The following is a 1,153,433-nucleotide window of genomic DNA, read 5'->3' as shown; positions in this document are numbered from 1 at the left end:
TCTAAGCCTTAGCATTCTATTCACTGTCATTGATTTATTCGACAAATATTTATCAAAATGAGGAGAGTACAGTGATAAGCAAAACGACTTGGTCCCTGTCCATGTTGGAGCTTACATTGTAGTTGTGCTGTTCTAAATGGGATATTGTATGTAAAAGGGCTTTGCAATAGATGATATGTTTAGTAACTCCAAGATACCACTGATATTTTTATTGCAATTGCTAGATGATTTCTGTCTTAGGGCTATGGTAAAGCCATCATTGCAATGTTTATTCAGAAGTCTAAGCTACAGATTTGAAAGACTGACAAGTTCACGTTTTAAAAATAGACATTTTCCCAGCTAGGAGAGAAGTTTTTACTTGCAGAGATCAGATAAGAGGACAGTCACTTGGGTCAAGGTCACCTTGCTGAGGGCCCCAGGAGGCAGCCTTTTTCGGCAGCTTGACCGAGAATCCATATGTCTTGCCAAGAGTCAGGATGCTACTCTTTCCCTAAATTCTTTCCAATCTTCTTGCCATTTCTCTATTTCCACATTAGCCAGGTCAAATCAGACCAGATCTTGGCTTGAAGTTAATCCATCCATCCAGGTGACATATCCCCAGTTCCCATTTTGGGCCAGGCTGTGTGCCATAAGTCAGAGGAGGCAGAGGGCTTCTCTGCCCTCCTGGGGCTCCCTGGTTTAGCTGAAAGTCCTCAGGGAAGTCCTAATTTCCTCCTTTTGTGCCAATTGTGAGGGAGAAGCACAGAAATGAGCCCCTGGCTGCCTGGAGGGAGGTGGGGTGTGGACTTGCATAGTAATCTTCCCTTACCCACCTATTTCAGCGCTCTGCACACTTAGAGAAAAGAATGGCCTAAGAAAGCTGCCCTCAGCACTACACAATTTATAGCAGAGAGTGGTTTAAAGCAACCAATTTTTAAAGCTTCATGTTAAATTTATGTGGGTTTTTCCAAGGAGTTTACCAGTTTACCAGTATAATATAATATTAAACACATATAGTGTGTGTGTGTGTGTGACATGTCCATGGTTTAGCTATTCAGTTATCCCCTTCCTCCTAGTGGGGAAGGGACTTCATAAAGGGAGACTCCTTTTCTCTGACACACTGAAATGATTCACTGAAAATAAGAAGCACAAATTCTTCCTAAAAAGGCATCAGACACACTCCCGGGAGTTCTAATTGGCACCCCCAGCATTTATTCAAGTCTTCAGGACATCTTAGCCCCTTCAGTAAATGGATGGTGCCTGCAGCAAACACAGTAACAAGGGCTTTCCCACCAGTTCCTGTGGGATAGTTGTGTGTGGCCATAGTTAATGACAAGCAGCTTTTGATTCTTCTGTGTTTATTTTCTTGGGCACACTCAATCCTAACAACATAATTCCTCCATAGCATCACTTAGTTGAAACTGATTATTTCATGGAAGATGAAACTGAGGTCCAGAGACTGAAATAATGCCCACGATGATGAAGGAATTCAAAGGCCAATGATAGGCATTAATTCTGTGTCCATTGGAACCTCACTAGTTCTTCAAGACCCAATTCAAGCCCCCCCCCTTCCAAGATACATTCTCTGAACCCTATTACCCTATTTTTTTCCCCTTCATGGGGCTGCTCTTCCTCCTATCCTGTGCCTGGCTGGCTGCTTCCCATCATTCAGCTGTCATTCTCAATGACACTTTATCAGAGAACTTCTCTCTGATCACTCCATCTAAATTACATCTGCCCCTAAATTTTCTCTGAGGGTACACAAATGTTTTCTCCCATAATACTCTTTTTATTTTTTTTGCCTGTGTTTTGTTTATGTCTGACTCTCACAGTAGATTGAAAACACCCTGAAGGTAGGAACTAATGTCTACTTGGTTCACCAAATTAAACCTGACACTTTGTCTGGTGCCTATCGCAGAGTGGGTGCTTCTGTTGAATGAATTAATACAAGCATCTCCCACCCATCATGTTGTTTCTCCCCATAGACCCTGAGAGCAGCACATTTTCTGCATCACATGATGCTTGGTGCATCACATATGGATTTATTGTTATATTTTAACACATTCATTTGTTTCCTTTTCTGATAATAGTATTTACTAATGATTAATAGCTGTATATTTGGTGTTTGCTATTTTTCAAGAACTGTGGTATCTTACACATATTAAAAGAATTTACCCTCAGAAAAACTATTTTAGAGATGAGGAAACAGATTCAGAGGGATTAAAAACATATCATGCTGAGCTTGCTAACATTTTTATGGCAGAAAAGTTGTTTTACACTTAGGGTAATCAATCGTCCCAATGTGTCCAGGACTGTACTGGTGTTTACAATGAAGATCCCATCTCGTGTCCCATGAAATCCCTCCATCTTGAGAAAACTGAGATAGTTGCTTATACTAGCTATACTCCTTTGTAGAACAAGTTTCACTGTGCTATGCACTGGGGAAGAAGCTTACATTTTTGGAGTATCAGCCATCTGCATGAAAATACACTTCGTTTCTCCGTAACAGTGTTTGGTGTTACAGAGAAAATATTAGATGGTGTCTAGGTATTTAGGATTATAAAGATAGAGCTCACATTTTACAGTTTTTCTTGTGTCATTTGCCTTACACTAACATGAAAATCAGCTCTTGTGGGGCATGCTCAGGCCCATGTCATTTTGCACACAGTGGCTGTCTCCCTCTCCCACATGCTGGGGTAGAGATTCCTTTACTGGAATCTCTGGACAATGAGTAATCTGGAGGCATTGAATACTGCCCTAGGGTCCTGATTCAGTCAGTGTTTGATCAGAGAAGCAGAACCACTAGGAGACTTAATAGACATAAAAATAAATATATACTGGCACTGAGGCCTGAAGTCCATAGCAGACAGCAAGGCAAGAAAGATGGATCCAAAGTCGGGGAAACAGAGACAAGCCAGGATTTCCAAGGCTGGGCTGGAACTCAGGAGAGCCAGCTGCAACCCATGTTGGTTTCTCACCTCCTACAGCCTTCCAACTTTGAGGAGAAGCTAGTCCCATTTGTCCTGTTGGCTCCCGGGCCAGGCATTGGAAAAGCTGAAACAGAAGATTCAGCAGGAGCTGGGGGAGCCCTGAGCCTGCCTGCTGTCCTGTGCCAAGAAGAAGAGCCAGAAGATAACCATAATTATGCAGAAGCTGCTTCCACTCACCTACTGAGAGTAAAGCAATTGGGCCACACCTCTATTTCCGCCTTCTAGATCTCACATAAATGTCTCTTGGGTCTTACATCAAGTTGAAAGTATTCAGAGAAGGGTATTGTGGGAAATGCAGTTCCATTTAAACTAAGTGGCTACAATGCAAATCCACCACAGTCCACCTCTTGTTTACTCAGCATCCGTAAGCATCCCTTACAATCATAAATAAAAATAGTAAAATTATGTGAAGAATTCTGATGCACTAACACTGCCCTGGTGATCTCGCAATCTCAAAGGCCAAGAGCGTTCTCAAAGCAAGCTGCATCCAATAACCTCACTGATCCAAAGCCACATTTTGCCCTTGTTCTCATCACTACACTTTGCAGCTGGATGGCAGATTTCTTTTATATTCTGTGTTTTTATAATTTTTTCTAAATTGATTCCTACCAAATATTGTGTGGGAGGCAGGATGAGGTTACTAAATTCATGTTACAGATTTGGATTTTGAGAGTTTGTGTCTTGCTCAAAGCTCAAGTAGGGGACTTGAATTCTAGCCTCCTGACTTTTATCCCAATTGGGTAACAGGCACAAGTGAGCCTTTCTTTTCTAAGGTGCCTTTATCATTTGAAAAAAAAGATTTTGCTGACCTACATTGGAAAACACAAAACAGTGCAAAAAGGAAAAAGAAATCTATGGTAGAGAATAAACTAGGTGCTATTTTTAAAGGAGAGTTGTTTCCTTTTGTTATGCTTTCCATCTTTTTTTTTTTTTTTTTTGAGATGGAGTCTTGCTCTGTCCCCCAGGCTGGAGTGCAGTGGTGCGATCTTCGCTCACTGCAACCTCCACCTCTGGGTTCAAGTGATCTTTGTGCCTCAGCCTGCAGAGTAGCTGGGACTACAGGCGCGTGCCACCACACCCGGCTGATTTTTTGTATTTTTAGTAAAGACAGGTTTCACTGTGTTAGCCAGGATGGTCTTGATCTCCTCACCTCATGATCTGCCTGCCTCAGCCTCCCAAAGTGCTGGTATTACAGGCGTGAGCCACGCGCCTGGCCACTTTTCATCATTCTTGTACACATCTGTTTATGTGCATGCCTTGTCTTCCAAACTAGCCTGCAAGCTCCTCCAGCAAGAGAACTGCATCATTTCTTCTTGTGTGCCTCTTTCTAATGTCCCACGTACAGGGATGCCCGATTTACAAAGCCATGCTTGATGGCATGTCATGCCCACAAAATGATCAACTAAAGTTTCATGCAATGAAAGCCTTAAACACAGGAATCATTTGTATACTTCAATCACCAGGGGGCTCTTTGATAAAGCTGCATGGTAGACAGAGGAGCTCCCCACTTGGCCTCCCCAAAATGGGCCCCTGCATCGAGCATCCCCCAAACGCCCCCAAGAGCAGCAGCTGTGCAAAGCACAGAAGGCATTTCCCCAGCCTCCTTATCATCACCTGAGTCAGGTCCGTGGACAGTTAAGAAGAGCTTGGCTAATTCCATCAGCTTGGCTCTCTCTGCTCTGTTCTGACTGACAGGCCGGGCCCCTGCTCATCCCTGAAAACTAGCATCGGGGAATGACATGCAGTTTGATAACATAAGATGCTTAGGTTTTTTGGCTCAAGTGAGATGTTCAGAGCTAATAGCCCTGTGAGCTGAGTTTTAGCTGTGATCTGCACCTTGAGATATCCGTTATGTCTGGCTCAGGAAAAAGGGAAAAGAATGAGAGCTTATTTCTAGAAAGGTTTCCGATGAGCAGCATTTGTCATTGAAGGGGAAGATGGGTATAATTAGCTTGTCAGTCTAGTTTGGGCTGAGCAGGCTGTCTCTGCTAAGAAAGATGGACTAACTGCCAGGGCCACTGACAGGCAGTCGATAGCGCAGCAATTAATGTCATAAATAATTCCAGAACCAATTACATCAAAATGGACTCAGAGCTTTAAAAAGGTACAGAATTCTCTTATTCTTCCTGCTAACAGCAAGAAACAGCTTTCATTTTTCTCTGTAATTACTTTTCATTGTATATAGCAATACAGCTGAGCTTTTCTGTCCATATTTAAGCCTTGTCTTTCTCCAAGCCTCTTCCCCCACCACCAGCCTCCCTCCTTCACCCCACAGGACATGGCTGTTAAAGTTGATCGTCCCTGCCAGAGCAGTGGAGTGAATGTATAATCTTTTAACTTGGCTGTTGCAGGAGAACTCCAGCTACACCTAAATGATTAAGAGCCAAGTTTTTGAAAATGTCATGAACAATGACAGCACAGTGCCCCAAACAATGGCATTTGGAAATGAAGACATTTGTGAAATAAATGGATTTGTCTTATTATTTTAAAGGTTGCTGTGACTTTGCTTACACTGAATTTATTGATTTTTTCCCCCTTCTCCTTCTTCTTCCTCTTCTTGTTCCCCTCCTCCTTCTGTACAGTTGCAGGCATAGAAGCCGGGCCAACTATTCCCTCTACACTGCAACCACAATTCAATACTGCTCATGTGTGCTAATGGGCATTTTTTTTTCCAAAGGAGGATCAGTCTCTTAAACATAGCGTTTTACTAAAAAGCTATTCTTTTCAGCTGTCTCAACTCTTCAGCTAGTTCTCTGTGCATTACAGTACATATGTAGATAACTCAAAGGCTATTATACCCGTAATAGCAATGACATACCAGATACCACTGGTGCTAATAGTCTCTCTCTCTTTTCTTTTCTTTTTCTTTTTTTTTTTTTGTTGCTCTAACCCATCAGTTGCCTCTGTAGCTGGTTTAGAGAAAGGAGGGGATTGTGGGAAAGCAAATTACTATAGTATTCATTCACAGCTTTGTTCCAGGCCTGACAAACATTTCCAACTTTTCAACCATGGTGGCATTTACTCCAGAGGGACCAGGGAAAATGGCTCATGAAGCTCCCACCATTTCAAAACCAGAAACAGCTGCCGGTGTTGCTTGCAGTTTGCTGAGTGTGCTCTGGCTCTGAGCTCCTGCCGCTGACGGCTCTCCCTTTAGCAGTAGGTGTCACTGCGGTGAGTGGTAATTACAGCGGAAGATTTTAGAGGACACGGGATAATTAGGCCAGCCCCGTGCAGGCATAAACACTGACATTTACCATATTAAAAACCGGAGATGTCGGCATTTTCCTCCCCCCACCCCTACCCAGACCACAACAATAGCAACCTCACCAACAAAGGCAAGTTTTCAAGAGAACAAAGCGTCTTTGCATTTGAGGGAGTTTGACTGGGCTCCTGGTGGGGTGCTATTTGTTGGTCCCATTTGGGTTCCGCTCATCACTTGGGAAAGCGTCCAGCTGAGTCTCTCTACAGCTTATACTCCTTCCTCTTGGATCCTGCAGAATGCCATAGCCTAGGCATGATGGCAGAGGAGGTGGTGGGGCATGATAAATTCTACCATCCAGAGAGCACCTCTTCCTTTCCACTGTGGGCTGGGCACAAGGTGGCATCTCTCAACACTACCCTCTCCTGGACCTGGGTGATGCCATGGCAGTAACAGCAGGTATATTTCCTGGTTCTCCAGCAAATGACAGTCAGGCAGTAGGAAGGCAGATTAATACAAACACTAGTCCTACAAACCCAAACTACCCCTCTAAGGGCTGAAGCTATGGCAATATCCTCTCACCCTCTGTCCGAAATAGAAATGGAACAAGTGTTTGCAGAAAGTTCAATAATGCCTAGGCTGCAGCTGCAACCTACTCCAGGGAGCCCTTCTGAAAGGTACCTGGGTGCTCAAATGCAATGCTATAGATCCAGAAGAACCCGTGTTTGAATTCCAGACGGGCCACTTTCCTATTAAGGGATGCTGGGTAACTTCGATCCTCAGTTTTCCCTTTTATAAAATGAGAAAATGAAAGTGCTTACTTCACAGAGTTGTTATGAAGATAAAATAAAAAAGCATTGAGCACACAGAAGAATTGCATAAAATGGTAAAATTCTTTCCCATTGCAAAAGTTCATTTGCCCCAAGTCGGGGACTGTGTTTGAGGTAGATTTTCCCCAGAGAAATAAGGCTCAAGTCTCAGATCTCTATGCATAGGGGGAATGACAGTGATTAAGTGAGAAACCCTGGCTACTCTCTGAAGGCAAGACCTCCAGACATGTTTGCCCTAACGTGGGGTGGATCCACTCTCACCTTTGCTGGCTCACAGATGCTGCAGATACAGCAGAGGGCTTTCATAAGTGAAACCACACTCTCATCTTTTGAATGGGAACTCCTCAATACAGTCTGGATTTAAAAACATCCTCCCAAACACGAACACCTTCGTGGTCTACCCAAGCATTTGACTTCTCTGCAGGGAGGGCTCAGGGCCCACATCCCTTGATGTGGGTTGTTTAGCATGGGGTCATGGAGCTTCATGGTCCAGGAGAGAAAGGCAGTGTGGACCCATGGAAAGAGCCTGAAGCCTTTGATCCAGATGGCTATGTGGAAACTGGATGACCCTGGGAAAATTACTTCAACTCTCTGAACCTGAATTTCCTCACTTAGAAATGAGAAAAAATAACCCACCTCCATCCACCAGTGCCAGCCCAGGTAAAGCACCTGCCCATGAGATATAGAACCCCTTCCCCTCCCTTTGGGTATTTTCTTTCTCATCAGTAAGGGAATAAGTCTCCTCACAAGGAGTTTATGAGGCTCTGGTGTCAAATGGTATACAAATAGGAAGGATCTCCTTGTTGTTATTATTCATGGTCCCCAAGGGGCTTTCTGGGTGTGGCTACTCCCAGCCTCAGGATGCTGGGCTCTGAGTTCCCTCTCCTGCTGAGGGCAACAATGCAGCTCAGCTAGAGAAGGGTCCAACTCTAGCAGCTGTATTTTCCAAATTAAAAATAAGCACAATTTTTTTCAACTATTTCTAGCTGTGAGAGTCAGCCTAACACTGTTCTGGACACAGAAACATCAGAATTTCTGAAACGTTTCAGTGACATAAAAGACTAGGACTGCATATTTTAAACAGTAACCATCTTGGGCCATGCGGCTGCACTGGAGATGTAGGTCCCCATGGCAGCCCTGAGAAGATGCTCCAGCCATGATCTGTACAAGCCAATCTTTGCTTGAGGAGGAAGGGCCAAGGCAAGATTGGTGGTTAAGCAAACAGTAGGAGTGTGTGGCATAGGAGCAGCCTTTAGGGCTGGGTTGGTCTCTTTGGATAGTGTCTGAGGTAGTTTCCAGAGTCACGCTCCCTGTCCTCATTGCTGTGCTGAGAGTTTTTTCTGCTGTGTAAGGTCTTGGGAAGCCATCCTCCTGCCTCTCTTTTCCTTAGATCTAAAGGAACTGGATTCTTGTCCATCCCTATAGGTACTATGAATTACTGGATCAGCATATAGGTTTTGGACAAACAAACTTAGATTCAAATTCTAGTTCCACTACTTACTTGCTACAACCTTAAACAAACTAATGAGTCTTAGACTTACTTTTGCTCTGTGTTTATTTATTTTCTTTTCTTGACATAGTGGATATATATATCTACTTCATAAGGTTTTAGGGACAATTATGTAGCATTCAATGAGACAGTCATCACAGTAGTAAAAGGAACAGTTGGAGGGTAGTAGCAATAATAATACTAGTAGAAGATACTGTGTTTGAAACTCTTACTGAAGTCACAACTAAAAATGATCATAGCTGGAATTCCAACTCATTTTCTGACTTCAAAGCCCATGTTGAAAATACTGTGTAAAATGCACGAAGCACCTGGCAGGCAGTCATCTGTGATTACTAGTTTCTTTATTGCTTGAGTTGGATGACAGTCCTAGGTCGTCTGATTGGATTTTGGATTCATTTGAGACATCTGGAACCTCTCTTGGGATCTTCTTCCTCCTTGGGCCTTTGCAGCAGGACAGATGGACTCTCAACACCGCTGCCGATTTCAGGCTCTCTCTCATTGGAACATTAAAAAGTAGGTTTGGTTGGTGATACTGGCTGTAGAATTTCTGCATAGAGGTTGGTAGAAAACCCCAAGCAAGGGAGTCTAAGATGCTGTAGAGTATTGGACATTTAGTATTGCTAAACTGTTTGAAGTGTGTGCCTGTGTGTGTGTGGGTGTGTGTGCGTGTGTGTGTGTTTCTCCTGTGTAATTCAGGAAGTCCCCAAAGCTCACTCCTACCCCAACAGCAGCCAGAATCTCTCTCATTATCTTCACTTTCCAGGTCTGTTCTTCTGAACTCTCTTGCTAGTAGAGGTGAGCATGCCAAGGTACATCTTGTTATGTTCCAAGGTCACTTCAGTTCACTTGATTGTAAGCTGCAAAAGAGTAGAAATTTCTACCATTTTTGTTGGCCAATGTATCATATCTCCTAGATCAATGAATGGAACATGGGAACCACTCAGAAAACATTTGTTGAATAAATTAATTTTATTTAAATTGAGCTCTTTGAAATTTCAGATGCTCAAAGAGCCTCTTATCTCCGAATGAAGAAAACCAGGACAAAGAAAAACACAGGACAAAGAAAAACACACACACAGAAAACCAACTCTAAAATTTCAGGCTAAATTTAATTCTTTTAAATTGCCAAGCTGTATTCTTATCAAAGGAAATTCAAATATTTCTACCTGTTAGGGCTGCTGCAAGCTCAGACTTCTGGTGGCTAACTTAAATCTACTTTCTTGGAAGGATAGAAAGGTAGGCATATCTTGTTTCCTTTTTGCTGTTTTGAAACCCCTTTCTGCACATTGTTTGTCATCTGAATTTTGAGTGTTGAGGACTAAAGGAAAGAATGTAGATCCTTCATCAAAGCTTTGTGTCATCCATCAATTTGATAAGTATGCCTTCATGCCTTCGATGTCATCATTCAAGTCTTTGTACAAAAGATAAATAATATCAATACAAACATTTTGAAAAGTTATCTTTTTCTATCTTCTAATATATAATACTTACACATATACTTACATTAAATAAAAATATTGTTTACTACTTACACATAGTTTCTGTACTTCTTGACTAGCCAAAAATCCAGTTCTGTGGAGTTAGTAATTTTTTTAAGTTGGTACCCTTCTCACCATAACCTTCCACAAATAATTTCATGATGGTCAACAGAAATACATTTCTTTCTTCCCAGGTAGAGTCAGGTCTCTGAATGGAAACCCTAGAGTAACTCCTGTGTTTGTTAACAAATGAAAATATTATCAGGAGCAGCACCCAAGAATGAGAACTAGGAGATCATTGAGCAATGCATCTCATGAAAGTGTACAAGGTAAAGAAAAAAAAAAACCTCCTTTTTGGCCCATCATTGTTAAACAGAATGCAGAGTTGACTTCTGGATTTTCAATTAATTTTTCTGTCAAATTCTTACTTGACTTGACTATGCCACTGCTCTTTGGTTTCAGCCTGAGTTGAACACATATTTTCAAGACTTAAGAATGTATCCCAAAAACAAAATTCAGAAATTATTTATTTCTTATACTGAACAATCTGTGTCCATGTGTGAAGAGTAAAGAAGGAGGATTTAGTTGGAAAATATCTATAAAATGAAGTACAGATGTAGGCATAGAATGGAATGATCATTCCTCTGGTCTTGTAGTGAGCAGATGTTTTAGATTCCTATGATGTCATATCAGCACTTAACCCAGAAGTGTCTGAACACTGTGAGCCAATAAATTAACTTGGATTGGGTTTCTGTCTCTTTTACCTGAGAAAGACCTAACTCAGTATCAAATGGTTCCCTTTTTCATTAGTTACTTATTCCATAAGCTACTTAGCCTTCCTACTTCTTTTCTCTTATCTTGACCAACTCAAGAGAATATCTCACTCTTTTCTATCCTTAGAAAACTTGCAATCTTACTTATTATTAGAATAACTCATTTCATACTTTACGATATTGATTTTTTAATGTACACGTGTGGTTTTTATCAACAAATAGAAAGTTTGTGGAATGTATGATAATATGCATCTTTGAATTTCTTAACACCTAGCACAATTTCCTTATACACGGTAGGTGCTCACTTAGCATTTAGAAATGAAGATTAATGGCAGATTCATGAAAAGGTCCACCTGCCAAAGTGTTAATGAAGTCTTCATTCATTAATTCATTCAAATATGTATTAGATATTTACTATATTTTTCGTAGTATGATAATGAAATTAGTCTGAAGATACATGTGTTCTCCTTCAGAATTGTAATAAATTCCTAGCATGGTTGCGTGGATGAATTAGGGGAAGGAGACTTTGGAAGTACCAGTTCCTGGGATCATTTCACGTTCAAATGCAGCAGATAGCTCAGCCTGTTGGAGGAAATACAGATGAGAATTCTCAGTGTTTAATATCTGTCATTAAAATGACAGCAATAAAGCCTAAAACCCAAAGAGGGAAAATCAGCTGGGTCCTTATAGATTGTCACAGCCAAGAGCAATAAAAACTAAATCAATCACAGATCGTGGCAATAGATAATTTAGCTAGTACTGGAAATTAAATGAAAGGACATTTCCAGCACTCAGCCCCCATTGTGGGACAATGAACATGCCCTCGGAATTCAGATGGGCTTGTTGAACAGTCTAGGGTGAAGACGGGAGGAAGAAGGGAAAATTATTTAAATGAAATTTAAATTGCTTTGTTTCTTTATTCCTCTGAAGGTTGCCTTTGTTATTACATTGCAGTATTTTATCATCAACGTTTCTGACACACCCTGGGTTTCTTGGCATTTCCACCCTTGTTCAAGAGGAGGAAAAGTGGTTCTTTTGAGAGTGGTGCCCTGTAGTCTGGGCAGCTGGAACCCAATAATCAGCTGATTGTTAGGGCCAGTTTTGGAGAAGGGTTTTCTGGAACAGAAGAAATATGGAGAGGGGCAAACAGCACCTCTAGGACCCAGGACATCTGTGTTTCAGGCCTGTCTTTGACACTATCAATCACAAATCAACAAATCTGGGCTTCAGAATTCTCACTGGCAAAGGGAGAGGAGTAGACTCAATGATCATTCAGAACCTGTCTAGTGCTAAAGCTCTGCTATTCTATTACAAATGACCAGTGTGAAGAACAGAGTTCCAGTATCATGGGTTTTGCTGCTAGAAGAGTTTGGCTAAACTACAAAGTTTGGCTATTACCTATGAAGTTTGGCTAAACTATGAAGTTTGGCTAAACTACGAAGTTTGGCTACATTCAAGAGTGCCTTGAATGTAGGAGTACATTCCCCCACCCTAGAAAATTTAACATCTAGAATTAATGAGCAAATGGATGACCACTGGGCAGTCTTCCATTCTTTACTGATTTGATCTAGTTCAACTGCAGCATTCCCAGCGAGGAAAAATTTTTCTTATTTCAAATAAAATATTGTGTCCAGGTAGAGTGGCTTGCACCTGTAATCCCAGCACTTTGGGAGGCCAATGCAGAAGCCTCTCTTGAGTCCAGGAGTTTGAGACCAGCCTTCACAACATAGTGATGTCCCATCTCTACAAAAAAGATGAAAGCTAGCCAGGCCTGGTGGCAAGTACCTGTAGTCCCAGCTACTTCAGAGGCTGAGGTGGGAGGACTGCTTGAGCCCAGGAGTTCCAGACAAGGCTGAGCAACATAATGAGACATCATCTCTACAAGAAAATAAAAAATCAGGTGGGCTTAGTGGCATGCAGATGTAGTTCCAGCTACTTGGGAGGCTAAGGCAGGAGGATCACTTGAGCCAGGGAGGTCAAGTTTATAAGTGAGCTATGATCATGCCACTGCACTCCAACCTGGGTGACAGAGAGAGATCCTGTCTCTTATTTTAAAAAGTATGTATATATATACATATATATATAAACATATAAATATCTGTTATAATTATATATTTTTATTTATATATTTCATAATATATAAATATATATTACAATTATATATAACATATTATAAAATATAATTTTAGCCTTCTCCTCTACGCTGATGCAAATCTCTGGATTCATTTCCAGTATTTGCTTTCTCTGAAGAAAACTGCCTTATGTTTAGTTTCTGGTTAAGATATTTCCACTGCTTGTTAAGCCACCTTCCCTGACACTTGCCTAATATGGACTATTCTCTTAATGTACAACATGTGGGAAAGAGGGGTCACGCTGCTTCTAGGAGACGTGCATGTGGTTCTGGAGCATTAAACTCTCTGCTCAGCAGATATCAAAGGCAGTAATTTAAGGAACAAAACACCTACTTTCTTCTGCAGTCATGAATAGTTGAAGTAGGCCCAGTCACTTAAATCCAAGTTAATGAACTTAGACATCGCATGTGTTACCTGTAAGGCAGGAAGTCCAGCTGATAATGGCCTGTGTCAACAACAAGGAAGGGAGGGGATGGATCAGGGGAGTGATTGGAAGACTCCTTGGAAAATATCAGTTGATCATGGAGTTCTAAAACTATGACTGACGCAATTCTAAACGCCTAAAGAAATTTCTCTGGGTTTGAAAGTAAGTGATAGCTGGTGATAGGGGACATTAGTGACCTTTGGAGAACTTTAGGGAAAGAGCATAGTTTAGGAATAGAAAACAGAAAGTCCAACTCTTAAACATTCTGACCTTTGTTTCTCACCCCAGAATTGCAACATGTTTCTGGCACCCAGCAGGCTTTCTGTTCTTGCAGAGCCCATTTTTCTCCACCAACAAACATCATTTCTTTTGTCGCTGGCAGATCAAGTCCCTTCTCAAATATGAAGATTGGCCAGCTGCTCTCAGCAATCTCTTTGCCATTTATTCACAGAACTTACAAAACTGGTGCACATTTGGTGAAGACACCAGTCCCTGTGCTAGGCACATTACATTTGTCATCTCAATGGACCCTCTCAGCAGCCTCAAGAGGTTGGTACCTTATTGTTGTTTTAATAAGAAAACTGGGGCTTAAGTAGGTTAAGTCAACTTGTACAGTGGATCTGGGATTCAAACTCATGCACACTAAATCTTGGCCTGTGACTTAAACACATTTCACTGTGATACTGCATTACCTCTACACTAATAATTAGAACTGGCCCTTTAGAAATTAATTACCCACTCATTGCTTTTAACATAGTTTTTATTTTCTACATCACTGTAATGCTAGTTAAATCTCTTCTGCTAACCTGGCTCCAAGCTTCTAATGACAAGGCTCATGTCTCTCCCTTTTTTACCATCTCCCTTCCCTGGCATCCCCGGCCTGCAACGACATTACAATGACGCTAGCATAGTGGGTTCTTCCAAGTCCATTCTTCCCTTGGAGCCCTGTCTAATTGCTCATCTAAAACAAATTTCCTTCAGAATTGCACTTTTGTCTGCATCCTTCTCTCCACCGAGCCGCAAGGAGCCCAGGAGGCAATGTGAAGCGATTATTCCCTGTGTATATACAGACACTCAGTGCAGCTGGGCTGCAAATCCATTTATTATCTTAAGAAGAGGATCTGGTTTAGCCTAAGTTTACATCTCATCTGCCCCCCATTCATTAGATGGGCTCCAGGGCTCAGCTTACATTGCATAAACTCAGCTGGTATGTATACAATGCCAGCAATATGGAGGAGGCTAACATGTGTTGAATACATCTACTGCATCTTAGGTCTCTGAAGGTCACTCACTAAAGTAATATATGGTGCTAGTGTTAGTGGCTGAAGGTCAAGTCATCTTGCTTTTCATAATGCATAAACCTGAAACTCACTCAGACACCAATCATATGACCTAAACCTTGGAACAAATATTTTACTAAGTAAATCAGTGAGCATGCTGGCATTTCTATTAACCTTCAATGCACTGCTGACAGAAAATGAATAATGATAAATAATAATTCAAGCCTGTAAATCATGCTTAGCATCAGAAGCAAAAAAAAAAAAAAATGCTTGTGTGTGCTACCATCTGTTAGGGGGAGAACAGCAGGGACTTGAGGGGAGAGGTGAGAGAAGGGAGAGTGACTGCTGTTGGCTGGGGTAAGCACTTTTGGATTCAATAAACTGACCAAGAAAGGGTAAGTCACTTCTGGACAGGATTGATGGTGTGAGGAAAATCCCTTTTCCTCCTGTCTTCTGTTTGATGGGCATTGGCTTCTGACTTTCATCTTTCTGTCTTGCATGTTTCCTCTTTTTCCTCATCTTCTGCCCCATGAAATCTGTTTCCACTCTATCCACTGGGTTTCTGGGTCATTTGGAAAGGGGTCCTCTAACTAAGCCAAACCCTCTTGGGGGCATTCTTCTCCTCTCCCCACCTCCTACTTGAAGTGTTTGGTTCTTATTCCCCCAGTGATGGAGGTAGGAGCTGGATCACTGCCCTGGAGTTGCCACCCTTCCTCAAAAACACGTCCGCAAGGACCCAGGCAGAAGGACCTCCAGCACATTCTAGAATAATGCATTTGGATTCCAAACAGGATAACAAAACAGAAATGACTTCCGGGTGTATAAGGTGTGAGGGATAGTGAAGTCTTGAAGGGAAGTTTCCCTTTAGAAGGAAACTCTCAGTGCCCTTGGGTGAGGGAAGTTCTAGAAGTTGATGCTTGACATTTAGGAGCATCTCCTTCTGGGGTGGGCACCTGCATTTCCTTTTTTATTCATCTCATTCCTCATTCCTTCATTGGGGCCAAGTTGGCATTGCCTTCAGATGCATTCTAATCAAGAAACAGACAAATATATGTTTTATGGTCAAATTTCTTGGAATAAAAATTCATCTATACGATTTTTTTGTTGTTGATTCTATGAGCCTGCCAAGTGTCAGGGCAGCCCTGGTCTAGATTCATTGGAAAGTCTGACTGGAGGTCACACTGACCCTTTCTCTTTTCTGGACGACCCAGACAGCAGGCTGCTCAAGGGGAAGCCAGGACTGTCAACCAGGCTTTCCATCTCAGAACCTTGTATCTGTTTATCCACAAGAAGTGGGGACCAGCCATCCCCGTAAAGGTGCCAGCTCACTGACTGAAGGGAATATTATTGATTATAATGTGGAGCCCTAGGGGCTCTGTCCATGCAGGCTACTTTGTGAGTTAAATTATTCTTCTGCTTGGGAATGATGCAACGAAAGAGAGAATGTGTTTCTTTTGTGGTCTGTGACATGAACCTTCTTTGAATGCCAGTACTTCAAAGTCATTCTGCACTCTTCGAGATCAGAGTTGTGCTAAGTGATGATAAACCAGATAGTGGAAATGGAAAAAAAGTAGTTGGAGAAGCTCAAAGAAAATTTGGCTTTTGCCTTTTCTTTATTTGCTGTTGGATCCATTTCCCCATTTGGATTTGGGGCCTCAGAAAAGAATTGGTAAGAAAATGAAGCTGAAGAGCCCTGAGTTTACAGTGGGAAGCTTATTGCAAGGCCACTCCTAAGCTGAGTAACACTGGGCAAATTGAATCTCCCTCTTGACCTCAGTTTCCCCTTTCATAAAGTTGTCTGACATTGTGACTATATGTGGTGGGCTTCCTCCCCATTGGCTTTCCCCCATCCCTTTCTCCCTATTTCTTTACCTTCCCCGCTTTTTTAATTAGAGGGGAAAATAGATGAAAAATAAAATGAAAGGAAAAGCAGAAAATTAGCATTTTCTCAGCTGCACATTTCAGTCATTAATATTGCAATTTGAGGTAATGAGATTCACAAAATGCAAAAGGTTTAAGGTTTGCCTGGTGGGGTGAACTCAGCCACATGGTATATGGCTTGAATTTCAAGGTGAGGTTCATTATGCAGAATGCACAATGTGGGCAAGCTAACAACGTCATAAACCCTTAACTTTTGCATTTCTTGACTTTAATGTTGCATTACTGTAGGTTTTAGGTTTTAATATGCTGTATAAATACAGAATACATATTGGTAAGTATAGGCACTGTGAAAGGGAGGATTTTTCTGTTTTAAATCTTGGGCTTTGAAAGCCCAGCTCTGTTTGGTTTCAGTTGACTTTGTTAGAAAGCAGATGGGAGAAAGTAGGGCAGGGTGAGTTACCTAGGAACAATCCTCATTTATGCCCAGATCTATTATGAAAGGCAGAGGCTTGCTTTTTGCCCTCACAGCAGTTTACAGAGGATTTAGTAATGGAGACCAAAGGCTCCTGGGAGGGGAAGCATCAGGATAAAGGAAAGATTTAGCTTGGCTCATCCGTGGCACCTGCCCAGGTTGGCCCTGCCCCGGCGCCTCAGCACAGCCCTTCCTCTGCCTCTGGTGATCAGTGCCAGTCCTCTTGCTTGTTTTCTTTCAGATTCATGATGCTGCACACATTGAGCAGTGGTGAAAATCTCTGGGCAACAGAAAAGATGTGAGTGGCTGTACAGTGTGTCTGTAGCAGAGAACATAGCAAGTTTCCTTCTTCTAATAGGGATGGTCAGTGAACTATTAGATGCTCTCTTGGGGGAAAATGTTGAGTCCTCATTGCCAAGAACTTTTCAGGCCCCCAGCCTGCCTGGCCTGTTTCCCTCTATCATCAGAGGCAGAAAAGGGCTTGCTTTTTCCTCCCTTTGGAGTCATCATTGTCAGCCTCTGTACTCACAGTTGTTGGATGGGAGGCCCTTTGTCCATTTGCTAGGTTCCTGATGGTCTTTCCATTGGGCATAGATTGAGGACTGGGTGGAAAGGGCTTGATATTGTAGGGAGACTAACATTATTGAAGAGGCAGGCTTGGGCAGAAAGGTAAAACCTGCCTTCTAGAATTCAAAGAGAAGATGCTGTACACCCCAGGATTTCATCCCTGAGCTTTCATGCAGGGCTTACAACCTGCACTCAGCACTGCTCTAACCCGCACCATGCCCCAATTGAGTGCATCTCTGCTTCTCAGAATAATGAATGCTCAGAGTCCAGAGGGGCCCTCAAGGTAACCCAACTCTTCTCAGTTTATTCCCCAATTAAACCGCCATAAAGACACATACCTCTCTTAAGGGACTTGGCACTGTCTATCTTGCCTTGGAAGTAGTCATATAATCTCCTATCTCCTCTACTTTCCTTGCAGGGAAGATTCTATCAAGTTATAGTTCATCCACTCAGCATTTATCAAGGACCTACTATGTGCTGGACTCTACACATCTATAATATCCATTTAATAATGCACATGACAATGGTCCCTGACCTCCAGGAGCTCAGTCATTGGGATGAGTGCCATGATAAACAACCATATGCACAGGGAAGGGGGATTTCTTTCTGCCTCAGGGAGCAGAAACATTCATGCATGAAACATCCAGGGAATGTCAAATAGTTTGGTATAACTGTCACATAGGACAAAAAAGTGATTGCAGTTGAGGCCAGGAGGACAAGCAAATCTTTATTTACGTCCTTAACCAGGATTGCAGATTGGCATCTGGTGATCTCAGGACTGGATCTAAAGGCCCAAGAAGATTCACGTCTGAGGAAAGTCTTCCTGAGACCAAACTCGGACCTCCTAGTGTCTTGTGCCATCCCCAGGACATGCAGACTAGAGTTAGAATCACTTTGGTCTCTTGTGGTTTACATGCTGGGTTTTGAAAAGCACACATATTCTCCCCTTTCCTGGTATCATTCTGAGTTTATCTTAAAACTCAACATCTCCCCCTTTAGTGTCATTCACATGGATTCAGCCATGGTGTCCTAAAGGCATGTTAAGTTCCCAATATTTTACTTGGTAAAGGCAGTGTGGTCTGATGTTAATTGCCATGAAAACTTAAGACCACTTCAGGGTGACTGCCACCACTACAAACCTACCAGATGACACATAAGCATGTATCTTGGGTCATCCGGGGAAACTAGAAGATACTAAGTTCCTGAAAGGATGAAAGAAGCTCTCTTGAAGGGGGCATAAATGTGGTTCTAGAAGCAAAGACTGCCATCTTTTCTGGCCTAATACTTCCTAGGTTTCCTCAGAACACTTCTTCCCCAAGACTGTACTCGGGACCATCATTAAACCACCCTGGGGAGAGTGTTTGTGTGAGTATGTACGCTAATAGGAAGGAAATTACACTCTCAGTGCTGGCATACAGAGGAGTTAGCTGACACATTAGCATCCTGATCTGACATGGCTGTCAGAAAAATTATCCGTGACCCAGAAGGGGCCACACTAGAGGTGATTTATCCTCTTACTTGGCTTAGCCTGAGCTCTCCCCAGAGAAGGCCATGCCAATTAAGCAAAAAATAAGGCAAATTGCTTGTGTTGTGGTGCCTGGTGTTGGCTGTTCCCCCAGAGAGACCTACAAATTAATTTTCTCATCGTAGCCTAGCTCTACAACCAGTTCCAAAATGGAAACCTCAGCAGCTTATCTCCTTAATCTCTTATTCTTTTTTCATTCACTTCTTTCCCCAAACAAAATTAAATCATTTAACAGTGATTTTATTAAGCACTAAACAGTGTAATGAACCAGATAATGAAGAAGAACTCATATATTTTTATCTACTTAGTACTTAATTTATTTTGTATTTTTCCTTTGCATGCCCTCCCTGAGAGTTTTTCCAGAGTTAGGATTTTAGATAAATATTTCACTTAGTTTCATTGAAACCTAGTAAACATCCTAATTTGAAAGCTGGGTGATATCCCATCCAGACCACCAGTGACACAGTTTCAAAACTCATGACCAGGACGCAATGCCCCCTTCTAGGACTGGCTGTCACTCAGGTTCCAATGAATTCCCTTAAGCCTCAAGCCAGTGGGGTCTTCCTCAAGCCAATGGGGCTAAGGAAGCCATGCTGGTTTCCACTTGGAGTCTGGACTATGCTGGAGTGGAAAGTGTGGCCCATGTTGGACTGGAATCCTCCTGCCTGTGGTTATAATACTGGGTGATAGGGCTCAGACTAGGTTGTGGCAGAAGCAATGGGATCTCAAGTACAAACTTCAGACACTCATGGCTCCAAAGAGTTCTTCCATGTGTCGTCAAATTATTTGCCATTCTCATAAGATGCTCGTGACTGTTCCATGACCTGTGACACATGTATATTGGGTAAAATAATTTAGCCAGATATTTCTTCTTAAATTCCTTCAGTGACTCCCATAGCAGTGATCCAGATGATAGAACAAGCACAGCAGACAGATAAGTGGGAGAATTCCATGCTAATAAACACCTTGCCCACATTCCTCATAGCCCATGGAGTGAGGTAGACTAGTCAGCCTGGGAAATTTAGACAGGATGAGCACTAAAGAATATATACAAAGCCATCTTATTTTTTTCAAGTATGTAGTATCTCTGTTTCACTAAAAAGAAAATACAAGTCTAAATTTTAAACCAATCCCCAGGTTTAAAAAACAGAAGTGAAGGAAAGAAGGAAAGAAGAATAGAAGGGAGAGAGGGAAGATAATTAACTTATTTAGTTATATACCTGGACTTTTTTTTTTTCAAGGAAAAATGAGTCTATCACATAGCAGCATTCCTATTTGGAATGTCCTTGAGATGAGAATCCAGACCGAGTCTCCTGAAAACTGTGCAATGCACAATATGAGCAACAGCAATTTGTCCCTCAGAAAGACAATGTAGGGATGTGTGTGAGAGGAGAAACGCAGAATCTATGCAAGAGGAGGACCCCTGAGCTCCCAGACCCTAAGGAGAAGTGTGGACTGGCTTGCAGAGAAATAAAGCTCACCTCTCTCCAAGGTCCTTCATGGAAGCCTTGGGTGGAACAGAATGAGTCTGTAGGATCTGGCTGGGAATCCTGGCTTGTACATTTCTGGCTAGGAATCCTGGCTCTGCCCTTACTGGCGTGGTCATTTCGCAGAGCCTGTCTCCTCATCTGTGCAATAAGCATGATAAAAATTAGTACCTACCACACAGGATTGTTAGAGGATTACTTGACATTGAACCTGTAGCCCAAGCTCATAAATGCTGGGAGTCCTCAAAACCAATGTGGATGTTTGGTGCTTTCTGGGACTCTGAGCCTGTCCTTCTAACCTAACCCCCTTGCTTTTATAAAGCTCACCTCTTCCACTGCAAATTCCTGATATCCTCAGGTCTGTGCTAACGAAGGGTTTTCTTGAGCAGGGATTGATTAAAATGTAGTAGCATACCCTCATTTTGCATCACTGCGTGTGTGACTAATAACCATGGAATTCATGCCACAGATAAATAATTGGCCCTTCAGCCATCTTCCATGTCTTCAGAGATGTACAACCATGATCTATCATAGCTGTAGACATCTCAATGAGCATCATCTCTAGATCATAATAGATCATGTTACATTTGTATATGTTCAGGAACATAATTTACTATTAAATGGGGCCAAGATCAGCACCAAAGAAATTATCCTTCCACGGAAGAGGACTGTTTGGCTGCATTATATGCACACTGTAGTTTTAAAAATATTAATTATATTGTAAACTAAAGGTTTACTTTATGTATCATAAATCTGGATGTCTCTTCTTGCTGTGTGCCCAATAAATATACTTCTCATCAACTTTTAATTATGCTGTTTGCATTATTCTGTCCTGAGGATGAGAGTACATGCTAAATCATGGCCTTCTAATGTGGACTACAGCATAAGTTTAGTTAATTAAACCATATATTTTATTAGTTCTTGCACCTCCATCTTGTAAAACTATGCGTTATTATTATGTTGAAGTGGGCGGGGGCACAAAATAACATAGCAGGGGTGTTTTTATTGTTATTATTATCATTATTTATTCTGGAGATTCAGGTAATTTAGGAAAAGTTGTTGCTTTATCTCTGCATGTTTCTGCTGCCCTTTAGACTCTGGGCACATTCTCTGTCTGAAGGTAGAGAAGGTGTGGACATATTGTCAAAAAACCAGGTCACAGGTTTGAGACCAGCTCCAGAGCTGATAAGAGAAAATCAAGCATAAGAGAAACTCAAGCAGCTCCCCGACATACCCATCCACTTAGCTGTTTTCTTCCTTGACTTTGTGCCTTCGGCAAGTGGCCTCTGGCATTTAAGACTATTCCTCTGCTCTTTAATTCATGCACAAAATAATAGGAAGTTTGAAATAGAATAATGGTTGTTTCAAGTTTTAAAGAAGTTGGACATGGTTTCTAGAATGGAAGTCTGAGCCATCCCCTAAGGCAGGCAGCTTGAGAAGGGGCTGAGGCAATGGAGAGGTTCAAGGCCTGGTTGGGCAGCACTGCAGGTGTGACCCGCACTGCAGGCCACACAATGCTGGCAATTGAAATCTTGGGAGTCAAAGGAAATTGGATTGAAATCTTCCTCTGGCACTTACTAGCCATAACTGCAGAACAGATATGCAGTGATACTAGCCTTGGTTTTCTCATCTAAAAGTGGTGATATGGTTTGGGTCTGTGTCCCAGCCCAAACCTTATGTCAAATTGTAATCCCCAATGTTGGTGGTGGGGCCTGGTGGGAGGTGACTGGATCATGGGGGTGGATTTCCCCCTCTGTGCTGCTCTCATGATTGTGAGTGAGTGCTTGTGAGATCTGGTTGTTTACAATTATGTAGTGCCTCCCCTGTCTCTCTTCTTTTTGCTCTGGCCATGTGAAGATGTCTGCTTGCCCTTCACCTTTGCCATAACTGTAGGTTTCCTGAGGCCTCCCCAGTCATGCTTCCTGTATAGCCTGTGGAACCGTGAGCCAACTAAAGCTCTTTTCTTTATTAATTACCTAGTCTCAGGTATTTCTAAAGCAGTGTGAGAACAGACTAATGCAAATGGGGTGCATAAAACTACCCCTTCAAGGTATTATAAAAGTTGAATGAGATATAATGTAAGCCAAGTAGTTAACACAGTGCTGATATACAATGTGTAATAATTGTGGGACCTGTTGCTTCTGCTTCTGCCATGCCTCTTACTGTTGACATTCACAGTATCTAGCAGGTTTGGTGAGCAGACACAGCTCTGATGGGGGCTGCAGGCCCAGTGGGCCAAATCTGCAGGGTCACTCAATGGTTGTACTGCCACATAGCTTGGCCCAAACCACTCTTGAATGAAGCTAACTGGCCTAGTAGCTCAAACTATAGTTCTGGTAAATTTCTTATGTTCTTTCTTGTGCTAATGTTGATCATCGAGTTGTGTTGTCATGTAGATCTCAACAGTTCCCTCAGCCCATCCCTTGGTATTGGTAATAGCTATTCCCCTGGCTTTCCCATTAGGCCAGGCATCATGGGTGCCCAATGCCTGTGCCTCATGACTCTTCACTGCGCAGACAGAGGGAGTCCTTGCAGACGGATGCAGGTGACTGCCACCCCTTTCCACAGAGAGAATGTCCCTAAGGCATTATGGGACCCCTTTCGGTGCCAACTCCTTTGTAAACAACTCCCAAGAAATGTACTGGCTTTATCAGCAACTTCATTCTCCTCCCCTTCCCCCCACCAAAGAATAAATAAAGAGCAGAGGCAAGATCTGTTTTGTTTCAACTTTTAAAGGCCTTTGAAGGCACAGCTATTTGAGAACAATAAAAAAAGAAAGCATTTTGTTCTCTTAACTGCTGTTCAGGTGGTGGAGGCCCCCCCACCGCCCCCATCCTTTCCACAGGGAGGGGAGCGGGGACGTTGTGTTTTATGGTGGCCAAAACCCTTCTCCTGCACCCCCAAGGAGAGCTCTCCAATTGTGCTGCCCTTCAGGAGAGAGTCCACTGTGGAGCTTGTAATAAACAAAGGCAATGAGTCACAGCAACATGACCAGGGTTGGCTGGAAGCCTTTGCTTGCTGCTGGAGTGTGGGTGGGGACTAGAGGAAGGAACCCCTGGAGGAAGAGTTCTTGCCTATAATGGATCCCATATGCCAAGGGCTGAGTTCTGATATTCTGCAGTCCCAAAGCACCTAGGCTTTGATTTTTATTTTATTCTGGATGGGTGGAGGGATAGAACTGGTATGTTATGGCCTCAGATCTCAAGTTGACAGTTCAGCATTAAATAAAGCATTAAACACAAACGTTAATTTTTTCCCCCATGTGCCTGTGTGTGGTCTTACCTCCCCCTTCTGCCCGTGGCTCTCACTCCCTTTCCTTAAGACTTTCTTTATCACTTTTAAAAGTTACAAAGAGTTTTATGCTCTTAATTATGAAAATGCCACACACACCCCCAAACTGAGGTGATTGGAGGGAGGCTGACAATTTTCATAACGTATCTCCCTGTGGATAGAGTCAAGTGGAAAGGTAGGGGACAGGATGTTGTAAGTTTCAGCAGACTCCAGACCCAAGTGGCAATATTTCTAGGCCAATCAGGCAAACTGGCCCCATGAACATCTAGTTGGGGTTGTTTTCTGTGCCTTAAGTTTAATGTTATAGAATCTTCTCTCCTTTTTGTGGCTAATTTGAAGAGAGAAAAGAAAAGACAGTTTTGTCCAGATCTATCCCACTGACACATAGAAATCCTCAACTGTTTATAACTCCTACAGCCCAGCAAGGCCTTCCCTGGCTTTATAGCTTTATAGCTTTATATTTTCATCCTAATGTCAAACTCACACTCTTGCATGAGTCTATGGAACTTCAGTAATAAATGACTGAAAGCTGAACACTTCAGAGAGAAGGTAAGCTTAAACCATCATAGACTAAAAAGCCTTCCACAATCCCTGCAATGGATGGCAACCCAAGAAGACCCGGGTGGAGCACAGACCTGGAGCATTTTCCTTTTGATCTGATGGACTCTGTATCTCTGTCAAAACAACGGGCTTTGCAGGAAGGCAGAAGCCAAACTACATTCCAGATGGAAAGGAAATCCAAGTGTCACCCGGGATGCTGGTGATCTGGTTTACTCATAAGAATGCCGCAGCTAACAGAAATCTTCAATCTGAGCCATTAAGAATGTACTAGTTTTGCCTCTCAATCCCTACTGCGGGAGACCGCTGAACCTTTATTTTCCTTCCAAGGCTGTCCTGGGTTTTCTTCTTTAACATTGTCCCTGATTTATGGTATGTCCACATTTCCCTGGATAGTACCATCTTTTGAGTTATACATCATCAGAGTGACTCATTCTGATGATGTATGGCCCCAATACATCATCAAAGCTCCTTGCTCTGCTGTTGCACTAATGATATGTTAGTGTAATACATCACCAGGCTGAGCTGCAGCTGTGATGGATGGAGCTGAGGGTGATGGGAGTCCATGGAGAGGAGGCTGAGGAGCGGGTTCCGGGTAGGCACAGGAGGAAAATTCTTCAATCCCAAGTCCACCTCCCTTCCTGGCGCCAATGCCCATACTGAATTAACACCGTGGCATGCGTCCTTACAGAAACATGGAAACATACATTATCCTCCAAAGCAGTGTGAACTCAAGGCTCATGTATAGATCATAGACACACTAGAGGTTTTATATATATATTATAGTGATATATATATCACTATAATTAAGGGGTAGGAGGAGTCAGTTGGATTGAGCTGGGGCAATGAGAAACAAAAAAGAAGCAGAGCTTTGGAACGAAAACTTCATCAACAGGAGGGAAGTGAGTGCTCACAAGAGAATGCAGGAATCAGAAATCTACTACCTGCACTCATAATTCTCCAAAAGAATTGTAATAGAAATGCTCTGGAGGTTTCTTAGCTGCTTTTCTCTCAGACCACCTTTTTATCAGTGCTTGTGCCTGCCCAGAGCTTCTGACTAGCTGGGAACATTCACCCTAAGGGAACTTTGACTTATGAATATTTGTTGGCGGACAGATCCACGTGCTAGACCAAACCCATATCTACATAGATTAATAGCTGGGACTTAGTTTCCTTATCTGAAAATTGAGATAATAATATAAATTATAATATATAAATAATAGTAATATAAATATATATCACCTCGTAGCATTAGTATGAGTATTATGAGAGTTAATAGCTATAAAGTACCTAGAATGAAAGATGAAATAAACACTCAATGTTAGCCATTACAACAACAATTTCAGCTATCTCTATTACTGCTACTGCTACTACTGCTACCACCCTCACTACTGCTGGTGCTGATACTGCTACTACTACTGCTGCTGCCACAACTACCAGTACCCATGAGGCTCTCTTTAAAATTATATACCTGATACCTTCTCTCCTGCCAAAATTCTGCATGTTCTATCTCTTATTTGGAAGTTGTCAAGGCACATTAGTACATTAAAGCATACTGAGAGATTCCATGGTTTAAAAAAAAAACAAATTACCACTTCCAATTCTAGTGTACTATTGACTGGGTACTCTGACAAGCTTACTTGCTAAAATACACCTAGAATTGGAGAAATGTACACATATACTTTTTTATTGAGGTGAGGTTTATGTCACATAAAATTAACCAGGCTATAGTATACAATTCAGTGACATTTTGTATATTCCCAATGTCCTGCAACCACATCCATCTAGTTCCAAATTTTTATCAAACTGAAAGAAAATCCTGTGCTCATTAAGCAGTCACTCCTCATTCTCCACTCCCCTCCAGCCCTGGCAACCACCAATCTGCTTTATGTTTTTATGGATTTAACTAACCTGGATATTTCACATATATGGACTCATACAGTATGTGATATTTAGTGTCTGGCTGCTTTCACTTAGCATATGTTTTTGAGATGCATCTACACTGTTGCATGTATCAGTACTTCATTTCTTTTATAGCTAATTAATATTCCAGTTGTGTGTATTTACAGACCACATTTTGCTTATCCATTTGTCTGTTGATGGACATTTGGTTACTACATTTTATCTACTATGAATAGTGCTGCTATGAATATTTGTGTACAAGCAGGTGTTTGAGTACCTGTTTTCAGTTCTTCGGAGGATATACCTAGGAATAGAATTGCTGGGTCACATAATAATTCTAGGCTTACCTTTTTAGGAACTACCAAAATATTTTCCACATTAATTTGAAACATTTTACATTCCCAATAGAAATGTATATGGTTCCAATTTCTCCACATCATCACTGACATTTGTTGTTTTCGTTTTTATTTTTATTATAGCCATCCTAATGTATGTGAAGTAGTATCTCATAGTGATTTTGTTTTGCATTTGTTAATGACAGCTGATCACCTTTTTATGTGATTTTTGGCCATTTGTATTCCTTCTTTGGAGATACATCTATTCAAGTTCTTCTACAAAACACTAAATCACAGTTTAGCACAGTCATTTGCTACTTTATAATAAGGACTGGCTTCCTACAGTTTCCAATGGCATGTTTCTCATTTCTGTATGAGAGGTCAGAAGAATCGCCCTTAAAATCTATATTTCTACCATCATTTTGTTCCTGATTATTATTCTTTAAGAACATAGGAATGTTTTCTTCAGCTCTCCTATTTTCTTTCTCAGTTCTGAGCTCTAAACAGAATTGTCCTTAAAGTTTGTATTTGCAGCATGCACCTCAAAACCCTAACTATTATACAGTGACAAAGTCAATACTACACTTTTAGGTTTTTATTAGAGCAGCACCCCCAAAATCTGTTTTAGAAGGTGCTTGCTTCTCCCTTACCTTTCTGCCATAATTCTATGTTTCCTGAGGCCTTCCCAACCATGCTTCCTGTACAGCTTGTGGAACTGTGAGTCAAGTAAACCTCTTTTCTTCATAAATGACCCAGTCTCAGGTAGTGCTATAAAATGGAGAGATTAAGGACCTATTTTCAGCATCCTTAAAGAAAAAAATTCCAACCAAGAATTTCATATCTTGCCAAACTAAGCTTCATAAACAAAAAAGAAAGAAAATCCTCTTCAGACAAGAAAATACTAAGGGAATTCATTACAACTAGACCTCCCCGACAAGGGGTCCTTAAGAGAGTGCTAAACATGGAAATAAAAGAACACTACCTGTCAGCAGAAAAACATACTTAAGTACAAAACTCATTGACACTATGAGACAACTATACAATCAAGTCTATAAAATGACTAGCTAACAATGCAAAAACAGGATCAAATTTTTAACATATCAATATTGTCCTTGGATGTAAATGGGCTTATTACCCCACTTAAAAGGCACAGAATGGCAAATTAGATATAGAAGGAAGACCCAGCTGTCTGTCTGTTATCTTCAAGAGAGCCATCTCACATGTAACAACACCCATAGGCTCAAAGTAAGAAGATGGAGAAAGATCTGTCAGGCAAACAGAACACAAAAAAGAGCAGGGGTTGCTATTACATCAGGTAAAACAGAATTTAAGCCAACAATGATTAAAAATGACAAAGAAAGACACTACATAATGATAAAGGTTTTAACTTAATAAGAAGACTTAACTATCCTAAATATATATGCACCCAACTTTGGAGTACCGAGGTTCATAAAACAAGTATGAAAAGACTCACCCACAGAATAATAGTGGGAGACTTCAACACTCCACTGACAGAGTTTGGCAGATCATTGAGGCAGAAAACTAACAAAGAAATTCTGGAAATAAACTTGACACTCAACCAATTGGACCTAATAGACATCCACAAAATACGCCACCCAACAACAGAATATATTTTCTTCTCATGTGCATATAGCACATATTCTGAGATCGACCACATGCTTGGCCGTAAAGTAAGTCTCAACAAATTAACAAAAAATCAAAATCCTGCCAACTATACTCTCAGACTTCAGCACAATAAAAATCTAAATCAATAACAAGAGGACCTCTCAAAACCGTACACTTACATGAGAGTTAAACTACCTGCTTCTGAATGATTTTCGAATGAAGGACAAAATCAAGGCAGAAATAAAAATAAATTGAAACTAATGAAAATAGAGATACAATATATCAGAGTCTTTGAAACACAGCTAAAATGGTGTTAAGAGGAAAGTTTATAGCACTAAATGCCTACATTAAAAAGTTGGAAACATCTCAAATTAACAACCTAACATTACACCTGGAGGAACTAGAAGAACAATGGCAAACTAACCCTGAAGCTAGCAGAATAAAACCAATAACCAAAATCAGAGCTGAATTGCATGCAATTGAGAGGTGAAAATCCATACAAAAGCTTAACAAAACTAAAAGTTAGTTATTTGAAACAACAAGTTTGGTAAACTGCTAGCTATATTATTAATAAAGAAAAAAGAAGATCCAAATAAGCACCATCATAAATGGCAAAGGTGATACTACAACTGCCCTCATGTAAATACAAAAAAAATCTTCAGAGACTATTATCAACACCTGTATGCACACAAACTAGAAAACCTAGAATAAATGGATAAATTCCAGGAAACAAAAAACCTCCCAACATTGAACCAGAAAGAAAAACTGAAATTCTAAATAGACCAAAAATGAGTTTCAAACTTAAATCAATAACAAATACCTACCATCAAAAAAAGAAAAAGTACTGGACGAGTTGGAATCACAGCCAAATTCTACCAGACATATAGATAAGAACTAGTACCAAATCCTACTGAAATCGGTCCAAGATATTGAGGAGCAGGGACTGCTCCCTATCTCATGCTACAATATCAGCATCATTTTGATAACAAAGTCTGGCAAAAATTTGATGAAGAAAGACAACATCAGGCCAATATCCTTGATAAACATAGATTCAAAAATCGTCAACAAAATACTAGCAAACAAAAATCCAGAAGCACATCAAAAAGTTAATTCACCATGATCAAGTAGACTTTATTCCTGGGATGCAAAGTTGGTTCAACATACCAAAATCAGTAAGTGTGATTCACCACATAAACAGAATCAAAAATAAAAACCACATGATCATCCCAATAGACACAGAAAAGACTTTTGATAAAATCCAACACTACTTCATATTACAAACACTCAAAAAATTAGGCATCACATAAAAGGGACATATGTCAAAATAATAAATGTCATCTATGGCAAACTCAGACTCAACAGCATAGTGAATAGGCAAAAGCAGGAAACACACTCCTTGCAAACTGGAACAAGATAAGGATGTCTACTTTCACCTCTCCTATTCAACATAGTACTGGAAGTCCTAGCTAGAGCAACCAGGCAAGAGAAAGAATCAAAAGGAATCCAAATAGGAATAAAGGAAGTCAAACTATCTCTCCTAGCAGATGATATGATTCTATACCTACCAAACCCTATAGCCATCATCAAAAGGCTCCGAGAACTGATAAATGACTTCAGTAAAGGTTCAAGATACAAAATCAATGTACAAAAAGAGGTAGCATTTGTATACAACAATAATGTACAAGCTGAGAGCCAAATCAAAAACACAATCCCATTTACAATAGCCACAAAAAGAATAAAATACCTAGGAATACAGCTAACTAAGGAGGTGAAAGATCCCTACAACAAGAGTTTCAAAACACTGACAGAAATTAGAGACTATACAAACAAATGGAAAAACATTCCATGCTCATGGATAGCAAGAAGAAATATTGTTAAAATGGCTATACTGCCCAAAGAAATTTACAGATTCAACACTATTCCTATCAAACTACCAGTCTCATTTTTCACAGAATTAGGAAAAAAAACTATTCTAAAATGCATGTGGAACAACAGAAAAAGAGCCCAAATAGCCAAAGCAATTATAAGCAAAAATAATAAAGCCAGAAGCATCACACTATCTGAATTTGAACTATACTACAAGGCTACAGTAACCAAAGGAGCATGGTAATTGTACAAAAACAGACACTTAGACCAATAGAATAGGTTAGAGAACTCATAAATAGAGCCACATATCTACAACCATCTGATATTTGACAAAGTTGACAAAAGCAAGCAATGGTAAAGGACTCCGTATTCAATAAATGGTGCTGGAATAACTGGCTAGCCATATACAGAAGATTGAAATTGGGCCCCTTCATTTCACCATATACAAAAATTAACTCAAGATGGATTAAAGACTTAAATGTAAGACCTAAAACTATAAAATCCCTAGAAGAAAATCTAGGAAATAGTATTCTGGACATTGGCCTCTGTAAAAAATTTATGACTAAGTCTTCAAAAGCATGTGTAACAAAAACAAAAATTGACAAGTGGGACTATATTAAACTAAAGAGCTTCTATACAGAAAAAGAAACTATCAACAGAGCAAACAGACAACCTACAGAATGGGAGAAAATATTTTCAAACTATGCATCCGACAAAGGCCTAACATCCAGAATCTGTAAGGAAGGTAAACAATTCAACAAGCAAAAAACAAACAACCCCATTTAAAAATAGGCAAGGGATGTGAACAGACACTTCTCAAAAGAAGACACATATGTGCTCAACAAATACATGAAAAAATGCTCAGCATCAGTAATCATTAGAGAAATGCAAATCAAAACCACAATGAGATACCATCTCACACCGGTTAGAATGGCTATTACTCAAAAGTAAAAAAATAGCTGATGTTGGCAATTTGCTGAGAAAAAGAAACGCTTAGACACTGCTAGTGTGAATATAAATTATTTGAGCCATCATGAAAAGCAGCATAAATATTTCTCAAAGAACTTAAAACAGGACTACCATTTGACCCAGCAGTCCCATTACTGGGTATATACCCAAAGGAAAATAAGTTGTTCTGCAAAAAAAAACATGCATATGCATGTTTATTGCAACACTATTCACTATAGTAAAGACATGGCATCAACCTAGATACCTACCAACAGTGGACTGTATAAAGAAAACATGGTACGTACATATAATGGAATACCATGCAGCCATAAAAAAGAATAAACTAGTGTTCTTTGCAGTAGCACAGATGCATTTGGAGGCCATTAGCCTAAACAAATTAATGAAGGAAGAGAAGACCAAACACCACATGGAAGCTAAACACTGAGTGAACATGAACGTAAAGTAGCCACAATAAACACTGGGCACTCCTAGATGGGGGAGGGTAGAAGGAAGGTGTGGGTTGAAAAACTATCAGGTACTATGATTACTATCTGGATGACTGGATTATTCATACAGCAAACTTCAGCCACGTGCAATTTACCCATGTAACAAATATGCATGTGAACTCCCTGAACCTAAAATAAAAGACTTCCTACAAAAAGAAGAATAAGATAACAAGACCTAGAATCAAACTAGTCCCAGAAGTAGAGATTAGGATGAACAAAGAAAAAAAATTCAAGATATATTGGCTAACAATTTTTAAAGCTTATCAAAATAATAAATTCACATGTATAGGAACATATATATATATATTCTACTAAATGGCAAGATGTTCACACAACAACAGCAATAATATGTAATATAATAATAATACTGTATCACCTCAAAACAAAATATCTTAAAAACAGCAAGAAAGAAAAACAGATACTTAAAAATTATAATAAGACAAAGGCAATAGCAGCAATTGAAGCCAAAAGATGATTACTAATATATCTATAATACTAATATATGCTAATGCATAAATATATGCATATATATAATGCTAATATATACATATATATAAAAAATACTGAGTTGTATATCCAGCAAAACCGTCTTACCAAAATAAGAATAAAGGAGAGAGATTCTCAAACTATTTTCATCAACGAATATTCACTGGAAGAATTTCTAAAATATGAAATATGAAGAATTTCTAAAATATGTAGATACATATGTATATAAATTAGTAAATATATACATACTTCTAAACAAACAGCATTCTTATAAAATACTCATGATAGTAATAATATTACTCATGATAGTAATAATATTAATAGCAAATTTATGGATTTCTAAAAAGTAAAACAAACAAAATGGTGGAAAATTAGCATGTAAATTATAAGAGGAATGGTAAGGATAAAAGTATTTTCAACTACATATGTTATTTGGAAAACGGGTTAAGATATGTATTAATTTTAAAGTTAAGTCTAATTTAAAGGATTACCATGATAATTAAAATAGTGTTTAAAATGTAATTAACTAATTAATTTCTTGTACAGACAGGGTCTCACTGTGTTGCCGGGGCAGGTCTTGAACTCCTGGGCTCAAACATTCCTCCTGCCTTGGCCTCCCATAGTGTTGAGATTACAGGCATGAGCCACCACACCTGGTTTAAAATAATCATTTTAAAAGCAGGAAGGAAGACTAGGTAAACATAAAGACAGCATGGGAAATAGAAAACACAAGTAAAGAGATTAAAGTAGTTCCAGATATATCAATAATTCTAATAAATATGAACAGGTGAAACTCAGTACTAAATAAAAAAGATCACACTGACATTTAAAAATAGGCAAGTCTAGCCACAGGCCATTACAAAGAAATAAACATGAAATACACGTGAAACACTAAGACTCAGAAAAATTAAAGACAAAAAGTTGGAAAATATATTTCAAAATTTGAAAAATATTGATAATTTGATAATTTTTGAAGCTGGGTAATTGGTTTATAGCAACTGATTACAATATTTTGTTTACTGTTGTGTATATTAACACTTTCTTTTTTTTTGCATCAAAATATATCAGAATTTATTAAGCACTCCTCTATTGATGACATTTAGGTTATTACTCAGTTTTTTACTTTTATAAACAATTCTGCAAAGAATCGACATCTTTGTGAACATACATCCACATTTCTCAAGATAGATGTTAAGAAAAATTTTTTGGGATGTGAAAAGGTATTACATATCTTAAATTTTGATAGAAACTACCAAACTTACCCCCAACACCCAATACCAGTTTGGACTCCCATGTTAAATTTACCTGTCCTTGGCAATCACAGATGTTGTCAACTTTTTAAAGATGTTTTGTCAATTTGATGGCAGAAATTGGTATTTTCACTTACTCTGCCTTGATTGCTAAGGTAGTTGAGAGTGTTTTTTGCATGCTGCTTGTGATGTTCTACACCTTATTAGGTTTTTTTTTAAATATTTATTTATTTATTTATTTTATTATTATTATTATTATACTTTAGGTATATCTCCCAATGCTATCCCTCCCCCCTCCCCCCACCCCACAACAGTCCCCAGAGTGTGATGTTCCCCTTCCTGTGTCCATGTGTTCTCATTGTTCAATTCCCACCTATGAGTGAGAATATGCGGTGTTTGTTTTTTTGTTCTTGTGATAGTTTACTGAGAATGATGATTTCCAATTTCATCCATGTCCCTACAAAGGACATGAACTCATCATTTTTTATGGCTGCATAGTATTCCATGGTGTATATGTGCCACATTTTCTTAATCCAGTCTATCATTGTTGGACATTTGGGTTGGTTCCAAGTCTTTGCTATTGTGAATAATGCGGCAATAAACATACGTGTGCATGTGTCTTTATAGCAGCATGATTTATAGTCCTTTGGGTATATATCCAGTAATGGGATGGCTGGGTCAAATGGAATTTCTAGTTCTAGATCCCTGAGGAATCGCCACACTGACTTCCACAAGGGTTGAACTAGTTTACAGTCCCACCAACAGTGTAAAAGTGTTCCTATTTCTCCACATCCTCTCCAGCACCTGTTGTTTCCTGACTTTTTAATGATTGCCATTCTAACTGGTGTGAGATGGTATCTCATTGTGGTTTTGATTTGCATTTCTCTGATGGCCAGTGATGGTGAGCATTTTTTCATGTGTTTTTTGGCTGCATAAATGTCTTGTTTTGAGAAGTGTCTGTTCATGTCCTTCACCCACTTTTTGATGGGGTTGTTTGTTTTTTTTCTTGTAAATTTGTTGGAGTTCATTGTAGATTCTGGATATTAGCCCTTTGTCAGATGAGTAGGTTGCGAAAATTTTCTCCCATTTTGTAGGTTGCCTGTTCACTCTGATGGTAGTTTCTTTTGCTGTGCAGAAGCTCTTTAGTTTAATTAGATCCCATTTGTCAATTTTGGCTTTTGTTGCCATTGCTTTTGGTGTTTTAGACATGAAGTCCTTGCCCATGCCTATGTCCTGAATGGTAATGCCTAGGTTTTCTTCTAGGGTTTTTATGGGTTTAGGTCTAACATTTAAGTCTTTAATCCATCTTGAATTGATTTTTGTATAAGGTGTAAGGAAGGGATCCAGTTTCAGCTTTCTACATATGGCTAGCCAGTTTTCCCAGCACCATTTATTAAATAGGGAATCCTTTCCCCATTTCTTGTTTTTTTCAGGTTTGTCAAAGATCAGATAGTTGTAGATATGTGGCATTATTTCTGACGGCTCTGTTCTGTTCCATTGATCTATATCTCTGTTTTGGTACCAGTATCATGCTGTTTTGGTTACTGTAGCCTTGTAGTATAGTTTGAAGTCAGGTAGTGTGATGCCTCCAGCTTTGTTCTTTTGGCTTAGGATTGACTTGGCGATGCGGGCTCTTTTTTGGTTCCATATGAACTTTAAAGTAGTTTTTTCCAATTCTGTGAAGAAAGTCATTGGTAGCTTGATGGGGATGGCATTGAATCTGTAAATTACCTTGGGAAGGATGGCCATTTTCATGATATTGATTCTTCCTACCCATGAGCATGGAATGTTCTTCCATTTGTTTGTATCCTCTTTTATTTCATTGAGCAGTGGTTTGTAGTTCTCCTTGAAGAGGTCCTTCACATCCCTTGTAAGTTGGATTCCCAGGTATTTTATTCTCTTTGAAGCAATTGTGAATGGGAGTTCACTCATGATTTGGCTCTCTGTTTGTCTGTTATTGATGTATAAGAATGCTTGTGATTTTTGCACATTGATTTTGTAACCGGAGACTTTGCTGAAGTTGCTTATTAGCTTAAGGAGATTTTGGGCTGAGACAATGGGGTTTTCTAGATATACAATCATGTCATCTGCAAACAGGGACAATTTGACTTCCTCTTTTCCTAATTGAATACCCTTTATTTCCTTCTCCTGCCTGATTGCCCTGGCCAGAACTTCCAACACTATGTTAAATAGAAGTGGTGAGAGAGGGCATCCCTGTCTTGTGCCAGTTTTCAAAGGGAATGCTTCCAGTTTTTGCCCATTCAGTATGATATTGGCTGTGGGTTTGTCATAGATAGCTCTTATTATTTTGAGATATGTCCCATCAATACCTAATTTATTGAGAGTTTTTAGCATGAAGGGTTGTTGAATTTTGTCAAAGGCCTTTTCTGCATCTATTGAGATAATCATGTGGTAATCATGTGGTTTTTTTCTTTGGTTCTGTTTATATGCTGGATTACATTTATTGATTTGCATATATTGAACCAGCCTTGCAACCCAGGGATGAAGCCCACTTGATCATGGTGGATAAGCTTTTTGATGTGCTGCTGGATTCTGTTTGCCAGTATTTTATTGAGGATTTTTGCATCAATGTTCATCAAGGATATTGGTTTAAAATTCTCTTTTTTTGTTGTGTCTCTGCCAGGCTTTGGTATCAGGATGATGCTGGCCTCAAAAAATGAGTTAGGGAGGATTCCCTCTTTTTCTATTGATTGAAATAGTTTCAGAAGGAATGGTACCAGTTCCTCCTTGTACCTCTGGTAGAATTCCACTGTGAACCCATCTGGTCCTGGACTTTTTTTGGTTGGTAAGCTATTGATTATTGCCACAATTTCAGCTCCTGTTATTGGTCTATTCAGAGATTCAACTTCTTCCTGGTTTAGTCTTGGGAGGGTGTATATATTGAGGAATTTATCCATTTCTTCTAGATTTTCTAGTTCATTTGCGTAGAGGTGTTTATAGTATTCTCTGATGGTAGTTTGTATTTCTGTGGGATCGGTGGTGATATCCCCTTTATCATTTTGTATTGCATCTATTTGATTCTTCTCTCTTTTTTTCTTTATTAATCTTGCTAGTGGTCTATCAATTTTGTTGATCCTTTCAAAAAACCAGCTCCTGGATTCATTAATTTTTTGAAGGGTTTTTTGTGTCTCTATTTCCTTCAGTTCTGCTCTGATTTTAGTTATTTCTTGCCTTCTGCTAGCTTTTGAATGTGTTTGCTCTTGCTTTTCCAGTTCTTTTAATTGTGATGTTAGGGTGTCAATTTTGGATCTTTCCTGCTTTCTCTTGTGGGCATTTAGTGCTACAAATTTCCCTCTACACACTGCTTTGAATGCATCCCAGAGATTCTGGTATGTTGTGTCTTGGTTCTCGTTGGTTTCAAAGAACATCTTTATTTCTGCCTTCATTTAGTTATGTACCCAGTAGTCATTCAGGAGCAGGTTGTTCAGTTTCCATGTAGTTGAGCGGTTTTGAGTGAGATTCTTAATCCTGAGTTCTAGCTTGATTGCACTGTGATCTGAGAGATAGTTTGTTATAATTTCTGTTCTTTTACATTTATTGAGGAGAGCTTTACTTCCAAGTATGTGGTCAATTTTGGAATAGGTGTGGTGTGGTGCTGAAAAAAATGTACATTCTGTTGATTTGGGGTGGAGAGTTCTGTAGATGTCTATTAGGTCCGCTTGGTGCAGAGCTGAGTTCAATTCCTGGGTATCCTTGTTGACTTTCTGTCTCGTTGATCTGTCTAATGTTGACAGTGGGGTGTTAAAGTCTCCCATTATTAATGTGTGGGAGTCTAAGTCTCTTTGTAGGTCACTCAGGACTTGCTTTATGAATCTGGGTGCTCCTGTATTGGGTGCATATATATTTAGGATAGTTAGCTCTTCTTGTTGAATTCATCCCTTTACCATTATGTAATGGCCTTGTTTGTCTCTTTTGATCTTTGTTGGTTTAAAGTCTGTTTTATCAGAGACTAGGATTGCAACCCCTGCCTTTTTTTGTTTTCCATTTGCTTGGTATATCTTCCTCCATCCTTTTATTTTGAGCCTATGTGTGTCTCTGCACATGAGATGGGGTTCCTGAATACAGCACACTGATGGGTCTTGAGTCTTTATCCAATTTGCCAGTCTGTGTCTTTTAATTGGAGCATTTAGTCCATTTACATTTGAAGTTAATATTGTTGTGTGTGAATTTGATCCTGTCATTATGATGTTAGCTGGTTATTTTGCTCATTAGTTGATGCAGTCTCTTCCTAGTCTCGATGGTCTTTACATTTTGGCATGATTTTGCAGTGGCTGGTACCGGTTTTGCCTTTCCATGTTTAGCGCTTCCTTCAGGAGCTCTTTTAGGGCAGGCCTGGTGGTGACAAAATCTCTCAGTATTTGCTTGTCTGCAAAGTATTTTATTTCTCCTTCACTTATGAAGCTTAGTTTGGCTGGATATGAAATTCTGGGTTGAAAATTTTTTTCTTTAAGAATGTTGAATATTGGCCCCCACTCTCTTCTGGCTTGTAGGGTTTCTGTCAAGAGATCCGCTGTTAGTCTGATGGGCTTCCCTTTGATGGCAACCCGACCTTTCTCTCTGGCTGCCCTTAACATTTTTTCCTTCATTTCAACTTTGGTGAATCTGACAATTATGTGTCTTGGAGCTGCTCTTCTCGAGGAGTATCTTTGTGGCGCTCTCTGTATTTCCTGAATCTGAATGTTGGCCTGCCTTGCTAGATTGGGGAAGTTCTCCTGGATAATATCCTGCAGAGTGTTTTCCAACTTGGTTCCATTCTCCCCGTCACTTTCAGGTACACCAATCAGACGTAGATTTGGTCTTTTCACATAGTCCCACATTTCTTGGAGGCTTTGCTCCTTTCTTTTTATTCTTTTTTCTCTAAACTTCCCTTCTCACTTCATTTCATTCATTTCATCTTCCAGGGCTGATACCCTTTCTTCCATTTGATCACATCGGCTCCTGAGGCTTCTGCATTCTTCACGTAGTTCTCGAGCCTTGGTTTTCAGCTCCATCAGCTCCTTTAAGCACTTCTCTGTATTGGTTATTCTAGTTATACATTCTTCTAAATTTTTTTCAAAGTTTTCAACTTCTTTGCCTTTGGTTTGAATATCCTCCCGTAGCTCGGAGTAATTTGATCGTCTGAAGCCTTCTTCTCTCAGCTCGTCAAAGTCATTCTCCATCCAGCTTTGTTCCGTTGCTGGTGAGGAACTGCTTTCCTTTAAAGGAGGAGAGGTACTCTGCTTTTTAGAGTTTCCAGTTTTTCTGCTCTGTATTTTTCCCCATCTTTGTGGTTTTATCTACTTTTGGTCTTTGATGATGGTGATGTACAGATGGGTTTTTGGTGTGGATGTCCTTTCTGCTAGTTTTCCTTCTAACAGACAGGACCTTCAGCTGCAGGTCTGTTGGAGTACCTGGCCGGCCGTGTGAGGTGTCAGTCTGCCCCTGCTAGGGGGTGCCTCCCAGTTAGGCTGCTTGGGGGTCAGGGGTCAGGGACCCACTTGAGGAGGCAGTCTGCCCGTTCTCAGATCTCCAGCTGCGTGCTGGGAGAACCACTGCTCTCCTCAATGCTCAGATGGAAATGCAGAAATCACCCATCTTCTGCGTCGCTCACGCTGGGAGCTGTAGACTGAAGCTGTTCCTATTTGGCCATCTTGGCTCCTCCCCCAACATTTTCTATAATAAAAAAGGTTTTGGCCAGGCACGGTGATTCACTCCTGTACTCCCAGCACTTTTGGAGGCCAAGGCTGGAGGATCACTTGATCTCAGAATTTCGAGACCAGTCTTGGCAACATAGCAAGACCCCGTCTTTACAAAAAAGTGTTGAAAGTTAGCCAGGCATGGTGGCATGTGCCTGTAGTCCCAGCTACTTCAGAGGTTGAGGTCAGAGGATCACAAAAGCCCAGGAGCTCAGGATTACAATAAGCTGTGATTTGTGCCACTGCACTTCAACATGGGCAAGAGAGCAAGACCCAGTCTCTAAAAAATTAAAAAAAATAAAAAATAAAGTTTTTAAAAATTTGCTTAGAATACTATGAAACATTATTCAAAGAAAACTGAGATAGTTATTTTATTGTTATACAAAATTGATTGTAGTACAAAATATTGTATTAAAGGTAAAAAGGGCTTCTATATAATTTTTTAAAATATCATTTACCAGGAAGATTTTACAACTCTAAAATATGAAGCCTCAAATATATATAAAGAAAATATTAATAGGGTGAAATACACAAATCTACTATCACATTAGAAAGTTCATATACATGCCTCTCAATTACTGCTAGAAACAGCAAAAACAAAAACTTGGTAAAAACAAAGAAGAATTGAAAAGCATTATCAACAAGCTATTTTAATGGACATAGGTACAACCCTACATTCAGCAATTAGAAAATACCCATTCATCTTAAGTTCACAGAGGACAATTAAAGAAACTAATCACATAGGCAACAAATCAGATACCCACAAATTTTCAGGAATGATAATATGCATTTAATGTTTTCTGAGTATAATAAAATTATGGTAGAAATTAATACCAAAAATTATTAAAGATTCATATTCCTGGAAATTAAAAATACATATGTCTAATTATTGGATGGGGCAAAGAGGAAATTATAATAGAAATTTAAATATACTTAAAACTGAGGATTATCTCAAAACTCGTGGGATATAGCAGAAATAGAACTTTAAGGGAAATGTATAGCCATAAATGCTTAAAGGAAGAAATGTGTATAATTGGTGTTATAAGCATTCGGTTAAGATTTAGAAAACTACAATTGTAATCATTCAACTCAAGAATTAAGAAAAAATAAGCTCAAAGATAGTAGATGTAGGGCAATAAAGATAAGAGTAAAAATCTATGAAGTTGAAAAAAGACATGATACAAGATGAATAAAGCCAAAAGTTGCTGCTTTGAAAAGAGTAATAAAATAATCAAACTTTTGACGATTAGAACAAAAAGGAGACCTAATTATTGATTCAACATGTGATAAAAACCTGACTACTGTGAACAAGCGTATGTCAATTTGAAAACTTAGATGAAGCAGATAAATTGTTTGAAAATATAACACACCAAATTGACTTAAAAACAAAGACAATACTCTTATAGCCATTAAGATAATCACCAAAAGAAGGTAAGACCCAAATGAGTATTACTAAATTTTCAAAAAATAGTTTTTTTGCAACATACAACACCTTCTTGAGAATAGAAAAAGATGTCAATATAAACTTGGAGTAAACCCAGATAAGGAAAATGTAAGAAAGATAATATATAGGCAATTTTTAAAAATTCTAAACAAAACTCTAATTTGAAGCCAGCAGTTTATAAAAAAAGATATACATCATGATAAATTTTGGCTTATGGAAAGATGAAATAGAAGGATTGTTTAAAACCTAAGTACCTATAAATGTAATGCCAAACATTAAGAAGATTAAATATACAATTATAAAAAGTTATTCCAATAGTTAACAGAAAAATAATTTGATAAAATTCAACAATTATTAACATAAAGGAAATAAAAACATGACAAAATGAACAAACAAAAAAATCTTACAAATAGCAGTGTCCCTCCTTAGCTTTACAAAAAGTATTCAACAAAAAGCTATAGCAAATATAGCACTTAATAGTAAAGTTAGTATTATTCCCTTATAAGTCAAGGGGGAATAAGGAGTCCCACTATCATCATTTTATTAAACATTGTAGTGGAGATTCTAGCTGGTGCAACAGGAAAAGGGTAAGAAGTAAAAGGTATAAGGATGGCATGAAAGAAAACATAAACACAGATGATATAATTACCTACATTGAAAACTCAAGAGGATCTAAATATAAATTATAAAAATTAATGTGAGCTTTCCAAGGTGGCTGGATATAATATCAATAAACAAAAGCCAATTGCATCTCATGATATCAATAATAAATATTTAGAAGACGTAATTTAAATTAAAAGATACCCTTTATAATAACAGAAAATACTTAGGAATAAATTTAACAAATATGCAATTCCTTCATGGAGACTATCAATACATGCATTGAAGTTGTTAAAGACATTTAAATAAATTAAGAGCATTCCTCAATAACAAGTTGAAAGACTTAAAATCTTAAAGACACCAGTTCTCCTAAAATTGAATTGTAAATTCAGTGCAATTCCAACTGAGTTTTTTATGAAATTTGATAAACTGATTTTAAAACGTATATATGAAAGAGCAAATGTCCCTAGTTAGCCAAGACATTCTTACAGAAGATGAATAGGATGAGGAAACATTCCCTACTAGATATCAAGACTTAATTTAAAACCAAATAGTTAAGATAATATTCCTATTTTGCAGAAAAAGTTAATATGGAGCCAAATAAAAGTTCCAGACAGAATCTCATACATCTATAAACACCTTTATATGTGCCAGAGAAGGGTATGTCACATCATTGGAGTAAGTAAATGATGGGGCAGGTGGCTCTGCTTATTAAATAACTAAGTAAATAAATAAATTAAATTAAATACCTACCACATACCACACACTTAATCAATTCCAGATGCAGTAAGTAGTTAAATGTAAACATTAAACAATTGAAATGAGGAAGTATATATAAGAGAATACCTTGATTAAATTGAGCTAGAAAATTATAGCTTAAAACTCAAAAATTGCCAATTAAAAGAGCTAAATTCAAGTACATTAAAATAAGTATTTGTATTCCTCCAAGGACACCATAAAGAAAATGAAAGGCAAGCCATATTGTGTGAAAAGTATTTGTGTTGCATGCCACCAATAAAAATTAGCAACTGAAAAATGTAATGAACTTCTCCAAAATAAGAAATGTATATAATTTTTTAAAAGATATAAAAGAAACCCTAAATATTAGCCTTTACATAAACACAGAGAAACTTGTTAGAACTAATAGACAAATTCAGCAAAGTTGCAGAATATAAAATCAACATGCAACAATCACTTGCATTTTTATTGACTAACAATTCAAAAAGAAAATGATTCCATTTACAATAACATCAAAAAGAATGAATGCTTCAGAATAAACTTAACTAAGGAAGCAAAAGACTTGTACACTGAAAACTTCAACACCTTGATGAAAGAAATTAAAGAAGACGCAAACAAATGGAAAGGTATCCTGTGTTCATGGATTAAACGGCTGAGTATTTTAAGATGTAAATACTATCCATGATACATATTACCCATTAAATCCATATTTTAATGGTAAGTATTCCCATTAAATCTACAGATTTAATGCAATCCCTATCAAAACTCCAGTGGCAGTTTTTGGAGAAACAAAAACATTCATCTTAAAATTCATACAAAATCTCAAGGGATCCCAAATAGCGAAAGCGATCCTGAAAAAGAAGGACAAAGTTGGAGTTCTCACATTTCCTAATTTCAAAACTTGTTACAAAGCTACAGTAATCAAAACAGCATAATACTGGCATAGTGACAAATGTGTAGACCAATTAAATAGAATAGACAAGTCAGGAATAAATCTTCACTTAAAAGGTCAAATGGTTTTCCACAAGGATCCCAATGCCAGTAAATGGAGAAAGAATAATCTCTTCAACAAATGTTGTGACAACTGGATATCCACATGTAAAAGAATGAATTTGTATCATTACCTTATACCATAAACAAAATTAATTCAAAACAGATCAAAGAAAGGCCAAAACATAAGACCTAAACTTATGCAACTCCGAGAAGAAAACATGGAAGAAAACTTCATGACATTGAATGATTTCCTGACAATGACACCAAAAGAATAGGCAACAAAAGTAAAAATAGATAAATTTGACTGCATCAAAATTAAAACTTTCTGCATGTCAAAAGACACAATTAAGTAAAAAGGCAACTCACGGAATGGAATATTTCAAATCATGCATCTAATAAGGGGTTAATATTCAGCATATATAAACAACAACAAATAACCTGATTAAAAAATGGACAAATAAGTTGAATAGACATTTCTCTAAAGAATATATGCAGGTGGCTAATAGACATATGAGAAGATACTCAACATCACTAATAATTAGGTAAATCAAAGCCACAATGAGATATGAACTCACACCCACTAGGATGGATACTATCAAAAAACAAAAATAACAAGTATTAGTGAGTATGCGGCACAGTTGGAATCCTTGCGCCCTGTGGGAGGGAATACAAAATGGTGTAGCTACTACAGAAAACAGTATGGTGATTCCACAAAAAATTACAAGTGAATTATCATATGATCCAGCACTTCCACTTTTGGCTGTATATGCAAAGAATTAAAAGTAGAGTCTTGAAGAGATATTTGCTATTTGCACACCCATGTTTTAACAATAGTCAAAACGAGGAGGCAACCCCATTGTCCGTCAATGAATTAACGGACAAACAATATATATAAAATGGCTTATTCAACATTAAAAAGGAAGGAAATTCTGACACATGCTATAACATGGATGAACCATGAGAACATTATGTTAAATGAAGCCAGTCATTAAGACAAATACTGTAAAATTCCACTTATATGATGTACCTAGAGCAGCCAATTTCATAGAAACCATAGAATGATGTCTCTCAGAGGCTGGGAGGGAAGAACGATGGAGAGTCATTATTTAATGGGTATGGAGTTTCAGTTTTGCAAGAAGAAAATGTTCTGGAGATTCGTTGCACAACAATGTGAATATACTTAATACTACTGTACTACATGGTTAAGATGGTAAATTTTATGCTATGTATATTTTACCACAATTTTAAACAATGGTGCAAGGACTTGAAAAGGCATTTCACAGAAATGTTATCATAATGGCAAATAAAAATATGAAAAAATTATCAAAACAAGGTTATGCAAATTACTGCCACAATAAGAAGTTATTTTATACCCACTAGGTTGCAAAAATTAAGTTTGACAGTACTATACGGTGACAGCACTGTGGAATACTGGAAACTCTGACACATGACCACTGATAGAATGTGCAGGCCTCTCAGCAAATGCATTTTTCAGGGACTCTGTCCATATAAACAATTAGAGTCATCCCACAAAGCTTGTCAGCACTATTCTGGCAGCCCTATAACATGAAATCCTGCAAAAGCGATATTACAACAGCCAGCAAGAGCAACATGTTAGCCCAATCTCTGGAACAGGTACCCCATGCTGGGGCTCCAGGACAACTCCATAAGTGAGAGTGTGGGAGCTCCTCAGGACATTTGCTAAACTTGTGTGTGTGGTGAGGGGTAAGGGAGTTGGGAAGGGATTAGAGGATCAGAGAGCAACCCAAAGAGGAGAAATAAGGTCTAGAATGCCCTGTCCAGACAGTACTCCTAGTTCCAGCCCATCTTAGGCTTAAGCAGAGGCCTGGGCAGAGACCTCTTTCCTGGGTGTAATGACAATACTGTTCTTATGTAATGCTGACAGAGAATGCATCAACATAACCACCTCATAAAACAACTTGCCTTTATTAATCACTTTGTAAAACAATTTGCCTTTGTCTTATAAATTTAAACATGCACATTACTGCTTATGACCCAGCATTTCTACTCCTAGATGTAAATGTTAGAGAATCTCTTGCCTATTTGTCTTAGGAGTCATTTATAAGACTATTCATTCTAGCATTACTCACAATAGATAAAAATGCGAAACAGCTAAATGTCCGTCAACAAATAGTACAGATAAATAAATGTTAGGATATTACACCATGGAACAGTAACAGTTCCATGATTTACAGTTATGCACAAAACATGGATAAATTCTGGACATATAATAATAATTGGAAAAAACAAGTTATAGAAGACTACTTAGAGTATGATTCAATTACTATCAAATTACAAAAAGCAAAATTAAATAATATATTTAATATACACGTATACACATACATACATATAGTATGTGTGCAAATATATATGTATATATGTGGCAGTTGAGAGAAACAAGGAGAGGTTTACAAGTAGATTCAGAGATTATTGGTAATGTTCTCCTTTTTAAGTTAATTGGGGTTTGCGGATATTTATCTTACTATTAAACTTCATAACTTATATGCCATATATTCTTTTTCTGTATCAAATTACATTTTTTTACATAAGTTTTAAAAACAATCAAATAACCTTTAAAAATTTTTCTTTAATGGAGAATTTCCCAAGTATGTTTGAGCACAGAACATTCTTTTTTCTTTTTCTTTTTTTTTTTTTGAGATGGAGTCTTGCTTTGTCACCCAGGCTGGAGTACAGTGGCACAATCTTGGCTCACTGCAACCTGGGCTTACCGGGTTCAAGTGATTCTCCTGTCTCAGCCTCCCGAGTAGCTGGGACTACAGGCACCTGCCACCAAGCCCGGCTAATTATTGTATTTTTAGTAGAGACAGGGTTTCACCATATTGGCCAGGCTGGTCTTGAAGACCTGACCTTGTGATCTGCCCACCTCAGCTTCCCATAGTGCTTGGATTACAGGCGTGAGCCACAGCGCCTGGCCAGGACATTCTTTCTATTGCACATTTATTAACATGCAGAAATAGTGCCCTTGGAATGCTTTAAGTGCCTGATTTGGGAGTAAGCTGAGCTTTATTAATGTGGATTCCCAAGAGTATGGGCCAGGGTGATATGTAGCTCTCTGTCTTTTCATTTCAAAAGTAGTGCCACCCAGGAGGGGACCATATTCAATCTCTCACCTCTTCTAAAATGGGAGAGAACAATATTTGAGACTCTGACAAGTAATAATCCAACTCTGATTGTTCTTAATAGTTAATTCCTTCGCTTTACTTTCCTGGTGAGTGTATATTATTTTTTATTCAGAGAAACATTAGTTCCCTCTGAAACAATAAGCACTGTTAGTGGCTGTCTGCCTGAATATAATCCATTATGTTCTCGCTCACAGTCTATCTCTGCTCTCAGAGCCTAAACTGTGAGTGAGAAATTATGTGTAAATTGCCCTCTATGCCTTCATGGTGAGCAGTGCGGGAGTTTGAAGATCCAGTGATGTCAACCTAGTGCTAGATAAGGAGCTGTTTAGGCCCTTTGATCATAAATGAAACTTAAGAATCTAGTTATGTACAATCATACTTTCCCCCACATGCAGGAAGATGGCCTCCAGAGAATGTGGATCTTGGCTGAACAGACTTTGAAATCTGGTTCTTGGCTGTGTAGCCAATGCTTACTCATTCCCAATTCAAGTCAATAAATATTTACTGAGATTTATTGAGTGTTGGTTACAATTCTTGGACTGTATGGATGAAGACAAAAAAAAAAAGATAAATTTGAAAGTATCCCCTAGCTTCAAGGAGGTCGAAAGAGAGACAGTGTTGACAAGTAAAGAGGCCCAAGTTCCCATGTCAGCTCTGTTGTTGACTTGCTGGGTGGGCCTAGGCAAATCACTTTATCTGTCTGGGGCTCTGTTTTCTGTTTCACAAATTAAAGTGTTGGGGATGAATTGTTTTCAAAATTCCTTCCAAAGTGAAAAAAAAATAAGTTATGTTTATATAAATCTGGATAAGCAGATAAGACTCATCAGGGAATTTTATAATGATAAGCCATAAACGCCATCTAGTGATCCAGTTCCTTAGATTTGCAAACAAGAAAACCAAGGGCCAGAAAGATTATGAGTCTTACTCAAGGTCATACAGTTCCAAATCAAGAGAGTGCTGAGAGTTGAGGGTGGAAGAGGGGAGGAGGTGTAACTGGGTGTTTTAGATATGTTAGCCTGGAATGTAGACAATGGGCTATATCGAAAGGCCTGTGGGCAATGGAAAATTGACCTGATGCTTCTCCCTCGAGTATTTCTGCCATAGAAGCAGAAGGAAAATTGACCCCATAGATGAAGGAGTTATATGATGAATTGTGTTCAAAGAACCATGTTGACAGAGAGAGTTATCTTTTAATACACAGAAAAATCCTAAGGAGAATTAATACATGGAATAGGTAGATAGCAAAGCATTTACTCTCTCCTTAACCATAGGCAATGTTTCTGCCCCTCTTTTCGGCCTTAGTTACTCAATAGTACTTATATTCTATTATCTTCTCACTTAACACCCTGCAAATGTCCTCTCCTGACATGAACCTGAGTTAATAGAAGGCTTTATGTCTCATGAATCCTGTCCACAGTCAAGTGGGAACAGTAGTCACTGGACATGGGGCAATGTGAGTCAGAAGAGCTCACTACAGGACACTGACAGAACAATTCTGGAGGAAGAATTTATGCAAGATTTATGCACAGGGCACAGACACAGAAAAAAGTTGTCAAAGATTGGACTTGAGGACATGTCTGCAAGCAAATTTCCAGAGATTTTAGAGCAGCTCAAGAATCTCTCATCAAGAATTAGGATTTGGATCAGTTAGCTATTGCTGTGTAACAAGTTATCTCAAATTCAGTGGCTTAAAACAACAGTCATTTATTATTATAGTGTGCATATCTGTGGATCAGCTTGGTGTTCCCAATAAAGATTGGTTTGGTTCATCTCCACTGGGCTTACTCTTGTGTCTAAGGGTTGTGTGGGAGCTCCACTCTGAGTTGGATTTAGTTGAGGTATCTTGGTTGTAACAGCTCAGGATTCTCCCATCCTCTTGTTGACGTCAGCATCTAAGCCCAGGTACATCTTTCCTGTAGTGATGGCAGGAGCTAAAGAGACCAAGTAGAAACACATGATGTCTCTCGAGGCCCAAGCTTGGAGCTGACATACTAAATCTCTTCCTCATTAGGTTGGTCAGAGTCACAGGGTTGAGCCCAAATTCAAGGAGTATGAACATAGACTCTGCTTCTTTAGCAGCACAAACCTCAAAGTCACATGATGGAAGTGTGAATAGAAGGAAAGATGAGGAATTTGAACCATTCATGTGATCTACTGTAGGAGCTTAGAAAGATGAGTGGTTTTTAAACATTTAAAAATCAATAGACATTTTGCAAGTAAAGTAAAAAAGAATGCAAACTCTCCTGACACAAATCCATTGTGTGAAAAACACTGTGTATACCTCTCTGGGGTTTATTAATCCTTTGAGGTTTATCCATGGACCTCAAATTTAAAAATCTTTGCTGAGAGGGTCAAGTTGGTTGACTAAGGAGTGACATTATATTTCCATATAGAGAGAGGGACACCTGCCTGCCAGAGACCCCCGGAGGTCTTTTTTGGTATGAGATGTGCTAGTCTATTGAGAACAGAAATTTTTCTTTCATGGGGTTAAAAGTATTGTGACCCAACAGTGTAAGATCTGGTGCCAAAGTGTGTACTGAAGGAAGAGCTCTGTGTGGGTGGGTGTTCTAGAATGAACCACTTAAATCCTTTCTTGGCAGTATTTTCATTAAATACAATACTTTATAAATTCTAACTTTATTGCTTCATTAGCATAGTGACAGGAAGTTATATTTCAGTTTTCCAAATAAGATTATTTGTCTCTCTTTAATAGCCTACTGCTTCTGAAGAGGACTTAAGCAGTGAGAGGCAGCTCAGCCTGCAGAACAGGTGGCAGAAGCTAGTTCTTAAAGAAATGGACTCCCCTAGGCAGAGGGTCACCCATTCCCTTTTCTCCTCAAGTCCTACCCCACCACCTCACCCTGGCCAGCCAAGGAAACAATGAGTGGGTCCAGAGATCTGCCAGTGAGGGGCTACTGTTTACTTGATAAAGAAAATTTGAACAAGTCCAGTGAATCTGTAAGGATACCTGGTGGATGAATAGCTCTCCATAAATACATTAGTTTGTCTATTTTCAGTGAATTGACCCCAAATAATATCCATTTGCTTTATTCACCTTCTTTCAGCTAAGTTAAAACAGATGGATTGTTCATGAAGATGTCAGTTTAAAAGGCAGAGAACCTCAAAAAACTGACTTAGAGAAACAAAGTAGGGGTGGTTCAGTGACAATACTCAGTCGTTTACCATCTGATATGGGAATTGCCTTATCTATAGAACTATAACTCAAGGTAGAAGCATTTGCTTCTTCCGGTGCTCATTCTGTTTGCAGTTCTTTCATGTCCATGTTCTTCCCTAGATCATCTGTACCACAGAGGGTTGAAACTGAAGCAGCTTTTATTTCCTGTAGTATTTCTAGCACCTAGCATAGTGTGCAGCTCACAGTGGGTACTCAATAAGTTTGTCAGATGAACAAAAAAAAAATTCTTCAAAAGCACTTGGGACAGTCCCTTCCCTGTACTAAGAACCTTATTGCATATTAGCCATTTAAAACACTAATGAACTGGTATTTATAACTAAGATCACTTTCCATGGCTTTTGCTGTATTTTCAGGATTCCTTGGGGAGGAATATAAACTTAAAAATGGTGATATTATAATAGCATAATTCCGAGTCAAAAATTTTATAATGAAACTGAATCTAACCAAGGATTTAAAATGTGAATTTGAAAGCTGTTTTCCCACAGAAGCTTTACATGGTGAAAATATTTTTAAGGAATTTTTTTTTTCTTTTGACTCAGTGTTTAACCAGGAAATTCTAACATGTTCTACTTTACATAAAAAGTTGAGCTTATTATTAACAATAGAATATTAAATGCTAGTCACTGTGAACTATAATGCTGTCTAGCCTTTGAGATGTACAATTAATTATTATCACTTTTTTGTTTTTATTTTAGTTAAGCACTTATGCAGCACTTTACATATTTGATGTATTTTATAACCATTAACCACAGAGTTAATGCACAAACATAAATTATACATGTTCAGGAAAAAAAAAAGAACCATCTTAAATTATGAATAAGGAAGCTGTTAAGTTTGTGTAGTTTTTCTCTTTGGGGAGAAAATTTTGCCCCTATATAATAGGAGCCTCAAAACATATTTTCCTATTGAGAATGGCAGAGCTAGTAAATGTTAACTAATAGTTTTACAAGAAGAACTTGTGACAGATATTAAAAAATGGATATAACTTTTTTAAAAAATCTGCTATTTTAAGGGACACAGGTTTTCAAAGGCTAAATGGTTCATAAATAGCTCAGCTCTCCTTGTGCAGCAGAGGAACAACTGGAAGTAGGATGCAGAGATGGGCTTTATAAGGGTTTTGAGCGTGAAGCCCAGAGAGGTAGAGCTCAGGGTTACTGAGCTGGCGAGTGTGCCTTGAGCCCAGGCAGCCTGCTTTGTGGACTCTGGAAGGAAAAGCAAAAGTTGTCCAAAGCAACTGTACGGTTGAAGTGGCTTTGTTGTCTGGGGTAAATACCCAGGGTTCATCGTCTCATGCCAAGAAGATTTAGGACAGGGACACACACGAGGAGTGAGTTTAGGAGCAGAGGTTTAATAGGCAAAAGAAAGAGAAAGGAGAACAGCTCTCTCTCTTTTGTGAGAGAGAGGGGCATCTGAAAGGGAAAAGCCAGCCTGTGGAGGACCCCAGCAGATTGTATAAGCAGTCTTGAGGAGGTGGTGTCTGATTTACGGAGAGCCCACAGATTTGTTCCACCAGGTGTGATGTTTACATAGTAGGAAGGCTGGTGTCCCCACCCTAATCTTATTATGTAAATGGGCTTTTCACTTGGCCAGTGACATCTTGTGTGCTCCTTACTGTACTTGTGGCTGTCAAAGAGAAGGGAAGTTGGAGCTGCCATTTTGATCATGCCTAGTCCCAGGTAGCCTTTTCCTATAGGCACAACAGCCAGCATTCACCCATGTAAGCTTCCACCTTACTTGTCTGTGTCTGCAGCTCGATTTTACAGGCTACTCTTTGTTAGAAAATAAAATGATTTGGGGGCTCCTTTTCATTAAAAGGAAAACCTTACCAAGGACTTCCTTATGCTCACTATCTGCCTAAATAATTTCTTTTTAATTCCTGTAGCACTGTGAGGAGACTGGCATTGACTGGCTGACAACAGTTCTTGGCGCTACCTTCCTAAGCTAATAGAAACCATTGTGAGAGGTAAAATGTGGCCTCTGGAACCCAGAGGCCTGGGTTCCCAGGCCTAGAACCTGGAACCCAGAGGCCTGGGTTCCCAGGCCTAGAACCTGGAACCCAGAGGCCTGGGTTCTCAGGCCTAGAACCTGGAACCCAGGACTGCCTGGGTTCAGTTATCTGGATTGGTGAAACAAGTTTCTTAACTTCTCAGAACCTCAGTTTCCTCACCTGTAAATTGGGAGCAATAATTGTACATACTTCATAGGGTTGGTGTGAACATGAAATGAATTGAATTGAAATGAACATGAAATGAAATAAATTAATTCATGTGAAGCACTTTAAACAGTGGCCGATATACAGTAAATTGTCGGTCAATGGTAGTCTTATTTGTTAGTATTTCTGGTAAAACTAGGACATCATTTGGAGAGGATTGTATCAGAGGTCCCTGCCATTAGGGTGCCTCCTTGAGGAGGAAGATGGCCTGCTCTAGCAGGGATCAGAGGCAGGTACCAAGTTAGTGTGCTGATCATTACCATGGCTGCTGCAAACATGAAGTGTATGCAGAAGAGGAGACTCACAAGTAAAGCAATGGAAATATCCTAAATGAAGAGCTTTGAAGGGACTGGGGACATTGTGATTAGAGAAGAACAAACTTCACACGTTCATCTAGCCTGCCTCCAGAGATGTGAAGGAACTAGAGTTGTCACATGACCCCAGAAAGCCAATGAGACCTCTGCATATGGAATCATACAGTCTGGTACTTGGGGCAGAGCACCCAATACATTTTTCTTGAATGGAGGAATTAATATATGAGTAAATAAATTTGGATGAGAAAGAAATTTCTCACAGTCAGCACCATGGAAAAAGTATGAACCCTGTTACTCATTTTTTGTCATGGACATTTGTCATGTCATTTTTTTTTTTTGTCATGGGCAAAAAATAGTATAGGAGAGAACAGTGAGTAAGATTTGGACACTTCAGAGTCAGGCAGACCTGGGCTAAAATTTGGCCACATACACTTAAAAGCTACTTGACCTTGGGAATTGCACCTAATCCTTCTCATGTAGAGCTTTCTAGTCTAAAATGTTTATGTTATCTGTGCCAATCTCATAGGGTGGCTGTGAAGATTGTATGAGATAATGCACGCACCATACAAGTCAGTACATGATAATTGTGAGAGCAGTGAGAGTAGTGAGAGAAAATGCAGGTCAAAGATAGTATAGATGCAGCATGGGAATCACACAAGAGATGGCACTGAACAGCTTTTTGGTTTCCTTTCAAATTGTAGGTTCTGTGCTTCCATTCACTGTTAATTCTATATTCTTTCTAAGAAACCTTTGAGAGTAGTGCGTGTCTGTGTATTAAAGGGAGAGGGGGATATCCTTCTGTTAATAAGGAACGCAGCCCCTGGTCAGAAAAAAGAATGAGAATAATAAGTGCGTCTAAGGAGGGATTGCATCTGAAACCTTGGTTTCATTGGCACTGTACTCTAACCACCAAGCTAACCAGCCACAGACTCAACCAGTAGACACCAGAGGTTAAAAAGAAGAGAGTGAAGAGTGGTTTCCTAGCATCCATGTGCTTACCTGACAAGCTCTGGGGCACTCTGAACATGGTTGTTCTCCATGATTTCCCTGTTTCTAGCCCAGGTTCAATTAGAAACTCCTGGCTGAGCGCATTGGCTCATACCTGTAATCCCAGCAATTTGAGAGGCCGAGGTGGGTGGATCACTTGCGGTCAGGAGTTTGAGACCAGCCTGGGCAACGTGGTGAAACCCCATCTCTACTAAAAACACAAAAACAAAAAATATTAGCCAGGCATGATGGTGCATGCCTGTAATTCCAGCTACTCAGGAGGCTGAGGCATGAGAATCGCTTGAGCCTGGGAGGCAGAGGTTGCAGGGAGCCAAGGTTGTACCACTGCACTCCAGCCTGGGTGACAGAGTGAGACTCTGTCTCAAAAAAAAACAAAAAAAGAAAAAGAAAAAGAAAAGAAAAGAAAAGAAAAAGAGAAACTCTATTCTCTTATTGCTTTGCTGCCTCAGTTCCCCATGGTGCTAGGCTCCAAGCTGAAGTTTCTGATACTGCTCTCAATATCCCTCACAACCTGTTCTAAGTGGTCCTAGAGTGAGGCATGCAGGTCCACCATGGCAGGGTACCAAGAGGTGGTAGAAGGAGAAACTTTCTCAAAGCCATGTCTGGGCCTCCATGTTGCATAATTCCAGAAAGTGCCACTGTCATTGTGATTATTGCTGCAGCAGCCCTTGCCAGCAAGGACGCCTCCAAAGTTATTACATACCTTGCCGCCAGAGATGGCCCATTGGAGATTGGGAGACCTCCAGGGTAATGTGACCTTGTTAATCATCATGATCAATTATGACGATTACAGGGATTGTTGGCTGTCCTCAACCCAAAACTTTTTTGGATGCTAAAACATTTTAAGACATAGCTCTTTCCTTCCTTCTAGGAACTTACATTCTCTCTAGGGAGAGGACTCAGTTAAGATTTTATAACTAAATGCCATCACAGTTGTACAGGGAGTGCATTAAGTATTATCTTAGGAAGTAAAATGTTACTTTCTTAATCTATGCAAGACTAGAATAAAGAGTATACCTATGATACTCAGCACGTTTGGAGAGAAATGCTCATTAACTAAATCTTATCCACAAAGAGCGTCTTTTAACCCATAGTTGATAAGTCTTGAGCAAGTGCAACCTGGTACACACAGCTTCTTTGCAGAATCTAAGGTGGTGAGTAAAACATGAGAGGAGAGTCAAGATGGATTTGTTGACTTTTGCATGTTTTAGCCTACTGAGGAAGATTTGGGAGCAGACTCCCAATATTCAAGTGGGGAATTACTTCTAACACAGTGAAGTTAGTTTGGGGGACACTTTGAGGATCTCAGTAAACTACAGATTCTTCTCCCCAGAAAAAAGTTACATGTGCATATGTTTGCACATAAGTAAATATTTCACATGTACCTGTACACACAGATACTTCTCCCCAGAAAAAGTTATATGTGCATATGTTTGTACATAATTAAATACATCACATGTGCCTGTATGCACATGCAAGCGTTATTGCACACAAAATCCTGTTCATAGACCCTGGGATTCCAGGGATTTCATATACAGAACCCATGTGTAATACGTCCTTCATTTCTTGGAAATTAGTCTCCTGCTGTTTTTTGGGTGAAGATTTTGCATCTGCAACTTGTTTGGAAGCTTCCCAAGAATAGGAACCTCATTTTTCTTTCTAGCACATTGGTACCTGGTGCAGTGCCGAATGCAGGGGTGTTTAACAACTTTAAGCCAAATGAGCAAGTATCAAAAGGCTGATTCCCAAGTCAGACCCAAAACTAGCATTTAAGAAAAAATATGTTTTGATATGCTTTTCTCTTCTCATAGAAGGTACTCACTGGATGAGCAAGACCTTTCAGTAACTCTGCTTAAGGGAGGACAAAAATTTCTTCACTCTAAAAAAATCTAAAACCTGGCTCAAAAAGGAATTTTCAAACCAGAGAGAAATAGTCCCAAACATGCAAACAAACATCATGAGACATCCAAATAGAATGACTTTAAAGGACACAAGTGCCAAGAATGCTAAGGAGTTGGAGAAAGCCACTTTGGGAAGGCCTTTGGGGGGCTCTCCCACAGAGTTCCCTGCAGTGCCCTGGTCACATGGGCTTGACTTGGGCAATGTGTCTGCCTCCTTGTTCTTGGCCAACTATCCCCTCAGCCAAAACTAACTGGGACACAAGGAATGTGTTCTGAGGGAGAGTGAATGTTATAACTGGCCCCTTTATGAGACTTCCTGGAAGCCTGGTAGTGCTCCAGTCCCAGGGCTGGGATACACAGGCTAGACAAGCCTTTGTCATGAACCTGTAGGCCCTTCCAGTTCATGGCTCAGTCCAGGAAAGTGGAAAATGCCTTTGAGACCATTAGGCACAGCTCAGAGAAGACAGGGTGGGAATGCCGCAGAGGCCAGATTCTTCTGATGAAGGGCAGGCTTAGGGTCACTGATCTGGCATGAAATAAAAGATGCCTACTGACTAGTTCAACCAAACAAAACGGGCCTGTTGTGGTGGAGAGAAATGAGGAGAATTCAGCTTTCCAGCTGCCCAGATCTGCCCTTTTGGGTCCGGGCCAGGGAGGATTTAGCCGCCAGGGGCAGAGATGCTGACGTATTCATCTGCATTTCTGCCAACCCTGGGCTCTCAGTCAACCCCTTTTAAGGCATATTTGTGATGATTTGACTTCTCAGAGTCTGGAAGACCAGGGTCTTGTGGCTCATATTAAGTGTGAAGCCTTAGGCAAAGAATCTACTTCAGCAATATGGTTTATTCCCCATTTGTGAATTCAATCATCATTTATTGAACATTGGCTTTGAACAAAAATGAATAAAATTCAATTCTTTCCCTTTTGGCATGTACAGTCTGGAGGGAGCATATGATTATATGCCCAAGCAACTGCAATTGCAGAACATGACGATGTTTCCAGAAATGACAATGGAGGACACAGAGGAAAGGGTGCACATTTTAATTATAAAAATCAGAAAGGCTTCATAGAGGAGGAGGTATTTGAACTAAAATTCAAATAGAAAAGTTACAGAAGAAAATTAATAGCACATGCTCTACTTAACTTTCAGCAGCTCTAAGAATGAATATACATATTATATAGTTACAGTCCTAAGATCTACTTGGAAAAAAAAATGCATTTGAGACCTCAGTCTTTGATATTGATTTGGTGTAATGGCAACATACTGATCAGCGTGCTTGTCTGATGCATCCTAATAGTCTTGGGTTAGCCATTCATAAGGAGCCAACAAAGGCCTACAAACACGGTATTGTCCCCTAGAAGGGCAGATATGCAGGTGAGAGTTAAGGGTGGTGACACTGTTTTGCAGACAGAAATCTCCCACAGCTTTGCATCAAATTAATGTCTTCAATGCCCTCAAGGCATAGAATTTTGCAGTGGCTGACCTGAGTTTGAATTCTAGTTTTGCCTATGCTACATATGTGACCTGGGGCAGGCTATTCAGATTCTCTGAATCAGAATTTGCTTAAGTGGGAGATGATAGCAGTGTTACAACACAGAGTGGTTGTGAGGAGTAAAAGCAGTGATGCTTCTAAAACCTCAGGCACTATCAAGCCCTCAGTACAGGTTAGCACCCCTCCTAATGTGTTATAGAATTATGACTATTGATATAACTAATTCAAGATACTCTTCGGCATCCCCAAACTATAATGATATTCTCTTACTTCCTACTCTGACTTCCGTTTGTATAAACTATAAACCAAACTTCATGAACTTGTATAAGTTTCATGTAAGTCTTAGCTTTATACCTAATTGAGTTACAAATGATCATGTAAAGGCTGGAGTGCCTGGGACCCTTAGCCTTTTCCTCATTCTCTCCCCTGCCAATTTCCCACTGGGGTCTCTCCCAACTATTCTATCCTGAAAGGGCTCTCATTTAGTCAAAATAATACATTTTTATCACCACTAGTCATCAGAATTTGGAAGTAAAGAGACCCAATGGTGGCCAAGGTTTTGATTTTTATAAGCCTAGATCAAGCTGTGGGACTGACCAGAATTTGTACAGTATTGGGAGAGTCTAGTCCTTGAGAGTTGATCCCACTTGTAGAGTGGCTGCATTTACTGGCATCATCCTGTTAATAAACTGGCTAGTGCAGACTCTGCTCTCAGGGATGGGAACCTGCTGCTGGAGATGCCCTGATAAGGGGCATCCTTGAACTCTGAGCATCTTTTTATCAAGCATGAAGAATCCCTTGTGCTACTTGATAAAAAAGCAGATTCATGAGCCTCAGTGCAGATGGAATGGACAGGGTGGGGAATTGGCATGCATAATTCTTCTCCAGGTGATTCCGATTCCCACTTACTCTGGGATTTACCCTTCAGATGGGCAAATAGGAGCCATCCACCAGCATCAGGTGGTGGCCATCAACAGAATGGTCTCTGTGGAGTGAAGCTGTGGCTAGGAGGGCAGAGACTAGGCTGGAGAGCAGCTGAAGCCATGGGTAAGGAGAAGCCAGACTTCTCGAAAGGTGAGCAGTCTGGAGTGGGTTGTGTTTGATGCCTAGGGGATGGCAGATACCTAAGATCAAAATGAGACAAGAGGTCATAGTCATGCTGAGTAGACACAGTAAGGAAACAAAGAGCCAGAGCAAGTAGTGGTAAGAAGACAGGTGGCCAGACAAAAGCAAGGTACACACGTGGTCATTTCCAGAGATTTCACAGCCCTAGGGCCATTCCCAAAGCTGCTTACCCCAGCTGCTGGAGGAAAGGAAAGCAAGCTAGCAGTTGCCTAGTCAGTGAGGAGTAAGACCAGCCTTGGCACTTGTTTACAAAATTATCCAAGCCATCCTGAATCCCGTGGTCTAGCCCCTGACTGTCACTCCTGTCTGACCGTGGGACATTAAACAACCCCCACCTGTCACAACGGTGCTGCGAGGAGAAGAGCCATACCAACAGACAGAGTGTCCTGAACATTTTGGATATTAATCCTGACAGAAAAATCTTTAGCATTGTATGGATTAGTCAATGTAAATTCATTAACTACTTGTCATGACTGTAATATAATCTGCCCTGACTGTAAAGACTCGACAGCACAGTGTTAACCAAATCGACTCAGAAAACAACACTTTTCTGTTTAGACTCAATGACTGCTTTACTTGCCAGATCAGAGGCTACAGCTTTAAGGGGAAAAAACAAAGTGCTCTTTTGAGCATCCTTGGGAGGGAGCCTCCTGTCTTCAGAAGAGCATCCCAAGTCTCCAACAGTGACAATTTGGAGATACCTTCCCTTTTCTGCAAACCACACACCCTCCACATAATGGAATCCCATCAATCTCTAGTCCCTGTCCATGAGAAGTTCACAGATAATAAAGCAGAATGTATTCTGCAGGATTGAACATTTCCTCCCAGGATGAGTAATTACCAGGTTTTAATCATGCTCATTAGCCAGCTATTAGAATGCTGTCCAGCTTTTCACCGCCAGAGACAAGCCTGGAGAATGATTGTGGTCGGGGGCTGCACCCGACCTGGTGAAATACTCAACCATCTGTTCCAAGTTGTAACCCCCTCTATGAAGCACCTTGGTTTATGGCCACAGCAGCCTAAGATCTCCAGCACTGAATCTACTTGTGTATCTAGGTTGAGCCAGGCCTGAACCCATGAGAACTTGGAACAGTAAAAAGTTAGCATTCACTAAAATCAGAGGTAATCCAGCACCAACTTAGCAATCATGAGTTCTCCACTTTAGCAGAAATATGCATTTTTTTTCCTTCATAGCTTGGTGCATTAGAAGCCAGTAAAAACCTGACTTTGAAACAGATGAGTACAATGCAAATGACTAAGAGCTTGTTTCTTTTCTGTTCTCAAAGCAACTGCCATTGGCTAAAACATCACTGTTCTTAGGAATGCAAAAAGAGCGAATGTTTAAGTTCAACATCGTAGCATTTGCTTGCCGTTTTCTATCTCTTCAGAATTGTACTTTGATTGTCTGTGGCTGGGCTGTCCTATAACTTTTGTTTTCACACAAATCTAAGTTTTCTTTGAGAAAAATAACTGACAGAGAGCTTCACACACAGTAGGTGCTTTATAATGTTTTGTTGAATAATGGAATGCCTCACATGTATTTTCTTAGCTAAGAATGATAAACACAAGGTGATTTCATGTATTCCCAACATGTGAGTTTTTCTCTGTGTGCCTACGTCCAGTGCCTCCAAATATTCTGCCCATTGTGACCAATTACCTTACCTTAGCCTTTTTATTTATAACCTGCTCATTTAGAATTTTGCCTGTACTGCAGAAGAGCCAAAACAACAATAATAATACTATTAATAATAAAGCTTTCACTTTTCTTCCTTGCTGCAGTAGCTATTAAATCTCTCTTCTCACTTTTATCTCTTATGTAGGACCCAGATTCTTGCTCATTCTAATTTCAATGATGAGTTTTCCTACTGTTCCTTCTTGCTCCTCCCTGAAGGAATCTTCTGCGGTGCTCAACAGAGGGTACCACATGCCCTCTGGGGCAGCTGCATAAGCTGTTTTGGGGCAGCTGCATAAGCCATTGACCTCTAACTTGATACCTTCCCTTCAAGTGTGCAAAGTCCAGGTGCTAATTGCAAGTAAAGGAAGGGTCAATCAATGAACCAGGTAAGTAGACAACCTGACTGGAGAGTAGCCACAGGAATCTGTATCCTACATACAAGGCTGGGTGAACCCCAGCAAAACTAGGATATAACCACTGCTGTGGAATAAATTGTGTCTTCCAACGTTCATATGTTGAAGACTAACTTCCACTGTGACTGTGTTTGGAGATGGAGTGTTTAAGTAATCAGGGTTACGTGAAGTTATAAGGGTGGGGCCCTAATCTGATACAATTGATGGCCCTCTGAAAAGAAAAAAAGATCTCTGTCTGCAAGCATGCATTGAGGAAAGACCATGTGAGGACACTGCAAGATGGTGTCAAGAAGAGAGTCCTCACCAGACACCAGCCATGCTGGCACATTGATTGTGGAGTTCCAACCTCCAGAATTGTGAGAAAATAAATTTCTGTTGTTTAAGCTAACTCGATAGTATTTTGTCATGGCAGCCTGAGCCAACTAATACAGCTTTGCCAAAGTTCCAAAAGAGCATGGTATTAAAGCAAGATCCAGTCACTGGAACTGGGTATGTGGCTCAGGAGAGAGGTAACTGGAACCAAGTCATACTCAGAGCCAGCATGTTCTCTGGGCACCAAATCTGAGCTACTTATGACCTCCTGATCTAGGACAGGAGAGGGCTGAGAGTCCAAGTAGGTGGTGGGCAAATGGCCCCAACAGTGGGAAGAACCTAGCTGTGAGATCAAGCAGCAGGCCAGGCAGGGCAGGATGGCCCTGGCTGCTCATAACCCATCAATTGACTTACAACAAATTGAGCTGAGAAGGGCCAAGAGATTTACCAATTGTGCTCTGTGAATGTGGGCTGCTTGGCCTTGGCCCAACAATTCCCTCAGAGAATCATGTTAGTGTTGAGATTCAAAATTGGATTACAAACAGTAGTGGATTATGAGAGAGGAGCAATAATGAGTTATAAATCAACATTTAACTTGTCTGTCAAGGAAGTGCCAATTATGAAGGACATTAAATGTGATATACTCAAAAATGAATGTTCTGTGTCTCATTTGATTTAAATACTTCTCACCAAGGCGTTTGCTGCTAATAGAACGATGACAGGACCTTCTACTAGAGCCACCCTGTTCTACCCATATATCAATCAGGATTATTCTGCCCATTTCTACCCATTCTAACCCCCCAACCCACTCCCACTTCTGATTGATAGATACTGTCAAGAAGACCAAAGGAGGTGGCTTCTTTTATATGAGGCTGGGAAGGTCCCACAAACTCATACCTCCCCCAAGTTACCACCAAGGCACAAAGGTGGGCCGGTTCCTTTGCGTTTCCCACAGCCCCCTCAGGCCTGCTGGCTGGGGATTCCTTTATGTCTCCATATCTGATGGTAACATTCATTACAGGGTCAAGAGATCACAGGAAATGAACCAATAAAGAGCTTCCACTCTGTGCCAGCTAGTGTGTTAGATATTTTATGCCATGCTGCCACGTTTAATTTTCCCATAAATTTCATGATGTGTTATTAGGCTCATTTTACAGACGAGGAAACTGAGGCTCAGAGAGGTTATATAAGTTGCTTATGTCACATAGTTGATAAGTGGTCACCCTGAAATTTGAACCTAGCACTCTGGGGCTCCAAAACTAATAATATTTCTCTTTGGACAAGCTGCATTCCAGAAACAATATGCCAGGATATAAATATCACAGAAGGGGCCATACCAGTATCCCGCCAGTATGGCCATGACTGCTGTGAGTTCAGTGGGTTTACTTATTATTGGCACATAAATGTCCTCTTTCCTACTTTTGGCCAAGATTTGCCCTTCTCATAATTAAAACCTATTTTTATCAGGAACAAAGTTCTTCCATACCTGCTTTTTCCCAATGCATAAGAACTGGTAGACTGCTATGAGTGGCACAAAGTTTTGTTTTGCTTTAAAGATGGTACTATAGTTAATTTCCTGGGTAACTGTGGGTACTCCATTAGGAGGAAAGACAGACAAGTAATTTCTTAAACAAGAGAAGCAATAGTCAAACCCCTCATCCCTATAACTTTTCCTGTCCTCCTGACCCAGCATCCCAGTAACACTAAGAGAGAGAAGCCACAGGAGAGGGTTGTTCAAGCCACTGGAGTACGGTGGATGTGATGGTTAATTCTAGATGTCACCTTGACAGGATTAAGTAATACCTAGAGAAGTGGTAAGGCATTATTTCTAGATGTGTCTGTGAGGGTTTTTCCACAGACACAGACACCACTGAGTGGGGAAGGTCTGCCTTCTATGTGGACAGGTACCATCCAATTGGGTGGGGCCTGGTTAGAAGAAACAAGCTCCTTTGGACTCCAGGACTTACACTGGCAGCCCACCAGGTCCTCAGGCCTTTAGTCTCAGACTGAGAGTTACACCATCGGCTTCCTGGGTTCTGAGGTCTTTGGACTTGGACTGAGTCACATTATTGGTATCCTAGGGTCTCCAGCTTGCAGACAACCCTACCGGCTGACTTCTCAGGCTCCATAATCACATGAGACAGTTCCCTTAATAAATCTCCTCACATCTGTCTGTCTATCATCTATCTGTCTATCTATCTATCTATCTATCTATCTATCTATCTATCTGTCTGTCTGTCTATCTATCATCTATCTATCATCTCTATCTATCTATCTGTCTATCTATCTATCTATCATCTATCATCTATCTATCTATCTGTCTGTCTATCTATCTATCTATCATCTCTATCTATCTATCTATCTATCTATCTATCTATCTATCATCTATCATCTATCTTTCTATCTGTCTGTCTGTCTAATCTATCAGGTTGGTGCAAAGTAATTGCAGTTTTTCCATTACTTTAATGCAGAAGTAATTGTGGTTTTGCCATTAAAGTAATGGTTGGCACAACTACTTTTGCACCAACCTAATAGCTACCTGTCTGTCTGTCTATCTCCTATTTGTTCTGTCTCTATGGAGAGCACTGACTAATACAGTGGACAAGAGAGAGGATGTTCTGGCAATTCCAGATGGCACCTCTACAGAGTACAGTTTGGGGAGCTTTTGAGTCAGACCACAGTGGGTTGAAATCCTGTGTCTTCATTCACCAACTGGGTGACTTTGTTAAGTTCCTCCACAGTTTTAGGTCTCAGTTTTCCTATCTATAAAATGGGGGATAATAACAACAGTGTGGTTATGAGGATTAATGAAGTGATGAATGTAATGCATTCAGTCTAAAACCAGAACATAATTAGCCCTCAATCATTCTTGGCTCTCATTAAGATTATTATTGCTATGATTCCTGTATTAAAATCATTTAATTTATTACTCCTTTGTTTAATGGGAGATGGGGAAATGATATGATGGAAAGGGAGGAGCTCTTTTGGTATCAGCAGGACTGTCAGCAGAGTCTTAGATTATTTTGGAAGCTATTGGGAGACATGGGGAAAAGCTATGTGGGATCATCCAATTTATATACTGAATTCCTTAAATGATATATGTATGTATTTACTGATGTTTCATTCAAGTTAGTGATGGAATTGCAGTGTTATTGAATGTTGAGCCCTTCCTTTTACTCGTAAGGAAACCAAGGCACAAAAGGAAGGGCCCTCTTGGAATCATACAGCAAGTGAGAGATGGGACTAGCACTGGAACTTGGGTCTTCTGGCTCCTGCTCTGAGCCTTTTCCCCAACTGTTTTTGTAAGGTTTGCAGGCCTCAAGGGCAGGCCCCAGGAGGCACCTTCTCTGAAGGGCCCAGCTCAGCTCTGTGTCCTTAAAGATGCTAGGTAAGAACCTTTTGATGAATTGGATGTTTGACTGGGGCCTCTACAATTATGCTTTCCCATTTATCCCTCCTTCTTGTCCTAGCCCAGGCAGCTCAAGAGGCCTCCTCACCTCAGCTCTGTAGCTTCCATTTCTGCAAAATCCCTGCTGCCATTGCAGACCTGTTCTCCCTTTGGGTGACTGTTTCTCATAAGCTTGTAATCCTCCCTTTGCTAGCTTCTGGGGTGTGGATAGTGTCAGGTGGTGGCTAAGAGCTGGGACTTCAGATCAAGCCCATCTGGATTCAAATTCCATGCTCTAAGTCTGGGACCCCAGGCAAGTTATTAAACTGCTCCCGGTCTTGGTTTCCTCATCTGTAAAATAGGGATAATTATAATAAGGTGTTCATGGGGCAGTGGTGAGAATTGAGTTAGATGAAGTATTAAATTAAATTATGAGAATCACCTAAATCATAATAAGTGCTCAAAATCTGAAAGCTCTTAATTATAAACTGCATCTGTATTAGAGGTGGAGATGGTAGGTGGCAGGATTCAGTTCCAGAAAGCTATATTTTAAGATGTACCATTCTTTTTCTAATCATATTTTCTGAAATCTAGTACTCCACAATTTCTATCATATTTTCTCAAATTATTTTGAGCTCAGAGATGGAAACTCAGCACTATCCTTCACTGAATCCACATTTGTTGAGCACCTGCCATATATATCAAACTGACAGGCCGGACACCTACCACCTGCCCTGCATCCATTTCAAAGCTGGGGTTGCTGGATTGAGAGTAGCTGACTGATTCTATGACCTGTGGGTTTTAGGAGTGAGATATGACATTTGTCAGTTATTCGGGAGGTACAACCTCCGAGGAGAGTCTCTGAAGACCTGCCCCCATGACCCCCTTAGGCTCCCTTTGTCTCTCTCTGGGGGGACCTTCAGTCCAAACAGCAATGTTTTCACATCTTAGTTATAGGGACCCTATGCTCATAGCAAGAGTGGGGGGAGGGACTTTTGTGACAAAAAGACAAAGTCCTCTAATTGCTGACTCTGCGTTGCCAGCTCTGCATTCCCATGGCAATATTACCGTCCTTCCATGGGTCATCTATGGCTTAGCCACTTCCATGCTCTATCTAATCAGGCTGTGGAGCTGGGGTCTCCGTTTGCTGAGGAGCCTCAGTTGTCATGACAGCGCTAATCAGAATAGTTGAGAAACACCACTTGGAAGAAAACATCACCAAACCCAGGAAATAAACTCACTGCAAACAATAGAAACTTTTGCACGTTGTATAATTTTGCATTTTCACTAAAAAAATTTGCACTCCAGGAGAACAGGGATCATCCTTGCCTTATATTGCATTCACAGCTCCATTGCTTCACAGAGTGTCAGGTAAAGTAGGTACTCAATAAATATTCTTTGATTGAATTATTCTCATTGCCTAGAGGTAATCTAAAGGCATGCTAATTCTAGGTACTGCTCTAAACACCTTGCAAAAGTTAATCACTCTGTGCCGCAGCTTCCTTGTCTGTAAAGTGGACTTAATATTAGGAATAATAGTCACTGCCAGGTTATGAGTTAAGTAATTTGTCCAAACAGATGAGGAAGCCAAGGTTTGATCCCAGGCAATGTGGATCTTGAGTCTAGTGGCTCATCTAGCAAGGTTGTAGAGGCATCTAAGTGAAGAAGTGGGGTCTGAGCCAACTGCTCTCTTGGTGTGCATGTCTTCCAACTGCCACACAATGTGTTCAGATAAAATGACATTAAAGTAACTATTTTTGGTGGCTTGATGAACAAAAAATGCACACCAAATTGCAGACTTGAAGAAGGAAGTTTGTGCTAGCCTCTGCCATGTGGCAGTCCTACGGAAAACTCTGGATTTGAAGTATTCCAGGGCTCTTTCTTTTTCTCCCAAGCACACCCTTATTAGCCCTATCACAGATAAAGGTCATGAGCTAGCTATGAGTTTTATGAAGACAAGGAAATGTTTGTGTCATTCATACTGTAGCTTTGTTGCCTAGCACAGGTGTGTGACAATAATAGGTGCTAAAAACAAATTTGTTGAATGGAAGAATGAAGAAGAGAGCACTGTGTGATGGGTGGAGATACTTTTAAAAGAAGAGCATTGAGGGTAACTGTCCAGGGTTCAGGAAGAAAAAGCCAATAGACATAGTTTTCTTTTTTTGAGGACTCAAGTTTTGAATTAAATCCCAGAACACAGATTCCAGAACAGACGACAAGAATAATTATTTTTAAAATTCATGCCGTGTGGTGTGACTTTTCTTTGGAAAATTTCAATACATAATTTTGAGGATGCCAGTTGGAAGGGAGAATTTTTTTTCCTAATAAAATAGTACAGACCACTTCAATTATTCCTGGGAAAAGGGACATTTTCTCTTTTCTCCTCCAGGCTTTCCCTGAACTCTGACTGCTGCCTGAGGAACTATGGGAAAGAACAGGATGTGTCTGCTTCTTTGTCTCTAATAAAATTTGTCATTTACTGAAAACTCAAATGCCACCCTCTTCCCCACATTATGAGTGCCCAGCGAGGCTTTACAAGCTCTGAAACACTGAGCCACAGTGAGGTATGGAATTCATTCCCTTTCCTCCCCTAAGAGCATGCCACACACAGTACATGTCTAACCAGGCACACACAATGTACACATGTGCAAGTGCACGCATACACACAAGACCACACACACATGCCCACACCCATCTGCACCATGCTTGTGTCAGCCTTGGTTAACATGCTTAGGAGCATCTTTGCTCCTTTGTCTCTTACAGGACCTGGAGGTGGTTTTCTTTCTCTCTGCACATAGCAACAGCTGCAATCAAAGTTAGCCTTTCTCTTCTGTGGGGAATCTGGTGATATGCAGAAGATGTCAGAGCTAGCTGTCTTGGCTGAACAAGGCATCGACCTGCCTGAAGGGACATGAGATGGCTGCTCTGTCTTCTTGCTGAAGCATGGTCAGCAACCCTAGCAGGCTGCGAGCACATTGACTCCACAAGGGCAGGGATCCTTGACTGTTTTATTCAGTGATGTACCCTAAGTTTCCACAGGTGTGCCTGGCACATAGTATGTGCTCAATAAATACATTTTTGAAAGAATAAGTAACTCTGGATAGTTTTTAGAAAAATACATGGTCTTTCCTTGCATATACTGCCTGGAACCCCTGTCCCTCTCTTACCCCTTCCCAAGGCAAAAGTCCCATTTGTATTTTATGGACCAGCATATTGTCACCTCCTTTTGGGTGCTTTAAAAAGTTTATATATCACTGTTGTACATATTGAGGGGGTAGATGTGATATTATGATACATGTATACATGTGTAATCAAATCAGGGTAATTGGGATATCCATTACCCCAAACATTTATATTTTCTTGGTGTTGGGAACATTACAATTCTTCTAGCTACTTTGAAATATTCACTAAATTATTGCTAACTATAATTTCCCTACCATGCAGTCTCCAACCCAGGTATAGGTAATTTCTTCCTGTCTTGAGCTCTAATAGCATGTTATGTGCTCTGTTTTTCTTGCAGAAATGGATATGTTGACTTGCAATTACTTGGTTACATATTAACCAAGTAATATGTAACCAATATGTGATACATAAAATATATTACATTCTCTTTCAATAGCAAACTGATTTTTTGTTGTTGTTGTTTGTTTGTTTGTTTGTTTGTTATTTGAGATGGAGTCTCTCTCTGTCACCCAGGCTGGAGTGCAGTGGTGCAATCTCAGCTCACTGCAAGCTCCACCTCCCAGGTTCACACCATTCTCCTGCCTCAGCCTCCCGAGTAGCTGGGACCACAGGTGCCTGCCACCACGCCCCGCTAATTTTATTTTATTTTTTGTATTTTTTGTAGAGATGGGGTTTCAATGTGTTAGCCAGGATGGTCTCGATCTCCTGACCTCGTGATCCACCCACCTCGGCCTCCCAAAGTGCTGGGATTACAGGCGTGAGCCACCGCACCCAGCCGCAAAATGGTTTCTCTAAGGCAGATACCTATTTATTTGTTTATGTGTTCCTCATATCTACTAAAGTGGATAGAAGAACAACACTACACTCACTAGAGCACAGTGGTTAAAAGGTTGCCTCTGGAGTTGGACTGCTATGGTGTGAAACCTTGCTCTGCCTTTTGCAAGCCATGCAGACATTTGGTCAACTTATGTAATTTCTGCATCTTCATTTCCTTTTCTGTAAAATGGCAGTAGTAACAAGATCTACCTCAGAGTAATAAGGGGTTCAGTGAATTAATACTTGTAAAGCACTTACAACTCTGCTTTGTGCAAATTAAGTACTCAATAAATATTTTTATTTTTTCATAATGTATGCTTATAGTTGACATTTGTTTTTAATTTCTTTTTAAAAATTTTACTTGGGGCCAGGTGCAATGCCTGTAATCCCAACACTGAGAGGCTGAGGTGGGAGGATCACTTAAGCCCAAGAAGTTTTAAATTTAACTGTGTATTGTTCAAGCAATATTTTCCCTATGATAACCCCTGAATTTTGTTTGGGGACCCACTTGGTTAAATTTCAGTCTCTGTAGTTTTTCCAGAGCTACACACTCTCTACTCCCAGATAGAGTGAATCGCGTCTGGCCAAGCAACATTATGAACTTCCCTGGTTCCGTGATTGGGCCAGAGATAGATTCAGGATCTCACTATAACCAGGAAAGTAGTACAAAGCTTGTGTTGGGGTTCCTGGGAAAGAGGAGGATGGTCTCCTCTCACTGGACTGAATCTGTGTTACCTCCAGGAAGGTAGAGCTCATCTGGGAAGAGAGTCAGCTAGGCGAAGAGCCAAACCATGAGATGGAGGGAAAAACTTGATCCCTGATATACCTATATTGTAATGTGTGAGCCCCTGATCTGTCTATACCAGGAGCCAGAAGCACCTCCAAACTCTGTCTGTTCCAATGACAATGGCTGCATAACAATTACTACTAAACTTAGTAACTTAGAGCAATGGCAGAATGTATTTGGCTTGTGTGTCTTCAATTTGGGAAGGGTTCAACAGGGAGAGATTGCATCTCCTCCACTAGGTATCTGTGATGTTGTCCTGAGGGCTGGGGGCTAGAATCATCTGAAGGCTTGGCAATTGATGCTGGTGGTCACCCTGGGGGGCTCCAGCTTCTGTCTACAGGGACCTCCTCATGTATTCTTTTCTTATGGGCTAGTGTGGGCTTCCTTACATCAGAGTGACAAGTTTTACTCTGAGGGAGTGCCCCATTCCACCCCCTGACAACACAGAAACTGCACCCTTTTTATGACCCAACAAGGAAATTCCCGTGGCATCAGTTCTGCCATCCTCCATTGGTTGAAGCACTCAATGGAGGTCAGGTCCAAGAGGAGAAGAAGAAGAGCAATGTTTAAGAAAAGCATTAGGGACTGGAAATATGATTGTGGTCATTTTTGAAAAAATGTAATATAAAATTACTTTTTGATAAAGTCAGTCAGAATTAGATTTTCTACGCTTGATCACAGAAAGAATCCTAAAAAGACTGATAAACCTTTGTTGAATAGAAAAATTAATTGTTGACAATGCCTCATGTAATTTTATGGAGTTCATTATTTTTTCCTTTAATCAAATCATAACTTTTATCATCTTTTATTTGCTCTATATTTTGTTCAGGAAAAAAAAAATCCCTCATTGTAGGGGAGCCTAAAAAATGGTGGCATATTTTGGAGAGAGTCATTCACCTCGTTAATTTTACCAATAGGGTAGGCTCACTTTTGTGGGCATTCAGCAACATGGTACCTGAGATGTATTTGTACAGATGTAGAATGTACAGAATGTACTTTCTAAGCTTCTCAAAACACTTTCCTACCGGGAACATTTTAGCTTGTCCAATCAGTAGGGGCAGTTGTTTTAAACTTTGAGTTGCCTAATATCTAGAGAGGAAATGATTAACATTACTACTTAACTGTAATGAGTTTACCTGATGTTTCAAATAAAATGGCTATAGGCTTATATACATTAGAGGGAAGTTGAACTAAACCAGAATGAAACAAACATTTGTTTTGTTTTTTATTCTAGGACTTTCAAATTCCTTAACATGTCATTTTCCAATAGGGACTGTAGAGCACAGATTACTATGAACTGATTCTGAGCTAACATTTTTTTCTCAGATCCTTGTTAAATTCTGGCATTCTAAGGAACACAGTTTAAGAAATAATGGCATTCCTAAAACAGATCTTGGAGACAACTATAAACCTTTATTACATTTTTTCATACTTGCCTTTTTGAAAAGTTTTTTTGTTTATTATTTTCTTCAGCCTATTAAGTTAAATTTCATAGTTTTCATATAAACACTCCACAAATGGTATCCATATGAGTCTGACCTCCTCAGATTCATTTGGGGGGAATAACTAGTATCTTCCTGGGTGGGATAATGTCTTTCATCTGCAAAATGTGAGACTCTATGATGTGTGGTCATACTGACAGGCATTGAGCAAGATAAGTTCCTGCCACCAGGAGAAGTGCCTTTTCCCAATTCAGAGGGGCTCCAATTCTTTTTGACAGTCTTACAAGCATGCTGTGTCTGGTATATATTTCCTAGCTCTGGAAACTAGATCCAATCCTTCAGACTAGGTCGTCCTTTTAAAGGCAACCTCATGAGCCAAAAACCAAATGGTGGATATTTCCTTTGCTTTGGTAACAATGTTGTTTTGCAAATACCATTTGTTTTGCATCCTTGTTATAGTTTGCTTGGATCTTGGACATTTTGTAATTGGTTATTCTTTTTTTAAAAAATTATACTTTAAGTTCTAGGGTACATGTGCACAATGTGCAGGTTTATTACATATGTATACATGTGCCATGTTGGTGTAACTCGTCATTTACGTTAGGTATTTCTCCTAATGCTATCCCTCCCCCTCCCCTACCCCATGACAGGCCCTGGTGTGTGATGTTTCCCGCCCTGTGATGTTCCCCGCCCTGTGTCCAAGTGTTCTCATTGTTCAATTCCCACCTATGAGTGAGAGCATGTGGTGTTTGGTTTTGTGTCCTTCTGATAGTTTGCTCAGAATGATGGTTTCCAGCTTCATGCACATCCCTACAAAGGACATTATCAGGGGAGCCCACCCCCAATATTTCAACATAGGTTCTTTCTATTTTCCATAAGTGTCAGCCAGCTGAGAAATAAAGAGAAAGAGTACAAAGAGAGGAATTTTACAGCTGGGCCACTGGGGGTGACATCACATATCAGTAGGACCATGAGGCCCACCTGAGCCTCAAACCAGCAAGTTTTTTATTAAGGGTTTCAAAAGGGGAGGGGGTGTAAAACAGGGAGTAGGTACAAAGATCACATGCTTCAAAGAGTCTAACAAAGATCACATGCTTCTGAGGGAACAGGACAAAGGGGAAAAACAACCACTGATAAGGGTCCAACAAAGATCACAAGGCAAAGGGCAAAAGCAGAACTACTGATAAGGGTCTATGTTCAGCGGTGCACGTATTGTCTTGATAAACATCTTAAACAACAGAAAACAGGGTTCAAGAGCAGAGGACCGGCCTGACCACAAACTTACCAGGGTGGAGTTTTTCCCCACCCTAGTAAGCCTGAGGGTACTGCAGGAGACCAGGGCATAACTCAGTCCTTATCTCAACTGCATAAGACAGACATTCCCAGAGCAGCCGTTTATAGACCACCCCCCAGGAATGCATTCCTTTCCCAGGGTATTGATATTAATATTCCTTGCTAGGAAAAGAATTTAGCGATATCTCTCCTACTTGCACATCCATTTATAGGTTCTCTGCAAGAAGAAAAATAGGGCTCCTTTTGCCCAACCCTTCAGGCAGTCAGACCTTATGGTTGTCTTCCCTTGTTCCCTAAAAATCACTGTTATTCTGTTCTTTTTCAAAGTGCATTGATTTCATATTGTTCAAACACACATGTTTTACAATCCATTTGTACAGTTAACACAATTATCACAGTGGTCTTGAGGTGATCTACATCCTCAGCTTACAAAGATAACAGGATTAAGAGATTAAAGTAAAGACAGGCATAAGAAATTATAAAAGTATTATTTGGGAACTGATAAATGTCCATATTAAAATGAAATCTTCACAATTTATGTTCCTCTGCCATGGCTCCAGCTGGTCCCTCCATTCGGAGTCCCTGACTTCCAGCAACAGGATGTGAACTCATCCTTTTTAATGGCTGCACAGTATTCTGTGGTGTATAGGTGCCACAGAATGGGAGAAAACTTTTGCAATCTACCCATCTGACGAAGGGTTAATATCCAGAATCTACAAAGAACTTAAACAAATTTACAAGAAAAAAATCAAACAACCCCATCAAAAAGTAGGCAAAGGATATGAACAGACAGTTTTCAAAAGAAGACATGTATGCAGCCAACAGACACATGAGAAAATGCTCATCATCACTGGTCATCAGAGAAATGCAAATCAAAACCACAATGAGATATCATCTCACACCAGTTAGAATGGCTATCATTAAAAAGTCAGGAAACAACAGGTGCTGGAGAGGATGTGGAGAAATAGGGACACTTTTACACTGTTGGTGGGACTGTAAACTAGTTCAACCATTGTGGAAGACAGTGTGGTGATTCCTCAAGGATCTAGAACTAGAAATGCCATTTGACCCAGTGATCCCATTACTGGGTATATACCCAAAGGATTATAAATCAGGTAATTGGTTATTCTAAGAAGAAAGGGGAGCAAGGCAGCTCTAGAAATCCTGGCTTTCTCTCAGCTCTCTTGATTTCCCAATTAAGTGTCCTGGGACTTGCTGCCCCTTAAGCATTCTTCTCAAGAGACTTCTCTATGATGTTGCATAATATTAGAGTGCCTGTTGTAGAATATTTCCTGTCTTCCAGAACTCAATACATTACAAATAACAGACCCACACTGGACTGAGCATCTGCCCTCCACTTTACAATTCTTTTGGTTGTGGGTTTTTGACGCAGGGAATATCACAAACAGCAAGAAGAAATATTATCCATCAGAGAGGTGACACAGAATGGCCACTCTCTTCCAAATATCTCAAGAGAAATTCATCCCAATAATACAGAGACAATTTGGAAAAGAGAGATTTAAAATCTTAGATTGTGTGTGCAATCTAAAGTAAAAGGACAAGGGGGTAAATAATGGGAGTGGAGAGGATTGATCGGTTTGGGGTCCAGCATTACTTAAACTATTTTCCATTTAATATACATTCTGCAAAATATTAATAGTTATTAGTTGACAAAAAGAGAGACAGAGATTGTGTCAGCAGATGAATTTAGAAAACCTGTGGTTAAGAACTTTTTTATTACAGGACTTAACAGAGCCCTTAATACATAAATGTGTTTTGTGTATCTCCAAAAGGGGATGAAATTTGCTAATGTTTTGACCAAGAAATTCTCTTTTCAAGAAGCAGATCTTAGGACTGGTGATTCCAATATTAAATATTAAATTATAGAATAACATTTCCCAAAAGTGTTTTCTGTGATTCTGGCTTCAAGATAAAGATTATTATACAAAAAGAAGGATAAGAAGTTAGCTTGGCAAAGCAGTCAGGTCATAGATTGGTGGTGAGAGTTGCTAATGACATTTGGGCAAGAGGAAGAGCTCGATGGTACGTGCCAGATAATGTCAGAGACATCTTACATGAATTACCTGATTGTAATCCCCACAACTCCATGAAATAATCACAGTTGTTACCCACATTTTACAAATGAGAAAGTCAAGGCACAAAGATGAGATGTTTCTTGTCCAGGGTCACTCAGCAAATAAGTGATGGAATCAGAAATAAACTCAGGCCACCTGAGTGCAGAGCTTTTGCTCTTACTATACTACAGTGACTTGAAAAAATATCAAGGAAAATGTGAATAGACCATGGAAGTCATTTCAGGGAAGTGGAATGGCAGTGCCCACAAAGTGGTTTTGCAACATGTTTACCATAGAGATTCTCCAATGTTAAGACTTTTATGCCACTTTTTGTGACAATCTTGTTCCTGACTCTTTCTAATGACACCAGCTTCTCTCATCTGCATTACACACTGAAACATGCCATAAATCACACACTGGAGGGCTCTTTGAATCATGGGGCCATATCAGATGGCTATTCCATGACCTTGGAAATGTATATATTAGGAAAGAAGAAAGATCAAACCAATAGCCAAAGCTTCCACCTTAGCAAGCTATAAAAACTAAAGTAAATTAAATCCAAAAAAGCAGAGTAAATGAAATAATAAAAATTAGAGCAGAAATCAGTGAAATTAAAAACAGAAAATCAGTAGGGAAAATCAACAAAATCAAATGCTGGTTCTTTGAAAAATAACCACATTTTACAAATGGGAAAATCAAGGCACAAATATATATTTAATAAAATATAATTAATAATCCTCTATCTAGGTCTACTAAGAAAAAAACAATAAAAAGAGAAGACCCAAATTACTAATATTTCATTTCAAAAATAAAAGAGGGGCTAGCAGTACTGAGCCCATGAACATTAAAAGAATAACAAAAGAATATTATTAACAACCCAATGCCCATGCATTTTATAACTTAGATGAATGGACCAATTCCTTGAATAACACAAATCTATCAACACTCACACAAGGAGAAATAGATAACCCAAATAGGCCTATACCTATTTAAAAATTGAATAAATAATGAATGCTCTTCTAAAACAGAAAGCACCTGGCCAATATGGTTTTACTTATGAATTATATCAAACATTTAAAAAAGAAATTATGCCAATTATTTACAATCTTGTTCAGAAATTAAAAGTAGAGGGAACACTTCCTATCACACTGTATGCAGCTAGCATTACTCTAATACCAAAACCAGACACAGACATTATAAGAAAAGAAAACTACAACCCAATATCCCTCATTAATATGGCTGTAAAAATATTCAATAGGATATTGCATACTGAATCCAACAATGTATAAAAAGAATGATACACCATGCAAGTGAAATTTATCTGAAACATTCAAGGATGTTTCAACATTTAGAAACCAAGTAATGAAATATGCTATATCAGCAAGCCAAAGAAGAAAACTTATTATATGTGAGCATATCAATGGATCCAGAAAATGCATTTGACAAAATCTAATTCATGATAGTTCAAAATGTTTTAAAATCTATCTTGAGATATCTTCTCTGACTCATGTTATTTAGAAATGTGTCATTTAATCTCCAAGTATTTGGGGATTTTCCAGCTATCTTTTTGTTGTTGATGTCTGGTTAAATTCCACTGTGGTCTGGAAAGAGATATTGTATAATTTATATTCTTTTCAATTTGTTAAGGAATGTTTTATGTCCCAAAGTATTGTTTATCTTGGTGAATATTCCATGTGAGCTTCAGAAGAATATGTATCCTTCTGTTCTTAGATGGGGTATTATGTAAATATCAACTATATTCAGTTGATTGATGATGCTTTTCTGTTCAACTATATATCCTTATATAGTTGACTGTTGGATCTGTCGATTGCTATTAGTGTCAAAATCTTAACTATAATAGCTTATTTGTAGATTTCTCCTTGTCTTTCAATTTTGCCTCCTCTCTTTTGATGTCCTGTTGTTAGGCACATGCACATTAAGGATTGTTACATCTTCTTGGAGAATTGACCCTTTTATCATTATGTAGTGCCTTTCTTGATCCCTGATAATTTTCCTTATTCTGAAGTCTGTTTTATCTGAAATTAGTGTAGCTACTCCAGGTTTTTTTTTATTAGTGTTAGCATGGTATACCTTTCTTCATTCTTTCAATTTGAATCTACCCACCTCTTTAAATTTAAAGTAGATTTCTTGTAGACAACATGTAGTTAGGTCTTGCTTTTGTTTTTGTTTTTCAGTACACTTTGGCCATCTCTGTCTTTTGATTGGTGTATTTAGATAATTCATATTTAAAGTGATTTTTGATGTAACTGGCTTAATATCTATCTTATTTTTAACTGTTTTCTAATTATTGCTCTCGTTCTGTGTTTGTTTTTCTGTGTTCCACTCTTTTTCTGCCTTCTCTGCTTTTAACTGAACGTTTTATATAATTCCATTTTCTTTCATCTCTTACCATATCAATTATACTTCTTTTAAAAATATTATCGGGGGTTTACTGGAGTTTGCAATATACATTTAAAACTAATGTAACCCACTTTCAAACAACATGTACTGCTTCCCAGATAGTAAAAGTAACTTATGAAAACAGTTTTCCTAATTCCTCCTTCTTATCCCTTATAACATGGTTGTCATTCATTTCACATATCCATAAGCAATAATCACTGAATACATTGTTTCTATTGTTTTTAACTCAATATATGTTAGATCAACTATAATTAGGAAAAATATAATATTTATTTAATTTTGTCCTTATTTATTCCTTTCTTTATGTAGGTTTGAGTTTCTCACCTGTATTTTTTCTCTAACTAATTTTTTAAACATTTCTTTCAAGGCAGACCTACTGAGAGAGTTTCCTCAATTTTTGTTTATTGTAGAAAAGTAAAGACTGAGAAAGTCTTTATTTTTCCTTCACTTTTGAAGGATAAGTATGCGGGATACAGAATTTTAGGTTAGTGGGATTTTTTTTTCAACACTTTAAATATTTTACTCCACCCTTTTTCTTTTCTTTCCTTTTTTTTTTTTCTTTTTGCTTGTGTGGTTTCTAAAGAAAGGTGCCATATAATTCTTGACTTTGTTCTTTGATGTGTAACGTGCTTTTCCCAACCCTCTTTCAAGATTTTCTCCTTATAATTTATTGTCTGTAGTTTGAATATGATATGTCTAGGTATAGGCTTGATATTTACCCTGTCTGGTTTTCTTTGAATTTTCTGGAACTGAGGATTATTGTTTGTCATTAATTTTGGAAATTTCTCAGTCATTATTACTTCAAATATTTCTTCTGCTCCTTTTTCACTTACTTTTCTCCTAGTATTCCCTTTGTGTGCTTGTTTACACCTCTTGTAATTGTCCCATAGTTCTTGGATATTCTGCCAAGAATATTTTTATTTTATTTTAATTCCCTTTTCTCCTTGCTTTTCAGTTTTAGAAATTTCTATAGAGTTATCTTCAGGATTCGTTCCTCAACTGTGTTCAATCTATTAACTTCTGAGTCCCAGGATGGAGTCAGCTGCACTCAAACCACTTGAGTGGTTTGGGGAAGAGACATTGCTCCAAAGAAAACTGGGGAGCTATTACCTAAAGGGGAAACAGGTGCAAAACAGATAGTAGTGAGAGAAATAAACTGCAAATGCCTCAGAAAACCAGGAAAGGACAGTTTATGAGGTAGACATCAGAAAATGATAGCTAGACTTCAGTGGAAGACATTTAAAACAACATGGAGGAGTGCAAGATGGACAGGAATATGCAGGAAAGTCTGAAGCGTGGAGTCACGCAGCCCTTTAACAATGCGGCTCAACACCAATACTCTGAGAGCATGGTAACATTCAATGACTTGGCATTTATTGTAGTTTCTTATCTGTGCTTTCCATCATGGTAGTCACAGCCACATTCGGCTATTTAAATTTAAATTAGTTTTAATTAAATAAAGTTAAAAATTTAGTTCCTCAGTTGCACTAGCCACATTTCAAGTATTCAGTAACCTTAACATGTGGCTAGTAGCTACTGTATTGCTTAGCACAGAATAGAACATTTTCTTCACTGCAGAAAGTTCTAGTAGGTAGCACTGGATTAAACTATCATTTGCATCATTTCAGTTGTTTTTCCCAAGAAACATATATGTTGAGACATACTTTTCTTTTGTTGGCCAATTTGAAATAATGAGGAAACGAGAATAGAATAATTTTGCTAATGATAGATCTAATAAAGAATCTCCATTGAGAGGCTTAATTAAGCTCAAACATGAAATTCAATTAAAAATCTTGATTATCTATCCATGACTACACCAATCCCCCCGTGTGCTCTCTTTTTCTCTTTCTCTAATTATGTCCTATCAAAGCAGAAAATAAGTTTTGATTATTGGAAGCTGGTCAGGTTGAGTAACAGAGACCAATTAAGTATCTACTGAAAGAAGAGAACATGATACTGGTTAATCCTTGCTTTTGGACTCTGTGGCCCCCCATTGGTGTTATATAAACCTCCCACAGGGATGTAGGAAACTGTTCTTCAATTGCCCTGTCAGCCACCCACTGTGCACCCTGGATGGTTCTGACAGCATCAAGTGGAGCCTGGAGTTCCAGGACTGCATCTTCTTGTAATTGATGAAAAATATTTACAATTGCCACATCCCCAAATTGTATCAGATATTTCCTATGTTAAGGGAAATATCATGCTACACAGATGCTGTCCTTTGGGTTTTACACATGTAGTAGATATTAATTTGGAGTGTGTTTGAGCTCAGTTGCCAGAAAAAATGAGCAGAATGGATGGCAACCAACGTTTACTTAGCCATTGCTATGGCCAGACTCTGCCAGACATGACAACAAGGCATTTCATGTATATTTCACAAGAAACCTATGTGATGTAGGGATCATGCCTACTTATTAGTCAGAAAACTGAGGCTTAGTAAGGTCAAGCAAGTTTCCAAACATTTCAAATGTTGTCACTAAGTTAAGTGGCAGAACTGGGATATTAATCCAGTATTGTCTGACACCACTTTTGAGTTCTTTACCACCTGGTATTTCTGCAGTATTTGATGAACAGATAGGGGAGTTTGGCCTTTGGTTGGGATCACCTCCTCTGCTTCATCAGAAGTTTGTACTGGCTTCAGTTACAAAGTCCTAAGACTTTGGGCAGTGTTGAATTTGGAGTTTTTGTTTGTTTGTTTGTTTGTTTTTTACTTTTGTCAGGGGTATATGTGCAGGAATCTCAGCCACTTCTTGTATGCATATATTTATTGAATCTTCTTTCAGCAGTTATTGAGAATCTATTGTGCAGCAAATGTTGGGGATATAGTGATAAATAAATAAAGCTTGGTCTCTGCCTTCAGAGAGCTCACAATATCATAGAAGAGATAGATATATCAGTAAGCTATTACAAAGCAGGGTGATAGTGATAATCAGAGAAGAAAACATAGGGTACTATGTAGTTTCATCGCAGAGGTGGGCTGGCAGGAGGAACAGCCAGGTGCAGGCAATGAGGGGGAACACTGTGGAGAAACTAAAAGCGGTAATGGAATCAACTAAATCAACTAAATGTTACATATTTTTTATTATCACCAGGTACTGGCAATTCTAAATAATATCAATTGTATTTAAAAACACCACTTGTTGGTTTAAGTTCTAAATAATTGTAGAACTTACTGTTGAGTTTGAATAATATATACATAAGCAGGAAATTAGTGCATTTTTGTTACATGTTCTTTAAGAAACATTTTATTCTACACAGAAGTTAATCCAGATAACTCCTAGTTATACTGTCAGTCCTCCTCCTCTGATGCCTCCCACCACAAGAAAGATGACAGGGCTATTAAGTTACTTCATGCTATTGTGACCACTATTTGTGTTCAAAATAAAAAAAACAGGGAAATAGTACCAACTACAAGTTGTAATTATTTTGTAACAGATAAGGACAGATTTAATTCAAATGTGACATATTTTGCAGATTTTAATAATACCCTCTAAATTGACATTACTCTTCTTTTAAAATTGTGAATTGTCTGTTTTCAAACTAGTAAACAAGTTAGGAAACTAATAAGATTTATTAATTATTATGTGAATTCAACTGAAAATCCTTTCATCTTATAGAGGAGAGTTAAAACAATCTTCTCTGGATGTCCAATGCACTAGGCCCAACACTAGTGCTACAGGCTCAAAGTAAGGGGCCCCTGACAACCCATGAGCTTGGGAGAGCCTGATGCATTAAAAAAACTCAGGATGGTGTAACCCAGGGTATGGGTTGGGGAGTGGTAAGAGCTGAGTCTCGTGAGATAGTAGGAATCAGGTAAGGAGGGCAAGGGATTTAGAAGATTTTGAAAAGGAGAGAGTCATGGTTAGGTTTGTGCATTAGAAAGTACATAGACAAGAAATATGACCATGGCAGCAGATTGTTGTCTTATGTCACTACTTTTTATGAACTTTAAAATTTGTAATAACTTGTTTCAGTTATGCTCCATGTAACAACATTTTGCTCCACATAACAATATTTTGCTCATCATTAAGTGATGCATGACTATATTTTAAAATAATTTCAGGTTTCAAAGACAGATGCAAAAATAGTACAAAAACTGTTCTATATCTTTCACCCACAGTTGCCAACAGTTAAATCTTAATATGATTGAAACAATATTATTGATAGGCTACTATTATCTAATCTACAGACTTTATTCAAAGTTCTCCAATTGTCTCACTAATGCTCTTTTTGGTCCAGGATTCAATACAGGTTATGATGCTACATTTGGTTATTATTTATTTAGTTAATATCTCTTCCAATCTGGAAAGTTCCTCAGTTTGTCTTTGTTTTTCATGACCTCAGGACTTTTAAAGAATACCAGACATTTATTTTATAGACTGGCCCTCAATTTGAGTTTGTCTAATGTTTCCCTACGATTTAATTCTGATGTAAATTTTTGGCAAAGATACTGGAAAATTGATCTTGTGTTCCTCTCAAAGTACATATCAAGAGGTACTTGCTAATTTGTGCTATTACTAGTGACATTTATACCACTTGGTTAAGGGGATATATGCTATGTATCTTAATTATGGTTATTTTTCTATTTGTAATTAAGAAATAGTTTATGTAGCATTATTTTGAAATCACATAAATATCCTGTTTCTCATACTTTCACCCACTAATTTTAGCATCCACTGATGATTCTTGTCAGAAACAAATAGTACTGTGATGTTTCTCAAATAGTGATTTTCTATTTCCACTGTTCCTTCTGCATGTATTAGTTGAAGGAAAAATTGTCTCATTTACTCACTTATTATTTCATTATTTCATTCATCGGTTATATCAGTATAGATCCATCATTTTTATTTTAATCTCTGGATTGTAATTTTTCCTATTATTTATTTTATTTCTCAAAAATTCCCAGACTTGGCCAATGAGTGTTTCTCATGTTAGTTTCTGTGCCTTTTTAACATGTCCTCAATTTTTCTTGCTCAGAAAAAACTAGTGTCATGTATATTTTGCTTTTCAAAAACAGAATTTTAAAATATTGTTTCCTTATTCTTGACATCATTAGATCATTTGATACTGTTTCACAGCTCTAGGATGCTCTGTTTCGTGCCACCCCTTAACCAGCTCCCACTCATTTTTCTCCTTGTGCTTCAGTTGGGTAATTGCTATTGACCTATCTTCAAGTTCACTGATTTTTTTTTCCTCAGCTATATTGACTCTACTGATAAGCTCATCAAGAGCACTCTTCATATTTGTTACTATGTATTTTTATTTTTAGTATTTCTGTATGTATTTTTTTCTTAGAGCATCTTTCTTTAGAAACTTCTCATCTGTATATTGTTTATGAATGTTGTCCACTGTTTCCACTGGAAACATTAGCATATTAGTCATAGTTACATTTAATTTCCTATCTGATGATTCCAACATTCAGATCACTTCTTTGTCTGATTCTGCTTATTGCTTTGCCTCTTGACAGTGGATGGCATTTTCTTGCTTTTTAGTATCTTGTCATTTTTTATTGAGTGCCAGACATTCTATCTAAACCAGTAGTGGCTGAGATCAATAGTAATTGTGCCTAAAAACAGGCACATTTTTTCTGTTGGGTCATTATTCAATCAAATTAGATATTGAGCTGGGTTTGGGTTTTACTGTTTCTATTACCTGTAGCTCACTCTAATTTTAAATTTCTTAGCATTATCTTGTTTTTAGATTTGGGGCTCTGGCATAGGAGAAGGCTTCTCAATGATCCTGCTCCACTCTCAACTATAAACTTTCCTGTACCTGTGTCACAACAGTGCTGTCTCTCTATTCTCTTACCTATTCTGTATATGAGTAATGTTTTTTCAATTATTGTTTTCTTCTTTGAGCATTTTCAAAGTTTACTTTCTTATATCTTTCTAAGATTTTTGTTGAGCTGTATATTTAATTTTGTTACTTTTATTCTTTTGTCTTATATTTGCAAGAGTATTTATGGCTATTCTGTTTTCTTCAAACATTGTTTTAATGTATCCATATATTCTGATAAGTAGTGTTGTTATTATTTTTTTTTACAAATTCTATATTTTAAATTTGCTTTTTGCCTTTACATGAGATTGTCTATAAATTCTAGCAAAAAGACATTTTGTGGTTTTCAAATTTTTTTTCTTGGTAATATCTGAGTGTTTTTGCATAGTGATGAGATTGTTGTTCATAATATTTCTACTTTACAAAAGTTAATGCTGATTTCTTTGTTACCTAACTGATCCTAACATAGAATCAATGTTGTGGAGGTCTCATGATTGATTTCAAGATGATATTCTCTGTTATCAGTGTATATTCTGTACTATGTGTATATGTGTGCATGAATCTTGCTTTGTAAATTAAATTGAAAGTCTTTTTCAAATTTGGAGATATGTGTGGTCTCATTAGCATAATAATATCCATAATTATGTGTTTTATATTACCTATGTTAATGCATTTACCTGATGCATATTCTTTGATCTTTTATTTTTAAAAAATGTTTTGGGGTGTGGAGGAGGAGCAAGATGGACAAATAGAAGCCTTCACTGATCGTTATCCCTGCAGGAACACCAAATTGAACAACTATCCATAGAAAAAGTACTTTCAGAAGAATAAAAAATCAGGTGAGTGATCACAGCACTTCGTTTTAACTTCATATCACTGAAGAGGGTAGGAAAGACAGTCTTGAGTTGCCAATGCCACCTCTCCCCAATCTTCCAGCAGCAGCCACATGGCACAGAGTGAGAATCTGTGTGTTTGGGGGAAGGAGAGTGCAGTGATCATGGAATTTTGCATTGGAACTCAGTACTTCCCTGTCACAGCAGAAAGTAACACTGGGCAGAACTCAGCCAGTGCCTGTGGATGGTGCATTTAGTTCAGCCCTGGCCAGAGGAAAATCACCTATCCCAGTGTTCATAAGTTGAGTTTTTGCAAGCCTTCCCACCATGGGCTAAAGGAGTCTGGGGTTCTAAATAAATTTGAAAGGCAGTCTAGACCACAATGACTGAAATTTCTGGGCAAGTCCTAGTACTGTGCTGGGCTCAGCGCAAGTGAACTTTAGGGGCAAACAACCTAGTGAGACACCAGCTTGGATGACCAAGGGAGTGCTTGCACCACCCCACCCCAAACCCCAGGCAGTGCATCTAGCAGCTCCAGGAGAGACTCCTTCCCTTCACATGATGAGAGAAGAGGGAAGAGTAAAGAGGACTTTGTCTTGCAACTTGGATATCAGTTCAGCCACATCACTCATATAGAGTATCAGGCAGAGTTGTGAGGTCCCCATTCCAGGCTCTACCTCCTGGACAACATTTCTAGACACACACTGGGCCAGAAGAAAATCCATTGCCTTGAAGGAAAGGACCCAGTCCTGAAAGAATTCATCATCTGCTGATTAAAGAGCCCCTGGGCCCTGAATAATCAGTAGCAACACCCAGGCAGTATTTGCTGTGAGCCTTGGGTGAGACCTAGAGTTGTGCTGGCATCAGGCATCAACCGGCACATTCTCAGCTGTGGTGACTACAGGGAGAGACTCCTGCTTGGGAAAAGAAGAAGGAAGAGTAAAGGGAATTTTGTTTGACAGCTTAGGTACCAGCTCTGCCACAGTGGGGTAGAGTACCAAGCAGGCTTTTGAGATTCTCGATTCCAAAGCACTTCTGGACCTGCCCTGGGAGGGCCAGAGGGAAGCCTAATGCCCTGAAAGGAGAGTTCCAGGCCTGGCAGTATTTGCCACAAGCTGACTCAAGAGCCCTTGGTCCTCGAGTGAACATGAGCAGTAGCTAAACAGTACTTGCCTGGGCAGTGGTGGCCATGGAGAGAGATTCCTTTGCTTGCAGAAAGGGGAGGGAAGAGTGGGAATGACTTTGTCTTGTAGCTTAGGTGCCAGCTCAGCTGCAGTAGAATAGAATACCAGGTAGATTCCTAAGGTTCCCAACTCCAGGTCCTGGCTCCTGGAAAGCATCTCTAGACCTGCCTGGGACTTGGGAGGGCAGGGGTGGGTCTTGCTGTCCTGAAGGGAATGGCACAATCCTGGCAGGCTATGCCAAGTGCTGATTGTCGAGTTCTAGGGACTTGACTGAACATAGGTGGTATCAAAGCAATTGTTACCACAGGCCTTGAGTGAGAATCAGTGCTGTGTTGGCTTCAGGTCTAGCCCAGTGCAGTCATCATGGTAGTGGTCACAGGGGTGCTTATATGACCCCTCCACAATCTTTGGGAAACTCAGCAAAGAGAAAGACTCTGTTTGTTTTAAAGAAAGTAAGAAAATAGGACAAGTGTCTCTGCCTGGTAATCCTAAGAATTCTTCTGGATCTTATCGAAGACCTTCAAGGCAGTACCTATATGAGTCTGCAAGAGCCACAGGATCACTGGGCATGGGGTATCCCCAAATGCAGATACAACTACAGTGACTAAAAACTTAAATCACAACACCCAAGTCCCTACAAATACCTGGAAAGCCTTTCTGAAAAGAATGTGTACAACAGGCCCAGACTTAAAAAACTACACCCACAAGTATCAAAATCATCCAGGAACACATGACCTCGCTAAATGGTCTGAATAAGGGACCCGAGACCAATCCTGGAGAGATAGAAACATGTGACTTTTTAGACAGAGGTTTCAAAATCACTGCTTTGAGGAAACTCAACAAAATTCAAGAAAACACACGAAAGAATTTACAATTCTGTGAGATAAATTTAACAAAGTGATTGAAATAATTTAAAAGAATTAAGCAGAAATTTTGGAGATGAAGAATGTAATTGACATACTGAAGAATGCATCAGAGTTTCTTACCAGCAGAATTGATCAAGCAGAAGAAATAGAGAGTTTAAAGACAGGCTATTTGAAAATATACAGTCAGAGGAGAGAAGAAAAAAAGAATAAAGCATATTCACAAGATCTAAAAAATAGCCTCAAAAGGCCAAATCTAAGAGTTATTGGCCTTAAAGAGGAGATAGAGAGAGAGAGATAGGAGTAGAAAGTTTATTCAAAGGGATAATAGCAGAGAACTTCCCAAATCCAGAGAAATATATTAATATCTAAGTACAAGATGGTTATAGAACCACAAGAAAAATTAACCCAAGTAAGGTTACCTTGACTACCTCAAGACATTTAATAATGAAACTTCCAAAAGTCAAAAATAAAGAAAGGATCCTAAAAGCAGCAAGAGAATATATATATATGTATACACATACAATGGAGCTCCAATACATTTGGCATTAGACTTTTAAGTGGAAACCTTACAGGCCAGGAGAAAGTGACATACATATTTAAAGTGCTGAAGAAAAAATAAATCACCCTAGAATAGCGTATCTGGTGAAAATATTCTTTAAACATGATGAAGCAGAAATAGACTTTCTGAGACAAACAGAAGCTGAGGGATTTCATTAACACTAGACCTGTTCTACAAGAAATTCTAAAGGGAGTTTTCTTCATTTTGAAAGAAAATGATGTTAATAAGCAATAAGAAATTTTATAAAGGTGTAAAACTCACTGGTAATAGTAAGTAAACAGAAAAACACAGAATATTATAAAACTATAATTGTGGTATGTAAACTACTTATATCTTGACTAGAAAAACTGAAAGATGAACTAATCAAAAATAACAACTATAACAACATTTCAACACATAGACAATACAAAAAGATATAAATAGAAAAACAACAAAAAGTTAAAAAGTGGGAGGACAAAGTTAAAGTGTAGAGTTTTTATTCATTTTCTCTTTTCTTGTTTTTAGTCTACATAATCATGTTAAGTTTTTATCAGTTTAAAACAATGGCTTATAAAATATTATTTGCAAGCCTAATGGTAACATCAAATAAGAGAAAACATAGATCAGATTCACAAAATTAAAAGCAAGAAATTAGAACATAACCACCAGAGAAAATCACCTTTACTAAAAGAAAGACAAGAAGGAAGAAAAAAAGGAAGACCACAAAACAACCAGAAAACAGATAACAAAATGGCAGGAATAAGTTCTTACTTATTAATAATAATATTGAATGCAAATGGACTAAACTTTCCAATCAAAAGACATAGTGGCTGAATGGATTAAAAATAATGAGACCCAATGATCTGTTGCCTAACAAAAACACACTTCACCTATAAAGACATATATAGACTGAAAATAAAGGGATAAAAGAAGATATTTCATGCCAGTTTAAACAGAAAAAGAGCAGGAATAGCTATGCTTATATCCAACACAATAGATTTCAAAACAGAAACTACAAAAAGAGACAATAAAGTCATTTTATAATGATAAAGGGTCAATTCAACAAGAGGCTATAATAATTTTAATTAAGTATGTACCCAATGCTGGAGCACACAGATCTATAAAGCAAATATTATTAGGGCTAAAGAGAGAGCTAGATCCCAATGCAAGAATAGCTGGAGATGTCAACTTCTTATTTTAAGCATTAGAGAGATAATTTAGGGAGAAAATCAACAAAGAAACATCATACTTAATCTGTAACTGTCCAAGGTACTTAACAGATATTTACAGAACATTTCATCTAATGAATACACAGTACACATTCTTTTCCTCAGCATATGGATTATTCTCAAGAATAGATCACTTGTTAGGCCACAAAACAAGCCATAAAAAAATTAAAAAAAATAAATTATATCAAGTATTTTCTCTGGCCACAATTAAATAAGACCAGAAACAATAACATGAGGAATTTTGGAACTATACAAACACATGAAAATTAAACACTATGTTCTTGAATGACCAGTGGGACAATGAAGACATTAAGAAAAAAATTATAAAATTTCTTGAAACAAATGACAATGACAACATAACATACCAAAATCTATGGTATATAGTGAAAGCAGTACTAAGAGGAAAGTTTAAAGCTATAAGCTACATCAAAAGAGTAGAAAACTTCAAATATACAACCTAATGATACATCTTAAAGAACTAGAAAATCAAGACCAAACCAAACCCAAAATTAATGGAAGAAAAGAAAGTATAAAGATCAGAGCAGAGATAAATGAAATTGAAACTAAGAAAACAATACAAAAGATCAATAAAATGAAAAGTTAATTTTTAAAAAGATATGCAAAATAGACAAACTTTTAGCCAGACTAAGAGAAAAAGAGAGAAGACATAAATAATTAAAATCATAGATGGAGAAGGCAACATTACAACCAACACCACGGAAATTCAAAGGATCATTAGAGGCTACTATGAGCAACTATATGCAATAATATTGGCAAACCTAGAAGAAATGATAAATTCCTAGATACATACAACCTACCAAGAGTGAATCATCCAGAAATCTAAAACCTGAACAGACCAATAACAAGAAACAAGATCAAAGCTATAATAAAATGTCTCCCAGCAAAGAAAAGCCTGGGATTCAGTATCTTTATTGTTAAATTCTACCAAACATTTAAAAAACTAATACCAACCCTGCTAAAACTTCCAAAAAATAGGAGAAGAAGGAAATACTTTCAAATTCATGCTATGAGGACAGTATTACACTGATACCAAAACCAGATGAAGACACATGCAAATAGAAAGAAAAGAAAACTACAAGCCAATAACCCTGATGAACATTGATGCAAAAATCCTCAACAAAATATTAGCAAACCAAATTCAGCAACACATTAAAAAGATCATCCATTATGACAAAGTGGGATTTATCCCAGGGATGCAAGTATGGTTCAACATATGCAAATTAATCAGTGTGATACATCATATCAACAGAATGGAGGACAAAAACCATATGATCATTTCAACTGATGCTTAAAAAGCATTTGATATAATTCAATCTCCCTTCATCATAAAAGCCCTAAAAACCCTTAAAAAATGGGTATAGAAAGAACATATCTCAACACAATAACAGCCATATACAACAGACCCACAGCTATATCACACTGAGTGGGAAAAACTGAATGCTTTTTCTCTAAGATCTGAAACATGATGAGGATGTCCACTTTCACCACTGTTATTCAACATAGTACTGGAAGTCTTAGCTAGAGCAATCAGAAAATAGAAAGAAATAAAACGTATCCAGATAGGAAGGGACAAAGTCAAAGTATCCTTCTTTGCAGGTGATATGATCTTATATATTTGCAAAAACCTAAAGACTTCACAAAAAACTATCAGGACCGATAAACAAATTCAATACAGTTGCAGGATACAATGTCAACATACAAAAATCAGTAGCATATCTATATGCTAACAGCAAACAATCTAAAAAAGAAATCGAGAAAGTAATCCCATTTACAATAGCTACAAATAAAATACCTAGGATTTAATTTAACCAAATAAGTGAAAGATCTCTACACAGAAAACTACAAAACATTATTGAAAGAAATAGAAGAGAACACACACACACACACACACAAATGGAAAGATATTCCATGTTCACAAATTGGAAGCATCAATATTATTAAAATTTCCATATTACCTAAAGCAATCGACAGATTCAGTGCACTTTCTATCAAAATACCAATGACAATCTTCACAGAAAACAGAAAAAAAATTCAGAAAATTATATGGAACCACAAAAGACACAGAATCCTGAGCAAAGAGAAAAAAAAAAACTGGAGGAATAACATTATTTGGCTTCAGATTATACTGCAGAGCTCTAGTAACCAAAACAGCATGGTTCTGGCATAAAAAGAGATACATAGACCACTGTAAGACAAGAGACAACCCAGAAACAAATTCATACATCTACAGTAAACTCATTTTTGGCAAAGTTGCTAATAGTATACTTTGGGGAAAGGACAATCTCTTCAATAAATGGTGTTTAGAAAACTAGATATCTATATGCAGAAGAAATTAAATCAAAATGAACTAAAGACTTAAATCTAAGACCTCAGACCTCAAACTATGAAACTAAAAGAAAACATTGGAGAATCTCTCCAGGACATTGGAATTGGCAGATTTCTTGAGTAATACCTCACAAGCACAGGTAACCAAAGCAGAAATGAACAAATGGGATCACATCAAGTTAAAACACTGATGCACAGCAGAGCACCCACTCGGACAGACAAAGCAGTTTGTGGAGACTCACATCATGTACTTTTGCTCCAGAACTACTGCAGGAATAAACCAGGAAAGTGGAGAGAACTCACAGACCCTTTGAAGGAAGCAGATTGTGCCTGCAGGACCTGGGAGACAGCCCAAATACCATGAGTGCCCAAGCTGTGAAAGTGGGAAAGGGGGACTGTCCACTGCCAAACACATACCCACACTGGGGAACCTGAAGGTCTAGATCATGGGAAAAGGATCTGACCTTACCTAGAGCTGAGTCAATTTAGAGAGTCGAGTGAAATACAGGGGTAGAGGAAGCAGCGGAAAAAGATCTATGGGCGCTCTGGGTCCCCTGGGAAGCTATTTCAGACTTGTCTCACAGAAGTCCTTTGGGGAGAGCTGCCAGAGGTACTGGGAAAAGACCACAGGGAGAAGGAAAACTCCAGCTGAACTTTGTAACAATTCCAACGAAATGCAAAGTCTCCTGGCCAGAACTTGGGAAAGGGCATAAATCCAGTTTGCAGACTCCACAGGCGAGGAGATACAAAAGCCCTGCTTGCTTTCGCAGCTGAGAGGCAGGTAGCCTGGGACAAGTTCTTAGCCCTGCTTTCCCACCGCCTGGAAACAGAATCGGTGCTGTTAAGGGGGACACAGTGGGAGTGAGACTGGCCTTTTGGATAGTCTCATAGGAGACTTCTTTTCCATAGGAGCTGGGTGAGGCCTGTGACTGCTGGTTTTCTCCCACTTTCCTGACAACCTGCCTGACACAGCAGAAGGAGTCATAATCCTCCTGGGAACATAACTCCATTGACTTGGGAAAAACACCCCCATCCCCCATGGCAGTCACAGCAAGCCCTGCCCAAGGAGAGTCTGAGATCAGATATGCCTAGCCCTGCCCCCACCTGATGCTCCTTCTCTACTAACCACGGTAACAGAAGACAAAGGGCATATACTCTTGGGAGTTCTAGGGTCCCACCCACCACCTGATCCTCCCTATACTACCACAGCTGATGCTCTCTTGAAAGTGCCACCTCCTGGAAGGAGGCTAACCAGGACAAAAATAGTGCATTACACAACCAAAACTAAGGACCTTCACAGAATCCATTTCACCCCCACCACCTCCACCAGAGCAAGTGCTGGTATCCATGGCTGAGAGACCTGCAGACGGCTCCCATCACAGGACTCTGTGCAGACAACCCTAGCACCAGCCCAGAGCCTGGTAGAGCTGCTGGGTGGCTAGATCCAGAAGAGAGATAACAATCACTACAGTTAGTCTCTCAGGAAGCGACATCCCTAGGAAAAGGGGCGAGTACTACATCAAGGGAACACCCCATGGGAAAAGAGAATCTGAATATCCTTGAGCCCTAGATCTTTCCACTGATATAGCCTACCCGAATGAGAAGAAACTAGAAAAACAATTCTGGTAATATGACAAAACAAGGTTATTTAGCACTCCCCAAAAATCACACTAGCTTACGCGCAACAGATCCAAACCAAGAAGCAATCCCTGATTTACCTGAAAAAGAATTCAGAAGGTCAGTTATTAAGCTAATCAAGCAGGCACCAGAGAAAGGTGAAGTCCAATTTAAGGAAATAAAAAAAAACATACAAGAAATGAGAAGAGAAATCTTCAGTGAAATAGATAGCATAAATTTAAAAAATCACAACTTCAGGATATAGAGAATGCACTTAGAGAAATGCAAGATGTTCTGGAAAGCCTCAGCAATAGTATTGAACAAGCAGGAGTAGAACTTCAGAGCTCAAAGATAAGATTTTCGAATTAATGCAATCCAACAAATACAAAGAAAAAAAATAAGAGAAAATGAACAAAGCCTCTGAGAAGTTTGGGATTATGTTAAGCGACCAAACCTAAGAATAATTCATGTTCCTGAGGAAGAGAAATCTAAGAGTTTGGAAAACATATATATTTGGGAGAATAATCAAGGAAAACTTCCCTGGCCTTGCTAGAGACCTAGACAACCAAACACAAGAAGCTCAAAGAACAACTGGGAAATTCATTGCAAAAAGATCGTCACCTAGGCACATTGTCATCAAGTTATCAAAAGTCAAGACAAAGGAAAAAAATCTTAAGAGCTGTGAGGCAAAAGCACCAGGTAACCTGTAAAGGAAAACCTATCAGATTAACAGTAGATTTCTCAGCAGAAACCCTACAAGCTAGAAAGGATTGGGCTGTATCTTCAGCCTCCTTAAACCAAACAATTATCAGTCAAGAATCTTGTATCAAGCACAATTAAGCTTCATAAACAAAGGAAAGATACTGTCTTTTTCAGACAAACAAATGCTGAGAGAATTTGCCACTACCAAGCCAGCACTATAAGAACTGCTAAAAGGAACTCTAAATCTTGAGACAAATCTTGAAAACACATAAAAACAGAACCTCTTTAAAGCATAAATCTCACAGGACCTATAACATAAGAATACAATAAAAGAAAAAAAAGGTATACAAGCAACAAATAGCACAATGAATGGAATAGTACCTCACATCTCAATACTAACACTGAATGTAAATGGCCTACATGCTCCACTTAAAAGATATAGAACTGCAGAATGGATATGGATAAGAATTCACCGACAAACTATTTGCTGCCTTTAAGAGACTTACCTAACACATAAGGACTCACATAAACTTAAAGTTAAGGGATGGAAAAAGACATTCCATGCAAATGGACACAAAAAGCAAGCAGGAGTTGCTGTTCTTATATCAGAAAAAACAAACCTTGAAGCAACAGCAGTTAACAAAAACAAAGAGGGACATTATTTAATAATAAAAGGCCTTGTCCAACAGAAAAATAGCACAATTCTAAATATATATGCAGCTAACACTGGAGCTCCCAAATTTATAAAACAATACTACTAGACCTAAAAAATGAGATAGACATCAAGACTATAATAGTGGGGGATTTCAATGCTTCACTGACAGCACTAGACAGGTCATCAGACAGAAGTCAACAAAAAAACAATGAATTTAAACTATATCTTTGAAAAAATTGACTTAACATATATCTACGGAACATTCTACCTAATAACTGCAGAGTATACATTCTATTCATCAGCACATGGAACTTTCTTCAAAATAGACCACATGAGAGGCCACAAAACAAGTCTCAGTAAATTTAAGAAAATTGAAATTATATCAAGTACTCTCTCAGACCACAGTGGAATAAAACTGGAAATCAACTCCATAAGAAACCTTCAAAACCATGCAAATACATGAAAATTATGTAACTTTCTCCTGAATGATCATTGGGCCAACAATGAAATCAAGATGGAAATTTAAAAATTCTTTGAACTGAGCAATAATAGTAACAAAACCTATCAAAACCTCTGGGATACAACAAAGGTGGTGCTAAGAGGAAAGTTCACAGCCCTAAATGCCTACATCAAAAAGTTTGAAAGGGAGCAAATAGACAATCTAAGTTTGCACCTCAAAGAACTAGAGAAACGAGAACAAACCACACCCAAACACAGTAGAAGAAAGGAAATAACCAAGATCAGAGCAGAACTAAATTAAATGGAAACAAAAAATGATACAAAAGATAAATGAAACAAAAATCTGGTTCTTTGAAAAGACAAATAAAATTGAAAGACCATTAGCAAAATTAACCAAAAAAAGAAGAGTGAAAATCCAAATAAGTTAATTAGAAATGAAACAGGAGATATTACAACCTACACCATCATTTAAAGCTACTGTGAACACCCTTACATGCATAAACAAGAAAACCTAGAGGAGATGAATAAGATACCACCCTCCTAGCTTAAATCGGGAAGAATTAGATACCCTGAACAGACCAATAACAAGCAGTGAGATTGGAATGGTAATAAAAAAATTACCAACAAAAAAAGTCCAGGACCAGTCAGATTCACAGCTGAATTCTACCAGACATTCAAAGAGAATTGCTACCAATCCTATTGACACTATTCCACAAGACAGAGAAAGAGCGAATCCCCCTTAAATTATTCTATGAAGCCAGCATCACCAGACATAACAAAAAAAAGAAATCTATAGGCTAATATCCTTGATGAACATAGATGCAAGAATTCTTAATAAAATATTAGCTAACCGAATCCAACAACATATCAAAAAGATAATCCACCATGATCAAGTGGGTTTCACAGCAGGGATGCAGGGATGGTTTAACATATGCAAGTGTATAAATGTGATGCATCACATAAACAGAATTAAAAACAAAAATAGCATGATTATCTCAATAGACACAGAACAAGCATTTGACAAAATCCAGCATCTCTTTATGATTAAAACCCTCAGCAAAACTGGCATACAAGGAACATACCTCAATGTAATAAGAGCCATCTATGACAAATCCACAGTCAAGATAATACTGACTGGGGAATAGTTCAAAGCATTCCCTCTGGGAATTGGAACAAGACAAGAATGCCCACTCTCAACACTTCTATTTAACATAGTGCTGGAAGTCCTAGTCAGAACAATCAGACAAGAGAAAGAAATGAGGGCATCCAAATTGGCAAAGAGGAAGTCAAACTGTCACTGTTTGCTGATAATATGTTGTATACCTAGAAAACCCTAAAGACTCCTCTATAAAGCTCCTAGAACTGATAAATGAATTCAGCAGTTTCCAGATGCAAAATTAATGTACACAAATCAGTAGCTTTGCTATACACCAACAGCAATCAAGCTGAGAATCAAATCAAGAACTCAACCCCTTTTACAATTGCTGCAAAAAAAATAAATTCTTAGGAATATACCTAACCAAGGAGATGAAAATTCGCTACAAGAAAAACTACAAAACACTGCTGAAAGAAATCATAGACCATATAAACAAATGGAAACACATTGCATGCTCATGGATGGGTAGCATCAATATTGTGAAAATAACCATACTGCCAAAAGCAATCTACAAGTTCACTACCATTCCCATCAAAATATCACCATCATTCTTCACAGAACTAGAAAAAACAATCCTGAAATTCATATGAAACCAAAAAAGAGCCAGCATAGATAAAGCAAGACTAAGCAAAAAGAACAAATCTGGAGGCATCACATTATCTGATTTCAAACTATACTATAAAGCCATAGTAAAAAAAACATCATAGTACTGGTATAAAAATAGGCACATAGACCAATAGAACAGAATAGATAACCCAGAAATAAACCCAAATACCAACAGCCAACTGACCTTCAACAAAGCAAACAAAAACATAATGTGGGGAAAGGATGCCCTATTCAACAAATGGTTCTGAGATAAGTGGCTAGCCACATGTAGGAGAATAAAACTGAATCCTCATCTTTCACCTTATACAAAAATCAACTCAAGATGGATCAAGGACCTAAATCTAAGATCTGAAACTGTAAACATTTTAGAAGATAACGTTGGATAAACCCTTCTAGACATTGGGTTATTCAAGGATTTCATGACCGAGAACTCAAAAGCAAATGGAATAAAAGCACATAAATAGTGTGACTTAATTAAACTAAAGAGCTTTTGCACAGCAAAATGAACAGTCAGCAAAGTAAACAGACAATCCACAGAGTAGAAGAAAATTTTCCCAATTTATACATCTGACAAAGGACTAATATCCAGAATCTACAACAAACTCAAGCAAATTTTCAAGAAAGAATCAAACAATCCGATCAAAACTGGGCTAAGGACATGAATAGACAATTCTCAAAAGAAGCTATAGAAATGGTGAACAAACATATGAAAAAATGCTCAACATCACTAATTATCAGGGAAATGCAAATCAAAACCACAATGCAATACCACCTTACTCCTACAAGAATGGCCATAATCTAAAAAATAAAAAACTAATAGATGTTGGCATGGATGTTGTGAAAAGGGAACACTTCTACACTGCTGGAGGGGAGATTGCCATTTCAAATATCTACCTTTGGAACATTTCTTGTCATTGGTGATTAGATCTATCAATAGAAATTTCTAGCAGTTTCACACTTACGGTAGACTCTCTCTTTCTGGCCATGGTTTCAGACAAATTTATGTCCACCTTTTGTTCCCATCTTCTCTTTTTCTTCTAGTTTTTCTCAAGCTGCCCTTGCTCATCTTGAAAAGCTTGTGTTGGGATCATGAATGACAGCTCAGTGGGATTTGGCAATTTTTCTTTCTACTGTTGTTTTGAGGTTTGGTAATTCTGTCCTCTAGTTATGTTGAGAGTGTGGAGTTTGTGCAGTTTTTTTGTGTTGTTGTTGTTGTTGCTCTTGTTGTACTCTATTGTTTTAAAAGAATATTTAGGAAGATATACACTTAGATTTCTGCTATTTCTGCTATTATTTTTAGCTACCCAGAAATCCCCACATATCATTGTGGAAAAATGCTCTCTCATTTTATAGCATGAACAAGAGCTAGTATTAAAGATAAAATGCTATATGACTCACGTACAAGTCAGACACCTAATCAGTGGTAGATGCTAAGAATAACATACTATAGTGACTAAGACTTCACTATATGGTAATAGGATAAATAAATCTCGTTTCGAATATTGGTTTTCTAGCCGTTATCATGGATTACTTACTTAACAACTTTAGCCCCTCATGATCTTCATTTAACAAATAGGGATTATACTCACCTCATGGTTCTTTTGTGAAAAGTAAATGAAATAAACTACAAAAAGTCTGTAATATATCCTCTAACATCATATATCTCAATAAATATAAATAGGAACCCCTCTTCTCCAAAAATGTATCCTTAAAGCTTTTTTACAGAGTTCTTTCCACAATACCCTGCTGCCTATGTAGTTAGAGCTTTGACCAACCCAGTCTTGGCTTACTACAAGGAAGAATAAAGGTTATCTTAGCATGTAAGTATTACACATGGCTCTAGTTTTTTTTAAGACATCAAAAGAAAGCCGGGCATGGTGGCTCACACCTGTAATCCCAGCACTTTGGGAGGCCGAGGTGGGTGGATCACGAGATCAAGAGATGGAGAACATCCTGGCCAACATGGTGAAACCCCATTGCTACTAAAAATACAAAAATTAGCTGGGCGTGGTGGTGCACACTTGTAGTCCCAGCTACTCGGGACGCTGAGGCAGGAGAATCGCTTGAACCCAGGAGGCGGAGGTTGTGGTAAGCTGAGATTGTGCCACTGCACTCCAGCTTGGCAACAGAGTGAGACTCTGTAAAAAAAAAAAAAAAAAAAAAAGTCAAAAGAAATATCTCAGCATCCAAAGAAAACTTGAGAATCTAATATCCTTTTGGAATGTTAAACCCCTCCACAATTTTCCCAGAAATTGGTAATTCATCTAATTTAGTGGGTCTGTAATCCCAAGCAAACAAAGAAAAAATCTTTATTTCCTAAGAAGACTATGTTTTTTTCTCTGGTATCTTTGGCTGTACAAATTTCCCTTCTTATGTAGATCTGACATCTCCCACCCATCAACTTCCATCCACTATTTCAACTTCCATCCATTGTTTCCAGTCCTGCCAACTAAAAGCCACTACAATAACTCTGTGTCCCAGTGCTCTGATGGTCTCATGAGAGTTATTTAAAACCAGTGTTCCATTAAACCTTTCTTCCCAAACTGTGAAGCCTTCATTGTTTTGGAGATTTTTTCTGCTCTGCAGAAATAACTAGGCTTTCTGCCTGATTGTCCCTAAGATAGAGGTTAGAATGTTTTTCCCTGACTGCAAAGTCTACCAGATCCCTCTCAGCAATGCCCCATTTTGCATCTTCTCAAGAGTTCAGACTTTCATACAGCAGAGCATCTGTGGTAATAATATCTTCTTCCATATACTAAAGTGCATTGTCTAGTTATAGGAAATAGACATGTGCCCAGCAGGGCTCGGAACCTTTAGTGAAAATTTTTATTTCTGATTTTATTTCATGTTTCCTCTTATTTTGGAATGGATTCTCTCACTCTTCCTCTCCCCTCCCCCATTCCTGCCAGCATTTTGTCATATTTGATTGAGTAGATCAGTAATATAAACTGATGAGCTGCATAGAAACATGATGTAGATATAAAGGCATTCATCAAACAAGTTTAGAGTGGCCGCAAGTTTAGAAAATAATTATAAGTAGACTTGTCATGAAACTCCATTTTAGCAGAGAGCATGACAACAAAATAGTCAGAATATTGTCTAATAGACTTAGGTTGCTGGCATAGCTACCATACCCGTCATGTCTGCTATCATGTCTCTGATTTCAAATATAATATATTTTCCACTCCTGGCCACATATCAGATATTCTTTATTTATTCAACACAGACATCAAATTCTTAAAGCAAAGAGTATTCCTATTTCCCAACCGAGTGATTGTCACTAGCAAAATTGTGGTATTGTGAATAGTAGTGGTAGTAATAACAGATAGCTTTTATTGGGTACAAATGTGTCTACCCAGTTGAATGCTTTATGTACCATCACAATAGTCCTATAATCATCACTATAGTCCTATAAGTCTTCAATGCCTGTGCCTTTGCCTAAATATATCAAAAATAGCTCTTTCTTTTCATGAAATTCTACTTCATGTCCTTCCTTTGTAGCCCCTTGTAATCTGGCTCCTGCCTCATCACTCTGTTGATACTAATCACCAATACCCATCTTATTAACCAATTCAAAAGCTTCTCTTGTTTTCTCATCCTGTTGGGTCTTTCCTCCAGCATTTTATTTTACATTGCTGCCTATTATCTCATTCATTAACTTTTCTAATAATTATTAAAACCATTATTTTATAGATGAAAGAGTTGAGTCTTCCATGGGTTAAATAACTTGCCCAGGGTTACACAGCTAGTAAGTGAAAGAGCCAGGGTTGACAACTCTAGCGTTCAAGCTTTTTACCCTACTAAGCAATCCCAAATCCCAAAACTCAAACTTCACAGTTCTTTAACCAACTCTACTCCAAAGATATTTGCCTCCACTTCACGTGGGCAAGTCATCCCCATGGCCATACTTTGTGGACTTGAAATTCCAAGATCATAAACTGAAATTGTGATTTACTAATCACAACAGTTCCCCTGTAATTATGCCTCCTTTTTATCATTTGTTTATTTTTATTGTATATATTTAAGGTGTATAACATGATGTTTTGATATACATATGCATAGTGAAATAATTGCTACACTCAAGCAAATTAACTTACCCATTACTCACAGTTATCTTTTTTAAATGCTAAAAGCATCTACAATCTACTCTCAGCAAATTTTCAGTATATAATACAACATAATTAACAGTAGTCTGCACGCTGTACATTAGATCTCTAGACTTATTCATCTTACTTAACTATAAATTTGTATCCTTTGGCCTACATCTCCTTATTCTGTCCCATTCCTCCTACCCACGGTAATTACCATTTTACTGTCTGTTTCTACGTATTAGCCTCTGTTCAGATTTAACATATAAGTGGGATCATACAGTATTTTTCTTTCTGTTTCTGACTTATTACATTTAGAATAAGAGATCTTAGAATAAGGATCTCCAAGTTCATCCATATATCATAAACGGCAGATTTTTCTTCTTATTTTTAAGGCCAAGTAGTATTTCATTGTGTATATATACCATTCATCCACTGATGAACACTTAGTTTGTATCCTTATCTTGATCATTATGACTAATGCTGCAATGAACGTGGGAGTGCAGTCATCTCTATGAGGTGCTAATTTCATTTCTTTGACTATTTCCCCAGATGAGGAGTTGCTAGATCATATGGTAGTTCCATTTTTAATTTTTTGAGCAACCTCCATACTGTTTTAATTAACAGCTATACCAATTTACATTCCCACCATGCCATCTTCTTAAATAATTTTAGTACAACTCTATTCCATTTCTTCAAGTCTCCTCTCGCTGGTCAGACTGCTGCCTTTGCCCTGTTAATCCGGTACTACATTCATCTACCTACTCTGTTTCTGAATAGATAGATGCTTTGCTGGAGAAAGGGTATTGTGTCACGACATCCTTAGTGCTATTAAAGCCCATACTCCTGTCCACTCCCTTTGCTCCTTCCCCTAAACCCACCACTCCACTGATGTCACTTTACTCCCAACAGGTGACAGAGTCTTTTCTCCGCATAATAAAGGCCATGGAAGCATGAAACCACCATATTTTCCTCTCTTCTTCCTCCAAGCTTATTTTCACTCATCTCCATCTTCCCACATCTACATTTCAAACTTGGCTGTACATTAGAATCCCCTGCAGAAATGGTATGATTCCCAACACTCAGGCAGAGCTCCAGTCCAATTAAATCAACATCTATTGGGCATGGGGTATGAGCACATATATATATATATACACACATATATATATGTGTGTATATATGTATATTTATGTGTGTATATATATCTATAATGTGTGTGTGTGTATATATATATTTTGTTTGTTTGTTTGTTTGTTTTTGAGATGGAGTCTCACTATGTTGCCAGGCTGAAGTGGAGTGGTGCAATATAAGCTCACTGCAACCTCTGCCTCCTAGGTTCAAGTGATCCTCCTGCCTCACCCTCTCGAGTAGCTGGGACTACAGGTGCGTGCCACCATGCCCAGCTAATTTTTGTACTTTTAATAGAGATGGGGTTTCACCATGTTGGCCAGGATGTTCTCCATCTCTTGACCTTGTGATCCACCTGCCTCGGCCTCCCAAAGTGCTGGGATTACAGGTGTGAGCCACCACACCCGGCCCAGCACTGATATTATTTTTAAAGCTTCTCAGTTGATTTCAATGTGCCGTCAAGTTTGTGGACCACTGTTCTAATACCAAACATTCAGAGAGCAATCTTTTAAACCAGCTTGATTATAAGAATCACCTGGTATGCTTATTAAACGTTCAGATCCCCAGTCTGCTCTGGTGGAAACATGAATTTGGAAGATCTGGATTGGGGTCCAAGAATGCAGCTAACAATTACCTGCAGGTAATTGTTATTTTCAGGCTAATTTGGAAAACACTATACTAGACTTTCCTGTATGTCTTCTCTAATATTTTCACACTGTACTGGCACTTCTTCTGATCTCAAATATCTCTAAATATTTCTCATTCTTGAGTCATCTTCCTTCTGCTATACATTTTCCTAAAGTTAACACAATCTCTCTCTTCTTTTTTTATTATCAAAACTCTTGACAATGCTTTCCATTCAGTCCTTAACCCAGCTTATTCTAGGTTTTATCCACACTACTCTTTTAACCCAAGATTTCCAACAAATAGCCAAAAGCCTTTTCTGTTCTATCTTTTTTTCTGAATTCACTTCCTTGTAGCATTTGACCTTAACCATCTGCCCACTTTGAAAACATTATTCTTCCTTAACTTTCTTCCTACTCTGCAACCAACCTTTCTCTCTCTTTTAGTGAGTCAGCTCTCTCTACCTTCTCCTTAAGTGTTTTTCACAAGAATCTATCTTTCTCACTGTTCTCCACAGACACATTCTTTATAGGTATTCTCATCCAGTATTGTGGCTTTAACTAAAGCTACATACTGTCTAGTCTCAACATTTTATTTCCAAATTTAAGCTCTACAGTTTTACATGCAATAAGTCCTCTTAGCATGTAGGTGCTTCTCATTGATCATGCCCAAAAGTAAACTCATTATTGCTCTGCCTACATCATCTTCTGTCTCAGCTACTTCTGTTAAAATCACCCTGCTTTGAATTGCTCAGGTAGAATCCTGATATAATTCCTAGTGCTACTGCTTGTATCTGAGGTTATATGAGCACATATATCATCAGATCTTTCCATCCTAGCACCACTTCTGAGTGAGGGATCATCTCCTGCTCATCTCAGTCCTGAATAATTTGCCCCAGCCAGCAGTGCGTTCTTACCTCCACCAAATCTCCTGAGTGTCTCACCTCAGTGACCTGGGACCTCCCTTTTACCTTTGGATCATCTTCTACGTTTGGCTCTTGGAGACTGTTTCCATGGTGATATTCTTGGCTATCCTCTTAGACTACATTTCTCCCTTGGCTGTGTTGCCTTAGTTAGCCCTGCGCAAATTCTTCTCAGGGTCCCACACTCCCCCAAGACCAGCTTTCTTGGAAAAGATGCTGTGGCAATCCTCCAGCTATATTTGCCCTATCCCTGTGGGCAAGCACTTGACAGATTCTATTTATAAAACATTTCTTGCATCTTTGTCCTTCTCTCTATTCCCTGACCATCTCTAATCCAGGATTTTATTCTGTTGGCCTGGAACTATTGTAGTAGTCTCTGCCTCGTCTCTTTCCTTGTCTCCACACAGCCATCTAATTGCATAATTCTCCTGCCTAAAGTCATTAATTGCTCTTTATTGCCAATAGACTAACAAATAGGAATTTTTGACTTGCCATACAAATGGCTGGCCACCCTTCAGTGGGCCCTAATGTGCTTTCTGGTCTTTCCTCCAACCACTTTGTCCCCCAAAGTCTTCTGCCCTACTGCTTGTCTCATTTTACCCATCTTGTTTCTCTCTCTCTCTCAAACCATTGGGTGGTTTGTATAAAACTGCTGTGGAACTGTGGGCTTAGAATATTTAAAATAAGGCAAAATATTTCTCCAGGGAAATATATTGAAACTCTATGTATTTATGCCTTTCCCCAGCCCAGATTCATAAGTCTAAAGTGATCAGCCAGTGCCACCAGGAAGAGTAGACTTCCTAAGTGATGCAGGAAGAGGCATATTCAGTGAATGCCTTCCATTCTCACACGTTGGTTCAGCAGGGTGTTAATGGGATTACCCATGCTTCATTTGGAGAAGGCTTGCCTCAGAATATATATCTGGATCGTACCTGAATACCCAAGGAGCACTTCCTACATCATAAACATCTCTGAGCCCTTGCATAGATGTTAAAACCTTGGGTGCCTTTGTTGTGGTCCTTAATTCTGTTAATCGCCCTAGGTAAAGATTAGCTGCTCTTGTCAATTTAATTCAGCTTCAAACAAAGCAACAAGGTCACTATTTTTTTCCGTTCTCTCTCTCCCTCTCCCTCTCTCTCTTTGCCAGCAAGCAGGATTGAGTTGTCATGTAGCTCTAATAGGCAGCGCGGGGAATCGTTAGTCCACCTCAACGCCCTGACTGATGGGCACTTCACTTCAATCATCTGCCTGAGCAGTGGTGGCCCAGTACTATTGACACTGTGTCAGCTGCGAGAGAAGATGCCTTAATCAGCCCAGACACCCTCTGCATTGATTTGACAAGTTGCTGTAATGACCTTCTTGTTTTTCTGAAGGATTACTGTTTACTTGAAAGGTGCTGCTGACTAAATATACTGCATTGTCATGGAAACGCTGCCTCCCCACCAGGCAGGGGTGGAGGGTGACATTGGGAGACTCTGAATATTTCAATAAACTGGTCTGTCCCAAGAGTACTAATTCCAGCCCATTAATCAGACCTACTCTGAAGAGCCAACCAGAATTATAAACCAGCCTTGTCAGGTCCCCTGTAAAAGACAGTTTGCTTCAAAACTCATTACATTTCCAAAATCCATGTTTGGGTTTCCTTGTAGTAAGAAAGTGCCGTTCCTGTGGCCACCTTCTGTGTGCACCTGGAATTTATAGCCATTTATCTATTATTGAAAGAGACTGGCTCCTCCTGTGCAGACACGCCCTAGCATTAGAAGGAGGAGTACGAATGAAAGATAGAACATAACACTTTGAGTACCTGCCATGTAACTGGTAGTGAGTTAGGCACCGTTACATATGTGAGTAAGAATTGCTCTATAAATATTAGCTATGATTATTGTCCTATTTCATTGATTTTAAGATAAATGATTGTCCCATCCTAACATTTCAGAAATCGGGTACATCTTATAAATCAATCCCAGTTTGCATTTGTTGTCAGCCAGGTGGCAATTGTGGCATACCTGGGAGAAAAGCTTCCGTTGTCACCTCCTAGTAAGAGCACAAAAAAAAAAAAAAAGAAAGAAAGAAAGAAACAATCAAAGATCAAAGTGTTTTAGATTCAGTATTGCACATTTTGCAATAAATGCTTTATATGGATTACTTTTTTGAATCCTTAAAAAATCTTAAACAATTACATACTGTATTTTTTTTTCTCACATAGCAAGAAGTCCAGAAGGAAAAGTTTGCTGGCATTGTTTCAAATGCTTAACGATGTCACAGCTAAAGTCTCAGCAATTTTCTTTGTCTATTCCTCTGGTGCCAAAGATAGCTGCTGAGGCTGAAGACATCACATCCTAATTACAAACAGAAAGATGAATAAAGGTCAAAAACTATGGCTCTCAGCTATACCAGATCCCTTTAAAGGATTCCTGTACTACACTCTTAACAATTTCCACCTGTATCTCATCAATACCACCCCTATCTTCAAGTAAAGCTGGGCTTTAAAAAAAAATCCTGGCATATTGTTTCCCCTACTAAAACTAGGACTATATTATTGAGAGGAGCATAATGAATGTTAAGTAGGCAACTTCAGTCTCTGTCTTACCGTAGGAGGAAAGCATTACTGTATACCCATTGTACAGATCATGAAATTGAAGCTTAAAGAGGCTGAGGATTGACCCTTGCAACTGTCCCACAAAATAAATATTTTTATCCCTACACTACAGATAAAGGATAAAGCAAGCTTACAGATATTAGGTCACTGGCCCTCATTGTCACAAGTCTATCTTACCCTAGCATTCAAGCACCATGTACTGTACCACAAGTCATTTTAGGAAGGGCTTATTTTCAATGTTTATAGATGAAATAATTTGGAGATGAAAGCAGGAACTGGGCTAGGAAACACCACTGAAGTTATGTTTCTCTTCTTCTTCCAGGGATCCAGCCAGTGGTCATGAGCAGAACCCATCTTCGTGGGTGTCTGTTATTTGTTTGATATTTTTTAAGCATGTACAGAATGTCTGACTGCTTTTTCAAAACTCTTAAATGGAGACCATGTGCTCATCTTTTACTGCCTATTTTTTTTTTTTTTTTTTTTTGAGAAGGAATCTCGCTCTGTCGCCCAGGCTGGAGTTTAATGGTGTGATCTTGGCTTACTGCAAGCCCCGTCCCCCAGGTTCATGCCATCCTCCCGCCTCAGCCTCCTGAGTAGCTGGGACTACAGGTGCCCACCACCATGCCCGGCTAATTTTTTGTATTTTCAGTAGAGACAGGGTTTCACTGTGTTAGCCAGGATGGTCTTGATCTCCTGACCTCATGATCTGCCCACCTCGGCCTCCAAAAGTGCTGGGATTACAGGCATGAGCCACCGTGCCCAGCCTTTTACTGCCTGTTCTAAGTCTTACTGGCCACGCAAGAGTTTTATTTCTTGGTCTCTTCTTGACTCATGATCTCCCTAGGAAAGTCCTAAGCAACTTCAGCTGTAATTTAGAGGATGCTTAGAAAAAAAAAAAGTTGAGATTTGAGTGGCCCAGTAAAGGACCAGAGGACCCCAAGTGTGATAAAATAGGGACAGATGATTATCTGCATTATGGCACCTGGACAGGTAAGGTAGAGAAGTGGTTTCTACTTTAAAATAGGAATAATTGATTATCTGCATTATGGCAACTGGATAGGTAAAGTGGAGAAGCGGTTTCTACTTCTAGCCCCCTTTTCTATGGGCACTTCTTTTCCCACCACACCTCCACAACACACATACCATTCCCTGTAGTTCTGATGGGGCTTTTATTCATGGACGCCCATTTAATCATCTGACTCTAAGCTGGCTCAAGTCTTTATGGTAGACCCAAGGTGTAAAGAGGTCCAATGATGATTCGGGGGTGGTGGGATGTGACCCAAGTGGGCCAGTTAGAAACCTGCCTTGAGATTCTACATATGGGCACTGAAAAGAAGAATGTTTCTCTCCCTTTTAGATCATGAACCACTAAGAGGAAGGCCTGGGGATGCTAGTAGCCATGTTTCCCATGCCCTGGAGAGAGCTTCTCTGAGAATGATGCAATTATACAGAGGAAGGAAGAATCCCCAGATGACAAGATAGCCAGAGTACTGACAACACTATTTGAGCACCTGGATCCAGCATGCCTAAAGCTGTATATCTCTTCATCCATTCAAATTAGGTTGAAATAAACCAACAGCAAGAAAACAACAGAAACAAAGAAATTCATTGTCTGATGTAACCATTCTCTATCACTTTCAATAAAAATTATTCTAATACTCTAGGAAAAAGGCACTATTGCTAAATAAAGCCAAGACACAGCCAACCGAAAAGTGTAAAGGAATGTAAACAAAGCTGTTATCTAAGACTGTGATAGGATTTGGATCTGTGTTCCCACCAAAATCTCATGTTCAGTTGTAATCCCCAATGTTGGTGGTGGGACCTGGTGGGAGGTGATTGGATCAAGGGGAAGTTTTCTAATGGTTTAGCACCATCTGCCTAGTGCTGTTCTCATGATAGAGTTCTCAGGAGATCTTGTTTCAAAGTGTGTAGCAACTTCTCCCTCTCTCTCTTCCTCCTGCTCCAGCCACATAATAAGAGCCTGCTTTCTATCCCTCCTGCCATGATGATAAGTTTTCTGAGGCTTCCCCAGAAGCTGAACAGATGGCCAGCATCATGCTTTCTGTACAGCCTGCTGAACCATGAGCCAGTTAAACCTCTTCTTTCTTTTTTTTTTTTTTTTTGAGATGGAGTCTTGCTCACCCAGGCTGGAGTGCAGTGGCACTATCTCGGCTCACTACAACCTCCGCCTCCAGGGTTAAAGCGATTCTCCTGCCTCAGCCTCCCAAGTAGCTGGGACTGCAGGCACCCACCACCATGCCTGGCTCATTTTTTGTATTTTTAGTACAGACTGGGTTTCCTCGTGTTAGCTAGGATGGTTTCGATCTCCTGAAACTGATGATCTGCTAGTCTTGGCCTCCCAAAGTGCTAGGACTACAGGTGTGAGCCACCACACCCAGCCTAAATCTCCTCTTTTTATAAATTACCCGATCTCAGGTATTTCTTTATAGTGATGCTAGAATGGACTAATACAAACTGTTTGAAGAACAAGTATAAAATGAATTGAGAAGAATTAAAGACAAGAATTCAAAACCAAGATTGAGAACATGGAGAATGAGATGTAGGTTTGCTTCCTATAATGGTGTGTGTGTGTGTGCGTGTGTGTGTGTGTGTGTGTGTATCAACAGTATGTATACATGATCCTGGATATATATGTATAATGTATATACTTTATTTTATGATTTCATGTATGTATGTGTGCATGTGTCTGCATATATAGTTATTTTTCAAATCTATGTAAGTGCTGTTGTGATCAATTTAGTAGTGCTTTTGGACAAATTTGAGTTTTCTCAAAGGTTCTTTTTGTCATTTTCTCAAGCACCAAATTAAAAAATGTATATACTACCACAATCACTTAAAGGTCAATGAAGTTTGTGGGTTTTTTTGTTTGTTTGTTTGTTTTCCCTCTACCCTCCCCTACCATGGTCTAGTAGCCAACTGAAAATTCTCCCTGTCTTTTTCTCCCAGAAAGAGCTTCAGAGACACAAAAGCTAATGTCATAATGTCTTTTTTTTGGTAATGTCTTTAATTCTTAAAGCCACTTACTCAGACTGTTTCCTTTAATGAGTTTAAAAATGCAGTAACTATGGAGGCCGGGTGCAGTGTCTCACACCTGTAATCCCAGCACTTTGAGAGGCCAAGGTGGGAGAATCAAGAGGTCAGGAGAAAGAAACGATCCTGGCTAACACGGTGAAACCCCATCTCTACTAAAAATACAAAAAATTAGCTGGGCATGGTGACGGGCACCTGTAGTCCCAGGTACTTGGGAGGCTGAGGCAGGAGAATGGTATGAACCCGGGAGGCAGAGGTTGCAGTGAGCCGAGATTGTGCCACTGCACTCCAGCCTGGGCAACAGAGTGAGACTCTGTCTAAAAAAAAAAAAATGCAGTAACTATGGATATTAGAACAGAATCAATTGTGTTATCCTTGTTCAATATTTTGACTATTAACATCATATATTTATAAATATTTTCATGCAGTGGATGCATTCATGTTTCATATGCTGTGCTAGATGTGTACACAGGATGTCAGGAAGCAAAATAGAGGCATGCATGTGATGCTCAACTAGACCACAAGAGACTCAGTTGAGTAAATACTAAGATGACAGACTCTAACAGTGATTCACGGTAAAATTGCTAATAGACTGTACATTGCCTGTTATTCCCATATTCCGTTGCCACTGAGTCAAATTAAAGGATGAGAAAAGTTAGATTTGTGTGTCACTTTAAATTGAAGCATGCTTCAATGTGCTACATGAGCATAATAGAAGAATACCTATATATGCTCATATGTTGGCGTGGTGATGGATTAAGCCAAGATAAATGGGGCAGTCCGCTGAAGCAGGGACTAATGATGGCCAAATCAGCAGTTAACAAGCTGGGGGCCTGACATATATCAGGTTTTGAGCGAGAGAGAAAACATTAACTGTCCTCCTATCAACATCTGATGAGGGTAAAATGAAGTTCATTGGGTCTTGCTAGCCCAAACCTTAAAAGACAAGTCTCTTTTTGTATTAGCAATTGTTGCAATTGTCAGGATCATTGGAACTCTTTCTCCTCATCTTTCCTCATGCCCCTCCCACTATGTAATTCCATATTAATTGCCAGATACCTTACGGTACTCAATGAAGCATCCTTTTGGAAGAAGAAAAGGAAAAAAATCAAACTCTAAGTCATAATTCAGTGCTTAAAAATGATTTTTTCCTTAATATCATTTAGTTTCTATCTTGATGAAAAATTTGTGCTATGACACCATTCCAACTGGTAGCTCATTTAGAGGGTAAGTTAGATCATGCCTCTGCTGGGCCCATGACCAAGCGTGCAGATCCATATAGATCCAGCCCACCCCTTCCCCACATAATCTTGGAACAACCATGAGACTGGCGGGAAGGAGTTTTGTGTTTAGTACTCCAGTATTATTCTGCATTTATTATTTTCTCTATCCCTCTTTATCTCATTTCACTTGAAGTATACTGCACCCCTTTCTTTTTCCTCATTCTGTATATTTACTTATTCCTACTGACCATCCCTTTGGATATCCATTTTCACATTCTACCCCGAAGATACGTTTCCTAAAAATTTGTTGTTCATTACTGATTGGGACCATAAAACAATTCCAGAGGGAATGCACATGTCCGTCTATCTAAACTCCCAGGCAACTATCACATGAGCTGGAATGAACTGGACAATGGATATAAAATTGGGTGTGTGTGCAGATGGTCCTGGAAACAGCTGTGTATGCACATCTGTCACTATTTAGTGGTCTGAAGGCCAGTAGCCTCTATTTGAGTGGAGCCATCCATCAGGAAATGCCGAGACAGGTTCTCTACTCCCCCAGCCATAGCCCAGGCTGTGGATAACAACTAGACAATCTGATAAAATCATAAAACTGTATTCATGAGGATTACAGTAGTAATAAATTACCTATCCCATTATACATTTGCATATTAATAGGAGCCCTGTAGTGATTCACTAGCTTAATGTAAATGAATGCCTTCAATAGTGAAAACTGTGATCTCTTGGACAGACAGTGGAATGTTCCAGTTCTCAAAATCCTCTGCAGAGACAGTCATGTACGTGATCTCCATAAAGAGCTGACTTACAGACAAAGCCATGTCATCTACTTGTGTTTAATAGCCTCATGAAGCAACAGAAACATGAGATTAGTCTAGCTTGGAGCAGATTTTCCAAGAGGAGTTGGAAGAAGGACAGACAAGTGATTAGAAATCTGACTTGGCTTTCATATAGAAAGATGACTCCACAATTTGGGAACAGCAAACCCTACTGTATAGTACCTCAGCAAGGTTTCTAGAGAGGGGTGACCCTCTCCTGGATGAGATGAGAGCTCTGTTCATTTTATTAACCCCCAAGTGGCCCTCTTCAGCACCATATCCTTTCACTCATTAGCTTTAAACTTTGTGTTCCAGCCTCTCAACATTACCTCCATTTCCCAAAGTGCCATCTCTCTGTCTCCTCCAGGCCTGGAGACATCCTTTTCTTCTGCCTCTTCACTTGGAAACTTCTCAATCGTAGTTTGTCTCACTTTCTGTTCTTTTTGCTTAGAGCAGTATCTCTAACACAGCAGTCCTCAAAACAATCCATCCCCAGACCAGCAACATTGAGCTTGTTAGAAATGCAGATCCTTATACCCTTGGCTTGCTTACCCCTTTCAGAACATGGAGACAAGTAACCAAGGAATTACCATCCATTGGAATGTCTCACCCATCATAACAGTTGTCCGGAGTAGACAGTGTGCTCGTTCCTGCTTGCTTGCATCCTTTGTGCCCAGATGGTGTTACTATCGGAAGCTTCAAGCCTGACTGACACATAGTGGGACCTCAATAAATATCAATTAACTGAATGAATGATTCCAAAGGGAATGAGAGGCAGAATTGTGTGGTGGTTTAAACACCCAGGCTCTGGAGCCAGACTGCCTGGGATCAAATCCTAGCTCCTTGGTGTGGTTTGGCTGTGCCTCTACTCAAATCTCGTCTTGAATTGTAGTTCCCATAATCCCCATGTGTGGTGAGAGGGACCCAGTGGGAGGTAATTGAATCATGTGGGCAATTACCCCCATGCTGTTCCCATGATAGTAAGTTCTCATGAGATCTTATGGTTTTATAAGGGGCTTCCCCCTTTGCTCAGCTCTCATTATTCTCTCTCCTGCTGCCATGTGAAGAAGGACATGTTCACTTCCCTTTTGCCATGACTGTAAGATTCCTGAGGCCTCCCCAGCCATGCAGAACTGTGGTCAATTAAACTTCTTTCCTTTATAAATTACCTGCTCTTGGGTATGTCCTTATAGCAGCATGAGAATGGACTACTAGACTCCTATGCCCCCGATCATGTGGCCATGGACAGTCATTGAGCCTCTATGCTTGCTGGTAAAACAGATGGTAATGGCCTCAATTTTGTAGGCTTGTCATGTGGATTTGATACCTTCGTACTGGTAAAGTACTTTGAACAATGCACAGACTCTAGTAAGCATCCAATATTAATAGTATAGAAGAAAGCTTTAATTCTGACATAAACATCCCTTTATTTCAGAGAGATTTCACTGGATATCCCCAAATGATACTTGGAATCTGAATCTGGAATAAATATACATATATGTTCATATTCTATTTCTTGGCACTTTTCAACAGCTCTAAAGAAGAGCTTCTTTTGGTGATGTTTTCCACACAATTAACAGTGTTTATAAATTGGAAGCTGAGTTGATGAGAGCAGGGATTTTTCTAAACAGTCTCTCACTCCTCCCCTTCTCACCTTTCTTTTCTCCCAGCCCCCTTCTTTTTCCTCTCTCTCTCCATTTCCCATTTTCCTCTTTCTCTTCTTTCCTTTTGTCTTTCTATCCATCTCTTCTCAGTGCCCACCATTATTCTCCACTTCTGTCCTAACGACTTCCTACCTCTTCTTCTTCTTTCTCCCCCAGATACCTCTGAAGCTATAAAAGTTGGTTTCTGCCAAAACTTTTAAATGCCACAAAGAGTCTGAGATATCCAAGAGTTATAAATCACTCTCAACCACCCACAGTTTTTAGCCCAAATGAACAGGCTAGGAAAATGTCAAGGAAAAGAACATTAATGCAAATGAAGCCCTCAAAGTTATTTTGTTCACCAAACCTAAAACTGAGTTTCCTTGATGGTCTTTTGGCTGACGCATCTTTTTACACAGCTGCCCATAAAGTGAAGGCAGGATGGGGGGCCATTTGTGGTCAGAGTGGGTGGAATGCCCATCTCACAGGGCATGCAAAGTGGACAGACTGTGCTTAACTGGGCTCCTGACTCACGTCACTTGCATCATCCACCCAGGTGGCATGGAGGGATCTCTGCTGGAAAGAGCTGCCTTCGGAGACAGGGATTGTATTGAAGAATATGGCTGTGCCTAGATGCAGGGACAACCTCCTCATGTGTGCTAAAGAGATGATCTGATGTTTGGTGGGAGGTTGGACAAGACGACTTCAGAGATTCCTTCAAAGTGGACATTCTGTGATTATGTTACTTGACTCCAAACTCTTGTTAGAGGGACTGGAATTCTGCTGTGCACTAGGTGCCCTCCTTACCCCCACCCAGCCCCTATGACCATGGGGGTCTTGCTTAATGGTCATCACTCTCTCAGCCATCTGGCAAACCAAAAAAATGCCTCCTTTGTGTTTCACCTTAGCCCTGGACTATTTCTAAAGTATAAAAAATAAACAAATACTTCCCTCAGAGGTGGCCAAGAATATGGGGCCATGACCCACCTGAGCCAGGTGATGGCAGCTTACAGGCTCAGATGGGGGTGTTGTGCTACAGAGGAGGGAAGAAGGAAGTTATGGTGGCAATGAATTGTGCCCTTCTTTGCCTTTCCTCCCAACAGAGGACCCCTCTACCACTCTCAGGAATGTATCTTCCTTCTTTCTTTTTTATCTCTCATTTTTTTTTTTTTTTGGAGACAGAGTCTCTGTCTGTCACCCAGGCTGGAGTGCAGTGGTACGATCTCAGCTCACTGCAACCTCTGCTTCTGGGTTCAAGCGATTCTCCTGCCTCGGCCTCCTGAGTAGCTGGGACTGCAGGCACCCACCACCATGCCCGGCTAATTTATTGTATTTTCGTAGAGATGGGGTTTCACCGTGTTGTCCAGGATGGTCGCGAACTCCTGAGCTGAGGCAATCCGCCTGTCTCGGCCTCCCAAAGTGCTGGGATTACAGGCGTGAGCCACCGCACCCGCTTCTTCCTTCTTTCTTAAAAGCCAAATCAAATTGCTGCCCCCATCCCGTGCCAGCCAAATAGATGACTTCTACCAGGGCAAGCAGAGAAAAAAGAGCATTATCTGCTTCTACCTCTGGTTCCCCTTCATTTCATTGAGCTCACGCTTTCCCTCTTCATGTCACTGAAAATGTTATTTATTGATCCTGCTGACAGCAGCAGTAAATAGAGCGGGGCTGTTTTACATCGCTGATGAGAAGGCAGGCTCCATAACTCATCAGGCCCAATCTGACTCCATGTCAGTCCTCTTCCTCTTTTTCTTTTCTGTATCTCATTACAGAAAGAGGAATTAATACACATAGACAGAAGAGAAATGAGTTCAGCTGCTTGCTGCTCTGAGGGCTTTAGTAGGAAGGCAAGCATCCTCAGCAGTTCCTTAAGAAAATTTGGTGGATGGGTAAGCCAGGTTGCCATCTGTTGGCATGCCCTGGTGGAGGCCCATTAACTGTGCCCTAATGGTCATAGACTGGGGGTTATCACACACTTGGGCTTGAGCTGAGGTTTGGGGAGTACCATAGAGAAAGAGAGTCCCTCTAACCATTTTTCCTTGTCTGACTGCATAGCTATGGGCCATGGATATCCTGAACTATAGAATAAACATAGTAGTTTCTTGGCATACCTATTTTACTTCCAGATTTAAGGAGTAAATATGCATTAAAATAAACACGCATATACCTTGGCATTGAGTGTAAATGAACATGAATTTTAATGGGAAACTACAAAGAAATTTCACTCTCGTGATGAGCCTCTTGGAGTTATTATGCTTCACCCCTTCAGTGTCAGGCAATTACTTCATTCCTGCTCTGAGACCTTTTCAAATGAAATACTCACCAACTAACCAACCTATTTATCCCATTTTTTGAAAGCCCCATCCTTAAATAGTGACCTGCTTTGTGGAGTTTGACCTAAAACAATAGACAATGAGTCTACATTGAGCAAAAGAATGTTGAACGGAATACATGCTAGATGTAAGATGGATGCCCTGAGATTATTTTCCAGCTTCAATTCATTGCCAATGACTTCAAGGCCATCACTTCACTTCCTCAGATACTCACTCTCCTCCTCTATTAACTGGAGATGGTGGTATGTGTCTTCCTGGGTCCGGCGAGTATAGGTGAGCATCAACTGAAATAAAGTGGGGACCTTTGCTTGTCAACATTCTTACAAACGGGATTTCCCTGTGATATTAAATCACAAGTCCTCACCGGTTTCCCAAGGCAGGTACATCATCATCAGTAAGGGCATGTGAAAAGACTGCACATCATAAATGGCCCCACCATGTAAAACACAATTTGAATCCTTACTGAGCACCTACTAGTTGAATTAGGGCCAGGTGCCGGAGAACACAAAGTAGGACTAAAAGATGACCCTGATCTGAGGAAGTCAATGTCTAATGGAGAATTAGCCAAACGTCCCCAGTGTGCCACACCTAGAAAGCAATAGCAAGAATACCCAGGTGGGTTGTGTGTTCAGATGGTATAATTAACAAGACAACCATAGCACTCTTTTATGGATGTCTAGAATATGCCAGGCACTATTCTGAGATAACGTATACTTATCTCCTCTAAACCTTGTAACAAATGTATACAATGTGTCTTCATTTTATAAATGAAGAAATTAAAAAATAAATTATCTTTATATTATAATTGAAGAATTGAGGCTTAATGAGATAAAGAAGCTTGCTGTCCACCCCATCCTATAGTGTTTGGACCCATATTTCTTTGACTTCAAAGCCTGTGGCTACGGGGTTTTCCCAGGGAGTGGTGACCGTGTGTGGGAAAGGGTGTTTATGACAGACATCCATTTTCCTTCACCTCTAATCCATTGACACACTAACCATGTCAGATCCCTCATTGTGCCACAGTTTCTTCATTTGCAAAATAAAGAAATTTATTTAGATGATCTTAATTTTAGGATTCTGGATATACTTGTGAAAAAGGAAGCTAGAAAGAGTCAACCTTAAGTCTGCAAAAGCTTCCAGTAGGTTTTAAAATCTGTTCTAAATGAAATGAAGAAGGGTACCATACAACCCTAAATTAGGCATAATTTATCTCTTAGGGGATGATGTCTTTTATTTTGGAAAAATGAAGGTAAGAAGAAAAACTTCACAACTCATCCAGTTCTTTGAAATAAATTGTGAGGCCATATGTATCTCCATATATAAAATATATATTCATGTGTAATATACATATTCATATACAGTAGTATACACAAACATAAGCATATGTATAGTCATACAAACATTTCTCATTATTATCATTGTTGTTATTATTATTAACCTGTTTGAATTTGAGGCTGACTCTTCATCTCCTATACTCAGAGCTTAAACATTCCCAGTTCTTACTACTTTCTTTTCCATCTTTAGAAGTTGCTGCTACTTGTTTCCCAGCTACTTCTTGGTTCCTAACTTTGTTTAAAAGCATTTCTAATTCCTCACATTGAAAAGTGGGTTGCAAATGAGGTTTAATACGAAAATGTTTTGTACCAAGAAAACTAATGCCCGTTTTTCCCCCCTAATGAATGCCAAAGTCATCACAGACTCAAGGCTCATGAATAATGTATATCTTCCAATTAAGCGCAAATGCTGTTCAGTTCTTGCAACTGATATGTAATGCCTGCTCCGGCCTTAGAATGGGCAGAGGCTGGGGGTAGAAGGAGGGGTTGGGGAGGGTTGTGTGTGTGTGCATATGTATGTGTGTGTGTATCTGACAGTTAAGCTCCCACAACCTGTAGCATGCTCATTACCTCCTGGGAGTTAAACTTCCCATGCTTGAGTCTACAGAGACTTGTGAGTCTTTGCAACCATAAATAAAATTTATTTTAAATTTCTAAATCTCCAAACCTGTTCCTTAATAGCCTGGAACTCTTGCTGATCACTCTACCGTCTGTTGCCAAACCATCAAGTCTAATTGGCTAGCAGGTACCCACCTCCCCCACTTTCCAGAATGCTGGATTGTTTCAGAAGGGAAGCCTCTGGAGCCTTCCTCTCCAAGAAAGCTACAGTGGTGACTCTGTGGGTAGCTCATTTGCTTCTTTGGGCTTCTGAATGAGATGCTCTTCTTTACCAAGAAAGCCACACAGACCTTTTGAGGCTGCTAAATTGGGTGTGTTCATCTTCCACTACCAAAACCACAGAGCCAGGAAGACCTGATTTCAAGTCATGACACACCCAGGAAGGGCGGTCATTTCATGTCTCTAAGCCTCAGTTTTCTCATCAGAAATAGAAGATAGTAAACAACAATTGTGGTACCCGGAGTGGGTGCATAGACTAAAAGCAATATTTTCTATACATTATGAAGCCCCACGCAAACGTTAGGAATTACCCTCTTTGCTCTCAGTTTATAGACATCCTCACTTACAGCTTCAACACTGGACATGACAAAGCCCCAGGGCTTGGGCTGCTCTGAGCCTGATTAACGTTGTTCTTAAAAATATTCATCCATCAGGGTTTCCATTTGTAGCATTCAGTTGTGCCAAATAACAGAGCCAGCAGTGGTTTCTTAGAATTATACCATCTAATAATGAATGCTGGAGACAGATTTTTTTTTCAGCCTGAAATCTCTTCTTATAACTCAGGGCTGATGAGTGCTGCCCTACATTTCTCAACGGACCCAATTTAACACCAGACGAAGCAGTGACTCAGACTAACTTAAATATCTCAAGACGAGTTTCACCTTTTCCTCTGAGGCCGTATCAGTTCAATTGCATAAGTGCAAATTTATTGAAAGTGGTTTGGTGCTTAGCTTTTCTCTATTGGCAGTAATGGAGTTTAAATTTATAGCAGGCTGATGAATTTCAGAAAAGAGAACCATTACCTTACAACAACATTAAGGAAAAATATATAACTCCGATTGCTGAACCTCGAATGTGTATTGTTTGAATGAGGGGAGATGGATGAGGTAAGCTGACATTTGCAAATGCAATTCCTTTCCATCCTCATGGTACTAGCCCAGGAGCCTGAAAGTATGGCATATTCCAGAAAGGGCTTGGGATAGCTGTGCATTACAAGTGTATTACAACCAAATAGCAGGAGTAGGCTATAATCTAAAGGAGAGAATTTTTCTTTCTCTTTAGTAATATAATTGGAGGTGTCTTTTGGCAATGTACCAAGGCTGTTAGAGGGCTTAGGTTGTTCCTTTGGTACTTGTCATGTTCCTCTCCCATAGGTTATTTTCCTTTTACTACAAGGCTTTGTCTTCCTGCAGGGTGGAACTCTGGCATTGTAGAGATTAAAATGAAGGATGTACGGTACAAATGTGCAAAGCTTCAGAGGATGGACGGGGCCTGGGCTTCTCCATTATCTTGAGGCTCCTGGTACACAGAAAAAAAGGAGAAGAAATATTAAAATAGTGTTATAAAAATTGTGTTATTTTTAAAACAGTTATACTGAAAAAATTAACTCTTTTAAAAAATGTGGTATCAATGTGCTGTGCATAAGATAATCACAGAATTGCTAAAATAGGGGTTGTGGACAGTATTTTTCCATAGTGAAACATGTAATGGAATTTTCGGGCTGTGTGATTAACTTTACCTTTCCCCCATGTCTGTCAGGCATCTCAGCAATCTTGTGAGTAACCTCCTTCAAAGATAAAGTTGAAGTCTTAATGCCAGGTCCTTTGTGGGTTTGTGTGTCGAATACCCTTTCTGTTTTCCCATTTTCACCCATTCCCCTACAGGCCATAGCCATCTACATAAGATTTGTTTTTAAGTTAAAAAAATGATAAGTATGTGAGGTGATGAATATGTTAATTATCTTAATTTAATCATTCCACAATGTATACATATATCAAAACATCCCACCATACCCCGTAAATGTATACAACTATTACTTGTCAATTAGTAAAATAAAAAAATAAGAATTCAAAAAATGTTTTGTTCTTGGGCTTTTTTTTTCTGGGTCTTATTCTCCTCATTCACAAAGAGCATATGTGTGTGAGGCAAGGTTGGAGCTGGGGGTTCTCGGAGCTGCAGGGGTCCAAGGTGAGATCACCATCCCAAAGGCCAGAGTCCATTCTCTCAGCATTCGAGGAATCATTCTTGCTGCTATAGTGTATCTAGTATACACAAAGTGGAAAGCAGCTCCACTTGGGCCTCCAGAGCCCCACGCTTGGAGTGTTTTCCCTGTGGTCCTCTCTCTGTCCCAGGCCCCTTCTCTGTAGTTTGTGCTGTGGCGGGTGAACCAAACACAACTCAACCTGAAGATGAGAAGAAATGGGAGGACAGCACAGTTCATTTCTCTTCATTCTCCTGAGCTTCCTGAGAAAGGATAGCTAAAGGGATGAAACCCTGAAACTGCCTCTGTCATTTTAGATGCCAGGACCCTTGATGTTTCTCCAGGCACTGAGGGCAGGGGTGGGAAGGACAGGATTTACCAAGGCCTCATGGATGCCCACTCTAACTGCACATGTGGGGTTGTTTCTGTATGACTTACTCTCCTTTCTAGAGCACCAGAGGAAGCCAGGCACCGAAAATGCAGTTAACTTTACAAGAGAAAGCTCTGTTTTCTATTAATAACAACAGAAGGATTTGTGCCAAATGAGACATTCATTTTGTGGGTATACACAAAGCAAATTTGAAAGAAAAGAGGCTACATTTGGTTGGCTAGTTATTTATTTTGAAAAGAACTGGCTATTAACTAAACTCAGCAAAGTGTGAGTGAAATTAAATAGGCAAACAACTTGATGTTTTGCCACAATTTTCTTAGCCAACAAATGGCTTTTGGTGTGGCCCAATCTTAGAACGGTTGATCCTGTCATTCTGGGCTGAAGCAATCGACCATGGTTTCTTGCTATAATAGCACAATAGAAGAGACCCAAACTGATGTGGCCTTTACCAGAAAGAAGTATTTCAAACACAAATTACAGAACAGTGGTTAATACTGGTCTAAAGATGTCAATTGCAATTTTAATATGGAGTCTGTGAGGCTCTATCAATAACCAGGAGTTTGGTTGCTTTAATGTAAAGACAATTGGGCACACATCAAACTAATAAAACTAACAATAACATATTACTGTTTTTCATGGACTAACAATTTTTAAGGTGAGAAAAAAACTAGATTATTTAGTTCAATTATAGTTCAATTTTCTTATTTTATAGATGAAGAAATGGAAGCCTGCAGAAATAACTCTAGTGTCTTTCCTGGTATATAGATTTGAGCTCCATCTCCTCTTTTTAGCGTCCTGAGTTACAGAAATTGATATTGTGGAGCTTCTGAATTAGGAAGCACAGATTACTTTCTCTGGTCCCATTTTAATTTTTCTCAAAACTCATAAAATATGATTAGAGTGCTTTTTAATTTTTTCTGAAAAGCAGGAAATCATAAGATTGATAAATAGTTTAATGCGAACCTGATGGCTTGATTAATTAATCACCAAGCTGAGGAACCACTACAATTCATATGTCAATTCAGACTATTTTCGGGAAATGATTTGAATCAATTGCTAATGAAATTGAGAAATTTAGGAGCCGCTTTCTGACTTCCAAATGACAGGGCTCATATTTAACTCAAGAGATGTGACAGCTAATGACAACATAAAAATGCCATGAATTATTTTCCAGATCATGGGAAAAATTACAGCACCTCTTCATTGAAACAGCTCTTAGCTCATCAGCATGAAAATAAACAGCCTTAATCACATGCTAAGAAATCTATGATGCTGTTTAAAAGCTAGGTTCTTTTTGAAATAAACAAAGGCCATAATCCTCAGGAATAAGTATAATATTTCATAACCTCTTCCTTAACACAGAGTGATAGATGAACCTAGTGTGGCTGATATCACAACTGACATCCTATGGGGAAAAAAAATGAATCGTTGTTCTTCTATCTAATTACTTTAAACCCTTAAAATAAGGAGAGTTTAATTTTTATTTTCTGCTTCAATTCATAAGTGTGAGTTTTCTAGTCCTTTTTATGTTTAAAAGGGCTAGCTTTGTATATCTTTCCATAACTTCTCATTTCCAGCAGGACTTTTTAATTAATGTAAAGTTACATGTAGATATAACAAGACAGTTATTGTGTGTTAATGAAATACCGATGGAAAGTGTACTGATCAATATTTAGTCTAATTAAGGTGAATACAAGGCAATATTACTATGTAATTAACTCAAAACAGCATAAGTAATCCATGCATGTTTAAATTTTTATTAATATATTTGTTAAAAATTTTTAGATCATGCTGTTTTATGGGCTTACTTGAGAGATATAAAATTAAAACGTTTGTCAAGATGCTACTGGAGCAACTATTAAATGTGGCTCTTAATCTTCTTAACAGTCCTTAAGGTTCCCATGTAGTTCTAATTGTCTCACTGAGGATGAAAGATGATTTTGCCACAAACAAGAATCCATATGTAAAACCTTCCTGGAATGGTTTTTGATTATTATATTTTTAGTTCCCCTGTGGCTTTGTCCAGATATGACAGGGCTGATGCGTGCAAGACAATTTGAAATACGTTAATATTTTAGGAACGTCCTTTAAAGAGCTACCTATTCCTGGAGGAAAAAAATATTTTTTGGAGTAAATATCATTGGATTACTCTAACATGTGTCTAATGGGATTTTAACATCACAGCTTCACAAATTCCCTTGAAATTATAACTTGGGGGACAAACTTTGGAGGGATAGCTCTTATCTTAAATATGTACCAGAATCTGTTGTCATGATCTTCAGAGACTCAGATATACAGCATTACAATATAAGAAAACATTTGAATGAGGGTCCTATACTCAAATCCAGAAACAGGCTCTTGTACATGGGCAATAACTCGAGTGGTGCCACAGAATTTGTGCTAAGTTAATATGAAGAATGTGAACTCACAGTTACAAAGCCAAAGCTCTTTTATAAATCTGTTGCTCAGAAAGTTTGCAATGTCTCACACTTCCCTAAATTTCTCAAGCAAATTCAGCCCTTGAACCAGGGAACCATTGCTTGAATCGGCCCATTCCACGTGCAGGTATATGTGTTTAGAGACGCTCTCTCTGCTCTCTAAGGTTCTTGGAACACCCAACACACTGGGAAACCTTTTTATACAAATAAATATAAAGATTGACGTTGGTAGAATGGTGATTTTATTCCAAAGGCTTGTGTTGCTTTCCTCAAGTCTACCATTTTATTGTAGAAGGAATATAGGAGTTACTGGGGCAATTTATTGTTCTTCACCATTCTTGGTATGTATATCTTACTTAAATGTCGGGATGGCATTTCTATATTTTTATCTCTGTGAATGAGGAGGTGAGGGATAATTCATGCCTTGTGATTCCCCATCTCACCCATGAGTGATGATAACAACAGGGTTCAGTCGTCATATGTGATATACGCAGCATATTTCTTCCTCTCTCTCGAAATGGCCTGCAAATACTGAAAATGACAGTTATAGAGGGTAAAAATAAATAAAAATAAAATAAATAAAAGATATGGGATAAAGATGTTCCAATAGAAGTAAACGTTTAAATACTTCTGTGTGCTTGTGTTGCTAATGAAGCCATTGAGACACGCATGATGAGCTAACATGAATGGCTGAAAATGATTACCTTCACCTCTGCTTCTCCATCCTGGCACTATGATAGTTAGAAATATCTTAAGTCCACAATTCCTGTTGTGTTACAAATCTTTTATAGCTAGACAGATTTCAGGTCTAAGCAAGCTGTGAAGGCAAGTCAGGGAAAGATTCACAAAGCCCTTCATTCTGTGGGTTCACGTCTAAACTCAATCAGGTGGATGGATCTACAGTCAGTCCTGGAGCCCTCAGGTAGCAGGCAGCTGTGTGGTGGGGGGCAAGGGGAAGGACTTTACCGCCTCAACCACAAACTGCCCCCGCATACTGTCTCCTCATAGTAATGGAAAAATGAGAATACTAGGATTTGTTCATATCAAAACTGAAATTTTAAAGGTCCTTTGCCAATAAAGAAAAATTCTTTTTTTTTTTTTAGAGACAGGGTCTTGCTATATTGCCCAGGCTGGAATGCAGTGATACAGTCCTAACTCACTGCAGCCTCAAACTCCTGGGCTCAAGCAATCCTTCCACTTCAGCCTCCTCAGTAGCTGGGACTATAGGCATGCACCACCAAGCCCAGCTATTTTTTTTACTTTTTTTAGAGATGAAGTCTCGATATGCTTCCCAGGCCCATCTAGAACTCCTGGCTTCAAGTGATCCTTCTGCCTTGGCCTCCCAAAACGCTGGGATTACAGGGATGAACCACTGCACCTGGCCAAAAAAATTAGTTTTTAATCTCAAGTAAAAGGCAACAAAAGAAACCAGAAAATAAATGAGTACTTTGGTCTGGAGCAAAGAACACAGCTAGACTATTCAGAAGAGTGTCCTAGTAGAGTGACTTTTGATTTTAATGTAACAAAATTATTCGAACTGATTTATTATATTATTTTCAACTTTTTCCTCCAAAAAAATGGTCCTTTATTCCTTTGCAGTCAACTCCACCCTCCCCATCCCATTCCAGCCATGAGCAACCACTGAGTTGCTTGCTGCCAATACAGTTTCGCCTTTTCTGAAATCTTATTTCAATGGAATCATACAGTATGTAATCTTTTGTATTAAGCTTCTTTTACTTAGCACAATGCTTTCAAAATTCATTGTGTCATCGATTACTTCAAAAGTTTGGACTTTCATATTGCTGAGTAGTATCGCTTGAATTGATATGCACGATATGTTTATAAATTAACCAATTGATATATCTCTGTTTTTTCCAGTTTTTAGCTATTATAATACATGGGATGTGAACATTTGGGCACAAATCTTTTGACAGATATGTTTTCATTTCCCTTGAATACTCAGAAGCGGGAAAGCTGGGTGGATGGTAAAAGTATGCTTCACTTTATTAGAAACTGTCATGCATTTCTTAAAGTGGTTGCATAACTTGTTGTTCATACCAGCAATTGTGTGAGAGGTCTGGCAACTTCACATCCTTGTCAACACTTAGATTCTTGGCCTTCTTCTTTTAGCTGTTCTACCGTATATGCAACAGTATTTTACTCTGGTTTTAATTTGCATTTCTATTTTGTAGAAATGTTTGGCATATTTTCACGTTCTTCTCTAGCCATAAACACTCTTTGGTGAAGTATCTGTTCAAATCATTTGCCCTTTTTAAAAAAGCATTTTTACTTAAAATTTTATTTTAAGAGTCCTGTATTCTGAATACAAGTCCTTTATGTGCTATGTTTCACAAATTCTTTCCCAGGATATGATTTGCTTTTCATTTTCAAAACACTCTATTTCTTAAGTTTTATGAAATCTACTTCATCATTTTTTTCTTTGTATGATTCATGCTGTTTTATGTGCTATAAAGAAAGCTTGGGCCAGGCGCGGTGGCTCACGCCTGTAATCCCAGAACTTTGGGAGGCTGAGGCGGGTGGATCACGAGGTCAGCAGATCAAGACCATCCTGGCTAACATGGTGAAACCCCGTCTCTTCTAAAAAAAATACAAAAAAAAAAAAAATTAGCCAGGCGTGGTGCAGGCTCCTGTAGTCCCAGCTGCTCGGGAGGCTGCCACTGCACTCCAGCCTGGGTGACAGAGCGAGACTCCGTCTCAAAAAAAAAAAAAAAGAAAGCTTGGGCAGGGTGCAGTGGCTCACGCCTGTAATCCCAGCACTTTGGGAGGCCAAGGTGGGAGGATCACGAGGTCAGGAGATTGAGACCATCCTGGCTAACATGGTGAAACCCCGTCTCTACTAAAAATACAAAAAAAGTAGCCGGGCGTCGTGGTGGCCGCCTGTAGTCCCAGCTACTCTGGGGGCTGAGGCAGGAGAATGGGGTGAACCCGGGAAGCAGAGCTTGCAGTGAGCCGAGATCGCGCCACTGCACTCCAGCTTTGGCAACAGAGCGAGACTCCAGAGACTCTGTCTCAAAAAAAAAAAAAAGAAAGAAAGAAAGAAACTTTGGTAACACACAAAAATATCAAGGTCACAAAAATTATCTCCATTAAATTTTTCTAGAAGTTTTACTGTTTCAGCTTGTAATTTTGTTTCTATTATCTGTGATGATTTGTTTATCATATATAGTGTGAGATAAGGATTGAGGTTCATTTTTTTCCATATAGATGTACAGTTGTTTTAGCACCGTTTGTTGAAAAGAATTTTCTTTTCCTTACTGACTTACCTTGTCACACTTGGAAAATCAGTTAGCCATGTGGATGTGAGACTATATATGGACTTTCTATTCTACCACATTAAACTATATGTCTATCACACTGTTTTAATTACTGTAGCTTAAAAGTAAGTCTTGCCAACAGGTTATGTATTCCAATAACCGTCATTTCCAAAATAGTCTTGACCATTCTGGCCTTCACTTTTCTATAAAATTTAGAATCAATTAGTCAATATGTTTTAAAAAATCATGCTGGTATTTTGATTGAGATTGAGATTTCATTGCATCTATAAATTAATTTTGGAAAATTTGGCATTACAATGCCATTCAGTCTCCAGATGTAATTCTCTTATAATATTTTGTAGGTTTCAATGTACAGCTCTTGTACAAATGGTCTTATACTTATTGACAAATAATTCATATTTATGATATTGCAACTGGTATATTTATTTATTTATTTATTTATTTTTGAGACAGAGTCTCACTCTTGCCCAGACTGGAGTGCAGTGGCATGATCTCGGCTCACTGCAACCTCCGCCTCCTGGGTTCAAGAGATTCTAGTGCCTCAGCCTCCTGAGTAGCTGGGATTACAGGCATGCACCACCACACATGGCTAATTTTTGTAATATTTGTAGAGACAGGGTTTCACCGTGTTGGCCAGGCTGGTCTCCAACTCCTGGCCTCAAGCAATCTGCCTGCTTCAGCCTCCCAAAGTGCTGGGAAGTGTGAGCCACCACACCTGGCCAGTGCAATTGATTTTGTATATTGAGATCATATTCTCCCATCTTACTGAAATCAATTATTAGTTCATGTTAGCTTTTTGCAGATTTCTTGGATTTTCTACTTAGATGATTATGTTGTCTGCAAGTAAATCCAGCTTATTACTTTTCAATCTGCTCACTGCTACTTCTTCTTCTCACTTTATCACATTAGTTAAGATGTCTCATACAATGTTAAAAATGGCAAAAGCAAACATCCATGCATTCAGTCTTTCACCATTATGGATGAAGTTAGCTATAGGTTTTTCATCATGTTGAGGAATTTTCCTTCCTAAATTTGAGAGACACTTAAAGACAGAAATAAATGGAAAGGTATACTGTACTTATGGATCTGAAGATTCATTATCATTTGGATGTCAGTGCTCCCCAAATTTAACTATAGATTCAATGTAATTCCAATCAAATTTCCAGATGTCTTTTTAGTAGAAATGGAAAGGATGTTTCTCAAATTCTTATAGAAATGCAAAGTACCTAGAATTGCTAAAACAACTTTGAAAAATAACAAAGTTGAAAAAATTATACTACTTGACTTCAAGATTTATTATAAAACTACAGAAATCAAAAAAGTTTGACATTAGAGTTAAGATTGATGATTAATGAAACAGAATAAAGAAACAAGGAATGGACTCCTACATACATAATTAGCTGACTTTCAAAAGAGAAGAAAAATCTACTTTGTGGGGCATAAACAGTCACTTCAACAAATGGTGCTAAAAAACAACTTCAACAAATGGTGCTAGAAAAAAGTTAATAACAATATATTATAAATGAGTTTTGATTCATAGCTTTCAAAAATTAACTCAAAGTGAATTATAGTCCTAAATATAACACCAAAACTACAAAATTTCTCAATAAAATTGTAGGAGAAAGGCTTTCTTTGATACAACACTAAGGGGAGAAACCATTTAGAAATTGCTAAATTGGACTCCATCACAATTAAGAACTCCTGCTGTCTGAATAATTTTCTTAAAGTTAAAAAAAAACTAAAAATAAATAACGCTGTTAAGACAATGAAGAAACAAGCCACACATTGGGAGAATATATTTGCAAATAACATATCTAATAAATGACTTGTATCTGGAATATATCAAGATAACAAATATTTCATAAGAAAAAAACCCAATTTTAAATATGCACAAACTATTATGAGGACAGAACAGAAGTCCCAACATGTAGGTAACAAAAGTTTTGAAAGAGAAAATAGAGAGGATGAAGAAAAAGTGATATTCCAAAAAAAAGAAAGACTGATAATTCTAAGTACTAAAGAAAGCCACGCATCCTTAAATGGCAAGAAATGACAGAGTAGGACTAAAATACACACAACATTAACACCATCAATGCTATAGTGACATATTATAGATACACATCAGGATATCAACCATAAAGAGAAAATTGTAACACATACCAAGAGGGAAAAAGGCAATCTACTCTAGCAATTACCATCAATTCTCTGCCATACTTGGTAGCCTTAAATGCAATAATTAGAAAACAAGAATTGATGCCTCCCTAGAAGAAATCCTAAACCAATGGGTGAAAAAGAGTTGGAGTGTAAACACTTCAGCTTCCTTATGTTTGGAGTGGGATAATTCTGAGGCAAAGATTCTACACTGTTTTCTAGACTTGTTCAGGAGAATAAGTCCCATTTTCCCCATTGGTAACCAGCTCGATCATTCACACCTTCTTGGGCCTCCTCCCCTTCCTTTCCTGTCTTGATTTCTTATTAGGGTTTCCTGGGATCACCTCCCAAATAAACTATTTTCTTTGCCTCAGAAACTGCTTCAAGAACTCAGATAGCACTAGATTCGTCATCATCAATATTGGATACAAGAAGGTAATAGACTCCAAAAATGGAGAGTGTGGGAGTGAGCTGAGGGTTGAAAAATAACCTACTGGGTACAATGCTTACCATTTGGGTAATGGGTACACTATAAGCCCAGTCCCTACCAGTACACAATATACTCATGTAACAAACATGCATATATATCCCCTGAATCTAAAATAAAATGAAATAATATCTTGAAAGTGATGAAGACAATACTTTGATTCTAGAATTCTATCCCCACAAATATTGTCCTTTAAAGGTGATTTTGGACTCAGAATTTCTATAAATTATAGACCGTGTCTGAAAATAACTACTAATCGGAGGATGAACTACATTTGGGAAAGAAAATGAGTCCAGAAAGAAGCAGGAGTATGTGCGAAGAAATAGCAAAGAATTGAGAACTACTTGTTGTTAGACCTAAATAAGTATTTATTATGAAAAGAAAAAAAACAACAATAATATGAACTAAATTTTCAGGCAGTTGCTCCAGGGGCATTAGCGGAGGCTAAGGGCAAAGCTGAGAAAAAGGAAAATGTGCTGTGATTTTACATTGCTCTGGAGGAAATATAGTTTCTAATTAACAGATTCTAGACTTTAAAAGAAATAAAAACTAGAACTAATTACATAATTACCTCACATAGTCATTGCTTAGTTAATGATGTTTTGCCATAAGAGCTCTTGAAAAAACATACCATTTTCTGGACACAACTACTTTTCATTTTTGGCATAATGACTTTTTCACCTAAAAGCACACTAAGTTAATGTACTCTAAGATGTGGTATTTCAACATTACAGTTTCAAGCAAGAGTACACTCGCCAATTTTCTAGACACACTTTCTAGTCAGTGAATACCATATGGAACAATTTTAAATGCAGGTTATAGTTCCATGAACGAAAATATTTTATTTGTGAAAATGTGCCAAGTGAGAAGGATTAAGAGGAGCTGCTTCTTCAACTCTTCAGCCTGTAGTGTCTACTCTTTTACTATGTGTTTTCTTTTTTTTATTTTATTTTATTATTATTATACTTTAGGTTTTATGGTACATGTGTTTTCAAAGTGCTTTTGGAATTAGCACTAATTCCCTTAAATATATATTTTTCTGTTCTTTGATTTTATTTGTAAGAGTTTAACCAACAAACACATGAGAAAATGCTCAACATCACTAATAATCAGAGAAATCCAAATTAAAACCACAATGAAATATCATCTTACACCAGTCAGAATGGCTATTATTAGAAAGTCAAAAAACAACAGATGTTTGGTGAGCATGTGGAGAAAGGGAAGCGCTTAGACACTGTTGGTGTGAAGGTCAATTAGTTCAACCTCTATGGAAAACATTATGAAAATTTCTCAAAGAACTAAAAATAGAACTACCATTCAACCCAGCAATCTCACTACTGAGTATCCACCCAAATAAATATATATCATTATATTAAAAAGACACCTGCACCCATATGTTCATTGCAGCACTACTCAGAATAGCAAAGTCATGAGACCAGCCTAAGTATCCATCAACAATTGACTAGATAAAGAAAGTGTGTTACATATACACCATGGAATACTATGTACTTATAAAAAAGAGTGAAATCATGTCCTTTGAAGCAACATGGATGGAGCTGGAGGCCATTATCCTAAGTGAACTCACTCAGAAACAAAAACCCAAGTACCACATGTTCTCACTTATAAGTGAGAGCTAAACAATGGGTACACATGGACATAAAGATGGAAATAATGGACACTAGAGACTCCAAAAATTGAGAGGGTGGAAGCGAGCTGAGGGTTGAAAAATAACCTATTGGGTACAATGCTTACCATTTGGGTAATGGGTACACTACAAGCCCAGTCCCCACCAGTACACAATATACTCATGTAACAAACATGCATATATATCCCCTGAATCTAAGATAAAATAAATAAAATAAAATAAAGTAAAAAGAGCTTGAGTGCAAGCTACATAGTGTTAAATAAGAAAGAGGGGCAAAATAATGAATGCACTTTCTCAAGAGTCTCCCCCTTGCATCTCTCCTCCACCAACTCCACTTTTCAAGTTTCTCTTCATCTTTTGGTGAATACAGAAAACCTGTATTACGTATTTTTTTGTTTTCAAATTGCTGCTTATATCTTACACAATTTAATTGTTCAATTTATATTTCTATTTGTGCAAAGTGTGCACGTCTCTAAGTTTGAAGTGAGCACATCTAACTTTTTCCATATAGACACTGCTTTTCCCATTTTAGCTGTGATAAGGAAGAAGCTTGGAAGTCATCACTCCTGTCATTACAATAAAAAGCTGGGCAAACTGAAAATAAACAACTGTTCTTGAACCCTTCAGATACCTGAGGTCACAGGGTATACTGCTACTCCAAAATCTGATACAAGTGACCCAGAGAGATGCAGCACTAGAGATTTACTTACCTGAAGTAGAAGCCAGTGGAAGCCAAAGGTTGTAGAACCACTACTTTTTCTAGTAATTTCAACAAATTGCTGTAGGCTGAGTGCTAACTAGCTTGATTGTGAGAGATTCCTGGGGGCTGCAATCAAAGGAGAACCCCCACACTTTCTCCAGTTTTCCATCTAGGAATCCTAACAGATTTTCACAGTGAGGATCCAAAAAAAAAAACAAACAAACAAAAAAAAACTCCTGTGTCTCTGACAAGGGGAAGGGAAAAGCAGAAGGTGTAACCCTCCCATTTCCTTCCCTGTAACAAAGGCTTATTCTCCAAGGAGAAATATTTTGCCACAGAATAGCAGTTAAAACTTACTGAAACTAGGGCAATGGATTTCCTTCCCACTGAAGTCTTTTCTAGTCTTATGTTTTACCTAAGGTAACACACAAAAAGGAGAACAACAACAAAAAGAAAAAAAGTTATCAGAGGACAGAGCTTCACATATTTATTTATTTTTTTTCAATATATTATTGGGAACTTGGTAGCCAGGGAAGGTGGGAGAGCTATATTCCTGGGGGAAAGGAGGAAAACATTTGTGAAGGCTGCACTCTGAGACAGAACTCCACTGAAAGACGGAGACTTCCCTTCCTCCCCTACCAACTCACCACACCAACAAACCAAAATATAACAGGATTATAGCTGAAAATCTCCTGAAAATCCCCTCAGGAGAAGTGTTAACAGAAGCCTCAAAGCCAAGAGAGGAAACAAAAAAGAAATGGCACTACAAAAAAGAAATGGTCCCTAAAGCTACAACAAACATGAAACACAGCCCAGCTTAGAACCAGATTAATATAAATCCCCCCCAAAAAAACCTACTTACCTGAGTAGCCATTACTGATACAACATGTTGACTTTTAACCAAAAATTATAAGTCATAGCCTAAGTCAAGAAAAGCCAGTCTGGTTTTTCAAGATAAGCCAGAAGCAATCATCAGAGTCACATTCAGATATGACACAGAAGTAGAAATTCACAGATAAGAAATTTGATGTGGCTATATGTTAAGGGTTCTAGTGAAAAAATCAACAACATGTAAGATCAAATGGGTAATTTCAGAAGACAGGTTAAACTATAAAAGAGAAAAAAAATAAAAATCAAAAGCACAGTGTTAGAAATAGAATTCCTTCAATGGACTCCATAAGAACACTAAACACAGCCAAAGAAGAAATTAGTGAAATTGAAGATTGGTCAATAACAACTTCTCAAACTAAAATACAAACAGAAAAAAATAAACAGAACATAATATTCAAGAACTGTGGGGAGATATGCATAACTGAAACAGCAGAAAGAGAAGACAGAGTGGGGCAGAAGAAGAAATGTTTTAATTAATAATGGCTGAGATGTTACTGAAATTGATTACAGATACTCAACCACAGTGTCCAGAGGCTCAGAGGATACCAAGCAAGAAAACACAACCATAGAAAACCAAAGATAATGAGAAAATCTGGACACAAATCAGAGGTGGGAGAAAAGCCTTCCCTATATAGGAACAAGGATAAGAACAAAGCAGACTTCTCATCAGAATCCATGGAAGCAAGAAGAGAGTGCAGTGGAATATTTAAAGTGTTAAAAGAAAAAAACAGTCAACATAGACTTCTACATTCAGCAAAATTATTCTTCAAAAGTAAAGGAGATAAAGACTTTCTCAGACAAACAAAAACAGGAAATTTATTGCCAGAAGAATAGCACTACAAAAAGATATTGAAACAAGTTCTTCGGACAGATGGAAAATTACACAGGCCAGAAATTTGCAACTACATAAAGAAAGAATGTCAGAAAAGAAATAAATGAAAGTAAAAATAGAATATTGTATTTTATTACTCCTAATTCATCTAAAAGAAAACTGTGTTATCACAGCTATAATAGTAAAAATACATTAGGTTGTTATAGCATATGAATAAGTGAAATATATTAGTAAAATTTTATAAAAGATGTTGGAGAAATTGGGAATACTCTGTTATATGGTCTCTATACTATATTTGAAGTAGTATAGTGTTATTTGAAAGTGAGCTTAGATTATTTTGTGTATATGAATATACATTTCTATATATATAATAGTATACTTATATATAATAGTGTATTTTATTTTAATATATATTTATATGTAAAAATAATATATATAATTATACACACATATAAAATAAGCCCTAAAGCAGTGGCTAAGAGTATTTTTAAAGTAAGTATAAATGATGCAGTAAGAGAGGAGATAAAAGAGAATTATAAAATGCTCACTTAAAGCCAGAGAAGATAGAGAAACAGGGGATAAAAAGAAACAAAGGACAAACATAATACTTAGGAAACAGTTACAAAGATGGTAAATTTTAATACAACTGTATAAATAATCACTTTAAATGTAAATGGTCTAAATACCACAGTTAAAGATCAGAGATGTCTTACTGGAGAAAGAAGCATAATTATACACTGTCTAGAAGAAACCTGCTTTAAATACAAAGATTTTAGCTACAAGTGAAGAGATGGCAAACGATCAAAAGAAAGCTAGAGTATCTATATTAATTGCAGACAAATCATACTTCAAAACAGGAAAATATTTCAAAAAGAAACAGGGACATTACATAGATAGTTAGGTCAGTTCTCCAAGAAATCCTAACACTTATAATCCTATGTGTACCTGACAACAGAGCTTCAAAATACATGGGACAACAACCAATGGAAAGAATGGAGAAATGGACAAATCTCCTATTATATTTGGAGATGTCAATACATCTCTATCAGTAATTGACAGATCAAGCAGGCTGAAATCAGTAAAGATATGTGACATGAACAGCATTATCAGTTTGATCAAGTTGGCATTGTATAGAATACCCCATCAAAGGACAGCGGAATGCATATTCTTCTCAAGGACACATGGAATATCCATGAAGATAGATAATATACTGGGCCATAAAGTATGCCATATGTTTTAAAAAATAATGTAAATCATATAAAATATGCTTTCAGACTGCAGCAAAATTAAACTAGAAATCAATAACAAAAAGATAGCTGGTAAATGCCCAAATATTTTGTGGTTAAGCAACATTCTTCTAAATAATGTATCAAAAAGAAATATCAAAGAAATTTTAAAATACTTTAAGTAAAAATACAACTTATCAAAATGTATGGGAAGTAGCAAAAGCAGTGGTTAGAGGGAAAGTTATAGCTTTAAATACACTTATTAAAAAAGAGAAAGATTTAGAGTCACTCAACTAAGAAAACTATAGGAAGAAGAACAAATTAAACAAGCAGAAGAAAGGAAATTATTTTTAAAAATGGGAGCAGAAATCAACAAAAGTTAAACCAGAAAAACAACAGAGAAAATAAAACCAAAAAGTGCTTATTTGAAAAGATCAATAAAAATTGGTAAGTCTCTAGACAGGCTAAACCTGAAAAACAGAAAGAATATTCAAATTACCAATGTCAGGAGTGAGAAAGGGGTCATTACTGCTGCTCCCAATGACATTAAAAGGTTAACAAGGAAATACTGTGAACAACCCTATGCCCACTAATTTTATATAGATGAAATGGACCAGTGTCTCAAATGACATAAACTATCATGAAACAGATCATCTGACTAGTACCATAACTAGTAACAAAATTAAGTTCATAGTTTACAACCTTCCAAAAATAAATCACTAGGTCCAGGTAGTTTTACTGGTGAATTCTACCAAATATTTGAGAAATAAATTATACAATTTCTCCACAACCTCTTTAAGAAAATAAAAGAAGAAAGAACACTTCCCAACTCATTTTATCAAGCCAGTACAACCCTAATATAAAAATCAGATAAAGACATAATAAGAAGGAAAACTATAAGTGAAAGTATCTCATAAATGAGACAAAAAGATTTTTTACCTAAATGCTCGTCAATTAACTTGAGACATACATAAAAAGAATAATACACCACTACCAAGTGGAATTCAGTTCAGGAAGTCAAGGCTGGTTCAACATCACCAATCAATGTAATTCACTATGCTAACAGACTGAATAAGAAAAATAACATTTTCATATCAATAGATGGAGAAATACATGAAATTTAACAAATTTAACATTAATTTATTATTTACCAAAAAAAACTAGAATAAAGAGAACTTCCTTAACCTAGTGTAAGATATATATGTATATAAACCTTGTAGCTAAAGAAACTGAATGCTTTCTCCATAGTTTTGGAAACATAGGAAGGATATCCTTTCTCTCTACATTTTTTCCAACATTACAATGGAAATCCTAGAGAGTAAAATAAGGCAAGAGTAGAAAAGTCATACATATTAGAAATGAAGAAATTCACAGATGACATGATGTCTATGTAGAAAACCCTAAAGATTCTACAGAAAAAAAAAATGCAAACAACAATGAAAAAACCTCTTGGAACCAATTAATGAGTAAAGCAAGGTCACAGGATACAAGTTCAACATAGAAAAACAAGGTGCTTTCCTTTGTATCCATAAATGAACAATTGAAATTTAAAATTTTACAAATAACATTTACAATATCACAAAAAATGAAATACTTAGCTATTAATCAACAAAATATGTTCAGGATCCATATGCAGAACACTACAAGCACTGATAAAAGACATTTTTAAGAGATCTAAATAAATGGAAAGATATTCTATGTTCATGCATTGGAAGAATCATAATTGTTAAAATGTCTGTTCTTCCCAGCTTGATCTATAGAATCAACTCAACCCCAATCAAAATCCCAGCTAGCTTTTTTTGTTAACTGATTCTAAAATTCATACAAAAAGCAAAAACCTAACCAGCCACACAATATGGAAAATGCAGCAGAAAAAAGTTGGAGGGTTCACATTACTCAATTTCAAAACATACTATGCCTTGCACTTCCATTAGAGACAACATGGTGTTGGTAAAATAGACACTCAGACCAACGGAAAAGGATTAATAAATAAATAAATAAAGATACCACGTAAATATAGTCAACTTATTTTCGACAAAGGTGCAAAAACAATTTGATGGAGAAAGGATAGTCTTTTCAACAAATGGTGCTGGAACAATTGGGCATCCATATGCTATAAGTGTGTGTGTGTGTGTATATGTGTGTGTGTATACACAGACCTCACAACTTACACAAAAATTAACTCCAAATGAATACAGAACTAAACATAAAATGCAAAACTTAAACTTCTAGAAGAAAATATAATGCTGGTTTAGTGATGACTTGCTAGATACAAAACTGAAAGCATGATCCATGAAAGAAAAAATAGATAAGTTGTGTGTTACTGAAATGAAAAATTCTACTCTGAAATACACTGTTACTAGGATTAAAAGAAAAGCCACAAACTGAAAGGAAATATTTGCAAATCAAGTATCTGACAAAGGATTTTTATCCAGAATATACAAAGAAACCTTAAAACTCAGCAAGAAGAAAACAGCCTAACTGAAAAATGAGCAAAATATCTATCAAACACATCACAAGCTGGGATGTACACGTGGAAAATAAGCACATGAAATAATTCTCAACATCATAGGTTATTAGAAAAATGCAGATTAAAACCACAATGCAATATTGCTACACACCTACTGGGATAGCTAAAACAACAACAAACTCACAATATCAAATGTGGTGAGGATGTAGAGCAACAGGAACCCTCATTCATGGCTGGTAGGAACACAAAATAGTACACCTACTCTGGAGGACAACTTGGTAGTTTTTCGGTTTTTATTGTTTAGACGAGGTATTTTTCAATTGTGGTAAAATCTACATAACATAAAACTTATCGTTTTTACTGTGTTTAAGTGTGCGCTTTAGTGGCATTAAGAGCATCCACATTATTGTGCAACCGTCACCACCATCCATCTCCAGAACTTTTTCATCTTTTCAAAATAGTATTCTGTACCCATTAAGCAGTAACAGGCCATTCCTTTCTTCCTCCAGCCACTGGCAACTACCATTCTATTTTCTGTTTCTATTAATTGCACTCCTCTAGGTACCTCATCTAAGTGGAATCATTGGAATCATACAGTATTTGTTCTTTTGTGACTGGTTCATTTTACTTAGCATAATATCTTCAGATTTCATCCATGTTGTAGAATGTGTAAGAATGTCCTTCCTTTTTAAGACTAGATAATATTCCATTGAATGGATATATTAATACCACATTTTTTTCTTCATCTGCTGATGGACACTGGGGTTGTTTCCACTTTGGGGCTACTGCTATTAATGCTGGTGTATGAATTTTTGTTCAAGTTATTGCTTTTAATTCTTCCAGCATGGCTCTTTTTTTTACAAAGCTTAACACAGTCTTGCTATATAATCCATCAATTGTTTTTGTATGTATTTATCCAGCTTATCTGAAAATTTATGTTCACACAAAACCCAGCCCACAGATGTTTATAGGAACTTTATTCAGAATTACTAAAACTGGAAGCAACCAAGATGTCCCTCAAAAAGTGAATGGTTAGTGTAATATATGTAATATAAAACATAATATATCTTTATAATGGAACATCACTCAGTGGTATATAAAGGAATGAATTGTCAATCCGAGCAAATACATGGATGAATCTTAAATGTGTATGGCTGAGTAAACGAACCAGACTAAAAATAACACATACTATCTGATTCCACTTACATAGTATTCTGGAAAAAGCAAAAATAGAGAGACAGAAAACAGATCAGTGGTTGCTAGAGACCTGCAGGGTAGGTGGGTAGAACAGAATATGTGAAGCACGTAAGATTCTTAGGATGATGAAACTATTCTCCATGATACTGTTGTGATGGATACATGGCACTATGAATTTGTAAAAACTCATGAAACATTACAGTACCAAAAGTGAAACTTAATGTATGTTTTATAAACGCAAATTTTAAGAAATCAATTAGGAGGTTTGGAGATCCCAAGATTGAGCCCAGACTGTGTCAAATGAGTCTAAATGTATTACAAATATATGACATACCTTACCAAGTAAGAGGAAAAGAAGTACTGACCTAAGTAGTTTTGAAAATGAATGGAAATTATAAGACTAAAGTCAAGAGAAACTGTCTATAAGCACTGTACTCCAGTTGGTAAAGTTATTTCTCATTAGAGTACAGACTTACAATTCAACACACTATGCATGCATGATGAGATTAAATAAATAAGTAAATGGATGACAGCTCCTGGGAGCCAGGTTTCTCACTGTTGGATTTGGAGGTTACAGACAAGGAAAGGGAGAAGGCTAGAATGAATCATAGAATACTGAACTGGAGTTGAAAATATCAGTGTAAACTAATCTTTAGATTAACTTAGATACAGGTCGATTAATGTAAAAATAATTATAGGTATGTCTGTCTACACAGTTAGTATATACATATATTTCCAACCTCTTCCCACTGAAAGGGCCTAGAATCAATGACACTCCTTAGCAAAGAGCATGCCTAGCACCCAAACTTTGGTTTCAAATACCATTCTCTGATGAAAGAAACCAGGGCTCCTGGAGGAAATGGCAGATTATAAGGCTAGAGCAAAGAAGATACAAGATGATCCTAGAGCATCTTATAATGTCAGAAAGTAAGGAAGGACTAAAAGTAAAATAAAACAATGGGTTTATGTCAGAGCACATGGAAGCCAACAGACAGAGCTCCCAATGGCCAAGGCTGGAACGTTATGAACAACAAAATAAATAAAATGTATTGGAATATAACCCAAAGCACTATATATATATATATATATTCTTATTAATATAAATGATTTATTAAATAAATTTATAAATAAATGAGAATAGACAATTCTGCCATATGGAATTTCAAACAATGTATGTAGTTACTTTCTCCTCAAGAAGGTGAAGCACAACTCCTCAAATCCTTAAATGTGGGTTGCTCATGGCTTTCTTCCAAATAGTATAGTATAGAACACCGTCAGGGAGGGGAGAGGAGAAGGGCGACTGTATGGTGGAGAGACCTGACAAACACTACCTCAGCCATGTGATCAAGTGATCAATATCATCAGTGGTATGTCATATTGACAGTATGTACACTGATATAATGTGATAAAAATGACACGTTACAAACTCTATGGTCTTCAGAGATCCCATAATTACAGTCTAAACATGAGAAAAAATATCAGACAAACTCAAATTAAGAAACATCCTACCCAATAACTGACTAATATTCTTCTAAAGTGTCAAGGTCATAAAAAATAAGGAATATCAGCATTGTTACAGTCAAGAGGTCTCTAAAGAGTCATGATGACCAAATGTAAGTTTCTTTTCATGTGGAATCTTGGAACAGAAAAAGAACATTAAGTAAAAACTGATTAAATCCAAATAAAGTGTAGACTTTAGTTAACAATAACGAATCAGTATTAATTAACCAGTTTTGTCAAGTATATCATACTAATTTAAGATGACTCTGTTTATCTCTGCTCTAGAACATGCATTAATTATTAAGGTCCATAAAATCAATTAACATGAAGTCCCCATTTTTAACCCCTCTGATATTTAATATATATAGTAAACTATCAAAAAATACGACCACTTCCTTATTTCAGAGTCCTATCTCTCATTTCCTTGTGGTCTAATACTCACAGGTGGAACATTCAAGAACTTCCCAAACCAATAGTTATTTCTATTGTGACCTATTTTACCTAGACAAATTCCTTCTGCAGGCCTTTGTGAAGGCTTGAGCAACAGGCTTTGCAGTATGGCTTTAATCCTTCACTATCTGTGTACCTTGTTCAATGAAGGAGATCTAGTCCTGGAGCCGATTCTTGAATCCATTTCAAATATAAGGAAGAAAATTTCTCAAACAGAGAGAAAATTACCTAAGCAAAATGTCCCTGAGATTTCTTCAGGGATAGCTCCTTAAAGAGGGGAAGAAAAGCTCATTCTCAAGAAGATATTTTTATCAAAGAAAGGAATCAGAGATAACTGGAGTTGGAAAAAGCCATGGACAAGATGTTTGGACAAGGTGTGGAGATGAAGCCTCAGAGAGATTAAATGAGTCACCCCTAGACATAGGTTGTTAGTATCAGAGAGGAAATAATACATGCTTCTAAAGTAGCATGCTTCTCACATTTTAGTATTTTACCTCTTTAGCAAATTTAACCTTTTCCATACAGCTGTTGAGATAACCTACTGATCATACAAGCTAAATCAACATAAGGGACATATCTCAGAAAATGTTCCCAAACTGCCTCCCTTTTCATTATTGAAAACCATGAGATGAAAGTCTTTAATAACTCACCACACAAGAGGACCATTACTGTCAGCATATACCACTCAGACATATATTATAGCTTTTAACTTCTCCACACAAAATTGCTTGGAAATTTACATTTGCTATAAAGGATTCAAGTCCATCACTATTAATTTTCTTCTACAAATTATGTTTAATTATCACCTCTCTCCACCTAGGAAGAACCCCCTCTTGTATTCCTGTCTCTGTACAGCTCTCAAGAAGAGTTTTCCCAGCATGAATCTGTGATGGTGATTTTATATCCCCAACTTGCCCTTCCTCCTCAATCTCACCCAGCCTGCTTGGAAATACGGAAGTGAATGGTTAGCTTGGCTCCACATTTCCTGCATACATATGAAATCTGGTCTCCCTGAGCAAGGGGAAAAAAAGACAACATTTTCCAGCCTTAGCCTATGGACAATTGGGCTAGAAATATTCCACTTTAGCAGGTTTGAAATCCACCCATGATTGATTGCTTAACAGCTCACACACTACATTACATCTACTAAAGAAACTTCTTGGAGATTCAACTATCTCTCTGATGCCTCAAGAATCATCTTTATTCTCTCTCAGTTTTGGAACTCTAGAAGAAACTAAAAGAAATAGAGAAATCAAAAAAGTATATTTTATTATTTTTAAATCTAGTTTCTATGTTTTCTTACTGAATGGTGTAATATAAATTGCATGGTCTTTGAAGTCAGATACATCAGCGGTCAAATCATAACTCTACTGAAAAAGTATGCAACTTCAGGCAAGTCTCTTATCTCTGAGCCCCGGATCTCTCAACCTTAAACATAAAGTTATTTTAACTTTAATTGAGACTGGCATGTATTACGGTTGGCAACTTCAAGGAATTCAAATGTTAATTGTCTTTCCCTTCCAAATTCAATGAGGCAATATTTTCATCTATAATTTTTGTTTGCAACTGATCAAATCTCAACTCAAACTAGCTTAAGCAAAAAGGTAGTTTACTGACTCACATAACTAGCAAGTGCAACATGTCTCTGGCTTTAGACATAGCCAGATTAAAGTTTTCAAGCAATGTTGTCATGGCTTTTGATTCTGTTTATCTCTGCTTGGTGCTGTTCTGAACATAAGTACTGACCAGATGCCTGGCAAAATAGCCCACGTAAGTTACATATCTTTAGCCTCAGTACATATTTTTAATACATATTTAACAGCACCACCATCCACTAACTTCCCTCAACCTCCAAAATTAGAAGTCATCCTTGTTTCCTCCATTTTCTTTCTTTCTTTCTTTCTTTTTGAGACAGAATCTCACTCCGTTGCCCAGGCTGGAGTGCAGTGGTGCGATCTTGGCTTACTGCAACCTCTGCCTCCTGAGTTCAAGCATTTCTCCTGCCTCAGCCTCCCAAGTAGCTGGGATTACAGGTGCGCACCACCATGCCCAGATAATTTTTTGTTGTTGTTGTATTTTTAGTAGAGATGGGGTTTCACCATGTTGGCCAGGCTGGATTTCCTCCACTTTCATGATACTTCACTTAATCTGTAGCTTATCGAGTTTTCTTAGCTCTGCCTTCAAAATATGCCCTGAAAGAACTCTCTTTGTCTTTTAGCTTCCTCCCTAGTGCAAGTCAACCTCATTCTTGCCTGGATTAATGCAGTAGTTTTCTAACTTACATCCCTGCTTCTATGCTTACTCATATACACTCCATGATATCTTCAACACCCAGTAGGTACCCTTTTAAAAACAAATGAGGAAATATTGCTCCTTCACCTAAAACCTACCAACGGCTTGTCATTTTGCTTAGACTGAAGTACGTCTTGCCCTTGGGCTGCAGTCACCAGGTGAGCTGGCCCCTTTCCACTTCTCGATCTCAATCAGATTCATTCTAACCCTTTCATAACACTCCAGCTATGAGTCTTCTTTGATTCGTAGAACACACGATGCTCATTCTCACTCCTGGGCTTTTCCTCTCCCTTTCTGTGCCTGGAACTTTCTGCCCTCATCACCACATGGCTGGCTGATTTTGCCAGATGATTCAGGAATCAAATGGTAGGGCACCTCTTCATTGACTCCAAATAAAGTATCCCCTCACCACCACCATGCAATCTCTCACGCATCACTCTGCTTTATTTCATTTATTCAATCTATTGTTCCCCATTTATTTCCTTTTATTCATGTATCTTGTTCTCTACTATATCCCTGGTACCTAGATGAATGTTGGGACCACACGAGAGAATATATAAATACCTGCTGAATAAATAATTATAAAATACATTTTCCCATAGCTCTTGTAGAATATATGATATTGTGGTATTGCACAAGACATTCTACTTTTTATCTGGCTACCACATGCATTATGAGATTTGTACATCTGTAAGTACTAAGTAATTGACATCTATAACCTTATTATTTATGAATTATCATCTGCTCATTAATAGCCAGACTCCCTAACATGGTCCAGGTGGTGACTGGAATGATATGATCACAATTATATGTGCTAGGTGAATGACTCTTTTAATGAGATGCAGCAATATAATATTGATATCTTTCCTATGTTTATATACTTTGACTAATTCTTTTAGAATTAGCTTCAGTTTATCTGCTTTCTTCAATTACTGAAGTATTGTTTAATATTGAGCCTTGTTTTTCCTTTGGTTGAAGTTAACAATCATTGGCTAAAGTATATTTGAAACTGATACATAATATGAGAATAAGAACCTATATGCTCTGTTTAAATGACTCAACAAAACTGTACATTTTGACCCAGAAGCTGTTTACTCAGGTAACCCAAATGAAAGTATCATCAGCATTATTAACAGCATCATCATTAAAATGTCAAATCTATCATCATTAAAACAGCAAGTCTCATGAGTTTTGAAAAGATTGTGAGACAGGAGACATTTAGAGATTTTCTATTGCAGGACATAAAATATTTTAATTGACCCCAAATATAACCTTGGTTTATTGAGATGTTAGCACTACTTAATATAAGATTATATTTCATTATGAATAGCCCTTGCTGGTTCAGAGTTATTCTGAAATGCATAAGTACAAATCTTCTTGCAGATTGAAACTAATACATTAATCCGTACCTTTGAATACAATCCTTCATCTAGGTACTTGTCACCTTACTGAGGGAGTGTCCCTACTCGATACTTGTCCACAAAGGGATTTTGAAAACTTGGTCAAATGCCATGGGAAAATCCAGATACAATATCTACAAATTCTTAATCTACAAAACAAACAATACCAAGAACAGTAAATAGGGTTTGTCGGTCATTATTTTTTTTTCCTAATGACCCTATCTTGGGTCCTGGCGGGACTTGCTTTTCCACCTCAGTACTCACAAACCAGCTTGTATTATTTCACACTGTAACACTGATCAAAAAAAAAAATCTCAGATGTACAGTTTGTCATATTTTCCCTTTTCGAAAAACAAACGTTGCCCTCTTCTATTATCATCTGGCAATTCGCCTAATCTTAGGAATTTTATTTGGAAAATACCTTGGGATATAAGCCCAGCCATTAAGGAGCTATTCACTGTTAGAACCGCAACTCACTCTCTTATAATCTTGCCAACCTTCTAAGGTCTCAGTTCCCACATACGCAGTGCCACAGACTTCAGTCCAAAAAAAAAAAAAAAAAATACTTTTTACAAGAAAGAACCAAAGGAAGTGAGTGTATTTTGCACTTTATATGCATTGTTATGATAAAGAAGAGTCAGAGAAAGAGCTCTAGGTATTCAGAAAAAAACCTTAGCCTTGGCACCACACGGAATTTGCAGCATTTTCCCCACCCTGGAGTCTCACCAGGAGATTGTTACTCTGACATGAGGTGAGATCAACATGTCTACCATTCATTTACTGACTGTAGTCACAGCTTTAATTGTATGCTTTTCTGGAGCTTCAGTTATATATGTGTGTTTCTTAGAAACATGTGACCAGGTTTGAGCAGAGAAGAGGAGAAACCCTCCATAGATATTGAACATGGTTTCCACAAGTGGATCAAAAGCAAAATTGAGAATTTATTGACAACTTTTTCATCTCACCTCCACTTCTCCCTCCTTAAGCTCTCCCAAGGAGAGAAAATCCCTTATTTTCTCTCAAGTACTGAGTCATCTTACTTCTCAATGGTTGCCTTAATTTCCCACAAAGATACTTCCAAACATTGCACATAAAACTTTGTATATCTGATTTTTATGATAGACTCTTAGGCAGCAACTACTAGGAAATATTGTAAAAACATTTTTAAGGACTTCACTGTATACTACCAGAATGGCATTCTATTTATTCATCTGAAAACTGAGACCTCCTGCTGCCACAAAGCTGAATTCTCAGGACTGAGAACTGAAGCCAGCTATATCAATATGATTTCACTCCTTCTTCCAGGAAATTGTTGCCCATTAAGATAAGGCTGTAAACCAATACATAATTTCACCTGTAGTTTCAGAAAATTTCTAAGAACTAAGTTATATAAATAATTAATTTGTACATATGGACAAACTGATCCCTTGTCAAAACAATAGATTGCCTGTGTGTGCAAATAGCTCATGAATCAAACTACTTTTACTTGCCAAGGCTTGCTTAAAGATCCTTGTCCTACTGTTTTATTTATTATCACCTATTTTAAACTATTACATCATAAGATTTAGTCACTCCCGGTGAAATCCTCATACTGAAATACCTCCCTTAAATCACTGGAGCCCAGATCTCTAAACCCTAAAGATTTCTACCCATGACCACTCTCTCTGAGACATGACTAAGACTCTGTTAAGTTGGCATTCTCCATTACTGCAGTAGGTTTAGTAAGCTAGCTTTATTCCAGTGGCTTTCTGGAAAGTCAGTTGTCAAGACATCAAACATATATCAATTTACTTCCTGGCGCCTTGCTAGACACTGGGGATTCAGTGATGGCTAAAAATGACATAGTTCATGTAATCCTATGAGGGAGAAAATGCTAATCAAATAATTGTAAATATATAAGTTCCAATTGTGATTCCTGTTCCAAGGAAAAGTTACAAGGTGTTACGAGAGCAAATAACCAGATAATGTGACCCTTTTAGAGTAAGGAGACTATATTGATTAGGTGATGTTTGATTTGCGATTTCAAGGATGAGTAAGGCTTAACTAAGTGGTGTGCAGGAGATGACATAGAGGAAAAAGGAGAGGAGGAGGAAGAACGGAAGGGGAGAAGAGGTATAAACATGGAGGAAGGGGAGAAGAGGTATAAACATGGAAGAAGGGAAGAAGCAAGGAAAATAGAGAAGGAGGAGGAGGAGAGAGGGGAAAGGGAGGAGAAGAGGGGGAAAGGGAGAGAAAAGGAGGAGGATAAAGTCAGAGGCAGAGCAGATGGGGAAGTCTGAGAGCTTTCGAGGAATATGGAAAATCTATATGACACCAACTTAAAAAATATTTCCTTACCCTGTAACAGAGAGCAAAGGAGAAAGCAATTTGAGATAAGACCAGAGAAAACCGTAGGAGCAACATGACTTACAGGCCAGAAAAGTTGTACAATTTAACCTTCATCCATAAGTGTATGGGAGTGTCTGTTTTATCATATAATTGCTAACATTAAGTATTATCGTATGTTCATCTCCACTAATTTGGTAGATAAAAAATGGCATCGCATTATCTCAATTTTTAGTCCTTTGTTTACTGGTGAACTTAAAAAGAAAAGGTAATTTAACATTTTTATTTCTTCCATTATAACTTATCTCTCCCTACCCTTGGCTTCAATTTATCCATTGAGCCTCCTGTTCTTCTTATCTATTTTAACAAGATTTTATATATTAAGTTAGATTAACCCTTAAGCATCTTTGTTGCAAATATTCCTTCTAGTCTGTGGTTGGCTTTTAATCTTTGTATTGTTTTGTACATATACAGATCTTTTTTTAACATAAATTCATGAATATTCATTTTCCTTTGCTTTTCTTCGCTTTTCTTCTTAGAATCTTTGCTAATTCCAAGACTTAAGTAATCACCTAAATGTTTTGAAAACTTTTTTTTTTTGAGACAGAGTTTTGCTCTTGTTGCCCAGGCTAGAGTGCAGTGGTGCAATCTCAGCTCACTGCAACCTCCACCTCTGGGATTCAAGCAATTCTCATGCCTCAGCCTCCTGCATAGCTGGGATTACAGACGTGCACCACCACACCCAGCTAATTTTTGTATTTTTAGTAGCGACGGGGTTTCTCCATGTTGGTCAGGCTGGTCTCAAACTCCTGACCTCCTGTGATCCATCCACCTCAGCCTCCCAAAGTGCTGGGATTACAGGCATGAGCCTCCATGCCCGTCCTTGAAAACTTTCATAATTTGGATTGCTACACTTAAACCTTGAAATATTTGGTATTTATCTTGGAATGTGGCATCTGTTAAGGATCTAAATATACTTTTTTCTGCCTTAAGAATTATCCAGTTGCCCCAGAGCCTTTTGTTGATTAATCTTTTCCATCCTCTCTCCGCAGGTTTTTCATGCCTCCTTTATCATATTTTGTTTTCTCTAATCCTACAGTTTGTTACAAAGCCACCACCTATTCTACTTCATTTGTCTGCTTGTTTATCCCTGGGGCCACACTGATTTAATTATTGGAGCTTTACACTAAGTTTTAATATCTGGATGCAGCCTGTCCCAGCTCTTACCTGGCTCCTCTTCTGGAAGCACCTAAGAATAATGGTAAAAGTTCTAAAGAAACAACTCATTCTGAAGTGGAAATTTGGAGTGTAACAGATTCACCTTCTAACACTGAAATGCCATTCCGGGCAATTCATAAAGCACATATACAATAACTGGCCTGCTAATTCAATCTTCCAGAGCAGTAATTGGAAATACTAACATCCAAAGACCTGCACTGGAGGTCAGGTTTCATGGCTTTTAGAATCCATGTGAGGGTGTTCTGTAATTTGTACTTTTTCATATATAAAAGGGCAGTCCCTGTGCCTCTCACTGAGCTATGGTGAGGATAAGATAATGTTTTACAAACCTCTGTGAGTTAGGACATATCAACCGGATGCAGGAGGCCAGAATTTGTTCAGAGTCTACAGCCAGACCAGGTCTTCCTACTGGTGGCCACGACTGGGCCTAGGTCACACCAGCTCCTCTGAGTTTACCTTCCTTGCTCTCCATATCGAATCTGACCTCTTCAGTCTACAACCTCATAATTTTCAGGATCAAGTTTTGCAATTACTATTATAAAAGCAAAGATTTGAATGCTGAAACGGTACCACAATTTAATCCTGTTATAAAAGGAAGAGCCTTACAAGCAAAACAAAATGAAACACAATAATAGCCCTCCTCCAGTGGGAAGAGCTTGCATTTGGTGATTTTTTTTTTTTTTTTTTTTTGAGACAGGGTTTCCCTCTGTCCCCCAGGCTGGAGTGCAGTGGCACGATCTTGGCTCATTGCAAACTCCGCCTCCCAGGAGTTCAAGCAATTCTCCTGCCTCAGCCTCCCAAGTAGCTGGGATTACAGGTGTCCGCCACCATGCCTGGCTAATTTTTGTATTTTTAGTAGAGAGAGGGGTTTCACCATGTTGGCCAGGCTAGTCTCGAACTCCTGACCTCAAGTGATCCACCCGCCTCGGCCTCCCAAAGTGCTGGGATTGCAGGTTTCAGCCACTGCGCCTGGCCGGATTTGGTGATATTGAATTCTCTTCAAGAGCAGAGGGAAGAAAGAAGAGGTTGGTTCCCTCCTTATTCATCCTATGTGAAGAAAGGAAGGGAGGAAGGGAAAGGTCTGCTGCGGGATCAAGCAAAAGGCTAAGAGAAAAAGGAAAAGAGGAACAGAGGGGTGGACCCTTTGAAATTCAGCTGCCCACCTCACTTGGTGCAGGGTGGATTTCAATGAGGGAAAATCCCAGTATCTTCCATGAGATCTCTTGCTCCAGCCAGAGAGCTGTTTGCCCAGGTCTAGCCTGATAGGAAAGGCAGATCCGAGAGAGGCCTCATGAAGCCACAGCCGCCCTCCCCTCCTCTGAGGCTGGCCCCAAGTTGTCACACACCCCAGCAAACCCGAACAAGTTAATTTGTAATCTTAGGGGGAAAATGATGGTCGCGCTGTTCTGTCTGTCACTGAGCACTCTCCCTGCCAGTTTAAACAGCTGATTAGTTAGCGCCACTGGAATCGATCCGCATCAGTTCCACCTGCATGCACCCACCAGGAACCACTTTATTGTAAATCAATCATTCTGAAAACAACTCACAAAGGGGCCAGGTTTACTAACAAGCCGTCAATTCCTGCTGCCTGTTGGCAGAGCCCGGCAAATGAGGAGTGCAACCAACATTTATTCAAAAATTATCTCTTCAGATTCTTTGGAGCCTGGGCAGGTGGTGGAGATGCGGGGATGAATTGGAGCTTCCTAACACCTGCACATGCACGTACGCTTCTGAATCTGTTTCCCCGGAAAGAGAGCCAAGGTTTGACCCAGCCCTCACGTTAAAAAAAGGTGGGATGAGGGAGGGGGCAAAATATTTGAACAGCAACTTTACGAAAGAAGACATATGGATGGCCATCAGCACATGAAAAAGTGCTCAACATCATTAGTAATCTTGGAAATGCAAATTAACACCTCCATGAGGTTCCCACACCACCACCAGAATTATTAAAAAGACTGAACATCCAAGGGCCATGAGGATGTGGAGAAAACTGAACTTTCAAACATTGTGTAAAATGATATAACTACTTTGACAAAAAGGTCTCGAAATTTCTTATAAACTAAACATGAACCTACCCTATCATTAGTAATTCTACTCTTAAGCATGTATTTGCCCAAGGGAAATTACTTGTACATGAATATTCATAATAGCTTTATTCACAATATCCAAAATCTGGAAGCAGCCCAGGCGTTCATCAACAGGTAATGGATAGAAAAATTGTGGTATATCCACACAAGAAGATACTACCCAGCAATAAAAAGGGATCAATGACCGATACACACAATGGCATGGATAAATCTCAAAATCATTGCACTGAGAGAAGAGACTACACAGACAAGAGTACCAACTCTATGATTCCACTTGTGTGACACTCTAGAGCAAACAAAACTAATCTATGGGACAGGAGGTGGGGATGGAATAGTAGTTGACTACTAGAGAGATGAGATTGAAGACAGATTGGGAATTTACTAGACTGATGGTTGTGTTCTGTGTCTTGAGAGGGGTTTGGATTACAAAGACGTATGCATGTGTTCAAACTCAGTGAAGAGTCCCCCTAACATTTCTACCTTACACTGTATGCAATTTTTGTCTCCAGACTAAAAGGTGAGAAAGAAGTACTTTTAAATTCAAATAAATATTGAATTTAATTAATAGTCTGTGCTTGTGGAAAAGTATCAAAGTCTGCAATTTATTTTAATTAATTTATTTATTTTTATTTTGAGACAGTGTCTTGCTCTGTTACCCAGACTGTAGCAAGATCTCAGCTCACTGCAACCTCTGCCTCCCAGGCCCATGTGAGCCTCCTGCCTCTGCTTCCCAAGTAACTGGGACTAGAGGCAAGCCCCACCACATCTGGCTAATTTTGGACTTTTTGTAGAAACGGGGGTCTCACTATGTTGCTCAGGCTGGTCTCGAATTCCTGGACACAAACGATCCTCCCACCTCTGCCTCCCAAAGTGCTGGGATTATAGGCATGAGCCACCATGCCCAGCTGGAATTCATTTTAAAATGAGATGGGACAGTGGGGTGGACAGATGTGGATATGACATAAGGTCATATCATAGGGTGGGGTTGAATATGGATGTTGGATGTTCTCTGTAAAATACTTTCAACTATGTGTATATTGGTAATTTTTCATAATACAATGTGGGGGAGGAATTTTTCATAATGCAATGAGATGAATGGTCTTTCCTTACCTACCCAGCATCAATAAGACACGGGCTTTGTGCCCTAAAGGTCCTATGGGTCTCTAAATCAATCTTTTCCCTTATTCATTGACCAGATGAAATGACTACATTTTGGCTTTGCAGAAGATAAACTTGCCAGATAACACTAGGAATACACTCCTCAGTGAAAAGATGTGCAGAGAATATTTTAATTGGTTTCCAAGAGACTTTGACAAGGCATGCTCAACTCTCTTTAGTTAAAGAAATGGGACAAAGGCATTTTGTCTTGAGATGTTTTTTCCCTCCATTTGTGGCTTATCTCTGAATCTCAGTATGTGAACAGGAAAGGCTGAGAAAGCTCTGCTCCCATTCTGGGTAATGGAGAGCTCTATTGTCCTCCTTTGGCTAGAAGGCATGATGGCACCAACCTGATTTTGCGTGGTATAGTCCAGACAGTCCCATGCAGGAGCCACTTATGTCGTTTCCTGACAGATGATTGCATTGTCAGCATGGCCTGTTGGAAGGTAATTGTGTGATTATGATACGCTTGTAAACCTTGCATCAGAAAGCAAAATTCTGGGAGTTGTTTGAGCAGTGGGGAGGAGTAAAATTGGACTGCAAGGGGGAGCAGCTGAATGCCTATGGCCCATCAACTACAGTGTGGGTTTGTGGAGGCACAGATGGGAGAACCAGCTTAAAGCCACTTGGGAAACAGTTATGGTAATGAAACATCACAAGGTAATGATGGTTACGACATAACATGGTTAGAAGAAATCTTGGATTTATTGGGACTTGGCAACTGAGGAGGAACATGACTTAAAGAGGCATTAGATGTGCTGAAATTACTAGTACTGGTGCAGGAGTTAAGCACTCGGATTGCTAAATCTAGTTTGCCTGGGTTCAAATCCCAGCCAGCCACTTACTACCTGTGACCATGGGCAAATTACTCTGACTCTCTAGGCCTCTGTTTTGCCTTATCTGTAAAATGATTTAAATAATTATAACCCTCATATGGATGCTGTGAGCATGGGCTGAGTGAAGTAAAAAGCTGAAAATAATGCTGGGCATATGATCAGCATTATGGAAATGTTCATTATGACTTTAGGCAAACTGCCCTTCCTCTGGGCCTTGGATGGTCTTGAGTTACAGTAACACAGTGTTAGGCTCCAAATATTCCTCTCTGTTGCTTGGCTACTCTCTGCCCTTTATTCAGTTTGAATTTTCTTGTTCTTGGCATAGGCCATAACTCATCACAGCAGGATAAATGCAAGGTATGAGCAAGTCTGTTTTAAGCTGAGCAGATTATTTCCAGGCTTCTTTCAGAGAATTAAAGCACCACTCCCTACACTTCTGAGTGGTTATGTAATATCTCTAGGCCTTGATTTCTTCTTCTTAAAATGGGGATACTAATGACAGTTTTGCAGATCACTATGAAGATGAGAATAATATTGTAAAGCACTGGTCACCACAAATGGCACATAATAGTTGCTCAATAAATGACACATGTCATCATATGTGTATATACATATACACATAAATATACAACACACATATACACACACATTTAGTTGTAGTAATAATGATCATATATATGATTATAGTAATAACAATTATCAAAAATTACAACTAGATGAATGAGGTTTGCAATTGAATATTTATTTAGATACATGGGTACTATTTTTTCTCAGGCATAGGCTACTTGGAAAGCAAGAATTCAGCAAATGATCCATTCAACTGTGTTTTATACCTGATTCTATAGTCATGCACTGCGTAATGACATTTCAGTCAATGTCGGACCACATGTGTAATGGTGGTTCCATAATATTATAATGGAGCTGAAAAATTCCTGTTGCCTAATGATGGAACGGTGGTAACATAAAACAATGCATTACTCATGTAATTGTGGTGGCTCTGGTATAAACAAACCTACTGCACTGCAAGTTGTATAAATGTATAGCACATACAATTATGTATAGGACATAAATATTTTTTTTTTTTTTTGAGACAAGATCTCACTCTGTCACCCAGGCTGGAGTGCAGTGGCGCGATCTTGGCTCACTGCAACCTCTGCCTCTGGGGTCCAGTGATCTCCGCCCTCAGCCCCCACAAGTAGCTGGGACCACAGGCTTGCACTACCATTCCTGGATAATTTTTTGTATTTTTAGTAGACACTGAGCTCAAGAGATCCACCCACTTTGGCCTCCCAGAGTGCTGGGATTATAGGCTTGAGCCACCACACCTGCCTCATAATACTTGATGATGATAATAAACCACCATGTTACTGATTTATGTATTTACTATACTATACTTTTTATTGTTATATTAGAGTATCTCCTTATATTACTTTTTAAAAAAAAATTAACTTCATAACAGCGTTAGACAGGCCCTTCAGGAGGTATCCCAAGAAGGCATTGCTATCATAGGAGATGACAGCTCCATGTGTGTTATTGACTCCAAAGACCTTTCAATGTGACAAGATGTGGAGGTGGAAGACAGTGATATTGATGACCCTAACTCTGTGGAAGCCTAGTCTAATGTGTGTGTTTGCATCTTAGTTTTTAACCAAAATATTTAAGAAGTTTTAAAAAAGTTAATAGAAAAAAGCTTATCAAATAAGGATATGAAGAAAGAAAATATCTTTGCACAACTGTGAGATGTGTTTCTGTTTTAAGCTGTTACCACACAAGGGTCACAAGGTTTAAAAAAAAATAAAAGTTTATAAAGTAAAAAAGTTACAGTAAGTTAACGTTAATTTATTATGGAAAAAGAAAAATATTTTTGTAAATTTAGTATAACCCCAGTATACTTGTTTATAAAGTCTACAGTAGTGTACAGTAATGTCCTAGGCCTTCACATTCACTCATAGCCTCACCCAGAGCAATTTCCAGCCCTGCAAGCTCCATTCATGGTAAGTATCCTGTACAGGTGTACCACTTTCTATCTTTTATGCTGTATTTTTACTCTTCCTTTTCTGCCTTTAGATACACAAATAACATTGTGTTATCATTGCCTACAGTATTCAATACAGTGATATACTGTAGAGGTCTGCAGCGTAGGCGCAATAGGCCATACCGTATAGTCTAGGTGTGTAGTAGGTGATACCATCCTGGTTTGTGTAAGTGCACTCTATGATGTTTGCACCACCATGAGATGGCCTAACATCACATTTCTTAGAACATATGCCAGTCTAAAACTACATATATATATATGTATGCATGTGTGTATATATATATATACACATATATATATATACACACACACACATAAGAAAACTTAGTAGCTATATGTAATACTTATAGAGGAAGGGTTAAAAGAAATAATTCTCCATGAATCACTTATTAGTAGTAATAGAATGATAGTGGTAGTAGTGATATTGATGGCAACACAAACTATACCAAGTGTTTTCCAGTTTATCGATTTATGTTCATTCAAATACTCCTCCTTTCCAACACTTTAAAACCACCAAGCAAAATAACATTTAATCTTAGGTCTAAGATGAGCAAATTGAGAATTTGAAAAAATACATAACTTGACTCTTTTTTTTGTTAAATATGTTTCCTAACTTGTCATGTACTCAGTGTAGTGCTATATGTTTTGGGCACAAAGAAGACTAACACATGATAACTGGGTACAGGGCATTCAAACTGAGATAAAGCAGTATTTTCAAGGGGCCACCTGCTATGCCCTAACAATAGAAGTTTCTGGGTCAAAAATGTGTGAATTTCTACCTACCACCTATTACCCTGATGGAGATCCACAATGCACAAAGGCATATTCAATGCACTAAGAAGTCCTAGAGAGACCTCATTGACTCTGCATTTCAACAATGAGTTGACCACAGACTCTCTTTGTTGGAAAGACATTTATTTAAATCATTTGGGAAATCTTCAGTAGAAGGAAATGGATATATAAACACATGCACTGACCTGTGATAAAGGCTGAGGCAGCTTGGTGGCCTGAACAGCCTGGGAGCAGAGAGGATAGAAGAGTCTGATCTGCCTCTGCATTAACCAAGGGGTCAAGAAAGGCCCCCACCTTTGAGCCAAGGTCATGGAGCAAAAGGGAGGACATCCTGGGATCATCCCAGAGTGTCTTGAACTAAACTGCAGTGCTCCTAGCAAAAAGAGACAGACTTTCCAAGTTTACCCTTTCCAGTCAACAGAGATGCTCCAAGAAGGGTGATGTCCTCAGGTTCTTGTTCTCTTTGGGAAGCTCAGCATTGGTTTTTCAACATGTAAAACAAGGAGGTTGAATTTGGTCATTTCTCAAAATATGCTGGTGTTCCATGATTTGTGCTTTAAGTATAGAGTCTGCACAACTCAATTAAGGGTTGATGGCCCACAGGTCAACACAGCAGGCATTTCTGTTGTGGGGATAAAGATGACCCTAAATCCAGAGCCCATAAGTGAAGCACTTTATTAAGATGCTTATCTCACTAATAGTGAAATACACTGATTTGGACCATTGAGGAGCCAGGCCATATCATAACAGATACCTTGAGAAAGAAGCTTCCAGGTTAGACTTGACTGGAACATCAAGTTTGGAACTCAAAGAGCCATAGGATAAATGGGGTGAAATCTCCACTTTTGAGGAACTTTATCCTACCAACAGGTAATTCTAGGTTCTGTCCAACAGAAATACAAAAAGAGGTGCATGTATGAATGAGTACCTGAAAATAAGGTAGGAAGTGTGGCAGCCCCACATTTCTGTAAGTAGACCTCCCATGCAACACCCCTCTTATTTCATCTTCTCAATGATTATAAGCGTGTATGATACACCATGTTACTTAAACTAGGGACTCTAACCCCATGAGTCTGAATATATATGTTCTCAGGAGTTCATACATTTGTGAGGGGAATATTTTTATTGAGATAAAATATACATAATATAAAATTTACTATTTTAACAATTTTTAAGTGCACAGGTCAGTGGCATTGAGTACATTCTCGTTGTTGTGTCACCATTACCACCATTTATCTTCAGAACTTTTCCATATCGCCCAACTGAAACTCCATACCCACTAAACAATAACTCCTCAATAACTCCTCATTCCCCCTTCTCCCCAGCTCATGGAGACCACCATTCTAACTTTATGTTTCTATGATTTTCACTACTTTAGTTAGCTCAAATGAGTGGAATCATACAGTATTTGTTTTGCAACTGGCTTATTTCACTTGGCATAATGTTCTTAAGGTTTATTCCTGTTGTAGATGAAGGAGAATTTTTGAACATTGTGGTTTGATTATACACCCATATATTTGTATACAGATATCCCATGCCATCTGGATGACCACATGGTAAGGATATCCACTTGCTTTTAGGGTCCATTTTATGCTGTGTGTTTATGACAATTTCAGGATAATGAAAACATTATAGAATACCTGAGGACTGAAGGTTTTATAGTCACTTAAGTAGAAAATAATGCTGAGAGAGTTGAGTTATGCCCAGAATTTGGGAATGTTACTTAAGTGACCAAGGGACTTTATAGATAAGATTGAAGTCACAGACCTTGAGACAGAGATATTATCCTGGATTTATTCTAGTGGGCCTGATTTAATCATGTAATCTCCTTAAAAGTGGAGAATTGGGCAACAAGAGTGAAACTTGGTCTCCAAAAAAAAAAAAAATAGTGAAGAATCCTTCTTGGCTGAAGTCAGAAAGAGATACCTGACCAAATAAGGGTGAAAGACAGGCAATGTAAGAGGGATTCAACTCACCATTGCTGGCTTGCAAGGTGGAGGGGTGGGGCCATTAGCCAAGGAATGTGGGCAGCCTCTAGACACTAAAAAGTCAAGGAAATTGATTTTCCCTAGAGCCTCCAGAGAAGATTGCAGGCCTACTGACATCTTGATTTTACCTCAATGAGATCCATGTCAGATTTATGAATGACAGAACTGTAGAAGAATAAAGTTGAGTTGTTGTAACCTGCTAAATTTGTGGTGATTTGATACAGCAACCATATAAAACTAATAAAATGTGTCAAAAACAAAAAACTGGCACCATGGCCCAAGATTCTGTATTCACATTTCAAAAAGGTGTATTACCAAAACCCTATCTATATGGACCACTTGAAGAAGTATATTTTGGAGTTAATGTAGTCGTAAATATGCAATGAACTCTTCTGATCTGAATTCCACCAATAATGGATTTAGAGTAAACATTTCTTCATCAAATATTTTAAAGTGCCTACTATGTGCCAGATATTGTGCCATGTATTGGGTACTCATAGGTACATGAATCTGCCTTGATGCCTAGGCTTAGGTTGCTGACATTTTCACAAAGGGAATGGAAAGTAAATAAGCAAATAAATAAGCCTATCAAAGCAGGATATTTTCCTGACCCCTTCAAGGGCAGGAACTGGAGTGCACAGGTGCTGGTGGGGCAAGCTCCACTTATTCAGTGCTCCACCCCTTGTGAGAGGTGGAGCACAGATAAGCGAGTGCAGGAGCTGGTGTGAGTGCTTTTGGGCACTGGCAAGGGTGAACTCTGTACCAGCCCCTCAGCAGCATCTAGGGGAGGGTGCCCGCAACACCCAAAGCCCAGAGGAAGTGTTACAGTGCCCTTTTAGCTTTGCTGTCTGCAGATGGCTTAAGTGTTAACAGCTCAGTGGAGGGTCAGTGTGACAGCTTTTTGCTCCGACACTTGTGGCACCCAAGTTCTTGGCCAGTCTCCAACTGGAATGAAGTAACATGAACAAATTGAAGGTAGTGAATGAAGGTGATTTTATTGCTGATGAAAGTGGCTCTTGGTGGGAAGGGGAAATGAAAAGAGGACAGAGTGGGAAGGTAATCTTCCCCTGGAGTTTGGCCATTCCTGGCCAGACTCCTCTCAGAAGTTATGCCATCAAGCTGTCCCTCTGAATTCAAGCCACTTCTCTCTGACATCCAACCATAGTTTCCAATGTCCAGATGCTTCTCCTCTCTCTGCTGGCTGAGCCTGGGGTTTTTATGGGCACAGGATGGGGGGTGGGGCAGGATGGGGTCATGGGTGGTTTTGGAAAAGGCAACATTTGAGTGTAAAAACAAGGATGCAAGTTCTCACTTTGGATGGTGGTATTAGGCCTTTTGGCTTGAGGGCGGGACCCTGGCCAGAGACCCTCCTTCATCTGCCCAGAATTTCCCTGTCTCCTGTCCCTATCACTATGGTTATAATTTGTGACACACGCTATAAAGGAAATGAATATCATGTGATAGAGAATAATGAACTGGGATCAGGAATAATGTCATTAGAAAGGCTTGTGAAGGCCTCCCTGAGGAGATAGCTTTTACACAGACATCTGAAGGAAGAGAAAAACCCAGCCATGTGGAAGGAACATTCTACAGAGAGTAGAAGGATCATGGATCATGGGCAAAGGCTGCAAGGCCTGCAAAGTCTTGACTACATGGGAAGGAAATTAATGCAAGCCAGCATGGCTGGGGTAGTGTATGAGGGGGGATGGCTTCAGACAAGTTGGAGAGATGGTACATTGCCTTCAATGCTAGGCTCTGGAGCTGATCAGAGTTTAGTTTGGTCAGCAGAGTGACAGGATAATATTTATATTTTTAAAGTTTCTGTAAACGTCTTTAAGGAGAAAAATTGGGAGCATGAGAGTGGAGGGGGAGAGTAGTTAGGAGGCTTGGCAGAAACCCAGAGAAATGGTTGCCACCTTTGGTGTCAAGGTAGGTAAGAAAAAGACAGAGTCAAAAAATACTTGTTAAGATTTGCTCAATTCAAGGATTAGAATAAAGAGGTTGAAATCATGAATGGCCTCCAAATTTCTTTTTTTTTTTCTTTTTATTATTATTATTATTATACTTTAGGCTGGCCTCCAAATTTCTGACTTGAGCAACTTTGTGATTTAGAGAACAATTTCATGCAGGGGCTAATAATGTAATGATGACATTTAATTAAAATTGGCATTCCAGGACTGCTCACTAATTGAGTGCTGATAAAGAATGAGGTCTGATTATTCTGAATTAGCAAACAAAGTCTTAAAGGTATTCATAGCATTCTGAAAAGCTTACTATGCATGCACACAGACTTCCTCTGCATTATTATTACTAGAGTCAAAATACAGAAGCAAATTCACTGTAGAACTAGATCTGAGACTAAATCTTTATGTAATTAATGACAACTTCTGTGAGTTTGTTTAAACAAAAAAATGATTCGTCACCTTGAATTAACACTGTAAATTTGAATTTTACTTGCTTCCTAGTTTTATTTTGTCTTAATTTTCAAATTATTTTGCCTTATAGCTGAGTAGTTTTCCAATTGTTTTTACACCCAAAAGCTATATGCATAAAGATTTCATTCCTAGTTTTACCTTATACATTTATAGAAAATTGTATTTAACACATATATAACACCTATAACATACCAGGAACCTTTTTTTAGTGCCTTGCAAATATTAACACATTTAATTTTCATAACAATATTATGAATATAAGTATTGTTGTTATCCCCATTTTACAGATGAGGAGACAGAGGCAAAGAGAGGATTAATGATTTAACCAGTGTCTTAGAACTAGTAAATGGCAGATATGACATTCAAACCCAGGCATTGTGGCTCCTGAGTCTATGCTCTTAAGTAATGTCAAAAATTTAAGCCAACATGGGGAAGATCTGTGAATTTTTTTTTTTTTTGAGGCTATTACTCAAGTTCGAGAAACCCTGTCATAGCCCATTTGATCCTTTAGCAGAGCCTAGAGAAGATTCAGTCTAAAATTCCTCTTTTTATCCAGGAGATAACATATACCTTAAGGGGAGGAAGTGAGTAGTTTTGGGAATTATCCATTTGTTGATTTGTGATGTTATTCCAGTTATCTCAACTGTTTGATCTTCCTACCTAGATTGTGAAGACACAGGGTTCATGCCTCTTCTACCCTACAGGGACCCTCGGACAGCACTGCACACAGAGTAAAGACCTACAAAATTCACCATGGCTCAAATAGGCTCAAGTGAGATTTAGACCAGTTAGGGGTCTAATTGGCTGAGGATGTCTGGGACACATTTCTCTCCTCCCAAGTATCACAATAGGTTCTTACTGTGAGATAGCACTGGCCTACACAGGCCACTGGGTTGACCTTAAATATCTACCCTTATAAAATGCCCTGCCACTTCCTCATGTGTTCCCTTCCATTTTCTCAGTCTTCTCCTGGAAAATTCCTACTATGACTGCAAGACCCAGGGCAAATACTGTCTCCCTTTCGATATTCTCATTGACCCTGTCAAGCTGACTTGCTGATTTTGCTTCTGTACCCTCACTCTACCCAGTCAGTGTCTGCCTCTATTGCTGCACTTCTTACATTGCAGCATAATTAACTTTATTTCTGTCTCAAGGACTGCCTTTTGCCCCATTTAGTTTGTAGCCCTAGCACCTAATGTTGTCGGCTGAACTGTGTCTGTCTGAAATTCGTATGTTAAAGTCCTAACCCCAGTACTTCAGAATAGAACTATATTTGAAGATAAGGTCTTCAAAGAGGTAATCAAGTTAAACTGAAGCCAAGAAGAAGAGATATCCAAGATATGTGCGTACAGAGAAAAGACGGCCATCATCATGTTACAGTGTGAAGGTGGCCATCAACAAGCCAAGGAGAGGAGCCTCAGAAGAAATCAAACCCAAAGATAACTTGATCGTGGACTTTCAGCCTCCAGAACTGGAAAAAAATACATGTCTGTTTTTTAAGCCACCCAGTCTGTAATATTTTGTTATGGTAGCCTTAGCAAACTAATACTTCTGGTTTTCACATATAGTTGGTGTTAAAGTTATAGATAGAAATCTATTTATAATTTTATTTATGTGTATGTTTGTATTTTAAAATAAAAGTGACTAGTCCAAGGTCTCAGAGCAAATCGGTGAAAGGTTGTGATTAGAATAACAACCCCCTACTTATTGAGACCTCAATCCTGCTCTCTACCCTAAATTTCTGTGATTCAGCCTTCTTTATATTAAAACCATCCAAGAAATACAATGTGTTGCCTTTGGCATTATAAACCTCACTGCATAACCAAATTCTTACACTTTGGGAAGAGATATTGATTGCTTTAATTATATTAGGATCAACCGAAGTAAAGAATAATACAACTAAAGTAATGCGTGTGTATGTGCGCACATGTGTGAACATGTACGTGTGTGTGTTTATGCATACACAATGACATGGTTCTTTTTGGAACCATAATCTCATTTATATTTTTAGTATATCTCCCAAATAAATACCTATGCAACTGTAGATAGAAGGTGGGGAACTATACAGTGATTCTTTAGTAACAGAATTAGAGATGGAAAAATAACAAAAACAGACACCTGGGTTCCCAGCTGGAGGCTACAGCTAGGACAATCATATATCTGAGACTGGACTCATGAGGCAGACATGCAGAGAAGTGTGTCAAGTATTATTGTGGAGCCCTCAATGTGCTGGTAGGAATCTCTAAGTGCCCATACATAGGTTCTTTGCTGCCCTTTCTCAGACTTCAAATGCATTCTGAGTCCCACTCTGCAAACAGTGGAGGCTCCGTGTTTGTTGAATGGAAGAATGAATCAAAGAGGCTGATTTAACTGGGAACACACTTCAATGTTGATCATAGAAAAGAGAGGTGGGTTCCCATACTAGCTCACAGTGGATAAAGCAATTCAATTACCAACACTAACAGACAATAAACTCAGGCTAAAACATGGCAATTTTATGAGACACTTGGCTGCAGCAACTTTGCCTTTCTTTTCTTGGTTTCTCCTTTCCCTTTCCACCCCCTATTGACTAATTGTAAGCACCACAGCGTGGCATCCGGGCTTTTTATTTTTTCTCGTATATCCTCATCACTGTGTGGGCAATGGGAGGCCTAAGTTGGCTGTTTAGTCATTTGTGTTTCTTTTCTTCTTCTCATACAGTTGAATAACTCATGGTCTAAAGGCTGAAGAATTTGGCATATGCAAACACCACACGCACAATGAATGGGAACCTTATTTGTTTCGAACTGGGAAATAGAGTTAAGAGAGGTTTACAGCACTGAAAGAAAGGGCCAGAATTTTGTCCTGACTCCCTGGTGGTGGAGTAGGTCAGGGAATAAACGTAACCTTGAGATTTCTGGGTCCCTGCAAACAGGGAAAGGTATTCAGACCAGGGGATTAGCGAGTCTGTTAGTTAACACATGAAAATGCCCTCACATTTTTCCCTGTAGGAGGTTGTAGAATGAGTAAGGAAGAGGGATTATAAGGAGGAAAAAGAACCATGAGGAAGAAAGGATGATGATTTCTGAAAGCAAAAACAGAGGAGAAAGTCAGACGCACGCTGGAACCTGTTTCTTGGATGACTGCATATAGGATGGGGCTTTGATCTATATTTAGTCCCCAAAGCTCAGAGCTGCACAACAACCTTTGTGGATGCCAGAGAGACTCATGTTGGACATCAGAACAAGGGCAAGAGAGGACGGTGGGAGAGAAGAATTACAGAAGAGGAATGAGGGCGCACGAGGAGGGGTGCAGTGGGGGAAGGGGTGCGCTCTCTTCCCCTCCTTTGTGAATACACAGACAAGTCCATCAAAGCTGTGGCAGGCTGCAGTGATGAGAAAGATACATAATATGATAAAGCTTGGTAGCAGGCATGTGTGATTGAACAGACCAATGAAGAGATAACATTTGAAAGCTTTACTGCTTGGAAAGCTGTTAGCAAGCTGGTGTCCCCTTCATCATGTTTAATTTTACTTTTACTACCCTTCATTTGCTTTGACGGGTTGATGTTGCCATGGTGCGGTTGGAATTCTCATAAAAGTGCTGTTACCCTTTCAAGATGACCATTTTTTTCTAGGGTTTATACCACATTTTATAGTTATGTCAGAAGGTTTACTTGGTTTATGAATTCTCCAAGCTCTAAGATTGCTCTCAAAAAACTCCATGTTGCCTTCGGTTCTTGCCATTTAATTTGTGATCTTTTAACAGCAGTTGCATTATTGGGTGATGTCCCCACATAATTAGAAATGCATCTTTGGGTTCACAGAAGTAAACAAAGGGCACACAGAGAAACCGAGCTTCCTTTTCCTAGGTTATAAGCCCCTGAATACATGTGACTGTCTATATGCATTTGAATATTGTATTTTATGCAGATAATGGTAATAAATAAAATAACTATGACCAACTATGAAATTAATGATTAATATGTAAGGTGATGACTCTTTATTTTCTCTCTAACAATTCAAGTCTGGTAAATTGTAAAACACTCTTTATTAAATCCCTACTGAAAATGTCCAGGATATAGGTTATGAATAGCGTTTAAATAAGCCTTCAATTTCATCAATTATTACAATCTGTTCACTGAATGAGACATTTAATTAATCGCCATATCTATGTCTAAGAATTGTTAAGAAACCAGAGGATCTCAAGATACCATGTACCGCCACATTTGGGAGGTAGTCTCTGCAACCAATGTGGAATGTAATTACAAGATAACGTGGTGAGATCTGTTATAGCACATAATTTCCATGGATTGAAATGTGCTTTTGCATTCAGATTTGAGTGAGACATCAGAGGAGTATTATGAATTCTATTTTTCATTCCAAAGTGTATCTTTCAGGTTTATCCTAGTCAATAAATATTTAGTTCAATCTTCTACATTGCCTTGCAAGATCTGGAATGTGGAAGCCATTTGGGGAAGTGAAGAGCTACCTGGGCATTAGTTTCCTATGGGTGCTCTAAAAAATTGCCACAAACTTAGTGGATTAATGTAAATGTATTATTTTACACGCCTGGAGGTCAGAAGTTCAAAATGGGCCTGACTGGGCGAAAATCAGAAGGGTTACATTCCTTTGGAGGCTCTACAGGATATTGTTCCCTCACCTTTTCCAGCTTCCATAAGTAGCCTGCAATCACCTGTTTTTCCATAGTCACAATTTCCTCTGGCCTCCAGCTTCTTCTTTTCACTTTTAAGGGCCCCTATGGTTACATTGGGTCCATGAAGATAACCCAAGAAAATCTCTCTTTTAAGGTCAGTTGATTAGCAACCTTAATCTCATCTGCAGAGTTAATTCATCTTTGCCATGTAAAATAACATATTTACTGCTCCCCAGGATTAGGACGAAGATATCTTTGGGGTCCCTTATTCTGTCTATCACCCCATCCACTGGAAGTAGCAGGCATAGTGGAAGATGACTTAGGGCAATATGGAGAAGGCTTTCACATTAAATTAGAGTTGGACTAAATGACCAGCTTAGAGGTTATGACACTTTAACATTGCACAAGGAACTGAATTTCTCTGATTTTAGCTTCCTCACTGGTAAAATGGGCATGGTAACATTTTATTACCAATAATCAAGAGTTTAAAAGCTGCAGACAATTTAATTATATATATACCTAAAGTGCTTATTTAACCTTTTTGCAACTATTTTACATTTTAATTGCTTTGAATTTTGCTATTAAAAATAACACTGGAGTATACATCCCTGTATATCTCTGGTTGTTTTCCTATGATAATTTCCAACTTGTAGCTGTACTAGGTCCAACAGTGTGAATGTCTTTAGGGACTTTGTACTTTTCAAAAAGGCAGCATAGGCGTGAGTGTATGTCCTGGAAGAAGCACAAAATAAGGCAGATGAGTCTGTTTCTGTTCAGTTCCCCTCAGTTCCTGAGACCTGTCATAAAATGTTTAAAGACACACATTTTTATACATCATGGCCACTAAATGCAAAAGAAATACATTTTATGGTGTTCAACCAAAGAAAGTTCAAAAAGAACCCTGTTGGAGTTATATTTTTAAAATGCTCTAAAATATCAGGATTCAGTATGACATACAAAGTTCCCCATGATATTTATTGTGTGGTAATTTTTGACACACAGCTCCCTGTTACAAATTGACTCCATTGTTTCTGCCCCAAAGCTTCTTAAGCTGATAAGCAAGGACAGCAAAGTCTCAGGATAAAAAACCAATGTGCAAAAATCGCTAGCATTCGTATGCACCAACAACACTCAAGCAGAGAGCCAAATCATGAACAAACTCCCATTCACAATGGCCACAGAGATAATAAAATGCCTAGGAATACAGCTAACTAGGGAGGTAAAGATCTCTACAAGGAGAACTACAAAGCATTCCTCAAAGAAATCAGAGATGACACAAGCAAATGGAAAAACATTCCATGCTCATGGATAGGAAGAATCAGTATCATTAAAATGGCCATACTGCCCAAAGCAATTTATAGATTCAGTGCTATACCTGTTAAACTACCACTGACATTCTTCACAGAACTAGAAAAAAACTATTTTAAAATTCATGTGGAACCAAAAAAGAGTCTGAATAGCCAAGGCAATCCTAAGCAAAAAGAACAAAGCTGGAGGCATCATGCTACCCAAGTTAAAACTATACTACAGGGCTACAGTAACCAAAACAGCACGGTACTGGTACAAAAACAGACATGTAGACCAATGGAACAGAACAGAAAACCCAGAAATAAGACTGCATACCTACAACTATCTGATTGTCAACAAACCTGAAAAAAACAAACAATGGGGAAAGGATTCCCTATTCAATAAATGGTGCTGAGATAACTTGCTAGCCATATGCAGAAGATTGAAAGTAGATCCCTTCCTTACACCATATACAAAAATTAACTCAAGATGGATTAAAGACTTTAATTAAAACCCAAAACTATAAAAACCCTGGAAGACAACCTAGGGAATACCATTCAGAAAAGGAAATTTACAGGCAAAACAGAAAAGTAACTTGCCCAAGTTGCCACAAGGATTTATTGGTAAATTTAAAACAGTTGTGTATGTGTAGGTCACATCCACAGCAACTAAACTATAAGAGTTACCCTTGTAAATTATGTGAGAAATAATGCAGCATTCTAGGCTTAAATACTATAAAAGAAAAGATTCTATTTCCAAGTAGTATCTGTGATGATCACACATGTGTAGGTCATATTGGAAGTGGGAGGAGGGCACCTGCAACTGAAGAGGGTATTTTTCCTAGAATGTTAATATTGCTGTAAAAATTGGGCAGGAGGCTAATCTAATTGATTAGATCTTAGCCTCTATCATTTGGGGATGGTCACATCTTGGAACCCTATTTGTTCTTGTGGTAGATGCCTTCTAAGACAATTTTCAATAATCCCTACCTCCTGGTGTTCACATCTTTGTGTAATCTGCTCCCCTTGAGTACCATTGGCTGACTGAACTAGTAACTTACTTCAAATCAAAAGAATATATAAGGTGACGTGATGTCAATTCTATGATTAGGTTATGAAAGATTGCAAGCAAGACTCTCTGTCTTGTTGGTCTTGATGAAAGAAGCTGCTGTGTTAAAGAGGCCACATGGCAAGGAAATGAGGGTGGCCTCCAGCCAGCAGCCAGCAAGAATCTGAGGCCCTTAGTGCAACTGGACCCCAGGCACTAAAGTTTGAGAACAACAGCTGCATGAGCTGGGAAGCAAATCCTACTTCAGTTGAACCTTAATGGCAGCCTTGTGAGAGACCCTCAAGTCAATGGTCCAGCTAAGCCATGACCAGATTCCTGACCCAAAATGAGATAATAATTATAGATAATTTTCTTTAAGTCACTAAGTTTTATAGCATTTTTTAATGCAATGATATATTGCTATTACAGTCCTTGATGGAGTATGATTTTTTGCTTTCTTGGAAGACTAAGGCTTTCTTATCATGCTTACATAAGAAGGTAACATGGGCTATGGGTTTTGAACACTTTCAGGCTAATGGGCTCTGTGCAAAGCAGCAGGAAGTGCATGAAATCCCTCAGGGCCAACCACCTCTAGAGTAGCTGAGGGTTATGAAATGAGAAATTGGGAAATACAACCTTCCCATTGCCCACATGCAGGGTTTACTACAGCTTAGCAGAAACTCCCGCAAGAAAGAAAAGTAAGAATCAAGTGGCACTAGCAGGAAAGAGAGTTTTTTGAGATATAGCTGGTCTCACTGGTGTCCCTTAATTGCACATTTTTATTTAGTTTTAGCCAGCTGGCAGTTATACACCACTTTAATTATGTTAGAACTGGAAAAAGAAGAGTATTTAGTTTGGGTTTCTTGTTCCAAGTTCCTTTCTTAATTGCCTTTTCATTCAAGCTGAAGACTTATGGTGGCAGCCACAGCGCTGTTGAAAAACAATTCATTGTATCAGTGACTGGGCCTCATAACAGAGCACCTTAATAAGACCAAGTTCTGTACTTCTTGACTCCCCAAGATGGATGATGTTCATAGTCCATTATTTGAACAAGGGTATCTGACTTATGGCAAATCTATCTGAAACAGCATTGTAGAATTGTATTTTATCTTTAAGAAACGTATTTTTTATAAAAGTAAGATATTTACTTCTGTTGTAGGAAGGAACTTAAGCAGAAAAATTTCTCTCTAATGTTTGTTGAATCATAGGAGAATGATGAGGGAGAACAGGGTGATCCATCCACCAACTAAATTGAAAACCTCGGTTGTATTTTTATTTCAGGAAGAAAGGCTGAGCTAAAGGTCCTCTATGGTATTACATGAAATACTTTTCTTCTTTTTCCAAGTCATGCATATCACCCAGGAATTCACAAGGGTAGCATCTCTGTTCTCTATTACTTAAATTTGCACAAGCATGTGATCAATTTTTGTTTCCTCTCTTTCCTCTTTAGGGCTTGTGAAAAGGGTTGAAATTTACAGTCTTCAAGGATGGTTATCCTTGTTTGGAATCATAGTATGTAAGAACCAGAAAGCACCTCTGAGATTACCTGGTCCGACCCTCTCATTTTACAAGTGAGGGAACCAAGGCCCTTTAGGGAAATATCTCTTTTGTGATGGATGCTTTTAATGACACCTGGAGTCCTGAAACAGAAAAGGCCAGGCTCAGGATTCACAAGAGCAAGGAAATCAGGCACATGGGTAAGGCGTTTTCACTTGATTGTAGTTTATTGTTTTCTTCTTATTTGAAGGAAGTTACAAAAATGGTAGAAGGCCAAAAGTACACAGACTGTGCTGGCAGAACCCAGGATTCAGCCTAGCTCTCTGACTCTCTGACTCTGTGACCTTGGAAAGTAATTTAATCTCTTAATTTCCACCTTGTAAGTGGAAATTTTAAGAGTTACTCTTATATAATAATAGGACCAACCTCTCTGGTTAAAGTGAGGATGACATGAAAGACTGAATGTAATGCTCTCTGCACAGGTCCTGACTCTTAGCAAGCGTTCATGAAATATTGTGAACATTATTATTAGCTCCTGCTAATATTACACCTTCCCAACTCTCCTGATCTCTGCTAATAGCAAATCATTTCACCTTTTGGGCCTCAGATTGGCCTATGCAAAGTTAAGGCATCTTGCCTTTAGGACTACCTTGCTCTTAGGTCCCACACTCCTGCAATCTCAGTTTGGAAGGTGTCTTCTTGAATGGCCTCCTCCCTCAGCTCCCCTCCGGCTGTCTCTGTGCTGCTGGACTGAAAGTGTCTTGGGAGGGAAGCTCACAGTTGACCCTTCCTGCTATTCCCTGGAACCTATTAGACTTTGACTAATAGGTCTCCATATTAAATTAGCATTTTTCTATTGAATTTCCATTGCTCCTTGAGACAAGGCAAGCTTGATGGGTTCATGCAGAAGTAGAAGATCCTAGCCAAACAACAGCTGAGGATAATGTAACATAAAGCTCTCCAGAGAGCTTGGGATTGGTGCTGGCAGCTCAGGATATAGTGGTTATCAGTGCACATGAAGCTCTAGGAAAGCTGACAGGAGGAATACAAAACAAGCATTGGAGAAAGACATCAAGGGAAGAGTGGGGGTTGAATTGGGAAATCAATTTTAATGAAAGGGGAGTCTAACTTGGGAGGTTAGGGTAGGTCTAGTGGTAAAGAGAGATTCACAAATACTTATGAGTTATTTTTAGTCATTTATCCCTGAGGCAAAAGGAAGAAATGGAGCCTTCGTTGATCTTTAAAACAAACTGGAATTGCAGTTTTAAGCACGAAACTCTTTAGTTACCAAGCATAGCATGCTCTGGGGAGTGGTGCTTGTGATATTTTTCACCCTTCCCTTCTTTTTCACCTTCCACAGAGCTTCCATGACAAGCAAAGGCTTTGGAGAAAACAAAGTGCAGGGCTTTGCTCACTCAAATGCACTGTCCCCCCATTGTCAAGGTTCACACTTTAAATCATTCTGGCCACTCACTGTGGAACCCAGCAAAGAATTTTTGTCATGGAAAGGTCATGTGCAGTTATCAACACAGAGTGACAACTGTACTTCAGAAAACAATTGCCCTTTCCCATCATCCCTGCCACCTCCACAGAAGTCCTTGCTGACAATCTCTTCAGTTCTATTCATTGTCAACGAAATATTTTAACAATGCCTCATAATCCATCTTGGCTCTCCCAGAAGTGTGGCTAGGGGAATGCAGTACAGCTTGGGGACAAACAATGAAAGAAAGAACATTTCATCTCTGGCTGGGTCAATTCAATGCCACTTCAGTGAATATTTTGCTTTTTTTGTGGCTGGCAAGACTGAGACGACTCTGAGCCAACAACCATGGAATTTTAGAGCTAGAAAGAGTTCACCCACCCCTCAAGAGCCCTAGAGGACCCTAGGATTCTTTGACCCTGTGGCCGGCATTGTGGTCCATCCATCATCATTTGCTCTGCCTGAGGCCTCTGTCACTATAGGCAGCTCTTGGTTTCTGGTGACCTTGGGCCAAGTCAACCCACGTGCTGCCGTGATTTCTTGACACTTTGCATGCCATCACTGCTTGGTGTTCTCCACCTTCACGAGGGTCAGTTGCACCAATTCTGAATGGATAAATGAATGCATTTCTCTGGACTTGCAGAAATGGGCACATGAGCAAAGCTGAGAGATTTTGTTTTACAGATGATATGGGAGTGACAGAATTAACCTCACCTGAACAATCTAAGAGAAAGGCAATAATGCAAAATTGTGCAGCCTTCTGTGATCATAAGGGTTATGTATCTGGATCTAGCTAAGCAGGAATTTCAAAAGCAGACTGACAAACTGCATTGACACTCTTCCTTCTAAACATGTGTCAGTGTGTGTGTGTTTGTGTTGGTGTTGGTATATGCACACATCTGTGGGAGCACACTCATTCTTCCAAAGCCTGTCATAGCTATGTACGTGGATGGATGAAGAAGACAACAAACGGTATGAGAAGGAATGACACATGGGCTGTTGGCAGCCCACATTGTTTTGCCTGAGTACTCAAGGCAGGTAGTCACCATGAATTACCAATTGTTGGTCTACATGCTGGTGTGTCTCTCTCTGTTTTCTTAGTCTGCCGCTACTGTGGACTGTTGTACCAGGACAGTCTTCTCCTAGGTAGATTTTGCTACAGAGCTCCTTCCCCAGAATGGTGATGCCTGTGGATGGAAGGGAAGCTGCTCTGGAGAGCATGTTGACTGAGAGAAGCTGTGACATGTGATGAAAAGATGAGCTATCTGGGGAAATCTCCACAGCTTGGCACTGGCTCTGTGATTAGTCTTGTCCTCATTGGGGGATGCACAGTGCTTTTTTCCAGCCTTTTGAAAGAAATAATATATGATCTGGATATTACTTTGCTATTGACATGCTGGCATTTCTGCTTTAACAATTTTAAAGAAACAAGTAGGAGTTTACTGTGCTGAGTACTTAATAATCCTGGAAGACAGCTGAGGGTGGCTTGCATGAATGCATATTACATTTTGTTCTGGGCTTCCTTAGGTCACTAGACATAACCCAAATACCAAGTAGGGAAATGTGCACCCAATCTATGCTTAGAAAATAATTGCTGATGATGTGGATTTTCAATAGATGGGGTTACAAATTTTAAAATTCCTAAAATCCTTCCTCTCCAATTTCCTCCTAAAGATTAGGACTTTTTTATTTCTTTAGTTTGTACTCAGTGGTTCAGTGTCAAGGATCATAATTTAAGCTGAGTTTTCTCTAGATCTGTACAATCATAATTCTTGCAAAAAGTGGGTTCACCTCTAATATATCCATTTGAGTTTAGACACGGACAACACAGAGAAAGTAAATAGTTTTTAAGCCACATTTTGGAGATGGCTTCAGTTTTCACCTGTAATAATGTGCTCTTTCTTTAAATGAGTCTGTACTCCTTCAGGTCACATGACATCAATTAGTTTTTTAAAAATTACCTATAAGGGGGAGAGGAGATGATCAATGGAAAAGAAAAACACTAAATCAAAGTAGAATAGAAAATTTACAGTTAGGTGCAGAGGAAGATTTTCTTTTTTACAGCATTTTAGGTACGATGAGATCTTTTTTATATACTTTAAATTCTGAGGTACATGTGCAGCATGTGGAGGTTTGTTACATAGATACACATGTGCCATGATGGTTTGCTGCACCCATCAACCCGTCATCTACATTAGGTATTCCTCCCCTAGCCCCCCACCCCACGACAGGCCCTGGTCTGTGATGTTCCCTTCCCTGTGTCCATGTGTTCTCATTGTTCAACTCCCACCTATGAGTGAGAATATGTGGTGTTTGGTTTTCTTTTCTTGTGTTAGTTTGCTGAGAATGAGATCATTTTTAATTTGATTCTTTTAAAAACACTTGTCCATATGGATTCTTGCTTCCTGCACACTAATGATTATTTGTTTGCTTTTTAAAGACAGAAATGCTGTGACAAAGAAAACCTAACAAGAAGAACAACATAAGATAGAAAACATGGAGTAAGCCAACAGTATAATCCATGGTACCTGTGGCATAGTTGTTTTTGTGGGGCTCAGTTTGAAATGATATAAAATTGATGTTTCAAGGGAAAAGCATTCTCAAATTCCTAGCGGGAACCCTCTCATAGGACAGGGGTGTTTGGGGTAGCACAGTGGAGAAAGGAATCAGATGCTCACAGGGGATGCCCATGTGTATGTGATTTAACTTTCCAGGAGAAAGATGCAGGACAAGCTTGAGCTGATAAATTTGCGTCATGGCTGAAACCCTGTACAGGAAAGGAGAAGATGAGAAGATGAAAAAAATACTCTGTGCACACACACACACACACATTTTTCGTTTTTTTCTTCAACTTTTATTTTAAGTTCTGGGGTACATGTGCAGGATGTGCAGGTTTGTTACACAGGTAAACGTGTGCCTTGGTGGTTTCCTGCACAGATCAATCCATCACCTAGATATTAAGCTATTAATACCAAGGTATTAAGGTATTAAGCCCAACCTATATTAGCTATTCTCCTTGATGCTTTCCTTCCCCCCAACCCCCAAAAGGCCCCAATGTGTGTTGTTTCTCCCAATGTGTCTATGTGTTCTCATTGTTCAGCTCGCACTTATAAGTGAGAACATGTGGTGTTTGTTTTCTGTTCCTGTGTTAGTTTGCTGAGGATAACAGCTTCCAGCTCCATCCATGTCCCTGCAAAAGACATGATCTCATTCGTTTTTAAGGCTGCCTAGTATTCCATGGTGTATATGTACCAGATTTTCCTTATCCACTCTATCATTGATGGGCATTTGGGTTGATTCCATGTCTTTGCTATTTTGAATAGTGCTGCAATGAACATACGTGTGTGTATCTTTATAACAGAATGATTTATACTCCTTTGGCTATATACCCAGTAATGGGATTGCTGGGTCAAATGGTATTTCTGGTTCTAGAGCCTTGAGGAATCACCACACCATCTTCCACAGTGGTTGAACTAACTTACACGCCCACCAACAGTGTAAAAGTATTCCTTTTTCTCCACAACCTCACCAGCATCTGTTGTTTCTTGACTTTTTAATAGTCATTCTGACTGGCATGAGATGATATCTCATTGTGGTTTTGATTTGCATTTCTTTAATGATCAGTGATATTAAGCTTTTTTTCATATGTTTGTTGGCTGCATAAATGTCCTTTTGAGAAGTGTCTGTTCATGTCCTTTGCCCACTTTTTAATGGGTTTTTTTTCTTGTAAATTAATTTAAGTTCCTTTTAGACTCTGGATATTAGACCTTTGTCAGATGGACAGATTGCTAAAATTTTCTCCCATTCTGTAGGCTGTCTGTTCACTCTGATGTTAATTTCTTTTGCTGTGCAGAAGCTCTTTAGTTTAACTAGATGTCATTTGTCAATTTTTGCTTTTGCTGCAATCGCTTTTGGTGTTTTTGTCATGAAATCTTTGCCTGTGTCTATGTCCTAAATAGTATTGCCTAGATCTTTTTCTAAGGTTTTTATAGTTTGGGGTTTTACATTTAAGTCTTTAATCCATCTTGAGTCAATTTTTGTGTAAGGTATAAAGAAAGGGTCCAGTTTCAATTTTCTGCATATGGCTAGCCAGTTATCCCAGCACCATTTATTAAATTGGGAATCTTTCTCCATTGCTTGTTTTTGTCAGGTTTGTTGAAGATCAGGTGGTTGTAGGTGTGCAGTCTTATTTCTAAATTATCTATTCTGTTCCCTTGGTCTATGTGTCTGTTTTCATACCAGTACCATTCTGTTTTGGTTACTATAGCCTTGTAGTGTACTTTGAAGTTGGGTAGCGTGATGCCTCCAGCTTTGTTCTTTTTTGCTTAGGATTGTCTTGGCTATTTGGGCTCTTTTTTGGTTCCATATGAATTTTAAATAGTTTTTTCTAGTTCTGTGAAGAATGTCAATGGTAGTTTAATAGGAATAGCATTAAATCTATAAATTGCTTTGGGCAGTATGGCTATTTTCACTGTATTGATTACGAGCATGAAATGTTTTTTCATTTGTTTATGTCTTCTCTGATTTCCTTGAGTGATTTGTAGTTCTTCCTGTAGAGGTCCTTTGCTTCCCTTCTTAGCTATATTCCTAGGTACTTTATTCTCTTTGCAGAGTGCAGACATACTCACATGCACACTGTGATGGGCTGGAATTTTGGTCCCCAGTACCTCAGAAAGTGACAATATTTGGAGATAGGGCATTTGAGAGGTAATTAAGGTTAAATGAAGTCACTAGGGTGAGGCCTAATTCAGTATGGCTAGTTTCTTTATAAGAAGAGATTAAGACACAGATGCAAACAGAGGAAAGACCCTATGATGACATAGTGAGCAGATGGCCATCTACAAGCCAAGGAGAAGCTTTAGAAGAAACAACCCTGCTGATCTTGATCTCAGACTTCTAGCTTCCAAAAATATGAAAAAAATTCTTCGTTTAAGCTACCCAGCCTGTGGTATTTGTTATGGCAATCCTAGCAAAGTAACACACACACACACACACACAATTTTTTTTAAACAAAATTGACTCAGAGTATGAAGTTTTGCAATTAACTTTTGCTTTTCATATTTTTATTACTATGAAAATTTCACACATTTAGAAAAGCAGAAAATAATATAATGAACATGGATGTACCTACTATCTGTATGTTAAGGTACAGCAAATCTGAACATTTTGCTATTTTTGCTTTAAGCTTTAAAAAAAAAAAAAAGGAATAAAATACTACAGGTACATCTGAAACCCCTTCAGTAGCTGACCTGAATCCTAGTCTCCCTTATTCCCTCCCTGGAGATTACACTATCGGTATGATTTGTCTGACATCTGTACGAATCTCAGCCCCCACCCCATGAAACCAAAAGACTGAGGCATGGCCAGAATGTGAATGCTGGAATACTTCTGAAAGAGAGGGGTCCATTGTCTAGGAATGTCTGGTAATAAGACCCCTTTTCATGCCTTACCACAAATTGTCTTCTTTGAGGTCCTTCCAATCAAAGCCTGTCCTATCACTGCTTCCACATACCAACCTGCCCTCCCTAACCCATAAAATTTGCTCAAACCCCAAATCAGGAAGACAGATTTGAACACTGCCTCCTGTCTCCTTAACAGTGGACCTCACAATAAAGCCTTCATTTTCTATAAAACAAACAATCAAAATAAAACAGTGCTATAGTTTTGGCTTCTATGCACATTGGGAAGCAAGCCCATTGCTTGGTGGTAACATTATCACGTCATGAAAATTCGATGCTTCCTTCCAGAAAAGTATTTTAGACACTGGTCTATTTTGGCATTTGAACTACATTTACAGCAAGCATTCTTGATGATTTTATTTGTTGTCTGTTTTCTAAAATTAATGGGAGTTCTTTTCCCTCACACATGTTGAAGGAAACTGCATTTAATGGATACATAAATTTAGAGAAAAAGAAAAATTTAGGGATATTGAAACTTTTCACCAATATGCATGTTACATCTCTCTACTTATTTAGATGTTTTTTAAGTTTACCACTAAAACTTATTTATTTTATCTATGATGTTCTAAGACTTTTATTGTGGTGGGAAATTATATTTTTTGAATTACATTTTAATTGGTTATTGCTAGCACATAGAAATATTACAAATTTTGTATGTTGGTCTACTATCTAGTAATCTTATTCTTTCTAATACTTCGCAGATTCTCTTGGATTTCTTAATATACAAAATAACATTCCTGCAGAAGAGTTTGTTTCCTTTCTTTCCAACATTTGTAATTTTTCTTCTTCTTCTTTTATTCCATTGGTAAGGAGCTCTAATAAAATGTTAAATAAAAGCAGTAATAGCCGGAATATTCATCGTCCATCAAACTTTAAAGGTTTTAAAGGTTTTTAAAGTTTCACCACTAAGTATGTTGTTTTCAGTCAGTTTTTGAGAAATAATATTTTATCAAGTTAAGGAAGGGTTCCTTCATTTTGTTTTTCATTTTATTTTATTTTTTTTTATTTTAGAGACAGTGTCTTTGCCCAGGCTGGAGTGCAGTGATATGATTATGGCTCACTACAACCTTGAACTCCTAGGCTCAAGGGATTCTCCCACCTCAGCCTGGAGAGGAGCTGAGACTACAGGTACAAGACAGCATGCCCAGCTATTTTTTTTTTATTTTTTGTACAGATAAGGTCACACTGTGTTGCTTAGGCTAGTTTACAACTCTTGTCCTCAAGCGATCCTCCCATCTCAGCTTCCCAAAGTGTGGGAGTACAGGCCTGAGCCACTGAGCCAAACTCCTTCATTTTGCAAAGATCTCTGATAAGATCTTTACCTTTTGTAAATTCCACAATGAGAGTTACATTGCATTAAATTCCTTTTCTGTTTATTAAAATGATCATATTTCCTTCTCTTTACTCTTTTAGTCTCGTGGCTTATATAAGTGGATTTTCTGATATTAAATCATCCTTGCTTGGTTTAATACACATATAGAATAAATATATATTAATAAACATTTTAATATTTAACACCTTTATAGACATTATTTAATAAATATATTAAAATATATATTAAATATGTAATCCATAAATATAATATTTATTTAATGTATTTCATAGTAATACAATGTTACCATTTTACCATACATGAAATGCATAGTTTTGTTTCATAATAAACTATACTTGCATCGTTTTCGTAAGTAAATAAGTATATAAACCACATACAGCTACATATATATTTTCTTTATAAATATACATTCATACTATTTCATTTGCTATTTTATATTGTATGTACTTAATACAGTGCTGACATATAATTAATCATATTATATATAGGATTCTTGAATCTATGTTTACAGGTGAAAGTGATCTCTAATTTTATTTACTTGTCAGAGTATATTGTCAAAGTTGCACTAATTTAAGAGAGTGAGCTGGACAGTGTTCCATCTTCTATTGTGTGAAACAATTTATATCATATATATTTCTTGAAGCATAACAAACTTTCCTATAAAATTATTTTGTTGTTGTTTGGAAAAGAGAGACTTTTAAAATTGATTTTTAATGGTTATTGTTTATCCAAATTTTCAAGTTGTTTTCTAAGCAATCAGTAATGTTCTCAAACATTGTCCACTTAATCTAATTTTCCAAATTTATCATCATAATTATTCATAGCATTTTAAACCATTTTTTATTTGTGGTGTCTATACATTAGCCTTCTTTTCCATTACCAGTACTGTTTATTTTATTTCTGTCTTCCTGATCTATGTAATATAGGATAAAAATCTATTTTATTGATCTTTTTTCCCTTAAAAAGCTTTTCGGTTTGTTATGTGCATTGTCATTCTTTTATTTTTTCACTTGTTTTTTGTTTGTTTGTTTGTTTGTTTTCATTTGCTGCTTCTGGCTTTATTTTGCCCTTCATTTAACTTACTTCAACGTACACCTTTATTTTGTTTTGTCTTTCCTTACATCATTATAGGAATAACTCTTTTATTTTCAGTTATCTTTTTATTATAAATATCTTTATAAAAGATAAATTGGACATAAGTTTACCTTGAGTAATACATTAGCTGCATCTTAGAAGCTTTTACAATATTGCCATTGTAATTCTGTTCTACTTGTGGATATATTTTATTGTAGCTTTTCCTCTAATCCAAGTGTTAAAGGCCTGATTGCTTATTTCCAAATTTATATTTGTTCTTTACTGTCTTTTATATTTATTTCTAATTTTATTTTACTGTTGTTAGAAAAGTTAGTCTGCTTAATATATTAGTAAATAATATTTAAGTCTTTTGGGTTTTCTTTTGTGTGTTTAAAGTTCTGTTAGATCAAACTGAGAGCTTGAAAGGAGGTGGTTAGGTAAATAAATGTGTTCATGGGTAGTTAAAGCATGATAATTAATTTCTATGTTCAGGAAATAATATAAAAATAACTTTAGAATTGTATTTCCATTCCTAAAATGTTAACAAATACACTTAATTATAATTTTTCAATAGCACATTATTTTCAGTAATGAAAGAGGGACTGACAGAGGCAGGGAACAAGGTAAACAAGACAAAAGAAAGAAACATAGGAAAAAGAAAGGCAAAATAAGATGGCAGAAAAGTCCTAACACCTCAGGAGTCAAAATAAGTAGGGACAGATTAAATGTGCTTATTAAAAACAGGTACTATCTGACTGAATGGAGTGGGGACCTAATCCAGTTATAAGCTAATGACACAAAAAGATGCAGAAAAGTTAAATATAACAATTTTGGGGAAAAAATGCAAATATTACCAGAAGGAAACTAGTGTGACATTGTCAATATCAATGACATAAAACTTGACACAAAAACTACAGATAGAAATATAAAGGACTGCAGATAAAAGCAGAATTTTATCAAGAATGTATAAAAATCATGAACTTATATGTATCCAACTACAACAACACACACACAATCATAGGGATAGATTTTACACGCTTTTCTCAGAAATAATCAAATTATTGCTTTTTAAGCCAAAGTTCTTCCAGGCTCCTGTGTGCACCTGTTCCCAAACCTACCTCTACTTTACCCCTTTTCATTAAAGACCAGTGTCTGGGGCTTCACTGAGGACAAAGAGATGCAGGAGGGAAGACAGGTCTCTGTGGGACAGGCAGAATAATGCCCTCTCCCACCATGTTTCTAATCCCAGGACTCTGTAAATATGTTACATTATACAGCAAAAGGGAATCAAGGCAGCAGATGGGATAAGGGATGGTAATAAACTCACATTATGATAGAATTTATCCTTGAAGTAGGGTTAATGTAGAAAGAGGGAAATCAAAGGTTGGGAAGGGAACGTTAAAGCAATAAGATGCAATAAGAACTTGACCCACAATTGCTGGCTTTGAAAATGGAGGAAGGAGCCACAAGCCAAGAACACGGGCGGCCTCTAGAAGCTGGGAAAGGCAAGGAAGTCGATTTTCCCTAGAGCCTTCAGAAACAAACACAGCCCTGCTGATGCCTTGATTTTGACCCACTGAGACCCATTTCGGACTTCTGACCTCCAGAACAGCAAGATAACAAATTTATGTTGTTTTAAGCTATTAAATTTGTGGTAATTTGTTACAGCAGGAATGGGAAAGTAATACACTATGTATGTAAATGTTACATAATCGCCGAGATGCTCCTGCACACCAAATCAGGCTGTAGGCAAGCCTCTATGCCAGGACTAGATCCCCGCAGGGAACATGGACAGGTGTTCTGCCTCTTCTCTGATACATCAGGAAGTAAGTTGTCTATCTCTGAGACTCTATTTATAAAAATGACCCTTTCAGATCCAGAAAGTGAGCTCAAGGGCTAACCACCCTAATGTGTCTTCAGCAACAGGGGCTGGGGGAAGAGGCCCAGACTCAGGACATTAGAGGTTGTCTCCATGAGCTATTGTCACATCAGGTCTCCATCTGTCACTGACTTAACTTTTTTAAGGGCTTGTAGTTGAGACATAGGCAGGCTTGCGTGTAATTGACAACACTCAGGGCCCATGTGCATACGACGTTCCAAATAAATTAAAACTTAATTATGTATGTTAAAAAAAGGAAAAAAAAAGAAAATATTGCTTTTTAAAGGAAACAAAAAATGTGAGGTACCATGGACATCTTCTTATGTCATTTAGATCTTCAATTTTATTTTTAATGTCTTTGTAGATTTTATCTTGAATAGAAGTATATAAAACTAAATGACAAAACAGGTGGGCATTTAGCATGTTTTCAATGTTTTGCTTTTGCAAAGAGCACCACAATATACATATGTGCTATTTTTAAAATTTAAAACAAGAATTTTAAATAAAAATTAGTTATTTCCTATAGAACCCTGTAAGTATGAGATTCTATCTGGTAACACTTTTTTTAGTCTGAAGAATATCCCTTATCATTTCTTAGAGTGAAGATCTGCTATTGACAAATTCTTTCAGATTTTGTTTAACCAACAATTTAATCCTCAATTTAAAGTGTATTTTCATTAGATATATACTTCATTCTATTGTCTTCTGGTCTTCAGTGAAGTTAATAATATTTTTCTCCTGTATATAAAGTATGTTTTTCTTTGGATGCTTTCAATGCTTTCTCTTGAAAATCTTTGGTTTTCAGCTATCTTACTGCATTGTGCCTAGGGATTTGTGTGTGTTTATCCTGCTTTGGGTTTCCCAGGTTTCTTGAATCTGTAAATATGTGGGTTTTTTAAAAAATCAAATTTGGGACATTTGGGCTATTAACCCTTCAAAACCTTTTCCTGTCTCATCAGCATTCTTTCCTATTCCTGAGATTTGTATTATACCTATTTGGGGTTATTTAATATTGTCCCACAGGTACCTGATGCACTGCTTACAGTTCCCCCATTTTTTCTCTGTTTTTAAGTTTGGACAATTTCTATTTATCTATATGCATTGTCACTTTCTTCTGTTATCTCCCTTTTGCTTCCAAACACATCTATTTTTCTTTCCATTTTGCTATTCTTTTTCAGATCTAAAATTTTTATTTGTTTTTTTCTCTATGGCTTCCATTTCTCTGAAGAGTTTTCTTATCTGTTCATTTATTAAGAGTACATTTTTATATTTTATTTCCTTGAACATATATTATTTTAGATCTTTGAATTTATTGTAATAACTGCTTTATAGTTTCTGTGTATTAAGTCAAATATCTGGGGCAATGTGGGTCTGTTTCCATTGACTATTTCTTTTTCCTTGATTATGGGTCAGTTTTTTTACTTTTTTCCATTTCTAGTGGGTTTTTATTCTCTACTAAATAGTTGATGATACATTGTAGAGACTGTAGATTTTATTATATTCTTCTGAGGATAGTTTATTTTTGTTTAGGTAAATGGTTCAATTACGGATTGAACAACTTAATTTTGTATAGGCTTAGTTTTCCGCTTGTTGTACCACACCTGTGAAAATTCTGAACTTTTTCCTAAACTTTTTTTTTTAACTTGGAAATACTTCTCTTCTAAACTGTCCTTTCTAGGAATTTTGCCAGATTTTGGTTTTAGACTGTATTAGGGAGTTTCTAGAATAGACTTTCTAGAGTAGGTCCTTATTCTTAAGATGTAGCCTTTCTAGTATCTTGCCTGGATGCTTAGGATGGCAATAAGAAGTTATTGGGACGTCTTCACTACAACCTCCTTCACTACAGCTGGGCTAGACTTCCACTGTTCTCTATCACTGCTTGACCTCTAGTTTCTCCGTTCTGCTCTCATATCTATAGAACCTGCTCTTTGGAAATCTCAGATAATCTTGTCCTGTGCAAGTAACACCCAGCCTGTCGTCACAGACTTCCAGAGAATTGTGACCTCATGTACTTTCACATGTGCTTCTGAATCTCTTCTTTGTACAACTTCTTCCTTTCTCATGTCCCATCCTTAGATTCCAGACTCTTAGCTGCCCGACACTCCAATCTCTGCCTTCTCAGTTCAGCAAGAGTGCTGAACTCGGCTTGCACTTCAGCCTCCTGCACCATGATCTGAAAATTATCTCTCAGCAGAGATCTAGGACAATCATTATTGAATGGGGTCCACTCCTTCAGTTTCTCTTCTTCAGGGACCACAGACTTGTGCTCCCTGCTGTCTAATGCTTGATAAACTTTTGTGTTTTTATATTTATTAATAATGGGAGGTCTAGTTCAGTACATTTCTTCATCATAGCTAAAAGTTGAATACAGATATTGCATTATTTAATCCTAGAAATTATATTTGATTTTCAAAACATATTGTCTAGTGAAATTCTCTCTTAATTTACTTTGTCCATCTTTATGCCTATTGTCCTGACCAAATTAATCACATTTATCTTAAAGCCTTTGTCAACCAAATCACAATTTATCTATTTTCTGTATTGTTTTAGTCTTAGTTTTTGACTGCATAGTCCTGTCTTCTTGTGTGACTAGTATTTTTAAAATCAAGCTATAACACATACAATGAAATGCAAACATCTTAAGTTTACAATCTGATGAATTATAACATATGTGCGACGACTGTGTGACAACCTCCTAGATCAAAGATACAGAATATTTCAGAATTCCAGCAATCTTGCTTCCAGTCCTACCCAGTCACTAGACCCCTAGAGATAACCTATTTGGATTATCTATCTCTACAGATGTTTTTAAACTTCATATAAATGAAATAATATTTTATATACTTGTGTGTCTATCTTCATTCATTTTACAATGTCTTTAAAAACATCCATGTTGTCCTGTGTATCAGTAATCTGTGAGAATGTTTTTTCCATTGTGTGTATTATTCCATTGTCTGAATTTACTGCATTTTACTTACTATTCTCTTTTCATGGACACAGAAGTTGCTTCCAGTTTGAAGGTATTATCAATATAGCTGTTATAATCATTTTTGTATGTGAATTTTCATAGATATAAGCTTTCAGTTCTATGGGTATATATCAAAGAGTGGAATTTTTGGCTTATAGTGTATATGTATATTTAGTTATAGTAAATATTTCTAAATATTTTTTCAAAAGTTCTGTTCTCCTCTCCATAGAACCTACCTTTTGGAAATCCTCAAATAATCTTGTCTTGTGCAAGCATAGCGCAACCCTTAGTCAAAGACTTTCATGGAATCCCCAGATTTAAGCTATTTCAGTCGTTTTACATCCTCTCCAACACCTGATAATGTCAGCTTTAAAAAAAAATTTTAGTCATTCCCAATATCTCATGATGGTTTTATTTTGGATCTCTCCGATGATGAAGAACATCGAGTACCTATTTATACATTCCTTGTTTTTAACAATATATTTATTTTGTAATCATATAATTTATAACAATATATTTATTTTATAAATATATTTTATAAATATATTAAGTATATAATATATATTAAATATATAAAATATATTTTATAAATAGATAATAAAAACATAGACATGCAAGTTTATAACTTCTTCTGCAGAAGGATTCCTCTCCCTTTGCAGGGAAAATGGAGTAAAGGCTGACACCCTTGATCCAATCCATCCTGAGTACAAGATGGGTCAAAGTCCTGGTAAGACACAGACTGTACTTGGTTTGTTCCTGAGGTTTCATGGTTTTCAACCAAGAGCCTAGGTTCTTCCCACTAGTATATCCTGAACTCTGATCATTGTCTCAAAATAGTGCTAAGAATTCTCTTCTCCCTCTCAAAGAGTTGTCACTTAGGATTTTAGCCTCTATCCTGCACAGCTGCAAGATTCAGCAAATGTCCTGAAGGGAAACCAATTGAGATATTGAAACTCCCTGCCCTCGCCTCGACCTAACCTATTTTCCTGTCCAAAGCCCTTCTGTTTTCTCCGTCCCTCCAGTGTTCCTCTGCTCAGCTTTGCCCTACCTAGTATTTGCACTGTTTTCTCAGGTTCCTGCCCTGAGTTGCATTGCTAAATGCCTTCCCTCCTCCTCCTCAACCACTCCCAATGTAAAATCAGCTGCCATTTTCTTTAATTTATTAAATGAGGCAAAATTTTCCCTGCCACTAGATAAAACTACAACAGGCTTCTCTGCTGACTTTTAGGTCATCGAAGAATGTATGGTCACTGTAGATTTCAAATACAGTCTCAATTAGATGATTAAACCTCCTCAGCCTCCCTGGGCAGCCAGAGGGCAGAAAACTCACTGGGAAGGCAGTTGTGGTTGACATGTTCACTCTTTTCTGCTTACTTCCTTTCCTACTCACTAGTTCCATCCCAGGTTGAAGCAGGAAGGGGGAAACAGAGCTGTTGTTTGAAGGGCACTATTATAATATGTGTCGTATCCATCCCACTAGTGTTTAAAGTGGTGATTAAAATGTTTGAGGTATTTTTTGGGCTCTTCCAACTGTAATCCTGTGATGTGAGAAGTGCAACTCTTCCTTCAGGCCTCTCTTGGGCCCTAATTTGTTGGAGGACTGCCCCTCACAGGTGTCTCTCTGTTGCAGTCCTATTGCCCCTCCAGGTAGTACTCAATGGTAGACTTCTTAAATGGCCCAAGGGTCACTTTCTTTTTCCTGTATGGTCTAGCTTAGGGTCATAGAAAATAGCTAATGTTCTTTTCAAGTGCACACTTCCTCCTTTGGCCCTGATGCTAATGCCAGCAGCCACAGCCCTTTGCTCTGAGAGTCCTCAGATATGGTCCCCATTGTGGCCAAACTCCAGGGGACATATATCAGCTCCCTGAGTGGTTCCCCGAAAGACATAAAGTGAGGTGATTTTTACTTCCTCTCCTTTCCCTTGGGGAAGAGCTCATAGCCCAGTTTTCACCGAAGAAGTCTTCCTCTCAAAATCTACTCTTGACCATTTTATGCCCTCACTGTGGGTGAGGGATTCCAAGAGTCATGGAATTGGGCTTGACTATTTACTTTGAAAATTTCCATTTTGGTGTGTCAACTCACTTGGAAATTTTATACCTGTGGTATTGGAGCTGGCTGAATATTGTGCTGCAAATATGTCCACATCTTAATTCCAGGAATTTTTACATATGTGACCTCATATGATAAAAGGGCCTCTGCCAATGTGATTAACGATCTTGAGATGGGGAGATGATCCTGGATTATCTGGGTGCGGCAAATGTAACCACCAGATCCTTACAAGAAGGAGGCAGAATGATCAGAGACAGGAGTAGGAGATGTGATGATAGAAGCAAGAAACGAGTGATGCGAGGAAGGGGCCATGAGCCAAGGGATGTAGGTGGCCTCTGGAAACTGAAAAAGGCAAGGAAACAGATTGTCCCCTGGGGACACCTGTTGGCAGGGTTGTCAGCCCTGCCAGCACCTTCACTGCAGCCCAGTGAGGTGGACTGTGAATCTCTCATCTCCAAAACTGTACCATAATAAATTTGTGATGTTGTAGGCCACACATTTTGTGGCAATTTGTTATCATAGTAACGGGAAACTACTGTAGGCATCATGGTGCCTCAAGCAAAATTTTAAATTTTGTTTGTAGTAACCTTGCCACAAAATGCTCTTAGATAATGGAGTTATTTTAACAGCTGGGGTAATAGCACATAATGCCCCTAACTACAAGACAGACTTGAAATACTAGGGAGGGCTCCTAAGGTCTGTTCCCCATGGGTGGTGCTGATACATTGCATAATGATTCAATATCACTTTCATGCCATTCACAGTTGCAAATACTGGTTCTCCCATTTGTATTATTACAGCTAAGTGACTTTGGGGAAGTTACCCTACCTATTTTTACTTGTTTATCTATAAAATGGGATAACATTATCTACCTTTGAGATTTGTCTGAGGGTTAAACGAAATTGTTTAAAATTGGCAAACCCTTTATTCAGTACCTACCATGTAACAAGTGATTGAAACAGTATAGCCATCAAAAAATGAATGGTGTTGATTCATAGTGAAACCAATTTGTAAATGTTTAGGTGTTGTGTTGGATTAAAAACATTTGCCCTTGCGGAGGGTGTAGAGGTGCTGCCTTGCAGTTTCCATGGTAAGCACAGGGTTGGTCAGTTCCAGCTCAGTCAGGTGAGATGCCTCCCTGATTTCAGGAGGCAGAGTGTCTTGATGGAAGGTAGTTGGCTTTGAAATGGCAGTTTCCCTGCCTGGTGGAAATAAGTGTTTGCAGCATATAAAACATATTTAGTAGTGCTATTGATGGATAAATCATGAAAGATGCACACTTGAAAGGTTAATATTGACATCCTGTAAGACATAACTTTATATGCAGCACAACTATTGATCAAACCGTGGTGATGGGCTAGAAAGTGCTAGTGTGGATCATTTACAGGAGGAGCAATGTGAGTACTCAGAAGGGCTCAGGCATTGTACAAAAATGAGACTTTCTTTAAACCCATTTTGCAATTTCCAATCCAGCCCATCAGCTGCTATCGGTTTATCCCTTGCAACAGAAACAATAACACCCTGCATCCAAGAAGAAACATTTGCTGACCATATACATTTGGTTAATTATGACTTTTCCATTTGCCCAGATAAAGGGGTCAATAGGAATTTCCCAGGTACGTGAATACCACTTTTGAGGCGAGCTATGTGTTTGCCTTGGTCAATTCACACACACACGCACACACACACACACCCCCCAAAGAAAATCTGTTGGTGATATCTTGAGCCCTTACTAATTTTTCCTAACTAATGAACTACAATAAGTTTACTATTTTTAAAACAAGATTCTCCAGTTAAGAAAAGTGTTTACTTCATTATTAAATTCGGAATGGGGGAAAAACCCTGGGATTTCAGTAACATTCTTAATAACCATTAATGTGAAAAAATTCCTCAGTCTTTGTCTGTCATGACTCGACAAATTTAAAGAGTACTGGCCAGCTATTTGATAGAATATCCCTCAATTTGAGTTTGCCTGATATTTCTTTATGACTAAACTTGTGTTTTACATTTTTTTATTAAGAATATAACAAAAGTGATACTGTGTCTTTCTCAGTGCGTAATTCGGAAGTTTTACCTCTTCCTTGCCCATTCTTATTGGCCAATTTGTCCCATGATTGGCAATATTAACTTCAATAATTTTGTTAAGGTAATGTTGCCAATTATCTGGATTTGTTCTTTCCCTTTGCACCTTATGAAAAGTTGGTTTGAGACTACCTGAGAATCCTGTTTCTCATCACACTTTTGTTCTCCTTCCAGTTTTAGAATTCATTGATGATAAATACCTGAAGTAAGAATTACTGTGGTGGTTTTCTACTTCTATCATTCTTTCTATATTTATTTCCTGACATTCAACTGTAAGACAGCATTTCCTTCTCTTTTATTTTTTAACTTATTCAATTATTTATAATAGCATGAATTTGTGAATTCCTGTTTTATTCTTTAAGTTATAAACCAGTTTCTGGTTTCCTTCCAGAGCTTCCTGTGCCTAACATGTACATTTTATTATTTTCTCTATTTCTTATGCAAAAAGTAGAATATAGAAACTCTTTAGATCCAAATCTTTGACACATATAAACTCTTTAGAGTTTATTCTTGTGTGTGGTGTGAGGTGGGGCTCTGAGGTGATCTTTTTGAATTGCTGCTCAGTTGCGCTAGCACCATTTATTAAAAAGTCCATCTTTATTGATAAGTCCCTTGATTTGAAATATCTTTATCATATAGACTAAATGTATGTATGTTCTTGGGTCTATTTTTGGATTTTCTATTCTAGTACACTGGTCTGTTTGCCTATTCATGAGCCTACCTGACATTCTTAATTATAAAGATGTTATGGAATGTTTTAATGGCTGGTAGAATAGTTACCACTTATATTCCACATACATATGTGTATGTGTGTGTGTGTGTATACTGGTTTTCCAGACTCTTATCATGGCTGACTTTTCAAATAAACATTAGGATGAACTAGTCTAGCTTCATGTAAAACATGTGCTGTTAACTGGGATTGAGGTAAATGTACATGTTAGTTTAGGGTACTGACATCTGTATGAAGTTGGGTCTTTCTATCCAAGAAGAACGCGTCTTTCCATTTGTTCAAGCTTACTTTGTGTCTTCAGAAGTTTTTTACAAAGTCTTTCTCATAGAGATGTTGCACATTTCTTGTTAAGCTTATTCTTAACTATTTAATTTTCTTTGTTGCTATTATAAATGGAGTTTCTCTACCATTATGTCTTTGTTGTTCATGCATATAAAGGCTATTAATTTCTAGATATTAATTTTATATCCTCTTACCTTGCTGAATTATTTTGTTTCTTATGTTAGTTTTATCATTGATTGCCTGGAGCTTTACCCCTTCTTTACCATCATTATATTGATCGATTTCTCTTGTCTTATGGCACTAGAAAATACCTTTAATACAATATTGAAGTAGTAGAGATAGATTCTTTCCCTTGTTCCTGATGTTATCATATTATCTGCAGATAGAGAAACTTTACCCCTTCTTTACCATTATTATTCCTCCAGTTGATTGATGTTATTGTAAATACCTCTTATATTTCCCAATAAGAAACATGCTAGCTTTACGATGAAGGTTTACATGTTTGTTCATGATAAGAAAGTATCAATCAGTTTATATGTTCTTAACTTATTTATTAAAGAATAAGTGATGAATTTTCCCAAGATTTTTCAGCATTTATGGAGGTTTGGTCTATTTCTGAGACTTATTAATATAGTTCCTTACATAAAAAGAATTCCTAATAGTAAGTCAACTTTGCACACCTGGAATAAATGATACTTGGTTATGGTGCTTATTTTCTTACTGCAATGAAGTGTTGGAGTATATTTGCTAATATTTAGTTTAGTTACTTTGCATCAACATTTAAAAGTGGTATTAGTCTATAGTTTTCTTGTACTCTCTTTATTATGTTTACATATCAATGTTATACTTGCATCATAAAAGTAATTAACAAGTTTTTCTTCATTTTTCATGCTCTGGAACAATATATGGAGCATTGGAACTACCCAGTCTTTGAAGGTTTTATGAAGTTTGCCTGTGACAGCATCTGTCACACTATTAATATCTATGATACCATCTGGGTCAGATTCTGTCTTGTGGAATAGTTTGTTGATGAATTTGTCTCTATTTCTCTTATGAAAATTGGTTTAAGTGTTCTATCCCTAATGGTGTCAATTTTATTAACTTTATTTCCCTAGGAAATTTTCCATTTCACCTATGTTTTCAAAATTATTTGTTTAGAGATCTTTCTTCCTTTTCTTTTCTTGATTGTTAGCTAGTGGTTTGTCTATTTTGTTAATTTTTCAACAAAACAGGATTTTATCTGTTAATTAGATTTACATTTTTCTATTCTTAATGTTATTTTTTTAGTTCTTACCTTGAAATTATTTTTTCATACTTTGGTTTTCTTTTCTTTTTTTTGAGCTTAGAATTTAATTCATTTGTGTTCATTTTTTCCCCATAATTCCTCTTTCAACCAAGAGTTTTTACAATGGAGGATTTACTTTTTTCTACTTTCCAGGTACTTTATTAACCCTTTTTCCTTTTGTTTGCATTTTATTAACATGGTTTTTTCTGCTTTCTTTTTTTGTTACTATATTGACACTTCTCATTTAACTGTATTTTGATCAGAGACTGTTGCATGTGCATGTAATACTGCTAACGTATGGGATTCACTGATGTTTCCTTTTGATGTGTGTGTGTGTGTGTGTGTGTGTGTGTGTGTGTGTGTGTGTAAGGTTATATGAGCCTTTGAAAAACTGTGTTCTCTATGAGTAGAGTGTGTATTCATTTTCTAGTGCTGCCATAACAAAGAACCACAAACTGTGTGGCTTAAAACACTATAAATGTATCGTTTCACAGTCCCAGAGAGGAGAAGTCAGAGATCAAGCCATGGTCATGCTCTCTCTGAGGCCTGTAGGGGGACTCCTTCCTTGTGTCTTCTAGCTCTGGTGTTTGGTGTTTGCTGACAATCTTTGGCAGTCCTGGGCTGGTAGGTACATCATCCCAGTCTCTGCCTTCATCATCACATGACTGTCTCATCCTGTGTGTCTCTGTCTCTTCTCTTTTTCTTATAAAGGCACCAGTCACAATTGATTAAGGTCTCACTCTACTCCAGTGTAACTTCATCTGAACTAATTATGTCTGCAACAATCCTATTTACAAATAAAGTTGCATTCTAAGGTGCAAGGGGTTAGGACTTCAGTTTATCATTTGGGAGACATAATTCAACTTATAATAATATATAAAAATCTTTCGTTCTGTTTATATGCTGGATTACATTTATTGATTTGCGTATATTGAACCAGCCTTGCATCCCAGGGATGAAGCCCACTTGATCATGGTGGATAAGCTTTTTGATGTAATCCAGCATATAAACAGAACGAAAGACAAAAACCACATGATTATCTCAATAGATGCAGAAAAGGCCTTTGACAAAATTCAACAACCCTTCATGCTAAAAACTCTCAATAAATTAGGAATTGATGGGACGTATCTCAAAATAATAAGAGCTATTTATGACAAACCCACAGCCAATATCATACTGAATGGGCAAAAACTGGAAGCATTCCCTTTGAAAACTGGCACAAGACAGGGATGCCCTCTCTCACCACTTCTATTCAACATAGTGTTGGAAGTTCTGGCCAGGGCAATTAGGCAGGAGAAGGAAATCAAGGGTATTCAATTAGGAAAGAGGAAGTCAAATTGTCCCTGTTTGCAGATGACATGATAGTATATCTAGAAAACCCCATTGTCTCAGCCCAAAATCTCCTTAAGCTGATAAGCAACTTCAGCAAAGTCTCTGGATATAAAATCAATGTGCAAAAATCACAAGCATTCTTATACATCAATAACAGACAAACAGAGAGCCAAATCATGAGTGAACTCCCATTCACAATTGCTTCAAAGAGAATCAAATACCTAGGAATCCAACTTACAAGGGATGTGAAAGACCTCTTCAAGGAGAACTACAAACCACTGCTCAAGGAAATAAAAGAGGATACAAACAAATGGAAGAACATTCCATGCTCATGGGTAGGAAGAATCAATATCATGAAAATGGCCATCCTTCCCAAGGTAATTTACAGATTCAATGCCATCCCCATCAAGCTACCAATGACTTTCTTCACAGAATTGGAAAAAACTACTTTAAAGTTCATATGGAACCAAAAAAGAGCCCGCATCGCCAAGTCAATCCTAAGCCAAAAGAACAAAGCTGGAGGCATCATACTACCTGACTTCAAACTATACTACAAGGCTACAGTAACCAAAACAGCATGGTACTGGTACCAAAACAGAGATATAGATCAATGGAACAGAACAGAGCCATCAGAAATAATGCCACATATCTACAAGTATCTGATCTTTGACAAACCTGACAAAAACAAGAAATGGGGAAAGGATTCCCTATTTAATAAATGGTGCTGGGAAAACTGGCTAGCCATATGTAGAAAGCTGAAACTGGATCCCTTCCTTACACCTTATACAAAAATCAATTCAAGATGGATTAAAGACTTAAATGTTAGACCTAAAACCATAAAAACCCTAGAAGAAAACCTAGGCATTACCATTCAGGACATAGGCATGGGCAAGGACTTCATGTCTAAAACACCAAAAGCAATGGCAACAAAAGCCAAAATTGACAAATGGGATCTAATTAAACTAAAGAGCTTCTGCACAGCAAAAGAAACTACCATCAGAGTGAACAGGCAACCTACAAAATGGGAGAAAATTTTCGCAACCTACTCATCTGACAAAGGGCTAATATCCAGAATCTACAATGAACTCCAACAAATTTACAAGAAAAAAACAAACAACCCCATCAAAAAGTGGGCGAAGGACATGAACAGACACTTCTCAAAAGAAGACATTTATGCAGCCAAAAAACACATGAAAAAATGCTCACCATCACTGGCCATCAGAGAAATGCAAATCAAAACCACAATGAGATACCATCTCACACCAGTTAGAATGGCAATCATTAAAAAGTCAGGAAACAACAGGTGCTGGAGGGGATGTGGAGAAATAGGAACACTTTTACACTGTTGGTGGGACTGTAAACTAGTTCAACCCTTGTGGAAGTCAGTGTGGCGATTCCTCAGGGATCTAGAACTAGAAATTCCATTCGACCCAGCCATCCCATTACTGGGTATATACCCAAAGGACTATAAATCATGCTGCTATAAAGACACATGCACACGTATGTTTATTGCGGCATTATTCACAATAGCAAAGACTTGGAACCAACCCAAATGTCCAACAATGATAGACTGGATTAAGAAAATGTGGCACATATACACTATGGAATACTATGCAGCCATAAAAAATGATGAGTTCACGTCCTTTGTAGGGACATGGATGAAATTGGAAATCATCATTCTCAGTAAACTATCGCAAGAACAAAAAACCAAACACCGCATATTCTCACTCATAGGTGGGAATTAAACAATGAGAACACATGGACACAGGAAGGGGAACATCACACTCTGGGGACTGTTGTGGGGTGGGGGGAGGGGGGAGGGATAGCACTGGGAGATATACCTAATGCTAGATGACGAGTTGGTGGGTGCAGCGCACCAGCATGGCACATGTATACATATGTAACTTACCTGCACATTGTGCACATGTACCATAAAACCTAAAGTATAATAATAATAATAATAAAAGAAAAAAAAAAAGATTAAAAAAAAAAAAAAAAAAAAAAATCTATCAAGTTGATGTTTAATAAAGATTAAAAAAAAAAAAAAAAAAAAAAAAAATATATATATAAAAATCAATATATATTCATAAGATCTACATTTTTCTTATGTATTTTTAGGTCTTTTATATTCTTATGCATTTTTGTCCACTTGATAGTTCTTGTACTGAGACTGTTGAGTTAAAATTCTCTATTGTTAAAGTGTATCCTTGAATCTCCTATGGGTTTTGCTTATTAAAGGTGATGGCTACATTATTTGATGCATAGATCTCTATAATATATCTTTATTGTGAATCGTGGCTTTTAGCCTTTAAAAATTTTCTGCATTTAATGTAATTTTTTTGGTTTGAATTCTCCTTTGTCTACTATAAGAATATGTTCCTTTTACTTACTTTATTTTTAATTCCAATTACCTTAGTTACTTACTATACCCTTATCCACCCATACCTTTTTTCCAAACATTTCAAATCATTTGAATTTAAGTATATCTATTATATACAACATATCTTTTAGTCTTATTTTGTGTATATTTCAAATGTTTTTCTTTTATTAAGTGGATAACATCGATTCTAATTTATCAGTGTGACTATATGTTTAGTTCCAACTCTGGCAAAATAATTTTTAATTGCATTCTATTTGCTATTTTTCATTTGATGTGTATGTTTAATTTTTTTCTTCTTTTTCTCCTTGTATTTCTTCCATTTTGGAAGGTTTATATTGTTGTTTTGTTGGTTACCTTTGCACTTATACTTTATTGAATACTCCTAGTCCAGTGTTTCCTTATGTAGCCTTTTGCCATCTGACTTGTCAGTTTTTCATAGTACCCATTAACTTCTAACCACTGCCTATACAATGAGCTGATTCTTCTCTTGAGGCTTTTTGAACTGCCCCAGCTGACCTCATATGTGGGAGTGTGAAAGTTTGCTCACTGGAATTTGATATTCTATCTTTTTAAAATTAGTTACTTTGAAATTTGGGTATTTTGTGTGTTCTATTTATTCTGAGGATGTGGCTTTTGAATATGTATAAATATAGACAGATATAGAGAAAAAAGAGAAGTTGTTTTGTCAGGAAAAGGATTCCCTGCATTCTAGCCCAGGCTTGCCCTTGAGTGATTTGCATTTAGGCTTTCCTAATGACTGCATCACACAGCTAGAAAAACTTTTTTGAAGTTTTCCTGGCCTCATCAAAACTTCAGTCCAATTAGTTAATCCAACCACTCTCTTATAAGCCTTTACTTCTCCCTGTCTTTCCATTTCCTCCTCATGCAGGTAAGAGTCCATCATCTATTACCACAATTCAATGCTTGCAATCTCACAAGCTTACGGGGCCAGGCAGGCAACATAAATGAGTAAAACTGGCAAGAGAAAACACAGCAAGAACTTGTCCAGACGGGATGAACCAAATTGATTGTGCTCCATCTAAAAGCATTCAAATGCATAGTTTTAATACAATGAATGAGCCAAACAAAATCTGTCTCCAGGCTAAATTTTTCATGTCACCTCTCACCTTATTTCCATTCATTATTATCTCCTAAAATCTCAACTTTCATCAAACTCCCTGTTTTCTCCATGACTGCATCCACATTGCTTCACATTGAAGAGAAGAAAAATAATGCAATCAGGCTGACCAGCTTCATGTACAACTCAGTATCACATGGCACATGGCACTCACCCTAAGCAGCCATCCTCCTACACCTTCTAGGAAGCTTTCTATTTCTCTCTCAGAGATGACGATTTATTTCTCCTTCCCACGTACTTTCTCATTAGAATGCTTTTAGTGGCAGTTATAGAGTTTGCAACTAAAATGGCTTCTATTTATAAGAAGTCACCTCTATAACCTCAGTTATCCTGTTTATTTCATTCACAGCAATCATTACACTCTACAATCATTCTGGGTTTTGCTTATTGCCTTATATATTTTTTATTTTCCTCAACCAGAAACATACACTCTGTGAAGACAAAGATTTTGTCTCTTATTTGCCAGGTAGTTTTGGGTCTAGAACTATGGTTGCCACATATTAGGAACACAATAAGCACACGTTAAATGAAGGAATTAATCAGAACAAAGATATAACGTGTTTGAATTCCAAGAAACACAGGATAAAGGGTTGTCACAGGTAAGGCCTAGAAAAGGGATTGGCACACCTTTTCTGCAGAGAGCCAGATAATAAATATTTTCAGCTTTGCAGGCCATATGGTCTCTGTCATGAGTGTTTAACTCTGCTATTGCAGCATGAAAGCAGTCATGGATAATATATAACGAATGGGAGTGGCCACATTTGGACCACAGTCATAGTTTGTGGACCTCTGGTCTAGATGAACAGTCTTTGCAAAAAACGAAACCCTGAGCTCATGCTGCCACTTGTGCATGCTCAAGAAACCATATATGCAAGTATACACTTACATCTACACTGTGTACTACAAAGCAGAGTATGGACTCTAGCACCATATTGCTCAGTTCAAGTCCTGGTCTGTCACTTAGGTGCTTTGTGACCATGGATAATTAACTATCCTCTCTGCATTTCAGTTTCTTCATCCCCAAAATGGGGATAATAGCAGTTTCTTTGTCATAAGGATAAATGAGGATTAAATGAGACAATTTTTGTGAAATGCTTAGAGCAGTTTAGCACATAGTGTTAGATGTATGTGTTAAATAAATATCGAAAGGGTCCTTGCTAGGCACTTTGCACCTCATTTCCTTCTTACAGAAGCTCAATGCTTCTGTGAGATATTAGTATTATGCCCATTTTGAAGACATGTAAATTTTGACTCAGGGAAACTAGGCATGATTCCTATGGTTATATGCCTAGTAAGTGATAGTATTAGGGCCAGATAAATGCATTTACAGATACTCTCTGGAAAGATAGTAGAATACATTTTTCATATCGAATGTCCATTCAAGATAAAGGTAATCAACATAGATTGGCCCCTGTCTGGTTTTAAAACATGGCTGCAAATTGTTTGGTACTCCTACTAGTGAGAGGAATCCACTCCTCTTGAATCTGGGTGGATCTGAGACTGCTTCAACCAACAGAGTATGGTAAAAGAGGCACTCAGTGCCAAGACTAGACCATAAAGGGTCATTCAGTTTTGCTTTCTTTGCTGGAATACATTCTCTTAGAATTGTGGGCAGCCATGTAAAAGTCCAATTAGCCTGAGGTCGCCATGTTGTGAGAAAGCCCAAGCCATGTGGAAAGGCCATGCATGGGTGCTTAAGTCAAGGGTCCCATCAGAGCCCAGACTTGGAGTCATCCAAGCCCAAGAGTCAGAAATGTGAGTGAAAGTCTTCAGATGATTCCAGCCCCCAGCCAGTAGCCCACAGCCATTTAACTCTTCCCAACAGAAGCCCCAGACACCACGGAGCAGACAAACCATCCTCCCCACTGTGATGTGTATGAGTTTCTGAACCACAGAACCCATAAGCATAATAAAACAGTTGATGTTTTATACAATTAAGTTTTAGGGTGCATTGTTAGCACATTACAGAACAGCTTCTTTCCAGATTTTCCTAAACTATAGTTATAGTTAAGCTTATCAATGCTGAATTTCTTTTCCCAGTTACCTTGCTTTGCTGCTACTCCCACAGTCTTTTGAGCTATCCAGCATTCGAAGCATCTGAGATTTGAACTCAAGAAGTGTTTCTGACCCCCTCACTCTACTAGGTGATCTTAAGCAAATCGTTTCATATCTTTGGATCAGTTTTCTCTTCTAAAAGGATGAGCAAAGCCTGCTTTGCAAGATTCCTGTGAGAATCAAATTATATTATGAATGCAAACTGCTTTAATGGAATTTAGACTCCAGATTTTTGGCAAGATCTGGGGCAGAGGGCAGTTTTAATCTTGCTTTAGTTTCAGTCTTGCAAAAAGCATATTTGCCCAAACAAACCAATAATGTTGATGCTGCAGCCATTGGAAGAGCAAGCACATTTCTTACCATGCACTAGGGGCTTCTAAAGTGTGTGTGTGTGTGTGTGTGTGTGTGTGTAATTTAATAGTGGGCCAGCCTGGTGATTTTGAAACAACTCAAGTGTCTGACATGAAAGCAAGAGACAGTATTTGGAACAAGGGCCATGAAATGCAAGTACATTGCAAATCACTCAGTTGTGCTGTCGAGGGAGTCACAGTCACTATATATATTCTCTTAAATGTAATTTCCCAGCAAACCTTTCATAAAATTCATAACTATGGCTGACCTCTGCTACATGCTTGCCACCACGACTTTCTCTTCCACCCTCAAATATAACCCAGGCTTGTAAGGCACTTGTGGCAAACACTGTTAGCATTCCCAACCCCTTCTCCCTTTCTGTCTCCTTCTATAGAATTCAGAAAACCAGTACTTGCTATCTCAGCTTCCTATGCATCTAAGGGTGACCAGAGTCCATGAGGAAGAAGCAAAAGCCTTCAGGAAGAGGATTTTTGCAAAATGTTTCTCTTTCCTGATATAAGGGCACATAATGCTGACACAGCCTTTCCCACTTACTTTTTCTACAGCCTTGAAAGCATGACGGATGGAGCTGCAGCAGCCATCTTGTGAGAATGAGGAAAACTCCAAGAGTAGTATCTGTTCTGATATCTTTGACCCAACTGCCTTTCACTCTGTATGAAAAAGTCTCTATTTTTGTAGCCACTGTTAGTTGCATTTTCTAGTGCATATGCAGAAAATTCTAACTGATATGAAATTGCAGAAAATTAGGTGTGTGATTGACAATTGGACCCTTCTTCTATAAGTGAAAAGGTAAATTTTACTTCTCTGACCTTTATGAGGATGGCAGAAACAAAAACCCTTGAGTATAAAATCATTTAGAGCCCATTATGTCACTCTCCCACTAGGTTAAAAAAAAAAAAGTGACTTCATAGACACTCCCTTTATTTCTCCCTGTAGCTTTGCCACTCTGCTGGCTCAGTGCATGATAGTCTCCTGCCCCAACTACTGCCACAGCCTCCCTAGTTACCTTCCTCTCCACTGTGGTACCCTCCCAGTCATTCTCCACCCTGCAGCCCTTGAGGTTTTCCTAGAACCAAATGTGATCCATATTCTCCAGCATTCCAATGCTCCTTCATGAAAGCCTTCTCTCTGCTGGGAAGGCTTTCCAAGATTTGGCCTCTACACTTCTCTCTACCTTCTCCCCCAGCCAATTCTTTTGTAGAGGCACCTCACTACAATGTTCTCAAGCTCCTTAAACTCTCAGCTTCAGCCACCCTGAATTTTAAAATCCCCTCTCTCACCATTCTAACCCTTCTGCTTGGCTATTTCCCTCTCACATACCTCAATTTTTTCTCATGTATGTATACACACAAAAACACACACACACACACACACATACTGCTCTAGATTTGTTGCTCCTCTTATGTGCCCCCAGTACTTGAAGAAGAAAATACACAATATAAGCAGATATCTTTCTGACTAGGTGGTAAGCTACCTGAGGGCAGGGCTTGAGTGTGTCTTGTTCACTGTTGTAATGCCAGTGCCCAGAGAAGTGCCTGGCATGTAGTATTAGAAAGAAGGAAGGAAGAAAGCAAGCAAGAAAGGAGTCAAGGAAATAATGAAGAAAAGAAGGGAGGGAGAGGGAGATGGGAGAGTAGTCTGATCACTTTCTGTTCACCTCCTTGTTGTGGGAGGGACCACCTGCCCTAAATAATATGAGATGGCTGAACACACGTCTGACACCATACAGCTGAGACAAAGAGCAGCTTCTTAGTCATATATACTCACAGCCCAGAGTGGGAGAACACCACAGGCCCTGCAGAACCATACGAGAATTGCTTGGGAGCAGAGAGAACTGGAAGGAGTTGTAGCAGGCAGGCTTTGTAGTGACACAGGTGTGGGGTGACCCTTCGTTCACTTAGGAAGGTGTGATTGGCTTGTTTGAGTAATTTTGTGGTCTGGCAGGGGAGTGACTAAATTAAGCTCAGGGTGACTTTTCAGTTACCACCAGGGATATTCAGTGTTGACTGGCTGATCCAGTCCCTGTTCCCAACCTCCTTATCCCTATCTACTTTCCATCCAGGCCTGATCATGTGTTATAGTGTTGGTCAATGGGACATAAACATAATTGTCTGTGGAATTTCTGGAGAAATTCCAGAGAAAGTTTTGCTTTCCTCATTAAGGTAATATTCTTTTCTCCTTATTTTTCCCTCTTTGTTCCTGCTGGAATGCGCACCTGATGGCTAGAACTGCAGCAGCCATCTTGTAATCACTGGAGATAGCCAAGACAATCATAAAGGTTTGCAACATCTGCAAAATTTTGCCTCTTATTCATTACTTCTCAGGAAGCTATTGTATAATTGAGTTTACTTTTTTACATAAGATTTAATCATACATATTTTCATACATCATTAAATATTCTTTTTAAGTATCAATTTAGATTGTCCACATATGATTACATTGAATGGATATACTATAGTATATCTTTCTTACTATTTTCCCATTGTTGTGAATATGCTGTTTTATTCATCTTCTGTATCATTCAAATTTGAGGGATTGAGAGTTACAGCTAGCTGTGCACTGTGATGGGCTGCCATTGGGGTTAGTGTTTGGCTGGACACTGATTTGAATGCCCTCTGGGTTTCAGAAGACATGATGAATGAGTTTGGAGCTTGAAACGCTTGGAAGGCATCTATGCAGTGGTCTATATTCTGAAGCATAGTGGATGCTCACATCTTCCCTATAAGATCCAGGCCCCAAGTGAGCTCAGTGGACATTCCACCTATATGCTGGAGAGATCGGGGGCTGGACTGAATTGGAAAAGTGTTGCCTAAGGGGCACCAAAGCTAGTGTGGAGAAACAGGATCACCTTTTAAAAAAGCCAAGGTAGTGGCTAGTACTGGTTGTTCCTTTCCATGTTTAGTGCTTCCTTCAGGAGCTCTTTTACAGCAGGCCTGGTGGTGACAAAATCTCTCAGCATTTGCTTGTCTGTAAAGGATTTTATTTCTCCTTCACTTATGAAGCTTAGTTTGGCTAGATATGAAAGTCTGGGTTGAAAATTATTTTCTTTAAGAATGTTGAATATTGGCCCCCACTGTCTTCTGGCTTGTAGAGTTTCTGCCGAGAGATCAGCTCTTAGTCTGATGGGCTTCCCTTTGTGGGTAACCCGACCTTTCTCTCTGGCTGCCCTTAACAGTTTTTCCTTCGTTTCAGCTTTGGTGAATCTGACAATTATGTGTCTTGGAGTTGCTCTTCTCAAGGAGTATCTTTGTGGCATTCTCTGTATTTCCTGAATCTGAATGTTGGCCTGCCTTGCTAGATTGGGGAAGTTCTCCTGGATAATATCCTGCAGAGTGTTTTCCAACTTGGTTCCATTCTCCCCGTCACTTTCAGGTACACCAATCAGACATAGATTTGGTCTTTTCACATAGTCCCATATTTCTTGGAGGCTTTTTTCATTTCTTTTTATTCTTTTTTCTCTAAACTTCTCTTCACGCTTCATTTCATCCATTTCATCTTCCATCGCTGATACTCTTTCTTCCAGTTGATCGCATCAGTTACTGAGGCTTGTGCATTTGTCACGTAGTTCTCGTGCCATGGTTTTCAGCTCCATCAGGTCCTTTAAGGACTTCTCTGCATTGGTTATTCTAGTTATCCATTCGTCTAATTTTTTTTCAAAGTTTTTAACTTCTTTGCCATTGGTTCAAACTTCCTCCTTTAGCTTGGAATAGTGTGATCTTCTGAAGCCTTCTTCTCTCAGCTCATCAAAGTCATTCTCCGTCCAGTTTTGTTCTGTTGCTGATGAGGAGCTGCCTTCCTTTGGAGGAAGAGAGGCACTCTGATTTTTAGAGTTTCCAGTTTTTCTGCTCTGTTTTTTCCCAATCTTTGTGGTTTTATCTACCTTTGGTCTTTGATGATGGTGACGTACAGATGGGTTTTTGGTGTGGATGTCCTTTCTGTTTGTTAGTTTTCCTTCTAACAGTCAGGACCCTCAGCTGCAGGTCTGTTGGAGTTTGCTGGAGGTCCACTTCAGACCCTGTTTGCCTGGGTATCAGCAGCAGTGGCTGCAGAACAGCGGATATTGGTGAACCGCAAATGCTGCTTCCTGATCGTTCCTCTGGAAGTTTTGTCTCAGAGGAGTACCCGGCCATGTGAGGTGTCAGTCCGCCCCTACTGGGGGATGCCTCCCAGTTAGGCTACTTGGGGGTCAAGGACCCACTTGAGGAGGCAGTCTGCCCATTCTCAGATCTCAAGCTGCGTGCTGGGAGAACCACTACTCTCTTTAAAGCTGTCAGACAGGGACATTTAAGTCTGCAGAGGTTACTGCTGTCTTTTGTTTGTCTGTGCCCTGCCTCCAGAGGTGGAGCCTACAGAGGCAGGCAGGCCTCCTTGATCTGTGGTGGGCTCCAACCAGTTCGAGCTTCCTGGCCACTTTGTTTACCTACTCAAGCCTGGGCAATGGCGGGTGCCCCTCCCCCAGCCTCGCTGCCACCTTGCAGCTTGATCTCAGACTGCTGTGCTAGCAATGAGTGAGACTCTGTGGGCGTGGGACCCTCTGAGCCAGGTGCGGGATATAATCTCCTGGTGTGCCGTTTGTTAAGCCCATTGGAAAAGCACAGTATTAGGGTGAGAGTGACCCGATTTTCCAGGTGCTGTCTGTCACCCCTTTCTTTGACTAGGAAAGAGAATTCCCTGACCCCTTGCGCTTCCTGGGTTAGGCAATGCCTTGCCCTGCTTTGGCTCATGCACGGTGTGCTGCACCCACTGTCCTGCACCAACTGTCCCGCACTCCCCAGTGAGATGAACCCCGTACCTCAGTTGGAAATGCAGAAATCACCCATCTTCTGCGTCGCTCACGCTGGGAGCTGTAGACTGGAGCTGTTCCTATTTGGCCATCTTGGAACTTCAAATTATACTACAAGGCTGCAGTAACCAAAACAGCATGGTACTGGTACCAAAACAGAGATATAGATCAATGGAACACAACAGAGCCCTCAGAAATAATACCACACATCTACAAACATCTGATCTTTGACAAACCTGACAAAAATAAGAAATGGGGAAAGGATTCCCTATTTAATAAATGGTGCTGGGAAAACTGGCTAGCCATATGTAGAAAGCTGAAACTGGATCCCTTCCTTACACCTTACACAAAAATTAATTCAAGATGGATTAAAGACTTAAATGTTGGACCTAAAACCATAAAAACCCTAGAAGAAAACCTAGGCAATACCATTCAGGACATAGGCATGGGCAAAGACTTCATGTCTAAAACACCAAAAGCAATGGCAACAAAAGCCAAAATTGACAAATGGGATCTAATTAAACTAAAGAGACACATGAAACAGACACATGAAAAAATGCTCATCATCACTGGCCATCAGAGAAATGCAAATCAAAACCAAATGAGATACCATTTCACACCAGTTAGAATGGTGATCATTAAAAAGTCAAGAAACAACAGGTGCTGGAGAGGATGTGGAGAAATAGGAAGACTTTTACACTGTTGGTGGGACTGTAAACTAGTTCAACTGTTGTGGAAGATGGTGTGGCGATTCCTCAGGGATCTAGAACTAGAATATCATTTGACCCAGCCATCCCATTATTGGGTATATACCCAAAGGATTATAAATCATGTTGCTATAAAGACTCATGCACACGTATGTTTATTGCAGCATTATTCACAATAGCAAAGACTTGGAACCAACCCAAATGTCCAACAATGATAGACTGGATTAAGAAAATTTGTCACATATACACCCTGGAATGCTATGCAGCCATATAAATTGATGAGTTCATGTCCTTTGTAGGGACATGGATGAAGCTGGAAACCATCAGTCTAGGCAAACTATCACAAGGACAAAAAACCAAACACTGCATATTCTCACTCATAGGTGGGAATTGAACAATGAGAATACATGGACACAGGAAGGGGAACATCACACACCAGGGATGGTTGTGGGGTGGCGGGAGGGGGGAAGGATAGCATCCGGAGATATACCTAATGCTAAATGACGAGTTAATGGGTGCAGCACACCAACATGGCACATGTATACATATGTAACAAACCTGCACGTTGTGCACATGTACCCTAAAACTTAAAGTATAATAATAATAAAATAAAATAAAATAAAGAAAATTATATAATTAGAAAAAAAAAGAGCCAGGGTAGTTTTCAGAAATTTATAAAATTATATGGGTATAGCAAGAATGAAAATAAGAAAATGAGAAATGGATTCATAGTTGGAAAATCCAGAAAATATGAAGTATGTCATGTGGTTGCAGTCAGGGGCTGAGGCCACTGACACCAAGTAGACACTGAGTGGCCTGCTACAAGATGCCTGGCTGCTAGGGTGGAGGTGGATACAAGAGCTAAAAGGAGCCATATCAGCTAGGTAACTCTCCTCTTTATTTTTTCGTGATTATTTTCTAACTGTTTAAAAGAGTAAAAACTCCTTTGAATATAAAAATAGGGTTCCTATTTCTGTAATCCTCTCCAGCATCTGTTGTTTCCAGGCTTTTTAATGATCACCATTCTAACTGGCATGAGATAGTATCTCATTGTGGTTTTTCAATATGCAATTCTCTAATGACCAGTGATGATGAGTTTTTTTCATGTTTGTTGGCCACATAAATGTCTTCTTTTGAGAAGTGTCTGTTTATATCCTTTGCCCACTTTTTAATGGGGTTGTTTTTTCTTGGATCTAGAACCAGAAATACCATTTGACCCAGTGATTCCATTACTGGGTATATACCCAAAGGATTATAAATCATGCTGCTATAAAGACAAATGCACATGTATATTTACTGTGACACTTCACAATAGCAAAGACTTGGGACCAACCCAAATGCCCATCAATGTTAGACTGGACAAAGAAAACGTGGCACATATACACTATGGAATACTATGCAGCCATAAAAAAGGATGAGTTCATCTCCTTTACAGGGACACGGATGAAGCTAGAAACCATCATTCTCTGCAAACTAACACAGGAACAGAAAACCAAACACCGCGTGTTCTCACTCATAAATGGGAACTGAACAGTGAGAACACATGGACACAGGGAGGGGAACATCACACAGCAGGGCCTGTCAGGGGCTAGGGGACTAGGGGAGGGAGAGCATTAGGATAAATATCTAATTAGATAAATACCTAAAACCTAGATGATGGGTGATGGGTGCAGCAAACCACCATGGCACATGTATAGCTATGTAACAAACCTGCAAGTTCTGCACATGTATTCCAGTACTTAAAGTATAATAAATAATAGTAATAATAACAGAAACAAACTAAATAAATAAATAAAGAATTACGGTTACTAAAGTGAGATGGAGGTCCTGATCCTATATTCTCTGGCCTCCTATTCTACTACCCACTGTGGAAGCCCCTGAGTCTATTCAGTGGTTATCAAGGGACCATAGACCATCCCATGAGAGTCCTCTGAGCAAAGCAGGACAGGGACAATTTTCAGCTCTCTTTCAGAATATGATGAAATCTACTAATTGCCTTAGGAAAAAATTTCACGTGCACACATGCATAAAACTTTACCTACAATTTCAGAGTGTTAAGAACTCCACTTTATGAACAAGAACATTGAAATCGAGGGGCCATAACTGGCTCTTTCTCACTTCTCTGCTACTTACCATTTCATTTTTCAGAATTATCTTCTTGAATCCCAGCCTGTGACTGGACATCCAGATGTCCCAAGGGGCTCAGGAGGCACAGAGGTAAAGTCACTATGGGAAACTCTCTTCTATGAAACTAAAGTTGCTTATAGCCAAGAAGAATTAAAGAGTAGAGATGAAGAATTAGGGTAAACACAGCTGTTGATGGTCCCTGAGTGATGTCGAGTGCTCCAAAATCCACATGGGAAATCTTCCGTTCCTTCATCCAGGTACTGTGAACCACTATCCTCAACAACTTCCCCCTATGCTCTAGGGACTTCTCACATGATAGAATATGCCCCACTCTCTTTGGGATGACCACTAGGTACTTACTCATTGTTTCCCTTTCTTAGCCCTATCCAATTTTTCCCTACAGGGACTCTATCCATCCTCCCTTAAGCCTCACTCTACTTTTGAGAAGGTGAACGTTTTCCTGCCTTGATCTTCATCTTGACTCAGTACCCTGTTCCTAATTTGCTCCTAACCTGGGCTTCTTAGCGATTGTGTTTTCCCGTGGGAAAAACCAAAGCTTTGTCTAAAGGTTTATTCATGGAATAATAGGCCAGGAAATAAAGCCTACCAAATAAAGCAAAAAGTCAGGAACTAAACCTAAAGAACAAATAACAAATACTCATTGGGCTCAGGGGAAGACAATTCACAAAGGCTGTGGAAGCCAAGGTAGGCTTCACAGTGATCCCTGGATTTAGGCAGGGTCTTGAAGCCACTACATTTATGAAGCTCACCACATGCAGAGTTCTGTGCTAAGTATCCACTATGCAAGCTCTCTTAGTCTTCACATTAACTCAGGGTAGGCATTATGATTATGTTCATTTTGCAGAGCAGAAAGTGCAGCTCAAAGACATTAAGGAACTTAATAACATCAATATTACAGAGCCAGAATTTGGACTCAGACCCATTTGATACCAAGGCTTTTACTGGACTCCAAGCCACTGATTGATATAGTGCCTAGCACACAGCAACTGCTCGATCAATATTTGCTAAATGAATGAATGAATGAATGCAGCAGTAATTTGAGAATGAGAGGGCTTATATATCTTGTGGATTATACATCCATGGTGGAGGGAGGAAGCTTAAATGGAGGAAGTGATTATGTAGCTACAGAATTATTGATGTTTATCTCTGCTAGGCTATGTGCTCAGTGCTTTAACACTTCAGGACAATCTTCTTGAAGTCATCAGAAATATACTGAGTACTGGACCCTCTGGCTGGCCCTGTATTAGGCCCTCAGGATGGCAAATTACACTCAAGCATTCATAGCAGAAATACAGAAGAAAGACCTGTAATGTACTTCACACATGGACATGGCAATCTGGGGGTTTAATTTACCTACTCTCCACTCACCCTCTTCAACCATGAGCAATCCATCACGACTTAGATTTCTTTGGCCCTGGGTGTTTTGGAGTGATCGATGGGCTCTGGCTACAGTAAGAATCTACCACCCCTCTTCCCAGTTCTCACGAACTCCCCGTAATAGACTCCCATATAGTGTGAGCAATTTACAGTATAATGAATTTGTTTTATTCTGGTTCAGTCTGGTCATTGTGGCTCCTGCCTGCCTTCCTGTTGTTTTATTTACTCCTCAGCCGTTCTCATTTTTGTAGCTATTCCCTTTAGCTTTCCTTTTCTGTAAGGTCATTCTAAGGACAGGATGTTGCAATGGCCGAGATGAATTGTGAACAAGTGCAAGCCACGTGTGTGTTGGTGATTCTCTCTCTCTCGCTCTTCTTTTGGACTCTTTGAAATCTGGCCCATAAAGAAAAATATCCCATGCTCAAGATTTAGAGCCCAAATTCCAATTTTGAGGTCGGTGTCATTCAGATGAATGCCCCTGAGCCAGGCACAACAGAGCAGTTACTGGGAGAGATAAGGTGATTCAGTGTCATACCTCCGAGAGCTGTAACTCACCAGGGGTGGGGAGAGACATTTTTGTAACCACTAAAATGTGTAAGGCCAGTCTCAGCCCTATATATTGCTGTTTTCCACAATGGCTGTTTCCTGGAAAATCCATCTCTTTCACCACGGGGTGCCAAGGGCATTGAAAATTAGTCAGTTTGCTATACTGGTCTTGTTAATACTTGTGGCAGGACATTAATACAGGATAATAGTAATCACATTGGCACTAAATATTTACAGTGTTAGGGCAATAGCTTTGAATCTCAACCTACTACATTTGATTAATAGTGATGTTAATGGTGGCACCAAGGAAGATGGACTTCCCAGGCTTCTTCTCTAGACAGTATAAATGCTCCAGTGCTAAATGCTTCATTTATATGTGAATACAATTAAGAGTAACTTCTAATTATTTCTGGCACATGCTCTTTAATGCCAGAGCCTTCAAGCCACAGTGGTCAAAGGGTAATGCATCATAACAGGTTACAACATCCCCATGGATTTCTTGATTGACATAAAAATGGTTTTCTCCCACAATTGATTGACACTATGGCAGGTGGAAAGTAATGGCCAAGCTTCTAGCTGTCCATTAGAAGATCTTCAATCAAGAAGGATATGGCTTTAATAATTAGTTTCCATATATGGGGGCTGAGACCAGCTGGACTGTGGATGGCGCCCTTTTGGGGACTGAGGCACCTTGGGGATAGTACAACTTTTCAGATTAGTCCCTCAGAACAAATAACCCAAGAAAGTGATTTCTAAAATTTCCAGAGTGTCGTTTTTTTCCCCTGGAGGGACATAATTGAAACCAGAGGTTTACAGTGAAGCAACGAGTGACCTCTAGCTAGAGGTAGGAAATTTTCCAAAGAGAAGTGTTTGGTTTTGCCTTTGCAGAATACAGGTGGGGATATGTATTTACCTTCAAAAACTGGATCATACGTTTCAACTTTCATTGGGAGAAAGAGCAGGCATCGTGTTTCAGGAACTGCAGTATATTGTAACCAAATGGGTACACTTGAAAAGAGCTGCAGAATGGGCATCCACTGTGTTCTGAATGAAATTATGTGTGCCAGGAGGACAAGGTTTCCTTGGCCTTCCATGCCTAATCTCCCATACTTCTGTTACTTGCTCTACATCATGGCTCTGGTTTGGACAGAGAGTCTTCTATGCATGCTTGTTCACTGGACTGTGGGAAGTTTGGGAGGGAAGAAATCCATGGATTTATGGTCTTCCATCCCCTGAGAAACCCCTGGACAACAAGGACCTGGGTTTTCCCTGAGATTAGGACAAATGAACAAACAGAAGAAATAAAGTATTTATTAGGTAAAGACGATTCTACCATCCTGGAAAGGCCAATCATGTTTCTGCTTAAAAATAAGACCCAGGTGTATTTGTTTCAATGTATATGGCTGGGCTAACACTTCTTAGCTTTCTTGCCTTCAACTTGTTACCCAACTTAACCAAACAAAAATTCAGAGATTGCCACTCTGAGTGCTGACACTGGAAACAAAAGAACAAGATAGGCTCTTCAAGGAGCTCACTTTGTATCAGAATGATAAGATGTAATACAGACACCAAATAACGATGTAGCACTGAAGCACTTGGAAACTATATTCCCCAAGTGGTGTGGAAGTACAAAGAAGAAAATGATTAATATCTCTGGGAAAGTAGAAATGATCCACAGTGTCCATGAAAGCTTAACATAGGAGCTGATATTTAAGCTGAGCTTGAAAAGTGAGTGTAGTTGGGCAAGGTGGAAAACATAGAGGCTTGTGTGTCAAAAAGGTCTTCCCAGCAGTGTTGTGCCCAACAGCGTGGCATCATGTATTCATCACCCAACAGGAGTGTCCCAGGAAGGTGGAGAGGATACAGCAGTAAAACCTCCAAGGGTGCCTTCATTTACTCAGAGATTGTTTTTAGGAATCTTCTATGTCCAAAGCACTGGACTACACAATAAATCTTACGACGATGTGGTTAGGGTATTGAAACTTCACTTTTCTTTATTTCCTCTCTCCTTTTCTTGTGTTTTCTTTCCCCTATGAAAGTGACATTATTAAAGGAGCTCACTTTATAAGCATACACATATCCAAACCTCTAACTTTGTAGTAGTAACAAAGTTCTTGTATCCTATCACAGTTGGCCATGCCCTCAAGTTTATTTTTATAACACCACTGCTGTGAACTGCCTTGGGATGTGGGTGAAGGACAGAGGAGAAGGAGAAAAAGAAAGAAATAGAGATGGATGGGAAGATTTGCACTAGAAAGCCCAGGTCTTTGAATACCATCACCTGTAGGGAATGAAGAAACATGGTAAATACTTAATTTGGGAGGGCAACATAACAATGTCTAAGTTTTAGAAAAAGAATACTGTTAGTAGATGACTAGGGAATGGCCAGAAATAGAAAGAAAAGGGATTAGTTAGGAGGATAAGGTACGAAGTATGATGTGCTGAGAAACAGCTACACCAGTGGTTATGAAAATAAACAAGAGGGGTCAGATTGGAGAAATATTCATTGAGGACTCATTCACTGTGGGAGGTGATGATGTGGAAGTAAGATATCAAGACCGATGTTGATGCTTCTCTCTTAAGCAAAGTTGTGAATGTTGTGTTATTTCTGACATAGAAAATCCCGAAAGAGGGATAGATTTGGGGAATCACATGGATGCAGTTCCTTTTTTTTTTTTTTTTTTTTTTTTTTGAGACTGAGTCTCGCTCTGTTGCCCAGACTGGAGTGCAGTGGCACGATCTCGGCTCACTGCAAGCTTTGCCTCGTGGGTTCCCGTCATTCTTCTGCCTCAGCCTCCCCAGTTGCTGGGACTACAGGCGCACACTGCCATGCCTGGCTAATTTCTTGTATTTTTAGTAGAGACGGGGTTTCACCATATTAGCCAGGATGGTCTCGATCTCCTGACCTCGTGATCCACCCACCTTAGCCTCCCAAAGTGTTGGGATTACAGGCATGAGCCATCACACCGGGCTGGATGCAGTTCTTGACGTGATGAATGTGAGGTGTCTGTGAAGTGTTCAGGAGGATTGTAAAAATGTTTTCAGAGACAAATGCTTAACACTTAAGGAACCATTAGATTTAAAGAGAAGGGAGGGAAAAGGTAAGGGAAGAAAAGTCATTGAGTAAAAGCCAAAATGGTCAGAAAGGCAGGAGAAACTAAAGGAAGGGAAAGTATATTTACCTAGTATTTATTTTAAATCGAATGCTACAAAGAACTTAACCTGGGTTATGCCATTTAATCCCCACAGTAAGCTTAAAAATGATTTTATTCCACTTTATACATGTGATCGGAAGGCTTCAAAATATTAACTGACATTTCCCTGCAATTTCTTTGTACCCATAGGCCTTTTCCCATGTGGCATCCATTGGCTCATAGAACAGATGTTACAAGAGAAAGTAGGAGAAACGGACTTTTGATTTAAAGAGCCTAGACTTTTAATGTTCAAAAATAAATAGCTCTAGGAAATTTGAAAGGAGGGAGATTTGTGTCTCTGGTTCTCAGTGCTCTGGGAAACAGAAAGGCCTGGGACCATGGTGTGTCCCAGGCTGATGGGTCACGGGCAGCCTCACAGACTTCCTCATGTCCCAGCAAGGTAAAAGAGGAGAAGGATTCAAGGCAAGAGTGGCATGGGAGTGAGGAAGATCTTTAAAAACCCGCTGAGCTTCTTACTGCCCTATAAAGCTGTGTAGCAGTGGACTGCCTCTTATACACTCAAGAAAGGCATGAGCTAGCTCAGATAGGGGTAAGCCTGAGGAGGCCTTGGGTTCAAGAATGAGAGATGGCTCTGAAGCAACCTTCATGGACTCACAACAAAAGACCAGATGGGAATAGGCATCTCGGCAGATGTCAGTGTGAGAGGATCCTGACTAACCCAAGATAAGAAATCCTCAACCCAAACCTGAACTGTCTGAGTCCCTGAGAACAAAGGAAGAGCCTTGGTGGGGTGATGGGGAAACCCTGAAAAGATTAAGATTGTCTATTTGCCTGCCAATAGAATGGGAGCTTAAAATATTGAAAGAAAAGGAAATTCTATTTTTTGCACTGCTAAATTTACAGTCAAAGATTTGTGCTTGCAATCATCAGTAAAACTGCATCTAAGGGAGGCAGTTTAGTGGATTTCCAAAGGCCATGCAGTTGAGCAATGATGGAGCTTGTATATAAGCTTAAGTCTTTCTGGGTCAAGAATCTTTGCTCATGTTGCTATTCTATTTGGATTGCACATTCTTGTTTTCTAGAGTCAAGGGGAAAGTGGCCAGCTGTGTCAGGCTTTTGGGTCACCTGTCCAGATGGCCAGGAGGGTGTTCCTAATCTTTCCTGCTTCTGTTTCTCTGCAGTGCTAAGGGCAGATGACAGAGCAAATCATGTGAAGATCTGACCCAAGCCTTCCTCTAGAAACTCCACATTGCTCCCATCTGGCTGTGGTTTGGATATGTGTTGCCTCCAAATCTCATGTTGAAATGTGATCTTCAATGTTGGAGATGGGGTCTAGTGGGAGGTATTGGATGATAGGCATGGATCCCTCATGAATGGTTTAGTGCCATCCCCTTGTTGATGAGTGAGTTCTTGCTCAGCTTGTTCATGTGAGATCTGTTTGTTTGAAAGAGTCTGGGACCTCTCCTTTCTCTGTCTTGCTTCCTGTCTTGCTGTGGGATATATCGAGCCTCCCTTCACCTTTTGCCATGACTGTAAGTTTCCTAAGGCCTCACCAGAAGCTGAGCAGATGCCAGTGCCATGCCTGTACATCTTGCAGAACCATCAGCCAAATAAACCCCGATTTTAAATAAATTACCCAGCCTCAAGTGTTTCTTATAGCAAAGCGGAACAAAATAACACACATCTATTCTTTTAAGAAGTAGCAATCCAGTCACTACTTCTTCTGGCATATGAAGAGAAAATTTAGGGATGGATAAAAACATAAGTTGAAGAAGGAAAGAAAGTACATTTTAAAAGTTTATATTTTAAAGCATTTTTTGTCACTGCTAAGTAAAAGAGGTCTGTTGAAATGGGGAAAGGAAAGGATTGAGGTCTTTCAAAAATAATTATTTAATAAAAATTTACTATATGCCAGGAGCTTAACATTAGTGCTACTGAAAGTGTGGCCCATGGACCAATGTGGTTAATATCACTTGGAAACTTGTTAGAAATTCTTGTCTATGAATTCTTAGGCTCCATTCCAGACCTACAGAATCAGAATCTCTTGAAATGGGGCCCAGAAATATGTGTTTTAATAAGCTCCTCATTGGCTATTATGCACGTTAAACTTGCTGAAACGATGCTACAGAGATATGAAAAGCAATTGACCAGAGATGAGGAAATGGATTACGGAGAATTATGGGTCCAGGTGAAGTTGGAAATTATAAGCATGCAAAGTAGCTTATCATCATGGCCACAGGATTCTCAATGTGAGCTCTTGGTAGCAAGCTTGGGGACGGATGCTAAGAGAAGTGAGGGGTGTGTTGATCTAAGATTCATGAAATCAGCAGGACACATGAGCAACAGGTCAAGAAGAAGATGAAACTGAGGAGTTTGAGAAGAAACTACTAAGAGAGTGTCCTTGATTTGATTAAACTACATTAACCACTTGGGCGTAGGATGGAAATGATCCCAGGATGGAGGGAGGTGATGAGGAACCTTATCCAAGGCTAACAGACTTAAGGATACAATGATATCTAAGTGTCAATTTCCTGCAGTGAATAACAGGAGAGGTGGAGGTTGAGAGGGTCGGGTAAAGATGTGATGGTACAAGTCGTTATCTGAAGTGGGATGAAGGTGAGAGAGAGTAGAAGTCTCTTGCATTCTTAATCACAATTGAATTCATATTTTTTTCTGATTTCATAAAGAGACCTGGTCACTCCCAATATGGGAACAAATTACTAGGAAACCAGAAAGAGAATTCCATTTCTGTAATCTCTTTATTGGCTTTATACTTCTGTGTCCCACCTCCCGTGCCCCTGCCCATCTCAGATTCTACCGTTTCCCGAAGGCAGCTAAACCTACAATCCACTTCCCTCTCCCGACTTGCGAATTAAAGTGGAGTGTCAGGATCTGCACACAAACCTCACTTCTCCACGAGCCGTGTGTGTGTGTGTGTGTGTGTGTGTTTAATTTTGCCTATCTAGAGAAATCGCTTGACTTCTGTGTGTTGCACTGTTGTTAACAACAGTGGTGTCATTTTGGTGTGCTCTGTGAGGCAGTGGGCACTTTGAGGTTGAAAGATAGAACAGACATGGATAAATAGTACCCCGAGCAGGCTGCTATTGCACCATTATTTCCAGCAATTATTTCACCAAGTGACACATCAGATAAAAAGTCAGCCACCTTCCTCCAGGAAGCATCTTGGTAGCTACAACCAGATTTCTGTCTGATTTCTTTCTCTTAAATGGACAGAAGCTTGTTATTTCTCTCACCGGAGCCTTCTGCCTCCCTCTCCATTGTCTTCATTGTTGTAAGTAGAGTCAAGGTTTTAGACGCTGGCTTTATGGGACCTTGCGCAGGTTTGATGCTGACTCTTCCCAGGGATGAGCTATGTAGTAGCTTTTTCATTCGTCCTTTCCAGGTTTCCTTTTTGCTCAACTCCCCCCAAGCCTGTGATTATCCTTGACAGTTTTCCTTTTCTGGTTTTGGGAATTCAGATTAGAAACTGAACAGCCATGTCTCAAGAAGACAGCGCTGGATAGGCTCTTATTTTGATCAACACACACAGCATTATGTACAAGGCATTGTCTTAAGCATAGCAACCACTATTAACTCACCCAATCATCATAATAATGATGGTAGGTGCCATTATTATCAGCCCCATTTTTTTTAAGCAGGGAAACTGAGGAACAGGGGTGAAACAGAGGCTGCACAACTAATGTTTAACACAACAGGATTCAAACAGGCAATTTGGCTACAGACATTACCTGGCTGCCTTCCTGGCTGTGTGTGCTTGTGGGAGGGATGTGATCAGGCATCAGCACTGGGAGTCGGAAGTGGGATAACTAGTTTCTGGTTAGAAAATTGCAACAAGGGAGAGGCCAGATGTACCCATTGATAAAGGGTTAGTTCCAGTGCCAGGGATGGAGTAAGGGCCCACATCTAAACCAGCCAATTCACTGAGAGATGCTAGTGGATGTGAGGGATATGGAGTGAGAGTCAGGGTGGCATAGAGTGGGTTTGGGACCCAAGACAGAAGCTGGCAAGAGAGAGTTATTGGCACATATTCTTAGGGGTTGGCTGTCTAATTGTTGATTCTGTAGTCACAACTTGAATGTAGCTCAGCCAAAGGAGAATGTTTTCTGAAATCCTTACCTCTCTGTCTCCATATATAATGTCAGAGGAACCACTTGTCTGGGTAGTCCATATATGTGTGCACTTTTCTTTTTTTTCCCCCCAGAAAACATTATTTAGGTAGACTTTCAGCTTTAAGCACACTATCAGGGCCTGAAAGTTCTATCCATGCTTGATTTCCTGGAGTGACTTAAGGAGGGTGTGGTTTAATCAGATGGCACATTGGTGGCAATTACTAAGGCTGAGAACTTCACTCTCCTGTTCAGAGCGGGACTGAGAAAGTGTGTCTTAGATGGCTTTTCACCATACATGTGGCAGAATATTGTTACCTCTTCACCTCCTTTTCTCCTTTCCCCATTCCTACTCTTAGGAATTGGGCTTTGGTAAAACTGACTAAAGAGGTAGATTATCACCTAAAACATTTTAATTCTGTTGAAAATATAGTAAAGCAAAGGTTTGCCTTGTAGGTGTTCCCAAATGTTGGTCAATTGTTGGATTTACACATGTGCCATAATTCCCACTAGTACCTTTTTTCTTTTTTTGTTTTAACTTTTAAGCTTTCAAAAGTGAAGTCAACCAGAAGGTTAGGGTATATGGGAAATAATTTTTGAAAAATTCGCATGTAAACTTAAATTTTAGATCCTTCTTTGGAGTAAAACGGGTTCAGGCTTTTCACTGTTTTCAAGGTTATTTCTGAGTTGCAAAAGATCTCTCTCTGTTTTTCCCTGTATTCCTATATTCCTCCTGTATTCCTCATTCAATCATGGCAGCAGCAATCCCATGAAAGCATGAAGATACTCTTTTCTTGCATTTGTAGTGGAAACCATAGCAGCAGGCAGTAACTGTTTCATGTGTCAAATAGAGGCATTCCCATTAATTTATAATGTGGACTAGAGAATTTAATTTTCACAAGCGTTATTGAGAAATCAAATAAAAAAAAAGTCATTAAGTTACAAGGATGTGGCAAATGTAAATTAAAGCTACATACTGAAGGCCAGGTGTGGTGGCTCACGCCTGTAATCCCAGCACTTTGGGAGGCCAAGTGGGTGGATCACGAGGTCAGGAGATGGAGACCATCCTGGCTAACACGGTGAAACCCCATCTTTACTAAAAATACAAAAAATTAGCCAGGCATGGTGGCGGGTGCCTGTAGTACCAGCTACTCAGGAGGCTGAGGCAGGAGAATGGCGTCAACCCAGGAGATGGAGCTTGCAGTGACCCAAGATCACGCCACTGCACTCCAGCCTGGGCAACGGAGTGAGACTCCGTCTCATAAAAAAATAAATAAATAAATAAATAAGATAAAGCTACATACTGAAACCAAAGCAGATAAATCCATACATTGGTCCACCAAAAAGTGAGCAGCCTAGGACTATAGAAAACTTTATATTACCCAAAGAGTTGAGGAGAGTCAGTTTATCATCAGTTTTGGCAGGGGTGGGAGTAGAGGGGAAATAACTTTCCAGTAAACAAAAAACATTGTCTGCACAGAGTTTAAAGGGAACATGTGAAGGTTTCTGCCTATCCTATATCTACTCTTTCTTCTTATGGAACAGTCCTGTCATTTTCCCCTAGAAAATTGCCTCCTATATTTTCGGGCTATATGTTCAAGGAGGTATAATACCCACCCCCAGATCCAGGGATGGGCACTTAATCCAAGCTGGGATAAGGAATATGTACCCTTGGAAATTTCCTGGACTAATAATTAATAGGATGTTATAAGCCTGGAGCTGCCATTGCTAAGGGCTAAAGCTGGGAGGTGAGTCAGTCACGTTGAGCCAGGCGAGTGCTGTGGGCTGAGCAGGGGCTGCAGGGCAGTGGGAGTGCAGACTGAAAAAATGCAGACCGGGGCACAACTCATTTCTCCGGCTCTGATGTGCTGTTGTACCAGGGGTCTAATCAGGCCTGTGTCTGCCTCCTTCTTGAATAGCCCAGAGAATTCATCTAAACAGCCTTCTTATAGCAGCTCCCCACTCCAGGTGGCCAGACAGGAGTTTTAGACCAGTGTTGTCTCACGGGACGTTGACACAGCAGCCAAGTTGATTGGTGCTGGGGCAGCCACAGTCAGTGTGGCTGGTTCAGGGGCTGGCACTGGAACAGTGTTTGGCAGCTTGATCATTGGCTATGCCAGAAACCCGTCTCTCAAGCAGCAGTTCTTCTCCTATGTCATTCTGGGCTTTGCCTGAGGACTTGGGGCTCTTCGGTTTGATGGCTGCCTTCCTTATCCTCTTCCCCCTCCCTGATGGTCACCTGCCTGTCCCTGCTGCTGCAACTCCACATCATTCCTGGTGCTGGGGTGTGCTAAGCTTTACCATTAAATACAACATTTCTCAAACAAACAAACAAACAAACAAAAACCAGGAGAGCTTGCTTGAGAATGAAGTCAGTGCAGAAGAAAGCAGACTCTAGAAACAAAACCATCTGATCTTTGACAAACCTGACAAAAACAAGAAATGGGGAAAGGATTCCCTATCTAATAAATGGTGCTGGGAAAACTGGCTAGCCATAGGTAGAAAACTGAAACTGGATCCCTTCCCTACACCTTATACAAAAATGAATTCAAGATGGATTAAAGACCGAAATGTTAGACCTAAACCATAAAAACCCTAGAAGAAAACCTAGGCAATACCATTCAGAACATAGACATGGGCAAGGACTTCATGATTAAAACACCAAAAGCAATGGCAACAAAAGCCAAAATAGACAGATGGGATCTCATTAAACTAAAGAGCTTCTGCACAGCAAAACAAACTACCATCAGAGTGAACAGGCAACCTACAGAATGGGAGAAAATTTTTGCAATCTACCCATCTGACAAAGGGCTAATATCCAGAATCTACAAAGAAGTTAAACAAATTTACAAGAAAAAAACAAACAACCCCATCAAAAAGTGGGCGAAGGATATGAACAGGCACTTCTCAAAAGAAGACATTTATGCAGCCAACAGACACATGAGAAAATGCTCATCATCACTGGTCATCAGAGAAATGCAAATCAAAACCACAATGAGATACCATCTCACACCAGTTAGAATGGTGATCATTAAAAAGTCAGGAAACAACAGATGCTGGAGAGGATGTGGAGAAACAGGAACGTTTTTACACTGTTGGGAGTGTAAAGTAGTTCAACCATTGTGGAAGACGGTGTGGCAATTCCTCAAGGACCTAGAACTAGAAATACCATTTGACCCAGTGATCCCATTACTGGGTATATACCCAAAGGATTATAAATCATGCTGCTATAAAGACACATGCACATGTGTGTTTATTGTGGCACTATTCACAATAGTAAAGACTTGGAACCAACCCAAATGTCCATCAATGATAGACTGGATTAAGAAAATGTGGCACATATACACCATGGAATACTATGCAGCCATAAAAAAGGATGAGTTTATGTCCTTTGCAGGGACATGGATGAAGCTGGAAACCATCATTCTCAGCAAACTATCACAAGGACAGAAGGACAGAAAACCAAACATCGCATTTTCTCACTCATAGGTGGGAAGTGAACAATGAGAACACTTGGACACAGGGTGGGAAACATCACACCCCAGGGCCTGTCATGGGGAGGGGGGCAGGGGGAGGGATAGCATTAGGAGAAATACCTAATGTAAATGACAAGTTAATGGGTGCAGCAAACCAACATGGCACATGTATACATATGTAATAAACCTGCATTTGTACACATGTACCCTAGAACTTAAAGTATGATTAAAAAAAAAAAAGAAACAAAGAAAAACAGTTGACTGGCTGGGCACGGTGGCTCATGCCTGTAATCTCAACACTTTGGGAGGCCAAGGCAGGCAGATGACAAGGTCAGGAGATCAAAACCATGCTGGGTAACATGGTGCAACCCCATCTCTACTAAAAAAAAATACAAAAAATTAGCCAGGCATGGTGGTGGGCGCCTGTAGTCCCAGCTACTTGGGAGGCTAAGGCAGGAGAATGGCCTGAACCCGGGAGGTGGAGCTTGCAGTGAGCCGAGATCGTGCCACTGCACTCCAGCCTGGGTGACAGAGTGAGACTCTGTCTCAAAAAAAAAAAAAAAAGGAAAACAGTCGACCTTTGTATGTTAACTTTTTATCCTGCAACCTTGCTATACTCATTTATTTGTTACAGAAAGGTTTAAAAAATTATTTGGTATTTTCTACATAGACAATCACATTGTCTACAGACAGTTTGGTTTCTTTCTTCCCCAACTACATGCCTTTTATTTTAGCTTTTTATTCTATTACACAAGGGGCTTCAAGTATGGTATAAATAAGAGTGGGGAGAAGGGCCATTCTTGCTTTGTTCTCGGTCTTATGGAGAAAGCACCCATTTTTCCCCTCTAAGGATGATGTTATCTGGAGGTTTGTTTGTTTTGTAGATGTTCTTTATCTAACTGAGGAAGTGCCCCCAGCTCTATTTTGCTGAAGATTTTTATCAGCAATTGATATAACCATATAATTTTTCTTCTTTCATCTATAGATGTGGTGGATTATATTGATTGAATTTAGAATGTTGAACCAGACTTGCATACCTTGAATAAATCCTATTTGACCATTGTGTGTAATTTATACAAGGTTGAATTTTATTAGCTAATTTTTTGGGGAATATTTTTTGCTAATATTTTGTTAAAGACACTGGAGGATACTGGTCTGTATTGTACTTTGTTGTAATGCCTTTATCTTGCTTTTGATATTAAAGTAATATTGGCCTCAAAAAAAAAAAAAAGCAGGAGAGCTTGCTAGAGAATGAAGTCAGTGCAGAAGAAAGGAAACTCTAGAAACAAAAAAAGACAACACGTGATGTCATTGAGCACACTGAGCTCGCCATGCTGGCCTAAAGCCATGATGCTGGACTTTTAGATGCATAAGCAAATAATCCACCCTTTTTGTTTAAGGCAGTTTTAATTATATTTCCAACCTTTGCCACTGACTAATATAAAACTGCACTTACTCCCTTAAGCTCATAAGACGTTATATAACTAAGGGTATTTTTTTGTTTCTATGTCAGCCCCAGGAATATACATATAGAAGTACTGGGAAACAGATATTTAAAGCTCTAGGGCTGGGCAAACCTTTTCTTAAAGTGCCAAATAGTAAAATTTTAGGCTTTGTAGACCAAGAGGCAAAACTCAGGATACTGTGTAGATACTTAAATAGCCATCTGCAATAGTTTGAATGATAGTGTCCCCTCCAAAATTCATGTTGAAACTTATTCCTAATGCAACAGTATTAAGAGGTGTTGCACTTAGGGAGTGATTAAGTCCTGAATATTCTGGCCTCGTGAATGGAATTAACACCCTTATGAAACACCTCAAGGCTGAAGAGAGAGCTCTCTTGTCCTTCCATACTTTCCATCATGCAAGAACACAGCCTTCCTCCCCTCTGGAAGATTCAGCAAAAAGGTTCCATCTTGGAAGCAGAGAGCAGCCCTCACCAGATGCCAATCCTGCCGGTGCCTTGACCTGGGACTTCTCAGCCTCCAGAAATGTGAGAAATAAATGTGCATTGTTTATAAATTACCCAATCTCATGTATGTTGTTAAAGTAGCACAGATGAACATAACACACTATTTTAAATTCAACAATTTTAAAAGGTAAAAACCATTCTTAACTCCCTTGCTATTAAAAAAAAATCAGCCTCATGTATTTGACCTGCAGGCCCTGCAAAAAAATGGCTTATCTTACTTTGAACATTCTTTCTTTTTCTGTCTCTTAGAAGAAAGTATTTGCTCATTTCATTGTTATCCTTCAAGAATCAGCACAAATATCTCCTTACAATGGCCGTTCCTGGGATTGCATAGGTTGGGTGCTATGTTCTGTCTTCCATGCTTTACTTTTCTAGACTCATAACCCTTACTCAGTTCCTTCACTCATTTTGACATTTTAAAATTGTGAAACTTCAGGCATATAAAATGTTATAAAATACTAAAATAAACACTTGTGTAATATGTGTACAACTGAGCATAACAGTTAATACATGATCCATACATTTGAATCCTATTTTGTACCTTTCCTGAAATACATTTTTCTCTCTGTTAGACAGGTACTCTCCACCCGTGATTTGGTACCTATCCGTCTTTTCATATTATTATAATTGTATAGCATCTCCAGTTATTCCCATATGTGTGAGTGCAACATTGTTATATGTTTAAAGCTTTATAAAACCATGTGAAATTTTCTAAAATTTACTTTTTTTTGCTTTTTCTTTTTTTCACCTTAGCATTGCATCTGTGAGAGTCATCAAAGTTGATTTATGTAGCTACAATTCATTAACTTTTACTGCTCTATTGAAACGCATTTGATGAATACACCACACTCCGTCTATTCTGTTGACGAACATCAAGGCTGCTTCCAATTTTTGGCACACACAAATATGTGCTGCTCCGAAAGTATTTTGCCTGCCACCTTGTGCACATCTGGGAGAACACCTCCGTAGTCATCACATATGCAGGGGCAGAATTGCTTGGTTGTAGGTGATGTACATCTTTTTTTTTTTTTTTTTTTTTTGAGACGGAGTCTGGCTCTGTCGCCCAGGCAGGAGTGCAGTGGCGCGATCTTGGCTCACTGCAAGCTCCGCCTCCCGGGTTCAGGCCATTCTCCTGCCTCAGCCTCCTAAGTAGCTGGGACTACAGGCGCCCGCCGCCACGCCCGGCTAAATTTTTTTTTTTTTTTGTATTTTTCAGTAGAGACGGGGTTTCACCATGTTAGCCAGGATGATCTCGATCTCCTGACCTCGTGATCCTCCCACCTTGGCCTTCCAAAGTGCTGGGATTACAGGCTTGAGCCACCGCGCCCGCCCCCCGATGTACATCTTAAAGTATGCTAATGATTACTTTACTTCTGCCCCATAAGTGAACCCATTCCCCTTCTTCTCTGCAGTCTGTAAGAGTACTCATTGCTCCAAATCGTTACTAAAATATGGTATTGTTTAAAACTTTTAAGCTTTTAATGGAGATTTTCAAACATAAAAAAATAGAGAAACAACATAATAGATCCTAAGTATCCATTACCCAGTTTCAAGAATTATCATCTCATAGTCGGTATTGTTTCATGTGTGCTGATATCCACTTCCCTTATCACATGTAATTTTTTAGAAAACCACAGGCCTAAAAATCATTATCGGCTGGGCGTGGTGGCTCACGCCTGTAATACCAGCACTTTGGGAGGCCGAGGCAGGCAGATCACCTGAGGTCTGGAGTTCAAGACCAGCCTGACCAACATGGAGAAACCCCGTCTCTACTAAAAATACAAAATTAGCCGGATGTGGTGGCACATGCCTGCAATCCCAGCTACTCAGGAGACTGAGGCAGGAGAATCACTTGAACCCAGGAAGGGGAGGTTGCAGTTAGCCAAGATCGCATCGTTGCACTCCAGCCTGCGCAACAAGAGCGAAACTCCATTTCAAAAAAAAAAAAAAAAAAATCGTTATCATTTAATTTGTAAATATTGTATGCTATTACAACTTTAAGACTTTTTTATTTAAAAAATGACCACAGTGCCATTACCACACCTCAAAAAAAAATTTCTTACCAGTAAATATCCAATAGTGTATCATCATAAACATTTTTAATAGTTTTAATCAGTATCAAATAAAATTCACATATTGGAAATGATTAATGTCTCATGTATTCTTTTGGTCTGCAGATTCCTTTTCCTATTTTCTGTTTCCCCACTTCCTTTACTTGTTAAAGAAATTAAATGTTTTGTCCTGTAGAATTTTCCACAGACTGGATTTTGCTGATTGCATCTCCATGATGTTGTTTGATATGACCAGTAAGTTGCTAGTTAGGACTATAGGCTACAGGGTTGGTATTCTATTTTTCCATTGTAATGCCTGGTTATCTGATTCCTTGTGATTTTAGCAGTTGGTACTCAATCTCTATGTTTGTAATTTGTTTCGTGCTGCAAAATGTTTAATTCTAATTTTCTCACCCCTTCTTAATTAAATAGCTGGAATACTTCTATGAAGAGAAACTTTTCCCTTCTACTGTTGAGTTAGTTAGTAGTAGAGTTCATACAGTAAAGATGAAACAAAAATGATTTGTTTTATAATATTTATCTGTTCTTGAAAAAATGAGTTGGTTTACAATCACTCTTCAATGATGACTAATAAATTTATTTTTTGTATTATTTAGAATTCAAAATAATAAAGCATAAAAGCTCATGAATTTAAATATAACTGATGAGGTTCAATCCATCTCAGTTCTTGTTCTTTCTGATACTCAGATTTTTCAACTTTGTCTGATGGAGCCTCCTTTGAGTCACTTTGACAGTTTTGATACCCTTCTTGTTATTTTCTTTTTTTATATATATGTATTATTATTATACTTTAAGTTTTAGGGTACATGTGCACAATGTGCAGGTTAGTTACATATGTATACATGTGCCATGCTGGTGTGCTGCACCCACTAACTCGTCATCTAGCATTAGGTATATCTCCCAATGCTATCCCTCCCCTCTCCCCTCACCCCACAACAGTCCCCAGAGTGTGATGTTCCCCTTCCTGTGTCCATGTGTTCTCATTGTTCAATTCCCACCTATGAGTGAGAATATGCGGTGTTTGGTTTTTTGTCCTTGCGATAGTTTACTGAGAATGATGATTTCCAATTTCAATAAAAGCTTCCCAGCTGCTTTGTTTACCTAAGCAAGCCTGGGCAATGGCGGGCGCCCCTCCCCCAGCCTCGCTGCCGCCTTGCAGTTTGAGCTCAGACTGCTGTGCTAGCAATCAGCAAGACTCCGTGGGCGTAGGACCCTCTGAGCCAGGTGCGGGATATAATCTCCTGGTGCGCCGTTTTTTAAGCCCGTGGGAAAAGCGCAGTATTCGGGTGGGAGTGACCCGATTTTCCAGGTGCCATCTGTCACCCCTTTCTTTGACTAGGAAAGGGAACTCCCTGACCCCTTGCGCTTCCCGAGTGAGGCAATGCCTCGCCCTTCTTCGGCTGGCCCACAGTGCGCGCACCCACTGACTTGCGCCCACTGTCTGGCACTCCCTAGTGAGATGAACCCGGTACCTCAGATGGAAATGCAGAAATCACCCGTCTTCTGCATCGCTCACGCTGGGAGCTGTAGACGGGAGCTGTTCCTATTCGACCATCATGGCTCCCGACCCCTTCTTATTTTCTATGATAGGATATTGCACGCTCATCTTATATTTATCCTGGCCCAGATCTGAAATTATCCACTTCTCCAGGGATCCTTGGGGTGTGTGTGTGTGTGTGTGTGTGTGTGTGCATGTGTGTGTGTGTGTTTCAGTGGGAATGGCATTCGGCATTTATATTCTGGGCACTGCAAGTTGTTGATGAAATAATTTAATGCTTGTTAATCTGATAGGTATGTAATAGTAGCTCACCGTGGTTTTAATTTACATTGCTTAGATAATTACTTAGGTTGAGTGTTTGTAGGAATATTCTGATCATGTCAGTTTCTGTTCCAAGTTGTCAATTCACATCTATCATTAATTTTATCCCATTGGATTGTTGTCTTTTTTATTGAGTGTGGAGGGTTCTTTAGATATTTTATATATCTGTTCTTTATTGGCTGTATTTGTTTCAAAAAATTGCTCCCAACCTGTGCCTTTTTTTACTGCTGCTATACTATCTTTTAATGAGAGAATTTCTTAATCTGAATGCAGTTAAGTCTACTTTTCTTTTGTGGGTTGTGCTTTTCCCTATCTTGCAAAATAATTTCCCAAAGAAGACAACATCATGAATGGTATCAGGAGGAGCCATGCAAATCCTCTCTTGAGTGAAATAACTATAATTGGTAAAAATTATAAAATGAACAGCCATTTAAAGTCTCTGGGAATATTTAACAAAATCTATTAAAGCTGGGTAAGAACAATGAGCGTCTGTGGCACTTGAGCTATGACCTAATCCCTCTCTCCCCTTTTCCAGCTCAGTGTGGCGGAAATGCCTTTCTGATTGAGCTTGGTCAACAAGATGGGTCTCTCCATCCAGTTCCCATGTAGGTGCTACTGTATCTCTCTCGCTGAGGCAGGCTACTAGCATTTCTTGTACCTGTTTACTTCCATGTAGCAGAGGCTAAATTCCAGCTGAATATGGGTAAGAGGTCAGGAGCTCCCTCCCTTTACCCACATGCTTCTTGTAAAGGCTCTAGCTCAGGTGTAGAAGGCTAAGAATACTGGAGTCCTGATTACCCTTGACTGAGCATGTTGGTAAGGTGGTTTTCATGCCTGGGGAGGCAAGAAAAGACCAGAAGCTGCTGCCTCCCACCCAGCACTTTGCCCATAAATCAAGGATGTCACTCAAGAGTAGCATGCCACTGTCCCCACCCCACCTCTGGAGAAGTGGCCTAAAATTTTTGCTCAGGAGAAAAATCAGCCCATAAGAACAGAAAGAGCCACTGCTCTCCCCAGGGGAACTGATTTCATTTGGAACAGACTGTAGAAAAGTTCAAGCTTAAGTTCAATCTCTCAAAAACAATGGAGATTTCAGATGTAAGCAATTAAAAGGATGTTGGTAGATCCTTGAAAGCATCAGTTAAACTGTAGGCCAACTAGTTACTAGGAAAAAAAACAACAACAAGAAAAAAGACAGCCAAGAAGAGCCCTCCTGGAGTCAAAACAAATTTCAGTGACTTGCTTCAAAAATTACCCTTATGAGGGGCTCTTAACATTATTAGATGAGACTGTGAAGCTATTTATGCACCATGTCATTGTCAAAAACAATAGAACAATCAGCCTACAATTTAGTGTACCACAACAGCTGGGTGTGATACCAAGAGAGGCAAGCAGCTTAACTTAGAAACCCATAAAGAGACTGCCAGAAAGCCCCACCAAAAGCACTGTAAATCCCAGGGTGACTATCTCCATCCCTAAGCTGTACCTTCTCAGGAGCAACATCAAAGGTGTCACACTGCAGGGAGAAATTTAATTTATTAAATGAGTTCAAGGAAGTGAGTAAACAAATCAACAAACAAACCAACAATGAAAAAGTACCTAAGAAACTATACGAATAAAGTTAATTTTTTTTAAACTCTATAATGTATAGCTGTTCTCCTTTCTTCTCTTGGCTTCTTCATAAGACATAAAGTTATATAAAGTAATAATTACAACAAAGTATAATTGGGAAGAAAAATCAGTATCCAGAGTTGCTACAGTATAGTATTTTAAATATCCAGTTTTTTACAAAAAATATGAGACATGCAAAGCAAGGGGAAAGAGTAAACTGCACACAAGATCATTAGATGGCAACAGGAACAACTTAAAGAGGACTAAGATGTAGGACTTAGCAGACAAAGCTTTCAAAACAGTTATTATAAATAAGTTCTAAGATCTAAAAAATACCATGCTTAAAGAAGTTAAGGAAGGTATGATGACAATGTCATAGCAAATAGAGAATGTCAATAAGTATAAAGAAGTTTTATTTTTTTAAAGAAGAACAAAATGGAAATGTTTAGTGAAATAACACAATACAGAAATAAAAATTGCACTAGAAGGACTCAGTAGTAGATTTCAATTTTCAGAAGAAACAGCTGACTTGAAGACAGATTGATAAAGAATATGCATGATGGTGCATGCCTGTAGTCCCAGCTACTTGGGAGGCTGAGGCGGGAGAATCACTTGAATCCAGGAGGTAGAGGTTACAGTGAGCCAAAATCACACCACTGCACTCCAGTCTGGTGACAGAGCAAGACTCTGTCAAAAAAAAAAAAAAAAAAAAAAAAAGAATATGCAATACAATACAAAGGTACAAAGGAGAGAAAAGCAGAATAAATAAAAATAATCAGTCTAAACAGAAAGTAGAATAAATAAAAATAAACAGATGTGGGACACCATTAAGGATACAAGGGAGAGGAGACAGTGGAACAGGAAAAAATATTTAAAGAAATAATGGCCTGAGATTTTCCAAATTTGAAGAAAATCCTTAATCTACACATTCAGGAAGCTTAATGGACTCCAAGAAAATAAACAAAAAAGATTCACTCTCATACGCATCACAGTAAAAATGATGTAAGACAAAGAGAAAGCAGCAAGAGAAAAACAATTCTTCACAACAGTGATCCTTATTAAGATTAACAACTTACATCATATCAGAAATGATGGAGACCAGAGGGCAATAGAATTGTGTATTGAAAGTGTTGAAAGAAAAAAAAAAAAGGCAAACAAGAATCATTCATCCAGCAACACTCTCTTTCAAAAAATAAAGAAAAAATAAAATTACCAGATAGACAAAATTTAGAGAATTTGTTGCTATCAGATTAGACCCACCTTACAAGACATACTTAAGGAATATCTTTGGGCTGACGGCAAGTGATCCAACACGGTAATTCAAATCCAAACGAAAAACTGAGTCCAGTAAAGGTAGTTATGCAATTGCAAGATGTAGTATTAATATTTATTATATTTTCTCCTGATTTTAAAAATGACCATATAAATATATATGCATATGTATTTGTGAGCACATAACACAGAAATGGAATATATTTGAGAATAGCACAAAAGAGGCAATCTAGAACAAAGCTATATTGGAATAGGGAAATTACAATAGATAATACCTAAAATCCACAAAAGCAAATGAAGAAACCAGAAATGTTAAATGTGAAGGTTAGTGTTTTAAAACTATATAAATATATACTTGTTCTCCTTTCATCTTTCTGCTTTTTTAAGAAACATACAATATATTAAGTAGTAATTATAACAATGTATTATTGGGTTTCTATCATATATAGATATATGTAAAGTAATAACAAAAAAGATAAAGAGAGAATATAACTATAAATCAGTAACATTTCTATATCTCATTGGGATTAAGTTAGAAGCAGATTCTGGTGAGGTGTGTATTACAAGCCAAAGAACAACCACTAAGAAAATAACTTTAAAAATACAGTAAAAATACTGAAAAATTAATATGTTATATTGGAAAATGTTCAATGAATGCAAAGGAAAGCATAAAGGAGCTATAGAGAAACAAAAAAGACATGAGACATATGTGAAATGAAAAGTAAAAGATAGAAAATGAAACATTCAAAAATTAATTCAAATAGATCAAGGATTCAAAGTAAGAGCTAAAACTATTAAACCCCTAGAAGAAAATACAGGAGTAAGTATTCATGACTCTGAATTGGTCAGTCGTCTTCTTAGGAATGAAACCAAAATCACAAGGAAGCAAATAAATAATAGATAAATTGAGTTTATCAATTTTTAAAACATGTATATCAAAAAATATTATTTAGAAAGTGAAAAGACAATTCATAATGTGAGAAAAAATTGCGAATCAGTTATTAATTATGAACTTACATCTATAATGTATAAGGAACTATTACAACTCAATAATAAAAATCCAGTTAAAAATAGTCAAAGAATCTAAATATACATTACTCCAAAGAAGATAAGCAAATGGCCAATAAGCACATGAAAAGATGCTCCACATCATCAATTATCAGGAAAACAGAAATAAAAACCACAAAGTGACACCACTTCACATCCAGTAGGATGGCCACATATACATTAAAACAAAAATAATAAGTGTTGATGAGTATGTGGAGAATTTGAAACCTTCATGCATTGCTGGTGGAAATGTAAAATGGTGCAGCCCCTTTGGAAAACAAATTGGTAGCTACTCAAATGGTTAACATAGAGTTATCATATCACCTAGAAATTCCACTCCTGGGCATTTACCCAGGAGAAATGAAGATAATTGTCCACAAAGAACTTTCACATGAATGTTCACAGTGGTATTATTTGTAATTGCCAAAAAGTATAAAACAACCAAAATTTGTAGATGATTAATGAATGTGGTACATCCATATAATGGAATACTATTTAACTATGAAAAGGAATGATGCATTGATCTTTGCTACAACATGGGTGAACCTTTAAAAAAACATTGACACAATCAACAGAGTGAAAAGGCAAGCTATGGAATCAAAGAAAATATTCTCAAATTATGTATCTCTGATAAGGAGTTAGTAACCGGAAACACATAAAGAACTCTCACAATTCAGCAATTTAAAAAGAGGAAATAATCCAAAATATGAAGTCTAGGCATGGTGCCTTATGCTTGTAATCCCAGTACATTGGGAGGCCAAGGCACGCAGATCACCTGAGGTCAGGAATTCGAGACCAACCTGGCTAACATGGTGAAACCCCGTTTCTACTACAAATACAAAAAATTAGCCAGGTGTGGTGGTGCATGCCTGTAATCCCAGCTACTTGGGAGGCTGAAGCAGGATTATCGCTTGAACCTGGGAGACAGAGGTTGCAGTGAGCTGAGATGGCACCATTGCACTCCAGCTTGGGCAACAAAAGCAAAACTCCATCTCAAAAAAATAAATAAATAAGAAAAGAAAAGAAAAGAAAAAGATATGGTTTGTCTCTTCCTAAGCCATAGGCTTCCTTCCTTCCCTCCTTCCTTTTTTCCCTCCCTCCCTCCTTCCTGCTTCTTCTTTTCCTCCTTCTCTCCCGGCCTCCCTCCCTCCTTCCTTCTCTGCCTCCCTTCTTCCTTCCCTTCTTCCTTCCTTCCCTCCCTCCCTCTCTCCCTCCTTCCTTCCTTCTTTCCTTCATTCTTTCCTTCCTTCCTTCTTCCACTTCCTTCCCTCCTTCCTCCTTCCTTCCTTCCTCCCTCCCTCCTTCCTCCTTCCTTCTTTCTTCCCCTTCCTTCCTCCCTCCCTCCTTCCTTCCTTCCTCCCTCCCTCCTTCCTTCCTCCCTCCTTCCTTCCTCCCTCCCTCCTTCCTCCCTCCCTCCTTCCTCCTTCCTTCCTTCCCTCCTTCTTTTTTCTTCCTTCCTTCCCTCCTTCCCTCCTTCCTTCCTCCCTCCCTCCTTCCTCCTTCCTTCCTTCCTTCCCTCCTTCCTTCCTTCCCTCCTTCCCTCCTTCCTTCCTTCCCTCCTTCCTTCCCTCCCTCCCCTTCCTCCTTCCTTCCTTCCACCTTACTTCCTTCCCTCCTTCCCTCTTTCCTTCCTTCTCTTCTTCCTTCCCTCCCTCCCCCTTCCTCCTTCCTTCCTTCCACCTTCCTTCCTTCCCTCCTCCTTCCTTCCTTCCCTTCCTCCCTCCCTACTTCCTTCCTTCCTTCACTCCCTCCTCCCTTCCTTCCCTCCCTCCTTCCTTCCTTCCACCTTCCTTCCCTCCTCCTTCCTTCCTTCCCTTCCTCTCTCCTTCCTTCCTTCCTTCACTCCCTCCTTCCTTCCCTCCCTCCTTCCTTCCTTCCTTCCCTCTGTCCTTCCTTCCTTCCCTCCCTCCCTCCTTCCTTCCTTCCCTCCTTCCTTCCTTCCCTCCCTCCTTCCTTCCCTCCCTCCTTCCTTCCCTCCCTCCTTCTCTCCCTCCTTCCTTCCCTCCTTCCTTCCCTCCTTCCTTCCCTCCCTCCTTCCCTCCCTCCTTCCTTCCCACTTTCTTTCCCTCCTTCCCTCCTTCCCTTCCCTTCCCTTCTCCTTCCTTCCTTCTTTCCTTCCTTCCTTCCTTCCCTCCTTCCCTCCTTCCCTTCCCTTCCCTTCTCCTTCCTTCCTTCCTCCCTTCTTTTCTGCCCCTCCTCTTTCCCATTTTTTCCTGCTTCTGTATCTTTACTGTATTGGTTAAGACTTCCAGATTAATATAAAGTAGAGATAGTAACAGTGAAAACTCTTCTTTTATTCCCATTCAAAAAGTAAATAATGTCAAATTTCAACAATGAAGTAACTGTTTGCTGCCAATTTTTTTAGATGCCTTTAGTTTATGGAAATTTCTTACTTTTCTTAGTTTGCTAAGTTGTTTTAATGTAACTGAATGATGACTTTTTAACAGACTTCGCATCTGTTGCCATTATCACATATAAGCTTTTTCATTTAAAAAATAATTTATTAAATTTTACAATAATTTTTTTTTTTAAATGAAAACCAAACTTGCATGCTTGTGTTAAATCCAACTTGGTTTTGATGTATCATCTTTTTAAATAATACATTACTAAATTTAGTCTGCTTGTATTCTGTTTAGGCCTTTTGAATGTTGTGTGTTAGTGAATATTAACAACATGTAATTTTTCTCTCTCATTTTATAAGGTCATTTTCCTTTTTCTATACTCTGGAATAACTTGCTTTCTACTGAAATAATTTATTCCTCAAATGTAGATACTCTCACAAAGAAAACTCTAAACTTGAATAGGTTCACCAGACAGTCTACCAATTAATTCTTTGATCTCTATTTGACTTTCCTCTTATTTCTTAAACCAATTTTCATGTTTTATTTTTTATTACAATTTTAACTTAAGAGCCACAGAAGGGCGGTGGAACGAGAAGGTGGAATAGAAGACTGCATCTTTCATCCCCCCAAGAGGAACATCAAACTGAACAACTATTTACACACAAAAAAGCACCTTCATAAGAACCAAAAATCAGATGAGCACTCACAGTACCTGGTTTTAAGTTCATATTACTGAAAGAAGCACTGGAAAGGGCACAAAAAACAGTCTTGAATTGCCAATGCCACCCCCTCCTCCTGGCAGCTGCTGCGTGGCACAGAGAATCTGTGCATTTAGCAAGGGAGAATGCAATTGCGTTCTATGATTGCATTGAACTCAGTGCTGCCCTGCCACAGCAGAAAGCAGAACTGGTCTGTACTTAGCTGATGCCTATTTGTGGAGGGAGCATTTGGACTGGCCCTAGCCAGAGGAGAATTCCCCATCCCAGCAGTTGGAACTTGAGTTCCAGCAAGCCTCACCACTGCAGGCTGGTGTGCTCTAGGACCCTAAAAAAACTTGAAAAGTAGTTTAGGTCACAAGTACTGCAACTTCTAGGAAAGTCCTAATGCTGAGCTGGGCTCAGAACCAGTGGACTGGAGAGACGTGTGACCTACTAAGACACCAGCCAGGGTGGCTAAAATAGTCCTTGTGCCACCCATCTCTGAATCCCAGGCTGCACAGCTCATGGCTTCAAAAGAGACTACTTCCTCCTGCTTGAGGAGAGGAGAAGAAAGAGTAATGAGGATTTTGTCTTAATCTGGGATAGCAGCTCAGCCACAGTGAGATAGAGCACTGGTCAGAGTCTTGAGGCCCCCAGTCTAGTACCTGAATCCCAGATGACATTTAGACATATCCTGGGCCAGAAGAGAACCTGCTGCCTCAAAGGAAAGGACTCAGTTATAGCAGTCCCCAGTTATAGCACCCAGGAGGTATGCTGTGGGCCTTGGGTGAGATTCTGAGATGTATTGGTTTCAGGTGAAACAGCAGCACATTCCCAGCTGTGGTGGCTATGGTTTGAGAAAAGCAGATGGAAAAGTAAAGGAGACTTTGTCTTGCACCTTAGGTAGCAGCTTGGCCCACAGAGATTTAGAACACCAGGCAGGCTCTTAGGGTCCCCGATTCTAGGCATTGGCATTTGGATTGCATTTCTGAACCTGCTCTGAGCCAGACAGGAGCCCACCACCCTGAAGGGTGACTCCCAGGCCTAGCAATTTTCACCACAAGCTGACGGAAGAGCCCTTGGGCTTTAAGTGAACATTGGTGGAAGCCTGACAGTACTCCTCGTGGGACTGTGGTTGTGGTGGCCACGTGGTGAGGCTCCTCTTCCTGTGGCAAAGGGAGGGAAGAGTAAGAAAGACTTTGTTTCATTGTTTGAGCGCCAGCTCAGCAGCAGTACAGTTGAACGCTGGTAGGTTTTTAACTCCCATCCCTGGTTTCTGTATGGCATCTCTGGACCCACCCTGGGCCTGGGGAACTTGACACCCTGAAGGAAAAAACACAAGCCTGTCTGGCTTCACCATCTGCTGATTGTCTAGTCCTAGGGTCTTGAGCAAACATAGAGAGTAGATAGATAGAGGTTACAGCAAGCCTTGGGCAAGACCCATTGGTCTGCTGGTTTCAGGCCTGACCCAGTGCAGTCGCAGTGGTGGTGGTCATAGAGGTGCTTGTGTCACCCTACTCAAGCTCCAGGTGGCTCAGCACAGAGAGAGAGAGACTCTGTTAGTTTTGGAGAAAATAAGGGAAGAGAATGAGCATCTCTACTTGGTATTCCAGAGAATTCTTCTGGATCTTATCCAAGACCACTAAGGTGGTACCTCCATGAATCTGCAAGAACCACAGCATTACTGGGCCATGGGTCCCCCCTAATGCAGATACAGCTTAGATCATAACACTCAAGTTCTTTGAATGCCTGGAAATCCTTCCCAAGCAGGGTGGGTACAAATAAGCCCAGACTTCAAAGACTGCAATAAATACCTAACTCTTCAATACCCAGACACCAATGAGTAGCTACAAGCATCAACACCGTCTGGGAAAACATGACCTTATCAAAGTGAATAAAGCACCAGGGCCCAATTCTGGAGAGACAAAGATAGGTGACCTTTCAGGCAGAGAATTGAAAACAATCACTTTGAGGAAACTCAAAGAAATTCAGGATAACACCAAGAAGGAATTCAGAATTCTATCAGATAAATTTAACAAAGAGATTGAAAAAAATTTAAAAGAATCAAGCAGCAATTCTGGAGTTGAAAAATACAATTGACATACTTAAGAATGCATCAGAGTCCTTTAATACCAGAATTAATCATGCAGAAGAAAGAATTAGTGAGCTTGAAGCAGGTTTTTTTGAAAATAAAAATGCTGTGGGCCTTGGGTGAGATTCTGAGAGGAGGAAAAAGAAAAAAGAATTGAAAATCACAGATCTCACCTGCAAGATCTACAAAATAGCCTCAAAAGGGCAAATATAAGAGTTACTAGCCTTAAAGAGGAGGTAGAGAAAGAGGTAGGGGTAGAAAGTTTATTCAAAGGGATAATAACAGAGAATGTTCCAAACCTAGAGAAAGATATCAATGTCTAAGTACAAGAAAGTTATAGAACACCAAGCAGATTTAACCTAAAGAAGACTATCTCAAGGCCTTTAATAATCTAACTTCCAAAAGTCAAGGATAAAGAAAGGATTCTAAAAGCAGCAAGAGAAAAGAAACAAATAGTATACAATAGAACTCCAATATGTCTGGCAATAGACATATAAGGTTTTCAGTGGAAAGCTCATACGTGCTGAAGAGAAAAAAAAACTTTTACCCTAGAATAGTATACCCAGTGAAAATATCCTTCAAACATGAAGGAGAAATAAAGACTTTTCCAGACAAACAAAAGCTGAAAAACATCATCAACACCAGACCTATCCTACAAAAAGTGCTAAAGGGAATATTTTAATCAGAAAGAAAAAGACATGAATGAGCAATAAGAAATCATCTGAAGGTACAAAACTCGTGGGTAATAGTAGGTAAATAGAAAAACACAGAATATTATAACATCATAACTGGTATGGACTTACAAAAGACCCAGAATAGCCAAAGCTGTTCTAAACAGAAACAACAAAACTGGAGGAATCATATTACCTGACTTTAAATTAGGCTATAGATTTATAGTAACCAAAACAGCATAGTACTGTCCTAAAAAATATCAGACATATAGACCAGTGGAGGAGAATAGACAAATATTTCCATGCATCTACAGTGAACTCATTGTTTACAAAGGTTCCAAGAATGTACATTGAGGAAAGGAAAGTCTCTTCAATAAATGGTGCTGGGAAAACTAGATATTCATATGCAGGAGAATGAAACTAGATCCCTATATCTCACCATATACAAAATGAAATCAACATGGACTGAAGACTTAAATCTAAGACCTCAAGCAATGAAACTACTAGAAGAAAACATTGGGGAAACTCTCCAAGACATTGTACTGGGCAAAGACTTCTTGAGTAATACCCCACAAGCACAGGCAACCAAAGCAAAAATGGACAAATGGAATCACATGAAGTTAAAAAAATTTCTGCACAACAAAGGAAACAATCAACAAAGTGAAGATACAACCCACAGAATGGGGGGAAATATTTGCAAACTACCCACCTGACAAAAGATTAATAACCAGAATATATAAGAGACTCAAACAACTCTATAGGAAAAAAATCCAATAATTGCATTAAAAATGGGCAGATAATTTGAACAGATATTTTTCAAAAGAAGACATACAAATGGCAGATATATTAAAAGGTGCTTAACATAATTGATCATCAGGAAAATACAAATTAAAACTACAATGAGATATCATTCGACCCCAGTTAAAATGACTTTTATTCAACAGGAAAGCAAAACAAATGCTGGCAAGGATGTGGAGAAAAGGGGACTCTTGTACACTTTTTGTTAGTACGTGAATTAGTACAGCTACTATGGAGAACAGTTTGGAGGTTCCTCAAAAAACTAAAAGTACAGCTATCATATGATCCAGGAACCTCACTCATAAGTATATATGCAAAAGAAAATAAATCAGCATATTGAAAAGATATCTGCACTCCCATGTTTATTGCAGCACTATTCGCAATAGCCAAGACGTGGAAGCAGCCTAAGCATCCATCAACAGATGAATGGATACAGAAAATGTCATACATATACACAGTGGAGTACTATTCAGCCACAAAAAAGAAGGAGATCCTGTCATTTGCAACACGGATGGAACTGGAGATCATCATGCTAAGTGAAATAAACTAGGCACAAAAAGATGAACATTGCGTTTTCTCGCCTATTTGTCGGAGCTAAAAATTAAAATAATTGAACTCATGGAAATAGAGAGTAAAAGGATGGTTACCAGAGGCTAGGAAGTGTAGTGGATGGATGGGGGAAGTAGGGATCGTTAATGGGTACAAAAAATAGTTAGAATGTATAAGACCTAGTATTTGCTAGCACAACAGGGTGACTACAGTAAAAAATAATTTAATTGTACATTTTAAAACAATTAAAATAATATAATCAGATTGTTTGAAACAGAAAGGATGAATGCTTGAGGTGATGGATATCCCATTTATCCTGATGTGATTATTATACCTTGCAGGCCTGTACCAAGATATCTCATGTAACCCATAAATATATCCACCTACTATGTATCAAAGACAGTTAAAAAAATGTTTAACTAAAAACTTAACTTCGTTTTTATTTATAAATGTATTAGCATAAATGGCTTATATTCTTCTTCTTATTATTATTCTTAGGTATATCTCTACCTATGCCCATTTTTCATATCTAATATAATTTATTTGTTTCCTCTTTGTCATTATTATTTTCCTTTTTACTAATCTTTGACTTTTCAAAGAAACAACTCTTGGCTTTAAAGCTTATGCATTCTATTAGATCTTCGTTTTCATAAATTTCTACGGTTATCTTTAATTATTTCCTTCCTTTTATTTTCTTAATGTTTATTCGTTTGGGTTTCTCTTTTTTTAGTTTTTAAGAGAAATACTGAACTCATCAATTGGAGCCATTCTTCATTTCTAATTTAGGTATATATGGCTTTAAATTTCCCTTTAAGTACCAGTTTATCTTCACCTCATAAATTTTCATGTGTAGAATATTCATTAATGTTCAGGTACAAAGACTTTCTAATTTCCCAAATGATTTGTTCTTTTATTTAAAACTATTTCTTTAAAGTTTATTGAGGTTTGCTTTACTGAATAGTTACATGGTTGTTTTTTCCTATTTCCTGTGTACTTAAGAATAATGAGTTCTTGAAATGTTGAACGCAGTATTCTATATATGCCAGTTCACTAAACTTCTTAGTTTTTAAATACATACTGATTTGAAACTGTCTCTAAGTTTATCTAATTTTTTGTCTTATGATTTATCTTACATTGAAATAGAATATTTCATGCATTATTGTGGTGTTTAATATTTCCTAGTTTAAGAGTTACTATTTTAAAACATATTTTGAGGTCAGATGTCAAGTTATTGGGTGCCTATGAGTTTAGAATTGTATATACTTTCGGCAAATTATCCACATCCACATTCAACATGTCTATTGTAAAGCTGTTTTTTGTCATTTTCCTATTTTGTCTCATATTAGTCTAGTTATTTTATTTATTTATTTGTTTATTTATTTACTTATTTATTTATTTATTTATTTATTTATTGACATGGAGTCTCACTCTGTCCCCCAGGCTGGAGTTCAGTGGCACAATCACAGCTCACTGCAACCTCTGCCTCCCAAGTTCAAGCAATTCTCCTGTCTCAGCCTCCTGAGTAGCTGGGGACTACAGGCACATGCCACCACGCCTGGCTAAGTATTGTAGTTTTTGGTGGAGACAGGGTTTCACCATGTTGCCCAGGCTGGTTTCCTGACCTCAAGTGATCCACCCGCCTTGGCTTCCCAGACTGCTGGAATTACAGGCGTGAACCACCATGTTATTATTACTGTTTACATTTCAGACTCCTTCAGGGTCCATAAGTATTTGCTTTTAGTACTCAGACGAGACGTTTTAGAAATCAGTATCAATAATTCAGTAATCTCTAACCAGTCAGAAAGTAGCTATAGTTGCCTAACTTCCCCTTGGCTGTCTCTGGAAGTTCCACACTTGATCTTAGCCGTGAGGCCAAGAAGCGATGGAAGTTCCATAAACAATGTTTTAACTAATTTTTAATTAAAGTATTTGGTTCACTTATGTCCATTTATATATCTGTTTATATTTACTTCTACCACCTTAATTGCACTGCTTGTTTGATGCTTCTTTTTAACATTTTTGTGGTTTATTTTGGGTAGATTTTTTGGTTGCATTTTCTCCTGTACTGATTTGGAAGTTATAAACCCTATTTCTTCCTTTTGATTGTTTTTTGTTTTTTGTTTTTTTGACGGAGTCTTGCTCTGTCATCAGGCTGCAGTGCAATGGCACGAACTTGGCTCACTGCAACCTCTGCCTCTGGGGTTCAAGTGATTCTCCTGTCTCAGCCTCTCGAGTAGCTGGGACTACAGGCATGCACCACCACGCCCAGCTAATTTTTGTATTTTTAGTAAAGATGAGGTTTCACCATGTTGGCCAGGATAGTCTTGATCTTTTGACCTTGTGATCTGCCCACCTCTGCCTCCCTAAGTGCTGGGATTACAGGCATGAGCCACCACCCCCAGCCAATGGTTACTGTTAAATTTTAACATTGCACACTAAACTTAATGATATTTAAAAAAAACAGTGGCTGGGCACGGTGGCTCACGCCTGTAATCCCAGCACTTCGGGAAGCCAAGGCAGGTGGATCCCCTGAGGTCAGGAGTTCAAGACCAGCCTGGCCAACATGGAGAAACCCCGTCTCCACTAGGAATACAAAAATTAACCAAGCGTGGTGGCAGGCGCCTGTAATCCCAGCTACTGGGGAGGCTGAGACAGGATCATCGCTTGAACCCAGGAAGCAGAGGTTGCAGTGAGCTGAGATTCCGCCACTGCACTCCAGCCTGGGTGACAGAGCAAGACTCTGTCTAACAAAAAAAAAAAAAAAAAAAAAAAGCTCTGATCTTCTGAGCAAGTCATAGAATGTAGAATGTTTAACTCTGATCATCACTCTATATCCACTCCTCTTCTATTGCTAAACTATTTTTCCTTAGCTCATATTTATTGCTTTTCATCTTACAGCCATTGTTTTCTTATTTACCCACATGTTTACTAATTTATTTGCTCACTCTTCATTCTGGATTTCACACTGTACTTCTAGAATCATTTTCCTTATTTCGTTCTAAAAGTTGATTCTCTGAAAAACTAATAAACTAATAAGATTAATTTTTTTAAAAAAGGAAAAATAAAGTCACAAATTACCAATAACAAGAATAATAAAGAGGACATATCTATAGATGCTCCCAATATAGATGATGCTATGAACAACTTTATTCTAAAAGTTTTGAAAATTTACATGAAATAGACAAATTCTAGTCAATGAAGCCACAAAACAGCAAAGATCAAGATAATAACTTGTATGTAGCCAGAAAGAAGAGAGAAAACTCAAAAGGAAAGATTATTATATTGACACTGCCTAAACTAAACTAGAATTATATTTTCTTACTAAATTATCATTTAAGGGGAGATTAAAAAACAAAGATATTTCCAGACAAGCAGAAAAACTAAGAGAGTTCATCACAAATATACTCTGCCTAAAGGAAACTGAAAGGAGATTTACATCAGAAAAATGAAAGGTACAAATTACCAATAACATAAAAAAGGACAGACGTTTCCAATATTACAAAGATAATAAAAAGATTTTATAAACAGTATTATGCTAAAAGTTTTGAAAATTTACATGAAATAGACAAATCCTAAACCAACACAATTCACAAAAACCAACAGAAAAGGAGAAAGAAAATCTAAATAGTTCTACATCTATTAAGTATACTGAATCTGTAATGAAAATACTTCTCACAAAGTAATTTCCAAGTACAGACAGCTTCATCAGTGATTTTTTCCAAAGACTGTGGGGGAAAAATAGCACTAATTTTATATAAACTCTCTCAGGGAATTGAAAAAGTGGAAACACTTTTTAGCTCATTATATCAGGCCAGTATAATCTTGATGCCAATGTTTGACGATGAATGAAAAAGCTTTCCATACACTGAAAAATAACAAGATCCTCTCTAGGATATAGATAGAAAAATTCTTTCAAAACTTAGCAAATCAAATCAAGAGCTATACATATTTTATTATTTTTGTATGAATACTTTTTAAATGATTTAGTTGTTTACAACAATGTTCCAGTTTTTGGCTTTTGAATATTTCATCATTTTTATAATATCTTTCCCAATCTGAGATTTACTTTTCATGTCTAGCATGTTTTCTTTTATTGCTTTTTCTTTTTAATCTTTTCAGTTACTTATTTTTTGCAAAAGGAGTTATATAGGCCTTATATTAATTTCTTAGGGCCATAACAAAGTACTACAACTGGTCTGAAGGACTTAAAACGACATAAATGTATTCTCTCACAGTTCTGAAGGTGAGAAGTTCTAAATCTTGTTATCAGCAGGGCCATGCTGTCTCTGAGACCCTAGGACAAATCCTTCTTGCCTCTTCCTGGCTTCTGGTGGTGGCCAGCAATCCTTGGTGTTCTTTTGCTTATAAATGCATCGATCCAATCTCTGCCTCTATCATCACATAGCCAACTTCAATTTCTGTCTGTGTCTTCTCATGAGGACACCAGTCATATTGGATTATGGGCCCACTGAGTAAAGTGCAACCTTATCTTTACTAATTACATCTGCAATGACACTATTCCCAAATAAGTCCATATTCTGAGGTAGTGTGAGTTAAAACTTCAACATATCTTTTTGGGAGGCAGAATTCAATCCATAACAGGCATAAAGCTGTAACTTTTATACACGACTACTCTTATCTTGATATCATTTGAATTACCCACATTTCCTTCACTAATAAGTAATGCCATCTTTCTCATATGCTAAATGATTAGATATATGGGAAGAATTTCTTGTCTGTCTATTCTATCTTTCTAATCTGTCAATTCAAGCATTAGTACTACACAATTTTGATTATTGTCATTTTATAATTTGTCTTTGTTTTTTTCGGTCAACTATATTGAGGTATAGTTTACATACAATGAAATGTGCTGATTTTAACTGCATTTCATTAATTATGACAAATTTATACAGCCATATAACAACCACCACAATAAAGATATAGAAAATTTCTATGACCCCCAAATTTCAATCATATCATATCCTAATCAATCTTCTCCTTTGTTGCCTTTCCCCAAGCAACCACATGTCTACTTTCTATCACTATAGAGGTTTTTCTAGAGTTTCATATAAATGAAATCATACAGTATGTATCTTTTTTGTTTTGATTATTTGGTCAACATAATATTTTTGAAATTTATTCATCTTCTCATATGCATCAGTCGTTCATTTCTTTTCTTTGTTGTATAGTAGTTCATAGCATAAATACATTACAATTTGTTTATACATTCACCTGTCAATAAGCTTTGAATTGTTTCCAGTTTAGGGTTATTATGAATAAAGCTGCTGTGAATATCTGGTTTTCTACTATGAGTGGAATTGTCTCTTTTTAATAAAAAGTACATCTGTAACTTTACTAGGCACTACTAAACTGTTTTCCAAAGTGGCATTACCATGAGCAATGTATGGAAGGTTTAGTTGCTACACACCCTCACAGCCCTTGGTATTGTCAGTCTTTTAAAATAGCCATCATAGTGTACATGAAGTTGTTGCTCATTGTAGTTTTAATTTACATTTCCATGATGACTAATAATATTGAGTATTTTTTCATTGAATATTTATTTTAAGCTAATTAATATTTTATTTTTAATTGTTTTATATAATTTTTTACTTCTTAATAGTTTCACATTTTTATATTTCGTAATTGTACTTAGGGAGACTATTCTCTTTTGTAGTTCAGTTTTTTTTACCCAAGCAACTTATTTGATTCTTTTATAATTTGTTAGTGATTTCCAGTTGATTTTCTTGGATTTTTCATAGATATAATCATAATGTGCAAATAATAAAAGTTTGCCTCCATTCCAATTTTTAAAGACATCTCACTTTTTAAATTGTCAAATAGAATAAGCTAGACATAATAAACAAAGCTGAGTTTCTTAAACTTTCTTTCTGGAATCATTATTGGAATGGGAAGGGTTCTGTAGTTCCTTCATTATGTCTAATGCTGATTTTTAAAATACATATTGTTTATAATGTTAAGAAAATTACCTACTTTATTGTGATTTTTGATCAAGATGTTTTTATCAAATCTCTTTCACCATATATAGAAATGACAATATGATTTTCACCTCAGACCAGTTAGTGTGGCGAATTACACTGTAATAATTCCTAATATTGAAACATGTATTTTATACATATGTTGCAAGCTTTATTTTCATATTTGCTATATTTGAATTAATATTTGTAAGTGAAATTGGTCTCTAATTTTTTTGCTGTAATTGTCAGGTTTTGTAAACAATGTTTTGAACATTTCATAAAATAATTGAAAGCATTATTTTTCTATGCTCTGGAATAGCATTGAAAATACCTGTTTTTAAATTTTGGGTGAAACTCACCCACAAAATTACTAGGCCTAACACATTTACGGGTGCGTATGCTTCAACAATGGTCTCCATTTTTCCCAGGGAAATAGGTTAATTTCTGCTTATCTCTTTTCTAAGCACCAGTTTATATTTTCCTAAGATTTTCACTTCATCAAAATTTTCAAATTTACTTTTACAGAGTTAAACACACTTCAGATTCATATTATTTGTTTTTATAGTTATTTACCATTTATATTTTTGTGAATTTGTACTTTCTGCTTTATTATTTCATTGTTTTTTGTTCTCATAGAATTGCTCTTGTATATGCATTAGTTCTATAACTTTTTGCTGTCTAGTTCATTAATGCCTTTTTTTAATATTTTTTAGTTTATTTTCTTGTCTAAAGTTGATTTCATTCACTTTCTTTCTGACTTCTTGTGTTGTATGCTGAACCTATTTTATTATTTCTTGCTTAAATATATGTATTTAAAGACATGAATTTTCCTTTTCGCAGTGTTTTAGCAGCATTCTATAGATTATAATATAAAGTATTTTATTATTGTGATTTTCTGCATAATCTCCAATTTTGGCTTTGATTTTTTGCTTTAAAATAGTTAATTTCCAGCTAGTAAGTTTATTTTTCTTTCTGATTTTGTTGTTAGTTACCAATTTTCTTGCACTAAATAATGTGTACAATTTCTATTTTTAGAATATATTGGTATTTTGCAGAATAGTATGTGGTAGAGTTTTAAGAATGCTTCATGAAAAGGGAACATATTCTGTTTTCATTTTGTATATATAATTATACATGTATATATAAACACACACATATATACACACATATATGTCCATATAACATATATACATACACACACACGTCCATATAACATATATACATACCTAAGTATAAAACTTACATATAGCGGGGGGAGGAGCCAAGATGGCCGAATAGGAACAGCTCCGGTCTACAGCTCCCAGCGCGAGCCACGCAGAGACGGGTGATTTCTGCATTTCCATCTGAGGTACCGTGTTCATCTCACTAGGGAGTGCCAGACAGTGGGCGCAGGTCAGTGGGTGAGCGCACCGTGCGCCAGCCGAAGCAGGGGCGAGGCATTGCCTCACTCGGGAAGCGCAAGGGGTCAGGGAGTTCCCCTTCCAGGGGTGACAGACGGCACCTGGAAAATCGGGCCACTCCCACCCGAATACTGTGCTTTTCCGACGGGCTTAGGAAACGGTGCCCCAGGAGAGTATAGCCCGCACCTGGCTCAGAGGGTCCTACGCCCACGGAGTCTCGCTGATTGCTAGCACAGCAGTCTGAGATCAAACAGCAAGTCAGCAGCGAGGCTGGGGGAGGGGCGCCCGCCATTGCCCAGGCTCGCTTAGGTAAACAAAGCAGCCTGGAAGCTTGAACTGGGTGGAGCCCACCACAGCTCAAGGAGGCCTGCCTGCCTCTGTAGGCTCCACCTCTGGGGGCAGGGCACAGACAAACAGAAAGACAGCAGTAACCTCTGCAGACTTAAATGTCCCTGTCTGACAGCTGTGAGGAGAGCAGTGGTTCTCCCAGCACGCAGCTGGAGATCTGAGAATGGGCTGACTGCCTCCTCAAGTAGGTCCCTGACCCCTGACCCCCGAGCAGCCTAGCTGGGAGGCACCCCCCAGCAGGGGCAGACTGACACCTCACACGGCCGGCCAGGTACTCCAACAGACCTGCAGCTGAGGGTTCTGTCTGTTAGAAGGAAAACTAACAGAAAGGACATCCACACCAAAAACCCATCTGTACATCACCATCATCAAAGACCAAAAGTAGATAAAACCACAAAGATGGGGAAAAAACAGAGCAGAAAAACTGGAAACTCTAAAAACCAGAGTACCTCTCCTCCTCCAAAGGAACGCAGTTCCTCACCAGCAACGGAACAAAGCTGGACGGAGAATGACTTTGAGGAGCTGAGAGAAGAAGGCTTCAGACGATCAAATTACTCCGAGCTATGGGAGGATATTCAAACCAAAGGCAAAGAAGTTGAAAACTTTGAAAAAAATTTAGAAGAATGTATAACTAGAATAACCAATACAGAGAAGTGTTTAAAGGAGCTGATGGAGCTGAAAACCAAGGCTCGAGAACTACGTGAAGAATGCAGAAGCCTCAGGAGCCGATGCGATCAAATGGAAGAAAGGGTATCAGCCCTGGAAGATGAAATGAATGAAATGAAGCGAGAAGGGAAGTTTAGAGAAAAAAGAATAAAAAGAAACGAGCAAAGCCTCCAAGAAATGTGGGACTATGTGAAAAGACCAAATCTACGTCTGATTGGTGTACCTGAAAGTGATGGGGAGAATGGAAACAAGTTGGAAAACACTCTGCAGGATATTATCCAGGAGAACTTCCCCAATCTAGCAAGGCAGGCCAACATTCAGATTCAGGAAATACAGAGAACGCCACAAAGATACTCTTCGAGAAGAGCAACTCCAAGACACATAATTGTCAGATTCACCAAAGTTGAAATGAAGGAAAAAATGTTAAGGGCAGCCAGAGAGAAAGGACGGGTTACCATCAAAGGGAAGCCCATCAGACTAACAGCGGATCTCTCGGCAGAAACCCTACAAGCCAGAAGAGAGTGGGGGCCAATATTCAACATTCTTAAAGAAAAGAATTTTCAACCCAGAATTTCATATCCTGCCAAACTAAGCTTCATAAGTGAAGGAGAAATAAAATACTTTACAGACAAGCAAATGCTGAGAGATTTTGTCACCACCAGGCCTGCCCTAAAAGAGCTCTTGAAGGAAGCGCTAAACATGGAAAGGCACAACCGGTACCAGCCACTGCAAAATCATACCGAAATGTAAAGACCATCGAGACTAGGAAGAGACTGCATCAACTAACGAGCAAAATATCCAGCTAACATCATAATGACAGGATCAAATTCACACATAACAATATTAACTTTAAATGTAAATGGACTAAATGCTCCAATTAAAAGACACAGACTGGCAAATTGGATAAAGACTCAAGACCCATCAGTGTGCTGTATTCAGGAAACCCATCTCACGTGCAGAGACACACATAGGCTCAAAATAAAAGGATGGAGGAAGATCTACCAAGCAAATGGAAAACAAAAAAAGGCAGGGGTTGCAATCCTAGTCTCTGATAAAACAGACTTTAAACCAACAAAGATCAAAAGAGACAAAGAAGGCCATTACATAATGGTAAAGGGATTAATTCAACAAGAAGAGCTAACTATCCTAAATATATATGCACCCAATACAGGAGCACCCAGATTCATAAAGCAAGTCCTGAGTGACCTACAAAGAGACATAGACTCCCACACATTAATAATGGGAGACTTTAACACCCCACTGTCAACATTAGACAGATCAACGAGACAGAAAGTCAACAAGGATACCCAGGAATTGAACTCAGCTCTGCACCAAGCAGACCTAATAGACATCTACAGAACTCTCCACCCCAAATCAACAGAATATACATTTTTTTCAGCACCACACCACACCTATTCCAAAATTGACCATATCCTTGGAAGTAAAGCTCTCCTCAATAAATGTAAAAGAACAGAAATTGTAACAAACTGTCTCTCAGATCACAGTGCAATCAAGCTAGAACTCAGGACTAAGAATCTCACTCAAAACCGCTCAACTACGTGGAAACTGAACAACCTGCTCCTGAATGACTACTGGGTACATAACGAAATGAAGGCAGAAATAAAGATGTTCTTTGAAACCAACGAGAACCAAGACACAACATACCAGAATCTCTGGGATGCATTCAAAGCAGTGTGTAGAGGGAAATTTATAGCACTAAATGCCCACAAGAGAAAGCAGGAAAGATCCAAAATTGACACCCTAACATCACAATTAAAAGAACTAGAAAAGCAAGAGCAAACACGTTCAAAAGCTAGCAGAAGGCAAGAAATAACTAAAATCAGAGCAGAACTGAAGGAAATAGAGACACAAAAAACCCTTCAAAAAATAAATGAATCCAGGAGCTGGTTTTTTGAAAGGATCAACAAAATTGATAGACCGCTAGCAAGATTAATAAAGAAAAAAAGAGAGAAGAATCAAATAGATGCAATAAAAAATGATAAAGGGGATATCACCACCGATCCCACAGAAATACAAACTACCATCAGAGAATATTACAAACACCTCTATGCAAATAAACTAGAAAATCTAGAAGAAATGGATAAATTCCTCAACACATACACCCTCCCAAGACTAAACCAAGAAGAAGTTGAATCTCTGAATAGACCAATAACAGGAGCTGAAATTGTGGCAATAATCAATAGCTTACCAACCAAAAAAAGTCCAGGACCAGATGGGTTCACAGCCGAATTCTACCAGAGGTACAAGGAGGAGCTGGTACCATTCCTTCTGAAACTATTCCAATCAATAGAAAAAGAGGGAATCCTCCCTAACTCATTTTATGAGGCCAGCATCATCCTGATACCAAAGCCTGGCAGAGACACAACAAAAAAAGAGAATTTTAGACCAATATCCTTGATGAACATTGATGCAAAAATCCTCAATAAAATACTGGCAAACAGAATCCAGCAGCACATCAAAAAGCTTATCCACCATGATCAAGTGGGCTTCATCCCTGGGATGCAAGGCTGGTTCAATATACGCAAATCAATAAATGTAATCCAGCATATAAACAGAACCAAAGACAAAAACCACATGATTATCTCAATAGATGCAGAAAAGGCCTTTGACAAAATTCAACAACCCTTCATGCTAAAAACTCTCAATAAATTAGGAACTGATGGGATGTATCTCAAAATAATGAGAGCTATTTATGACAAACCCACAGCCAATATCATACTGAATGGGCAAAAACTGGAAGCATTCCCTTTGAAAACTGGCACAAGACAGGGATGCCCTCTCTCGCCACTTCTATTCAACATAGTGTTGGAAGTTCTGGCCAGGGCAATTAGGCAGGAGAAGGAAATCAAGGGTATTCAATTAGGAAAAGAGGAAGTCAAATTGTCCCTGTTTGCAGATGACATGATAGTATATCTAGAAAACCCCATTGTCTCAGCCCAAAATCTCCTTAAGCTGATAAGCAACTTCAGCAAAGTCTCAGGATATAAAATCAATGTGCAAAAATCACAAGCATTCTTATACATCAATAACAGACAAACAGAGAGCCAAATCATGAGTGAACTCCCATTCACAATTGCTTCAAAGAGAATAAAATACCTAGGAATCCAACTTACAAGGGATGTGAAAGACCTCTTCAAGGAGAACTACAAACCACTGCTCAAGGAAATAAAAGAGGATACAAACAAATGGAAGAGCATTCCATGCTCATGGGTAGGAAGAATCAATATCATGAAAATGGCCATCCTTCCCAAGGTAATTTACAGGTTCAATGCCATCCCCATCAAGCTACCAATGACTTTCTTCACAGAATTGGAAAAAACTACTTTAAAGTTCATATGGAACCAAAAAAGAGCCCGCATCGCCAAGTCAATCCTAAGCCAAAAGAACAAAGCTGGAGGCATCACGCTACCTGACTTCAAACTATACTACAAGGCTACAGTAACCAAAACAGCATGGTACTGGTACCAAAACAGAGATATAGATCAATGGAACAGAACAGAGCCGTCAGAAATGATGCCACATATCTACAACCATCTGATCTTTGACAAACCTGAGAAAAACAAGAAATGGGGAAAGGATTCCCTATTTAATAAATGGTGCTGGGAAAACTGGCTAGCCATATGTAGAAAGCTGAAACTGGATCCCTTCCTTACACCTTATACAAAAATCAATTCAAGATGGATTAAAGACTTAAATGTTAGACCTAAAACCATAAAAACCCTAGAAGAAAACCTAGGCAATACCATTCAGGACATAGGCATGGGCAAGGACTTCATGTCTAAAACACCAAAAGCAATGGCAACAAAAGCCAAAATTGACAAATGGGATCTAATTAAACTAAAGAGCTTCTGCACAGCAAAGGAAACTACCATCAGAGTGAACAGGCAACCTACAAAATGGGAGAAAATTTTCTCAACCTACTCATCTGACAAAGGGCTAATATCCAGAATCTACAATGAACTCCAACAAATTTACAAGAAAAAAACAAACAACCCCATCAAAAAGTGGGCGAAGGACATGAACAGACACTTCTCAAAACAAGACATTTATGCAGCCAAAAAACACATGAAAAAATGCTCACCATCACTGGCCATCAGAGAAATGCAAATCAAAACCACAATGAGATACCATCTCACACCAGTTAGAATGGCGATCATTAAAAAGTCAGGAAACAACAGGTGCTGGAGAGGATGTGGAGAAATAGGAACACTTTTACACTGTTGGTGGGACTGTAAACTAGTTCAACCCTTGTGGAAGTCAGTGTGGCGATTCCTCAGGGATCTAGAACTAGAAATTCCATTCGACCCAGCCATCCCATTACTGGGTATATACCCAAAGGACTATAAATCATGCTGCTATAAAGACACATGCACACGTATGTTTATTGCCGCATTATTCACAATAGCAAAGACTTGGAACCAACCCAAATGTCCAACAATGATAGACTGGATTAAGAAAATGTGGCACATATACACCATGGAATACTATGCAGCCATAAAAAATGATGAGTTCATGTCCTTTGTAGGGACATGGATGAAATTGGAAATCATCATTCTCAGTAAACTATCGCAAGAACAAAAAACCAAACACCGCATATTGTCTCTCATAGGTGGGAATTGAACAATGAGAACACATGGACACAGGAAGGGGAACATCACACTTCGGGGACTGTTGTGGGTTGGGGGGAGGGGGGAGGGATAGCATTGGGAGATATACCTAATGCTAGATGACGAGTTGGTGGGTGCAGCGCACCAGCATGGCACATGTATACATATGTAACTTACCTGCACATTGGGCACATGTACCATAAAACCTAAAGTATAATAATAATAATAATAATAATAAAAGAAAAAAAAAAGATGCCATAATAAGCTAATTAGATAAAAGATAATTTATACATTGAAAAAAAAAAAACTTACATATAGAATCTATCTTATTAACAATGCTGAATTTTTCATAGTCTTGCTTATTTTTATTCACTCAATCTTTCATGGAATAGGAGAGATTAATATCTCCTACTATTAATTGCTTCTAAGTATTTCTCCCCACATTTCATATATGAGCAGTCTTGAAAACGTTTATGAAAATGCATACTATGAAAAAACTATGCATGGATTTCAAAACATTTTTGGCACAAAAAAAACTAGTACTAACTTCTTATAACATGTCTGAACAGGATCTAAGAAGGGTAAGACATCAATTTGAAAAGAGCCCTTATCAGAGCAACATGAATTCTGCTAAAATTGAAGCAAGAACAAACAGCAAATTTACGGTGAAGCTTGGGTGGAAGAAAGGTGAAATCACTGAAGCTTTACAAAAAGTTTATGGGGAGAATGCCCCATGGAAATCAGCAGTTTAAAATGGATAACTTGTTTTAAGAAGGGATGAGATGCTGTTGCAGGTGAAGCCCACAGCGGCAGACCAGCTACATCAATTTGCAAGGAAAAAATTAATACTGCTTGTGCAATAATTGAAGAGGAACAACGATTAACAGCAGAAACAATTGTCAACACCACATCTCAATTGATTCAGCTTACACAATTTTGACTGAAAAATTAAAGCTGAGCAAACTTTCCATTTGATGGGTGCCAAAACTATTGCTCCCAGATTGGCTGCAGACAAGAATAGCGCTTTCAAGGGAAATTTTAAACCAGCAGGATCAAGATCCTGAAGCGTTTTCCTGAAGAGTTGCAACAGGAGATGAAGTGTGGCTTTTCCAGTATGATCCTGAAGTCAAAGCACAATCAAAGCAATGGCTACTAAGAGGTGAAAGTGGTCCAGACAAAGCAAAAGTGGACTGGTCGAGAGCAAAGTTCAAGGCAACAGATTTTTGGGATGCTCAAGGCATTTTGCTTGTTGACTCTCTGGAGGGCCAAAGAACAACAACATCTGCTCATTATGAAAGTATTTTGAGAAAGGTAGTCAAGCTTCAGCAGAAAAATGTCCAGGAAAGCTTCACCAAAGAGTTCTTCTCCAGAAGGACAATGCTCCTATTCCTCTCATAAAAAAGGTCAATTTTGTAAGGGTTTCAATGGGAAATCATTAGGCTTCACTTTACAGTCCTGATTTGGCTCCTTTTGACTTCTTTTTGTTTCCTAATCTTAAAAAGTCTGTATAGGGCACCCATTTTCCTTCTGTTAATAATGTAAAATAGACCACATTAATATGGTTAAATTCCCAGGACCCTCAGTTCTTTAGGGATGGACTAAGAGCTGGTATCATCACTTACAAAGTATCTTGACCTTGATGGAGTTCATGTTGATAAATAAGATATATGATTTTAATTTTTATTTTTTATTTCAGTTTTTTCATGAATATTTTGAAGTTCCCTCCTATTTTTGCTTTACGGAATTTGATGGTGTGATAATTTGAGTCTGGTATCTGTGGTTGTTAGACCTTGTGTGATTATACTGCACTTTTATCATAAAAAATGCCATGCTTTTTCTTGTTGAATAATTTTTGTCTTGATGTTAACATTATCTGATATTATGAATTTGCTATTATCTGCTTAAACCAAAAATTCTAATTGATCCAAATGCCTTTTTGCATATGCTTTTACTTTCAACTGTTCCAATTTCCTTTTTTTAATTTTTAATTTTTATTTTAAGCTCTGGGTACATGTGCAGGTTTGTTACATAGGTTAACATGTGTACCATGGTGGTTTACTGCACCTGTCAACCCATCACCTAGGTATTAAGTCCAGCATGCATTAGCTATTTTTCTTAATGCTCTCCCTCCCCTTACTACACCCACCCAACAGGCCCCAGTGTGTATTGTTTCCCTCCCTATGTCCATGTGTTCTCACTGTTCAGTTCTCACTTATAGTAAGAACATGTGGTGTTTGGTTTTCTATGCCAAAGTTGGCTGAGGATAATGGCTTCCAGTTCCATCCATGTCCCCACAAAGGACATGATCTCATTCCTTTTTATGGCTGCATAGTATTCCATGATGTATATGTATCACATTTTCTCTATTCAGTCTATCATTGATGGGCATTTGGGTTGATTCCATGTCTTTGTTATTGTGAATAGTGCTGCAATAAAGTTTATTTTTTGATAATATTTTTATGCAGCATAATTTTTGGGTTTCCTTTTCCACCATAGGTCTTTAAAAAAAAGTTAGCCCATTTTTATTTACTTGTATAATATGTTTGTCTCAGATTTGCCATCATATTTTCTATCTTTTCTATTTTTTGTTGCCCCTTTTGATGGTTCATCTGTAATTTAGTAAACTACATACCTATGTTTGCTTTATGTAGGTGTGATAGTTCTGAAACTTCAGAAATTTCCTCTGTATTTCATTTTTAATGCCCCTAGCACCACTCTTTTAACAGCAGTTTTTCCTCTGATGTATTCAAGAGTTATTTGAGTTTGGCGGGGCAAGGAGACTCTGATCTACAGATGACAATCCTTAAAACTTTTAGCCTTGGCCTCATCCTAGATTCCACTCACCTGCTCATTTGTGTCTCTCCAGGGAAGCAGTGGCCCTGTCTATTAGAGAGAAAGGAACTCTAGAGGGTGGAAAAGAATAGGAAACACCTGAATGTCATAAAAGGTGGGTGGACTTTTAACTTAGATCTATACATCAATTAGAATATTAATTTTCTATAGCTTTTTATTCTTAAAATTTAATTTTGTTATTTTACTACTTTCAATAGATAAGTTAATTAAAGGATACATTAATTAAAAGCATGTTAACTATATCTATTAATCTGGAGGGAATATAATTATGTATTTTTAATTAAGAAAAGCAAGTTGCAAAATCTTGTTTGTAGTATGAGATTTTTATTTGCCAAAAAATTATTAAACATTTCCCCACCTATTTTATATATTTTCACTGGTTTCGCAATGGAGGGGTGGAAAATATAAAGGAGGTTTTAGGAGATTACTTTAAATATAAATATCTTTTCATTATTTACAGTGAGCATATGCTAGTCTTGAAATTTTAAAAAGAAATTTAATTAAGAAATTTAAAAACTGGATAACTTTAAAGTAAATCACATAGGAAGTTCAGTTAGAGAAATACAAATGGAAAAATTGGCAACAAAATGTCAAAAGATGTTTAACTTTGCTCATAATTTAAACATTTAAGTGTAGTTTAAATGAAAATTTACTTTCAAATCTCACATTGGCCACTATTTGGTAGCCTGCTCTATGACCACTCCTCTTTCTTTTTTGTTTGCTGGATTCCCCACTTAAGAGGTAGAAGAGGTGATCTCACTCCCAATCTAACATGGGCGGCTCAAAGTCTAAGTCAAACATGTAATTATTATACCCTTTTCATATCAAGTCTTTTATTGAGTGTGGTCATGTGACCTCATTCTGGCCAATGGGATCCAAAAGAAAGTGTACTAGGTGACTCTAGAAAATGTTTTTTCTTCAATTAAAAATAAAGTCCCATGAGAAAAACTAGCCTCTTCTTTTTTTATAGGACATTATTTTCTTTGTATGTGACCACTACAATAGTTGTAGCTGTCCTTTGGCAATGAGCACAGCCATTGTCAGTGTGCTGAAGACAACAGAACATAAAAATGGAAAGTTCCTAGGTTCTTGGTAACAAGGTTGAGCTTCTGAATCAACCAGCTCTGTAACTAACACACCTGTGGACTTTTCATTTCCACAACTAATTTTTAGTTGGACATTCTATTATTTACAGTGAAAAGCATGCTGGTTAATAATAATAACCCATGTTGAAGAGGGTGTGGAAAGCCAGAATGCAGGGGTAGAGGGTACAATTATGATTTACAACATCTTTGGGGGATAGTTTGGCAAATCAACTACAACTGCACTTAAAACTTTTTTTTAATGACAGGGCAATTCCGCTTCTGGGAATTTAACCTACTGCTATGCTTACATTTGTGCACAAAGATATATGCACAGAGTGTTCATTGAAATTGTGGGTGAAATAGCCAAAGAATAAACACAACCTAATAATCATCAATAGGGGAAAGGTTAAATAGATGATTTTTATATGGAATACTATGCAGCCCTTAGGAAAATTGATGGATGGACAAAAAATCTACACATTATATTGTTTTAAAAAGATATATAGAGTGCATTTAAAGTGTTATAAAGTATATAGCATGCTATTTTTGGATTATGATTGTATATGCAAAGACTTTCTGGAAGGATGAAGAAGAAACTATTAACCATGGTTGTCTTAGGGAGGGGAGCTGGATGTCTAAGACAGAAACGGGAGGGATATTTATTTTCACTGTTTATTCTGTATCTTTAAAATGTGTGCCAATAGTATGCATAGTCTATTATGCTTAATTAATTTTGTTTTAATTAATTAATAGATAAAAGATTATTGGAGGGCATATCCTTTCTTGGGAAGATGCCTTGATATAAAAAGGACTCCACAAAATAGAATGAGGTCAGGACACAGTGCGGTGCTGTCGAGTTGAGCCCTGAGGATGAATGTAGGCAGAACCTTGGAGTTAAGTAGCTCAGGCCTGCAGCCTCCTTCTGCAGGCGGGTAGAGTTCTCCTGCTGCTGCATTGGTGCTAGGGATGCAATTACAGGAAGAACAGTTTGTTGGGGAATGAGACTCCTGCTTGCTAGCCTGGCAGGTCCAGTGCTCAAAAGCTGTGGCAAAGCAGCAAACTCAGAGTACTGGATAAACTGTCACTATGTCTCACACTTTCCTGCTTTACACCGACCACTTGGAAACTGGCAGCTATGAGATGCAGAGCTCTGGAATGGTCTTTGGAGTCAGCAGAACTGCGTTCCCATCCTGGCAATGCCACTTACACCCAGGGTAACCATAGGCTTTTATTTATTATAAATGTATTTTGTTAGCTAATTAAACTTATTTATTAATTTTCCTAAAAGAATTATCTTTAACATTTTTCCAATAGTAAAAATTGTGCATGTTGGATCTACATAAACCTAAATAAAACAGAAATGGATAAAGTGAAAAGCAAAAGTCCTTTCTGTCTCTTAATATTTCCCCTTTGCTTCCTACTACTCTGATAATTGCTGCTTATGACTTGACCTTATTTCCTTCCCAGTTTTAATGAATGAATAAATAAACCTAATTGTTTAACACAAATGGGATTCTACTATACATTTTATTTTCTCCCTATATGCAATATAGACCAAGAGTCAGCACAATTTTTTTTGTGAAAAGTAAGATGGTAAATATTTAGGCTTTATGAACCTTATCCTTTGTCCCAGATACTGAATTCTGCTGTTGTATCAGAAACTCAGCTATAGATGATATGTAAATGAATGGGCATAGGTGTGTTTCAATAAAACTTTATTTAGAAAACAAGCAAATGGCAGGCTGCATTTTCCTTCAAGACGTAGTTCACCAACCCCTAATATATAACAATTAAGTCTACCTCATCTTTTTTACTGGCACTCCATGGAATGGGTGAACAAATTCACTTTAATAGTCACCCATATATAGATATTAAAAGTCATTTCCCTTAGAAGCTCTCTTAAATAAGCACCAGTTATCCACTAGCTGGATTAGCTGATGTCTGTCTCCTTTCTCCTGTGAACAAATTAATGGCTTTCTGTGGTATACTGAAATTGTGTGCCTTGCACAGAACTCCTTACTTCACCTGTGTCCTTGGGATTTCACCAGCTGAGCTGACCAGCAGTCTGAGCTTGTTTAAACATCTGTACTTGTTATCTTAGTATGCAATTGAATTAAACAATATGTTAACCAGAGAAATAGAAGTGAAGGAAAGAGATTGTTGACTCCAGAAAAATGAAGTTGATTATTTTTGGAAACATCTAATTAAAATGCTTTTTCAAAAAAAAAAACTGTCGAATTAGGTATAGGTTGAGTTAATTACAATAGACTAAAAACCAGCGAGCATGTGGTAGGCTTTGGGGTGAAGGACCCATAGCATCAGCTCCTTGGGAGAGGAGGCCAAGCAGCCAGGCTGAGTATGGGTTCAGGTTCAGCCCAGGTCCCTCTTTGATTTTCAGAAGTTTGACTGGTCTGGGGAATCTGCCTTCTGCCCGATGAAGCCCCAGGCTCTCACCTTGTCCAATCATCTTTCCTGGGTCTTGGGGGACCTCATGTCTCTGACTACATTTAGCCTACATTTTTATACTCTCTGAATGTGAGGGGTTATTAAGCATGAGATTCTGTTTCTCCTCTTAAAGGCTGGTCCAGTAACATTTGAAATAGCGTTAAGTCTGTATTTACATTTTGATGTCACTCATGCTTTATTTCCTTAGCAGACTGTCTATTCTGTTCCACCCATGTTTTTCTTCCAAGCAGAATCTATCTTATATGACATTGCAAAGCAGTTAACATTGATTCTAGTGAATGGTCTACTTTGATTTTTGCTACAGGGAGATTTTAGTACAAATTCACATATATTGTTTTCTCAACAAATGGAAAATTATGTTGCACATTCATTGTGCTGGGTTTGCCGAGCCTGCTCTTTTGTAACTCACTGTCTCATCTCTTATATTTGCCTTCTCTGTCACTGTCGATGTTTTCCTAATACTTCATCCTTTACGCAGACTCCTTCCTTGGAGCTGAATTTGGCAGTGGAGTTTGCCTAACTAATGGGGACCATATGCTCTGCAATTACATTCCCCAACAACATTCAGATTTGTTAGCAAATATTGGAGAAGGCAAGTTGAGAAACTGGAGCGCAAGGGACTGTCAGGAACTGGCACATTCTGACAGGTAAACCTGCATTTGCTGACCACTGGGAATAAGTTCCAGTTAGGGCTTATACTGACTTAGGTAGAAGGGGGATTTGTTTTTTTAAAATATCTATCAATTGGTATACTTCTCTTCAAATAGCTAAGTACCCCTCTGATGTGTTCCCAATGGCAAACTGTGCTTTCCCCTGCAGATCAATTTTTAATACATGACTATCACCTGTTTATTTGTTGATCCCAACCCTCTCCCAGACTGGAGAACTGGAATCATAGAATTCTTCACTGTTGTTTTCCCAGCTCCCAGCAGAGGACTGCTAACATAATAGCTATTCAGTAAATATTTGGGTAATGAGCAAATGAGACAATCTCTAGAATACATTAAATCTCAATACATTCTGCACATTACATCTATATACCTTCTGCACATTACATCTATATACCTTGGATGGCTTTTTCCCATTCTCCAGATCCTTCCCTTTCTCTAGGCTGGACCAGCTTTGCTCTTGGGAGTCCAGGCCCCTGAAAAGAGTGCAAACTCTGAAGGTTCTGAAGAAGGTTTAGAGCATGGCCCAACATGGCAACATTCATTTTTAAGGGCTTTTTTTTTTTTTTTTTTTTTTGCTTTTAAAAGTTCCATCTGTTGCCCTGTTGGGGATGAGCGTGGAGCAGGATGAGTCAAACCTTTAACAGATTGTCCTGGGTTTTGATAAGCTAAATGCAGGGGAAAGAACACCATTTGTCTGTGCAAATGGCAGGAAATGGTAACTAGCTTGAGAGTGGATGGCTGAGGGGAGAAATGCTTTAGCTTTTCAAGGACCTACTGAATGCTGTGCATTTCTTTAGTGGCCTGCTTGCTGGAGCCTTCTGCAGGAGCACCTGTCCCATTGGCCCCAGTGTGGCTGCGTAGGGCTCTCAGGCACCACGTTGAATGACAGCAGCTCTTCCTCTCTGCCATGCCTATTGCAGTCTTGGGCAGCACCCACTGGCTCCTTGAAGACCATGGAGGTGGGGAGGTCTATTTGCACTCGAAGCTGCAAAGGGAAGCTCATGGTTTCAATCAATCCACAACTTTGCCTTCATGGAGGAGCATGAAGGGAGGAGACAAAAGCTGCCTGATTAGAACTCAGGGACCTCACCACCCCCAGCCCACCTCTCATCCCCATGGCATGTGACTGCTACAAAGACACAAGAAACACTCCTTGTTTTAGAACACAAATACATAAATTTTTAATCTGCGAAAAATACAAAATGAAACCATGTACAAGTTATGTACAAACCCTTTTTACAAGACAAGAGAGTTATCACTGGTTGTTACAGATGACAGAGTTGGGTAGATCATTTCAGAGCACCAGCATATATTCTCTTCTTCAATTCCTGTCAGGTCAGAGTAATTAATCATAATCATAATCATAATGCCAACAATCAAAATATTGAAAGATGAATAAGCCACGCTCTTTTTCCTCAATGAACATGTAGGCTGAACTCTGCATGTGTGTACTTTTTTTGTCTTTGTCCCCTAAAGAAACCTTGAAGTGCAGGTTTTGGTGTTAAGCAGAGAAAGGTTTCTTTTCAACATCTGGGTGGTGGGATGTGGGCCAGAAGTTTTAGGCAGGATGTGATTGTGCCACCTGGGAATGGAACGTTTTTAATTAGGATTTCCCAACAGATCTGGGTTTATGTTTGAAATGTTGCAGTTCTGGTCAAAGGCGTGTCAGGCTGCATTGAGCGGAAGGAAGGGGAGGAGAGCGAGCGCTCTGGGGCAGATGGGACTCTGGTTTTGTGTGGAAGTGAGGCTTGGTCCACCTTGCGGGCGGGGCTCCTGTCCCTGCCAGCTGCCTTCCCACGCTGACCCTGAGTCCCATGGGAGGGAAGCACTGGGTCACTCCTGCAGGCGTGTGTCAGTGCCTTGTGTACATTTCCATCTAAGATTCTAAACAGTGGGGCCCGGTAGTGCTTCCCAAGGCAGGCATGGCTGAGAGCATTGGTGTCACTTCTGCCCCTGTTCTGTTAACTAGCAAGACGGAGGAGAAGCAGCAGCACAGAAGTCCTCAAGGGTTAAGCAAAGGCAACCTTTCTAAACTGAAAAACCTACCTAAAGATAAAGTCCACTTTCACCTGGCCAGAACATCTCTTCTCACAATGCCTGTTCAGAAAAGCCACCAAAGCAAGGTGGTTGTAGCATTTGTTTTCAGACCCCTGAAACTAAGGGTGCAGTGTGTGTGCTGTTCAGGGAGGGAAGAAGAACAGTGCAGTGACATGCACAGGAAGGTGAAAGGAGATGCCCACTCTGAGACCCCTCCCTGGTGAGACCTCCAGAAAGATTGCCAATCACCATAGGTCCTGTCCAGCCTCCATCCACCATGGCAGCCACAGTGACACATAATGGCCGAGTGACTGCCCACCTGGGGCAGACCTCATGACAAACTCTGGGAATATGGACAAATAAGCAGAGTTCCTGCCCTTCGAGTGAGTCTTTTGACTTGTGCCTCACCATCTCCAAAACCTTTCATCGCCAACCTCATAGATGATCTGCCCTCTCTTTCTTAAAATTCCCCTCTTGTTTCTCATTTCCCTGGTTCTGAGTACCCTAGATCTCCTGTCCCAAGAAGATCTACTTATTTTGCTCCCTTTTAGTCCTGAAAAACATGGCTATAGCCCACAAACACATCTGCCAGCTGATCTAAACCTACACTTTCTCCCTAAAATAATTCATCCAGGATCCTCACTTTCTAAGTGCCTCTGTGGGTCTGGCTTCCACATCTGCAGGGCCTGTTGTAGCCCACTCCTTTACTCCCCTGTCCCACTCCTCTTGCCTGTATGGCCTTCCCTCATGGACAGCTCTCAGCTTTTCTTGCTCTTGATGAACCCAATGTAACATTTCTTAGCTGCTGTACTCACTACCTCCGCTTCTTGCCTGCTTCTCTTGTTTTCCTATTCCTCCACATGGTTCTGTCCTTGAGGACAGATTAGGTGTGTGTCCACTGCACAATGAATATACTCTAGACCCACAGCCATTGCCCCACATCCAGTCCCTACAATCCCAGCCAATCTTCTACAACTATTACGATCCATAACATTTATTTGCTATTCAGTGTTCACATTTATTCAAAAATTATTTATTGAACACCTGTTTTGTGCAACATGATCTTTCCAATATATGTGTGCCTTGTGTTCCCAGTTAGGCAGGTGGGCTATCTTCCTCTAATAGTCTTACAGTCGTGAGGACACAGCGGCTGCTCAGTAAATATCAATTAGCAGTTACTGATTAACATCATTCACCCTGCCACATGCCAGATAATCCTGCCTTCATACCTAGAATGTTAATCCTCTACTTATCTAACTCCTAAACCCCCCTTTCTCTAGAAATCCTACCTTGCTGAATCACTTCAAACCACAGCATTTCTCCCTTGTTTCAACTCCTACCATATTGAATGTGAAACTATGTCGTTAGGGCTCACCCTTTCTCTAATGATGCTTTGAGCATGTTTTCTTTCTTTAGTTGTATTATAAGCTGATTGATGGCAGAACCTATATTGTGCTCATTTCTCCCCTACCCACTCCTTTTACAAATATTTTATGAGTGCTAACTGGTTTCTAAACAAGGGCTACCTGATTAGCTGCAAGGGTGTTTTCATAATGGGAATTCCTATTTGGCAGTTCTGGACTATTAATTATTCTTTACAATTTGTGGATGTCCTGCCTCATGTTCTTATTATATTACTGTCTAGAAAATAGTATGATTGGCAGGTTTTTAAAAATGTATGTATCTATTCCTACCCTCTAATCTACTTTGTGAGTTTGTTGCTAACATTCTAGTAATTCAGAAGAGTCAGGACGTTCTACGTCTGATGGTCCTGTGACAGAAAGCAAAGCAAAATGTGTGAGGAAGGGAGGTGCTGCACACGGTGAGTTGTTGACTTGGAGTGTACACCCTTTAGCACTCCTTGCTGCTGAGAAAATGTTCAGTTTTGTGTGCATTCTCATGATATCTTCCAGGAAGAACTGACATCTCACTACTTTCAACCTGAAAAATGCACAGCCATTGCTGCCCCATCACTCTTTGCTTAAAACTCTTAGTGGCTTTTCATGACTTTCTAAATAAAGTTTCAAACTTTATCTAGGCCTTTAGACTGTACTTTGTAGCCCTTTCCACGAAGTCTCAACTCAGTTTTCCTGAGTTTCCCTACACAAACTTATCACAGTAGACAAAATAGTCAATCTATTGAAATCACATTCCTACAAATACATCATGGCCCATTAAGTCCCATCTCCCTGGAAAACTCTCATATTCCACATCTTTCCAGTCTTCTCACCCATTTACTATTGAAATGCCTCCAAAGCCCATCAAACATTATATGCCTCTGCATTCTTGCCAGCCTATGCAGTTCAATGCAAACTCTTCTTTCTTTCAACCCAAAGAACTACTCTTTGTACCATATGCATGCCCATAACTCATGGTATTTTAAAATACTGCTTATTATATCTTTTTCTTTTTTTTCTTTCTTCCCAGATTCTTAATGTATACCCCAAGTTTGGCTTATCTTTAGATAAGGAGTCTCAGGTCCTTTTTGTGATTAAAAAAATATGCCAAAAGAGGAAGGTCTGCTACAGGTGGTCTAAGTAGATTCTTTCTCCAATCTATCCATGTGGGGTTGTGAGATCATGGAGCTTCCAACTGTCATAGGGCTAAAGGTGCCTCTGCCTTTGAGCATATAGGCTTCTTTTTATACATGTTTTAAGTAAGCTTACCATAAAAATTGAAAATTAGGCTCTGTGGTCTCTTAAGAAATAAAAATAAAAATGTTTTCCAAGTCTCCTTATTTTTATGGAAATCTTGAAATTATTAACAACTGATACTTTATTGGAAACAACCAATCAGAAGAGACTCCACTTAAACAACCAATATGACCAAACTAGTACAAACTGCCTAGGAATCATTTATAATTACTACTCTCTCATAAATAAATCCAAATAGCATCATCACCTCCTCAAATGACCTGGGATTTATATGCTAAATCATCTCTGCTGGATTAAAAAAAATGCCTTTTGGGAATAAGGAAAGGAGCAGAAAGGTAATTTACCAGAAGATTGTAAGTAAATTCTGTTTCTTTTGCTTTTTAAAGAGGGTGAGTCAAGTACTCATTAGTGAAGGTCCTTTCAAGGTTCATGGTGATTGGTGGCTTTACCACCATTCCAAAAGCAGCAAGTAAGAACAAAACAGAAAATGGACAGATTCTGCCCTGGAACTCAGTGTTCAAGCTGAATGGATCTATTTAGTCTCCTAGGAGTCAAGCTGGCTCACATCTCAGTCAATTGGTTGGATAGTCTTTGTTTTTCTCCCTTCCTACCTTTATTCCTCAATTTCGCCCTTCCTTCCTTCAATGAGATTCTCTTTCACAATAAAACACAATAGATTAAAATTACATTTGTGAATGTAAGTAGCTAAGAGATGGTTAGTTTATTAATGAAAGAAAATAACCAAATAAACAGAGGACAGGAAATGAAGTGAGAAGGAAGACTGGTTACTTCCTGAAGATTCACATGGGGAAACATAAATGCGGAAAATGGCAGGAATTTGGGGTCTCTTGAACCTCTAGTTACATACTAGGAATTGGAGACATGGCATAGAGATGAAGGGATTAACTGAAGCTGGGCCTTGAACCAAAAAAAAACAAGAAAAAAGGGAAGGCAGGGATGAAATTGAGAAGAAAACCCTAGAAACCGGCAGCAAAATTTGACCAACGTGATTCAGGTGTGTCAGAATTGAGAAATTTGCATCTTGAACCTAAAGAGAATCTAAAGTGAAAAGCACAGGAATGAACCTACCTATTCTATGTCCAGAGCAGAAAATGTTCACTACTCCTGAGTAAGGCTGCGAGTGTTGCCTGGGTGATGCAGCAAAAAGAACTTTATTCCAGTCCTGGACACAATAGTCTGCATGGGCTTAGCCAAGGAGAAGCAGCCACTCCCTTGTTCCCACTCCTAACTTAGATCATGTCCCCTGGGACCTGAAAGAGACCTTAGAGTCATCTAGATGAATCACTCTCATTTACAAATGAAGTCACTGAGACTCAGAGAGTTTTTAAAACATTTTTAAAGATCATAGCTAGTTGTTTGTAAATGTGGCTCTTGCACCCTTATATTAAATGGTAACTAGGGAATTTGTGCTTTTTCTGCTTTCAACATGAAAATGTCCCAAATTTCTTATGCTTTTTCACTTTTCCTTTATCTAACCCTAACAAACACTTCTAATTTCCTGTTTATTTAAAATCTTCAATCAATTTTTTTACAAAATACATCATAAGGTGCCAGAACCCTTGGGAGGAAAGAGTTTTGGAATGTTCTCCAATGTGCCTTAGTCACAATCACTTTTATTTAAGGTGTTTTATAACGGTTCAAGATGATATTCTAAAATATAAAATTGCTTAGACAAAAATAAAAGTTTTCTCAAGGAGAAAGGTTATGATGGTGATGATATTTTCTGCTTTGTAAACAGCCTGTTGGTGACCCACAGCACCCAAGAATCATTAGTTTGGGAGAATGGCTTTTCTGGAGCCCTAAACTGGGATGGGAAATCAGAACCTCAGAATGTGGACTGTACCAAAGACCCTCCTTGGTCTCAGGCGGATGTAGGCAGAAAGACAGACTGTCACAGTGGAGATGGATGGGACTCAGGGCCAAAGAGCTCAACAAGTAGGAACAAGCCAGGGAGAAGCTCTGGCATTTGCTTGAGCCCTCCAGTGATTTCACAAATGTTATTTCTGTTTCCATTTCGCTTCTACTTACCAGGCACCAGCTTTTGCTAAAGGGCCCAACAACCAGTCATTTTCCTACCTCCTTAACAAAATGCCTCATTTTGTTTTCTAGTCCAGAACAATTCATTATTACAATGGCAACACAGTATGAACTTATTGCTCTACTTAAAAGAAAATGAATTTCTACCAATTTGGTTTTTTTCTGGAGGGGGGGTGCTTATGAATCAAGGAGCCCTTTGCTATAGGAAACTATCCTAACTATTATGATTTTTTTTTAAAGTTTAGATTAAAATCTCTAGCCACAAATGCATCAGTGGATGTGTGATGGGGCTAGAGTCTGCATTTCTGCTTCCAGATTGCCTTGGTAGGGGTGACACAGGGAAGACAGGGTAGTGGGAATGGAGCTTTGTGTCCTGTGTCCCTCTAATGGAAGATCCTTTATGTGGCCACCACAGCCTGCCAGAGGAGACCAAATCACTCTAACAAATTTGGAGGTGGTTATTACGAGCAGGAGTGAAGAGCCCACTGTGGTTCACGAAGGAAAGAAGAGCGTGGATTGACGTGAATATACTAAGGTGACCCCAATGCAAAATCATTATGTAAAAGAAGGCCTAGCTTTCAGGAAAGTTGTCAAAATCCTAGCAAAACGTTCTCCCCACAAACACATTTGACTTCTGTTGGAAACCAAGAAATGTTTATAAGCCTGAATATAGACTGTTGACATCATTTTAGTCTGCTGAGTAGGCCAGTGATTAATTATAAGTAGTTTTTAAACAATCCAATTGGACATACATTGTATTCACAATACTTTTATAGAACTAATTCTACAAAATGTGACGACAGAGTAACCACAGTCCGACAAGTTACTGCAGGACAATGCCTACGAGGTGGAAGCACGACTATATTGGCTCTGCAGGGAGTGGACAGAGGTGGAAGCTCATTTTGCCTATGCTGGTAATTGGAGTACTTAGTGGACATATGTCTTCATGATGATCTCATTGCTTTGCTCTGATCTGATTTGCACTACCATAACTAGGTACCACAGGTCATGGCCCAAAGAGTTAATGGACTAGATATCATGGAACTTCGGGGAGATACTTTGGTTAGCTTGGTTCCATTAAGTGTCCACAGTTTACATTTTTTAAGAAAATAGAAATCACTATTACATCCATGCTTCTCCAGAGACCTTGATGATCATATCAAAGATTGATAATTTTAAAGTTGAAAGACTTGCTAAGTTGATTGGAACAAAACAGTTGCCAGGGGACTGTACACTGAGCATGCAAGCGACAGCAGAGCTCTGAGACATGGTAATTGCATCTGATGGCTAGAAAAATCTTTTGACCGCAGTTTAAAGTGGCTGATTTATTTGATTTCACTACTGGTAATTTTCAAAGGCCTTTTCTAACAGTCCATATGAAGTGCATTCATTGCTTTCCCTTTGTTATTATTATTTTTTAAATTGTTGTAACAAGTTCATGTGTTTGGCCCCAGCAACTAAATAAAGGAGAGCATGCAAATTAAAATCTGTCTCCATGATTGTAGAAATTTCTTGGTTTTTAAACAAAAACTCAGTGAGAAGAATGACTGCCCTCTCACATCCTATGGTAAAGTAAAACTACTGATCAGTTTTACAAACTTCCAGGCTAAAAGCTCTGAGACTTGGGGAGTGGGGAGAAAGTCCACCAGACCCTCCCAAAGTTGACATTACTCGCTCAGGTGGTTTGGAAATATAAAATGAGAAGCATAACAGCACGTAGGAGTCTCCACCACTAGAACAGCAAACAGAGCAATGCCTTGTGTGCATCTGGTCCTCAGCTTCCACAACCCAGGCGTGCCCACAACCCTCCTGGTGTCCTTAGTTGGCCAGACAAACCTGATCTGCCAATTGTAGAAAAGCAGCAGAAGGTCTTCCCTTTAAAAATATGAACAAAGGGGTGAGAACTACAGAATGAAAACTAAAACTACAAAAATATGACTTTCAACTGTGAAAATAAAAGTTTCCATTTATTAAGAGCTGGTGTCAATGCAGATCAAAATACACACCCATCCAGGCGAGGAGCAGGTATTCACCTGTCCCCTTAGTCTTCTTTTTTGGATTTACTAAAATACATGTATACATCGTTGGCCATTTTAAAATTGTTTTAATAATTCATTTCCCTTAATTACAATTAATTGTGGTGGTGACCATCATTCTCCTCAAAGAAAAAGAGAGAAAGAAGAGAAAAACACATTAAGGAGTCTGACCACTTATTCATTTAGATTTTGCATTGTTTAGATATAGGGAAGATATTTGACAATGAAAAGAAAAAATATATTTTCTTTCTAATAAATAAAAATAATTTAAAATGCTAGAGGCTATACATGACTATTTTAGTATGTTCATTTATAAATGAAATCATTTTCTTTTCCAAAATACATGGAAGCAATATTCAAGGCAGACACAGAGAAAGATCTGTCTACTTTGTTTTCTGGCAATTCTTGCTTATCCTAACGTTTCCACCAGTGATTCAGCATGTAAGAAGAAAAGTCACATCACCATTTATGAAGTTTGTCAGGCTTTAAAAAAATAGTTCTGGTCTCCTGGGAGTCAACATTCATCTTCAACTTCTCTGATTGGTGGAATCAAGCTGCTTGTGGATTTATATTGGTTGATCTGGTTAGCCATGTGGGTGCTCATGGGCTTGATTTGAATGTTTCTGGGATAGGCATTATCCGGTTCATCTGTAAACCATTTCTTTTCTGCTAAAGGGCAAAATGGATAGAGAACAAGAAGGAGAAATGAGAAGTTTAATTAGTCCTAGGGTAAAGCCTTTGGAAAGTTCATTGAAAAACGCAAAAAGGTAATCAATAGAAGCTGACAGTGAGTAATTGCTAAGAGAGACAGTGCAGTGTAGGGAGGACCCCAGAACCTGAAATATACCTCTGCTTCCTGTAGCAAGTGATGAACAAAATGTGCCACTGGGACTCAGAGGCACCATGGGCGGACCTCAGAGGCTAAGGAGGAATTGGAGAATGGACTCTGGCAATGTTCCTTGGAGTTAATTTCATGGCCAGAAAAGGTTTGGTGGGGAGGGGATGTTGCATATATCAGCCATTGGGTACAGACATTGTGCCTCAGGAGAGATGTGTGCATCCTTTGATTTCAGTGGAACGGAAGGGCACCATCACCCTTGCTGCAGAGCGAGTGATCTAGAATCTTATACAGAATCACCACCTCCCAGCCTTTTCTTGGCTTTGCTTATAATACACACACTTAAAGCCATGTCTCAACTATACCACTCTCCTGTTTCATTTGTAGCTACTTTGGGGGGTCTAAACTAAACCCATAGATTTTGCTGGCCAAAAATCTATGAAAATCAGAATAGCGACCAGTGTTTTAAAGAGGATTTTGAGGTGGTTTTTATTTCAAGAAAGAAAACTCTGTGTTGGTATAAAGTTATGAATAGAGTTCCAAGTGGCAATATCTTAACTGACTATAATAACCCAAGCTGTCGACAAGGGAGCTCAATGAAGTCTTGGCATTTCATTTCCACCCTAAATACAGACATGGCTGAGAGAGAATGCTGAGTCAGGGCGTTCGGGGGCTGGGGTGAAAATGAAAATGGTCTAGCATCCTCTTAGCAGTGCAAAGCTATTTTACAAGACTCAACCCTCGTCCCCGCCTCTTTCTAGGATTGAAATTTTCTGGGAAATTGGCCATGTGTATAGATAGGAAAGGACTGGGCAAATAGGACATTCTAACTTGGGAATCATACGCCTCACTTTAGTGGCTTAGGGAAAGAAAAGAAAAGAAAAAGAAAAAGGGTAAAAGCTATCAAGCACGTCCACTGCTATAGAGACAATGGCCTCTGTAGCTGCTTTTTCTGCTTACCAGAACAATTTGTAACTGCCGTGTCAGTGGTCCTGAATGGACACATTAGTGAAAACTGCTTACCTGGTCTGATAGGGGGCGTTGGGGGTGGGGGTATGTGCATGTTTGGCTAATGATTTATAAATTAAGTGTCTATGATCAGTTCATGACCACTCTGCTTGTTTCCCCTCAGTTCCTACTTCTGCTATATCAAGTGCCCTGAGCTGTCAATGTCAAGGAGGGCTGTCACTGGAGCTGGGATATGCCTGAGTCAAAGCCTCGCCCCACTTTTATGCGGCAGCTCAGTTTACCCCACAGGAAACTTGCTGCCTCTTGCCTCGTTCTCCCCACACCCTCTCCTGCTCTGGCTCACTCACCTATTACAATTAAGTTCACTTTGATTTGAACAGATTGGACGATAGGAATTCATAATGCTACATCCTCACAGTGAAGCTAACTGATTAAGTGCTTTAAATTATTCTCCCTGACAGAATGATAAAGTTACAATCTGTTCTGAGATGATCTACAGCTTGCCAGACTCCTACAGCTTCTTTCTACATTCATTTATCTTTTTGTCAAGCAGAGTTTTTTTTTTTTCCCTAAGCTTCAATTCCATAGATCTTTTAAAGTCATCAGCACATCTGAATTATTAATGAGGCTTTAGAGGCAAGGTTCCTGATGGGCTGGTTAAAAAAGGTTGTATAGAAATCCAGGACTGTGTACACATCAAAATAATTTCAGCTCCATTTAAAAAACCATTTAGTTCAAGTGTGACATAGATGAACCATTATGCATTTGTGGAAACCGATTTTTTGTGATCTACGATTAAACTAACCTTTCAGAGAGGAGTAAAGTGTGATGGTTATCATGTTTTAAAAGCTTTGCCGGGCCGCTGAAACAATTTCAAACTATGACTTTTTTCAGGGGTTTATGTGTAAAGATGATTTTCAGAGAGGTTGAGCCTGGTGTTTGTGCTCAGGTTGCCTGAGCTGCCCTCGGTTTTGGCCATGCTGTTATGCAGACTGATTTTGCAAAGGGATTGAGTGCTAAGTTGGACGTGCCAGGTTGGAAGAGTGAACTCAGCTGATGGAAATGAGTAGGTCTTTTGGGTGAAAGACCTAAGACAGCTGCAATTTGCTGAAATTTTTACAACTGCTGCAGAGAAGAATTGTTCAGAATTTAGTCTTTACAGTTCAATTCAAAGTTGGCATTTTGACCTTTCACGGCAGAGAGAATATCAATTTCCTTCTGCTGTCTGTAAGAAAGAGAGCATTATTTCCTCATTTAAGCTTCTCTTTCCTTTTACATTTCTTGCCATTAAAAAAAATCTAAGCAGAGTAGCCCATGTTTTGGCCATGCTGCCTCAACACAAGGAATGAGTTGTGTTAACACACATTGTGGTGAGGAGTTGAGGTCTTCCTTATGCCTGAGAAACAGCTGTTTAATTTGGGTGCCTCCTGAGATATAAATGTGTGTGTTTTTGGAGACTTGGTTATGTAGGATGTTCAGGAAATGGAACTATATGAATGCTCTGGGCGTTTTACTAAAATGTCTGGTGGCAAAGGTATTTTACGAACAGATTCTCCCAACATGCTTCCGAGGAACACACATTTCAATGATCGCCAGCCATTCAGCATCCATGGAGAGTGCTTCAAGTAGGACAATGACAATTTGATGTATTGAATCTTGCCTTCTGAAGAAGAAACAATGCCAATGGGTGGCTACAAAATTGACCACAAGGAAGAGGACTCAGGGAAGCAGCTCTAATGAATGCTGCCGTGGTCAAGGATAAATCCAAATCCCTGACTTTATCTCCACTCCCTGTTTCATCTCACACACCAGAAAGATTTCCAGGGGCTTTATTTTCATCTCTAAGATGAGAAGGGCAATTGATCGGGGTGGGAGGGCTTCCTCACTGCCAGAGAAAAATAGCCTCATTTCTTAATAAGCTTCTTAAGGATGAGATGGCTGTTGTCAGTGCTCTGAGTACAATGTGTGACATGCCAGGAGTTCGTGGAGTTAGGAAAGAAGAGTCATTTCAGTCTGTGGCTGGGAGGGGGCTAGTGGGACAAGATAAAACTCTGGAAAACAACTGCAGAGAGATGCTGGTAGAGCAATTGCCACTGCCATTGGGAGATGTCAACTATCAAGACCAGCCATGCTATCAGCTGTCCACCATGAAGAAGCAAGGAGATGCGGGCTAAGGAGACAGCACAGGGCAGGAGGTGAAAGTTAAGCAGATCTGGCTCACATACTAGTTGTGTGGCTCTGAACAAGTTATTAGAAAATTTATCTTAGCTTCATTCCTTTTCTGTAAAATAGGGCTGATGATACAAATTTCCTAATAGTGTTGTTTAGATAAATGAAGCTAGTACCCTTGAAGCACTTACACAGGTCCAGATACATGGTAAGTAAATGTGAGTTGTTAAGGTTATGAGTATTATGAATAATATCAGCAGGCATTATATCACAGTGGCTAACTTCACAGACTCTAGTGTCTCTCAGATTCTGTGTCTTTCAAATGGAGACACAGCATCTCCATCTGAAGTTGTTGTGAGGATTGAGTTTGTATAGGTAACTAAAGAGTGCTCATGAGAATGCCTGGCCCAAGGCGATTGCTGAAGCGTTAGCTTTTAGAGTAAGTTTAGTACTAGCCTGAGTACTATCAGTACTAAAGGATGATGTAAGCATGGGTCGTACCTCTTGAATGTGATGACAAATGATGCCCTTCAGCAAAGATTCTGGGGGTAGAGAACAGGGGTGTGCATACAGGGGTGTATCCTGAAGAACATGGATTGTGGCAGCAGAGGTGACAGAGGGGGATTTGGTTGGTCATCTTCATTTGGAAGGTAAAGGAGAGGAAGAGGTAACCTGGTGTTATTTCTGGGGAGCTTAGGGTTTCTCCCCTCCCAGGGTGCCTCTGTGCCTCTGAAATATTGGCTTTGACTCACCAGGCATCCTATCCCATCTAAGAGCCATCTGTTTCTTGCATTTCTAGTTTCATCACTGAGATCACAGGGTTTAAAATAAGGGTCAAAACCTCCTCCAGCCACAGGGCTGCAGGTCACCCTGGAGGAATGGGCTCTTGCAGGGAAGGGCCCCAGAGCTGGGCTAACTGAGCTGCCACCAGCAGAGGAAGAAACAGGCTGCACTGTGAGAATTGAGCTTCTCTGTTGGCTCTGTGGGTTGTCAGTGCCATGGGATTTAGCCTTTTCACAGTACTCCCTAGAGAAGATCACAGAAAAGGGGAGACAATGATACAGCAAAAGCATTTGGAATAATTGGCCCTCTTCTCACTACACCACAAGCTGAGATTGAGAGAGAAAAGGCTCAAAAAGAAAAGATTCTGTTTGGAGAGAGACAACCGTGGAGAACAGTAAGGGCTAACAAGGAGCTTCGACCTTCAAGGATAATGCTGTGTGGTTTCCTGTCCTGCATTTGTGATAGGCAGCCTGGCACACTTCCTCTGCCCAGCAAACCCTGATGCCCCCACTGTCCCCACCCACACATACTACCTCCTCTCCTCTCTGTGAGCAAAGTATGCTTATTTCATAGAGATACAAATTATTTGTACCGGAACAAAAGCAATTACCGTTTATGAAAAACCTTCTCACTTTGCAATTGGCTACCATGACGCTATCTCTTTTAACTGAAAGTCTGATGCTGCCATTCTTTGAGCAAACTGCTCTCCCAGCCCTCCTCTGTGGCCCTTGGTCCAGCCAACACCGTGAGGACAGATTCTTCACTAATCCCTTTCAGGTGGCAGGGGATAATCCCTCTCACATCCAATGGTTGCAATGGGCATGCAATCTTGCATGGGAGACAGTCAGCCAGTGTAGTGACCGGTGCCCACAGCTACTTCTTTATCATATTGTGACAAAGCAGGGATGGGCTGAAAGAAGCTGATTAAGAAATTGATTTTTACCCTGTCTTGACTTCCACAGGCCCTGGAGTTTCTGTACTCTCCTCTTTCTCTTTCAAGGAGCCTGTTGCTATAGGAACCTGGCAGGTTGATTTAATTGTCTCTATCGGGATGCAGACACCTTTAGGCTTTTCCCATGCTGCAGAAGAGCCAGGCAAAAGCTTTTTCTGGTCACCTGGGATCTTGACGATGCTGCCAAGAGGCATAGTCAAGTCTCTCTACTCATTGAGCTTACAGGGCTATTCCCCTTTCTCAGAAGCTGTGTGACCAGCTTGAGAAAGTGCCACCAGCACAGCAGCATCATGAGGCATGTAGAGGCACTCATATTTTTAAAAAAATTAAACCAAGAGGACAAGGGTAATATAGAAAATGGTTAAAGGTATAAAAATGTGTAAGTCAATTTATATCAAATATTTATTGAACACCGATGGTAAGGTTCTGGGTCATAATCTTTAATATTCAGAACAGAATTTGAAACCTCTCCCAATTGTGGCAGAAGTTTAACTGTATGTATAAGGGTCCAGCTTTCTCCATCCATTTGAACTGGCTTTGGGAAGAACCTGGGTAGCAGACTTTAGGGACACTGATGATGCCATGATCACACGAGTGTTGAGACTGAGAAGGCTTCACCGTGCCTTCTGGTTTACCAGCCTACTTATTGTTCACCCCTTTCAAAGCCCAAAGCAAGTTGGACTAAATGGCTTACAAATTTCTTCTCTTCTAGAATGGTGCAGATAATACAGTTCCTAACTTTTTAAATGTATATACTGTATTTTCAAAGAACTCTTTCACTTTCTACCCTTACTTCCATTTTTTTTTTTTTTTTTTTTTTGCGGGAGGCAGTGAACAGGAAGAGATATAATAATAGGAAACTTGTATGCCTACTTCCTAAGTAAGCAGATGCGCTACTGAAAGAGGAAGGGGAAGTTTGGAGTCAAACAGAAAACAATGGAGGGGACTCTTCACTCTATTAAGGAAAGTATAATATAGTAATTTTGGCAAATAAAATTGAAGTAGTAATGATCCTTCTCCACCATCAAATTTATCGTTAGTCAAATATGGTGGATTCTCAATTATCTACCACTGGGGCATGACTGTGTGCCCAAAGTCCAGAAAAACCTCAAAATTCCATCTCTTATCATAGTCTGTTCCCATTCCATTCCCATCACAATATCATCTCATTGGAGTTGCTAACAGACTGTATATAAAACGCACTTTGGATTTACTTCTCTCTATCTGCCCGATCTCTGGTTGGGATTTAACAAATGTCTGAAAGGCAGCTGGCAGGAAAGATTTGGGTAATACAGTGACTGAACCATCAGCTCCCAGACAACTGGGTGTGGGCTATTGAGTTGATATACACAGCAGAACACTTTTAATTTGAGTCATACTGATCAAGCATAAAGAAGACCAATGTTTTTGCCATTAATACCCTCCTGGTTTAAAGGAGGACGAAATATTGACAGAGAAGCAGGTTTGCCAAATGGAATAGCTGTAAATGTTTTCCAGAAAAGTTTATCAACCGGCATCATCACTTGATTGAGTAGGTCTTGCCAAGATGAACACAGAGATGTGAACAGACCGATGGGGGGACTGGGATTGGGGGGTGGCAATGGGGGAAGTGAAGGAAGCTGGGTTTCTTGATGGGAAAATGCTTTCGGACTTGGAGCAAGGTACCAGGGTGGGCAGGGAGGCCACGTGCAGATTAAAAGGCAAGCCAGATGGAGAGAAGTTCCCCCCAAATTACCCAACCCCACACCCAAGAACACCAAAACAAACTCTAAGGAATCTAGCGATAGCAGCAGCACAGCCTCATCGCGCTGAGCAATTTAGAAAGTGGAAGAAGGAAGGAAGAGAAGAAGGAAGGGAAAAGGAGAGGGAAAGGGGAGTGGGGGAAAAGCAAAACAAAATAAATAAAACCACAAACAGAACAATATAAATAAAAATAAACAAACCAATAACAGAATAAAATTTGTAACTCCTTTTTTTTTAATTTCACAAAAGTTTTCACAAGGACAACGTTATAGAAGAAAACCCCCAGCAGTGGCTAGGTCATGCAGAACCATTAATTGTCATACCTTGGCCCATTCTATTCATCCTTGTTGCACTTTAGAGAGAGAAGTAAGCTATGTGAGTTTTACAATGCTTTTAAACTGTCATATTTCCTGTTGAGCACTTTAACTGGCACATTCTTATAGTTATAAATGTTCTGAGTGCATAACTTTATAACCTCCTTTGCAAAGAATGCATGAAGAGCTCTTCATGATCCAATACTAGGGGATACATATATATAGTTATATATATATAGTTATATATATAATTATGTAGTTATATATATATAATTATATATAGTTTTATATAAAGAGATAGTTATACATAATATAAATCAATATATAGAGAGACAAAAATAATTTGAAAAAATTCTTCCACTCATAGGGCTTGATAATTTACGTGTATATAATTATTCCCCACCACAATACTGGTTTGAATACTAAGCTGCCCCTGTCTTTGGTGTGGGGGAGGGTGGAGGTTCTGACTGAGCCTCACCATTTGTCAGTAAAAGTGCTTGTCAATTCACACAGCAAGCAAATCTCCAAAACTATCATGCTTGAGGGGACAGGGGATCCAAAATCTAAATCCAAAACATTCACCATAAAAACACCTTTTTAGAGATGGTATAGCTGTGACATGTTTTCCTCCTCCCTTTTACCCCTATTCTATTCGATGGAATTCTTTGAAGTAAACTTTTCAAATATGTATATACCAGCCTAGTCCATCCATAAGAGAAATTGGTTATGGTGAATTGGCCAATTTTTAAGAACTACTGCACTGCCTAAAGCATGATTTGCATGCACAAAGCATCTGACAACTATATGTTGAAAAAAGGGTATTTTTCTACCTCTCCTCTCATGCTTACTAAGTGTTAAAAAAGAAAGAAAACAAAAGAAAAAAATAACTATACCAAAACGTGTTTGGCTCACTGTTGCACTCTTCTTATCCCACGTCTCATAATGACAAGGAGCAGCTCTCTATTGCCGTCATTACCCTGCCTAAATTGGCTACATTAAAGAAAATGATGATGAGGAATTCTTTCCCACCAGCTTTCTGCATTGGGACAGCCAGCACCGTGCAGCTGTGCCAACAGTCGAAGGTGGTGGCTGGCTTTTGTCTTTGTTGAGTCAACTGTGGCTGATCCTCCTACATTCTAATTTATTTAGCATGTCGGCTCCTAGAAAAACATGATCTGCAGCTGGGTTTGTCTTCCTCTCACTCTACCATTGCCCCAGCCCTTCCTCCTACCTGGCATTGGGGCCCTAACTAATCAAACAAAGGGGAGTAAAAAGATCCCCTGAGAATGCATGGAAAAATACTTGCTCTTTCCTGAGCATTATTTATTCTGTACATAAGGTAAGTAATTCACCTTTTAAAAGATGTAAAAGTCCCAGGAAGGCAGTTTTTAATGACTTACATCTGATATTTATGATACATATGGCTTTTCATCCCAAATGTCAAAAGTGAAAGAAAAAAATAGCTATTCATATGGCAACATAAGGAGACAGAATAACAATTTAATATGCAATCAAACCTCTTTTCACTTAAACTAAATGACTAGAATTTGATACATCCATGATTGGAATACTATTCTCTCCTCCATATTAAGGTGAGAAATGTTCATAAGAACTCCCAGAGGGAACTGGCTCTGGGACAAAAGGCCTTGGTGAGTAACTAAAAAAATCTCTGATGTTCTCTTGCAACAAGCAGGTCCTTCATAATCATCTACACAAATTGTGAAAGCTTTTCAAATGCTTCGCAATCCTCAGCCCAGAGACTGGAAACAATCAATATGTTTTCATTGCTGTTTGGTTGCTTGTTCCAAATAAACATGTGCTAACTTATTGTGTGTATAAAAAAAGAAAGAAAGGAAAACAACAACAACAAAATCAAAACCCAAAGCACCCTGATAATCCTGATAAATCAGAATCAACTTTTCTTTTACATTAAATAAACTTGCTCTGCCTAACTGACATTGATCACAAGTGCTCCCTTCTAATCTGTGACTCGTTCCTGCAGTGAGCTATTTATGTCTGGAGCATGCCTTTGGGTTATTTTTCCCCCAGAATCATAAATAACTTTTGGTCCGTCTGCTTATTTGCTGTTGTGCTCAAGGGTTTTATGGTGGTGAAATAAAAATGACAACCACATGCACACTATCATACATATGCAAATATGTGTAAAAAAAAGGGGGGGGACTACAGGGGAAAACAGGGAAAGTTACTTTGTTGGAAACACCAACTGGGGAAATGAGTGGCAGATACAGTTTCACACAGTGGCGGTGGATACACATATCAAAGCCGCTCTTCCTGCACGTACTTCTGTTTGTCCCGGGACTCCCTGGACTTGGGCCGGTTCTGTCGGTTTGCTGTGGATGGGATGGAGTGAACAGAGGAGCTCTTCTTGCTGGAGGACTGCGACGAGTGGGAGGAATGGGACAGGCTGGCCCGGGACTGGCCGGCGTTGTGGTCAAACTGCATTAAGCAGAAGATCAGGTCCGTCGGCACGAGCTCAAACTCGTAGGGGGGATTGGTGATGACATACCTGGATAGAGAAAGCAGAGATGTCACCTCCTGAGAGTAACTGAGTAGAGAATTCAACCCTCCCTGAACCAGAAGCAATGGCCTGGTTACTCAGGACTTTCAGAGGATCTGGAAGATGCAATTCTAGCTGGTCTGAGGCCTTAAACATTCTTTTCCTTGTTAAATGGAAACTTCCTCTGTTTAACTCAATAAAGGAGGCCAGCCAGGAGCCCAGGCAGAGATGTGGAATTAGAGCCAGTAATGGAAGAACCAAACTTCGCTTCTCGTGGTCTACATGTACCTTTCTATACAAGGTCAAAGTCACTTCCAAGTAGCCCAACCGCAAGAGGTTTCATGAAGTGTGATGCAACTTTCATTTCATAATTTTCGGACAATCCCAGATATACATCACAAGATCTTTGTTTACCATGACAGAGTGTCTCCTTAGACTATTCTCGCTCTTTACCTTTTAAAATCTACTTTGGTGGGAGAATTTGGAATTTGGAATTCACCACGTGGAAGAATCTAAGAATCCTGCCTACTTATCAGCACTACTTTGTTGCTCTTCACAATTAGTTGGAGCTTCTTTGGTCAACAGCAGATGTGACTAAGAAAATCACGCTGTTTCATTTAGAGCAGTGGATCACCAAGTGTGGTCCTCAGGCCACACAGCTCGGCATTACCTAGGAACTAGGAAATGCAAGTTCGTAAGCAACCCCACCCAGACCTACTGAATTGGAAGTGCTGAGGATAGGGTCCAGCAATCTGTGGTTGAACAAGCTCTGCAGGAGAGTCTCATGATGGTTAAAGTTTGAGAACCCACTGGTCTATAGCAATTGTTCTCAATTCTGGCTATACACTATAATCCCTGGTTATTATATATAAAATTTTTACATATTTTAAAATATATATATGATGTTTTCTTCCTTCCAGACCAGTTAAATTAGAGTAATAAGAATATTTTTTAAAAGCTCCCCAGCTGATTCTACTATGCAAGCAGGGATGAGAAACGCTTGTCTCTGCAGCACTGTTGCCTAGGGTATATTATGCAAACTCACTGATTTTGGTAATTCTAGGATGTACTTTTAATTTTTGCCTGCTATGCATTTATTTTAATGCATATAAGAAAAATATAATTAGCACATCTAAACTGCTATTTTTCTGCTTAAGGTGATAATATACAATTGTCTCAAAAATAAATATATAAAAGTTAAAAAGTGAGTCAATTTAAAATATATGAAGTAAAAATATGGGATTCCAAGATATGGCAGAAGAACCACTTATCTTAGGGCCAGGTGCGGTGGCCCACACCTGTAAGCCCAGCACTTTGGGAGGCCAAGGTGGGTGGATCACTTGAGGTCAGGAGTTCGAGACCAGCCTGGCCAACAAGCCTTGTCTCTACTAAAAACACAAAAATTAGCTGGGTGTGGTGGTGTGTGCCTATAATCCCAGCTACTCAGGAGGCTAAGGCAAGAGAATCGCTGGAACCCAGGAGGCAGAGGTTGCAGTGAGCTAAGATTGTGCCACTGCACTCCAGCCTGGGCAACAGAGCAACACTCCATCTCAAAAAACAAACAAACAAACAAAAAAAAAAACAAAAAAACTTATCTTAAACACCAGCAATGTGAAATATCTCTATATTAGGTACCAACAGATGTTATCCTAGTAGCTGGAGTTTGGGAGAGATGTTTGTATATTCAGACTTTTGTAATTGGGTGATGGAATTATTCTATTAATACAAAACTTGAATTCTTACCAAAATGTCTTTACATCTACTATTAGTAATTATAGAAAAATGCTTCCCATCACCTCCAAACTCAGTGTTGGATTTAATATGCGCAGAGTAATTTGCATGTTGAGGAGATGTATACAGACCTTTGCCTTTACAGTAGGGGACAGGAGAGGATATTAATGTTTCTGTGATTAGGTGGGAGGGCAGAGTTGAAACCAATACTCACCTCTTTGTGCACTGACTTGGGGTGCTGAGGTGAGCATCTCTCAGCCGGTAAATTCCAAAACAAAGCATATTGTATGTTTTCAGAGCTTTGCAGAACAGATCACCATAACAACCACCATCCTGGGAGACAGCGAAAGAACAGAGAGAAACATCCTTTTTATTTGCCTGAAAATCAAGGGCCAGCAGGGAAACGGGTCTTTTCATCAAAGCTTGTTTTGGTATCTCCCAAGTTGGAGGGTCCATGTGTCAAGGGACGGCAGTGGAAGAAGTCAACACGTTTAACAGACTACACCCAATATTTGTGATTTTTAGGGATCAGGTAACAATGGGGTTTTCCTCTGGTATCTCTCCAGTTTTCCACCTGTCACAGTGGGGTTTGAAAGCTCTAAGGAGATTATGCTTCTCTCTCACTTTAAGTCAAAGTGTAAAGCTTGACGGTCTCAGATGTATGCTCAGCTGAGGAGATGAACCCTTCTCTGCAAAATGGTGATTATATTCAGTCCCAGCTCAGCTGTAACCGCTGTGATAGGATCGTGTTGTCAAAACTGCCTGAGTGATAATGAAAACCACCGCGAGGAGGAGGACCCCACCAGGTCCTATGGTGACAGACTCTTTCAGGAGGTAAGGACCCTGTGAAAAGTACAATTTACAGACCTCAGAGATGGCAAGGGTGGAAGAGAATGTGTTTCCCTAGGAGCCAGGGGTCTGCAGGCTGAATAACTGGGATTCGCAGTTCTGATCAGTTCACAGCCACCTTCCCAGGGTCTGGGGCCTGATGCAGAAAGTGAAAGCAAATGCATCCACTTGGAAACGCTGGCTTCAGCGGCCAGGTGGCTTCAGGTAGATGTTACCTGTATTATATGAAGGGCACTAGGCACTGCGGGATGGCTTCACTGGGTATAAAATGACTGTCTTTGTCCTTCCAATCATTGGAATTCTCATATAGGTCTAATAATAAAGAACACTGATGGGACCAAATCTTACCATTATCTAAAGTCTTTATCCCAATCAAGTGCATCAATAAGTAAATGATAGGTATAAAGAGCCACTAGCTATGAAAACTCCCTTTCAAAAAAGCCTAGTCTAACATAGGTCCCAGTCCATGATCAAACTAAAATATGGGGAAAGTATGCAGCACTGTTTCAGAAAAAACAGAGACAGACCCTTTCCTTGGCTCCTTTTCCACTATTTAGTCTTTCTGGGCAATACTATTGTTTATGTAACAGGTTTATCAGTTTCTGTGACTTATGGCTGCATCTCTTAAATGCATCTGTGGGGTTGGGCTGGGAATAAGGGCAAAGACAGAACACTTCTGTCACAGTGCCTACACTAGGCAGATACATGGAATCAGAAGGGAGATGCTGGCCACTTCCGTCACAGGGAGGATATGAGGGAACGTGACTGGGTCCACTCTCAGAAATTACAAGGTCTAGGTTTTGATTTACAGGCATTAAAGGATCCACATAAGATTCTGTTTGTTTGGCCAGTGGTTCTGGATACACCTGACTACTGACTACTATGGTGCTTTGAAAACCACCAGTGCCTGGCTCATATTCACATATAAAAACTAAGAAACCTGCCACCTCCATGTGCTATTAATGTATAGTTGGGTTGAGTATCCCTAAGCTATGCTAAGAGCCTGTGGAAATATTTCCCAACCTTGGCTGCATGCTGGCATCACCTGCTGCTTCTCACCTTGTGCAGAGGATACATGAAGAGAACACCAAAGAGGGAGAAAGCCCACTGGCTCTGAAGCCAGGATGCCTTGGTGCAAATTCCCAATAGGTCCAATGCTCATTCTCTCTGGGCCTCAGTTGACTTAGAAGGTGTGATACTAGAACTTACATCAAAGGGTTGCTATGAAGATTAAAATGAATGACTATGCATAGAGCAAAGTGCCTGATACAGAGTAAACTATAAATAAATATCACCTCTTACAGTTATCTACAATAGGAAGGAGAAAAGACAGATGCCTAGCTTGTCACATCTGGTACCATGTTCTTCAGGATCAAGCTTTTCCCAAACAGCAAGCTCAGGTGACCTCGGTGCTGCGGACTCACCCCTAAGTCCGCAAATGGCCCATCGAGCAGAGCTAACTGGGCCACGCGGCAGCGGTCCCTATTGGCCAGTGTCTGCGGGGTGCTGTAGCCACCTCTAAGGGCATTCTCCTCAGCAATCAGAGCCTCCAGCTCCGGCGTGGCTCCTCCGGTCACCAGGGTCCGTATCAGGGTGAGGATATTGTCATTGAAGTATGTCTGGGGAAGGAGAGAAAGTGGGGGAAAAGTCATTTAAGCAAACACCCTAAAGTCATGACAGCCGACATCCAAATTATAACTTTTCTTGGTATCTCCTGTTTAAAGTTCTGGCCTGTCTCTTCAAATAATTTTATGTGGGAAGTGAAAAGACAGCAGCCTCCAATTATTCCATTATTTTCTCTCTTGCTTGGCTCTGCCACGACAGCCTGACTTAAAAAACCCAGTTCAGGGGATTTTTAGTAAAGGGCTCAAATCTGAATAATTAGTGTTTGCCATAATTGGTTTTAGTAGGGATACAAATATTGCCTCCCCTTCCTCAAGTCTACATGTCTACTATGAGACTCTGGACATATGTAATAAAATGCAGCCTGCCCCAGCTACTAACCCAAGCAGCATTGTCTCTGAGGCCCTGTCACCCATGTGCCAGGAAGCTTCCTCCCCACGACAATAGCAAAACCTTTCATTAATGCCACACACTCAACAATTTATCACATGCGTTGATAACTGTCTAACTCAGAAATCTCAATCAATTAAATATGCTGGATAAATTTATGACAAGGTGAATGTCCTGGTAAGTGTACTTTGGCTTTTGTTTTCTAAAATAACCTCAGTAGTCTGAGGCAAATATCACTTATTAAAGAAGTTTCCCTCTAAGTGTACATTTGTGTCACATCTGAAACATAACAGATCTGTCAGGAACAAAACAATGGGAGTTTAAAAAAAATTAATAGGATGTCAAATAAAGGAGCTTTAAAAGGTATTTGTCACCAGCCTAATTTGAGAAATTCTCAGGTAAGGGTGTGCATTCCATTTTCCTATGTAAGTAGAAATCAAGCAGGCTAAAAAACTCAAATCAAAGTTTGCCCGTGGCTTTTGAGGATGTACTTTGGAAAGAGGTGAGGAAAGATGCAATTGAACCTCAGCAGCTTCTTAGAGAGTTTACCTGGCAAGGCATAGTAGGGAACAAACCAAGTAAGGGTGAGCTCAAGTTCCCATCCCAGGTTTGCTAACTAGTTCTATGTCTTGGAGGTTGCCTAGTCATTCTGGGCTTTGATTTTTCTCATCTGTAAAATAACAGTGGTCATTAAAACCAAATTTATATTCACATAATTCCATGAGGACTTCTGAATTAAGATGATAGTTACTAGTGGGGCTGGATTCACAATCCTCATTGAAATACTTACAAAAACACCCATTGTGATACAAAATTCCAACTGCAAAAGAAACTAGGAATGTTATCCATAGCCCACCAGACCCTAAAGGAAATTTATGCTCAGAGTTAAGATACGCCCTTAGGCACAGAAGCAGAAAAAGGATACTTAAAGTAGGATATGTTGCTGGAGAGGTTATGGGATCCAGGGATCCAGAGCTGGGCTGAGGGGTTTAATGCTGACTTCACCTCTCAGAAGCTGTGTGACCTTGGAAAGTTATTTAACATTTTTGTGCCTCCGTTTCATGATCTGTAAAATGTAATAATAGAGTGCTGTGGGGCTCTATGACCTACCCATGAAGCACTTAGAACCATGCTTGGTGCACAGGAAGCATTGATAAACACTTTGGCCTCATATCAGAGACATGAGGCCTTTGCCAAGGAGAGGAACAGTCAGCTCCATTCCCAACCTTCCTTTGAATTTTTAATCTTCTTTTTTTTCTTTGAGGGGTGGGGAACTCAGGGCTTTAAAAACCAAGCAAGGGATTTTAAACTCGATGTGGTAGAAAATGGGAGGTCAGCCAAGCATGGTGCACACCTGTAATCCCAGAACTTTGGGAGGCCAAGGTGGGAGGATCATTTGAGGTCAGGAGTTGGGACCAGGCTGACCAATGTGGTGAATCCTAGTCTCTACTAAAAATAAAAAAATTAGCTAGGCATGGTGGCAGGCACCTATAATCCCAGATCCTCGGGAGGCTGAGGCCGGAGAATTGCTTGAACTCGGGCAGCAGAGGTTGCAGTAAGCTGAGATCATGCCACTGCACCCCAGCCTGGGTGACAGAGTGAGATTCTGTCTCAGAAAAATAATGAATAAAATACTTAGAAATAAATATACTGAGGGAGGAACAAGACTGGTATACTGCAAACTACAAAATATTACTGAAAGAAATTAAAGAAGACCTAAATAAATGGACAGACATCCCATGTTCATGGATTGGAAGACTTGATTTATTAAGATGGAATACTACCCTAATTTCCAGATTTTATGTAATACCTATCAAAATCACAAAGTCCATTTTTTTGTAAAAATGGAAAAATTAACTATAAAATTGCAACAGACTCAAAATAGCCAAAGCAATCTTATAGTCTTATAAAAGAAAGACAAAGTTGGAAGTTTCATACTTCCCGGTTTCAAAACATACTACAAGACTATAGTAATCAAGATAGTAATGGCATAGGATAGACCTATAGACCAATGGAAAATAATTGAAAATCCAGAAATAAACTCATTTAGTTATGATCTATTAATTTTCAGTGAGGGTGCCAAGACCATTCAATGGAGAAATTAATATAGTCTTTTAAACAAATGGCATAGCAACAACTGGGTATCCACAGGCAGAAGAATAAAGTGGGACCTATACCTCACACTATATGCAAAAATTAACTCAAAAGGGGTCAAAGATCTAAATGTAAAAGCTAAAACTGCAAAATGCTTAGAAGAAAATATAGGAGTAAATCTTTATGACCTTTGATTTGGCAATAGTTTCTTGGACATGACACAAAAAAGCATAAACTACAAGAAGAACAGATGAAATTGGACTTCATAAAAATTTAAAAAATGTTTGTGCTTTGAAGGACACTATCCAAAAAGTGAAAAAAACAACCTACAAAATGAGAGAACATGTTTGCAAATCATATATCTGAAAAGGGTCTAATATTCAGTATTAAAAAGCCTTCTATAACTCAACCAAAAAAGATAACCCAATTTTTTAAATGGGCAGAAGACTTAAACATTTCTCCAAAAAGATATAAAAATGGTTAAGAAAATTATGCAAAGAGGCTCAACAGCTCTAGTCATCAGAGAAATGCAAATCAAAACCACAATGAGATATTTTACACCTACTAGAATAGCTGTAATAAAAAAGACAGATGATAATAACAAGAACTGGTAAGAATAAGGAGAAACCGGAACTCTCACACACTGCTGGTGGGAATGTAAAGTGGTGCAGTTAAGTGAGGAGACCACCCCTCACATTGTCTTATGCCTAATTTCTGCCTCCAAAGAAAGAAAAAGTAAACACTAAAAGGCAGAAATGAAATCCACAAGCAGACAGCCTGGTGCCACACTCTGGGCCTGGTAGTTAAAGATTGACCCCTGACCTAATCGGTTATGTTATCTATAGATTACAGACATTGTATAGAAAAGCACTGTGAAAATCCCTATCCTTTTTTGTTCCGATCTAATTACCAGTGCATGCAGCCCCTAGTTACATACCCCCTGCTTGCTCAATCGATCATGACCCTCTCACACGCACCCGCTTAGAGTTGTGAGTCCTTAAAAGGGACAGAAATTGCTCACTCGGGATGCTTGGCTCTTGAAACAGGAGTCTTGCCAATGCCCCCAGCCGAATAAACCTCTTCCTTCTTTAACTCGGTGTCTGAGGAGTTTTGTCTGCAGCTCGTCCTGCTACACAGTCACTTTGGAAAACAGCTAGGCAGTTCCTCATATGTTTGAACATTGTGTTGCTATATGACCCAGAAATTCCACTCTTACAGTATATATCCGAGATAAATAAAAATATATGTCCACATGAAAACATGTACACAGATGTTTATAGCAGCATTATTGGTAATATCCAAAAGGTGAAAATAACCCAAATTTCCATCAGCTAATGAATGCATGCACAAAATGTATTATATCCGTGCAATGAGTATTATTTGGCCATAAAAAAGAGTGATGCAATGATACATGCTACAACACGGATGAACCTTGAACACATTGTACTGAGAGTCTATCAGATGAACCACCTCTGATAATTCAACGTAGGTTATTTTCTATTTCCTTAAGTATCAGCCAGTCTGAGAAATAAAGGGAAAGAGTACAAAAGAGAGAAATTTTAAAGCTGGGTGTCTGGGGGAGACATCACATGTCGGCAGATTCCGTGATGCCCCCTGAGACGCAAAACCAGCAAGTTTTTATTAGCAATTTTCAAAGGGGAGGGAGTGCACGAATTGGGTGTGGGTCACAGAGATCACATGCTTGAAGGGCAACAAAAGATCACAAGGCAGAAGGTCAGGGCGAGATCACAAGGTCAGGGTGAAACTAGAATTACTAAGGAACTTCCATGTCCTGATGTGCAGGCATTGTCATTGATAAACATCTTAACAGGGTTCAAGAGCAGAGAACCCATCTGACTAGAATTCACCAGGCTGGAATTTCCTAATCCTAGCAAGCCTGGGGGCGCTGCAGGAGGCCAGGGTGTGTTTCATCCCTTATCTACAACTCCATAAGGCAGACACCCCCAGAGCGGCCATTTTAGAGGCCCCTCCTGGGAATGCATTCTTTTCCCAGGGCTGTTAATTATTAATATTCCTTACTGGGGAAAGAATTCAGCAATATTTCTCTTACCTGTTTTCGGTAATAAGAGAAACATGGCTCTGTTCCGCCCAGCCCACAGGCAGCCAGACTTTAAGGTTATCTCCCTTGTTCCCTGAAAATCGCTGTTATCCTGTTCTTAAGGTGCCCAGATTTCATATTGTTCAAACACACATGCTTTACAAACAGTTTGTGCAGTTAATGCAATCATCACAGGGTCCTGAGGCGACATACATCCTCAGCTTACGAAGATGACGGGATTAAGAGATTAAAGTAAAGACACACATAGGAAATTATTAAGAGTACTGATTGGGGATGTGATAAATGTCCATGAAATCTTCATAATTTATGTTCTTCTGCCATGGCTTCAGCCAGTCCCTCCATTTGGGGTCCCTGACTTCCCTCAACAAGAGTCCATTTATATAAAATATCCAGAAAAGGCACATCTACAGAAATAATGAGTAGATCAGTGGTGGCTTAGGGTTGGTGGGGTGATGGGTAGAGTTGTAGGGGAGGGGAGGATAACTAAAATACAAAGTTTCTTTTTGATGCCATGAAAATGTTCTAAAATTGACTGTGGTGATGGCTGTACATGTCTGTGAATATGCTAAAAAAAAAAACCACGGAATCGTACACTTTAAATGGATGAGTTGTATGGTATGTTGTGTCTCATTTTTTTAAAAGAAATAGTTAAAAGACAACTAAATTTGCACTGGCCAACTTTTTAATCTAAGAAGCCATGAGTATTAGAGCTGAAAATTACACACACACACACACACACACACACACACACACAATTAGTGATATGGAAGTAAAACCAGGAAGTTCTAAGCTAAATAGAGAAAGATATAGGGATTTTTGTTTGTTTGTTTAATAACAGTGCTGGTTGATATTGAGAAAAAGACAACAGAGGTCAAGTGATAAATAGTAAGTATTTACAAATCAAAGTTGTAAACAAAATGCAAGCATGTAAAACAAGCAGACAAACAAATAAAAATAACCTGTCCTGAGCTGGGAAATGAATCTAGGATGCAGATCAAAAGCATTTAGCAAGTTAATGTGTCCAACTCCTAGACCTGTACTCAGTGAATATTTGAATTCAAAATATTAAATGGAGAATAAAAATGACCTAAAACAATGCTGTAAGAAATGCAAGTATGAAATGAGGCTAGGCTGAAGCTTCTCTAGAAAATGTAAGAGGAATGTCAAAGGAATTTTGACAGGACACATTTGTTCCAAAAATTCTACATATAGCTAAATTGCCAATAATTTGTGAAGGCAGCTGAAATATTTTTTGACTCTTTGCATACATAAGCATTTATTGATTTAATTTTTTTAAATACTCAGAAACAAAAATTAGCTTCTTTAAAGATAATTTTAAACCCTTAGTAACTAAAATATGAGCAAATCTGGTTTACTGTTAAAATATATTTAAAACAGACTTGTAAAAGATTGTTGTATATATTATTACAAAATGGAATGCAAATGTCAAAACTAATTATTAAAAAAATGACAAAACTAGCTATTAATATAGTATTGCTAAAATTATGTTTTAAAGTCAGAAAAATGAGATGAGATAGAGATGATGATGGAAGTAAAGGCATGAAAATTGCCTGATCTTATACAAGGAGGAATCAAGAACTACTAAATTTTTCTAGACAATAATATTTAGAAAATACATCTATAGAATGGCTGGTAACAACTAACTAGAGTTAAAAATAGAATGGAAAGTTTACACTACAGAAAATAAGCATACAAAGTATAGTTCACATACCAAAAGATGGATCATAAAACATATAATTATGATAGAAGCATGTAAAAAACATAATGTAAGACTATAGCATCTTATGTTATATAACTAAACATAAATGAGCTAAATGATCCTATAAAATGGCAAAGATTTTCAGACTTGTTCAAATGCCAAAATCGAACTCTGATATCTTTAAAAGAGATAAAGGGAAGAAAAAAGTATACTTCAAAGAAAAATTTTAAACTATTATGTTAGATAAGTTAATTTTATATTCATAGTTGACACTCACAATAAAGCTATAACTTTTTTATGGACAAATATTATAACTGAAATATAGAAAGCAAAACTAACTAGAATTACACTAGAATAAATCTGGACTAAGGGTAATATGTGAAATATTCTCACTATCACTGTTTTTAGCTTTTACAGGCCAAATAGATCAAAAGATAAGAAAACTGAGGATATAATCAGGTTGATTTAGTGTATTTTTGCTAAACTTTGTAACAACAATTACAAAAAAAGATCAATGGCCAAACCCATCAAATCTCAATATATATAACAAAGTATAGGCTGTATAGCCTACATTTTAAAAATTAAATACAATATAATAGAGGTAAAAGTAAATATTCCAGAACATCAAAAAAATTTTGTTAAGTATCCTATAACTACTAGGTCAAGATGGAAATCAAACTTAGAATATGAAATATTTTAAAATTAAAGAATATTTGAGAATGACATATAAAAATATCATGTCTTGAGGCCAATGCTATAGAGACAAATTTGGAGCCTTTAATGCTATTATTAAATACAACAGAATTATAATAAGTAAAATTAAGTATTAAAAGAATTCTTTTTTTTAAAAAAAGCAGGATGAAAAGCATCACTTAATGAATTAGCAAGAGGATATTTAGTGAATTGTTAAATTCAAGAAATAATTCCTTGAAAAAATAAACTTATGACAATATAACTGAAAAAACACAAATAAAATTAGAAATAAGTAGAATAAAATGTCAGATACATAGGAGAATTAACACTATTATTCCAGATACTCTCTTTAATACTAATCACTGGATGTGAATAAGAATCGCTATCGTTTTTAGGCAAAAAGCAAAGTAGTAATCATCTATGAAGAGACAGAGGAGAGTATTAGGAAAAAAGTAAAATTCCATGTTCCTTAACATGTAAATAGGCCATTTAATGTCATTTTTTCTAGTAAAATTGTTGTTTGATATATACGTAATTAAAGATTTGAATTGGACTTTTTAAAACTTGATAAAATTATGCTAAATTTCCCCTGGAAAGAGTCGTACAAAATTGTCCTCTCATGTAGTATTGTAAATTTTAAAGGCTTTCTAACCAAATATTGTAGACAATGTGAAAAATTAGAAGATCAACCAGAATGGATTTATGAAAACCATTGCTTAGTAGTTATAAGACCTTAATACAAAAGTTGGCAAATCTGGCTCTTGGGCCAAATCTTGCTCTGCCATCCATTACTTTTTTTAAATAAGGTTTTGTTGGGACCCAGCTATGTCCATTTGTTTATGTATTGTCTAGGGCTGCTTTGGTGCTAACAAACTCAGAGTTAAGTAGTTGTGACAGAGACTATGTGGCCCTCAAAGGCTGAAAATATTTACCATCTGGCTCTTTACAAGAAAGTTTGCTGATCCATTCCTTAGTATAATAAGGAAAGCATTGCATACCACGGGGAAGGGATTTTACTCAATGAATGATTTGGGGGAAACTGGTTCTCTGATAAAAATTTTTCAACAATATGATAATGATTAAACAATGGTTCTTTGACATGACTCACATTGTACAGACATGAATATTGCGCTTTCAGATAATATTTAATGGCATGGTAATAATTACATAACACTAAAATGTTTTTTAAAAGTAGGATCCCCAAAACACCATGAATCACAATTCATGTTAAAAATGCATACCTGCAAAACTATTGGCTAGGGAAATTAACTTTTCCTGTATTTAAAATTTAATTTTAAGAGTACCCACTTTTAAATATTGAATCTTTATGGTACTGAGTTTTAAGTTTTAATATTACTTTTAATTGGCTTTTTCATACTAATGATTCCTTTTAATGTTTTCAATTATCAAATGTTTATAAAATGTAGAGATCATTTTTATTATTAAACTTTATAATATACACTGTTTCATAATATAACAAATCATGCACTTATTACTTTTTGAATTGTTATTTTTTAAATATAAAACTTCAATGTTTAATGGAAAGCTATCAGAAAAATGATATCCTGTTTATTATTATGGTCACTCATATTTATTTCTACCATAAAGTATTACAAAAAGTACATAATGCTCTGATTTGGGGACTTCCAGAGGGAAAAATAACGCATACCTGAACTGATAGACATATTTATGTGAAAGTCTGTAAGTAGTACACAAAAGTTCTACTTAGTAGTGAACCCTTGGTTTTAGAATTTTGGGTTTTTTTCCTATAATTTTATTTTATATATTTTCTGCTGTGAAAATACATTTATTTTAAATTTCTGTAAAAAAGAAAGCAAATGTTACTAAATAGTTAAAGGCAAAAAATGTAGCCATAAACAACTTCACAAAAATATAGCAAACTGTTTAATCTCACAATGCTTGATAGTTCTCATGTTCAGCATGCACTTTTTACGCATAAAAACTATGAATTCACTATCTAAAATATGCATTTACATCATTATATACAGACTAAAAACTGATATGCTTCAAAACTATCATAAACACAATTAAAGGGCATCCTAGGAAAAATGACAATCAGCACTTGCCATAAGGCATGAGATGGGTCAGTATGATGAGAGTGTGGATTGGTAAAATTGTTTCTTGGAGATATCATGACAATATGTATCAAGAAATTTTAAAGTGTCCATATTTGTTTAAAAAAAATCCAGTACATTTGCCTCAATGTAATAAGTTGCTAGTTGTTCAAAGATTTATGTACAATTATTTTTATTACAGGATTAATCATTACTATAACAAAAATTTTAAAAAGCTAAATAGCCAACCATTTAGTGATAAATAGATTCTGGAACATCCACAGACTGGAGTCTCATAAAGTCCTGTGGGGGCTCTGCAAATCATGACACCTAAGAAAATAATAAAATACTCTGGATAAAATATTAACTGAAAAAGGAAAAAATAACCAACCTATAAAATGAGATAATTCTGTATTTATCTATCCATTTAGAAGGAAAGACACCAAAATATTAACCATGCTTATCCTTGGTGTTGGAAACATAGGCCATTTATATTTTCTTTTTTATATGTTTTCTTTTTATTTTTATATGTTTCTTCTTTATATGTCTTCTTTTATATGTTTCTGTGCTTTCCAAATTTTCATCAAGAAGTATGAATAACTGTTCTAATAAAAACACAGTCAATTTTTTTTAAACATAGGGCACTATAGGTTATCCATTGCAATGATAAATCTAAAAGGTCAGCCTGGGAGGTTATTGTTTTGTCAAATCTTTGGGATTTGACCCTAACATGTTCCCACTTCTGTGTTGAAATCAGTTATACCCAAATCTTTTTGATCAGCCACGGACATTTATTGAGCACCTACTAATCGTTGGGCCTTGGTTTAGCCTGAAATTGTGTGAAAGTCAAAGAGTGCATGACTTTTAGAATTGCTCATCAACAGGTACAATTTCAAGGTCAGTCCCAGGGTTTCACCAGTGTCTGAACAACTCTGGGACCACTCATATCTCTGAGCATAATTGTCTGCTCTCTGAGCTGGCACTGCATCCCAGATGGCTCTCCTTGATTTTTCCATGCAGGCATCCAGGAGCAGAGCTGTGGGGCAGCAGAATCCGTGATGACAGAGAATGATGATGTATTTTTGCCAGCAGATGCTTTTGCTCCTGTTTTGATACCCCAATATTCAGATGCAGAGAAGGACTCTGAGCATTGCTGACGGGTGTGCTCTGCACACCTATCTCTTCAGGATCTGAATAATTTGGTGGAAAGACAATGCCTTTTCTGGAAAAGGGTGTCAGGTCAGTCATATTGGAGGGTGCAAATTTCTTTATGTGATGGGAGTGAGGGTTGGGGTAGGGCACTTCACGGAGCATTCAGCAGTCTGCAATTAAGCATCACTCCAGGGCTTTCTGCATAGGTGATGGCTGTTTCTGCATCATGGGGCAAACCAGGTGCTAGAACTTCAAATGCCAATTACCAAAGGTGCTTCCTGTGGAGGAAATCTCTCTACAACTCACCCGACCCAGAAGGCACACATTTTCTTCTGGGTTAACATAAATGCTAAAATTGAAGAAATACAACATTCTAAAGGCAGGGTCATGTAGGTGAGGTCCTTTGCCTCCTAAGCTTTTGTCCTGCCAGTCTTTTCTGTGCCTTACCATGATACCTGTGCTAGAAGCCTTCTGGGAAGCTCTTGTATAGAACCTCCAACTCTGGCAGGGTTAGTCTTCAGGGATGCTTCAGGCAGAGACCTTCTCAATGGCTATCCTTGCGTCACATGGGCATTTGGGAGTATAAGACAGCTGAGTTACGGTCCTGTTCAGAGCCTGGGTCAGGTGACCTGCATAGTCTAAGGAATACAGGAGTCCCTCTTCCCACCGCCAAGGACAAGGTTGCAAACCTGACTAGCGAAGCCCTTCTTCTGATTAAGGCAACATGGCCCCCTGGTTATGAGTACAGATTTCCAAATCCAATTAGTGTGACTTTTAATACCTGCTTTGCTATCCAATAGCCACAACAATGAAAGAGTTGCCTAACTTTTCTCTGCCTTGAATTCCTCATCCACATAACAGAGATGAAAAAACAAAACAAAACAAAAATTTATAGATTAGAGTTAAATGAGAGTATTTGGGAAACTTCTGATAGATAAAGCATACTCAAAAAATGGGAGTTTATAAAAAGAACCATCAACTAGCAATGCAACCAATTTAGACAATTCCCTCTCCCAGTGTCTCGGCATTCTGATTCTAATCTCTGAGAGCTGGCTCAGAACACAAGGGTGGCCCGCTTGGCCTCTCAAGTTTGATGATTCTCAGGTCCTGTAAAAGGACACTGAGGAAACCATGAAATGCCAGGGGAGGGACCAAGGCACTGTAACAGGGAAACCTGAGCCCACAGCGCCATCTAGCCCGCTTGGCCCACGCCCCGCTGTGCCTGCAAGTGCAACCCGCCCGAGCATCCTCCTCTTTTTATTTTTTTAAAGTATAATTACTGGAGCTTATGTTTCACAGTTAATGCTGTCAAGCCTTTTAAACTAATTGGTCTTTTATAGAAAATTTAACTGAAAATTAACACATCTTTTAATAACATTGCCTTAACTTTAATGGCTCTCTGCCTTTCGTTTATAATTGCTCTAAAATTGTCATTTTCCATGTCATAGCTGCCATTTTTTATATTTGCTAGTTTTCATGGTGTAGATTTTTATTTTTAGTATTTTTCTTTTGTGAGGGATGAAAATGATTGGATTTTTTTTTCCCTATCCCAGGCCTGCCTGGCCTGATGTGACAGCGGTGGTCTGTCCTGAGTCTAGCAGGACATACCTCCATGTGCCCGACTGACACCACTGCTAGCTCCTCTGCCTCGGGACGGCCATGTGCCCTCTGTCTCCGTGTGAGCAGTTGAAATGGAGGCTCTTGAGTGGAGTGTAAGAAATAGGGTCATGGAGCAATAAATTGTTTATGTAACTAAAATCACATGGCATTAAGTTAGCTTGGACTGATAGAGAACTCAGGCCTCTCCATAACACCAGGTTCAAGGGTTTGGCCCTTAATGAAAGTACAGGAAAGACCATAAATCATGTGAACACACATTCCAGATGGTCACACCCTCCAGTCTTACTGACGTAAGTTCATTTCTGGCAAACAGAGGCCAGCTCTCTGATATTAAAGATGAGAACATGGAATCATATCTTCTGGGTACCCCAACTCATCTACCCACTAAGCTCCCAAATACGATCTAAGATGTGTGTTCATGAAAGAGAGAAAGAGAGAGGATAAGTGCACACAAACACATAAATATATATACATATATGTACGTGCATATATACCAAAAAATCTGCTTCTTTGTAATTACATGTGATCTTAAGAAATACGTATCTGCTCTGTGAAAGATTTTCATATGCCTTTGCCATTCTCCGATTAGCAGAAAGTCATAAGGGGTAACATCATTCCCATTTAACAGCTGGGCCCAGCTGGGCCCCAGACAGTAGAAAAAATGTGCAAGGGCTGCCGGTGAGCCAGGACCAGAAGCTTCAAGTCCTAATTCATGGCCCAGTTTCCCTCCTCCAAGTCACTGCCTTTGCTGAAAATATGAATGCACTGGACATGCAAACTCCTGCCCTGGGCATTGTGGTGCAGTGGGCAGAGCAAAGACACACCCGGCTTAACTGGCTCACATTGAAATTTCTCTCTAGCTCCTGGGGGATCCTGCAGCATGGGTCTCTCCATAGGCTGGCATTCACACTTCTCAGATGTATTGTACACTAGCAACAGGGCCCTCTGCTTTTCTCTGCTCTTTCTCTTAACACTGTTATGATATGCTTTTTCTTTATTTTTCCAGATTAGGTAGGCCCTGCAAACCTAAAGCTTCATTAAATCTTGTTTTCTAAAAAAAAATGACAATACTCCCAACTTGTGTGCATTGGAACTCATTAGCTCTTGTAGTAGGGTTCCCCTTTTTCTCCTCAGAAGGAGGTGGCTCCTCACTGCTCCTTCAATAATGATGGTTCAGTGTGATTGGTATCTGTTTAGGAAAGGTCCAAGGCTCAAGGAAAATGGACATCACATGCACAACCTCCTAACTCAGAGGACAAGCAAGTGACCGGAAGGCCAAGGATGCTGTCTGACCACAGACATTGCAATGCAGACACATAAGATTAGAAGCAAAAGGCAGGAGGCTGGTAAGGCCAGGACAGTGGGATGAACCAAGCAGGGAAGAGACATGAATGAAGCAGGCCTGGTGGGATGCAATAGAGAGTAGTGTGGACTGTGGCTAAAGGGAGCAGCTGCTCAGCTCAAGCCAATAGCTGCTTTATGGAAATCTGGGACTCTGCCTTCTGACTCTAATTTAAAGAAGGCAGGAAACTAGATTTTATATAAAATCTTATTTTAAAATATTGGCAACAAATTCAATTTAAAAATAAAAACTTGATAAATGCAGAAGTTGTCTGTGGGGTGGATGTAGACTGCAATGTGACATTTTGAGACTTCTATTACAGATCTTTTATTAGAAACAAGATATCAAGCCAAGTACTATGCCAATATATTGTGCTATTTCTTCTCTAAAATGAGTGCATGAGGATGGGGTGTTGGACAAAAAAATAACCAAGGGTTGCACTTCAGGAATCAACTCAGTGACGGGCTCGCTGTCCTAGCCAGCGTATCCAGAAACAGCAGCATTAGGAGACGCTGGTGGCTTTCAGAAGAAGGTGGATCCTCTTGCCAAGTCTGAAGTGTCTCATCCCAGACTTAGAACTTGGCCGGATGTGGTCTATTGTACTTGGAATACTCAGTACGGCCAGCGGCCTTGCCTTCGTGATTGCTCTCCTGTCTACCACATTCCAACCACAATGGCCTCCAACTGCTTCCTCCAACAAACCAAACCCAGCTTGTCACCACTGTGCAGCTTTGGCCTTTGCAGTGTTCTCTCCTTCTGTTTTTTTCAGTGTCAGCTTCAATGTTACCTCCTAGGACAATTTTACTCTGACCACTGAGGGTAAAACAGGTCTCCACACCCATTCAAGCTATTTCATGTTCTTCAAATCAATTATCCTTATGTGACACTATTCATTTATTCACTTACCTATTTACACTTAACCCACTAGAATGAAAGTTTAAATAACATGAGGGCAAGGTCTTCATCTCTCTTTTTTACAACTGAATCCCCAGCATGGGGAATCATGCCTGGTGTCCAGTAAGTGCCCAATAAATGTATTGATTAAAAGCACTAGCAACAATAAATACATACAGAGCTTGTCAAGTGCTAAGCACTGCTCTAATCGCTTTACAACCTTTACCCATTTACTCATCTCTGCAACCCTGTGACACAGGTACTATTACTATCTTCATTTTAAAGATGAGAAAACTGAAGCACAGAGAGGTTAAAGTTATACAGCCAGTAAACAGCAGTTCTGGAATCCAGATCTAAGCCATCTGGCTCTTGAGTCCATGTCCAGTATTCACTTTTCAGGGTCCAAGTGGAGTTTAAATTGGGGCTGGGGTTGGGAGAAAGTGATAGCTGGATGAAAAAGAAATCTGAATACTCATATGTGAGTCTCATCCCTAAAAACAGAGAGGATTCCTTTCATCTGGTGCGACTGTGTGCATCAAGATGGTATCATTCGGAAAAATACATTTCTAAGTTGTGATCTTCTTAGAGACATATATCCAAAAACCTAATTATTCCCTCTCATCCTGTGTTTCTGCTGTTGATTTATGAGATAAAGCCACAGGGCCATGTCTGTAACATCCCGATCTGTTCCAGGAATGCCTGTGATGAATCAAAATATTATTCTTTTAACAAATGAAGCAGTAAGCAGCAGGAGTTGGGTTATGAAGGACAATATTCAGAGAATGTTTAGACACATGATTAAATGACAATTTGGGGAGGAGCGCTAGAAAAAGGAGACTGTCGACATCTGAAGAGATTTGTGTGTGGATGTTGTGATGTTGCTTATGAGTGAATGCCTGCAATGAAAGTTTACCTCTGTCTCCTGCTGTTTGGAGGAGTCTCACTTTCTCAATTTATATTCCTGACAGCCCTTTTTGTTCCTTCTAGTTATTGCCTTGGCACTTGACTAATCTGTTTTCTCGTACATTAGGGTTGGGGTAGAATGCAAAGAAATCACAGGTAACATTTTATCAGAACGTCTGGATCCAACTGGATTTGTGGACTCAGACCCTACTCAAGACCTCATTATGAAGCTTGTTCATCCTAGACAATGAAAACAAGACCTGGAATAATGTGATAGGCATTTTGATTAATGATTTGAAAAGTTACCATCAATGACTTACTTAAATATGTCTTGCTTCAACACTTAAACCAAGAGTATTCACATTATTGTCCAAAAGATTCGATAGTGTAGCTAAAGTGCCTCGCACAGTTCTGGGCCCTTAGTAAATGATGCTCCTGATGATAAATACAATGACAGTTACCAGATTTCTGATACCCTTTTATCCTAAGCTAGAATGCAGAAGACATGCTGCTCCCATACTATTGCATCCAAACATGCCTTAGTCACACTATCCCAAACATTTTTGTTTGCATTTCAAAGGAGATGGGAGATGGCTTGTTTAAAAATTTCAAATCAATTCACTTTGAATTCTCATTTGAATTTCCAAGAACTGACTACCTACTGATGATATAGATGCTTGTGCAACTCAAATCCAGATGGGCTCCCACCTCCACCCTGTGGCTACCATATGTCCCTTTGGCTGTGTTGAAAAGAAGTTCTCTGGTGCTCAAACCGATTTTATTCCTTGGAACCAGGGCTGGTTTCATGGGTGTTCAGCCTATGTAGTTGCACAGGGCTGTACTCAGATGCATCTCTGTTGCTTATTTTATTTTATTTTATTTTTTGAGACAGGGTCTCACTCTGTCACCCAGGCTGGAGTGCAGTGGCACTATATCATCTCACAGCAACCTCCACCTCCCAGGCTCAAGCGATTCTCATGCCTCAGCCTCCCAAGTAGCTGGGATTACAGGTGCGCACCACCACATCCAGCTAATTTTTAAATATTTTTAGTAGAGACAGGGTTTTCCCATGTTGCCCAGACTGGTCTCAAACTCCTGGGCTCAAGTGATCTGCCCACCTCGGCCTTCTAAAGTGCTGGGATTACAAGCGTTAGCCACCGCGCCCAGCCCTAAGTCTCTTTTGTTTTAATACTCTGCTGTCACCATTTTGAAATTCTTAATAATTCATGAAAAGTGACCTTGCAAATTATGTAGCCAGTCCTGCTAGAAACATACTGAATATCTGATATGTAGAAACATAAACAATTTTATAAATTTGGAATTTTAAAAATGTTATCAGAATATTTTGTAGTTCTGAAAAAAAAATTCTACTGTAAATAGTTTAACCGGCTCTTAGAACAGTCTTCTGAAATCTCTGTAATTAGGATGAGAACTAAAATAAAAATTTCTAATGAGATGAATTACCAAAATCCATTTGAAACTGGATTTGCAGAATATGAGGCCTATGACTGAGAATATGGTCTTCTTAGGAACACATCTTGAGGCTTCTATCATTCCTTCTGGCTTGCTCAAGGAGTTTGCCCAAACTGAGCCCAACATCACTAGCAGGTAGAAACGTTAGCCTTGGTATCATCAGGCCATAAGAAAGATCATGAGCCCCAGGAAACAGGGAGCCCTTTTCCAAGGACCATTTTATCTCCTTGTTGGCTTGGAAAGCCATGGCATGGCATGAAGCCCAGTTAACCTTAATTCAGATGAATGTCATTTCACAGTCATTTTTAAATCCAAAATTCTGATTTTTAACTAAGATATGCTTGCAGTTGGACAATGTTCAGGCACACAGAATAACCCAAATTAGTCTTAAAAAACTTTATGTTTTTTCTTTCCTCAAATAGAGGTCCTTCTGGGATTAGCATTATTTAATGAATAGATGAGACTGGTGCATAATTAGCATATCAGTTGTTTAGCACATTCAGGAAAATAACCTTCAGCACTTTAATAAATATACGTGTGTAAAAACTCTGAGTTCTGTTTATGGTTTTAATGTGTTCAGAAACGCTCTTTATCATGGATTCTCCAAAGGTCAGTTTTTGTTCAGCCTATGTCTGCATTTTCACAAACTGAGAATTTGAGAACTCCAAAATAAAGAAGATTTCTATATAATAAATAAAGATGCTCAGTGGGAAGACTTCATAATACCCAGGTTATGACTCATTCTAAATGTCTACTTTTGCCTTTTGCAGTGAAAGATGGCTCCATTATGTTGGGACCCATTTTTTAATCGTTATTTGTTTTTCAGTTGCAAAAGTGAAAAAACAAATGCCTGATTGCTAGATGCACATCAAGTTATAAAAGAAACCAAAGCTGTGTTTGATCCCTCCACCAGCCCATTCTCCTCTCTCTGCCACTAACTCCTCCCTGCAGCAGATACCCAGCCAGGCCTTGCCTCCATGCCTGCTTCTCTCCCAAGGACTTCAGTCTCAGTGACAGGCCTGGCTGTCACCTTTGACCCACTGTCCTCCCCACCTTCTGCTCATGTTCAATCTTTTCCCAAGTCCTATTAATTGTACTGCCCAATACCGTTGAGCTCCATCCACCTCCCTCGATCCCAACACCAGCTCTATCCTAGTCCAAGCCATGACAGCCTCTTACTCAGACCTCCTGCCGCCATCTTGTACCTCCGAATCATCCTCCCTACAACAGCCAAGGCAATCCCCTTAAAGCATGAACTTGATTATGTCACTCTCCAACTAAAATCCTTCAGTGCCTCTTCATTATTCTTAAGAAAAAGTCCAAAACCATGAAAATGGGTTTCAAGGTCCTGCAGGTCTAACCTTGGCCATCCTCCTGCACCCTTGTCTCACCATGGTCCAGCCTCACAGGGTTTCTTTGCCTTCTTTGAGAGCCTCAGGTCCCCCCCATCACCATGTTTTGCATTTGCTTTCTTTCCTCTTCAGAGAATGCTCTTCCCCCAAGATCTCCCCTCTTTATGGCTCAAATTTTAGCATAAAATGTACGACTTCCTTGGGGAATTTTTCTGGGATCCCCAAAACCAGGTCAAGCCCTCACCTATATTTCCTCCTAGCCTGCCTTGCCTTCCTTGCACTTGAGGAATTTATAATCAAACATTTACTTGTGTGATGGTTTTATAATGTGGGTCTCCCCTTCTAGGGTGTGAGCTTCTAGGAGTCTTGCTCTCCACTGTGGCCCCAGTGCAGCCCAGGGCCTCAAAGGTTGGAGGTGCTCTACTGGCACATCCTCCACCCTTGAGTGAGGAGGAGGGAACAGGATAACTCACCGCACTCATGAGTGAGTCCAGGACACTGACGGCAAACGCTGTCCCACAGGCAAAGGGCTGCGTGAGGTACAGTTCTGTATCAGGGTCATCATCATCGTCTTGGTCCAAAAACTGAACATTAGTATCGTTCACTAGAAAAAGCATAAAATAAGAATTAGCTCTGAAGACCACATACAGGCAGTGAAGCCAGAGGGAGACCAGGCTACTGGTTTAGAAACACTGAAGTCATTGAGAAGGAAACAAAAGCATGGAATATGCTGTAGATGGATCTTTGGGTAAGGGGGGCAGTGGGACTCAATGGACTGTTCCTATGTCACTGTTTAAGTGTCTGAGACCTGGAGAGCAATGAGTTCAAGCAGGCTTGCTCCACGGCAGGCCGCTGGAGGACCAATAGACTGTGCTGGCCAGTCCTTTGGCATAGCTTTAGGATCATGACCTAAAAACACTTTCCAGTGTTTTTTGGTAACCAAGTCCTTTGAGAGATGGACATATTTCAATGATGAGCAGCCATGCTGGGATAGTCATTTTAGCCACAATGAAAAGAAAGCAGCTTATTGGGAGTAAAGAGCACTGGAAGGGGAGCACAGCAAAGGCAGATAGCAAGGAATTCACCCACAGGCATAACCCGCAGCCTACCCACTGGGATTGGCCTGGGTAGTTCCCGGGGTCCCAGGCCCTAAATCTAGGTCCACACCCAATAGGCCCTGTTTAATACACAGGAAACCCCAGGTGGGACGGATGCCTGGCTGTCTCCTGCTGCTTGCTGACAAGGACTTGCTCTGAATTTTGAGTTGCATGGGGACGCCCACGTTCTCCCTTTCCCCTCCTAAACAGCTCAATCTTTTATGTGCTTGCATTCAAGCAGATGCAGCATTGGATGCTGTATTTCATTTCCATCTGAGGATTCCTCAAGGACTCCTCCCGCGTGTACGTGCAGACTGATTAGTTGTGTCACTCAGATGTCTTTAACTTATTAAAAATTAAATGACAAATTAATTTCCATTCCCATCTTGGCTTTGGAAATTATCAGTTTTGCAGAGCAAGTAATAGGGGAAAAGTCGGTGGGGGGATGGGAGAAGGGGGCACTCACAATTTCTGAAATAATTATTGTGCTTTTAGGAAGAGAACAGATGAGGTTTCCTTTCCCTGATTCCTTTCTAAATGTATCAACAGCTAATTCTCTTTTCTAGAGTGATTGTTTTAATTTTTTAAGCAACTTTCTTGATAACTCTTCTTTTTTTAAAAAAAAAAAAAACACTTGTTTATTGTATGAAGCAGAATAAATGATACTAGCATGAAAGGCTAGGCACGGAATTAGTATTTTTAAATGACACCATCTTGTTTCCCCAGAGAAAAATTCTAATGGGGAAAATCTTTGCTCTGTTCTTCCAAAATTGGTCACATTTGGGTCCCCATTGTTTCAGCAGCAATTGAATTGCAGGCTAGTGGTGAAAGTCCAAAATCCAGGCTCTGACAACTGGGCTTCAGTCCAGCCTGTTGCCAACTTCCTTGGGCAAAGCATTTCATCATTCTACACCTTAGTTTCTGTTTCTGTAAAATGGGGGAGTTATAGCAGCTCTCTCATGAGGCTGTCAGGAGGCTCATCCGAATGGGATTGTGCCCAGTAAGCCTGGCCCAGCATCTGGATCATGCCATGACTTGATAAATACCAGTTGCTGTCATGATCTCCATTCTGACATTAAATACCTGTCCACCCATTACAGCATGAAAATGCCCAGCTTCCCTCTGCCTCTCTTGGAAACACTGAAGGTCTTGCTCAGGGGTCTTTCAAGAGGTAGCTTTTCCTCACCTCCCTTCACTTGTCCAAAGGGATGTTGTAGGCCACTGTTTAGTCTTTCTGATTTGTGAATCAGAAAATGTAAACTGGAGACCACATATGGAAGAATGCGGTTTTAGTTACTTATAATAGCCACCAATGGTGTGTGTGGCAATGCTCCGAAAAGCACAGCATCTGTTACCTCTTATCAGGAAGATGGGGAAGGGTTGGTACCAGATATGGAGGTGAAGTGACTCCAAGTAGGGGGAGGGGACTCTAGATTGCCAGTGAGCTAGACATCTGGGGTCATGGGAAAAGGGCTCCAAGAGACTAGCCAGGGTCCAGTGAATACCTTGTATACCGTTCTGAAATACCCAGTCTCAGAAGGAGAGCAAGCAATGCTACTCAAGGCCTATTTCACAGAACAGTAATTATGTGGGTGCTAAGAGGTACCCATGTAATCACCCCAAAGCATATGTGGTCAAATACAATTGGAATAGTCAGGTGAAACAGCTTTAACACAGTCCTTTCTTGTGAGACTCTGAGGAGCCTTTGCCATGCTAACATCAATTGAGAGTCTCCAAGTAGATGAAGAGTGGAATGTGCTACACAGCTTTGAAAGCTTGTGTGGCCTTGGTGCCCTCTGTGTCTCTTAAAATTCATTATACTGGCCTGGCATAATGCAGAATATATCTCAGAACATGTAGATAAATCAGAAGTATTTGTGGGGGATGTGGGAGGTGAAGTGGTCTGAGGAGGGCAGTATAGCGGCTAGAGAAATAGGTTTCAAGGCAGAAGACAAGGGTGGTGTGAGCACCTGAAAGATTCTCTGAACACAGGAAGAAATCTGGTGTGGGACAAAGGCTTCAGGAGAGTCAATGATGCTAATCAAATACCAGAATTGTTGCCTTAGGTTTGGGGCACCAAGCTTTTCCTTTTCTCGTCTACTAATGACAAATTAAGATATCCTAGTCAGTCAGCGGCACGTGAATTCCAAATAGAAAATGAAATTCCTGGCAGTGAGGATTCTGAAATGCTGCTGTAGGTTTGTGAAACGGAGATGTTTGGATTAATTTTCCAACCAGAGGTGTGGACCACATGAGCCCTGGGTCTCTTATGGCCCTCCAGTTCTGCGGAGAGCAATCCAGAAACCTAGGGCTTTTAAACAACTACACTAAACATGAAAAAGATACCCCTCCTATGGTTGGAAACAGAAAATAGTGTGATACTCCCTGACCTGAGTGAATTTGTCCTGATAAACAGCTATACCTACAATAATGCACTGCTGAGTGGTGGACAATTTATTCCTTGGTTTCTAGACACCTCGCAAGCAAGATTACTGTGTTGAAAATCTGCTCCCTTATTTTGAAATATACTTTTGGGCCAAGAAAATGGAATGTTCATTTCATTTGTGAGTCATGTGAAGGCAGGTGCTCCCACCTCTCTATCCACCCCTCTGCTGAGCAGCACTTTTGCTGTCTCTATTTAGAAGATCAATCCCCAGTTCTGAGACCTGCTGCTGATGGGTGCCCTTCATGGAGTTATTAACCAAGTCACGGAGAAGTGGGGAAGAACCTAACAAATGCAGTCATGACTGGAGGCCTTTATCGTCCACCTGAGTCCATTGTGAATCTCCCAGACAGGATTCTGGGCTGGGATTGGGGGCCAGAGTGCAGGGCTGCACCTGGGTGGCTGCTAACCTTATCCTCTGCACCCTTCTTGAAATCTGCCTTTAGTAAAAAAGGTTCCCCTAGGGACCAGGTGTTTTTATGGCTTCAGAACCAGAGCTTCTGAGAAATGCCCTAGTAGTGGGGGAGGGGGGGAAGGCAAATAAAGTCAGAATAAAGAAAAATAAACAGCTGGAGGGAAGGTGCCATCTTAGGTTTCTTATCTTAAAATTTTGATATTCTCCTTTGACTTCCTCTGAGAGCTGTGAAGACATGTCATTCAAACTGACAGTGTGTTGGAAGAGGAGTAGAAGGGAGAAGGCGGGAGAGCGGGGTGACAAAAAAAAAGTGGGGAAAAAAGGCTCAGGCCAGAGAAAATGAATTAGAGCAAAGATGCTTTGGAAACAACTGCCAGGTCAGATGGGTGTGATCAAAGGTTTACTGATGCTGTGTGGGGAAAAAATCATTAAGAAAGGCCAAAACAAGACAGTCGATTCCAACCAGAGCCACAAATAAAACACATTCAAAGCAGTGCCATGGGGTAGCCTTTCTGTTACAGCCAGTGAAATAAAAACAAGCTGATGATAGTTGGAAACACCAACAACAGAACAAAAGGAGATACTGATGTGAAGGAAAACAGTGCTTCTTACCCAGTTCAGTTATCATTAGAATGTGCGTCCCACTGTTTTTTTCCTGATTGACTGATACCAAAGGCAACTTGCCCGGTTTAGCTAATTGGATACAGCATTTAAGGGTTGGGGAAAGGGAGTGGAGGAAAGTACAGAAAAAGAAGAGAGTGAGGGAATAACAGAAGAAACATTCTCAAGTAAAGGGACCCCGGACCACAGGTAGTTTGCATTTGTCTTGGGGGAAGAGGCCACTCTACAGTTTTGCACACTCGCTAATGGTAACAGGGAGTGCCATGGCCAGGTTAGAAGTTAGATTCTATTGTCCAACCAACATGGCCCTCAAAACCCCATCATTTTGGGGGCCAGAATGGCATTTGCTGAAAATGGCTTTTGGCTGAGATATTCAACTACGATATGTTAAATGTCAAGTTATTACACATTAGCCCAGGGCTTCTACCTTGTTCCCAAAATGGGTTTGGCTTAGATCCGAGGATTTGCGTATCAGTGGGAGGGCTCAGATTGTAGGAGCTGTCCAGACAGAATGCTCAAAAGAGGTTCTTACAGTAAAAATCACCAGAAAGAATCCATGAACTAAGCCTTTCCTCCTTTCCTCTCCATTCCCAATTGAATGCCCCAATTGCAAATCTATCATCTCATGCTCCTTTGAAAACAGTGACCAGCATGAAGGAAACTGTCTATTCATCTCAGAAGAAAGATAGATCAGTTTTCCCTTCCGGTAATCTGCCATATTTCTACCCATACCTTCCTCCCAGCCCCCTCAAAACAAACCTCATAGCAGCTACAAAGTTGAAAGGGCTAAGAAACAAACCAACCTCCTTATATCCTGCATGATTTGAAAGAGAGAACAAAAACTCCCCCCAAAGCTGACATTGACCCCTACCTAGTTCAGTGATGATGGGGATGTTGACCCCAGTTGTGATGGATGGTTGACGTAACATCCCATGCACTGGGCTGTTATCTGGAGAGGATCTATCCATTCCTGGAGGTGTGAACCCTAGTGGGAAGGAAACAGAGGAGGAAGAAAAATCAGAGAAGTAGAAAATTTGGAAATAATCAGAGTACACTATATACACACAACCCCAAAAATGTAGCTTATGCATTATTCACAGGTCAACAATTAGTATTCCCAGGATAAACTCTGATGATTATTTCTTTAGAAGGACAGGGTAGGAAACCATTATAAATAATCGTAACTCACTTCATAGTTCCCTAAAAAATCCAGACTCCATACCAATTACTTATTCTGCTCATAGATTTTGGCTCCCATCTCTTTCCAGGGACACAGGAGAATTATCCCCTGTGCCCCCTTGAAGTTAGGTATGGCCATGTGACACATGAAATGCTCTGGCCCATGAAAAGTGAGCAGAGCAGTGCATATCACTGCTGGTTCTGGTATCAGACAGCCATCTCTCTCTTCCCAGGCCATGGCAACTGTGAGAATACAAGTTACTATGGAGATGAAGGCTAGACAGCAGCCCTGAACAGTTACCCAGACCCACAAAGCATTCTGAGTGAGTGAAGAATAAAGCTGTGTTGCTTTAAGCCGCTGAGATTTGTTTGTTTGTTTGTTTGTTTGTTTGTTGTTGTTACCACAACATAACCTAACCTGGCCTGACTGTTACCGTAAACCAATCAATTGCTTATCCTCTTGCTGGTGAGTGACTTAGGCCTCAGTTTTCACAGAGTTCTGGCCAATGGGAGGTGTCAGGAAATCTTCCTGGGGCTTCCAGGAAGTGTTTCCTTGCTCTTAAAAAGAAACACATAGGAAGAGATTCTCTTTTAATTTACTGAGCACTGTTTTATGTGCCTGTAGTGCCAGGAACTGAGGCACCAGCTGAGGGCATAACTAACTTAGTGATATTGGCTCAAGTGAATGACAGGAAGAGCTGTCCTGAAGTTCCTGGGACAAGCAGCCTGGAGCCATCCCACCTCAGGATTTCTCCCTATGTGAGGTTTTATACACATAAACACACACACACACACACACACACACACACACAAATGTATTTATACATATGCATACACACAATATAATAAGATGTACACATTTTTTATTTCTGTTTAAGCTAAATGGAGAAGGAGTTTACTTGCATCTAAATCCTCCTGACTAATGTATATGCCATCTGCTTATGGCTGATCCCTTGAACTTCCCAGTGTGCCCAACACAGACCACGTAAGGTATATGTGGACACAGGAAAATTGGAAAGCAGCCTGCTTGGTCTCTAATTTTGCAGTTTGGGCTTCTTTGCGTCCCAGGTCCAAGCCAAGTACATACCTGGATGAGGTTGGAACAACTGTAACTTTCAGTTTAGTGAGAGTGAGAAATATCCCAGCTAGGCAGAATGGCTGCCTCGTTAAGGTTTTGCATGGACGCATATCAATATTAGAAACCTATTTACTTCCTACATTCATCTGGTGAAAATTAATTTTTCTAACGAAGCATACGGCAGCTCCACGCAAGTGGCAAGACCCAATGCAATTACATTTAGATGACAGGCAAGCATTCACACTCACTTCGGTTTCTCCTTTTTTCCCTCAGCAGAATGCTACATCGGCTTATCAATGAATTAGGGACTTTTAGGAACAAAGTCACTTGCTAAATTTCCAAGGACAAAACTCCAAATAGATTATTATGTGACCAGATCCCTGACTCACTTTCCAGCAATGTGACAAGATTGTGTTGAGTCTGGCATTTTGGCTAGGTGTGAGTCAGGAATGAAATATGGGAGCTCAATAATTACCTGTTGTTTTGGAGGTGCATAATGCATAAAATGCCAGAGAAATATAACAGGGTTTTCTTACTTTCTGCTCTCCCGTGTATACATTTCTTATCACTGAGTGCCATACTTTCAAAAAGAAAAACAAAGTTTTACTTAATATCCATTCCCTGACTGCACTTAAATTGATTCTTTACATTAATATACTATGAAAAGGGTAAGTCATTTTGATTGACATTATAGTGTCCATCTTTTCAAACTTTGGAATATATGTTTTTCAGCCAACCACATAACCAAAAACATGCATTTTTAAATGCTAGCTGTTTTCTTCCTCTAGGATGGTGAAGGGGGAAACTAAACTGTTTTCATCAGAAGTTTCATTCAAAAGCATGAAAAACTGGAAGCGACAGCTGTGCAGATTCAGTGGATGTGACGTTTTTGAATTTCTTCAACCTGACAAGTAAACACCTTAAATCGGTAATGCTATATGCATAATACATGGCCTGTATTTTGACATCCATCATCAAATGCTGACTTGAGAAAATACGGGTTTGTACGTCAAGGAATAGCACCCATAAAGCAGGGAGAAATGCAGGTCACACGGTATTAGGAAAACTGTATTTCATTACAGAACTCGCAACAAGCCACGGCATCCTTTTATTTTATCTTATTTAAAGATTCCATTTTCAGCTGTGAAAAGACTCAATTCCTTTGCATGAAACCTTCATTTAGAAATGACATGCTTGCTTCATAGGCTTCTTTCATTTTGCTTTCATATTCCATTTTCCCCTTCAGTCACCAGGCCTGGTTCCATTAGCATCTGCAACTGACAAACTATGGTGGGTGTCCAAAGACATCTCTCTGTTGAAGGCCCGACTCTCCCCCATGCATGACTCCCCAAAAAGGTGTGCTTTTATTGGCAAGAAAACTTCATGCCTCTTTTTGTTTCACTACTTTTCTAGTCACACATTTTTAAAAGCAAAAGGCAACAATAACAGCAAAATTGGCTTCCTCTTTTTCCCTGGTGTAGAGTTATGTTAAAGGTGAACATAATTTATTCACATTGTTTCTTTCTTAGGAGTTCTGATATGGGAAAATTATGGTCAGAAATGGTAGGACTGCCCCAGATTCCTTAAATGGCTTTGGAGAGAAGAGAAATTTAAGCACCTTCCATAAAGGGATGAGGCAATCTGGCCTTTGATGCCATAGGATGGTGTCCACCCCGTTCCTCATAGCTGCATTTGATAAAGTGGCAGGTCTAAATTGTGGCCCAGTCTCTGACCGTCTTGTTCCCCTTCCCATTATTGCTTGTAGCCATGGCTATATCATGGGTAGCACCTGAAGTCTCTCTACATTAAACAACGCCCTAGTTCTGCATGTGAACGCACTGGCACATGGAATATACTCCAGAGATTTACAGCTAGAGAACAGTGAAAATGGGAAACACTCCCTTCATTAGTTAAACTAACACTTGGGAAGTTAATTTTAGAAACAACCACTTATTTTGCCAGAAAAGATGACTAAGAATATCACCATTAGAGACATGGAATGAGAAGTCCTCAATCACGAAAAGACTGAAGTTTAAATCATCCACAGCCGAAGCTATCACCAGATGGGCTCCTGATTCTTTAGCTATGTCCCCATAGCACTTTGTTGATCATGGCCATGGGAGGCAAGTTTTGTGATAAAAATGACTTCCATATGTTTGTTGGCCACTTGTATATAACATCACTAATGATCAGGAAAATGTAAATCAAAACACAATGTGATACCACCTTATTCCTGCAAGAATGGCCATAATCAAAATATCAAGAAACAGTAGATGTTGGCATGGATGCAGTGAACAGAGAACACCTCTACACTGCTGGTGGCAATGTAAACTACTACAGCCACTATGGAAAACAGTGTGGAGATTCTTCAAAGAACTAAAAGTAGATCTACCATTTTATCCAGCAATCCCACCACTGGGTATCTACCCAGAGGAAAAGAAGTCATTATTCGAAAAAGATACTTGCACACGCATGTTTATAGCAGCACAATTCACAACTGCAAAATTGTGGAACCAACCCAAATACCCATTAATCAATGAGAGGATAAAGAAACTGTGATATATATATATATCACATCACACATATATATATATATACATATACATATATATGTGTATACATATGTGTATATATGTGTATATATGTGTATATATATATGTATATATATGTATGACTGAATACTGCACAGCCATACAAAGGAATTAATTAACAGCATTTGCAGTGACCTGGTTGAGATTGGAGACTATTATCCTAAGTGACGTAACTCAGGAATGGAAAATCAAACATCATATGTTCTCACTGGTATGTGGGAGCTATGCTATGGAGATGCAAAGGCATAAGAATGATACAACGGACTTCAGGGACTTAGGGGTTAAGAGTGGGAGGGAGATGAGGGATAAAAGACTACAAATATGATGCAGTGTACACTGCTTGGGTGAAGGGTGCACCAAAATCTCACAAATCACCACTAAAGAACTTACTCATGCAACCAAACACCACCTGTACCCCAATACCCCAATAACTTATGGAAACAATAAAAATAAAATAAATAACTTCCAAAGACCACCTGACCTCCTTACACTGTAAGTTTTCTCCCCACTCCAATCTTCAGTGGCTGGTGTGGCAGGCTTTTGTTATCTATTTTATTCATTCAGCATGAGGCATAAGTGCTTGACCAACTTTATCCTATGACAGGTATTCTCATTCTATATACTATATAAGAACTTTAGGTCAGAGACTGGATTTTCATTTCTTTGAACTTCCCAGATTATCTACAAAATGCCCAGCACATAGAAAAGAAATAGAATGAAATTGTTAACAGCATGGGCTGTAAAGTCAGGTGTCCTGGATTCAAATTCTGGCACCTCCACTTATAAGCCATGGCACTATAAGCAAGACTCTCTCCAAGTCTGCTTCTTCATCGATAAACCACAAATACCTCCTACATAGGACAATTGTAAGGATAAAATAAAATAATGTATTTAAAACATTTAGTACAATACCTGGTATGAGGCAAGTGCTCAAAAATGCTGGCTACCAATATTAATATTTTATTAGGTATACAATAAGTATTTGTGGATCACTTCCCCTTCCCTATGGATAAAGAACTGAAGAAGTATTTAGTAGATTCTTAAAAAAGATTTTTCACACACAGAAAATCCTAGAATACTAATGAGAAGGCAATGAGCATTGTGTGTCTGTGTTTGTGTGTGTGTGTGTGTGTGTATACACAATATTCCTTATGTGATCATAAGGAAAGAAGAACTATGGCTCAGATAAGATATACACAAGTAATGGCTGGAAAAGGGTTCCAGGACACTGTAAACCCAAGTGCATTAGAAAATGAGAAAGGCTCAATGGCATTGTTTTTATGAGACTCAAAGCAAAGGCAAGAATGCTCTAGATCTAAACTGGTTAATAATTGAGAATGAAGAAGAGAGGGGGAAGGCTGAAATAGAACCCAAAGAAAAAAAATAGCCAACATTTGTGGAGTGCTTACTATGTACTAAATTTTGCTCATGTAATAACTTCAGTTCTCAGAACCATCCTGTGTATATACTACTATTTTTCAGAGGAGGAAACTGAACCACAGAGAAGGTAAGCAACTTGCCCCAGGGCATACATCTAGGAATTAGCAGATCTCAGAGCGGAGCCCGGGTAAACAAATCCCAGTGTCTCCTCTAAGCCACCATGCCATATTGATTCTTATGTGCCAGGCTGGGCTAAGGGTTTTTTCATGGGCCACCTTGTTTATTCCTCATAACAGTCCCTGTGTGTTTAGGGACTGTTAATATTTGCATTTTGTAGAAGAGGAAAATAAGATTCAGAGCAGTGGCATAAATGGCTCAAGCATACCCAATTGGTAAGTGTCTCTGGGAGCCGCAGCCAGGCAGTCTGACCTCAGACTCCTGACTCCTGCAGGCTGTGCCGCATCCCTGACTTGGGTGCTGGCCTTCTCCTTCTAGGTACTGTCCCTGGCAGGCAAGTCTGAGGCCTCAGCCAGTCTTACTTTTTATTGTTTTCACTTTTAAACAATAGCAGATAACAACTGGGACCCATTGTAGTTATGCTTAACTTGCTTTGGTATGGCAGCATGCACAACTCAGTATATATAATAAATGTTTTATTACAGTATTTTCCATGGGGGAAACACAAAGTACTTTCTAAATCTTCCCTAGTTAAATCCCTGAGCCTTTCCAGGGAGAGAGGGAGATGGAAATTCTTATCAATCATCTCCCCTAGAATAGATGGAGAAATGAAGGTAAGTGCTTCCCCCACCCCCATAGACTTAACATAAAGGAATTGGTTCAAGTGGTGGGCCAAATTATCTTTTATTGTGTGCATATAAATGATGGTTAGAAATCCATATGCTACGTTAAACTAGGGAAATAAATTAGGCCGAGTCATCTAGGTTTGCTGAGACAGGTATTCAATATGAAGTTGTAAAAGGGAAAGATCACCTTTAAAAATGATCTATAAAGACATGTTAAAATCAAGAGAAACATCTCATATTACATCATCTATGAGATGAATTAAATTTCCTGTTAATGCCAGGGAAAAAAATCTCAAAGGCAAATGTCAGATGAAGTGCAGATCAATAAAAATATTTTGATAAGTAAATGCAACAATGCTATTTAACACATGATTGGCAACTGCTGAAACATAAATTATCCAAATTTCCCATTGCTGCTTATGGGAAAATTATGCAGATTAGAACTTGATTAGGCTTATATCATGAGACTCAATTTGGACTTTTAATCTATTAAGCTCCAATAAATGAGGCATCTGAATAGCTCCCCTGAGCAACTACGGTAATAGCCACAGCAGTCATTTTTGCAGTATGTATTCCAACAAATGCTTCAGCAGCTGAAGTAAAGAAAATTCCATGTGTAGAAGCACAATTGCTTTCTAACTTGTAGGGGAAGAAAATCCATGCACACCGGGTTGATTTGGGAAATAGGTTTTTGGAAATGACTGCAAGAAAAATCCAGCCAAAGGAAAAACCTCAGTTTAACCTTGTAATATTTTTTCACAGTAGTTTTCAGTGGCTTCCTATGAAGCTAGAATCCAGAGTCAGAAAGGCCAGGCAGCTGACCATGTTTACTCAATAAAAAAAAGATTATTTACCAAGGCAGCAGCTTCTCCAGAAACTCCCCAAAGGCTACCCCAACAGGATAGAGGTAGCCCCCAACAAGGTGCTGGAGGTCAGTGTCAAGGAGGGAAGTGGGGAAATGCCCCTGCCAATTTGTGACTCCCCTGAACAAAGCCTAATGACAGTGCTTGGAAACTGTATAAACAGATAATTCTGTGAATCCTGAGCCACACCATAAGGTGTCTTTTGCCTCTTTGGCAATCATTCTATGCTAGAGATACGAGAGCTTTCAAAATCCTCTAATCAATTCCTCCATTCTTCAGATGAAGAAACTGAGGCTTAGAGTGGAGAAGTTATTATATCCAAGGTCACAGAACCAGTTAGCAGCAGAACCAGAATAGTTGATATCTGCTGTTTTCTGTTCCTTTTTAACTCCTTCTATGCATAAGAAACCCATTCCACAGTGTTTGTTGGGGGTGCAGGGAAGAAACTCCGCCCCCACCCTGGAAACAGGAGTGGCAACATGAAGCCAGGCATCCTGACTTCACAGGGCCGCTGATGGTCCTGCATAATCCTGGCCACATCATCGGTTTAGAGATGAGTCTGTCCCCCTCAATCTAGGGCCTGTCCATGTTCTCCCCAGGACATTATGTAAAGATGGTAAAGGTGCTGTGGTTGCAAAGTCAGGAGCCTGCAGGTGTGGGGCTACTGGCAAGCAGTTAGCCCACCATGGGGTGAATGAAAACAAGAGGTGGAGAGAATGAGATAGAGCTCTGTCATTGTTCAAGTTCCTGCACCCAAATGTGCCTAAAACCAGAGACATCCCAGTTATATGTCTTTGTTTTTACTTAAGCCTTTTTGCATTGAATTTCACTTGCGCCAAAATGTCCCAACTAGTACAATAACAGAAAAATCTCCATTCTCTTCGTAGTGAAATGATTCATGCTGGCCTGATTTTCTACTGAAACAAATGACTGAGTCTTCATTTAAGGTTTCCTGCTTGTTTCCAGTGACCAAGGACAAGACCTGGCTTAATACTCTCCTCGTTTCTTTCTATTTACAGTAACTAACAATGACATTTTTAGTGGTACTTTTTTTATAGACTGTCTTTGATTAGCACCTTTGGAAGTTGACTCCACCCACTGAATAAAGTGCCCCATCCTTTTAGAGTTTACATTTTGGGTCCAACCCAAACCAAAGCAAATTAAACCAACCAAACAAACAAAACTGCTCTATAGTTATTTGCCCATTAAGCTTCATAAAATATATTCAGCTCTTAGACAAGTCTCACACACATGAAACAAATATATTTACAGGACTTGTCTCTCCAAGCAGACAGTCTCTTTCCTTAGAATTAGCTTAAAGATGTAGTCTCAGCTATTCGGGAGGCTGAGGCAGGAGAATGGCCTGAACCTGGGATGCGGAGCTTGCAGTGACCCGAGATTGCGCCACTGCACTCCAGCCTGGGCAACACAGCGAGACTCTGTCTCAAAAACAAAACAAAACAAAAAAACAGAATTAGCTTAAAGAGCTTACTGTGTAAGATGTTTCTCAGAAGGGTTGGTTAAGGGGAGGAAGGAAGAAAAAGACAAAGCTAGTAACAACTCAAACACACCTAAAACTACAGATTTGGAGACAAACCTAATATTCACCTGATCTAATGTCTCCGTTTACCCAAGAGCTCATGGTATCATTGCTTTTTCCACAACATCTCAACTTCTCAGTTTTACCTTATCCTAATTCATCTTACAATTTAAAAATAAGGCCAGATGCAGTGGCTCATGCCTGTAATCTCAGCACTTTGGGGGCCAACGTGAGTGGATTGCTTGAGCTCAGGAGTTCAAGACAAGCCTGAGCAACATGGTGAAACCTCGTCTCTACTAAAAAAAAAAAAAAAAAAATACAAAAATTAGCTGGGCGTGGTAGAGTGTGCCTGTATTCCAAGCTACTTGGGAGGCTGACATGGGAGGATTTCTTGAGCCAGGGAGGCAGAGGTTGCAGTGAGCCACGATTGTGCCATTGTACTCCAGCCTGGGCGAAAGGGTGAGACCCTGTCTCAAAAAATAAAATAAAATGAGACATACTTGCTTGGTCAGTATGGATCAAATTACTTATAATTTTACCTCCACTTTGGCCTAAGCAATTGTACTTCTAAAAATATGTGTACAGCCATAATTTCCTTATATTAAAAATTTGGATGCCAGGGTCTTCATTCATAGGTATTAAGTAACAATATTCCATTGAAAACAACATGAATGTCCAATTTTAGGGAAATTGGTTAAGTATGCATCCACTAAAAATAATGCAGAAAAACATTTCACGACAGAAAAATGGTCATGATAAAATTTTTGTGAAAAACCACAGGCAACATACTAACATGTACGATCCATTTTTTGAGGGTAAAAGAATTTATATCTATGGAAATAAGACTAATATGTCAACTTTCTTATGTCTGAGCAGTAAAATTACAGGGAAGGTGCATTTTCTTTTTGGTTTCTATAATTGCTAAATTTTCTAAAATAAACACATTTTATTTATGTAATGAAAAAAAATTTTTTAAATTATAAATTGATGTTAAAGACCCTGAAATCTCGAAACCTCACGTGATCTCTATGGGTTGAGAACAGCTGATGAACATGATGGATGGACACAGCTTGTTCATCTGTAAGGGTCTGACAGGTCTTTGAACATCCACTTGATTTGGCAGTTAAGGAGACTGAAGTTCTGAGATGGAAGTGATCAGGCCAAGGTTACAAAGCAAAGGGGCTTTAAAAGAACAAGGCCCAGAGAGAGCTTTCAGGCTTCCTAGTTCTCTGTTATTTCAGCCTCCCACCATCTTGTAAGAGCTACTCAGTCTCAGAGCAGAGGCCATTTACATAAAGCACACATGGGCAGTGAAGAACCCAAGAAACCCACAATGCCCTATGCACACAGGGGAACGGAGGAGCAGTCAGAGCTGGTTTCCAACACAGAGGGAAAGTGGCACCTGCTGATGCCCATCCCTGCTCCCACCAGCCTTACCCACTTCAGGAACGCTGTTCCCTCTCTTCCCTCCCAACCCAGCTCCTGTCGTTTCTTTACCTCTTCCAGGAAGTCTGCCTTGAATAACTTCTCACATTTAGTTACTTTTCGAAGATGTTTTCCTCTGCCTTTTTGTCCATCCCCTTTATTCGTTATTTTAAAATGTATGAATTATTACTAACTATATACAAATTACTACATATTAATGTCTAAATGTTGTTAAGCATCTTTAATTCTCTCTGTTTTATCTCCATATACCCATTGGACTCCCCAATTTCAATATGGCACAGCTTATGCTAGCCTTTCTTTATTGTTTTTATTTATTCTTAATTCCTATTCTGGGACCCTCCCTCTTTGCTGCCACCACAAGAGGACAAAGGCTGTTTTGCCACTAACATGGGATCTCCTCTTTCATGATGGATCACATTTCCAGTAAACTAGAGGCTTACTATGCCGGGGAAAAGGCAGATATATACATTACAAGACAATGATATCAAGGGGATACTAATAAAACACACAGACATCCCCCCTCACGCTGCCAAGACTATATACCATTTTGTTTCCATTACATCAATTTTTTTCTCCTCTTTTGCAAGCATTAATCAAAGAAATGTGAAGAGCTCATTAAAGTGATAGATTGACTGAAAATGTAACCACCTTTTCGTTATAAACAGTTTCTTTATGTTCTTGGTGCTATGGGCTTTGTTTTTCAGCATTTGTCATGTAGTTCAAATGTCCTTTTACATTTAAAACACCAAATGCCAAATGGGCCCCAGTTGTTTGGTTTAGTATGAACCGATGGCCAGCACAGCAGAAACCAGAACTCCAAAATCGCAAGCAAAGTATAACATCCATATCTTAAGCACACAGAAAATTAAGTAGCTGTAAAAGATGGGTTTGCCAAGTGATCCAAGGCCTTGCCATGAAATTCAAGAAAGCAGAATCACATCAACAACAACTTTCAGCCAGCTGTCTCTGAATAGTTCTAGAGACAAGACGCCTGGCCCAAGATAGCGCCAAGGTTCCAAACATTTGATGGTTCTTTAAAAGAATTTTTTTTTCTTAAGTGTTGAAGTGTTTCCTGTATATATGTTTATGCTGGCAGATGAATAGGAAACTGGGATCTTGGATCTTGGGGTCAGGCATTCCCACATACATACACACACGAATCTTCACTAGATGAGGGTTTGATGCTGGATTGACCCTGAGCATCTCTCTGTACGGCATGGTCAATAACTTTCGACCACTACCTGAAATAAGCCTTACCATTTGTGGTCTAGAACTTGAACACTGTGGCTAGACTGAATGAGTTTGGGTCCTGCCTCTTTCTGTTTCTAACTTGTGATCTGGGGCAATTTATTTAAATTTTGTGTCTCAGTTTCCTCATCTGCAAAATGGAAGAAGAAGATGTCATGAAGATTGAATGAGTTAATAATAATAATACAGGGAAACTGCTTACAACAGCACCTGGCACAAAGCATGTACTTCATCAGTACTAACTTACTATTATTTATCAACAACAGGGTTGTAAGCTGACAGAGAAAACAAAACACATGGGTTTTAGTCCCAGGTCAACTCCTACCTCTCTGTGAGAATGTGGAAGGATTCAATGTCTTATCCAAACTCAGTTCTGCCATCCGTAAAATGAGGTAGTAGCAATGTCCCAAATCCCTTTAGATTATCGTGCATCATACATAATATTGAAACCATGATAATTCTGTGTTCAGCTACTCAACATTCAGGAATGTCTGTGGAGTCATTCATGGGGTTGTTATTTTAAGGAAGTGGAACACAGGAGCCCTCTTCCAGAATCCTATCACATTGTCTGTATCAACAAACATATCGACATTTCATACAAGAGATGCACACCAAATACATTAAACCACAACAACTGTGTAGCTTGCACATCACAACTCCAGGCATAACATCATCATATCCTCTCTCAGGAGTAGCCCCTAAGGCATGATCCTCCCTCCAGGAGCCCTGCTTCCTTTCCATTTGCTAACAGTCAAATCATTCATTTGCTGCTATGCGATCACAGTTGTGGCAATGGCTGTGGCCCTTGGTGTCTTCATCTGTAAAATAGGAATGACTCTAAGGCCCTCTCAGCTTTGAGATTTATGTCTCTTTCATGACCCCAAATTTTAAAAGTGATCTCCAACAAAATAAGCTAGCAAAGGGAATCCAGAGGATCTCCTTACTGACTCCTTCACAAGCTCTACTGTAGATCCAGATTTTTTTGATTCAGTTTTATACCTTTGCCCAGAGGATGAAACTTCACTTCTCAAACCAAGGAGAAGGATGTACTTTCTCCAAAGTTGCTCTAATGGCTGAGAAGGCCATAAATAACCATTTATTAAACAAACACTATGGGCTAACGGAAGAGAAACCACCACAATTAGGCCCCTGAGTCCTGCAGGCGCAGTACATAACGATGGGTCTCTCATAATCCAGACAATATATAACCAGTTGTTCCATTTTCTTGAAGTTATCTTCATAATCAAGATGCTATCTCAGGCATTGTGGGCTTTAAAACTATTTTTAATTTTAATTTAAAGAGCAATTAAAGAAAGACAATGGATACGCAGGATAATAAAGTAAGTGATTAGCAGCATGCAAATGACATAGGCTTAATGATAATATGGTTCTAGTCTCCAAACAGCTTGTCGAGAGAAAGCCCTTTCTACATGTGGTTGTTCAGCTAATGTGTCTCAACCCACAATTACAACATTGCTGACACCATTAACCAGTGAAACAACATCACTTCGCGAAGTCCTTGTTGTCTCATTAAAAAGGAAAGGGTCAGGTAATTTACCAATGTTGTATGTCTAGTTTTGTTGTTGGTAATTAGCAAACATTACCCAGCATAGACTCCCACTGGGAACTGGGGGAACTTTGTGAAATATTAAAGAAGAAACCCTTTATATTTCGCTGGAAAATTGAAAAGAGGTGCAGTAATATGCTCCCTGTCATCTTTTTGCATTTAGGAAAAGGAAAACACAACTTGGAACTCTTTAATTTCAGGAGAAATATTCAAAATGCATTGGGAAGTCACTATCCACATTAAGACCCTGGAACACCATTGTATACTGGCAAATAGAATCTGCATCCCTGTTTACAAAAGGGAGTTGGAGATGGGAGGACGTGAAAATTGCAAACTTCATCTTTATTGCTCTTACTTATGTTATTTGAATTAATCTCCTTGAAATAGAAGGGGCTATAAAAGTTTTCTTTTTGAAATGCTATAGGACTTAAATAAGCACCAGAATTATTTATTCAGAAAAATACACACACACACATGCACACACACACACACACACACACATATTTAGACCTAAAGAGAGAAGAAATATATTCCAGGGAAGAGACTTCCTGCCTCCCTGCTTCCTAATAGAATCTTCCCCATATTGGAACTCAGACCCCACCCCCAATACTGGCCAATGCTTGGTGTGTTGTCAGGAAGTAGAATGGTATCTTACTCTTTAAATGGAACTTTTGGAACATAAAACACATTCCAATAAATGTGAGCAGAAAATTATGAATTCATTAAACTACTTTGGTATCTTGTGCTATATATAATATTTATATTCCGACTACTATAAAATATGCTTTAATATCTTTAGGCAACTATAAGGACTTAAATATTTATAAAATGGCTAAAGATAAAGTATGGCCCTCTTATTCCTACATACAGATGATGTAAGGCATGCAATCAAAGACAATAACACTCTCTGCCCATTTGTCATCTTAAAGGAGCCGATCAACACGCCATCCCTCGTGTGCCATCTACATAAGAGTTGTTGCCGACACAGGCAACTCCAGAGGAGTTTGCTCCTTAAAAACTACCTAGAGTGCTATACTTCATAGAAAACAGGGCTTTCTGAAAATGGAGACAAAACAATAAATTTGCAGGCAAAACAGCTCCAAGAGGGGCTTCAAAGTACTGCTGTATTTATCTCTGGGACATGTGGGAACAGGAAGCATTTTGATTTAATATTTCATAAGACAGAGACACTTGCTTCCTTGCAATGGTATATACTTAATGCTCACAGAAATAAGTTTTTTTTTAAAAAGTTTCAATATCTTAAATGCAAATAAATAAATAAGGAGACACACCTGCATAATAGGAAGGGCTTCCTTTGGAAATATGGAATAGACCCACATAATCCCAATAAAGAGAAAGCTACCACGAATTTATAATCACCTAGGGGCCTATTAAAAGTAGTTTTATAGATTAAGTGTGAAACCTCAACCCGGATGTTCCTATTATTTACCTGCCTTGCTTGCCTTTAGGCCCATGGCCTGATTGATTTTCAAAATTCTTCCATTTCCTATGCCGATTAGGTATTCAAAGAATTGTTTGTGCCCACCTGCCTTGACCTCTCAAATGGACACCCCCTGGTTTATTTTCCCAGATCCCACTAGCTCCCTGCTGGGAATCATGTGGAAGTTTGTGAATTTCTCATATATCTTGCATTTTCACAATGTCCTTTAAACGCTTTCCAAATCTCCTAGCAATCATGCCTAGGAGAATGATTTATTCTATAAATAAATTTCTAAGATAAATTTCTATGGAAATGTAAGCTTTAGTAAATCAGCTGCCCTGATACAAGGATCAGAGATGGTTTCCTTGAGTAAGTAAGGGGCTAGGCCGGTGTTTCTCAACTTGGGCTGCATGTTGGATCACTAATGCATGCCTGCACCAGTGTCTAATTTAATTGCTCTGGAGTATGGCCTGAGCATTTCAAGAATGTTAAAAGTTCCCCAGGTGAGTGCAATGTGCAGCTAAGTTGAAAAACAGTGGGCTAGTTCAGAAATAAATCCACCCATTTATGGTCAACTAATCTTTGACAAGGATGTCAAGAACACACAATAGGTAAAGGACAGTCTATTCAATGAATAATGTTCAGAAAACAATATTTACATGCAAAAGAATAAATCTGAACACTTCTCTTACAGCATATACAAAAATCAAATGGATTAAAGACTTGAATGTAAAATCTGAAACCGTAAAACTCCTAGGAGAAAAAATAGGGGAAAAGCTCTTTGACATTGGTCTGGGCAATGATTTCTTGGATGACACCAAAAGCACAGGCAACAAAAGCAAAAATAAAAAAGTGGGACTACATCAAACTAAAAATCTGCACAATGAGGAAAACCATCAACAAAGTGAGAAGCCAACCTACTGAACAGGAGAAAATATTTTAAAACCACCTAGCCAATAAAGGGTTAATATCCCACCTATATAAAGAACTCATATACTCAATAGCAAGAAAATAAATAACTTGATTAAGAAATGGGCAAAAGAACCTAATAGACATCTTTATAAAGAAGATATACAAATGGCCAACAAGTAGATATGAAAAGGTGCTCAATATCACTAATCATCAGAAAAATGCAAATCACAATATCACCTCATACCTGTTAAGATTGCTATTATTGAAAAGACAAGTGATAACAAGTGTTGGTGAGGGTGGAGAGAAAAGTGAACCCTTGTACACTGCTGGTGGGAATGTAAATTGGTACAGCCCTATAGAAGACAGTATGAAGTTTCTATAAAAAATTAAAAATAGAACCACCACATGATTTAGCAATCCCACTTCTGGGTATATATCCAACAGAAATGAAATCAGTATCTCAAAGAGACATCTGCACCTCCATGTTTATTGGAGCACTATTCACAATAGCCAAGATATAGAAACCACTGGTGTCCATTGACAGATGAGTAGATAAAATATGGTCTGTGTTGTGTATGTACCTGCACATATATATAATGGAATATTATTCAGCCATAAAAAAGAAAGATATTCTGTCATTCAACAATATAGATGAACTGGAGAATATCATGCTAAGTGAAATAAGCCAGTTATAGAAGGACAAATACTGTATGATCTCACTTATACATGGAATCTAAAAAGTTGAACTCATAGAAGCAGAAAGTAGAACAGTGGTGGCCAGGGACTGTGGTGAGGGTCAGGGGAATGGGGAGATGTTGGTCAAAGGATACAAACTTGCCATTTTAAGATGAATAAATTCTGGGGCTGTAATGTAAAGTATGGTGACTATAGTTGATAGTGCTGTGTAGTACACTTGAATTTTGCAAAAAGAATAGATCTTAAGTGTCCTCACGACACACACCCGGGCACACACACACACACACACAATAGTAACTATGGGAGATGATGGATGTGTTTATTAACTTGATTTCGGTAATCATTTCACAATGTATATGTATATCAAATCATCATGTTGTAAACCTTGAATATATACAACTTTTATTTGTCAGTTGTATCTCAATAAACCTGGAGGGGAAGAAAATCATTAGGGTAGACAAAACTCTTAAATTTGTATATAAATATTTATGTGTCTATGAGGAGGTAGGAGGAGGGTCACAGAGAAGATTCATTATTAGCTATTTAAAGGAGTACAAGACCCCTTTCCCAGTTGAGAACTAATATGCTATAGGTATTCTGGCTGAGACCCACAATTACTGTTTTAAGAAAAAAAAAAAAAAGAGGCAAAGGAGGAAGGCCAAGTGCCATCTGTTGACTAGGTAGAGTAGCATGGGTCCTGCTCTGGAAGGGTGTCACTTCACCAACATCAGGTCTCCTACCACAACCAAACCCCAGAGTTTGGAAGTGTATGAGGTTTTCTGTCAGCCAGCTGTCCCAACCTCTGCTTCAGAGAGCAGCTGCGTTGCATGGTGCCATGCTAGCCTGTCTATGGAGGGGAAGAGCCCCATGCTCGCTGTTCATCTGCCCTAGTTCTTCCTCAATTCCTCTGTAGGCTTTTGTTAGTCTACCTCACCTGGGCTGCTCACCTTCCAAAGGTGTATTGGTTTCTATCATCATCTATTTTCTATGCATATTTACAGACAAACAGATCAACAGTAATTCTGGCTGCTAGGTACAAATGGATAACCCTAACTTATGATTTGTTAATCTGGGAGTAGGAGGGGATGAAATAAAATAGTAAAATTGTAATAATAATAACAAAAATAGCTAACATTGTTTGATTTCTCCCATCCTAGGTAGGAAGTGCTTTAACAGACGTTCACTCAGGGTTGCCATGTATGGTTGTGAAGGTTTGGCACTACACAGTAGCTAATCTAAGTGGGTACCACTCATATCAATGGGCATTGTATATTTGCATATTTATGACAATATTTCTTCCTAGCAGATGACAGAAAAGTGTATTGTTCAAACATATTAGTAGATTATCACCATTTTTTTCAGCAGATGAAAATAAGGTGTCTTGAGAAAAGAGTGACTTTTTCTGGCTTACTTAAAAGTACTGTATGGACAATAGAAAGTCCTGTATCTCACTGAATTCTCATAGTCATTTGATAAGCCAGGTGCATTTAGTATTCTTAGTGAGAAAATTGAGATAAAAAGAGGTTGAGTAATTTTCCCAGGCCTAGTAAGTGGCAGATCTGGGATTCAAACCCAAGCTGTCATTCCAGACCCCATGTGTGCCATGACTGAACTTGACTGCAAAGTGCTATTTCTACAGCCTTTGATGTTTAATAACTTTTCTACAGCCATTATGTCTTTGTATTCATACACTGATCCCTCGGTGTTTTGGGGTGGGGTCATTTAATATATAGAGATATAGATAAGGAAATGAAATCTGGAATCTTTATTATGTCAAATTGCACATGATGGACAGAACCAGGATTTAAAACCTGTTCCTTAACCTTCCACGACTGCATCGTTACTCTGACAGCCATGTTTGTGATTCGCCATCATGAATTAGAGCAACAAAACCCATCTTCCAAGTTCCTCCTGCTCCAGTCTACCGCTGAGAGGAATGTTCATTTCTACATGGCCAGGGACGCTCTCAGGAAGCATTCACAGCTCCCTGGAGCAGAAAGCAGAGATATTTTCTGCCCTTTGTTGAACTTTGGAGGTCTCAATCCTACAGCCTTGGGCCCTGGGTTGGTACTGTGTAATAGTACATTCAGCGAGGCCAGTCAAAGGTTGAGGGCCAGGAGCTATCAGTAAAGGTTAAGGGAATAGGACAGTTTATATTAGAGACAACCTGGCCATCTGATAAAGGCTCCTCCACAAAAGTGCAACATCTTTGATCTCTGTAACCCTTGTCCAGTGCCCAGTTGTCAAATGAAGGGAGACTAAAGCCTGGAGGGAAAGTGTAAGTTTTTAATAAAGGTATTTGGCTGCTTTATCTCATTTGAGGGCACATTAAGAGAGAACAGGCTGCAAACAACAGATAGCAGGATTAAATCATTTATTCATGTATTCATCCCCTCCACAAACCTCTACTAAGAGTCTACTAGGTGTGAGGTGCTGTGCTAAGCATTTAAAAAGATTTCTGGCAGTTGGCGAGCATGAAGAGGTCAGCAAAACAATAGAACAGGCTCTTGTTTGGGGGATCTACTCAGGTTAACAGTGTGCCCACCTACAATCTTTTCCTTTGACACAGTGAGCCCTTTAAGTACCTTGGTTATACCATTAGTACACAAATAGCCAGGTGACCCTCTGTGAAATACACTTGGCCTTTCCTGTTTCTGTGCCTTCTATTACTCAGCTTCAGCCCTTTCCACATGCCTATTGGCACCTTTATTTATGTTAATCACACTTATTTTCAAATTCCAGTCCCTTTACTCTGGAGTCTTTCCCGACTACCACAGCCCAAAGCCACCTCTGCCTTCTCATAACACATTGCGTGGCAGCATGCATGGGACACTGAAAACATCTGGTAGAACATCTCTCCTGGAGATCTGTAACAATATGCTCAAGGACTATCCTGCTTTTCTAGAATTCAGGAAATAATTTTCCTCCAGACCATTCCATGAAGTATAATTGAAGCATTTAAGGACTAGCCATATCCTTAAATGTTCAATAAATCCAGAACTAAAGTCATTTATAAATCAGTTGGCTTCTTTGCAGTGCCACTGTTTTTTCTTTTCTTTTCTTTTTTTTTTTTTTTTTTTTTTTTTTTTTGCTTGTTTGTTTTCGGTTTGGTTTTGTTTTTGAGATGGAGTCTCAGTCTGTCACCCAGGCTGGAGGGCAGCGGCGCAATCTCGGCTCACTGCAACCTCTACCTCCTAGGTTCATGTGATTCTTCTGCCTCAGCTTCTGGAGTAGCTGGGTCTACAGATGTGAGCCACCACACCAGGCTTATTTTTGTACTTTAATAGAGATGGGGTTTCACCATGTTAGCCTGGCTGGTCTCGAACTCCCAACCTCAGCTGATCCACCTGCTTCGGCCTCCCAATGTGCTGGGATTACAGGCATGAGCCACTGCATCTGGCCTCGGGGCCATTTATTTCTTTATTTTTTTCTTGAGATGGAATTTCGCTCTTGTTGCTTTTAAGAAAAGAAGTAAAGTTTTTAAGACTGCACATGAGTTTTTGCCTATAGAGAATAGGTGAAGACAAAAATGCACTGAATAGCTGGCTAGATTTATCTGCCAGCTTGAGGCATGTGTGCTATCTTCACAGCAGGTGTATCTAATGAAATGGCTCACACTCTGAACAAGGAATACACTGGAATGTTCCAAGCCCTGTATTGTTAAGTATGTGTGTCAAAGTTGTTCCATACAACTTATTTTATGTTTCTGTCCCTTTTGCCTGTAGATCTCATTACTTCTATGACAGCATAGACTATGGAGAGAACACGGGCACTAACCTCAGGCATAGGATGCAAACCAAACTGACACTCAGGATAGGGTAGTTGACCTATCCTTATCCAGAATTTCATGAGGTATCTTAGAGGGTCCATGGGATTACAAGACTTCCTTTACTTTTCTCTGATTCTACAGCTGTGGTTTCCCCCCTGTAAGACAATTTCTCTAGACCATTTTCTGAGCCTAGGCTTTGGGCGCTACAGTGGTCTCTTCATTCTCATCTGCTGCTTGTCATGGAAACTTCCACGTGAGCATGGAAGGAGTAAATAAAACCTGAAAGTGTTATTTAAGTGGCTTCACAAAGAAAGTAACAGCTAGGTCTCAAATATTCCACCCTCTTCCTTACAGCTCCAAAGTCCCATCTATATTCACAAGAAAAACAGAAAAGAAAGACTCCAACAGTCATACAGTTCACAGAGACAGGCTAAGCACAGTGCTTCCCATTGCCCCCAGATTTACTCATTTGTCCAGTGGTAGTGGCAAGAAAGACTGAAGCCAACAGAATCCTAGTATCTCTCGTTGGAACAGCTAGGGTCAAGGGGCTCAAAAAATGGGGATTCATGGAGACAAGAACCGTTGAAAACAAACTTCAGCCCCTTGGGTAAAAGGATCAGTTTAGAAGTGAGGCTGGCACACCTTGAGCACTTGCATCCCCTTGAATGTTTGTCCTGAGGGTGCCCCCATGACCCTTGAAAGTACATGTACAGCTTCAGGCCCATTCTCATCAGGATAACACTTGCCTTTTATGAGACAGGCGGATGTGCTGAGAAAAGCATAGACTTTGAAATCAGATGTTTGGAGATCAACTCCACGTGCCCTTGACTAGCTATAAGGCTATGGGAAAGGTGCCTAATTCCCCTGAGTCTCTGTTTTCTCATCTGTAAAATGAAGGTGGTAACTCTCCCTCAGCAGGTTGTCAGAGAGATTAAATAAGATATTACATAGGAACGTGCCTGGTGTATGGCTCACCCGAAAAAAAAATTACATTTTTTTAAAAGAGGCATTAACTGGGCACACAAATTTTGAGGAGTAAACTGGCACGTGAGAGCCAGATGCTAAAACCATAAGTTCAGTCCAAACCCAAGACCACCCCACATCTGCTTTCTGTCTCTGAAGCTAAGATTTCCCTTCACGACAGTTGTCCCAAGCTGGGCACAGCCTGAGTGGGGATGTGAATCTGCTCTGCATGCATTTGGAAGGAAAAGATGATTCTGTCTGTTTTTACTTTTTCTTCTGCACATCCACTCTCCAAGAAAGTCTTTCATGTATGGAGGGCATAAAACCCTCCATGAGTTCAAAAAGTAGTCCAAGTTTCTCAGTCTCTTATTATAGCTGCTGCTGTTGTTTTCCTTGTTTCTCTTGCTAGGAATACATTACCAGAATAGTAAATGGCAGGGTTAAAGAGGATCTCTCATGTGATGAAATATGCTATATAAGAAAAATTCTCCTAAGTTGAAGTCATTTAGAAAACAGCTGCAATTGCTGCTTTGCTGAAATACATCTGCACCTGAGATTCTTGTGATGAGATTCATCTTGTGATGTCCACGGAAGAAATGTAACAGGGCAGGCCCCTTCCTGTACTTGAGACCTGCTCAGAGCCCTAAGCCAGATTTTCTTTATTGTTTAGTAAGCTCTTTTAATGAAATGTACTACTCTTATTATAGAGGACTCAAAATAAGATCTAAATCACAAACCAATAAAAGAAAATTATTGGGGTGGGTATCTAAAGTTACTACCTAGAGGCTACTCCAGTGTGGTATTTATAAATCTCTAAACAGTTAAGTATAATTGTCTTTCTGGTTTTTGGGACGGAAGCCAACAGCAGTTTCAGTTACAATGGAAGAAAAATATTTTAGCACTGAGCTTTGTTCGTTCAGTGGGTATAAAGAGAAATGGCTTCTCCCCCATCACCATTTCAGAATTGAGAGAGAATATTGTGGTAATGAAATGTTATACGGGAGCAGCTGAAAAAATGCTTCTCTGATTTCAAGGAGGGGGAATGTGTGTGAGGATACATGTATAGGTGTGTCTGCAAGAAACAGTGAGTAGCCTGGGGGTCAGGAAAGCCAGGCTTGTAGAAGCGGGAGAAGGCAGAGCTCTGGGAAAAAGGCAGGTGTGGAAGGGTGGCGTGAAAGTTGAAGATGGGGTGGTCTGTCCAATTAATGGAAAAGCCAAATGTGCAGCTGCTCACCCCAATGCCGTCTGCTCCCCATCTTTAAACACAAAGACAGTGCCATTCAGGAAGGACATGAACGCTTCCACTAAAAGACTCATGACCCCAATCCTGACAAACACCATAGCTCTCCCTCTGGAGTTACAATGCAAATCATATAAAACACAGATCCCTATGTAATAAAAATCAAGAACATGCTGGATATCCTTAGTTATAAAGGACCACAGAACTCATCTCTCTACCAATCTCCCTCCCATCACAAAGAGCGCGTCAGTAACTCTCCTTTGGCAAAGAGAGAGTCAGGGATAGGAGGCTCGCTGCATTTGTAGGCGGTCCATGCTGTTCTGGAAATATCTTCCTTATGTTGGGCTAAAATCCTGTTCTCCTTAATTATTAACCATTGGCCCTGGTTTTTGTCCAATGGAGCAGAAGATTAAATGGCCCTTTAAGCCTGCTGGCTTTGTTCTCTTAACCACTTGGCAAGTGACATGTTGTCCAGGCACTGCCCCATTCTGGCTGTCCTCTTTACAACATTTTTTTGTTGTTTGTCAAATTTCTCCTTCAAATCTTCATAGCTCTTGACACATTCCCTCCTATCCCAACAAAGATGAAACAATCACTGCTCAAAAGAAATGATGCTTTTATCACCAAGATTTATCTAGCCTGTCTTTACTGATCATTTGAAAATTAACATGCAGAGGTCCTCAATGCATTCTATCCTGTGGATTTGATCCCAGAGTTCCACTTTAGGAAGGCCCTTTTATTTCTGCTTTTTGTTATCCAGTAATTTAGAGATCCTAATCCACATTGTCTCACACAAAGATAAAAGAGAAATCACATTTTCTTCTTTGGAACAGTAAAAGACATCTCAGACTTTAGGATAGGGAAGGTGTACCCTATGCCCCCAATTAATGCTATCTCTCCAAGGACTGCTGCCATACTTCCAAAGAAAAATGTCATTCCCTACTTGAGGCTCTTAACCTTTGTTGAAATGTGGAGAAAGGCGAGTGTCCGCTTATATGTGGATGTTCATTTAGTGTAACTATAGCTTCAGGTCAGGGAGGGCGGGAGGAAATCTGTGTGTGTGTGTGTGTGTGTGTGTGTGTCTGTGTGTCTGTGTGTCTGAGTGTCTATAAAGAGGCACAGAATATGGAAAAAAGGCAGTGGACTTATGTCTTGGGTTTGAGATCTTGGCTTCTCCCTCCCCTGGGACATTCAGGACAGGCTCAGCTTTTGGTTCTCCAGCTTCTACCAAAGTTTTCCTCTACCCTCTCTTTCTAAGATGGTCCTTATACTTCTGTCCTGCAATTCTCTTGCCTCCCTCCCTCTCTCTGAGGCTCTCCTTTGCTCCTAGATCATGAGCAATGGGCCAGATCGCTAGAAGCAAACTTTTCCTGGATTAAGTACTTCATTTCCACCCTTCAGCTTTTCATGACCATCTGGATTTTCCACTAAGTTCCCGTGGAAATAAACCATGACTAAAACCCAATCCTCCCAACATTGCTTTCTCCTGCAGCCTGTCCCCCCACTCTGCCATCCTCTGACCCCCAGAAGGAAACACACGTCTATGCAGACTGTTTTGTATCTACAGTGACTCCTTCTAGAACATCCCATTCTTTTTCCAGTCCAAGGTTTCAGGCTTCCATCTGGATAGCCACAGTTCCTAACCAGAGTCCTTGCATCTTCTTCCTTTCCACTCCAAACAATGCTTCACAGGGCTGCCAGATCCATCTCCCTAAAGCTCAGGTCCAATCCCACCACTCTCTTGCTTTGAAACCTTCTGTAGCTCCCCAGTGCCTAGTGAATTATTTACAGCTTCCTAACTCATAAACACATAAAAAATTATTTACAGCTTCCTAACTCAAGAAAGAAAAGAAATTCCTCAATGCCCAACCCACATTTCAGTCTCATCTCTCCCTGCTGCCTTACATGTATCCTGTATTGGGGCCAAATTGTACTTGTCCCTGTCCCTCTAACACATCCCCAGGGACCTTCACCCTCACTTCCATTCTCTCTGTCTCAAGCCAGCTCACTTTGCCTCCACCTGTTATCTTTTTCAAGCATGGAGTTAATTACCCTTTTCCTATAAATCTTTGATGACTCCCTCAAATCCAAACCCTTAGCAAGACAAGTCTACACTCTAGGACTGCACCATCCAATATGGTAGCCACTGGCTATGGATCACTTTAAATTTTTATATTTGTTGAAATTAAATTAAAAGGAAAAATTTAATTCCTAAATTTCAAGTGCTCCATAGCCACATGCATTCAAGTCATCCACAGATGCCACCTCTTCTTTTTTTTTTTTTTGAGACAGAGTCTTGCTCTGTCACCCAGGCTGGAGTGCAGTGGCATGATTTCGGCTCACTGCATGCTCCGCCTCCCAGGTTCAAATGATTCTCCTGCCTTAGCCTCCCAAGTAGCTGGGACTACAGGGGTGTGCCACCAGGCCTGGCTAATTTTTTGTATTTTTAGTAGAGATGAGGTTTCACCGTGTTAGCCAGGATAGTCTCGATCTCCTGACCTTGTGATCCACCTGCCTTGGCCTCCCAGAGTGCTGGGATTACAGGCATGAGCCACCGTGCCTGGCCGATGCCACCTCTTCTTGAAAGCCTTCTCAATTCCTCAAAATACATAAACCAAGGATCCCTTTGTGTTCCTCTATTTCTAGCCTTGTCCTTGTTTCCTTGGACTGTCATTGTTTATGGGGATACCTCCTTCACTCACGTGAGTCCTGAAAGCATAGTGAGTGGCTGAATCCAAGCAACCTTTGGTCACGTTTGTGTTCTGGGCCTTTAGAGTGCCTGATGCATGGAGAACAGCCATTTATTCCTTTTTCCTTTCCTTAGGAGTTACCTTTCGTGGAAGGGTAAGCAGAAAGCAACTACAAGATCATCATTTCAAAACAATATGAAAGCAGAATGGGAAATGCCATGGCATGCTCCCTCTTTTCAGGTATGAACTGAAGCAGCTCAGAGAGCGGACCCTGCCTCCCTCTGCTCACCCTTTCTTCCAAGATCAGACTCAGTTCTCATCTTTTTGAACCACAGGGAAACAGTCTGGCAAGAGCCACTGTTGTACCAGCTGATTTAAATTGAAATGTTTTCCCCAGATAAATGCGTGCTAAATAATACACCAGCTCTCCAGCCAAAGGGAAGTGACAGGCACTCTGTAAATAAAGGCACTTAGTTGCTGGTAAAGAGCTGTAAAGTGGTTCTGAGCTGATGTTTGCTGACCAGCAAGAAGCAGCTTCATCTGCTTTATATAATTGTCACTGCAGTTTTGCGTGCTGTATATTAAAACTGCATCTCATAGACCCGACTGTCACATCATATATACCATCTGGCTTGGGATATGCCACCTTTTCTGTAATTGTTTTTGACAACAAGCCATCACATCTTGGGTCTTTTCAGAAAGTGTCTGGTCCAGAATCCCTAGGCTAGGTCAGTTCTGACACCATGTGGGCTAGAAAAGTGACATCAAAAGGGAATGTGAAAAGAGAACAGAAGAGAAAAGAGAGGCTTTGTTAGTCTAGGAGCCCTAATAACATGCAGTGGCAGCTGTCTAATGAAGGCTCTACTTTCTCAATGTGAAGGCACATTTTTCATGCTAAATTATATCATGTTAGGAAAGCTTTCCGTAGGGTTGCATGCATATTCCGGCCCAAGAGCATGACATTTGTCCTGAGTCCACATTTCTACCCAGCGAGGTTCTAGAGACATGGAGACAGTTCTTCAGACAATGCAGAGCATGAGGTTTCATAAAGGACTATAGAATATGTAAGAGTGAAAGCAAGGTGTCAGTGGCCAGAAATCTGTGTAGTTATCACTCAGAGGAAGTTAGATTTGTTTTCCAAAATGATAAGAGTAACATGAAATCCCCAGCACTTTAGGAGGCCAAGGTGAGTGGATCACCTGAGGTCAGGAGTTTGAGACCAGCCTGGCCAACATAGTGAAACTCTGTCTCTACTAAAAATACAAAAATTAGCCAGGTGTGGCAGCACGCACCTGTAATCCCAGCTACTTGGGAGGCTGAGGCAGGAGAATCACTTGAACCCAGGAGGTGGAGGTTGCAGTGAGCTGATATCACACCATTGCATTCCAGCCTGGGCAACAGAGAGAGAGTCTACCTCAAAAGAAAGAAAGAAAGAAAGAGAGAAAGAGAGAAGGAGAGAAAGAGAGAAAGAGAGAAAGAGAGAAAGAGAGAAAAAAGGAAAGAAAGAAAGAAAGAAAGAGAAAGAAAGAAAGAAAGAGAGAAAGAAGGAAGGAAGGAAGGAAGGAAGGAAAGAAAGGAAGGAGGGAAGGAAGGAAGGAGGGAAGGAAGGAAGGAGGGAAGGAAGGAAGGAGGGAAGGAAGGAAGGAGGGAAGGAAGGAAGGAGGGAAGGAAGGAAGGAGGGAAGGAAGGAAGGAAGAGAAAAGAAAAAAAAAAGGAGAGTAACATGAAATCCTTTTTGTTCCCCATAATCCCTATTCCCTTGGAGCTTGATCATGCCAAACGCCCAGAGGAAGGATGACAAAAGTATCTGAGGCCAGTGGGCACTCCAGTTAGTCAAAAGGGTCTCAGATATAGAAAGGCAGGGAAACTCAGCTCACAGAGTCAGCTCACAGGCTAGGAGGAGTCCAAGGAGTGGGGTGCTGGGTCTGCAGCCAGAGGTGAGCACTAGGGAAGGAGCGATTTCTCTGCGTTGATGGCTCCCACTGGACCACTGCCTTTACAAGGTTAGAGTATCACCAGAGAACAGTATTCAAAAACAAGAGAGGAGCAGACAGACAAGAAAACAATGGGACATAAAGTCTTGGTGGGCCTAGAGCTTTGACACTCTCTCTTAGAGAGCAGAACAGACTGCTGGCTAGTGAGAGACAGATGCTCCTCTCCACTGCTGACCAGGGGTCTACGAGAATCACTGCTGAGCATAGAAACACATCCTCTGCCTTCTTCTGTCATTTTTGTGGTCTTAGTCCATTTGGGCCGCTGTAACAAACACCATAACCTGGGTGGCTGATGGACAACAGACATTGATTTCCCACAGTTCTGGAGAATGGAAAGCTCAAGGTCAAGGCGCTGGCATGTTCAGTCTCTGGTGAGGACTTTCTCGCAGTGTCCTCACATGACAGAAGGGACGAGGGGTCCTTCTCAGGCTTCTTTTGCTTTATTTATTTGTTTGTTGGTTTATTTTATTTTATTTTGTTTTAGACAGAGTCTTGCTCTGTCGCCCAGGCTGGAATGAGTGAGCCATCTCAGCTCACTGTAACCTCCACCTCCCGAGTTCAAGCGATTCTCCTGCCTCAGCCTCCCAAGTAGCTGGGATTACAGGCACCTGCCACCACGCCTGGCTAACTTTTTTGTATTTTTAGTAGAGATGGGGTTTCGCCATGTTGGCCAAGTGGTCTCAAACTCCTGACCTCAGGTGATCCACCCGCCTTAGCCTCCCAAGGCGTGAGCCACCATGCCCGGCCTCAGGCTTCTTTTATAAGGACACCAGTCCCATTCATGAGGGCTCCCCCCTCACGACCTAAACACCTCTCAAAGGCCCCACCACCTAATACCATCGCCTTGAGGGTTAGGATTTCAATGTATGTATTTGGCAGGGAGTAGGTGGAGGGGACAAAAACATTCAGACCATAACTGTGTGCATGTGTGTATACAAAAGAAAGAGTGCCTTTTTTTTCTTTGGAGTAAAAATAAGCTCCCTTCCTCTTTCCTCCGTATCTCCTGTCAAAACCTACTTTTCTTGCTTATCCTGTGCTATAAAAGAATAAAGAAGGCTTTTGGGTGCCGGGGAGTGGAAGAATTGTTACCAGTTTGGCCTTTATATAGGATCTAAGAGGCTGGGATAAGGTTTAAGAGAACTGGAAGGAACACCTATATCAGACGTGTATGTAACTAAATTACACACTGAGATTCTAATCTGTGGCCCTGGAAAATCATGATTGAGTTTGGAGGAAACAGGCATGTTGGGGAAAGGGAGTGTTTTCCTGCCTCCTCCTGCTGGCTTCTGTCTGTACTTAAAGGGAGAATCATTGCTTTCACTTTTTTCCTTTCCCCTTGATGGTTCACTCCTCCCCAGGAGAGAAGGAGCATCTACCAAGGGCTGGTCATGTCCTGTTCATGTGAAGGTTTACTGTGCTTTAAAGGGGCGCATTTGAGTTGCCTGGGGATCTTGTTGGAATGCAGATTCTGACCTAGCAGGTCTGGGATGGGCCATGAGATTCTGTAACTCTAATAGGCTCCCCCAACAGACACCCATACTGGGGCAGGGCAGAGAGGACACATATTGAAGGTCAAGGGCTTAAAGGCAGGAACCAAATGCCAGCTTGCCTCTTTCACCTCCTAGAAGGTCAGCTTACTGTCTTCTCACATCCTTTCTCGCCTGTGCTACCCAGGCAGGCTGCACAGGAGGTGGGCTCTACCACTTCAGGATGCAGCTGGGAGTAAGCTCAGAGCCTCTCCTAGGCCTTCACATGTTGTGCTGTCCTGCGGTCACAGCTGAGCAGGTGGATGCCAAGATTTAGATTTGGGTGTGGCAGGGAGGATGGTGGTATGGAGAGGTCAAAATTAGGCTTCAGGCTGTATGGGGGTGATGTCAGAAGGACAGAAGCCATTTCACATGCACCACCAAAGGGGAAAGTTCTCTTAAGCTTGACCAGAAGCTGCTGTGAATCTCAAGATCCTCAGAGAAGCCCCAGCCCCTCTCTCAGTCCATAGCAGTGAAGACACGGGCTCCCAGAAAGCTCATCTGATAGATGATTTGAACCTGGGTCTGCCAGGGTCTGGCTGCAGTTGCCTCCAAAGAATCAAAGCCTATCTTTCTCCTCCACTTTCCAAATCTCCCACCAGCTGACTCTAGCCCAGAGCCATGCAGGGAAGAGGATTCCAGGAACTATTGTTCCTGGCTTTTCTGCAATGCTAAGCAAATGTTAGAAGGCAGTGGTGGTGATGTCAAGTTGACGAAAAATAATGTAGCTCACAGATCCAGGATGCATGATTCAGCTGAGCTTCTAGAAAGCCTGGCATGATGGGGAAGAGGTCAGACACTTGCCCAGCTATCAATAAGGTGATGCTTCATATCCCAGTAGCCATAGCTCTCATGGACTGTGCTCCTACACCCTTCCATCCTGGACTGATGAGATTCCAGTCCCCATCAGGCAGCCAATGCCACCTTCTGGTAGCTCATCTGTAACAACAATCCTCCAATTTATGGCTAGCCTACACGGAGGTGTCACTCAAAGGAAAAAGCTTTGCATCCTATCCTGCCAGATCCTGATTACAGAGGTCATTTGTTATGAAGGTTTTGCTGTGTTGCCTTTCTGAGACCCCTAGACATCTTTACTTGTAGCCACCTGCCCAGGGTCCCAAAGCAAATGACAGGAAAGACTAGGGGCAGAGTAGGAAGGCAGACGTGTGTCACTTAAGGCTGCTTTGCCTCCTATAGGAAAATGTGTGGTCTGACAAGTGTCACCATTTGCTAAATGACTTTTAGTGTCCATAGAGTTGCCACTCTCCAGAGATTACCATCCCTCGGTCAGCAGAGTCCTAGAGGCAGCTCTAACAATAGCAAAGCTTCACTCCCATTCCAGCTCAATGGCAAAAACATATACTGGAAGGAAACAGTCAGAATTGTGCAGCCAGCTTCTTTTCAGTGCTCTGACATCTAGCTGATGACACTGGTCATGAAGCCACTCCTTGGGAAAGCTGAGGGGGTGCCTATTTAAAGGCTTGTTTATCCTCTGGAAAGGCAACCTAGTCTGTGTGTGGGTGACCAGGTCTCAAGCCTGCATTCTGGAATGGAAAGAAGAGGCAGCAGATGCCCCTTTGAAAGCCATCATGGCAACCGCAGGTTTCACTGCCAGGCAGGCTGATGTGAGCCTCTTTGAATTACTGAGTGAAGGATATCCCTCTTGCCAGCCCCTGTCCCCTGCAGGCACAGCAAAGAAGTATTACAGGCTGTCCTTACCTTGGGAATTAGCCTGCAAGACCCCGATGCTGTCATCAAACTGCATAGATTTGATGTTGAGTGACGCCAAGATGCATTCCTTGTCCTGCAGCGAAGTATCATCAATATTATTCTGATTGGCTGACAGGATAACGCACATGTCACAGAGGTTGATGTTGACAGCCCTTAAATCAGCCCGACTTAATGGCGTACCCTTTGGCATAGAGGAAAGAAAAAAAAAAAACAGAGGGGGAGAGAGAGAGAGAGAGAGAGGAGCAAAAATGAGAGGAAAGGGAAAGAGGAAAAAATACAAACAAATTAAAGATTGAGTTGGAGCTTTGGGAAATTATTTAACAAGTATCTTTTTTATGCCTTGACATTAAGCTGGCCTAACTACATTCAAGGGAATAGGAGCTGTGTGCTAATCTAAAGGGTAGTCGGTGCTGATGGCAGCATTTTAAGCTTGCTCTCAATACTCAATCAAGCTATTACTAACAAACGCGGGAGAGGAATAATGCCAGGGTTCTACATCTTCTTCTTGCCTGGAAATTGTCTTGATTTAAGTAACTGTCCTGTGGCAACCTCTGGCTTTCAGAATGTAACGAGGGGGTGGGTTTCAAGTGCCTGTTTATTTAATAGCGGGTCACTTCCGTCTCAGGCAAAAGACAGCAGTTCCAATGCAGCCAAGGGGAAATGGCCAGTGAGCACAGAGTGATGAGGTGGGCCTGGATGTGTGGCTCAATTTGGAGGCTATGGATGGAGTGGAATTAATGTGTGCAATGCAAAAGGGATATGGAAAGGAGTTAAGCTTCAGGTCATATAATTTTACTCCATATTTTCAGCAAGAAAAAAATACACAGGGAGATGACCTAATTGTCCAACAACATAGGAATGGTGAAATATACTTTTGGACATGCACACAGTGAAAATGTATGCAGGAGGTAAAGAGGGAGAGCTGGCTCTCCATGCAGGCATCGGTTTAGAAGCCTCTCTAAGATAGAGGGGGAAGTGAAAAAAGAAGTTCTAGAGCAGTTAAAAGAAAGTATAGTTTCATTTATGTAAAAAAAAAACCCACAAAATAAAATTACATATATATAAATGTATGTAAATTTGGAAGGAAAGCACAAGAAAAATAGCCATTACACTAATAATGGTAATTCCTTCTGGGAAGGGAAATAGGATTGGTGGGGGTGAGGGGAAAGTTTGCTTTTAATTTTATATATTTCTATATTGTTTGAATATTTTATAAGAAGAACATATTTGTATATTACAGGTACATTTAAAAAATAAATAAGCCAGTAAACAGATTTTTTAACATAAAAAACAACAACAAAAGACAGTGGAAAAATCCCAGATCCAGGAGGTAACAACAGAGTCTGGGAACACAAGCATAGGGAAAATAGAAGGGTTAGGTTAGGACAGGGCCATGGCCTCCACATGCTCTGTGTCTTCAGGTGGAGCCACAGCAAAATCATCAGGCCACCCCATGCCATAGCTCCCCAGTGACTATGCAGCATCATTTTGGGGCTCCCATCTGGCCACCAGCTTCATTGCTCCTCTAGCCTGAATCTAGCTTCCTCTTTGCCTGTGTGGTGACCTGAGTCACCTTCAACTCACTGATTGTGTAGACCAAGGGTTTGCCAACTGTCACGTATCTGTGAATGTCCTCCTCTAATCTGCCTTTCTGGAGAACTGGCTTTGAGAAGAAGAGACTTGGCTGCAGAGATGGAGCCTATCTACCCTCTTTTATGAGTCACTGGTAGTCATAATTCTATTCTCAGGCCCTAAAATATTGTGCAACTATGGAGGAAGGGGCATTTCGCACTGTGGTTGCTGCTGAGACACAACTAGTTCCAAGCTCTGGAGCAGCGTCTTTTTGAGAGAAGGAGAATGCCTTCTTCTCCTGTGATCTCTTGGTATAAAACAAGTCCAACCAACTTCCTGAATCATTTTGCCAGTGCATAAGCTTCAATTGCCTGCATCCATATTCTTTTAATTTTCACCTTGTAGGGAAGCTAGCCGTAATTGTGATATAAGATGATCCCTGTGCAGTTGTACACACGTGATTTCAAACTACAAGAAATACAAATGACATACATAGAAATCGCTTATGTTTCTCTGGGCTGGCCCTATAGGCAGGGTACGTTTAACCAATAAACTCTGTGAAGACATAGGTGAAGGCCCATTTTGTGAAAATCTATTGTGCATGAGTATGTTAAATTTTGGAGGGTTTGAAAGGACCTGCAAAGATGACAGATCATTCATATATATGAAGACAGATGAGTGAATGTGTACAAGGGCACACAGAGCCAGGTGCGGTGGCTGATGCCTGTAATCCCAGCACTTTGGGAGGCCGAGGTGGGTGGATCACCTGAGGTCAGGAGTTTGCGACCATCCTGGCCAACATGGTGAAATCCTGTCTCTACTGAAAATACAAAAAAAAAATAGCCAGGCATGGTGGTGCATGCCTGTAAACCCAGCTACTCAGGAGGCTGAGGCAGGAGAATTGCTTGAACCCAGGAGGTGAAGGTTGCAGTGAGCCAAGATCGTGCCATTGCACTCCAGCCTGGGCAACAAGAGTGAAACTTGGTCTCAAAAACAAATAAACAAACAAACAAACAAAAGGTCACACAGGAGGAAACACACACAAACACACAAAACACACAAACAAATACCAAATATCACACATATACCCATCTCTCTCCACACACATACACACACAGACTCATGTATCCTGGTAAAATAATAAACCCTTCACAAAGACACTTTCAGAGGTCAGGGGACTATGTGGAGGAGCACATGATAGAAAGATAACCATGGAATCATATAATCAAATCAACCATATTTCTGGAATGAGCAAAGTATGCATATGCTTATGCTCTCCTCTGTGTATGACTGTTTGTCTATAGGTGACTATTTTCAATTGCCGGTGCTCACTAAGGCGGTGGGTTTTTGGCCCAGCATCCAAAAGATAGCTGTCTCATCTTTTTCTCACTCCTTTAAATATTTGTTGAGTCCCTATTGTGCCAGGCATTATGTAAAGACACATGGTGGCATCTAATGAGTAACAAGTACTACTTGTGGATAGATTCTTATGTGTTCTTTAATGAATTATATTACTTGGCTCTTTTTCCCCCTATTTCTGAGGTTTTGGAAGCTGATAACAGAAATAATAGATTTTAGCTTTGTAAGTGGGGAAAAACCCAGACTTCTTGACATGTAGAGAAATCCATGTTCCTCAGCTTTTGTTTTTGTTTTTGTTTGAGGCAGGGTCTTGTTCTGTTGCCCAGGCTGGAGTGCAGTGGTGCTTTCATAGCCCACTGCAGCCTCCACCTCTCAGGCTCAAGTGATCCTCCCAACTCAGCCTCTCAAGTAGCTGGAACTACAAGCACACGCCACCACATCAGGCTAATTTTTTTAACTTTTTTTAGAGAAGAGGTCTCACCATGTTGCCCAGGCTGCTCATGAACTCCTGAGCTTAAGTGGTCCTCCCACCTCAGCATCCCAAAATGCAAGGATTACAGGGATTAGCCACTGCACCCAGCCCCTGTTTCTCAGTTTTAGGGATGTGAACTTACTAGAAAAATGTTTGGAGGATAAGTGAGATTTGCATGAATTTGTGATGTGGAGAATTACATCAAATGTTGAAATGCATAATTCTCTACAATGTTTTGAGAGTTTGTGGACTATGCATTCATTATGGTTAGGAAGTAGTTAATTAAATGACTCCTAAATCCCATATCCTCACACTAAATTGTGGAATCCCAGACTGTTTTTTCAGACTGAAGTCCTAATGTTTTGCAGTCAAAAATATCATGCACACATGCATACACAGACAAACACACACACACACACAAACACAACCATGAACACATTGCTGGACTTCTAAATGAACAGGGGTTAGGGGCTGAGCTGCAGAAGGAGTTGGCCTTCTGTACAGCAGAAATAAAGAACTCTGTTATTTGCATTTATTTAGTTAAAAACAGAAGGTGGAACAGATCAAGGTTTCTTCAAGCATTAAAAATGCCATAAGTATAATGCTATAAATAGTTCTGTAAGCAAATCCTTACTATAAACATCATAATATAACAATGCTCTAAGTTTTGTATAGGCAAGAGCGAGAGAGTGTTTAGACGCTGATATGGTTAATATACTTGATACAAGCTAAACTTCATCCCTGATGAGGGACTGAACTTGGCTGCAAATTCCTTTTAATAATGTCTCCCAGGGTTTGGATTTTCCTTGACAGAGCATAGGGGAAGTGCTGAGTCCTCAGGCCCATACCCAGATGAAGAAGCACAGGCATGATCAAAGCTACAACTATTATATCCATCCGGGATTTTCTTTTGTGAATGAAAAGAAGAAAAGGGGTCAATAATGTGACCTTAGACTTACAGGCAATATGGACACTTTGGGGAAGTTATGAAGTGTCTCCCATTCCCGCTTGAGGTACTCAATAGAGCCCACAAACACAATGTGCTTGAGCTCGTGGTAATGAAAGTTGCTGGCACGGAGCGGCATCACCAGGTTCCGGAGGCCGATCAGGGCTGAGCTGACATCGCCAAAGATGCAGACCACGACATGGCCACTCAGGACGGTCATAGCAGCTTCACTTCGAGTCTACAACAGGGAGAAGTGGGTAAGAGTCAGAGAGAAGACTGCATAGGGCTGTCGTAAGGAGTGAAAAAAATCATTTGTGCAAAGAATCAGGCAAATATTTGCTGAGAGCTTACTATGTGCTATTATTTTTATTTCATCAATGTTATATAAGTGCCATATAGAGCTATAATTTGAGCATGTGTATATGTATTATATTTTTGTAATAAATCTGTCCAAATGTATAGCCATACACATTGCTACCTTCTTTGACAAAAGATTTAAGAAAGACATGCCATAAATACGTGTGAGCAAATCTTCATAATAATTTTCAGGAGGTAAAATAAAAAGGAAAAGGAATATTTATGCTATTTGGAAAGAGAAGTCTTAGTTTCCATGAAATTGTTGATTAAATGAGCTGCCTTTTCTGGCTTGCTTGCTGAGATGATGATAAAATGGTCAGATGCCTGCACTGGGCTCAGTTGGAGAAATTTGACTTTGGAATTCTAGACTTATCAGTGAGATGTCCGTGCATCAGCAGGTGGAACATGCTACCTAAAGCCAGGAGTGGAAAACTATGACCCACAGGCCAATTCTGGCCCACTACATTCTTTTGTATGTTCAGTGAGCTAAAAATGGTTTTTGTGCTTCAAAATGGTTGAAAAAAATCAAAATAAGACTATGTCATAATCTGTGAAAATTACATAAAGTTCAAATTCCCATAAAGTTGTATTGGAATGCAGCCATGCTCATACGTTTAGGTATTGCCTATGGCTGCTTTTATGCTACAACAGCAGAGCTGATCAGTAGCAACAGAGATCTTATACCCTGAAAAACCTAAATTATTCATTACATGACTTATTACGGAAAAAGTTTGCTGACCCCTGTCCAATGCTGCCTTGGAGTTTCCAGGGACATTTCTGGAGGGGCCTGTTTTGCTTAAATCATTCAGAGAAAAGATCTCCCCAAATAATCATTACAAGGGGCTAGAGAGAGATTAGTAAGAGCAATAGGCCAGTGTCTTCCTCCAACTCCAAACCTCTATTTACAAAGGAGACAAATGAAAGAACAGTCACTCTATTAGAGGAGAACCCCAACTTCCCAGGAAATACAAATGTTTAGTCACTGCTGGCCCTTTGATTCACTGATCTAGTGAAGCCAGGAGGCCAGCTGTGGACCTTTCTCTGCCTCTCCTTCTGGTTCAATGCCTCCCATCCCTGTACACCCACTGCATGCCTGGATGGCCCCATGTGGCTTACAATGCTTTGGGGGAGGCATATTAATGTCCACTGTACATATCAAACTCTGCTTGATTTAATCTCTAGAATTGACCGCTGCATTGATTGTATAAATGTCAATATTGCAATTCACGACAATGTCAGAGTTATTACAGTAACCCCCAAGGAGAGGAGGAAACTAGCTTTCACTCCCTGATCATTAGAATAAAGCAGGTGCTGTCACCATTATTGGTTTCCCTCTGCAATAGTCCAGGGAAACCGGAGACACAAGCTATAAGAAATACCTTAGAAACTGTGACCAAGGAAGACCCACTGGGGAGCTCACATCACATATCCCCACTTCCTGCAGAAGACCTGGAGTTAGTTATCTGGGCCGCACGGAAGTGCAAATGCCTGGATGCCACCAGGAGACAGCCAACCAGTCTATAACACACTGTTATGTGATGGGGCTCCTAATTATTTTTAATTGGCCAGGTCACCTGGGAGGCTAGCTCCCTTCAACAAGCTGGAGGAATATAAACTGGGCCCAGGGTGGAAGTGAATTCTAGAATAGGGAGGTGGGGAACGCATAGTCAGCCAAGTGGCCGAGGCACAGATGCTGACCCCAGGAACTTCGATCTGGGATCAAAACACCCATCCTCAGACTGGCCAGAGCTACATCACCCAGAGAACCTTATGAATATCCTAATTCTAGAGCCTCAGCCCTGGTGTGTCTGATTCTGCTGGGTTTAAAGCACACTAGAGAGAGAAACTGATCATTTCTCTATGTATCTGGAATTCCCATGCATCCTTCCAGGCCCAACCCAAGCACAACCTGCGTGTATATGATGGGACTTGCCTGGCCACTTAAACACACCCTAGTCCTTCTCCCCTACATTTCAATAGCATTTTGCACCTCTTACCACTTAGCTTTAAATGCACTGTTTCATGGGTTACATTTTATATCTTCTCTCTAATTAACCCAGGAAATTACAACTGGGACTATCTCTTATATCTTCAAATCCCCGAAGTAGTTAGTTTCCCGTGCCCAGTGGGTACACAACCTCAAAGCATCCTCATGTAGCTGGCCCTACCTGTCATTCTTATCTCTAGCCCAGTGTTACTTTAGAGAGGGCTTCTTGGATCATACTTTCCAGACAGCACCTCCCAGTCTCTTTCTAGCCTACAGTGCTGCTTTACTTTTTTCAAAGCATCCTATAAATATCTGAATTGTTATTAAGTACTCATTTGTCTACCTAGAGATTGCTCCTCTTCCCCCAGCCCCTCCCTGCTAGAATACAAGCTCTGTGAGAGCAGTCGTTGTCAGGGATTGCATCTCCAGTAACCAGAATGGTGTGTGGCACATAGTAGGCCTCCTGGAGATGTTTTGTTAAATGATGTTATTTTTCATAGGATAGAAGTAGTAACTCACCTCCTTAAACTTTTTCATGCTTGCAGGAGATGTTGATTGACTATCAGTTGGCATGCATACTACACCAATATCCAGGCAAGTCATTAAAACCCTAGGTCCCAGATACGGCATCCAGCCTATGACCTGCCACAAGTGGTAACATCAGGCTAAATTTAGGCCACCAGAGCAAAAGTGCCATGAATACATCAGAATATACATACATGGCTGGCTGCGGTGACTCACGCCTGTAATCCCAGCACTTTGGGAGGCCAAGGTTGGCGGATCATGAGCTCAAGAGATCGAGACCATCCTGGCCAACATGGTGAAACCCTGTCTCTACTAAAAATACAAAAAAATAACTGGGTGTGGTGGCGCAAACCTATAGTCCCAGCTACTTGGTAGGCTGAGGCAGGAGAATTGCTTGAATCCGGGAGGCGGAGGTTGCAGTGAGCTGATAGGGCTCTGTACTCCAGCCTGGTGACAGAGCGAGACTCTGTCTCAAAAAAACAAAACAAAACAAAAAGAATGTGCATACGTGAAGCAGCTTTGCGAGTAGAACCATTCGCACTCCTGGTCAGTTGGACAATGGCTGTTTGCTAAGGATTCTGACTTTCTGTGCTCTTGCCTGCAACTTTCCCACCTCTGAGACAGCCTCCAGCTTGATACTGTATTGGCTGTTAATGCTCTTTTATAATTAAGTTGTGGACACACATACACATAGATAAAGCACAGGGGAAAGTCCAGTGTGTTAGCATACAAAGCTATTCTGAGGACCCAGAACAGTCCTTGTTTAGGAAGGGTGGCCCTGACATCAGAAATGACAGGATTTTCCTGGTTGACAGGAAGGAACAGACCCACACCAATCTGGGGATTAGAGGCCCAAGGGAGAAAGAACCCTTCCATCTGACTTTCCTGATTATTAATCCATTTTTCATGGATTAGCAAGACAATAAACTGTAGGAAAGCCAATGTAGGCATTAAGACCCAAAGCTGCTAATAGAACAAGGGCAGAGAGTAGAATGGGTTGTTATCTATGCTGACATTCCTGGGAGAGATTGGGTGAGCCCACTGCTGCTATGAATATGTTCACAAGCCTTCCACAAAATAGGGCTCTGAACCCCAGCCTCCCCAAGGGGACTGTAGTTCATTATGGTCATCATTATGTCATGCATCATCATGCATTTGCCTGTCTACAACTTGCCTGTCTAAGAAAGCTCACAGATGCGCAAGGCTATTATCTATAAGAATACAAAACATTGCTATAAACCGATAACAATACAGGCAGCATTCAGCTTTCCTCACAGCATTTAATAATAGTAAGAATAAGAGGTAATTTTATTGAGTCATATGTTGGATTTTAATCTTCACTACAGCCCTATGAGTCAGGGTCATTCTCATCTCATCTTTTTACAGACAAGAAAACCGAAGTGCAAAAAGTCAAATGAATTACCCAAGCCATGCAGCTAATAATTGGTACAGGCAGGCTCTGACACCAGTGCCATGGCCACAGGAATTATGTTCATACCACCTCCCACCATGCCTTTCCCACAGCAAGTGCTCACCTACTCTTATGAGGAGCCAATATATTCAGAGATTGAAAATTCTGAATATTGCTCATGTTCTGATCAGAGGTCTAGCTGCTTCAATCTATGCTCAGAATTTCAATCATCAAAAATAATTAGGACCAGGGACAGTATTATCCCACTGTCCCACTAGGGAAACCCCATTCCTAGCAAACGTGGTTTGGTGCAGAAGCGGGCAACATCAGATGCACAGTCCCTCACTCACCAGGATGACTTTCTCTATCTCCTTGGCTGCACACCAGTGAAACATCCCAGTAGAGTCGTACTTCTTCACATTGGAGTCCATGTTGTCAATCTGATCATTGCCAGGAATTAACAAGGGGTCATGCCTGGGGAGAAAAGGACAGGAAAACCTAAGTAGAAAATGTGATAAATTATAAATGGAAAGTGCCCCCTGAATTACATCTCAGAGGATATGAAAGATGCAGAGGAAGTGGTTGTCACTGAAGGCCATTCTTCTGCTTACAGAATCCATCCTTTGAGAGACAACTGCCCCAAACCACCACCCTGCATCTGGAAGTGCAGCTGACCTTTGTCAGGGAGCATTTCTGCCTTTCCCCAGCTCCTCTTTTCCTAAATGGTCTTCCTAACATTTTGTGGATTCAGCCTCCTTTTTTAAGGCTACCTCACTCCTCTTCCTCTCATTTTACCAGCTATTCGATCTCCCCAGCATGCGTGCGCGCGCGCACACACACACACACACACACACACACACACACACACACACGCACCAAAGGGTTGCTATTAGCCTCAGCAATGAAGAGGAAGGAATAGGAATAGAGCCTCATGCTGACTGACTGGCATGAGGATGGAAAGCCAATTACTCGCTCCTTCTGACTACAACTTCTGACGTGATGCTCTTCGCAGTAAAAGCTTTAACAGGCTGCACTTTAAATATTTTAGCAATTTGCCCAATCAGATTTTGCTCTCCCTGGCTGAAGCCTTTAAAGATTCAGCAGCATGTCACTTCAGAGCAGATTGACTACCAAATGCCCACATCTGGAATACATGATTTCAATACTAAACAACACCCTCTCTCCTTGCCTTAACAACTGTATATGCACTAACCATCCAATGATGCTCCCCGCCACCTTCACCTCCCAACTGCTGCATTCCTTAGATGAGAGCCTCAAGCTCAGATGCATCTTAATAAACTTATTTCAAATTCTCAGGGCAACATTCACCCTCTATTGCCTTGTTTATTGGTGGAAAAGGAAGATGCTTCCATAAAGGCCTCCTGTCTAGTGGGTTGGCAGAGCCTCACTGACAACCTTAAGAACTGCAATGGAATCAGGCAGGTCTAACAAGCTTATAGCACAATAAATAAGCTCCTGCACCTTGAATCATAGTCAATGTCCACGCTTTTATCTCTGATAGTGATTCAGCACCTCGGGTTTGGGAAGTCATTGTTCCTTCCTGCAAAACTGGCCATATAATTAGGACATTGTCCCGGCTATTCTTAACCATTCTTGCAATAGAGCTATCTTTTCTGAGTAATATTGTCAACACAAGGCAGAAAATATACATAGGGTCAAATTCCATAAATTTATTGTAAAGTGATTTTACCTTTTGAAATTCTATATTTCAACATCAGAGAGTGACTTTTTTTTTTTTTTGAGACAGAGTCTCGCTCTGCAGAGGGTGACTTTTATTTACTTTTTACTATCTGTCCCTCTGAAATGTCTCTGATACTTCCCACTTACATGTCAAGAGTACAGAGTGGGACAGCAATCTCTCTTCCGTGGCCCAAAAACCTAGGATTAAGCTTTTGAATAACTACCATGACCCTCCAATATGCTCCCCACTCCCAAAGAAGGTGAGAAAACTTTCTCACTGCATTTATGTATGCCTGAGAATTTGCTTTCAGACTACACCAAATGACAAATACTATGTGAAGCAAACTTGCAAAGTTATCTTCAACGAACATGCTAGACTACTATAGGAATATCTGTCATATCTGATCTTAAAAGAACAATCCCATTCCGAGTAGCATCTCAGTGTCTGGATTGTTGAGAGGTCTTGAGGTATGTAAACCACCAGACCATCTTCCAAATACTGAACTTAGTCAAAGATGTTAAGATAAAAAGGCTGATAAGAACTATTTACAGATCAGGGTGAGAGCAAACTTTGAGGGATGTTTTTGTCCTTGAAGAGTCTTTAACAGTTGCATAGATATCTATTAATATTATCGGGAATACGTAGGTAGACAAAAGCCATCATGGAGAAGAGGTTTGAGAAAATGAAGAAAACGAACTCTTTCCAGCCCTTGAAGAACATATTTCAGTTGCAAGAGGATATTAGTAGACTTGCCCTGAAGATATACAGCCAGGTTCAAATTCCCTTGCCCTGTTTACTGGTTGGAGAGAAAGTATTACCTCAGGATGACCTGAGACCTACCGCCAGTGCATTTAGGATTTAAAAGATACTCAGAACTATGTTCCCATAATATCAGCAAGCAAGCAAATGAAACAGCAAGCTGACAAAAAACAAACACTTTTAGAAAATACACGCCTTGGGGAAGAGGAGATACATTTTGGTTTGGTATACTTGATTCTTTCTGGGAAGGTGTCAGACGTTGGTAACAGTGGCCTACAACTTTCATCCAGAAAAGCAAATAAGCAAGCCTGATGATCAACCGCCCTTCAATAAAAAGAAAAAAGACAGCTAATGTCAAGCTTCATTAACTGGGGTAGAGGTTTCCAGAAACCAGGCATAACTTGACGCTGGAGCTACAAGCCATGGTTTGCACTGGAACATCCAGAGGCATCCAGGAAGTCTTAGAGGTATGCCACGCTACACTCTACTCCCCACACATCTCTCAGCCTGGCCTGGACCATTTAAATATAAACAATCCAGGATTTCCCCCAAGAGACTGACCTGAGGAATATCAAAAACCTCCCGGAACAAAGACATTACCCTCTCTGACCAGCGTGGTGCCTGGAAATCTAACTCTAGTTTATTGAATCAGTAAAGCAACCAATAAGCAGTAAAGCAACCAATAAGAATCCCCTATTCTGAGCATGGAATGGAGGCTACAGTAATGATTAAGATAAAGTCCCTAGTCAAAGAGAGGTCCACAAGATAGCAGGAAAAAAAAATATATACACCAATAGTTCAATAGTTACAGTACCTTGTGGCAAGTGTTACAGCAAAGTACAAGGTGATATGAGAATACCAAGAAAAAAGCTGTTCATATCCTGGTATTTGGGTAGCATTAAGGAAGGTTTTGCAAAGAAAGTAGCATTTGGGCCGGGTGCGGTGGCTCACGCCTGTAATCCCAGCACTTTGGGAGGCCGAGGCAGGCGGATCATGAGGTCAGGAGATCGTGTCCATCCTGGCTAACACGGTGAAACCCCATCTCTATTAAAAATACAAAAAAATTAGCCAGGCGTGGTGGTGGGTGCCTGTAGTCCCAGCTACTCTACTCGGGAGGCTGAGGCAGGAGAATGGGGTGAACCCAGGAGGCGGAGCTTGCAGTGAGCCGAGATCACACCACTGCATTCCAGCCTGGGCAACACAGCGAGACTCTCTCTCAGAAAAAAAAAAAAAAAGTAGCATTTGATCTGAACCACGAGAAATGAAGAGGAATCTCAGCATGTTGCAGTGTTGATCCACTAATAGCAAGTAGGACCCACTCATAGAATTGAGGCCCAAATGAAAAGGGCCAAATAATGGCACCTAAAACCATGGCTGAAGATGCCAGATACCATACCACCTAACCTAAGGTACAGAAGACTCAGACCAGGCCTTCCAGCTGTCTCCAGATGTGCAATGACGGTCAAGTAGAAGATGGATTAAACTGATTGAGTATGACTGATTGACAGCAGACTAAGAATGATGCATGAGATTTAGAGAGAACAAAAATCATGGTTCCAAAAAAGGAAGTGTTATAAAAATTGAAAGTAATTCAAAAATGAAATGAGTTGTTGCCCAAGACGGTGGGTTTTCTATCATTGAGACATTACAGAAGAGCAAGGGATACAGTGAGGATATGCATATAAAGGATGGGCGAGCCTAGAAGATCCTGAAGGTTTGAAGCACTGTGCTGTCACTGGAGAAAGACACAGCTAGAAGAATTTTGAAAGTACTGGACCATTGTTGGATATCGGAAGGCTGGAGAGCCCTGAGTAGGTAAAGAAAGGTTGCTAGAGTGAAGATAAGAGGTAAACAGCATGGGAGAGGGATTAATTTATGGCTCCAGTAAGGGCCAGCACTGTTACACACTCACTCGATTTCACAGTCTGGGAGTAAGCTGGGAACACAATTCGTTGCAGCAACAATAGAGTCTGTAACTGTTTCTGGCCAGACAGTATAAATTTCTTTACCATGGCTGTTCCTGTAGTAATTTCAAGTGCCTTAGGCTGGCTTATGCTGCAGATAGATCTCTGGAACAGGTGGAGAGTGGACAGTCAGTTGTCCACAGGGACTAAATCAAAGTTTCTAAAGCTTCTATTGCTAGAAGAAAGTCCAAGCACTTGCCATTGAGCACATCAATCAACACTGCTGTGATCCAGGGAGACCCAGAGGAATTGGGCAGTTTGTTGTTTGGAAAGGAGGATCATGAGAAATCTCCCTGAACAAGGGATCCCAACATCTTCAGTTTGCAAAGTTATAGAGACCCACTTCCAAAGCCTCTCCCACAACTCCTCAAAGACCAGTTAGTTGAAATCAAGGACCAGGATTAGATATTGTCTTTCACATCATAATGACATTACCTAAGTCTTCCACTCACAAAGTAATTTTCTATTTCCCTAAAAGGCACCATAATTAATTCAAGGCTCACTTGTCACTAGCGACTTAGTCAATGTACATGCCCTATTTTAGGGTAACAGAAACTCTATGATGTGAGGTATATCTGCTGTTTCATTTTTATGGGCTGAACTGTGTTCTCCCCCAAATTTTTATGTGAAGTCTTAACCCCCAGTACCTCAGAATGTGACTGTATTTTGAAATATGGTCTTTAAAGAAGTAATTAAGTTAAAATTAGGTCACTGGGGTGAGTTCTGATCCAATAGGACTGGTGTCCTTACAAGAAGAGGAAATTTGGGCCAGCTTTTCCACAGGAGGGGAAGATCATGTGAAGACAGAGGGAAAAGACAGAGATCTGCAAGCCAAGAAGAGAGGCCTGGAACAGATCCTTCCCTCAGTACCCTTGGGAGGAACCAACCCTCCCAGACTTGAATCTCAGACTTCTAGTCACCAGAACTGTGAGAAGCTCTGTTGTTTAAGACACTGGGTCTGTGATACTTGATTACAGCATTCCTAGAAAATTAACACAATAGCCCACCTTGAAGAAAAACAGGCACAATATATCAGATATCCCTTAGCTGAAGGCCCCTGGCTGCCCTTCTTGAATCTTAAGTTTTTCTTGTCCATTTAAGGGGGGGGAAAAGCATCCTGCCATTATTTCAGGAATACATAGACATACATATGTAATACCCAGTATCTCCTCTAAAGGTTTTGGGCCAATATCCCTCCCCTCTCCAACCACCTTCTCTACCTCACCACCAACATACAGGCATGTTAGATCTGCTCTGCCAGAGTGGTAACTTCTCTCCGTCTTTAACTTAGACATGCATTTGAGGATCAATGCCAATGACAGCCCAGCTTAAAGCAAAGAGGAAGCCTGAACACTAGCCAGCTAATTTGAGCAGTCTGACTTATAGAGTCCATCTCCAAATGGAGTGTTCAGGGGTTGATACCACTAAGGGCAGGAAACCACCTATTTCCTTAGTGACAGTATACCATAGTGGTTAAGCGCCCTGGCTCCAGAGCCAAAATGTCTGTCTTCAAGGCTTGGCTCACCTATTACTTGCTAAGTTGTACATTGCCTTAGTTTCTTCATCTGTAAAATGGGAATGTTAATCATTAGCATTATTCAATGGATTCCATTTGAGGATTACATGAGTAAAGATATTTCATGCCCTGAATATAGCATCTGACCTAGAGCATGTCCTCAAGAAGTGTTAACTAGTCTTATGATTATCATCCTTTATACTTTGCTTAGGACCCACTCATGTATTACTAGCTCTGATTATGGTGAAAGGAGGCAGGAAAGGGAGAGCAGTTCAATAATAAAGATATAGAGCTACTGCTATTATTTCTACTACTGCTACTATTGTTACTATTACTATTGCTGCTACTAGTACTATTACCATTGTTGTTACTATGATGAATAGCTGCCATGAGTCCAACCCTTCCAAATGTTGATGCACTAAAACTTTTACCTACATTTTATGATTTGCTACTCACAAGAACACATGTAGGTAATTTCTGTTATTATCGAGCTCTGTGTACACATGGGAAACAGAATAGATAAGTAACATGCTCAGGTGGCACAGCCAGTGAGAGGAGAGGCAAAGCCTTAAGAAAAAGGTCTACTTGGCTGAAGGCCAGTGCTGCAGGGTGCCCACCTCATACCCTCCCACTTTAAGGAGGCAGCCATATCTCGTTCATTCTCCATCAAAACACCCCAAGTTGCAGTGTTCTAAGCAGCCAAGAAAGGGAAACCAGCATCGCAGGCATTTACAAAATGCACCACTTATGTGAATGATTAGTAGAAATTCACCCCATAACCCTTGCATCTCAGCTCACCCTCCAATGTCCGCAGCTAGAAATTCAGTGTGCCTAAAGTCTAATAAGGAATACAGGCATGGCCAAGTATGGTGGCTCATGCCTGTAATCTCAGCATTTTGGAGGGCTGAGGTGGGCAGATCACCTGAGCTCAGGAGTTTGAGACCAGCCTAGGCAACATGGTAAAACCCTATCTCTACAAAAAATATAAAAATTAGCCAGGTAGATGGTGCACGCCTGCAGTCCCAGGTACTGAGGAGGCTGAGGCATGAGAATTGCTTGAACCCAGGAGGTTGAGAATGCCAGTGAGCTGAGATCACACTACTGCACTCCAGCCCAGCAACAGAGCCAGACCCTGTCAAAAAAAAAAAAAAAAAAAAAAAAAAAAAAAAAAAAAAAAGAACATAGGCATACCTCATTTTATTCAACTTTGCTGTATTGCACTTTGCAGATATTATGGTGTTTTTTTTTTTTACAAATTGAAGGTTTATTTTTCCATTGCTAGAGCACAGGCAGAGTAGATTTCACATAATTCTTAAGGCCTATGGGATTTTCAGAATGGTAAATGAGCTTTGACTTCAACTTAAAGTCACCAGCTGCATTAGTTCCAACAAGAATCAGCCTGCCCTTTGAAGCTTTGAAGTCAGGCATTTACGTCTGTTTACAGCATGATATACTGAATATTTTAATCCTGCTGTTGAGACCTACTGCTCAGAGAAAAGGATTTCTTTCAAGATGTTACTGCTCACTGATAATGTACCCAATTATTCAAGAGCTCTGATGGAGATGTATAAGAAAAATGTTGTTAGTTGTTAGAACCTGCTAGAACAACTACCATCCTGTAGCCCATGGATCAAGGGGTAATTTTGACTTTCAAGACTTATTACTTAAGAAATATATTTAATAAGCTATCACTGCCATAGTGATTCCTTTGATGAATCTGGGCAAAATAAATTGAAAAGCTTCTGAAAAAGAATTGCCATTCTAGATGCTAATAAGAACATTCGTGATTCATGGGAGGAGGTGAAAATATCAACAGGAGTTTGGAAGAAGTGAATTCCAACCCTCATGGATGACTTTGAGGGCTTTAAGACTTCAGTGGAGGAAGTAACAGCAGATGTGGTAGAAAAAGTAAGATAAATAGAATTAGAAGTGGAGCCTGCACATGTGACTGAATTGCTGCAAACTCATGATCAAACTTGAACATATGAGGAGTTGCTTCTTATGGGTTAGCAAAGAAAGTGGTCGCTTGAGATGGAAGCTACTCCTGGTGAAGATTCTGTGAACACTGTTGAAATGACAACAAAGGATTTAGAATAGTACATAAACTTAGTTGATGAAGCAGCGGCAGAGTATGAAAGGATTGACTCCAATTTTGAAAGAAGTTCTACTCTGGGTAAAATGCTATCCAACAGCATCACATGCTACAGAGAAATCTTTTGTCAAAGGAAGAGTCAGTCGATGCAGCAATCTTCATTGTTGTCTTATTTTAAGAAATTGTCGCAGCCACCACAATCTTCAGCTACCACCCCCCGATCAGACAGCAGCCATCAACACTGAGGCAAGACCCTCTACCAGAAAGAAGATTAAAACTCACTGATGACTCAGATGATTACTAGCATTTTTAGGAGTAAATTATTTTAATGAAGGTATGTACACACTTAATAGACTACAGAAGAGTGTAAACCTAACTTTTATATGCACTAGAAAACAAAAAAAAATGTGTCACTTGCTTTATTGCAATATTCACTTTCTTGTGGTGGTCTGGAACTGAGCCTGCAATATCTCTGAGGTGTGCCTGCAAAAGATCTTTGTTTTGAGGATTTGCAGAGCAAGAAATACCACTTGGCATCAATTAATCTCAGGAAGTGAACTAAATGCCCTGCTACAACAGAAACAGAAAAAGCTCGCCTTGAAGACAACAGCCTAAAGCAAAACCACAAATCCCTTTTCTAGCAAACCTGCTGTGAGGAAGCTGATATCATATTTTAAAGTGCATGATTTCCCTTACAGGCAAAGACAGCAAATCCCAGTTCCTTCGGTGGCACTGGGTTCAACGCTGGACTTCAGAAATTTACATTAAAGTACAAATAACCAGCCAAACACACAAAAATGTTATGAAAAAGGAAAGTTACAAAATGGCTAGAAAATTGCATTCTTTTCTCTGCTTGATTTTCAAGACCTCGTGCCTTATCACATGATAAGGGCTTTTCTGTCATTATGAGCATCCCATCCAAATTAAGGGCATCCTACAGTGGTCTCCCTGGGAGATGAGAGGCTTGATTAAAAGGAGGTGAATTTCTCATCCCTCCGCAGACCTTTTATCTGAGCTGCAAATACTGACTTTATTGAGCATCTATTATGTAAGGCACCATGACGGGGCTAACAAGACATTTCTCAGGCTCCACAGTTTGGCTCAAGTGTTCCTCATAAAGCCATCATTCTGAACAGCCAGAGAGACTGAAGTTATTTTCCCTTCCTAGGAACTTCTAGAGATGCTCCTTCGGCAATAATAACTTCCATGTCTGTTTTATCCATTAGATGGTGAACTATTTAGGGGCAGGGATCTATTTTGCTCTTCCATGTATTTCCAGAATCTAGCAGAGGATGCAATCAAACTAACTAAAGGAACTGATGAATCATCTCTAGTCCCCGAACACTCTTCAAGCAGTCAACAGAGACTCAGCAAACCTTTCGTGGAGATCCAAAACGTGTGCAGTGAGAACCCATTTACCTCTGATATCTTGCAACAATTCGTTTTTGAACAATCAGGGTTCTTGCATCATTTTTCATTTACAGGGACTGCGTATGAATTAGGACGCAGAGCATTTGCTATAAAAAGGGCATTGTGATGTGAAGGACAACCCTAAATTATGTCTCTAACCAGTCAAGGCTGCCTGAAGTTCGCCTGGAGCCAGCTGCTGTAACTAATCAGCAGGGAGGACTCATGTCAGTGGTCAGACAGATGTTCTTAATTAAGCAACTATTTGGTTCTCCAGTGCAAAGTCTGAACACTTCTTAGAGATGGGCCCCTATCACTTCAAGCTCCTCTCACTGTTCTGATTCTTCAAAAGAGTGGTTCTCAAACTGTGGCCCAGACCAGCCGCATCAGCATCACCTGGAAGTTTGACAGAAATGCAAATTTCCAACCCCCAGGCCAGATCTGCTGAATTAGACTGTGTAGGGCTGTGGCCCAGCAAGCTATATTTTAACAAAGCCCTCCAGGTGATTCCGACACCTGCTAAAGTATAAGAACTACCACTATAAAGTTTTGCCCAGATGAAGAATCTATATGGCTTAAGTAAATCCTACCCAAGTTAGCAATTGTCAACAACACACAGATTATGAGGCTGTAGTTCTATTCAGCAAAGCCAGGACTACAGCTAGACAAGGGAGGTGCCTAGGGTGCAAAATTGGAGGAGGCGCCTCACATTCTGGGTGCCTACTCTGATTCTCTGTGACTCTGTGGAACTCAAGGTATTGTGTCAACACTTGATCCTTGATGGGGATTTACTGACTAGATGCTGCACTAATGACTCTCTCTTGCTGACTTCTCTTCCCATGAGCTAATCAACAAATAAATTTAAACAAGCAAATTAAATACTAGTCCTCGCAAAGTGCAATACTTACAATTCAGTGTTCTACCCTTCTTTAACAACATGGTATCTAGTCGCTAAGACCTTGAGCACAATGTTGAAGAATATCAAGCCACATAGGTGCGTCTCAGCCTGTATCAGACACAGAAGGCTGGATTAGGTCTTAGGTGGTCTCCTCAAAAGGGCTCATAGTTGGGTGTTCAGCACCATAAATGGTTCCAACTGGATCTGCCTCATTCTTGGGTGCCTTGGCTCCTGGGTGATTACTATTTCCTGATACTTCCTGAGGATTTGCAGAGCAAATCCTGGCTCCTGCCTTAACTCATTCTTTAACAGAGCTTCCACTCTCCTGATAACGATCATCACCCCTGAGACACCACTGCCCACCACCCTCTCCCCATCTCCCACTTGATGGCCATCCCTGGAGCCACACTGACAAAACTCTCAGGCCAGGCTCTAGCCACCCTGGCAGAACTAGGGTCCTTTTCAATTTCTCTGCATCTATCTACTTGCATTATTTTCCCTGCTGCCACCTAAGATGTCATCTCATGTTAGGCAGCCAGCATTCTCAGAAGAAGGAAATCGTTGCCTTTATGTTTGGGAGACAGCCTGGGAGAACCAACATGTTCATCAGTCCTAGAGGAGGTTGTACAAGATGCTCTTGACACAAGAGGGCAAGGTCATGACCATCTGCTGAACATGAACTTGTCCAGGGACCTGTGTGGTCCACCCAAGCCTCGGTACCATGACACCAACTATTTTTTTCTCCAGTCCTGGGGGAGGCCTGTCATATGTTATCAGTGTGTGCATTAAGAGGCGAATTTACTTAGCTAAGCTGTCCCTGCCTTCCTTCTTTCTTTTGCCCAGTGGAGGGAATTGTGAGGGTGACTTAGCTCAGGCCATTTTGCCATTTTCTATTACTAAAATCTTTCATGCTAGAAGGCTCTGATGTGAGAAGTCCTAACAAAATGACCCCATGAAAGGTTTGAGTCAAAAGAGAGGTGATGAGACTTAACAAGTAGATGAGTTTATTTCACTTAATGACCAGGAGATGCCCAAGAGGATAATCTGTTTTCCTCAAATCATATTTTGCCTCCCATTCAGGAAACTAATGTCTAATATTTTCTGGGTCTCCTGACGTGAAACTCTCCTCAAAATGTTCAATTTCTTTGTTCTGGGTGTTGTCAATTATCCTTGCCAGCCCAGCTGGGTGCTATCTGTGTAAACTGTCCACCTGATACATCCTATATAAATCCTAACTTTCACTGAAGTTTTCATTGAAAGTTCATAGGGTTGGTAAGGCCCCCAAATTAAGAACTCTTGACCTAGCTATTTAGAGACAAAGTCTGTGCCCCCTAGGACTTTACAAATGAGGAAAGATGTAGCTATCCTTACAAGGCACCACCCCACTGAGTAGGGAGAATTGGGCAATGGGTGCTTGATGATTTTAGAGGAAAACTAGGATGATTTTAGAGGAAAACTCTAGGTCTCAGGACTGATGTCAGGAATTATGTGTGTCCTTGGGAAAACTATGTACCCCAGTCCTGGTCTACTATTCTACAGCAAACCCTGAATGGCTTAGCACCCAAATGGCCTTGGCAGAGGCTGGGGTTGAGTGGGCCTTCTATTTCACACCTCTGTGCTTACATAGTGTGTGTCTCAGAAATCTCCTGATGGAGGACTCCCAACCCTTCTCTCTGCTGCCACCAGTGATTCTCCCAAAACACAAGTTAGGTTACCGCTTCCTCAAAAACCTTCAGGGATTCCCTAATGCCTACAACAAGCAAAGCCTTCATGACTGGGTGCCAGAATACTCTTACATTCTCCACTCCATCTAGACCACTCCAAAGATCCCTGGCTATAGCCACACCCAGGCATTTACTGTGGTCTGAGCACTGTCCCTATGTCCTCCATCATCCTAATTAGGGAAAACTTACCTAGATTTACCAGACTTTACATCTCCGTACCTCAACATACTCACCTGTAAAATGGGGGCAAGAGTAATATCTACTTATAGAGTTGTAGTTAGGTCTCAGTGAGTCACAGGCATCCAGTCTCGGAATGATGCCTGGCATCTGGTAAACCTAGACAGGTAATATTATTAGTTGAGCATTCTCCTCATGGTATGGAACTAGGTTCAATAAGACCTCCTCCTAAACCAGGCTCAGCCTCCCAAACCAGAGGTAATGACAGCTCTTTCTATTCTCACAGCCCATGCTAGTGGAACCTCCAACTTGTTCTTACTCAATTCTGTGTTTTTATGTGCTTGTCTTCTCCTCTGTTAATGTATAAGCATTTTGAAGGCAGGGATCTAGTCTAATCCATTAGACTGTGTGGAAGTTCTTTAAGGGATCTAAAGTCATTTGGGTGCTAGGCTTTAGATCCCTTAAAGAACTTCCATGACAACTTGCACACAGTAGGCCCTCGCTGAATATTTGCTGGATGGGAGCTAATCTGAGAAAAATATTAAAAGCAGGCAGCTGAAGTGCACAGACTTTTTGGATTCCATGTGAGGATTCAGTGTGAGAACCCAGGTGTTTACTCCATACCACCTACCCATTGGAGAAATCTCATCAAACAAAAAGCATTTGTACATGCAACTATGTGGAGGTGGCTCTGGAATAAACTGAATGTGATTGTAACCAGGGATCCTGAATGGAGATTTCAGGAATCCATTAATCTACTTCAACTGTGGTCAAAAGGGGATCAAGTGTACTTTTTATGTTTTCCTAGAAAGACTTCCTAGAGAGTTTTCACTGAAGGTTCATAGGGTTGGTAAGGCCCCCAAATTAAGAACTCTTGACTTAGCTATTTAGAGACAAAGTTCGTGCCCCCCAGGACTTTACAAATGAGGAAAGATGTAGCTATCCTTACAAGGCACCACCCCACTAAGTAGGGAGAATTGGGCAACGGGTGCTTGATGATTTTAGAGGAAAACTAGGGGAGGCTCCTTCAATAATTCCACATTAAGAGACCAGGAAGGAAGAGAAATAACAGGCAGAGGGAGCCGGGGACTTGGAAGCCTCCATGGCTCACACCTCCTCTGCGGGTGTGGAGCCAAATTTATCCATCATTACACGTGTGTCCTCGGCCTGGGGCCCAGACAACTTGCCATTCAGCTCTATCTGGACGTGAGGGTTGTTTTCTGTCGAGGTGACTCAAAAACATACTACCTCAGGATCCAGACATACAAAACAAGGCTGTTCACCTAATGATCGTGCAGAGTTAAGTGGCACTTAAACACTAGGGTAAGCCTGATACAAGAACAAAGGGGAGGAAAAGACCATTAGTGCAGAGTCCCCATTGCATCTCCTGCTGGCAGATGATTTGGAAGGAGCCTTCACGCAGGAGCCTGTTTTATTTGCAGAAGCCACAGTGGTAAATTAAAGCCCATCCTAGCCCATTCTGGGCTCTCCAGTTCCTCTTGGAGGTATTCCTATCACTGCCCATAGGCCACTAAAACCTGCCCACATTCAGAATGATTGATTCTGCTCAAACTGCAAGCCACAAACTCATGTCAAAAAATCCACTTCAAATAAGTCATTAGCTTCCTTTATGGATTTTTCAGGTCATGAGGAATAAGAACTGAAAGTCCCATTTACTGGAGAGTAGAAAGCAGGTGTCGGAAGAGGCGGTGGCAACTGGAAAAGCCACAGGGAGCTGAGGGAGCCCTTGTTTTCTGCCAATCAACAAAGGGGGTTTAGCAAAAATGGACCCATGACTTCACTGCCAGTGCCAGATATTCAAATGTAAAACAAAGGGCCCTGGGGTCTTTCTGTAAACTGGAAGTCAAGGGAAATGGAGAGAGGGCTCAGCAGGGGCCCATCTTTGCTCCCAGGTCAGATGGAGAATGTGGAGCACCTGGGACATAGAAAGACGTGGTAAGGGAGGAGTGTCTAAGACTTTCTCACTTGTCATGAGATGGCCCATTCCAGCTGGGCTGCGAAGGGAGACCATGGTGGGCTGGTGGGATAAGACATCCCAGCGACAGGAACTGAGGCCTTAGCAGCAGCCCAAAGGCAACCAACACGAGAAGCCCGAGTTCTGTAGCTTGGCAAGTTTCCACTCACCACCTGACCCACGTTTAGCAATTCTGATGTACCATGAAGCAGACAGCTCCAGCCCAGGATGACTGCCTCCCTCAGCCCCTCTCCGGCAACGAATGAAAGTAAGATCCACTTTGAAAATTCTCCCCCATCATGCAAACTGACATAGGCATGCTTTTCAAAAACCCACAGCCAATCTGTTGATCATTACTTATTTACAAAGGCCTTCGGGCAGAAAGTCCTGTAAAAACCATACTTGATACGATATACACTAGCTTTTTCTGCTTGTGGAAAAAAAGTCCCCCCAAGGCTACCTCAAACCATCACTTTCTATTGCACATAAAATGTAGCGTGTAACACTAAAGTATTTAATATATATGGTATAATATATCTACAGGAAAGGCATTTGTGTAGAAGTATGTTACCCTGGATTTGGTAATTTGATGTTTTGCTGAAGGCTACGACTTAAAAAAGCCTCCACCTCATACAGAAGACCTGTCATCTTGGTACCCAAGAGCCAACAGAATAAAGAAGTACCCTTAAGCAGCAAAACTTTGACACAGCTTTGAAGCATATGAAAACAGTATAACTCCTCAGAATTATTATTACTCAAGATCAAAGAAATGAGCCATACTTTACATAGCAAACAGGGACAGGGAATTTGGCTCCAAAGGTTTCAGATTTTTCAGACTTCTCTTTATTTATTTATTTGCTTCTCTAAATTTAGGCGAAGGAAGGTGGCTGGGCTTTTCTCTACTTTAAATGGGAATAACTAGTAGAATTAGATAAGGTGATTACCTAAAGGTGAGTAAATAGGAAATGAATGCTAGCATGACAACTGGCATCATAAAAATGAAAAGCTTGGCAGTTGGCACATTTTATTCCTCCTCATAAACTGTAAACAAGCATGTAAATCAGCCAAACCCAAGGAAGGCTGGGTGAACCGGAAGGCAGAGAACTTTTAAGGAAACATTTAACAGGAATAGATGGTGATATGGAAAAGGAGTTGGGCGGGGTGAGTCTTCCATGGAAAACCTGTGTCCTCAACCACATGAAGAAAGACTGCCCTTGCCTATCTTCCAGAAAGGTAGACGTGGAGGGCCGGGAACATGCAAATGTTATTGAACATGGGGAGTGGAAATCACCACTATTGTATTTCAAAAATCAAAGCCAGTGACCATGAAAAGACAAAAGTAATGTCAAGATGGCAGGCACTTCCAGAGCAGCAACCACATAGGGTGAGCAGTGCAAATCTGAAATCACTCCTGTTTCATTTGGGTGGTAGAGAGTCAGGATGTCGGAGAAAAAAAATGCTGGATTGGCAGATGAATTAAAGACAAAAAGGGGAGATAAAAGACAGATAGGCCAAGAAGAAGAAACTGCAGAACGCTGTTGAAATTTGACTTCACTTGCTATTTACCAGAGGAAGCCATAGTCTAGAAAGAAGTGAGGGAGAAAGAGAGAGAAGGAGGAAGGGAGGGAGGGAGGGGGAAGAAGGGAAGGAGGGAGGGAGGGAGGGAGGGAAGGAGGGAGGGAGGGAGGGAGGGAAGGAGGGAGGGAGGGAGGGGGGGAAGGAAGGAAGGAAGGAAGGAAGGAAGGGAGGGAGAGAGGGAGGGAGGGAACATGTACATGCATGCTGTATTTCATAATTAATATTGCTTTTAGCCTGAGCAGAACTGGATTACTTTTGAACTTTGCTTTGGCAAGTCCACAGATTATTAGACTTTTTTTTATCAGTCAAAATCAATTAACAGAAATTTGATTTCAATCGACAGGATAAAAGGAAGGTAATCTTCAGGTTCATTTTTGATTGTGATGATACATCTCACATATGGCCTTAAGTACAGAAAACAGTCCTCGGAGGGACTCCAGCAGAAAGAGACTGCCGCAGGCAAACTAACCACACGAGTTCCTCTGATTGGTTACCGCCGTCATTAGTGCCACTGCTGTTTAGGAACTACACACAGACAGGACATGGTGACAGCTAAGACTTTAAAGCCTATGTATTTTTCAAACAGCTTTTCAAACTGTTTTTCATGACAGAATTTTTTCAGCTCTATCATTAACTGCTGACAAGCTGACAGAATAAATACTCCAGCCTTTAAGAAGCCATCTAACGATCTCGCTCCCCTCCCCCACCCCGGGCTTGCTGGGGAGGGGAGACTCTGGGCCTGGCAGGGTGAGGAGGGGGCGAGGGGAGGAAGAGAAGGGCTAAGAGGGAAACTGTGGGCAACCAGCCCCTCTCCTTACCTCATCAGCTTAGGCGAGGAGTTGGGTGAGTTCCGCATGCCTCCATTCCGTTGCTTTTTTTTTGGTGATAGTGTTGACGGCTGCTCATCTTCAACTGGAAATACAGGCAGCTCATGAGATTATGAACAGTTTGAGGGCAGACTGTGCAATACAGGCAAAATATCAAAGGACACACACTCAAGGCTCAGTCACTCACTAGGAATTCATGGCTGTCTTTTAGGACCCAGTGACAAAGTCCAAATGTGTTAGTCAAAGAGGCCGGCTTAGAGAAGGTGAAGGCATCACCTCTTTACACTCCAGCCTTTGAACATGCACTTTAAACAGACTAAAACAGTTTGTAAACACCCTGCCATAAGAAAAAAAAAAAAGAAATCATGATTTATCTGTATACCAAAAAAAATACTTATCATTATTCTTAGAGTTAATTTTGGTTACTTTGCTTTGCCCGGTAATCGAGCGCGTTTTGTTGTAACCAAAATCAGAAATAAAGTTGTATTTGAAATGTCAGCATAACTGCCAGCCTGCTGCTTCTCCAGATGAACCAACTTAGCTGGTTCCTAATCCCTGCATACCAGAGAAAGACCGTTGAAAACAGGCAAGGATTCAAGGCCTTGACAGCCAATGTTTCAATCAGATTGGGGCACATTGGTGCATGCTGGCTCAAGAATCCCCAGCCCAACTCAGCGCTTATCCCTCCAACTGCCAAGGAGGGAGGGCTTGTGGGGCTGTGCCAATGGGGTCCTTTTTTAACCCATGAAGACAGGAGCACCGGGGTTGGTGAGGTTGGAGGAGAGCCCCGGAATGAAGGAGGAGGTTGCCATTGAATGAAATCTCTGATGATGCAGCAGCGGGGCAAGGATGGAGGGCAGCACAGGGGATTGGAAACCAACAGCTGTTTTCCAAATGTCTAAACCACACAGATTGCTAAGCAATGTGAAGCTTCACTTAGAAACACCACAGCACACTCTACTGCTCTTGCCCAAAGACACCCACTAATAAGCTTTGCAGATGTATTAGCCTGCATCATGCTTCTTTTTAAGAGAACTGCTTGATAATTAGCAGATGCAAACCCAGCCTGTCACCCAAGGGCATCAGCGGCAAAATTCTAGTCCTCATCTCCCCACCCCCACAATTCAGGCTAAAGCTGTAATGTCAAGAAGGAAAAATAGGATCTTCGGATCCTTATAGTTGACTGCAACACAGACTAGGAGGAAAGCACCCTGAAACTCGGAATGCACAGCAGTTACCTTAAAGCTAAGAAGAGAAATATTAGCAGTGATGACATCAAAAGAGACTTGATATATGTTAATGGTGTAGGAGTCTTAGATGGGGGAGAAAGTGCCATGTCAGCTACTTGGTATTATCCAGGAAGACCCATATTAGAGCATGCATTATATGGTACTTCCCTGAAAACGCTAAATAAATTTAGTAGGTTATGATACATGCTTCCAAAGCTATTTTAATAATCCAACTACCCTCCAAACCTGCTTCAAAGTATTACACGTTTTACACTTTCCTATTCTGCTGTCAGTTTGGGCTTGTCTAAACCCTGGCTGATGCAGAAAAAAGGAATGACTGTGGTGTAAGGTGAGAGTGAGACCAGAAGAAATGAAGGCAAGAAAGCACCTGCAAACACCCACAGCCGACCCCCTGTACCACCTGCTTCCTCTGACACCCACCAGGGCCCAAGCTCAGGCTGAGACCGTATCAGTCATTTAGAGCTCCAGGCAGAGACTATGTGGCTGGGATGATATCGCATCTTATCAGAAATGAGTATCCAAAGCAAATCACACAGAGACTAAATAGCACTTAAAAGATTAAAGGAAATAAATACAAACCACATAAATGGTATTAAAAAAATCACTTAGAGTTGATATGCATCTCTCGGCAAGCAAACAGGCACTCTGAGCTTGACCTGAATTCATCTTCCTTTCACAGGATAGGGGACCAGGCATCTGAGGCAATAATGCGGTAGAAAGGCAGCGAGGGTGTGTGTGTGTGTGTGTGTGTGTGTGTGTGTGTGTGTGTGTAGGTATGCTTTCACACTTTCCCCATGTTAGAATGAAGTAGAAAGTCTTGCACTGACTAGACCTATAAGACAAGGTCATCTCTTAATATGGGCCACTTGCAATTGGTGTATTGTGTTCAGGGTGACCTAGACTGGTTGTGTAGCATGCTGGAGAAAATAACTTGTGTGTGTTTGTGTGCGTGCATGTGAGTCACTCTAGTCGGGGTGCAAGTTCTGTTTTTCTCATCTTAAGGTTATAATTCAGTTAGACTTCTTAAGGTTATAATCCCACATCCAAAGGTTTTTATCTAACCTAGTCTACCACGGCTAGCGTTTTTCAAGGTCACCAGATGTTAACCATGGTTGTGTCCAGTTACACAATGAATCTAGATGAGTTAAGACCTGAACAGAAGTCATCCTCCCTAGCATGCCTGTGGGATTATTTTGCTTAGCATTGGCTTCCCTTTTTGCATTGGGCCTATAACAAATAATCCTCTTTGGTTAAGTGGCCATTATATTTACCCCTTGTTGCTACACTGATCTTCAGATGGAAGAGTTGCAAGTTAATACCTGTTAGCCAGCTCCAGGGAGACACCTCATTCTGGTAGTAAAGTTGTGCCTCTTCTAAGCAAAGAAACCATTTATTTTCATTGCAACTCAGAAAGATCATCCATCATAATCATACTGCATTTAAACTGGGATTTGTTCTCCAAAATGAAACTTGTGTTTAAAGGTTTCCTCCTGCACTCACAGCCTGAAAATGCAGATCTGTTCCGTGAAGAGATGGGGGAAAACGTCTCCAGCTTAAATATATGAATGCTGTGTAATGGAGACCATTACATATGGCTTAGGTCCCTCAAGAGAAGCAGTGATAACTTCTTTCTCATAAGTAGGATATAAACCATATTTAATTATTAGCCTTTATATGGATCCTATCAATTTCTGCATATTTAAAGAAAGCAGATCTAGGAAAACTTTTATTTAAGCTATAAAATATAATTTTCATTTCATGGCTTCTGGGACTACATGAGAGGAAAAAAAATGGAATTAAAAGGGCGACTTAAATTTACTCACTTTCATGAAAGACAAATGTGTTGAAGTAATGGGCCACTACCTCATGACGATGCACATTTACAAGCTCTTATTTAACCTACATTTTGGCTAATTACAATACACCTCCATCTCTGGCATTTTCACTTGCCTTCATGCTGCGGAAGCCACATGAAGATATGATCCTTTAAAGAAACCTGACTTCTTTAAAACAAACAAGTTCAGGAATCTAACGTGGAATTTTTATAGGAGCTGAACTCCATCCAGTCCCCAAGTACTCATAAAATTCAAGGGCTTGTTTTTGCCCATCCCTAAGTATAACACTTCATGTGCTGTTGTAACTTCCCAGCGCTCCCTTGTCTAATAGGCACTGAATCTAACAGTTTTACAGTTTGGGAAGACTCAGTGCTAGAAAAATGTCAGGCAAGTCTAATGAGGCTTCAGATTCCCTGGTTTGCGCTAGAGTTTAATTTAAAGTTACAATGATGTTTTAACATGTTTGCTTATACTTGACTAAAGAGGATTCGTTATTTCAATGACATAACCTCCAGACAATGTTCTGGGAATTGATTTAAGATGTGGTGGTAATTCCAACAGCCTTAATGCAGAGTTGAACATCTGTAACAACATTTTACTCGACTTTTCATCAGCATTCTGTTTTCAAGCAAAAGCAAGCAACGTCTTCCAGAAACACTGGCCAGAACTCTGGGCTTACTTCAAAATGATTACATATTTCACTAGATTTTTTAAAAAAGAAATATCTTCCTTTATCAGCCTTGCCAGATTGCAAACACCGTGTCAGGGTTTACCAAGCCTCTTTATGGTCCTCAGAGTGAAATGGGGCAATGATTGCAACTCCCAGCCTTCCCTAATTCAGTCTAATGCCTGCATAGGATGGACCTGATGCTCAGCTCTAGCCTGGGGCACATTCCCTCTGCCCTGTTTCCCCCATGAGATTTAAGGGGATGATGCCCTTTAAGATTTAAAGGTGAGTTTGTTGGCTGGAGTTAAAAACAGTTCAAAGCAAATAAACTCGGAAACGTAATAAAAGGCAAACAACTCATAAACATGAGTCAACCGCTATCTCCATTATGTTATTAATCACCACATCTGGAGAAACCCACATCTGTACACACTTAGCAGGTCATTAGTAATGTCATATTCACACTGGAGTCACTCAGAATAAGAGTCATGCAAAGTGGTTTGAACACAAAGGCATCTAGCTAACAGGGCTTCCGACTAAAGTCTTGCACAAGCTGCCAGTTTGGGGGTGAGGTCGTTTTAATTATTATTAATCGTTTTTTATGGTTTTCCCTTTTGGTATTTTGCTGCCCAACAAGCTAAGTGCAAGCTGAAATCCACAGTAGTGCATCGCTCTTCTTCAACTGAGCTCAGCATGGTAAAGTAGAATGTTGAGGGGTGCAGGGTAGTTATTAAAAATGGGAATGGGTCCCAGTCTTCCTTCACCTGGCTCGGTCACAAGCCGAGAATTGGGAGTCTCCTTCTTGAACTCAAATGGATCTTTGGAATAGCGTGATCTAGCTGCAACCTTGACTGCCAAACAATAAGGAGAAAAGAAAATGGAAATTAATCCTCAGTGAAATTTCTTTTAGAAAAGTTCCAAACAATTTTAACATTGAATAGCTTTGAATCAAACTGGAAGTTTCTCCCTCACAGCTGAATTGCCATTTTTTTCCCCTTTCTTTTACCCTGATGACTTCCTGCAATTCTTTCTGCTGTCTTATCATCATCTGTATCAGTAGGGATAATACTTCTGAAAATTCAGAAGACAATCTTCTCGGTATAATTTCCAAAAATATACTGAGTTCCGCGTCACCCCACAACATGTACAGACACCGAAAACTCAGTTTAGCAGCAGGATCAGACCCATTCTTTCCTGAAGTCTGCTAAAACAAATTCTACTGAATAATCATTATATTCCGAGTCATCAATCCTTGGTGATAAACTTTTGCTGTCTGTCTTGAACTGCTGGCTTGGTCAGCCCCCTTAGTTGTGGTATCAGTGCCTAACATTAAATGCCGTGAGTTTGCCACTCCTCAGAAAGACAGATCCACGGCATTTCCTTCGGCCGTCAGCGACACCAGTGAAAAAATGGGTGTTTCAAACGTTGTTTTACTAAAATGAAGGGTAGGGAGTGATGGTAAAATTCCTGGAATTTTACAACAGTCGTGTTGCAAAATGTAATTCACCAAGGACAAAACTCCCAAGCTGACCTAAACTCTCTCTGATATGACTGTTTAAGACTTTCACCAGAAAGTTTGCGCAAGTTAACTCTCGAAGTCTTACGGCATGGCCACAAGAGCACAATCTTTGGATTGGAGGATGGAATGGTGCCTGGCTATTTCTCACATGAACCAGACTGGTGAGAGGGTGTGGTTGTTTCCTTAAGCAATGATGGGAAAACAACCACAAAAATAATAATACATGCCAGCTGAACAACCCATACTGTGAATTTGGTAGTATGATTGCTGTAAAGGAGCACTTGACTGCTGTTTCGGGATGAATCCCACGGTGGGGAATGCCATGTGTCCATCAACGAGGTTGAGCTGTTAAGCACAGCTAGGATCAGGTAAGCCAGGCAATGGAGCCAAGTTCTACGCCCAGAGAGTAGTGGGCAGTATCAGGGTGCAGGGGAGTTAAAGTGGGTGATGTCCTTGGAATGAGAGTTTCTTGCCTGACAACCTTGGAATAGCACATATCACCAAGAAGTTTGATAAGCACTGCAGTATTCTTCATAAAAATCAACTATAAATCTATTTTTTGAAAGATCGTGGCTAAAATTTTCTTTTTCTGAGACAAGGTTTTTGTTGCCCAGGCTGGTGAGCAGTGGCATTATCTTAGTTCACTGTGACCTCTGACATCACAGCTAACATTAATCCACAGATTAGGAAAAGAAGAAAGATGCTGCCCCTTAAAAGCAACCCCAACGATCATAATATCTCAAACATATACCCCTCTCTAAAATTAAACAACCACATTATCATGTACATTACTCTGGCAGGATAATTTCACAACTTCTAGCTAGGAAATAGGAAACACATTTACTTGGAAAACCTAATCGGTATCAGTTTTTTAAAAATCTATCGTTACGCAGAATAAGAATTTTTAAAAATGTCTAAGTGACCTGTACTGCCCTACGACAAGCATAGGGAGTGCCCACCCCATGGTAGGCTGCTAGGGCAGGGAAGGGAGGCTTGTTGGAGCTTTTGCATTTCTGGCTTTTGTGGAGCTAATAGGAAAATGGGGAGGGAGACTTTAAGGAACAATAGGTTATGTAGAAGTTAATCACAGGGTATATTTCTGGCTCTATTCACTGCCTAGGAAACCTGAATTGTGTAAGTTTGAGTCCATCAACACAGAGTAATGAAAGAATTCAGCTCCTACATGGGAGAGAGAGAAAAAAATACTATATAAATATATTAACAGAATCCACTGACCTGGAATGCAGTGTTCTCTACAAAATACTGCGGGCCTAATGGATCCTCTAGAATCCAATTGGGTAAATTAGATGTGCCCATGCTACCCATGCCATAGGCCCTCAACCCCAATCTCAAACTATGTTCTGTATGCATCCTGAGAGGAACTCGGCATGTACCAAAGCCCCGCATATCTAGAATCGCAGATCATACATCTTCACTGTAGACTTGACCTGTTAGAATCATTGCCCAACACTCTGCCCTGTTCAGTATTCAGTAGAAAATCCTTTTGGAATTTTCTGGTTGCCTTTAGCCCTTTTCTTTTTCCCTGGAATAGACTCTCTATTACCTCAAGGGCAAAGAAAAGTCTCAAGCAAAAATCACTAGGTATTAGTTTCTTAGAGATGAGACACGGAGATGAACAATGGAATTCTAAGAGGAAATGCACAATTGAAAAGAGAAATTCAAGAACATCCCTGAATTTTTGCTATGGGGTTTGGAGAATGGCAAGGCACTAGGAGATGGGAGATAATTTTTACTTTACATCCTCCGACTGTGAGGAGTGAGGAATGTATAGAAGTCCAATACAAACAGCCCCTCCCAACTTTCCTTTCCTTCTCTCCCTACTCCCTACTCCTGACACCAAAAACCAACTTTTGGCTTTGTGGCAAAAGTTAAACCTGACTCCTTTACGTTGCCCTAGCACTTGCAGTCCATGTTTGTGAGGGACAACTTTTAGAGTAGGGATGAAACCTGCCACATCCTGGGCACCAACAGCTGCTTCCTTCTCATCTTTCTCAAGTTCAGGGGTCAGCAAACTGTAGCCTGCCACCTGTTTTTGTACATCACATGAGCTAAGAGTGTGTTTACATTTTTAAGTCATTGGGGAAAAAAAATCTAAGAATAATAATATTTTGTAACCCACTAAAATGATATGAAATTCGGTGGCTATAAATAAAATTTTATCAGACCATAGCCACAGTTGTTGGTTTACCTGCCATCCCTGGCTGCTTCCATCTCTAACGACAAAGTTGAGGACTTGCCATAGAGACCATATGGGTTGCAAAGACTAAGATATTAACTCGCTGACCTTTGACAGAGAAAGTTTGCTGACCCCCGCAGTAGTTTAATATTCTCACATTTCCCTTGCTTTCCAGTCTCCACAAAGAACAATGTTCTTCCCAACCTGCCAAGACAGCCAAATAACAAAAGAAATACCCGTGGAGCCCACCTGAAGTGCACAGATCTGGGGACGTTGGGAGGAACAGAGGTAGTTTAGTGACTCTACTGTCCCTACCACCCAACCTGCTATTAGCTCTGCTGGTCCGCTCGTGTTTGAGGTCATGAGTCAGGTGAGTTTCACATTTTCCAACTCAAGCTAAGTTAGATTCATCCACCCAGTACTTTGGAAAGCAAGGCGAACCACATCTACCGTGAGCAATTCCTCGAAGCTGTCAGCGTGTGCTGCCAGTCCACCCTGCGAGAGCCCCGTACAAGACAACAGATTAACCATTAGACTAGATATGTTGAAAATATACAGCTTCAACCTTTCCCCGGCTAGCTCAGAGCGATATATAGATGATTATTTCAACCGTCAGCTGCCGCATAGATTTAAACCCCTGCACAATAACTCCTGGATTCATCTGCCCCTTGTCAAACTTGCACAGCTTTAGTTGGAGGATACATGGCGTGGCAGTTTCACTGTGAATCCAGAATGATCCAGACGGCTGCTGTCTCTTTGTTAACAGGAAGCCAAACTGATGAGTTTGTAATGCGTTTCTTATCAAAGGTAGTTTCAGAAAAGAAAATGTGCCCCATCAGTTTGGCTAGAATTTCACATATACTAGATTATGGGCTTAATCAGAATATCTCTGTTATTTTCTTGAGGAAATAGATAATTCCACATCCATTCCATTAAATCACTTTATGCCAATGAATTATGTATTTATGAATTTATAATTATCCTTGATTTTTCTTCCCCTTTTGCAGTCTACTTAATAAAATCATCAGCTGGAGCTTACAAAGCAATAGTGCTTAATAGATACAAGCATGCTAATATATTTTTTAAGTGAATGCTGATCTTTCTGAGCTGTGTGTCTAAAATCATCATTGTGAATAAAAGAATTGTAATTTCCAACCCATACATTTAACAAAGACAAAGTGGACTATAATGGAATTTATGGAGCCTGTAAAGGAACTCTTTTTCTAAGATGGTTTATAATCAAATAGATTTGGATTTACTGTAGGTCAAATCAGGTCCCCCAATGTGTATAAGAAAAAAATGCCTGTAAGATACCAAACACTGCTCCTGGCACCCTGGAAGGGCTCACACCTATGGCTGCAGCTGCTAGTTTCCTGGTGTCCTCATTGTTTCCACCCCTAGTGAATTCAGTACTTAAATGTCAGCTTTGAAATCAATATTTATACTGTCTTCACTTAAAATTATGACATTCTGTTCATCCTGGATTTTTTAAATTTTGATATTTTGAAAATATTTTATTTTGATAGTTTGAAAATATTGCATGAAACTATCATTTATCTTGATTCCTGAGGTTTTGGGTCTCCTCTTAAATTCGGTGCCCAGGGCAAAAGCTTCTCTCGCCTCACCCAATTTCCGGCCCTGAACACCATTTCTCAAAGGTGTTTGAGGTACTGGTTCTGCCACCCCGCAGAAATGGACAAGGCAAATCTAAGACAAGAGTTATTTCTTTTGATCACTTCATGCTGTTTGCATGAGATTGTTAAGGAAGGCTCTTGCAACAGACGCTTCCTCATGGATTTACAAATTGTCAGGCATCCAAAGGAGTGGAGAAAAGATCATGCTGCCTCAGGAATCTGAGATTTGCCACCTGCCCAGAGTGAGAAACAGAAAAGAGAGCTGGGGTCAGGTCTCTTGTGGACTTTATTTCACATCCCACATCAAATTCTCCTGGTTAACCCAATGTTGATTTACATTTCCACTTTGGGGTGAAAGTTTTTATTTGCTTACATATTTTGACACCAATGTTACTTTCTTTCTTTTTCTTTCCCCCCGCCCCCAAACAGCTTCAAATAGCCATGACTGGCAGAAGATGTCAATCACATTTCATTTCCATTTTCACTTTGCTGTTTACATTCTTTAAATTAATGCTTGCCCCAATGATTGTGATATTTAAAGACCAGCCTAGAATCTAATTGTGTATATGTGAAACAGTTTTCTAAACCATAAGATGTTATATAAATACAAACCACTATTATTATTAACATTATTACTATTGGCTCATCTGGAAATACCATATCTTCCATTGAGCCAATGGTGTCAAGAGCCCCCTAGAATTCTAATATATATTCCAGATGGGTGCACTGATACTTTCTTTGAAACTCAGATAAAGGTAAAATGCATGGGTTTTTAGTGCAACCCTGGTGCCCAATGAAGAATGTTCTGCCAGAACACTTTAGAAATACAGTATGCTTTTAACCTTGGGAGGTAAGGACCAGTGTGGACTGTGACTTTACACTAAACACAGCATTTAGTATATTTCTTAAGGGCATAATTACCTTCTATAGATGTTCTTGAACTACAAAATCATTATCTGTATGCTATTATAATTTATCCTCGGACACATCCTGTGCAATATTTTATAATGCTAGTGTATGGCGGGCCCTTTCTGGTCAATGCATTAGAGAACAAGGTGAGGAGTGCAACAGAAGGGCTGGAAGGGGCTTGGGGATGCTCTAGCCTCACCTTCTTTTGCCTCAAAGCTGCACTCATATGCAGACCCTGACCCAGGACCCAGGTCAGCTGACTTCTAATTCAGATCATTTGCTGCCAGAATTCTGCCTGTGAGTGAGAACAGCATGAGGATATGAGCTTCTTGAGTCAGTCCACCTGCCCAAGTCCCAGCTCTGACCCTCTTTAGAGCTCTGATCTCAGACCAGTTACTCCATACCTCGATGTCCTACGATCTACTGTGATCCCTATTGGACCAAGGAGGACACCAAATTTGGGAGATGCTTTGAGATTTTGTGACATAACCAAGGGGCTGCAGGCTGACAGCCTGAGGACCAACTACTGTCCCCAGTGTGCTGAGCTTGGTACCACCCTGCTGATACACAGGATTTCACATGTGGGACAATCTTTAAGTCTGAAGATTGTCCATACAAATATGAATTTCTAACTTCTAATTAAAAATCTTGTAGAGGACTGAGTCTTCATTCCAAAAGGGTGCCATTCTCCTGGGGCAGGAGCTTATCAGCTGCTCAAATGCCCCACTACTGCCTACTGTACCCCCAGATATAGGGCAGACACCCCATGTTTGCATTTCTGGCCCTGGAACCAGTGACACTCAAGTGTACCATCCCCGAAATAAAGATTTTAAGGCATGGGATATCCCTCCACAAATGCCTACTCACATTGAGTGGGTAGAGAGGTAAGAGTTAACCACACAGGCCTTAAAGCCACACTGTTGGGTCTGAACCTAGGTATTTGGCAAATTATCTAACTTCAGTTTTCTCACCAATAAAATGAGAATTAGAGTACCTATCTAATAGGTTGTTGTGAGAATGGACTGAAAATGTGAAAAGCACTTAAAAGAATTCCTGGTGAGCTCTTTCTAAATTCTACCCATGATTATTGCCTTGGCTTTGAAGAGTCAGAGCAATGAGAGTTCTCTGCTGCTGGGTCCTTCTCCACACCAGTCTGCCACCTTTGGACATGGTGTAATTCACATGGGTCCATACTCTCTCTCCTTCCCCAAGCAATTGATCCAGTAACCAACCCTTAGAATGGCGTGAGCATTCCCACCCCCACCTGACCCCTAGCCTTGCATCTCATTTGACTGTCACCTTTGTCCCTTGTTTCATATGGCCCCAATGAAGTGCTCAAGTCAAATAATTAGGTTTTGCCAAATGTCATAAAAACAAGAAAAGCCAGAAAACGTTTAAATGGACCTCAATTGGAGAAGGCTGGAACCATTCAGGGCAAGAACAAATGAAAGACAGATGGGGACAGAGGAACCCCACTGTTTCCTCTAAATTACAGGAAATTCACGCCGTCTGATTGTGAGGGCCTCTTTTCTTTCTCTTGAATTTCTGCTGGGAGGTCATGGGATTGATCGGTGTACGCAGACACGTGGGAGACAGAAGAAGGGGCAGAGGCATGGCGGGGTAGAGAGGCAGTGACTCCTTCACCAGGCCCTCCCACCATGTCTTCCTTTCACCTGACTACTTGACCACCCTTGAAGGGACAGGCTAGGCTGCCTCCTCCAGGGGGCCTTCCCAGATTATTATGACAAGATCAATTCTCTCCTTTCTTTAAAAAATACCCTGGCACTTCTGATCTCATGCCTTGCATTGTTATAATTTGTTTTCAATTCTAATGTGTTCTACTCCCCCAGCTAGGCTTATAAGCTTCCTCTGTTGGAGTTCACATATCACTGAGTCTCTCACAATGCTAGGCCCTGAAAAGTTCCCAATAAATAGCTCCTAACAGCTACAGAGGCGATGTCGCAAAGGGGAGAAGCACAGCTTAGTGATCAGGAGCCCCGGAGTTCTAGGCCTGCCTTGGATCAACTGTGTGGCCTTGGCAAGACACTTCCCTTTCCTGGGGGGATGAGCATTAGTTAAGTATGAGACCCTTCTGGCTCTGATTTGTAATGACTCTGAGTTTAATGTCGGGCATACCTTTTTCTTGTTCTTTTCTTTAAAATCTTTTTAAAGATGCACAATAAGAGAGAACCACAAGCCTAGCCAGAGAAATTAGATAATTGCATCAAATACGAATATATGAACTCACAAGTTACATAAAAGCAACAGTACAAAAGATGTTGCATGAGAATGTCAAGGGAGGGCTATATGAAATGTCTTAGACAATAAGTAAGTCCTAGAGAGAGAATTGTTCAGGAAAAAAAAAAAGAAAGAAAGAAAAAGAAGACAACTTGAAACAAGAATAGGATGAATAGAGAGGTCAGCCTTATTTACCGTATATTCCCAGATGGAGCATAGGGCCTGGCACTCAGGGGCACTTGACCCATGATGCTAAACAGACTAAGGAGTGGCAGTCGAGGGCGGGAAGGGCATGCCAGGTGGAGGACACAGTTGGAACCAAGGCAAGGTGGTTGGAAAATACTAAACTGTATGAACTGTAAGAAAGTCAGTTTGGCTAGAGCAGGAAAATGTATTTGAGGGCACAGTTGGAGGTATGAAGGGCAGATAGTGTAAGCGTTTACATTCCAAATGATAGAATTTGGGCAATATTTGGTAATAATCTGAATCCTCTGGGAAAGTTATTTTTCTTTCGATTTAAATACTGAAGTTCAAAGAGGATAGTGGGTGGGCTTTGCATCTTGGAAAAGTCTATCAGAAACTGCCTAGCTCGCTCAGCCCACTTTCCTTTCCAAGGTAAGAAACACACATTCGTGCATGGAAATAAAGCAGGGAGGCCCTTGGCAATGGTCCAGTTCCATTGAAGGTCTCATTTTTCTTTTTTTTCTGGAGAGCTTATTCAACAGGAAAATAAAGTTATCTAATGTCTCGGAAAGGGGTCCCGTGAAACTCACAAGGCCTATTCCTCACAGCCCAGCCAGGTAAATTTACCCTGATTTCAGGATGGCTATTTCTTGTCTTCAACTACTCCAGCTGATCCCATCCCCTCTACAGAGAAGTGGAAGGAAACCCATCAGGGTTTGACTTTTACATGAAAACTGACTGCAATCCATATTTTCAAAAAATCATTTTCAACAAAGACAGTGCTTTAAAATAGATTCACTGAGAAGAAAATGTTTCCTCAATCCTCTCCTCCTTGATTTTGTTGAATCAATAACACTTCAAGATGTTCTCTGTGAAAATCACATGGGTGAATTAAATAAGAACGTACATTACCTTATCTAGATCCTCAACTTGCAGCCCTTAGCGCAGTATGCCTGAGAAAAGTTTAAAAACTCGAAAGAGAGAAATCCTATTCAAAGAGTAAAATACTGCCTATGCTTCCAAAGTTCTTTATGGCCTGATAGGTAGAAATTTTAATAATGAAGGGCTGGGAATGGTGGCTAACATTTGTAATGCCAGCACTTTGGGAGGCTGAGGCAGGTGGATATCTTGAGGTCAGTTCAAGATCAGCCTGGCCAATATGGCGAAACCCCGTCTCTAAAAATACAAAAATTAGCTGGGCATGGTGGCATATGCCTGTAGTCCCAGCTACCTGGTAGGCTGAGGCAGGAGAATCACTTGAACCTGGGAGGCAGAGGTTGCAGTGAGCCAAGATCGCACAACTGCGCTCCAGCCTGGATGACAGTGAGACACTGTTAAAATAAAAAATTTAAAAAAAAAGGAAGAAAATTTAGTAATGAAGAAAATAAACAAATAAGCGAGTCATCCTGAGACATATTTCAATTCTCCCCTTCTGTAACCTCAATAAATTCATTTTCTCCCATATAAGCTAATGTTTGCACTAAATATTCTGTACAAAGGAATACCGCAGACCATGAAAAAACAGTAAAAAGATAGAGTTGTGTCTTTTTTAAAAAAATGGTTGAAAAATTGGGTATGCGTGGACAAAATAATTTTTAAAAATAGTTTTGCTTGCACATTTGATTTCTCTCCTCATTTATGACGCCCAAGTTGATGAGCTGATCAGCTTTTCTGTGAAAAGTCTTCTTAAAAAACAGAACAAAACATAACAAAAACTCTGATCCTGTTTGTCAAAAGGTAGTTCTGGCCCTGAGAGAAAAGCAATATTCTTTGGATGACTTGGATTCTAGAGTAACTCTTTTATTAGTATTATTATTTACTTTTTTTTTGAGACGGAGTCTTACTCTGTCACCCAGGCTCCCAGGCTGGAATGCAGTGGTGCAATCTTGGCTCACTGCAACCTCTACCTCCCAGGTTCAAGCAACTCTAGTGTCTCAGTCTCCAAAATAGCTGAGATTATAGGCACCTCACTAATGTTTGTATTTTTATTAGAGACGGGGTTTCACCATGTTGGCCAGGCTGGTCTCAAACTCCTTACCTCAAGCGATCTGCCCGCCTCAGCCTCCCAAAGTTCTGGGGTTACAGACGTGAGCCACTGCACCCAGCCTGGATTCTAGAGTAACTCTTGATGAAAGAACATCATACTAAGGTGATTTTTATATAAAACATTAATACAGTATATCAATCAGTCACTTTAATAAAAATGCCCCTCATTATCCTGAGGTGAATAGAAGCCTATGGGATTAATTTGTGTAAATAGATATTAGATTAAAATGGGAACTTGCCACATAACAATAATCAGACAGCATAGGTAATCCAATCTCAGTGCTGAATCCAGTATTGTGTAGTTACCTTTTAAAAACAGTAACATGTATTTAACTGGGACTTGCTTCAAGTAAGCACTGCATCAGGCAAGTTGGATTTCAAATAAACCTTAGCAATTGAGGGGCATTGTCGTACTGGCAGTATATCTCTTCAAACAACAGCAACAACAGTTTTAGATATTTATTTTAGAGAAATAAAGGAGACAATCTGCAAGAGAAAAGGCAGAAAGTGAGGAGGAGGAGAGTACCTAGAAGCCAGGTAGAAGGTTTATTTCTAGAAAAGCAGCGCCACCTCCTGGTGGACCTGCATGTCAGGCTCTTCTGCGGCTTGCAGGCCATCTGTCTTGCAATCTATGCATAAATATACAGCAGTATTTCTCAGCTGCTGTTATACGTAAGAATTTTATTACCAGTAGGAAGATTTCTAACACACTGGTTGCAGTTTAATAATCCTCTATTACCTGAAGTATGGGTTATATAAAAACCTAGAATGTTAATTGTTGACAAACCAATTCTAATATGTAAAGCACTGTAAGTCACCCAGTAAATATACAAATAAATCAAAAGGGATAGCTCTTTTTGCTCTAACAACGTGTTATTAAAAACCGCAACTTAATCACTTACATAAAAATAATGTTCATGCATTTCGATGTACTAAGAAATCAGGAAAATGCATTATAATCTTACTAACAGAGCTTTTCCCTCACTTACAATTTAGAGGAAACTATTTTGCAGAAAATATTTTTCCCTTTCTTTAAAAAATGTACCTAAACCACCATGTCATTTAGGAAATTTGCTCCTATAACAAAACCTAAGTTACAAACAACTAAGATTACATCTATAAAATGTTATATTTTTAAAATAGCAATAGAGAAGTCGTGGAAAATATGTCACTGATACAGTGAGCAGAGAAACACTACCTGTCATTTTTCAGAAAAAGATCACACAAACGCGATAGCAAAGGAACACAATAAAAAGCAGAAACAGGAATGTGATAGGTGACTCTGATTGTATCTGCAAAGGAAACTGTGAAATAAATTAACACCCAAGTACCCAAGAAAGGCACATTGTGGCTTCACTGGAAGTGATCATTATGCAACAGAGAAGGTTGGTGATTTTGTAAGAACAGAAATAAAGTGTAGCCTGTGAAATCTAGTGGTGATAACTAATGACCATACTACTTACAACTCTGATTTGATCTCTATCATAAAAAAATAAAATAAAAAAGTACTGTAAAGAATAGATGTATGCAATAGGGATTGTATTTTTCACTTGAAAGAAATAAACCTCAAATGGGATCAAAGGACCCCAGTAAATGAAAAATGACAGTTCCTATGTTGCCCTGATTTGATCTCAAGCAAAACTACCATGTTGATAACATAGCATGGGATGTGAGGAAGGCAGTGGAGTTCTTGGATTGCTATAAAAAGGAGGCGAGTATGTAGCCCATTCAGCTGATGGGAAGCCCATTCTAATTCCAAAAAGTTATTGAGATTTAATCTCTAACAACAACAACAACAAAAATAACTCATGCGGCAACCAAAAGGGTATCCTTTAAAAACACACATACACAATTTTGTTATTTCCAATACATCCTGTAGAATCTCTTTACATTCAATTCTTCCATCTGTCTAAGCTGGGTAAGGCACATGTGTGAAGAGAACCAAATGTCACAATGCTTGCTTTGAGAACGAAGTGTCTCCAGTTATCCAGACAGGGAGCTTGACTAGGAGGGTCTCAGGCATAGGCCATGGGCATCCCATCTCCCACCTCAGCTGGCTACCACTCACTCTGGAGAGACAGGGTTTCCAGGAGCAATTCTGGACAGATGCAAAGGGTGAATGGGAATCTGGTGGGGTTCAGGGCTGTCAAGATTTGAACTGGGGGCTTACCCTGCCTAGATATAACTCCTAGTGTTAGCTTGTGTATTAGTCCAGTGAGATAAGGTCTAGGCCATTGGCTAGGGTCTGAACCATTAAAGGTGCATGCCCTGCCTTAAGAGCCTTAAATATCCAAATTTATTTGGGATAAATTCAAATCAATGAGGAAACATAGGTGGATGAAAAGAAGCAATGGGTTTGCCATGGCTTCCTACCCTGACTCAAATACCCAATGACATATGGAAGGAGAAAACATCAGCACCCCCAGATCCACTACAGAGCCCACCGTGTGCTGTCAGCAGAAACAATGGAACAAATGTGTTACCTTCAGAAGAAGCAGTGATCAATTTGAGATCAATCTATTCAAGAGTTGTCCAGCAGTCAAAGGAATTGGCTGTTGGCTGTTCAGAAACAAAGGTTCTGTTCAAGAAGGTATAAAGGAACAAGAAGGAAGAAAGGAAGACCTCTAGCTTTGATACTATTTTTTTTTTTTTTTTGCCTCTGGTTCAAGTTCTCATGAAAGACTTTTTCCTTGAGATACGTGCTTAATAAACTATGGAAACATATTCTCAACAGAGTTTACATGTTAATCAGCAATTTATTGAATTCTCACTGTGTGCCTTGGTTACTGTGTGCAATATGCTAAGAATTCAAAGACCAATGAGATGTGGTGTTTGTTGCTGTTTTTGACTTCTACAAAAACCTCAACATAAAAACTGTCTAATGGAGTTTACATGAAATGTTACAGGCTTACAGAAAAGAGTTTCACTTTTTCTAATTTGGGGTCAGAGTGGGCTAGTTAAGAAGGCTTCACAGAGATGGCAGTACTTGAGCTGTACCTTCACAGCAGAGGTTGGCTAACTTTTTCCCTAAAAGGCCAGATAGTAAATATTTTGAGTTTTCTGGGCCATACCCTTTTTGTTACAATTACTCGACTTTGCAGTTGTAGCCTGAATGCAGCCATGGACACTGAGCAAATGAATGGGTGTGACTATGTTACAAGGAAACTTTACTTACTACAATGGATGGTAGGCCAGACTGGGCCCATGGGACAGTGTGCTGACCCCTGCTTTGAAGGATGGGTAAGTTTTAATCTGCTAGAAGCAGACAGGAAAAGAATCACAGTCTCAGGAAAAGGTTCCAGAAATGTGTTAAGTAATGAGAATAAGATGCTTCTAGAGAATTGTTAGATGATGGATGCTTATGTGGAGAATGGAACTAGGGAAACTGGTTGAGACCAAACTGCAAAGGGCTTTGAATGCCATTTTAACAGCAGAAAGTTGGAAATTATCCTCTTAAAAAACAAGGAACCATCAAAAGGTCGCTTTCTTTAAAATGGGATAATATGACAAAGTCTGTGCTTTAGAATACTAATGTTGGTGGTGGTTTGGTGGCAAGAGGAACTAATTGAAAGGTTGAAAGGCAACAATGGCAGACTAGCTGAAGAAGAAATGAGCATGTGAGCTTGGCAGTGCCACTGGCAATGGTGAGAAAAGGTTCGAAATGTAATCTGGAGGCCGAATCAGAGGACTCAGCCATCGGTAGGAGGAAAGAGAGTGGTACAGGGTAAAACTCAGAATTTCAAATGTGCGTATTGATACTCATTCCACTCGTCCCTAGACCTGTCCACACATCAGGTCTGCTGAAAGAAAGGGATAGTGGTAAGGCATGGGTGAAAAACTTGGGCCCAGTCTTGGCCTTGCTCTAAGCACTCACCTAATTAATGACAAAATCAACAGGAAGCAGAGCCCAGCTACTCATAAAGCAAGGTAGGAAAGGTGATGATGTGAAGTCTCAACACCAACCAGACCTCAAAGATATGGCCAGACATGGTGGTGCACACCTGTAGTCCTGGCTACTCGGGAGGCTGAGGTGAGAGGATTGCTCGAACCTAAAAGTTCAAGGCTGCAGTGAGCTATGATCACACAACTGCACTCCAGCCTGGGTGACAGAAGGAGGTCCCATCTCAAAAAACAACAATAACAACAGAAAAAGATGAGTTGAGATCAAGACCATCATCAAAAAAAGAAATTTTGATAGAATTTGAAAGGACAGGAATGTCTTCTTTCCTCATCTGTTCTCCTCTTTTTGTGTTCCAACTTTCCCTCCCTCTCCCAAAAACACATTGAATTTGCTGACGATCTCCAGACCTATTTTAGGGACGGACAAGCCATAAAGAAGGGGTTTCAGGGGGATGAGGAATGATGAGACCTGAAGTCACAGTTTTCTAATGGTCCCAGGACCTAAGGATTCTAACAGCTGGGCTAAATTCTAAGACACACATTTGTTTTCATCCATCAAATCTGTACTATTCCAACTAAGAAGCCTCTTTTGCCTGGAGATGGTGTCCCTGTTTGGCCCTATGTGCTTCCTGCTACACAAGTTCATTCCTGGAGACCTGGCAATAACAAAACAAGGTGTAACAAATATGACGAGGAGGCTCTTTGGGGAGGTCAACAGTTAGCATTCATTGTGGGGGGGTGGGGCCATTTGTAGAGACACTGCATATGAACTGGTCTGGGATAGCTTCAGTAGCTGACAATGTTCTGATTACTAATAACCTCCAAATCACTGAAGCATAGATAATACCAGGACTCCGGGTTGGGGAGAGGGCCTTTTTCTGTGCTTTCTTTGAGGAAAATAAAAGACACCTTGGAAGAAAACAAGCTGACAATAAAGTAGAAACCTGTAAGAATCTTCTGGGCTCTTTCGGTGTGTCCCTTTGCCCCCAGTTCCTGCCCTAGAAGCTGCGAACTCACAGACAGAAGACTAACACTGATATACTATGAGGTTTCTACACACATAATTGTTCCTCACAGGACCTACCACAATGTTGGGTAATAGACATCAGCATTTTAGAAGGATTTATAACAGTAAGGGTTGAAGCAAAAAGGACTTTTAGCTTTTTTCAATCAGAAGAAGGAAGATAATTGGAGTCTCAGAGTTTAAAGGAAACTTAGAAATATGACCTTCCAATTTCTTCATTTTACACGCAAATTTTGCAAGGCCTACTGGATAGTCATGATGGAAACCAATGTTCTGGGGGAGATATAGCTGTCTCTTCGTATTTTTGTTGGCTTATTTCTGTTGGGACAATTATTCCATGACCTAGAAATTAAACAAATTGACTCCATTTAACTTTTATAGTCTGTTATACTAAGCTGTTCAACTCTCAGCCACTATCTGTGGGCTTCTCTGTCTGTAGCTGATATGACCTATTATAAGGCTAGCTTGATGACAGTCAGTCATTTGAAAAGAAAAAAAAAGCACTAGTTATGGTTAAAGTGGCTTATCATTATTATTTCCATCAATACTATGGGAGATGGCAGGCTTCTGATCTAGCAGTCTACTCATCCGCTATGTGATCTTGGTCAAGTTCATCTCTGTTTCTTTGTTAATTTCATATGTTAATGAAGGATGATAATAATAATAATTCAACATATGCCAGGTAATCTTTATATATATTCACTTACTCAATTCTGCAACCACTTTGTGAGATAGGTCCTTATTATCTCCAGTTTATAGATGAGGAAGCTAAAAAATAGTGAAGTTCTGGAACTTACTCAAAGTCACATGGTAGTAGGACATGATGTCTATGCTGGGGATGCCTAGATGAAATGAGATGATGTTGGTGCCTTGAGAAGCGCAAAGACTCAAACACACATAAGACATTACTCTTATTATAGCCAGGAGCATCTACTTGGTGAACATGTCAAAGCATGACTTCACCAGGACTTACTTCCAAAGTTTCCAGAAAATTCACAGATCTCACCCTTGTATCTGCCTGCTCTGACGTTTCCTAGAATTTCAGGCTGTAATTGCCAACAAGATCCCTCAGTTCACTGCACAGTGAGGGGAATGGCTTCAGAATCCCCTAACATACAGAGGAGGAAAGACAGGAGATGTCTGCCTGTTTCCCATCTTCATCTTAATAGAAGATGTTTGTGAAGGAGCAGTGTTTCCAGCAACCAGCCCCTTGCAAATTTCACATTCATGCCTTAACTTCTGGACCCTGTGACATGACCTGAGTCCCTTCCTCCCTGTCTTCATTCCTAGCATAGTTGCAGCTTTTATTTTCACCTAGCATCTCTCTTCTCTGCAGGTCATTGTGCATCCCTTCTCAGTAACATCTGTTTAGGGCTTTGGTTTTGAAGCATCCCTGCTGGATATGTTCTCTCAGTTGGATACATTACAGGCCATATGTGAAAATTTACTCATCTGCACTGAAGAAATGGCCAGATCAGCCTTGACAAAATGCAGAGAGCATTTCAGAACCATTCAAAGGTAAGGGAATGCTTGGTACAGCCTGAGAGAGCTTTGAGAACAATCAGGAAAACTCTTCCTTGGCTTGAGCAGAACAAACAGAATAATGGCTCCTAACAGGAAATAGCTATGAGACATTCAGCTTTTGGATACCTCCACGTGGGAGGAATCATCAGCACATGGGTGCTGCTGTTGGATTCAAGCTGCCTACCTCGAGTCAGAGTCAATTACCCTGACCGCCATAAAAGGACTTGATAGTTGCTCTACATTTGGGCAGGTTGATGTGCCCACCTGCAGATGCTGACACCTCTCTAGCTACAACAGGCCCCTTTCCTCACATGAGCCCTGCCCAATGCATTGGTTTTATGCTGCCTTAACTCACAGCAAAATAATCAGGTTTGCTGAAATTAATAAAACTGAATGAGAATGTCACAAGTCCTTGATTTTCCAGAGCAAATGCTCTATATGTGGTGGTAACCCTGCCTCTCCTCATTGGAAGCATTGGTGGATTTTTGCCTATGTGGTTTTTTCCAGTACTTTGTTTCCAGACCTTCTTTCCCATAATTTATCCTTCACAAAGAATATCAATTGCACCTACCAGTTGATCATTTTCTAGTTCCTTCAGTCATGTCCTTGTTCTTTCTTACTATATTTTTCCCTCTTAATCTTCTTGTACATCCCAGTTTTTTATGTTTACATACATATACTGTATAGTAAGTTGCTGCTTAGAAAGTTTTGGGAAGCTTCATGGATCTAGGGCAATCTGGCTTCTAGCACATCACCAATTCCTTTAAGGGTTGGGAACCCCTTCATTTATTCATTCTTTTACTCATGAAATATTTACTGAACTGGAATCCTTCAGGCCATTTCCTATTCAAGTATTCTTGCCAATATAGGAAGCCCAGCCAAGGATGTCAGCATGCTACATTTTTGACCTTGGAGGGAGGGAAGGCAGCCCCTGGGTCCTTTCTTGACTGAGTGTGATCCAACAGGCTCCAGCCCAGAAAGCTGACACTGGCCAAAATGAAGATCATTTTAATGCAAGCAGTCAGCTCCCTTCCCAGAAGATAGCCCATGCTCTATGGTGTGCAGATGCCCATCTATGCACTGTCGATACAGCTGGTGCAGTGCCAGCTCTAGGGCTGGAGTCTCTCTCACTTCATTTATAAGTCTCTCAGTGCAGTCAATCATCCCTAATGCAGATCTGCCTCAAAGATTCCGCTTTCTATTTGCCTAGGATTTTCTCTGCAGCTCTAGGAACATTTGGTGGGACTCATCTTGCTGTATTGACGGGGCTAGAATGAAAACTTTCAGATATACTAGAAAAGGCTGGGGCAGTTTTTTCTTGCTGTTTCTCTTGAATATGAGAGACTAGCTCCTCCTGAGGATGACCAAATGAGATGGTCAGAGAAGAAAGGCCACTTTTGTTAGTCCTGCTCATCTGAGCTGGACATCAAAAGAATGTCTCCTCAGAATAAAAATCTATGGGCATGTGTAGCAATCTCCCTCCAAAGCAGGCACTATCTAGCTATTTACAGAAAGGCCTTTGCAATTCCCTCTGAGATTTCAAATGCAAGGGTCTGACAATGCTGGATTTAGCTCTGTCCATTTAGATTCCCTTTGGGAAAAAGGTCAGCTGGAGAAGCAGAACCCCTGTAAGCAGATGTGGCGATGGAGGGTCCCCTGACCATCCAGGTAATTCAACAAGCTGGTTTGGGAGAAAGCCCCAGAGAGAGAAGGACAACACACAGCTGGTTGGCTTGGTGCATTTTGCCACATTGCACTTCCAGAAGTTGGCATTCTCAGCATGCACAGCCTACCACCATGAGGGAACCCAGGACTCAAGTGCTTTTCCATGCAGTTTTAATGACCCTCTGAGGTCAATGGTGTACACAAATGCCACAATCACGGATGCTGACATAAGAAAGGACACAGACAAAGGTCTTATGCACAAAGCAGTAAAACCGAAAAGAAAATTGTGCATGATACTTAGAAATGCCACATGACTTCTTTAGGACTCTGTGTGGCAGTACTTCACAGGAAATGTGTTTTGTATTTCCACTTGAGAAGGTTAAGTGGTTGAAAACTACAGTGGATTTTCAGTGAATGGGATGTGAAGCACTTTATTATTTTTTTCCCCCATCGATGTAAGGAGACATGCTGACTTCCTGAGAAAGGAGGAGAAAAGTCTCCTTGCCATAGACAGGGATTTAAAGAATAATTCCCATGAGCTCTAACTGAAGCTACCACCTGCAGCTGGAAGCAAGAGCCTCAGCGCTGGCCAGCTGTCCCCACTGGTGGCTCCCACTTGCTTTGTGTCTGCTGCTCAGCCTGAGCCAATACTTCACATCAGCAGGTGAGAACTGCCTGCCTGTCACCTTCAACACACTCAAGATGTGAGATATATTTGAACTGGGGAGGATGGTGAGGAAGAAGGAAGAAATACTGGTTAGGAAAAGGAAACAAAAGCAGTAGATCCCCAAGGCCAGTGGTAGTGGATGCAGACGAGTGGGTCTCCTAGTCCTGGGTCAGAGGTCAGGAAATCTTCCCCCAGTAAGAAGGAAACTCTAGCGAACCCAGCTAGGAATCACAATGGCTGCCAGGTCAGCTGGGGAGAATTAGGCTCATGGAATTCAACTGCTCCAGAGCCCCTAATTAAACTGTCTTTTAAAGACTGTAACTTCTTGGATTTGCATCCGGGTAATGTGCTTCACCTGCAGGGTCCTGTAGACTATAGATCAAGTCTTCCTTCCGAAGGCTTCTCAGAGCACCTGGACCCTGGCCCTCCCACCACAGGCTCCCCTCTGTCTCCTCCCCGAGACGGGGGCTTCCAGCTCCCCTCTAGTCAGTCCCTTCCTCCCGTGCAGCCACAGCAGCCCTCCCAAAACAAAGCCTCTGTTAGGTCACTTCCCTGATCAAACACCAGTATGATAGTGTCGCATTGTCTAAAGACTTTCTATCATATTACAGACTAAGAACAAAACCCTTGGCCTGGCCCCTGCCAGGAATGGGGCCCCATTTTACCCTTCAAGGGGGTCCACTCCCTGCATGCTAAGTAAGTCTTAAACTCTAGCCAAATTGGGTAGCCAGCTGCTGTGCAGGAGGCCCCCCCCAGGACTCTCTACATTATCTTGAGTTTTCATTACCGGAATCCTCACTTTTTTCTCCTCCCTTGGAGATTAAGTGACTTATCCATCATATTCAACTGCAAGAGTAACTGAGCAACTCAACCGACTCCACACACTGTGGAGCCACAAGACATGTGTTGAAATCCCAGCTCCACCAGTCACTGGCTATGAGACCCTTGGCAAGTCATGAGACTGTAACATGAGGCTATGAGACCCTTGGCCAGACTCACTGGCTATGAGACCCTTGTGCCTTAGTTGCCTCATCTGTAAATGGGGCACATTGCAGATGTCTCAGGTTATAGTTGCCTCAACTGCAAACAACAGTTACCACATAATAAGGGTTAAATTAATTAATATTTGTGGTAATAGGGGGAGTAGTGCCTATAATGCAGCAAATGCTATATAAGTGTTAAATTTAACAACAACAACAACACATACACACATCCTCCCTGTGTACTCAGAGTTGCTTGCACACAGTAAGAGTAGAGACTACACTAAGTCTAGTCGTAACATGAATTCAAGTTAACCAACTAGCCATTTCTTAGTACTGCTGTGTCAACAAGACTCACTCCCTTGGTGATGCAGTATACACAGACTATAGATCTCTTTGGGGAGTGACCCCATGCTCAGATAAGACTAAAACATGACGCTAACCTCAAAAGAGAAACATAATTTTTCAGCAAATGTTGGTAGTATGCCTCCCTCTGTCTCTCCTCACCAATGAGCATGACCTGCTTATAATTTCTACATCCACTCCATTCTGGTTTCTATTTTTGGCTGCTCTGTGCTTGAGGCTTCTAGGCTTCACTGGGTGTCAAAGATCCCAAATGTTAAGATCGTTCTGAAGAGCATGCTGGCAAATGTCCTAAATGTGCTGGGCCAGATGACAAGCATCCATCTTCAATAAAGGAAGTATCCAACTGAAATGATGGGCACCATATGAGAAAGAGAATCCCAAGGCATGACGGAAACCACAGGTGCTGCAGACCCACTGTCCGTTTCTTTCTGGATGGGGAAGGAAGGCAGGATGCAGTGAAGCCTGTGCCACTGCCCCACAAGCCTCTCTCGAGTGACTTCACACCATTATTGGTCTGATACTAATTTGAGACAATGCCCAATCACATCACAACAAATTAGCCACAGACACGTGATAGCAATCAACTCAGGGGGCGAGTCTGAATGCGGGCTGGGGGATTCCCCAGCTCCGTGAGCTGCACGCTCCCACAGATGTTTCTAAAAGTCTCTTCCCAGAGGCCCATTTAGAGAGAAATTAAATGCAACTTCGACTTAATTAACGTTTTAAATGATAATGAATACAATGTAGATTCATAGGAGGCATTTACATTGTGTTGTAAAATTGATAAAAATTTAATAACTCTTTGTTAATAAGTTACGTCTCCCCAGACCCATAAAGCCTAAGGTGCTGCAAACTCCAGACTGGGTCTAATCGAGGCTCCTGGTGCAGGTGGAGGAAGGAGGCAGAGATGGACTTGACATTTGCTCCAAGCCTGCTCTAATTCAAACCTCTGCTTGTTCATCAGTACTTTATTTCATACAGTAAAGGTCAGGATTTGGGCTCAAGGCAGAGCCTTGACAAGAAAGCTCAAGTGGAAGGCAGGCTGGCCCTGGCATCTGTCGCCTGAGATAGTGGAGGAGGATGGAAGATGAGGAGCTAACTGGCCACATCTGCCCTCCACCATGGAGGTAAGAGGAAGCATTCACTGCCTGGTGGTAGAAGCTGTCAGGATGAGTATCCTGACAACCGGCCACTGTCCTGAAATAAAAAAGCAAACATAATTTCTATGTCACCTTGCATAAGGGCCTCTTCTGGGCTTACACGAGGCATGCCAACGTCTTTTCTAGTTTGTCCTTAAAGAGCCGAGTCATTTATTACAGCATGGTGTCCCTGGGAAAAGAGGTGTCCCATGATGGGGTATACACAAAGGACCCTGTCAGCTTCCCTCATTCTGACCTTTCTCCTTCTTGTTTCCCAATCCTGTTTCAAAGAATTTCTTTTGAGAAGTTGGCCGCCTTTTGCCTACTGTTCCTGTCTCCTTTCATCTACCTGCAGTACATCTTCATAGTGTATTCATCTTCAGGAATTCAATCATACTCTTTTTTTTGAAGGTGGTGGAAGCACAACAAGGTCCCCAAATACAAGCCAGTGACTTTACCTGACACTCAACTGAAACAACCAGCTATTTATTCTGGAGAAGAACCCAGCGTGTTGAGAGCTCTTGACAGATGAGCGATGTAAAGGATCCTTCTCAAAGGCAATTTTGCCTGAGCATGATTTCTGCCTTACAATGCTGATTTAAGAAGCTGCCCACTGCACAGAGTGAGCTAAGGCCCACAGTAAGGCATATTTCCAGTCAACCCATGGCTCAGTGTGGCTATCACAAAATCAAGCAAGAGGCAGTGGCTTCTGTAGCCTCGCCTGCTACCAACAAGAGTGTCTTAAGAAGCCCCTTCCAGGCCCATCACTAGGTCTTAGTCACAGGGGATGACCCAATGGCTGCCTAGGCCAATCTGCCACTGTTTTTACTTCCTGCAATGAAGTACAAAGGGTCAAATCAGGACGCATGGGCCAGGGTAACTAAAGAGCCAGTGGAGAACCCAAAGGCTCTGGTAGTGTTTGGTGTGCACACGTGTGATGGATATTGACAGACAGAGAGAGCGAGAACGTGCTCATATCAGCATGGCAAGCATGGGAAGATGGGAGAAAATGGAGACTCAGACGAACAAGCTTTAAAAATAATACATGAAAAACTATGATCACATTGATTCGTGCTTATTATCCTTGGCTCTCCTTTTTCTGTCTTTTTCTCACTGGTAGTGGTGGTGGAAAGAGGGGAGTCATTGATTTTAGGGCCCAGAAGTAAAATAAGCAAATAGAATTTAGGATTGGGGAATTTGAGGAAGTCACCCAAAACTGCACATAAAAGGAATGAGATAATTATAGGCTGTTGATTTTTAAATGTAGCTTATTAAATTAACTCTCCTTTAACAGGCGTTGGAGACTGTCAGGATAGGGTGTGTCCTATTATAGACATTTTCCTAGAGCTGTTTCCACCCACTGCCCTTGTATCTGATTTTATGTACTTCAAAATGCCATTAGTTCACTCAAGTGACTTTAGTTCTATTGACAATGTTAATTCTCTGTCTGTACAAACCAAAGGCTACTGGGATAAGCTGATTTTTGTTTATTATCTGACAAGACTCGAGATTACACTAAACTGATTTTGGTATGTTTCCTTTCAACCTAATCATGTTGGACTTCTCTCAGCTTAACCATCGGAGTTGGATGCCTTCTTATATTATATTTATACCCGAAATAAAATTCATGTATAATTTAAAATTAGCTACAGTAGTTTGCAAAAGGCTGCATGTAATTGTGCAGGTTTAAACAATTAGTAAATTGAAAAGTTGGTGTGAGTAATCACACATGTACTTTAGCTAAAGCTGGTTCCAAGTGCAAGTCTAAAGGTCTGCTTCTCTTCTACCACAGGATTAATTTGTTTGTGCCAGAGTTACTGATGCTTTGTGACCAGAATCATGTCAGGCAGGTCTCAGCAGGTCTGAATCAATATGGTCCTACATTGCCACTGCATCATAATTTTAATTGTTCCTTTCTATTACATTTAGCAATCAGATAGCAGGCAAGACTGAAATAACAAGAATAAACTTCTAAAGACAGAGAAAGGTCCATTTTACAAAATTATAGTGGGAATAAATCGTACTGATTGGAATCTACTTCTACATTTCTGTGCGTGTGTAGGTTGCTAGACATTCATTTTTTACATTTAATAGTACTAGAACACAGCTACTTGTGAAAAAGCCGAGGCCCATACCATCCTGATGTCTTTTGAGAGAGCTGGGACTCTTGCCCAGGACCATCTGAAGTGGAAACAAAACCAAGATGATCATAAAATGACACTCTATGCACTGATTCTAGCCTACCATATTGAACATTTCAGTCTTGCCAGAAATAAAATCCTTTTGTGATGAATCCTTATCAGTCACAATTTGCCTTACTTTTCTGACACCTTTTATTTTGATTTTTATCTTTCCTAAACTAGTCCTTCCCCTCTGAAGGTCTTTTGGTCAACACAGTCTGGCCTTCCATCTCCTCCTGAGTTCAACAGAAGACAACTATCATAATAGCACATGACTCAACCGATCCACAGTAATGGGCCACACCTCCATAGAGGGGTGCACCAAGCAGGCAGCCCTGCTGTTAGAAGGCAGGTTTTCAGAACTGTGTGAGCACTTTTAATATATTACCATTCCTCTGGGAACCAGCTACTTCTCTTCCCACTTCACAAAACACATAATGGGACTTTGTGTTTCAATTTAACATCCCTTGAAAAAGGAAATTTTTCCCCTTACAAGAAAAAAAATAGAGTAAAGAGGGAGACGAAAGGCAAGAGAGAAATGAATTAGGCAGTCTCCAAAGCACACTGGCTCAACTGGGAAACTGCGACCAAAGCAAGCTCCATAATAGTATAATGACCTTTAATGAGTGTCTTGGGAAACAATACAGCCCTAGCATAAAAGACAAAGGGCAAAACTCATCATGGCTCTGCTGACACTAATTCAAAATGATTTTCAGAACAACTAAAGAATGTAAGAGAAGTAATCTGATCCGCCCATCTGACCTCACTTTGATTCAAGGGCCCTTCTCCTGCCATTTCTAATTGTCAAACCCTCTACATTTCACATCTGTTCATATTTAATGAAAAGCCCACTCTCACCACTGCTCTTGAGTCAACTTGCTCTGTCAAATGGGCACCACCCAACTCCACCACCAGCGAGGGATGCCTGGGGATTGCTATTGGAGCACTGCCAGTGGAATTTCATAGAGACAGACATTTTTTTAATTGGAGAAGAAGGGCTTATGCAGGCCTAAGAAGGGGCTCAAATTGGAATGGATTTTTCTAACTTATTATTAATGGTCAAAGGTGAGTGGTCTCACACAGGGATGGATGAAATCTGCTTTTGTTTGATGGAGTGATGACGGCAGGATGACTGATGAAACGGAGAAGGCAAACCGCCCCCTGAGCTGTCAATACCAGTTAAGGCTTCAACACGCAGCCCAAAGCTCCACGTGTTCCCTGGTGGGGGCTGATTTTGGAGGCACGGGAGGGACAACATGCCACTCACAGAATGTTTCTTAGAGAATGGGACAATCCCACCCCAAGATTTTCTTCTCCCTGGTCTCCATCAATGGTTGGATTAAATTGCACAGCTGAGAAATCCCTCTAATTAAGATTTCTCTTGGATATAATGGAAATTACACATACTAGGCACCATGGGGTCTACGTGGGGGACACAGAGTTTGCTGTGATTGGTATTGTTGGCCAGTGCCAAGACATGACCAAGGGGCCCTAGCTCAGAGCCAGAGTGGCTCCTTTCTTTTCTCCACTGAGTCTAGGCTAAGGTTTTAGAGCCTCATGATTATTTGAGAACAGAAGTTGTGCATTAGGCAGAAGAGTAACCCAGGGGGCTTGTGGTTACTTTCACCACCATCAGTCAAAGAGATGTGACCAACTCATGCCACCTCAGGCCCTCCTCTGCTCTTCCTCCCCAGCGCCTATCTTTGAACTTGGTGTCTTGCTGCACATCGTAGACAGACAAGTTCTCTGTGCAGCTGTGCCCTAGCTTATCTCTGTAATAGCATGCAAACTACAGACAACTCTTCAGGGGAAAATAAAGTGATAAGGATTCATATGGTAGCATCTAAGGATTGTAACAGAAATCTTTCCAAGATTTTAGGCCCATGTGGCAGTCCACACTCCCTCTCAATGCAACCTCCATTAGATATTACTTTGAAGTGAATCCTGTCCCTTGGCACTGCTCTGGAGCAGCAGGAAATCGTAAATCAGAGAGCATGACTCTCTGGTCCTAGATCAAAGTTTTCTAAATGCCTCTAATATGGCTCGATGCACAAATCATGCTTTGCACTTGAACTTTGGGCCCAAACATAAGCACTTGGCATGGCACACAGTGAAGTCCTGGTTCCCTGAGCCCTAGAGGCCTCACGGATCCCTGCTACACAGCCGCACTCTGCTGGGACCAGCCTCAACACCAGCACAGGGGAGTCAAGCCAGTTCATTTTCCATGGGAATAAATGCTTAAGAGCTCAGTGATCTTCTTCCTCCTGACGTCAGTGTACACCTACCCCTGCTGGGGAAAGTGTAGCTCAACCAGCTCTGAGCACTTGGAAGGTGAGAGGACAGGGAGCAAGAGGTTAGCAATATATGTGTTGGCTGCTTTAAAGAGGAAGGGAGGAAGTGCAGAAACGAGAACCATCTCCTACCTTCTATGCTACCAAAACATGAAAACAAAGTTATAGTTATACTTCAGGTAAAGTCCTCCAGTGGAACCACAGCCTGTTCTGCACTTGGACCAAGACCCACAGTCCCAGGGTCTCAAACTGCAGCTTTCAGGAACTTCACTTATGAACCGTATCAGGAAAACAGCAAAGTCCATGGTGAAGGCAAGGATAAGGGAGGTCTCAGGAAACTGGCACATCTCAGCCTTGCCAGCTACCAGCTGCATAGCCTTGACAGGTTCTTTAATATCTCTGAGCTTATGGATGACAAAGAAGACTGACATCAGAGGCCTGTGCTATGGACTCAGGGAAATCACAGAGGTTTCTGACTTAAATTTTTTGTTGGCATTTGGAATCACAATTGCTACAAGATACCTTAGTTAAACAGGGGCTATACTATTGGAAAAATAAAAGATATTAATGGAACAGTCCTTCAAAATAGTCATCTTTCTGAGAAAAAGCTCTGGAATCCACTAGCCCAGTACAGGCTGACAGACATAGAAAACTCATTTCCAGAACAAAAGACAAAATCTGGCACTGGAGGAATGAGGCACAGGTTAGAGAGACACAGTAAAAAGAAAAAAAAATACATATATATATATGTATATATCCATCTGCATCAAAACTCTGTTGTATTTTGGAAACTAAGAAACTATCTAAGCTCACTAAAAGCAATTTAATGCTAGAGCTGGCTTGTTCTCGCTACACCCTTTCCTTCCTCCCTTTGATACAATTCAATTTATAGCCATTTCAAAAATATTAACATGTACACTTCCACATATCTCTGTATTAATACAGTAGGTGATATGCTGTCACTTTAATTTCCATTTATATTTATTTAAAGGAGAGAGAGGAAAGATATCACCAGACTGTAATATCACAGTCCTGCATGCTATTACGAGAAGCACAAGTTAAGAAAATCAGAAGGGAGGCCTTCCTAGGCACGTACACAGAGACACAGGCAGCTGGGGCAACATGTCACCACACAGGAGCTCACACTGGGAAGAAGACATCAGCCCGACTGACTCAGAACCACAGGGCACAGCACAAGACAGGGATGATACCACAGACAGCACAAACATGGAACTACGTGTGTTGAGGTTAAACTTACAGGCACGGAAACTGGTGGAGCAATCATTAACAGAGACAGAAGAAAGTGGGAAGGCTCTCTCAAGGGTGTCCACGTTACCACGCATACGGCCTGACATGCACGAGCAGTCACGCTCAGAAAGTCCGCAATCAAAACAACATGCCCGTCTCATTCTCTTGTAGATGGACATCTTGGCTATAACCGTGTGGTTGGATGGGAGGAGAGGAAGAGCGGCAATTAATGGCAAGGTCACACACAGCAAGGCAGCTGGAAGGGAGCTGAAGGGATTTAACACAGGTCTTAGTTCACTTTAACAGTCTTGACCCAGAAAAAAATGCAGAGTGATTGTTGGTAACAGTTTGGTTCTACATCAAAAAAGCAGCGAAAATATAAATTGCCTTTATTGTCTCCCAAGGCTGTTGCACATGATTTTTCTCCCCTAGGTAAAGCGGTGACCACAGGAAAAGGGCATGGCTGAATACACTCGGGTTCTCAAATGGGAAGAAGAGCAAATTATCGACAGCAAAAAATGTAACCAACACTTTTCCCCTGGTATGATTAATACAGGAGGACAAAATATACACACTGCCAATCAATGAAATTAGTTGCTTATTTGGTATAATAAATGGTTTTTGCAAGATGCAAAAATATCTAATATGTAGGCTTTCTAATTTCCATCCACTTCTGGGCATTAGGCAGAGGCTGGGACAAGCTTTCATCAAATTAGATGTGAAACGATTACGTGTTAATATAGAATCTGAGGATGCCTTTGCTGAACTTCCCGAGAGTGAGTTTATATGATGGCTACAGGAATTTAAATTCACTCTTGACAGAACAAATATCCAAATCTGTCCATATAAGAAATGCAGCTACTCAAGACTAACGCTACAGATTTGACATTAAAGGCAGTTCACAAATAAGAAATCACCAAAAGCATATGAGATGTTGCTCTATTGGAATGCATTTAGCTACTCATGGGTGTATTTTCTGCTTAAAGCCGAGAGGATCTGAAAATCGCATCTGCCTTTCTCTCCCCACCAAATAGAAATTCAGGAAGCAATCAGTCTATTGGTTAATCATATTCTTTTTTTTTCCTTATACAGAAAATATTTGCCAAAATCGATTAAAACTGACAAAACATGAAATAGAAGAAAAGGTTCCATGTGAAATATCTTAATGCAATTTGCATGCAGCATTGATAGCTCTTCTAAAGCTGGTATGGTAGGTTCTGCACTGCCTGGGGATCCAAATTGAGTGGTAACCTGTAAAAGTTGTTGGAAGTCAGCATTGTAGTTTCCAATGCCCTTCACCTTTGCCTTTCAAGCCAATTTATATTTCAGTACTAGAGAAGGTTTTTGTACCTCATTTTGATGCTACAACAGGCAAACATGTTTGCTTATCACTTATCATGAACTGGCCTTCTTCTCTCACAAGGTGGGAGAAGAATTCACATTTATTCTAAGCATTACTGCCAAATGGTAAACCTAAACTGAGGAGGTGTTATTCCCTGCACCCACACCTTCCATTTTGAAAGTCATTTCCCCCGCTCTTTCTTTTTCTTTGTAGAGAATGGTTGCACTCTTATTTTAAAATATGGTTGCACTCTTAATTTAAAATATGGCACTCTTATTTTAAAATAAACCACAAGCCCTCTTTGAATGTTACAGTCACCAGGAAGAGGGGTTTAAATCTCTCAAATGGGTCAAGTCCTGTTCTAAGACCTTTATGACTTGCCATACAGTATATTTGTCAAGCAAGGGTAACGTTATGATTGTGAAGAACAGGCACTGGGGGAGATGAATGAGAGATCTCTTCAGCAGCAACTCCATTCTTGTAAACTTGGCTCACATTTTTAGTGACATGTTCTTTTAGTGTCCTAGCTAGTCTGTTGTTCAGATCATCATGCAGCCCCAGCCCTGTTCAATGGTGGTATATCATTCCTTTGAGCTTTAGCTTTTACCAAAAAAATAAAAAATAAAAAAGTTCCACTATAGCATTTGAATCAGAGGAATTTAGAAGGCATGGTGTGAATGCCCAGACATCCCAAACAAACAGCAACGGCTGAAGTCAAGAAAGGGAAAAAAGTCTTCAATTAAAGACATGAACATAAATTTATCTTAAATGCATCCGGATCTGGCATACAATCTGCAGACATTCCCTTGTCTTCTCTTTCTTATTTCTTTTACTGGAAATATTGATTTGTTATTTACACAGAAGAGGGAAACAAGGATGATTTTTTTGTTTCACCGTAGATAAATCATTTTGAAAAACAGTTTTTTTAATCAAATGCTGTAGCAGAAGAGAAGCCCATCAAACTCTGGAATGCTATGCTTCTCATTAGCAACAGTCCCTGGTTTTCATTTCCATACTGCCATTTTGGGTTTATGTACAATAATAGAATCTGACACATTTATGGAGAAAGAAAGTTCTTATAACATCTTTAAGGATAAGGGGAGGGATGATGGGGATGAAATAACTTTTGAAACTATTTGTTCAGAGGCAAATGGATCAGAATGGGTGATGTAAACCTCCTACTTGATATGAGTTCAGGAGGAAACACAGCGACAAACCAGTGGCTCTCAGGGACTGTTTGCAACTGTTATTGTTAGCCGTTCTGGTGACCATGCATTGTTCTAAAATTTCTTATTGTTAGCATGCAGGAACAGGCTGAAACTGGTAATCGAAGCAGCAAAAAACCATTTGCTATAAGAAGATTAACTGTTAATTATAAGCAGTCACATTCCAAAGCAGCATATGCATAAAAAAGAAAACATGCTATTACTCGTCATTCCTTCCCAATCATTTTTACACTCACACCAAATACAAAATAGAAATCTCAAAAGACAAACAAGCGCCACCACACACACACACAATACAAAAAAAAAAAAAAAATCAGCAAGAACAATCAATGAGAGGCTCAAAGACAAGACAGAAACAGTTAAAAACTATTGAGCCCCACATGTTGACAAACCTTCATGAATCAGAATGTCTAGATCAAGGTGCCACCAACTGGGAAGGTGGCTCTTTTTCGCTACTGCTGGCATAGTCCATTTCCATTGACTCCCTGTCAGGTGTCTTCACCTAGAGACTTCTGGGTCCACTTTCTTAAAAGGTAAGACCTCCCATCTGGTGGAGCGGTTCATCAGGCTTGAAGGATATGAGTACTGGCCAGCAAGAGCTCTCCTCTGGGCCATTATACAAATCATAAACAAACTCTTTAACTAAAAGCTGATGATGAGTTGTCTCCCTGGTGGTAGATGTTCCAGAAGAATTGAACACTCTCTGTGTAAAATTATACTCTCAAGTTGTAAAATTAAATTATATGAAAGTTAAGTCATGGACCTCCTAATTTGGAAATTACCACCCCTCATCTCTCTCAACTCTCTCTGGCTTCCTAATCCTTCAATTTTGTTTCAGTGAATCATGGATATTCAGAACCACTGGTGTTTTGTTTCCATTTCTCAGTGACTGTTTCCTTTTCTAGAGCTGATTTAGGTTAGAAGGTTAATTTTAGACACGAAGAGTTCCACTTTAAATTCCCAAGGTTAGGTCTCAAAGTGCAACTTTGAAAACTTCAGGATTTATTTAAAACAGAAGTAAGTTTCTTATCTACTCCCTGGCCACACAAAGCGTCCTCTCTTCTTTGGTGTTTGCTAATTTTCTTTCTTACATAGTCACCCATTGTTCCCTTCCCAAATCCCAATTCTCAGACAAGGTTTTCCCCAGGATGTCAATGGTAATACAAAGTAGATCTATGAGGACATCTAGTGGATCAATGTGGAAGAGCAGCTAGTTCACGGGCAGTTGGAACTAGCCTTTCTCTAAAAGGAGCAGAAAGAGGACCCTGCTGTCTCTGAGAATTGAAATATATGCAGTGTCATTTCAATTCAATGGCTTCTCACGATCCACAGCAGATGATTAGGGGTAGGGGGAGTGAAAGGGTGAGAGGTCCTAGGAGATGAGCCTAGGGTCTGCAGCCACAGCTGGCACAGGAGGACTATTTCAGTGGCAGCTGACTGGGTCTCCTTTTTAAAGCCCTGCTGCAGCTTCCTGAGACTGGGAGAAGACAAGAGTGTGTCTCTGGCAAGTGTGAACACCGAAGCTACTTGTCATTCCGTCTTAGGGCTCTTGAAACTTCATGCTCAATTAATTGCCCCGATAGGCCAACTTAACTCTAGGAAAGCAGAAATACAAGGCTCTAGGGACTCAGTTTACCCTCTGGTTCACATCATAAGGTTCTTGTTATTGGACCAGGGCCATGGATTCTATGAGGTTATGTGGTTGCTAAGAATTTGACCGTGAGTCTCACCTTCCTCCGAAGACCTAGGTCCTGGCAGTTTCACAATTTGAGAAAAAGCTTTTATGTGCTTTTCTTCACCACAGTGAAGTGGATATTCAACCAACATTTCCATCATAACTTCATAGTACTATTTACAGAGACAAAATAGAAGTATTTCCCTAATGGACATCATCAAAACTATTTGTTTACTCTTGAGTGTTTAAAACAAAAAGGCTTCTCAGAAGTGTTCTTGGACAACTTTTCCTCTATTCTCAAAGGCCATGATCATGAGACCAGAAACCTGTTGGAAAGTAGCTGGTGAAGATGAAGCTCAGTTACTGCTCTTTCCTTGAGTCAAATGGATAATCAGCTGTCAAACTCAGGTTCTCTGCTGGCTGGCCTTTCTGAGCCAAGCCTGGAATGGAAGGAAGAATTGGATTCCATCCTATCCTCAGCACCATCTGCCTCCTGCATCAGCAACCAAATTGTCAGCCAATTTCCAATTGCAGAATCTTAATTTCCAGGGTGGATTGGAAGGGGCGGGAAAAAGCAGTACTGGACTGAGGGGCCCAGGTGGAGTTTTCCAACTGCTGGGGAAAATATTTTAGATTTCAAATGGAGCAAATTCAAGGGAAGACTGGGATGGAAGAAAAAAAAAATCTGCCATTCAATCAATAGATACTTTTCAGGTCACAACCTCACTTTTAAAATCAGTCAAATGAAGGAGGGCTTATTTCCAAGCAAGAAACATGGAGCTACTCTTCATGGGCTCTGCAGCAACTAACATTACTAATAAAAATATCCACGGAAGAAAAAGTCCACCAGGATTTAAGGTGAGGCCTTTGATGTGGCACTGGGAATCAGAGAATATTCTTTCAAGTCCTATAAATGAGAAATGATGTCCTCACTTAGCAAAATTCCTCCCATTACCTTCTGGAGTAAGAAGAAAGGTCTTCCAGGTGGTTTTCCAAAAACAGAAAGAGGAGAAAGAAAAAGCTAGTTAATGTTGGCAGCACAGAGCACACCGAGCTAGTTGATTCTGCCCCTAACGACCATATTGTGGCTGAGGAAGGCAGAAGTATTTGGCACTAGAGTTGTTGGTTGATTGACACCACATTTTCTCTCCAATTCTGAAGGACCATTCAATTTAGTATGCAGCTCTGCAGGTATGAAAGTGGGCCATGCCCTCAAGCCATGGTTAAAGGCTTCTGTCGATGAAGAAAGCCACAGAGTTGATTTTGGCAAGACTGTGCATTGAATTGAAGAAGGTCATCGTTGTGTTTTGTTTTTAAAGTGAGCAATCTGTACCCTCCAAACACTGATGACTAACCAAAATCAGATGATTAACTTGCCTCTTTTGCTGCAAAGGAATGAGAGGACTGAATCTGAAACATCTTCTCCAAATTCCAGAGCCATTGGATTGAACTGTTCCACAGATTGGGTCTCCTTTTCAGTAGAGCCTTACAAACATGAGTAAAGACCCAAAGCTCAATGCTGGCCTTAAAAGCTCCTCTTCAATGGCCACATCTTGTTGAGTAAAAGGGCATCCTATTCCTTGAGTAAGTTAGAGGTTCAGACACTTGCATTGACTTGTTCATTCTTATACATTGCTCATTGCTGAAATGGAATGTTCTCCTGCAGTCAGCTTTTCTGCCTTAAACAGGTAAAGGGATCTTCCAAGATGTCTAACTAACATTCATAAAGCAACTGGGTATGTCCTACTGAGTACCGACTAAAAGAAAAACTTTGCTGTAAAGCAAGGGAACTTCATAGACTGCAGATAATAATTACCACTGTGCAAATACTTGTCTCCAGTAAGACAATTGAGATACTTACAGTCCCAAAGTTGAGTAACCAATTAATTATCTAGCAAGCACTTCTCATACAGAGAGGCATATACTGCAATAAATACATCACTCTATGGAATATCTCTACTCTTATATGTAAAAATATGAATTTTTACATATAAGAATGTACATATACTCTGATACATCATGGTACATATTGTGTGTGTATATATATATATATATATATATGTATATGTATCACAACATGGGAATATATATGTGGCATATGTGTTTCCTTTAGGAGAGGAATTCAAGCTCAACAGCAAAGGAGACCAAGTATAATTTATCAAAGGCAAGCATGACAATTACCCCAGCTGATGAAGCATCTAGAGTTATAGTGGTAATTACTTCAGCCTAATCAGTGTCCCTTAAAAGTCCTGAGACAAGGCCTTCAAGAGAAACACACCGTTTTCAAGGTCTTATTTTCAAATGGAAAAATAAGACAGGGCCTGAAGCTGGCCAGAGCCTGGGGACTGGGGTGGATGGATGGAGAGCAGGCTCCCTGGGGACTCTCTGGCTCCAGGCTACTCTGTAGACTGCATTGGGGGATGAAGGAGTTGGGGCATGATGTCACTGCTACATGCAACATAAATACCAAAAGTAAAAGGGAAACTAAAACTGTACAGAAAATTAAAAGAGTATCTCTTCTAGAGAAAGACAGGGGGAACTGGACTCCGGGCTGCTGGGAACCCGTTTTACTCACAATATATCACTACCAGTGTGCAGTTAAAATAGAGTAGGGGCCGTATTCCAAGGCAGCAAAGAGAAAAAAAATAAATCAAAGATATGTCAATGATTTGAAGTCAAAGAAAATTCCTTCAAACACATCAAACTAGACATTACTTGTCCACTAGGAGTCCACACTTTGGCAAACTTTTAGAGGCTGGGGGAAGAAATGTAAATCATTAGACAAGGTTTGTTATACAGAAAAAGAAAATGAGTAAATAGTAGACCCTGAGAACTTGCTCCTCGGCCAGACAGCTGAATTTGACTCTTTTCCTTGATAGAGAGCTATGAAGAAATGGAAAGAAATGCAAACGTTAAACTATACTATCACAGGATTTCCAGAAATGGAATGTCCGCACCTGATATTTCTCCGGATGAGATGACGTGAAATGTTGAAAGTTACTGAATGAAAGTGAATGAGGAGGTAGGGGTGGAAGTGAAAGTGGAAGACTGGGTTGGGGAAGGAGGGTTAGGAAGCTATGGGTAAGGGCCAGTGACTGTCATGAGCTCTGCCCTCACAGGATCTACCATTCCAGGGTGAATTATTAATACCTGGACTAACACGTTTGGACAGATGAGTATGTGGGTCAGCTGTCTTCTCCAGCTTAGACAGGGAACCAAGCAATGTCTGTTCGAAGGCATGGGGGTCCCCCCAATGTGTTATTAATAATCCTAGTTTCTTCTAATTAAAGTTTCTTTGCAACTAAAACATCTTCTCCAATTTCCTCACTTGCCTGACCTACATGGGGAGGTTTATTTTTAATAATTCATTTGTTATTAAAATTATTAAAATTGTTAACAAATATTCATTTGTTAACCACCCCCTCACCTCACACACACATCTGCATCCTGCCCTCTGTTCTATGGCCTTTTAATTAGTAGGAGCAACATTCGGACAATTCTGATTGTTACATAGCCAAAGGCCTTAGTGAGATGAAGAAGCTGAGGTTGGGGGAGGAGGCACAGGGATGTACAGAGAAGGAAGCGAGGCCCTTGTTACACTGGCTTGGCTTTGTAGAGGCAGGCCTTTTGCAGCAATTGGTGCAGTGCATAATGGGAGATTATATACCTCACTAGCTCCACCAACTTCAAAGGAAATGAAGAGAAGAAAATTATTTCAAACAATTAAAGGCCTCTCTCTCCAGGATGAAGCTAAAGCCTGCTGCTGTTTACTTGTCTGGAACCAAGGTGGAAAAATACCCTAGAGGCCAAATACTTATTTCTTATTTCTAGGGACAATTTAGTCTGCTGTGTTCCACTATGGCATCCTATGAGGGACATTCCAATGTCAGATCAAGAGTCAGAGAATTCTCACTTCATCCTTCCACTTCCACTCCTTCCTCCCGAGAATGCTCTCCATCCAGACACCAGGGACATCTTTTAAACTAAGAACTAATGATGACATTTCCTCACTTCAAATCTTCCAAAGGCTTCCTAATATAGGACTAAAACCCACACTTCTTACCACGGCCCCTCTCTCCCTCTCTAATCTCATCTCATACTACCCTCTCCCCAGTGCCACTGGCCTTTCTTCCATCCTTCAAACACCACAAACTTATTCCTGCCTCCTGACCTTGACCTTTGCTCTTCTCCCTAACTGGATTGGGTCTTGGTCTCAACATCACCCCTGACTGAGGCCTTCCTGACCTTCCAAGCTATAAAGTAGCACCGCTGCAGGATTCCTCAACCCTCAGGCAGTCTCTTCTGTCTTCTTAGCACTGGCTATCTCTGAATTTACTTATTTACATGATCATGGTTTGTCTCCATTCACCGGAGTAAAGGATTCAGGAGAGCAGAGACTTTACCTTGTTCACCACTCCATCCCTGGAACCAAAAATAGCACCTCATCCAAAGAAGATACTCAAAAATATGTGAACGGCTAATCAATATGTGAATCACAGTCTTGCTATTTCCTTGATACTCTGTGGGATGAGGGTCTGGCAAATATCCTGTCAGGGGTTATTGGCCTCACCTTTCCTCCCTTTCCCAACCCCTCACTACAAGCGTTTCTTTACATAAGTGTTCACCTCTTGTATTTGTTGTTCTCTCTTATTTCCCTCAACCCTCAGACTGTTGTGCTCCGTCTGATTGAAATGATTCAGGAGATGTCTGGTCAACTCATCCGTGCTGCTGTGTCCACAACCAACTGAGCATGGCTGGGATGGACTGCCTGGTGAAGAAGGTCTTCAGATTCATGGGGTCTGTGGGGGTTGAATGGGGAGTGAGGTTCATTCTAGGCCTTGTTCTCTCTTAGATGCTCTTCTCGGTAGGTTGTCAGAATCGGGGAATTCTTGTCCCAAGAAATTAGAGACTCTTGTTTTGAGATATCAATAAATACTCATCTCAATAAGAGTCTGGGGGAAGGGGACCAGCTGTATTAAGTCAGTGGAAACAGGGGGAGGAAACCCATGGGCCTAAGCTGCCCCACCCTGAGGGGATTTCTGCAGAAACTTCTCTAGACCAAGAGTGCACCCCAAGGGAATTTTCCCACGGATTGAGGAAATTCTTTACCCTCCAGCAGAGTGATATTTATAGATGACTGGTTCTACATTTTCTGTACCCCACTCTAGGAGTACAATGAAAAAGGTCCTTCCTTCAGTGGCGTACTTTAGGAATGGTGCTCTTCTGCCTGGCTTCTGCTTGTGAACAAGGATTTTATGGGGTAATCTTTCATAATTGTTCTTACTGATCAGACCCAAGACTGCCCACATTGCCTTTCCCTTCTGCAAAAAAAAAAAAATGTTAGAGCACCCAGAGAATCAATAGAGGCCTTCAGGTGTGCCCAAATCCCTGTATGTTGGCTGTGTGACTGTCAGCAATCTCATCCCCTCAAACTTGGAAGCTTAGTTTCCTCTTTTTGTAAAATGGGATTAATAACACCCCTGCCAATTACATGGGGTTAGGGTGAGAATCAAAGCAATGATTACAAGGAGCTTTTAAAAGACTAACTCACCATAGGAAGGATGGCATCATTTTTTGTTTGTTTGTTTTTTCAAGGGTTGAGAACAATTTCTATTAGGCAATACAGCATAATTACCGCAAAAGGCACAACCTTCTCAAAGCAAAGGCCACTTAAGTCATGGTATCTCAGGAGCTCACAATTCCATGTTCTGGACTCACTATATCTTTCTCAAGAGGCCCCAGTGGCAAACTGCTTTAGAAGGGACTTGAGACAGAATATGCCAGAAACAACTGAGCCCAGTCTAGTCTACCCCAAAGAGCAATGATGCTTGAGGTCGACCTTTGGATGATGGCAACAGAAGCCCTTTGGCAGTGGAAAGTTCTTTTCTTGGGAGCAGTCTGAAGGTATCACAGTTGCCAACTCTGCCCTGTGGTATTAAAACTAGCAGGAATTCCAAATGGAAAGAGTCAACTCCCATTTTCGAGACCAAGTCCTCAGATTTAGTTTCTCTCTCAACCCTATATACTCAGGGACCCCCAATCCACTGGAAATCACGATACAAAAACACTTTGTTCTCTGTGGCTTTAGTTCTCCTCCTTATTATACATCATACTTGTCTCTGTTAGACTGGACACATCTACTGAGGCACCTCTAGAGTAAAGAAGCAGGGACTAGGCACAGGTTTCATTTCTAGGTGTTGATGGTGGTGATTTTTCATCCTCTGCTCTAACAAAGCAAGGACAGGTATTTATTTCATATTTCTTTAAACTGCTGGGTGAAACATAAACATATTCAAGAAAACTCTTGATGTTTAGTGTTTCTCTAATAAGAAAAGGGAAGGAAAAGGAATTTGGGGAATAGGAATGAGAGAGGGAGGGGACGGGGAGAGAAACACTACTTACGCCGTTTGCAGCCACATTTTTTTATTCTTTTGGGATCTGTGATGTCATCATGACAGGCCTTGCAGTAAAAAAATGCCCTGGAGAAAGAGAATGGAAAAACTGACACGTTTCATAATCCACCCCAATGAAATGAGTACCACATTTCCTCCACGGTGGTGCCAAATTAATGAAACACGCCAGCATTAATTTCCTTTAATCTTTTGAAAGGTTTAGACATTTGCAGACGGAAATGTTTGTTGCAAGACCATTTATTTCAAACACAGGATTCTGTGATTTGAGTTAGCGCTCCTTTTCATAAACTTCCATTTGCAAAGAAACTGGGAAAAAAGTTGCTGATGTGACACACTGTGTCTGCTCATTCGTCTTTCATTTTTGAGAACAGCCTTTGATGCTACTTGTGGAGACACGTGGGCAATGAGCCCTGGGCCCTTGGTGGGGAAGTTAAATACAACACCAAAATTCCCACAGTCTGGTCAAATATATATTTAAGGGGGCAGAAGTATGTCGTTTCTCAGTCAAATAAAAATATCAACCTTGTCACTCTGAAAGCACCTTTTCTGGTCAGCCAAAGTGAGACAGAGTTGAGGAGGTCTGCAGAGAGGGAAAAACGAAAGCCACGAGTCAGTGGGTATCTGTCAAACCCCCTCTGGAGTTTCATAGCTTATTTTACTCCAAAGCTGACTGGACCAATTCCCATGCTATCCAGCCCTGAGAACATGCACTAAATGAGGGTTTTCTTCTCACTATGGAGCAAAGCTCAGCTGACCACTGGAAAGGGGTGAGTAGAGCTTATTGAAGGAATAGGTAGGTAGAAGGAGAATGAGATGAAGCACTCAAAAAGAAAATCCCCTAATCTGACTTAAATATCCATAGGTGATTCCACAGTGCATTAGCTGTGTCAAAGATATTCTGGATAAGAAAAATAAGATCATTCAAGCACTGTTTGAAATCACAGTGCCTAGAACAGCACAAGAGGCCTGTGCCCTTTCAGTACTGGGGAGGTGATAAAATTCACTGGAACAACCGTACAACCTTCTGGATCCAAGAACTAACAAAATCCCTGGCTTGGTGCCTTTACCACTCTCAACAGGAAATTGAATGCCAGCTATAAACATGGCCTTTTCTCGACCAGGGCCTTTTCTTGACCATTTGATTCTTAGGTTCCTATTTATGTTTTCACAGGACTTGGATTTATAATTGGCACCCACTGGCAACCAATGTTAAGACTTTTGGATCCACATGAGGACTTGGAGATCTTGCAGCCTAAATCTCTGGGACTCAGTGTCTTCATCTGTAAACTGAGGAGGTTGTCATGGACTGCCCAGTCATTCCATGCTGGGATTCAGCCAGCCCCAGGACTTCTGAATCCAAGTCCAATGTTTGCTCTATCCTAGCAAATTCTCCACTCTTTCTTTAAATGCCAGCTGTCATCTATGTCTCAAAAAAATTAAAAAAACAAAAATAAATCCTAGCTGACTGATGACCCTGAGTGGCAATGTGGCTAAGAACCCAATCAATCTGCCTTGGCACAGGAAGAACGGGAAAGTAGAAAGCATCCAAGTTGGGGAAAGTAACTCTGCCTCCACCTCCTTTGGCCATTTTCCCTCCCCCTTTGTTGCTCTTAACACATAATGATAATAATGGTAACAATCATATAGCTAACATCTATAGAGAACAGACTACAAGTCATGTGTGGTTCTAAGTTTTATAAGCATTAAACATATTTGATCCTCAAACAACCCTTTGAAGGAGGTATGATTATTATTTCTATTTTACAGATAAGGAAACTGAAGCACAGAGAAGTTAAGTGACCTGCCCAAGGCCACACAGCTAAAAGTACCAAAGCCGAGACTGAATTCACATAGCCTGGCACCAGAACCCAAGGTCTATACTAAAGAGATGATGACATGATGATAAGCCTGAATAGACTTGTGAAAAGATAAAGTTTGATTACTTCATGAACTAAAGTTGGATTCTTTTTTAATTTAATTTTTATTTTTTAATTGACAAATAATAATTGTATATATGTGTGGTATGCAACACGTTGAAATACATATACAATGTGGAATAGTTGAATCAAGCTAATTAACATATACATTATACAGATAAGGAAACTGAAGCACACCTTTTGTGGTGCGAACACTTAAAATCTACTGTCTTGGCTGGGTGTGGCGGCTGACGCCTGTAATCCAGCACTTTGGGAGGCTGATGTGGATAGATCACGAGGCCAGGAGTTTGAGACCAGCCTGGCCAACATGTTGAAACCCCGTCTCTACTAAAAATAAAAAAATTGGCCAGTCATGGTGGCATGCACCGGTAATCCCAGCTCCTTGGGAGGCTGAGGCAGGAGAATCGCTTGAATCCAGGAGGTGGAGGTTGCAGTGAGCTGAGATTGTGCCACTGCACTCCAGCCTGGGAGCCTGGGCAATAGAGCAAGACATTGTCTCAAAAAAAAAAAAAAAAAATCTGTCTTTGCAATTTTCTGGTATACAATTCATTTTTAACTATAGTCACCACATTGAACAATAGGTTTCTTGAACTTATTCCATCTGTCTAACTGAAATTTCATGTTTTTGATGGACATCTCCTCAATCCCTCCCAACCCCAGCCCCTGTTAACCACCATTCCACTTTCTGCTTCTATGAGTTTAACTTTTGTAGGTTCCACATGTAAATAAGATCATGCGATGTTTGCCTGGCTTATTTCACTAAGCATAATGTCCTCCAAGGCTAGGCAATTAAGGTTAATGAGTGAAATGAGGCAAGGGTCGGGGGTGTCCATGGTGATCTGGAGCAGGCAGAGTATCTAAGCTCAGCTGACCTCTGCCAAGTGGCATTTCTTTGCAAGAATCATTCTCTTCCCCACCCATCTTTGCCTCTGTCATGCTCACCTCACAAAGCCCCTCCCTCACTGCACACCTGCACCTGAGCAACTGAGTTTCGCTGGGAAAGAAAACATGCTGACCTCACTTTAAACCCACAACCATGGATTTCAGGGGCCTTTCCCACTCCTTGGGATCTGCCCCATTCTCCCGTTGCTTGCTTTCTCACACTCCAAAACAGCTCTCTCTCCTCTCCTCTCCGCTTGCTCCAGCTCACCGTACCCCTCCCACAAGCAGCCTTCAGCTGGTGATCTTGCTTCACCCATCATCAGACCAGCTTTGTGTCCTGCAAGGCTGGCCTGTATGGTCTCCTTGTCCTCTGGTCCTTGTTTCCTGGTCTGCGTGTCCAGTGGAAGGAGTCAGCAGGAGACTAGGGCAAGGGGGGATGAGGTCACCACCTTGACCCCCCGGGTGCCCTCCTGTACAGGTCTATGAAATGGCACACGACAGCCTCTCTCTCCAGCTCCTGATAGCCCTCCTTCCCCTTGACCCCACAGATCTAGGGTGAAGGTGGCTCCCCTTTCTTGCTAGCTCTGCAGTGCCTGGCCATCCCTTGTTGGTTTTCCTTAACTATTTGCCCATAACTTTACAGTCTCTTCATAAAACTCTCCTCCTTTTTCCCACTTAAGTGTGTCATCTGTTTCTTGCCAGGACAAAAAACAGCACCCACATTTACATATTCATCTCCAATTCACACTTATCCCCAGAACTCCAGACTCTAAGATCCAACTGCCTTATGATATCACTGTGTGTATGTTTAGTACACATCTACTACCTAACATAGCCCAGATAGAATGCTTAACTTCCTACTACCCAAAACTTGCTCCTTCTCTAGTATCCCTCATCTTGGTTAAGATCAACACTATTTAAGCCCTGACTCTAGCCTTCATCCTTCATTCCTCTTTTTTCCTCACTTCTACCCAATTCATTGGGGGGTTCTGCACACTCTCCCAAATATAGTCTGAATGGGACCCACCTCTCTCCACCTCCACTCAGTGGTCAGTCCAAGCTGCCATCATCTCTCACCTAAACTATGCAATAGGCGCTGAGTCTCTCACCTCTTCTCCTGCCCCATTCCTCTCATTCTCTACAATGCAGGAAGAATGACCTTTTGAAAATATACATCAGATCAGCTTAAAGCCATCAGTGACTTCCATTTTATAACAGATCCAACCTTTCTATAAAGTGCTTTAGGAGCCAGCCTCTGCCTCTCTCTAACCTCATCTTATACCACTCTCCCCAAATCTATTCCCTAGCCACACTTTCCTTCTTGGGGTCCCTACCCACAATGAACTTTTTCCCAGCCCATCTCTTCTTCCTATCTGATCCCCGCCTGATGGATTATTTCCCTTCTTCTCAATCTCTGCTCAAATACCATCCCCTCTGAGAAGCTTTCACTTATACCCAACCCAAGTCAGTGACCCAGTTGCATTAATTCTTTTACCACTAATTTTTTTTTAAAAAAACTGTAATTCTTTCCTGCCTAGAATACGAGCCCCATGAGAGTTGGGACTTCTCCCCATTGTTCATTTTTCACCACTGTTTCCCTGGTGCCTTGTATAGAGCCTTCTAAATGTAAACGACTTATACACATTTGATGGGCGAATGAATGAGTGAGTTTGAGACTGCTTCCCAGTATTGTTGGGTCTGCCAATTTTTCAGGAGAAATGAGTAATAAGGATTTTTATATAAAAGCTCGTAACTTTTTTCACCTTGGCAACTCATTTATATTTTAAAATTGTGACTCAAAAGAATCATATGTGCAAGCCAAATTGAGTCACTGAGCCACCGTTTTGTGACTCCTACATTAAAGTCTATGTTCCAATGTTATTTTAAAAGGAAAATATTTGGTGGCAAGGAGGAAAGAGAAAGTACCCAAATGCCCATCCTCAAGTGACCTTCTTAAGACTGCAGTGGGATGGTTTCACTCCTCATTTTCTAAAACACTGCATCTGAAGGTTTCTATGAGCTAGAATTCATTAACTTCTTTTGTTGCTTTTTTGCAGTGGAGGGTGCAAACTCGATACTAGATCATCATAATCTACTTTTCCATTTTTACAAAACTTGTTTAGTTTCATTCAAATCTCCAATGTCCTTTCTGTGGTTTTTTGCAGTCTTAATCTATTTGAAATCCCCTAACTGACAGCATTTGCTTTGACATATCACACACCATGGAAAATTACAGCCTGGTGTTGTAGCTGATTGTGTCAGCATGTATTTGTGAATACCATAAAGCACTGAAATGAGACATATTGCACTCCCTAATATAGGAGGTAATTTGTTTTTTGGACGGCCTGGTATTGGTGACATTCATTAGTGAGAGATGCAATAGGAAATAGAATTACACAAATGGGAGTTTCATGTTATATTTGCTATCTGGGAGGTATACGTGATATATGGTTCTCCTGTGCTCCCCAGCCTCCTGTACTTGGTGCTGAGATGCTGTTTCAAGCTTTTGTGTCTCACAGTCTGGACAAGGGCACAAGCTTCTTCTCCAGGAGACCTGATTGGAGCACAGGGAGAGGGAAGGTTCAGTCCCATTAATCCTAATTTCCCTTCTCAGGTGTACCCAGTTCTCAGGATACTCTTGAACAACCAGGAGATTCCATGAACTGAGTAGGGAGGTATTTTTCCCCCACAACTCAACCACGGCAATCTTTCCCCAATTTGCAGAAATAAATTTAAGTTATTAGAGAGCTCAGTTTAAGAATTCTTTTTTCTTCCAACAGCCCATATTTTCTTTTTCCCGAAAGCTTCTGTAGCCAGTATGGCTTAGTTTGCTAGAGCGGATGGGGAGGAAGAGGACCCTAAGTATCCATGGTCACATGTCATCGTTCTGTGCTCAGCGTGTCAGGCTTAACTTACGCAAATAATTAACAGTGCAAGCTCCAACTGCCTGGCTTTATTCCTCACTAGCAGTGTGGCTTTGGGCAAGTTAGCTAGCCAAGTTGTGCCTCAGTTTCCTCATATGTAAAGTGGGAAAGAGTAATGCTACCTATCTCATGGGGTTGCTGTGAGAGTTTAACACGTTTTAGATACAGAGAACCTAGTACCTAGAATAGCGCTGGGGTGTAATAATCCCTCCTCTGTAAGAATGTGATAGTATTATTAAATTTGGTAGAAAGAGAGTGGGTTTTAGAAAAGGAAAGACCAGTTCCACTCCGGGCTCCACCACTTACTTATGTGCCTCATGGCCTTGGACAAATCACTCATCTCGATTTTACAGATCAGGAAACCAAAGCTCTGAGTGTTTGAGAAGACTTACCTTCCAGGGTTATTTTGAAGAGCAGCAATAAAGAATATGGCACACCTAGCACAGGCCTGGCTTTGACTAGGAACTCATTCAATGAAGACAATAGGCTTAGATAACTAATGATAGACCTTCACAATTAATAATGTACTTAAAATATTTTATGCAATATTACTGTTGAGCTGAATGACCTGTCTGAACATTTGCATCACATTTTCTGCTAGTAAATTTCTCCAAGTTCATAAGATAGAATCAAATACAATAATATTCCATGTTGTGCTGCAAAGGGTGCCCTGTGAATTCCTAGGCTGCTTAAACAGGTTTAAGGATACGAATAAAAATGTCAAGAAACATGCAGGCCAGTGAAATCCTGTGCTGCACTTACAGTGGCTTAACAATTGAAGCTGACAACTTCAGCCACTTACCTAGGAGGCCACATATAGAAATAGAGCCAGTTTCACATTCCATCTGAAATTAATCCCAACCTTTGAAATTCTATTTGGCAGGGACACTAGTAGAAAACTGATAATTCTCAAGTAAATTTCCCAGATAATATTAAGTAAAGAGCACTAGATAAGGAGCCAGTTGTCTTGTCATGTTGTTCTGAATCATCAGGAATCAGGATGACCTCAAGCAGTCATTCAGCTCCCTGAGCCCCCATTTTCCCCCTCACAAAATGAATGAGCAGGTAACTAGGCGTCCTAGTTCTAAAATTTTATTATTCTCATTCAAAGATGTGGAATTGACTACATGAACTAGAGTCCGTGGAAGTTTTTCTTACACCAGTTGATGGCCATAGACATGTTAAGGAGTTTTGGGGTTATGGAATCCTGCCTACTTCCGTGGGTCAAGGTGTCTACGGCTGGTCCAGAAGGAAAGCCAGTTGAAAATAAACTCTTACCTTTTAACTTCTTTGGCATCACTTGCGATGAAAAATCCTAAAGTACCTTCTTGGATCTTAAGATGGTTTCCAGGATTAATTAATATACTGCTCAGTGAACAAAAACAAACAGAGAAGATATATTTGTGAGGTCATGTTCTGAATAAAACCTTGAAGGCTACACCATACTGTTGTGTTTATAGGGGGCCCACTAGTCTAAAGCTTTCCCCAAAGATTTTGTCCAGAGTCCAATGTCCACTGCCCCATACATTTAGTTGGATAATGCCATCATTAGGCACTACTGCTTACTTCCCAGGCTGGCATGCTCCCAGTTGAGAAAATCAAAGCAAATCAAGGTTTTAGGGCCTGGGTTTATATAATGGAGCAGTCTAGCTGCCATCACGAGCACATGATTTGAAGCGAAGTCCATCAGAATAAATTCCTTTTGAAACTGCTATTGGTGGTCAACACGGAAGCATTATTGGCCTGATGAAGCTATTGCTACAACAATTTTCCATTAAATGACAGAGCATTAATGGGACCCCTATAGATATACATAAACATACATGTACACACACCACATTTTACCACAGGGAATGGTACAAGACACCCATAACCAATGCAGAAGCAAACTGAACGTCTTCATGACATTGATAAGGACATGGAAATTGATTCCATGTACAGCCTTTATAGGAAGAATTGGATTTACCCAAACAGTTTTTTTTTTAAGTCAGCAGTTGGATATACTTAACGATTCCAGTCTGCTGTTTATAAAAACGTACAGGGCGTTTGAATAAGATGTGTGTCTAGCATGTCCTAATTGAGGCAAATTGAGAAAACAAATGCAAACCACCCCTTAAAAAAACTTGCCCTGCAGAGAAGTGGGAACCTAAATATACATTGTCCTATTTCAAAGTGGCGTAAATAGATTAGCTGACCAAGTTGTGTTTGGACTGACAGAAGAGATAAATGTATCCTAATCTAATAAATGGATGAAACAAACAAGTTTAATTTTCTGCAGATCAAAAGCAGAATACAAGATTGTCTGATGCAGAGACTGAGAAAAGACTTCAGGCTTAGTGGATACTGAATGTAGGGATTCTGAATAAAGCAACAGATACAACAGAGGTATTCCTTGTTCTGAAAAGATGTTGCCTAATAAGGTAATAGATATTTGGAATCAGTCTAAAGGAAGTTCTCAGCTGCCCCCAACAATCAAAATATAGAGAATGGTAATTAACACATAATCTTTTTTCCTACTGGTAAACCATTCCAGAAAAGTGTTGTGGTCATGAAGTGATATGTCTGTAGTCATACAGGAAGGACCCAGGTGAACCTTTGTTCACCTGGTTGGGAGACCTCTGAGCAGATCATTATTGCAAAATAATTGTTTGTGGTCACAAGAACATCTACCATCACTTATAACAAGACCTGACAGGAGGAAACTGTACTTGTGTCATGGCTATTATTAACACTCAAAAATATCAAAAGGCTATGAAGATTTAACTGTTCTGCCCTACAACCACAGGCAGCAATGAGATTCCTCCCAAATCAGAGAGCAGCAGTCCACACTAATAGCATGGCCTGCACTGAGCAGTGGCTCTCCATACGCACCTCCTAATGACCCTTCTGCCAACTCTTCACGTGGGTATAACAAGCCCTCTGATTTCATGCAATCATGAGGGCGAAGTGTTAGAGCTCATACAGTTTAGATGAATTTATCTTTCAAAGCCAATTCAGTATGATGTTTTAGAAAGGCAGGATTCTAAATTTTGCACATTTTTTTTACCTCCTTTCCTGCAAGGCAGTTTTTACATGCCCTGGCTCTGCAATCAGAATTTGGGCCCAAATTCCAACACTACTACTTAATAGCTGTTTGACTTTGGGCCATTTACTGAATCTCCCTAGAACTCAACTTTCTTACCTACAAGAGGTGGATAAAGGTAACAATAATCTTTAGAGAATTCAGAGAGATGATGTATAGAAGGCTCAGTGCACGTGGGTTATTGTTCCTTTTTTTTAATTCTTGCAAAAAAAAAATCCAAAGTGTATTTCATTTTCAACAAAGTTATCACAGATTTTCTCTAGCTGACCCCATGGAATACAATACAGTCTTCTTATCAAAATACCTTGCCCATTAATGAGATGAAATTATAGGGTAAAGAACTGTACACTACAGAATAATATATAAGGACATACATAAAAAATTCCATGCACTTTGGGAGCCTAAAGCAGCTAGTTCCTTAGAGTTATAAAAGCTTACATTTTGACATGTATTTATATAAAATACACAAGAAAAAATTCTGAGTGGAAAAAAATTCCTATCATGATTTGAACAACAGAATTCAAAAGGAAAAGTCTGACCCACATCAACATCTTGGTGACATATATGAACAAAACAAGCATCACATAGAATGCTGTTTCCTTTTTTCACATTGTGTGCTTCATTATTCTTTATCAACAATGAACAAGAATTGGCCTACAGTGAACATTTAGAATTGGCATTCTAGACAGTGCAGGTTGAGATAATTTATTACAGCCTTTGAGCTTGCTTTAGTCCAGTTAGTGCAGTGGAGAAGAAAGATTTGGGGCTCTGAAGTAAAGCACATCAGTGTTTCAGGTTTGCTGCTGATGTTGGTTAAGCGCTCAGGCACATGAATCAGGTCTCACCTATTTGGGTCCTGGCTTTGCAAATGCAGGTAAGCCTCACACTTCTCATCTGTAAAATGGGTGAATAATCGCTAGCTTACAATGCCTCTAAGAGAGTTAAAGTATGTACTATGTGCTACATGACTGACACATAGAAGGTCTTAAATTCTTAGTTGCTACTCTCAGTGAGCTAGGTGATTATAAAACTGAGAGGTAAAAAAATCCTCACAGCACCATCACCCTCCACTTTGTCCTTGCTGCTAATAAATGACCCAGGAGGTGCCCTATTGGCATTGAAAGACTTTTCCACTGACTGCAAGGAAATCCAAAGCATTTTATCCCTGCACAATATCTGGTGATCGGCTAATTTAGACTGACTTTTGTCTGCACAGTGAAGTATCCTGTGTTCCTTAAATCTATGGCTGATTGTGTAAGGAACCGAAAGCATCTCTAATTACCTCACAGATCGTGTGGATTCCAGGATGCCCTCTTATTCCCTGTGAACAGGGGTGAGGGCGTTTAAATCATCCCCATGTGAGGTGTGAGGCAGAACCATTTGCAGATACTAAGCTAAGGCTAAGGCAGCCTTCTGGGTGGGAATCTAAAGAATGGATCCAGCCCTTGAAATAATGAAAGAAAGAAATCTAGATACATAAAGATGCTCTTGGTGCTGAAGCACGAGGAACTACATTACTGTTTTTTTTTTGTTTTTTTTTTTTAATATTTTTGACATTAAGTCTTCTATACACATTCCAAATCTAGAAAGTTTAAATAAAATGCTAATCCCCCTTTTCTTCAAAATATAAAAAGACAAGGATTCTGGATAGTGGTAACTTTCTCCCCCTTTTGCCTACTATCTTTAGAATTTGTTATTGACCTTCTAATAGGAATACATAAATTTTTCCAAGGATCTCTGATCTCTTTAGGAGAGTATCCGATGTTAAGTTTGTTTTGTTCTAATGACTGCCAAAAGTCTCTCCCTCTGTGCGCCACTCTAAATCAGTTCTCTGGCTCCAACTTTATGTCATTCACTAGTTTATCAGGGATAAACTTCAACATGTGTCATGTAAAGAATCAGGAAAATCTCTAAGAGAAAAAGCCCATATATCCATTAACAGAATTCCAACAAGGACATATTGGCAGAGGTGGACTTTCCCTCATTTCCAGGAACATATAAATTATCCTTTCTTCTTTGACCTTACTGGTTTCAACAGAAAGCATCCAGTGACAGCTGGAAGCACGGGGCTGGCGTGGTCCCTTGCTGTCTCTCTTTCTTTTGCTCTCAGACTAGTTTTAAGTCTCAACTTATTCTTTGTTTACTCACCTCCTACATGGAGCAAATACATATTTTCTGCAAGGAACCCACAGTTGAGTAGAGGGGTACAAAACATGATCACATTCTATTTACCTTTGAGTTTCTTGGAGTAGCAGGCTTAGAGCCTTGCACGCAACAGGCATATTTCAACTATTTGTTGAATGAATAAAAAAAGTAAGTTTTTAACGCCTCAGTTCCATAAGTTTTCCTTTTCTTCACAAATAAGTGGAAAGGAGGTCACAGTTTTCTTTCAAAGAACAAGCTACAATTCTCGTCAGTCAGGCCGATTAAAGGAGTGACCACACCTCTGCTAGGGCTAGGGGATTGGCCAATGAACTAGCAATCTCTCAGATGTGTTAAGTATGAATATGTAAATATCCCAATATGTAAACAGTGTGCCACTTGCGAAGTTGGGGCAATTGATTTCAACATTGAAAGCAAAACTTCAAAGAGAAATATGGGTTCCTAGACATAAAACACATCTACGTGCAATTGGCTAGCGGGGCTCAGTCCCGCGGGGAAATGTCTCTATCACGTCCCGCCATGAGAGGAGCACCGCGTCTCAAGTTGTATCACATTTCACTGGGTATCTCTTGCTAAACACTGGTCAGGTTGGAAGACTGCAGCTTGACGGAGGAAAGTAATGTATTCCTTTCTCCACCACTTGTGAATAACTGGGGGACATCTAGTTTTGTCTTCAATCATTGTAAACTTTACTTGTTTCCTGTTTCTAGAGACAACCTACGATTGGTAATTCAACTGAAACAGATATTGTTTAAGGAAACTTCTATCCATTAAGGGTAAATATTATAGATATATATTTCTCTCCTCTCCCTTTCATTTTTGGTAGGTGTAATGTACCATTCCTCAGGCAATTTTAAAAAAATAGCATGACTCATATGAGAACATAGTTTGTGCTTGATAACGTAGTAATTATATTTGTGTCTAGCAAGCTAATGGGACTTCATTAACTAAAGCAAGCAAATAAGAACCATCTAGGGTTTCTGTTCATGCTATGCCCAGATGAATCATGCCATTGAGAAGAGGCTTCTTTGATCACACAAGTTCATATACAATGACTCTCAGTTGGAACTTTGTTTGAACCAATCCATGTCCCCTCTCAGAGAGTATGACTGCATTTGTAGTTTACAGGCTATGTGCAGGCACAGTTCAGAGAAACCCCACATCTCAAATCTTATCACCTTTCTGGAACTTTTCATTTTTTCTGGGCTTTAAAATACATGCTGCTGGAGTCCCACACAACTAGACACACACACTTTTACTTTAGGATACCATCAGAGACACAGCTGTGTATTTCATATGTCAATATACTTAAGCCCAGTTCACTTACACACAGACAGCATGATAAAGATTGCTCCCAGTTGGTCAGAGTCAAATGACTGCCACTGTGGTCCACCAGAGATACTGGTGAGGACTTACTCAGCCTGCATCCATCTCAATAACTTTAGAAATGGCATTTTCAAATATATTTCGCACATACAAAAAATATTAGCCATATGGGATGGGGAAGAGACAGGTGACCTAGAAACGATAATGCTGGATATTTGGTTCTGGGAGCAAGCCAGATCATTTTCTGGTATACTTAGGACAAGTCATGCCTACATCACAACATGCCTTCACCACAAGATAAAAGGACTCAAAGGCCAAAAGCCAACAGCAGAGGTGCAACCACTGTGGACCTTTAAGATGCAAAGTGTTGCAGTAACTTCTTGCAGTTGGATCATATCAATAATACCAAACTGACAGGAAGCCACCTCCATTTATACACATGTACTCGAAAAAACAACAGAAAAATCGGATTTTGGAAAGAGATACAGACAAATACACACACACAGACACACACACACACAATTACAAACACAAACACATGATAGTGATTACAATCACGGAGAAAAGTAACTTGAAAAGATGAACAAGTAGGCATCTCAATAGTATGTTTTCGACAATATTGTCTTAGAGAACACATTATTGAAAAGCTATCCTGGAACTATTAACCCAAAAGTTTTTTTTAAATGCCATTGATGATGATTTAGTCATGCTTCATGCAATGTAAAACAGCAGCAAAACAGGGTGAAATCACACGGTGAAAATTGAGAAACTTCATATTAAGAAATATGCCCAAACACACTAGGAAAAAAAAAGCCATGAGTCTGTCTCAATAAACAGTACTAACTCCGTAAATCAAGTGTGATAATCTGGCAATTTAATAGCAGTGTTCTAAGACTATACTGAGCACTGCCCAAGAAATAAAATATTCAAAATGTTATCACCAAAATAAATGTAAGGAAAAACAGAAGTGTAAGGGCTTGGTCTCTGTTTTGTGGATAAAAGGACATGAATTCTGCTCTATAGACAAGAAACTTGACACAGGGAGGAGGAGGTCACTGGGAATGTGGATGTGGTATGTAGACAAAATGGCACCAGAGTCCAATGGACATCAAGACGCATCAGGACAATACAGAAACAGACACAAAGGGCTGGAGAGAAGCATCCTCCTGTTCAACTTTAATAGTATTTGTTCCCATTATTGGTGCCATGACTGAAAACAGGAGTGTGCTTTTCCTTTTTTTAGGTTTCCTGCAAAGAAGTTAGTGCGTCATCCAAAAGAACCAACAAATCAAACAGGAACAGAAATAGGCTACTTCCAATTTATGTACTCTAGTTGGAGAGGGGTGTGTGTGTATATATATATACACACACACATATATAATATATATACACCAGACAAGGGAATGAGATTATATATACATATATATAATCTCTCTCTTCTTGAATTCTTGGCAAATGGTTAGTCCTGGGGTTAGGAGTGAAGATAGAGGGTGGAGGTTGGAAGAAAAGTTAACGAAGAGTGCATACCGCTTTCGGCTTCTGCAAAACGACAAGAAAAGAATTTAAAATCAAACAATTTGATAATAAATAGACTGACACCAGAAGGAAAGAAGGAATAAAACCTTTGTTTCAAATCACTTGAAGGATGCATGTGAAAACAAGGTTTTTCGGCAAAGCATGAAAACAGTATCATGGGGTGAAACTAACAACAAAGAAGGCAGTTAAACACAGGTTAAAGAAGGTGGGAAGGAGAAGCAGGTCCTTTGAATTTTCAAACCCATTCAGTTAGAAAATGTGAGAGGGAAAGAAGTGGGGCATGTTTAAATAAAGAAAAACATTAAAATTATTATCTCGGGGAAGATTAAAAAAATGTGTATCTTTAACGTGGATATTGTGTTTGATAAGTCCTGTGTTTTCTCAGAGGCATGATCCACATTCCCTCAAACACACCTTTTTCCACAAGAACCAATGTGCTTCCACACTGAGACCAAGCCACATTTGAGAAATAAAGCTGGCAACTGCACAAAGAAAGCCCAAACAAAGCCAAACAAGTCCTTTTTGCCCTTTTCTGAAAAAAAAAAAAAAATATATATATATATATATATATATGTACTAAAAACTATATCTACAAATATGGCTTTGTTGAAAACATCTCAGAATTGTGACTCAATTGAAGGGCCTATCCAAGAAAAGTTTCATCTTCAGGGAGTGCTCTGAGTTAGTTTTCTTAGAATAGTGACATTGAGTTCACAATGAACCATTAACAGGCTTTCGCTCTTTTTCTCTCCTTGAAACCAAAAGGCAACGAGTGAAAGACAACTGCTCAAGGTTCAGGGTGCAATCTCCTGCAGTCAGATTATTCCAGAATGGTCGAAAAACACTATGCAGCATCAGCATCACCCACATCATGACATTTTTTTTTTTTTGAAAGATGCACAAAAGTAAATAGAGAACATTGAGTTACACAAAGATTTGCGATTTGGCAACACGGAGAATATCATTTGCAAAAATCCAGGATACACACAGTTCCCCTACACAGGTACAAGTGAGTATTGGCAAAAACATAGGTAAACAGTAATCCCAGAAAATTCCACCTCATCTGCTGAACAACTAATAACCAGGACTGTCGGTTTTTGCAAACAATATTCTTCACTTTGCCAACATGAAAAAGAAAATATTTATCTATCTACATATTTGTTAACTGCTACAGCCATGTTCTACATATGGCCACCAAATCTACCATTTTTTCTTCCTTTTGGTTGATTTGGGTTTTCAAAATAGCTTAACATTTGATCAGATTGACTTTGTGAGCAATCTGATCTGGTAGTTAAGGTAACAGAAAACATTGGATTGATCTGTTTACAATCCAGTGTTTTCTTTTCTTTTGTTTTGTCTTGTCATAGACACAGACTGTACATTTGAAAGTCTGGCTGTATTGGGTTATTCACCCAGATTAGGAAAACTCCTTAAATGATGATAAAAGGAAACTTCTAGTCTTCCCCTGTACTCTGCTCAGTTATTAAGGTGTTTGTTGGAGGGAATCTGCACTCCACATTTGGGCATCTGCAGGATCAAAAATATGAACTATAGAGGAATAGGCTATGGGTGTCATTTCAGAGAACAAAAGCTTGAGCACTTCTCAATGAGCTCTCTTTCTTCCAAAACTATTGACAAGAATTGGGGAGCAAAAAAATCATCTCTATTTTATCTGTAAGGCGTAGAGGACTCCATCAGCAAAATTTCTTGTTAGCACGATGCTTCCCACCTCCAGCGTGAACTCATATATTGACTGGGATGTTATCTATTTCAACCAGACCCAGTCCCTCATCAGTCTGATTTGCACATAATTAAGTGTAAAATAAATAAATAAAGAGAGCTCCTGCCTCTGAGCTCCACTCTCCTGGCTCATTTACATGAAGCTGATATTCTGCCACCTGGATTTTGGTTGCACCGGCAGAAGCACATATGGTACACAATAGGCTGCTTGTAATTTGGCTATCAAGAGAGTTGGTGTCTCCCCTCACAGCTCTACCCCAAGGCTGCTGTAAAGGAGGCCAGAGTCCACCTGCTTTTTTGCTCATAGCAGTAAAAAGGGGTTTTAAGTTCTGGTTTAATACTTGAAGGTGAAAAGTCCAGGTCGGCATGATCAGGTGGAGATATTTTGAGGACTCATCCCTCTTCCCTGGAGAAACACTCTCTGAATGCCCAGCAGGGCTTTGGGTGCCAGGCTGGTCTGGCATAGAAGCTGCAGTGTCTGGTGGGGCATGCCTCGAAATGTGCTCTAGGGTCAGAGAGGTTTTATATCTGGTTCCATGCAGATAAATAATGCACAAGAAAGCAGAAGTGAACCAACCGTTCTCAGAATGCACTCTCACCATCAAAAGTGTCAGCTGGCTGCTGGGTTACCGCAAACTTACCGGCTCTCTCGGTTGGCAGACTTGTACTCAATGGCTATCATTAGGAGCTTGAGCTTCACAAAACACAGCCTGCAATGAGATGGAGAAGCCTCCCAATCAGTTCTTCTGAATGACCAGAGCCACATAACAAACACTATTACGATCTTTCAGTCTCCTAATGCAGTCATTACTGAGGGGATCCTCATTCCACCAGCACTGTGCCAAAGGGAGGGGGTGGAAGCAACACCTCCCCATCTTCCCTATTAAACCTGATTTCTTGCAAGTGATAAGGTGCTGGATGCTCAAAGTGCAAATTGCACTCAGGTCTGGCTGTCTAGACACAGAGCCCAAGCAGAGATTTGTGCCTGGGGATTTACACTGGGCCAGATTCATTAGTTACTCGGTCGGGTAGTAAAATGTTAACTACAGGGGGAGGGAAAGATTTGGACCAGCTGGACCTGTTATTTGGATTCCGTTTCGGTCTTTTGTACAAATGGCTCATATTGTTGTTCCGAGCAGACCCCTGTGTGCTTGCAATGATGGTAATAATACTTGGCCCCTGTGTAAGTACCCAGCACATGACGATGGCATTGTCACTCCTGGCTCCATCCAAGCTGTCTTACCTCATCTGCCTGGTGCTCTCGACTGCAGAGCAGACTGTTTTGAGGCTGGCTTGTTCCTGTTTCCATCCCTTCCCTTGTGTGTTCCCCACTCTCAATCCCTTCTTAGCTCTTCCCAACCCATCCTCACAGGCCATATCAACTCTAATCTTGCAAGCAGTAGGTCTTCTCCAGCTACTGCTACCCTGTGATTTTCTATTCTCAAAACTCTCCCAGCACCTTGTCTGTAACCAAATCACTGAGCCTTTAGTCAATTTTATACTGGCTGTGGTCTTTCCCCATTGTTTCATGTGTCTGAACTCTGTCTCCTTAACCAGACCAACTTCCTTAAGAGTCCTGGACTTGTTTGGAATTCTCCATAGTGCATAGTGAATAGACCCACCGATACAGAGAAGCTAAACAAACAAATGGTTTCCACTTACTGGGTTTCAAGTCTAAGAAAATAACAAAAGGTGCAGTAAAATGTTTATGCTTAAAGATGTTCAGGGTAAGTATTATTTATACGGAGTAGAAAAATAGAAAACAACCTAAATGTCCAATAATAAGGCAATAAAGTACAGTGCAATAGGTATTAGCATTCTAAATGGCTTTTCAAATAATATTTCAAGATATAAGATCAACAAATAATATCATATAAAAAGACATGAACATGTAAATAGAACAAATATATAAAAAGACATGAACATGTAAATGGCACAATACAGTTAGATGAACCTATGCACTTACATACTTATAGAATAAAAGCTCACATAAACAAAATAATTACATACATGATGTATGACAAGGGTCTACAATGAGCATTACCATTTTGAATAATAGAACATTGATTAACTGATAGATTGAACAATGAGTTGATGCTTATTTATTTAGCTCCAGCATTGTAAGGGGGATAAGATACTGGGTCACAGTGTGGGGAAGGTTTGGTAATTCAATTTAATCCTCTCAATATCCCTAAGAGGAAGCTATTACCCCAATTATTCAGACTTCTATTGATAGCTCCATTTTACACGTGATGAAACCAAGGATCAGAAAGTCCATGTAACATGCCTAAGGTCTCTAGCTAATACCTGGCAGGATACACTACATCTTGATCTCCAGTGAAGCCTATTTTATATTGGGAGAGACAGACAATAAGCAAATATACAAGTGAATAAATAATAAATTCCTAGATGATGACAAGTTCTATGTTGAAAATAAAACAACTTAAGAATATAAAGAGTAACTCAGAAGAGGTATATCATCTCTGATGGTTCAGGAGGACCATTCTGAGGATGCAGGGAGCACAACAGCATGATGAGAAGATATGGGGAAAGAGGTTTCTAGGAAGTAGAAACAGCAAGCACAGAGGCCCTGAGGCAGGGAAGAGCTCTGGGTGTTTGAGGATCAGCAATAAATCCAGTAAGTCTGCAGCTGAGTGAGCAAAGTCAAGCATGACAGTGATTAGGTCAGGAAATGAGGTGGGAGCAAGATCATGAGGTCTTTGCTTTCCAGAGCAAGGAGTCTGCAGCTTATTATAAGTGGAATTGGGGGATTTTTGTTGGTTTAAAATAGAAAAGTGACATAATCAGATGTGCTGGATAGGGGGATGTGTTGCTTTCAAGGAAAGTGCTGCTGAAGGCCTCATGCTCTCCAGGGAGTGAGACCAATTGCTCATTCCTACATGTGAGGTTGTGGTCCACAGCACTGCCTTCAGTAGACAGTCAGATGTCAAAGGACCTCTTCTATCCAGGCATATCTGGGACCTCCTGGTGATTTGCAGGTTTTCTGATTCCTGCCAGCAGATTCTAATGACCTGGGCTTTGTGCTGATTATGCAGCTTGCTGAAACACCAACACACATATCCAACTACAGCTGGAAAATGCCTTCCTTAATTTATGTCCCAAAGAGCACTGCTAACATGCACCCTTTATGGGACTGTTACTTCTGGAGCTTAAATTGTTTTTTTAAAAAATAAGATAGCTTATGCAATGTTTATTGAACCAAATTACCAAATTAAGTAACCACTTTCTAATGTAAATAGTAGCTAAATACCAAAACATCAGGGAGAAGGCTGATCTTAAACTTAGTATGGATCATGCAAAGGTTAATTTGCTAATATCCTATGAGCAATGACCAGTCCACTTTGGGACTCTGGTAGTTCATGGGATCAAAGATCTTCATTGCTTTTATAAACCTAATCCTGCTGGTAAGAAGGGAAGTAACAGTTCCTAGTAATGGTGAATTATGTCTTCCTAGCTACTACAGTACCATTTACCAACTGGATATAAAAAGAGTTTCCTCTACAAGAAAGTCCTAAAGTTTATGCGGCCTTGTATTCATTCCTTAACCTTATAGGGAATGGACCCGCAGATCTGAGTCCTCTTCCAGTTTTAAATCCATAACTTCAAAACATTCAAATCCATACCTAAGATGATTCTACAATGCCTTATAGAAGCCCCTTTTAAAAAGTCCTTTGACCCAAAACAAGTTGTTGCCCACTGGCCAAAGGAAAGGAGAGGGATAGAATGATGTGAACAGAGAGAACATAGGCAAGCCATGCCACAACACAGATTTTCAGACTCAAGCCCTTCAAGATTGGCTGATCCTGCCCTTCCTATGCAGATAACAAACTGAGTCCAAACAGAGGAGAGCAACTAGGTCAAGGTCAATTGACTTTTATGTAAAAAGCCAAAAGTGGAAATCGAGTCTTTGAAGCAATGTGCTACACAGATGCTTCTCATCAGAAGAGAGGAAATGAAGTGGCAGTCACAAGCCCAACAGGCAGACACATTCTGTTTGGTAAGTACAGTGTTTTTTTAAAAACTGTAAATAGATGCCAACAAGTGAATTCATATAAAAACTGGCTTTTCAGCTTTCCTTGCAAAATCAGATAGGGCTACATTGACACCACATTCCACATGGCTAAAAGGGAGTGCAGCTGTGAAGCACTTATCCCTCTGGATGGAATGTTTGTTCTCCAATGTGCCACGGTCCCCACCACTCTCTATTGTCTCCGATGGCCTCACTCTTCATTCTTTCTTGCTAACTGCCTGAACCCTACAGGTATCTAAATTTTTAATCCCTACTATAATAGGTATCCTCTGGATATTGCAAAATGCAAATCAAGTATAATAAACCATGATTTACACTGGAAGCAAGAGCTATGGCTCCCTCTGTGAGTGTTCAAATTACACGTTTTTGTTAGATCCTGCCACAGAGAGTTGGCCAATGTCACAATCCTGGGCTTAAGGACTGCATCCTGTTGCACAGATGCAGCCTCTGTTGGAGGTGTCCAGTGGGGAAGAGCAGAGCAAGGTGAATGAACAGGGCAGCTGGTGTGGTTATCACTTGTTTACTTATCTCTCCCCTCTAGACTGAGTTTTTCCTGTACAGGATGCATGCTTTGCCTCACTGGCATTTTGCAAAGTTCAAAGAGTAAGCCTTCAGTAAAGTCTGGATAAATAAATGCATGTATGAATGGGGAGTAGAATCTCATGAGTGGCTGGAGGGATGGAGAAAAGATAAAGTGGCAAACTAGGAAAGTCTATGCAGAGAAGGCTTGGAAGTGAGTACAGAATCATGAAACAAGCTGCTTCTTAGCTTGTCTTATTTGTTAGAAGCAGACAGATGGGAAAGGAAGGATACAGAAGGAAATAAAAGTAGTGATATGCTCTGGGAATCTAATTTTTGCCTTCAATCCACAATGCCAAGATGCAAGTCCAATTCTAAGATACAACAATTTGTCCTTGGGACCTTCTAGAGACCCTCTTAAACCCTTATGTACCCCTTACACTCCCAAGAATATATATACTTTCAGTCTACCCAGAACTGATGTTCTCCGGTTAAACATTTACTTGCATCACTCAACACCATTTTTTGGTAAAGAAGAATGGGCATTAGCCATCTAATCCTTATCCTAATTCTGCCTTTACTCAACTTACAGTGTTTCAACATATACAGAATTCGTGTGAAATCAGGAAGCAGGGTGAGGTGAGGTAAGGGGAAAAAAGGAAGTAAGAAAGCCTTCACAATGCAATAAATGGGATAAAATCAGCCATAAGCTAGCAATAATTTAATTCTTGGTTTCTAAAATAAAATGCCCCAATATGTCCAACGCAGGAAGTTGTTGCTTGTTGCAAAAATAATTACAGGGGAATAGAAATGACTTCTTTTTTCAAGAAAAAAAATGCCACTTGTCACAAAAAGGTCTTAAGCCAGCAATCTGCAATAAAACTGTTGTAATAACAAGTTAGATTGCTTTCTTGATAATTATTAAGTAAAGGTTTACCAAATTTGACAACGACATTATACAAAGCCCCCCCCTTTTTTTTTTTTTACTGCCAACATCATCTGTTAACTACAGTAGTTTCAACCCAGATGTTCCTGAACAAAGGCTCTTAAGAATTAGAGTCCAACTGTTTCTGCCTACCCAGAGGGAAATACATTGTTCTTGCCATTAAATCAGCCCCCTTGACTGGAAAGATTACTTGCTGGTGTGAATTAAACATGGAAACCTGTCATAGAGTTTGCACCTTCAGGAAGAACATACAAAGAGGAGGTTTGGGGCTGTTGAAGAGGACTCACCCCACAAGTCAGGTGAGGGAGGACGAAAGAAGCAACTGTCATCATTCCCCCTGAACCCAGCCCCACCCAAAGCACCAGCCCCTCTTCAGCTATCCAGAGGGCCCTTGGGAATGTCATGTTGGCACATGCAATTGAAGTAGATACGGATACAAACACTGCACGTTGGGAAACCAGGTCTTCTGTATCAAGGGGCTGGAATGGAAAAGATTCACATTCAGGAGCTTTAATTTAAAATGACAGGCCCTAGAAATCAAAACATCTAGGTAAAGAAACTTTGAAACATCCGGATTTCCAAGACTCAGCACCAAGAAAATAGAAGTGATTTCAAATGTTCATAGAAATGTTAAGACTCTTTTTCTCTATGAAGCTTTGATAGGAGTGGAGTGGGAAGGTTTCAGAATATCCCCACCCTCTCTCCCACTCTTTTATTCTCTCCTTCTCTCTCTCTTTCACACACACACACACACACACACACACACACAATCTCCACCAGCACACCCTAAGACACTAGAATTTAAAAATACATTACTTGATAGAGACAATTAACTTTTGCCTAAAGTGTGAACAACTGCATTTTTAGAGAGCCTTGCTATTATTATTAATGAGAAACATAATATGAAAGAAAAAACCGTGTGTTTGCTATGAGAACCCAATGTTGAGTCAAAGCCCAAGCGTCCACTCCATTTTCAACAGGACTCCTTCCCTGACCCCTCTGTAGAGAATTCTGGACCCACCACTGCCTTAGTAGCCTGTTATTGAGGATTTCGATAGACTTTAGGGTCAACGGTTTATTCACTAGCTCATAGAAGGTCACCTCTTGGGTCTCTGTAGTAGAAATAACCACCAATACTGTATTCACATCTCTATTCATATATGTTCAACACTAATTACAATACTCCCCAATCAAGTGGATGAATAGAGCCAGTTCTGTGAGGGGAAAATATTTTTTAAAAAATGAGATCTGCCAGGTGCAGTGGCTCACGCCTGTAATCCCAGCACTTTGGCAGGCCAAGGCGGGTGGATCGCCTGAGCTCAGGAGTTCGAGACCACCCAGGGAAACATGGTGAAACCCCGTATCTACTAAAAATACAAAAAAATTAAACGTGTGTGGTGGCGCACGCCTCTAGTCCCAGCTACTTGGGAGGCTGAGGCAGGAGAATCTCTTGAGCCCCAGAGGACAAGGTTGCAGTGAGCTGAGATCACACCACTGCACTCGAGCTTGGGCTACAGAGTGAGACTCCATCTCAAAAAAAAAAAAAAAAAAAAACAGAGAGAGATCTGAGCCTCTCCATAAATTCACTTAAAATGCTCATTTTTGCAGCCAGGCTAAAGAAATCTATCATATAACAATTGGGTCTGCCTGGTTTCTTTCTGCTCCATGTTCAAATTTGGATGTCTTTCTCCAAAAACTAATGATTTCACAGAACTCAAGTTAAACTAGCTACAGTTTTCATTGGGCAAGAGGCCCAGCTTTCTCCGGGCGGTCTTAAATTTTAAATTTCCCCAAGCAGCTTCTTTTTAAAGATCTGTCTGTGCAAAACAACACAGGTTGAGAGCATGATTTTCTGAATTTAGGAGGGGAGCACTGAATGCAGGGAAGTAGAGGAGGGAATAGAGAATCCCCCTGCACTCTTAAACCAGCACAGTAGCATCCATACTTGCCCCTAGGCTTGGGGACAGAACTCCTGCCCTTCAGCACAGCTGAGGAAGATCTGATTGGAGTTCCCCAAGTCCCTCAGGCATTAAATACTCCACATCAAACCTGAATTTTAACTGCTCCATCAGCTGCAGAGGGAAATAGAGAGACACACACCATATTTTAAATACATCTTTTGTCCTAATCCCCTCTGAGCTGTAAAACTGGATACAATTAAGCTTTTATATTTTGCAAATGATGAATGACTGACTAACAGGTTCCCCGTGAGATTCAGAACCTAGAACACAGTGTTCTTGAGGCAGCCCAACTGCTGAGCCTGTGGTTTCCTGCAGCTCCTCCTTGTCCAGACTCTCCCCTCCCCTCTGCCCTCCCTGAGGGTAGGGGAGTGCACCCTCACTTTTGCAAGTGCTCACCAAAAACACTGTTATCAGTTTCCCCCAAAAAAATCACAAGTCAAAATAAATCTGATGCATCTCTTTGTCTCATCTAAAGAGGAAAGCAATTTGCTGTAACTGGAAAATCTCGGAGACCTAGGTGTTGAGAGAGCTCCCTATGGTACTATGTGGCGCAGCCTCCAGATTCCCTACCACTTAGAATATCCTCTTCCTTCTTTATCCCCCATCTGAATCAAAACTCCTGACAAGACACAGCTCAAATGTCATCTCTTCCAGGAAGAACCCCCATGTCCCCCCAGCCTACAGGGAGATGTCCCTATAACTCTCAGCATCTCTATTCCAGCTGTGTGCATCTACCACAGCACTTACCAGTGGGTGTCTAGATCTCTCTGAGGATGGGTACTATTTTTCTTAGCCAGACAGTAAACTCTGGAGGCAGCCACCCTAGGGAAACTGAATATTTTTCTTGAAATTTGTTGGCATTTGTAAGTATTGCTATTAATCTTTTCATGCACATATATTTGATCAAATCTAGTAGCAGTTTCCTCTAGAAGTGGCACCAAGCTTGGCACAATGGTGCACATATCCCAGTTCATTAAATATCTGGTTAATTGGTGATTAACCGATAAGAGAATTTCCTAAAGGTTAAAAGTAAATATAACTTGGATACACATATAGCTCGCAATGTGTTTCTTTCTTTCTAAGTGCTTCTATTATATTCAGTGAGAAAGATAAATGGTACAGGGAAAAGGAGAGGAGGGAGAGGGGAAAAGACATTAACCCGTACTGACAGATAAGTCATAGCACTCCTACTTCAGAGAAGGAGATTGGGGTAAGCACCTGTGATGGTTAATACTGAGTTCCAACTTGATTGGACTGAAGGATACAAAGTATTGTTCCTGGCTGTATCTTTGAGGGTGTTACCAAAGGAGATTAACATTTGAGTCTGTGGACTGGGAGAAGTAGATCCACCCTCACTCTGGATGGGCACCATCTAATCAGCAGCCAGCATGGCTAGGATAACACAGGCAGAGGAATGTGGAAGGACTAGACTTGTGAAGCCTTCCAGCCTTCATCTTTCTCCTGCGCTGGATGCTTCCTGCCCTTGAACATCACACTCCAAGTTCTTCAGCTTTTGGACTCTTGGACTTACACCAGTGATTTGCCAGGGGCTCTTGGGCCTTTGGCCACAGACTGAAGGCTACACTGAGAATCTCTTGGCTTGAAATTTTGATAGAGATAGCTTTCGGGGTGGCAGGACCTTCTGCCCCCACTGCCTCTTTTGCTCCCCTTCCTTTTCTCTTGGGAAACAATCTCAAATTTCACCCCTACATCCTGCTCCCATATCTTTTCATAGAATGACTCTCCTAGCTTCTGAGAAAACTCCAAGCTCTCCCAATCCCACCCTGCAAGGGAGCATTTTGCCAGCCTAGAGAAAAAGCACATTTATTTCTTTCCATGCTTTAAGATGTTATTGGCTGCATATTGTTTTAGTGCAGTGTATAATTACAGAAACTGCTCTGAAAATCTGTATATTTTATCTGTGCTTTATGATACCCAGAATGTTCTCCAATTCTTTTTCTTCTCCGTGAACCAGCTTAAAATATATTTTGGCGTCCTTTATGTCATTTTGAAATTGAATAGCCAATTCTTACTGTAATGAAAATACTTCTGTGCCAGCCCAGTGATATACAACACTACACTCTAATTACGGCTGTGCTTTAATTAACCTGAATTGAAGAGTGTTATCATTAAACTGCTGGTAACTTTGAGTTATGGCTTTTCTTTAATTTAAAGTAGAAAACACAGGTAATTAAGCCTCCAGATAATCAAATGCTTGAGGAGAGCTTCAATGTTTTGGGATGTTCCTAAATCTCATTAAATGTCCTTCCTTTATTGATCATTTCTACCTCTGCTGTATCATTGTATTAAACGAATAATAGCACTAAGTTGTACACATTCTCACTCACATCAGAAGTGGAATATATATATATTCCAGAAACTTTATTGAGCAAATACTAAATTATCTGACAACAATTTGTCTCCTCCTTGGGACATGTTCTAAATACAAAAATCAATCAAAGGGAATATTCACAGAGCCACTAGTGCCAGCTCTTGAGCTGGCTGAAGGCCAGTGAAGTTCCACACCACCCAATGGGTCAGGGTTGGCAAACTCACACAACCACAGGGCCAGGCCTGGGATTTATGTGCAAATCTGGCCTGGTTTAAGATATCAGGGAGGAGTGACTACATGACTATACTAACCCCTTTGCTACATCAAACTGGAGCCAGTTAGCATTCCAAGGAAATGCAGGTCTTGCATTGTCACATTAGATTTTCTAAAGAAGCCAGAAATCTAGTTTTTACGTGAAATACCACTATTTCGAAATATCAGCAACTAGTTGATATCTATGTGAGTCAAACGTACCTAGTGAGTATCCCAGTTAGAGCCTGTAGGGGGAGCAGTCCTGACCCTTCAAGTTACCCATAAGAGGAACCGATTCAGTTCCCAAGAGCAGAGTTAAGAGAAGGGTGGAAAAGCAAGAAGGGCCTGGGGGTTGGGGAGGCAGCACTTTTGTTAGACACAAACACCAGTTAGGCCAGGGAAACCCTACAGCCAAGGAAGGGGGCTTGACGGAGCCACTGCTGACGCCCTCACCAGCGTAAGACTCCCTGCAGGCGCTGGCAGCTCTGTTATGTGCTCAGACCACCACCACATTAGACAGACAAGGCTTCAATTGCCTTTTTATAAAACTAGCTTCCGTTAAAAAGCCTGCTTTCCCCCGGGGCTTTGTATCCTAGACAGGCCAAGCTCCAGGGAGGGGGAGATCCCCTGGGACAGCCTCAGTGTTCCAGGACCCAATGCCTCTGAATGGTTAACTCCTCTCAGTGGCAGGAAGAGAAATAGCTCTCAAAGAAAGGCACACATGGGAGTCACAATAGGGCATCCATTTTCAGAAAATAACTCCTTCCGAATCAATTACCTATTCACTTTTCCAGTCCATTTAGCATTTAAACTTTCGCTTAGAGACAGGGTGAGAAATTTCAGTAAACAGCCAAACCATTTTGGATTGCTTAGGGTCTGGGCCCAGGGACTGACAGAGTGCACCTGCTGTGTTCAGTGACAGGAGGCTCCAGGTAAACACGAAGCCACCAAGCGCTCCGCCTCCCTCTCTCTTGCATACAGAAAGAAAACCGCCATACAGACGAGGCCAAGGGCACCCAGGACTGTCCTCTCCTTTGTGGTAAAGCCTGATCAGTCTTGTTTCGATGTCTTCAGACCTCTCTTTTGGTTTGTAAGTAGGCAGGAAGTGCAAGCAAATGGCTTTTCTTCCTCAGCCCAGTGAGCTCCCAGATCCCCCTGTTTCTTCCCAGTGAGAAGAATCCTTGTCAAATCCTTTGCTAAGGTGTCAGGAGAATAGGCTTAATGTTTCACCAACCTCAGGGAGTTTGTGTTTTCAGAGGGCACAAAGACCCCGTTCATCTTAAACTCAACATCTGAGATTTTTTTTTTATTATTATTTTAGAGATATCACCACTGTTACCCAGGCTGGAATGCAGTTGCGTAATCAACCTCCTGGGCAGCCTCAACCTCCTGGGCTCAAGCAATCCTTCTACCCCAGCCTCTAGAGTAGCTAGGACCATACATGTGTGCCACCACACTCAGCTAATTTTCCTTATTTTTTGTAGTGATAAAGTCTCACTGTGTTGCCCAGGCTACTCTTGAATGCCTAGCCTCAAGTGATCCTCCCACCTCAGCTTCTAAAAGTGCTGGGATTGCAGACATGAGGATTCTAAGTGAGGAATCTGAGGCACTGTCATGCCTCACGGCAGACACCTGGAGCTCTTGAGGTCATCCCCCACAGGTGACCATCTATTCTACCTGCAGTGGCCATGGCGGGTGGCTTTGATCCATCCTGCTGAGCCAGTGGAAACAGAAGCTAAGACTTGTTATTATTATAACATGGCAGTTGTCTATGTGGGGGCTCAAGGCCTCCTTCTGTATATTTGGTTCCACATTTCCTCAGTAAAGGGTGAAAACACTTTGAATGGCTTTATTTCAGTAGCTTCTCTGTTGTCTCTATGATCAGACTTGATGGGAAGACAGATTAAAATTCCCTTCATTGAGGGGCTGGCAAGATTTGTTTTGCCCTACTAGAATCAGACAGGCAGGGGTTTATGCCACTCTTCATAAATGTGTCTACATCACAGAAGGCATGCAGGATAACTGTAGTTCATAAGTTAGCATAAATGATGAACTCAAGTCCAAGACTCTCAGGCCTGTCAAGAAAAGTGGGGCCAGTGGAAATTCCCCAGGCAGAGACCATGTAATGACCCACCCTCCTGTTCATCACATGGGGCCGAGCACACGGGATACCCTCGGCAATTGTCAAGTGCTCCAACTGTACCCAGTAGAGATGGGAGGCTTCCTTGCAAGGGGTACATTCAATATCCCTGAGAGCCAAAGAGCATCCAGTTAAAGGTCACTTACTCACAAACAGTAGGGAAGGACAGACCCACGAAGGCACTGGAGAGATATTCTGTGTACATTTCATTTGAGACTCCTTCCAAGTAGTATTTCTGCCACGTGTCTTCCTCAATCTAAAGGAAAGGAACACATGCGGAGAGTTTGAAATATGACGGTGGGCTGTAAAAGGGAAACCTGAGTTACACTCTCAGGCAAACAAATGAATGCACTGGTTAGATAATGGTGACCTTTTCAGCAATCAGGAACACAGCCTCTGCACCCATATAAAGCCTTCAATGACCCTAAACTCATAAAGTGTGTGCCCTCTAAAACACCACTTCTTTTTTAACCTGTGTGATTTCTTTCCTTTTTCTTTTTTTTTTTTTTTTTTTTTTTGAGACAGGGTCTTACTGTTGCCCAGGCTGGAGTGCAGTGGATCACAGCTCACTGAAGCCTTGGACTCCTGGACTGAAGCAATCCTCCTGCCTCAGCCTCTGGAGTAGCTGGAACTATAGATATGCATCACCATGCCTGGCAATTTTTTTTTTTTTTAAGAGACAGAGTCTTGCTATGTTGCCCAGGCTTGTCTTGAACTCCCAGCCTCAAGTGATCCTCCTGCCGCTGCCTCTCAAAGTCCTGGGATTACAGGTGTGAGCCAGCGTGAGCAGTCTTTAATCTGTATGACTTCTAATGGTGTGGAGACATGGGCACTCACCCACATTAGTGGGCAAGGAAATTGATACAACTGTTTCGAAGAGCAATTTTGCAATTATTATCAAAATTTGTAAAAGTACATAGTCTTTCACACTACAATTCCATTTGAAGTATTCATAGCAAAGAAACAGGAAAACAGAGGTAAAAAAATATACAAGAACATCCTTTCTATTCATGAAAAATGGGAAATAACCGTAAATGGCACACATACGATGGAATACTAAGAAGCAATTAAAAATTATAATGAAAATGTATACCTGTTCATACAGAAATTCTGTAAAAAGGCACATTATAAAACAGTGTACATAATCTGATCCTATTTTTTTAGATGGCCTATAGTTATCTGAATGTTTGTAAAGCCATAAAAAAAAATTGAGGAAGCTTTATATCAAAACACTAACAGCTGTTACCTCTGAGTGGTAGAATGATACTTTTTTTCTCTATAGATTCCTGTATTGTCTGAAGGCTTTTATAATGAGCATGTATATATTATAATGAAACAGTATATTTCTACTTTGCACAAAATGACAGATTTTTCTGACCCCCCAAGGAATATCACAAAAGGTAAAATGTTAGTTTCAGAGATGTCTTGCTCCAAATTTCAAAAGGTGTATCACAAAAGTAAAATGTAGTTTCAGAGAGGTCTTGCTCCAAATTTCATTAGAATATGCATTTTTTCTAAGTAGTCAAGTTTAGCTGGTTTTCCCAGCAACCCTCTTCATGCTAGGCATCTCTGGAAGGATTCCACAATGTAGTGAATCTTCTTTTTTGTTTTTTTGAGACAGTCTTGCTCTGTCACCCAGGCTGGAGTGCAGTGGTGTGATCTCAGCTCACTGCAATCTCTGCCCCCTGGGTTCAAGAGATTCTATTGCCTCAGCCTCCTGAGTAGCTGGAATTGCAGGTGTGCACCACCATGCCTGGCTAATTCTTGTATTTTTGGTAGAGACAGGGTTTCACCATGTTGGCCAGACTGATCTCAAACTCCTGACCTCAAGTGATCTGCCTGCCTCGGCCTCCCAAAATGCTCCCAAAATACAGGCATGCACCACCACTGCCGGCTTACAGTGGAGTCAGTCTTTAGAAACTGGTGAATTACAACGAGAATGTTGAGACGCTTTGGGAGCTTAGGGATCTCACAGGCCTCGCTGAGGGAAGGAGGGCAAGCTGTGTGTCTTTGGCTGCAGCCTCTCAGGCTTCCCTTCCAGTGGGGGCGTGGGTAAGAGGAAGATGAGAGGAAGCCACCCCGCCAACAGGAAGTGGCTCTTTAGAACGTCTTGTGCTGATCTTGTATTAAAAGGCATCTTGCCAGCGGCCAATCAGTTAGTTAACTGGGAGAAATGCAACACGCGACCAGAAGGAAAGCTAGGAACAGTGGGCAAGGGCACACCTACCATCTACTTGGTGACGCTCCAGCATACAAAAGCCAGAAAAAATTTAGAAATAAACTGAAGGCTCCCTGGCTCTGTGCTTTTTGTCTGCTTTTAGCTCAGTCTGAGTGATTAGATTATGTAGGTTAACCCCATTAGTTTGAGCTGCTTCCAGCCTACTCCCACAGGTTAGACATTAGCTAGGCAGTGCTGCTGGGTATGAGCAGTTTATCTACAAATTGGCCTTCCCCAGAGTGGGGTCTTTAAAAAAAAAAAAAAAGTCACTCAACCAATTCTATTGCTAAATGGTATGATTTTAAAAATTAACTGCAATGTGTTTAGCTAAGCATGAACTTTTTAATTTCTCCAAACCATAAGATCTCAATAATTGTTTTCGAATAAAAGATATGCTTGACTTATAAGCAAAGGTCACTAACTAACTAATTTGAAGAAAGTCTAATCTGCCTTAGTAAAAAAATGTTGGAATATAGAATATTTGGGAAACAGTATTAACATAATTTGTTTTATTAATGAATAGGATACTATATGAGGTATCACTAATTACAAATCCCCATACTAGAGCCTTATGGGCAAATAGTATTCCTGAAGTAAAATAATTCAGCCTATTCTTTTCATATGTGTTCTTTTATAACGTGTTGTTTATGGTCTAATTTAAATACAACAACTGATTATCAAAAATAATGAAAATACAAACCTTTATTATTGATCATGGGTGGTATTCCTCAATTAATATGGTTTTAACAAGGTTCTTTTAGTTTTGGCCAGAATTTTCATGCCTTTATGTCCTAATGAAGCTATTCTTTATACCAAATTTTATTGTAGGTGAATCACTAAACTTTTTAAATAAGAAGGAACACATTCTTTGTAGGATAACAATATTATTCATGTTTGTTTTGAATTTAGCAAAAATTGTTTTATTGAGTCATTCATTCAGCAAATATTGATTGCATATATTCTTCATCTTAGGACCTGTTCTAGTTTCTGATTAAATCAAAACTGGTATTTACTTCCCCATATTTTTCTCTTTGCTAGAGAAAGCACCAGATGTATCTGACTATGATATACCTGACCACATATATCTGACTTTTACTGATTTTTCCATATCTTTTTTCCTGCAAGTTTGTCTTTGTGGCTAATTGAAAATGCTTGAGGACTGAAAGTTGTATAACTGGAAAAAAGTACAGAATGTTCTAGAAAACAAAATGCCTCTTCCACATCCTTGTGTAGACCTGTGGATAGTCTCTACACACTAGACCTAGTAGCATCGAATCAACTGAATAAATGCTGGGGCATTTAAATCCGTTGTCATCGCCATCTGTTTAAGATTTCCACATCTTTAACACTATTTCCATATGGATAGTCAATATGTTTTTGAGATTTCTGGTAAAGGAATTTCACTTTAAAAAGAGTCTAAAATTGCTAATTGAATTAAACTGTCATCTTCTCGAGCAATGTATGTAGTTGGTGGGAATGTAAAGTGGCACAGCCACTGTGGAAAACAGTATGGTGGTTCCTCAAAAAATTAAACATAGAATTACCATTGGATTCATAATTCCACTTCTAGGCATATATCCAAAGGAACTGGAAGAAGGATCTCAAAGAGATATTTGTACACTCATGCTCACAGCAGCATTAGTCATAATATCTAAGAGGTGGAAGCACCCCAAGTGTCCATGGACAGATGACTAGATAAACAAAGTGTGGTAATTTACAATGGAGTATTATTCAATCTTAAAAAAGAAGAAAACTCTGACACATGCTACAACATGGATGACCCTTGAAGACATTATGCTAATTGAAATAACCCAATCACAAAAAGGGCAACCGTGTTATGATTCCACTTATATGAGGTACCTAGAGTCCTCAAATGCATAGAAACAGAAAGTAGGAAGGTGGCTGCCAGGGGTTGGAGGGAGAGGGAATGAGGAGTCATTGTTTAACTGAGACAGTGTCCGTTTTGCAAGGTAAAAAGAGTTCTGGAAGTCGATAGTAGTGATGGTCACACAGTCATATGAATGTACCACTGAACTACATGCTTAAAAATGATTAAGATAGTAAATTTTATATGTGTATTTTATCACAATTAAAAATATTTTAAAAACCCTTATGTATAACATAAGAGCAGGAGAATCAGTAATTATAATTAATACTGAGACCATTTAATCCTTAAGTCATGCCAGAACAAGGACAGGAATAGGCCAATCACATCAGAGGAGTCAAGAGTGAGAACTCAGAGTCATTACATCATAGTGCATCACAAACTCAGCAACAGAACTTCAGTCTTTATACCTACCCAAGGGCTGAAATTATCACCTTCTATCAAGGTTACCTTTCTAAGTCTCAAGTGTGATATCTTTAACTTACTTTGGAAAAGCAAAAACAAAAGTGTACATTTCTCATACAATGCATTCTTAGGACAGAAAAAAAACAGTGTAAAATACATTGAATTTAAATCCTTAGACACACCTGTAATCCTAGCACTTTGGAAGCTGAGGCAGGAAGTTTGAGGCTAGATGTTTGAGACCAGCCTGGGCAACACAGCAAGACCCCGTCTCTACAAAAAATTAAAAAATTTGCCAAGTGTGGTAGCACACCCCTGTAGCGCCAGCTACTCAGGAGGCTGAGGCAGGAGGATAGCTTGAGCCCAGGAGTTCAAGGCTGCAGTGAGCTATGATTGCACCACTGCACTCCAGCATGGGCAACAGAGAGAGATCCTGTCTCTAAAATAAATAAATAAAACCTTGTGTTTAATACTAAGAAAATGAAAGTGAACAAAGAAATCTGGACCAGGTAAAAGGAGTTATTGTCATTATGAATTCGCCTTTTATAGATGATAAAACTGAGGCACAGAGAAGTTAAGAAACCTGCTGACAGTCACAAAGTGAATCCGTGGTACAAACAGGATTCAGAGTTCACACTCTTAACCACCCACCACAAAGACAGAGGTGTAGGGAGGTTGTGTTGTTAGGATTTCGGGGGATGGGGAGGATTTACTGTGTACAAGTACCAAAGAGGGAAATATCAAAACCGAAGCCCATCAAGGACTCAAAAGCCCAAACTCTGTAGCCTATGACTTTACGAGACGTCTAGCAAGGAGTAATAATCCATTTGGCTCTAGCTGAAAGGGTGGTTCAAGCCTCCTCTCAAAGCATAGAAGTATGGTTTCTATTATACAAAATGGAACCTTCCTAGCCTACAACTTCTTTCCTAAAATAGTACATGCTGTTCCCCACGTTTGTGTTGTCAATGTATTTTTAACTGTAATGTGAAGACACACTTCTCAGCAGAAAAAAGTGAAGAAATGGGACCAAAATGACTTAGGGAAAGGTGCCAGAATTAATTTGCCAGCCATTCAGCAATCAGTCAAAGGCAGAGCATTTCCTGAGGCAGCAATTTATCCTTTGGCTGTCACATCAAACCCCAGCTGTTTTAGAAGAGCGCCTAGCAAAGATGAGCAGGTGATGCTCTGTGGGTCCTTATTCATCAAATACACACGGGATCATCAGTGAGAAGAGGGGATTGAGCCAATGAACTAGCTTGCCTACACCTCTCATTCACTGTCTTATTTATCTACTCTTCATTATCGAATTTTTCAACCAGTCTAGTTGAACCTCCCAAGCAAATGGTTTCACACCAATCCATGGGCAGACAGCTCCCCCATCAAATGTACCTTCCAACTGGAAACCTCAGCCTTGGCTCCATGGGAAGTCACACCTTCCTGATCCCAGGTTCTGTGTGTGTCACTAATGGTGGGTTGGTAATGATGCCTTTTATTTTTTATGCTTCCTCTGATTAGAGTGAAACTGTGTTTCTCTAATGCTAACAGCCCAGTGAATGTGAAAAATTCAACTCTCCTGGCTGGGAGTATGTTACAGCCATCATGATTTCTGTTCCCAGTAAAAAGTCTGAATAACTGTGTTGATTACAGCCAAATAATCTTGCAAAAGTCCACCTCTACCCGTGAAGTCATGTAAATAATTCCAAAGATTGTCATATACTAGTCCTTATTTAATTGAAAACAGGCATACTCTTTTAATCCAAATATACATTATATTATGCACATCAAAAATAAAGAACTAAAAGGAAATTATAAAAACCAATGACCATTATGTTAATAGCTGCAATAAGAAGAGATGAGTCGTAACATATAGACGCTAACACTGCCCAAAACGGGTAGTAGAAGGTTAGTGTATTCACAAGAACTTACTACATTTACTATTTTTAAAAAGTCTATCTGAATTTTCAGTCAATATTCTTCCTGTAAAGGATTCACAGTTTTAAATCTTAGAAGTGCTTAATAAGAATAAGCCACATTTGAATGAATATTTTTATATATATAAATTATGCAATACATTGTCACTGTCCTTTATAATAAGATTGTCTGAAACAGAATGCAGTCATATGAACTGACTGGCATATCTTAGATGCCATTAAAACGTATTTATCATGACCCCACACCCCCCAAGAAAACCCCACAAAATGTGTCAAGTCCTTGCCTACAATACTAAACATGAAATCAAAATTGATGGGCTCTAAGTTGATGAATGTTTGGGCTGGTTACTAAAATGGATGGGGGGTCATTTGTATCCATTGCTCAACAGCATGCTCTGTCAAGGGGAAAAGTTTAATTGAATCTTGCGATTTCTCATTTCTTGCTGAAAAGTACGATGTTAAGGCCAGCAAGGTATTAAGAAGACTTCATCATGGGACTTGTCAGATTCTCTCCTCCTCTATTTCCCTCTATGTTCCAATGCCAAAAAACTTGCCCCAGTTTTTATCAAAGGGCATGTGGTTATCTCCTTCTCCACCCCTTCTTAGCCTCTTCGTTCTTCAGTATAATTGCAAATCCTAAAAAGCAATTCATAGAACAAACAAAATGAAATGTTTGAGTCTTGTTAGCTGAGGTCGAAATGATGCCAGCAAAGAGAATGCCTCGCTGCACAGCTTTCTAGGGTGGAGCGAACTAGTGATCAAGTTGAAGCCAAAGGAAGAAAGCAGAAGAGAACAGTGATTTGCACCTTTTCAGAATATATTTCTTCTCTGTGCCAAACTGCATCTCAACGCTGAACTTCTTGGATGTGGACTCAGTTCAGCTGCCTTTCTGAAAGCTGCTTGGATTTCAGGGACTCCATAACAATTTGGCATGCCACAATTATGGCCTGTTTCAGAGAGCATTTTCCAGAATGTGAGACTAGGACAAAAAGATCTCAGATTTTTCCAAAGGCTTCAGGACAATGTCAATTAAAACAATTTTGGGGGGATTTGATGGAATGCCAGAAAACTGGTTGCTTCAGCCATGAACAAATAAATAAACAACTCCAAATATTAATTTTGGAGTAGACTTGAGCCAAATCTCTTACTCCCAGACAAGTGGGCTGCAGACTATCAAATGAGATTTCTTCCATCAGGCATTATGAAAAAGAATCAGCCCACATGAGGTGTTCAGAGGGAGATTAAAAGACTACACCACATGCAAAAGCACCAGAATACATGGTATTTTCCCTCACTCCATTATCCCAACCAGGATTATTTCTGGAAAGATAGAGTGCCAGAGAACTGAAGGTAAAGGAAGGGTTAACAGCAAGAGTGATATGAGAACTTTTTAAAATAATAATTACTGAGAAATTATTTTTTAAAGTGTTACATATGTGGCAGGAAACTCGTCCTTATTTTTTTTTTTAACACGTAGAAGGTTTTGCCACCCTCTCCTCAATTTTCTCTCCAATATAGAAAAGGTGTTTACACTTAAGAGACCTTTTTAAAGATTGGCCTATTCACTCTCTGTCCAGATAGGAATTTGGTTTTGCAACCTTGCTAATAGTAAAGAACATATTTACATGTCCTTCAAATAATAAGGTTTCTTAAAAATACCACTGAAAATAATTCTTATTTGGGTAAATTGAGCAGGAAGTAAATGTTTTCAGGCAGATGTCTGCCAAACCAACCTCAGGATAGTTCAGCTTCGTATGCAGGGTTTTCAGGGCAGCCCTTCTTACCCCATCTGAGGTGAGGGACCAGGGTTTAGCTTTTATTTCTAATAGCCATTCTTTTGCAAAATCTAATAAAAATGAATTAGAGGCCAGGCACTGGCTCACACCTATAATCCCAGCAATTTGGGAGGCCAAGGCAGGAGGATCGTTTGAGCCCAGGAGTTCTAGACCTGTCTGAACAACATGATGAGACCATAAATAAATAAATGAATAAATAAATAAATAAATAAATAAAATGAATTACAAAAAAAATGAAAAGTCAATATGCAAGGTACAAATCCAAAGTTTTTATCATAGATTCACAATCCATATAAAATTAATCCATCCAATTGCTTTGAAAGTTTCTAAGCACTTACTCTCATCTTCTGTACTTAACTCACCACGGATGAGTATGAAACAGCTCACAGTCCCCATCTATGGACCATGGACCACACTTGGAATTGTGCTGGTCCACAACATGGCACCACTCTGTCTTAAAAATCTGACTTCCCATAATTTCCCCTGCTTCAGAAAGGCAGAATTATTCTCAAGTAATACTTCACAGAACGAACTTGACAAAACTTAATAGCAGGTGTTATCTGAAACAAAGGAGAATGGGGAGGGGATTCTGTGGTGGCCCCTACTAGAATGTGGGAAATGTCAAAGGCACAGATTTTTACCTGAATCTCCGCTGCCTGGAACCATGCGTGGTACATAGTCATAGCTCAATAATAGTTTCTGAATGAATGAAATAAACTTGGGAAGCACAGAATTTAACAAAGCCAACTTGTTTTATTTAATTTTATTATTTTACTTTCAGTGCAATGCTCCTTAGACTATTTAACATGTTAAGAGGAATTGTAAATCTCCAAGAGGAGAACATGAATTTTTTTTTTTTAGATGGAGTCTCGCTCTGTCACCCAGGCTGGAGTACAGTGGTGCAATCTTGGCTCACTGCAAGCTCCCCCTCACGGGTTCACGCCATTCTCCCACCTCAGCCTCCTGACTAGCTGGGACTACAAGTGCCTGCCACCACGCCCGGTTAATTTTGTTTTTGTATTTTTAGTAGAGACAGGGTTTCACTGTGTTAGCCAAGATGGTCTCGATCTCCTGACCTGGAGATCCACCGCCTCGGCCTCCCAAAGCGCTGAGATTACAGGCGTGAGCCACCGCACCCGGCCAGAACATGATATTTAGTCACAGAATCCTTTATTTCAAGAAGCAGCTCAAGAAGATGGGAAATGCTAATCTAAAAACTTCCTCTCCTGACTTCCCACCCTGAAATCTCTGTTTCCCATGACCCTTCTATCACAAATATGTCTCTCTATGACCTTTTCAGTTGTCAAAATCCAGTGCTTCCCATAACTTTCAAGTCATAAGCTACCTCCTCTCTGAGGCCTTTCCTCATTTCACCAATGTGCTGTGCTGTCCCTGCCTTAATGGGAATAGTAACTGCACACATCTCTCAGGAGGCCATGTGGGCTGAATGAGATGATCAGTACAGAATGTCCAGAACAGTACCTGGCACTTAGTAAGTGCTCCATGTGTGGTGATTAGCATTAGGGACCATCACAGCGTTTGACTTCTCTGACATCTGAAGAGAACTACAATGAGGTGGAATTCCATTTCCGTATCGACTGTAAGCTCCTTAAAGGAAGGGTTGTCTTACTCAGCTCTGTATCTTCTAGAACAAGCAGCACAGTACTTTGCAAATAAGAGGTGCTGAGTTAATATCTGCTGAGTTGAACTAAGCAAGATAAAACTGGAGAGAGAGACCTAAAGAAACAAAAACAATTTTTCCAGGCACCTGATCATAAGTAAGCATGAATAACTTCATAGCGTTTAGTGTTGGGGCATGAAATAAACCAATTCTGCTTCTGAGCGTGGAAAAAATTTCTGCACTGTTAGGATCTACCAGGGAGTATGTATAACTAGGTCATTTTTACACTTCCCAAAAAACTTCTTACTATGAGCAATATTTTCTGGGAAATTTTTCATTACAGAACATCTTGGGCTTCTTAGCAAGTGGCTTACGGTTTTCTAAATTCTAAATCGAATAACTTGGAGGCTTGAATTTGAAAGACAAAACTCTGAAGAACTGGTATATTGCCTCCAATCTAACTGGTGTTATTCCTATTAGCTAGAAGTCCTGCCTGCATTCCTCTGGGAGAGGAAGCCCCATCCCTCCCCATCTCATGCCTATTCTATCTTCTCCATGTGACTCAGCCCTCCTTGTCTTCTCCTTGTCTTCATTTTTTGGATTCCAAAGTAAAGTCAAACAACAATTCAACAGGAAGTAGACTGAGCCCAGGGAAGGTGATATTTGGCAAGTTCATTATTCCTAAATTCTAAAATTGAGGCCAAAGCAACTTGATCTTTTCTAAAAAAAAAAAAAAAACTGGGAGAAGAGGAAGGGAGTTAGAAAGAACATTTGAATCCACATAGGAATGGGGAGGTTGCTTTTGATAACACAAAAAACTAGAGAGTTGCCTGTGCCTTTGAAGGATCTTTACTATTTTAGACAGTTTGGTGAGAATCCCACCAGCCACTGCTGTTAACAAATGACAAGGTCTCACCAGTGGATGTGTCTGAGGGCTTACTTAATAAAAGTCCTTTGAAACATGGAGTCCAGCACTATCTATACGTTGATATGCATGTATATCACCCAAGGGTCTTGGCAAAATCCAGTTTCTCATGCCTTAGTCCTGAGGTGGGGTCAAGTCTATGAGTCTGCACTTCTAACAAGCTCGCAGATGATATTGATGCTTCCCCTGTAGGGCCCACATTTTGAGTAGCAAGGAGTTCCCAAAGACGGTGAAGAATAAGGGGCAAGTATTCTCCATGATGCTTTGAGGACCAGAGATTCAGAAGAATCGATTACAGCCTAAAGGATTTGAACCAGAGATGAAAAAAATGCTTTCCGTGAAGTATTGCCAGATATTGGAGCCAGTTACAGAGAAAGTTTTTAGACAATTAAGCACAAGATGGGTATCCAAGTGTTTGGGCTGTTGTGATAATTAGCCTAAACAATATTTCAGGGGTCCAGATTTATCTACTTAGTCTCTCTCCATTGATTCAGTGACCCCAGTAATAGCTGAATCTCCATTGGAATGTGGGTTGTGTAGATACAGAAGCAATGACATGACTATATTGAATTCAATTAAAAATAAAGTTTCAGAAAATGGTCCTGATTTGCATCCCTAATTTCTATTCAACTTTCCCATTTTAGGACACAGTATTGACTGTGAGGACAAAAACGCTCGCCAACCCAGTCCCATTTTAGTGACAGCAGATTCTGGGTACTTATGTCTCCTATCGCCATACAATATGGCCTAATAAAGTCGCGCCAAAGAGGCTAGATTTCATTTCAGAGCAAAGGGTTCGGTCATAAACTTTTGCTTTCTGGCTGAACAGAGCCATTCCAGCCACAAGCATAAATTCTGCTAGTTTTAGGTATCAGAGTGATTGGGAAGCCAAATGGGTTATTTGTGAGCCTGGTAGCAAAGGCAGAAGCACCAGCTTTATTGTGTATTCATTGTTATCTGGACAATCTCTTGCCAGTTAGAGAATATTTTCACAGGAAGTTAGAAGCAATTTCAGAAATTCCCCTCTGCAGTTTCTTAGAGTGGATTTTAGGCCTCATCAAAAAGACATTTGGTTCAGAGATTGCAAGTGGGCAGCCTATAAATTGCTGAGGTATTTAGCTGGGCTTAGCAGTTTTCCTTTGAGGAGGAAACCATGATCCTGAGTGCTCACTGAGTACAGTAGGGAAGTGCCTAAGTTCACGCAGCCTCTGGCTTCAAAAAATCCCAGCCTTATCATGTGCTCCTGAGCCAAGGAGCATAACCTCTCCAAGCCTTAATTCCCTTCACCTGCAAAACGAGAGCAACACTAGTACCTACCTCCTAGGAAGGCAGCTGAAATGAGGTGGCGCATGTAAAGTGCTTAGCAGGGTGCCTGGCAAATAGCTAACATTTGTGGAGTACTTTCTATGCAACAGATGAGAATGTGTTCTAACCATACTAAAAGATGGCATTTGTTGAGTCTGTACCTTGTAGACAGTCTATACATGTCAGCTGTCATTATAAGTAATGAGTGATAGTGATAGTGATGATGCTGATGACGCTGATGATGGTGATGATAGACAAGATAGCTCTACTGCTCAGACAAAGGAACTATGCCAATTAGATGTGGGGCCTGTGATTCATGGCTTCCTATTGCTTAGCTGCTGCTAGAAAAGGCTGGAACATCAGTGATCATACAGTGGTTCTCTAAATTAAAGAGAAACATTAAGCAGCCTGAGTTTTTCCCCAAAAGACAGCAATATTCTCTGGAGGTCCTCTCTGCCACCCATGGACTTTCCTAATGGCCAGTAAGTACTCTGGGTAGATATGATCATAAGGGAGAAGTTGATATTTTGAGGAGACATGATGGTCTCCCAAAATAGAAAATGGATCGTGTGTGGGTAGCACCATTAACGTGATGCAGGATCACCCAGCCTGGCTTTCTGAAAGGAGCCCTGGGCAAACAGGACCCTGATGACCAGAATGACACTTGCCCACATCTCTCAGTTAGTACTCCCTACACACTATTCGTATCTGTCATTCTCCTTCCTATCAAATGGCTTTGCTACTCACTTCCAGCCTTGCCTCCACGACTGATTTTGAATGGATACCTAGCATATCCTTGGTCCACAGGATGAGTGTGCAAAAAAAAAAAAAAGGGTACTTATTCAAAATATTCTTTTTAAAAATACTTGTCCAGCTTGTATTTGGAGGGCAGGCAGAGCAGTAGGTGGGGTGATAGAGAGAGGAATGATCCCTGGTCAGAGTCCTCAGCTACTGACCCTAGTAATTCAATCTTGAGCCCAATTTTGCATACTCAGCAAAAGAAAAGTTTTGCAGTCAAGCAGACCCATGCTTTTTAGAAAGCAAGTTATAAAATATCTGTCATTACTTGAACATGCCATTTGGGAGGAGGGGACTCATCCCTCCTAGCCCAAAAACCTTATCAAAGTATTCCCCCAAATACCTTATTAAAGTGTTCAAAGTAATCTCAAACTTTCTGCCTCCTGAGAAAAGTTCTGTGAAGCACACTTTTCTATTTCTTGTTGCATTTCTAGAATGTTTTACCACTCATTGTAGTTCAGCATCCCCAGAAAACTGCCAGGCAGGCCATCATCCTGCAGTTGGTATAAGATGGAAAGAGGGAGAGGACTTGCTATGATCCTGTTTGGGCAAAGAGACCCCTCCCTGTCCCCATGCTCACCTGTCCCATGAGGAAGTTCAAGTCAATAATACATGTCTATCCACTGAGGTAACTCATTGCAGCACACAGCTGTTCTCCTTCCAGTCAACGCCAGTGCAGAGCTCTCCCTGGGCAAAGCTGCACTTGCTGGATGGGTTTTCGTTAACATATGGGAAAGAATAGTCAGCAAATCTTCACTGTTGCAGAGGACTGGGAAAAACCAGACAGATGCACCTAGTTCTCACCTATCCATGCAGACAAAATCATCTAGCCTTAGGGAGTGGAGGTGGATTGCCAGAGAGGCTGAAGGGGTTGGGAAAACCAGTGTCATTTATGTTGATGAACAATGCTGCTGCCCTAAAAAATGTATTCAGTCAGAAAATTCTGCTGACTCTGTATCTCACCACATAGAGGTCCAGGGACCTTCCCCGACATCAGTCATTTACAAAAGTGTTGGCAACACAAAATTGTAAGCACTGTAGGTAGGGATGCCTTTATGCCACCTTAGAGGGTGGTTTTATATCAGGATTATTTGTCTATCTTCTCCCGTCAGTGATCCAGTCTCAAATCCCATCTGACCCAGTCTCAAATCTCATCACAAATAGAAAGCCAAACAGTACCTACCTCCATCTCTTAAGAAAGTTGAAGGAGAGAATTTATAGACTGAGGGGTAGGTGCTTTCATATACGGATAATCTTTCAAAAATACCATAAGCTCTTCCATTTTTTTACAGCAGGTAAATAGGAAGCTAAGAGAGGTTGAGTAACCTTCCTCAGGTCTTACAGCAAATCATGTCCTAATCAGAGTCTTATAATCCTTGCCCTGTCCCATCCTACTGCCCACTGCACAGCCGCACAACCCCCCTCACACTTCACAATCCAGGGATAACAGGAAGGGTGAGGGCTGTGGTAGTAATTTTGGATAATATAGTGGTCCATGGGTACTTATGGCAGGGAAATACTATCTGAGATCTTCAGATGATCAAAATTTAATCCTAGTTAGACTGGAATACCCAATCCCATTCTGAAGGGGCATCAAATATTCCTCTTTCAGTTGTTCTTGCCTCTCTCGTCTATTTAAGGAGAAGGAGAAAAAATACTCAACCACAGATAGAAATGTCCTTCTCATTGCCAAATTTTAGCCAAAACAAGAAATCAACAGAAGCTTCTTAAGAAACTATTACCTATTTGTCCCAGTCTAGAAAAAGGAGAAAGGATAGAATCCATCACCCTAAAAAGCAATGCCATAGGTATGGGGGCTAGGAATAAACAGACTTCCACAGCCAGACTGACAACAAACAGCTTCTGCACACCAGCATCAGTGGGCACAGAGATATATGTTACTTTTCAGTAAGCAGAGATACCCTATCTACTTACAGGGTATGGAAAAAAGAGAGGAAGTGATGACTCTCACTCATAGATATTAATTAGTTACATCCACTTCCCACCCTCCAGTGTATACAGAGTACAGCCATCAAGACAGGACCCCTGTATTTCTCCGAACATGAAACCCTAATCACTGGGACTGCATCACTCTTGTTACCATGAAATACATGTGGCAGTTAATGATAAAAACCACAAAAATTATACTCAGTTCAAATGTTTTATTGCATGCCATTCTTCAAGATGGCAGATGGCTGCCTAAATTGATCTCAGTGTCATGTTACAGGTGCCTTTAAGTTTCTCTAAATCAGCCAAATGAGTTTGAAGTTGAAACGGCCACCTCACTTTGTTCTACCAGGAGACACACAGGATGCCACTGTAATGCAGTTTGCTGAATTATAGTATTCATAGGCTCTGATTAAAAAAAAAAAAATAGGTGAACTACCTGAAACTTGGCCCACAGAGAATGATTATTGAATATGCTAAAAAGCCATGATGCTGATGACCCTGACTTAAAGGCAATATTCTCCCCATTCTGGCTGTACAGGGCAAACATAGAATATGGCGGCTAAAGAAGATATCTGAGTTTCTGGTTCTGGGTAAGATGGAGTAATCACAGTTCATCCTGTCTTTCCCACTGAATGATGTTCTAAGACCTGGACAGAATGCATGGAGCAGCTATTTGAAGACATTGAGAATAAACAATGGCAGGTAGATTGAGGAAGAAGACCTGAATTAGAAATACCACTAAATCAGCAGTGAATTTACCACTGTTCTCTTCTGGTATCCTCTAGCCTGACCTCAAGGCAGCCAGAACCTGGAAGGGATCATCAAGATGTGGACAAAAAACCTCCAGGAGAAGCCTCATAGTAGAACTAACTAATGAGAGGCAACTCTTAGAAAAAATGGAGGAAATCCCTGTTTTTCCCTCCTCCCTCCTTCCCTCCCTCCCTTCCTCCCTCTCTTCCTTCCTCTCTTTCTTCTTTCCTTTCTTCCTTTCTTTTTCTCTCCTCCTGTGCCCCAACACCAAGCCATCTAGTAGTGGCAGTAGCAGTGGTGAAAATGCAAGCCAGAAAAAGATTAAAGGAGATAGGAGAATTTTCCTCTCTGCCCAAAAAACCTATGGTCCTGAGAGAATGAAAACCAAACCCTATTGCTTTTTGTCTCTCTCTGCCCTTCTACCAGTTGGCCCCAGATGTGAACACAATCACAGAAAGTATACAGAAAGCCGGATAACTAAAGCCTCAGCAGCCCTTCCATCAAAAGATCAAAAAGGAAGGCCCCAGGGAACCTGAAAATATTGCAGAGATCACATAGAAAGAGGACATGGGGAAGTAGTCACTAAATTGTTTATAAACTCTGGGGCTCACGCTAAGCTGTGCATGGATGAAACTGACCCTACACAGCACATTTAGATTCTAAGAACTAAACTACAATATAGACCACCACCCAGTCTGAGGGCAATATTGGACAGATCCAAATAGCACTGCCAACGCTTTGAAAACTCAACTAACACTGAAATCACAACCCATAGAAGCCTCATAAGAACCTGTAGCCTAAAATCAAGCCGGTGAGGCCGGGCGCAGTGGCTCATGTCTGTAATCCCAGTACTTTGGGAAGCCAAGGCAAGTGGATCACCTGAAGCCAAGAGTTCAAGACCATCCTGGCCAACATGGCAAAACCCCGTTTCTACTAAAAATACAAAAATTAGCCAGGCGTGGTGGTGGGCACCTGTAATCCCAGCTACCTGGGAGGCTGAGGCAGGAAAATTGCTTGAACCCAGAAGGCAGAAGTTGTAGTGAGCTGAGATTGCGCCACTGCATGCCAGCTTGGGTGACAGAGTGAGACTCCATCTCAAATAATAATAATAATAACAATAATAATAATAAAGTAAAATAAAATAAAGCTGGTCATTACCTTCCAAAATAAAATTATCAACATTCTTACAAAATTTAAACCAGAATCAGAGTTTCATAATAAAAAAATTAAAATATCCAAGACACAATAAAAAATTACTTGCCATAAGAGTAACCAGGAAAATCTCAACTTGCATGGAAAAAGACAATCAGCAGATGCCAATGCCTAGATGACACAGATGTTGGAATAATCTGACAAAAACCTTAAAGCAACTACTATTTCCCAATAACTAAGAAAGAACACATTTGTAAAGAAGTAAAAGACAGGATGCATAATTTAAAAACCAAAATTTTAAAAATCAAATGGAAATACTACAATTAAAAAATACAATAACTAAAACACTCACTTAATGGGCTCAACAGCAGAGCAAAGATGATGGAGGGAAGAGTCAATGAACTTGAAGCTAGATCAATATAAATTGTGCAATTTGAACAACACAGAGAAAAAAGTATTGAAAAGTTTCACACAGAGCCTCAGGGTCGTCTGATACATTAGAAAAAGATTTAGCATTTACATCATAGGAATCCTAGAAGGAAAGCAGAAATAATATGGTGCAGGAAAAAAAAATTTTTTTGAGGAAACAATAAGTGAAAACTTCTTTAACTTCCCCAGAGACAAACCTAGCAGTTGAAGAATCTCAATGAACTCCAACAGGATAAACCAAAAAGAATAATGCCTAGACACATTGTAATCAAACAACAGAAAACTAAAGATAAAGAGAAAATCTAGAAGGCAATTGGAGAAAAATGACTCATTACTTACAGGTAACCACAATTCAAATGACTATGGATTTCGCATCAGAAACAATGGAGGCAAGAAGAAAGTAGAACAACACTTTTAAAATGTTGAACCCCGAATTCTATATCCACCAAAATGTCCCTAAGTAATGAAAGTGAAATAAAGATATTTTCAGATGACAGAAAACAGTGTTTGTTGCCAGAGCATGGCTCTGAAGGAACTGCTAACATACGTTGGACAAACAGACAGGAATGATACTAAAAGGAAGGAAACAAAGAGAAAACAACAACATTAATAAATATTACAATAATATAATAGACTATACTTCTCTTGAATTCTTTAAAATAGATAAAAGCAAAAATTATAACATTGTCTGATACAGTTTGCAACAGCTGTAATACATAATACAACTATAACATAAAATGCGGAGGGTAAAGAAACCTATAGCTTGGTAAGGGTTCTACATTTCACTTAAAGAGGCAAATCACTGAATCCAAGTAGACTTTAAAAGTTAAGTATGTACATTACAATCCCATGAGCAATCAATTTTTTAAAAACTATATAAAGAAGCATAAGAAACACCACAGACAAAATAAAATTCTGAAAATGTTCAAAATAATTCAAAAGAAGAAAGAAGAGAGTTCAAAGTTTTTGAAAAATTAGTCTAATTTTCAAAACTGAAACAGAGGAAACAAACAGAAAGCAAATAAAATATTAGGCCTAAATCCAAACATATAAATAATAATATTATAGATAAATTGTCTAATGCAACCAATTATGAAAGAGAGATTCAAAGAATCAATTTTTAAAAAATCATCCGACTATACACTGTCTATAAGAAGATCACTTCAGTTTTAAATATAGGTTTGGTTCAAACAAAAAGGAATGAGAAAAGATATACTTTTTTCCATGAAAACACCAATCAAAAAAGAAAGCTTGAGTGGCTATGTTAATATCAGATAAAGTAGACTTCAGAACAAAGAAAATTACAAGGATATAGGGATAATATATAATGATAAAAAGGTCAATTCACCAAGAAAACATAACAATCTAAAGTATATGCACTTAACAGACTTTCAAATACACATAAAGCAAAACCTGACGGAACTAAAGTAGACAAATCCACAGTTATAATTGGAGACTTCAGCATCCTTCTCGTAGTAAGATGCAGAACTAGCAGACAGGAAATCAGCAAGGGTATAGAAGAAATGAACAACACCATTAGCCGACTAGTAATATTTGACATTTACAGAACACTCTGCCCAACAACAGCAGAATATACATTCTTTTTAAGCTCACCTGGAACATTCACCAAGACAGATTACATTCTGGGCCATAAAATGCACCTTAACAAATTTAAAAGAATTGAAATCATGCCAAGTAGGTTCTTAACCATAATGGAATCAGACTACAAATCAATAATAGAAAGATAAGAGGAATATCTTCAAATACTTGGAAATTAGGCAACACACTTCTAAATAATTCATGGATCAAAGAAGTTTCATGTGAAATTAGAAAATATTGTTAACGGAACAAAAATGAAAACACAACATATCAAAATTTGTGGAATGCAGCTAAAGCAGGGCCCAGAAAGAAATATACGGCACGAAATGTTTACACCAAAAAAGAAGAGTCTCAAATCCAAAATCTAAGCTTCATCTTAAGAAGAAACTAGAGAAGAGAAGCAAAGTAAATCTAAAGCGAGCAAAAAGGAAACAAACAAACAAAAAATATAGGAAATAATAAAACCAAAGCCGATTATTTAACAAAGATCAGCAAATTTTAAGAGTGACAAATAAGAGAGAAGACACAAATAACAAAATCAAGAATGAAAGAGTGGTTATCACTGCCCACATTAAAAGGACAATAATGGGATACTATGAATAACTCTACATACATAAATTGAAAAACTCAGATAAGTTAGACCAATTTTTCAAAAACTTTGAACTGTCACAACTCCCCCAAGATTAACTATTTAACCTGAATAGTCCTATAACCATTGAAGACATTGAATTTGTATTTAAAAACTTTCAGAAAAAAAAAATCTAGGCCCAAACCTAGTAGTATTTCACTGCCAAATACTACTAAATATTTAAAGAAAAAAAAATCACCAATTCTACACAATTTCTCCCAGAAAACAGAAGGAAGGGAAAGATTTCCCAACTCATTTTATAAAGCCAACATTACCTGACACTAAAATCAAAGACAGTCTAAGAAACGTACAAACTAATATACACCAAAAAACAAACAAACACACACAAATTCTTCATAAAAATATTAACAAACCAAATCCACCAACATATATAAAAAATAATCACACTAACTAGGGTCTCTCCCAGGAATGTATGGTGGCTGGTTCAATATTGTACAATCAATCAATGTAATTTACCATATTAACAGTCTAAAGAAGAAAAACTACATGATCCTATACATTGATGCAGGAAATCATTTAGCAAAGTTCAACCTCCATTCATGATTGAAAAAAATAAAACTCTCACCAAAATAGAAATAGGAAGGAACTCCCTCAACCTCAAAAGAAGGGTATCTACAAAACATCTATAGTTCATATCATACTTAATGGTGAAAGAAATGAATGTTTTCCCTTGAAGACAGGTGACAAAGAAAAGATGTCTACTCCCACTCCCTCTATTCAATATTCTGCAAGAAGTACTAGCCAGTACAATATGATTGCCAGGTACAAGGTCAATACAGAAACATAATGTATATTTCTACATACCACCAATGAACAATTGGAACCCAATTTTTTTAAGATGTCATCTATAATAGCTCCAAAAATGTAAAACTTACATATAAATCTAACAAAACATGTACAGAATCTTGATGCTGAAAACTATAAAACACTGGGTAAAACAAGTTAAAGATGACCTAAATAAATGAAGAGACCATATTGATGGATTGGAAGATACGACATAGTAAAGATGCCAGTGCTCCCCCAAATAGGTATATAGGTTTAATACAATTCCAATCAAACACCAGGAGGAATTTTTTTTAGATGTAGGCAAGCTGATTTTAAAGCATATATGGAAAGACAAGGACACTAGAATAGCCAAAGCAATTTTGAAAAAGAATACATTTGGAGGACTCAAACTTTGTAATGCCCATTTTAAGCAACAGAAGATTGTTCCTAGACCTTGAAGCTCAATGGAGTTTGCCATATTGGAATCTGAAGTTGTTTGGTTCTGGTACCTCCTTTCGTCCTTCCATATTCTCCCTTTTGGAATGGCACTGTCTATAGCCATTATCCTATGGCGGTCCTGCCATTGCATTTGAGGTGCAGAGTACTTGTTTTCTAGTTTCACAGATCCAAAAATGGAGAAGAATTTTCTCCCAGGATTGATCACACCCAAAGTCTCACCCATAACGGATTAGATGATGACATTGGGACATGTGAGTTGATGATCTTCAGCTCTGATTTTGGACTTGAATTGTTTTGCAGGGTTGAGACTTTTGGGGATGGGGGAATGAGGTGAATGTATTTTGCATGTGGGATGAATGTAGATTTTTGCAGAAGTGATTAACGATCTTGTGATAGGAAGTTTATCTAAGTGGGCTCTAAATATAATCTCTATTGTCTTTTTAAAGGAGGTTTGGCTAAAGAAGAAGAAATAGGAGATGTGACAATGGAAGCACAATGTTGGAGTGATGCGATAATAGGGACAAGAGCCAAGGAATGTGGTCAGCCTCCAGAAGCTAGAAAATGCAAGGAAACAGATTCTCCTCTAGAGCCCCCAGAAGGAACAGCCCCATCACCATGTTGACTCTAACTCCACTGAAACTCAGTTTCCAAGTTTTGGCCTCCAGAAAAGGAAGGAAAAAAACTTGTGATATTTACAGCAACTAGGTTTGTAGTAATTTATTGCAGTAGCCATAGGAAACTAATATATAGAGTTTCATTTATCTTGGGTAGATATCTAGGAGTGGTATTTCTGAGTCATATGGTAAATCAGTGTTTAACCTTTTAAGAAAAACTCCAAATATTTCAACTTAAAAACTTCTTTCCAGGAAAGAAACTTTAAGTTAAGAAAATGAAAACACAAGCTACAGATTAGGGGCAAATATTTACAAATTGTATATCCAACGAGATCCAAAATATATAAAGAATTCTTAAACAGTAAAAAACAAATACAAAGAAACAACTCAATTAAAATGGACCCAGAACTTCACCAAAAAGCATACACAGATGACAAATAACCACTGGGAAGGTGTTCAACATCAGTAGCGAAATATACGTGAAAACCACAATGAGATACCACTGCCCACCTACTAGACTGTTTAAAATAAAAAGTATTGACAATGCCAAGTGATGGTAAGGATGCAGAGCTACAGAAACTCCTGCATTGCTTGCTGATGGGAATGATAAATGGTACAGTCCTTCTGGAAAACACTTTGGCAGTTTCTTTTAAAGTTAAATATAAACTTACCCTATAATCCAGCAATCCTAATTCGGATACTTACCCTAGAGAAATTAAAACTTATATCCACACAAACTTCCATGTAAATGTTTATATCAACTGTATTCATGATTGCCCCAACTGGAGGAAAACTAAATGGTGTCCAATGGATGAATGGACAAACAAACTGGTACCTGCATATAAGATGCTATACTATTCAGCAACAGAAAGGATGGAATACTGATACATGCAACAACCTGGATGGATGTCAAGGGAACTATGCTAAATGAAAAAAGCCAATCTCAAAAGGTTACATGCTCCATGATGCCTTTACACGACAGACTTGAAAAGACAAAACTGTAATGACAGAGAATAGATCAGTGGTTGCCAGGGCCTAGGAGTGACAGGAGGGTGTGACTCTACAATATGACAGCATGAGGGAATTTGGGGGTATGGAAACTATCCTGTATCCTGATTGTGGTGGTGGTTGCATGACTACACATACACAAAATCAACTTTACTGTATGTTAATTTAAAAAATAAAATGAAAGACACGTCTGGAAAACTATAATCATTTCCAAGTCTTACTAGAATCATGTACCTTCAGCATTTTCCTATAATGCAAATGGATTACTCTGCTAATAACCTTGAGGACTTATCAATCCAAAGCCCTAACACCTCCACTCAAATTGCTTGAGTTACTTGAATATTTTTGTTGTGATCAGAAGGTTTCTGTAAACATTAGGATTAACTATATTTTTTTCTCCAAGATATTTTTCTTTCTTCGTTTTATTAGCACTACCTAACCCGTCTGGATCTCACTCCCTCTTTACAGACACATTTCACACATGGGAAGTCTATCATACTGCACTCTAACCTACTGCTTCCTTCTTTCAAATGTTTGAGACTAAACTTTATAGCTTTCTTACATGTCCCTCAACAAACCAGTCATCATCTCCCTTCTGTACTCAGTTGCGTCCCTTGGCTTGAGCAATACATCTTCCCACTACAAGGCATTATGGTCTAGACAAGACAGCACTTGCCTGGGTCTTTTCCAGACTAAGCCACCACCAAGGGAATGGGGCAGACATATGTATCTCCTACCTTGGAAAAGAGCTTAATTTTTATAGTTTTTTGTGGTTGAGGGGAAACCTAGGATAAGCTCATTTTACAAATGTTGCAAAGTGGTTTCTATTCTTAGAAGCTATTGATTTGAATATAAAACAAAGCAGTGTTTACATTCAAGACATTTCTCTTGGAGAAGCAATGTGTAACAGTGGGGAAAGCGCTAAGCTGAGAAGCCAATGATGTTGTAGCCTTCTGGCCCTAGCTCTACCATTCCCCAACCAGCCATGCAACCAGAAGTCATCTTCCGATTTCCTCCTCCCAAAGAGCTATGGTGATGGGTCCTGTGGCTTACTGTTCTACAACTGAAGAAAGGTCAGAGACATTAGGTTCTTTGCATTTGGCATATGTATCTGGTTTCCTTGTGTATCATCTGGTCAAATAAAGAATTTAAGTGAAAATGTATATCTCGGCCAGGCACAGTGGCTCATGCTGTAATCCCAGCACTTTGGGAGGCTGAGGTGGGCATATCACTTGAGGTCAGGAGTTTGAGACCAGCCTGGGCAACATGGTGAAACCCCGTCTCTACTAAAAATACCAAAATTAGCCGGGCGTGGTGGCTCGTGCCTGCAGTCCCAGCTACTTGGGAGGCTGAGGCAGCAGAATCACTTGAACCTGGGGGCTGCAGGGGCGGGGTTGCAGGGGGAGAGGTGGGTGGAGGTTGCAGTGAGCCGAGACTGCACCACCGCACTCCAGCCTGGATGAGAGAGTGAAATCTCCGTCTCAAAAAAAAAAAAGGTATATCATGTAAACTGAAAAGTGCTGTGCAAACGTAAAGTACTACTATAATTCCAAAGTTCTTAACAGAACACCCATGGTATCAAATTGATGGTGGTTCCTTGTTTTGCACCCCTAGATGTGTAGAATAGTTGCCTCAAAGTTCCAAATTCCTCATCATTGTTCTGGACATAGATTCACACTTAGTATCACCTTAGGGCAACGACAACCAATAGACTTAAGGAAATCTGAGATTTTATTCCTTATGGCTTACACAGGACTTTGCGATTTTCACGTAACAATCACTAACAGTGGATGGCACTCAAAAAACCAAAGTCAAAAAGTTGGAAGAGTGGGGAGGCAGAGTAGACCCAGTCTGTGGATGCCCAGGTGGACTGAGGAATGCATGCAATTAATTAAAGGCCAATTATCTCTGAAAGAGCTCAGACTGATGCTTGGCCAGAGGCTTGTTCAATAAGATGGCCCTTATTTCACATCAGTGACAATATCCTGCCAGCGGAGAAGGGCCAGGGTGAGTGTGAGCTTCTACTGGATTTTCGCATTAAGTCCTGACCATTGCCGCTTCTCGGGCTCCATCCTCGCTGGGCACTGGGCTCTGTGTATATGTTATGTAATCTTTCTGTGCTGCCTTTCTCTTTGTTCAGTCCATGCCAAGACCCATATAAAAGAATCCATATGTGATTACAGCTATAAAACCAAAAGGAAAATATTAGATGAAAATATAACATTTTGGGGTTTCTAAGTTTGCTTTACCTTTAATGCTGGGCAGACAGTTTACACAAATCATTTTGCTGCAAAGTAAAGAATAATGAGTTAAATGTGTTCCCTGTCGCCATCAATCATGTACATTTGCCTTTGATTCACCAAACATATAAGACACATGAAATGACTTTCCAATCATGTTAGGGGGAAGGAGGGAGAAGGGAAGAAGATGGGGAAAGGAGTTTCAACTTCTTTTATTTTATTCAGAAGATCCATTGACATTTTCTGGCAATCCTCTAACATGCTGTATGGGCTTCTTTTTGCTAATAATGTTTGCCTTGAGAATTTGTAAAGGTCTGAGAACTCTTTAATTCAATGTTCTAGAAATTACCAGGGCCATAGGGGAAATGAATCCCTGTTAATAGCTCATGGATTACTTCTCTCTTTATTGGAAATAGTTTTCACAGAAGTTACTCTACTTTCAGATGGGCATTAGTGGGTTTGGTCAGACTGAGTGGCATTGTGGGAGGCAGCGTCCTGCATGGAAGCCTCTGATCTAACGGGATCTAAGTAGGGTGAAAAGCGGGTACACAGTGACGTTGACCCAAATAGGATACTGGGGTTTAGCAAATTCATTTCAATTCATGGGTGTTTATTTTGATTTGTGAACTTAAACAACACACTGACTGGATTTTCTGGCAGTCGAAGAGCTTTATAACCAAATCTAACCAGCCTCTGCGCAATCCTCGCCAAGGATTAAAGAGCTTTGCGTTTCATGTTTCTACATTGAATCAAAGCTCTTTAATTTGGCAAGGGAATCACATACAGTAGCAAAGAAAGAAGTTTTCCGCACCAAAATCACACCAAATTACAAGTCCCTGCTGGTCCTGGTCCCACCCAGCTGTCTGTAATACAGGCTGGCCAGGCTAGGCTGAGGCCAACTGATGCATTCATTTACTCCACAAACACGTATTGAGTACCTATTATGAGTCAGGCGCTGTTCTAGGCACTAAGGATCCAGCAAGTAGCCCCATCTTCACAGTGCTCACCTTGTCCCAGGGAAAAGAGGCAATAAATACCAAACAGTGCCACGGGAAAAAACAAAGCCAAGAGAGTAAATAAGGATGTGGATGTATGGTGTGTGGAGGGGGAGGGGGTGCAGATTCCTAAAATGCAATTCTGTTTTTTCACATGGAAACTTTATCCCCCCATGAAGCTGAGAAGAACAGCTATATACTTCCTAGAGAATATGAAGTGGGACATCTACTCTCTCTAGAGACCCTCACAAGCCCCAGAGAACTTGTATGAGCTTAGCTACTTTCTTCCTGATTTTCCTGTATTTGCCAGGGAAGCTGTTGAATCATAAAGTATCCCTTTATAAGAAATATATCATATTCATAGATTGGAGAACTCAGTATTGTGGAGATGTCAATTCTCCCAAGAGAATCCAGAAACAGACCTGATCATGTAGTATCACCTGACTTATTTAAAAAAAAAACAGGGCGTTCTGGGATATTTGTAATGTACTGTTTGTTAATCTAGGTCCTGGTTACATGAGTACTGAGGGTATAAGTATTTAACAGGTTGTACATTTATTACATGCACACTTTTATTATATTTCAATTAAAAATTCATTTTTAATCCCTTTTAAAAATGCAGTTCTAATGCCTTAGAGGAAACACTCAACTGAGAAATTAATATTAAGCAAAGACAAGAAGAGTTGGACACAGGGGAGCCAAGCAGCTGCTCAGGGAAGGAATATCCAGCCAGAGGGAACAAGAAGTAAAAATCCCTAGACCAGCCCGAGGGAGTGTGGCTAACATAAGAAGCAGGAGAACACTCAGGACTTAAGCCAATGAGGTTCCAGGGACCTGACTGCTTAGGACCTGCAGGCCATTGTAAAGACTTTATTCAGATGAGATGGGACCCCAGGGAGAGACTTATGCAGAAGAGTGACAGGATCTGATTCATGCTTGAGAAGGTTGTTCTGGATGCTTTGTTGAAGATAGATTGGAGGAGAGGTGGTAAGGGCAGAGCAGACAGACCAGGTAGGAGGCTGGTGTAATATTCTAGGAGAGACATGATGGTGGTTTGGAGCTAGTAGTAGGAGTGCAGGCGGTGAGAAGTGCTCCGATTCTGGGAATATTTTGAAACTTGAACCAAGAGGATTTCCTGCTGTATTGAATGTGGTGTTTGAGGGCAAATAAGTAAATTTTTAAAAATGAGTCAAGGGTGACTCCAGAGTTTTTAGTTTCAGCCATGGGAAGGATGGCATTGCCAATAGTAAAATGAGCAAAGAACAGGTTTGTGGACAAAGAAAAGGAATTCGATTGTGGAATGGTAAGTCTGAGAGGAGATGGGGTATTCAAATGTAGATGTTGAGCAGCAGTTGAATTGGTGACGCCGGGTTCAGGGGAGAGGTTCTTTATGGAAATATAAATATGGAAGTCATCTATGTATCTAAAAGCAATGAGAATAATTGAGATTATCAAGGAAGTGAGTATAGTTGTATTGGGAGCTGCTCTCCAGTGGTGAGGAATATGTGCAGAAGTCTGCTGTCATAATGCCATCTGTGGTTAGGGTGACATTGTCCATGGGTAATAGAGTAAGCAACATCTTGCATCTCCCTATCTAATTTCCACCATGTGGGTTTACTTTGCCAGACAAACTCTCTACTCTGGTACCACTAGTTGTTCTTTCCTAAGTAGAGAGCCACCTCAATCACAGCCTTATCAGTTGCAGCCCTGGCCCCATTTCAGAGGTCTTGTCAACTCCAACCCTGCCACGCACGGTTGCGTTCTGCTTCTGGTATGCCTCCTTCAACCTGGTTAGCAGAGCTTACACCCACCAGACAATAAGAATTGCTTGCTGTGATGATTAATGTTAACTTGACTGGGCCACAGTGTACCCAGATATTTGGCTAAACATTATTCTGGGTGTGTCTTTGAGGGTGGAGGGTGTTTCTGCATGAGATTAACATTTGAATTTGTGGAGTGAGTAAAGCAGATTGCTCTCCCACCAACCCTCAACCCAACCCATGTGGGTGGGCTTCATCTAAACCACTGAAGGCCTGAATAGAATAAAAAGGAGGAGTAAGGGAGAATTTCCTCCCTCTGCCTGATGGTCAGTCTTAAGCTGGGACATCAGTCTCCTCCTGCCTTCAGATCTAGACTTATACCATTGATTTTGCTGGTTCTCAGATTTTCAGACTCAGACAGAGACTATACCATCTTCTTTCCTGGGTCTCCATTTTATAGAGCTTGGGATTTCCCAGCCACCATAACCATGTGGGCCAATTCTTTATAATCAACATCTCTCTCTCTCTCTCTCTCTCACACACACACGCATGTGTGTGCACACACACACACACACACAGAGACACTGTTGCTCTGTTTCTGTAGAGAACCCTAATATACTTACTTTGTCCCAGAAGCACCTACCTAAGTCATCCCCAGTCCTTCAGCTCCACTTGGTTTAGACTCCAATTAGTTTCACCTCCTCAATACAGCAGTGTGTAACGTCAGTCCCTTCTTGGGAGCCTAGTTCATTCCTTACCCTGACTCAGCCCAGCCTAGGGTAACTGTTATGATGCAGTGGCCTCTGCCTTTGCAGAGCTGGGTAGAGAGAAAGGTAAAGAAGATGCACAGAATGGAGCTATGCAAACATGTGCCCACACATCCAAGTCAGAACAGAAGCTTTCTGAAGCTTACCCAAGCTTCCTAGCCCTAAGGATGCTGATGGGATTAGCACACTGTCTGGAACATGGTAGGTGCCCAGGGCATCTCTATTGCATCAATAGTTCACATAGAATGAACTATAGAAAGCTATGATTTGTGCTAAGATGATGGCACTAGCTAAAATTTTCTCTTATCGTTTCTCACATTTCCTTTCAGTATACTCAAGGGCAAACCTGGAACCAGTTTGCTTGGGTTTGAACACCTGAGTTTGTCAATTCCAAATCACACGTCCTCATGCAGGTTTTTGAAATTCTCTTAACCCATAGTGCCTGCCACTGTAAAAGGAGGATAATAATAGTGACAAGTTTGGATACGGTCATTGTGAGAATTAAATGTGATAGTGCAGCTAAAGCACTTAATACGGGATTTAGCACAAGGGAATCAGTATTTCTTAGCTATTATTAAAAGCCCTTGAATTACATTTTTAGCTCCTAAACCAGACTAATTCTATACATATGTATGTACAAGCACACATATACACATAAATATAACCCAGACTAAAAATATTTAAATGATTCCCTTGGCTATGGTTAGTGCTAGGACAAAAACTTTGTGTGTCCAGCCACATCCACTTCAGCCAAGATACAATCTGAATAGCATGCTTCTGATTTCTCTAGTGCATTCTCATTCAGAAACAGAAAACGTGACAGAGAAGCATGTGTTGTTATCGATATTAAGTAACATTTCACCTGCAAATTCCAAATCTTGCGGCATAAGGAAAAAAGAACAACACAAGAAATACATAACATATTTTCTTCATTCTCAAGACTGATTTATTCAACAAAGAAATAATCATGGAGAGCATACTGTGTTCCAGGTTGCGTGTGTGTGTGTGTGTGTATGTGTATAAAATGATAGATTAACAGACTTCAAATAGTTGGCAATTCTGAGAACTATTTAAATGTGCTAAATTGGAAGTCCCAATGTACATTGAAAAACAATTTTAAGAGTTAATCACCCTCTAAACACACACACACACACACACACACACAATTTGTCATGTGCAAAGACAGCTAATCCTAGTAAGAATAACAGCACAATTCATGAAGATGGCAGGCCAAGCCCCAACTTGAAATCTCATACACTTAAGAGAAGCTAAGTATGCATAGTAAGACTCAAAAACAAAAACAAAAACAAAAACAATTCAATGGATCTTAAATTACATTCAAGTGAGGAAGCCAAGTAGAGAGTAAGTGTGGCCACTTATTCAGGGCTGAGGCAATAGCAGACAGGCTAAGTAAGTTCATTGCCTGGGTCTTTACAGAAGACAGCAGGGAGAGTCTCACTGGAACCTGACAGACCAGGAGTAGGAGATCAGACAGTGGCAAATGAACAGCATGTTCCAGGGCTGGCTGATGATGTCAATGCAGATAAGTCACAGGCACCAGGATGTTCATGCGAACTCCTTAAAGGAACTCAAGGGTTCAAACAAGATCCTATTGCACAAAATGCTTAACCTGTCCTTAACAGCAGCTGCTGAGCTGGAAGATCCCTGGATTGCCAGCTTGAGTCTCCTTCCTAAAGGTATTAGATATAAAATTAGCATAGATTTGTTAAATCCTAGCACTACAGAAGCTGTAGAGGGCATGCCTTGAAGTTTAAATGAAGTAAATTAAGGACAAATAGCCAGAAAAAAAAATATTTAACGGTGGTTAGCAAAGTTAAGAAATTCATTACCCCCAAAGATATGGGGGTATATAAAATATAAAAAAGATCCCTAAAAAGTCTAGATCAATTCAGAGGTATATCCACACAGGAGTAAGGTTTACAGGGACAAAGACTTGGGGTCCTAGGGTTGGTATATTTGAGAGTGGCATTGATGGAGAGATAAAGAAGCATTGCTCCATGTTTCTTGGTACCTCCAGGCTGGGCCTCTTTTGTAATTCCTGTATGCCAGTAGTCCCTCTTTCTTTTTCTTTCTTTTTTTTTTGGAGATGGAGTCTTCTTTGTCTGTTGTCCAGGCTGGAGTGCAATGGCATGATGTTGGCTCACTGCAACCTCCGCCTCCTGGGTTCAAGCAATTCCCCGGCTTCAGCTTCCTGAGTAGCTGGGACTACAGGCATGCGCCACCATGCCCAGCTAATTTTTATATTTTTAGTAGAAAAGGGATTTCACCATGTTGGCCAGGCTGGTCTTGAACTCCTGACCTCAGGTGATCCACCTGCCTTGGCCTCCCAAAGTGCTTATATTACAGGCGTGGGCCAACACACCTGGCCAGTAATCCCTCTTTCTTTTATTAAACGTATCACCCCCCACTTTCAGTCTTCACATTTTGGTCTCATGCATGATAAAAAGCCCAGAGGAAGTGGCTCACACCTATATAATCCCAGCACTTTGGGAGGCTGAGGCAGGAGGATTGCTTGAACCCAGTAGTTTGAGACCAACCTAGACAACATAGGGAGACTGGTCTCTACAAAAAATTAAAATTAAATTAAAAAGCCCAGTGGATAGTCACTGTGCTTCTGCCTATGCTACATCTTTGCTGTTACAGTCTTGTTTCTCTTATTTTAGCAGGGGTTCTGCTGCACCAAAAAAACAGACATGACCGGCCTAGGGGAAGGGAGAGAGTGAGCTAACACTTTACCTTTGGCTTCCAGAAATGCTAAGTGTTCCCAAAGGATCAAGTGCTGCCAAAGCCTCGCCCCTTCTTTGTCCATCCTAATAGGCCTGCTTGTCCCCATGGAAATATTGATGAATTCTCCGTCATAGGATACGGAGGTCATTGGAGAAGGAAGCAATTTCTGTAAACAATAATCCATTTGTAGGTTTACTCTTCCACCTGCCCCCCACCCCCAACAAAAGTAAGTGAGGGCTTTGTGATCCCTGGAATGGGAGATAATACGTAAAACATGCCAAGGAGGGTGCCATTATGGTGTTCCCCATGACCTAAAGGAGACAAAGATCTGGAATTTGGAGGTAAGTACACAAAGATAGCAATGTAGAATGGGGAGCATGTGAATAAGGCATCTCTATTTTAACTGAGAAAAATATACGAGGGGAAGCCTTGTGATTTCCAGGTCATGTACCTTAGCCAATTCCAACACAAAGACCATCACAGTGTCAAAAGGTCATATTCGGAGAGCTACTTCCAAACAGGCGGGAATTGGCCCTATACAGAAATAATGTAGTAACATAACCCCCAGAGGAAAATGTGTTTTCAGTTACACCAGGGCCAGGCCCAGCCTTTCCCACAAGCTCTTCCTAAATAGGAACTTGGCAATGGGATTAGCTGAGCTGGAGCGGACATCCTTGGCTTTAGAGGTGAGGCCCATCAGGGTCTGGAGGAAGGTTGGACAGAGGTTTTCCCTGCTGCTAATAGCACTGAAGAATCAGCATCACATCCATTTTATTAACTTCCTTGACAGACAGCTCTAGTTACCATGCAGGCACCACAAAATCAAAACATACGCATGTCAAGGGGCCCCATCTGTGGTGGGGCCCTGCCAAAGCCCATGTTACATCAACACGAGGAAGCAGAGCGCAGCTCCACACACCATGTGCTTGGTCCCATGGGCCATACCCTGGCAGAAAACCACCAGAGCTTGATTGAAAGAGCCAGAGAAGTTCTCTTGGTGACAGTCCTTTATCCTGAGTCTGGGTTTCTCACGTTGAACATAAGATCCCTGGGAGACACGTGGCTACATCTGGCTTCAAGGTCTCATCTCTAAACACAGCTACACAGACCTCCCTGCCACCTCCATTCAGTTCCACCCATGCAGGATGAGAGCAGCCTGGATTAAAGAAGACACTTAAAGGAATGCAACGTCTTTATTTGTAAGCTGGATCTGAGCTCAGAGTTCTGCTGAGCTGAGACCTTTGGCTGCATAATGAGCATAGGAGGATTTTTTAAATCAAGGTATCCCTTGCTATCAGTGTTGCTAAAGTGACTGAAGGAGCTCCAAAGCAATTTGTTCCTTTATGTAGAGCAATGTTAACTATCAGTTGGCTACATAATGCTGATTTGGCAGGTACGAAGGATAAGGACCTAGAAAAACTCCTGCTCTAAATAATATCACTCATAGGTGCCCATGGTGAGCACCAACCCATCTGTATCCTCATGCTTCCCACCCATCCCTCTTATTGCAACCTAGGCCATTTCCTCAAAACCATCAAGGAACTTGGCAGTCGATTAGGCAGCAACATGACAGCAAAAGGCAGGAGGTCTCACACCTTTGATTGCAGAGCTTCCGGCCTCCTTTATGGACCTCGTGCTGACTCATGAACTTTCTAAGGATGTAATTTCCCACCTTGCCAGCTATTAATTCTGCTCCTTACATAATAAGAGGCAGGATGTAAGCCCAGATCCAGAGCTTTCTCCCATGCCATAACAGAAAGGTTCAAGCTAGACCCGTTTTACACATGGATTTGTCACCTTGACTGCCTAATCTAAGAACAGTCTAAGGATGAGGACTGGAGTGACTGTTATCCCAGGCTCCAGAAGCCCCATTGCTAGGGGCTGGGCACTCAATGCAAGGCCCTGGAAACACAGAGTTGTTTTTTTTTTCTCTCCTTGCCTGCTCTGGTGCAGCAGGTATGGCCACCTTGGGGACTCTGGAATGGCTGCCCAGCCAGCTCTGACAAGGACATGAACACATCCAGACCGCCTGTCTCTCACTGCAAATGGCACTGCTGCCGAGGACTCAGTACATTGTTTAGCTCTCCATTCAAACAACCGCGGCATGTCAGTCCTGCTGGCCTCCTTGATTGTGCAGAAATAAATAAATGAATTATGTTGTTGGGGTTTGGGCTTCAGCACAAACACATGGTCTGCATTTATCCACACAGTGAGAGGTCCACCAGCCACTTGATATAAAAGAGCAAAATGATAATTCTTTTCTTTAGGCGCTCTGTTGCCATATGGAATGTATATAAATCATATTTTTGTTTTAACAGCGGAGGCTTTGTTGATAGATAAACATGTGGTTTATCTAAAAAAAGAGGGGATTGTGCTTTGAACAATCATTTAATGGCCGTGGATGTGCCAAATAAAAATAAAAACATAATTTTGAAAGAAGTTGGCTTCATGCCCAAATCCATAACAAGGAATTTCTCCTTAACCCAAGTGGTTAGAGCCCGTCGATCTGTTTTCAGTTTAAGCTGTGCTCTCTACTCAACCCCACGACAAATGGAATCCTGAGCTAATGTGCTCTAATAAGACGAGACGTTACCTTTATGAATGACCTCATGGAGAAGAGGTTGGCAAGCATGGTGGAGAGGCCTTGAGCCAGGCAGCTCTGGGCTATGAAGCCCAACTTCAACTCTGCGAGGCAGATTGCGTCATCACCTTCTTTCCAATTCCAGCTCGGGATGTTTAGCAGATGGGCCTGGGGAAAGAAAAGCAGGTATGAGACCTTGCTCTGTTAAATGTTCAATTGTTTAACATTTCTTCTGGGAAATGCAGCATTGCCCAACCACTCAGGGCCATCCAGTCTTGCCCTTCTTTTCCCTTGCTGCGGTCTGATGTTTGTTGTTTTATGCAACTCTTCTGCTCATCACACTTCAGTCTCTCTGGACTGTTGCTTCTGCACCTACCAAGCCCAAGTCCTCCCCTGGGTTTGTCATTTAGCCAAATAGAGCCCAGAGGGAATTTCCTCTTGTGACAGACACAACAGCCCGGGTTACTAGGATGTCTAGCTAAATCGTTAGGTTGAGTCCTCAAATAGACCGTAAGAGTGCCAAATGCCTGTATATTTTCAGTTTCTTTTTTATCTGCCTTTCTAATACTCCAGATCAGTGACTCCCAGGCATCAGAAGCGGGCATCAGAATCACCTGTACAGTTTGTGAAAACACAGATTGCTGGTCCCCCACCAGCATTTCTGATTCAGTAGATCTGGGGTAAGGCTAGAGAATTTGGCATTTCTCACAAATTGGAGGTGATGCTGATGCTGTTGATCTAGGGGCCACACTTTGAGAACCACTGGCCTAAAACATCAGGTAAATCACAGTGTCGACGTTTCCAATCTCTTGCAAATGGACTGGTCCTATTCAACCCTATGTCAGGCCCTGAGACAAGAACCCAGAGGCATGCTCATCCAATTATTTTTAAGTGGCATGAAGCAGAGAGTCACAGAAAATACATTGGATGAAAGAATCAAAGTTCAAAAGGTTCTCCAGAGTTGGAAAAATCGGCAAAAGACCAAACTAAAAAGATTTACAAGGCTTTCATGTCAAGTACAGCATTTAGGTTAAAAAAAAATCAACTATATAAATTCAAAATGAGAAGACCTAGCTTGGCAGCAGGCAGGAGAGAAATAAAAGAAAACAAAACACACAAAGCTAAATTTAAGTGTGTGGGTAACTAAAACCTCAAATTTTAGGCCAGCCATGTGACATTACAGAGAAAGCCAGTGTTTACTTGTTAGAAGTGCTCCCCAGATCAAGGGAAATGAACATTTCATTCTGTTGTGAATTGGTCAGACTAGTTCCAGAGCACTTGATCCAGTTTTCAGTCAGATTTAAAGAAGGAAAATGATCAACTGAATAACTTCCAGAGAAAAGTGACAAAGACAAGAGGAGGTAGCGTCTGGAAAAGATCTTTTGAGGAACAGTTAAGACAGCCAGTAATATTTGGCCTGAAGAAGGCTCTCATCCTCACAGAGACAGGATGGTTACATCTGAATACTTCAGTTGCTGCTGTGTCCAAGATTAGGTTTGTCCTGCTTTGTTCTAGAAGCCAGAATTAAGACTGACTGGTATATATTCCGAGAAAGCAGATTTTTGTCTTGTTTTATAAATGAACTTCCTAAGGATGTAATTTGTCTACCAAACAGAGAAGGTTACCTTAAAAAATGAAAAGTCTTTGTCCCTAAGACTCAGTAAGTACCTCTCCAAGTTACTATGGAAAGAACTTTTGCTCTGTACTAGGAGGTTGAATCAGAGAGCCCTTCTAAGTCTCTGCTAGTGCCAAGATTCTATGGCTTTGAAGTTATTATTTCTCTGCACATCTCAGCAAACACAAGGAGCACCAAGGGAGCATTCCCTTCACTTTCAGAACAATATACAATAGTTGAACTAGAAGGATGGAAGACTCCATTGTGAAAACAAACAGCAAGTCCAAGGGTTCCACACTGTGCTTTCAAAAATACTACTCTTGTGAAATTCCTTCTTGCAAAATCCGCTTCTGTGACAATCTTGTGCATCCTAAGCCAAAAGTGGGTACTCCAGGGAGAGATGATTGTGCCCTCCCTGATGAGAGCATGGTTAAAATAGTCTCATGGAGGGGCCACAGCAAGTGGTAATTGCTGTCAAGCTATCAAAGGACCTTCCCCACACTGCAGACTCAATTCCAACAACTAGCCCTACCCTTTATCCCTTCCTCTCCCTACTCTCCACTGGCTTCAGATGGCCACTTTCCCTTTTACTGCCTGGGCATCGTAGAGAACACATTGGTATAACTGGAGAAATACTCATTTGCAGTAATATCATCTGAGAACCTGAGAAGAATGAAGAGAAATTCAGTTTAAGTAACGAACAAGTCAAGCATTGTGTGTGAAAGGAGATTTTTTTGGTCCAAGCCCTAAAGAGACAGCTCCAAACCTTCATGGCACCTTCAAACAAACAAGCAAAACCTTTCAGAGAAAGTCTTTCCTATCCGCATGTGCTATCTAAGGTATGAGGCTCAGGCATTTCATCCTTGGGTCCCCCGTGGCCCTGTCTGGTTTGAGTTCTGTAGGCATATTTTGAGCTTTCTTTCTCACTGTCCACCTTGACACTTGGCCATGTGATTACATAGAAAAGTTGAGTTTGTTCCTTATCTCAGGTTTCTGTGCCCTCTTTTTTTGGACATTATATTTTCTCCAACGCAGGGAAGGAGTGAGGGTGACCTGCTGAATGCTTGGAGGGAAATCTCTGTGCATGAAACAAAGAGAAGAGACTGACCCAGGAACACAAATCCTCTGTTTCTGGAAACTTCATCCTTTTCCATTTGAAGTAAATTGAGTCTGATGAAACATGCCAGTGTTAGTGCTCAGAAGTCTGGAGGCAAATTCTCTCTCCCTAACTTGGAGAATATAAAGAGCAGATCTGGCAGACCTGGCTGACCTTCATTTCTGCTACTTCACCACCCCTCCCTCATCTCATGGAGAAGGAACTGGAAATAGGCTGTCCTGGAAAACTAGGAGAGATGGATTTCAGCCCTAGTTCCATCTCTCACTACATACAATTTGGGGAAGCCACCATGAGGAACAAAGAAGGCCATGAAACAGAAAACGATTTAATACAATTGCCCAAGTGTCAGGGTGGACAGTGAAAAAGAAAGCTCAAAGAACTTGCCTCTATCTACACTGGGCTCATGTGACTTGGCTTCCAGAGATAAAGGCCTCTTTCACTAGAGTCTTTGGGAAAAATTAAAAATTCACTGACAGGTAAACCATCAGGAGTGATACTTTTCCAAGAAGTTATAAACCAATCTTTCCTTGAAGAGCTTTGAGACATTTACACTCAAATCAGAAGATGCAGGGCCAGCATGAAAAACATGGCCAGCATGAAAGCGTTTCTCTCCAAGAATTCTAGTGATATTAAAAGATACACTTTGGAGAGCAGCAGCCCTTCTATAATGCCTACTCTCAGGAACAACAGTTTGGTTCAATGGGCTGTGGCTCCATTTAAAGAGTCAGTGGCAGTAAGCTTTTCTGTCTCCCCGCTCGCTGGCTGCAGAGTGGTGGCCATGATTTGTGCCCAGCAGAGTTGCGCTGTCTATACAGAGCTTAGATGCCCTGCTGTGAAGTTACCCTGGGATGCTAAAATGCACAGATGGTCCAATGAGTACTAAAGAAGGTAATGGACGTCAAAGCTCTTTTAAAACCATAAAATATGACACAAATGTCTACAATTATGATGATGACAAACTCAGGGCCAGTTTTACATGGAGAGAAAGTAGGCAGCTTCCCTACATCCCTCTAGGCCCTAGAATATTACTATTACTAGATCATAGGGGATTGAAATGCTTCATATTTCAAGCCCGTTGTCCAATTATGAAATCAGCTATCTCTTGGAATATGTTCATAGTGACATAACTTTACAGGCACATACCAGGTCCTTTCCTGAAAGCAAGTTGTAATGCATGGAGATCTCTAAGCATCTAGGATGAGCGCAGCAAAAAATGCCAAGAAAGGCAGAAAAAAAATGTTGAAAGGGAAGAGGAAGAAAATGTATTGAAAGAGTAGGAAGCATCTCAGGAAACAGAGCAAAACTGTGAAGCAGGGTGAAGAATGTCCATTTGCAATTCTACAAGGAACGAAAGACAAACAATGATGAGTGGACGTTTTCTTCTTTCTCTAGAAGAGAGATATGAAAGAACAACAACAACAAAATGCCCTGTGTCAAAGTCACTCTATATTCCTTTTGTCCTTACTAATCATCCAAGGATCTGTAAGCAATTCTGCCCAACCCCAAAACTCGAATAGTTTGGGATGGTTCTAAACAAAAAGTGTTTTAAGTAAATAATCATGAATTGGTTGATATCTTCCTCATTGTTTCTGAATAATTACAACACAGAGGTTTGCCAAAGACATTCAGGTTGCTATGATCATGTGATTACTGACCAGGGACTGTCTGGATCCCAGGCCGGTTGAGCTGCTTTGAGTTGGACAAGAACCACAGCTAAAATCCTCCTTAATTTCTTGAAGATGCTGCATCAGCACTCATTGGAAAGAGAAAAAAAGGAACTGACAACCCCTTCTAAACATACAACATTAATTTTCCTATTCAATCTAAATTCAGCCAAAAATCTAAACAACAGCTTAAAGCACTCCCACACTAAATGAAATTTCAGATCACAAATGAAAGAAGGAGAGCTCGTTGCTGCAGGAGCTGTCACCAGTCACAGCCTTGCTAATAAAATTCACCTCCACCTACAAGGGCTGCCATCAAAAACTTCTCCAGCTTGACGCCTGTGCATTACCAATATCCTCACTTTATCTCTTCAGTGTCCTTGGGTTTTCCAGAGACAAACAGGCGAATGTGACCTTGGGTGCCCACCACCAAATCTGTTGGCTGGAGAACAACACGTTCTGCAAGGGAGCCACCTGCCGAGGGCTGGGCAGTGGCGGCAGCAGTCAGCCGTTCTGGATGGTGGGCCAGTCACTGACAGCAGGCTCCACTCAGTGACAGCCTCTGATGGGCCTCCACACAGCAAAATGGGCCAGCACTTGCCAGCAATTAAGAAATAACGGCATGGCGCTGGTGCATTTGGCAGAATGGGGTTTTCTCTGCATCACCTGACTGCCTATTTCGTAGGGAATATGGCCCATAAGAGGGGGTACGCTGTCACACATAACCCAGCAGGGAGTTATTCTGTACAGACAGGACACCTGGCTCCAGGTACTGGGCAGCCTCCGGTTTCTAGGTTTCATTAAGGGCATAAGTGGTACCGCATCAAATGGAGAAAGGTGCCACCTTCCTTCCCCTAAAGCTGTTTTTTTGGAAGTTTACTGACTGGCTGAGAGAAGGAGCACTGCCTTTGAATGAGACACTGGACTCTGGTTTACTGAGAAGTAATCACAGAGAAACAGCATAGACTCTGACTTTTGTCTTCTTTCTAATCAATCCCCCACTGTAAGCTATAACACAAGGAAAATTCCTTTCTCTTTAATCTCTGGATAGCTTACTATTTTCCTGATTCAACTCTGCAAATTCTCATCTCGACTCTGGGAATGTGTTCCACATTACACTCTTACAGAGCGCATTATGCACTCACTAGTTCACCTGGTCTCAGATAGAGAAATCCTATCACTCACTTGCCTGGAGCATTCTACACGTTAACTGCTAAATCCCAGAGGACACAAAATAGGGCTTCTCCTTCACTGATATTCCTGCCGGTGTCAGGGAGAGTGCTAATCACACAGTAGGTATTCAATAAATATTTACTGAATAAATAAATGACCACAGCACATACAAATAAAAGTTGTTGTAACTTAAGTATGGATGGGATCCAAGAGTAAATCAATAGTTCTGATCCTCGGGTTCCAATAGACACTTCCCAAATGAATGAATCAGTACATGAAGGAGCATCCTTCCAATGACCAAATGCAAACACGTTGTTTGGACTAAAGAAATGGGCCAGAGGCGCAGTGGCTCATGCCTGTAATCCCAGCACTTTGGGAGGCCGAGGCGGGCAGATCACCTGAGGTCGGGAGTTCGAGACCATCCTGACCAACATGCAGAAACCCCATCTCTACTGAAAGTACAAAATTAGCCTGGCATGGTGGCGCATGCCTGTAATCCCAGCTACTCAGGAGGCAGAGGCAGGAGAATTGCTTGAACCTGGGAGGTGGAGGTTGTGGGGAGCCAAGATCATGCTATTGCACTCCAGCCTGGGCAACAAGAGCGAGACTCCATCTCAAAAAAAAAAAGAAAGAAAGAAAGAAATGTCCCAGGAAGATTTTTAACAATCACACCTCTTTACCCAGGTCTTTGAGTTGCGCACATGTGGGCACGTGAGTGTGTGTGTGTGTGAGGCTGTATAATGAGGAAGAAGAGGCTGGACCTGTGGATGGGTCTTCAGACCTGGAGCGGGCTCTCGCACTCCTACCTTGTTGTGATACTGCAGCATTTGAGTGATGATTCTTATCTTCGGATGGTAGTTCTTTATGGAGATTACTCTGAAAAAGAAAGAACCAATGCTGAGACAGGTCTGCCTTATGCATGGTGTCTGACCAAAAGATCAATTTTACTGTCTCCAAATGGGGTACCCATGTGACTGAGGTAGGAGGCAGGACTTGATTCCAGAGGCAGGGCTCAGATACCAGACAAAATTGAAGACTAGCTGAAACAGGGATGAGGCAGAAGCAACTTTTCACTGGACACGCCCAGCAGTGTGCCCTGTCAGTTCACCATTGCCATGGCAACACCCAGGAGGTTCCCTATATCCTCTAGGCCCTAGAACATTACTATTACTAGATCACAGGGGATTGAAATGCTTCCTATTTCAAGCCTGTTGTCCAATTGTGAAATCAACTATCTCTTGGAATATGTTCATAGTGACATAACTTTACAGGCACATACCAGGTCCTTTCCTGAAAGCAAGTTGTAATGCATGGATGAATTCCAGACCCAGTTCCATCTCTCACTACATACAATTTGGGGAAGCCACCACGAGAAACAAAGAAGGCCAGGAAAGAGGAAACCCTTTAATATGATTGCCTAAGTGTCAGCGTGGACAGTGAGAAAGAAAGCTCAAAGAACTTGCTTCTATCCGCACTGGGCTCATGGGACTTGCCTTTCTATGGCAATGACCCAGTGACCTAGAAGTTACTACCCCTTCCCCAGAAATTTTTGCATAAGCTGCCCCTTAATCTGCATGCAATTAAAAGTAGGTATAAATACAACAGCAGAACTGCCCAGAGCTGCTACTCTATGGTGTAGCCCCACTCTGCAGGAGCAGTCACGGAGCTGTAATACTACTGCTTCAATAAAGCTGTTTCCTTCTGCCCTACCACCAGCTTGCCTTTGAATTCTTTTCTGGGGGAAGCTAAAAACCTTCATGGGCTAAGCCCCAGTTTGGGGCTCCCCTATCCTGCATCAGGACCAGCAGCCAGGGCTATCCTGAGGGGTTGCAGACACTGGGCCAGGTTAAAGTGTTCCCACCACCATACCTCTTGCTAGTGTGAAAACAAAATCACAAAACAGCCACAGTCTGTGTCCTGGACATGAAAAATTTGAGGGCCTCCTGGAATGCATTGGGGATGGGATGTATGCATGTGCGTACTGGGGAGTAGGGGGCCTGGAACAGGGGCTGCCAGCTTATTGCCTATGTAGACATCAAAAGCAAGCCCAAATCATGGGGCCTCCAGAGGTTTGCAATCTCCCACACCTAGGGACTAGCCCAGAAACAATCTGCTGAGTCCAATTCTCCAAGTTAACAACTTGAGACAACAATGACAAATCAAACAAGCAGGATGACAAATGGTTCTAATTGTGACACATGCTTGGCCACTATCACAAAAAATGATTTCTAAGCAGGGCTCTTAGGATGAGATCAAGGACTCAGCCTTCCATAGCTAATAGAGAAAACGATGACTTAAACGCTGGTTAAAAATAAGTGCCAAGGCGTTGCAGGGGTCACGATCTGGTGGAAAATTGTCTCCTACCTGCCCTCAGTCCAAACTCAATGTTAAGCATGGCCTGCACCCACCCCAGCCCTCACATGTCCTCCTCACATCGATCATGGTGCTAAAGGGAGTGGCAAAGCGCAGATGAATGGAAACACCTGGGTTCCAGTCACAGCTATTGTACTAATGAACTGCGCGACCTTTAGGAAAACCCCAGGCTCTCTGTTCCTGTTTCCTCATCTGGACACTGGGAGCAACAGTACCTGCTTTATTTACTTCACAGGCTTGGTATGAGCAGCAAATGGGAGACCAGATGTGAAAATGCTTTGAAATCATTAAAAGTTCTCTCCACGTGTAAGTTATGGTTTTTATCACTACCAAGTCTGTCAGAAGTGACATTGTACATTTCCTTCGGTGACAAGGAAGGCTAAAGAATGGAATTCCACAGAAAGGCCCACCTCCTAAGCTTAATCAGAAATGCAAGTGCATTTATTATGACCGCCCCCACAAACTTCCCACCCAGTAACACTCCCCACTTCACCCCTTTTAGTGCAGAAATGAAGAGAAGGCAGCCAGGGAGCAGCTTTATCTGAAAAGCTGCAACTTACGAATTTAGGAAATGGATCATGCTACAGCCTCTCCTAGCACAAATTCACCCTGGGTTTTTGCACTTGAAGGATTTCATTTTATTTTTGAAAAAGTGTTGTGTTGGCCCATGCTTATAACTCAAGGACTTTGAGCCTCTGTCAGCCCTGCCTTGCAGTTCACAGCTTCAGCCAGTTTTCTGCATTAGCTCATTTCAAATGGATCTTTGACATTTTAATTTCAAAGGAGGCAGATTGGTCTCATTAAACTGAGGAGGAAGGAGGATTATACAAATAAGAGAAAGACAAAGCCCATTTTTAACCCTGAACTTCCCACTTCTTTTTGCAGCCAAGGCCTCAGTTCTGGCTCTACTTAATTACATTTCTGATACAACCTTTGACCAGTAATTTCTTTTTTTTCTTGGTTTTTTTTTTTTTTTTTTTTTTTGAGACGGAGCCTCGCTGGCTTTGTTGCCCAGGCTGTAGTGCAGTGGCGCGATCTTGGCTCACTGCAACCTCCGCCTCCCGGGTTCAAGCGATTCCCCTACCTCAACCTCCTGAGTAACTGGGATTACAGGCACACATCACCACACCCAGCTAAGTTTTGTATTTTTAGTAGATACGGGGTTTCACCATGTTGGTCAGGCTGGTCTTGAACTCCTGACCTCTTGCTATACCTCGGCCTCATCCGAGGTGATCTGCCCACCTCGGCCTCCCAAAGTGTTGGGATTGCAGGTGTAAGCCACTGAGCCCGGCCCTTGACGAGTAGTTTCTATGCCTCCTCATCTTGCCAGTCACCCTAGTACCTAGGTGTCTTCATATTAACCCTACCACAGTTAGGGTTTAAATAAAATACTACAATTAAGAGAAACACCCATTTCAAAACTATTACTCAGGTAGCCCCAAACATCTCTGTGGAGTCAAAACATTAAGCTTCATCTTCTTTTGGTTTTCCATTTGGAATTTTGAAGACAGTGAAGCCAGGTTCCTTAAAGGGTTACATTTTTTTTTAAATCATTTCCAATGACAGAAAAAGGTGTCAAAAGTTGAAAATCCTTCCTACTTCAAAGAAAGGAACAAGTGACACACCCAACCCTGATGCTGGTGTAGCCACTGTGCAGCTGTAACTGATTCACGAATGGGCCCAGGTGTGAAGCCAGAATCTGTTCCACCCTCTCTCCGCAGCCTGGCAAGCCCGATGCTTAGAAGAGTTCACGCATCAACTTCCTTAAAATGACCTCACTAAGCATATTGCCAAAGAAAAGTGAGCAGCAAGAGAAGATGGTGCCAGATGTTGCCTGCCAGACACAAGGACCAGATGCTTAAGGGAGGACTGGGTCCTCTGAAATGCACTGGAGGAATTCCCCCACCTCACTGATGGGGAAGCTCCGGTCACTTGGGGCCACTGATGGAAAGCAAAGACAAAGGCAATGCAAACATTGTCAGGATGTAAAGATAACTTCTTGACCTTCAACTTAAGGTAAGTTCCCAGGAGGCAATAAACCAAGCCACAGGGAGAGGGGAAACCTTTGGCCCGAAAGATGGCTGTTCACAGTTAGGTAAAAGTTTCTGGGAATGCAGTGGGACGGAAATCCCACTGAACTTAGCTCATCTCTCCAGAAGCTTCCCTTTATCATTTCCTCTCAGCCCTCTTAACTCTTCTGCAATTTATGCTACAGAAAAGACAAATTCCAAAGGGCCTCTAACTACCTGGAGCAAAATGCCTTGACTTTTTAGTCATTTCATTGTCACACAATGTGACTATTGGGTTTATGCAAGGAACAAAAACTGAACAATTGCTTTTTTCTGAATTAAGAAAAGAATAAGGTGTTGGTGTTGGGGCCAAGATTAGCAGTTGACAGGCCTAACCCATGTGCACAAAAATCACTGGGCAGTGTTTCCCAGTATGACCTCCCCTAGAAGGTGTTCTGTAAAAAAAAAAAAAAAAAAAAAAAAGGGAGGGCAGGGCAGGGCCACAGTGGCACACTCCTGTAATCCAGAGTTTTGGGATGCCCAGGTAGGGGGATCACTTGAGGTTAGGAGTTCGTTGAGATCAGCCTGGGCAACATAGCAAGACACTGTCCCTACTAAAAAAAAAATCCAAAAATTGGCCATGTGTGGTGGCACATTCCTATAGCCTCAGCTACTTGGGAGGCTGAGGTGAGAGGATCGTTTGGGCTCAGGAGTTCAAGGTTACAGTGAGCTATGATTGCATCCCTGCACTCCAGCCTGGGTGATAGTGCGAGACTCTGTCTCTACAGAAGAAAAAAAAAAAAAAAAACATGGGTTGGGGAAGGTGGGAGAGGAGCAGAGGCTTATGGTCAAATAGGTTTGGAAAGTGTTCTATAGTACGTTATCTCAGAGATGCATATTAGTATTAAAAGCACTGAAAAGGCTTTCAAGAAAGAACATTAATTTTGGGAAACTGGATGAAACAGCCTAACTGGTGACTAAACTGCCCTTTGGGTTGATAGGAATCAATATGCCGTAGACACACTTGGAAAGCCCTAATAAGGGTTTTCTCAGCCTCGACATCATTAACATTCTGGGCCAGACAATTCTCTGTTGTGGGGGCTGCCCTGTGCATTGCAGGGTGGTTCGCAGTGTCCCTGGGCTCTACCTATCAGATGCCAGCAGCACGGTCCCCTAGTTATGACAACCAAAAACATCTCCAGACATTGCAAAATGTCCCCTGGGGGCATCTGCCTTTAGTTAAGATATCTCAGGCCCATTTCCTTTAGGGAACATGGTACTTTAATTCAGGCCAGCACCCATCTCAATCTATTTCCTAGTTCTGTCTCAAGGAATCTCAAACCCAAGGCCAGCTGTAAGCCTCAGAGCTGCCACCTGCTGAGGGTGAGCTTCCTGTTGGTGACACCCTGTGTGCCACTGCCCCAACCCACACAGACAGCCTTGGCTCCCCCAGGCCTATGCAGCTGGTGAGTTGTACAGTGGCTTGTGGGGCAAAAAGGCCTCATAGAGATAGTCCTCTGCAGAAGACCCAAAAGGGCCATGAACGGCCACAGACTGCCAAGCCCAGGGCCTTCCCCAGCACCCCAAGAGTTACCTCATGATGTTTGAGGCATCCTCCGCATCCGGGTCAGCGCAGTACTTGTTGGCAAGGATCAGGCATGCATCTGCTGACTCTATCTAAGACACCGAATAGAAAAATCACAGAACACAAACATATAAATAGCCACGCTCGACTGTAGTCTCTCTCTGTTGACAGCTCTTGGGGAAGCTGGTGCTTTGCAAAGAAGAAAAAAAAAAAAAAAACAAACCTGAGAGCCTGAGAGATTATAGTTTTTGTCAAAAGTGTAGGTTGCAAGTTCTTGTTATGGTATAAACATTTCATCTTGTTGCTGTTGGAGGGTACAACATGTACCTTGGTAATTATACTTTTCATTTGGCATCATTGCTTACTTGTAGGATTTCCAGATTTCTTTAAATAACAATTAATTAAGCCTTTCAGTCTCCTCCCCACCTCCTTTCTCAACCATCTGCACCATCATCCTAATTCTTCCTATCAGGAGTTGGAGGTGGGTGGGTTAAATCCCTTCTCTCCAGTTAGCAAGTTAACTGAGTACTGGGGATTCAGAAATGTACACTCTGAAGTCCTTCATCTGACCTTTTTATATCTTCATTTTCTATAGGCTGGGAAGAGATCAGAGCTCTAAATCAGATAACATCACCATATTGCTTAGTATCCAATTAGTATTCAGATATTCAAAAGACAACAAATCTATGTATGAAATAATGTGTTACAGTTGAACTCAAAATATACCTACTGACTTATCCAGACATGAGCCCACAGGGGTTTATTCCTTAGAAGGGACCATGAGTTTGATGTGCTAATGATTGCTTGCATTTAAATTAGGTCCACAAACAATAACAATTGTCCCTATGTTCTCATAAGATTTTACATAAGCAATAACTTGGGTTATGTCTGGATAATATTAAGATTAACTGGACTCTATGAGCATAAGAATTCTTATGCTGGCTCAGGTCTGCAATCTGTCCTACTTGGTATGTTGTACTTAATAGATCATTCCTGGATTTTGAGGGAGGCCATAATATCCTCCGTGGTATGTTACAAATCATCTCTGATTTCTTTAATAATGCAAAAAAAGAATTTATCCAAATCCTTTTGGATTATTCATCTTGGCCAATTATATTATTTACAGAATTATGCGGTGACCACAGTTAGCATTTAGACTTCAGTGAATTCATTATATTAATGTACACCCCCTGGCATGCCAAATATTGAACATGCTTACAAAATCTATATTACATAGGTAAAGTAGCAGATGCCATTTTGCCTTGTACCTTTCCCTTCTAAGCCTCAGGTGTGCTTTATAAGACGATTACCAGGTTCTGGAAAAAAAGATTCACCCATTATCAATGATATCAGATAACTGTATGTTTAGTTTTACACCCTGAGTCTTAGATGGGGAAAAAAGAAAGCACAAATCTTTTATAGCTTAGTAAAATTTTATTTTGTATTTTAGCCTAATGTTTCTTTCAGATGTGAATAATAGATGTCAGAGCTATATTGAGTCCAACTTAAGTATTCAATATGGGAATTACTTGATTATTATGTTGTATAAAGACTACTGGGTCCATACAACTGGTCTACTTCCTTGATGAGTAGCTGATTTTGAGGAATCCAGCAAAGCAAGTTTCATGTTATGGCCAGTCCAAGTGTGGGATGGTTATAGGTAGTCTTGCATATGCCAGCAGAAGGAGGTCCTGGGACCAGTGGAAGGGTGACGTCAAGGTTGCTGGTATGTGATTGATCTCATTAGGTGTTTAGGAGATGATTCGTGGCCAACCTAGGAGGTGTGTCCCCTCAGCACAGAGTCAGGACTCCCCTCAGACCCCCACCAAGATGGAATAAAAGCAGAAGTCACCTCTTCCTCCTTACCTTGACTCTTGCAAGATCATGTGGATTGAGGACGGAACCCTGATAAAATTCCACCTGAGTAAAATGTCGTTTGAACAGAGCTTCAAGCTCCAGGTTGGGGGAGATGCTACACAGGGAGAGAAGAAATCAATATTAATTTAATGGACTCGGGGGGTTCAGCCTCCATGGGCTCCTTCCTCTCTAATTTCTACAGGGAGCCCTGGGGAGAGGCTGTGACCTACAGTCACCCTTTTGCTTGCCATAAATAAAAGACTCACACTCAAGAGAAGTAAAACCCCAGCCCAACTGAAAACCAAACCAGTACCACAGTAAAAGAAAGAGCTTCATGGGCTTTAGGAAGGCCAAGACCTCAGGGCAAATGTCTTATCTTTGGTATGAATGGAATTCCTATCTTATAAATAGGGAAGCTGGGCTGAGCCACTAGTGGGATGGTTCATGTTATGCGGACTGTGCCAGAGGGTGCCCAGATCCAGCGTGATTTCTGGGTGTGTCTGGGAGAGTCTCTGGATGAGAATGGCATTTGAATCAGAGAATTCAGTAGATTGCCCTCCTTTGTGGGAGTGGGCATCATCCAGTCCTTTGAGGGTCTGAAGAGAACAATAAAGCAGAGGACAGAGGCATTTGTCCCTTTTGCTTCTTGCCTGCCGGCTTGAACTGGGCATCTCTTGTCATTCTTCTGTCCTTGGACTGGGGTTGACATTGGCTCTATGACTCTCTGGCCTTCAGACTCAAACACCACCAGCTCTCCTGGGTCTCCAGCTTGCTGGTGGCAGGCAGTGGGACTTCCCAGCCTCTGTAATCAAATGAGCCAATTCTTCCTAATAAATCTCTCTAGATATATAGATAGATAGATAGATAGATAGATAGATAGATAGATAGATAGATAGATAGATACAGATATAGATAGATGTATCAATACATAGATACCTATATATATCTGTATTAGATATATTGATATATATATTTCCTATTGACTCTGTTTCACTGGAGAGCCCTGACTCATACAATCAAGGATTAGCCAAAGGTTCCCCTGGGAAAGCCATCCTGCTGTTCCCTCCATCATGAACCTTATCTCTGCTTCTGTGTCTCATGGACTTCTCATCCCCCAAGGCCTGGATCAAAAAGTATCACTCTGAGGAGCCACAGACAGACTTAATTTACTCTCATTATTGTTCTTGATTCACACACGTGTATGCGACTCACCACACTTCTTGGTGCTGATTTGTACTGACATCTTTCTCTTTGGAGGACAAGGATTAAACAAGTGACCTATTTATTCATTTGTTAATTCTGCAGAGATGAAAAAGACTGTCGATAAGGTACCGTGCTAGGCACTGGGAGATGATATTTAGTTAGAACCTTCTATACTCCAGGTACTGTGATAAGTCAACACTTGCCTAACATTTGTGAAGTCCATAATGATAATAATAATAATAGTTCATGTTTTCTAAGATTTACTATATGGCAGGTAACATTTTAAATAAATAATAGTAAAATAGTATTATAAATAAATAAGTAAAATAAATAATATTTATTTATTTTATTTTATTTTACTTAGAGTTTATCTCTGTCACACAGACTGGAGTGTAGTGGCAGGATCTCTGCTCACTGCAACTTCCCAGGTTCAAGTGATTTTTGTGCCTCAGCCTTCAGAGTAGCTGGGATTATAGGCATGTGCCACCATTCCCGGCTAATTTTTGTATTTTCAGTAGAGACAGGGTTTTGCCACGTTGGCCAGGCTGGTCTTGAACTCCTGGCCTCAAGTGATCCACCCACCTCACCCTCCCAAAATGCTGGGATTACAGGCGTGAGCCACCACGCCTGGCCTTGATGAATATTAATTCATTTAAATCTCAAAACAACCCTATAGGAAGGTATGTTATTAACCCAGAGCTTCAAGAGGTTAATTAATTAACTGGGCCATCTACTATAAGTATGACATTGATGGACATTAGGGATACAAAGGTGAATCCTAGCAATGGAAGCACTAGCAGCCTTTTTTTTTTTTTTTGGAGACAGGGACTGGAGTGCAGTGGTGCAATCTTGACTCACTGCAACCTCTGCCTCTCAGGCTCAAGCCATCCTCCCACCACAACCTGCAGAGTAGCGAGGGCTACAGGCACACGCCACTATGCCTGGCTAGTCTTTCTATTTTTGTACAGATGGGGTCTCACTGTGTTGCCCAAGCTGTTCTCGAACTCCTGAGCTCAAGTGATCTGCCCACCTTGGCCTCCCAAAGTGCTGGGATTACAAGCATGAGCAACCACACCTTACCAGCTTGTTTATTCAAACTAAAGCAGTGGATGAGAGAAAATTGGCTGCCTATGTGAATCTGACCAGTCTTTCAGACCAATGACAAGTCATACCTTATTCGGAAGCCTGCCTGGGTAATATCATAAACTGATGCTCCTTGAAAGAGATGTCCCCAGTCACTTCTGCCACCTGATCAAAATGACTTCAGCATCCCTTGGATAACACAGGGTTGATGTTGTCTCTAATGGTTGTATGTGTGTTCATCTTGAAATGCCCAACTCATGTGGGGGCACAGCCTACACACTATACCTCTAGTGAACTTTCCAAAACACTCAGCGGAGGATGAGCCACACAGCAGGTAATCAGTGGCTAAGCACTGAATGGAACCTGTGGGTACCTGCTCCTGTGCTAACATAGCCTGGCCTGCTTTTTCAAAGTTTGGAGAAATCAGTGCAGAAAAGAGAAATGCTAGTGCCCCAACATGGTGACAAGTCAGAAATCTAGCATTCTGTGAGCAAATGCCAGAAGAAGGCGATCCACCAAACAGGGAGTTTGTAGGGAAGCCGACCTCAGTGGAACCTCAGAGTAGGACCGAGTGCTGGGTAGTCAACAGCACGTCAAGCCAGCACAAACATGTTAGCTTTGTCCTGGACTTTGCAATGTGGTGCCAGGACTGGCCCCATGACAGCCCCATCTCCATAAAAGAAGATGACCATGGTACCACACATGTCACCATAATGGAGCCCCCTAATTTTCTCCATTCCTGGGGCAGACTACCTTTTACCTAAAAAGAGGATTAGGCAAAGTTGAAAACCTCAGCATCGGGTAGAAGGGAGATACCTTGCTTTCCTCCCCTGTAAAACACACAAGATAAGACCTACCTCCTAAGTGGATTATACAAACAAATATATGTTATTTTTCAGGCTGATAGCTAACACTTATTGAGACTTACTGCATGCCTGACTCTGCTCTGCACACTTCATATGGATTAATTCATTTCATTCTCATCACAGCCCAACTAGGTAGGAACTACTATTATCTCCATGATTTATGGATGAGGAAGCTGAGGCACAGGGAGGTTAAGTAACTTGCTCAGCCAATAGTTGGTTGAGTCAGGATTCAGATCAGGGAATCTAAGTCCAGCATATGTATTTTTACTCTCTCTGTGGAGTAAATGGGAGCCTGTATGCAGAGTGATGGGCTAGGGTCCCACGTTGGGGGTTCCTAGGAGTGGCAGTTGTTATTACTATTACCTTCTGTCCTGCTTCCTCTTAAGTTGGTGTCTTACTTGGTCACCAACTCACTCCTGCATTCCTAACGTATCCACACTATACAGCTAATCATCCCACAGCAGATACTGTGGACACGCCAGATTGCTAAGGGGACAATGATGATGACTTGGACCCACAATGAGCTCCACTATTATTTCTTCCAGAGATAAACTCAGATGTGGTCCCAGAATCGCCTCCACAGAGGCAGACTCTGCTCTCATCATTGAACCAGTGTGTTGCTTCCCTTTCCATTGGTTCTGCAATATCTTCTCCAATGAGGCCAACAGGGATCATGGCTTATCCAACTCTGGCCCCATCCCCAGTGCCGTTCCCCAAGACCTCCACTCTCATAGACATTCAGGGAGTCCCTCGCAGGCTGTGTGGTTGGGCAGAGGGTCTAACAGCAGTAAGAGGCTCTTACTTGTGAAGAAAAACGATCTCCACATTGACGTCATCCCGGTCCTTGTGCAGAAAGTCCTTCAGGAAGTTGGAAACACTCTCCAGAGTGATGTGTCCACAGACCACAATGTGCCTGAACAGGAGAGGCCAGTTAGATCAGGACAGGCACCACGACAGGACCCCGCATCCCACCCCCTGGCAAGACAACAGAAGCGAGGCAGCTGCAGGGGAAGCATTCATCTCTTCCCTCCATCTCCATAAAAGCCCAGCTCCCATCCCCGGAGGGCAGTGAGGCAAAGCAGCGGTGCTAGCAGGTGCTCAGAGACTCCTAGACAGAAAAGGCATATGGCTTCTCACCTGATGCTGCACAAAATCCTATTAAAAGCCCAACCATTTGGCCAAGTGGTTTTATGCATTTAACAATAAGTGACATTATGCTTGTGCTTAAATGCAGCATTATCAAGTCCCTTGCAGATTCATATCTCTCCCTTTCTGCCCACAAAGCGTCCTCCGGGGAGATTTACTGTATGAGTCTTGGTTTATGACATAGAGCTTATCAGGTAATGAGATAACAAATCTTGCTGAAACGATGATTTTGTGTGTAAGAAAGCAGACTTTTATCAGGGTGGCTAATGTGCGGCCTGACACGTTATAGGCTCTGCTGGCCATAAGCAGTAAAAAGGAAATTTTTGCATTTTTCCACTATAACTCCTCCGACTATGGGGGCATGTAACACTTTACAGTAAGTTAGCATTACTCAGGACTAAATGGGGCTGGGATGCCTATGGAATGGCAGATCATGCCAGCTGGCTGTGCGTCCCCAGAGGGCTGCTTCCTTAGGGTGCCTGGGATTTCCAGGAAAACTAAAGGAATTTACCTCAATCTGGGGAGATGCCGGGAAGGGATGAGGCTGGAATTGCTCGCCTTGTTTGAGGGTGGTTTGGACTTCTGTTTCCGGAAGTAGTGGCTCACCCGGAAGAGATGAGCCCCTCTTCCACAACTGTTGAGACTGACAGTCCCTCCAACCGCTCTGGGCTCCTGGCCAATCTGACTTTGGCACCAGGCAATGTCGTGGCCACTTATATGTGCCACATAATGCCCAGTCAGGAGTAAGCATTTGATGCAAGAGTCAGCCACAAGACAAAAAAGCCAGGGACTGACTGTGGAGATAAAACCACTGGCTTCTAGTGAAGAGACTGTATGTAGCAAGAGGGTCGACTCCCGTCCCCGTGCCCCCCAGGCTGATAGTGACAGCATCTGAATCTCTAGCTGAGCTCTGAGACTTGGGCAGGTGGTGAACATGCAGCATGGTAATTTCCTGGGTAAAATTTAGAATGGCCATGTCCCCTGCACTTCATAATTGCTCTGTGCACATTCCACTAAGGCAGAAAGCTCATTGGCTGGAGGTGGCTCATAATAGGAGGCAGTGATGATGGCTTATGCAATGTTCCATTAGATGCCATTATAAGAGTCTGCCCTTTCGTTGTAATTTGGTGCTTGACTAAGTATGTGAGAATAATGCAGTAAACTCATTGGTGAAAGGATAATGATGCAGAACAAAGAGTAAATCAATAATACGCACGATGCAGTTAATAATATCACCATTATAGACTGTTATTGTTACGGTGGTGCGCTTAGCAATCAGGCACGCAGCGGCCACCAAGGTGAGGGAAGAGTGTCAATGAGCTACTTCAGAAGAGACATCTTAACATGATCACTTTGCTCTCCTGCTAGGTTGATGAAGGTCCCTTAGCCACCCTCCCAAATTTTATGCCCAAAGCCCATATGACTAACCCCCTCATTAGTATATGGCGAGTAGTATGAGGCTAAGATAGTGTGACACACAGTATATCAGAATACACAATATAGATAGAACATTTGGATGATATGCATTTTATCATATATTTCAAAATGTTTCTTGTGGCACATGTACATTTACATGGACAAAATACTTCAAATAAAGTTGCATGTTCTGAATAAGATTTCAGACTTTGAATTTGCCAAATATGTTTGGAGTGAATGAGAAACAGAATTCCCCTACTGACCTAACTTCCTTGCAACTGACAATAGGGCTACTTTGCCATTCTAACATCCTCTGCACATAGACTTCCAAGATGAGGAGCAAAGCCAAATCCAATGCGTGGATATCTCCACAGGACAGATATGTGGTTGAGGCTGTTCTCATCACTTAGATGTGAAAGTAAGCCAGATGTGATTCCCTGCTCTGCGACCAAGGGTGTCGGCAAGGTATTTATTCCCATTCAATGCAGCAGGAAGCTGAGAGGTTAATACCACCTAGCCAGCCTCCTGTGCCAGGCATTGTAAAGTTCGAAGTTCTATACCAGCATAAGCCTGGTTATTACTCAAAGCTAGGCTCAAATCAATGATAGGTCTAGGGAAATGCCTGAACATTCGTTCTTCCTACCCAGGATGCAAAGAACTGAATGAACATCAGCCAGCATCCCCTCCTCCTCTCTGAAATCATTCATGCCTAGGAAAGATGTGTGAGAAGTGCAAGGGGAAAAGATGAGTTCCCCCCTCTCACCCTTGAATCAAAAGCTCAGCTGGCTGATTTATTCAGCCTTAGAAAAAGTCAGGGTTCTCTTCCTTGAAAAAGTGCTGGGTACATATAAAATATATTCCAATGCAATCAATATTATCCCTTAAGCCTTTAATTAACTTTCACTTCTCTTAAGAAGTAGACAAATGCTGGCAAGAGTGAGGAGAAAAAAAGGATTGACTTTTTTCATTTGGTGCTAGCTATCCAATACCATTCTAGACAATTGAAAATATATATCTTTTAGCCACAGCATGATTTCTGGGGTGGAGAGCTGTCTTTATCAAAAAAGGAAGAAAAAAAATCTTCCTTCAACGTAATTGGTATTTTTGCTCAGAAAAAAAGTGAGATTGATTGAAAGCAGATTGCCTTTTTGCCCAAGGAGAGTTATTAGGTACATTATCATGGCAACCTTGGAGAACCCATATTGTTCCAATCTGTCCCATATCTGATTTGAAGATTTATGGCCTCCCCCTTTTGTGCCAATAATCATTTCCCTCCATTTTGTTTTCCATACAGTGAAAGTTATCAAGGAGCCCACATATTGAAAATGTTTGAATGCAGTTAGAATTGATGGATGGGGAGAAGCTGCCTCTAACTCAGCAATCGGTATTAGGAGATCTGCTTCCGCCAGCCTGTGTCTGAGGAGGGCCCTGCAAGAGCATGAGGGATGGATGGTGAATGGGGAACATTTATTCACCAGAAATATTTTCAAGACTTTTGAAGATTCTAGGGCCGTAGTTTGGGGAAGGATATTATTGCAGGAAGAAGAGAACTAGAATTTATTGCATCCTCAATTATTAGAGAAATCATCACAAATATGCTAAGATAGAGAGCAAGGTGTGACCTCATTGGAGGCAGAGTAATGGTTGTTCACAGGGCATGATTTGAAGAATGCCAAAAAAGATCCCCATCCAAAGTTATCTCTGTTGGGTTCCATGACACCTACATATCTACCATGTGAGATTCATACACTGATAGCCCTGTGTTAACTCAGCTCAGACACTAAATAACTAGTCTTCGACAATGTACCAATTTTGCATTTTATAATTAAAAAACCAGAGCCTTTGAGGGGCCAGAGCTAGCGCCTGATTCATGAAGTTATCTTGATATCGCAGGAGATGACACATGGAAGGGCCAAGTAATCTGGCCCATGGTAAGCACTATAAAATGGTAAGTGCCATACGATATCTGTAAATTAGGATGTAACCAATATAAAGTATTCTGTGGCCTATACAATCCCACCTAATCCTTCAACAACCCCGTGTTCTCACTACCTGAGTCTTTTCAGGTAACCTCTCTGAAACTCTTTCCTTAAGTCATATGCCTGGCATCCCACAGCAAGTAAAAGTGACTTGCCCAGGATGCAATCTGGGTCTCCCACTTCAGTTCCCACTAAGATGAAGGTGGTGGTGGAAAGGAAAGAGGCTTGTATATCTCAGATTCTGCTCCTTCAGGGCAAGCAGAAATGGACCCACAGAGGTCCTCCTGGATACGTGGTGGAGGGGGTGTTGGAGGGGTCCTCCACTGGCCAAGGGAGATGTTTAGTCTGGGGACTGGAGTGGATAAACCATCACAGTTTTGCAAGATCACTAGAGTCTGGCTGGATAGGCAGTATCATGATAGTCTTAGCAAAGTCTGATTACAGGCAGAAATCATAAGTTCCACTGGTCAGGAACTCTAAGCCAAACTTAACTGAAGCCACATGATTGGGGCAAGCCAAGGGGCTGCAAAGTGATGCAAATGTCCATTTTATTTTATATTATATTTTATTTATTTTTTAGAGACAGGGTATTGCTCTGTTGCCCAGGCTGGAGTACAGTGGCTCAATCAGAGGTAATTGCAGCCTTGAACTCCCAGGCTCAAGCGATCCTCCTGTCTTAACTTCCTGGGTAGCTGGGACTATAGGCATGCCACCACAGCTGGCTCATTTTCTTTTGGTTTTTGTAGAGATAGGTTCTTGCTATGTTGCCCAGGCTGGTCATGAACTCCCAACCTCAAGTGATCTGCTCACCTCGGCCCCCAAAGTGCTGAGATTACAGGCATGAGCCACCGTGCCCTACCACAAATGTCTATTTTAGACATGTCATGTACAGCTCAGGACTTCCTCACCAGCCCGGAATCTAGAAGATAACAAGAATCTTAATGATCCATTTACAATGGGGAATATGTAGGAAAGTTCAGCTATGAGAGTAGCTAAATCTCTCCCCATCTGTGGATGTGCATCTGAACTTTTTTAGACCACCAGCAATTGTCCTGACCAATTTCTATAGGGCCTGACCACTCAATTTGTGAAGATGACCAATAATCCTCAATCAATAACCATTTCTGATCTGATGAACTTTTTGGTTTTAAACACTAGGTCTGGATCTGTAAACAAATATTTCTTGGGCAAAGGTAACATAAAATAAACATAAGCTGACAGGTCATGGCTTAGAATAAAAGATCCACCTCAGACACACAAGGAAGCATCTTCAATGCCAAAATAGTATCCAACGGCACTTTCTGGAGAGGAATTACTCACCCAGTGTGAGCAAGTAGTGCCTGGTGCTGGGTCAGGGCTCCGTAAATATGGGCTGCTTTAACTGAAAAGGGCAGTGCTGGTGGGTCATGGCATTGGAGGAGTAAGAATTACTTCATGAGAAGAATGTTTGATGATTATGAACACTATTGAGGGTCACCATAAATTTGCCAGTTACTTATTTCATGTGCATATCTTCACTAAATATACGTGGGTGTGCTTCTCCTGCTGTTTAACTATCACCGCCTCCAGAATGAAATCCCACACATTCTCCTCAATCCTTCTACTCTCTTCTCGGTGATGGGCCAGGAAAGCCCGCATGCCCAGGTTGAGCCAGAACTTCAGTTTCAGAGCTCAATTCCACAGGTATACAGGACAACCTAGGGGAAGTGACTTAAGGCAGAAGGCAGAAGAGGACAGGAGGGCAGTGACTGAGGCATCCAGAGAGCCACTGAAGATGACTTTTAGGTCTATGACAAGGAAAATCTACATACTTTTCACAAGCCTCAGATACTGGTTCTTAGAGCCAGTAGCCTTTGAAAAGGGAAACTGTGACCATAGAATAGTCACCAATGGGCCCCCTCCCACATTCTTAGGTTTATCTCCGCATCCGAATGAATAGCCCTTGGCAATTGTTTAATCTAGCACCTTTCTTCTCTTGGATGTGGAAACAGGTTGCAATATGAGTGCCAGATCCGGAGCACAACACCTCCCTCAGTTTCATGCCTTCTGATGAAAGAAAGCAGCTGGTGCCAGGGAGGATACCCTAAGCTGGGAATTGGGAGACTTGGGGGGTGAGTTCTCAGTGACCTGGGGCCAGTCACTAAAATGAAGAGGCCCAGGCTGACTGGGCTGCACCCACCAGACACTGATGAATCCTCACACAGGGCTCCAGTTCTCTGTCCGACCTTAGTTCACACCACCATCATACCTTATCTAGACATCTGCAGTCGCTTCCTAGTTGATTTCCCTATTTACTCTCCCCACTGCCCCCAACCATTCCCACACTCCCTCAAAAAAGCCAAAGAGAAGGGATGGCAGCAAATCCTACTGCGATCAGGTTCTGCGAGGGCGGGGAGGCCTTAGATCTTTCTTTAGCGGAGCCTCGCTCTAGGAAGACAATGTAAAATGCACAGCTCGGGGCTGTTTATTTTTAAAGATACTATATCCATTTTTACTGGAACGAGTATAAAGAACTTAAAAAACCCAGAGCTATCTTGTCACAATAAATCAGACAGAGTAAATTGAAAATCCTATACAGCTTTCCCTGAATACATTGTGTTCACTTTGTCAAAGAGGTAGATGAAATGTGGCACATATTGATCTAGATGTCTCTGTAAAACTATAATATTTATATCAAATACATATGCTAGACTCTCTCTGTCTTTCTGCTGAGCCTTCTAATCGTGCTTTCCTCATCCTGCTCCTCCCAAAATGCATCTCACCATTGGTAGCCCCTGACATGATGGGAATGAATTTTAAGAAGTACTTCTCAAGGGAACCAGCAGCACTGTATCATACAGGAAGCAGGGTGTGGGGGGTTAGAGACCCAACGACCCAAACCACACACTGGTCAGCACCAAAGCTTCACGTTTGCCCCGCTAGGTTGACCTTGAACCCTTGGTGTCTGCATCACCACCTCTCCAAGACACTCCTGCAAGCTGGTCTTTCCTTTCCTTCTCACCTGGTAGTGCTTTTCTTGGTTACTTAGTCTTAATGCAGGTTTCCCTGATTTGGGGCATGTCCTTCAGGGTTACTGTTTCCCAGCGCTTCCCTTGAGGCTCAATCCCCCCTCTGCCAAAAAGTAAGACTAATCCAACTCCCACCTTCCCACTTCCTCCTTTACTCAATGTCTCAAAGGGACTGACTTCAGTAAAGATAGGGGAGACATCATGGGCAAATAAAGCCTAACTCCAGGCTGTGCTGCCTCATCCCTCCACCCTACCCCAGGACCCAGCTTGGAACCCCCGAAACTTGCTGGGCTTTCAGGAACTATTTGTTAACCGATGGATTGGTTGACAAAGTATGCATCTTGGAGACTCTATCCCATGGTAAGTGTGGAAGAAAACTAACAGGTAGTTCACTGCAAGCCTTTTAGACCATAGGCTTATTCCACCACCCTGAATCTACTAGCATATTTCAAGTTTGTAAGGGATCTGTACACATAAAGAAAAATAAAAACAAAGCAAATGAGAGTGTGTATCAGTCCCACAACCCCAAACCCTGACTATCACCATTTCCTGTTAAAATAATTTTTTTTAAAAAAAGGAGGTTCAGCAATAAGATAATTTCCCATCCATGGACACATCTAGTACTTTGCTAATCACAAAGGAAGGCAATGAATGCATTCTCCCTCCTAGTGAGGAAGTGAATAAAGTAATCTTCTCCAGCTGTCAATGGAGCTGTTCTGGATGTGGCAGGCTGTGCTGCTGCTTCCCTAAATGGGGCAGAATCTGAGCAAATAGATCCCAACAGTGCAGCAAAGGCACCTCTAAAGCAGAGCCCCAAGGTCAGAGGACAGACAACTGGCAGCCCCAGTGGGGAATACTGGGATGTCCTACCTGGGCCAGAACTTTGCATCTTATCGCATGCAGACAGTCAGAACCTCAGCTACCCTAGAGGGATCTGTGTCTACACCTCCACCATCCCAAATCACAGTTAGACCTCCATAATTAGACCGTGGTGAGAAATGATCACACATATTTTGTAGCTTGTAGTCTACATGGAACCTCAGTCCAAGTCTTTAAATTCTGAGAAACTCAGTGTGGGGGACATTGGTAGATTTTGCCTGTCCTGCATACACCCTCCCTTCTGTGGGCAGCACCTCATTTTAATTTGGGGAATTGCTCCTCCCCAAATTAAATACAGTCTCCCAATTACATACAGTCTTGGGACCTTTAGTCAAGATTTCCTGCCCAAGTGAGGCCAATTAGTACTTTTAAATCTTGGATGGGCTGACACTAATCACAGTGGGAGTTGATTCAACCTGATGACAAAACCCTGTAATGACTACTCCCAAGTTTCTGCTTCCTCAATGTCAGAGCTGTGTCTCTGGTTCTTTTCTGTCCTTTCTGGTATCTTGCTCTTCAGTTTTTCATTGGAATCTCTAAGGTACCCTAACCTTTAAAAAAAAAAAAAAAAAAAAAAAAAACCTTTTCTTCTTAAGTCAGCAAAAAAATAAGTTTCTGTTGCCTGCAACCAGAGAATCCTAACTGGTAGACTTGTTTACCTTCACTTTGGTTTCTCACCTAATTCTCACTGTTACCACTAAGTATGCAAGTATTACCACCATTTAGGTTTCTTTCTCTCCTTTCCTTTCTTTCCTTCCTTCCTCCCTGGAAGGGGAATTCTGCAGCTTTCTTCAGCAAGCAATTCCACAGTTGCTGAACCCTCACAAACTGCACTGATTCCGCCTATGCCTCCCTCCCCAACACCCTCACCCCTCTGCATCTTATTCATCCCATTACTTTGGGCTTGGTGGCCTTTGGCCATTTTAAAATAAGCAAGTCTTCCCTTGACCTGACTCTCCCAATGCTAGATGGTTCTCTGCTCTTACAGAGAAATCAGGGAGCTAAATGGCACTTTCCTTTTTTCAGATCAAAGCAGATTTGCCCAGTTTCATTTTTAATGCTGCTTCTGTACAAGCAGAGACTGAGAGAAGACTAAGGCAGGCAAAGGTCAGCCTCACTCTTCAGGGATGAAGGTGGAATAGAGGGAGAATGAGTCCAAGCAAAGAAATGGCTCTGAATTTTGCCCAGAAGAGGGTTTTGATTTACAAAGCGAGCCCCACCTCCCTCCCTAACACCCCTGGTGAATCATGTATCATGGTCCTTAAGCACATACTATTGGGACTGACCCTCTCATAATGACAACCAACTTGACATATCTTTGCCTTGTTCTCCAGCCACACCCAAGGGTGCTGCCACAGCTAACATAAGCTGCTAGCCATTCACTCTGTAGACCCAACATTCTTGCATAGGCCCCAGCAGACCTCCAGCATCTGTTAGTCACACAGGGACTGGAAGAAGCTACAAGTTAGAAAGCTGGCAGATCACCTGAGGTCAGGAGTTCAAGACCAGCCTGACCAACATAGAGAAACCCCGTCTCTCCTAAAAATACAAAATTAGCTGGGCATGGTGGCATACGCCTGTAATCCCAGCTACTCAAGGGGCTGAGGCAGGAGAATCGCTTGAATCTGGGAGGTGGAGGTTGTGGTGAGCCAAGATTGCGCCATTGCACTCTAGCCTGGGCAACAAGAGCAAAACTCCATCTCAAAAAAAAAAAAAAAAAAAAAGAAAAGGAAAAAAGAAGGCATGATATGAGGCATGACAGGCCATAGCAGGACCTTTGTGGGGTCTGGAAAGGAGTGGACCTCAGGATCACATCAGCGGATTCCCAACCCTCCCAAATCTTTCTGCACCCCTCTTTTACCGGGTCTGTAAGCTTTTAGGTGAACAAGGCACTCTGCTATTACCTATGCCCTCCACTGTTCAATGGGTATGTTCAACAATGTGAATTATCAAATGCTTTTGGGAGGCTTCCTTCTAATGTCTCTTGCTTTCATGATTATTTTACACTTCCATGATTTCAATGAATAAAATTCCTGAAAAAAGAGCATTTCACTGGGAAGACGCTCCTGCATACTCAAGCTTCTGTTTCACTGCCACTGTTTCCTTGGGTGGTACTGATTGGTCAGAATCTCAGATAAGCTCCAGGAGAGCAAGAACCACATTTTACCCACAGCACAGAGCTTAGCACGTGGTGGGGATTCAAATTATTGTTTGTTGAGCCAATATGTTAGAATGGGAGTTTTCCTAAGGCTGTTCTATACACTACCTGACATTTGCCTTTGGAGTCAATGGCTAAGGTCATATAAGCTCCCACTGAGATGGGCACATATCTATCTCTGAACTGCCCCCATGTCCTCTTATTAGAAAGGTACAAGGAGGGGAGATAGATTACTTTTACAGCAACTGGTACCCATATTTGGAGCAGTCCCTGTGGTTCTGGGGGTGAGAGCAGGCCATTGTGATGCAACACCAGTACTGGCTGTGGAGACTGGAACCCTTGGGACAACAGAATCAGATTTCCACAACTCTCACAGTGTATTGGCCTCTATAATGTTTTAATAAAAAGAGACACTGGACTTGGCCAGTTAGAAAGTTTCCTGGTTTAGTTTCATAGTATGATGACAGCAGCATGGAAGGAACCCCAAAGCTACCAGGAACCATTTTGCACAGCTCTGGAAAGAAGTCCAGCAGAGTAAATGACATGGTACGAAGACAGAAAACATGGGGCAACCTAGTCTGGATGGCTGCACTTGTTCCTGAGATTCTGAATCTACCCAGCAAGGATTCACCCAATCAAAGGAGCCATTGATCAGAATCTTCAGCAATTATAATTTGAGAAATTATATTCGAATTATTTTTTAATGGAAGAAAGAATATTTGAGAGTGAAAATCTAGGCTTGAATATGACTTTTTTTTTTTTTAAGGTACACAGTTCATCTCCCACCTACATTTCTATTCTTGTTTTCAGAACAATAGCTGGAACATTTTGCTAAGTGTGTGGAAGGGAAGAGTGACAGCAGGAAAGGAGGGGAGCTTCATTCTATCAGTATTATCAGGAAATTGATTTAATATGCTTCCAAGTCTCTTTAAATAGAGCTTCAAGTTTGAAAGGGACTGAAGATACGGCTTAGAGGAATCCAAAACAGACGCCAAGAAAGAAGTGCCCACGTCCCATGCCCACCAAGACCCCTCTCATCAGGAAGGGATACCTAGCACATCACATCAGAAGACATGGCATCTAATGACAAGCGCTTTGGGTATCTACCCCTCAGCACTGCGTTTCAGAAGTAGTCAAGAGGTCATTTTTCCAAAGTATTAGGGCAAGCTCATTTTTTGTTTTCCCTGTTCCCAAGAAGTTTAATGCTAATCAAAGCAGAATGCCTAATCAGTCCAAGATGTTCTGTCAACTTGAATTATCTATTTGTCTTCTTATTTACTGTATCTGTCTGTCTACAGTTCTTCATATCTTTGTGAAGATCGGTTATTGGGGCCTGTGTTTCCTTCTGACTAGAATCGCTACCAGATGATCCTTCCTGGTGATATGTTGATGATTTGCTAATTTATGGCTTTTAAAATCTAGGAATCCAAAGACATTGCTGAGGGGTTCAGGCTGGGGAAGTCACGTGGCTCATGCAATGAGGGCTGAATGGCTACTTGATGAGGGATCTAAGTCTGTGTAGGATGCAAAGCTTCAGTCACATTTCGACCAGAGCCATGTCTGCAATAGAGAAATCATAAATGACATTTTATAGGAAACACCCCTCATGAGAGCAGTCCGCCCCTTGCAGGCAAGGAAAAGTGAGAATGACTGTTGCCCAAGACACAAGTAAACAGGAAAGGAAAGGCCTGTGGATTGGGCCAAGTCAGTATAACATGAAATCATCTCAAATCCAATTCCCAAGTGCTAGAGGCCATGCCTTCCCAGAAAGAGTCGAGAGGGAAATGGTGTTGTAGCAAGACTCTCTCAGAACCAAGAGAAGAGGTTTCAATAAGCTCTGATATTGGACTTCCCAACCACTTAGATGGCCAAATAGTATGATGTGTAGCTCAGAAAAGCTGTGGTATAGTTGGAGATTTTTATGGATGTGTAGAAATGCATCTGTCCCCAGTGCCTGGTATGTAGCAAGTCCTCGGTAAACACATGTGGAATGGATGGACATGAAGGCATGACTCATGTTAATTCCTTTAAGGTAGGGTAGCCTATGGGGCCGTAGATTAAATGAGCCTTTGTAAAGAAATAATCCATGCTCTGGCACAGTAGACAATTTAAAATTCCAAATCCTTTAGAAATCAGTCTAGAACCCTGGTGGACACGACATGCGTGTGGTGGAGGAAATGGAGTGGAATTCCATGTTGATACAAGACAGCCAGGCAGGAGGGAATAGTGTGTGGTCTCAGGAAGGAACAAAGGGTCTGAGTGAGAAGGAGAGTCCAAATTCTGATATAAGGAAAGACACAGAGTTTAAAAATAACCCAATAATCAGGAAGCAGGGAAGATACGCAGGATGCCATCTCCCGATAAGTCAAGAAAGCACTGCTCAGGCAGGTTGGGGTCTGAGCGAGCAATCAGTTTTTAAGACTTCCTCTAGTGGAGGTAGAACTGAAGACCTATGTTGGCAAGTGGGGCTTGCATAACCTGGATTTTAAAAGCAAGAGCGTTAGCTCTCCCAGCTTAATGGGTAATGCAAGCTGGGTCAAGGTCATTGAACAAGCGTTAGCATCTCCTCTGAGGTGTCGCTTCCTTGGACTACTTTATCCAGTGTAACTAATTCCTGTTTTTCTCAGTTGCAGAATCTTAGTCATTTTTGGTTTTGCAGCACACATTAAAAATGTGTAATTGGCATTTGCTTTAGTTGTACCCTTGCTCAGTGCTTGCAACCTCCTTGAGACTGTAAACTCCATGAGGACAGGTTCCGAGGGTAGCCTGTTCACCAATGAACCCTGAGCACCCAACACAACCCAGCACCATGCCTAACGTGTAACACAGAGAATGCCTGCCTGCCGAGTGAGTGAATGAACCGATGGAGACGGGCCACAGGAATGGACAGTGAGGCAGGTCACTAACTGTGCTGAGCTGTTTTTAGTTCTTGAAATTTTGTTCTCAACTATTGAATACTCAATCATTTCTTCTAAAGTATGGAATCCTCTTTAAAATATGAGCATTTACAATAAAGAAGATAATTAAGTACTCTATTTTCATATTTAAATAGAAAAGCATGACAAACTGTCCCCATCTCTTTGAATGTAAGGCTCTTTCCAATATGGAGACCCCATCCGAGGTTGAATGCAGACAGCCCTAACTCCCTCCAGTGGGATACAGGCTCCTGAGGGTGAATAGTCCAAGTCAAAGCTATGAAACAAACACACAGAATGCACCCTGCAGAACTGGTCACGTGGGGCTCTACTGTGCCTCTCACTGATAAGTAAGAAATCACCTCCAGAGAACTGCTCTGTGTTGTGCGGCGGACCAACTAAGGTGTGAAAGGGAACAGGTGGTTCCATTTGCAAGGGTATAGAAGGCTCTGCAGGTGAGAGCTGCCCAGCGGGGAAGTTCAAGTTTAGCAGATCATTACAATTCTCCATGGAACTACCTTTAAAGGATGGAGCCAGGAAGGGGAAGAAAATGTTGAAATCCACAAAAAAGGCACAAATCTCACTCTGGGTGTGGTTCATCTGTCTGTTCTTGAGAGCCTCTCATTGCTAGAAGTGTTCAAGAGGGAATTAGAACTCTAGTCTAACCAAATGAGAAAAATAAAGGAAGGAATGGTTTTGTCCCCTTGCCATCTTTTTCCCCTCAATCCTGGGGCCAGGACCCTCAGGGGTAGTGGGTGGGCAGGAGGGGAGAGGAGACAGCCCCAAAGTGAAACTCATGCCTTTCTCTTCCTCTCCTTCATGAGCACAGTGCTCTGGCTCCACTTATAGGGAAAGGTGGAGGAAGATACAAACAATAGGAGATCACTGAGTTTAGAGCAGAATGGAGTCTCAAGAGATGACATGGAGAGGCAGCAGGACACAGGGAAGCAGGCTGTCCAGGTTCAAACCCCAGCCCTACTCTTTACTAGCTGGGTGATGTCAGGCAAATTACTTAACCTCCCTGTTCCTCAGTTTCTTCAGTCATTCCAAATGGAGATGATGGTAATACCTTTCTCACAGGATCAATGTGAGGATTCTGAAATACGCAAATATTTGTAGGTATTACTATTGCCAGAGAAGGCAGTCCTGGGGCTTTAGGCTGCACTGATTCACATTCTCATTTCAGGAAGTGTGTGGCACTCCTATCTTTATAGGGAAATGTTCCAAGAGAAGCCACAGCATTTAAGTTTCACAGACAGCTTTCTTGAATTGGAGCAAGAGATGGGTTAGTCCATGACAACTAGCCCCCAAACCAGAATGGCGGCTCAGCAGCTTCATCCTGAGGACCTTCCTCCAAGTTAATTACACTCACTTTCCTCTCCCACCTTGGCTACGTCTAGTCTTTCATGACTCATTCCCCTCTCATGTGCCCTGTCAGCATTTGGCTACCAGGAATCAGTAGAATAATCCAAACCCATCCCATTCTCTCTGTCTCAAACACCTGGGCCTAGGATTGCCTCAAACTTGAGTCACTCAAGTCCCAACATGGGAAACACAAGGTCTGGGTGGCTCCCCAGCTGGACTCCCTCTAACAAGGGGGTTACAGCAGATGGATTCCTCTCTGTGACTGATTATTTTCCATGGCCCTTGGCCATGTGACCTTGGACCATGATCTTGTCAGTTCTCATAAACTAACCAGGAGTGGAATGAATCACACTCAGAGAGGAGACCTCTGGGGGAAAATGCAAGGGGCTGTGAGAGGGAGGAGAGAGCTGAGGATCCCAAAGACCATGGGAGCCTCACTAGCCCTCAGGCCTTCCCTGTCTCTAAGCAGCTTTGACCTTACACAAGGAGGAGGAGGCAGTGGCCTTGGGAGGCAGGCTGGGCTGCAGGAGGTCTACCCTTCTGAATAAGATTTAGGGTATTGGCCCAAGAGCCCAGTTGTCCCTAATCCCTCCAACTCAGAGAGATTACCTGCCTCAGCTACTCACTGAACCCTTAGTTGTGGACACCCAAACCCCTATTCTTAGATGCCCCAATCCATCATAACATACATGAAATAGCCAATACACACACACACATGTGCACATGTGCAGGACTGGTTATCCTGCAGGAGGTGATGAAAATGTTGGGTAAGGCACTCTAGGCCCTTGAAATAGTGTTGATGGTGAAGAGGCTTTGAGAATGCTACCTGAAGTGTTTATATTATGCCAAACACATTGATTAAAACTGAAAATGAAATGCCAATGAAATCTTCATATTCTCAAATATCCTGAATTTGGGTGTTGTACAAACAAAACCCTGGTCTTCTCTGCCTAAATTTTGTACTTTAAATAATCTTTTAATTTCAAAGTTTTATGTCTCTGTAGCTTTAGATCATGAGTTACCTTGAGTTCTCTGACAAGTTAATATATTGTTAGATAAATCATTTCTGAATAAAATATGCCAAGTAAACAAATCCCTTAACTATGTATACATTCTAATTTCTTTCTGGGCATTTATTTGATTGGGTCCTGGGGAGCAGAGAACATGTATGTGCGTGTCCATGGGCAGAGCACATGGATTTATGCATACACAAAAACTCAGAGCACAGCACACTGTTTTAAGAGTCTGAACTTTATCTTTCAACAAAGTTTAGCTGCTTTCCTTTTGCAAATGCATTTAATTTTATCTGGAAACTTTTTGACGTTAGAAATAGAACAACTGTAGTTTCTCATTATGTTTGCTGCCAGAATCCATGCTTGGTTGCTCAACTAAAGACCTTATATTGCTAATTACTACCACATGCCCATATCCCAAGCGAAAGAAAACTTATTGATTCTGACAGCCCATTCTCTCAACACTGAATTCCAAATGAAAACTCAAAATTTGGCCAAACATAACATTTCATCAATCTTGTTTTACTGACTGGAAAAACAACATCAAACAAAGGGTGCTAATGGCCCTTTATTACCGTGCCTTTCCCAAGCTTATATTTTCTGATGAAAGATCTAAGTGACCAAAGGCCTTCTTTAAACTACTTAGTAATTAGCTTTTGAACCAGGAAACAATGCGTAAAGTAAAGTGAACAGGCCGGGTGCTGATGACAGGACGGACTCTGTGTCTGCAGGGTCAGGAACAGTGGGGACCCAAAAAGAACATTAAAAGCAAAGTGCATTTTCATAAATGGAAAAGAAAAAAAAGAGAGAGAGAGAGAGAGAAAACCAGGCTAAAAGCGGTGATAAAAGATTACAGAGCCAGAACAGAATGGCAGGAAGTCTGTGATCCGAAGTCATCAGCACCTGAAAGTTTGAGTGGAACTGCCAGGGTGAAAGATGACCGGATTGGACTGGGGGCAGTGAGTGAGTGCCGGGCTGAAAGCCCCATCTGGGTCAGCCGGCACCAAAAGCTGCTGGCCTCCAGCCCACCCACCAGCTCACCCACATTTGACTAGGAAAATTATTTCATTAAAAAAAAAAACTACCTGGAATGAGAGTCAAGAAATATTTTCAACCTAGCCTTCAGGGCAATTGATTTTATTGAGTTCTTCAGGGGCAGTGATTGGGAAATGCTGGCGGAGACACTGGAAGATAGGGAGGCCATAAAGAGAGCCCCAGGCCCTCAGAATGCCTTCTGCTTTATGGAGACCTATCCACACCTTCAAGGCAAAATGAATCGAGATGCTGTTTTCCTTTTAGCATGGGATACACGACCACTGGGAATCTTTGGACTTATTTGGCCTTTTGGATCCAACCAATGGCCCAGAAATCAGAACAGCTTGGTTCTAACCTCATCCAAGGCTGTTAAGATAATATTGAGGGGAGGGCTTCATTAGAGGGAAGATGGAGGGATGTGCTGCCTCCCTGAAAAGACGCCAACTGGCCTCCTCTGGCCCACTGTCCTTTGTGCCTTTGAAAGGAAACTGGTGTCCTGTGGGTAGTTCAAGAAAATGAGCCCTTTTGTCCACCTCCTCATTTCCTGTGCAGAGGCCTGGACACCTGAGCTCAGGAAGCATTGGACTCACTGACCAAAGGGGAGGGTCCACTCTGTCTGACACGGCTGACTGTCAAAAAGAGAAGGCAGCAGTGGAGGGAAATACAATGCTCCCAATCTGATTTTATTTCCTCTTAAAAAAACCAAAGAAGCTCTTTAAGAGTTCATTTGAAACAGAACAAGAAGGGAAAACAAAACAAAAGAAAACAGTTCCATGATAGGAACTTCCATGACTGGGAAGAGGCATGAGTGATGAAAGTTTTCTGTGTCCTGATCTGGATGGTAGGATGGTAGTTACTGGGTGTGTACATAGGTACAAGTTCCTCGCTTTATATGTTAAAGATGTGTACATTTAACTCTATGTAAGTTATACCTCAAAACCAAAACCAAACAAAGGTGACTGCCCCAGAAAAAGCTTTAAAAAAATAAATAAAGGATGGCTGCTGCCAGCTGCCTTTCCCCCTGCCTTTCCCCTCTGAGGTGGTAAGGTACTGCCCTCTACTTAGGAGAAAACCTTGGGGTCTCTATTGAACCTGCACATTGATATTGAGAGTGATAAAGTGATCTGAGCACACACTAAAATAGTTCCCGAGAAGAAAGCATTCACGTTTGGGAAGCCAAACAAAAGATTCAGCAGGAATAGCATGTAGTACCCTAAACTACCAGAAATATACTATTTCTTGCCCGGAAGGAATTTCAGCTGAGTAATGAGTCCCTTTGAGGATAAGATCGGTGCCTCCTGGATGAAGAGGAGAACTGGGTTCCCAGTGGCCACAGTGCCTTTGCAGTAGGCCAGATGACCTGGATCTGCCACCCAAGGACTTCTCTGCCAGAGTCTTATCCTGCGTTCTTGCTACACACAAACCACCATAGGAGGGCATCATACTAGTTTGAGGGACCAGAATTTTATCACATAGTCAGATGATGTGAAGAATGAATGAGTTTTGTTTACTTGTTAGGGGTCAGAAGAGAAAATATGGGCCCAGTTATAAATGGACTCCTTTCAGGACAAATTCATTACATCTCTTGGAATTTGTTAATGGGAGTTGGTCCAAGCGTGGCAACGTCCTCGGGTCACCTCTGACATCACACCCCATGCAGAAACTGGGCCTTCCCTCATAGAAGCACCCGGTGGGGTGGGTGAGGGGCAGAATTCAGATGGCACCTCCACAGGGACTCTTAAAAGTCACTCAACCACATCTTTTCTGATGCAACTGACTTACTTTCTGCCTCCATGTTTGTTAAAAGTCCCGCCGAATTTATTCCGATTCAGGATGAGAGCAGCAATTTCGGGCACGTAGCGGGCAAACATTGCCTACATGCATGAAACAAAGAAACAAGAGCCAAAAAAAAAATGGCATGCAGAGAGGATTCTACCGCAGCGGAGGCAGCAAAACCTCTTGGCATACTTACTTTCTTCCACTAACCGCACTATAGGAGCCCCCGTATTTCTTGCGGTTTCCTATTAACTCTATGATTTCAGGGACGTAGCTGGCAAACATGGCCTGAGAAGATAGGAGACAGAAGAGAGACTAAAAAGACAGGCCAAAGGAAAGGGGGGAACTGTTCAGAGGGTGGGGGCACTAAGATCTGAAAACACAAAAGGATTAGGCCTGCAAAGGTATATATTGATACGTTGGATGATAAAAAACTAAAAGCACGAAGAGAGCAAGCTCCCAGAAATACACAAGACAAACAAACATTAGCCAACCTTGACAACTAAAGAACAAAAAAAAAATCACAGTCGAGAAAAATACAAAGGAGACAGGAATAAATAAGGTGATATCTAGTTCTTCTTGCTGAAGAAAAATAGGCAAAAGGGGGGCATGCTAGTGAAATTAAACACAGACACACATGTGCATGCACAGTTACACACAGTTTCGCAAGAGAAGATCTTTCTTTGTCATTAAAATTCAGAGGAGAATCAATGCTTTTATGAGTGACAAAAGAAAATAAACACCAAAAGATTAAAAACTACATTTTTCTATTAAAAAAAACAACACTAAAAAGCTCAAAAGGGAAATTTGGGAAATCACCTGGGAGGAGAAGATAGCAAGGAGAAACACAAATCTGCCATGTTTTGTCCAACAAACATCTAGCCTGTGGCTGGCTGGATGGGTCTTGTTATCTATGGGCACCTCATGGATGCTGCAGAAATGCTTGCATGAATGTACACATGCACGTGCACATTTATATACATTTTTAAAATGTATATGCTCTATGCATACAAAACAGAGAGAGGTGTATGCATCACTACATATAAATGTGCACACAGTGTACATACATGAAAGCTGTGTATGGATTAGGATTTTAATCACTCACTTCATAAATGGCAAAAAAAATTCTAAACTTAAAATGAGCTACTTTGAAAGACAAAATGCAGCAACTGCCAATGTGTGGCCAGAAATCCCCTCGATTTACATTAGAAGGGATGGTTTAGTGCAACATAAAGAGCTGCGTAGACTTTTAAAAAGCAAACAGTGAAATTTTCTTAGAAGAAAGGAGCAAAAATACCCCATGTGTCCGCTGCAGAATGGAGTGAGCGGTTTGCAAAACTGCACTCTGCTCACATGGGGATGTCCGCCTGGACAATACTAAGGTGCTCTCTGTCCTTTGATGTAGGGACCCTTCTCTTTAGGGCAGGCCCCAACCACAGTGTTTGTTGGAAGTTTGGGGAGGAACATAAAGGGGAAGGGGGAGCTCTTGAAACCGCAAACTGTCTCTAGAAAGTATCGACAGCTTCTACCAGAGGCAGGTGACAGCCACTGTCCTTGTAGCATACCAGATGCTGAGTTACATTGCTAAGGGGTAGACACTCTCCCTTATTAACAGCATCACTTTCTTAAGACAGTTAGGTTTGCTCCTGGCTAAATGGCTGTCCCTGACAAGGGCAATGTGCCTGGATCTATGGGACAAGTGTAATACACCAAGAATTATGCAGAAAAGTCACCATCGTGTTTGGATTTACTTAGCCTGATTGTAACATTAAGGCTTGCTTCTAGTGCAGAACACAGTCTAAAATACAAAGCTTTAAGGAAATGTATCATGGAAAATATTAACAACCATCAAAATCAACATCATAATAAAGATTTTTTTTTACCAGTCCCCCAAGGATGAAGAAGACCATGAAGAGGCGCCCAAGTGTGGTTTTTGCATAAACATCCCCATAACCAACGGTGGACATTGTGACCATGAGTAAATAGACACATTCCCAGTAGGTGAGAGCCTGGTTGTTTTGGAAATTTTCCCATGGGTCCCCTGAATTCTCCACCTAAAGCAAATGGGACAGGGGAGAAAAAAGAAAAACATGCTATTGAAGTGTATACATGCAATAAACACAGAAGCTCGGCACCCCCGAAGGCCGCTTGCTAATGCACACCACTCTCCACACGAGATGTGTGGTTCCCGGGCTGAGTTCTGTGAGTCAGGATGCAGAGCTCCTGAGCAGGACACAGAGAAAGTAGAGAAGCAGCTGCAGGAGATGTCTCCCTGGCTGATTGAGACAGAGAGGGAAAGCAAGAAGGGAAATATCTCTAGGCCTTTTCTCTTCTTCTGGTAAAATGTCGGAAGCCAGCTAAAATTCAGGGCATTGCCTCTGGCCAGGTTTTAGAGCACTGTCTTCAAGGAAAGAGCTAGAGATTCCCTCCCTGACCTTCCTCAATGGGTTTCTAAGGCCCAGATGGCCTGGCTCTGCCTCTCCCACAGAAATTCTAAACCCTTCCATAGGGGGCTGCCTCCTTCCATCAGTTTATCCAAAGAGTATATATGGGCCCTGCTTATTTCTGATTCAAACAGCATCTCTGGGATCTGGCCCTGCTCTCCCTCCTTTGCAAATTGCCAATGGTGGTCCCAGCCTTGAGGCTGCCAGAATCTTCCCAGGGGCATGGAAAGTGAGCTCATGAGAACAGCTTGCACTGGCACAGCCCGTTAGATCAAGCGCTGGCAAACTTTTTCAGTTTTGTGGGCCACACAGGTCCTGGTCAACTCTGCAGAGGCAAAACTTCAACAAATGGGTGTGGCTGGATTTGGAGAGCTTTGGCCCGAGACTGCAGTTTCCCCACTTTCCTGTCCTTCCATCATATTTGATCTGCCAACAAGGCTAGTAGGTGGGCAGGAAAGGTACTTTAGATACTCTCAGGAGAGAGGGAGCTGCAGGCCCAATTTTACTCAAATATGCCTGTGATCCACCCACAGGGCCTGTAGACAGTGGCCCCCAGGCCTCCACCTCTGCCTCTGCAAAATGTTTCCAGGGCCTGGCCTCTTTCACACATCAGTTTGTCCTCAATGTGCCATTTTCACAAAAGTTTTCTGGTGAACCTGAAGGGACTTCACTAATACCCATAGTAAGGCGGGGTCATCATCTTATTAAAGACAACTATCTCCTCCACATATGTGATTTGGGTGCTTGGTGCTTGGTTACAGCAAGAATTAGGGTGATTAAGGTTGACTTTGGCCATAAATCCCATCAGCATTAACGGCTGGGCAGGAGACTCCAGATCTGGTGACTACATGAGCCCCCATGCCCCACCCGCTGCCATCCCAGGCCTGTCTTCCTTTGGGTGATAATTACCTAAATCCCAAGTGTGGGTAGCTAAGCGTGTCCTTCTATCCCTTATGCAAATAGAGGCTCAGCCACTGGTGGTCAACTTTATCCAAAGTCTCAGAGCTAGACGAGGCTCCTTCCAGTTGTAACAGTCTATGTTTGCATGAAACACACTTCCCACAATGGCTGTGCTCTCTAAAAGCAGAGGGAAAGTCTGCCTTCGGGTGGTGCGAGGGGCTTGACTTAATACAAGGCTTTCAAAGAGTCACTAATGAAAAAGAATGAACATTTTTGAGGTACAAATCAGACAAAATAATCAAAGGTGGCTTTTCATAAGGCGGAAGTGGAGAGAAATTGAGGGATCTGAATTTGTTGTTTACTAGGAGGTGTGGGTCAAACTTCCAACCTTGTCCCCAGCCCTTTTCCAGGTGTTTGCTTAGGAAGCACTGCCATCTTGTGGCTTTCTATGGTTATTGCAGACAGAAGGAAAATCTACCAAAGCCCCTATGACAATACCAACGAGCAATGAACGGAAAAATGCAGGTTAATAGTGCAAACATTACTCACCATTTGGAACTAGTTTGGGGTAAAAAGGTTGGAAACCCAGACAATTGTGTGGTTGCTTCCCATCTTCCTGTCTACAACTGAGGTGAAGTTTCTTTCCAGCAAGATAAATTTTAGGTAATAAAATGACTCAGAGAGGGTCTTGTTGCAGGCAAGCGAGAGCAGAAGGGTTTTCAAGGTTACTCACCAAATGGATGAACCCGGCTGCAGTCAGCCACGTGCTGATAAATATGGAGAGCAGATTCACCAGCTTGATGGAATTACTGTGCAAGAGACAACAAGCAAAATCCCCACGTTACCAAGGGAAGGCCCTGCTGCCGCTGCCTTACAGGGTAACAGCACCCGCTTAGCGTGAGAGGCTGCCACATCTAACTCCCAACCATTTCTCCATTATAAGGGAATTCTGGAAGGTGGAGGAAGCTGTTAGGATGAAGGTCAGGACAGAGCCTAGAGGAACGAATTTAACTTTGGTAAAAATTAACTTTTATTTAAAAAACTCTTCAAATCTACAGAAAAGTGGAAAGAACAGTATAATGAACACTTGTATGCTCTTCATTTAGACTGACCAGTTATTAACATTTTACCACGGGTGCTTTATCTCCCTACATGCTTTTTCTCTTATCCCCCCCGCCCTTTTTCCTTCTCTTCTTCTTGCCATGTACATATATATATATATATATATATATATATATATATATATATATATGTATTTGCTAAACCATTTACCAATAAGTCAGAGACATCATGGCACAAGCCCTAAATACTTTAGCACCCAACTCCTAAGAAGAAGGGCATTGCACAGCATAATCACAACACCATTGCATGTCTGAGAAAATTAAAACATAAAAATTCAGTAATGCTATTTAATATGCAGACCTTAAATGTCTCCAGTTGCCCCAAAATTAGGTTCATTGATTTTTTTTTTTATTTTCCCCCAGACCCAAGTTTCATGCACTGCATTTGGCTGTTAGGTGGCTTAAATCCAACTGTCAGGAAACAAGGACAGAGAGTAAATATTTTAGGCTTTACAGGCCATATAGACGTTGTCACAAATACTCAACTCTGTCACTGTGGCTACTGAGCAGCTTTCGGACAACATGTACAGGAACAGATATGGCTTTGTTCCAATAAAACTTTATTTACAAAAACAGGCAGCCGGCATGGGCTATAGTTTGCCAATCCCAGCTTCAGTCTCTTTTAATGTATAATTGACACCACTCCTTTGTAATGACATTAAATTTTGTGTGAACCTAAGTTGTCTTCTATAATGTCCTATATTCTGGATCCTGTGTATTTACTTATTTCTTTTTATTTTATTTTTTATTTTCTGAGACGACGTCTCTGTCACCCAGGCTGGAGTGCAGTGGCGTGGTCTTGGCTCACTGCAACCTCTGCCTCCCAGGTTCAAGCAATTCTCCTGCCTCAGCCTCCCGAGTAGCTGGGATTACAGGCACCCGCCACCACACTGAGCTAATTTTTGTATTTTTAGTAGAGATGGAGTTTCACCATGTTGGCCAGGCTGATCTCGAACTCCTGACCTCAGGTGATCTGCCCGCCTTGGCCTCCCAAAGTGCTAGGATTACAGGTGTGATCCACCGCGCCCAGCCCAGTTTATTTTTTAAATAAATGTTATTGTGTATGTTTGAGGTTTACAACATGATATTATCTACTATCTCACATAGTTACGTTTTTGTGTGTGACAAGAGCAGCTAAAATCTACATATTTAACAAAAATCCCAAATACCATACAATTTTATTAGCAATAGTCCTCATGTTGTACATTAGACCTCTAGACTTGATCATCCTACATAGCTCCCTACTTAAGTATTTCTGTTGAGAATCTCTGCGGGGATGGCATCACATCAGGATGTCCCAGCCCAATAACTAGGTCCATTCATGTGGCTAAGGTGGAAATGCTAATGTCTCCACTGAGAGGTGCCCATTTCCCTTTGTAATGAATATGCCACCTTGAGTGAGGCCCCGAGACTGCAGGAATACCCTGCTCCCCAAAAACCTTGTACCTAATAGCGTTAGCATTCACTGGTGTTCCTTGAGTGGCTCAATTGGACCTTATGACATTTTGAGCTCCCTAAGAGCTGAGGCCTTGTCTGTCTGGATTCCAGGAGCCCTGGGTCCCTGGAGCATAGCAGGCCCCTGTGACTGCACTGAGTGCACTGGTCTCTGCCCCTGCTCTCTTTCTAAACTGCATCCTGTTCAGTCCCATTGGGGTATACCTGAACGCTGCTGTCAGCAGGTCACTTCACTGTCCAAAGCCTTCTTGTTGACTAAAGATGACATTCAAACTCTCTCCGTCCATTGTCAATACCTTGTGAAGTCCCAGTCTCTCCCACCACCACTCTTTCACATAAACTCTTGAAACTGCCATGCCAGCTAAACCTATTTACTATAGCTATTGTTTACACTATTTGCTCAACTCCAAAGCCCTTCCCATCTAGCCAAATTTCCCCATTCTTCAAAGCCCAGTTCAATCCCTACTGCTTCCTTAAAGTCATTCCACCCACCTGCAAGACAAAGTGACTTTCCCTGGCTCTCACCTCCAGCCATTCATTGGTAATTGATCCTAACTGACTTAAGATGTCTTTTGTAAAGTTTTAGGTTGCTATTTGACTTTTGTGTTCCTTGCTGCATCTTGCAGAAAAGAACTCTCTTTTCTAGCTCTTGCATTTTCCCAGTAGTGGCTTAATGCAGCCTATGGGGTTGCCCAACCCATTAGTTTTGGTCAATTCATCTCTGTTATGACTGCCCTCTCTTACCTCTCTTTTGGAGAACCAGTGATTTAAATTCTAGGCATTTAAGATCACAGTAATAGTTTCAGCTAGCTTGTTTACAGTTCTTTCCCAGTGCTCACCACATGTGCCACCATCCTAAGTGCTTTAGGATCACCTGTGCTTTATGTGTACTAAGTCATTTAACGCTCATAATGACAATCTTTCTTCTTCTATGGAACAGCACAGAGGAATCCACGGTCTTAGTTTTTCCAGAGTTGATTCTGACAGTTCATGGAAAGAATAAACAGATACTTTCAACTTTGTGGGTGAGACTGATCTTTCAAAATGTGTGGAACAACTTTATTCTGGCTCGAAAACTTGGAAAAACAGCCAAAATGTCCATTCTGTCTCTCTTGGTCATTTCTAGAGTTACCAGATTATAATAATTGCCAATATTTATTGAGCCCTTATTATGTGTTAGATGTTGTGTTGAGCAGAATTCTCTCCTGCCTCTACCTTGTAAGTCCTCTAAGGTGTGCTCCCGCATTGGAGGGTAAGAAATAGATGAAGAACTGATAGCCGGCGGCAAAGGGAGGGCTCTTAGGGAGGTGTGTGTTGTTCATTTTCTCAGGGTATCGTTAAATACCAAGTGGCTTCACTTACATACTCCTGGATTCTTGAGACCTGAACACAGCAGTGCCCCACCAACAACCATATGGAGTCCTCTTGAGATATTAAACCTATTTGGAGTCTGAGCCTCCTGGTGCTTTGGAAAAATGACCTAAATATGGTGATTATTATACTCTAAATGATGGTTACAGTGATATTAGTAGTGTGTTAGGGAGCTCTTGCCATATGCAGAACATTTAATCATTGTTGCTAAAACAGTCCATGTTTAGCTCTGAAATCTGATTATTTTTATGACATCAGTATTATCACAGATCCCTAGGTTTAGGAATTTGCTTTCTAAATGCAACTCTATGACCACACATCTGAAAGCTACAAGCAAAAGATGCAAGGTTAACCCCTGGTGGGCATTCTCTATACTCTGAAATGTGAACCTTGCCAGGTTAAGTAGGGCTCATTGGGAAGAAAGAGTGGGGCACGCCAGGAGCAGGGGTGTGTGCTCTGCATAGCAAAGGTTATATATCTCTGTGTGGAGATAGTCATAGCCTTCCTGGTCAAGCCCAGGGATCTGGGCCAAACATGAAGCTACCAGTGGTTAGAATGATTTGAACCATTCAGATTCTAGCCTGCTTCCTAAGCTTTGAGGGAGATTATGATCTTATCATGAACACCTCATACAACTAAAGTAAATCATTCTCATGTTGCCAATACAATTCCTGAGTCTCCATCCCATGAGTTCTAATTCACATCGATGGACACAGTGAATCATGACAGGTCAGGCACAGGATTCTTGTAGATTAGAGACCTCTTCCAAGAAACTGTGGATGCTGCAAGAGAAGGTCTGGCTCCAGAGATTACAGCTGTAAACCCAGAGCTTCTGGGGCCTCCTTTGTCCTCTATATGTTTAACAAGACATGTTTCAGTTAACACAGAAAATGCCATGCACTTTGTACAAAGAAGTGCACATTTATCCCTGTTATGCTTGTCTCTAATTTTTCTCTTTGTTTCTCGTACTGCCAGGTGCTGCTGGCCTTGTTTTGTTTTACTGCTCTCTTTGCTGGACAGATGTAAAATACCCACTCCCTAAAAAGTTAACTGGACTGCACCACACTAACATAAATGGTCTGAATGATAATATGAGTGGAGCAAAGTTAAATTCTGCCAATTCAATCCCTTAATTATCTCTAGATCTCTTCTTCTTTCTCTGCCCCAATTTGCACTGCCTAAGGCCATGCCCTAATACCTCTTCCCTGGACTACTGCCTCCTAATTGGTCTTATGGTCTATGAGGTCTTTGATGCTTCAACCCCATTCTCTCTACAACTGCTGGAATAGTGGATCTTTCTAAAATGTCAGTCTAACCACATTTCCTCTCCTGATTAAAATCCTTCAACAGCTCTCCTTTGTTCTCAGTAAAGTCCATGAATCTAAGAACCTGCATGATTTGGCCTCTCCCTGCATATCTCTTGCAGTCTCCATATAGAACACTCTTCTTTACAAACTTTATCTTGGAGCTACTTCTAAGTTCATGCGAGTGGTAATGTTTTAGTTTCAAAAACACCTCCCAAAACCATATTGGTTAGGTACATGATGACTCATGCATATCATGGAATGCTATGTGAGAAACAAAAGGTGACATAGTAGATGTAATAGTTATCTCAAAGTAGTGTGATGTGGAGGCAATTTTACTTTATCCTTTATGATTTTGTGTGTTGTTGCAATGTTTACCATGAATATATTTTAAAAATTAGAGGAAACAGGCTGGGCACAGTGGCTCACACCTGTAATCCCAGCACTTTGGGAGGCCAAAGTGGGCAGATCACCTGAGGTCAAAAGTTCGAGACCAGCGTGGCCAACATGGTGAAACCCTGTGTCTACTAAAAATACAAAAAGTAGCCAGGTGTGGTGGCAGGCTCCTGTAATCCCAGCTACTTGGGAGGCTGAGGCAGGAGAATGGCTTGAACCCAGGAGACGGAGTTTGCAGTGAGCTGAGATCACGCCCAGCCTGGACAACAGAGTGAGAGTCTATCTCAAAAAAAAAAAGTAAGAAAAGAAAAATTAGAGGAAACAATAAGGAAATTCCCATTTTGGAAAAAATTGCTGAGTGATCCATGTTTTAGTCATCAATATTTACCACAGTCAATGAGATGTGGAAATACAGCCTTTAAACACAGCTGCTGACTTTCCTCTGACAGTAGAATAAGTGTTCTAGCACCTGTGTGTTAGATCGCCAGTTTGCAGGGCAATTGAGAAACTGCCAAAACCTCAGATAGTGAGAGGGAGTCTCCTTGTCTCCCCTTTAATTGGCCCGTTTCAGGCTATGGAGTATTCTAGGCCCCCTGTGGGCTTGCAGTTTGGGAAAGGGCCCTGATGCTGGTCACATAACTGTGATTTGCCCATTTCATCCTATGCACTTTAATTTTCCTTCTGCTGCCTTCTTAATTCTTTATAAATCTTTCTGCCCACATTATGCTTCTCTGCCTTGTTTTTTTCAGCTCTTGGCCCAGTGAGGCAGCCAAACTACTGGAAATGAAACAGCAACTCCAAATCATTATTTCAAATCACATTGCAAAGCCTTCATCCCTGCCTAATGCCACAGATTGGCAAGAATTCACCGCCAAAAAGAGACAGACAAAATCTCCCTAAAGACAATTACATGGGTCCCCCAACCCACCCTCCTGGAAGGACCGCTATGAAAGCAGCAGAGTATGGAAGAGTCACAGGGGAACCACTCAAAAGTCCAAAACCCTTCAAAAGCCAAGGCTGCACTTTCTCTGGGACAGAACTTTGGGATCCACACTTGGGGATGCCCAAAAGGAAGGAGCCAAGATTAGCCAGGCCGGCACCTGTAGAGAGAATGGCCTCAGAGAGTTGTCCTAAAGCTTCTAGATTTCTTACAATTACATGACATTTGCTTCTGTGCCTGGTGACCTGGCCTTTCCTACCCTCTTAACCTCATCCTCCTCTTTCCATCACAGAACGCTTAATGTCCAGGAGTGCAGAATTACCCAAAGTTTCCCCAAGTGCTATGCTCTCACACCAGTGTGCTGTTAGCAGCTTCCTTGATTAGAAGTCAACCCCCACCCTACCCGTCACGTGCCCAGCCCCACGAGGATGACACTTAAGTTTTCTACAAGGCTTACCTAAAAGTAACCTTCTCCTCGAAAAGATCCTTGACTGCCCCACAACTCAGGCTAAGCCCAGCTTAGTTACTCCCCTCTCAATCCCTGGGCATGCTGACATCAGCATTAACCACACCGTCAGGCAGCCTGGCCCCCTACGCAGCAAGTTCTCTGACAGCAGGACTCCTAGCACCCACCTTGCTGCTGATACCAACGGGTGCTCACTCCAGGCTTGCTGAATTATCTCAAACATCTGGTTATGACCATAAGTGAAGGGAACTCTGAAAACCCAGGTTGTGGGTTTGTGGTGAAAAGCACCCTCTAACAACAAGAGTTTCATATAGTGGGAAGTGGGGTGCTGGAGAAAGGCTGTTTTGGGGCCCAGATGGCAGATGCCCAGCCAGCCTTCCACCCCGTAACTCTTCCCTAGGGCCGTTCTCTCCCTCGTCCCCTGGCTGGCTGCTTCAGCTTCCCGGCTCTGCACTGAGAGAGGAGGCACTGAGTGCAGTTGGCAGGTGAGCTGACCACCAGGGATGCCACAGCCACTTCCCGCATCCAAAGGAAAGAGAGGTGAGTGTCCTAGCAGGAGGTCAGAAAAAGATATTCAGATGGTCCATCATTTTCTCAAGTTCTAAAATGGTCCAGGGAGTTGACAGTATTCTTCAGAGCGATGGAACCTTCTAAAAATGCTGGCATCAGAGAATAAAAATCCCCCTAACATATGATGTAATTGTGAAACAGGGAGAGACAGACACTACCCGATGTTAGAGAGTGTCACAAAGCACCATCCCTACCAAAAAAATAAGTGTCTCTTAAGGACAAGGCTCTATGCTTGGTGCTGGGTACTCATGCATTCCACCTTTAAAACACAGTCTAGTGGAGTGAATCTGACATAGGTAAATATTGGAGAGATGCTAGCCTCATTGATCATTTACATTTCAAAAGTAATGTGATTCTAGCACGTAGAAGAATAATTAAACGGCAGAAATCAAGGTTATTGACACTCAGACAAATATGAAGAAATACAATATTCACTGTATGTGAATAATATTACATTATTGCTAATAAATAGAGGACTGATGAATTCTTATCTCAGGATAGTGAACAGTAAAAGGCAGGAGGACATACTGTTAAAGACTTCGGTGCCATTGGATTCTCTTTTTCTTTTCAACTTGGCTAATAGAAAGTGAATTTGACCTCACAGTCACACAGATGAGCAGTCAGAGAGAGGAAACCAATTTGGAATTAAAGCAAAATAAAATAAACAAGCAAAAAAAACACTAACACCCAAGGAGTAAAGCCAATCATAGGTTGAATTTGTTGGCTGTGTCAGGTTCATTCAGGAAGCTGGGTCCCAGCCTGTGTTACCAGGAAAATGATGCTGAATCTAATCCTCAAAACTACAGATATATTAATTACAAATCACGAAATATGGAGGTGTCCTGTTTTTAATCATTTATCAAATGCATGAAGGGCAAGCAAAGAGGAAATGGAACATTAGAAGTGAGCTTCTTAGAGTGTAATTTCCTAGAAGAGAAATTTATGGCCTGTACTCATTCTCCATTAGAGCACATCTAACCTCTTTTATTAGTTTATTCATCAGGACAGCCCTGGTTTCAGGACAGCTCTGCAAGCCGGCAGGTCATCAGGAAAGGGATCCTCTGGGGGCTTTTCCTCCTGGTCCAGTTGTGTTTTCCAGATCATAACGCAGTTAACAGAAGTATTCATGGTGCATTCGGCAGGAGGTTTGTAGGTTTTCCCCCAAAAGGCAATTCACAGAGCAAGCCCCAAGGGCTATATGGATATAAAGTGAACATCTAAAATGTGCTTTGAAATGAAATGATTTTCTGTTTGCTGTATGAGGTTTGTGATTGCCTCTCACAGCATTGCTTCTATTGCCTTTACGACTGGGTTCAATTTCTTATTTAGTGATGTAATAAAGGGGCGATTTAGAATCTGGCAGCAAGGACTTCCCAATCAATGAGCAAATCTATCCCTCATTCACTGTGCATCTCTCCCCTTGACACCGTGGCTCTTATCTGGGCAACCCCACTGGGCACACAGACATCAGCTATGTGTCCCTAAAATTGTCCCTACTTCCCCGCATGCACAGCTATTTCTTTCTTTTCACCACATAGTTCCCTGGCCCTGCAGAAGAGAGCAACTCAAACCCTACTCTGGGTTTTCTCTCCTTCTCTGTGTTAGATCACTCTTTCTGTGAATAATATAACGATTAATAATGTCATTGTGATGAAAGCAAGCACACCTGATATTTGCAACTTGGCATAGGGTAGTGGAATGAAAAAAACATGACGAAGAACATCTTACCTTGTTTTAAGAATATTCAGAAACTGCAAAATTTCTGAAAACTGTATCAGTCTCAGAGCTCTTAAAAATCTCAAACCTGGAAAAAAGAATGAAATAGAGATGCATTATTTTCAATGCGTGATTTTAATGTTCACAGTCTGCCGTTTGATTTACAGTTCCCAAGGGTCGAAGGGATGGGAAATTCTTGCAGAAGATAAACCAGCTGGTACCTCGGACATATTCCTTCATTCTGATTCTTGACTGGTTTAATCTCAACTGGGAAATGGACTTTCTCTTTATAAAGGTGGCCTGTTCGGAACCTCTTCAGAGGAAGGGCTCATGGGGAGAAGCCAGGTTAATGAGACTTTTCATTTGGTGATCTCTGATTGAAAGCACTGTTTCTAAGTTACCTAGTTATCTGGCAGTATTTTGTCTCTGAAAAATCCTAGGAATTGTGATAGCTCAGGGTAACCCTTGTGCTAAGAGCAGATTGAGAATAAATCGGATAACCTTATGTCTTTGATGGATTTTATTTTTTATCTTTATCTTCAGCCCTGATAAAATGAAGAGTACAGCTCACAGTGTTATCTGTTTTCTACAAACTTCTATATTTTCCTCCCAATTAAAAAAAAAAGATCAGTGAGATATCGCACCCCACAACTTCAGAATTCAAAATTTATATAATTCCCCTTTTATTAAGTGTTAAGATAAATGGTTTGTCCTTTCTAAATCAACAACCTCTCTTGAATGGGAAAGAAGCATCAGCGTTTAGGTGGCAGAAGAGAGATGGAGAAGGAAAACACATCAAGGACATTTTAAAAATGCAAATTATTATGTTTTAATAGCTAAGAGTGAATTATATTTCTGTTCAGGTGACATTCATGAGTCAAAACATTCAGAGTCAGTCCTGGGCTATAACAATTTGGCTATCGTGCAAGGGAATTACTTACAAAATGCTGGTTTGTCACCGCTTTGAGACATATTGAATGTCACACCCACTCCCAAGGGGATTTTCTTTTGCAGACTTTCTAGAAGCATTTGATTAAGCACCGCCACGTGCCAAAGGCAGTGCGAAGCCCTCCAGTGCACTGAGTTGACAGACAACTCCACGCCCGTGGGTGGGGCTTTGTTTTCCCACACCTGTGAGCCAGTAAAGGGCAGCCTAGGTCACAGTGGTGGGAAGAAATCCTTACTACCTCCTACTTGAACAAGGAGTACACTAACTGCGCCCAACATGGAGCTGTTTAGGTAATAAGGGAAAATTAACTTAAAGTTCATGGGGTGGGGGAAAATCTGACTGTACAAGGAAAGAGGGAGAAAAGGATTGGCTCAAAAAAAAAATTTCTCATCTGAAAAGGATTAACCATCATGAACAGAAGACTTTTTCTGAAAACATTCTCCTTCTATGCTAAATAATACTTATATAACTTTTATTAAATAATTGCAGAGATGAGACAGGATGTTGATGAAATAAAAAGGCTCACGGCCAAAAGCACAGTCGTAACTGAGCTGATGAAAGGCTGACTTAGCACTGCTGAAAACCGACCACGGCGCAGAGTACAAAACTAAGAAGTCATCTCAGAAAGCAGAGAAAATAAGAGAAAGGGAGAAAAAAAAAAGATGAAACTTCAGAAAATAGAAACACAGCAGAGATCACAGAGATCCAACCCATGGATAAAATATGTTCCAAAGGGAAGTCAAAACATCACATTGATCATAAGCAAAGGCCAGGACATAACAGAAAAGAACTTTTGAGATACGAAAAAATGACTGGAGACTAAAAGATAAAATGAAGGATCAGTTCTTAGAGACCAATGCCAAGAAGCATCTGGCTTTTCATTTTCACATTTCAAGTATTAAAATCAAGCAATAAAAATAAACCACCAGTGTTGATGGGGTTATTTACCATTAATGTAACTAAGATAATTATATTTAACAATAAGTGTTAAATGGAAATTGGGCAATTTTCAGAATTTTTAGACAAACAGAATCTGACCCAAGGTTTTTATACCCAGTCAAGTGGTTGTTCAAGAATAAAAGTAACAAAAAAATTTTCAAATTTTAAGGTCTCAAAAAATACATTGTTTGTTCAGTGTGCGCATAAAGTTTCCGAAGAGGTTCACAAGACTTGCTAAATCAGAATGGGAGGGGGCAAGGGCTGGAAATTAAATTTATAACAGACTCTACTGCTGGTCCTAACCTTCCAGCCCAACCTAGACTGTTATCTCCTACCAGTATCACTGTCGCATATTGCTGAGCTAAAACAACAAATGTAGAAACGTGGAGTAGAAGGCGACTGGCAGCACTGAAACTATGGAAGATAACAACACTCTTCCATGTTACTCGAGGGATACATTCCAAGACCTCCCAGTGGATGCCTGAAACCTCAGATAGTGCCAAATCCTATATGTATTATATACACACACCTATGGTAAATTTTAACTTACAAATTAGCACAGGAAGGGATTAACAATGGCAATAATAAAATAGAACAATTATGACAATATGTACCAGCATCACTATACTTGCGCTTTGGGGCCATTATTAAGTAAAATAAGGGTTAGTTGAACACAGGTAACATGGGTTACAGCAAGACATGGGTCTGCCCACTGAAGGGCACTGAGAGACTAATGGCCAGGGAGTGCAGATGGCATGAATGTGCCAGACGAAGGGAGAATTCTTGTCCCAGTTGGGACCAAGCAGGACAGCATGCAACTTAAAACTTATGAATTGTTTATTTCTAGAATTTTCTATTTAATATTTTCAGACTACAGTTGCCTGGGGGTAACTGAAACCTCAGGAAGCAAAACCATAGATAAGAGGCACTCCTGTAGAAATACACGCTAGCAATATATTAGCCGCTTAGGGTTTAATCCTGAACATTCTGTGTGTGCATAGATATGTTTTTATTTATGAAACTAAAAATAGAATACAAACAACCTGAACTTCAAACTGGATTTCTTCTTTTTATCTTTAAACGATGGTGTTTGTATCATATATCCATTGCTGATCGGCAGCTTGCCACATTTGAGTGAGTTACACAAATATAGTAGAATAAAAGCTTTTCTTTTAATTAAGGTGCATGAAAGTAAGGGCAGGAAAGAAATGAATGCAGAGGCCACAGGGTCCTATACTCTTGCTAGACACAAACTACAGATCTAGCTCTGAGCACCTTCTTAACAAAAGAAAGCAGGGAGACAGGATAAGATTAATAGTGTATACATATGAGAGAAAAACAAACGGGCTTGCAGGAGAATCATTTATTTTTCCCAACGTGGAGACCAGAGGGAAATGTCTCCTTGCAAAAGGGACCCAGGGTGATGCAGGAGCAAGACCGCTGTGAGCTGAACAAGGGTGGCCTTTGCTTATTTGACTGCCTCATACTGGGCATTTTTATGGCACTGAGTTTCATTAACGCAAATGAGTCAATGAAGTTCTCCATAGGTTAAAAAAGCCAATCTACATTTTATCCTCAGATCAAGCCAGACTATCTGGAGAAATGGTTGGTCTTTCAGGAATCATTCACAATAGCTTCTGTATTAGTCCGTTCTCACTCTGCTAATAAAGACATACCCGAGACTGGGTAATTTATAAAGGAAAGAGGTTTAATTGATTCAGTTCCACAGGTCTGAAGAAGCCTCAGGAAACTTACAGTCATGGCAGAAGGGGAAGCAAACACATCCTACTTCATATGGTGGCAGGAAGGAGAAGTGTTGAGCATAAGAGGGAAAAGCCCCTTATAAAACCATCAGATCTCGTGAGAACTCACTCACTATCACGAGAACAGCAGCATGGGGGTAACTGCCCCCATGATTCAATTACCTTCCACAGGGTCCCTCCTACAACATGTGGGTATTATGGGAACTACAATTCAAGATGAGATTTGGGTAGGGACACACCAAACCATATCAGCTTCCTAACTCTTTCTGCCCTGGACCCCTTGTGGTCTCTGCTCAGAAGCCTCCAGTGCCCCCCATTTCACACAGAGTAAAAGTCAAAGTCCTTCAAAGGCCTAAAGCAACAGCACCCCACCACCAGCACTATCTCCTTTTGGATATGAGGGCTTCCTACTGCCACTCCTACTACTGTCCGCTGACGTGGCAGATATCTTCAGTGACCCTTGAACACACAGGCATGCTAGTGCCCCAGGGCCTCTGCACATGCAGCCTCTCTGCCTGGAATGCTGTTTGCCAGATGCCCATATGGCATACTCCCTCACCTCCTTCGGGTTCTCACTCAATGTCCCTTGATCAGCATGACTTTCCCTAGCTACCCTACCTAAACATGCAACTCCTCCCACACCACCCGTGCAACTCCCTATCCTCTTTCCTGCTTCACTTTTCTCCTCAGCATGAAGCACTAGCACCTCGGTTATGTGGTTACTTTCTGTCTCCCTCTCTGTAGCATCAGCTCTACAAGGGGAGGGGCTGATGTCTGTTTTGTTCAGGGCTATATTTCCAACATTGAACATACTGTCTGGCATAAGGTGAAGGCTCAATAAATCCTTGTTTGAACTGAATGAGTGAATCAAAGCTTTGAGAAAGAATTAGATGGCGGAGTTAAAGGTTAGATAATCCACATTCAGAATTCTGAGACTATACGTTGCCTACTAAAGGGAAAAGCCACAAGCCCTGCAGGGTCCCCTGAGAGAGGTCAGGGCTGCACTCTTGGGAAGTAGAAAGTAGCCTCATCAGGGAAAAGCCTTAACCAATGACCACTCTGGCTATACCCAGAAAGAGCCCAGAAGACTACAGACGTGACTTCAGGCTAAGAGAGGAGACCAAGATAAGAGAGGTGAGAGAGGGAACTCTTTGATGACAGTTATTCATCTTCTCTATTTTATAATATTTTTATTATTTTTATTTTATAAAATCTCTGAAATAAATGATTTTCTAAGGCAACACAAAATAGCTGTAATAGAGTTGTGAAGAAGAAAATGTGTATGTACCAAAAGCCAGGAATTACATGCCCTCCCCAAAAGTTTCCAGGTTCAGAGAGTTTTACAAGTGAGTTTTTTACAGTTTCAAAAAATAGTAAACTTCTCTATCTATTCTCTATTATATGACCAAGTCTTAAAAATGGACTTATCTGTGTTTTTCCACGCTCTGTATTGGTTTAGAAAGTTGGCATTACCTCGACACAAGTTCCCCATGCATTTTTTTTTTTAAATAGCAAGCTTATCACACTAATGACTAACAACAATAATCCTAAATAAAATACTAGGGTATCATATCCAGCACTGCATTAAATGAATAAAAGACATGAGCTATAGCGGATGCTGTAGGGTACACCCAGATCCCCTCTTCAGGGACCTTATTTGTCCCGGGCTCTTGAAGAGTGACCTGCTAAAGGCTCAGAGCTAGTCCCTTCATGAGAACTGCCCTCTGCTACAAGGAGCTGCCTCACCTGGGGCTACATCCCTGTCAGTGGTGGTGCCCCCGACCACACACACACACACAAAGCCTGGCTGATGTAGGGACAAAGGTCAGCTGCCTTGACTCAATTTGGGATAACTCTGAAGGACCATCTAGTGGCACTGTTTCCTGTGGGATGGGCTGAGGCTTCCCAGGCAGCTACACCCAGCCTGAGTTCTCCACCCTTATTCCCTCACAGGCATGGGCATTAAATCCTACCCTGGTGATCTGCATACCGGAAGACAGAGCATTCTAAGAGTCCATGTGGGTATACTGGAGGCACTCAGTAAATGGTAATTTCATCATATGAAGGTGGAGAATTACAATAGCATAGGAGTGTACACACGCCACAGAAAAGTCATCAAGATGGACCAGAAAGACACACAAACACACACACACACACACACACAGAGTACATATAGTGTTACTGTTATTTTAAATTACTGGTGAAATGATGATGTTGACAATGACATCAATCTACTATTATTGATGATATCTAGTATATTTAATTACTTACACACACTGAAACTTCTTTTTTAAAAAATACGTACCACAGAAGAAAATAGCTAAGGAGAAACAAATGAGACAGTGTATCCAGCATGGTTTGAAAGCAACAGAGCCAGGTTTTACCCCAAATGTGACAAACTCCACAAAGCCCAAGCTTCTAGCCACTGCCCTGTACAGACTTCAGCCAGTCATTTCCAATTCAGACATTAGGACTCAAGCACACACTTTCAAGACTTGTGATACGCCTTGCCAACTTGTCCTCACAATTTGCATTCCCTTCAGTATGCAAATGATCTTTTGCCTGTATTCCCACTGGATTGAGTACTGTGATAGAGAAAATAGGAAGGAAGGAAGGAAGGAAGGAAGGCAAGAAGGGAGAGAAGAAGAGAAGGCAGGAAGACAGGAGGGGAAGGAGAGAGGGAAGGAGGGTAAGAATCCCAATATGAGGTCGGGCATGGTGGCTCATGCCTGTAATCCCAACACTTTGGGAGACTGAGGTGGACTGATCACTTGAGGTCAGGAGTTCGAGACCAGCCTGGCCAACATGGTAAAACCCTGTCTCTACTAAAAATACAAAAAATTAACCAGGTGTGGTAGTATGTGCCTGTAATCCGAGCTACTTGGGAGGCTGAGGCAGGAGAATCACTTGAACCTGGGAGGTGGAAGTTGCAGTGAGCTGAGATCTCACCACTGCACTGAAGCCTGGGGTAAAGAGTGAGAGTCTGTCTCAAAAAAATTAAAAATTAAGAAATTTAAAAAAATTTTTTTAAATTAAAAAAAAAATCCTGATTTCATAGACCCCAAATAAGAGCTCATGGCTGTTTTATTTTGCTTTTCTATCTTAACAAATGAAGCTAATTATTTTTTCATATACTTATTAGTCATTTTATTTTCTTCTTTAAAGTCTGCCTGTGTATTTATCTTATTTGCAGTAATATAATTGTGTTCTTATATAAAGAAGATTTTGTATACCATATATTATCTCCCACAGTTCGTCATTCTTCTCAATTTGGCTTAAAGTATTTTTCCTACTGCCAAATTTTACTTAAGGTGGATTTGTTTCCCCCTGAATTCTAAAATATATCAATCTTTCCACCACGTTCCCTTTTTTTTTAATATCCAAAAAAAGGCCATCCCCATCATACAGATTTTTTTTTTTTTTTTTTACTGCATCTATATTTTTTTTCTTTGTACTTTTAGGGCACTGGTTCTGGACTTTGACTGTACTTTAAATCACCTGGGAAACTTTCAGAATTGTTGACACCTGGGTCTCAGCACCCCCCCTACCTGCATTCTGATTTAATGGGCGTGGGGTACATTCAAGCAGAGGGAGTTTTAAGGCTCCGGAGTGATTCTAATGAGCCATCCAGGTTGAGAAGCATTGCAAACTTTTTCTGTAAATGAACATACAGTAAATATTAATAAATATTTTAGGTTGAGAAGCATTGCAAACTTTTTCTGTAAATGAACATATAGTAAATATTAATAAATATTTTAGGCTGTCACAATGACTCAACTTTGCTGTAAATAATAGGAAAACAAATAGGTATGACCATATTCCAGTGAAATGTTACTCGTATAAATAGGCCATGGGCACTAATTTGCTACACTTGCTTTGGAGGCATGGGATTCAAATCCATTGTGCACATGAATCACCTGGCATTTGTAAACATCCAGATTCTGACTCAGTGGGTCTCAGATGGGACCTGATACTCTGCATTTCTAACAAGCTCTAAGCTGTTGTCAATGCTGTTGGTCAGAAGACCACACTTTGGGAAAACAAGGCTGCAAGGCAGCGGTCCCCAGATTTCTCTGCCATTGCAATCACCTGAGGATTTTAAAGAAATACTGAGGCCTGCTTCCCACCAGATTCAATGGGTCTGGGATACAAGCTGGGCATCAGAATTTTTATAAATTCTGATTCAAGTGTGCAGCCAAGTTTGGGAACCAGTGGTTCAGAATATATTTTCTTTTCTCTAACCTTTAATTTGTTAATCCGTTTTGATGTATTTATTTATTTTAGTTAATAGTGAGCCAAAAGGACCAAGCTTTATTTTTCTAATCAAGAAGATTCTAATGTACAGCCAGATGATGGATGATGATGAGTTCAGTGTACAGCCAAGTTTGGGAATCACTGCTTTAGAGTATCTTTTATCTTCTTTTTTTAATCTCTAACTTGTTAATCCATCTTGATGTATTTATTTATTTTGGCTAGTAGTATGCCAAAAGGAGAACGCTTTATTTTTTCTCCAAATAGCAAATTTCCGTTAACCCGAGTAATCACTTGAGTAATTTAAAACCAGTAATCTACCCTCTAAGCACACTACCAGTCTATTTAAATCAATTTTAAAGAACATACTGGCTAACTAGAAGTTAAATCAATAATACAATAAGAGATTATTTATAAAACAAAGCATTCAGCTTAAGATTTTTGGGGAAAAGTAGTCCTGACAATAGGAGAAAGCTGATTTTTTAGTTTAGTGTTTATGACTAAATAACCAGAAAACCAATAAATACAAAAAAATTTTTAAAAATCTGTAGAATTTTATGGGAGCAAACAACAGCAACAAGAAAACAAAATAAAGTTCTGGCTGATCCAATAAAAAAAGAAAAAAAATTATCCACAATGATATTCTAATAAATCTGTGAAAAACCTCAGTGAGAGGGATGACTTTCTGAAAAATATAAACTTTGAAACTTGACACACACAAAAAAGAAATCCATTATAGGATAACAATTGAGATACAAATTGAAATATATAGTAACAGCTTCCCTTAAAGACTCTGCACCCATATATAATTTATGATTAAATTATTGTACATACATTTCATTAAAATTCTAAACTGTTCCATAATACAAAACGAGATCTAAAGCTACTAACTTATATTATAAAATAAACATAAACTGAGGACCAAAAACTGACTCTCAAAGCACAAAAATAAAGTAGAAATGGCCCTCAACTTACAATGGTTCAACTTACGATTTTCTGACTTTTCAGTGGTGCAAAAGTGATACCTATTCACCAGAAACCATACTTTAAGTATTCACACAACCATTCTGTTTTTCACTTTCAGTACAGTATTCAATAAATTACACTAAATTTTCAGCACTTTATTATAAAATATGCTTTGTGTTAGATGATTTTGCCCAACTGTAGGTAATGTAAGTGTTCTGAGCATGTTTAAGATAGGGTAGGCTCAGCTATGATGTTTGGTAGGTGAGGGGTATTAAATGCATTCTCAAACTTAAAACATTTTCAGTTTATGATGGGCTTGTGAGGACGTAACTCCATGGTTAAGTTGAGAAGCATCTGTATTCTAATATCACTAAGATCACAGATGCCAAAATTCTGTATATAATACCAACATAAATTATTCATCAATGAATTAAAATGATAATCCAGAGCATTCTAGTTAAACATAGCAGATGGATCACAATGGTTTATGTCTGCCCCCTCTCAAAACTTCACTAAAGTAATACAAATGTTGAGGGGGTAGGAAACAGCAGAATCCCACAAGAATAAAAAGAATGGAAGAGCAGATTACAACACAGAAGAGACAAACACAAAACGTGGGTAGATACTCTGTTAGAAACTGACTTGGCATACATATATATGTATTTATTTATATTTATATAAACATATACATATATTTTCCATGTATATATTTCCATAATGAGAAAGAAAGACATATACACACACATATGTATATCTCCACAATGATAAACAGAATATTAAAAATGTCTTTGGTCAATACATAAAGACTGAGGTTGATGGGGGGTGGGTGGGATGCAGAGATCACAGTGAAGAAGAAAACAACCATCCAAAAGGTGAAATGAAGTGGCTGACCCTGGGAAGAGGGAGGCTGTGACAATAACACTGATTGACTGGGGTGCCAAAGAGGAGTAGTCAGTACATGGCAGCAAGTACATACACTTCAGGTGTTAAAATAGAGCAATATCCTGAGTAAACTGTAACTCTTGGAAGAAACATACTGTCTCTACAGCTGTAAGACCAGTTACCGAATAGAAACACACCGTAGCATATCTCAGTACTCCCCAGACAAACTGCAACACACAAAGACAGCATTCACATATAGGCTAAGAGAAAATCTCAAATGCAAAGATAAGCACAAAACAGGCCAAGCACGGTGGCTCACGCCCGTCATCTCAGAACTTTGGAAGGCTGAGCAAGACTCCATCTCCAAACAAAAAAACACTGTCAAGTACACCTACATATATATAACCACATGGATGAATCACACAGGCGTAACATTGAGAGAACGAGGCCTGACACAGAGTCATTCTATATGACCCAGTTATATGAAGTTCAAAACTGGGCAAAACTGATATATGGTCAGGAAAGTGGTTACCTTTGTGGGGTGTAGTGACTAGAAGGTTGCCAGGCGAAGGGACTAGGGGGTGACGGGCAATAATGACTGTTTCTTGAGCTGAGCGTTGGCTTCTCAAATGCATTCCCTTCGTGAAAATTTATCCAGCTGTTGCCAGGCACGGTGGCTCACACCTGTAATCCTAGCACTTTGGGAGGCTGAGGCAGGTGGATCACTTGAGGTCAGGAGTTCAAGACCAGCCTGGCCAATGTGATGAAACCCCATCTCTACTAAAAATTCAAAAATTAGCTGGGCATGGAGGCAGCCACCTGTAATCCCAGCTACTTGGGAGGCTGAGGCAGGAGAATCGCTTGAACCCGGGAGGCAGGGGTTGCAGTGAGCTGAGATCATGCCACTGCACTCCAACCTGGACAACAGAGCAAGACTCGGTCTCAAAAAAAAAAAAAAAAAAAAAAGAAAAGGAAAGAAAAGAACTAAAGAATTGTCAAACATTTGAGGAAAGGCAACTTTCCTTCAAGAAATGCACATATTACACTTCAGGCCAACTGACCCTTAAGGATACAACATTAACAAAGCATTAAACAAAAACTGCTTTAGAAAAGCATTTGAAAAATATAAAGAGTTGTGAAAAACTATCGCAACTCAAAAAATCAACTAAATATCTTAGCAATTAAAATTTTGAACATCAAAATCTTAAAAGGCCAACTCAATAGAAGAATGGGCATAGCCACACAGCAAAGTAGAGGGCTGGACTATCACACAGCCATCTTCATACAAAGGGGCACAGGAATGAAAAGTACAAAAGAAAAACTAAGAGACCCAGAAAACAGGAAGAAAGTTTTCCACATCCATGTAATTGAGTTGCCAGAAGGAAAAAATGAAGGAAATAGAGAACAGGAAACATTTAAAATAACATTAAAGTGTCCTAGACTGAAAGAATGACCTGTATCCTCAGATTGGAAAGGTCTTTTAAGTGTCCAGCAGGTTAAATTTTTTTTTTTTTTTTTTGAGACGGAGTCTGGCACTGTTGCCCAGGCTGGAGGGCAGTGGCACGATCTCAGCTCACTGCAAGCTCTGTCCCGCGGCCAGCAGGTTAAATTTTAAAAGACCTAAATCCAAGCATATTTTGGATAAATTTTATAACATCAATGTGAAGAAATAAATCCCTTGAAAGCAACAAGAGTCAAATTATTGTCACAATTCTCCTGGCTTCACTGGTTGCAAGAAAACAAAAGAAGGATATCTTTACAATTCTCAGGACAGATTAATTTGAACCAAGTAATATATACTTAGCCAGTTGAAAGAAAAATAAATCCAAAAGAAGTGAGATACAAGCAGCAACATGGAAAAGATAAAAGTAATGGATTCATTTATGTGTTGACTGAGTATGTTTTAAATGAATAAATAATAACGATGATCTAAAATTAAAATCTCTGGAAATACATGGAAGATGGAGGTGTGAAGGAGAGAGGGCAATGGGAAAAAGAAAGGTGTGCAGAAATTCTTGTCTTGATAGGATACAATCAATCATATATATTAACAGAAAAAAATTAAAGTATGTGTATCAAAACCTTAAGGATATAAATTCCACAGCCTAGAGGAAAAAAAAGGACAAAGGAATTTAATCAAATGGAGAAAAGAAAAAAAGAACAAAAACTTCGACCCATCCAATGAAAAGGAAAAAAAATAAATAAAAGGTATATTAATCAGAAAACACAGTTACAATAGCAAAAGAGTCCAAATATATTTGTAATCATAATAAAATTAAATTAAAATTACTTTCACCTATGGAAAGACAGAGATTCACATGATATGAAAACAACAACAATAATAAATTCCAGGCACATGCTATTTAAAAGACATACACTGCAAACAAGACACATAGAAAAGTTAGAAATGAAAGAATGGAAATTATGTGCCTGGCAAATGCTGACAAAAGAGGAACAAATAGAGCAATGATTATATCAAATAAAGTGGCAGCTACTGCAAAAAGTTATATAAAAATTATATATAAAATTATATATAAAAATGATATTAAAAAGAATAAAAAGTAATACCTCATATTGATAAAAGGAACAATCCACAAAGAATGTGTAACAAAAAAAACTTTATACACCTAACAGTATTCCTTTGAGATCAATAAAGCAAATATGACAAGAATGCACAAATATAGGATATTTAAGTAGCATTTAATCCCTTGGGATATATTCATATCTCTACGTATCTGAATGGATGGGCAGAAAGACACACACATATATTAATAAACTAGGAACACACATTCTTTAATAACAGCCATGAGCAGTCTCAAAAACTGACCACATATTAGGCCACAAAGAAATTTCATCAAAATCTAAAATGCAAAAATCATCTAAGTCACATTTACCACAAAGCAATAGAATAAGAAAGTAAAAAAAGAATGGCAACAATGACTAAGCAGTAGAGAAATAGACTCTATTTTATCAGAAGAATTTTATAGACAATAAAGAGGTCATCACAAATCAAAAGGAAGACAGGCATCATGCAATGATGGACCTCATACGATAATGACCATAATGGAAATAAGTTTGAGATGAATTAAAAATAATAAGGGACAGAAAAATTGAGGAAAATATAGGTATATATTATTAGCCCTCTGAAAAGAAGAATTTCTAATTTCATGTGTAAAAGGAGACATACAATCTTTGAAATACAGGCTCTGCCACCACCATAAAAACATCAAAATCCTGCATGGTTAACATCATAATAAACACAATATCCAATGAAAAAATAATCAAATATGATACAATAAGGATAAATTCTTTGTAATGTCAAAAGCATGTATGTAAAATACTATATCATTAGTTGATAAGTAGGCAAAAATCACAAACAGCTACATCATGAAGTAGAAAATATAACTAGTAAATAATCATTAAATAAATTAAATGAAACTATTTTATCTTAACTTGGTTCAAATAAAAAAATGTGCACCATATACAAAAACCAACTCATAATGAATTAATGACTTAAGATACAAAACTTTGAAACTACTAGAAGAAAGTATTGAGAAAGAGCCCCATGACAATGGTCTGGGCAATAATTTTTTGGAAATGACCCCTAAAACACAGGCAATAAAAGCAAAAATGGACAAAGAGGATTACATCAAACTAAAAAGCTTGGCCCAACAAAAGAAAGAATCAACAGAGTGAAGAGAGGCCGGGCGCAGTGGCTCACGCCTGTAATCTCAGCACTTTGGGAGGCCAAGGCGGGTGGATCACAAGATCAGGAGATCGAGACCATCCTGGCTAATATGGCGAAACCCCGTCTCTACTAAAAATACAAAAAATTAGCTGGGTGTGGTGGCGGGCACCTGTAGTCCCAGCTACTCAGGAGGCTGAGGCAGGAGAATGGCATGAACCCGGGAGGTGGAGATTGCAGTGAGCCGAGATCACGCCACTGCACTGCAGCCTGGGTGACAGAGCAAGACTCTGTCTCAAAAAAAAAAAAAAAAAAAAAAGAAAGAAAGAAAGAATCAACGGAGTGAAGAGATAACCTACAGAAGACAACCTACAGAATGGGAGAAAAATATCTGAAAACTATACGTCTGATAAGGGCTTAATATTCAAAATATATAGAGAACACAACTCAATAGCAAGAAAGCAAATAGCCCAATTAAGAAACAGGCAAAGGACCTGAATATACATTTCTCAAAAGAAAAAATGCAAATAGCCAACAATAAATGTTTAAAATGTTTGACATCACTATTTATCAGGGAAGTGCAAATTAAAACTACAATGAACTATCACTTTACACCTGTTAGAAGGGTTATTATCGAAAAGACGAAAGATAAGTGTTGGTGAGGATGTGTGAAAAAGGAACCCTTGCATACTGTTGATGGGAAGGTAAATTAGTACTATTTTCCATTGTGGAAAAAGGTAAAAAGGTTCCACAAAAACCCAAAAATAGAACTACCATACAATCAAGCAACCCCACCACCGGGTATATATTCAGAGGAAATGAAATCAACGTGCTGAAGAGATGTCTGCACTCCCATGTTCTTTGCAGCACTATTCACAATAGCCAAGGTATGAAATCAACCTCAGTGTCCATCAACAGATGAATGAATAAAGAAAATGTGATATATATACACCATGGCATATTATTCAGCCATGAAAAGAATAAATCCTTTCATTTGCAACAATGTGGATGAACCTAGAGTTTATATTAAGTTAAATAAGCCATGCACAGAATGACAAATATCACATGATCTCACTCATATAAAAAAGTTGATCTCATAGAAACAGGGGCTGGGGCGGTTGGAGGGAAGGGTAGTTGGGTAGATGTTGGTCAAAGGATACAAAATTTCAGTTAAATAAGAGAAATAAGTTCAAGATATCTACTGTATAACATGGTGACTATAGTTAATAACCATATAGTATTCTTGAAAAATGCTTTAAAAAATTAAAAGAAACGCAAATTAAACAAAAATAAGTAAGCATTGTATTTCTTCTACTTAATAGTAATATATTTGAGTTTCACCTAGTGGAGATGACTCTACAATGAAATAGTCTTATAATTCAATTGTGGAATTATAAACTGATAAAACCTTTTCAGAAAGTAATTCAGCATTATTAATCAAAGTAATTCCATTTCTGGGAATATAGCCTAAGAAAATATAACAAAATATGGAAATATGCTACAGAAACAAAGATGCTCATTGCAAAATTGTTCATTAAGCAAGAAAAATAGAAAGCAGCTTAAAATCCAAAAATAGGTCTTAAGTCTGATACATCTTCTTTATAGGATATTATATATGCTCAAAGATTGTAACAAGGAAAATTTTTGATATAATGTTAAGTTAAAGAAGTAGAATGTCGAAATTAAAATAGCGATTACCAGGAGCTGAGGGGAGAGGAAAAATTAATTGTTTAATGGGTGTAGAGTTTCAACTTTGCAAGATCAAAAAGTACTGGAGCTCTGTTTTGCAACAATAAGATATACTTAACATTACTGAACTGTACACTTAAAAATAATTAAAATGGTAAATTTTATGTTATGTGTTCTTCACCACAATTTTTTAAAAATAGCAAACTGGAAATGCTGGAAAAAAAAAAAGAAGTAAAAGATGAAGTGCATGTTCCCTGTGATAAAACTATGAAAACTATAGGTATATGTAAAAGGAAAAAGTAGAAGAAAAGCATAAAATGATGACAGCGGCCATGTTACAAAGGCAGACGTTTTGGATTTCTTTATTATTCTTGAGTTTTTAAATTTTTTGTAATATTTATATCAAAATTTCTATTTGTATGCATAATTACTTATTGCTGTAGTCATAAAGTTAGTGGCAAGTCAGGACTGGAATACAGGTTTTCCTGGCTCTGAGCCCTGTACTCACGTGTAAGATTCAGTCACGTGAGACCATTGGCTCCAGGTGAGGAGGACCCCCTGCCAGGGCTGTCCCTTCAAAACTTGGTGCCCAGGGCCTGAACAACTAGGTGGGGCTCCTCCTGAGAACTATTGCTGTGGAATTTTAGCAATGACCAACCAGACAGATTAAGGGATCTTGAACTCCTTTCTCAGATAAAAGCAGAGTTACTGTACTGACAGAAATTGAGGGATAAACAGGTAAATGGTAACTCATTCACTGTTCAGGGTTCCTGTGATCCCCAGAGAGAAAAGACTCTGGAGATTCACGCATGTGAGGTCCCAGGAGAGGACAAGACAGAAAACACAACAGCAAACACATCCCAGCCCATGCCAGAAAGCCTGCCAGGGTTTTCCAATTTGCTATTTTCCATTCCCTTTCACTCCTTAATCTTTAAATCCAAAAAGCTGAAAGATTCCAATAAACCTCTGTCGTTTCCAATCCTTGCAGCCCCACGCAAATCCTGAAGAGCAATTATTTTTGTGGTGTCTGACAAGGTCATTGTTATCTGGCCTTGCAGCTCAGAGGGATCAAACCGAGGACAGGCATATCAGGGTAAACAGACGATGCCCAGGAGCATGTGGAGGCTTCTTCAGGGTGGTCCCCTGCACCCTGCTGCCATCACAGGTCCCACCTCCCATCCCCAGCTTGGTCACTATGAGGACCACCTGCTTCTTAGCCCCACCACAGAGTGACTCTGAGCCTCTCCTTCCCAGCTGGAGAAAAAGGACCGTCTCGCTTCCTCTCAAATGCCCCTGGGCTTTTGTTCCCACAGTCAGAATGTGTGTTCTATAAACAGTTCTTACTTGTCTGATCTTTTCACCATCCTTTTCTTTGGTAATTGTTCAGGTTGTTTTTCTCCCTATTTTTTTTAATTTTTTTGAGACAGGGTCTTACTTTGTCACCCATGCTGGAGTGCAGTGGCACCATCACAGCTCACTACAGCCTCGACCTCCTGGGCTCAAGTGATCCTCCCGCCTCAGCCCCTCAAGTAGCCAGCCACCATGCCCGGCTAATTTTTTCTATTTTTTTAGTGACACAGTTTCACCATGTTGCCAATCCTGGCTCCCTACCTTAACCCAGTCCTGGTTCCTGTTCTGATAGATGCTCAACATCAGTTGATATTCAGACTGGGATTGTCACCCACCCATTCATTCATTCATTCATTCATTCATTCATCCACACGCATGCATGGAGACCCTGCTTCCACCACCCCTTGTGGTTTCAGATGCTGCAGCACAGGGGTGAGGCTCCTGCTTCCAGATCTTCTATTTGAATAGAGGAGCCAGTAAGTAGAGAAACACATTTTTTAAAAGTAAACAAATAGGACTTACTCACTTTACCTCTTTACTTTGTTTTAAAATTATTGAATTTTTTTAAGAGACAGTGTCTCATGGTCACCCATGCTGGGATGCATGATCATAGCTCACTGGAGTCTTGACCTCATGGGCTCAAATGATCCTCTCACCTCAGCCTCCCAACATGCTGGGATTATAGGCGTGAGCCATCTTGCCTGGTCTGACTTTACATCTTAAATATATGTGAAATAACTTATCTTTTCCCTCTCCACTGCCAGAACTATGGTTCGCACTGCTGTTACCTCCATCTGGACCAAGAGCCCCATACAGATCTTGCTGCTTCACTTCTCTACCCCAGTCCCCCCAGGCCCCACCAGCATTCTCCAGAAAGCAGCCAGCATGGTCTTTTCAAATATCCATCAGATTACATTGCTCCCTGCTAAAAGCCATTACATGGTGTCCATCTCACTAAAATTACTTTCAGATTTCTTATCTCACTCTGGAAGGCTTTCCATGGTCTCTGCTCATTTCATCACCACTCTCCATGTCCTCACGCCCTGCACACAGTGTCTCTGCTCCACAAACATTTCCCAATTAATCCTCAGCTCTGGGTCTTCCCTTCTGTTTCTTTTCTTGGGAATGTTCTTCCCCCAGATCATTGCAAGATTGGCTCATGGAGGTCTTCTCTGACCACCCGATCTGGAGCCCAGTACTTTGCCGCCATTACCCATTCTTCTTTATAGGGTTTACTACAATCTAAAATGGTCTCGTTTGCTTGTCCAGGTGCCTGCCTCCTGCCCATTCCTCAGCAAACTATCTGCTCTATTGGGGCAGGTGTCTCACTCACTGGCTCACTACCGAGTGCACCCTCTTCTAGAACAGTGATGACTGGTACATAGTGAGTACTCACTACTGAAAATTAATAAATGCATTAATCCTTTCAAAGGAAAAGTAAGAAGGGCATTGGATACTAAGTTAAACCTGTGGTTTTACTCAATTATTCAACGTTTTCTCAGGAAATAGTGTATGTGCTCTTAGCTTAATAATTCCATCATTTGGTCTCTTCTCTCTAGTGGCTTTAATCCTGATTCTCTCCAAGGCCAGATGTTACAGCACAGAGCAGCTCTTCTCTGTGATGAAGGGAGAGGAAATATAACAATCTGGCCAGCTGATTCTAGGGTTATAGACACAGAAGCATGAATATTTAGATTCCAGGCATTTCAGCTGACAGAAACATTTTATATCAGTTCTAATGAAAAGGATTGACTAGGTTTCACTTATTGCTTGCTAACTGGAATTTTGTTAGGCACAATTACATAATGCAGAAGTATTTGAGCTGTGCCTACCCACATTAGAATCCTAAACTAGGTTTCAAAGGGACTACATTCCATGTTGAAGAAATTCCTAGTACTGCTAACTTTCCTGGAAATAAAAGGTATCCCTCCCTAAGACTGACACTTTTATGGCCAGAAATGTACATTTAATCTATTTGTTTTAAACTCTAATATATTATGGATGCCTAAATAAAGCCAAATGCCTATCAGAAAGCAGTTGAGAAAAGAAAATCTGCCTAGAAAACTATTCTTATGATCTCTGCTAGGTAAGAATAAAATGTACCACCCAAGACAGGCAAGACCACACTCCCATGGTCAAATGTAAGGACAGAAAATGAGCCACAACTCGCATTGTAGCCCCTGAAAAAAAAAATTATCGATAGGTCCAAATGCGTCTTCTAAAAATGCTGACTCACTGAAAATTATTGCCATTTAATAAATAGGAAGCAAGCTATTACATTGTTTGCCAAACTTTCTCCCACATTTCTGAAATATATTCTTTAATAGCTCAATAACATCTAGGAGCACTAGAGGCCAGTTAAATTCATCTAAAAAGGAAGGACAAGATTTCTGCCTCACCCAGCACATCTGCGTTGGGTGGGTATGCCAAGAAAATAGGAATCAAGGTGGCTATCACCTCTCCACTGGACAGGTCCCCAAACCCAGCCCAGAGGGAAAGCACTTTTTTTCCCAGGCAGCCTCCAGGAATACGGAATACTTTTGGAAGGAGAAGAGCCATGGACGGGTGAGTCCTTACCCCAGGATGCACAAACACTACAGCAAGACACCAATGACTGCCAGAAGTTCGGCGGTTCCTCCTTCTCCGGAGCAGCAGGCCCAGACTTCACCCGGTAGCCATTATGGAACAGGTCCCCCAGGGACTTCTTGCGGCGCCTGCCGGGTCTGTAAAGCTCTGTGCCAGTTCCGCTGGATGGGTTGTGGTACACCAGAATCTTACTGGGGATCATGGTAGAAGGAGGGAGATGGGCTAGGCTTTCGGCTCCCTTCCGTTCACTTCTTGCAGGAGCCAATGCTCTAGAAAGACCTGGAGGAGCCTGTGTTCCTCTGACCCGTGCTGCAAGCAGGTCCTTCTGTCCAGCGCAGTGTGGGTCACCAGCATCTATGTCCTGGTGGAGCCAATAGACACTCTCTCCTCCCTCACCCTCCAGTCCCTCTTGCAAGAACCCCGGCATGCTCGGGGCACTGGATGCACGCAGCCACATCAGAAAGGCCGTTAAGAGGGGCGGGGGAAGCGCTCTGATCCACGATGTCCTGCGAGCTGATCAATCAGCTTCACGCTGGAAATAACCATGTAAGCTCCTTTGGACATGGTTTAGGGGGATAAAAAGAGAAAAGGCTATAATTCCTCAAATCAAGTGGTATACAATAGAGTGTGAGAGAGGCTTCAGTTTGGGGCCCACTAAGTCGTTTCTTTTATTTTAGTAATCCTGCTTAACAACTGAGGACTCATAAGGAGGACTCCCTTAAAGGATGTGATGCCCAACGAGAGAAAAACTGAATTGTCCCACTCCTCCTGTCGTGGCCACCTCCCACCACTAACATAACCCAAATACGCAAATCCTCTGCTAATCCTACATACAGGACTGAGGAAGAAGAGGGATTCTGGGCTTTCCAGAGGAAGATGGGAGGAGACACTCATTAGACACTCAAAGAATGAGTGTCTCCTACTTCTTTGTCCACCCCCTACTTCTTTGTCCCATTGTTTTCAGCATCTTCTCTCATTACCAACCCCAGCCCCCTCTTAGTTCTCTGTTACAGGCTACATTATGGACGCCCTACCCCTGCCAAATTCGTAGGTTGAAGCCCAAACCCCAGTGTGATGGTATTTGGAGATGAGGGACTTTAGGGAGTGATTAGGTTTAGACAAGATCAAGAGGATCGGGCCCTCATGATGAGATTAGTGCCATTATAAGAAGAGAGACCAGAGAGTGTGCTCTTTCTCCCTCTCTGCCATGTCAGGACACAGTGAGAGGGCAGCCGCCTGCAAGCCAGAAAGAAAGCCCTCACCAGAACCTGACCATGCTGGAATGCTGATCTCAGATGTCCAGCCTTCAGAAGTGTGAGAAAATAAATCTCTGTTATTTCAGCCACCCAGTTTTTGATATCTTGTTAAGGCAGCCCAGAGTGACTATGACAGTCTCCCTTCCAAGGGTACTGAGTGTAAACAAAAACATGACACAGACAGAGAGAGGGGAAACATTAAAAATATAAACAGGAAAATATCCACATTCCACAAGTTGTTAGTTGAGGCTCCCCATAATTTAATCCCCACTTATTTTTTCAGACCTCTAGCAAGGCTAAAATTATTGGTAGAATTTTCAAAGCATAACATTTCTTCTCAATGTGGATTAGTTCATTCACCCGACCATGATGTACTGAGCATCTATTATGTGCCAAGCATTTTGCTGGGTACTGGGTATTTGCTGATTAACAGGAACAATGCATAAGTCCAGCCTTGGTGGCATTTATCGTATAATCAGAGAGTGAAACAATATATCATAACTGTAATTAACAATTTGGGTAAAGTGCTGTAAAGAAAAACGCTAAGTAGGCTGGGCGCAGTGGCTCATGCCTGTAATCCCAGCACTTTGGGAGGCCGAGGCGGGCAGATCATGAGGTCAGGAGATAGAGACCATTCTGGCTAACACGGTGAAACTCTGTCTCTATTAAAAAATACAAAAAAATTTAGCCAGGCGTGGTGGAAGGCACCTGTAGTCCCAGCTACTCGGGAGGCTGAGGCAGAAGAATGGCATGAATCCAGGAGGTGGAGCTTGCAGTAAGCCAAGATTGTGCCACTGCACTCCAGCCTGGGTGACAGAGGGAAACTCCATTAAAAAAAAAAAAAAGAAAAGAAAAGAAAAAAGAAAAAGGAAAAACTCCAAGTAGTTATCTGAGTATGTGTATGTGTATGTTACATAAATGTGTATCTGAGTGAATGTGTATGGAAAATGTGACATACGTATGAAAAAGGGCTTCACAATAATTCTGTATCCTAATGATACAGTAGCAGACAGCCAGGTAAAAAGATTATGGTGATGGCAATTTTTTTAGGCCGAGGGAACAGCATGACGAATATCTTGAAGAGGGAAGTAGATGGCCTGGTCCTGACTTGAAAGAAACTCAATGTGTTTAAAAAGAAATTGGTGGGAAACTAACTCTCCAACACCTAAAGTTGTCTGGAAATGATAGACATAACTACAGGTCCTACAAACACTAAGAGGATAATTTTAAAGTATTAGGAATAATATTATGTCTCCAAAACTTGACACCCTAATGAAATGAACAAATTCCTTTAAAAATACAATTTTCTCCAACTGACACAAGAAAAAATAGAAAATGTAAACAACTACATATCTGTTAAATAAATGGAAACTTCAACAAAAAACATTCCCACAAAGAAAATTTCAGGTTCAGGCAGTTTCCATTGCAGAATTCTACCAAATATTTATGGTGGAAATAATACCAATATTACACAAACTCTTTCAGAGACTGGAGGAAAAGAGAACCCAACTTGTTTTATAATGCCAGAATAATCATGACATTGAAACCTAATAAGAGTATTACAAAAAGAAAAAAAATTACAGAAAAAGATATGTCATCAACATAGATACAACAATCCTTAAATAAATACTAGTCAAATGAACCCAGCAGTATATAAAAAGAATAATACTTTAGAATCGAGTAAATAGAGTCTATCCCATGAGTAAAAGATCGGTTTAAAAAATGAAAATTAATTAATGTAATTCACCACATTAGAAAATTAAAAGAAAAATCATATGATCATTTTAATAGGCATCAAAAAATAATGAAACTATGTTGTGTTAAGATAATGTGTTGTGCCCCCCAAAAAGACAAGTTGATTAATGAAACAGAGTTCTGAAATAGACCCATATATAGTCAATTGATTTACAACAAAAGCACCAATACAACTCATTGAGAAAAAGAAAGTCATCTCCACAAATGGAAGGAAAAACGGATATCTACAAAGGGAAAGAAATCAGTCTCAACTCTTACCTAACACAATCTACAAAATTAGTTTGAGATGGATCACTGACTTCAATGTAAAAGCTAAATCTGAAGCCTCTATAAACAAACACAGCAGAGTGTCTTGAGGACACTCAGATAAGCAAAGACTTCTTAGATAGGACACAAAAGGCATTCACATTTTTAAAAAGACTGATAAATTAAATATCAGTAAAATAAAAAACTTCTCATAAAAAGATAATAAATTAAAAGATAAGCCACAGATTAAGAGGAAACACTTGCAGTACATTTATATGACAAAGAACTTACAGAAATAAAAATTAAAACTACAACAAGGTGCCACCACAAATCCATTAGAATGGCTAAAATTTAAAAGTTGACATTATCAAGTGTTGGTGAAGAAACAAAGCAGCTGGCACCCTCACACGTTGCTAGTAGAAGTGTAAAATGGTGTATCTTCCTTTGGAAAACTGGCAGTTTCTTGTAATGTTAAATATACATCTATCCTATGACCCAGAGACTCAATTTCTAAGTATTTACCCAAGAAAAATAAAAATATATGTCCACAAAATCATTTGTACAAGGATGTTCATAACAGCTTTATTCAAAATAAGCCAAAGTTGGAAACAACCTAATGACCATCAACAAGGTGGTTTGATAAACAAATTGTGGTATATCCCATAATGGAATATTAGCAGCAATAAAATGGAAGAAATTATTAATGTATACAACAATATATACAAATATCAAAAATCTTATTTTGAAGGAAAGGAGCTAGTCAGAAAAGAGAATATCCTGCATGATTCCATTCATATAAAAATTGAGAGCAGACAAGACTAATCTATGGTGATTGAAGCCAAGATAGTGATTTTTCTATGTTCAAGGGAGGAGAGAGCAGATATTGACAGAAATGGGCATAAAGAAACATTCCAGGATAATGAAAATGTTCTCTATGTTGATATGGATGACAGACCATTTTACAGCGGTGCATATCTCTGTCAGAACTCACTGAATGCACCCTCAGGATCTATGCATTTTATTGCATGTATAATATACTTATTAAAAACATTGAGATGGGCTGCCATGTTAGATGGTATCTCCCTGTCAACAGAGATACTTAAACAGAGGCTGTTTGTACCAATTTAGAGAACACTAAAGTTTCACCTGATGCCTAAACAGAGATCATCTGCTGTAACCCTGTAAATTCCCTCCCAACTTCCAGTGGGCAGTATGGTATGAAACCCCAGCAACTCAGAGATGGCTGGTTTAATTGGAGAAGTGAAGGATTTGTATTCAGGCTCTGCCACCAGCAGCTGCACATCTGAGTAAGTTATGTAACTCCTAGCCTCATTTCCTCATCTCTGAAATAGAGATTATGACATCTACTTCACAGATGAACTATCCAGATTAAAAAAAATGATGTTTGCAAAGCTCTGCACAGGGTCTGACACTCAGCAAATTCTCCTCCAAAAATCTGCCAAAGCACTAGGGCCCAGTCAAACTGGCCTATATTCTGCCATCGAATGCCCCATCATCACTGGGCAATCTGGTCTCCTATTGTAAATAAAAACCCCACCTGTCTCCATGGGGCATATCTGCCAGCCTCTTCCTAGGACCCTATAGGTGTGGCAATAAATGTGGTCCCTGGAACCAGCAGCAGGGGATTTGGTTCCTGGCATCTCCACATACGAGCCACATGCTCTTGGAAGTTATTCCAACCCTGCCTCAAGTCTCTGACTCTTAAAATGGGAAACACTTTTCAAGATAAATCTGTTCATCACAAGAAAGGATTTCTTATAAATTTAAAATATTTAAAAGAGAATTCTATGCAAACGTATGCACACATACAAGTGAATGTGGGCCCATTTCTCTGGACATGTGTCTATTCCAAAAAAAACTGTCATAAACTGTATCCTCATTTTGCACTCCTCCCACCAGTGTGTCCCATGGTGCCACCTGGTATTGTCTGCCTAAAAGAATTCTAGGAGGGCTTCATGTGTCTCTGAAGTCATAGACCTTCATCTACCATCACTGGGAAAACTCTCTTGCTCCTCATCCTCTGCATTAGGTTTGTTTTTCTGAGACAGAAGTGGTCAGAGGAAAAGGACACTGGAATCCATTCATTCATTTAAAAATATTGACCAAGAAATGAACTCAGACGAAATTGACCTCTTCAGTGAAGTCATATCTAATTCCCTCAACCCTGTACAAAATAATAGTACATTTATTCAACAACAGATTTTCATTGAGTACCTATTTAGAAAAGAGACGGAATCTGGGCCCAGTGTTATAGGATTCAAATCCCAGCTCTGCCGTTAATTGGGAGTGAGCATTAGCAAGTTCCTCCAACTCAAATTATCTCAGTTTCCCCAACTATGAAATGGGAACAGTAATAGTAACCTACCTCATGGGGTTATTGTGAGGAATGAATTAATATCTATAACAGTTAAAATTGTCCTTGGCACATAGCAAATGTTCAGTCAGTGCTTGCTATGATTATTACTAGGAGCCAGATACTGGGCTAACCATATTGGGGATACAAATGTGATTTGCTCTAAATCTATCCTCAAAAAATGTACAGTCTTGAGGAGCTGTTTACAATCTACATTTGTATTTAGCTAAGATAGGAAAGATGACTATCTACATAATTTTAGGGGACGATTCACCAGCTCCCAAAATAAATTAGCCTTCTTCTCTTCCTTGTTTATTGGTGCCTAAAATTCCCCCATAAGACAGCAGCATTACCCAGGAAGAAAAAACTGTGCTTTGGGGTCAAATGGATGTAAGTTTGGACCCTGGCTCTGCTCCTGATGCACTGAGAGAAGCTGGCTGCTTATATGAAACCTGAAAGCCTATGACTGCATGTGAAAAATAAAGATGAGAAGCTGGGTGCGGTGGCTCATGCCTGTAATCTCAGCACCTTGGGAGGCCAAGGCAGGCAGATAGGTTGAGGCTAGGAGTTTGAGACCAGCCTAGCCAACATGGCGAAACTTCGTCTCTTCTAAAAATACAAAAATTAGCCAGGTGTGGTGGCCCACACCTATAGTCCCAGCTTCTGAGGAGGCTGAAGCAGGAGAATCGCTTGAATCCAGGAGGTGGAGGTTGCAGTGAGCGGAGATGGTGCCACTACACTCCAGCCTGGGTGACAGAGCAAGACTTCATCTCAAAAAAAAAAAAAAAAAGAAAGACAAAGAAAGAAAGAAAAAAGATGAGAATTATGCCTCTAAGGGGCTGTGACAATAAATTGATCTACGTGTGTTTTAAAATGCCTTTCACACAGAATATGCTACATAATCACTCATTCCTGGTCTCCTCCAGAAGTCCCTGCACTTGGCCTCTCTCTCTCGGGTGTAATGGATTGGTCCCTATTGAAATACATTTCCTTTTGGGAGTCATTTATCCCTCAGTTAGAAAGAAGTATTGACCATGGGGAAGGGGGACTGTGAAGCCACCTGGGCACGGCAGAGGGGGCCAGGCAGAGGAGGGAGCACAAAAGAACGAACAATGAAGCACATAGAGAAATAAAACCTAACTCGACTTGCAAGCCAGCGATGGCCCTATTTTTAGCTGACAAGTGAGTAATCTGATATGTGTGACTTGAAACAGGGAACACAAACATCAAGGCTGAATCTGTGACCAGGCACATATAACTTGTACTATAACTTATTCCCAGAATTCTAGACTGTTTGAATTAAGTGTCTGCAGGTCACTTCTTCACACACTTACTCTTATTAAGTTTGGGAACTAGAAGCCTGTGTCATTTGCACAGGTCTCAAGTTACAAGGGAAAAAGATGCTTTGCTTTGGTCTCTGGTTTGACTATTCCAAAGAATCTTTCCTAATCTCCAATTCATCTTTGTCTCCCACCCCACCGGCCTCCCTCCCTCCTTCCCTTCCCCCTGAAAGCTAACCATCAGAGGGGTGGAGTAGCCTGTAATTCAGCCCATTCTTCCCTCATCCCTTTCCCCTTCATCATCAGCTAGCAATGAAAGTCACTATCCTCTTGGACCTCCCATTTCTGGGCATTGTCTGTCCCAGAACCCCATGCAGGACGTTGGAGACAAGTGAATCTAACCTCGTCCAATCTCCCTCTTCTTCCCCAAGACAAAAACCTGAACTCAAAGAAGAGAACTGGAATAATCCTCCCTAATCCCACTTTCCATGGTGAGCCCCAGCCAGGACGCTGACACATGGCCCCAACTTTTTCTCCTGCCTGATGTCTGGACCCACAGCGGACAGATGGTGGTCCCTGGTCACCGAAGTACCCACAGGTTTGATTTTTGAGACTTTTATCTCTGTTGACTACAGGGAGGACCTGAATCAGTTTACATGGTTAAGATAAAAGCGCCATGTACAAGGATAAAGCAGGACAGGGCCCCCACCACCTAAAAGTAGAAGGGATGGGGATTGCCAGGCAGCACCTGCCACCACCAGGAAAAGACTGAGAAAGGGACACTTCAGGCACAACATGTAAGGAGGTGCTCCTTTTAGGACTGACCCTGCCTTTGCATAGCCCTGGGAATGAGCCACCCTCACGTTTGCACCAAGGCCTCTCTCTTGCCTCATCCTGCACCTGCCATGAGTTTACTACTGAGCTCACCTCTGAAATTGGCTCTGCATTGCCCGTCACCTATGGCAAGAGAGAAACAACTAGGTTATGATTATTGTAAACTGAGGAAACCTATAAAGCCAATTCAGAGATCAACTCTATCCTAAAATTAAATTCAAGCCGAATTTTTGTGCCAGCGGCTTTGAATAAAGACTGAAGAACACGGTGAGTTATATCTTCAATTACAGTTTACAAAGAACAGAGGTACTCCTTCCAAAAGGGGACTCTTGATTTAGCTCTCTATAAGGACAGAAAGCATAGCACTGAATCCTGGGTCAGCAAAAACATTTTCACAAGGGCCTCAGGTATCATGAGATTTAGCTCTGTTTAATTCTGATGCTCAACATTAATTTAAGGAAAATGAAGTACTTGTTTTGGGGGGGATTAATTTGCTACCAGGCACACCTCAGCTGTGTTTTGTTCTGAAGCTCTAAATTAGCACCAGGATCAACCTGGATAATCTAAATCAGGGGTTGGCAATTTTTTTCTTTAAAGGACCAGATCATAAATATTTTGGGCTTTGTAAGCTGCACAATCTCTATTGCAAGTGCTCAATGCGGCCATTGGAGTGAGAAAACTAGCCAGAGATGATACAAAAATGAATGAGCTTGGCCTCGTTCCAGTAAAACTTTCCTTCCAAAAATAGGTGATGGACCAGATATAGCCTGTAGGCCATAGTTTGTCAACCTCTGATGTAGCTGACATCTTGAAACAAGGAAGGAATGTTTAATTTGAGAACAGGTACTTCCACATTTCACAAGGTAGAAATCTGTAAAGAACAACATTTGGAAGTTCCTTCTGTTTCCTGCAACACTCACTTTAGAACCTAATATCATGCTATTTTTATTGCTCTGGCTTAATTCAGTTATATAGAAATCATTTCTATTCAAACAGACGATGAAATCCTTGAGGTCAAGGTCTCTGTCCAACTTATTTGTGTATAATCCATCGTGCCTAGCACAGCTGGGAACTTTGCACTTGCTTAAAGTGTTTTCTTCCCTTTCTGAAGGAGAGTGATTCACATCTCTGCTTTTGACATGCAAGGACTTGACGATCTATTTAACCTAAGGGGAGAAAGAGTCTCTTTCAAAGAATGGATTGTCATCCCCTTCTCCCTGCCCCTGCCATGTACATTATGCTTCTAATCAGTCTGGAATAAAGCAATGTCATGGGCATAAACTAATTTCTTCCAATCTAAAACAAGTTAGCAAGTCTCATTTTGTAATTCTAAAGTCTTCAGCTCATGTGTTTATTTCAATATTTTTTCTTATAAATAAATGGCTGTGTGACTTGTCTCCTTCTTTGTGTTCATATCCCAATGTCCAGTGTAGAGTGGCCTTCACTAAATATGTGTAGAAGGAATGAGGAAATGAATGCAAGATGGGTTTAGCTCATAAACCCTTTGCTTTGTTAGAGGCCTTTGCCAACTCTTTTAGGCAGTTACAATATTCTGATGGGCAAGACGTTGTGATGTTGGGCTGCCTGGTCAAACCCATGCCTAGTGAAATAATCCGTTTCCAATCTCAGCCTGCATCCTAACCCCAATTTGTCCCTGAGTGCAAGGTCACCGATCTGAATTTGAATGGCAGGCTTTGTTGACCTAACAACTCTGTTAGGCTCACCCATTTCTGCATACTACTGGTGAGTGACAGAGGATGGACACTGAAATCTCCATCTTTTCATAGAACCTGTGCAAGAGGCACAAAACCATCTGCTTAGTGGTCATGTGGCAGCAGACAGTATCTCAGAAGTCCTCGCAGCATGTGACTTCACTGATGAAGATGGATCACACCTGAGCAGGGATTCTTGATCTCTGCAAAACAGCTCATACACAACAGGAACAATCTCACAGATAAGAAAAACTCCAGAAGTTGGTCTCGGGCTATGAAAATGTCTGCCACAATATGATTTATGTGAAAATAAATAAAGTGGGTCTACTACTTTATCATTAGCAATAAGTGGATTCTTTCTTCCTGCCACAGACAAACTGAGGATGTAAATAAACACCACACTCGCATTGTTGCTTATGCTGTTGTTCTTCACCCACTGCCTGAGGTGTAGGTTTGCAAATAAAATCAAACCATCATTATTCTGGACTGATTATCCAATTAGAGGATGAAATAGGCCAGCCCTGTCTTCCTTCTTCTTCCATCAAATGCCGTTCTTGTAGCCATTTCACTGACAACATGAGGGGCCAACAGAAGAAATAAACAGGCATAAATCTCAAACCCAGGAAATTTATGTGAGCAAAGGGAAAGAATCCAGATATATAAAATGAATTAATCATCAATAAGTCACCACATCCCTATTACATGGTAAGTTCTTTTCTGGGAGCTGTTAGGGCCAGAAAGGGACTGTAAGACAGTTCCTGCTTTAAAGAAGTACAAACAATCACCAAAAATAAAAGCAAAACTGAAAAACAGCAAATAAATAATCATAATCATTTATCAGAACCAACTATGGACTATGGATAGTTTAAAAGTGCTGAGAGCATAGCCCACATGGCAGAAGTGCATACATAATGCAAAACCTTACATTGGCTGACAATTTCAACTTCCTTTCATGATCATTCTTCTATCAGAACCGCTGAGAGAGATAAAGAAGATAATAATAACAAAAGAACTTCAAGTTTCTGGTGGTTCTAAGTAGGTTCTAGTTTCAGGAGTATTCCAACACACTATGTTACCTTAGACAAGTCATGTTCTCTCTTTGTGATTAGGTTTCTCATCAAAAGGAAGGAAAGAAGGAAGGGAGGAAGAAGGGACTGGGAATGTTGGTAATAGATAACCCCTAATATCCCATTCAGATCAAATTTCTATAATTATAATGTGGCTCTCTGCCTCTGGAGGTCACTCATCAACAAAGAAATATAACTTTAAAAATAGCCGAAGTAGGAAAAATAACAATCATTCTCATAAATCTGCAGTTTCTTTCTCTCTCTCTCTCTCTTTCTTTCTTTCTTTCTTTCTTTCAGATGGAGTCTTGCTCTGTCACCAGGCGGGAGTGCAGTGGCGCGAGATCAACTCACTGCAACCTCCACCTCCTGGGTTCAAGCGACTCTCCTGCCTCAGCCTCCCAAGTAGCTAGGACACAGGTGACAGTCACCAGGACCAGCTAATTTTTGTATTTTTAGTAGAGATGGAGTTTCACCATGTTGGTCAGGATGGTCTTGATCTCTTGACCTTGTGATCTGCCCCCCTCGCCCTTCCAAAGTGCTGGGATTATAGGCACGAGCCACCGCACCTGGCCATAAATCTGCAGTTTCTATAGCTACTTTGCAACTATGAACAAATGCTAGTGTACACAGAAAACTCCCTCCCTCCTGTAAGCTTCTTATGCATGCCACAGACTCTGGCCTCCCAGCTGGGCCAGATACATTTGAATGCTGGAGCACTCAGCCGATTAAGATACCTAATTTCTGAATGATCCCACTCACACCAGGAGGACAGTGTTTAGAGCAAGATGTTACATCTCAGTGGACTCACCTTGTAGAATGATTTCTTTTTATAAATGCTAATTGCAACTCACTAATTAAGAGAGATGTTACACTGGGCAGGAAAATCATTGAGTCAGGAAATCTTGCAATTTTCTCTAGCATATTTCATGAATCAAAAGTCTTGATCTGATGCAGTTTTTTCATGGCCTAGAGGGCAGAATAGGAGCTGAATACCACAGCTTCTCTTCGTAAGTCTGGTAAGGAAATGGACCCCCAGTTTAAAAGGGAGTCAAATGTCCATCCTGGGAGAATTAGCAGAGTATTGTGGTTAAGGGCAGAGGCTTTGAAGACAGGCCTGGACTAATTTATTTTTGCCTACTGTTTAGGACAGAAGGTCCAAGACTGTCTTTTTCATCTTGTCGTCTCAGCATTTAGGATAGCAAGGGGCACATAGCAGGTGCTAAATAAATGTGTTGTGAAATTTAAGTCCTGGTTCTACCATGCATAAGCTATTTCCTAGAGTACCTTCCATAACCTCTTGGAGACTCTTTTGTTTTGTGTGTGTGTGTGTGTGTGTGTGTGTGTGTGTGTGTTGTTGCTGTTGTCATTATTTTGTAAAATGGGATGTCTCAGGTGGGGTTCCTCTGCAGGAGAACCTGAGAAAAGGATTTAATTACAAATAGTTAACTTGGGAAGTGATCTCAGGAAACACCAGTAAGGGAACAGGGAAGTGGGGAGGAGATGGGAAAGCATTCATGAAGAGTTTGTTATCAAGCATTTATCACTGTGGGCAACTAAAGGAAAATCCCACTGGGGTACTCTGGGAGCCAGGGTCTACACATTGCTTTATGTGTAAACGGAAGAGCCTTCCCACTGTGGGGTGAGGGGCTGGGGTATTGATCCATCACCTCCTGTTGGTCATTGGTTGAGGGGGTATTAAGTCCCTAGCACTTACGACCTGTAGGCAGGCCCACAAGCAAGCTTCAGTGACTGGAGAAAGTCCTCCGGCAAAGAAATGCAGATGCTGGCAATTCAAAATCTAGCCACCTGCACTATAGGTAAGGGCAAGGGGGTCTGGGTTGTGGTGACAGGCACCAACAGAGCCAGCCTCCCAAGAATAATAAAACCTATGTCTTAGGTTGATGTGAGGCTTAAATGAAGCAGTGGATTGGAAGGACTGATTGCGACCCTGCACACTGTACCTCCATTCACTGAGGGCTTCCTGCTGTCATGAGAACATGGAAAATGTGGTGCTCCCCCACTAAGGCCCCTGGAGCCATGCGTCAGGTAGAATATAGTCTCAAGGGCATCTTGAGACCTTACAGATCCAGAGAAATGCCACTTCCTAGCCTTGGAAACTGACAGTGCACACTAGCATATGAAAGGCTCTGAGGATTCTTACGGTTAAGAAACTCTTTAATTAAATGAGGATTTCCCAAACTTACTTGAGCACAGAGTTCTCTTTCCAAATAATGCGTGCTAACTTTCAGTGTAATCCAACACTCCATGAAGCACATTTTGGGAAAAGAAGGCCTGAGACTGGTGAATTTTACCCAGAAAAGCATTCCATAATTTCCAGCTCACCCCCAAAATTCTGCTGACAAATATGTTTCCTTAACTACACCCAAATCTTCTGATTTCATCTTCTTTTTTTCTTTTCGTTTTTGTTTTTTGAGACAAGGTCTGACCCTATTGCCCAGGCTGGAGTGCAGTGGCATCATCTTAGCTCACTGCAACCTCAGTCTCCCGGGCTCAAAGGATCATTTCACCTCAGCGTCCTGCATAGCTGGGACTACAGGCATGCACCTCTACATCCAGCTAATTTTTTGTATTTTTTCTAGAGATGGGTTTCACCATATTGCCCAGGCTGGTCTCAAACTCACAAGCTCAAGCACCTCCGCCTCCCAAAGTGCTGGATTACAGGCATGAGCCACCATGCCCAGCCTCACCTCCTTTTTTTGATGAACCCAAACCCACCCTGATGATTTCTTTATTCTTCATTTCTCAGATTCATACTGGTTTTCACGTGTGATTTGAAATTATTTATGGGAGCTGCATGAGCAACTTACATCCTGGAGTTTACAGGTATTGCAACCTGCCCAAAGTTGCTGAGTGCTCACCAAGTCCTGCTTCTCTCAGAGGCAGCATTACCTAATGGACAGGAGTCTCCAGGCCCAGCTCTGTTGCTTATTAACTTTCCCAATGTCACTTGTAAAATGAGAAAATGTCTCTTGTTCACAGGTGATATAGTTAGGCTCTGTGTCCCCATCCAAAATCTCATCTTGAATTGTAATCCCCATAATCTCCACATGTCATGGGTGGGACCAGGTGGAGGTAATAGGATCATGGGGGCGGTTTCCCTCATGCTGTTCTCGTGCTAGTGAGTAAGTCTCAAGAAAGCTGATGGTTTTATAAGCATCTGGCATTTCCCCTGCTTGAACTCACTCTGTCCTGCCACCCTGTGAAGAAGGTGCCTTCTTCTCCTTTGCCTTCCATCATGATTGTAAGTTTCCTGAGGCCTCCCCAGGCATGTGGAACTGTGAGTCAATTAAACCTCTTTCCTTTATAAATTACCCGGTCTCGAGGATTTCTTCATAGTAGTGTGAGAATGGACTAATACGACAGGTTACTATAGAAATTGAATGAATTACAGCACAAAACATCCAGCACTGTGCAGCCACCAACTAATGCTCAATGAATGACGCTTGCCTTTCAAATTTCTTCCTCTAACCACCCCTAGCCCTGATTCCAATTCTTCATTACTTACTTAGATAATTGTCATATAAAGAGAAAATGGAATGATGAAAGGGAAAGACTGTTGCCTGAACAATTCAGGCCACTTAGTGAGTATCTATATCCGTATAGACAGCTGTGTAGCTACCTCTCTACAGGTAGGTACCTTAATATGCAATGTCCATCTGTATCTATATAGAGATACAGACATATAGAGGCAAAGGTATTTCATGCAATAAATATTTATTAAGCACCTACTGGTGCCTGGCATTGCTCTGTGCTGGACGAAAATACTGAATAAGACAGACATGATCCCTGCCCACAAGCAGGTTACAGCCTAGTAGTACAGACAAGCTACATCAAGAAACAACTAAACAGTGAAGCAAACAAACAAAAAATTACCAATTGCTTCAAGCAAATGCTTGTATAAATTGCTACAAAACACACAAATTCCAGTGAGGGACACTTTAGACTGTGTGGCCACAGAGGCCTTTCTAATGAGGTGATAGATCAGTGGAGAACTGAACAGGGAGAGTGGGCCATGCAGGGGATGCAGGGGCAAGTGCCATCCAGTGGAGCGGGTTGCTGCCTGCCATTGCTGAGGCAGGGAGAAGAAGCCTGGGGGATGCAAGAGAAGGCAGAAGCTCTAAGGCCATGGCAGGCTTTATGGGCCGTAAGGAGGTCTTGGTTTCCATCTAAGAAAAAGGAAAAAGTTTAAAGAGGTGGGCCACAAAAGCAGACTGAAAAAGGGTTGACATTTTAAAAGATCCCTGCAAACAACTAAAGAAAGGAGATGAGTGTGAAATTCTCAGAGAATTCTTTCCTGCCTGCTATTGATCTCCAAAAAGTGTGATTCTATAACAAGAGCAAACATTGACGGTGAGTCAGATGCCTCTTTTATCATTTTTAAATCACTCATTTTATTCCCACAACACCTTACACGCGGTGGCCATGGTTGTCCCCATTTTACAGATGTGGCAGTTGAGGCACAGAGAGCTTAAACAGCTTGCCCAAGCTCACCTAGCAATGAGTTGATGGAGCCGCAACTGAAATTTAGGCAGTCGAACTCCAGATGTGTGCTCACCCCGCCCTGTTCTGCCTCCCTGGAAGCATGCTCAGTCATGGCTCTGGCTGCCTCTCCCATGTTGCCCCCGAGATTTTATTCCCTATATGCCTGAACCTCAATACAAGTGTCTTTCTTCTCAATCCCGTGGAGACGGTTCCTCCACCATTATGATCTGAACTAAAACAGTAAGAAGATGCTATGCAAAAAATGAACCTGGGTAAGTACTGAACACTTTAAAATGCAAGACTTTACTAAGGCTAAATAGAATTGAAAGCTATAGCCTCAGAAGAGAATATCACAAAACCCTGACACAGTGAAACAATTACAGAACTAAGAAGTGAGGGGAAAGGATGGGGGAGAAAATGAAATGTTGTCATTTTCTCTTCTTTCACAGCAGAAAGTTTATCTGTTTTACACCAAATTAAAAAACAAAGTTGGCCGGGCATGGTGGCTCACGCCTGTAATCCCAGCACTTTGGGAGGCCGAGGCGGGTGGATCACGAGGTCAGGAGATCGAGACCATCCTGGCTAACACAGTGAAACTCCATCTGTACTAAAAATAAAAAAAAATTAGCTGGGCACAGTGGCGGGCACCTGTAGTCCCAGCTACTTGGGAGACTGAGGCAGGAGAATGGCGTGAACCTGGGAGGCAGAGTTTGCAATGAGCCAAGATCGCGCCACTGCACTCCAGCTGGGTGACAAAGTGAGACTCCATCTCAAAACAACAACAACAACAAAAAAAAGTTAAATTAAAACATGCCTCTACCTTCATCTTTTCTCCTAATTGCTTTCTCATATTCATATCAGCATGTCTTAGGAACTAAAAGTTACAAAGTTTAGCAATTGCTTCATTTTTCTCCAATTTTTCTATATTCAACTGAAATCACCTTTGCAAAATTATGACAACAAGAGAAATCTGACAGAGCTGACTCCATCTTGCTTCCAACTTCCAAGCTGTCCTTAGTCATTCCTGGGCATAGGCCAAGCTAACTTTGGGAGGAATTTATAGTTTAACATTTAAGCAAGGACAGTAATAGCCCTTCCCAAAACTAAACTGTCCTTGTAAAACTAACGAAAGGCCATAAGGTTAGGGTTATAACAGGGGCCTGAATTCTGCTAACACATAAGCGCAGTTAAATGATAATCAGCCATTGTTCTGGAGGTCACAGATTTGTAACTTCCTCAATTACTCTTGTAAATAACATCACTACTGTAGAACTGAAGACTGGCCCTGGGAGATGTTTTTCAGACTTCTGGCATTTCTGGCGAGTGACTGACCCCACCTGGACCCGAGACCCATGACTCAGCCGGTCCTGTGGTCCCCACCCAGAGGACTCAACACAAGAGGACTGTTTTCCATACCCTTGTGGTTTTACCCCCAAGCAATCAACATTCCCTGTTCCCTAGCCCCCTGCCCACCAAACCGTCCTTAAAAACTCCTAACCTCCTAGCCTTTGGGGAGACTGATTTGAAGGATAACCCTAGTCCTCCTGCGTGGCCAGACTCACATTAATTAAACTCTTTCTTTACAGCAATACTGCCATCTCACTGAATTACTTTTGTCTGTGCAGCAGACAGGGAAAATCCACTGGGTGTCTACACAAATAAGCTTAAACTTAACAGTTTTATTTTTTAAAAAAGCATGCAGGCCAGGCGCAGTGGCTCATGCCTATAACCCCAGCACTATGGGAGGCTGAGGCAGGCGGGTCCCGAGGTCAGGAGTTCAAAACCATCCTGGCCAACATGGTGAAACCCTGTCTCTGCTAAAAAATACAAAAAATTAGCCGGGCATGGTGGCAAGTGCCTGTAATCCCAGCTACTCGGGAGGCTAGTACAAGTTCATTTTATATAAATTTCTGTTTGTCTAACTTATTTACTTATCTACTGTACAGAAAAATATCTAGAATGATCTTTATCCAATGTGATCAACTGTTTTATGATATTTGCTTTGGTTTGTTGGACACATTCTTCTTGGCATTTTCTGTGTTGCTTCCATTTCTCTTAAATGAGTATGTTGAGTTTTTTAAATAATAAAATAATTATTTTGAAAATACATAATGAAGACATCCAGACTTGCTTTACTTGATCCTATGAAATAAACCCCTCTTCACGTTGGAGCAAAATAAGAGCACTCTTATCTTGAGGGTTTTGGAAGTATTTCTATGGTTTCTGGGATGCAATATTTCAGCCAGAAAAATAAGCCCTTCATCCTGCCTTCAGCAAGGCGAGCCCCACAGCAAGGGCCAAAGTCTAGGAGGCCTGAGCATGAGGCTGCAGTGTCTCCAAGCTCCACTGCCTTTAATGGGAACAGCGTCCTGGCACCCTTTCCAGGATCACAGCAGTGAGCTCTGTCCTCTGGGCACCTGCACCACCAACACCCTGACAAGGTCCTCCTCCTCCTTAGCGATAGGCTGCCTCCTTTCCCACGGCTTCTGGTGCCCCCATGGGTTGGGGGCAGGGAGGGAAGGAGCAAAGAATTAAGAATCAGATCCAGAGAAGCATGTGGTCATATTGAAGAAGGAGTGTAAATAGCTCCTTTACAATGAGGTGATCAGATCTCTAAGAGGCTCAGGGGAAATAATCAGGAATAAGTGGAAAGACAGAAACGAAACTGAACAAAAGAAAACACTTTTAGGGAGAAGGAAGTCTGAGGCAGGTCATCATCCTCAAGAATCTTCTTTGAGGCAAAAGAGCTGTATGCCATGAGGAGAAAATGATACAGGCAGAGCAAGAGAAAAGTAATGACCCAGTCATTGGCTCAAGATTAAAAGCTATAATAGACCCTTTGATCCTCACAGTAACTCCCTTAGGTAGTGAAGGTAAGAGCTCGTCTCCTTATTATAGGTGAGGGTGATAGGATTCAGAGGCTATAGCTTGTTGCTCACGGTCAAGCAGACTGGTGCAGGTGTAGCCTGGACCACAAGGAGGTCTCTGGACCTGATCACTCGGCCATGGGAGTCTCCTCTCTCTCCCCTTCCCCCTTTTCATGGAAGTGAGAGTTGTATGAATCTGATATTCCCTATAGTCCCCCACTCCAAGATTCCTAGTTTGCTCCCAGCTCCTCTCCCCTCTCTAGCTCCATAACTGGGGTCAAAGCCAGGCTAACTTGAGAAGCTGAGTGGAAATCTCATTTTTGGCTTGCTAAGAAGTTGTCTTGAGACCCCTTTGTTTCATAGGGAGGAAGGTTTCCCAGCAGAGGTTAAGTTTTGTGCTCAGGTTTAAGGCATGAGTCAAGGTCAAGCTTCGGTATTTGCCCAGGTTTTATTTCAAGGGAAGAAGGAGTTCAAGGTGATAGCTCTCTTTGCAGGAAGGAGGAAGGGAGGACTGTGTAGTTGTGGATATGGTAGCCTGGCCAGCCAATGCGTAAGTATAATTAGTAATCCTCATCCTCTCACCCCATGCTGCAAGAACTGTGGCAATAATCTTGAGCAACAGCACACCCTTCCTTCTAACAACACAGGTTTAGACTAAAGACATTATACATTAAAAATAACCGCATTTTATAAACTTTGTGTTGTGTGAGTTTTTTCCCCATTCTTTTTTGAAGCAACTGGCTTGGTACATAAATTACACCATGTGCTAGAGAATATATGACACGGCTGTGAATTACAAGGTCATAATTTTACCAGCAATTTTAGATGCTGCCATAAACCATCCAAGGTCTGAGAGAGCTCTAATACATTTTGATTTTTTTCCTAAGCCCCCAGAATGTCATTTTAGGCCAGCTCTTAAAAGATACTTCATTTCTTGCTTTTGTTTTAGGAAAATAATAGCCCAGTAACATCATCCGCTCCTTTCTTTCTTTTCTTCCCTATAGTATCATTGCCTTTTCTTTTTTTGTTAAATTACTAGCATCTATCTTAGATAGATGTTCCCTCAGCCTTCTTATGGGAAAGATGGGCTTAATGTAGGGCTTTGAGTGAGAAAAATTCCCAGAGCCACACCATTTTGGCCCAGGGCTTGCCTAAAGACATAATGAAGTGACCTTGGACCAGGTGGTTCTGTTCAGTCTCAGGTGGAAATGTTTTCCCTGGTCTTCTGTCCTTACCTTCTTCTCCACTTCAACTTAAGTTACACCTACATCCTTGCTTTTCCCCAAATTTTCAGGCTTTTGTTCATTTGCAAACACTTGCCCTCAGTTTGACCTGTCTATTCCCCCGTCCTGTAGCTAACAAATTTCTACTTCAGACTCCAGGAATCAGCCAGAACACCACCTCCTTTTGGAAAGTCTTCCCTGGGACACGTCAGGCTGTCTCTTTTCTGCCTGTTCCCCCAGCACTCTCCTGCCATATTCAATGCAACGCACTGGAATTCTTTACTTACTTCCTTCTCCCCCATGAATGAGCTCACCAGCCCTCGTCCCTTTTCTTTTGTTCATTCATTCATGTCTGAATTCACAAAACATTCATTGAGGGTTCCTTTTAGTAGCTTCAGTAAGACTTGACACGGTGCCTAGAATGTAGTAATGGGAATGTCTGTTGAATGAAACAAAATGAGCTAAAAAGAAAAAATGGGTGGATGGAGGTGGATGAATCCCACCTACTGTGCATCTGCAGGACAGGGTCAAAAAGAAGGTCCCTAATAGGGTAACTGGGAAGGCTCTCCTCCTGTTCCCCTGCTCTTCTCCAAGGGTGTCAACGGAGTAAGTCCTGCCCCAGAGTAAATCCACTGCAGTTACTATAACCACCCGCTGAGGATCCCTCAGCTGCCTCCCTATAGGATCACTCTGAAATATTCACACCAGTCCACTTCCTGGCTCCTCAAAGAAGGATGCAAATTCCTCCCCCTGCTCACCTTTTTCTCTTGTCTGGAATGCTCTTGGCCCTCCACTCCATTTAGTTAAGGCTTTTCCATGTTTTAAGACTCAAGTCCAGCTCCCCCAGCAGGTCCCCACGGCCACAGGCACATCTGCCTACTTTTAACTTATAGTGTATACTACATGTGGTTCCTAATCAGAACATAACTCATCCTGTCTGAATGCAGGCCTAAACTAATTGGCGTGCACTGAGGGAGCAGGGGCAGACCATAGTTCTCACTGCTGAGGGGGAATGTGACTGGTTAAAAGACCTCTAAGTCTAGCCCAGGCTATGCTATTTACTACTTGTGTGACACTGCAGACCTCTTGGAACATCCTTGCCCGTATCTGCCAATTCAGAGATAACAATAACATCCATCTCACAGAGTTTATCAAATACAGTAATGCTTACAAAAGGTTTTCACATAGTTGAACAGCTGTGGAAATGTCATGTCTTATAAATGCACCTAAGTAAACTCAGGCAACCCTAATAAGCCCTGGTTTTGTTAGTCATTGAGGCCACTCCTTCCATATGTTATGTTCCCTTGGCACTGAGCTTCCTTTCAAATTAAGAATTGAATTGATTCATGCAGGTGACTCAACAACTCATAATTTAGATCTGCTTTCACTCTCACCATGAAATACACACAGACAGCTGACACCATGCTCTTGACTTACGAGCCTATTTTTCTAAAAGGCCCAGTCCCTCCAAGGCTCTTTCATCCACTCAATATGGTCAGCCACAGGCTTGGTTTGAACTGCCTGTTGATAGAAATATTGTCTATCGGCTCCATGGTCCTTGGCCACGTGACAGCCTTCAAGGACAGATGTGGGATAAGGAAATAAATAACAGCTGTTTTACTGACACTTGTACTCATTCATTCAGGTCAAGGTGAGAAGGATGGGTAGGATTCTTCATATGGACTCACTGGTATATCCTAGTGAGTTTTGTTTAAGAGACAGGGTCTCTGTGTTTGTCACTCAGGCTGGGGTACAGTGGCATGATTATGGCTCTGAGCAGCCTCAACCTCTTTGCCTCAAGCGATCCTCCTGCCTCAGCTTCCTGAGTAGTTAGGACTACAGGCATGAGCCACCACGCCCAACTACTTTTTTTTTTGTAGGGATGGAGTCTCACTATGTTGCCCAAGCTGGTCTTGAATCCCTGGGCTCAAGCAATCTTCCTGCCCTGGCCTCCCAAGCTGCTGAGATTACAGGTGTGAGCCACCATGCCTGATGGAGTTTTAATAGTAGTTACTGCATTGCACCAGGCAGATATCTCATCTGAGAAAAGTCAGGCACACTAGGTTCCATCATTCAATTACTATCCTATTAAGCCGAATTCAGTTATGAGTGTGTTTAGAGATGTGCATGTATCTTGTAATCAACGCATGGATAACATGTGAATTCTATCCAAAGCAATAAGTGCTCTGCATACATTTAAATGCATGTCTTCTCATGTTTACTCTTCTGTAGTATTATTTAACTATTTATTCATCTTTTGTTATATTGACTTATCAAAGACTTTGAACTCTCGTTGTAGAAAAGGTATTTGGAATTCCCATATCTATAACTAGATTAAGCTACTCTAGGCTGAAATTGTGTCTTACATTTCACAGTATACCATGCACAACAAGCACAATGCTATGATCCATATGTATCTATTGAGTGAATCATTTATTAATCTCAAATTACATCCCCAAATCCTGTTCTTTCCTCCCTTTGCCTTTTTTCCCTAGATATCAAGAAGCTCACTGATTCTAGTGAAATAGTTATTACTTTGAGCTCAGTTAAAGATACTAAAAATTGGCACTCTTGGTGGCCCCCATTCCAAGCATCCTTTTATGTAAAAGAACTGTAATCCTATGAGCAAAGACCTGTTAAACTGACTGCAGCTAAGGGAATTATTCCCCCATGCAGATAATGCTGTGGACCAAACAGTTCTAATAAGCAAACAAAATCTCTCAGACAATTATGTTCTTGTTTAAGGTCGTTTGCCTTGGAATTCCCAAAAGGATTCTGGAGGATTGCAAATTTGCTGGGGATGAAGAAAGAAAGTACTAGCTGGAGTTTAATAGATTATTGGATTAAGACAGGCCAGAAACAGTCAAACAAGAAAAGTATTATGCAAACCTTCTAAGGTTCTAATCTCACCTTATTTCTATTTTTATTAATATTTTCCTGGGAAAAAAAAGATGGGGGGTTTTGTTGTTCTCTGACTACAATCCAGAGATAACATCTTTGCCCCTAGTTTTCATCAAGATAAAGACCTGGAAGACCCAAGCCAAAAGGAAGGAGCTGGAATTTTTTTTAAATCTTTCTTTCTGGTCTCCAAGGAAGTTATCTGAAAACCCACTGGTACTCTCCAATGGGTAAAGAATGAGATAGAACTAGCAGAAAGTGTTTAAGCATTAGACAGGCAAATTAACTTAGAGACAGTGGGAGAATGATTCCATCTCCATTGATTTTCCAGTCTGTAAATATGAAACGCTGGAAGGATACTTGTGACATTTGGAAAGTTTTATCTAGAAATCTCCAATTAATTTTAGAGTGCATAGCATACATCAATTAAACAGACTGCGGGGTTCATACCTCCTACACAGTCGTGACTCATCCTTGGAAGATCTGACCCATCAAGGATAATGATTTCGTCTTGATATTGGTGACTAATATTTCTGTTTGTATGTCCAGTGCCTGCTAGAGAGCCTGACACAGAGCAAGTAAATGCTCAAACATATGGATAAATGAATCAATTAACAACCTCATAAAACATTTACCCTATTCATCTTCCTCCTATAGCAGGGGTTGGTAAACTACAGCCTGTGAGACAAATCTGGCCACCACCAGTTCTTGCACAGGACACCAGCTAAAAATGTTTTTCCCCCACATTTTAAAACAGCTAAAAAAATTAGAATATTTTATGGAATATGAAAATTGTATGAAATTCAAATTTCAGTGTCCCGAATAAAATTTTATTGGGACACAGCTATGTCCACTCTTTTACCTATTGCCTATGGCTGCTTTCATGCCACAGAGGCAGAGTTGAATGGTGGTGGTGGAGATCGTACGGCCCCTGAAGCCAAAAACATTGACTATCAGGCCCTTTATGGAAGAATTTTGCTGACCCTTATTCTACAGAATGGAACTTGGGAACCCTTATCATTTGTCATCCACTCCATTGTTCACTCAGTGGCTATTTACTGAGTATCTCCCATGCGTGCAGTGCTCTGTCCAGTTCTGGGGATAAAACAGAGAGCTGAGAAAGATCCCTGCCTTGATGGAACTCACAGTCTGGGTCTGGAGCAGCAGAAAGAGGCTCATCAAGTAACCTTCCAAGCACCTTTGCAATCACAACAGTGATGAGAGCCAAGAAATGGTACATGGGGTAAGCTTCCATGATGCACTGATGGTTATGCTAATTACTAAAGACGGTCAAATCAGGACCCAGATTGTCTAGTGCCAGGGTGGATGTCTTTGCTCCTTCCTTTTTCTGCCCTGAGACACTCTTCATTCTCAGTTGGGTTTCCCTTTTAGAATGACCTGTGACATGTGTCTTCTCCTCATGTGACACTCTTCCTCTTTCTAACCCCAGCACCTAGAACAAAGCCTGACACATGGGAGACACTCAGGGCATCACTGTTGAACAAATGAAATAATTCATTAGGAGAAGAAATGTAAGCAAATTCCTGGGCATCCCCAGGCCCCAGTTTTCTCATCAGTAGAATAAGAAGGGTATGACGTACTCAAGCTCCCCAGCTCGGCATTCTGCAATTTGTCATGTCCTGAGAGCTGGACTCATCTGGCTTTCTGATTCACTCCTCTCTGTGGACATAAGGCAGACTCCCTCTGACTCAGCAGCCTGATGTATCTTCCTGAGTGACACATGAACTCTGCCCAAGGCAAGGCGGCCAGCCCCAATCCATTCCACGGATCACTGCTGACAGTGAATGGGAGTACACCTGGTGGTTTTAGCCAAGGTCTGCTCAAGGTCTTTGGCATAAAGGGAGGCCAGGTTGAACACACACCAGCAGGAAGAGAGATGACCTTGACTTCATAAATTGGCCATAAATTAGAACTAAGAATCAGGAAGATTCTCCTTCCATGCACATTTCTAAACGGCATTTTCAAGGCAGGTGGCTACTTTAAAACAGACACAAACTCATAATTCACCCTCTTTGTCCCCCACCCTCCTACATGCCATTGATCTTTCTTTCTTTTTTTTTTTTTTTTGGAATCCTGAAACATGATCTTTAAGAAAAGACAACTTGACTCCAGGATTACTTCCTAGCTCTTCCTCCTCTAGAAGCCACCATTGCTCTTCGCTATCTAGACCCCAGGGAAGTGGCTTTGGCAAAAGCACGTTTGCACCCATGGATCATTTGGTTTTCTTGCCCTGTTAACTGCCTAGTTCTGCGGCACCCAGAGCCAGATAATAGAGGTGTTCCTTCACCAGCCACAGCTACTCTCAGGATCCCTCTTAGTCTGGAGGTAACAGAAGCAACTGCTTGAACGTGTTTCCTCCTGGGAAGTCCTAAAAGTTCCATATGGCAATAGGGAATCTGGAGTTGTGTTTCTCCTTGTATTAGGGATATTTTTCCTCTTTCAGTTTCTTCCCATTTTTTCCCATCTAAAATATGTTTTTTTCCACTTTTCTGAGATGAAGACCAGCCAGAGAGTCAAAGGAAATGACAGACATGCCATAATAGAAAGAAAAAAATACAGACTTCTGAAGAATGAGTTGATTCATGCCACGAAAACTCAGGATAAAAATATTCACTACTTTTTTTTGGCCACTTGTCATAGTGTGCTGCCTCTGCTAGGTGGCTGAAAGCGCCTCATATGAAAAGCTCTATTATCTTCCACAGAAATGACCTTTAGGACCCACCCAATGGTAGTCAATGGTAATATTATACTAACTTGCCGCCCCAAGAGGAAAGAATGAAATAATTATACTTAAAATACGAATGCAGAGAAGTCATCACTTAAACACTGTACCTCTGGTTCATAAATCAGTTCTGATATATTGAAGTACACATATGATGACTAGACGCAAGTTTATTAATACATTTTCCATTTCTTTTTAGGTCTGAGAAACATATCTATTCAGAATTCACACATTTGTTCATTTTTTGAAGCTGACAGCTTGATAGGCAAAAAGTAAAGTGACAGATCATTTCAACATTTCTTTTAAATTCAAAACCAATTCAGTCAAAAGACCGAAGGAAAATATTCTACAGACATAAAATGATAGTGCAAACAATTGAAGACAGTCCTTTATTTTAGTGAAAACAGGTAATGTCTATACTCTGGAGTCGGGCTGACTTCCTCCTCTTAACCTGCCCTGCAAGTCCAATTAGAATGGTTTTTTACGGGGAGTTGTTTTCCATTTATACTTAGCCCGAACACGTATACCTACTTTTCAAACTCTTAGCTATTCACTTGACATTTGTCTGCTTCAGTCTTCACTAAATAGTCTTTGGACCCTTTGGGAGTCTTATAAGAGTTATTTTCTGAAAGTTATAAACGTAGGACCTTATTTCGGCAGAGGTTAACTAAACCAGGCTTCAAAGAGGATTCTGAGGGCGACAGCCACTATAATGTCCATTCCTACTTTCTTTCACTAGGTGGCAGCACGTCACAACACATTTTTCAGAACTGTCCGGGGAAAATGCGGTTGAGCTAAAGTGAGGTTGGGGAGTCTCTGCGGGCTATGGGAGGAGGATACGCATTAGGGCAGGTCAGTGCATGGAAAAGCTGGGGACATTTGTGTTTCCTATAGGTCCCCTTTGTTCCGTGGAGCTGGGGCCCTTCGTCTCTATCAAATCAGAAGTACTTGTACTAATGGAAGGGAGGCTATTTATTTCATAAAATAAATACAAACAAGAAAATTGAAATAAGAAGTCCTCTGACCATGTGCACTTTGCTCCAGACACCAAAACATGAGAAAGCACTTCTGACCCAGTTTGTAAATTCGAGTTATAGTATTTTACGTTTGCTAAAATATTCACCTACCACAGCAAGAATTTTTGTTTATCTGATGCAACCTGTTTGGTGTTATAGGCAGATGCTAAGTTACGGGCTTTATGATGGACACTGGGCAACAGATGTGGTAAGAAGGGGAACAGCCCAAGATGATAATTTCCTCCAAAACACCAGAGGTTCCTGTCGCAAGCAGAGAAATCATAATACTGCAACACATACTAGTTTGCAAAGGGCAAGTCGCTATGGCCAAAAATGATTGATTCAGAGGAAGAGGAAGGGAAGGAAGAAGAAAGAGAGGAAGAGGAGGGGAAGGACATGGAGGAAGGAAAAGAAAAGGAGAAGGAGGGAGAGGGAGAGGAGAAGGAGGAAGAGGATGAAGAGGAAGAAGAAAAGAAGGAGGGGAAGAGGAGTTTTAACTGAATACTGTATTTTTGCCTTAATGTAGGAAAGATGAAGGGGAGAAGGAGGTAACTGCTAGTGGACATTGAGAAGCTGTCAATACAGCAAGACCTTGCCAAAGGTTGATCAATAGCCTCTTTTTAAAATTAATACATAGTAGATGGATGTATTTTCAGTGTCTATGTGATAATTTGATACATCCATATTGTCAAACTAGGGTAACTGGGACATCCATCACCTTAAATATTTATCTTTTCTACATGCTAGGAACATTGAAATTATTCTTTTGTAGCTATTTTGAAATGCACAATTGATTAATGTTAACTTGTCACCCTAATGTTAACTGGTCACCCTACTGATCTATCAAACACCAAGTCTTATTTCTTCTATCTATGTGTATATTTATTCCCATTAATCAACCTCTCTTCATCCTCCCCTCCTTCCTACCCTTCCTGGCCTCAGATAACTACCAATCTACTCTCTATCTTCATGAGATCCCCTTTTTTTCTAGCTCCCACATGTGAATGAGAACACGCAATATTTGTCTTTCTGTGCTTGGATTATTTCACTTAACACAGTGACCTCCAGTTCCATCCACAGTGCCACAAATGACAGGGTTTCATTCTTTTTCATGGAACAGCCTTCCTTTGAACAGAGACATTCACTCTCCTACTAGAGACAGCCTCCACCTGGCCTGCTTCATCCATTTGTTATCTTCTTGTCCCTGTAAGCATTTGTGTTTGCAGTCTGGGGTTTATAGACTCATCTTTCCTACAGTAGGGCTAAAATATCTTAGTTTAAACTCCAAGCCTAGCACAACAGCTGGCACATTACACTAGTTTTAAGGTTTGTTGAGTGAATGATGATAATAATGAAGATGATGATAATAATGAAACCGGCAATGTTTATGAAGTTTCTTAACCAGGGCAGAGACTAGGGTAAGACAGTGATGCATCCAAGGAACAAAATTGAAAAGCACGCTCATTTTCTTTCTTTTTTCTTCTTTTTCTTTTTTTTTTTTTTTTTTTTAATTTTGAGACAGGGGCTCACTCTGTCCCCAGGCTGGAGTGCAATGGCATGATCTTGTCTCACTACAGCCTCAACTTCCTCGAGCAATCCTTCCACCTCAGCCCCCAAATAGCAGGAACTTCAAACAGGCACCATCATGTCTGGCTAATTTTTGTATTTTTTGTAGAGATGGGGTCTCACTATGCTGCCCAGGCTGGTCTCAAACTCCAGGACTCAAGCGATCCTCCCACCTCAGCTTCCCAAATTGCTGGGATTACAAGCATGAGCTGCTGCGCCCGGCCGAAGCCCTCACTTTCAGGGTCACTTGCTTCATCTTGCTCCTAGCCTATTTATAACATAGGCCAGTTTTGTTTACATGATTTATCTCATTGGTAGGGCTTTTAAACATTTCTGTCTCTCATCACATGTATGAGTTACTACTAAACAGTGAGCATATAGTAGTAATTAAAAGCTCAGGCGCTGAGATCACAAAGACATGAGTTCGAATTCTTGCTGTATCACTTGCTGAAGTCATACAGCAAGTAAGACAGGTCACCTCTCCAAGTTCCAAGTTCTTCTACCTGTGTGTTAGGATTAAATGAGATAGGCCGGTAAAGAGCTTTGTCCAATACCTGCCACAAAATATAGTCATGCATTGCTTAATGACAGGGATGTGTCATTAGGCAATTTTGTCATTGAGCAAAGATCATAAAGTGCACTTAGACAAACCTAGATTGTATAGCCTACTACACACCTAGGCTATATGGTATAGCCTATTGCTCCTAAGCTACAAATTTGTACAGCATTACTGTACTGAATACTGCAAGCAACTGTAACACAATGGTAAGTTTTGTGCATCTAAACATATAAAAGATAGAGTAAAAATACGTATTATAATCTTATGGGACCACCATTGCATATGGGAATTGTTGCTGACAGAAACATTATGTAGCAGGACTGTATATAGCAGCTATAATAATAATAACAATAACAACAGCAAAAATAACTTATTTTATTTATTCCTATTACATTTATAAGGATTTCAGAGAAAAATTCATGTTCAGGTCATCAAAATTGATTAGTAGCTATTGTATGCAAAACATAGTGCCAGACATTTAGAGGAATATGAAAGAATATATAACATAGTTGCAAATCTAGACCAGGGATCAGCAAACTTTCTCTAAAAAGCAAGATAGTAATTTTTTAAGGTTTTTTTGGGTCCTATCTTCTTCATGTCATTGCCATAAACAATATGTGAATGAATGAACATGGCTATGTTCCAATAAAACTTTATTTAAAAAAACAGGCAGTAGGCCAGACTGGCCAACTCCTGATCTAGTTGATGAGTCAGGACATGTACATGTTACTTATAAAAACACAGCCACATCAGAAGACCACCCATGATCAAGAGTGGCTCAGACTATAGTGGTTTTGGAAGAGGCAAGTAACAGGATAATAACTGGTTGAGTGCAGGTAAGCAGAGAAGACAGGAAAGCAGCTGCTAGACAAGAAACTACCAAAACCATGGAGATGGAACATATCTGAGATTGGGTAGGAGTGGTTGGTAAGTAGGCTGGCTAGAGTGAAAATGGGAGAAATTCACAGACAACAGGGCTGGAGAGGAAGGCTAGGTGAGAAGATAAAGAAGGAAGGCCACGAGACTGAGTTTTTTGTTTGTTTAATTTTATTTGTTATTTTTATTTATTTTTTAAGATGGGATTTCACTGTATTGCCCAGGCTGGAGTACAGTAGCACAATCACGGCTCACTGTAGCTTCAACCTCCAAGGCTCAAGCAATCCTCCCACCTCAGCCTCCTGAGTAGCTGGGACCACAGGTATGTGCCACCATGCCGGGCTAATTTTTTAAAAAAAATTTTGTAGAGACAGGGTCTCACTATGTTGCCTAGGCTGGCCTCAAACTCCTGGGCTCAAACGATCCTCCTGCCTTGGCCTCTCAAAGTGCTGGGATTACAGAAGTGAGCCACCACACTCAGCCAAGTTTTTACAAAAAGAAAGTATCTGCTGTGCTCCCAATCTGGCCAGTGAGGTTTGCAATCCACTCAGGAAATAAGAAGCTAATTTTACCCTTTATGAGCTGGGTTGCTAAATTCCTACCTGGCCTTAAAGAGGTAAGTCGAATTTAGTGATTGTGATATGGGAGCAAAGTGGCACCACACTAGTGTTTGGCATTTATTTCGAGTGATATAGTGTGTCTTATGAAAAATGGGGCCAGGCACAGTGGCTCACACCTGTATCCCAGCACTTTGGGAGACCGAAGTGGGCAGATCACTTGAGGTCAGGTGTTCAAGACCAGCCTGTCCAACATGGTGAAACCCCGTCTCTACTAAAAATACAAAAATTAGCTGGGTGTGGTAGTGGGCACCTGTAATCCCAGCCACTTGGGAGGGTGAGGCAGGAGAATCACTTGAATCCAGAAGGCAGAGGTTGCAGTGAGCCAAGATTGTGCCACTGCACTCCAGCCTGGGCAACAATGCAAGACCCAGTCTAAAATATAATAATAAAAATAAATTTAAAAAAAGAAAAATGGAGCTCTGCTCACCACCCATCATCTGTTCTTACTCTCATGAGCAGGCTTGGGCCCAGGCCTGGGCATCTCAGTGTCTGCAAGTAAGATGACTGGGAAAGAAGATTTGTTAAAATAAGTTATCCTGCTATTGGAGAGAGGCTGGACCCTAAGAGAGCCCTTCCCTCGAGGAGCAGGCTGAGATACTGTATCCCTGGGAGAAGGTTGGAGGTGAGGCTCCATCTCTGGGAGAAGGTCAGAGGTGAGGCTCCATCCCTGGGAGAATATCGGAGGTGAGACTCTCGGGATGAGTTAGAAATTTGGCCTGGGACCTCCCTCCTCCTCTCGCCTTCCCTAATCTCCAACATACCCTGTATCTATTTTTGTGAATGAGTTGACCCTATCCCAATTTCAGAGAGTTTAGGAAGCGATATCAACCAAATTGTCTCTAGAGAAAATACTAGTGACTAATAAAGTCAAGCAAAGGTGCTCATTCTTACTAGTAACCAAGGACTTGTAATACCTTAGAAGGGTATTACAAGTGGAAGATCCAAGAGCTATGGAAAAAGGGTTCTGCTGTTCAAGTTGAAATTATAATATAGAATACCATAGGATGAGTATATCTCAAGATGTAAATGACTCAGATTTCAATCTCAAAAACATATGAAATAAAGGATTACATTAATAAGAATACTGATATTTAGGAGCACAAAATAGCAAGGTTTACTGTAATACCAGAGTCCTGGAAACTTGCATTGCAGCTACAACTAGAATTCAAGTTCAGCCTCACCCTGGGCTGGACCAGCAGATCTCAAAGTGTGGCCCCCAGATCAGCAGCAGCAGCATCACTTGGGAATGTGTTAGCCATGCAGATCCTCAGGCCCCATCCCAGGTGTACTGAATCTGAAACTCTGTGAATGGAACCCCCCAAATCTGTAATTTAACCAGACCTCTAGGTGATTCTGGTGCACTCAAAGTTTGGGAACCACTGGTCTATCTAGAATACACAGTGTGCTTGTTCCAAAGCAATTGTCCTTACCACAACCCAGAGCCTCACTCAATAGATTCCGGAAAGTACGTGTCTGTGTGTGTGTCTGTGTGTGTGTGTGTGTGTGTGTGTGTGTGTGTGTGTGTGTGTGTTGAAGTTTCTCAGGTATTCAGGTATGTTCCTCTGGTTTAAGAACCACCACTGTGCCAGGCCTCTCAACAGTGGCTGCACAAGTGAAATTATTCAGAGAACTTGAAAACATTCTGGTGGCTGAGTTCATCCCCAATTCTCATATGCTTGGTTAGAAATACAGTCTGGCCAGGAGGACGTGTCAGAGTTCCTGGGTGATTCTAATATACTGCCAAGATCATTTAGCCCATAGAAGAATCACCAGGAGAATTTGCTAAAACAGATTCCTCAGCCCCACCTTCCAGAGATTCTCCAGGTTTAAGGTTGAACTCGAACATTTTTATTTCTATTAAGCTCCCAGGCCATGTGCTGGCTTGCAGACCGCACCTCGAGTAGTCTTCCTCTAGGAGAAACATGTTTATATTTTAGATACCCGAAATCTACTTTGGGCTGGGATGGCCAACTTTCCTCCATCTGTTCCTCCTCTAAATTCCTATAAACTTACTGTTCTTTCTAGAGGACTCTCCAATTAAGTTATTAACATCTTATAGAGGCAAGATCTATGTTTTCCCCGTCTTTGAGTCACTCCTAGCACCTAGGGATTTGCACACAGTAGGTGTTCAGCTGAATAATGCAGTAGAATCCCTGAGCTGGTTTCAGGTGTTCATTTTCTCCCTATCTGATCTGCTAGCCAGGTCAATCCATTATGGCCCTGGTCTCATGGAAAAGAATCAAGGCATCTATTTTTTGAAGATGATGTGAAGGTAAATATACGTCCAATCCTAGAGATTTAGGTTGCTGAGGAGGCTGTTCCAATAATACCCCAGATGAAGTACAGCCATCTGGAGAGGTTTTGGCATCCATGCAAACCTACTGCTGAATTCGTTCCTTGAAGACATTCATTTTAGGATGGTATTTCCAATTTGGCATATAACAGAGCCATGCAAGTCAATGAGGATTTAGAATCTCTGCTACTTACAGAGGGCATCTTATTTAAAGCGTGTCCCTGACAAAGCAATATCAAGGGAACACAATTGGAAATCTCTTGGAGAGGAGTAATTTCTCTAGAAGTAGTTTTAGCTATAGCAGAGACCGGAACAGCAATGAGCTCCCTGAAATACATCCAGATTTTCAGTATTCCACTTGGCTGGGCTGCCTTCTTCAGAGCCCAATCATAGGGACAGAACTTAATAATCAGTTCATTTTTCTTGTCACACTAGAGCAATTCAGTTGCAATGCTATTCCTAAGGTGTATGGTGCCATTGAATTCTTTCTCAAAAAACAAACAAAAAAAAAGCTCAAGCCAAGAGTAGAGCCCCATGTCAGTCTATATGCGCTAACAAAATACCTTAGACTGGGTAATTTATAAACAACAGCAATTGATTGCTCACAGTTCTAAAGGCCGGAATGTGCCAGATCAAGGCGCCAACAGATTCAGCATCTGGGGAGGGTTTTTTCTCTGCTCCATAGATGGCACTTTCTTGTTTCCCTGCATGGTGGGAGGGACAAACAGCCTCCCAAGGGCTTGTTTCATAAGGGTACCAATACCATTTCTGAGGGCTCCACCCTCATGATCTAATCATCTCCCAGAGGCCCCATCTCCAGCACCATGGCACTGGGATTTAATTTCAACGCATACATTTGGGGCAGACACAAATGTTCAGACCATAGCAGCCCATAACATCTAGCATGATACTATTTCAACATGGACTAATGGTAAAAACATGGATTGTTTTTATTTATTTGGCTACTTGTATAGAATGGGTCAAGAAGCTCAGAAGAGGGGACTGGTGAACATGGGGAAAAAAAGCAGTTTGGAGGCTGGTAAGTTATTTAAAATGTGTTAACTTGTTTTTTTTTAAAATGAATTAATTTTCTGAATTTCCTTTCTCATCTGAGAGCACCAGGAAAATTCTGTCAAGGAGTCTCTTGGCCTTTTGTCAGAGGACTGGACAAGAAGAAACTGCATTTAGTATTTTATCTGATCAGACAATACCATTAGAATTATCTTCTTAAGTGTAAATATAATGGCTAGATAAGTTTATAGCCTGAGAGACAGCATAGTATCATATCAAGTAACATGGACTTTGGAGGTAGATTGCCTGGGATCAAAGCCGAGCTCTACCATTTACTCACTAGGTGACTCTCAGCAATTTATTTAACCTTCTGAAGCCTCAGTTTCCCCATCTGTAATATGGGCCCCCAAATGACACCTATTTCATAGTACTGTTTGGAAGAGCACTTGAGACAATTATATACTATATGTACATACACATACATATATATATACACATATGTAATGTGTCATATGAGCACATCTAACTTTATTCTGGTTATAGAAGCACTTTTCTTTTGAATTCTCTTTCTCTCAAACCCCCCAACCCCCACTCTCCTAAGGACACCTGGCCCAAAAAGGGAAATCACACTTCTTCTTTTCTTTATTTCACCATTCTTATTCTAAAGAAACCCACAGACTACAGACAGCAGTTTACTTAGAAGGCTCTGGGCTTCAGGGAATCTAGATGTCCAAGTTGAAAGTCAGCTGCCTGAAACATGGAGTGGGTGACCTCTGGGGGCACTCAGGAGCCCTTCCTTCCAGGCTTCGGGCACTGTCACTGAGAAGCAACTTCCTTGGGGGAGGGGTGCTTTTGGTCATAGCGGTTAAGTCAAGTTATCAGACGCCAAATAGCTTATGGGAGTTCAAAGCGAGCCTATCTCCACCACCGCTAACCACGAACTGCCCATCTGAGCATGATGAAATTGGCCCCCCTCCCCTCTCCCCTGGCTACTTAATTGCTCACAAATCCAGCAAACTGGAAGACCAGCCACTAGGGGGCACCAGAGACTTTTCCTCTCAGAGCCCAAAATGCCATTTCAGTAGCAGCAGAGAGTAGTGTGTCCTGGAGCTGGAGCATGGTCCAGTGTCTCTTGTGCTTTTTTGCCTACTGAGGCCTTAAGCATATTTAATTTAATTTGGGTAGGGTGGTAGAGGGTTCCTTTTAACAGTGTATTCATGATTTCTCTAGCATTTCTTCAGGAAAGTTATTTATTTCTTTTAGATATAGAATTTTTACCATTGGTCCATTTAATCAAAATCACTTCAAAAAACATTTGCTAAGCTTCCACTATGTGCAAGAGTGTCCTGGGCATACAAAAAGTAAAAAGCCATGGTGTGTGCTGTCACAGACTCATTCTAGAGCAGCGTGGTCCCACAGAACTGTCTATGATAATGAAATGTTCCACATTTGTGCTGTCCAGCTCCGTAGCCAGTGAGCCACATGGGGCTCTTGAGTACCTGAAAAACAGCTGGTAGGATGGAGGAACTGAGCTTTTAACGTTTAAATAGGCAAATGTAGCTAGGAGCTACCATACTGGACAGCACAATGTATTAGTTTGGTGCAAAAGTAATTGTGGTTTTGGCCATTTTTAAGTGGATTGGAAAGCCTGGCTACTTAAAGTGTGGTCCACAGAGCAGAAGCATCACTACACCTGAGAGCTGGTGGAAATGTAGATCTCTGACGTTAGCATGGGCTTCCTAAATCAGAAACTGCATTCTAACAAGATCTCCTGGTGCTTCTCATGCACAGTAAAATTTAGAAAGTTAGGAGATGTATACAAGTGGTTCTCATCCTGACTGCACTTCAGACACAACTGAGGAACATTAAAAGAAGCTGAGCCTAGGTCACACCCTCCACCCAGAGATTCTTAGGTTAATGGTTTAAAGGCTTGGCCTGAACATGAAGAGTTTTAAAAGCACTCTGGGGGATTCTATAAAAATTTGAGAACCATCCCAGCATAAGTGAGTACGGTGGCTCCAAAACTGGAGATCACCAGGAGTGCTTGTTAAAACACAGATTGCTGGCTCCAACTCGCGTTTTCTGATCCGTGGGTCTCGGCTGAGCTCTAAGAACCCTCATGTGTAACAAGTCCCCAGTAACACTGATGCTGCTGATCCAGGAAACACACTTGGAGAACCACTGGTCTAATCGTTTTAAAAGATGGGCTCCAGAATTGGACTAACCTGAGTCTTGGACCTGCCACTTACTTAGACCCTGAACCTCAGCTTCCCAAACTGTAAACTTGGGCTATGAATATTTACTCATCGAGTTATTGTGAATATTAACTCAGAGAATGACTATGAGATGCTGGGCATAGTGCCTACTTTTAATAAGCAATCAATAACTGTTCATTACTGTCATGATCCTAAGAAGACTTACTCATTCATTCATTCGGTAAGTATGAACTATGTGTCAGGCACTGTTCCAGGTACTAGGGACATAGCCAAAAACAAGGGGGCCACAGTCCCTGCCACATTGCTATCATGGAACCTGCAGTCCTACCTGTCAGTACAAAGCAAGCTGCGTATGGTGCTCCTATAGCACGAATCCTAAGAGCACAATAAAAAGGTCAGAGAGGAATTCATTCCAATGGATGAGAATGGGAAAGCTGCACACAGGAGGTGGAGTCAGAGCTGTGCCTTAATGGGGAGAAGGATTACAACCTGCAGAGTGGGGGCAGGAACTTACTCATGACCAGGCACAGGGCAGAGACAGCAAGATGATGCAGCTAGCAGCCTAGTGGAGCTGGGGCAGGAAGTACAGGGAAAGGGGAGGCAGGAGGCAGGGCTGTGCATATGGGGATGCCGACCAGGGTCTGCCTCCACTCTCTGGCCAAACCATACTATTTGTGTTTGTTTAAATCCCAAACACTGAAAATTACTGATGTCAGGAAACTGAAACCAGGTCACAGCTTTCGTTCTTGATTATTCTTACCAAATGCAGAGGCCAGACAACAGAAGGTCCAGAGATTCACAGAATCATCCTGACCCTGCCTGAAGATGGGGCGGGGCTCTTCAGCCAAGCAGGTGGCCTTGGGGCCAGACGCTCCATTGAAGCAGAGGAACAACAGAGAGATGCTTGAGACTTCAGCTGAGCCCTGGGTGGGGTGACCATTAAAAGGAAGAGTGGTGTGCTGACCCCATCCACCGCTTCCTTTAGGAAAACGGTGGCCTACCACCACAACTCTTTGGTCTCATTTGGGTTTCTCTGTAAACTCCAGAAAGCAATAAAGCATGATTCCTAAAAAAGAGGGCTACTAGGTGGAGGTTGTACAGACCTAATATGTTCCCCTCAGTCGCTGCAGCTGCACAGGAATGGGCACCCAAACCTCAGAGTAAATTGCATAAGAACAACAGACAACAGGAAAGTCTGTCTAGTAACTCACCTGTTCCCATGAAAAGAAAAAAAAAATGTCACTCCACACAAGTGAGGGGTGTGGGAGGGTGTTGAGCTTCAATAAGGCTCTCCCCAAGGGTCTCCTTCCTAACAGACTGTAAAATAACATGAAGCACGGCCCCAAAGGGCCGTGAATGACCCCTGGAGCAAAGGACTCCAAAAGGCTCTGCAGAGCTTTTGGCACATCTGAACAGGGGCCCGGATCCCAGCGCTCCCTCTTCTGGGCTCTGACTTTGGCAAGTTACTCAACCCCTCAGAGCCTCAGATTCTTCTTTGGAAATAATAATGGGAATAATAATATGCCCCTTTTGGTAAGCAGAACGATGACCCTCAAAGATGTCCTTGTTAATCTTGGGACCTGTGAATATGATCATCTACGTGCCAGAAGGAAATTAACACAGCAGGCAAATTAAGGTTGCTGATAGGCTGACCTGGAGATGGGAAGAGTATCCTGGAGTATCCAGGTGAGCCCAATGTAATCACAAGAGTCCTTAAAAGTAGAAGAGGGAGGCAAAGAAGAGATGGCAGGAAGCAAGATCAGAGTGATGCAAGGTGGGGATGCACCCTCAGTTGCTGGCTGTGAAGGTGGAGAAAGGGGCCATGAGCCAAGGGGTGTAGGCGGCCTCTAGAAGCTGGAAAAGTCAAGGACATGGAATCTTCCCTAGAGCCTCTGGAGAGACCCATATTGGACGTCTCACCCACAGAACTGCTTGGAAATAGAAAACTACTATACCATTTTGCAGGGTTGTGAGGCTGATGCTTGGCACTCAGCAAAGCTTCTCTCTTTCTTCCTTCCTTCCTTCTTTCCTTTCTTCCTTCCTTCTTTCCTTCCTTCCTTCTTTCCTTTTTTCTTTCCTTCCTTTTCTTTTCCTTCCTCCTTCTTTCCTTCCTTGTTTTTCTTTCTTCCTTCCTTCTTTACTTTCTTCCTTCCTTCCCTTTCCTTCCTTCCTTCTTTCCTTTCTTCCTTTCCTTTCTTTCCTTCCTTTTCTTTTCCTTCCTTCCTCTTTCTCTGTTTCTCTTTCTTTCTTTCTTTCTCTCTCTTTCTCTCTTTCTCTCTTTCTTTCTTTTCTTTTCTTTTCTTTAGCAGGGTCTTACTATGTTGCCCAGGTTGGACTCAAACACCTGAGCTCAGGGGTCCTCCTGCCTCAGCCTCCCAAGTAGCAAGGCCACTTTCTTCTCTAGGCTGGTATTAGCTTCTGTGGGTACATACCATGCTCCACACACACTAGGCTTCATTCTCCCTGTCTTAGCCCATCATTGCAGCCTCTACTGAGCCCCAGCCTCTCGCAGAAGCCTATCCTCATTCTCCCACCCACATGGGCTCTTGCTCCTCTGAACTCCCACAGCCTTTACAGCCTGTACCTTGCAATTACAGGCTTAATTATATAGTGGGTAGTGTTACCTGCTGTCACTGCATGTGTGTTTATTTTGGTTCCAAAATGAGATTGAAACCTTAGTCTCAAACAGGAACAATGTTTTGTCCTTTTGCTGTTGTTGTTTTTAAGCACCTGTGCTTTTTTATATAATCCTGTTTTTATTGCCTTCTGACACAAAAAAAGGACTGTTTGGGCATATATTTATAAGCAGATACCCTACATCATTGCAATTGCCCTGTGATTGGGCATTAACTCATTTTTCTATTTCCCAGCAGAGTTTTCTATTTTCTAGCAGAGTTTACTGAAGGTTTTAAGGTTTAAGGTCTAAGGCCAGTTCTGATACAGACAATAGAATCAAGTTTATGGTTTTCCAATCATGGTTCCAATGACCATGGTTCCTTATCATACACTGATTTCATCAGTCAAAGAACAGGGGATGGTGTTGGAAATCACAGTACCAGTAGGATACAAGGTGGCCCGGCATGTGTTCCTCTCATCCCAGTGCTGAGCACACAGTAGGTAAATAAAAATGGGCTAGAAAACTGGCTGGTGAGTGCATCATTACTTTCCCCCTATTCCCTTCTTTAAATCCCACAAGATCACCCTCAACAAAAACATACACACAGGCAAGGTGCAGTGGCTCACACCTGTAATCCCAGCACTTTGGGAGGCTGAGGCAGGTAGATCACCTGAGGTCAGGAGATCGAGACCAGCCTGGCCAACATGGCGAACCTGTCTCCACTAAAAATACAAACATTAGCTAGGCGTGATGGCAAGTGCTTATAATCCAAGCTATCAGGGAGGCTGAGGCAGGAGAATCGCTTCAACCCGGGAGGCAGAGGTTGCAGTGAGCCAATATCGCACCACTGCATTCCAGCCTGGGTAACAAGAGCGAAACTCAAAAAAACAAAAACAAAAACAAAAAAACATACACACAAACAGGGGCAGCACAGCCCATTGACCCACCATGGGGATACATTCCCAAAAAAGAATGAGACAGACGGACAAATGAGTTCTTCTTGGAGCATGTTATTCAAATCTCAAAATAAGATAAAGCTCTCATTTCAAGGTGCATTTATTTTAATGAGGTTGGGATTTGTAAGGGAAACAAAATGAATAAGTTGGTGGGTGGGGGCAGGAATTAAAATAAGCAGCGTCTTGCTGCTTGCAGACATGAGTGTCCTCACATCCGCTGCCTTATTTTTTATTCTGTTCTGGTTTGTTTTCTCTTGCGGTGCTTTAAAATATGATGGGTAGGTTAGAAAGAGAGACCAAGGTAATCCTGGCTTCTGTTCATTAAGCTCTTATGAAGTACATGCTGTTATACTCACATTACCTCGGTGAATCCCTATGATGTGGGTGCTATAATTAGCCCATTGTACAGGTGAGATAACTGAGCCTGAGGCAGATAAAATGCTCATGCTGAGTGACCCATCAGCAAGTGGTTTAGCCAAGATGTGGACTGAGTTGGTGGAGCTCAGAGCTGAGCTTTAATCTACTCTGCGCCAATATCTGGGAATGTGCTTAAGCCCCAGTCTCTCTGTCCCAGATGGAGCAGGTCGGATCTCCAAGCTGCTGAGGGGCACTAGGACTCGGGAGACACCAGGCTAGCTCTGTGTTCTTCTGGTCCTCCTGGCATTTCTAGAAACTGGAGGTGGGCAAGGAGGAGGGGGAAGAGGAGCCAGAAGAACACGGAGTCTTAAATAAGATCTCTTCCCTCCCTTCCTGCCTGGAGTGAAGCCCTTTATGAGTAAGCACCAATGGAGGGATGCCAACACAACGCAGCAAAACCAGCCCTGTCATTCCCAACTCAGGCCTCCCAACCCCAAATCATTCAAGGGTAAGGACACAGAAAGAAAAGCAGAGGAAGAGTGTGGACATAAAGTCAGACCACATATTGGGGTATGCGCCCCTACCACCACTCCCAGGAGATGTGACCTTGGACAAGATAATCTCTCTTAGCCTCAGTTTCCTCATCTGTAAATGGGGAAATGACAAGTCCTGCCTCATAAGTTTGCTCTGAGGATTAAGTGAGTCCATGTCTGTGAGGGGCTTTCCAGAGTGCTTATCACACAGTAGAAGCTGACTACATATTAGTGTCTCTATGAGTACACCATTACATGCACTAGGATGATGTGCGCAATGAATATATTCTGTACTATACAACATGCAATCATATGCCGACAATTGAAAACTAAACATGGTGTGGGGAGCGTTCTGGGACAGGTAAGGGCAGGGACCCTGCATTCACTCTGGTTTTTATCTCCCATAGAGCCAGCTACTGCACAGTCCTGTACCCTCAGCAGGGCTGGGAAAGTTTGTGCAGGAGAACTGGGATACACTTCGGTTTCCTGCATCTTATCCCAAACCTCAGCCACAGAAGGCAGCACCCTTCCACTTTCCAGGAGAAGGGCAGCCACACCTGAAATGCCCCTATTTAATGGGATTATTTCTTCTCCTTTATAAGTCATATCTCATGCAAATGTTCATTTTCTCTCTGGAAGCTCATCGGTACAATAGTTGTTTCACAATGTAATAACTCATGTATTAAGTCAGATGAGAACCGCCTTGAAATATTACTATACTGAATTCTCTTCCATAGCAGGGAGATCAGTTTTAGATCTCACCCAAGGAGATTTCGTTACCAAAGAACCTGAAGCATTTCATTAAAGGTGCTTTCTCCTACAAGAGGAAAGAGGTTTCTTTATTTTTGTTATTATTATTTCATAGCCCAAAAGGTTATTGTTCTATGTGTTCAATTTCAATAGTACTTATGCTTCCTAACCATACCGTATCATTTACTTCCTTATTAGGTTCAGTGTTTCCTGCTTTCCCCACACTGCAGTATAGGAGCGTAGGGGGATAGGACTCTATTTCTTCACTGTTGTTTCCCAATCATCTGGAATGGTACCTGACATATAGTAGGTGCTCAATAAATATTAATATGCAAATGGTAGCACATTTAGAGCACATTTCTTTTGGAAAGCGACCATAGTTGATACAAAGATGTATCTCATTAGAAATTCATTTCCACCTCTTTTATTTCCTATTCAATTATTTTTCACCCCCATTCTGTGTTTGTGCCAATAGATTTTTTATGAGATCACAACATATCTCCAAAAATCAGAATTAAATCATCCACAAGAAGGCTATGGATTTCAAAGCATACCAGAACTCCTGGCCCTAAAATGCTTCAGGGAACGTGTCACTCACCACAAGGAAGCTGGGCTCCACACTTTTACTGGGGGCATGTTCTGCTCACTGCAGAGGAGGATGTCTCCACCACAGTCACCAGGGAGCCCTTCCATCACCCAGGCCCACAGGGGACCAAGAGAGAATGGACACTGGCAGAAACTGCAGATTCATGAAGTGTGAGGACTAGAAGGTAATTTCATTTAAACCCCCATTCTTCAGATGAGAAAACTGAGGATCCAGAAAAGCAAAGTGGTTGTTCGAGTGCACAGGGTAATTAAGCACAGCACGGTGAAGAAGGCAGAACCCGCCTCTCCCCTTCCTTGTCGATTTCCCTGTGTGTGCATGGGTATGTGTTTGAACTCTCAGCAACAAGATGTTTTAAAAGGAGTCCCTGTTAACGACTTATCCATAATTTTGACTCAGGGATGCTGCTGATAGAATTCTTCTAGCTTCCCTGTCCACCCCAATGACCTAGATCCCAAATTTCCCATTAATGACTCAAGAGCCTTAAAGACTTTCTGAGCTAAAAGATTCTTCAAAATCATCTAGCCAAATCTTTATCTTACAGATGAAAAACAACGGGCTAGGTGAAGAAAAGTGAGTTCCCAGGTCACAAAGCCAGTTAACAGTGAAGCTGCAGCGGCTGGGACCGCTGGCACCCAGGGACATGTAAGTTACAATGAGGACACTTCTCAGATTTGTGTGTGACTCTACTAGCCTCATCAGGATAAGGAGAAAATAAGGAGGAATCAGAATACGATAAGCAAAAAATCCAGTCTAACCAAGCATATCTCAGGCCCAAAACGAACTTTTCCTTAGAGCAAGAGAATATAATTCTAATGAGAAAACCAGTAGCAAAAGAAATCTTTTTAGAATATGGACACATACATACATATACACATGCACACATGTGTATGTGCATATAATATAGAGATTACCACACATACTATATTAAGAAGATGCTTATTTTTAAAAAATAATACTTGACACTAGGTATATAATAAGTTCCCAGTGCTAGCAATGGCACCAAAATTGATTGCTAGTGGAAGCCTATCTTGACACAACATTTTTTAAGTTATCCATCAATGTCTGCACAAAAGAAAATACACATATTCTTTGAACCAGCAATTTCTCTTCCAGGAACCTGGAACTATGATAGAAATAGAATTATACAAATATATGAATAACAATGTTTATTAAACCATTGTTTCTAGCAGCAATAAAAGGAAAAGGAAAACATTCAGGTGGTCTTAGGGTTATGGCTGAATATACTGTGATACAAACAAATTATGGAATTTTATGCAACTCTTACAAAATGAGTTATCACAGTGCTGAAGGAATGTCCATCATGATTAGTTAGGAAGCCAAATTGTGGTGCAATGTAATTATTTGGTACAATTTCTTATACAAACACCACCATCTCTAAAACACTATTATGTGTGCACACGTGAAGGCCTGGGAACCCTGGGTGTCTAAAGGAGGAGGCAGTGATGGATGCAAGGGGAAAAGATGATGAATGCATTCTTCACACATCTGTGTTTTAATTGATTACAAGGCATGCATATTACTTTTTAAATAATTAAGCCAAAAATCCTAAAAATAAGGACAGAAGGAACCCACAAATAGTCCTCCAGGTTCTGTTTCAGCCTGCCTTCTTCCCTACTAGACCCCATGACAGCAGGAATACTCTGAATTCAGGGAAAAAATGAAATCAACGCAGCAATGAGAAACTTGAAACTGTCTCTCTAAGCCCTGGGCTTCCATGACTATCCTCTGGTCAAGTTACTTTCCCCACTAAAGTGTTCTAGTCCTGGTCCAGGAAGTGCCCTGTACAGTACAGCCCAGCAGCACTCTCCCCTTAACACAGAAAGGGACCTCAGTCTCCTGTAAGGTGAGAGATGACTCAAGAAGCTTCATCTCTCCCTGCCCTCCAAAGAACCTTGTACCTATAAATAGACCATGCAGAACCCACTTTTTGGAAGCAGACCAAAGCTAACTTTGGCAGGCAGGCCTCTGGGGTACCTGAGCCAGCCACTCGGAAAGTTGGCCTTACCCCCATGGGCTTCTTAATCCAGTCCTGACTCTAAGTTCCTGAATGAAAAGTGACAGAACCATGAACATAAAGGCCCTGGCTGTGACAGTGATGACCACTAGGCTTTGACAATGACAAAACTGCACTACCTGAAACACAAACTGCGCAAACCCTTTGGGGTTTAGTGCTCCAAAGAGAGCTGCCACCATCGACTTCTAAAACTCCAAGAGCCCGTTGTTCACATTAATACATACAACATTGTTTGTAGGGAGACAGCCCCCTCGTCCACTGCAAATTCTGTCCTTCAGCCATGACTCAGGAACCAGGAAGGAGAAGGGAAGAGAGGCTGACTTACCAAGCCAACTTCTGTTTAAGTACACAGACACAAACACGGGGGGCACCGTGAAGAAATCCACTACAGAGTTCACTTCCAGCCAGAACCACAACTTATCGTTGGCTGCAATAAACTGGGGGAAAGAAGAAATAAGAAAGAGAAAAAAACATGAGAAGCATGGTGCCGGCATCCAATGTACACTCTTTTGTCAAAGGGTAAGTTTTGAATTTTCATAGGGCCACCACACCCGGCTAATTTTTGTATTTTTAGTAAAGATGGGATTTCACCATGTTGGCCAGGCTGGTCTCGAGCTCCTGACCTCAGGTGATCCACTCGCCTCAGCCTCCCAAAGTGCTGGGATTACAGGCAGGAGTCACCACACTTGGCCTATTTCTATTTAATTTTTAAGGTCTGCAGGGAGACGTTATGTCCTTCTCATATCTACACAAAGCACGTGCTTTTATGATCAGACACACACGTTTTCTAGTGCCCCATAGAGAGCCCTATATAGACTAACTATACGCTATGCTAGTCTTAGAGAAAGATCAGGCAGTGTATTTTTCTGTGGTTCCCAACAGCTTCATAGGGAAGATTGGGTGATTTTACTTTTATTAGACTCATTCATGTAAATATAACTATAAATAAAGCACATATGTATGCACACACACACACACACACACACACACACACAATTCTGTCCATCTACTCTCCTCACCCTCCTTTCATTCATACTCACAACTGCTCTCTCAGGGCTCAGCTAAGTGAACACTGCTAAACATAATTTTAAGAGCTGAAGAGGTTTATTCCTATTTACCTTTGTTTAGTTTTTTTTTTTTTTTTGAGATGGAATCTCACTCTGTTGCCCAGGCTGGAGTGCAGTGGCGTGATTTCAGCTCACTGCAACCTCTGCCTCCCGGGTTCAAGCAATTCTCCTGTCTCAGCCTCCTGAGTAGCTGGGATTACAGACGCCCGCCGCCACACCTGGCTAACTTTTGTATTTTTAGTAGAGATGGGATTTCACCATGTTGGTCAGGCTGGTCTCGAGCTCCTGACCTCAGGTGATTCACCCGCCTCAGCCTCCCAAAGTGCTGGGATTACAGGCGTGAGCCACCACACACCCAGCCTATTTATATTTAATTTTTAAGAGAAGATGGCATTGTGTGAATAGAGAGATGAGAAACAATCCACCAGTGGATACATCATCATTTTTCTTCAATCCCTATTTCTCCCCCTTGAAACAAAACTGATGTGAATTCCAGAAAATGCTTTGCTAAGGAGAGGGCTCTCTCCCAGACTGAAAATCAGAATGCAGGTGTGCTGTTTCTCCTGGAAACACTGGGTTTTATCTTGACTGCAAGAGCAGAGGCTGAGGGGGATGATCCCTGAGTCCCAGACTGAAACACCTCATTGTGATACTGAACAATGTTGCACAAACTTACCCTCAAGCCAAAGTAGAGAAGGAAGAACACGTTGAAAGCCATGTCGATCTGTAATGTGAAATCTTTGTAGAAATTCTGGCAGGATTCTATTGGGCTATTAGACAGGAAGAAGAAAAAGCAACAGGTAAATGACAGGTAGTATCATCCAGTCTCCCATGATGCTGAGAAGTGGTAGTGCTTAGGGTAGACGATGAAATGAATATTCATAAAAGAAAACATTTGGTCTTTCTGCCTCCTGGGATCATCAAGCAAGCATTGCCAAGGGGTCTTTCCATTCAACCATTCAGGAACTACTGTTCTTTTATTTACTGTTTTTGAAATTATTATATATCTATGATTTTTTTATCATCATTCAGCAGTTGAACTAAGAATCTAAAGAGGATCATGCAGATACCTTGGAGGAAGGACAAGCAGGAGAGGCCTCCAAATTCCTTAATTTCATATTAACCCTTAAAGAACTTCTTTCTTTCTTTGAGAGGACACATACCAAAGCTAAAACACAGTTCCTCATGCCCTCCAACGCATTGGCAGTGGGGCCTGTTTTCAATTAAACACAGTGGTTGTGTTTTGGACCTTTTAAAAACCATTAGTTGATTAATAAATACAGGACCCAGGAGCATCTCAAGAAAGCTAGAGAGGAGAGGATCCTGGGTGAGGTTCTGGCTAGATTAAGCACAGACTTTCTGTGCAGGACTCGGATCTGGGGAAAGAAGCATTGTCCGACCAGTCAAATTCAGACCATTAAACAAAAAGGTTGAAGCAGTACTCTAAGGGTTAATTTTTTTTTTTGGCATGCATGCTAATTGACTTGGTGTGTGTGTCCAGCAGCCAATGCAAACCCCTAGCACACTCTACTTCAAGAGTCGCCAATTCAAAAGGGTACTACTATACAAACTGGTACAAGACTTCTGTGTGCTTTCCTGTGTCAAACTGATCAGAGGATCAGTGTGTGGAAAGTCCCAAGGTTTGGGCTGGGTGAGAAGTAGGAAAGCCTCATAGACACTCAAAGCTGTGAATGGAAATTCATATAGTATTCTGTGATCAGTAGGTAAATAGTAACACCCAGGCCAGGAACGTGAAGGTGAAGTGAGGTGAGGGAAAGAAGACAGAATACCAAGAGAAGCAAAACACTTTAGCTAAAGGGAAGTGACATAGACCTCCTCCCTCCAGGAGAGGGCCAGCTTGAGAAATGGAAGATGAAGGATTTCCTCGTAGTGCCACTTTGGAAATCACTGTGTGCAATACCAGTTAGTATAGTTGCACTTCTGTAAGGACAACGCTTGGCTGTTCAACAGGCAGGAATCTGTGCAGCAGAGGAACTCGGGGCCCACTTAGAGGCAGGGTAAGTTAGTCAGTCTGTGGGAATCTCCGATCATGTTCCATGCACTGGATTTATCCATTCTTCATCTCTGCTACAAGTCAAACATGCCCTATGTCATCTCCCAAATCACGTGGAAAAATCTCCAGACAAGCATTAAGAGTAACCTATATTTGCATTCACAAACTAGGTGGACTGAACAAAAAACAACACTGAAAAACAGTTCTTAAAAAAAAAAAAAAAACCGACAATTGCCAGGTTTTCACTAAGGTAGGGAATTGGGTAGAAAGACAGCATGGAATTTGGTTAGGCCAATGCTGAAAGGAGACATAAGCAAGGAAGCCAAACATCACAGCCTGCCATGGCTCTAGGCCTGCTCTCCTACACAGGTACTAATTTCGATGAAAAAAGGAAAATCCAGGCTACAGTGAATCGGTGACACTTCTGCAATTCTCAGGCCATGGGGGTGCTTGTTTTTGTTTCAAAAACAAGACCCAAAGGTCCATGGGTGTCAGAGTTCCCAGCCATTCTAGTTGCAGTGAAAAATGTACAGTAACTAGGTTGACCAGAAATCCTATAGATTCCAGGGTTGAAGAGACAATGCATCTCTATGCTATGGAAGCCACCAGCAGGATACGTTACTAAAGAGTAAATGGGGTGTGTGTGTCTGTGTGTGTGTGTGTCAGAGAATAAGCAAGCAAGGATGGGGAGATCTGTAGGTAACTACTGTACTCAGGTGCTCACTTGTGCCAGCGGGGACTCACGTAGCTGTGCATTATAAATTCATACTCATCAAGATAGATGTATACGCAGTCAAGGGGAGAGAAAAAAGGGCTTGGTTTCCAAGACTATCATGGAAAACTGACTATTGTTTCACCAAGGCCAAAACCTTACAGTTGCCCTCACAGTCGTTATTGGTGGAGTTACTGGTGGCATATTTGGGGCCGTCGTGAGTTCCCTAGCTCCTATTAATCCCATGGCCTCTGTGGTTAATTTGGTGGTAACCTAGAAATACAGCTAATTGGAAAAATATTTGCTAGGCTGTGGTAGAAGATGGAATAGTTGGGGGAGAGATGTGAGCTGAATGCCACAGAGGATACTTGGATTCAACATAAATGGAAAGAGGTATTGAGAAGAGCATAAGGAATTGGCTGCAGTGACTTCTCCACTGTTTCTTACCTTCCTGGTCCTTTCTGTCATCCCTCCTCATAATGCTTATGTTCAATGGCCACAGTGAGAGGGCCTGAAGCTACAGGACATGGGTGTTGAAAAACGCACCTTAACAACAGGTTAAGGTTTACAGGAAACCATGTTGAAGCCATACAAGACCTTTTCCTTTTCTCTAATCCTTTCAAAAAATTTAGAACCGATTTCATCATGTTTCATTATCATTCCTTGAGTACTAGACTTGGAGCTGAAATACTAAAGGAAGTAAATGATGCCACTGGCGCGGGTGGCTTTTCCTCTGGCTGGAGCTGGCAGGTAATATGAGCATACCTCAATAATATGAGGGGGCAGGGGGCAGGCAGAGAAGCAGGAAACTCTGGGACAAAAGACCCATACAGGATGAGTGATCGGGCAATGTACTTTCTATCCCTTTTAGCTATTTCCTGCTTGCCACTACAGCCCCAGGAGAAATGTCCTGCCTGATTTTTTTCAAGTGGCAACAGAACTGTTGTTTATCAGATCCCCTCTGAGATAAGTCCTCTGAGTGCCTATAGTTCACAGACTCGCACAATCAGAGACCACAGAGTGGAGCTTCCAAAGCCCCATTATTTCATTCCCCAAATGGAAACAACCCATGGAGAAGTTCAATGATCCTTTAAAAAAAGAATACATATTTCAACAACAAAAGAGTTGGCCATATCAACCAGGATTTATTTTCCTCCCAAAGAGACTTCATCTTAATGATTAACGCACATTATAGGATGGAGAATGAAATACAAACACCTCTCCCTTCTTGTGTAAAGTAGGAGGAGTTTCCTTGTCTAGATACACAGAAACTTCAAAAGCTAGCAAAGAAATTGTGCTTTAAAGAAAAAAAAAACTACAAAGGAAAGTGACTCTGGATCACACACAGACTCAGTCTGATGAGGCATATCCACCTCAGAAGGATTTACATGGGCATATGTTGCCAATAGGAAAAAAAAGTGGAGTTTTACGAACTGAAATAACACTAGTTCTGCCTCTGGTAGTAGAGAACTGACTTACCCTAAATTGCTACGGGTTAACTAACTTAACTTATGTCCTCTTAATAATTAGAGGATACAAGATACTTGGTAAGTGGCAGACTATTCATTTCTAGGCTCCCATAATCCATGAAATAAGTGTGATACTAAAACCACAGGCAAATTTAGCATGTTGACCAGGACTCCATGACTGAGCACCTTCAAAAGAGCCTCAGTAAAGAGTTGATTCTTATGGAGTAAATGTTCAGTTGTAGGGTAGAGGTTGAAATACAAACTCCTGTTTCCTCTTGGCCATCAAGTAAGTATATCCTCAGCATTTAGATGCCTCTACAGAGGAAAATGAGATTCACCCAAAGTGGGAAATGTTTCTCTTTCCTCATCTACTTAGTAATAGAATTTTCAAAAAGACTCTTGAGCAGGAAGATCCAACAGACCTTCCCGAAGACTGACTTAAGAACTTATCTTTTCAGAGCACAAGGCAAGGGAGGGCTACCCAGGATTTTTTTCAGAGGGCAGGAGCTCTAAGTACAAAACCTCACTGCTAGCAGTGGTTCCTCTGGGTATCTTCCTCATCTCCAAGAGGGAAGGATCACCCCCTCCTCGCAGCCTCTAAACTTCCCTGGGTTTCCTGCAGTCTGTTTTCCCACCTCCCTGAGTCTGGCTGCCGAACCCTGTGAAGCTACTTCTCCAGGGTAGTGGTTCTCAAACTTTGGCATGCAGTTGGAGGGCTTGTTAAAATCTTGCTGGGCTCCATCCCCAGTTTCTGATTTAGTAGGTTTGGGGTGGGGGCTCTAGATTTTGCATTTCTCACAGTTTCCCAGATAATGGGGATGCTGCTCGTCTGGGAACACCGCTTTGAGACCTGCCACTCCCAAAAAACCTTTCTTGCAACTACACACTAATTATAGGTGTTGCTGCTCGAGAAGCTTCCCATTCAGACCTGAACAGAGATGATTCAGTGTTTGAGCCAGCCCCCAGATAACCAGCTGCATACCACTTAGCTAATTGCTGGGATCAAGGGGTTGAACAGACATTTTCTGTTTCAGATGCGAACAAGGGGGTGAAAAAATTAAAAAGATACAGGGAAGCAATTGCAATGCCACTGTGCAAGCTTCACCAGTGGATGTTCCAATTAACAATCAGAGAGTACCTGCTGAGCACATTTTAGATTAAGATTAAAAGGAAAAATGATGAAGTACAGATGGGGAGGGGTTATGGAGACCATCATTTACAAGGGATAAAGAAATGGTAAGTAGCTTAAGAATAACAACAACAATAACACACACCCAAGATGATTTAATGGGGACGGGACTGGCTGAGGAACAAGATAGCATTTTGTGAAATAATTTCCAACGTTGAAATTCTCCTCACTCTTGTGGCTAGTCCCTTTTTAAATTGAATGGGGCCCTCTCAATTCCCACCAGGATTATGGACAGGCAGAATTCAGGCCCACAGCACCACAGACATGAGTCAATGCAATAAGCCTAATGATTCTAGACTCTTCTCCTAGTCTCACCTCTGCAATGTTACCAAATTAATTTAATTAAAAATGTCATTCATCCACCATCACGGTCCCTGCCTGTTTCATACAGTAACTCTAAGCCTGGCTAGGAAGAATTTCTAAAACCTAAACTCATCCTACATCTCCTACTTTATTTTCTACTATGTTTCAGTCCAAACCCTTGCCTTCATTATTTCATGAATGTGACCCACGTATTCCCTAATTTTAAATCTATGCCTTCTCTGTGGCCTCTTCAACTGCTGATTACTCTTTGTGTTCAAACCTTGGGCAGTCTTCGAGGCCAACCTCAAGGCTTGATTCAGCAAACTACTTGTGCCCTCATTGACCTCTCCCATCTCTGAATTCCCATGCTACTGGGAGGAAAAAAACTCTAAACTGTCTCATTATGTTCATATTCAATTATTCTTCAATTCAGTGTAATAATACCTGACAATTGTATAAAATTTACATATGCTATTGCATTTGGTCCTCACAAAATGGCAGAATAAAGGAGATATTGTACTATAATCCCCATTTTACAGACAGAGAAGCAGAGGCTCAGACATCCAACCAAGACCCTGCAGCTATGTCATAGAGTTAGGATACAGACCCACTAGCCTTGTGCCATACCACTTCCTCTCCAGATGGAGTGCAGCCTTCTTGGAGAGGAAGAGGAAGCATAAGACATAGTGTCTGCTATCTACAGAGCCTCGCCTTGAGCTCATGCAAAAATGATGGGGGTTGATTGATTCATAAATCCTTCATAGAGGAGGACAAACTGCCCTAGAAAAAAAACTCATGTGTCTGTTGGGTGGTCTAGGAAAATGCAGAGGAAGCAGATGTATTCAACCTGTACCTAACTCTAACCCTGCTCTGTAGAGACTGTCATGTGGGACACTAATAATCCTCAGAAGTCCTCTCTGGGACCCCGTGTGGAGCGGTGGTATCAGGAAGACTGATCCCGTCGGCTGAGGGGAAGTTCTTCTGCTTATAGAGGAATAACTCCCAGTTATCCATCTGATTAAAGATGAATGACCCTTCAAGTGGCCCAATTTTCCCTCACCCTCTCCTATTCTAGGAGAACAAGGATGAAGATAATGAAAGCTGATAATACTTAGATACTCTGAAGACTCTTAATTATGAACAAGATGATTAATAAGCTTTGCATCCCATTTGATCCAATCAAAATAAATAAAAAAGATGACATCATATAGATATGGATTTTTATGGAATCTATCTATAACCGAGAGAGTAGGTCTAAGTGATTTGAAGTTTTCCTGGCTACCTCTGGATATCCTGGATAAACTGCCTACACTGGAATAAAAGCATCTAGCCAGCCAGAATATTATGAGACAGACTAATTTTAAAAGGAGGCAAGTCTTTGCAATGTACTTCAAATTAGAAACTGATATTATTATTCATAAAATTTAAGATCACAGAAAAATATTTTGTGAGCTAATAACAATAATGGATTTAGTGTGAATGACATGATATGAATTCATCATCAAGAAAGCAATAATATTTATATAGAACATTTTCTCCTGAACTTGGGACAACACTCCAAGACTGCCCTGAACCTGATGGGATCCAAGCTGAAAGCTTTGTATTCTTTTGGTTTTCTTCATGCTGCCATTTTACTTATCTTACCAGAGCTGTGTACCTAAGAGTTTATCTTTCTAATATCGATTCTTCTCATGTTTACACTGGACGGGGCGTGTGTTCAATAAATTGTGTAGTTTTTAGTTTTACCAAACAGAATAAAGCCTCTTCACTTTATCCCAGACATCATGGAGTAGTTATCTTCTAAGATGTGGTTATCTTTGACGGGTCAGTTTGTGGTCATCACTCATCGATAGTAACAATGATAACATCAAAATGGGCCCCCCTTTTTTAAACTTAAAACATTTTTCTTAGACCTTGAAATGGCTCTAATGTAAATAGAAAACAGTTTTTGTTTCTCTGCAGTACTGATCGATTATGATCCCATGCCAGCTGGTTGTTTAACTGGCTTTACTGGGAAGTCATCAGTTATGGGTTTGTATCAACAGGACAATTAATCCTTTTGATGGCAGCAGGCTTCTAATTATAGCTCTGCTCAGCTGAAGAGATGTGATCCAATAGCCACAAATATATGTATTCCATGTTGAAATGAATTGGAGCATACTGGAAAGTAGTATAAAAACCCTCACAACTCTTTAGCATCCGTATATGCTCTGTATTCTTGAGCTTTGAGTAATATGGAGACTCCTGAAACAATGATAGCAGTTGACTTCAGAACAGTTGTAAGGCTCAGGATGTCTACCTGAATAATTATTCCTAAGAATAAAACATTCTTCTAGGAGACAAAGAAAATGACATAGATTGCTAATGGAGAGAATGGAATATGTCAATTCCTTATAAATTTCTCAATAAAACACACACAGATCATTTGTTTTCAAGAAACTCAGGTGGCGAGAACCCTCTTGCTTGTTATGAAGCTCTTTTAAATTTTATCTAACAAGACTTCAATATTATATCTGAACTAAGAGCCTCCTTTCCCATCTTCATTCCATATTTGTTATCCACGATGGACCTAGATAGGTATAGCAAAAGCAAAATACGGGCATTACAAGTTGACCTCAAAAGTGGTGGGCAGCTAGGTAGTTTTAGAATTCAATGGAAGAGTTAAAGTTCCAGCCCTATCACCTACTAGCTATAGGATCTTAAGCAAATAATTTGACCTCTTCAAGTCTTTGTTTTCTCTTCTGTAAACTGGGGATAAGGTTACGAATTCCCAACGTTGTTCTAAGAATGAATCAGATGACTCAGCACTCAAAAGTGATAGTAATTTCTAAAACTAAGGTAATAATAAGAGTGATAATAGTAACTGTTTGTAGAAAATGCCCCCCAAAAGGCAATCATTCAACTGAACAAAAACTGATAGGATCAATTGTTTCTATTTTTTTCATTTATTTTTTCATTTGTATCTGCTTTACTGCCTCTTTATCTGGTGTTGCATTGTAATCCAAATGCCCAACAGGCTGTGCATTGAGCTATTGTGAGATTTCACAAATGCCTAGTATAATTCTATAGAGTATTAAAGAAGAAAAAGTGAAAATTATATTTCCATGAAGGCAGCCACACAGTCTCATAAATGTTAAATAATTAGCCAAGATTTCTTGACAGAGAAAGCCATGAGTCACTTTAATGAGTGGCCACAGGAGTTTGTGTATTCTCCATTTTTCCTAGTTTTTTTTTTAAAGATGAGAGCTTTCCTTGCCTGGTTGGCTTAGCACGGATCTACATAAGAGGCAGAGATCTGAACCAGTCATATGTCTTATAAATCTCTCTTCTAAGCTTTCTTCTGTAAGAGCATGTACTTTTTCACTGTTACACTCTTGGAATGATGTCCAAGAAAACCTACCCACTAATGCTTGTTTTCTCCAGCTTATCTGCAGACTACAATTATTTCAATCACAGTTGTTACCAGAGTAGAATAAGTGTTCATATTTGCCAGCAACTTTTATGTAATAAATCAGAGCTAAGCTACTACATAAAACAGAGTCTTTCCAAACAAGTATTGCTTGATTTTAGTTTTCACTAAACTGTCTTAGGAATCATGACTGACCAAGTCTACTCACTCATTCCACTCCCTCCACTGATTCTAGCCATCCCTTTTTTTTAGGAAGCCCTTATCTATCTAGAAGAGGAATGGGATGGAGTAGATGATTCAAATAGCACTAAATGCATATGCACGCATGCACATATACCAGAAGACAGACTGAAAGTTCTTTGAGGGCAGGGTCAATGAGCCATGTATAGGTATGGAGTGGTTCATGTGGGTGGGCACTCACACAACATGTACACACAAATATCTCCAGCCTCCCAGCACAAATATATGCTCTCCATCCAACCCCAACCCCACTCTGGGACCACTCACAAAACAGGACAGCCTAGATGAGGTGATTAGAAATGGCAGAAAGGAAGTAGAAGAGAAGTCCCAGGTCTGAATGGAAAGCTGAGAATCTAGACACAAAGGCTGGCATGGGGAATGGAATCTCTGACCCCTGGATCCATACTCCTCTCACATCTACAGGAATTTAGTCCTAGGGAAACAAGAATAGACTATTCATATAACCACTACATTCTGCTTCCTATGCCTTTTTTTTCTGGATATTAAAAATTGCCACCTATGTGCTAGGAGGCTGATAAACAATAATCTATAACCAGGGATAGCCAACAACCCCTAGCCACTGGGGAGCAACAGCCTGGAGCTCACATTTCTGAAAGAGAGGGCATCCTAGAGAAAGTAGCTCAGGGTACAGTTTCAAGGCACTTCATATTAAGGCTTCCCAAATAAGAAACCCTCATATTCATACAGGGGACGGCAGAGGCTCCTAAGAGAAAAGAAGAGCTCTCTGTTTGCCAAAGGCTGACCAATCAGGGCACGGTTGGGCAGGTAGGCTGGTACTCCCATAGCATAACAGACTTTCAAATCACTGTGGGACTTCTTTGGGCTGTTACTAGAGGCAGACTTCAAAATTCTGTCTGAGCCTTCTCTAGAAGTTTGCCTTGGACTCTTTGGGCCTCCCCTGGTCATCTCACCAGTCCCCTATTTAACTTATGCCTTATACTCCCTTTTCTTGCCCTCCTCCCTGGCTTTGACATAGTCCTGTCATACCTGGATGGCATGACCCTGGCAATGGCACCTTGCTATGGGTCTACCTGAAAGGATTTGGAGTACAGAAGCTAAAACTATTGAATCGACAGCTAGAACCAGCCTGTTCTGGGTTCCGGACTGACAGTTGGGGATAATGAGATGCCTGAGACGTATCTCTTTCTTATTCTGAACCTTGGTATTTCAGCCAGTAGCCTAAGAGGTCTATTACAGTTCCAACTCTTGTACCTCTTGGCACATCTGCACTCAAGCAGAATGGCATGCAAGCCCCTCAGCAGGGCACTCAAGGTCTACACTAACAAAGAGTACCAATGCTGAAGACTTGCTGATCCTGAATGTAGGAAGCCTGAGAACACCTGGAAAAAAAATAATTATGTAAAAAACAGTTGTTCCATTTATCTGCTGCTTCACTTTGACGAACAGAAAACAATGTCACATAACATATATAGTCACCACAAGGACACCAGCTTGTTTAAAGTTACACATGAATTTATATGTGATGCTGAAGGATAGTTATAATAGCTTATACCTATTTCTAACATCTTGAAGTTTTGTTGTTGTTGTTGTTGTTGTTGTTGTTGTTGCTGCTGTTGAGGATTTTTTTTAAGAACACACAGAGAAAGACCTGGTAGAAGTCTTTCTGACATCTGGCATAGAAGACAATTACACCTTTATTGCACAAGGAAATAAAATAGCTGTGTCTTAGCTCCGTCTTTGGCTGACAGCTAAGGCCTGGAAGTTTTGTAAGTTTTCCTATTTAGGAGTTTTGTTGAGAGCCTAGCAGCCTCACGGCCAAAACAGAGTGTCTGAGATGCTGCTGATTAGAAGTCATGGGTCTGCTGAGTATAAGGCTAGAGTCACTCCTTAGGAATGTCATAAGCGACCTGGGCAGTAGAAACCAACACCACCATGGAAAATCAGACACGATAAGTTACCTTTAAAACAAATTATCATCATTAATAGGGAAAATGGCATTGACTTATTAACCCCTATGATTATACAATCGTATCTTCAAGTATGCACACTTTTCATTTCCTTCTTGACAACTTCATGAAAGTAATGTCTCATCTCCTGGAACATTTCTTTTCCTTTTTTTTCTTTCCTTTTTGCTTCTAATTAACATTGAAAATCATTTATTTATCAAAATTAGGTTTTCCCTGCCCATGTTTCAGAAATAATAAATAGCTGGCTGAGTGTGGTGGCTCAAGCCTGTAATCCCAGCACTTTGGGAGGCCGAGGCAGGTGGATCACTTGAAGTCAGGAGTTCAAGACCAGCCTGGCCAACATGGTGAAACCCCATCTCTACTGAAAATACAAAAATTAGCTGGGAGTGGTGGTGAACACCTGTAGTCCTAGCTACTCGGGAGGCTGAGGCAGGAGAATGGTTTGAACCCAGGGGGTAGAGGTTGCAGTGAGCCAAGATCATACCACTGCACTCTAGCCTGGGCAACAGAGTGAGACTCTGTCTCAGGAAAAGAAAAGTAATAATAAATAGCTATTTCTACCATATCAATGACATCCACTAGATTTTTGGGTATAAATTTGGAAAGAAATATGATGAATTACCTGCTCAGTGGGGTGAAGTGTCTTTCTCCTTGCTTCCTCCTGCAGGCCCTTCTTTTAATTTTATTGTCCTATCTTTGAACTTCTCTAGAGATGTTATTCCTATCATTGTAAAAACATCTCTGTGGGAGGCCTAGGATGGCTCCAGGAAGCTGATTTCTTAGGATTTTCTCTTCTGTCTCCGTGAATGGATCTCTGTATCCCCACTTTCTGTTGGGCTTCAGAAATCCTTTCATTTTATGAGGAATCACTGTGTTTTTCTGGGAAAGAAGAATGGGTCTCTGTACTGAAGAATCTCACAAAAGAGAATCAGATGTTTCCTTTGCCAAGCCCCCAGATGAAAGCGTTCATGAAGTGAGAATATGTCAACGTGCTGGGCAGGATCACCTGCCTGCACAGGTCTGTACTGTAATTCCACTTAAGCTCCTTTCAAAAAGGGAAATGCTCCCATTCAAAGGATCTTTTTACTGGTTACCAAAAGAACATGTTATGAAATTCTAAGCAAAGTCCATTTCAATATAATACATGGGATATGGTTAATAGAATAGGAGGAAAAAGGAGTGTGGGAAGAGCTTCAATCTACTAAGCCCCCAGATTGTAGAAGATCAGATTTCATAAAGAAAACATAAAAATAAGATAAGAAGTATTCAGCTTTGTTTCATTCTGACTGCTTAGTGCCTAGTCTTGGGCTAAGGGATGCTGACAAGCTAGTATCATCAAGAATTCTCTAGGAACTGTTATTCCTACCCTAGGATTATCACATCTTGGAATGCCTTGCCTTTCATTTTTCTCAGTTTACAACCAAGGCATGTCTAAAATGTAAAGTATCTATTTGAAATGACAAAAAAAGAAATCCAGTGAGAAAACAGATCCTGAAAGTTGTGTTTTATAAAAGTCCATTCTGAGAATACAACAAAGAAGTATACAAGTTAAAAAAAAAATAAGGAAAAGAAAGCACTTTTAAAGTAAGTCATTAGACAGCCCTAAGGCACAAAAATATATTTCAAGGAGAGAAAATGATCACAATTTACTAATCAATGATGTTGAATGCAGTGCCAACATGCTTTAACAAATGCGATATTTCTTCCTAGTAGTACCATTTTACTTCTTTTAAAGTTGAATTAATGGTTTTCCTAAACACTATGAGAAAGATCAATAATTGCATTTCCTGAGGCATTTAGCCCAAGAAGTGCTTTTAAAAGGTATATCTATTTATTTAGATATTTGTTAGATCTAAGCAAAATCAAATCAGGTAACATTATTCAGAAAGACATGAAAGGGTATCATCATCCTGGTCACTTGGTGCACGCCTGGGTGGAGTCAGGAACATATAGGACTGATGATCAGGTAGGTTGTTACTTGGAAAACTGGTCCTAGCTTCTAATTATTTGTCATTAGTCTTTGCTCAGCATAAACCTAAAAACGGGAGATTTATTTCTCTCTTTTCCAATGTCCTAGTCTTGAATTTTCAAGGGACAGGGTGGCCTTTGTGATATCACAGCAAACTGAGGGCCCACAGGGATGATCCAGGAGAAGCCTCAGGCCCAGTGCTTCAGTGTATCGGAATGCTCGCTGCTTTAATTCATGCATGCGTCCAGTGCTCACCACATTCAGGGCCATTGGGGAAAGCATGTCAACATGCATGGGTAGTGCAGGAAGAGTCTGGTTAACCTGGAGGCGACAACCGAAAGGGGGAGGTTGCATCATGCAAATGAAAACCACAGCTTGGCCTTAGCTGCCATGCAGAAAGGACCTACATCAAAGAGTCTGCAGTGCGGCTCCTGGGTAAGAGTCGATATGAGAGAGGTGAGTTACTTCAGCAATGAGAGACACAGGCAGAAAAATGTTCAAACCACTCTAAACAGAACACTGTACAGAGCACTGGCATTACACACGAGAAGAGGCAGCTTTGGGGACAAGGAGGGGCGAGACAGAGGGAAGGTGAGGACAGAACTGGCCGTTACTCAGTGAAATGGCTTCCCTGGCCATCCTTTCATATGCACGTATTTTTATAAGGTATTTCACTTCAACAAATAACCTCATGATAGTTTTTAACAACAACCATAATTGTTAAGATGTTGTGAAAATTCAGGAGAAACAAGGCATCAGTTACATAAAGATACACACCATGGTTTCCTGTAGTTACAGTTCATTATAGAAGCAGAGCTGAAGCTGGTCAGATAAATAACAGACAGTTAAGTGCCAACATCCTTAACACTTTGGTTACAGAGCTCATGATGAATCTCAAGGCATAATGTAGTGTTGAAGGAACCCAACAGTCATGAAAGCTTGGGTGGTGCAAGGGTAGGGACTTTATGCATCTATACCCCTGAAAGCCATTTATAACCCTGAAGTTAACCACACTCTCAAGTGAAGCCATCTTTTCTTCATCTCAGCATGAATGACAGGTGAACAGTGAGCTCACCTCATACATATTGACCATTTAGCAGAACCCTAGTTACAGGTAAGATTCTCAAAGGTATTTCTTATCAAAATCAATTCATCAGCAAAAAGCATATATATGTGATATATATATACATATTTCTTAACATTTTTCTTAAAGGAGTAATAATACTGTTTTAAATTCAGTAGAGATTCATCAAGCTTCGCTCTAATATCAAGGCTACATTGGATATCTAAAAACTAGTTTCCTGTAAACTCTCTGCTTAATATAAGGCTTGTTATCATTTTTCTTGCATCTTCTGCCTTTTATGATCTCTGGTACATTGAACACAACTCAGAAAATGGTACGGTCTAGTCCTAACTCACAATTCCTGCCTCCTAGTTCTGATAGGGGAAGGGCAAGCCCCGTGCTTATAAATTACTCCTTCTAAAATGTTCTCCAGGAGTTCAGCCTTCTGATTCCCTGCGTGTATGATGGAAGCCTTGATAGGGAACTTAGGTCCAGTGTGAATGAGCAGTGCACTGCCTCACCTTCCGCACTCAGTGAGACCTTAACACACCCACTGAAACTTGAGCACCACCCAGAACATGGGAGTGAATGCAGGTAGAAGCGAAACACAGAATTCCTCCCGACACTACCTTCCTCATTCCTTGAGATGCAGCTGTTTCCACTTGATCACAATTTATTCTCCTTATAGATTAAAAACTCAAAGGCTTAGTTGAATGACATCTTTTCAAAAGGATTATCTTTTTGAACAAAAACAATAGTCTGTACATTCATTCAACAAATGTCTCTGAGATTTTTTCTTTGGTGACAGGCACTATGCTGGTTTTGGAGACATATAATTCAGTAAGACATGATTCTTGCTCTGGAGTAGTTTTCCATTTAGCAGAGAAGTCTACCCAGATTTTAATTTCTGGTAGCAGATATGCAAAAGCAGCTTGTTTAAAAATTCTACTGATTACCTTGTATGACCTTGGATAAGATATTTAATCATGCTGTGCCTCAGTGTCCTCATTTATAAAATGCAAATAATATCTACCTCCTGAGGTTGTTGAGAGAAATAAATGAGTTAGTAAACGTGAACTGCTTTGTTAGTGGCCAGCACATGATGGAAGCTATGTCAGTGGTAGCTACTATGATCAGTAGTACTCAAATATAAGTAAGAAGCAAAGGACTGTGGAAGCAGAAGATCGCCTCTGCCTAACTTTTGCAGTAGGCCTTGAGTGAGGATTAGAAACTCATCAGGGTGAGAAGGCAGGGGAAGGGATGGAAGCAGAGGGCTAAGCTTGGGCAGAGAGACAGAAGCACAGAGAACACAGTGCTTTCTGGGAGTGGAAGGACACCTCGTATAGAGCCTAAGTAGATTGTAAGGTTGGCAAGAAACAAGGCCAGACAGGAGACGGTGAAGCATCTGTGTGCCCTGGAAGCATGTCTGCTCTTTATCCTATAGGAAATAGGGAGCTGATAGAAGTTTATTTATTTTTTATTTTTATTAAATTTAGTTTTTGAGACAGAGTCTCGCTCTGTCACCCAGGCTGGAGTGCAGTGGTGCGATCTTGGCTCTCTGCAACCTCTGCCTCCCAGGTTCAAGCGTTTCTCCTGCCTCAGCCTCCCAAGTAGCTGGGACTACAAGCAACTGCCACCATGCCTGGCTAACTTTTGTATTTTTGGTAGAGATGGGGTTTCACCATGTTGGCTAGGCTGGTCTCGAAATCCTGACCTCAGGTGATCCGCCTGTCTTGGCTTCCCAAAGTGCTGGCATTACAAGTGTGAGCCACCGTGCCCAGCCTGATAGAAATTTAAATGCTGGAGAGTGGTACCATTATCTTGTTTTGTAGCAAGTTAATTCTGGGGACAATATAGAGAAGAAATTGGAAGCAGAAGGTTGTGAAGACAGAAGTCAATTAGTCAAATTAAATCCCCACGGAAAAAAGTAACCTATGCACATACTAAGATGAGCATCATTGTTGCCATATAATTACAGTATCTTAATATCCTGGGAAATACCCCTTCTTCAGGGCCTGCTGCTGTCAGAGTTCTTTAGGGAGAGGGGGTTATGCCCACAGTATCACTGAAGCAATTTCCTAAACCACATGGTTCTCTCTCCTACCACAGCCCCCACATCTATTACAGGAATCTGTGTCACGAAGAAATGACAGCACATATCTCTTAATCTTCTGGGAAAAAAAACCCACCCTAGTAAGAAGCTGTTCTTTCTGCTATTTGGAGAGCAGTCTCTAAATTATAGTTAGAATCGACATAAAATGAACATATTTCAGTACCTCAAATAGGGGTACCTGGACATAGTAGACACATGCCAACAATTATAGACAAGTTATAGACAACAGATTATAGACAAATTGTACACATGTAATCACACCTAGGCACATAGAAAAATTACAGTGAACACTTCTGCTGCATCCACTATTAATTACCTAAAGAACTTGGTTAGTCATACCGTCAAGCCATCATACTTAACTGCCTTTTAAGTGTCCATCCAACCCTGTGCACAGTTAGGATTTCATGAGCATGTTAGACTGGTTTTCTCTCACAGAATCCTGACCTTTAGATTTAGATGTCCTTAGTTTCCAGAGGGCTGCCTGAAAGTATGAATTCTGGGGTGTGCAGGGGGTGGGGGGTGAGGCTTTCTTTTGGCAGGAGTTGACAAGAGGAAAGATGCCATTTTCAGGTAATGTGCTTTCTCTTTAAAAAGTGACCAAGTGTGTTTGATGCTCACTTAGCTCAATTTTAACCATGGTGGGAGCTCTGTACCCTACGTTGGTAAATCAGAAACAGGAAAGTTCTGTCTGTGTGCTGCTGTGACCATGCAGTCATATTTGTTTGGTGGATTTCCATTTGTTCCAAGTCCATTCTAGTTTGGAGTTTCCATGAAGCCAGGCCAAGTGTACAAACACTAACACAGGGAAAAAGAACCCTCTGTACATGGACTTATGGAGAAGACAATACACTGAACTTGGAAAAGGAGCACAGGCTGAGATTCCCTAAAGTGGCAGCCACCTTGCTGCTCAGCAGACACTCAGGGAGATGCTCCAGGCAGCGATTGTTCAGCAGGAAGGCATGCTGGGGAAGGACCTCATTTCAAAGGAGAGCAAAACAGGCCTAAGTGCTGGGATTACAGGTGTGAGGCACCGCGCCCAGCCTGAAATTAGTATTATTTTAAAGTTCACGCATGTGACCTTATAAAAATGTTGGTGCTTATTTTTAAGTTATTTTTTTCTTTTTAAAATTCGGTTTCTCACAAGAGAATTTCATTGTGCTGATGGAAGAGTTCTGTATACTGACTGGAGAGGTAATGAAACAAATCTATGTGGGATAAAATGTCTTGGATCCATACAGCAAAAAAAAAAAAAAAAAAAAAAAAAAAGTGCTTGTAAAAACTGGCAAAACATCTGTATTTGAGTTTACAGCAGTGTGCCAATATCAATTTCCTGGTTTTGACAACATACCATGCCTGCCTATGTAGCATATAGTACTATCATGGGGAAAGCTTGGAAAGGATACAGAAACTCTGTTCTGTTTTTGCAACTTCTTGTGAATCTTAAACTATTTCAAAATGAAGTTCTAATTTTAAAAAACAGTTATTCTCTTGTTTGGTTTTACTGTAGCCAGACATCAGGCTAGTGGTCTATTTCTGGTGATATGAGCCTCTAAATGTCTACAGACTGATTTCTTTAACAAACATTTACTCAGCACCTGTTATAGGTATAATACTGTGTTCAATTCCAAAAGATATAAAAGAGGGATAAGAAACCACAGTGATACAAATCAACATTAACTATCTTAGTTCCTTTCTCAAAGGAGTGCTAACTGAGGCAAAGACATCATTTACTTACTGCACAAATTCTCAGAGACAATCCCCTAAGATAATCAGCTGTCAATAAATGTAGGTCGTTAATGTAATAAGCAAGCTTCTAGAATTAACTCACAGTAATCTCTTCAGGTAAGCAGATGTCAGGTAACAAGCTTTGCTGAATAATGCAACTGATGTAATAATGACTCTCTTCCTTCACGTACAGTTGGTGCAGGCTAAGCCATCCTTTTCCTTAGTTTTTCAGTCCCTGCTTTGTCCTTCCCTCAGTGCTCACCACACTGAGGAGCCAACAAGTGATACCTGCTTAATGAAGGTGCAGGGTGACAACTAACAACTACTTAGAATTTTAAGAAACAACTGAAAAGACTTCAAGAATGAATGTCTAATTGGTGGAATTTCAGGTACATTGCAAGTTAGAAGAGGAGATGTTTTGGAGTATAGGAGTATTTACAGCACCCTCAAACTCACCCGAGGATGGCCATCTACCACTCTCTCTACTAAAATAAGTTGTCATGGGCAATTATATTGGAAGTAGAGTCAAGGCCAAACGAGGCAATAAGGATGGATCCTTAGAATGCCAAAGACCTTGCAAGGAACATATCACCAGTTTTTATCATTCTGAGAAGCTGCCTCTAACAGGAACAAAAAGAAAACAGAGAAATGTGCAAAGAATAAAATCTCCTGGAATTCAAGCCTCAGCAAATGAATATCCAGGAAGAGCCAATTCAATCCTTCCTGAAATAGAAGATGTGTCACTGCTGTTAACCTGACACCGTTATTACCTGCAAGTGGCTTGGGCTTTTAAGAAGTCTGGAAGTACCATCTTTTTCTTGCTGTTTAAAGGATAAACAACTAGAACAGCTCAATCTGGAAACAAATGAATTTTTCAAAGCATTCCCCAAAGAACTGGGAAACTCCTGCTATGAAGAAGTGTCCTATCCTAATCACAATAATTTTTAAAGAAGTTTTGTAACAGTGGAAGACAGAAGACTCCCAGAAATATTTGACGTCTGTAAGAATGAACAGCAGCTAAGAATGGACGGGCTGCTACATTCACTCCTCTGTTTCACACCCATGCTATTCCCTTGCAAGCTCTTACTCATCCACCTTTGAACACTCAACTCAGTGGCTGCCTCCTCCAGAAAGCCTCCCCTGATCCTTCTCCCACCCAGAGGTAACTGAGCCTTTTTCTAGGCTTTTCTTCCTGGGTGCTTCTGTTGTGGCGCTCATCACTCATGAAGTGGTAATTTATTTGTTTGTGTATCTGTCTCCCTTCCCTGCTAGACTGTGAGTTCCTGAGGGAAGAGCCTTGGTGTTTTGTGTCTGGGTTCCCATCATCATGGTACCCGCAAAATAGGCCCTCAACGCATGTTTAAGGAGGAGGAGAAAAATAAATGAATTGAGGGAGAAAATAGAAAAACCTGGAGGAAACTGATTATAATTCAACAGTACCAAGATACTAGGGAAGTCCCATCTCCCAACATGGTTTCAAATGGCCCCATAATCCCATACCAATTCAGAACTTAAATTAGGCTGGGCGTGATGGCTCACACCTGTAATCCTAGCACTTTGGGAGGCTGAGGCGGGCAGATCACTTCAGGTCAGGAATCCGAGACCAGCCTGGTCAACATAGTGAAACCTCATCTCTTCTAAAATACAAAGATTAGCTGGGCATGGTGGCGGGTGCCTATAATCCCAGCTACTTGGGAGGCTGAGGCAGGAGAATCACTTGAATCCATGAGGCGGAGGTTGCAGCAAGCCAAGATCACATCACTGCACTCCAGCCTGGGGGACACAGCAAGACTCCCTCTCAGAAAAAAAAAAAAGAAAAAAGAACTTAAATTATATGACAATTATGTCAGTTACAATATTACTACAATCCCTACAGGATGAGGTGCATTCAAAGGACTGATTTGTGTACTCTTCCCGTGTTCCAGGGGAGTTTCAGGTTATCTCACCTCATGTGTGCAAGAAGAAGAATGGGAATGACCTTGGAGGTAACAAGATTCACCACTCAGCAAAGCCATTTGACCTCAATAGCCATGAGAGGTCCAAGACCTGAGAAAGCTATGGGATAGTTAAAATTCCACAGGAGAGTCTCCCCGAGGGTATTCGATTTCTGTGTCATTAGGCATCACAAAATCTAAATGCCTAAAACTAAATCAAAAGTCATTCCTCTGAAACTAATGAGTATGCACTTTTCTCCTTCTATGGGGGTTATCTTCTATAACTGGGAAACCAAGATTGAAATGAAGTTGCCCCTATAAACATTATAAAATTAATCAGGGAAGAAGAAAGGGGAAAAAATAAATAAATAAACCAAGCTTGAAGCACATTCAGCATGAAGCATGAGGTCAGCTCACTCTCTGACCTGCTTCCTCGACATGGTTTGGTGCCTATTGTCCTAGAATCATGTAGACCCTGTTATAAGATGATAGTTCCCCTTAAGTGCTCTACAGATAACAACTTGAACGTTAAGAAATGTTAAGCTTTCCCCGTGAGGTAGTCTTTCAGGTCCTGCATACCAGTGAAACTACTACGTCAGCTGATCTGAATGAAGGACTCCACGGGTGACCCCAGGAAGGTCTGAGGAACACCACAAGAAGCTGACTCACCAAAGAACACAATTTCCACATTCTGATGATTTAATCCCCCTTCCCCGAGCAGTCAACAACCCCAATTTTCCAGCCCATCACGCTCCATGATGTTCTTAAAAACCACAGCCCAGAACTCCTCAGAAAGATGAATTTGAGGCTCTCCTCCCATCTCCTCACTTGGTGCCCTGAGATAGTTAAACTCCTTCTCTGCTGCAAACCTGCTGTCTCAGGGTAATGGATCTGTTACTATGCAGTGGGCACACAAACTTATTGGTTCTATATCAGAAATAATACACAGAGGTGACTGAAGCCCCAATTCGTTCTTCTCTCTTTGCTTCAAATGATATATTTTTTTGTGCTCTAGCTCAGGAAGCTGGACCCAAACTTGACACGAAGCATACTAGGAGCAAAGCTAAAAATCTAGAGGTGTGTACATATCAAATGGGAGGAAGTCAGCTCAGGTTTCTCTTGCTGATTCATTTCTCCAGGAAGCCAACCCAAGGAATCAAGTGTTCAAGCAGCAATGGAAAAAGATGAATTAAAATGTCCACATAAGAATACATAGATGAAGAGGAGTGTGGGTGAGGATTTTAACCCAAAGGGTCTCCTTGGAGAGTAACTTATCTTATTGGATATAAATCAACATGCTCTAATTTTTCAAGTAAGGCTGAATATATTTAAACCTTCAAAAAATATAGTAATTTTTAATGCAGTCTTAGATTGATGAAGGTGGTTCTTATAGTTTTTACTCCATGCTGCACATATGATGAAGATTCCATTAGGAAGTCCATCTGAACCAAGTATTTGAATCACTTAACATTAACTTTCCTTTGAATTTGTCCTCTCAAATCAGCATAGATTTTGATAACCTGCTCCTTCTAGTCATCACTCTCCCTAAATATAAAACCACTTTTTTAAAAAATCAGGATGACTTTTTAAAAGTCTATGAAATTGTAAAAATTTGTAGAGTTATCACTGGCTTCTGAAGTGACACGCTCTGTGTAGGCAATTCTAAAAAGACTATTTGTAACTATGTGAGCTAATAATATAGAAGCAATGATGTAAAACTGTATTATTTGTTTATTATGAGCAACCGAATAATGGAATGAATCAATGCACCACTCTCACTCTAATGAATCTATGGACAACATGACAGTATGGTGTGAACACAACAAAATAAAACCATTGAGTGGGTCCATTTGCAAATAAGCCCATTTCCCCATAAGGCGAGAGAACATTCGTTTAATTTAAAGCTTAAAGACAATCTCTTTACATACAAAATACTTTTTCTCAGTTAAAAATTTATAAGAGCTAAGACAATTAAATTAATACAGCATAATCATTGTTTGAAACTGAAAAAAAAGAGGTTTAATTAATCTCATTGTGTTCTAACTCACTGTTAAATCAATAAAAGAGTTTGAAAAAATGTGTCAACCTGACATTGGATTCATAGTTTTTCTATTTAGTAGATATGTTTAAGAATTCATTGAGTGGTGTTGTGGAGTTTAAATGAGTTAAAACAGGACAAGGGCTTAGACAGTCACTGGCACTGATTAGGGGCTCATTAACTGTTACCTGTTGTTAAATGTAAAGCCATGTGCCAAACTTCTATCTGCTCTTGGTTTTTCATCTAACTGCGAACTGGACCTCTTGCCTCTACGTAACTTTCCTACCACCCATATCACTCTTCCCCTTTCCCACTGAGCTCTAACCATACTCATCTTCTTTCTGTTTCTTCAACTGTCCAAGTTTTTGGCCATCTCCACCGGAATGCAAGGCCCATAAAAGCAGAAAACGTGTGTTTTGTTCATTGTTTCACCAAAACCTACACAAGTGCCTGACACGGAGTAAGTACTCAATAAACTTTGCTAAACAAGTAAATAAATAAATGGAGAGCCAAAGGAAGGAATAAAGGGAGGCAGGGAGGGAAGGTGGGGGCGGGTCTTAGTTCAGTCTCACTAAGATTAAGTCTATGGTCAATACTAGTTTGCTAGTGTTTCCTTTATCAAACCATGCTTGTTACTAGCACCAGGCTGCTCCCACCTCACTTCTATGTCTATATGATTTTTTTGTACTCACAAAAAGGATTTTCCTCTCTTGCATTCCAACACAAGGAGTTCCTTGACAATTTAATATTATATAATATATGCACCTGGAAAGATGTTTGACATCTAATTTTTGACTTACACTTAACCACATATTTCCGCTTTCATTTGAAGGCAAAATGGAACATTTTCTTGTCAATTTTTTTTCTAGATTATGTGAAGAAGAAATTAATATTCTTGTCCCATGTTAATCTAAAGCTCTTCTGATTACATAAATTTAATAGAGGACTCTCCCTAAACAAACTTTAATTCCACACTTAAAGTATCTTTACAATGACAAAATTGTTCTGCATTCTATAGATATTGGAATATAACACACTGCATAATTTAGAGGTTAAGAAAATGGACTCTGGATTCAGACCAGGGGTTCAAACTCTAGTTCCTATTACTAACCATGTGGACATTGAAACCTTCTGAGGTGCTCTTTCTTCATCAAGCAAATAAAGAAAATCGTAGTAGTGCTACTAAGTAGAATAATAAGTTTGTAAAAGGCTTATCATGGCACTCTGCACATACTAAGTACTCAATAAATACAGAAGCTGCTTGTAGACCTAGAGAGAGCAAACTAGAACTAAGGTCAGAATCCCCTAATGATAGCCAGGCAAGCCAGTACCTGACCTATTGAACATCTGGTAGAGATCCGCTGAATGAACGGCTGCTACTGGTGACTGTCTGCATGACAGCCTTTCCTTTTCTTCCTTGCTAATGTCTGTTCAGGTTGTGTGGCCCTTCCTACACTGATGTGATGTATTTTGTAGAATCCCTCTCCTTGAGCCTGTGATGGCCAAAATTGCGTGCATACCATAAATGCTTAACTAGGTAAAATGCCTTTGTAAGACTCTGATGTTAGTCCCTGCTCACACCTTTCTACCTCACTACAATCCACTTTAATCTTTGCATTGGCATTTCTGTTTAGAAGAGCAAACCAGGAATGATGGCTCTGGGCTGAGAATCTGGAATGCAGATTATAACTGCTCAGCAAGTTCGCTTGCTTTGTGTAAACTGGCTGCACTTCTTTTGTCCTCATTTGGAAAATAGCTTTGGCTGCTTGATATCGCCACATCTTCCATTTTACACATTCTCAGTTTCTGACAAGAAAAGTAGAGAGTGGAATGCCACACTGTTGCAAATCTGCGGATACGCATCAGCTTAACCTTATTTGTTCTGGTGGATTTTTGTAGATGAGAATGAATATTTGGGCTACAAATTTCCAGCTTGATTCCCTTCTCTTAGTTCCAATTTCCCAGGGTTTGTTTGCTCAAATGCCCAATGTAACAGCACTACTCTATTTTGGGGTCACCTTCCACTGCTGTGGGTTGACCTCAACAGGCATTAAACCTGTATGCAGAGCCAGGTGTGGTGGCACATGCTTATAATCCCGGCTCCTTGGAGGCTGAGGCAGGACGATCACTTGAGCCCAGAAGTTTGAGACTGCAGTAAGTTATGATCACATAACTCCAGCCTGGGCAACATAGCAAGACCTTGTCTCTAAAAATAAATAATAAGTAAATAAAATGTTTTAAAAACCTGCATGCAGAAATGAAAGGCCATGATAGAACAGCAAAAAAATCAAATGCAATGCTGGAGCTATGCAGAAACCAAAGGAGAGATGAATATGTCTAGATTAAAGTTCTTTAGCATCTACTGTCCATCTTACGGGATTCCATAGACAAACATACAGTAGAAAAGCTCAAAATAAAATGGCTTTATTCTATATTTAAAACTACATTTTTTCCTTATTTGTGTTACTGCAGACTATTAGTTTTTCACTCACAGGCAAGAGCTAACCAAATACACTGATTCCCCAATGTGACCCTCTATAGCATCAAGACCTATTTTTACAGCAGTGTAAGTATATGCATCAACTATTATGTGTTCTTATGAAGTAATCCTCATCCTGTCAATTGCTGTAAGATCCTGGGGAAGATGCTGAGCAATGCTGGTATTCTACGGTTGTGCAGTACTTGGCCAAGCTCAGTGGGTAATTTCTCCTAAGTATATATATGCTTAAATGGCACCTACCAATTATCTCTCTTTGGAAGAGTGCAAGTGTAGCATGCCCACTCTCCCAGATGTGTGCACATTTCCGCCTCCACAGAGCTGTCTCTTTGCCTCTCCTCTCTAGAAGCTCTGGGTTAGTCCTTTCTGTAGGCACAGAAGCAGCTGAGTGAACTCTGCTTAGGGCAGCTATCACTGTTCTTTTCTTACCTCTAGGAGTTACAACAGAGAAAATCTATTCTCCAGAAAAAGACCACCCTCTACAATGTCTTCATAGGAAAAAAAAATGGTCACACCTGTGACACAGCCCCAATTGAATTCTTATAGGCACTTCAGATCAAAGCTACCCAATAACCTGAGGCAATGGAAAAGAAAAACAATAGAGTATGACATTTATTCACATACCAAATTCTTGGTTTCTCACCTATTAATTTTTGGTCTTGCAAATTTTGCTGGAACAGAACATGATAGAGTACTGGCTCTAAAGTTCTAGGTTCAGATAACAAACTCAAAAGGGGTTTAGGAAACTAATCCAAGGGAGAATCATAAATTTGAACCTTAACATGGACTCTGTTGTCCACATTAAAATATATTGTACTACAGTTTTTCATATAACATATCAAAGAAACCAAGAGTTGGCTCTTCGAAAGAATACGCAAGAATGCTAGACAACTGGCCAGATTAACAAAAAAAGAGAGAAGATTCAAATAAGTGCAATCAGAAATGACACAGATGACATTACAACTGATCTCACAGAATTACAAAAGATTCTCGAAGACTATTATGAATACCTCTATGCACACAAATTAGGAAATCTAGAGGAAATTATATAAATTCCTGGAAACACACAACCTCCCAAGATTGAACCAGGAAGAAAATGAAAACCTGAGCAGACCAATAACAAGCTCTGAAATGGAATCAGTAATTTAAAAAAACCTACCAACCAAAAAAAAAAAAAAAGTCCTGGACCAGATGGGTTCACAGCCAAATTCTACCAGATGTGCAAGGAACTGGTACCAATTCCTACTGCAACTATGCCAAAACACTGAGGAGGAAGGGCTCCTCCCTGATGCATTCTATGAAGCCAGCATCATCTTTATACCAGAAGATGGCAGAGACACAACAAAAAAAGAAAAATATTAGGCCAATATCCCTGATGAACATAGATGCAAAAATCCTCAACAAAATACTGGCAAATCAAATCCAGCGGCACATCAAAAAGTTAATTCACCACAAACCAAGTAGGCTTTATCCCTGGGATGCAAGGTTGGTTCAGTATGTGCAAATCAATAAATGCGATTAGCGTTATAAACAGAATTAAAAGCAAAAATACATAATCATCTCAATAGCCTCAGAAAAAGATTTTGATTAAATCTAACATCCCTTCATGATAGAAACTCTGAAAAGAGTAAGCATCAAAGGAACATACCTCAACATAATAAAAACCATCTATGACAAACCCACAACCAACATTATACTGAATGGGCAAAGCTACAAGCATTCCCCTTGAGAACAGGAACAAAGCAAAGACTCCCGCTCTCATTACTCCTATTCAATATGGCATTGCAAGTCCTAGCCAGAGCAACCAGGCAAGAGAAAGAAATAAAAGGCAACCAAATAGGAAAAGAAGAAGTCAAACTATCTCTCTTCACTGATAATATTATTCTTTACTTAGAAAACCCTAAAGACTCTTATAAAAGGCTATTATAACTGATCAATGATTTTAGCAAGGTTTCAGGATACAAAATCAATGTACAAAAATCAGTAGCATCTCTACACACCAACAACATCCGTGCTGAGAGTCAAATCAAGAACACAGTCCCATTGACAATAACCACAAAGAAAATAAAATACCTAGGAACACAGCTAAAAAAGGAAGCAAAAGATCTCTATGTGGAGAACTACAAAACACTGCTGAAAGAAGTCAGAGACAACACAAATAAATGGAAAAACATTTCATGCTCATGGATAGGAAGACTGAATATTGTTAAAATGGCCATACTACCTAAAGCAATTTACAGATTCAACACTATTCCTATCAAACTACCAATAACATTCTTCACAGAATTATAAAAAACTATTCTAAAGTTCATATGACTCCATAAAGGAGCCTGAGTGGCCAAAGCAATTCTAAACAACAAAAACAAAAACAAAAAAACAAAGCTGGAGGCATCAAACTACCAACAAAGCTGGAGGCATCAAACTACCTGACTTCAAATATACTATAAGGCTACAGTAACCAAAACAGCATGGTAAAAAAACAGACATATAGATCAGTGGAACTGAACAGAGAACACAGAAATAAAGCCACACATCTAGAGCCATCTGATTTTCAACAAGGCTGACAAAAACAAGCAGTGGGGAAGGGACTCTCTATTAAATAAATGGTGTGGGTATAACTGGCTAACCATCTGTAGAAGAATGAAACTGGACTCTTACCTTTCCCCATGTACAAAAATTAACTCAAAATCGATTAAAGATTTAAATATAAGACCTCAAACTATAAAATCCTTGAAGAAAACCTAGGAAATACCCATCTCAACATCAGCCTTGGCAAAGAATTTTTTACTAAGTTTCTAAAAGCAACTATAACAAAAATGAAAATTGACAAGTGGGACCTAATTAAACTAAAGAGCTTCTGCACAGCAAAAGAAACTATGAACAAAGTAAAAAGACAACCTATAGAATGGGAGAAAATATTCGCAAACTACGCATCTGACAAAGGTCTAATAACTAGGATCTATAAGGAACTTAAAAAAATTGACAAGCAAATAATCCCACTAAAAAATGGAAAAAAGACATGAACTGACACTTCTCAAAAGAAGACATATAAGTGGCTAACAAACATGAAAAACTGCTCATCATCACTAATCATCAGAGAAATACAAATTTAAACCACAATGAGATACCATCTCACACCAGTTAGAATGGCTATTACTGAAAAATCAAAAAACAACAGATGCTGGCAAGGCTGCAGAGAAAAGGGAATGCTTACACACTGTTGGTGGGAATGTAAATTTGTTCAGCCAATGTGGAAAGCAGTTTGGAAATTTCTCAAAACACTTAAATCAGAGCTACCATTCAACCCAACAATCCCACTACTGGGTATATACCCAAAGGAAACTAGATAATTATACCAAAAAAACACATGCACCTACATGCTCATTGCCATGAAATTTCACAGTAGCAAATACATTGAATCAACCTAGGTGCCCATCAATGGTGGACTAAATAAAGAAAATGTGGTACATACACATCATGGAATATTACACAGCCATAAAAAAGAGTGAAATCAAGTCTTTTGTGGTAACGTGAATGGAGCTGGAGGCCATAATCCTAAGCAAATTAACACAGAAACAGAAATCCAAATACTGCGTGTTCTCACTTATAAGTGGGAGCTGAGCACTGAGCACACATGGACATAAACACGGAAACAATATATACTATGGACTACTAGAGAGGGGAGGGAAAGGACCGTGGGTTGAAAAACTACCTATAGGGTACTATGCTCGCTACCTGGGTGCAATATACTCACATAACAAACCTGCATATGTATCCCCTGTATCTAAAATAAAAGCTGAAACTAAAAATATATATTTTTAAAAGTACTGTATGTATACTACTTTTAATTATGAAATGCCAACTTGTTATATTCTCTCTCTCTCCCTCTCTCCCTCCCCTGCTCAGTGTCTCTTGCTCTTTTCTCTCTCTTGCTGTCTTCTCTTGCCTCTTCCTCATTAAGCTGTATGGTTAAGGAAATGAGAGCAATCTCTGCTTCAAGGCACAGCCAAGAGGAATCAGCGCTCTTGACTTTGACATCTTCAATTCCTACTACCACACTTCGTCAGAGAAAAAAAAAATGACAGGAAACTTCTAGACAAGATGATTCCCTGCCATTATCCTTAAAGATCTATCCAAATCACGTCATTCCTTTCACTTGCTAATTGGTTTCATAAGCCTTCTTCCTTTCCTTATGTTTTCTATTCTTGTTTTCGGGACAATTGCCGACGTATGCATAGTTCTGGATTTTTTTTTTAAGTAATTTGTAGTTGACTATCGTTTATTTGTGCAATTGGTGTAATTAAATCTAATTACATAATCGGTGAAAGACTGAGTAATCACATAATTAGAATGTGCAATAATAACAGTTGAAATCCTATTGTTATGACGTGTAATGATACAATTATGATGTATAACATTCACAGGGTACTCTGCAAAGAGCAAAAACAGCTCTAACCCTGCCTGAATGGAGCACAGCTAAAGTTGGAGACCTGGAAAGTAACTTTCAGCACCTATACTTGGACTTGCTCATCATCTTTATCCCCCTAATATAGCCTTTGACTTTTATACTCCACAGGAATCAAAGGCAGTAGGGGAGGTCTAAGGAAGGTCCTCATGAGGGCAGGAGCACTCACATCTCCAAGAACCAAATCGCCAACACAATCAGCCCCTAGGCAGAAAGGAGCAGCAAGAGATGGACTCACATTTCTGAAACAGTCACTCCTGCATGTCAGTTTTAAGTTTGAAACTGTAATCAGGACACAAAAAGATAGGGTTTGAGAATGTCTGGTGATCACACACACAATTACAAGTGGGCCTAGTGATTATGGCCTGGGACATAGTTCCCAGCTCTCAGTCTGCCCTCTCCACCCCAACTCCAGTCATCTTAATCACCAGGACATAGACCAACCACCAGAAGTGCTGGCCTCCCAGGTCCTTGCCCTGCCGATTGTCGGTGACCCTTTCCTTTCCCCCACACCACCCATCCACTCCCATGATCTTGCTCTGGACCCGAAGAAAGCAGCAACTCTAGTGTTTCTGATGTCTCAGCCTCAAACACCCCATTCATCAACAGCACCCTCTCATCCTTGTGCTCGCCTGTTCACATGCTCCCCACTGGGACCCTTCCCCAACCTCAGAGAAATCTCCAAATTCTGGACACCTCCCCCGACATCCCACCCCTGGCCAGCCATCTGCTCCCTGCCCCGCCTCGCAACGCTCCTTGTCCAGCCTAATTCCCATAGTCCACCATTGTCATCACCCCTGGGCAGCACCCTCCTTCCATAACAGAAGCCTTCAGCCCTACTTCACACCAGCTCTGGAAAGCTGAAAGTTCCTGAATAAAACCACACAAGGGAAATGACTGGTTTCGCTTTAAATTCATGATCTCAAACTGCAAATTGACACTCCATACTGACTGGCAAACTGCTATTTTTCTTGAATTGGTTTGCTTTCCAATTTTCCAAGGCCACTATTTCACAGTTTTTCTTCTCTCCTCCAACCTCCCATGTTCTTTTCTGCACCATCACGCTCAGTGGATGGCCTCACCTCATCATGTCATTAAAAGTCACATAAAAGAATCAGGCCAGTTACACTTTTTTTCCTACCAGCAGCTCTCCAACACGGCACTCACAGGCGCCCAGCACATCCTCTGCCTCTTCATTCATAACACACCATGACCTCCATAGACACTCTTTCAGCCCTGTACTGTCTAACTGTACTGTGTTGCTATAGCAAGCTCTCCCTTGCTGCTGGAGCTCTGCTGCCAAAATATAAGCTTGCTCAACTGTCCTCCATAGCCAACCACATTTCCAGAGACTGCTGCAGGCTCCATCCTTTACCCCACTTCATTCAGGCCCTCCCTCCACTCGCTAGATCTTCAATGTCAAAGAAACCAGCAGCATCCCTGTCACAAACTCCATGGATGACCCTAGACCCTTACCTTCCCTCTGTCTCAACAGTGCTTGGCAATTGGCCACTCTCTCTGCCTGAAACCCTCTCCTCCTTAGTCTTCTGCCGTCTCCTCGCCCTGTGTGTGCCCTTCCTCTGTTTCCCATCCAGCCTCCTCCTGCTTTACTCACCCTCTAAATGTTGGGCATCCTTTTGCCTTCACCTGGGGCACCTTCTCTCCTCACCCTACACTCTTTCCCCAGATGGTACCATCAACTCACAGGTATTCGAAGTCATCTTTGTAATTTCCAAATGTAATATGATTCCTCTCTTCTGAGTTCTAGACTCAATTATCTATCCTGCTATTTGACATCTTCTCTTTTGGGTGTCACAAACTTCTTAAACTGAACATATCCAAGATGGAAATCCTGATTTCTCCCCAGTGCAGCCCTTAGCCCTCAATGCAGCCCCTCCCTTCCCAGTAAATGCCACCACCAGCGACCTGTCATTGAAGCCAAACACTAGAAGGCTAGAAAGACCCTGATTCCTCCTTCCATTCACTCCATATCCAATCCATCAGGGAGTCCTCTCCAAAATGTCTTTCTCCTCTTTAATTTCCCTACTTCACCACCCCACTACATCAGGCCAGTGCCCTCTTCTGTTGGGATGGTCTTTTCTTTTATCTTCTGAGCATGATTACAGATTGCACCTGTTTTGTTTTGTTTTGTTTTGTCTGTCTTTTATTTTTGCTTTTTTTTTTTTTTTTTTTTTTTTTGCCTGTCTCCTCCTCTAGACTGTAAGTGTTCCCTGATTACATTTACTGTTTTACTTATTTACAGTATCCAGCATAGATCAGGTAATTAACTTTCATTAGATAAATAAATAAATGACTATAGTGTTGGCATCTATAATATGCAGACTATGAGCCTCATGGTAAACTTATAAGGGCCAAGATGAAAGCCAGGGCCAGAGCAGAGATAATAAAATTAGCTGAAAGCTACTCAAAAAGTTAAACATCGAGATACCATATCTTGATGTGCTATGAACTGGATTGCATTCCTCCAAAATTCATATGTTGAAGCCCCAGTCCCCAGCGTTATGGCATTTGGAGGTGGGGCCTTTGGGAGATAATTAGGTCTAATGAGGTCATCATAAGAGTGGGGCCTTATGATGGGATTAATGTCCTTGTAAGAACAGATACCAGTGAGCAGTGAGCAGTGAGTTTGCCCCCCCCCCCACCTGTCTCTCTCTCTCTCTCTCTCTCTCTCTCCTCTCTCATTTCTCCTCTCTCCTCTCTCTCTCTCTTTGCCGTGTGAGGACACAGCAAGAAAGTGGCCATCTGCAAGCCTGGAAGAGAGCCCTCACCAGAAATTGACCATGCTGTTGCCTTGATCTTAGACTTCTTAGCCTCTATTTCTATCTTGAAAACATCATGCTAATTGAAAGAAGGAAGTCACAAAAAGCCACATATTACAAAATTCAATTTATATGAAATGTCTAAAACAGGCAACTCTATAGAGACAGAAAGTAGATGAGTAGTTGCCTAGGGCTGAGAAGATTGGGGGACTGGGAGAATGTGGAATGATTGCCAATTGATATAGGGTTTCTTTCTGGGGTGTCGAAAATTTTCTGGAATTAGATTACAGTGATAGTTGCACAAATCTGTGACTATACTAGAAACCACTTTAAAGGAGTGAATTCTATGGTATATAAAATATATTTCAATAAAACTATGAAGAAGAAGGGGGGAAGAGGAGAAGTGGGAAGGAAGGGTGAGAGAAGCGGGAGGAAGAGAAGGCGAACAGCAGCAGCTCAAGTTAGTTAACCTAGCTGAGTTAGTCTATGGAATCTAAGTTGCCACCAACAAAAAAGTAAGCCACTGTTTTATATGCCACCAAGAAAGAAAATATTTACCAATTATAGCCATAAGAAGTCATGAATGATGAGACACTTCCTTATTTTGGAGATTTTAAACTATGAAAAAATTGTATCTTAGAATTAGTAAAATATAGTACATGTAGCTGTTGTCAGATGTAGGTACCAACTTCTGAAGCCTTCTAAATTTGAATTACTTCTTTAAAGATAATTTATTAACCATGAACTCATTCATTCATAAGAAAAAATTTTATCAAATGAGTATTATAAGCTGGATATTGGCTTTATATATGGTTTTGACTCTGTGCACATCATTCATTTAATCTTCAACAACTACCCTTCAAGATAAGCATTATATTCCTCATTTTATAGATAAGGGTGTGGGCTACAGAAAGGTCCCATAGTTCTTAAGTGGCACAGCCAGGATCCTAAGCCATGTCTCCAGGTCTCTGCTCTGTCCCTGTGTTATGAATGAACAGTTCAGATGCAGAAACCTTGTGAGCAAAAACTAAATTTTTGGCCAGGGGCGATCTTAATCGCTCACGCCTTTAATCCCAGCACTTTGGGAGGCTGAGGCGGGCGGATCACCTGAGGTCAGGAGATTGAGACCAGCTTGGTCAACATGATGAAATCCCATCTCTACTAAAAATACAAAAATTAACTAGGCATGGTGGCAGGTGCCTGTGGTCCCACCTACTCGGGAGGCTGAGGCAGGAGAATCGCTTGAACCTAGAAGGTGGAGATTGCAGTGAGCTGAGATCATGCCACTGCACTCCAACCTGGGTGACTCTGTCTCAAAAAAAAAAAAGAAACTAAACAAACAAACAAAAAAAACCTAAATTTTTTTCTAAGCCAAAGGTTTCCTCTGTCAGCTTTAGAGATGTAGATGCCCATCAATCCCATCATCTCAGGCCTTACTTCTCACATGGCCACTTTCTCCCAACATCAACTGGTATATATTAAAGGAATAGGAATTACAGTACATTTCTGGAGAATATTCTTGGCCACCCTGGTATTTCCTGCGTTCAATATGTTGGTTTGCCATGAAGTCTCCAGGAGCTGCTGAATGAAAACATGGAGATACTTACAGATGACACAGACAGAACGAAGTGGAAAATGAGAAACAAAAGGAGAAAAAAAGTGGTATGAAGTGCAGGTGCACCTCAATTTATGCTGCAGATGCTTTCTTGAAAATTATGTGTAGATCAAATTGATTTATGAACTAAACACTATCATAAATTCAACAAGAACATTTTGATGGAAACTTTTGTAATCAGAAAAACTTATTTGTGCTGAGAATAGTTGATTCTCAGCCTCTCTTTTGAATTTACTTGTTATTCTTCTCAAGGGGAGCCTACCTGCATATAAAAGTTCAATAACCACCAGGGATTCTTGATGTGCAGGAATGTCATGAGACCAAAATGCTTTACAAAGCCTTAAAAATATAAGCTATCTATGCCATTTATAATAGCCATTTCCATAATACTTTAAATATATATCTCAACATAATGGGAGGGTTGAGAGGATGCTTCTCAGGGATGGAATTCTAGGACCACTATTGAAGGAGATTATTTGCGTGGGTGGGGAAGCTCAGAGGAGATAAGTATCTCCCCTGGGTAACCAAAAGCCCTGAACCCTTCTCTCTTGACAGTTGAGAGGGAGGGAGAAGTTGCTTCAAGTCCAGCACTCCATTCCCAAATGACCCCCATGGGCTTCTTGCAAATTACAACGTCACTAACTCCCTGGTCTTCCATAGCCAAAGGTTACAAAATGGCCACCCATACAGGTTTTAAAAATCAAAAGTGTTACATTTCTTAAAATGGATTTGCAGAACTACTTGAATGAATAAAAGATCTGCAAGACATGCTCCATGTTCCCACTGGGGAATAACTCACTGGAGCTGGGTAGATGCTCCTGAAGACATGTCTCCTCATCTCCACTACTTCTTAAGCCTTGCATCCAGCCTGGCTTCTGCAGGCATTTTCACTTGCACCCCAGTAGAAGTCTTCTCTGAGCTAAGGGTCACCACCACACAACTCACCCAGTCCCATGCAGAGCCCGCAAATATCCATGAGCCCAAGAATGTCCTTTCTTTAATGTGGTCTCATTTCAAAATATATGAGACTGTTGGATTTATTTATTTACTTATTTATTTATTTATTAAGACAGAGTCTCACTCCATCGACCAGGCTGGAGTGCAGTGGTGCAATCTCTGCTCACTGCAACCTCCGCTTCCTGGGTTCAAGTGATTCTCCTGCCTCAGCCTTGCAAGTAGCTGGGATCACAGGTGCACGCCACCATATCCGGCTAATTTTTGTATTTTTGGGTAGACATGGGATTTCATCATGTTGACCAGGCTGATCTCAAACTGTTGGCCTCAAGTGATCTGCCCGCCTCGGCCTCCCAAAGTGCTGGGATTACACGCATAAGCTACCGTGCCCGGCCTTATTATTTTTTTTATTTAATAAATTTTTTAGAGCTAGCCCAAATTCTTTCAGATCCTCTGTTCTTGAAGTGGCCTCCTGGTTCATTTCGTCTGGTGACAAATATGACTCCATATCACCACTTTCCCAGAGAATCAGCACAGCAGCCATGCCTCCAGAGCTTTTGCTTCACAGATATGCTTAATAAATTCACTTTACCCTTTAGACCACAGGGCTTAGAAAGGAATGTTGTCTTTGTTGTTGTTGTTGTTATTGTTCTGCTTTCCATCAGCTTAATACAATCGTGACAACATGCTTCTAAGAAGGATCCTAAGACCTTCATTTCTTTGAAACACTATTACCAGTGAGCTGACAATAAAAAGTTAATAAACATAGGACTCAGGCTCTCAGGCTCACTCTGCTTAAACTAGCAGAGTGGGGCAGAAGAGAGACGTGTACATTCCATATCCATACCAGCCTGGGGTCTTGGGTTCTAAGAGGGGTGGTGGCTTTGGCCTGAGCCCTAAACCCAGCAGCTGCAGTTAGTGCCAAAGCTTATGAGGGCACAGAAAGTAAAGAAAGATCAGTGTTTTAAAGTCTCCACCCATGATATGATTTCTCAGCAACATCAACTGCCTTTTGTTGTTGTTGTTCTATTGTTTTGTTTTGTTTTGTTTTTGAGACGGAGTTTTGCTCTGTCGCCCAGGCTGGAGTGCAGTGGCGTGATCTTGGCTCACTGCAAGCTCTGCCTCCCGGGTTCAAGCGATTCTCCTGCCTCAGCCTCCCGAGTAGCTGGGACTACAGGCGCCCATCACCACACCTGGCTAATTTAGCAACCTCAAGTCTTAATCCATATAGGAACTGTAAGAAGACCACTGGTTTGTTTCTCATCACTAACGTGGTAACTCATGATTGCCAAACACTGGCTGAGCAGCCATGCTCTGCCCAGTGGCATTGTTTTCTAAGCATTTAAGTGTATCTTCTCATTATCCTCATAAAATCCCCATTATCAGCTCCATTCTACAAGTGGAGACCTTGAAACTTAGAGAGCTTAAATAATAATAATAACTAAAATTCATGAAGGGTGCCCTGCTAGCCCTCTACACATACCAGGCACTGTTCTGAGTGTTTTTATCTGTTGACTCAATTAATCCTCATAACACCCTTTTTGTGTTACTATTTATGTTGTCTTCATATTACAAATGAAGAAACTGAGGAACAGGAAAGAGGTGAAATAAGATCACTTAGCTGGTGAGTAATTAGGCAGAACTTGAACTCGGGCAGCTTGACACCAAAGCTGTGCTTTTACTGCTAGGCTGATTTGCTCAAAGTCACACCACTGGTTAAGGCTGGAGTTTGAGTCTACTCCATGTGGTCAGAATCTAGAGCCACAGGGGCAGCCATGTGCTCTGTGGCCTGCTTAGATGTTCATGGGGTCAGATTTCCTCTGCAGTGGCTCCAACGGCTGGCAGCAGTGTCTGGGATGGATGTACTGCCTTTCTCAGAGCTAGGCTGGGAAAAACGTTTCCTTGTCATTTATTTTTTAAATGTCAGGAGATTTTAAACTTTCTAGGAGAGGAGATAAGTGATAAGAAGAAAATCTGGGTCGTTTTTGTGCATACAAAGAATCCATTCTAATAATGGTTTCAAGGGGTCTTTTCTAGACACAAGGGGAGGAGATTGTATTAGCAGCCCTCTCTTCCCTTCCTGGGGAGTTTGAAACTCTATCTAGTTTTGAAATCTAAAAATCCCCAAGCTCTTGGATGTGGTCCTTTTTACCCCCTTAGCCATATATTCCAGTTTCTGCTAAAAAAGTCTGCCCCAAGACATAAATGACATCCAACTCTTGGGGCTGTTTTCTCTTTTCATAGAAACCAGAGCTTCTGGGGTTCTGAGACGTCTCTAGCGGTCACTGACCTAACCACTAGCAACTGGGTTCTACAAATAATGCCCCTGGGGAACTCAATAAAATTATCAATCGCTAGCCCCCACAGGTCTTAATAGAGTGGATAGGTGGAAGGTTTATAAATCAGGATGAGTCATTTGATTCACCAAGGGAAAAGATGAATAAACCAACACTCCAATTAATTTTAACCTGAAAAGAAACTGCTAGTGAATGGTGCGTTAGCCAAGTCCGTAGGGTCTTAACAACCTTAATTATTCACAAATGCAAATTGCTTTCACTGCTTGCTAATTTCTTCATGCCTTCCATCCAGTTCCTCTTCCCCTCACCATCCTCCTCTCTCCTCACCCAGTCTCTTTATTCCTGAAGAGCCAAAAGGAAATTTCTGGAAATGACTTCCTAATCACTCAAGTTTTTCTTTAAAAAAATTTAATGAATCTTCCCAAGACCCTAATTAGCTTAACCTGGGATCCAGGGACTGCCCTAGGCCTAAATAATCCATAGATGCGCTTCAGGGACCCCACGAGCTAGCTGAAATTATATGCGAAATTGTGGGGGTGGGTGCAAAAAAATCAGAAAGAATGAGTAAGACCTACTATTTGATAGCACAAGAGGGTGACTATAGTCAATAGTAACTTAATTGTACATTTTAAAATTGACTGCAAGAGTGTAATTGGATTGTTGGCAACACAAATGATAAGTGCTCTAGGGGATGGATACCCCATTCTCCATGATGTGATTATTACATATTGAGTGCCTGTATCAAAACAGGTCATGTACTCCACAAATATATACACTTGCTATATACCCACAAAAATTAAAAGTTAAAAACAAACAAAAAATTGTGGGGGTAGGGTACTTCCTGGCTCCCTGCCCACCCAAGAGGTCCAATTTTCATCAAATTCTCAAAAAAGTCTATGTTCTCCCCAAATCCCTAAAACAGCATTAAGCATTAAAGGACTAGACTGTGCCCACCTAAACACTGCATCACAAGGAACATTTATGATGCAGAGTGAGAAAGCCCAGGCTTAGGAGCCAGACAGATGCAGGTTCAAATCCCAGCTCTGTCACTTACGAGCTGCATGAATTTAGACAAATGTCAAATTCTCTGAGCCTATTTCATTATCTGTAAAATGATAATCATAATAACTCCTTCATCACAGGATTATTGGGTGACTATACAAAATAATACAAGAGAGCACAAAGCATTTGTACATAGAAAAGGCAAAATGAAAATCCTCTCTATAAGAGAGAGAAAAAAGGCAGATCTAGGCTCAGGAGCAGAGATGCTGCTCTCCCATCTTTGGGAACTGCATTTCTGGCTTTGCTAAAGATGAAGGTCACTGTACTACAAAGACAATCAGATTGGGATCACCCCTGGGAAATCCATAAGAATCAGATTGGAAGAGCATTCTTTATGAGCATCATATTAGATTATAAACCTTTTTATAGATCTTATAGTGACATGCCCAATCTGATTTAAAATAAGCCTCTAACCCTCTATTCTCCTATGGTCTCTACCCACTACTCCCAACATAATGTGATAAGCAAAGTCTAAACATTTCAATCATGTACAATGTGAAGTTGCACCACAGTAAGGGCACTGAAATGACCCCAGGGAGCCCGCATAGCCAGATGTCTGCAGTCCTTCTGCAAGATCCTAATATTTTCAGGTTCTACCTGGGTCAGTTCACTGCTCTGGGGTAAATATCAATTAGATGCTTCTAGATCCTTTGGCTGTTGGGACTTCCAGAACAGCATCAATGACTTCAAAAACATCCTGAAGTCAATTAATCTGCTCCTATTGTATGGGCTAGATTCCTGATTCCAGAGAACAGGCCAACAGAACGCAGGCCAAGAGGACCCTACCTTTGCATTTCTATTTCTCATGGCAAGGTTGCCTCACTCCCAGAAAAAAGAACTTTAGTTTTATTATCTGAGACAGGCAGAGGATTGAAGCTGATTGCTATTCTCTATATATCTGATTTTATATTATGATTGTATTGTGGGGCATGCTACTGCAGAGTTTAACCGCATTGAAATCATTATATCATTTCTCTTTGGCTATAAAGAATTTTAATTTGGGGCTGGGTGTGGTGGCTCACACATGTAATCTCAGCACTTTGGGAGGCTGAGGCAGGCAGATCACAAGGTCAGGAGTTCGAGACCAGCCTGGCCAACATGGTGAAACCCCATCTCTACTAAAAATACAAAAACTTAACTGGGTGTGGTGGTGGAAACCTATAGTCCCAGCTACTCAGGAGGCTGAGGCAGGAGAATTGCTTGAACCCGGGAGGCAGGGGTTGCAGTGAGCTGAGATCATGCCATTGCACTCCAGCTCTGGGTGACAGAGCAAGTTTCCATATTCAGAAAAAAAAAAAAGAATTTTAATTTGGAAGCCATTCATAGTGGTTGTAGTTTTTGCTCAGACCATGTTGTGACACACAGTGTATTGGCTTTTCAGATGACATTAACCCAGCCACCTGCTCATCTTGGTCCTGCTCAGTTAACCTGCACATCTATATTTTTTGTCTTTAAAGTCTTTATTATCAACCTCACTCCCCAGCTATAAAAGCTGTTTGTCCCCCAAACAAGTTGAGAAGAAAGTGCAGAATAATCAGAGTATGTCTAGAACGAATAAAAAATGAAAATCCCATGACATCCAAGATGGGATACAGTCTTGATTGGACATACAGACAGACATGGTGACAGAAAACTCAGAAGCCGGGAGGGTCAGAGCGATGGAGCTTACTAGAACACAAGTTCATTTTCTCAAATGTGAGTGTTTTGCCCTCTCTGATTGGCATGCCTCCTTTCCTTCCTCAATGTGGGGCACTGTCCCCTAACCACAGATGACTTCTTTATGCCGCACGGTTGCAGATAGCACAGTTTCAAGGAGGGTATGCTTGGATCTGGTAGAGGTCATGGACAAAGTGAAAAGGAAAGTGAAGTCTTGGTGGTACTGGTTCATGCAAAGAATCAAACAGCCCAATGAGTCAGAGATCTGGTAAGTATATGGAAGCCTTCATGACTTAAAATATCCAACTGCCATGAGAGAAGTTCCAGAACAGAGGAGCCTCTTCCAGCATGGACCCAGCAGCTACAGAAGGGCTCAGATTGCTTGCTCTGCCATGCCTCTGCCATCTGCCCATTGCTGAAGTCAGGCCAGGGAAGAGGTGCTGCCCATGAGTCAGCCATTCTCAACCGCTGCTTCTGCCTTCTCACTTTGCCATATTTGCTCCCTATCTGGGATGGTACAGTTCCACAGACCCTGATACACCTGGGGTTCAGCAGACCTAATTAGCCTTACATGTGTCTGCTCCCAAAATAGAGAGTCATTTATTCCAGTTTCTGTCCTGATCAGCAAGGTGTGACCTAGGCCCATGGCCCATAGCCCCAGACTGGGAGAGGAGCCACATTCCTTCTGAACAGTTTCTAAAGAACTTTCAGTCCCAAATGAGTGACTTTAGAAGTGGAGTTTTGAGGATGGAGCTGAGCAGGTGGATTTCACATCTTCTCCTCTTTTCAGTATAGCTCTCAAGCCCCTGGATGCAAAGGCAGGACCCTGATGAACTTGCCTTTTCTATGACTGTCTTTACACTACAAGAAAGGGGCTGCAGGACAATCCCAGCTCCCAAAGACCCAGCCCAGAGCTCAGGAAAGCCAGGCTGCTTCTCACCAAAACTGAAAACCAGGACACCTTGGGAACACTCAGAACCCCACTCAGGCACCAGCTCCTTCCGGCAGCTCTTCCTTACCCTCCTGAAGTGCTGACCAACCCTCCCCTTGACTCACTCCCATTGCAGCGCCAACTCAGAGCACCTATCCTCAAAGCCAGAGTTCCTGGGATTCAGATCTTGGAGGTGTCACCCATTCCCTATGCGACTCTGTAGGAGCTACTTAGTTAATCTGCACCCTAATGTCCTCATCCATCAAATGTCGATGATGACAGCACCCATCTCACAGACTTGAGTAAGGCTCAGAAGAGTTAATATAAAGAAAATGCTTAGAACGTGGACTAGAATAGTAAGCACTCAACATACTTCCTGTGCTGTTGTTGGCACCGCTGCTCCCACTTGTCAGATACCATGTGAGACCAGGAGCCCCTTGAAGGTGGGAGACTTTTTCTGTTTACTTCTATGGTCCCAGCACCCAGCACAGAGCATGATGCACAAAAGGCTCAAAATGTTTAATGAGCGAATGAATAAAGCGAATCCAGTTGGCAATGCTGGACTATCTACAGCTTGACTCGGTGATGGTTACCTTACAGACTCCTCCCCTGCAATGTTCTGAAAGAGGGCAGAATGTCAACGGGCAGGCACATTGGCCAGAGAGAAACTGAGCAATGTGAGAATGGCCAGAGGAGAATGGGCATTACAGCAAAAAAGACTGGCATTGAAGCTCACCAACTGGGTTGTCTTGAGCACATCCATTTCCTCTTGGGCTTCAGTCCGGCCATCTGTGTGTCTAAACAAAGGCGGGAACTACTAGAAAGATGGGGTATCATTTCAGCAAGAACAGGTGAAGAGGTGAAACATGACTCATCTTTCTCCACCTGCCCCAGGGGACTCCCCCACGGCCAGGAAAAAAACAGAAGCTCTAAACAGGCCCTGCTTCTGAAGTCACAGCAAAAACCATGTCTAGTGTCCCCAGTAATTCTCTAGAATTCTGCCACCTGAGAGCCTCCTCCTCCCCACACAGGCCTGTGGAGTGCGGTGTAAACACCTCGCCTCTCTCTGAACCACACGGCAAGAAGCATGGCAACCTCCTGCGGCTGCCATAGGTGCCCACGGGACTGTTGGGCACTGTGTCACCACCACTGAAGACGCCTTTGTGGTCTTCATCCTGTGGCCCCAGGAGGAGACAGGAACTGGGAGCTAGCAGGCACCAAGGGGCTATGGAGCCCACATGCCAAATGGAGGAGCGTGGCAACCTTCCTTGAAGCCAGAACTGCTGAGGTCTGTCTATAGCTCAGACAGTGCTGTGGGCCCCTCTTGCAGGCCAGTCGTCTCACCTGGACCCTGGGCTCTGAGTAAACAATCCAGTGATGCTACCCACAAAGGCCGCAGATCCAAGCTTAGGAGGCATCTTCCCGTCAATGCCCTAGGGGCCCCTGTTGCCAAGTGACATGTGTCTGTGATTGCAGAAGGCCCTATTCTCCCAGAATCTAGGGGAGGAAGGGGGACTTTATGCAGCTGGAAAAGGCAAATCCTAACAGTCCTTTGTGATTTTAGACATGGTATTTAATCTCTTTTAAAATGCCAAATAATATTAAAAGAGGGCATGCTGTTTTTATGATTTTTCAGGAAGGGTCATGCACTAATAACAGGTTGCGAACATTGGAACATTGCCGGGAGGGTTCTTGCCCTTGCTGTAGGTACATATTGCTGTTCTATTTACAACCAACATGAAAACAATGTAATAATCAGAACTAAGAGATGTATACATCCCTTTAGCCTACCTATTTTTCTTGGATCTGGAATATTTTGGGCATCACTTGTTGATTTTTAGTAGCAGTTGAAAGGAGCTGACCAAATGCACATTAACGAGACGACATTCCTGTCTCTTTCTGTCTTCACTGGGAGACGTCCTATTTGAGCCATCCTGGTTTGAGATCCCAGCCTCCCACCCCTCAAGCATGAGACAGCCACGAGAAGGCCCCTTGCAGCCACAAACATTTGTCAGAGTGATTTGGTGAAGTTCAGCACTGAAAGCAATTTCTTACTCGGAAAATCATTTATCATGGATAGCCTGTCGAAAACAATCTCATTTCAAACCCTTCCCAGGGAGAAAAGAACTGACAACTGGCACTAAGTAATCTACAACAGAGCCATGGGAGTCATTCATCTTTCCTTTGCCCAGCCCAGGACTTGATGCTTTCAGAAGAGAAGTGCTATCAATCATAACTGCTCTGAGGGGCTTCAGGTAAAAGAGGAGGGGGCTACCGGGACAGCCACATACTCCCGAGTGCACAACGGGAGATTTTTCAGTCTCTATTTTACTAATAGCCAAAATCCAGAAGAGTAGTTGTAGGGCTCTTTGAGGGAGGTGTGCCTCCTTCATTACAAAATATGTTCTTTTTGTACTTTTAGCTCATCTTAAATGCCAGAATCCTCCTTCTTAGGGAGCAAAAGCTTATTGCTTTTTTATATAAGCTGACTTCCCCTTTGCCTGGGGCAGTCTTTTCTTTGCCAGACCATAGCATGGAGTTTGTGGCATAGTAGATAATGATTCTGTGCATGCCATTTCCACTGACATCAACACCCTGGAAACAGAATATCTAGCAATTTGAGACTCATGGAGAAAAACAGAAGAGGGAAAATGTTTCCCCATTAAGTTCCCTGCTTTTTTAAAAATACAATTAGTTACAGATAGGAAAAGCAATTGATCACTTTTCTTACTGAATGTCTGATTAAACCCAGGTTCTGGTTTTGAGGTTCACCAAGCCCCAGAAGAAGCTAATGAATTTCAGGGCTCCATCATTCTCATGTTTTGGCATCAACCAGTGACTCAGAAGGTACTGCCAGATGCAAATTATGACATCAATGCTATACTTCCCGGGAACAAAATAAAACAGAACCACCTTTGTAGATGGGTAGCTCCCACCAGTTCCCAGAAATATTTATATTATGGATATTAGTACTTCATTAGTATTTCATTATTATACCAATCTTAACTCAGAAATAAATCACCAGATTTAGCACATATGATGCTTTAAGATAAAACTGTCCTCAAACTGCTTTCATTTCTCTGTCATTATCAGGGGTCTGAAATCCTGACTTTTTTGGAAAGAAGTGTTATGCTATTTTGCCCAAGCCAAATGCAGGCATTAATGGTAAAGTTCTGGGATAAAATGCTCCATTTGAACTGAATTGTTCACATAAAATGGCTAATTTTTATTAGCCATTTGGGAGTACTTCTGCCACTTCCCAGCCGTCACTTTAAGCAAGATACTTTAGCCTCTCTGTGCCTTGGTCTTCTCATCTGTAAAAAGGGGGTAATACTGCTACCTACCCTGTAAGATGTTATGAGGATTAAATGAGGTGATACTTACAAAGGCCACAGCGCCTGCCAAAAAGCAAGCATTTAATTTAATTATTTTTTTTTTTTTTTGAGACAGAGTTTTGTTCTTGTCGCCCGGGCTGGAGTGCAGTGGCGCAATCTCGGCTCGCTGGAACCTCCACCTCCAGGGTTCAAGTGATTCTCCTGCTTCAGCCTCCTGAGTAGCTGGGATTACAGGCACGTGCCACCACGCCTGGCTAATTTTTATATTTTTCTTAGAGACGGGGTTTCACCATGTTGGCCAGGCTGGTCTCGAACTCCTGACCTCAGGTGATCCACCTGCCTCGGCCTCCCAAAGTGCTGGGATTACAGGCGTGAGCCACCACGCCCAGCCTAACTTAAAATATTTTTTAGAAAACTCTCAGCCAGTGATGAATTAGGGGGTAAGCCAACCACTTGGTTTCCTGGTAGCCAGTCTATAAAGTCCCCAGGAGATCACTGGAAAAGTAACAAGATGGAAAAATGAGATTTTCAGGGTGAGCACTCACTATACATGATCGAGAAGAGCACTGTAAAAAGCCATGTGTGAGGAGGTAAAGCTCCCATAAGGACAAGATCAGAGATAAACAAAGAGTCTCCGAACTGGTAAAGAGGCTTGCCAGGGTCCCTGAGGCACCTCTACAACAGTTTTCTTCCTCCTCCCCTTCCCCAACACAAAGCTTAGTTTCTCTGCTAAATAAATATTGAATACTTATGTGACAAATATCAATCTGAAGGCACATAAAATTATGAGCCTGCCCAAGCGTCCTCTTGGCCTACCATGCTCTGAGCTAACAGGGTCACTGAGTGTAAACACTCTCCCTGCTACTGCTTTGCTCTTTCCCTCCCTCATTATTCACCACATTCAGTGATCAGAAATTCCAGCTTGGGCCACCTGTAGTCATGTGGCATTGGTCCAAAGCCCTCACTACCATGGGCACCAACCCTAAGGGGAGGTATCCTCAGCACTCACTATGTGAAAACCTACTTTGCTTGGGACCAAGAAAAGAATAATTCAGCATGAATATGACATCACTGGGACTTGTTAGTGAGTACTATTTGGAAGATGTGGCTGAAGTTTTACATAGGGAATGTGTGCTTCCATCACAAGTAACACAGTGTACAAAGCTAACAAAGCAGTTTGTGGCCAAGAGGTTTTTGTCTTCTAGGATGAATAAGAAGGCCATGTTCTTGAAGGAACTTGAGGAACAATGACTACTTCAAGTCCACCCTGAAATATGGACATGATGGAAAAGCAAACAAAGGTGGGTCATCCACCTGGGAATATCTAGTTCAATGGTTAGCTCAGTAAATCTTCCCAATTTACCATGCAGATCCATCTCCCTTAACCCCATGAACTGGTCTAGAGAATAAACATATTACAATTTTAGTACTAATTTAATCAGGCATGATTTTGCAGAGAAGCCCATGGCAAAAACAAAAAAAAAACTTTCTATAATGAGGTCCAATACCAAAAAAAAAAAGTAGTAAGAATAATTTAAAAGCAGATTGTTTAAAATCCATCTCTTTCTCTCTGTTTCTATCCGTAATTGAGAAGGAAGAGCATTTGTTCAGCCTACTGTCTGCCAGGCATGTGCTAGGAGCTTCACTCATCTCTTCACCCCAGTATATTATTGCTGTTGTATGGATGGAGAGACCAAGATTTGCAGAGATTATCACCTGCCCAAGGCTACCTTCCTGGGAAGAGGGAGATCTGGATTTGAACCCCACCTCGGTCTGAGTCCAAAGCCTGTGCTCTTCCCACATTGTGCTGCTGGCCATCCCTGAAGCTGCCACTGTAGGTGGAGCATACTCCCTGAGACGAACCAAGGGAGTAGTTGCTATATATATATGTACACACACACACAAAGCAAACAAACAAAAACAAAATTAGTTGGCAAGGAGGTGGACAAATTGCAACCCCCACATGTTGTTGGTGGAAATGTAAAATGGTACAGCCATTGTGGAAAATAGTTTAGTGATTCATCAAAAAGCAAAACATTGAATTCCTAAATGACCCTGCAATTCCACTCCTATGCATATAAGAATTGAAAACATGAATTCAAACAGATACTTGTGCACAAATGTTTATTGGAGCATTATTCACAATAGCCAAAAGGTAGAAACAATCTACGTGTTCATTGACAAATGAATGGATAAACAAAATGTGTGGCAGCCATACAATGGAATATTATTCAGCCATCAAAGGGAATTAAGTACTGATACATGCTACAACATGGATGAACCTTGAAAGCGTTATGTCAATGAAGGAAACCAGACACAAAGGTCACAAATATATGATTCCATTTAGATTAAACATCTAGAAGAGGTAAATCCATAGAGACAGAAAGCAGATCAGTGGTTGTCAGGGCCTAGGAGGACAGAGGAATGGGGAGTGACTCTTTGATGAGTATGGGGTTTCCTTTTGGGTGTCTTGACTAAACAGAAGTGATGGTTGCATACCATTGTGAAGGTACGAAATCACCACTGAATCGTACACATTAAAATGGCTAATAGTTACTTTTATGCTCTGTGAATTTTGCCAGGATTAAGAAAACCAAAGAGTGGTAAAGTTAGAAGATATTTCACAAGTTCTCTATTGCACTGCATTCTTTGTGGATGAGGAAAATGAGCCCTGTCAGTCTGTCCAGTGTGGAATTATATAGCTAAAGTTTGCCGGTGAAGTTGGGGTTAGAAATCAACCCTCCGTCAATTAATTTATCAGAGCTTGCACCCAGGCTCACACTGGGGCTCTGGAGGAAAAGAAGAACAATATTGAGAGAAATAATTCTTTCTCAAGTGTAACTGAGAGCCTCCCAGTTCCTGCTTCTTTGGCTCAAAGCTCATATTACTGGGAAGTCATCCTCCATTCCACTCCAGGGAAAATGGCTTCCTACTTTTATGTGAAAAGGAGCCACAAAGAATTCAGCATCATGAAACACCCTTAGCTCTATCAACAGAGAAATTTCTGTCTTCAAGGGAAGTCCACTTGATTTGCTTCTGCTTGAAGTGAAGCAGATAACCTCAATCAACATCTGATTACTTCTTTAATTTCCAGAGCTTGCTCATTACTGAAGCCACACTGTCTCTAGAGAAGGACCTGGAGTAACTCAGATTTTAACACACCTGGGCTGACAAGTTACTTAGCTTGGGCTCTAATTGAGAAATCAGTTATTTTACCCATTATTTTGCTAACATTATCAAAATCCTATGATACTCAAGGCCCTGAAATGACATTTTCCTCTCCTTTATCATTTGTACATGTGACTAGGAGAAAATTATGCGTGACGGACATGTCAAAGATACATAAGTTCTTGAAGAGATTCTTTCCTACTTGCTCTACTCACTGATCCGTTTCCACTGAACAAATTGAGTATCAGCATGAGAAGTCACAAGGCAGGGGGTTCATTCTTTCTCCCCTGCCTTGGCTTTCTAAAGTGTGTGAGTTTTATATTGTTGCTTTGCAAGATGTGAAGCTGTGTGTAAATTTGTGTGCATGTATGATGAATATTTTTCCCTGCTAAAAGGTACAATGAAATTGATAGTGACACTTTGCAAACCAACTCTCCAATAAGCTTCTAGTGTTTTTTTTTTTAGGTTTGCCACGAATCCTCCCAGCATTTCTGCAGATTGTAACTGAAGCTCAGCTTTTCTAGGAGGAAAATACCTGTTATTAAGGTCAACAACCTAAGAGTCACTCTTGATTCCTCTCCATTTTCAACTAAACAGCTGTTCTGTCTGTGATGCCTCCAGCATATGCTCACACCCCAACTGCCTCCAACCTCTCCCAAGGCAGCATCCTCTCAGTTGAGACCTAAGAAAACTGTCTCCCAAATATTTTCCTTGCTTTTATCTTTCCCTGAACTCTATTCTCCACATCACAGTCATTATTTGTTAATGGCTTTATTGAGTTCTAGTTTCTACACCATACAATTCACCCATCTGAGGTTTAAAATTCAATGGGACAATCAATTTTAGAACACTTTCATCACCTCAAAAAGAAGCCCTGTAGCCTTCAGCTATCAACCCCCAATCTCCCCACAAGCAAGCAGTCAGTAATCTATTCCCTGACTCTATACATTTGCCTATTCTTGACATTTTACACAAGTGAAGTCATACACTGTGTGATCTTTTGTGACTAGTTTCTTCCACTTAGCATAATGCTTTCAAGGTACATATATGTTGTGGCATGTTTCAGTTCTCCATGCCTTTTTATAGCCAAATGATATTCCACTACGTAGGTACATCACATTTTGTTAATGCAGTCATCTGTTGGTGGGCATTTAGATTGTTTCACTGTTATGAACATTCAAGTGCAAGTTTTGTGTGGACATGTATTTTCATTTCTGTTGGGTAAATACCTAGGAGTGGAATGGACATGTCATGGTAGCTCTGTCTTTCAGTTTTTCATAAATTGCCAGGCTGTTTTCCAAAGCTACAGCACCATTCTACACCATCCCCACCAGCAGCCACAAGGGTTGCAATTTGCCCATATCCTTGCCAACACTTGTTACGATCTGTCTTTTCAAGTATAGCCATCCAAATGGGTGTAAAGCGGTATCTCACTGTGGTTTTGATTTGCATTTCTCTGATGACTAAGGTGTTGAACATCTTTTCATGTGCTTCTTGACTATTTGTATATCTTCTTTAGAGAGAGATATATTCATAAACTTTGACCACTTTTAAATTGGGCTGTCATTTCACTTTCTTTGTAATGTCCTTCCATTGAAACACAAATGTTTTTAATTTTGATGAGGTCCAATTTATCTACTTTTTCTTTTGTTGCTTGTGTGTTTGGTATCATATTTAAGAATTCATGGCTAAATCCAATGTCACAAAGGTCTACCCTGTCTTCTCTCCTAAAAGTTTAAAAGTTTTTGCTCTCACATGTAGATCTTTGATCTATTTGGAGTTAACTGATGTGAAGAGTCCAATTTTATTCTTTTGCATGTGCCTATCTAGTTATCCCAGCATCATTTTTTTTTTTTTTTTGAGACAGGGTCTCACTCTGTCACCCAGACTGGAGTGCAGTGGCACAATCACAACTCACTGCAGCCTCCACCTCCCAGGCTCAAGTGATCCTCTCATCTCAGCCTCTCAAGTAACTGGGTTCACAAGCATGTGCCACCATATCTGGCTAATGTTTAAAAAAAAAATTTGTAGAGACAGTCTCACTATGTTGCCCGCACTGGACAGCATCATTAATTGGAAAGATTATTCTTTCCTCATTAAATGGTCTTGGTATTATTCTCAAAAATTAGTTGACTATAAAAAACTGGATGTGACCCTCAATTCTATTGCACTGATCTATATGTCCAGAATGACTGTTTAAAAGTGGAAATTGCATTATTACTCTTTCTAAAGTAATAGCCTAATGCCCAATACAAGTCATTCTCTATCCCAAGGATTCTTCACTTGGGGCCATATACTTCCAAGAGGTCCTTGGGCAGTACTCAGGGAGTCCATGATTTGGACCACAAAAATTACATCTTTATTTTTATTAACCTCTAATTCAAATTTGGCATTTCCTTTAATTATGAATATAGGCAATAAATTGTATCCTTGGGCAGTACTCAGGGAGTCCATGATTTGGACCACAAAAATTACATCTTTATTTTTATTAACCTCTAATTCAAATTTGGCATTTCCTTTAATTATGAATATAAGCAATAAATTGTAGGGAGCCAAAGGCCCATGGGATGTGACCAACTCAGCATTCCACTGGAGGCTATATGATCAAACAGCAAATTGTTTATCATGAATGCAGAATGTGAGCAAACTCAGGACTGCGCATGCCTCCAAGAGGTTTGCTGAGGGCCATAGCACTGGGCTCCTTAAAGTTATCTACTGGGAAATCTAGTGCCTATTGTGTGAAGAATGCAGTCTTGCAAGCCTGCTGTGACTCAAACTGCTGGCCGACAACCACCTGCCCCTTTCTCTTTATCTCTTTTGCCTAATAAATTCGGAGGACTGAAACAGCTCAGGGCCCTTGTCCACTAGAGGCAAGGAGCCCCCAACCCCTTTTTCCAAATATACTCTCTTGTCTTTGACTTTTATTCCCCAGTTAGCCCCCTTTGTTCACTCCACCAGGGATCATGGCAGGTTACAAGTGGTGCCCCGAACAGTGACAGAATCAGGTGTGTTCTACAATAAATTAGAATAGTATTAATGATACTTGTAATTTTTTAGCAACAGAAATCTCAGATATTTACATATAAGATTACAATTGTTACAGGTATCTCAAAGTATTACTTATATTAATCCTACTTTAAAATGATGGTGGTATATTAGAATTATTGCTGGATCTTCATAAAAATGCCCTAATCAAGAAGCAAGCAGACTTTATCATAATTTGTTTTTTATAATCTGATAACTGATTTTAATATAATCTGTTTTCTTATAATCCAATGTTTTTATATTATGCCTTTATAAATAATATTTTTCTGAGAAAGGGGTCATAGTCTTCACCAGACTGCCAAAGAAGTCCTCAGCACAAAACATTTAAGAAACCCTGTTTTTCCATTACCAGTTTTGTTTTCTTTCCAGCACATGGCATCAACTGAATTTATCTTATTTACTTGTCAACTTGTTTACGGTCTGTCTCTTTCTGATACTGGAATGTAAGTGCTTAGGGCTTAAAATAGTGTCAGGCACATAATAGGCATTCAATAAATATTTATTGAGTTAATTACATAATCATCAGCAATTTTCTAAACAAGAGCTAAATCATTGGCTTAATGAAAATAAAGACTACTAATACCAAATTAGTGACACGTAATCCATACTGAAAATTATTTTACATTTATGCCATCATCATCGTTAGATTTAATAAATGCCAGCAGGTCCTATGTGCTGTATTAAGTGCTTGATGCACAGTATCTCATTCACTATTCTCCATACTAACGACCAAGAATATCATTAACCATACTTACAGTTAAGGGAACTAAGCCTCAGAGAGGTTAATTTCTCACTCAGGGTCACATAGCTAACAAATGACAGAGTTGGGATTTGCAACCAAGCCTACCTGCCTTCAGAGTATTGATTTTTAGCTACAATAAAATACTTCTAAGAGAGGAGGAAATTTCTTCCTGTTCAATTGAGAAAGCTAAGATCCTGTGAAGTTAAGAAATGTGGCCCAGAACGCAGAGTTCAGTAGAGATTTCCAATAAAATGTTCTTTCCACTGTTCTCTTTATGAGCCACAGCAGGAAAACCCCTTAGCAGAACTGGGTGCTAACATGTTGCCTCCTTCGAGAAGATGAATTTTGGAAAAGATTTACTTTGCAAGCATAATTAATACTAGCAGGCATTAACTGAAGCCTGTTCTTTTCTTTCCTGGGGTCCAGTCTGCTTCTCTAAATATTGGGGCTTGGCCTTATTCAGGGCATTAAAGACTTCATTAGGCTGAAATCCAAGTTAATTTGATTGCACAATTATAAACTGTCCCTGGCTGGAGGTTGTCTCATTTGCCAGGTTGCAAGGGGGCAGCATGGCTGGATGACATGCTTTTGATCCCCAGCTTGAAGTTTCAGTGCTTTCTGGCTTTGACCTCATCAAGTTTTACAGAAAGGAAGTTAAATTGGAGCAGGGAGACAGATATTCTCCTTACTAAAGTTGTCAAGGGCACGCAGAGGACCATTCATCAGGTCTGCAAAGAAACAAGGCACAGGAAAAGTCCTGGTCACCTGGAGGTGGCAGCAAATGGGATCTAACCAAAGGTCCATTATGCCCAAGGTCACTCACCCACATGGCAAGCATACATCCAGGCTGACCCCTTTCCTCTTTCCTGTGCCTCATTTTCCCCTTACTGGCTAACAGGTTATTCAGCCCGGGTATGCAGAGGAGCCAAGGGAAGGAATAAATTGCATCGTTTTCAACAGGGATTTTGTTGATATTAGTAGAATCCAGAAGCACCCAGTTCATGGAGTAGCATTTTCCTCTCCTCTGCTATTCATGCAAGTGAACAAAGGACCCACTTCCAGCCTTCCTCAAGAGAGGCCTCTCCTCCAGCCAACAAAGTCCCTTCACTGACTATTTTTGTAGACATTAACTTTGCCCAAAGAGAGGCCTGGCCTTGCCCTCAGCTTCTGGGAGGCAATCTCTAAGCCCTTGGAGTGTCATGCCTGATAAAATGTCTTTTCCTGGGGTCTTGGGCTGGCCAGATTGTAACAGTGTTATTTTGGGTAGGGGCTGACAATGTCAGAAAGTCTAACAACGTGATTTATGGTGGAGGCTTTGGGTTACATGGTAGCCATCCACCTGCAGGGGAGCAGGGGACTGAGGCTGGCCATGAGGGCAGTCATTCAAGTTTACATGATCCAGTCCCAGTAAAAACTTTGAACTCCAAGGCCCGTGTGAGCTTTCTTGATTTACAGTACTCCTTGCATGTACTCCTTGCACGTAGTCACACATGCAAGGAGGTAACATGATGCTGGGAGGTAACATGATCCATGACTCCACATGGAGGAGATAATGAAAGCACCGTATTTGGATCTTTCCCAGACTCTGGCCTATGTACTTTGTCCTTTGGTTGATTTTAATCTGTATCTTTTCCCTGTAATAAACTGTAACCATGAGTATAATAGTCTTCAGTGAGCTCTGCAGTCCTATGCATTATCGGACCTGAAGGTGACTTGGGGAACGTGCCCAACCTGCAGTTGATGTCAGAGGGAGGATGGTCTTGGGGACTGCTCACCCCATGCCCCTCTTCTGCAGCATCCAAATTCTACCCATGCCTTGGGACCCAACTCTAGCCTGCCGTCCTCCCTTAAAGTTCCCTGGATTACTGCAACCAGCGAGTATGCTGGCTTCTACACTAAAACCTAGTGTTTCTCAAATGCTTTTTAGCAAATTCCACAGTAAGAAACAGAGTTTACATCACAAATCAGTATATTTATACAGTATACATATGTTTATACAATATACACACATTTATACAGTACATAGATCTATATATGTAATGGAAACAAAAGTTTCATAAAATCAAATTGAACTTCTCTAGCTATATTTCCATCTTAGGCTGATCAATCTCGTGTTTTATTGATTTATGTATGTACTTTTAGAGACAAGGTCCCACTCTGTTTCCCAGGCTGATCTCAAACTCTTGGCCTCAAGCCATACTCTTGACTCAGCCTCCTGAGTAGCTGGGATTATAGGTACAAGCCACCATGCCCAGCTATGTCATCTTTTTTAAATGCTTGTTTTTCCTTTCACACACCATGAATGAGTTGAGATTGCAGTTTTCAGAAGCACAGGTCTCGTCCATTATTCTGATAATTGATCTCTTTACTGCCTTACAAAACATCTTATTTTGTTTCTTAACTTCACTGTGTTTATATCTCATCTCTCTCAAGACCTGATTAAAAGTTTCAAAACAGACCTCAAAAAGAACAATACCAATAATATCTAATACTTTTTTTGGTCATGTCAAAGCTGGGCACTGTACTAAGAGCCTTTCCATGCAGTGTCTAATTGTTTCCACACACTACTATCAGGTAGGTATTATCCACTATGACATCTCTCATCACCACTTTCACCCCATGTGACAAAGGAAAGACTTCATAGCTTGGAAAGGTTAACTGGCTTGCCCAAGACAGCTACAAAGTAGTAGAGCCAAGTAAGCCAAGAAGGTCTGGTCTGATTCCAAACCCTGGTGTTCACCACTAGGCTCCTTTCTCCCTACTTTCTTTTTCCAAAATTGTTTTTTTAAAGACAGGGTCTCACTTTGTCACTCAGGCTGGAACACAGTGGTGCAATCAGGGCTCACTTCTGCCTCAAACTCCTGTGCTGAAGCCATGCTCCTACCTCAGTCTCTTGAGTAGCTGAGACTATAGGCACATACCACCATGACCAACTAATCTTTAAAAAATTTTCCAGGGCCTCACTACATTGCCCAGGCTGGTCTTGAACTCCTGGGCTCAAGTGATCCTCTTACCTCATGTAAGCCACCATGCCCAGCTACATTCCTACCCATTTTCATTCCCCGCCAGAGCTGCCCAGCAGACCTCTTTGCCCCAGAGTGGAAAGGGCACAGATGACAAATACGAATATACAATTCTGGCCCAGTGGGCTCAAAGAGGAGGGAGTTGGCAATGTTTCCTCTTCAGCTCACTCTTTTCAAGCAAAGCTCTGTGACCTTCTACCTGAAGGCAGCGCTCTCAGGCCTGTCTATTACGGTTCCCCTCACTCATCTCAGGAGAGTCTCCTTCCAGAATGCCAGGCACCCCTGCCTGCCTCCCCACTGCCTCGTCTTCCCTGCACCAATTAAACTGTCACAGTCGGCTGGCTTGGAGGCAGGTGAGGCCAGGAAGAAATTTGAAGGAAGCTGGGAATTCAGATGAGATGAGGCCTCCTTGTGCTGAAGCTCCTCTTCTGTTTTCTGTCAAACTGGTCTGAAGACTGATTGGATGAGCCCATAGAGATCCCTGGCAACTCTCTACACTCACCTCTTCCTCTCCAATGGAGGGTGAGAAATACAGCCTTGTACAGAAGTGGCAGCTTTTGCATCTGTTTGGGTCCCCAGTGGTCCCTAGTTCCTGGTGCAACAGCAGTGGGCCTCAGGTGGAATGATTTTGGCTGGAGATTGTTTGCATCCTGGAATCACTGCCTAAAGAGGAATTTGTCCTCTACAAACAAGTGCTAACCCACAATACATAAGAGAAGCAAATCAAAGAGCTCTTAGGCTTGGCCTAATAGATGCATCTTGTCTTACCTACCCCTTTTAGTGTTGTCTGTTATTGGAGGAAGAGGTAGGAAGCCTAGGGCCTCCCTCCCAGAGTTTCCTTAGCATCACCTGTCATTGTTGAGATTTTGAATGCATTGCAGGTTAAGGGACACTTGATCAAGAAGGGAAAACACTGCAGAGACTTTCACTTAGACATGTTTTGTATGTCATGCAGGGAAAAGTTCCTAGTCAACCTCTGCTTAACCTTCAGGTTTGAAGGGCCCTCTGTCAGTCACGTGATCTTCATGGCAGAAGAAACAGGAGTGAATGAGCAGATGAATCCATCTTAAGAGAACAGAAATCCTTAGTTTGGGTTTCATGGACCAACTTTAGGGTACCTGGCAGGCAAAATTTTTGCAGCTTTCATCCAATTCCCAAATGGGTGTTTGACCTACAAAAGAACCACCACTAGTCTACATGGTAATATACATACATTGCCTTCTATAATTTTACTTGCTGTAGCTGCCAAATCTTACTCATTCATACTTCCTCCAAGCATAAGCACATGCATGCACACAGACACAGCCGCCAAATGCACCCTCCTTGTCTACTCTTCAGCCTCACCTCATACCTGATAACAAATTGTACTCAAAGGCACTGGAAGACCACACGGCTGCCTGGAGCACCTTTCAATTATTAATGCTGTTCTTTAAAGGCCTTGTCTTATTATTTCTATTCATGCTATTATGAAGAGGGCAAACTCCTTAATGCACTCCTCTGCCACTTCCTCCCACTGCTAGAGGAAAAGCACATGCTAGGTACAGTCATCTAATAGCATCCACGTTATTTTCACCTTCTCTGCACACTGTCCCTGCAGTTCTCTCTAGGGCCTCAAGATCAATTGTATCTCAAACTGGGCCATGGGTTCATTTTCTGCGTTTTCTGGCATGGAGTGAGAGTAGGGGGTGTATGGAAATGCCAGCTCTCAAATTACAAGATGGCAGGTCTCTGGATGGGTGTGATGAGCAACATGAGATAGGTATCCTTGTTAAGGACAACTGCCTTCCAGCAGATTCCAACATCAGAGGTCCTGGAGCCCTACCTACTGTTTCTTACTGAGAGTGTCCTGACAGGTAAAAGGTGGTGTGAGTATCTTCCACGGGGAAAAGAGACTAATGAGGCAGCTCTACTGAAATGGCAGTTGATATTAATGGGGCCATCTATTTCCTACTTTGAAAATATCTGAGCTGTAAGCTCAGATACTACTATCACTAACTGCCAAATTTCCATGAAAAAGGGTCAGTGATGAAGTTGTAGCCTAGATTTGGGACCATGTCTCAGGAGAAAAGTCTAGGTATGCCTCCGATTTTGTTTTGGAAGGGACGATACCATAAGAATTTCATCAGTAAATATTAAATACAATGTTCAGCAAATTGTGAACTTTAGGGTTCATGAAAACTAAAGCCAGGATTTATCCATGTCAACCTGTACCTTATACCCACATATGTTAGAAACTAAATCAAGTTTCATACAACGTGCCCATTTAGCTAAGTAAGTCAGAGGATAGTTTCCAATAATTACTAACACTTATACACTTAGTATAATCAACTCTTCTAGTCACGTTAATATCCTGGCAGAACAGACAGATTTGGGCCTCTCTTCTTATAAAAAAAGAATCTGACAATTTAAGGGGCATATGTTCACTTCCATTTATGTCCTGGAAAATATGCCCTGTGACTTAGCAACCATGTTTTAAAAGCTCTTGCAGTTCTTAAACAAACAGAGTGTATGTTTATGAGGTTCTAACGACGTTATTTTCAGAGATGATGTAGAGTTAGTGATATGTAGCTCTGGGGCTTACAGTAAGTTGTAGATGATTTATTGGTGTGGCATACAGTATTTGCCTCGAGAAAAATGGAAATTTAAGCAGTGTTTGAAAATGTGTTAGATGGCAAACAACCCGGGGCACCCTGAGACCAAAGGCTTCCCATCTTAGAGACAGAAGGGGTCCTTTTTGGGAGATGGAGGAGCAAGGGTTAAGAATGTTTCCTGGCACTCAGGGAGCACAGCCAATTCAAGGCCAGAAAGAGAGACAGTTTAGAATAGAGGCTGAAAACAGGAGGCCCAAATCTGGCCTGCAGAGGTGTTTTGCTTGGCCTGCAAGTACTTTAAGAGTTTTGGATTTGAGGCCAATATTTTAAAATTGGAGATTCAACATAAAATCCAGTATTCTCTCTCCTCTTTGAAACACAGGAAGATCTGGCCACAAGAGCCTGCACTTCTGCATAGGAACAATGAGCTGGACCTTGGAAGCCACTTTAGGTGAGGCTTCAGCTCTCATCGCAGTCCTCACCAGATCCGCCTCACTCATTTCCAACGTCTGCCCTTCCCTGTCCAGCTGAATTTGCAAACTTCGGATAAAAAAATGTTATTTTGTACTGTTGCACTCTCAGCGAACAGATCTCTTAAATCAGTAAGACTCATTGTCAGATAAAAGAATGGAAAAGGCACATGTTTTTCCAAAACTCGGGAGAAAAGCAAGACTATTAAGCTGTCTTAAAATTTTTGTTGTATCCATTGTTTTGAATGCTGGGTTGCTGAAATTCCTATTTCCCAAAGCCAAGTTATCAGACAGGGCTTAAAATAAAATGCTTATTTTAATTTTCTCATTTGAAACAATTAGACCACATTGAAGGGGTGTAGTATAAGGCATCTGTCTCTGAGCATGTTTTTTTATCTGTGAAAATTTCCAGAAAGATGGGGCTGTCGGAAAGGGAGAAATAAAGTCAATTTCTCCAGCAGGCAGTGCGGGAACAGTGCCTGAGGCCACTGTACTTTGGGACACAAAAAGTCTAAATTTTAACTTCTTTAAAATCAGAAGAAAATAAATATAATAATAATAAATGACGAATAATAATAATGAATCCAGGCTGGGCACAGTGGCTCACGCCTGCAATGCCAACACTTTGAGAGGCTGAGGTGGGAGGATTGCTTGAGCACAGGAGCTTAAAACCAGTCTGGGCAACACAGTGAGACCCCCCATCTCTACAATAATTTTTTTTTAATTAGCTGGGCATGATGGTGCCCACCTGTAGTCCCAGCTACTCTGAAAGCTGAAGCAGGAAGATTACTTGAGCCCTGGAGGCAGAGGTTGTTGTGAGCCATGATTGCACCACTGCACTCCAGTCTGGGCAACAGAGTGAGACCCTGTCTAAAAGAAAAAAAAAAATTAGCCAGCCATGGTGGTGCATTCCTGTAATCTCAACTACTCAGGAGACTGAGACTGAAGGATCACTTGAGCAAAGAGGTCAAGGTTACCGTGAGCTATGATCATGTCAGTACACTTCAGCCTGGGTGATAGAGTGAGACCATGTCTCTAAAAATAATAGTAATAATAACAACAATAATAAATCCAGCCTGGATTATATTCATTCTTATACCAATGCAGCCACAAAATATAATATTTAATATTCTTATGGAAGAATTGGCTCAACAAGGCCAACGTACCTAGAGTCCATGGAAATCACAGCATGGAGCTGGAGGCAAATGCTGGTCTTCAGACCAACATCCATGTCCACACTGTGGCCTGTTTGCGAGCAGTACAAGCTCATTTTACTGCCGACTCTCCTCCCCATCATGCCCCTGTGATGCTCTGTATGTGGCAAGTTCGTAACAAGACCCCTGTAAAGTACATCACACACTGACCTCAGTTTCAAAAAGATACAGTGGCTGCCATTCAGATGCTTCTGGAAATTTCCAAATAAAAATTTCCAAAAGTTTTAATCACCTATCACTGGACAACAGGTATTACTGCCACTGGATAGAGTCCGCTTCTCTGATTATTTTATGCCGTCCCTGAAGCATTCTCAATCCCTAATCTCAGTGGCTGATTTCAAGGCAAGGTTTTGCTTGACTTAGCATAAACTGAAAATCACAAAGCCCAAGTACAGGCCATAATGAGAGTCTTCTCTTGTGGACTCCTAGAATTGAGGGCAGACTGAGTTTTCTGTCTATTCAACTCAAAATCTCCCTTAGAGCCAAAATATGTTATAGCATCCAGCTATCTTTTCAACTCCTCAACCTTCAGCACTTACTGTGTGCAATGCTCATATTAGTCATTGATATATTGCTTAGTGATGCCTTACTTGTTCTTGTTTTGTTATCTTATTTTTCCTTTATATATGGCTGGACTTCCTGCCCCTTGTAAAAATATGTATAATTTAAATATCTTAAAGGAAAAGATCTAGCATTATACATAAGTACTCAAAATTCCCCAGTACCTAGCAAAATGCCTTATATACAGTTTGTACTCAGTGGAGAGCTATTATCTGATTGGTACCTTTAAGGCCATAGGTACACAGACAGCTCTCAGCCTCATCTCTGCTACTGTGACGAGCCTGGTTGCCAATTCCCCCATGCTCTGCTTCTCCACTGAATTTTTAGGCAGGACATAATTGTTTCCTACACACACACACACACACACACACACACACACACACACAGAGTCTTTCTCTCCCTCTCTCTCTTTTCTCCCAAACTCTATGAACAAAGACATATGCATCAAAAAGTCCCAAGGGCATTGTTGCTTTGAGAGTTCTATTTTTAAGCCACAAATGACTCATCACCAACTAGAGTCTCCCCAAAGCTACATGTGTCAGGCTGTCAGGTCAAAAGACAAGGGGTAAAAGACAAGGAAGAGTTCACTTCTCCTCCAGCCCATGAACCCCATGATAAAGCTGTAAAAGCTGCCACCACTCCACACACCACACCCCACCCCTGCCACAGTTGTGTTAGGCACAAGCACTGCACTTGTGTTTGGATTAAACTGTTCTGAGCTATAACATTTCGCTCCAGCTGGCTCCTATCCTGATCTCTCAGCCATCTCTGAATGCATGTCAGCCTGTGACTATAGGGAAAGGCCCAGTGCCATATGACAGGGAGGAGATGCAGCCCCCTTGCGGTATAAACTCAGGCTTGTTGTAGAGGACAGAAGTAACTAGTGGGCTAGTGGGTCTGAAAGGGAATGCATTTCCTCATTTGCCCTGAAACAATTATTCTTTTAAAAAGAATAAGAGAGGGCTAAGAGAGTGCCAGATTGTCCAAAGCATTCTTTTTAAGTTCTGGAGAGTGGTGAGAAGGGAAGAAATAATTCATCCTAATTTTGGAAGGCAAAGTAGATAGGGATGTATAGACATAGTTATCAGATAGTGTTTCCACAGGGGAAACAAATGAGCAATTGGGCAAAATGTCCTCAAAAGTTATGCATAACGAATTCCAAACAGGCCAAAACAATGTGTTCAGCTCTTCAATGTGTTCAGCCCTGTGTTACCCTTCCACAGTGGAGCTGAACTCTTAACTCTACCCATCCCCAACTCCACGCCGAAATAGTACAAAAAAGAGAGGGAGACAGTGGGGAGGGAGAGAGAGAGATTAGTAGGAGGGTCATAAAATCAAGGAATTCAAGGCATCTTACCAGTGAGGATGAAATAAACTAATCCCACGCAGCCACCTGGCTGGATTTGATCTTTTCCACCTGGGATTATCTTTGTTCTTTCCCATGGCCCTAAAGGTTCCCCCATGATAAGGGCCTAGAAGTCCAGAATTGGCATAAAAAGACAATATATACTTTGCTATTCAATGAGTAGGTTATCATGTCTTTGTTCATTTTTGTATTTAGTAGAAAGAACCCAGGAGATCAAGTAGAAAAGGACTGGGAGAGAAGAGCTCTATCTTCCAGCTCCAGCTCTGCCCCTGGCTGGTCGGATGACCTTGAGGAGGTCCCTCATCCTCATTCCTCAGGAAAGGATGCTGATGCTCAGAGAACAATGTCACCATTTGGGATCCAATGCCTCTTTGACTCTAATACTATATTCTACAGTTGTCTTTTGTGGCAGACCTGAAAGGTTCAGCTCAGTCCTCCCGCCCTTAACTAGTATAGTCCCTGATTTCCCCAATGAAATGCCAAAGATAAGCAGTTCCCTTAATGCTTCTAGATGCCATTGCCTATGATGCCTAGGTACCACTTGTGCAATGAGAAATAAGCAAGAAAGACAAGATTTCCTCACCAACGTGGAAGGGAGAAGGAGGAAGGGTGCTAATGCTCTGAAGTTTGACATAAATAAAACCAATCTGTTTGACAACCAAAGAACAGATCCTGTCCCCAAAATCTACCTATATGGAGACAATGACATATATACAAGTTGACTCTGTTACTTGGCATAATCTCCACCTGTCTTCTCTACCAGGCTTTCACTCGATTCATGAACAAATGGCAATATGGAAGGTCAGATGAGCTAGGAAGGCTGAGTTAGAGTTACTCTCATATCAGAGCACCAAGTGTTGCTATTAAAGGGTACATTCTGAAGGGGGACAAGGACTTCCCATTGGAGTTATTTACAGCCTCTTTGCCCTGAAGAAGTCTTCTCTTCCACCATCCCCGAGTGGGCTCGGCTCCTCTACCATCTGACATTCCATTCTTTCAACAGCTGCTGGCTCTCCTGTTGTGTTCCCTTCACAGATGTGCAGTGCCGTTCTGAACATCCTGCCCTTGAACTTTCCCTACCCATAATTTTCCAAACCAAAGCCTGGCAATAAAAATGTCAGTGAGGGATGGAGAAAATTGGGGGGAGTATTTTAAAAGGAAAAAAAAAAAACAGGGAGGTGCTTTGCACACACAGTGATTTGTGTTGACTTCTTCAACAAAGGTTAAATGCATGCCGTGACTTCTCAAAAAGGGCACGAAGGCAGAGAGCTGGAGCTAATTTTCCAAAACACTACCTAGAAAGGCTGTGTTCCATAAACGAACTGGTTACAGAGTATGCTGGTGAGCTTCCTTTTCTATGTCACAGGCTGCCCATCTCATCACGCTGCAGGATGGGGTACACTAAAGGGGATAGTGAAAGCTGGTATACATAGTCCTTTACAGTTTAAAATGCACTGTCATGAATGGGATGGGATCTGTGCTGTCCTCACAGCTCTCCCAGGTGCCTGTCTTGGGGCCGAGCACAGGAGAGGCAGTGGGTCTACACCTGTGCCTAGTCAGTTTGAACAAGGCTGGAGAAGGAAGCCAGATACTTTATGTCATTTCAAAGACCTCCATCCTATGTGGCTCCATTCTTTGGGGCCAAATTTTTCTGAAGTCCATTAGTTTGATAATACCAACTCTCTAGGCATATAAACATTGTGTAACATAATGCAAAACTATAACAAATCAACTAATTCTGTAACTCTCTAAAAGAGATAAAAGAATGTATCTCATGGGGAAACAGCATTTCTCATATCTATTTCAGTATGCCAAGTCACAGGGACAGATTAGGTAAGGATAGGAAGGCCAAAGAGTCTTTCTACTTGGAAACACACCCCTAGGTGGTGGAAGCTAATGAGGAACAATCAGCTCTCCTTGTTTTTTGTTCATTTGATCCTATCCCATTGCAAAATGCTGCCACTCCACTGAGATAACAGAGAAGCTGGTCTCATTAAGCCATTATTAGGAAGGACTGAATCAAGGCCCAAACAGACATCAGACAACACCTGACCCAGGGCAGTGTCTTACATGGAAGGCCTATGATAGGAGCCTCCCACATACCCACAACTGCACACTTGGTTCTCAGGGTGAGAAATGGAGAAAGGGAGAACAAAAGAGAAAACAAGACCAGTGCATTGGCAGGATGAGGTGATGCAACTTCCCACTCTTGCAACATCTCATTAAACCCCGTCAGTTACTTCCACAATCTGGAAATTTACTTCTCGACACTAAAAGAGAGACGGCTTTAGAATGAGCCATGCTGGAATCTAATCCTGGCTCTACTGCTTACTAGCTACGTAGCTTGGGCTATGCCTGCAGCTTCAGCCTCCTCATCTGTAAAGTGGGAATAGTAATACCTATCCTAAGAAGTTGTTAGGGGAATTCAATGAGGCTGCATGTGCTATTTTTGGTAAAGTGCCTAGCTCTGTAGCTCACAGACAGTACATAATCAGTGAATGTTAGTTCCCTCCAACGACTTGCCCTCTCTTCCCTTTTGAAAGAGAATTTCTAGGCCAAGGGATGAGAGGCCAGGCTATGTGAAGACCGGGGAGGGAGAAACTACTGGGCGACTAACCAGTTCTGCTAACTCTGGACATCCCCAGTACATCCCCAATACATCAATGGTGCCAGTTTTATTTTCAGAGACTATGAAAACAATCTGGTCAACTTCTATCACAATCTTAAAGATAGTTTTCCTTAACCATAAGCAATTTTACTGCCTGGAAAATATTCAGCATTATCACATTTGAAGATGTTACAAACTAATAAATGAATACAAAATGAATAAATGGGTGAGTGGATGCAAAAGTAACATTTTAAAAGACTGGGGAGAGGCCATTTTCCAATCGTAACCCCACTGTTGCCTTGGCAATTGTGCCCTTGGGTGAGATGCTCTACAAAATTTGTGCTGCCATTTCCTTCTTCCTAACGTCCATATCCCCAGAACAGCAGTGCTGATACCAGAAGCCAAGAGCAAAGACTGGCAAAATCAGCAAGTGCCCCCATTGTGTGCCAGCCATTTTGGAGCAGATAAAGTCATTAAGGAAAAATTTAACAACGTATAACCTTTCAGCTTTACTCTGCGAACAGCAGGTAGCTTCCCTTTCAGAGACAGGAGCCTGCATTGAAGTCACCAGTGAGCAGGACTTGACCTTCATTTTCAGTACACGCTGCATTAAATATTCATAATCCACGTAACCGTAGCATAAGAAGTAGCAGCGTTTAAACATGAATCAAAGGAATAAATATCTTCACACATGTGAGTCATCCTTTCCCAGAATGCCCCTGGTGAAAATGCAAATACCCAGAGCTCTGGGCCTCTGTCTCTTCCAACTTTCTCTTGAAATTCTGAAAGCAACAGGGACTGCTGCATTATGCAATCCATGAATCTCGCTCTCATGCTGACACTGGTGGGTCTTTGTTTTTTTTCCTTATCTGTTAGATAAGAATTGCTGTTATTGTGTCAAAGGGAGGAAATAGACAAGAACGGAAGCAGCAATGGTGACATTAGCACCCACAGGGCATCTGCAGGCACTCTTGACTTGGTTGTACAATTTCTAAAAAATCTTTGCTTCACAAGGATCAGAATATGTGGGAGGACAGGGTTGGCGTTGGTGTCGGGAGACATCAGAATTAGGAGCTAAAGTGACGTGTGACATAAATCGGGCAGGAGTCCTTTTAAAAAGAATGCAAAAGAAAGGGAGCTTTTTGTACACAATCCACTTCATGTGGCTAATTGGAGATCTTTGGGGAGATGGTGTGTGGAGGGCTCAATGCTTGTCTATGCTTGTAAAGGCACTGACGTGATGTCAAACCAAAGACTTGGTCCAGAGGCATCTTCCTCTGCTTGGGTGTTTCTAGAGAGTCTACTGCTGGAATGATAAAGCATAATTTTAATAAGGTTTAATGTAATTATCTTTGGTTTTCAATTCCAGGAGCTCTGAGGACAATCTGTCTTAGCTAGATAGTAATCACTTGCAGCTACACAAATGAGTCTTCCCTCACAATCACCCTAGGATCATTAAGATCAGACCCAAAGAAAACGCCCTATGCTGGGATTTGTCTTTGCCTAATGGCCAAAAATGAAAGGTGTGCAGCTGTCTTTGGAAGTGACTTATCCATCACCTCTGGATAGTAAAAAGAGCTTTAAAAGGTTAAAAAGATCATAAACCACCAATGATGACCTTTCTCTGAGCTGTATTGCTAATGGACAGAAGTAAAATAACTACCTGGCCTGCTTGTCCACTTGCACAACTGGAGCTGGCCTGCCTCGAGACATAGCTGGTCCAGCAGACCTCGGGAGCCTGTTTTATACATTAATCGGCATTCCTCACACTTTTCAAAGGGCTGGGTACAGAGAGCCTGGAATCTCAAACTTGTGCTACAGGATAGTCCTCAGCATTCTGGAGGGGAGGGGCAGCTCTGGCTAAAATTCACAGAGACAAGCCATTTCACCCATGTCTGTTGGTTTAGATTCACTTGGGGGAAAGCCTATAGACTGTCCCCTGATTTATTTATTTGAAGGGTGTAAATACTAGCTACAATTCATCTGGAGAATTCTGGGTGCTTTTTTTCCAGGGTGATGATTTAGTATGACTTCCACGAGAAGTTTAAAGCTGTCTTTCCAAAATACCCAGATGGCCAGCCAAACCACGAATGTGTAAAACTGGTAACAGTTTTGAATGAAAGACATGGATTTTAAGAACGTATATTCTACTTTCTCACTTTCTTTCCATTTGCATCTTATATGTGGATAGAACTTCATTTTTTTTCTCATTCACTAAGCTCGATTATAATTTTTTAATAGGTTTCACTGTGTTTTATTCCTGGAAATCTATGGACTTACCATAGAGATGGCTTTAGAGATTCTACACTAATTCTCTCCCAAACTAAAGCTGAGCTTGCTTGCCATCTTTCCCAAGGAAGATGGAAAACTCCGTTGTGCTGAATCCACTGATTGGGCCTGCCACCGGACAGAATCTTCGGATATGCTCTCAGAACAAAATGAAGTCATGAAAATGAAAAGTTTCTATATAAATAACCAGAAGGTCTTCTTATAAACAAAGCCTTGCTATGCCAAATCACACGGTTTAGCAACAGAGAAGAAAGGCTAAAGCTGGGATGAGGCTACGACAGTCCTCAGGCAGAATGGGAATAGCCTTGTTTCTAACCTTATGGGCATTTTTGCCAGGAAAAGGTGAGGACAGGACTGAAGTTCCATCCTTGGGATAGACTATTTGCAAGTTCATAAAAGAAACCAGAATCAGAGAGGACTCCCAGTGCTGTCTTCCCCAAGGCTTAGAAGGATCACAATTAAAGCCAAAGGACATTGAGATGGTGTAGGACATTAGCGGAAGAGGGTATGCATTGGGGAATTTCATTCCTTTTCATCTTCTTACATGGAAACAGAGAACACCAGGATCTACAGAACAAAAGACTGCCTCATAGTAGACTGTAAAAAAAGACACAATCCAAATCCATCTAAAGAGCATTTTATTTCTGAGAAATACAGAGGGACAAAAGGTAAAAAAAACAAAAACAAAAACAAAAAAACGAAAAGGGAAGGAAGGAGCTGGCTGAGGCATCTGGACTTCTAACCCATCAACACACTCACCTCCACATTAGGGTTTTCTTTCTCTGGGACACACAAGCTTCAAGCCCAAACCTCTTTCCTGAGTCTCAGCATGGAAGTTGGCAGGGTCTGCACCCCTCGACATGTGAGAACACCCCTGGAGAGAGATTGGAGAAATCAGACCAGGGGCTTTAGAGGATCTTCAGTTCAATACAAATAGGGTCCAGAATCATTAAGAGTAAATATTTAAAAGGGGGCTTACCTTCAATGACATGCCAATGGGAGTCTTCCAAACTTAAACAAGTTCTTCTCTTTCTTGGATCGGGAGAGCTGATGGAGGGAGCATGTGGAATCTTGTCTCCTGACAGCGTTTAAAGGACTCTCCATCTGAGATGGGTGAGGGCAGCCCAGCCTCGCATGTGGGGTGGACTGAAGGACCTCTGATAGGCTTAGACTTGGCTGACTTCCAGAGACAGGTTATTAAAGGAGATTTTTTTTTGTTTTCCTTGACTGACATTTTGGCTTCTCCACCCAAATGCACAAAATCCTTGGCCGGTGACCAGATGGCTCTGAGAAATTCTGAGTTTAGCTGTGCATGAAATTACCACCATCCCAAGCCACAGGAAAGGAGCACTAAGCTCAGCATTCAGGCACACCAGAGTCTGAGCCAACAGGCACACCAAGCAGGTTTCTTAGTATCAAAGTCTAGTAACCAACCATGCCAGGGATAGAGTTCAAAGTTCAAAACACTCACACAGTGGACAATAAGGGCAACAAGCTCAAGGCCATTGTCACCAGAGTTGCCAAGTTCACTCCACAACAGAAAATGAGTTAGACTCCAGCTTGTTTCCCAGATGCCGTCAACTTCATGATTGCAATAGTATAGTTGGAACAAATTATTTCCTCAGTGTTGGCACCTGCAGGAATCAGGGCAGAACTGGCTGCAACGTTGCAGTTCTAGTCTGTGCCCTCTTCATCCTTCTGCAGGGTCTTTATCATCTGTCACTCAGGCTCACTCTGGAGCACCAGTCCATTCAGCTGGCACCCAAGGAGTCTGCATGAGTGTCCACTCTAGAAGTCCTCAAATGGCCAGGGCCTCCACCTCTGGAGGTCATGATGAACTCCTCCATCCATCTCCTTACCTTCACAAGTCAAGAAGCACCAGCGTGCAATGCTTCAGCTGAATACCCGATTGGCAGGTGAAAGGATAGCACCATGCTTTCTAATCTGACCTCCAGTAAGACCAAAGCATTGGAAACCCAATTGAGAAAAGGATCCTACAACCATAGCAAGAATGGCTCAGACCCTCATCTGTGGGAAACTGTCACCCTCCCAGAAGTTGCAAATTCCCATCAAGTCATCTTAACTACTTGACATCTTCAGTGCAAATACATCATCAGGAAACAGCTCTTTAAAAATAAGTAATACCCAGCAAGAAGACTTGACCTCATATACCTCACCCTCCTATACCAGCGGACTCAAAGTAGCCTTCCTTCTGAGAACTTTCTTTCCCATTTAGAAAGTCAGTACAGTACAGCCCTAGCTTCCTCCAAAATCTTCTGCACTCAGAAGGTCTTGCAAATGTTGGTGTCAAGGTAAATAAATGGATCAACGTAAAGACTCATGATTGTTTATGAAACGAGGGCAAGAAAGTGTATTTGAATACTCACTTTGACGAATCTATGAAGTATATTACAAGTGCACCGATGCTGAGAGCAAAGACTAAGACAACCTGCAAAAGAAGAGGAGAATGCCATCACTTAAGAGTTGGACCTCAGGATGTTTGGGTTTTTTGACACATACTGAAGCAGCTTTGAAATATGGTGCCCATTGCTCTTGGGGACCTGCTTGGAAATCTCACCCTCATCCCCAGCCCCCCATTACGGCCTCAGGGTTGGCTCCTCATATAGCAATGGGCAGCAACCTCGCTCCTTGCCAATAGGGGTCAGGGTAGCCTTTTATGTCTCAGGGCATAAAAGGGTTTTTATCTGACCCTGTTATCTCGAAGTCCAGCTTCTCTGCAATTGAAGTTGATAAACTTCAGTGGGAAAAAAGCAGGTGAAAATTTAGGGTGATACAATTTTTAATATTATATGTAGTCTAGGATCTGCAGGAACTCCAATAGAGGAATATCAACTTTAACAGCTTCATTGAGGCATAATTTACATACCACAATATTCATCCATTTAAAAAGTACAATTCGTCAATGACTTAAGTAAATCTACTAAGTTATGCAACAACCATCACTGTAATCCAGTTTCAGAACATTTTCATTGTCCCAGTGAGATCCCTCATGCCTGTTAAATCAATCCCCTTTCCCATTTCTGAGCCCCAGACCACACTGATCTACTTTCTGTCACTACACAAGAGATACCAATTTGAAGATCATAAATTTGCTCATACAAATGTCCATGTGTGTATGTGTGGACATACATAAAGATATATTCACTGCATGTATGATCTACAAGATTATAACACTTCTGAAATATATAGGAAAGTAGCTTCGGTTCAGGAAGTCAATTAGGCAATCCATTAGGCCAGTTATGTGACAATCTTTGTCCTACTTTACACTCTTCACTCAAAATTAATCTCCATGGATGGAAGACAGTTTTGGCATCTCCTTCAGTGGATACCTGTCATGCTAAGGTCCATCGAATGAATATGTAGCAGATTAGGCTGCCACTGACACTTCTGTCCTCAGTACACATTCTACTTTCTTTAATCTTTCACAGAGGAGACTATTAATGCAAATAAAGGATAGTCAGAAATAAAGAAGATGCTTTCAGCCAACAATTAAGCCTGAGAACAAAAAGTATGCACCACCATTACACACAATGCCTGGCTGCTAGGTCAACCTTTCCAGGTATGCTAATACGCTGAAGAGACTGCAGGCTGAAGGGCATTGGAAGTCAGTCTCCTCAGTGTCCATCTATTGACATCTCTCAGGCCTTGGCTGGTGGGTAGAGAGGAATCCCAATTTATGTAAAGACTAAGCATGATCAAGCTGTGTGTGTGTGTGTGTGTGTGTGTGTGTGCCTGTGTATGTATGAGAGACAGAATCTCTCTCTTTTATACCTACCCACACACACACACCCCTGTATTTTGTATGTGTGCCAAAGTGGCTGACAGAAAATGAAATCTGCATGAGATACTCATTTAAAGCATTGCAAAACTCCATGGAGCTCCTGGGGCAGAATGGTGGCTTGCACAGCCCAGAAAACGACCATTAAAAACAATTGGACACTGTAAAAGGAATATGCAGTTTCACAGCAACTGATAAAATCTCCATATAAAGGGAGGTACTAAAACAATACACCACTGAGGTTTATTTCATTCTGCCATTTTTTAAAAAAAAAAAAACTAAAACATGCTCCAATTGAATGCTGCAGTCTATCAGTAATTATCATCCAGCCAGCACTAATCCCTCTTAGCTGCCTCACCTCAGCCCCTCCCCTCACACACATTCATTCATATGTTCCTTTCAAAGGTACACACAAAAACAAGCAAACAAAAACATGAGCAGGCCTTCGCTTTTTCCTCTATTATCTAAAGGATGCAGCAAAACAAAGAGCTTAAGATTAATTTTGATCTGTGCTGCTATTTCTGAGGCATAAGCAGTTAGATCCTGGCCCTGACCTCATTCTCAAAAAGCTGCAAAGAGAAGGGGTGTGGCCAGAACCCAGGAGAAGGGCCTCTTCTCCATTCATAAACAGCTGATTTAAGACTAATCCCTGTCCATTTGGCTCCCTGTGTGTGTATCTGTGAATGCTGAGCATCTGTCAGAGCTGGCTATATAGGCCTATGCCACCCAGAGCCACTGTTGCAGAAAAGGACAGGAAAGAAGTCCTTGCAAATGGCATCTACATCATTCTGTAAGGAACTCGAAATCTAAGACCCCTGCAATGGCAATGCTTTTGCAGCATCTGATGGCCAACATAGCTGATTCTAATTTGCTCCAGCTGCCTCCACTTGGAGTCGGTGATGAGGACTAATGCATTCCTTATTTAAGCAAATCAGCCAGTGACAGGAGGAGGCCAGGAATCTTGCTACCCTCTGAAGATGAAAACTCAAATATCAGCATCTCTCTGATAGGGTAAGAGAGGGAAGAAATCCAGGAGGGAAATAATCTCCACAGCTCCCTGGCCCTGAAGACTCTGTTGAATGGACATGCATTTGGGTCCACGTGTTCAGCTGGAAGGCCTCCTCTCAATGAGACACAGGATAGGCAAACTGCCCCACGATGTACCATGAAATGCTCCCTGGGGAGATGATCTGCCTCCCAGTATTAAGGTAACTGTGCACGTAGTCTTGAAACTTGCTAAATGCCTCTTTATCGTGTCAGGCTCGATCACATTGTCAGCCCAGATCCAGGTGCTGCAGAAAACACATCAATACTTTTGATGTGGCCATGAAAATAGAATCCCCATCAGAGACTTGTCTTCTCTAGGCCCCTAGCAAAGCCACCTTAGAAGTGTCAGTTTAGTCTCTCTCTTTCTCTATCTCTCTAACAAATCCCCATTGTCTGAGAACTCTAAGTTTGAAAACACAAAATGATTACATTTTAGTCTGCATGGTGATGGTATTATTATAGAGCACCCCAAATAGTCATCTAAGTATTTAACATATGCTATACATAAGGCCCAAGAAAAACAGAAGATGGAAGGCCACTTGGAGTCATGAAATATACTCTTTTTTTTTCTCGTTCTGTCGCCCAGGCTGGAGTGCAGTGGCGTGATCTCAGTTCACTGCAACCTCTGCCTCCCAGGTTCAAGCAATTATCTTGCCTCAACCTCCCAAGTAGCTGGGACTACAGGTGCCTGCCACCATACCCGGCTAATTTTTTGTATTTTTAGTAGAGAGGGGGTTTCACCATGTTGGCCAGGCTGGTCTCAAACTCCTGACCTCAAGTGAACCGCCTGGCTCAGCCTCCCCAAGTGTTGGGATTACAGGCATGAGCCACTGCACCCGGCAAAATATACTCTTTTTTTATAGAGTCATTCTTCTGTAGATTAATCCCATGCTATTATGCAATTAGTGATAAATCATATAGTACAGGTTTAGCCAATATAAAATGAACTATTGCCTAGATGGATCATTAGTAACTGGGTAAGGATAGAAAAAGTAGGGCTCTTATCTCAATATCCTCTCCTTTCCCAAAATGTCCTTCCTTTCTACATAGTACCACTACTGTAATATCTCTTCATGAAGGGGTGAGGCCATTGGGAATCCTTTTGCAAGCTTCTATAGTTTCAGGGACAAGGAGGACAGAAGCCCAAGGGACATGGTAAAATGAGGCCAAGGAAAGCACAGTACCCCAGAAAGCAAAGCATCCCTGCCCTACAGCAGCTGAGTCATAGAATAAGACAATAACCAAGCATGTAACAAAGCACTGTCCCACACAAGGGCTTGGGGGCAGCAGTGTGATACACAGATAATTTGAGCATTGCCTCTCAGGGCACTTCTGCTAGCTTGCTTGAGAGCCTGTCCTGCTTGCTAAACTTGCCATAGTCTGAGCTCAACAAATTACCTCAGCCACCTTGGACAGTATGAATTGTCACCTTCTCAGATTTACTGAAAACACCCATATGCTGTGTGGAGATATTGACTACTCGGTGTGCCAGATTCCTAAAAACAAAAGCAATTTGATAAATGTCATTGGAACAATGGTGCTTTGAGTCATCTATTTTCAAAACTCCAAGATCAAACAAGACATGTGTTTGCACAAAAGAATGCCAGAAACACACATACATGGTGTTTTTTTTTTTTTTTTAAGGGCAGGGTGTGGTGGCTCATGCCTGTAATCCCAGCACTTTGGGAGGCCATGGCAGGCGGATCACTTGAGGCCAGGAGCTCTAGACCAGCCTGTCCAACACAGTGAAACTCTGGCTTTACCAAAAAATGCAAAAATTAGCAGTTGTGGTGGTGCACACCTGTAGTCCCAGCTACTTGGGAAGTTGAAACAGGAGAATCACTTGAACCCTGGAGGCAGAGGTTGCAGTGAGCCAAGAGTATGCCACTGCACTCCAGCCTGGACAACGAAGTGAGACTCTGTCTCCAAAAATAAAAAATAAAAAAATAAAAAAGTGAGCTGGGCATGGTGGCTCACACCTGTAATCCCAGCACTTTGGGAGGCCGAGGTGGGGGGATCATGAGGTCAGGAGTTCGAGACCAGCCTGGCCAATATGGTGAAATCCTGTCTCTACTAAAAATATAAAAAGTTAGCCAGGCATGGTGGCACTCGCCTGTATTCCCAGCCACTCAGGAGGATGAGACAGAAGAATCTCTTGAACTTGGGAGGCAGAGGTTGCAGTTAGCCGAGATGGTGCCACTGCACTCCAGCCTGGGTGACAGAGTGAGACTCCATCTCAAAAAAAAAAAAAAAAAAAAAAAATCTGTCCCTAACACCTGATGCAAAGAAGGAGCCTGGTGCAAAATGGGGAGGAGAGAGGGTAAGTCCACAGCCATCTCGCTAGATGAAAATCCCGGTGGACCATGAAGATCTTTCAAATGTCTGACGAAGTTCATGAAAATGGAAAATAGTACAGCCAAGCATAGACTATTCCCCCTCAGGTGACGGAGCACTTCAGGAAAAAGGCAGATTCAGTGATGTGAGTATAGAGGTGATTGAGTCAGGAAAGCTGGCTCTTAGAAATATTTCCTGTTCTAGAACCCGGACTGGAGTTGCTGCGATTAGGTCCATATGCTTTCAGCAGGTGTGTGAGGCATCACGGCCTTGGGAGGCGGATTCAGAGCCGAGGCTCACAAAGGTGGCTACCACCAGAATCCAGTCACCTGAGGAGCTTTCCTTCCAAAGCAGAGACACCCTCATCCCACCCTAGGACCAGCAAATCATGAGCTGGGGGAGGGGAAGTCTGGGCACCTCTTTTTAACAAGCTCCTCCAGTGAATCTGACAATGGGAGTCACCGAATTAAAGCCATTAGGAGAAACCACTTAGCTCAAGTCAGAGATTAATTTACAAATGTCGCCTTAACAATTAGCCCATTGGAACATATGTATGAGGCCTGCAGGCTTAGAGAATCGTGCTAGGAGTACTAGAAAAAGTACAGAGAGGAGGATGAATTAATTCTCTCCTGAGCAGGTTTTACACATTCTTCTCAGCTCACAGCAGAACAAATGACCCTAATTAATGATTCTGCATGTTTGATCAGGGTTTAGCCGCCTCCTGACAGCAGAGACCCTTCTCAGAAAATGGACAATTTTTTATATATGATCCCAAAGGCATAGGACTTTTTAAATTGAAGTATATAATTTACATATAATAAAATCCACTATATTAAAAAATGCAGTTTGGGAGGCCAAGGCAGGGAGATTGCTTGAGCCCAGGAGTTCGAGACCAGCCTGGGCAACATAGAGAGACCCTATCTCTACAAAAAAAAAAACTTAAAAAAAAATTATCCAGGCATGGTAGCATGTGCCTATAATCCCAGCTACTCCAGAGGGTGAGTCAGGAGGATCGCTTGAGCCTGGGAGGTTGAAGCTGCAGTTGAGCTGTGATCAAACCACTGCACTCCAACCTGGGTGACAAGGCAAGACCCTGTCTCACACACACAAAAAAAGGAAAAAAATAGATGTGAGAACTCCCAAGGCAAAACAATCTGGTGACTTTTTGTTTTTGAGAGATAATATCATTCCAACATCTAAATTATAATGTTTTTGGCCTGGTGAATTTATTAATAACAATGCCAACAAACATTTATTGAACACCTATGCACAAAGGCCAGAGTGAGAGACAGAGAAATGCAAAACTAAAACAGTTAAGTCTGGCCTGGCCTTTGTCCTCAGGGAGCAAGGGATCTAGAAGTTTAAATTACTCAAGGGTCCCTTCTGAATGTAAGAAGTGCTACACATATCAACAGTCATCTCCAGGATGTCAAGGAAGGATCAGATCAGGCAGAGAAGCAACACCACCCTCATTTCAGACTCCCAAAGCAGAAGCGGGAGAGAAAGGGAGAAATGGAAAACCAAGGAAGAAGGAAGAAGAATTTTTGACATTGCAAGTCCACCTGGCTGTTCTAGGAAAGGACAGACACCAGTGATACAGTTTGGCTGTGTCCCCACCCAAATCTCATCTTGAATTGTAGCTCTCACAATTCCCATGTGTTGTGGGAGGGACCTGGTGGGAGGTGATTGCATCATGGGGGTGGGTCTTTCCCATGCTGTTCCTGTGATAGTGAATAAGTCTCACAAGATCGGATGGTTTTATAAAGGAAAGTTTCCCTGCACAAGCTCTCTCTCTTCCCTGCCGCCATGTAAGATGTAACTTGCTCCTCCTTGCCTTCCGCCATAATTGTTAGGCCTCCCCAGCCACGTGGAACTGTGAGTCCATTAAACCTCTTTTTCTTTATAAATTACACAGTATTGGGTATGTCTTTATCAGCAGTGTGAAAACGGACTAATACAACCAGGCACACAGGATGAGTGATGTGGAGAAGGAAGAGCACAGGACACAGAAGACCTGGGTATGAATCTCCACTCTGCGCCATAAGCAACATGCTCTTAAGCACATCACTTAATTTCTCTGGGTCTCAGTTTCCCAATTTGTGAAATAATGAGATTTAAACAGATGATTATGAGATGGGACCTTGGTAGGAACTAAAAACTTTTGGCTTGAAAAGGTAGCCCTCACTTATGCTAACTGTAAACCATGTATGCATAAGTCTGATTCAACATGCTGACAATATGCCTGTCCCTAAAACTGTATGCAAGAGACTTGTTTCATAAGATCACAAGAATAAACTCCATAGACACTCAGATTCATAGTTTGTGTTTCCAGCAGCACAATCAATTGCTCATGCAGAATGTCATCCCACAAAACTAACACAAGACATAGAAGGGCCATGGATCAGCTCTCTCCTGAGTCTGGGTCTCAGCTCTGCCATCACTACAGAAAATTGAGTGGTGGTCTGACCCATCCCCTCCCTCTCCTTGCCTCTGTGAGCTTTGAAAAGCCCATGTTTTTGCAGGCTTTAGCCCTCCAGAAGCTCAGACTGAGTCTCAGTGTTTTCCTAAGGGAAAAAGAAAATGATTTTTTTCTCTTTACTGTTTAGCAAGTATAGTTGATATGTTCTTGTCATTCCTAAGTCATGAATGGTTCTCAATAGAAGAAGATATAGGCCAGGTGTGGTGGCTCATGCCTGTAATCCCAACACTTTGGGAGGCTGAGGTGGGTGGATCACTTGAGATCAGGAGCTCAAGACCAGCCTGGCCAATATGGGGAAACCCTATCTCTACTAAAAATACAAAAATTAGCTGGGTGTGGTGGCATACACCTGTAATCCAAGCTACTCAGGAGGCTGAGGCAGGAGAATTGCTTGAACCCAGGAAACGGAGGTTTCAGCAAGCCGAGATAATGCCACTGCACTGCAGCCTGGGCAACACAGCGAGACTCTGTCTCAAAATATATATATATATAAAATATATAATCTTGCCACCAAAAAAGGATTTTTGTTATCACACATTTAAAAACATCTGTAATATTTTTGCAGAGCCATTTAATCATCCATAGGTCCCCTAAATTACCAAGCTAGCATTCTGAAACATCACATTTGACTTATGGAAGCACATGCACAAAAATGCTGTAAATTGATTCACTGGAAACCAAGACTCCAAACAACAGATTAAGTAGAGATGTATTCAAGATGAAAGAAAGGAAGAAGAAAGAGGGGCTTTGTAGTTGGTATTTGGGATTATAGCATTAAAATAAAATGCATGGGATTGCCAGATAAGAGTAAAACCGGTTTGTTCACATGTAAGGAAGCCTAGTAAAAATCTCTATGATTTTACAGGCATTAGGATCTGGTGCTTCCAAAAATGCAATACTATGAAGCCATACTCAGTGTGCAATGGACTGAATTCTTAGGATACACATGTAAATTGGAGAGAATCCCTCCTTAAATCACCTCAAATGTCTTCCATAACTTTTGGTATGAAGAAAAAAAAATCCCTGACAGAGTCCACAAGGCCCTGAAAACTCTGGTCTTTTCCTCCTCTCTGGCTTTATTTCACACGCTTCCACATCTAGACTCCAGGAACCTCCAGTTCTTCTCGTTCTCCATTTGCCTCCTCCCACCCCAACCACCACAGAGCCTTCGCACAAGCACTTCCCTCCTCCCAGAAGCCTCACCTGCTCGCATGGGATGCCCATCCTTCAGAAATCAGCTCTGCTGTCACTTCCCTGCCCATAGGTATAGTCTGCTTTGTGTAGCAGTTAGCAAAGCAGCAATTTTACATGTCTTTGTGCAATCATTTTGATCAATTGCTCTCGTCTTTCCTTTGCTAGATGGCAAGTTCTATGAAGGCTGGGTGTGTGTTCATTTTTAGTTATCACTAAATTCCAAGAAACTAGCAAAGTGTCTCAATCAGTATTTGTTAAATAAATAAATATGTGGAGAAAAGGCTGGAGAATTAGTTTGAAGACTGAGTGTAGTGGAAGCAAAAGACAGGTGGGAGAAACATGGATTACCCTCACTGAGTGAGACCCTGAAGTTTATAACCTGAAATAAAGGTGAGATGCAGTTCCAGGTAACGGCAGGATCCTGGGGATCCCTGGTGAAAGTGGAGCAGGAAGAAGAGCACCGCGGTGGTCGAGGTCGAGGGTCTGAGACACACACAGGGACAGCAAGGACAGTCCTGCACACAGACTCGAAGGGGATGGCGGGAGCTGAGGTTGAGAACAGAAGAGGACAGAGCCATCCCTGAATAGGGGGAGGGGCCTGGACCTAGGTGGGTGACAGCATCAGGAAGGACAGAGAGAGGAAGGATTTGGTCGGACGGCAGGAGCCTGGAAAAAACAGGTTTCTACAAGAACAGAAGGGCAACGAAGGGCCAGAGTGTCCAGCACCCCTGGGTTATAAAGATGGCCGGGCATGGTGGCTCACGTCTGTAATCCCAGTACTTTGGGAGGTGGAGGCAGGTGGGTCACTTGAGGTCAGGAGTTCAAGACCAGCCTGGGCAACATGGTGAAAACTCATCTCTACTAAAAGTACAAAAATTAGCTGGGCATGGTGCTGTGCACCTCTATTCCCAGCTACTGGGGAGGCTGAGGCATGAGAATTGCTTGAACCCCAGTGGTGGAGGTTGCAGTGAGCTAAGATCGTACCACTGCATTCCAGCCTGGGCAACAGAGCGAGACTCCGTCTCAAAAAACAAACAAACAAACAAAAAACAAACAAACAAACAAAAACAGAAACAGCAACCTCAAGAGAGAGAAGTGAGGGAAACAACTATGTCTCTAGGAAAAACAGATTCAACTGAGGTGGCAGATATAGGGAACATTACGTGAAGAAGTAGAGAATTCAGATTTGAATCAGGACTAGGAATCTGTGAAAACAGATGTCATGAGAAAGTGAGATGGAGAGGCATAAAATAATGGAAATGCCAACGTTCCAATAATAAATGAATATATTTGTGTGTATTTGTATGCACACAAACACGCTGCAAGGGGCACAGAGACAAACTGTGATTCTTCCCCGTCCACAAAGACAGGGTCTCTATCAGTATTTATTAACCACCTGCGGGTCTCTATCAGTATTTATTAACCACCTACATGCCCCCCAGCCGTTTGTCTCTGTCCATTTTCAAATCAGGTCACTTCAAAATGACTATAAATACATATGAAACCCTGGGAAACAACAGGGCTCCCTCTTACTATAAGTTTACTATAAATCATTCATCCATCAGTATATAGACAAAGTTAACAGCGATCATGGACTTTTTTTGAGAGAGCAGAAGAAAAGTTGACTCATGCAGATAGACACAGTGTCTGAATTCTCATTTTTTAATGCTCCCCAAAGAAGAATCTGGGACACGATTACTACAAGCCAATTGCCCAATCTCTTCCCTTCTGAGGGCTTCCTGTGACATAACTATAGGGCCAGAGTCATGTGAACTTCTGCAGGTTCATGTTCCCCAAACATCGCAGGAGTGTTGTACTACATCCTGGATTTTGTTGATGATGTTCATCTCATTTTGCCCGAATTAAAAATAAAGAAAAGTTCAATATATTCCTCCTAGGGCTTAATTTGTTATAACTGAAATGAGGGAAAGCAGTTGTAACAGGAAGTCAGAAAACTTTCCCTAAAACCTGTGCCCTTCCTCCAAGTCGAGGTTTAATGACACTGAAATCTTACATCATTGCATCATAAAACTTAAAAGGTTGCTTTTTGCATAATTTTACCAATGACATTAAAACCGATGCACTGGCAAGCATGATAAAATCTTCCATTTGAGGTCTAAAGTTTGAAGACCTTTCCTGTCCAATTATTGAAAAACCTAGGGGAAAAAGTTCCATCCGCTGGTGGAGCGCTCAAGTTTGCAGCTAATGAGCTTTTTAAGAAATTGTCTGGCTTAAGTGCATGTGGGTTTGGCCAACTGGATTTTTAATTTAATTAGGTTTATGAGATGAGAAATCTTCTGTAGTGTAGTCAGGTCAGAAGTTGCCACTCACTGTCACCAAGGACTAAATTTGTGGCTATCTTTGCCCTACTTCTCAAACCCTGCCAGTTGTTAAATTATATTAAAGGCAAAACTGGAATTTAAAGCTGGGACTCAAGCAAATACTTATATGCCAATGTTTGTAGCAGCCAAAAGGTAGAAGCAACCCAAAGTGTCCATGGACAGATGAATGGATAAACAAGATGAGGTCTCTCCATACAATGGAATATTATTCAGTGTTCATAAAGAAGGAAATTCTGGTCCATACTACAACGTGAATGACCCTTGAAGACATTATGCTAAGTGAAATAAGCTATACATAAAAGGACAAATATTGTGTGAATCTACCTAAAGGAGGTACCTAGAGTAGTCACATTCATTGAAACAGGAAGTAGAATGATGGTTCCTTGGAAGTGGGGGAGAGGGAGAAGTGGGGAATTATTGTTTAATGGGTACAGAGTTTCTGTTTTGTAAGATGAAAACAGTTCTGGATATGGATGGTGATACGGTTTGGATGTTTTCCCTCCTCCAAATATCCTGTTGAAACATGACCACCAGTGTTGGAGGTGAGGCCTGATGGGAGATGTTTTGGTCATGGGGGTGGATCCCTCATGAATGGCTTGGTGTCCTTCCAGTGGTAATGAGTTAGTGAGAGATATGATTGTTTAAAAGAGTCTGGGACCTCTGCACTTCTTTCTTGTCCCCTTGCTCCTGCTCCCTCTCTTGCCATGTGATACACCAGCTCCCCCTTTGCCTTCCACCATGATTGTAAGCTTCCTGAAGTCCTTACCAGAAGCCAAGCAGAAGTGGGTGCCATGCTTGTACAGCCTGCAGAACCATCAGCCAAGATAAACCTCTTTTCTTTATAAATTACCTATCTTCAGATATTCCTTTATGGCAATGCAAATAACTAGTACAGATAGTGATGATGATTGCACAATGTGAATGTACTAAAAGCCACTGAATTGTACCCTTACAAATGGCTGAAATGGTAAATCTTATGCATATTTTACTGCCATTTACAAAATGAAAAGAAAATTCTGAGAACCCGCAAGTAGAATTCAGAAGCATATGTATATTTAAAAACTCAAACATCATAACCCTCCCACAGGAATACTGACATCTCCCAATTCAATGGCAGTAGGTATCTCCAAGAAACCTGTATTACATGCAAGTGACTCTTGCCTCTCTAGAGCACTGATCTTACCCCCTAGGATGGTGGAATTTCTCCTTTCATTTCCAGAATCTATCCCCATGTAGCCACAGAGATGTTATGTGTGTCCCACCTTTCCCTTGCACTGCACTCTAGTCTACAACCGATGCCCAAAGTTGGCTATGAATTTTTTAGAGACCTTATTTTGTCTTTCAGTAACGTAGCTAAAGTCCAAGATATAATTAGGAACTTTAAAAGAGTGTTCCCTTCATCCTATAACCACTTTACAAACACTCAACAATTTCCTCTGGAAGATAATGAAACACACAGAGGGCATCTGGTCTCTAAGACTAAACCTCAAGGTCAAGCTTGGTTGTAGCTCCTCAGTGGGTTAATGGAACATTGAAAGCACCCCAAGAAATAACATAAAATTTTCGTCTTCTACAGCAAGGATTTTGGTACCAAGGTTTTACTTTATTAAAGGCTTATCAATGCATCCCAGAAAGCAATGCCATCTAAGCCCCATAGTGTCAAGGGAGTTGGCCAAAATTGCTAAATGACCATTCAGCTGACAATATGACACCAACATCAGCTGTGCAGGTGCATGCTCACATTCCTGGCACCAAACATGTCACACTCCATTTTCTCCTCTGCAGAATCGAATCTGACCATAACAATGGACTGGGCTTGCTAAGAATGATACTAGCATGCCTCTTTGTTAAGACTTGCAGTGGGTTGAAATCCAGGTCTCCAAAGAGAAAGCCCTAACCTGTCTACTTCTGACATCTCTCCCTCCTGCCCTCACCTCAGAAATAAATGATATTTTTGTATTTACAATTGAATTCTTACAGACAAACTACCCTTCCTGAATGAAGTAGAAAGTTTCACAAGACAGCATCCCTCATGCTCAATAAATTCCCACTCCTACAGCCTGGAAAATTGGAAGGCAGAGTCAGCAGCACAAACCTCTGCATGTGCATTCGTGCAAGTTTTGAAAGCCTGGCCCACAGCCCCTGATTCCACCTTGCTTCCTACAATGGTCTCACCATTCTCCCTCTCACCCAGTGAGGACTGGGTGATAATAATGCCTCTGTGCCCCCTCCAGCACAGGGGACCTGGAGCTCTGGCTCACTGGAGATAAACAGTCAGAAAACCACATCCTCCAGATGTGTGGGGCATTTGTTTGAAGGTGGGGGGATGAGAATGTGGTCAGGTAACCCAAGCTTTCCTTCCTCCTTCAGCCTCACACTTTTGCAAACAAAAGAGAAGAAATGGAGTCTGTCTGTAGAATGTCACTTGTTATCTTCTCAAGGTCATTTTTAAAAAGGAAGATCATGTGTATGATGTTTGAGTATGCTTCATAGTTCAGCAGACCAGGCACACCAGGTACATGGTCAAAGAATTGGCAAGACAAGGGCCAGAAAATGCGTGGAGATCTTTCATTGCGCAGTTTTAACAGCTTTGACATAGTTATCAGGAAGAAATCAGAATTGAGGTGGGCTTCCTTAAGCTTACTGCATGGTTTTTCCATGTGTCAAATTTATATGTGAGGAGAACCTTCATCCTTTCAGGGTTTAGGGTCTCTTGTTGTCATAACCCGCCTGCATATTTCAGCACAGCCCCAGCCTGATCACCAAATTCCATCCCTCACCCACTCCATTAGAAGATCTTTATGTGCTAGAATAAATTTCTCTTAATCTCCCACACCAGCCTACAAGTCATTCATTCATTCATTTAGTGCACACAGTTGCTGAGTATCCACTATAGGTTCAGAGTTGACCTGGCAGGGGACACAAAACTGAAGAAGAATGCCCTGTTTTATGGAACTTGAACTGGAATTTTCATTCTTGGGCAAAGCAGGATGCCAGAAGTCAGATGATGTTCATAGCATCAAAAGACTCTTTTTTTTTTTTTTTTTTCCTGAGACAGGGTTTCACTCTATTGCCCAGGCTAGAGTGCAGTGGCACAATCTCATCTCACTGCAACTTCTGTCTCCCAGGTTCAAGTGATTCTCCTGTCTCAGCCTCCCAAGTTCCTGGGATTACAGGTGTGCACCACCATGCCCAGCTAAGTTTTGTATTTTAAGTAGAGACGGGGTTTCACCATGTTGGCCAAGCTGGTCTCAAACTCCTGACCTCAAATGATCCACCCGCCTCGGTCTCCCAAAGTGCTGGGATTACAGGCGTGAGCCACTGCACCCTGTCAGAATGTGCATTTCTAATAAGTTCCAGGTGATGCTGATGTTGCTGGTTCAGAGACCACATTTTGAGAATTACTGCTTTTAACCTTATTTATAAAAGATAAAAAGTTTATTCTTTCAAGATATTCTCTTTCTTTGAACATGGGTGTAAAAACTTTTTAAACTGTTTAGGTATGTGCCATTTGGACAAAATCTCTTTAATATATCTATAAAAATATACTTTGAAGGCTTCCAAAGGGGAGAAAACTGGCTGGAGCTCTTTATCTTGAATTATTGGTCAAAATCATTTTCAGAGTCTAGTTCAATGGGCTGGACAATGCCAGCAAGGTGTTTGGTTTTTAATTAAAGTTGAAATATTGTCTCCATCGAAAGGTACCTCATGAATTTAACCATGATGCCATGGCTGCTAAAAACAAAACAAAACAAAACAAAACAAAAATACATAGGCTTAGGCTGGGTGCTGTGGCTCATGCCTGTAATCCCAGCACTTTGGGAGGCCAAGATGGGCAATTCACTTGAGCTCAGGAGTTCAAGACCAGCCTGGGCAACATGGTGAAATCCCGTTTCTATAAAAAATACAAAAATTAGCCAGGTGCAGTGGTGGGCACCTGTAATCCCTGCTATTCAGGAGGCTGAGGCAAGAGAATCTCTTGAGCCTGGGAGGCGGAGGTTGCAGTGAGCTGAGATGGCACCACTGCACTCCAGCCTGGGTGATGGGAGTGAAAACCTGTCCAAAACAAACAAACAAACAAACAAACAAAACAAAAAACAAAAAAAAAACCTCGTAGGCTTAGATTTCTGGAAACATGCTTCCACCCAGAACCATAAAACTTGTAAAGGTGTGGCTGAGGAGACTTTGGGTTCCAAAGAAAGCATTCAGAAAGCACCACAAATGAAAAATAGGAGTTCATCAATATACTGTTTCCTTTATCATTAGAAAGAAACAGTGCTAAAAAAGAAGAATGTCCACATGACTTCCAAAAACAAAGGAACCCAGGGTCATGACTCTGTTTTTACCAGCTATATCTAAGACTTAGGGAGGAGAGAACAGCTCCCTTTGTCCAGGTTCCACCCACTGCAAGAACTTTTTGGCAATAATATGACTTCTCTTGTGTGCTCTGTGCCAGCCAAACTTCGTAAGAATGCTGGTCAGCTTGGCGCACCCTCTCCAGCATCACCTATGTTTGTCATTTGAAGTTGCCATGCTAGATTTTACTTTAAATGACATTTCAAGTATATAGGGTAGTTGAGTAGGTTTAAGTCTTGGTTGTTTCTTTTCTTTTCTTTTCTTTTATTGAATAATCAATCCATTCAGGCACAGAAAGGTCAACTCTTAGCCTTCCCTAATTACCCTGAATCTGCTACTCCACCCAAGGGACCTCTTGAAAGACCCCAAGGATGCTTTAAGCAAAGCACTTCTTACTCTTTATTGTAGTCGTGAGTTTTCTTCTGAGTCTCTTGTCTGTGATCTCCTTCTTGAGGATGGAAAGGGTATCAATCATGGCTTTGGCCCCACCATTCACTCATTCATTTATTCAATCAATGTATATTTATTAAATGACTGCTGTATACCAAGCTTTGTGCTAAGCCTGAATATGCAGCAGAGGACCAAAGAGCCACAGCCCTTGCCCTCATGAAGCTTACAGTCTGAAGTAGGGACAGACACTCAACAAATGACCCCACTAGTGAGTAAAAATTGCACATGAATAGGAGGACTCTCCAGAGAAGGGGCAATGAGCTTTGCAGGCTGTGGGGTCTAGGGGTGTTCCATGAAAGGAGGATGAGAAGGAGTGAAGAAGATGAAGACTAACATTGCTCTCACAGAACCCAGTGCATCTAAAGCTCCTTAATGCTTCCCCCATGGATGCTTGTTGAGTGACTGGATGGACCTAGGCAGAGTTTTGCACTCAATGTGACAGACTGGGGAGGAGCTCTGTATGGAGCAAGCGATGAAGTCCCATTGAATTCAACTGAGGGAGGACCCACTGTCTTCAAAAAGGAAGAGGCATCTCCACCCTAAAGTGGAGCAACTGAGGCCCAGAGAGCTTAAATGCCCTGTATAAGAGGCAGAGCTTAGTCTCAAATCCAGGTCGGACTCCCTGCCTTTGTTCTTTTAATCCATGACTCCAAAGCTCCTTCCTGAATTGGTGGATATAAATCCTACTGTCTCTCAGAAACTTCTTCTCCACTTTCCCTTGTGAAACTCTGTTTCATCTCTTCAGCTTTCCAGAGTTATTTGGTGAAAGAGCATCCAAGGCAGGAAGATTTTTCTTGGATCGCTGTGATGGCTGCACCCTCCAAAAATGGGTTCACAAAGGGTAAGCATTGGCCCCACTCATTTTCCCAAACCATAGCAACCCTCTCTTTCTCTCCAAGAAAATTTTAAGTTGCCTGCATCACTGTATATATTATTAGCATATTTTCCAATCTCATATCAGAAAAGTCTTCTAATGAGTCCCAATCTAATGTGACAATCATCCAACAATAGAACGGCTGCTGCATGTGGCACTGAGCTTTCAGTCCCTGGGGACATTTAAGTTGACACAGGAGATCACCTGCCAAGAATACCATAAAAGGAATTCCCTGTTATATCAGAATGCTGACTGATTTCTGATGGCATTTTAATAAGCCAAGAATAGACGCTTCTTGACAGTAGACCTTGCCAAGTGAATATGCCTAAGGAGACTCTACTTCCCAGTTCGCTTGATGTCCTGGAATAATTATTAAGAGCACCTCCTTTCCACTCTCACAAGTGTCCTGAGTAGATGCCAAAGAATATGGTCATCCAATTTAAGTTGCACTTGGATCCTTGGAGAGAGGCCTAATACATCCTGACACACTGGCTGCCAAACATCCAGGAGAAGATGGGGAAGCACAGTTGAGAATCTGCAGTGCTCCTGTAGCCACTCTAGGAGAGTTTCTAGTTCTCTGTTTAATAATCTGATATACCAGCAGGCGAACGACAATGTCTAAAACCTCCATAGTTCTGTGCCTACACACAGGCACATACACACTAAAACACACACACACAGATACTCATGCTATTCACATAGTATAGGAGATTCTCCGAGAGAAGCCGGTAGCCTTTCCATGCTGCTAGTGGTCTGCTGATGAATGAGTGTTGTTTTTTTAAGGCCTTGTCTGGCATTGAACATGATTAATAAATTGCTGGAGATGATGGGGACTGCTCTACTGTGATTGAGTTACTGGAGGCTTACAAGGATGAAAACAGGGATCTCTAGATTTCAGATCAAAAGCAGTCCATAAAACACAGCCCTTCAGGTCATGGGAAGTGTCATCCGCAGGCTTCTCAAGATCGCTTCCTGGTGAAAAGAGTAAACCAGGCTCTGATCCCATACTGAACTCTAACTCGTGGGGTTCGAGTGTGTCATATGCTCTCTGTACCTCAAGTAATAAAGCAGGGAGTAGTGGGAGCCCATCGCTTATGGCTACTTTTCTCAGGAAAGCTTAGACCATGCAGGATGGGCTGGCTCAATTTTGGCAGAGAGGGTGGCTCTGCACTACCTTAGTGCGCACAGTGATTTCATGAATACACGCCTCAGTAGTGACTGAACAAAAGCAGTCTCCAGGAGACACTGCACCAATGCAAAGAAACACAATCCAAGCATCTCGTGGCAGAAGTCCTAGCAGTCCCCAGCCTGGGACCAAAGGAGTCCTGGTCAAGCCTTGATATAAGCTGCTTTCCCACTGCACAGGGCCAGAGTCCCCAAGTGAAGCACTGCCCCAGTTCTGGCTTGAGGAGTTGGTGGTCACTCCTTATCATCAGTTCGGGGGCTTCTAGAAGACCTCCTTTCCCTGAAAAGCATTCCCTATCTAAAAGCCTGAAATTTCACCATTAGAGATTACTTCCTTTCAATTTTACCTTAACTCTCTTTCTTGGCCTTCTTAAAAACACAAGGAATAAGGAGCAAATCCATACTGAGTTGTTAATGATTTCACAGGGTGATGTTGAAATGGCAGCCTACTGAATATCCACTTGGGCTGTAGGTTACAAGTGCATTTCCAAATATTCAGATTCCAAAGGTCTGATGAATAGCTTAGAACTCTGCATTTTCAACAGGCACCCGGCACCCCCATCTGCTGTAATTCTGAAGCACTTTGAGAAAGTTCATTTCAATGCATCATATCCTCTCAGGGAAAGATAACTTCAGAGTTTTTAAAACCTGGATTGTCAGGTTACACCCCAGAGCAATTACATCAGCATCTCTGTGGGGAAGACCAGGTATCAGTATTTTTCTGATGTATTAGAAAAAGAAAGCTCCCCAAGTAATTCCAGTGTGCAGTCAGGGCCGTGGCCACCTGAACAGCCAATGGGTGGGATCTTAATGCTAACACAGCAGAGCAAATGGAACATGTGACTATCTCCAGGGGTCTGGGCTGCCTGGGACTCAGGTCTCTGCACTGGCGAAGTGGGCAGCTACCTGGTCTTCAATGTCCCCACTTGAGTGACCCTGGAGGAGTCTTCAGTTGACTCAGTTATGGAGGAGCCCCATCTCCCCTATACAAACCCACACCTCTCCTTGAAACCACGGTGATAGGGAGGCTGCCCCAAGCTGTACCTCTGAGGAGATACAGGCAAGTGGAGGCTGGGACAGAGCCAGAGCCAGACAATGATTGGCCATTTGCTGCCACTTGGATTTCAGTAGCCTGAGTTGCTTTGGCAGGCAGTTCCCTGGCTCTGTGGGGTCCCTCAAGCAAGCACAGCCCTCTCACCTTCTGCTTTTGGGCACCTCTGGGACCAGGTGCAGGATTTGGCCCTCAAGCATCATGCTGGGTGGATAGCTGCTTCCTGCCAGTGGCAATGCAGGCCTCGTTCCTTGTTAAGAAACAGGCAAGGGCAGAAGGCAGAAGTCACATATGGTTGAGAGACTCCCCGACTCCAACCAAATCCACGCCATTTTTGAGCAAAATGGGGGTTGTGTTCATGTATGAGTTCCCACCAACCTCTATCCATGTGGCAATTCCATCTGCAAAACCCAAGAAATAGTGGTGCATGTTGGTCCCTGGGAACTGGGAACTGAAGTGAGCTCAGCAAGAGCCCAGAAGTCCGGGAGAACTGGTGCTTAGGATGATGGCTCAATGTCCACCCAAAACACAGCCATTATTTCCTCTTTGTTCAAGCTCTCTTTCTTCCCTTTCTTTCTTTTCTTTTCTTTTCTCTCTCTCTCTTTCTTTTTTTTTCCGGGGTCTTGCTCTGTTGCCCAGGCTAGAGTGCAGTAGTGCAATGTCAGTTCACTGCAACCTCTGCTTCCTGGGTTCCAGCGATTCTCATGCCTCAGCCACTCGAGTAGCTGGGACTACAGGCGCACACCACCACGCCTAGCTAATTTTTTTTTTTTTTTTTTTTTTTTTTTTTTTTAGTAGAGTTGGGGTTTCACTAAGCGATCGGCCCGCCTCGGCCTCCCAAAGTGCTGGGATTACAGGCGTTGAGGCACCGTGCCTGGCCCAAGCGCTCTTTTTTAGAGGCTTGAGGGTAAACTTCATCCCAGCTCCCTCTAATAGAAATATTCAAAGATTCAAGCCACATTTGTGATTTTGAATGTCCCAGTTAGCCACACTTCAAAAAAAGAAACATATAATATTCATGTGTAAAGTGTTTCATATTTAACCCAATATATCCAGAATATTTTTACTTCAACATATCATTAATATTAAAAATTCCTAATGAGATACTAGAAATACTTCATGCACCCGACACCCCAACTGAAATATAACAATGTTTCATGTGTTGCAACAATTGTTGCATCTTGTGAAAATTAGTCCTACCAAAACAACAAAGTATTGTTTAACAGACGAATATTTTATATTCCTTCAGTTTTTAGGTTTATATTTATGTTAATTAAAGTTAAACACGAATTAAAACCTCAGTTCCTCAGTTGCACTGGCTACACTGAAGTGCCCAATGGGCACATGTTGCAAGTGGGTACCATACTGGGCAGACTGAGAATGTTTCCATCAGGGTGGAAAGTCCTTAGACCCCTTAAACAATTAGAAAAGGTCCCAACTCTCATTCTGCTGGTCCAGGCTAGGGACGCTTAGAAGTGTCCTGAGTGACATGGATGCTCTCTCGTCTCACGAAAAAGAAGCACAAGAGTTAAGGGCTAGAACAGCATAACTAGAACACTTCCCAGAGATGTGGCCTAGAGCAGATCACTCTCAAAGCTCAGTTTCTGCCTCTGACAGAGGAGCCGAAGACGAGCATCTACCACAAAGAGTTGTAAGGACTGAGTAAGTTAATATGTTTGTGAAGCACTCAAAACAGTGCCTGGCACATAGCAAGCACTCTAGAAGTAAGTGCTAAATAAATCCCCAGTTCAATGGCTGCCAGTTGGTTGCTAGACACTCTGACATCTTTCATCCCAGAATGGCCTTACTGGAAGATGCAAAAAAAATCTCTCATTGTGAACAGCTCCCAGACTTCTGTCTGCCAAAATTATGCATTGATTCACCTGAGCCTTACCTGATGCAAAACACCACAACCCCACACCCTGGGGGAAAAAAAAGCTCAGATACTCTGAAATGTTCTAGAATGTCTGTCCCTTTCCTATCCTCCAAACCATATCTTCCTGGCCCTCCAAGGTAAGGACAGAATGCCATCCCTTCTCCAGGTTATTTCTCCTTATTCAGGTCTGAGTCCAGGCCAGCTCCTCCTACAAGTCCTTTCCTGACTATCCTTTCTAAAGCACGACTGAGTTGTGAGCAAGCAAGTACATGCAGTTAGGCGCACACAGCACTGGCCTGTCCCCTCACACTGTTTCATTTCCTTCATTGGCTTATCATTCCCTGAAATCACATTGTTGACCTTCTTCTTACTTGTCTATTGCTTGCCTAACCTCAAAAGAAGATAAATTCTGTAAGGACAGAGACCTGGTCTGTTCAGTCCTTGCTGTATCTCTAGCACCCAGGTTTGAGTACCCAGGTTTGAGTACATAGAACACAGTACATGCTTTACATACAATTGTTGAATGAATGAATGAATGAACACCCTCCTTAAAGTATAGGTTCCTATTTCCCCTTGCTTGATATTCCAAAGCACTTTCCATCTTTCATATTTTGAAGGCAGTCAATTCCATAATACTTGATACATACAGTTAACTATTTTTGTGTGTATGTCTTATCTCCCCAACTAGACAATAAGCCCCTTTGATGGTGTGTCTTGAATGTACATCCCTCCTGAGCTCCTCTTGCATCCTCAATGAATATTTGCTGATGACTGTGAAGAATAAAGTACAAATCCTAAATTAATTTTCTTGGTCACACATAGTAGACTATTTCTACAAATAATAATTTTTATAATGAAGCAAATATATATATATATATATATACATGCATCTATATATGTGTATTACGTTTCTCATCCTAATTAAATGAAGCTATTTTTGCAACTGTTTTCCAGTCCAAGAGTAAAACTGTAAAGAATAATGCTAAATGTTAGATCATTAAGTTGGTTTTCTTTAATTATATGGCAGTGTTTCAAAAAGGCTTTGAGTCATCTTTAAGATTCTTTGCCAGAGGTATAGCATACTACATTTAAAATGGCACTTATCTTAGTAAACACATTTCTATTGCAAATGATTTGTTCCAATAAGCAATCCCTTGGCAAAGAGCTGCTATTTCTTCTAGACCCCCTACCAAAACATGGACCTATTATAAGCGCCAGAGAAGAGAAAGCTTAAAAAGCTTCCTTTATCAGAAGTTACCAAGATACATTCCCTAAAGCAGAAGCATCTATTCATCTACCCTTTTCTCTGATTTCAAAACCTATAGCACTTACTTTTTGTAAATATCTTCTATAAGGTAGCTGTAAATAAGTCCTCAAAACCTATTGTGAAGTAAGCTATAGATGTAAATATACATTCATCTTTTTTCTCTCTCTCATTCTCTTTCCTCCTGCCTCTCTCTTATTCTCCCTTTGTTTCTGTTTTTCTAAAACAAAAATCAGTAGGTTGGTCACAGGCAAATACAAGTTCAATTTCTACCAGAAAGCTGAGTTCTTGAGCGATTAAGCATACAGACCAATCATTTGAAGGGAAAAAAAATCCAGTAAAGTCTAAATTATTTTCTGAAGTATTTATTACATTACATGAAGAGCTTATTATGATAAGCTATTATACTTGCAAGATGAATTGAATTCACATTCAGGCAACTCATCTATTCCTAGAGAAACACAGATAAAAAATTTTATAGCAACCTGAAAAGGTTTGTGGAATGGATATAAAAGAGATCAATACTATAAGATTTTAATGTCAAATTGAAACAATAGAAAGCATGGTCCAAAACAAGGTCTCAATTTCCAATAAAAAGGAAAAGAAGACATAATTGGTGAGCAGAGGAGAGGACAGTCCTTCAGGCAGGAGTGGCTGGGGAAGGAGCTGGTGGAAGTGTAATTAAGCTGTAAAGGAATCATGGATAGAATTTGGAGGGTGGAAAATAGTCCACCTGTAATTTCATTTATTCCACATGTATTTGTTGATTTCTTACTATATGCTGGGCACCATTCCCAGCACAGGGGCTATCACAGAGAACACATGACAAAGACCCCTTATTCAAATGATATTCTAGTGGGGAAGGCACCACTTCTAGAAATTAGTTATGAAAAAAGCAGGCACCCTTTTATATTTACGTGTACATACATGGAAAGGAGGCATTCATGTTTTTGTTTTCTACTGCCCTTCTCTTGAGCCTGGAAGGTTTTACTTTGTACTGATGGCTAGCATTCCTCTTAGCTTTGTGGAGATTGGCCTTGCAAACAAGGAGTTCCCTCTCTTCCCTCTTGCCACTGTTTACCATGGGGATGCAGTTAAGGACCACGACAAACCATAAAAGATTTCTCCTAACTCCTTCAAGTATGACTATCCTGATTATAGCCTCCAGGTATGGCCGGCCAGAATCACACACTATTTATAGGCTTAACCCACAGGCAGAATTAGTCATGTATCATACATGACTAAAATGCAAGACTCTCCCAGACCTAGGGTCCTAAACAAATCCCCTCTCCTTCCCTAAACCTTCCAAAGAAGGGCAGTGAGGATACCCCACACTGTTCGTCCTATGGACATGTTTATTTAAGATCTCCTCCCCATCCCCTAATCAAGGAAACTACACAACTGACCTAATCATTTAAATGATGCTACTGAGAAACAAAGCCATTTTCCTTGTTTAAAATGTGCTTGCCACCCTATCCATTTATCTACTTCTTTGGCAGTGCTCACTGTTAATTTATCGCCCAATAAAGCACAGACACTAGCAGAGCTGCTGATCCATGCCTAGTGGAAGGCCCACTATTTCATCCCAGCAAAGGCAACTGACAAGCCCAAAGCACAAACACAAACACATTGGACGCCACAAAGCCGGGCTGGCTAACCCCGACTCCATTTGTCATCCCAGAGACACAGAAGGGAGGGTGGTTTACAGCCTTCTGGAGAATGTAGGTGATTAACAATTATCGATTGTCAGAGGAAATGGAATAAGTTTGGTCGGTTAGCCAACTGCCATGGGATTTCTTTCTATTGGATGGTAAACCTCACTGCCACAGAAGCCATCTCATGTTGAGCTTTGTGGGGAGAGAAACTGAGAAGGGAAGTGATGAAGACTGAGATGGGGCAGCCTTGGCTGGCCATGGTGTTCACCATTCGGGCGGATTGCCTCCTGTTGCCGCCTGCAGCTAACACACAGCAATCACTCATAAAGTCCCAGGCAGATGTGTGCTTTCAGTGCAAAACCTTGGCAATCATTATCTTGAGTGTGGAGAGGCTTTTCATTTCAGAGTCTCCTTCATGGGCAACTGGATCAACCACACAGAAGGCAGATCCTTCTTATTTAGATAGCTTAGACCTCAGAGAGCCTATACCAACTGAACATTTGTGAGCTAGGATCTGAAAGCATAACCCTGAGCTTCAGGATACTCCTTCTGATGTCTTGACTAGCTCCAGTTTGCCTAGAGGTTTAAAGGAGAATGTACCCAGAAAACCTGGGCTCTTACTCCAGTATCTGTCTAATACAGCAGGAGGAAGTCTTCTCAAAGCCACAAGAACAGAACACCAAGAGTGGTTCCAAAGATTGAGTTCAAAAAAGTCATTGAATGTTACTTTGAGAAGGAAGCAAGATCACCTAGTCGTAAGCCTGTATTTTAGGGGAGAAAACTGGGACCCAGTGAGGAATTGACTTGTCCAACGCCTTATTGTGTGTTATGGACAGAAGCAAAATTAGGAGGATGGGTGAAAAAGAAGGAAGTTCCAAAAGCCCACAGGATCTGCCTTCCATTGCCATAGTCCCAACTGTTGCTCCCCTAGTGAGGGCACAGCTGGCCTAACCACTCACAGGCAAAAGACATAAGACTACAACAGACCCCACAAAACACATGCACATCATGCACTCCTGCAGGAAGTTGTGAGCAGGTTGCCCTGCTCCACCATCACCACTCAGCAGGAGGTAGAGAGGTAGATGAGAGGAGCACAGGACCTGAGAACCAGGAGAAAAGGATGGCAAGGGAGGCCCAGCCCCAGCCAAGGCCAAGCCCAGTTATGCAATCCACCCTGGGAGGTTATGCCGGCTGCTTTCCATCCACTGATTTTGCAGAATGGGTCTTCACTAGGAAGACTGGGGAAATGTCCCAGAGGGAATCCTCACCAGCCCTGTCCCATGTCAAGTTCTTCATGCCTCTGAACCTTCCTCAAACAGTGTCCCCCCTTCCTTGCCCTTGCGCCACCTCTCCACATTCACTGGGCATCTTAATTCCCTAAGCTGAGTCAACATGAGTATCACAGTCCTCTCCGGTTAACCAGGCTGCTGCATCTCAGAGTGAGCCTCACAGACACGCACAGAATCAGCACCTGCTGGGCATTTTCATGTAATTTGATGATCACCTCTGTAATAAGACTCCTCAGGAGCTGAGACCATCCTTCATCTACCTTCTACCATTGTGTCTCCATTGGGCCATTGAGGCTATCTGCTGTGGAAGTTCCCGCAGGGGCCTGCTAACAGGTAGATGCCTAGGCCTAATCCCTGACTTGCAAACTCAGAATCTTGAGCCAGTTCAGGAATAACTGCCTAGAGTGCCTCCTACAGCAAAGGGCATACTGCAGACATCAGGAAACACTCATTGATCACAGAGAGGGGTCTGGGCTTGGCGTCAGGGGACCTAATTTTAACCTTGCTGTGTGGCCCTGCGGAAGTCACTTAACCCTCTGGTATTCAACTTCTTCACCTCTAAAATAAATGTCAGGCATTTGTGGATCATGGATGTGAAGTTACCAACACAGATCCAGGCTCAGTAGGTACTCAATTCAAGATGTCTGTATTATGTGTGAGGTTTCTTCATACACAGATTGACCCAGTAACTACCCTGAACCAGATCCCCAGGGAGTGGGTTTCAAAAGTCTGGGGACTGGGCCTGGCTTGAGAATATACTAATCACACAGTACATTTATAATAGCCAAACATACTATATAACCTATCATATTATAAATGAATAATATAATAAAATATTAATAGCAAACAAAATATGGTACATATTTTGTGCTAGGCACTATTCTAAATATTTTACTTATATTTCCTCATTTAATCCCCACAAAAAATTTAGAAGATAGTTCTATTATTATTATCCCCACTTTATAGCTGGGGAAACTGAGACCCAGGGCTGTTAGGTAATTCTCCCAATGTCCTGAAGCCAGTAAATGACACACAGCGGGGATTCTTCAAACTCCCACACCTTCCTGAGATGTCAGCCGGCTGTGTGGTTCATGCCTTCTCTTCGTTGTCTCTGCCCTGAGATGGGCTCAGCAAGTGGTCGTTGCCTTAAGAGAGCTTTGCCTTCCCAGCAAGGTTGGGGGAAGCTCTCCCTCCTTCAAGGGAGGAGAAGAAGGGGTGAGGAGCCACTAACAGGGTCCACCTGCAAAGTTTTCAGGACCATACCTCCAGGCCAAACTCTAATGAGAAGGAGCACTCCTGGACCTCAGCTCCCTGGGGTTCAGACTTGGCCCCTTACCATAAAGAGGTCAACTAATACAAAATGCAGAGGCTGCACCATGATAGCTTTTCCACGATGTGTCTGGGCCAGGATTGAGGGCACTGTCCAGCAAGCTGATGCATTTTTAAAACTTCCGAGTCATTGATACTACCTCCCCAGGGAGAGGAAGACCTCAGCAGTTTCTCCAACACCCAGTCCACATGCCAACCTGCCAGAGAAGCTGGGACGGACCACAGCAAGGGCACCAGCACCCAAGCTCTGCCACAGACAACTGACTTTCAGGGACATGAATGACCTCTTCACTGAAAATGACCTTCCCCGGGTGGCTCATTCTCTGGACTTCTGGAATCACCAATCACTTCTCCATGTAACTGACTCTGCATCAAAGTCGATGCAACAGATCACATTTCTCACCACTCCCACTGCCCCAAACTGGATGCAAGGTGTCATAGTCTTTCACCAGATTATTACACTACCCTCCTAAGTGGTCTCCCTGCTTCTACACTTGACCCCAAGTACCACAATTGGAGAAAGCTGATCTTCAAAGCTGCCTGGGAAGCCTGCAGTTATGCCTTTGGACATGGGCTGTTGGGACTTTTCAGTTTCTAAGAGTTCAAAGAAAAAAGAATGCTAGAGATGTTTTCTTTCCATCCAAACAATTAAAGGCTTGTATCTTTCCATTAATCAATACCAAGAGCTGTTCATGCAGCTCAAATCCAAAAATGAGCATGCTGAGTTTCTCAAGTCTGTCGTCTGATGATATGTATATAATCAGCATGCTCTGTTGTAGACCTTTGTGACAATCTATGTCACTTAGCACAAGTTTACCCAATGTCATTTGCATTTAAGCAAATGGAAAAGAATTTTCTCAGACCCTACTGTGACTCTGGCCACCTGATAGGTGCTATAGAGGACAAAACAGAAATATAAAATATGATTCTCTCCTTTAAGGAATGTATTTTTTTCTGATGGAGAGACAAAATAAATACCCAACAGATAGACAAACAACCATATCAGACTGTATATGGTTAAATGGAAATATCAGTAGGAAAGATATTAAACACCTTGGGAATTCAGAAGCAGATGATCAGTTTGGCTAGAATGGCTGGGAAGATAATCTATCAAAAGTAAGTAAAGTGATAAATGTGTGAAATGTAAATGAGTTGTAGTATTGCATCCCAAAAGGCAACAAATATTTCGTGCACTGGATTGAACTGCTGCTAATACTACTTTCCTCTCTCCTGCATTTGGAAAAAAACAAGGTGGTCTCTGAAACCCAGCCTCAACCCAGGACTACGGAAATTTGTAATGGCAGTGAAGACAAAAAGTATTTTCTCTGCCATATGGGGTCACCAAAAGCAAAGCAAAAATTAAAGCAAAGTGTATAGGATTTGGTATGGTGAAAGTGAAGAATCACATGACAATTTGTTAAAGAACATAACCTCCACCCAAGGGGACAGTTGAGGGATAGCAAAGTCATTAAAGCATCACAGCTAAAAGGAAAAATAAGTCTTTCAGCTACTATTATCCATCCCTCTGCTATTTAGTTTCATGAAGTGAAGCTACTGGAGTAGACACTGTATTACATCACAAATTCGTTACAGACATTCCTGTAAAAGTGGCTTTTTCTTCATAGACTGAAAATACACCTGAAGATCCCCTCATGATGAATAGGAACAGTCCATTTTAGATGAGTAGATTTTGGAAGTGTTTCCACACTTTTTTTTGTTTTTAGGTTTTTGGGGGGTATGTTGCTGTTGGAAGCTCCAGCATTTTCCTCTTCACCACCTGCAGCACTGGGACAGCAAAGCTGAAGAATCTCATTAAGCTCTGACAAGACCAATTTTTCATTTTTAGCCAGTCTTTTAAGACAATGTGAACTCTACTACATTTAGAATAATTATTCCATCAACTATTTACTTAAACATTTTAGAGGAAAGGAAAGAAACTGGGAGATGTTTAAGGCTTTTTATAACAGATTGTTTCAAGGGTAAATAGAAAAATCCAAATGCAGCTGCTGAAAACACGTAAGCCCATGGCAGGGTGCCCACTTGCTGCAGCGGAAGTGAATGGTGAGAAGAGATGAAAGATGTGGAAGACAAATGTACCCAGGGCACCCAATCCCAGCAAGAGGACAAAGGGCAGATTCATAACACCACTTTGCAGTTAACTGGTACCTTTCATCAGGGAACATCAATGCACTTTACGAATAACACTTATTTTCCTGTCTCACAGAAGCAGGGAGATAAATGGCAAGCCCAAACGTCACACAGCAAGGGTGCGATGATTTTAAGAATAAAATCCAGACCTTATTTCCCAGTTGGTGGCCTACCAGGTGTCTTGATATGGTTTGGCTGCATTCCCACACAGATCTCATCTTGAATTGCAGCTCCCATAATTCCCACATGTCATGGGAGGAACCCAATGGGAGGTAATTGAATCATGGGGGCAGGTCTTTCCCATGCTGTTCTCATGATAGTGAATAAGTCTCATGAGATCTGATGGTTTTATAAGGGGGGGGGGTTCCCTGCACAAGTTCTCTCTTGCCTGCTGCCATGTAAGACTTGCCTTTTGCTTTCTGTCATGATTGTGAGGCCTCCCCAGCCACGTGGAACCGTGAGTCTGTTAAACCTCTTTTTCTTTACAAATTTCTCAGTCTCAGTTATATCTTTATCAGCAGCAAGAAAACAGACTAACACATGCCTCCCTTCGAACCCACAGTACATCCCCACCATTTGCTCTTTCCATAAACCAGTTGCCTTTGGAAACTTCCAGATCCTTCATCCTCTAATAGAGAACACCAACATACCAAAGACTACTTGGGACATGAATGAAATGGTGTGCTTATCTTGAAACCTCAAGTGGAATGATAAAAACTTACCTAGGTTCATCAATGTGCTAGAAACACCACAAATTACCAATGCAGGGGAAAATGATGTATGCTGCTATAAGGGATGCATTGACAGACTCCAGAGAACGTCACTCTTGGTAAGCTGATTCTGACCATATAGAAGTTATTTTATAATTCTGTAAATTGTACTTAAGTGACAGCAATGCAAATAATTCCTATCCACGGACATGAAAATTCTGTCCTGTCCAAGAGAGGTTCCATTGACTTCTCCCCTCCCTTTGTGGAAAAAAACAGTTTTGCCTCTGTTTGCACATTCATTTAAATATTACTGACCTGTAAGTGTCTGTTCTTTTCTTTTTTGTTTATGTTTGTGTCTTTGTTTCTTCAAGACAGGGTCTTGCTTTGTTGGCGAGACTGGAGTGCTGTGGCACAATCATGGCTCACTGCAGCCTCTACCTCCTAGGCTCAAGGGCTCCTCCCACCTCAGCCTCCTGAGTAGCTGGGACTACAGACAGGCATCACCAAGCCTGTCTTTTTTTTTTTTCTTTTTTCAGGTATAGACAGAGTCTTACTATGTTGCCCAGGCTGGTCTCCAACTCCTGGGCTCAAGTGATCCTTTCACCTTGGCCTCCCAAAGCGCTGGGATTACAGGTGTGAGCCACCATGTCCTGCCTGTCCTCAACTGGTTATAACATCTGCCTGGTCCCCTCATTGGATAGGAGTAGAATAAAATCTTTAACACATATTCATTTTGATATCTGAAAGTCATGATTTTCTTCTTTTGTGAAAATTAATTTTTAATACCAATTCAATCTCAGAAATGCTCAACCTCAAAGTTAGAAACACAGATGGGAACAGCAAGAGATGTTAGAACTCACAAGAGAACTGATGGAGAAAATAGGGGTGTAGATCTCCGAACACAAAGTAGAAAAGATTTTCTTATGAGAACAAATCCATAAATCAGAAAATATCTGCGATTTTATCCTCTATCTTCCTACCACTTCAATCTTGTTAACTCAAGTATAAGACACGTTAACTGGATCCAGGACCTGAGCCCTGGCAAGTGCCACAGACAACAGCATGCTATCCAAAGGACTGCCCTTAGGAAGCCCTTAGGAAGCCTTGAATGCAGTAGAAAAAAAGTACTCTCCCCTCTGGCTGACACAGCACCATTCTGGAGCCCCTGGCTTAGCAAAAGTGGTACAGGTTGCATTTGAGTGCTTTCTTGTACCTTCTTCAGCTGGGCACCTTTGTGCAGTACTCAACCTATACAACTGTACATGGTGGCCATGAATAGAAGGACCACTCACTACCCAGGACCCAAAACCATAACAGGGATATACAGCTAGAGAACAGCTGCTGCTAAGCAGGGCATGAGAGAAACTGAAAGAGCTGTGTCCAGGCTGACTTTATCTAGACCACTGAGATCCAATACGATTGAGGAAAATCACTAACTCTATGGCACCCTGCTCCAGCCATGCCTGGGAACCGGTGACTGCCTCATGATGGGATGCCCTTTTCAGGGAGTCAAGAAGTACCTGACTGGTAATAAAAAGGAATGAACTACTGATGCCTGCTACAACATGGAGGAACCTTACAATCATTATGCTGCATACAAAAAAGCCAGACATAAAGGATTACATACTGTATAAGTTAATTTGTATTAAATGCTTAGAATAGAAAAATCTATAGAAACCTAAAAATAGGTTCATATAAAGTAGATTAGTGGTTTCCTAGGGCTGCGGTGGTCGGGGAGGGGACTGAAGGGATTTCCCCAGACACTCCAATCCATGTGTCTGGGTGTTACGATAACCATAATAATAAAAGCCAGGGAGACCTCAGTTTGGGTTAACAGGGAGGTTAACCTCATTTTCATGCTTTGTTTTTCTAACCCTTATTACTGACTGGTTCTGCCCACGATCCTTAAAACATGCTCTTAGCAAATTTTATTTTTAGTAACTATCACTTAGTCTTTCTCCCCAGCTTTCTCCCACTTTCCTCCCATCCCTTAGATCCCATCTCTCACATCTGTATGTTTTACCCAACAGGATGGAAAGAGCCCCAACAATGTATGGGGGCAGATTTGGTCCCTGTCATGGCCTTGACCTCTGGCATCAGGCTTCCTCTCTGTAAACACCCCAGCCAGGCTGCACTTTCCTCCGTGACTCAGGTGGACCTTCCTCTGTGCCACCACGTGGACTTTGCAAATGCTGTTTCTCCTATCTGCAACATTCCCTCCCATTCTCCTCCCACCAGTCTTCTTTCATCATGGATGAAGGATGACTCTTATTCTTCCTCCCAATCTCAAGCCAAGCATTCTTCTCGGAAGCCTTTGCTGATCTTTAATCCCTTGGCTCTCATAGCAGAATGTGTGCAGGGCAGGTATGTTAGAATTTCTGTAGGTTAAACTCATAAACTGTGGGACTTTGTTGACTAGGTGACATCAAGGGAAACAGAGGCAGCCTTCTTCTGTGGAATAATTGTGCATCCTTCCTGCCCTTCTAGGGGTCCTGACTATCTCCCCAGCCCCCAGCCTCCCAGGCTCCAATCTGCAACAACAAAGAGATAGAAGATCTGATAAGAAACAGAAATGACTGGGCAGGTGGTGTGCTCTGTAGTCCCAGCTACTCACAAGGATCCCCTTGAGCCCAGGAGTTCAAATTCATCCGGGGTAACATAGCAAGACCCCATCTCTAAAACAAACAATCAAAACAGAATTTTTTTGCTAATTACTTTTGACATTAAAAAAACAAAAGAAAGAAACACAAGTGATTGTAGCACCAGGACCCCTGAAGCTAGCTGAATATGTTCCTGCCTCTGGCAGAGTAAACATTCTCTACTTTTGAGTTAGACCAGTGAGGGCCAATCTTCGTCTTAGGAAGAAGTTGTGGTGCCAACATAAGCTTCAGAGCCAAACAGATCTAGTTTAACTACCAGCCCTTTGCCTAGTTTTCGGTGCTCCCATTGACTAGTCTGCGGCAACAGATGAGTTAAAGGAGATGATGGGTGTGTATCCTAACACACTGCACAGGCTGTGTTGCAGAATAGTCAGTAAATGTCCATTTTCTTTCTTCACCTACACCTTCTTCTTTCTGCACCAATAATTTAAGTAAGAACTTTCTATTTTCTCCTCTACCAATCTCAGAACTGTCTAGATAGAAGTTAAAACCACCTCACTCTGGCTCCAGGAGGAGGGAGAAGGACGTAGGGTTTCATTTCAAGATCAGTCAGCCCATTGCAGCTGGCTGTCCTGCAGCTTTAGGAGAAACACCAGTGGTCTCACAGCTAAGCGAGATGGTGCCTGTCAGGCACAACAGCTTGATAGGGACAGCCGCATTCCCTGTCAGATTCTTGATAAAGTCCAGACATGCCAGGAATTCTGTGGGCCCTTCAGGCACTTGTGCTGTTGACACCCCTATGGCTCAAAATCAGAAGCTGTCTCTGTGAATTTGATGAGGTGGTAGAGTTGGATCCTTTGGCATTGAGGGAAGAATGGCAGAACGTGGATGTTTACAAACACTTCTGTCCACTTATGTATACTGCAGATACTTAATGGAGTGCTCATCCTGTGCTGGGATAGAACTGAGACAAAAACCAGATAGTAGCTGCTTTCAAGGAACTTAACAATGTCACTTAATGGGGGAGACAGGTATCCATTCAATAATCATCCCCAATGAATGTGAACCCAAAACGAAATAAGGACATGGAAGAACAGAACACAATTCTAGAAGAGCTGCTCACAAAGGAACAAGGTGAAAAGAAGTTTCTCAAGAAAGTCGCATTGAAGCTGGCATCTGAAGAATGAGTAGGTGCTATTTGGGTGAAAGGTGTGTGCTGTGGGGAAAGGGATGGGAAGAAGAGGAGAAAGAGGGAACAGCATGTGCAAACAGAGGGAACAGCACGTGCAAAGTCCAGTGTCAAGAAAGACTATGGCGTGGTGAAAAATTGGGCTAAAGACAACATGACCAGGGCTGGACACTGAGGGTGAGAATGAAATGCAGCATTGGGGAAGAGGAAGTCAATTCCTAATTATTCAGGAAAGGTGACTGGGTGATAGGCATGACCAGAAGAAGAGAGGTTTCCTGTAAAACTCTGTACTGGAAATAGAGCTGCCACAGTAGGCAACAAGAACTAAGGTACCTGGAACAAAATGCTCTGTCATTTTGTTCCCTGACAGAGTAGAGTAAAATGCAATTGAACAGAGGTTGAGACAGCCTATTGATAGTTTAAAGAAAAAAATTTCAATGGGCTAGGTCATCATACAGGCATATTAAAATGTAAAACTTACAGCAGAACCAAATCTAATTTATCTTTGACAGGCTTGCCCTGGTTTTATAATCCTCTTTCAGGGGAGACTCTGTTGTTGTTATTATTATTATTATTATTATTGCTCAAGAAGGTGTCTCTCTAGGGTGCCCAGGCTGGAGTGCAATGGCACGATCTCGACTCACTGCAACCTCCATCTCCCAGGTTCAAGCGATTCTCTTGCCTCAGCCTCCCAAGTAGCCGGGATTACAGGCACGTGCCATCACACCCAGCTGATTTTTGTATTTTTAGTAGAGATGGGGTTTCACCACATTGGCCAGGCTGGTCGTGAACTCCTGACCTCAGGTGATCCTCCCACCTTGGCCTCCCAAAGTGCTAGGATTACAGGTGTGAACCACCGTGCCCAACAAGATTCTGTTAAGCTGAAAACATTGAACTAAATGCCAGTGTTAATCTTCTGTAAATATATGCAATTGCCTTTTAAAGAATTCTCAAATTAAGGTTATAACAGCTAATGATAAACATTCATTCATTTCTCACAATATTATAATAGAGAAGAGGACCAGCATTAACAAACTGCCTTTTCCTGTTCTCATGAAACAGTCTTAAGTGATCTCACTTATCATGAATTTCTGTAAGCATTAACAATTTGTAAAATGAGTTAATTATGTTCTTTGGAGGTTTAATAAAATCTACCAACTTAAGTAATATCCTGATGCTCTTGAAATTTACCCAGAAAACTTTGAAGACATAAATAAATGCATTCAACTGAGCAGAACATCATGTATATTTTTAGAAAGCATACATTATCTCACAATACTTATGCTAAATGTGTAAGAAAATTGCTGATAGACTCTAAATTGAGTCTAGTTGTAAAAGGATCTCTCCTCTAAAGTTTTTTTTTTAAATCTTCCTATCAATGTATAAATACTGGCATCTATGCAAGCCAAATATATTCCAAATCCAAAAGCTTTGGCAATCCAAACTTTGAGAGAAAGAATAATAAAATCTAACCTTTAATGAGAAAACGTAGGAATTTCAAGAACATATATCTATTTTCAACAGGCAGTGGTATGAGAGAAATAGAACAGACACTGAAAAAGGTGAAAATTAAGATGTTACATAGGGATGGCATATGGGACTCACTAAGTTTAGGATAGTGTTTTGCCCTTCTTTAAAATGTGTTTTTCTTTTCCCCCACCATAAACTCAATTTGCCCACAGGTAGCAAACTGAAATGACTAGAATTTTCTCTGATTAGATTTCTCTGGGGCCGTTATTGGGTGTTACCAACATGGCATAGGGGTGAGGTGCCAGGCTCTGGAGTCAAATTGCCTGTGCTCAAATGCTGCCTCTGCCCCTTACCAGCCACGTATTTTTGGAAAAGCCAGTTACTATCTCTAAGTTCCAGCTTCCTCATCTTTAAAGGAAGTTAACATACTTAAAGTTAAAGATGTTTAAGTTAACATACTTAAAGTATGTTATTATGCATACTTCATGGGGTTGTTCGGATGATTAAATGAGATGTCTGAAAAGTACTTACTTAGCACAGTGCCTCTGTAAAGGACAGCGATCAGTATTCCCCTGGTGGAAACAGTGGCCATGTTTACAACATGAAGGAGGAACCAGTCCTTACTGCCTCCCTGTGTAATCAAAGTAGTCATTATCTCCTATTGCCAGGGTTTCCTTATCTCTATCACTCATGTCCTGTCCTGACAACATATTTATAATGGGACTCTACCTACATAATTAATTGTGTAATTTTTTTTCTTTAAATTGCATTCTTTAAAGTTTAATTTTTAAATTGAACTTTATTTTACTACCACAAATGGAAAGCCCATCTCACTTGCTATAACTAGAAGGTAATTCTAAACATACAGCAAAAAAGAAAACCCAGATCATTTAAATGCCACCTTGATATTGTCACCCCAACAAAGAATCAGAGCCTGAGAGCAGAGGCTGATTGCCAAAGTTTAGAGAGGTGTTAAAGACCTGGTAGAACCTAGGGAAGACATTCTCTCTGTGTTAAAGAGAATGTAAAAGAAAACATAACCCTCTCCTCACTGGAGTCTGTGTCATCCTATGCTGGGTCAGGCCACCACCTAAAATTACGCCATATGCCCCTGATAATATCCATCCCTCCGTTGTTATCTAGAGTGATTTCCATTGCAGTTTATGGAGTTTTATGCATAAAAAGACAGTGCTCTGTGATACTTAAGAGTACTTCCAAAATTCCCATGGAAGGAGGCTCCCAATTAATTCCAGTCCATTCATTTTTAATATTGCCGAGTGAGGCATTAGAATTCATAGAATTTGCAGACCTGTGAATTCCCCTAGCAAGCAGCAATCTTATTAGCATATCCGTAAGTCTTTGCAAATTTGACTAGGGATGGTGTGAGTGGGGGTGGGGGGTTCCATTCTTACTTTATGCATCCTTATTTATACACCCTCCTCTCTCTTGAGGTTGAGTTTCTAAGCTGATAGATCATACCTTCCATCTCCGTCCATAAATGCCTTTGACCCAAATATCGTGCAAATCCAATGGTACACATGTCCTCTAAAACACCCTAAGTGGAAAGCATTGCCTGTTGAGGATTAGAGTAGACATGTAATCACGTTTCATACTGAGCTATGGCCTTCATCCAATACAAATGCCACATTCACTTAGGAAGGGTGTGTATACATGGGAAACAGCAGGGGAATCAAGGACAATTTCCTGAATCAGCCTGCTCAGCAAATCTGAACTCATTCAGCCACAAACCCAGTTCATTCATGCATCAGGGTTTGCACTGCTCTAATAAGATGAATGGAAATGCAAAGACAACATTTGGAGGGAGTCCTCTCTGTGCACTCAGACCCTTCCCTGAAAATACAAGCAACTGCTGCTGCTTCACACTCAAAAAGCCAAACATTTTGCATGGATAATTCAGAAGCATTACGTCACTGCCCCATACACAATCCTTATGTTAAGGGAGCCTGCATCAGGAAAGCACAGACTATCTACCTACACAGAGAGGTCATTGCAAATTCCTCCTCTCCTTCCTGTTGCATTCACTTTAGCAATTTTATTACAGAAGATACTTTCTAGTCCAGAAGCTTGCTCAGTGATGAGAGAAGCCAATTTGGGATCCTAAATTTGACTATAGAGCATTCATGTGGACAATTGGGAATTACCTGGTTTGTGGACTGAGCAAAAGCCAAAACTCTAAACACCTTCTGAGCATCTATGAAAAAGTATTTCCAAATCACAAGCATTCATTTTTTAGATGGGAATTGGCATGAGGATCTCCTGCAAAGAGAGAGAGAGAGGTTTCCTGGCATGGGATGGGGAGTGCTGAGCACCAAGACACATGTGCAAGCTGAAAGCACACCAAGTGCTCTTCTCTGCATCCAGCACCTCACACGCATTAACTCAAAGGGTTGACAAGTCCCTGGATCACTCAGCAGGCAGGCAGCAAACTCTCAGGGCAAACAGAGTTACTACTGCCTTATCTTGAGCTCCACTATTAACACACTTGTCATCACTAAGCCAGGTTGTTAGTCTCTGGAACAATTTGATGGAAAGGGCAAACACCGGAGAAAAACAAGTTGACCCAGATGGGCTGGCAGAGGGGATCGAGTGGCAATAAACTCCGTTATCACTCCTGGTTGGCAAACAAAAAGCTCTGCCTAAGCATGCATTCCAGTTAACTATGGACTTCCCCTCATATATGCATGGAAGGCCATTATGCAGAGAAGTGGGCACAGCAAATCACACTAAACACTGAAACTCTGCTGAAGTGACTCCGGTGACTTGGAGTTGTTGATCTAAAAATTGCTTATTATTGCCTTGACAATAAAATCAGAGTCCAAGTTAATAAAGATTTCTAGTTAGCAAAGTCCCCAAGAGCAAACAGTTTACTCAGATCACCAGCTTTCTGCTTTGCAGTGTGAAGAGATTAAGGGTCCAGGGACATCTCTAGTTCTGGTTCTGCCTGCGTACATCACTAAGACTTTGTAGAACTCAGCTTTATTCCCTGTGAGACTATTAGACTGATCAGCAGTTCTCAATCTGAATGTGATGACAGAGTAGCAGAGGTGGCCCAATATAGAATCCTCAAAATTAACTTACAACCAAAGGCTGGTATCTGTCAGTAGCTTTACATGTATTGACTAATTTAATCTTCACAATAAACCTGTGAAGGAGGTACTATTATCATCCCTATTTTACCAGTGGGGTAACCAAGGCTCAGAAAGGCTGACAACATGCAAGGGTCACCCAGCCAGCCAGGTGCAGAGGTGAGACTAGGAATCATGTGGTCTGTCTCCAGAAATGCTGCTTTAACTACTCAATTCTTGATAATCTAGTGCCTCTCAATAATGGTTAATAATAGCTATCAGTATGGCCAATTGATGGCCTGATTAGAGGAGATCTGAGGCTTGAAATAAAAGGCTACTGATACTCGCATTTTAACAAGCTTTTTTTGGGAGACAAAGAAGTGGAGTTTCATAACATAACCTGGAGTTTGTGTCTCAAAAGTGAACACCATCCACAAAGCCAGGCAAGAAGAAAGGTTGGCACTGGCTGACCACACAATGTGGTTGGTTCCACCTCACTTAGCCATGGAGTCTATGATTCCTTGGTGCTATGAGAAAGAATGCTGCAATCTGCTCACTCTCATTTTGGGAGTACCAAAGCCCTGCCTAGCAGCAATGACAATCCTGGCCCTAACACAGCTGGGAGCCTCTTGACAGGCTTATCTCCTCCAGCTTCCCAGGAAGTCTCCCACTGGCTGTCAGATCAAGATCGCCAAACCCATTCTCCTAATTAGCTCCTTGGCAGGCAAACCACATGGGAGCGAGCAGTTCCCTTTCCACCTTGAACCAAGCAGACAGTCCCACTCCCCAGCATCAGCCAGCCCCAAAGGCACAGGGCTCCCCTATGGCCTGCGTGCCCTAAGTGTCTGAGAGGACCCCATGACTCTGGCACATGTCACTAAGTCCCTAACATTCCAATCATCAGCAGGCATCTAGAACTCCAGCTGGCCTCCCTCCAGGCATGCAACTGCCATCTGCACTTACATAAGGGAAATGGACAGCAGCGGAAGTTACCAAGGGCCCACAAGGTGTCAGCATCTGGGACAGAAATGAAGGTCCCTCCCTATCACCAACTTCTCTTTTAAAGAATCACTCAAACCCTGCCAAGCTTGTACAAGAGGAGTAAATAACAAAATGACACAGATGACCCACAAAGGATGTATATTTGCTTAAATGAAACAATAGAGTACTTAACAAGTGCCTGGTCCATATAAGACTTTTGTTTTGTTTTGTTTCGTTTAAATGGCTATTTCAATATAACACTAATTTAATAGATATAGTTTAAATATAAGGGACTGTAAATAGAGTCTTCAAAATAGTACATCAAAAATTTCCTTCATGATGAAATAGATGGCCTACTATGCTTATCCAGAGTTATCCTTGCAAATTTCTACCTGTGGATATTGTTTGGCAAATAGGCAAGCTCAATGGATTGTTGATTTTAAGTAAAAGTTCTAACTGAGAAAAAAAAAATAAGTCCATAAGAGAAACCAGTCTCAAAAGGCCACATACTGTGGATTCTCCTTATTTGACATTCTTGAAAAGATAAAACTATGGTGATGAAAAACAGATCCCTGGCTGCCAGGGGTTACAGATGGAAGGAGGCAGTTCGATGCAGTAAAGGCACAGTTTCACTGATTACAGTGGTGGTTACATGCCTCCATACATGTGTGAAAATTCATAAATCTGTATACCAAATTTTTTTAAAAAGTCAATTTTATTTTATGATTATCTAAAAAATAAAAATGTTTAAAAGGCCCATGAATTGGGTTGTCTCTAAAAGATGACTTTTCTTCACATTTTTTCCAAATTGTATCAATTTAGAGCACTATTGATTATCTAACAAAAATTTTAAATGGAAATAGTTGCGGTGGAGATTAAATGAAAAAACATATTAAAGTGCTTTTGAAATAAAAAGGGCATGGAGGATATAATAGAAGTAGCGGTGCTTGCAGTAAGAAGTCAAATCAGACTTTACAACCTCCCACTAAATGAGGGACTGAAGGCCTGGGGTCCCCACCACTCCTGCCTGTGAGCCAGTGCCCTTCACACTCCACTTTCCTTATGTGTGAAAAGGGGCACTTGAGGAAGGGTTGTATCTTCAAGCACTTTAATCCCATTACCCAATTATTCACGTGCACAGACCCATAATTAGGAGTTAGATGTTTTCCTTCAGTGCTCAAAATAGAGCAAGTTTGTCCTTCAAAACCAAAAGTACTCAGGTCATGAATGAAGGCTGAAGAAATTCTGATCTCGTGGGAAATTCCACTTTCTGACAGCCCCGATGGTACCTCTGAAAAAAACAAACACAATGACTCTGCTTTTGAAGGGCAGGAGACAGAAAGACTTAACCAGTACTTTTCAAAGGGAGGAAAATTCTGTGTCATCGTAAGCTTGAATAAACCCAGTGCTGTGAATTGCCAGAGGAGAGGTTAACTGTTTTGAAAGCGGCGGCATTTTTCTCATCAGTGTCTCATGAGGCTGGCCAGGAGGGGCAGTGGAAAGAAGGCGCGGAGATTCGATATTCAGGAAGTCCACCAGACATGCAGCATTCTTGACAAGATGCCTTTCACCTAATGTCATATTAGCAATTCAGACAGAAACCCAGGAAAGTTAGCACACACATATGCCCCATGCTACACACGAGCCCTCCTCCCAAACCACAGCTTCCCGTGCCCCTCTTCCCCATGAATTTAGCACCAGCCTCCAAGGGTTTCTGCCTTCCTTTCTGCAAGTCAATTGAAGTAACTTCCAGAAATGCCTTAATTACAGGCCAGTATCACTGTCATTAGAGGTTTAAATAAAAAGTCCCTGGATTCTAATCTGCTGAGATTTCTTGTATGAAATGTACTCACAGAACTTTGATAAAGTACCAGTCAACTCTAACATTTAAATGGGAAAAACTGTTGCAGCTCAAAATTCAACTCTCATGCAAAACTCCAGGGACGAGGCAGCAAAGGTACCACCTCAGCAAGAAGAAAATGGAAGAGAGAAAAAAGAAAAACATGCACTCCATAAATTGCCCACATAAATCAGTTTAGGCAGACTACAATTTTTTTTAACACAGAAAACGCTTAAAGGAAAATTCACAGAAAATCCACGATTACTCCTTTAGCAGGGCGAAATGTCCCAATAAGAAGGAGATGTATTCATGGGTGGCCAACCACCTCTTTTGCTCCAGCTGTCTTCCATGGAGAATAATCAGCAGAAGGAAATCTAAAAATCCACATAGAGAGGCTGCGGTGAGCTGCTTCATGGGTCCTGGGATGGGGGCATCTGAACTATTTCCCAGCGTCTGGGGGAAAAGGAATGAACATTTTCAAGTGCCTCGTATGTGCTGGTGCTTTACTTGGGCTGTTTATTTCATTTCTTCATGTTCCTTCAAGGTGTTCTTAATTCTGCCTTACAGACCAGTGGAGGCTCCAGTATAAATTCCCCAGGGGCACCAGTTAAGGATCACTAGGAATGCGGAATTCACCTCCAGCTCAGCTCTCCCCTGAACATCTTGATGCCAGGAGTAAATCCAGGGCTCTGAGAAGGGTCCCAAATGTTACAAACTTTAAAATTGAACTAAGGGATGAAAGTTTAAAATTGTCTTCAAAGGAATTCCTCAAGTAACATAACCCTGCATATATAAAAGTGTCAGCAGGCTCAGATTAAAGGGCTCATGAAAGAGGGTTATTTCCAGAGATAAGAATCCTTCATCCTCCTCTGGGCAGGGCAGCAGAGATAGAAGGCACAGCCGGCTGAGACCCTGCTGGGCCTCAGGAAGTCTCCAACTGTTAAGCCCAGCCTGCAAAGCCCTTCCCTCTTAGGCTCTGGCGATCCACTCCATTAGAGTTGACCTGAAAGCTGACTCCTTTGGAGTGGTGCATTCCATTCATTCATCCATCCAACAATTGCTTGCTGAGGACCTAGTATGTGTCAAGACAGGTGGAGACAGAGCAAGGCACCAGTCATTTCAGTGTTTTCAGATGAATTCCCCACCTATTGCCTGCTCTATTCTTAATCACAGGGGCAACCCCCACTATGTTTTCTGGCACTGTTGCCAACTGGATCATACTGGATTTGGCCAATGGAAGCACTGGGCAAAGCCCAGAGGGCAGAAGGAAAGGAGAAGTTGGAAGCTGTCCCTCTCCTCTCTGTTCTTCAGCCATGATTAGGTCTCCTCCATGATACCAACTCCTCTTTTTGTCCTTCCAGGCCCCAGCTCCTTTCTCTTGTCAACCTCTGGGTTGCCCTACAGTGACCTACTTAGCCATTCCACTCTTCCGATGCTAGGGTACTAGTTCCCTACATTAAATATACTCTCTTGAACCACTTTGTTTTCCTGGCTGGGTTCTGACCTCTACAAGCGTTGAATCTGACTAACCAGATCCCTGCCCTCTTAGAACTTACATTCCAGTGGGCAGGAATACAATAAGCAAGTAAGCATTCAAATACATGAATAAGAACAGTTCCTGATCATGTTAGGATTATGAAGGAAATTAGCATCGAGGTGGCAGGATTTGGGGACAGGGAGCTATATCAGCTGGTAAGGGGATGTCTCTGCTGAGATCTGAAGAATGCAATGGATCTACCTTTGAAAGGCCAGGAGAAGAGCATGGCAGGCAGAGGGAACAGTAGTTCAAAGGTCTCCCAGGAAGAACTAGCTTGGTGTGCTTAAAGAGCCTCCAGAAGCCAATGTGGCCAATGCATCTGAGCAATGGGGCATGTGTCAGGGGCCAATGCCATGGGAAGGAGTTTGGAACTTACAATTGATTTCATTTACATTTAAAAAGATCACTTTGGCCAATGTATAGGGAATTTTCCTCATTGTTTATAAAGAGAGACCCTTAATGCCTCACCCTGTCCAGGCATATCCCCATCTTGAAGGTCTGAGAGAGAACTACCCCTCCTAATGAGTTTGCACAAACAAGAATAGGGGGGACAACCATAGCTCCTAAAGCATGGTTCTGAGGGAGAAACGGTGGTTCCCTTGATATCAGCTCTACCATGTTCTGAGGCCATGGTAGAGAAGAGGTAAACCATTCATGTGCATGACAGCCCTGACTCTCAGGGGCATTGTGGGTTCCTTTCTTAACCATTCTGGAAGGTTCCTGGTGGAAGGACTGATGCACATCCACATAGCCTTGCATTCCAAGGTGATCCACTGGACCGTCTAGACTTTTATCTCTGGACCCTGGGAGTTGCATACACTCTATCAGAACCTCCAACCTGCCCCTTGGCCTGCCAGAAAGCTGAAAGTTTCCATGCCTTTCTGCTTTCCAGCTCTTTTCTCTGCTACATCAGAGAGCCCCTTTCTCATGTCCTCAAAGTGACAAATGTATGCTGCCAAGCAAGTCTGAGGGAAAGAAGAAAATAGAAATGCAGTCCCCATCATGCATTCTTTCCCGAAATGCTACTAATCTGGCATTTAGGTTGTTTGCTCCTTTAATCAGAATGCCATTAAGAAATCTCTGCCGGGTTTCTGTACACAGTTTTTCTCTAATGAAGCATCAAATCTCTTTCACAAACAATAGCTGTGTCACATCCAAGCACCCTGGCCCCAGCCAGTGTGGCTGCAATCTCTGCTAAATGTGCTGCCTCTTTCAGGTCTGTTCCTCCCAGAATAGCCCGCCACTGCGGTACTCAAATCAAAGTCTCGACACTGTCTAGCTCCAGCAATGTGGAGAGACAAAAGAAATCAGAGGTTTTCAAGAAGACATAGTGCTGTGTCCCTAGAATTTGACAGAATAGCTTGGAATATGATGTTTAATGAATAGCCTTTCGAGTGAACATGTTTGTCCTGGTTTCAACTCTGGGCCCAGGTTTGCAGTGGCTCACCTAATGGGTGTACTTGTCATCCTTCACTTAACCCCCAACTAGTGAGCTATTCCCTGGAGGGTGGACATTGTCAGAGGCAGAACTATAATGAGATGTCCCCAGAGCTACTAGTGAGTAACATGGCAGAGCCCTGCTGAGCATGGTGTTTGACCAGGCCCAGGTGCCATGGTCTCTAAGCATATGTTCATATATACATCTTGGAAGGCAATGCAGCAACAACTATCATTATTTAAGGTGCACATACTCTGGGACCCAAAAATGCCATTCATAGGAGTTTACCCCATAGATACACTGGCACATGTGTGCAAAGACCAATGTAAGAAGGCATTTGCTGTTACACTGTTTATTACAGCACAAGATTAGAAACAATGTTACAATCAGGGCCAGGCACAGCTACTCACACCTGCAATCCCAGCACTTTGGGAGGCTGAGGTGGGCAGGTCATCTGAGGTCAGGAGTTCCAGGCCAGGCTTGCCAACATGGTGAAACCTTGTCTCTACTAAAAATACAAAAACTAGCCAGGCCTGGTCCCACATGCCTGTAATCCCCTCTACTCAGGAGGCTGAAGCAGGAGAATCTCTTGAACCCAGGAGGTGGAGGTTGCAGTCAGCCGAGATTGTGCCACTGCACTCCAGCCTGAACAGAGCAATACTCTGTCTCAAAAAAAAAGAAAAGAAACAATCTATTGATAAGGGGCTCCCAGTTACATATATTTGGATACACCAATGCAATGTAAAACTATGTTGTAGCTGTTTTTAAAAGCAGGTATATAGGTCTGATGTGAATAGATCATTAAGAAATAGTGTGAGGCCGGGTGTGGTAGTTCATGCCTGTAATCCCAGCACTTTGGGAAGCTAAGGTGGGCAGATCACCTGAGGACAGGAGTTCAAGACCAGCCTGGCCAACATGGCGAAACCCTGTCTCTTCTAAAAATACAAAAATTAGCCAGCAAGGTGGTGCATGCCTATAATCCCAGCCACTCCAGAGGCTGAAGCAGGAGAATCACTTGAATCCTGGAGGCAGAGGTTGCAGTGAGCCGAGATCACGCCACTGCACTCTAGCCTGGACAACAAGAGTGAAACTCTGTCTCAAAAAAAGAAAAAAAAAAGAGTAGTGTGAAAGTGCACTATCATTTTTTAAATGGGAAAATTATACATAGACATGCATACATGTGTGCATATATGCTTGTATGTGCGTAGATTCTCACTGAAAGTGTACACTAGAGATTATTAATAAACGTAGTTTTCAGCTCTGGGAAGGGAAAATGGGGCATTAGAAACTGGGGATGAAAAGGTATTTTAAAGTATATGATTTCAAACAAATTAACTTTTTTTATTTTTGCAAGTACATACTCAATCTCTTTAAAAGTAATTTTGTAACAGGGCAAAATGCAGTGCTCCCTGAGGCTCTGGTAAATAAACCGAGAAATCACTGACTGGAAGTTGTGGTAGATAAAATAATGACCCTCAAAGATGCCAGTATCTTAATCCCAAGAACCCATGAATATGTGACCTTACATGGCAAAAGGGGCTTTGCTGGTATGATTAAGTTAAGGATCTTGAAATGGGGAGATTGTCCTTGATTATCCAGGTGGGCCCACTGTACTCACTAGGTCTTTATAAAAGGGAGGTAGAGGGTCAGAATCAGAGAAGAAGATGTGCCAACAGAAGCAAAAGTAAGAAGTGATGTGAGGAAGGGGCCATGGACCAAAAAGCGTAGGCAGTCTCTAGAGGCTAGAAAAGGAAAGGAAGCAGAGTCTCTCCAGAGCCAGCCTCCAGTCCTGCTGACACTTTGACTTTAACCCAGTGAGATGATTTGGGACTTTGACCCCCCAAATCTGTAAGACAATAAATTTATATTGTTGCAGCCACTAAGTTTGTGGTAATTTGTTATAGCAGCAACAGGGAACTAATATGGAGATAAACCTTTTAAAACCAACTAATTCATGTGTCAGAAGGGGGACCATCAGCCATGCTTACCCCAAGTGGAGGCTCATCACCCTTGATTGATCATTCTGCTGGGGACAGGACAGATTTTCCATAACACAATCAGTTCCAATGAAAGCTGATGTATGAAAAACATCTCCCTTAGTTGGTCTGATGGTAGCAGACTCCTGGATAGAACTGCCATCCCAGACCCACACTGGGGTGAGCTTGGCAGCCATCTGGTCTCATCACTACGCTCTTCACAGAATGCTATCTCCACTCTAGCATGTGTCTGTCTCATTTATCAAGCTGATGACATGGCGGTATGAAAAAAACAGATGAGAGGTCCTACCTGCCAATCTGCTCCAAAGAGATTATAAAATCTAAGAGGAATGCCTGGGTGTGTGTGGGGGGGTGGGGGAATGTGAGAAGAACAAAGTTCCTTCTGGAGCTTTGGGAAAGCTGTTTGTGAGCCTGGACTTCCCCCAGCCTTTGAATCATTAATCTGGTTGTACCCAAGACATCCAACAGGGTGCAGACTTGCCTCATTGCTCCAGAAGCTGAGACCACCCCCGTGACTTGTGAGGACGGAGGTCCTACCCCCTGTGAAGAAGGCTGAGACACAGAGAAAACTGAGAGATTAAATTTATAATCATAACCTTCCTCTGGCTTCCAGAGAACTACAAAACAAGGACACATTCCCACTGTCTCTTGTCCCAAGAGTAGAGCCAAACCAAGTGGGCTCACCACACCCAGGATTATGCAACTTGAAGCCCAATCAATTGGCTCCACCCACATTTCATCTACAGGACATTGTTGCCAAACTTCTTAGGTATCTTCAATATGAGATTTTTAAAGAGCTAAAGATATAACAGAAAAAGCCTCAATGGAAATTTTACAGCTATTTTCTTTTGCAGCTCGGGGAACATAAACCTTTATCATTTTGTTTCATTCAAGTGACAGCTTTGCCCTAGCTCCATGGTTGTCATGCATGGTCCGTGGTGCTGCTTTGATGATTTATAACCAGCTGAGTCATCATCTCATTAAGTCAAAAGAGATTAGTATGTGAACCTATTTGGTAAACTGTAAGGCACTACATACGTCTGGTGGCAAGGCTTGTAAAGCTCTAAAACCACGCATAATTAATGTGACTACTCCCCAAGACAGATGGTATAAAGGAGATGGCCTCTACCTATGAAAGGAAGGGGAGAAGAAAAGATCAAAACCACCTCCTTCTCCAGCCAAGCTATGTTTGCTCTCCCATTCCTCTCCTCACTCCCAAGATCTGAACATGACAGGAGTGGAGAAGGGAAGATGTCTTTAATTTCCTGGTTAATTTCTCCTGCCTGGATTCCAAGATGGAGACCGAAAGGGAGACCTGTGTGATAACTGGCCATCAAAGGAGTGCACACAGTAGACCCAGGAGCAACATCAAAAGTTGCTGACTAAACCTGGGGACAGCAATTGGTATCCATCCCTCAGGCCTTTACTTTGCCTTTTCCTCACCAGTCAGGCCCTTGAAGTTGTCAAGAAACTGCCAACCTAGACATTTTGTATCCAAACCAGATCCAAGAATTGTATCATAAGAATGGAACAATAATTGAACCTTGTGTCCCCTGCTAAACCAGAGACAGCTTGTCAACAAAAAGGACTGAGAGAAGAATCCTGAGGAACGGGCTGATGAGAAAGGCTACCTGAACCTTCAGAAATACCTGGAGAGCTTATTTTATTTATTTATTTATTTTGAGACAGAGTTTCACTCTCAACGCACAGGCTGGAGTGCAGTGGTGTGATCTCGGCTCACTGCAACCTCCGCCTCCTGGGCTCAAGCAATTCTCCTGCCTCAGCCTCCCAAGTAGCTGGGCTACAGGCATTCACCACCATGCTCAGCTAATCTTGGTACTTTTAGTAGAGACAGGGTTTCATCATGTTGGCTAGGCTGGTCTCGAACTCCTGACCTCAGGTGATCCACCCACCTTGGCCTCCCAAAGTGCTGGGATTACAGGTGTGAGCCACCACGCCCAACCTTGCAGCTTATTTTAAATGGATGTCTGGGCTGCACTGCAGATCTATGGTGACAAGGCAGGAGGGGGCACCCTAACTGAAAAAAATATCTCCAGATGGTTCCAATACCCAGCTGAGTTTAGGTCCTACCACATTAGGTGACCTCCCAAAGGTCCCCTCATTTGAGTTCCCTCCCACTTCCACACTGAACACCAGCAAGTCCAGAGAGAAATGGCCCTCGGCATCCAGCAGAGTTCTTTCCAGTGCCCATCAGAGTGATGGCCACCAAACCTTCCTCCAGACTGGCTCCCATTGTGTGCAGGGCAGGCAGGACAGTCTGTAAGAGATCATCACTGTGGACAATCGGGGAAGGAGCTGGCCTGGGCAGAGACTGCCCTGAACATTCATGGGACCTGCGCCCCAGAGCATCAGATGGGCCTCTCTGATGAAGGAATAATAAATATGTCTTTTGAACAACTGATTTTGTTGTTGTTGTGTTTCCACACATATATGTTCACCAGTGCTGGTTTCATAGTAGCTCAATCTTACTGCACAGGTGAGCTAGGGGGCTTTCTTAAAAGCCAGAAGACTATTTAAATTTAGATTGCATGCTGAAATGGAGCAACTTTTGGCATGTGATAAAGATGGAGAAAGTTGAAGACCACACCCTGCAACACCCTCCCTGACTTACTACTACCACCAATCATCTCCCATTAAAAAAACAAAACAAAACATCATTCTAATGCCAGTTAAACGTTGCATGTATTGATTAAGCCTTCCCTCCCATCTGAAATTCTCCCTAAGGAGTAACATTTTAAAGATTGCAGTGAGGGTCCTAAGGAGGCTGCTGCTTTGACAGCCTGCATGAGCAGCAGAAGGGACCTTGCTCCCTAGGCCAGCATCTGGATTTTCCATCTGGCCCACACCTGCAGCTGCGTAACCCTCTGGCCCCCCTCCAACATGCCTCAAAATGTTATTTCACATTTTGGGTCCAAATGGACACTTTCTGAGAAGTCGGTGTAACCTATCAAGCTTTGGAAACAAGTTTAAATTGTTTTTGTACTTTCCATTACCCAGGTTGTTCTGGAATGCAGCTCTAAGAGGTTCAGCTTGCCACCACGTCAAGGAATTTGAGAAAAGGGAAAAACAAAGAGGGCAAAAGCCTGCACAAGAAGACTGAAGGTCTGGAAATCAGACCTTGGTGTTTTCCAAAGGTCCTGTTCAGCCTACACTCCCCTTTTCCATTTCCGCCACACTGTTGGGGCAAACTGGCATGGGAAGTGGGGGCTTTTGTCCTAAAGGCATAGCATAAAGGTCCCCAGAGCTACAAGGATCTCCAATTCCTTCTCCCTGGTCCCGTGTCATCAGACAAACCCAATAGAGTGATTCTTTAAGATGCTGTGCTCAGAAAGTTGAAAGAACCACCAGGCGTGGTAGGGAGGCTGTGTCCACTGTTCAGCCCAGTCAGTGTGGCTTCTCTCCCTGGGCTGGGCTCCATCAGCTCATGCTGAGCCTCTGTCGCATTAGAAAAAATAATCCTTTGGGCTCAGGGCCTGGTGAGGGACCTCAAGCCAGATTTCATTCCCACTCACTTCCTAAACCAGGTACCCTGCGCAGGGCATGAGAGCCAGTGGACAGGATGCCCCTGCACTTGGGAGATTCGGTACCCTGATTAAGGGAAAGCCACCTCCCTGGCTCTGGGGAAGGTAAGAGACCTGAGAAAGCAACAGCCTTGGATCTCCCTACATTTTCTGGGCTACTTCTGAAAACCACACTTTGAATTCCAGTCCCATCACTGACCAGCTCTGGACTACCTATGACTTTGAATAAGCTATTCAACCACTCTCTGTGCCTCAACTTCCTCCCCCAGACAATGGGGAGGATGTTAGCATCTATCTCATAGCTAGAGTTGTTGTGAGGATTAGGCAGAGTAATCCATGTAAGGCACTCTATCATTACGTTGTCAGATCAATTTCAAGAAGCACATTTTCCAACATAAAATGATTTGTGAAACTGAGATCTATCTTATAATCAGTGCATATGTTAATACATACTTAATAGAGTTTTCTCCCACCCCATCCTCCAAAAAAGCAGGTATTAAGTCAATGGTGCATCTTTCTAATCAACGCATTTGAGTTAAGAAAATATGGTCTTTTAATTACCATTTCATGCATAGTAATGGCTGCAATGTTAAAGACTCACTTCTTCCTGGGTAATTTTGCAGCATAGTCTCTACCAGCATCCCTTGGGATGTAGGTGCCTACCAAGCCACCATCTCCTTTCTTCTCCAGCCCTTCTGGACTCCTTCAGGTGCTCTTAAACCTAAACTCATAAAATCCTTGCCAGATCCTTAGGGAGCATCTGACCAGTGGTTCTGAGCCCTAGCTGCTCACAGAAATCCTAGGGCACTCACTGGCCCCACAGGTTCTGATTCCATTAGTGGAAGTGAGGCCCAGGCACCAGCATTTTTAAAAGCTCCCCAGATGGTTGTAACATGCAGTGGAATCGAGAACTCTGGCTCCATTCTGTCCCCACCTCCATCTGATGCCTGAAATCCCCTCAATCCATGCAGCTAATGAGTAGCTGGCCAGCCTCTTCCAGGAGAATCAAAACTTCACTGACTTAGGTTGCAGAACACCATAATAAAGGAAAGGTTCTTCCTCAGGCAGTGTCTTTGTTGTTCTGAGATAGGGAAAAAGATCTTGAAGGCAATTCTAAGCTGGGAAATGAGAAAACCTACCTCAAATTGAGTCCTTCTTCCCAGCCAGCTTAAGCTCAGATACCTGGAATTTATTTATTTTGAACTTTGTAGAAATCTTTTGACTTACAAATGACCTAATTCTCTAAACTAGCCATGCTGAGAATGCAAGATAACTTTTATGCTGGCTTGATTCCATAAGAAATAGTGACTCATAAGGATCATCATCAGAAACAAATTTCTCAAAACTTTTAAGTAAATCAGTTTCTAGGTAAACTTGATGGACTTTTGAAGGATTATATTTCCCCCTTCTTTTTCCTCTTGCATCCATACCAAGCTCTTTTCTTTATGGCAGACCTTGTTTCCTCTCCATCTTCTACTTTCATAGATACAGTCCATCAAATCATACACATGACTCATTTCACCACCCACGAAGATTCTACCATGCACCGGAGGATTAGTGAGTTGGCTTCAACTGCACTTCAATTGACCCCCTAGAGGTGGGTAAGCATACATTTCCACATGTATGCAGATAGAAAAATATCTTACTGGGCACTAAATGTTTAATTCTCTGAGAAATTGGCAATCCAGTGAGAAAGCTATGCTAGGCATCCTAGATGCTTTTAAATCACTGTAATGGGAGCATCTCACAACAGCTTAATGTTTTCAACCCATCAGAAAGCAGGGTCCCAGAGAGCCTAGGGGGACTCAAAACAAACCCAATTAAAGCCAGGTGGAGTGACCTCTCATCTCAGACTGCAAGGCTTGGGAGTAGGAATGGGCAAGGTAGAGACAAGCTGCCAAATATTAGGGGTGCACCATGTCCTAGGTGTTGGATGGGCCCTTTACACATGCCATCTCCTTTAACTTCCTTCTCACAGTAAGTGGGGAGACAGAGATTAGAGTCAGGCTCCCATAAGGTCACAAAGATAGTAAACAGCAGACCTAGGACTTAGCCCTGGTCCCTCTGATTTCCAAGCTTCCTTCCACCAAATGGTGGAGTAACTTGCTCCCAATCCATGGATCCAGACCTGGGAAAGGGGCTGCTTCTCTGAGCTCCAGGAGCTCTTGGTTGAGAATCCTCTCTTTTTTGCATCCCTGTGTTGCTGCCCACCCCCATACTGCTCCTTAAGCACTTAATTAATGGTGCCCTGTGGCCAGTCCTGATCATGCAGTTTTTCTTGGTCGCTCTGTGGGCCACAGACTTCCAGCTGCTGATTCCCCCTACAAGCATTGCTCCGGTCCAGGCCCACTGTAGGAGACACCCTGACTACTCCGGTGCAGATCTCACAGCTACCATGACTGTTTGTTCAGCCCCCGCATTCTCCAGGGTCCCGATTTCTTGTCCCGCATTCAAAAAGCATGAGGTTATGCTGCCAGCCAGTGGGTGAGCAAGGCGAAAGTTTTATCGAGTGATGAAACAGCTCTCAGCAGAGAGGGGACGTAAGAATTGTCTACCACAAAGTCAGGTAGTCTCTGTGTCCCAGTGTGGCCAAGTCCAGGGTTTTTATGGGCTCAGAATGGGGGGTGCATACTGATTGGTCTGTGAGTACGAGAAAAAAGGCAACAGTGTAAAAACCAATTGGGGAAGGGTGGGTATAGGTGGAGAGGTGGGGGTTAATCAGAGGAAAGCATGCCAAATGGGAAGAGAGGTTCTCAATCCAGTCTGTGGATTTATCCAAGACTTGTAGCTTGGCTTTCAGGCTTTAAACTGGCTTTGGTTTGCAGGTGGGGGTTTCACTGGGGACGCACCTGTGTTTGCCTAGGGATTTGTCTACCTCCTGCCGTATCACTGAGCTCAAATCCCCATTCTACCACTTGCCAGCTGTGTAGCCTTGGGAAAATTACTAACCTCTCTGGCCTCAGTTTCTCCATGTTTGAAGTGGAAATAATAATACCTACTCTGCTCTGAACACTAAGTGAGCTCATTTACAATGGCATTTAGAAGAGTGGACAGAAGTGAATGTTCCTTCTCCCATTATTCATATTGACTCCACCAGCACTGTCTCACAGCGTCACTGTGTCACGGCATCCATCTTTCCATGGGTACATGTCTTGTATAGTCCTTAGGGGAAGGTCTTGTTCTTCTCTCCTCTCCTCAGGGTCCACTCACTTATGCATTATCTCATAAAGGATACTGAAGCCCATTGAGGGCATTTCCTAATCTGAAGGGGCCTCTGATAGACTTCTACTACTTAAGTCTTCCATCACTTTCCCACCCTTAACCCCCATTTTAGAAAAACCCATAGGTAAATAGAATATACCTGATTTTCTAATACCCATCGAATATTTTATATTTGTTTTTATACTTTGCAATGAAGAATGTTTCAGTAAATTTCCTAAAGGAAACAAAAAACTCATAGATGATATAAGTAAGTCATGTCACCCCCGGGCTTCCTCCACCTTCCACTGTGTACCACAGGCAGCACAGTCCCTCCCATGCTGTGCTCTGACCTTGCCTGACCTTGCCACCCTGAGTGTGACCTGCAGACCAGCAGCATCAGCATACCCAGGAAGTCAGTTAGAAATGTGAATTCTTGGGCCACAGACTTAAAGACTCAGAATTTGAGCCCATGGATTCTTGTTTCAGGGTCTGTGCTCTTCACCACCACACTACACTGTTTCCCTTTATCAGCAATGAAATGGAGAATAGACTCATTGCAAGACACTCATTGCCAGCTCCAGTCCTCTACTGACTTCAAAACATTATCAGCTTTTCACATTAAATTTGTTTATCACCCATCTCAGATACTATCTTTGATATCAGAGGTAAGACTGGCATTGTGGACAGATGTTTTCATGCCTTGACCCAAAAGGGTAACAAACATGGATATTGCAGGCCAACACCAAGGAATTGTGTTGATGGGCCATAAGAACCATGATGGGCCCCTTAAACCACACCTCAGCTACCTGATTTCCTGCACATGGAGCCGGAAATATACTAAGGGGAAAATGGTAGAAGGGAAAATGAGAACAAGAAAGAATGAGATACTCTGCAGGTGTCTTCCTCTATTAGGGAGGTCCCTGAGAAATGACTGAATGCTTTTAGCAAAAGATTAGAAAAATAATATTATTTTGCCATCTGTTATTGCTTATGGAGAGCCAATAAGTGTGTCTTAGAGACTCTGTGTTCCAGGGATGATCCCACTCAGGTTCCCCGACCCACTGTGAGTCACACCTCCTGTCTTCACCTCCACAGCAGAGGGGCCCCTAACCCCAAGATTTCCATGCCTTCTGCAAGCTGGTCTTTTAGATTTCATCAGCAGTCAGTCCTGAGGCCATGAAACGGGGAACAATCAATGACAGCCCACTGAAGGAGGACCCTCTTCTTGTTTGCTTGGTTCTGGGGAATGAATCTCCTAGGCAGGATCAACACGTGCCATAATGGTAAAATAATTTGGGAAAAGCATTTTGGAAGGAATGGCAAAAAATATTTGCTTTTGCCTTAAATCTACCAAAAGTGGATCACAGGTTGAAAGCTGCCTGATCTTGGTCGTTCGAAGCCCCTGAGTGGCTCAGTATTTGAACTCAGTGCAGCCCTGAGCAACCAGTTAATATCTGCCCAATGGGAAGGATTGACTTCAGTTACCTAAAGATGTTACTACTGCTCTTCTGGTTGCCAGAGATTCCCACACCCGGAGTGCAGCACAGATCCAGCAGAGATTCCTTGCCAAAGACCACTGTGGTCCAAGACCCCAAAGAGGAAGGCTCCAAAGGTGACTGCTGCTTGGGAAGTCAACATCGGACATGAGTGCTAGAACCAAGGTAATGCTTCCCAGACTTCACTATGCCCACCAGACACCTGGAGGGCTTGTTAAAATTTTGACTACTGGGCCAAGAGAGCTGGGGCTGAACCTGAAAATCTACATTTCTAACAAGTCTCCAGGGGATGGTAGTCCACGGACCACACTGAAAAGCACCACATCTGAAAATCTTTTGAGCCAAACATTTTATTTCACCAATGCAGAATTTGAGACCAGAGAGGCTAACTAGTATGTCCAAAATCACCCAGCACATCAGTGACAGGGTTGGGACCAGGTGCCCTGACTCCTAGTTTCCACTGTGTTCCCACTCTACCAGCTTACCTCAAAACAGCAATCATCATAGTCATTTTATGAACTATAACTCATTTTGAGTACCAAGTGCTTTTCCTATTTCCTCTTCCTTATCTTTATAATCACCCTTTGAGGTTGGGGGCATGGGTCTCAACTTATAGAGAAAGAAACGAAGGTTCAAAAAAGTAACAACAACAATAAAAATTGACTCTAGATCACAAGCCAAGAAGTAGAGCTGGATTCCACCCAGTTCTCTCTGACCTTGTGCTGTTCCTCCTTACGTCTCTTCAGGTTCTCAGAGGGGAGCTCTCTCTACCAAGGGTTTACTGCAAAACCCACATAGTCACCTAGCTTACAGAAAGGACAGGCCTGAAGACTAGGGTAAAATTAAGATGATAAAACAGTGAACAAATGTTTTAAAAGTATGCCCAGGAGGAAAGCTAGAGGAAAGACCCCTAAGCCCCAACTGCTCCAAAGGCTGCTTGTCATTCTCTTTCCAAAACCTTTCAGGGGTTTAAGACCTAGAACCACGTGTCTGACACCACAGCCCTGTAAATTCTGTCCCCAAGAGTCATGTGGCTCTGCGCAAACAAAATTAATAGCCTGCAAACTCTAAATGGGTGATTACAATCTATAAAGCAGCCCATAAAATGACATCATGGGGATTCATATTTATTCTCTCCCACTGATTTCCACTACAAATTTGCTCGGTTTATGAGTAGAAACAGTTTCTTCTGCTACGTGCCTGGGCATAAAGCTCACCTAAAGATGGAAACCTAAAGATGTCTGGGGCTCACTTCACCCCCAGTGGTGCTCTGGTCAGTGGGACACACAGAAGAAACCTCCCAAGGAAGCTCTGGAAACCCCAAAGCAGCCACTGCCTCCACAAACATGCCCTGAGAGCCTGCTGAGCTGCAGGCTTCCGTGCTAGGTCTTGAACAGTAGCCAACAAAACGGGGGTGGTCTCTGCCCTCAGGGACCTTGCAAGGGTCCCTGAAAGGGAAAGAGGAGACAGACACTAAATAGAAAACTACATGGATAACACATGGGGGTTCATTAGGGAATGCAAAGGGAAAGTACAGCAAACTATGAGCTGTAGAACAGGAGCAGCTAACCTGATTTGGTAGGGGTGATGCCCAAGAAGGACGAGTAAGTGGAGGCTAAGCAAAAGGTGGGGAAAGGGAGAAGAGGAGAGACATTCCAAGTAGAGGGATCCACATGGGTAGAGCCCAGCTGTTTGCTGCTGTTGCAGTTGAGCCACATGAGTATCGAATAAAGAATGACAAAAATTCAGGGTCAGACAACACATATAGGACATAATAAGATTGGATTTTCTTCCAAGTGCAATAGGAATAAATGAAGAGCTTTAAGAAAAGAATTAACATGATCAGAAAACCATCTTAGAAAGATTCTGCCAGCCGCAGTTAGAAGAATGGATTTGACAGAGAAGGGGTGTTTAGGAGGGAGTGTCAGTAGATTTGTAGGACACTATTGCAGTTGTCTACCCAAGAAGTGATGGTGGCCCGAACTAGGTAAGAATAAATGGGCCACAGTGCTATCTAGGAGGTAGGACTGATTAGGGCTGTCAGACCCAGCTTATGCAAAAAGGGCAGGACATTTAGGAGGTGCACAGTAGATAATGGTGATCACTGACCTACTGGCACTTGCAAATGCTTTGAATCCAATCTCATTAGCCAAGGTCAATACCTGGAAGCCACTCAGAAGCCAGTATTGGTACTAGGTCAAGTGACCACCTCCCTAGTGCAACATGGCACACACAGCTCAAGTCATCCCCAGACCAGTTGACACTCTCAGCTTGCAAAAGAACACGTGAGGCAGAATCCCTTTCCTTTTATTTAACCCAAGCTCTACTACTGCCTCGGTTCAAAGGTCATCAACTGCAAGATCAGCAGAAGGGGCATGGCTTCCTGAATCCCAACAAGGCTACAAGGGTTTTGGTTTTACATAACTCATCCAAAGCCAGTCTCTTCTGGCCTTCAGAAATTTCTCCCTCTTCCAAGCTCCAAGGGCATTTATACCATCCCTGTACATGCAGACACAGTCCCCAACTTATAATGGCTCAACTTATGATTTTTTTGACTTTACAATACTCCAAAAGCAATGAGTATTCAGAAGAAGCTGTACTTCAAGTACCCATACAACCATTTTGTTTCCTACTTTAAGTGCAATATTCAATAAGTTACATGCAATGTTCAATGCTTATCACAAAATAGGTGTTGGGTTAGATAATTTTGCCCAACTATGAGCTAATGTAAGTGTTCTGAGCACATTTAAGGTTTAAGGCTAGGCTAGGCCATGATGTTCAGTAGGTTCAATATATTAAACACATTTTTATTTATTTATTTATTTTTTTGAGACGGAGTCTCGCTCTGTCGCCCAGGCTGGAGTGCAGTGGCGCGATCTTGGCTCACTGCAAGTTCCACCTCCCGGGTTCAGGCCATTCTCCTGCCTCAGCCTCCCAAGTAGCTGGAACTACAGGCGCGCACCACCAGGCCCGGCTAACTTTTTTGTATTTTTTTAGTAGAGACGGGGTTTCACCATGTTAGCCAGGATGGTCTCGATCTCCTGACATCGTGATCTGCCTGCCTCAGCCTCCCAAAGTGCTGGGATTACAGGCATGAGCCACCGCACCCAGCCTAAACGCATTTTTAACTTATGATATATTCAACTTATGATGGGCTATCAGGATGTAACCCCATTGTATGTTGAGAAGCATCTCATTCTACCTTGCTTAGATTCAATTTAGAGTCACAACTTAGGCTGTCATTGTTGTCTAATAATTACATGTTCATTAACCTGTTTTCCAAAAAGACTTTAAGCCACCTTAAGATAAGCACAGCATACCCAGGAACAAGGTGCTGTAGATGAGTACCTACTAAATATCAGAGAATGAAGTCAATTGACTGGACCCAAAAGAGAGGAAAATGCCAGTCTGGTGATGCCACACCAACAGAGAGGAGTGAGTGGGAGGACAGGCTCAGCACTGAACTATCCAGAGTTGCCCTTGAGTCCTAGCCAAGATGGCTGTCACTCCCCAGGTGCCCAGAGATGGTGGCTTTCTTGAGCAATTGATCTGAAAATAGGTCCCCTAAGCAGATCTTGTCATTGAAGTTCACACACTGCCCAAGCTGAGTGCCATGCTGAGCACAGCCCAGATGAAATGATTGCTCATCTTGAGGGCAACATCCCAGACAAACCAGTCTCTTTTATGTCTCACTCGCTATGGAGGGAAAGCCCCTGCTCCCTTGCCCTCAAACATTAGATGGGCTTACAGAAATGCATTCCCATTTCATAATGCCTGCTGTGATTCCAGGTAATTCCTCTAAGTGCACTATTAAATCCCAGCAGCTGTTCCAGATAACAGCAAAGTCGACAATTCCAGCTGCTGCCTTGTCAGGAAATGAAGCAAAGCAGCTATAAGTTTCCTAACACTGAGATATGACAAAAATGGCAGCATGAGGGACCACTCATGTGCAGGTTTCCCCACCGCCATACAGATAATGTGTGTCCACCATCACACATACATTACCTGCCCTGAGTCTACTCTGATGTCTGAGGCTGGAAGACTCAAAACTGTGGGCCATATTCCCCTGAGATATCCAGCTACAGTTATCTTTGAGATCCTCATGGGAAAGAATCCCAAATTAACACTGAGCCCCTACCCACAAAGCATGCACAAGGTGCTGGAGAATTGCTTAAGGCCACAAAGCTAAAATGGCAGCCAAGTCAGGATTTGAACTCTGATCTTGTGAGCTCCAAAGCATCAAGCTTCTCTATCCTTCACTGTTCCCTACTGCTCTTAAAGCCCTGTATTTCCCTCACCCAAAGGAGCCCGGCCATCTCAACAGTATTTTCCCCATCTGGGCCAACCACGTGCCGGCAGAGTGCATAAATACCATTTTTGTGACCAAAACTGTGTTTCCTCAGTTGATCTAACATCAGCATCTTTGCACCTGCAACTTTCCTTAAGAAGAATTTTTCCATGATGTGATGACAGAATTTGCAGCCACCAAAGGGGATCATAGACATACATGTACACACGAGCCCACAACCATCTACTTCAAAGCCTTCCAGCCTGAAGTATGCTCTCCAGATGTCTCTATATACCAGGTGCTTCGAGGCTGGCCAGCATCTCCCTGACAGCAGAACAAGTTGGTATAAGGAATTTCTATTTAAAAGCCAAGTTCTACAAAAGCTAAGCCAAGCAAGGTTCTAATAAACAGTAAAACTGCCACGTTGTGACACATGGCTTAAAGTTGGTCACTCAACTAGGTGGGTCAGAAAGACACCAACGCTTTTCATTTTCCCCAGCACCTCAACCCTGGTGAGTGCTAGGGTGGGATCCCTGGTGGGAGACTCCACCCACACTGAACCTGGCTGGCTTAATTTTTCCAGAATGGTGTGTTCTCCAGGCAGATGTATATTTTCCCCCTACCCACCTCCCTCCGTGTGACTCAGCAAGCAAGCGCTGGGTAGGAGGAGTGCTGGTAGGGTGGGGGAGGACTCTGTTCTCATTCCAGGCTTAAGGAACAGCCTCAGTCATGGACAAGAAGTATAGGCAGAGAGTCAGGAGACGAAGGCTCTAGACCTGTTGTTGATGACTAAGATGGCCTGGGATGAGTCCCACAGCCTCTCTGGTCTCAATTCCTCATCTATAATTTGCAGGTTGAATGATATCTGAGACTTTATGATTGCTTGAGTCAGCCAACAGTTCAATCAGCCACACAGAAACAACCTTTCCTCTTCTCCCTTCCAGCCTGGATAAAGCTTGTGGAGCATGAGATTTATGTGTTTGGTGCTGAATTGCATCATGTATGAGGCAGAATTTGAGTTGGATTTTCATGGGTTGGGAGGATTTGTAAAGGCATTGAAGGCATGGGGGGACATGAGTGGCATAAACAAAGAAGTGGAGTCAGGAATGTGCTTAGCGTCTTTGAAGGAACCACTAGGGATGATAATTTAGATAGCGTGCACTAGTACAACTAAACCAGTCTCTCAAATATTGAAACCTTTTGTACTGGCTGGTAAACAGCCAATGGCCCTGACTCAGGAGTGCCCCCTCAGCTGCCCCTGCTGCTGCAGTTCCTATCCCCCATCCCAACCCCATGATCCAACAACCGAAGGGTTAATTTCTGAGATCTCAATCCAAAAGGTGCCCATACCATGGTGATCCTAGGTCAGCCCAAAGCCACACCACACATCTATCAAGCATCCCTGTGTGCCAGATACCATCTTAGGCACATTTACATATGTTACTTCCTCTCCCCTTCACACTAACCTCTTCAGATTAAGGAACTGAGGCTTGGAGCAGTTATGTGACTTGTTCAAGGATGGAATAACAGTATTTGAACAAAGATCATTAAATCCAAGTCCAGAGCTCACTTCTTAAAACCCCAGCTGCCTCTGAGCAGCCTTGGCCCACAGACAGACGAGCTTTGGAGGAAATAGGAGGAATTTCTCCCTGCTATGGAGATTGTTTTAAGATCATGAATTGTTCGTGGAACAAGTTGTCATGGGAGCTTATGAAATCACCCTCTTCTGCGATTTTTATAAGTAAGAGAGGTTAGAATAGGCCCAGAGACAGAGGGAGAGATGAAATGACCTAATAAAACCCTTTCCAACCCTGGAACACTTCAGCCCCACATGAACAGAAAAGTCTATTTATTTTCAAAGCCCCATTTTAACTCCTGAAGGACTTAGGAGACTTAAGTATGTCTGAAAGCAAAGCAAGTTCCCTCTTTTTCCTCTCTTCCTACCACTCCAACTCTTCATTGCAGATTTTCTTCCTGAAGGTCTGACAAACACCATTTTTGGCCATAGCTGCTGTCAGTTCAAAAGTTTGGTTCTGGGGTCTGAAGACCAAAGTCTGTCCAAGGCTGACCACCTTCTGAGAAAGACTCTTAAATTCTGTCAAGAGTCTCCAGCAGAGGAGAAATTGGTTTAAAAAAGCAAGAAGAATCACCACAATGCATGCCCACTCCACATTACCAAGCCTGCACAACTCATGTTAGGGGATGTCTGCTGCTCCTCCAGCTTTCTCCCCTGGCAAATATAGTGGTGGTCCCTGAGACCCCATTAGGGCCCAACAGCAGGACCAGCAGCAGCCCCTGTGAGAGAAACCACAACCAGTTGGGGAGAGTGAACTCATACTATAGGCTGGTTTCCATGACAACAGATGCTCCCTCCTCCCTGCTTCTCGGCTCCAGGGAAGGACAAGGAAACCCATGAGAAGACAGTGGCAACTAAAGGGAGGAGGAATGGCAGCAAGCCCCCTTTCTTTGAAACCCAGGCAGCTGCTGCCCCACATGTTGATGGTTACAGCTCTCAGTGACCTTGGACAAGTTATGCCCCAGCTCTGAACTTTGTTTTTATCATTTAAAAAAATAAATAAACAAAAAAGATCGAGAGATTGAGAGAGAGAGAGAGAGCGAGCTGGGCCAGAGATGATCCAATAAAGCTATTTCAGCTCTGATGTCCCATAATCCAATGATTTGTCTAACCTGGCCGGTGATTGGGAATGGGTTCACCTCTTCTTGCAGCCCTCTGCAGGAGCATGACATTCCGCAAGGCTGGAGTGGATCTGCCTCTCAGGGACCCAGGCCTTATCCATTCCCCCAGTCATGCCACCTCCCTCACAATGGTCTGCTCTCATTTCTCTGAAATCATCTCAGGAGATCTATCCCACGCATTCCTAAGGGTGCACGGGTTTCCTGGGGCTCACACAAGCCATCCAACATGACAGGTGAGCCAGAATGTCATGGCACCCCACCCAGCGACTTGCCTCCCACCTCACTGATGTTGTTGGATTCAACCTGCAATTCAGATGCACACAGCCCACTAGGCGCTAGCCTGCTATGACTGCGCAAGTGAAGGAACTCCAGGGAGAACACCCAGAAAGGTCATTTTGTTTGGTATGGAGAGTGCTAGGGTAAGGTGAGGGGCAGGGAGTGGGACAGAAGCTTCCCAGGAAAAGGGGAAACCATGCACAGCAGCCAGGAGCCATGGACTCCAATACTCCCCAAGGTTTGGAAAAGTACTTGTAATTTTGGCTGATTGACCAGAAGTGGAAAGAGGAGTGTAGCATGAGAGAAGGGAAGAGAGGAAGGACAGAAAAGTGGACAAAGAATTCCAGGAGGTGGCCAGCTGCGGTGGCTCATGCCTATAATCTCATCACTTTGGGAGGCCAAGGAGGGCGGATCACCTGAGGTCAGGAGTTGGAGACCAGCCTGGCCAACATGGTGAAACCCCATCTCTACTAAAGATACAAAAAATAACTGGACATGGCGATGCACATTTGTAACCCCAGCTACTTGGGAGGCTGAGAGAGGAGGACTGTTTGAACTTGGGAGGCGGAGATTGTAGCGAGCTGAAATCGTGACACTGCACTCCAGTCTGGGCAACAGAGTGAGATTCTGTCTCAAAAAATAAAGAATGCCAAGAGGCATAAAAACATGGCAATGCTTCCAGGGCTGGATTTAAGGGAGAAAAGGGAGTACTCATTGTTGGAAGTACAAGCCACATGCCTAGTGCTAGCTTTTACGGGAGTAGCAGGGGACAGCTGAGGGCCAGGTTAGTCACTGAGCCCTCCACATAAGCCTGGTGGGGGTGTACTTGTTTCCATTGTATGCTTGAAGAAGCAGCAACTCAGAACTACAGCATGATTTCACCTAGTAGGTCAGCTACCCCTTTCCTGGAGTATACATCTTGCTGGGGGACAAAATAAACAATCACGGACAAATTACCACATGATTTAAAAATTGACACATGGCCACTCTCACAACCATCCTCAGAAATCCAGAAGTTCAGGGAGGAACAACATCAAATTGGACTTCTGAGGACTTCCTGTTGCCAGTGGACTTGAAGAAATGTTCAGCCTCTGCAGCGCAATTCACCCCTAACCTATCAGACTCTGTGTTGGTCTGTGATGGCTTATCTCTGGCTCGGAAATGGTTAAACAGTTCATTTCTGTGCTTGAATCAGGAGCTTCCTTAAACCCTAGCATAAAGCTGGTCTACACATAAGAAATCTGATTAGCTCCTAGCATTGGGCAATCCCAGTTGTTATGCCCTGCAAGTTGCTCTGCAGGATTAGCAGTCTGCGGAAGAAACGAATCAATATACAACAGCAATTAGGGCTCCTGATGCCGGTGAGAGGAGCACTTCTCTTCCCCTTAAGCCACTCACGACAGAGTCCATGAGGGGACAGGGACTTCACAGCACTGCCAGTCTCTGTTTTCTAGCATATGTTCATTTTGACTTTGGTTTTTATTTACTGAAGGATGTAAAATTCTCTGCTACTGGGCCAAGACTTTAGGGCTACATACGTTACCCAAGAACAGCAAACAGGATGTGTCATGCATGGGACCTTCCTCCCAAGGAAACTCAGGGAAAGCAGATGCTAGGATCCTGGCAACCCCAGGAAACCTAATCAGTGTCCCTGTAACCAAGAGCTCTTTGAGAACAGGGGCTGTGTCTTATTTACCTTACATCAGTGTGGCCTAGCACAGTACCTGGCACATGGTAAGTAATGAATGGGATGGATGAGGAAGTGAATCAATGAGGAAGTGAGTTAATAACACATGGTTTTCAGTTTGTCAAAAACTTTATCTGTGAGCCTGCTGTGCACAGAATTTTGTACCCTAATACTGTAGTAGCAATTTACACTGGACTCACAGGATTTGGGGGTTAAAGGGAATTTGAATATAACTCAATCTGGTATTTTTAAAATCACAGATTGCAACCTATTAGTGGACCATGAGATCAGTTTCATGAGTCCTGACCGTCATTTTATAAATGAAATGAGAATGGAATGAAATGAAGTGGAGTGGAGTGGGATGGAATGAGATGGAACTAGCAGGAAAGAATAGAATATTCAGAATAGAAACTATCAAAGTACATCACATGTAGTAAAGGTGAGTACAGGAAAATTAGGCTTGTACTTGCAGGGCATGAGTGTGTGTCTATTGGGTGTAGAGTGTCTTAAGGTCAAAAGCCACTGATGAATCTAACCATTCATCCAGTGATTTTCACTGCCCTCAGAGGCCACATCAGGGACAGATAATTTTCCTTTTTGATCCCCTCTTGTTACAGGAAATGAATTTCATCCAGAAGCAGCCTGTTTCACTTACAGACTGTCTGGCTGCAGGAATTAGGGCAAATTAGAGATGTTATAAAAAGATAAAGAAAATCTTTCCTAGATCAAAACACCCATCTAAGTGCTGGGGCCATAGAGATGAGATCGATTCCATGGCTGCAGGAATTAGGGCAAATTAGAGATGTTATAAAAAGATAAAGAAAATCTTTCCTAGATCAAAACACCCATCTAAGTGCTGGGGCCATAGAGATGAGATCGATTCCATTTTCCACATGACAAACATTCAAAGATTTTAGAATGTCAATTGTGCCCCTGCTGAATGGCTTGGAGAAGAGCAGGAATAGTTCTAGTTATCCTAACAATTGCTCCTAAGATATTGCTTTGTACCTGCTCATTATCCATCTTGGTTGTGTTTATGTAAGTTCCAGCCCATTCATGACCCCTGGCATGTGGCATGAAGACCATCACATTCGAGTCTGGTCTGAAGCTTGTCAGGGTGATGGATGAAGTGAACCCATGTTAGCTCCTGGTGCTCACCAGCTCTCTTCCTAAAAGCTCTCACATTATCTGTTCAAAAGCCTGCATCCACCTAGCAGGGTAATTTCATCATCCCTGCCCTCTTGTGTGTGAATACACAGTTTGAACTAATAGTATTTTTCAAATGTTTTTGACCACAACCCTCAGGAAGAAATGTACTTTACAACATGGTTCGGAAGACACCACCACACCCCCAACACACACACACACACACACACACACACAAAGCAATGTTTACCTTTACTATATATAATGGGATGTACTATGATGTTTTATTCTATTCTGCTTCATTTCTTATGATGTTGGTGATGACCCATTAAATAGATTTCACAAGCTACTGATGGACAATGACCCACAGTGACACTGAACTAGATAGTACCTAATAATCTGAAAAGGCAGGGAAGGGCATCTGGGAAGAATTTCACACCAGGCCCATTTCATTTCATTATGTTTATTTAGCCGTGCGCCTACGTTTGGTTGTGTGTAAAGGAAGATAATGGCTTAGTGAGCTGCAGCCAGGCTGTTTTGGGGACTCACAAAGGAATGGTCACAGTTTCCTGCCTGTCTGTTATTGCCCCCCAGGCAAGCTCATTGAGAAAGGACAGTGTGAGTCTTGTACAGAGCACGCTGATAGCTATTACAGATACATGATTATTCTTGGTTCTCTTGCTGATAACAACGTAGCTGCCATCTTGTGTTTGTTTCCTCTTAGGATTAGAAAGCAAAAGCAATCTGAAGATTAAAAGTCAGAAGCAAAGCTAGAATGGTGATTTTTTCCCCCAATCCAACTTGGAAGAATTTGTCTTTGGAGAACCAACCTAATCAAATAAAGTAGAATCAATTTACTGGAGACATAATCCAACTTGCATAATTGTCCTGGCTGGTTTACACCACAGCTGTTCATATGACATGGTTCATTAAATAATGAAGTCTTCATCAGGCTCTCCTGCACTGGGCTACAATTCTTTTCCCCCACACCACCAAAGAAGTGCTGCCTTTATTAGAATGCAGTGCCACCCATTGGCAATGGGATAATCAGGGGATTTGTTTTTATGTGACATTCTATTAGCCAAACATCATAAACTGCATCAAGTAAAAGCCACTGCATTTTCCCCAGTGGAGGATCCCATCACCACATAATCATTCTAGACTGTGGGTTCTCTGTGGGCAGGGACCACATCCCTTCATCTTTATATTCTCAGTGCTAAGCAAAGTACTCAGCATTGGTGGGTGCAAGATAAATATTTATTGCATTAAGAGGAAAATATCTCCAGTGTGGGATTCAGAAGAGCAATGCTTAGAAGCCTGAAGGCTCCCTGGTTGCAATGAGCATTTGGTGTCTTGAATACTGTGTCCCTTTCCTTTCTGGTTTGTTAATTTTCCACTTGACTGGACCAAATTTTCCAAGTCCACATGATAGCAGACAGGACTCTCAAAATCCCCTCTGGCCAACAGAAGGTTCATCAACACCAATTTTGCTGTCTTCAAGCTCAGAAGCCCTGCTGGGTGGCAGGGAAACAGTGCCAATCTCAGTCTTCCTAAAGAATCCCACAGTTAAAAGAGGCCACCTGAAAATGGGCTGCTGAGAGGTAATGATGACCTTGGAAATGTCTTCAGGTTTGGGAAGTCAGCAATTTGGTTTACAAAGCATGAAAAGGAAGACTCATTGTAAAATACAGAAGATTTACCAGCTTAAGTAGTTTAGGCCAACTCAAACTTGAGCTTGAGCCTGCATGGGACTCTCCTGGAGGGCTTGTTCAAGCACAGAGGGTTGGCTGCACCCTCAGAGTTTCTGATTCAGGAATCTGCACCTCTAAGATCCAGGTAACGCTGCTCCTCCAGGCACCCCACTTTGAGAAGCATTGGTTTAGCCTGCTTATTACAAGCAAGGCTCTAGAGCTGGCTATCTATGCTGGAACCCTGAATCCACACCTCAGCCAATAATTTTAGGCAAGTCATTTAAACTTTCCCATCCCCAGGATGCAAGTGTCAAACCAAAGCACTAAGAGGATCTTTCTCATGAGATTGTTATGAAGGTCAAAGGAGGACATCCACTGCTTAGGGGTGTGCTTGGTAGGTAGAAAGAGCTTGATTAAAGTTAACCACATAAAGGAAAGTAGGGATATGGCCTGGGGGAAAGACTGCTGGTCAGAGAAGCCACATATGCATTCTAGCTCTAGCCCTGCCACCCTGACTTGCTGTGTGACCCTGGACAAGTGACTTCTTTCTGGGTCACGCCCTCATTCATAAAATGGGGACACTGGACATTCTATAATGGACTGAAGGTGCCTTGGAGCTAGAAGCTTCCAAAGCTCCTTGCTCCTGACTCTATCACAGAGCGTCACGTATCAATAGTGCCTTCCCAATCACCCCCTACCACTTAGACTGCCAACTGCCAGGCCCCAGCAGGATAACTCAAGACTGCCTTGAAGACATTGTCTGGTTCCTTGGCCCTGAAGGGTCTTTCCACTGGGCCACAGGTGCCCACCTGACTCACCGAATGTAGTCTAAGGAACCCACTTCCACCTGGGAAGTGCAACCTGGGATCCTTCTTGCTGAAACCCTATTGCACTCCACCAAGATTTTGTTCACGTTTCATTTGTAGCCAACTCCACTCATGCCTCTCATTGATATTCTTTTGTGATTGCATTCCAGACTGGAAGATAAGCGGAATTCATTGAAGTGTTTAGAAGGGACAAGTGTGGTTTCATCAGGAGTGTTATGCTCAGATGAGTATTGGAGGATTAGTTGGGGAGAGAATCCACACTCGCAGAGGGAGATGAGGTTCTGAAATTTATTATCATAGCCTGGTTGTGGGGAAGGGAGCCTCAGGAGGAGGGTTGGAAGCCCAAATTCCTAATTGAAGATGTGAAGCCCATTTTCATCTTATATTTTTATTCGCCCCATAGCAGCCCACTGCACTGGCTTTCTGTTAACAGCCGATGGCAGGGAGAGGACGCTTGTTGGCACAAGGCCGCTGTACATTTCATTTTTGTCAGATGCTGGCAAAATTTCCTCATCAGGGAAGATAAATTCGAGGTGATATTAATAAACCTCTGAATGCAGCAATCAGATCTGGCTGGCATTCTTAATGATCCCACCAGCAGTGAGCCATTTCCAGCCTGAGGAGCTTAGAGATTCACGGTTTTGTTTAAGGCATCCCAAAAACCAGAAATCGTTTGCTTGACTCCCGGGTTGAGCCCACATCTCCAACCTGGATACTCCCAGGTGCCCCAAATGAGACAGTATGATGGAAGAGATGCATTTACAAAAAAAAGTCTTGGGTAAATGTTACTCACTATTGTTTTGTACCCAGAAAGTGCTAAGTGTCTCATACTATCTCACGTAATTACCATAGGCTCAGTGATGGAGGTATTATTTTTAGGTGAGGTCATTCCAACTTAGAAAGGTTATCATTAATAATATTGGCATCATCATATTGCAATATTGACTGACACTAAGTGCTTTCTATGTGACTGAGCTTAGGATTTTACCTGCATTTTCACTTTTCATTTGCACAACAAGCTATCAATTAAGCACTGTGATCGCCATTTTACAGAGTTGAAAATAGAGGCTTAGAGAGGTTAAACGTGAGGCTCAAGATCAGACACAAGATGCATAGCCAGTGTTGGAATCCATGTGTGTTGGATTCTGAAGCTCATGCCGCCATGGACTGTGCTTGTTACGGCTCACACCGCCATGGACTGTACTGTGGAGGCACAACCAGAGGGCCTCATGGCTCTCCACTTGTAGAAGGCGGCTCACCTATCATCCTACCTTCTAGTATGAAAGCAGCATGCACTCATAGGCAAGCTTACAGAAGGGTGCAGCCCCAGCTCTTGACACAGAACCAACCACCTGGTAGGCACCCTTTCAATGTTTGATAAATAAATGAATTTACGGTCAGTCCCTACTCACGTCCTAGAAGATTTGTGAAAGGACAGTTGAAATTAGTCTCCTATGCTGCTGTCCACTTCTTGGTATCTTGGTGGACCTATTCACCAAGGGCCAAATGTCTCTAAGCACAGGTGAGAAGAGTTGAGGAAGGTTTTTGTATCCTACTCTGAGAGCAGTTGGAGGCTTCATTCCTTGGCTTAGAAGTCAAGATTGGATGCAGAACTAGGCAAGTTGCTTTTCTGAGCAAAGAGAGTGCTGGCCCACCCCACATCCTCCCCTGGCTGCTGGCCTGCTGCAAGCCTTGGCACACAAGAGAAAGAGGTAGAAGCGCATTTGCTCGTTTATTCATTCACCCACAAACATGCCTCAAGCAATTGAGCACCTACTGAGGCCAGAGTAGTTTTGGGCTCCGCAGAGAACATACATATAAATAAGAAACCATCCTTGACCTTGAGGAATTTATGAGCTAGGAGGAAAAATAACAGATACATTAACTCAGGTGTCAGCTGCCTCTGGTTTCTCCAGTGCCTAGGCCCATGTATACAGCATCTTGTTTTGCCCTGAATAACTTGTATCCTGAAGGTTACACTTTTTTGAGCTTCTCCCTCTTGTCCCTCATCCCACCCCATCACCACCCCATGCCATTGCTCCAGATACAAGCAAAAAGGAACAACACAGACTGTTGAAGATTTCACAGGTAAGGCAGAAAAGGAATTTAAATCACATATCTCATGGCAAATGGCTCTAACAGATTTTGAGTTTGCCTTAGTTCCTTCCAGGCCAAAGCACAACCAAGGATTTCCTTCCCTGACCTTTCCCCACAGAGTTCCTTGAGGTAGAAAGGTGGCTCCAAAAAGCCCAAGTCCTTCACTCACCCTCCAAAAGCCTCACCTTTTCACTAGAGCAGTCTTCACCCCATGTAGATGTCATTAAGGATATTCACAAATACTCCTCTTATGTCCTCTTTCTGGGCAATTGTAGGATTGCACTTTCTAGTCTCCTAAAGTTAAGTGTGGCTGAGTGCTGAGTGGTTTGCTCTAGCCAATGTAACATGAGCCACATGATGCGTGACACTTCTGGATGGAAGCTCTTAGCCAGAGCGGTTCACCACTGCCTCCTGCCAGGATGGTGCTGGAAGCAAACACCAAGAGGAAGTTTTCATCAATCTGGTTTGTTGAGTGACTCTGATGAACAGCCTCCACCCTCCTACTGGCCCCCTACCTTCATGACTGATATATACTGTATTGAGCAAGAAATAAACCTTTCTTGTGTTATGCCACTGTGGGGGTTGTCTGTTACTGCAGCAGAGCATGGCCTCACTTGACTGATACTGCCCTCTTCGATGCAGAACAATTCTGCTTTGCTCTGACCTACAGTCAAACTTTCACACTAAACCAAGGTGGGCACTCACCAAACAAAAGATTCTCCAGGTAACACAATCTACACTCTGTGGATGGAAAGTTATGGCATCTTTTGATGGTGGAGCATTTTCCTTGAGGTCTTACCCCTTACTCCATGAGACTCATCAACATATTTTTTCTAAACAAAATGGTAGAGAAGAAGAATTCTGGGGAAAGAATTCTGGGGAAAGCGTGTCTGGCACAAAACAAATATGCTCTGGGAAGTGCATGAAAAAGGTTAAGTGTCAAAACAGTGGGGACACAGGAAATAGTAGGGTTAATTTGGACATAAGATATCTTCAAGAAGAAAGTGAAGTCCCCCAAACTTTCATGCAGGTTTCTCTGCAAGGAAGGAAGGGGCTACTCCCCTAAGAACCTAATTAGAATGTGGCTGTGGGTGCCAAAGCTGAGGCTGAGACCCCAGGCACACTCAAAGAAGGAAGAGGGAACTTCTGTGCTCTGCTTCTCTGGGTCAAACCCTTCTTGCCATACAGGTGTGGGAGCCTCAGCAGGCCAGTCCACTCCTGCCCTCCTTTCAGCCCACTCCCTGGGCCAGGATGCACACAGGTATGTATTCCCCAATTTGAGCCCTGCCTCACTTCTTCCTCCTTGTTACCTGCCAGCACCACCACACTTGAGAACAGCAGATACATTGAACTAAATATGATATGATGTAACTCTAGCCTAGGAGTTACAGAAAAAAACCCAAGCACATTTCTAAAATATTCGAGAATCCTGTGTTGAATGTTAAAGAAACCAACCGCATAGAATCTTTATAACACACCAAGGCAGGCACTCACGGCTTGTCCTGAACAAATCCAAATCTTTTATCCCTGGAACCTACGTCATTGTCCACCTCCAGGAATCTGTGCTGTTGAGCTGATGGCTCCTCCACTACAATGTTCTGCTCATGCAAGACTCTGTCCTCAGTGGTTCATCTCCCTCCTTCACATCCCCCATCAAAATATGTCTGACTTGTGTCCTGTTCTTTCAGGGCCTTTCTAAGAAAATTCCAAATGTATGTCTCTAGCAGCTTAATATTTTGCCTTCCCTAGGCCAGATGTTTATATTTAATCAAACAACTTCTGGGAATGATATATGTTTAGTGTAAAGATATGCATTACTCAGAGTGGAAATTTTCAGTATGCAATAGATCATAATGGACAGAAGGCTCTTTGTGGAGTCCCTGGCTTCACCCTACATGCCATTCTATAATATATACCACATGTGCCAAATAAATCTCCTAAATACAGCTCTAAAAATAACGTATCAGTATCCATTATCAAGTAAGTGACTTCTGCCATACCCAGAGGAGAAAGCATCAGATTACATAACTCTGCTTAGTGGTAACATTCTCCAAAGAGGAAAGCACTTTTCCCACTGACACAAGCATGGCTCCAAGAAGCCCAAGTCCTGAGGATATTGTCAGTAAAACCACACACACAGGTCACAGCTTGTTATTAATCAATTAATTCTCAGCTTGCTTTGTCCCAAGTCATCCAGCAGACAGAATAAGAAGAGATTTACAAGCTGTGTGCATTTAAATTAATATTTTTAAATGGCATGAGTGTGCAATTAATACTTTCGAAGAACATGTCCACACCAGATCAGGCAGTGTTGGTTTTTTTTCCCCTGTCCATATGAGTCTATTTTTAATTCCTTTCTTGGGGAAAGACAACAGTCCTAAATTTGTTTTGTTTTGTGTTTTTCTTCTGAGACTCAAAATAACCATGTTCTTTCTGCTTCAGTAAATCACTACCGCAGCTTGAAAGGGTTCCTAGAAAGTTCTAGTTCCGTTCAGTTTTTAGAAGGAAAAGCAACCTAAACATGCCAAGAACTAGAAGCTTCATCCACAAGGGAGTATGCTTCAGGATGATACCAACTGTATTAATCAGGATAGACAAGGTTATGCTGCAGTAACAACTAAAACCTAAAATTCCAAAGGCATAACACCTAAACATTTACTTCTCACTCAGGAAAAGTCACTTTGGGTCTGGTGACTCTCCAACACAGCTTCTTTTAAAGAGACGACTCAGGGATTCAAGCTGATTGTATCTTGTGGTCTACAATCTCAATGCATGGCCTCTGCAATCACCATGAAAGGCCAAGGGAGAGCATGGAGAAGCAGGTAGAGGCATTTTACTGACTTGGACTAGGAGGGACATATATTATTTCTGTGCACAGTCCACTCAACAACAAGGGGCCTTGGAAGCATGGGAGAGTCCACAAGTATTTTATGGTTATTAAATCTCTCTTTACACTGGTTATCTCATAGTGATGTTAAGAGATTTCATGATGTTGTTACTCTACTTAGAAACTCTTGGATTACAGCCCTTGAAGACCATGCTCCAACTTCATCATCAAATCCTCACCAGAAAAGACAAGAGGATATAGAACACTGAGCAACTCACAAGATGTGTGCTACAGATGTGTTTATCAGAACTCAAAAGTTTCCTCTCTTTTCTCTGTCCTATGACTATTACAGGAGTGCCAGACAGAACTACTTCTTATGCTCTGCAAAGAAAAGAGTGGACCAGAGGTGGGTCACTTTGACATTTTGGTAAGAGCCCTATTCCTTAGAAACAGAATGTAAGTTGTCAATGAGGGGAAGGGGGTGAGGACTGGCCAAGAGTAGCCATGCTGGGAAGATTTCATTTCAAATTTTCGTCTACCTGGGAGCTGGCAGATAAACCAGATCATTGTTCCCAAACACTGGAAGGAGGACCGACTGTTAAAAAAAAAATACCCATGCTAGACCTAAATACTCTATGCTGGAGCCTGGCTATTGACATATTAGCAAGCATCCCTGGGCAATCCAATGCACAGTCATATTTTGCAGTCATTGCACTAGAGGAACATCCAAGGTCCCCACCAACACTAGGATTTCACAATTTATGAGCATTTTGAAAGAATTTACCCCTAAGGATTGACTTATTCAGCATTTAAATGAGAACTAAGACCACGTAATTGATTGGGAACAAACCAAGATCAGAATTCATAACCTCACAGCTGTTCCTCATGTCAACTCTTTCTATTCTAACACACTGCCATCCTCATTTTAAAAAATGGAATGGGGCCTTGATATTCCCATAGATTGCTAGATGCATACTTCCCCGTCACCTCCCAATAGGGACATAGGCATTCTATTAGCTCAGCAGAATACAGGGCTCCCATCCACATATGATGGAATGCAAAGGAGATGAAACTGGTCTCCATGTTGAGGACAGACTGGTACATTAAAGAAGCAATAGGTCCCCTCATTTGTACACCAAGACTCAAGAGTTGAATCTTTCCTTTAGTGACAAGTGGAACTCCATGGAATATTTACAGGCATGGAAGAGTGAGTTTGAGGTGGGGGGCAAATTCTAAAGAGCAAAGCCTTTGCCAGTGGTAAACTGTGCCTTTTCTATCCATGCCAGCTTGGGAACCCAGTTGAGAGTCTGGAGGAGCCGAACTTAGCTTTGGACCTGTGAGATTTCCTCTGTCCCCATCCCAACTGCGCTCAGGCCCACCACTTTACAGGAGCATAATTTTATGGCAAGAGGTTCACCACATACCTATTGAGCTGCAAGAGGAGTGATGTCAATGTGCATATAGGTAGGAAGAGCAAGGAGTGCTAATTTAGTAACTGAAGATAAGTTACATCGTATATGAGATGTATTTATATGCATTTTCTACTTCTCTCTCCTGCCTCCTGTATCACTATAAACCTTAGCAGTCAAGTTCCATGTCAGGCCTGTTGGATCTTTTTCCTGCCATAGAGGGAGGGACCTGGGAGATGGGGAGGGATTCAGGGATGAGAGTGTTCCGGAGTTTGAACTGGCATAAAGATATAGAACCATCCACTGGCCAAGGCTGTCATAGGTAAATCCTGCCTGGAGGCAATTTCTAGACAGAACATTCTGTGAGCTTCTAAATGATCCTGAGGTCAGTATGCAGATGCTGACTTACCAGATCAAATTTGGGAAAAAGAAGAGGGTAAGAAGTAATATCTTCTGTGGGGATTCTGGTGGTAAGGATGGGCACAGAAGCAAAAGAGTGTTTCCTCATTCTCTAGTACATCTGGCTTCATCGCAAGCCACTGCGGGCTACTGGAGTAGATGGAGAGCAGATAGCATGGCACCAACTGAACACTGTGCCTACTCTCCAGACCTGTCCATGCAACCCACAGTAGTGGAGTGGCCACTCCAGGGTCAGGTAGATATGGCTTCCTTCCCAGCTCTGCCAATTCCCAGCTGAAAACATTCTTAAACTTTTCCAGTGTCCTGTAAAATGGGAAAACCAGACCTGTCCCATTGTATCCTAGTGAGAATTACATGATGTCATGCCATTAAAGTACCCAGTACCAAGCCTGGTACATTATAAACATCCAACAGCCTAGGTCTTAGCTTCTTCACCTAGCATGACACCTCTCCCACCCAGCTCACTATACCACTGTAAGACGATAAAAGCACACAAGCCCTGTCAATGCTAAAATACTTATGAAGCTATAGAGAATATTTTTTTAAAATTTTCATCCTGAATGTCTAATTTTTTTCTTCTGTATAGAGACAGGGTATCACTATGCTGCCCAGACTGGACTCAAACTCCCGTGATTCTCCAACCTTAGTCTCCAGAGTAGCTGGGTGCCACCATGCCCAGCTTCTGTAAGAGCTTTTGTGTCACGTTCTCAGCATTCCTAGATGCATGCATCAGGGCTTCAATTCATGCTTCTTCCTGCCTACAAGTGGGTTCTGTTGGTAGCTGGAAAGCCAGGCTATGGTGGAGGCAACAGAAGGAATACAGGAGTCCCCTTTCCAAACCTCCAAGTTATCTGGGTTGGGATACTATAATTTCAAGAGTATCAAGGAAGGAGCTGGAGAGAGGAATTTCTAAACACTCAGTATAGCTCTAGACTCTCTCTCTCTCTCTCTCTCTGTGTGTGTGTGTGTGTGTGTGTGTGTCAGAGAGAGAGAGAGAGTGAGATTGATTTTTTATTTTGAACTGACTAGGTGCCACCCCTTCATTACCATGCTGATTTAAACTGTCAAGACTGCAGCCTGGCCTGACCACTGAGGAGCAAAGACAATGGGAAAACAGAAGGCGACTCAGGATGCAAATACCTCATTGTTATAGCACAATAAACAGATTCACTCTTTTGCTAAATGTCAAGTTAATATCCTCTTGGCACCAGCTGTGCCTCTCCCCTCCTTCCCTGCCACAGTGAGTCCAGGCTCCTGGAACTCCGCCCTTCACCAGCCACCTAGGCTCAGCACTAGGTGTTGAGGAGAGCAGGTGTGGCTCGCACAGTAAATGCAAACACAACCAGTCCAACCGCAAAGGGGAATCAGCCTTTGCATGAAGTGATATCCTGGGACAGCCTCAAGCTCTGACTTTGGGGAGCTCTGGGCTTTGGGCTACAGCTTGGGTAGCTGACTAAGCCAGGGGATGGCACTAACAGATGTTCTCCGTGTACATACTCACAAGCAAAGAACAGGTAGGCAAAGAGGGAGGATGACCTTCAAGGCCAGTTACCAACAGGCTCCAAATGCATTTCCCATGGATGCCCACTGGGCCCATCCCCACTCCTCCCTCCACCAAGTCCCTATCCATTCTAACTTCTCATGATTGCTCCTTTCTGCCTTATCTCTGCATTGACATTGACACTGTTGTTGCTGGGGGGCTTTGCTGTGCTTGCCTCTGCTGCCCCAACAGGTCTCCTTGTCACCACACCATTCTTCACTGTATCTGCAGAGTCTCCCCAATTAGATGATCTGGCCAGGTCACTCCCTAACTCAGAATCCTTCTGTAGCTCCCTCTGGCTTTTAATGTAAAGCCAAACCCTTAGCAAGCCACTGAGGAATGAGTTTGACCCCATTCCTCTGAACTCACATGGTCCTTTGAGTTTACCCTTTGCCCAACCCTTATTATCCAGGATGGGGGTTGACTGTTTTGGTGTCTTCTCCCCCATTCCTAAGGACAGGAACCATGCCTCTTACCTCTGCACACCCAGTGCCTTGCATGGGGTCTGGAACAGGAAATGTGCTCAGTAGTGATTGGAAGCCATTCATTCCTTACTCAGACCTCTCTACAAATTGTCCCTGAGTCTAACCCACAACCTCCCTCACTGCAAAAATCCTTCGGGTTGCTCCTGACAGGACTGTCTTCCTCATCTCATCTGTTTTCTCTGTCCTAATCACTCTTTGGAGCTTAGCTCAGGTTCCCCCACAAGTCTCACCACCATAAGGCCTCTACACTGTTTTGTTTTCTCTAACTGCATCCACCACATGGAACTTCATAACGGTAGGCTTTGTAATAGTTACTTTACACCTCTGAACCTCATCTACAAGGATGGTTCATAACAGATTTGCCATAAATTTTAAATTATGATGCAATACAAATAAAGCACATAGCACAGAATCTGGCACACAGTAAGTGCTGAAAATAGATTTGTCTGATGGTGAGGATGAGTGTGGTGGTGGTGGTGGTGGTGACAGTGATAATGATGATGATATCTCTCTGTTTTATATTGCAAGACCCAGAATGTCAATTCCCTCTTTGAGGGAAAGGGCCACTGCTTATAGTGGTCTTGACAAACTTCAAAACATATGGCCCAATGCTTACTTCTGGTGGAAGCTTTACTGATCATATTAATGCTATTGATAATATTTTCATGTTATTGGTATTAATCACATTACCAGGGAAAGAGCATTGGATTCAAAGTCAAATGCAGACTTTCAGTCCTGTTTTTCCACTCTGGGCCTCAGCTTCCTTAGCTGTAAATAAATGCATTTTCCAGAGTTTTCCAGAATGATCTGTAGTCCTTTCTAGCAATGATAATTATGTGGTTATTAGTAAGACTAGTCCACACCAAAGTGAGCCTACACTCCATCCATATGGGTCATCCCTCCCCAGTATACCTGGGCCCCAAAATGCAAGCACACCATGGGGAAATGGAAGAAATTGGGACTTATGTCATCCAACCAACAGAACGCCAGTCCTCACTTCAACACACAAATGTTTTCCGTTTTAAAGTCTACTCCAGCAGCACTACAATTGGCATTCCCCCTCCTAGCAGTGGGTTAGCAGCAGATTTTGCAGCAAAATGACCCAGACTGGAGGTGCTTATTAACCCTTCCACACAGCGTACCCATTTTTGCTTCTGAGTCCACACTTTCACACCTAAGACAAGTTCACCTGCCATCCCTGTCATCAAGAGCATCACCACCTTCTTGTCTAGACAAGCTTGAATCCCAAGCAGAAGAGAAGACTGAGCATCATATCTTTGTTGTTGTTGCTGTTGTTGTTGTTTGAGATGGAGTCTCGCTCTGTCACACCCAGGCTGGAATGCAGTGGCACGATCTCAGCTCACTGCAACCTCTGCCTCCCGGGTTCAAGCGATTCTCCTACCTCAGCCTCCCAGGTAGCTGGGATTATAGGTGTCCACCATCATGTCCTGCTAATGTTTTATATTTTTAGTAGAGATGGGGTTTCACCATATTAGCCAGGCTGGTCTTGAACTCCTGACCTCAGGTGATCTGCCTGCCTCAGCCTCTCAAAGTGCTAGGATTACAGGTGTGAGCCACCTCGCCTGGCCAGTATCAGATCTTATCAAGTATCAACCACATCCTCCTATAAGGTGAGAAACCAGACCCCACTGTAAGGTAGGACTGTCCATAATGGTATAAAGAGCCATCTGGGAAATAAATAGTAAATAGCCCACTGCAAAAAAAAAAAGTTTCAAGGCAGACAAACCTGGCTTCTCTATGTATAGTCTGTGCGATCTTAGGTAAGCCACTTAAATGCTCTCTCAGTTTCCTCTACGATAAAGTGGGGATTTTTATGTCAACACAACCCCAGGAAATAGGCTTTGAGTATAATGATATTCACAAAGCACACAAATAGGCACTTTGAAGAGGTCAGCCCCTCCCTTTCCACACTGAGGACCTTGTGGGAGTGCACACAACGTGACCTCAAGGTAAAGTGGGACTCTGCTCCACTGTTTATGACATAACTGGGTTGTCTTGCACATTTTAAATATCTGTTTGTGTCTCATTTTCTTCATCTAAAACTATTCATATCCCCAAGATTTGTTGTTGGGAATTAAACAAAACAATATGTGCAAAACAGTACTTGGCGCACAGTAAGCACTCAATACATATGTAATTGTCATCACCCATGTTATCATCATCATTTAATGATGCTGAATAACAAATAAGTGCTTATCACTTCCTTTAAATCTTGGCACTAACCACACTAAAATCTCAGGCAGGCAGGTCAAACTGCAAGGCAGAGGGCCAGTCCTGTCACGTCCCAACAAGGCCACAGGACCAGTTACCCATCCGCAGATTATCCTTGGAAAAGGTTTAAAGCATCATCCACTCTGATGTCAGCAGGTGTGTGCTCAGGCAGTGCTAGTGTGACATCCTATAAAAGTCAGAAAAAATGCCTCAAAGAAGATAAACGGAGCCAAGAACACAGGCGTAGCTTAACTAAAATGTTTGTCTACTCAGACACCTTGGCCCCTGTCCGTGGTCCTGAAAGAGACAAGTGGACAAAGACTGACGGGTGGTCATGACTTTTCTTTTTCCCTTTTGCAAATAGTTGAAGACCTCTTCTGATGCAAACGGTATCAACAAAAGATAACAGAAGAAAACATATATGGAAGTTCATGACTTCTGAGACATTTCCAAGGAGAAAACAGAAAGACACTTCGGCATCAAGTTCAAATAAACAAAATTATTGAGAATAAATAAATATCTATATTTTTTTGTTTTTGTTTTTGTTTTATTTTGTTTTTTTAAGATGGAGTCTTGCACTTTCACCCTGACTGGAGTGCAGTGGCATGATCTCAGCTCACTGCAAGCTTCACCTCCTCGGTTCACACCATTCTCCTGCCTCAGCCTCCCGAGTAGCTGGGACTACAGGCGCCTGCCACCATGCCCGGCTAATTTTTTGTATTTTTAGTAGGGACAGAGTTTCACCATATTAACCAGGATGGTCTTGATCTCCTGACCTTGTGATCCCCCTGCCTCGGCCTCCCAAAGTGCTGGGATTACAGGTGTGAGCCACCGCGCCCGGTCAATATATATCTATATTTTTAGTAATTGGGCTTCCCCACCTCTTATGTCCCTGACTCTAAAATCATCAAAAAATCCTACATAATGCATACCAGAAATAACACAAATCACTTGTGTGGTCTTTGGCTACTGCTATGGTCTGAATGTTTTGTCCCCTCAAAATCCATATATTGAAATCCTGTCATCCAATGTGATATTAGGAGGCAAAGCCTTTGGAAGGTAACTAGGTCATGAGAAGGATCTCTCACGAATGAGACTACTGTCTTTAAAAAAGAGATTCCAGAGGGCCCTCTTGTTTCTTCTGCCAGGTGAGGACACAGTCAGAGGACTGCCATCTATGAACCAGAAAGCAGGCCATCACCAGGCATGGCATCAGTTAGCACCTTGATCTTGGACTGCCCAGTTTTCAGAACTGTAAAAAGTGTTTTTGTTTCAACCACACAGTCTAGGTATTTTTGTTATAGCAGCTCAAATGAACTAAAACACCTCCCCTCTGTTGGTTTGGAAAATAAGAAATTGAACAACATGAATCTCCTATCCTGAAAAGAATTTAATTCTTCTATTCCCTCATTTATTGCAAAGACATGGAAGAAAATATTTATTAGGAGCAAGGCTCTGAGATTTCAATCCTAACTTCTGATTCCAGTCCTAAATCCGTCACTAATCAGGATAAGACCTTGGGCAAATTGCTTCACCTCTTTGTCCCTCAGTTTATTCATCTATAAAAATGATAATAAAAATAATACTTAGTTCATAAGGTTATTATAAAAATTAAATGAGATAATGCACGCGAATAGCTTAGAAAGTGCTTGCCACATTGTACAACCCCAGTAAGGATAAATGTTAATATTATAATTAGTTTTATTGTTATTATTATTGTTGTTGTTCCAAATTAGATGTAACCACATATTGGTTTGCACAGGTGCCCTTTCTTTGTACTGTTTCTAATATCTAACCCCTTCTATCCTCTGCCTGAGAAAACTGTGGACATATCACATGAGAGCTGAAGAAAGTTTGTTCACTCACCTACCCACCCACTGAGTTCACCATAAAAATAATTCAGAAATTTCTTAAAATGGGAGACAGTAAAAACATAATGGCCACAATTCCCAAAAAGCTGCAGAGAGCTTATACACCCTCAGTCCACATCACAACAGAGCCACTATCCACTCCCTTACCCAGCCATGCTTGGGGCCACCCCTACTCACTTCCTCATCATTCTGTCAGTTTTAGAGGAGCCCACGGGGCTCACACAAGCTGTGCAGATCACAAAGGTCAGTATCTCCATTGCCTTGCTCCTTGGAAGAATGTTCAATATTAGTTCAGTGTTCCCAGCCCACAACCTAAAGCCTCCCCCCCAGGAGTCAGGATGAAATACAAACAACAGCAATGACCCCTCCTTATCTGGAACTCACAATAATTTCGTAAATACTGCTATGCACCTTGGTTCCCTCAATCTTCTTAACATCCCTCCAAAGCAGGCGGTTAGTGACCTCCCCATTATACAGAAAGGTAGCTGAGGCCTAGAGATTGACATGACTTGCTAAAATTCACACAGCTATCAGTGAATGGCAAAATCAGAACTGCCCAGGATGGCTCTTCAGGCAGCAAAGTTTAGTGGGAAAAGCAGCCAGGGAGAACTCTACTTGAATCTTAACACTCACTACCTATATGACCTCAATAAAGTCACTTAACCTATGAGGACTCAGTTTCCTCACATGTAAAATGAAAATAGTATTTTTCATTCAGGATGCTGGGGCGCGCAATAATGTGGGAGAGCACTGAGTCAAGTGTCTGGCACAGAGATGGGGTTAAACAGGAGGGTGCTATTGTCATTATTACTATTGTTAGGGGAGCCACATGGAATCTAAACTAAGAAGGCCATAAAATACACTGGCTCCAATCAAACTCCAGTGTCTTTCTCCCTGCCCCCCATGTACCTGCCAGCCACATGCCTGAACAGCAGAGAGCTCAATCATCACATGTGGCTTATCTAGAGAACTTTTAAATCCCACACTGGCCTGGCTCACCCCAGCTGGCATACTCTCAGGCCTCTGACACTGGCAGCAGGTCTGAGCATGAGGAATACAGTACCTAATCTGAGCAATAACTTGCTTATCCTTATATTTAATTTATACAAAAGTGCTTTATGATATATGGCATGATGGCAACAATGGGTCAGTGAAACATGAATTTCCATTAAACATATTCATTTCCATAAACAACCATTCCTGTCTTGATTAAGTAGAGCCAGTAAGGATGAAATGATGCTGAAGAGGAAGGCAGTGAAGGGTATTTTATAAATATCAATATTCAAATACCTCTTAAGTCCTCATATTTACTTAATAAATATGACAATGGGCCAGGCACATTGGCTCACACCTGTAATCACAGAACTTTGGAAGGCCAAGGCAGGAAGATCACTTGAGCCCAGAAGTTCAAGACCAGCATGGCCTGTCTCTACAAAACCTTTAAAAAAAAAAAAAATCAGCTGGGTATGGTGGTGCATGCCTGTGGTCCCAGCTGCTTGGGATGCTGAGATGTGAAGATCCCTTGAGTCTGGGAGGTCAAGGCTGCAGGGAGCTATGATTACACCTCTATACTCCAGCCTGGGCAACAGAGCCAGACCTCATCTCTAATATATGTATATATATAAAATAGGTAACCTGTCCCCTGTCCCAAATTGCCCTAGGGAGCACTGCAAAGCCTTAAAGAAATAAATTGGGGATTATCTGCTTGTTTGGTTACCCAAGCTGCTACTTCCTTTTTGTCTATAATTAATGAAATTAGAGCATGCACATAGATGAGATCCACTCAAGTCTACAAATATTGACAGCACTAGATATACATTTTCAGGCCCTGAAAATGCAATGAGGAACAAGACACAATCCCTGTTGTTAGGAGGGCACAGCCCATTGTGGGAGACAGATTACAGAGCATTTACAGTACGATGGGCTGAGTACGCAGGGATAAGGGAACACAGAGGAGGAACATGTTTCCTGAATTTGGGGCCCAAAGCTGAGACCTAAAGGGTGCACAGGAGTTGGCCAGGGGATGAGAGGAAAAAAAGGAGAGAGAGTTGCTCTGAGTTAAGGAAACATTTGAGCAAAAAATCCATTTGTAAACAGAGCTTGGGGACCTCAGTGCTGCCACTGAGTGACAATTCATAAATGCAGCAACTCTCAGCCACCCACCCAACATTATTCTGTGCTTGATCAAGAGCTGAAGCAGCCTCCAGCTGCTGCCACCTTCTGCCAGCAGTGTTACTTCCATGAGGGCTGTTCTGCGCATGGATCACTGATGATCTGTTGTCCCCTGCACGCACAGCCCAGAAACCCCACCTCCCCACCTGCTGCTGTTACCCTAGTTGACCTCCTGCCTCCCTGGGTGGCAGAATGGACAGCCCTGCCATCTGCTTCCCTCCCCAGAGCACCAGGCATGGAACACTGGGGATTTATGGGGTCACCAGGCAGAGCTAGGAGAGTTTTGCAGTGGCAGAGAACTAGCAGTACACTTGAACACATCCATGGGATCACAGCAAGGAGGCCAGACGAGATAGGATAGGGATTCAAAGGAGAAAAACAGAACCACAGAAGTACACAGCTCTCAGATGAAAGCCACTTAATCAGCCTCATCCCATTTTCCAAAATTCAGACCAATGCAGAGAAACACTGGACTTATTTAGCAGTATCTGTACTCTAACACACACATACATGCACCCGTGTGTTAATCTAATTAGACAACTTTTCTAGTTCTAAAGGTGAAATGCACGAAGAGCAAGCTCTTAGGTTATTTTCTCTTTAAGCAAGGGGGACTCTTACATCCAACACATGCAACAGCTGTTTAGTAAAACAAACACATGTTTTCATTCTGCTTCCTGCCTGGAGCTCCAGAATGGCCTCATCTGGTCAAGGAAGGTCTCGGTTCTGCCAGCCCATTCGAGAAGGCAAATAGCAATGGTATAGATGGCATAGAGCAGGATGTGAGTCCTATACCTTGGATTGCCCTGGACAGAGGGCCTATTGTCTCCCCTATTTATGGACCAAATGGGTGAGAAACAACTTATATCAAGAATGGCCTGGCACATGCCTGTAAGTCCAGTAGTTTGGGAGGATTGAGCCCAGGAGTTTGAGACCAGCCTGCGCAACATAGAGAGACCCATGTCTATCCAAAAAAAAAAAAGAAAGAAAGAAAGAAAGAGAGAGAGAGGGAGAGGGAGAGGGAGAGGGAGAGGGAGAGGGAGAGGGAGAGGGAGAGGGAGAGGGAGAGGGAGAGGGAGAGGGAGAGGGAGAGGGAGAGGGAGAGAGAGAGAGAGAGAGAGAGAAAGAAAAAGAAAAAGAATGGCCTGGCAAATCACCCAAAGTCCTCTCAAAGCTACATTACTATAAATGAGTCTCATGCTTATAATTCAAAAATAACGTTTGTGCCTAAATTCAAACTAACACATTTTAATGGAATGGCAACATTTTTAGGCCTCAACTCATTCTGGGCTCAAAATAATAACTAGAACTTCATAGCATTTTCTTGTGGAACGCATATTCCTTGAGCGGTATCTCCCTAGGCAACAGCTCCAGTATATCCTGCATTAGAGGATATTTCAGATGAGATGCACTTGTCTCAGACTACTACGGAGTAACTCCACAGCTGCTGAAGTGTTGCCTAATTGAGGATCTACTTTAGAAAGGATGCGAGTGTGATGGGTAATTGGCACATTTTCCTGCTTCTGAGAGTAAGCTGTGCGCTCCTTGGGAGGTGAAACCCACTTCCTTGTCTCACCATGGCTTGAAGGACATAATAGGATTTCAGTATATGCAATTGTTGAGTGAATAAATGAATAAAGAAACATATTAGCTGAATTACTGAAACAATAAGATCAAGTAAGCCTGCATAGATTTGTTCACCTTCTTCACATGCTCCCCGCCTGCCCCACCCACACTTCCTTTCCTTTGCCTTGTTTGATTTTCCACCAGGCTGCTTATTATGCTATCAGACATGTAAGCACTTTACTTGGAAATGTGTTTATTTTCACATGCTGTGTAAGGTCCAAAGGGCATGGATTTTTATCTCATTCGCTCACTGCTCTACTCCCACCACCTAGAACTGCTCCCTAGCAAGAGTTCACTGAGCATTTTGTGGGGGAGTTCATTGTAAGACTCTTTAAGAATCACTCTATCTCTAAATAGAAATGATGGAAGATGTTTTTGTTCTGTGTATCAAGGGTCTTTATATATGTAAATTAATCAAAAATTAAGGTGTATTTGAGGGCACTTGTTCTTAAAAATGTAACCATTCCATCTTGCACTGTTTTCTTACAAAAATCTTTGTAATTTGGCCCCAATATACCATTTGAGCTTTATTACATCATCATCTTCTTCATTACCACAATCATCACTACCATCACTGTTATCATTCACAATTACAGAAAACATTTACCAACTGCCTGCTGAGTACAAGGCATTTTGAAAATAGGTGTTTGGGGGACAGAAAATGAATGGATGCTGAGGTCTCTGTTCTCAAACTGCCCATCTAATGCAAGGGTTGAGACATATTTACACATGAAACATACACTCAGTATCAAACAACGGGTTGAACCAGTTCTGTGCAACAGAAATATAATGAGAGCTATATAGCTAATTTAAATTTGTCTATTACTCATATTAAAAAATGAAAAATAAACAAGTAAAGTTAATTTTGATACTATTTTGCATAACCCAATATTTGTAATATATTATAATTTCAACATATATCCAATATTTTTAAAGTTTTATTAATGAGATTATTTTTCTTACTTAGTTTTGGAACATGTATGACACAGCACATCTCAATTCAGGCTAGCCATATTCAAGTGTCTAACAGCCATATGCGGCTACTGGCCACATATTGGACCCTCAGGGTTAGACTAAAGGATTTTCAGAGTACAGAGGAGGGGAACATCTCAGCGGGCAGAGGAGTATGGAGAAGGTCCCATGAGAAAAGCCTCTCCCCTTCCCTCCTTTTCCTGCTCTTTCCTTCCCCATCTTCCTCCTCCTCCCGTCCTCATCCTTATGGAAGCACAAGCGATATAGTTGCAGGGGTACATAGGTGTCCCAAGATGAAAACAAAGGGAAACCCTAGGCTTACCCACTGAGAGTCCCTGTTCCACACCGCCTCTTCTTCTCTTTCTCCTAGGCACAGCCAAGGAAGGTTAAATCCCATTCCATCACTAATGAGAGATCTGCCCACAAGCACTAAAATAAGATTCCTCTGATCTTAAAAGAAAAGTGTATTTGGGCTTTAGGCAACCCTGGGGACTTAGAGTTGTTCTCAACCCTAGCATGCATCAGACTCACCTAGAGAAAATTTTAAAAGTAAAGATGCCACAAGCATACACTCTCAGATTCTGATTTAATTGGCCTAGAGTGAGGCCTAGGGACATTTGCACCTTTTTTAAAGGCTCCTAGGTGATTCTAATGTGTATCTAGACCTGAGAACTGCTGGGCTGGGGTACAGAAATTGCAGAGTGGAGGAGAGGAAAGAGTGGCCAGTTGGCTATGATGCCATTAACCACAGCACTCAGCATCACACTTTATGTACCCTTTCTCGTTGGATCCATATGATAACCCTGTGTGACAGGTACCACTAACCTCATTTTACAAGTGAGAAAACCAAGACTCTATGAGGTTAAGTAACTTTTCCAGGGTCACACAGTTAGCAATTGGCAAAGGAAGAAATTCAAGCCCAGTCAGGTCTGACTCCAAGACCCATGCTCCTCACTTCGTATCACCCCTTGTCCCTCCTCTTCATCAACCTTGCCCTCCATTTCCACTCCACCAATCTTGGTTCAAGGTGAGAAGCTGGGATGGGAATGAGAGGATGAAGAAAACTAGGTAAGATGCAGGGACATGTTGGGAAAAAATAGTAATGCATACAGCAGATGCAGGGGGAAGTTGGGAAAAAAATAGTAATGGACACAGCAGCAAGGGAGAAACCTCCTTCAGAGATGGCCAGCATCTCCCAGATATTTTTTTAAGTGCTAGAGAGATTAAGTGTTGAAAGGACACATGCAGGGGAGGGTGCTGATATTGACTACGAGACTTGTTTAGCATCATGACAAGGAAGAAGTGATGAGAAAATGTGTCCCAGAAAATTAACCATTACCTAGCTTCCACAGAGGATCCTGCCCTAACCAACAGATAGGCTAGAAAGAAGGCTACAGAACCGAAGACAAAGAATAAAAGAGCTGTACACAAAGATATGTTCTTTTTCTGAGGTTTAATACACTGTGAAATTTCCAAGTAGTGAAAAATTAACTCAATGCTTAAAAAAAAAGAAGATGAATGCAAAGAAAGAAAAAAAAAAAGAAAAATCTGGCAGTGTTGGAAGAGAAATCAGTCTTGCCTGACAGTATTTAAATTGAATGTCTGTGAGCATGGCCCACAATTTTCAGTGAAAGTAGAAGCTATTAAAAAGTCGATGCACAAGATTAAAATTTAGAATGCTATTTTAATAATACCAAATTCTACTCAATTTCAAATGGCTGTCATTTTTAAGCTCCACCAATTTGAGAACACTTGACTGATGGCACTGGGAGCTGAGTGATGGGAAGATTGAATTCGGCAGGTCCAGCTCAGCTGACACAGCCAGAGAGATGAACACTCATCCTCAAAGAACTAAGCAGACCAGGCTGATGGACCTCTTAGAATCTGTTTTCCCATCTGTAAAATGGGACTAACAATATCTGCCCCACTGAAAGGAACAAGTGTGATGGAGGGTGAATGAACCATTGTCAAAAGCATTGTGAAGGTCAAGAATGCACTGTGCTCCTGCTGTGGGTAGAGCCTGTGCTAGGTCACAGGTCATCTCTTTCTAGAAGCTTCCCACATCTCCCAATTCTAACTTAGAGAACCAACAAGTAGTTGGACTAGTCAGTGCTGGGATGAGAACATGCTCAGGATGTTCCAGAACTTGGAGACAAGTCATCTGTCACATCATTAGATCCACCACCTTGTAGGACTGGGAGTTTGCTCTATGTACCTAGCACTGTGCCTGGTATACAGTGAGTGGATCCTCAATAAGTATTTGTAGCTCCCTCATTCAACAGGATCTTGTCCCTAATGTTTTGACTTTAGATGGGATGACAAATATTTACCAAGCTTAATATGAGTACTGATGCAGACACCATCAGAGCATTACAGAGGAAGAAGAAACACTAGGCCGGGCATGGTGGCTCATACCTGTAATCCCAGCACTTTGAGAGGCCCAATGCCAAGGCCAAGGCAGGCAGGTCATTTGAGGTCAAGTTCCAGACCAGCATGGGCAACATGGTGAAACCCCTTCTCTACTAAAAAATACAAAAATTAGCTGGGTGTGGTGTTGCACACCTGAAATCCCAGCTACTCAGGAGGTTGAGGCAGGAGAATCGCTTGAGCCCGAGAGGCGGAGGTTGTATTGAGCCAAGATTGCACCACTGCACTCCAGCCTGGGTGACAGAGTGAGACTCTGTGTCAAAAAAAAAAAAAGAAAAAGAAAAAAAACAGAAAAATCATTTCAACTGGATATTGAAACATCATTTATTATAATCACTGTGGTCATTTTTAATGCTGTTGACAAATATTTCCTGCTCTTCACAACCTAGGCATGCAGCAGGATTACATTTCCCTGCACCCTCTGAAGTTAGGCTAAGCCATGGGTCCTACACTGGCCAATGAAACATCAGCAGAAGTGGCATATGTCCCATTTTGGCAGAAACTTTAGGAGCTGTGCACAGTTCTCCATGTTTTCTTCCTGCAGTATGGCAAATGGAAGGACATGTTAAAATGAAGAATCTTGGGGGAAAAATGGCTCCAGAAGCAGGGGTTTCAGTACAACCTATACAGAATATGAAGCACGAGCAAGAAATATACCTTTGTTGCAGAATCCGACTGAGATTTGGGGGCCATTTGTTATTGGCGCCTCTCTTTACTAATATAATCATGTCAGGAGGAGCTCCAGCAAAGTATCTGTAAGGGAAGGGGTGAGTGAGCCTGAAGGCTCTTGAGAGTGAAAAGGAAACAGGACTCTAGCCTCTCTTTGGTCACAGACTCAGCTACCTTCTTTCAGAGATTTCCTCCACAGGGATATGCTGAAAATGCCACTCAGGTTTCAGAAGTCTCTGAGTGAGGAGCCCCAGACTCCTGCCTTTTATATCCCCATCTCCCGCCCTCGTGCCTTCTGGAAATCATGCTAACTATAGCTGAGTTGGATCCCTGGCTCAATACTACATCACAACCAGGGCCCGAGGAATAAACACACCAGGGTGGGGCTTCTTCTCTTTGCTCAGGATGGCTCTGCCTCCATCTCTCTCAGCTCTCAGCAAAAATCCTCCCCTGCAGCCAGAGGCCCTTACAGACCCTAAGCCTCTGCTCCTGCTCTTCTCCAGCAGGTGCTGCCTCCCCTTCTCATCTCTGCATGTCTGTCCTGCAGAGCTCAGTTCACACCCCATCTCCTCCAGGGAGGACCACTACAGACTCCAGCCTGTTCTGTGCTCATCCTACGAGCTCTGAACCCATCTGACACTCAACCAGGCCCTGTCATCAGAATAGTGCTAGCTTGTTCATCTGGGCAGGTTAGATCTCTTCAAAGGAGTGGGGAACCCCTAAATCTTGAGGATGTCATTTGTGAAATGAGGCCCCTGCTCTGACCACTCAGAACTGCCACTGGGCATCAGGTGAGTTGTCAGACCTAAAGCCCCTGTCTTGGCGCCAAGTACATAACAGGTGCTCAAGAAATGTAAGACTCTTCTAAATTCCCTTTGTCTACAAGACAGTTTGACAAAGTGGGACCAGATCTTCTCCCACAGTAAGCCCAGATGTATCTCTAGAGATGTGTCTCATGCATGTATTCTCAATGGGGGCAAAGTCTCCTCCAGGATGGCAGACATTGAAAAGTGAAAAAACATCCTTTACGTATAAACACAGATACATACAGAGTACACACACAGATATACAGTGTATCTGCGGTATTAAAATCTCATGGAGAAGGGGTAAGGAAGTGTTTTTTTAATCCTTAGAAAAGCTCCATAGGTGTGCAATAAAGGAAAAAAAAAAAAAAGCAGGCTCTTCCATGCCCATCTCGGCTGAGCCTCTTATCACTTGTCTCTTATATTTCCTCTCTTGTGTCTCTTCCAAATCAATAAAGTGATATTTTAGAAAATTCTGCCAAACCCACATTTCTCCCTCCTCCACCGCATTCCCAGCCTCTCTGCTCCTGCGCTCATCTAATCTGTTGCCTTTCCTGGGATGTGAGCCTTGCAATTGGCTACAGGGAAAGCATGCACTGGAGAGCTGAGAGACTCCAGTCTTGGTTTTCCAGACACAGCAGACGTGACTGTGTTTGTACCTACCCCCAGCAACACCATGGGGAAGCAGAGCTAGGCACACCTGCCTCACCCCACCTCCCCACCACCCAACTTGACTCAGAATGGTGCCTCAAGTCAAAGACCTGCCTGCAACTCCCAAGAGAACTAAATGTTTCCCTCCACTAGGGGAGGGTTACTGGTGGGTTTGGGCTTAGGCTGGTTTGTTGGAAGGTGGCAGACACTGCAGTTTGGCTCACCCAAGGTGGAGTCCAACCTTGCCTGTCCTCGAAGACGGAAAGCTGAATAATCACCTTCCAGCCTCCCTTGCAGCTATGGGTGGCCACGCCACATATTCTGCAGGGGAAGATGCCTGATAAAAAGCAGGAGGGAACAGCTTAACCTGATATTGCCCTTCCCCCTTTTCTTTCTACTTGAAATGGACCCAAAGTCTGAAACTCTCCATCTGTCTTGTAGCAATGAGTGAAAAGCCAAGGGAATCCTAACATCCTACAGACACTAACCTTGACATGATGTAGCAGCAGCACTAGTGCCAGAAACCCCTACATCTAGACTTCCACTTGTAGGAAAAAATGCTTTTCTCTCTGTTACATGCAGCCCAAGGAATCCTAACTAACACAGAAGTCAAGAGTGACAGGCACAGACACATGAAAAAATGCTCACCATCACTGGCCATCAGAGAAACGCAAATCAAAACCACAATGAGATACCATCTCACACCAGTTAGAATGGCGATCATTAAAAAGTCAGGAAACAACAGGTGCTGGAGAGGATGTGGAGAAATAGGAACACTTTTACACTGTTGGTGGGACTGGAAACTAGTTTCACCATTGTGGAAGACAGTGTGGCAATTCTTCAAGGATCTAGAACTAGAAATACCATTTGACCCAGCCATCCCATTACTGGGTATATACCCAAAGGATTATAAATCATGCTGCTATAAAGACACATGCACACATATGTTTACTGCGGCACTAATCACAATAGCAAAGACTTGGAACCAACCCAAATGTCCATCAATGATAGACTGGATTAAGAAAATGCGCACATATACACCATAGAATACTATGCAGCCATAAAAAAGGATGAGTTCATGTCCTTTGCAGGGACATGGATGAAGCTGGAAACCATCATTCTCAGCAAATTATCGCAAGCACAAAAAAAACAAACACTGCATGTTCTCACTCACAGGTGGGAATTGAACAATGACAACACTTGGACACAGGAAGGGGAACATCACACACTGGGGCCTGTCGTGGGGTGGGGGGGAGGGGGGAGGGATAGCATTAGGAGATATACCTAATGTAAATGATGAGTTAATGGGTGCAGCACACCAACATGGCACATGTATACATATGTGACAAACCTGCACGTTGTGCACATGTACCCTAGAACTTAAAGTATAATTTAAAAAATGCAAAAAAAAAAAAAAGGGTGACAGGCATAATCCTTACCCATCTGACTTCCCTGGAGTCTCTTTATAAACACATCTGTACTACAAAACAGAATGACTAGTGCTTCTCAATGCCCAGGGTTCAGGGAGACTCGGAGATGCTCTGCCATGCTTTAGGTCCCAGGGTCATGGCCTCTCTGCAGGAGGTTAAGCACATGGCCTTTGCAGTCAAATTGACCTGGATTCTAGTCCTAACTCCTCCACAAAAGCTGTGTGATCTTAGACACTTCACCGTTGTGTATGTCCATTGTTTTCACTGTAAAATGAAGTTGACAACAGCACTTATCTCATAGAATTGTTGGAAAGATTAAATGAGAGATGTCACACACTAATCTCAGTGCCTGGCACATACTACCTTCTCAATACGTGTTAGCTGTCAAGACAATTTTCCACTTTCCCTTTCTGGGTCTAAGTCCTTCTATGAGCTTGTCTGTCTCATTTCCCAATTATTTCTCAGTGTTTTCTCATTTCTTTATCTCTCTAGCTCTTTCCTTCTCCTTTCTCTGTTTCTCCATGTCTCTGCATGTGTCTCCATTTTTGTCTGGCTTTTTCTCCCTCCTCCCTCATTCCCATTCAGGTTTACAGTGGAGAAACACAGCAATTTGCCTAATTTTCCCTCTCCCAGGTCAAGAGAAAGCCCTTCTCAGGCTCTCAGTCACAGTTCCTTAGATGTGGGTCCCCCAGATCCCCTCGTGTTCTGAAATGCCTGTGATGGGAAGGGGAGGGGACGGTGACGTGGTCTCCTGCCAGGAAAAGTTGCTGAAGGTTGGGGCTGGTGAAGGGGGTAGTGAGAGAGGGGCCTGCTGCCCTGCCTCCTGTCCACTTCATGACTGGCTTTAGCAGGTGAGTCTAAAAGCTTTGGAAGGAAACGCTGGGCCCACCACTGGCTCCATTCCTGCCTCCCTTTCTCGCCTGCCCCAGGATTCCTTGGCAGAACTTGGAATTTGGTATAGTCAGGGACAAACTCTTCTCTCAGATGCTTACTGTCCCAAATGGAAAGCAAGACCTATGTGCATAATCCTAACCCACCGTAGACAGACCCCTCTGCCTCCACAGCACCCAAATGATCCCTCTGGTGAGGGAGGCAAGACACCAACAATAACCCACAACAATTGCCCTGCACTGATGCTGCTTCAAAGGCCTTTCCTGTGCCAACCCACTGACATCCTTGCAGCTGCACCAAGGAACAGACTCCTCTTTGCCCGTTTTACAAATGTCATGGCACATGGGGGTTAAGTGATATGTTCAAGGTCACACAGTTATAAATGGCAAAGACATGTTCCAATCCAAGCAATAACAACAGCAATAATAACAGCAACAGCAAAATAATATTAAGATAATTTTAATGATAAAAACACAATGTAGCATTTATTATATGCCAGGCACATAGAAGTGCTTTGCATCTATTAGCTCATTAAATCTGATGCGTACCCTGTGAGATAATTACTATCATTGTCCCCATTTTACAGATGGAAGGCAAGGTCAAGGGAAATTCAGTCATTTGCCCAAGGCCTCGATACCATAAGAGTGTGGATTCACGGATGTGCATGCTGCAGTGGCCAAGGCCCACAACCTTATGGGACAGCTGACCACCCAACCCCCAGCCAGATTCCTACGAGCCCCAGGAGTAAACACTTCCATGAAGAGTCGGCTCAAGCTCACCTCCAGGCTGAGACAAAGGGTCACCAAGGACTGGCCACCACACGAATGCTTCTCCTTGGTCTTACAAAACATGAAAGGTGCTATTATCAGAAGCCAAGCCTGCTTGCAAACTACAGAGGTGACACGAGGTAAATTCATTTCCTTCCTGTCAAGAGAAACTCAACAAGGGTATAATCAGAAGCTAATGTGTGTACTGTGATTGGGCCCATCATGGGGTGGCACATAATTGAACAAGTTCTCCATGCCTGGAGGAGCAGAGCCGAGCCCTATCACTGGGAAGTGTCACTCATCTGGCCAGCACACATTGGTTTTTAATAACATTATGGAAATAATGCTGCAGGGCTGTGGAAAGGACAGAAGCTTGAGGGGCAGGGCCTCATCAGGTCTCCGAGAGCTTTGACCTTGAGAAAGAACCTTCTGGCCCCATCCAGAATAGCCACTTTCCTCAGGGATCTGTCCTGTAGGCTTTGTGGATTTATGTCTCCTGAGCTTAAGGAACAGGGCTTGGTGTGGCTGAACCTTCTTGCTGAATGGATCCCAGGGTACCCCAGGTGAGCATTAAGGCCAGGTTCTCAAGAGACTGAAGGGCGTCGGGGAGTTACCAGATAGAGGACAGGCCCTTTGCTTCCGCAGTAACTGTTGGCAATGGTAATACCTCCATGGCCCCTACTATGAATCAGATAATTTTCTGAGGACCTTATGTATATTAACTCATTTAATCTGAAAAACAATCCATGTGATAGGTATTGCCATTGTCCTGATTATATAGATAAAGAAATTGAGGCACAGAGAGGTGAATTTATCTAAGATCACACAGGTAGGAAGTTGTGTTTGAGCCCGGGCAGTCCATCATCCTAACCATACTCCCTACTGCCTCAATGAGCTGACACAGCCCAGCCCTGATAAAGGGGGTGGCAGAGGGGAGGGGGTTGAGGTGCTTTCCTGGCTATTGGCATTCATTTCGTTCACATTTTTATCAGGCACCCCTTTCGACCAGATACTGCTGTAGGCACTGAGGATACAGTGGAGTATAAATAGATAAGAGTTATATTCTAGCGAGGAGACACAAATCCCATATAAATGTACAAATAAGACAATTTCAGAGAATGCCAAATACAATCAAGAAAATAAAACCAGGAGGTCATAGTGTCCATGGCAAGAAAAGGTAAGGAAGTTATTTTAGAGAGGAGGAAAAGGTAACTTTAAGAACCAGAGACAAATGTTTAGGAGAAGGCCTAGCCAAGACTGAATAATTCATGTGTTAAGAGGTTTCCAATCACCTACCAAATACAGGAAGGAACCAGTCATTGAGGCTATTGAGAAGCCAAGAAGTTAGAGACCTATGAAGACAAAGGCAGCCTGGGCTCTGCTCCACCTGCCCACTCGTGGGCCTAGGCATCAGAAGCTCCGCCATCTTGCACTGCAACCCTGGAAGCCACAGTCTCTTCAGTGCCATCAGGGAAGACAGCGACTGCACCACCACACACGGGCATCCCCTGCCCCAGCCCAGAAGTGATGCACATCTCTTAGCGCCTCATGTCCTGCCTAACAGTGGAAGCTGGAAATTTACAGGAGCAACTGGAATATTCATAAGCCTAACTGCCTCGGCCACCAGCCCACAAGGGACACTAATGGAGACAGCAGAGTTGCGTGAGGGCTCACGAGCTAAGAGGTGGAACCCAGCCAGGCTGAGTAGAAAGTAAGCTGTCGACAAGCAGGGAGTTAATAGGTTTTTCCAAATGAATGGCCCTTAATTTCAATTCATTGAGAGGTGAGGGATCAGGTGAAGGAAGCGAGGTGAAAAGGAGGATTAATCCATCCATCGAGGACCTTGGGTACTGAAAACATGAAAAGATGAATTCATTTGTGAGCCATACTGATTCACTACCATGAGAAATAATTATCTTGAAGCTTATTTGGTCCCAGAATCAATCTTTATTTAACCGTACTTATTTTTGGTGGCTCATCCTGCTTGCCTCTCTTGGAAACTCAAGAAATGCTTTCTCTATTTTTTTTTTTTTGGGTAAATTCCAAAGACTTGCATATTTCATATTTTTCAATAGGATGATCTTTGTGTAGACTGACTGTCTTCCCTCGTCACTGGTCCTCTCTATCATTGGACCTCACCCGTAGTAATCACTCACTCCACAATCATCTTCTGTTGTTTCATGCATAGCACTCATCACTACCTTAAAGTATTATTTATTGATTTATTATTTTTTTATAATCTAACTCTTCTACTGTAATATAAGGTGGGTAAAGACAGAGACCTTGCCTGTCTCCGTTGGCCACATCCCCAACACCACACCAATCAAGCAACAGACTAAGGACACAGCTAAATAAATGAACAAAAAGATACTAATAACAATCACGTGTTAGTCTTCATAACAATCTCCATTTATTCTTTTTGATTAGTCTCATGTTACAAATGAAGAAATGGAGGCACAGGAGAATAATTAAGTAACTTGCTCAAGGTTATACAGATATTGTAAAACAGCCAGGATTTGAACCCAGGGAGTTTGGCTAGAGGTTCCATGTTTTTTTGATATAAATATTTAAGAAATATTTGTTGACTGAATGAATAATAAATAAATGAATGGCTTCCTTGGGTTTCCTGCCTTCTTTCCTAGGGTTATTTGCTCTCAACTTTCACTGGACCCTCTATGTGTCAGGCATGGTCTTAAATTCTCTTCACACATTATTCAGTTGAGGGTAGTCCCATCTACCATCTCTCCATAGCATCGGTCCCAAGCCTGGTACTTAGAACTGTCCTGCATTGTCAGGCTCCCCCTTTGCCAGGTGGTGCCTCCCTAATCTGAAATCATGGACTGAGTAGCTTCAAAAGAAAAATTAAACCAAAGATCAGAAGGAGATTCTTCTGACTTAGTGGGTCTAGAAGACCCTGGCCTCCTTTGCCCACTCTGCCCAGAAACTGAATCCCAGAGAGATGAAGTTATGGGTTTCATACCTGTGTCTGCCCATCAACCCAAGGGACAAATGCCAACATAGAATGGCAGACAGGGAAGGAAGAAAGTGTTTTTCCTAATTAATTGGCTCTAAAAGCGGAGAAGAACCAAGTTGGGTTATTATAGAAGCATCAGCATCTGACACAGGTCTTCAACTGCCATGCAAATACCCCCTACTCTGCACCATGCAGTTCCCATGGTTTACTCTGTTGTGATGTAACTGTGCATGTTTCTACCTGAACCCATTGAACACAGCTTTGTGCTTGAACCTTGAACAATGCCTGCGACACAGTTGGTGCTCAATAAATAATGATGGGATAAATGAATGAGGGATCCCCATTCTCCTACCTACCTTGGCCTTGTCATCATCTCTCACTTTTGCGACTGCCAGGTAACACCTAGCTCTATCCCCTTGAGCCATCCAAGTCTCAGACACGTTCATGTACTGACTGACCTCGAATACATACTCCCTTCCTGAAAGGGATGCTTCCCAGGACCCTGCATCATGGAAAATAGGAATATCATGGTAAACGTTGCTTTAATTGAACAGTGGAATCTATGCTAGTCTTCATGACGAACGCTGAAACACAAGAGTGCTGCAGTAACCACCCTTCCTGAATTGTGGAACTTCACAGACTCAGGTTAGCCCCAAGTGATGCTTTGCTGAGCAATTTAAAACCCAATCATGCAAAGCCAAGTGCTTTCATGTTTGAGAAACAAAAACATTTCAACTGCTCAGCACATCTAAATCAGTACTCCCTTAACAACCCACCTTGGTTCTTCCCCTTGATTCTGAAAGCCAGTTTAGTAAGAAAAGCATATTAATAATCTTGCCCTCTCACTGGCCTTCCCTCCCTCCCTCCTATTCCAGCATCTTGCAGCTGGTACCTCGGGTCATTTGTTTTGTTTTTGTCCCTTAGGCTGAAGTGAGTCCACAGTTTTGAAACTGCTAACTAGAGTTTATATGGAAAATTCAGATTAGAAACAAATTCAAATGCACTCTCTCATTTTCCTGTAATACACTGGGTTTCTTCCCCCAATCAGTTAGAAGACTTGCTGGGTATCTCCTCATTGTGTCCTGTTGGAAAGTGTCTCTTCTGGTCACCTTGACTGTTAAATAATTAAACAGACTCATTGGGGTTGCTGTGTCCTGTGACATTGGCATAGACTCTGACCCCAGCCAAGCATGCACATATCAATGGGCCACCATCTGTGGCAGAATTACCGGACCCAAGACTGCATTTGATGCATCTGTCCTGGTGAAATGGCATTAGACTTCTGCCATATTCTTCTGGTTCAAGAACATTGTCCTCAAGCTCAAGGGACAGCTCTGTCCAGCATAAACATGATTAAAATGCCCATTGCCTGACTGCCCTGCTGACCAAGAAACATGGCCAAGCACAGAGTCTGCAAGCAGCCTGCATGTGGGTCTAAAGAAGAGGAAGGGGGAAAGTGTTTCCAGAAAGTAAGGTTGCCAAGGTTTGAATCTCAATGTCACAATCTGGCTTTATGACCTTGGGTGAGTCCCTTAATCCCACAGAGCCTCAGTTTCCCCATCTGTAAAATGAAGAGTACCAATATCCTGATGTGTTGTGAGGATTACATGAGATCATTTGCGTAAAGCACCCTAGCAGAAAGCCTGATACAGTGTCATTGGGAGCTAAGATTTACCAGCACTCATCATATACCAGGCCTTGTGCATGAACCCACCTACGTTATGTCATTAAGCGTCACTGTATGCATAAGAAATGGGTGTTACCATCCCTATGTTACAACAGAGAAGACTTATGGTCAGAAAAGCTAAGTAACCTGCACAAAGGCAAGGAGGTAGAGATGAGTGAACTTAGGATTGGAACTCAGGACTGTCTTAACCATATGAAGAGAATCCAAGTGGAAGGTGCCTCCTACCAACACTGAGATGAGGTTCGTGTCTATGGGCCCCTGTCTGAGGCTGGTTGACAAGCAGATTTAGAGAGACGCTTGGGGATGGCAGGCTTGCAGCCAGAGGCCAGGGTTTGACTGCTGTACGTGCTGTGTGACCTGGGGCCTCTTTACTGCTCAGGTGTGCTTCACCTCCTTCCTCCATAAGACAAGGACAACTGCATCTTCCCTGTAAGACTATTGGGAATAAAGCAATAGGGCTTTGCGACCTTTGACCTAAGGTAGGATTCTTATACTACCCCATGCTCTATGACATGATAAGAAGACAGTACCAACACTCAGCACAGTGTTAAAAGCTTTCAGCAAATAATAATGGATACTAACATAATAATAGCTACCATATATAGGATATGTTATATTTCAGAAACTATAGTAAAACCTTAATTAAAGCACTTAATCCTCAATGCAACCCTATGAAGTAGATGCTTTTTATTATCCCCTTTTATAGATGAGGAAACTGAGGCATGTAATGATTAGGTGACTTGCTCAAGGTCACAAAACTAAATGCTGAAAACTTGTGATTCACATGGTTGCAGCCAAACTTTATTGAAAGGATTGGTCAATCCAAGTGAACAACACATCTGGACTGTGCCCCACAGAAACAAGCATTTTAGTTTCACTAGAATCACTGGGATAAACAGAGGCACGCTAACCCCTTTACTACAGGACATCCATGGTCTTTAACATATAAATACGAGGAAACCATCAAGAGGGAGATAGAGTATGCAGCCTTTCCCAAGCTTTGAGGGGCAACAGTGTGCTCTGACATACGATTCGAGATGTACCAAGCCTGAGTCATTTACTCTAAATAGAACAGCCTTCCATTGGCTGTTGGAAACACAAAGTAAAAACTAAAAGAAAAGAGAAAGCAAAAGTGGAGAGCCCATTGTCCTCGATCCTATATCTTTTGTTCTCTGATTCAGATCAGGAGAGGTGTGTATGCCTGCAGACCTGGACACCCGCAAGCCACATGCTGAATGAAGGCCCACAGAAGTCCCAAAAAAAGATGGAACCAGGGAAAGGAGGTCAGCCTGAAACAGTCCTGGGAAGCTGAGACCCAGCCCAGAACCTGCTGGAATCAATAGTCTTTAACACAACTGTGACATTCACCTGGGCTTCTGGGATCCATCTTGAAAGAAGAAGGTTTGTATATTTCTGCTCTTATTCCCCACGGGATCCAGAAATATATTTCTGTAATTCTTTTAGCTGATAAGTATGAAAAACAGAATTTTAAATATTCCAGTAGGGACCTGACAGAACAGGGCCATCTTCATTAGCTGCTGAATTTCCCAATGACTCCTAGAAATTGACACAATTAGACAAAATTAAGTGCTTCTGTCCTGAGGATAGGCTGCCACTGTTCTTTAGGGCCTATCTTTGCAAAGAAAGGTGCTGGAATTCCTCACAAAAGCCACATCCCTCTCCCTCTCACACTCTTTCTCTGAGCAAATCTAAAATCTAGTGCCAAATTCCTTGGAGCTAATTCTAAAGCCAGGAAAGCTTTTCATAAGATTATAAAGATTGTATTGGACTTTGAAGATGAGTCCCTTTGCTCAGCAACTTACTTTCTTAATGCAATCCCTGAATTCTCCTTGCTATGGTCTGAATGTTTATGCCTGCCCACCCCCAATTCATACATTGAAACCTCATCACCAATGTAATTATATTAAGAGATGGAGCCTTTGGGAGGTGATAATGTCATGGAGACAGAGCTCTCATGAATGAGATTCATGCCCTCATAAAAGAGCCTCCAGAGAGCTGCCTTGCCCCTTCCACCATGTGAGAACACAGCAAGAAAGTGCCATCTATGAACCAGACAGCAGGCCCTCACCAGACACCAAATCTGCTGGTGTCTTGACCTTGAACTTTCCAGCCTCCAGAGCTGTGAGAAATAAATGTGCTTATCAGCCCCCCGAGTTTATGGTATCTTGTTATAGCAGGCCAAACAGACTAAGACATTTCTCCATCCTCCCATTGACTGAGCAAAAGGATAATGTCACTTCCATTTCTATGGTGATTATGGAAACTCAGACCCAGCAAGTGGCTCCCAACCCACTGGGTGAGTAAGCAGGGAAACTGAGGTTAGGAAATGAACTCAGTTCCTTTTCTCCCCATCATCTTTTTTCCCCTATAAGAAACTTACCAGCAGTTCTTTTGCATCTAGAGTCAATCAGAAAATCATTAGCCAAGGTCAGACAAGAAACCACAGCTTTGGTTTCTTTGATTTCAAGCTTAGAATAAGAGCGATGGAACTTTAAAGAGCATGGATAGCAGTAACTGTCTCTGAGAAGCCAGCCACTCAAACTTTTCAGGCCCAGAATCAACATTTATTTGGAAAAACTTGTTGTTGTCCATTTTTTTAAAGAGCTCTAAACTTCCAGTGAGTCTTATGTAGATCTATTTATATGCCCATTTCTTTTTTTTTTTTTTTTTCAGATGGAGTCTCGATCTGTCACCCAGCCTGGAGTATAGTGGTGCAATCTCAGCTCAGCTCACCGCAACCTCTGCCTCCCAGGCTCAAGCAATTCTCCTGCTTCAGCCTCCCAAGTAGCTGGGACTACAGGCACCTGCCACCACACCCAGCTAATTTTTGTATTTTTAATAGAGATGGGGTTTTACCATGTTGGCCAGGCCGGTCACAAACTCCTCACCTCAGGTGATCCACCAGCCACGGCCTCCCGAAGTGCTGGGATTATAAGCATGATCCACTGTGCCCAGCCTATACGCCCATTTCATAGGCAAGAATACTGATGCACAGTGCACACCACACTTTACAGGCACAAGAATGAACAAGTCTTTGGAGGGTAACTATTTCTTGTGCGAGAATCAAATGTACCTGCTGACACTTCTAGTTTTATCTCTGGTGACAGCATGAGTGGCTGAGTGAGCAGGATGAATCTTGAGCCTGGGGTGTAGACCAGAGCAGGGGCTTCCAGGTGCTCACACCTCTGGAAAGCAAGAGGAACTGGAACACTTGGAGTTCAAAATAGGCTAAAAAATCTCCTGCCGGTCTTCACAGCAGAATCTCTGAGTGGAGCACACAGCCATTTTGAAGTTGACCTACATGGATGCCAGGGCTCAAAAATTCTAATGTGGCCAAAGAAACCTTCAGAGAACTACAGCAAATTCAACTGATAAATTTGTTCTACTCTAGAAAAGACACTGCCAAAATTCCAGTCCCTACCTATCAGGGACCTTGGATAAGTCCCTTCCCCTGCATGCATATCATCACAGACCATCCTCATATGGGGGTGGGGGGGTGTCTCTCTCCCCTCTTCAGCTGCCTTCCTACCTCCAGGGGCACACCAAGTCACTGTGATGACCTCACAATCATGCCTGGTGATTATGAGGACTTAGTGGGATGATGCTCTGGGCAACCACAGGGATTGCTCACCGGTGACTCAGTGGTTGACTCAAAGGCTAGGGGGTGGTTTGGGGGTAGAGGCAGAGGTCCAGTGAGCTGGGCTCCACCCTTTCTCTCCCTGCAGTCACAACTCCATTTTTATCTGTGCTATATGTTGGAGTCTAGCCAAGATGTCATTTGAACAAAGATTCTGAAAGATCAAAGAAAAAAGTTTGAAAACCACCAGGACAATGCTTTCAGGGGACTTTATCCAAAAGACTGCAACAATGTAAAGAGATATGATTGCTTTTATTACTGTGATATGTTTAGAGTATTATAAATTTTTTAAGAGCTTCATAAGTGACAGAAGTGAAGACATGCTCATTTTAATGTTACCAGTCAACTCTGAGAAGACTAAAGGTCAAGGGACAATGAAAATGTGACCCTTACCAAGGACAGAAACTCCCAGGAAGCCACAGTTAACTCAAGACTACCAGGATATTTGGGGAAGCTTATCCTTCTGGAAGACCAAAATTTCTGATTTGTGGAAAATTCTATAGATATTCTCTGCCAGACTCCAGCCTGTTTGGTAAGCTGGCCACAGATGATTTAGAACACAATGACCCTGATACTCACTAGAGCTCTGAGTGTGGCTGGATAAGCCCATTTCAGCAGCATGTCAGCCCTCCCCTGAACTAGGCTCTGTCACTCAGATCTCAGATCTCAGGACAGCTGTAGTCCGCCCCTTGCTTTCTTATTACCCCAGATAACCAATGGTTATCCTCTTTTTTCCTTCCTCCCAATGGGGAAAAGAATTCAGAACCCTAGTCTGAGTATATGAATTAGACCCTGCAAATTGTTTATATGAGTAATTCTCAAAACTAGGTCTGGAGGGTCCCCAAGAGATCCACGGATTTCTTGCAATATTCATGTAACAATGTTCATCTCTTTAGATCTATTGCCATTGAGTAACCCATTGATATTTAACAACAAAACAACAGCAAACACCATCCTGATAGCTTTAAAAGCAACCCTGTTCTTCTAATTGTTTCTAGTGCATGCTTTGTGAAGCTGAACTAGTAGACTGGATTGTCCTCAAGTAGACTGGCTCACCAAAGGTGTCCACAACAAGAACATTTCGAGTTCAGATTGTACAGGAATATTTATGAGCGTTTGACCAGTGCTAGACTTGTCAGACAATGTGCCTGAATAGTCTCCCTGAACTTCTCTCTTAAACACAAACAAGATCCTATGCTGGCTTTCTGGCCACACCTGTGCCAGCCACCAACGGGCTAAAACACGTGAAATGTGCTGTCCACGTGCAGGGTTCAAATCAGATAACAAAATACACATTGACGGTTCTCTATACAATGAAAAATATCCTACTTTCATTGCATGCTGGGGTTGGATCAGAAAACAACAGTTTCTTATTTCTCCTGGTTAGTGGTCCTTGGAAATCACAGAGGAAATACATGCAGAGATTAAGAGGACTACTTCACATCTGTTGTCCTGTGATGCTACTTAACCGAACACTACACTCATGTGCCCATTCCCGCTCCCTTTCCCCTTTATGGTAAATGTTGTCCCATATGACTTTGTGATTGATGGAAATGTTCTCTATCTGTGCTGCCCAATATGGTAGCCACTAACCACACGTGGCTACTGAGTACTCAAAAATGTGGCTAATGCAAAGAGAAACTGAACCTGCAATTTCATTTAAATTTAAACAACCACTCGTGTCTAGTGGCTACCATATAAAACAGTGAACTAAGTCTAAAATTTAGGACCTTGGAGTATGGTGTGTGTGTGTGTGTTAACAAAACAAACACTGCTCCTTCTGTAGTGAGCACTGGCCTATGGTCAGGGTCTAAGGAATATGCAAAAGGAAGTGACTGGAAGTTTTAAGCTTTTAAGGTTTTATCAAAAGAAATTTCTTACCACTCCCTCTGGGCAGTACTATAGAACATCTACTAGGGAGAGGATGATATGAAGATAGAGAAGCAACAAAAGTACAGACACATTAGAGGCAAAATATAGATGCCACCTTGTAAACTGGTTGATAATTCAGAAAGTGACAGCTCTCCCCGACTTAGTCAGAAAGGCAAAGGCCAAATGGGAAACATCAGTCTCTTCACGTCCATGGAAGACAATCCCCTGAATTCAAAATTAGAACTTGGTGACTATTTCCTGATCCAGCCCCTTGTATTTTTCATGAAGCTTAAGGAAGATTAATGGGACAATCAGGATATTACAGATGAGAAGCACAGGCATTTCAAATAAGGCTGTGAGAAATGGCTGGGAGGCCTTTAGAATGGGGGAAGAGAGGATGTGGAACAAGCCCTGGACTTGGAAGCTCCTCACTATGGTTCACACCCTGGTCCTGCTAATGACCACCTGGCCAGGAGACCCTGGAAAGGCATCCAACCCTTCCCTGAGAGCCCCTGGACAGAGGAATAGGAGCCCCATCACTGAGTGGTTGTAGGGCTCAAGAAGGATCATATTGGCAGCAAGAACTCCAGAAACTAAAAAGCTCTATTTAGATGAATCACATTATTATTAAATAGTTCAATCAACATAATAATTATTAATAATGGCTAAGATTTATTCAGTGTCTGCTATTGCCAGACAATATATATGCAAAGTCTCTATGGCTTACAGCAACTCTATAAGATATATCTATCTATCCACGTCATTCGCGCTTACTAGATGCTGTTACAAGTGTTTTCAATATATATGAAGGTATATATAATATATATATACATATAATGCATAAAACTTTTAAATTAGTTAAATGAGGGTTAATCCTTACAACAACCTATAATGTGGACATTACTTGTATCAATATTTTACAGATGAAACAACTGAGGCCAAAGAGGTAAAGTGATAGCCACCATCATCCCAACTAAGTTGGAAGGCCAAATGACAAAAGGAAACATAAGAGCGCAATTACCTGAATGACAGATTAGAACTCAGTGATTATTTCTTGATCTAGGCTTAGTCAATGGAAGAGCTGGGACATGAACGCAGGCACAGTTGGTGAACAGTAGAGCCAGGATTCAGACTCAGGCAGCCTGGCTACAGGGCCTGTTTTCTTCAACTCCATGGCATCCTGCCTCTTTTTTTTTTTGGGAGGGGTGGGGATGGAGTCTTGTTCTGTCACCCAGGCTGGAGTGCAGTGGTGCGATCTTGGCTAACTGCAACCTCCACCTCCTGGGTTCAAGCGATTCTCCTGCCTCAACCTCCCAAGTAGCTGGGACTACAGGTGCATGCCACCACACCCAGTTAATTTTTGTATTTTTAGTAGAGACAGGGTTTCACCATGTCGGCCATGATGGCATGATGGTCTCGATCTCTTGACTTCGTGACCTGCCTGCCTCAGCATCCCAAAGTGCTGAAAGTGACAGGGTAAGGATTTGAAACTCAGGCCTGCCTGCCTGTCTCCAACCACTCAGTCTTTTCTCCAGCCACCCTGCATCCGTTATAATTCACACACTGTTTGTCACCACTGGCTAATGGCTTTGGATATTTCTTCCTCCTATCAGTGTGAGACATCTGGGGAGGCTCCCCCTTTTTTTTTTTACCATTTGAGGACTGAAAGTAAATTTCGCTTCCTCAGCAGAAAGAAAAGAAGCTGTTTTGGAGGTTGGGAAGAGCTTTAGAAAATGCGGCATCAAGTCTGTTGTCCCCTTTGAAGAAAGCAGCTCTGGAAAAGGCCTAGGACATTAGTTGCTGCAAAGTTCTAGATCATTCTGTGTGGTAAGTATGCCATCATGCCCATAGCACTCTTCTCTGTCCACAAAATTCATCATATACTAATAAAGAATGGGTGTCTTTGGACAAAGTCAAAGCAAGTTTGTCCAGAGTACTAACTAAGAAGAGACTACAGAGGGAAGCAAAAGGTAGTTCAGTGGCTGAATTATCCAAGGAAAGGCCTAGAATTTGAGTTGTCACAGACTGAGCATCAAAGATTATGTCTTGGAGCTATATAGAACCTTTACTGCCCAAAAAAGAGAGACTATGCAAACTTCGGTGCTCTGGTAAACATTTCTTTGATGCCTTACCAAAACAAATGCCTTCTGAGCATTTGATATGGTTTGGCTCTGTGTCCCCACCCAAATCTCATCTTGAATTGTATTCCCATAATTCCCATGTATTGTGGGAGGGATCCCATGGGAGATAATTTGAGTCACAGGGTGGTTTCCCCCATACTGTTCTCGTGGTAGCAAATAAATCTCGAGATCTGATGGTTTTATCAGGGGTTTCCACTTCTGCATCCCCCTCATTTTTATCTTGCTGCTATCAGATAAAGAAGTGCCTTTCACCTCCCACTGTGATTCTGAGGCCTCCCCAGCCATGTGGAACTGTAAGTCCAATTAAACCTCTTTTTCTTCTCAGTCTCAGGTATGTCTTTATCAGCAGTGTGAAAATGGACTAATACAGCATCGTTGTCCACTTCCTCCTTCCATCAGTCTGCAAAATTCCATTTGGGGATCCATGTGGCTTCAGGGAAATCAACTTTATCAATGTTCTCTGTCCCATGGCAGCAGTGATGGGTTCAGGGATGGGCATGTGACCTAAGCCAGTCCAATCAGAGTGACTCTCAGGTCTTGCTGAGAGTGCCTGGAAACGATGCCATTTCCTTCCTGTTGGGCATGAAGAAGGAAGCATCTAGCCCCAGGAGCTCCTTCAGTCATATTAGGGCCTAAAAGGTGCCAGCCTTTGATAAAGACACCAAAGGATATGAAAGATAGCATAAGACAGAACGGAGAGATGGAAAGAAGCCAGATCCTTGGTGATATTGTTGAGCCAACAGATCAAGTTTGGCCTTAAGTCAGCCCTAATTCTGTGCTTTTCAATTAGATAAGACAATACATCCCCTTTATTATTTAAGCCTATTTGTGTTAGGAGTTCTAGTCTTTGCAAATGAAAGCACCTAAACTAATATGAATGTAGATCTCTGTGGCCATCCTTCTGGTAAAAGGAGAAAGCACAGTCAAGGGTGACATTACATTTCCTGAAACTGGCAGCTCCATCTCATAGAAAACTCACTCATTACTCAGTGAAAAAACAGATTCCCTGTACACAATATCCACGTGAGAAACTCCTACTCACTCATCAAGACCCATCTCTAATGTCCCTTCTGTCTCCTAGACTACATTTATGTAAAATTAATCACTTCCTTCTGTTTTATTTCCATAGAGGCATATTACTCATTCTTTTATGTAACTATAAACACAGAGCAATTACATACAACTCAAGGGCAGACAATGTCTTATTCATCCCTATATGCATCAAACCCAGCACAAGCACATAGATGCTGGATTCTCCAGGTTGCATGGCCTTTAACAAGTTCTCTACCATTCTGACCCTGTTTTCTCTCCTATAAAATAGGGCTAATTGTATATCTCAGAGGACTGTTGTGAAAAATATCAATAACGGAAGCTACAGGAATTTCATTAAAATGTGTTTCATTATAGTAAAATTAAATTGATACATAATTTTGTAAATCTTCAATAGTCTTTAGCTCAATATTGATAGCCAAAAATTAAGCCTGGAGGATAGAAATAACTTCTTAACTCTACAGTTGGAAAAGTGTGGGCATAGAACTTGTCTTTGCCTTCTAGATCAGGTCTGTGTTGGTAAATTAGACACCGTGTGGCCTTTCAACATCCAGGAGCAAGATGGCAGGAGGATCACGCCAACAACTGAGGTACCTTGCAGGAAATCAAACAGGAAGAAATCACCCAATGGGATCTGCTGGGAAAACATGGGTCACCCCAGGTCTGGTCCCTCAAATCTACCCAACCAAAACATATCATAGTGGATAGCTATTATCTTTACCTGACTAGCATTCATTGCCCCTTCTGGTATGCCCTATTCCCCACTCTCAATCCCTCTGTTTTAAGAATGCCCCCGCCTCCACCTTCCACCTCCAGGAGTGATATCCACCCAGGTTTGCTCAGTAAGACTATGAGACCTATCTTCCTGGCTGTGGTGATTGGTTCAGAAGCAACATGCCAACCAACCTGATCCAATGAGAGTGAGTTCTAGGACTTTCGCTGGAACTACTGTATGTCTATATACAAAAGAGAATCTATCTTTCTATTGAAAGCCAAGGGTAAGAAGCCAATATGATATGCATTTGATTCTGTTATGGAAATCCACATAAAAGAAGGCTGCCCAAGTATAAAACCAACACAGAGGAAAGCAGAGGTAAGAGATGGAAAAAGAAATGGAGTGAACCAGTGACAGCAAGAGACTGAAGGACATAATTTGAGTGCCTGGAATCAGCTAAGCCTGAAGAGAAGCCTAACCCTAAGCTTTTCAGTTACCCAAGCCATCAAATTCCCATCCCCATTTTTTTGGTTCTTAAGCAGCTTGAACCATAGTTGTCTCACTTGCATGAAAGAGATCCCTGAAGATACATGCACTCCCTCAGGTGAAGATTTCCATCAGTTAACAGATCCTGGCACCCATGGACCCTGGGACAGTCATTCTGGTAGCATCCTCTGGTAGAGAATAACAGAGTCAAATCTGATAGTCAGAGAGGATCTGCCAGCCTCTGCTTAGATATAGCCCACTGAAAAGGAGAGATGATTAATTTAGCCTTGATTTCAAAACCCTGTCTTGTATATTCCATTCAGCACTTTTTATCTTCCTGTATTCCCCTGGTTCCTCTCTAGCTGAATAAAGAACCATTTTTAAAGCAAACATCTTCACTGTGTATCTAGCAAAGCTTTCTGCTTTATTGAAATATGTGATTTATTTAAAAAATTAAATTTCCCATGAGATGCAATAATTTAACTTAAGAGAAACGCTTGTCTTTCTTAAACTTCAGTTTCTATATACAAATTGATGTTTTATAGATTCCAGAAACTTTCACTGTTATGAAGATGGCTCTCAGTTTTCCTGCTGGATTCAGATTCTCTTCATGACTTAAAACAACATGAGGAGGATGAGTCACAACTGTAAGCTGGTGAAATGCAGAAAGAACCACCTAGGAATTCAAATGTCAGCTTAAGAAAGACAGAATGGCTTAAAAATCAAAGATGAGATGAAGTGGACTGGGGGTCTCGGGAACACCAAGTCACAAAATCAGCTTACAGTCAGAGGGAACTTGCAAATGATCTGATTCAAGATACAAAGAAAGGTTTTAGTTCTTGAGGACTTTTTCCAAATAAATATTTAAGCCAAAGCACAATATAAGAAAAAGATACAAGTGGAACAGCTCCTTCAAGCAGTGGGGGATGTTAAGGAAATGCAGGGAAAATCAGCTGAGAATCCTCCTTCCCACCCCCAAGACTCCTGCAACCTAGCTGAGAGCCACAGAACTGGTCCTCTCTCTCCAGCTGTTCTCCAACATCCCAGAGCCTTAGGTGGGGCTACACTAAGAGGAAGTCCTCCAAGGAAACTCTCAGGATTAGACCAGTCTTTTTCTGCTAGTGGTCTTTGATAAGCCTACATGGTAAAGAGTGGGATTCACTCACTTGTCTGTAGGAGATATGATTATGTCTCAAAGCATCTCCCCCACCTTCTCACACCCACCCATTAGAACAGGATGTTATCTACAGGCTGATACTTCCCCGCTCCCTCTACCTCCCTTCTAATACATGGCACCAAGACACTGCCTAGGACCTAACAAGTGATTAGCCCCTCCTTCTCCAAGACATTCCCCTCTTCCTTTTTCTCTTTTAAGCCCAGAGGGCCTGACCCTCTAATGCCTGTCCCAGGCCACTCTCTCCCTCCAGGAGCCTGCCAAGTTGAACACGAAGTCCTACCACCCCTGCCCTCAACACAGACTTCTCCAAAACAAGTCCACAAACACCATTCAGGATGATTCCTGCTAAGACCCACAGGGTGGGAGTGATAAAATTTCCAGTAACATCTACCATGATATTACTTACAATCCTAAAAGAGGAAATGTTCTATATTACATAAAATATGTCCAAGGTCCTCCTACAAGTATGAGTGAATCCGTGCCTGGTTCTTCTTTGTCTTCTGATCCTGCCACCTCATCCCTGTCGTCATGTGTCTAAGTTTTGCTTTAGAAGCCACCCTCGGTCAAACCTTCACTCTCTTACACAATGAGCTGGACATCCTCAGTTTCCCCTTCATGCTAAAAGTAAGCCCCATGTTTTGTGCATGTGCCCACACCATTTCCTCAAGTTCTTGCTCCTAAAGGTAACAGGGGCTGGGTAAGGCACTTACTGCAGAGATCAAAGGAGACTCGTTCACACCCAGGAGGAGGAATATTCTTCCTGTACTACCCCATTTAACCCTGTCCCCTCAACCCAGAGGTGTCCTCACTGTCCAGCAAGTGCTTCGGGCCTGCAGTTCCGCTGTTACCCTATTTTGAATCTCGTAGGCGTGGAAGCATGGGTTGGCAGGGAGGGGCAGGAAGGTTTGCCCGCCAGAAGAAGAAACGAGCGTGTCAGTATGTGTGTGTGAGCGCCGCAATGACAGTGCTGCCGCCACTGCTATTGCATGTGCTGGGTCTTTGAATGTGGCATCTGTCAGGGCTCAGTGAGGATGACAGATGTCTCTCTGCTTCAGGAACAAACAACACAGGCCTGTAGGGTGACAAAAACAGCCTCAGCCCAACCAGAGCGGAGACGTGCAGTTCTCTGGGAATAATCAGAAGACAGCAGTGTAGGAGTCCAGAGTCTACCACACACCTGCTCCCCTAAAAAAGCATGTTCTCATTATGAAACCTTAGAAGGCAGCTCCCACGCCAGGGACAAGTATGAGGGAGCCTGTGTGGCCTCATTCATTACCAGATGAACCATTCATTCAGGGAAGTCTTGAGGCATGTCCAGGAAACGGCACCCCAAAGACTCAGTTAACCCACAGGGTGAGTGCCCATGGAGATGGGAGCTCTGGGGGTGACACTGTTGAGCCAGTGGATCAGGCTTCACCCTGAGTCAACCCTAATTCTGTGCTTTTCAAATAAATGAGCCAATCAATTTTCCTGCTCATTTCTGTATCCCCAGCACCTAGAACAGTGCCTGGCACACAGTAGGTGCCTAGTGGACATTTGCTGAAAGAACAAACGAATGCCAAGGCAGAAAAGGGGGGTGAGAGGCAAAGATGTATAAAAAAAGAACTAAGCAGAGCAAAGTGATAAGAAGAATGTTAATAATATGAACCACAAAGACAGGAAAGTCATCTGATCTCAATACACAAGAGTATAAACTCATTATGGATGCTGAATTATACTAGTGATAGTTTAAATATTTCTTGGAACTGAATATGCACATAAGAAGAGGCCATCCCAGGCTTAAATGAGTGCACATTCTTGTCTTGGAGAAAAGGAAGAAAAATATATAAAGCAATAGGTACAATACAATGCAATAGATGTTCTAGAACAAAGGCCTGGAGCTATGATTCCAGGGCAGCCTGCAAAGATCTCCCATTGGAGCTGATGATTAGCAGGCCTTGAAGCAAGGATGGAAGCCTGGCAAGAGGCAGGTCAGTCATCGCAGGCAGGGATGACTGCTTCCAAGAACTGTGTCTTCTGTGAGCCCAGGGGCCAGAGAGCTGCTGGGTTTCCCAGTCTTTCCAGGCTATGGCCAAACTGATGAAGCCATCCTTGTTTCAGTCTCTGATTCCTTCAGAGAAGAAGAAAGAGTTGAGTCTAGCAGAGTCTCATTCTGCCTGGACCCCTGCAGTACCAGGAGAGCACTCCCTCCGCATGCCACTCTAAACAGAAATACTCCCCGGAGCACCTGGGGCGACCGGCATCCTCCGCACTTCCAAGGCCTTCCCAACTTTGCTTACTTCTTCTCATCTTCCCATTCACTTCCCAGATATGTTTCTCGGGTCTCCAAAGGGAAACTCAGGGGAGAAACTGAGTCAAGCTACTTTGAGTCTCCTTTCCTACCTGGCCCTTTCCACAGCACTCAGCCCAGAAGAGGTGCTCTGGGTGAAACAAAGGAGCAGTCGGAATCTCTGCAGGCCACAGGGAGGGAGGGACGGGTAGAATCAAGGAGTGGGGCACTAGCACGGAGGCCTGAGCCTCCTCACTGCCAGGATGAGGGAGCCGCAATGATCTGGGGTCCTGGTAGCTCTGGGAGCCTCTGAATGAGTGACCCTGGGGCTCTCAGAAGTACTAGGTCAAGGTGCCCTGGTGGACACAGCTGGGCTTAGTCATCAAGACATGGGTACAAACCTCAGCTCAGTCACCTTCCAGCTGTTTAAGTCCGAAAGTCATTTAATCTCTCTAAGCATAGATGTTCTCATCTACGAAAGGACTATAATGCTTGTCTTGCGGGGATGTTGTTAGAATTACATGTGATGAGGTTTAAATTGCTCCTAGTACAGAAAAGGCAATTGGTAAATGGTAACTCTTTTAACTACTATTAGTGTAGTATTATCATGATCGTCATCATCATCATCATCGGGGCAGACAAATCTCAGACCAGGCCTGAGAATTCCCAACTCTGAATTCAGAGGCTTTTGCTCCAGTGACAGAAATGAGAAGGTAAGGCCTAAAGTAGAACAGGACTAGAGGAGGCCCTGAACAGTGCTGGGCGCCCAAACAGGGGACTTCCTCCCAGGGAGGCCTCTGTGCCACCGGCCTGGAGTCTCATCATCACCGCCAGCAACAGGGTGACTGGCTGCCCCCTGGATTTTCTGTGAGCAAAGAACAGGAGGGCAGAGCAGGAAAGCCCGGGAACTAATGAGATTCAGAGAGCTTGAAAATTAGAGGTGCACGAAAGGAGTTTCCGCCTAATGGCTCTGACACCTCCCACTCCCACTGCAGAGTCACTGCAAGGAGGAGGCGAGTGCAGGAGCAAGAGGGGATCCGTAGGTCTGCTGGTCCAGGTCACTGCTCTCTCCAGGAGCAGTGGCTCCAGTTGGGAGTGGCCCAGGGTCTTTCTGCGGCCTGGCAGGACAGGGTGGCCACTGCCCGTGGCTGGCCCAGAAGAGTCCACCTTGTGGGTCAAGAGCTGCCCAGGCTGATATGTGCCTTAAAAAGCGGGGATGAAGCCAGGCAGTGTACAGCAAGCCCAGGCACCTCCTCAGCCATGCAAATGGGAGCTGGTGACATGGGCTCAGGAACTGCCACTTCTGACCCAGCCCAGGCAAATGTGGCCCAATTCTCTGTTCCCTTGGAGCTGAGCCCACTTGTAGCCATGCCAGGCCCGGAGTCTCCCTCAGTGGCTGCTGGCAGTTGATCGCAGCTGCCCTCAGAGCCTCAGCTGCCTCTCCTGTGCTGTGTCCTCCCTAACGGGCTTTCAGATTGGTTGTCTCATGCGAGGCTCCCAGCAGGCTGGAGGAGGGCAGGCTGGCAAGGCAGCCACACTGCCCCTGCATCACAGAGGAGAGGAGGGTGGCCCACTGACAGGCCAGAGGCAAACTGAGACCCTCCCGATCCATTGTCCCTTCCCTGCACCCCCAAGAACAATGACTTAGCCCCAGGACACATCCTTAAGAAGAGGGCATCCCTAAACACCACCACCCCCCACCCCCCCACCCCCACACACACGATGCTGGGATAGGCTGTGAGACAATATGGAAACAGCCAGAAAGATTTGCATTCAAATCCAGGTTCTATTATTTCCTGCCCATATGTCTTTGGGTGCTTTATGTAACCCCTCTGAGCCTCAACTGCTCCATCCATAAAGCGGAGCATGACTGGGAGGGATAAATGGAATGGCAAGAGGAAAACACAATGCCCAGAGGACAGCAGGCTTTCAATAAATGTGAGATGTTCTCAGCATGGCCCTGCCTGACGTCCTGCCTCAGACCTGGCCGTCCAGCTCACAGGACGAGCCACAGCCTTGTAGGACACTAGAACTGCTGCCAGTCTGCCTTCAGTTCCCTTTCTTGTTTAGAAGGGAGTCTCCCCTGGACTATCAGCTTATAAGAAGACATGCATCCAACACAAGGGCCTCTGATAAATCTCTCCACGGACTGCTTGCTTATATCAAGAGGCAGAACATTTAGAAAAGACATAGTGCCTGCTGCTGTCTGGGCCAAGCCATGCCACAAGCAGGCTGAAGTGTGAGAGAGGCAGATACATTCTCTTTCAAAATGTCTATGGTCCCCTGGTCCATGATATAATAGGAGAGATGCACAGCTGGCTTAGCTTGCGCTGTCTCCCAATGGGGACAGCCACCTGGGAGAGCCAAGATCGTTAGCCCTCCAGGCAAACCATTCAAGTCCTTGTGCTGTCAAGGTGATTTACAATATTGAGAGTACTTTGAGATTGTTAAGAATTTTTTTTTTTCTGAAAAATACACTGTGAGTTTCTCAACTCCAGTTTACTCCAGCTAACACCACAGCTTCACCGTTCCTCTTCCAATCAATAGTGGAATGAAATGATCCAGTTGGAATTCCAGTTCAGGCCACATAGCTGACATCTTCGGAATTCCCACTCCTGGGGATTCTCAGACCCCAAGGCAAAATGGGCCCTGGTCATGGGAAAGTCCATGGCTTTAGATGGGCAGAATCTGCAGCCACTGAGGCTGCAGCATCTATGAGCCTGTCCCCAGCTCCACAGCAGGGACCAAAGCCAAGAAGAGCCAAGGACACTCAATGCCACTCCTGCCTTATGCCAGCCCTCAGGGTGAGTGCATAAGCTCTTCCCATAAAAATGGCATTTGCACCCTTAGTAACCTTTTATTCAATTCAACTTCATCTAGTCCTAATAAATAGAATTATGTTACTTCCTTGCTTAAAACACTTCCATGGTGCCTATACGAAAATGTAAAATACTTTCTCTGGCACACAAAGCCCACATGCTCTTGCCCTCCTCTCCAGCCTCCTTCCTGCCAGGCACTGGCTTGGCCATCCAATTCAGCCTCCCTGGCTTCACTTCTCCTTCCTTGACTGTGTGTAGCTCTTTCTTGCTTCATAGTGAGACATACACTCCTCCTCCTCTTTGTCCAGTTGATTCCTGCTCCCTTTTCTGGTCTCAGCTCAAATGTTGCCTCCTCAAGAAAAACTCCCCTGACTGCTTCCCAGTACAATTTATTCCCACTCCTGCCCCCTTCTCTCCTATAGTTCCCTGTTCTTTTTAAAACGGACTTGTCAATATGCATGATTATATGTTTTTGTTTATTGTCCTCGCTCTCTGACCATGTAAACTCTATGAAGCCAGAGAGAATATCTTATTTTCTCCACCAGTTTGCACAATGCCTGACACCTAGCAGATCCTCAACAATCTTTGTTGAATAAATGTGTCCATTTATTCAGTTCTCCAATGTCTGACTCCATTCAATCACTTATAATTGAAATGCCAATTTTTATAATTTCCATGAACCATAAATTAAGAAATCACTGTGCGGCCGGACGCAGTGGCTCACACCTGTAATCCCAGCACTTTGGGAGGTCAAGGTGGGCGGATTGCCTGAGATCAGGAGTTCAAGACGAGCCTGGCCAACATAGCAAAACCTGTCTCTACTAAAAATACAAAAATTAGCCAGGTATGGTGGTGTGTGCCTGTAATCTCAGCTACTTGGGAGGCTGAGGCAGGAGAATCTCTTGAACCCCAGAGGCAGAGGCTGCAGTGAGCCAAGATCGTGCCACTGCACTCCAGCTTGGATAACGGAGCAAGGCTCCATCTCAAAAAAAAGAAAGTAAAAAGAAAAGAAGAAAAGAGAAAGAAACCACTGTCTTCCAAGCTGTGACTGGAGGCTTACATTAACTCATTTATATTTGTAGTTAGTAACATCACCATTTTTAAATGAGTGAACCCTGACCCCAAGAAGCTAAGTAACATTATAAGTCATAGAATCAGTAAGTGGCAAAACCATAATTGAAACCTCTGGCTCATAACTTCTCACTTTTCCTGCCAAATGACACAAGTGGCTACAACCTGAGTGGCCAGGCCTGAATGGGTAGCAAGTCTAGAACTGTCTTGGTCCCCAGCCCCACAGCACCTGGGACAAGACCCAGAGTGGCATCCTCCTCCTCCACAGCAGAGGAGACTACTTAGGCAATGAGATGAAATTGGCACGTTTACCTGCCTCTGATTAAACAGAGTTTTTACTTGACAGCAGTTGTTGAAATAATTTGGGCTATAAATAAATAGGAACCGGGCTAGAATCCGAACCTGCTTACAAAGCTAGTCCTTTTCCATTTGAGTCATAACAAATCCAATCCACTCGGGGAAAAATTAGGAAACAAGGGGGAAAAGCTTTCAGTTTCTGTAGCATTTTAATGAAGGATTGATTGAGGTTTTATGCAGCAAGAAGGGCACAGCTGGGGAGTAATTGCCAAGAAAATTGAGGTGCAAGAGCCATTTACATAGAAGAATCAACTAAGGTTCCTCACCAGTGCTCAACTGAAAGCAGTAGCAATTGGACCAAATGACAAGCATCACAATCTCACTCTCTAGCACCCCACCCTAGGAAACAAAGCCACCTTGTCACTGCCTCCTTCAAAAGTACCATAACCCAACCCAAGACAGGAAATGGCAATTCATGTGCATCCTCCACTCCCAAGCCTTCAGCAACCCAGATACCTTGTCTGGGGACCTTCTGAAGAGGAGGCTTTAGTTGACTTGTTCAAGATCACGTATTACCATAGATGATGGCTAAAGCAGGACTGAATTCCAGATGTTATGATCCTAGAGAGTCTCTCGATCAATGGTAGAACTCTCATGCACAATCTTCTTTGGTTGGGGGCAGAGGAGGGGTAACTTGGAGCAGGTGATAGTGTGGCTCCCAATAGGCTAGCCACTTTACAAGGATTCACCTTCTGTCCCTTCACTATGTATCAGAACCTACATTTTATGGCCACGTTTTGCTTCCTCTTTTCTTCTTCTTCCTCTTTACTGTACCTCCATCCATCCTTTTACAGTGCCGCTTTCACCTTGGTGTGTGAACTTGCCGCTGACTTCCCAAATGAATTCTAAGAACCGATCTCCTGTGCTTTGTGCTCTGTGATGGTTCAGGCCACTCATCACACCTCTCATGGGGATCTCTGGCACTTTGGTGGGCCCTACTTAGAAATCATCTTCCTCCTTGATCCTTCGCTAACAAGTTCTATAATCTTAACCTCCCAGGGTCTCAGTTATACTACCTGCAAGACGGGCAGAAGAATTCCAGCCTAGAGCCCCACATAAATGTAGGAAATCCAAAGACAATAATATACAAGGGCTTGGAGAAAAGAATAAAACTCAGACTGTAGTGAGGTGAATAATTCAGTGCATCCTCCTTATGTAGCTGGAGTTAATTCCAAGGAAGCACTTTGCAAATTCTCAGGTACTATGCATGTTCTTTCTTTCTTTCTTTCTCTTTCTCTTTTCTCTCTTTCTCTTTCTTTCTTTCTTTCTTTCTTTCATTTTTGTGATCGCGTTTCTGTCTTGTCGCCCACACTGGAGTGCAATGTCACAATCTCAGCTCACTGCCACCTCCGCCTCTCGGGTTCAAGCAGTTCTCCTGTCTCAGCCCCCGGAGTAGTTGAGATTACAGGTGCCCACCACCATGCCCAGCTAATTTTTGTGTTTTTATTAGAGACAGGGTTTCACCTTGTTGACTAGGCTGGTCTCAAACTCCTGACCTTAGGTGATCCACCCACCTCAGCCTCCCAAAGTGATGGGATTACAGGTGTGAGCCACCGCACCCGGCCGCATGTGCTTTTTAACATTTTTATTATTTCATTTTTGGAGTCATTATTATTTTTGTTACACCATACAAATTGCAATAAAATTAAGAGATTGAGATGACAATGGTATGAGGGTGGTGTTGGTGATGACAGTGATGATGACGGCAATGTTACTGATGTTACATAGTGGTAATGGTGAAGATGATGGTGATACTGGAGAGATATGATGGTGGTGGTGATGGAAGTGATGCCTACATTACAAGTCCACTCTACACACACATGTTCTTTACAAATGTGGATGGACCCTATCTCCTGCATGAAGTGGGCAGCACAGATTGTGGAGGAAGCTCTTTTCCTTCCCTGGCATCTTCTGTTCTTGGAAATCAATGAATGTCCTTCATTCTTTTCCCCATAGTTCCTAATAGGATACTTTCCTGCTTCTGAAACATTCACTGTTTCTATAAAGTCAGTTTGTCTTCATTCTGTAAGCTCCTCAGCGACACTCACTATTTGCCATGATGCTGGGCACTGGGCCTACAAGACATAGATCCTGTCTCTGAAAAGCCTGTGTTCCTAGGGAGAGAAACATCTGAAAAGTGAAAGAACATGAGAGCAAAATAGCATGCATACTGCATTAGAAGGTGCACCCTCATTCCGCATGGGTATGTTAGGGACTGGCAGGGTCGGGGATGGCTTCCCTGGGAAGGTGCCTTTCAAGCTGGCCAGTGACTAAGGGGTCACTCATCCTCCAGGGAATGGGTGGATAGAGAGCACTCTAGGCCACAAACAAAGCAGAGAATATACACTACTGTAGGGTATGATCTAAGAGATATGGGAGATTTCAGGGGAAAGAGCTTACTTTAAGTTTTTGAAGTGATAAAATATTTGAATTTTATCTTGGAAGAACTATGGATCCATTAAAGGTCTCTCAGCATAGGAATGAAATGAGCTGAATCTGCATGTTACGATGTTTCCTCTGTAGAGCCTAACCCCCTCCACTTGTGTTCCCAAGAGCCCCAGCATCACCCAGGAGCTTATAAGAAATGCAGAGTCCCAGGCCCCATTGCTAGACCTCTTGAATAAGAATCTGCACTTTTCAAAAGTTTCATTTTCTAAATTACTATACAGTAAATTTAACTTTTTATTTTTGGTGTAAAGTTCTACGAATGTTAGTATATGCGTCAATTTGTATAGCCATCACCATAATCAAGATACAGAACAACTCTGCCCCAAAAACTATCTTGCATTATCCTTTATGATCACACCTACCACCCCTACCCACTAGTAACCACTAATCTGTCCTCTGTCACTAGTTTTACCTTTCCAAGGAAGTCACATAAATGAAATTCATATAATATGTAAACTATTAATACTGGCTTTTTTAATTGAGCAAAATGTTTTTGAGATTCATCCAAGTTGTTGCTTTTTATCAATAGTTCATTCTTTTTTGCTACTGCATGTATTCATGGTAAGGATGTATCACAGTTGTTTTAGCCATTCACCCACTGAGATTCTTCCTAGTTTTGGGTAATTATGAATAGAGATGCTATAAACATGTATATGAATGTTTTTTCTGTAAACTTAAGTTTTCATTTCCCTAGGGTAAATATCTAGACATTGAATTTCTGGTAATATGCTAAGTATATGCTTAATTTTATAAGAAAACTTCTAAACTGTTTTCCTGAATAGCTACATCATTTTGCATTCCCACTACTAATGTCTGAGAGTTCCAGTTGCTCCCCATCCTCACCACTACTTGGTATTGTTAGTATTTTTATTTCAGCCATTACAATAGGTGTGTTCATATCTCATCATTGCTTATACTTGCATTTCCCTAATGGCTAAAGATGCTGATGTTCTTTTTCTGTGCTTATTTGCCATCCAAATATCCTCTTTGATCATGTGTCTATACAAGTCTTTTGCCCATTTTCCAGTTGGGTAGCTTGTTCTCTTCCTGTTGAATTTTGAGAGTTCTTTATATATCCTGGCTATATAAAGCCTTCTGTAATATATATGATTTTTAAGTATTCTCTCCCATTATGTAGCTTATCTTTTCATTCTCATAATAGTATCTTTCACAGAATAATGGTTTTTAATTTTGACATGTCTAAGTGATCCATTTTTCTTTTGTGAATCATCTTTTTGGGGTCATGTCTAACTTACCTAACTTCAGGTCAGAAAGATTTTCTCCTATGTGTTTTTATCAAAGCTTTATAGTTTTACACTTATATCTGTGATCCACTTTGAGTCAATTTTTGTATAAGGCATGAAGTTTAGGTTGAGCTTTTTGTTTTGTTTTGTTTTGTTTGCCCTTGGATGTCCAATTGTTTCAAGACCATTGTAGAAAAGACTTTCCTTCTCCATTGAATTGTCTTTGTACCTCTATCAAAGCAATTGACCACATTTGTTGTAGGTCTATTTTTGGACTCTAGTCTGCTCCACTGATCTATGTGTCTATCCCTTTGCCAATAAGACACTGTCTTGATTACTACAGCTTTATAATAAGTGTTAAAATCAGGTAGGGCGATTGGTGATTTCTTCAAATATACACTTCTTTTGCAAAATTATTTTACCTATTCTAGTTGCTTTGCCTTTCCACATAAATTTTAGAAATTGGTTTGCTTATATCTGCAAAAAGTCCTGCTTAGATTTTGGTTGGAGTTATGTTAAATCTATAGAGAAATCTGGGGGTAAGCTGGCACCATTACTAGGATGAGTCTTCCAGTCCATGAACATGGTATGTCTTGCCATTTCTCTAGGTCCTCAGAATCTGCATCTTAACAAGAATCCCAGGTAATTTCCCTGTACATTAGAGTCTGGGAAGCACAGCTCTAGAGTGGAAATGACAGTGAAGTCATCTGGGAGGATTTACAAAATATGGAAGCCTAGACCTCACTCAGACCAACTGAATAAGAATCTCTGAAGCGGGGCCTAGGTGTTGGAATTTTTTCTAAGTCTTGTAGGTGATTCTAACTGGCAGCCATGTTTGAACCTCTACTCTAAACCCAGTCTGGGCTCTTGTGGCTCTGGCCCTATGCTCATTAAATCAGTCTAATTAAGGCCATCAGTTCATTCCTTTTCAACCCTAGATGCATACTGGAATCCTTTGAGGATAGAGGTTACTTCAATGAGAATTTTCAAAAAACATTTCTAGTTGACAGATTCACCAAACTTCCTCTGAGGCCCCACCTATATTTGAGGATTACCTTTCCCTGCCCAACCCCAGGAGCTAGAACAACATTCCAGAAGTTTTAACTCTCAACTCTAAAAACCTGCTGTCTTTTTGGAAGTCTCTCTGGAAGTTACTGAGGCAGCAGGAGACAGAGGAGAGAGGGAACATGTGTGCACACAAGAGAAATGTCCAATTGAATGTGTCTGATCAATAAGATCTATGACCCAAAAATACGGGCTTCATGGCAAGGGAACATCTTTTGCTTTCATATCCATCTCACATACCTGCTGAGTCAAGGAAACAGCTCCATATTTAGGAGAAAAACCCTCCTCTAATCTCTAAATGCCATCAGAGGTTTTCTGTGTCTTTTTCTGTGGCTCCTTGGAAATGTTAAATACATGTCTCAGCTACAGCAAGGTGGGGGCATGACATATTGCCCCCCAAAATATGAACCAATTGAATGTCGTCTGAAGTCAGCTCTGTTTCAGTTATCTTTTAATGGATTTTAGGTAAAGAGGTGTTGATGTAGATAAAATAGATATAAAACCAAATTCTTCCGCTTTGGATGTGCACCAACCCCAGCAGGCTAAAAATAGATTCAACTGCATCAATAATATTTCTCTTTAAAGTTGCAGGTCCTTTGGGGGTTTGGAAACATTCAGAGAGGATAGAAGGGGAGAAAGATATGAAAACAGCAGAAGCTGCAGTCTAAGCCTCCAGGTGGGGGCCTTGGGGACAGCCATGCTGGAATGCCTGATTTTTACATGTCCAAGTACCTATTTCCTACCAAGAAAAAAGCCCTTCCACATATGATAAGAACACATCTTTTCTTGCAGGGCTGCCAAATTCATTGTAAACACCCCTGCCGCTGCCTGTCTGAGATTGATGCATCTCCAATCCCTAGCTCTTTGTTTGAAACTAAACATCCAAAGACCTTTAGAATAAAAAAAAAGTCAACATACAAAAGAGATGCATTTCAACATGCATCTCAACTGCAGAACCACAGTATGTTGAGAGTGGACCAACCAAACCCTGAAGAAGTTTCCCCTCTTGCTCCTCTGTAGAAGATGACCTATCCAAGTTCACACAACAGGTAATGTGGAGCATGTGGAGAGACTCAGCATAGGCCAGTGCAGTAGCGGGGTCTACTGGAAAAGACTTGGCCTTTGAAGTCTCATTCCAATCCCAGCCTTGCATTGACCAGCTCTGTGACCTTGACCTTGAAAAAGTAGAGTCACAGTGCCCTCTACTTCACAGGGCTGTTTGGAGAATTACTGAAAATGTGCACAAAATAGCTGATACACAGTGGGGCACTCAGCTAACACCAGTCATTTCTGTAATCCAGGTCTCCCAACTTCTAGTCCAGTGCTCTTTGCACAACACCACCATATGAAGACTCTGAGCTATCCAATAAGTGCACTTGAACCACAGGTTAAATCCCCCTCCTCTCATCAGAAATACAGGCTAGTACTGCCCAGCGTTCTTTAAAGACAGCCAGGAAAACAAACCAAATTCATACTACTTACCCAACCCTGAACGAAACACGCTGGCTCCCTTTCCTTTATTTTGTTTCCCTTCTATTTGTCCTGGGTTTGTGGTTCTTGAGCAAGGTGAATTCTGCTCAGTATGATATGTGACCCCTGGCCACAGTTGCATATGGTCCTACCTCAGTTGCTGCCTGCTCCTTACTTGGTTCTCCAGGTCCACACTCCTTTCCTGTGCCATCTTCCCCTGTGGCACCCGTGTGTAGGAATCTTCAATAGCTGCACTGCCTACAGAGAAGCCACAAGCTGGAGCCCCACAAGTTTCCCCCCAGGCCCCATGCATGGGTCAGCAGTCTTGACCCATGGGCTGATTTTAATATTTTAATTAAATTGACAACATGTAAAAAATCTGGAGATTTCACAACAATGCAGATTTCTGACTTCTTTTGACAAATTACAAACTGGCCAAATGTCCACAGTTGGCCAGAGCTGTGAGGCAGCTACTCCCTTCATCTGGAAAGACTCTTGCTCCACTGGTCAAAGTCCCCACTGGTCCCCTCATTGCAACCTCCCCATTCCCTATCAGCCTCTGAGTTTTCCACCCCTGTTACGATATGCACTTCCGGTTCTCCAGCTGGACACTCAAGATGTGTCACCATATGGCCCACTGCACCTATTCAATCTCTTCTCCTGGGAACCCTGGAAAATCTGCTTCTAGGCTCTGCTGGGAGTAATTCCCCTCCTACAATGTCCTCCTTGCTCTTTTATTTACCCAATCCAATCAAGAGTATCTCTTCTTAAAAAGTTCTTGCTGACCACCCAAGCCACAAAGAGCTCTCCTTTCCTTAAAGCATGGAGTCAACAGTTATCTTACCCACCTTCACATCGTTGGTTCTTCCTGTTTGCACATCTTGTTTCCCTAGCTAAATTGTAAACTTCTTAAGTTCACATTTGTTTGCCTTCCCCAGAAGGCAGCCACAGACTTTCCAAAGGGAAAGTTCTGAACAAAGATTAATTGTTTGGTCAGGAGCTATCAACCATATCATCACTCAGTGCAAGACCAGTGTCTCCAGCCTCTTTTGCCTCCACTCCACTTCCCTTGTTCCCCTCTCAAATCCACCCAAACCCCCATCTTCCTGGAATCACTCCAAAAGGACTAGAATTTGTTTCCTGTTTTGCTGACAATTGTTCCCATTGCTGCCACTCCCCAGGGCTAAACACAGAAACTGTCACATAACAAAAGCTCAGCATATGCACATTAAATGGAAAGTGCCTTACTTTTTAGTCCCTATATCTTAACATCTGCAGTTCACTGGGCTGATCATGCCCTTCTCCATTTTCACCAACAGATCTACAGGTCTTGGAAATCCCAGTTCAGTGTTCCTCTCTCAATCTTTTTCTCTTCCTTTACTCAGCCAAGTCACTCCTCTCTCTAGGCTGCCACAGTCCTTTGCTCTTGCCTGCCACAGCCATTGCCAAATGTTGGTGCAATTGTTTGCCCACACCTGTTTTTCCCTTGGATGCCAAGCTCTTCCGGATCCAGGATTGTGTGACCTTCTTCCATGGGCTTGCCTGGTTCCCCAAGTCATAACTGGACATAATTAGTCTGGTAGAGAAGGCAGGTATTATGGCCCTCATTTTTCCAATGAGAAAATGGAAGCAAGGCACCAGGTTCCCTGCATGCAGCACAGAGATGGAAGAGGAAGAGAGGAGCGGCTTGGGTGAGAAGACTTGGTTCTATTAGCAGGGGTCAGGCAAGGGAATGGAAATGTGTCATGTCCTTTCAAGGTCATCTTTGGAGCAATGTTTAACAGCCTGCTCAAGAAATATTTAATTATCTAGGGGAAAGCAACTACCTTTGTTGACTTAATATTTGCTACCAACTAAATAGCCAGATTATGTGAAGTTACACATTAACGTGTAGGATTTTGCCTAGTAGAAACACAAATGTTTTCTGTTCAGGAGAAAAAATAATCCCAAAGTTTATTAATTGACTCCCGTGTAGGACATTAACCAGTTTTGTTTCTAATTTAGCAATCTCATTCCAACACTCTTCGTCCAGTGCCTATGTAAACTCATGCTGCCATCTTGTTGGTTCCCTCATTAATGAGCTAAATGCATTTTTGACATGTCCACATTCTAGATTTATATGAGTCACAATTTTAACTTTTTGAAAATTATACTTTTCCACCCAGCTGCCACCAACTCTAGGAGTGTGAGCAAGTCCCTCCCTCCTCTCTTCTGGACTCAGTTTCTTCAACAGTAACATGAGGGTGTAGGTCTGCATGGGAAATTACAAGCCCCAGGAATATTTGATTTTAAGCCTGAATCTTAAAAAGAATAATTTCCTTATAGGGTTGAACATCTTACAGAGTTATTTTCCAAAATAACAACAATAATGGGATAGTGCTTCATACCTAGGGCTAAGTATTTTAATTCTCACATAATGAGATGGGGCTATTGTTCCTAGCTCTATTACAGGTGAGGTTAAGAAAGCTGAAACAATATTTTTTTTAACCAGGAGACACTATGTTTGTCCTTACACTCATGTTTCCTTCCATTCCTCTTTTCACCTGTCTGGTCATCCATGTTTCCAGCCATCCATCCCACTGATGCAAAAAGAAGGTGGTTTCCATTTTCACTCTGGATCTATCTAATTGACTATTTAATTGATGTGGACTTTAGCAGAGGCAGTGATTGCTTCCAGTTGTTGGGTCCAGGAAGACTGTGAAAAAGGTACCACTTTCAGCTTGACCCTGAAGGTTCAAGCAGATTTATTTAGGGATAGGTTGAACAAGCACCTTTGCCTGAAGGAACCATGGCAGGAACACCAGGAGACAAAGGAGGGAGACATGCACAGTGACCAGTGGGTGGTCATGGCTGTGGGAAGGGTGGATAATGGGAGATGAGATGAAAAAGATTGATTGGTCTTGGCATATGTCAATGGCTGATTGAGAATCTTAAGTTTCCTTGATCTGAAGCCCTGTCCACAATCACCCAGACTTTGGGTACTTCATGTGGTAGTAAGAGGCAGAGACAAACCCTTCCCCAGGTGCCCTGATCTGGCCAAGCCTGGACGCTCTGACTACCAGAGTCCTGAACTCTTAGAAGGGAGAGCTGCAAACAACCATGGCGGGAATCTACTCCAGCCTCCCTTCCCGAACATGTGGGCCTGAGCTAATTTAAGCTAGTCTGAGCTCACTTTGCAAGCAGTTGTCACAAGGTGCTACATCAAAAGACTCCCAAGGCCCAAATATTTAACAACCAGAACACTCCCTCCATCCATCAGTTTGGTAATTCTATCCACACAAAAAAAAACTATTGGGGTTTCATTTCTGGCCTGCTCATTTCTTATAAACATGCCAGGGCCATTTACAGCTCACAACTCACTGCTCTCTAAACATTTACACATTTCTCCCTCTTAACACATCCTTGGCCATTTGATTAAGTAGTAGATCACAGGGGATGGAAGGCAAGGCCTTGGCATCTTTGGGTTTTCTCCAAACCTATCTTGACATGGGTTCAATGCCAGCCTCCCCTTCCAGTAAACACAAGGATTATTGCACTCCTGGGCACAGACTTGCTGATGCCTTGGTCTTTTCTATCCCTTCTCTTGCAGTTCCTTGAGGTAGGAGGGAATACAAACCCCAAAAACAAACAGACATGAGTCCATTTTACCAGCTGGGTTTAATGGGAAAGCTGGTAGGGTTCCCCATGACCCCTAGGGCTGAATGAGTGCCCACATTTCACAACACCCTGATTCCAGACAGGAAGCTTGGAGAAGTATCTATATTTGGGGGAAGGAAGCTGCCCCAGACACAGCTTCCTGGACTGTTAGCAAAGGAATCTCACACAAGGCCTAAATCAGTTTCCATATAACTTCCTTGCCTTTTGGGAAGGTGCAATCTCACAGGACTGGTGGGACTTATCCAATGCAGTCATCCAAAAACACAGTTATGGCCAACACCTAAGTCCTGAGAAAAGTCAAGAGGAAGAGGAAGCCCCAAGGGCAGAGAAAGTGGTGAAGGTCACGGAAGAGGCATGGAGCTGTGGCACCATTGGCAGGGGACAGCTAGAGTCCAGGCACAGAGCTAAAACTGGCTATGAGCAAGGGTAGGAGAGGGGACACTGCCGAACACCCATAATGGTCCTGCTCCTGTTGGCTCTGCCTTCGATCTCAAAGGCAATTATGAATAAAGGAAAGCACACTGCCTTCAGAGTCCGACGTAAGTTTGAATCCTGGCATCTTTCCCAGCTGGCCGTATGACCCCCAGGAGCTACTCAATACCTCAGAACCTCACTTTCTTCTTCAGCAAAACAGAGGTGCCGGTATATATCTCCTAGGAGTGACAAGGGGATTCACACAGCTGTTAATGACCTGGTGCCTGCCTGGGGCTACCAAGCAGCCACCACAAGAGTCCTCCATAACAGCATCCACTGCACTGCAGTCAGGGCAACAGCACTGCAAGCACTTCATGGACAGAGACCAAGCCTTTCCAACTTGATCTGCCATGTTTCAACACAGTGCCTCAGCCATTGAGAAAATCCTGTGACAGGCACAGACCCCCTTCAAGAAGGACTTGCTGCTCAGCTCCTGAGAGGGTTGTCAGCAGCTTCTTCAGGGCTTGCTCAATTGCAGAGAGCTACCTGACCCGAGGTCATGCCCTTCAGGGGCAGCCCACCTCCTCTGAGTGATGGGAGTGATGGAATAAAGGCCCATGTCAGCCCATCCCAGCACTCATTCCAGCACAATGCTGGCAGGCCATCGTGGTGCTCTTGGGGCTGGCTGTGGCTGCATCCAGCCTGCATCACGACTCAACCTCTGCACAGTCCTGCTGCCTTCCCCTCCTCCCATGGGTATGAGCCTCCAGCACACTCAACTTCGTGTCAGAGCTTACCTTCCAAGAACCCTACCTGCAATGAACTTGGTATTTGTTGATGAGTAAATGTCTGAAACAAGATCCCCAATCTTCTAAATCCAGAGTTAAAACTCAGACAGGCCATGGTCCTTGGTCATTCTAGGTCCAAGAGGCTCTTGCTGCTGGCATGGCCAAGAGATACAGGTAAGTAAAACAGTACACTGTGGTGCTATGACCACCCAGGGGGCTGCTGTGTCCCACTTAGGAAAATCAGGTACCTGGTTGGCTTCCAACAGAGGCTGGGGAAATTTCAAGTTGAGGTTGGGCTCTGTAGACCTTCTCCACCACTAAAGCCCCCAGGTTTATCATTTCCCGGGAGAATAGGTCCTGGGGGAGACGGGGAGATAACAATGGAACACACCAAGAGGGAACCCTGTAATGGAACAGTGCCCACTAATGTTTATTTTATCCCAGGAGTCACAGAAGGCCTGGAATGGCTGAGATGGAGATAAAGGATGAAGGGCAGTCCCCTCAGGGTGTTATCCAAAAAGTCACCTTGGAAGAGGAAGAAGCTCCTACCAATATCAGAAGAGCAACAAACAGCTCTCTCTCTCCCTCTCCCTCTCCCCCTCCCTCTCCCCCTTCCCCTCCCCCTCCCTCTCCCTCTCCCTCCTCTCCCTCTCCCTCCTCTCCCTCTCCCTCCTCTCCCTCTCCCTCCTCTCCCTCTCCCCTTTCTTCGGTCTCCCTCTGTTGCCGAAACTGGACTGTGCTGCCATGATCTCGGCTCGCTGCAACCTCCCTGCCTCGGGCTCCTGTGACTCTCCTGCCTTGGCCTGCCCGGTGCCTGGGATTGCAGGCGCGCGCCGCCACGCCTGAATGGTTTTTGTATTTTTGGTGGAGACAGGGTTTCACCGTGTTGACCGGGCTGGTCTCCAGCTCCTGGCCTCGAGTGATCTGCCTGCCTCGGCCTCCCGAGGTGCTGGGATTGCAGACGGAGTCTCGCTCACTCAATGCTCAATGGTGCTCAGGCTGGAGTGCAGTGGCGTGATCTCGGCTCGCTACAACCTCCACCTACCAGTCTCCTGCGTTGGCCTCTTAAACTGCTAAGATTACAGCCTCTGCCCCGCCGCCACCCCGTCTAGGAAGTGAGGAGCGTCTCTGCCTGGCCGCCCATCGTCTGGGATGTGAGGAGCCCCTCTGCCCAGCCGCCCCATCTGGGAAGTGAGGAGCGCCTCTGCCCGGCCGCCATCCCGTATAGGAAGTGAGGAACGTCTCTGCCCGGCCGCCCATCGTCTGGGATGTGAGGAGCGCCTCTGCCCGGCTGCCCCGTCTGGGAGATGAGGAGCACCTCTGCCCGGCCGCCCCGTCTGGGAAGTGAGGAGCGCCTCTGCCCAGCCGCCCCCTCTGGGAGGTGAGGAGCGCCTCTGCCTGGCCGCCACCCCGTCTGGGAGGAAGTGAGGAGCACCTCTGCCCGGCTGCCCCGTCTGGGAGGTGAGGAGCACCTCTGCCTGGCCGCCACCCCATCTGGGAGAAAGTGAGGAGCGCCTCTGCCCGGCCGCCCCGTCTGGGAAGGGAGGAGCGCCTCTGCCTGGCCGCCACCCCGTCTGGGAGAAAGTGAGGAGCGCCTCTGCCCGGCCGCCCCGTCTGGGAAGGGAGGAGCGCCTCTGCCTGGCCACCCCGTCTGGGAGGAAGTGAGGAGCACCTCTGCCCGGCCGCCCCATCTGGGAGGTGAGGAGTGCCTCTGCCCGGCTGCCACCCCGTCTGGGAGGAAGTGAGGAGCACCTCTGCCCGGCTGCCCCGTCTGGGAGATGAGGAGCACCTCTGCCCGGCTGCCCCGTCTGGGAGGTGAGGAGCACCTCTGCCTGGCCGCCACCCCGTCTGGGAGGAAGTGAGGAGCGCCTCTGCCTGGCCGCCCCGTCTGGGAAGTGAGGAGCGCCTCTGCCCAGCCGTCACACAGTCTGGGAAGTGAGGAGCACCTCTGCCCGGCCGCCCTGTCTGGGAGGTGAGGAGCGCCTCTGCCCGGCCGCCACCCCGTCTGGGAGGAAGTGAGGAGCGTCTCTGCCCGGCCGCCCCGTCTGGGAAGTAAGGAGCGCCTCTGCCCGGCCGCCCCCTCTGGGAAGTGAGGAGCGCCTCTGCCCGGCCGCCCCGTCTGGGAGGTGAGGAGCGCCTCTGCCCGGCCGCCCCGTCTGGGAGGTGAGGAGCGCCTCTGCCCGGGGGCCCCGTCTGGGAAGTGAGGAGCGCCTCTGCCCGGGGGCCCCGTCTGGGAAGTGAGGAGCGCCTCTGCCCGGCCGCCCTGTCTGGGAGGTGTACCCAACAGCTCCGAAGAGACAGCGACCATCGGGAGTGGGCCATGAGGACGATGACGGTTTTGTTGAAAAGAAGGGGGGGAAGTGTGGGGAAAGGAAGGAGAGATCAGATTGTTGCTGTGTCTGTGTAGAAAGAGGTGGGCATAGGAGACTCCATTTTGTTCTGACTAGGAGAAATTCTTCTGCCTTGGGATGCTGTTGATCTATGGCCTTGCCCCCAGCCCCGTGCTCTCTGAAACATGTGCTGTGTCAACTCAGGGTTAAATGGATTAAGGGCGGTGCAAGATGTGCTTTGTTAAACAGATGCTTGAAGGCAGCATGCTCTTTAGGAGTCATCACCACTCCCTAATCTCAAGTACCCAGGGACACAAACACTGCGGAAGGCCGCAGGGACCTCTGCCTAGGAAAACCAGAGACCTTTGTTCATGTGTTTATCTCCTGACCTTTTCTCCACTATTATCCTATGACCCTGCCATATCCCCCTCTCCGAGAAACACCCAAGAATGATCAATAAATACTAAAAAAAAAAAAGAAAAAAAAAAAAAAAAGAAGAGCAACAAACTTTTTTTTCTAGAAGATAAGTGGCTAATTTCAAAATAATTATTTTATCAACTGCCACGTAAGTCTTTTTTTTTTTTTTATTCATTAAAAAAAAGAGGTCGGGCACAGTCGCTCATGCCTATAATCTCAGCACTTTGGGAGGCCGAGGTAGGTGGATCACCTGAGGACAGGTATTCAAGACCAGCTTGGCCAACATGGTGAAACCCCGTCTCTACTAAAAATACAAAAATTAGCCAGGAGTCGTGGTGCATGCCCGTAATCCCAGCTACTCAGGAGGCTGAGGTGGGAGAATCACTTGAACCCAAGAGGCACAGGTTGTAGTGAGCCGAGATCACGCCACTGCACTCCAGCCTGGGTGACAGAGCAAGACCCCCTCTCAAAATAAATAAATAAATAAATAAATAAAAATTAAATGCTTCCCTTTTCAAATGAGGAGTGGGAACACTTAGATTACACGTGCTGTTAAGTTCTTTTTGTCTGTGAGGTAAGGAGAAGAGCCTGCGCCTAGGTGACCTTGGCCTGGTCAGAGACGCTGGGACAGCCTGGAAGTGGGGAAGAAGGGATCTACGCAGGTCTGTCCACAGCACATTCCAGGGCAGCTTCCTCCCGGGCTGCTTCTGTGCCAGAACGTGCTGGCTTCAGGAGCCCCAGCTCACCTTTCACTGACCTTCAGCCCACAGGAGAACAGCATTTCCTACCTCCCCCACCTGCTGACAAGGCCTCCTCTCTTTCCCACGCCAAGGACAAAGATGATCTCTGGGGGATTCCTTTTAGCTGGCTCATAAAAGGAAGAGAGATGGGCCAAAGAGAAAGAGCTGCTGGGTCCTTCCCCAACTAGAACATGGGAAATGATGATTTTCCAGTCGGGAAGTGGTGGCCAGGCAGGCAGGCATTGACTAGATGGGTCCCTCTGGGGTGTGATGGAAATGACCTCCACTTCAAAGAGACAGACTTCCAAAGAAGGCTGGCATTAGCATCCTGATCTGCTCTACTGAGAATTCCAAGGGTTTTGCAGAACTCTTGCTGGGCCATGATGGTACACAGTCTCCTCCTGACCCCCGTCCTTTAACCAAAGCAGCTAGGTTTTAGTTAGTGTACACAGAGCTCCAGGCCTCTAAGAGTGTGAAAGCCACTGCCTCAGGAGATATCCCTTGCTGGAGGTCCTAGAAAGTAGAGGCCATGGAGGCAGACCACTTTACAGCTGTGCAACCCTCAGCAAGTCATTCATCCACTCTGAGCGCGGGTTCCCTCCTGTGTAAAACAGCAATTATCACAGTGCCTAGCTCCTAGTCTGGGTATGAGAGTTCAAGGTGAGGCCAACCAGGTGCTTCACTCCGTGCCTGGCTCATAGTGAGTCCTCAATCAATGTGAGCTATTTTCTTTCAATGAATATTTGCCCTTTCCAGCATCACAAATACATGAGCTTCCAATTCTAGGGATACAAAGACAGAGGGGCTTTATTTCTTTCAATGAGTTCAGAGAAGTCCCCAGCACTTAAACTGCTATAAACTGAGAGAGTAAGCCATAGTTCTGAAAATGCTGTGTGCTCATTCACCTGAAGCAGCACTGGGGGTCACTGCAGCCTCAGGTGCCACTGAGCCGACAGACCATGAAAAGAACACGCACTGACTCACTCATCTGGGTGGAATGGTTTCACGGGGACCCAGGTGAGGTGGTGAAGTTGCTGCTTTTTTATGTATTGGCTTTTTCTGCCTCCTCATTGCCCCATTTCCATTGCAAAAGTACCTGAGTTCTGGAGCAAAGGCTCAGCTAGGAAAAGTTTCAGATATTTTCTTTTGTCTTAACCCTTCAGGGAGAGGAAGGAAAATCTGTCTCTTGCCAGGGTGAGGGCCACCAAGCTGGTTAGCTCACTCTGCCACATTCTGCATTTTCTACCTTCAACACAATGGACAGTGGGATGTCTCTCTCTTGCCATATGCATTCAGGAAAAAAGCCCTGGTTTGGGTGGGGCTCTGGTTTGGGTGGGGTTTGCATTGGGTCTACAGCCACTAGCAACTTGCTGTAGTCAAGGCAAATGACATAAGCTCTCTGATCCTCAGCTTCCTCATTGTAAAGAGAGCTCTTAGCTCCAGGTCTCATTACTTTCAGTGTATTTAGGATGTTTAGATGCCAAATAAGACAGCAGAAGGCAGAGCACCTTGACAAGCATAAAGCACTGTATGCAAACATAAAGCATGGTGCAATCTCACAGGACTGGTGGGACTTACCCAATTATAAACCAACAAATTTATAATCACATGGCAGGAAGGGTGGAATTTCAAGACAGAATTATTACTCATTGTAAGATGACTTGTGTAATATTGTAAATGACTGCTCTTCACCCCATCCTCTGATTCAAATTAAAATCCTCATTTTCACTGTTCAGAACAGTACACTGTTCACGTATGCTCATTTTCACTGTTCAGTTACAAGCATCAAGATGAGACATTTTGACGCCCTTGGTAATTGTCTGGTTTCTAGAAGTTCTTGGTTCACAAGCTTAAGCATATGTTTCATTTGATGTTTGGCACCATAGAAAACAGTGTATGTTTAATGATTTCTGTGTTAAATTGAATAATGAATAACCAGGAAAGACAACAGACCAAATGGCAACTTCTTGATACACCTGCTTGACGGAATTCTGAGCCTTTTTCCCACTCCATCAAGGACAACTGCCTAATGGAGAGTCAGAATATTTTTCTAATACAAATAAAGCAAAAAAGCAATGTAATGTTATTATCTTTTAAAGACAGAAATACTATTAAATCCTCAACCATTTTTAAATTACAGCATAAAACCCTCTTCTACCCAATAAGCAATAAGAACTCACTTGAATTCCTTTTCACAGGCATTTAAGGGATACTAATGGGTACAGACAGAAGAGGGAAAAGTACAGAAAGGAAAACAGCAGATAAATATATAGAAGCAGAAAACAAGGGTAACAGAAGAGAAGCAGAAGAGACTAAGGAAGGCATCTAGGATGCAGTTGTAAAGAGAAAATCAGACATATGTAGGCAGAAAACAATCAATCAAACAAACAACAATAATAAAATTAGAAATAAAGAGAAACTTTCCTAAAGGAACCCATAATTTTGGAAGCTTATCAGTAGATTTTAAAAGTAGACTACAGATTTATGACTACAGGAGTAAAGTGTGTGTTACTCTTAGTAATTGTTTCCTTAATGACATAAAATCACATCAAGACTATATCCAGCTCGTGGGCCAGCAGCTCCCCATCCATGCCCCATAATGCTGCACTGTGTTATTTTTTAATATAAGACATTTGGTGTCCACTTGGGTCAGCACCTCCATCAGACTGCTATCACTAAGGGAAGTGAGCCAGCCTCCCATGTCAGTTTCCTCCCCTATGGGCTCCACTGAATAGGGATGAATGCGGTACCTACTCTCATAGTAGGGATATGAGGATTAATGAGGTGATGCAGAAAAAGCACCTGGTATTGTAGGTGGCATTTAGTAAATTCTTAATAAACATTAGTGTTCATTATTAGTTGGGATTACAAATAGTTACTCTCAGAGGGGGGAAAAACCAATGAAAGTGTGTGAACAGTTTAAGCAAAATATTTTGGAAATTTTATGTTGTCATCTGAAAGTTCTTTCATATGCATCCAAAGGCATCATACTCACTGTCACCCTCTTCACATGGTGGGTACCAACATAAAGAACATTCTTCAATTTCTGCCAAAGATTTGACTGCTACATCTCATCTCTGTCTTTAGGTTTCCACTGAGCCCTCCAGCTCAAGGGGCCTCCCTCCGCATGAGTCGTGTTTAGGAAGCCCAGCCTGGTCTCTAATTTTGAGAAGCATTTCCCTTATTTCAGGTCTTCATTCAGCCAGTGGTTCAACCACTGAACCACTTCAGTTTCCTTCCTTCATTTTATTCACAAAGGAATCCTTTCATCTACAGCCTCTAGCTGGGCTCCTTTGAAGAGACTTTCTCTTCTTGCATTATTTTCTTGGTCAGCCTTCCTTAGGAAGGAATTAAGACACATTTCAGGAAACAGGCAGAAAATGTTAATCCTTCTCTCCCTCATTGTCCCACTCATAAACGCTTACTCCCTCAAATGCACCCATAAATAAGCTGTAAACCCACATCTGGTTCTGAGCCCAGCACATAGTAGGAGCTCAGATGAATAATCACGCCTGACTTCTCAGCCTTGCTTCTGCCATCTCTTCCCCTGGAAAATCTGCTCCTCTCTACTTAACCTAGTAGAACCCTCATGAAAGCTGTTGTCCCTGTTGAAGGAATGATGCCCCAAGCATCCAGTGTGTCTGCTGTTTACTTCATGCACCCTAGTGGATGTGATGAAATGAAATGACTTTTCCATTTCAAAAGAGAAAGTGCAAAGTCTCCAAACTTATGACCTCTTTCTCAGAATGCCAATATTTACAGCTTAGCCCTGGGCAACCCTGTGCTTTTCTGACCTTAGATTCCCATTTGGAGTGGAAATGGCTTTTCTATTTCTCCCCAAGGTTCTCTGAATTAGATGACCAAAGGAGAACTTACTTCTACCAAGATGGGTCTATGAGACCCATTCAGGCTCTCATCCATTCGTTCAACAGATTCATTCATTCAGCCCCTACTGTGTTCCAGGAAATAAGTGTCAACCATACAGGAGTGAACCAGACAAAAAGCCCTGCTTTTATGGAGTTAGTTTGGATTTTAGTGGAGACAGGGGAAGATAGATGATAAGTAAAATAAATAAAGTATATATAGTATATTAGAGAATTATAAGGTTTATAAAAAAAATGAAAGATACAAATAGTAGGGAATGGGGATAATTTAAAATAGGGGGAAATTTATAAACATAATGGAAAATATGCATGTAAGTAAAATTCCTTCCAAAAAATGGAATATTTAACACTAACTTGCAGTGTAAACATGGACACATCATGGGCTCCCTCCAGGCCTCGGTTTCCTTCTTGGCAGTATAAGGTGGAACTACAAGGTCTCTCTATGGTACCTTCTGGCACTGAAATTCTCTTTCTCTACGCAATAGATAGCAATTTGAATTAACACTAGAGCCTGTTGGGACCCACTGATTGTGGTCTAAGTCTCAATGACATTTTTTTTAAATCCCTATATTCCTTGGGGTACCCAGCAATGTCTCCATGTGTGCTGCTGGTCCAAATTAATTGTGAGAGCAACCACAAATTTCCTTGTTTATGTTTTTGAATTGTTGACTTAGAATCACTTTTAAATCTGAGCCCTTCTTCCCCACAGATACTCTCAAAACAGCCTCCTGATAGGCACTAACCCCTAAGAGGGTCATAAAGTGGGGCTCTGAGAGCAAGGATGCTGGGCAACCCGGCTTCCAATGCCACTTATCCTAGCCACATGAGTACTCATAACAGGCTTGAGGTCAATTAAATCAGACTGGCCCTGCGAGGTGCCACCCAACACACTGTTTCTTCTTCGTGGACTTTTTGTTCCCTCTTTATTTATTTTCCACTGAGCTACAACAAGGCTCAGGAAGAGGCCCTTCATCTAGGAAGAGTCACCTTGGGACCATCCAGGGAGGAAAAAGCATCCGTCAGGCACTCATCAGCCACCTCTGATGAAAAGCTCCCCTTGGGGTAATTTCTCTGCACTGCCGAGTCAGCCTTCTGCCTGCTGGAGGAGCTGTGGTGAGCATGTGAAGGGAGGTTCTGAAGGCTTCAGCAGCAGCCACCAGTCCCCCTGCAGCCCCTAATGAGAGGTGATCCTTGTTCAGCTCCTGCTACGTACTAGACACATTCTAAGCACTTGACATGTATTAACTAACAAGTCTATGAAACAGGCGTTATCATTATTCCCATTTTACAGATGAAGCAAGTGAGACACAGTGAAGCAGCTTGTCCAAGATGACAGTTTGTAATTGGAGGAGAATAGCCCCTATCAGCATCGCTGTCCAGAAGAAACATAAGACAAACCACACAGGTCATTCTAAATTTTCTAGAAGGCACATTTCTTTGACACTTATTTTATTTACAACTCTATGCAAATTTAAAGACAAATAATATTCCAAGTGGGGCCGGCCATGATGGCTCATACCTGTAATCCCAGCACTTTGGGAGGCCAAGGCGGGTGGATCACCTGAGGTCAGGAGTTTGAGAACAGCTTGGCCAACATGGTAAAACCCTGTCTCTACTAAAAATACAAAAATTAGCCGGGTGTGGTGGTGGGTGCCTGTAATCCCAGCTACTCAGGAGTCTGAGGCAGGAGAATCACTTGAACCCAGAAGGTGGAGGTTGCAGTGAGCCGAGATCACACCATTGCATTCCAGCCTGGGAGACAAGAGCAAAGCTCCGTCTCAAAAAAATAAAAATAAAAATAAAAAAACATATATATATACACATACACACACACATATATGTATATATATGTATATGTATATGTATATGTATATGTATATGTATATGTATATGTATACGTATACATACGAATATGTGTGTGTATATATGTGTGTATATATATATTCCAAGTGGAGGAAAGAAGTTTTCAGATTGCTCTCACTTGTAACTCCCATACATTAATTTTCTTGTACATTTTTCTTTAAGATTATAATGTTGATTGCCTCCTAACAGTCATTTCCATTCCCCTCCCTCATTCAGAGAACCCTGATTTTGTCCAGGGGTGCAGGTACCTTGCCAAAACTGACCCTGGCCCCACTCCTGGGCAGACCTCGGTTAGTCTGAGCAAGCCCTGGTGCTCTCATTCTTATGCCAACAATTGGCTTAGGACCAACCTGTGACTGGTTCTTGACCTGTGAAATAAATGTGCAGGTGTGCTGGGGGCTTCTAGAAATGTGGGCCAGACTGCTGAGGAAGAGGCCTGGAGAGATGGTTCCTTATCTCGACTTTTTTTTTTTTTTTTTGCTTTCTTTTTAGTGTGATAAAATATACATAAGATAAAATTTACCATTTAAATAATTTTTAAGTATTACAGCTCAGTGGTATTAAGTACATTCACATGGTCGCACAGCCATCACCATTATCCATCTAGGAAGCCAATTTTTTAAAAGTAAAAAGAAAAAAGTGAAATTAATTTTAATAATGGAGTTTAATCTATCCAAAATATTATCAATAAGTAATCAATATAAAAATTATAATAAGGTTTTTTACAGTCTTTTTTTGTACTAAATTTCCACTTACAGCATTGTTGCTTTTTTAGAGACAGGGTCTCTCTGGAGTGCATTGGCATGATCATAGCTCACTGCACAGTCCTTGAACTCCTGGCCTCAAGTAATTCTCCTGCCTCAGCCTCCAAAGTAGTTGGGACTACAGATGTGCACTACCACTCCCAGCTTTACAGCACATCTCAATTCATATTTCAGATGCTCACTGACCACTGGTGTTGGACTGCCCAGGTTTAGAGTTTCTCAGGCTTGTGCGTGCTCAGCCAGCTCATGGGCATCCCCAAGGGACAGCAGCATGCTGTATGTTTATGAAAGATTTGTGCGTCACCATCAGCTCTCTGGGGCAGTTTGCGATTCACTGCAGGACCCTAGATGGTGTCTTACTCTAATGGTTCTGGATCAGCCTCTCTAACCCCCCCAGAGATCACTGTCATCATGCTGACGGACAATACAAGATCTAGAGCCTAAATGAGAGCTTTTCCTGGTGGAGCAAATATCGTGCCTCCATCACCCAGCTGTGATTTCATCTCCCAGTTGAGAATATGACCTCAATGGCAGAGGTAGGGACAACACCTACGTAGCCACACAGGCACTCCCAGGTTGGACCAATAATAAATAAACACATTCCTATTTGGAAAGAGGGCAGCATGTGTGCAGAGTTGAGGCAAGCCGCGGTTGCCATGGAAACCAGCCAGCATCACTCCAGACTTTTTCCCTGGTGCTCGGATCATTTGGTGGCTGACGAAGCCCAGTGGAGAGGCATTGTTCCTGTACCTATGGAAACCTTCCAAATAGGCCCATTATGATGAAAGCACATCAAAGAGGGAATGATGATGTACCTTTACCATCCATCGTCACATCCACTGTTTGTCCTGGGTAATACCCAAAAGAGAAGAAACTAAAGCCACTCTTGCCACAGAGGGAAATAACTGGAGAGCACTGAGGTATGACACTAGGGGTAGTAAGGTGGTCCCCAAAAGGGAGGCAATGAAACTGCCCCATCTCACCACCATAGTAAATACTCGACTGGACAAATGGTTATGGCTTCAGGGATTTGCTACCTGCCCAAGCTGACTTACAGCTCATTTTCTATGGCAAGCCTCTGGTTTGCTCTCTTTCTGGAGCCATGTATGTTTGATATCTTCCCATTCATTCATTCTTTCCTATGCCCATTCATTCCTTCACTCATTCTTGAATGAGAAGCACCATGGTAACATGAAAAGAGCCTGGGTCATCAAGTCATGAGATCCCAGATTTAAATCCCAGTTCAGATGCTTATTGGATGTGTGATCTCACCTAAGCTATTAAAGATTCTCTGAGCCTTGGTTTTCTCATCTGTAACATGGGGATGCGAGAAGAATAATGTTTGCCACTTGTCTTCTACACAGTCGTACTCAATGTGTTTATACATGACTTATATCTCATTCCATTTTGATCAACAATTACCCAACAGAGAGCCTGGTCTCTCCAGATACTCAATAAGATTATTGAATTATTGATTATTGAATAAAAATATGACAATGTGCTTTCACATATATTTCCTCTCTCTCTCTCTCTTCAAATTTCATTTTCATAGCAATCTGGTTCAAGGTTATTTCAGCCCAGCACAGGACAAAGAGGATTATAAAATTAAACCACATGTTTCTGACTCTCAGTGAACTTACAGTTTACTATGTTTGATTAACAATGTATACAACACTTAGTCTGTCCCAGCTACTGTTCTAAGTACTTTATAAATATTAGGTCATGTAATCTGCATAATAACCCTATGAGGTAAGTACTACGATTGTCTTCTGTCACTGGCTTAGGGTCACACTAGTACATGGCAGAACAAAGGTCAAACTCAGCCAATCTGGCTCTACAGCCTGTGCTCTTAACCACTCAGCCTCATTGCCTTTAGAGTGGATAAGTCACATTCACAAGTGTATGTGAATACTCTGCAAGACTGATGGATTCAGAGGAGGGAACACCATGCACTGCATCTTAAAGATGAGGTAGGATTTGAACACATAGAGTGCATGAAGGAGAGTAGAAGAAGGACAGGTTGGAAAGAGGATAGGGGCCCTGACCATTTGCATGAAGTGTTTGGGCTTTAGACCTTGGAAAGCCACTGAAGGTCTCTGAGCCATGGGGAAACCTAAGCAAAGCTGGCTTTGGGGAAAATTCATCTGGCAATAGATGAAAGATGGACTGAAGCAGGGAGATGGGACAAATGAGGAGAGTGACATGTAGCTGCTATAATGAGTGAAGGAAGGGGTCACAGGGCTTAAGCCAGGACAATGGAAAAAGAAGCATCAAGGGCAAATCCATAGGACGTGCCTCCTACCAGGATGTAATATGTCTCCCTGAGTTTCCCACCAAACCATTCACATCAGAAACAAGTTCCAGGGAGCACTCACTGGGCACTTTCCCGGCCATCCAGAGTGGCACATGGGTGCTCCATAGCACTGGTTTCCTCAAAGGAAACATGGGGTCATCTTGAGCAGCTGGAAACACCGGCTGAGCCTTTCCTAGTTGCATGCAGCCATTTACTGAAGCCAAGGGAGCAAAATCTAATCCTGACAAAGAATCCTGGCCACCTCAAATGTGAAAGATAGCCAAGTACAATGAACCATAGTCCCATTTGTTATAATGCCCTATAAATCACAGCCTAGGCCTTACAGTTAATGGGGCTTTCTATTCCAATTCCCATTATGCTGGAAGGGGAGGAGCAAGAACTGAGGAACTAATGAGGAGTCTGAGAGTTACGGCCCAAGAATATGACTTGTCAGCCGTCTTCCAAGCTCTACCAATTGCCTGAAATTCTCTATCCAGTCGTAGGTTCGCATAAATTCCTGGAGAAGGCTTTGTCTGATATCACAATGAAACAGATGCCAGGGTGCAGGCACAACAGGTAGACTCATAAAACTGGTAAAGAGAACTTTGCTTTGACAAAAGCTGGAGTTTTCCTTGTTATTTATCTTTCCTATTTGAAGCCTTGAAATCCCATTTTCATCTTGATGGAGATGATAAACTCTTAGAAAACTTTTATGGCTCCCAGGATGAAACTAAGGACTCTGCCTCTGCTCCCCACTGCAATTCTGGCAGGCTTTTAAATTCAAGTCAGGGCAGAAACTGCTTTTGGTCAGAGGCAAAATGTATTTATCTCTGTAAGCACAGCCATTAAGATGTGAGCATGAATAGCTAAGAGAAAGAACATTAAGGGAGAAACAGGAAGAAATAGGAGGTGAGGCTATGATGGAAGGAAATGATGACGCATCAACCCGCACCAAAAGCTTTTTACAGTGCCGGGGGAGTGGGGCACAGGGAAAGGCATCTGCAGAGATTGGGAGAAAGAACCCGGGAGTGGGCTGAGGGGAAGGCTTTGCAGTGGGAGAGCTGTGATCAGCGTGTGCTTCATGCAAAGAGAATTTTGAGAGTGGACATAACAAACAGGAAAATTGTGCTTGCATTTCTGTTTGTCTGTAGAATCACTGTGGCTCTGAAATCCACCTCCTCTGCTCTCCAAACACTAAAGAAAGTCTCCAGATGGAAAAATCTGAAGTCAGGCTGCAATATGAAAAAAGAAAAGAAAAAGAAGTCTGCTACAGGAAGCTGACAAATTTGCTGTTTCTCTGAGGTCTAACCTATGCAGCTAGGGTATCAAATACTAGACAGGGTCAGGAGACATGCCTGAAACTGACCAAATGACCTTGGACAAGCCCCACTTTAATCACACATAATGTAAACTTTAGGGAATGTGACCTAGAACAGGTAGCTAAGGCACAAATAACACTAGTACTACCACCCTCCAAGCTGGCACTCATGGCAGGCATCATTAGTCAATCACAGAATTGTTTATTTCTTATTTTATTTTATTTTTAATATTTTTTTATTTTATTTATTTTATTTTATTTTATTTTATTTTATTTATTTTATTTATGTTTAGATGGAATCTTGCTCTGTCACCCAGGTTGGAGTCCAGTAGCGTGATCTCGGCTCACTGCAGCCTCTCACTCCCAGGTTCAAATGATTCTCCTGCCTCAGCCTCCCAAGTAGCTGGGACTACAGGTGCCTGCCAGCATGCTCAGCTAATTTTTACATTTTTAGTTGAGACAGGGTTTTAGCATGTTGGCCAGGCTGGTCTTAAACTCCTGACCTCAAGTGATCCACCTGCCTTGGCCTCCCAAAGTGCTGGGATTACAGGCATGAGCCACTGTGCCCAGCCCTCGGAATTCTTTAGAGCAGAGCCATGATGACTATTTGCTGCTGAACCTTGAATCTTTGGCCAAATATTCTCTGTAGCTGCTACTGATCAATCAGAATGAACCCAGAAGATGAAAGTTGATGAAAGATGATGAAAGTTCACCATTGCTAGACTTGATCTCTTCTAATCCTTAAACACTAGAGCCAGATAAGGTTGCATGTCATGCGTAATCTCATATAGACATCCTTAACTAAGTCCTACCTTAGTTTTCTTTTCTTTTTGGCCTTCTTTCCAAGTCTTAGCAGCCAAGGCTGTGAAATAAAAACTGGTATGAAGGCTCTTCACTCAACTCCACATCTGAAGCTCTGAAAGTGACCTTGTGCACTTTTCTTGAGCCTCTTTACCTTACGTTCCCCCATTCTGCCACAAAGTTCCTGGTGGGGCTGGTGTCTCCTCTACTCTCCTGCTGATTTCATCAAGGTAAAGAATTCTATTTCTTTTCAAATGCTTTGAGATCATGGGATAGAAGACAGCCTGGGGAAGTTCAAAGATGTTTAATCATTAGCCTCAGTTCTTTTGAAAATTATTAAAGAGCCCAGAATTAGAAATTCAGATTTCCTCCAAATCCCTGAGAACAAACAACTCTCTTGTAAATGGCTTAATGTGTCTGTTTAATGTACACAAAATTATCTTTCAGGAAAGTGAATTGTTTTTTATATAATTTTGCATCTCTAAAATATACCACCTATGGCAAAAGGATTGGGATTCAAAGTCTGACAAAATCTACAGCAGAAATAATTAGCACCAGAGGCTGTTTCTGAGAGTTAAATGAAAGAGAAACTGGTTATTTATTTATTTCTGTTCTGTCTATCTGTATCTCTCCATCTCAGCCCCGGGAAGAGGCATTGTATCTCTTGGTGCTGGAAGGGTGGCTTGCCGAATTGCCTTTACAAGGTTTTTTCTGTAAGACAACACTGAGCCCCCAACACACAACTCCCTCTGGGCCAGAGTGCTATGGAAACGGCTGCAGTGCTCCAACTCTAGGGAAAACAACCAAATAAACCCACTGGTTTGCAAACTAGGCACAAGGGCAGAGGAATAGTGATGTTTTCTAATTTGGCATCCAGGGAGGCAAGGGAGAGTCTTTGCTTAAATCATGTTAATGAAATTGGAAACACTTGAAACAGCCCATCGAGGGTCTGTTGCCCCTGTTTTTTAAAGTTCATCTAAAAGTTAACCTACAAGGAATTTTCATTTGGGGAATTTCTACAATGTCAACTCCACTGATCACCCGCAGTGTTTAACACCCTTGCTATAAATTTGGGGGCTAGCCTGGCAGCTCCTGCCACCCCCCTGAGTCTGCTACCTTGCTCCAGAAATAAAAAATGACTTTGGCCACAGTAATATTTCCTCGATCCTCAGCCCCTCCTGGGGGCCTCTGGCAGTCATTATTTTAAATAAACATGCCTTTTATTGTTTTCAGGCGCACAGAGATGGAGGCGCCTCTACCTCTGGAGGAGGGATGGACTTTCAGGGGCCCCATGATTTGCAGCAGTTCAGTCAAAAGCAATACAAAGAGCAAAGGATAGGGGCTGTTATCTCACCCAAGAGCTCCTCAAGCAGAGGATACTCAATTGGAAAGGAGGCTCTTCCAGTCAAATTTGGGGCTAGTGGGGTTACCACGTTTGATACCAACTAGGAACAAGATCCCCTTAGAGGCTTCCAACTGAGGAGGGTTCCAAAAGAGAGCTCCATGGCTGAAATGATTCAAAAGAAGCCAACTCCTTCTCACTGAGCTGGCCCTTTGGAATATGGCCCCCTCCTCCCATGGCATCCTTCCCCTTGCCCAGTGCCTCAGGCCCATCTACATGCTTCTACCTACAGGCTTTGCTTCTTCTCTGGAAAGGAGTGAAGAAGGAAAAGAATCACTGGAGGTGAGCCAGAAGCAGGCACCGTATCTCAAGGGCCTTGTAAGCCAGGGACACAGTTTGAGATTTTACTTCAAATGGAGGCAAAACCAGGGGAGAGCCATGCAGAGACACCCCTTGATGAACTCTGCTTCACTCCAATCACTCTGGCAGCTAAGAAAAGTACATTCTCTCTCCTTTTGCAGTTCTCCTGGTGCCTAGCACAGGGCCAAGGGCACGGTATATGTGAGCCTAACCCTTGTGGCCTTTGCTGATGAAGGACAGTGAAGGGGATAAGAAAATATAAAGACATTTTGGGCTGCAAGGGAACGAACTACTGAAAAACTACTGCAGCCCCCTCTCTTTATTTATGGAGATGCTGAGGCCTTGGAGGGGGAATTGACTTGTCCAAGGTCAGCCAGAAAGGTGATAGCAGAGCCGGGGTTAGTATCCAGGTTTCTGCTGATTGCAACTCCTAAGTGACTTGCCTCTCTTCTCCCATATCCAGAATTGATCTCAAACACTGTCATGAATCCCCAAGGGCCAGAGAGACACACAGCATAGAGCAAGGTGAGTAAACTGTTTTCTCTCTTTCTGATGATCTGAGCTTTTTCCTGGAGAGATCTCAGATGGTCAGGAAACCAAGTTACCCACCTCATGGTTCAGAGGGAAACAATAACGTCATGGCAGCTTCCCCGGGAGCCCGCGCAGGTGCCTCAGAGATTAAGGAGCTCCTGAAAACAACTCCTTTCCTTTGCAGGAAGTTATTTTCCACCCCTGAGGCATAACACCAGGCAGAGGGCTCTATCAGTGCCTGCTGATATAATTAGCTCTGGACAGACTCTCCAACCAAGGCAGACACAACCAGGCCCTTGCTCTAGAAACGGAAAGAATGTTCTGGACCTATCCCAGTACACTTCCAAACCCCATGCCTTCCGGGGCAAGTCGGGGCTCAGAGACCAACAAACCCAACAGACTTCAGCAGCAGCAGCCAGGGAGCTGGCAGCCTCTGTCCCCTGAAATGCCACTTTTTTTTGTGATTCAGCCTCTGTTTCAAGCTATTTTTAGTGTAAGCAAAGGCCGCATCTGAGGGAAGGTGGTGTGGGAAAGGGGTCTTTACTTTCTCTCTCCTTTTCAATGAACTGTCCCATTTCCCTTAGGACAGCCATTTCACCAAAAGCCACAAAAGGCGCGGGGAGAGAGGATTAAAAAGAAAAATGAGAAAAAGGTCAAAATTCAGCCTGTTTGCTAAAAGTCTGGGAACAGTTCTAGGAAGGTGATGGTTTCTCGATCCTTCGCGTTAACCTGCTGAATCCTGGGCTGCTCCTGCCAGTGGAGAACCAATATGCCCACTCCATCTACCTTCCGAATTAACCAACCTCCAGTAAACAAGGAAGGCCCAGAAGTTTGCTCTCCCAGAGACGTGGTGCAAACAGGTTTAATGGTCCCCCTTGATGCCCCAGGGAAGGATGTGTGCCCTTGGAAGCTTGTGAACAGAGAAGCAAGCTTCCACACACAGAGGACCCTGGCTTCCCACCCTCACCCTGTCTCCATCATGTCAGCACAAGGCCAATTTTATGAACTGAAATTAACTGGATGAGCAAAAAGATAGCCTTGGTGCTTAAGAGGCTTGGGTACATTTAATTGAGTTTCCAAGTGCCCTAATTCCTTAAGAAAGCCAGAGAAGCCACTGTCATGTCCTAGATCCCTCACTACTCAAACAGGAGAGAATAGTTTTTACAATAAAAATTTTAGGGCAAATGGTGGCTTTCTGTTGTTGTCATTTCCCTGAAGTAGGTTTTTTTTTTTCTTTTTTCTGGAAAAAGCCTCACTCTGGACCCAGAGTCTAAAAATGAGGCTTCTAGTGCACCAAATTGGGCTGTTTGGGGCCCGTAGGCACGAGTCAGTCTGCCTCCTCCTAAACATAGCCTCGTAAACTAAACTTGGAAGCATCAGCTTGCGTGTGGTCCCGAGTGTGACTTTCCAAGCATGCGCTCCCCTGCAACGACAAAGGCTGATGACTTTGTCATCATCATCTCTATTTTTGAGTCTCACTGCTAAACAAACTTTCTCGCAGCTAAAATGGAGGCTCTAAGGATATTTTTCTGACAAAAACGGACTGCTAAGCCATCAGCACCCTCTGAAGGCCTTGGGGGAAAACCTGGGTAAGAAAAGTCTCCCAGCCCAACTCAGTAGCCGCAAATACAGACATTTCATTTCCTGAAATGCCTCCAGGGGGCGCCAGCTTTCATGGGTTGGGAGGGAGGGAGGGAAGGAGGGAGGAATGGAATGAGGCAAGGAAGGAAGGAAGGGAGGAAGGAAGGGAGGAAGGGAGGGAGGGAGGAAGGAAGGGAGGAAGGGAGGGAGGGAGGGAGGGAGGAGGGAGGAGTGGGGGAGGCAGGAGAGGGGCAGTGGGGAGGAAGGAAGGGAGGGAGGGAAAGAAGGGAGGGAGAGAGGGAAGAGAAGGGAAGGGAGGGAAGAGAAGGGAAGGGAGGGAAGGGAGGGAAGGGAGGGAAGGGAGGGAAGTGAAGGGAGGGAAGGGAGGGAGGCAGAGAGGGAAACCACTACTCACATATTCGCCCAGGCCCCTTGGATTCAGCTGCACAACTGCACAGGATGTGCAATCAGGACTAGAATGTTTGAGCTCCCAGGCCTGTCCAAGGGACTGACAGATGGGTCACAGGTTCTGACTTATCACTAAACCGTACTTCAGAAACCTTGCCACCCCAAATCATTCTAGAAAATGCAAATACAACATTTCCACCTTCAACACTTTGGATGACTGCACTTTGCAGCTTTTGCTGAATGAACCAACATGTGTCCAGCACATTGAAGAGTATCTGACCCCGAGCAGGTGCTCCAGAATGTTTGAAGGAATGGATGAAGGGATGGAGGAATAGCTCAGAGGAGCTGCCTTGCATGTGCAGTAGAATCTGGATCTTTATCTTCTGGTGACCTCACACACTTTCCCATCTCCTTTCAATGAATGTGTGGTCACTACCTGCCAAAATGTACATCAAACACACCTCCCCAAATACTGGTGCAGATGTGCCCTCCGAAACCAGCCTGTCCCTGCCCTGTCAGCCTCGCCCCACCTCCAGGGAGAAGTGGATACGGAGACCACAGTAAGTGCACTTGACCCTTTTTCCTTAAGACTCCTGTTGTCCTGCCAAGGCATTTCCTGTGACACACGCGCCAACAATGTACAGCTCCAGGGAGAGCCCGGCCTGTTCTCCAGTCCCCAGCCAGCTCAGGGAGGCTATATGAAGTGAGAATTTCCTGGCCAACTTGACAATGGTGAGTCAGGCTGGCATGAGCCAGCTGCAAAGAGGACGCAGCCTGGACAAGCCTGAATTAAGTGTGTGCACACAGAGCAAACATCATCATCTGGATGGATCCAAACCAGGGCTTGCCTGGGGCATTCAGAGCCTTTCAGATGGCCCTGCCCAGAGCTGCTCAGCACTCTTGGAAGATGTCTGGGTTTGGGGAGGCTCAAGGTCTGTTCTACCCCTGTCCCAGAAAAGGATTTGTTCTCCACCCCCTGACCCGTCTGTCTCCATACCAGTCCATTTCCTCCATGACATGGTGACCAGGCTCACACACACAATAACAAAAATAATAATAACCATGCTTATCAAGCACTAACCATGTCAGAGGCACTGTTCTGAACATTTTACATGCATTAACTCATTAAGAGGCAGGGACTATTATTGTCCCCATTTTGCAGATGAGGAAACTGAGGTATAAGACAATGAAGCAACTCACCCAGGGTAAAAGCCAAGCCCCTGAGACAGATGGAGCTGGGAGTCAGGAGTCTGCAGAGGCTGGGCTCCCAACTGCCCAGCCACGCCACACACAGCAGCTCCTTCCCAAGATGGGTGTCCCAGGGAAAGAGGCAATGCAAGAGCTGGAGTGAGTTTTGAGGCTGCTATGGGCTCCACCCATCCTCCTTGCTGGTTCCAATCAAGTGAGAACGAGACACAAGGAGCAAGATGGAGATCAAAAAAGAGTAGGAGCTCTAGTTCAGATCATGATGCACTGACAAAGGGGCAGGGCTCCTCACTCCCAGGCCCCAACAGAGAGACTGAAGCAGAGTGGACAGAGACAAGACAGGACCGGCAGAGGCAGGCTGGACTGGCTGCTGACTGCACAGAGGCTGCAAGTGCTCTGCTTGCTTACCAGGCCTCCACTGACCTGTGCTACGCTCAGTTCTGTATACTAGGAAACACCAATCAATGTTGGTGGATCACGCAGGTGGATGAATGGACATAGATGGATGGGCAGACAGACAATGGCATGGAAGGCCAAAGCAGGCACCCACATGCACCTGGAAACTTCAGAGGAGAGGGAAAACAGCCACGCCAGCACTTGCCATCAGAGCCCTGAGGGCCTGGGAGCCAGAGATGAGTGAGTGGCCAGGATCAAGTGGGCTGTCTCTGGACCAGGAGGCTCTTCCTCACTCCAGAGCCAACTGAGGGTTGATTTCTGAAACTCTCCTTCATTTTCACAGCAGCCCTGGGGAGGGCAGAGGAGCCAACACACCAGCTAGTAAAATTAACAGCTGCTCTTTACAGGGCGTGCCGGAGAGCCCAGCACATGGCGCGAGGCCTGCAGACCAGCAGCTGCTGCGAGCTGAGGTGCCTGGCCTGCAGGCCCTGATCAGGGGTCCTCTTGGGGGTAAGGCTTAGACTCAGAGCTGCTAGCAGGGCCTGGGGTGTGGTGGCTGCTGAAGCAGTGGGCAGGTGGACGGAGAGACTCAAGGGATGATGCTGCTACAAAATTCTCAGACACATTCTCCTGACCTTGTGAAGTAGAAATCCGTATGTTCACCCCAGCTGGGAATCTGCTATGGAACTTGGGGACCCACCTGGCTCTGGCCTCTCCATCTCTAATGCAGTACTTAGTTGAGCTTGTGGAAGTGAATGTAGACACGTCCCCATGAGAAGGGGACAGATGTTACATCTTATCTATTACCTATGCCATAGGTAACTTATGAAGCAAGTCCTGTAGGCCACTTGAAGAGGAATATTGACAGGCATACAGCGAGTGGCAATTGTTTCTTTACAGGGACAGATGGTAATTATTTTAGGCTGGTGGGTGTTTTGGACTCCGGATACTACTCAACTCTGCCTTTGTAGCTTGTTACAGAAGCAGCCACAGACGATACGTAAATGAGTGAGCATGGCTGTATTCCAATGAAACTTTGTTTATGGACGCTGAAATTTGAATTTCATATAGCTTTCACATGTCACAAAATACACTTATTTTGATTTTTAAAAAATAACCATTTAGGCCAGGTATGGTGGCTCACATCTGTAATCCCAGCACTTTGGGAGGTCAAGGTGAGAGGATCGCCTGGGCCCAGGGGTTCAAGACCAACCTGGGCAACACAGTAGAACCCTGTCAGTACAAAAAATTTAAGAAAACATAGCAGGTCATGGTGGCATGCACCTGTAATCCCAGCTATCAGGGAGGCTGAAGCAGAAGGATCACTTGAGCCCAGGAGTCTGAGGCTGCAGGGAGCTATGACTGCACCAATGCACTCCAGCCTGAGCAATAGAGTGAAACCTTGTCTCTAAAAAAAAAATAAAAAAATGTAAAAACCATTCTTAGCTTATGAACCATACAAAAGAGGCAATGAGCCAGACTGTCCCACAGGCTATAACTAACTGATCCCTGGGCTAATTAAATGTTTCCCAAAGTGAGTACTATGTGATGCCCACAGGTATTACATGGGGAAAGGATTCCACAGGGAAATGAAAATGGAAAATGCTGGGCAAAACAGAGCCTTTCCGCTTTCTGACTGCAGGACTTCTGTAAGTATTTATATCCTGATATGCATTGGCAATCTCGAGGAGGGGGATGAGAAATGAAGTCTATCCAAGTTCCCAGGGAACCATTTTTATCCGGGAACAATTCATGGGTCTAGCGTTCTATGGAACCTAATTAAAGCAATGAGGATAAAGTCTAACCAACTGTCAGCAACAGCACCATGAAATGCGATCCTGCTGCTCTTTGAATATTTCTAGTAACAGGCAGCTCACTACCTGTCGGGGGAAACTGCTCAATTCAGTTACTTCTCTGACTCACGTTTTCCCATCTGGGTAAATGATGTTGAGTCACAAATAACAAATCTAGTGCAAATTTAGTGTATCTTTCATTAGATAAAGACAAAATTTCATGTTTAATAGTAAAAAGAGAATGTATCTTCTCTGACTTTTTGACTGATACCCATAATGTGATTTCAGTATCTATGCATGGGATGAAACACAGAACCATTATTAAGTCCTGGAAGGAAATTATCATATGGTTCCTTCAAACAGAGGCCTCCCTTAGGAGTGTTAAAACAATGCCAACAAAACTTCAACTGATTCCCAATAGCAGAGAGCAGGACATACCTATCCACTATGGGACATTCTTACTAAAAGTACAGTCCTATGAAACCTCTAGTCTTTCTGCTACACAAGGCATTGGCCAATGATGTAAGAATTTTACACAGATTTGCCTAAAATATAATAAAAGCTGGGGCATAGATGAGAGGGGGTGAGAGAGAGAGAGAGAGGAGACAGAGAGACAGAGAGAGAGAGAAGTGTGTGTGAATTTGCCACCAGGCACCACTGAGAAAGAAAAGTAGAGGATACTGATGGGAAATGTCACAACCTCCACAGGGCACCTAACAGAAGTGAAGGCAATGAATGTGATATATTTGATTATGTGTGTGCCCATGTGTACTCCCACTGGGTTCAACCAGTCTAATTTCATGTGCAAACAGCACACCAGTGAACGTACATCTATTTAACTCTATTAAACCAATAGGATTATTCCTATTTGAAAGGCGTATTTGACACATATTTTTTTGGGGGGGCCCTTGGAGATAAAGATGAAATGGTCCAGGCTATGTATATAATGTTAATGTAAAATGCCACACATACAACATATTTAGGGGGATAAAGGGAGAGGCTGATATTTTTCTTTCTTCTTACATCAATAAATCATCCCTATACATTCAAGCAAGTAGCATATGGTTTCAGTTCATAGAATTAGCTGTGTAAGCTTCCTGGAGCAATACACAGATGTAACAGCATAGGAATATGGGGAAAGTAACTACAAAGAGTGATTCTAAGGGCTCTCTCTAGCTTTGCTCAGGAGGTGGTAGCTATTTTGGCAAGACCAGTCTTTGAAGAGACACACAAAACATTGAATCTGTCAGGGGATTGAGGTAAAGTCCAGGCAGTGTAGATGTCCCTCCCACGTTGAGGTGAGGCTGTCCTTCACCACAGGACACAGTTTCCCGAGGGAGACAGTTGCTGTGAGATCAACATGGAAATGAATATGAACATGCAGAAACTAAGTGACGATGTGGATAGTGAGAGTATGTGTGTGTGCCTGTATTTATCTTTGTGTATCACTGAGTCTGTAACACTCCCCCTTACAAAGAGTGTGACACTCTTGCTACTCGACCTTAGAGAATCTCTTTACCTCCAGCCCCAGACTTTCAATTTCTTTATGTATAAAACAAGGGAATAGATTAGACTGAGTCAGCAAACTATGGTGTGTGAAACAAATCTGGCCCACCACCTGTTTCTTTTTTTAAAACGTTGTATTGACATATAATAGTGTACATATTTTAGGGGGTGCATGTGATATTTTGGTACATGTATAACGATTAGATCAGGGTAACAGAAAACCATCACCTCAAACATTTATCTTTGTGTTGGGAACATTCTAATTCTTTTCTAGCTATTTTGAGATGTACAATAAATTACTGTTAACTATAATCTCCCTATTGTACTATCACATGCTGGAACTTATTCCTTCTAGTCAACTGTTTTTTCTACCCCCTATTTCTATAAATACAGTTTATTTGTATAAATGTAAGGAGTACGAGTGCAGTTTTGTTACAAGGATATTTTGCACAGTGGTGAAGTCTGGGCTCTTAGTGTAACCATCATCCAAATAGTGTGCATTGCAACCATTAAGTAATTTCTCATCACTCACTGCCACCTCCCACCCTTCCACCATTCTGAGTCTCCATTGACCACTATTCCACTCTCTGTCCATGTGTACACACTATTTAGCTCCAACTTACTCATGAGAACATGTGGTATTTGGCTTCATTTCTGAGTTGTTCCACTTAAGATAATGGCCTCTAGTTCCATCCATGTTGCTGCAAAAGACATGATTTCATTCTTTTTCATGGCTGAATAGTATTTTATTGTGTGTGTTTGTATATATATAAATGTAATATATATACATATATAATGTGATATATATGCATGTGTGTGTATGTGTGTGTGTGTGTGTGTGTGTGTGTGTGTGTATAACATATATGTTTTCTTTATTTAATCATCCATTGATGGACCCTTGGGTTGATTCCATAGCTTTGCTATTGTGAGTAGTGTTGTGATAAACACAGGAGTTCAGGTATCTTTCTCAGATAACAATTTCTTTTCCTATGGGTAGATACCAACTAGTGGAAATGCTAGATCAAGTGGAAGTTCTGTTTTACTTCTTTGAGAAATTTCTGTGCTGTTTTTCATAGAGGTTGTACTAATTTACATCTTCATATAAGTGATCCCTTTTCTCCACATCCTCACCAACATCTGTTATTTTTTGTCTTTTTAATAATAGCCATTCTGGCTGCTGTAAGATGATATCTAATTGTGGTTTTAATTTGCATGTCTCTGATGACTACAGATGTTGAATATTTTTTCATATGCTTGTTGGCCATTCGTATGTCTTCTTTTGAAAAATGACTATTCACATCTTTTGCCCACTTTTAAATGTTATTTGGTGATTTTTGTTGTTGAGTTTTTTAAGTTCCTCATGAATTCTGGACATCAGGCCCTTGTTGAATGCATTGTTTGCAAATATTTTCTCCCATTCTATAAAGAAAGTTTTATTGGAACAAAGTCACACCAAGGCTGTTTGTGGCTGCTTTCAAACTACTGTGGCAGAGTTGAGTCGTGGAGCCCACATGGTCTGCAAGCCTGGAATATTTACTATTTGGCCTTTTACGGAAAAACTTACCAACCCTGAATTTGACTATCACTGTTGATTTTGGCTTATGATTCTATACAGCACAACCAAACTATACTAAAACCTACACCATATGTTTCTTGCCCTCTTTATTTAGAAGCCACCTTATTCTTAGGGGGATTTAATTCACCTGACAAAAATGTATGGAGCACATAACTGCATACATGTAAATTTCAAATAGGAGTAAGAAAAGTAGGGCAAAGGGAAAATGAGAGGAGAGATGACAAAGACAAGCCAGGGGAGGGGTGCAAAGACACGGAGCGCAAACTTGAGCTGCTCTGTATTTTCCATAAGCCACCACTGAGAGACATGATCCCTTTCTCGATTTAGCACGCTCATTGGATGTTCACCAGGAAAACCACAACAATCTCTGGTGCAAAACGCTACTTATCCCATGAGTCTGTGCATAAAGCAGGTAACATGAGATGCAGTGAACAAAGTCCTCAACGACACCCAAACAGTTAAGAGAAATCCTGACGACATTGACTGCTATGTCCAAATTTCCCTCCGCATGAGCCAACTCCAAATCCCACAGTGGAATTTATCAGCACGTCTTCCAGTACATTTCAATTTTTTTTTAAAAAGCAAACATATATTACTTTTATAATCAGAAAATAAACATTTGTTTAATTAAGAAAAAAATGAAAGGAAGCAGTACCCTTGACAGCCTGGCATTCACTTTAATGTAGAATCCCTCAGCCACGTGCTCCAAGAGAAGGCTCCATCCAGTCCTGCTGTTTTTGGCCAGTTGAGCCTGAGTGCCAGGGTGAGAGAGGAGGCAAAGACAGGCTATTCTGAGATCTGGAGCCGTGGGGTCAAGGAATTTTTATCATGTGGATAATCAGGCTCCAGGCGTTTACTATAAAAAGCACTGGTGAATGGCAATTATCATTTGTCGTTTCTTATATTGAGCTCTGCATCCTTATATCTAGTTTATCAATATAAATAATTCACACCTGGATCTCTGTTGCTCACTGCTTTATGCCCAATGCCTTGAACAGTGCCAGGTACAGATGAGCAGTAAACACTTAGTGAATAACGGATGTGCTCGTCTGGGAGATCCTACAGATATTCTGAGGTTGTATTGGCAAATTCGTCCCCAGCTGGACCTTACTCATGATGTCCCAGCTTCGAGATTCACACCTGTGACAATTAGACAGGTGAGATAGAGGCCAAGATGAGGAGGCCAAGCTCCTGAGCGTGCATCAAGGAAAACAAATTAAAAATCGAAAAGGGAAACTGAATAGCCAGCTGTCTGGTCTTGCTTTGGTCCCATTGTTGCAAGGATAAACATTTGGACGGCTCAAGACAAACACAGCTTTGGGTTCTGAACAGGCAGCGCTGCTTTCTCTTGCCCGCCATTACTTAATTGTGAAATCTCTTCTTTGTTCAGTGTGGGGACCTGCCTGCTCCTAAAGGGCAGGCCTATTCTCAGGATACTGCCTGGAGCTCTGAGATGCCTGCTCTCTGTGCAGTGGGTCCCACTTGCTCTGCATGGCCCCAGCAGCCTGGGCAGGATTTTCTCCAAGGAGACCTTCAGAGAGCAGCTGGCACCTTGGGCAGGCTCAGGCAAAGAGGCCTGAGTGGACCATGCTTCTACATGCAAATGTTTAACAAGCAGGCCAAGCATCCTCAGGACCAAATTGGCTAAAAGATGGTAATGTCAAAATGTCACAGCCAAAGTGATAGCTGGCAGTGGTGGCTTAGAAAAGAAAAGGCATTATCTTCGACTGGGAAGTAATGACACAAAAGGAGCACCAGACTGGGAGACAGGGAGCTGGCAGGTACCAGCCTGGTTCTGTCACTCAAAGCTGAATGTTTTTAGACAAATAATTGCCCTTGCTATATCTTGATTTTCTCAACTGTAAAACAGAGATGAATTCACTGATAAGATTGGCCTGTTTTCTTGTAATGAACCCCTACAACACAACAGCAATAAGGAGATATGGAAGAAATACGACATTGTCCTTCCCCTTCAAACTGATCATAACATATAAGGCTAGCACGGTGCCTGGCTCACAAGAGGCATTCAACAGCGTGATTGCCAGGAGAGTATCAAGGTGGCCGCTGGGTGTGCTTGGCCCAATGAGTTACATTTCCACGATATCACCCACTTGGGCTACCTGCATCTTCTGCTTGGTGTCAGTGCAGACTGTGCCCCACCAGGACCGCAGCAGGAATCTGCTCCCATGCCATCACTAAAGCAGTAGCTTACTGCCCTAACTTGTCCTATAGTCTCCAAGCTCCAGCCTCACCCATTCAGTCTCCACTTGTCCCCCAGCTCTCTCTGTACAACACCCCCTGCCTCAAAATCTCCTTGTTCTACAAACTTCAAAAATTCTTTTTTTTTTTTTTTTGAGACGGAGTCTTGCTCTGTCGCCCCGGCTGGAGTGCAGTGGGGCAATCTCAGCAGAGCGGCTCACTGCAAGTTCCGCCTCCTGGGTCCATGCCATTCTCCTGCCTCAGCCTCCTGAGTAGCTGGGACTACAGGTACCCGCCACCACACCCGGCTAATTTTTTGTATTTTTAGTAGAGATGGGGTTTCACTGTGTTAGCCAGAATGGTCTCGATCTCCTGACCTCATCATCCACCCACCTGAGCCTCCCAAAGTGCCGGGATTACAGGCGTGAGCCACCACGCCCGGCCCCAAAATTCTTTAGCATGGCCTTTAAAGCCCCACCAGGCTGTCTCCAGGACACTTCCCCAGACTTTGGGGTCTGCACCCCCCATTTCCCAAAGCACCAGGCTCCTTCTCTGTTTTTCCTGCTCCTCACTTTGAAGGCTTTCCTCTCCTTTGACTCTCAAGATCCTAACTCACACTTAAAAGCTCACTGCAAATGCATTCTGTCTTATTAGGTATTCTTCACAAATTCCGGCCCACCCAGTGGTCATTTTCTTGTGTTTAAGCTTGGATATGTTTTCATTTTTTATATCTTCCCGCCATAAAGCAGTTCATCTTGAAATGGGAGTTTTAGTTCAAAGGTTTTCCTCTCTATGAAAGCTTTTCTGATCAGCCCTACTTTCCCCTACAGCCCCTCCCCACACTCCACACGTGCACACCGTGTTTGTACTCATAGCACTTATCCTCCATGCATTCCTTCAATAATTTCCGCATATGGTACAATAGAATCAGGATCCTTCCTTGTTTTCTCCAGAGCTGAAACAAATACACTTGGCCCAGAATTAGTGTTCAGTAACTCTTGCAATGCTGATGAGGAAAATTAGAACTGTCTATAATGGCCACATGGAAGGAACAAGTGTCACATTTGTGCAGCCAAACTGTCTGCTGCTCCCCATTCACTATCACCACCATACATATAGAATACACTACCTCCATTTTGTCCCCATGAATACCCAGAATCAGAATTCAACCTCTCTTAAGTTTCCAATGCAGAATCCACTCCTCTTTAAGCATGAAAGAGCAATGGAGACTTCAGTCAAGAGGCAGGAGGAGAGATAGAGGTGCTGTTGTTACACAGCACAGCCAACAGCAAGGCATCTCCAAATCCCCACTAGACACTGTCCCTCCTGGGTCACACCAGACTGAATTGTCTCCCTCTCTGCTTTCCTCCAAGCAGCCACTGACCTCACTGGTTTCTCTCTCCTCCTCCAAAACTCCAACTTTAAATGTTCCCTCTTTCCATTTTGCCATCAATTGACATCAACCACGGTTTCATAACCAGACTCTTCAGCACACAGCTCACGGCAGATTCCTCGGTGAACAGAACCTGTCCTTGAAGGCTGTGTGGCCAGCACCTTTGATTACTCAAGCACCATGTTCATTCTCTCACTCCTTCCTGCAAAAGTGTGTGTGATATTGATCCCAGACATAACACTGAGTTCTCCCCAAGAAGGATTCTGAGAAGTGAAATTCTCACCACCTCCCTCCATCTACAGTCACCTCTTCACTGAGTTTTTGCTGTGAGACTCAGAGATAATGACTGTTTTCCAGTGTCCCTGCTTGGTCTTTGAGCCTCGCAGGCCTCAGGATGTCCCTACTCCTTCCATCTATGAGCCAAATGACTCTTGACTGAGCCCTAGCTTCATGCCAGGACAGGTGGCCCAAACAAAACAGCTTCCAGAATCACAATGAGAAATCACTCCGAATGCAATATCCTTCTCAGAGAAACTCCTGACCCAGAGCAGACCCAAGAAAGCAAGCCAGGGCTTTCCCAGAGCATGGGCCTGGCTATGGCAACCAATTCATCCCTGTTTGCCCAGGACTTTCCCAGTTTTTGCACTGAAAGACTCATGTCTCATGTACCACTCAGTCTCAGGCAAACTAGGATGGTTGATCACTATAAGCCTGTCCCAGTAATGATCCTTGACAAAAACCAAGGGCTCATGAGGCCAGCCAGTGAAGCCAAGCTTCATATAAGCAGATCAGAGAGATGTTGGAAATGTACAGAGAAGGGGCAGAATCAGCCCTGGTTGCAGGTGGGCTTAGGAGACAATCTCATCAGAAAAGGGCACACAAGCGAGCTCTAGGTACACGGGCCAGGCAGCCTCAGGTGGGTTGCTGATGCATCCACCATCAGCATGACTGATTTCCACCATGCACAGGGCCCAGCTCACACACTGCAGAAAATTAGGAAACTGCTTCAAGCGGGGGTCCCTATGGGTGACCACAGGACAAGAAGAACATCCCCCGAAGGCCACCAAACACACACACACTCAGCACTCCCCGGGATCCCCACATTTGTAGCCCTTCCATAAGTTTCTGGAATATTTCCTTAACCCTCTTCTCCTCTCCAAGATGATGGAGGGTGTGTGTGTGTGCATGCATGTGCGCTTTAGCAGAGGAAATGTGCTACATCTTCCCAACAATCCTTCTCCACTGCAAATCCCACTCCCTGAAAATCCCTCCACAAACCACTGTACACGAGGAACCGAGCCTCTCCTCCATGACCATGCAGGAGCACTTGCTGCTCACCCCAACCTCCCAATAGCCAGCCTCCTGCAGAAGACCCTGGGGAATATCATGTCTCATAAGCAAAGCCATCTTGGCCCAGACAGCAAGGCCTCCTAGTGTGAGAAGTGGGTGGAGACTCACCAGGACTCTGCCAGTCAGTGTCTGGGCGGATATCATCACCCCCGCCCAGTCCTTCACGGAGGTCATCCAGCCGACCTCGGCGGCCACTGCCTCCTCTTTTTCATCCACTGGTTTGAGAGTGCCATCCGCCTGGCTTGAGCCATTGTTAATCTTCTGGGCCTCCTGGCAACAGAGAGAGCAAGAGTTGAGACATAGGGAACAACTGGATTTAAACAACATGCCCTACCCATAAAGAACCAGAGCCAGAAGAGGTCCCCAGCTGAGGTGGAAACTGGCTTAAAGGTACAGGAGTAAAGTAGAAGGGGTAAATTATGCCTTTGATTTTTTTAAAGTCTTTATTTAAAAAGGAATATTTTCTTTATTTCTTCTTAAAATATCTTAGTGAAACAAAGAAGGATGGTATTATTCTATTCTATTTTATTTTATTTTATTTTTTGAGATGAAGTCTCACTCTGTCACCCAGGCTGGAGTGCAGTGGCGCAATCTCGGCTCTCTGCAACCTCCACCCACCAGGTGCAAGCAATTCTCGTGCCTCAGCCTCCCTAGTAGCTGGAATTACAGGCACACAGCCACCATGCTCAGCTAATTTTTATATTTTTAGTAAAGAGGGGGTTTCATCATGTTGGCCAGGCTGGTCTCGAACTCCTGACCTCAAGTGATCCGCCCACCGCAGCCTCCCAAAGTTCTGGTCTCCTCCCATTTTAAAGAAAAAAAAAATACCAAAGCAAGAGGAAACGCAATCTGTCTAAGATTAGGGCATGCTGAGGAGGGAGGAGGAAAGTGTGGGAGATGTCCTGTGGTCTTTGCCTACCCAGCCTCTATGCCCCTTTTCACAGCAGCACCCCCACTTTCCTTCAGGAAAATTATCTCTTCCTCTCAGTCTACGTGGTTCAAAGGGGACAGATGGCCTCACATTGGCTCCAACAGTGGAGTCCTTTCTACCCCCTGCCAACAGCAATTGGGCCATTAATAATCACATGATCCATGCCAAGCAAATAAGACTCAAGCATGGAACATTTGCAGGAAAGAATAGGAAAAGTCATCCTTCCCTGAGAATGAAGCCACTGCAGAGAAAAGTAAAAGTAATAGACTACTGATGTCATCATTTGAACACCTGGATCCAGCTGTGCCCGAAATCCACACCAGACCCTTTCAGTTACAGGAGACAATACATTCCCCTTCTGGCTTAAAATGTGCTTGAGGAAACAAGGCTGATCTCATCAGATAACTGAGCCCCACATAGGGGCCTAAACTGTAAACCTTTGCACACAGTGAGTGTTCTGCCTGGAATACTCTTCTCCCACAGAGACTTATGGCCTGCTCCCTTAAGTCTTTGCTCAAATATCTCCTTTTCAATGAAGTCTTCCCTGGCCACCTGTTTAAATTTGCAACGCTTTCTTTCCAATAGCACTTTTCTGCTTTATTTTTCTCCATAGCACTTAAAACCGCTAATATACTTAATAATTCATTTACTTCTTTCACTTACTGTCTGCCTCCCCCACTGCTGCAGCCTTGGTGCCTAATAGAGTGTCTGGCACAGAGTTGGCTCAATAACCATGAATGAATGACTAGAAAGGGCTATGAGTATCAGCCCCTCACTGGCTACAAAGGCTGGGTTTAGTGTTGCCAGACAAAATACAGGATACCCAGTAAAATTTAAATTTCAGATAAACAACAAATAACTTTTTAGTATAAGTATATTCCAAATACTACCTGGGACATACTTATACTAAAACCTTATTCATTATTTATCTAACAATGTACATTTAACTGGACCCCAACACAAATACCCACTGCAATTATGACTACAGATGAAGATGTTTAAAAAGATGCCAGCAAATTATGTTCATCATTTAAAACTCTGGAATTAATTCCCAAGGCAAAGCCACACTGGGGATCATTGTGATTGGAGTAAGGGGAAGAACCGAAGACAGTGGCGAAAAGCTTTGTCTGCAGTGACAAAGGGGGCGGGGCAGAGGGAGGCCAGGCACGTGGGAGGCAGGTGGGGAGGGCGCACTGGTGAGTCATCCTCTTGGGGACTTGGCCACAGCAGGCAGGAAGCTGCTCCTGATTCCTGCTTCTCTCCCTCTGGCTGCCTGTGGCTCAGGGAAGCTGGGGAAGAGAAAAGCGGGACCTGCAGCCCTGGATGCTAATATTTTCTTTCCAAATATGTTAAGCCCCACGGAGCTAGAATGATCCAAGAGGGAGGGGGAGGCCACAGGGCAGATGTATCTGGAGGCTGCCTGCTAACATGTGTGGGACCTGCTGCCCAAGCCTCCCAGGCCAGCTTCAGATAGGACCTGTTAGGTCTTGCCCTGGTCCCTGAGCCTCTGCCCTGTGAGACTCTGAACAGGAGGGTATTTAGGAGGATGGGGAGGCCCTGATACAGGGTCAGCCATGGTAACTGAAGGTGTAGATTCGGGGGAAAATCCAGCTCTCCCACCGCTGTGGGACCTCATCCATAAGATGGGGACAGTACTGCCAGCCCCTCAGGCATTGTCAGTATTAAACAGTGTCCAACAGCACAAAACACAGGTTCAAGCAACTATGTCATTACCCCTTGCTTCTTCTCATGCCACTGACACCATAAAGCAATGGTTCTCACAAATAAGAACCACACACAGCGTGCTGGGCCCATCCCAGAACCTACATTTGAACCAAGATGTCAGGCACTTTTGATGCTGCTGGCCTTGGAAGCCCACTTTGGGGACCACAGCTCCTGACCACCCTAGTATGGCTCGGTGACTGCTGAAATGAGACATGGATCTTCACCCCCAGCTCTCTCCTGGCCTCTCCCTTCACCCAAGGACAGAACCACTTGCTTGTTTCAATATTGGACATTGGTGGAGGGGTGGGGAAAAGAGGAGGGCAGGGAGATGGTCCCATATCTGAGGCTCTAGTGTTTCCTTTTGAGTCAAGCCTCCTAGGATGTTTCTGAACTGGTCCCTGGCCACCACGTGGGGATCTGGAAGACTAGCTCCCTGCTCCTCAGTCGTGGGGGCCCAAGTTCCACAGCCCCTTGGTAGACCCTGGAGAGGAGAAATCAACATGAAAAAGGCTGGGAGGCAGGGGGGCCCTCCAGTCACAGTGGTTAACTGCATCAGTAATTCATAGCACAAGAGGTATGTGGCAGATAATGCTATTTCTCCAGCCCTCTTACCTATTGTTTTACAAGGCATTCATTATTTTAATTACTTTATGCTAGGCAAGGAAAAACACAGACTAAAGGGAGATAATGCCCTTGTTATTATTTGCTTACACTAGATGTTGTGAGCTTAATTACCATGTGTGGGAAGCAGGACTGGGAGGAGTGATGGGGGAGCTATTTAAAGTCTGATGCCAGCCGGCCAGGCTAGCCACCAGGCTAGCCACAGATCTTGTGCCTGGAGGAAGAGGCCCCTCTCTCTACCACTGACTTCACTCTGGCCAAAGCACCCCAGAGCAGGCATTATAACTCCATGCTCCAAAGAAAAAGCAGAGAAGGTTCAGTAGCCTTGCTGGGAACATGCAGGGGTAGAGTCCATTATAAGAGTGTTGGCCACTATTGAACAAGCCAGAACTAGGTGACAGCAACTAAGAATTAAGTGTTCTCCCTGCATTATCTTGCTTAAACCTTATAATACATCCAACAGCCAAGTGAAATTATTTCCATTTTACAGACAGGGTAACTAAGAGCAGGTATCTCTCAGAAAAAGGCACAGAGCCTGAGAGCTCAAGCTGGAAGCAGAGAGCCCACTTGGGCTTGTACCTGCTCCAGAACTTCCAAGCTGATGACTGTGGCCCGTCAACCCTTGAGTCTCAGCCTCCTCCGTGTAAGATGGGGACAAACATGCCGCCTCATTAAGGTGGTGGGGAAGCTGAAGCTTGGCACAGTCCCGGGCACACAGCGGTTACAACTGCCCTGATGAAGCACCCACTGATGAGGCTGGGGCCTCTAAGGGTAATCCGTTGAAGCTGCACCACTTTCATCAACCAGCGGCCCTGGGAGGCACACTGGCCAGAGTGAACCTTTAATAAATAATCACAGAATGGAGGATAAGAAGGTGCAGGTTCTAACACTGTTATCCTCCAATAAGCAAGGAGTTCCTATAAGGTAAGGTGCTGTGACTCCTGCAGGGCTTCTAGTAGGCACTGTGTGACCGCCACCCAGGACAGCTGAGGCAGGGATTCCCACACAGGGTGGACCCTAGACCGAGTGACATCTCAGACCCCTTCTGACTCGCCCCATTAGATCAACCTCCCATTTTTAAGATGAGGAGGCTGAGGACCAGGCAGAGACTGCCTCCTGAGTCCCAGCATTCTGTTCTTGCTCCTGTCCCCACAGGACACTGCCTCACAGGGGAACAAATGGTTTGTTCCAAATAGCAAAGGGGATATCCAGCCACACCCAAACCTTCCACCTCCCACTGCAGAGGACCCAGTCCTTACACAGGAAGCACTTCCGAGTAGGGGCAGCCCGATGTCAGTCAGGAAATCACTGTGTGCGTGTGCTTGCACATGTGTGTGGGCATGTGTGCATGTGTATGTGTGTGCATGTGTGAGAGTGTGTGCATGTGTGTGCATGTGGGTGTGCAGTGTGTGCACGTGTGAGTGTGCGCGTTTATGTGCGTGTGTGTGCACGTGTGAGTGTGTACGTGTGTGTGCGTGTGTGTGCATGTGTGAGAATGTGTGCGTGTGCTCACACATGCATGTGTCCGTGTGTGTGCATGTATATGTGTGTCTGTGTGTATAAGGGAGAGAAACCCCACTGGCTGCAGCCTCCAGCTACCCTAGCTTCAAGAGGACAGGCCACCAGATCTTCTGAAATGGAAGAAAAGATGCCTTGGGAAAAGAAAGGAACATGGAGGGAAGAACAGGGAGAAAAATGAGAGGTGAGGCCATTGTGTGGGGAGGCCATCTCAGAAAGAGGAGGTCCTGAAGGAGCCCTCCCCCTGCCCTTGGCAGCTCCTTGAGAAAGGGATTTGGCCTTGCACTGGAGGCCACTCTGTTGATCTGCCTCCAACCCTGCCCTCTCTCCCCACCAGAGCCTTGTGTAAAGCAGGCCACAGCTGCCTCTCAGTGGCGACAGTGACATCTAATTTCAGTGCCCACATCAGAAGGTGGGGAGGGATTCAGAGCAAGGGTGCAGGCACAGGAGATAGGGAACACCAGACAGCAGAGTGGCCACAGACCCCTCCCAACACCCACCCTACCAGGCAACCTCTCACGGGGCTGTGCCCAGCCTTACACCCTCACCCCTTTCTATGCCTTCTCCCCATTTCCTTTAGTGGTGTTCCCCATGATGACTTTCTGTTGACATGGCCGCAGAGGGGCTTACCCTTCCTGTGTCACCTGGGGCCAAGGGCCTGACTGGACCCCATCACCTGGTGCTCAAGATACAAACTTCATCTGTTGCATTTGGGCATTTCCCACTGAATCACAAGATCAAAGACCAAAGCTTGAGAAGGGACCTTAGCAATTCCTGGGGATCCCCATCACCACCCAGCTACCACACACACAGTGTACAGATGAGAAAACTGAGGCCCAGAGGGAAAGCCATAAGCTCAGGGCCATCCCGCCCAGCCAGGTGATCACCGGGCCGGGAAGCAAGCCCCAGTTGCTCTGTTTCCCTTATCTCTTATTGCCTCCCCGATAAGACAATTGCTCCAAATCTAGCCCAAGTGACAGTCACTCTGCTGCCCCAGCCTGGAACCTGGAGTTCAGGGTGTTCCTAGGACTGGCAGAAGGCTCCACCTGGCCTGATACTGGGTTCAGGTGTGAGGGTCATGACAAGGGTCAATCCTGCTTGTCTTCAAAGAGCCCAGCCTTCCCTAGCCACGACAGCTGCTCTGGTCTAGCACAGGAGAGCAAGCTTGTGCTAATCCTAGGACCCCACAGCCCCGACCCTCAGATTTGGCTGTCTCTGTCTCTCATCCTTGCTAAATTAGACCCAGTATACTGGGACTCTCAGGTCTGTGGTGTGGCAGGAAGAGCTATGAAAATCAAAAGATACTCTAGACCAAGTCCAGCTTTTCTGGGTGGCCTACAGCAAGTCAAGTCATTCCTCAAACCCTCCATATTCTCTTCTATGAACAGGGATGAGTCCTGCCTTATCACCCTGCCTGATTCTTGCAGGAGCCCTAATCTGGTAACAGAGCATTGCCTTTCTGAAAGCAACTGCTTTACAAACGGCAGGCAAGTGGAGTCACTGTCCTCTGGTTCTGGGCAGGAAGCAGGGCTGCTCTGGAGAAAGAAGTCCTGTGCCACAAAGCCAGAGGCCTCACAGAACGCAGGGCTCAACACTCAGATTCCTACCCAGCTGCAACTTGCAGGGCAGAACCCCCGTTGTCACCCTGCACCCTAACAGGATGTCAAATTGCCAGGTCTCAGCAGGTGACCTGCCATGCTGGGCACACCCTCCCTGACAGGGTGAGCTGCTGCCACACCTGCTCTCACCCGGTTGGACTCTCTCACCCCCAGGCACACTCCTGACACCTGTCAAGCTGAACCAGGCACCAAGGTCACTGCAGGCACCACACCTGCTGGATGACTGCCTCAGGCATGAGAAGCTGGCTGGGCCTGCCTTGAGGGGATCCCAGGGCCCCTCCCTGCTGCCTGCCTAGAGCCAAGCCTTGAAGCTCCAAGTCTGCCTCGGGTTTAACTACGTGTCAGTTCTTTGGACACTGGTTCCTCATCCAGGATCTGGGAAGTCATTTAAGAAAAGGCCATCTGGGAAGAAAAATACTTTTCAAAAATGTAACTGAAATCATGTCATTGTTGTACCCAACACCCTCCTATGGCTTCTTGGCCCACTCAGAGGACAAGTGACAGTCTTCACACCCAATCAGCCCCAATCGTGCCTGTCATCCTGCGAGTCTGCCGCTTACTAGCTCCACTTCAGACGCAATGGCCTCCTCGTGCTGCCAGGACATTCCAGACCCAGTCCTGTCTCGGGACTGTCTGCGCTGGCCTCTGCCTCTGCTCCAGAGATCCCTGTGGCTGCACCCTCATTTCTCTCGAGTTTTGGTTCGCATCCTCACTTTGTCCATGAGCTCTCCACCTCATCCCGACCTCTCCCTGTCTGTGCTGTCTTCTCCAGAGTATGTCTGCCACCTGCTTCCTTTACTTCATCATTGTGTACTGTCTGCAAGCTGCATGAGGGAAAGAGTTTTTGTCTGTTTCTTTTTGTTTGTTTTGTTTTAGACGGAGTCTTGCTCTGTCACCCAGGCTGGGGTGCAGTGGCGTGATCTCGGCTCACTGCAACCTCTGCCTCCTGGGTTCAAGCGATTCTCCTGCTTCAGCCTCCTGAGTAGCTAGGAGTACAGGCCTGTGCCACCACACCTGTTTAGTTTTTGCATTTTTAGTAGAGACTAGGTTTCACCATGTCGGTTTCATTTATGGCTGTATCTTCAACATTGAATCCCTGTGAGCTCAGAGTAAGCACCTGACAAATCTTGGTGGGTGGGAGGGAAGGAAGGAGTGGGGGAAGGAGGAGAGGAGGGAGGAGAGCGACAGCAAATGGAAAGTCAGTTCTTACCATGCACAATCTAGAATAGATATTACTAGTAAATAGTACTACTAACAATAATTATACTATCGACTACTGTTTTTTAGCATGATCATAGTAACTCTATGAGGTTGGTACCAATGTCCTCCATTGACAGATGAGAGGTTAAGTAGCTGGCCCAGGAAGACACAGTGCGAATTTAAATCCAGCTGTCTGATGCCAAAAAGGGACGCGTACCCGTCCTGCTGTCCTCCTGGGAACAGTGTGAGGAGCAGACGGGAGAATGCATGTGCAAGGATTATCGGCTGCTACAAAGTGCCCACGAAAGGTTTATTAACATGAAGAGCACTCAATTCATCCCACTTCTGGGTACTGCTTGTACCATTCACGACCCTTCTTCCAGGGCCCTGTGCCTATGGAGGGCAGTTCCATCAAGGACAGAGAAACACAGTTCCTTTCTCTGCCAAGAACCTGCCCGGAACCATAAATTCACCCTTCGTGGAGCAAAGCATCACATTGGAAATGAGCGTGGCCAAGCTGACGGGCTGTGAAGCCCTCCTGCTAAGAACCACGGTTCTCTATGCAGACGCTGCTAAAGGAAGATTTGGCTTCCTCCCTCACCATGCGTATCCTTGGAGTCCTTAGCATGCTCTGCCCAGCAGTCTCCAGCACTAAGAGGCTGAGCTCTGCAGGGCCTGATGCACCTGAGTGGGAGGTAGGGTTCTGACAGGGAACAGGGGAGATCAGGTTAGCACGAAACCATCTCCCCTAGCCCTTTTGTGACCAGAGTAGGGGCTGGGAAGCCCCTCTCCTCCCTGGAAGCTGGATGTTCTACCCAGCGCCCTGGCACCATGGGATAGTCCCAGGATGCTTGACCTCCAGAGGGCTATGGGAGAAGGAAGGGCCTCATGCCTCACAGCCCCTTTGTCCTCAAATTTTCCTGGTCAACATCAGAAAGCCATTTCCCCTGAGCTTTCATTGATGGACTATGCTCTGAGTTACTCATTCCATCTGCCAGGAGCCCCACCCCACCCTCTCCCTGTCCACTCCATTGCCCCGTCCCCTCTCGGCTGTTGAAACTGACCCGGCAGCCCCACATGCAGCTGTCCTCAACTGGGCACAATGCAGAAGGGCTCCTTCTCTCCTACCAGCGGATGGGGGCAGGGGGAAGCCTTCTGGACCAGAAGCTATGAAGCCAGGAACAGGCTGTGTGGTCTGGGCCAGTCACCTAAACTTTCTGAGAAGAGTCCCTATCTGGGAGACGAGAGGAGGCGGTGAGTTAAATCCACAGTTTTCTGTACCTTGAAGCCCAGCATTGTGAGGTGCTCCGGAGGGGTTGGTTACCAAGGGAGGGCAGAGGAGGCAGGGCCTGGACCCCGTGGAAATAAAAGCGCCTCTGCAATGAGCAGTTTCACCTGTTATGGTTCTGTGCTAGACTGCATCTTGAGTGAAGGGATTTTCTGGGGAAAAACATTAGAAATCCCCTGAGTAAAAGTCCATAGGCCCATGTTTGCTTTTTTTTTTTTTTTGAGAAGGAGTCTCACTCTGTTGCCCAGGCTGGAGTACAGTAGCATGATCTCAGCTCACTGCAATTTCTGCCTCCCAGGTTCAAGTGATTCTCGTGCCTCAGCCTCCCTAGTAGCTGGGATTACAGGCGTGCGTCATCATACCCAGCTAGTTTTTGTATTTTTAGTACAGACGGGGTTTCACCATGTTGGCCAGGCTGGTCTCAAACTTCTGACCTCAAATGATCCACCTGCCTCGGCCTCCCGAAGTGCTAGGATTTACAGGAGTGAGCCACCTCTCCTGGCCCCATGTTAGCTTTTTAAAAAATGCTTTATTTCATGACAATAACTATGACATCCTGTGGCACAGTTTGGCCTAAGATCCAGAAGTGTCTGAACCTCAATACCTTAGGAAGCCCTGGGGCTGCTCGTCCCTCCCCGCAGGCTGCTCTCCTCTCCTTCGCCTCAGATTTTCACCAGCCCCGAATGCTGGGGCTGGGTCTTCCATGTCCCCCCTCCCACACCAAACAAAGAAGAAATCCACCCAGCAACCTCCTTCACCTCCTGGGCGGGTTTCCCAGCCACGGGCATTCTCCCAGGTACTAATAATCCTCCATATTAGGGTATTAGGCAGATTACCCAAAGCAGCTCAAGCAAATCAAGCATAGCATGGGCACCACCAACTGGGGTTTTCATGGCAAGAGTTCTGCAAAGGGAGTGGATGGAGGAGGTGGTTACTCTGAGACTCAAGGGCCAGAGAAATAGGGCAACAGGGGACCCAGGTCTTTCCTGGAGCTGGTGTCAGGAGTGGCAGAGTTCACTTCTGCCCCTGGGAAGTTCCATAGTCCAACCTCTCCCTGGCTGCCATCACTTTTCCCACTCTGCACCTCGGAGACTCTGCACCAACAGGGCTTAAGACATTTGCACTGATTAATTCACCTAGCAGCTACTGTGTTTGCTAACTGTGGGCTGTACCTTTAGGGAAGGGACACACTGTCCACAGATTCAGGCAACAGGAACTTAAAAAGAAGCTGGGACCTAACCGATTGCCCTGAGCTGTCAGAAAGCCCTGTGAGTTTACTGGGTGTCTCGGCTGGACCTACAATGCTCCACCATTGAGGCATTTTTAGCCATTGCTTTCTGGGTGCACTGTCCAGATTCTTGCTCTTAGAAGCACCCCTGCACTGGGTGTGAACAACTACTCCTTAGAAGTCTTCATGGTAGAAAAAGGCCAGGTGACCTCTAACAAGTCCTTACCATCTTGTGCCTCAGGTTTCTTTGTCTCAAATGCAGGGGGCCATGTAAACACTCCCCAAGCTCTAAACTGTCTGACCCGGAGGGCTGGATTAAGTCCCTTACTTTGCATGCACTGTCTTAGCTCTGTAACCCTGGGCAAGTCAATCAAGCATCATTTCCCTCCCCTGGGAAATGCTGCAGGAGGACAGATTCCTTTTCAGCTCTTCTCAGAGCCAGGTTCAAAGCTGCTCTCCCATCCCCTGAGGACCAAGGGGGTCAACTGGCGCTCAGGAGATCACTGATCCCCTCTTACATCTACTGTGTTCTGTCCTTGGTGATTTTACACCAACTTAATCTTCACAACAAGCCTGCAAGATACAAATGTTTTTTCTTGTTTTCTTTTTTCTTTTTCTTTTTCTTTTGAGACAGAGTCTCGCTCTGTCACCCAGGATGGAGTGCAGTGATGCAGTCTCAGCTCACTGCAGCCTCCGCCTCCCAGGTTCAAGCAATTCTCCTCCTCAGCCTCCCAGGTAGCTGGCACTACAGGCGCCCACCACCATGCTCGGCTAATTTTTTTATTTTTTTATTTTTTTATTTTCTAGTAAGACGGGGTTTCAATATGTTGGATAGGCTGGTCTGGAACTCCTGACCTCAAGTGATCTGCCCGCCTCAGCCTCCCAAAGTGCTGGGATTACAGGCGTGAGCCACCATGCCTGGCTGCAAGGTAGGAATGCCATGAGGCTCAGAGAGGTTGGGTAATTTTCCAAGATTACCCATCTTGTAAGTGGCAGAGCTGAAATTTCAATCTAGTCCATTCTAACTCTGAAGGCCATATTTTTTCTCTCTATTCCACACTGTCTTGGGATAGGTCCAATGTACAAGAACAGAGATGGAATCTCCATATAAAATTCTGTTTACTACTACTACTGAAACAACCATCTCACAACCAATGGCTTCTAAGTAACAAAATCCTGTAGTACAGACATCTAAATTCAGTTATAATCCACTATGTATGGACAGAGAGTTGGAGAAATGGGCTAGGGGACAGGGATCCAACCTGGGAATACAATGGCCCATTAGACATTAGATATGTTCTCAAATGGCCACATATGTTGCCTAAAATTAGTAAGGCAACCTCCAAACTTTCAGGGCTAATACATACATCCTGGCCAATATGCCATATTTGTAAAATAACAATCTCCTTCTCCTTCAATTAGCTTAATAAAATTGGAAAATATAAGTGACAGTCCAGAGTCCACTATCAGAGCCACAGAGACTTTGAATTGGATTAGTAGAGTCCTCAGCCAAGATGACCCTGGCAGAGTCCAAGACAGCTTGCTGTCCATCAGAGAGTCGGAGACTCAGCTGCCAGTCTGCAAGGCAGCCCGTCCTACCCCAGAAGCTCAGCTCAAGACCTGCCCAGACAAGAAAACTGTGGCAGGGGCCCAGCAGGAAGGCAAAAATTACATTTGTTTCTCATCAGGGCAGACTGGGATATGGATAACCAAACACACAGGAAATCCCAAACCCTCATGTTCATCCAAGAAGGCAGAAATCTTCATGCCAAGTTAACTTTTACCGGAGGGAGCCCATTGCCATCCTGTAAACCAGAAGGATCCAGTCCCCAAGGAACCTCACTCTCTGCAGCAAAGGCTCCTGCGGGTGGCTCACAGGTGCTCTGTTCCCATGGGTCCTGCATGGCCACAGGGCAGTGCTGCCCCTGATGCGGTATGGAATGAAAAGCCTCAGTACAGCACACGATGTGTGTCAGTGGAAGACGACTGATGACGGGCCTCTCCCAGGAAGAACTGTCCTTTTCTTTGACATTATGTCGTTACTCCTTTGTTGGGTATTAACATGTCCTTTTAATGAAATGACAATGGTGGCAGAGCTGGCATTTGACAGTTTCTTTTTTTATGTTTTTGCTTGTCAAAATAAAAAGCTGGTGGCCTTGTGATATTCTGTTTTATAAAAATTCATTGATTATCCCACAAAAAGTCTAGGGACCACTCCCCTAGCCCAAATGCCTCATTCTACAGGCAGGAAATTTAAGACCCCAATATTCCACATTCATAGTGGCCAGGTCCCCCTCGAAAAATATGGCTTTCAGACTTCAGGAGCCCAGGGTGTGTCTGTCACACTAGCCAGAGGCAGCCTTGGGGCCAGGAAAGGTAGGGTCTGAGGGATGGAGGCACGGTCTCTCAGGGCAGGAGGAGCTCTGCAAGCTGCTGGCCCACACAACAGGGGAAAGGGGAAGGCAAGCATTTTCAGAGCTCAGGGCCATATCAACCGCCCGAGCTCCTGGCATCTGATGCCCTCACTACCACTACTGCAGGAAATGCACAGAACTATAACAACCTCCCAGGAAATACTACAAGTGTTACCGTGGCCCCAAGCCACCACCCAAGGGGCAACTGGGAAGAAAGAATTCACCCGCAGATAGCAAATAGGATGAATTGTTTATGGTTGAATATTCCCTTCAGAGTCAACAGAGGACTCCAAGCAATTTGGAGTAAAAAGATGAGTAACCCGAGAGCAATCTAAGTCACAGCCCAGTGCTCCACATGGAAGGTAACACGGTCATCCCCTTCACTGCTGTTCTTTGCTTCCCACCACTACCACCTTCATCACACATGTGTGCTTATTCTCTAACAGTCAGGGCAGAGTCTGCCCAATTTTCCCACTCCACATCCTCAGAGCCTGAACAGCACCTAGCACATGGTGAGCACTTCACAGTGCACTGAAAGAATAAATGACCAAATTCTGTTTTTTGTTCTGTCCTGCTTTGTTTTCACTCTTTGCTCATATCTTCTGGAATCTCAAAATCCTGCCAAGTCCACACTGCCCAAAGCACAGAAATCAAACTCCTCAAGGCCTGATCTTCAAGGCCTGGAGCTGAGGCTGCCAGCTGCCCTCCCCACTCATCACTGACCTGCTCTTCCACCTGACTTCTCGGCTATGACTTGGTCCTCCTGACTGCCACACCTCTGTGCTGGCTGTCCCCACTCCTGGGATGCTCTCCCCATTGCTCCCCATCCATCTTCATCCTCCCTGATCAAATCCCAGAGGTGCAGTGAAGTTCTCCTTCCTGGCTAGATCTCCCCGAAGCTCTCCTTGTCCTGTCTCCAGGGCCCACATCTGCTCCCCCAGTCCCACATGGGACAGGTACTTAGCTGTCTTTTGGTCCATGCATGTTGCATTGCCCCAGTTAGCCTAGACAATCCTTGAAGGCAAGGCCTATATACTTTTCATGCCCAAAGTGTTTGGCATACAGCAATGTGCTTCACAGACACGTACCGACTGAGTAAATTAAATCTCTGCTCAGTGGGCACTGGAAAAGCAAGAGCTTTGCCAGGCATCACTGACATCCGGGTAAACCAGGCCAGTTTCCATGACTTGAAGCTTAAACTGGGGGTTGGCTCCTAACTGCTGTTCCTCAGGGCAGCTACATTTTCAAATATAAACACCAAATCCCAAATGAGATCAGATGACATGGAGCTTCTGAGAGGCACATGCCCCACCAGGCATGTCAGTCAAAACAAAGATGAATATTCTTGTTTACAAAAGGATTTGTCCCGTGCCAAGAAAATTTCCACCATGATTTAGGACCTAATCCAGTCTGTGCCTATAGACCTCACCAACTGAACATGTTCCCGCTTCTTCCATTTGCTGAACTTGGATGGGGTTTGGCTTCGGGTCAAAAGAGCTGTCGCAATTAGGTCGTCAGACAGCCTTTCCCCACACGTAAGATGGCCCCCATTCAGGAAACCAAGGGCTAGCAAGACAGACAGACTTTGGGAGGCAGAAAGATGGCCAGGTTACCAGGCATACAGCGGCAGTCAGGATCTACGGCTCCGAGCACAGCCCAGCCTGAGGAACCAGGCTTCCGGAGCTGCCCTGCTCCCTGGACTCTGCCTCTTACCTCACCCCTTGGAAGAACTGGCTGGGTTCCAAAACTTCAGCCTCTATGTCCCTGGGTTCCCACACACCTTAGTTTGGATCTAGGTCTCCAACACAGCAGCCAAACACAAGAGAGTCCAGAGCAGTTGCTAATGTGAAATAAAAACAATAATTCAACAGCCCAGGGAAAGGAGACAGGACTTCTTTTTCCATTGGATTCAGAGAACTCCTTCTCCTTTTCCTTCTCGATCCCTAATGGGAGTTAAGGATGGCAAGCGCCTGGCCCTGCAAAGCCTCAACTCTCTACTTGGCTCTCCTCGACCCATCAATCTTCTCTCCATGGCCTGGGACCCCTCCAACCCTGGACGTCAAGAGAGACTCGGCAGCTGTGAGAACCTTCTTTCTCAAGTAAGGTTTTTTTCCAAAATTATATCAGGTTTCCTTCTACCCCAGCTTGTCAGTGGGGGACTCTTTTGCCTAACATGGTTGAGGAATGTCTTAGAAACTGGTGTGATTCAATCTGGCTTCTGATGAGGTTTTCCACCCAGACAGAGCTCACCGAGTGTCTGGAAGCGTCGGTTCCCTACACCCAGGGGCATCCACACCCTGTCCCCATCTCCAGACCTCAGTGACGAGGATACCCTTGACAAAGTGGCTGGTCCAGCCCTATGATGAAGTCGGATCCAGAAAAAGAGCCAAGAGGAAGCCAAAAGGACTTGCCCACACACTTGCATCCACGGGGGCCTCCTTCCTACCATGTCCCCTCTTCCCACCAACTTTCTAAATTGGTGAACCTACTTGCAACACACCCAGTACAAATAATTGAAGAGCTCCCGATGCAAGTGGTTCAATAATCGAAATCTCAAAAGGCACACACCTTTCTTTTAGAAGAAAGGGCCACCCCATTCAGACTTCTCCAGGGGAAGTCGTTCCTCCCCTCATTCCTTTTCAGACCGGCCTCCTTCTACAAATACAGATTTTAACCAGAGGGTAATTGTTAGAAAGTGTAGTTTGCAAAAATGTCAGTAACCTGAATGCCAAGTTTACTAATGAATTATGACTAGGCTGTTGTTAGTGCTGCCACACTCTCACTCGAAGACCCACGATCTCCCCTGGACAGAGGGAAACAGGCTGTCCCTCTATTACTGCTCAGCTACTGCACTGAGGTGGGGTGGCACCGGGGGGCTGGCATGAAGGTCACATGAGAGGAGAGTTCCTTTTACATCTCAGAAGTCTCTTATTATAAGGATCTGCCAACTGCAAGGACAGAAGAGCCCTGCAGAGCAGGGGGACCTGCCAGAGCGCTGCAGGCATCAACTTTGCTGGCGTCTTGGAAAGACGCCCCACGTCTCCATAACGACTATCCATCCAGCCCTTAGCACTGACAGGGATGGGGACATTTTTGCAGGGGCAGATCTGGAAGAAAGGTCAGGTGGTTACCTGAATCCCAAGTCTCTGTTATGTTTTGTTTTGTTTTTCTCCTTTTGCAGCTGTTTTTCTTACTAGAAGCTAGGCAGAAAGAGTTGTTACTCCGATTTCTTGAACTTGAGACATCAAAGGTGAGATGCCAGCCAAGGAGAAGGGATGGTCAGGGAAGCTTCTGGGATACCATCAGTATTTTATTTTTTGAACTCAGTGGTAGTGACACAAATTTTCTATAATAATTTGCTATTTTGTAATTTTTCATTTTATAGACTTTCCTGTTTATACTATTTTTTAAAAGTCTTTAAAAAATAAATTGGGCAAACTGCTCTTCAGGGACCCATCGTCATTGCCAGCATTTATTAAGTATCTTCTGGCACAGGACAGAATCAGTCTGCAAATCACCCTGTGTCATAGCCCTGGACAGCAGGACCAAGAACCAGAAAACTTCAGTGAAAGTCATTGGTCCCAGTGGCCAAAGCACCAAACTGAAGGAGAAAGTGAAGAGGTCAGGGGCAATCACAACTAGTCATAAGATCAATGGGCTAGAAGCCCCAGAGGACTTGTTGACGCAGTTTGCTGTTATCCCAGCTTTAGAGCTCTGCCTATAAACAAAGTCATAGAGAGGGGAATGTGATTCACGATTTGTACCCGCCTTGGAAGGGCCTGAAGTGAATTGGGGTACACAGGGCCCTGGCCATCAGTGAAAGAGTGGGTCTTCTGCCGCCCTGCTGATCCATTGCTGAGGGTAACTCATGGTCCCAGCACAGCCTTCACTGAACTGTCAGGAACATGAAGCAATCAGGAGTCTAGATTGAATTTCCAAAACAGGAGCACCTCTTTGCTCCCTGTAAGCCTCCACTGATGGCTCATGCCAGCCACATGGCTCCCCTGCACCTGCCAGAGGCTGTTAACAGACCTGTCATTGTGCTCATGTTGCATTAATGACCACTGTCCTCCTTCCCAAATCCTAGACATTCTTTAAGAGAAAGCCTAAACGCTGCCTCTGCCATGAAGCCTCTCCAGACCTCTTCAGTAGAGTTAACGTCTCCAGGGCTGTTTGCTCAATACTTCCTTTCAGGTATCAGTCCCCTCAGATATCACTTGTTTCTCTGCTTATCAGTCCTCATTACATTCTAGTCCAGTGGCTACATCCATCAGTCTCCCAGCTAAGAACCTGAGGTCAGGAGCCAGGGCTTATTAATTCTTATATTTCATAGTATCTAGCACTGGGCCTGGTGGATTTGTAGCAGGTGTACAACAGACAATCAATATTTATTAATATATCAGGGTCCAAGAGCACAGACCCAGTAACCAGGAAGGAAGGTTCTTTAGGTTGTCAGAGAACACAAAGGGCCTGGCAGGAGGGAGGCCAAGCATCACAGAGAACCTTCACCTTTCAAATCTACCCACTTCTCTCTATCTCAGCTTCTCTCCCCTGGTTGACTCCTAAGCTTCATAATCATTTACATTGTACCAGGCAATGGTACAATTCCCACTTAGTTCCACCCCTCATTCTCCACACTGAAGCCAGAGATACCACAAGGTTTCTATCAGTCACATCATGCCTGTGCTTAAACTCTTCTCAAGGACTCCCCATTGCTCTTAGGCAAAAGTTAAGGCCCTCAGCATGGCCGTCAAAGATGCTCTGGCACCTCTGGCCTTTGCCAGGCATCTGGCTACATACTGAAATACTCTTGGCCTCACCTCCCTTAATCCACAGCAATACTGGACATTCTTGCATTCCTTCAATGAGCAGTCCTCTTTTCTAATTCAGGGATCTGCATGTCCTAGGTTTCCTTTTCCTGTAACAACCTTCTTCACACAGTCATATTCCAATGTCCTACTCATATTTAAGATCTCTCCCCAGAAAGCCTTTCCTAACTCACCCTCCACCTCCACTCCACCACCACCATTGCTATCAGTCAATAAAACCTTCCAATCATGTGGTCTTTGTACTGCTCCTTCATAACACTCAAGGCATTGGCAAGTACTTGTTCGGGGCCTCTTTGCTTCACTAGACTAGAGGTGGGCAAATTGTTTCTGTAAAGGGCCAGATAGGAAATATTTTAGGCTTTAGCATATGGTCTCTGTTGCAACTATTCAGCTCTGTTGTTGGGGGGCAAAAGTGGCCTTAGACAATATATAAACAAATGAGCGTGGTTGTATTCCAACAGAATTTTATTTGGAGACATTGAAATCAGAATTTCATACCATTTCATGTTTCATGAACTATCCTTCCTTTAAAATTTTTGTTCAACTGTTTAAAAATGTGAAAACCATTCTTAGCTAATGGGCCATACAAAAACAGATGGCAGGCCAGACTTGGCCCACAGCCTGTGGTGTGCCAGCTCCTGCACTAGACTATCAGTTTCCTAGAGACAGAAGCCACGTCTTGTTCACGGATGTATCTCTCCAGCACAGCGTCTTGTTCTCACAAGGCGGTTCATAAAAATTCACTGAATGCCTTGATAGGCGGACTAGAGTCATGTTTCCCAATGTGAATTCACGGAACACCAGTCTGATGGGAAACTCCATACAAAAGGGACACTTCTCTTTGCAGTGAAATCTGGAAATGCCATCGTTCCTCTTCTAACAAATGTTCAATGCTCACTGCATACAGCATAGCAAAAGCTCAGAGCTAGCCTTCAGTCAAGGAACCTGTTCAACATAGACCAGTACAATGCTGCCCACACTCATTTTGACCAAAGAACTTTCTTCTTTAACCCAAAACATCTGCCAGTGTCCAAGGGCAGCCCCACTGAAAAGTGATGCAGTGAGGAGACACGGCAGAACTTAGAGGAATGGGTCTCAAACTTTAGCGTGCATCAGAGTCACCAGGAAGGCTTATTAAAATAAGAAACTACCCCAGCCCAGAGTTTCCAATTCGGTAGGCCTAGGTTGGAGTGTAAGAATTTACATGCCTTACATGTTTCCCAGCTGACGCTAATGCTGATGGCTAGGGGAACCCCGTTTTGAGAAACACTGATCTGCAGAATAAATGATTTCAAGGCTTCAGTCCTCTAGCTGGAGTTTGCTCCTCCATCCAAAGATCTTATTCCCAGGAGAACTCCAACTTGTCCACTTTCTCACACTGGCAGTAGCAGCCCTGACCCATCTTTCTAGTCTTAGGCACCTGTAATGGGTTGCAGTGTTTTTTTCCAAAAGATTTGTTTCAGTAGTAATCCCCAGTTGCTGTGAAGGTAAGCCTTATTTGGAAAGAACGTCTTTGCAGATGTAATCAAGTTAAAATGAGGTCATACTGGAGTAGGGTGAGCTCCTAATCCAATATGGCTGGTGTCCCTAGGAGAGGAGGAAAGAGACACACATAGGGAGAATGCCCCATGACCAAAGAAGCAGAGACTGGAGTGGTGGCTGCAAGTCAAAGACTGCCAGCCACCAGCAGAAACATGGAAGATGCAAGGAAGGAGAAACCCTACAGGCTTCAGAGGGAGGCTGGCCCTGCTGACATCTTGATTTAAGGCTTCCAGCCTTCTGAACTGTGAGACGATAAATTAACATTGTTTTAAGTCACCCCCCTTTGTTATGGCATCACTAAGAAACATTCTAGTCCAAGGACAGATAAAGCTCTGGCCAAGGCCTTATTCTTCGTAAGTGTCCACATGAACTTTGAAGGAGGAAGCCACGATGTCAGCTATCTGATCCCTTTGTCATCACTGCTAGACAGTGGGTGTCTGCGCTGGGGTCTGTTTTTGGAAATTAGATTATCTAATTAATGTGATTGTTGTTGGATCCATGCCTTAGGGCTGGATTTGGCAAAAAGCATGTGATTATTTTTTACTCTAAAAAAAAAGGTCAATAAATAAGATAAGGAGACTTGACTTTGCCCTATCTTGGGCTCCACAGGTCCTGTTTCTCACTGAGAGACCCTGGCAAGGAGTTTCTCAGTGACAAAGAAATGGTTTCTTCTCCTCTAAGTCTGAGCTATAAACACCTTCTCTAATCGACATAGAAAGAGATAAGCAGTAGATATTTTCAGTCAGAGCACCCCAGTTTTAGTCATAAATTATATGCCTCTCCTTTTGGAAATATAAGGGTTATAATTTTTATTCTTGGGCAGACGTAGTCCTGTGCCCGATACCTTAGGAAAGAGCCAAAAAGAGAATGTGGACACAGCTTGTCATGGTGGATGGAGAGGAAGGAGACACCAGGGGTGGGGACTCTGTATTCTGAAGCTCTGAGGCCACAGGATGAAAAATCAGAGCCAAGTGAATGCCTTCTCTGCCTCTCCAATCCATGCCAACCCAGGGCTGGCTGCTCACATGGGGTCTGCACAAACTTGAAAATCTCCAGATGTTTTATAGGGGGGACAAGGCCACGCTTTCTGCTGCAACAGATCATGAGACTTTTAGGATGCTCACCCCAAGGCCCTTGAAAAATGAGAGTGGGGTCTGATTCTTTGAGATGGGTAAGGCAGAGGCACCCCGTGGAAGTCAAGCATTCCTTCTCTCTTCCCTCCCAAGGCCAGCATGTAATTTCAAATGTCCAGTCCATCCATGAACAATATGTTAGCCTTTGGCCAGGCGGTGGGCTTCCAAAACGCAAACATCTCAGCCTCTGTCTGCAGAGCTGAGAAATCAGCTCGGCAGAGGAATGGGACACTGTCAAGGAAGACAAGCTTTTGGAGTCAGACAATCCCAGGTTTGCATATTGGCCTTGTTTTGTTGGTTTGTTTCGCTTTGTATTAAAATCTAATTTACTCCACAAACTACAGCAGGTTAGTTAATCCTTTGAAACCTCAGGTTTCTGAGCTATAATACAGGAATAATTATAAGTGCTTTGCAGCAGATTTGTGAGGATTCTGAGAGTTGTTGGATGTGTCTAGCACATTCCTTCTAACTTATAAAGCATTATATGCCAAGTATGAATCTAAGTAATGCACATGCCCTAATCCTTTCCATCCTTACAACTATTTATAGCATTGCTCCCATATGGCAAATGAAGACTCAGAGAGGTCAAGGCACCTGCCCACAGTCACACAGTCAGTAAGCAGCTGATTCTGGAGCTGGTGCTCTCACCACAGGGACTGCTACATACCCATAGTGGATGCCTGGGGCTAGGAATGAAGATCTGTGTTCATTCATTCATTCATTCATTCATTCATTCATTCAACAATTCACCTGGGCATCTCTGAGAGAGGATTACTCACAACAGGTTCTCAGACAAAAAAAAATACAATCTCTCCTTCCAGTAGTTGAAGGTCTCTCAGGGGAAATAGACAAGTACTCAAAACTAAATCAAGGTAGAATATGACACCAGGGAGGAAGAGAGTATGGCAGAGGACCTGTTAAATGGCAGGAACAGACCGATTTAATGAAGGTGGTGGTATTTCTGCTGAGCCTCAAAGGATGGGCATGATTTTGACAGATGCACGCAGCCTGGTTCAGTCCAAATTAGGGCCCCCTTGTTCTTTCTCATCACAACCCATTCATTTCCTTTGTTGGACTCACTGTGATTTTAATTTTACAGCTATTTGCTGATTTATTTGTTCAATGCTGGTCTCCCTCACTAGACCATGAGCAGGAAGGAGAAGCAGCATGCAACTGTGCTTGTTGTCTACACAGGGCCTAGCACTGGGCCTGGGCCAGGGCAGGCACCTGGGAGGTATGTGCTGAATAAATGAATGGATGGATGGGTGGATGAACGGAGGGATGGATGGATGGATGGATGGATGGATGGATGGATGGATGGATGGATGGATGGATGGATGGATAAGGATATAAGTATTGGCAGGCTGGTGGCAGCTTGCAGAAGGAGAGCACATTATCTATAAACACACTGCCCAGATTTATTTAACATTGTAGTCACTCCAAATCTTGGTTACCCTCACCTGAATTTTCTCTTTTGGGGGAAGTTTTACACAACCACCCCAGTTTCCCTAAATGCCCCCTCCTTGGATTCCTGCAGCACTCAGATTTAGGCTTCTGAGCACTGGTATCTCCCCAAATAGATGAGACTCCCCATGTGGGCAGCAGCCCTGCCTTCTCCTTCATGTTTGTCCACAGTGCTTAGGTGAGATCTGGACATGTAGCCCACACTCGGTTGAAACCTGCCCATGGCATGCAGCTGAGGGGCCCTGCCTTCTCCCTGTCCTCATTTATTGCCATCTGTCAACCACCAATCATCCCACACCCACCCGAGAGGCATTGGTCCTGGGGTCTCCCTGGTGCGGCAATGTGGGCTGCCTTCCCAGCCTTGTCCAGGTGGCAGGACTTCTGCTGCTGAGAACAGGGCTGTGACACTCAGCTCCCCAAGACTGAACTGGATGACTAAGAGTCCTAATGATTCTGGTATTTTTTCAGGACCTGTCTCCAAAGGCAGGAGGACATTTAAAAATGCATGGGTCTCTGCTAGGTGACACATCCTGCTTAGGAGTCTGCTGGCTTCCAGTCTGGGACAACAGAGCACTTCAGATAGGCACCTGTGTTCATCACGGTGCTTTCTGTCCACACAGGGCCTTGGTTTCTGAGGCTGAGAGAGGATAAGCTAAGCACGGGACAGAACAGGATGCCGACCATCTCCAGACCCCAGTACAACACAGATGGTAGGCCAAAGAGGGACTGTGTCGTCTGATTCAAGAGTACAGGCTACACAGCCAGACTAACCGGGGCCTGGCTTGGACTCTCTTTAAATATTCATTCCTCATCTGTAAAATGAGCATATGATTCCCACTTCACCGGACTGTAGGACATACATGAAGGACTCTGCAGTGTCTGGAACATATTTATGGCCCCCGAAATAAATAGTTATTGATGACAGAGATGAAAAGAAGAGATCCAATGGAGTAATCTTCAAGGCCTGCTTCAAGTCTTGCCTTGGTAAAGCTTTCTATTGGGCACTCAAATAAAGCTTATATGACTTTTTTTATATATAACAAACATGCATATATGATGACTGTCTACTGGGTATTGTTCTGAGCACTCCCTAAATAGTAACTCATTGAATCCTCATAACAACTTTATGTAGTATGTACTATTATTATGCCCATTTTACGATGAGGAAAATAGGCATGAGGGGTTAGGTGAACGACTCGAGGTCACACAGCTATAAGAGGATGAGCTGGGATATAAATCCAGACAGTCTGCGCTACAGTTCGTGTTAGTTAAAGGTGGATACAGTGTGCTGCTGTTATTATTCTTGTAGATGTTGACTGTTACAGTCTCTTGTCTTGTGGAGCAGAGCTAGTCTCTCTCCCACTTTCTTGACGAATGGTAAGGGCCTCCCCTGTAACATCTCTGAAGGCCCTGCAGCACGTCATAGAGCCAGTCAGAGTGAGCTTGCTGACCCACTTGCCAAGACTTGCTGTGCCCTCTGCCTTCTTCAAGGCATCCCCAGCAGAGCCTTAAAGGACAAAGCCTGCACACCTCCCTCTGCAGCACTGCTGCATGCCCCACCTCCCTCCAGGGCCATGCTTTCCAATTTGTGACCTGGACCCAAAGTAAGAAATACATTTTACATCACGACCCACACATACCTACTATATAAGTAATTGCAACACAGGATTCATGAAACAATACCTACACTATTACATGGAATGTACTTTGATATCTTGTATTTTTTAACATTGATTACAACCCACTAAATTGATTTCATAATCCACTTAGAAAATTCTTCTTAGGGGAGTTCAGCTCCAACATCTAGCACATGCAATTTCTGAGTGCAGTGCACAGCAATTCTTCCCAAAGGCAGCCCTTCCTGGTGCACATCAGCATCATGGTGCTGTCCCAGCCCAGATGGTCACTTATATACTCCCCAGAGCCCTGAGCCTGGCTGGAGCACCCAGGCAGTGGAAAGTCAGTACAGGCTGGGAGTCAAGGACCCACTCAAAACAGTGCTCACAGCAGACACAGAGTGAAGAGCCTTGCTTTAGAGTCTGATAGAACTGAGCTCAAATCTCACCTCTGCTAGTTACTAACTCAGATGTTATTGGACGGGTTCTTAACCTCTGTGAGCCTCAGTGCCCTCCCCTGGAAGGGGGCACTATCAACATGCACCACAGAGGGTGTTAGCTGAGATGCGGAGATGACTTGGCACAGCACCCAGATGCAGGATACTGAATTGGTACCAGTCAGTGGTGGGAGGTCTTTGCTGGGCCCTCTAAGCCTAACCCAACACCTCACAAGGGCCTTCCCTCCCCTCTCCTTTTGTCTCCATATTTAGAGATTCTACAACCTTCAGAAGAAATAGCAGTACTTCCTAGCACATAGGTAACACTCAACAAATGTCTGAACCAATTAAGCAAGGGCCCAGGCTTTTGCCCAATAAGTCATCCAATCCTGAGCATCCATTTATTTACTTATTTATTTATTTATTTATTTATTTATTTATTTATTGAGATGAGGTCTCTCTCTGTCACCCAGGCTGCAGTGCAGTGGCGTGATCTCGGCTCACTGCTGCAACCTCCGCCTCCCGGGTTCAAGCAGTTCTCCTGCCTCAGCCTCCCGAGTAGCTGGGACTACAGGCGCATGCCACCACGCCTGGCTAATTTTTGTATTTTTAGTAGAGACACGGTTTCACCATGTTGGCCAGGATGGTCTCGATCTCCTGACCTTGTAATCCACCTGCCTCAGCCTCCCAACGTGCTAGGATTACAGGTGTGTGTCACCATGCCCAGCCCTAAGCATCCTTTTGAAGGAAGATGTGTTTTATAATCCCCTCTAAGTTCAGTGGCCAATAAAGTCTGCTCCATGAATTACACTCATTCAATCACAGCTGATATCTCTAGATCGAGGATAATGCCCCTCTCTACAGGTGGGAAGACAAAACCAGGAGGTCCCAATGTGGCTTCTCCAAGGTTCTCCCAAGTTACTGTCAGTACAGAGCTGGGGTGACAGAGCCCCTGCTCATCACTGCCTATGTTGCCTTCCAAGAGAGAAGCAAGTTGCTCAATAAATAGCTCATCGCCCTAAAAATAACGAGGTCTCTGATGAGACTTAGTCTCTGATGAAACTAAGCACAGGACCAAGGGGGTGAAGAGCAAGCAGAAAATGGATTTCCACCATGGGCTAGACTGTTCACGTGGCCCAGTGTGGAGAGAATCCTTAGGGAAAGCCTAACTCCAAAGCCCAGAGAAGGAAGGAAAACAAATAAGGAGTGTGTTTTGCAGGCTGATTTTTCTGAAGTTATCCATAGGAAAATTCATTTATGTGAGAGGCTAATTAGTCATGACAGTGCTTTGCTCCAGACATAATTGCACTGGTCCCATTCAGTCTCTGTGGGTCAGCCTGTAATGGAATTTCCATTACCTATTGTGTTTTGGTTACTGGAGAAAAATGTGTGATTGGGGAAGAAAGAGGGATGAAGAGAAAACATGAAAGGCTAGAATACCTTGAATAGCCATAAAAACCATCTGTGATTTTAAAACTTCATAAAGATGATGGATCTCTAAGAGCCAGATAGTCTTCTTGGAATCTCAGCTCTGTCTGTGGGAACTGCTCCTGGCAGGCAGTGGGTTTTGAAATCCAAGTTTGTCAGACCACAGAGCAAAGAGAGCTTCCCCAGCTTGGTCACTAGGGGTGGAAACAAGACCCAGGAAAGGGAGACTAAATGCTCTTCTCACCTAGCCACCAGCTCTCAGGCTGCCAGTAATGCTGGGCTGTGGTAAATGAATATATAGATATATAGATACATGGGTCTCGTGCCAGAAATGTGTAGGTCTGCAGGGATGAGTGCGAAAGGCCTCACCTCTCCTGCCTTCTAGAGAATAATATACAGTTCAAGAGCCAAAGATGTCTGAGGGTGAACTGGTATACCAAGTTGGGAAGGGTCACCAAACCACCTAATCCCCCAAGTGTTAGAGCCAGGAACAGAAGGGGGTTTTAAGTTCAGGGTTTCTCAACCTCAGCACAATTGTCACTTTGGCTAGATGGATAAACTTTTTGTTGTGGGAGGCTGTCCTGTATATTGTAGGAGATTTGGCAGCATCCCTGGCATATATCCAGTAGCTATACTCCTCCATTTCACCCCCATCCCTAGTTGTGACAACTAAAATGTCTCCCAACATGGCCAAATGTCCCCTCGAGGGCAAAATTGCCACCATTTGAACATCGCTGGTCTACCCTTACAATTCCCAAAGTAGAATTCCAAGGAATAGTAATTTCATAAGCTTCTCCCCAACACAAGTATTCCATGGTCAACTAAGTTTGAGAATCACTGCACATTGTACCCTCTTTTGGAAATTCCCCATAGTAGTATATTAAAGGCCCTAAAAAGTTCTGCAATAAGAAGAACACTGTTTAATTGTTTTGTTTGACCTAGAATCTTGCAAGCTTTCTCAAACAAAACCCCTTTATTCCTATATTTGCATCTTTTAGAGTTCATGTTCCAAAGAATATTGTGATTTATATATATGTTAATATGTATCTATCATATATGTATATATATGATATATCAGGCAACCCAACCTCTCCATTGAACAGAGGAACTGAAGCAATAAGCAAGTCAGGGTTCAAAATCCTACTAAGAGATGAGTGTCAGAGCCATGCATAGAAGCTGAAGTCCTGATTCCCAGTCTCCCTCCTTCTCTTACACAAATGATTTAGATTAATCCTCAAGAAGATACAAGATAGAAGAAACCATCCTCTCACAGCCATGTCACAATTTGGTTTGTGAAAGGAAAGTAAAATCTTGGGACCCTCAACTCACTACGCTAAAGAAAGAGTGAACTTTGCCATGCAAAGGCCTCTTTCTCTTTGTTCCTAAACAGATTGCTGCAAGAGAGAAGGTCACCTATTTCCCCAGGTAGCCTCTCTCACCCTGACAATGTATCTTCACAGGTAAGGGACAAAGACAAGACTAGAAATCATCCCTCTGCCCACCTCAAGACAAATGCAGATCTGACTTCTTCCTCTACTCTATGTTTACTTTATCTTATGTAAAATACAAGATTGACTGATCAGGAGTCGAATGCACTATTGACTGTCCCTCTTTTTGCTCCTTCCCACTCTCCCGCCTTTAAATACTGAAGTTCTCAAAACCCTCTTTGGAAAAAGCATAGGCCACAGAGTCTACTGTAGCCTTTATCTCTTTTTCCCGGGCTCATCCTCAACCTTGGCAAAATGAACCTCTAAATTGATTGAGAACCCTTTCAGACATGTTTTGGTTTATAGGCTCCACCACCACCATCCAGAATACTCACCTAGGAACAACGCCTAGTGAAACATCAGCATTTCTGTTCCCCAGGAGAACAGACAAAGCAGGCACTTTTTGCAGACATAGTTGAGAAGGACCTCACAATGATAACAAGGGAGGGTGCAAGGAGGCGCCATCCACTTACATCATGTCCATGCATCTGCTAATCTATTATAAGTACAACTCCCATGAGAATCACTAAAGCTGATTCGTCTTTGTATCAATGCAATACATCTTTGTATTGTGGCGAGCACAGAGTGGACCTCCATTAAGTTAGGTGGAAGGAATAAACTGTCAGGCAACACATGCTAAGGACTTGTCCATCAACATGCCTTGGTTATAATTCACAGATCGTCACCAACACAATAAAGCCTCCCCAATCCTCTCTGTCGTCTTCATGATTTTCTTGGGTCATACTCTACCCTGGCTTCTCCACGCTGCAGAGGACGACTCTTTTTAGGATGGCAGCTCCCCGCTCCCCTGACACATCTGCTGTCATCTCTTCACTTGCACCAGTTCAGAAAAATAAAAGATCAATTTCCAGCTCAGATCAGCTGGCCCAATGTCCCTCCTGAAGACAGTACATCAAGGTACCAGCTTCCTATCACTCTAGGTAGAAAACATGCAGTGACTGGTCATCCAGTCTCTTGATGGTCTCTGTTGTCAAAAGCAGGCACTGGAGAGGCCATAGATTGGCTCCCATTCTCAGATTGCAAACAATGGAACTAATATTGACAGAGAAACTGGATGGTATGACATTCTACAATTTTGCATGGGGATTGAAATGTAATCATACCTTGAGGCCTCTGGTATTCCAGGAATCCTCTTTCAGCCCTGGGAACAGAACAGTGTCCTAGGGATTTCTCTAATCCTTTTATGACATTCTAAGCAGAGTGTATGGATGCAGGAACAGCCAAAGGTCTCAGCCAGAGGGCAGACCTGGGGCCCCCTCTTGGTTTACCTCGGCTCCAGCCAGTCCAAAGAATACACAGGCAGCTTGCAGACCACTGATTCAAGACTAAGGGCTCAGCCCTAGAGCAGCTGCAACACAAATGCAGCAGCAACTGCTAGATATTGCAGCATCCCCTTAAAGTCTGTTCTGTTAAAAAAAAAAAACAAAAAAAAACAAAAAAAAGGCCGGGAGAGGTGGCTCACGCCTGTAATCCCAACACTTTGGGAAGCCAAGGCGGATGGATCACAAGGTCAGGAGATTGAGACCATCCTGGCCAACATGGTGAAACCCCGTTTCTAAAATACAAAAAATTAGCCGGGTGTGGTGGTGCGCACCTGTAGTCCCGGCTACTCGGGAGGTTGAGGCAGGGAAATCACTTGGACCCTGGAGGTGGAGGTTGCAGTGAGCCGAGATTGTGTCACTGCACTTCAGCCTGGCAACAGAGCAAGACTCCATCTCAGAAAAAAAAAAAAAAAAAAAAAAAAGCTCACAGCAAAGGGTGTGGAGGTTGGGATGCTCAGCTGCAGGGCAGGAGAAGCATACAGCAAGCCTTTCACAGCTGCAGGACTCCAGGCTCCCAGAGCCACAGCTTCACTCTACCTCTCTCCTTTCCTTTCCCCTTCTGAGCACCTTCGGGTTACTGGGATAAGGCAGTGCTTAACGAGAGGCCAAAGGGACTTTGCCTCCTTTTTGAGGCTTTTTGATTGCTTTGCACAAAACTCACAGAATCACCTTATGCTCCTTCACTTAATCAGTCACTTATGGGCACTGTTCTAGGCACTGCGTGAGGCTGGGAAGGCCCTGCTCACCTGTTGCTCTTACTCTGTTATGCTCTTTGTAAAATCCATCAAAAACAAGCAGTCATCCTGCTTTTCTTATTTCCCCATTTCACAACTGTGGAACCCAAGTACAGCCATCCAGTGTCAGACTCATGAACTTCAGAAGCAGAAGAAGCCTGAAGATGAGCTTTGGAGTCACTGTCAGAGCAACAAGCCAACTGGCATGCAGAAATGAAGAGACTCACTCAAATGAGGGACCTAAATCCCTTCTATGGTCAATGAGAAACAGAGGCCCATGAAAGGGAAAGGCCAGATATACCCTCACACAAGGGAGTGGTGGCAGAGCCAGGCCCAGACAGCAGCAATCTCGAAGGTCCCCATTTTCAATGTTGTGTTTCCCCCATACGGTCATTTCAAAAGAGCCATTTAAGGCTGGGACATTCTGGTCCCACTCAAAAAAAACAACAACAAATCATTAAACTTTCAACTTTTAAAAAACTACCAAACAGGTTGCAAAACACTTTCTTATCCTATACCTGGGTGAGACAGACTTACAGAGGGGGAAAGGGCAGGGAGCGAAGAAGGAGAGGGTCATGAATGGCAAGGGGGAAGAGACTGAGTGAGGGTGGGAGTGTTCATGATTGGGATGGAGTAGAGATTAGGGAGCCATGAACCTCCCTGGAGGTGAGGAAAGATCACGGATATCTGTTCATGAATTTAAAAAGACTCCGCGACTTCATATTCAGAGAGGAGCAGGACTCAGGAATCCGGCAACGGTCATGAGGTAAGTTTTTCAAAAAAAAGGTGATTTCATCTTTTAAAATTTGTTGTTTATTTGTCAAGAGAAACTATTTATTTTTATTTTTATTTTTATTTTTATTCTCACTCTGTTGCCCAGGCTGGAGTGCAATGCTATGATCTCCGCTCAATGCAACATCCGCCTCCCGGGTTCAAGCAATTCTCGTGCCTCAGCCTCCCGAGTAGCTGGGACTACAGGTGCGTACCACCACATCTGGCTAATTTTTGTATTTTTAGTAGAGACAGGGTTTCACCATGTTGGTCAGGCTGGTCTTGAACTTCTGGCCTCAAGTAATCTGCCCACCTTGGCCTCCCAAAGTTCTGGGATTGCAGCATGAGCCACGGTGCCCAGCCTTAAAAGAAACTATTTCTTAAGCCACATATTCATGTTTCATGGTTCAAGAACACAGGTCAGTGACAAATCTCTAGGTAATTCGACCCAAAGGAATACTTTATATTCCAAAATCACTTTGCACTCTGAAAGATACTTCATCTCCTCAAAATCGTTCATAGAATCATAATTTCTGTAGGATCCGTGTATGCCTTCTTTTTTAGTTCAGCCACAGCAAACTTACAGAGGGTTGCAACCTCCAGGGAAACAACAAATGCGCCAACAATATGAAATCACAGATGCTCAGCCAGAAGGCCATGTATCTGAGGTTTTGTCAAAGCACCGGAAGCCACAGTAGTTATTATGCTCAAAAGGTATGTCAGCCTCAACACCAGCATCCTTCCTGGCTGATCGATTTCATTTTTTGACAGATGAGTTTGACACCACCAATCCAATCAGTGGCACCAAGGAACTGTAGCACAATATCCTAATGGTCCCAAGGCTGATTCCCAGGCCACAAGGGTAACTGCAATTCCATCAAGCCACAGCCAAATACAGAATGCCTCCCCTTTAGGAAGCTCAGTTAAACTTTTTATGTCACCAACACGCCCCAACCTCAGAGTTGTCCCTTCCTCACTCAACACACGGGACATTTATCTTCAATGTCACCACCTAGCTTCAAGCTTCCTTCGGCTTCCCCAACCACAGCCCCCACTAACTACAAGCTCAGGCCAGCGCTACAGCCTGCTGCCCACTGGCAAGGGGCCTTGGCACACCTAGACATCTGCAGCCAGGCCTGCCTCTTACCTTCTAGGCTATTTTCCCTGTAGAAGAACAAACTGCTTGAAAATCAGACTGCACCAGAACAGGCATTCTTCCTGCTGCTGTGGATGTGTGTCTCGTTCCTGTGGAAAGGAGGTGTCTTGTTCTGGACAGTGTGGGGTGGAGCTGCTGGCAGTCAGAACAGGGAAGATCGTGTTCAGGAAGAACACCATCCCTGAGAGAACCAGTCTCCCCACACAAATCTCGAGGCCAGCCTGTACCAGCTCAACCCTCTCCTAAGCAAGAGGCTCCCCTATGAGCGTGATGCATGTCTTGGACCATTATGGACTGACATACATTCTTTTGTATGAAGACATTCAATACTGCACATGGCATCTCTCACTACTGGACCCCCAAGCCCAGAACACAGCTGCTGAGGAACAGGTGCTCCATCAACACGGGTGAAATAGATGAATACGTCCAAGTGCCTGTGTCGAGCACTGGAAATACAAGGACAATAAAGACACCACCCCTGCCTCCAAGGAGTTTTTTGGCTAGTGGGAGATTCCCCTTTGTTATTTGTCACTGGTGGGGTCAGAAATGGAGTCAAGGTCAGTGGGTTTTGGACTAATCTAGAAGAAGGACTGGATCAGTGCTTCTTAAATGTGTTATTCACATACTCCCATCACAACTTCTGCCCTAGCTGCATGACTCCTATGCTATTCACTAAACATTTTTCTTTCAATGGAGTCAAATTTTTTAACTAAATAAAGAAATCTTTTTTGGAGAGAGAGTCTCACTCTGCCTCCTAGGATGGAGGGCAGTGGTGTGATCATAACTCACTTCAGGCTCAACCTCCCACTTCAGCCTCCTGAGAAGCTGGGACTACAGGCATGTGCCACCACACCTGGCTATTTTTTTTTTTAATTTTTTGTAGAGATGGGGTCTCCCTCTGTTGCCTAGGCTGGCCTCAAACTCCTAGGCTCAAGTGATCTTCCCGCCTCAGCCTCCCAAAATGCTGAGATTACAGCAATGAGCCACTGCACCCAGCTTAAATAAATATATCTTAAGGATACTCCGTAACATTACCACATGTGAAAAACTGGTATCACCAGTGAAGAAATAGAAGATAACCTTCAAAATAAATAAAATAGAAGAAAACTTTCAAAATAAATGCAAAACAAAACCAGGGTATGAAATTCTAGGTAGATGCCTCCGTTTGCTTGCAGTCTGGATGGGGGCTGTTCTGTGCCTTTGTTCGAAAGGGAGACAGGCAAGGGTTAAGAGATGTTCAAACAGCAAACCGAGACTTTCTCCCTGAGATAACTAGAAAGACTGGAAGAAAACTGGAAATAAACTAAATCCCTCCTTGGTGACTCAGGGTCCTGTCCACATATCACTAGAAGGTATCTGCTACACGACCTATGGTGTGGGGAAACCATAAAGCTGAAATGAGCTTTAACATTTCTTTCAACATCCAGGTCCTATAATACCATAAGTAGATTATTTAATGTCAAAGAAATCAAGCACATGGAAGAAAGACAGCACCTAAACAACACAGGTCTGTTGACTGAATTAGATTTCCAAAGTTTCTGGCCCTCCCAGATTCATTATATCCTATGGTCTTCGGGTTATAAATGAGGACAGAAAAGCAGAGAGAGAGGAGGGAATGTACCCAACCCATCCACCTGGCAGTGACAGAGCTCAGAGGTCTTCATTTTGGATGAACCATGGGAGGACCCAGACGCCTATGAAAAGGGAGGGCTTGTAATCTTTTTATTCCCGATCTTAGACTACCTGTGTGTGCAATATGTGTTTCCACCACTTTGTGAAGTTCAGCCAAATGGCCCTTAAGAAATGAAGGCAATGACTTGGTGGAGACCCTGCAGGTAGAGAACGTCAGAAAAGGCTGAATTGGATTCCCAGATGTTCCTAAGACCTGCTGGGGGAAGCTTGCACAAGTCTGGTCCAAAATTCATTTGTAAGGAAATCGGTGAAGATCACAGCAAAGCTGGCCTTCACAGGACACATATCCAGGCCCTGCTCTCAAGCAACATCCAGCTTGGATAGATTTTTCCAGAACCCCAGATAGAGCTGGGCTAACTTAACAGGTTGAACTCAGGCCTACCAAACTTTAAAACTGGAATTGGAGTTGACTATTTATATTACAAGAAGATTCTTCACTCTCCAAAAGCAACCCTTTGTAGTCTGAGCTCCCCTAAAGACTTAAGTGTTTGTTAACAGATTACTAACCATTTGGCAGGAGTGCAAGCACTAATGAAAACTTGCAGAGAAAGGAAGGGGAGGGAACTGGAATCTCTGCACCATTGGTTCACCAAGCTTTGTGCTACATGCTTCACTTACAGTATTTCACTTAACTAATCCTCCCAGCAGGGCTAAGAATCTCCAGTATACAGAAAAGGAAACAGCACAGAGAAGTGAAGTAACTTGGCCAAGGTCACACAGCTACTACAGCACTAGAAGCAGGGGCTGTTTCCAGCAGCACATGACATGGCCTTCCTAAGGAAGTGCCATTTGCATTTTGTTATCACCATCTACTAAAACATACCCCTCTGGCACACAGTGCAATAACTGTTTATTGACATGAATATACATAAATGCTAAGAATGCCATACACAGTAAAGATGACCATATGGAGCTTAAAATTTATTATAGGTCAGAGGTATCAAAAGAAAATTATCTGAATATGCCAGGCTAGCAAGGGAGGGGATTCTTGGTGCCTAAAGTCCTACTATTCCAGTCTTCTTTCTTTACACACACACACACACACACACACACACAATCCTTCAGCCAAAATGTTCCACTTTAGTGGGAAAAGAAAGCGTGGAGGCATATGTCTAGCTTATTGCCGATGCCTGGTGTTCCCCGCTCTGCCTCCCAGGATCTGGAATTTATCTTGACCACCAGATAGAGCACAGAACTCCATTACCTAGGGTGGGCCAGGGCTGCCACGGAGCAGCATTGTGTGGCTGTACCCTCCAGAAACTCTGGATGTAAGATGGAAGGATTATAGTACCTGGTGGAGAGCAGGTAGTCCACCTTGTACTTGTGCTTGAAAAGCACAAGACAGGGAGAAAAAGGAAGGGGAGAGTGGGAGGATGGGAGGCAGGAAGTTCAGTTAAAATATACTGTCGGTGGCACCAGATAAAAATAATAGCCTTTTCTGTGATTGAAAGCATTTCTAAAAATCAAAGATAGGAACAGCTACTGTGCTATGGTGGTGGGATTATGACTGCTTTTGTAAATGTCTTTTCATGTTCTTATATAGTTTTACAGCAGGTAAAATTTTGGAGCAGAAAGATATAAAAACATTCATGGATAGAAAATTTAGAACAAGTCACCAAGGGGAACTTGGTTTGTGATAATTTTATAAAACAGTGTTACATACATTCCTAACCTATCCCCAGGCCCCCTGAGAGCCACAACCAAGACCCATTGGACCAAGCTTCTGGATTTCACAGAGCTTAATGGGGCTTCTGACGGCAGGGGCTAATCACCTACAAAGAGAGGCCACAGCATACAGAGGCAGGAGGCCTGCACCGGGGCCAGGACCATGCTCTGTGGACAAAATAGGTGACTTCAGGCAAATCCCTTACCTGGCTGACTGGTGTCCTCTTCCTTAAAGTAAGAGGTTGCATGCGATCAGGAGTGACAAACTCAAATGCTTTAAAGAGTTAGGCTGAGAACACAGAACTGAATGGGCCATCAGGGCCTATGGTGGCCTGGAAATCACACACCCGGGGGCCAAGGGTGCAGCTGCTACCCAGACCTAGGTGAATGCTGGGCCCCATGCTGCCAGTGTACAGAGGTTGGAAATCTATACTTTTTTAAATGTTTGGTTTAATTTTAATTTTTTTTTGTTTTTGTTTTTAGAGATGGGATCCCACTCTGTTGCCTAGAGTGAAGTGGTGCAATCATAGCTCACTACAGCTGTAGACTCCTGGGCTCAGAGTGATCCTCCTGCCTCAGCCTCCCAAGTTGCTAGGACTAGAAGTATGGGCTGCCACATCAGAAGAAAACTAGACTTTCATGTGGGCTCTAATTTTTCTGTTGGCATCTAGTTTCTAAAAAACGTAGTGCCAAGCACAGTGCCTGAGCCTGTAATTCCAACACTTTGGGAGGCCAAGGCGGGCGGATCACCTGAGGTCAGGAGTTTGAGACCAGCCTCAGTATGGAGAAACCCCGTCTTTACTAAAAATACAAAATTAGCCGGGCGTGGTGGTGCATGCCTGTAATCCCAGCTACTTGGGAGGCTGAGGCAGGAAAATTGCTTGAACCTAGGAGGCAGAGGTTGCAGTGAGCAGAGATTGCATCATTGCACTCCAGCCTGGGCAACAAGAGCGAAACTCTGTCTCAAAAAAAAAAAAAAAAAAAAAAAAGAAGTACTTCAAATGTATTACCTTACTACTCTATGATATGTTGTACGATTGGCCCCATTTTTACAAATGAGGAAACTGAGGCTCAGAGACATTAAGTAATTTGCCCAATGTAACACAGCTAAAAAGGGGCAGAGCCAGGATTGGCTACTACAAAGTCCTTACTCCTTCTCTCCACAACATTTTATTAAGAAAATTTCAAATAAGGCTGAGTGTGGTGGCCCAGGTGGCTCACGCCTGTAATCCCAGAACTTTGGGAGGACAAGGCGGGTGGATCACCTAAGGTCAGGAGTTCAAGACCAGCCTGACCAACACGGTGAAACCCCATCTCCACTAAAAATACAAAAATTAGCCGGGGTGATGGTGCATGCCTGTGGTCCCAGCTACTTGGGAGGCTGAGACAGGAGAATGACTTGAAGCTGGGAGGCAGAGGCTGCAGTGAGCCCAGATCATGCCACTGCACTCCAGCCTGTGCGACAGAGCGAGACTCTATCTCAAAAAAAGAAAGAAAACAAAAGAAAAGAAGACAGAAGAGAAGAGAAGAGAAGATTCCAAACATACAAGGTTGAAAGGATTTCACAGACAATACCTGTATCCCATCACCTAGATTATACCATAAACATTAAATTTTACTGTATTGCTCTATCACAAATCTATCCAAAGATTGTCTCCTTTGGTTCCATTTGAAAAGCAACCTAGAAAGCATGTTAGAGGCGGAGCCCAGATGTTGCCATTTCTGAATTAGAAATAATTTGGCCTCTTCTGAAACCCAGTCATCCCATTTCCTTTGTGGCTGGGGAGTATGGAGGTGGGAAGGGGGCAGGCAGGAAGGAAAGTGTTGATCCAGGAACATCTGCACACATCATCACAACACACATCCCAACCAGCTCTGATTTCTCCCCTGGCACAAAGCAGGGAGAGATGGGTATTTGGGAAAAGCTCACCACCCCAAAATATCTCCCTAAACCCTGAAGGCTAAGTCAGCCCATGGGCTCTCTGAAAGTGGCCAGGGGACAGCAGGAGAGGCAGTACTCGGAAAAGGGCAGCGGTACCTATCTTCGGAGCCCTTTCACCTGCTCCAGTGGGATTTTATTCTCAGTCTGTGGCCCTGATACCTCCTGTGTCTTTTAGCTGCATTCGTGGGATGGGAGGGTTGTCAGGGAGGTTTCCCACCTGGGGCCTCTTCGTACACCTCAGGGGGATACCATGCCCACAGAATGCAATGTGAATGCTCCTCCTGGAGTCCTGCAGAGTGGTGGCAATCTTCAAGTCCATCTGATTCATGCAAAAGTTGTTCGAGCATAAACAGCAGCTTTCTCCAGTGCCCCATGCACAGTAAAGACCCTGCAATAGGGCTGCCTATGAAAGGCCTTGGGGCCAGGGCCAGGGCTGGGAGTGCTGGACTCTCAATTCTGACACCATAGCTTCTCCACCACTTCTTGCTATGTGACCTTAAGAAACCCTCCTGTCCTCTCTGGGTCAGAGCTTTACAAATGACGCCACACCAAAGGAAAAAAACAAGGAAATTCTGGCCATCTATTATGTTCAAGGCAGTGGGCCAGATGCTGGGTGGAGGGAAAAGAGGCATACTAAGGAGCTCAGCAGATACCTCAGAGCCCTGGTCTAAGCCCTTTGCACGTTTTTAATACTGACATCAACTCTACAAGGTGGGTGTGACTTTTATCCACATTCTATAGGTGAGAAAACTCAGGAGGAGAGAAGTTAAAACCTTCCTAAGGCCACAGGGTTAAGTAAGAGGCAGAGCAAGGGTGAAACATGGGCAACAGTTTCAGAAGCCTGCACAGGTGACCACCACAAAACGCTGCTTGCTAGAGAAGCCCAAGACCCCCTCGCTGCCTTCCAGGAAGACTCAGTCAGGGGAGGGAGCAAGACAAAAGTGAAGATTTAAATGCTGATAAAATATTTAAATAACTCTTTGAGATAATAGTGGGAAAGATGCTGCCAGGGAGAACACGACTAATTGTCAAATGAAAGTATTCAGATAAAATTGCTCTAACAGTCCAGAAAAAGGGAGGAAAAAACCCCTCTACTATGAGCTCATTCTGAGTTGGAGGAAGCCTGGGAGGTTAAATGTCACTGGCTTTTGCAGGGTGAGCAGGACTTGAACAGGAAAGAGTAGGGGAGAAAGAATTCCAGCAAGAATCAAAATTCTTTTTTTTTTTTTTTGAGACAGTCTCGTTCTGTCGCCCAGGCTGGAGTGCAGTGGCACGATCTTGGCTCACTGCAAGCTCCGCCTCCCGGGTTCACGCCATTCTCCTGCCTCAGCCTTCCGAGTGGCTGGGACTACAGGCGCCAGACACCATGCCTGACTAATTCTTTCTATTTTTTTTAGTAGAGATGGGGTTTCACCGTGTTGGCCAGGGCGGTCTCGATCTCCTGACCTCGTGATCTGCCCTCCTTGGCCTCCCAAAGTGCTGGGATTACAGACGTGAGCCACCATGCCCGGCCAAGAATCAAAATTCAAAGGGGCAGCTCTCATGTTTGCAAAGGTGAAGGGCCCTGAATGACTGAAGATGGCTCAGGGGAGCAGGAAGGATGAGCTGAGGCCGGGTCTGAACTTTGCCTTATAAGTAATAGGGAGTCATAGAGGAATTTCAGTAGAGTAGAGGAGCATCATGACCAAAATGTCTGCTGATGACACACTGGATACACTAGGGGTGCAAGGGAGAAAATTAATAAGTTCCCCAAAGTGTTGGCCAAGGAGTCCTTGGGTCTTGACAAAGGAAGGCGAGAAGTTAAGGTCATGATACTCCTCAGAGACTGACCAAAGAAGGGAGAAGGGGGATACTTCAGCTGGAAGTCTTCAGTTGGGTTTCATCCTAAGGACTTTAGAATTTGGCACTCTGCGTCATCAGGGAAGCAAGTAAATATGATCCAAAGTCCCCCAGCCCCCTCGCAGGGTTATATCCAGATAACAGAATTTTTTAATGCTATTTTTAATCTTTCTGTTGACCAAAAACACACTGAGAAGAAATGAAGCATGAACATCAACAAGAGGCTCTACAAACTCTCTCCCCTCTCTTCCCTCGTATTAACCACTCTGCGACCCTGCAGACTTACCATATGGTCCACCAGCTAGGCGGTCCCTTCTGATCCTGGAAGGGCTGATCTGCTTAATTATTTGGCAGCTATAAATAGAAGCATTGGACAATAGCCTGAGTTTTTTTTTTCTTCTTTTTTGGTCTTGCAAACAAAGAGAGGGTCCCTAGTTGGCAGGATTGGAGAGTAGGATTTCACTCCCTCCCTCCAGGCCATTGTCTTCCACCTGAGCCACCACAGCCTCAGGGTGGCTTCAGAACTGTCCTGGATGAGCTAGGGACAGCCCTGTCTCAACTGAGCCAGCAAGGAGATGTGCTGGGGTCACTCACAGTTTAGAGTCGGGGTGGGTTTCAGGAAAGAGATCACCCAGAAGACTCAAAAGGTCCGTTTGCTTTAGACATGTCCTTGCCTATGGGGCCAAGACCTCACTCTAGCCACCCACAGCTTTTCCTGCCTTACCACTCACCGCACCCACGTTCAGCCTTCACTCTCACCCCCACCCCATTCCCAGGTGAGAGCAGCCACCTGGAGGAATGGACTCCTCTGGATCCAGAGCCAGGAGGTGAGCAGAGCGAATGTTCCCAGTGCCTGCAGGAGGAAGCCAGGCACCCAGGGTTCCCCTTGCCACCTAGACCCCCGCCACCTCCCCATCTAGGATGGGCTTTCTGTACTCCACACATAAGCACTCTCCTGCCCCAGCTCCTAAGCTGTTCTCCCTACCCCTAATCTTAGCACGGACCTGGAATGGAAGTCAGGTGAGCCTGGCTTGGCCTCTTGGGTCTGCCACTTTACTAGTTGTAAGATCACGGGCAAAAGGTTTCATTGCTCAGTGCCTCAGCTTCCCCACCTGTACAATGGGGACAATAACGATACTGACCTCTAGGGGCTGCTTATGAGAACCTATCGAGAGAGCAGGTAAAGGTTGTCATCTAGAGCCTGGCACACAGCAAGTGCTTGCTAAGGGGTGTTACTGGCAGCTTTTCTCCGAGTCCAACTCCCATCGCCTATATGCACGGGACTCAGCACGTTTGCTAAGTTGCTGGTTTCTCCACGCTCCCCTCCTCCTCCTTCACACCCAAGAGGAATGACCAGGTGGCCACAGGAGTCAGCATGTTTGACTTTGGTACCTGGGGCTCCTGACCATCCAGTGTGAATCCGAACGCATTTCCCTGACTGTCTGACACCTGCTGTTTAATCTCCGTCACCTTCCCTCTGCCTACCTGGCTCAGGGTCCCTCACTCCGCATAGGTGGCCAAGGTGTAGGGGAGAGCCCTCCTTCCTAATGCTTGTTTGTTTTTTTGCTCATGTGTTTGCTCAGAGACAGGATACCATGGTGACACCCACGATCTAGGGTGGCTGGGTACACACACATAGACAAGGAAATCAAGTAAAAGAAAAAGCCCATGGGGGCCACCATCATCCCACGAGGTGCCAGACTGGCTCCCAAAAGAGGGGGAAAGGCTGTCCCTCCCAGGGGCCTACATATGTTTTCCCAATGGAAAGCTTTTCTCGGTGGTCCCGGCAGGCTTCCAGGACACCCCTGCAGGCCAGGGACTGGTTTCTATTTGTCTCGAAGCCCTGCATTCATGGTCTAGCATAGCCACCAGCCTCCTTCAGATCCATCGCTATCCCCCCATCATGGGCATCTGCAGAGCTATTCATGGGTTGTGGTCACGACTTGGAAAATTATTCTTAGGCTGGGAGTATGACTGGGCTAGGCTTCACAGAGAACATGAGGGCAGGGTGACATGCTGCCAGTTGAAGAGAATGGCAGCCCCTCCTGAAGTTCGGAGACCCCAGCACACGAGGAATCTACCCTGCCTGGCACTGCATTGGCTCTCGTGGAACATGGAGGGAGTGGGCTTTGGAATCAGAGGCCAGGGATCAATTCCTAGCTGTGCCACTTCCTAGCTAGGTCAACTCTGCTGTTTCCTTTAACCTTTCTGAGCCAAATTATTTCTAATTCAGAAATGGCAACATCTGAGCTCCGCCTCTAAAGTGCTTTCTAGGTTCCTTTTCAAATGGAACCAAAGGAGACAATCTTTGGATAGATTTGTGATAAAGCAATACTGAATGCTGAAATGAAAATAAAAATATCTTCCGCAGAAGTAAGACCTAGTGTTTGATAGATCAGTAAGGTGACTATAGCTCAGAAAATAATCTATTATATATTTCAAAGTAGCTAGAAGAGAATAATTCAAATGTTTCTAGCATAAAGACAAATATTTAATATGATAGATATCCCAATAACACTGATTTGACCTTTACAAATTATATGACTGTATTAAATATCACATGTACATATGTACATTTATTATTTATCAATAAAAATAAAATTAAAATTATAAAAGGGAGAGAGACTTCCTGCATATGAAATAGAGATTACAAATCCTTTCTAAGTACACATGGGATACTGACCTGTATGCTAAGTCATTAAAAAAAGAAATCCTTCTGCAAAAGACCATTTTGAGACTATGAGGCTCTAATTTAGAAAGGTGACAAGCACATTGCAGGACCTTACTTAATAGGGCTGGGGCTTGCCAGCATACAAAATTACTGCAGTGACTTGTTCAGACTCCTGTGCTGGGAAAAGACTTAGTCCAGAGACTTACCCAATGTTTTGCCATAGTAAATTCTCCAAGGATGAAGAAAGGAGGAGGAGAGAAAGAGAACTTTTCTCTGTCTTCTTCAAAAGCTGTAGCAGCCAGATGAAGTATGGTGTAGGTGGCCAAGCAGCCAGATCCTTAAATAGCAACTAATGACTTTGATTGAAATTAATAATGAAACGACACCTGTTAGCACACTTGGAGCCACTTTAATTTGTTACATGGCAATTATATTCACTATCCTATCAGCTGGTCCATGAACTGTAAAATGCTATAATGCCATGCCATATGCCTCTCTTGTCTCCCATGTTGAGACAGGGGCTGTCCTCAGGGTGGTTATCAATTCCAGGCCTCCTAACCACTCTGGCGGTTGTCCTGGGAACTTCCCCAGCATCAAAAAGACTTGAGGACCACGCAGTGAACCTGCTGAGTCCCAGGGAGCAGCTGGGCAGCCTCTCTGAAGGTGGATTCCCCCTGAACAAGGGGAAAAACACACCCAAGAGTTACCGAGTCCCTTCTGTGGTTGGGTCCTTGAAAACCCCTGTTGGATGATAGAGGGAATTCCCCACTTGAGCAGCGAACAACAGTGTCACCATCCACATTATCTCCCCAGACAGAGGTAGGACATAAAGAACTAAACAGGCCCCCAGCAGGCCATGAGATTTGGCTTCTATAGCAACCCAACTGAGGTTGCATGAGTGCCTATGAGATAGATGCCCAAGGCTTACCCCAGACAGGGCCAGAATTCCAGAATCCCAACGGCAAGGACCACCCAGCAGCGTTTAGAGATGGAAAGCAACGTTTGTTCATGTTCAGAAAAACTCAGGGAAGCCACAGGAAAAAAATGGGGCTAGGATCCCTGCTTTCTATAAGGCAACCTCCAAGACTATCTGGCAGCCCAAAGCTGGCATGCAGAGCTGAGGCAGGCCCCACAGGTGAGCTGAGCCATGCTGGGGATTTTAACAGAAAATAATCCTCCATCCACCTCTGCATCATCCATATTCTCTCTCTCTCTCTTACACACACACACACACACACGCGCATATATATGAAGAAATAAAAAAAAAACTTGCAATTATTCAAAAGAAACTATGGTTGATTTGTTGATCCGAAAAATATCAATGAATGACCAATTGCAACAAGGTCCAAGGTCCTTTAATGAAAGTTTCTAATTAACTCTACTTTTGAACATTTCTGTTACTCTATCTGTAGAGTAATTGTTATTTTAGCTACGCAATGTTTCCTAATAAGACCAAGCATTGGGAGAAAGGGAGGAAGGGAGGGACCTGAAACCCAAACCCAGCCCCAGGTACAAGCTAGCACAATTAGCAGCCAGTGTACTGGCTTCTCGAATGCTGATATGGAATAGCTCAGGAAACTCAATCCCACCAGGGACCTGCTTACTGTCCACAGATGTCATCACAGTCATCAGTCAAGCTGAGAGAGGCTAGCACAAACAGGCGATGGGGCCTCTCTATCTCTCCTCCTTTGTCAAATCACAAAATACCATGACAACATCCAAGCCAGGGCCTCTGAGGACACATGAAGGGAAATCCAACTTCATGCAACAGGGACTCAAGGTATGGGCCTTTTCGGCCAAAAGGCAGTGTGGGCTGGAGAGAGAGAGATAAACACAAGAGGCTGGAGACAAAGACAGGGTGAGTGGGAAAGCTTAGAAGGCACTTAGCAGGTAAGGCTGGCATCAGGAGGGAGCTGGCTGGACCCTAATCCCTGAAACCTCTCTCCCTGAAACCTCTCTCCAAAGAGATCTACACTTTCTATATCCTGCCTCCATGAGATGAAACTTCTGTTCTGTGTCCCGCTCTTACAGCCCCTGATTCCCCCAGGGCCTAGCTAAGGAGGCCCTTGGACCACCAGTGAAACTGAACAGAGTCACTGCCTATGAAGTCCCTTCAGTCTGGAGCTGTCTGAGGAAACAGATAAGCCTTCCAGGCCAAAGACCAGCTTTTCACCATCTGAGGGGCTATTAGATGCCCAGCAAATATGGGTTGCCTGGCTGGTAGCTTCTGGCCCGTAGCTTCTGGCCCAGATGCCAGTCCAAGAGCTAGAGTGGCCTCTCCAAGCTTGGGAGTTAGGGAAGCTGTACCCAGATCCTTGGCACCCACCCCAAAAGAGCCCATGAAGAGAAATGAATGACAGGGCCCAGGGAGATTCTCAAGGCTCCAGTCAGCTGCCCTAGAAGTTACCTCAATCTTAGTCAAGGATGAGCTGAGCCTTGAAAATACATACTCTGTGCAAGAAGATGCAGATAATCTGCCCAGTTGCCCAAGGCAATAACTTGGAGGACAACCAACAAAGGCCAATGGGGGTCACTTGGGAAGACACATCCCTAAGTTGGCCTGACTTCCTTAGAGTGGTCAGGAAAGACAGGCTTCAGAGGATAGCTAGAAAGTAACACCAGAGAAGGTCACCCTAGAGGTGGCCCCTGGCCATTTCTCAAGGTGACAGCCTCTCTGCCCAGGCGTCCACACTGCAATGTTTTCCATATTGGCACTTCCTTACAACGTCCTCTCTTTCTACCTCCATACCTTTGTTCACACTGTTTTGCTTAGCTGGCAAGTTCTTCCTGCTCCTCTCTGCCTATCAAAGCCCCACTTGCTCTTCAGGGTCAGGTCAAACTCAAACTCCTCATCAAGCTCTGCATGTCATGGAGATGTGCTGTCCCCAACCTCACCTCGAAGAAGGACTTGAGGCCCAGCTTCAGGGAAATGGCTTAGCAAACAGCCCCCAGCTGTCAGTTCCTTCAGGGTCAGCCTCAGCTACAGCTTCAGCCAAGGTCACCCTTCCTGGGACAGCCTGCATCTGGTGACAGAGTGAGGTGGGGTACAGAAGCACAGCAATTTGGGCCCAAAGGGATCATCTCTGTTGGATAAATCCACTCTAGAGCTGTCTGCTGGGTTGGCCGAGGTTTTGTGGAAGCTGCATCAGCTCTCGACTTGTCCCTCTTGTCACTCCGGCCTCTGCCTCTCCCTTCTCAGAGGTGGATTCCTAATAAATGTCATGAGCTCAAATTGGTCTCCACCAGTGCCCATCTCCCTCCAGAAATTCAGTCAATGGTCATTATTATTATAGCCCATGTTTCTGCCACAAAAGGTGCTCAATAAACCTTTGATAAACACATGAGATAATTTAGCATTTCTACTTGCTGACGGAGCTCTTGCAGAGCCTGCCACTCTTTCAGGCACACTCACAGCAGCTGCTGATCAGGTAGACCAAACGACATGAGGCCAATGAAATAAATATGCCATCACAAGAGCATGGCTTCCTCTGGCTCCCTAGGAATCGCACAGCATGCTGGCTCCTGAAGACCACACAAGGAGGGAGATGCCTCACCTGAGAGGTTTTGGATCCTGGGATCAAGAACAGTGGCTCATTAGTACCTCTGTGTCCATCCTAAATGATGGCTCACTTAAGAAGTGATGGAAGGTCAGCTTTAGTGACACCTTCTCATCAGCAATGCTGCCACTAGGTGCCAACAGCATCGCTCACCACGGCACTTTAATCAGGATGGCATGACACCACCGTAAATATTAAAAAGGTTATAATTAGAGATGCAGTTAAAACAACCAAGGGCTTAGTGTTACTAAAGATATTTGCAGAATCTGGTGCAATATAAATAGCAGGGTTTATGGTGTCATGCCTAAAATTTTGAGCAGGCTGATGTTCCAAGGGGATGTTCAGTGAATGCCCTGAACATCCAAGCTGGGATTTCTCTCAACTGATTGTTTTCTCCCCAGTGTCAGAGTTCTTAGAAATAGATATCCAGAGTGTGCCCATCCTCATAAAGGGGTGAAAAGACCTTGCTACTCAAAGAGTAGGACAACCTTGCACCAGGACACCCGCTGAAGCTCAGTGGGTCAGCTGCAGCCCCTCAAGCTGCTAGAAACACTGTCTCCTGCCTGGAGAGGTCACAGCATTGTGATCCCATTGGCTCCAAATTTAAAGCAATCTTGCAGAAAAGGGCCAGCATTTATCAGAATGAGGAAATTGTTTTCTAGGGTGATACCAACTGGAGTCTGCTGGGTACACATGACACAGAGAACAGGCAATCAACCTACCAACAAAGACTATAATTGTCACAGTGCCTGCCACCAGCCAGACCTCTGCACACATTCACTTTATCCTCACCACAATCTTACAAGGCCATTGTTGACATAGTCACTTTACATATGAGACAACCAAGACTCGCAACATCACAAAACTGATCAGCAGCGACATCTAAATTTGAATTCAGGTCTGTCCAATTCCAGGGTTCTTTCAGATGTGAGAAGGGAGGTTCAGGAAGGGCCCCTTTTTCTTCTCCCTCCATGTACTTCTGTATTATTTGAAATTTTTATCAATAGTATGTTTTCTTGTATTACTTTTTAAATCTTCAAATCATCAGAAAGAATTTATGGGCAAGAGAAATGGTCCTATTTCCGTTGAAAATGTATCTTAATTTGATGGAATAAAATACTAATAACAGGCCGGGTGCAGGGCTCACACCTGTAATCCCAGCACTTTGGGAGGCCAAGGCGGGCAGATCACAAGGTCAGGAGATCAAGACCAGCCAGACTAACATGGTGAAACCCCGTCTTTACTAAAAATACAAAAATTAGCCAGGCGTAGTGGTGCATGCCTGTAATCCCAGCTACTCATGAGGCTGATGCAGGAGAATCGTTTGAACCCAGGAGGTGGAGGTTGCAGTGAGCCGAGATCGCATCACTGCACTCCAGCCTGGGCAACAGAGCAAGACTCCGAAAAAAAAAAAAATTACCAACAGCCATTAAAATAAAAAAAAAAATCTTTCTACAATAATTCCATTTCTGGAAACCTATCCCGAAAAAAATAAGCAGAGACACCAAATTATATCAAATAAAAAAGCTGCCTTTATTTTGAAGTGTTACCTTTAATAAGAAATAAACTGGCAAGAAACTCAATACCCAACAACAGAAAACAAAGACTGGATATCCTCATGATAAACTAGGGTGATGCTATTAAAAATAGTTTTGAAATGTCAGCAACCACAAGGGGAAATGCTCATTACATGTTTCTAGGTTTAAGAAACAATAAATAAACTAAGTATTCATGCATGTAAATGCTGGTATATGCATCCCTCCCCAGGACCCACAGGCATACAAAGGAATTTAGAAAGAGTACATATCTTCGGAGAGAGGTTTCCAGGATTAGGGTGGGTGGGGTAGGGTGGGCAGAAAACTTTTACTTTTCATTTTATATTTTTATAAGTTATTTCAATGTTTACCATATGTGTTACTTTTATTTCATTTCACTTTTTCAATTATTTATTTATTTATTTAATTTTTATTTATTTATTTATTTATTTATTTTTTGAGATGGAGTCTCACTTTGTTGCCCAGGCTGGAGTGCAGTGGCGGGATGTCGGCTCACTGCAAGCTCTACCTCTCAGGTTCACACCATTTTCCTGCCTCAGCCTCCCGAGTAGCTGGGACTACAGGCACCCGCCACCATGCCCAGCTAATTTTTTGTATTTTTAGTAGAGACAGGGTTTCACTGTGTTAGCCAGGATGGTCTCGATCTCCTGACCTCATGATCCACCCGCCTCGGCCTCCCAAAGTGCTGGGATTACAGGCGTGAGCCACCACACCCGGCCTATTTATTTATTTTTAATTCAAAATAGAGAATGTGTCTCACTCTGTCACCCAGGCTGGAGTGCAGTGGTGCAATCACAGCTCACTGCAGCCTCCAACTCCTGGGCTCAAGTGGTCCTCCACCATCCCTGGCTTTATTATTCATTTATTTATTTATTTGAGACAGAGTGAAGTGGTGCGATCTTGGCTCGCTATAACCTTTGTCTCCTAGGTTCAAGTGATTCTCCAATTCAGTCTCCCGAGTAGCTGGGATTACAGGTGCCCACTACCATGCCTGGCTAATTTTTGCATTTTTAGTAGAGATGGGGTTTTGCCATGTTGGCCAGGTTGGTCTCGAACTCCTGCCCTGAGATGATCCACCTGCCTCAGCCTCCCAAAGTGCTGGGAGTACAGGCATGAGCTGCTGTACCCAGATTTATTTTTTAAAATAAGTATATTTTAAAGCTTTACATATATTATGTATATTAACCAATATATATATTAACATTTATATATATTAACCAATCTATGTTTTCAGAATAACATTTCATTATATAATAATAAAATATACCCAAATGTGATTTCTGCATTGCAGAATTACAGACGTTGCTTTCTCTTTACAATTTTTCTGTATTTGCCAAGTTTTCTACCATAAAAGCATAATTTTATTATCATAAAAAGCCTCCTTTTCAAAACTTTCAGGTATCTCACTAGTAAGAGGATATACTTTCTCTAATAATAGAGTTTGGGTTTCACCACCAGTCATGTCCTGCCTCAAACCCACCCAAAGAGTCATACTATCATGAGTACAGGGGATAGAAGGGCCCTATGAGACTCATTCCAGGAGGTTACCAAAGTAGTAGACCTGAAATGGTTTGGCTCTGTGTCCCCACTCAAATCTCCCCTTGAATTGTAATAATTCCCATGTGTTGTAGAAGGGACCCAGTCAGGGTAACAGAATGATGGGGGCATGTTTTTCCCATGCTGTTCTCATGATAGTGAATAGGTCTCATGAGATCTGATGGTTTTATTAAGGGGAGTTCCCTTGCACATGCCTTCTTGCCTGCTGCCATGTAAGATGTGACTTTGCTCCTCATTTACCTTCTGCCATGATTGTGAGGCTTCCTCAGCCACGTGGAACTGTGAGTCCATTAAACCTCTTTCCTTTGGAAACTACCTAGTCTCAGGTATGTCTTTACTAGCAGCATGAGAACAGACAAATACAAGACACAAGCCCTACTGGCTTAGCCTAGAGCCTCAGCTGAAGCCACAGCCCTCAGCCCTGGACCCCTGAGATACAAGGGGAGTCTGACCAGTGACATCCCGGAATTAAACAGGGGGAGAATCTTCCTCTTATTGTCATCCTGAGCAATACACTAGACAGAGGCCATCAGGCAGATAAAAAGAGGAACCCTGTGCCCCTGAAGTTGATCTGACCACTAGCGAGAGGTCACATCTGCTATGTGCAATGACCTGCAGGGGTCACAAAGATGACTTCAACCTCGGCCCTGTCTTCAAAGGAGAGTCCAGTCCAGGCAAGTAGGTGAGAAGGCATGTACCAACTCAAATCCCAGGTAGAAAGTGACCAGAGCCCGAACTACAGAGGTATGGATACAGGGCAATTGAAGTTCAGAGGACGAAAGCTCGCTTCCAGCCTAGGGTGTGAGGACAGCTTCCAAAGGAGGTGATTCACAAACTGGGTTTGAAGTCTAGGTGTATTCAAACACAGGCCAAGTGTGCCCCTGCCCAGGAGTAGGCAGTCTATGCAACATGTGAACCACATGTTCAAGCACCTGCCTCACCTGTTTTATGGGCAAGTCTCCCAGCTACGGTTCTATCAGGGCACCTATATTTCTAAGGACTTGGGTGCCTGGATGTTTTTTCTCCCCAGGGCATATATCTCAATTACAAACCTGCAGGAAACAAAAGTTTGTGGAGAGTCACAAAACATATTTGAAATTTATAAGACTTTCACCACAGGAAACAAGGCCTAACAAGTATTTTCCTGAGGAACATCCCCGGCTTTGATGAAACTCCCCACTCAATGTCTCTTTCCTCCTGCAAACTTTGCTAATAGCAGTGAAAATAAAAGCACAGATCCTATATTTACTTAATGATCTTGGCTGCTTTAGACATGAGATGGCATTCCAAGAGAGCAAAGTGCTTTTTAACAAAATTCAACAAGACCCTGCCCTTTCCCCCGCCCTCCCACCTGGCCTCTGGAAGGAGGAAGGAATTTCTCATTCTCTGATCTTTTCGCCTGCCATGACCCCCAGCGCAATCCAGGCAGTAAGACTGGCCATGCCTCCTGGTCATGTCCCAGACCTCATGTCCTCATGTGAGACCCCAGATGAGGGAGATGATCACATTTGAGTTACATTTGAGGCGGAGATTCAGGTGGGGGCCCAAAACATGGCTGACATCCAGCCAGCATTCTTTGCTAGATGGAGCTGGCAATGGGGGGTTAACTTTTGTGAAAGTTTATTAGAGAATAAAGTAAGTGGGTTAATTAAATTGGAGCGTAAAAGACATTTGGATGGTGATGAGGAGGCGAGGTGATGATTTATTTATAATTGACAAGGTTGCATCTAGCTACTGGGATAGTAATTATATACTTTATAAATGCGCTAAAAAAGTCCTTTCATGCGATGGAGGTTTAAGGGAAAATCCTGTCAGGGAAGTTTCTGTCTGCCCATGAGTATGACACCACCTCAAGAGCTGTTGGCCAATTGGCTTCTGTCAACCACAGCTGTAAGTTGGGGACTGAATAATCTCTAAATACCCTTCTAAAAATGAGGCCTTTTCTGGGAATCAGTACTTAGCCTCCATCTGCTTCTGATGTTTTCTTATCTCAATTCAGGGACAAAGAGGGATCCTTTATCTTGTGTCTGATTCTTTGTTTTTGTTTTACTGATTCATATTCAAGTTCCAGCTCTTGGATCCTCCCTAATCAAGATGATAAGAAAGATGCTGCCCAATGCGGCATCTCATTTAAGGGTGAGCAGACATGAATTCAGACCCTAAATTTGGGAAAGTTCCTTAATCTCATCTGGAAAACAGGGATAGAGGTACCTAGCTGACGGGGTTGCTATAAGGACAGAACCTGGTATAAAGGCAAGCCTGGTACCCAGTTAACACTCATTATCATGCACTTTAGGTTAAGTCATGGTAAAGGAAACCTTCCAGGTTAACTTCAGTCCCTTGATAACTGGGGATTCCAGCCTGACCTGTTTGCATAGAGTCTAGCTTGGCCCCTGTGACCAGCATTTGCCTCTCTAAGGGCTCCTAAGCACTCAGTTTTAAAATCCAATCAAGAGTATTTCCAGAGATAAGCCACAACATCATTAGAATACAGATTCCAGAATCCATCTTCTGACACCCACTGAGAAATTCTAACAAGCACAAGAAGTTCCAGAATGCTAGAGGTAAAAAAAAAAAAAAAAATCTTATCTCACCATTCAAAGATTCTCCAAAGAAGTAGCATGGACTAGATCTCTCCTCCCACCTGAAGCAACTGAAAATTCAGACAAGACAATGATTTTCAGACACTGGAGCTCAGTCAGGGAAAGACAGCAATCCCTGAGAGAGGAGAAACAAAGTGAGCCCTACAGTTGCCTTAACTTCGTGTCTGGAGAGAGTGTCCAAGTCACAGCAGAAAGAAGGAGGACCCCAGCAGGGCTCAGATGTCTCCCTGAGTTGAGGAGATGAAGGCTGGATTCCAGCGAGGCCAAGGAGGCTGGAATTCACAGGCCAGGGCAGCAGAAAGGAAAGAACTGCCCAGTGAATACTTGAGATCAGCAGAGGGACCCCCTTGAGTCTTTAGCTAAGTATTGGTGGACACAGGCATGTGTGAAAGCTATCCAAGGTGGGGGAGAGAAACACCCTAAAGGAGCAGACAACATTTCCCAGAGTTTATACAGGGCTGGGAAAGGTTCACCTTCACCAGCCAGAGTGGAAATCTCAAGCTCACAGAGCACCTGGTAGAGTACTGAGAATAGCAGCGTCCCTGTAGTGGGAAAAAATTAGCCCTAGATTAAGAGAGCTCTGGTTCCACCTAATAAAGCTCAAAGGCAAGACCCAAAAAAGATCAAACTGTTTCCACACAACTTGATCATGTCCCAGAAAATAAGCTCAAGAATGTTTTATAGGAGTACTAAGATATCCAGCATCCAACAAGGTAAAATTCACAATGTCTGGTATCCAATCAAGCAGGCATTCAAAGAGGCAAAAAAATTGAACCCACAATGAAAAAAATGTCCATCAAAAGACTCCCCACTTCTGCAACCACATCTACAGTGTATTTCAGGACCCAGCCATAGAGCCCCTCTGGTCCTAAAAATGCATTTCAAAGTGCCTCTCTAGTTCTGTGCAAGAGATTTTCTCCTTTTCATTCGAAAGACAGTAATCCTAGGTAGAGACAAGAGAGAAAAAAAAAACAGAAATGCTCACTTTCTAGTTTGTTTCTCTGTTTTCTAACAGTGTCACATTTCCCAAGCAGTGATACTCTCCCATCTCGTTCATCTTCTAATTCTCTGCCTATAATTTTACAAATGTCTGTGGCTATCTTTAGCAGTTTTCACCAGTTTTGTGTTTCAGCCACCTGAACCCCTTTCACTCTACCCTAAGTTAGATGACTCCTCATTCCTCATTCATAAAGTTCTGTCTGTTAAACCTAGAGTTGGCCAGCGATCACGATACACGAACATGCTCTCTTCTTCAGATGCCCTCACATTTTCCTTCTTTACTTGGGGATTAACAATTGAATTTTTAATTAGTGGAGCATACTCAAAATGTCACGGTTGCAGCCTTCCATCACCCTTGGGCTATATTCTCTCTTAAGGTCTTCATATGGACTGCTGTCTAAAACAATCTAGAAGAGCAAGAAATCCAAAAATGGGACCAAGTATCCTAGGGTTGTGGATCCAAGGCATCCATCCAATGTGAACTAGATAAACTGCAGTCTGTCTGCACCATTGATCTTTCTGAGATGAGGGCACCTGAAAGAGTTGGCCAAGACAGTAGAACGCTGGACCCTCCACCACAGGTACCTTGTGGCAGTTAGCTTTAACTTCCTCCCTATCCTTGCCATATTAATCTTCATTCCCTATAAAGTTCTAGAAGAATATATCAGCTTTGATCTCTTTCAGTTATTCATGCATTCTTTCATTTAAGCAAACAGATATTTACTGCATACCTACCATGTGCTTGGCAATACTTTCCAATCTTCAGAACTGGGCTCTCACACCAAGCCCAAGAGGTAGCACAGGCAGCTATCCTTACCCCTACGCAAAAAGGTGAAGAGGCTGAGGCTTCTAAAATAGAAAAAGTCACCAGCTCAGGGTCAAATAATTAATGGAACTCGAACCCAGGACTCCTAGACCCAAGCCTCTCCTGGCCAAGTCTCATTCACTGCAATCACAGGTCCAGCCTGGTCACGATGATGAGTGGGACTGTCGCCTGCCTTCTCTGCCCAGCCCATTCTAGGCTTCCTCAGAATTCCCTACTTTGAGTGCTCCTTTCCCATGTGAGGCTCAGTGATTTCCTTCTCCCAGTCCACTCACATTTGATGGGCTCCTATGAAATGTAGGTGAGCTTCACCCGAATCTGCACCTGTCCTCATTGCTAAGGTGATGAGCTAGTGTCAAGAAAGCCTGAGGGATCCAAGGATGAACTCAGGCAGGGCTTGAGGCCACTACTCCCGGTTCCCCTCCTCTCCTCCCCGTGAATCACCTTCAAGGACACTTCCATCAAACCTGACTCACACAGAAGGCCCAGCCCTGTGAAATGACCAGCCCCTGGGCCAGAGCAGAGAACCAGAAGGCAATTCCCTCCCCCATCACTGCTGCACTGGGTGGAAACTGGGTCAGAGCTGGCCAGCCCATTCATTTAATCCAAACGCCCCCTTTCCATTCAGCTCTTAGTCCTCAGAGCTTTCAGTCCAAGGAAGCACTATTTCCTCTGCAAAATAAACAAAATAAATTAAGCCCATGCTCTTTGATCTCAGGGCTTTTGTGTGGCTGATGAATTGAACAGAAATGATCTGCCATCCTCCTGGCATCTCAAAGACACTGCAAAAATTCAGCTGTGGCTTCCAGCCACCTGCCAGGATCTGTGCTCACAAGGAAGCATGGCTAAGGAAGGCACTCTTTGCCACCCATTCTCCCAGGGAAGCAAGAAGAGTCTGCAGGAGGCACGACAGGGGAAGTCAAAAGAGTCAAAGACTGTGAGGCAGGATTCGTCTTTGGCCACATAGGCATGGATTCTTCTTCCTCTGCTCATTCCCACCCCAGGGATTTTGCACTGGTTTTTGTCCCCATCTGGCATACTTTCTCTGGAGACCTTGGAAAGCTGGCTCCTTCTGATTCTTCTCATGTCAGCTTACACAGGACCTCTGGAGAGAAACCTTCCCCATCAAAAGTAGCCCCCAGACTCTACCCGAATCACTGCCAGCCCCCTACTCTATTATCTCCACACTTATCATAATCAGAAATGACCTTGTTGCTGCATTTGTTCTCATTTGTTTTCTGTTTCCACTTCTACCTCCGTGACAGCAGGGACATCATCTATCTTGATCAGTGCCATATCCCTGGCAGTTAGCAAAACGTCTGGCATATGGCAGGTGCAAGGCAAATGTTTGCTGAAGGAGGGAGGCTGCATGGAGGAGACTGGGCCCTCTTTCCAGTGCCAGCTCTGCCTGCATCGAGCACTATGTGGCGCATCTAGACCAGGATCCACATCCATGGTATGGTTTCCCCAGGCTGCAGAAGTGCACTGTGGGAGCAGGTCTGTGTGCTTGAGATCAGGGAAAGCTGACCGAGAAGATGGGACACAGTCGATTCTGGAGAGGCAGGGAACAGATAGGGGACTCTCCTAACAGGCTGGATCTTCCAGGACAGTTGAAGGACAACATCCAGTAGGACCCTAGACCAACAGTATAGACACTCTCGCTGTGGGTGTTTCTCTGAGCCCTGAGACTTCCCATGTTTAAGATAAGCTGGTTGGATTACTGGTTATTGATTATGTTGAATCTTTTGGTGGCACAGACCAACTTGAGAATCTGAAGATACCAACTTTCTTTCTGGAGAAATGCATGTGCTTACATAGAGACAAAATATGCCTGCACTTCCTAGAAGGGCAAGGACCCCTCTGAAGTTCATTCACAGCCCCAGGATGACAGCCTCTCACTTAAAGGCTCTTGGGCCGCCCTGCTGGTCATTGGCCTGCTTGCTCAGACTCAGTCTTTACCCCTCGTCTGTGGACTGTGGACTACACTCCCCAGGCTCCCTCGCTCTTTCTTCTAGGGAAGTTTGTTCTATTCAGCAGGAATGCAGACAGAAGTCTGCAGGGTGGGGGCAGGCAGAAACCAGGACATTTCTCCCTCCTTCTGCATTTGGTGGCATCTCCAGATAGAGAACATTTCCATCATTACATCTATCACCTCTGGGTATCCTGCCCTCCCCAGAGTCCTTTACTCTGTGGTCCTGCCCAGCCCAGCAGGCCTTCTATAGTTCCAGCATCTGCCAGGTGCTGCTGGATCCTGAGTTCTAGAAAACCAGCTCCTCCCTTCCCCCTCTAGCCCTAGGGATGCTAGCAGCTTCCTGCCATTGCTATTCTCTAGGCTGCCTCTCCATTTTTTGCTTAACTTTTTATCTCCTTGGACACCTTTATAACTAGTTCCCCATATAAACTCCTTCTACTAGATATTTCGGCATGAACTCTGGGTTTCCTCTGGGGTCCCTGGTGGGATCAGCCTCCCTCCAGCACGGGCATTCTGAGAGCCTGGTAGCTTCCTGGAAAGGCCAATCTGAGCTGAATTAACAAGTCCCTAGGAAGGTCAAGAAGATGGAGGGGCTGGGAAAACCCACATTGCCTGTGAGTGCAGTGCCCCCATCCTGTCTGGTTCCATTCCAGGAAAAAAAGCTATATATGAAAAGCCTCACAATCGCAATGTAGTTAAACTGTTTACTGCCTTTTTCTAAATTAGGGAAACAAATGTAAGGCCCAGAGCAGCCTCCCATCAAATTGTGCTCTCGCTCAGATCAAACGGCAGCCCGAGTGAATGTTCCTAGAGTTCCTACTTCGGAGCTCATGCTAGCTACTAAGTCCTCCCTGCCAAAAAGACCCGATTATACAAAGTGGGGCAGCAGGAAAGCCAGTCTTGTAGCATCAAAGAAACACACTGTCTGAATTCCATCAGCCACAAGCAGGCATCCTCCACCCAGGGATAATGCGGCCAGGGCACTGTGCCCCAGAATGGCCCCACCCACGCAGGAGGGCACCTTACCTCCTCACTGTGCTGGCTTCTTTTAACAAATAGCCCTATCTATGAGCTCCCTTGTTCCTTCCAACCATTCTAAAGATAGGGCAGGCACCAAGCCCAGGAGTACGGGCAGGTCCTCCTCCCTGAGGACCAAGGCACAGAGAGTTTCCAAGGCCACACAGCCACTTGGAAGCAGAGCTGGGATTAGAACCCTGCCTGGACTGGGAATGACTTCAACTTACACACATGAACAAACACGAATCCCAACACCCTGTTATGGTGGGGTTCCCCAGACACACATGCATGGTAGAGATTTCAGTGCAAATTTAGTCATTTGAAAATACTGACATTCAACCATTTTTTAATCTCAAAAATGGCAATTTCATATGGCTTACATGAATAGTTTATTTGGGTAGTGATCCCAGGGGAGAACCAGCTGGGGAGTGGGGAAATAAAATGGGAAAGTGAGAGGGCAGGGTTTGTTAATTGTCAGGACACTGCTGCAGACAACCAAGGCTCAATGCCACTGGGGACCTCTGGGAGATGGGGCAGAACCACCCTGTCCAACATGGAAGGCACCAGCCACATTGAGCTATCTACATTTAAATTACTTGAATTGAAAAACTTAGTTCCTCAGTCCACTAGCCAAATTCCAAAAGCTCAATAACCACAGATGGCTGGTGGCTATCATATTGGACAGCGCACATACAGAACATTTCCATCATTACAGAAAATCATGGGGTAGCATTGGGACAGAACATGCCTCAGAGCTGTGTCATCTGAGGGGGTAGAATCTGGGGTATTTATACCCCCGTTAGGGTCTATCATTGGCAAGGGCTGCACCTAGGGGTATTTGCTGCAGGCACTTCCAGATGTCTTGGCTCACAGTGGTAGGGGGAGGGAAGGCACTGACAGTAGGGGCATTTGAGTGGGATAGGAATAGAGTGGCCTGGGGGCATGGGCAGGGCATTCACAGCCTCTGCCACGATCACCAGCCTCTCCTGCACGTCACTTCTCCTCTTGTTAAAGCACCTCTGGACGCAGGCATTTTGACAGCTTCTTCGCAATGGGAATGTGGCCCCAGAATCCTCTGACCTGATGAGAAGCCATTCTCCCTGGAGACGACACACAGAGAGAGACACAATCCAGGCCTTCCAAGCATTTGTGATCTACAGCAGACAGCTAGGACACAGACCACAGCACGCAGCAACCATACAAACACTGACTAATAAGCTAAAATCGGAAATCTTTATGGAGAAACCCTTGTGAGCAGTGCCTGGCTAACAGCATGTAGGTGTTGCCTCCAAGAACTGTCTAGCATTTGAGAGACACATTTGGAGACTGAGCATCCCCATTAGGCAGGCTGGTCCCTGAATATCCACATTATTGCGGTAACCAAAACACAGCTTTGAGACATCACTGTGCTGGTCACAACCCTGGCAAGGTCAAGAAAGTGCTCTGAAGACCAGCACCCAAAATCTTCTCACCTTAGCCTTCCTCCCAGGGGCCCACTCTTGGCACAGCACAGTGGCCAGAACACAGACTCTCCAGAGCCCACTGCCTGAGGTCATGTCTCATCTCCCTCCTCACTGCGTGGCCTTAGGCGCACTATTGGATCTCTCTGAGCCTGCATTTCCTCATCTATAAAGTGGACACAATAACAATAACTTTCCAATATGGTTGTCAAGAAAATTAAATGAGCCCATGCTTTTAAAGATCTTATAAGAGGGATGGCAAACTTTTTCCATAAAGAGCTAGATAGCAAATACTCTTTGGCATTGCAGGTCACAAAGACTCTCATGATCTCTCACTTCGGTCCTTGTAGCTCCAAACCAGCCATAGGCAATATGTAAACAAATGGATATTCCAATAAAACTTTATTTATAAGAGTGAGCCAGATTTGCCCTGCAGGCCATAGTTCACTAACCCCTATCTTAGAATGATTCCTGCTCTATAGTGAGTGCTATATGAATGTTTGTTGATAAAGTCTTCTGTGCTCTCCCACCTCTCAGATTCTTCCTGTATTATCATTCTCTCTGCCTCCCTCTCCACCCATCCTTTAAGACCAAGCTCAAGAAGCCTTCCTGAAACAGTGTGGAGATTTCTCAAAGAGCTCAAAATAGAACTACTATTCAATCTAGCAACCCCACTAATGAGTATCTACCCAAAGGAAAAGAAATCATTACACCAAAAAAACACCTGCACTCGTATGTTTATTGCAGCACTATTCACAATAGGAAAGTCGTGGAATCAACCTAAGTGTCCATCAATGGATGGCTGGATAAAGAAAATGTGGTACACGTGCACACACACACACACACACGCACACCATGGAATATTACTCAGCCTTAGAAAAAAATGAAATCATGTCTTTTGCAGCAACACAGAGGGAACTGGAGGCCGTTATCCTAAGTAAACTAACTCAGAAACAAAGTCAGACAGAAAGTGATGGGTACACTAAAAGCCCATGTTCTCACTTATAAGTGGGAGCTAAACTGGGTACACATGGACATACAGAATGGAATAATAATACTGGAGACTCCAAAAAGTGGGACGGTGAGGGGATGTGGGATAAAAAATTACCTATTGGGCTGGGCGTGGTGGCTCAAGCCTGTAATCCCAGCACTCTGGGAGGCCGAGGTGGGCAGATCACCTGAGGTCAGGAGTTCAAGACCAGCCTTGCCAACATGGTGAAACCCCATCTCTACTAAAAATACAAAAATTAGCTGGGCGTGGTGGTATGCTCCTATAATCCCAGCTCCTTGGGAGGCTGAGGCAGGAGAATTGCTTGAACCTGGGAGGCAGAGGTTGCAGTGAGCCAAGATCATACCATTGCACTCCAGCCTGGGCAACAAGAATGAAACTCTGTCTCAAGAAAAAAAAAAAAATTACCTATTGAATACAACGTACACTATTTGGGTGATGGGTGCACTAAAAGCCCAGACCTCACCACTACACAATATATCCATGTAACAAAACCGTACTTGTACTCCCTAATCTTTTTTTTTTTTTTTTTCTCCAAAACAGAGGCCTCCCTGGACCCTCCTCCGTCTTTTCTTAGCCACATCCTTAGACCACTTACAAGTTGCTCTTCTGTGGTCACCCTTGCCCCACCCTGCTATTTGTGGGGCAACTTGTTTCACTGTAGAATTTCATTGTTCCTGTTAAATGATGAGATGATCCAATGTCTTCATTTTACAGGGAGGGAAGCAAGGCCCAGAGAAGCCAAGCGACTTATTCAAGGTCACACGGTGAGGGCAGAGTCAGGACCAGACATGGATGTGTCTTGATTCATGATTCAGTACAGTCTTGGGCTTAATGATATTTCAATACTGAGGAGAGTGGGGGCACAGATCACCCAGCCTTCTACCCTTGATTTAGGGCTGGACTAAGTCACCCCTCCACAGAGGTTCCTTACTTCCTGCCTCAGCACCCCTCCAGGCAGAGCACTTATGGGGCTTGTTGCCCCAACTAGACAGGTCTGGCTCACTTCTGAGTCTGTCACATATCCAGCATGGGCCCAAGCACGCTCCAGATGCAATAGTGTTGGCCCTGTGTGCTTTGTCTTCCTCTTCCTTCCCCGTGAGTCTGCCCATTGCCCAGGGGACACCCAGGACAGACTCACAGATCTTCCCCAGAGGACATGTCCTGTTCATGCATATCTAAGTCATCAAAGGCAAATTCCAGAGCAGCCTATAGCCAGGGCTGTGTGGGGACTCCCCACTGACTATGGGGCTTCACAGAGGCACAGCCCAAAGTACCATGCTCACAGACACACAAATTCAGACACACACATGTACACACACACACAAGCAGACACATGCACACACTAACATAAACATACACAGACACACGTACACATACACACGGACACATACACACACAGAAACATGCACACACTAACATAAACACATACATGCACACATATACACGCACGCACACAATGAAACAGGCACAGACACATGCACACACTAACATAAATACACACAGCACATATATTCAGACAGATGCACACACCTAAACACAAATACACATGTATACCCACGCTGATGCTGACACATACACACATGAGCACACACACACACATACACAGAAACATATATACACTTAAATACATATATGCATGGAGAAACAAATGCATACATGTGCACGCACACACTTAGACATGAAAACACATATATTTACAAACATAAACACAAATGTATGCACTCAAATAGACATATAAATACACATGCATACACACAGACACATAAACACACACACACGTAAACATGCACACACCTATAGATGCTCATGTGCTCACAGAGACTCTTATATACCTATGCACACACGGACAAACACACACACTCTCACACATGCACTTACACACTGTGTGATGTTTTTAGCTTTTACCTTTACAGATAGACATGGGAGCTTTCCCTGGAAGATGTAAGGTCCCTGGGAAAGGGACTGTGTCCTGTGCTTTCCCCCAGGAGAGAGTCCCATCCACCCACAGCATCTGCCTGGTGTCTTGAACACAGCTAGTGCTCACGTTTCCTCAATGGACGGATGAATGAAGTCGTCTCATGCCTGGGCCTCGGGTCCATGGGCAGAGCTTGGCTCAGGAAGCTGGTGCTGCCTCTATCACCTCTGAGTTTCCAAGCCACACTCTCTCACCCCATCCCAGCTTGGGAAACAGCCAGCATCTTGCTGGCCTCTTGGTGGAGTGTTGCTGATCCATGCCTCTGCCAGAGGTGGGAGAAACCTCGATGAAACTCAAACCAAGTCTTGACTTATCTGGGGATGGCTGAAGGTCCTCCTGGGGTGGGGAGAAGGTGGAAGAAACCACTGACTAAAGTGGTCCTGGCCCCATTCTCCCAGCATGTAGGTTTTCTGGCTGGACTTTACAAGTAAAAACCACAGCCAGGAGCTCACTTCTACCTGAGGTAACACAGTGCATGGCCCCCACCCGCTTCCCTTCATACCACTATCTTGCAAAACTGGCTCAGAGAGAGTCTCCTGGCCCTGCGTGGCCTGGGAAGATACCACCCACCACCATTTGTTACCTCCCCACAGTGGGAAAGTGAAGGGCTTAGGAGACCTGCTTTTTGGCACCATCACACTGTACTGTGTTGTCACCCTATCTGGACCTCAGTGTTTCCTCTGCTTCTATAAAACGGGGTGAATAAACTTTGCCTCCTAAATACCAAGGATACAGCATCAAGGAGAAAGGACTCTGACCTCACAGGAGGTGGGACCAAGGAGAGGGGCAACTCACAAAAGCCTGAGGAAGAACATTCTTTGGCGGCACCTCCCCGATGAGCAGAGAGGAGCCGCTCTGCAAGTTAAGTAATTGATGGAGCACACGCTAAAAATACAAACTGGGTTAGCACTCAGGGTGGTTTATTGCTCCAAGAGAGAGTTAATTCAGGCACTCAAATCTCCATGGAACAGGGACTGTGAGCCCAGAGCAGCAGGCTCCTGAGCCAGGAGGCCTCATGGAACACAGTTGAGAAGTGCTGTTTACTTAAAGGCTGAGCAAGACGGAACCAGAGAAAATGGGCTGGGGAAGCATAGTGGGTGGCGGAGAAGGGAGTGCCCAGGCCTTAGGAGCATGAGGGAAGGAAAAGAGGCAACATGCAAATTAGTAACAGGAAGTGGGACAGGCGACAGGAGCTGGAAGGGCTACTCCCTCCTAGATTGGGCTGCAAAGACCCCAGCCTCCCAGCTTTATGGAACCCCTTGCTATTCCAAGTAAGCTCCAGAGACCAGCGGCATCTGCATCACCAGGGCTCTCATCAGAAAAACAGAATCTCAGACCCCACCCTATACCTCCCGAATCTACATTGCCACAAGATCCTCAGATTTCCTGTGCACACTAAACTTTAAGAAGCACGAGATTAAGAGTCAAAATCCCCGAGTTCCTGGTCCGGCCATTGCCATCAAATTGCTGTGTGGTTTTATGGGACTTGCTCGACCTCTCTGGGTGCTAGAATTTCTTCCTCTGGGCTACAGGATGAGTGAGCCTTGTTTCTTTCTCCTGGGTTCTGAGAGGCTCAAGTCAGACCCTTCATCTGCAGGCCTCGGAAGGGTGGGAGGGCCTTTACAGATAAATGTTTCCATTTTCTACCAGGCTGCCCCCTTTCGCTTTCTTGGAGTCATTAGTACACAGAGAGGTAGATGGGGAGATGATCCTTGAAGGACACACTGCAGTCAGGAAGAAGACTTCTTAATGTCATTTTAAGCCTTAATATCTCTCCATTAAAAAAAAAAAATTATAAAGCAGCCTCTTGCTAATGGGGAAGCAGCGGATCTGAGTCATGCTAAGTAAGCCAGAGCATTTCATCTGGAAATCCCTGGTCTGGTGTTACCCATTGCCTTTGGGCCATTCAATATCACTACTGCACTTGAGAAATGCGGCTTCCGGGGTTCAGAGAGGTTAAGTGAGTGGGTCAGAGTCACACAGCCAGTGAGAAGCAGGGCCAGGATGTGAAGCCAGGCTCCCGGCCCTCTAAGAGAAACTCTTTTAAGTACCTCAAGGTGCCCACGTCCTTGACAGCTGACCCAGACTGGTGTGAGGACAGGAAGGGAAAAGACATTCTGACTATTGCCTGAGTTGGACAGAGTTAAGAGGATAAATCTGGGAGGATATGATATCACAAGCGTTTAGATAGAAAGTTTCTAAATTATTGCTTAACTTGTTTCATCAAATGAATTGCTTCCCTCCATTATCCCAGGGCTGAAGTGGCCAATTACCTGCCTTCTGCATAGGACAGCGGCCGTGTGTAAATCAGCTTGGGTAGGTAACAAAGGAATAGCCAAAATTCTAAAACAAAAATAGATGAGAGACTTAAGCACACACCAAAATAAAACACACACACACTCAGTAACTCAAATATTAAGTTCTGAGATGACCAGGCCTGAGTCCCTCTCGGCCTCCACCCAGAGACCAAACACACAGTCTCTGATGATGCTAAGCGTGGCAGCGAGGCCTTTGCATAGGCCAAGATCCCTGCCCACAGCTGATTTCCAAGACAGCTGACAGCAAACTGCATTGCCTTCCCTGGGCTTTGGGAAGGACCCTTAAGGCTGGAGATTCAACTAAGTGCAAAGCTGGTACCTGCAGACCCAGGGGTACCAGTCAGTCTACAGCTATGGAGGGTGTTTTAATGCAAATGGTAAGGCAACTTTGCTGGGCCCTCCTTCTGGCTCCAGGATGGCACCTCCTGGGGCTGCTGGGCTTTTCCCACGTCTTAAAAGGAATTCTGGTATTACAGAAATACTCAAGAGTTTTGGAGTTAGAACAGCCTGAGCTTGATTCTGGATGGTGCCACTCACTAGCTGTGTCTGCCTTGGGTGAGCCATTTAAACATACTGAACCACAGCTTTCTTATCTGCAAAATGGGGATAATAACAATGCCAGTGTCAGAGGGCTATCAAGAGGACTGAATAAGGTAACATATACAAAGCACCTTACTGGCACCTGACAAACAGCAGGCATCTAATGAGTGTGGGCTTCCTCCAACATAGACCAGAAAAACTGGTCGAGGAGTAGCCTCTCCCTAGGAATATTCTCTTCCTTTATATATTACATTAAGAGGGTGAACCAGTCCAAGCCAGATTCCCAATTCCATCCTTCAGCCCAAGGCTGCTCCATTGCACAGCTTCAGGAGGCACTGCCCATATGGTGGTCTAGATGTGTGACGCTTCCCGGGGCTGGGCAGTCCACAACCTGCCTCAGCCTATGGAGACACTCATGGGATGCTAAGAGGGAAAGAACAGATCCAAATCCACCCTTGGCAGAAAATGGGACCATCCCAAGAAAGTGTTCCTGGCAGGAGCTCAGTGGGCCGGAAGTAGGACGCCCAGCAAAGGCATACCTTTGGCAGGAGCATCAGGAGCTAAGGCAAAGACAGACCATGAGGCCCAGGGCTGCATCCACCTCTTCCTGGCCCAGACCTCCCTGCCCCTCTGAAGCCTGGCTGCCCTCACTCCTCGATCCTCAGTGCCTAGCATGGACTCTCCACACCCACTCTCCCTCACTTTGCCTGGTCTCCCTAACTAGACAGCAAGCCCTCTGTGGGCAGGGGAGTGACTGATATCACTGCGGTCCTCTTGAGCCAAACACACTGTGCTAAGAAAGCCCAGGCCTGCATCATCTGCTGGCTAGCTGCTTCTTCATCTCCAAAGCCCAATTGACACAGCCACCCATGTATCTCAGAGGATGGTTAGAGAGCCCAAACGATGCTCACTCAGTAGTTCAACAAACATGCATTGAGAACCTACTGCATGAGCTCTGGAGTGCAATAGTGAAATAGGCAGAAAAGATTCCCGTCCTCAAAGAGCTTATTCTCTAGTGAGAGACAAAGGCCAATCAAGTACACAAACAAATACTACATGTTACATATATGTTAAATTGTAATCAACTACAAGAAACAAGTTCACTGCATTATATAATCAACCACTGAAGGCTTCAATAGTCACAGAAAGACTGATGCAAGAGACAGGCTGAATGTAGCTCTAGTGAGAGAGTAAGGAGCCAGAAAGGTAAGGAGGAGGGGAAAATATGAGCAAAGAAGCCTCCTATGCAGGACATTTCTGTCTGCTGTGACGCCCCTTCACAGAACTGAGGGCTTGCCTGTTCTGTCACATGGGATGCTGATGTCCATGAGGGAGGCAGGTTATCACCTTTGATTTGAAAGCCCTAGAGGCAGTGAAGTTGCAATCACACAGACAGGACCTGAAAGAAAGAAAAAAGGGAGGGAGGGGGGAAAGGGGAGGAGAGGAAAAGGAAGAGGAGAAGGAAAAAAAGAAAAAGTAGAGAAAAGAAAAAAGAAAGCTAGACCCCTGTGCTAGGAAAAATCCAGCTAGAGGAACGTAGAGCCTAGCCTGTGATCTTAAGGTGACTTCTAGGCCAGACTGTGAAGGGCACCATGTCATACAGCCATTGCCACCTCCATTGGATGTGCACCATCACCTCTCCTGGCTCTTGGCCTTATAGATTTACCGGTTTTTAAAAAAACTCTTACATTGCAGCTGCTTCTTAGATGCTGAGACTCAGTGACTGTGTCAGTTTTCATCTTAATTCATGGCTGTACTGCCACACTGTTGGCAGGACACGTTTCACACCAAATAACTACACTTTAATCAAGCTCTCTGTTGGTTGCATTTTTTGATGATGGAAAGTCCGTCTCCGAAGCAGTTGTCTTCACTAATGTTGACTGAGCAGTGCTCAGCAGATGTAATGCTGAGCGAATAGGGGATCCCAAGGGACTCCAGGGTGCCAGTGCGATGATCCAACAGGGTTCCAGACATGGCAATTTAGTTGGACTTCATCCTCAGTCATAGAATCCAGTGGCAGAACTCTATGTCACAGCATCAGAGTTGCGTGGACACACAGAGCTGCCAGAGACTATAAACGCCAAAGCCTTTTCCGCCAATGCCTGCATTTGCCCTTAGGGAAAGCCAACTCGAGGTCAAGGCTAGTTCCCAAGTTTCCAGACTTGAGTGAAGACAGTGGTCAGAGAGTCCAGAAGTTTCTGAAAGGCTGCTCCAAAAGGGCAGGGAGGCACAGCAGGGTCACTTGGCCACTCACCGAGTTCTACATTCATAGGGACCACGAATTTTGACCTTGAAGCTATTCCCAATTAGGTTATGTACACATTCCTGGAGATGTATTCATGGAAGGAAAAAATATGGCATTGATCATCTGATTTAAACTTTTATCCTGTTACCAGATCTCATTCTGGTAGTACAGTAGGAATTAATATTAAGTTTGCAAATTAAGTATTATCCTTTGAATAGTACCAGCATATTGTTTCATTGTTTTTATTTTTATTTTTATTTATTTTTAAATTTTTTGACACAGAGTCTCACTCTGTCGCCCAGGCTGGAGTGCAGTGGTGTGATCTCGGCTTATTGCAGACTCCGCCTCCCGGGTTCCAGTGATTCTTGTGCCTCAGCCTCCCAAGTAGCTGGGACTACAGATGCGCATAACCATGCCTGGCTAATTTTTGTATTTTTGGTAGAGACAGGGTTTCACCATGTGGGCCAGGCTGGTCTCGAACTGTCAGAACTGTCAGGGGATTCTGTCAGAACCAGGGGATTCTGGAGTCAGAATGCCTGCCATCTTCTCCTATAGCTCTGTGTCTACACACAAGTTACTTAGCCCCTCTGTGCCTATTAAGGGCTGATTTATGTTCCCCATCAAAAATTCACATTGAAGTCCTAATGCCCAGTACCTCAGAATGGGATGTATTCAGAGACAGGATATTCAAAGATGTGATAAAATTAAAATGAGGTCATTAGGGTGGGTCCTAATGCAATATGACTGGTGTCCTTAGAAGAAGAGGAAATTAGGACACAAACATATACAGGAGGGAGATGATATATGCACAGGGAGAAGAAGGCAGTCTTCCACAAAGCAATGAGAGAGTCCTGGAACCGATCCTTCCTTCACAACCCAGAGAAGGAACCAGCCTTGCCAACACCTTGATCTCAGACTTCTGGCCTCTAGAACTGTAAGAAAATTAATTTCTGCTGTGTAAGCCACCTGGCCTGTAGTACTTTGTCACAGCAGGCCTAGCAAACTAATATACTGCCTCCCTTTCCTCATCAAGAAAATAGAAATGATAATAGTCCCTTCCTCACGGAGATGTGTTGAGTACCCAGTTCCCAGCACTCAGTAGGTGTCCAGCAAATGTTTCTTGCACTACTTGTCATTAGTACAGAGTCTTAACCCAACCTGGTCTCCACATGCTTTATCTTACTCTTCTGTGTGAGAAAAGAGGCTTATAATGAAAGCAGGGAACAGTAAATTCTGCAGGCAAGTCACACACTTCACAATCCCCACCACCCTCCCCAACCACTTCACCCCAAGCACCTTAAGGTTGAATGGTTTGAGTCCCAAATCTGCACTTGCACAAAGTTTCTTTTGCTCTAGCCATGTACTTTGCTGACTGTTGTAGGACCCGCCTGCCCATCCTGTGTTCTCTCCACCCAATACCTTCAAAGGCCACAACAGGAACCCCGCTTCTCCTTGGTTTATCAATATTAGACAACTTAGGATGGAGTTAGAGATCCACATGCCATCCAAGTCCCCACATTACAGAAATTAGAAGCCTCTCCTTCCAGTTTATTGGAGAAGGAGGATTTCTGGTCAAGACGTCCACCTTCGAGATGAGGTGAAGAGCAGACACCACTCTGGACAGTTTGCCTGGCCACCTAAGGAAAACACAGCATTTTGGTGGCAGCGCCAGAACTGTGTCTTCTCAAGAAATTTGTCTTGAGAAGGGTCCCTGAATATAACGGTTGCCAGAGGAGACTCCTTGGGGCCTAGAGCAAGCTTACTGGGGGTCCTGGAAAAGTTCTCAGAGGTGTGTGAACTCACTAGCAGCTGACTGAGAAACTGGGAGTGCCACAAAGACCTTTAGAAACCAATAAGGACTTCAGAGGTATCACCCACGAGGCCAGAAGTGTGGCCAAACTGAATACCTCAGCTCTTTGCTGCCTCAGCAAGGAGCCAGGGATTCAGTGATGGTGTCTTCATCCAAATCTGTATGGCATGGTAATTAAAATCAAGGTCATTTAGAACCCAGAAACCAAAGCCATTCTGACTCTAGAGGGAATTTTAATTTGTTAATGGATCTTCCGGCTGATGGCTGGGGGAAAAGATAGCAATTCACAATGGGTTTGAGACCAAAAACAGCACCACAGTGGCCGGGAAGCCACTGATAGCTCCTCAGTCACTCTTCAACTGCAGCAAGAAACAGGCTGGGCTACCCAGGGATACAGATTTTTTTTTTTTAACTTTTTAATCAGCTAATAGCAGATGAAGACCTAACAATGCTGCCAAGATTCTGCTCCTTCTGTCAGCCGCGGTGAGAACGAGGCCAGGGTCGGATGCCTCCGGCTCCCTTTGCTCTCTGAGGTTCTTTTGGAGGGATGTAGGAATTTGGGGCTGAGGAAGAAACCCCAGGGCCATCGTCTCCACTGGTCACCAACTGCAGGAATCCAGGAAAGGGAAACAGGTGGAATTCTCAGTTCCCTATGCCAATCCTGGGGGAGGGCCTGAGACATGTACTGTATTAATTTACCCCACAAATGATTATGGACTTCTTAAACGGTGCCACAGATGTAATGGAGACTCAGCAGACTGAGGAGGTGAGGCCCGGAATCGTGTCACTAAAGCTGCTCACTGTGTGCCGCAAAGGGAAGACTCCGGGTGGCCTCAGACGGAGGAAGGGTAGGGCAGCAGAAGAGCTTCATCCAGAAATGTAAACCAAAGGCCCGGCACCCTACCTTGAACACCCAGTGCTGCCAGAAGATCCTGTCCCGACATGAGGGCTCTGGGCAGGGAATCTCCTCCTAATCAGTGCCAGCGACCACAGAGGGTGCTCTTCAGTGGAGAAGAAAAAGAAGAATCTAATTCCTGACTTTTATTTTTAGCTGCAAGTCAGACAGAAGAGCAGAAAGAAGGCACTTGACCATAATCCTGATCATACTGAACGAGTAATTTAATTATTTTTAAAGCCTGTGTGCAGGATCTGCCATCTTACTGGGGTGTAACTTGGGAAACTCTCACTTCATTTCAAGCAACTAGGGTTTCTCTACAACAGCCACCAAAAACTACTTCTTTAGAAGCACAATTTCTAGGCGTTTGTTTTGTCCAAAAACTTGGATTCTCTTACTTTGCTCCTTGAGCTAAATCAAGCACAACTCTGCCAGCTGAGGCAGTGAGGAGAAAACCGGGGTGGGGAATGAAGCAGGCAAGAGGGCCTCCTGCCCTCAGAGAGGTAGCCCGGTTCATCCAATGGATAGACACACACCACACACACACGACACAACACACATGTAACACAACACACACTTACACACCGCACACCACACACATAACACAACTCATACTACATACACAACACACATACAATACACAATACGCACCAGACATGTTACATAACTCACACTACACACCACACACATAACACAACTCACACTACGCACACACAACACGCAATATACAACACACATTACACACATAACACAACTCACACTACACACACAACGCACATACAACACACAATGCACACCACACATGTAACACAACACACACTACACACTGCACCCCACACACAAGACAACTCACACTACACACACAACACACAATACACAACACACATGTAACACAACACACACTACATACCACACACACCACATAACACACACCACACACACACACCAAGCACCACACACAATGAAACTCACACTACACACACACCATGCACCACACACGTAACACAATACATGCTACACACACACTTCACACCATACACCACACACCATACACATACACACAGCACACACTACGCACACACCATACACTGCACACACCCCACACCAAATATCACAGGTCACACACACACCCCACACGCACTATACATATACATACATAATACACACCCAACACATATACACACATCACACACTACACACACATACCACACACACTATACACACATACAGATACATTATATACACATATCACACATATACAAACAACACACATACACGCATTGTCCACACACCATCCATGTACATACCACACATATACACATACCTAACAAATACACACGCAGCACACACATACTATACACACATTATACACAACACATGTACACACTATACACACATCACACATACATACACTATACACACATAAACATACAAGTGGTATACACACACTATACATACACCATATATATATACACACACCACATACACCATACATACACCACACACTACACATCACACACACATAATGCCACATACACACACAACACCACACACATACACCATACACACACCACACACTACATGACACACATTCACATATATGTGCCACATACACACATGCACCATACACATACACACCACACACGCACCACATACATACCCACACACCACGCACTCTGCACACACCACATACCACACATATCACACATATATTCACTGCCCACATACACACCACACAAATACACCACACACACACATACTACACACACACTATACATACATCACATATACACAGACACATACACATAGCACACCTAGGCACACTATGCACATGTCACACACACACACACCACACACACATCACACACACACAGAGAGCATACATACCAAACACACATCACACATACACATACACACACCACACACACATGCTGTTTATTTCCTTGCTTTAATTAAAAAAAAAAAAAAAGAGAACTTTAAAAGGAAGCAGAGGAAAATAGGCATTTGGACAATTAGCCTCATCCTACCATGACAGCTCCTATCAAACATCTAGAGTCTGATTTTCTCCCACATCTAAAAATTATTTCTTTTTATTCTGTTGTTGCTTGGCACTACAATATAAATAACAGTGCGTGCAGAAGCAGCTTTTAATCTTTCATCTGTGACATCTGTGGAGAGCTCCGGAGCTTGTGTTTATTCATAGGCATCAGTCCGTTCCACCCTTCAAACAACAAAGGAGGCAGGTGGAACCCAGAGATCAGAGGAGTGAAGACATTAGCTCAGGGGCTCAGGATGGGCTCCAGGTGCACTTACTCTATGCCGTCTGACATTCATGGTGTGCTCGTACTAGGATTGGGCAGGGTGAGTTTGGCAAACCAAAACTCAAACGTGCACTTCCCAGTGGGACCACCCACCAGGGTGCTGTGCCCCAACCCTCCATGACTGTGGCCTGCCCTGGGTCACCTCATGGCCTGGTGCTGCCCGTCACACGAGGAAAACCCCTCTGTCAGTTCCTAGCCTCCATCTTTCTCCTCCCTAATTCCAAAGTGCAGGTGCCTGCTGACTGAGTTCTTTTTAGATGAAGTCTGTTTTCACCATAGGCCCTCAAACAAAGGCCAGTTGACTTCAACTGGCCAACTTTCATCTCAACCCAGAATTACAGCTATCCCCAGGAGGCAGGAATTGGAGGAGTTGCTGGACCGCAGAACTGAACACTCATATCCTCTGAGAAACGGAGCGGTGAAGGCTCTTGCAATTATCTCCTGAGGGGGGCTGATGAACTGAGGGCCCCAGCCTGGAGCAGTGGAGGTCAAGAAGAGCTTTAGCCCTGTCTTCAAGGGCCTGAAGAGAGCGGCCCAGTGGTCAGATGTATTCTGTCCATTCCCAAGGGGAGACCAGAACCACCAGACAGAAGATTTAGAGAGAAATCTCTCTCTTGCTTTTCAGTAGAGCCTGACTTTCACAGGATAGGAGGGGCCTCCGTGGATGGAAACAGGCTCCCTGGCACAGGAGGCATTTAAGAAGAGGTGGATGGTCTCTCAGTGGGACACCGGAGCAGGGCGACAGACATCGGGGGAAGGGTGGGCCGGTGCGACCTTTCCAATTGCCTCCCACCTTGAGAATCCCTGACTCGACAGAGTGAATACACAGCCATCTGAGACCTCCTGGTCACCTGCCTGCAGGGCTCTCTTCTGGGCCTAAAAATAAGATTCCCAGAGTCCTGATCCAAATTAGATCCTTAATAACGTGTCACCATGTCTATAAATAAGTCTCTTTGAGGGCCAGTTAATATAATTATTTTAATCAGCTACACTCCCTAGAAGGACTGCCAGCTAGCTCCCCGCTCAGCCTCGCTGCGTTCTGAACAGGTGCGCTGCTCCTCGGCCTCACCCACGGCTGGTCCTTAGAGCAGTCACAAGGATGAAGGGTGGGTGGGCAGTCTCTCTGCTTCCCTCTCTCTAATGTCCCTGAGACACTCTTTCCATTTTGGGGCCTACATTCTCCCTTGATCATTCACCAAGACTTCCAACAGGAAGACAGGGGTGAAAACGCAAAGTCTACAAGAGCCAGACACACAGCAAAGACGTGTAAATCACATGTGGCATGATGTGAGAGGGAGTGTTATGGACTGAATTGGGTTCCCCGCAAATCCACATGTTCATGTCCTAATCCCCAGGACCTCAGAATGTGGCTGTATTTGGTGACAAGGTCTTTGAAGAGGTGATTATGGTTAAATGAGGTCATTAGGGTGGGCCTTCATCCAACAGGACTGATGTCCTTATAAGAACAGGAGATTAGGACATAGAAAAAAGACCATGTGAAGATACAGGGAAAACAAGGCGGCCATCTAAAAGAGCCAAAGAGAGAGGCCTCGGAGGAAACCAATCCTGCTGGCACCTTGACCTCAGACTTACAGCCTCTAGCAGGGTGAGAAGGTAGCTGTCGGTTGTGTGAGTCACCCAGGCAGTGGTCCTTTGTTACAGCACCTCAGCAAACTCACACAGGGCGCGGTAAAGTGTGCCCTGTCCGGATGTTCCACATTCTTTTTTTTTTCTCTCTCTCCCAAAGACTGGACAGCCAAACAACACAGAGCCCTGGACTCCTCTGTCACTGTATATGACTCCCTGAGAGAATGTAAGGAAAGAAAAGCAATAGGGTGTCAAAGAAAGGACATTGGCCTGGCCAGGAGAGCTGGTGGGTTTAGCCAGGCTACCTTAGCAAGCTGCTCAGTCTTGGAAACTATTCAATTATGTTGGCCCCCATCCTATCATCAGTTAACTGAAACACCTGGCCCACAATGACCTTTAAGGAGCCTTCCAGGACTAACATTTTTGCCCCTGGGTAGCAAGGGGCAGCCTCGGATCATGAGCCTAGAAGGGAGAAGCCCTGGAGGACAGAGTGGGACAACCGCAGGAGGAGCACACAGAGGTGTGGGTGATGTCAGGAGACTGCTTGACTCTTTCCTGGAGCTAGGAGCTTTCATTCCTGTCCCAGCTGCTCTACTTGCTAAGTGCCTCAACTTATCCCCCTCCTGGGCATCTGTAAATGAGATAATAGGAGTGCATGTGTTGTGTACCAGTGAAAGCCTACACTATGCCAAGCATGCTCACCATTACGAAAGAGGACAAGGACAGGTGGGTGCCCAGTGGCTTCTCAGGACTGACATCTATATCTATCAGATTCCCCAAGGGGCAACTCCCTGGGCAAGGCAAGGTGGGTCTTCAGAGTTGAGGCTGGAGTGCTTGTCTTCTCCCCACCACAAACCTAGGTGCCACATTACTACACAGCCCTAAAGACGCTTTAGGATTGTGGTTTTGTGCTGAAGGAGGCAGGGGAGAAATTGTAACTTGCATCTCCCAAAGGCTAGAAGTAAAATTAAGATCCTTACGCACACTTAGTGGTCTGCATTTTACATAGAGCTTTCACCAATACAATCTCCCAGGTATTATTATTCCCATTTTACAGATGAAGAAACCAAGGCAAGGGGAGATTAATGAAGAAAATAAGGCAGTGTAAAAAAAAGCACAAGGCTTGGGTTCTTACTTTGACCTTTAATAAAGTCACTTAATATCTTGTTATCACATTGCCTGCAAACAAAGTCCTGTAGCCAGTACAAGCAGGGTGAAAACATGACCTGAGGACTTCCACCCAGAAGACGCCATATGCACATTTCACAGATGCAAATAATCTCAGAACTGGAAGGGCCCTTGGCAATCACAGATCTGATTCCTTTGGATTTATGCCAAGGAAACTGAGGTCTAAAGAGCTCCTTGCTCAGGGTCTCACAGTGAGGCTCTGGCTGGACTAAAACCAGAGTCCAGCGTTCTTTTCCATAGACCATCCTGCCCTGTCAATTTGACTTCAAAATCTTCCTCTTCAACACAAACCACAACCACAAAGAGAAGGGTCTTCTGGGATATCTGTATTGGGTTGCAGAAAGAAGTTCCACCCCCACCCCCAAACCTGGATACTTCCTCCAGGCCTCATGCTACTGGCCTCCTGCAGCGACTTTGAGCAGGAGAGCAAATGACTCAAGCTCCTCTCACAGGATGAGGCTGCTGGGAACAGCTCAGAGGACTGGAATTAGAAATTCTAATTATTAGAACTCTTGGAATGAACCAAAGGACAATTTATAATTAGCACATGTCAAAAGGCCATCCCCAAAGGGGACACATTATAAATCAGAAAACAAAGATGGCCCCAGAAAGGGACTGGGGAGCTGAGCTGTTTGGCCTCCCACCCCTCCTGATGGCCCTAAATCCAATCCACCTCCCATTCCTGTGAGCCCTCTTCCCTCCTGTGCTGGCCTCTCTCCTACTGCTCTGCCCTTTGCAAGCCCAGCATTGGTGCTTCCCGCTCCCTAAGCCCTCCTCCCTCTGCTGCTCGGTCAGGGCCACCATCCTGGAAGGCCTTAGCACAGGGATCCCTCTCTTCAGGGTCCATGCAGCTCCAACCCCAGGTCCTGAGCTGGTCAGAGGCTTTTGGCTCCTGCTGTCACAGGCTGCAAATAAAGATTTAATGACTAGCCTTTTTATGAGGAAGAAAATGTCTCCAGTGGACTGATAATGTCATCGTCTGCTGCTCAGGTGCATGTGCCCAGGTAAGCCTCACAGCCAGAACCCTGTTCGTATGATGAAAGCTCAGGGCACAATCTCAGTGCAGACTGGGAAAGGCCAGCATGCAAAAGAGGTCGGGGCACCTCCTTGTTTCTTTCATGAATGAATGAATGAATGAATGAATGAATGGATTTTCTACTGACTTATATGCCATAAATATTTTCTTGAGTACTTCCTATGTGTTAGTCACAGCACTTGAGATTGGAGAGGAAAAGCAGTCAAAAACACAGAAATAAATAACACACGACCCTACCCTCCCAGAATTCATAGTAGCACATACTTGACAGGTGAAAACATTTTTAGAAAAACAAAAACGAAAACCAGCAAGAGAACTGGCATCTGAAGGCAGGACACCTGGATTCCAGGAAAAGCTCTTAGCTGCATGACTTGCCTCCTGACAGTCATTTGTCTTCCTTGGGCCTCCATCATCTGTGCCATGGAGATAATACCAACCTCGTGGATCCCACAGGGGTTGCCATGGAAAACATGATAAAACACTGAACAGACCCTCTGAGAAATGTCTGCAGTGTAACTCCTTATCATAACACGAACCACTGAAGATTCTGTTGGCTGATAGGAATAAGAATTCTATTTTCCTACACTTGCCAGTCTAACTCAAGATGGCACCTAGTTCCTTGGACAAAGATCCCCAGGATAGAGAAAGGCACTTTATCATGCCACCATATGTCTATGCTTACCAAGGAACCTTCTAGATGGTGACATTTTCTCATATGCTGTGGCTCACAGGGGAAAGACTGCCTCTATGTCTAGGGATGACAAGAAGGTTTTATTCCAGGAGCAAATGAACCCCATCTGTGTGGTAGTGGCTGCCTGAAGCACTGTGTTAAAAAAGATCCTGAAGTTGCATCTTGGCTTGGCAAGAAAGAACATCCTGATAGATTACGGATGTCTGTTATGAATATGGAGTTGGGGAGTGGCACTTTGTTACTTGTGACCTAGGAAGATGACATGCCCACTCAACCACACTCCTTGTTGCACACTTTTCTTTAGAGCTGTGTCCTCTGGCCATTCAAAGGTGAGCTGAGTATTGGTCAATGCCCTGAACACAATCCCTTCTGTGTGAATTGTTAATATTAAGTTCTTAGAGCCAGCAAAGCCTAAGACATATCCCCAGCAAGAAACTGCTATTTTTAGGAAATTAGCTGGTCCTTCAGGCCCCGGTTAAATGTGCTAGGTGGTCTCAATCATGTTCTTTATAAATTGAGAACAACGCCTCACAAATTTGGGTGTCATTAGGGTCTGTGGATCCCAGGCACTGCCACACAAAATCACCCGGTTCAAATACCCTGCAGGTACATGATACCCTCTGCCGTTAATTCTATGCCATTTTGTTGAAGTCTATTCCACTTTCTTCCTTTACCACTTCTCAGGACGATGTGTTCTCTGAGTTTATTATGAGCTTTATGCTCTATGAATTCTTACCATTTTTCTAATATTTACTCTGCTTGAGTTTTAAATGGGACATCTCTCTTAGCATGTCAGGATGTGGCAAAGTCTGTACTGGCTTAGTTGCTCTGCTCACACTTTTATAAAAGTCTATTATGTCTGTGTTAATTCCCAACAGAGCCGGGCTGCAGTCAACCCCTGAACTACTTATTAAAAAGAAGCACTGAGCAGATGAACGCTCTGCTCATGACTGAGAGGGGAAGAGAACAGACTGTGTCCAAGTCCATCAACACATCATCTGTGCACCAGGAATGCTCCAAACACAAACAGCCCTAGTGAGTCAGAAGGATAGATGAATGCTACGGTGATTCTTACATTTGCAGTCAGGACCACAGAGTGCTGGAGACAAGAGGCAGCTTAGAAACCATCTAGTGACTAAAGATGCAGAAATTCAGGCCCAGAACAATTAACTGGCCCACAGTGTTACTCCAAGCCAGGTATACTTACTATAAAAAAGAGTATCACAAAACTCTACATGTGAAGTATTTCATTTATGTCTCTTCTTGCTATTTCAGATGGTTTCCTCTCAGAACTAAAAGCACATTGTATTGCACATTGTAGATACTCAAAGTCTGTTAAATAAATAAACCAATGAGGTAATGTACATAATTCTGCAGAAGGATTTCAGTACAATGCTATTTATAATAGCAAAAAAGAGGAAAAAGTAAAGAGCAAATATAAGGAAAAGGAGTGAGCATCCATATAATATATAGTCATTTAAAATATGTTTATAGAGTCCCAGTGTCACTTGGAAATGCTGATAACATAACGTTAAGAAGAAAAGCAGAACACTAAATCGCACATATTCTAGGATCTCGGCATTATAAAGAAAAATGCACAGTAATATATTTGGGAGAAAATAAAACAAATCATGAACAGTAGTAGATGTTTCTGTTGTGATTATGGGAGGTTTTATTTCTGCTTCTTTGCACTCTGCTGTTTTTTGCAGATAATTTACAATGTGCCCATAGGATTTCCATAAGCAGTGGGAGGGTATTAAGAAATAGAAAAGAATATCCACAGATATTATTCAGCCTTGCTGGGATTTGGAAAGAGACAGAGATCATTTCTCTCTTTTCACATAAAGAAGCTGATGAAACAAAGAGACAGAGACACTAGTGATGAAGGCAGGCATTAGCTCTCTGGTGTGGGGGGCCACCCAATGCCAGGCAAACAACAGATGTGGGATAAAATCCACTCAAACCACAGTGGGAGGGGGCAGGAGGTGTCCAGTCTTCCTCTTCACAAAGGTTCCATCCTTACCTTATCCAAAAGATGAGCAATGTAAGGCTAGGCTCAGCCTTTACCCCCAGAGCCTCCCCAAAGACTCTCTGGCCCCTGCAGCCAACGACAATAAATTAACCATCACAGTGAGGTTTTCCCCCTTCGTCAGGCAATGTGCTATACACATGGTCCCATTAAATCCTCCCCATGTCTCTGAGGTAGGTCTTACTGTGCCCATTTGAGAGATATAGAGACCAGACTTACACAGGTAAACCCAGGTGGCCAAGGTGTCACAGTTTGTAACTGGACCCCAGAAGCCTAAGCCCTCGCCCCTGTGCCCCGGCTGGTCATTTGTTCCTCCAGATCTTTGCAGCACTAAGAACATGCTGCCTGGTGACATTTCCTGAATTGTTTCCCACGGGTCTTGTATTTCAGGCTAGGACAAGTTGTTTAACCTTTCACGTGCATCTGTCTCTCTTGCTTCCCTCAATTGGACTGCTAGTTCCTGAGGGGGATGAGGGGGTCCTGCCTTATAATTCCTTGTGTGTCCCACAGAGCCAAGCCTGATGATGTCTTCAGTACTTGACACTTCAGATCTCGGAAAATACCTGCTCATCGATTATTGGATTGAATATGTTAAGGAGGAGAACCGTCTCATGGGCAGACCTCGCCTGCAGCCAAGACAGAAGCTGGATGCGCCTCCCTCTGGACTCTTGACCCCACCAAATAGGACGCCCATATATGTCAACTGTGGCATTGGTGTTTGTCCCCCGCACCCCTAAGCCACAAGCCAATAAATTGCAGGGCACTCAGACATCAGGATGTGTCCCTCACTTGCCACCAGACCTGAGCTGGCTACAGGCCAATGACAGCATAGGGCTGGCCCTGCCCGCCTCCCATCTGGCAGCAAGGATCCAGTTCCAGATTGTGACCTGAGGTTGAGTCTGGCACAGTGACCCAGGGCTCCGGCAGGCAAATCCCAGTCATAAAACCCTGGTCTGAACCAGCCACGTGATGGACCCCAGTTATCTCTTCCTAAATTGCAGCAGAGCTGATCTTCTTCCAGCTGAGCCAAGGGCCATCAGACAGGGACACGTTTACTTTTACTATCCTATTAAAGCATTCCAGAAAAAAAGAAACAAACCCCATATCCTAGAGCAAGAAATAAGCAAATCATTATTTACAACGATATCCTTTAAGTCTAAGCCTGCCCAGAAGGTGCTGCACATTTGGAGACCAGGCTATGGCTCCCCTCTCTGAATTCTTTTGAAACCGCAGGGACTGTTACAGGCGCCTCCAAGACTCTGGAGCCACAGCTTGCCTAGCACAGATTCCCCCTCCCGGCAAAGCCCTCCCTGACAACCCTACCCACAGTAGTCTCAACTTTCATGAACCTTTTCTCTCCCCATAGGGTGAACACATAAAGACACACATGTGCGGCCAGGCACGGTGGCTCACACCTGTAATCCCAGCACTTTGGGAGGCCGAGGTGGGCGGATCACCTGAGGTCAGGAGTTCGAGACCAGCCTGGCCAACATGGTGAAACCCTGTCTCTACTAAAAATACAAAAAAAAAAAAAAAAAAAAATAGCCGGAGGTGGTGGCAGGCACCTGTAATCCCAGCTACTTGGGAGGCTGAGGCAGGAGAATCTCAAACCTGGGAGGCAGAGGTTCCAGTGAGCTGAGATCATGCCACTGCACTCCAGCCTGGGCAACAGAGTGAGACTCCATCTCAAAAAAAAAAAAGATACACGTGTATGCATGTACACACACGTGCACACACACACACATACACACAGCGTGTACATGTTATTTCTCCAATGAAAGCATGTTTCCCTTAAGGGATAGGACCAATCACTTATCTTTCCAGAATCTAACTGAAAAATGGACCCAACATCCTTGAATTAATAAATAAATGAACAAATAAATTTGTTGATGGACTGATCAGCTGATAATGTCAAGGAACTCCCTGCAACAGCCTACACAGGTTCACCCTCCTCCAAAATCACACCTTTCCAAGTCCAAGGAAATGCTCAATTCAATCATGCTGTTTTAGAAATAAAGTAATGAATGATATTAACAATTGTTTAGAAACTAACGGGTGCCTGGCCAGGCGCAATGGCTCACGCCTATAATCCCAGCACTTTGGGAGGCCGAGGCGGGCAGATCACAAGGTCAGGAGATCGAGACCATCCTGGCGAACACGGTGAAAGCCCATCTCTACTAAAAATATAAAAAAATTAGCCGGGCGTGGTGGCAGGTGCCTGTAGTCCCAGCTACTGGGGAGGCTGAGACAAGAGAATGGCGTGAACCCTGGAGGCGGAGCTTGCAGTGAGCCGAGATCTCGCCACTGAACTGTAGCCTGGGCGACAGAGAGAGACTCCATCTCAAAAAAAAAACAAAAAAAGAAAAGAAACTAACAGGTGCCAGGTACTAGGCTTTTGATATAAATCTCATACATTAATCTTGTAAGTGAAGTAGTATTATCATTATTATCCCCATTTTACAGGTAAGAACAATAAAGACCAGAGGGCTATCCACAACTGAAGTATAGACAGTGGGTGAGGAAACATGAACCAAATGGTTCTTCTAGACTCAGGCCCAGATCCCTGGCACAAAGTGACTACCCTGCATTGCCTTCAGCTACTGTGCCAAGCAGACAGTTCCCATCCTTCAATTTTATTTAATCAAAGCAAAGAATTCATAAGAATCTGCCCACGTTCATTATTCAGGCAGATTAAATATTTGATAGCCCTGTAGTTTAATTTTTTATGGCTCAGAGATTGGAGTGAAGTGCTCCCTGGGAGGCCGCACTGTCCCTGGGACAGGGCAGCAGCTGGCTAAGGAGGCCAGAGGCCGAGGCTCCACAGGGCTCTGCTCAGCACCCACATGCATCTGTCCTGACTCCAGTAAGCTGCTCATGCTGGGTCCCAGGGCCAAAGGTTACAGACACTTTGTAAGTTTGCAAGAGAATCTACAAAAAGGAAAGAAGGGCTGTGGGGACAGCAGGCTTAGGGCATCACAAAATCAGAAAGGAACCCAGATGAACCAAACATCCGGGTCCCAGGAAGAGGAGGCAGCCTCCTCCTTCTGTCTCTGACCACGCAGCAGAAACAAAGCTTTTGGACAAATGTATGAGACGGCATAAGGGCAGGATCAACCTGTCCATCTCTCTGCCAACTAAAGCACCACAGGGCCATTTGGGACCTTTTGCCTGCCCCTTCCAGCAACATGTATCCTTCACAGTCACTATGTATTCCTCCCAGTTCACTGTCTCCCTGCAGAAGCTTGAAAGTCCACAGAGAACAAGAAGAGCTGGGGGCCAAGAGTCCTTCACAGCCTCAATCTGTTCTCCTCTGGCCTAAAGAAGCTCTCTTTCCTAGTACTTTTCTTATCTTCAAAATGAAATTCCAGCAGTTTTTGTCTCAGCTACCCCAAAATGCCCAAATGTCATGCAGCATGATTTCAATCCCTGAACTGCTCCAACCCACCCCGATGCCCCCAAGTCTCTCTCTTGCTCTCCTTCCCTCCTTTCCTCCTTCCCTTTTTCTCTCCTCCATCCTTCCTCTCTTCTCTCTCTCTCTCACGTGTGCACACACACACATACACACACCTTGTTCTTCTGTGCCTACCATAGAAGAAGACCTAATATCTAAGAATTTCACTGGTACCCAGTCAACATCCAACCAATTAATTTGTTCAAGGGTTTAGAGGGGCCAGGAGAGGAGACTTTTTCACTCCAGCAGCCCACAGAGATTTCTGTTTTAATTTCTTTTTAATTGGCAGCGCCACTAACAGCATATCAGAAATCTCTCTGCTCCGACCCTTCTCCTCTCCTCTGTTCCCTTCAACTTTTAGAAGGGAAGGACATCCGGCAATTTTCTGGAAAAGTAGAGACATGTCACAGCAGAGCCCAGCTCCTTTTTCCTGCCATCCCTATTCATCACCAGCCTCTTAGGAGCCAGGGTGGTGACACAAGCTCTCACTTCATCCATGTGGGGCTCATCGGGGCAGGTGATGAGGAGGAAGGCATGCGCCACTCCCCCCAGAGATGGGGGCTGTCGCCTCCTGGGAAAACTGGGGTGGAGGGCTCTCTTCTCCGATCACCTGGCTCTATCTCTGCTCTACAGACACCTCACTGGGCCCTCAGTACTCTCATGAGAAAAGAGCAGACTTCCAGACGCCCCTGCTGGCCACTCCAGGCCTCTCTGGTGATGGGTGTGTGCCCACTGGACACTGGAAATAACAGGAGTGTGCGGGTGGGGGAGAACTGTTTGCCCATTTTCCACATTCAAGAACCTGGTGAAAAGACGAGCAAGGATTATCTCCACACTGGAACCGTTCATGTTGCAAAAACAGCCCGGAGACATTGAAGGGGAGGAGGCAATTTATTTGCTGTCTTGACACCGTCGCCCAAGCAATTCTCATCGTGACAAGAGAACACTCTGGACAATCACTGCCCCTCCTCTTTCAGGAAACCACACTGAGTTTTCATGACTTGCAGGTGACATTTTAATAAGGAATCAACATGGAACCACACGGGAAGTAAGCTGAGTCCAGGATCTAGGAGGACCAGGGTGGGAGGGGCCAAAAATGGCACTCAGAGGAAACAAAGTCACCTACGGTGCAAACGCTTTTTGTGCCTGCAGGTCTGGCACCGTGGGATTTCTGGCTTTTTTCTCCTCTCTCATTCACTATTTGGGCAGAGGGGAATTATTTTCCAGAAAGGACAAAGTAGAAGCAGCCTCAGTAAAGAGCTCTCTAGAAACTTCTCCTATTTGGCTGGTGTTTTACAAAGTACAAAGCACTGCAGGCACCTCCGCTCACTTATCCTGTTACATGGGTGTCGTTATCTACATCTTATAGACAAGGAAAATGATGTGCCCAAGGTCACAGAGCTACTGAAAGAAGGAAGGAGAAATCAGACATTTCTGTGCCACCTCCTTATAGAAGTTGCTGTCCTCCATCACAATCCAATTAATGGTAAAAATCACAACTGAGGCTAGATATGCAGTACCTCCTGTGTGCTCTGCACAGTGCTAAGCACTTTACATCAGCTGTCTCCTATTTTAATCCTCATACTAATGCTGAGAGAGCGGTGTTACCACTCTCATTTGTCAGAAGGGGAAATCAAGGCTCTGGACCATCAGTCACTTGTCCCAGGCCACAGAAGCAGCAGGAGCAGAACCAGGATTCAAACTGTGTGCCCCTGCCTGCATATCTCCATGGTTCTCAGTCTTGCCTATCATCAGCATCACCTGGACAAATGGTCCAAACAAGACATGCTGGGCCCCACCCAAAGAGTCGCTGCGTCATTGGGGCTGAAAGCAAGCCTAAGAATCTGCATCGCCAACAAGTTCCCAAGTGAGGCTCTTACTGCTGATTTGAGAACTCCACTTTGAGAACCTCTGCTCTGTCTAGCCTGCCTCTTGTCACCCACCAGCTAATGTGAGCATCCTGTTAGACAAGTAATGGAACAAGATGTTCAAAATGTGGCTGCAGGAAGTTCACTTCCTGATGCACAAAATCACTCCAAGAAATCACACACCATCCAGAGATACTTAAGCATCATCTGCATTAAACATCAACTAAGGGATGTTCTAAGCCAATTTACTCTAAGACTCACTCTCTCCTTCTTCTGAACCTCCTCTGCTGAAAGTGACCATCTTCCAGCCAGCCCACCTCATGATCATTAAAATACCACTGCGGAGACATAGGGAGCACTTCTGAATGAGCAACCCCCATCAGTGTCCACCCCCACGTGTGTATTTGTATGCCCATCATGCGCCATATGGTGCTCATATTACATACATGATAAAGTGCACACAGATGTAGTCATTTTAAAGAGTGATAAATGTAAATACAAATAGATGTCCTAACATTTTCTTCCCCTATTCCAAAGGATAGTTTTGTGCATCCCACTTTGGAGGCTGCTGGTCTAGAATTCACTGTTCCCGTTTCTAATTTCTGATCATTAGAATTTGGCAACCGCCCCCTGCCCCTGCAGGCTGACCGAGCGTGTCTGAAGAGTTGCTGTGCTCTGTGGTTCCAGGAAAAGCCATTTCCTTTCTGCTAACAAGCCCCTAGAGAGCACAGGCTGCCCCTCCAAGACTTGCCCAGCACAAGCTCTGTAAGTAAGGATGGCTCAGCCAAAGCTTCTTGATTGTGGGCGTCTTTTCTCCAAAAGAGAATAAGAAGCATCTCGGAGCCCATAGAGAAGACGGTGGCTGTCTCTAAAAGCTTTTGACCTAACAAGCGAGAGCAGGAGACTGAGCCCTCACTTCTAAAGCAGCAGGAGGAGAGGGCACTGGATCAGGGTCAGAGAGCAGGCCTTGGGATCAGCCTCCACCAATAACCATGGGTGAGACTGGGACCACACTGTGTCCCCCAAGGACCAATGTCCTTGCTTGTCAAATGAGGTATAGGGTGACCAACCAGTATTGCGGGGCCTCCCAGGATGCCAGAGTTTAGTGCTAAAACTGAAACACACTAGAATGTTTGGTCACCCTAGCTGTGGACCAGGTACCGGGCTCTGGGCAACTATAATTGTTTATCAGCCCTACCCTGACCTCTGCTGTAAGGTATCCTAGGAGAGCCCGAGGGAGCTGGAGGACATTCCCTGCTCACTAGGGTGTTGCAATCCTACCAAGATAGAGATAATGATAAGCCATGCCAAGTCAAACGTCAATACCAGGTCAAAACAGAAGCTGGAAAGAGGACATAACGTAGGCTGCCGTGGCCAGGACAGACCTTCAGGAGGAGGGCAGGGTGCAGGAGGAGGCAGATTAAGCACACACTGAAGTATTTGTTCCTTAACCTCACCTCATCTCCTCCCTCCCCTTCCCCACCACCAAGTAGAGCAGGACCGCAGAGAATGAACTTAGGCTCTGGAGTCTTCCTGTTTGATTCCAAATCTGGTGCTACACTTTTCCTTTTGGAGTGATCTTGGGACCATTACTCAAACTGCATAGCTGTGGTATTGTTTTCTTTAAAATGGAGCCAATTATACCCCACTTCCCAGGGTTGTTCTAAAGATTCAATGAAGTAATGCACACAGAACACTTTGAAATTGTGGCTGAGAGCACAAGCTCTATAAATATTGGCTGTTCTTAACCTCTCTTGACCTTTTTCAATCTGTTCGTGAATCTAAGGTATTTTCAAAGAACAGTGAGCTCTCCATGAGAATGAGCTATCCTGAATATTTCTGTTATTAATGATGGGTACAGCCAGCTTAGTTCTGCTTCTGTCTGTCACTCCTGAAGCCAGAGAGGATGAGAGGGTGTGTGGAGAGAAAGTCACAGGGAAGCCAGCCCTGGCCCCGGGCAAAGCCCAAGCGTTTCTCCTGGCCTTGTGCAGAACAAGAAGATGCTTCCTTTGTCTCCATTTCCAGCTCCTAGCCCCAAGCAGGCAAGTCATGGAGGGGTTTCCCTTCCTCCCTAGTCCCCCAGGTTCTGAAGAAAGAAAGGTTCAGAGGCCTCCTCCCTCTGCAGAAAGGGTATGTCACCTCAGGCCATGACAAGTCCCCAGCTAAGCATCCTGCTCAGGACCACTTAAAGCTCTTAAGCTCTTGAAAATGAGCTGTCTTAGCTCATGGCAGGTTTCAAGAATCCCTGCAGGATGAAATACCAGCAGTGTTCCCCATAAACTCAGTCAGCGATGTTGATGGTAGAAACCGGGAAAGGTACCCTCCTGCTTAAATTTCTCTCCATCCAGCTCAGCCCTAGAACTAAACACATACAGTAGAATCTAGATGAGTAAACCCCCACACAGACATGGCCCTGAAATTCCACCATTAGGCATTCACTTCTTTGATATGAACTTCTTTTCTGTAGGTAATACATTTTTTTTGGTTGCCTGGTATGTCAACTGCAACACACTTAAATGAAGAAGACCAAGATTCACCTCAGCCTCTCCCCTTAGAAATCTCACAAGTCAACCGGGGAAAACAAGCCACACAGAAGTGTAATACACAAAAAGAAGTGTATACTTCTTCAAAAAGTATATACTTTTGGTGCAATACACAGAAAGAGAGAGAAGTTCAATACAAAAGAGAGAGAGAGACACTATCACACTCGCCCTCAAAGGGAAACCCCCAACAACACTGCACATTCCCCTTACCACACCCCCATTGCACCTTCAACACAATATCCCAATAAAAGTAATTAGATTAAATGGCCATTGTTTCTCATGGGCAATTCTCTCACTGTACTGTGAGTTCCTTGAGGCAATTTTTATCTTTTTATCCCCAAAATTTGGTGCATGGGACAGAGTAAGTAGTCAATGAAGATTTTTAAAAATTGTTAATTAAGGAATATTTTAATAAAAGTAAAATGGAAATGCAAGACGTTTTGAGAAGGGCACCAGCTTAAGCCAGTGGTCCTCAAAGATGGCCCTGGACCTGCAACATCACCTGGGGATGTGTAAGAAATGCAAAGTTGTCCCTACCCCAGAACTACAAAGTCAGGAGTCCCCAGGTTGGGCTGGTACCGTGTGTTTTAACAAGGTCATCCAGATGATGCTAATGCCCACTCAAGTTTGAGAAACAATGACTTCATTCAGCCTTTACCATCAGACACCTTCTGCAATATGGGTTAACTGTCCTCAACTCCATGTATTCATTCAATATATGCCTATTAATAAGCACCCATGCAGCAAAGGCCAGGTGGAGCCAGCCCTGGTCATTAGGTGGCCCAAGGATGTCGACAAGATGGCAGACAACATGGTGAGTCCCCAAGCAGTCACTCCCAAAGACCCTCAAAGGCTGTTCTGAGTCAACAGGAAGAAAGACCACCAAGTTGTGGCTGTGGCCAGCTGACTGCGATTTAGGAGGGGCTGTGAGGATGAGATTTCCTAGCAGGAAGCTGCTCTGGGGAGGGGGGATGGCATCCTGACACCTGGGAGCAACAGCCTGGACCATGGATTGGGAGGCAGAGGGAATAGGGCAGGGCAGTGGGCCACCCATCTTGTGCCATTGGCTGTCCGACCCTGAGCACTGACTGGTTTGGAGCCTGGTGTCTGGGCTGTTAAGGAAGCAAAGGTGAAAGGGGTGCGGGATCGGGCAAGGTGAGGGAGCAGCTGAGCCAGCATCCCCTTCTGATCTGTTGATAGGCTCCACATCTAGGCCTCTTCTAAACAAAAAGGCTGAGCTGCCGGCTCAGCAGCAGCTCTGTCGGTGCACAGCCCTGCCGATCATTTCCCCCTGTATTAGGAGCAGCTGTCCAACTCTGGCCCCTGAGGCAGGCCCAGAGCCCAGGGGTGATGAGGAGACAGCACCTCAGCCCTGGAAGGTGCCATGTCCAAGCGCTCCTCAGCCAGGGCAGCCGTGTTCTCTGGAAACCAGCAGAAGTGCAGAGGACACTGTGTTCCCCATTCAGGGGCAAAGTTGCCACAACTTCTCCAGACTTGGTTTTCCAGGGCCATAGGCCACCTGCTGACACTTCATTTAAACTATTCTCCTGTTATAAAAAGGGACAGTTTGGCCAACCTCTCAACTTACAGGCCCTTTAGCCCAGTGTGGCTCGCCAGCTCTTCCCAGGCACCCACAGGCCAGGAGCTAGGAATGCCTGCTCCACTCAAGGCCCACCCGCCCCTTCCCATCTTCCCCCTCTAGGCAGAGGGGGTCATGAGGGATGCAGGAGCCTCACACAGGGGTAGATGACCCCAGGACCTACCTGTGATCTCAGGGCGATGGGTAGAGCTCACAGGGCTGACAGAAAAAGATAGGGTGCCAGTTACATTTGAAATTCAGAATAAACAAGAAAACAATTTTTTAGCATAAGTATGTCCCAAATATTGCATAGGGCATACTTAAACTAAAAACTAAAAACCAAAAACCTATCTTGCTTATCTGAAATTCAAATGTAACTGGACAACCTTATTTTCTTTTTATTTATTTTTTATTTTATTTTATTTTATTTTTTTGAGATGGAGTCTCACTCTTGTCGCCCAGGCTAGAGTGCAGTGGCACGATCTTGGCTGACTGCAACCTCTGCCTCCCAGGTTCAAGCAATTCTCCTGCCTCAGCCTCCCTGGTAGCTGGAATTACAGGCACCCGCTACCACACCCGGCTAATTTTGTTTGTATTTTTAGTAGAGACAGGGTTTCACCATGTTGGTCAGGGTGGCCTCGAACTCCTGACCTCAGGTGATCCGCCTGCCTCGGCCTCCCAAAGTGCTGGGATTACAGGCGTGAGCCACCGCGCCTGGCCTGGACAACCTTATTTTCATTTGCTGAATCTACCATCCTTACTCTATCAGCAAGCCCAGAATAGGAAAACCTGGTTTTTCCAAAGCAGAGCTTAATATCACAAGAGAAAAAGCCTTGAAAATAATATAGACTAAGGCCTCATTCACATGGGTGAGTTTGATAATTTACTTCACAGATGAGATGACAGTATCAAGGTTCCGTCTGGTCTCTGGCCTCTGGTCAATTGATTCAAACTTTGGATCCCAACTCTGGTGCAGATGTGCTGCCTAACCTCAGTAAGTCACTCCCCATTCCTGGTGGTCAGTTGTCTCATCTTCAGGTTAGGACAGAGTTTCTCAACCCCGGCACTGTTGACATTTTGGTCCAGATTACTCTTTATTGAGGAGGGTTATCCTGTGTATTACAAGATGAGCAGTGTCCCTGGCCGCTACACACCAGATGCCAGCAGCATCCACCCCGATTTGCCAATGTCTCATGGGAGGCAAAATCACACCTGGTTGAGAACCACAGGGTTAAATGACCCTATATCCTAATATCTAGGGCTCCCACCACTTTTAAGAGTCAAGAATTATTGGGTTTACACATGAATTTGTGGCAAAGATTCCTCTTAAATATCCAACTCCCATAATGAATCTAACAGGAGATGTGAATGACCAGGGTTTGATTACATGTAAACTTTTTAAAAATGTATCCTCTAACTCACTCCCCTCAACCTCATTCCAGCATTCAGAAATTGACTTAGCCCGATTCCAGTAAGTGGCTCCAACTCTTTGATGGCCTTACAGACAGCAATGACTTAATAATACTAAAAAATAAAATTATCATCACCCTGATTGAAGGGAAGGACTTACTGGAACTTCTTGGGCAAACAGTTTTTGCTAGTTTAATATTAATATGACTACTACTAATGATAGTTAGACTGTATAGAGTGCCTACAACACAGTAGGACCATACTAGGTTATGTCATTTAATCTTCACAATAGACCTAGGAGGTTGGTGCTGTGCTTATTCACATTTAGCAATTGAAAAAACAGGTTCAGAGAAGTTAGGCAATTTGCCTAAAGTCACAGAGTCTGCCTGTGCTCTTTCCAACATAGAAACAGTCCATTTACATACAGCTCTCACAGGAGTAGGGAAATTCATTCCTCCCTGGGCCTCCATTCCAGGTAAACACTCACAGTCTTTCATCTCCAGGACCCAAATCTCTAGGACCACACAGAACCCCAGTCCTTATAGGGCTGCCACATACAGACAACACACTGGCTTGTAAATGTATCTTGACCTTGCTTTTACCTTGAACTACTCTTTGTAACTCCAGGGCCTACTGTAGAGCCAGGCCCACATCAAGCATTCCCTCAATAAATGGTTGCTAAATAACTCAATGTTCCCCCATTTCAAAGATGGAGACACTGAGGTCCACCTCTTTCCGTGCAAGTCATTATCTAAAAGAAAACCAACGCTGGCTCTCAGGTTTTGTTTGTCCTGCATCCAAAATCCCCCACAGTGCTGATTCACTTTGTTTTTTAACTTGCTCTTAAGATCCCACATTTCGTTTTGTATTATTAGTGGATGGAGAGTTGATTGGATCTGAGTGACCTGGTTGCCTGGTGGCCCAAAGGACTGGCCCAGAAGACCACTGAAGAGTTCTAGAGCCTGGATCTGGAACTGGGGACTGGAAAATCGTGTGTCTGTGCCCTCAGTTACTAGGTCACCTTGAGTGGGGCTGCCACATTGTTCCGTGGCCCAGTTTCCCCTCGGACAGCATACTGAGTGAGATTCCCCCCATGGCGTGCTATTATTACCTGGCACACCAAGGAATTAGGCCACTGCTACAATAAGGCCACCCCGCCCTCCAAGATTCTTCAAAATTCTGCTCCTTAGAGCAGGACAACAGGGCAATGTAGGGCAGTGGCTCCAATTTGCTGAGGACTGGAGGATGAAAGAGGGCATCTTGGGGTGACTGGGTGAACACTGCTCTGGGACACCCAGCAATGACAGAAGGGACCACAGAACAAAAGGGTGCAAACTGTGGGCCTCACCCTGGGGGGAAATGGGCTTAAAAGTCATAAACACACACACACACACCCTACATACACCACCAGGGAGTCTAATTTTAGTAGCCATTCGCCCCAGCAAAGCACTTTGCAAGTAGTTATTTTGAGAAATGGTATTAGCCATTGAGTTATTTTTAATGCCCCTTGTGTGACAGGCATTTGTGACATAAACAGCAGCTGAAAGACCATAAACCCATAGCCCTTAGATGTGTTCAGGGCCCAGGCAGCAGCCCCTTGGGATGTCCCAAGCCCAATTCAAATGGAGGGAATGGGCGAGCATCTTGTACACCCTGCCGGTCCCGCCTCACTGCCTACTGCTCTGTTCACTGGGGATGGGCAGCAGGATTTGACTGAAGGAGAAGCCCCTCTGGTCTGTGACAGCCAGTGTGCTAATGACAACCTTCAGTGCTTGCTGAAAGAGCGCAGGTGAAAATCCACACTGCTAATGAATGTCCCTCGTGGGCTGTCCCCAACCTGATGTTCTCAGACCCTGCTCCCAACACACGGCCTCCACACTCTCTGCCTTCCCACATCCTCCTCTCTGCTCAAGCTGACCCCTCATTTGGATCAGCCCACTCCTCATCTCTCATAACCCAGCCCCTGCTGATCTGCATGCTCTGATTCCCCATAATGAAAGAGCTGGATCACCTCCTTGGCCTTCCGCATCTAATAGCTTGAATTGTTGGCCACCTGTGTACTTGTATTTCTTATTGAAACCACTGCATTTACTCTGTACTGAGGATGCACCAGGCATCATTCTAAGCCCTTAATGAAGTTCAGGGAACTTTCCTGAGGATCCTAGCTGGTATCATCATCATCTAGAATTTCAAGATGATGAAATGGAGGTATAGGAAAGTTACCCAAGGCTTCTTTGCAAGTAGTGCTCTAAGCAAGACCACAGATGCAAGAGCCTGACAGTCCAGGTCAAACCCTGGTTCTGCACCTTGGAACCATGGACAAGTTCCTCAGTCTGTGCCTCAGTCTTTCCCTGAGTTCCTGTAAAGATTTTAAATGAGTTAATGCTTATATGTTCCCTTTACAGATGTCTGGCACATGACAGGCACTGTCTAAGAGTCCTCTCTTGTATGGGAGTGGAGAGGAGAGGCCAGAGTATTGTAAGGTAAGATGTATTAGTGACTACAATGTGTTATGCAATGTACTAAAGCATTCTGCATGTATTATCTTTTTTAATGCTCATAATACCTTGTGAAATTTTACAAAGAAATTAAGCTTAGAGAAGTGAAATCATTCTCCTGTGGTCAAAGCTAGTAAATGGGGATTTGAACCAGGTAGTTGAACACAAGTCTAAGTTTATTAACCTGAATCCTCTGCTGGTTGTCTTGACTCTCTGGAAACTGATCATGTCTTCAGATTTCCCACAGTTCCTGGCACTAGGTTGAGCCCTTTAAACAGATTCAATGCCAACTGCAGGCTTCTGGCAAGGCTTCCTAAATGCAGAGCCCTGGCTGCAGATCAGGAGCCCCTGGCCCCTCCAAGGGCACCCTGGCTAATCAGCCTCTTCTTCTGACTTCTGACCCACCCCAGGACAGGCATGGTGCTTCGAAAGCAGAAGTAAGGCAGCAGAACACTCAGAGAAGCCTCACTGAAGGCCAGGGCCTGGTGGTTCGGATGGCAGCAAGCTGCCCCCAGGGACCCAAAACCCAAAGGTCAGGAATGTAGTACTGGCCAGCCAGGGCAGGCACTGCTGTGTGCTAGAAGAGAAGTCCAGAATTGTGAGGCGTCAAGCATGAGCTGGAGGCAGGACGGCAGGGAGAATGCAAGCCCAACTGAGCAAGTGCGTGTGAGTGAATTATGTGTGTGGTTCAGTTTTAGGCACTGGGCAGATTTGCAAAGCTCATCACCCTCCTAGAGTTGCCTGCAAAAGGCCACATGTTTAACACCACGTCAATCAATCAACAGAGGCGCACTGAGTAGGGAGTGTGTGGCCAACCCAGCACGGGGAGCCCTGCAGCTGCAGGGAAGAAAGCATCTCTGTCCCCAGTGGCTCATGGTCACAGCCGAGGACACAAGACTGGCCCTTGTGGGAAAATTGAGGGGGCTGTTAAACGCTGACCGCTAATGTGGTGTCAGTCGAGTCACCATATTTCTTGTGAACCTCCAAAGCACTGGAAGACTTCTGGGTCTTGCTTGGCTGCAGGTGAAATATACAGCCAATCACTCCACCCTGGAGTCTTGGTTTCCTCCCCTGCACAATGAGAGTGATGCTGATAAGACATCTCAGGCAGAGGCTGAACGAGGTGAGCCCTGTGGGAATTTTGGCTGCCCCTGTGCCAGGCTGAACAAGACAGGGCTTTTTCTTTCTGGGGGCTGATGAGTCATATAAAGGGGATAGAATCAAACATTGAAAAGACAATAACCGCAACACAGGGCTGGGTGAATAAATACACAACTGGCTACTCAGAATGGGATAACCATGGGAGAGGACTTTTAAAGCCAAAGAAACTCACCATGTTGCCCTTGACTTTGAAAAGTGATCTGTGCTTAGTCTGGTATTTCGCCAATTGGACCATGAGCAATGGGGTCCTGGCCCTCATTACCCAGTGCCTCCTTTGCTTTAGGCCAGGGCTGGATAGGTACTTAGGACATTCCTAAGAAGGACCGTGCAGGAGGAGGCTAGCCCAGCTGCCTGGCTAGCCTCAGCACACACATTCCCTGGCACAGCAGCCCCGCTTACTGCCAGACCCCACAGGGGTTTCTGCAGGGGCTGGACAAATGGGCACATGGGGATGAAAAGGGTAGAGTCCCCAGAGTCAGTCAATGTCAGTGAATTGGCAGTCTCTGCTCACAGAGCTGTCTGGATTCTTTGCAGCCCAGAGAGCACCTTTCACCACCCAGATGGGGAGGCCTTGCCAACCCTGAGCCCCTCAGGGAGGTCATACGCGTGATTCTTAGACACCAGAGGGAGCAGTTTTCCAGAGAGTGAAGAAATGGGATCCGGGAAGCTTGGTGGATTTGTCTGCTGGGGCCGCCATCATAAAGTATCACAAACTGAGTTGGATTAAATAATAGAAATGCATTGTCTCGCAGGTCTGAAGGCCAGAAGTCTGACATGGAGATGTTGTTGGGGTCAGTTCCTTCCGAGGGCTGTGAGGGCGCATGTGTTCCAGGCCTCTCTCCTAGTTTTCTTGTCCTTCCTTGGCTTACAGATTCATCACCGCAATCTCTGCCTTCATCTTTATAGGCATTCTCCCTGTGTGCATGTCTGTCTCTGTGTCCAAAGTTCCCCTTTTTATAAATATGACACCAGTTATTTTGGGTTAGAGCCCACGCTAATGATCTCATCTTAATTTGATCATCTGCAAAGACCTTATTTCCAAATAAGGTCACATTCACAGGTACTGAGGGCTAGGACTTCATTATCTGTTGGGGAGACACAATTCAACCAATAATATTTGAGTTCCTCAAAGGAAAAACAGCTTTTTAAAAAGCCAAATTGAAATTCCTAACATTACTAATATACTGGAACAGAGTCCCAAGAAGTAGGCTCAATGTGTGAAGGAGCTTCCCGGTTCTGGCCCCCACGTTACCCCAGCCCAGGCCTTTGTGGCCTCCCGCCTGCACTGCTCTGTGACGGGCCCCTTGCCGGCTGCCCTGACTTGGCCTGTCTCCCTTCTGCTACCTCCGCATCAGGCTGCCACACCTTGCATCTCACCACCAGGTCCACCTCGGTCACGACACCTTCCTGGTCTAAAGCCCCCAGTGGCAGTCAACCACCCAGAGAGCTGACTGTGGCTCACTCCTTTTGACTTCAGCACCCTTGGTGATCTACACCAACAGGAACATCGGCCAATGAGTGCCGTGTTTTCTCTGCCCGTTTTCTCATTCATGAAAGGGAGAAAAAACGAACTCTCCATGCATCGACTCCCAACACATACCCCTGAGAAACCTGGGGAATTCTCCCAGGGGAAGCTCCCTGGGAGCCCATTGCCAAGGCTACCACCTCATGGGGCTGGCATGTACACAGACAGGCACAGCCTGCTGTGCTGGGCCACCATAGGGGTGACTGGCTGTGCTCTGGTCCCAGCCCAAGGGGTGGCAAAAGAGGAAAGCCAGCCTCACGCTGAGCAGAGGACGGGGAAGAGACCCCCACACCAGGGAAAGACCCCTCCATTCCCTCAGAGGAAGCAGAGGCTACTGAGCCACCAGTGCCCCCGCGGTTCCTCCCTGTGGTTGCTCATGGAAAGCCACCAGCCTCGGGAAGTCTTCCTGTGTGGAAGCTCACTGGCACCACGGCAGGCTGAGCCCCTCTGCCAAAGGTTCTGGGCAGCCATCAGCCTGATAAAGACACAGAGCCCTCCTTGGAGGCCTGGAAGCCCCAACCCTAGAAGGTGGTCCTTGAAAACTCTCTCACTCATTTCTTCCCCAGAGCCCCTGAAGCATCCTCCATGCAGCTATGCCCCCCTGACCATACAGCCTGGCCCTCCCTTAGCAGCACCCTGGACTCCATTCCTACCACCTCCTTAACAAGGAAATCCTGTCTGTCACCCTCCTCACCAGGGGCGGGTCTTCAAGATAAGAGACCGCCTCGTGTGTGTTACAAGCAATGCTCTAGAAGGAGCACCATTCAAGAAAGAGAGGACAGGGCCAGGCACGGTGGCTCACGCCTGTAATCCCAGCACTTTGGGAGGCCGAGATGGGCATATCACAAGGTCAGGAGATCGAGACCATCCTGGCTAACATGGTGAAACCCCGTCTCTACTAAAAATACAAAAAAATTAGCCAGGTGTGGTGGTGGCCGCCTGTAGTCCCAGCTACTTGGGAGGCTGAGGCAGGAGAATGGCGTGAACCCGGGAGGAAAAGCTTGCAGTGAGCCAAGATTGCACCACTGCACTGCAGCCTGGGTGACAGAGCAAGACACTGTCTCAAAAAAAAAAAAAAAAAAAAAAAAAAGAGGACAGGTTGAGCGCCTTGTCAGACCAGTGGGCCTCCAAAGCTATATACCATGTTTGTTTACCTACTTGATTTCCCAACATCACTGTGAGGGAGCTATGAACATCCTTATTTTACAGGTAAGGTAACTGAAGTTCAGATAAATTAAGTGTGTTGCCCAGGACACAGCACTAGCAAGAGCCGGAGGACACCTGGCTCCTGCTGTCACCTGGCTGTCTTCACCTGATGTCCCACAAGTACTTCAAACTCTGCTCTCCAAAGCTCTGCTCATTGTCTTCCCGTTCCCCATCCTTACCAGCCCCTACCCACGCTACCTTGCTCTTCCTGAATCCTTTGTCCTCACTAGGACACCACCCTCTACTCTGCTGGCCAGGCAAACAAAAAGGACCCAGGCGAACAAAAGGACCAGTGTCGCCCAAGGCCTCTGCAGAGGTCTGTGCATGCATCTCAGAGAGCAAACTAACCGTGGGAGTTCAGCACTGATCCTATTGTGTCCTTCCGCTGGCTTTTTGTCTGAGCTCCCACTGGAAAAACCCTGCATTCTTGCTTGATGAATTTTCAAAAGCAGCCAGGGCTTTATTATCAACTCTCTTTTAGGAATAATCAAAGTCCAATGGGGACTCCCTAATTAGCCTGGGCATGAAGGCCATTTGCATAACATATTGAATGCCTCTGGAGTGTCAGGTACCTCGGTAGACATGATGGTTCATGCACTAAACCTCAGGATGTGACCAAGCCTATGGCCAGACACAGATGAACTTGAAAGTGATGCGCTGGAAGTCGATGCCCCTTGAGGGTGGGTGAGCTCACAGAGTCTATTCCTGACACTGTTGCTCTCACCTCGTGACAAAGAACCAATGCTGCTTTCTTGCATTCACCCCTGAGTTCCAGAACCCCCGCAGACAGGCTTCCAAAAACTGTGTCCCCAAACTAAGACTGTGTGATATGTAAGAAGAACTGGCAGGGACCCAACCTATATTATAAAACCTCTTGATCTCCTAAAAGAGAGCTGAGTTTAACCCGACTTAGATCACCAGGACAGATGCTATCACAGAATCTTAGAATCTGAGGTTGCAATGGTCCTCTCCAATTCAATATCAAATCCAGTGCTCCCAGTCCTCTTCTCCTAGGACTTTGTATTTGAGGTGGGGAATAAGGGAGAAAGTGGAAGATGTGACTAACTTGTAGGTGAGTAGAGGAGAAGTCAGGAAGAAGTAGTGACTTGTCCCCCAATTCTCACACTCAGGAGCATGGACAGTGGAGGGAGAAGGATGCTGCCACTGGCTTCATTTACATTTCTCCATTTACAAATACCATGGCAACATGAGCACAGGCATGCAATGCCCTCCTGCCCAGATTCCTGCTTCAAAATCAAACAAATCCAGTATGCCTGGAAAACCTGCCACAGCTCAGGAAACTAGGAACATGTGCCATCAATGTACCAAAAACCTCAAGGAATCTGAAAAAAAAAATCAGTTATGCAGAAAAAGAGAAGGCAGGGAGGCCCCTTGGACAGCTTTGCTCCCTGAGAAGTGGCAGGATGGTTGTGAAACAAGGAGTGAGGCCCTTGAGGAACCTCACATCAGAGCTGACTACATCAGTAGGGCTGAACAAGGAGGTGAGCCAAGTATCAGGCACTGGGACTCCCTGGTCACTATGGATCACGGCAGTGTTCAGCAGCAGCAGCAGCAGCTCTGAGAAGCCCTGGGAATCACATGGCAGATACATCCAGAAGAAAACTGGCCAGGGCAGGGGCTTGTCCCTGACACAGCAGGTGGCAGCTCCAGGAAGGAGGACAAGTCCAAGCACAGTTTGTACCTGGCATGTTGGCCAGGTTAAACAGCAAGCCAGATGCAAACAGTTGGCACAAGGTGCAGTGGCTTTACCAAACACAGAGAAGAAATATCACAGGATTAAGTTCCCCTTCTGGAACTATTCATGGTTCCAGCTCACTCACCCAGACTCACAGGTCTCTGCAAGGCTTTGCTTCATCATCCAGTGCTCTGGTGCAAGATCCGAGAGGAGCATTCTATGGGCAATGAGGTGCACAGCAGAGGGGCCCAGGAGAATTGACCCTCCCTATTTACATGCAAACACTGACTGCATTCATGGATGCAAAACACAAAAATCTCCCGCCAGACCTTGAAAACATTCTTAACTATAAAAGGCAGAGAATGCAGCACTCAAAATAAATAAATTTGAAAAAAAAAGGACTGGGTGGGAAAGTGCCATTACCATCATGGCCAACAGCACAGGCTCTGCTGTGAAACTGGCTGGACCTGAATCCTGGCCCCCACTCAGTACCCAGATGAGGCTGAGTAGGGCTCAACCTTCTGGGCATGCGTTTCCCCAATCTATATAATGAGGACAAACAAAGCACATGCCCCTTGGAGTTGTTCTGAGGTAACACATACAAAGTGCTTAGCACAGTGCACAGAGGACAGTCTGTGCTCAGTAAACAACTCGTGTGATATTGTGATAATTGAACATGGAGAAACCATCTATTCTATGTCTGCAGTAAAAGTCAAGAGAACTTATTTCTGAAACAAGATGTGTTATGAAGGGCACATTTAGAAAGCACTCTCAAAATGAAGAGGAAAAAAATACAGAAGCAGAAATACTGTGAGGTCTAAGACAGATTATACAAAAAGATGACAGATATAGAGGACAAGCAGCCAATTCAGAATAAACCTAACCAAAAAGACAAAAACAAAAAAAAGCTTCTTAACACAGAAGACAGACCCAAGTCTGAAGGTCAAAATGCTCAGTAGGCATATATATATACATATACATATATATATACACACAAATATATATATACACAAATATATATATACATATACATATATATATACACAAATATATATATACACATATACACATATATATACATACATACATATATTTTAATTTCATGGTGAAGGATTATCAGCATCCAAACAGAAGATATCAGATTATCTATGAAAAAAAAAAGAAAAATCAAGCTGGTATCTGATGTCTCCTCTGCAAAACCCAACAGCAGGGCCAAGTTGTCATTCATATTAAAGGAAACAAAGTGCAAAGTGCAATAAAGCAGAATACGTTGTTCAAGAAGATTAAACAGGTGTTAAATTTTTCATATTTGTAATTAAGACATTAATCAAAACAAGGAATTCGACAACAGGAGATGTCCGTGGTAATAAAGATCTGGCAATGAACCCTAAGATCTATTAGGTTTAAATAATTGTTACAACTGTGATTACAAATCAAAATGAAAATGAAAACTAAAATTTATTGGAAGAGGAGATAAAATGTAAAAAATATAATAATAATAAGTAGAAGTTTTAAATACCAGATTATACCATAAAAGCATGAATGTAATATTATGGAATGGGGGAATGAAAAGAAGAAAAATTATTTATCTTACGTGGCAAGGAGTCAGAGGCTATTTCACTCTATACATTAACCATTATGGTTGAACAATATTTTTAAATACTTGAGAGGCAGCATGGGTAGACTAACATTCCAATTTAATAAAGAAAAGTATAAAATAAAAAATTTAAATGATCTATTACAGATAGACAAAAAAGACTACAAAAAGCATTTTTTAAAAAACAGAAAGGCCAAAACATATTAGTTATTATAATCAAAATGTGTGGTACACATTATATATAGTATTAACTATATGCAATAATATATAATAAATAAATATATAAAATTATACACTGTTTATAAGAAATATACCCTAAACCAAATGACAAAATAAGGTTAAAAGTAAAAGAATAAACCAGAATATGCCAGGCAAAAATCAAGTGAGGCTCACACCTGTAATCCCACTGCTTTGGGAGGCCAAGGTGGCAGGATCACTTGAGGCCAGGAGTTTGAAACCAGCCAGGGCAATATAGCAAGTCCCCATCTCTACAAAACTGTAAAAAGCAAGCTAAGGAGTGATGCCAAGTTAAAGGCAATGGTATCCAAGCAAGTGAAATTCAAGGCAAAAGACATTAAATAAGGCAACACAGGAGGTTTCACATTGATGGAGATAATCCAAAGTGAGTAACTAAAAGTCAATGACTTTTAGGCACAAAGGAAGCCTCACAACACATAACATCAAATTGTCAAAAATAAGAGGAGACAAGTAACAGAAACCCAGTAGCAGCAGGGGAGTTTACTGAAGTACTATTGCTCTCTCATATATTAAGTTGTCCAAAACTAAACATAATTATGGGTGATTAGAAGGATGGAATTTCTGGGTTAACTGGTCAACTGGAGAGAACTGGTAGAAAGCTCAACCCTCTGGTTTCGGAGGTTGGAAACTGAGACGGGATGATGAGTCAGTACAGCAGAGACTAGTGTGGTCCCTGGGCTTTACCACAAATGGAAACTTATTAAAAACACACATTCTCAGACCTATTGCAGACCTGACCGAAATCAGAAACTCTGGAGTGGGGCCGAGCCCTCCAGGTTGTTCTAATGCAGGCTCAAGGCTAAGACCCACCAAGGCAACAATTAAGCCCATAGGCTCTGGAGGGCCAGGGCCAAATCCTGCCCCATTTCAGCATTGCTGGGTGACATCAAACAAGTTTCTTAACCTCTCTATGCCTCCATTATCATCATCCATAAACTGAGAAGAAGAAGAATAGTGCCTTCTCTTGGCATGGCCCTGAGGACAAGGTGAGATCACATGGACAGGGGCTCACAGTGCCTGCACAGTGTGAGCACTCATTGATGGCTCGCTCTGGTTCAGGAATGCTTGGCAGAGCTGTGCCTGCAGCCCCACTTTTCTCCTGCCTCCCAACACAGTGAACTCCTCTGCACCCAATCCTCTGTGCATGTGCCTGAGGAGGATGGACTGTCCCCTGACAATGGATGGATGCCACCTCATGGCTGATCACTGCTGCATGAGGCAGTGCCATAAACCCCTCCTTGATGCTCTCTGGCTGGAGCGGCCAGCTGAGTGACTCATGGAGCTTGTCATCTCAGGGCCTCCTTCCCCGATGCACACGGCCCTCTATCCCTGCCCCCCAGCCTGATTCCTCCTCCCCTTGGCAAGACTGCAGAGCTGAGCAGAGGCTGACCCGATCCGGGCCCCTCGTCTCTGCAGAAGAGAGAAAGCCAGTATGCAGTGGACTCCTGGGCAAGTTCCAGGATGCTGTCCTCAAGTACCACGTGGCCACTGCTACCCATAGTCGGGTGGGAGCAGGGGCAGGCAGAGGCCTTGGGCCACAGAGCAAATTCTCTCTGTCTGTGAGCAGACCAGGGTCAGGTGTGTCCTAGTTAAATCAAAATGTCCTGTGGGGCAGGAAACAATTTTTCCACTTATAAAGATGCAGTTCAAATTTGAGATGTGTCAGGGATTTCACTGTGGCTGACTCTGTGTCATCATGATTAGATCATACACTCGAGCATTTTAGAGGTGTAAGTCCCTATGGAAATCACCCTGTGTATCCCCCTCCTCTGCCAGGTGAGACCCATGAAGGACAGAGAGGTCCTAAGGCAGCCCCAAGGTCACACAACATAAAAATCTAACCGCAAGAATGGAAAAGAAACTGCCTTCTACCACATTGGGTTGCCATGAAACCTAACAGCTGCGGGCGCCTGGGAAGAGAGAAAAAGTCACGAAGTTTCCTCCTGACACTCCCACTGACAATCGTGATTCTGACACCAGAAATGCCTTTTCTTCATAGCATTTCCCTTACATGGAGAAATACACCTCTTGTCTTGCTTCATTCACAGTTAAACGTGCTTAGGAAGACGAGGAGACGGAGGCCCGTACTCTTGAGCCACCCACCTCTGAATCCACCTGCCTCTGAATCCACCGAAATACCTGCCCTTCCTATTTGCCCAAATGCTCTCATGTTTCAGAGCCCTCTCCTCCAGGAAGCCCTCCCTGCAAACTTCATCTTACCATCCCCTTTTCCAGGATAGAGCTCAGATTGAAGCTGAGTCCTCGGACTTTCAGTTGCATCTGATTTAGAAGGAAAAAGAAGAACCCCCACATCTCTGGCACCCCCATGGACACCAAGAGAACTTCAGTCCATCTGACAGCAAAGCCTGAACTCTTTCTTCACTGAGTTCAAATTTTGCCTCTACCACTCACCCACCCTTTGTCATCAGGCAAGCCACTTACAACTCTCCGAGCCTCAATTTTCCCACCTGGAAAAGGGCAATAATAATAATACCTTCCTCCTAGGTTGGTGTGAGGATTAAATAAGATTACGTGTGCAAAAGCTCCAAGCACCCACAATAGATACCGAACTGGAAGTCACTATAATAAAACTGATAATGACAACGATAGTGATGGTGATAAATATCATTAGTGTATAATCCATACTTGGACCAGTTTGGGTGTTTTGTTCAAGACCACTCGGTGAGCTGAGTGTGGCGGCACATGCCTGTAATCCTAGCTGCTTGAGAGGCTGAAGCTGGAGGACTGCTTGAGCCCAGGAGTTTGAGACCAGCCTAGGCAACATAGCTAGATCCTCTCTTCTAAAAGAAAAACAAAACAAAACCAAGACCACTTGTCAACTCTATCAAAGAAAGGTAAACAGGTAAGAGCTTTTGGGGTTAAAATGTTGCAGGGATCTGAACTCCGCCCCCCCCAAGCCAGGGAAGGAGAACGGGAGCGGTAAGAGACTCCCTAGTTTAAAAATATAACAATAAAATCCATCTTCCACAAAAACTGACCTAATACACATTTTGGATTTTTTTTCTTTCTTCCAAAGCTCTGAGAGTTAGTTGAATCCTTTAAAAAGACAGCATGCTCACCTCTTTCTCCCTAGCACCAACGATTTGGAGAGACAGATCACTTCACTTCTGACATTCTAGACCCATCTATATGTGGGGATTCTCCGTCCACCCAGCTAGGGCATTCTATGAGGCCAAGAGTTTAGTTCTAAGCTCCCAAAGGAAGCTCCATTTCAAAAAGCCGGGTGGCTTTATTTCAAATTGAAGAGGTCATTAAATTCACAATATTTTGCCAGATGAATTTCACAGTGATCCTGAGCAAATCCTCTGAAGTCAGCTGTCCTTGTGCAGTCATGGGCCCAGCACAGAGCAGGTGTACATACTAAGCACCTGCTCCAGCAGGTAGAGACAGTGTAGTGACTGGGGCAAGCCTCTGCCCTCATGGATCCAGCACTCCTTAAACAATTTCTGAAGAAACTCAGGGGAGCCAGTGACTGGTGCATTCTCTGTTTGAGCTGCCACAAGTGCTGCGGGATTTTTCAGTGCTGGAAGGGGTCCCCACCATATTAGCAACAAGGTATCAAGTGCCAAACACTGTGCGACATCTTACCTAAGTTTTCACTGGGCATTTTCTGTTTAGTAAGTCAGGCACTGAAGGAGGGAACATGTGACGTGTCCAATATTCAGCTCGGCAAAGGGTGAAGAGGGGGTCCAATGTGGGGCAGGGCACAGGTGGCTGGGATATGGTGCTGGAGGGTCTCTCCACATGGGGATACAATTGGGTAGCATCATCAGCTGATGTGCTCCCAGTTGTCCTTTCTTGGTTATTTGCCTGCCTGGCAAGAATGTGTTTCTTACACTGCCACCATGGGCTTACACTTCACTCACTATATAATTTATTCCACGCACTTTTCACAGTGATAGCAGGTTGCCCATATGGCTTTATCTCTTCTGGAAAGGGAGAGTGAGCATGTCCCTTGCCCCATCACCCTCCAGATATGGTGTCTGTGCAGCTGGCAGGACTGGAACCCAGTTCTGTCCACTACTCTTCAAGTGTAACCTTCATCACAGTCTACACCCTGCAGAGGAGCAGCCATGGAGTGGGGAGGCAGTGATGGTGAACCGAGCAACCGACGGGGGTGCCAGACTAGCCCAGATCCTTGCAAACTTTCCCATGATAGCCCTGAAGGCAGAAAAGAAGAAACTTTTACCTCCTACCTCAGGGAGTCTGGATTAGAATTTGAAGCAAGCCTTCCACAAGCAGACAGTTTCTTTATATATATTTTAAATTTTATCTTTTTATTTTTGTTACTTTTTTAGAGACAGGGTCTCACTCTGTTGCCCATGCTGGACTGCAGTAGTGCAATCATAGCTCATTGCACTATGATGCAATGAACTCCTGGGCTCAAGCAATTCTCCTGCCTCAGCCTCCCAAATCACTGGGTATTACAGGCATGAGTCACCATGTCCAGTCAGGAAGCTTCTTTAAATTGTTGCATTTTATCTTTTAAAATATGTATGCATATTTTATTCCTCCTCATGACAAATGTGATTGAATACGAAATAATATTCATTCCCAAACCTTCAAGAAGAACTGGTTCTCCAGGAAAATGTGCCACGATTATACTGCAGCTTCTAGCATTCCCTGTGACGCTCTGGGCTGTGCACCTCTAATGCTGGAAAGTCCAAATCCAGGAGACTCGGGTCTCCTGAGATTCCTTGGCCATCTGTTCATTCATGCCATCCACTCATTGATTCAGGGCCCAGAGGAGCACCAGGGTTAACGGCTGGCGGCTGAGTCAGCAGCTCTCAAGGCAATCACCTTTTCCACCTACTCATGAATCACTAACCTGCTGCCCCCTTGCTACGTGCCTGGAAATGCATAAATGTGCTTAAAATAAGTGGTACCTGGGTAGCAAGTTTCTCACCAGCAGGAACTCCAAGTGAGTACACGGCAAATAGCAGTGCGGGGTGAAAATAAAGACTGACTACCACTGGCCACCCTTGGTCACTCTTCATTTATTCATCCAACATTGCTGAGTATTTGCCCTGTGCAAGGCTCCGTGCCCTGGCAATGGGGGGCACTTGAAGGCAAATAAGAGCTTCACAAGGCTCTAGGAGATGTCACTAGTATTCCAAAAACCCTAACAGAAGATACAAAAGATTAGTGCCATTAGAGAAGAAATGGGGTAGAAGCTTTGGTTGGGGGAAGCTCATTAGTTAGAGGAGAGAGATGTTACTTCTAACTTAGAACATCAAAAACAGAAGCTTCCTGGCTTTAGCCCCAGGCCATGAAGAATGAGTGGAATTTCAGAATACACAGACAAGAAAGCAGAAAAGATAAAATGAACTCCCACATAAGGCAGGAAATAGGGGTGACTAGTTATGTGGGTTGCAGCGCAGGAACACAGGGAGGAATGATGGAGATCTTTGAGCACCAAGAAGAGAAGTTTGGACTTTTTGTTTTCCTTTGGTTAATGAGGAACCATGGAAGAGTATTTGTGGAGGAAAGTGAAGTAATTAGTTAACATTTAGAAAGTTTAAGTGGGTAGTAAGATGTATGACTAATCAGAAATGACAGAGTCACGAGACCAGCTGGAAGAGTACTGCAACAGTCCAAGTAAGCAGCAATGGAAGCCTGAACTAGAAAAGAGACAGCAGCAGTGGAGAAGAGTTGAGCCACGAGGATTTGGCAACTGACTAGAGAAGGCACCAGGAGAAGCAAGTCCCTAAAAACCATGCTGCTTGGGAAAGACCAACTCTTTCTCTCATTTCCTCTTAGGGAATTGTAAAAGGAATTCCCTATCACCATTTAAATTTGATTAAATTCACCAAAGAGTGATGGGGTGAATCCCTCTTTGGTGACTTTAACCCCTCTGGCTCTTGTGTAGAGCTAATTAGAATTTCTTCTGGAAGATCTGAAACCACCAACAGTGAGACTCCTCAGATGACCCTGATGGGCAGGTCCATGATTCAACCTGTTTCTCCCACCATATCCCCACTGACTGCAGCACATCTAGGGGTTCAACCTAAGGGAGCCCCCCTACTCTGGGTATGGTTAGAGCTCCTTTCAAGATCATTCTAAAATCAAAAGAGGGAATCTTCAAGGAGCCTTGCTGGCTTCTTATACTTAGAGAGAAACCAAGAACACAGTCAGAGTTGATGTTTTTAAATACCAAATCTGTATGCATCTATCAGAGAGACAGACAGAGAAAGAGAGAGAGACAGTTAGAGAGGGAGAGAGCTTTGAAATATGAAGAGAGAGAAAGAGAGATGTTCCGAGAGAGAGAGAGAGAGAGTGTGTGTGTGTGTGTGTGTGTCTGTGTTAGAGAGGGAGAGAGACAGAGAGGGGGGGAGAGAGAGAGAGAGAGCTTTGAAATATGAAGAGAGAGAGAGAGAAAGATGTTCCAAGAGAGAGACAAAGAGAGAGAGAGAGAGAGTGTGTGTGTGTGTGTGTGTGTTAGAGAGGGAGAGAGAGAGAGAGAGCTTTGAAATATGAAGAGAGAGTAAAAGACAGATGTTCCTATGAAGCCCTCAGCTCCTAACCCTCTCTCTGGCTCAGTGTTTGAAGCCCCTCCAGCCGCCCATGGCAAAACTTCCTTCCAGAGGAGCAGGCCATGCATCCCAGACTCATGTGTATGCTGTCAGCTAAGAATGAGAGCAGTGATCTGTTTCCCAAACGGGCAGGGGAAGCAAACTTTTGTTTCCATAGTCTATAAAACATTTTTAAATTTAAAAACAAATGCTTTGCAGCCTCTGAATTATTAGTTTTTTATTAAAAATACAAACAGCTCTATGGAACACCATGGGAAAATGAGGACTCTTGCAACTTCGTTTGGCTCCCTGTTAAACAGAATAATGTTCATGAGGAAGCAGGCACTGTTTGTTCCTTAAAATGTTGTATTGCGTACAATGGAGAAGAGCAACGTGGAGATGCCTTTCCAATGTGTTCCCCTGAAATGACCTGAGGACCGAATCAGGAAGCTCAGCCTGACCAGCTCAGCAGACTACTCCCACTGCCCCATCTCAGAGCTGAACTTGCAATCAGCCCTGATAAAAATCTCTGGACTAGAACCAGAGCACCAATATCAAGGGATTATCCATGAACTGACTGTTCTTTCCTGCAGGCAGGCTCCACGCTCCTGGGTGGCCAGAGTGCCAATCAGCCCTGTCCCAGTGCTCTAATGAGGTGCCCATTCACTGCCCAGGAGACAACATGCCCAAGCTATGACCCAGCTCCAAGATCTGAAGGGACCAGACTGCCTTCCTGTCTTGCTCTGCATCCCCTGAGCTCCCTCTTAAAAAGGGATGGAAAGCTAACAGAAAAGACACTTTCTCACACACTTTTGGTGAGATTTCATGAAAGCTGCATGACCTTTCTGGAAAGCAACTTGGCAATGTATAGAGAATCTTAAAAAACATGTGCATCCTTTGGCCCAGCAATTCTGCTTCTAGGAATCTGTCCTAAAGAAACAAGTCTGTGATGTGAATAAAAATGGACATATTCAGTTCTTGACTGCAGTGCAACCTGAAACACTGAAAAACTGAAAATAACTTAAAGGACCAACAATAGGGAGATGGTTAAGTAAACTGCAGTGTATCCGCTTGGGAAACTAATATGCATCATTTAAAAGCATAGCTTCAAAGAATTATTGATAAAACAGGAAGATATTTATGTATGCATCTAAATGCATAGAGAAAAGAGTGACATAAAACATTCAAATATGAACAGCAATCATCTCTAGGATTTAATTGCTGCTTTCATTTTTATTTGATTTTATTTTGAAACAGGGTATCACTGTGTCACTCAGCCTGGAATGCAGTGGCACGATCTCAGCTCACTGAACCTCCACCTCCTGGGCTCAAGCAGTCCTCCCACCTCAACCTCCTAAGTAGCTGGGACTACAGATACGCATCACTATGCCTGGCTATTTTTTTTTTTTTTTTGTAATTTTTGTAGAGATGGGGTTTCATCATGTTACTCAGGGTGGTTTCAAACTCCTAGGCTCAAGCAATCTGCCTGCCTCAGCCTCCCAAAGTTCTAGGATTAGAAGTGCAAGTCCCCACACTCAGGCTGCTTTGACTTTTATGCTCTTTTTATTGTGGCAAAATAAATATCACATAAAATTTACCATTGGAACCATTTTTCTTTTTTCTTTTCTTTTTTTTTTTTTTTTTTTTTTTGTAGAGGTGCTCTCTCTCTCTCTCTCTTTTTTTTTCTTTTTGTAAAGGCATGGTCTCACTACATTACCTAGGCTGGTATTGAACCAAGTGTCTAGTTCTATAGCACGAAGTACATTCACATTGTGGTGCAACTATCATCACCATCCACGTCCAGAATTTTTTCATCAACCCATGGTGAAACCCTGTAACCAAAAACATCTCCCTATTCCCTCCGCCTCCAGCCTCTGGCCACCACCATTCACTTTTTGTCTCTGTGAATTTTCCTTCTCTAGGTATCTCATATAAGTGGAATCACACAGTATTGTGTTTTGTCTTTTTGCAACTGGCTTATTCCACTTAGCATAATGTCCTCAAGGTGTGTTCATCCATGTTGTAGCATGTGGCAGGATTACCTTCGTTTTCAAGGTAGAATAATCACGGTATGTCTATACCACATTGAACGGACATTTCAGTTGATTCTACCTCTTGGTTACTGTTTTTTGTTGTTGTCGTTTTGTTGGGTTTGTTGTTGTTGTTGTTGTTGTTGTTGTTGTTTGACAGAGTATCACGGTGTCACCCAGGCTGGAGTGCAGTAGTGCAATCTCGGCTCACTGCAACCTCCACCCCCTAGCTTCCAGTGATTCTCCTGCCTCAGCCTCCAGTAGCTGGGATTACAGGTGCACGCCACCATGCCTGGCTAATTTTTGTCTTTTTAGTAGAGACGGGGTTTGACCATCTTGGCCAGGCTGGTCTCGAACTCGTGACCTCAGTGATCTGCCTGACTCAGCCTCTCAAAGTTCTGGGATTACAGGCATGAGCCACCACGCCCGGCCCTACCTCTTGGTTATTGTGAATAATGCTGTTATGAAGATGGGTTTGCAAGTATCGTTTTGATTCCCTGCATTCATATCTTTTGGTTATATACCCCAAAGTGGAACTGCTGGATCATGGTAATTCTATATGTTGTATTTTGAGGAACTGCCATACTGTTTTCCACAGTGAATGCATCATTTTACATTCCCGCCAGCAATGGACAAGGGTTCCAATTTCTCCACATCCTGTCAACACTTGTTGTTTTCCAACTTTTTTGATAATAGACCTCCTAATGGGTATGCATTTTTATGCTTTTATGTATTTTCAGAATCTCCTTCGGGAAGCATGTGGTATGTTTATAATAAGAAAAACAAAAATTAATGTTATGTTTTAAAATTGTGCTACGGAATGGCTCACTGGATGTTATCCACTTCACTCCTCAATGCTGCTGGGCTAACAGTCTTTCTCCCACCCTCAGCAAGGTACAGCTAAATTCTGGGGATCGTTAGTTGTCAAACACCAACTCTATGGCAAGTGGAGTGCAAGACCCTACAACCTTATGAGGCTGATATCATCACCCAATTAGCACAATCCCACTGCTGCTGCTTGGAGACCTGGTTCTCCTTCCATAAGTGTTGCTCCTTTCTCCCCACTCCTACCCCCGACTTCAAGCTCCAAGCGATGATAGGAGTATAGAAAGGAAAGAAAAGAGATTTGGGGATTCACACAATCCTGGGGTACAATCGCAGCTCCACAGTTGCTCAGTGATAAGATAAGAAATGTCACCCTCCTGCACCTCAGATTGCTCATCTGCTAATTGGGTGATGGTATCAGGTCCATAAGTTTGTAGGGTCTTGCACTCCACTTGCCATAGAGTCAGTGTTTGACAAATAAGGATCCCTATTCATTTCTGGAATTGTGCATAGCTTCTGCCACAGGAAGAAATATAGCATACCTACTAGTAAATACCACTTAATTGACTGATTGAAAGAAACCCATCACTGTGAGGATCCCAATTCAATTATTTATGTCCTTTCCTGGAAGCCTCTATGGAGTGCAGGTTTCTCAAACATAGTCCTGTTCTCTTCTCCTCAAAAAAAGGATCTCATGATCAAATAAGCCTGGGAAGCACAAAGATTGCTATCTTCAAAAACAGCAAAAGAATAATAATTAACATATGCAAGGTCTGTAACCAAGAAACCTACGTTTCTCTGGCAAGACCCCGTCTCTACAAAAAAAAAAGAAAAAATTAGCTGGGCATGGGGGCACACACCTGTAGTCCCAGCTACTTGGGAGCCTGAGGCAGGAGGATCACTTGAGCCCAGGAATTCAAGGCTGCAGTGAGTTATGACAGTGCCACTGCACTCCAGCCTGAGCAACAAGCAAGGCCCTGTTTCTTTAGAAAAACAAAAAAGGAGAAACCTATGTTTCTGAAACATATTGACCACCAAACACCTTTTTGGCATAACGCCGATCAACAACACATGGAGATGACTTTGAGCAGTGCTGATCCACTCCTCATCCGACCTGAAACCTGGAAGTCTGGTTCCTCAAGGACATCGAGCCTTGAATTTCCACATGCAAACACCTGTGAGTATGTTGGGGCTGCTGCAGATCAGCGGTCTCAAAATTCATAGAGCATGAGAATCATCAGGAAGGCTTGTTAAACCAGCGTCCTGGGCCCCAGCCTCAGTTTCTGATTCAGCAGTTCTGGGCTGGGACCCAAGAATGTGCATTTCTAACAAATTCCCAGGTGATGCTGAAGCTGTTGACCCAGGGACCCCATTTTGAGAACCACTGATGCAGACAGTCAAAAACCCCTCACATACAAGTTTAACACAGGACCATACAGGAAATCTTTCTACTTTCTGCAACGCCAAAGAAATCAAGTATAATTCAGAACTTGAAACATCCATTCTCTTCTGGGACAAGTTCTTAAAGGAAGCATTTCATAGTAGTTAAGAAAATGGACTCTGGAGTCAGAAAAGAGCACGTTTGCAAGTCCCAGATCTCCCAGTGCCTGGCTGTGCGAACACAGCAAGTTATTAAAACTTCCCAAGCCACAGCCTCTTCATCTCTAAGGGAGGGAAAATCATGGTAATGCCTAGTTCATAGAATTTCTGTGATGTAGAAATAAAGCAAGCAGGATGCTTGGGGAATGCCTGGCATCTAGTAAGTGCTCAATAAAGATTGGTTATTCTTTTTAATGACTCTGTTGTTTAATCATCTTATCTGGTAAACAGCACATCTGCGTACTGTCAGCTGACCTCAGGATGTGACTATACAGTCGTCCATGTCATGGGCGAATGCAGGCTGATGGCGCAGGAGTAAAAGAATTTACCAAGAAAATCATAGGTCAAGAAAGGCAGATTTATTAGAGAAAGTGGGGAAATATGTTGCCTGAGAGACAATGGGCAAGTTAGCCTGAGAGAAGCTAACTTCCAGAAGACAAAAGCTTGCTGCAAATTTTAGAGAATGGAACTTGGCCTGATTGATAATGCCAAGGCAGCAGGGAGCTTAACTTGCATTCCTCTGTCAGCCTGGATGTTTGATAAATTGAGGCGTTTGATGGTGAGCAGGAAGCCCGGGAGTTATGTATGTTATCCGGGCATGAAGGCCAAATGTCTTGGGCCATATATCCTGGGCTATATGCCCTGGGCCACAAAGAAAGGCAGACCTGTAACTTATCTGCTTTCTCTTTTGTTTAAATTCTCTGGACGTGAAGAAAGGCAGATTTATAGCTTATCTGCTTTATCTCTTGCTTTCCCCTGGTCCCACCAGCCTGACTCCTTTTCCCTAATTAGGACTCCACAGTCCCCCCTTATCCATAGTTTCACTTTCCATTTTCTCAGTTACCCACAGTACAGTAAAATGAGGAATTTTTGTGCTCTGTAATGAGACAGAGCACAGTCACATGACTTTTATTACAGTATATTGTTATAATTGCTCTATTTTATTATTCATTACTGTTGTTCATCTGTCACTGCACCTAATCTATCAATTAAACTTTATTGCAGGTATGCCTGTGTAGGAGAAAACACAGTATATACAGGTATCGGTACTATCCATCTGCAGTTCCAGGCATCCACTGGGGTCTTGGAATGTAACCCCTAGAGATAAGGGCATCTACTGTATTTGGAGACAGGGTCTTTAAAGAAGTAATTAAGTTAAAATGAGGTCATTAGGGTGGGCCCTCATCCAATCTAACTGGAGCCCTTATAAGAAAAGGAGATTAGGGCACAGACTTACACTGAGAAGAGAGTGTGAAGACATGGGGAGAAGACAGCCACCTACAAGCTAGGCAGAGAGGCCTGTGATGAAAGCAACCCTGTCAACACCATGATGTTGGACTTCCAGATAGTAAGGACTGAGACGGTATATCCGACTTGAGCCTTAAGTCCGAGCCACCGTTCCACTATTAACTCCCACCAGGACAAGTGCAGTGGCCTGAGGGGCCCTTCTGCTTCTACTCCTGCCCTTACTCCCTGGCCTTACTGTTACAAGAGTGAACTTCACCAATGTTAACCAGATCACACGCGTGGCTGCTTAAATTCCTCCAATATGTCACCTAATACTGAGAAGGAAATCCAAGCTCCTCACCATGGCCAACAAAGCCCTGAAAAATGGCCCCTGCCAGCCTCCCCCTACCCAGCACTTGCCCCACCCCCACCATCACCACCTCATGCCCTAAACTCCACTCAGAGTGGCGTTTTTGCTGTTTCAGAAACAAGCAAGCTAATCCTTGCCACCAGGCCTTTGCACTAGCTGGTGCTACTGCGTGGAACGCTCTTCCCCCAAATTTCCTCCTGGCTGGCTTCCACTGAGTTCAAACGTCTTCTCCTCAGAGAGGCTTTTCCCATCCATCACAAAGAAACCCTCAGCATCATCTCATGCTATTGTCTTCCTACAAGTTAGCAGTAGCTTATCACTGTCTCCCTGAGAGCAGCCACCGTAGCTATCAAATGCACTGCTGCCTCCCGGGAGCCTAGCACTTATTCCAAGGCCTTGGAGCTTAGTAAATATGTGTTGCCTGGATAATGTATGTGAAAGAGCTTTGCAAACTGTAAAGTGCTGCATAAATGTAAGATAATGTCACAAATACCCAAAAGAGCTAGCCAAATAATTCAAAGAAAATAGGAAACAAGGGGAGAAGAAGGATGAGGAATTCAGAATGAAGTTGAGAGATTTCAAGTGATGATTCAAGAAATAAACCAAGCAACCAATTTTGTTAAATATGTGAGGCCACAGGGCGAGGGAAGCACAAACCACTCCAATGATCCATTCAGGCCATGTCTGCTCCACTCAGCCATAGAAACTGCATAAATTACAGGCAGCAGCAGTTTTCCTGGAGCCAGGCAGTAGAACACTCTCCTTGGGGCCGGCCTGGGAGGAGGATCCTGGCCTGGCAAGCAGGGCTGACTCAAGCTCATTGCATTAGCCCTCCCCTCCTGCATCTGGGCCCCTCTCACTGCAGTGCTGCCTGCCCAGGACCTGCACTCCCCCAGCGGGCGGGACTGTGACTCACAGATGGCCCGTCACTCCCGGTGCCAGCACAGAGCACCACCCGTGCCTATCTTTAGAAGTTCCGCAGGCTGAAAAATCAATTTGCCCGCCTGGCACCTGGGTCTGGGGCCTCCCCGCTAGCATCAGTGGCAGGCGAAATGTGGCCTCCCCTCTGCCTGCCCTGATGCGTCAGACCTTACTCAGGGTCCCGAGGGCCTGGCAGTGCCGCCCGACAGACTCCTGTGAGCTGCTGCACCCACAGGTATGCTGGTCTGCCCCTCAGAGATAGCCAGGCCTCACCAGAAGCTGCGGGCAAACACCAGGCCCTAGAAAATACTGGCAAGGGGGAAACAAATCACTTTGCATCCTGGCTGCCTGACTGGCACATCCCCCAGGTGGTCATCTGGCACCTAATCCATGTGTGGTCACAGCAAACTGGCTTGCCCAGGTGGTATAAGTTCAGCCTCTTCCTCCAAGCAGGGACCAGAGGTAAGAGAACAGCGCACAACTCCACACCTTAATAAAAAGGCCCAGGAGGCAGATTCCCAATGCAGTGACAACTCCCAGCTGGCCCCCAGGCTTCCCACCTACTGAAAATGGCCACATGTGACTCCCACAAGCCAAAGGGACCCTGTATTACTGGGTATGTGGAGAGAGAACCATCTCAGACATTTCACCATATTAATAATCTCTCTTTCAATAAAGACTCACTGAGCACCTGGCAGTGGCAGGGTGGGTGGAATAGGATAAGAATAAGCTGAGGAACAAGAGAAAGGAAATCTCTGGCCTTGGCCCTGTACTTTCTCCTTGCACCTGTGGGCGCTCTGTGCTCAGCCTTTGAGATTTCCAAACCCCTCTGACCTTCTGCCTCTTCACTCACGTCTAGACACCATTTTTACAGAAACCAGGAGCTACTGCCTGTTTTTTTTTTGTTGTTGTTTTTTGTTTTTTGTTTTCCAGTAATACAGCCTAGGGCCCTGCCCACCCCACCTCCTTTTCTTTGTGAGATACAGTGAAGTCCAGCTGTCCTGCAGCAAATGAAAACAGAGAGAGGGCTCCCACCCGCTGGCTTCTAGTTGAGAAATGAGAATGCCCCAGAAGAGCTTAAGGGCTCAAAAGCCATCTCTGAGAATTTGCAGAAGCACAATCCTACATGTTTGCTTCCTTAATCCAAAAAAGGATCCAAGGTCATGCGTCCACAGGAGCCAGCCTGTTATGGTGAGTGAGGGGTGCGGCCTTCGGCGTGGGGGAGGGGAAAGGAGAGCGTGTGATGGCTCCGCCCAAACCAATCGTCACCATGAGGGGACATAGGCACACAAAGGTACATTTTCAATCTTTTATTTTTTCAAAAACAGCTAGCAATCCAGATTTTTATCCAAAATCTCCTTTGTAAATATAGGCAATTGATGAAAAAAAATTAAAAAACAATGAAGCCACGTGAGCTAAACCAAACACACCTGTAGACTGCCAGTTTGTCCCCTCTGATAGGTAGGGTGAGGTGACTGGATTCTGGGGAGCACGTTCAGAGGTCGCTATCTTTCTCTGCTTCTCCCCAGAGAGGTCTTCCTTGGCTGCCTCTCAGACACACAGCACCAGCCAGAGGGCAAGGACCAACTGATAAGCCAGGAAGTGTGGCTCCCATCACTTTAAGGAGGGAATCAGGAACTCTTTGGAATCCCCTGCTGTACACCTTGCTGGTGCCATTTCCCAAATATTTGTGGTTCACCCCTTGGCGTGCAGTGTCTCTTTCCTTCTCTGCCTCCCCACCCAGGGCTAACTCCTCTCCTTCCTGAAGACTCTGTTCAAGCATCAGTTCCTCCAAAGAGCTGCCCACTAAGCAGTGCCCTCCCTCCAGCCCCTGGGCTGGGAGGCTTCCCGGCACCTGGCATATCATGCACTCTGCATGCCCACAGACAACTTCCAGGCACTTGATTGGCCCTCACTAGCAGGGAGCTCCTCAAGGGAAGGGCTGGTTCTCTTCCATCCCTGTTATCCCCACAGCCAGCACAGATCTTGGAACAGAGAGCAGCTCCACACAGAATTGAACCAGCAGCTTCTCGAGGAGCAAATGTTTTCTGAGCACTGGCCTATACCAGGTGCATGCGAAGGGTGCATAAGGCCACTGAGATGAGTTTGACATATCCAGGGGCTTCAGGGGATCACAGTCTCTTGGGGCTGAGAGATGTTTAAGAAATCCCCATCATGGAGAATACCCACAGCCCACCCCCCTACTCTGCTCTGCCACAGCCACCCTCCTCCCAACCTTCCTGGGTCTTGGCCACACTTGCTCTTCCTTCTGCCTGCAACATGGCCCTTTCCTGAAATCTGCTCCAAACTCCCCTTAACAAAGAGCTTTCTCACCATACACCCTCCACAGCACTATTTTTTCCCATTCCTTGTTTCATTTGTGCTTGTGCACTTATGGCCACCTGGCTTCTCCTGTTTCCCTATTTGTCCTGTCTGTTGTCTGTCTCCACTATTAGACCTAACCCAATGAGGGCAGGGCCTGCATCTTCTTCATTTTCTGCAGTATGCCCAGTGCAGAGGACAGCGCCTGACCCATGGTAGGTGCACAGTAAACAGTGGCCACCTGAACGAATTTAAGAATGAGAAAGTAAGATATGTTCCAAAAGCTCTGCATGCTGCAAAGGCCTCTGAGCCTCTATATGCTGAGAGGCAGCCGGACCTCTGCCTCCTCCTTTGCACGGCGGGCAGAGCACCTGCAGAACTTTCCACTTCTCATGCCTCATCACATGTCTGGGCTCCGGTACTGCAAAGCAGGTGAAGGGCCCCCTGTGCAAGTGTAAGAGGCTAAAACGGGGGTGCCTGTGTGAGCGGCTGGTGTGGGGTGGGCACCTGCCTGTGTACGGGAGACTGAAGGGTGGAGAGGGCCTCCCATGCAGGCATGTGTGAGCAGCTGCAGGTGTGTGAGGAAATGTGCATCATTGGGGAACAGGTGTCTGTGGATGAGGGAGGAAGTGAGGGTGAGGGTGCTTGAGGACATGGGAATGTGTGTTTTTAAAAAAAAAAAAACAAAAAAAACACAAGGTGAGGGAAGCCGGCCTGCATACATGTGCAGGCATGTGAACATGCATGTGTGAATGTGGGGAAGGGCGCATTGGTGGAAAAGGTGCTGGTGCTTTTTCTCCCTGATGCAAACTCAGGCTGGAGAGACTGGGACTAGGCAGACCCTGCCCTTGGCGCTGCAGGAAGAGCTCCTCCCTCTATGGAGAGCTGCCTGACCTCATTCAAGGTGTACAGAAAGAAAGCAGTGTCACCTGAACCCAGGCCTCCACCATAAATGGGCCAGAGGGAGTTCCACAGCAGTAACCGGGCAGGCAAAACCACCCCTGGAAAACACAAGCTGACACGAAGGATGAGCCTCTCAGGCCCCCTGGGCGTGGGGTCCCTGGAATCCCTCTGTCCCTGGCTCCTAGTGATTTTGCACCAAGGCTGAACATATAGATTTGAGGCACCAGTGCAGTTCAGGACATGGGCGCGTTGTTACCAGCTCCATGGTTAATGAGCATTACATCCACTGGGAGCAGCCAGGCTGGGGATGCTAAGACCTGCTGCGTGGTTCTGCTGAGTTGGGGCTCATGGGGCAAGAAGGCCAGTTTCTGCCAGCCCCTCCCAACAGCAGTGAGACAAGGACACAGACACTGAAGGGCCCGTGTTCTCAGCCTCTCCCCCTCCGACTCCTGCCCATCTTCCTGGTCACATCTCCTCCCACCGTCTGCCTTGCTTGCTGAGTCCATGCATTTGTTCATTTCCCCATTCAACAAGCAGGTATCGAGCACCACTATTTCCCAGGCACATTCCTAGGGTGTAGAACTGAACAACACAGGTAAAGTACTGCCTCCATGCAACAGACACTGTAGTTGAGGAAACAGGCAATAAGCCAAACTGATAAGACAAATACAAGGTGTGTTAAGACACATATAAGATGGTGACAAATGCCCCAGAGAAAATAACAAAACAGGGAAGGGAGGCAGGAAGAGGGGCCGTTAATCAGGGTAGCCAAGGAAACTCTCCAGCAGCCAGCCTCGTTCCCTCCCCAGAGGCTTCACAGCTGCTGTTCCACACACCTGAAGTGCTGTTCCCTCAAACATCCCCCATAGTTTCCTTTTCCAGGCAGGTTGATCTTGTTCCACTCATTGGTCACTTCCTTAGAAAGACCCTCCCTGGCCAACTACATAAAACAGGTTCCCCATTGCACTCACATCACTATCCCCTTAGCCTGTTTCATATTCTAAAACCAGTTCTCATTATCTGAAGTTAGTTTATTATTTATTTACTATGTTTCTGCCTCCCCCAGTGAAATATGAGGTCTCAAAGGAGAGAGGATGTGTGTCTTGCTGACCACTATATCTTCAGCACCCAGAACAGGCCAACACACAGCAAGCCCTGGGACTGAAATTTCATAGTCCACTTCTTGTTCCTTTGGGTTAAGCAATGCCCTCCCCCAGCATCCATTTAAAAATACTCTCAGGCAAGTGATACACGAAGTCATGAACACTCTAGTGTGAATCCGTTACTTCTCTCTAGGGGCTGCTCAGAAATCTAGGAGCACGTGTTAGTACTGAGGAAAGGGGACTGAGCCGAAGGAAGAAGCCCACAGGCTGCCTGCCCAAGCACAGGACTGGAAGGCAGGAGGCCTGGGTGTGGTGCCAGCTCTGTCCCCAGCTTCTGGGTAACCCCTCTAAGCATCCATTTCTTCATGACTTAGAGCTGAGAGGGAGCTCTTGGTCACCTATGCTTTGGGGACTCCAGCGGGGAGGAAATGAGTCAATTAGGAGGACGTGAACTTTGCCATCAAAGACAATAGGTCTGTGTTCTGATCCCTGCCTCAGACAAAATGGAGAAAACCCAAAGATAGTGGGAAGCCACCTGCACTGTATGAATGCACGCTTGGAGAAGACTGTCTCCCTGCTGCCCAGCACCCACTGTCCACGCATGGTTACTATTAGAAAGTCAATCATGGAAAATGCTGAGGTCTCTTTCCCCAGCCCTGCACCTCTCAGCTCCACACTACAATTTCATCTTCCATATAGTATTACCGGAGAGTGCCATTGGCTCCGTCCGCTACCTTGTCCCAGGCCTTTATGACCTTTCCATTCCATTCAAGCCACACACCACGTCTGCTCCGCAGAGCTGTAAGACACACTGGCTTCAGCCCGCCTGGCCTGAGCCAGCACGCTGACATTTTCCATGAGTCCACACCAGCCAGTGAAATGCTCAGAGGGGATTAAGGCAATCTTCTCCATCACCCCCGAGTTGCTTTAGGAAAGAGAATAACAGCACTGACCCCTCCACTGGCAGCTGGTGATATCCACACACCATCTCTATCCAGAGATGAAAGGCTTCTTCTCCATCCTTGACTTGCAAAACAGGGATTATTTCCCACCTCACGCTTTCTGAAATATCACCAGAGATGCAGTCGTGTTTGAAGGCCAGCCTCATAAAAGGCTTAGGACCTACATGTCAGTCAACACTCCACTGAGAAGATAATTGATTTTTTTTGTTTTATGATTATTTGCAGGCACTGGTTCTCTTTCCATTAGCCTGGATAATCGAGGGAAGACTGTAAAGAGTATTAATATCACGGCCAAGGTCACTCGGCTGGCTCCTGCTGCCATTGCAACCCAAAGGCTGAATTACTATGGCTCTTATTAATAATAACAAGAACAATAAATAACATGAGTGATTATAAAGCAAGGGAATTCTGCGATTACCTCAACAGTTAACACGTCCCTTCGTGAAACACAGAACAGAAAAAATTTTCAAAGGTTCAAGTTAGAAAACTTCTGCCTTCTGTTTGGTGCAAGTGACAGTCAGAAAAGGGCCTTGTTTGAGGGTATGCGGTGTGAGAGTATGCAGTGTGAGGGTGTGCAGTGTGAGGTGTGCAGTATGCAGTGTGAGGGTATGCAGTGTTAGGTCTGGGGTATGCAGTGTGAGGGTGTGTAGTGTGAGGTCTGGGGTATGCAGTGTGAGGGTGTGCAGTGTGAGGGTGTGCAGTGTGAGGTCTGGGGTGTGCAGTGTGAGGGTGTGCAGTGTGAGGTCTGGAGTATGTAGTGTGAGGGTATGCAATGTGAGGTCTGGGGTATGCAGTGTGAGGGTGTGCAGTGTGAGGGCGTGCAGTGTGAGGTCTGGGGTGTGCAGTGTGAGGTCTGGGGTATGTAGTGTGAGGGTGTGCAGTGTGAGGTCTGGGGTATGCAGTGCGAGGGTGTGCAGTGCGAGGGTGTGCAGTGTGAGGTCTGGGGTATGTGGTGTGAGGGTGTGCAGTGTGAGGTCTGGGGTGTGCAGTGTGAGGGTGTGCAGTGTGAGGTCTGGGGTATGTGGTGTGAGGGTATGCAGTGTGAGGGTGTGCAGTGTGAGGGTATGTAGTGTGAGGGTATCCAGTGTGAGGTCTGGGGTATGCAGTGTGAAGTCTGGGGCTGGCTCCAGTTGGTCTCCAACTTTACCAGGTGTGTGGCCCGGGTGAGTCACTTCATCTCAGCAGGTTCCTGCACATAGGGGCTGGTGAGGACTCAAGGATAAGGCACACTAAAGGGCTTGGCACAGTGCCCAGCAGGTAGCAGCACTCTCTAAGTATTAGCTGCCATTGTTGTCTTTATCATTAATGTAACTACATCTTAATTAGGAATGATGGGATCTCATTTGGCCCCCACACCAATCCAGGAATTGAGAATAGTGTTTCCTCTACCATCCACCAGCCAATATCCAGCAGCCACCCCAGGGGAGGCCACTGGTCATCCCACACCATATACAGTTCACTGCCCCTGGATGGTAGGCTCATCCCAAGCCTGCTCCCTCATCCTTATTCCCATCCTCAACAGAGAGGAAAGTCCACCACTGTCTCCATCTTAAAGAGGCAGCCTGTGACATCCAAGAGACCTTCCAGCCTCAGGCAAAGGCGTGGACAAGAGCTCCAGCTGGGTCTTTACAGATGAAGCCCCATTTTGGCACCTCTTCTCCTAACAACCCCAGCTTTTGGAAGATATCAAAATTCCAAAGGCTCAGCTGCAGAAAGATCTTCCAAATTTCTCATTATAGTTATTCCCTGAAAGGCCAAGAGCTTTACTCTTCATCCATTTACTCAACACTTTCATGGAGCAACTGCTACGACGTGTCAGCCTCTGCAGGAGGCAGCTTTAAACTAAGTGTGACAGATGAGAAGGAACCATAACACACAAAGCAGGGGGAACAGTGATTCCAGCCAAAGAAAACAGCATGTGCAAAGGCCCTGAGGTGCATAAAATCTGGCATGTTCTCTGTGGACAGGGTTGTAAATCATGTCCAGGACAGGGGGACAACTTTTTGTCACCCTCATCTGAAAGCAACTTTTAAGAAGCCACAGGACAGACTGTCTTCAACTCAGAAAACCTCCCTGATACCCATCTTCCATCCTCCACCCCTACATTCTCACTCTTGTCTGGTTTCCTCAGTTACCATCCTGGTGCCTAATTTCTGGTGGCAGCAAAGTGCAAGATTAGAGGCCCACACACTAGTGCCCAGAAGCTTGGGCTTCAATCCCAGATCCGCCAATTACGGCTTCAGTGGTTTGGGGCAAGTGATTTAACCACCTCTCTGTGCCTCCATTTCCTCATCTATAAACCATGGATAACAGAGAACCTCTTCTGAGATCTGCTGTAAGGATCGGACAAGTAAAAAGAAGTGAGGCTCTTGGATAAATAAATACCTAAGGCACATAGAAGGTCCCTGAAAATGTGGGCATTATCAATATTTATTTTAAGCATCATCATGTTTCTTATTATATTCCCTTTCTCCATCTGGTCCCTTGAGAGTGATGACTCGGTTGAATGAATGACACCCACCCCAGTTTCTCACCCCATCTCCCAACACCAGGATCCTTTTGCCTAGTGGGTGGTTATCACTTAGATGTGCCCATCCCCAAACCTCACTTGATATAGTGATTTCTGGAGACCCTAAAAGGACTCGGGGACCAGGCACAGTGGCTTATGCCTATAATCCCAGCACTTTGGGAGGCCGAGGCAGGTAGCTCACCTGAGGTCAGGAGTTTGAGAATAGCCTGGCCAACATGGCAAAACCTATCTCTACTAAAAATACAAAAATTAGCCAGGCGTGGTGGCAGGTCCCTGTAATCCCAGCTGCTCAGGAGGCTGAGGCAGGAGAATCACTTGAACCCAGGAGGCGGAGTTTGCAGTGAGCCAAGATCATGTCACTTCACTACTCCAGCCTGGGTGGCAGAGCAAGACTCCATCTCAAAATAAATAAATAAATAAACAAATAAATAAATAAATAAATAAGACTCAGGGGACTTCCTGCACATTCCCATGAGCCACGAGCCATTTCCAACACCTTGGGGCACAGTGGGGGACTCTATGACTCCACTGGGGGAGGGGTCCTGCAATGGTGCCTGAGATGTGTTTTCCCCCAGCTGACACTCTTTTCCTTATTTAACTTTTTCAAAAACACCCCCAAATGTTTTGCCTTTTCATGTGCCTCGCCTCCTCCTTAACACTCTCCACCTGCCCCAAAATCCCCAGTAGTTTCAAAATTGAATAACTGTCGGGAACAGCATTTAAAGATGCTAATTTAAACACAGGCGTCAGAAAAGGCAAGCTGGATCCCTGCTCCTAGCAACAGCCCCTCACCCACACCTCACAGCTGTTGCTGCCCAGAAACAGCGCTTGCTTGAGTGAGCTGGCAGGGGGGCCGGATACAGGGAAGCAGAGTTGTGGGACCTAGCTCTGAGCCTGTTTCCGGCCTTTCCCCTTGGAGGGAGGTCTTTATCCTTGGAGGGCAGCCTTCAAAGGTGCAAACTCTGCCAAGCTGCCAATTCCTCAAGAAAGGGGTCTCGGGGCAACCAATGGTTTAAGTAAACCCATTGTATCACATTTTGAACATACAGAACTGCTAACACAGAGGCCTCTAATTTCCTTTAATAAACCCAAACTCTTCCATTTGAGTAAGCTTTATACATTAAACAGCAACACCTACTGTTAAAGCATAACAAGTCTCCTTTCCATTTTTCACATCATAAATGTAAGTTTGGGTCCCATCAAGGGGCAGATTCCTCTAAGTGCCAATGTAAAGTGCCCCCTCCTCTATGTAGTCCTCCTGAATGCCCCTCCCTGCCACAGGTGGGAGTGGTCTTTTCCTCCCCTGAACTCTCATGCTCTTCCCAGCTATCTTTCATTGTAGCAAGATCTTGGTCAAGCTCATGCATAGCTTATCTCCGCTTCTAGACTGGGACATCCTTGAGAACAGAAGCTATGTCTTACTCAACCTTGGACGTGGCTCCCCCTTGCAATCACACCACAGAACCGCATAGTAGGTGCTTAATAAATAGTTATAAATTATTAACATTAGTCACCTTGGAGCTCACCAATTTAAAGAAACAATTTTTTAAAAATATGTATATTAAGTAGACACTGCCCCAATAGTTGGTCCCATTGGTAAATATGGCTTTTCACATGTTGGGTTTGCTTGAAATGGAGGTATACAAACACACAGAAAGACCAAGACAGAAGCTAAAACATAGGGAATGCAAGCCTGGTAACCTCTACCTGGGAGAGAAATTTGCCCAACTGGGCAATGTGCAGGCAAGGCTGATGTCAAGGGAAGATGCTGGAGAAGAGAAACGCTACTGAAAGAACACACAAGTGCCTTTGCATCTCCAGGTAAGTGCTTATTTCAAGAAAGTGTAAAGCAGCTATGTTTCTTGATTTGGATGTTAGTTCCATGGGTGTGTTCAGTTTTGAATATGCATACACTTTGTGGTGTGTTCAAGTTTTAGTATCATATTATATAGTTCAACTTGAAAAGTAAAAAAATTTGTGGGATCTAAAAAATCAAATTAGAGTAGAAGGAGGGTTACCAGAGGCTGGGAAGGGGAGGGGCCGATTGGAGGGGAGGCAGGATGGTTAATGGATACAAAAAAATAGAAAGAATGAATAACACCTACTATTTGATAACATATAGGGTGACTACAGTCAATAATAACTTAATTGTATATTTTTAAATAACTTAGAGAATGTAACTGGATTGTTTGTAACTCAAAGGATAAATGCTTGAGGAGATGAATATTCACTCTCCACAATGTGCTTATTTCACATTGCATGCCTGTATCAAAACATCTCATGGGCTCCATAAATCTATACACCTACTATGTAACCCACAAATTGTTTTAATAATGTAAAAGCTTTTTTAAAATAAATGACTAAACAATATTTCTCACATGGAAACTTATCCTCAATGTCCAAGTGAAGTTATTGTGAGAATAGGGTTTGTGGTGCAAAAATTCACTCTCTAGAGAACACAGCTGTTACCACCTATAAAGAAAGCGAGGTCTCCACTTGCAAAGGAAAGCAGCAGGAGTATGTGAGATGTCGAAGGAGAACATGGAATGCCTAAGTAATAAAACAGACACAGAAAACTTTCCATCCCCACGGTGAGAGAAGTTTTGGCAGAGTTTGCTCTTCAGCCTCAGACCAACAGAGCTCCAGCATCCAAATGTTGAAGAAGCCAAGAATGTGCAAACTATGCTCTCTCAGAATAATAAGAAGAATAATATTCCCTTCTCCTCTGGGACTCTTCAAATGTTTTGAAGTTTCTGACACTCAAAAACATGCAGAAACCGTGGCCTGAATTTAGAAACCTCAGCATGGTGGTATGTGTGGTATGAGTCCCAAATTCTTGACAGCCCTAGAAACCTGTTTCTAGAGGAGAAATGAAAATACCAGGCACACTGATGCAGCTTGTGGGTTGCTTTATTGCTTTATTTAGGGTGGCACCTCAGGACTGAGGGACCTGGGTCTCATTATCTATCAGCTACCTCCTCACTCACATTTTCTGCAGTTGACATCATGCACAACGAGAGCCACCTAGCTGGTAAGAGAAGGCTCTAAAGACTACTCAGAGGGTTATGCGGGAGGGAAGAGGAGGAAATAATATGAGCCCATCCACTTCCTCTAAACACTGGGGTCGAGGGCTGTCATGGATCACCTGCACGGATATGATCCCCGGCCTCCCTCAGCACCAGCAGGCTGAGCCGCTGTCACTGCCTGACTCCCTAACCCAGTCAATACCCAACCATCAAGATCACAGTCCTCAAATGAGCTCACTTTCAGGAAGGCACCGTGTTCGATTTTTCTTTGGACAATTTTATCTAGACAATATCTACCATGACTTAATTTTGTAGCCAATGTATACACATTAAAATAAGATGAAAACAATACTTTATGGACCTCATGCAGTTCTAATTAATATAATTCCATATGGACTTATGGATACCAGTTGTGTTCTAGACACTGTTGTAAGTCCTTGGAATCAGGCAGTAAGAATATGAAAAATGAGAACAAAATGAGAATTATCTCCAGAAGAGAAAGCACACCCAGCCTGGAATATGTCCTTACAGGTTGGAACCCGTTCTCTTCCAGATGGCTTGAGGCTTCTTTAACTTTACTCTTTCTCATAACCACCCAGAAAGTGCAGGATTGGAGACTCAATGGTTGATCAATACATTTATTGAATGAAAATGACAGGCCCTACAAGTAGTTTCTGGAAGCCCTGCCAACATTTTCCCACCCTGGGTTCTGGTACTACTCTCAGGCTGTGTGGCATTGACTAGAGTGCTCCAACAGCCCACTGGCTCCACACAGCTGGCGCCTGGGGTCCAGGGTGGATCTGTGAGTTTGGGTAACTCCCCCTCATTCCTGGAGCTCAGTTTCTTCATGTGTAAAATGAAAGGATTGAAGAAGATTGTCTCTAATTTCCCTTCCAAGTTCTAGCATTCTGTGATGCCATGTGCACCCCAGTTAAGTGAGAACTGCCCTTTGCTATTCATGGAGGCAAAAGATGTCACCCTCCTCCTCGTTACTAACATGGCCCCATGTTGTCCAGGTTTCCACTCCTTCTCCACACTGTCTTGCAGCTCAGATAAACTGACCCCATTCCCTCACCAGCTGGTGGGTCCTGTCTAGTTTACAACCATCAGGGCATTCCCATTCTATTGACACTGACTGATTTGGAGTCAGGCAAGTGGCCTGGTTTTGGTCAATGAGAAAAATGGGAGAAGTATTGGGGGCTTTGGAGAAAGATTTTCTCTACGTAAAAAGTCCTCACCAGAAGAGATGGTCCCTGCCTTGACTCTGGACATTGCCATGTCCTGATGTGATGTCCAGAACCACTGCAGCTATCTTGCAGCCATGAGAGAAATCAGACTTGGTATAAAGCTGTCACTAAGGACAGTAGAGTGAAGAAAAGAAAGGGCCCAGGGCCTCAACCACATCACGGAACCACTGATCCATCCATAGTGGAGCCTTTCCTCCCCCAACTCTGTTCTCTTATGGGAGATACATTTCCTTACTGTCTAAGCCAATTTGAGTCAGTGTTCTTGATCATTAGTAATCAAAAGCATCTAACTAATGTAGTGGACCCCCAATTTGGAAAGAATAAAAGTATTCTGAAACACTCAACACTAAAACTACTGTACACAGTTGAATCTTTCTAATGTCTAAGAAAATGCTCTACAACACCATCTGGATGGAGGTTACCCTTTCAAATAAATGCCTGACATCCTTTCTTTCTCAAAAGCCAATAGCATCCAGATATTTGCACTTTTCAGTTGCTTGGTTTCTAGACAAATGTTAGTGGCCCGATCATTCCTACAAGAAATGGCACTGACTTGCCCTTCTCCATGGAGATGATGAGCACAGCCATGAACTCAATTCAAAGAGCAGCAGAAGAGTCAAAAGTGGCACCTTGAAACTTAATTCTCTGTTGTGTTGATGATTCTGAGCTTTCAAAGTGTTATTCATTTTGTTCTACCTGTGAATGAATCCTTGATTTCTCAATCTGCCTACTCGCTGAGATAGATTTCAGCAAAATAACAGTAGACATGGGATTCCTTCTCCTCTCTCTCTCTCTCTCTCTCTTCCCCCTCTCCAACTTCCCATCCTCCCTCTCCATCTCTTCCCCTCTCTAATTCACCAAGGTAACAAAAGAAACAATAATTAAGTCAATGAGCGTGCTCGAGCGTGCAATAAAAAATACCTCTCTTATTACATTGCCATTTCCTTTTCAAATCCTTCGGGGGCATTGTGTACAAATATAGTAAACAGCATTAGAGGGAAATAATGCCGACACATACTTCTGGGAGCCCGTCATGTCCCTTTAAGACAAGGCCCACTGTTCAGTTCCATTCTAGGCCACAGCTCGGGTTTCAAGCCCGAGGTCCCCTTACTGCCTCATGCAGTATTAATATGGCCCTGGCATGCTCCCAAATTTACATTGTGAACCATAATCTGGGCCAGCTCCCACAGGACAAACTGGCTTGGGGCTCCCCTCTTCATTTCCCCAGAGGGCCTTCTCCCCATCCATAGCCAGGCCACCCCCTTCCCCAGGGATCCCCCACTTTCAGCCTCAGCCAGGGGAACACACAAGTGCTTTTCAACAAGTAGTTAATGCCCTAGCATGGAATATCATCTGTGGGGGCTGCTTACACAATGGCAGAGGAATTGCGCTGTCCTGCAGGCAGTCACAGGGGGAGAGGGGAAGAAGGCACCCTCAGACATTAGAGCCAGAGCCAACTCAGGGTCACTTCTGTGGCAGGCCTGAAAGCACCACCAGGATGTCCAGCCAGGAGGTCCCATGGGCATACCCAGATCGGCTGAAGGAGGCTCTCTGTCTCTGCTCTGTGTCTCTTTCTCTCTCTCTCCCCAGTTATAACCAGAAGGCAGGTGCAATTTCTAGAAGAGCCCATAAACCATTTCCATTTATTAAAAGAGAAAGAAAGAAAGAGAGAGAGAGAGAGAGAGGTGAGGCTGGTGGGGAGTGAGGAGGAGGCACAAGGAAGGAGTACAGAGGGGAGGCAAGGCAAGGAAAGAACCCAGGGTGGAGGGTGGCCGAGTGGGCCCTGGTGCAGCCCTCATCCCCAGGGGCTGGCTCGGGCTCCATGCTGTGCGCACAGCCTCCAACCACCATCAGGAGGCCACAGGCTCCATCCAGGATGTTGTCTGTCCTGTCTCTGAGACACCATGGGGTGTGTTGGGGAGAGACTGCACTCTGGACAGCCTGTCTGGGTTCAATTCCCAGACCCTCTACTCACAAGCTGTGTGACCTTGGGTATGATGCTTAACCACTCTGTGCCTGCATCTCCTCATCTGAAAACCAGGACCAAGAAGAGTGCCCACCACCTGGGGTTGCTTGTGAGGATGGAAAACAGGACCTGGCACAAGGTGTCTAGCCCATGCCTCAGAGCTTGCACCCAACAGAGCAAGTAACAAGGTCAAGGCTCTGAACAGAGGGTGGACCCGAAACACATCCTCAAGAATCCAGCAATTTCCTCAATAAGTTAAACACAGCATTACCATAGGATCTAGCAATCCCACTCCTAGGCATATACCCCAAATCAAACACAGGCCTGGCACAGTGATTCATGCCTGTAATCCCAGTACTTTGGGAGGCCAAGGCAGACAGATCACCTGAGGTCAGGAGTTCGAGACCAGCCTGGCCAACATGGTGAAACCCCGTCTCTACTAAAAATACAAAAAATTAGCCGGGTGTGATGGCAGATACCTGTAATCCCAGCAACTCGGGAGGCTGAGGCAGGAGAATCGCTTGAACCAGGAGGCAGAGGTTGCAGTGAGCTGAGATTGTGTCACTGCACTCCAGCCTGGGTGACAGAGTGAGATTCCATCTCAAAAAAAAAAAAAAAAGAAAAGAAAAGATATCAACAAAAGCTCGTACACAAGTGTTCATAGCAGCACTATTCACAATAGCCAAAGGCGGAAACAACACAGATGTCCATCAACTGATGTATGAATAAGAAAAATGTGGTGTGGCCATGCACAGAACTAAAGGAACGGAGCACTGCCGCATGCCACAACACAGGTGAACCTCAAGAACATTATGCTAAGTGGAAGAAGCCAGACACAAAAGGCCACATATCCTATCATTCTACTCATAGGAAATATCCAAATAGGCCTCAAGAAGCAGCAAGCAGATCACAGGTTCTCAGGCTGGATGGAGGAGAGAATGGGAGTGACTCCCCATTGGTACAGGGTTTCCATCTCCAGTGCTGGACGGTTCTGGAAGTAAGTAGCACAGATGGTTGAACAGAATTCTGGTTGTATACTTAAAATACTCACAATGGTCAATTTTATAGTGTGTATATTTTACAATAATTAAAAAAAAAAAGAACTCAGAAAAGGGCACAGCACTCAGACTCTTCTCCCCTGAGTCCTCTCACATGGTGAAGAGCCAGGCACAAGGGTTGAGGGCATTGTTGTTATGCACTAAGTTCCCCCTCTGTGTTCCTGCCCTCCCCTCTTGTTCCCCGCACCACTCTGCCTGTGGTTTCCCAGCTCACCTCTGGGCCTTTCCTGTGCTATTCCCTCTGCCAGGAGTGCACCCCCTGCCACCCCAGCACCCTCCCACCTCGGCCAGCCTAGCTCCTCTCAGCCCTCCAAACCCAGCTCAGCCCCTGCCTGCTGTAGAAGGCTTTCCCTTGTTAAGGCCTCCTCCTCAGGGCTCCCACGTCACTCCCCGGCACCTACCCATTGTCAAAGCACCATGTTCTGCGCATGCTAGACAAAGCTCCCCACCTCAGCTGTAAGCTTCTTCCATGCAAGGGCCAGATCTAATTTACTCTTATACCCTTAGAGCCGAGCACAGAGAAATGATATAGATAACAAATGAGTTAAAACTACAGACTATTATCTAGAAGTCATGAGATAGGAAAGAAAAATTAGTTATGAAGAAGGGACTCTCAATTCCTAGATAACTTAACCCCATTCCCACCCCTGATCCCAGAACCTCTCCAGGGAAAAGAACGAGGACACCCCAAGCAGAGAGTGACCAGGCCAACCCAGAGCCCCGACGTGGGCCTTTGTCAGGAAAGTCAGGGGCTGAAGAACCGTGATGTCCTAATACCAGTTTGGAGTGGACAGCCTGGCCTTGGATTCAGTCTCCACTACTTTCTTCAAGGGAGCCAAGTACTAGGCTTTCCCCACCTCTTACCTCATTCAAACCTGCAGAGGTAAAAGCCACCTTATAGAGGAGGAAATTGAGAGTCCGGGAGGTCAGCAGCATGCCCCGACAAAAAGCTAATGTTCAACACCACAGGCATCTGAGGCCAAAACTTGTGACTTTTAAATTCGTTTCCTCTTCCTCCAGCAGTGTCTACATGGTTGCCTCCTCAATCTTCTAACCAACACGAGAAGGCCAGAGACACAGGCAATGCTAAAGGACAGATCCTTGTGGTGCTGGACTAACCCACCAAATGCAGCTGGGTCCTGTTCCAAAAACTCACTTCAAACAATGATGCTATTGACCAGGATAGACAGAGGGACAAGGAAAGAGAGATCCTTGGGGAAAGACACAAAACGATTCATCTCAGCCACTGTGCTCAACTACTTGTGTGGTTTTGAGTAAGTCCAGGTCTCTCTGGGGCTTTTTAATTTTTCCCTTTTGTAAAAAAATTGTCTAAGTCTAACATAAAATGCAGTAAATCATCTCCAAAGTCTCTTTTAGCTCTTAGGTTCTAAAGCTATTACAACGAACAGCTTCCCCAGAAGGATCTAGAAAAAGTGGCCATCTTGTCCACATTCACTTAGTGCAAGTCATGCCTAGAGCAGACAGCGTTGCCTGTGAGGGTGATGCAGTGCACAAAGCTAAGTCACCGTCACCTTTTCTCTGGGAGCTTCTTACACCAATGCCCCAAACATTCCTTGTACCAGGACAGACACAAAGAGAAAGATGCATTTATTCTGCTCCCAGCACATGTTCTATAGGAGACCTGTAGTATAGGTCTCAGTAGTACTCCAAATTCTGTCATTCTCTCCCATCTTCCTGATTTCTGCCCCGCCTGCCTGCCCTGCACTAATATTCAGTGCACATTATCCTTGAAATCAACTTGAAATTATCTCTATTTTTTCAAATTAGCATTGTCCTGGGCAATAATATCTGTGAAATCACGAGCTCTGATGTGCTAGTTCTATTTTTTCACAAGTGTATTCAAATACACAACTATAATAAGAAATTCGTCTGTGTCCCTCCTCAAAGCATCTTGCACCCCACCAGCGTTGAGGTGTGGCAAAACACAGCAGTAGCTCACTTAGTCTCCACCAGCAAACCTCTTAGGCCAAACAAAGCTGTTTCCTACCATTTTAGAAAAACCGAGACTCGGGGAAGCAAGCGTTCAAGGTGACGCAGCCAGAAAGCACCACGCGGGGCTTCAAACTTGGGTGTGCCTGATTCCAAGTCCCAAGTCTTTGCCGCTCTTGCAAGCATCCAGCTTGTCTACAGCAGATGGGGGTGAATGAAAGTCAAGAAATTGTAAATAATGCCAATGACCTTTATCACCTATTCTACTTAATCCTGTCCTAAGAACTTGACAGCAAGATTTTCCACGATAATCTGAAATGACAGTAATTCATCTATGCATAAACAAAGCTGACAGCCAGCATACTGAAATGGACAGAAGGAGAGCACTGTATGAGTCCAGACCAGTTAGCTCCCTGGGCAGGTGCCCCTCACCCACGCCAGCAAGGTCAAGGTTTATTCCCCCTCCAGGCAACGCTGGGTTCAAGCTGTCCCAGTTCAGAGGCTGCACCACCGACCCTGCCAGCGCTCCTGCAAATGCACAGCTTAGTCACAAGGGACTCTGGCTGTGCATGTGCGTGACTCAGCACACATCCCTCAGCCCTCCAAGGAAAACAATGACAAGAGCACATGGGATCAGCAGTGTCATCCGTGAACACAGGAACACCCGGCCCTTCATGCATAAACCCACCAAAGAAAAGGGCTTCCAACCTAGCCTGGAAAATTCAAGAACTGGAAGGGCTGGTGCTCAAAGTCATCTGGTCTGACCCCTCACAAGACAGCAAGGAAAAACCAGAGCCAAGAAAGAGGCAACAAGGGACTTGCCCACGGGCACTCAGCTGTGTCAGTCCAGGGCTGAAAGGAAGTGCCCCTACAGCTTCCCACAGAGTCAGCAGCCCCAGGCACAGTACTTCTCTCTGCCCACGTGGCACTGAGGAAATTGCCAATTACAGAGCTAAGCCCTAAATTCAGGAATCAATAAAATGTAAGTGGAGAGCCCAGTTATCCATATGAATTCAACAACAACAAAGAAAAATGAAGAGGAAAACTACCCAGCTCATTATCTCTCTGAAGTGTTTTCCAGTAACAACTCAATATGCATCAGAAATAATCTTCTATGAGAAGCAGCAACTGGGGGGAAAATGCACTGAACTGTGCTTGGAGAAAGAAGGGGCTAGCCATGCATTCCAGCACGATGAGAATCCCCCCGTGTGTCACGCAATATGCCAACTGCAGGAGGATCCCCCAAGCAGGCGTGTGCTAACACGTCATTTGACTCCAACACGAGATGATTTTGAGTTCCCAATGATGTGCGCAAAAGGGACAGATTCTCCCCTCCAGCACAGTGGGCTCTCTGGACCTTCTGACCAAGCCAGGAAGGGAAGAGGTTGGCAGCAGATGAGGGACTGACCAGCGAATGAAAACACAGCGATGCCGGATGCAAAGGACACTCCTTGGGTGGGAAGGAGGTAGGGTTGGTTTATTTTTTCCCAGACTTTTTCACTCATTTAAGCCTGGAGAATACCTCCCTCCAAATTTTATCCAAGAACCAGCCAATGGCCAAACCCCACTCAAAAGAGAAAACATGAACACCAAAATATTCCATGTACTGAATATTTTTAAAGCAAAGTTAGGATTTTCTAGGTTTGTTTCCACGGGGGAAGAGGGTGGTAATTAAATGATTTACAGCAGAATTTTACAACCTCTTCATTTTACAGATAAAGCAAGGAAGACAAAAAGAAGCAAATGATTTTTTCAAAGTAACCCTGATAGTCAATAGCAGAACCAAAACCAGAATGCAAGTGAAAAAATCCAGATTTGCCAAAACCTTCCTATTGGCTCTACGAGAGCCTAACTTCTGAGTCCGGGCTATCCTGATGATACTGACAGGGTCCCCAAAAGCTATCATGCCTCTCTGAGTATGTTCTCTTGGCAACCTGAAATCAGTCTCTTCCTTAGCTCTTCTACCATCTGTAATTAATTATTCTATAACTTTTATTGAAGACTTTCTCCCCTGCAATAGTAGAAGTTCTACTATTATGCTGGGAACATAATAAATGTTTGAAAATATTTGTAGAGTGAATGCATACGTATTTCTGACATATGAACACTCGTGCATTCAACAAACCAGGGCTGACCATCCAGGGCATGACAGTGCTTTCATCCCTCAGTGTTGCTAACATGCCCAGTGTTGAGACACCCCAACAAGGTCAGACACAACCAGAGCCCTAAGGAGCAGAGTCTACTGGGCAGACTAGCCAACACACAGAAGAAGCTGCATGACACAGGAGAAAGGGCACCCGTGAAGCTGGAGCTCCAGGTCTAGTTTCCCTTCCCTAGTCAATGATTACATGACTTAGGACAAATGATTTAACTTCTCTAGAACTTGTCTGCTTCATTTGCAAACACAAGCCAAACAAGAGGAAGGCAGGCATCCCGGGAGGAGGAACAGTAAATGTTGGAAGTAAAAACCCAAAGGATCCTAATCTCTTTGAGTACAGGGACCAGTCTTTCTTCCCGCATCCCACCACTCTTCCCCAAATTTGTGTGCCAGGCTCTGCCCCTCCCCCACCTCCATCACTGCCCGCAAGAGTCACCAAACTCTGACAGCATCATTCTTCCAGCCACTGACCTCCAAATATCCCTCTGATAAAATCAAATCCTAACAAAGGAGGATGAATTCCCCCTGCTTAGGCTTTGTGGGAGAGAACTGTCTGTTGCTCATTGGTAACTCAGGGCAGAAATATCAGAAGGATGAACTGTGGGGAGGCTATAAATGTGTGACTGTTCCTTACCACCTCATGGCCACCTCTACTGTCTCTATAGAGCCAAAGCCAAAAGGCGTGGCTTTTGGCTTTTACCTTTTAGCCAAAGCTCTAAAAGGTACTCGTTTGTCTTAGCTCCATGCCTGAATGTTCTACTCCTGATTACAGAGGGAGAACCCTTCCCTCTCTTGCTCCATCTATGCCAAAGCTGGCCCAATATGCTGCTTGGTGCTGGCCTCTGGGCCAGCAGCCCCTGCCAAGGGCACACTTGAGCCAGGCAGCCAGGTAACTTCAGGCCAGGCTTCCCCCTCAGGGAGTTACCAGGCTCCTCCCCAACTTCTCCCTAGCCTGGCAAACATCCAGCCCTATGCTCACCCCAGAAACCTAAAGACAAAATTATTAGGAAAACTTCTAGCTCAGAGATGATTATTGCTATGTTATTTATAATAGCCAAACAGCAGAAACAGCCTAAATATCCTACACTAGAGAAATTATGGTGCAGCCATACCAAGTAGAATGCAGTCATAAAAAGGGTTTACATAGGAGATGTTTGTTATAGTAACTGGGAGGCAGCAGGCAGCATACAAAATTGGCAGAGGGTACAGTCAGAGCTAAAGAAGTTGAAATAATTTAAAAAATTGGTACAAGCAGGCTTAAAGAAAATGCATCAAAAGATAACCAACTGGTGTCCCTAGGAAGAAACTAGATACGAGGTCCTTTCTCTATCCACGTTTATGTGTATTTATTATAGCAAAGCATAAACATTACCACTGAAAAGCATCTCATTTTTCCTGAAGGAACCTAATATACTCAGGAAGATCAGGGATTTGGGCATCAAAAGTTCTGGGTTCAAGGTCCAGGCCTGTCTATACAATAGGCACAAAAATACAGGTAGATGGAAGGAATAAGATCTAGTGTTCAGTAGTACAACAGAACGACTACAGTTAATAATAATTTACTCTACATTTCAAACTAGCTAAAAGAGAATATTTGAGATGTTCCCAAAACAAAGAAGTGACAAACGTTTGATCAATGTTCTTTCTATTTCCCGCCTACAATCTATACCTACAACCCACAGCCTACAACCCATACCTACCATTTACAGCTATAACCTACAGCATGTAACTACAAACTAAAACCTACACCCTGTACCTCCAACTTATATCCTGCAACCTACAACTGCAATCTATACCATATACCTACAACCTATAACCCATAATCTACAACCTATATCTACAACCACATCTACAAACTACAGGGATGCTATAAGGGTTGTGAAGATTCACCAAGTGCCAATCTTTACATGAATATGTTATATGAAGGTGGCGCATGAATTATAATTTCTTAAATTCTACACACATGCACACACTCCAGTAGCAACCACACATCAGTTACTAAGCACATCTTAATTCCAGAAGGACGCTCTAACATCCCAAAATACTCCAACCAGGGCTCAAAAGTCAAAAGGTCCCACCGTTGACTCCTGTTCATCTACCCCATATATCTCAGGACTCATCAGATTTGGTCCAAGACGTTTATTCCCCTCCTTCCGAAAAATATGGATGGAAGTAGCTTTAATTCAGTTTTTTAAAAGACAGCTATTATCAAAAAGTCTGAAAATAACAAATGCTGGCAAGGAAGTGGAGAACAGGGAACATTCATACACTGTTGGTGGGAATGTAAATTGGTACAGCCACTATGGAAAACAGTATGAAGGTTCCTCAAAAAACTAAAAATAGAATTACCATATGATCCAACAATTCCACTGCTGGGTATATACCCAAAAGAAAAGCAATCACATGGAAGAGATCTCTTCACTCCTGTATTTATTGCAGCACTCTTCACAATAGCCAAGATACGGAATCAACCTGAGTGTCCATCAATGAACAAATGGATAAAGAAAATGTGGTACATATACACAATGGAATGTTATTCAGCCATACAAAAGAATGGAATTCTGTCCTTTGCAGTAACATGGATGGAACAGGAGGATATTATGTTAAGTGAAATAAGCCAGGCACAGAAAGACAAATATGACATGTCCTTACTCATGTGGAAGCTAAAAAACTATCTCATGGAGCAAAAGAGTAGAATGGTAGTTACCAGAAGCTGGGAAGGGTAGTGGGGAGGGGATATTAGGAGGGATTGGTTGATAGGTGCAAACATATAGGTAGATAGAAGGAATAAGATCTAGTGTTCGGTAGCACAACAGGGCGACTGTAGTTAACAAGAATTTATTCTACATTTCAAAATAGCTAGAAGAGAATATGTGGGATGCTCCCAATACAAAGAAATGATAAATGTTTGAGGTGATGGTATCCCAGGTGCCCATATTTGATCATTACACATTGTGTGCTCACAGCAAACTATCACAGGGGCCTCATAAATACATAAAACTATTATGTATCCATAAAAATTGTTAAGACAAAGAAAGGAAAATGCACTGGCATGTGTATTTTGCGGAATGATTTGGTTTGGCAACTACTCTTTGTCTAGAGATGGAGTTTAGAATTGTCCCTCAGGTGTGGCCACAGTTCCTGGCATCTCGGAGCAGGAGGACGCCAGCATCCTTCTTGTTAGAATCAGAGAGCACGGGCTTTCCCAGAGCTGACTTCCTGCTGTGGTCTTTCTTCTCAGTGTTGGGAGAATTCCCTCACTTCACTGATCTTCAATATCCTCATTAATGACAGCAATGCCAATATTTTTATCATTTAGAATGTGCTAGATACAAACCTAAGGGCTTCATACCTACGAACTCATCTATTCTGTGCAACAGCCTTACTATGAAAATAACATTAGGTACTTTGACTACCTCCCCCAGGTAGAGATGAGGAAGTAGAGGCACAAAGAGGTGAGTAACTTACTCAGGTTCCCACAGCTTGTGGGCAGGATGTTGGGGTTGAAACTAGGTACTCTGTCTCCTGAACTCTGATATGTCTGTCAGCTGGAAGCAAAAAGGCCCACTTCAGAGGTCATTGTCTAAATTTTAAAAGCCAATGATCTAAACACCATGGTGCGCCCTCAATTGGCGTCATCACTGGTCTCCTCCCCAGAGCTGCCAGCATCCACACCTTTCTCTCAACAGCCATTTGAACACAGGGAGAACACATGATTCACCACAGCCAATGAATGGAAAAAACCAAACACACAGCTCACTGCATGGAGTGTGATGTCTTGTGTCCCACTCATTTCCCAGTGATTTGCAGGACCTCGTATGGTGCCTGGGAAAAATGTGTATTGACTTTAGTTCATTTCCTTCGTAGGTCCAGCCTTTTATTATTTTATGTTCATATTTATTTTCCAGAGATAGCCCTAAACACGGGACATCACCAATTCCAGTGAAATCTCCAGGGGGAGTACACAGAGCCCCAGGACAGACAGGAACTGTGTCACCTAACCCAACACTCCCAAGACCTCTGAATGCTCCTAGAACCAAACTCCTCTTCTGCTCCATTGCTTCCCCTCCAACCCCCTGCTCCTTTAATTTCAGTGACAGGAAATGCCTTCCGTTTGGTCCATCCTATGTCACGCCTCACTGTGCCAACTCAGGGGACACATTCTTCAGCCACAAGAACGCCACCCCAGCAGAACCATGTTGAGTCTACAGTGCCCACACCTTGCTCCAAAAGTCACATCCTTGCCCTCACCCAGGGCCCGCCTTCCCCAAACCATGGACAAATGCCAGAACCAGGCCTGAGAAGGGCTCTTTCGGAGTCCAAGACACATGAGCTTCCTTGGAAAGCATCTTCCCTATGGAAATCCCCCCCATGACTGCAGAAAAATTAAAATCACTCAGAATTCTCTATTTCTTCTTAGAGTTTCAGAATTGACTTGAGGATACCTAAAATCTCAGTCTCACCAACTCTCCATCTCCTCCTCTGCCTCTAAAGGAAGAAAAAAAAATTTTAAAGAATGGACCTAGCACTGAGAAACAGAGAACAATCTATTATGTGACTATAACAACTCCTAAGGAGCCATCAGAGTCTCGGTGGCACCGCTGGCCCCATCGTCACCCAAATCATCACAGTGGGCCGTTCGGACTGCAACACACTGCCTGCTCCTCCCGGTGCGCATTCTTCCTGGCTCTCCCTCACTGATTTTTTGGCAGGGCTCAGCAGGAATGGAATGGGCTTCCACGCCCGTTATGATGATGGATGGGCAGGCTGCTGGTGGAGTGGGGCCGTTGGGGAGGCACTGTATACACACGCACATACACACACACTCACATACTCTCACATTCGTATACTCTACACATACTCTCACACACTCTCATATTCACATACTCTACACACACACTCACACACGTCCACATACTCTCACATTCACATACTCTACACACACTCACACACACCCACATACTCTACATTCACATACACACTCTACACATACTCTAAACACACACATACACTAGACACACTCATACACATACTCTCATATTCACATACTCTACACACTCACACTCACACACACATACTGTCACACTCACATACTCTACACTCACACTGCATACATGTGCTATACCCTACATCCTACACATACCCATACACACTCACACTCAAACTCTTGGCCAGCAGCACCCAGGCGAATCCACTGTGGTCTCGTGGGCCAGGATTCTCCCCAAGATCCTTGGTCACTGAAGCAGCCCCAAACCCGCTTTGTCTGGGTCTCTTCCAACTCTAGAGCTTTCATTGCCATCACTACCCCCAGCTGGACTTCTGAGTCAACAAGATCTGAGTTAGAATCCCAGCTCCACAGCTTACTAGCTGTGTGGCCTTGGCAAGGTCACCTCTCTGAACCCCAGTTTCTTCAGGTGTGTCTTGGAGAATGCCAGTACTAAACTCCCAGGCTAATATGGAGTCCTCAACAGCCCAGCTAGATGGTGAGTCCCATCTATGATCCATCAATGCCCCCCCACCACCTTGGTCCCTCTGCCACAGACTCCATGGATCTCCTTAAAACCTAAGGATATGGAGTTAAAATCCGACCCAACAGAGGGCCTCTATGAACCTGTTCTCATGCCACAAAAGGCATCTAATCCCATTGCTCCCTGCCTGTGAGGGGCTGGTTGTCAAGACTGATTCAGGGGACAGTGTGTGTGGAGTGGTTAGCACAGGGCTCAGCATGAAGGCTCTGCATAGTAACAGCTGCCTCAAGGCTAGGAGGCTCCGTACATAGGTCCCCCCTCCTGCTGAGCAGTAACCTGTCTCCTTCATGCCACCACCCACGGTCCTGCATCTACCCAAGAGGCTGAACACACTCCATTACAGGCTGGTTGGTCCGGGAGGACCCTGGGGAAGAAGCTGGAGACTCTGAGACTTACACCATCCATAAACCAGCTCCCCCACCCTAGGTAAGAGCATACGTCTCTGAGGAACCCTCTTTTCTCTTTTCTGTCCCCTCAAGAGCCTGCAAGGCCATTCTCTTATTTGCCATTCCCAATTTCCCCATGAGCTAGCATGACAGGTACTATCATTCTGCATTTTAAAGACAAGCAAGCACCTAAGTCAGGTTGCTCGTCCAAGATAATGCAGAGATGGAGATGGGATCAAAACCTTTGTCTCATCTCCCAACAACATATCCACTAAAATACCTGCAATTCTAGTTTTACAGGTAAGAGAATAGACATGGGTGGGATAAGTGAGTGGCCTGGGGACACCCAGATAATGGAGCATGGAGGTGAGGCAGAATTGAGCTTGGGGACTGAAACTCTATCCTCTCAAATGGCAGATTTGGGAGACATTCCCTCAAGAATGAACCCAGCTCTGGCAGGGCCCCTCATCCCCAGGTGTCCCCACCCAATTCCTGGCCCCTGCTATTTTGGGAGTCTATCAGAGATGGGCAACCCAGACACTGAGGAGCCACGGGTGAATTCCCAGCCCTAATTTTCTGTTCTGTGCTCAGTCTGTGGGCCCTGGGCATGGGTATCGCCCTCTCTCTGCAGAGTGTGCACACCACCCACCAATGCAAATGCTGTTGGCTGCTGGGAGGAAGCAAAGCAAAACTTGCTGCCAGCCCAGCTCTGCTTCGTAATCTGCCCTTTGCATTGCTGGGGAAGCAGTGGGAATACAGTTGCAGTACCTGATGGTACATCTAAAAAAATAACCAGCTAAAGGGGCCCACAGACTCCCACCTGTCCTCTCCTACCCACCACTCTGGGAGAGCAGCGAGGAGCTGCTGTTTCTTTTTTCTCCCACCCCAAGGAGATCAATATGTCGTGCAAAAACAACTCCTTCCAGCAAAACTCCACTTTACACCTACCTCCATCTGGACCATCCCTTGGAGCATCCCCCTAATTCACCAATAATTCCTCCCAGAATCATCATGATTGATTTCACAGACCTGGGTTGCTGCCTGTCCTGCTATGTCCCAGCCAGGTGGAGCAGAGCAGTCACATCCACACTCAGTCCCCAAAAGCTTTGGATCCAGGGTCACAGCCAAAGAGACACATGCATAGAACTGGCTTTCAGAGCAATAAGGCAAGGCTGGGGTGTTTTAAAAGGGAAATCCAGGTTGGTATCCATATAAAGGCTAACAGTGATTGAACACCTACTGTGGGCTAAGCACTCTGCAGAACTTATCTCATTGAATAATCAGTATAACATTTTACAAATGAGCAAACTCCTTTGGGAAAAACTGGCACCGTTCAGACTACAATTCGTTCATATAACTTTCACAATGTTCATCTTCTTGATACCATACTTATGGATAAAAATAATACTTAGTGGCTCTTTGGGTAAAAATGGTAATATTAATTGTAGTGCTGGCAGTAGTAAGACTAGCACTAGCAATTGGAATTTATTATGCATTTTAATGACTGTCAGGCATTGTGCTGAATATTTTGAATACATTATTTGAGTAAAAATACTGTTATCACTTTCAATGTTCCCAGAATTATGAAAATGTGTGTCAAAAATTTAAGAGTAATCACTAGGAGAAGGCTGGGCATGGTGGCTCATGCCTGTAATCCCAGCACTTCGGGAGGCCGAAGTGGGCTGATCCCCTGAGGTCAGGAGTTGGAGACCAGCCTGGTCAACAGGGCGAAACCCCAACTCTACTAAAAATACACAAAAAAATAGCTGAGTGTGGTGGTGCACACCTGTAATCCCAACTACTCAGGAGGCTGAGGCAGGAGAATCGCTTGAACCCAGGAGGCGGAGATCGCAGTGAGCCAGATCACACCACTGCACTCCAGCTTGGGCGATAGAGCAAGACTTCCTCTCAAAAGAAAAAAGAGTAATCACTAGGAGAACAGAATATGATCTACAGCTTATGAACCAACAAAATTTTTTAAAAAAGAAGAAATATGGAACAATTCCTTTAATATAAGACAGGAAAGGGGGAAAGAGGAGCAAAGAAACCCAAAATAAAACAGCAGAAAAAACTCACATATTGTATCAGTGAGTATATTAAGTATAAATGAATTAAATGTACCTATTAAAAGACAAAGATTATCAAACCAGATGAAAACATTAATTCAATTATTTGATGATTGTAAGAAACGTATAGAAAAGTCTTATTAAAAGATTGACAATAAAAAGACAAAAAATAATATGTCAGAAAAACTCTACCCACAAGACAACTAGTGTAACATGTAATTAATATGATACGAAACTAATTTTGGTCCTCAAAACAATGCAAGGTAGAATTAAAATCCCTATTTTGCATGAGACTGTGAAATAGAGAAGTTAGGTTACTTGCTCAAGCTCACACAAGCAGCAGGGGCAGAAAAAGGACCAACACTTGGGTTTCTATTACTCCAAAGCCCATTCTTGAAACTACGTGACTCTATTGTTCTAAGTAACATTACCTTAGAAACTATTCAGCGGGTAGAAAGTACATGTTCCAAAAACAAGGCTTGAGATAGGAGTAAGGAAAATGGAGAATGGATCATGAGTCACTAAAAAAATAAGAAAGAACAATCTACTGGTTCTCAGTCTTGGAAGCACGCTAGATAGAACACCTAGGGAACTCAAAGAAAAGGCCAGTGATTTGGCCCTACCCTAGACCAATTAACTCCACATGCCTAGGGGTGAGGCCCAGGCATCAATATTTTAAAAGCTTCCAAAGTGGTTTTAATGTGCAGCCAGAGTTGAGAACAACTTATCCATTCATTAACTCAAGGGCAAGTTTGCTAAAACATGGAGGGTATGTTTAGGTCATTGTGACAAAGAGAAATGAGAAGATCCTCCAACCTTATCCCTTTGCAATGGTTTGAACATTTGTGTCCCTCCCCAAAAATTTATATGTAGCAATTTTAACCCTTATAAGTGGGATTACTGCTCTATAAAAGAGGTCCCAGAGAGCTGCCTGGTCCCTTCCATCATGTGAGGACACAGAAGGCTCCATGTATGAACCAGGAAGTGGGCTCTTACCAAAAACCACAAGCACCTTGATCTTGGACCTCCCATCCTCCAGAATTGTGAGAAATAAATTTCTACTGTGTGCAAATCACCCAGTGCAAGGCATTTTTATTATATCAACCCAAATGGACCAAGACAAAAGGAAGAATTGGCATAAAGAGAGACATAAGCCCTTCTTCTGCATAGTGAGAGGATGCCATGCCTGAGAATATGACAGAATTACTGTGCTAACACCGCCTCCCTGCTTCTTAAAGAGAACGCAATGAACCACAGAATCTCAGCACTGGAAAGAATCTTAGGGGAAACTTAAAATGGATCCCAGACTTGGCTGATTGTTAGAACGCCTTGGAAGTTTTATAAAAATATAAATTTCTGTGGCCCTCCCCTAAGGGAATCTAATTCTATAGCTCTGTGTTGAGCCTAGGAAATTGTAATTTTTTAAAAGATACGCAGGGAGGCTTTTGGAGAAAGATGGCAGAGTGTCCCAATACATAATCAGACAAAGCAGAACAAAAAAACAAAAACCAATAAATGAAGGAGGAAAGCGAGCAGCAATCAAACAAGGAACTGGCACACACTCACACTATCAACATCTAAAAGACCCGGGGTCAGGGTGGGGGCAGGAACAGGATTTGGCAGAAGTTGTCAGGTTCCTAACCCCACCCCATGCTTCAGAAGTATTATTGCTGAGGCCAAAATCTTTAGACTTCTCACTAATTACTATATATTTGCAGAGAAGCAGACTGTGGGTGTGACATCATTTCTTCCTCTTTTCTGACTGAACACGGAGAGAGTTGGGGAAACAGATTGAGAACTATTAGAAAAAGAGCTATAAAACAGCAGCATGAACAATCAGGACTCTCTCTCTTTCTCTCTCTCTCATTCTCTCTCTCTTTCTCTCATAGAAACATAGGTTCCAGGGCTCAATGCTTAATTGAGGGGATCATCTAAATGGCAAGGACATCCCCTCCTATATCCCCTCATTAGTGGAATGAACCCTGGAACAGCACATTTAACAAAGTCATGCAAGAGTTAAATGTGGTCCTACCCAAAGGAGCACACAGCTCTGAATCTGACCACCCTCATCTCCCATGTTCCCCTATAATGCTCCCAGGCATCAGAAAGCATCTCAAACTGGAGCTGACACCATGGCAGTGGTTTCAGGTAAGTCACAAAAGGAGTCCTAAAGTATTTGCCCTCAATATCAGAGTGATTAGAAGAAGTGGACAGAGCTACCCAAGTTAAACATATGCAAGATAAAAAAAATATGGCACTTGTGAACACACACTACAGGAGGAAAATAAGGAGCATAATAGCATATTGTGCTATTATGATGATGAAGAACCTCTCTAGAAGAAAACATAACCAAAGAAACAAAGAAAATTCCCTGCAAATGTTTAATGCTATAGAAGAAATTAACAAAACCATATATTCAATGAATCCAGAAAAGTTTGACAGCAGGTCAAAGAAAACAAATCAAAGACCAAAATAATCCCATTTTAGATTGTTGAGTAAACTAGAACAGAAAGAATACAACTGGAAATTGAATTCCTACGTAGGGGACATGCTTGAGACTAAACAACTCAGGGACTTGTTAGATATTATCAGCCTTAACAATGTAAAAATAATGCTATAATTAAAATAAGAAAGGGGGTAGGAGGTAGGAAGAAGCAGGTGATTGCTAATTTTTTCATCATTTATAACATGGGCTCAAAAGTCTAAAACTGAAACTAGGTATTAACAGAAAGCAATGACTCCATCTTCTTAAAATTTTTCATAACCTTGATGAGCTCTTCTAAAAAATATCCATTTCAATGAAGATATATTTATCCAGCACTCGGAACTTCCTTTAGATGTGCTTGTTTCCTCTTAGAAATTTAAGCCATGTACGTTAATACTCTTTGTTAAAATTGGGATGTAGAGTGTGATCCCATTATTCTAAAATTATTCCTGTCAATCTGTGATCTACATATCTTTCCAGCTCTGTGTCTGTGTGTGTCTGTGTGTGTGTGTGTGTGTGTGTGTGTGTGTTGATTAAGTGAGTTTCCTTAATGTTCATGATGGTTATGTCTAGGAAGTGAGATTTTTGAGTAATTTTTAAATTTCTTCTCTGAACTTTGATATTTTCAAAAACAATTGTTATAATTGTTTAAAGGAAAAAATTCCTTTAAATTTGGTTGAGATGGTCACAGCTAAACTTGAAGAGCACGGCGTCTAGCCCAGGAATCTGATTCCTGAATCTCCAAAAATCACTCCTGAGAAGAAGCCACACACCAAGCTGCTGTCAAAATCTCCAGTGATGATGAAGCACTCACTATCCTCATATGCCCCATCCCAGTGCAGGGAAACTTCAATTTTACAGGACCACAAATTTTCTTTCTACTGCTACCCTATCTTCTAGTAATAATATCCACCTTTCACTGAATTTCCCTAACTGTGAGCTAAGCGTATTCTTTAAATCTTCAGAGCAACTCTATGAAGGTATGAGGTTTCACTATAGTTTTGCCCGTCTTCCTGTTGAAGAGACTGAAGCCCAGAGAAGTAAATTTTCCTGAGGTCCCCCAGCTAGTAGGTTGCAGAGCTGGGCTTCAGCTTTCATTGTGGGTGAATACAAAGCCTGTGTTTTTAACCAAAACACAGATTCTTTGCTAGAAAGTATTGCATCGTATTGACCCCAAATCCACTTTTCTATAACTTCTAACCAATGGCACCGACTCTGCTCCCTGGGGACACAGCAAAAAGTCTAATCCCCTTCCATAAGCATTGTCTTCCAACATAGGAAGACAAAAATCATGTGACCCTCATCTACCCCATCTTCTTCCTCCCCAAGTGATCCTTCTGCAAGTGCAAAATGTACCGAGAAGAGAGCATATTTTTTCTGACCCATGATGAAGTCACTGAATGATTAGTTTAAATGGAATCGTGAAGTTTCTAATATGCACTTAACTGTATGTTATCATTTAAGTTCTGCTTTTAAGGAGTTCCTAATAGTTGGGTTCCTCCGGAAAATCTCCTAAGAGGGTTTCATCCCACAGACAACTCCCAACTCCCCGGGTTAATTGGAGGGGTGCAGTGGTGTGGATAAAGTAATTTATGTCTGACACGGAAATGTATTATATGCATTTTTCAATTTATCCTCCTAATTATATTTTTTCATAGACTCATATTTAAATGAGTTTCCACTCCCCTAACACATGAGGACTGACAGTGAGTGGAGGGAAAATAGGATAAAAATGTTAAGTAGATTTTCCACCAAGTGTGAATCCTCCACACACGAATCACTGAGGGAATCGCTGGCACTCTGTGGGCTGGGTGGAGGGGTTCTCTTTGGTTTATAAACTCCCCAGAACCTGATTTTCACATGCAGACATGAAAGCCTGTCCAGCCGGCAGAGTATACACTGTCCAGCATCTCCCGTGCCAGGAGCCACAAGGCAGTGGGGCATGGAGGTGCCCCCCAGGCCCTGCCCAGAACATATTCTCCCAGGACTTTGAGCTTCCTGGCAGGGTCATGTTCCAGGAGCCCTGAATTCAGGGAAATATTCTGCTCCCTTGGTTTCACACAGAGGGTAGCAAGCCTCCACCAAAATGCACACCTGTGTTGGCAGCGAGGCCGTGGACTGTGGCCTGGAAAACATGGCCTCACGCCTGGGAGAGCATGCCTCAGCGTAGGAACAGAGACCCAATATAGCTCAGCTCGGACTGAGTCAGGCACTGACCCCACTACCCTGTCCCTAAATCCCCCCTGCAGTGTCCTTGATGTCACCTCCTTGATGTCCTGAAATCCAAGCCCCCCAGCCCCCTGGGGCACAGGCACGGCTCTTCACTCCCTCCCTATGGCCATTCCCCAGTTACCATCTGAACTCACTTATTCCAGGCCCAGGCCCGGCTGTCCCTTGGAGGGAAGGAGAGACACCCAACACCACAGCCCAGAAGGAACCTCCACAGGGAGTCAGTCAAAAGCCAGACACTAAAATTACATTTTCTCACTCCCTTCATTTGGAGGAAAGTCTGTGTGGGGCTGGCTGTGATCATACACTTTCATCACACACTTTCTGCATAAGTGAGAGAACTGTCTCAACTGCCTCCTCCTCTACCTTCTCATCCTCCTCCTATTCCCTCTCCCTCCTCCACTGAATTCCCAGCTCACTGCCTCCCACTAGTTCACAGTGTGCTAGGGCCCCCCAGCCCCACCAAGAAGCCACAGGAAGCTCTGATCCACCCCACAGGGAAAAAGGGATTGGAACCACCACCCAGCACAGATATAGGGGCCTTGTGTAGGGGACCAGCCAGGGAGCCCCTCCACCTTGAAGAATCTAAGTCACGAAGACAAGCATAGGAGCAAAGGAGGCAGCCTGAGCTATCCATGTCCCAGGCCACTGCCGGCCTGTTCTGAAAAACTTCACACAAGAAGGTTATCCCCAATATTCCCAGACATGTGTCCCTTCCCCGGTGCTGCGTGGCTCCCACACTGGCTGAGTATCTCCAGTGGGAGAGGAAAGGACAGACCGACTCTCAGGAATGCCTGCTCACTCCGTGGTAGCATGTCCCCTTCAGGCCTCCTTTCCCATCTTTGAAAGTGAATCCTGGGTGGTTCCCTGTCAGGGGAGCACACAGACAACCCAGCCCCAAAGATGGCGGGGCAGACCTGGGTATTAGCAACTGGAGTTCTGTTTTCCCTTCTAGGCTACCTACTATGTGTTGGGCTCTGTGCTCAGTGCTTTGTAAACCCACTCTCATTCCATCACCCAGCAACAGTGAGGCCCAAAGCTCAGAGAAGTCAAAGACCTTGCCTGAGGATCTTACCTACAATTAATGGCACATGGTCAAGACACAAATCTCATTCCAGAAACCAAGATCTTTCTACCACATCAAATGTTTCCCTAAAGAGAGCCCATAACTCCACATAGGAACCCAGCCCAGCCTGGATAATCCATCAGAACAGAGGAAGAAAACTCCTCTGTCAAAATGAAAGATGCTAATAGCAAGGGTGTTTACTAGGAGTGTTCAAATTTCCATTAAAACCTCCTTGTGCAAAGATGAGCTACGAAAATTTCCTTCTTGGAAGCTTGTACCTCCTGGAATCCAGACATCTACTTTCAAGCTGCTGAAGGCTCCTACTGCCTCCCCACAGGGCTGCAATCCTGACCATGGATTATTAAGGAGCCCACGGGCTTGGCTCAATGAACAGAACGGCTCCGTTATATTTCACCCTACCCACTAAGACTTAAATATCACACCCTAGTTCAGACAGCCCTCGCCTTTCATTTTTCTTGGCTTTAGGAAGACAGGGAGGGCATACAGAGCCAAGAACCCAAGTGTCTGAGCTTTTACAGTAACCCAAACTCACCCAAGACAGGCCACCCAACCGGGCCCACCTCTGTGTGGCTTCTCCAGATCAACAGAAATTTGGGGTGAAAGCCTGCCTTTCTCTATGCAGTAAGGCATCTGCATGAAAGGCACATGTTTCCAGGACCTTCCAAGCTCTTTCTTGAGTAAATATTCTCTTAAAAAGGTTTTGAAGCAGAGGCTAAGGAGAGGAGTCAACATGGAATTTTATTTCTCTTGGATTATCTGACTCAAGCAGCACCCAAGACTAGCAAGACCAAAGACGGGCTGACCCAAAGATAACCATTAGAACAGGAGTCAGCAAACCAACAGCCTAAGGGCCCAATCCAGCCCGATGCCTATTTTTATAAATAAAGTTTTATTGGCAGACAGCCATACTCATCTGTTCTGGGGTGTCTGTGGCTGATTTCATGCTACAAAGGCATATTGAGTGGCTGCAACAGCATGGCCTAGAAAAGCCTAAAATCTCTATTATCTGGCCTTTTACAAATTAAAAAAAAAATTGCCAACCCTTGATTTAGAAAAACTTTCAGATGTAGTTAGGCCTATTTCTTGAGCCTTTTTAAGAGCAAATAATATCTCTGGAATATATTTGGTATAGTCTTATATGGAGGGAAAAGGATGAAAAAAAAATGGCCCCTGAGTTTCCTTCCAAATCCACAAGAAGCCAAAAAAGGAATGAGGTGCCTGGTACAAATGCCTCAGGTGACAGACATCCTATTTACAGAAAGGCAATCTGTGCACCACCTCAGGGAGGCCAAACCAACATGCCTCGTGCAATCATGCAGCCTTACCCTGCAACCACGCCCAACACTTGGAAGCCTAACGTGGACAACGCCTGGTGCAAGAGGGCATGTGGTCAGATGTTCCACCCCCACTTAGCTCAGGGGCAGACAGAAGCCTTCTCCAAAGCTGTCCCTTGGCAGGATTTCATGTAGCAGATGCCACTAGTCTACAGTCTCTACAGCCTCTGACTCCCAGCATGCACACATGTAGGTGTGCACAGAGGCCCAGAGCAGCAGGGTTGATGGAATCCATGAAGCTCACCTGGTGGCAGCTCAGGGTTTATTCCCTGCTTCCAACCTACCAGCAGGCAGAACTCTTGATAGATCCAACAGCACACTGGGGATGGAGCACTGCATCAGGACTGAGGAGACTCAGGGTCTTGCCCCAGCTCTGCAGCTAACTCCTGATGCAACCTTAGAAGAGTCATATCATGTCTCTGGGACTCACTTTCTTCTTCTGTCAAATGGATTAATACTACCCACTCCATCTAACTCACAGAGCTCAGTCATGCAACAAGTAATTACTGGGCATCTACTATGAGTCAGACATTATGCTAAAGCACTTGGGATATAGTGGCAATCAAGATGGACAAATTCCCTGCCTTGTGGAGCTTACACTCTGGGGTTGGTATGGAAACTAATAAGGGATGCATAGATGAATACTTTGAAAAATCATGATGTGCTTCACTTCAGTCGTGGATGGTGATGCTATCTTCCCACTCTGGGCCATTCATGGACTAGACTCACACACTGAGCAGACCTGCTGGGAACACACCACTGATAAAAGTCATTCATTGGGAACTATTCTAAATGCCTTGTATGCATTAACCTCACCATCACAGAGAGCCCTCAACACTGAAGTAGGAACTCTAAATATGAATACTCCTCAAACAAGGAAGCTGAGGCCTGGAGCACTGGAGCTAAAAAGGAAATATGTGTCCTGTCCCTTATGATATCTCCCATACTGGCTGGAGATGTTGAATTTACTGTATTAATTTCTTCTCCATTATCTTGAGGAGTAAGGCCAGGACCCTTCAGATAGAGAGGAAGTCTCTCTCCCTAGATGGGGAAGGGAAGTTCTCCTTCCCTAGTTCAATCATCACAGAAAAGGAAGGCGTCTAACAGGAAAGTAGCATCCAGAAGAGAGGCCTTAAACTCCTTGGAAGAGGTGATCCTCCCATCTGCCTCTTTGGGCTGAACTCTCCTAGCAGGGGATTTTTAGAAGGGCGGATAACCAGTTGTGGGCTGCAGTAAGAAGAGCGAACCCAGCCCATGAAGAAGGCCAAAAAAATGAGGACTCTGGCAGGGTCTGTGAGCTAAGATGAGCTATGCCCTACAGGACAGTTATCTAGCTCTGTCAGCCTCCATTCATTTCCTTTTTTCTGTCTCCACATTTTCAGTAAAGTCCTGTCTAAACATCCCACCAGACTCTCAACACAACATAGACAATTAGCGAAAGGTTAGAAAGTCATGCACCCAAGCTTGGCCCACCACAGTTAGAGGAAAATGGCACCACCTTAAAACTAGTATGTGGGTGTTCGTCCTAAATACGTGAGAAATTCCCCCAAAGGAAGGTAAAGCTGGAGAGAGTCAGGGTCATCCAACTACTTTTTGCCCTCTCAGAGCATTTTCCTCCTTGCCAATGCTGGACAATGAAAGCACTAGTTTATTCAGGGAAATCACAGTTTCCTTTTTAGAAGAGCAGGATGCTAAGAAGGGAGCAAGAATAAGTTGAAAACAAATGGAGTAAGATTCAGCATTGTGCACGAACCCCCAGCCCAGCCACCCAAGAGATTCTCCCAAGCCAGGCAGTGATGTTCACATCTGGTCCTTCACCACCAGGACCCAGTCAGAGCAAAGGAGAAAAGAAGAGAAGGAAGAGACAGAAGCGCACTGGATGGGAGAGTGAAGGGTTGGAGAAGAGAGGGATCCCAGCCTACTCCCAAGCCCAGTGGGATCATCTTCCCCTAGGAACTCCCATCTGATATTGGCTCTGGTTGGGGCTGCCTCTCTCCCAGCACCTGCTGGTTAGACTTCCCCATGTTTGGTCCTGGGAGGTGCTGTAGCAGCTGGAGCTGTCCTCCTTCTGCCGCTGGAAGCAACTGGAAGTCCCAGGGGCCCTGGCGTTCCCTCTGGGATTTCACCCTGTTCTTTCCTGTCTCGCTTTCTCTTTTATCTCCTGGATTAACATACTGTTGTGCCATCTACCGAGTTGTCAGCATGCCTGTCTCAGCTTTGTGATCTCACATAGATCCACAGAACCTAAGAGCTGGAACGAGCCCTGGAAACATTCTGGAGCAGGTGTCACGGCAGACTCAGGCATGCCTCTCCGCAGGGAACCAGGCTGCGTCTGGGCAGAAGCAAGGCTTAGGGGAGTGGCAAGGATTGTGTGTACTCCCTCGAAGCACATCTTCAGAAGTGGAGCATTTTCAAGGTAAGATGTTGACATAATTGTTAGGTCCGTGAAGGCAGATGCTAGAAGCAGTGTGAAAATAAGACTCTGAGGTTGTCCAGGTGGGGGACTATTTTTATACATTTCCCCCCACAACCCCAGCAGTACATGGGCCCTACCCCTCAAGCTTCACCTCCCAGGTGTAAGACTCCAACCAAGATTTTGGAGTCAGGGGCATACAAAGCCCACTCAGGGGACACACTCATAGAGTATTCAACTGATTCAGAGATGTGGGAAGAACGCTATTCCTATTTATTTTATTTTTTTGTAGAAACAGGGTCTTGCTATGTTGCCCAGGTTGCTCTCAAACTCCTAGGCTCAAGTGATCCTCCCACCTCATCCTCCTGAGTAGCTGGAACTACAGAACACGCCACCACACCCAGCTACCACTATTTTTATATTAAATAAAACATATACCATGGAGTGACAGGAAAAACCTGTGCAAGTTTAAGTAAATATTGTACTTAGAGTGGGTGACTTTAAATTATGCTGTTATATGTACAGGGGAAGGACAGAGGAAGGGCTCATTTACCTTCATTCTCTCTCCCTAGAGAATTCTGTGTATCCAAATTTAAAAATTCATCATATGTCACAGACAGAGGCACAGACCCCCTGAGCCATGATGGGAAGATACTTCTGGACAAATGTATACCCAGCAAAAATCTCAAAAGCTCCAACTTTCTAATGGCTTCATTTTACACATGAGAAAACTCAGACCCATAGAAAGAAGAGGAGAAACAGACTGGATCCCAAATCCCTGTGCCCCACAGTTGATGCTCTTTCCACCTCCAATCTGAGGCACCGCTCTCCATGTGGCCAGGAACTGTTTCCAACTAAACTGGTCCTGCCTAGGGCCTGGAAAAACACACTGTTAATATGCAGCCTTAATTAAATATTTCTGATGAGCACAATGATGCTTCAAAATTCTAGCTAGGATTCGACTGATGCTGCAGCCTGGAGCCATCAAGGAAGAGCCTCTTTCCCCTAAGCATGGTGGGTGTGGAGCTTGCTGGGAGGACTGAGACCTTCCAATCCAACCTGGCCAGCACATCTACTCAAGCCATCAACCAGAGGACAGATGTAGAAGTCACCTTCTCCTTCCAGGGACCACTCTGGGAAGCAGATTTCCACAAGGCGGACCGTACAGTTCTAAGCTTACAGATGGTTAGAACAGACCAGCCCCACTGGAAGGCCAGAAGTGATGAGGATGAGGTCGAATGTCAGTGACAGAGAGGCTCAGACCTCTCTGAGCCATGGTGGGAAAAATCTCCCTGAACCAATCTGCAATTTCCAGGCATTTCTGACCAGTAAGGAAAGGATTTGGTTGCAGAAGGCTGGGAAGCTAGATTGTAGACCAAGAGATGGAGAAAACTCTTCAAGGGGAGAGCCCAGCCACTACAAAGGGGCCCAGCATGAAGTGTGCTGGAGGTATCCTGAGGGCCGTGGCTGCCTGATTGACTTATCTTCTACTTTGGGAAAAGGCAACTCAGTGCCTGGGTTAAACCATTAGCTCTGGAGGATGCCTGTCTGGTTTGAATCTCAATTTCTCCATTTCCCAACTGTGTGACCTCGATAAGATTATTTCATCTTCTGGGTCTGCTTCCTCATATGAAAACAGGAACAAGAACTGCATAAACACATTTCAGGGATATAGGGAAGACTAAAAGGGTTAATATAGGGCAAGCACTTAGCACGGTGCCCAGCATACAGCAGCACTATCTAGGCTGTAGCTACCACACATACCCAGTCAAGGCACTCAACTACCAGGTGGACAAGCAACTGATACATGTGCGTGCTGCTCTCTGCTCCCCTTTGGACGTTTGGAATTTCAAGTACTGGGACTTAATACCACAGAGGGCAGAGTTTTGTTTTTCCTGCCTTTGACACGATGTTTATGATCTTCCCTTGTTGTGAACACCCCAGACCTAGGGACCAGCGGTGGCCTGGCTTCCTGATGCAGCCCATGAACACATTAAAGAATCCAAAAAGGTTAGCCAGGCGCAGTGGCTCATGCCTGTAATCTCAGCACTTTGGGAGGCTGAGGCAGGCCAATCACTTGAGGCCAGGAGTTGAAGACCAGCCTGGCCAACATGGTGAAACCCTGTCTCCACTAAAAATACAAAAATTAGCCAGGCATGGTGGTGCACAACTATAGTCCCAGCTACTCGGGAAGCTGGGGCATGAGAATCGCTTGAACCCAGGAGGTGGAGGTTGCAGTGAGCCGAGATTGCACCACTGTACCCCAGAGCGAGACCCTGTCTCAAAAAAAAAAAAAAACACAGGGTGGGGGGGTGGGGAGGCAGGGAGAAAGCTGCCTCTGCATTGCAACTTCCCAAACAGCACAGACATTAACATTTTAGTGATGAAATAACAAAGCTGATTTTCTCAGTATCATTCCTTTATTGAGTGAAATCAGAAATATAACTTTTTCTTCTTTTTTTTCCCCCGCAGGACTCCATAAAACTATTTTTGTTGTAAATGTTTTAAAAGGCAGCCTGTCAATATTTCAAATGTTCCTGAATTGGAGCTCATGGATAAATGACTCTTCCCCCATTGGCCAAGTCTCCTCTCCTGCTGCAGCAAGGAAAGGGGCACCTGGGAGCTGAGAAGGCAGGAACCAGGCGCCATTGACACTCCTTTAGTGAGATGAATGCTCCCTCCACTGGGCCAGCAGTGAGCACCAGCCCAAAGAGTGCCCTCGCCTCCCTCCTGCTGGGCAGTCACCACGCAACCCTGCAGGTGGTGCACCAAGCTGTTCCTCCATAATGCATGCTCAGCCAGGGCCTGGGCACCTCTAGTTACTCAGCAGTGAGCCCACCTGCTATGTCTCAGGGGCATCCCACACCCAGAAAGCTGCTTCTACTTCAAGCCTACTCCCAGGGGATGCCCCATCAGGGACTAGAGGGTCCTGCTGAACTCACCCCAGGTTCAAGGTCAGCAGCAGGCTGTTTCACCAGGAAGGCCAGGAGCTATGCTCAAGGTAACCAAAAGGACAGAAGGCCCCACCCAACTGTCATCTTCCCCTCCTCCCAGCTTCCCCATTGGCTAGTAAATGAGTAAACAGACATGGTTCTAAAACCTAGAAGAGCATCAGAACTCCCTGTGGATCTGGGTTCAATAACACAGATTTGATATTCCACTACTGGATATTCCACTTTTGTAGGTCTTGAGCAGGCATTGGCTTTTTTTTTTCTTTTTTAGGTTCCAACAGATGATACTGTGGCCACGATGGGCAGCTCAGATGTAGGCCACTGGCAACACAGAGCGGAAGGAGAAGCCCACAGGGTTCCTCAATGGGCGACACAAGCTCTTCAAAGCAAGCTGAGCAAATCCCTTGGTAACAAGCCAAGCCGGACTGCCCACAGCTATGGGCAGGTCTGCTGTGTCTTTTGCCTGCTGAAAGCCCAGGTTGCAGCACAGGGAACAGCAGAGACAGGATCAAAGGCTCCCTGAGGACGGTCTGTGGCAACAAAGTAGCAGCTCCTCTCTGATGAGGTAAGGAAGAGTCCAAAGAAATTACTTTTGTGCCGGGTGTGGTGGCTCACACCTATAATCCCAGCACTTTGGGAAAACAAGGCAGGCAGCTCACTTGAGGTCAAGAGTTTAAGACCAGTCTGGCCAACATGGTAAAACCCCCTCTCTACTAAAATACAACAATTAGCTGAGCGTGCTAGTGTGCACCTATAATCCCAGCTACTCAGGAGGCTAAGGTAGGAGAATCACTTGAACCTGGGACACAGAGGTCGCAGTGAGCTGAGATCGCACCACTGCACTCCAGTCTGGGTGACAAGAGTAATACTCCATCTCAAAAACAAAAAAGAAAAAAAAAGAAAGAAAGAGAAAGAGAAAACACTTTTGAAATTTGGAAATGAGGAAGACTAAGGAACAATCCAAAAGAAACTTTGCCTCTGCCCAAGGAGCCCACACACTCTCCAAGGCCTTCCTGTTCCTGGAAACGGTGCCATCTCCAAAGACTCCTCCGCACATGGAAGAGCCTGATCTCTCAGGCACAGTCAACCTTTACGGCCCATTTTCTTGAACCAGGCCCCCCTGGGGGTCTTAGGGAAAGGGGGAAACATTACACAAGGCAGGTGAAGGGGATAGCCAATCACAGAGGGGTGCAGGTTGGCACTGACCTCTTCCTAACTTTTCTCATAATATGAAAGTGACTTCTCTTCTCAGAAGAACCGTTCATAATGAAATTCGAGCTGCCTCTCTCTTCCTTGATCATCTCTTCACTCTTACCACATACACACACACACACACACATACACACACACACACCCCCCACAGGAAAACGCATCAGATGAAGAACTCCCCCAGTCCAGTGCAGATTTAAGAAAGAGGACACTGACACTAGGGAGGTGGGCTGGGGAGCTGGGGAGGGGGCAGACAAACAAGGGCATGTGACTGATACACTTCAGGGCGGGAGTCAGACGGCCCCCTCACAGGCCAGGGTGACATGTGACAAAGTCACAAGGCCCTGTGGTATTTCTTGAAACTTGATTTCAGCCCAAGTCAAACTCCATGGATCAAGGGTCATTTCTGGCTATTATAGGATGAGAGTATCCAGGACTGAAGACCTCATGGGGCAGAAAGAAAAAAACCAGAAAGGTAGCTCTTGGAGAAATAACCTAAAGATTAGAATCAAGGAAGAGCCAACCTCTCTTCTAACAGGGAAAAAAAAATTTACTAAAATGACACTTCAGCATCACCTATTTTTTCAAGCTTGTCTTTCTGAACGGAACTTAAAAATACAGTTGTAAAACTGTTTTACTAGTTCAGCCGACTTAGAAAAACAAAAAGAGCTTCTCACAGCTTTAAACAGAGTCCTGTGCTGAAGTGTTCCAACACTCCAGCCCCACTCTGGGGTTAAGAATGACGGATGATGCAATGTAAAAACATCATTTTCCATTGGACACAGAGAACATGGTACAATACTTTGGAGGTTAAACTAAACAGATGAGAAGGGAACAGTACAGAGACCCAAACTTAGCTCCTCCACGCCTCTAGCACACACATATGCCTCATGGAAGGCATCTGGAGAGGTTAGTGCTAGAAAGGCCAGAAATCTTGTTTGTATTTGGGGGCCTCTGGTTCTGTGCTGGAATTAACTAGGTAAACCCTGGATGAACTGTTACATCTTTGATCGTCACTACCTAAGAATTAACTTAGACAAACATTGACACTCTATAAAGCAGCAATTGCAAAATGTGGGTTTTCAAAAGCACTCTGAGTTCTTTTCAAAGAGGATGGCATAAGAATCGACACAGCTGACATATGGTGTGGACAGAGAGAAATAGCTTGGGCTTGGATTTCCGGTCAGTTCCCCTTTCTGCCAGTTACCATCAGAGGAACTGTGGGCAAATTACCCAATCTCTCTGAGCCTGTGTCTTCACCTTTGAAAATGGTATTATAGTTCTCAAAGTAATTGGGAGGAATTAAAAGTCAATTCAGGGTCAGGTGCGGTGGCTCATGCTATAATCCCAGCACTTTGGGAGGCCGAGGCAGGTGGATCATTAGAGTTTAGGAGTTCAAGACCAGCCTGGCCAACACGGTAAACCCCATCTCTACTGAAAATACAAAAACTAGCCAGGCATAGTAGCATGTGCCTGTAATCCTAGCTACTCGGGAGGCTGAGGCAGGAGAATTGCTTGAGCCTGGTAGGCGGAGGTTGTGGTAAGCCGAGATCACACCACTGCACTCCAGCCTGGACAACAGAGCGGGATTCTGTCTCAAAAAAAAAAAAAAAAAGGAATTCTATGCCCTGTAAAGTGCAGTCTATGGAAGTGATGATGATGAAGACCAGGATACAGTACAATAAGGACTCTTTATGCTCTCAAAACCATGATTATGCTGCATCTGGTGGAAGCCAGGACCCTGGAAATATGGCCCAGACACACCCAGAACTGAGGATCAAGATGAGCATGGAACCCTGGGTCATGAGCATCCCAACCAAGTGCCTGATGCCCAACTCCAGGGAACCATCTTCCCTCCACACACAATAGTCATTCCATGGTGGTGCACACCTGTGAGTCAAAAACACCCTAAGAAAATGTAATCCTTGGGGCATTTCCTCAGCTCCAGCCTCCGGCCCATCAATCACAAGCACAATCAAACTGCAATGCCTCAAACCAATCTCCTAGGGCCCCTGCCAGGGCAGAGACTGAAAGTCACCGAGGCAATAGAGCATGTATTATATTGATGATCCTCTAGCTGCAAGACCTGATTGGTTTGAGACTAATATAGATAACTCCCTTGGATAATGCTGGCAATTAATTTTGGCAAAAGAGCAAAAGATAGATGTGACATCCATTGAACACAGAGCTGCACGGGAGTCAGGTTTCTGGAAGGTAGGAAGAATGCAAGGAAATTAACTCCAGAGTGGTTTGCAGGGAATGGGGGCTCCAGGCTCATTATTTCAATCTTGAAAGCTGTCAATCACTGTCAAAAGGCAGTTTAATCTCACCCTGAAGCTTTCAAGAACACTATGAATCCAGGCCTACAATTAGCAGTCCGATGTTGGGCTGATGAGTTATGGGCATTTTCTAGCTGGGAGGGCACAAGCTTCTCCTATCCAGGGCGTGCCCAGGGCATAAAGGATGTGTGGACAAATACAAACACTCCACCAGCCAGAGGTGACAGAAATAGGCCTATAATATTTGCCCAACTGGGTTTATGAGACAAGCATGCAGTTCAACGCTGTTTATACATTTCATGAGAGAATCTTGGGCAGTGACAGAGAATGTAACTCTCATCCTCCTTAGGGCTTCCAGAAATGAACAGAGGATAGATATTTAAAAAAAAAAAAATGTGGATCCTCCACATTTTCTAAAGTTTTTAAGCTCTCTGGGGCAGGTTAAGAAATTCAGACTGCCCAGGAAGTGATTTTTTTTTTTAGATGGAATTTCTTCTTGTCACCCAGGCTAGAGTGGAGTGCAATGGCATGATCTCAGCTCACTGCAACCTCTGCCTCCTGGGTTCAAGCAATTCTGCCTCAGCCTCCTGAGTAGCCAGGATTACAGGTGCCCGCCACCATGCCTGGCTAATTTTTGTATTTTTAGTAGAGACAGGGTTTCACCATGTTAGCCAGGCTAGTCTTGAACTCCTGACCTCAGGTGATCTGCCGGCCTCGGGCTCCCCTCTTTACACCATTCTCTAAGCAAATAAGCTAACATCCCAGACTGGAATTATAGAAAGATTGCACCAGTCAAAAAAGGCATTTGGTATACATATTCTAAGAAATGCTACATAATAACAATATGAATTAATAATAAATTACCTTCTTTCACCTTGAACTGAAGGATTTGCAAATTTTCTCAAATTCTCTTTCATTTGACCTTCACAACAAACCTGTGACGTTTCTTACCCCCCACGAATGGTTAAGGAAAAGACTCAGAAAGTGGGTTCTTGCTTCTTCAGATCCCAGATGACTCCTGAAATATTCGTAATTCTGATCTTAAAAAAAATATAACACAGATGGTGGGACATGCCTCGTGAATCAGGTAATACCCTGGCAGCATCTCCCTTAGAGCGTAGAATTCCACAGGCAGGGATGTGCCAAATACCCCTGCACGCCAAGCTGGGTGTAGCAACTCCATCAGATCCATTGGATCACGATGATCCTGGTACAGGGAGAGGAGACAGTGGACCAACCAAGGCCCTGGAAGACAGCAACTGAAAATTTTGACCTGTGGTTCACCAGCTTGAATCCAGCACTGGGATGTCAGGGGTGGGGTGTTCCAGGGAAAAAGACCACGGCTTCTGGATGGTTCCAAGAAGATAGGTTCCCTCATTAAAACTGGTATCAACCAACCCTCTTGTACACAGACCTCTGTGGTGGATGTCAAGGGGAAAGAAACAGATGGGCCCAGGACAGATAACACGGATGCCCAGTCCCTGCCCCCAAGAAGGCTGCCCCTGCCAGTTGAGAACACTGCTGCATCTCATCTGAAGAGAAGCCTACACAGCAGTCCTGGAATTCCAAATCAGGTGGAAGAAGGCAGATGGCACAAAATAAAGTCAAGAAACAGACAATGGGAAGTAAGCATCAAGCCAGGTACCTTGACACAGAACCTCTGGCATGGTCCCCAACAGCTGGCCTGTTGGCCTCCCCAAACAATGCCTCTTTCTAATAAGTCTTTCTTTAAAGTGGTTACTGACTATACACCTTGGTGTAGAGCTGCTGGTACAACTTCCTGTAACATAGCAAGTGCAGTGAAGCTCCAGGGCTACGCTGGGAGTATGAGTGACTGGCTTAGTCCCAGAAAGCAAGTCACTCTCTGTGTCCTGGTCAGCCCAGCCCCTGTCACTGGGCAACATGTGGTTGTGTTCAGACATCTCCCACCTGTCCATAAAAGGTGAGGTCTAATGGTGGCCTCTTTGGGACAACCTTAGGGCAATGGGGCATACATCCAGGACTGAGGCTGAGAAGCACACACTGGTGCATCCCTACCAGGGTGAAAATATTGAAATCCTTTTTACATGATGGTAAGTAGTGGCTTCCCTGAATTCCTGCATGCCTACTACCGCTACCCAGCCTCTACACTGGGACTCCATGCCTCCCCATGATCCAGCGACTGAAGGGTTGGACCTGGCACAGTTGACACTGCTCTAGGACTCTGTCGGTGCCCAGGCAGCTGTGTAATTGTGAAATGCTTTGAATATCCTCCCCACATGGGCCCAGTCAATTGCGCTGCACCTTAACCCAAACACCTCACTAATAGAAAGGCTAAGGAACACACCTTGCTAAAAATCTGTTGAGACCACACCACCAGCTGTACTCCACTGGGCAAGAAGGTGTCACCCCCAGCTCTCCTCTCTAGCTAGGGATCCTCCATTCCTGCTGAGACGGACAATCCTAGAAAAAGAACTATAGCCCTTCAGGTATTGTATCCATACCTCTGAGTCTATGTGTGTTTTTGAGAGGAAAAAAAAAACCGCTTCTGGCTTCACCTTTAGAACTAAAAATCTGGTTGATCTAATATGCTAGACATTTCAGCAATCTCTGGCCCAACACAGAGTAGGGAGCCACTGTTCTCTATATTCCTGGCCCAGGTGAATCACAGCATCATAGCATTTAAGCGCCCTCAACTATATTCAGCCCGATGTGTTTAAAACTGCAGGTTACGGCCAGGCACGGTGGCTCACACCTGTAATCCCAGCACTTTGGGAGGCTGAGGCAGGTGGATCACGAGGTCAGGAGTTCAAGATCAGCCTGACCAACATGGTGAAACCCTGTCTCTACTAAAAATACAAAAAAAAAAAATCAGCCAGGCGTGGTGGCAGTCGCCTGTAATCTCAGCTACTTGGGAGGCTGAGGCAGGAGAACTACTTGAACCCTGGAGGCGGAGGCTGCAGTGAGCCAAGATCACGCTACTGCACTCCAGCCTGGGTGACAGTGCGAGACTCTGTCAACAAAAACAAAACAAAACAAAACAAAAAAACCCTGCAGGTTATGACCCATCAGCAGGTCACAGAATCAACTGAATCATGCACAATCAGCATTTTTCAACTGAAACAACAGCACAGAAAATAGAGTACTGCATATTGAAAGGGTTGCTGCATGGAACTTTTGTTTAATTACATACATGGACATACGTATTGGGTTGAGAAAGAAAAGGTATTTCTTATTCTGAGTTTCAGGAGAAAAAGCTTTTGAAAGCCCCTGATCTAGCTAACTCCACCCTATCATTGATGAAGAAACTGAGGCTCAGAGAACAGCATGGTCAAGGCTGCTCAGAGAATGTACAGCCAGGTGAGGTGGTTCTCAGTCCACACAGCCTGTGGACTCTGCTTTTCTTCTAAGCAGCTCTGACTGTGGCCATGGGCATTGGGATTCTGGGATGCTAAGTAGCTGGCTCCTCAGTTCCTAAGAGCTGTGCTCAAGTGGTCTCTAGTGCCATTGAGATTTTCCCCAGCAGAGTAACCCGTAGCACTAGATCTCCTGAGGCTGACCAGGAGGCCCTGAGAAGAGATGCCAGCCAAGCCACCCGCCATTCCCACAGCCTGGTAGTGGGTTTGGGCCCAGCCTCCACATCTCATTCCCTCTTTATAAAGTCTCAAGCAAACTGTGTGGCTGGGACTTTATAAACTTGGAGTCTTCTTCAAGCTGAGGCTCCAGCAAACAACTAGATCTTTCTGAGCAGATGCTTCCGCTCTTTAGCCAGCCTTCCTGTCTCTACAGGTGGTCTAGCCCTGGGACTACTGGAAAAATGAGGGAGTGAGGGTGTGCTTTGTGAGAGGCTGTCACAGGGGAATGGCTCCTCCTGATGATGTATGGAAACCCTTTTTTTTTCAATTAAAAATACTATAGATCACAGGTGAGAAACTAACTGGAACTATATAAAAATACAACTATTTTTTTTCCAATGGGACCTGCTTAGATAGAAGCTAACATTCCCTGAAAACTATTTGTCAAGCATTGTGCTACAGGCTTCACACACATTATCTCCCTGGATGGTATAGTAGTTATCTCACTTGATATAAAATAAAGTTCAGTGATACAAGTGAATGTATTAATGACATACACAGAGCTATCACTTCTACAGTGCTTATTCTATTCTAAGAATTTTGTATGTTATTTGATCTCATCATCAGCTTGATACAGTTGGTGCTATTCTCATCCCCACCTTGTGGATTATGAATTGAGGTAAGAAAGGCTACCTGACATGCCCACACTCACATAGATACTAAGTGGTGGGGCCAGGGTTTGAACCCAGATGGTCCAAGCTTTGGACCCTCCTAATTACCTCCACTACACTGATAATGATTCCTTCCACTTTCCGGCGCAGAAGCAGAGACTCGGGAAAGTTAAATCATTTGTGTCCACTCCACCCAGAAGCTCTCCACGTACACCAGAGGGATGGAAAACATATTGAACAATGGGTAAGGCGAGTCCATGACCTTCAGAAGGGGCACCATTGGCTAGGCTGGAGACCTCCTGCTATGCTGGAAACTGAGCCATTTTAGGGGCTGCTTCAAGGGGAAACCCAGAGGGTTTCAGAGAAGGGATAAGGTAACAGGGACACTTACAGCACTTAGGGTAATGTCTATTTTAATCAGTAGGGAAGTTTTCCAATATATTATCAATTTTGGCCACTACAAACAGCCCAGATAAGAAAGTGCTAAAGCTCTTAGTCGAAACTGAATTTTTGCATGTTTCAGGGCTGGAAAGAACTCTTGAGCCATATAGAATTCAACAGCCTCATTTTACCAATGAGGAAACCAAGGCTGCTATGCAAAGCATGGTGCCCAACGTCAGAGAACTAGTAAATGACAGAGTTACAATGAAAATCCAGGGTGGCCAGATGCCCAGATTGGTACTTAGGGTGTTTGGTGGTGGTGGTTTGTTTCTTCCCTATCTGTGCTGATTATATTCAATACACAGATGCTGATGTGCATGCACGGGACCCAGCCCTCAGCTGCTGTGCCACACCCTGACACCTCAGGATCCTCAGAGAGGCTCAGCTGCTCAAATTTCCACCAGGGACCATACCAGCTCCATGGATATTCAGACTTTTTTTTAGTAAGCACCTGAATTTTGTGTAACTGATTTCCACATCCATTGAAGGCAGCTTCTAAATTTAGAATTAACATCCAAAGCAGTCTGTTGCACAAATGTATACTTCCTTGCAAGCTGTTGTCAGAAACAGTAAAATTGACATCCATAAAACAGTTTCTTCATATCTTAATAATATTGAACTATAAAAATAGAGGATCTCAAGCAAATAAAGCTGTAACCATAATAACCTTTACAAAGTTTACTACCACAGTCAAGTACTGTCCAGATCTTTTTTTAATGAAAATGTAAAAGTGTCCCCATCCTTATTCTCACATGACAATGCAATTCCCTCAGCCCAGCATTCCCTCTAGACACTTGTCACTGCCCAATCCAGAACTTTAGTAATTGATCACTCGGGGTACTAACCTGCACCTTATACAATAAAGCCACCTTTGCAGAAGCTGCAGCTTCATTTTCATCACTTCCTCCTTTGCCTATTCCAATTAGTTGCTTAGATTCAGTTACACACGTCTCCCCATACCAAGCACATTCAGTTGTGCCAGGAGGATGGAGGAAGTCTTTCTTTCAAGATATCTTAACAAAGTAGACATTGCAATGCAATAAAGTAGTGAGACTCATGGTTGATGCTTACACACAATCTTCCATCAGAACGCTTTATCGTCCCTTGCCCAGAACAGATGGGGAAAAAATTACGCTATGCCCTGAAATTTTCCATTCTTGATCTCAGCCCAAAGGTGACTTTTTTATTTTTAAACTTGAGACTTGAGCAAAAAAAAAAAGTTCAACTATTTTTGATTCATGCCCAGGCTAAAGAAACACATGGTAAGATTCTTTTTTTTTCCAAACCCGTAGGTAGCTCAAACAGCTAAGCTTCAAAAGCTCAAGCTTTCTAACTAGCACTAATAGTGTTCACAGAGGCAGCACCCCTGCAGTAATTGCAAGGCCAAAAATCAATAGCCAGGGTGAGAAGGAGCTGGGATTCCACTTTCTGGACACATTGTCCCCAGTACCTCTAAATACTTAAAAGAACCACATAGAATTCTCAAATGTTTAAGCAGGATGGTTGGGCCTGAAGCTTTTCCTCCCTTCTGGGTGATAAGGCAACCCATCCTCATCACCATTTTTTCATTACGCATCCTTTGATGCATTTCAGTCCTCTCGAGAGTCCAGGCTACCCAGGGAGAACTGACAGGTCGCCTGACTGCCCTCTGTCCCCAGAACTTGCTCTCTTCTCCCCCAACCCTTCCAGCCCTAGCCCCAACACTGACCCCTCTACTCCTTCTACCCTCCCTCTATCCTGCTATTCCCAGTCTCCATAGAGGAAAAAGGGACTGTCATGCCTAGATGAAAAGAGTTGGGGTTCAAGTCACCCCATGTACCTCCCTGGTTCCACTGAACCTCTGGAATTCTAGCCACAGATCCCCCTCTTGCCCTCTCATCCTCCCCTAACACATCCCTACACATTGCAGGCCCAGGGGGGAGTCCACAAAATGGGACTCCATGCATCCATCCTTCTGTGGGGCTGCGTGGCATACCTACAGCAAGACTCCAGTCCCTGGTCCCGGCTCTGCCACTCATGAACTGTGTGCCCATAAGCAAGTAGTCTCTTGCTCTGCAGACCTGGGCTTATCACATTTGTCCCACCTATCCCAGAGAGCTGTTATGCAAAGTAAGGGGAACCACAGATGTGAACAGGCTTCAGAATCAGAGCTCAATATAAATGTACCTCCTTATTATTAGGCACATGGCACAGTGCCAGGCAGTGTGGTATGTTCCTTGGGGCTAAAGTTCAAGAGATATTGGCAATAAAAGAAAGTGAATTATACCGGGCAGAAAACAAGGAACAAAAAGAGAAGAACAGAGATGAGGATTCACCAGGCTCCAGAGAAGAGTGAATTCACAGTGACAGTGCAATCAATAAAGGCTTCCTGCAAAAGGAAGGCTTTGTATGCAGCCTGAAGTGGCTCTCACCATGCTGATCAAAGGTGATTTCATGGCCAGGCATGGTGGCTCACGCCTGTAACACCAGCACTTTGGGAGGCCGAGGCGGACAGATCACTTGAGTTCAGGAGTTTAAGACCAGCCTGGGCAACATGGTGAAACCCCGTCTCTAATAAAAATACAAAAATTAGCCAGGTATTTTTTTTTACAGGTGGCACACGCCTGTAATCCCAACTACTTGGGAGGCTGAGACAGAAGAATTACTTGACCCTGGGAGGCAGAGATTGAAGTGAGCCAAGATCACACCACTGCACTCCAGCCTGGGCAACAGAGCAAGACTCTGTCTTTAAAAAAAATTTTAATTTAAATTTAAAAAAGGTGATTTCATGCATCCCCCTTCCCAAGACCAAGAGCTCTTTGAGGGCAGGTGACATGTCTTTATGTCTCAGCCTTTGCAGCTTCCTCCTGGCATCTAGGTGAATGAAAGAATGAATGGAGCCTTGAATTAGCCAGGAACTCAACTACGTGGAAAAGAGGAGAGACTCCCAGATAGCAGAGGGAAGACAAGCTGGGGTCAGAGGGCGGACGCTTTGGCTTAGGAGTAGAGGAGTTCAGAAGTTCAGGCTTCTGATCACAAAGGGAGGTAAAGGGAGTTCAGAGGAGTGAGTGACATCATGAAATCAGTATTTGGGGAGCTTAATTGGGCAGCTGCATGCAGGACAGCCTGCAGCAGGGGGTGAAGGAAAGCTGGCAGAGCGGCCAGGAGGCAAGGGCAATGAGTCAGGCAGACGGTAAGAAGGGAAGCCACTGCCTCTCGGCCAAATCGCCCTCTCTGTCCCAGAGCACCCATCTCTGTCCCAGTGGAAGCCCCATCAAGGGCCACTCTCAGCGACTGTCCTCTTTAGGCTGGACCTTAAGTGCCCCCTAGTCCTCCTGCCCTTCACCCAGCACTGGCCTCCTGCAAGTGGTTACCTTCCCCTTGTGAATCCCTCCAGGCTCAGGGATTCCAGGGATTCCCTCCCATTCTGATTTTAGAGGACAACGCGGATGGTAAGCACTCCCTTAAAGGAAGCACAGTGATGCAGCAGCAGGCGGGGAAACAGGGAGAGAGCTTTTACTTCTGAGCACATTTTCCCAAATTGCTATCTTTTCAACACTTTCATAAGGTAATATGTTAATATGACAGTTAAGATGATGATAAAAGAAGGTAGAGGAAAAAAATGTGGAAGACAGGACCAGTGCATTCAACCCACAGCTCAGACATGGTTGAGAAACAGATCCTGGTGCTGAAGAGCTGGGGACAGGAGCCTGGTGATGGGCAGCCTCGGTTCCAGGGCAGGCCCTGCCACCAACGCACTGTGTGACCTTAAGCAGCTGTGCTCTTCCCAGTCACTCTCTTCCACCTGTAAAATGATGTCAGAGATAGTTCCCACCCAAGAGGGTAGTTGTAAGAAGGAAATGAGTTGATCTGGTGCAGCGCTTAGTAGCTGGCACAAGATAAGGGGTTAGTAACTGGTATCTGTGATGAGCACCAGGCTAGCAGTTACTGCCTCTAACATCTGGAGACACAAACCCTAGCACTGCGGCTGTCCCACAGGAGGTGTCAAATGTGAGCCTCCCAACCCATCCCCCTGAAATCCCCAGATGAATGCACCTCCCTACAGCCCTAACCAGGGACACACAGAACAAGCCGGTGCCTCCTCGCTTTACAGACCATCAGACATGCAAAGGCAGTTGCTATGCCTCCACGGAATATTCTCTCCCCTAAAATCTTCATGTTTTTCTCTCCTCTTATTTCTCTTCTATTCATCCACTGCACAAACAAGATTAGGCAGCAGTGATAGGCAAGAAAAGATGGAAATATTCTTCAAATGGAATAGCAAAAATAGGCTTTGGAAATTAATGCCTAGAAATTTACCCCATGGGCTCTCTGGAGACCAACCCAAATGAAATCCCATTGACAGAAAGCTGCAGCCCTCTGAGGAATGTTCCCCCATCCCATCCCCCAGGATCCCCGGTCCAGGAAAGATGGAAGTTGGCTTCTGATCTCCCTGGTCTCCCAGGGATCCTGCTCGGGGCACCACCTGAAAAGTCCCTCGGCAGAAGCACTTCTCGCCATGCGTGAATGCTGTGGAAAGCATCTGAACATGAAGTTTCCAATTACTGCTGGCATTTCTGGAGTGTCCTGATGCTGGCTGCAGCTGTCCCATGGAAGGCCAGTGATGTCATCAGCAAGCCTGACAGCACTGAATTCCAAGGCTGGCTGGGAAGAAAGGTTCCCTGCAGGCTGAGCCCCCATCACTGGAGACGGAGGAAACTGCCATTTCCCCCCACAAAGGTGGGCGCTACTCAGGTTTTCTGCTTCCCTTCCTGGGTAGAATTCCATTGCCATAACTTGGACTCACACCAGGGAAGGTTCAGAAGGTGCACCAATGTCCAGGATGATTCCATCTGACTGCTTCTGAAAACTTACTATGTGTCCAGAGTTGTTCCGGGTGGAGGCAAGCCCAGGTGAGACCTACTTTCCAAATGTTCATGTACTCACTTCGTGGCATGAAAACAAAATGGTCTTGCCTTCTTCGGCTATAGAGAGACAATGAGGGAGGTAAAAAGGGAAAGAGAGAAACAGAAAAAGCAAAAGAAGGAAAAGGTGGGAAGGAAATGAAAAGAGGAAGAGAGAGAGGGGGGAAGGGAAGGAAGGAGGGAGAAAAGGAGGGAAGAAGTTTTTGGCCTGCGGCTAGTTTTACCTTGAACCTCCCTACTCAAGACCTTCCCAGTTCCTCTCTCCTCCTCTCCCTTGTTCAGGGAGCTCAGGCCCTGGGGGAGCCCTGGCAGATACTGTCCTCTAGAAGAGCTGACCAAGGAGACAGGGCACGGGATGCCTGCAGAGCGATGTAACAGATTGGGCCCTGAGCCCTACAGTAGAGTTCAAGCTCAATGCAATGTTCAGATGTCCCAAGGGGGAGGATTAGATTAATTGGAATTTGCGGCTGTGCCCAACCAAGATCCGTGTCTGTCACCATGTTAACCACGTTCAGGCCCCTCTTAAAATCAGAACCCCGCCATCCATCACCACCCCGGTGGAGAGGCACGGCCAGAGCCTCGCAGTCCAAGACTGACCTTCTGGCTGGCAGCCTACTTTTTAGCTGCCAGCCTCCTCCATGGGCTTCCGGATAAGTGTGTGTAACTCTTGAGCAAATCCTAGCCCCTGGAGGAACTACCGGCAGTTATGAACACAGTCCCTTTGTTCATCTCAGGAGCTGATTTAATTAAACGAGAAACTATGGACCCTTCCTAAGGGAGAAACTATTTAGTATCCAGAACCAAGGAAAGTAAAGGCTAAAGGGAAATCCAGATCCTTTCAAAAACTATCTAATTGAACCTTGGGAGCAAAACCATGCAGTCAGATTACACAAGAGGATCCAAGGGGCTGCAGTGTAACCCAAGGTGGCACAGCCATTAAGTGAAACACTCAGGTCTGAGCTAGGGCGCCCTTTCCAATGCATTATGACACATTTAATCCGTAAAACTGTGTAAATTATTTTTTTAAAAAACTGTCTTGGGCCAGGTGCTATGGCTCACACCTATAATCCCAGCACTTTGGGAGGCCAAGGCAAGTGGATTGCTTGAGCTCAGGAGTCCAAGACTAGCCTGGCCAACATGGTGAAACGCTGTCTCTACAAAAAGTACAAAAATTAGCCAGGTGTGGTGGCACATGCCTATGGTACCAGCTACTCTGGAAGCTGAGGCAGGAGGATCACTTGAGCCCGGGAGGTGGAGGCTGCAGTGAGACAGGATTGCGCCACTGCACTAGAACCTGGCCAACAGAGCCAGACTCTGTCTCAAAAAAAAAAAAATACTTTCTTTGACATATCTTTATGAGAATTGCTATCTTAATGTTGCTCATAAAAATAACTTACACAAATGTGTGCCAATTGCTGAAGATCTTCAATTTCAGTTATTCTATTTTTTATTTCTAGAAGTCCTATTTGTATTTCTTCAAATCTCCATGGATTTTAAAAATTAGTCTATTGTTTCTTCCTCATTTGTTTCAAACATTTAAAATACATTACCTATTCCATTGGAACTATATCTAAAACCCTCAGGAATCTGATTATTCTGTCTGTTGTTTCTGCTGACTTTCACTCATGGTGACTTGTTTCCTCATCTGTTTCGGATTTTGAGAGTGAAAGCTCGTGCTTGAATGGCTGAGTTTTACCTACAGGAATCCATCAAGGCTTTAGCTACAAGTATGGCCCTCCAGAGAGAATGTGCATTTGATTCTGACAGGAACTTTGGTGTGACCAACCCCAAACTACCTCCAGTTAATTTTGCAGCATGGAGTTTCCTGGGTCACCCAGGCAGTATAAATTCAAACCCCAAACTTGCATGAAGGCAGACTTACGATTACAAATTCTCACAGGAAACATTGTTTCATCCTTTGGCAAGCCAAAGCCAAAACAGGTAAGGGCCCCTGTCTTCTCCCTTTGCCCCCCTGCAGATGTCTGCTGGACCACCTGTCCCCTAGGGATATATTTCTCCTGTAGGGGAAAGCTTCAGACAGGCATCTCATTTCCAACTCCCCACCTGGCAAGGGTCCCAGGTCTGGTTCCCTGGGTATTCTAAAGGCCGTGCTTTCAATCCTGGCTTAAAGCCCGACACGCCCTCAATCTGATTTATTGTAAACACAGCGAAGTCTTTCTTAGAGCCTAGATCTGTGCTTTTTCCCGTACCTAATTTAAAGCTAGATACACCTTTCTTTGGTCTTTGGAGCCCAGAGTTCCCAGGGCCTTCTAAGGAATAAGCTTTCAAAACTTTGAAATGTAGATGTATTTATAGGGAAAGGAAAGCAGCAGCAACAAGGTTTTAATGACCTATAAGGCTAATGGAAGGGAGGAAAAAACGCACACACCTGTGTAGTCAGCAATTTCGATTAAGGAGCATCTGAAATGCTGTAAGAAGGAAGAACAAGGTGGGAAATATTAGAACAGAGCAGAGTGGATGGGGAAAGAATCTACAAAGACTGCAGAGACATTTCTCTCTGTCTCCGTATCTTTCTGGGTCATTCTTTATCTGCAGGATGTCAACATAAGAGGTATATTTCACCCTATACACACATGATGTGGGCCAAAAGTTGAAAATGAGTATAGGAATAGAAACTACAATTCAGAATTTTAAAAAGAAACCAGACCACACACAACACCTTATCCAGGTACAGTTTCCAGCAGGCTTCATAGCCATCACTCAGTTTGTCCTCACAAAAGCCCTCAGAAGTGCATTTTATAACCAGTAATGGCCAACCTTCTAATAACCAGTCTACTGTACTTTCTCACATCTGTCACTACTTCTTATCAAAAAAAGTTCACTGATTAATCAATAATACGTTTGGGAGGCTGAGATGGCTGGATCACTTGAGCCCAGAAGTTTGAGGCAGCCTGGGTAACATGGCAAAACTCTGTCGCTCCAAAAAAAAAAAAAAAATATATATATATATATATATATATATATACACAAAATACATATATATATACATATATATGTATATATATACAAAATACATATATATGTGTATATTATATATATACAAAATACATATATGTGTGTGTGTGTATATATATATATATATACACAAAAATCAGCTGGGCATGGTGGCATGTGCCTATAGTCCCAGCTACTCAGGAGGCTGAGGCAGGATAATCGCTTGAGCTCGAGAGGTCAAGGCTGCAGTGAGCCATGATCATGCCACTGTGCTCCAGCCTGGGCAACAGAGTGAAATCTTGTCTCAAAAAAAAAAAAAAAAACGAAAACAAAATCAGTAACATGCACACACTGCAAATATATCTCCAGCTCTATGATTCTTCACTCAAAATCTTCAAAACCAGATGTGTTTTAGAATTCCAACTGTTTCGGGTTTTAGGAAATTATTAAGGTGAATCTCTGAGGTTTGGGCTGCACATCACAGTCACACACACTAACATTTCTTCAATGACACATGACGATTCAGACTAAGCTGGATGAATGAAGACCATAAACTGCCTTGCAGTTCAGGGCAGATTCCACTCACCACCAGCCCCTCCATGAATTAGGTAAAAACACTCACTTTTCAGAGTTTGGGGGGCTTCAGATTGGGAATGAGGTGGTGTAGAACTGGATGCATAAGTCATCTCTCAAAATATCTTATATTTAAATCCATCAGCTTAAAAGTCCTTCGCACTAAGTCTCAAAATCTTCACTCTGATTCTCAAAAGGGGCAGAAAAGAACAGTGACCAGAAAAGGAGAGGAGCATGAAACAGGTGATGGCCAGAGACAGCCCAGTGGGCCTCCCCGGGAGTCATGGTGTTCAGTGTGTGCATGGGCGGTGGGGAGGTGTAGGCATAAAACCACAGGATAGGTCACACATGGCCCAGGAAGACTCTTAGCAAAGCCTCAGGTGTAACAGCAGGGGCAGGCTGGGCAGGGGTGGCCCTCAGTACAGTTGCATTTGGCCTCAGATTTGTGACTAGGAGAAGCATAATATGAGGCAAAACCTCAGCATCCTCCTCTACAGCAGGAGAGCTGGATCACAGCAGCAATTTCAAATGGCAGGCCTCAGCTCCCTGGTTGACCAGGAAATCTATGTAACAGGTTATGAGCAATATTTCTTAAGAAAATTGAATGGAATGGAACGGAACGGAACGGAACGGAACAGGTCCGTACCTCGCTCAACAGGGACAGAAGCTTCTGTACTCAGGACCCTTCCAGACTCACCCCATCCGTATACCTGTCCACCTGCCTGTTCATTTATATCTTTTATAATACTCTTTTTTTTTTTTCTGAGACAGGGTCTCGCTCTGTCGCCCAGGCTGGAGTGCAGTGACACAATCTCAGCTCACTGCAACTTCCGCCTCCCAGGCTCAAGTGATTCTCCCACCTCAGCCTCCCGAGTAGTTAGGACTACACACGCGTGCCACCATGCCAGGCTAATTTTTGTATTTTTAGTAGAGACAGGATTTCACCATGTTGGCCAGGCTGGTCTCGAACTCCTGGCCTAAAGTGATCCACCCATCTCGGCCTCCAAAAGTGCTGGGATTACAGTCATGAGCCACTGTGCCCAGACCTATCCTTTGTAACATTCTTTATAATGAAAAGATTATGTCAAGCTGCATCTCATGTGGTAAGGACAGCCATTGTTTCAGGAACTTTTCTTTCTATAAGACATATATATATTAATATCTATGCGTGTATATATATATATATAATCTAGCAGAATTATCCACATGTATATATAACACATAGATATAATACACATGTATATACACAACGTATGCTTTGCACACACAATGTGTGCTTTAACTGTGGGATGTGGTCTAAAAAATTTAGGATTTACTGTGCTAGATGACTGCCTCCGAATCTTTTTAGCACAAACATCCTGTGGATTGTTTTTTCTGGTGTTACTGAATCCAGGCATTCTGTATTAAAATCATCCCAGACTGAAAATCAAAAAGAAGTCTCATTAAATTCTCTCTTTTTCAGGATGTACTTTAGCCACTGGGACCTGACTTCTAAGGTCTCTGCCAGTCACTCATTATGACCACTAGGGCATGTATCTAATCTCTGAGCCTTTAGTTCCTTATTTCTGAAATGCAGAGGCTGACCATCACAGACCTCTGAAGAGCAACTGCTCACATAAAATTGGAGAAATGACGACTCCTAGCTCATAGAATGGTCGTGAGGATCACACAAGATCATACTTTGAATGGTGCACCCAACACACTGTAAGTGCCATATAACTTTTCCTCTAAGACAAGACTATGAATGCTTTCCATGTCTGGTGCTTCATGATGCTTTTGAATCCAGTATTCATTTTGCACATGCAGCCTGCTTGAAGTGGGAGCTGATGGCTTTCAGGAGGCCTCAGGGCCTGACCACTGCAGGGGCTGGGACCACAGATCGTACGACCACCCTTTGTTCCTGCCTCCTCCTAGCCCTTGAGAGGCAAAGCTTGTCCCCTCAATAAATGATGACCAGAACCCTGTGTTTGTTGCCCAGCCTCCTGGGAGATGGGCAGTAGCATAGCAAAGGGATTACTTTGGGTAAATATTTCTCTAAACCTCATTCTTGCCACCACCAGTGCCCAGAATGAGCCGGCCAGCTCCCCAACAGCCCCACCATTCCAATGCTGGGACAGTGCTGACGGCATCAGCTCCCTGAATACAGGGCAAGTGACCTCATTAAAGGTAAGCCCCAGAATTAAGCAGTGGTAGCAGAGGCTGGGAAGCACAAGAGGAGGAGAATGCATGAACTGTTCTCTCAAGGCACTAGCGATTTCCTTTTCCAGAGCAGGTTATCGCCTTTACAGCACTTAGTACTTGGACCAACCAGCCACCACATCGCAATTCCACCTGAGGCCATGGCAGGCATCCAATCCTGCCTCCTCCAAAACGGGAATCTTGGCTGCACCTTTCTGGACAGATGGAAGCCCACTTTCTGGTGTGCCTTCCAGAACCCAGGGAGCTAAGTCTTAATGCTCCCCAAGGCACTTTCCCATCACTGGCAGGCAAACAGAGGTTAGTCTACCCAACTGACAGCTGAGAATACTGAGATTTAGTTCACAGGCCTAAAATGCTGGTTCGCAATCTTGGCTGCGCATTAGGATCACCCGGGGAGCATCTGAAGTTCCCAGAGTCCCTGCCACACCCAGAGGCTGTTCGGATTTGTTCCAGGCATTTGCTTTATCTCCCCAGAAGTTTCCAACGTGCAGGTGCTCTGGCTCTTGGTTATCAATCTCACTCGTGCCTCAGAGCCACTGGAAGGCCAGTTAAAATAGAGCCCTGGGCCCCACCCTCAGAGGGGAGTCACTGACTTGCGGGTGGGGCCTCTGAATTTCCATTTCCAACAAGCTCCCAGGTGAGGCTGATGCTGCTGGTCCAGAGAGAAAACCAGAGCTTTGAGATCCAGTGCTCAAGGCCCATGTTTCTAGCCTTAGGCTTCTCAGCCATGGATTGGGGAGAATAGCTCCTGGCTTGAGAAGCTCTGGTCTAGAATAGCACTCCTCAGTCTTCTGTGTGCACATCCGGACGCATCTAGATTCATGCCCAGTAGGTTTGGGTGGAAACTGTGCTGCTGATCCTCTAACCACACTCTGAGGAACAAGGCCCTAGACTAGCAGGCCTGACTGCCAAATCTACATTCTTCCCACTTCAAGCAGGTCTAGGGCCAGGCAACTCACCCTTCCCTAACAGCGATCTGCCTCCTTGAAACCTCCACTCTGAGAGACTTGCTCTGAACCACATGACAAAGAAAATGACTTCCTCTCCCAAGAAGGCACCCAGGTATCCTGTCCCCACCTCCACCTCTTGGCCTCTCCTTCTCCCTATGAAACAATCCCCCATCCTTTAACTCCTCTTGCTATGTCACAACAAACAAAACCTCAGGGATCTTGGAAGCAGACGGACTCTTGGCCTCTCCCAGCACTTGATGGGGCAGTACTACGTGACAGTTAAGTCCCCTCCACTGGAGACGTGCTTCCTAAGTGTCCACCACATGCTGCATATGGTCCTCGGGGCTTGGGACCCAGCTGGGGCACAATGACAGAAACACAGGAAGCACACAGCCGTGCAAGAAAGCTCACCATGGGATCCTAAGAGGAGTGACGCTAACAGCTGGAACAAAAAGACTGCAAAGGAAGAAGATCCAGTTCCTATCTGTAGGCCAGGGGTCTCAGGATTGCTAGCCTTCTGCCTTCTAAGCCACTGGTCCCATTCTCTAGGCTAGAGAACTACAGGATATCAAGCCTCGAGATGCTGGTGACCTGTCCAAGTCATTTAACGGGAGGAGGAAGGACGACAATGGCTTACACTGTTTCTCATGCGCCATGTGTTAGGCACTGTGTGAAATGCTCTGCAGGTATTATTTCATTCAATTCTCACCGAAATCCCATGAAACGCTCATTGCTGTGGCGCCACAGTTTAACAGGGAAGAATGGAGAATTACAGATGTGAAGTAGCACGCCAAACAGGAGGTAACAGCAGTAACTGACCCCAGGTTGACGAGCCTACACACTCTTTTTTTTTTTTTATCTCGGCTTACTGCAACCTCCGCCTCCCCGGTTCAAGCAATTCTCTGCCTCAGCCTCCCGAGTGGCTGGGATTACAGGTGCCCACCACCACACCCGGCTAATTTTTTTGTATTTTTAGTAGAGACGGGGTTTCACCATCTTGGCCAGGCTGGTCTTGAACTCCTGATCTTGTGATCCACCCGCCTCGGCCTCCCAAAGTGCTGGGATTACAGGCGTGATCCACCGCGCCCGGCTCACACTCTCTTAACTGCCATGTAGTTAAAGCAGTAAACTTGCCTTAACTGCCTAAAGATGAGGCATTTAACTTGCCTCATCAAGGACTGGGAGAGACCGAGACTCGGCCTTCTTCCAAGATCCAGGTTTCTATGCAAGATGGTCCCATCCTCAGGCCATTTCATATGGTAATAAATAACATCAAGCAATATCATTACACTTAATACACCAGGCAATTCTACATTACTTGTGTAAACACATATATACACACATACGTAACTTATGTATAGATAAAAACATACACTCATTCCATACTCACAACAGCCTTCTTTGTAAATATCTAGATTTCCATTGTGCAGGTGGGACAACTAAAGGACAAAGAGCTTGGGTAACTAGGGTCTCCCAGCTAGTTGGTGGTGAAGCCAGAATTTGAACTCTGACAGTCTGGTTTCCAGGTTGTGCTGGTGACATCCCCCTGCCCCCTCCACAGTTCACATTGGCTTTGGTGCCTAAACTGAATAAAGAGCACAGTTCAAGGTGCTTTCTGTGCCCACATTGCACCCAGTCCAGTGGCCAAATCCTCTGCAGGTACCTTGATAAACGCCCAGTAAGGACCAAACAGGTGCCTCCTGCCCTATTTATAGCTCCCAGCATGGCCAGCTAGCTATAATAAGCAAAGCTCCCCTAGGACTGGAGCTAAATTAAACTGGCGGGATTAGAGGCCAGCAGCTTCGGACAGTGCCTCTGGACACCTCCAGCAACACACCACTGGTGATACTAAGAGGAGCCTCTTCAAAGAAGTAGTTTGGCCTCACCAGTGGGCCTTTCTCCTGAGTGGCGTGTGGATCCAAGGGGTTCCTTTAATGGCCTCCTCCCGATTCTAGTGGCTGATCTGTCCTAAGATCCCCCAACTAAATCAGAAGATGATGAGTGATCTCATGCTCTGAGGGTCAGAAAACCAGAACTCTGGTCCCAGCTGTGCCACTGATCAGTCCAGCGGCCAAGGGACTCAACTGCTCTGGGTTTCAGCTTTGCCTCTTGAGATGAAGACAGGCCTATCTCTGAAGTCCTTCTTAGCAGGAAAATCCCAGACATCTCATAGATCTCAAAAAGGGGCTTCCAGTTAAGTCCTGTGGTAGGAATCAAATGCCCTCTAGAGAAGGGTCCAAGGGAAGCCTGCAGCCCCCCAATGAGGGAGGAGGACTCTGACTTGAAAGTCTGGTGTAAACTCTCAGGCTGGTGGTGCTGTGAGCCTGGGAGAAGAGAAGTGACAACCTCTCACCACCTCCTGGAGTGTGAAGAGGACACAGAAAGAGATCTCATCCTCCCTCTCGCTCCAGAGTATCCAGCCGCCAAGGGCTCTGCCTCTCTTGGGACTCAGATGTCACCTCCTCAGAGGCCTTCCTGGGTTCCTTATCTAGAAAACCCACCTGCTACCACTTCCTAGCCACTGGCCAGGGCACTCCCAAGACATGGACTCTCATCCCCTATATATTTGCTAAAATGTGCATTAACTGTCTGTATCCCCCACTGGGATGTGAGCCCCACAGATGCAGGGCCTGCATCTGTGCTCTTCACATCTAGAGCACCTGGCATATACCAGGCACTGGGTCTGCTGACTCAGTGAGCCATTTTGGCCCCAGGCCTCCTTCCTCCGTGCTGAGCGCCCAGCTGCCAACCTCCCGGAGCCGTTGGGCTTCTCTCTGTTTTTCCTGTCCAAACAGGGAGGGAGCCACTAAACCAAACAGGATGAAAGGGAAAGAGGGGAGGTCAGGAAGGCTTCTTGGAGAAGGTGATTTCTTCAGGGATGAGTCAGTGATGTCTAGCCAAGGAAGCAGCAAGGATGGAGAGAAGAGAAGGGGCAAAGCACAGAGGTGGAAATGGCCCATGCAGGGCATCTGCCGGCAGCTGGGAGTTGCTAAGAGCATGGAAGGTAATCAAAGCAGGAGGGATCAGGGAGGCAGGGGTGTCAGTGGCAAATGGCCACAGGTGTGTGCGAAGAAGCCTGAATTTTATCCTACAGCTCAGGTGTGGGCAAACTTCTCTGTAACAAGCTGTCAATCTGTCACAATTACTCAACTCTGCCACGGTAAGCTTGAAAGCAGCCATAAAAGATAGATCAGTGAATGCAGATGGCTCTTTCCCAATAAAACTTTATTTATAGATATTTGAATCTGAATATCTTATCATGTTCATATGTCAAAAATATAATGTGTCTATTGTTTTTTTCAACCATTTAAAGATATAGAACCCACCCTTAGCTCACGGACTATACAAAAAGAAGTGGCTGGTAGACTCCTGCTGTGGGCAATGGGGAAGTTTTGGGAGGTTTTAAGAAAAAGAAAGACAAGATCTGGGTTATGTCTTCAAGAGGCCTCTCTGGTGGCCAGTAAAGAACGGACCCCAGTGAAGGTGTTATTCCAGAGGCTGGGAGACCCTCAGGAGGCCCTTGTGATGGTTTAGGTGGAAGACAGAAGGGATCCCAGCAAAGGAAATGAGTCACAGAAGCTCCCCCAGAAAGTAATTTCCATCTGACCCATTGGAGCAGTGAGGCAGGTGTCCCCGGATGTTTCTTCTATGAACAGCAATTGAATTGAATGCCAAGTTTAAATTTGGATAACAGCCTGTCATCCTACCAAACCAAATTAATACTAATCACTTTCCCTCCCCACACATACCCAGCTAACTTTCCATAAAATGCTATCCTTAATAAAACCAGAAAACAAACAAAAACCTTCAATGACTACAATAAGATTATAGTACATATATAAGAAATGTCCGGCCGAATGCCGTGGCTCATGCCTGTAATCCCAGCACTTTGTGAGGCCGAGGCGGGCGGATCATGAGGTCAGGAGATCGAGACCATCCTGGCTAACACAGTGAAACCCTATCTCCACTAAAAATACAAAAAATTAGCCAGGCGTGGTGGCAGGCACCTGTAGTCCCAGCTACTTGGGAGGCTGAGGCAGAAGAATGGTGTGAACCCAGGAGGTGGAGCTTGCAGTGAGCCGAGATGGCACCACTGCACTCCAGCCTGGATGACAGAGCAAGACTCCGTCTCAAAAAAAAAAAAAAAAGAAAGAAATGTCTTTATTTTCAGAAATGCAAACTAAAATCTCTAAGGATGAAATCCTATGATATTGGTAACTGACTTTCAACATATTTCAGCAAATAAAAAATGAATGCATCAAAAACAGCTCCAATCTCTACTGCCTTCCTCCTGGCCCATGACTTGGGAAATGCAGGGCAGGGTCAGCCTGGCCCGGGATCCCACACACACTTCTGGGAGGTAGGTGTCTCTGGATCCATGTGGCCTGTGCATGTGATGAGGGGCCTCTTGCTCCTCCAGAAGAGCCATCTGTGCTTTACAAAAGAGGTCAGAGTCCCAAGCCATAGCAGCCAAGGGCAGAGACTAAAGTCCAGACCTGTTCCTGAAGCTGAACCACTGTCACAGGTACCTTTGCTCTCCATGATCTTTTGCCAATGACCCAAAAAGCAGCTATGAATTTCTGACCCTGCACTCATAAATGCTGGTGTCCATCAAGCCCTTACCATGTGGCCCAATACTTTATATGCATTATTATCTTTCCTAAACTTCACAACAAGCCTATGAGAGATATACTATTTTCTCCACTTTGCAGATGAGGAAACTGAGGCTTAGAGTACAACCTGTGCCATCATACAGGTCCCCACACCTGGGAAGAATCCATGCTTGGCTTAATGCTCTGCTATCACCATCACAAAATTCTTCATACATTTTATAGGAACCCTACATTTGCATTCTTCATGGGACCCTGCAAGTTACATAGCCAATCTCACTCAGGTCTCACAGCTCACTGGTGGTGACATCAGGGGTAATGCAGGCAGTAGGACTTCAGCACCTACATGCCATCTATGACAGGGTTAGAAATTTCATGTAAGTGGCTATTTGATTCCAGGCTGCTAAAAGCCAAAGCCAGGACAGACACCAGGCTCTGTTTGACACCCAATTCTTGACACTTTTTTTTTCTTTTTTTTTGAGACAAAGTCTCGCTCTGTCACCCAGGCAGAGTGCAGTGGCGTGATCTCGGCTCACTGCAACCTCTGCCTCCCGGGTTCACGGCATTCTCCTGCCTCATCCTCAGTAGCTGGGACTACAGGCACCCGCCACCACGCCTGGCTAATTTTTTGTATTTTTAGTAGAGACGGGGTTTCACCGTGCTAGCCAGGATGGTCTCGATCTCCTGACCTCGTGATCCACCCGCCTCGGCCTCCCAAAGTGCTGGGATTACAGGCATGAGCCACCACGCCCAGCCCCAATTCTGGACTCTTAACCCAGGCAGGACAAACAGTTGGTGGCCTGGGCCCATCCAACTGCCGTGCTCAGCTCCCTTCCTCCCTCCACTCTTGCTTCCTTGAGAAGCACCTTTCCTCTCTTGGCCACTTCTGTTTCCTCCACAGTGACCTTGGAATGGTGACTAGAAGTGCTGCAGGTGGTGGCCTTAGAAGGACAGGGGCCCAGCCCAGCCCCACTCTCCGGCCGTCACTGCAGAAGCACATGCTCCTCAACGGAGGAAGACAGCTTCAAAGAGCATCTGAGTTTTAGGAAGGGTAGGAGAGAGCTGGAACAGAGGCCGATTCTGCCAGCTGTCATCGGTCTCTGATCTCCTGGCAAGAAAGCTGGCCATGGAGTAAAACCTCTTTTTAAAAATTCAGCAAACCAGGAGACATACCCTCAGGGTGTAGCTCTGAGGTTCCAATGTACATATTTTCCAAGGGCTGAGAAGACTGGAAATTTCTCCAGCAAGATCAAATGCAATGCATCTCAACCCAGACCCACCAGGGCAAAAGTGGAGTCCATCCCCCAAGGTCAATGACGTCATCACTGACATTGAGTCTAGCTCAGGCTCTGGAGCTGGTCTGCCTGGGCTTGAATCCTAGCTCTGATGCTCACTAGCTGATTGGCCTTGGCAAGTTATTTAACCTCTTCATATCTTTGTTTCTTCCTCTGTAAAACAGAAATAATGATGCCTGTGTCAGGGTTATTATGAGGCATAAACAATATATGTGGAAGAGGAGCTTAATAATTGCTAGTGATTAATATCAATATCATCATTTTCAGGCTCTGCTTAGGGACCTGAAGAAATGCTCATTCCCTACCTAATGCATGCGGGGCTTAAAACCTAGATGATGGGTTGATGGGTGCAGCAAACCACCTTCGCATGTGTATACCTATGTAACAAACCTGCATGTTCTGCACCTGTATCCCAGAACTTAAAGTAAAATTTTTTTTAAAAAGTTCATTCCCCAGGAAGCAGCCCCAACCTTGTCATGCCCTAAATCCACTGCTCTAAAATCCCTAAGACAAGCAAGAAGTATTGCTTCCTCTTGACCAACTGCAAGGAAGCACCTGCTTCTCCAGGACACCTACAAGGGCAGCTCACAGAGCCATGCCCCTTGGGGGACTTCTTGACCTTGGTGGTGGAGGCCTTGGCAGACACTCAGGTGTTTGGTTCCATATTTGCTTCCAGATGAGACTGTTTAATAGACATGCAACTGCTTAGCTATGCCCCAAAGCATGGGGCAAGCCACCAGCCAGGGAGGCCCCACTTCCTCTGATTCATCTGCACCCATGACAGGCCACCAGCCCCATCTGCCAATAGCAAGGCAAAGCTGACTCAGGCAACGTGAGATTATGAGAGCATCTCCCTCCCCTCCTGCTTCAGTCCACAGCAACGTGTGCCTCCAACCTTCTTTGTGCTACAAAGATCACTCACAGGTCCAGGATTATCATGGTACCTCTGTGACAGGCTCATCAGCAGGGCTGCTCTTGCCAATCTCTTACTGCTCAGAGCCTGGCCCTTCTGGCTCTGCCTGCTCTTCCCTGTTCCTGAACCCTGCTTCTGCTCCTTGGACTCCCAGGTTGGGCTTCTTCCTGGTCAGTCTTATGCTGGTCTGACCACAGCTGGTCCCACTATGAAACCCATCAGAAATGAGGTCAATGCATCACTGGCCCAGTTTCACAGAAAGATGGACGGGGGCACAAATGGCTGCTGGAATCCAGGTCCTGACAAATAGAGACTTGATAGAGCGTGGTTGAGTATTTCTCATATAGGGACACAAGTTCAGAAGGCATATGGCATCTCTGAGTACTGGACATCATACGAGGAGAGTCTCATCTCAAGAGGAGGTGATGATCATGTATTTGGCCTTCAGAGCCCATGCTGCTATAATTTTCTAAGATCTGAAATCTGTGTAATACAACAGCAGTCAGCTTCATGACCAGGAGCCCATCCTTGAGGGAAACTGACTCATCCTCCTCTGATGAGTGACTTGACTTTCCAGGCAAGCAGAGCAGGATTGAGCTTACTCCTGGGTCTCAGGGTTGCCTCCCTGGCCTGGGGCAGAGCGGATGAAGAGGAAGTGGGTGTTGATTCTTGATGGTTTGGGGGCTTCAACCTTGTCACCTACCTTTCAGGCCTAGCCTCAGTCCTGACTCAACAGGAGAGGCCAACACACCCAACTCCACTTCCTAAAGGCTTTGGTGCCCAACTGCAAGTCCTGATCACTACTCAGGTAGGAAATACAAGGAAATGCCTTCCAGGTAGGAAAGGAGATATAACCATAAGTAGATAAAAAAGGAACTTTCCATTTCTGTAAATTGAAGTCTTATTCACACAAGAGACAGATTGCAGGGGGCTGGATTTATGGGGTAAGATGATTAAATTCTGTGTCCTCTTTCATATGTCATGCTTTATCACGCATTACTAAGGATCTGATTTGGTGGCAATTTGTTGATTTCTTCAGTTCTTAGCTCAGTTACAAAAACCCAGTGAGCAGGACTTGGGTACCCTGCCAGTCAGCTCCTTAGGGTCAGAGAAACACCATCAGTCCACAGTGCTTTATAACCACCTAACCACCTTAGACGGGGCCTTGGTATTCACTACCCACTAGTCCTCCCCTAGCAACTAGCACCAACAATCCAACATATACGTAATAAGACCTGTGGGAAGCCCTTATTTGTCTTTATAACCACAGAATGTGGTACATTTAAGTTGTTCCATAAATGTTTTTGTTTTTGTTTGGAGACTAAGTCTTGCTCTGTTGCCAGGCTGGAGTGCAGTGGCGCAATCTCGGCTCACTGCAACCTCTGCCTCCCAGGTTCAAGCAATTCTTCTGCCTCAGCCTCCAGAGTAGCTGGGACTACAGGTGCAGGCCACCATGCCCAGCTAATTTTTGTATTTTTAGTAGAGACAGGGTTTCCCATGTTAGCCAGGGTGGTCTCGATCTCTTGACCTCATGATCTGCCTGCCTCAGCCTCCCAAAGTGCTGGGATTACAGGCATAAGCCACCACGCCTGGCCTTGTTCCATAAATGTTTTTAAAGAAGAACATGCTCCCTGAAATCCAGCCCATAGGCCATTCAGTCTCTGACTCTATCTCCAACAGAGACACTCAAGAGTGAGCTGGCAGAAGGCCTGGCCATCTGACATCACCTAGGAGGCTGAGGTCTGACCCAGTCTTCCAGACCCTAAGAAGCCTCACGGAGAACCCAGCACTTGGCTGCACTTAAGGCTTCCACAGCACGTTGTTCCAGCATCACCTCCAGCTCCCTATGGGCAGCCCACACACCTGGCCAACAGACACTGGAGCATGCACTCCCTGCACAGTCCTCTAAGCCACTCTAGCCCTTTGCTCATGTTCTTCTCTTACCCCAGAACAATCTCCCTACCCTTCTCCAAGCTGTCCCTCAAAACCCATTGATCACTTAAGAATCTCCATAGCAGATCTTTTGTACTTGGCATACTGAACTCTGACCACATGCTGGGCAGTTTGCTGGATGACAGGAGTACCAAGAGGACGAAAACACATGCCTGCTCTCAGGCCACTCAGACTATTGGGGGAGGTGAACAGAGGACCAAATGACTGCAACTCCTGCACAGTCAGACTGGCTGGGGTGAGTCTCAGCTCCACGATGCACTAGCCAGGTGACCTGAAGCAAGTCGCTTAACTTAAAATATCTGTTTCCTCTTCTATCATATGAGGACAAGCATGGTACTGATTTCATCAGGCCGTTGTCACAGTTGTATGAATTAATATAATTAAAGACAGCATTTATTTTACTCAAAAATTACTGGAGTAAGAGGAGTGAAGGTAATGCACAAGCAGTATTACTTGGTTTTGTACCAAGCTCTTATCAGATTGTTTTCACTAGATTGGTACCCTGTGCACATGGCAGGCCCTCAAGAAATGTTTGTAACCCTTCCTTGAACATGCTCTGCACTTTACCCAGCTTTTCTGTTCTCATCACCTCTTCAACATCGTTTGTATAAAAATTATGTATACTTCAAGGATGAGATCAGATGCCACCTCCCCTAATTAGGTTTACATGCTTCATGATTCCCAGACAAACAACTTCCCTGTCTTGTTTTTGGATTTCTCAGGCATCTAAAAACAGGTCCTCACTACCTTCAGTTATACCCATCCATATAGGAATACTATATGCCCCTATCAGACCACAGCTCCTTGAAGACAAATACTGAGATTCATGCTTTGTTATTTGGGGCCAAGGCTCTAGTGACAGAACAATTAAAAAGCAGTGCTATTTCTGTAGGGGAGCACTCCAAAACTCCTTTCTGAAACCTTTTTCTCATAAGCGCATGAGCCAGAATGGCTTTCCAGAACCTCATTTTTATCAAAAATAGAAACCAATCTGACCACGCACACCTTATATCACAGTGAAATGGAACATCCCAAACTTTTATCAACACGCATTTTCTATTCCCGCTATATAATAAAGGGTCCCAACTTTAACATTTTTCTGAAATCAGTATGTAACACTCTCCACTTCTGAATCTGACGGGGCACCAGTCAGTTTCATAGTCATCACTGGAGAGACTCTGTGCCAGCTTTTGTCTTCAGTTGTAACACAGGATCACATGGTCACTCTACTGAGCTATTCCCACCCATGCTCTTGGTTCTACGGATGATGAAGGGAAAAACAAAATGGTTCTAGCACCTGGATGCAGACCATTGCATGTTCGACGTCCTTTTCTTGTGCTCCACATGAAACATGTCCCAGATCCTTCATGGGCAACCCTCCACTGTTCAGTTTCATAGGAGTGCAGAAAACAAGGCCAGTTTCAAGTAGGTAGTAATTTCTGTTCCATTTCATGAACAAAATAGAGATGCAGCAATAAATTACATGATTTGAGCCCTCATTAGTAGACAGTAAATGTCATTGTTTATTAAAAAGCTAATAATCCATTCAATTTTTTAAATTAAGCAATAAGACTCTAATACAATAAATTTGAATAATTAAGCCTAATATTAATGGAGCGAAAACATGAGGAAAGTAAGAAGTTCTAAAATCTTTATTTTTCCCTCCACATAAAACATGTTGATAATGATCCCAGAGGTGAAAGAAGTTTCTATGTGCATACCAGTGGAGTACTTATTTGTCAAAGCAAGAACTCACACGTATGCTTAGATGGCTGGAAATCTCTAGGGAAGTACAGAGAACTCTCCTAACTCAGCCCTCACTATTGACTCCTAGCTCTATTTTTACCTGATCTGTTTTTATTGCTGGACTCCACTCTCTTTCCATTACATACAGCCTAAGAATTTTCTACTCCAGCTAGAAAGAGCTCTGACTAGGACCCAAGTTTACAACCAGGATGGTTGGTCTGTATGTGCTGTCTTCTCCCCGCTCAATAAAAGGAGAGCATCCTTGTGTTAGAAATAGCTTGGTATCTATGGCCATACCACCCTGGACACACCTGATCTTGTCTGATCTTGGGAGCTAAGCAGGGTCTGGCCCAGTTAATACTTGGATGGAAGAAACAACTTTGCACAACAGTTCTAAACAAAGCACAGTTTGAACTTATTCTTCCTGCCACACAGCCTTCCCATCACGTGAGGCTGTAGCATCATCTCTGCTTGGAAACTCTACACCAAGGTTGCACCATCACGCCCTGAAGAAGGCAAGAAGCCTTTTCTCAGGCCACTGAGTACAGGCTTATGTAAATAGGCAGTATAACTCAGTAGGCGGAGATGAAACATTTGCACTTCTCTCCCAGCATTATAATGAGAAAGCAAAACTCTTTATACAAGCTAAACCCTCTTCTACATTCTTAAGTGACCAAACAAACTTTTCCCCAGCAGCCTGCACTTCTATGGCTTTGCATTATTGGGATAAGCCAAGAGGGAGAGAAGACGAGCCTTTCCTCCTAAGCTCAGAGAGATCAAAGAGAACAAAGCTAGAGAGTGTGAGGGATTCTGCTTGGTGAGCGTTTCTCAGCAAAGTGGACTTTCTGTGTCTGGGCTGCAGGCCCCTGAGTGTCCGGTGCTCTGAGGACACCTTCAGTGGAATCTGTGGAAGGTACACATCAGATCTGCTCCCAGTAATAATGCCCTGCTTTGCAGAGGCTGTTTTGCTTTCCCAGGCGCTTTCATGTCTTGTATTAATCAACAAGCAAACACTTACTGAGCACCTATCAGATGCAGGGCCCCAGGTGGAGATATCTCACCGACAGATCATCTCACGGCCCCAGTCTTCAGATATATGTGCCACTCTGAAAAGAAAATAAGGCCCAAATCTGCCTTCAAGATGTTTATAGTTTTTTTGGAGACACAAGCAAAGAGTCCCATAGAAAGAGAAATAATACTGCAAAGCACTCTATTTTAAGTTAGTCTTCCTCAAACTTTGATCATAATCACAACCACATTAGGAGCTTATTAAAAGTCAAAGGGGCCTGGATCACATCTTTGGAGATTCTAATTCCATGGGAATGAAGCCTGGGTCCCTGTATTTTTAACAAGCAGCCACAAAGATTAAAAATTTAAAACATAAGACAGTGCGTAAGTGGCAAATGAGACAGTCACTCATGTTGGCCGAGGTCAAAGGACTCCAGCAAGGTCAGATATAAAAGAGACCTGCAAGGGCAGACAGGAGGCTGAGAGCAGAAAGGCAGAAAGGGGAAAGGTAGGGAGTTAGGAGGGAGAGGGGGATAGGGTCCCAAGAAAAAGTGCAATACTCATGTAGGGGACAGAATGCAGAAAATTCTGGATGTAGAAGAAGGCTGCCCTAGAGGATTGAGAGATCAAGACAGACAGGTAGGTCTGGAGTCCAGGGCCATGGGACTGCAGTCTGGGCCCTTATATTTTATCACATCAAAGTAAGGAGGATCATGAATGACAGGTGTTTACTTTAGCCTGGAGGCAAAGGGTGCCTCAGGAATGGCAGGGCCATGACAGCAGAGAATTTTAGACACCGAAGTCCCGTGCTAGGGCTGGATTGAAACCATCAGGAATACCGGAAGCTGGGCCCAAGGTTCTAGTAAGATACTTTAATATCCTGTTCTACCCTCATCACAGATCAATGAACTCAGCAAGATAGATAATATTATCTTCTTTCTATAAAGAGAAAACTGGGTCACAAAGTGGCCACACAGCAAGAGGAAAGCTGGGGAAGCCAGAACAGCCATGTGGCTGCGCTCATCTTTGACAAATCAATCCACTGCATTTCAAGCCTATTCAACATACATTTATTGAGTGCCTACTACCAGCAAGAAACAAGAAGCAGCAAGATGAACGGAGTGCCGTTCCTGCCCTCAGGGAGCTCACCTCCCAGTGGAGGAGCTGGCAAACATTTTCTGTGAAGAACCGTATAGTGAATACTTCAGACTGTGCAGGCCAGTTAGTCTCTGTAGCAAATGCTCACCTCTGACATAGCACAAAAGTGACCATGCACAATACACAAACAAATGAGCATATGTGTGTTCCAATAAAACTTTATTTACAGAACAGGCAGTGGGCCGGATTTGACCTGTAATGTACGAATCCCTAATCTAGTGGGTAAAACAAACCCCTGCATGGCTACTTATAAAACAAGAGAGGTGTGTTATAAATAAAACGACTTTGCAGCCCAAAGGAAAGATAGTAATTTAGTCTGGCCATGGATGACTGGGGAGGTAGCACTGGAGTGGGACAAGTACTTAGTTTTCTAGGTCTCAGTTAAAACGATGGGGCTGAATCAGAAGTACATGGACAGCCCTTCTTGTTCCCGCGTTCTCTGACTTGGATGTGGTGCTCCTTTCCTGGCCAGAGTCTTCCAACTGCACAAACAACGTGGCCTCTCCCAAGCTTCCTGGGCATCTCCTCACCTCTACCATCAAGTTTTGAATGTCACTTAAGGAATAAAAATTCCTAAATAATCCTGGAAGGCTAAACACACACACACGCACACACACACGCACAAAGTGTGTGTACATCCTACTGTGTCCGGAATTGGTGGGTTCTTGGTCTGACTTCGAGAATGAAGCCATAGACCCTGGCGGTGAGTGTTACAGCTCTTAAGGTGGTGCGTCTGGAGTTTGTTCCTTCTGATGTTCGGATGTGTTCAGAGTTTCCTCCTTCTGGTGGATTCGTGGTCTCGCTGGCTCAGGCAGGACTGAAGCTGCAGACCTTCGAAGTGTTACAGCTCAAAAAGGCAGTGTGGACCCAAAGAATGAGCAGCAGCACGATTTATTGCAAAGAGCGAAAGAACAAAGCTTCCACAGTGTGGAAGGGGACCCGGGTTGCCACTGCTGGCTGGGGCAGCCTGTGTTTATTCTCTTATCTGGCCCCACCCACATCCTGCTGATTGGTCCATTTTACAGAGAGCCGAGTGGTCTCTTTTGACAGGGTGCTGATTGGTGCGCTTACAATCCCTGAGCTAGACACAAAGGTTCTCCAAGTCCCCATCAGAGTAGCTAGATACAGAGTGTCCACTGGTGCATTCACAAACCCTGAGCTAGACACAGGGTGCTGATTGGTGTGTTTACAAACCTTGAGCTAGATACAGAGTGCCGATTGGGGTATTTACAATCTCTTAGCTAGACATAAAGGTTCTCCAAGCCCCCACCAGACTCAGGAGCCCAGCTGGCTTCACCCAGTGGATCCCGCACTGGGGCCGCAGGTGGAGCTGCCTGCCAGTCCCGCGCCGTGCGCCCGCACTCCTCAGCCCTTGGGTGGTCGATGGGACTGGGCGCCGTGGAGCAGGGGGCGGTGCTCGTCGGGGAGGCTCAGGCAGCACAGGAGCCCACGGAGGGGCGGGGAGGCTCAGGCATGGCGGGCTGCTGGTCCCGAGCCCTGCCCCGCGGGAAGGCAGCTAAGGCCCGGCGAGAAATTGAGCACAGCAGCTGCTGGCCCAGGTGCTAAGCCCGCGGAGCCCACGCCCACCTGGAACTCGCGCTGGCCTGCAAGCACCGCTGGCAGCCCCGGTTCCCGCCCGCGCCTCTCCCTCCACACCTCCCCGCAAGCTGAGGGAGCCGGCTCTGGCCTTGGCCAGCCCAGAAAGGGCTCCCACAGTGCAGCGGCGGGCTGAAGGGCTCCTCAAGTGCCACCAAAGTGAGAGTCCAGGCAGAGGAGGCGCCGAGAGCGAGCAAGGGCTGTGAGGACTGCCAGCACGCTGTCACCTCTCACTACCACCGCCAGATGCTGTCTAAATTTATTTAAATTTCTAAAGGTTTTCTCCCTCCTTCCCAGAACCTCTCCCTCCTGAAAAAGGTCCAGCTGCTTCTGTACCAGACACTCTAGCAAGACTCAAATGTTCTTCCTGACCAAATGCCCACCTCAAGAAGAACCTGGGGCCAGGAAGAAACCAAGGGTGGCCACACACCTCATCTGCCCTGCTGTGCTGGTGCCAGGCAAGAAAACAGAAATAGAGCCACGGAGCTCAACAGCAACACCTCATATGGTGCCAGCAGGCAGCGAGCAAGGCCCAGGCAGATAAACACATTAAGGCAGGCTGTGCAGCGCAGGCCACGTCCAGGCCTCAGAGTGACTTCATCCCAGCCAGCCAAGGTCAACTCCAGTCTAAGGCTTAGTCAGCCTCCTCCTCTGGGGGCTCAGACTCCCCTGGCCGAGATCACTCATGTACCAAGAGGACTGGACAAGGCCACGAGTGAGGCCAGGTGCCAGCAGGGTGAAGGCAGGCAAAAGGCACCACAGATCACATGTGGTGGCAGCAAGCCAGCTGTGTATAGATTCAAGCCTCAGACCCACCTCTGAAAATCCTACCCTACTCAAGCCTGACCACCTCCTCCAGGAAGCCCTCCTGGCTCTTGCTAATTAGCAGTAACTTGTGTGTTCTCTTAACATCTAGAGTAATACTTCTCAACATAGGGTTGCGATACCAGCATCATCAATAAGCATCACCTGGGAAGTTGCTGCAACTGCTGTTGGAAATTCTCAGGCCCCACCCAGGCCAAGCAACTTAGAAACTCTGAGGGTGGGACCCAGCAATTGGTGTTTTAACAATGTCCTCCTAGTGATTCTAAAGCAGGCTGTGGTTTGGGAGCCACTAATCCAAAGTCTAGATTCTAAACCACTAACTGGACACCTGTGTTTTACATGCAATCCCTGTGCTCCTGGCTTCCCTGGGAATGTGGTTGCATTTCAGAGCCTGGATCGCACATGCCCATCAATCCCCCACCTTGCCCAGCCCAGGATGCCACAGCAAGTACTTCCTCGGCAAACACCTGTGGAATTTAATTAGCTTGAGCAGATACCACCATCAGGTTACAAAATCACAGAACCTGAATGCTGAAAGAGGCTTTAGTGCCCATCCAGCCCAACTGCCCGTCAAGGCTCTGCCAGAACCCAGCTTCTCCATGTTTCTCTCAGGTCAGGTCAGATGCTCCGCTAATGCCTGGGAGTTCAGTCTCATTCGTTCACCCAGCAAATATTGACTGAGTATGGGTGCGAGGCACACACAGATATTCCTGCACACAAGTGAACCAGACCAACGAGGATCCTTGCTCGGAGGGAACAGATATTCCAGTGGCAGGAGAGACCCAATCAATAGCAATAAATAAATAAAACAAAAAAAAAATCCATATGCTTTAACCATTAGAAAACATCAGACACACCAAAATATAGGGACCGCCTATGAAAATAACTAACCAGCACTCTTCACCAATGTCAAAGTCATGAGAGGTAAGGAAAGACGAGTCACAAAGGCACACTAAGGAGACATGGTGGGTACATGCAATGTGGGACCCTGGACTGGATCCTGGAAAAGAAAAACAGCATCAGTGGGAAAAGTGGTAATATTTGAGGAAGGCTTACAGTTTGACATGCAGTTTTAGACCAACATGAAACTTGTTCTATTCTATAGTGATATAAGACGTGAACAATTATGGGAAACTGGCTAACAGGTAGACAGGAATTCTCTGTACTAATTTGCAAATTTTATGTATAATATTTTGATGGCAAATCCAGTTGGGAAAGATGGTCCAAATAAGAGGTGAGGTGCAGTTGGCATCCTCAGAGAGGGACATGTGGGCAAGATGACATTTGGGCAAGACCCAGAGGCAGGAAAGGGGCCAACCAGTGGCACTGTGAATGACATGAGGCCAAACTCAGTATTGCCAGGATGTTTACCCACTTGTGCTTGTTCTTCTATCCAGATGAATTCTGACCACGCTTTGAACACTTACAACAATGCTGGAGGCCCCTCAGTCTTCTCTTTAGAGGAGGCCTCACAGTCCTGCAGCTGGGCCCACTGAGTGTGCCCTGGCAGCCTGAGCCCCTGGAGTGGACAGTGAGAGAGAGCGCACAAAGGCAGGGGGTCCGATAAAGACCAAGGTTGAGACCAGGAGCACCTCCACCTTCTTTGTTCTGGAATTGCCCTGGTCTCCTTTTCTTGCCAGCAAACCACTTTAGTTCCTACTTTCTCCTCTCTTTGACCCTGTGCCCAAGCTTCTCAGCATGTGAGCTTCTCCTCTAAGCACTGTCCACATGCGCCCAGAACCTTGAGCAGTGGAGCTCAGAGCAGGGTCAATGTGAATAAGCAGACATGAGTCAGGCTGAGACTCCACCTAATGACTAAGGATCAACGTCCCACCCAAAGTTCCCATGTCTAGCCCTTCAGAAAGGACAGGGAACCATAATCCAAAGTAAAACAGCCCACTCCCTAGGAATGACAGCCCACAGTCCTGAGTTCTAGGGACCTCAAATAAGTCTCTCCCTTCCAGGTGCCAGGTCACCATCTATAAAGCAATACAGTTGGATTAGTTAATCCCCAAGATGCTTTCCAGTTCTAACACTGCATGATCAGTAATGTATCAAATGAAATTGTGCAAGGTAATTGCAGCTTTGAAGTACAATGTGGGGTAGTAATGGTAGCAGTGATGAGATCTATGGGCTCCTACCCCAAGTGAATCACCAGAATTGGAAATGGTAATTGTTACTATTAATATGATAATGTCTTAAATTGCAGAGTGCTTTTCCATTTACAAAGCATTTTTATACACATTATCTTGTGTGATCCTCATAAGAACCCCGTGAAAGTGGTAGGAAAAATGTTATTTCTTTTGCATAGATGAGGAAACAAAGTTCAGTAGCCATTCAATTAGGAGTGACGGTGCTCAGCCCTGAGTGTAGGACTTAATGCCTCATCTTCTCTCTGCTGCTTGGTGCTGTCTTTGCTACTCCAACAACCTGTGCAACCATCTGTGATTTTGTGTCTCTAGGTTTTGACCAGGTTAGTTCAAGGCATCTGCACGATAAGGAAACCCAGGCATTCCCCTGGAGGGGAAAGCATCCAAAGTGTGCCCAGAGCTGCCTTGGCTGGGTCCATCCATTGGGCTCCTGGGAGCACAGTCCTCGCCAGGAGGGGAGGTAGCAGCAGTCTCCATTTGTCTCCCTGCAGCTCAAAATAGAACAGATGATGTATCACAGCTGATCTCACTGCAGTATCAGATGTTTTAAAATAATTAAATAAAGAGAAATGGGAGTGTGAAGAAAAAAGCCCCAATTTTTCAACGCTAGTGTCCCATGGAAGTGATAAGAAAGGGACAATGGTCAAAGTCAAGGTGAGGGGGCAGCTCCCCCCAGAGGTACCAGGTTTACAGCCGTTCTGTCCCTGCCGTCCAAGCCTTCCTACCAGTAGCAATACTGTCACCCCTCACCATTCGGTTGCAATTTGCAAAAGGCAAGAGACAACTTCCTTTCTTGCCACATTCTAGGATAGAAGAAGCACTCCAGCCAGCCACCAATTTCCCCTCGCTAAGCAGCCCTGATCTCCCATGCCCACTACATGCAGAGCTAGATGCACCCAGAGTGGGTGCTCTTATGTCCTGTTGGACGGGGCCGGTCAGCATGAGAGCTCTTTGCTCAAGCCCCGTCTCCATACCGTTTGTGTCCCTACCTAAGTGCCTACCCTTGCCCACGACACTTATCTCCCTAGACCTCAGTCTCCACGGTTCTGAACTGGGAGTTAGAAGCACTCATCTTACTTCCTCATAGGGTTGTCAGTGCTATGAGGATGAAGTGAGATCACACTTGAGAAGACACTTCAAAAATTTACAAGTTCCACAGGGCACTAAGAGACCATGGTTCACCAAGCACCTGGTCAGGACTGATGACAATGGCATATGGCTGGCCTTTCCCAGCCTCCCTCCGGTTAGATGGACTGGAAGATCAAGTTCTGGCCAGCAGAATGTGGGCAGAGTATCCGGTCTATAAAGCCTTCACACACGATCCTGCTCTCTTTTTCTCCTCTGCCAACTGAAGACCCAGAGGAAGATTCTGGGTACTTAGAAAGGGCAGAGCCACAGACACACCCTTTGATTGTGTTACATGGCTGGAGTTGGGGGTTGCTTGCTACAGCAGCCAGGCCACCTGGACTAGCAAAATGCCCCAGTGGAGTAGCTGCCTAGAAAATCTCACAATGAGGTTGTAAATTCAAGTGAGTGGAGAAAAAGATTTTAGTGGCCGGGCGCAGTAGCTTACACCTGTAATCCCAGCACTTTGGGAGGTCGAGGCGGGCAGATCACGTGAGGTGAGGAGTTCGAGACCAGCCTGGCCAATATAGTGAAACCCCACCTGTACTAAAAAATACAAAAATTAGCCGGGCATGGTGGTGGACGCCTGTATTCCCAGCTACTGGGGAGACTGCGGCAGGAGAATCACTTGAACCTGGGAGGTGGAGGTTGCAGTGAGCCGAGATCACGCCACTGCACTCCAGCCTGGGTGACAGAGCGAGACTCTGTCTCAAAAAAAAAAAAAAAAAAAAAAAGGTTTTAGTAGCAAACAGCCAAGTTTCCTCATAATTCTTCCACCCAGTAATGGGATAAAAATGAGACCACATAAAAGATGTACCCCGGCAGATGTACCACATAAAAAATGAGACCACATAAAAGATGTACCCCACCTCCCAGATTCAAGCGATTCTTCTCCTCAGCCTCCCGAGTAGCTGGGACTACAGGTGCATGCCATCATGCCTGGCTAATTTTTATATTTTTAGTAGAGACTGGGTTTCTGACCCATATTGGCCAGGCTGGTCTCGAACTCCTGACCTCGTGATCCACCCGCCTCGACCTCCCAAAGTACTGGGATTACAGGCGTGAGCCACTGTGCCCAGCCCAGATAGGTTAGTTTATCCAATCACAGTATCAAATGCTCTCCTAATGTGGACAGGCCATGCTGGGCCACATAAGAGACTAATGAGCCACTAGAAAAAAAGTGGGGGACAAAGGACCTGAAAGACAATTCACAAACATAAAAGAAATAGCCCCCAAACATGTAATGTTCACCCTTACTCATACAAAATAAATCACGTCTCACCCATTAGGCTGGCAAAAATCAAAAAGGGTGGCAAGACCTCGAATTGCCGAAGAAGCGGGGAGAAGGCACTCACTTGTACTATCTGTGGACAGGGACACTGGTTCCTCTCCAGAGATTAATTTCATAATATCTATCAACTTGTAAAAGGCAAGTCCCTTTCAATTCAGCAATTCCACTTCTAGAAATCTATCCAACAGAAATCCTCATACATGCATAAAAAGACTCATACACAAGATTATTCATTGTTTGAAGTGCAACAGATGGGACATGGCCTAAATGTCCAACAGTACAAATCACACAAATACATTTGGCTACTAAACAGATGAAAAGTCTACCCCAAAGTTTAGACAATCCTGCTCCATAACATCCGGAGGTTGGGGGGCAGGGGAACTGGCAATCAAGTGCATATCCACAGAGGTTGTACCAGGATTTACATGCACACAAGAAGAGATGCTATGGGGAAGCATTATCCTTAAGATGCTACGGGAGCGCGATCCAATGTTCGACAAGGTGTGAATCTGTTTCTGTGCAGTTCCTTGGTGTTGTGCTTATTTTAAACATATGGAAAATTAGCCATAATGCAAATAACACAGCAACAGCTGTGTTTTCATCTTCTTGGCTATTTTGACGTCACAGCCATCAAATACAAGCTCCAAAAAAGAGCGAACGATATTGTTCCCAGCAGCACATGCCAAAAGGCCACACACCTTCCTACGGGATGAAGGATTCCAGGGACATCTCTTTTTATAGGTGTGACTTCCCCTCTTTGCAGAGTAGCTATTTAGCAACTAGGGGGCAAAGCCAGGCAACTGAGACTTAGGAACAGAATTATATCAGAGAAATTGGCGACAACCTTTCTGGAGCAAAATCTAACAGTGTCTATTAATATTCTATATAGACATACACCTCTTGACTTAGGAATCCCGCTCTCTCAACACCAGCATGAAAGGCAACATATATGAGATGTAGTGGAGAAAGAAACCGTACCCTGAAAACAACCTGAGAGTCCATCAAAAGAGAATGATTGAAAAAATTATGGTACCTCTATACCGTGAAAATTCTGTAATTATATTTTAAAATGAGATCTATATCTACAGGAAGATATAGATCTCATCTCTCCTGCCTCAGGAGAGATGTTCAGGATGAAAAGCATAGTTATCAACAATGTATTGTATATTTCTAATGCATATTTCAAAGTAGCTAGAAGAGAGAGAATTTCAGATGTCCCCAACACATAGAAATGATAAATACTCAAGGTGATGGATACCCCAAATTCCCTGACTTGATCATTATACATTCCACACATGTAACAAATATCACACGTACCCCATAAATAGGTAAAATATTATATATCAATAAATAATAATAAATTGAAATTTAAAAAGAAAAGCAAGTGGCAGGGGACAAGAATATAGTAAGATCCCATTTTCATTAAGCAACTGAAAAGCCATATACAAGACTCACAAGGTCCTACCCAATCTGCCCTCCTCCGATTCCCTCCCCACCTTCTGTGACTTCATTTCCTGCCTTTATTCCTGTCACATGCTCTGCTCTGTCCCATTGACAGGACACATTTCCAGGTACATCCTGCCCCAGGGCCTTTGCACTTACCCTTGGCCTCAGTTCTCCTTCCCCAGAAAGCCACATGGCTTTCTCCCAAGGTCCTTTTGGTCTCTGTGAAAAACTGAGCTTCTCAGTGAATTCTACCCTGTTCCCTCCTTTAAAATTACAAAACAGGGAGGAACTTTATCCTGTTTTCTTTTTCTCCATAGCACTTATCATCGGCTGCATTCACTTCACTGTAAGATATTTTTGTTTTGTTTCTTTTCATTTTTATTGAGACTGAGTCTCGCTTTGCCGCCCAGGCTGGAGTGCAGTGGCGCGATCTCGGTTCACTGCAACCTCCGCCTCCCAGGTTCAAGCGATTCTCCTGCCTCAGCCTCCCAAGTAGCTGGATTACAGGCGCGCGCCATCACACCTGGCTAATTTTTGTATTTTTAGTAGAGATGGGGTTTCACCATGTTGGCCAGGCTGGTCTTGAATTCATGACCTCAAGTGATCCGCCCACCTCGGCCTCCCAAAGTGCTGGAATTACAGGCATGAGCCACTGCACCCGGCCCACTGTAAGATATTTTAATCCCCTGGACCATCAGCTCCAAGAGGGCAAGGGTTTTTGTCTGTCTTGTTCCCTGTGGCATCCCTAGCACCTAGCACACAGTAAACATCCAGCAAATTCTTGCTGAATGAATGGAAGATCTGTTTGCCTATCTTGACCCGGGCCTGGGGAAATAAGTGGAAGGGTTCACCCTAGGCTCTAAGCACTTGGCGGGGAAAGCTGCAGGAGAGGATTGCATGGCATCTGAGAGCCATCAAAGAGTAAATAAGAAAGACTTTCTTTTTCTCCATATTATGATTCCACCAGTTGCTGTGAACATATGCTATTTTTATAACTTTTGAACACACATTAAATAAAACAAAAAAGCAAAGATGTAAGTCAGACTCAGAGGAGCAGTGTGGAGGGGAGGGGAGACAACGGGAAGAAAGAGGGACCCAGGCCACGCCCAACAACTGCCTGGCTCTCTCCTCCCTCAGAGGAACCCATCCCTGCCCCGCATCCGGTGCAGCAAGCGTCCTGGGAAGGTCAGGCTGTGGCTCATGAAAGACACTATAGAGTAGATGCTAACCCAAATCCGAACACTCCCAGACTCTCCCTCCCACCCAGCTCAGCTGGTACTAGAGGCAGACAACGAAAAGCTGGCAGAACAAGACAAATAGTGGAGACAGTAAGGTCTGAAGAAGGTGGGGTGGGTAGAAAGCAGCAAAAAGGAATGAGGGTTGGTCCAGGGGGCCAGGCCCCAGCTCAGCCTCCTAGTCACTGAGTCAGCTTGGGCAAGGGTGCTCTAACCTCTGAGCCTCTGGTTCTTCCTCCCTAAAAGTCAAAATAAAGGTATCTGCCTTGCCCCAATGGGCTGGATGTATGCGATACTGCTTTATCACGCTGTACAAATATCATTAGAAAGAGAATCAGCGGCGTGGATGCCTCACTGGATAATGCAAAACCCCGCCCCACACGGAGCCTTGGTTTCCTCTATTGTGTTTTCCAATTACTTGCTGTTGGTCTATCGAAAATGCATTTAATATGCATTTTAATATCTGACCTTTGGCCACCTGGCTCAACTCTGTTGCTTCTAATAATTTATAGATTCGGAGTCTACGATTTCCTCCAGCCAGATGATCGCCGCACCAGAAAATAATGATGCCTTCATCTCTTCCTTTCCAAGACTTATGTCTCTATTGGTTTTCTCTTGTGGTATTGCACTGGCTCTGACCTAGGGTGCAAGGTTGAATAAGAGAGGTGATAGTGGGCGTTCTTGTCTTCTTCTTAACCTGAAGGGATTGCATCTCATGTCTATCTATCAAGAATAAGGTTTGCCAGAGATTTCAGTAGCTATCTGTCATCAGATTAAGTAAGTTCCCACTGCACAGAGTTGATGGTGTGTGATCATGAAGCAACTACTGGATCATATTGAATGTTGTTTCAGCAATTAGAGAGATCATTACATGATTGTTCTCCTTTGTTTTAACAGAGGTCTGCGAAACAAGGGGATGCCTCTACCCAATACTGCCTTTCAGGGTCAGGAGGAACAAGGCCTGGGACCCTGAAGATAAGGACACCACTCCCACCTCAGCCACCAGCCTGAGCCCCTGATGGTCCGTCCTCCTGTGTGCTACCCCTCCTCTCCTCAACTCCGTAGCTCTCTGGGCCAATCTCCTTCACCTCCATCCTGAACTCTCACTAGTCCCTAAAATGCCACAGACTTGTCCCTGTATGAAGTCACAAGAGAAAGCTCACTGCCAACCATCTCCATGTCATGAGAAGTCACCCTGAGCATACGCTGTGGGAAGCAGGCTGATCGCATCATTTTTTCAGGATGAGCAGTTCAGGATTCTGATGCAAAGACTCTACATCCACCTTGGCACATGCTAAGATTCACATGAAGCTATTCCAAAATGGAACAGGATACCTGGGAGGCAGTGAGCTCCCTGCTACCAAAGATGGGAATGTCCCCATGACATTTGTTACAGAGGTATTTCTACAAAAGATGAAGAGTGACCCAGAGTCATCTGTAAAATGAAGGTAATGAGACCTATCAAAAGGTAATGGAGGAGGAGGAGGTGGCAGCCTAGTGGGGAGAGTAGGAGGTGGGATGGACTGATATTCCAAGCACCTCACTTAGTCCTCACAGCAGCCCCTGTAGCTATCAGGACACAGAGAAGTTGCTACAAAACACACACACAGAGGCCAGGCACAGTGGCTCATGCCTATAATTCCAGGACTTTGGGAGGCCAAGGCGGGCAGATCACCTGAGGTTGGCAGTTTGAGACCAGTCTGACCAACATGGAGAAACCCCGTCTCTACTAAAAATACAAAATTAGCCAGGCATGGTGGCACATGCCTGTAATCCCAGCTACTCGGGAGGCTGAGGCAGGAGAATCACTTGAACCTGGGAGGCAGAGGTTGCAGTGAGCCGAGATCACGCCATTGCACTCCAGCCTGGGTGACAGAGCGAAACTCCATCTCAAACACACACACACACACACACACACACATATGTGCACATGCACACACACACATACACAGACACACCTTGTTCAAGGTCACACAGTCAGTAGGTGACAGCGCCCAGGCATGCACCAAGGGCCTCTGTTCCAGTCCTTAAGCTCACTCCACTCCACCACTCCCCCTCCCAGGCTCCAGAGTATGCTTGTCAAACTGCCTAACACAGTGACAGCCACATAATGGGCACTTAATGATTCTCCCCAGATTCAGATGGTCAGACGTCCCTCCCACTGAGCAAAGGCAATTTTCTCATCTGCGAAGCAAAAGAGAGACTTCATCTTGGCCCTTCACAGGCAAGAAGGTCTGACTGCCTGGCTTTTACGGTCAGCCCTTGCCACCTTTGCAAAATGTATTCAGAAACATGATCTCCTTTGAGCTTCACATCTCTAAGAGGCAGGGTCTCGGCAGAGAAGGTCACTGGGGCTCACGTGGGAAGGTTCTGCCTGAGGTCCCATGCTGAACTAGCACACTCACATCCAGGGACATCAGCCACCTTTACCATCTCCACCCCAAAGCCTCATGAGTGAAAAGAAAGGACGATCTCTAAGATGTCATGAAAACGCAGAGACACAACTGAACCTATCTTCAAATCCAAATGTATGCCATTGACTAGTGTGTGATGTCCACTCTCTAAATGGTGAAGTGAAGAAGCAGTCAGCATAAGATTCCGCCAATCGAGCACAAATAACACCATCGCCTTAGACTCGGACCATGTGATGACCTTTATACCCATGGATTACACATTGACTCTCCTTTCATAATCTAGGCACCAAAATATCTGCTGGCAGCTTATTCCCATCAGCTGCAGGACAAAGTAGCTTCTGCATTGGGTTCCAAGACAGGAGTCAGCAGGACACTGGAGGCCACAGTCCAATCCCAATGGTCTGTTTATTGTCTGAGGCCATCACCATGGTGTCTCCCCTCCCCACGGGCCCTGGTAAGCACCAAGGCCACTTTATTTGTTAGTGACTCAACCAGGAACCACATGGACTTCAAGGCAACCTCCTGGCCCTCAAGGACACAGAGTAGCTAAGCAAAGGATACAGCAAATTTTTTGGACCAAGAGCCAAAGCAGGTGGTGCAGACTCTGCTAATGATCAGATACAGGCAGTACAGAGTTCTGAGCAAGGGATGTAGCAGGAGTCCAGCTCCAGCTCCCTTGATTTCAAGAAGAGCCACACCACCTAAGAAACTCACCTTGCTCCTCATCAAAACTGCCCTATTCTAAATGGCACTGAGAATGAGACTGTCCTTTATACTTTTCACCATCCCAGTTTGTGGGAGGGGTCTTTTGAATGTATTCCCACTTGTGAGGGACACAAAACTCACCAATGCCTGACAGCAAAATCTGGGGGCAGGCTTCCCAGGTCTCCCATCTCTGCCCTGGTACTGAAGCCCGGTTTGGGGGAGACAGGGATGTGCTTGTGATAATGCCAACTCTTCAGGTTCTGAGCACTCTCATGTCTGCCATAGAATAGGATAGGGGTTCACTATTGTAGCATGACACGGGCTCAGAAAGGCCACCTATTGTATGAGCACATTTAGATGGAATGGACACAAGGGGCAAATCCATACAGACAGACAGCAGTTCAGTAGCATCTGAAGCTGGGGAAGGAGGGGGTGTGGGGAGTGACTGCTCATGGGTATGGGGTTCATTTCTTTTAGGTTGATGAAAATGTTCTGGAATTAAATAATAGCAATGATTGCACAACTCTCTGTATGTACTAAAAACCACTGCAAATAAGTAAATTTTATAGCATGTGAGTGACACCTCAATAAAGCTCGGTTTTTTAAATTTGATGGTGTAGAAGAATATGGAGGTAGCACACTAGGAGGTGCTTCCCTGCCCCACAACCTGTCTGTCATTTGTCACCTGGGCACTGGGCACATATCAGTCCTACCTAGCAGCCCTCGCAATCCTACCATAGGAGACCAGCACCCCACACGGGCATTTGTTCAGCCCTCCAGCAGCCCCTCCTGCCAGCCAACCACCCTCATCCCTCCTGTGGATTTCGGGGTTCTGAGTAACCAAAGCAGGCATGGGAACATTCTCAGAACATGTCCAGGGGACACCTCCAAGAATATGCATTCATCTCAGAGGGGAGCTGAGTGCTTATTTGACAAGCACAACGTAACCAAGCCAAGGATGGGGAAGGGTATGAAACAAGAGAGGCGGCCCTCTTCCTTCTCAGGGAAGCCAGGGCTGGCAAGAAGTGGGGCTGCAAGTCCAACAGCTGACACCATCATCTACGTTCCCCTGAGCTGTGTGCAAGGAAGAGTACAGTCTGGGGCTGCAGGCATGACAGACTTCAGAGGGAAACAAATCAGGCATAAAAACTGCTAGAGGTTCCATTAGCAAGACAGAGCAAAAAATAGGATTCCCACATCCCCCTGGTGCCCTCAGGGCCCCTCATACCACTAAAAATAAAGCAACAGGCAATGGCGTTTGTAATGCCAGCATTCTCAGGACTTCCTGCAAAGTCAGGCTTGCACAGCTTCCTTTGGTCCCCCCACCCATCTCCACCCCCTCAGCCATGGATTTCTGCAGCATCAGGGGCCAGCAAGGAGCCCAGGACTGAATGAGACGCGTCCATGGATCATGAGGCTGGGATAGATTTCCCTCTATTGTCCCACTTCAAGGATGCAGTCTGGAGCTTGCAATCCAAACAGGGAGACAGGTTATGTGTCCCTTCAGGAAAACAGCGTCTGAGCATTTGTGTCATAAGCAGGGAAGGAGAGGGACCTCAGATCCAGTCCATGATTGGACACACCTCCCTCTACCCTCTGGCATCCTGGCAGGCATCTAGGAGGAGGAGTTAGAAGAGGAAACAGCTGGGGCCAAAAGTCAGGCAAGTTCACACCCAACCACCTGCCCCATTACACAGCAGAAAGCACCTCCCTCACTCCTTCCACAGCCCACACCCCACAACCCAGCCCCCAGGGCTGCCCAGTACTAGCTCTTGACAGAGGACTCTAGTCTTTCAGATCAAGAACAGCCCTCAGAAAGGCAATATGGCTCTCGGTGATTCTAAGTGCAGACCCTGGCATTGGGCTGCCTGGTTCAAATCCCACCTCTGCCACTTGCTACATGTGTGGCTTTAGACAAATTACTTAACCTCAGTTCCCCTACCTGCAACACGAGGTTAATGACATTTCCTACCTCCAAGACTAATGTGAATTGCTCACAACGGTGCCTGACACATAAAGGTGTGTGATAAAGGCCAGATGTTACTGGGGACCAACTAACACTGTCTCTCCTAGGGAGCCACTGGCATCTGAGGCCGGCAGCCTTCTCTTGATTCCCCAGGTTGCCCTGTGCGCAGCAGGATGCCAACTTGTCCTGGCCCCGAGGAAGTGAATGCTAGGAGTTGCTCCTCTAGTCTAGGTAACAATCAAATCAGTTCAGTGGTGGGGACAGGATTCAAACTAAGATTTGTCTGACCCTAAGCCCATGGCTTTCACTACCATTCTACACTAAACTATCACCTGCAAAACCCACAGTGGGCACAAAAAGCCTCTTTTGTCAAGGACAGTGAGGGACATAGTAACAGAAACTGAAAGAGAAGAAAAAAAGAAGTCTCAAGAAAAAACAATCAGCAGGCATGATATTTATTTTAGTTTTTAAAAGTTGTTGGCCAGGCACAGTGGCTCACTTCTATAATCCCAGTACTTTGGGAGGCTGAGGCAGGAGGATCACTTGAGGCCAGCAGTTCAAGACCAGCCTAGGCAATAGAATGAGACCTCATTTCTACCCCCCAAAAAATGTATTTAATTAAAAAAAATTAGCTGGGCATGATGGTGTGTACCTATGTCGCTTGAACTCAGGAGGTGGAGGCTGCAGTGAGCTATGATTGCACCACTGCACTCCAGCCTGCACAACAGAGCAAAACCCCATCTCAAAAAAAAAAAAAAAAAAAAAACGAGTTGCCTAATTCTTCCTCTCAGGTCCCTTTTAGAAAAACTTATGTCATATCCCATAAACCAGGCTGTCATTCCTTCCTAAAGATTAGCAGACCTAAGTAGGCAACTAGAAAAACAACACATCCCTCTGAGGTCTCAGGCTCACCTGGAAATGCAGGTCCTGGCCTCCCTGCCTCCGCCCTCCCCCACCCCTTCCTTGTCAGGCAACTCGGGCCACCCACCATATGCCGCTGCAGCCCATAAAGACTCTGGAACATCTCAAAGGCCTTGGCCCCCATCTGAGGTGTGGCTCCAAAAAACACAGGGTCACCTATAAAAGGTTGAGCACAAGGAAACAGCCATAAAACCCGCAGTCCTAACAGCAGACACCCAGTGGCCAGAACAAAGCAGCCAGCTGCCGGGCTTTCCAGGAACCACAGAGGGACATCCCTCCCAAGGACCGCACCCAGCCGAAGCCCAGGGGCACATGGCTGAAAGGTCCTCAGAGGCCACCTGGTAAGAAGGGCCTTGCTTTGGGTGCTTGCTAGCTGCCAGGGACTGTCCCGATGTCCTCCTTGAAGAGGGTCAAGGAAGTAACACAGGAAAGAGCTGGCATGGTGCCTGCAGCCCCGAGGGCCTTAAAAGAGATCCTTCGTCTTTCCTGAGCTTCGAAGCACCTGGCAAGTGGGACATGATTCCCATCTTTTAGGCAGCAAAACTGAGGCCCTGAGGAGTTACACAACTAGGAAGTGAGCTTCAAGCCAAGTCTGTCTGTTCATCTCACGCTTTCTCGCGGGCTCCTGGAGAGGTCGGGTGATGGGCTATCGGTGCTAAAAGGGGCCTGAAGACCTCCCAGCCCTCTGCTGGGTACCCTCCCTACACAGTGCAGGCAGGCTTCCAAGGCAGCCTCCCTCCTCTGCTGGGACAGTCGTCAGGGGTGTCTCAGAGGGAGCAAGCCCCAAGCAGCCTCCCCACACTCCGGCCCAGTTGGGGGAGGTGGCAGGGTGCCATCTCCTACTCCCTTTCTGGAAAGCTTTCCCACATCCCAGGCCAGGACCTGCAGGCCTTCAGGCTGGCTGACACATGGCAATGACAATAGAAATGGCTCACACTTGGTAGGTGCTTCCTAACTGCCACATCCGTTACACGAAACTGCACAAATGCTCTACGTCAGGGATGCCCATGTTATAGAAAACTGGGACTTATGGAGGATGTACAACTTGCCCAAGGTCATGCAGCTATCAGCAGCTGAGCTGGAACTGAATCCATGGTCCTCACCATGCCACGCTACCCTGCTTCTGCCTGAATGCAAGCAGGTGCAGATAAGCCGCAACACCCATGACTATATCCACACACTACCATCTTCCCAGCCGCATGGCAGTGCTGCGGCCTGGACCCATGGCTCAGGCTCTGCCATCCACCCTTGGTGCAGCCCTCCAGCCTCCCAGACCCCCCTGTGTCAGCCTCTCTCTAGGTAACAGATAATACTGCTGAAAGGCCAGGCTGGCTCTAAGTTTGGGGTCCCACTGTCCCACTGTCCTAAGTCCCACTCTGACTTGTGGGACTAAAAGGAGGGATGGGACAATCATTGCTGTACAAGCAGCTCCTTCAGAGAAATGCCCAGACCCAGAGCAGCAACCCCTAATGGCCCTCAAAAAGGCATCCTTGGCCAGGCGCAGTGGCTCACACCTGTAATCCCAGTGCTTTGGGAGGCCAAGAGGGGAGGACCGCTTAAGGCTGGGAGTTCAAGACCCCCATCTCTACAAAATAATTAAAAAATTAGCTGGCCACAGTAGTGCGCACCTGTAGTCCTAGCTACTTGGGAGGCTGATGTGGGAGGATCACTTGAGCCCAGAAGTTCAAGGCTGCAGTAAGTTATGACCATGCCACTGCACTCCAGCCTGGGCAACAGAGTGAGACTATCTCTTAAAGAAAAGAAAAAAGGCACCCCATCCTAGAGTCCAGAAAGACGTCTGTATCTGGCAGTGCCCGTCTTCCTAACTCCTTTCTGAGGGTCCTGAGCTGAGGGGAGCCGAGCACACAGCTTCACTCCATCACTGGGTGGTCTCCTCTGGGAACTTGGAGTCCTCCGTTCCTGCAGCAGGAAGAGCCACCAAGAGTTTATCGTGTTCAGTCCTTTTAGTCACCTGATGCCCACAGGCACCTTGACACCATACAAAGACCTCTGGGGAAGCCAACAACCCCAAAACCCTTGCAACCCTTGCACCCTCTGCAGCCAGCCCTTGGCAGTGGCCTTACTGTATTCTCCCTCTCCATGCCTCAGTTTGCCTCCAATAACCCTGGGGCCTCAAGTTCCGACTCACCCAACCAGACGGGTCAGAAGTGAGCCTCTGCCCTGACATCTTCAGGCACTCTTGTGTCAACTACTCACAAGGATTTATCAGATAGGAAGGGAAAAGGACAGAAAGAACTGTGGGATAAGGAAGGCTCTGAATGTCAGAAAAGGGTCTGATTAGGATGATTTGAGACTGAAGAAGCTACATGGTATCACTTAGGAGCAAGAAAGGAAAGATTAGGGCAGGTGAGGAGGATAATGGACAGTGGAGCCTTGCCAGTGCCAGCTGACGGACTGGACCGATCTTCCTACCTCTGCTTGCAAAAGGCATTGCTTCCTGCTTAGCATGCCTCACTGATTCCCATAAAAATGGCATTCATCTATATGCTGAGGTGGGCTGAATCATGGCCCTAGAAGATGTCCACGTCCTCATCCCTGGAACCTGTGACTGTGACCTTAACTGGCACAAGGGACTCTACAGACATAATTGAATTAAGGACCTTGAGATGAAGAGATTATCCTGGATCATCTAGGTGGGTCCTAAATGCAATCACAAAGGTCCTTCAAAGAGGGAGGCAGAGGGAGATTTGACACAGAAGAGGAAGTAAGAGATGTGATGATGGAAACCGAGATGGAGCGATGTGCTTTGGATACGGAGGAAGAAGCCACAAGACTAGGGATGCAGGTGGCTACTGGAAGCTGCAAAAGGCAAGAAAAACGACTTGCCCCTCAGAGCCTCCAGAAGGAACCAGCCCTGCAGACGCTTTGACTTTAGCCCAGGGAAACTGATTTCCGACTTCTCGCCTTCAGAACTGTAGGAGTATATTTGTGTTATCTTAAGGCACTATGTTTGTGGTCGTTACAGCAGCAAGGGAAAACTGACACCCACACTCAGCCACTTGAGAGGTCCCTTCTCCTGCTCAACACTGCTAGCCATTAGGGGTTAAGTGATTCACAAAAGAGACCCATCCCTGCCTTCCTGTAACATATTGTCATCCTCTTTCCTCCATCCTCTTTCCTAGGGTCCCTGTGGCCTGGACTATGCTGCTTTCTGCCTAAGTCCTCCCCATCCTTCCAGCTCTCATTCCCTCCATGAAGCTTTGTTCCAGCCTCAGAGTCTTCAAAGACACCATTCCTCTGCACGTCCCCCTGCACCCACCCCTGGCTAATGCCTCTTCATCCTGTAGATCTCATTTCTTTTTTTTGGAGACAGTGTCTCACTCTGTTGCCCAGGCAGGAGTGCAATGATACAATCTTGGCTCACTGCAACCTCCACCTCCCAGGCTCAAGCGATCATCCCATCTCAGCCTCAAGAGTAGCTGGGACTACGGATGTGCTACCATGCCTGGCTAATTTTTTGTGTTTTTCGTAGAGATGGAGTTTTGCCATGTTGCCCAGGCTGGTCTCAAACTCCTGGGCTCAAGCGATCCACCCACCTTGACCTCCGAAAGTGCTGGGGTTACAGTCACGAGTCACCATGCCTGGCCTATAGGTCTCACTTCTGCAGGGAGGCCTTCCCTGAGCCCCAGCGAAGGAGAGGATGCACCCCCCCACACACGCACACACATTATAGTCCATAGTCTCTCATCACACTCCAGACTGAAGTGTGCATATACATGTGTAAGAGGGGATTATCTGTTCAATCTAGTCACTGATGATGGAATAGCTCAGACCTCTGAGGGCAGGGACCTTGGTTGTCCTGTTCACCAGTGAATCAACTCTCAGCCTGTTGTAGACACTTGCATTGATCTCCCTCTGCCCAGAACTGCTTTATTTAACATCTCTATCAAAAAGAACCATTGCATAGACATTTTTCCAAGGAAGGCATACAAATGGCCCACAGGTATATAAAAAGGTGTTCAACATCACTAATCATCAGGGCTACACAATCAAAGCCACAATGAGTTATAACCTCACACCTGTTAAAATGGCTATTAGCAAAAAAAGAGAGAAAGAGAGAGAGAGAGCAAGTGCTGGTGTGGGTATAAAGAAAAGGGAACCCTGTTACACTGTTGATGAACTGTACATTGATAAAGTCATTATGGAAAACAGTATGAAGTTTCCTCAAAAAAATCAAAAATAGAACTACCATATGATCCAGCAATCTCACTACTGGGTATATATCCAAAGGAAATGAAATCAGTATGTCAAAGAGATGTCTGCATTCCAATGTTCACTGCAGCATTATTCACAATAGCCAAGAAATGGAATCTACCTAAGTGCCCATCAACAGATGCTGGAAAAAGAAATTGTGGTACATGTACACAGTGGAACACTATTCAGCCTTTAAAAAAGAAGGAAATCCTGCCATTTCCAACAACATGGATGAACCTAGAGGACAGTAGGTTAAGTGAAATAAGCCAGGGATAGGAAGACAAATACTACGTGATCTCATTTACATGTGGACTCTTAAAAAGTTGAGCTCATAGGAGCAGAGAGCAGAACAGTGGTTACCAGGGGCTGGGATGGGAGGGGGATGCTAGTCAAAGAGTACAAACTTTCAGTTAAACAGGAGGAATAAATTCAAGACATCTATCACTGTACATCATGGTGACAACAATTAATAACAATGTATTGTATTCTTGAAAACTGCTAAGAAAATAGATTTTCAGTGTTCTCACCACAAAAAATAGGTATATGAGATAATGCATACGATAATTAGCTCAATTCAGCCATTCCACAATGTATACATATTTCAAAACATGTTGTATACAATAAACAAGTACAATTTTTATTTATCCAGAGAAAATTTTAATAACAAGTGTTCATTTAAAAAAAAAAATACAGCCGATTGGCACCCTCAAGCCTGCGTCAGGAACAAGAGGAAGTCAGGGCTCAAGTTTCAAAAACACAGACTGAAAATAAAGCCCCAAACAGACTCAAGGATGGAACTCCCCACAGCCTGTCAGCGGTGGACAAAAGCTTCCATAGCAGAGGCTGCACGTGAAAGGTGTTTGCGTGGGAGCAACCATTTAGAAAAAGCAGTAACAAGGCAATGAAAACAGAAACAAGGCGGCCAGTCACCCACCATCCCCAATTCGCCCAAAGGCCAGGCCACCCTGTTCCCACCCTGCACCAGCTGCTCCTCTGCCTGCGGCTTTCTGGCCCAAATCCTGTGTGGCCCTCACTTTCTCCTCAGTCACGCCTCTGCCGTGTGACCATCTCCTCCTAGAAAGAGGTTTCTCTGGCTGCCCACCGAAGCAGCCTCTCTGACACACACAATCCCATCCCCTGTTCAGCGGTCTCATTGTGCCACTGTAAATTATCTCATTCATTGATTTACTGATGTGTTGATTATCTGCACCCCCCACCACACACACTCAACCCCAACCCAGCCCTTTCTGTTGCAGTTTCCCAGGGCTTCAGACAGTCCCTGTCACATAGAGGGTGCCGGAGAATCCAGAATGACCCTCACTGTGTATATCCATAGCTGCCCTCACTGAGCCACAGCCTCGGGCTGCCCCAAAAGGTAAGCGGAGTACACGGGTGGAGGCTCTCTCTCTAGCAAAGAATCTCTTTCTTCCAGAGTCGGCCAGCGGTGCTGTCTCTTTCCTGCTGGGAAAGATAGGAATGGAGATTCCTCGAAGTCAGACACAGTAGATCCTGGTCAGAAACTCCCATTGGCTAAGTGAGAGAAGCCAGACACAAAAGGCCACATATTGTGTGATTCCACTTATATGAAGTGTCCAGATCAAGCACATCCACAGAGCCCACACAGAGTAGACCAGCCAGGGACTGGGAGCAGAGGGAATAGGGAGTGACTGCTTAACGGTACGGGGCTTCCTTTTGGGGTGATGAAAATGTAGATAATAGTGATGGTTACACAACTTTGTGAATGAGCTAAAAAAAACTACCGTACTGTATGTACACTTTAAAAGAAGGAATTTTATCTCAATTAAAAAAACAAAAAAGCACTTATTGAAAAATGCCATGGAGTGGTTAGCAGAGCAAAGCTCTATAGTCCAACTGTTCAGGCTCAATTCCTGGCTCAAGCCATGACCTATGTGAACTGAGCCAAATTACTTGGCCTCTCTGTGCCTCTGCTTCCTTGTCTGTAAATGGGGGTGATAATCATGCCAATTTCACAGGGATGCTATGAGGATTAAATGCAACCACCCATGTGTAGGGGACTTTGGCTAACTCCTTTCCAACCTTCCACTTTCTCCATTCCTTGCAGACCTTGTTTTCCATTTGAGATCCATAAGGTTCTGAGGATACTGACAATAATCCCTGGCTTCAGCCAGTTCAGTCACAGCAACCCTCAGAACCTGTGCTAGGAATGCTGGTGCAAAGGTGCTTTATTTCCTGACAAGGTTGAGCAGATCAGCATGTGCCCTCCAGAGCTGCAGCAGCCATGTGTGAACCCAGAGGCAAACCAGCCTCAGGACAAGGCCAACTGTAAGGAGAGCAGATTAGAGTGACAGAAAGAAACTGGGTCCATGGAGACATCATTGAGTCACTGGATCGAGGCTCATCTGAAGTCATCCACCTTTCCAATTGTATGAGTCAATAGAGTCCCTTTAATGTTAAGCCTATTGAAGTGAGCATTTCTGCTACATGCAATCAAAAGCATTATCACTGATTCAGCTACGTAAAGTCCTTCATACCCAGCCTGGCACATAGCAAGTTCTCCATTAAGTGTGAGTTATTATGATTTTTTTTCCAAGCTTCTCTGTTGTTCCCCAAGGCCAGTGTCCACCCAGATGTCTAGACACAGAAACTGTTCTACTGGCTTATCTAGATCCAATCCCATGTCTCTGTAATGGCAAGCCACAGACAACTTTACCAAAGACCCTTGCTGTGTGCAAAATCAGTGCACACAGCAAGCATTCATGGGGTGAGGTACTGTGTGCTCAGACAACACTAGGTACACAGGGGACAGCACATCAGGGAAGGACAAGGCACTGTAATCATAAGTCCAAAGAGGAGTTTATAATCTAATCAGCAAGGCAAGATCAAGGTCCACAAAACAGTGAAGTATATATTTGATGAGTGACATGATTTAAGAAATGCAACAGTGCAAGCTAAAGGAGTCCAGAGAAGAAAGAGATGGGAATCCTGGTGGCATTCTGGTTTCTCCTGGCTCCCAATGCTCCCAACACATGGACCTAACCAGATCCAAACACATCCCCCCAAGAACATCTGGAGGCCGCAGGACATCAGAGCCCAGCACCAGGCCTTGCTCCGGCAAACCCCAAAGATAATGTGCACATTTCATGGACATGGCCGAAGACCCAGGCACATTCTAGGTCATGGTCACGAAACTGGCTGAACTAGTCAAGAAGTCCTATCATCTTTTCTTCTCCCAATTTATTTTCTTCTTCCCTCTTTTTCTTCCAATGCAGTAAAAATGTGATGCATGAAACAATTATTCTTCAGAACTCAGGGGCAGGTGGGGAGCCTCAAATCCAGAGAAAGCAAAATGTAAATGATGAAAAAGAGATCAAGATCCATGAATATTCATCTTCCTCTCCCTTCTGGTGGAAACCAGATTTGGAGGGGTTCATTGAGCTCCATTTCCTCTGAATTCCTAGGAGCGCTTGTGGTCGGCATCTCCTCACTCTGCCTGAACACCACATGCAACCCATAGGGCTCTTGCCTCCAAGAACAGGCGGCTGCACAGGCACATACATTGTACCAACCTGTACACCTTATGTCTGTGCATGCCCTATGTGTATGTTAGACTTCAATTTAAAAAAATGAAAGTCAAAAGACTGGTCAATTCCTTCTGGTCCTCAAGGCATATTTCCAATGTGGGGGTACCTTCCTCTCTTCACTTCACGGTGGAGGATGATTCTCTACCTCCTCACCTCCCTGACACACCTCCTTGCCCCAAAACAAAACAATGAAAATGAACAATCCCCTCTAAGCCATTTGCTTATGGAAGACAAAGCTGGAGCTGACTCCTTTCTGGATTCTCTCTCCCTACTCCCCCCACCCCCACTGAGCACAGGCATGCAATAGATGCTCAATAACTGTTTATTTTGGGAATAAATTACAAATGGTATGGAACTATCTCACACACAATAAGTCTGTAAGTTCCTGGATGTCTGAGCTTGTCTTCTACCTCTTGGGATGCCTGTGTGGCCCTCCCCAAAGCCCCACCACCAGGTGATTTCTTAACCTCTGAGTCTCAGCTCCTGAACCACACTTGTCCTTCAGGATCACTGTGAGAATTTTACCAGCTAAGATGCAAAGTGGCCAGCTCAGAATGTGATATATTGTAAGCCCTCAATAAATAGTAGCTCCCTGGACCCAACCTTCCCCCACAACCTTCCCCAGTTGCAGCACAGAGTTTAAAACCTCCCAGGAGCCGCATAAACTGTGGCCGACCAGGACTGACCAGCTTCAGCTCTGGGTGCTCTGTGCCTCTCTCCAGTACACACAGTGCCTCATTAAAGAACTCAAAGCTTATCTGGCCCAAAAGCAATGCTTTTATCTAAAATCAGAACGCATGGGCAACAAGTGAAGCAGGAAGCCTATCGAGGCATTTGGGCCAACTGGTTTTGGCTGCCAAGGGAGCCCTCCTTATAAGAGGCGGTTCAGACCACAGGCTGGCTCACACACAACACTGGTGTACATGGAGGGGTTAATTAGCAGTAAACAGATGCCATGATTCACCTCTGTGCTGTTATTTCCCCGTGTGCAGCTAAAACTATAATCACTCTGTTCTCTGACAGGATGTTTGCGTTCAAGCTAAAACTGCCTCCTCTATCCAACTTGCTGCAATTCGGTTCAGCACAGGGCAATGAGGAACTTGGCTCCTCTCACGATAGCTGGTGGCTGGCCTGACAGAGGCCCCTTCAGACAGGGAAGGAAAGAGGAGATGGAGGGGGTAGAGAAGAAAAAAATGAATTTGTCATTTTATCAAACACAGGTGAAGGCTGTCTGCTGATGGGAACTGCTCCTCAACACTTACACCCACAGAGCTCACAAAATACCCTTTCTTCCGGGGCAGTCAGGCATGAGAGACTTCAGGAGCCCTGTGACAAGTCACTGGCATTAAGGAGTTGGGGCAAATTTGCAGGCCAAAGCCTGGGTCACACCCTCCCTACCACTGCCCAGGCCTGGGCGGGTGTCTCGTCTACTTGGAGCCTGGGACCTGGTGAAGGTGGCCTGAAAGGCTCAACCTCAGCTTCCAGAAAAAATTAAACACCCTGAGAGAGCCAGACAACAAAGAGATTCAGTGCCCAAAATATAAATGTAACCAGTGTGGAGTATTAGTCAATTCATCAGCAAGAGGTTACTGAATGCTAGTTTGTTCATTCATTTGCCCACCATCTACCAAATGCCCACCAGAGACATGCCATGTGTTTGGTGCTAGGAATACAGAGAGAAATGAAGAAGATGTATGTCCTGTCTCAGTGGCCCACAGACCAGAGTGTGCCAAATCCTGAAGGATCCAGTTAGGAGCTTACAATCTAGCTGGAGAGCTGAAGAAGGGAAGCCATGTGGAATTCTCTGGGGCTCATCTCCATCCCTCACCTAACCAGTGCTTTGTGTAAGATAGACTCAAAGGTGAGCTTGAATAAATTGACTTCTGCTAAATGCCATTATTCTACCTGGATACATCACAAAAATGGGAGCCATTACCTACTGAGTATTTTTCATGTACTAGGTGGAACTTTCTCTGTGGTCTTCACCCTACATGTAATGGAAACTGAGGCATGAGGAGGGTAGACAACTTGCCCAAGACCACACAGGGGAGGCAAGAGAGGAACCCAGGTCCTTGCACCCCAACCCTGTGCCCTTTCCACCTCACTGCATGAGCAGAGGAAGGAGCCCCCTTGTCCATCCCTCACCCAGCCCCAGCTCAGCTTGGGCTCCCCCAAGCAAGCACCACATGACTGACACTCTTGGAATCCTCTTCATAACCTGGCCCGGGTATGGGACAAGTTGCCAATGAGCAAAATATTTGCTTAACCAAATGCCTGTGGCAGAATAAGCTTGAGATAAGAGGGAGTGTGAAGTGGAAAGAAGACCCGGAAGTCTTCCTGAAGGAACTCGGTGTACAGAAAGATGTTTTGGGTGCCTCAGAACACATAATCCCTGATAGAGGAAAGAGTCTGGAGACGGATACCAGATGTTAAGCAACCTTAACACAGGCACCTGGCCTGCCTCAGCCTATCAGAGTAGCACGGGTTCCTAAATAGGGGAAAGTGCCAACTAAAAAGCCCACCAGGCAGGAGGGCTGGGTCTGGAGCCTAGCCTTTCTTCCTTGTTCAGAGCCCAAAAGGTGCCTCTGGTCCATTCACCACTCACCAGGCCCCAGAGCAGCCCCAGGATCACCAGATGGGTCCACTAGGTCCGTCCTGCTCTGGCTACCAGGCTTCTATGCCTCTTTACAGACCCTCAGCTTTCTGGGAGAAGCCATTCCATGCCCTCCAGCACTTTCCACCCCTTCTGCTCCTTTTGACATCATCTCCATCTGCCTGAGGCTACAGAAGGTGGGTGGTGTAGGGACAGAACAGGCAGGAGCACAATCACAATTCTTATAAAAATGCAAGGGACTGTTGGAGCCACCAGAGACCCTCAGAATGGCCTCATCCAATCCTCCGTTTTACAGGTGGCAAACTGAGGCCTCGCCCCTGAATTAACCCTTTCAATGCCTGACATCTTGTACTCCAAAATTCTTCCTTTCCTCTCTCTCCATTCCCCTCTCCCTCGTCCTTCCTATAGTGGTATGGGGGTGTGCCGTGGGCGATGAGAGGCAGAGGGAAGGGAGCATTTCTCACCCCATTTTCCTCCCACCCTACTTTCTGCCTCCATCTTTAGCACCACCTCACTGTCCGTCTTGGTGCTCACTGTTGGCCCCTGGCTACCCTGCCCCTTCCAGTGGCCTTCTGTCCCTCAGTTCAGCACAATCCTGGTTATATTGACAAAGGAGAGGGATCTAAAATAACGGCCAACTTCATCATAACAGGGCCATTTATTGAGCACTTACAAGATGCTAAATGCTATTATACTCACAAAACCTTTACGTGGCTGGTATTTTTAGTATTCACAGTTTACCAATGAAGAAAGTGAGCTTTGCAAGGTTAAGTAAACTGGCCACAACCACCAAGCCAATGCGAGGTAGAGCCAGGACTCAAACCCGCCTTTGACCAGTTCCAAACTAGGCTAAGAGGCTCACAAGACTGAATTTAAGAGACCAAAATGAACATTCAAAATGTTGCACTGTGGATGCAAAGACGGAAGGCAGAGTCCTAGGCTTCAGAGATGCTACATTCCAGCAGGGGTGGACATTCCGCAGGCGTGCAATCCAACCTGGATGGACTAGAGTGGAGACTTACCAGAAACAGAGTGACCAATGACCTAGGAGGTTATTGTCAATGTCCACACTAGGGGAAAATGTCAGTTTCCCAAAGGTGACCAAATGAAAGTAACAATAATAACTAACACTTTCCTAGCCCTTGGTTTGTAGCAAGTGCTACCCTCAGCATTTAACACATGATCCTCCCAACAACCCCAGGCAGCAGGAGGATAATGTGGGGTGACATCTCCCAGCATTTGAAAGTCAATTTGAAGACCGGGCGCAGTGGCACATGCCTGTAATCCCAGCACTTTGGGAGGCTGAGGCGGGTGGATCACTTGAGATCAGGAGTTGGAGACCAGCCTGGCCAACCTGGTGAAACCCCGTCTCTACTAAAAATACAGAAATTAGCCAGATGTGGTGGTGCGTACCTGTAATCCTAGCTACTCGGGAGGCTGAGGCAAGAGAAGTACTTGAACCTGAGAGGTGGAGGTTGCAGTGAGCCAAGATTATACCACTGCACTCCAGTCTGGGCACAAGAGTGATGCTCCGTCTCAAAAAAAAAAAAAGTCAATTTGATACTAGGAAACTGTTTGAGGGCATTTTCAGTATTATTTTATTCCCATTTCCAAGTGAGTGAACTGAGGCATGGAGAGGTGAAGTGCCTTGCCCAAGGTCCAAAGGTCAGCAAGCAACACAACTATGATTTAAGCCTGAGTAGGCTGGCTCCAGAGGGCATGCCACTGATGACCACACTGAACTATCTAGAATGGGAGACGGTGCTCATTGAGACATTACAATTCTGGTCCATTGGATTTTAGCAATGTAACTTTATTACTTACGTTACTACTCACGTTTGAGCCCCTGTTTTCTCAGCAGTGAACTGTTGAACTTACTTTGCTGAGACATAAAATTGGATGTGGGTAGAAGGGGCTACAGTGAAGTGCATTTCCAAGGTGAAGCACATCACCACAGGAGTGAGACAAGAAACCCGGGAAGCAGCCTCTGTCATCCATGAGCCTTCCGCTCTCAATGCTCCAGGCAAAGAGCCATGCCAGGTAAGATTCAAAGTGGGAGAGGGTAGACTGGGAGATTACGCATTCAAATTATGAGGGCAGGCTCAGGCAACTACTGTCAATTCACCACCTCTGAATTAGGGCCAACGTTACCCAGCTACAATCTCTTTGAAACATGAAGCAGGGAGGCAGTTATGCCCCTTAGTCCCTTTATCCTGAAGGTGTTTAAGAAGCTGAGTAGCTTTCAAGCTGCAGACAGGGATAAGAAGAGGCAGAGCTGAAGGCACTCCAGAGTAGCATAGGAAGAGGCTAAGAGTTAACAATCTGAAGACAGAAAACCCTGGGTTCTAATGCCAGTACTGCCACTTATTAAGGATGCCTCTTGGGCAAGTGACATCACATAGTCATTGCAAGCCCCAGTTTTTGTACATCTGTAAAATGGGAATAATACAGATAGTATCTACATCATAGGCTGATTTAGAGGATTGAGATAATGCACATAAAGTGCTTGACACCATGTCTGACACCTAGCAAATACCCAGTAAATATTCAGTTTTCTTATTGGGTCATGATAATGTTTCTGGCAGAGCCAGCTATGGACAGCAGAAGCCCTCATTGTGGGACTCAGGAGGCCCTTCAGCAATCCAGGTGTTCTCCAAATCTATTTCAATCTCCTGGGTGCAGTGCTACATTTCCCAGGATCCCTTGCAGTTACAATACCATGTGACCAAGTTCTGGCCAATGAACTGTGTGGGTAGACGTGATATGAATGACTTCCATAACTACCCCCACAAAACTACCCCTCATGATCCTTACTTCTCATCCCCTATCATCCAGACAGATGCAGAGGGTCCAGCAGAGACCTTCAGGGGCCCCTAGAAGATTTCAGGTCCACAAGTGAAAGGAGCCAGGGTCCTTAATGACTGTCTGAAGTATGTCCTCACTGCACCCTCCACACACACCATCAATGGTACTTTATATGAGCAATGTAAACTTCTGCTGTATTAAGTCATTGACATGTTGCTCTCTTGTTACAGAGGTAGCCTAGCTGACTAATAAACAGTTAATCAAACCTCAAGATGGACTCACAGGTCCCTGTTGCCTCAGTGATTCCATCACCACTGCACACACCAGAGTCTAGATACCATAAATATGGTCCAGGAGAGAAACCAGCAGCGTGGTGTGGTAACTGGCAACCGGCCAGGTATGGTAAGCATAAGATAAAGCCTGCAGCAACTCAAGAAATGTAGAGGGAAGACCACTCGTCTAGAAGAAACAGGATGGCCCAGCAGCAATATTACCTGTGCTCATAGCTACTGGTTCTTCAGGAGAACAGGAAAGACCATGGTCTCAGAGGCCAAGTATATCAGAGGCGATATCTGCCTGGGATTTACCCAGAAAAGTGACTGAACTCCTCTGGGCTTCAGTTTCCACATCTGCCAATCATGGACAACAATACCCACCTCTATGTTCTGTGACATCACACTGGTATCTTCAAACCAGCCAGGGCAGGACTATTTATACCATAGGAATTGACAAACATGTACATAGGGGCTTTCTTCTCTAGAAATCCAATTGTTAATCATTTACCAGCACATCCCTGGATAAACAAGAGTCAGCTAAGTGGAAGGGGAGAAGGAGGACAAGAAAAGAGAAGTCCAGCAGTGTGGACAGCATGTGTGAAGGCCCAGAGGTAAAAATCAAAAGGTTTAATGAAATGAAGGAAGTCCTAAGCAGCTGGGTGTGGAGAACTTGGGAAGATGTTAAGAGGAACCTAGAGAGAGGGCAGGAGCTGGACCTTGTGAAAGGACCTCACTAAATAGTAATTATTTGTTCCAGTCATCCATGGCTGTGTAACAAATTACCCCAAAGTGTAGTGGCTTAAAACAATCATTTCATTTTGTTCATGACTTTTAAGTCAGGAATTCTTAGAGGATCAGCTGGTGGGTTCATCTCCAATCTATGTCAGCTGGGGTTGGAGGACCCACTCCCATGACGGCATCTTCACACATATGCGTGGTGCCCCGGTAGTGTCTCTCTGTCTGTCTGTCTGTCTCTCTCTCTCTCTCTCTCTCTCGTGTGCCCGCGCACATGCTTCCTCTCACTCTCGCTCTTCCCCCTACAGTGGCCAACTTCCCTAAGAAGTAGCATTCCCAGATAACAAATGAACTGCCAGGGTTCTTCCAACATAGGCTCAGAAGTCACATGGCATCATTTCCATCACAATCCATGGGTTACAAGCAACCCATGGATTACAGGGGCTAGCTCTGCCCCAAAGGGGACAACCCAAGAGGATGAACGTGAGGAGTCATGGTTCACTGAAGGCCTGCTTTGAAGACCAGCCACCGCACTGAGAGACCCCCAGTCACTGCCCTCTAGGACCACCTGCCAGGTACAGATCCAGAAAGAAACCAGGACCAGCCCTGTCGACAGGGAGCTGTCTGCAGAGGAGACAGGATGCCTGTATAGAAAATAGGGGTGCAGCATCAGATGGCTGCTCCCCACCCAGGATGGAAGGACAAACAGAGAGGAAGCATCAGGGAAGGGAGAGGTAGAGAAAGCTGACCAGGGTAGGTAGAGAAGACTTCCCAGGAAGGTGGCATTCCCAGCAAGGTGAGCTAAGACTTGAAGGATAGAGGAGGTGGAGGGTTGGAAGGGAAGGAGTAGGCCATCCCTGGGGCCACCCCCAGCCTTCTATCACATTTGGATCACTATGAACCATGCCAGGTCATCTCCGCTTTTCCCAGCAGGGATGTTGATCAGACCTGGGCACTCTGCAGTGATGATCAGCAGCTCAAGAGCAAGGGTGGCTCCTGACTGTGAGGGGTCAGCACCAGGCCCACAAGCCTGTCTGTTGCACTAGTGCCCGGGAGGGGCTGTGGACTGCGGACCTGTTTTCTCTGGCTCGACCTCACCCAGAACCAGCGGCAGAAAGGCCAGTTATGCAACCATCCTCACCACAGCCTGCCAGCCTCAGAGGCTGGGCCTGGCCGCCAGGCCTGGTAAGGAGACTGCTGTGGCCTGCACAGCACAAGTCAGTCCTGGGCCCCGACTGCCACTTTCCATGCAGGTGCAAGACGCTCTGCTGACAAATACCTGGGGAAAGCAGGAGCCGTGGGAGGGAGGTAAAAATAGCACAGCTGGCAACAGAGAAGGCTTTTCTAAGTCCTCAGGGTCCTATTATTCCTTGTCCATGGGACACACATGAGCTGGCACTGAGCATTCTCTCTTCTCCAAGGCTCATGCTTAGAACAGGCACAGAGGCCTGGGAGGCCTCTTGTATCATGTCAGGAGCTGCACAGTGATCAGAAGTTAGGGACAGTGCCTGTTGCAGAGGCTGGATTTGGAGGGTATGATGGGGCTGCCGTCATAACCCCACATCTCCGGTGGGTTCTCTCTGGCCACTCCCTCTATGGCCAGTTCTGTTTTCTCCCCATTTTCGGAAACCCAAATTCTTGATGTTTCTGTTATTCACATTGCCATTAAGAATTACGGGCTTGCACTGTGTTTTTAATTTTTTGTGTAAGGGTTTTACACAAACACAGCTAGATGCCTAGAAAAGACAACACATATGGGCATGCAGGCTGTGCCCTGCACAACTCCAGAGGGCTTCATTCATGACCAGGATGTGAGTGGAGCCCTGGAATCATGCAATGTGGTTACCGGTATTGCCAGAGAGGAAATGATGCCGTACATGACCCCATATCCCCGGGAAAAGGACAGCCATGCTAATAAAGATTTGCTAACTAACCAATTTGTCTCCTGCTTCCAAATATTCCATGCATGGGGTTTGGCAGGCACACGGCCACAATGCCCAATGGTCTAGAAAGAGAGCCATATTGAAATATAATAATGTATTTCCAGGTCATGGAGGTGGAGAGGCACAAGGAATTGATCTTTCTAAGGCAAGGAAGATTCATAAACACTGAATGAGTTAACCACTACCTTCTTCTGAGTGTGCAGATTAAATTCTCTGTCGTACCAACATCCAAGTGCACTAAATTTTAACAGACCTGGAATTTGGATAAATTTATTTCTCTTTCACGGAATACCCATTCTTTTACTAACACAGTTTCAGAGTCTGAGATATGAGCAAGCAGTGTGTGGGGATAATAAGGCATCATTCCACACCAGGATGCACAGGCCCATGGTTTAATGATGAGACTTTGCTGGTGGGTGCAAACTTTGCTGGTCCCCCATGCTCTCTTGGATCTGTGTGCATCTCACACATACGTACACATACACACACACACACACACACACACACCCCTCTCTCAAGTTTTTAAAAACCTACTTAAATTCTGCATCCTACCTCCAATATACTCTGTGTACAGTGTAAGTGTTAATACCAAAAATAGTGTTTTTCTGCTGGGCACAGTGGCTCACACCTGTAATTCCAGCACTTTGGGGGCCGAGGCAGGTGGACCACTTGAGCTCAAGAGTTAGAGACCAGCCTGGGCAACATGGCGAAACTCAATCTCCACCAAAAATACAAAAAATTAGCCAGGCATGATGGTGCATGCCTGTAGTCACATGCCTGCAGTCCCAGCTACTCAGGAGGCTGAGGTGGGAGATTGCTTGAGCCCAGGAGGTGGAGGTTTTAGAGAAAAACAGTGTTTTTCTCCAAAACTTCATGGAAGACTGTTGACACTCAGAAAAATGACCCAATATTGATTCTGTGCCTCCACATACCCCCCAGCACAGAGATGTGGCACATGTGCTGCGGTTCATAAAGTACATTTATATGCCATCTGATGTGAATCTCATAGCAGTCCTGGAGTTGTACATTGAGTAACCTGCATGACTGTATACAGCCCACTGCCTGTCAGGTAGAGAAAAGGTGATTATCCCATTTTCCAGCAAGAAAAACTAAGACTCAGGGAATGTAATAGGACTAGACAACATTTAAGGTTCCTTCTCATCCTGGGAATTGACATACCTGAGAATTCAGTAGTACAAAACTCTCTGAACTTGTCAAGGGACCTCACATCTCTCTAGGAACAACACACCACTCCTCTTTTCAGTCCTGTCTGTGTCATCAGAGTTTCCCTCACACTGTGGCCAGGAAGAGCTAAGGAGGTATAAATGAGGTGTCCAGTGTGGGATTAGGTGCATGGGATCCACAGCCCACCTGCCTGGATTTAAACTGGCTCTGCCCCTCACCTGTGTGTGACCCTGAGCAGTTACTCAACCTCTCTGTGCCTCAGTTTGCTAATCCATAAGTAAGGATAATAATACCACCGAATTCACTGGGTTGTTGTGAGGATTATATAATACATATAGTTTAAAAGCAACCAAACACACAGTAATCACTCAAAGTTTGTTATCCAAAAAAAGAAAAACATTTTCATTCTCTAAGCATCCATTTTCTAGCCTATAAAATGGGAATTTAAAAGGGGCCTAAATCACAGGATTGTTCTGAGGATTAAATAACAGAATAAACATAAGGAGCTTAAAATAATGTTTAATGCATAGAAGCCACTCAAAAAAGTTTGTTCCAATTTTTTTTCCCGTAAGAAAATAGTAACTCCAATTCCCACAGAAAGACTTCCCAAAACAAAAGCACCAGTAAGTCTGAAAATAAATGCAAGACCTGAGGAGGAATCATTGCTGTTTTCTAAAACCAGTGATAGACAGGCTATCTCAGAGACTGGAGGTTCTTGCTTTACATTCATTTTCTGAGGTCAGGAAGTAAAAAGGATCATGGGTGAACAGGCACTGGTGAGACGAGGAAGAAAGAACAGGAACATCTCAGTTGCTAGTTTCTGTTTTCACCATGAAAATCATTTTAAAGCCCTGCCTAGAATTTAAATAGCATCATCCCTGGAGATAGCTGTTTCAGTTTCATTACAGTCTGTGTTCATAGAGTACAAATAGAAACCTTCTTGATTTTATTAGTTTCCATGCAACTTAGGAGAGATTTGCATGATAACATTTCATCTCCTGACTTTAAAAAGGGACCAATTAAAAATACAGCACTTGCATTGCCTGTCACGGGAAAATGAAAAGGTTCACAGAGTTTTAAAAACCTCTGTCATATCTAGTCCATGGTCATAAATCAAGTATTCGGTACTACGGTGGCAATCACTGTTGTCTAAATTTTTAGTTTATTTTGTAAGAAGTACTTGGAACAGCTGGGTGCAGTGGCTCACACCTGTAATCCCAGCACTTTGGGAGGCCGAGGCAGGTGGATCACTTGAGATCAGGAGTTCGAGACCAGCCTGGCCAACATGGTAAAACCCCGTCTCTACTAATAATACAAAAAAAAATTAGCCGTTCATGGTGGCGCATGTCTGTAATCCCAGTTACGTGGGAGGCTGAGGCAGGAGAATTGCTTGAACCCAGGAGACAAAGGTTGAGGTGAGCCGAGATCGTGCCACTGCACCCTAGCCTGGACGACAGACCAAGACTCCGTCTCAAAAAAAAAAAAAAGAAAGAATACTTGGAGGATGTTTGCACCCCCGATGAGAGTTAAACTATAGTACAGAAGAAACAAAATGTACAACTAAGTATTTTTGCCTGGATTGCAGCAAGTCCTACACAATTACCAACACCCCAAAGCTACCTGGTACTCTGTGGATTTGTGAAGTGTTAATGTAATGTATCTGTGACAAGTTAAAATTTAATGCATGGCTCCGGTAGCATAATCGAATCGATGTTATGTAACCTAAGAGAACTATTCCAGTAAGTTCTGATGTGCTGGCTGCTTATGGTTCAGGGGGAGTTTTTTTCGGAGGTTATTGAGTATTTGGGAATCATCCCTTCAGACACTTGCTCTTTTGCCACAGAAGCCGCAGTCATCTTATCCCTGCTTTCGGCAGCTGGAATGCTCCGTGGAACAGGGCTGAGATGAACACTCTCGCTCCGAGGCTGCTTTTTGGGGCAAGTTAAGGAAAAGGATCAAAGTAAGTTGATTTGCGTGACCTTCTCTTTAATCAGATGTTTCTTTTTATGTTCAACCTCAACAAAGTCAGCCTATCATAGCACACTATTTAGTCTATAATCTAAGATGTTCTGAACCATTCCCCCACACCAAAAATTAAAATTAAAACCTCAATAGTGGTGTGGCTATATCATTAGAAGTAATAGCAGAGTCACAAAAACCTATTTCTGAGACTTTTTTCTAAAATGACAGGTTTGATGGTATTTCCAATGGGGCCTGTGTCCCCAGATTGTAATTCTTAAATATGTCATCAAAGTCAATATTGAAGTTCTGGGGACATGTCAATCAAATTTCACTCTTGTGTTTTATAGTAAAACAAGAACTTCTCCCTGGATCCACTGCCCTCAATAACTTAATCTTTGGTTCTTTATCAGGTAAAAATGATAGTTTTAAAATCTGACTTAAGAAATGGCTTTATATTGAAATCATGGAATCAGAGAATTTGTTATATGAATGAGAAAACTAAGGCCTGGAGCCTATGACTTGTCAAAGACACTGTAGCTAGTCACTTGTCATATGTCAAAATCAAAAATCTGACACTCCCTTAATTTCACTCTAAGAGTAGACACCATTAAACCAGACCCTACAGGCAGAAAGAGGGTTGTTCTCTTCATTTGTCTGCTCTCAATGTGGGCAGTGCCTACATCAAAGTCAGCTTGGGTACTTCTAGAGGGGTTGCAATCTTTAGAGGAAGAATATTAGCTGCCCACCAAGAAAACAAGAACGCCATGGTAAAGAACATGTCAAGGAAGGAAATGTGCCCAAAGATAATGGTGGTCATCTCCCGGAGGGGGAATTTGGAGGAATGTTTTTCCCTTTTCTCAAATGTTTATTTCTAATTGTGGTGAAATACACAGAAGATAAAAACGTACCATCTTAGGCCGGGCGCAGTGGCTCACGCCTGTAATCCCAGCACTTTGGGAGGCCGAGGCGGGTGGATCACAAGATCAGGAGATCCAGACCATGGTGAAACCCCATCTCTACTGAAAGCACAAAAAATTAGCCGGGCGCGGTGGTGGGCGCCTGTAGTCCCAGCTACTCGGGAGGCTGAGGTAGGAGAATGGCTTGAACCCGGGAGGCGGAGCTTGCAGTGAGCTGAGATCATGCCACTGCACTCCAGCCTGGGCGACAGAGCGAGACTCCGCCAAAAAAAAAAAAAAAAAAAGGTACCATCTTAACCATTTTTAAGTGTGTATCACTTAAAAATGTGCATGTTTCACGTTGTTGTGCAACCCATCTCCAGGACTTTTTCATCTTACAAAATTGAAACCCTATACCCATTAAACACTTCCCTCCCTCTGGCCCCTGGAAACTACCCTTCTACTTTCTGTTTCTATGAGTTTGGCAACTCTATGTACTTCATGCAGTGGAAGTTATCCTTTTGTGACTGGCTTATTTCATTTGGCTGATGTCCTCAATGTTCATCTATGTGGTAACACCTATCAGACTTGCCTTCCTTTTTAAAGTTGAATAATACTCTGTTGTATGTACCTACCACAATTTGCTAATCTATTCATCTGTGAATGAATCCTTGAATTGCTTCCACCTTTGGCCACTGTAAATAATGCTGCTGTGAACATGGGTGTACAAATATCTCCTTAAGACCCTGCTTTTAAGTTTTCTGGATATCTAACCAGAAGTGGAATTGCTGGATTATATGAGAATTGAATGATTAATTTGTTTTGAGAAATTGCCACACTGCTTTCCACCGCATCTGTACCATTTTGCATTCCCACAAACACTACACAAGGGTTCCAATTTCTCCAACGCTGGTGATTTTCTATTTTTTTTGACAGTAGCCATCCTAACACGTGTGACTGTGTCCTTTTTGTTTAATGCCCCTGCACGGCCCACGTTTTCTACAATGAACATGTAGTGTATTTAGGATTAAGGACAAAATATAAAATACTGAAGTTAAAAAGTAAATCCTATGGAGAAAACAGGGTTGTGAAAGAACTTAAGAAATGATTGGGTTTTTTTTTAGACTGCGGCAAACTGTTGAGCCCTCTTGTGGGCTCAGCTAGAGACATCATTCCTATACTCTTCAAGAATCTATCACCTGATCGGCTGTGGCTGCCACAAGCCACAGGAGAAATGGCCATAATTCATGGGCAGCTGAAATAATTCCTCTAAGCTCTGGGAGGAAAGTGTTCCCAGATGCAGGAAGGAGAACAACAATGTATATTAAGCTGTTGCCAGCTAATGTTGGTCATAAAAATCCCTAGCACTTGGGTAAGGCCTTTCATCTTCCAAATCTTTCCTCCAAGCCTTAGAACGCTTATCTCTGAGTTCTCCGTTTGAATAACTGGAGGCCCACTTTTTCCCCTTCCGGAGCCACAAAGGGTCCACTTTCCAAAACCACATAGAGAGAAAACAATGTGAATGTGGCATCTTCTCCCAAAGAGAAGCAGAATTCTGCTCTTGGTTAACAAGCACACAAAGAACATCCCCCACAAAGCCTTCCAACGCTTCACCTCTGAGCCACGCAGGCCGCGTGCTATCAGTTCATTCCACAGAATGTCTCATTTGAAGAGCTAAAATTTTCCTAACGTGAACTCATTCTACCCACTGGTCTTTATACATGCTTTACGCCTTGGAGGTGAAGTCATTTGATATGATTTATTCATTAAGACAAAGGTGAGGGAACTAAAACCAAAATCCATCCAATTAGCTACTTATCCAACCTCTAACTCTCAGAGGAGAAATTCTTTTTTCCTTGATGTCAACCTCTCCCTCTACCTCCTGCCCTCCCTCACCTTCTTCCCTTGTGTGTTTTGCTCTTTCTTTTCTGGTTTCTTTCTGCTCAGCAAAATAGGGGAGATGACGGCAGAGGCATACAGGAGCCCCAGAGGAAAGGAGACCCAGTGAGCAGGTGGGAAAGAAACAGCCTCCTATTCTAAGAAGCGGCTGTATTCAAGTGATGCAAAAAGAGGTTCAAGAGCACTGTCTGTCTCCCTAGGTGAAAAAGAGTCAACATCTAGAAAATGGAATCCAACTCGAGTTTCCTAACAAAGGCTCTGTACCCTACATCCAAATTCTTGGCAGGACCCCCAAATTACAACCCCCATGTGAAACTGAGAAGGGGGCTAAACCTTGGAGATACAGGGCACGTGACATTGATAAGGAGGTGAATTTATGGCCCAGTGACAGTCAAAAGCCTCCAGCCACAGCTGCTGACAAGACCGAAAAGACCTCAGAAGGCAAACTTCGAGAAACAACCAGAATGGGTCGTTTTCTGAACTCTGGGCAAAGGGGCAAAGGGAAACCACACTGTCTCAGGAGGACGAAGAACCCAGGGAAGCCATCAGGGAGAAAAAGAAAGTAGCCTTCATGGAGGAAACACAAGTTAAGGTTAAGGTCATTCTATATCTCAACAACACTGCGGACATGGAAACACCACCCAGCTCTGTCCCTTCCTGAACTGGATTTAGAATTTGAAATCTACCATCCACCAAGGCTTGTTCTGCATGTCCCAGACACAGACTAGAAGCAAAGAGGGACTAGTGCAAACAGAAAGATCTTTCAAGTTCATCGTAAGGTGGGTTTGTCCCCCGTGGAAAAGTGGCCTCAGGAGATCACAAACACACTGGTAGGGTGGGCTTCCAGCACTGGGGAGGAAGCACATAGGGCCTGAGGCCCCAAAGCTTCCTTCCACCACTGTGAATTTATAGTTCCATGCGCTTCTGCACTTTTTAAATCAGGTCGCTATTTGTTGTCTACTAATCTACAAACTTGAAGCCCCCAACCAGCAGAGGCCACTCTCGATCCCACCCCCCAGCCCCAGTTCACTCCCAAAGATGAAGGCAGAGAGGACTGTACAGTCTCTAAAAGGGATGAAGGAGCAAGAACAAGACATGGAACCAGAAAATAAAATAAATACTCATCTTATACTCCCAACTTGAAATGCACATACAGGCAGCCCAACAGCCTGTAGATAATTTGGTTTACAATGATGTGCAAAGATGTAGACCCGTCGTGGCTGAATAGTTTCGTACAGTTAGAAGTGACCCTGGAAAGAATATTACTGACAGTCTTGCCTTAAAAACTCTTTTGCAAAAGACATCATGGTCCCAGACTTCAGCAGCTAACAGATGGAAATTAATTTCACTTCAAGTCAAAAACCTAAAATCTGGCTGGGTGCGGTGGCTCATGCCTGTAATCCCAGCACTTTGGGAGGCCAAGGCGGGTGGATCATTTGAGGTCAGGAGTTCAAGGCCAGCCTGACTGACATGGTGAAACCCCGTCTCCATTAAAAATACAAAAATTAGCCAGGCATGGGGGGCATGCACCTGGAATGCCAGGTACTCGGGAGACTGAGGCACTAGAACCCTGGAGGGGGAGGTTACAGTGAGCTGAGATCATGCCACTGCACTCCAGCCTGCCAGCCTGGGCAACACAGCAAGACTGTGTCTCAAAAAAAAAAAATCTAAAATCCTATTTTTCCTTTTTAAAAAAACACCCCTTCCCCAAGTAAAAGTCAACTCTGATAATGGGGAAATCTACATAATGTTTACCTTAATTACTTCTTCCCCAAATTGAAGTATTCCTCCCTATTGTGCTAGAAACCAAAATTAAACAGCACCAAGTTTCCACAGAAACCCTCAGGAATGAGAGCCACTAAGGAAAGAAGGATGTAAAAGAAAGGATGGAGCGAGAGGAGGAGGGGGAGAAGGCTGGAATTCAGGCTTTCCTGTGAATTCGCTTTGAAATGCCCAGAGGCCACTGTATCTGAGTCCCCAAGAAAATCTGGTAGAGAGGCCAGTGAACCAGCATAAAGAATAGAAAATAAATGAGATGTGTTAAATAATTTTGATTTTGGCTACGTGAAGAAGCATTAGTCATACAGGTAACAAGATCTTACAGGGAGATGATTCCAAGGCTCGGCTTGACAACGTTAAGTATATATCCATTCTGGGCCTGGAGTGCCAATTACATTTCCAAATTGGCAATTAGACATAATGTCCCAAGACAATCACCAAATAATGCCAAAAACAAAGCAAGCTCCATCTTAAGGCAGCCATTCTTTTGAAACTGCCCTTCCCTCCCGTGCCTGACTCATCCACCTCACAAACAACTGCCCATTATGAACTAAATCCTTGTTAGCTACTGATCAAGAGAAACCAGGTGGCATGAATAATTAAAATAATTAATAATAATTAAAATCCACAAATGATTCAAGCACCATGTTGTCAACAAACCAAGCCCATCTCTTTCACCAGGAGTTTCTCCATAGCATCTAACAAATTACCCAAAAAAGCAGCAAAATATATTTGCCACCCCCAACCAATGCATTCTCGTTCAGCCCCCAGCTAACCACTGGAAAGAGCCTTCCAACATCTATGTGTGTTTACATTTGCATGACTCAGTTCCTGCCCTCAAGGAGTTTGCAGGCAATTCAGAGATCAGATGTTCATATTCCATGAGAAGATAACTGTTTTTTCCTCTGCTCAGCCTGTCAAGTACTAATAAAAGTCCTAACAAGCACGGAGTCAGAACTGGGTCTTAATTATTTTTCCCCAGCACCTAGCTTGGTTTCTGGCACATCGTATACACTTAATATGCAAAAAAAGCAAAAACAACAACAATAATTATAACCAGAAGACTTCTTTGAGGGCCTACTGTGTGCAGGCCACGATGCCAGGTCCTTCGTCATTCCGCCTGCTGCAGACACTCATGGTGCTCCCCTCTGATGATGAAACAACATAAAAAGCACATCTCATGGAAAAAGTCCCTGACAGTGTGAGCTGTGAAAAACTCTGGTATGGTGAGAAAAGGAGCTACTTTCACTTTCATCTGCTGGAATTCTTAAGAAGTGCATTGGAGGGCCACACAGCATGGTGCCACGCGTGTCCCTCAGTCACTCCACGGGCAGCTCTTCAGCCAATTCTTTGAGGTTGAACCCTCCATTTGGGAAGGCCCACCCAGGCCCCTACAGAAAATCAGGCTAGCAGTCTTGATGCCCACTGACTTCAAACACTCCAGAGGGAGTGGTCCCCAGCCAGCCTGGAGCATCACCGCAGTGCAGCCCTGGTGACACCACCAGCCTTTAATTTTGCAAGGAGATGGTTTGGCTGGGTTGCCCTCCTGGACTTCAGGAAGTCGTCACACCCTTTGCAGAATGACCAACTGGCACGAGGAAGAGCCCACACATTGGTGGGTAACACACAGACCACACCCTGTAAACACTGCTCTGGCCACCACAACTCAACCCTAAATCCACAACGCTGATGGGTTCCTTAGGAGCAGGCACCTGGACCATCAGTTTTCGCAAATAAGAGCCCAGCCTGAACCACAGCTACCCTGGCCTGAATGGAGTTTTCTCCACCCAACGGTCTGGCAGAGCAAACCTTCTGCTTCTCATCCCTTCCCCCTTCAAGAGCTGGGAATTTCCACATTTAAAAATAAGGCTGTCTTCAGGGATGGACTGCACGGAGGCTGAGGGATGGACCAGATCCTTGAAACTCAAAGTGTGGTCTGCACAGCATCAGTATAGCCTGTGTCTCGCCAGACCAGCAGAATCTCAGGTCCCATACTGGATCTTCTGAATCACAGCCTGCATTTTAACAGCTCCCGGTGATTCCTAAGCATATTAAAGTTTGAGTAAGCCAGGCACAGTGGCTCACACCACTGTGGGAGCACTTTGGGAGGCCAAGATGGGAAGATCACTTGAACCCAGGAGTTCAAGACCAGCCTGGGCAACACAGGGAGACTCCATCTCTATAAAAAATTTAAAAACTAGCCAGTCGTGGTGGCACACACCCATAGTCTTGGCTACTTGGGGAGCTGAGGCGAGGGAATCACTTGAGCCTGGGAGGTTGAAGCTGCAGTGAGCAGTGATCATGCCACTGTACTCCAGCCTGGGCAACAGAGTGAGACCCTGTCCAAAAAAAAAAAAAAAGTTTGAGAAGCCCAGGCCTAGAGACACTCTCTAGTCCTTGGAGATAAAGACGTGATATCCCCACTGAACATTCCCCAGGCCTTCTGTCCAAAGTGCTAGGACACCCTTGCCTCCGAGGGTCCCTGGGTTTCCTTTTCTAGGTGCCTAATGCATGGGGTTCCACCCACCCAAGAAGCAGTTCTAAAAGAGACACCCTTGGTCTGCTCCCTGACTGTGCACAGAAAGGCGTGGCCCTGTCTGATCCCCAGGGATGTCTCCAAGGGACCCAGTGTTCCCCACAGGGCCCAGGGCCTGGCATCACAGCACAAACAGCCCTTTCACTGGAACCACAAAGGCGACCTTCCAAGGGGATCTGCAGCTCGGCAAGGTGGTGTTGGCTGCTGTGATTCACAGATTAGCATGGTCACTGCCAGTGTGAGCCGGGACGCCCACTTTGGGAAGGAGGTCCTGGCATTGCAATCTAATGCCAATGTAACTGTTTCTGCACCAGGCCTCTCATGCCCTGATGAGAGAGAAAGAAAGAGAGAGACAGCCCCAAAGCAAGCACTTACTCCTGGCTATCAGCCACCAATGAATGTCCCCATCCAGGGAACAAAATAGCCGTGAGGCAAAGAGAAGGCCCATTTGGCCTTACCATTGGAATGCTTTATCCCCCAGGCCAAACAGCAGGGGGCAGGCAGCTCTTCTTTTCCTCCTGATGTATGTTTGGTCAAGTTTCCTGGGCGCCTGGAACCAAGGCTCCCAAAGGGAGGCCATAGGTTCTCAGTGTCCTCCTAGGAAATGCTATAAAGTGGGGTTGATAAAAAAAACACCCCATGAGGCTGTGCTGTATCACAGACCTCAATTTGCAGGTGAGGAAACTGAGGCACAAAGGCATGACGTCTTTGCCCAGGATCACAGGCTGAATCTTGGGCACTGCACAGCAGCCCTGACACCGAAGCAAGACTGCTCACAGGTAGCACATTTGAGGGCATTTTAACCACTTTCTCTACCAGCAGGATGCCGCCAAGCCTCTGATGTGACCCTCCAAAGGGGAAGCTCAGCCACGCCATGCCTGCTGATTTTTTTTCACAAGGTAATTTAAAAGGCAGGTGTGCCACAGAACACACTTTGGGAAACACTGGCCTAGGGGGTGTCTTGGAAAAGCTGGTCTGGGTAGACAGTGAGTGTCCTGGCCAAGAGACTGTGACATCACTTGGGAGACAGGTCTATGAGCTCTGGACTTGGGATAACAGGGATGGAATTTGTCCCTCCTCAAGGGTACAATGCTGGACAACCACACCTGCCCACCAAATGCCACAGTGTTTCCCTTCTGCCAGCCCAGCAGCTCCTGGTCCCCCATACTGTCAATGTTCGTCCACTGATACCCTACCATCAAAACTGTAACCATCCTGCCAGGATCCCATCCATGAAGCCTACCTCTGCTGCCTTGCCCTAACCTTCCAGCCTTGCAACAGCCAAGAGCCATAAGCCCATGTCTCAGTCTGATTCTGTTTTTTTGATCTATGACAGTATACTTTAGGATCTAAAGGCTCCTTTTGGCTCAAAAATTTTATTTGTTATAGTCTGCACCCTTCAGGGGCTATAAGTTCAATGAATCAAAGGGAAAATAAACTCAGCACTTTGTGAAGCTATGATAGTTACCACTTACAAGAGGCCTGCTAAGTGCCTGGCATTTGCAGGGTGCTATGTGCCCATTATTCCTGCTCCCTATAAGAACCCTACAAAGTAAGCATCAGTATGCTCTTGGTATAGGTGATGTAATCAAAGCTCAACATGGTTGGCAGTCAAAGATGCCCTGCTAATAAATATGAGATCCATGATTTGAACTTGGGTTTGTCTGATTGCAGAGTCTTGTACTAAAGTGTGCATTTCCATAAAGAGGGCCAGGGGCTGGACGCAGTGCCTCACGCCTGTAATCCCAGCACTTTGGGAGGCCAAGGTGGGCAGATCACAAGGTCAGGAGATCAAGACCATCCTGGCCAATGTGGTGAAACCCTGTCTCTACTAAAAATACAAAAATTAGCCAGGTGTGGCAGCATGTGCCTGTAGTCCCAGCTACTTGGGAGGCTGAGGCAGGAGAATTGCTTGAACCCAGGAGGCGCAGGCTGCAGTGAGCCAAGATCGCGCCACTGCACTCCAGCCTGGGTGACAGAGCGAGACTCCAGCTCAAAAAAAAAAAAATTAATAAAAGGAGAGAGAGAGAGAGCAAGGAATGAGGAGCAAAAGTTCTCTGGACAAGGGCAGGTCAGCTGGAGCTCCCCCATGACTGGGACCCGAGAACTCCTCCAAGGCCACCCCAAGTGATCCGCTCAAAAAGGAGTATCTCAAGGTCATCTGGTGCAGCCGATCCCCAGGACAGGATGAGATGAGGCACCAGGGCCAATCTGGAATCAAGAGCTCCACGGCACTGAAGCTCCAGCCCTGATTGAATGCGTCAGGCCAGACCCTGGGTAATTACCAAGCTGTAATGGGATCTGATATTTATATTAGTCACGAGCCTGACAGAGAAAACGTGTTGTTTTCTCAGGCACAGCCATGGAGACAACATCTCGATAATTCATTACACGCAGACCATACTTGATCAAGCCCAAGCTTCTACAAGGACAACAGCTCAAACTGAGAATGGAAATAACTCTATGCCCAGCCACACTCAGGCCCCTCAACAAACCACAGCTCCATCAGGAAGTTGGCCTCAGTTTCCCCAGATATTTAAAGAGAAGTAGACCATATGCTGGAAGACGAGCAGAAGATGGAAATAAAGATATGTAACTGTCCCAAGGCTGAATTCCTAGAGGAATTCCTGGGGAATTGCAAAACACATTCTGAGCTAGAAACTTTAACCCTCATTCCTCAACTTCTCCCTCTCTCCTATATCGAATCACAGAGCAGGAAGGGACATTAGAACTCACAGAATTCAATCCCCACATTTTATACACAAGGAAAGAGAGACACCAGAGAGGTTAAATAACTTATTCAAAGTCATGGCTTTATTTAGGCTACCAGAGCAGCTCCCTATTCAATATAGTCTACGACAGGATTGAACTTCACAATGTCACACCCAAGTGAATAAAGAGCTCTGATGAAATCCCACAAGGAAAAAAAACAATAATGTGAAAAAGTACAGCAAAGAACACAGCACTGGAATAACTGTGACCAAGTTCCCAACAGGAGGAAATTGTAATGTTTTCTTCTTCATTTTCTGAAAAAGTCCACATGCCACTCTTTTCAAAAGACTAAAGTCATTCACTATTTGAGATTCAGAGGCCAAAGGTACTAATGAAGAGATGTCCCACGATGCATGTCCACAGTCTTGGGTTCCTTTGATCAAAAAGGTTTGGTGCAATCCCAGAGACCAAACGCTCATGAAATTGGAGCTCCTTGCTGAATTTTATCTCCCACAGAATTTCAGATGCTACAAAAGATCTGCTTTCCTCTGGACTCCAGCTCTTGATCAAACCATCTTGGAGCTGAAGGAGGGTGAGGGTGAACCCATCTGAGGGCTGGTAGAATTTTCTGGAAAGGCAGCCTATGTTTTCTTGGGAAATCTAGCACAAAAATTATTATTCTAAGCTTAAGCCAAATACATGCCTGTGTATCGAGTCTTGACAAAACTACCAAATACTTGGAAAGCAAAAAGAAAAAAAGACAAAAACACACACACACAATTGCAATAAAAATACAGACCTCAAGCATAGAAAGAAAAGCTTTTAAAAGGACTAACTTACCATTATTGCATATAATGAGCTGGCTACCTATGGCTTAAGTGAGCAAATCTAGGGGCAGATATCAAGAGATTCTGGGCGTGCTTCAAAATGGACTTACGGTATCAAAAGGAACCTGCACTCATTCTATACTGGCCTCACATCTTCCAAACAAACCACTATCACCTCTCATCCCTGGCGGATTTCTTATAGCAACTAACTTCCAGTTATGTCCACTCAGCAGGTCTTAGAGCTACAAAACGTAGCCAAATATTTACGAATTGTTTTTTCTAATCGTTGCCAAAAACCTATTTTCTTGAGTAAACTGACAGAAGTTATTCTTGCTCATCATTTAGGAGATCCTTTGTGTGTGCGATGGGATTAGCATTTCATTACAGATACTGCAATTGCATTTATGTATCCCCTAACATAAAAAGACTTTGGAAGCTGTGTTTAGGACCCCAGGTTCACAAAAACACCACAACTTATTTTCAGTCATTGAAAAAGTTTTCATTATGATCAAAATTGCCCCCTGGCTGAAAGAAAGCAAGCTGTTAAAAAGTTCATCCAGATCACTCCATCTAGGGAACATTTCAGACGCACACAACTATGAGCTATCTTTCCCCTAAAGACAGTCGCTGAATCTCAGTAAACCGGGGAACAAAATTCCCGAGACTGTTGCGGGAGGTGGAGGAGAAGGATGGAGAGAGGGAATGTGGGAATTTGAAGGCTCCAGGAATAAGCTGTTCTCAGCAGGAAGGCTAGGCAGGGATCTGGTGTATAGGGCTTTGCTTAACCTGAGGGCTTCTCTGGAAGGTGGGAGGTTTGCCTCCTTAACAAATAAGAAGGAACCGCTACGGCTGAGAAGGTAATTCCAAAGAAAACTCTCCGGCCAGCACCTGCAGGCCTCTAGAGAAGCCAGAGAATGACGAAGAGAATGATGGTTTTCATATTTCTCCCTTTGTTCCAATACACCAGTATTTTCCAAAACACAAATGTGCTGCCACAAAACACAGCTGAGCTCCAGCACCCAACAGGATGTATAATTAATGATCAGGAGAGAGAGCCTCCTTCCCCCTTGGTGTTTTCATAGCCAGCCTTTACCCATAGCCCCAGGCTTCCCTACTTCTCTCAGCCGCCAAGGAGGCTGCTACAAGTTGCTGTGCCCTGTGGAAGTTTGAGGGGTCCTCGGTTTAACTTTACTAGAAAAGATGTGAACATGTGGAGGCTGCAATGTGTATCTACCCTGCACTATTCCCCTGGATGTCCCTTCCCTCCAAAACGGTTCGTGCTGTGAAGTCCCCTAGGATGGGAATTACTCAGAAAGAAGGCAGCTGGGTCACTCTCTTTTTTCCAGTTCTTTCTTTTTTATTCTGCAGTTTTCTATCAAACAGTGTCGGGTCCCCCACTCCAGCCAGTGGCTGTGGGGAAGGGAGGACATCTCTAGGGACACGACTACAGACCAGGCAGTGAGCCTAGCAACCATACATCGAAGGTGTCGCCAGCCTCAATGCTGGTGGGCGTCTGCGCCAGGAATAGCTAAAGCCGACGACATTTAGCCACCTCGAGCGCCAGGGAAGACGCTCCGCGTAAAACCGCGGCCTCAGGCGGAACCCCGCTCCAGCTCCGCGCTGCTGGTGGCATTTCCGGGGACCCAAAGTGGGTGGCCTGGGGGCAAAGGAACAGAGGCCGAAGAACTTGGGGTATGTTCCACTAGAGCACCTAAGGGACGGAGTGGGAGGTTACATCAGATATGCGACCTTGACACATTCCAAAAGTGGCAGCCCCGTGGGCTACCCCCAATACTGGGATGGATCTCCCCAACTTCTCTCGCCCCTCGAAGTCCCCCTGTTATCTCGGGCCATGCTCCTCCCCCGGGATTCCCTTGTGCAAAATTATTCTCTCCCTTGCCCAAAGGATTTTTCCCTTCTTTCTGACCCCACGAACTCATCTCCCCAACAGGTTCCTAAAGTATGGGCGGATGTGCTCCCTCTAGCCCACCGCCAGGAGCCGAGCCCCGACAGGTGAGCGGTGCAGAAAACGCACCCAGCTGCCCCCAGCTTCCTCCGTCCCCGCGGGGTTGGCTGTCCCCACCCCGCACCACGGCACCCGAGCCTGTGAGTCCCCTACCCCGGCCCCAGCCGCAGCCGCCAACAACCCTACAATAAACAAGAGGACAGGATTGAGCGTCCGCGTCCCGGAGCGCACTGGCTGGGGCAACTCCTCACCCCCGGCGCGCCGCCCGCTGCCCCGATCCGAGAGCCCGGGAGAGCCGAGGGAAGGGAAGGCGGCGAGGGGAAGGCAGGCGGGGATGGAGGGAGGCACGGCGCGGCGCGGAGCGAGGAGGTGGGCTGCAGGGGACGCCGAGAAGCGGCGGGGCTGGCGCAGAGGGCGGGCGCCCGGGGCGCGCGTTACCTTCGTCTTGCCCCCGCAGTGGCAGCACACGGTCCACAGGTACTTGAGCGTCCGCCAGAGCAAGATGATGAAGAGGCCCCCGAAGAAAGTCACCATGGAGGAGGCCAGGAAAGCCCACCACATGCGTTGGCCCCGGCTGTCGCACGGCACCTCCATGGTCACCGGGATGATGAGCGCATCCATCTTGGGCTCGTGGACCGAGGACGAGGAGGAAGAGGAGGAGGAAGAAGAAGAAGAGGAAGAGGAGGAGGAGGAGGAGGACGCGTCTAGGCTGAGATGGTTCGCGTGGATATTGCTACTCATTCTAAGACTGCTGCCTCCGCCGCCGCCGCCGCCGCCGCTGCTGCCGCCGCCGCCGCCGCCACCATTTGCCATAGCTAGCAACGGGCAGCCGGCGCAGGGGCTCGGAGGAGCTCCTCCCGCCGCCAGCGCCACCCCAAACACCCATCAACAGCCATATTGCTGCTACTGCTGCTGCCGCCGCCGCCGCCGCGGAGCGCGGGAGGGGGGCGGGGAGGCGCCTGGGCTCGGGGCGCTGTGCGCGACCTGGCGGGGTGCGCCGAGATATATACAGCTAGCCGCCGCCGCCCGCCCTCCCCCCGGCCGCCGGCCCGCCCGGGGGGGAGGGGGATGGAGTGCGCGGGCAGCTCCCCCTCCCCGGCCCGCGCCCCGCTCGCCCCGGGCTGCGCTGGCCCCGAGCGCCGAGAGCAAGGGGGCGCCGCGGGCCGCCCGCGCCCGGGGTCTGCACCGCCCCCGGGCCCGCCCCGGCTCCGCGCGCGGGCCCGGGTGTCCTCGGCGCCGCGCCGCCCGCCGTGCGCCACGGGTGTGCGCTGCGCTCGGCCGGGGACCCCCTTCCCCGAGCGCCTCCCGCGCGGCTAACGAGCCGCTCTCCGCTTATTAGGTGGTAACTCGTTAATAATGGATAATCGGCCCCCTCTGCCAGGGCGCCCCTGCGCCAGCCCTCCTCCCCCGGCTGCGCTCGGCTCCGGCTCGCCGCGCCAGTGCGCGCCCTGCCGCGGCAGGTTCACCGCGTCCGGCCGCCAGGCCGTGGCCGCCTGCTAGCCCATGTTCTCGGGACCCCCTAGTCCTGTCGCCACGCGGCTGAGCCCCTCGGCCTCCGCTCGCTCTTCCTCCTTGCCGCCTCCGACTCCTCCTCGTCCCCGTCCTCGCCGCCCAAGCCTCTTCGGCGCGCGCCCCGCGCTCCTCGCAGCCGCCAGCAGCAGCAGCTGCAGCAACTGGAGCGGGCGCGGGCTCAGGACGCCCGAGGCGGGAGGGGAGGAGGCTCGCCGCGCTGGCTCGCCTGGGCTCCGGGCTGGGCAGGGGTGAGCAGGGACCCTCGGCAGCGGCCCGGCACGCGACCCTGACCCCCCGGGCGCAAGGTAGAGGCGCCCCGGGCCAGGCGCCTCTCTCCAAGGTGCTGCGCCCCCAGCAGAGAGCGGTGGGGTACACTGGGAGGATGGCGGGGCGCCCCGGTCAGGCCGCTTTTTTCCCAAAAGAGCCTCCAGTGGGGAGGGGAGGAGTGGCCAGCTGTCAACTGGATTCCACAGGCTGAGCGCCCCAGGACCCTCGGGCTTCGGGAGTGAGGAGGACTCCACGCCAGGATACACACAGCTACCCACCCCTACTTCGCTCTTCCTGCTACCTATGTGCCCAGGGTCCCGCGTGTGGCTGGAGGGTAGAGTCAGGAAGGCCGGCGGGTGGTCTGTGGCCTCTGACAGCAGCAGGTGGTTTCTCTCCTTTTTCCTTATTAGCAACAGAGGCTGCCCAACAGAGATTAGGCAGAGATGATCAGGACGACCTGGCTTGGGGATAGTGCAGGCCCCGGTAGACAATAGAGTTCCCGGAAGGGTGGCTTTCCTCTTATATAGTCTCAGACTCCATCTATCCTGTGAGGAGGGCAGATGGGGGAAGAGGGGCTCCAGACTTCATTGCGGCTCACCGTTCCCCATTTAGGGTCTTCCCTTCTCCCCGCTTAAGATGAAGAAGGAGTCCGTGTTTGTTCCGTAGCCTGTCTCCGTACACCACCAGGGGAATCCCCCTTCTGACACTTTCAGAAACTTTGCGCCCCCTGAACAGCGTCCGTCCTCGTGCTACCAGCCGGACCCCAAGTTTTTCCAGCGCTAATTAAATCGAAGATGATCACGCTCTTCCCTCATTGCTGCAGTGGTTTCCCCAAAGTTTCCAGCTCATTAGTTTAAGCTTAATTGGAATTCTCAGGTTCCTTTCAGCTCTTCCTATGGAAAAGGCCCAAGTTAGCATCCTTAGCTTTACACCTGAGGCTGTCTCCGTGGGAGTCAGATCAGCCCTGCCCTTGTCCTTGGAGGTCTCTGGAAGGAAGGGCGAGCAAGGGAGGCTGAGCTGGGCAGAGAGGCTGAAGAGGATGTTTGAAGCTTCTTTCTTGCTTGATTCGGAATACATTCATTGGGTTTAGGGTACACATCCACTAAGAAAGAGTCAAGGCCAAAGTCAAAGGAGAAAATGAAATGAGGTAAGAGTTCTTGAGTATTTGGTTTTCAAAAAGCAGTGTATGTAAAAGGGAGTTGCAGAAAGTGTGCTCCAGAAAATGGAATTGTCTGAGCCTCCTCTCCATACCATCCCATGGTACCTCCAACCTCAGCCTCTGTGTTCAGCCACTCTGAATGCATCCCTGCCACACCAGACCCAAGCATGCAAAGGCCCTGGGCCTTTTCTGGTACTGGGCTTGGGGAGCGGGACCCAGAAGTGCTGTGGGGATGTGCAGGAAGGTGACTGTGGCATTGAGGTTCCTTTATTTATTAGCCTCTCAATGGCTGTACTTTGCTGCTTTTGTGCCTCAGCATATGCCAAGAAAGTTAAAGACATTCCTTAAATCAAGGCCAAGATTTGAAACTTAAAAATAAAACACCCAGAACATAAAAAGAGCAGCAAAGGATAGGACTGTCTCCCCAGTGGGATATGAAACCTCCAGAATGGATTCCCTCACCCACAAAATTGAAATTTTGCAAACCAGCAAATCCCCTCTGGGGCCTTCTTAGACATCCCCTACAGCCTGGATTCCCCTGAAATGCCAGTCTGGGGTCTACTGGTAAGTAGCCGATGGCTGTGACTTCTGTCACCCCAACTGCAGGATTCATAGCTTTTTCTCCTCCATCATCACCTTCATCACCTCAGCATCTTTGGAGAGGGTGCTGGGAGGCCCCTCAGATGCCATCTCCTTCTCTCTTCATCACCCCTGCCTCTGCTGATTGAAGCTTTTTCGCAACTTATGTGCTGTCCAAAGCCTCGGCTTAGTCAGGATTCATCAGAGACTCTCAATGTTGAAGTCAATATCCTTCCCTTCCTACAATCCCCAGTCTCTCACCTCCTCCCTGAATGGCCTGGCTGGTAAGCACTGAGAGAGTGCCACCATCCACCAGAAATAGACATTCCCAGGCCTTTGCCCAGTTCTCTCTGGCCATTTCCACATTGTTCACAAACTTTTGCACCACTTCCAGAAAACTTGGCCCCTGGCATTACAGATTTAGGAAAAGGCTCTGCACAGACAGAACCTCAAACTTAAAAGGAACCTTAGGTATCTTTGATTTGATGTGTTTCTTCATTTATACAATCAAAATAAAGCCAGAAATTTCCCTGCCTACCTCGAAGGGTTATATGTGAGGATGAAAAAGAAGGCTGGGCATGGTGGCTCACTCCTGTAATCCCAGCACTTTGGGAGGCTGAGGCGGTGGGATCACCTGAGGTCAGGAGTTCAAGACCAGCCTGGCAAACATGGTGAAACCCCATCTCTACTAATAATACAAAAATTAACTGGGCATGGTGGCACATGTCTGTAATCCCAGCTACTCGGGAGGCTGAGGTACAAGAATCGCTTGAACTCAGGAGGCGGAGGTTGCAGTGAGCTGAAATTGCACCACTGCACTCCAGTCTGGATGACAGAGTGAAACTGTCAGAAAGAAGAAAGAAAGAAAGAAAAAAGAAAAAGGAAGGAAGGAAGGAAAGAAGGAAGGAAGGAAGGAAATATTATACAGATCTTAACTGTAATTACTATGACCCCAAAAATGGACAGGCAAGTCTAACCAGATCTTCTGACCCCTGAGCTAGTAATTGTATGTGCACATGCCTGCATGCCATGCTGTCCACAGCATGTCCACAGCCAGGCTGTGGCCAGACTCCAGGGCACAGCAGAGCCCCTCCAGCCTAAGTGAGCTCTCTGACTACCAAATACTCATGCCCACTCCTTTTCTTGCCAGTCCCTGGACAGCCTTGGAAAAGGGAAAGGTATAGAGAAGCACTCTAAGCCCAGCACGTCTTCCCCTAATGTAGGTGTGTCTGCAGGCTGGAAATTGAGGTCCATTGCACAAGAACTGAAAGTCTCAACAAAAGTAGAAACTTCACCCTCTGTTCTGAAAACAACATGAGCCTTATTTTTATTTCTAAATTCATTCAAAAGCTTCCCATAGAGAAGGGCAGCCTCTGTACCATGTGCATGTGTGTCTATGGCAGCTCTCAAAGCAAATCAGAGGTTTCAAGCTTAAATATTCTAATCTGAACAGTCCTAACTGGTTTAAAACAAATAAAAGGAAGTGCATAAACATACATACTAAAAAAGCAGAGTGACTAAAGTAAAAGGAGAACAAAAAAGATTATTTACTGAAATGTTGGCCCAGCATCGCAGTTAATCTGCAATGGATTTTCTTTTCCTCCAACCTGGACCTAGTTCCAATACTCTGACATCAATCTTCGTGATTTTGCGATGGAGAAGCCAGGTGGTGACTCTTTAAATGATCTAGCGCCCTCTGGTGTATTTTCCTGGCACATGACATTATTTCTTGAATGTTCAAAAAAGTGACTTAATTTAACAGTCTGAAATCTGAGATATGAAAATTCCAAAGAGGAAAACCCTGCTGGAAAAAAAACTACAGGGAGTAGGAAGGAAGCATGGATCAGAACGATGTTGGTCCAAGGATACAAAAATTCAGTTATACAGGAGGAATAATTTCAAGAGATCTAATTGTGCAACATGGTGACTACTGTGGATAAACAATGTTTTGTATACTTGAAAACCGCTGAGAGATTTTAAGTCTTCTCATCACAGGTAAATGATAAGTATGTGAGGTAATACATATGTTAATTTACTTAAGTTAGCCGTTCCACAATGTATGTGTATTTTGAAATATCATGTACTCCATAAACACATTTTTGTCAATTAAAAAAATAAGAAAAAATGATAAACAACAACAAAACCCTACAGGTTCAACAGTATGAATTATCTAGTTACCAGTCCTACCAGCATATAAGCTGTTGTGGATAAAGGCAGCTAACAAAGTTCATGTTATTACTATGACATGATGTCAGATCTCAACTGTTACTGCCACCAGTAACCCTGCCCTTCCTTGAATCACCACTGTGTTTTCTTTTAAAGTCAGCAGTATCCCTCTTTCTAACCACTTTTGGTCTTCACAGTCTCTTTGTGAAGTAAAAAAGTGCAGTAGTGGCCAGGTGCGGTGGCTCACGCCTGTAATCCCAACACTTTGGGAGGCTGAGGCGGGCAGATAACCTGATGTCAGGAGTTCGAGACAAGCCTGGCCAACATGGCAAAACCCCATCTCCACTAAAAATATAAAAATTGGCTGGGCGCGGTGGCTCACGCCTGTAATCCCAGCACTTTGGGAGGCCGAGGCCGGCGGATCACGAGGTCAGGAGATCAAGACCATCCTGGCTAACACAGTGAAACCCTGTCTCTACTAAAAATACAAAAAATTAGCCGGGCATGGTGGCAGATGCCTGTAGTCCCAGCTACTTGGGAGGCTGAGGCAGGAGAATGGTGTGAACCTGGGAGGCAGAGCTTGCAGTGAGCCGAGATTGCGCCACTGCACTCCAGCCTGGGCGACAGAGCGAGACTCCGTCTCAAAAAAAAAAAAATATAGCTGGATGTGGTGGCGCATGCCTGTAATCCCAGCTACTCAGGAGGCTGAGGCAGGAGAATCGCTTGAACTGGGGAGATGGGGATTGCAGTGAGTCAAGATCGCACCACTGTACTCCAACTGGCAACAGAGCGAGACTCTGTCTCAAAAAAAAAAAAGAGCTGTAGCTATTTTCTCACTTTACAGGTGAGAAAACTGAGGCTTAGATCTGTCAGGTTACTTGGCACGACAAGGAAAGTCTGTTACCTCTGAAGTGATTTATCTGTCTGTAATTTATAATGCTGGAGAGTGGGACTTAGAGAATAAGCTTTCAGGTGCTTACATTTTTATAGATATTTATTTTATATTTACTTCTGCTTGTAAGAATAATTCATATGTACTATAAACTTTGGAATATAAATGTTTCATATAAGCTTCAAGTCAGTGACAAGAAAAAAGAATATGTCACATAGAATCTTACCACCCCAAAATAACCACTGTTAATATTTTTATATATTTATCTCATACCTTTTCCTTGGGTGTGTATTTCTGCAAAATTAGGGTTAGATTAAAACATCTAACTTTTATCCTATTTTCCCTTAACATGAAACTGTTAGCATTTTCTCTAAGTCATTAAATATCATGGAAAACACGATTTTAAAAAATGATAATTGGATAACATTTCAGTAGATGGCATACTCCTGGCATTTAGATGATTCCAAAGTTTAATATGTTTTAAAATAAATTATAAAACTGTGTGCAAATGACTTCTAGTTGTCAAAAAAGATGTCCAGAAGATTTCCACTGACATGCTTCCATCCTGTCTCCAGTGCCTCGGGAGAGCAGGTGTGTGTAGGAAAGACGTGCCTGTGGCAGTCAGTCTGGCCGTGGGATACTTCCCAGCCCTGACGCAGGTCACTGGCCTCAGATCAGCCAATTGTGATGAAGAAGTTTTGAGCCAGGGCATGTTACGCGCCAAGTAATTCTCTTCTTTTCTAATACATCAAAGCCAGTGCGTTGGAAGAAAATAATGCTGTGGTCTCATCGTATCCTCCTCAATCATTGCGCCACCTGCCTGCCAAGATACGAACTTGCAAGAACATCATCTTCACTCCCCAAAGGACATCCATGGCTAGGTCAAAGAAGGCACAGCTCATGCACAATGCCCTGCCTAGAATTCACCTTTCACCACCATTCTGCAGGACTTTCAGAAGAATGATTTTGCAGATTCCTGTGTCCCTTTCCTCTCTGTGATAGTGTCACCACCCCCAGCAGAACACCACTACTGTGGGCCTTGCCTCTGGGAGGTAGGCAGGGCAAAAATCAGTCCACCCATTTTTGCTGGTGGGAGAAGAAGGCACCAAAAGGAAAAAGATTTTCCTCAGTGCTACAGAACTTGTCTTCCTGACTGACAGACCAAAAAGCTTTCTAATCCTTTTCTTAGAGTATTCCTGATTTAATCTTTGCAAAAGCTCTAGTTCAATGCCTGGGCAGTCCAGGACTTGACTTCTTACTCCTAGTGCTCCAAAATAATCCAATGACCACAATCTAAGGGACTGTGCAGATGAAGCAAGGGACTTACTCCTGCCTCTTCCTGGTAGCTTTTGCAACATTTGCAAGTAAGAACAATGCTGAGATCATCCTTCCCACTTACAAACCCTCTTGGGAATAAGGAGAGAAGTCAGGAAGTACAACATCTCTAAGAGTTGCATTTACTTCCAATTCTGACTTGCTTTCCTGGTGTCTGCTTTTGTCATAATGTTCTCCAAAACAAGGTCCCTTTGTTTCAGGAAAATAAGTCATTCTACCAAAAAAATGCATGCACTCATGCACTTGTATGTTCATCACAGCACTATTCACAATGGCAAAGACATGGAATCAACCTGAATGTCTGTTGATGGTGCACTGGATAAAGAAAATGTAGTATGTGTACACGGTGGAATACTATGCAACCAGGAAAAAAATTACATTCTTTGCAGCAACATGGTTGCAGCTGGAGGCTGTTATCCTAAGTGAATTAACACAGAAATAGAAAACCAAATATCCCATGTTCTCACTTATAAGTGGGAATCAACTCTCGGGTTCACACAGACGTAAAGATGAGAACAATAGACTCACATTGGGGACTCCAAAAGGAGGGAGGGAGGAAGGGGAGCAAGGACTGAAAAGCTGCCTATTGGGCACTGTGTTCACTATCTGGATGGCGGGATGAATAGAAGCACTAACCTCAGCATCACACAATATACCCTTGTAACAAACCTGTACATGCACCCTCAAATCAAAAATAAAAATGGAATTTTTTTAAAAGCCCTTTGTTTCACAGTGTCCTCCCTGGAAGGTGCATCCCTTCTTCAGCCTTGGTATCCCACAGTTGCCAAGCACCCTGCTTCCCAAAGATGAGATGATCATTTGATGGTTTAAAAAATTATAAACCATGATGCTTTTATGAGAGGTAAGCCTCTTTCTGTGAAACCAGGAAATTCTGCTTTTGCTATATTTTTGCAAAGATAAACATTTTTTTTCAGAGCAGGAGTGAAAGTTTATTTAAAAGCTTTAGAACAGGAAGGAAAGGAAAGAAAAGAAGGAGAGTACAACTTGGAAGATGGTCAAGTGGGCAGCTTGAGAAACCAAGTGCATAGCTTGACCTCTTGACTTGGGGTTTCATATGGTTTGGCTGTGTCCCCACCCAAATCTCCTCTTGAATTGTAGCTCCCTCCCATAATTCCCACGTCGTGGGAGTGACCCAGTGGGAGGTAATTGAATCATGAGGGTGTCTCTTTCCCATGCTGTTCTCATGACAGTGAATAAGTCTTATGAGATCTGATGGTTTTATAAAGGGGAGTTCCCCTACACAAGCCCTCTTGCCTGCTGCCATGTAAGACATGACCCTGCTCCTCATTCGCCTTCCGCCATGATTGTGAGGCCTCCCCAGCCATGTGAACTGTGAGTTCATTAAACCTCTTCTCTTTATAAATTACCCAGTCTCAGGTATGTCTTTATTAGCAGCGTGAGAACAAACTAATACAGGGTTTTATACTTTGGCCTACTTCCAAGATCTTGCCTTACCCCTCCCCACTCCTGAGATCTTATTGGGAAGCTGCTGATTAGTTTCAGCTGTTTTCTGTCTATCAGGAGACTGCTGTTCCCTGGCTCTGGCTGTGACCAATTATTACTTTAGAGAAACAGTTAACCCCCTGACCATCACCTGATGATTGCCCAACACTCCTAGTGTGTTGCGGGGAGCCCTCTTCTGCCTTGCTCATACCTGACCGACTACCTACTATAACACGTCCCCCCTCAAGAGTCCAAGATCCTAAATCTTTGGGGGAAAATGGATGAAGGTCAGTCTTCTGCAACTTCTTCCTGCTGACAGAGGGGCGGTGGTGGTTCTGTGGGTCTTGGCCGCTTGCTAGCTGTCAGGGCCGACTTGGCTCCATGAATTGGTGAAAGCGGTATCCAGCCAGGTCTAAGGGAGACAGGGGCAGGATTTTGCCTCTGTCGTGTCCCACTGATGAACAATCCAGAGGTTCCCTGTAGAAAGGTGATTCTTGAATATTGAGAGGACAATATCTCTCACTGAGGATCATCTGGAGCTTAATGTCCTCTCCCCTTAAAGAGGAACCTCAGATCTTTCAGGGCCTTGCAAGTGTATTGAGGAGCTGAGGGCATTGCTTCCAGCTCTGGTGTCCTGAAGCCTTTTCACGGCTTCACTCGGTGTGTTGTATCCAGCTGGCAATCTCTAGTACTTTAATGGCTCTGGGGGTAGATAATAAAACAGTGAAGGGGTCCTTCCAGAACAAAAACCCAATCTAGCAGTGTCCTGCAAAAAAGCCATAAATACAGACCAATAAACTGGTTTCTGGGTTCAAGAGGGAAGTTCAGTAAAGGTCCTAGTAGAAGACGCTTACCATATTTCAGCAGAATGCTGTTAGAGTCCCAGAATGTAAGAATCACCATTCTAGGAATCCTGCCTGGAGCCAGGAAGGAGAGGTAGATCCTCACCTTTGGCTAGAAACTGAGTCTTTGAGTCTCCCACCAGGGAGATTTCCCCAGTGGACTTTGCGTGGCCATCTGACTAATCCAGAAACAGAGCTGAAGGTGGGAGAGACCCTGCCATCTTCCTGGCCATTCTAGAAAGTCCAAACACAAAGAGAAATGACCTCCGGTTTCTCTGAGCACTGCAGCCACTACGATTTGGTAGCATCCACAGAGTGCCTCGCCAGCTCTTTCTCCCTGAGGACCTCTGACATGGGCTTATTTAAGTACAAACTTTAGACGCTTCCAGAAAGATGGTTTACCTACAGCACTATGCAGCTGGAACAGGGAGACTGTTAGAGGCAGACACTGCCCAGCATGTGGCTCAGACCTCCCTTCAGAAAAAGCCTTTGTGAGCTCCAGGACACTGTGCTAAATGCATTTTCTGCAAGATGCTACACTGAATTGAAAACGTGCAAAAACATCCTTTTGGTTATCTATAAATTTCATTTTGTTCTTCTCTCCTAATAACAAAATTGAAAGCTGTAAGTTGAACAAAGCAACCTGCAAACTGCTCTAGCAGCCCTGGGAACTCCCTGGGTGATATATGGTCATGGGCTTAGAGCTTTTCATTTGACTTGCTCTTGGCTCTTCTATCAAGATCTGTCTTGGTGACACTCTACTGAGATAGATGAGTTGGTATGCATAAGTGGCTTTTATTTCCGAAGATAATACATATTCTATTTAAAGTACAATGACCCAGAAGGGAATTCCAGCCCCTTTATCATTAGTATAGAAATTCAATGGTTCATAATCTGGTAGCTCATTGAAATGACTTTTCATTAACTTCAATGGTTCATAACGTGGTGGCCCATTGAAATGACGTTCCATTAAATTCAATGGGGGATATTATTTGAGTCAGAACCAATCTACAAACTAAACAGAATGCAGGCACACATCGCATTGCCCAGAGGGCTCGCTCGGCTCTCTCTTCCCTGGATCTTCCATGAAGACTGGTGAGATCAGCACTGCCTGGGAGCTGAAGTGGTAGGCAGAGAAAAAGCATGTAGGCAGGGCATGCCCTTCCTTCTAGGGGAGTAATAGTTGAGGCCAGAGACCATAGCGGGCAATTTACATGTCCCAAAATTCAATGCACACATTTCCCTAATACTTAGACCACCTTCACAATTTTGACCATATCATCATACTGCCTTTTCAATTACTTACTAATATTTGTCTTCAATAGACAACTTTTATTTACCTAAATTTATTTCAAAAGGAAATTCTATACCACTATCTTCCTGGAAAACCAGCATCACTGTAAGTAGCAGGTAAGTAAATACAGTTGTCTCTCACTTATCTTCAGGGCATACATTCCCAGAACCCCTGTGGATGCCTGAAGCCACAGATGGCACTGAACTCTACACACAGTATATACAAGTTTTTCCATCTGATAACCGAGAACACTGCTCAGGGACTAACAGGCAGGTAGTGGGTGGTGCATACACTGGACAAAGGAATGATTTATGTCCCAGGCAGGATGGAGCATTTGGCAAGAGATTTCATCATACTACTCAGAATGACAGCAGTTTAAAACTTATGAATTGTTTATTTCTGGAACTTTCCATTGAATATTTTTGGACTGTGGTTGACCACAGGTAACTGAAACTGCAGAAAGCAAAACCTCAGATAATAGGGGGACTACTGTAATAATAAATAAAATAAAAATAAGTAACAAATCAAAATATAAATACATTAGAAATAAATAGAAGGCAAGTATAAACGTAAACATAATAAATGCAAACAATGCTGTAAAATCAGAGCTTGCTGTTGTCAGGTGAAAGCCCTCCATCTGAAACCTAGACTCCCTTTGCTAAAAGGAGAAATTGGTAAGTGTTGTAGAGATGTTCCAGGCACAATGACCATCTCCGTGGCAATCAGGTTAGAGAGGGAATTGGACAGGGCATGACTTTCCCACTGAGTGCCAAGACCGGAGTATAAGCTCAAATCATCCTTTGTACCGCGTGGGGTCAAGCAGCCTGCCTTTTTGGAAGCACTGCTTTCCTACTCGTTTTAATTCTTACATGAGGCTGGGCACAGTGTCTCACGCCTATAATCCCAGCACTTTGGGAGGCCCAGGCGGGTGGATCACCTGAGGTCAGGAGTTCGTGACCAGCCTGGCCAACATGATGAAACCCCATCTCTACTAAAAAAACTACAAAAATTAGCCAGGTGTGGTGGTAGGCACCTGTAATCCCAGCTATTCGGGAGGCTGAAGCAGGAGAATTGCTTGAACCTGGGAGATGAAGGTTACAGTGAGCCAGGATCACGCCACTGCGCTCCAGCCTGGACGACAGAGCAAGACTCTGTCTCAAAAAAAAAACAAAAAAACTTACACCATCTCATAAAGTATCACCCCCACTATACAGATGTGGAAACTGAGGCTCAAGTAATTAAGTAAGCAACTTGTGCAAAGTCACACACAGAGTGTCCTCAAGGTCAGTGCACAGCATTATCAGGGGTCACTCAGCCCTCCGACCCTACCGACATCTGGGCCATTATAATTCTAGAAGGAAAAGCACATTAGAGATTTTGTCTGACTTCCTCTTTTTAGAGTGAGAAAAGTGCAGCCTCGAAGTGTTTAATAACCTGCCCAAAGCCTCTTTGTTCCCCAGCGACTGAGCTGAGGTTAGAATCCTTAACTGGTGTGCTTTCTGTCCTCTCAAAGGCCACCTGGCCAGCAGATGAGCCTGTTGGGAGCCAGGCAGGTGGTAAAGTTTCGTCCTTTCTGCTCCCAGCAGGCCTGGGAAATCCTTTCTTGCTGACCTTTCTTTCAAATGTTAATCTGGGCCTCTGAGGCTCACAGGGGCCCTTTCCCCCATTGGGAGCCCCACTGCCAGGTGAGCCCATGGCTGTGAGTCAGCACAGAGAGCTTCAGAAGTCCCTCACTGATGGGGGGCATGCAGGGAGTTTGCCCCATGGCATCTGGGCCTTTGCACAGCCTGTAGGGGCCAGGGCGCCCCATTAGCCCAGGAGATGCCCCTGCAGGAGGCTTTAAACTCAGCAGGTGCACCTCACAGCTCCTCGGTCTCAGACACAGCCTGAGGCCAAGACAGAAGCTGTGAAGAAGCTCTGTTGGGTGAGCTCTGGGGCTGCAGGCAAGCCAGGACCTTTGGAGGCCCTGGGAGGCTGGCAGGGGTGAGGGAGAATGGCAGGTGCAGGTGCCTTACTGCATCTTTGGGAAGAGCAAAGGTGGTGGGGTGAGCGGATCGAGTTATGAGAAAGTTCACAGAAACAAAAGAAGGGGCATGAGAGTAGAAGTGGGAGGACAGAGAAAGAGAAGGAAGAAAAGAAGTAAAAAATAAAAGGAAAGAGAGAGAGAAGAAAAAGAGAAGGAAGGGAGGGAAGGAAGGAAGGAAGGAAGGAAGGAAGGAAGGAAGGAAGGAAGGAAGGAAGGAAGGAAGGAAGGAAGGAAAAGAAAAATAAATAGGGAGACCTAAGAAACAAGGCAGAGAAAGGGACATCACCTGCCCCAGCCAGTGGCTTCTTCTGAGTTGCTCCACTTCCCTAACAAAGCACAGAGACATTATGCCTGTAATATAAGGGGGTCCAAAGTGCCAACGGTAAGAAACGAGCACGCTTCCATTAAAGGAAACGCACAAGATCCTGGTGGCAAATTTCTGACAAGTGAGCTCCCCACCCCCAACACACACACACACACTGGACTGTCTCCTTTCTCAGAGGGATACATGCTTGAGATGCTGGGTGTACCTGCAAAGCAGAGGCCTGGGAAGCCCCTCCAACACGGATGGTCTTGTCTTATAAATGTCAGGGTTTGTGCCAGCTGGAAAGGAGCCCGGACTTCTGCGTAGGAGGTGGGGCCAAGGGCAGAATCCCCTTCATTGTGTATTCTTTTCTCATCACCCAGAAGAGGATTAATCATATTAGGACTCAGCAGAAACAAATGAGAAGAAGCTGCACATGGCCAGGCAGTACCTCCCATCCCCAGGCAGTGCCTCCCATCCCCAGGCAGTGCCTCCCATCCCCATTAGTGGCCTGCGGGAGGCACTTACCATGGGTATCCCACCCAGCCCAGCCTCCTTGCAGGGCAAGGGTCCAGGACACTGGTCTCTCCAGCTGACTGCACAGGGCTTTAAAGCCAAGGATGAGGCAGGGGAGGAGAGGGTCTCAGTGTAACACATTCTACTCTACCCTCCAGGGCTCAGTTCCTCAATTCTACAAAGGAAAAAATATTAGGTGTTTATTAGGTAAATATTTATTAAGCACCTACCATGTGCACAGGGTTTTCCCATCCACAGCAGCTCTCCCCACCACATGAGAGGGTCCCTGGAGGAGCAACCACATGGATTAAATATTTCACACCATGGGTCAGTGGAAGTGCTAGCTCAGCCCTCAAGTTGCTGCATGATCCCACTCTGGAGTTCCATGGAGCTCGGTTCCAATTTCAGCTCTCCTCCCCTCTCAGGCTGCAGGCTGTGGGTTAGGTTCCTTAGCCTCTTGAATTTCAGTTTCCCCATCTATATAGTAGGGAGAATAACAGTGCCTTCTCAGTGAGTTGGTGTGAGGATTGAATGGAAGCATCCAGGTAAAGCTCTTAGTTAGCACAGTGCCTGGCACATGGTGTCCTTTTGTTGGCCTTTGCTACAATTAATGAAGGCAGAAGCGTGGTTATATAAACCTGTACCCACTTTCTCTGAGTCTCCATCCTCTGATGTATACCATGAGGTACTCCCTGCAACCCCTTTAATTTGAAGCCATGCTATTCTTGTCTTTGCTCCCCTATCTCAACCCAGGAATGCTGATATTCTTGTTTACTCACCTTTGTTTGGTGTTCAGTGCTGTCTCTCCTTCCTGTGATGCAAGGATTGTTCTGTCCTTTTCCCCCTTCCAGAACCTGTTCTCATTTCCCTTCTCCCAAGGCCAGCTACAGCCTCTTGTCTCAAGAATGTATATCTTAACAACAATGAAAATCCTCACAGACTCATAAGCAAAACATCTTGGAGAGGACATCTTAGAGAAATGAGGTACCTTTCCAATAAGGGGAATGAGGATCTTTGGTGTCTTTTTGTGGGTCTTTCATATCATCAACAAATACAAGTGTTTGTTAAGCATCTATTACACACACACAAATGTATTAATTACCATGATTTAAAAAGGGAGAAGACACAAATCCTCAACTCAAGATGAAAAAGATTCCTAAAGTTAAAGGCTCATTTAATATGAATACACAATTCAAAATTTCAAAACCCATGAATAAATAATCACATTATGAGCAAATGTCAATAAATAGAAAAAAAGCAAAATCAGATAAGACTGCCAAGAACTTGAAGTAAATTAATAATATGATAGAGACCACAAAACTAGTAAGTGTAAAATTATTAGACATAAAGGAAGGAATATGAAATGTAAAAAACACAACAGAAAATAAAACAGATTTGGAAAAGAACCAAATAGAACTTATGGAAATCCTTTTATGGCCACAGAAATTTTAAAACTCAGCAAGTAGGATAAATAGCAGATTAGACTCACTTGGACTGTTACAATTAGGCCAATAAAAATAGATCTGAGAAACATAATCGGAATGTAGTATATAGAAAGAAAATGATAGAAATAAGAACACAGGCATGGCTCTTATTTCTATCAGAGAACAGAAAGAAAATAGGGCCAGGCACAGCGGCTCACACCTGTAATCCCAGCACTTTGGGAGGCCAAGCCAGGCAGATCACTTGAGGTCAGGAGTTTGAGACCAGCCTGGCCAACATGGTGAAACCCTGTCTCTACTAAAAATACAAAAATTAGCCATGCATGTTGGTGGGTGTCTGTAATCCCAGCTACTTAGGAGGCTGAGGCAGGAGAATTCCTTGAACCTGGGAGGCAGAGGTTGCAGTGAGCTGAGATCATGCCCACTGCACTCCAGCCTAGGTGACAGAGCACAACTTTGTCTCAAAAAAAAAAAAAATGAATGAAAATAGAATGAGAAAATCTACCATACACCTAATGAGAGTTCCAGACGAAGATGATGGAGAATGGGGAGAAGCAATAATCAGAGATAACGGCTGGGAAGTAAAAAACAAGAATTCATAGATTCATAATGCCACAAATTTTAAGTAAAATAAATAAAAACCCACTTTTACATGCCTCATAGAGAAATCATAATTCACCAAAGCCAAAGAATAAAATTTTTAAAGTAACAAGAGAGAAAGGAGAGACTACCTACAGAGGAATGACAGTTAGACAGCCAACTTCTCAACAGAAACAACTGAAACAAGAAACAATGGAACAAGATCTTCAAAGAACTAAGTGAAAATTACTGTCAACCTAGAATTGTAGGCTGAACACAAAGTGTTTTTAGACAAATAAAAACTAACAGAATCTGTCACCAAGAGACTCTCCCTGAAAGAATTTCTAAAGGATAAACTTTAGGAGAAAAGAAACTTAACCCAGAAGAGTAATAAAGAAGCACTGAAGAGCAAAGATGATGATTATCATATAGATAATACTAAACAAGCATTGATTTCTAAAACAGCAAAAAAATTAATGATAATTTTGATCATTACCAAAACAAGATGGAACTAAAATATTAGAAAACAATAACATGCTAGACAGGGACTGTTACATCAGAGTTAAAGCATATCAAGATTCCTAGATTGTTTGTAAGGCAATAGAGGTATGAATTAACTTGATACTGTTAAGTCAAGTAAACATTAAAAGTTTAGGGGTAACCACTGAAAGAATAAAAATGAAATATATAGCTTCCAAACCAGGGAGGGATGGAAAGGGAAATAAAGACAGAAAAGAAGAGTCAGCCAGGCATGGTGGCTTACACCTGTAATCCCAACACTTTGGGAGACTGAGGCAGGCAGATCACCTGAGGTCAGGAGTTTGAGACCAACCTGACCAACATGGAGAAACTCGTCTCTTATTTTTACTTTCTAAAAATAAAAAATTAGCTGGGTATGGTGGCACATGCCTGTAATCCCAGCTACTTGGGAGGCAGAGGCAGGAGAATCACTTGGACCTGGGAGGTGGAGGTTGCAGGTGAGCCAAGATCGCACCATTGCACTCCAGCCTGGGCAACAAGAGCGAAACTCAGTCTCAAAAAAAAAAAAAGAAGAGTCAGGGAAAGCAGTATAAAGTAAAGTAAACAGAACTAATAAAAGAAAATGCTATACAATAAATAAATACAATATATTCAAACATCTGAAGCTGTAGTAATTGTAAATAGATTCAACTCACCAATCAAATGAAGAATTTAACTGCTTAGCAATGTGCTATTTCACAGAAGCATATCTATACATTAAAAACTCTGAAAAGGACTGAGGAAAGATGTACCAAATTGTAACAAAAAGAAAGCAGTGTAACTGTTTTAATACCAGACAAAACAGACTTCAGGAATAACTAGAAGTGACCTAAGTAAAATGGCAGGTAGAGAAGGAGAGTCATTGAAAGCAGAGAGAACTGCATGAGCAAAGACATCAAGGGAGGACTATCCCTAACAAATTTCAATAGCTCAAGTTCAAATATAGGTTAAAATAGAGAAGCTTCTTCATTGTAACATTATGCTTTGTTATTTTTAATGTATATTTTTGAGGATGTAGGCACCAGACACCATGCTAACTATTCTATAAATTATTTCTACTCCTCAAAAAATCTCACAATGCAGATGCTCTGTTATTCAGTACAATTTTGGTTATAGAAAACTGAAACCCAATTTGAATCAGTCTGAGTTAAAAGTAAGAATAGATGGATCTCCCACTAGAAAAACCCCATAGAAGGAAGGACACTGTTTGGGCCAAGTTTGGATCCCACGCTCACTCTCCAGCTCATCACTGAGTTCAGCAGGACAGGCCAAGTTTGGGTCAAGTGCCTGCCTGGCCTGAAGTGTGGGGTGTTACAATAAATAAATAAATAAATAAACAAACAAACCACGATTGATGCACAGAAGGACTTCTTCTCTGAAAGTAGGGGTCTGACAAAAACAATCAATTCCACAAGAGTAGATTGTATTATCCTCATTTTATAAATGATGTCTCAAACTCCGAGGCCAAGGGACTTGTCCAAAGCCCCAAGCACCTACATGGCAGAGCTGATGGGAAACCAGGCTTTTTCCTCTAAAGGCTGAACTTTTTCTCCAAGCAATGAACATAGAACTTTGCACAGAGTTAAGTTCTCAAGATATATACTAATTCATTATTTTAAAGGACCTATAGAATATAAAGAAAACTGATCATTTTCTTTATAATCATTAAAAGATTTGGAATGAGGAATTTGTTTCTAGAGCCAACAACCCTACAGCATATGGGCCCTCCCAAGGACCCTCCACAGACACCAATGAACTTGGCATCATAGATCCTCCTGCTTAGAACTCCTTTCCATTGATAATTTGTACTGTGCAGTTCAGCCCTAAAACGATCTTTAATTATTTCACAGCTTGTCCAGGTCTAGCACCTCCCTTTCTCCTCCACAACACCCAAATGAGCCACTAGTAGATGTTTAAATGATTGGCTCCAACACTTTTTAACTCATGAACCCATCTGGAAAATTGATGAAACCTGTGGGCTCCCACCCCCAGGAAAAGGGGGAATCAATGCCTATTTGCACATATACACACACTTTCAGCAACTTTGCAGGCCCCTGAAGTGTATCCAGGAATCCCTGGGAGTTAAGAACTGCCTCAACAAGAAGGGAATAAAACTTTGTACCCCCAAGAGATAGCGTTGGGAGGCTATTCAATCAACTCAAAAAGATTGGGGCCAATTCATATGTGACTATCTTAAATGGAAAAGAAGTGCTAACCCATAAAAGAGAGCATATTTAATAGCTAGCTGTTGACTGCATGGATCCCATTCAGCTCCAATTTTAAAATACCAGCTGAGTGCCACTATGTGCCAGGTACTCTGCTGGATAAAAGCTAGAGTAAGACCCTGTCCTGAATCCCTAGGAGCTCAAGACAGATGCATAAGCAACAATTTCACTTCAATGTGGTGAATGCTAAGGTAGAGCTATGCTAAAATTCTATGGGAACACTGGCAGGAGGTGGAAAGTAAGGGAAGGTTCCAGGAGAGAAAGTCTCAGTGGAAAGAGGATCAGATGTTTTCTGGCAAAGAACTGAGGGAGGAGGGGAGCATTGCTGGTGGTAGAAACATGAGACCCACATGCATGTAGAGTGACATGTGTGGGAATATCAAGCGTATTGTTATCACTAAGGCAGTGGTTGTCAATGAGGGTTATTTGCCACTCCACTCGCGACGTCCCATTAAGGACATTTGACAATGTCTGAGTGTTATCCAACAGAACCGAGGTCCACTTGCCCAGCACAGTAAGACCAAACATCCACATCTACGTTTTCAGCAAGAGAAAGAATGGCATTTATTTGCAGGGCACCAAGCAAGGAGAACTGAGCAGCTCGCACTTAAGACCCAGCCTCCCCAATGGCTTGCAGGTAAGGGTTTTCAAAGGCATGGGTAAATTTCATGAAAGCAGAAGTTACAGACAAAATCCTAAATCAATACATAGAGGTTACACAGTGGGTTGGCTTGAAAAGGTGGGTTATCTGGAAGCAGGGCCTTAGAGGTCACAGGAGGGTTCAAAGATTTTCTGATTTGCAATTGGTTAAGGAAAAGAAGCTTTGTTTAAAAAAAGAAGTAGAGAGTGTTAGCTATTTCATGGGCATAACTTCCTCCAGGCCCCTCAGGAAGAACTTTAGAACAAAGATCAGCAACAGCGGTCAGAGTTCAGTCCTCAGTTCCCCCTTATCTGAGGTCTGTGTGCCAGTAGATCCATCTGGTAGGGGTCTGGGTTTCTGAAGAACCACTCAGGGACATGTGTTAAAGTGTTATCTTTAGTTTCTATAGGGAACCAAACACCTCATGGCTCTAACGTCCTTGGCTATTGTTTAAGCTACCATTTCCTTCTAGGTTATCCACTTGCTCACTTTCTTCTCAGAGCCAGCTTGGTGCCTCGAATTTCCCTTGAAGGAACTCAAGATTTCCTTTTATTTCCATGTTTAAGGGTGCATTCAGCTCCCTGAGAGGGGTCCCTGCTCCATCTCACGAGGATAGCTTTGGTTGTCCTATCTTGGGAGGGAGTGGAGTTGCTTATGGGTATCTAGTAGGTAGAAGCCAGGTCTGCTGCTAAATATCCTTCAATGCACAAAAAGCCCCTGACAACAAAGAATTTTCTGGTCCAAAATACCAAGAGTGTTGAGAAAGCCCGCATCAGAGGATCAAGTGTGGATAGGGAGTTGTTGCCTGAATTGAGAAACCAATATTCCTGTAGCTTTGGGGCTGCTGCCATCAGACCCTCTCTTCCCTAAAGCAATACCAGCTCTGCACCTCATCAGCAGGAGGAAAGAATGAGAGTGGTTTTTCTCTGTACAGCGAAAACATAGGTCAGTTCTGGAAGCCAGCTTGAATTCTGCACTCATGTATCAGTTGTGATTATAGAAGAAGGCTCAGCTGCACTCAGCATGCTATGATCTGGATATTTGTGTCCACCAGCCCCGAAATTTATGTGTTGAAACCTAATCCCTGTTGACAAAAGAGTCAAACTCTGTAAAACATTTTAAGAGATTTATTCTGAGCCAAATATGAGTGACCTTGGCGCCTGACACAGCCCTCAGGAGGTCCTCAGAACATGTGCCCAAGGTGATCGGGGTACAGCTTGGTTTCATATATTTTAGGGAGGCATGAGACATCAATCAAATACATTTAAGAAATACATTGGTTTGGTTCAGAAAGGTGGGACAACTTAAAGTGGGGGCTTCCAGGCTACAGGTAAATTTAAATATTTTCTGGCAGATAATTGGCTGAGTTTGTCTGAAGACCTGAGATCAATGGAAAGGAACGTTCAGGTTAAGGTAAAGGGTTGTGGAGACCAAGTTTTATTGTGCAGAGGAAGCTCTCTGATAGCAGACTTCAGAGACAGCAGGTTGTAAATTGTTTCTTATCAGACTTAAAAGGGTCCCTGGTTCATAATTGATTATCTCCTGGATCTGGGAAGGAAGGAAGGAAAACAAAGGGGAAAAAGTATTCTCTGTAGAATGTGGCTTTTTCCCACAAGAGACTTTGCAGGGCAATTTCAAGGTATGGCAAGGAAATATATTTTGAGGTAAAACATTTCAATTTTCTTCCTTGTTATGCCAGAGTCAGATTGGAAAGTAAGTCATGATATACAGAGTTAAATAAAACCCGTCTGATGAGAATTTATGGTTTGTAGGGCATGACTCCCCAGACCCCTTAGGAATTTGGGCAAGATAAAAAAAATCAGAGCTTAGTCCTCATCCCCAATGTGATAGTTTTAGGAAGTAGGGCCTTTGGGAGGTGAATGGGATTAGTGCCCTTATAAAAGAGTCCTGAGAGAGACTCCTCACCCCTTCTACCACGGGAGGACACAGCAAGAAGGAACATCGATGAACCAGGAAGCAGGCCCTCACCAGACACTGAATCTGCTGGCACCTTGACCTTGGGCTTTCCCAGCCTCCATATCTGTGAGAAAAAATGCTCTGTGGTCTATAAGTCACCCAGTCTGGTATTTTGTTAAAGCACCCCAAGCAAACTAAGACATGGCTCCACCTGAAAGTAACCTGTGGATGACTTGTGTGAACCCCAAACATTTGAGACGGGTCTTAGCTAATTTAGAAAGTTTATTTTTGCCAAGGTTGAGAACACATGCCCCTGCGACAGCCTCAGGAAGTCCTGACAACATGTGCCCAAGGTGGTTGGGGCACAGCTTTGGTTTTATACATTTTAGGGAGACATGAGACATCAATCAATATACGTAAGAAGTACGTTGATTCCACCCAGAAAGACGGGGACAACTTGAAGCAAGGAGGGGACTTCCTGGTCACAGGTAGGTGAGAGACAAATGGTTGCATTCTTTTGAGTTTCTCATAAGCCTTTCCAAAGGAGGCAATCAGAATATGCATCAATGTTAGAAATACCAAAATTGTTAGAAATAATCCGTGCCACGAAGAAAAGTTAGGACATAGACAAAAGATCTCCAGCAAGGCAATCTTTACTTTCTGCAGAAAGGGTGCTCAATCACAGATGGAACAATGGTGAGAATACACCTGAACAAAGGAAAAGCAGACATATTTATCCCTTATGCATTTGGGTCGTCCTTACTGCTGTGTCCTGCATCCATTTGCTGGAGCAGGACCTCACAGTCTTAAACTGATATCCGATTTGCTAATAACCTGAAACTTTCTTAAATAAGTAAGTGCAGGGAAGGACAAAGAAGGAGAGGAAGTTGCTTATGAAAGGTTTAAGGAAGCAATAACATTTCCAAATAAGGAAGGGGCATAAGCTATGAGCTAAGATTTGCCTGGGCCTGTCCAGACATGCCTGAGTAAGCCAAAGCAACTAACTGGGCTAAAGTGTAAGAACTAATAGTTGATAGGAGGGTTTAGAGTAAGGAACTATTATTTCTACTGTCTATTATTTTATTTTTAAACCAAGACAAGCTTTGAAGAGGAACTTTTCTACTTTCTACAATCTCAGTGAGCGGAGGGATGACTTTGAACACAATGGGAGGCAGATTTGCCCTGAGCAGTTCCCAGCTTGAATTTTCCCTTTAGCTTAGTGATTTCTGGAGCCCAAGATATTTTCCTTTCACATTTGCATACCCATCTTCGGGAGTAGCAGGTAACCCAGGTTATTCACGGGATTTGGTTTGCCTGGTTAGCCCACAGTGGGACACAGGAAAGATAATTCAGAGCTGTTACCAAGTGCTACCTGAGATCACACACAGTCACTAAGGTCTGGAGAATTCTCTCCGCAAAGCTCCAGATGTAACTGTGACTCTACAGTGACTTCCTGACTCTAGGAACATCAGAACAAGTTCCTTAAGAGAGCTTTCAGGAAATAGCCTGGGAACTCTGTAAGCAGGGTCAAGAATCCATACAGTCACAGGGGCAGCATCTTGCTGAGGGGTTTGCAGAGGGTTACCACAGGAAAGAGAAACCACCCATAGCAGAGGGGCAGCAGGAGCAACTGCCACCAAATGGGTCACTAGCCATGGGAGCCTCTGAGTCCTGCTGACAGCCAGTGGCTGGAACAGCAACCGAGACCTGCACAGGAGCCAGGGGTTCCAAAGCTTATGATGAAAACTCCCACTGAGATGGTCAGAGAGAGGGTCTAGTTCCAGGAACTTATTTATCAGAGTGCTCTCTCTCCATCTTGGCATGTGTTACTGGATATTGTGATTTTTTTTTTTTTTTTTCGAGGCAGAGTCTTGCTCTGTTGCCCAGGCTGGAGTGCAGTGGTGTGATCTTGCTACAACCTCTGCCTCCCGGGTTCAAGTTATTCTCATGCCTCAGCCTCCAAGTAGCTGGGACTACAGGCATGCGCCACCACCCCCACTAATTTTTTGTATTTTCAGCAGAGACAGGGTTTCACCACGTGGGGCAGGCTGGCAAAACCTGGTCTCAAGTGATCTGCCCACCTTGGCCTTCGAAAGTGCTGGGATTACAAGCGTGACCCACCACACTCAGTAGATACTGTGATTTTTAATAAGAAATATATATTTGGTCTTCATCCAAGCACAAGTGCTAGGAAACTAGGAGGTTTCCTAGCACACACCTCCTAAAATCCTTAGAGTAGCAGAAGTGATTTGTCCTTTTGTATACTAATGAGTTGACTGTTGGCTGGGGGCCCCTGGATAGCCTCAGAATGGGGACTGGTTGCCAGTGGAACCAACCTTGTGACTGGAGGATTGGGATATTCAACTCTACCCCCTGACCTCCAGGGAGGGGGAGGGCTGAAGGTTGAGGTGATCATCAATGGCCAATGATATAACCAATTGTGCCTACATAAAGAAGACTCCATAAAAACCCAAAAGGCTGAGGCTTAGGAAGCTTCTGGATTGCTGAACACATGGAGGAACTGGGAGGGTGACGTGCCCCTACAGGGAAGTTCTGCACCCCTTCCTTTATACCTTGCCCTATCTGTCTTTTCTTCAAGCTGTACCTGAGTTGTATCCTTTTATAATGAATGGGTAAAGGTAAGTCAAGTATTTCCATGAGGTCTGGGAGCAATCCTACCTCATAATCAACCAAGAGGAGGGGGTCGTGGAAACCTCCAATTTACAGCCACTTGGTCAGAAGCACAGGTCACAGCCTGGGATTTATGATTGGCTTCCAAATGGGGGCAGTCTTGCAGTCTTGTGGGACTGAACCTTTAACCCTGTGAGATCTGACTCTAACTTCAGGTGGATAGTGTCAGGATTGAATTGAATTAGAGGACACCCAACTGGTATCAAAGATCTAGTCAGCATGAGAAAAAATAACCCACACACATTTTGTTGACCAGAGGAGAAGTATTCTGTGCTGAGTGTGAATGTAGAAGGGAAAACTGTTCTTTTCTTCCTATTATACAGTCATCCTTTACATCTTTGTAGAAAGCATCATTGATTTTCAACATACCCGTCACTGAAAGGACAAGCCAGCTCCCCACCAGCAAACCTCACCAGGAAAAGGTCCAAACAGCCTGAGAGAGAACTTAATTCACTGTAACTAGTACTCAGATCCTGGGGGGAGGATATGGCCTGGGGGAGGATGATATACAGGTATACCTCAGCTGCTGGTCACAACAAAAACAAACCTTGAATACTACCCCCAAACATGCTAAGCTGACTGTGGGAAATCGGCTGAGATAAGGCAAACAGAACACAATAAGGCCATTTATCCTGAAACAAACTGGCCCTTCAGTTTCCGAGAGACACCCATAACTCAGCCCTCCAGGAAGAACTTTCACGTCAGTTGCCTCGTTCTCTGGGCACAGAACACCATTAACTGTAAAAATACATCAACGGTTGTACAAGAGACAAGTCATCAAGCATGGTGCTGGGAACAGGGCGGTTTGGGCTCCATTTAAGGAAAAGCACTGGGCACTTGCAGGCCACAGACTTCTGCAACGGAATCTTTTGAAAAAGCTTCTCCTTCCATCTGGTGATCCCGTCAGCGGCAGGCCTGTCCCCTAGGTCAGGTAGCCTGGAATTTCAATCCCCCAGATGCCAGCACTTCTGCTTCTCAACTTGCGGTCCCTTCACTAAAGTCAAAGGAGGATGGAGTCTGTGCCTCTACTTCTGGACCCTACTTTTATAAATATCCTGCAATGTAATTATTTTTATGACCAAATTTTCTTTTGACTGTTAGGCCTCCTCTGGGACCGTGTAATTACCCAGCCCTATTTGCAAGTTTAAGTGCGTGGCTCTGCGGTCATCTGAACACAGGAAAAGGTTTTGCCATGCATCTGTACGCATATTGCCTTCATAGCCAAGCTATTCCTAAATCGTTCATCAGTTTAAAGATGTGTCCCATAAAAACCTTCTTCTGGGCTCCATCCAAGGCGGTGGAGCCAGCATGGCCCTGGATGGATATTTCAGGGAGGCTGCGAGCAACCGCAAGGAAGCATTGTGCCTAATCGTGGCACTCGTCCGGATATCGTAGGAAAATTATGACCGAAAATACCTCCTGAAGACAGAACGACCACATGGCCTGCGGCAGACTGGCGGTGTCAAGGTGTTCAGCTTTTTCCAAGAATGGCACAGAGAAGAAGACCACAGAAGAGCTAAGCTTCTTGGAAAATGGGTGTGTCATGCTAGGGAAAGCACTGGCAGCGTAGGAAATAAAGCAAGCTCCCCACGTAAGCCATCTAGCACAAGGGAATGTATGGCAGAGAGTCAACAGCCATGTCTTGGCAGTGGAGGGATCTAGGTTCAAAAGGCAGCTCTGCACCTTTCTAGAAATATGACCTTAAACAATTTGGTTAACTACTCTGATTGCCAGATTCCCCATCTATAGTACTGAAAATCATTGTATCCATAGGTTGTGTAAGGATCAAAGAAGATAACAGACATAAAATATTTAGCATTGCACCTGATAAATAGTAAATATTTCAGAAATGAGAGTATTGAGAGTATTATTACTCTCAATGGTAATTATTATTAATATTAAGAGTATTATCATTTTCTCATTATTAACTCCTTGTAGCTGTGTAGTGTTTTAGAATTTGCAACGGGCTGCTCTATTCATTCCTTTTTTTGTTTGAGAAAAATCTGACTAGGTAATGTATTCATTCATATGATTAAAAATAAAAATGATATACAAGTATATGATGAAAGCCTAGCTCCCACCCCATCTCTGTCCACCTTCTCCCCTCCTCCACAGCTGCCCTTGAAGGTAACACTTTCCTTAGGTCCTACATATGCACCAGTGTTTCTTTCTACAAATACATATATATTCAGCTTCCCCCCATTTTTTACACAAAAGTAGCATTCTATTCACACTATTCTGCTATTTGCTATTTTTACTTTATATTAATAAATCTTACTATGGAGAGATCCTACTTTCCATATTAGTATATAGGAAGCTTGCTGGATCTGTTTCTCTCTCTCTCTCATACACACACACAGAGAGAGAGAGAGACAGAGCGAGAGAGAGCGCTACATTGTATTCCTTTGCATAGCTCTATCACAGTTTATTTAACCAGCTCCCTCTGAACGGACACCTGGGCTGTTTCCAGTTCCAATCGTGTATTGCTCTTGACGCTGCCACAGTGAGGCCCCTTGTTCATCGTCATCTTATACAAGTGCAGGCACATCGTTAGAATGAATCCCCAGCAGTGAGATCATTGGTCAAAGGGCACAAGCATCTGTGACTGTGGCTGGTTATTGCTGAGGGCTCCCCATTGGGATCGTGCCATTTTGCACCTCCCCAAGCAATGTACAAGAGGGAGCAATCCTTTTAACTCTTTTCATTGTTTCTTCTGCTAGCTGCCCCCATGTCTCCAAATGTTATGCTCAGCCCGTTTCTTTTCTTCTCTTTTTTTTTACCATCTTAACCATATTTAAGCATGCAATTCCATGGCAGTAAGTGCATAATGTTTGTGTCACCAAAGCATTCATCCCAAACTGAAACTCTGTACCCATTAACAAGAACCCCCCATTCCCTCATCCGTTCTTGTTTATGCTGGCACTTGCCCATATAGCATAGTTGGAGGGGAATAAAGCTTCCTGACAAATCCCCCAAAACACTCCCATTTGCTCTCTGAACCATCGTACTCGTTTAATAATAGGGGAACAAAGGCTTTCATTGTATGATGAGAGATTAGCCTTGTAGAAAAAAATTCTCCTGGAAGAAGAAATCAAAATCTTTAAATTTCACATAAACTTGTGAATGGCTCCTTTCTATATGCAGCTCTCTGTGTGGGTCAGGTAGAGGATGCTGGAAAGGGCAATGGGGATGGTGTATCCCATGGTATGTGGGGTCAGGGGACTCAGAAAAAGAATGCTATATTTTATCTACTTCTTAGTCTAAGGACTAAGTTGCCTAGTTGTTGGATAGAGGAGAATGAATTTGGCTTTTCACCCAGCAAGTACTTGGTTTTCTAAGACCTGCAGTTCTGTGGGCAACCCTCCCTAATGCCGTCGCCCTCTCCCCAGATTTCCCAGCTGTGTCAATATTCCTCTTCCCAAGCTCCAAGCCACCTGAGGACCACATGCCAGGGGGCATTGAGAGATAGGTAGGATGAGCCTGAGAGAGCAAAGGAAGTAACAGTAAGTAGAAAGGACGCTGCACATAAAGTGACAAGCTGTGTAGACAAGATGATGTATGTAAAGTGCTTAGCAGGGGGTCTGTATCCAGCGACTGTTCAGTGAATGGTGATGATGATGCAGATGACTGAAAATGATGATGGTAATGATGATAAATTCCTCAAGAATCAGCTGCCTGAGTAGTGGCTCAGCTCCTAAATACTGGAGCAGCTAACCTCCTTATACTGATCTGAAATCCAATCCCTCCAACTTCCAATGGGTTTTAATTCTACATTGGGCCACCCACAATCTGATTACACTTCCCAATACACACACGTCAGTGGGTTAAAGACAGCAATGGTTCCTCCTGGTATCTCCTCTTCTTCAATCTGAATATCTCATCATTCTTCAAACATCCTTCAGAAAACTTGGTTTCTAGACCCTCATGAAGCATTTTGACAGATTGAAACAAGGGAGACATGAGGAGAGGAGCTCCATTCCATGAAAGTGGGATGGGCCACAGATGAGAGGCAGGTAGAATTTGAGACCCAGGGACAGAGGAAACAGGATGAGAAAGGAGTGACTCCTTGTTCAGAGGCCCAAAGAAGTGATTCTTCAGACCTTAGTTCAGAGCAGTGATCCGTAAGAGCACCAATACTGGACTATCAGCCGTGTTAGCCTTGGACCAAGGAATGCCAGGATTTGATAGGGCTCCATGGCTGAGTCCCTGCGAATTCTGCTATTTAATTACTAAATCTCTGAGGTTCGCCTCCATGTGAGCCCATCTAAGTAGGGTATTAAGAAGGTTCTTAACACCCTCCCAAAGTCACCCTCTCCATCTTTAAGTGGAAAGTTATGCTTTGAAGACTTGACCTCCACATTCCAGGGGCTAAGTCCCACCCTTGAACAGAAAAGGTCTCCCTCATTTCCCTGTGATAACTTGGTGGCATTGCAGGACAGAGTAGAGGGACAATGTATAGTAGAACAGGAAGGGGATACTGAGTGGCTTTGTTCCCCTCCCTGGAAATCCCTGTGGACCCCAAAGACTATACAGGAGCAGTGGCGTTATCACTGAGATCTACTAATTGATAGTGGTTAATAGTGATAATCTGATTAATCTATTAACCTAGTTAATAGGTTGGCAGATCCCTGGTGTTTACTTCAATTAGATCCCATGCATTTGCACATATTTTTAGTCCTAGGTGATTTTTTTTCATCTCAAGTTATCCAAGTATTTGTCCTCTGCTGCAACTCAAAGGCTTATTTTCCTAAACATTCATTCATCACTTTCCATTGAGAAAATCTCCACCCATTATTCTTCCTCCTTACATCACTCTTTAGTTCTAACAGCCTCCCCAGTGCAAATACCACATCAACACTCCCTTTTTCTTTTCTGCTTTTTAAAATTAATTTACTTTTTATTATACTTCATGTTGTGGGATACATGTGCAGAATGTGCAGGTTTGTTACATAGGTATGCACTTGCCATGGTGGTTTGCTGCACCCATCAACCCATCATCTACATTAGGTATTTCTCCTAATGCTCTCCTTCCCCAAGCCCCCACCCCCTGACAGGCCCCAGTATGTGATATTCCCCTCCCTGTGTCCATGTGTTCTCATTGTTCAATTCCCACTTATGAGTGAGAACATGTGTCAACATCCCCTTTTTCTATTAAGCCCAGCAGCATTCCAAAAAGGAAGGTAGATGTAGTCTTTCATACACAGAATAAAGCACTGAGAAAGAAAGTTCATGCCCATCTGGTGTCCTCTCTTAAGGAAGCCACCACCACAACAGTGAGCAGATGAGCAATCATTGGCTCTCTATTTCTCCCAGCTCAGTGGACTCAGGGCCACATAGCCAAGTACAAGATGCCTGGTTGGTATAAACAGTTCCCAATTATATCACCAGGGCTGGTTATTTCTGCATGCCAGGACAGATCCAGGTGGCCCGCACTGGGGGGCCTGGGGGCTACCTTCATTTTTGGATTCACCTTCACAGTGCACGGATGTGAAGCTCAAGTTCAGGCTCTGTTTCTGCCTTGGCCCCAGTGAGAAGATATGTGCAGTGGCACGTAGCCACCGTTGCCACCTCCCAGGTTGTGGCTACAAGTTCTTCCTGGCACAGTCCATCTTCATTGATGCTCTCCAATTTCCCTCCCAACCCACCGTCTCTTTTCTTTTTTGGATGATAGTGACTGCCTGAGTTAGCTCTTATGAGTCAATTCCACCTACTTTTGGTCAAACTCCACTCCTGGCTTGGTCCTCTTCCAAGACAAATGCAGAAGCCACAGGGGGCTGGAGAGTTGCCCTGGCAGAGAGTTGCCCAACAGAACTTCAATTAATTTCCCAGGTTGCCATCAGGACCTCCAACATGGGAGTGGAGTTCAGTGTCCAAGCCTGGCAGGGAACTTGGCTGGCATTTGGGAAGACATTTAGGATGTTGGGTCCTCCTTACTTATGCCTTTCAATATGAGGACCAGTTCCTGACTCCACTGCTCTCCCAAACACAATGAGGCCAAATATTTGAATTCCACATATTTTCTAAATTCAAAAGTCAGAATGAAGGAGAGGTGGAGAAAGACAGTGACACCAACGAAGACACGGAAGCAGAGAGAAAGCTGAGAGAGGCAGAGAGGCAGACTACAAGAACAGAGGGAGCCTCGTTCCAAGTTGCCCAGCCCATTTCTCACACTCAGACACTTAACTGTGCTCACCCCTCATGTTCAAACTCATGCCCCTCTTGTTCCCCAGCACCTGCAGTGGTTCTAGAATTTTTATGTAAGAAGTTGACCATCTAGTTGGAAGAGGGGCTAAGGAACTAGCTTTAAGGCTGCATTTGCATACTGGGCACACTTTTGGTTTTGACTAAATGCTCACTTGGTGTGGCTAGTGGGAACTCTCAGGGGGTTTCCACTGCCCAGCACAATTTCTGTTCCATCAATCCTGCCATGTGGTCCAGTCATTCTCTTGCCCCTCAACTCATGATGTCCAGACTCATGTGCCTAGTTGTGCTCATTTCACTTCCTTCCCTTCACCCAGACTCTGCACAGACCTTCCCAGGCTCCATGTCTGAATGAGACCCAATTAAATACCATATTGCTCACTTATGTGGCAGCTGGGTATGGTATCTGGCTGGATGCCAGGGACTGCCTATAAGCCTTGCATCTGTACAGGACTTTGCACTCTGCAAAGCGCTTTTGCATCCAGCATCTTAGCCAACTCTCACAACAGCCTTACATGGTAGCCAGGAGAGCAAGGGTCATTGTTCCATCTTAAAGATAAGGAGAGACAAGAATGGTAGCAGGTACACCAACTTTAGACACACAGACCCGCATGGAAACACCACCTCTGATGTCTGTTGCTTTGTGTGAGCTGGGACAGTTCTGAGTCTCAGTTTTCTCATCTCTAAAATGGGCCCATAGTTACCTACCTTGCAAAATTTTGTTAGATCTAGAGGTAACATATTTAAGGTGCCTAGCAAAGTACATGGAATCGGGTATAAGCTAAATGGTAGCAATTTTGAAGATTGATGATGATGATGATGATAGTGGTGGTGGTGGTGATGATAGTGACTATACTAACCAAGATGTTAGTAGTGGTTTTATTGCTTACCTATACTTTCTATCTTTTCTATAGTTAATCATGACTAGCATGATTTATGAAAAAATGGTTCAAATCTTTCTTTTTTTTTTTGAGACAGAGTCTAACTCCATCACCCAGGCTGGAGTGCAGTGGCATGACCTTGGCTCACTGCAACCTCCATCTCCCAGGTTCAAGTGATTCTCGTGCCTCAGCCATCCAAGTAGCTGGGATTACAGGTGTGCGCCACCACACCCTGCTAATTTTTTTTGTATTTTTACTAGAGACAGTGTTTCACCATGTTGGCCAGGCTGGTCTCGAACTCCTGACCTCAAGTGATCCACCCGCTTTGGCCTCCCAGAGTGTTGAACTTACATGTGTGAGCCACCACGCCCTGCCAATCTTTCAAGTGTTCCTGATAAGCACTTTATTCTTCTTCTCCAGAGCAACATGTTAGTTCTGCAAAAACTCCACCAGGAAGCTGGCAGCCCTGGGCAGGTGCTGTCTGAATGCCTGGCCAAAGCCTCATTCCCCACGCTCCATCTCACTCACCACGTATTCAAGTCCAGGTAATTGTGCCCAGCAGCTACCAGTTCCCATGTAATTGTCCCCAAATTGCTCCCAGTGGCCTTTCCAGGCAGAAGCTCTCCACAATTAGTCCTTTCATCAAGGTGTTGTAGGGACATGGATGAAATTGGAAATCATCATTCTCAGTAAACTATTGCAAGGACAAAAAAACAAACACCACATGTTCTCACTCATAAATGGGAATTGAACAATGAGAACACATGGACACAGGAAGGGGAACATCACACTCTGGGGACTGTTGTGGGGTGGGGGGAGGGGCGAGGGATAGCATTAAGAGATATACCTAATGCTAAATGGCGAGTTAATGGGTGGAGCACACCAGCATGTATACATATGTAACTAACCTGCACATTGTGCACATGTACCCTAAAACTTAAAGTATAATAATAGTTAAAAAAAAAAAAAAAAAGATGTTGAAAGACAAGTGATTATTTTGGGGAATTACGTGTCAGCAAGAAGATGCAGCTTTAATAGGGCACTATAGGGCCCTCATGTTAATTACAATCTGGAAGATACTATCACATAATTTCTTCATCCACAGCTCATTAGGCATTCCAGCCTCAGCTCCCTGACATGACTGTGGGTTTGTTATAATGTGCGAAGGAAAAAAAGCATCTCAAATGAGGACAACATAAGGATTCTGTGGATGCACCCATATGCAGGTGGTCAGCAAACATCTTAATAAGCCTAATCTTGTCTTGGATTCAAAGTAACACATGTATACCTATGAGAGCAAGCATATCCATGCACACAACACACACACACACACACACACACGCATGCAGCACTCTTAGAACATCTTGTGAAAAACATCCAAATGCTTCCTGATTACATTCTTCTGCTTCACTTTCTTTAGCTTTTTTTAAGCAATGAGGAGTTATTCTTTGAAATAGGAAACCAAAATCCTCAATTAAGTATTCAGTATTTCTTGAGGGCCTACATATGGCCAAGTCTGGTGTGGGTACCCCAGGGGATAACAGAGAAAAACACATGTCCTCATGGAGTTTATAATCTCATTAGGGAGAAAGAATCAGTGCCCACAAAACAAAGCACTAAAGAAACAACAGGCCTGGTGCAGTGGCTCATGCCTGTAATCCTAGCAATTTGGGAAGCCAAGGCGGGTGGATGACTTGAGGTCAAGAGTTCGAGACCAGCCTGGCCAACATGGTGAACCCCTATCTCTACTAAAAATACAAAAATTAGCCAGGCGTGATGGTGCACCTGTAATCCCAGCTATTCGGGAGGCTGACACTCAAGAATCGCTTGAACCCAGGAGGCAGAGTTTGCAGTGAGCCGAGATCGTGCCACTGTACTCCAGCCTGGCAACAGAGCAAGACTGTCTTAAAAAAACAAAAAAGAAAAGACAAAAAGGAAAAGAAAAGAAAGAAATGACAGCAGGAAAAGAGGAGGGTGTTGTCATTTTTTAAATGCCTCTGGCACTCTGAGAGAAAGATCTGGGCATAAGAGATCTCAGGAAAAAGTAAAAACCAAACTGGGCTTAGCCTGGAGGGATGAGTCATGTTATACAGGCATGGGACAAACATATAGAATGGTCTTTCTTGAGAAGAGGGGATAGAAGGTGGAAGACAGTGAGAGAGACAGAGAAGGAGACAGAGGAGAGAGAGAAAGAGAAAATGAGAGAGGGAGGGGGAAGGGAGGGAGAGAATGAGGGAAGGAAAGGAAGAGAGGGAGGGAGAGAATGAGAGAGGAAGGGGGAGGGAGAGAGGGAGAGAATGAGAGAGGAAGGGGGAGGGAGGGAGGGAGACAATGAGAGAGGAAGGGGGAGGGAGGGAGAGAATGAGAGAGGAAAGGGGGAGAGAGGGAGGGAGAGAATGAGAGAGGAAAGGGGGAGAGAGGGAGGGAGAGAATGAGAGAGGAAAGGGGGAGAGAGGGAGGGAGAGAATGAGAGAGGAAAGGGGGAGAGAGGGAGGGAGAGAATGAGAGAGGAAGGGGAAGAGAGGGAGGGAAAGAATGAGAGAGGGAGGGGAAGAGAGGAAGGGGGAGAATGAGGGGGGGAGAGAGAAAGAGGGAAAGAATGAGACAGGAAGGGGAGGAGAGAATGAGAGAAGGGAGAGAGAAAGGAAGAGAGAGAAAAGAAAGAGAGACAGACTAGGGGAGAAAAATAAAAAGGGGGAAGAAATATGAGGAGCAGTGGGGACAGAGGGGGAACAGACAGACAGAATGAGGGGGAGACAGGGAGACTGGCAGAGACAGGGAGAAAGACAGTAACAGGGAGACAGAGAAAGAGAGAGACACAGGGAGAAACAGAAAGAGAGGGGAGAGAGCAACAGGGAGAGAGAGAGACAGAGGGAGAGACAGAAAGAGAGAGGGGAGAGGGACAGGGAGAGACAGAGAAAAGAGAAAGAGAGACTGGGGGGAGAGAAAGAGGGGCAGAAATATGAGAGGAGGAGGGAGGAGAGGTGGGGAGGGGAGGACAGGAGACAGAATGAGGGAGGGGGAGAAAGAGAGGTAGAGAGAGATGGACAGAGCGGGGAGGGAGGAAGACAGGCAGGGAGAGAGAGAGAATGAAGGCATGAGAGAATGGGAGAGGGAGGAACGGCACACAAACACGTAAAGGAGAGAGGGGAAATTGCCAAGCAATGGAGACCCGGAGAGTGATCTTGAATAGCAGACAGAAGGTTGGGGTGACCAAAGGGAGCACTACTTCACGTTCTTAGGCAGAGTGTAAAGTGGTAACAGAAGTGAGCTAAGTATTTGTGAAGGTCACTGGGGGCGCTGTGTCCAGATCTTTGGAACCCTGCTCTTTTGGAGGAACTTCATGGAGCTAGCTGAGCTCGTTGAGCCTCTCAGGTTGTCAGTTTCTCTTAGAGGTAAAACAGCATTGACTGGGGAAGTGAGAGGCAGGGGGTGTGTGCATGTGCGTGCGTGTGTATGTGTGTATGTGTGTATGTGTGCAAGTGCGCTATATGCTGCCTTGATGAGACCATCTGATAGGTCCATGCCGTGCCAACCTGGCAGTCTTGTTCTTTGGGGGCAGATGAAAGAGCTGGGATAAAACCAACTGCGATTAGGGAGTTAATGATGTGCGTGGCCTTGGGAAAGTTTGAGGGGATCTGGCTTCCTCAACCTTGTTACGCAATTTATAACCCTGTCTTCCAACTCGGCAGCCCCTCCCTTCCATGTCAGTATTATTCTTGACTAAGAATTGCTCTTGCTTGCTGAGGGTATACCTATTTGTGGATTGCTTGTCACCTACAGTTGAAGGGAACTCAGATTCCTAAAGGGCAGTGTCCTCAGATTTAGTCCGTTTTTGTCCAGCCTGTAAGTATGAGCTGCCATGTTCATTTTCCCCCTACCACCCAAGCCAAGTCGTTTTAGGGTCTAGCCGCAGGAGGCCAGTGCTGGGTCAGCTTTGAGCCGCGGCAGGAGGTTTACAGGGATTAAGGCAAAGCGAGGGACACCAGATTTGGTTTCAGAGTGATATTCACCAGGATATTGGATTGCGTTTTAAGGAGCTACTAATGGAGATGTGGGTGGGTGGGGGCAAGCCCCTGAAGATTTTCCATTCCGATAGTGAAATCGAGTCGCCCAGTGCAGGCTGTCATATGGGGCTGCTGCTCTACTTTGCTTGTTTAGAGGGGAGTCAATGACGGTGGACGGCCTTGTACCAGGGCCAGGGATGGGAAAAGCCACCACAGGCCTCTCTGTCTTCCTGAACCTGTCAACCACCAGTGTAGGCTCAGGAGCAGATAGAGACAATAAGGGGGTGCTGGGAGATCCTCCTACCAGAATTTCCCCATTAATGACTCCTCTGCAGACAGCCAGGAAGGCTTTGGGGGTCTCTGAGAACCCCTTACATAGCATCAATAATCACAGAGACACAGGAGGGGGAACCTGACACGGTGTGAGGGGAGAATAAGAGAAGGGATAAGGGGCAAAGAGTGGACCTGTAGCTGAATACAAAGCCTAATAGGATCAGAATTCAGTCTGGGCTCTGGGAGGGGGTGAAACACTAGCTAAACGTTAGTGACATCACTATTTCACCAAGGTCAGCCTTCAGGGGCACAAGGCCTTCAGCATTGCTGACTCAGAAGTTACCCTTTAATGCAAAGCCTACGCTTAATCTCACTCATCTCTCCTTACCACCGGGCCAAAATGTTTACCCATCCCTCTTGGAGCCTGCGGTCTCCGGCTTCCCTGCCTTCCCCAGGGGCCATTCACAGCACCTCCTCCAAGTCACCTTCTAGGCACTCTGGAAGAAGATTTAGCCTGGGGGTCCCCAGGGCTGGAATTCCAGCTGTGACACTGGTGGTGGTTGGACCTTGGGACCCTCCACCTTGCTGAGAGTCAATGCATGGATGTCATTATCGCTAACTCTTGAGTCCTAGTGCAGATTAAAGGAAATAATGAATGCATGTGAGGGGGCCAAGCACCAGGCTTGGCACCACAGTAGGTACTAAATTATTTCTCTCCCTTCAGAACTGAACCCCTAAGGATAAGGACTGGGTGCTCTTGTTCTGTGTTTTGGGCCATCCCGAAGTGGCTGGAAAGGAATGGTGTGTCCAGGGAGGGCTACCAAGTAGCCAGTGGCCAAGGCCCCAGGGCTCTGAGTCACCCTTCACAGGGTCACCAACCAAGAGGTCTAGCATCTGCCTCTAAACCAAAGTTGAGTGACTGTTCCCAGCAGTTCCAAGAAGCAACAGCCAAGGCCTGTGGATCTGGATAAAGAGCTGAGAAACACCCCGGCCACTGTACATTCTGCTCCTCCCACACTGCTACCCTCCCCACCCCCAACCCTGCCCCACCTTCCCACTGTCCTACTCTTTGCTGGCTGGGGCAAAATCAATCGCATCTTCAGGGGGATGAAATTCTCCCATTCACTCTCCTCTTCCCCTTCAGCTAGCAGCTAAAAAAGTCACATTTTATTATCAAGATGGAAGATCTTAAGGGTGGTCAGTGAAAAACAGCACAGCCCAACAGAAAGAACCAGAAGACTATGACATCATCCTGCTCTGCATTTATTAGCTGGGCAATCTTGAGCCAGTTGCTGAACCTCTCTGAACCGCCTTTTCCATATCTGTGAAATGACAATGAAAAAGGAAATCTTTGCAGGGCTTTTGTGAAGAAGGGAAAGCAAGACAGTATATATGAAAAGGCTTTGTTAACAGGAAGTGCTGTGAAAATATGAGGCGGTTATCAGAAAGAACATGCGTTATAGGAGGTCACCTAAGGATATCTGTGATTGTGTCACCTCCTAGAACATATCTTGATTCCTGTGTTTGTTTCCTGTGTGATAGGCAAGGCCCTAGGCTGGGGGGAAGCTGCAGTGAACAAAAGGCCACATCCCTGCCCTGGAAGAGCTTACATTCTAGTTGGGGAAACAGACAGTGAATGAATCACATGACATAGCATAGAGTTATGGGCAGGAGATAAGCAGGTGAGGCTCAGGAAGCGTGGGGTGGCCAGGGTCACTATTGTAAAGAGAAGGGTCAGGGAGGAACCTTCTAAAGAGGATCACTGCCTCTCCTAAGAGGCTTCTCATAGCAAACTCTCCCTCTTTCCTCTGAAAGGGTTTGATGGCAGGCAACAGATGACTCAGGACTCCTCTAATGGTCTTTAGGAACAGGAAGGCACCACCAACAGTATCATGCAACATTGTTCTGGAAGTGCAAGCCAATGCAATTAGATAAGGAGAAAAATAAGAGGTAAATGTATTAGAAAGGAGGAAGCAAATTTAATATGATTTACAGATGATATGATTATATATCTAAATCAACTAAAAAACTTTAGAAACAAAAAGAGAATTGACTTGGGTGGCTTCTTCTTATATAAACAACCAACAGTTAAGAGAATATACTGGAAGAAAAAGTACCGTTTATAATATGAAGAAAAAGGAAAACACATCCAAGAATAAATTTCACAAGAACTGTGCAGGATCTCTATAAAAAAAAAAAAAAAAATCTTCAAACTGCCACTTAGGAATTGTAATCATACTTGAATAAAAGACATATTCTTGAATACAAAATTTCAGTGTTGTAGAAATTTTGGTTTTCCTTATTCAAAGCAATCCTTGTTAAAGTATAAGCAAAATTTATTTTGGCTATACAAACTTATTCTAAAGTTTATCTGGAAAAGCAAATATATGAGAATAGCTAGGAAAAATGATGGAGAAAAATGAAAGTGGGCAGATGGACTTCCTCATCAGATATTTAAATGTATTTATTGTAAATCTACAATAAAACAATTTGGTAAAGTGCAATTTGGCACAGACAGATTCACAACAGAGAGTCCAGATATAAACCCAAATGCATATTGGAATTGGGTATACCATAAAGGTATAATTCAAATCAGTAATAAATAAATTACTCAATAAATAAAATGGGAAGAACTGCTTAACCATTGGGGTTGGGAAAGAACTAAGCTGGAAACCCATTTCACACTTTACACTAAAAAAAAAATTACAGATGAAGCAAAAATTTACATGTAAAACGTAAACCTTAAAAGTTCCAGAAAGATACACAGATGACTTTAAAAATAATCTTAGGCTAGAGAGAGTCTCTGTATGCATAACACAAAACCCAAAAGTCATTAAAAATATTGACCATGTAAAGTTTTGTAAGTCTGTAGGTTTAGAAAAATAGCATGTAAAAGGTCAAAAAATGAATACTAAACATATTTAGCATATAAGTTAAATAGACTACTTCTTGGGTATTTTGTGTACTAGTTAGGGTAGGGGAACTACTATTATATTAAAAAAAAAAAAGAAGACCTAAAGTGTATTATGGTTCAAGTCTAGTGGTTTCAGTAAACTACAGAACAGGGAACCCTCTCCTCTAAATCATTCAAAGACCAGGCTGACAGGTCTTACCAGCTCTAACCCCGGGTGTCATGGAGGCGAGTTGGTGGGAAGTTCCCATGGGCTAGGCTTGGCAGTAGCGTATGTCATCTGTGTGCACAGTCCCTTGGCTAGAACTCATTCGCATGGCCATATCTACCCTAAAGAGGGCTGAGAAATGTAGTGCCTCACTAGATGCTTCTTCCCAGGGACAATTCTATACACCAGAATGCAGAGCACACATTTCTGATGAGCAGTTAGCCATCTCAGCCGCATCGTTCATGGATGTCACACGTAGAAAGGCAGAGGGCAAATATTGCTAAATTAAACAGAGTTCCAGAAATCTATTCAAAAAGACAAGCAGAGCAGAGGCTATGAACTCACAGTTCATAGAACAGAAAATGCAGATGCTCATTAAGCAAATGAAAAATCCTAAAGTTTGTCATAATTAAGCACATTAAAATAAAAGCAACAGGAAGATGCCACTTTTTATTTATCAGACTGGTAATGATGAAAACGTTTGGTAAGAGTTGATAAGTGTGTGTACCATACACACCTTCAAATACTGTTGGTGGGAGTATACATTAGTGTAACACTTTTGGAGAACGATTTGGTAATATCAATAATAATTTTAAATACATGTATCTTTTGTTTAACCCAACAATTCCACACTAATAAATGTGTCCTATACTGGTTAAAGTACACTAAGTCATGAATAAGGGAGCTCATTGATGCATTGTATATATTAGCAAAAAAGCAAAGTGAACAGACAAAAACTAGGAACAATTTGTATATCTACCAGTAAGAAACATGTCTATATAATGGATGTGGTGCAGTCTGTTAAGAGAATAATGCGGATCCATTTGTCCTAACAGAAAGATCTCCAAAATACCCAGAAGACGCTCACTTAATGGGTCTTCACTTAACAGACTTACCACATCGTGTGATGCTTAGTCCTGCCAGAAAATACACCACGTGATGAACATGGCCTACTCTCTGGCATTCCAGGACACTTCTCCTACAAGTTGAGTAGGGGGCTTAGCAGGACCAATTGTGTTTGTCACCAGGCCTGGTTACTCAAGTTGCATTTGTTATTTTTTATTCATAACTAAATACTACGAAAGAACTAATTGAGTATGAGTACAAAATAAGAGTCAGTTCTCTGAAAGCTAAGGGAAATGCTTTGAAAATACTCAATATAAGTGAGTTTTTACCAAAAACCAAAATGATGTTAAAATAGATGTGAGGTGACTGTGAAAGATGGCAGGTGGGAGTGATCTGGGGAGGTTTCTACTCTCAGATATCTTGCAAAGTATCTTTAAATTCTCATTCCAACTTCAGGAAAGAAATGTAAACCACAAATTGTAGATTACACATCACTCATTACAGGTATGGTTTTGACTGACAGTAATACGGGACTCCAATTAACTGATGCATCCTCATAAAAGAAGAGCCTTAATATCACATTAAAAGTTCATCCACCGATACCTATGAGCTTAAAAGATGCATTTTGTAGGTGCGATAATATTGTTATTACGTTCATTTGTTTGAATTCTTACCTTTTAGAGATGCAGGCGGAAATATTAGGGAATGAGTAACATTACATCTGAGATTGGCTTCAAAGTAATAATGGAGGCCAGGTGAGGTGGCTCACACCTGTAATCCCAGCACTTTGAGAGGCCAAGTTGGGATCACTTGAGGTCAGGAGTTCAAGACCAGCCTGACCAACATGGTGAAACCCATCTCTACTAAAAAAATACAAAATTAGCTGGGCGTGGTGGTGCACACCTGTAATCCCTGCTATTTGGGAGGCCGAGGCAAAAGAATTGCTTGAATCTGGAAAGCGGAGGTTGCAGTGAGCCAAGATCGTACCACTGTCCTCCAGCCTGGGTGACAAGAGTGGAACTCTGCCTCAAAAAAAAAAAAAAAAAAAAAGTGATAACAGTAGGAGGGCAGATACAAATGAAACAAGCTTGGCTGTGATTTGGTAATTTTTGAAGCTGAATGATGGCCCCGTGGGGGTTTATTATACTATTCTGCCTAATTTTTGTATATGTTTAAGATTTTCCATAATAAAAAGTAGAAAAAAAGTCAGATTAATATGTGTTTATATATTATAAATTAGAATAAAATGTTTAAAGTATGCATATATAATTTTTATAACTACTCTCTTAACCTGCTCTTTAAAATTAGCCAGCAATGACAGCATCAGATAAAAGGGTTTGGCTATATCGTTGTTTTTTTTTTAAAGGGTATAGATACAGTATGATTATATTATACTTAAATATGCCGGTAGATGTATCTGTAGTGATGTCAGTTTTACCCCAACACAAGAAAACATCACAGCACTTTTCTAAAATCAAATTTAATTTACTCCGAGTCCCCATCCTACCAGTGATAAAAGTGTTCATCTCAAGCATTCCAGAGTTTCTTCTCACCCCATCTAGTGGGCATTCACTAAAGGAAATTATCATTGCTCTCTTCCTCTTCCTCCTCCTCCTCTTCCTCGTCAAGATAGTAACAAAACAACAAAACTCTACCATAGAAACAGACCCCATTCCTTTATCCTGGTGCCAGATGTCACCACTGTCCCTCCACAACTCAAGCTCCCAAATAACTGCCTCCCTGCTCCCTTCTCTCTGTCCCCAGCCTTCATGCAGGGCAGATGCAGGGATGTAACTGAGCTCCGTGAGGTTGACAAAGGCAGGTCAGGGCATTCTGTCCAGGCACTGCTCAAGCATCTCCCTGGACCTCAGTCTCCCTGTATAAGAGGCCAGGCCTGCCCTGCCATGGAGAGAAGCAGAGGACAGTCCACCTTCTTCTGAAAAAAGATACAGCAACTGAACTTGCCTTTACATCCATCCTGGCTGGATGGTTCTAACACCCTGCTGATATGGTTTGGCTCTGTGTCCCCACCCAAATCTCATGTCGAATTGTAATCCCTGCATGTTGCAGGAGGGACCTGGAGGGAGGTGATTGGATCATAGGATTGGATTTCCACCATGCTGTTCTCATGATAGTGAGTGAGTTCTCACAAGATCTGGTTGTTTAAAAGTGTGTAGCACATCCCCCTTCACTCTCTGTCTCCTACTGCCATGTGAATACGTGTTTGCTTCCCCTATGCCCTTCTGCTATGATTGTACGTTTCCTGAGGCCTCCCCAGCCATGCCTCCTGTACAGCCTGTGGAACTGTGAGTCAACTAAACCGCTTTTCTTTTTAAATTACCCAGTCTCAGATAGTTCTGTATAGCAGTGTGAGAATGAACTAATACACCTGCCTCATCCCAAGTTTGCCCTTCTCCAGAAAATGTGGCTAATTCAGAAAGCTCTTGTCACTTTGAAGTAAGTGAAGCTCTTCCATTTCTGGAGTCTTGAGGGCCCTCCCTTCTGAAAGCTTGTCTGTCCCTAAGCATCTCTCCTAATTACCTTTTTTTAGTCAAATTTTGGTGGGGTTTTTTTTTTATCATTGATAGTTTAGAGAAGTTCCTCTCAGCTTCACAATTTATCAGTATTATCATCCACACCTTCAGAATGTCAGAAGCATCTGAACCAGAGTGACTCCATCTTGAATAGGGGCTGCGAAAATGAGGCTGAGACCTGCTGGGTTGCAATCCCCAGAGATTAGGCATTCTTAGCCACAGGATGACATAGGAGGTCTGCACAAGATAGGTCATAAACACTCTGTTGACAAAACAGGATACGGTAAAGAAGTCACCCAAAACCATCTCCAAGATGGTTAGGAAAATGACCTCTGGTTGTCCTTACTGCTCGTTATACACTAATTATAATGCATTAGCATGCCAAAAGACACTCCCACCAGCGCCATGACAGTTTACAAATGCCTTGGCAACATCGGGAAGTTAGCCTATATGATCTACAAAAGGACCTTCAGTTCCATGACTTGCCTGCCCCTTTCCTAGAAAACTCATGAACAATCCACCCCTTGTTTAGCATATGACCAAGAAATAACCACAAAAATAGCCAACCAGCAGCCCTTGGGGCTGCTCTGCCTATGGAGTAGCCACTCTTTTGTTTCTTTACTTACTCAATAAATTTGCTTTCATTTTACTCTATGGACTCGCCCCAAGTTCTTTCTTGTGCGATATCCAAGAACCCTCTTTTGGAGTCTGGATCAAGACCCCTTTCCAGTAACAAGAATTGTTAGCAAATTGGGGAAAACTTTTATTCAGATTCTTTCATATATCAGCAGAAAAATGTCAAGACATTTCAATTTTTCTTAAGTGTACCATTCAGTGGTATTTATTATATTCCCTAATTATCTTTGAAATGCATTTCTTTGAGGCTTTGGGCTATGATTTCTAAGACTCATCAATTAAATTGCTAATTCCCTGGGAGAAGAAGATGCAAGGCCATTATCTTTCTTGGAAGTAGACTTTAGTTTGGGGAGTAGGGGCAGAAAGGGAACTCCCACGTGCTGAATGTCTGCTGTGTGCCATGCTAAGGAGACCCTTTCATCACATTTCAACTGACTATAGACTGGGGCACTCTCCTCCTCTAAATCATTCAAAGACCAGGCTGACAGAGACCTTATCAGCTTTAACCCTGGGTGTCATGGAGGTGAGTTGGTGGGAGGTTCCCATGGGTGGTTTACAGTGCTGGGAAGTAGCTCTTGCTTATCCACCTGGTTTGGAGTATGAGAGGAAGCTACTTAGTTGCATGTGGTGTGGCTGTACAGGTCAGGTGCTCCCTTTCATGGGAGGCTCTCCAGGACCACCAGCTTGTGCTGTGGCTGTGCACCCCAAGACCATGGACAGCCCACGATTCAGGCAATGGGAGCTTTGCTAGCTGCTGCTACGCTGAGCACTAGACAGCTGAGGTCGTGTCTGGGGTTCCTGTATCCACTCATATATTTTTTAAAATTCTATTTAGGAAGTTTTCAGGCCAGGCACAGTGGCTCACACCTGTAATCCTAGTATTTTGGGAGGCCGAGGTGGACGGATCACTTGACGTCAGGAGATCGAGACCATCGTGGCCAACACGGTGAAATCCTGTCTCTACTAAAAATACAAAAAAAATTAGCCGTGCGTGGTGGCAGGTGCCTGTAATCTCAGCTACTTGGGAGGCTGAGGCAGGAGAATTGATTGAACCCTGGAGGTGGATGTTGCAGTGAGCTGAGATCATGCCGCTGCACTGTAGCCTGGGCGACAGAGCAAGACTGTCTAAAAAAAAAAAAGAAAGAAAGAAAAAGAAAGTTCCCCTTATTTGCTTTGTTTATTTGCAGGACTTGGCTAGAAGTAGGTCCCCAAAAATATCATAGCCATTACTATTACTGCTGCTGTTATTCCCCTTTTTCCACTCTTCTTTCCCCTCCTCTCATGAAAGCCCTTCTAACCGCAAAGGTGAACTGGCTCCTCTCTGCCTCCCCACTATTCATTTAGGCTGTGAATTAGCAGATGTTCCTGGAGATCAAGGGTGGGGACAGGGACTTTGAACATGGATGCCAGCAGGAGAGGCATCCCACCGACCTCCACCGCCTGGGGCCACCACCTGGTGCCATGGAAAGAACCATGCTTTTAAAGCGCACAGCGGTGGCCTGGCCTGGTTCTCTGGTTCTCCTATTTATTGTCTACAAATACTAGCTTAGCCGAGTCACTTCTCCTTGCTAGGTTTCAGTTTCTCCTTCCTGGAAAAGAAGAGATTGGACTAGATAGGATCTACTTTTCAGCCTTTTCATTCAGCAGGTATTTTGAGAGGGCCTGTTGTGTGCACGGCCCCGGTCTAAGCAGTAGGTTGGGTAGAGCCATGAGCGAGGCACACCAAGTCTTACCGGCTTTCTGATTAGCAGAACATTCTAGCAGCCTAGGTTCTTGGATTCTGAGGGTCCTAGGTGCATTTCTCCAGCTCCTGAGGCCTCGCTCCTGGTTCCTGCTTTGGGGCACTTCCAGCTTCTGAGCCAAAGATACTGAGACCAGCCTTCGGTGGTCTGCCCTTTGCAAAGAAACTCAAAGGACATTCACAGCTCACCAGGATCAGGGGGTAAATGTGACCAAACCCCAGTCACTCACTGCCTACCTCCCTCTCTGCCCCACAATGGGGATGCTGATGGGGCTGGACACAATGTAGTGAATTCTTATAATTTATGCTGCCTCAGGATCCATTTTGGTTTTTGTTGTTGGTTTTGTTTTTGTTTGTTTGTTGAGATGGAGTCTCGCTCTGTCACCCAGGCTAGAGTGCAGTGGTGCAATCTTGGCTCACTGCAACCTCCACTTCCTGGGTTCAAGTGGTTCTCCTGCCTCAGCCTCCCAAGTAGCTGGGATTACAGGTGCCCATCACCATGCCCAGCTAATTTTTGTATTTTTAGTAGACATGGGGTTTCGCCATGTTGCCCAGGCTGGTCTCGAACTCCTGACCTCAAGTGACCCACCCTCAGCATCCGTTTTAAACATAAGCTTACTTTTCTCACACCAGAAGCAGGGCTCAGTTATCCTTGACACAGTCTCTCCTGCTACACCTCCCCCGCGTCCTTCAATGTCATACACAGCTGCTCCCTGGTGCTCACCTCCCCACAGGACAGCTAGAGACAACCTATTCAGCCCGCTAACTTTCACCCCCTACATAGACTGCAGATATGCCACAGTGACCCCCTCTCAGTCACAGCATGACCTCCTGGAACTTGTACCTGCTTGCTCTTTTGCATTTAAACCCACCAATTAAAATTCCCTATGGGAAATGTGCATGGATAACGCCCTGGGCCTCAATAAAAGCCCTGACCCATAGGTGGCCCCCCACTTTCTCTTTCTTCATGCACCCCCTGATCATTCCCTCTCTGTTGTGGGGGAGGGGCTCTAGGCATGCCGTGAACTTCCCAAGACCTGTAAGTAATAAAACCTTTATTTCCATCTTGTGTCTCTCCTAATCGTTGAAGGGGCAACCTCTATTATAAAGACCCGAAATTAAAACACATGGGAAGCAGTAGCTCTGAGCTTGGGGAGCCAGGTTCCTGACTGTCAAGCCCTTGCCACAGCCAAGGAGTTGCTCAGGGGCTGCCAGGGGTGGGTGCAGATTCCCACACAGTCACCTAGGAGAAAGGCGTCAAGAGGGATAGAAGGAATGTACTCCGGGAAGGCCAGCTTCAAGGGCATGAGGTCACGAGCCACCCAGACTGAGGACAGCCCTATGGGGACAGACAGATGACAGAGTGGGTCCTGAAAAACTGTTCTTGTATCCACTGTAATGGGCTGGCTAGCTTGTGGCCAACCCAAATTTCTCAGGCATGCACCAAGAAGAATGGACCCAATGAATAAAAGCTGTGGCAGCCAGGCCTCAGAGCACAAAAATCCAACTCATGCCAAATTCATATCCTCTGTACACTGAGAAGGACCATAGCATCGCAGTCAAGATCATAAGCATTGTGGCCGCTTGCCTGGGTTCAGATTCTGGCTTTACCAGCTGCTAGCTGTGTGATTCTGGACAAGTTACTTAACCTCTCTGTGCCTCAGTTTTCTCATCTACAAAATAGAGATAATAATAATAACTTCCACCCAATAGGGTTGAGGGAAGAGAGAGAGACCCTCTCATATTGTTTTATATTGTTTTATACTCAGTACCTGTTTTAAGAAAAAACAACAAGGAAGTAAAACCAAAGACAGGCAGCCCGGCGCCAGGCCCAAAACCAGGCCTGGGCCTGCCTGGCCTAAACCCAGTAGTTAAAAATCAACTCATAACTTAGAAACCGATGTTATTCATAGATTCTAGACATTGTATAGAAGAACATTATGAAACTCCCTGCCCTGTTCTTTTTCTGTCTGACCACTGGTGCATGCAGCCCCTGTCACGTACCGCCTGCTTGCTCAAATCAATCATGACCCTTTCATGTGAAATCTTTAGTGTTGTGAGCCCTTAAAAGGGACAGAAATCGTGCATTCGGGGAGCTCGGATTTTGAGGCAGTAGCTTGCCAATGCTCCCAGCTGAAAAAAGCCCTTCCTTCTACAACTCGGTGTCTGAGAGGTTTTGTCTGCAGCTCGTCCTGCTACAGGGTTATGGTGAGAATCAAATTGCTATTATATTGTATTAGAACAATGAACAGCACATAGTCAACGCCACCACATAAGTGGTGTTGCTACTTCTTTGTGACAATCACCCCTTATTTTATGTAGCACATAAAGCTTACAAATTCCCTCCAAATTCATTGTTTGAAACACAAACTTGTTGACTTTGTTCATTCATCCACTAGATTGTGTTATGCAGGTAGGGAAATTTTAGTTGTTTTATTCACTACTGTGTCCTTGAAGCCCATGACAGTGTCTGGCACAAAGTAGTTGCTCAACAAATATTTGTTGATTAGATGGATAGATAGATGGGTGGATGAATTCAACAAACATTTATTGAAGCCTATTATATGCCAGGCACTGAGGATTCAAAGGTTAAAAACCATGGTACTTGTCCTTTGAAAAAGACTTGAATTGACTCATAATTCACTTCTATAATGATGAAATGCATTACTCTGGAATTATCAGCCATGAGAGTGGTGGTACTCAGTGCTGATTTTGCCCCCATAACCTGAGGAACTAGACACAACTCAAGCAGGGATAGTGGCCCTACATCAGGGAGCCTTCCCCCCAGAAGGCTGGAGGGAGGGAATGGTAGGCATGTGCCCTGAAAATCACTGTCTTGTTGGCTCTGTTGGCAATATGAATGTCTATCATCTATCTGGTACTATGATGGGTTTTTTTTTTTTTTTTTTTTTTGAGATGAAGTCTGGCTCTCGCCCAGGCTGGAGTGCAGTGGCGCGATCTCGGCTCACTACAAGCTCCGCCTCCTGGGTTCACGCCATTCTCCTGCCTCAGCCTCCCAAGTAGCTGGGACTACAGGCGCCCGCTACCATGCCCAGCTAATTTTTTTGTATTTTTAGTAGAGACGGAGTTTCACCATGTTAGCCAGGATGGTCTCGATCTCCTGACCTCGTGATCTGCCTGCCTCGGCCTCCCAAAGTGCTGGGATTACAGGCGTAAGCCACCGCGCCTGGCCCTATGATGGATTTTGTTTTGTTTTGTACTATTGTGTCTTAAATGAACTGGTTCCACATTTCCATGTCATCCTCTCTGCCCTTATCTTTTAAAGTCTATTTAAAAAATAGACTTCGCAAAAAGCTGTGGCCTGAGCTTTTTGTATCAACTATAACACACTGTCCCATACTGTCATTACATCCAATAGAGTTTTCATACAGTGAATCTGAACAAATCCCTCTCTTCCTAGACACAGTAGGAGGGAATGGTAGAAGATTCCCTTTCCCCACATCATTGCTCCTCTTGTTTTTTGGCATTGTGGGTAAAGCAGAGACTTGGGAATTGAGGCTTGAGTTTAAATTCCAGGTGTGCATTAAGTAAATAAAAATCAAAACTACACAGAGATACCATTTCACAGTCTCTAGGATGACTGAAACAAAAAGACAGACGATGAGGAGTGTTCGCAAGGATGTGGAGAAGCTGGAACCCTCAGACACTGTTTGTGGGAATGTACAATGCTACAGCATGGAAACCAGTCTGACAGTTTCTCAAAAAGTTAAACATGAAGTTACCATAGGACCCAGGTATATACCACTCCTAGGTATATACCCAAGAGAAATGAGAACATGTACTTCCACACAGAAATCTATACACAAATGTTCATAGCAGTGTTATTCATAATAGCCAAAAAGTGGAAACAATCCAAATGTCAATCAATTGAGGAATGGATAATTAAAACTTGGTATATCCATACAATAGAAGATAATCATTCATCCCTAAAAAGGAATGAAGTTCTGATACATGGATTGACCTTGAAAATATTATGCTAAGTCAAAGAAGCCAGACACAAAAGGCCACATGTGATTCCATTTCTATGAGATGCCCAGAATAGGCCAATTCACAGAGACAGAAAGGAGATTAGTGGTTTCCAGGAGGAAAGCCATCCCCGAAATGCATCTGGTTTAAACATGGTCATCTTATTAAGTTCTTACCATAGCCTGGAAAAAAAATACAATTTTATTTAAAACTCACCAGGGATTGCCTGGTTAAAGGATTCATTATAGAAACTCTTCCTGTGTTAAGAGCATAATTAGCTACTAATTTACCTTTCACTCCTCCGGCCTAATTTTCCCATCATGAACTTGTTTCAAGCCAGCTGTTGCTGTATTCTGGCATAGGTGCTGTGCTTAGTATGAGTGGGCATCATGCTGCTGACCGCCTGCTGGTGAAAACGTTTCAAAGCACTCTGCCAAGTTTTAAACAAAGCCTCAGATGAAACCTGCCTCTCTGACTGTATCACTCTCAGTGATAAATTGGCTTCCCCCACCCCCACCACACCTTCTTTTGAAGGTGTCCCTGAACGAAATCAGATAATAACAGGCTCCATCTCAAAAGCCCAAGTAAGGAGGTAGACAATAATCTTTCATCAGAATCCTATTTTTCAAACCAACATTTAGCCTGCATAAAGCTCTCAATGGGGCAAGACCCGGAAGCAGGGTGATGGGGAGAAGAGCAAGGCCCGGAGGACAGTTTGGAGGCAGAAGCTCAATAGTGGAGTGTGCTCCGCCTGCCAGGCCGACAGGTGCTTCCCGTGGAAGGAGCTGATGCCAGCATGAACCCCTTCCCTTCCCTGGATGATGGCTGGTGAAAGACAACCCCTGACAAATCCTCCAGGAATAGAAGAATCCTGTAGGGGCCAATGGCTGGAATGGAAGGAATGCTACAGCACCAAGGAGCCTAGCAATTGTTCTCCAACCAAAAAACTTGTTTTACTAATTGGGGAACAGCATTTGTGGTGAGGAAAGGGTGAGTCTTTCCCCCAGGCCACAGGAGATGGCAGGGAAAGAAACAATCAAGAGCTAAGCCACCTGTGGGGATTTGTAGTGGGGCCCACAAGGGCCATCAGAGGGAAACACACAGTGCAAGGCTGTTTACCTCTCAGTTCATCCCCAAGCCTTCTGATTGTCTTAAAGAAAAAGCCTTACTTGGAGGTGGTCTCTCTTTAGGATTGAACATTTGCTATTTCAATTTTGACATGGACCACGACACCGACAGTAGTTCCCAAGCTAGGATGAACACTGCTTGGGTTTGCTGTGGTGGGCGTGGTGATTGTAAGGGTTATCCTCTATTTATGATGCATGATTATTCTTTCTTTCCCTTGTGATATTGATTTAAAGTTTTCTGTAATCATATATTTATTTGTGTCCAAAACGTGGTCACAGATAGGTCAAAAATCTGAAAGAGGAGTGAGAAACACTAATCTAGTTGAAACCTATGCTAATGGTGTGAATCGCCAATCCATTCCTCTTTTGAAACACACACATACATACACACACACACGCGCACGTGTGCGTGCACACTCTCAAGGGGCCTTTACCCAGTGAACCAAAAAGGTTTCCCTTTCCACATCTGTTCCATGAGGAGATTCCCTATCACTTTCTGGCCTTGCCAAGGTGCATTTTCATGGATCCCTGTGTTCTCCCTGCTGCCAGAAGTGTCCCTGGATCCCACCCATACTGAGCCTGCTTCCTCCCCATCAGCTTCAGGGACTCTGCTCCCTCCAGCAACTCTGGGGGTCGGCTCCCAGTTGCATCCTTCCTGAGTCCCATCCTCCCAGCTGCAGTGTCCTCAGCTGCCCGCTCTTCCGCTTCCTGGGATCCAGGTCACAAGGCCCTTTGCTTTCATCTGGGTTTAGCTGCCTATCACTACACACTGAAGTGAGCACAACCAGCAGGCACTGGGAAATGATAGTTCCCAAGCTGTGCAGACAAGTCCCCTCCTGCTGGGCACTGGAGCCATCCCCCACCCTTTGATGGCTCAGGAAGACTCCAGCACTGCACTGTGACATTTATCCCTCTCTGCTCCTTCCTCCCACCTCACTCCAGTGGGGCCCCTTTCTTCACCCAGGAAAAGTCAGTTCAGGTCCTTCCCCACCAGCTCAAAAGTCCCTAGAATCGCAGTTCCTTTCCTCCTGATTGGCTCTCAGCACACAGATGCCTTCTCTGGCCACCCCCAGGGATGGCAGGACTGGGAGGGGCTGGCCTGGGGGCAGCTGGGAGCACTTAGGATTTTCCAAGCTTTGGTGTAGCATCTTTGCAAACAGGTGGGTTGGGTTTTTCCTTCTAGAAACTTTATTCATCTCCACTGAAGCATAAAGGTGAAGTGTGATTCTTCACCCCTTTCCAGAATTTTAAGCCAAAAGCTCAGAGCTGCTCCCACTTTGCAGCTTACGTTTGATTCAAATCATGCAATCCCCACTCCAGGATCAGGACCACCAGTCACCAAGCAGCCTGGGTGTATATGGCCTTAGACTGTATCCTCAGGGCCAACTCCAGCTCGGAGGACAGTCCTTAGAAGGTGGCAGCCTCTCTCTCCTGCCCCCTGCCATCCACCTGGCTACCCTGCAAACAGTAGCAGCAAGCCTGCATTGAGAATGCCAGTCATACACTCCTAGAAAGGGACACAGTGGGGGCTATGGCCTGAATATCTGTGTCTCTCTAAAATTCCCATGTTGAAACCTAATCACCAAGGTGATGGAATTAGTATTCGAACATAGGGCTTTGGGGAGGTGACTAGGTCCTGAGGGCTTCACCTTCACGAATGGGATTAATTACCTTATAGAAGAGGTTCGAGGTTGTTCACCCCTTTGCCTTTTGCCCTTTTGCCTTGTGCAGACACAGCAAGAGGGAAGCAGGGGGCAGCCCTTGCCAGACACCTAATTTGCTGGGGCCCTGATCTTGGACTTTGCATCCTCTTAGAACTATGAGAAATAAATCTCTATGTTTTATAAATTACCCAGTCTCAAGACTTTTTGTTACTTTGTTATAGCAGCAGGAACAGACTAAGACAGAGAGAAATATGTCCAGCCCTTTTCCAGTGGGTCAGATCTAAACAGAGGAAAGTAGAATAGTGTAGAGGAAAGTGGCTCCCCAAAGGCAGGCCATCTTCAAGCCCCAAAGACTGGCTGACGCCTAGGTTGCCTTTTAGATGTAGGAACACCCAGTGAACTGAGGAGAGAGGGTGGAAATTGTTAGTCCCAAGACTCTCTGGTGAAAAACAGTGCAAGCTTTCAGGGGACCCTTAGAAATGCCAATCAAAGTCTTTCACATACAGGGAAAGCTAATTTATGGCTAAAAGAATGATCAAAACAGCAGTTTCCTCTGGAAATGGGGGTAGAGACTGAATTAGAATGGGACATGAAAGAACTTTCCAGGGTGATGGCAAGATTCTGTACCTTGATTTTGTGTGTTGCATTGTAAGTTTTATCTCAAAAGAAAAAAAACTGTAAACAAATATTAAATTATAGAGCAGTGCAGTCTAATAGAATGTTCTGCAACAATGAAAATGTTCTACGTCTGTTTTGTCCAAGGGCTAGCCACTAGCCACCTGTGGCCATGCAGCACTGGAAATCTGGCAACTGAATTCAGTGCTATTGCACACAGACTGTCACCCTATGGCTTGGGCAGGGCCATGGTGATTTCTTATAAATACAAAGAGGCATTCTTGGGCACACAGTGGTTAAGGGACTCAACCAAAGTCACACACAGCAGCAAGATGGCCAAAGTTGGAAGTCTCTGAACCTCCCAATTCTCAGGAGCGAGCTTGTTCCCCTCACCTCCCAGGGAGAGACCCCTTAGAACTGAAGTAAGGAGAACTCACTGAAGGGTAGAAAAGCCGTAGAGCCTCGGCAGATGCTAGAAATCCCGAACTCTCGGCTCCGAGAGGGCACACTTCCCTTCCTGAAAGAGGACAGCTTTGGTCTAACAATGATACTCTAGTCCGTTTTTACACTTTATATTTTAGAAAGCTCTTTCACACGCCTACAGTCTCTCACTTCATCCTCACAGCCTGGAAGAGATCCTCCCTTCCTCCCTTCCCGCCTCCCTCCCTCCCCGCCTCCCTCCCTCCCTCCCCGCCTCCCTCCCTCCCTCCTTTCTTCCAAGTGGTGGGCAACAAGTAACAACTAAGGGTAAAACGTTTAGGCTTTGGAGTTGGACTTCCAGGGCTTGATTTCTGATTTCCCAAGCAGATGACTTTATAAAATGGTGCATTTTAACCTTTCTGTGCCTCTGTTTGTCAACTTGTAAAATAGGAATAATAATAGTATTTGCCTTGCTGGGATGGCAAGAGAATTAAATAAAACAATCCATACCAAACCCCCTATCATCATCATCATCATCATCATCATCATCAACTTATGTATTGAGCTATGTACATGTCAAAGTTGGAGCAGGAGCTGAGGCCAGGGGCAAGTTCAGAAGCCCACAGGAGGCAGAGTCCTGATGAACTGAACTGAGCTGGGGTGGCCGAGACTTCACACTAAGGGAGGGTGGGTTGCCAACACGCTCTCCCCGCAGCCAGAGCAAGCACCTCAGCTCCAAATTGTTTGCTCTCAAAGAGGGATTGGCTTTTGCTCACAAATCTCTCACCTGCAAAAGGTCTGCTTCCTGAGCCGACTAGGAGATAAATTGCTAGGATCATCATCATCTTTCATAATCCATCTCCCTTTGCCCAGCAAGCCCCACAATGCCCCCTTCTCTTTAGAGGCTGCAGCCGAAGACAGAAGGGAGATGCACAGGATCAAATTAATGTCGGGAAAAAGGACTTCTGGCCTCCTATCTTCCACTAGCCTATTAGGTTGAGAGATGGAAAAACCAAAACTGTGTGTGTGTGTGTGTGTGTGTGAGAGAGAGAGAGAGAGAGAGCATTTACATTTGCAGAACATTATACTTACAAGCTAAGTTGATCCTTATAAATGCCTAGAAGGGCAGATATTTTTTCTTCCTATTTTTTGAGATAAAGAATTGAGTTGGAAAGGGGTAAACAACCTACCCAAGAGCAGCTGTATTAAAACTCGTTGTGAGTTAGCATCATCCCATCAATTATTAGATGTCTGAAATGTTGCTTGGAAAGAAAGCACCACCTTTCATCAGGAAGGTCATTGCTGAAGTCACAGCCAGGCATCTGTCCAACAGGGTCCCACTGGTCTCTTTTTCCTTGGTCCCATCCTCAGGCATTGCCGATATGCCATCCCTTCTAGAACAACCTCCCCCAATTGATGCATGGCATATTAAATACTGGCGGGCAGACCATTAGGTAGAACCCACTGTGCTGAGCACTGAGCTTGAGGCAGGATGGCAGCAGGCCGGGGAGGGCAGGAGGGGCAGAATTCAGAGCCACACAAAATGCAGAGGCTGGCTTCGTGAAGGTAGGAGACATCTGTGAGCTCAGATACCAGGGCTCCAGTCTCAGCCAGCATTCAAGTCCACAGCTGGGAAGAACAATGTGTTCATACTTTGGCTGTCAAGGATAGAGCTTTGTAAGTTTAACTGAGACTCTGTGTCTTAATTATGATAATAGCTATGATCATGGAGCTCATCTTGTTTGCCAGGCCCTGTGCTAAGTGCCTTATCTAGCTTAGACTCTGTTGAGCCCCATTTCCACTGATAGATCCCTTGTGAAATAGACACCACTCTCAGCACCATCTTGCACATGAGGAAGCCGAAGCGTGCCAGAAGGCTACCCAGCTCCTGGTGTAGAGGTGTAGCCAGAATTTGAACCTAAGCAGTTTCCAGAGCCTCGTGCTGAACTGTCTGTGTAAGTCTCGCACCACAAAAGACCCTTTTCTGAGCCTGGGTACATCTAACATGTATGTGGAAATTTAGATGCATTTTCTGAGGCACTGCATAACAAGTGGAACATCTCATTTAAAACCTGTATGATTCATTTTAGCCATGGAGATGCAAATAAAGCTTCTCTTTATTTAGTTTACTAAGCCCCTGCTCACCTCCAACTGAAGACTCTGAAGACTTTGGTCACATTTCTGTCCATAACATTGATGTAAATCAAATAAACCAAATTCTTGTCTATCTGAACTTATAGAAATCAAGGCTGACTTCTGAGTCTTGAACTTCACTGTTTCATTTTGTGGCACTTCAGAGGCTGGACATCACACCATGGTGGGGACATATTTCCTAAGGTAGAGGCCACGGGGCTTGAATAAAGGGCTCTGTCCTTTTAGCAGCCATGTGTCAGAGGGTAGTAGCTTCACCTCCTGCAGCTCAGTCTCCTGGTCCTGCCTGCCCAGAGCAGCATCACCCACAGTGTGCCAGGCACCTGTCCTGCCTTATCTAATTTGACCCACACAACAACCATTTAAGGTAGGTACTAATTACAACTTGCATTTTACAGATGAGGATGCAGAGGCTGTGTATTAGTCCATTCTCACGCTACTATAAAGAACCGCCTGAAACTGGGTAAATTGAAAAGATTCACAGTTCTGCAGGGCTGGAGAAGTCTCAGGAAACTTAAAATCATGGCAGAAGGAGAAGCAAACACATCCTTCTTCACGTGGCAGCAGGAGGGAGAAGAATGAGAGCAGAGTGAAGGGGGAAGCCCCTTATAAAACCATCAGATCTCATGAGAACTTACTCACTATCATGGGAATAGCATGGGGGAAACTGCCCCTATGATTCAATTACCTCCCACACACATGGGAGGTAATTGAATGGTCCTTCCCAGGACATTTGGGGATTATGGGGACTACAATTCAAGATGAGATTTGGGTGGGGACACAGCCAAACCATATCAGGCCCAAAGGGAAAAATGTTTTGTCTGGGGTTAGATGGCTAATCAGTCATGTGGCCGTGTTCATTCTATACAAGCTCTGTCCTTGAACTACCAACATGCCTGTGGATATTCTACAAATGGAGGAGCTCTGCAGAAGGTAAGGGCCTATCAGAAGCATGTAAGCAAGTCCAAGCTCCAAGCACTTGGGCTCAATGAGCTGCCTGGGTTCCTGCCTAATCCTGTTCTCTTGGTCTATTGGTCTGTCTAATAAGTATAGAAGAAATAAGAGCTGGTGTTCAATAGATCAGGAGGGTGACTACATTTTACAATAATCTATTGTGCACTTCAAAATAGCTAGAAGTGAATAATTTGAATGTTTCTAGAATTAAAAAAAGACAAATATTTAAGGTAATGGATATCCCATATACACAGATTTGGTCTTTAAAAATTATATGAATGGGCCGGGTGCGGTGGCTCACGCCTGTAATCCCAGCACTTTGGGAGGCTGAGGTGGGCGGATCACGAGGTCAGGAGATAGAGACCATCCTGGCTAACATAGTGAAACCCCGTCTCTACTAAAAATACAAAAAATTAGCCGGGTGTGGTGGCGGGTACCTGTTGTCCCAGCTATTCGGGAGGCTGAGGCAGGAGAATGGCGTGAACCCGGCAGGCAGAGCTTGCAGTGAGCCGAGATCGCGCCACTGCACTCCAGCCTGGGCAACAGAGCAAGACTCTGTCTCAAAAAAAAAAAAAAAAAAAAAAAAAAAAACTATATGAATGTATTAAATTACCATATGTACCCCCTCCAAAAAAGTAAAATTAAAAAAATGAATTTAAAAATAATTTTTTAAAGAAGTATAGAAGGATCCATCTCCTCTGGCTTTAACAGCTCATTTCTGCCTGATGGTGGTGGTGTCTGGAAACACATACTTTCTCAATTCATCAGCCAGCTGCATGCAGCCCTCAACACAGGGCAGGGATTTGATGAGTGTTCATTCAGGAACTTATCAATGTTCCACTCCTGTGGAGGTGGGGTCCTGCAGCTGGCGATGCATAGAGGCTCGGATCATTGGCGGCTGTCCAGGCACCCAGGCAGAATGTTTCGCATCCCCAGCCCACCATGGCAGATCCATGCAACTGCCCAGAATAAAGTGAGTCCTGAACCACAACAGACAGGCCCATTGCTGAGCTACCATGGATGGAGCTCATTGAGGACTTGCCTCTTCCAGGACTGTGAGAGAGCTCCTCCTCCACAACTCTCAGCCCATCTCAGCTTCTGTTAACCACCTTAACCCCCAATACCCTTATAAGTGCACTTACACGGCGCTAGGCCCTATCCTAAATGCTTGACATGTGTTAATCCATTAATCCTAATGACCGTTACCCACCATGCTAGGTTTACTGGAAAAAGCTCTGGTTTATATTGTATCAGATTATATCACATCACATTGTTTGAATTGGTAATACAATTGCATGGTGAAAAATACAAAAGGGATAAAAGAATATAAGTCAGCCCATGTCCAGGTGGGCCATTCTGCCATGGCTTTAAATGGAGAACCAAAGGGGCTTCTCCTTTCTTCCTTCAGTCCAGCCAGCTCTGCACTGACTTTCTGCCAGACTCTCAGCCCTTGGGGTAGGACAGTGGAGCCTGGGCTAAACTGATATTTCCCAAAGTTGGATCTTTTGAGGACCTCTGTCTCAATTTTTATGCATCCACATAGTACCTTTACTTTTTATTCTTTACTTAAGAATTAGCTTCAGGCTGGGTGCAGTGGCTCATACCTGTAATCCCAACACTTTGGGAGGCCAAGGCAGGAGGATCGCTTGAGACCAGGAGTTTGAGACCAACCTGGGTAACACAACAAGACTCTGTCTCTAGAAAAATTAAAAAAAAAAAAAAATAGCTGGGCATAGTGGCTCATACTTGTAATCCCAGCTACTTGGGAGGCTGAGGTGGGAGGATCACTTGAGCCCAGGAGTTCGAGAACAGCCTCAGTAACATCTCTACTAAAAAAGAAAGAAATGATTCACAACACTGCTTAGTACTTGGTAAGTGTTAACTACTACTTACGGCATATCCCTTGCCATAAGTAGGAGATAACTGAAAAAAAAAAAAAAATTTGCCACATTATTCACAATAGCAAAGACTTGGAACCAACCCAAATGTCCAACAATGATAGATTGGATTAAGAAAATGTGGCACATATACACCATGGAATACTATGCAGCCATAAAAAATGATGAGTTCATGTCCTTTGTAGGGACATGGATGAAATTGGAAATCATCATTCTCAGTAAACTATCGCAAGAACAAAAAACCAAACACCGCATATTCTCACTCATAGGTGGGAATTGAACAATGAGAACACATGGACACAGGAAGGGGAACATCACACTTCGGGGACTGTTGTGGGGTGGGGGGAGGGGGGAGGGATAGCACTGGGAGATATACCTAATGCTAAATGACGAGTTGGTGGGTGCAGCGCACCAGCATGGCACATGTATACATATGTAACTTACCTGCACATTGCGCACATGTACCATAAAACCTAAAGTATAATAATAATAATAATAATAATAATAATAATAAAAGAAAAAAAAAAAAACACACACACAATGAAAACCAAACTATTAATTAAACAATTAATTAAAGACTACCTGCCCAAAGACAAGTTTTCTCCTTGTTAAAATTCAAGATGAACCAAAGCTACAGAAGTCATCAGCAGTGGTGAGGAGAATTGAAAGGGGAACAGCAATCTTGCCTCATGATACACTCTTATTCACTGCCCTTCCTGCCTTCCATCTAGATCCACCTTTCATGGCACTTGTGCCCCTTGGTCCATACTCTGGGGAATGCTGGGCCAAGCAGTAGTTTCATGGGAGATGGAGGAAGAACCATCTCTCCAGGGAGAAAGCTGTTGATTCCACAAGGGGCTTTTACAAACTAGCTGTCCCAGCTCCTTCCTCACCTACCTCTCCCCGGTTTTGCTGTGTCTGTCTTCCCTGTGTGGGAATTATAGGGTCTAACGAAAGCTGCTATTTATGGGAGAGTGTTCTCACATGAAGAGTCTAGAGGCAAAAAGGGCTTGAGACCAGTGTATGAAGAGGAACTTTGGCCCATAGTGACTGAGATGGCAACTTAAGGGCTCCTTTTAAGCCTGGAACCTGGACTTTGCAAAAAAAAAAAAAAAAAAGTGGGAGGTGGGGGGGTTCCTTGTACATTCTGCAGTATTTCAGAAAGATTTCATGTTCACTTTCTTATTAAGTTCTTGACCAACCCAATGAAAAATTTGGGCAGATGATGATGAAACCAAAACCCAAGATGTCACAGCTCCGAAAGGTTGAGCTGAGGCAAGAATCCACGTTTCACCACCTTCTGTTCTTTGTTCCAAACTGAGAAGTCCCCTCTTGAACACTTGTTCAGTGATAAAGGCCATCAGAGTATACCATAAAACACCTTGAGAATTGCTTTTATGTAATAAATATTTGAATGAATGAATGTATTCATTCAGTTGGTGATCATCAAAGTGATGATTGATAAGTAGCTTATTATTGCATTTTTATTACATGCCAAGTAATGGTTGCTAAGGAACTTACATACATTATCTCATTAAACCTGCACAACAATCCTATAACATAGAGATTATAGTTTATCATTTAGGAATCATGTTCAGCTGATGGTGTATGAAGTAGACTCCAGTGGCTTCAAACAATAGTTTTATTAGGGTATGTGTGTCCTTGGGTCTGTGAGCACTTTCCAAAATAATTCAGGCAAAATGGATCTAAGAGAATCCATTTCCAGAACTAAACTTCCACATCTACTCTTTCCCAATGTCTCCTTTCCTATGGCTCCTTTAATAATTGTCCTTCTCCTAGTTTACAAAAGAAAAGTGTATCTCTCGCCTGTCTTGAATCATAGTATGGTGCATTGCTCATGGGTGTCAAACAAAGGAACCATTCAAAATCTTGGTATCACAAAGCCTCCATTAATCAAGGTACCATAAATCAATGCTCTAATTGCTACCCAATAGCTCATTATTTTTCCCTTAAACACATTTCAGTTAAGGGTGAAGCATGCTGTTAGAAATGGGGTATTTTGGACTATACTGGGATGTTTTCAATTCAGACATATTGTAGAGTGATGTTTAGGAGTGATAACAATTTTTATTTAATGATATCTCACCTCTTCCAAACTCTAAGTATTGTCAAAGAATACATTGCTTCTGAAGGAAAGCTCCATGAGTAAAGGGGGAAAAAAAACCTGTCAGTGAAAAATATTGAATGAAGCAGCATCTTATTTCATTTGGTGACACATTCATGGCACCTTATCTTTTTTCCTTAGAATTAAAATTCAGAAGTGAGGTTTGCATGGGATTTTATATTAATACATCTACTTGAGATAATAATAACTGATTACACGTATGTATAAATATGGAGAAATTTATTGAGTTATACACTTAGGATTTTTGTATTTTATGTATATAAATTAGACTTCAATTTTAGAATATAAATTAAATCTGATGCTAATGGCAAATTGAGAATATTTAACCAATCTCTTAAGGATGGCTTAATTGAAATAGAAAATGGGGACACAGTATTTTTAATATCCTCTTTAAGCCATAGGAGAACTACTAAAACAGTAAGAAACAAAAAACAAGTAAACAAAAAAGCTGGCCAAGATCTAGGACAAGACAGAAATTCAGAGATGCAACTGGTGCCATAGAGGTCGGTCTGCTTTTCTCCTGGGGACGTTTGATAATTTTGCCTGGAAGAGCCAACTGCAAGAATGAGAGGCAAAGAGGCTGAAGAGTGCTTCTTTGTTGTTTGTTTGGTTGGGTTTTTTTTGAGACAGAGTCTCGCTCTGTCACCCAGGCTGGAGTGCAGTGGTGCGATCTCGGCTCACTGCAACCTCCACCTCCTGGGTTCAAGCAATTCTCCTGCCTCAGCCTCCCAAGTAGCTGGGATTACAGGTACGCGCCACCATGCCTGGCTAATTTTTTTTATATTTTTAGTAGAGACGGGGTTTCACCATGTTGGCCAGACTGGTCTTGAACTCCTGACCTCATGATCCGCCCGCCTCAGCCTCCCAAAGTGCTGGGATTACAGGCATGAGCTACTGCGCCCGACCTGAAGAGTGTTTCTATTACTTCACAGGACAAAAGGGACAGAAGGTGGATACCAAGGCCCACCATGGCAGTGGTACCTAGGAGTAGAAGAGAAATAAAATAGTCCCTGAAGCAACATAAAACTTTTTCTTTGAGACAGAGTCTCACGCTGTCACCCAGGCACAAGGGCAGTGGTATGATCGTGGCTCACTGCAACCTCTGACAGCCAGATTCAAGCGACTCTCGTGCCTCAGCCTCCCGAGAAGCTGGAACTACAGGTGCATGCCATCACACCCAGCTAATTTTTGTATTATTAGTAGAAACAGGGTTTCACCATGTGGGCCAGGCTGGTCTTGAACTCCTGGCCTCAAATGATCCGGCCGCCTTGGCCTCCCAAAGTGCTGGGATTACAGGCATGAGCCACCGCACCCAGTCTAAACCAGCTTTAACTAATTTCAGTCTTTACATCTGGAATAAGGTGATGCAGGATAGCTAGTGCCCCCAAACATCTGGAAGAAGCAAAAACAAATCCTCTCTAGAAAAAGAAAACAGCCTCCTAGATTAAACGTTATCTTTTAAAAAACAACTTTACAAATACAATTCAAGCATACAATAAAATATAACCAGCCACATAAGACAAGACAATATGAAAGAAAAGAAGCAGAAACAGGCCAAGCCCAGTGGGTTAGCCTGTAATCCCAGCAACTTGGGAGGCCGAGGCAGACAAATCACCTGAGGTCAGGAGTTCGAGACCAGCCTGGCCAACATGGTGAAAGCCCATGTCTACTAAAAATACAAAAATTAGCCAGATGTGGTGGTGGGCACCTGTAATCCCAGCTACTCAGGAGGCTGAGGCAGGAGAATAGCTTGAACCCAGGAGACGGAAGTAGCAGTGAGCCGAGATTGTGCCACTGCACTTCAGCCTGGGTGACAGACCAAGACTCTGTCTCAACAACAACAACAACAACAACAAAAGCAGCAGCAGAAACAATAAACACTAGAAACAGACCCACAGGGGCTCCAAATACTGGCATTATCATATACAGACTTTAAAACAACTATACTGTGGAAGGAGAATTGTGCCACCATGACGAAATACAATGTGTAGACCCTGTCTGGAGCCTGGGTTGAAAAAAAATTAAAATGTTAAAGAGTTGTAAAGATAATCTGGGAATACTGAAAATTGAAGGTGAACAAGGTAGTAGGTGACATTAAGGAATCAGTATTACTATCACTTAGTATGATTTTGTGGTGTTATATATATATAAATGTATATTTGTATATACGTTTTGTGTGTGGGGGGTGGTTGTTTTTTGTTTTTTGTTTTTTTGAGATGGAGTCTTGCTCTGTCACCCAGGCTGGAGTGCAGTAGGGCAATCTCGGCTCACTGCAGCCTCCACCTCCTGAGTTCAAGTGATTCTCCTGTCTTAGCCTCCCAAGTAGCTGGGATTACAGGCACATGCCACCAAACTAGCTCATTTTTGTATTTTTAGTAGAGATGCGGTTTTACCATGTTGGCCAGGCTGGTCTTGAACTCCTGACCTCAAACAATCCGCCCACCTCAGCCTCCCAAAGTTCTGGGATTACAGGCATGAGCCACTGTACCCAGCCAGTTATATATTTTTTAAAGTTCATATTGGTTAAAGAAATATGCTAACATCTTGGGTTTGCTTTTTTTAATTATATATATTTTTAGAGATGGGGGTCTATGTTGCCCAGGGTGGATTCAAACTCCGGGACTCAAGTGATCTTCCCATCTCAGCCTCCCAAGTAGCTAGAACTACAAGCACACACAAGCATGCCTGGCTCTTTGAATTTGCTTTAAATTACAATTTAAATTTAAAGCTTTAAATTGCTTTAAAGTAAAGAAGGAAGCGGAAATGAAAGAGGAAGAAGAAAAGGAAGAAGAGGAAGATGATGATGAAGGAGGAGAAGGAGGGGAGCAGAAGCAGCAGCAATGGGGGAGGGAGTAGGGAATACATTTTGTAAAGGAATTAAAGAATATTGATCATTATTGAAGCAGAGTGAATACACAGAAATTCATACTATTTTTTTCCACCTGTGCATATTTAATACACAGACCCATACACAAATGTTCATAATTTAAAAGTTTTAAAAATTCTGTGCTTCCTGTGTATAAGCAGATAAAAGGAAAAAAAAAACAATGTCAGCAAAATCCAGAAACTATACAAAAGGACACATCAGATTTGGGAAAAAAAAAAATGGGAATTCTAGAATTGAAAAACACAGCAAGTAAAAATTGCTTAAAATTGTGTTCATTGAGATTCTAGAAGATAATATGAGAAACTTTTATAGCCCCAGTGTAGGGGAAAATTTCTTCATCAGGACACAAGAAGAACTACCAATGAGGAAAAGCTTGTTATTCAGACCCCATTAAAAAAAGAAGTTCTTGTTCATCAAAAACAACCATTTAAAAGTAAAAAGACAAATCACAGAGTGGGAGAAAACATTGTAATACATGTATTAATGGGATCATATCCAAAATATAAAAAAGAACTCCTACAAAACAGCAAGAAATAAAGATTGCAATAGATAAATGGCAAAGTCTTAACAGGCAACTCACAGGAAGAACTAAGTCTCATTCATTATCAGAGAAATGCAAATTAAAACCATGGTGAGCTACCACCATGTGCCCTCCAGAAGCTACATAAAATGCAAAGGCATATGCAGGAGTTACAAAGAAGGTACAAATCTGTGGTCTTTGAGCTGATGAACCTAAGTGTGGGTGAGGACGTGAAGCAACAAGCACTCTCGTATGAGTAGGAGTGCAATTTGGGTACAACCACTTTGAAAAACATTGGCAGTGTATACTGTAATTGAAGACAGACATGTTCTAGAATTCAACAATTCTACTTCTAGGTAGAACAGAAATGCATATTCATAGCAACATGATTCATTGTAGTACCAAACTGGAAATAACCTAAATGCCCATTAATAGCAGAATGGGTAAATTTATTGTACTAATTTTATACAATGGACAACTGTAGCAAAATGAAAATGAACACATGTAAGTATATGTATGAATTTCTCAAACACAATGTTGCAACACAAAAGGAAACACACAGTAAGATTTCCATTTATAAAAAATTCAAAATTAAGCAAAAACTAACTGTATTGTTTAGGGATAAGTACATGCATGGTAAAATTATAAAGAAGAAAAGCACGCTTACCATAAAGTCAGGATAGTGGTATCCTCTAGTAGGAAGAGAGGGAGGTGTGAGTGGGAAAGGAGAGGAGCTGCACTTTCTAGGATGCCAGAAAAGAGTGATAGTTACATGCAATGAGAACACATGGACACAGAAAGGGGAACATCACACACTGGGGACTGTTGTGGGGTCGGGGGAGTGGGGAGGGATAGCATTAGGAGATATACCTAATGCTAAATGACGAGTTAATGGGTGCAGCACACCAACACGGCACATGTATACATATGTAACAAACCTGCATGTTGTGCACATGTTCCCTAAAACTTAAAGTATAATATTAATAATAACAATAATAAAAAGAGTGATAGTTACATGGATGTTGGCTTTTGATTATTTATTGACTTGTAAAAGTTTGCTTAGTGCAATTTTCTGAATGTGTGTCACATTTCAAAATAAATAATCTTGACTTGACTAATTGGTTTGGCAATAAGAACTAGCTTTACCATCTAGGATATTTGGTGGACATTTTCCAACGTTTGGATGAAAATATGTTTAAAGCTGGCACTCAGACAAAAGCATTCCATCAAAAATATTATGCTGATAAAGGTAAATTGAAATTTATGTTTGGATATCTCCCAACACGTTTTGTGAATAGCAGTTTAAACAAGTGCCCCTGTGTAAAGGAATGAGAAGGTAATTAATAGTCATTTGATAGGTTTTGGTGCATAGCCTTTTTGATACAATTCCCAGAAACTGAGAACGTGAATTACGCTAATGATTGGGTTGCAAATCCTATGAAGCCAATGATTTCTAATTCCTTGCTTTCAAGAAAATTAAAGGAAGGCTTAATCAAACTATTAGCTAATAGAATATTAAAAATGGTTTTGATGATATATCATTATGCAATTTTAACATGTAATTCATAAAAAGTTCAAAGAATCATGACAGTGCTATAATAAAACATCTTCCATTTTTATTTACTTATTTACATGAACAAGGTTTCTGAGTGCTAACATCTACAAAAACAATTAATAGGAAGACTAGCTGAATCGTGTTTCATTCCAGCAGTATGTAATATTCAACCATGAATGAACAAACCAATTAGTTGAAAAAAAATACTCCATCTTATTAAGAAATGCATTTCTCAATTTATTTATGTTTATGTTTATTATTTATAAAATTTTAAAATACTTTTTTTCTCAATTGTATATTCATTAAAATTGTAATGTAGCTTAATTCAGGACAAAATTTTAATCCTCAGAGATGTATGGTCACATGAAATGAGAAAGGATTTTAATGTATGTATTCCCGTGTATGGAATTTTATTGTAGAAACATTGGCAAATGTAATCTATAAAAGATTTTCAAGCATAAAAGTATGTTAGGTTGAATTCCTATAAGATACACAAAATGAAAATAAGAGTTCAAGCAGAAAAATGAATGATCTAAAATTAAACCGTTAAAGGAGGTTTTGTTCATGGTTTTGTTTTTTGTGTTGTTTGTTTGTTTTTGTTTTTTTGAGACAGCATCTTGCTCTGTCACCCAGGCTGGAGTGCAGTGGCACGATCTTGGCTCACTGTAACCTCTGCCTCCCAGGTTCAAGCGATTCTCCTGCCTCAGCCTCCTGAGTACCTGGGACTACAGGCGTGCACCACCATGCCCAACTACTTTTTGTATTTTTAGTAGAGATGAGGTTTCACCATGTTGGCCAGGATGGTCTCAATCTCTTGACCTCATGATCTACCCGCCTCGGCCTCCCAAAGTGCTGGGATCACAGGCGTGAGCCACTGCGCCCGGCCTTATTCATGTATTTTTAAGTAGATGATAGTGAATATCAGATTATTATAAAATTTATATTTCTTTGAATACACTTTGTTTTTTGAGACAGGGTCTCGCTCTGTCACCTACGCTGGAGTGCAGTGGTGCAATCAGGGCTCACTGCAGCCTCGAGCTCCTGGGCTCAAGCGATCCTCCCATCTCAGCCTCCTGAGTAGCTGGGACTACAGGCGTGAGCTGCCACACCCAGCTAATTTTTGTATTTTTTGGTAGAGACAGGGTTGCCCATGTTGTCCAGGCTAGTCTCGAACTCCTGAGCTCAAGCAATCCTCCGCCTCAGCCTCACAAAGTGCTGGGATTACAGGCATGAACCACTGCGCCTGGCCTCCTCTGAATGCACTTTAAAGAATGATGTGACAGTTTTAGAAGTTAACAGTTTCAGTAAGTCAGAATTACATTATTTGCAACTATTTAAACTTATTAAGAATTTTAGATTTCGACTTTAAAATGTGCATAAGGTACATAGTTTTTAAAGCCTAATGGCTGAAACAGACTAATGGTTTATTCTCTGACATAAAAGAAGTTGGAGATAGGTTATGCTCGTGTGACAGCTCCTTAAAACTATCAGAGGCTCAGGATCCTTCAGTCCTTCTATTCTGCCATCCTTAGAAGGTGGCTTCTACCCCTCAAGGCTACATTGTGGCTACTGGAGCTTCAGCCATCATGTCATGTCTGGGGATCCCAGAGAAGGGACACAATAGCTTTTACCAGGACTCCTACTAAGCCACGTCCCACTCCTATCTGTCAGGGAGCCTAGAAAAGAACTTTTCTACTGGGCATGTGGCCAAGAGCCCTGTTACCACAGGAGAAGATGAGAATATACACTTGGCAGGCAATTTGCAGTCTTAGTCACGTAGAGTATGACTCCATTTTTATTAAGTTGTACACTTACATGTGATTTTATGCAGTGTTACATTTGGAAGGATGTTTACCAATGTATTTGTGGTTTATCATCAGATAGGAGATCTCAGTTTACTTTTACTTACTTCTCTGAATTTTTCTACATTGAATTTTTTGATAGACATGGTCATTCTTTTTTTCTTTACCTTTAAACAACATGGGTTTGAACATGGTCATTCTTACAAAAACATTACAGATATTCTCATATGTTAAAAAGAGGCAAACTGGAAAAAGAGACTTTGCAGTCAACAACCTGAGTTTAAATTCCACTCTGCAATATAATTTAGGCATATATCTTAATCTCTATGGACCTTAATTTCCATTGTATAACTAGGTTATAGCCTCCAACAGTATTAGAAGTAGAGGTCATATTTTCTTCTTTTGTTTTATATATCAAAATTTAGAAGTCCCATTTACTGGGAGTCTCTTCAGAGAGCACAACAGATATATGACCCAATTCGGGCCCATGAGATACAAGGGTAGGTTTGGTGGATGCTTTGGAGAAACTGCTCCTCCTTCTCAAGAGTCTCTCTTACCGGGGTTGTTGTGAGAACCTATGAATCCTGAAGCCACCACAGCTCAAGCCTCAGGATGAAGCCAGCACCAGGAGAAGGACAGAGTTGAGAGACACACAGAGAAACCATGGTGTCAATGTGTCCAGTCTGTGGACTTTTCATTTATAGGACCCAATAAATCTCCTTTATTATTTAAGCCAGTGCTATGGTTTGAATGTCCCCGAAAATGCATGTTGAAATTTAATTATAACAGTATTAAGAGGGGAGGCCTTTGAGAGGCGATTAGGCTGTGAGGGCTCTGCCCTCATGGGTGGCATTAATGTCCTTATGACAGGGCATATTTGGTCCCTTTTGTGTTTCTCTCTTGCCCTCTCTTTGTCCTCCCACCTTCTGCCATGTGGTCACACAGCAAGAAGGTCCTCGTCAGATGCCAGCACCTTGATCTTGGACTTCCCAGCCTTCAGAACTATGAGCCAATAAATTTCTGTTCATTATAAATTATCCAGTCTCTGGATTAAGAAAATGTGGCACATATACACCATGGAATACTATGCAGCCATAAAAAATGATGAGTTCATGTCCTTTGTAGGGACATGAATGAAATTGAAAATCATCCTTCTCAGTAAACTATCGCAAGGACAAAAAACCAAACACCGCATGTTCTCACTCATAGATGGGAACTGAACAATGAGAACACATGGACACAGGAAGGGGAACATCACACTCTGGGGACTGTTGTGGGGTGGGGGGAGGGGGGAGGGATAGCATTAGGAGATACACCTAATGCTAAATGACGAGTTAATGGGTGCAGCACACCAACATGGCACATGCATACGTATGTAACTAACCTGCACATTGTGCACATGTACCCTAAAACTTAAAGTACAATAAAAATAAATAAATAAAAATTTTAAAAAATAATAAATAAATAAATAAATAAATTATCCAGTCTCAGGTATTCTGTTATAGCAGTGTAAAACAGACTAAGACAGCCAGTCTTGGTTTTGTTTTATTTTGCCTGTTTGCTGCAAGCATCCTAATCACTATTCAGCTTAAAATTATGTAAAATTACTTTTATTTATATTATCTTATTTGATCCTGACAAAAAACCTCTCAAAGTGGTCAAGAGTTATAATAGCTGAGGAAATTGAGAGCCAGGATGTTGAATGCTCCACATCACGTGATAGAAAAATGGTGACAAGGATGGGACTCAAACCCAAGTTTCCTTGGTCTGAGTTCAGTTTCCTTCTCATTGGGCCATAATGCCTGCAAGGATAGGCAAGCAGAAGGTGTTCTGATGACTGAAAAGGAGTTGTCCACACTACAGATGCACCATGGTCTGAATGTTTGTATCCTCCCCAAATCCATATGCTGAAACTAATCCCTAATGTGGTGGTATGTGGCAATGAGGCCTTTGGTAGGTGGTTAGGTCATGAAGGTGGAGTCTTTCCAAATGGGATTAGTGCCCATATAAAAGAGACCCCAGAAAGACCTCTTGCCCCTTCCACTATGTGAGGACACAGCCAGAAGGTGCCATCTATGAACCAGGAAGCAGGTCCTCACCAGACACCAGATCTGCCGGTGCCTTGAACTCAGACTTCTCAACCTCCAGAACGGTGAGGAATAAATTTATGTTGTTTATAAGCCACTCAGTCTATGGTATTTTGTTACATCAGTCTAAAGCCACCCTGGGATGTAGTCAAAGCTTTGGGGATGACATTAAAAGGGTGGTGCCCATGGCCTCCCGAAATCATACCAGGGGATCTTGGGCTTATCAGGCTAGTGGCACTCAAAACCAAGCACCTAACAGTTGGATTTTTATGGGGATTCCACCTGCTAACAGGGAGACACCTGGAGGAACCTAATGAGCTCTTTTCAGAGTGCACAGACCAAGGAGACTGGGAGTGAGTCTGGTGAGAACCCATTGAATATGGGCCTGAAGGTTGGCATTTGTAAATTAAACCTAAAAGCTAAAAAAAAAAAAAAAAAAAGTCGAGAATACTTTGTGACTACTAGCAGCATCAGCACCCAACCTAGGATATCCTTTCCCCAAGCCACTCACTGACATTTGAAGTTCCAGAAGTAATGGTAATTCCTTCAACTTTACAATTGAGATGCAGCTCCTGTCTCACCTCTCACCACCCCTTGGGAGCAGGGAGCTACTCAACATTGATAGTCACTTATTCTTTATTATTACTGAGTTATTGCTCCTTTCCTAGAAGACAGGGAAGTGAGATTATTGTTGGCAGGGGGGCAGTGGGCAAGACAGGAAGGATCCCCAAAAGAAAGGGTGTTGTCAGCCGGGCGCAGTGGCTCACACCTGTAATCCCAGCACTTTGGGAGGCTGAGGCAGGTGGATCACCTGAGTTCCAGACCAGCCTGGCCAACATGGTGAAACCCCGTCTCTACTAAAAATACAAAAATTAGCCGGGCATGGTGGCGGGCGCCTGTAATCTCAGCTACTCAGGAGGCTGAGGCAGGAGAATCACTTAAACCTGGGAGGCGGAGGTTGCAGTGAGCCGAGGTCGCGCCATTGCACTCCAGCCTGGGGAACAAGAGCCAGACTTCATGTCAAAAAAAATAATAAAATAAAAACATAAAAATAAAAAAAGAAAAGGTGTTGTCACCATGACATTGGGAACAGCTGCTCCCTGGATATCCTTGGGCCTCCTTCTTGTCTGACCTGGCACAGGGCAATCACCACTGGACTGAAGAAGTGGCAAAGAAGCCCACTAAACCAGTCTGATGCTAGAAATAATGAATCCTTCACCTCCCACAATTCCTCCCTAAGGCCTGCCGCCCAGAAAATAAATGCCAAAAGGAAGAAACATTTCCATTTCCATCTATTGACCTCAGAGCCTCTTCCACCCCAATGTTTTGATGTCACTGCCTGTAGGTGGGCTGAGTCCTGCTATGACTGAGAGCAGCTGACCCTGAGCCAAAAGTGGAGGCCACAGCAGTTGACTTGCCTGCAACTTTCTTGGGGACACTTAGGTTTCCCAAAGTTTATTAGGCACAAGGACAGGAGGAACAAAACACAAACCGGCCAGCTTTTTGGGGAGAACAGTATGGTCAATGTAAGTCAGGTGAACAATCCTAGCCACATCAGATCAATACAAGGGACAATAAAAAACCAAAAAATATCTCCTTACTCTGTGGAACACAATTCAGTGGAGTCTAACAGACCTGTTTTTGAATCAGGCTCTGGATGTAACCTAACAACGTAACCTCAGACAAGCTACTTATGTTCTCTGTATACCAGATTCCTCATCTCTAAAGAGGAGGGGATGATAACAAATGAGGAGAAACTGAAAGCCTTTCCTCTAAGATCTGGAACAAGACAAGGATGCCCACTTTCACCACTGTTACTCAACGTAGTACTGGAAGTCTTAGCTAGAGCAATCAGACAAGAGAAAGAAAAAACAGGCATCCAAATTGGAAAAGAAGAAGTCAAATTATCATTGTTTGCAGATGACATGATCTTATAGTCAGAAAAATCTAAAGACTCCACCAAAATACTATTACAACTGATAAGCAAATTCAGTAAAGTTGCAGGATACAAAATCAACATACAAAAATCAATAGCATTTCTATACGCCAACAGCAAAAAATCTGAAAAGGAAGTTAAGAAAATCATCCCATTTACAATAGCGACAAATAATTAACCAAAGAAATAAAAGATCTATACAGTGAAAACTATAAAACACTGATTAAAGAAATTGAAGAGGACACAAAAAAGTGGAAAAATATTCTACGTTCATGGATTGGAAGAGTCAATATTACTAAAATGTTCATACTACCCAAAGTAGTCTACAGATGCAATGCAATCCCTATCAAAACACCAATGACATTCTTCACAGAAATAGAAAAACAATCTTAAAACTTACATGGAACCACAAAAGAGCCAGAACAATCAAAGCTATCCCAAGCAAAAAGAACAAAACTGGAGGAATCACATTATCTGACTTCAAATTTTACTACAGAGCTATAGTAACCAAAACGGCATGGTACTGGCATCAAAACAGACACATAAACCAGTGGAACAGAATAGAGAACCCAGAAATAAATTCACATATCTACAGTGAACTCATTTTTGACAAAAGTGCCAAGAATATACATTGGGGAAAGGGCAGTCTCTTCAATAAATAGTGCTGGGAAAGGTGGATATCCATATGCAGAAGAATGAAACTAGACCTCTAAGTCTCATCATATACAAAAGCGAAACAAAATGGATTAAAGACTTAAATCTATGACCTCAAACTATGAAACTACTAAAGGAAGACATTGGGGAAACTCTCCTGGACATTGTAATGGACAAAGATTTCTTGAGCAATACCCCACAAGCACAGGCAACCAAAGCAAAAATGGACAAATGGGATCACATCAAGTTAAAAAGATTCTGAGCAGCAAAGGAAACAATCAAGAAAGTGAAGAGACAACCCACAAAATGGGAGAAAATATTTTCAAACTACCCATCTGATAAGAGATTACTAACCACAATATATAAGGAGCTCAAACAACTTTATAGGAAAAAATAAAATAAAATAATCCAATTTGAAAATGGGCAAAAGATCTGAATAGACATTTTTCAAAAGAAGACATACAAATGGCAAACAGGCATATGAAAAGGTGCTCAACATCATTGATCATCAGAGAAATGCAAATGAAAACTATAATGAAATATCATCTCACACTAGTTAAAATGGCTTTTATCCAAAAGACAGGCAATAACAAATGCTGGCGAGGATGTGGAGAAAAGAGAACCCTTATCCACTGTTGGTGGGAATGTAAATTAGTACAACCACTATGGAGAACAGTCTGGAGGTTTCTCAAAAAACAAAAATAGACCTACCATATGATCCAGCAATCCCACTCCTAGGTATTTACCCAAAAGAAAGGATATCAGTATATCAAAGATCAGTATATCTGCACTCTCATGTTTATTGCAGCACTGTTTACAATAGTGAAAATTTGGAAATAGTCAAAATTCATCTGTTGTTCATCAACAGATGAATGGATAAAGAAAATGTACAGATACACAATGGAGTACCATTCAGCTACAAAAAAAGAATGAGATCCTATTATCTGCAACAACATGGATGGAACTGAAGGTCGTTATGTTAAGTGAAATAAGCCAGGCACAGAAAGACAAACATATGTCCTTACTTATGTGTGGGAGCTAAAAATTAAAACAATGAAACTCATGGACACAGAGAGCATAAGGATAGTTACCAGAGGCTGGGAAGGGTAGTGGGGGAGTGGGGGGAAGTGGGGATGGTTAATAGACCCAAAAATATTATTAGAGTGAATAAGACATAGTATTTGCTAGCACAACATGGTGGCTATAGTCAAAAATAATTTAATACATTTAAAAGTAACTAAAAGATTATAATTGGATTGTAACACAAAAGATAAATGCTTGAGGTAATAAATACCCCATTCTCCATGCTGTGATTAGTATTCATTTCATGCCTGTATCAAAATATCTCATGCAGCCCATAAATATATAGACTTGCTATATACCAACAAAAATCAACAATCAAAAATTCATTAAAAAATAAATAAAAAGGAAGTGATTATAATGATGCTACCTCACAGAAATCTTAAATTAAATAATGCACATAAAGCACTTAACACACGGCCTGGCACACAATACATTGTATTAGTCCATTTTCACACTGCTATAAAGAAATACTGGAGACCGAGTAATTTATAAAGGAAAGAGGCTTAACTGACTCATAGTTCCACGTGGCTGGGGAGGCCGCAGGAAACTTACAATCATGGTGGAAGGCAAAGGGGAAGCAAGGTCCTTCTTCACATGGCGGCAGGAGAGAGAAGAGTGAGGAGTAGGTGGAAGAGTCCCTTATAAAACCATCAGATCTCTCTAGAACTAGAAATGCCATTTGACCCAGCCATCCCACTACTGGGTATATACCCGAAGGACTATAAATCATGCTGCTATAAAGACACATGCACACGTATGTTTATTGCGGCACTATTCACAATAGCAAAGACGGAACCAACTCAAATGTCCAACAATGATAGACTGGATTAAGAAAATGTGGCACATATACACCATGGAATACTATGCAGCCATAAAAAATGATGAGTTCATGTCCTTTGTAGGGACATGGATGAAATTGGAAATCATCATTCTCAGTAAACTATCGCAAGGACAAAAAAACAAACACCACATGTTCTCACTCATAGATGGGAATTGAACAATGAGAACACATGGACACAGGAAGGGGAACATCACACTCTGGGGACTGTTGTGGGGTGGGGGGAGGGGCGAGGGATAGCATTAGGAGATATACCTAATGCTAAATGGCGAGTTATGGGGGCAGCACACCAGCATGGCACATGTATACGTATGTAACTAACCTGCACATTGTGCACATGTACCCTAAAACTTAAAGTACAATAATAATAATAATAAAAAGAAAAGAAAAATACAACTTACTAAAAAAAAAGAGGAAAAAATAAATAAAAAATAAAAATAAATAAAACCATCAGATCTCATGAGAACTCACTCTATCACTACAACAGCATGGGGGAAACGGCCCCCATGATCCAATCACCTCCCACCAGGTCTCCCCCTAGACACGCAGGGATTATGGGGATTACAATTCAAGAAGACGTTTGGGTAGGGACACAGCCAAACCATATTATACATGTTCATTAAACGGTGGCTCTTATTTTTACTTGTCTTGGGTCAGAGAGAATGGAGGCAGATGGAAAATATTGCAAAGAAAAGTATAAATTGTGGAGGCAATGGGGATGGCACTGGCATTTTTTTGAACTTTAATAATAACATTGCAAACCCAGTAAATGGTTACCAGACCTAAGTTTGAACAGGCAAGGTGTTTAATACAGCTTGTTGATCGGATTTACGGGTCTTTCCGGGCCTTTCATGGAGCTTGGGCCTGATTTTTACCTTTATTGCTTCTGATGCCTAAGGCTGACTCCCTAGGGCAGCTTGACTCCCAACAGGGAAGTCTCATTTACCAAAAAGTCTCAGTGATTCTGTTTTCCCTGTCTTTTTTGCTTTTATTATTGTTTTTATTTTTTTAGAGATAAGATCTCGTTCTGTTGCCCAAGCCGGAGTACAGTGGTATGATCATAGCTCGCTGCAACCTTAAACTCCTGGGCTCAAAGGATCCTCCTGTCTCAGCCTCCTGATAGCTGAGAGTACAGGCACACACCACCACATCTGGCTAATTTTTAAATTTTTTGTAGAAATATGAGTCTCATGATGTTGTCCAGACTGGTCTCTGACTCCTAGGTTCAAGCGATCCTCCCACCTTGGTCTCCCAAAGTGCTGGGATGACAAAGCCTCCATGCCCCACTGTCATGATGATTCTGAATCACCTCCAGCAAGGGACACCGTCTTCTTAGGGCTGAGAATAATTACCAATGAGGAACCATGGATTTGGAGGCCCTTCGAGGGTCAGATCTTGGTTCCACCAGGTTCCCATCCTCACCTGTCATCAATAACCAGCACCTTGGTCTCCTTGTCCCCTACCTTCAGCATCCCTGGCAGATTCCTGATGGTGACACTCCCAAGGCCACTTCACAGGATGGACCGTCATGGGTCATCTGGGCCAAACTCCTCCATGATAAAGCATGAGCACCAGAGAGGAGGTGGACTTGTCTAGGTTGCACAGGAGGCCTGGGGTTGCTGTTGGGCTCACCCAGGTCTAGGGAGCCCAGGACAGCATTCATCACCACCCAACTCTCAGTAACACTGTGCTCTTCAGTATGTAGACAGCTCACATCTATGCCCCGTGCACGATTTACAAATGTAAAGACCATGCACAGGAGCTGGCTTAGCAAAAATTGATAAGCAGCAGCCCTGGTTATCATTACTGTCAGTGTCCTTGTATCTCATAGCTTCATACTACGCCCAAGTCACCATAGGCATGGGTATCTTTGTTTTATAATAGGAAACCAAGGTTCACACCTTAGCCTGCAGGACTTTGTAAAAACCCTGCTGTGGGTAAAGAGCCCAAAAAGGCCAGTCCCTCAGCCTTTTGCTCCCAACCCCCAAGCCCTTTCTCCTCCAGGACACTGCCTCCCACGCTCCTCTGGTCCGGGGAGGCCACCAGAGGAGGAGTACTGGCCTGGCAGGGAACACTGGCAGTCTCGGCCCTTCACCAAACAGCAGGGGAAAGGCAGCAAGCCCCGTCCCCCAGTGGCCCCAAGATATGGGTGCCAGGAACCCGTCATTCAGAGACTCCAAATGAAGAAAGCAGGCAGGCCAGCCTAGCCAGGCACAGCTCACCCCACCCTGCTGGGAAAACCCATTGTGTTTCACCAGGCATCCTGGCGTGCTGTTGTGGGCCAAGAATGACACTTGCCTCTTGCCACCAAAACCAGAAGGGTATCCTAAGGGAAGCAGGCTCGCCCCGCAGAGCCACACTAGATGGAAGCAAGGCGAGAAGCCAGGGCAGAGCCCACCCCCCGCACCTCCCTCCCCACAGCCTGTGTAGACACACAGGCCGGCAGAGTCCCCGGGGCAGCAGGTGGGAAGGGCGGTTCAGGAAGGCAGGTACTTACCACAGGGGAGCATGGTCTCTTCAGCCTCACCCTCAGGTTCTCACCGTGGGCTCCACTGGGCATCCATAGGACCCTGCAGTTGTGGGCAAAACCAGGGAGACTCATACAGACATCGTTTTCCTGGGGAGAAAGAAAATTCGATTTCATCAGAGTCCTAATCCTGTGCAGGACATGCCTTGCACAGAGACAGATGGAAATAAGCTTCCTCCCTACCCAGGTCATGGGTCTCTGCACTCAGTGACAAAAATGGGAGAGCACAGAGCCAGCTCCCCACGCCCCCTGAAAAAAACAAGGAGTCTCTGAGGCCTCATGTTCAATCCCACCCCCACCCCCCTTTTTAAGCCCTGTCAACTCTTTCTCGCCTTCAGTCATCAGCTTAGGTGCCTCTTCCCCCAGAAAGCTCGCCTTGATCTTCCTGGGCTGGTTTAAGGGCACTTTCCGTGCCATGTGCTCAATTCCTTGTGTCCCCTACTAAACCTCAGATCCCACAGGAGCAGTGGCAGTGTCTGCCGGGTTCTCGCTCTGTCTTCTGCCCTGCTAAGGTGCCTGGCATACCATGCTCTCGATCCCAAATAAGTGAATGAACTAATGAATGAATAGTAGCACCAAATCAGGCTGCTCTCACATAACCCACACGGCTAAGGAGAGGTCTACGTTTTATTTTTTAAGAAGGCAGAGCTCGAGGGGGCCTTAAAGTCACATCACTGGCTGCTGAGTCTACGAACAGGGAAGCAGCCGCAGTCCCCGAAAGGACCCGTCCCAGCGAGCCAGGGCCTGGTTTTCCTTCCGCAGAAGGCGGAGGGACCGGAGCGGGCGCGGGCACCCCTGGGCTCTGAGGGGCGCGCCCTGAAGGGCGGCGGACTTCAGGGCCACGCTGGCTGTCCCCAGAAAGCAGGAGCCCGAACCGCGGGGCCCACGAACGCCCACATACTTTGCTACGGCCTCGCCACTCCCCTGGGCCTCTCCCCTTGCCCCCTGTCCCCACAGGTAACGCCTAGAACGAGTGCTTCTCCAGGTGGGGTCCTGAGGAGCCTGGGCGGCAGCTGCCGAGCCGCGACAGCCACGCTGAGCCCGGCCTGGCCTGCACACTGGCGCCACCGCCTGGCGGGGAGCGGAACTGACGCGCTCCTCTCCCTCTCCTCCAGCCCAGATCACGGAGGCGCGCAGCTGCATCTCCTGCCCTGGGCGAGGGGTGTGAGGGAGACAAAGACTTTGGGCACAACACCAACCACACAGAACCTATTCTCTAGTTGGGAAACAAGTCAAGGCAAAGGCGCACAAAGTGAAAGTTAGTGTGTGAGCAAACAAAACACCAGCCAGCAGAGGTTAAGCTTCTATGCAAACAGGCCTGCCTGACTCAGGGAGCAGGGGAGACTGAGGCAGATGAGAAGCTCCCGCCGAGGCCACCAGGATGTCCAGGCCTTGGGGCTCCAGGAAACGTGGTCTCCACGCTCAATCTCGGCTCAGCCTTCCCCAGAAGATGCCTCTAGCCGGACAGAGCTGGGTTTTAATCATGCTGACTTCATAAGCCAGGTGCATGATCTCTGGCTAGTTAACTACAGGTGCATTTCCTTAACCTATTTTAAAAAGGGGTGGGGGGATAGTTAGGAACTCTTGCCTGGTTGTGTTGTTGTTACAATTAAGTCATGAATGTGGAGCATTTGATGCAGTGCTCAGAATAGAAGCTATTCTTAAAAGCAATCCACTCATAATAGGGAACAAAGTTTCTAGAATGGTTACTTTTTAAAACTGTAAATCAGAACAGATTCAATATAAGAACATCACTCTCAATTCTTACTCACTTCCACTCTGGAGTAGCAGAGAAAGAAGCAGAGGGGCCACTGGCTGCAGAGGGAATGGCCCAGAGCTCACAGCCTGTCCTGGTTAAGTGGTAGCCATGGGGAGGCCCTAGAGAAATGTCACCAAGAACTGTGGAGACAGCAAGGAGTAAATGCTAGCACTGATTGTTTGCCAAATGCCATTCAATGAACTACATTCTTTATGAGCATTGACTCATTTACTTCTCACACCACCCCTACAAATAGGTGTCATTATCATCCCCATTATTTTAGAGATGAGAAAGCTAAGACATTCACAGATTGGGGACCCAGACCAAAGTCACACTGCATCTAAGCAGCAAATCTGAAATTATAGCCAGGTGTTCTGGCTCCAGAGCCTCTGCTCCCAACCACCAGGCAATACCTGCCTTTCTGATCTGGGAGCTATATTCATTCCCACTTCTCAGGCGAGAAAACTGCTGTTCAGAGCGATGAACTCTTGCAAGGTCACACAGGTAGTCACTGGCAGAGCTCTGATTTTTAGTCTTGAGCTTTCTCCCTAATTCAACTTGGGATAGAGAAAGTAAAAGCTGGCCAGGTGCGGTGGCTCACGCCTGTAATCCCAGTACTTTGGGAGGCCAAGGCGGGTGGATCACGAGGCCAGGAGATTGAGACCATCCTGGCTAACATGGTGAAACCCCGCCTTTACTAAAAATACAAAAAATTAGCCAGGTACGGTGGCGGGCGCCTGTAGTCCCAGCTACTCGGGAGGCTGAGGCAGGAGAATGGCATGAACCTGGGAGGCGGAGCTTGCAGTGAGCCGAGATAGCGCCACTGCAGTCCAGCCTGGGCGAAAGAGTGAGATTCTGTCTCAAAAAAAAAAAAAAGAAAAGAAAAGAAAAGGAAGTAAAAGCCAGCCCCTCTCCAGCAGTCAGAATTACAAAAGGTGAACCAGGGTCCTGCTGGCAATCACATTTCTGACCGTGTAGCAGAAACTGGTCTATGGTAAGAGACGATAAAACCACCACACAGAGAGAAGCAAAGATGAGGCTCTGCCAACAGAGTTCAAGTCCCGGTTCCGGCCATTCCTGAAATCCAGCCGCAGCCTTCCCTTTCTAAAACTTGGTTGTTCAAATTCAGGGTTTGACTCCAGGTGCCAATAAAGCCCCACTGTGTCCCCGAGTTGTTACAAGTTGGGGAATAGTCAGTTGCAACCAAAATGGGCTCTGCCACAGAAGGTGACATATGGAAACAAGAGGCAGAAACCCAGAAGGCCAGAGGATCTGGAAAAATGAGAGGAAAGAGAAGCCGAGAGCAGCAGAAAGAACAAAGGGTGCAAAGCTATAAAGAGCCTTTTGCCCATCTTGCCAAACCATCAGCTCTCTCTCTTGTCCCTGAGCTTGCTGCTTCTGCCCACAGACTGCTTCCCAAACAGCTGTGAAAATATCATGAACTGGTGCTTTTGAACATTTCCTCTTCCAAATGCATGCAAGTTTCACAGCCCCCTGAGTCCCACACGTAGACAATCACTTATACCAATTCCTCCTTCCGATAAATCTTCATGCCAGCTAAAATAACTCTCCATCCTTCAGATCCCCCCACACCAAGTAGTCTCCCTAAGTGCGTGTTCTTCCTGCCCCCAACTCCCCCGCACCCCTCCAGCAGGGTGCTTCTGGAAAGGCAGATGGCATGAGTGGAGAGATGACCCCCAGCTCAGTCTTCAGGAAGGCAGGGCTGTTGATGAGTCAGCGGGGTCTGCACTGAAGCATCTGGCCCAAATTACCAGGATGAAGACTTTTTTGGCAAATTGCTCACAGCCCAACAGGCAGCACTCCACGCAGACCACCCCAGCGCTGCTGTTAGTCACGCGTGCATTTTAATTTAGCTACAGAAGAGGAAGGAGCAAAGAGCACAGAATAATCCTCTCCTTAGAGAGGAAAATGGGACCTTGGGAGCTTGCGTGGCTTCCCTCAGGTCACTCAGCCAGTCAGAAAAGAAGCGCTCAGCAGGGGCAGGCTCCCTGAGCGTGTCCTAATCCTGGTCCTCACAGAACTCTGGTCATTCTGGGATCAGCATCTGCAGTGGTCACATTCCTCACCTTCCCCCTGCCTCCCACCACCGTCACTTGACTTTCTCTCAGAGCTCAAACTAGAAGGGATCTGGTTCAGTTCCATCAACCATTCATTCATTCACTCATCCATTCAAAGTGGCGAGGCTGGAAGGGGCCTTAGGGCTCATCTGGCCAAAGCCTTCCCATCCGGTGTTCACTGGGCTGTTTGACTCCAAGCCACAGACATTGACTCTAGCTAACTGAAGCAAAAGAAGACTCAGAGTTTATTTAAAGTAAAAGAAGAAGCTCAAAGAATTGGAAAATTTTTTAAAAAGCTGAAGACTTGTGTCCTAACAGGACAGGCTCCAGGGACCTTAAGAGCATGAATTTAATGATCTATAGAGTGCATCTTCTAGCACTTTTCCACTGGTGTCTTCTGCGTGGGCTTGTTCATGAGCAAAATGTTTTCCCCTTTCTCTCTCTCCCTTGCCTCACCCATGGCCGCTTCTAGGTGGTGTAGCAGGCAGGGAATGGGCAGGGAATGTAAAATAAAATACACGGCCTCTTGAGGGCTCGTGCAGACAGATTGCTGGACCCCACAGAGTTCCTGATTCTGGGGTAGAACTCCAGAATTGTGCATTTTTAACAAGTTCCCAGGCGATGCCGATGTCGCTGTTCTGGGCACCGCACTTTGAGAATTACCACTCTAAGGAAACCTCACTTAAGTTTTGTGTCACACTTAGCTGGGGAGCATGGGGCACACTGAGAAATAGTCCCCACCACAGCTGTACTCAGTGGGATTGCCAAGTCCCACAAGGCTGAAATCAATGGGATTTTCAAATGAAAAACAGGATACTATGACTAAAAGGGGGGATAGATGTTAGTTAGGCAGGAAAAAACACAGAGGTACACTGTGCCCCTCCCCAGGTGACATTTGAATGTTTGTGACATCTCCACCAGGTGGCCCCCTGGCTTAGGCTTGAGTGCCTCCAGTGACAGAAGTCTCACCATTCCACCATACCCAATCTATTTGTGGATGCTCTGATAATTACTAAGTTCTGAGTCTTGTGATACAAGACTCAGAGTTACAATTCCCCTCTATGTAGCAACTCTTCAAATATTTGGGGGTAACTCTCAGGCTTCCTGGGGTCAGTGGGTTAAATCTCTCCAGCTACTTCTGCAGCTCTTCATGAGACATGCGGAGGAGCCTCCTTGCAATCTTGAAGGAGCTCAAGATCTCTCTTTGTTGGACAGGTGACACCTTTATTGCAAGCATGGTATCTGACAGGCCCAGTGCTTTTTCTGGCAACACAGTAGCAAAAAAGGCAAACACTGTGCCTACTCTCATGGAGCATTAGTGAGTAATCAAAATGGAACTGAGTTCTACAGATGAGTTCTCTTCAGCATGCAACAGTGAGGCTATCACCTCCCTCATTCTAATTAACATGCTTCTATTAATGCAACCTAAGATGACATCAGGTTTCTCAGCAGCCACATCCTACCATTGACTTCTTACCATTCTTCAGAAATCTTTAGAAACATTTACAGTGCGCCCAACCCTATGCTGGATGTCACAGGAGTGCAAAAGAAGCAAGAGGCCTGGTCTCAGCCTCTTAGAAGCCACTGTTAGTCTCACTGAAATGCTGGTTAACTGGCAACTGGACAAGATCTTCAGGCTCCAAAGGAGATCCTCAAGAAGTCATCGTCACTGATTCCAAATCCAGGGTCTCATTAGGAGCACATGGACCCTCTGCATCAGCCTCCAGGCTGAGAAGTCTGGCCATTATATGTCTTGAACTTCCTCCAACTGCAGCAGACAGGGGCTCCCTGTGCCACCCCCTCTAAGGGGTTTCCTGAATGGTCAGCTCTAAGGCAGGAATCAGGAGAGAAGCTGAGAAGCATCAAAGAATAATGAGCTGAAAGGAGCCTTGGCAATCCCAAGTCCAACCTTCTCATTCCACAGAAGACCCTGGGCCCCAAGAAGTGAAGGGGTGGTTCGAGTGCCCACTGTTGACAGATGAATCCTGGGATCCAGCTCCTCTCTTGCCATAAAACCCCATTCCCTGCCCACCACACACCATCCAGAAACAGCCGTGAGTAAGGCAAGGGAGAGAGAGAAAAGCAGACACATTTTGCCCATGAACAAGCCCACTCAGGAGACACCGATGGAAAAGTGCTAGAAAATGCACTCTACAGATCATTAATCAATTGATGCAACTTAAGCAATATATCAGGTGGAAAAAACCTTTGTTGCCAATAATGGAAGCGCCTAAGACAGAACATTCTTCAGTGCCGGCTGGGCAACAGAAACAGCAGGCGGCCATAACTCAAAGCCCAGAAAGCTTTTGTTTTTAAACTTGCAATGCCAAGGATGTGAGACAAGGGAGCCAATTCTCAGGGAGACAGGCCATGGGGAGCCAAATGCATTCAGGTGATATACTGATCAGATGGTCCAGATTCAGTTATTCTCAGAGGAACGATGGCTCATTGACAAGCCTAGCTGTTGACCACAGCTCTCCAGGAGAAGGGAAATGAGGGCTACTTGTTTTCAAAACCAGAGCTACACTCGATGTGACACAAGAACTAGATGTGCATGAGTGTGGAGCATCAGAGTGAGTGGAAGGAAGCAAGACCCTTCTCTCCCAGACACCTTGATGTTGTGGGTTAGCCTTCATTAGAATAGGACTGATTCCTGGATGGGTGACATCATGAGCTAGCACGTGTGTGCTGCTTACTACTTGCCAGACACAGTTTGCTATAGTTGGGATGTTTTTGCTCCAAATCACATGTTGAAATTCGATCCCCAGGGCTGGTGGTGGGGCCTGATGGGAGGTGTTTGGATCTTGGGAGTGGATCCTTCATGAACAGATTAATGCCCTCCCTGGGGGTTGGTGGAGGGATAAGTGAGTTCTCTGTTCTCACAAGAGCTTTTTGTTTAGAGGAGTGTGGCACCTCCTCCCTCCTCTCTCTCTTCCTCTCACCAGCGATCTCTGCACACATAGGCTCCCTTTCACCTTCCACCATAGGTGGAGGCAGCCTGGAGCTCTCACCAGGAGCAGATGCTAGTGCCATGCTTCCTGCACAGCCTGCCAAACCGTGAGCCCAATAAACCTCTTTTCTTTATAAGTTATCCAGCCTTGGGCTTTCCTTTATAGCAACAGAAATGGACTAAGACACTGTGCCAAGCACTTTGTAAATATTAACTCCTCACAATAACACTGGGAGTGCTATGACTACCCCATTTTATATATGAGTCAACTTTGTCACAGAGAGGCTGAGGAACTTGTCCAAGGTCACACAGCTAGTAGCACAGCTAAGTTAGGACTGAATCCAAGTAGCTTGGTTAGGAATGCCTGACTTCTCTGTTGCGCCACCAACAGCCAGAAGATTAAGGAGTTGCTGCTGATGCTCCCAGCATACCCCCATAAATCTGCAGACTACTCTAGTACTCTGGTCTTCTAACCTGCCATTTGGGACTTGCCTAAGCTTTCCAATTTGAGCTGTTGTTCTCTGATATCACAAGAAAGTACCTCCATAAATTCTGGCCATTATAACATCTTTTCTTTCACTTGTTGATTACAGAGCTCTGATGTACAGCCAAACTGCATTATTTGAGGTTTCTTAGCATATATAGAACTGATACATTGATATAACATGTAATGGCCATTTACTTTTTTCCCATTTTTTTTACTTCCCCATAATATAAGAAAGAGCTGCATTTGATCCTAAACTTGAGTGGCCACCTCTGTGTACTAAATGAGCCCCAAGGATAATCTGCCCCATTCATCAACACTTTCTAGTTTGCACCATGTTGGTGACTAAGGGGACACCAGGGGAGCAGATATGATCTCTACTGGCGATGAATTCAGTCTCCTGGGAAGATTCGGTGCAAACGATAGTTGCAATAAAACATGGTGAGTGCTACTGTAGGAGTGTGCCTAAATGCTTCAGGAACAAAAAGAAAGAGAACCTAGCTCTTGAGATAGCAGCAGAAAAATAGGTTCAGCAGGGAGACGGGGTCAGATTGAACACAGCTAAGGAGGCTGTGCAGTGTTACAGGAGATGGGGGGGCGGTCTCTGGAAGGATCTAGGTAGGGAGATATTTTAGTTAGGAAAACCACCCCACCCTTCTACATGCATGGAGGGCAGGCTAGAGGGCAGCAGTGCTGGGAGAAAGACAACTAAGTAGGAGATGACGGGGCCAGGCATGATGACTCACGCCTGTAATCCTAGCACTGTGGGAGGCCGAGGCAGGTGGATCACTTCAGGTCAGGAGTTGGAGACCAGCCTGGCCAACATGGTGAAACCCGTCTCTACTAAAAATACAAAAAACTAGCCGGGCATGGTGGCAGGTGCCTGGAATCTCAGCTGCTCCGGAGGCTGTGGGGGGACAATCGCTTGAACCTGGGAGGCGGAGGTTGCAGTGAGCCGAGATCCTGCCACTGCACTAACTCTGCCTCAAAATAATAATAAGAAGAAGAAGAAGATGATGATGATGACGTATAGTCCAGGCAGGAGATGAGGGTTAAACTCAGGCAGAAGCACTGAGGATGGAAAAAGAAAATGGATTAAATAAAAAGAAATCAGAGGTAATAAAAATGAAGGTTTTTTCCCCTGTGTGGTTCACTCGGACTTCACATTCATTTGCCATAAAATTTTGCATCTGACTCTGATCCTGACTGAAGCATCGTGGAGATCTGGTTTTTAGGTTAAGTTCAAACTTCTGGGAAACACAAGTCAGACTGGAAGACCAGAGTTTCCGTGCAGATATGATCTCTACTGGCAATAAATTCAGTTTCTGGAAAAGATTTGGTGCGATCAGTCCTGTTTGCTTTTGAGCAAATTATTTGCATTTTCTGAAACTCAGTCTCATCATTTGTAAAGTGAGAATTATGATATCTACCTCTGCATCTTATGGCATAAGCTAACTTGGGTGCCAATATTGTCTCATCCCTTTTCATCTTTTCTAATAATAATGATAACAACAGCAACCTCCAACATTTACTGGGCACCTAATATGTGCCAGGCACTATTCGACATGCACTAATTCATTTGATCCTCACAACCACCTTAGGAGATAGGTTCTATTATTGTCACCATTCTGCAAATAAAGAAACGGAGGCAGAAAGATGCAGTAACTTGCCAACTCCCCAGGCTGTGGCAGAGCAAAGATGTGAGCTCGCCTTCTCTCATAATTGCCTCAGCACTCGCCTACCCTGATGCACAGGAAGTCCAACGCCTCCTTTCTGGGCCCTCCCTCCTCCCCTGTATTGTCCAAGAATCCTGCTTCTTCAGTCCTTCTCCCTGGCACCAGATGGACAAAGAACAACTCCAGCCCTATGCTGCCATTGCTGGATGCTGCCACACGGTGTCGCTATGGAAGGCGTATCCTGCAAGGTTGGCTCTGGTGGTCTGTTGATGGGATGTTCTTGCTGGTTCTGGTCCCTGTCCAAGCTACAATGGGGTCCCAAGCGGAGGCTCTGAGACCTCACTTCCTTTTTTTTTTTTTTTTTTGAAACGGAGTCTCGCTGTGTTGCCCAGGGTGAAGTGCAGCGGTGCAATCTCTGCTTACTGCAACCTCCACCTCCCAGATTCAAGCGATTCTCCTGCCTGTCTCCCGAGTAGCTGGGATTACAGGCATGCACCAGCACGCCCAGCTAATTTTTTGTATTTTTAGTGGAGACAGGGTTTCCCCATGTTGCCAAGGCTGGTCTTGAACTCCTAGGCTCAAGTGATCCTCCCTCCTTGGCCTTACAAGCATCACAGAGCTTGCAAGATAGTGAAAAATTATCTGGCCAAGTTCCAGAAGAGGCCCAGAATCTAGAGAGGTTAGTAAAACAACTGGGCCTCTGTTGTTCCAAGTTTAGCTGCACTTCTGGGCTTTGGTGGCCTCAAGATACTATGGGAAAAAAGTTGGCATCCAGGGCCCACCAACTGTCAGACTCAATATATGATCTTGCTTTGGGATGTGACCCCAAAATGCTGCACACTTGAAGTAAGAATAACAAGAAACAAACCAGTCCTCGCATAGATAGATGAAAATGTGGTTCAAAAATCTGAGTGGTGGAGAGAAAACAACAAGGCCTGAACTAGAATTAAGGTAATCCCATGTTGGTAGTGCTCCCAGCCACCTGGCAAAAGGAATAAAGAACCTACTTTTAGAAGACAAGGGCACAGCATAGGCCTTAAATTATGTTTTCCAAGCACAATGTCTAACACAGAGTCAAGGATAACCAAGTACACGTGAAGATAAAATGCTATGGATGAGGCTGGGTGCCGTGGCTCACGCCTGTAATCCCAGCACTTTGGGAGGCTGAGGCGGGTGGATCACGAGGTCAGGAGTTTGAGACCAGCCTGGCCAACATGGCGAAACCCAATCTCTACTAAAAATACAAAAATTAGCCGGGCATGGTGGGGGGCCCCTATAATTCCAGCTACTCAGAAAGCTGAGGCAGGAGAATCACTTGAGATCGTGCCACTGCACTGCAGCCTGGGTGACAGAGCGAAACTCCATCTCAAAAAAAAAAAAAAAAGATAAAAAAATGCTATGGATGAGAATAAACAGAAACAACAAACAGACCCACCCACAGGAACTCCAAATAATGGAATCATCAGCAGATACCATAAAATAAATAGGTCTGCTATGTTCAAGGAGATAAAAGTTTATTTAAACCATTTTGGCAGAAAACTAGAAATCATAAAAAGTGACATACAGATATGTAGGGAAACTGTGAACCCTGAACATCTGAGATCGTCTCAATTAATTTAGAAAGTTTATTTTGCCAAGATTCAGGACACGTGCCTGTGACACACCCTCAGGAGGTCCTGACAACATGTGCCCAAGGTGGTCAGAGCCCCGTTTGGTTTTATACATTCTAGGGAGACATGAGACATCAATCAACATAATGCAAGATGAACACAGGTTTGCTCTGGAAAGGTGGGACAACTCGAAGCAAAGATGGGAAGACTCGAAGCAGGGCAAGGTTTCCAGGTCATAGGTAAATAAGAGACAAATGGTTGCACTCTTCTGAGTTTCTGATTAGTCTCTCCAAAGGAGGCAATCAGATATACATTTATCTCAGTGAGCAGAGGGGTGACTTTGGGTAGAATGGGAGGCAGGTTGACTCTAACCAGTTCCCAGCTTCACTTTTGCCTTTAACTTAGCGATTTGGGGGCCCCAAGATTTATTTTCCTTTCACAAAACCAAATAGATTTTTTAGAATTGAAAAATACAGTACTATTAAAATTAAAAATTCAGTAACTTTTTTCTGCCTGATTTTATCTTTTTTACAGCTTTATTGAGGTATGGTTTACATACAATAAAATCCACCTATTTAAAGTGCTTAGTTCAATGAGCCTGCCTATGCAGAAGACTTTTTGAAGCATAGGAGAGAAATTCTGAAATTATGAATCTAACAGTTTAAATTAGGAACATAATTAATATAGACTACACCATTCCCAGCTACAATCCTCTTTCAGAGAGAGAAACACCTTTGCTCTCCAGTCATTTACAATCCTTCAGAATGGAAGCAACTGGCTCCATGGTTCCAGGTTTTATTCCCCTTTGAAATGTAAATTAATAGTCTCAGAAAGAAAAATGGGAACGTCTCTACTACAGAATGCAAGCATTTGGCCTGAGGTGGGGTGGGTGGGGGTTAGAAGATGATAAATCTTATTGCCCTTTGAATGGGAGCAGATGGCTTTAGTCCTAACACCCTCTAACCTTAACTCAGATATCAATAACATTTGCTCAGAAAGCCCTAATTGTGAAGAGACGTGAAAATAATTGCTTCTTGACAGATCAAGATGCAGAGGATATGGTGAGAAAGTCTAACGCATATGTTTTATTGGTGTCTTTAAAGAAAAAAATAATGGGAACAGAGGCAAATGTGAATAAATCATTACTAAAGAGTGTCCAAAACTAATAAAAGGCCAAGCACAGTGACTCATGCCTGTAATTCCAGCACTTTGGGAGGTTGAGGCAGGTGGATCATGAGGTCAGGAGTTCGAGACCAGCCTGGCCAATATGGTGAAACCCCATCTCTACTAAAAATACAAAAATGAGCTGGGCATGGTGGCACGTGCCTGTATCCCCAGCTACTTGGGAGGCTGAGGCAGGAGAATTGCTTGAACCTGGGAGGTGGAGGTTGCAGTGGGCCGAGATCATACCACTGCACTCCAGCCTGGGCAACAGTGCAAGACTCCGTCTCAGGAAAAAAAAAAAAAAAAAAACCCACTAATTAAAGACACAAAACCACATGTTTAAGAGCCAAATAAATCTCAAGGCAGAAAATTTTAAAAATAAATCAACATGTAGATACATTATAGTGAAACTGCAAAAAACCAAAGACAAAGAGAAACCTTAAAAGATGTCTTTACAGAGGCAGCAGTTAGAGTAACAGCTAAATTCTCAAAAGAAACAATGGAAGCTAGAAGACAGTAGAATGACCATCTCAATGCACTGAAAGAAAATTGTTGGGGTGATCAGACCCAACACCAGGTCGTGGGGGTACAAAATCCGGCAGTCAAAGGATTGAGAAAAAGACAGTTTGAGAGAGAAAAACCGGGGACCAGGGGGACATCACTAGTGTATGGAGGCTGCAAAGGCCCTGAGCTCCAGGAGCCCACGGTATTTATTGGTAATCCAACAAAGAAACAGGTGATGCGAATGTGGAGGTCAAAAGGGCATGTTGCATTAAGCACATGATTTACAGCTGTGATGGTTTAGCATTTGCTCTGCTGCTTGAGATAATGGAGAGCAAGTTCTTTTAACTCAAGATACATTCAATCCTGGGAGACCAAGGAGCAAGAAGCCAGCAAGTCTAGACACATTCCAGAGCCTCGAGCCCTGGATTCTATCCAAGCCGTGAGGGATTTTATGCCCTGGGTTTAGATTATGGTGCATCAGGGTAGCCTTCCACCCTTTAGCACAGAGCTTGGTGTTCCAAAGGCCACAAGGGGCTTTAGACCCTGGACCCCAGACATATTCCAAGACTTTTTTACATTATGTCAGACATGCAAACCCTGCCTCAGCTTCTCTCAACACTCAGCTTTTCCCAAAAGAAAATAACTGCTTATATTGTTTGGATATTTGTCCCACCCAGATCTCATATTGAATTGTGATGTCCAGTGATGGAGGTGGCGCCTGGTGGGAGGTGTTTGGGTCATGGAGGCAGATCCCTCATGGCTTGGTGTTGTCTTCATGATAGTGAGTTCTCACAAGATCTGGTCATTTAAAACTGTGTGTCACTTCCCCCCAACTCTCTCTCTCTTGCTCCTACTTTTACTATGTGAAGTGCCTGCTCCTGCTTCACCTTCCACCATCAGTAAAAGCTCCCTGAGGCCTCCCAAGAAGCAGATGCCAGTACTATGCTTCCTGTACAGCCTGAAGAATTGTGAGCCAATTAAAACTCCTTTCTTATAAATACCTAGTCTCAAGTATTTCTTTATAAGTGCAAAAACAGCCTAATATAGAAAATTGGTACCTAGCATGGGGCATTGCTATAAAGATACCTGGAAATGTGAAAGCAGCTTTGCAATTGGGTAATGAGCAGAGGTTTGAAGAGTTTGGAGAGCTCAAAAGAAGACAGGAAGATGAGGGGAAATTTGGAACTTCTTAGAGACTGGTTAAATAGTTGTGACCAAAATGCTGATAGTGATATGGACAGTGAAGTCCAGGCTGATGAGGTCTCAGATGGAAATCAGAAACTTATTGGGAACTGGAGCAAAGGTTACCCTTGTTATACTTTAGCAAAGATCTTAGCTGCATTCTGCTCTTGCCCTAGAGATCTGTGGAAATTTGAAGTGATTATTGACAGTATCTGGCAGAAGAAATTTCAAAGCAGCAAAGTGTTCAAGATGTACCTGACTGCTTCTAACAGTCCATATTCAGATGCAGGAGCAAATAAATGACTTAAAGTTGAAATGTATATATAAACAGGAAGCAGGACTTAAATGTTTGGAAAATTTGCAGCTGGACCATGTGACAGAGAAAGAAAAAGCTTTTTTGGGAGAGGAATTCAAGCAGGCTGTGGAATAACCACTTGTACAAGATATTTGTGTAACTAAATGGAGCCAAGTACCTTTATCTAAGACATGAGGAAAAGGCCATGCCATTTTGAAGACAAACTTCGTGCCTGTCCCTCCCCTCCCAGGTCCAGAGGCTTAGAAGGAAAGAATGGTTTCATGGGCCAGGCCCAGGGCCTGGTGGCCCTGCACAGCTTCAGGACACTGCTCCCCACATCCCAGCTGCTCCAGCTCCAACTGTGGCTCAAAAGGGCCCAGGTACAGCTCAGGCTGCCACTTTGGGGAATGCAAGCCATAAGCCTTGGTGGCTTTCATGTGATGTTAAACCTGTAGATGTGCAGAATCCAAGAGTGAAGAATGCTAGGCAACCTCTGCCTAGATTTCAGAGGCTGTATGAGAATGCCCAGGTGCCCATGCAAAAATCTGATTCAGGGACAGAGTCCTTATAGAAAACCTCTACTAGGAAAGTACCAAGGGGAAATGTGAGGTTGGAGCCCCCACATGGAATCCCCCCAACTGGGCCACTGCCTAGTGGAGCTGTGAGAAGGAGACCACCTTTCTCCAGACCCCAGAATGGCAGATCCACTGGCAGCTTGTACACTGCACCTGGAAAACCACAAGCACTCAACTGTGAGAGCAGCCACAGGGGATGTGCCCTGCAAAGCCACAGAGGTGGAGCTGCCCGAGGCCTAGGGAGCCCACCCCTTGCACCAGTGTCCCCTTGTTACAGGACATAGAGTCAAAAAATGTTATATTTGGAGCTTTAAGATTGAATGACTGCCCTGCTGGGTTTCAAACATGCATGGAGCCTGTAGCCCTTTTCTTTTGGCCAGTTTCTCCCTTTGGAATGGGAATGTTTATCCAATGCTTATACTCCCATTGTACCTTGGAGGTAACTTGTTTTTTATTTTAGAGGATCATAGGTGGAAGGGATTTGCTTTGTTTCAAATGAGACTTTGGACTTTCGAGTTAATGCTGGAATGAGTTAAGACTTTGGGGGACTGTTGGGAAGGCATGACTATATTTTGCAATGTGAAAAGTACATGAGTTTAGGAGGGGCCGGGGGTGGAATGATATAGTTTGGATATTTGTCCCTTCCCAAATCATGTTGGATTATGATCCCCAGTGCTGGAGGTGGGGCCTGGTGGAAGATGCTTGGATCATGGGGGTGTTTCCCTCATGGCTTGGTGCTGTCTTTGTGATAGTGAGTTCTCACAAAATCTGGTCATTTAAAAGTGTGTGGCACCTGGCCGGGCACAGTGGCTCATGCCTATAATCCCAACACTTTGGGAGACCAAGGTGGGCAGATCACCTGAGGTCAGGAGTTTGAGACCAGCCTGGCCAACATGGTGAAACCCTGTCTCTACTAAAAATACAAAATTAGCCAGGCATGGTGATGCACACCTCTGATCCAAGCTACTCAGGAGGCTGAGGCAGGAGAATCGCTTGAACCCGGGAGGCAGAGGTTGCAGTGAGCTGAGACTGCGCCATTGCACTCCAGCCTGGGCAAAAAGAGCGAAACTCTGTCTAAAAAAAAAAAAAGTGTGTGGCACCCCTGCTCACTCCCCATCTCTTGCTCCTGCTTCCCACTTTCACCATATGAAGTGCCTGCTGCTGCTTCACCTTCTACCATGAGTGAAAGCTTCCTGAGGCCTCCCCAGAAGCATATGCCTCTATGCTTCCTATACAGACTGCAGAACAGTGAGCCAACTGCACTTCTTTCCTTATAAATTACTCAGTCTCAGGTATTTCTTCATAGCAGTGCCAGAATGGCCTAATACACCTATTAACATACAAATTTACAATTTCCTTTACCCAGGAAAAAAACTCGCCAACAATAAATACAAACTAAAGATACATTCAACAGATAAAATCTGAGGGAGTTCACCACCAGTATACCAGTATTCATTCTTCAATATGGAGCCAAGAAAGTGATATGTGTCTGTGTGTATACAGATATATTACTTATATATGAGTATATATATGTATGTATATGTGTATATATGTATGTATGTGCCTGCATGTACATACTCACATCCATCAAGACATTATTTGCTTAATAAATACATACATGTTAATATATTAATTACATATTAATATGTATTAAACACATGCATAATATATACATATTTATATAATATATAAAGACATACATATTAAATAAATAAAATAATAATAGTGTCTTGATGTATGTGAGCATCCACATGCATCTACACAAATACACACACACACATTTCTACATATTTACCCTTTCCCCAACGCTCTTCTTTCCTACACATCCAGGATTTATCTGGTGTATCAGGCCATTCTTCCATTGCTATAAAGACATACCTGAGACTGAGTAATTTATAAGAAAAGAGGTTTAATTGGTTCGTGGTTCTGCAGGCTGTACAGGAAGCATGACAGCTTCTGTTTCTGGGGAGGCCTGGGGAGCTTATACTCATGGTGGAAGGCAAAGTGGGAGCAGGCTATCTTATAAGGAGGGAGCAGGAGCAAGAGAGAGAAAAAAAGGGAGGAAGTGCTACACACTTCCAAACAACCAGATCACACGAGAACTCACTCATAATCACAAGAACAGCACTAAGGAAATGGTGCTAAACTATTTATGATGAATCAGCCCCCGATCGCCTCTCACCAGGTGGCCCCACCCCCAAGAATAGGGATTACAATATAACATGAGATTTGGGTGGGGACATAGATGCAAACCATATCATCGGTGTCATTTCCTTTTAACCTAAAATGTTTATAATTTGCAGACTTATGTAGTGCAAGTCTACTTACTGGACTAATTTCCTCAGCTTCTCCCTGTCTACAAATGTCTTTATTTTGCCTTTATTTTTGAAGTATGTATTTTGAATGCTTTGTTAAATTCTTTCAGCATTTTAAAGAAGCCATTACATTGTCTTCTGCATTTTTAATAAGAATTCAGCCATCATTCTTTCTTATTGTTACCTTCTTAAATGTATTTGCCCCTTTTCTCTGATAGCACTTAAGATATTCTCTTTAGTATTGGTTTTCAGCAATTTGACTATGATGTGCTTTGGTATGGTTTTCTTTGTATTTATTCTGCTTGAGTTTCAATTTTTCTCTTTATGCATCAGTTTGGATTAATTTAATTAACGTATCTTCAAGTTTATGGATCTTCTCTTGTGCTCTATTCAGTCTGCTGATAAGTCCTTCAAATGAATTTTTCATTTCAATACTAGAATTCCCATTTTATTCTTCTGTAGAGTTTCAGATTTCCTGCCATAATTTACAATCTGTTCACACATTTTGCTTGGCTTTTCCAGTGAATATGTTAACAGAGTTGTAATACTTATTTTAAAGTTTTTGTCGGCTGATTTCAACATCTGGGTCATTCCGCATTCTGTTTTTTGTTTTTTTTTTTCTTTCTCTTGATTATTCATTACATCTTCCTGCTTTTTTTTTTTTTTTTTTTTTTGAGACAGAGTCTCACTCTGTTGCCTAGGCTGGAGTGCAGTGGCACGATCTCAGCTCACTGCAACCTCTGCCTCCCAGGTTCAAGCAATTCTCATGCTTCAGCCTCCCAAGTAGCTGGGATTACAGGTGTGCACCACCATGGCTGGCTAATTTTTGTATTTTTAGTAAAGATGTGGTTTCACCATATTGGCCAGGCTGGTCTCGAACTCCTGACCTCAGGTGACCCACCCACCTTAGCCTCCCAAAGTGCTGGGATTACAGGCATGAACCACCACACCCAGCCCTTCCTGCTTTTTATAAACATGTCTTCTCTATTTAGTTATGTGCACATTTAGAAAGAATTAGTGGGCAGGTGTGCCCTGAGCAAGTCTGTCTTAATTCTCCTTTCCCTGTTCCTCCTGCTGCCAGGTTCTCAGTGAAGACTTAGTTAGGAAGAGTTGATGGGTGAATGGTCCTAGAGAAATTTCTTTACCCTGATTTCCTGTCCTTAGCCTTTACCAGGACAGGGCTATGAAGTTGGTGAAGGCCCTGTAGATGAGAATTGGCATATAGATGTCATTTTGTATTTGGGACTTTGGGGGATTTTAATACATTTTGCCAGCTCATGCAAATTTGTTAAAAGTTCAGCTAGTTTCTCCTTGCATCTGCAAAAATTCCCATCTATAGTGGGTTCAATCTTCCATCCACCATACCCCTATGAGGAAAGCAGCCTTGGGTCTCACTTTCCTAGCAAGGGCTCTTTGCACTCTGGAATTTAGTTTATTTCCACTTCTTTATCCTCAGCTTGGGTTTTTAACAACTATGCTTCTGTAGCTTATCCAGCTTACTCACATTATTTCAGTGAGAGCAACGATCTCTTGAAACTTTCTATATCCTAATTGGAGGTGGCAGTCTAAATGTTTTTCAAAAAGACTTATACATTTAAAATATGAAGAGAAAAGGTGAGAATAAAGTTTCTGACATCTGTAGACTATTAGATTATCCATCCCTTTCCATATCCCGGGACCACATTTAATGCTAACTTGACTCAGAGAAAATACCACCAGGTCATTTAGCTAGGTCTATATCCCTGCTGGGAAGGCCAGGAAGGCTAATGCATCAAATGCCCACTGGAACAAAAACATCTTCTTTTAAAAAAATCACCTGTTTTAAAATGAAATTGGAGGAAAATGAAGCAAAAAAGAAGTTACCCCTATTTCATCATACTGGATCTCTGTTATCATTTAAAATGTTCTTTATCCTCATTTCAACATATTTCTACTTCTTAATCTGTGCTAGACTAGAACCAAATCCAGAAATCAGTTTTTCTAACAAACTTAATGAGTCTGAAGGGAGAGTTTGACTTTCTGCTCACCAACAAACTTGGGCATAGCCAGAATTTATGCTATTTCACATAAAGAAAAGTAGGAGGGAAACAGCACTGACCTGAGAGGCCTTATGCAGCAACAGTTCTCCTGAAGTGGGAGAGAAAGAGAATTAAAAAGATGAAACACACATCTTCTTTCCCCCAGAATGTTCAGTCAACTGCTCTAGGCCTTATTATGTAGAAGTGTGCAATTGATAGATTCCGTAAGAAATTACCTAAAAATCTATACTTAATTGGTGTCAAATAGTCTGAAATTTTCTGGTCACAAACCCTTTTTAAAATCTGATGAAGAGTCTAATGCAGGTAGCTTCGGTTGCAGGACACTTGAAATTCCCAGTGCCCTCCAGGGACAAATAGAACAATTAGGACTGCAAAAGGAGAACAAAAAGACATTTGTAGAGCAGGTAAGTGGTACTTAGAAGGAAGGTCTAAAAGCAATCATCTAAGCTTCCACATTAAGGACTAGAAAGATAAATAGAAGAAAAGAATAAAATCAAGGTGAGAATAAGAATAATGAAATAGAAAATGGATAACAGTAGAGATAACCCAATTAAAGCAAAAGCTGTATCTCTTAAAAGTATAATAAAATTGATAAACCTTTAGACTGCTCAAGAAAAAACAAAAATTACCAATATCAGAAGTTTAAAAGGAGACATAACTACAAGTCCTATGAACATTAAAATTATAGAAAGGAATAATATAAACAAACATATGCAAATACATTTATGGATATAATGAAATTATCCATTTTTTCAAAGAAGCAAATTACAAAAGTGATAGAAGAGATAATCTAAGTTATACTATATCTATGAAAGAAATCGAAATCATAGTTTTAAAATGTTTGTTCACAAAGAAAACACCAACACAGATCACTTCACTGATGAAGTTTATAAAATATTTAAGGAGAAAATAACACCAATATCACACTAACACTTTCAAAAAAGAGATGGAGAGAATATTTCCCATATCATTTTATGATGCCAGTATTATCCTGATAAGAAAAACAAAGTCATTATAAGAAAACTACAGACTAATAGTATTTCTTATTAATATAAATCCTTAACAAAATATTAGCAAATCAAATATAGTAATATAGAAAAAGGATAATACATGTGACTTGGGGGAGGGGGCGGCGCTTATCCCAGAATGCAGAGTTGGTCTAATATTTGAAAAATTAGTGTAATTCGTGACATTAATAGGATAAAAGAGAAAAATCATAATCTTGAGAGGTGAAAAAACTTAACAGAAATAGGTGTTTATGACATTTAAAAAACACAAACAAAAAAACAAACAAACAAAAAACTCTCATCAGGCGCCTGTGGCTCACCTGTAATCCCAGCACTTTGGGAGGCCAAGGTGGGAGGATCACTTGAGCTCAGGAGTTCGAGACCAGCCTGGGTAACATAGTGAAACCCCATCTCTACAGAAAATACAAAAATTAGCTGGATGTGGTGGCACATGCCTATAGTCCCAGCTACTTGGAAGGCTGAGGTGGGAGGATCACTTGAAACCAGGAGGTGGAGGTTGCAGTGAGCCAAGATTGCACCACTGCACTCCAGCCTGGGCGACAGACGGAAACCCTACGCAAAACAACAACAATGACAACAAAAACTCTCATTAAAGTATTAGAAAACTTGGATTTTTCAACCTAATAATGGATATCTATTAAAAACAACAACAGGCCGCCGCCGCGCGGTGCCCGGGGAGGCGCGGGGCCCGGGCCAGGCGCTCGGCGAGGCCCGGCGGCGGTGGCGGCGGCGGCGAGGCCTCTCCCCCGCACACGCACACACAGACCCCGGCAGCGGGAACGCAGATGACACGCCTGTAACATGGAAGCAGCCGCCGCCGCCACCGCTCTGACGACAGCGGCAGCAGTCACAGCAGCAGCCGCCGGCCGCACGGCGCTGAACAAAGGTCATCCGGGCTGCGGCCCAGACGCCAGGGCTTGACTGCCGTGAAGGCCAACCCCGGGAAGAGGGTATGTTCTGTTTTGTGCTTTTTCTTTTAGAAGCTACTAAAAGGTGTTGGAGATGCTTCTGACTATTATGAAGGCCAAAAGGTCTGTTGACTGGGGCTGCTTTTAACCCTTTCCTATTTGCTGAGAATGCAGCCGTGTGACAGTAACTGAACACTGGTCTAAAGCCATTCCAAAAGGTCAAAGTTCACAAGAACATCTGCTCAAATTCATGACCATGGGGGATATGAAGACCCCAGACTTTGATGACCTCCTGGCAGCATTTGACATCCCAGATATGGTCGATCTTACAGCAGCTATTGAGTCTGGACATGATGACCACCAAAGCCACATGAAGCAGAATGCTCATGGAGAAGACGACTCCCTGTCAAGAATGTTCACAACATCCACTCCTCCGAGGGCAGGGAGAAAGACGGCCACAATCCCACTGGCAATGGCTTACATAATGGGTTTCTCACAGCGTCCTCCCTTGACAGTTACAGTAAAGATGGAGCGAAGTCCTTGAAAGGAGACGTGCCTGCCTCTGAGGTGACTTCGAAAGACTCGACGTTCAGCCAGTTTAGTCCGATCTCTAGTGCTGAAGAGTGTGGTGACGACGAGAAGATCAAGGTGGATGACCCCCTGACAAGGAGGACGTGCAATCAAGCTTCAGGTCGAATGTGTTGACAGGGTCGGCTCCCCAGCAGGACTATAAGCTGAAGGCATTTGGAGGGGGAAAACTCCAGCAAAACTGGACTCTCTACGTCAGGCAATATGGAGAAAAACAAAGTTGTTAAGAGAGAAGCAGAAGCCAATTCTATAAACCTGAGTGTTTATGAACCTTTTAAAGTCAGAAAAGCAGAGGATAAATTGAAGGAAAACTCTGACAAGGTGCTGGAAAACAGAGTCCTGGATGGGAAGCCGAGCTCCGAGAAGAATGACACCTGCCTCCCCGGCACTGCGCCATCAAAGACAAAGTCATCCTCCAAGCTCTCGTCCTGCAGCACTGCCATCGTGGCTCTCAGCGCTAAAAAGGGGGCTTCAGACTCCTGCAAAGAACCAGTGGCCAATTTGAGGGAATCCTCCCCGTTACCAAAAGAAGTAAATGACAGCCAGGCGCGGTGGCTCACGCCTGTAATCCCAGCACTTTGGGAGGCCAAGGCGGGCAGATCACGAGGTCAGAAGTTCGAGACCAGCCTGACCAACATGGTGAAACCCTGTCTCTACTAAAAATGCAAAAATTAGTTGGGCATGGAGGTGCGCTCCTGTAATGTCAGCTACTCGGGAGGCTGGGGCAGGAGAATTGCTTGAACCTGGGAGGCGGAGGTTGCAGTGAGCAGAGATCATGCCATTACACTCCAGCCTGGGCGACAGAGCAAGACTCTGTCTCAAAAAAAAAAAAAAAAAAAGAAGAAGAAGAAGTAAACGACAGTCTGAGAGCCACCGACAAGTCTCCTGAATCCCAGAATCTCATAGACGGGACCAAAAAAACCATCCCTAAAGCAACCGGATAATCCCAGAAGCATCTCAAGTGAGAACAGCAGCAAGAGTTCCCCATCCTCTCCCGCAGGGTCCACACCAGCAATCCTCAAAGTCCCCATAAAAACCGTTAAGATGTCTTCTGGGGAAATCAAGAGAACAGTGACCAGGGTATTGCCAGAAGTGGATCTTGACTCTGGGAAGAAATCTTCTGAGCAGACGGCATCCGTGATGGCCTCTGTGACATTCCTTCTGTCATCTCCAGCATCAGCTGCCATCCTTTCCTCTCCCCTCAGGGCGCCTCTCCCGTCCATGGTCATGACCAATGCAGTTTCACCTGCAGAGCTCACCCCTAAACAGGTCACAATCAAGCCTGTGGCTACTGCTTTCCTCCCAGTGTCTGCTGTGAAGACGGCAGGATCCCGAGTCATTAATTTGAAGCTCGCTAACACCACAGTGAAAGCCACAGTCATATCTGCTGCCTCTGTCCAGAGCACCAGCAGCGCCATCATTAAAGCTGCCAACGCCATCCAGCAGCAAACTGTCGTGGTGCCGGCACCTAGCCGGGCCAACACCAAACTCGTGCCAAAGACTGTGCACCTTGCCAACATTAACCTTTTGCCTCAGGGTGCCCAGGCCAACTCTGAACTCTGCCAAGTGCTAACCAAAACTCAGCAACAAATAAAGCAGGCAATAATCAATGCAGCAGCCTTGCAACCCCCCAAAAAGGTGTCTCAAGTCCAGGTGGCATCGTCCTTGCAGAGTTCTGTGGTGGAAGCTTTCAACAAGGTGCTGAGCAGTGTCAATCCAGTCCCTGTTTACATTCCAAACCTCAGTCCTCCCACCAATGCAGGGATCACGTTACCGACGCGTGGGTACAAGTGCTTGGAGTGTGCGGACTCCTTTGCAGTTGAAAAAGAGTCTGACCCAGCACTACGACAGACAGAGCATGCGCATCGAAGTAACATGCAACCATGGTACAAAGAACCTCATTTTTTACAACAAATGCAGCCTCCTTTCCCATGCCCGTGGGCATAAGGAGAAAGGGGTGGTAATGCAATGCTCCCACTTAATTTTAAAGCCAGTCCCAGCAGGTCAAATGATAGTTTCTCCGTCAAGCAATGCTTCCACTTCAACTTCCACTCTTCAGAGCCCTGTGGGAGCCGGCACACACACTGTCACAAAAATTCAGTCTGGCATAACCGGGACAGTCATATCGGCTCCTTTAAGCATTCCCATCACCCCAGCCATGACCCTAGATGAAGACCCCTCCAATCTGTGTAGACATAGTCTAAAATGTTTGGAGTGTAATGAAGTCTTCAGTATGAGACATCACTGGCTACACATTTCCAGCAGGCTGCAGATACGAGTGGACAAAAGACTTGCACTATCTGCCAGATGCTGCTTCCTAACCAGTGCAGTTATGCATCACACCAGAGAATCCATCAGCACAAATCTCCCTACACCTGCCCTGAGTGCGGGGCCATCTGCAGGTCGGTGCACTTCCAGACCCACGTCACCAAGAACTGTCTGCACTACATGAGGAGAGTTGGTTTTTGATGTGTGCATTGCAATGTTGTGTACTCTGATGTGGCTGCTCTGAAGTCTCACATTCAAGGTTCTCACTGTGGAGTCTTCTACAAGTGTCCTATTTGTCCAATGGCGTGTAAGTCCGCCCCAAGCACACATTCCCACACCTACACACAGCATCCTGGCATCAAGATAGGAGAACCAAAAATAATATATAAGTGTTCCATGTGCAACACTGTGTTCACCCTGCAAACCTTGCTGTATCGCCACTTTGACCAACACATTGAAAACCAGAAGCTGTCTGTTTTCAGGTGTCCAGACTGTTATCTTTTATATGCACAGAAGCAACTTATGATGGACCATATCAAGTCTATGCATGGAACATTGAAAAGTATTGAAGGGCCTCCAAACTTGTGTATAAACTTGCCTTTGAGCATTAAGCCTGAAACTCAAAATTCAGCAAATCAGAACAAAGAGGACACCAAATCCATGAATGGGAAAGAGAAATTGGAAAAGAAATCTCCATCTCCTGTGAAAAAATCAATGGAAACCAAGAAAGTGGCCAGTCCTGGGTGGACGTGTTGGGAGTGTGACCGCCTGTTCATGCAGACAGATGTGTACATATCCCACGTGAGGAAGGAGCAAGGGAAGCAAATGAAGAAACACCCCTGCCACCAGTGTGACAAGCTCGTCCCACAGCCTGTGCCAGCACAACTGGATCAAGCACAAAGACATCAGGAAAGTGTACGCCTGCTCGCACTGCCCAGACTCCAGACGTACCTTTACCAAATGATTGATGCTAGAGAAGCATGTCCAGCTGATGCACAGCATCAAGGACCCTGACCTGAAAGAAATGACAGACACCACCAATGAGGAGGAAACAGAAATAAAAGAAGACACCAAGTTCCCCAGTCCCAAGCGAAAGTTGGAAGAACCAGTTCTGGAGCTCAGGCCTCCCTGAGGAGCAATCACTCAACCACTGAAAAAGCTGAAAATCAATGTTTTTAAGGTTCTTAAGTGTGCCATGTGTGGCTTCACCACCAAAAACCTGCTTCAGTTCCACGAACACATCCCTCAGCACAAATCGGATAGTTCTTCCTACCAGTGCCAGGAGTGTGGCCTCTGGTACACGTCTCACGTCTCTCTGTCCAGGCACCTCTTCATTGTATACAAGTTAAAGGAACCTCAGCCAGTGTCCAAGCAAAATGGGGCTGGGGAAGATAACCAACAAGAGAACAAACCCAGCCACGAGGATGAATCCCCCGATGGCGCCGTGTCAGACAAAAGTGCAAAGTGTGCGCGAAAACCTTTGAAACTGAAGCTGCCTTAAATACTCATATGTGGCTACATGGCATGGCCTTCATCAAATCCAAAAGGATGAGCTCAGCTGAGAAACAGCCACAGAAGGTCCATGAGGAAAATCCCTGTCCACATTGGAATAAAAAATACATTTTTGTTACAAAAAGTTTGCAGTATAATAGAGTTAACAGTACTGTCTAGGCTGTTGCAATATGTTCTCTTTCAACGTACCTTCGTTCACCTCGTTGTAGATATCCTCATAAGTAGTAAAACAGTATTTCAGTTTAAAAGAGTTTGTATATATTTAAATGAATAACTTTTTATACTCTTTGTTACACATTTGTATCAGTATTTAGTGGAAAACGATTTGAGTTGTTTTGGGTTAGAATTTTTCTTTTTGTACTGTTTCTTTAAAACAGAATTCTTAGTAACAGGGGCAGTTCCTGAATTCAAATAAACCATTTTGTATGTTTGGATTTTGAAGGGGTTAACTAATTATAGGTTAAAATAATACCTTTTTTAGTGTTTTTAATTTTTAGAATACACTACATAAATTGTAAGTAATCGTGGGTCTCAAAAACCCTAGGAACTTTTAAGTGTCTTAGCACTTCCTCGATGTGCCTGCCCTGAAGGAGTGAGTTCACATTTGAGACAACTGCACTCCAGTGTGGGCGTGCCTTTGTCTTCAGGCCACGCCGAAAGGTGTTTAAAGCAGCCTCGCAGGTCGCTCCTTTCCCAGCCGTGGATAAAAACTGAAGCCAGGAATCTAATAAGCAATGCTGATTTCCTCAATTCCATTTTGAGGCATGGGGAAGGCTATTCTAAAGAAAAAAATGGGACTGGTTTTCTGGGCAGATCTGCAAGGCTGGCTTTAAAAGCACAAAGAGGGAAAGTAATGAAAGGGCTGGACTACTATAAAAGTTACAAATACGTAGTTAGACCAATAGATTTATATAGTCAGGTTTTTGTCATGTAATTTATTAACTATTACAGAAACACAACTAAGAATATCAAGTATTTCTCTGGCTCTTGACAGAAAAAAATCAGTTGACTTAACCCTTTGCTGTCAAAAGAGTTGGCATTGCCTGTTCTGGGTGCTACTGCCAAACGTTCTGATACTTAGAGTTGGGATGCACAACGTCAACCACTGACTTATCAATGCAGCCGCCTGTGTATTGCAATTGGCCGTTACCTTAAGCACGGAGCCACCCGGGTTTAGTTCAGCCATTTCAAGAAGTATATTTAACGTCGGTAGTTCTGCTTTATTAAAATGCAGCAGAGGTACTCTTCTGTCCCTTCCGTTTACAGTTCTCTGAGAGAGTTCTATTTTTTGGTTTTGTTTTGTGTTTTCTTTTTTTTTTTTTTTTGAGACGGAGTCTTGCTCTGTCGCCCAGGCTGGAGTGCAGTGGCATGATCTTGGCTCACTGCAAGCTCTTCCTCCCAGGTTCATGCCATTCTCCTGCCTCAGCCTCCCAAGTAGCTGGGACTACAGGTGCCCGCCACCACGCCCAGATAAGTTTTTTGTTGGTATTTTTAGTAGAGACGGGGTTTCACCATGTTAGCCAGGATGGTCTCAATCTCCTGACCTCGTGATCTGCCCACCTCAGCCTCCCAAAGTGCTGGGATTACAGGTGTGAGCCACCATGCCCAGGCTTGTTTTGTGTTTTATTTTGCATTTCATATCTTGTATTTATCCCTGAACATGTTTGGTACTTTTTTTTTTGGTTAAGAAAAGGAATTCTTTTGTGTATATATAGATACTTGCATGATCTACTGTAGTCAATGTTCGGTTCCTCGAAAGGTCTTGCTGCTGTCAGGTGTTATGCACTCCATCCATCATAACTGTGTGAAACACATTTCATATGTAAATAAACGTGGGACATTTGGCCTTTGTGCTTCTGTGAGAGAGTTATTGATGGTGAATCTCTGACATCTTTGTGAAATTTGGGAAGTGACTAATTGCAGGGGCAAGCTACAGGATGTTGCAGAATCCTTCCAACTCAGAAGAATGGCATGTTCGTTCTCATTAGTAATCAGCTATTTTGTCACTTTCTCATTGACTCCATCAGTACATCGGTACAATATGAGGGCGTGAATTTCAGCTTGAAATTCCATTGCTGTTACTTGTTATGTTTGTATTGCTCTAAGCTGTATTCATAGCACTTTCATATGTTTCTGCATTTGAACCTTGCAATAAGCCTGTGTGGTAGGCCACATAGGTCCAAATAACCTAGTTTTACAGTTGAGGAAGCTGAGCTCAGATTCAGTTCTTTGCTGAAGCCCTCATAGCTGGTGAGTGGCTTTGCATATTAGAACCCAAATATTTTGCTCTCTAAATCTAATGCTTGCTCTATGTGGTTATCTACATATTGACAAATATTCATTTATTCAACAAATAAAAAGTATGTACAAAGCATGAAAAAAATAAAAAAATAAAAACAACAACAATAAACTATAGCTTCTGCATCTGAACGAAAACTAAGCTGATGGAGGAAAGAGAGTTTCTTAAAAATGGCAGAGGAGATTCCAAGAAAAAGTAATTCTAGTCACTCAAGAGACCAAAAGACCTCATGATCACAAAGCCACTTATGATACTAAACACTCAAGGTAAGAGGCAAAATTTGTAGATAAAAGTCTTTGTAAAGATCATGAGACACATATACTAGAAGCAAAGAACAACAAAGAGTCAAGTGGCAATAAGTTACTCAATATTCTTAATCCACCAGACATACAAATTGAGAAAGAGCAAATTACTGGGCAAGTTGAGAAGAATGCTACCAACCCTAAACCCCAGTTAAGTCACTCCTCTCCACTGTCCCCTGACTTAACTAGAGATACTGATGAAGCTGCTTTTGAGCCAGATTATAATGAAAGTGACGGTGGAAGTAATGTATCTGTAAAAGATGAGGAAACTTCAGGAAACACTTCTAAGGTCCTGAAAGATAACATAATGGAGAAAGCAAAAGAAAGCCTGGACACAGTTGGCCAGGTAGGCATAGGAGGAGTCAGAGTCCAAGCAGAAGTCAGAGCCCTTCTGGGAGGCAAACTTGAGGCCACAGCAGCAGGGCCACTTCCGCAGAAAGTTAGAGTAGCAGGAAGAATAAGAAAAAGTAGGAAAAGGAAAAGCACAAGAAACATTAAAAAAAAAAACAACCATACATGCAGGTACTGCAGGGGAATTGGAAAAAAGCCAAAAAACACAGACATAAGAAAAGGAATCAAAGAAGAGCAAAAGAGAAAGAGAAAGATAACAAAAAGTGAAATCTGTCACCATGTAAAAGGACAGATTTTTTAAATGGACTTAATGGCTAAGTCATCTGTATTCAATTTTGTTACTATGTAAAGAGATTCAGGTCTTGTAAATAATGACATGGAAGACTCTGTGCTGCACTTAAAATATTGCTGTTTGATTATTGGATTTTTACATCAGAGGTTGATGCAGTTTGGATATTTGTCCCCACCCCAATCTCATGTTGAAATAAAATCCCCAGTGTTGGAAGTCAGGCCTGGTGGGAGGTGTCTGGGTCATGGAGGTGGATCCCTCATAGCTTGGTGCTTTCTCTGCAAAATCTGGTTGTTTGAAGTGTGTGGCACCTCCCCTACTCTCTCCTGCTTCTACTCCCACCATGTAAGACACATGCTCCTGCTTCACTTTCACCATGATTGTAAGCTTCCTCAGACCTCCCCAGAAGCAGATGCCAGTGCTATGCTTCCTGTACAGTCTGAAGAACTATAACCCAATTAAACCACTTTTCTTTATAAATTAACCAGTCTCAGGTATTTTTATAGAAATACAAGAATTGCTTAATACAGAAAATTGGTACCAAGGAGTGGGACATTGCTATGAAGATACCTGGAAATGTGGAAGCAGCTTTGGAACTAGGTAATGGGCAGAGGTTGGAAAAGTTTGGAGAGCTCAGAAGAAGAGAGAAAGATGAGAGAAAATTTGGAACTGTTTAAAGACTGGTTAAATATTTGTGACCAAAATGCTGATAGTGATATGAACAGTGAAGTCCAGGCTGATGAGGTATCAGATGGAAATGACAAACTTATTGGGAAATGCAAATGTCACCTTTGTTATGCCTTAGCAGAGAACTTAGCAGTATTGTGTCCATGCACTAGGGATCTATGGAAGTTTGAATTTCAAAGTGATGATCTACGTTATCTGGCAGAAGAAATTTCTGAGCACCAAAGTGTTTAAGAAGTGGCATGGCTGCCTCTAACAACATAAGCTCAGATGTGGGAGCAAAGGAATGACTTAAAGTTAGAACTTATATTTAAAGAGGAAGCAGGGCATAATAGTTTGGAAATTTTTCAGCCTAGCCATGTGCCAAAGAAAGAAAAAGCTTTTTCAAGGGAAGAATCCAAGCAGGCTACGGAGTAACCACTTTCTAGAGATACTTCCTTTTGGTAGCAAGTATTTAACCAGTCTCTACGGAGCAACCACTTGCTAGAGATATTTACATAACTAAAAGGGAGACAAGTGCTAATATCCAAGGCAATGGGGAAAAAGCCTCCTAGGCATTTCAGAGACCTTTGAGGCAGGTGGGAATGTAAACTAGTACAACCACTATGGAAAACACTGTGAAGATTCCTTAAAGAGCTAAAAGTAGAACTACCATTTAATTCAGCAATCCCACTACTGGCTATCTACCCAGAGGAAAAGAAGTCATTATATGAAAAAGATACTTGTACACGTACAAAAGATATAACAGCACAATTTGCAATTGTAAAAACATGGAACCAACCCAAATGCCCATCAATCAATGAGTGGATAAAGAAACTGTGGTATATATACACAATGGAATACTACTCAGCCATAAAAAGGAATGAATTAACGGCATTCACAGTGACCTGCATGAGACTGGAGAATGTTATTCTAAGTGAAGTAACTCAGGAATGGAAAACCAAATATATGTTCTCACTCATACGTGGAAGCTAAGCTATGAGGATGCAAAGGCATAAGAAAGATACAATGTACTTTGGGGACTCAACAGGAAAGGGTGGGAAGGGGGTAAGGGATAAAAGACCACAAACTGGGTTCAGTGTATACTGCTGGGGTGATGGATGCACCAAAATCTCACAGATCACCACTAAAGAACTGATAATGTAACCAAACACCACCTGTTCCCCATTAACCTATGGAAATGAAAAGATTTAATAAGAAAGAAAGAAAAAAGAAAGAAAGAGAGAGAGGAAGAAAGAAAGAACAAAGAACAAAAGAAAAGGAAGGGAAGAAAAAACAAACATTCCAATGAGGGAAGTAAAACCATTTTTGCAGAGGACACAATTATATTTGTGTGTAAAAATCCTAAGAAATACACAAAACTACTAAAATAAGAAAACTTATAAAAATCATAAATTACAAAGTCAATATCATAAATTACAAAATCAAATCAATTGATTTTTACATCAATTGATGTAAAAATTGACAATAAACTATTGGGAAATGAAAATGTAAAATATACCATTTATACAATAGCCTCACAAACTTTAAAATAATTAGGACTGGATTTAACAAAATGTGGACACAAGACCTATATACAAAAAGCTGTAAGCCAGGCATGGTGACAGGAGCCTATAGTCCCACCTACTTGGAAGCCTGATGAAGAAGGATTGCTTGAGTGGAGTTTGAGTCCAGCCTGGCCAACATAGCAAGACCCCATCTCTATTTAAAAATTTTTAACACAAAAAACAAAATAAAATCCTGTAAAATATTGCTGAAATAAAATAAAGAAGACTTAAATAAATAGAGGGATATGCCATGTTCATGGATTGAAAGACTCAGTATTGTTAAGACACCAATTTTCTCCAAATCCGTCTACAGATTCAACACAATCCCATTCAAATTTCAACAGGGTTTTCTTTTTTTTTTTTGGTAGAAATTCACAAGCTTATTCTAAAAGCTATATGAAAATACAAAGAATCTACAATAGCCAGAACAATTTTAAAAAGAACAAAGAAGACATACTATCTGATTTTAAGACTTTCTATAAAGCTATAATAAAGACAGTAAGGTAGGCCCACGATTTCCATGAGCATGAACCCACTGCTGTACTTTATTTGCTGTAAAATGAATTTCTTGGCCAGAAGCAAAGCAGACTGTCATACCACCATGGTGAATAAGGCATTCTTTCTGTATATGGTTAATAGTTCTGGCAGGAGTATTGCAGGCAGAAAAAGCAAAGGCTGGCTGGTTCTTCCAGGGAAAGGTGCCATTGAGGGCTCAGTTTGTCTCTGCTGTTCGAAGGTTAGCTACTCAGCAGCGGTGGTAGGCATTAGACTTTAGTAAGTGGACAGTCCACATCACTCTTGCCTTGGCCACTTTGAGCATGAACACTTTAGGTAGCTGAGGAAAGAGGCTGGCTGATCCAGAGGACAGATTATCTTGCCCACTTGATTATTAAAATCTTCTTCTGCTGTAATTACTCTAGGTGAGCATTCACATGGGATGCAGATATCTTCACTTTTGTGGCCAATCTGAGAGGTCTGTCCATACACCTCTTCCTCAAATGCCTCGTGACCAATTTTCCAACTGTGTCCCTTCCAAGCCCAGCCAGCTAAACCATTAGCCACTGCCCATAAATCAGTGTAGATCTATATCTCTGGTAAACTCTTCTTTCAGGGAAATAAACAATCAGGGGAACTGCTTGAAGTTATGCCTAGTAGGAGTATTTTCCTTCACTACTGTCCTTCAGGGCCACACCAGAAAGTCCTCCTGTTTAAATCTCAACACAAACAAACCAACTGTAAAAAGACATTGACGAGGCCTGGCGCCGTGGCTCACGCCTGTAAACCCAGCACTTTGGGAGACTGAGGTAGGTGGATCATGAGGTCAGGAGATCAAGACCATCCTGGATAACACAGTGAAACCCCCGTCTCTACTAAAAATACAAAAAATTAGCCGGGCATGGTGGCGGGCACCTGTAGTCCCAGCTACTCGGGAGGCTGAGGCAGGAGAATCGCTTGAACCCAGGAGGCAGAGGTTGCAGTGAGCCAAGATCGTGCCACTGCACCCCAGCCTTGCAACAGAGCGAGATTCCACCTCAAAAAATAATAATAATAATAAATAAATAAAAATAAATCTACCTAAGAATGCATTCTAAATATTACCCGGCCTCATCAGCTTATGATCTCAAAATACGGTCCTATTTCTATTTAGACCCAATTTAGAATGACTGTAAGCATTACCCCCATCTGCCACCTCCCCAAGCAGGGGCATATTCTCACCCTCTCCAGACTCCATTATTCCAAGAAGCCCACAAAGGGGTTCTGCATATTAGACCACAAACTAGGCAGAAGCTGACAGCCATCCCTATCATTTTCTATCCTCTGACTCTCTAAACCCAGCTCCCACTTGTCTACGTCTACTGCCTGAGAAGCCACTTAAAGAGGCTTAATCATTGCTGCTGTTGACAAAAAGAAAAAGAAAGTCCTAGAAACCATTCCAAATTAAAAGACACTAAGATACAAGACAGCTAAGTGCAATATGCAATCCTGAGTTGGGTTCTTTCTATGATTGAAATGTTTGTGCCCCTGCAACTCCCATCCTTACCATCAAATGTTGAAATCCTAACCCCTAAAGTGATGATATTAGAAGGTAGGGCTTTTAGGAGGTTATTAGGTCATGGAGGTAAGTTCTCATGAATGGGATCAGCGCCCTTATAAAAGAGGCCAAGAGACCCCTCACCCCTTTACCATGTGAGGACACAGCAAGAAGTCACCATCTGTGAGCCAGAAAGCAAGGCCCTCACCAGACACTGAATCTGCCAGCACCTTGCTCTTGGACTTGCCAGTGTCCAGAACTGTGAGAAATAAATCTGTGTTATTCATAAGCCACCCAGTCTATGGTATTTTGTTATAGTAGCCTGAATGAACTAAGACACTCTTAAACTGGGTGAAAAAATGGCTATAAAGTCATGATTGAGAAAACTGAAATTTCAATATGAGCTGTAGATTATAGTATATTCGTGTTAAATTTCCAAATTTGGATCATTGCGTAGTGGTTATGTAAGAGAATGTCCTCACACTTAGGAAATACACACTGATGTATTTAGGGGTATAAATTATCACTGAAAATTCTCCCCCTCAACACAGCCTTTCAGCCACACAATTTCCTTCCCAATAGCCAACAAATGTTATCTCCTTCTTGGATATATCCTCACAGAGGCATTTCATGCTTTTATAACCAATACATGTCCTAACATCTCTTTTATAACAAAAGTGAGACCATTCTCTATAGTCTATTCTGCATTTTGCTATCTTTCCTTTTTTTTTTTTTTTTTTTTTGAGACAGAGTCTCGCTCTGTAGCCCAGGCTGGAGTGCAGTGGCGTGGGTCTCGGCTCACTACAACCTCTGCCTTCAAAGTTCAAGCGATTCTCCTGCCTCAGCCTCCTGAGTAGCTGGGACTATAGGCGTGTGCCACCACATGCAGCTAACTTTTTGTATTTTTAGTAGAGACGGGGTTTGACCATGTTAGCCAGGATGGTCTCCATCTCCTGACCTCATGATCCACCCACCTCACCCTCCCAAAGTGCTGGGATTACAGGCGTGAGCCACCACACCCAGCCTAGCTGTCTTTCTTAATACAGTCGTGCATCACTTAATGACAGGGATATGGCCTTAGGCAATTTTGTCTGTTGTTCTGTGAACATCTTAGAGTACTTACAAAAACCTAGATGGAACAGCCTACTACTCACCTAGGCTATGTGGTAATGCCTACTGCTCCTACACTACAAACCTAAACATGTTAATTTACAGAACACTGTAGGTAATTGTAACAAAATGGAAAGTATTTATGCATCAAAACACACCTAAACATAGAAAAAGTACAGTAACAATATGGTAGAAAAGATTAAAAATGGTATACCTGCATAGGGCAGCTCCATTATAATCTTATGGGATCACCATTATATATGTGGTCCATCACTGACAAAAACATTTGTTAGGCAGGGCATCACTGTAATCTTGAAGATCAATCCACATCAGAACGTGAAGTGCCTCCTCATTATTTTTTACCACTACCTAGTATTCCACTGTGAGATGTACCATAACTGAAGCAGTCCCCATTCTCTGGATATTCAGCTTGTTTCCAATCTTTTGCTATCCCTTATTAACACCTGTAGAATAGCAAACATCAAGGGACCCAGGAAGATTGGGAACATAAACATATAGTAAAAGTATGACATTAATATGTCATTAATAATTTCATTAAGAATTATATTTTAAATGGCTACTAAGAAATGCAATGTTTTTGTTATGAGTCAGGAAACTAGATGTGTGAAGGAATGATTGATGAGTATGAAAAACCAAGAATGTGCCTGTAATCCCAGCACTTTGGGAGGCCAAGGCGGGTGGATCATGAGGTCAAGAGATCGAGACCATCCTGGCCAACTTGGTAAAACCCTGTCTCTACAAAAGTACAAAAATTAGCCAGGCATGGTGGCATGCGCCTGTAGTCCCAGCTACTCGGGAGGCTGAGGCAGGAGAATCACTTGAACCTGGGAGGCGGAGGTTGCAGTGAGCCGAGATCCTGTCACTACACTTCAGCCTGGCGACAGACCGAGACTTCTCAAAAAAAAAAAAAAAAAAAATAGAAGAAGAAAAAACCAAGAATGATTGTGAGGAGGTCAATGTTAACAGCTCTCTGTATTAACTATTAAATAAACCTTCCTGGAAAAGCATTTGAATACAATGAGATTTTTTTTTTTTTTTGGAAAACTATTCCAGACATGAAACCCAAATGACAATTAAGAGTACTAGTAACTCTCCCTCTCCCTCTCCCTCTCCCTCCTCCCCCTCCCCCTCCCCCTCCCCTCTTTCTTCAGTCTCCCTCTCCTTCTTTTTTCGGTCTCCCTCTGTTGCTGGGGCTGGACTGTGCTGCCATGATCTCAGCTCGCTGCAACCTCCCTGCCTCGGGCTCCTGTGATTCTCCTGCCTCGGCCTGCCGAGTGCCTGGGATTGCGGGCGCGCGCCGCCACGCCTGACTGGTCTTTGTATTTTTGGTGGAGACGGGGTTTCGCCCTGTTGACCAGGCTGGTATCCAGCTCCTGGCCTCCAGTGATCTGCCCGCCTCAGCCTCCCGGAGTGCTGGGATTGCGGACGGAGTCTCACTCACTCCATGCTCAGTGTTGCTCAGGCTGGAGTGCAGTGGCGTGATCTCGGCTCGCTACAGCCTCCACCTCCCAGCCGCCTGCCTTGGCCTTCTAAAGTGCTAAGATTACAGCCTCTGCCCCGCCACCACTCCGTCTAGGAAGTGAGGAGCGTCTCTGCCTGGCCACCCATCGTCTGGGATGTGAGGAGCCCCTCTGCCCCGCCGCCCCGTCTGGAAAGTGAGGAGCGCCTCTGCCCGGCCGCCCTGTCTGGGAAGTGAGGAGCCCCTTTGCCCGGCCACCCCGTATAAGAAGTGAGGAGCGCCTCTGCCTGGCCACCATCCTGTTTAGGAAGTGAGGAGCGTCTCTGCCCCGCCGCCCATCGTCTGGGATGTGAGGAGCGCCTCTGTCCGGTCGCCCCGTCTGGGAGGTGAGGAGCACCTCTGCCCGGCCGCCCCGTCTGGGAGGAAGCGAGGAGCGCCTCTGCCCGGCCGCCCCGTCTGGGAGGAAGCGAGGAGCGCCTCTGCCCGGCCGCCCCGTCTGGGAGGTGAGGAGTGCCTCTGCCCGGCCGCCTCCCCGTCTGGGAGAAAGTGAGGAGCACCTCTGCCCGGCCGCCCCGTCTGGAAAGTGAGGAGCGCCTCTGCCCCGGCCGCCCCGTCTGGGAGGTGAGGAGCGCCTCTGCCCGGCCGCCCCGTCTGGGAGGAAGTGAGGAGCGCCTCTGCCCGGCCGCCCCTCCTGGGAGGTGAGGAGCGCCTCTACCCGGCCGCCCATCGTCTGGGATGTAAGGAGCGCCTCTGCCCCGCCGCCCCATCTGGGAGGTGTACCCAACAGCTCCGAAGAGACAGCGACCATCGGGAGCGGGCCATGAGGACGATGGCGGTTATGTTGAAAAGAAAGGGAGGAAGTGTGGGGAAAGGAAGGAGAGATCAGATTGTTGCTGTGTCTGAGCAGAAAGAGGTGGGCATAGGAGACTCCATTTTGTTCTGACTAGGAGAAATTCTTCTGCCTTGGGATGCTGTTGATCTATGGCCCTTCCCCCAGCCCCGTGCTATCTGAAACATGTGCTGTGTCAACTCAGGGTTAAATGGATTAAGGGCGGTGCAAGATGGGCTTTGTTAAACAGATGCTTGAAGGCAGCATGCTCTTTCAGAGTCATCACCACTCCCTAATCTCAAGTACCCAGGGACACAAACACTGCAGAAGGCCGCAGGGTCCTCTGCCTAGGAAAACCAGAGACCTTTGTTCATGTGTTTATCTCCTGACCTTATCTCCACTATTATCCTATGACCCTGCCATATCCCCCTCTCCGAGAAACGCCCAAGAATCATCAATAAATACTTCATAAAAAAAAAAAAAAGAAAAAGAGAAATAAGAGTACTAGTAAAACAATTGATGGTGGTGGTGTTATTGTGCCATTAATGAAAGTACTGAGAGGAAAAGGATAGGACTTTGCGTTCATTAGTAAAAGATCTAAAAAAAACCATAATGTCCTATAATTAAAACAACAACAAATAAAGTTACCTTTTACTTCACTCTGCCAAATAAGGCTATACTAGAAGAGAAAGAGGTAAATATTGACCTAAGAGTGAAGACTGGAGTATAAATGTACATATACGTACCTATATATACACTGGGACTATGTATTTGGGGATTGTAGGACTCTTTTGGTTGGTAAAAATTAATTCTGTATCACTTTTTTTTTTTTTTTTTTAACTTGAAACACAAACGCTTTATTTAAAGGAGCATCTCAATTCCGTGTGGCGGGCAAAAAAACAAAAGGAGCAGATTGTGACAGACCATTCCCATCGGCCAAGTGGTCGAACCCAACATCCAAGACCCAGCGAGCAGCCAAGCTCAGCGCAACCTCCGGGCTTCTCGCTCTGACTCCAAAAGGGTGAGCACGTCGCCCTCGCGCACGGGGCCTTTTACATTGCGGATGATGGATCGGCTCGTGTCGTCCATGAATTCCACGCGCACCTGCGTGCACTGTCCCTGAGAGCCGGTCCTGCCCAGGACCTTGGTGACCCTGGCCAGCTTGATAGGCTGCACACGACTGGTGTCCATGATGGCGGCGCGGCGGCGGCCTGGCGGACTCTGTATCACTTTTATCCTCAGTATTTTTCCTTAGGTTCTTGAATTTCAGAAGATAGTAACTTAATTTGACATGCACTTAGACAATATCCCAAGAGCCCAAAACCACATAGGCAATTTATCCTGACCTACAACCCTCTCTTCTTCCAGGAATCAGAGTCTAGTAACTGTCCTCTGCCAGCAGACTCAGCACTTTCTCTTCCATTACAATGGCCTTTTGCGGATTTTCACCCCTCGGACTAGACAGTTGGCCCTTTGAAGGTAGAATCCATATCTTAATGATCCAGCTGCACAGAATATATTCGAGCAAGCGTGGTGTCAGCTCCTACTCTCCAGAAGCAGCCAGCACAGGCTCCGTCCAGTGTCCACTGTCCAGTGCCAGCGGTGATAGTGGTGCAAGTTGCAGCATCTATGCCAGCAGCAATAGCATTAATGTCTTCACTGAAGCGGTTCTAGCCTGTGATTTGGGATGCTGGGCTTGAACATGAAGCCACCAAGCTTAATTTTCCAGTCTTATTGGTCAGAACAGGCTAGGTCATCCCATGAAACAAATAAATTCCAACATTTCAGCAGTTTTGCTTTCCAATCACACACAGGTGGAGGTGGGTTGGACAGCTTATCTGGGCAGTGCCTCTCCAGGCAGTGACTCGTGCCCTGGGCTGTTCCTAGTGTGGTTCCAGCATCGCAGTTCCTTCTCTTTCACAGGACCATGAGAGCCAAGGATATGGCAAGAAATTTTAGGGACAGGCCTGGAAACACTATGCATTAATTTCCTCTTATGCTCCATTGGCCTAACTGAAAGGCAGGCTGAAAAACCTCATCTTCCTATGTGCTTAAGAAGCAGAAATGGGACTGGGGAGGATCCAGCCAGGGTTTACCCTCCAAGAAATTTTATTCTTCCAATTTTGGTATGTGGCATATGTGAGCACTCTCTCAGACATTTTATGAGCCACCTTTTATCCTTTCAGAGGTTCATTTGCTGATGACCCCAGCCAAGATTGGTTTCTATTATCTGCAACTAATGTCCTTGACTGATAGAAAGATGGGAGGTCCAATAGGATGTACTGTTCAGGAGCACATACCTGCACTCAAACTCCAGGCTCTTGCTTTACTAAACTTCACACTTTTGGCAAGTGACCGGGCCTCATCTTCCATAAAGTGCAGAGAATAATAGCATCTACCCTATGAAGTTGTTGTGGGGATAGAGTAAGTTAATGTGAGGAAAGTGCCTAGCATAGCTGGCCTGCAGTAAGTGCTCAGAAAATGGTATCCATTATTTATCCTCCCAAGGTATCCAGCCTTCAGAGGCTTCCTGGAGGAGGTACTCACAAAGATTTGAATGATTTTAGAGGACTGGGCAGAAGAAGGGTTCTTACAGGAAAATGAGCTTCTCCAGGCATGATAGATGTGTTATCTTTGTTTTGGGTTTTTAGAGTTTCTTTGTTTTAGAGACAGGGTCTCACTCTGTCACCCAGGCTGGAGTGCAATGGTGTGATCATAGCTCACTGCAGTCTCAAAATCCAGGGTTCAAGCGATCCTCCCACCTCAGCTTCCCAAGTAGCTAGGACTATAGGCACACAGAACCATGGCCACCCAGCTGATTTAGATGTGTTATTTTGAATTAATGGGTGCTGAGCACTGAAGAAAGAGCCCTCCAGTGTTTGAGTATTCCCATCATGTGCTCAAGGGAACCTCCTTGCCTGGGTCCCATTTATCTTCTCCTTTGAAAGTCAGATTTGCAGGAGTTTGACTCATGGACAAGGTCTGTGCACAGGCTGCCTTCTAGCTCTGGTATGGGGGGGGTGGTGGGCAAGCCCTTCCCGGGTAAGGCAGAGCCTGTGTGGCCAGTGCCTGTGTAAAGACAGCAAGGACACTGGCAAGCACACAGCAGGCAGGGTTCAGGCTCGGGCTTAGGGTGTCCGGAAGGGGAGTGGCTATTCTGAAATCCCAAGTCTAAGCTGAAGACCTTCCTCAAAGCCTCAGGAGAGCCGGCTCACGGTGGGGACAAGTATAGAGTATTTGTTTCACAGCAGCAATGAGCAGGCCTTCATTTGCTTCTGTGTTTTTCAAGTCACTTGTTGGGGTGTGAAAATCCCATCCCTAGATTCTCCACTAACTTCTTCACTGTAAATGCAGAAGCCCCAAAGGAGCCAATTTCACGTGCCAGAGCCCAGCAGGCCTGGGCTCCCATCCTCAGTGTGTTATCATGGAAGACAAGGCAATGGCAAGGACATGGTCTTTCTTTGGGGACAGTTGTAAAGCCCCTGAGTGATAAGCCCCCTCCACTGGAATGTGGCCCTTCCTATCAAGAACAGCTCCAGGAGGCTGGGCGCAGTGGCTCACGCCTGTAATCCCAACACTTTGGGAGGCCTAGGCAGGTGGATCACTTGAGGTTAGGACTTCGAGACCAGCCTGACCAACACGGTGAAATCCCACCTCTACTAAAAATACAAAATTAGCCAGGTATGGTGGCAGGCACTTATATTCCCAGCTACTTAGGAGGCTGAGGCAGGAGAATCGCTTGAATCCAGAAGGCAGAGGTTGCAGTGATCTGAGATCACGCCTTTGCACTCCAGTCTGGGCAACAAAAGCGAAACTCCACCTCAAAAAAATAAAAAAGAACAGCTCCAGGGAATGAACATAGTGTCAGGTTGAGTCCTCTTTCTCTAGAGAGGGATTTTCTAAATATGAAAGAATCGAGGTTCCTATTTTGACCATGTCTTCTCAAAGGATGACAGTCCAAGTTCTCATTGAAACAACAGTAGTAGGCAGCAGAAAGGCAGTGCAGAGGGAGGGGAAGAAGTAGAGGTATGGACTTAAGGACTGGGTGACATGGCCAGGGAAATGGACATTAATACTCAACAGGCTAAGTCAAGGATGTCTGATGTGCCCATCCCACTGCTGGGTTTCAGGGAGCTGAAGGGAGCAATGCGCCAGCACTGAGGTTGAGATCTGATTTTGTCCTTTACTAGCCATGGAGCCTTGGTACATGTTAACTGTCTGAGCCTCGGTTTCTTCATTTATCAACTATAGATAAAATTCCTTGCCCTGGCTGCTTCACAGGATTCTCGTGATGAACTAAAACACACACACACACACACACACACACACACACACACACAAACACTTTATAAAGCTTTATAATCCAGAAGGGGTTGTTTTAAAATAAAGCATTATTATTATAGTTGAAGTTAAGATAAATTCTGGCTCTCCGGGAACCTACAATCCAGTTGTAGAAATAAAATACATGAAATTAAAATACATAAGTAGCAAATAATGGCAATCTGTGCTCAGCACGAGATAGTGTTATCAAACCCACATTCACTAAGTTTTCTGAGAGTCAGATGTAGAGTGAATCAGGTAGAAGAAATTTCATAGAAGTGGAGGTAAGAACTGAAATGGGTCCTAGAAAAAAAGAAGGTTGTAGAAAAATTGCAAGAAGGAAGGAAGGCAATTGTGTGTGTGTGTGTGTGTGTGTGCATTTTAAGCTGAAAAGCTCAACCAGGACATACACTATGCTAGGCTTAGAGACACATACTCTGACTGTGAAAGTTAAGAAATAGGTCTAAAGCAGAGATAGGCAAACTACAGCCCCATGAGCCAATTTTGGTAGAAGCTGTAAGCTAAGAATAATTTTTACACTTAGAAAATGTTATAAGGAAAAGATAAAAAAGGAGGAGGAGTGACACAGACTTTATGTGCCCCACAAAGCCTAAAGTATTTACTATCTGTCCCTATACTGACCGATACGTACATGAAGATTCAATGACAGTGAAAATACAACATATTCAAATTTGTGTGGTGCAGCCAAAACAGTGCTGATAGGGAAATTTATAGCACTGAGTGAAATGTTTATATTAGAAAAGAGAAGAAGACACAAATTAATATTATAAGGTCCTATATCAGGAAACTAGAAAAATAAGAACAAACTAAACAGGGGCTGGGCATGGTGGCTCACACCTGTAATCCCAGCACTTTGGGAGGCCAAGGTGGGTGGATCACTTGAGGCCAGGAGTTCAAGACCAGCCTGGCCAACATGGTGAAACCCCATCTCTGTAACCCCAGCTATTTGGAAGGCTGAAGCACAAGAATTGCTTGAGCCTGGGAGGTAGAGATTGCAGTGAGCCGAGATCGCACCAAATCCTTGAAATCCTCACATGCACTCCAGCCTGGGCAATAAAGCAAGATCCTATCTCAAAAAACAAAAAAAAAGGAAAAAAAAGAAAATGAAACAAAAAGCAAACAGAAGGAAGAAAAAATGACAATAGCAGAAGTAAATGAAATTGAAAAAATACATAGTAAATTAATGAAGCGAAGACTGGTTATTTCAAAAGATTTGTGAAATTGACAAACTTCTATCGAGGTGGGTGGATCACTTGAGGCCTGGAGTTCGAGATCAGCCTGGCCAACGTGGTGAAACCCCATCTCTACTAAAAATCAAAAATTAGCCGGACATGGTGGTGCACGCCTGTGGTCCCAGCTATTCGTGAGGCTGAAGCACAAGAATTGCTTGAACCCAGGAGGCAGAGATTGCAGTGAGCTGAGATCACAACACTGCACTCCAGCCTGGGCAACAGAGTGAGAGTTTGTCAAAAAAAAAAAAAAAAAAAGACTGACAAAGGGAAAATACAGTATCAGAAATGAAACAAGAGATATCATTACAGACCCTACAGACATCAAAAGGATAATAAAGGACTATTACAACTTTACACACATAAATCTTGACAATTTTGATAAAATGAACCAAATCCCTGAAACCCACACATGACTACAAGTCAACTAATATGGTATAAAAAGTTTGAATAGCCATATAACTATTGAGAAAATTAAACCCCTAATTTTAAAACTCCTCTCCCAACCAAATCTCCAGGCACAGATGCCTTCACGACTGAATTATGCCAAACTTTTAAAGAAGAATTAACTCCAATGCTACACAATCTCTTCCAGAATATAGAAAATAAAGAAACACATTCCAATTTATTTTGTAAAGTTAATATTACCCTGATGCTAAAACCAGACAAATATATTAAAAAAAGAGAAAATGACAGATCAACAGTCCTGATGAATATAGAAATAATCCTTATTAAAAAATAGCAGAGAATTCAATCATCTCCAAAAAGAATTATACACCACCATTAAGTAAGGGTTATTTCAGGAATGCAAAGCTGGTTCAATATTTGAAAATCAATCAAGGTAATCTACCATATTGCCATGCTACAGGAAAAAAATTAGATGATTATGTCAATTGATGCAAAATAAGAATTTTACAAAATTTGACACTCATTTATAATAAAAATTCTCAAAATACTTAAGAGGGAAACTTTCTCAAATTAGTAAAGATCAGCTACAAAAAAAAATCTACAGATAACATCATATATAATGGTAAAAGATGGAGTACTTTCTCCCTAAGATTAGATACAAGACAAGGATGTCTTTTATCACTTCTAGTACTGGAAGGGCTAGCCAGTGTAACAATAAAAAGAAAAAAAAAAAAGGAAATAAAGGCCAGGCATGGTGGCTCATGCCTGTAATCCCAGCATTTTGGGAGGCTGAGGCGGGTGGATCACGAGGTCAGGAGTTCAAGACCAGCCTGGCCAACATGGTGAAACCCTGTCTCTACTAAAAATACAAAAATTAGTCAGGTGTGGTGACTCACACCTGTAGTCCCAGCTACTCAGGAGGCTGAGGCAGGAGAATCGCTTGAACCCAGGAGGCGGAGATTGCAATGAGCCAAGATTGGACCTTTGCACTCCAGCCTGGGTAAGAGAGCAAGACTCTGTCTCAAAAAAATAAAAGTAAATAAAATACATAAAAATCACCAAGAAAAAGTTGTCCTATTTGCAGATCATATGATCATCTATAGAAATCCTCAGGGAGGCAGGGCGCAGTGGCTCATGCCTGTAATCTCAGCACTTTGGGAGGCCGAGGTGGGTGGATCACGAGGTCAGGAGATCAAGACCATCCTAGCTAACACGGTGAAACCCCGTCTCTACTAAAAATACAAAAAATTAGCCAGGCGTGGTGGCAGGCGCCGGTAGTCCCAGCTGCTAAGGTGGCTGAGGCAGAAGAATGGCATGAACTCTGGAGGCGGAGCTTGCAGTGAGCCAAGATCGCGCCACTGCACTCCAACCTGGGCGACAGAGTGAGACTCCGTCTCATAAAAAAAAAAAAAAATAGAAATCCTCAGGGAATATACCTAAACAAAACAAAATCAATAAACAAAATCATCCAACTCCTAGGAATTATGGTAAGACTGAAAGATACAAGTTCAACATACAAAAAACACTTGTATTACTATATATCCATGGAAACTGAAATTTAAAATACCATTTATGACTGTAGTAAAAATTTCTAATACTTAGGTGTGAATATAGCAAAACCTACACAAGACTGAATGCAAAAAATGACAAAATGCTGATCAAAAAAATTAGAAGATTAAAATAAATAAAGAGAAATAAATAGAGACATAGCATATTCATGGGTTACAAAACCCACCATGCTGTTAATAAATACTTTTGCTACAATTTCTATAAAAATCCCAGCAAGTTTTTACAGATATACACAAGATTATTTGAAAATGTATATGGGAAGGCAAAGGAACTTAAAAAGCTAAAACAATTTTGAAAATGAAGACTAAGGTAGGAGGGATAATTCAACCCAATTTTAAGACATTGCATAGCTACAGTGATCAAGACTTTGTGGTACTGGTGGAGTAATAGACACATAGATCAATGGACTAGAAGACCCCAAAGTAGCCCTGTACAGGTACAATCTACTGATTTTTTTAAGGTGCAAAAGTAATCAAATGCAGGAAGAATGGTCTTTTCAACAAATGGTATTTGACCAAGTAGACATCCATAGGCAAAAAATGAACCTCGACCTAAACCTCACAACTTATATGAAAATCAACTTAAAATATTTGCAAACTACTCATCTGATAGAGGATTAATATCCAAAATATATAAGGAACTCAAACATCTCAACAGCAAAAACAAACAATCCAATTAAAAATGGGTTATAAATTTAAATGTAAAACTATGAAACTTCTAGAAGAAAACATAGGAGAAAATCTTTAGGACCTAGGGCTTGGTGAAGAGTTCTTGGTCATGGCATTAAAAACACAATTCGTAAAAGAAAAAAAAAAAAAAAGGTTAAGTAGTACATCATCAAAATTTAAAACTTTAAAAGAAAGAAGGCCCAAGCAAATAAACTGAACGACAAAAAAATGAGACATCACAAAGGATAGCACAGAAATGCAAAGGATCATTAGAGACTATTATGAAAACCTATATGCCAATAAATCTGAAAACCTAGATGAAATAGACAAATTCCTGAACACTTACAACCTACCAAGACTGAACCAAGAAGAAATAAAAAAAAACTAAACAGAACAATAACAAGTAATGAGATTAAATCAGTAATAAAAAGTCTTCCAACAAAGAAAAGCCCAAGACCAGATGGCTTCATCATTGAATTATACTGAACTTTTAAAGAAGAATTAGTACTAGTCCTTCTTAAACTATTCCCAAAAATTAAAGCACAGTGTATTCTTGCTAACTCATTCTACAAGGCCAGCATAACCCTGATACCAAAACCAGAGAAGAACACAATAAAAAAAAAAAACTTACAGGCCAGTATCACTGGAGAACATTAACGCAAAATCTCTCAACAAAATACTAGCAAACTTAATTCAACAACATATCAAAAAGAAAATACACCAAGATTAAGTGGGATTTATTCCAGGAATGCAAGGATGTTTCAACATAAGCAAATCAATAAACTTCATACATCACATCAATAAAATGAAGGACAAAAACCATATGATCATGTCAATAGACACAGAAACAGCTTTTGATAGAATTCAATATCCATTCATGATTTAAAAAAAACCTCTTAATCAGGTATAGAAGGAAAGTACCTCAATATAATAATGGTCATATATAACAAACACACAGATAACATTTAACTAAATGGGGAATAGCTTAAATCTTTTCTTCTAAGAACTGGAACAAGACAAGGATGCCCACTCTTACCACTCTTATTCAAAGTAATACTGGAAGTCCTAACCAGAGCAATTAGACAAGACAAAGAAATAAAAGACATCCAAATGGGAAAGGAAGTAAAATTGTCCCTGTTTGCAGATAACATGATTTCATGTATAGAAAAACCTAAGTACTCTTAAAAAAAAAAAAAAACAACCTGATAAACAATTTCACCAAAGTCACAAGATATAAAATTAATATACAAAATTTGTGTTTCGATATATGAACAATGAACTAGCTAAAAAGTAATCGAGGGCAATTTCATTTACAATAGCTACCAAATAAATAAAAAACCTAAAATAAATTTAACCAAGGAGGTGAAAAACCTCAACAAAGAAATCTCCAAAACAGTGATGAAAAAAATAGAAAAAGATGCAAATGGAAAGACATTCCATGCTCATGGATCAGAAGGATTAATATTGTTAAAATGACAATACTACCCAAAGCAATCTATAGATTCAATGCAATCCTTATCAAAATACTAATGATACTCTTCACAGAAACAGGAAAAAAATCCTAAAAGTTGTATGAAACTACAAAAACTCCAAATAGCCAAAGCAATACTGAGCACAAGGAACGAAGAAAAAAGCTGGAAGTATCATACTACCAGAACTCAAAATCTCCTACAAACCTCTAATAACCAAAACAGCATGGTACTGGCATAAAAACATGTAGACCAATGGAACAGAATTGAGAACACAGAAATTAATCCACATATCTACAGTCAACTGATTTTTTTTAGTTTTTTATTTTAAGTTCCAGTATACACGTGCAGGATGTACAGGCTTGTTGCATAGGTAAACGTGTGGCATGGAGGTTTGCTGTACTTATCAACCCATCACCTAGGTATTAAGCCCAGCATGCATTACTGATGCTCTCCCTCCTGCTGCCCATGCCCTGACAGGCCCCAGTGTGTATTGCTCCCCTCCCTTGTCTATGTGTTCTCATTGTTCAGCTCCCACTTCTGAGAACATGCGGTGTTTAGTTTTCTGTTCCTGCATCAGTTTGCTGGTTTCTAGCTCCATCCACGTCCCTGCAGAGGACATGATCTCATTCCTTTTTATGGCTGCATAGTAGTTGATGGTGTATATGTACCAAATTTTCTTTATCCAGCCTGTCATTGATGGGCATTCGGGTTGATTCCATGTCTTTACTATTGTGAATAGTGTACAACAGCCAACTGATTTTCAACAAAGGTGCTAACAACACTTTTTGGGAAAAGGACAGTCTCTTCAATAAATGGTGCTAGGAAAATTGGATATCCACATGAAAAAGAATGAAACTAGACCCTCACTGCTCATCTTTTTTTTTTTTTTTTTAAGACGTCTCACTCTGTCACCCAAGCTGGAGTGCAGTGGCGTGATCTCAGCTCACTGCAACCTCCGCCTCCCAGGTTCAAGCGATTCTCTGCCTCAGCCTCCTGAGTAGCTGGGACTACAGGCTCGTGCCACCACGCGTGGCTAATTTTTGTATTTTTAGTAGAGACGAGGTTTCGCTATGTTGGCCAGGCTGGTCTCAAACTCCTGACCTCGTGATACGCCCGCCTTGACCTCCCAAAGTGCTGGGATTACAGGCATGAGCCACTGTGCCCAGCTACCTCTCATCCGATACAAAAATCAATTCAAAATCCTAAATATAAGGCCAAAAGTGATAAAACTTCTAGAAGAAATCAGGGGAAACACTTCAAGACATTGGTCTGGGAAAAGATTTTATGAATAAGACTGCAAAAGCACAGGAAACAAAAGTAAAAATAAAGAAATAGGAGTATATGGTAAAGTAAAAATAAACAAATTGGTTTACAAACAGTATATGGTATATGGTATAAACAAATAGCATATGGTATAAACAAATAGTATATGGTAAAGTAAAAATAAACAGGAGTATATGGAACTACAAATCTGCGCAGCAAAGGAAACAATCAGCAAAGTGAAAAGACAACCTACAGAATGGGAGAAAATATTTGCAAACTACTCATCTGATAGGGGATTAATATCCAGAATATACAAGGAACTCAAAGATCTCAAAAGCAAAATAATAATAATCATCCTTTAAAAATGGGCAAATGATCTCAACAGATATTTCTCAAAAGAAGACATACAAATGGCCAATAAATACATTTAAAATTCTCAACATCACTAATTATCATGGAAATGCAAATCAAAACCCCAAGGAGGTATCATCTCACCCCAGTTAACATGGCTATTATCAAAAAATAAATAAATAAATAGCAAATGCTGGCAGGGATACAGAGAAAAGGGAATACTTATACACTACTGATGGGGATGTAAACTAGTACAGCCACTCGGGAGAACAGTATGGAGGTCCCTCAAAAAACTACAGCTAGAACTACCATATGACCCAGCAATCCCACTGCTGAGACAAAGGGGGATTGTGGGACTACCATCCCCAGCCCTGGAAACTCTGCTTAGCAACTTAGCCAAAGGAGATAGCAAATCAAAGAGCGGCTGTTCAGTAGCACCACACTGTAGGAGGTACATTCCACAGCAACCCCCACCCCCCAGCACAAACCCCCAGCCAGCGGTCCCACACTGCCTGGACAATCCCTTTGGGACCGCCCTCATTTGGCTCTGACCATTTACTAGAGCCAACGTGAACTTGGGCTTGAGGCGCCATCTACAGCCGAAACGGAGGCAGCGACCTACTAGCAAAGATTTGCTAAGCTGATATATTCAATAAAAAACAAAAGTGAACGGAGAAAATTGGAATAAATAACTAACCCTTCAATGCAAAGTCGTAGATGGATACTCACAAGAAACAACAACAAACAGGGAACCATGACCTCCCCAAAAGGAGGTCATAAGACAGGTAAGTTCTTATCAATAACAGCACTGGAAGTAAATTGTCTCAATTCTCTAAAAGGCATAGAGTGGCTGATATAGTTGAATATTTGTCCCTTCCTAATCTCATGTTGGAATTTGATCTCCAACACTGGAGGTGGAGTCTAATGGGAAGTGTTTACATCACAGGGGTTGGTCCCTCATGAATGGCTTGGTGTCATCCTCTTGGTGATGAGTGAGTTCTCACTCTATTAGTTCATGCAAGAGCTGGTTGTTTAAAAAGAATCTGGCACTTCCTTTCTCTCTCTTGCTCCCTCTCTTGCCATGTGACATGTCTACTACCTCTTTGCTTTCTACCATGGATGGAAGCAGTCTGAGGCCTGCACCAGAAGCAGAGGCTGGTGCCGTCCTTCTTGTATAGTCTGTAGAGTTGTCAGCCAAATAAACTCCTTTTCTTTACAAATTACCCAGTCTCAGGTATTTCTTTAAATTACAGGGGTGTCCAATCTTTTGGCTTCCCTGTGCCAAGAAGAACTGTCCTCAGCCACAAATAAAATATACTAACACTAATGATAGCTGATGAACTTTTTAAAATAGCAGAAAAATCTCACAGTGTTTCAAGAAAGTTTATGAATTTGTGTTGGGCTGCATTCAGAGCTGTCCTGGGATGCATGCTTTATAACAATGCAAAACAGACTAACACAGTGGCTGAATGGATAAAGAAACATGACCCAACTATATGCTACCTTCAAGAAACCCATTTCACCTACAAAGACACACACAGACTGAAATGGCAGGGGTGGAAAAATATATAACATGCAAGTGGAAACCAGAAAAGGCTAGGTGTAGCTATAATTATATCAGGTAAAATAGACTACAAATCAAAGACTGTAAAAAAAAAAAAGACAAAGAAGGTTACTATGTAATAATAAAGGGGTCAATTCTTCAGGAGCATATCACAATTATAAATAGCTATGCATCTAATATTGGAACTCCCAAGTAAAGCAAATGTTAATAAATCTAAAGGGAGAGACAGACTGCAATACAATAATGGTAAGAGACTTTAACACTCCACTCTCAGTAACAGATAGGTTATCCAGACAGAAAATCAACAGGAAAAATAGTAGAGTCAGGCCAGGCACGGTGGCTCACACCTGTAATCCCAGCACTCTGGGAGCCCCAGGTGGGCAATCACCTGAGGTCAGGAGTTCAAGACCAACCTGGCCAACATGGTGAAACCCCATCTCTACTAAAAATACAAAAAAAATTAGCCAGGCATGGTGGCACGTGTCTATAATCCCAGCTACTTGGGAGGCTGAGGCAGGAGAATTACTTGAACCTGGGAGGCAGAGGTTGCAGTGAACTGAGATCTGGCTACTGCACTCCAGCCTGGGTGACAGAGCAAGATTCTGTCTCAAAAAAAAAAAAAAAAAAAAGAAAGAAAGAAATAGTGGAAATAGTGGACTGAAACTACATACTAGCCAGCCTGACAAACATGGTGAAACCCCGTCTCTACTATAAAAACAAAAATTAGCTAGGCATGGTTGTGGGTGCCTGTAATCCCAGCTACTTGGGAGGCTGAGGCAGGAGAATCACTTGAACCTGGGAAGCAGAGGTTGCAGTGAACCGAGATCGTGCCATTGCACTCCAGCCTGGGTGACAAGAGCAAAACTCCATCTCAAAAATAAATAAACAAACAAACAAACAAATAAATAAATAAATAAAAATAAATGAAACCACATACTAGGGCCTAGGTGACATTTATAGAACATTTCATCAGCTGCTGCAGGATACACATTCTTTTGATCAGCACATAGAATATTCTTCAGAATAGATCATATCTCAGGCCGAAAAACAAGTCTGAACAAACTGTAAAAATAGAAATCACATCAAGTATCTTTCCTGATCACAATGGAACAAAACTAGAAATCACTAACAAGAGGAACCTCAGAGAACACACAAACCCATGGAAATTAAACAACATGCTCCTGAATGACCACTGAGTCAATGAAAGAATATTAAGAAGAAAATTTAAAATATTTTTGAAACAAATGAAAATGGAAATATAACATACCAAAATCTATGGGATACGGTAAATGCAGTACTAAGAGGAAAGTATTTAGCGACAAGTGCCCATATCAAAAAAGTAGAAAGACTTCAAATAAACAACCTAACAATGCACCTCAAGGAACAAGAAAAGCAAGAACAAACCACACCCAAAATTAGTAGAAGGGAAGACATAACTAGGATCAGAGCAGAAATAAATGAAAGTGAGACTAAAAAATGCACATCAACAAAATGAAAAGTTTTTTTTCTGAAAAGATAAACAAAATTGACAAGCCTTTAGATGGACTAAGAAAAAAAGACCCAAATAAATAAAATCAGCAATGAAAAAGGAGACATAACAATTGATATCTCAGAAATACAGAGAATCATTAGAGGCTATCATGAAAAACTGTACACCAACACATTAAATCAGGAAGTTAACATAGATTCAATACTATAATGAATCTATAGGCCTTATTCAAATTTCACCAATGCCTCTTAATTTAATGTTATTTTTCTGGCCCAGGATCCAATCAAGGCCCCCACGTTGCATTTAGTTGTCGCATGTCCCTAGTCTCTTCCAATTTGAGACAGCTGATAATTTTGACACTTTTTTGCAAAACGTTATTTTGCACAATGTTTGTCAACTTGCTTATGTTTGATATTTTCTCATCATTAGGTTGTAGTTATGCAATTTTGGCATGAACACTACAGAAACCATGTCGTGCCCTTCTCAGTGCATCTTATCAAGAGGTACAAGATGACAATATGTCTTATGACTCATGTTAATTTTTAGCAATTGGTTAAGGTGATGCTTGTCACATTTATTAACTGTAAAGTTACTATTTCCCCTTTATAATTAGTATCTTCTGGAGACATATTTTGAGACCAATCAAATCTCTTCTTTTTCATTCTATTTTTGCCCACTAATTTTAGCATCTATTAACCCTTTTTCTGTTTAGAAAATTAAAAAGTGCAGCTCGTTGCCAGCGCTCATTTAATTCTACCTAAACACACTCTTTGAGTTTGGAGCAAATCTGACTGATTTTCAATGTAAAAATAAAATACAGTTGGGCGCAGTGGCTCACGCCTGTAATCCCAGCACTTTGAGACTGAGGCAGGTGGATTACCTGAGGTCAGGAGTGTAATCCCAGCACTTTGAGAGGCTGAGGCAGGTGGATCACCTGAGGTTAGGAGTTCAAGACATGGTGAAACCCAGTCTCTACTAAAAATACAAAAATTAGCCAGGCATGGTGGCAGGCACCTGTAATCCCAGCTACTTGAGAGGCTGAGGCAGGAGAATTGCTTGAACCTGAGTGGCGAAGGTTGCAGTGAGCTGAGATGGCTCCACTGCACTGCAGCCTGGGTGACAGAGACTCCATTTCAAAAAAAAAAAAAAAAAGAAAAGAAAAGAAAATAGAAAATAGAAAAATTGTTCTTGGAGTTAATTCTAAACAGAACTAACATCAGAATCATCTGAATCATGAGAATCATCTACTTCAGACAAATAAAATTCACCAAATGAATCTTTGGCCAACAACTGCTTGAGAACAATGTTAACATCACTCATAGACACCATGGTGTGGCGGGGGCAGGGGAAGGGATAGCATTAGGAGAAATACCTAATGTAAATGATGAGTTAATGGGTGCAGCAAACCAACATGGCACATGTATTCCTATGTAACAAACCTGCACGTTGTGTACATGTACCCTAAAACTTAAAGTATAATTTAAAAAAAGAAAAAGAAATGCTACATTTGCCGGGTGCGGTGGCTCATGCCTGTAATCCCAGCACTTTGGGAGGCCAAGGCGGGCAGATCGCCTGAGGTCAGGAGTTCAAGACCAGCCTGGCCAACATAGTGAAACCCTGTCTCTATTAAAAATACAAAAATTAGCTGGGCATGGTGGTGGGTGCCTGTAATCTCAGCTACTCGGTTGAACCCGGGAGGCAGAGGTTACAGTAAGCAGAGATCACGCCATTGCACTCCCATGTGGGCAATAAGAGCGAGACTCTGTCTCAAAAAAAAAAAAAAAAGCTACATTTTTTAGGATTTGACATTTTTAGCAATTGAGAATTACTATATTTTGTCAATGGAAATATCACTACTAAAAGCAGAATGCTATAAATAGGATGATGTCTTTTTTTTTTTTTTTTTGAGACGGAGTCTTGCTCTGTCACCCAGGCTGCAGTGCAGTGGCGCAATCTCGGCTCACTGCAAGCTCTGCCTCCTGGGTTTATGCCATTCTCCTGCCTCAGCCTCCTGAGCAGCTGGGACTACAGGCGCCCACCACCACACCTGGCTAAATTTTTTTGTATTTTTAGTAGAGACTGGGTTTCACTGTGTTAGCCAGGATGGTCTTGATCTCCTGACCTTGTGATCTGCCCGCCTCGGCCTCCCAAAGTTGTTCTTAATTTTTATTGTTCTGATGGCTAATGACATTGAGCTTGAGAATTCTTCATGTATTCAAGATATGAGTACTTTGCCAGTAATTTCCAATTATTTTCTTCTAGTCTGTAGCTCGCCTTTTCATCTTTGTAAAGAGCAAAAGTCTTTTACAGAGCAAAGCCTTTTAATTTTCTTTTAAACTGAGACCGAGTCTCGCTCTCTCACCCAGGCTGGAGTGCAGTGGCGTGATCTCCACTCACTGCAACCTCTGCCTCCCAGGTTGAAGCGATTCCCCTGCCTCAGCCTCCGAGTAGATGGGATTACAGGCATGCGGCACCACACCCAGCTAATTTTTGTATTTTTAATAGAGACAAGGTTTCATCATGTTGGCCAGGCTGGTCTTGAACTCCTGACCTCAAATGATCCACCTGCTTCGGCCTCCCAAATTGCTGGGATTACAGGCATGAGCCACCGTGCCCAACCTAAGCCTTTTAATTTTTAAAAATGTTTTCCAGGGTGATCATTTCCTTTCTTTTAATTTGCATTATTTTGAATGTTCATAGAAGCTTTATTCATTTTTTGATTGACTATCAAAAAATATTCAGGTGTGGTGGCGGATGCCTGTAATCCCAGCCTCTTTGGAGGCTGAGGCAGGAGAATCTCTTGAACCCAGGAGGCAGAGGTTGCAGTGAGCTGAGATCGCGCCTTTGCACTCCAGCCTGGGTGACAAGAGCGAAATTCCATTGAAAAAAAAAATTGCCTCCAAACACTAGAGTAACTGTACACAAAATGTAGCTCTGAGCTGCGCAGCCAAAGCAGGGAAGGGAGCAGGTGAGTGACATTAGACTCTTTGACTAGTACAAAGATATTTATAAATATATGTAGAAATAATCATTGTACATATTCATTGGGGTTCATAGTGATGTTTTGATAGAAATGTTATCATGATTGGATCAGGATGATTAGCATATCCATCATCTCAAACACTTATCATATCTTTGTGTTGGAAATATTCAATATCCTTCCTCTAGCTATTTGAAACTATATATTAACTACAATCTTCCTACAGTGATACAGAAGACTGTAACTTTTTAAAAAATTACCTTTTATTTGGGTATCTTTAATTGAGATAAAATATACATATGTAATTTACCACCTTTACCATTTTTAAATGTACAGTTTAGTGGTAATGAAGATGTTTATTTATTTATTCCCCCTCCTTCCTCCCCTTCCCAGCCTCTGGTAACCACTAATCTACTGTCTATGAGGTGAAGAGGAAAGGTCTAAGATCGTTTGCACATGTTTTCTTCCATTCTACAGGTTCCCTCTTCACTTTGTTGATTGTTTTCTTTGCTGTGCAGAAGCTTTTTTAGTTTGATGTAATCCAAAGTATCATTTTGGGGGCCACGCATGGTGGCTCACACCTGTAATCCCAGCACTTTGGGAGGCTGAGGCGGGCAGATCACATGAGGCCAGGAGTCCGAGACCAGCCTGGCCAATATGGTGAAACCCCATCTCTACTAAAAATACAAAAATTAGCTGGGTGTGGTGGTACACACCTGTAATCCCGGCTACTGGGGGGGGTGCTGAGGCACGAGAATCACTTGAACCTGGGAGGCAGAGGTTGCAGTAACCTGAGATTGCACCACTACACTCGGGCCTGGGTGACAGAGTAAGACTCTGTCTCAAAAAAAAAAAAAAAAAAAAAAGTCCAAGTACTGTGGTTCATGCCTGTTATCCTAGCACTTTGGGAGGCTGAGGTAGGTGGATCACCTGAGGTCAGGAGTTCGAGACCAGCCTGGCCAACATGGTGAAACCCCGTCTCTACTAAAAATACAAAAATTAGCCAGGTGTAATGGCAGATGCCTGTAATCCCAGCTACTTTGGAGGCTGAGGCAGGAAAATCGCTTGAACCCAGGAGGCAAAGGTTGCAGTGAGCCAAGATTGTGCCATTGCACGCCAGCCTGGGCAACAAGAGTGAAACTCCATTGAAAAAAAAAATCACTTTTGCTTTGGTTGCCTCTGCTTTTCATGTCTTACAGAAAAAAATCTTTGCTCAGACCAATGTCCTGGAGCATTTTCCCATGTTTTCTTCTAGTAGCTTCTAGTAGTTTCAGGTCTTGGATTTAAGTCTCTAATCCATTTTGATTTTATTTTTGTGTATGGTGAGACACAGGGGCCTAGTTTCATTCTTTCCTGGCCCATCCCCAGGAGATTTGGTAAGGACTGGGGCCTGGGACTCAGCATTTAAAACAAATATTCTAGATGATTCTGATTCAGGTGTCCTGTGACCACACTTTGGAAAACTTGCCCTAGGTGAAGTTTGGCCTTAGATTTCTCCCCTGGATCAGAATCAGGCCGTGTTTGATCATCTGATAGGGATCCTGAAATGTTGCCAAGCCTAGCATTTCCAATATAGGGCTGGAGGTGACATTGGAGCCATTGATAACACAGAGTGTGACGTGGAAGATCACAAATGGATCAGAGAGAGGATACTTGGGTTTTAGTCCCAGCCTGGAAGACTCTGACCAAGACTTGCCTCGCTTCTGTAAAATACAGTTAAACAGTCACCACCCCGTCAACCCCAGCAAGCAGGTGAGCACCAACTGAAAGTTCCTGAATAACTGTCATGGGCAGTTGGGAGGCTCAGCCCCACCCATGTTGCCAGGGAAACCAGACCTCCTGAGCTGGGACTAGACTCTCAGACTCAGTGGCCAGTGTGACTGGATCCAGTGAAGAGGAAACTTGCAAAAAGAGCTACGGAAGAAGCCTGCAGGGGTGCTGCTCCTGGCCCTGAGGCTGGAGAGAGGCTTGAAGATTGAGGAGAAAGGGAGAAGGGTAGTCCCTTCAGGGCTTAGGGAACCAGGCCCTAACAGAAGTCCAATAAATGCAGGTCTGTTTGAAGACCTGAAGCTGTCTTTCAGAAACTGGGTCTGAAGAAGCCTCACAGCTGTTGCCAGGCCTGGGAGAGCTGCCATCAGAGGCCGCTGCTGGGGAGAAAGTCCTTCTGCTCTGTCCTGAAGGGGAGAAGGCCATGTCACCATAGGTCTCCTGCTGGGGGTGGGCCAGGATTCTCAGCAAGGAGGTAGAAATGACCAGGGCAATGACAACATGGGGATTCACATGGACCTATGTTAATATATCAAGATATAGTCGGACCAAAGCTTGTTAACACAGAATAAAACAGGGAAACCAAAAAGTAGTGGAGACGGAATAGAGAAATATAATTCCAGAGAAATTGCCTGCAAACACTGGAGTAACTGTAAACAAAATGTAGCTCTGAGCTGGGCAGCCAAAACAAGAGAAGGGAGCAGATGAGTGACATTAGACTCCTTGACTAGTAGAAGGAAGCATTAGTATCCATTTTTCAGAAAAGAAATTGCTTTCCTGACTTCTGAGCAAAGGCAGCAAACCACAGTCCCTTCTCATACTTCTTAATGAAGAATCCCTAAACCAGGGATTCAGCATTCATAGCAAAGGGAAGTCTTACCCCAGAGGGAGGCTAGTGAGGGACACCAAATCAAAGAAGACAACAGTTTATTTAGGTTAGAAGGAAGAACAAGGCTGCAAAGCTAATGAAGCTTGGCTTCAGGATCGCACAGTTGCAGGTCCTTCCCTCACATTCTCTCCCCTTTCTCCGTCCACCAGGGCAAACTAGAGATTTAAGTTTTCGCTTTTGTTGACTTTACAAACTCAATTCATGGGTACAGATGGGGATTTAAAAACAAAAACAAGGACCTGGAGCAGTGGCTCATATGCCTGTCTGCACTCTGGGAGCTGAGGCAGGAGGATGACTGGAGGCCAGGAGATCGAAACCAGGCTGGACAACATAGTGAAATTTCATCTCTACAAAATTTAAAATAATAATAATAATAACCAGGCATGGTGGCACATGCCTGTAGTCCCTACTCAGGAGGCTGAGGCAGAAGGAGGGTTTGAGTTTGAGCCAAGGAGGTTGACGTTGCAGTGTGCTATGATTGTGCCACTGCAGTCTAGTCTAGGGTGACAGAGCAAGACTTTGTTGTTAAAAAAATGTTCAAACACACACAAAGTGAAAGCTGTAAGTGCTCTTCTAAAAGCATTGCATGTTGGAAAATTAGACTAGGAGGCACTTTGACATCTTTTTAGACCACAGATTTCTGGGGAAGCCAGAAAGGAGCTGGGGTGGCAAAACTAGGAGCACAAGGAATGCCTCATTAGCTAGGCTGGGGGGCCAAGGGTGTGGAGAATAAGCCAGGCACCAGGAAAAGGCAGCTGCCGTTCTCTCGCATACCCGGCACACCTTGCTGGGATGTTGGGATACCATGGGTAAAATGCCAAACCTAGCATCATCTCTTCTTTAACCCCCTACGGTACTTTGTTTGTACTTTTCTTAGGGTAATGATGTTGCCCGCCTCCCTTTATACATGCTCACATTTAATCCTTCCAAAAACATGAGCCCTGATGCCAAGGGCAAGATATTCCCCGCCTCTGCATCCAGGAGCTCTGAAGTCTACACGAATGGAAATATATATTCAAAATACGTATTCAACATACCATTGGGGATTTGATCCAAATGGAAATCAAAGAAAGAGGAGACTCAGTGTGAGCTCTGAGCATGTTTCCAGGCTTACTGAATAAGACACTATAAGTAGCTCTAACCCTGCAGATCAGTTAAACTGCAGCTGACAGCTGCAGATGATCAGAAGGGTGGGTGCAAGTTTATGTGGGATTGAAGTTCATAATATTGAAAGAACTTCTTTAGAAAAAAAAATATATATAGTTACAAATATATAATAAGGTCCAAGGCTTGGGGGTGTGAGGCCCTGAAGTTGAAACTTCAAGAACTTCAAGGGTATTGCCTGTGGTCTTTGCAAGTGGCTGGTGAAGGTATCAAAGAGATGGGACTCACCCTTGACTGAGCCTTGAAGACTGGGCAGAATGTGGAAAGACCAAATAAAAAGGGCCGTGTGGCAGGATGAACAAAGACATTTAATATTGCCAGAGGCCTCCTTGGGGAGCCCGTGAGCAAACCAGTCCAATTGGACAGAAACGTTGCAAAGTCCAGGTGGAAAGAGGAAGGCTGGAAAGTCAGCTAAAGTCAGTTGAGGGTGGTGGGGGTGGGCCTTGAGTGTAGGCTGACATCTGAATTATATTTCACTAGTTATAGGAGCCATGGATGTTTATTTTTTAAATGCAATTCATTGACTTGAAGAAAACAATGTTTTAGGAAGATTAGCCTGGTTTTATTGTTCAAGGCAATGAAGCAGGAGGCACTTACAAAAGTCCAGGCTTGGGTGATAAGGGCCTAAACTTAGGCTGTTGATGAAACCCAGGTTGTAGCTGTGCGAATGAAAAGGAAATACCTAACTCAATGGATTTTGGTGATTTTTAGAGACCAAGAAGAGAAGGATTCCAAGATGATTGAGGTTTCTGCTGAGTATTAGAGAATAACTGTATCATTAAGAGATATGAGAAGGTTAAGAGGGCCAGATTTGAAGGAGAAAATAGAAGTGGAGGATTTTAGATATTTCAGACTAGAGATGATGGGAGAACTATGAATTTTGAGACGGTCTTAGGGAACTGAGGGCTGGAGACTGATTTGGTAATCAGAAGCACCCATTTATTCATTCATGCCATAGGAATTTGGCTGGTAACCTCTGGAAAAACCAGCCCTGTGTTGCATGTCAAAAGGGATGTAAAAGATGAAGTGGTCCCTCCCTTCAGTGAATTAAATTTAGGATCTCAAGAGAGAAGAGATGGAGGTGAAATGAGTGAAGTAAAGCAGGGTCTATTGTGTACAAGAATGAGCGACCTAAATGTGGGGGAAGAGTTGGCTGTGGCATCTGTCGCCTATTGGTTTCCAAAGAGTATTAGACTCAGCTGACTCACCATGTGGTATCCCCCATCCACTGTGTCCCTCTCCAAATGGCAGACTTGTCTGAAGAGAACAATGTCCATAGAGGTTACAACTGTCCTCTGCCCCCTGAGTAAAATGAGTTGTACAGACAATAAATATGATGCCGTTCATGAAATTGGAGGGAAACTCCTGGATCCTGGAGGAGGGAGAACTAGATCTGAACCTGCGACGACTGAGCAGTTTGCATGAGTAAGTGGAGGGGGGTAGAGGAAGCTGCCTTCCAAAAATGGCAGCTACAAAAAAATAGGGAGGATGTTTCCTAGGAGGTGGAGGAGATGTAACCCCATGGGGAAGCTCAACTGACTCTTCTCATGCTGTTCCCTCTGTTGAGAATGGCTGAAGCCAAGAAGCCAGTGTCAGAAACTAAAGAAAGGGAAACAAGAGTCGAGGTGGAGGATAAGGGTACAGGGTTGAGAGAGGAATGGGTGACAACTCCACGACTTTCAAGTCAAGCTGAACCCCCAACTTCCAACTTCTTGTTTACGTAGCAGTGAACTGGCTAGAGCTGTTTTTTGCAGAATCTTATAGAGTTGACCTCATGCATGTTTCTTTAACTTCTATCACTGAAGTGTGTTTCAATTTCCTTGTTTCATGATACCCTTTCTTAAGCTTACGTGAATATGTGTAATACATTTTTTAATGTGACATATGTTCATTTTAGGCATGTCAGAGTAAAATAGCCACTATCAAGGGAAATCTGAAATCTGCAGGGTTTGATCTTCCTCTCAATAATTTGACATCAAACTGTGTGTCCCATACTTTTAAGAAAAAACTGTTTGTGGTATACCTGCAAATCACGGGAGATCATATATGTCTGAAGGTGCTGTTTATGAAACTACATTACTCTCAAACTCCTTGGCTGCCTGTTTTTTGTTTCTTTTGCCTTTAATAGGAGTTTTCTTTACTTACATGAATAAAGTGAAGACAGGGAGGACCAGAATAAAGAATACAGTCACAATCAAATTAATTTTGCTACTTATTCCTACTTGGCCACCAAGATACAATAGATGTTGAGGCTGTGAGTAGGATGAGGGTTTGTAGTCATTTCCATAAGTGGTCACACCCCATATTAATGGACAGATGGCCCATGTGGCAAGAGAGCTGGTTGGTCAGTGGAACAGGACTTGCTGTACCCAGTGCTGAATAAGCTCACCAGCATCCAGCCTGAGATGAGTGGGGGAAGTCTGAGAGGCTTTGTCTGTCACTTACAATTACCCAGGATCAACCAAGGTAAGCTTCTCGTCCTGACTGCTGAAAAGTTCCCACCCCAAAGAATCCTACCTTCCCTGATGCAAGATGGAAACTTGCTCAAACACTTAAAGCAATTCTCAATAAGAAACAAAAAAAGGACCATAGATACAAAGTAAGATCCTTTTGTTTATTAGAAGCTATTTCCACAAACTGAACAATTTGGAGACTGAGCATCCTTACACTGTGTATGTAGCTCTAGCAAATCCTACAATTTTACTCTCCTAGCTCAGATTCCTTTGTAAAAAGTCAGATGCTGCTGATGTTCATGAGGCTTCTCTTCTGGCACCAGGGTAGACAAGACAACCTGAAGGGCTTTCTGCAACAAAATGCCTAGAAAATGTTGGGTGCAATTTACAAAACATAATTTTAATGCATAGCTGGGCTCACAGGAAGGTAATGGAAACCCCCAGGAGTCAGAACACCAAGGGGACAGAACTCTGGAGAATGAAGCATAAGTGCCTGCTGTAGCTGCCTTGAAGGTGGAAGGGTATGGTAGGACGGGACTGTTTTAGGAAACATGGCTTTGAATGCCCACACAGGGAAAAGTGACAGAAACCTTTGGCCTTGCCTATGGGTTGTTGGAACTAAGAAACCCCTCACACAGATACATAAATTTGGGATTATCTAGGAGCAACACAGCAACTTGGGAGATTGAGGCGGGAGGACTGCTTGAGGCCAGGAGCTTAAGACCAGCCTGTGCAACATAGCAAAACCCTATCTCTGCAAAAAAAAATTTTTTTTTAATTAGCCAGGCATCGTGTGAAATGACACTTGAGTAGTTTCAGCTACTCAAGAGGCTGAGCTGGGAGGATTAACCAATGTCTAGGACTCTCAGGGGTTTTGAAGTTCAAATATACACTATCCTTTTATTTTGGGAACTCAAAAAATTGTCTCTAAGCCTATACTATCCCTCGGTGACCTTGCATAAGCAAATCACAAATGTCTATAGGACCCATCCACAAGCCAGGCCTCACAGGAGTCCCACAGATACAGCCCTGCTAAAGCTGAGTGCACAGTCCAAGAATTAATCCATTTAAACAATCTACCCCTTGGCCTACATTTTCTCCCTGCTCCTTCCAGCTACAAGTTACGCCGCTCTGTGATACAAACTGTTCCTCTCACGCAGCAGAATTAGAACCGAAGGACTGTTTTCCCTTCCTGTATCCTATTTCTTGCCTCCTTGAGAGCAGTCCCTAAGTTCCTTATAGCTCCCATGCATTGTTTATACTTAAAATACACCACGTGCTCCCACAAATAATACATGCTGGTTTGCAACCTCAAGCTCACAGGTGATGAGAATAATGCCCACGATGAAAGCCTGTGAGCCAGCTCACGTCAGAATCAAGACTAGGGTACAAGTCCTTGGGCTCCTGGCTCCTGCTCTTTCCACTTCACTATTTTGCTTCTCTTTTTCTTGCAGCGAGTATTGGCAATAGTAAAATGAGTCCCACTTCTCTGGTAACTCACAAACCACGTTGGAGAGAAAGTATCTGAGAAGTCAGTTGAAACAACCACCACAACAAAAACTAATTCCCAAGACAGATGATCCTTGAATGGATAATTGCCACTTGATTGTTTATTAGAGCCATGGCTCCTGTACAGGACTGGTGAGGGCGGGTGTTGGGATTACCTTTCAAAGGGCCATTCAGAGGGGAAAAGCTACCTGTGCTCAAAAACAACCAATGAGGGTCTCTTGAATTACCAGGAAGCTGAAAAGCCCAGAGATGGTGGGCACGGTGAAAGGTTGGGGCAGTGGGGCCAAAGACATAAATAAAGGACTCTGTGTTTTAGGACTCTAGGAGTTCATCACTAAACAAAGTGCATACTCCACACTCCCTGCAGAGGCTGTGTTGCCGTCTGCTGTGTGAGTGAAAGTGACAGCTCATCCCACTAGCATCAGCACCACCAGATTGCTGTCAGGATCTCGAGGGCAAGGCCCATGTCTGATTCAATAACCTGTATTCTGAGCACTCAGAAGAGAGCTTGGCACACTGTCAGTGCTCCCTAAAGAAGTTAAATGGATGCTGCATAACCAGGGCAGCCCAGCAGCGTCGGTCCAGAGACAGGGGAGTGACACCTGCTCCCTGACGCAATACATCCCGTACACCACAGCTCTGAATGTCCATGTTCAACTCATGCAGTGGTGGGGGAGACGAGAGAGACCTGAGACGGGGCACCTCTGAATGATCCCCCCACAGCCCGCAGGGCTGGCAGCCCCCTAGGAGACCCTGGAATGGACTCGCTGACAGCAGCCACCTATCTCATGGCTTACACGTCCCCGCCCTTCAGCTTATGTTGCTTCCCTGCTCTTTCCTGCTAAAGTGGCCCCTGCTGAATGCCGCCAGCCACGGGGTCATGCAGCTTCCCTCCTGAGCCTGATCCACTGAGGTTTCCACGTGTAGTCACGGGCTTTGCAATGACTGAGCTAAGGACGCCTTCTTCCCTTTGAGGCCAGAAAGAGAAAGCCCACGGGAGCTGAAGTGCAGATGGGCAGCGCTGGCTCTTCCCTGTCAATGTGTGGATGGCAGAGGCACAGTCCTGACTGGTACCTGGCCCTGGCCTGGGAGGTCACCACAGACCTGTCTCTTCTGTGGTTATCGCGCTTTGCCTGCCGCTGAGTCTCTCTGAGGTGATGCTCCTCCTGTCGTTGGCTTGGCCCTCCAACCCAGACTGCTGCATACTGTGGCCTCTCAAAGCAATGTCGCCTGATACTCAGGCCAGAAAGAGAAGGGAGGAGAGTGGGGAGGAGAGGGGTGGAGGCGATAGCAGAACTTCCTTCCAGAGTCTCTATATTCTTCTGTGTTGTTTGAACACAACCACTATATACTATCTCTGTGATTTAAATTCAAATTTCAATGAGAATTAAAAGTTGAAGCTCAGGCCACACTGCTGTGCGTTTTTTACAGAGATATGTTTGACTCAAAGCACGTCAAGGGGAAGGAAGAATTTTTTGCTGGGCAGTATAACCAGGGCAAAGAAAGGTTTTTATTTCTTAAAAATATTTTCTATATCATGAAAAAAAAAAAGGCCAGGAGTCAAAACTAGACCCTCCTTCGGCCCAATGGACCTAGCCAGCGGAGCAGGGGTCCCAGCCCTCATGCCATGAGGTGCTGGGGAGAGGCAAGGGAGCGCTGGTGCTGCTGCCATGCTCCCCAGCTGAGTACAGGACCCAGGAGGAAGGCCCAGCCCCAGTTGGGGTACAGCAGCTGCAGACAGACCCTACTCTTTGTGGTCAGGCCACACTCTGAGACACAGTTCAACCTCTGGACAACTTTCCCTGTGAGCCCAACTCAACCCATCCCAGTCCGGCCCAAGAGATGTCATCATCATCACAATGAGGGCCAGCTGCCCCATCACAGGGCAAGCAGCCCCGACCCAGGAGGTAACCGGAAGCAGCTTTGCTCCTCTAGAAACAGAATCCACGTGAGGCTCACTGCCATCCTGGGGGGTCTCCATGTGTTCCCTTCCCCCATCCCAAGGGAAAGTCTCCAAGCCTTGTCTTTACAGAAGGGAACACTGAGACCCAAAGAACCGGGCTGACTCTGTCCATGTCACAGAGGCACAGCCAGAACCCTTTTAACACCAACCCCTTTGAAAAAGACATTTCTGGCACCCAGAAGGGATTTCTGTGCTCAGAGCTATACCTTCACTCTTCATACAAGAAAGAAATTTCAGTTTACTCAGTACATGCACCCAAAGTGAGGTCAGAATTCCCCCTGATTTCACACCAGTAGTTCATTAAAGAAGCCAGGCCACCAGCTGTCATTCTGAGGCTCTCAAGAAGGCAGTCTCAGGTAGAAATGCACCAATCCTTTTCGCTGATGTTTCTCCTGCTTTTGAGTAGCCTCATTAAGAAATGAAAAGTAATTAGGACCTTATTAAGAAGTCCTTTTAGTTGTCGTAGTTAAGAAGAAGGTGCTCATCAGCTATCCTAGGTGGAGTCCTCGGCCTCCTCCTAGAAGAACTTGTCTTCATGGAC

General features: G+C 42.7%; 2 protein-coding genes, 6 long non-coding RNA genes and 3 pseudogenes across 24 annotated transcripts; 6 read left to right on the top strand and 5 right to left on the bottom strand.

Annotated features, from left to right (window-relative positions):
* Positions 1-112,796: 112,796 nt before the first annotated feature.
* On the bottom strand, positions 112,797-235,138 carry LOC134762009 (uncharacterized). Its single transcript, XR_010141446.1, has 3 exons — positions 234,655-235,138; positions 118,822-118,900; positions 112,797-114,867 (listed from the first exon to the last, which is right to left on the bottom strand). It is a non-coding gene; the product is annotated as an uncharacterized LOC134762009 (long non-coding RNA).
* Positions 208,846-209,416, top strand: LOC100454461 (ATP synthase F(0) complex subunit C1, mitochondrial-like; annotated as a pseudogene).
* Positions 235,139-251,985: 16,847 nt separating the features above from the next.
* Positions 251,986-1,090,018, bottom strand: KCNMA1 (potassium calcium-activated channel subfamily M alpha 1). Of its 15 annotated transcripts, XM_054522412.2 has the most exons (30): positions 1,014,936-1,015,538; positions 785,117-785,278; positions 630,326-630,387; positions 563,819-563,912; positions 562,401-562,512; positions 500,258-500,333; positions 491,640-491,715; positions 489,446-489,616; positions 487,759-487,850; positions 469,675-469,785; positions 465,730-465,835; positions 463,873-463,955; positions 458,703-458,772; positions 452,340-452,495; positions 419,127-419,236; positions 407,421-407,489; positions 398,211-398,297; positions 391,179-391,255; positions 380,544-380,717; positions 349,063-349,156; positions 332,803-332,926; positions 328,186-328,410; positions 323,812-324,004; positions 294,038-294,151; positions 289,064-289,194; positions 270,604-270,798; positions 268,545-268,663; positions 266,384-266,608; positions 264,091-264,119; positions 251,986-256,979 (listed from the first exon to the last, which is right to left on the bottom strand). In XM_054522412.2, the coding sequence occupies exons 1-30, from the start codon at positions 1,015,308-1,015,310 to the stop codon at positions 256,828-256,830; spliced, it is 3,864 nt and encodes a 1,287-aa protein (XP_054378387.1). In that variant the 5' UTR covers positions 1,015,311-1,015,538; the 3' UTR covers positions 251,986-256,827. The 15 variants fall into 15 exon arrangements, 13 of the variants coding, with proteins under 13 accessions (XP_054378387.1, XP_054378382.1, XP_054378383.1 ...); XM_054522407.2 differs by lacking the exon at positions 264,091-264,119 and having other exon boundaries at positions 251,986-256,982; XM_054522408.2 differs by lacking the exon at positions 264,091-264,119.
* LOC129048266 (uncharacterized) lies at positions 446,582-452,328 on the bottom strand. Its single transcript, XR_008510472.2, has 2 exons — positions 449,756-452,328; positions 446,582-448,689 (listed from the first exon to the last, which is right to left on the bottom strand). It is a non-coding gene; the product is annotated as an uncharacterized LOC129048266 (long non-coding RNA).
* Positions 499,912-502,127, top strand: LOC129048264 (uncharacterized). The gene is made up of 3 exons (XR_008510468.2): positions 499,912-500,590; positions 501,260-501,484; positions 501,684-502,127. It is a non-coding gene; the product is annotated as an uncharacterized LOC129048264 (long non-coding RNA).
* LOC103891652 (uncharacterized) lies at positions 519,717-529,103 on the top strand. The gene is made up of 3 exons (XR_655904.4): positions 519,717-519,851; positions 526,648-526,814; positions 528,838-529,103. It is a non-coding gene; the product is annotated as an uncharacterized LOC103891652 (long non-coding RNA).
* Positions 610,458-630,314, bottom strand: LOC134762053 (uncharacterized). Its single transcript, XR_010141551.1, has 2 exons — positions 628,918-630,314; positions 610,458-628,812 (listed from the first exon to the last, which is right to left on the bottom strand). It is a non-coding gene; the product is annotated as an uncharacterized LOC134762053 (long non-coding RNA).
* LOC129048263 (uncharacterized) lies at positions 728,830-736,570 on the top strand. 3 transcript variants are annotated; one of them, XR_008510467.2, is made up of 5 exons: positions 728,830-730,446; positions 733,474-733,613; positions 734,161-734,220; positions 735,482-735,567; positions 735,794-736,570. It is a non-coding gene; the product is annotated as an uncharacterized LOC129048263 (long non-coding RNA). The 3 variants fall into 3 exon arrangements; XR_008510465.2 differs by having other exon boundaries at positions 735,482-736,570; XR_008510466.2 differs by lacking the exon at positions 734,161-734,220 and having other exon boundaries at positions 734,253-736,570.
* Positions 1,090,019-1,110,567: 20,549 nt separating the features above from the next.
* Positions 1,110,568-1,115,101, top strand: LOC100450386 (zinc finger protein 532-like; annotated as a pseudogene).
* A 2,233-nt stretch (positions 1,115,102-1,117,334) lies between these two features.
* LOC100452248 (E3 ubiquitin-protein ligase RBBP6-like) lies at positions 1,117,335-1,118,126 on the top strand (annotated as a pseudogene).
* Positions 1,118,127-1,126,703: 8,577 nt separating this feature from the next.
* LOC112135121 (small ribosomal subunit protein eS28) lies at positions 1,126,704-1,128,037 on the bottom strand. The gene has a single exon (XM_054522418.2). It carries the CDS (start codon positions 1,127,002-1,127,004, stop codon positions 1,126,795-1,126,797), a length of 210 nt encoding a protein of 69 aa, XP_054378393.1. The 5' UTR covers positions 1,127,005-1,128,037; the 3' UTR covers positions 1,126,704-1,126,794.
* Positions 1,128,038-1,153,433: the final 25,396 nt, after the last annotated feature.

The sequence above is a fragment of the Pongo abelii genome, chromosome 8 (genome assembly GCF_028885655.2).
Source record: "Pongo abelii isolate AG06213 chromosome 8, NHGRI_mPonAbe1-v2.0_pri, whole genome shotgun sequence".
In the NCBI taxonomy this organism is placed as follows: Eukaryota; Metazoa; Chordata; class Mammalia; order Primates; family Hominidae; genus Pongo; species Pongo abelii.
The sequence above is the reverse complement of the archived record's forward strand: the minus strand, read 5'-3'. Positions and strand labels throughout refer to the sequence as shown.

Coding starts and splice junctions, on each gene's coding strand:
- KCNMA1 (XM_054522412.2), bottom strand. CDS start 1,015,310: ATGGCAAATGGTGGCGGCGGCGGCGGCGGCAGCAGCGGCGGCGGCGGC. Junction 380,718..391,178: donor AAAATGTGGCTGCAAACGGC/GTAAGTAGTGTT, acceptor ACACGGTTATAG/CCAAGATGTCCATCTACAAG. Junction 349,157..380,543: donor CTCCACCAGTTTCCGTGCCT/GTAAGTTTAACC, acceptor CTGTATTTCCAG/TTGAAGATGAGCAGCCGTCA.
- LOC112135121 (XM_054522418.2), bottom strand. CDS start 1,127,004: ATGGACACCAGTCGTGTGCAGCCTATCAAGCTGGCCAGGGTCACCAAG.